The following is a 1,153,433-nucleotide window of genomic DNA, read 5'->3' as shown; positions in this document are numbered from 1 at the left end:
TTTTATCAACACAGTATTGTATAACATGCCTCTACATGCTATACTAAGTGTTTTTCAGCTGTTTTTGGGACATGTCAAATTTTGACATTTTCGCCATACTATAGCCTTGCATCTTTGGTCAATTTTTCAACATGTTATTTTTGGGTTTTTTGGACAGTTTTTCAAAGTTTTATTAACACAGTATTGTATAACATGCCTCTACATGCTATACTAAGTTGTTTTCAGCTGTTTTTGGGACATGTCAAATTTTGACATTTTCGCCATACTATAGCCTTGCTTCTTTGGTCATTTTTTCAACATGCTATTTCATGAGGTTTTAATGCTTTTTGGATGCTTTATCAACACTGTATGTTATAACATGCCTCTAATGCTTTACTAAGTGTTTTTCAGCTGTTTTTGGGACATGCCACATTTTGACATTTTCGCCATACTATAGCCTTGCTTCTTTGGTCAGTTTTTCAACATGCTGTTTTGAAGGGTTTTTGGCTGTTTTTGAATGTTTTATCAACACAGTATTGTATAACATGCCTCTACATGCTATACTAAGTGTTTTTCAGCTGTTTTTGGGACATGTCAAATTTTGACATTTTCGCCATACTATAGCCTTGCTTCTTTGGTCAATTTTTCAACATGCTGTTTTGAAGGGTTTTTGGCTGTTTTTGAATGTTTTATCAATACAGTATTGTATAACATGCCTCTACATGCTATACTAAGTGGTTTTTAGCTGTTTTTTGGACATGTCAAATTTTGACATTTTTGCCATACTATAGCCTTGCTTTCTTTGGTCACTTTTTCAACATGCTATTTTATGGGTTTTTTCACTGTTTTAGGATGTTTTTTCAACACTGTACACTATAACATGCTTCGACATTCTACACTAATTGGTTTTCAGTTGTTATTTTGGACATGTCAAATTTTGACATTTTCGCCATACTATAGCCTTGCTTTTCTGGTCACTTTTTCAACATGCTACTTTTTGGTGTTTTTGCACGTTTTCGGATGTTTTTTCAACACTGTACACTATAACAAGCTTCTACATGCTATATTAATTGGTTTTCAGTTTTTTTTTGGACATGTCAAATTTTGACATTTTTGCCATACTATAGCCTTGCTTTCTTTGGTCACTCTTTCAACATGCTATTTTATGGGTTTTTTCGTTGTTTTCGGATGTTTTTTCAACACTGTACACTATAACATGCTTCAACATTCTACACTAATTGGTTTTCAGCTTTATTTTGGACATGTCAAATTTTGACATTTTTTGCCATACTATAACCTTGCTTTCTTTGGTCACTTTTTCAACATGCTACTTTATGGTGTTTTTGGACGTTTTCAGAGGTTTTTTTCAACACTGTACACTATAACATGCTTCGACATTCTACACTAATTGGTTTTCAGCTTTATTTTGGACATGTCAAATTTTGACATTTTCGCCATACTATAGCCTTGCTTTTCTGGTCACTTTTTCAACATGCTATTCTATAGTGGTTTTTTCGTTGTTTTAGGATGTTTTTTCAACACTGTACACTATAACATGCTTCGACATTCTACACTAATTGGTTTTCATCTGTATTTTGGACATGTCAAATTTTGACATTTTTGCCATACTATAGCCTTGCTTTCTTTGGTCACTTTTTCAACATGCTACTTTATGGGGTTTTTCACTGTTTTAGGATGTTTTTTCAACACTGTACACTATAACATGCTTCGACATTCTACACTAATTGGTTTTCAGTTGTTATTTTGGACATGTCAAATTTTGACATTTTCGCCATACTATAGCCTTGCTTTTCTGGTCACTTTTTCAACATGCTACTTTTTGGTGTTTTTGCACGTTTTCGGATGTTTTTTCAACACTGTACACTATAACAAGCTTCTACATGCTATATTAATTGGTTTTCAGTTTTTTTTTGGACATGTCAAATTTTGACATTTTTGCCATACTATAGCCTTGCTTTTCTGGTCACTTTTTCAACATGCTATTTTATAGTGGTTTTGGAAGTTTTTGGATGTTTTTTCAACACTGTACACTATAACATGCTTCTACATGCTATATTAATTGGTTTTCAGTTTTTTTTTGGACATGTCAAATTTTGACATTTTCGCCATACTATAGCCTTGCTTTCTTTGGTCACTTTTTCAACATGCTATTTTATGGGTTTTTTCGTTGTTTTCGGATGTTTTTTCAACACTGTACACTATAACATGCTTCGACATTCTACACTAATTGGTTTTCAGCTTTATTTTGGACATGTCAAATTTTGACATTTTCGCCATACTATAGCCTTGCTTTTCTGGTCACTTTTTCAACATGCTATTTTATAGTGGTTTTGGACGTTTTCTGATGTTTTTTCAACACTGTACACTATGGCATGCCTCGACATGTCATACTAAGCGGTTTTGAGGTGTTTTTTGGACATGTCAAATTTTGACATTTTCGCCATACTATAGCCTTGCTTTTCTGGTCACTTTTTCAACCTGCTACTTTATGGTGTTTTTGGACGTTTTCACAGTTTTTTTCAACACTGTACACAATAACATGCTTCGACATTCTACACTAATTGGTTTTCAGCTGTATTTTGGACATGTCAAATTTTGACATTTTGGCCATACTATAGCCTTGCTTTCTTTGGTAACTTTTTCAACATGCTACTTTATGGTGTTTTTGGATGTTTTCAGAGGTTTTTTCAACACTGTACACTATAACATGCTTCGACATTCTACACTAATTGGTTTTCAGCTTTATTTTGGACATGTCAAATTTTGACATTTTCGCCATACTATAGCCTTGCTTTTCTGGTCACTTTTTCAATATGCTATTTTATAGTGGTTTTGGAAGTTTTTGGATGTTTTTTCAACACTGTACACTATAACATGCTTCTACATGCTATATTAATTGGTTTTCAGTTTTTTTTTGGACATGTCAAATTTTGACATTTTTGCCATACTATAGCCTTGCTTTCTTTGGTCACTTTTTCAACATGCTATTTTATGGGTTTTGTCGCTGTTTTCGGATGTTTTTTCAACACTGTACACTATAACAAGCTTCTACATGCTATATTAATTGGTTTTCAGGTTTTTTTTGGACATGTCAAATTTTGACATTTTGGCCATACTATAGCCTTGCTTTTCTGGTCACTTTTTCAACATGCTACTTTATGGTGTTTTTGGACGTTTTCAGATGTTTTTTCAACACTGTACACTATGGCATGTCTCGACATGTCATACTAAGCGGTTTTGATGTGTTGTATGGACGTGTCAAAGTTTGACATATTCGTCATACTATAGCCTTACTTTTCTGGTCACTTTTTGAACATGCTACTTTTTGGTGTTTTTGGACGTTTTCGGATGTTTTTTCAACACTGTACACTATAACATGCTTCTACATGCTATATTAATTAGTTTTCAGGGTTTTTTTGGACATGTCAAATTTTGACATTTTTGCCATACTATAGCCTTGCTTTTCTGGTCACTTTTTCAACATGCTATTTTTTGGTGTTTTTGGACGTTTTCACAGTTTTTTTCAACACTGTACACTATGGAATGCCTCGACATGTCATACTAAATGATTTTGAGGTGTTTTTTGGACATGTCAAATTTTGACATTTTTGCCATACTATAGCCTTTCTTTCTTTGGTCACTTTTTCAACATGCTATTTTATGGGGGTTTTTGGACGTTTTCGGATGTTTTTTCAACACTGTACACTATGGCATGCTTCGACATTCTATACTAATTGGTTGGTTTCTTTTTTTCAATACTATATACTGCAACATGCCTCTACATGCTATACTAAGTGGTTTTCAGCTGTTTTCTGGACATGTCAGTTTTTTTTATCATACTAAAGCCCTGCCTTTTTGATCATTTTTTCAACATTCTCCTTTATGGGTTTTTGGTCCGTTTTGGGGTGTCTTCCCAACACTGTATACAACAAGTTGCCTCTACATGCTATACTAATTGGTTTTGAGCTGTTTTTTGGACATGTCCGTTCTTGACATTTTTCACCATACTCTATTGTAGCATTTCTGGTCGTTTTTCAACATGCCATATCATGATGTTTTTGGACGTTTAGTCGACATTTTATACTAAGATTACGACTCCAACCCATCCATTCATCCATTTTCTTCCGCTTATCCGGGGTCGGGTCGCGGGGGCAGCAGCCTAAGCAGGGAAACCCAGACTTCCCTCTCCCCGGCCACTTCATCCAGCTCTTCCCGGGGGACCCCGAGGCGTTCCCAGGCCAGCTGAGAGACGTAGTCTCTCCAGCGTGTCCTGGGTCTTCCCCGGGGCCTCCTACCGGTGGGACGTGCCCTGAACACCTCACCAGGGAGGCGTCCTGGAGGCATCCTAATTAGATGCCCGAGCCACCTCATCTGGCTCTTCTCAATGCGGAGGAGCAGCGGCTCTACTCCGAGCTCCTCCCAGATGACCGAGCTTCTCACCCTATCTCTAAGGGAGAGCCCAGCCACCCTACGGAGGAAACTCATTTCGGCCGCTTGTACCCGCGATCTTGTTCTTTCGGTCATTACCCAAAGCTCGTGACCATAGGTGAGGGTAGGAACGAAGATCGACTGGTAAATCGAAAGCTTTGCCTTTCAGCTCAGCTCCCTCTTCACCAAGACAGACCGGTGCAGAGTCCGCATTACTGCAGACGCCGCACCGATCCGCCTGTCGATCTCCCGTTCCATCCTTCCCTCACTCGTGAACAAGACCCCGAGGTACTTAAACTCCTCCACTTGGGGCAGGACTTTGTCCCCGATCCGGAGGCGGCACGCCACCTTTTTCCGGCTGAGAACCATGGTCTCGGATTTGGAGGTGCTGATTTTCATTCCAGCCGCTTCACACTCGGCTGCGAACCGATCCAGTGAGAGCTGAAGGTCGCGGCCCGATGAAGCCAACAGGACCACATCATCTGCAAAGAGCAGAGACCTAATCCTGAGGTCACCAAACCGGACCCCCTCAACACCCTGGTTGCGCCTAGAAATTCTGTCCATAAAAGTTATGAACAGAACCGGTGACAAAGGGCAGCCCTGGCGGAGTCCAACCTCACCGGAAACGAAGTTCGACTTACTGCCGGCAATGCGGACCAAGCTCCGGCACCGGTCATACAGGGAACGGACAGCCCAGATCAGGGAGTCCAAACCCCATATTCCCGGAGAACCCCCCACAGGACTCCCCGAGGGACACGGTCGAATGCCTTCTCCAAGTCCACAAAGCACATGTGGACTGGTTGGGCACACTCCCAAGCACCCTCAAGGATCCTGCCAAGGGTCCAGAGCTGGTCCACAGTTCCACGACCGGGCGAAAACCGCATTGCTCCTCCTGAATCCGGGGTTCGACTATCCGGCGGACCCTCCTCTCTAGTACCCCCGAATAGACCTTACCAGGGAGGCTGAGGAGTGTGATCCCCCCTGTAGTTGGAACACACCCTCCGGTCCCCCTTCTTAAAAAGAGGGAGCACCACCCCAGTCTGCCAGTCCAAGGGCACTGCCCCCGATGTCCACGCAATGTTGCAGAGTCGTGTCAGCCACGACAGCCCCACAACATCCAGGGCCTTGAGGAACTCCGGGCGGACCTCATCCACCCCCGGGGCCCTGCCACCGAGGAGCTTTTTGACCACCTCGGTAACCTCAGCCCCAGAGATAGAGGAGCCCACCCCCGGGTCCCCAGGCCCTGCTTCCCCAACGGAAGGCGTGTCGGTGGGATTGAGGAGGTTTTCGAAGTATTCCTTCCACCGATCCACAACGTCCCAAGTCGAGGTCAGCAGCGCCCCGTCGCCACCATACACAGTGTTGACAGAGCACTGTTTCCCCCTCCTGAGACGCCGGATGGTGGTCCAGAACCTCTTCGAAGCCGTCCGGAAGTGGTTTTCCATGGCCTCGCCGAACTCCTCCCATGCCCGGGTTTCGCAGGCGACCGCCGCCGCCACACTCCGCTTGGCCTGTCGGTACCTGTCTGCTGCCTCCGGAGTCCCACAGGCCAAGAAGGTCCGATAGGACTCCTTCTTCAGCTTGACGGCACCCCTTACCGCCGGTGTCCACCAGCGGGTTCGGGTGTTGCCGCCCCGACAGGCACCAACCACCTTACGGCCACAGCACCGGTCGGCCGCCTCAGCAATAGAGGCACGGAACACGGCCCACTCGGACTCAATGTCCCCAGCCTTCCCCGGGACATGGTCGAAGATCTTCCGGAGGTGGGAGTTGAAGCTCCTTCTGACGGGAGACTCTGCCAGACGTTCCCAGCAGACCCTCACTATGCGTTTGGGTCTGCCAGGTCTGACCGGCGTCCTCCCCCACCATCGGAGCCAACTCACCACCAGGTGGTGATCGGTTGACAGCTCCGCCCCTCTCTTCAACCGAGTGTCCAAGACATACAGCCGCAAGTCCAACGATACGACTACAAAGTCGATCATTGAACTGCGGCCTAGGGTGTCCTGATGCCAAGTGCGCATATGGACACCCTTATGCTTGAACATGGTGTTCGTTATGGACAATCTATGGCGAGCACAGAAGTCCAATAACAAAACACCACTCGGGTTCAGATCGGGGGGGCCATTCCTCCCGATCACGCCCCTCCAGGTCTCACTGTCGTTGCCAACGTGAGCGTTGAAGTCCCCTAGCAGAACAAGGAAGTCCCCAGAAGGAGCACTCTCCAGCACCCCCTCCAAAAAGGGTGGATACTCTGAACTGCTGTTTGGACCATAGGCACAAACAACAGTCAGGATCCGTCCCCCAACCCGAAGGCGGAGGGAGGCTACCCTCTCATTCACCGGCGTAAACTCCAACGTGCAGGCACCGAGCCGGGGGGCTTTAAGTATTGCCACCCCTGCCCGGCGCCTCTCACCAGTGGCAACTCCAGAGTGGAAGAGAGTCCATCCCCTCTCAAGAAGACTGGTTCCGGAGCCCAAGCCATGCGTCGAGGTGAGGCCAACTATATCTAGTCGGAACTTCTCAACCTCGCGCACCAGCTCAGGCTCCTTCCCCACCAGAGAGGTGACATTCCACGTTCCCAGAGCTAGCTTCTGCAGCCGAGGATCGGACCGCCAAGGTCCCCGCCTTCGGCTGCCGCCCAGCTCACATTGCACCCGACCCCTACGGCCCCTCCTACAGGTGGTGAGCCCACGGGAAGGAGGTCCCATGTCACCTCTTCGGGCTGTGCCCGGCCGGGCCCCATGGGTAAAGGCCCGGCCACCAGGCGCTCGCCATCGAGCCCCACCCCCAGGCCTGGCTCCAGGGGGGGGCCCCGGTGACCCGCGTCCGGGCGAGGGGAACTCAGAACCATTGATTGATGTCATCATAGGGGTCTTGTGAGCTACACTTTGTCTGGTCCCTCCCCTAGGACCTGTTTGCCATGGGTGACCCTACCAGGGGCATGAAGCCCCCGACAACTGAGCTCCTAGGATCACTGGGACACGCAAACCCCTCCACCACGATAAGGTGGTAGCTCAAGGAGGACGTTTAGTCGACATTTTATACTATGATTACGACTCCAACCTTTTTTGTTTGTTTTTTTTATGAGTTTTCATTCACTCATGATCAACGCCAGATAGCAAACAGAAAGTATTTATTTTTTCCAGCAACTTGTTTCTTCTTGTCTTGTTTGGTCTTTTTTTAGCCCTCACCAGATTTTCAGAAGGATGAAATGCAAACACCCAAGGATGGTTGAAAAGGTTAAAACTGCTCAAGGCAGGCTTTATTCAAAGATAAGAAATGTCACATGCCTAAATCAAAAGTAACTGCTACTGATACTGTGTAACACAAGGTCAAGATATAGCAGAAGTACTCAAGCATAGAAAGTCCCAAAAAGCTTTTCACACAGTGATCTGTCGTTCTTTTACCTGGAGGTCCGTCGCGTCATCAATCTCTCCACTCTCTGTCTCTGTTCATTGGCTTGCCTTTGGGTGGCATATTCGTGTAGAAAGCTTCCTTTTCCTTCTGCTGGGGAGTTTCCAGCCCTCCGCATGTAGCCTCTTGTCACGATTTGCTGAGATGGCTGAAGCCGCTGCTGGTTCATAAACATGTTGAACATGTTTATGAACCAGGGTGCGACTGTGTCCATATTCATGAGGGGAGTCATTTCCCTTGAGGAGAATGAACAGCTTGGGTTAGGATCTGGGTGCGATTTTCAGTCCTTTGTTGGTCTCTCAACGGCTACATTTTTTAAAAATTTCGTCATACTATAGTATGGCATTTTCAGTCTCTTTCTCGACATGCTATATTGTGACATTTTATGTGACATATTGTGACGTTACATACATTATGACATGTCTCGACATGCTTCACTATGTGTTTTAAGCTGTTTGTTGGACATGTCAAATTTTGACATTTTTCGCCATACTATAACATTCCTCTACATGCTTGCTAAGTTTTCCACTGTTTTTGCGACATCTCAAATTTCGAAATTTTTTGCCATACTATAGTATTGCGTTTTTTGGGGTTTTTTTTAAATCATTTTTTCAGCATTGTATTTTATGGTTTTTGGGGGTGGTTTTGGATGTTTTTTCAACACTGTATACTGTATCATTCCTCTACATGCTATACTAAGTGGTTTTCAGCTGTTTTTTGGACATGTCAAATTTTGACATTTTCGCCATACTATAGCCTTGCTTCTTTGGTCATTTTTTCAACATGCTATTTTATGGTGTTTTGGGATGTTTTCTGATGTTTTTTCAACAATGTATACTATAACATGCCTCGACATGCAATACTAAGTGGTTTTAAGCTGTTTTTTGACCATGTAAAATGTTGACATTTTTGCCATACTTTAGCCTTGCTTTTTTGATCATTTTTTCAACATGCTATTTCATGTGTTTTGGGGCCTGTTTTGGATGTTTTTTTTCAACACTGTACACTCTAACAAGGCTCTACATGCTATACTAAATGGTTTTCAGCTGTTTTTTTTTTTGTAAATGTCAAATTTTGACATTTTCCACTTTACTATAGTATAGCTTTTTTGGTCATTTTTTCAACATGCTATTTTATGGGTTTTTTGGGCCTTTTGGGATATTTTTTCGACATTGTATACTATAGCATGCCTCTACATGCTAGAGTAAGTGTTTTTCAGCTGTTTTTTGACATGTCATATTTTGACATTTTTCGCCATACTATAGTATTGTTTTTCTGGTCATTTCTTCAACATCCTATTGTATGGGTTTTTGGTCCAGTTTTGGATGTTTTTTCAACACTGTACTCTATAATATGCCTCTACGTGCTATTGTTGGTCATTTTTTCGACATGCTATATTATGGTTTTTTTTGGCCGTTTTTGCAACATTCTGTGCTATGGCATGTTTCGGCATGCTGTTTTGGGGACATGTCATATTTTGGGATTTTTCTATAGTATGGCATTTTCAGTCGTTTTTTCAATATGTTATATCATGCCGTTTTTGCAACATTCTGTGCATTCTTTTTTATGCGGTTTTCCACTGTTTTTGGGACATGTCATATTTTTATATTTTTGTCACACTATAGTATGGCATCTTTGGTTGTTTTTTCGACATGCTATATTATGGCGTTTTTTTGACATGGTATATTTTGGCATGTCTCGTCATGCTATGTTATGCGTTTTTCAGCTGTTTTGGGGACTTGTCATGTTTTGACATTTTTACTATAGTATGGCATCTTTGGTTTTTGGACCGTTTTTGCAGCATGCTATGCCGTGTCCTGGCACACTATTTTATGCGTTTTTCAGCTTTGTTTGGGACATGTCATATTTTGATATTTTTCGCCATACTATAGTTTGGTATTTTTCTCTAGCATGGCATTTTCGGTCGTTTATTCGACATGCTATATTATGGCGTTTTTGGCCGTTTTTGCAACATTCTACACTATGGCATGTCTGTGCATGCTATTTTATGCATTTTTAAGCTGTTTTTGGGACATGTCATATTTTGACATTTTAGATATTCTTATACGATGACATTTTTGGTCATTTTTTTGACATACTATTTTATAACATTTGTGACAGTTTTTTTTGACATGCTACACTATGACGATCAAATGAGGTTTTCAACTGTTGTTTGAACATGTCATATTTTGACATTTTTTGACAAACTATACTATGTCATTGTGTTTAACTTTTTTGAGATGCTATATTATGATGGTTTTTTTTCTAAATTTTATAGGACAAAGTGTCTCGACATGCCATTTTATGGGGTTTTCAGCTGTTTTTTGGACCTGACATATTTTGACATTTTTAGACATACTATAGTTTGCATTTTCAGTCATTTATTCGACATGCTATATTGTGATGTTTTTGGCTGCTTTTTCGACATTGTATACTTTGACAGGTTTTTATCATGCTTTTTTGGACATATAAATATTTTGACATTTTTTGATATACTATACTTTGACATTTTTGGTAATTTTTTCGGCATACTATATTCATCATCAAATAATCAAAATCATCAAAAACATCATAGTATAGTATGTCGCTCTAAAATCATCAAAAATCTTCAAAGACGTCATAGTAGAGCATGTCACCCCAAAATAATCAAAAACAGTGGTTATGTGGTTTTTGATGATTTTTTTAGCGAAATACTATACTATTTTTGATGATTTTCGCTTGACATACTATACCATGACGTTTTTGATGACTTTTGAGCAACATACTGCACTGTGATGTTTTTGATCTTTGAGCGACATACTATTCTATTATGTTTTTTATTATTTTTGAGTGTCATACCATACTACAATGTTTTTGATGATATTTTAGCAAAGTACTATGCTATGACGTTTTTGATGATTTTTGAGCGTAATACTTTACTGTGATGTTTTTGATGATTTTCGAGCACAATACTATACTATGATGTTTTTGATGACTTTTGTGTGACATACTGTACTGTGATGTTTTTGATGATTTTTGAGTGATATACTATACTATGATGTTTTTGATATTTTTTTTAGCAACATACTACACTATGACATCTTTGATGATTTTCGACCATCATATTATACTGCTCTATACTGTGTAATCTTTGATTATTTTTTAGCGACATACTATACAATTATGTTTTTTATGATTTTTGAACGACATACTATACTATGATGCTTTTGATGATTTTTTAGAGACATACTATACTTTGATGTTTTTCATGATTTGTGATGACCTTTGAGCAACACACTGTACTGTGATGTTTTTTAATTTTCCTTCCCAAAAACTTATCAGCCTAACTCATACATCAGTTGAGTTTTTGATAGATGTCACTGCCAATACTGAGTTAAAGGGAACAACACAAATATATGAAGTGTCAGGTGCTTTGGCTCAGTGGGTAAATCAGGTGGTTAGTGTATCCAAGGTTGTTGGTTCAAGTCTTATCTGAGACAGGTGTCATTTGACTTTTATGGCATAAATAATCTTGTCTCCTGATTTTTCATATACCGAATACTGAATTTTCCCTGCCAAGACTTAGTTCATTATTGGCCTGACTCATATATTAGTAGAGTTTTCAACAGATGTCACTGGCAATACTGAGACAAAGGGAACGTCGAAACAAAATTACACAACAGGAGGTTTAGCTCAGTGGGTACACCAGGCAGTTAGTGTATCTGAGGTTGGTGGTGCAAGTCTTATCTGGAGCATGTGAATTTTGATGACTGAGCTAAACCCAAAGCAAGCGTAGAACTAAAGGGAACGTTGAATACATGAAGTTGGGTTGAGAGACAGGAAGGACAGTCAAGAGAAAGGAAGTTGGGGGAAAGACAATAAGTTAGGTTAAGAGACAGGAAAGTCAATCAAGTTACATGCAGTTTGGTTGGGAGACAGGAAGGACAGTCAAGAGACAGGAAGTTTAAGTAAGAAACACGAGGTTGGGATGAGAGACAGGAGTGTTAGTCAAGTTACAGCAAGTTAAGTTGAGAGACAGGAAGTTGAGTTGACAGACAGGAACTTGAGTGAAGGTAGGAGAGAAGATGGATGAGAGTATAAGGGGTGAAAATAGGAATAAAAAAGAGTCAGGAAGTAGAACATAAGTGACTAGAGTAGGAAAGTCAGGAAAGTAGCACCATGCAGCCTAGCATGAGACTGGAAAGATGACAGAGGGGGATGATACATCACTTAGGTCTTGAACGACAGGGAGCAATCTTAAAACAAGGGAAATCTTGTATGTCATTGATGATGTACCTTGCAACAAACACTTAAAAAAGGTAAAAAAAAAAACACAAACATTGTCAACCATTGTCTCCTTGTCTCCAGAATTTTCATATACTGAAAATCAGGTGAAGTGGTCCTAAAACAGGTAAAAGCAGTATCGGTAGATGCATCTGTGGAAAATAAATATCAGTATCGGCCTGACTCATATATCAGTTGTTTTTGACACACGTCACTGCCGATACTGAATTTTGCATTTCAACACCATATGACCCTTATATCAGCAGAGTAGACAGATATATCAGCCAGCATTTTATTTTATTTATGTCATAAAATAAAATATTGGCTGTGGATCCAAACAGTTTAGACAAGGAATATCAGTGAAGCAATGTCAAAGTAAAGTCTGAGGTAATTTAGAAATTGTGATATAATTAACATACTTTGTCCATTAGAGAGTACTGACATGTTTTAATATTCAAGTGTATGGTATTTTGTTTGTTTGTTGTTTGTGACACAATTGTCTTCTGGTCTCCTGCATTTTCATATATGAAATATATGATTATAATACTGACTCATATATCAGTCAAGTTTCCCACAGACATCACTGCCAATACTGAATTTTCATTAAAACGCCATATGACCCTTATATCAGCAGAGCAGATCTATCTGCTGATATTTTATTTCTACTTTCATCCTCTACCTCCATCTTCTACCTTTACTCAATGTCCTGTCTCTCAATCTAACTTGTTGTAACTTTATTAACCTTCCTCACTCTACCCAACTTCCTGTTTCTCACCTCAGCTTCCTGTCTCTTGACTTTCCTTCCTGTCTCTCAATCCAACTACAGGTAACTTGACTGGCTTTCCTGTCTCTTAACCTAACCTCTTGTCTTTCCCCCAACTTCCTTTCTCTTGACTGTCCTTCCTGTCTCTCAACCCAACTTCATGTATTCCACGTTCCCTTTAGCTCTACGCTTGCTTTGGGTTTAGCTCAGTCTTCAAAATACAACTTCCCCAGACAAGCCTTGAACCAGCAACCTCAGGCACACTAACCCACTGATTTACCCACTGAGCTAGACCTCCTGACATCTTATAGGGTTTTGATGTTCCCTTTACCACAGTTTTGGCAGTGATATCTGTTGAAAACTCAGGAGACAATTGTGTGTTTTTTAACTGTTTAAAATGTTTGTTGCAAGGTATTTCATCAGTGACTTATATCAGCAGAGCAGACAGCTATATCAGCCGATATTTTATTTATGCCATAAAAATCAAAAGTCACCTGTCCCAAGTAAGACTTGAACCAGCAACCTCAGATACACTAACCACTTCATTTACCCACTGAGCTAACTCTCCTGACATTTTCTGTGGTTTTGACGTACTGTTGAACTTACATTCTTATGGTGTATGAGTAAATGTTTTAACAGACCAAGCCAATGCATTTGACTCTTCACCTGTGTTTTACCTTGAATATAGCTCTTGGCTTTGGACAACTGAATTCACCTGTCCTAGGTGAGATTCAAACTAATGATCTCATAGTCTGGAGGGAGGCCCTCTAACCAACTGAGCTGAACCTTAAGACATTGCAACTGTGTTTTAAGTTGCACTTTAGACTCTTCTCTGGGAAGTAGCCTCTTAATCTTACCTGCCATGGATAAGGTTCAAAGTCAATATTCCAAATAGTTTTTTTTTTTTTTTGTTTAAATGTTAATTAATTAATTTACATAAAATTACCTCTAGTATGCCACCCCTTTCAAAACAGCGTGAAAACAACAGTGTTTCAAAAAATCATTAAAACATTATAGTAAAATATGTTTTTTAAATGTCATCATATAGTATGTCTCTAATAAAAATATAATAAAATATAAAAAACTTATTAGTATTCACAAAATCATCTAGGAATCAAACTATAAGATGTTCTTTAAAAATTCATAAAAAAGTAATAATACATTATGTCTTTCAAAAATCTAAAAACTAGTGGTGTGCTATAGCATACAAAAGCTAAATGTGATTGTGGTTATAGAATAGTATGCCAATGAGATTAAAAAAGTCACAATATATCATATCATAATAAATGTGATGGGGCACCTGGTGGCTCAGTGGATGGAGCGGCGCCCCGTGTGTGGGGGTTGCGTCTTCGCCGCAGTGGCCACGGGATAGATTCTGGCCTCGACCCTTTGCTGCATGTCGCCCACGTGCTCTCTCTCTCTCTCTCCCCCTTTCAAGCTTGTACTGTCCTGTCCATTAAAGGCAGTATAAGACCAAAAAATAATCATTGAAAAAAAAAATTAATAAATGAGAAAACATCATAGCATAGCATGTCATAAAAACATGATGTAAAAGTCAACATAACATAATTAATTTTGAATAATGAAAAAAAATTATAAAGTCATGGTATAGCATTTCATTAAACATCTGATGAAACTTTCAAAGTACAGTATATGAATAGAAATGTGAAGTAAAAGCTATAGTACAGTAATTCATAAAAACGTGGTAAACAATAATCATAGTATATTAAGCCATAGAAATCAGAAATACTATTTTGGCTACCCATGACTCAGCAACATATCTCAGGAACAGAAGGAGAGATATTTGGTGCCTACCTTACAAGTGTGCTGTTTGTGTAGATCTTCTGTGCTGCTCGAGGGGTGGGGGGTTAAAATTTCACAAATATGGCCCAAATCACCCATATGAAGATCTGTCACTTACTGATGATGTATGAGCATTCATCTTTATACTTAAAATAAAACTGCATCAAATTGTATTTCATATTCCCTCTACTGCTGTGTGTCTGTTTAATCCACTCTTTTCACATTGTTTAATGATGGCCCTGACCCAAATACAGCAACTATTCATCCCTGTCCACTCTTTTCATCTGTACACACACAAAAATGCTGTGTGAGCACACACACACACACACACACACACACACACACATTCACTCTTCCATTCAAATGAGCACTTTATCCCAGTGAAAAGAACCTCTTCACTTGTCCCTCGCCCCAGATTTCAGTGCTAAAAAACACCATCGCTGTGCAGGAGGTGTGAACTTCTCTCTCAGGTAATAAAAATCTGTCCATTTCTCTCCTTTCATATTTGCGGACATAATGGAGATATGTTGAAATCTGCAAGCTGCAGTGAGGTGTTTCCATTTAGCCCTCAATGAAACCTGATGCCTGCAAAAACAAAAAAAAAGAAGCTGAGCCCTTTGTTGAACCAAGGGCACATTACGTTTGAATGTGTGTGGTCCGACTTGTGTGCATATATATCAAGTGTCTGTTTGCATACATAAAAGCACACATACACTTGTAAAAAAAAAAAAAAAAAATGCAGAAAAGCTCTCGACACAAGAGCTTTACATTTATCTGTTCCACTCTGGGTGAGCCAGCAGCCGCCGTTGCACATCCAAATGGTTATATTTGCATTGGTGTAAAGCAGGAAGGGGGTGGTAGGGGCTGGGGGTGCATGCAGGACATCTTGTGTGTTTGATAAATGAGTCTGAGCTGTTCCCTTGGGTGCTATGGTACAAGTGGTGGTGGGAGGGGTGGCAGAACAATGTACATGTCAGAAGTGGAGATTAATGGTGGTTTCTTCTCTGAGAAGTGTTGGTCTGGCTATGCTCATCAAACGGTGATACTGGAACGGCTGCTAAATTACCTCCTTTGTTGCTCACCTGTCAGAGAGTATTCTGTTATTTTCAAAGCAGCAGATAGGAGGATCATCACCATGTAGAGCTCTGTAAAATAGTTGTCTTCCATTGTGGTGATGTAACAGTGATGTAAGGGTCCCAGCTGAAAAGTGTAGAATAAAATGCTCACTCATTTATAGAAAAAGACAGAAGGCATTTCTCTGTATTTGAACACCTGGCAGGATTTTATCCTTAAAACACTGTTTGACAGCCATAGATGATGTACTTCTTCCATTCTGTTGTGCAATAGTGTGTTTTTCAGGGATAACTAGCCAAAAATTGACATAACAAAATGAAGCCAAGTCCTGTAGGTTTTCAGAGACTAAAAAAAAAAAACCCACTGTGCTAACAGTAGGGCTCTGTGTATCTGCATGTGTTTCTTGTCTGGGCTCAAATTCTTCAAAGCATTTGTTTGTCACCTACCTACATGCAAAACAAAACTACAAAAAATAAAAATAGAGACGGAGAGTGTAATCATGCATTGGCCCCTTTTTTTGTCAATGCATTATCAACACTCCAAAAATCAGGTGTCTAATATTCAAAAACACCCTGTAAAAAGACACTTTTGCAGAAGACACTGTGACATCAACCAACTGGTTTTTGGACTCAAGTTTCTGAAGTCTCTAATGCAGCATTTTGGCATGTATGTATAAAGAGAATTGGATAAAACATTGGAGACACGGCCCTTTTCATTATGAAAGTTGCTCGGTGGCACATACACCCAAAAAAGTTCAACTTTTAACTTCCCCAGGTGTAAAACTACCTGGAACTTAGTCATTGGGCCCATTCAGCAGAAAAAGCACACTGCAGACTTTCGCCTGTTTAGCCATTTCCTGTTTAGCCCTCCGCTAATTTGAATGGGAAAAAAATGACTATATCATCCAGCTTTTCTGCATTTTTCATATGTCATAAGACCAGCTGACTTAATCTCAATAGTGAAGCAAGTCATACAGACGTCTCTTTGTAAGTGTATGGGAAAAGTGCCCGATGGCATCACGAGACGAACCCCAGGGTTGTAATTACAATGTTTGACCACTATGAAAATTGGCTTCAGAGCTTAAAAAGTGCATTTGTCAGGTTGCCAAAACATAATTACAAATGAAAGATTGTCTTAAAAAATCTGTTTTTTAGTGTTTGGTGATTTATAAAAAATATAGGCATCATTGAAACACTGATTCAGACTTTAAAGGGTGCCCCTATAAAGTGTTTGTGTCACCAGGAACTTTCTAAATGAGACATCCAAAAGCCGTTTTTGTCTCTGACCTTAATTGCTGCTGCAAGCCAAGTTTTTGTCACATTTTAATGCACTTAATCTTTACTCAGTGTCAGCCTCGGCTCCCGAGGCCTTTCCACATGGACCTAATTGCACAACAAGCACATAACGAATCACTGGAAACAACAGTGTCTGTGTAAAGAACACCCAAGGCTCTTAAAGGCACGCACAGTAAGTACAGCCACCTCCGTCCTGGGTGAAATAGCCCCATGGATCTTCATAAAGAGGCCACAGCTCCTTGCACCACAGCAGCTGACATCCGTCTGAGTCTCCAAAGTTCCCTGCAAGATGTGTGTGTTTGTGAGAATGCGACATGCCCGGCAGCCATCAGCATTTGATGTGGGTGTACACTGTATTAATCACACTCACCTCAGTATGGAGAAGAGATGGTACATGCTGGTGATGGGAGGGGAGGGCACGCGAAAGGTCACATGCAGCAACAGAGAAGCAGGACAGTTTGACAGGAAGGAATACAATAGGAGAAGAGCCTCAGGAGAGGGAGCATTTGGATGCAGACAGGAAATATTCGCATTGAAATGAACACAAAATACTTATATACATATTTTGATTTTTTTAAAAAAAACAGCTGATAATTATTATTATTATTATAATTGTTATTAGAACAACACTCTTGAAATTTCCTGTTAAGTTCTTATTTTTAGCTTCTTTCCCAGTTTCCCCCCCAAATAAATCAGCTTATTTACAACATTTGTCAAAAAGTCTTGCCACATACCAGGCTTCAATGGATTTTGATTACTGTCACTAAGTGTTTGATACTCCTTAAGTTGCTATATGTTCTAAATATTTAAAATAAAAAAAGATATTGCATTCCCTCTCTAACAAGCATGTGTCTTGACTAGTTATTGCTGAAAGGCTTCACAGTGAATGACTCTGATTACTTTATGTAGCCTATTATCCTCTACTGGGAAATTTCCACAAATCCTACAATACTAGACAGTATAAAGTGATATCAGAGACTTTCTATAGACTACTGGATTCAAATCGTAAAACAGGCAGTGACAGGAGTTCTCATCAAGGGTGCTCAGATCTTTTTTCACTTCCTTTTTGTTTTCACAGGTCCTTTGTGTAAGTGTGGTGTAATTAGGTGCTGACTCCACAATGGGACATGTTTGATGCACAAATGTCACGACCCCAAGTTGCTCAAGGGGGAAAGGGAAGAAACATAAGGCTAGATGGGGGAAAATGAGTCCAGTGGAGCAGATTAAAACTTGTATTGGTCACAGAAGCATAAGAATATCAGGGAGAGCCCAGGCCAAAATAACAACCAAATAACCCTAGAAACAAATGAAACCACAGAGCTAACTAACTTAAAAAAAAGAAAGGTACAATCCTACACCTGTCTCGCTGACAAAACAAGAAAACAGAAAAAGAAATGGCAACTTTCCCCTGCAGAGCTTCCAGGCAATTATCTTAAGGGATGTGGCTCAGAACAAAAGGAGCTCAACAGACAAAAGGATCTTGGCATTTAACAAGGTTATTAACAACAAAAGTAACTCAGCTGTTAACAGTAGTTAAGCACAAACATTTAAATGCACTTCTGCTTTTTCAACTTGATGTGTGCACCAAGAGCTATAGGTTGCCCTTTACAAGACAATACACCAATACAAAGACACAGAAACAAATGACAGCACCAGCTGAAAAAAAAAAGATACCAAAGATAATTTGGTTCACGTACAGAAACTATGCAGAGGTCAACAAAACCGAACTGCAGTATCCAAAACATGCAGACTGAAAATTACTGTCAGAGACGCAACAAAACTTCCAACTTTGTCAACATTCGTCTATGCATCAACAGGGGGAAACATTACTTGACAGAGGAACACACTTTGATACAACACCAGGCTGACTTTTAAAGCTAGTGGTACCTATCATGTGATGCTAATTTCATATGAAGGGGGATAAATAACGCACCAAAGTTAGGCTAAATTTTGGCAGTGGAAAAACGGCATGGCTTGACCTCTGATCTCAAGATATCTGAATGAAGATGGGATCTACGGGTACCCATGTGTCTCCCCTTTAAAGACATCCCCACTGTATGCTAATCCCTAACAGTTGTTGACTATCATTTGATTCCCAGTCAAGACAATCTAATAAGAATTGCTTTACATTGTCAATATGAACTTCATAACTGTTTTGTAATGCAAAATAATGAAACTGAAGCATACATTAAAAAATGTTATTGTTTGACAGCCCTAACATAATCTTATCCCTCTTTGTGATGTTAGTTATTGTGAAGTTACAACACAAAAAGACACACTTTTTTTGTGATTTTGGTAGGTAGTTCTGCGTAAAAAATAGTCATGTCCAATCACAAATATAGAGCATCATTAAAACTCTTTGTATATGGCCATGATTTAGATCTCTGAGACCCCAGACTAGAATTATGCATCATATGAAATAACTTCAGTTCAAAATGCATATTTCACGATCTGGTAAAAGTCAAGTATCAAAACAATTTTACCTACATTTTTGAGCTATGAAAGAGGGCCTAGAACCCAAACAGAACAATAGGATTAAAGTGTAAGATCTGTCCCTGGCTTTGTCTTTACTTTTATTCTACTTTTTACCCTTATTATGTCTTGCATCTTGTGGGCAAACGTGGTTTGCATTTTTTAGTAAATCTGTGACCTCTCACCATTCTCTAAAGACCCGCAGTGAGAGAGAAGTCACCCTTCTTGTGCAACGGCTCAGTAGCCTACAGTTATGTAACTGAGAGAAGATGTCTTAATCAACAGCATGTTGTTTGTTCAAGTGTTTGGCCTATGCCTTGGAGCTGCAGACATACCATATGACTGTATTTTATTGAAAAGGTACTGTGTACTTGACTGGGCTAAGTGCACTATGGGTTAGAAGAAGCATTACTGCGTCAGAGTATAGGTGGTCATTAGCAGTCAGCGCCTCGGGGCAAGGAGAGAGTTATGGAGGATGCGCTCAGGGTCTTCACTGCCTGCCAGTTACCATCCTAACCGCTGGCTCTGTTGCTACAATAATGCAGGCATTTGTGATTGTGCAACGCTGATGTTGCAGCAGATACTTGGACACGAAAACACATGATGCTGTTTCTGGATGATAATCATCCACTCCTCTTAGTCACATGCATTGCAGGATATAACTGTCACGTGGTAGGCTTACTATGTAGCATAATTATGTCAGATTCTATTGCAAAAAGGTTTATATGAGAACATCTTTACGGAAATGTATATGTGTAAATCGTATAAGGAGTATATTATTGTATAACAATAACAAAGTGATCAGTTTGGGCTTTAGAGGTTTTGAAGGCAGATGGCTCCCTCTGCTGTTGGCAGCTGATAATATACCAATATACTTATTTTGATCATTTTGATTTAATATACACCACTGACACTTAACTCATGGCCAGCAGACCAAATCTGGCCCTTGATAGGGTGTTGTGTGGCCCCCAACCATTTTCTAATTTACAATAAAAATTAGGTGATTCACACTGGAAATTGTTTTTGTACTTTTAGTGTACATAAGGTGCCAGAGTGAATAAAACAGCACCAAAAAAGAGCTTGTTTATCAAAACGTGCCAGTGAAAGATGCTCTGCATCCCCAGCCAGAGGTCCTAGCTAGGCTGCTTAACGTCCTAACAGCCGAGAAATTTCCTATGATCCTAAAAATTTCCTAAAATCCAAGAGACATCCTAAAATCCTAGAAATGTATGACAATCTTAGAAATGCCCCCAAATTCTAGAAACATCCTAAAATCCTAGAACCACGTATCTTGGCTGCTGCAACCGGCCCCTGGCACCTTACATTTTGCAAAAATCCCCCCAAAGCATAGCAAGCTGAATTTCCCTGACATACACTGTAAAAAATAAATTTACAAGAGTGCAGTGATCCAAAACACATTAAGATAGAGATGACAACATTCAGGGAAAGTTAATGACAAAAGTGTTTTCACTTATTTTGTTGAACCTTTTATCAGGACTACAGCACAGACCATTTGACATCTCTAACTGCTAGTTTGGTTGTACCTATGTTTGTTTTTTTGATGAGCATATTTTATTGTGTCACACTGGAAAAAGCACAGGTATAAATAATCCTGGTATTGTGCACACTGGCTCACTGTCACACTGTCATGGCTTACTGGGACACCTGAAGAGAACAGAGCCATCTTTCATGTGATGAGAAACACCTGGGATTTTCCTACTATGATGGGTAGAAATGGGAATGAATAGCACCACTGAGCAGATATAATCAATAGAATAAGTGAAAACACCTGGGTTTGCAGGGACTTTAACGCATGTCATGCAGAAGTGGCCAAAAGTACGTGGATGCCTGAATATTAAAGCTTACAGGAAATTACTTTTCAGTGCAAAGTTCAGTTCTACCCAATTTCTTACTAGTAATTTAGGAGGGGGAGGTGTTGTTGCTAATTTTACTTCCTGCCTCCGAAGAAGAAGTGAGAGAGCTCCTGCTCAGCGGGCAGAGAGGACAACAGGGGAAAACAGTGTGTAACATTAGAGACAGTCTCTTTACACATCTAACTTGGCGAATAAAAGATTTGTTTTAATCAAACCACAGCTGGTGGTTGTTTTAACAGTGGAAAGACTAACTGAGAAGTCTTTAGTGGTTTTTTGTTTCTGTTGTGTTTGAATGAAGTGCGTTTTATGATTAGTTAATAAGGTAGTTAAGCTTGTCTTAGTTCTGTGAAAGAAATAATTTGAATTTAAAAGGTGAGCATTTGTAGCTTTCTGTTTACTATAATAAGAAAAATAGGTGTAGGAATATTCCGGTTCTTGACATTTTGTGGGTTTATTTTGTTTATTTATTAGATCAAAAAAATGGTAAGAGAGCTGCTCCCTATTTGTTTGGAGCGTGTGGCCAGGCATTACATGAACGTTTTTTCCAGAAAAAATCTCTAATACACAAAAATCTACCATAGATTTATATTTGGTACTGTCTTATGATGGATACTTATCCAGTCTCCTTATTATTTAATCAGTTCCATCCAACTTGAGCTCTGTTTATAGAGATGTATTTGTTTTTAATGTGATTTGCATTTACACATGAATTAAATTCTCTACATGTTTTTCACACTTTAGATGATTAAATGTACATAAATACAATAATATTCCTAAAAAAATGTTTTAAATAAAGACTTCATTAATCATATCATGTATGTTATTATTTCAGATAATCTGTTGTTTATTATTAAACCACACTAAATTGTATTTGCAATCCTTAAAACAGGAACAAAAGGGAAAAGTGGCAAAGTGAAGCAAAATGTTATATTTTGTGTATTGATTTACACCATTTCACTACTGTATATGCCACTATGTATCTCACATATATCATAATATTTGCGTGGGATTCACATCTTGCAAATCAATCAGTCACTTTGTGCTTTCTATGTCAGGCACTTTTAGGAGCTACTAGTTGCTCAAAGTGCCACTGCTGTCTGGGGTGATGGGTGCAGGGGCGCAGGAAGAGACCTCCTGTCTTGGTTTGGGTGTTGACTTCTTTTGTGCTGCTTTGTGAGAGCCCTCCTTCCTTTACAACCTCCAGACATAACTGAGACTGCTGGTGAACTAGTTGACCGCTCAGCTGAAGCAGAAAACAGACACACCAAGTGAGCCAAACGCCCACCGCGAGCAAATATAACCATTCAGAGGTACGACAATAAGGTTTAACCATCTTCCCTACCTTTATAAACTTCCACTGGAGTCTGCTGGCGGTTGGTTTGTGTGTAGGGCACAGAGATAAGACCACCCTCTCTCCATTGGCATCCAAACACAAAGCCCCCATGGGACCCCATCGCACCTCAAAGTCAGAGTTTAGATCGCAGTGCTGCGATGACAAGAGAGATCATCTTTGCCACTGCGTGGTACCTGTCAGCCTTTGATTTCCACAACTGTTGTCATAGTTACCTGGCTGCCTGTCCCACTGCATGGTGCTACGGTCATGGCCCCACCCTGCTGTCCCTGCCCTCGGGGGAAGTCTGCACAGCTGCCGGTGCCAACATTGTACAGCTTGAAACAGACACAAAGGCAACACATCAGTCTGTCATGTCCAACAATGAGTACTGTAAATCCGGTGTGTGCGTGTGTGTGCATGTGTGCGTGTTACCTCTCCTGACAGTGCAGGTCTGTCCTGGGGGATGTAAAGTTGCGGATAAACTGTAGTCAGGTACCAGTGGAAGTTCCTACAGCCCAGACTCCTCTTAAGCCGCAGACGTTCTGTGATGTTTGGGCTCTCTGACTGCAGAAAAGAAATAAAATCATAATATCTGGGGAGCTTCATGGAGTTTTTTGAAACAAAATGTTGATTAAGATCAATAAAACCAAAAACAGGAGTTGGGTCGAGGCAATTGGAAATAAGAACATAAAGTGTTATAGCCTGTGTAATCTTCAAGATTTCTGTAAATTGTAATCACTGTAACTTCTGTTTTTCACCTGTTTTATTTTTTTTTCTTTGTGTTTTGTGCTTGTCTTTTCATTTTATGGTATTGGCTGCCAAGGCTTGTGTATAATTTATATGTACTATCTGTTGTAATTGAAAACCCCAAATAAAAATATTGTTGAAATAAAATTACGTCCTCAGATCTTTTTTGTATATGTTAAACTCAATAATCCTTTGACCGAATCCTATACACTAAACACACATACCTGCCTGATGAAATGAGCAAGTGTGTCTCTCCTATAGAAAATCTTCCTGTATGCGTCCATCCAGGTGTCTGCAATCCGGATCTTGTTCCTCTGAAGCAGGTCCTGGTCTGGGAAGCTGTAAGACAGGTGGTGGTGGTCCAGGTGGGCCACACGGGAGCAGGGAACCACCTCCATGGAGCCCCCGCATGACCACACCTAGGATAGCAATAAACAGGTTTGAAACCCTGTAGTTTCTGTTTCTGTGTGCCTTTTCGGTAAAGCAGCAGGACATTGGGGCTGCGTGATTCAACGGTTCATATGATATCCTACAAATTAGCAGCCTACAAATGACGCTATGTACTTAACAGGAAATTAATGTGCTGAACAAAAAGTTAGAGGTTAGGTTTAGGGTGAAAAAAACATGGCGAAGATGTAGCTTATAATGACTCACGTTCACCAAAGTTCACATCATTTTGAACACCAGTCTCCCGGGGAAAGTTCTGTTTTTTGTGACCCATCCACCACAACAGCCTGCCTCCTTGAGGACCACCACTTCCTTCTTTACTACTATATATAACCTAAATATGTGGGTTATACACAAATTACTGCCTCATGATTACATGATGGGATGTTTTCAAATTTTGGTGCATTACTTTTTGTAGGAAAATGTGTGATATGTATCACGATATAGAGGCTATGTTTTGATATATTCTAATATATTGTGATACTGTAAGCAAGGCGATATATTGCAATTTTTCAAAATAGATCTTTAGGAGCTAGACACATTCCCTCTTCAGGTTTCATGGGCCCGTGTTCTTTGTGTTTACACTAAAGATATGTTGTTACATCGGAGTGGAAGAGTCAAATGGCTGAAGATAGACTGCAACACTGCTATGTAGTGGTTGAAACACAACACAAAATGAACCACCACCACAAATCTCTGCTTTAAAGACTAAAAAAATAAAAAGTGTTCTTGATAATCAATAGAGTATCATAAAGCATAAAACTGCAACACTGAAGTATTTTGATATTTTCTTACACCCCTGTAGAAGAGTATGACAAGTTTTGCATGTTGGTGCACATATAATCTTTTGTTGCATATTGACTGTTATCGCTATAAATTGCAGCTTTTTTTTACATTTTAATCTGCCAAATAACATGCTACGATTCCAAAAGATTACTTTCAGTGATCATCATGGGAAAACAAGTGGTCAAGTCACATTTTGCTCTCATACTTGAGCATTTGTCAAATGGCCCAGACATTCCTAGACCACTATTCAACCTGAGATTTCCATTTGCAAAAGGCATCATGTCCCAGCACCACATTCCTGAGCCCGGACAGAAGGCAACTGAATCACTAAGCAAAGCATCACTAAAAAAAGCTCATGTGACTTCAGATGAAAAACAAAAATCTGTCATCTCTCTGTCCTGGTGAGGAGGTGAAATGAAGAATTTTGATGGAGAGACGATAACATATATATTGTCATGTATTTTTTGCTTTACCCTGATTGACAGCTCAATTTGTTCCCCTCCCCACAGTAGCATCCCAGGGTCGTAGGCTCCCACACTTTGGAAGAAATGTTTGTCCATGGCCACAACTCCACCTCCTAACGCTGGGCTCCTGTTGGAGACAGAATCAGCGTCACTTTACTGGGAAAGAACAAACTCAGGAAAATTTGTCTGTGTCACTGGAGCAGAGGGATATTACAAACTTCAGAGTATTAATTAGTACGGACAAACAGATCCCATCACATACTGTACAGTAAGTGTTCCTTACCATTTTGGCTTCTGAGCCTTTAAAACAAATCACACTCCTTGTCAGAAGTTACATATATCTATGAGTTATGAGCATTTAAAGGTTCAGTGTGTAAGATTTTGGGGGATACACTGGAAGAAATGGAATATAATACAATAAGCATGTTTTCTTCAGTGTATAATCACTTTAAATAAGAATTGTTGTGTTTTCGTTACCTTACAGTAAGTCATTTATATCTACATAGGGAGCAAGTCCTCATCTATGGAGTCCTTTATAGTTGCTACAGTAGCTCAGAAAGGACAAACCGAACACTGGCTCTAGAAAGGGCCATTCATGTCGCCCATCATAGTTAGAAGTTCATCTGTGTTGTGCTGAACAGCACAGTAAAAACACAGATTGGTAACATGAAACTGCTGTATTCAGTGTTTTTATTTGTTTTAATCACCTGGTGCATTTGTTTTAGAGAGGAAGAGACCTCTGCGAACAATTCAGCTCCCAGTAAAAACCTCCTGAACATTAAATACTTCAGGAATCCTAACCGGCAGTTCAAGCTTGGCACATTAGATAAGTCTATAAGCTGGTTGTAACGTGCAGTCGTCATCACTGGACTGCCACTAAATCTGTCACATTGCTCCTTTAAAGCAAGGGGTGATTTTTACCTCCTTTGTTTGTTAATCAGAAAATGTTTAATATGCCTCAAGAGGTTGAACTACACGAGGTTTCACAAGAAAATTGTACAGATAAGAGAAAGTGTTTGAAAAAACAAACTAAACTTACATAATACATGTTTTTCTCTTATTTACTTTTCTAACTTGTTTATTATGTCATGACCCCTATAGTCCTGCTTGCAATCACTTTAGGGTTCCAAACCCTGATGGTAGAAAACGTTGGCCAAAAAGAAGAAAAAAAAAATTAAATGATGTACAGATCAACATCAATCTGCACTCACAAACATAAAAAGATAACAGCTAATTTTATCAGATCTTCCTCGACATGACTTCTCAGTAAAACTCAACTGTTATAGGTTAATAATCGTGTCATGAAAGCCCTGATATCATTTTGCTATCAACTCACTGCAAAGGTCGAACAGCTGAGTCTGGGTCCTTGTCTTGCAGTGGAGGGTTCGATTCCCAGTAGAAGTCTAGTCTCCAGTCCAACACTCCCCTAACCGGCCACTGGGTGGCATTGTATTGGAAGGTCTGCCAATCTATCACATCCATGATGGGGGACACCACTCTGGTCCTGCACAGAGACACCACATCCATTCGAACAGTCAGTTTTAAGGGGGGACGCAGGGGGCATTTTCTCCTCAATATTTAGAACATGAGCATTGAGAACATGAAAGGAGCAGAGGACTTTTGACATTTGATTTGATACAAAAATGCACATGAAAAACCACCAGGAAGCAAGACATCAATTGTTGCTCAGAATTTTCTGGCAGAGGACCCCCCATAACCCCCTGTTCCAATTTTGAAATGAAATCTACACCCTTGGAGTAGGGTGATTCAAAATGAGGCTGATGTTATAAATGAGAGGCATGTTTCTGTCAGTCAAAGATTTTTGGAAGAACAAGGACATTTAAAATTCCTGTCCAGCCAACATTTTCACTTATTATTCAAAGACAGTGTGCAGTGAGATTGGTGCTGTAGAAAGAAAAAATGTTTTCTCAGCAGTGTGCATGTACGTGTGTGTTTGTCTATATCCAAGTGTGTCTCAGGCTTATGTCACTGAAGCCAAGTTTAGAGACTCACTGTCCTTTGTTGGGGTCTGTTCTGGTTCACATATGTTATTTGAAATATTTCTCAGAAGAGGCCATGTGTGAAGTGATGCTCAGAGGAAATGGAATGAGGAGATTAAAGGGGGGAGAAAGAGAGCGAGAAATGGGAGAAGGGTCAAACATGTGGCTGAGAGAGTTGAGTGGTTGCAGATTCCAGGTCTGAGAGTTCAGCCTAATTACCTAGTCTAATTAGAGCCACGCCGCAGGCAGCCTGAGACACAAGACTAGAGCCAAATCATGAGAGCTGAGCTCTGGATACACACACAGCACATGTAACCAGTGCCTTACTAATGAGTGAGGACAACTGATAACTCAGAGCCCTCCATCTTCCCACTTCTCTTAAGTGGATCTGTCAAACAGCAGAACACAGTGTTTGGGCACAGCTGCTGCTTTTTCTCAATCAAGTGTTTGTCTGGATCTTAATTTTTCTTCATTCAAAACTCTTGCTATCTTACATTTTAAATTTTGGCATTCAATCAACAAGATAATGAGCTTTATAAATGAGTATGCATTAGAAGAACAAGAATCTTGCACTGCTGTTCACTATCTTTGTAGATAAATAGAGTTAATAGCACCTGTCCTGAGCCACTCTCTCCAGCAGTGGCTCCAGCCAGCCCTTCTGACATTCACAGTGGGAGTCCATGAACACCAGCACCTCCCCTGCAGCTCTGGCAGCGCCCAGAGTGCGGCACCCTCCAACACCCAGGCGCTTGGTGCTACGAATCAAACGCACCCCGTCCAGATGAGACACATACTCACTTAGCACACTCTTCAGGTGACCTGAGAAGTGAGTAGACAGAAGAAATGACAGAAGATTCCAATAGTCTTCTGAACTTTTTCAGTAATGTCTTAAACAACAAGAAACCTCACAATTTTATTGATCAAGAAGAGTACATCATAGTGAGCATAATTATCAGACAAGACATGCCAGTTCAGGATATGTATTACCGCCTAGAACAAGGACAAAGCTCCTCATATCTTTTCTAATTTACAGAGACATTACAGGATGGAGCTCTTTACCAAATCGTGTTGTTAAAATAAATATCACAGTCGCTATTCAGAAAAAAATCAAAAGAGTATTTAATGCAATTAACTGCATGAACGAACAGTAAATCACATGATGAAATTATGAAATCTTGTTTGCGGACATTGTTTGAAGTGTGTCACATTTGATATGTGATTCATTTTTTGTTCTCATTGTTGTTTTGTATGTAATTTGATCTTTGAATGTATATAGCATATGTAACTGTTTATTATATTGTATTTTTTATGTGTCAGACCCCAGGAGGATTAGCTGATGCTTGGGCATTAGTGAATGGGGATCCTAATAACCTTAACTAAACTAAACTTGGACATGTAGTCAGTACAAGTCAAGTGGATTGATGGATGGATGAATGGATGGATGGATGGATGGATGGACTGTAAAATCTGAAAAGTTGATCTCACATAAAATAATCTTAAAACCCGATTGCTTTGAGAAAAGAAAAATAAATATAACCATTAATCTTATTTTATGATTACTTTATATCTAATTGTTAGATTTATTAAAGATGTAGCTGTATTTACTTAATTTTGTGAGGTTGTTGCAACTTAAAAATGACAAGTGGAATTACCTTGCTCTAATTGTTAGCAGCTGCAGTAAACTAAGCTAGTCTGACTCAACATGATCATCACAAAGACAAGTTTGCCAATGATGAAGTTAGGAGATCTGAAAGTTCTGTTTTGTTAATATGTTGAAGAATATACAAATGTGATTGACTAGTTTGCAACCAGCAGAATCCAGATGTGTAGCTCAGTGAACTTGGTTTACTCAAGTTGCTAAAAGTTTGATTGATTTAATTAAACTTGTCATTTTAAAGTTGCAACAACTTTACAAAATTAAGTAAATCTAACTCAATTTTAAGTAAACTTAACAATTAGATATAATTAATATAAAACAGATTGGAAGTACCAGTATATTAACTTGCATTTTTCAATGCAACTGCTTTTTTAAATTTATTTTATTTATTTGTCTTTTCAGGTTTTACAGTGTGGATGGATGGATGGATGGATGGATGGATGGACTCACCGTGCTGGCTCAGGTCGTCCACCAGAAGAACCTCCTGCAGATACTGTTTGGGTGCGGTGTCCAGCACGCTGTGCACGGTGCGCAGGAGCGTGGACCAAGCCTCATCATGGAAACAGATAACAACACTTGCTGACGGTAGTGACTCGCTGTACTGCTCCCCCAAACACCTGTTAAGTGGAAAACAAATTCACACTGTCAAAACGACCACTTCAATAACTTTAAACGCGCTTTAATACCCATGTGGGATCATTTCAGCGCAAACGATTTGGCTTATTGTTTCAATCGTGCGCTTTGGATACTGCGCCGTGCACTCACTCCGGATGGCGCGCCTCGGGCAGCATGCGATGCAGTGAAATCCTCTCGCTCACCACCTCGTTGAAACCGTACTTCTGCAGCGCGGAAAGCTCCATATCCCTCTCCGTGCCCTCCAGGTGTAGCCGTACCGCTTTCCCCATTTCACCGTGCGTCGGAGGCGCAGGAGCGCGCGTATCCTTATTCGCTCCGGGCAGAAGCACCTTATAACTGCCCTTCTTCTGCTGCGGCGGGTTCTTGGTGCCCTGTGTCGATGGCACGAATAAAAGCTGGTCTTCTTGCAGAGATTTTAGCGGGGCGAGATCTACACCGAGCTCTAATGCCGGGTCCCGGGAGTCCACGATAACCTCTAGGTCCGGTGCGTTGGGAATCCCATGGAGGGGGCGGAGGGGAGGGCCAGCTTTGTGATGAGTGTGGTCCCGGTCCCCAGTAAAGAGGTCCGACAGCGCCAGAACAACCAGGGCGAACCCGAGGAGCAGCAGCCAGAGGCAGAGCACCCTCCTCCGGACAGCTGTAGCTCTGCCCCACAGCTTCATGATGAAGAGCGCAGAGGAGAAAGGAGTCTTGACTTCCCCATTTTTGAGCTTTGACTCAATTTTGAAGTTACATTTCACTTAAGTGATGAGACTCGACAGGGATTATCCAAAAAACTAGAAAAAATAATATCTCGCCCATCAGTGCTCTGCGCTGCATCCATTGAGCAGCAGACCAGAGACACGAGTGGCAGACAGACAAGGCAGGTTCAAGACAAACCCTCAACTTCTTCTCAGGGTGGAGGTGCCTCTCATCCAGCTCATCCCGCGGTCCTAACGCCCGCGCAAATTTCACCTCATCTGAAGACGCACCTGATACATCCACCTGCTCCTACACCTGTCCACTGAGCCGTTTCTCAACGCAACAATAGCTCAGATAATAACAGGGTTTAAAACCCTTTTATACTAACTGCTGATTTAAAAAACCCGGCCGACACACACATTCAGTTTGTTTGCAAAGCTGCATAAGAATATGTATTTGTGAGTATTTTGATGGCCGTGACTTAATTTTAATATCATATGGCGCCAGTATTCCTGCCATGCAACTCCAAATTTCAAAACTCGGGATGTTTCCCACCAGAGCGAACATTAAGTTATAAATAAGCCCACATTGCAGTGGAATGAGGCAGTGTTTTTATATTTCCTCCAGTGTGAGTGTGTATGTGAGAGAGAAAGAGTCTCGGCTTGGTGCAGGCGTCTCTCCGGTGCGTCACACATCAAAGATGCTCTCTCCGGCCAGCTGGCGGCGGGCCTCCCAGTCCCATGACCGTCTGTCGGTGCCGGGAAGCGGGGCGGTCGCAGCTTCGATCTCCCTGGTTCTCTGAGGATATCTTGGCAGCGCAGGCTGCTGTTTTTCAACTGAATGGAGACAAAGGCTTCAGTAAGTTTTGGTTAGATTTTTTTTTTTTTTTACTACTGGAATTTTCCCACTTGTTTGGCGACTGGTATATGGTTTTTTCCTACTTTATCACATTGAATTGAACGCAGCATGTGGCACCAAAATCTAATTATGAGAAGTTTAACCCCTTGAAAACCGGAACAAATTGGCTTCATTTCAAAGACATGGTAAGAAGGCAATAAGCAACAAAGGAAGAAATGACCCCAAAATTCGCAAGACACTTGGATAATACCTAAAAAAAACTCTGAGGAAATAATAATAATTATTATAATTATTCTGATTATTAATAATAGTCATTATTATTATTAAAAAAGATGGCGAAACAAGAAATAAAGGTGGGGGTTAAAAAAAATCAAACAAGACTTGGAAAAAGTGATTAAAACAATATAGTAATTCTGTGACATTTGAAATGTTATAATGATAATTATAAACGTCATTTTTCCACTAACTACCCCCCCTTTTTTTGTTTTTGAAAAAAAAAAAAAGAAACCGCACTAATTTGCTCTGGGTTCAAAGGTTTAATTACTTATGAAAGGTGTCTGAAAGCAGTACAATAAAGAAAATGTCACTCCAGGTTTCAAAGGGTTAAGGGAAACACCCAAAAGTCATGTAAGGTTTCAATGGAAAAGGTCTAATAATTTCCTAATGCATTTTCCAAGTGACCTCAGGGTGATGTTTTCTTTGTGGTGACAGCCAACAAAAGGTCAGACCGTGCCCAAATTTTCTTCACAACATCACTAGAAATGAAGACCATCTGTGTCAGCCTGATTCACAATCTCTGTTCTGTGTTGTGGTTGACTGGAGCTGTAAAAGGCCTATGCTCGGCAGTGCAGCCAGTGGGAGCCTTAAAGCCAGTTTGGATGTGTTGGAGACCAGTTTCTCATCCTGGTGGGGCTGCTCTGTCTGACTGGGTGGGTGGGATTAGCAGCTGCCTCCCTCCAATGATACACAAAGACACTCATCTCCCCTGCCTTGTCACAGGATGACAAGGCAGAAAGGCGTCTGATGATTATGATTACAGTACACAGAGGAGGGAGGGGGACACCTGGAGGGACAGATTGAGAAGTTGAAAGAGCAAAGCAGGGCTTCAGAGCAACAAGATGAGGGTGTTGCACACAGGGGTGGAAATGAAAGAGACATGAAAGACCACAGAGACAGAGAGAAGTGACCAGCTCTTGACTTCTTTCTTCTTGTGGGAATAATGTTTATAAGCCTGAAGATTGAAAAGGAAGAAAGTCTGCATGTATTTCCAGTGCTGCACAGTGAACACTCCCATATGTCCCGTGCTGCAGCCAAAACACACTCTGAATTGAAGTTTCCACTGCCAGCACATTCACAGACACGCACATAAACACCGAGAGAGCATGGACGGACGGACGCGGACACACACGCACGCACGCACGCACGCACGCACGCACGCACGCACGCACGCACGCACGCACGCACGCACACACACACACACACACACACACACACACACACACACACACACACACACACACACACACACGGTCCAGGGTCCAGTCCACATTCTCAGGAATGTGCCTACATTCCTCCATCCAAGGAGAAGCCAGAGCTGTAAATGAGAAGGCACGACAAGTACTCACATGTATCCTCCTCACACACGCACACGCACGCACATGCGTACAGAGAGAGAGAGAGAGAGAGAGAGAGAGAGAGAGAGAGAGAGAGAGAGAGAGAGAGAGAGAGAGAGAATAACAGTAACTTTTGGCTGCATGTTGCATATCTGGGTTGTTGTTCATTCATATTTCTGTTTTCCAACCTGTAACTTCTGTTTGATTGAGATTAAGCCAAAACCGACTAGCTGATAAGTCTAAAAGTCCATGAACAGGAAATTAATCTGCAGCAGTTTGATTAACTGACCAATTATTAAGTAAAAATGTCAATAGATAAGTGGTTCCAGCTTCTTGACTGAATGTTTGTTTTTGTAACCTTTTATGCCTGGAAACTGCTTTGGGTTTTTAAACACAGAGGTGTGGACTCGATTTAAATGACTGGGACTCAAGACAGACTTGAATTTCAGACTCGACTTGACAAATTCAAATAGACTTGCAACTCAACTTGACAGGTAAATACATAATAGCATTCATGATGTTTATAATTGTAATCTTTTATCACCTCATTAAAATTGCATTGCATTTGGGGAAGGGCATATTGGTTCAGTGGTGGAAACTCAAATTTTAGGATTTGGGACTTGAGTAAATGATTTGTGACCAACATCGACTTGATCCAACCTTTGCTTGAAGATGTCACCTTGGATTCTGGAAACTGTCAGTGCACAATTTCTGACATATTACAGATAAAGGATGATCAATAAAATGAGGAAAATAAACTGCAAACTAATAAATAATAAGCATAAAACATAGTTGCAGCCATATGCTCTAAAGAATTGTGCAGTATTAGTTGCCTTGTAATCCGCCCGATGACTGCTGGGATTGGCTCCAGCCCCCCCGCGACCCTTACGAGGACAAGCGGTTACAGAAAATGACTGACTGACTGTTACCTTGTAATAGTTTGTGATTTTACTTAGTTATATTGTACAAAGTGATGTTCAGTAATAGGTAATTGAGTTTGTGCAATCATGTGGCATCTACAGTTACGCCAACTGGTCTCATCTGATTTGAGTGAGTGTGAGTGTGAGTGTGTGTGTGTGTGTGTGTGTGTGTGTACCACATCTTGAAGTGCCACACTAACTTCCTCAGCTGTCCTACAGGGCATCAGAAGCTGCGGAGTGGTGCTGCCCTCTACTGGATTACGAACAGTACTGACGGTTTTTTACTGCTTCTCTTGTTTATTCGACCAATTTAAAGGAATCTAACTGTGTCTACCTACTAGATTCTTCCCGGAGCTTTCGGTCATTCGTCGTGGCCTACATCAGTGGATGGATTTTTCTTCGCTGTCACGGAGATGGAATGAATAAATCAGATTTGAGGTTTTGTTCATGAATTCACGATAAACTGCGCGATTATTGGCGTTATATTGATAACACATGATCACACGTGAAATCTATTCAGCAGGCTTAACTTGGGTTTGCTGTTTGTGTCTGACTGATGTTACCAGCCCTTAATGAAATTGCAGTGTTATGCCAAAAAAAGTCTCACAGCTCTTTTATGGACTTGACTTCATCTTTAGGAAATCATTGAAATGCGTTATTATCTGTTGTCACGAAGCATGAGAGACACACACACACACATCATCACGATCACCTTATATTTTATATGAGCGTGTAGCTTTTTCCTAATTGAATAGTAAAGACGTGGGTGAATTTAGGCTACTGTCATTGCAGTGTTTGTTTTTTCAATTCTTGGCACCAATCAATATGGATATTAGAATTTATTCTTCACTGTAAGTTGCTTCCTCCTGTTCTAATGTTTAAAAATCTCTCTTGTCCCCTCTTTTGATTCTCATCGGCTTTGAAATTGTTGCCCAAATCAGTAACAAATAGTTGTTTTTACATTCACAATAGTCTATTGAGGGAATACAATCGCAACTTTAAGTAAATTAAACATAGTTGTATGTTTTCCAATTATTCCACACAAAAGATGTTATGATCACAAATCAGACTTTGCTCTCTCTGTGTCGCAGCATTGATGAAAAACGTTTTTTTTCCTCCCTTGACTTTTGTATAAAAAAAAATGAGTTTAAGACATCAGCCCGATGCTGCAGTTTCCAAACTCTTCCTTGTGACAGCAGAAGACCCGCTGAAATAATGACGTTAATCACATGTTGGATTTTGTTGAAAATCATCACAACTCTGCCCCACATCATACGCATTCCTTCTGCTTTCGTGGGTGCAGCTGTGGCGCAATACCCTGCTCGGACCTCACAGCTCACGCACCAGCCGGGTGCGGTGCGTCTTCACCGTGACACAGCGCGATCAGACAAATGCATCAAATAATAGTCATGTGCTCTCCTGGACATTTAGGGTCAACAGGCATCTAAGCTAGAAACACGAATGGCATCTTTTTAAAAATGATCTCTACTATACAATTATGTGCATTACATGTAATAGCCTATTCTACAAATTTAGGCACGTTTGTCATTTTTGTTAAACAGTTTTTTCCCCATTGGGCAAGAGATAGCCTAATATAAGTGGAAGATGTATTTCGTATGAAATAGTCCAGTTATTTGCATCTGAAATGAAAACAGTATTTATTTTTGGTCCAGTAAAATTTAAAATCAAATCTGATCAAATCAAAGTTCATGGACAAAAATCTCAAAATAAACGTATGGAGAGAAATGTGTTGCAAATCTATTTTATAAAAGTATCAAAATATTATCATCACATTTACAATAGACTAACGACAAATCAATAATCAAAGACATCAAAAGCAGTTTTCGATTAAACGCTCTTTTAAATTAAAAGCCTTATAGTTCCTCATCGGGGCAAAGGGAGAGCGGTCGTGCGCAAATTGCGTGTCCGTGCGCATCTCGTCTCTCATGAGTTTCCTGCATCCAGGAGACTTAATAAGGGATGAGATGCGTCCTGTTAGGAAACATCACATGTTTGTGCGCTCAGCGGCCCCCATATTAAATTACTGAACATCAGGACAAACAGAGGGAAGTGGAGCTGGACGAGTAGAGACAGGGACAGGCTCAGTCCGTGAACATTGTTATTATTTTTATTGGGCATTTTGAGGAGGGGGTCAGGTTTTTTGTTTTTTAAATATACTGACTTTTTTTTGCAGAAGAGTGGAAATGGACGCCTTGCGATATGGTTTTCTCCTGGTCTGTGCCTACTTTGTTTATCAAGTTGATGGACGCAAAAGTAAGTGCTTTACAGTTAGTCCGTTGATTTTCGCCTAATTAAAGTTATAAGATAATTCTGAACAGTTTTTCATGACAAAATATGCTATAGAAATATGACCTACAGACTCATATCTTCTACTTCAATCAAATTATATATTATGAAATGACAGAAATGATTTAAAGTTAGGGCCTTGGGGTAAAATGGTTATGTCGCAGTTAATTGTCAAACAGACTTTTGATATCCGATGTTTGTCTCACAGTTGCTGTTTCCAGCTCTCTGCACTCAGAGTCTCATGAGCTTAATTAAGGCGTGTTCCCTGACTGACGGTCAGAAAACTGTCTACACAGAAGAAGCGACTTTACATCCATATAAACAGAATATATCTGAACCTTCAAACGGAAAATCCTTTTCAATTTCTATAATAATAATATCCAGCTGGTGTTATTTAGGATTCCAAAGAGGAGAATTAAGCCTGAAACAATCCCAAAACATACATTTGATACACGTTATCTATAGCAATCAACAAAAGTTTTTTTTTTGTTTTTTTTAAAAATTGTAACAACTGCATATTATATTGCCTTTGTTTGCTAAGCCACTGCCTGATTATCTGCAGAGTTCTGCTTACACAAAAGTGTTGCCACAAACTTTCCTTTAATCAAATTACATGGATGGAATTTGTTGTTTTTGTCTGCCATCCTTAAAAATATATCATCTTCTCAAAATTAAGACACAAGCCAGAAACAAAAGCATGAAATTCAAAGAGGAATACAATTAGAAAATAAAAGACATTTTTGGGATCACAAAGTCCTTCAAGATGATGATATGTTTATGAAGGGTGATATTTTTTGCCATCAAATTTATTTTAATCTCCCTCAAAGAAAAGATGGTGTTTAAATGTTATTTCAAATTTTCCAAACCTTATTTGTCTGTTTCATGTGCTATCGCTCACCATCTATATTCCCACACAGGGAATTATGTGTATAATTAACACAGGACAGTCACAGGGAGCTTCAACTGAAAACATGTCATTTAAATCTTACTACAGACAAACACCAATCTCATCATTATCATTTAGAAATCTGCTCCTCAAAATGATTCCCAGGTAAATCTCTCCTTTCAAGGTGTCAGACCATTTAATTTGATACAGGTTTCATGGGTTTTCATTACTTTCTACGCTGTTTATTAGGTGATACAGAAAAAGTTCACTCCATGATAAAAAAATAAAATAATTGCAACATTAGATTTTAGTTTAAAGCCAATCATGCCCTCACACATAAATAAGTGATGTTTGCAAAATAAACTTAAAGCAGAACTTGGTTTATAATAAGACATTTTCTGTTGTTGACATTTTCCAAAATAAAGGTAAGGGAACTTTCTAATAAATTCCTCCAAATGTGCATGATTAAATTAAAATAAATAAATAAATTTAAAAACAAAAAGTTTTCACTTCACAAGGTGGCCCTTCCTGGACAATCATAAGTTCTCAGTTTTTCTCAGTGATCCTCACAACATTTTAAGAGGCTTGAAAAGTCTTAATATGTGCATTATTTTCTCTCTCCAGCATACGCTGACATGTTCCCTCACAAGCATGCAGCAAAGTTACCATTTCCAATTCCACCAATTCCTGGCTGGGATCCTGACACCAACCCATGGGATGATTACCTCTACCCTCCACTAAACCCAAAGCTAAAAGAGCTCACACACCACAGAGGTGAGTGAAGTCATTTTTCTCTCTGAATTCTCTCGATTATTTTTTGAGTTACTCACCTGGAACATCCACTGTTGTGCAGGTAAACCCAAAGTTCGTCTGACCAGTGACAGCCCGGCTCTCAACGGCTCTTGCATCTCCTTCACTGCAAAGCTGGAGTACCCTCCATGCCAGAAGGAGGATGCCAATGGGGACCTTGTTTGGGATGAGCACTGTGAGGATGGTATGGAGCTCGAGGCCTCAGGTGCTGCCAAAAAGCCCGGCCAGGCCACGCCCCCGAACACATTACATCATCGTCCATCATAAAACACCACTGCATCATACTAGACAGCCATACAAAACCCTACAGACAAAAAAAAGTCACAGAATTATATTTTATCAGTCTGTAACAAGAACACTTAAAGAAGCATTCATTCAGTTTTTTGACCACTTGGTGGCAACGCAACAAACTGTAAACATACAACTGAAATATTATCATCCTAAAGAAGTTGATATGATGGCAAACATTTGCCTTTTCATCCTTTGAAACCTGAGCAATTTGGCTCGATTTCTTTCAAAAACATGGGAAGAAGGCAATGAGCATTTTAACGAGAAATGGCCCAAAAATTAGCAAGACATTAGTAAAACAAAGTTACAAGAAAAGTACCTGAAAATATGGCTAAAAAGAAACACACAAAACAAAAGGAGACAAGAAAATGACCCTGCGAAAGTGCAAAATATATATTTTTTCTGTAACATAACTTTAAATACACAATAGTACAAATATTGTTTCAGGACATTTTTTTTTGGATAATATCTAATAATTTCCCCACAGCTTATTTTCAAGCCATTTTCTCGTCACATTTTACCAATTTTACTTTTTTCTTTGCAATTTTCTGGACAGTTCTTGCCAAAGTACTCAATGGCTTTTTTCCATGTTTTCAGAAGATATCAAATCAAATTTTTCAGGTTCCATCGCTTTAAATCTGAAAGCAGTAAAACATAACTGATGCCAAACCAGGTTCTAATGGGTTAATGACCTGTTTAATTATGAGCGACAAAGCAGCTTGGCCAGCCACATTGTCACAGAGTTGACACTGAAGCATTGCCCAAGCCATTTTTGTCATCATGGGAATATGGTAAAACAAAAAGCAGGGCTTCGCTGCGTCATTGGAGGCCAATTCAACTTTGATTTGTAGTGCGTCGAACTCATCATGCAACGACAAGTGTCAGGTGTCACTTTGTAGCTTCATGTCACTAGCTTCCATTGAAAATGACTTGTAGCCTGAGTCTTAAGACACCGGTAGCGTGAACACAGCATTTAACATTCAACAGACAAAGGGCAACATTAGCATTCATTCAGAGTCTGTCCAGTTTTCATTTTCCTTCAGCTCTGGTTTTTGTCTCCACCAACACTTGAAGGAAATGTTTGGTTCTGTATGTTCACCAACCACTAATTGTGTCTGTCTGCTGTTTGGTGCTGAGCAGGTAGAATACAACGGGTTTATCAAACACATTTTGCTGAAGAACACTTGCTTTGTGCTGCTAGAAAAAAAGGTGGTTTGAGTTGTTGTGCTGAAAAGCACTCTCAAAAGTACTCTTGTCGACCCTAATCTTACCCAACCAAAAACAAAAGTTAAACAAAAGAGAAGCTTCTTATCCAACTTATCTTATCTATCTTATGAAACAAGGGAAAGCATGATCAACAAAAGGGCTTCTCTCTCCTGCTTAACTACTTTACTATGTTTACAGTAAATAATCAAAAGAATACTAACTAATAACATTGCCCAGTTCTCTGCAAAACAAGCCTTAAATCACAAATTAAAAACTAAACAACCGGCTCTCAAACATCAAACAAAGTTACTAATTTGAATTACACTAAGCATTGGTAGTGAAAGGCTTGCCTGTAAAGTTACTTACACAGAATCTCACAAAATACACAATCTAGATGCTGGCATTTGTGGTGTTTGAGGTGAAAAGGAGGGAAGAATTGTCATCCTGGTTTTAAAAAGTCATGTGACACAGTTGGACCAATCCGGTGAGATCATCCCTTCAAAGGAGCCAATCAGGAACCACCACCTGCCTGTAACACCCACTCACACTCAGACACATGCACACACAGACAGGGAGGGGGAGAGAGACACCTGGGCTGCGTTCAGCCACAACAAAATGTTGCAAAATGTTTATTTATACATAAACAGCACTGTGTTAAACAATGTTGTGTTATGCAGGCACACTGCCTTAAAATACTGCAAGGTTTATTCAATTTAATAAAAGAGGGGCTTCATTAAGTTATATCTACATTGATAGAGCAAGTGTGGAGTAGAAACAAACAAAAAAATCTATGTACAATAATAAAAAAAAAAATACCAGAAATTGATTTATGTTAATGTCACTGCTGACTGACACAGCCACCAAACAGGAGAAAACTTACCTCAAAGTCTGTTGTGCACCTTTTCACACAGTTTTGAGGAAACATGTCATTCAACCTGGAAACTATTGAAAAATGGTGCACACAGTTTGAGACTGAGCATGCCCCTGACGGATCATAACAGAACAATCCATGCACTACACATGCGATATGAACAGACTAAACCAAAATATTAGAGTTTCAGTCCATAAAACCAAAAGAATTATCTGAAAGAGGCCAAAATGGTCCATTCACCTGAAGTGGACTGCAGTGTCGGGAGATCATTATCTACATGATCTGCCACTATGAGCAACTCTTTTCACAATAAAAGTGCCATTTGACCAATTGTTGATGTAAAAGTATAAATTAGTGCAGCTTTAGTGTTTTTGGTTTTCAGTCCTTTAAAACATAGTTCAGCATCAGTATTTTTGTGCTGCATTCAGACACCCGTCACAGGCTATTGAACACTTTGAAACCTAATTGGTTTAATTTCTTTCAAAAACATGGTGAAAAGGACAATGACAAACTTGGCAAGAAATGTCACACAAATTGCAAGAAATTAGTAAAATATGATGAAGGAAATGACCCAAAAAGTAGGGGGGAGGGGGGGGGTAGAAAATTATCAAAAAAGTAGGGAAAAATGTCCAGAAAAAATGTATATTTTTAATCATTATAACTGTATATTGAAAATTATGTTACAGTCTTTTTTAACTTTTCTTTTTGTGCTTATTTTCAGGTAATCTTCTTGTAACTTTTTACTAATTTCTTGCTATTTTTTTTTGGGCCAAGTGTTGATAAGCTTCTCATTGGCCTCTCCCAAGGTTTTTCAAAGAAATCAAACCAATTCACTCATTCATTCAATAACCTTACTCTCTTCTCCTCTGAGCAGCCAATGGACAGGTGCGTTCTGGCTACGTGTATAACTGGACTTCCTGGCTGGACGACTATGGCTTTGGAAAGTGTACAGATGTGATGAAATGCAATGTGTTCCCCGATGGAAAGCCCTTCCCTCAAAGCAACGACTGGAGGCGTAAGAGCTACGTCTACGTGTGGCACACACTGGGTGAGACAGATTTACAGATTTGCACACTTGCAATCGCAAAAACAAAATAAGTAACTGTTTTACTGTCCTTTCATCTTCAGGCCAGTACTACGAGACATGTGACGGCTCCTCCTCCAGTTTGACCATCAACACCACAAGCATCCCTCTGGGTGCAGAGGTCATCGAGGTCATGGTCTACAGAAAGCGTGAGCGAAGGAAGTACAGCCCCCTCACCACTGATAACACAGTCTTCTACGTCACAGGTTTTACACACATTCATCTTTCATCTTTGCCTGCTCCAGTTTTTCAGCCAAACAGACAGTTACAAAGGGGGAGAAACCTGGAAGATGAATTATTTATTACTACCCTCTCTCTTAGATAAGATCCCAGTGGCGGTCAACATCTCTCAGAAGGCTGCGGTCAACCAGTCAGAGAATGTTTTCTTCCGTGGTGAGGACGTGGTCTTCAAAGTCCAGCTTCATGACCCCAGCGGGTACCTGAAAACCGCAGCTGCTGTTGATTATATCTGGGACTTCAGAGATGGGAACCAGCTGGTGACACACCGTGACTTGACCACACACACCTACAGCACGCTGGGGAAAATGAGCGTGAAGCTGGTGGTGGAGGCAGCGTTCCCTATAGAGTGTCCACCAACTCTTGCCACCCCGACTCAGAGGAGCTCCTCGCTACCACCTCCAACAGGTACTGGACACACACATACAGTGCCAGGTCAGAGATAACACATCCTACACATAGTGGCTTTAAAGTTGATCAGGCCAAAAAGCAGTGGCGCCCCTTGAAATGTTTCATAGGGGCGGCCATATGGGGCCATTAAAAATCCTGGGGCGGCAAATCAAAACCAAAAGCCACAACTGTATTCCAGAAACACGACTATGCTGTTGTAGTATATACACTAGTATTATTATTATCTGATGTATATAATTAATACAGGACAGTTAATATTTTGATTTCAACAACAATCCTTTGTTATTTGTCTACGTTAGACCATTCATTGTTCTTCTAATTGACCCATTGTCCTTTCCTTATAAAGACAAATTTACAGTTTTAATTTGAGGGAGTACATTGATTATAAGGAACAAAACATTTTCTGGGAAAAAGCCTTCTCAAGTTTAGGGGAGACTTGTGAATACCCACAGAACCAAGTTTCATCCAAATATCTTGAGGTGAGAGTTCAAGGGACCCCTTTCAATATCAGCATGCCAGTTGGTCCTGCACCAAAATTTAGGCTAACTTTGGAGCTTTATTTAGCCCTCTTCCTGACAAACTATGCCAACATAGTGGGTACCAATGGATGTCTTAGGTTGTCTAGTCTCACATGATACCACAACCTTTGCTAGCTTAAAAATGAGTGCAACACAGACTCTTAAACACAGTAATGCTAGTCTGCAAGTATTTTCGGGCCATGGCCTCCTCCTGGCCCCCATTTGCGGACACCACTGCCAAAAGAATTTAATGCTCTGTTTCAAGCAAGTGAGTATGTTGGCACTTCATTCATGCACATGTAGTCAAACAAACAGGAACAAACACTTTTTATTTCTATAGCACATTTCAGTCCCAGTGGAAGCACAAAGTGTGAGGTACAAGTTGCAAGCACACAACAAAGCCGTCAACTCACCATAAAAGTGGATCAAATCCATTCAAATAAAAATAAAAACTCATAAAATAATAATTGAGTTGAAGAACAAACCAATATGAGACACAAGGGAGTGAGTCAGAACTGAAAAAAATAAATTTGAAAATTTGAAAATTCAAGGAGGATAACACATATGAATTTAAACGAATAAAAGAACTGGAAATAGAATTAAACCAATAAAAAAGTACAGTTAAAACCAACGAAAGTAATAAAATAAAATAAAATAAAAAGTAAAAGTAAAATAAAAGTTGCTGTTGAAAATCTAAGTTTAATTTTTAATGCAATAAGCACATTCAACATGATTTTATACAGTGTGTAAGCAGACAAACTATATGCATGCTTCATACAAAAGGTAAGTAAGAAAAAGCCTGATAAACCGACCAGGTCAAGCAGAAAGCAGCGATCCTTGGGCAGGGCACTGGACCACTGCTCTTACTCGACTGGTCCTGCAGTCTGACTCTGAAGGTCAAGCCAAAACAAGAAGTGACTTTGCCTGCAGAGATCATTGAAGTGTTACCCCACAAAAGTAGATGTGTCAAACTGTATTCCTGTCTGTCTTCCTACAGAGGCTCCCACACCTCCACCCGTTACTCACGCTGCCACTGTCAAGATGGACACCACACAGGGTGAGCTCCACGGCTAACAGTGTTTGTTTGTGTGTATATGAGAGGAAGTGAGTGAGACTGACTGAGAAATGTTAAGGAAGACCCAATAACTTGACTTTAAAATACTTGCACAATAAACACATCAGGTGAGTCCATGTTTTGCGACTTTTGTTTCCTGTTTCAGTGCCACCCAGCACCCCGCCCATTCCCGCCTCCTCTCCCATTGCTATGACAACAGGCATGCCCACCACTGAGCCCCTGCCAACCCCAGAGTCCTACCCCACTGCACTGGCCTCGCGCCGCACCAGGCGCCTCAACAGCAATGGGTGCTTCCGCTACGCCCACGGGACCTTCACAGGCAACATCACCATCATTGGTAAGTGGTAAGCTGGCATCGCTGTCTGTCACTGTGTCATTTGGTGCTATGACACTGCCATCAGATGACACCAATGTCAGACATTTTGGCAGACATTGTGGCTTTTAAAAACATCATCGGAAAAACATGGTGGATTATTAGAATAGCATGATCCTTATTTTTAAAAAGGGAATAATGATGTAGCTCAATTTTGACAAGACATTCAAGGTACCAAGAGGATGAATTTCCACTGACTTTTCCTCTAATGCCATCATTACGGCAGAATGTATTTTTGTCTATTGTGCAATTGATTCACAACCAAATACCCGCAAAACTAATGACATCATCCTCAGACGTGGTAACTGCTAATTATCAAATGTTAACATGCTAACATGTTAAACTATGATGGCATGCATTGTAAAAAAAATTATATCTTCTGAGCATCAGCATGTTAGCCTTGCCAGTTCAAGCGTGTTAACAAGCTGATGTTAGCATTCAGTTTAAAGAACTGAAGTGCCTCTCCAGCAGTGATGCTAAACTTAAGCCCTGTGGGCCAAATCTGACCCCGCATAGGGTGTTGGATGGGACAGCAAATACTCTCTTACTCACAATAATAATAAAATAATTCCTCTGTACTCTGAATGTACATGAGGTGACAGCTGTGACAAAGATGCGTGAGGATAGCAGATGTTGGAAATAATTCAAAATGTGTGAATACAGGACATTTATTTAAGTTAAACAAAAAACAAATAAATATTGTTAATGTTTGTTTACTAACATGCAGGCCCCTGACCTCCAGTCATTTCACAAAAGTGGCCCTAGGGCAAAGCAAGTTGAGCATCCCTACAGCCTCAGAATTTGAAGTGTGGCTGATTTTATTATTATTATTATTAGTAGTAGTAGTAGTAGTAGTAGTAGTAGTAGTAGTAGTAGTAGTAGTAGTAGTAGTAGTAGTAGTAATAATAATAATATTATTATTATTATTATTATGTCACAAGGATGGCACAAAGCCAATTCAATGGTAAGGATATGTTATTATTCACATGGTCAAATATATTACTAAATATATTAATATTATAATTACTCAAATGCTGCTCTAATCCTTTTGTTTCATTGTAATTTTCAAGTAAGCAAGTAGACACCATAGAGATTAAAAACGTTACTGTTGTCCAGCTGTTAGAGGACAGCCAGCTCCACTGAGCAGAACAGAGCTCCAGTCAGCCAGTCAGCAGGGCGAAGAGCCACACTGTGGTGGTCATTGGAAACTGGCCTTTTGTGCCCTAAATTGAATCCTCAGGTGATTTTTTTTGCTCAAATCATATAAAACAACAACAACAAAAAAAAGCCTAGCACGATTTAGTATTTACAGTTTTATGGGAAGGGAGGACTTTTTCAACAAAATGTTACTCGTTGTTATGGTTCAGTTTTCCCCCTCCTGACTCCTTTGGAGTCAAGCACTCATATATGATTTTATTGTTACAAGAAAGTGATTACCGTTCTAAAACCAACTGCCTTAATCTGTTCCCCACAGAGCCCAAGTACGCACTGAAGAGACAGCCTAACAGTCGCATCGTGGATGTGTCGGCTGCCAGAGTGTCCAAAACTGACATCAGCTTTCTGGTGAAATGTCTGGGCAAGTGAGTATATCATTTCTATATGCATGTTAAATACACTAGTGTTTTTCTTGACTGCTGTTGGAGGAAACCAAAAATTGTATCTCCAGAAAGGTTTCAGGTGTCCTGAAGTGACACTAATTTCTCTTAGTATGCACATATAGCATATGCTTTAAACATTTCTAGGTCATAAAAATAATTTAGTACAACACAGAGATTAATGATCAACAGTTAAATACGGATTAAGTGATACAAAATCACAGTCAGAGTTTCACAATTATGATAAGTCAACAATGAAATTAGAGATGATTAGATAATCAAGTTATAGCACAATTAGAAGTCCATCTGTGAAAACTAAAACACCATCTAGTCCAGAGCTACTCAGCTTGCTTTGCTTGGGGGCCACTTTTGCAGAATGACAAGAGGTGAGTTGCAGTTCTAGGATTTTAGGAGGTTTCTTGGATTTTAGGATATTTAGGAGGTTTTTTATGATCTTAGGATGGTTCGATATTATGACATTTCTAGGGTTTTAAGACATTTCAAGGATTTTATGAGATTTCTAGCATTTTAGGGGATTTCTGGGCTTTTAGGGGATTTCTAGGATATTAGAAGGTTTCTAGGGTTTTCAGACATTTCGATGATTTTAGGATGTTTCTAGAAGTTTAGGACATTAGGGGCTTAGCTACGACTACTGTCGGGGAGTGCGGGGATCTTCCACTGGCACCTTTTTGACAAACAAGCTCTATTCTGGTGCTGTTTTATGCACTCTGGCATCTTATGTATACTAACAGTTCAAAAACTATTCCCAGTGTGAATCACTTTATTTTTATTGTGAAATAGAAAATGGTTGGGTGATTTGGCCAGTGGGCTGTAACTTGAGTATCAATGCTCTAGTTCCTACAGATGTCATGTAGTTGTTTAATGCTACGGCAATTACAAATAAAAACATTTTGAAAAAGCTGTTAGATAAAGAAAAGGATTTAACCCTTCATCTCTCCATCCCCTTATCCTCAGCATCCCAACATCAGCTTGCACCATCGTCTCAGACCCCACCTGTACTCAGGTGCGTGGCATTATGTGTGATGACGTGCCACCATTATCAAAGTGTGAGGTGCGTCTCACGCGAACATTCCCGGAGCCTGGCACCTACTGTGTTAACATCACCCTGGAGGACTCCAGGAGCCTGACCTTGACCACCACCACCGTCACCATCAACAAGTCCCAGGATGCACCTGGTCAGTTACACATGGACATTTGCTCTAATATCTTACATGTTTACAATCCATTCTCTTTAACTAGCAGCTTTGTGGGAAGCGGAAAGATTCATGTGTTCTGTCTGTCCCTCTGACTGCTGCTCTCTTGTCCTCGCAGTGTCCAAGACTTCTCATGCTGCAGAGGTGGTGCTCTCCTCAACTGCTGTGCTGGTGGCTGTCTTTGCATTCATTGCCTATCTGGTCTGCAAGTGAGTAGTCTTGTATAACTGACAAGTATTAAAGAGAAATGTCTGTATTTTTCAACATTGACCCTGTCCACTGAAGAGTATTTGGACCAATTTTGGTGGTCTCGTTCCACGTCATCGTGAGTCTCAACCAGAAGTGGCATGACTGGTGCCAAGTTTGGGCCAATGGTGTACCAGGTCTCTTTGGTAACGGCCTAATGATAGCTGTCAATAGCGAGAATCGGCAAAACAAACCATCCCCATTCTGAAGTGTCATTAATCTCATCTCAATCATTAAGAGTTTTAGCCAATTTGGTCAACCCAATGTGGCCCGACTTATTTATTCAGGTGTGCCAAGCTTGGGACGATTCTTGGCAATGTCATTTTATTATAACTAGTTTTTTTGTGGCGACAACAAGCACTTTTAACCCTTTAAAACTTGGAGCAACATTGCTCATCTTTGGCTAAGTATTTAAACCTTTGAACCCTGAGTGCAATTAGTGCAATTTATGTCAAAAACATGGTAAAAAAAAAAAGGCAATAGCCAAAGTGGTAAGAAATTTTCCACAAACTGAAAGAAATTGGTGGATTTAGAAAATTATTCTTATAAAGTTTAGGACAATGTCAAGCAAAGAACATAATAACATATTTTAAATGATGCCACAGAATTATCATAATTCAGTCTTGTTTGCTTGTTTGTTTGTTTTTTTCTTTCTATTTTCTTGCTTCTTTTTTTTTTTACCAATTTTGTGGCAAATTTCTTGTACTTTTTACTTATTTGTAACAAACTTATATGGTCGTCTCTTTTTTCACTGCTCATTGCCTTTTTTCCATGTTTTTGAAAAAAATCAAGCCAATTTTCTCAGGTCTCAAAGAGTTAAAGTACATAAATTTACAATGCAGTTGCCCCTTGGAATTACACTGAAGCCTGTTTTGCAGCTGCAGCTGAGGCGGTCTTTCTCAGTTCCAAAAATGGTTGTCTCCATTGATCACTTAGATACAAAAACATGGCAAAAGAGGATCCAGGTTGAAAAAGTTTTTAAGAATTGTGCTTCCACACACGATATCCAAGGGCCATTTCTTTTTGTCTCATTTCCAGCACTAATTGTGTCCCTCTTTTCCAACCTGTCAACCCTTACCTCTCTCCCAGGCGTTACAAGGTGTACCGTCCCATTCGAAGGTCCCTGGTGGAGGATGCCTGTGGCCGTGCTGGGGTCAGAGGTCGCATGGTCCGTCTGAAGGAGGCTCTCTTCCCCTCCAGCGAAGAGAGCCATCACCTGCTCACTGAGAGACGCCCCCTGTAGGCTTCATAGAGCTGCGCCAAAGCATGGCTGCCCTAAACAGCAAAAATACTGAAGAAAAAGCACAATTGACATATGCAAATGTAAGCAAAAATCTAAATAATTAAAAAGTCAGTATAGCAGGAATAGATTGTCTGTGGAGAAATACTACTAAATCATACTGATGTGTTGTTTGTGGCTTAATTAAAGTTGTGAAAAAGTGTTGGCTACAGCAGTGTATGATTAGCGTATGTTTTACAAGGCTGTTAAATGTCTGACTGAGGCACTGCTCCTTTTGATCTCCTTGTGCTGTCTCGTCATTGGATGAAGTAGTTGCTAGGAGATGAACTGGGTTCAAGTCTTGATTGTTTTCTGATCAAAAGAAATGATTTTGTGCAAATTTTGTGCCAAGAGCTGTCGCAAGCTGTAAAGAGAAGAATGAAATCCTTGAGATGGTTTTCCAATATAAAATTTGTACTACTAGTGACACGTGCATGCTCCACCCCAGTTACAATTTTTTAACTGTTACTAAAAACTAATTCAAGGAAAACCTGACTCGAGGACTAATAAAGGTTGTCAACTAATCACTCATCTTTTCAAGATTTCTCTGTCTTTATTATGCAGACCTCACTTCATTACTATCACAAATGACCTGCAGATGAGTCAACGGTGGAAAGCTTTTTCTTTTAAACATTCACTTTAATAATTACAGGTGAAGCTTTTGAAAGCCATTATGACGGTAACAGATCCACTATGGCAAGAAAACTTCCATGTAGGCTAACAGTGGGACAAGTGGGACAATATTTTACAAATGTTGGGTAGGATACACTGAGGTGTATCCTATCAGTAGGTTTTGTGTCATATTTAACCCTTTTAGACCCATGCAAATTGGCTTGATTTCTTTGCAAAAGCAAGGGGAGAAGGCAAGGAGCAACTTAACAATACATGGCCCCAAAACTAGCAAGAAATTAGTAAAGTCACACAAAACATACCTGAAAATAAGCACTAAATGATAAAAAAATAAAATTATCATTAAATGTTTTTTTGGTTGAAATTCTCAGATCTTTTTCTCATCACATTTTACTAATTTCTTGCAATATGTAGAACATTTCCTGCCAAGTTGCTCACTGCCTTGTCTGTTTTCAAAAGCAGGATTAACAATGTTGAGCATTATGTAATTTTTTATGAATCAGCAGCTTCTGTACAAAAGAATCTGTATCAATCTTATAATATAGTTTTGGTGAACCTCTTGGTAAGCCATAGCCAAAACTGTTTTTAAGGTTGGGATAACTTAACCTGCTTCCTCAATAGCTTCCAATTAGGTTTATTGTGGTGATGCCAGCATAACCACACAAGAAAATGCTTATGCAATGTAAGTTAGCAGACTGAATGTAGAAATATAGTATATAGTACATGTGACATTGTTGAGAATGCACTTTTTCTTTAAGTACCTCAGGCTGTTCTGCTGTTTGTTTTGTAAATGAATAAGCGTTTTAGAATGCACCTCTTTACTCTAAGAAAAAAAAGGAAAAATTGAAGGCTTTGGCATTTATAGGTTATTATGAAATGTTTTTACTAGTACAGACCACTTAAGATCAAATTAGGTTGTATGTGGCCCAAGAACTAAAATTAACTTGCAGATTCTTTGCCCACACAATATAAAAGGAAGCCAGACGATAATCTTGGAGGGGGAAAAAAAAGGGACAAACGCCACCGTTTAATTATTATTTTTTTTTTAATTCAGAGGCATTTGACAAGTGGAGCTGTGTGTGAAGGGGAGGTGAAGGGGCACAAGCATGGTTGCAGAAAGGGGGAGGAGGGAATATCATGCTGAAGTTAGATCGCTTTTCCAAAAAAACTCAGAGACCCAGTCCCTCATATCTGTCTCATACCAAAAGGATGTTCCACATTACACAGCCAAGAAATGCTAACAGAAGAAAATAGCTACCAAATCAGCGAGTGAGTGTAGCAACTGTGAAAGACAAAAGGGAAAAAAAGACAGGACTTGTATCTATTTTGAAGTCTTACAAATCAGAAACAAAAAAGGCAGGCCCTTTTTTTTTTTAACTGTATTTTCTCGTTTTAACTATTGAATGCAAAATCAAACACGTGATTTGACCTTTTTCACAAAAAAAACCCAAGCAAAAGTTCAAATACATGTAAGCCACACCACCAAAAATAGAAAGCAGAAAGAAATAAACCATTGTTTGAGGATTTCAATTAAGCCAAAAGGAGTATATATAAACACTGGCAAAAGAAAATATTTTTGATCACTTTTTCGATTAATCTCTCAATTCTAAAGAGTACATGATTTTAGTTTAAGTTTTCATTCATATCTGGGGAAGCATGGGGAGGCGTAAAGGAGGGGTTGGGGGGGCTAAACTCTAACAAATAGAAGAATGCCTCTACTTCAAATACGTGTCTAAAGAGGTAGATCAAAACAAACTGCAGAGGAGGAAAGGGATGGGGAGGGTGGTTTGGCAGGAAGGAAGCAGGGGATCGGGAGGTGTCAGGGATATTTTTAAGTATCACTTGTGCCCCTCAGTTTAGCGCGGTGTTAGGATGGCACGCCCATGTAGAAAGAAGTGTTCGGGGGGACTGAGGTATCGGTGCGCGCTGGCGCTCAGTGGGGGCAGGGTGGGGTGCATCGTGCCACAACAACCCCCCACCCCCTCAGCTGAGGTAGACGGCGTTCTACTGTGGAAGCATGGATACACTCGAGCACAATCAACATATTTACATTCGGCATGAAGAGACAGATGAAATAAATTGTATATTTAAGATTTGGATTCCTTTCCTCTTTTCATACCCCCCAAGTCAGGGTTCATTCAGTATTTTGTTTGCCTTTTCTGGCTTCCCTGTTTGAACAACAAATTGAAACATCAAGTTACATTTGTGGGTTACAGAGAATGTCTTGTTTAAATCATTTTTCCTATAGCGAAAAAAAAAAAGCGTCTATCAGTGTGACTCCCCCTACCCTCACCATGCAGTGAACGACGTTAACATTGACTTGATGGCCTGGCTACAAGGACCACTCCGAACTGACAAAGCTTGCTCTATGAAAATAAATCTAGTCGGGCTTGGACCTTGCTTAGACACCATCGTTAAAGAAGGTGGCCGACAGCCTGGGAACAGAACAGACAAAAAAACAAACGCTCTGCTGACTGTAGGGCAGCTAGAGGGAGGACCGTTACAGTCCGCGCTGCACTGCCCTGACCACAGCCCTCCTAGGAAGGCAAAAAGGATATTTTTTTTGACAAATTAAAGTACCATTACCAATAAAAATGTCAATCCCAAAACTAAATGGCATTGCTGCAATTATACGGTTGGCATTATTTGCATGTCTTAGTTGTTTTGTAGATTTTTTTTTTCAGAAGATGGTGGACCCTCAGGGGAAAAACTGAGGCGATTTTCTCTCGATACTCCTGTCAGCCGCCAGCTGAGGGGGCGCCAACTCTTGCTCCGGGGCTGCTATGTACAAATAGATTTTATGTACAGGGTCATCTTAAGTCACACATACACATGAACAATGCCACCTAAAGCACCAGAGTTGAAGGCAAGGTCAGTTGGCAGCTGACCAAATTTTAAATTTTCTTAAAAAAATAAAAATGTTCAAAGACTATCAGCTTTATAAAGTATACAAAATACCACAAAAGCAAAATAAAAAAGAAAGGAACATTTTTCATATATATATAATCATTTTCTTTTCTCTTCTGAGGTACTAGATCCTGAGGTAGTTACGTAAAATGCATATTAAATTGGTTTTTCTGGGCAGCAGCAGTTCGGCACCGTTTCCCTAAGTGTCAGTCGCGGCGCTGCCCTCACCTCTAAATATATATTCATCTATGTATATAGGTCTATCTATAAAATGCATCCAAATTTATAAAATGCCACTATCATTACAAGAGCAGGACGCCAAATATAATCCACCCTTTCAGGGGTCCTGTCCTGAAACAAGAATCTTTCCCCTAAACATGGCCCACCCAATCTGAGCCAACCCTCCCCCAAAATAAACCTCTCTGTCGGTCCAACCAGGACCTTGATAGCAATGCCTTTTCCTTTCCACAGAAAACTCATGAGAAAGCTTCATCAAGCAATTAAACACTAAAAAAAAAAAAAAAAAAAAAGAAAAAAAAACTAAATCTGAAGTCAACCAAAACATCTGGTCAGGTTTGAAGTACCACACCAAGGAGGTGATAGGAGGGGGATCCTTATTTCTTCTTTGTGTTTCTAGTGTAAAAAGAGGACAAAAAAATTTTTAACACACCCGTGGGGGGGGAGGAGAGCGGTCGAGGGGTGCGTACATGTGAGGGCAGGTGACATAGTTGGGAGCCCTCAGAAGTACATTCTCAGAGATGCAGAGAGGTGAGGTGGGTGGAGGTTTAGAGGTGTGGGGTCTCTTAATAGCCACATTTGAAAGTTCATCAAGTAAGACAAAGAGGGGTGGATGTTTGGTTGGGTTCTGATAACCTTTGACCCCTGAGATGAACATTTCGACCCCTTGTCTCCTTCGTCTCCCCCTGGACTCTGCTGCATCTGTGCATCTGTCGAGTCTTCTGGCAGATTCAGTCACCATTCCTCCAGGTCCGCTGGAGCTTTACTTCCTGCGGGGCTGTGGAGGTTGAGCTCCTGATGGGGGCTTAGGCTGCTGCTGCCTCCTCACCTGGGCCAGGATCTCCTGAATCTTTCTCTGGGCCAGCTAGATGACAAACGAGAACATGTTAAGACCCGATCACAGCACAAAGCAATTAAATTAAGAGACCTTAAAAAAGCAGATCTGATCATGACATCTTCAAGCGATGTCTTGTGGTCACATCCATGCTTTTCTCAGCACGCACGGGATAACAGCTGATTCTTTGTGGGCTGTGTTGGCCCAAAAGTTGCAAGGACCTTTGTTCAAAGACAAAGCTGAAGAAAGACGGCTTCTTAGTCATGCGTCTCTGGGGAATCAAACCTGAGGCTTTTGCACTTTGAAGATGTGTACATCTTTGATTCTCTAGAAAAACCCACCTGGCATGCAAAGAAGTGTCCGCTGATCTTCACTATAACCTGGTCATTTTCATCAGGCGTCTGGTCCCTGGGTACCACCACCTCTGCACAGGTCAGGTTCTGTAGGTCATTTACCTGCAGCCACAATAAAATGACAATGAAATAATTACGACAAAGTATTTCTCTGCTGGAAGGAAAGATATTTTTCACAAAACTGGCCTGTCTATGCACAAGAAAGATGAAATGTGTGCTGTATGAGTAAACAGAAAAAAAGGGCTATGACATTTGATTTTGCTTTAGAGGCAGGAAACCTTCAACTACCAGAATCCATTGCCCCGCCCTGAACCAATAAATTAGAAAAGCATGATTATATTGGACCTATAAATTAATAAAATCAGCCAATAATGGGAAATTTTCATTATTGCTTATTATTCCAAATATGAAATTATAGCCAATAAATAGAACCGATAATACAAAATGGGACTGCTTTCATGGACTTAACAAGGGAAGCATGTACAAACTATAGAACAGTAGATGGCGATACACCTTTAAAGTTGGTTTGCAAACTGCAAATAAATACAGCAAAGAAAAAGTGCAGCATGTTGGCTAGAGTGCCAAAGATGTTGTCACATATGTGGACATCTTTCACAGTTTAAGTTGAAGACAACATGATTCCACTGAGGGTCTGACCGTCCGACTCCCCACCAGATCAGTCCACTTCCTGCTTCCTGGTGCAGAGCTCATATACCTGCGGCAGTAAAGTTAGTGTCCTTGTGTCCTGTGGGGAGGCGGAGAGACTTAACTTTCCATTTCAGTTACTTGTGCTTGACCCAACGACAGGTCTGTTTTGACAGATATGTCAAAACATTTAATTTAAATTTTTAGGCGAAACGCTCTGTACAAGCCAAAGTATACTGTGTGTGTGTATATATATATATATATACACTTTAAGGGGGAAAAAAACACTTAAAGGGGCAGAGCTTTTTTTTTTGTTTTTGTTGTGTTAACAATAAGAGGTCAGTAAGATTGTTAGGTCAGGGCTAATTAAAATTAAATAATCCATATTTTGTCACTACAGCTTTTCTTTTCTTGACATTAGGTTTGCATAAATTGCTGAACGTTTTAAAATACAAAAATGTGAAATTATTGGGTAACATATCGGTATTAACCAAGAGAAGTAGGTATTATCGATTATTGTATTGGCTGAAAAAAATGCATATTTTCTATCACTACACTAAACGCTCCTGCTGGTTGGCGACGTAATGCAGCTTAGCCGTTATAAACATAGGACACAATATGACAGCTGGCTGATAAACAATCTCTAATTTTAGTTACACAATAAGTCAAAATAGTTACTGAAAACATTTTGGGGCAAGAAATAGTGATTGCACTAACAGAGGAGTGCCCATTAGCTCACCTGGTAACGCAAGCACCCCATGTACAAAAGCTGTATCCTTGCCACAATGGCTGCAGGTTCAAGTATAACCTTGGCCCTTTGTTGCATATCATCCCCACTCACTCCCTTCCACACTATAACTGTCCTGTCAAATGATGGCAAAGGCCCCAAAAATAATCTTAAAAAAACAACAACAAAAAAACCCAACAACCCAGTAACAGAGTCTTGGTATATATTTAAACAGCACTGCCTGGTTTTATAGTTTGATCTGAGAGAGAGGAGGGCAGTCTTTCCCTTGATCTGCTTTTGTGCTCTTTGTGTCTGTAGTAGCAGGCATACAAAAATGCAGTACAATCTGTAGTTAGAGCAACAGCCCTAGAGCCAACAAAAATCTGCTGGATGACGTGAAACGCATCATGAAGCAGATTTGAGCTGAGAAATCTGAGCGCTGGTAAGACAGAGGGCAGTTAATTCACACATACAGCCCACATCATTATGACAAAAAGCTGGTTGAAAATCTGCAAAGTATCCGTTTAAGGGTAAAGAATTGGGTATGGACAACACCATTTTTCATTTGTTGAAATAAACTTAAGTGAATGCCAAGTTACACTTCGCTGAATCCTGGCTTGGGTTTGTTCAGCTAATGTAGTGATTAATGACTCTGCTCCCTTGTTTACCGTTTTTCCACCCTTCCCGATGACTCGTCCAGCAGCATAGGAAGGAACCTTGATGTGTGCCTCCAGCTTCACCTCTTCCTTGGGTCCAAAGAAATTCTCTTCCTTCAGTTTGCTAAAGATGCGACACTGAGCCTGCAGTTGGACAGGTTCGATTACAGACTTCTCAAAGTGCATTTTAGAAATTAAACTCTTTTTTTCAAGGAAAAACATTTCCATACTGGCTGTAAAGAGCCACTAACATACTAATAAAAGCCAATGAAACAAAAGTAAATGAAACAAGAAAACTGACTGCAAAATAAGTCAAAGAGCTGCCAACAGCTGCTACCATCAAATTTTACAATGTGGCTCCATTCTTTTATTTCTGCTAACAGTGTTTTATGTGTTCATATGGCTGTGAAGAGGTACAACACCTTAAACTGAGCCTCTGGTGGTCCTATGATGATGACCATCCTCTGTTTGGCATCCATTCCTTCTGCAGGGGCAATCTGAAAAGAGGGCAGACAGCCAGCATTAAATACAAATAAAAAACCGGCAACCTTCACTTATGCTTCCAATTCCTATCAGTCAGTGACAGCAGTTAGACAGCTGGCATCGACACGTTATCATTGAGATTCCAAACTTCACTTCCTGTCCGTCACTCACCTTGATTGAAGCTCCGGCGAAGTGTGACAGCTGTTTGATGTGTTGACCCTGTTTTCCAATGATGGCTCCCACCGCAAGCGCAGGGATGAATAGGTGAACTGTCTCCGACTCTGGGTGACCCTGCTGGGTATAAACACTTTAGTGCCACTGCGACCAGGAGCTCACAGACAAACTGTAACTGCAGGCCACTTGCTTCAGCCATCAATGCACAAAATGCAGACTGTGAATCTAGCAAAAGCTGTCCCAATTCTTTGAGCCACATTGGAGCTCATGCCCTATAGTCATTACATCCAGTGGGTATTTAACACCACTGGGTTCTTATTCATTTCTGAAGGAGAGCACACTGTATGTTTTAAACACGCCCTGAGTTTTTGGTCTGCTTTACTGCTCAGAAAGAAACCAATAATCCATTGGCTAAATGCTTTTAAAAAGACAAATCTATAATGAAAAAGCCAATATCTGAGCATGCCACATGCATGCCTTGAGTAATTCCATCTAGAGTTCTCAATCTGAACCCAAGCCCAGTGGGTCCCGATGAACCAACGATTCTGGCAAAAATGTGCATTCATTGTCCAGGTCAGGTAGGGCTGTGTTTTTTTTTTAAAAAAAAAAGATAAATAAAAATTTTTAATAAATATGTAAATAATATAAAAAATGAGCACTCTGTATTTAATTTAATTGCTTAACTTATTTAATTATTATTTATTCAAAATGTATGTATTAGCCTATATATGATTAATATCATCTCCGGTTTCAGCACCACGCAGCAGATCCCCTCTTTCCTCCTTGCTCTGCAGGATGGGAGAGAAGAAGAGGGAGCAGCCAGACTCTGTGCACGGCTGTCTTTCCCTCCTCACGGTTTGAGCAGAGAGCTACTCTGTCAGGTGAATACAGTGTGGAGAGTTTGTGATCCACTGAGCTACTCCATTTTCTGCTGAAGATGCACGTGGCTCACGCCGCCAGAAAGCCGGTGTGTCCCGGGCATCAAAGGCCAACTAGTGTTTTTTCGGGGAGGTTGGGCTTGGTTGCTTCGATGCTTCGGATAGGCCGGGTTCGGGCTTCAACTGACGTGTCAGCTCGGGTTTTGATTTTTGCAGCTCGTTGAGAACTCTATTTCCATTTAATAAACATCAGGTGGAAAGTGATATCTGGATAGGTTTCATTAGAGGAGACAGTGTTTGCAGATACCTTGTTGCAAACTTCACAGCACATCACTTGTGTTTTAGAGTGTGTGACTGACTTGAGGCTCTGGAAGAGGTGGTGGTTTTCATCTTCCAAGAGGGACAACAAGTAACGCTTGTTGATTTTGGATCAAGCCCAATATTCCAGTCAATATGTCATCTGAGGGTACACTAACAACTTGCTTTGGCAGGCTTCAAATCGAGGAGAAGGGCTTTTAGTGCTCAGGATATGCTGTTTGAAAAAATATTCACATTCCAAAAAATGCAAATGCATTATTTTGGAGAAATAACACTGTTAAACATGTGGTGGTTTAAAATATGGCAAGTAGCCAAGCTTCTTTCGCTCTCCATGACTTGTTTCCTCATCGAGCAGGTTAACACTGGCACACAGATTAGGGGCTTTCTCAAAAAGGTCAAAGATCAAGGGGCAGCTGGAGAATAACTTTGATGTAGCACACCCTGCCCCCTGTAATCCTGCAGCGAGCAGCCTCAAGCCGTGCAAAGCACTTTGGGACGGGTGACTTACAGCAAGGGGCTGGCTGCTCGCCGACAGCATAGAAGCCCAAAATGGCCCCTCGCCCCCATAAGGGCTGCACTAAAGGAAAAAAAGAAACATGAGGCTGAGTTGCTAAAGGCTAAGTGTCTTTTTTTAATGAACTATAGCTTCACTTGCCTCACCCAAGAAGAATAGCGAGTTTTAAGTAAAAAATATAGCCAATCCATGGCTTGTGATGGTGGTGCAAAGAGCAAACCGCTGTATTATGTGCAACAAGGAGACTGTCACTTACTCCAAACACTGAGCATCCACCGTGGGCTCCAGGAGGGGGCACACTGGACATGGAGGGAGCCATGCCTGGTGCTCCACTGGGGAACAAACCCAAAGCATTGAGATTCAAGCCTGGAATCAGGTTGGACTGGAGCTGAACAGAAATGAGAATATCAACATTAATACAATATACACTGACTGTGTGCTTGCTCATTTATATACTGTTTGAGACAAGTAAATACTTCAAACGGGAGCTAACATATAAAAATTCATCAAGCATCTCAGAGTAACATCAGCTTTTTATGTACATTTATTACGTACATTTTGTAAACAGCATGCACACTGTGTAATAAGCTTTATTTTCTCCAGGTTCAGTACTCGCATCCCCCGTGTTCAAAGCAGTCAAACTTGAAGAAATATAGTCAAAGACTTGAGTTTGAAGTAATCTGAATATTGCTGGTTTTTAGTCAGCTTCCAATCAGAATTTTCCTGAAAATTAAAAATTTTCTCTTCATATAAAAAGGGCAATAAAACTATTACTCACCCCATGTAACACTGAATGTGTGAAGAAAACTGTTTCTTGCATGCTTCAAACGTGAAGGAGGAAAATTCTTGATGAATTGCAGTAAAGAGGGTCCGCGTTTAACGATAGCAAAACTGTAACAAAACATCCGTTTACAGACTCACAACATATGCGGGATATATTTTGTGGTACTTTCCAAACACATGCATTTTTGCTAAAACCATACCATTTAAAATTGAACTGAATATTGAATTTTACGTCACTGAACACAGGAGCTGCTAGTCTATGGCTGCTTCAATCAGTTTGTGTTATTGTGCGACATTAGTGACTCCAAACTAATGATTTAAAGCTTCAAAGTCACACAATAACAACAACTACGCATTGAGGCAGCAATAGACCAGTATTGGCTGTTTTTGTCAATGGAGTCTGGCTTTGAAGGGAGCATAGATTAGTCTCAGACTGTTTGTTCTGAGCATACCACTGGATAAATGAAACACGGATTATACTGTGCAAGTTGTGTTGTGTTTGTTAAAGGATGTTTTGATATAGTTTTGCTGTCCTTTGATGCGATCCCCTATGACTTCAGCTCAAAAATTTTCTGGTTTTGGATTCTCTGTTCACCATGGAGGCATGTGAGAAAAAAGTTTTCTTCAACAATTCAAAACAACATGAGGTAAAAAACTGATATTCAGATGGTCGTTTGGGAGGTAAAGTATGTCTTTAAAAGGGACCTGCTTAAAACAGTAAAGTTCTACTAGAAAACCATTGCTTGTTTTTTTTTTGAAGTGTGTGTAAGTTGCATCACAGTGATTACAGATATGCAAATGCTGCTATTGTAGCAGTATTTCCAGATTACTGTTGTAGACGTAAAAAAAAAAAAAAAGTTTGTGATTTGTTTCTTATAAACAGTATTTCTGTCTGGTTTCCTGTTTTTATATAAACTTAAGTAATTTTCTACTGGAGCAGACTTGGTTAATGACAAAAAAAAAAAATCCACCATTCACACACTTTTAAAGAATTGTTGTTTTCATTTGAAATAAATATGCTTACGTTCATAGCAGCCATATCACTCTCATACGATTCCCTGATCTTCCTCATCAACTCCTCTTCAGCTTTTGCACACGCCTCGATGCAGCCCTTCACTGTGATGGTCCGCTCTGGTTTGTACAAAGTCAAGTCCTGGAGACTGGACAAAACAATGGACAGGAAAAAAAACACAACTGTTTAATTCTGACAAAAAAAGCATATTTACAACAACATTAAAAATGCATGTCATGTTGCTTAGCAGTAGTTTTATGAATGGGCTGCAGAGACTACAAAAAGCATCAATGAAAAGAGCCATCTGTGAAAACAGACTTACGCTGAGATTGTGATCTTGGTCCCCGTGTCCTGCTCGATTTTCTTCAAGTTGCGTCCTTCCTTCCCAATTAACCTTCCTACGAAGTTGTTGTGTGCAAGTATCTTCAGTGGGATCTCCTCAGTACTGCACAAGACCGATAGGATGCTTTGTTAAATGCTCCTTAACAGCAACTAAACATTCAGATCACACCTCTCCTACAAATGTCTATTTTGTCTTGCCAGTTTGTGCACCATCGGTACCTCACATTATGTTTTTTTCATATTCCACATACAAGCTGTAAAAGAACATTTTCTTTGCCAATAAAGTATCCATCCATCCACATCTGCCAACTATGAACAGACACAGCTGTGCACCAAAACAGATACATTACCATTTCTCAACATGCATAACCTACTCAGTTTGACTGGATAGTTACACATGAAAAAGAAAAAATGACTGATAGCATTTAAAGAAAGAGCCCAAAAATTTGAATTAAGGCGATTCCATTATTGGAAATCTGATTAGGCCAAGGGTGTGTTTAAGAAAATGTCTGCTTCTGATCTTGCACGTTTAACTACAGCAGATATTCTGTCTAATTTTGTTTGGATGCAAACTCACAACTTTGTGTCAAGGGCCTCCTTCTGCATGATCTCCATGATGGTAGCACAAGCGTTCGAACAACCTTCAGGGGTGGAGTGAATTGTGATGGGCTTTTCTGCAGCACCTGCATTTTCTTTCCTATGTATGTCAATCCTGGAGTAAAGACAAGGCAAAATTATTTGTACATTACCTTTTAATAACCCAGGGAAGTCAAAGTGCTGTACATAGGACAAAGGCATTGAGACAAGATATAACAGAAACAAGGTATTAAGAAGAAAGTAAAATAGAGCGTTAAGATAACAGAATAAGAGTGGCAACAGAACAAATGTTACAGTGAAGTAACAGTGTGGTGTGATATATTAATAAATATCCCCAAAATCTAGTAAAAGGTCTTTAGACCTGATTTAAAAGACAGAGCTCGAACAGACCTCAAGTTATGTGGGAGTTTGTCCCAAATCTATTCAGTGATTTATAAACCAATGAGAAGCGTTTTAAGGTCAGTTCTGTGATACACAAGAAACAAGTGTGAAGATCTCAGAACTCAAGTGAGGTGATCCACTTTCCTGGTCAGAATTAACTGCCTGATTGACTTTTAGAAAAACCTGTAGAGATAGTTCATGACTACACCAAACATTTCAGGTTTGTGGGTTTTAATTTTAGCAGTTGGAGGTGCACACTGCCTTTTAAGTGTTTTTTAGCAATTGGAGGTGCGCACTGCCTTTTAAGAGTTTTTTTGGGTCCAGAAATAACTATTTCAAAATGTGACCATAGTTATCGGTTGATATAGATGTATAAATATGCGAGACACCTGCATAATAATGGTAAGATATGTTATTGGTTTCTATAATTTACGCTAGTGGAAATCAGCAGATGTTGAAAAGCAGAGGCCCAAGAATGGAGCCTTGGGGGACTCCACCTGTATTTTTTTTTTTTTTTTTACACTTGGATGTAAAATTACTAATCAACACAAAGTATAGTCTCTGTCCTCCAAATAGGATTTAAACCAGTTGTCACTGACCATATTGAATGCAGCAATGGGATATAATAATACTGTGACTGAGTTTTTTCCACTGTATGTGTTTAAGTGGCTGTTACTCAAGACTTAAACAAGAACAGCCTCAATGCTGCAGTGAGGTTGAAGTTCAAACTGGAAAACACCAGAACAACTGTTTGGCTATAGAAAACAGCCTTTAATACTTTTACGATAAATGGGTGGTTTGATATGGACCTACTATTGTTCATTTGCGCGTTGCCAAGATTGCTTTTTATTAGATAATTGCATTTTTCAGGGCCCTTGGGAATTAGCTTGAGTGCAGACATATTAGCTATCTGAAAAAGATCTGATGCCGTGCAGTTAAAAACATTTGAGGCAAGGCAGCAGGAGGTAGGTTTCAAAGACTGCGCCAAGGTTATATGGTTGACAGGATCAAATTGTGATATGCTGACTGAATTGGTCTTAAATGAACACAAGTACAATACAGAACCAATGCCTTTTATGGTCGAACTAACAGCCTGTCCAGTTTTCAGAATTTTGTCAGTAAAGAATGACTTAAATTGTTTGTTCATCTGTCAACAGTAGCAAATTCATTACTATTGTTTTAGGGAATTCTGTCAGGAAGGAGTGTCTCATTTTTCAGTTTTAAATTATAAATGCAGTCTCTTTAGGAACCTGGAAATTTGTTTTTGCTGCCTGGATTCAGCTTTCAGACACTTTAACAGGTTGCCATTTCTTCATGGTGATTTTTTTTTTTTAACTGCCAGAAACTACCTTTACCTCAGTGGGAGGAAGTGAAAGATGATTAAGCCTACATTAATGCTGTAATGGCACAGAAATGGGAAAGAACAAATTCACAGGTTCAGTATAATTCCTGACCTCCATGTACGTACTTTGAGTGAGTCTGTTTGGTGATGTTGCGGATAGTGTTGCCTTCTTTGCCGATAATCGCTCCTACAAATTGCGTGGGAACCAGGATGCGCAGCGGGACTTCTGGTATTTTGGAGCGGGCGCCCAGACCTGGAGAGCCGGAACGAGGGGGTCCACGGGCATTAAAGCCTCTCCTGCCCCCTGCTGAGGGACCCTCTGGTGCAGCCGTCTCATCTGGGATATATGACACTTTCAAGGCATAGTTCTCCATCATAGATCCATTGAGCTTCTCCATTGCCCTGGGGAGCATATAAAGGGACGTCAGTCTCGAAAACACTTGATAGCCACTGAGCAGGTATGATTTAACAACATATAAAAGCTTTAGTGAAATGCTCTGTTGAGGCAATTAACATAAGGCACAGAGTTTGATTTCTTTCCCATCTCCTTATCAATGGGGGAATCCAAAGAGTGGGGTTAACAAAACAACATCCAAAGGCTTTGGTCCAAAATTAAAACAGTTCATATCTTGAATGATGGGCACAAGGAGGTGGGAGCTCCTTACAAGCCCAACATACTGAATAAACATCACTTCTTGTGAGCAACGAGACATTCACTCTCAAGATAGCATTCACACTTTATACGCATCTGCCTTGTCAGCCTCAAGAATTTAGATTTGTAGTAAAACAATCAATTTTGCTTGGAGACTCCTACAACCACTCGTGCAGAGAGCAACATTGTAGTATGATTCATGTACACCAGGGGGCACCAGATGGCTAATTTAACCCCCCACCCCCACCCACCCCCCCTCCCTTCAACACACACACACACACACACACACACACACACACACACACACACACACACACACACAAACACAAACACACAAACACACAAACCCCTCCTCCCTGTCATCATTGCATGTCAAATTAAACTAGACTGGCTTTTTTAAGGAGGAAATCAGGTGCACTATAAGAACACTAGTCAGAGGCAGTTGGTGTAATTTCCAACAAGGAATGCTGGGTAAAGTGAAAAACTTCACGTCAAAGACATCAAGACAGATGAGCTGGAGGTTAATGGTGTGAACACACTGCATGTGCGTGTATGTGTGTACTCACAGCCTGGCCTGCTCCTTGGCTCCATATCGAACGTTGACTACTGCAGTCTCTGTGTCAGTGTTTACTGTGGGGGGAACACGCAGCTGAGTCAATCCACACACATTCAATGGTACTGACACAATTTACCAACACGGGATACTTTTACATGGTTAAACAATTACTAGAAAATTCTGCAATGATGTTTTTAGAAAAACAAAAAAGAGAGAAACAAACAAATCAAATAAAACAAGATGGTTCCAGTTGTAATATAAAACAAGGCTCACAAATATTAAAGGTGTGTTAAGGCAAGGTGGAGGAATTATGTTTTAAGCAAATTGCGACACAAAGATTAAAGAATCTGTATTTACCTTGTTCACAGCTCTCTACTGCACCATACTGGGCAAGCATACCATCCAAAACCTGGGAGAAAGAAAAAGAAAAGCCAAGATTTTTTTAGACTTTGAAGCTTCTGACCAGAACCTGTTAGTGAGCAGGAGCTCATCTGTGGGAACCAGCCCCGCTCGCTGCCAGGACACAGTCCATTAATTCTGAACCCCAGAGTTCAATGTTGAGTTACGTGGATAAATTTGCTGCCTTCTTGTAAAAGCCTGTCCACCTCAAATTATGACTCTCCCCTTCGGGCACTTGTATGGTGTTCCAAGTAGTGAATGGTTTTTCTAACATTTTTAAAGTCTTTATTTGAAAAGTACCCATGTATTCATTATAAAAACCATTTCAAGAAAAAATATTAAAGTAACATTCACAAGCAGCCCACTATTCATCTTAAAATATACATGGATTTAAAAATAATCAGAAACATGGATTTAAAAAAAAATCTGGTTAACCATTTTACAAAAAAAAAAAAAATCTACAAAGCCATGGATGCTTTAACTAGATAGACTTTTTGAATATTGTCAAAATATTAAATGCCTACAAGGAAATACCCAGCATGTTAGAATCATATTTTAAAAATGTTGCTTTATTGAAAATGCATTCAAAAGAAAGCGCCGCCACGCTGGCTATCTGCCCAAATCTGGACACCACAGGATTTCAATTCATAGATGTGATCAAATGCGGGCGAGAGGGGGAGCGAGGGTTCTAAGCTAAGCTAAGACATCCGACCATGCTCAGTCCAATCCAAGGCCACACCCCCAAGAGCTCAACCCCACTTTCTGACCAACAAGACTGCGTCCCTGCCCCCCCACTCCACCAACCCACCAACCGCACACCCTCCCGCCTCCCTGCCATCTCCACTCCCCGTCATTGGCTGCTCCTACACTGATATGAGTTCCCTGAAGCTAAGAGTTGCAGGCTGCTGGCTTGATGCTCCGACTGTCCGTCCACCATTGACGGCCAATGGGAATCCAGGCCATTCAGGAAAGGGTGGGGTACATTCCAGCAGGAAGCAGTGGCTGGGGGAGGGGTACGAGTTCATGCTACACATTCTGTGAATCGGCGCACATGGAAGGGAAAGGGGAAACTATCCAGGCCCACCCACCCACTACAGCTTGTGAACACGCCACTACTCTCGCCACTATACACTTTGTGTGGTTACAAACACCATGACCCATTGTCTTATCTACCTGATAAGATACATACAAGGCCTTTGCATCAAAAGATCCCATTCTATTCCGTTTCCTCCATTCTTTTAAACCCCTCCCCCCTCCGAGGGGGAGAAACCTCCATGTCACCTTTAGAGAAAGCAAACAGCACGCTCGCTACATACTAGGAACATGGGTGGATCTAGAGCTGCAGTTGAGGGACATGCGTAGGCATAGCGAGCCCACCATTACAAAACACTGAGGCTGTCCGTAGCCATTTGCTCACACAGAGTGTATCAGACTGAAATCTAAAGCCATGTATTAACCTTGCAGTCTTACAATATAGAATATTACAGGACAAATTGTGCAATTCAATAAGAAAATTCTCATTAGGCTTCCATAGTCTTTATGGAGCAGAAAATTAAAATGAACAACACTACAGGCACACGCCATCACGGCTAAACCTCTGCAGAGGAAAGAGAAAAAAAAAAGTCACGCAAAGCTGTGTTACATGAGATTCCACGCTGAGGTTAATACTGGGATCTTGAGTTTGACACAAATTATTTCTGATAAAAAAGCTACGGTGAAATTTGTGAGTCTACTTCATAAATGTTGAAATTTAAGTCCAGATAAATTTACGTGTGCCCTGCAGATTAGTGTGTGATCAAACTAGAACGAACTAGAATGTAGCTGACACTGAATACTTTTTACATACTTATCACATGCAGAAAAAAAAGAGATATGCAGTGTATGGACGGACACACACACACACACACACACACACACACACACACACACACACACACACACACACACACACACACACACTCACTCTCTCTCTCACACACACACACACACACACGACTGTTGCTCAACACATTTTTTTCCCCCACTAATCAGGCAGTGGCCTTGAAATCTGACCATGTTACAGCTCATAATTTCTTTTGATTTGATCTATTTTTTGACTCTTTTTGCCCATTAACCCTTTATGGAATACAAAACAAGTGGACTGTATGCAAGACTGTAACACTGACCTTGAGCATCCGATTTACTGCTTCAACTCACTTTAAATACTCTGTAGAAACCTGACATAAGAACATCAAATGAACTCGTCTGTGTTCTATTTATTTATTATCATTTCAAACAAGGTTTTCTGAAGAATTTCTTCAGAAAACATGACAGTGTTATTTTAGCTTAATATCAAGGGTCACTACCAGGCTTAACCCAAGCTCATGTGAAATAATTTGTACAGTTTTGAAGTTAGTTGTAGACACAAATATTCCAGCACAGCTATCATTTGAGAGGACTGATTGCAAGGTGTGAATTGTTATTGTAATTTTTTTTCTTAATGTGTGACCTCTGCCTGAGTGGAGTGTATATGAATGAGCTTGCAGACAACAGAATGGACATAATGAAAACATATGTTTCAGATTTACTGTACTGCATCTCATTAAAATTGCACAAGCACTTTTGTAGAGTTTATATATTGTATTTTAGTAAGCACTATCTTGAGTGTATAAAAAAATGTAAGATGAAGAATTGATTTTTTTTCTGTAATTGGTTTTAGTTTAACCATTATAGTATTTTCAAGGACACCATAAACTATGTTTTTAAATTAGGGTAGATTTATATCTCTTACAGACTCCCCATGTCAACATTATGAGCTTCTGACATTTAACATGACCACTGACTGGATTGCATTGAATCGTACAGATGTTGTTTGTGTTTTCTCCACCCTCTACATGTCAAGGAATCACTCACACATGTGCATTGTAAATATAGCACATCACTTAATTTCCTGACTCACTGTGCAAAAAGAAACACACAAAAACTAGACCACCACATAGCACTGAAAATAAAAAAATGATTTTCTAAAAAAAAAAAAAAGAAATATCCCAATAAACCATATAAGGATTAGCACACTTGGGTTGGCCACGTCACAGTGCCTCTCGCATGAATGTTTCACAACTCCACAGACAATACACTTGGTTTATTTTTATTTCTACGTTTTTTTTGTGAGAGAAAACACATGGTGCGAAAAGGCATTCAGTGCCTTTCAAACTAGCCCATGCGGTGAAAGACAACATGACAGAACAATTAAGTCAGGTCTGCCATTTTAAGCACATCGGATCCTGTGTAGCCTAAGAATCACTTCAAAACCAGCAGCAAGCATTTTCAAAACGCTTTAAAAACATGCCAGGTAGATAGCCAACACTTGACAACATAAAGCTGACTGCTTAAAGTTTTGTCACATGCCTGACCCGACCAAATCACCACAAGACCTCGCTGCTTTTAAAGTCTTCCAATGTCTTAGTAAACTGTGACCACCTATCATGGCTTCCTCACGATCCTGTGTAGGAAGAATTATAAAAATCCAACCTTAAAATCCACCAACTACCAAATTATCAGTGGGGTATTTTTTCCAATCATTGCTGTTCTACCAATCACAGTTCAAACCACTGGTCAGAGTGTTAACACTGGCCTTATATTGTAGCCTTCAAAGGAATCATGAAGTGCGTGCTGAATTGAAACCCAAAGGGAGGCAAGGTGACTCCAGAGGCCACTAAATGAGAGCCCAGTAGGGCTACCCCAATGTGCCCCGCCCTGGAAGCAGTTAGCAGCCTGTTAGCACTCACCTCCCACTGCATGTGAGGCGGGATGTTCCTGATCTGCAGCTTACAGCTCCTGGAGAGAGAACAAGGGAGGAAGAGGGTGGGGGATGGATAAAAGGAAGATGGAGAGAAAAGAAATTGATGAAGGTAGATGGGAAGAGAGATGGGAGAAAAGACAAAAGAAAGACAGTTAGTGGCTGACAATACCCAGAGTACAATCACACAAATGACAGAAATGGGTATTTTAATTGGAAAAAAAAAAAAAAAAAACACACAGCAGGTCTTCATTCCCTCTGAACATCTAGTGAATGAGACCAGGGTGGAGAAGCTGCACATATGACCTCTGCTTTAATTCCATTCCCAACCCAGCAGGTGCACTGAGACACCCCGGGTAAAAGGTGGGAGGAAGTGATGTGGGCAAAGGAAGAAAAAGTGGGCAAAGGGGGGATTTGGAATCACCGCTGGGTGGCATGAATTGAGTTCTGGGTGCACAAAATTACAAATCATGCTAAAAACACACTGCACCCTTTGTCCCAAATCACCAATTGTGTCACACAGAGTGCGAAGAACGGGATGGGTAAGAGACGTAGGACTGTGAAGTTGCAAAAGGCAGCAGTAAGAGGCATCAACAAGGAAGAAAAGGAATTAGAAAAGACAAAGATGTATCTGAATGTCTTGTCTACACTGTTTGAGTCGAGCATGTGCCCTGTAGCATTGCATCATGAGGATTCAACCATTGCAAGGCTCAAGCCCACTCTTTACAACTAAAACAGACACTTATCCAGGAGCATCCAGCTGTTGTATCAAAAATGGGGGAAGGGAGGGGGGCGTGGTGCTGCAGGTGCCAAACGGAAACTAAGGGGAATCTCTGCTAGCCGCGTCACACTAAATAGGAAGATTCAAAACTGCGTGCTTGTTCATAGAGTGTGTGCATACAGCAGAAGCAAGTGGAGACTAGCAGCTACAATGGTGCTGCTGTGCTCCGTCACTAGCAACAAACGGAGACAGAAATCCCCAATTCACCCTTTTAGCTTGAAGGTGCCCAATTTAGTTACACTTTTGTGTACAGCAGCATGAGTGTATACACTGGCTATGAGTGGAGGTCATGCAGACAATGGAACTTGTGGATCAATGAGTCAGAGTTTCACAAGTGTCTGCATGCATGTGGACGTTGTATAAAAATGTGAGAAAAGTGCAGGCCACTCCAAAGTCCACTGCCTGTTGACACGCACAGATCTACAGGAACAAAATGTACACATGGCCAAGAGCTGAAGCATGAACACACACACACACACACACACACACACACACACACACACACACACACACACACACACACACACACACACACTCACACACACTCACACACACACACACTCACACACACTCACACACACTCACACTCACACACACACGATGTGGAATCACAAACCCTGACCCCCAACCCATTTCCACACCAGCTTTTAACTCACTCCATACATACCTGCTACATATGCAGCTAATTTAAACTATAGTGTGTGTAGATATTACTTCCTTTCCTCTGTGTAAAAACTTTAAAAGTCATAGTACACACACACACACACATCTCTTGTTCTTTACCCCAAGCTTCACTGAACTGTTAAAAAGAGATCCGAATGCAGCTCATCTACTTGTACAAGATGCTCCACTGCTACTGGTTTTCTAATCTGCTGCATAGAAGATAACACCTTACAGCAAGCTGCATTTCTAAACTTACTCTTTACATAATGAACTCACTTAAGTAAATAAAGAGACGTAAGGAAAGGCAATCTAAAAAAAAAAATTACACACAAGCACATCCATGAGCTAACACATACTGCACGTGTGCAACAAGGGTCACAGCAGTTGGAATTCCTCCGCTTAGTCATTACAACCTCAATCAAGTCAACAGCAGTTCAACGACATATTTAATTTGAGACATTAAGAAATTTTAAATGGCCAAATTGTTAAGAAAATTCCCAAATAACTTCCAAGAGGAATTCCAGCCCTTTCCGGCCCACTGTGCCATTCCTGGCTGATCCGGCCCCCCTCTCCCCACACATTCTGTATGCTCTGCATTGCGGTGGGAACGCCATGCGAAATGTGCAAATGCACCAAGCACTTCCAGTCGGATTAACCTATAGCTCCACACACAGAAGAAGTCAGCCAGGGTATGGGGTGGGGTGGGGTGGTATACATTCCCTAGTCCAAGCCTTTGATTTGGGGAGGGGGGTTGTGTGAGTGGGGTGTGGTGCTTGGGGGGGGACTAGGCCTGTTTCAGGCAAGGGTAACAAGGGCCCTCTCTGCCCTGTGGGGGTGGGGCCCTGTTGCCATGGACACGGACAAGTCCACTGACAGGAACATGTAGAGCGGGGTTAAAAGTGGGAGGGGGAGGGAAGGAAGGGAGGGCCAGGAGTGACTGGGGTTGGCTCGTCATGTGATGGCCAGGAGGAGGCCGGGCTCCTTATTTACTTTTAAAATGGACCAATATTCTACATGTTCACCCGCTTCCTTCACCGCCCAGCTGGGACCTACTGGACCTGCAAGTGGGTGTGTGGCAGTATAAGCTTTACAAAAAAAAAAAAAAAAAAACAAGCACGAGGATTCACAGGTCAAGCATTATAAGGCTATACGACTTATGCATCTCCACTTCTTAATCATCAACCCACACTGACACACTCCACGTCAACACCATCAGGGACACACCAGACCTGTGCTCTACGCCCATCCACAGCCACTGACTATTCAGTATGCAGAGGTTCTGAATGACTGAACTCCACACAGTCTGGTTTCCGCTGCCCTCTCACAGGCCTTATATGCACACTGTGCACCCAATAAGCTAAATTCAACACTTGCGTTTGGATAGATTGGTTTGGAATTCCCTCAGAGAATTCCAATGAGTTGAATATCAACAGTTAGAAATGACTCAACTTCTGCAAACACTATTACACATGTGCGTCTGGCCACCCAACTACACAAAATACATTTTAAATACATTTAAGAGAAAGCAAAAATACAATGTCATTTTGATTTGAAGCCTAGCAAGAGGGAGAGTAAAGAGACCTTTGCTCGCAGTCTGGATAAAACAAGGGGCCACATTCATAATTCTCTGGCACCCCAAGTCTCCGTCCCAAATCCCCGTTTTTGCAGGTGGGGCCCCACAGTCACCCCGTGACCCAGAATTCTTGTAATAAGAGCCAGGAGCCATTTCTAGAAACAGCACTGATACAATCTACACTATTGTCTGAATTTATGGAATTTTTTCAATGCTTGGTTTAAAAAAAAACTAAAAAAAACCCAGCAAAACAACAATAAGAAATATAAAAAAGCTAAAGCTTTACACCACTCACTAACAACAATTTCTACACTATGTATTAAGTTGTACATCTATGAACAAAGTAGGTTTAATAAACATTTCCCTCTCCAACACTCACTCACACACACACACACACACACACACACACACACACACACACACACACACACACACACACACACACACACACACACACACACACACACACACACACACACACTTGGAGCCACCCCTCCTACAGCCATGCCATTTTCTTTCTGTACATGTGACTATGCCGGTATCTGCATGTGGGGATGGGCAAGCTACTTTTATTTCGATTTAACGAACAAGAGGAGCATGATCTGACCCAGGAAGTCACGTCAGAGTGTACACAATGATGACACTGTTGCAACTCACTTTGACTTACAATTAAAGATAAAACAAAACATTTGGGGTGAATTAAAAAAAAGAAAAAAATGCTCAATTAGCAGCTGTTGGCAAAAACAAAAATGCATGTGTGGCCCAGTTGTACAAACAAGCAATTTCATAAACTTTTTTAAAAAGCTGGTTCAAAAATAAAAATAGAATTGCCATTTTAAACAGTTGTCAATTGTAGGAAAATGGTTGTTTTAACTTAAATATAAATACATTTATTAGATTCTGATTAATGACTAGTTTCCTGCTGTACAGTTTACATACCTTCAGGGTTAAAAAAAAAAAAGCTCTAGATATTGTCAAGAACGAGTGGGTGTCATCTTTAATGCCAGATTTAAAAATAATAAAAAGCCAAGCACAGAACATTTTAAGAAGTCACACAGTGAAATGTATTTGTGCATTAGATGGCTGGACAGTTCAATAATGACACACTACTAATAAATGTATCTGTGGACAAGACTGTTTTTTAATTGACTGAATTTTGTTTTTAATGTATACTGGATATTTTTTGTAGTCACTATTGAACACAGCGGACATTTTGCTAATGCGCAGGAGATATTTTAGACAGCTTTTGGCCACATCCATGACAAATTCAGAGGAATGTACATCAAGATGTTTCATTACGCGACGTATTTTGGCCAATGTAAAACGCCACGCTCCACAGCATGTCACCCTACCCATTTCTATCTTTATGAGCCCCAAACTGTAGCCACCCCGCCTTGATCTCTGTCTGCTGTAGCACTTCCCCTTGCTGAGAGGTTCAAAGGTTAAGCCATGGTGATTGGCCGAGCCCACAGTTGATATTTGCAGGTTGGAATGCAAAGAGGGGCCCCAGTGTACAACTGTGTGTGTGTGTGTGTGTGTGTGTGTGTGTGTGTGTGTGTGTGTGTGTGTGTGTGTGTGTGTGTGTGTGCATAGCCTACACTCAGAATACTGTTCCCATTGACTACTGTTGTGTTCCATGTTGTAAAGGGAGGGCACGTTTTACTTTTTTGAAGTGTGGCTGAAACTCGACTCTGTTGCTGCCATAGCCACCACAGCAGGCTGCACTAAAAAGACAGAGCAACGTCACCAGTTTTTCATGACCAGGAAAATTTGGAGGAGGGTGTCAAAATTTTTTAGAATCCCCCATGTGGCTCACCTGGTTTATTTATCCAAAAGATAAAATTTAGACCTAGAGCCTACCAAGCTGCCAGGGGGGAAACTTGTGTGACACTTAGGTGGAAAATACATTTCACGTAAGGATGTGTAAAAAATTTCCTTCTTTGTCCTTTTTTAGCTCTACACACTTTCTATTATCAATTTAAGCCACGTATATAAGCCTACGTGTTTCACCTCCTCTCTCGTGCGCATTCAATCAAACTTATAAAAAAAAAAAACAGACAAAACCAGGCATATAACATGTAATACCTCTTAGAAATTGTTACACCAATTACCAAGCGAGAATCATTTTGATTTAATTCATGCGAAGGATTAATTATGACCGAATTGCGTCACCACCAAAAAATACGCACACAATGCCAAAAAAGCTGCACTATTTTACGCCCTCAGCACAGATTACGCAGACCCTACACAAAATATTTACAGTACGCTTTTGGGAAATCATTCACATAAACACGACTATCCAAGTGTGGCTACGGGGGTCTGAGTGAGTGTAACTAAGGGTTTTTTTTCCGTGACTTGGGCCCCAAACCTCCCATTGCACTCGCGTTTGGGAGTCCATCTCATGCAACAGCAGCACAATGTGCAGAGGAGGGCGGAAGCGCAGGGCAGGCAGGGAGAATGACGGGCAGATCTTTCTCAAATGGACGACTCCACAAGGCCTGTACGCCTCGAATCCAGCCTGCACTTACTCTGAACACATTTCAACCAGCACACACGGGCTTTTACTAATCGCCCTGAGGTTGGAGCTCAAATGAAACCCAGAAGTGTACGTGTACAAAAGCACACGAGCGAGAAAATACAAGCTAGCTAAACCCAAAATGCACGACGGTTTTGAGACCACACCGTAGTCATGGCGAGAGGAGGGAGTACACCACCATACGCCCCTTTCATTTGACCCCAGAGCATTAAGAAAAAAAAAAGACCTCATTAAAGCAAAGTGAAAATAGTTACTATTCAACAAAAACATTTCCAGCAAATATCACTTAGAAAAAAAAATATTTAAGGAAATTGTTACAAGAATTAAAAATAACAGTAAGATGGAGCTCCCACGAATTAAACCACAGGGCACTACATTTAAAAAAAACAACAAAAAAAAAACAACTCGACCTACCTTTGACGTTTAGGGACCGAGTGCTCCACTTCGAGAACTTTCCCATGAAGTTCAACTTTACCTAAAAAAAACAAAAGCAACACTATTAGTGTCATAAATCATTTGACCTTCTTTACAGGCCTCTTTTCCTGTTTGTGTAAATATATTACGAGTTTTACTCCTTATTTTGTGCAGTAGGCTGAAATATAAATAAGCACACGTACACATTTTTTAGCAGAGTGATATTTGTAGGAGAAATTGCTCGAAAGTGTGCGAGCCACTGAGCACGAGCACACAAATGAGCCAGGCATTAGCCCCCATTCGTATAATTATACGAGTTGAGCTAAATTGTTACGTGTCCCGTTATGTGCAGGCCTGACTATAATTTAATAGCAAATCACGAGACGAAGTGGATAATATACAAGAGCAGTGTGGCTCAGTTAGTTGGCCTACATTTGACCAACACAATTAAACCACCTGGTGTGTCAGCATGGGCGAAATGGCTTCACAATGTAGCGAGTAGTGGCCACTGGAGAAGGCCTACAGTTAGAGACCTGGACAAGAGTACGAGTTCAAATTGAAGCTGGTAAAAAGCAGCAGCCTGTGCTCCTAATCGAGCCAAAGTGGGCTGTGTGATAAAGCCCACAATAAGGTTCACTTCTCGGCGTCCACAGCCCGCTGCTTGTTCGCCCCACTGCCCCTGAACGGCACATAACCTGCATTAGGAAAGCCTTGGTATTTCTCATCCCCATGATTGTGTTTACTCGACCATTTTATCAAGCTACACTCAGTGAAATTACAAGAGCAGGATTTCACTCAAACCCATGGCAGCTATTTGTCTGAGCCCCCGGTGTCAAAAGGCCAAGTAAAGGTTGTGTGAGAGAAAGAAATGCTTGGATACACCCCCACCATACAGGATTCAAGTAAACGCACACGATTGCAGCACTTGGTGCGTCTTTCCAAACGCCACTTTTTTTATTCAACAACAACAACAAAAAATAAATTCTCACCTGAAAGAACATCGATGGCCTTCATTGCAGCTTTCTCGTCCGGGCAATCCACAAATGCATAGCCGGTTTTGACAAGAAACGGACCACTGTGCGGGATCTTCCACTGCTCAAAGATAGTTTCGAAGTCCTCCTCGCTCGCCTCAGCGCTCACGTTACCAATGTATAGCTTATTCATGTTCTGCGCCGAAAAGGGACAATCTTTACGCTGAGGGAGAGATAGTTATTTGCTCTGACGGATGTGCAGTGTTTGGAGTAGCCTAAATCGCCTTTACTACTACGGAGTGGCTGTGGCGTGCTTCCCGGTCGTTCAAGCCACAGATAGATTTAAACTGGCAGCCTCACAGTGCGTTTGCTCTCCCTCGCCCCTCTGTCTCTATCGCGCAATAAATAAATGCTCAATTATTAATCTCGTGTCTCCAAACGATGGCGGGCTGGGTGAAAAGGAGGAGAAACTACTTTGTGTCTTCCCCCAAACCCCTTGGCAAAGAGACAGAGAATGTCACACACACGGTAAGGCTGGCGCCCGCCTCTAAGTCTAGAGCCTAGAATAAGAAGAAGAAGAAGAAGAAGAAGGGGGTGAAAAAAAATCCTCCGCTATTCCGGCTTTTTTGAATGAGCCACGTGTTCAAACTACAAATCAGCCCACACGTGAGGAATCCCAATTGCTCAATTAAGTGTTTGGGATTGGGGAAAATTGCACGGGAATCTGGGGTGGGGACAGCAGAGGGGAGTGGAGAGAAAAAAGGAGGGGAAGAGTGGATTGGTGTTGGGAAAAAACCTGGCGAGCTATGTGCGTAAAGGGATTCCGTGAGAACCCAGTGTATCTTTACTAGAATCACATTCGTGTGCCTTTCTCTGCAAAGCCCCGATTCTCATTGGTCGGCTGTGGAATAGTAAAACGGCAGTGCGCTCACGCACGCCCATAGCAGGGAGACGCTGATATTGCGGGGGCTTGTGCGCACGGCTGTGCTAAGTGCGCTGTGCTTATGACACATGAGGAGCAAAAGGGGTGGGGCCATTCATAAATGATGTTGCTTTATATTGTTAAATTGCACGCTGGACACATTTAAATTTGGGAAACTGGACGAGGGAGGGCCCCTGCGCTACTGGTCGGGCCCTCGCGCAATATGGGAATGACACGTACTGCTATCCACATGACGGCATCCATCTTCTCCAACTAGAGTGCCCTCCCTGATCCACGACTCAAAGTCCAACAGCAGGCCCGACTTGCCAGTGGTCACTCAAAATGATATTGAGGTGGGTGTCTTTGGGCGAGACTAGTGTCGCCACGCCACTCGTTTTGTCCAACTTTAAGGCCGTTTGGCACAACGAGGAGGCGTTGGCCATGTGGACCGAATGCACATGGCGAATCCTCGCCTATACCTCCGGCATGGATCTGCATTCACCAAGGGAGGGAGGGGCTTCCTACACTAAAGTGCCCCTAGCGTCCTATATGTAATGCACAGACCAATCATGTGTGGAATCCATGTCTGAAATATTACACAACTGTCAATTAGATCACGACTAAATCATAGGCCAAGGCCCATAGTTGAGGCATAGGTCACTCTGTATGAAAATGGCCGTATATAGACTAACAGGTCACTGAATCTATACCTGTTGATGGCCCAAATGTCAATATCCTGTCAGAGCAGAACTAGTTCAATGTTTTTAACAGCAAGGGCCCCAAAATGAAAATTTACAGACAGCTCCCTGATTAGATCAAATCACACAGGGAGATGGGAAAACATTTTTTTCCCAAAAGATGAAACATTACTAAAGTCAGACATTATAGCCATACAGACACACACACATTTGTATATGTGTGTGTGTGTGTGTGTGTGTGTATATATATATATATATATAAATATATATATATATATATATATATACACATATATATATATATATGTATATATATGCTGCTGGCATCTTGTACCCAGGATTTTAATTTTAATTATTTCTCATCACTTACATTTGTGACCTAATTTAGATATGTGTGAAGTTTTTATTCACTTTTAACTAATATGCACCACTAAGGATGACACAGTTGCAGTTTGTTATGCTTGCATAATGACAATAAAGTTCTTGAATCTTGACTTAATAGATTGCCTGACAATAGATTTGTAAAAGACAAAATTAAAACATAAAAGCATCTATCTCTCTATCTCTCTCTCTCTATCTATCTATCTATCTATCTATCTGTTTGTCTAATTTATCTATCTGTTCTCAGAGAAGAGTTTATTAGATGCACAAATCTAAAACTAATGCAGTCTAATGCAACAGTCCTATAATAAATCCTCTCCTGAAGGTTGTAATGTTCAGAGTTAGTGGTTTGGAGGCTGTATTTTGCCGTGCTGTTGATCTCTATGCAGTGATACAGAATGAATTTCTTTTATTTAGCCTGGGTAGCCAAAATACAAGAAACACTTCCCAGTATAACAATACAGTGTAACAATACAACAGCACTATAAATATGGCTGCCAAGAAGCAACCCAGTCACCTGAATAGGTGTTAGCCTTGTACATGTCTGCAAACCATGGATATGTTGCGCTCAAATGTATGTGTTTTGCATGTAGGCAATATGTTGAAACTTTACATTTCAATTTCCAATTTTATGTTGTGACAACTCTGTGGTTAACATGTATGTGGTTAGGTTTAAACACCTAACCACTTGACTAGGGTTCGGAAAACATCATGTTTTAGCTTAAAATACCCAGTTGGGTTGCCACAAACATGGTTGGAAATGTTTTGTACAAATATACCCAAATTTGTCACAACAAACACAGCTGAAAATATCCCATTGTGTTATTACGGGTGTGTTGCAACAAACACAGCTGAAAATGTTAAAATGTATCATTAAAGCATACTGTTTTGCAACAAACACAGCTAAAAATGTCCCAACTTGTTCAAAAAATTACCCAGTTTTGTCGCAGCTGAAATTGTCCCGATGTGTCATTTAAAAAAAACAACAGTTTTGTCACAAAAAACACAAAAAATAGTTCCAATGTGTCATGAAAAAAATACCTGGTTTTGTTGCAAAAAACACATTTGAAAATGTTTTAGTGAGTCATTAAAGCATACCTGGTGTTGTTGCAACAAACATGGCTGAAAATGTCCCAACTTGTCATTAAAAAATTATCCAGTTTTGTCATAGACTGTCCCAATGTGTCACTGAAAAATACCTGGTTTTGTTGAAACAATCACCGCTGAAAATGTTGTAACGTGTCGCTAAAAAATACCCAGTTTTGTCACAACAGACATGGCTAAAAATGCCCACATGTGTCGTGAAAAAACATCTGGTTTTGTGGCAACAAATAGCTAAAAATGTCCCAGCCTGTTGTTAAAAAATACCCAGTTTTCTCGCAAAGCAAACAGGGCTGTAAATGATCTGTGTCATTAATAAGTATCTGGTTTTGTTGCAATAAATACACCAGAAAATGTTGCAACATGTCATTAAAAATACCTGGTTTTGTCGTTACAAATGACTGAAAATGTCCTGACCTGTTGTTAAAAAATACCCCATTCTCTTGCAACAAACAGGGCTGTAAATGATCTGTGTCATTAATAAGTATCTGGTTTTGTTGCAACAAATACGCCAGAAAATGTTGTGACGTGTCATTAAAAATACCGGGTTTTGTTTTAACAAATGACTAAAAATGTCCTGACCTGTTGTTAAAAAATACCCAGTTTTGCTGCAACAAACATGGCTGTAAGTGTTTCATCTCATTAATGATTATTTGGTTTTGTTGCAACAAATATGTCCGAAAATGTTGCAAAGTGTCATAAAAAATACCTGGTTTTGTCTAAGAAACACAGCTGCAATTGTCCAACTGTGTCATTAAAAAATACCCAGTTCTGTTGCAACAAACACTGCAGGATATGTAATGATACATTGTTCAAAACACATGCTTTGCTGTTTGTTGGTCTCAAACACTGGTCTATTGCTGTCTGCTGCTTGGCACTATGTCGCCCAGGTGTCACATCCACCACCCCCCCTTCTCCTGGTGAGAGACCAGCTCAATTAATTATCTGTAATCTGAACTACACACCTTGCTATGAAGACTGGACTGATCTCATGACTGTTACAGCTGAATAAGAGTTAGAAACTAAAAGATCTGGAGTCAAGATTCATCAAAATTTGGGGTAGCTTGCTCAGATCTATACATAAATGTATGTCATGTGGGGTGCTGTGTGTGATGGGGAGTTTGAACATGTTAATATTTGTTTGTTTGTTTGTTTTCCTGTTTGTGCACTTTATCTTTTTTGCAGGATTTTTGAGAAAAAAAGGACAAAAACAAGTAATCTGAACTTTGCTACTTAAGAAATGTTGATATAATACATATGGTACATTCAAATGTGACATATCCATGGTTTGCATAGACAAACAATGGTTTTATTCTAGGAACTGGGCTGCAAAAAGACAATTCATTATAATCAACAACTCTCAAAAGCACCTGCAACAAAAACAGTACTTTCTAAGTTTAACCAAGTATGTTTATTGCAGGATTTTGGCATTAGACTGAAGTAGTCTTAGATTTGTGTAAGTCATAAACTGGCAGCTGAATGTGGCTATTTATATTTAGCATATTCATAATATTAAAGTTCAAGTTTAATCCCAATATCCTCAGTCTGAGGGTTTACGTTTAGGTGTGCTCAATTGACAGCATATGTAACAATATTATTTCAGAAATAAGCATCAGACAATGATACTCAGAATCATTGATCATTGATACTGATAATGAGTATCAGACTTGTTTTTTTTCTATCAGGTGGGGGTATGTCAGTTTTTATGCTGTGCTGTCAGTTTTTGTTTTGTTTGTGTGCTTTGTTTTTTACTATTGTGTTGCAGGATGATTGAGAAAAATAAAAACATGAAATGATGGAAAATGTTATCTTAGATATGTCACTTTAGAAATGTTGATAGGATATGAAACATTCAAATGTATCATATCCATGATTCACATTAACATGCAATGTCAATATTTTATTCTGGCGAGATTTGTGTACTTTATAAACTTACAGCTGAGTGTCCTTATTTATCCGTTGCATATTCATAATAATAGAGTTCAAGTTTGATCCCAGACTAAGGATTTAGGCTTCATAACTGTTCAGTCATGCTCAGTACCAGTGTTGGGATGGTTACTTTTAAATGGTATGGGTTACAGATTACGAGTTACCCTTTTAAAAATGTAATTTACAGTTACATAACTGTTTTCATTACTTCATCAAAGTAATGTAACTTATTACATTTGATTACTTTTCTAACAAATGTTTTAAACAGGGCAATACAGCTTAAAAGACCTAAAAACACAAGTGAAGGTTGCACTCTAATTTGTTTCAATGGCTTTGCTGGCCCACATTATCCAAAAATATGCCCAAAAAAGGCATTTCTGCACAGCACACAGATATACAGCAATAGAATGAAGGTTTTATTCAACATACAAACTTTTTACTGAAAGATTTTTTTCATATGTAACTCCTTTGTAATCACCAACATTTTGATTAGTAACTGTGATTTAATTGCACTTTTTTTTCTCAGTAACTGTAACTGATTACAGTTACATTGTTTTGTAATTTGGTTACTATAACTAGTTACCAAACACTGCTCAACACACAGCATGTGTAACAGTGTAATGTCAGAACTAAGTAACAGACAGTATCAGTTTTTTTTTTCTGGATCATGAGTGAGCATGCATACATTAGGGGATAACTGAATTCCTATAATTTTTTCATTTGAATCATCCTATATCAGGTATGAGTTGCAAATTAAAAACTACAGCCAGGCAGTAATAATGTAAAATGTAAAACAATGCAGCAGTGTAAATTAAAAAACGTTACATGACGGCATTACCTTGTTCATTTTCCTGTAAATATACAGTACTGTGCAAAAGTCTTAGGCCACCTTAAACTTTGTTATTTTAGCAAGGTTACAAACATCATACATATTTATTTGTCATCAGTCCCTTTACTAAAACACAACCAGAATATACAGCAAATATGTATGCCGTACTGAAAATGCAAATATTTCAGAAATAAAAACAAAAAAATCAAATTCAATAGGCTAAAGTTGCAAGTATTTAGTGGGACCTCCCTTTCCACTTAGCATGTGTTGTTATCTCTTGGGCAAACAATTTGAGCTTTACAATATTAATCTTCTGGTGTATTTACACCAGGTTGCATTCAAGACATGTCCAAAGCTCAATATTGATTGTTTGAGCTACCTTCTGTTCTAGTTATATGATGACATGTGTGGTCTTTATCCCTTTCTTTGTGAAACATTTCATATACAAATTGTTATGTGTTCTGATTTTTTGGTGCTTTAATGCATGTTTTAGTTCTCTGTATTCTTTGTTTGTATCTCAATAAAGGGACTGAGGAATACATATATTTACATATCCTCCTCAACACTTTGCTAAAATATTTTGCACAGTATAGGCTGCTGTATGTGTTTCAGTGCAACCTATGTCATTTAGCCTTTAAACAGCTGGATTTAGAAAAGCTGGATATACTGTGTTTCACAAAAAAAAAAGTGATGGAAAACTAAGTTTAGGTGGGTGTAACCTCCACTGCAGCCCTGCATTTGACAGTGCTGTGAGCTATGCTTTAAGCTGAAATGATTGTGGCCCTGCAGTGTTTGCTAATGAATAGGCCTAGGTGTACATGCTCATGTAAAGCAGGCTACAAAGGCAGTGTTGGTTTAGTGGGCCCTTCAGCCACTAGCTCAGTCTGGGGCCATGGCTGTCTCAGTGGGTTTACTCCTCTGCTGCTGAACAAACACACAGAGCGCTCTGATTGGCCCGGAAGCCTGTCCAATCGGAGGGCTGCAGCCCCGCTCCGTACTACTGCTGCTGGCTCGGCCTCAACGCGCTCATTCATTGGCTCCCCAGCTCCACCATTCTATATGAATCGGCGCGCCAATTATGCATTTCTCTCCATGTTTCCTCTGCTGGGCTTTTGTCACAAGCCATAAAGATGTAACGAAACACGAGCCAGCCGACAAATCCGCGGCACTTTTTATAAGTCTTCTCAACTTTCTAGGAACTTTAGGTCTGTGTTTACACTCCAGGGCCACTCTCATAAATAGGTTAAATGAAAAAAAGAATAAAAAATAGCGTTGAAATTCAACTTTTAGTACACCTGCTGCTGACTTCAAATCATTTTATAATTTGTCTCAAGTTCTGAGTCCTGAAAAGATTTCTAACAACTTTTAATCGGTGGTTTTTATCTATTTATTCTTTCTATATGGGCCAATATAAGGGATTTATTAAACCTGCGTTCTTTCCGTCGGCCTACTTAGGCGCATACAATTTTTTACAATCTAGTTTATTTGGCGTTAAGGATCTCTGGTGCGAATGAACTAACGAAACGCACAGCAGGAACTCGGTCAAAAATGTGCTCCTGCCTGCTGGGTAGCATCTAATAGATGGTATATTTGTATAGAGACGGCAGTCATGTGAATGCTCGCCTGACTGTGTCGGTTTAAATGAACTGATGCAAGGCTGCAGCCTCTGCGTGTGTGTGTACGTGTGTGCGTGTGTGTGTGTGTGTGTGTGTGTGTGTGTGTGTGGCTGCAGGCTCTGCAGGACTAGTGAATGTATCGCTGAGGAATGTACAGAAAGTCTCCCCGCCCCCAGTTTCAGGACTCCTCGCTATGGACAAATTCCATAGGGGCAAACTGACATAAAGTTTCAGACCAGACTGCATCCTATGTGGGAAGATTTCTGCGGTTAATGTCAGTGCAGGACAAAAAAGAACTGACAAAATCGATCTGGTTAAACATAGTCTGGGATATTTCTAGAGAGAAGGAGAGAGGAGAGGACAGGAGAAGAGAGGGGATTTAGATTGTTTAAGTAAAACGCAGTTTGTAGCCCAACTTTGAGCTGCTGGCCTCACTCCAAGATATAGATAGTCTAGGTCGCCAAGCGCAAGGCTCCTTTACAAACCCCCTTTAGGCTACTCTCAATCAAGGGATTCTGGTTTCCGGTGAGACTGTTTTATTTTTATTATTAGGCGATTCTAGCCTTTTACAGTGTTTTCTTTCCACTTGACTTGTAAGCATTAAGTCCACTGACTGACCGCTTCGGACAGTCAGGCAACACTGTGGTGAACGCCATGTTGAGGAGAGCCTTTTACAGTAACATTAAGTGCTGGAAAAATGTAATTATCGACGTTAAAGCGAGGATTTTTAAAGGTCCGGGCATGTGTGTCCTATTTGCATCAAGATGCTTCATGCAGGCTCCAAATCTTTAGAAAAAGATGCAGCTTTCTCCTCTGATTCTCCTGTGTGATGACACCCTTCATCCCATTAGAAAATGGCGGTTTGAGCCCCCTCAAAACAAATGCCAAGGAAGATTTTTTTTTCACCCCATCTTAAAGCAGTAAATAACGAGTTAATGCAAATTGGTGAAATGTTAAAATTGTGCACACATTCAAGATAATATCTACTGTTATTTTTAAAAGAAGAACAATAGGAACGAAACTGTGTTTTCTCATTATTTTCATCACGTACACTTTTTTTTTTTTTCAAACAAAAGCCAAATCCTGGAAATTACTCTGAGAAAGTAATTAAATCAAGATCAAGAGCCATAGAAAAAATATGTATACGTAAGGATTATTTGAGGTGAAATAACGGAAGACTTGTTTTGTTTAAAACAACTCTAAAAAGCTACTTATAGCTGCCCAAACCCATGCCGTCATACGTATGTTTCGTTTCACAACTGGCAGCAACTATCTCTGTATTTTGAATTAAACGTTTGTTTAATTGCAAGTGATTGAATTCATTTTTGCACAGGATGCTTTTCACACGCTGGACAGTGTGCAGAAGAAATAGCTTGTAATCTTACTTCTTTTTTATTTCTCAATATTTTATCAAAAATCTTTTTTGGTAACAAACATCTGTTGATTTTTTGTATTTTTTATGATCATGAGATGACTGCATTTTGCTATTTTTGTCGATTTTTTCTTCAGATTAACACCACATGTGCAGGCAGTACAACAATCTGATGAAACTGGGTGTTTTCACGCACAGTCACATGAATATTTGCAGACTTGGTCACACATTTGCAGTTACCCTGGTGCATGCATGTAGCTTTGTTTCTCTCATATGAATATTTTCCCTCTGACTGTTGTTGTTTGCTGGTTTCTGCACTTTGATAAGTTTCACTGTGATTTGTAATGAGGAAATTGCTCTAACAGCTCAAAAGCAACTAATGTCTTGGGTTTCTTTTATAAAGAGAGAAACATGATTTGCTGTTGTTCAAGTTATACACTTGTAATTTTGCTTTAGATAATGTTTATTGCAAAATAAAGTGAATGATTTGTTGAATCTGGAATTGGCTACACTGTATTTTCTGTCAAATGGAAAAGTTTCTGCAAATTCTCATTTAAAATATAGCTTCTATTTACTGTATGTGAATGACTTGAGGTGAAAGTTTTGGAGGTAATCGTTTATCAACTTGTTGATTTTGATAAATAATTTCAATAAAGAAATGCCCATTATTTGATGTGCATTTAAACTGTTATGTTAGAGTAGCTAACTTTTCTGCTGCCTTCAGATTATCACTTGCATTAAAATCAGAGGCACAATTATGCAAAACATTGATCACAAGTTTCAAACAGTTTTTAAATTGTCAGTGAATGAATTTTGTCTATGCAGAACAGCCTGCAGTTGAAGAAAAAAAAAAACAAACAATTTTTTTACTTCTTTAAAAACTTTTTTGGTTCATTAAAGAACTGTTTTTGAGTTGCATTTACACTAATTTCCTCAAGATATGAACAAAAAAATGAACTTAACCTCCAGAAAATGTCATTTTCAGAGAACATCTTAAACCAACTAATATAAAAAACTTAAGATCATCCCAAAATAAAAAGATAAAAGGATATCTGTACCATCAAGAGCTCTGACTGATAATCCGCATGTGCTGTTAATGTTTCTTATTTTAAGTGGAGCCTCAGACGTAAACAACTCAGAGGTGGAGAATTTAAGCCCCCACCCCCCACCAGCCATCCAGTATTCAGACCATGTAGAAAACATGTTGCCTGTTAACCTTTGGACATCGTCCTGTACTTTAAGAGTGTACCCTCCCTTGTTCTCTTCTCAGAAATACATGCCAAAGCCACCCGTTGCACCTTACGTAGACCTTTGGTTCTCTGTTATAAAATGTTGACCTCTATCTATTTGATAAAGTTGATTGAAAGCTGAGAAATAACACAAGTAGTGTATTTTCTATAGAATCTGAATCCATGGTTCTGGTCCCAGATTGCAACAATGATTTGGCTCAGGTTTTGTTTTTTTGTGAAGTAGGTGCTTCCCTCAAATAAAAAGCGGATATTACTCTTTAAAGTCTTTACTCTTTCGGAGTGAAGACTTTAGACTTTCTCTGAACTAGAAAATAATCTACTTGTATCTATTTTTCTCAGTGTTTGAGTTAAAATTCTATAGGTGACATGCTGCTCCATTCAGTCCTAATAAAACTATCTGCCCGTTCTGTCCCCTACTGGTCAACCCATCGGTTTATGGCACCTGCCATGACACATTTGTGCAGTTTCAGTCAAGATAAAGAAATTATATATCACAACACAGCCTCATATGTAAAAATTGAGAGCTTTTTTTTCAATCTGCACCTGTTCTCTGCATTGAAAACTACCAAAAAGTGGCAGCACTAGTCTATGATTAGAGGACATTTCTTTGGTTTACTGCTTCTATAACACAAAGCTATGCTAGAAAAAAATGTATTTGCAGGAATACCAGTGATTTCACTTCACTTAACACAAAAAGCTTCAGTGAAAATGGGCACAAATGTTTTCAACAGATATCTGACCATAACTTTGAGTGTTAAATCTTTATTGAGAAAGACTTCATACTTTGACCTTTGAATCCTCTCAGCTAGCGTTACCTTGAAACCTTAAGAATTATCTTTGGAGTCGGTGTGAATGAGCACGTAACTCTTGAGAGGCCCCATGACATGTCAGCAATGATTATTAACCCGACTAGAATGAGGTGCCTTATTATTGAGGCAAGGTCTACAGATAAAGAGCCCTCCATTCCCTCAAGTTTACTTTTGTGATTAGCCACTCAGCTCAGTTTGTCCCAAATGTGTCTATTTCGGACAAAAATAAATCACATGTTGACGCAATCTGCAAAAATGTTTTAAATGCAGGTAAACATGACTGGTTAACATTGTTTTATATAGAATAAACTTAGCATTTAGTCATGTTTTCATAATATAAAACATATATTTGGCTTCTTCTACCAAGTTAGTGTTCTAGTCAGGTCATTGAGATGGAGTCTATCAGTCACATAAAGGTACAGAAGTTCCTACATCACAATACACCACAATAATGCATTTTTAAGAAAGCTCTTCCATTGTTTGAATTTGAAGTAAGAACTGCTTCTGACCAAACTGTTGCAGAACACTGAATAATGGTATTTTTTGCATGTGAACTTTGTATCTCATGTAATGAAAGGCACCCAATTGCACGTTCTCAGTGGTGTAACCTGAATAAGACAAAACTCCAGAAAACTACTGTGGGTTCAAATTGTGGCTCCAGAACAACAGCTTTAAGATTCGAGTGAACATAAATTCATCATACACGTCTTGGCGCTGGTCTTATTCTGTGAAACTCTCCTAGCTGGTTTTCCCACCTCACCCACTCAACTTTAAGCATTAACTCCCACCTGTACGACCAAACTTCAATTTCATGCACATTAAAATCAGAAAAACACATTACAAACTTTGGAGTTTTCATATATTTGTATTTACGTACAAATAAACAACATATAAAAAATGTATTACATGACAATAAAACTCTCTGGGGAAACTCAAGCGATGACTTCCTTGACTAAAAAAAAAGAAAAGAAAAGAAAAAGAATGTGAACAGAGAACCAACCACTGATTGCTGGTGACGCTCATTTTACAACCTGATTTTCCTGTTACTTACCAGTTATTTAGTGCCAGGTAACATTAAAGTTAACCTGTGATCTTTACTGTAAAAACACTGAGTGGGTTGTTATATCTACTCAATACAGGGTGTAAAATTAATTGTCACCATTATGTAACAAAAAACAGCTTACTCCCCCCCCCCTTAAATCATCATTCACAGGAAAAACAGGTGTCATTGCTGCAGAACATAAAGAGGGGGGTTGCAAGTCTGAGAAGTTACAGTTTCAGTGTCCTCTGCCCACACTCTCCACGCTTGCATCAAAACATCTACAAATTAAGACAACTATTGCATGTAAACAAGAACTATCTCAAAATTAAGAGTTCTGTTGATATAGACATGCTAATTGAAAATGTTCCCCTCAGAAACACCTCGATGAATCGCACACCATCAGTTATTGGAGGGAAGCTGAACATTGAACGAAGAAACTTAGTATCGCCCTGCAAAGGGAAAAGACGACATTTATATCAGTCCAGGTTTAAGTGCATTCCTTATAAAAATCAATCTGCTTTCAAATATGATGAACGTACACAGATGTAAGGCAAGCTTTCTGTTGTATGCATTTCGCTTCATACTTACGTGGGCTGTAGGAGCGAGACCGTGAGCGAGACCTGTACCGACTGTAGTAGGGTGATGGAGAGCGCCGGCGACTGCACAGAGACAAAGAAAATGAATTTACTCCCACATATCGATGTTACACTGACTTTGTACTCATAAATTATGACGCACCTGTACCTATAGTCATACTCGTCACATCTGTCGTAGCGATCATAGCCACGGTCATAATATGAGTCTCTCCCCCTCCTGCTGCTTCCGCCACCATTGCTGTTGAAATAAGAAAACGCGTTTTAGCATTTGAGAGACAGCACAGCATCTCAAAACTGAGAGAATTGTTGCAAACCATGAATGTGTTTGAGGAAAGGATGCAAAATTAGATACAAAAGTGAAAAGAGTGACATCAGAACATTACAGTGTCACAGCTCTTTTAATTTTACTCTTGATGGCTCAAACGTGCACCGATGCTTCTCAGGGACTTGAAGCTTGCAGTGAACATTCACACATGAGGTAAAGTAAACGGATATGCAAGAATTGACAATAATGTTGAGCTCACTGAGTTGGTCGGCCCATGTAGATTCCTGGTGTAGGGGTGTGAGCACGTTTAGTGATGGAATAATCCACTCTGATGCGCCTCCCGTCCAGCTCCATGCCATTGGCTCGCTCCATTGCCTGGGGAGAAGACAAATCTTATCAGACTATTGTAAGCTTTTTGGTACAAATCATTTATTTCACAAAGGCCCTCCTACATTACACACTGTAACCTCCTTGCTGTGACACGCATGACTGCATGGAGAGGGAATTTTTGGCAAGGCAGACACCTAGTGGCGTACTAATGTAATCACAACTACATAAAAAAACTGAGGCTTTATCTGAAGTGGAGGACCTTTGAACCTGCATGTACTGATACTGTGAAAACAAAGTGCAAAACATTACGAAGTTGACCATATACAGATGTAGAATTTAGTTTTTTTTAGTGAATTGATTTAAAAGTGACAAAGAGCAATAATCAAAACTAGAAATAGACTTAGCAGACGCAAAAAATCATTTTAAAATCAATAAATTGTGTCAAATTGTTGATTTTTTTTGGGTAAGTAGCCCTGTAATAAGTGTGATAATGTCGAGTGAGCAGGTTATTGTAGTGAAATAAACACCTTCAAGGATGATTCAAGGTCTGCTTCACCCTGTCGAGGTTCATCTCACAAAAATGACCTGTACACTATCCCTAACATATTACTTAATCATCAGTCAGTACTCTTCACTCCATGTTCACAGATCCAACAGCCATGACGCTTTTCATTTAAGTAATCAAAATCAGGGAGCATTTTAAACTTTTAAAGGGGAACTATTACGCTTTTAAATATTTTGTGTCTTAAATTTATTGTTACAATAGAGGATGTTCATGTTAAGAGTGGCCGAAGTTTGAAATAATGAGATAAATCTAAGTGATCCTGTGAGCAAAAACCTCAGGTCTCCTGCGTTTTTGAATACTCCGTTTCAAACAGTTTCTTCCACTCTGGCTACAGTTCGACATAAAGTGCCAGATTTCTTTACATGGTCATCTGTTCCAGGCATGCTGCTGCAATTGTTTACATTATGTAGCATATACTGCTGACACTGTGAATTCCTCCCCAATTTGGATCAAATTCCTGCTGGAACGTGTACGGTTGTGTTTAAATATTAATAATAATAATAATAATACAATTTATTTATAAATGCCTTTCTCAACACTCAAGGACACTTTAGAAAGATAAAATGCTTTCATCAGTGATTTTTTACAGTAGAAAGATCTGCTATTCACTGTTACAGTTTTTCCTCAGCTGCAATGCAGTGCAGAGATACCAAGACGCGAAAGACCTGAAAAAACGCAGAGAAATCAGCGCAAATTGGACATTTTCAGGAGATGGTGCTTAAAGCGACAGGTGCTACACAGCGTGTATCATACAGAATAAATACAGGTGCTCCAGCACAGACAGTGTGAGGAAAATTAAGTGCTTTTTAACCATTAAACATAGTAGAAACCTTTAATGTAAGTGTGAACCTGAAAATGAGCATAATAGGCCCCCTTTAAACAGCACATGAATGCAATTAACCCTTTTACAAGGCAGAGAGCTAATGAGTCCCTAGGACAAGGACTGAAACTCATTATGCATCTAAGCAATAAATAAAACCACAAACATTTCCCTTACCTCTTTGGAATCTTCAAGTCTCTCAAAGTAAACAAAGGCAAAGCCACGTGAGCGACCTGTGCGCTGGTCGTACACCACATTGACCCCCGCCAAAGGACCGTAGCGCGAAAACACCTCCCTCAGGTCACGCTCTGTGGTGTACAGGCTCAAGCCAAACACCCCCAAACATGTGCTGGGGTCAGGGTTCGCCTGGAAGTTGCAACATAAGGGTTAGAGTTGATGGTGTGGTTTACCGCATTCACCCGTCTCACGATTTGCGAACACAATCCATATATTGGTAAACAAAACATGCTTCTTCATAAAAACAGCAGCATTTTACTTGTTAAATGCACTGGGCACACACAATTTAGAGGTATATTTTTGCAAAAATGTAAGCACAGAAAATACCAAGAGATTATGGATTCATTCATTTATTTAGATCTTTAAAAAAGCCTTCTCATTTGAATATTGGCAGCTTCAGATTGTTTTTTTTTTCACTGTTTATGGGGGTGATACTAGTGCGACTACATTGGATACCTTTACTTACATTATTACTTCTGACTTACAACTAAGGCAGTTATAAGGTTATTATTAAAAAGTAAGAATACATGAACATTTTTAAAATGGAGTTCCAAACTTTTTCCCTCCAAGCATCTCCAGCTGTACCACACCAACAGTAAATGCTCAGTGGGTAAACTGTGACAGCTTTAATAACCCCTTAAACAGCTTTCAAAAGGATGCCCCTGGGAGAATTATACGTGTCCAAAACCATTTCATTTGCCTCCTGCTTGCTTTGAAAATCTCACTTAATTCCTGCTTTTCATTATCACATGGACCTCTTAAAGCAGCAGTGCTGCAAGAAGAGCATAGTTTTACATAATGCTACCTGGCTGCCCTGATGTATTACTTAACATCAATGTTTTCCAAACTCTTGTCATGATAAAACCCGTACAGAACATTAAAACTGAAAAACACATGAAAACATAACACACACACTATCTGAAAATCATCCACATATTAAATTCATGCAATAAAATGAGCAGACAGTGATTTAAATACTGATGAACCCAAAGAATCAAAGATTTATTTGCTCTTCACTACTTTATGTTTATCTCTTTATCCGTCATCCAGGGCTAAACTGAGAGCAGCAACTTTGACCTACACACAAACATTACATTGCTCTTTCCTAAAATATGTCCAAAGGTCCACATACCCTAACATCAGCATCTCCGCCATGACTGTATGCTTCTTTTGTGTAGTCATTGCTCTGTTGATATAATGAAAGGAATGGAGGGTTAATAAAAGGGGTTATTAAAGGTGTGGTTTCCCACAGCATTAACCACAATCATCAAAAAAATACACTTCCAAACAAATAAAAGAAAAATAAAATTCATTTGCTCATTCTTTTGAACTATCCTACATGTAACTTAAAGGAATACTTTACCCACAGAATGACTACTTCCATATCCAATTGTCAGTGTTACCCTGCATTTGTTAAGAGCAAACTGTTTTTCTAGCATGCCTCCACAGTGAACTAAGAATCCAAAAATCTGTACATAATGTTACATTTTTTTTCAGCAAAGTAGGACGTCAACATCTGTTGACAAACTCACACAAACTGTGCAGTAACATCCAGTCATATGCTCACTCAGTAGCTCACAAACACAAAGCATTGCCTTGCCTCAGCCGTTCCTGACCAAGACTCCAAGTGAAACTCATCCATGCTTTCACTTTTAATCTGTTCAGGAAGGGCTGCAGGTAATGCAACATGCTTGCTTTTGATTACACAAATGAGACTTGGATTTTACTGCACAAGTTGTGTGAGAATTTGTAAAACCAGATGTTTTGATATAGTTTTGTTGTTGTTAAACATGGCCCGTTTACTTCAATTATCATCTTTAGCCACTTTTACACTGCCTGTTCAAGACAGAAATATCACGCCGTTATGCTGTTCTGTATATAACTTGCTGAAAGGGGAAACAGAGTTGTCTTGCCCCTAAGCAGGGAATGGAGGTAGTAACAGCCTCGAAATAAGGTCTGACTGTGTCTGTGGGTGGGGAGGTGTGTCGTTTTGATTACATACTATGTTGAAAAGCAGCCGTTAGCAGTTAGCCGCTAAGTCAAAGAAGAAGAACGGCGGTCGTAAATGTCTGCAAACTGGGAAAACAATGAGGTCCGGGAGCTGCATATCCTCCAAGCAGAGGACGAGATCAGCCGCCATCAGGGTTGGAAATTAGCACCAGCCACCAGCCAAATGCTGGTAAAATATGCAAGCGGCTGCTAGATTTGCTTCACTCACTAGCCAAAAGATAATGGTTATCTACTGAGTGGTGGGTAAATTTTGGAGTCCACCAGCCAAAGTGGCAGCTGGTCAAAAAAAAAAGACCAACCCTGGCCAGCATGTAACAGAGAAGGTTAAGGATTGTGACTGACACGTTACGCCTTTGTTAATGTATTGAAAGTGTAACTCCTCACGCATTTCTGATTGCTATTAACGCTAGCTAAGCGCTGAACTGGAAGTCAGTTGCTCCGCCAGTGGACGTTTCCCGCTCGGGCACACTCAGCTGCTGAATTGCTCTAGTGTGCATGCCGTATGGGCCCGGTAATGCAGAAGACCTGGTCACTTTAATACCTTGGAAATATAGCGTTATTGACTTAATGCGCTACTGAGCAACTCTCATAGGAAAGAACAGGGCAATGCCTCCGTGCTGTATCCACATATTCTTGATACATCCACAGGCCTATGCTGTTGTGTAACATGTTTTGCCCTTGGGTCTGTCACACCAATCAAGACTCTTTTGAATAAGAACAGACTTTTAAGCGGCTGTATAATGCAATCTTTGTGAATAATTGCTAATGTTTGCCATTTTTGGGTTCTTCTTTCACCGAGCGCATGTAAGAAAAAAAATTGCAAAATTTAAGGCAACACAGCACAAATAACTGATACATACATGTCATTTTGTGGATGATGTATCCCATTGAATCTTATAATCTTGGTAAATACGTTTAATAGTTGAACCTGAATCCATGTAAAAAACAGTTTAAACACATTTACTTGCTATAGCCACTGTGATTTATCAAAATAAAAAGGAAAACGTACCGAAGCAATAAGCTACTAAAAACCATGGCTTTGAGGATTTTAGCCTGGAGATTGTGAATAATCTAACAGCTTTAAATCCAAGTTGTACTTTTGTGAAATTCACTCAAATATTTTTTGACTTGTGGGCACTTCAGAGTCTCTATTCCAAACCATTCTGACCATGACTAATTTTATATTCATTCTATTAAGTAACAAGTCATACAGTATGAGCTCATGCCATCACTAATAATGGGTTAAGATGTGCAATAAACCAGTGTTCCAAAAAATCTCTATAAAACGTCAGTACTAACACCTTATAAATGTGTGTGAGCACACTAAAGTGTCCTCTGGTTATTTTTTTATGGCCTACTACACTTTGCCCTATCTCCAGATCTCATCACACTCACCCTGCTGCCAGCGTGACGGCGTCGGTTCGACATAGGGGAAGTGCTCTGGCTCCTTTTACGGCGGTACTCAGGACTGTAGGAACGAGAGCGGGACTTCCTTCGACGAGAATAGGACCGAGAGCGTGAGCGGCTATAGCGGCGGTTAGAGTGCCGCCTAGAACGAGACCTGAAAAGGATGGCACAGAGGAGGAGTGGCATTAAATTTAATGGCACACAACAGACAACAATATTAAGGATGTTAATCATAGACAGAAAACAGAAGCAAAAGAAAGCGTCAAAGCACCCTGTGAGTGAGTGACATATTTCAGCCTCTTATGAGGACTTTTTTCTTTGTAGTTAGGGATGTCCCAATCAGATGCCCCTCATATAGGCCTTTTTTTTTTTTTTTTAATTAATTGGGATCAGTTGCTTTACGCATACGATTCTTTGTTTACAGATACTCAGGTGTTATTGTAATGCTGCCACTCCAATAAAAACAGATTGATTTTTTTTCATGTTAAACTCAAGCTGCTACACAACTTTAAGAGGAATTTAAATTTTTGTTGTTTATTTTAGTGAACTAGTTTTACTATAAACATATTTTATGTTGTTTAAATCAAATAAATAAATTCTGTACTAAGTGGAATTGTGATAGGAGCCATATAACAAGATTTTTAGTTTGTTTATTTTTGTACAGAAAATAAAAACCTTAGGAAGCTATTTAGATTCAGACATTTTTTTCTTGCATTGCAAGTTGCAATTACACTTTCAAGCAAATAAACTTGATTGTTTTAAATAACTTTGAAGTGCTTGAAGTGTGCATTGTGCAGCTGTATTATCCAGGTAAATACAAATATTGAATCAGGACTCAGTATCAACAGACTCTCGATATCACATGACTTGGATTGGGATATGGGGCAAAAGATATTTTGATCGGGACATCCCTAACTGTAGTACAATGTGATCTGTATCACAAATCATACAATGACGACAACATACCTAGATTTTGACCGAGAGCGGGATCTTGACTCAGAGCGCTTGGAGGCCCGGGCTGGGCTCGGGGAGCCGGACCTGCTCTCCGACTTTACCCGAGCTGGACTCCCGCGATCCGATTTAGATGGGGAGCGTGACCCCTGTTGCCACAGCAGCATGTTAACAACTTTTCCATGGACAAATACATGTATTTACACAGAAAAACTATCAGGCACAGTAGTAAGATGTGGTAGAGTATGTTGAACACATACAGTACACTGATCTAAAATGTACAGCTTATGTGCTGTGGAGGAAAGGGTTAGTAATCTTAAAATTCTAATAAATAAATCTTTGGTTTACAATATGGCCTATTATTAACCTTATCAATCAAATATAACATGACAGGTCTATTTCCATGTCCACCTAGGCCATCAAGGGAAAAGTAAGACATGCATTTTCATGTTACATAATGAGAGCATGATAAAGAAAAGACATTTGTGACACAAACAGTATATTTACTTAACCTAGGGACACATTCATTCTTCCAGTTTCTTTACACGCTACTCCCTTTTCTCAGGATTTCTATCCTTCTTCATTCTTCTTTTTTCAGTTTTCTCATTTTCTGATTCCAGGTCTGTTTTCCTCTCTTCACCCAAACTGACACCAGTTTCATTTTAGCCATTACACTGCAAGCGCGTCTATCTGACACCATTCTTCCGTCACATTTCCTCCCTTTCCACTTCTATGTTCTGCTCTGTACATGTTTTCATTAGCCTTCTTTTATCTTGAAAATTTTCTTCATCATTCTTGGATAAAACTCTTCAAATCCTTCACGATCAATAACCTTAATGAAAAAAGAACATTCAATAAAATTAAGGTCATAGGTTTGAGAAATGGAGAATATTTTTAAAGAAATGAAAAGGAACACTGAATGCAGTACAATTACATTGTTGCTACATTAAGTTTGAATATTCTAGAAATTATGCAAATGAGCAAAGTTACAACAATTGAAGCTACATAGTTACAAATAAAGAGCTTAGATAACTGTTGTAGCAATGTTTCAATTTGATAAGTAAGAGCGTGAAAGCAGGGAAGGAAGAGATGCTTAGGACTTAAGTTACCTCTGAATACAGTACTGTGCAAAAGTCTTAGGTCAAAATAGATTTTTTGTTTTAGCAACGCTGTAATGACGATATATATATATATAAATTTGTTTCTCAGTCTCTTTATTAAGATACAAAGAATACAGAGACATGTACAATGCATGAAAACGCCAAATAAATCTGACCGAAATGGCTTCTTCACACTGGAAGTCAATATTTAGAGTGACAAACAGAATTGTGCAAGCATAACAAAAGGTAGCTCAAACAATTGATATTGAGCTACGGATAATGCAACCTAGTAAACTAGAAGACTAGTATTGTAAATCCCATGTTGTCTGGCCAAGAGAGGTCAAGACATGAAAAGTGGAAAAGGGAGGTAACACTAAATGCTTGCAATTTGAGCCTGTTTAAATTGTTTTAGTCTTTATTTGCGTTTCAATACTGTATACATATTTCCTGTATGTCCTGGTTCTGTCTTAGTAAAGAGACTACTGAGAAATAAATATATATGATCATTACAACCTTGCTCAGACAAAGTTTAAGGTGGCTTGAGACTGTTGCACAGTACTGTAACTGAATACTAGATCAGGGAAAACAAATACTCAGGTTGCCAAAGTGCAATACTGGCTGCAGCAGTGATGTCTGCACAAAAGGACGATATACATACGTCCTAGATAGCGCGTCTTTAATTTAATAAACAAAAGACTCGGGTGAAACTAAACTAACTGTCAACCCTATAATAGGGGAACATTTCAAATAATAGTGTTTAACCATGGTGATTCTTAAGCTAACGATAACTAGCATGCCAGCTACCGTCGGAGGAGTCTGGTTAGAGCAGTCTCGATAGCAGAGTGGGCGACATCCACGAAAAAACACACTAACGTTACTTTCGAGAACATTGAATGCAAAACACTTCTCTGTCTCTCGGGTAACGTTAGCCAACAAAGCATGTAACGCCAACGGTGAGCTATTAATTTAACGTTAGCTCAAAGTTAGCTGTGACATTAGCTACATTAGTGGTCAATTCGCCTACAGTGCAATCGACAGCCACACGGAAGAAAAAAAGGAAGAAAGACAGATTATCGATATCATTCAATGTAACTACTTACCCGTCCTCCATAATTTCCATCCTCAATATCACTCATTGCTCAGTATAGCTATTACAACCGTGTATTTTGGCGGAAATAAACTGCACTGAGGTTTTTTCGCAGTGTCTTATTCTACCCCGGTTATCAGCTAGAAGATGGCGCGCGTGAGGTAGGTGGTATGTTTATGTACTGCAGAATCTTACGTCACGTCCCGTCTCGTCTCCCACGCGCCCCTCGTGAAAAGTTGGAGGTCTTGAACATCTCATAGCACAGGGATAGTAAACTAGATAGTTTTTTGGGGACCACTTTTGCAAAATGATAGGAGGCCAGGGGGCGGTCGCAGCAGCCCCATACACGTTTCTAGGATTTTAGAATGTTTGTAGGATTTTAAGACATTTCTAAGATTGTAGGACGTTTCTATGATTTTAGGATTTCTATGACATTAGGATATTTCTATGATTTTATGATGTTTCTGGGATTTTAGGACGTTTCTATAATTTCTTGGGTAGTGATTTGGCCATGGCCAACCCCCTCTCTGTAAATTATAATGTGCAGTCCCCTGAGTTTGATTGGCTCTGCCTTGGTTAGATTTGTGTTGTTTTGATAACATACTGTCAGGTAAATTTCTTCTATGTTTTACTCAATTCCTGTTCATTTTTGGGTCATTTCTTCTTTGGTAGCTTGTTGCCTTCATCCCATGTTTTTTAAAAGAAATCAAGTCAATTTGCTCAGGTTTCAGAGGGTTAACAGAATTGACAAGCCCTTTCCTTTGTAGTTTTGGCTCACATTTTTTTTGTCATGATAATCCTTACTTTCTTTATGTTATTTCCTTGTGTTACTAAATAGCCTTAATTTATCAGAAAACATCCGGTTTCATGTTGCTTCCCTTCTGCTTCACGAGCTGGGTTGTAACACTTAGCTTAATCTGTAAGAGTGCATCATAATTATACGATGTTCATTTCTTTGATATGTAAAGTCCTTATCTGCAGCGTAACTACAGTTATTTTACTTGACAGCTGTCATGTAAATGTAATGGAGTAGGAGTAGGAGTAGGAAATAGCATACAAAAGGAAACCCTCAAAATTGTACTACTTTACTACAGTGCTTGTGCAGATGTTACTTGCTGTTAGGGCACATTATTGGTTGTCTTGTGAGACAACCAATCACATTTTCCAATCACACACACACACACACATAGATTTAAAGAAGAGGATTTTTTTTTTCCCATAAGGTGAATTTATTAGTAAAGCTATCCTCACAGCAGCTGACTCAGTCACCATGTTTCCTACTTAAACAATATGGAGCAAAGTACATTTATGGCATTACTCAATGCAGACACAGTCAAACCAGAATGATCATTCAGTCTAGAGGACGTCTCATATATTTAAGTCGGTAATGTAAAAGCAACATTATGAACCTTTTTCTTCTTCATAATGTCACCCACACAGACTTTGGCTCATACAATCCCCATGTAGTATTGATGAAAGTATTGCCCATGTTTCTTGCCGCACAAAGTCATCATGTTAATGAGCATCATGATGTGCAAATTGAAGATCTTCTTCCCCTGGACAGGCACCACAGTATCTCAGTATTATGGAAATCACACTTGGGCCCAGCAGAAAGGCTGGAAGAATGGATATTCCAGAGCCTGACGTCCACCCTCCTAAAATATCCCTTAAGTCAAAGTTGGATGAGCCCGGTATTTTTAGAAAATCTCTATAGAGTCACAGTGCAACTTGAACCCTGAACATGTGTAAGCAGTAGGTCAGCCATCTTAACAGCACGAAAGGGCTTGAGACTGATTACACAGTACATTCAATCTGCTACACACGTAAGTTAAAACATTTCTCAACACTGGGCAAGGAAACCATTGGATTTAAACTGAGACGCACACACGCTCATGTTTACAGTGGCAACTGGGCATCATCCCATCAAATTCTGCATAAACCTCAAACTGTCTTGCAGCAATTGTAAAAAAAAAAAACCCAATTATACCACCTGTAGATGAAGTGCAAATAACATTCTTTGGATTATCTCTTACAGGCGACTATATGCTTTATTCTTAAAACTATGTGTAAGATAAAAGTAGAATCATCTTCCTACAGTAATTAGCAACTGCGCCAGCTAAAAACAGCTATTCCTAACTATCTTGTGTGTACTGTTTAGATCAGCATTTTGATATATTGAAGCAGTATTGTAAAATAGCTTATAATATTGACAGGGGAACTTTTCAAGCCATTTTTATGATGAAGCGTATGTGAATCTGTTCAGTTCAAAGAGTATTTATAGCTCTCTGCATTTGCTTCAACAGTCATAAAATTCAAATGAAGCTTTATAAAAACAAAATGCTAAAATCTAAGCCAAATAAAATCAACAATGAAAATATAAAAAAATGTGCTGGATAGTCTTGATAAAAAAATAAATAAATATCAGCATATGACAGGACAGAGCATAAAGAAGTTCTTCTTTCTGAGTTAGCTGAAATTTCTGAGAAGCATCCCATATTTGAAGTTTCTGGATGTCCATGTGTCTCCCTATTGCTTTTCATTTGTCTGATGTTATTACATCAGTGGTAAATGCTAGAAAAGTGTGATGTGCTGAAAAGAAGAAAGAAAAAAATCAATATATCTATCAAGCGTATGCTCCTTGATGTGGCCGAAGCCTTTTACGGGTGTGGGGGTGAAGGCGTGACGTCCCTTGGTGGATGCCAGTTGTCTCGTGCTTTAAGGATTTCTGTAGGGCAGCAGAAGCAGAGGCAGGGACGCCCCCTGCTGTGTGGGAGGTGTTAGTGGAAGAGGCATTGACCACCACCTCGATTTTCCCCTCCAGTTTGACCAGCCGCGTCAGAATGTCGTCCAGTAGCACAGCAATAGTCCTCTTCAGATCAGCTGTTTGTGCATGTGACAGGGGAGAAGAGAGAAGAGAGCAGGAGGAAAAAACAAACACAAGGAAGAAATATAATCAGTGCTCAGGCATACTTTATCAAAACTATGAAAAGATAACCATGAACGATATACTAATTTTTTCTTATTTTTGTTGGTATCCATAATTTGTTCTACGTTTGTTAGTACCCATTGATTTCTGGGATTCACCAATGTTTTTCAATTTTTTTTCTCTTCTCTTAGACAAGATAAAATGTTACAACTGGTTGAGACCACATTTACCAAGATAAGAGAAAAACATGCCATTTTCACAGGCCACAAATTGTTGCCCAGCGCAAGAAAAATACATTTTACATTTAACACATTTTATATGTAAAATTTAAAAAATGCATGAATATCATAAAACCAAATTTAGATGATATTTTAGAGTAATTATAATTACTGGAATTATTAAATGTAAAGGATAAATGAGTATACTATACTTGAACCATTGATCCCAATTACTGTAATTTCAGTTACTGTGTGTCTCTCTGCTGAACAGTGCTGGAATGTCACTAAATACATTTACTCAAATCTTGTACAGATCTGAGAAACTTTATCTTTATTCTATTTTAATCTCAAGCCACTTCACAGGTACTTATCGCACTTTTTACTCCTTTTATTTGCTGGCGAGTATAGAATATTGTTTTGCACACAAACCACATAAAAATATACTAGTGCAGCTAAAACAATTAGTTGATTAATTAGAAAATTAACTGGCAACTTTTTTTTATAATCATGCAAGTCAATAAACATGTCATAGTTCCAGCTTCTTATATATATGTATGAGGACTTGCTGCTCTTCCTTTTAATTACTCTGATTTATTAAAAGTGATTTAAACTTTTCTGCATGAGTGCTTTTACTATTAATATTTTATTACATTTCCCTGAAATCACATTTACTTCCCATTTATTTAACAGTGGGCCCGTGTCAGTTTTACTACTGCACAAGTTCTTCTTGCAACCTTACTTGGTGTCATCTCTTCATGTGCCAGAGTCTTTGCACATGGCGTTACACACCTGCCCTTATATAGTGTTTTGGCTGTGTTACCTACGCTAATACATTACTTTTGATCAAGTGGGATTCAGCATTGAGCTCACCTGGTTAAGAGCAGTTTGGATGGTCAAAAAAAGTTTTTGGATCGAGAGTTGACTTCTCTTATATTTTCTCTTACCAGAAAATTAAGATAAAATGTAAGAGAAATTGAAGAGAATGTTGCTGCATGAGGCCAAATGTTCATTAAAGGTGCATTCACACCAGAGCTGCTTGGTCCACTTTAACGGGACCAGAGTTTGTTTCCTCGGATAGTCCGCTTCGTTTGGCCAGGTGTGAAAGCTCAACCAAACTCTGGTCCGCCTGAAAACGTGGGTATCGGTTTGCTTGCAAGTCGGAAATGCAAACAGACTATCCAGTGAACCAAAGAGCGGAAGTGACATAGAGCACAGTGCATTTTGGGTAGACAACAATTAGGTAACAATTAGGTTTGAACACCAAAGTCAAAAAACAAACACCCCAAGACAGCATAAATTTGGTGTTGCTTCACTGTTTTTCTGGTGAACAAGCTGGCTGAAGGGGATGGATTTCCTTTTCAATCCTGGCCAATCGATGAGCCAGGTTTTCTTCTTCCTAATGCTTTTTTTTTATTACTGGTCAGTGCTCGTTTCGGGTAATACCGCTCCAAACGAGCAGCTGTTGGAACTGCGTGATGTTGTCCAGGTGGTTTGGTCCGCTTTAAATAGTGCAGTGTGAAAGTAAACCAAACCAAATAAAGGTGTGAAGTTTTTCGGCATTCCCTGCCCAATCAAACCGAGTGCCCCGGACTATCCTGGTGTGAAAGTGCCCTACAGAGTAAGCAAGTCATTTAATGTAGTAGTAACCATACACATTCTTGACTTACCATAACCAGCCATGGAGGTCCCCTGCGGCCCACCTGGTGAGTTCTGGTTCTCCTCTGTCAGCACCTTGACATATCGCCGGCTGAGCTCCAGGATCTGTTCACGAAGCTCGGCGCTGCTCTGATGGCGAGGTTGCTGCACAGTGTAGCGCAGCAGCATAAGTCCCCACGCCAGGCCGAATACCAGCAGCAGCACACTCAGCTTCTGGGACATGTTCCTCCGCAGGAGTGCACCCAGCATGGTACTGGGATGGCAAAGGGAGCTGCAGAGGCCTGGTCTGAGGCCGAAGGTCTTCTTTTGGATATACCAATAAATTGATAAATCTAGATATAATAAGAAGTTTCTTGCTGTCTGTTTCCACAGAGAGGTCAGAGGTCAAAGCAAAGCATTCCTAGAGTTGGTATGGATTCAGCGCCTTGCTCAAGTAAACTCCTGCAGGCTAAGTGCTTGCATTATACTCATACGGCCGAAGATGTCTCTCTAACTGCTAAAGGCATCCTGCCCCTTCTTAGAGGAGATGAGAAAGTATTGAGCAACAGTCGAGGCCAGGAAGTGGAACCAGAAGGAAGCTGACGCCCACACACACCAGCAGTCAGGGGTTTTTGGAAAGGTGTTTTGGTTGCAGGACGTCAACACTAAATCATGAATGCAGACTGGGCATTCAGGCAGGGGGTCCTCAATCATGGTTCACAATGCTAAAAAAAGTATACAAAGACAGAAAAGAGAAGAGAAGAACAGAGAGACATTTGTTAATACCAGCTTTTAGAGATTATTTTTGTATGATGCTTACATTTCTATGGTGTGATGCTGCAATATAATTAATTAGGAAGAGAAACTAATTCTACTGTAGCCCACAAGCCACTTAAAGGGTCATTTCTACAGCTCCTTCAGAGCCCTGTGGAGCATTGTCGGTTTTATTCATAATGACTGTGCGGATTTCTGGGTGGATAAATGCACTAAGATTTTCCACACACAAACATTGCTGCATGTGCTGGAAAAGGCACAAAATCCACCTCATCATTATTGGCAAGGAGCTGGTGGCTACATCAAAGTGGCTTCCTAGACTCTTTAGCTATTATTAAAGACAGATTTCTTTGCTGCTTTGGGTCAGGGTGCACAATAGCCCACTCACCAACAAACAGTTTTTGACCCTCTTATCCTAGAAACCTGATTAGCAGTTTAGATTTCATGGGACCCATTTCGCAGCCCCAGAAATGAGACACAGAAACACACAGAGGCATAGAGGGCATTCTTTCCCTAATCCCACCTCCACAATGGTCATTTGACCGACAAATAGCCTGTGAGCATACGGTGCACATGCAGGGTAAATTAGGAGATCATTTCTCCGTTTTTGCAACTTTTGTCACCGAGTTCATTCTCCGCTCTCTCTCTCTCGGGTGTGGGTGTGTCACTTCCTATTGAGGTCAGAGCGGGGACAGTGACAGAGGGAATAAATTATGAAAAGAAAGGTAACAGAATCCGTTTAGCGATGCTTCACAGTCTCTATCCACACACACACATACACACACATGTCCTTCCTACGACCTGGACTCTACTGAGTATCAGCAAGCCAAGAGCTAGAGAAGAAAAAGAAAGCAAAAGGTAAAGACTTGATGAAGATAACAGCTGAAACTGTACAGGATGCAAAATGCACTGACAAACATGCACCCGCCAATGCCAGAGATGACGAGAAAGCTTTGCCTCCCACTTTGGGTAACTTTTAGTTTTACTGCAAAAACAGCCCTACTTAAAATAAGCCAAATATTCCTAATATAATGAAATTGTCTTGAATTGAGAAAAAAAAAATCTGTCGATGGGGTAAACAAATTTGCTTGGCTAGACCTCTTAAAACTTAATTTATCTAAATCTTAATCTTAAAATTTCTAGACAGTGAAAAATCGGAATGTTCCGTAAAACTAGACAAAAATGCCAAAATTCAAGCAAGTTGTGCTCATTACAAGCAGTGAAAACTCAGCTGTTTAAGATAGACGCGCTTAAAACATGTATTTTGGTTTCTTGATTGTGCTGACTTTAAGAATTTATATTTTAATTCAAGATTAATATTAGGTAAAAAGCTTACAATAAGACTAGATCAATTAAACAACCCTTCATGCTCACATTCAAACTTATTAATTTAGAGTTTACCTAAGGTGCATATCTTTAGACTGTGGGAGAATGCTGGGGAAAACCCACGCTGACATGTGAAAATAGATTAACAAACTTAAATTTATGTCATTTCTTAAGATTCTTAAATTAAGATGTTCTGCAAAGGGTCTCACTCTTAAAATAAGGAAAACAATCTTATTCCTCTTCTGGGATATTACACAAATCAGTGCTGTAGCTTTTTACCTGTTAATTCGAGCACAATATTGGCTGGAAAATCTTAATAAGACAAAAATAGATATATTTTCTTAAAATTAGATTGATTTTCTATGCAAACATGCTTGACAAGATTATTTTTCCTTTTAGACAAAAAATCAAGACTCATTTCCCAGAAGGCTTTTGTTTTTTACTTCCTTGGAAAATGTTTTAGCATCACATCGGAACGTGAATCTATTCTTATCCTATTTCATAATAAAATAATTTAAGTCAAACTAACTTTATTTACAAGGTCAATTTGAACCATTAAACAAATTGCTGCGTATTTAAAAACAATGCCTCATACACAGGGACCTCAATACACGATCAAGTTTAATATTTCAGACTGTAGTTTTAACTTCCCGTGGAAGGCCCCATGTTGACAGACAACAATTTCAGCCCCAGGACATGTAACTTCCATATGTCAGGTAACATCCATTTTGCTTAATCATAGGGTTGACACTTGAACCCAAAGGGTTTTGGTATTCAGACAGCAATTTCTTTACTGTCCTGTCAGGCTATTCACCATGCCTGATCATTGTTCCATGGAAAGACACACTATTTAGACCACAGCTATAGACAATGATCGTCCTACTTCTTTAGAGGACTGTTTAGTTATAGTGTACATCGTGGGGTGTTTGACAATGATAAGGCACACAGTGTCAATCCAAATACCTAATCTAGAAGTTAAATATTCACCACATCAGCTGTCACATGAGTTAACAGCCGGCAGGCTTTGCAACGGGCTGCCCTGCAGAGTAAACTAAAGTGGCCCTAACGTCAGGGTGGAGGAGATTTAAGATATGACAGCATAGATATAATGTGCGTGATATGACACTGCTACTTGAACTTAACACACGCAGATTTCAAACCACAGACCGACAACTTGGCAGACATGACTTGCTAAATAATTATACAACGTGGAGTTAGGACATATTCATAAAATGTAAACAAACCGCACTCAGTCGACCAGAAATTACAAATGAAAGAAGCACTATTTTTGGATACTTTAGTTTGTAGACTTTTTTCCACCGGAAATAGATATTGAAATAACTGTTAGCAGCCGCTCACGCTCAGTTCCAACTCCATTGACTTGACCATTGATTTTATGTTGACGTTAGCTCGACACGATAGGTCGTAAAGCTAAAACTTCACCGTCAACAAAAAGGATAAATTTTATCGGCAAATTACATCAAAAACAAATAATTTACCCAAGTATGTTGTCCAAGAAGCTACCTCGAGACTGAAGCAGAAATGTACAGGCTCCAGAGGAGCAGAGGCGAGCTCCAGCTGCTACCTCTGGCTGACACTGAATGATGCTTGTTGTTTGGCAACCTCGGGGTGTCGTTGCTGTCGCTGGGGGAAATATCTCGAGCAGCCCGCTGTCTCCGTTAATAAGGCTAACTTCCGAGCTTCATGTTGAGGTGTTTGTTCACTCTGACAGTCATTTCGACCTCTTCCTCCACGGTCTCGAAAACAATGAGGTCCTGGCTCGCCAAAGTCGGTAGCTAGAATTCTAAGCATGCAACTGTGCGGACTGTCATGGTTCCCCTGAACGTCTGCTGTGTGCGTCATTGCTAAAGCATTATGGGAAATGTATTCATACGATACTGGGCTTTATACAGAGACTATTCCCGATTTCTCTGTGCTCATGTAAACACGATATCCCGAATATGATCATAACTGGGATAAGCGTCATAAGCTACTCAGATTCTTCATGTTCATGTAACATGGTTTATACACATTTTTACCAATAAATTCCCATAACTTTTCCATTGCAACTTTTCAAGACCATAAATTGTCTTAAACAACTATTGATACTTATTGTAATTTAAAAAAAAAATTTCATTACTATAAAAAATGTATTGTTATTTATTTCTTATTATTATTTATTTTCTTATTTCTTATTATTATTATATTAAAAATATTTTTAAAAGATTATAAGTATCTAAAAAGAAACGTTCAGAACACATTAGGACTGAATATTTAAATATGTCTAAGGGATTGTAAGTTATATACAGTATGAGAGGGAGCGGGTGGTGCAAAAAAGGGAGGCATGTCAAATAACTTTTCAAGTATGGTGGAACTGAAGTTTTTATTTTGGCTTTAGGGGATGGCCATACAACTTTAAATGTGCATTTTGTAGGCCTTTTGGGGTTTTTTTTTTAATTGTCGATAAAGGCATGCTTTATTAAAAAAAAAAAAAAAAGGGCATTTTTTTCCCTTCAAAAAATGTTGGCGATTTTCAAAGAAAAATTTTTTGTGATTTCTTTTTTTTTTCTTTTTTGAAAGAAGGAATGAAAGAAAAGTAAGAAGTAGCCTAATGACAGTATGGTAGAAATATTACAACACTTATTTTTTTCATTGTGTACCATACTCTGGACTGATTTTCAGTTGGATCTCTGAAACATTTCACTCAATGAACCTGATTCAAAATTCAAAGTTCTCCAATAATGAATGGTAAATAATGAATGTGCTCATTATTTGTTGCTAAATTTTACATTCATAAAACTTTTTTAAAGAAGAAATTGCCCTGATATACCACTTTCAAAAAATCTGATATAGATTCATATCTCAAAACAATGTCAAACATAAAATTATGTAATAAAAAGCTAACCAAAACTATTAATCAATGCAAATCTTGCAGCTTTATTATATGAATAATATGGTAAATCCCTCTGTGTGTTCATATTTGTGTTATTTTATTTTATTCCAGGCTATTTTACTTGTCTGTTTGGTTTTTACCTACTTATCTTATTTTAATTTGTACATTTTTTGTATTGACCATTGAATGAACCGTTTACAAAACTGGTAATTAAAAAAAGGAGAAAAAAGTAGTAATAATAAGTCACATTAAGCACAGGAAAACCATTAAGAAACAGACAGTCTAAATTAAAACAACTAAACCAGTTCATATAGTAAACAATACAGTCTCTGAACTAGAAAAGTGTTGTCAGGGCGTTAGCTAAGCTGCTAATTTTAATGTTAGCGTAATGTGAGTTTGTTTAGCCCACATGACACATTTCCTCTTCTTTTTCTCTCTCCCTCTTTGTGTGTGTGTGTGTGTGTGTGTGTGTGTGTGTGTGTGTGTGTGTGTGTGTGTCAGAAAAAGAGACCTTATAGAGAGAGCGCGAGCGTGTGAGTGTGCGTGCGTGTGTTAGAGTGCTGTGTGTGTTTGCAGTTCACTCTACGGCCGTTAGAGGGATGTCTACAAGCACTTCCATGGCAACTCAGTTGGTATACAGAACAAAAAAGCCCATCAGTTTTGGACTTTTGACAATGGAGACAGTATGTTTGGATAAATCAGCTTTACAAGCTGTGGATGATTACTGGGAGTACAGAAGGTTAGTCTTTGCTTTTATTTCCAGACTTTTGCTCATGTTTAGAGGTGTTTAATACACTTGTTAGCAAGCTAACGTTTGACAACTAACATAGCTAGTCAATGCTAACTACAGAGGGAGTGACGAAACATACAATACAATACAACAAATACAATGCAAATACTAAGATAACACAGTGTAGGTGAAGAATCATTACTTTTTCAAGTTGTGGTTTTGTGTTTAAAGGATTGTAGGTGAGGATGATGGAGGGACACTGTTCACTCCAGAGGAATATGAGGAGTACAAGACAAAGATGCTCCCTCAACGACTGAAAAACAGGCTTTATGTGAGCTTTGGGGTCCCAGGAGGCATCGACTGCAAACTCATTGGTCCTGAGACACAGTGCTTTTGTACACATAGGTAGTGCACAATGTAGTGATACATTGGTATTTTAGTGTGTTTTATTTTCTAAGCGTTGTAAACTAAGTGTCTTTGAATGCAATGAAAAGTGCTCTATAAATATTATGTACTATTATCATTAGATCAGACATCCTACTCCTCCACACTCACATAAGTAAAGTACACAAATATATGAACATATTATGGCATTTTGTCCAGGTACAAACAACATAAGACCGACTTTGATGTGGTTCCCTCTGAGCGACCCCTGGCCCTACCATGCCAGGTCAGAGGGTGTCATTGTCCCGCCTACCAGTATGTTCCCTGCATTGGGCCAAATCCTGTCCGCTGCAGGTGTAAACACTTACCTCAAGATCACAGTGAAGCTACTGGCCACTTGTGCAAAAAGTGTGAGTCTGCAATCTTTACATTTAAATATGTCTTTCACTGTAGCCCAAATAACAGACTGATTTCCCCACGATGCACCACAGGAAGTCATTCCCACCTGTGGCCATCAAAGTGTATAACTCCTACCTTAGAGTGTATGACGCTGAATCAATAGACTGGCACTTGGACTTAATTCACCCATCTTCAAATATAACTCCATAATTTATTATATTTTAATTATGAAATAGGTTTTTTGATGTGCAATAATTATACACTGTCTTAAGTGTAATGTTTGGTGCAATAATTCAACTACACCAATCCTCTGTGCAATTATTCAAATGTGCAATAGTCTTTCAACTCTTAAATGTAGGCTATATATATATATATATATATATATATATTCTGAGTAACCCTAAAATCTCACCCAGATTATGCTCAAGATAACATGTTTCATAATAACTGATTTTCAGGCACTTCCTGTTCTGGGTTCCAGACCTCCTTCACCTGTGGGTGCGGACAGCCCAGCTCTGTCCATCAGACCCTGGTGAGTAAAGTCATCAAACACATAGTGTGCAGAAACAATAAAAAGATTCACACTTCAGATTCTGTATTTCTAACCAGATTAGAGAGATTCATTTTAAGATTTTGCACAGTTTCGATCCCTCTAATGTTATGGTGTCAAGATTTAATTATGTCGATGAGAAATTTACATTTTATAAAACTGAATCTGAAAAACTGATACATTTGCTTTCATAGCTGTCCTCACTCTGTTAAGTTTTGGTCAGATCTGGAAATAGACCTTTTATGGAGTCACTTTATAAAACTCAGTCTCGAAGATGATATTGTTTATTTTGAAAGCTATGGTCACTCACTGAACTTTCAAAAGTTTTGACAAACCTCTTGACCCTGTTGGGTAAATTTTATATTTACATATCTAAATTTGCAAAGGCACCCCTCTCTTGCAAAGCTTTTTTTCAGTTAAGTTTCAACATGTAAGTAACAAGAAAAGCACATCAACCCTACATCATTTTAACTTGCTATTTGGTCATTTCTGTTCTACATGATTTTAAAGTGCTGTCTTTTTGTTTGCTTATTTTTCATTTTGTTTGATTGCTTGATTTGCTTTATTGTTTAATTTCAACCTGTCACTTCTCTTATTGACAATTTGCACTTTCCATGATGTCTGATTCTGTATTATTCGATCTTTTAAATAAAGCTGAAAGAAACAAAAATATCACACTAATGCTAGACATTTTGAACTTTGAACTTAATTTGAACTCACATCACTTTATATTTTGGTAGGTTGAGACAAAACTGGAAAGAGAGGCACGCGGCCGGCCCATAGGCAGGGATGTCCCTTATGCTGCCATGGGGGGGCTGACGGGGTTCAGCTCTTTGTTGGATGGTTACCTCGCTTTGGAAGCCAGCAGCTCAGGTGAGCGACAGATGTGTATCATATGATTTATTACACTGCATGGATAGCTGCAGCAGAGGGATCCATTTTAAACATGTGTGGTAAAGGAGAAACACTCTACTCCTTGAAGCGTGGGTCTGCAGCTGTAGTCACACAATTTTTTGCAATGTTGGAACATTGTGGAGGTGTGTGAGCATTAAGGTGAAGAAAGTTCCTTTAAGAGACATGAGAGGGCAGCAAAGAGCAGCACAGATTCTGTGTTGAATAAGAGGGTCTGCAGAGCAGAGATTTGTTCAGGTCAAAAGGCTACAGGGTGCTACATTGATATCTCACTCAGACAACATTTGTTGAAGAGCTGTGGGCGATGCAGCAATCCACACATTTCATACTGTTGCGAGATTAATTGAGATTTACTTCTTTTAAGTATATGTGATGATTGCACAGAGCTCATTAACTGACATGCATGAAGTTTACATGCACATGTAAGGAAAACAAATAGTTATAATGTAACAGTAATGAATGGATATTTAGCATGCCAAGTTAATTTGCAAATCATGTAAAGCTGTACTTTTGCAGCTTTTGAGAAGTCATTCTCACCTCTTCTGAAAACCATGAAAATGTAATTAATGACTGAATATGCAACATTAATTACACTCTTTTTACCCATTTATGCATCGTTAATAATGTATGATTTAATATGCTTTTGAATGATTACACCACGATTTAGCATTTGCTTTGCACAGAAAGTTCGATATCTCACATTCAAATGTCACACATATTGCATATGTATCCACATTAACTGTTATCTCTCAGTATATAGTTATATGCTTAAGTAAGGAATTTAGGAGTTTATGTATGATAAATAAATCTTTTGTTCATCAGTGACTGCAGTTAAATGCATTCTTTAACCATTTGAAATCTGGATCGACATCATTCAGACCCTTTTCGCAGGCATATAAACCTTTGAAACCTGGGAAGAAAGTGTCCCACCAATTGCAAGAATTTAGGAAAAGCTGCCAAGAAGATAATCTGAGTGAGAGAGGGAGATTTTTTAAAAAGGGGAAATGTCCAGGACACTAATTATAGTAATATATTTAAAGTTAATTACATTTACATTTTTAACACATTTTTTCTTTTTCTTTTGCTTTCTTTCTTTTTTTTCTAATTTTCAGATAATCCTCTTGTGATTTTTTACTAATTTGGGGTAATTCCTGTTAAGTTACTCATTGCCTTCTTTATATATTTGACAGACATTAATCCAATTTGCTCTGGTTTAAAGGGGATAAAATATAAACATTTTCTTTTAATAACATCTGTGCTTCAGATCCTGGTAGTTAATGCAAAAAAAACATATTTTGAATAAGTTTCTTATCTGTAAAGTGCACAGCATCAACTGCTGGTACCCATCACATGATTTCCATGATCTCTGTGTATTACTTAGATCATGTCAGAGAAGATGGCTGCCAGCAGAGACGCAGAGACACATCAAGGATCAAAGAAACTAAAGCATCCAGCTCCATTCGCCGTAAGAGAGGAACTAACAAACTGTGAAATACAACATCTGTCAAACCATCCATTAAACACTGGACAAGATTTCAAATAAATCCTATACATCTTCCGCTCTGAAAAATGTAGTCTTGCTCTAAGCGTAAGAACATTTGATTGTTTCTTTCCTTTTTCAGAAGTCTGTCTTTATCGGTGTCGTGACACAGGGGTGTAGCCAGCTGTCAGCAACAGTAGTGATTAAATGCCAACTCCCAACTAAACAATTAGCTGACAATATATTGATCAAATCAGAGCGTGGGGAGCAAGCGTACCATGATCCAGATTTCCAAGTTTGACACAGCTGATTGTTAATCTTTAAAGGTGGATTCTTCTTACTTGCAAGTAAAGCATGACAAGGAGATCTAATCTGTGGTATTTTCTGTGTTATGGCTACAATGTGAGCTGCAGAATACCATATAAACTCAAATATGTATCCGTGAGATTTTTTTTAAAAGATACGAGATTAAGATTATAAAATCCAAACAATTTTAGAATGAGTTGTTTTAAACTTTCTGATTTCCAGGGCAATTATGATGAATCACAAGGTTATACTCAGTTCAACATGGGAATACATAGCCATTTCTACTAATTCACAGTCATAATTGATATCGAAACTGACCCAGATTTGATTGCATTTTTCTAGCAACGCCTCATTTGTCTCTCAATACACGTTCCATAAACAGGTCAGTTTACACATCTGAGGTTTGTACAATTGATGTTCTGCTATTGAAAGAAATCCACCCACTCACCATGTCACAAAAAATAATACCAGAATCACAGAGCTCATGTTCAGCGATGAGCGCCGTTTTTTTAATTTGCAGATAGATGTACTGTCTCCGATTGATTAATCCCATTCCTCACGGCAGATCAGCAACGATGAGAGCTGATTTAATCCACGCAGTGAATGGAGATTAAAGCAGGTCATGTTTTTTTCACTTTCTACTTTCTTTAACTGAAAAATAAAATTAACAGGGATCTATATTAGGATTCACACCCACTCAAATGTTTCTACTCTGGCAAGTCAAACTGGATCAGCATCTACCCTGGTGCTGGCCATTCACCTGTGACGTCAATGTGAGTATTACCTGAGGGAACTTGGTGTGTGTGTGTGTGTGTGTTTGTGATTTGAACAGGTGTTTTCAAGGGAAAGGAAGTGGGGTTATGTCTGAAGGACAGCATGGATGCACCTGGGTCTCTGCATGCAGCCAGGTGCTGAAGAGGAAGCAAGTGGAAGGGATCCCATCTGAAAGCTGACACTTCAGATTCAGTGTGTATCTACGATGACCATGGCGTCACGTTGTCACAGGATAAAGTATGTACACGCACAGTCACAGATGCGAACGCGCTTTAAACCAATCATACTTCCCCTTCGCTACCCAGAACAGCTTTGTTGACTGCTAGAATCAAGCATCTTTTAATAAAGGCACACTTGACCTGTTTCTACTGCTTATTCCTAGACATTTTTTCTGACAGGGAAGAACCCAAATAATTTAAGACGTAGTGGGTTGACCAATTATAATACAAGATAATTGCCTCTCTATAGCAACCCTGTTCAGGAGGCTAATTGACTGCGGCCATTGGTTGAAGGGAATGACTACTATGCTTCCCTTATCCCCATGGAAACCATGCCCAGCTTGACTGACAGATCAAACAGTACAAATCAGGATGCTAGCACAGAAGATTAAATTGGCAATTACTGCACAAGGAAACACTTAATTACCCAAGTGACAGTTACGCTGGGCGCACACTGAGACGAAGAACACAATCCCCTAATTTCCCCACAGAGATGGAGAGAGAGGTAACAAAATCTCAGAGAGACACAGAGAGACACAACAGACTGACAGGTGCTGAAAAATCACTTCATACAAGATACTACTCACAGGGAAAATGCAGCTAGACAGAGAACTTCCAAAACTGCAAAAAAGATGGACAATAACATCTGGTAGCTACTTTACTAACACGGTAAAACCCATGTGGATGTGAAGACCAGAAAACATGGTCTGAGTCCATGAAATCTGACAGGCATCTAAACCTTCGTAGTGATAATTATCAACTAAATTGAGTTCTACAGAGCATTTTAGCATCTTCTAGCTAATTGATTTGGTTTTCCAGCCTGTGACTTTACTGTTTTAGTTCACCATCACCATTTCTGACAGAGCAAGAATCAGTTTTTAGGGGAAAAAAAACAACAAAAAAACACTGTGCACCATGTGCATCACCAAACAACAGGCAGTAGAGGTTAGCGGTTAGCTAGATAACGCTAACCGCTAGCAGACTCCCTAAACTTAGTATTTTACCTGAGGGTGGTGCATTATGTCCTGCGTCACACACATTATTGTTATGTGCCTGATGCATGTTGTAATTGGCTTGCATTGGGGCATCTTATCAATTTCTAAATAAGATAACAAAATTAGAAGCTGAAAGTTTTTTATTAACCCAATCTTGGCCTTAACCCTGAGAATAAACCTTACAATTCAGGGTTAACCCTTTTTTTTTTACTTGCCCAGTTGGACAGGTGGGTTAGCAATCTACTTTCCCAAAGTCAGTTTTTATGTGCCCTTATACAAATTGTTTTATTTATTAGTGGTTATCAAATAGTTCAGGTAATTGTTTTGAAAAATCACCATGTTTTATCCGACTTGCTCTCAAACTTGCAGCACATTGCACAGTACATAGTAAGAATTTTGCTGAAAAAAACATGTTTAATTCTTTTCTATCACTTCCACAATAAACAATTGCTATAAAAAAAAAATAGTTGCTAAACTTATTAGCTCAAAATGTCATTTAACTTGTTAAGGGCAATCAGGCTATTCTTGTTGTTGAGCCCTGAGCGAACTAAACGTCACATAATACTTGAGGGTGTATTATTATAGTCTAATTTATAACAGAATGAGATGCACTGGAGGACATGCAGATAAAACACATGCATGGTTTATGCCATGGTAACACAATATTGTTTTCTAACGAGAATATTTTAATTTAGTAAATATTTCTGACATTTATCATAACATGACAGTATATGGACATCCATTAAGGTCTACCATCCCAACAGCTTTCTGTGGTGGGCAAACTTTGTATCAGCTTTTCATTAAAAATGGACCCTGTTCTAAACATCATCAATTCAGATTTTCAATGTGTGAGAATATTTCTTTCTTACCCTCTTCTGATTATCAGAAGAATCAGCCCGTTTTCTATTTAGGACAGATTTTACTCCAACCAAATACAGCTTGTTATACTTCTAAAAGGAACAAAAAACCCATCACAATCTCCCAAAAGCAAAGCAAAATCCTACGTATTACTTTGACACATTGGATGTGTGTGTGTGTTGCCTCTCTTTTGTGGTAGAAACAGTGGGAATTTGACAGTACAGCGACTTCATACAGACTCTGCTTCGATCCCCTGTCGACAGACTCCGGGAGGGGGATGGAGAGCGAGTCTTGAGAAATGGATTTTGCTTTTCCACAAAGCACAGAGATAACAAACACAAAGAGATGTTGTATGGCAGGGTTAAATCAATAGTAATGTTTGACTAACAGAAATGTGTTTAAACACATGCAGCCACACTCACACATAGACACACATTAACGCAGTGCATATGTTATGCCCACAAACATACACATGGCATACTATATGTCTGACAGAGAGGAATTAGTGCAACTGATTCTTGTTTGTAGACAGCAGTGTTATATCTGCCCCACTTAGCAATAACATACTTGTAAAGGATTTAAGTGGTTTTACTTTATAGAGACCAAGTCAATAATACAGGGTCATGTAGGGTTACAATGTTACAGTTAAAGTTATATTTTGTTTTTCAGAAGAGGGTGAAATAATCCATATACCAGTTCCTGTTTAGTTAAAGTTATATAAAATGCAGGATTTTCGTTATGCCAGTCTGCAGTAGCAACATTCATGGATGTTTTTCCCATGGTGCTGCTACAGGTTGCAGGTGTAGCACCGTGACAGCTCTTGGAGAATGGCCGTTTAGGAAGCGCTGCTCGCTGCTGCCTCAGTATGAGAGTGCAGTGTGCTCCTTGCGATTATTTCCTTGTATGTAACTGCTTGTGCTCATAGAAATTCAGCATTATGCACCTGAATAATAACATTAAATCTCGAAATGTTTTTAATTTGCCGAATAAGTATTTGGACACACTCAATGGCTGACTGACAGCCATTTAGAAACATTTTGTTATTTCATGAATGTTATTTCAACTGCTTTTTAATGCATTAGCTGTACTGCTTGAATCATACATCTACCCTCCATTATCAGGCTCCTTGTCGCCCGTGCTAACATGATTTTCACATTAACTCCTCAGACCCAAGGTATGCTAAATAGCTGGAAAAGGGCTGTCAAAAGCATATTCAGCAGACATATTAAAAGGTTAAACCACAACAGTGATGTGATTTGGGCATCGTGACGTCCTTCATTTGTCATGTGTTTAAAAACACTAATTTCCCCATAAATATTAAAGCATGTGAAAGGATTAACGTTTTTCATAGGTGTTTTCATAACGGACTTTTTTTTTACTTTGCCTTGCATATTGTAGATAAAGGTCTGCTATTTAAATCAGAATGGCCATATTAAGACATCACATCCACCATCACCTCTAAGAATCATCAGCAATTTAACATTTCTTTCTTGTGGTTTATAGTTATCAGTTATTGTTCCCTGGAGGAGATTGTGTTTTTAAAATGTTTTCTGCTCATTACATCATTCATTCAAAAACAAATGCAAAAAAGAAGGCACACTATTGCAAGAACAAACATAAAAATAAAAATAAATTTAATTTGAATACACAACATTTGTAATAATACTGAAACACAACACTTCATGAGCTTGATTAGCATCTGAATTCATTTGTATTAATAGTTAATGTCTGACGTTCAAAACGTAGACACTCTGACATAACCGTGACACCTCCACACTATTGTGGTCTCACATAGGTGACAACAGTTATTAAACTAAAGTTTACTGCCCTTTGATGTTGTTCCAACTTTCATAAGGTTTCCTAATATCGAGACTCAGGAGTCTGACCTGCACACCTGAGCCAAAGCAAGCTGCCGCGGCAGGTGGCTTAACCTTTTGTTCACCTGTCAGTCACAAGACCTTATATGATGTTGCTCTTGACGTGATGTTAGTGCTGCGTCCACCCCAGGAGCAGATGTGACAGAGTAACATTTATACACACACGGATCACAGAAAATAGCGAGGAACATTGAGAGAGGAGGTAAAGACAGGTACACACTGAGACTAGATAGGGTGGCTCTTGTGGCAGTGGGGGCTTAATTAGAGTGATAGAAGAACAAATGAGAAAATGACAGAGGACATAATTTCTTGCTATTTCCGCAGTTGTCAGTGTTGCACTCACTCTGAACTGAGAGCAGAAAAAAGCTTGTGTTCTTTAAGATGTTCTATGGTTGAGTAATTGCTTGTGAAGGCTGTCAATTAATGTCACAGCCAAAACAAAAAAAGAACAATTTGGGGGCCTGTTCTTTTGAAGTGTTGATGGCAAACGACTCAGAGAAGGGGGTAGCAGAAATTATACTTCTTGGGTGGCAGTCCAGTTCTGTAAAAACAAGCCAATTATTGCTGCAATTTATGCAAATAACACCGAAAAAATGACTTCACGAATACAAGTTGGTAACTCATTATTTCAGTTGATTTAGTCGATGACAAGCATCTCTTATACTTCCAATACAAGCCTACTATAGGGACCCCTTTACTCTAATCACCTTCAGTTTGAAGCTGCAGCCCACGTAGCCAAACAGGGGGCTGCCGATGCTCTATCTTAGTAATAGTAGTGCTGGCTTACCAGAAGTAACACATTGTCACCATAACACAATAGCACAGTCAAAAGCAGCAATTTAGATGTCAGACGTCTGTGTAAAAGTGGTGTAATAGCCAAGAACGCACCAAAGCTGTACGAGATTTCACATCTTTTCACTTGTCTTCCCAGTTCGTTTGTGTGCGACTGCCTGATAGAGACCATGCAGGCAGCCTGCTTGTCACCATTTCTTTTTACAGTTGTACACACTGTAAATTTGAAAAGTGTGATTCACAGCAGCAGAAAATTACAGGCCTTTTCATCTTAACAAATCATGGAAGAGAACTTATTGTCCAAACCAGGAGGCTGATGGGAGGAGGGGAAAACAAATTTGCATTTAAACAGCTTGCTCGCGAAAGGACTCCGCAGAAATAATTTCTGATATACCGAGCTCCGACTAATTCTCTTACACAGCATTAAAGATGCTACATTTAGGGCAGCAACATATCATTGTGACACTAAATTTAATTTGTCTAGTTAGCGTTAACAACAGGGGCTGTGTTGGACATGAGTGGTGGAGATCTTTTTATTAGTGCTGATGTTGATCAAAATGGATGACCATATTTCTATTGAACCCCATTCACCCTGTCACATCTGCCATCCGTCTCCCTTCAAGCTGGAAGAACGGCGCCCTCTTCTTCTTTTGTGTTGCACATAAATCCAGCAAATGTCTCCCAAAACCTGACCTGGTTGTCAGAGCGGTTTTAATTATAGAACATGCTGTAAATATTTAATGAACAGAATACTGGCTGAGACTGATACCAGCTCAAGCATGGACTAATCCACTATATGAGCGTTGATCGCTTAACTGAGAATAAAGCTGCAAACCAGCAAAGATGACGTCTTAGGTAAAGCATCTTCAAAATGCATGGTCGGGAGTTGATTTTATTGATTGCCTTTTATTACACCATAGTCTCGGTAAATACTTGATTCTGACTGGCTGCAGGATGTCCATTAATTCCTGAGAATTTACCAAGAAGTTCCAGTCAAACTGTCCATCCACTGTTCTAAATTTATAGACTGGCTCCATAGTACCAGCCAAGCAACAACCCAGGGCTGAAAGATGAAGCTAATGCAACAAGTTCCAAAAACTGCTGTTCATCAAATGGCCACATGAGGCTGGCTCCAAAGAGAGTCAATCCCCATGTTAAAATGTTCAACTTTACAGAAGAAATAAACATGTTTGCTGCCTGGTGCAAAAGATGGTTTTGGTCTCTACAGCTTATTTCAGCATTCATGAAAATTGTACTGGGGGTGAATTTTTCACCATTTTACATTTTATTTACGCCCAAAGTTACACATACTGAAGGTCGGTGCTGCTTGAGTGACAGGCTGTCAGGTGTCACTACAGGCTGTGATTCAGACTGACCCCTCGCCTCTCCACAGCTCTAATTTTTTATCCAAATATGGTTACTTCTGGCTCCAAAAAGCCAAGATGTCACAGCAGAAATGCCGAACTTGAGGCTTCAAAATGGGAGCTGACAAACCAATGGGTGACGTCACTGTAACTACGTCCATTATTTATACAGCTTATGGTACCACCCTGCATCTAAAATCAGTAACAATAGCGACAGGAACACAGTCAAAGCCTGCGTTTGCAATTTATTGTAATACAATAACAACACGCTAACATCTAATTGTTAAACCTATTGTCAAATTATATTACTGTTTGTCAACTGTATGCAATGTTATTGATTTTGAATCTTGATAGCGTAACATTGGCTTTCGTGTTTATACCGTAGCTGAGCCAAAGGGTTCTATCGGCTGAACAGACTAGAAATATCCAATATCATTGCCAAGTGGTACTGTTTCCAAAGGCAAAATCCATCCTGTCGTTTAGTGCTCATCCCCTGCACTCAGAGTTTCAGTCATTGCCTTCTGGTTCCTGGCTCAGATTTCCCTCTGTGAGAAGCAACAGATACAGGCACTCTTTTGTCCCTAATGCCATTTCTCTTCTTAACTCAGGTCAGAAGGGGAGATAGTTGTTTTGGATATGTTGTAGGTAGAAATGATGTGGATGACGTTGACGTTTGTTGTTGTGGTTTTATGTTGACTCAGCACTTGATTCTGTATGTAATGTAGCTACTAGGATTGTCAGTCAGGGATCACTGTTGTTTCTCCAAGGCTGTTATCTTCCGTGCCTGTTACCTCGTCTTTGTATTTTGTCTTTCGTATTTTTTTCTATGTCCTTTTAATGCCTTGCTGCAAAATCAATTGCCCCCTGGGGAAAAATGAAGTTAAAGTTGAAGGTTAGTCCTCTTTATTGGAGTTTGCAATGTTTCCATTGCAGAAGAACCTTATTGGATGGTAAAATGGATTGTAGATACTGTGACTGATGTTAAATTACATGTTACATTGTTTTGCTCAATCTGCAAAAGGAGCACTGACATGAAGAGTTGGGACTCTGTGGTCATGATTTGTTTAATTTTCCTAAAGTTTAACCTCCTAAGCTTCTGTTTCTGACTGACTTGCTGTCTAAATACTGCCGACTCCTGGTGCCAAGGATGCGTGCTGTTCAAACAGCTAAATTGCATCCCTAAGGAAACAGATTTGTCTCTATGTGTGTTTCTTAATCCACCGTGTGACAAGTATATTTGGTTTTGGGTCCATCCTCTGTGCTCTTACTATTTTGTTCCACCTAAGGTTCAGATCAATTTAACTTTGGTGGGACCCTGTTGGTGTAATGCTGCAATATTTTGCTGGAAGCATTAGGAGAAGAGTGTGACCATGAATGAATACACATGGTCTTCAATAGCATTTAAGGCTCATTTATACATAGATACATCCGTTTCAAAATGTTGTAAACGTCCCTGCCCTCATACTTGCATGCATCCTTTATGATGGCATAGATACAGCCAATAGACTGCACTAGAGGGCGGAGTCAAAAGTTTCAGACAACAACAAATAAGGCAACAGTGAAGGAGGTCGTAATAATGTACCTTTTAATGGAAGCAGCCTTGTAGATGGTGGTGGTCTGTAGAGGCTATTAAATATGTCAACGCATGTGGATGGACTTTGTTGTCTCCAGTGTTCCAGTGTTGGTTACCATGTGCTTGTGTTCTCTAAACATAACTACATGCCGCATCATCCCACTAAGTGCATTTGTTGACATCACACATGGCGGCATCCTGGAGCCTAAATGGCAGACACTGAAGGATACCTAAAACATAACGTGTAGACACTGAATTCAACTTCAAAGCAGCAATACGTAGTGGAATGACAAGGTGTTGGGCATTCACTTGCAAAATATCAACTGTCAAATGAATATGCACCAACCAGGAAAAGACTCATAAGGACTTCAAAGTGACACAAGGAGACAAAAAATGACCATAAAGAGACACAAACCCACAAAAAGATGCATAATGGCCACAAAGAGTCTGTGTGTTTTGCGCCTATGTAGGAGAGGTGATGGGGGCCTTTGCATATCTGTGCCCAGGAGGCATTGTCTTATAATATGCCCATGGATGACAGTGTAGTGTTGACTGTCAGCCTTCCACTTTGGTAAAAACTGAAATATATCTTTCTAACTTTTTCTGGATTGCACTGAAATTATGTACATGTGTTTATGCTGCTACCATGACTGATGGCCCCTAATGTTTTTTGTTCTTAACTGACAGGAGTGTAACCCAACATGGCCTCTTCATTTTGGTCTGCTTTAAGGATCGATGAGTTGTGCATTCAGAGGATGCACATTTGGTCATATCTTCAGATGTCACCTGTGTCTAAAACACTGATGCTGGCATATTTATCCCTACTGATCATATTAAATTTAGAGACACTTCACTCAGTCTGATGTTTAAGCAAACATTGACTGACCTCTCAACTTTGTCGCTTTATGCATCTGCTTCATTCACATGTCTGACACTTATAGGCACAAGATGTTTGCTTAAAAAAGGTGTTATACCTATTTAACTGAACCATTGAATGTGTGTATGTGTATGTGTGTATCCCCTGAAGAGGACTAGAAGTTCTAATTCCTGCCTGCGATCATCATATTTCGGTCATGACTTTGTGCTCCATGTTCCCTCACTTGCGCTTCATTCCTCATCTCCCTCTTAACATCCTGTTTTAGACAAAAAAAGCCCTTAACACATCCTCTGCGCAACTTAAAAAGCAGCACTGCTGACGAATACTGATTTTGACAGATTATATGGCTGTGAGCCAGTATACAAAAGGATTATGAATAGGGTGTAAATGAAGCACTTGGTGATACAGATTCACTCAAAGTGCTATTTGGGTTTTCTTATTAAGTGGGTTTCTTGGAGATTGGGCTCTTCTTTGACTGACGTGTCTTGATATTCACATTTAGGCCTTTTGTTGGTGTCGAGTGTCCCAGTCTCTCTTTCCTGGTGGAATGAAGCGCAAAACGAAATTAGTGGACCAATTCAGTCATGTCAAAAAAGAAGCTCATGTACACGTGACTCTGTTTGAGATCTTTTTATTCCAGATCACCCGAGGCGAGCTTCTTTCGGTGAGGACGATTCATTTGAAGTTCGCCCACTGTGTCACATTTCTGCCATCCCTTTGTGACTTCAGATGTGATTATTGATCCCATTATGCAGAAGAATCATGACTTGATTGGGAAATAATTTATCACCTTCTTCCTTATAGAGAAGCCTCATGAACACCAAAACATCAGACTCAGCGTGTGTGTCAATCTGTTTGGCATTGAGTTTGAATGCCACAGTTATTAAGAGGGTGTATGTGTGGCAAATGTGCCTGTTTATGTACAGACACCTGCACTTGAAACAGAAAATTCAATGTTTGTCACATGAACAGCACAGTTTAGTAATATTTCCAGAAGGAATATTGTGTATCACGTGTCCTACTGTGACTTTGTAGTGAATTTATTATACTTTCTATAATGTTGCAACTGTACTTTAGAAACATTAGTTGTCTGATTTTACTTGTAGTAATGTAGTCTAATTATAGCAGCTGGATTGGCCACATTCTTTAAAAAAACGACTTTATCACTAATCCCTCTTGACTCATTGGGGAAAAAACAAGCTTATTAACTCACTCTATTTTTAATTTGCATTGTTATTTTACGTCTTTTAAATTCATGTAAACAGCCTTTTTAAAAAGCACATAAATGACAGCATCAGCAGTGACGTCCACACGGAGAAAGGCAGAGACTTGCGCTAAACGGAGCGCTGCTCTGACGCGTTTTTTCTGCAGCGTGTCTGGCGCACGCGGATATAAAAGCCAGCGCGCACCAAGCGCCCAGAAGAACAGAAGAGACTCCTCAGGACAGCGCGCAAATCTGCCTCTGAGCCTCTGGGAAATGTAAGTACCTTGATATTTGAATTACAAAAAGCTTGATTTGAAAGTATTAAACTTATTTAATATCCCTTGACATGACTTTCAGTAATTATCTGCTGGTTAGGACGCAAAGATATTGAAAATCTTTCACTTAGAAACATATTTACTAGCATATTTACCTTTTTACATCTACTCTTTAAGCAATGAGCAGTGAGCAGTTATAAGTCTTTGCTCAATAAATAGATACAATTTAAAGAAGGAATAAATGCATAGTGGAACAAGTATGATTTATCATGGACTCACAGTTTTTACCTGTTTTTGTTACTCTCTTGGTCAGATGCATCCTAACTTAGTGAGCTGGCTGGGGACTCTGGGGTTCCTGCTATGGGCGCTGCTGTGCCTGGGCGCCCTGACGGAGGGATACCCGGTGAAACCGGAGAACCCGGGGGATGATGCCCCAGCGGAGGAGCTGGCCAAGTACTACTCAGCCCTGAGACACTACATCAACCTCATCACAAGACAGAGGTGGGCGGAATAATAACTCATCTCTGCTGGAACAGAACAGAGAGCTTATTATTATGGTTGGAGTTAATTTAATTACAAACTAACAAGGAGTACTCTGCATCTTTTTTTCCTCACATGACTGGATTGGAAATATTTGTCCACCTTATTGTAGTCTATTTCATTGTTTTTTGTCCAAATCTATAAATTTAAGTTCAGTGGTCTGACAGTATATTCTTTCAATTTCACAGCCATTTTCTCCTTAGCTTTATACTACTTCCAAGTTCGCAGTTGTAGGAATGCAGGATTTAGTTTTGGTGAATTGTTTGTGATGGTGGCTGAAAAGTCCCACAGAGAGAATGCAGTGGTCTTTTTTGGAAACTTTCTTTAACATTTGGCATTTCTCTGTGCTGAAAATAGAATTTTCCTTGCCCTATGCAAGCTTTCCCTGGCGCCCCCTAACAATTTAAAAAATATATATTATTATTATTATTATTATTATTAGCAGTAGTAGTAGTGGCAGCAGCAGCAGTAGTAGTAGTATTTAATATATATTTATTGTATTTATTACTGACAAGAACAAGAGGTATTGAGAAATTAGCACAGATAAACAACTCAGCCAGCAAACAATAATAATAAAACACAAACAATAAATCAGAGTCAGATTATCTTTATTGTCATTGTGCCAGTATATACAGGAACATTTAGTTGTACTACCTGAGCAGAGCTTAATAAAATAAGAATAAAAGACTAAAACAAATAGTATAATGCAAAAAGCAATTAAGTTAAAAAGCTCACACTCACGCTCACCTACCATTTCAAATATACATGTTCAGTACATACATATGCATAGCCATGAGAATATTGCACATAAAATGAGAACGTTACGCAGGTTTTAAAGGTATGTTACAGTTAGGAGTCTAAGGTGTTTTGGTGCAGTGTTCTTTAGTGCAAAGTTCAGTGTGGCGGTGACTTTGGAGGGAAAGAACTGTACATGTGTCAAGAGTATGTGGCTTTTTTCTTTTCATACTTTCTTACTCTCTCATACACTTCTCTCCATCATTTCCCTCATGTTCCTTTAAAAAATTGGATGGTGCCCTAGGTGGCTGCCTTTGTTGCACATAAGAAGATCCACCTCTGACATTTCTGTTATGTTCTTGACAAAATCAGACACCTTTGACATCAAACAAACAAAGTCCATAAAGTCTGGCCTGTTGGAGCTGTTCAGTCTGAGTTTTTCAGGTCTGTCTGCAGCTTCTCACCATGTTACAAAGCCAAGAACACCCACTGCCCATTTGCCACCTGTAAGAAAAAAAAAAAGAACCTGAGGAGAAGTGAATGCCACAGCCAGCATGGCGTATCCAATCACCCACAGTTTTCAGCTTTCTTCTGAATGTCAGGGGCTTGCATGCTGGCTCCAGGCGTTTAGCCACCCAGGGGGACGAGCGCGCTGGCACAGCTTATCATCTGAGGGACAGAAAAGGAAATATGACCACCTGTGATGCGACTCCTGTCTGCCCCTGCAGGGTCTCGGTCTGACTGTGCAGAGTCTTCACTGAGCTTATAATTGGACATATGACACAAGGACATGCAGAGTAATAGGTTCAGTTATTTATTTCCCTGTGCTCATTTGAGCCAAGGTCTCTTTTCCTTTGGTGTTTTTTTTTTCCTTTGATAGCCAAAAGGTCCACCTTGGTGCTAAGCCCTTTAAATTTCTATTTATCCAGTTAACTACAAATCTGTGTGTGTCTTTCTGTGTCTCAGGTATGGAAAAAGGTCCAGTCCCGAGATTCTGGACACACTGGTCTCAGAGCTGTTGTTAAAGGAAAGCACAGACACTCTCCCACAGTCAAGGTGTGTAAAACTGTGAGTGTGAAAGCTTCCAACTGTTGTAAGTCTTACAGAAAAATGACCTTGTCCTTTGTCTCTCTCTCATCAGATATGACCCATCATTGTGGTGATCATCGGTGTTGGCTCCACGTCATAGCTGCCCCGCTGCCACTGACATTCTGACCTCTGCACATCTGTCACCACATACCCTCCTACACCAAACAACCACCCTGCCTCTGCCCCTTTTACCTCTATGAGCCGCCACGTATACTCAATCCCTCCTCCTCAACCATCAGCTACAACTGCTTCAAGTATGTGCCATAAAATTGTAAATAGTTTATTCAGAGTTCTCATCTGTGAAACATAAAAGTTAAGTGGGGGAGGGCATGTTGATTGTATTGTATAATTGTGCTATTAAAGATTAATTGTTTGAAGAAATGTGCTTCTTTGCATTTGTTTGGGAGAGAGATTTCCTTTTACACTAACTGCAGTCATTGTGTTAAACCATGGAAAAATGTGTGTGTGTGTGTGTGTGTGTCTGTGTGTGTGTGCGTGTGTAATATATTCACTCAACACCCAGTTGTCAGATTAGAGAAGTTAGAAGATTAGAGAAGAGAAAACAGCTGCCCTAAATGCTTCCCTGATGTAAAAATGTTTTGGTTTTTTTTTACACCTGTTCTCCTGGCACATCTCAGACACTGTTTGCTTCTGTAATGATGATCTCAGTGATGAGTTTGGACTTGCTGTGCTGCACCTTTCCTCCCAGCTAAATTCCATGGCTGTACCAGCTATTGTAGCTCTGTGTCACTGAATAATAGAGCAAAAGTACATTTACAGGATTCAACAAGCTTGGATGGTCCAGTAAAAAGCTTATGTGGTCAGAAAACATCAATTTAAAACTGTCAATTGGGTAGCTAATGGCGCTCTCTTGTGGCCAGAAGGATAAGTGCCTACTCTGAAACTAAATGAAGGGAGAAATGGCATTTCCAGGAGCATTATTGCAATTACACGAGCGGTTAGCCTACCGCAACCTGACATCAAATCAGCCCATAGAGCACAAATCAAGCAGTTAAGAGGCTCTGCAGACACACAGTCTGCAATGGAAGTGAGATAACCCAAAGGACAAAAATACATTCACCTGGGGACCTGATAAGTTTTTGGTATTCATGTGGTGCTTTAACATTTTACCCCAAGTGTGAAGCAAGCATGTCATTGCTGACACTGAACCACGAACTGACTTCACCACTTCATGGCTCTGCCTCTACCAGCCAAAGTGGGGCTCTTAATTTTTTATTTTAGTCCAAGGACCCAACTACATATATAAAATTGAGTTAAATATTAAACTTGGCCCACACGTGTAGGGCAGCCTATAGTGCCATGTATAGCCTATGTATTTTCAGACATTTTCATCTTTGGAGAAAAAAAAGTTCAAATATTTAGCTATCAAACAGTAATCTGGCCCCAACTAGGATACGCAATGGCCCCACAAACATTTTCCAATAACACAATAATACAATTTACAATAAAAAATTACAATAAAAATAAAGTGATTCACACTGGGAATTGTTTGTTTTTTTTTTGTAATTTTAGTAGGCCTGTAGGCTACAAATGTCAGAGTGCATCAAGAATAGAGCTTGTTTATAAAAGAAAAGTGCCAGTGGAGTATACTCAGCAAACTCCGACAGAGGTCCTAGCTTGGCTCCTAGAAATGTCCCTAAAGCCCAGGAATGTCCTAAAATCTGAGAAATGTCTTAAAATCTAAAAAAAATCCCCAAATGCTAGAAGTGTCCTAAATCCTAGAAAAATGTATGAGGCCGCTGTGACTTGCCCCTGGCCTCTAGTCATTTTGCAAAAGTGGCCCCAAAGTGAAGCCAAGTTGAGTATCCCTGCTTCATATGCGTATGCTTTCTGTGGTAGCATGCTTTAATATCCATAGCCTACATGGTATATATGAAATGACGCTAACATGTATTTATGTGAATGGACGTGTGTGTGACATTGTGAGAGACAAAAAATACTACATGCTACTATGCATTCACTTAGCGAGGGTTGTACCTCAGCTGCCATTGGTCGACGCTCGCTGACGTCATGGGAGAAGGCGGGGCGTGTTTGTTTGATTGGCGTCGTGTTCTCTGGTAGTCTGCTGCGGGACCAGGACAGACAGCTGAGGGGGGCCTGAATGTCCAACCGGGACGGTCGGTGGACTACCGCGAACTCACACGCACGATTCACAGGTAAGTCACGTCTCGTGATCATATTTGTGATGTGAAGGTTTTGAATTCATTCATCCTCTGGCTCTCAAACGAGAGACAAAGACACTTTGCCGTGTTTGAGGTGCAGTAGAGTTTGACAGAAGGGGAGGTTTGCCCCCTATAGAGCCCGCTCTGCTGTGAGAACAGGCTTTTTTTTCACGCACAAATCAGTTTGCGTTGGGCGCCCATTGTGGAGAGAGTCCTTTTCCCTTTTCCTGCATATCATGAGGAAGGATACAGCGGATGGGTTGTAGTCGTAAGTGTGCGCACGCCACAATGGCTCGGATGGGTAACAAAAAATGGCCGCACGTGTGGCGAGATCGGTGTGAATGTACAGTTGTCTGGTCAGCCAAAACGGCGCAAGCGTTTGGCACGGATCTGGTGCAGGGTTCAAAGCGCACGGTAATCTGGCGCACGGATGTGGCCATGCGTCAGAACCGTGGCGTTGATCCGTGACTGGGAAGATAGTGCTCGCAGCATGAGGTTTGGACGCTGTACCGTCCTGAAATGATAGACTGCAACATCTACAAGCAAAGGGTAGTTGGCTTGAGAAAAGACAGAGAGCTTTGACTATCAAAGCAAGTCATACACAGTAATATGTGCGCCAGGTTGAACATTTCTCCCATTTTATTGTCTAGAAAAACTTTCACAACAAACATCAACAAAGCTTTGTTTGTTTTGAGCCGATGCTGATTGAAGAGGGGGACCGGTGGTTTGGCACAGACTGGCCGACCGGAGACGCAGCCAGACGGTGCTATTGATTTTTATTTTTTGTCCTCCGCTGAAATATATGAGTTCACCGCCTACTAATAATCCACTAACACGATGTCAGAGCCACTTTATGTGAGCACTCAATCGAAACATGAAACCACTTCCATTTCACAACAGCTCTCAATGAATCTTCCTTGCTCTGAGGAGCACGGGGTCATTTGGCGAGGTTTAGCTGTTTAGCCTCACGCACGTGATGGGGGAAGCCCATGCACATACGCAACATCCTTGGGGATCCTTCCTGGGAGGGGCAATATGGGCCACCAGACCACTTGTAGAGGGGGCAGCATGGATCTTGTTGCATCTTAACTGGAGTTTATGGATCTTTCTCTCTTCCTTTGAGTCTTGTAAGAAGCCCTAATCAAATTTGTTGAATCTAATAGGAGGAACAAAAGGAGGAAGGGAAGGAGACAGTCAGTTTAGTGCATTAGAGTAAATCTGTAGTCCCTGGGCAGGGATATCCAGCTAGACGTCTTAGTCAGGATGACCTTTATTGTTCTGCTGAAGTAGGTGGAATAAGGCACAAACTTCTCAGCCCTTGTATGAATATTCCTTCCTGTCAGCAGGGTGGAGAGGAACGTGAATTTCAAGTTGTACGCCCGTGTTTGAACATAGAGTCTGAATCATTCAGAGGCCATATCTAAAGCTCAGAACCTTTTACTTTTCCATTATTAATACACAACTATAGGAGAGATGGTACAGAAAAAAAGATGAGAGGGATAGAGCAAGAGAGATAGAGAAAGGGACACAAACACACACACACACACACACACACACACACACACACACACACACACACACACACACTGACAGGAGTGACTCACACTTCCCGGCTATGAACAACACATGTAACGGAGGGTTGTTATCGACACACCTAAAATCAACCCTCCCTGTCCTGCACCAGGCTGCACCTCCCTGCATTTAACGCATAACTGACTCCATCACAGCAATCATGAGCTAACTGCATCTCTGTCAAGAAAGTACACAACTGAATGACTAACCTGTGCAGAGAGGAACATTATCTCAGAGGGAACTTTGTGTGGAACTGCCACAGGGCAAATGTTGTTGTTTTTTTGCTGCAGCCTAGAGTGCTGATTCGCCAGATTTCATCCATCACTAAGGCCTTAAAGGGGCACTCCACTGCAGATAAACAATAACACAAATCATGAGACGGTTTGGTTTTATATAGAATCACATTCATTTGACTTTGGTCACCTTTGTAAAGAAAGAAATGTTAAATTTGTGATGCACCGTGGATAAAACTCCAAAGACAACCGGCAGATCAAGATGTGAAAACAATGATGCATTTTAGATAATAATACCAGCATATTTCCTGATTTAAAAAAGTCATCTGCTTATGAGATTATTGAAGGTCATCCTGTAAGAGCACTAGCTCAAAGTCATATTCATTTGAACCTGAGCAGCACAGGTATAACACTGGGGGTCAGCAATATGGCCCCAAAATAATATCACGGTATTTAAGGGTAACAACATTCTTGATGATATGACAAAATACTGAAATACACAGAAAACAAGTTTTTATTAATTTTAAGAGCACACAATTGCATCAGTATAAGTGTTATGGGTTTTACACATCAGCGTAACATCAGTAATCGTAAGGACAGTTAGCCTCCAAATCTTCAATAAAAAACAAGACAAAAATTATTTGATTTCTTTAGTTTGTAAATAAAAACAGTAAATGGTGACAAATTCGCTCTCAGCCATGCTTGTTGTTGCTGTGTATAACGGTATGATGTCATTATGTCACCAGTTAGTAATCACACACACACACACACACAGTATAACCCTATAAAGGAGATGCATGTGTTTGCAATTCTTGCCAGATGAGCTGAGAAAAAGGCAAACACGCTGGGTAAACTCAATTGAGACTAATTTCCTTCCCTTATCAGCTCCTCCTGCTCTCCTCTCACACCAAATTTTCCCCATCCAACATCACACGACATCATTTTTCCCATTTTTAAACTTTGCAGTCATGTTAAGTGCTCTTGCATCATTTCGCCCTCCCCCATCCCCTTCCCTATCTTCCCCCTTAATACTAATGATCAGTAACTAAAGTGCTGGGAAGGGAGAGAGACTGAGAAGAAGCAGGCACAGCCATGTGGCGAGTTAGATTATGTCACGAGGTGCTCATTATTAAGACCACTGTGTGTTTGGTGCCGAAGGGTTTTGACAAGTAATTATATCATCCCAAGCTGCGTGGCAAAGCACAGACACCCCACCAGCTGGAACCTCACAGAGGAGGAGAATGAGGTCATTTTTGGTGATGCGGAGGAAAGTGCGATGATGCAACAATTCATGTCTTTGTGTTTAATGGTGGTAATTTAGATTGCAGTTGTGCATGAAGGATAGAGGTAAGCCTGAATCAGCAGAAAGGTGGATAAAAGATGCATTCTCATCATTTGTGGTAGAGTTGGGAAGAGTGAACTGATTTCGTGAATTTTCTCTAGACAGCAGCATCAAGAGCTCCAATATGAGTGTGATAACTGGTTAGAAAACATGTTTTTGATACAGATAATAATCTGCTAAAATGGCCATTTTGGGGTTAGCAGTGTAATCATCATATAGCAGCTGTGTTAACACATAGAGTGACCTACATAGGGTTTGTCTGGAGGCAGAGGGTGATGGGTGTGAGGCAGGACAGGACGGGGTTTGTTATATGAATAGCAACACACACACACACACACACACACACACACACACACACACAAATACACACAGCTTCCTTGAATATCTTGTGCCCCTCTATAACCCACTACCATACTAGTTTCGTACAGTGGGAGCGCTGCAGCTCAGCACTCAGGACAGTTTCATGATTGCCCTTTGCTACCCCTGGAGTCAGCTAATGAAGTGACATCTGGGCTCCCAGGCAGGACAGAGCTCAGTGGCCTCTTTTGTGATTCTCAAGCCACTGAGAGGAACTGAGAGTGACGGCTTCTCTGAGAGCCCTGTGTCCCCGGCTCTGTGGTGCACAGGGGGGGAAAGTTTTTGTCAGGTAGAGAATAGATGCTGAGAAAATGTATAGGCACTAATTGAATGGATTCTCCAGGATGGAAGCACTATGGGCTTGACTGTGTGTGTATTTGTGTCACGATCCCCTAAGGATGTTGCACTGTCAGTGGCATGCCCAGACTTTTTTTCTTACTGGGGTAGCCCAAGTGGGGCACTGACTTGAAAGATAACATGAAAAGATAGATAGACCTACCAATCACAACATGAAACACCCTGTCCTTTGTTTAAATATATCTATTCAAATCGATTTTTTAATTTTTATCTATTTGTCTTAAATGCCAAAAACCCCATGTTGTATATTTGGTTTTTTTTTGTTTCTACATTGGAAAAAAAATGGAAAAAAGGTTCACTCTGTAAAAGTACTTAACAAAGATGACTGTATGACTGTTGCTATTAAGTGAAACCTATAAACGAAAATTTAGTTCAACCTGATTGGTGGCCAATCAGGTTTCAGGGATGGCCTGTCCCACCCCAGGGCACTACCTAGACACGGCCCTGTGCACCATACTCTGTACTAGACTATGAATTCATGAAATGTGCTCATTGAGACTCTGTGGTTAGAGGTAGAGTGAGATTTCCTGCTAGCGTGACTAGAACTGGTGGAATTAAAACCACACAGCCTGCTGATGTTTGTCTGAGCTTTAATAACGTGCATATGCACACACACACACACACACACACACACACACACACACACACACACACACACACACACACACACACACACACAGGTTTACATGTGTCAGACAGCGACAATGTTTTGTACAAAAACAAACCCTATGATCCGCCCATAATCCTGCTCCCATGAGCTGTCCATCATCTAAGTGCCTGGCAACCAGGGGGCACTCAGAGGGCGCTCTGTTGGCTCGTCCCTGCCTGCGCAGCAGCCAATGGCAGCCGGGATCACAGATGACAACTTCCTGTGATTTTCCGTCTGTCCCAAGAAGAGAAAAGAGGAGCGGATAGTGACGGTGATTAAGGGACATCAGAGGAGTCCAGTGTATGATCAGAGTTTAAATCAGTTTGAGAAAGGTCGACTTGGCTGGTGAAACATTCAGTTGCGTGTTGTAACCTCGTTCCTAGTCCTTGAGATGACCTGGCTTTGCATGCAAGGGCATACACAAACTTTCAGCTTCATTCTATGAAAAGCAAATTCACAGAAAGCATTGGCAACAATCAGAAACAAAGCAATTTTGGTGCAAAGGGGAACTACAGTTACCTTGCAGAGTCTGGAAACAGCGAAAGCATTACATTACAGAGGTGTTTGTATTCGAAGACCACTCCCACCACCCTCTTCTCTCTCTTTCTCATCTCATCCTCCCAAGACTTAAAGGCTTTTCCCACAACTCTATTTAATCTTTAAGGATTCTCCTCTCTGGCTCCTGTCTTTCATGACTCCCAAAGTGCCTTTTATCTATGTCTTCTCCGTCTTCTCTGAAATTCTCCCACTCCTCTGCCAATTTTTATCCACTCCTCTAAAATCAAGCAGTGACCCTTCCCATCTACTCTTGCTTGGATTTCCTCCTCCTCTGTTCTCTCCACCCTCCCCACTTGGACCTTTGATTGGCCCGGCCTGGCTCCTATCCTGCGGTGCGGTTGATTTGGCGAGGAACTGCACCGGTGGCTTTGCCTCCATTAACATTCTTCCAAGGGATATCTTTCACTTCCAATGAGCGTCCCGAGCCTGATTGTAATCTGTGTTGCGTAATGAACCGTCCTCTCGCTCTCTCTTCCTCTTTCTTTCTCTCACACAATAAAGAACCAATTAGCTCCAGCACGACGGGTGTAAAGACCCCGGAACAGCAACAAGTGATAATGGTATATCAGTGATGAGTAGATGTCCCCTGTGTGTTGTAATCACCATGTAAATGTTTTGCGCTTGGGAACAGTTGGGATCGTCTTCCAGAAGAGACAAGGTTGGCATGACCCAAAGCAGCAAACAAACTTAAAGGCATAGTTTGGATTTTTAAAGTGGGTATGTCGATGGCCAGTGTATAGAAAAATCATATAATAAGTCCTAAAACCTGGAAATGAATCAGTATTTCAGCACCTCTGGTTCCCTTGTCTTAAAGTCAGTGGGTTTTCGGTTTGAAGTTTGCAAAGAGGTCTGTGGATAATACAAGCTGAAGAGACTTCACCCCACTCGTGAACCTTGAAGCTTTATGTGTCTTAAAAAAGGCGGTTGCTAACAAGTGGCTAAATGAGACTACAAAACAACATCACATCTGGCTGCCCGGAGGCATGGCTTTTTAGCCTCGTAGCGGTAGTGACGCAACCTTGGTTTAGTTCATTATTGCCTAACATTAGCTTTTTAGTTCTGGCAATTACATTAAAGCCTCAGAAATCCTCAAAGTGGTGTTCATTTGTTAAGATTATCCTGCTGAACAAAATACGTAAGTATCATAAATGTTTGTTCGCCACAGAGCTTATTTCCTGCAAAATCCAATTGAAAAATACCATAGGCATTTTGACAAGGTAACTATCCCTTTAAGGTTGAAAGGACAGTGTAATCTCTTCTTGGGAATGTGTGTTTATATACCAATATTTTGAATTTTAGGACATTTAGTGCTTTAGATGCTTTTACACACTGTTTTAACAGAGTGAGCTGATAGGATCTCTGATTTTTATAGCCCAACTATCCCTCCTTTCCTCCGGGCAAGAGAAACAGCGAGATAGAGGGAAGGAGGAAGAGGCTGAAAGAAATGAAGCGTGGAAGAGTGATAATCTATTGTTTTGTGGGTGATTGCAGGCATCAGTTATTTGTAATCACTCAGTTTAATTGTTTTTTGTCTTTTTGCTGGCTTGCATTTTCTAATGGTCCATTTCACAATGGCCATTCAGAGCTGCATGAATGGTTTAAGTACTGCCGTATTTTGCAGTTCTGAGAGACAGATGATGCTTTAAACATCGTACAGTGGGGTTGGGGTTGTTGAGTCACTTATGACCTGAAACCGGAGAAAAAGTAAGGAAATGACCTTTGAAACTGGGTTTGGATCTAATACAGATGCCAATAAATGTGAGTGAATTTCATTCAGATTACTGAGTTTAAAATGTCCTTCTTTACCTTGGAAATAGCAAAACAATCGCAGCACAAGTTTAACTTACCTGCTTTTTTAAAGCTTTTGACCAACTTCTATTGTCTTCATCAGCAGAAGTAGTCTACCCATGTGCTGCTGAACTGTGGACGATAAAATTTACAGTTGTTTTTGAGCACTTCTGCGACTCTTGTTGGCCTAAAAGTTGACGTTGTAAATTGCTTTTCTGGTGAAGACCATGTGATACAACCAAAAGCCCACAGAAAATGGACCTTGATTTGAGATTTTTTTTATTAACTTAATTCGAAACTGATTTGTGGCCGATATTATTTTAAGTGTTTACATAAACGCATAAGTTTTACAAAGATCCAATAATTTTAGTTTGCATGATAAAGCACAGCTGCTTTCTGCGTTGTGTACCATATTTGTTTTTGCATATCAGCAAGTACCTACAATGATATTGATATATATTAGCTAAGGGTGGAGCCCACCAGAGGCCCCATGATATAACATTATCACGATACCTAGGGCACAATACAATATTATTGCTTATAGTTTGCAATATGCTGAGTATTGTGCTCACATATATTGCAATCTAGAAGAAGAAAGTAGAAGGTAGATTTATTAGGCATTTAAACAAAGTTTAAAAAATATAATTACATTTGTCCTTGATCCTGCTCTATCTCTGGAGATGAAGGATGAGTTGATCAAAATCACCAGATACTGCTATCTATATATTGCCTTTTATTACCCTTTTTCAACTGCAAAATAATAATTACCTAATAAGATAAAGTTTCTTACTTAAGTCATTTTTAGTGCAGCAACATGTATCAAGTGGACTCAAAAAGTTATTCATTTTATTATTCCAGTGGGTGACAAAATGTTTCATTTGTATTTACAATTGTAATAATTTATATAATTAAAAAAAGATAAAATGATACTTTAAATCCCTGTATTGATACAACATTGCCACACAAAATATCATGATCATTTTATCCCCCAGGTCTAATTTTACATGAAACTCATATTGACGTTTTGTTTGCCAGTGAAAGTGAGTGCAGAGTCTTTCTGCGAATGAATGCATACTGCTTTGTCATAACTTTCAGAGAATAGTGGCCATTTACTACGGTAATGGCACCGTGCCAGCTGATGATGCAGCAGGCATCCTCGAATAACTGAGGACAATGAATCGTCCTGGGTGACTCTGTGCGTCGCTCAGAAACGAACAACGGCCTCAGTCTGCAGGCGAGACTCCTTTCTTGCAGGAGCTGGGGATGACATAGATAGATGAAACAGATAATCCACTGGGAAAAAGATAGAGTCACTGAGTGTGTGTGAGGGATGAGCTCGAGTGCAAATCTGAATTCTCAAGCAAGTGTGTATGTGAGGAATGATGAAAACTGGTGTGCAGGAATGCAAGTAGGACTGAATATTTGTGTCTCATAAGGATGAGTCTCTCAAACTTTCACATGTCTCTCTCTCTCTCTCTCTCTCTCTCTCTCTCTCTCTCTCTCTCCAGGGCTTCAAAATTGACTGATGAGCAGCCAGTAGGATCAGGGTTGGGTTACACCGACTGGCACAGGTAAACACAACTTCCTCCCCGCCTCTCCCTCAGCACCGACACAGTGGAGATATTAATCACATGTTTTCTGGATGCTTACATGATTTTGTCAGTTCAGTGGGAGGACTGCCAGTCTTTGAAGCAAGGTTATGCTCAACACTGCTCTTAACAAACTCTCACTTCTAAGGAAGTAAGGAAGTGACTGGTTTTCCTGTGTGTGTTTATATGTCTGTGTGGATTACACGGTTGATAATATTTTCTCTGTACTTAGAGGGCCATGTTAATGTCAATCTAAAACTGTGAAATTGAAGTTTCAGTTTTATATAAGATCTGTATTTATTATTTTACGGCCTATGAATCTTACCCGACTATGGCTGGCAAAGAGCACATCTGTTCACATTATTCAGCTTTGCTGGGTAACAGTATATTTGCCTTGGTGTGGAGTAGTGTATAATGTTTGTCTGGCTTTGACTTTGACTTCATAAATCTGATCAAGGCTACAGCTCCTCTTGCTTTTAGAAATACCAATTTGCTTTCACCGTCATAGAGAAATTGTTTTTTTTTTTTGCTGAGTAATTAACTCCTTGGAACTTCAGCAACTTGGCTTAATCTTGAATCAAAAAACATGTAAGGCTATGAACAGCTTCACAGGAAATTACCCAAAATTAGCAAGGAATTAGTACAAAGTTATGAGACAATTACCTGAAAATTAGCATACAAATTTTTTTTAAAAAAGGTACAAAAAAAAACCAACAGGAAAGTGGCTTGAAAAAATGCAAAAGATTTAAATGTAAATAACTTTAAATATTTTATCATAATTAAATACTGATTTTTGAATCTTTTTCTCCCTGTCTTTCTTTTTTTCTGTGATTTACTGTATATCCATTTATTTATTTTGCTCACAAATTTTCAGTTCATTTTGCAATATTTGGGACATCTCTTGCCAAGCTGATCACTGCCTTCTTAGCCATTTTTTTCACCAGAAATCAAACCAATTTGCTCCGGTTTCAAATGTTTAACTGCTTGTGAAAGGTGTACAAACGCAACACAAGATACTGATGTCGGTCCAGGTTTCAAAGGCTTAACTCAATTATTTTAATGAAACAGCACAATCTTATTTTTGCTCAGGTGGTCAGTTAGTTTCTTAAATCTGTGTTAGCTTCCCATGATGCTTTGTTTTGGAGAAAACAGAGCTGAGTGCACAGTTGTTCTGCCTCAGTCAAACCCTGTGTGAACTCTGCCCTCATTTTCTTATTTCCTAAAGAGAATTAGGTCGACAATTAGAGGACGGTCCGATGTGTGATCAAGAAATTGAAATTTTAATTTAGAGGAATATGTAACACTGTATTAATGCCCAAAGAGCAAATCTTCTCTCACACTTTGGTCAGAGGCAGTGGTTACTAAAGGCCTTTTCAGCAAGTCACTTCGGTGTACATCAGAAAACTGTCGCCAAACCAGGCAGTGTCATACTACTACTCATACTGTTAGCTTTGTAAAGATGTTTGAGCGCTGGATATGGTGAGACACACAGAGAGATTCTGTAATCCCGAGCTTTCGTGGCCGGATTAAAATCCCATGTCCCGGGTTGGGGGAGGGGTTGACTGGTCATGTAGAGGCTGGGGTGGAGGGAGAGGTGGGGTGGATTAAAGCCTACAGATCTGCTTCTCGCACAGCTGTGTCGCTGTGGGAGGGGCCTGTTTTAAATGACTGTAAACATGCCTGTACATCTTGACAACCTCGATATTTCGCATGCAAAAAGGACATCCCCAAAATTCTGCTTAGCTTTTGAAATTGGGTTATGTTATATTATCTAGTAGCAAGAATTAGGACTGCAGGATATGAGGAGGTGATAACGGTATTACTTGCGATAAATAAACAGATAATAAAGTGGACTCAGTTCCGTCTTTTTGCTGCTTTCAGTAAGCTGCTAAAATACAAGAAATTGCTAGTTGAATTTAAATATATATATATAAGAAAATGATTTCCAACATTCTTTTATTGAACAAATAAAACACTGAACTGAACATAAAAGCATCAATAAAAAAAGTTACATTTAAAAGTGCAGTTTTGTACTGATATTCTCTTAAAACTAACAAAAAAAATCCTTAAGTGCAATATTGCTGTCTTTGGTGATGTGTTTATTGTGCATGTTGACATTGCAATGATGATAAAAAACAATGTAAACTATTGTACAGCCCTAACTAAAACACTTGTGTGTGCAGAGGCTTCTTCTTAGCCATGTTAGCGGCGCAGTTCAGGTTATGGTCTTGCTGGCCCCCTCAGGCAGTTGGCCCATCATTTCAGTCCAGACTGACATAGCTCAACAAGTATGGGATGGATTGCCATGCAGTTTTGTAGCCTACAGCCATTTATTCTCCCCAGACTATGTGTCCTAAGAATTTTGGTGATCCTGTGACTTATGATCTAGTGCCACCAGTGGGTCAACGGTGTCACTTAGCCAGTGAAATATCGCAACATCTAGTAGGTGGCTTGACACAAATTTGATACATTTATCGTGTGAACTGTAATAATTGTAATAATTGATATGACCCTGACGTTTTATGTAGCACCACCATCAGGTGAGAATTTTAATTGGCAGAATAGCTTTGGTCTATGATCATATATCCACAAAACTATTCAGCTTCAGCTGTACTGTACAAATCATAGCATGCGAACATGCTTAAATTATATGGTAAAAATGTTAAACATTATAGCCTTCTTGCTAAATATTTGCAGGTTGACACAATCATATTAAGCGTATTTGCATGCTGACATTTGCATTCAGCTTTTGAGCAACACCGTGCCCAACTACAGCCTCACAGACATGCAGGCATGGCTGTAGACGGCCGTTGCCATTTATTTCAAGGACTACCTTGATACAAAATGTTGACACATTTATTTTATGATTAATAATTTTTACTATCTACACAAACTCTTTTCAAATTACTTCTCTGCAAATGATTAAAAAACACAAGGTTTCTACTTAGGAAGTATTGCACCAATAATTTCTCCGAAAAGCATTAATGCTCAGGGGTGCAGCAGTTTAAATTGCAGCCCCAAAATGCACATAATCCAGTCAGCACCTCCAGTCTACTGATTAAGCGAGAAGTGAGGTCGCGAGGTCACATTAATTTAAGAAGAAAGAGAGACCAAAGAAAAAATGAATGAGGGGAAAAAAGCTCCCATTAGGCTGACACATGCTGCTTTAAGGAGGTGGACGACCGCTGAGGGAATACGTCCGAGCACAATCTGCACACGCTGAGAGTTTCTGCAGTGGGGCGCCCAAACCCTGAGCAGTGTGAATGAGAGAAAAGAAAGAGGAAAAGAATGGGAATGTCGGGTCAGGCCCCCTTCAGTAACACTTATGTAAGATTACTTACATAATGACACTTTCAACTGGTGTGTACGTGTGTGTGTTTGTGTGTGTGTGTGCGCCTCTGTCTAGACAAGTGGGGCAACTCAACTTTGGGTGGGGTCGGGGACCCAAGAGGAGGGGTACTCAAGCAAGCCCTCAACAGCAGGAGAGGATTGTGGGATTATGTGTGTGTATGTGTGTGTTATCAGCGGAGGGGGGTTGATGGTTCAGAAGGGAAGGTATTAAAGCCGAAGTGGAGAGAGGGGACTGACAAGCATTGAATGTGTCCACATCTGTGTATGCGATCCAGCTTTCTACCTCTCTCTGTCTCTGTTCACGCCTGTCTTTCTGAACTTATCTTCACATCAGCCTCTTCGCTCTTTAAATTTCTCCCCCTCATCTTTCCTCCTCCTCCTCCTCTCCGCTCCTCTTTCCCTCCTTGTCTCTTAATATCCCCTGATCTTAAGCCCACCCTATTGTTGCTCTCTTTGTGTGTCTTTGCTTCTCTCTGCCCTCAATCCCATCTCTCTCTGTACTCTCTCTCTCTGTGTTTTTGGGAGTTTAGCGGGTCAGCAGTGCCAGACAAGACGATTGGAGGACAGAAGACATAGTTGCAGAACTGCTGGTGGTTGACTAGAGGTTAGCCTTAGCATACTTGTGGCAGCAGAGAGGAAGAAGGAGGGCTTGGCGATGGTCACAGCTATGGAAGATGCCTGTCCCAATGGGGTACGGGAGGAGAAGGAGGAGGTGACGCCCCCGGGACAGCCTGGCGTGGAGGGGCCCCCAGCAGTGCAGTCCACCCAGGAAGCAGATGCGTCTGGAGGTGAGGAAAGGAGGAGGAAGAGGTGGGGTGTCACCTGGGAGGGGAGAGATAATGCAGTCTTTGATTTGTGTGAAAACTTGAGATGGAGGGGTTGATAGAAGGGATTTATGAAATATTAATCATCAGAAGGCTGTATAGTTTGTCGAATAACTCCTGCAAAGTGGATGTCAGATTTTTCTTTAAATGTATGTGATCTGACGATCCTTCAGAGCACTGGTTCCAAACCATTTTTTGTCTGATGTATCCCCACAGCTCTGTCAGATGAACTTAAGTAGGCTACCGCTTTATCATCATCTTCCAAAGCTGCTCACTCAAATGAATTTTAAACAAGGTGTTATTTAACACCATTAATTATATAAAACTGTACTATTTTCATATTTGCATTTGTACAAATGTTACTATGTGGCAAAAGCCAGAGACTTCAACAATTTATCCATGACTTCAATCATTCCACTTCGCACACATGTATCACTTTTAGATATTTTACCCATTTATTTGTTAATTTGACTTTTTATTTCAACCATTTATCGATAACTTTAAGTTATCAGTTCAATGTGTTTCTCGAGTAGCTAAAAGTTATATTCAACTGTTTCAGCTGTCCATCTGTTATCTTAAAATTTTAGCTACAATTTCAACCGTTTGTCTGTTACTTTTAGTTTATTATTTCAACTGTTTATCCATTATCTTAAAGTTTCAGCTTTTAGCTAAAGTTTTGTATGAAAGTTTTAACTAACATTTTTATTGTTTATCCATTACTTTTAGCTAACACTGACTATTTCAACTGTTAATCTTATATATCAAAGTTTTAGCTAACATTTCAACTGTTCACCCATTATCCCAAAATTCTTGCTTATGTGTCAACTGTTTATACATTATCTCAAAGTTTAGCAAACATTTAAACCATTTATCCATTATCTTAAAGATTCAGCAAACATTTCAACTGTTTATCCCTCACCTTAAAGTTTTAGCTAACATTTTAACTGTTCATCCATCATCTTAAAGTTTTTGCTAACTTTTCCAAAGTGTATCCATTATTGTAAAATTTCTGCTAACTTTTAAAAAAGTTAACCCATTATCTTAAAGTTTTAGCTAACATTTAAAACCATTTACCCATTATCTTAAAGTTTATGGAAACATTTCCACCATTAACCCATTATCTTACATTTTTAGCCAACATCGGAAAGTTTTAGCTAACATTTACTCCTTATCCATAATCTTAAAGTTTTAGCTAACATTTCAAGCGTTGACCCTTTACTTTTAGTTATGTATTTCAACCCTATTATCCATGCATTACCTTGGTTAACTCATCATTTGTCTGTTAGCTTAGTAACTCAACCTATTCTTATTAGGCCAATTTTTAGCTAACTGTTTAGACTTCTCTGCTCCCTAGATAACTAGTCAGCTAGTTTTATGCACTTTCAATTGCAACAGGTGGTGTTCAAGTGCTACAGCTGCCTCAGTATATTGATTTATTTCTAACTACAAATGTAATTTGTACTTTTTTTCAAATAAGTTTAGCCAACTTATAGTCTTTTCACCTGCCACCTAGCAGCTGCATAGGCACCCCCTTGGTTGGTGGTTTTCCTTGGAGGGTGTACACTATTTGTTTGCGATGCTACTACTGTGCTCCTCTGATCTCCATCTTGTCTGAAATTCGTTGAGAAACAGAGATAAGAATCTTTAAGCAGGGAGGTTCTTGCATTGGCATTCAGCACACACAGTGCTGATAGGTGTAGCCTACATAAAGAAGCAGTGGTTAGATGTTTGGAAAGACTGCAGGCAGACCACTGTGCCACAGAGGGAGGAATTAAGAGCAGGTAAGCAGGATGATTCATTATGTACAGATGATGAACCAGCCGGGGAAAAAAACACTACTGTAACTGTCCAGTGCTGTAGTCTGGCAGCTTTTACAACTTCTTCAGGCCAGACTTAGCAGGAGGCTTGTAGGTGGTTGTATCTCCATGCCATATTTCATGGGATTATAGAGACTTTATGTAGGAGGCTTTAGTTCATCTCCAATCTCTCACAGGATGGAAAAACATCTCGGGGTTGCTTGTTAGGATGAGTAATGTACACACAAGTACACGTGGCAGGGGGGCTGTGGACAAGCTGGGATGAGCAAACATTTCTGTGGTCGAGGACGTGGTGACACAATAAGCTGACCAAATGGGTAAAGGTCATCACAGAGAGAATAAAAACTCAAGGGATCCAGCTGTGTGTGTTTTTGTTGTTGTGTTTTTGAGGTTTTGTGGTCAGATTTGTTCAAGTATGTTAGTGAGGTCAGTTGGATGAGTGTTTGGAAAACTGGAAAACATTCTCCAAATTTCAGGAGGTTTTACCGTGACTTATAGTAAGAGTGATTTAGTGAGACTAGTAAAGTGCAGTGCGATCAAGGTTGTGGTTTAATGCTTGTTTGTGTGTTTGCACATGTTAGTGTGTGTGGATGTGTTTACTACAATTACAGCTCTGTTCTGAAACTTGTGTTTATTCTAGCTTGTGAAACAAAGTGTGGGGCCCCCGCTGAATATCTTGCTATATATCGGAATTGAGTTTTAGATTGTGTTCCTGTGTCGTCATGCAGTAAATATATTGCTTTATGGAAATACAGGTTGAATGGTCTGCAGTGCTGTTTTAAACCTCCCTCCCCTGTCCTTCTTTAAGAGGATCATAAATATTTAAGGTTTGTTTTTGCATGGAGCCTTCTGTTTATGCAGCCTGTTTGTGTTCTGTGGTTATCAAGCTACAGTGAGGCCTTCTCCAATTTCCCCTTCTCCTTCTCAATCATACAACCGGGCAACTTTTGCATGTATGATGAATGAATGATGAATAAAAAATAACAATTTTGAGCTATAGTTTAACCCTTTGAAACCTGAGCAAATCAGCTTGATTTCCTTTAAAAACATGAGAATAGGGCCATGAGCAAGTTAAGAAATCACCCAAAAATTTGCAACAAATTAGTAAAAAGTTACAAGATAATTACTTGAAAACTAGCAAAAAAAGGGAAAAGTAAAAAACAAACAAGAAAATTATCTTTAAAAGGGCTAAAATTGAATTCTGTATCATATTTTAAATATAATTAGAATAATCATAAACATAGTATCTGGACATTTTTCCCTGTTTTTTGATAATTTTCTAGTAACTCTCTCCCTCTCTCCTTTTTTAATCATTAATTTCACCAATTTATTGTAATTCGCCAATTGCCTTTCTTGTGTTTTTTTAAGAAAGTAAAACCTCCATGCTCAGGTTTTAAATGTTGAAATACTTGTTAAAGGCGTCTGAATGCAGCACAAAAAACTGATGTCCATCCAGGTTTCTAAAGGGTTGACTGATGAACCTTTTTTTTGTTGTTTATATCAAACCAGAAAAACATTGAATTTAAAATTAGACTCTTATGTACTTATTTTGGATAAAAAATGCTAAAGCAAATGTTAAGAATCAAGTGCTGATTCTTTCAAGTACTGTATACTGCACAGTCCATATGTCCAAAAACAACATATACCAATATAAGAAAATATTATGTGAGATGCTGTTAAACATTAATTGTAATAATATAATGATCTTTACAAAAAACACACAAGAAATACTGTGTTTTTGCACATTAATTTTACATGTAAAATATCTGAAAATGCATTATGTAATGATGTGAAAAATTTGAGATAAATTCACAGTTACTTTCTTGAAAAGGGATGTTGATTGACATTTAAAATGTACTCATGTCACACACCATATTGCACCATAAAAAAGTAAATGTGGGGAGAAAAATGGATACAGCACAGTATTGCGATATTTTTTCACGGCAATATTTACGTTATTGCAATACTCTGTTTATCGCAACATGTCTAAAATTGCAATAATATTTTAGCGTGACTTTGGTATTGTGATGATATCATATCGTGGGGCTTCTAATGATTCCCATCCCTATTTAACAACAATATTTATTGATTTGCATATTTTTAAGGCTGCCATATTGTATTGTATGTGTCACTTTTTTTTTAAATAAGAGAGTGTGACTTGACGAGAACATGAGTCAAGGTTAAAGATGATAATCATGGAGCTTATAATCATAGAGTGAATCAGCTGTATAAATGTGCTGACTGGACATATTTACTACCCACATAAGGGCAAGATAAGACAGAGAAGAACACACGTATGCACACACGTTCCCATGGCTTTAAGTGTCTTAAATGGGCTTACACTGGCTTTGAGACCCCGGCATTAGGGCGTTAGCTGGCTGATACCTAAAGTCCACACTTCTCCCTCTCTCTGTTTGTGACTACAAGACTCAACACACTTCATTTGTTATGATTCTTTGTAATCTGGAAAATTTGAATTCTGGAGCTTTTGTGAGTCAACAGGTTCCAATAATTTACTGTACCTTCAGATGGAGCTTTAATTTTGATATTTTTGGGGGCCAGGCTGTGTCACTGGAGTACAGAACTTTGTATTAATACATTGAGTGGGCTCCAAACATGGCCGATCAAGGTCTCGGCATCATTATAGAATATGACTATTGAACTGAAGAATTTTGTCTTAGTTTTGCAGTAATTCAGTATCGTGAAAGCTAGAGGTCAGCGCTGACATTCGTAAGACAGTGTGTCCTTTACTATCTCCCAGTTGCTGCAGTATCTTAATTTATCTTGCATGTGTGTTTATGCTTTGTATGACTTTCATGCCTGGCTAACTCCTTATCTCTGTCTCTCTTTGTTTGTCTGTGTATTCCCTATCTCTTGTCCCGTCCATCCAGCCATGCAGCAGGTGTTAGATAATCTGGTTGAGCTGCCCACCTCCACGGGCGCCAAAGACATCGACCTGCTCTTCCTGCGCGGCATCATGGAAAGTCCAATTGTACGCTCCCTGGCTAAGGTAGCACACACACATAGCTTGGGGTGAGCAGCAGCAAGCAGACTAACTTCCCGCTAGCCACCTCCAAGCCCCCACCCCACCCTCACTCTGCTCCCAGCAGTGCTTTGCTTGCTGTGGCTGAGGGGCCGAAGTACAGTAAGGCTTTGACTAACAGTCACTGCATCTGCACACAGAGGAATTGCACTCGTGCATACAAACTATCAGTGACCAAGTGATGCAGCTTACACTGCTGTGCATTTGATAACTAGTTTAGTTCAGTTTATTAGGATCTCCCTACATATAACAACCAATTATATCCATTCAAAAATCACATTTGATATAAAACAAAAAGAAGAGGAAAAAAAAACATAAAATATGAGTAACATCCACAAGCAAGATTTCATAAGTTACATCATGTCATTTACTGTTCTTTCATGTAGTTCATTGCATTAAATACTCTTTTTAATGTTCTCTGAAAGCGGCTCTGGTATTTATTTTAATGACATGATTTAGTTACGAGTTCATTTCTGTAATGGCTCTGTAAATTACAGAAGATTTGAAGAGATTTTTTCTCAATCTAAGCAGTAATATTTATCCTGAACTGGCCTGTCTTGTCTGATTCTTATGTTCACTGCTGATGTTCACTACTTCATCAATAAAATACTGAGGGCTCTTATTATTGAAGACATTCCTGAAAAAGTTCAGAAGGCTATATCTTTTCTCTACAGGACACTGAGCGTTTGCAGTGCATCTGAGAAAAATTTGTGCGCATTGAACAATGAAGCACTAATCTAGCGGCTCTGTTTGGAGTTTTCCTGAAGACGGTTATGACAGTGCATGTATTGCAACACCTCTGCGCCCAATCAGTCTGCTCTCTAACACACATGTTCACTCCTGGAGCAAATCTAGTGTGCAGTGAGTTCACTTGGAGGGCAACTAGTTCCTGCCAGACAGGCTGTTGTCATTTCCCAGCATTCAACTTATGACTAAACATTAAAAATACTCCTTTGACTTTTAACATTGTATCACGAGGCCGACAGCTGGCTTACAGAGCAAAACAATCCCACAGTAAATCAGCGTTAACCTGGGTGTGTGATGTCCAGAAAAATGTCATTTATCACTACTACAAACAAAATCTGCACATCTGAATTAATCCTTACATAACACGCAGAGTCATAAGAGAGCAAAAAACAACTACTGCCTCTCCACACGTACCCTACCTGAGCCTCTCTGTCTCCTCCAGGCCCATGAACAGCTGGAGGAAGTGAAGCTGGAGGCGGTGCAGGACAACAATGTGGAGCTGGTGACGGACATCCTGGGAGACATCAACAATCTCAAGGTGAAAGACGACAGCGCGGCCGAATTATCCAGGATCCTCCAGGAGCCGCACTTCCAGGTGAGATGGAGCAAACATTCATTTTGGTACACACACAGGCAGTGGCACCCCCAATTTTTTAAAAAGGAGTGGCACACCAAAACCAAAAGCCATAACTGAATTTAAATATTACTAATAATAACTTTATTTATATAGCACCTTTCGAAACAGTAACAAAGTGCTTCAAATCTAAAAAACATGTTCACAATATAAAAAAAGGATAAAGGAGTATACACACACAGGGTTTCCACAGCCATGGAAGTCCTGAAGAAGTCATGGAATTGGTAAAAATTATTGAAAGTCTTGGAAAAGTCATCAAATTTTGATGAGTGAAATGAAAATGTTACAGTCATCTTCCATAGATAACCTTCAATGTAATATGACATGACAGTAAATGTATTCTCTGTAGCTGTTGACATCATGTAGTTCTAACATGCATCAGTGTGTGATGATTTGTTTTCCATCATGCACATTTCTTCATTTTCTCCCCACATTTTCTCTGCCTTTAAGTATACCAGCTAGCTGAAATTATGTTTAAATAGAGTTTGAAAAATGCTGGCAAGTGGGGCAAGAAAAAAAGAATTGTTATTATGGGTCCTTGGAAAAAAAGTCATGGAAAAGTTTTGTCCATGAAAATATATGGAAACCCTGTATAACAACAATAAAAACAATAAATAAATAACAATAAATACCACCAAGTAATACAGGCATTATTTATGGAATCAATTTTTCTGGCTAGTGGATCGAATACTGACTTAGGTTAGGAAATAATGCAGAAGTGGCATCTGACAAAATTTTGGACCCCTATTATTTTGTATTTTTGCAACTTTCAACACCACTAAGTGACTCTGTAAATAAACATTTTTTCCTGCTTGCTTAATTTGACCTACAGCCACCTCTCTAAAGCTTTTTAGATAATGCCTTTTTGAAGCTAGATTAACGCCAGAGTTCTGTGATATTTGACTGAATGAATAAACAACATATTAGTTTTGATATATTTCAAAAGTTTATAGTACAGTGAATGTTAAGCTCAGCCTGAAGTTGTTATGTTTTGACTGTAGTTACAGTAGCACGGAGCTGATGTTTTGGATCCTGTCCTCATGCATCAGTAGGACATTAACCTTTATCCTTGGACCTACCAGGGGCTTTACGCAGGCTCGACCAATAGGAGTTAGACTTCTGAGCCCAGCGAGGCTGCTGCACAAATCAGAGCCCTTTGTGCTGTAAGCTGAAGGATAAGACCCTGTTGACCTACTGAGAGTAGAGAGCGAGGGAGGGAGGGAGTGAGGGCAGGGAAGAAAAGAGAGAGGAAATAAAGGAAACAGATATTTCTCTCAAATATTGAGTGTGAGTTCACAGAGTTGTTTTCTAAACCAATAACTTGTCTGTTTGTCTAATTGTTGGGAGGATATTTAGTGGTGCCGGTACCATCAAGAAATGCAGGCTTTGAAAAAAGTTGGTAGATGGATAATCAGCGAACTAGGAATTAATTGATTAGATTCCTGCCGTAATCCATATTTGGGATTTGAGCCATTAGATGATTAGTTTTTTTTTTCTTTCTTTTTTCACAGTTTAAGCATGTCCAGGACTTTGCAGTTAAGTGTTTAAACTGCTTGGTGTTCACATTTGAATTTATTTGAAAATCAGACCTTGAAGAACATGATAAACAAACTGTTAAAGATGCTGCAGTATTGCAATTTAGACACTTTTAGACACTTTAGACAAGCTTCTGTGCTACTGTCTGCCCTTGAGCTACTACTCTACCATCTGTCCACGTATTATACCCTTTAGAGCTATCATCACATTTTTGCCTTATAACATCAAGTTTCAAGTTTGTTGACATCATTAACAGCAAGCCTGTGTGATGTTTGCTAAACACTATCCTTTGTGGCCACAAGTAACATTTACAGGATCGTGCTAAATGCTAAAACATAGGGTGAGAGTCATCGAGTCAGCTCCTGCAGATCTTTGCATCTTTGCATTGCATTGTAAACTCTCAAAATGGAGTGTATCTATTTTAAAAAAAGGATTTCCTGAATGTGCTGACTTTGCATATTCTCCCCTTGTCAATGTGGGTTTTCTCCGGGTTCTCTGGCTTCCCTCCACAGTCCAAAGATATGCAGGTTAGATTAATTGGTTACTCTAAATTGGCCAGCGTGAATGGTTGCCTGTCTCTGTTTGTCAGCCCTGCAATAATGTGGCGACCTGTACCCCACATCTTGCCTAAAATCAGCTGGGATAGGCTCCAACCCCTAACAAGATAAACAATATGGCACGGTAACATACGATACGATACGATACGATACGATACGATACGATACGATACGATGCGATACACTTTATGATGGACTTTATTGTCCCAATAGGGAAATTTGTCCATGCCTATAAAGGCCTTCACAGTTACAATAAAACAAACTAAATACGAACAAAATGGCACCAGTTGCACCACATCAATAAACAGCACATAATCCAAACGGACAAAGTATTGCTCATACATTTCACATAACACATATTGCACGTATCCCCTTTTGAAACTACCGCACAATCCCTGCAGCCATAAGCAGCATTGTTTAAAAGTTTGATGATGGTAGGAACAAATGGGTTTTTAAAATGGTTGAGATTTCAATAGGGAACTCTCTTACGGCGGTTATTGAAAATGAATGAATGAATGTTTTTGAATGCCTCTTTCATTAACATGACAGAGATCAGGATAGAGGAACCCACAACACTCATGTACATTTACTACATCTAATCAAATGAAAAATGAAAACCCTTTTTTCAAGGCAAACCCAATGGATGCTTTTATGATAATTTGATATTTTGATGGTATTTCATGTTTTCCAATCTATTAAGTAAAAAAAAAAAAAATCAAATCAGTATTTGAAGTAGATGATCTAACTTTTTAATTTAACCCAAAAGGTTGCGTTTTTTGTTTAATTTTTTGTTTTTTGTTTTTTCTTCAATAAATATTGGGCAAAATTGTGCCTAGCGGTAAGTAATTGATGTTGATTCATAGTTTTATTTATTCAGTTTATTGTAAAATTGGTCTATAATTTCATTGTAAGTGGCACTAAAAAGTCTTAAATTTGACTTTCCTAAATTAAGCTGTAGGAACCCTGTACACAGTAAGCACAAGCATTTTTCACCATAAGCTTAATTGGTCGTACCAGAGAAAGTAATGCTGTAGCTGCACAACCACTAAATGCAGCCCTGTTGAACAGAATAAGGGTGTGTTAAATTGCAAATTAACTTTTCATTTCTAATAGGAAGAAAGCACTTTTTCTTCTTTAATCATTACTCTCTCCCTTTCGGTTTGTCCTCCTCTCTTTCTTTCAGTCTCTTTTGGAGGCACATGACATGGTGGCCTCTAAGTGCTATGAAGTCCCGCCCCCGACTGAGACTGCCAATGATGCGGCAGTGAACAGCGCTCTGATGCAGGCCGATGCTGTGCGCATGATTGGCATCCGAAAGAAGGCCGGAGAGCCACTGGTGAGCAGAGAAGAACATTCTGTAGTTGTGTTTATTCGTGTGTGTGTGTGTGTGTGTGTGTTTGTGTGTGTATTTATTGCTGCAGGGGAGTGTTTGAGTACACAAATGAGCAAGTGAATCACTAAGGGTGTAAGTAGATGGGTTATGGGTGAAGGTGAATGAATCAGGGTGTGTGTGTGTGTGTACATATACAATCAGATATCAGAGGACAAACACCACCCTGCTCTCCTCTCCCTCTCAGGGCGTGACATTTCGTGTGGAGAAAGATGACCTTGTCATCGCCAGAATCCTTCACGGCGGCATGATCGACAGGCAGGGTCTGCTCCACGTGGGCGACATCATAAAGGAAGTGAACGGGAAGGACGTCGGCAACAATCCCACAGAGCTGCAGGAGATGCTCAAAGACTGCAGCGGCGGAATCACACTGAAAATACTCCCAAGCTACCGAGATGCTCCTGCACCTCCACAGGTAAACACACACACAGGAAATTTAAAATGAGATGATAATGTAAACAAAAGCACGCACACTTATGTAATGAGTGGCAGATGTTGGGCAGTGGTACAGGGCTGGTGATGTGTCCTACAGCCCTCCCACAATCCCCTGCGCCGGAATGTGAACCCTGGGAGCCCTATTAATAACACTCCACATGCTATCTAGGTCACACTAGCTGTTTCTGTCTCTTGCACACACTCAAAACACACACATGCTTCCTATAATGTAATGCTTCCTCACATGCAAATTACAGTAATTTATATTTTTAGACATTTCCCTATATGGATGCACCAAAAATTTTTCAGCCACAAAAAAAAGATGTTGTGCTTCCTGAACAAATAAGACATCAACTTGAAAATGCTCTGAAGGCTTAAATTGAATGAAAAGCAGTAAAAGTGAATGAGACATGATGCAAAACCACATTCTGCTCTGCGGCTCAGGGCGCGCTGCACAGTACATTTTACTGGCTTGTTTTATTGCTTCCTCTCGCTGCTTGTTTAATCGAATCCATCAGCCAGAGCACTTACCCTTCCTGGCAAAAGCCCTCGTCTGTTGGCGCAGCGTGAACAGCTGTGCCGGGTGCAGTGTGGGACGTTGGTTGTAATGGGTGTGAATGAGCCGCTGTTACTGTGTCAGTGTGTGAGACAGCACGCTCAGCATGAGTCTCTTTGTTTTCCTATTTTTTTGTGTATGTCTGTGTGATTCATCCACAATCTTTTTTATTCTAACTGAGCCAGTGAGTGTGAATGAATCCCAGCAGTGAGTTAAAGCTGTGCACGTGTTCATCACAGGTGTATGTACGGCCATACTTTGATTACAACCCTGCAAATGACAACCTGATCCCGTGCCGAGAGGCGGGGATGGCCTTTTCGAAAGGCGACATCCTGCAGATTGTCAACAGAGAGGATCCCAACTGGTGGCAGGTGAGCTTTCTTCTGCTTATTTTGTTTGAGGATCTGTCAGTTAAAATCACATAAAGATTTCTAGACTTAACTGTGACCTCATCTGTAATCTGTGGCAGGCGTGCCATGTGGTTGGCGGGGCAACGGGACTGATACCCAGTCAGTTCTTGGAAGAGAAGAGGAAAGCTTTTGTCCCTCGAGATTTTGATGGATCAGGTATGTTACAGAGTGTCTTTGAAACCTGGATCGACATCAATTTTCTTGTGTTGCGTTCAGATGCTTTCACAAGCATTTAAACATTTAAAACCTGAGCAGATCAGCTTGATCTCTTTCAAAAAATAAACAGGGCAACGAGCAAGAAGTTGGTAAAACTTAAAAAGGACCTGAAAATTAGTTTTTCAAAAGACAGAATAGAGAAAATTATTTGAAAAATTTATTTTTCAGAAAAGGAAAAATAATGTCCAGAAAACTATTTATGTTCATTATCATTATATATTTAAAACAATATGTATATTTATATATGTGTGTGTGTGATTTTTTTATTTAGCATTTTTGTCAGGTCATTTCTTTTTATTGTTGTGTTTTACTTCTCCTTAATTACTAATTTTCAGGTAATTATTCTTGTAAATTTTTACCTTTTTTTTAGTTTTGCAAATTTTTGGGTCATTTCTTGATTAGTTGCTAATTTTAGTTGTTCATTTGATCAGATTACGGCTATTGGATTGGATCTAATCTTGATTAGGGGTTGAAACAAAACAAAAAAAGGATTCTGCAATCAGGATGATCCTGATCCCGGGGGAGGGGTGGATTCAGGGACAAAATGGAATGAAACTTTTAAAATCGGTCAAATATACAAACACCTGTGTATATTTTGCACTTGATTTGTTAAATCTTTTCAGGGATAAAGTTGATAACCAAAAGTAAAAAAAAAAAAAAGAAAAGAAAAAAGTGTTGGAACGCAGGGAGGAAATGAAAAATGTATGTGATGATAAAGAAGAATGAGCAAGAAAAAAAATATTATGGGTACTTGAAAAGTTCTGAAAAAGTTTTGAAATGTTGACCATGAAAATGTTTGGGAACGCTGTGTTTCTCTCTTCAGCAGTCCTGACATTGAAATAATTTGCCTGAAATCTTGTCAGCTAGTTTGTGGCCAGACCGCTGTCACTTCTTTATTACTCTTAACCACAGTAAACTAATTTAAGAGGCCTGTGTAGCCAGGGTTTGAAACGATTAGAAAATGGTCCACGCCTGCCCCCGTCTGGCCAAACTCTGTAATAGCATAGACATACATTGTCTGTCTTGTTCAGCAGGGATCCTTTGTGGAACCATAGCTGGAAAAAAGAAGAAGAAGATGATGTACCTGACAGCCAAAAATGCAGGTCGGTAGACTCCTCATACCGTTGATTTATATGTGACATCTCCATGTATTTTTTTTCATTGGCTAATAACTATACGTGTGTTTAAACAGAGTTTGACAGACATGAGCTGCAGATCTACGAGGAAGTGGCGAAGGTCCCAGCATTCCAGAGAAAGACACTGGTTCTGATTGGTGCTCAGGGCGTGGGGCGACGCAGCCTGAAGAACAGACTGATGGTCCTCCAACCCACACGTTTTGGCACCACTATACCATGTACGTCATGCTTCTGTCTGTGTCTCGAAATGCTGTCACAACTTTCACAAACATTTAACTGAGTCTTTTCTTAGACACTTCACGGCGGCCCCGTGATGATGAGCTGGACGGTAACTCCTACCACTTCACCACAAGGACAGAGATGGAGGTGGACGTGAAGGCCGGACGGTTCCTGGAGCACGGCGAATATGACGGAAACCTGTACGGCACCAAGATTGAGTCCATCCACGAGGTGGTGGGCACAGGACGCACCTGCATCCTGGATGTCAACCCACAGGTATAAGAAGAGGTTTAGAGGGGTTTATTTGAATTTATTTGGTCATGGCTGTAATGTCACTCCCCGTGTCTCTCCTCAGGCTCTGAAGGTCCTGAAAACAGCAGAGTTCATGCCTTACGTGGTGTTCATCGCAGCGCCAGATTTTGATACTCTCAAGGCCATGCACAAAGCTGTGGTGGACGCAGGCATCACCACTAAGCAACTCACGGTAGGTTAACAACTCCAATTTACATCATCATTACATTACCAACATTTAGTCACCCCCAAAAAAGAGAAAATCAGCCTTATGAGTTCATTCTTTCACACAGTTTTCTCCATATCCTCTAATCAAGTCAACTTCAAAGTTGGCAATCCCAGCAGGTCACCAACATAGTAAGAATTTGATATTATCTTTAATTCAGGCAGTGACATCGAGTAACCAAAATTCAGTGCCAGAACAACATGTAATGCCAACGTCAACTTGATCTAGAAAACTGACACAGATGACGTTGACATGTGTTGTTAAGTAACCAAATTCCAACGTGTTCCAAACATCACATACCGACGTCATCCTGACATAGAATATCGACATTTAAATAAAATTACAAAATATGTAATATTTGTATTATGTGTTTGTAATTTTTATTTATTTATGTTTTTTGGAGTTTTTTTGTTTGTGTTTTTTTTCTTAGCCCTTATTTGCTGCACAGGGATGTTAAAATTATGATAGAGAAAAAAATTGTGGAAATATGAAACAGCAGGCAGGATTTTAAATATAAAATGGGATCAAAGATATGTTTCTCGAATTTCAAAATTAGGATAACACTTAAACACACACACACACAAATATATATATATATATATATATTTATACACGTGAAAAACTCAACAGCAACGTCTCTTTCCGGAAATCATGACCTGGTTACTCAAGATAATCCAGACCTTGTTGTGAGCAGTTTCATGTAGGAACTATTTTCTCTGTACCACAAGCCATGTGCCATATTGTTCCATTATATTTGTTGCCGAGTGTTGATATCTCCAACACTGGACTGAGAATGATAAATGATAAATAGCACTACAGGTAGGAGGAAACACGTGTTTTTGGTCTGAACTGTCCCTTTAATCTGGAGAACAGTTATTTTCCAATGTAACATACGGGCATAAAAGTATAAAGTAAATTACTGACCAAGTAAATGTTACTTGAGTATATGTACTTGGTAACTGTACCACTGTCAAGATCTGATATATAAAATGTCTCGTTACTCATAAAACTCCTGAGACAAAATAAGAAATGATTCTTGCTGTTTTTTGTTGTTTTTTCCTTCTGGAGATGCAAAATGCCTCTGGAGAGTAACTCAAATCCACTCAACGATTCATCCACTCAGTCACTCTTTATTTGCCCCCCTGGTCATTGACTATAGCGTGCTTGTGTTACATTATCTCAGCTGTCCTCTTTGTGCTGGCAGGATGTGGACCTGAGAAAGACGGTGGATGAGAGCGCCCGGATCCAGAGGGCTTACAGCCACTACTTTGACCTGACCATCGTCAACGACAACCTGGACAAGGCCTTCGAGACGTTACAGGCCGCCGTGGACAAACTGTGCAGTGAACCCCAGTGGGTCCCGGTGAACTGGGTGTACTGAGGAGCGGCTACACTGACCACTCTGAGCGGGTCACACCGACCCGCCAGCATGTCTGTGACCACAAAGGCCAAAGATGAGGAGCAGAGGGCAGAGATACTTCTGCAAAATAACCTAAATAATAATAATAATTTAAAAAAAACTATGCTCCTTCTCCTCTTGGGCCTGCACGCTGTGCAACTTTTTTTCTACTCGAAACTCAAAGGGAAAGAGTGCTTATTTATTTTATAACTTTTTATGAAAGATCTTTCTATTCAATGTGGAATTTCATTGAGAATGAAACAAAAAAAATCTGGTCATGTACTCGGGCCATATTTTTGCATTAATTTATTGTTGTAGTTAAACGTCTTATGTTGTAGTTGTTTCCATTGATTTCATTTTTGTCTTCATGGACCCAGGATTTATGATCACCATCCAAGCTCTGATATGAAGATGAGGAAGGGAGATGGATTAGAAAATCTTTGTCATTTTCCAAGAAACCTGTCAGTGTCGCACACCGTTTGCCATGCCTGAGCAACCCGTGCAGCTGTTTTATTTTCACGTCCAAACAACTTAATCCTTTAGTGTTTTTATGTAGCCGGCCCCGAAATCTTCTCAGTGTCCTCCACAGGATCAGCTGGGCAGAATAAAGAAAAACAGGCCTGTTTTCGCACAGCTCCTCCAGTATGTAAAAGAGAAACTTTATAATGTACTTTTTCAAGATCAAACACTGTGTCGTTAATTTTGTCTAGTTTTGTTTTCTTATACTAGTTTTTCATCTGTGTGGTGATTTATACATGTAGAGTCTAGTGTTTTTGTCACATCTGATCCATTGATTTGTTTTTAATGATCCTGTGATCAGCCTGTCTGTCTGTCTGTCTGTCTGTCTGTCTGGAGTGTGACCATCTTCACTGTCTTTGACCGTCATCTTTGCCGTCTACATAAGCCAATTCGTTAAAGTGTTTTATATATGTGAATGTGGCACAAACCCACTCCCTCCTTATGATCCTTATCTGAAGTGTTGCAGTATGCCAAAGTCCTGTTCATACTCCAAATAAAGTTTGAAATTCACTATTGTTAAATCTGATTGGTATTTCAACCACTGGCTACTTCAGATGGTACATGCATCGAGTACAGCCAAAGGGTAAAACTAGCCCTATTGTTCGTCTTAAACCTTTTAATCTCTCTCAAAACAAGTCAGAATTATAGTTTAAAAAGGCATTTAAGTGGAGGCAATTTAACAACTGTTGATTTCAAATGGATTTGTTCTGAAACCAGTCTTAAATCTCAGGAAACCATGTAGGGATAGACTTGCAGTATATATTTATATAATTAACCTCATGTCCACATATATATTTTTATACTTTATTTGCAAGCTTAGGGTGAATAAACTTTGATGAACCTCAAATATATTCCTATAATTTTAATATATACCTCACAAGATTAATTAGTAGAAAATACTGACATTACTCTACGTAATAAACTCAAATTGCCTTATTTCTTATAGACCAAAATATGTGTTTAGCACCAAGTACCAAAAAATAGTCAAGAATCAAAGTTAATTTTGAATAATCATGTTTGACATTTTTTAGACTGCATCTTATTTTTTAAAATCCTTAGTCCTTGAATATAATTTTGCATTTGAGAAAACTGGCTTCTTTTTAATAAATAAAAACAGTTTTTAAGGGGCAACACATTCCTTTCAAACAGCTATCAACAAGAGTATTGCTTTTCCAACCCTAATATAAGTTTTCAGATGACAACCAACGTAAGCAGCTTGTATTTAACTATTAGTTTTTAAAATCTACAACTTACAACACGGAATATTGACTTTGAAATTTGGGGTGAAATTAATGACAATTACCGCTGCAAGCCTGAGGCCAAATGACAATGCCTTCCTCTGCACAGGCTCAGGCAGACATCTTTGCATTGTCAGAGTGGGAAACACACAGGTGCTGCTAATATCGCTAACAATGGCGCAGCTGCAGCTGAGTGCCTCCTGTGCAAACTCATCACAGAAACGCGGAGAAACCAGAGCAAAAGACAGCATCTGCATGGCTGAAGACCACAAGAGGTAAGTGACAAATGTGCACTTTGGATGAACTGACTGTTTAATTGCTTTGAATTTAATTGTAAAAGTGTATTTTACTTATAAAGCATAACATTAGACCTCATTTTATTTCTGATGCCAGAGAGAGGGTTATGGATTATCTGATAAACTGAAATGGTCAATTCAGAACCACTGCCTGTTAATGAAGTCAAGTCTCTCCTCAAATGAGTTTTTAATTATAATAATTATGTTGTATGGTGCCAGTTATTCGAAAGGGCAAAATTTTAAAAATGATTTAAATTTGTTTTCGACTAACAGAAAAGTGGTTTGTGATGTTCAAAACAGCAATTAGACTGAAACAGCGTTGTCTGTTGATTGTTTTTGCAATGAAAAATTAGTTAGTGGGGTTGATAAAATGTCAGATGTCAATTGGTGTTTCCTAAAGGCCAAGGTGACCTCCTCAAATGTCTTGTTTTGTCTGCAACCTGAAGACATTCAGTTTACTGTCACTGAGTAAAGAAAATATTTGCAATTAACCCTTTTTAAGCTGAGCAAATTGATTTCTGTCAAAAACATGGAAGGACATTACACTTTACAAATAAGTGCAATTGAGGGGGGAAATAAAAGAAAAAAAGGCTTAAAAAATCTATATATGAGTGTGTGTATATATATATCTATATATATATATATATAGATATATATATATATATATATATATATATATAAATAATAAAACATTCTAAATATAGCTTCCTGGACACCTTCTGATATTTAAAATATATATATATTATCAACATAGAATCATTTCTCTCTGTCTTTTTAAAAACAATTTTTCAGGTCATTTCTTAACATTTTCTAATTTCTTGCATATTGTGAGACATCTCTTGCCAAGTTGCTCAGGTTTCAAAGGTTTAAATGCATGTGAAATGCATCTACATGTAGCACAAGAAAACTGATTTCACCTCAGCTTTCAAAGGGTTAAGAAGCTCGAATCAGAGAATTATGAGTTTTTCTTTAACAACTACTCAAATCAATTGATGACTTACCAAATTTGTTGGCGATTAATTGAATAGCTGACAATTAATCGATCGTTATTGTAGTTCTAGATAAGCGTTACATTCAGCTGTGTCAGGTTCAGGGTGCTGGCGTTGTGCACGCAGGCTCACTGTCACACTGTCATAACGTTTGGGACACTTGAATAGAACGAAGCCTTTGTTCACGTGAGGATGATTGATAACACCTGTGCTTTTTCCGACTATGACAAGTCAAAACGTCTGCTGTAAAAAAACAGCTTATTGTGCAAACATTTTCAATCATTAATCATACAATAGTTCACAGTACAAAAACATGAAATAACTGAACAGAAGTCACAGCGGGAAAACTTTTGAAACATTTTTATTAATTAACGCAACTTACAGTCAAGCCAAAGAGTGAACTATATTAAGTGATACGTATTCACATTATGTCCTAACAGGGTTTACAGCATATCTTGTGTTCTGTAAGCATAATTGTTAACAAAAAAATAAGGAAATGTAAAATAGAAATCAAAGCTTACACCTTTTACAACAACAAGAAATGAGGAGCTTAGCAGTGGATGTGAACAAATTAAAAATCAGCAACATAAAGACCCTCACCAGAACAGGAATGACAGCAAATTCAGTTTTGGCATGTCGTGGTTTAAATAAGGGAGAAGAGAGAAAAGAGAAATAAACAACAACTCAAAAACTGAGCTCAAAATGACACATAATGAAGGGAGGTTTGAATTCACGTGGCTGTGCAGGGCCCGCCTTTGCCAAAAGACTTTGGTCACTTTGCTTCTTCGTCATGGCTTACAATGAGACAAAAAGCACAAATGAAAATGGCCAATGAGGGGAAAAAAATACAAGAAAAATGGAGTGTCCTGGAATCTATATATGAATGAACAGGGGGGGAATATATTTATTTTTCAAGAAACTACAGATGATTGTCTGTTGTCCTTTTTAAATGAGCGAGAAAATTATACGTTTTGTAGTCGACTACAACTCCAGGACAGCCCCTACATTCATAGGAGGTAGATAACACGGCGATGATGCGCAAACTCTTCAAGAAACGAACGGGAATCGAGCTCTCTGTCAAGTCTGTGAAATTGTAGTGCATAATTTGTTCAACTATTAAGGCCAAATAGGAACCTCACATGTAGATCTAAGGCTATTTTAAGACAAAGGTGCAGGAGGAAAAGGGGGAGGGGGGGATTTGGGACACAGTAAGCAGATACAGCCCTTTCACAACAATACCTGAGTCAACAGACGTGTTATACCGCAGAGCCTTGCAGGATGCGTGGTGCGCGTCAACTCTTCACCAGCTAAACCCGATATTTTTGGCTACACAGACGCAGAGAATAAGCAGAACAAAAAAAAAAAAAGACAGAGTACAGAAATAATATGTGACAAGTGAGAAATATACTTCAGAGAATTGCGTAGAAATTGCATAAATGACACATAATCATTTGGCCACGAGCTGTAACCTTTGTTACAACAGAACTCTATCAGATTTACTGGTCGTGGCGTGTGCACAGCCTGGAGTGACATTCAAACCTCCCAACAATGGGGAAAGTTAAAAATTTTATTGGACAATATGAAGTACACTACAGAAAAAAAAGTCAATGCAGCATATATCAGGCTTATGAGGTACTTCATGAATATATATAGATATATCAACCTTTTTAGAAAAGCTCTTCAAAGTCATATTATTCCTTATAATTCCTATTGATAGCATAAAATACCTCGTCAGTTATTTCTTTTTACTTTCCGCCCAACCTCACGTGGGCGATTTCTTTTTGAGACTGCTTTGAAAGTGCAAAACACAAATACTGATCGTTCTATGCAGCATCTACACGCAAGGTTGCATGATAATTAAAAATGGATTTTTTTTTATGTGGCGCAGCAGATTTCGTCAAACCTTTTACTGTTGAAAAGGACTCACAAACCCAATGTTGGGGCATATGGAGAAGAGAGAGAGATCTGACAAAAGGCACACATAAAAACGACTACAAACACTCTGGATGTTTTCAGTTTAAACTAAATTACAAACTGCCGCACAGCCTCGTATGTACCTTTCGATTACAATGTCCCGCTACATTGTAAATTATGTTCGAATGTGTATATTCCCTTTGTAAATTGTCGCATGCAAAAACTACATTTTATAACAAAAATGGCGTTGAGTCTGACTAATCGTAGGAAAAATGAACTGAGTCGGAGACAGGGACATCCACCCTGATTTTATTGCAGTACTGGGTTAACACGGCAGAGAAGTGTAGGCGTTTGATCACATGGAGTGGCTCAATCCGGTTTGAAACCTTAAACATTCTGGAAAAACTCAAACAGAAAAAGCTGGTTCCAAATGTTTGGACAAACTAATCTACCCATTTGCAAAGTATAGTCCCGCAGACTAAACACGTTTATCGAGCGTTGCCTTGACCTGCGTAAAGACAAACTAATTACCAACGATTCACAGGCCACACACTGACATTATTGCTGTACATACGTCTTTCCAACAAACCTTCTCCACCAAACATTCCTCAGTATGGCCAACGGTATCACATCGTCATAGTGATTTCAATTACTTTACGATGGCACATTTGTCGATAAATGCTCATGATTACGGCTTACGTCACCTTAGTTGTGCTTTGTAGTTTTCATCGCCATCTTTTGAAAAATCAAGGACTTGCATGACACAATGAGACTCCCAATTACAAAAATTTTGGTCCCCTAAAATGTCACCAACTAAAGCAACCAACCAGTCATACATGATTACTTGGTTTTCCATTTATTAAGGTTAAAGGAAAGAACAGTGCTCTCACACGATATTGGCTTGTATTGGTTTGGTCACAACAATTTTTTTTGATTTTGTTACCATTATTGTAAATGAGGGCTAAGATTAGCTAGCACCTGACACTGCTCTGAGGTAGTTTTTTTTTCCAAGTTGGTAAATAAAAAGCCAAGTCATTCTGAAGACTAGAAATGCTTTGAAGATACAAAAATACCCACATGAGTCTTGCATTATTGGATACATGTAAGATCAGCTGGATGGCATTGGTTTGATTTACTGAAGCTTGGTAACAGCTCTATTCAGTCGAGGTCAGTTTTACTACAGCCCCGAGACATACCCCAAATTACCTCCGGATGCAGCTACAACACATACTGGCTCCGTCACGGCTGCCAGAGATTAGTGGTCCACGTTCTCACCTGATTTCCCTTGAAGTGGAAATAGACAACATTGTGGTTCAATTTGATAATTGAAATGAAGTAAATTTTGACTGCACAATGTAAAGGGTATAGATTAATGACAGCATTGGTGTTTGGATTGGATCCCTATAAGCCTCGCTTTTAACATGCAATTCTAAAAATCTCTCAGGAAAAATAAGGCTAATTTAGGGCATAAAGAGAATGTGTCAACCATTGTGCCACCAAAACAAAAAGAAGACAGCACTTTTGTTGTCCCCAGTCACTATTGTGAGTTACCCTCAGTTACCAAAGGGTCTCAATTTACATTTTTTTAGTTTTACTACCCCCCCCCCGTAGCACAAATGGCAGACAGTGGAACAACTAAAGTAACTGGAAAACAAGAAGTCCTGTGTTGTTGGTAGTTGCTTGGCTCAGAGGAAAACAAAAAGTAAACCAGTTGTCTTTGTGACAGGCAGCACCCACAGTAACAGCAAGAGGGGTGGAAGAAGGATAAGTCACAGTCTCAAATGATGTCACACAATGGGGGTACAGCACGTACGCAGTGAAATCTGGTCTGCAGTTGCCGGGTGTTTACTGGGAAACTGCAGACCTGTGCTGTACCCCCACTGTGTGACGTCATTTGAGACTGTGATCTCTCCTGCTTCCACCCTCCTTGAGAAACACTAGGAGGGGAAAAGTTGTCTGTTTCCACTTTTAGTGTTGGGTTTATTTTCATGCAAATGCAACTTGTGTCTCTGTATAAGCTGCAAAAATGTTTTCAGAATGTTTGTAAAAAAAAATTAAAGACTACAGCCAAGCTGCTAAATTTAAAAACAGCAGTATTTCAATCTAAATGCTAACATTAGCATTCTAATACACTTAAAATAACAATGCCAACATGCTTATGTTTAACATGTATAATGTTCACCAATCTGTGTAATATGTTAGCGTGTTCATTTGGTAAACAGCACTTAATATAGTATTAGGATAATACATTTGGCCATAAACGAAAGTATTGAACCAAATCAAATTTGACCCGATAGAAGCATGAGCATAAAAGCTGAAGGCTCACAAAATCATTAGGATTCACCCTCTGGGAAAATGACTTTTTTTTTTTTTTTACAAAACTTGGATAAATGAAAAATTTGACATGCTGGTGACGCTTGCACAGCGGTCTCATACTGCTGCAGCTGCAGGTTTTTGTTCTGACCGAGCAGCGGCACATCTGACTCGACCCATCCAATCAACTGAACCGTCTTCACACAGTTGATTTGTTGTTATCAGTTGTGCTCCTGCTTGTTTGGAACAAAAACCTGCAGCCACGCTGGAGGAAACAGCAGATGATCACCAAAGTCATTAGTATTCATTCTGTTGGGATCGTAAATGTCACAACTACTGGATGGGTTGGATGGGAAATGTAGCTGCTAAAGGACTGCTTAAAGAAAATTCTTAAACATCTCCAGGAACTCTAAAACCGAGACCGTACATGACAACCAAAATGTGACGTAGCTGCATCCAGTGGACATGAGGCATAATGATTCTTGCCAGTACCCCATTTGAATTTGTGCTCAATAACTCATAATTGTAGCTAAAAACAATAACATAGGCGAACTTTAACAGCAGAGACCTCGTGGACACCGCACCAGTGTCACAAGACTGCAGGTAACTAGGTGGACATTGGCATGATAAAGACCGACTGTCGAGGACAAACTTATGCTTCAGAAAGGTTTAACTAGGAATACGAAGAGGAAATGATTATGCTTGCTGTAGCCAACGGAGTGCCATGTAAATCCTAAACTGAACTTTACAAAATCTGGAAAAACAGCCATGTAGTAATACAATCACCAAAAGTACTGAACACAAGCAACACTCGGACAAAAACCTTCTTTGATTTTAAGTGGCAATGCGCTAATGAGTTAGTGAGCTGAACCCGAGGAGGATTTTAGGGTTTTACAGGACAGGAATATATCAGACTGAGGGCTTAAGCAGAAGCCAAAAAAATCAAACAAGATTACACACCAAAGCAACCATCATTTATCTACAAACACACACACACACACACACACACTCAAACACAGCTCGTATGTTACAGCACCTCACACAAGCATGACGCCAAAAAAAAAAAAATGGAGAAGACTCTTTGCAACAGTGTGAAACGTTTTGTCTCCTAAAACTACAGTAGAAAGACATCTCGACTGTAGACTTGTCTGTTAGTCAGTGAAAAGATTATTGATATCAACTGTGATGTGGGCAATATCTAAATCAATAAAATATCAAAGAAAACAATACTTTCTGCAATAATTAAAGCCTATAAATAAGAGGGAAAAAACTGGAAAAAGAAAAGTGAAAAGGCTGTACATAAGAAGCAAACATGAGTATAGATGTACTGGATGGATAGCCTACGCAACATTACAAACCACGCAGGCTCTAAGTACATTCATTGTTATTATTTGGAGCTAGGAAAATAGGTTTCTACTCTACAAGAGGTTTCTTTATGTCAGCAATAATATTTATACAAGAGACGGATGAGAGGCAGACAGGAGACTATACAGAGGGTCGTGGTTGGGAATAAACTGATGTGTAGGTTCACTGGAAGTCGGCCTTTTTTTAAATCCAAGACCATTCAAGAAGCAAAAAAAGTAAACAGGCTGATCGTTACACTTTGAGGAATTTTTTATCTTAGCCTCTTCCATCCCTACATTTGAACACAGGTACAAAAGAAAAACCCAGTATTGAGAAAATAAAACTGACAGATTGATTAAATTAGCTTATGATATGCCATGAAGTTTACAAACCAGTCATTTCAACAATCTGCTTTGTCCCAGTTTTGGACTCTTGAAAAGATACAAAAAAATTGCCAAACTGAGGTGAAGTAATGTCAGTAAGGTTACCACTGCAGGGGTTTTGACAGCCTAACTAAGCACCATTAAACTGGTAAAGTAGTGCCACATTCATCCAGGCTGGTGTATTAGCTTGTTTGTTCCATACACATTCTTGATTTAGGTCATTTTGATCAAACAGTCTTAGGTAAAAAGGACACGCCTCTTCTGAATCTTGATATGTATTGTCCCAGGTAATGTCTAACACAAAGAGCCTGTTTATACCTGATACCAGTGTGCGTCTTGAGGAGATCGCAAGCGGACCACAAAGCGTAAACGACCACAAAGACATAATCCGATCACTACAACCACTCGTCGAGGTTGTCTGGGATGTATTTGGCCACGTTTAACACGGCTGCTATCACAGTATTATGGTATACTAGGGTATTGAGTGGAGCTGGACCCAAATATTCAGCTATTTGAGTATTTATCAATTGGGTGGGTATTTAGTTTTGAATTTAGGCATTCGGGAAATATTTTCTTTTCCCCAGAGAACGAACGCAAAAACAAATGCATAAACGTCCTGCCGATATCCCATATGCCAATATACAACACCTCATTTGGCCCATAACTGATAGACATCCACTTTTTCCCCCCCATCTAATTTAAGTGATCATCAAGTCTCTTCGAGTGGGAATTAACATCATATTATGCATAATCTTATCTTGGGGACTCACCAGCAGATCGATACATTCAATACAATGCTTTTTTTATGTATGTAATATTCACTTACTGTGCAAAATGAGAAAAATACTTCCACTCAGGGTTGATGTTTTGTACATGTTCACTCTGTCTATAATAAGAAATGTGTCATATTGGCAGAAATCAGCATGTTGGCCCATTCCAAAGTTTCATTTTAAAGCCAATATCTGCAGACACCTATACCGAGCGGATATTATCGTGCATCGCTTTGCAGGGCCATTTGATCTTTTAGCATAATTTACAAAGGTGGTAACAAAACCTGAACACAAGCCATCAGCTAAGGAGACGCGTGGCAGTCTCAAGTGTGAACTGCGATGCGCCTCGGCTGTCCACTTTTGTTTGGATTCCCCAAAATGCATGTTTATATCAGGTAAAAACAGGCCTTACTTTAAGCATTTTTTCTACGTGACCGTGTCAAACCTTCCGTGCGCTCTAATCTCACACTCCTTTGGCATCCATGCCTCTACAAAAATCGTATTGTCCATTGCTCATCAGCTCAATTTCAGCACCTGTCAGTTTGTTTTGCATAAAGCACCTTTCTCCCACATCGCTGTACAAAGGCAACACACCTACACCACGAGTTTCACTCCGTTTTAACGTTTAAAAGGCATTGGGCTTTTTCTCAAAGACGACGTGCTGAATGCTGGTTAGCTATGTTGAATCCCTCTTTGATCAGCAGGCGTGGCTTTCTGAATGGCAAGTGCACACCCTGAGGCCCTCAAGCCTGTTGACTGTGCCTATTTTTGAAATGCCACCAATGCCCACTGCTCCTTTCTAAATTTAAAAAAAAGGGTTGCCAGTTTTCCACCTCATAAATACTCTTAATGCTCCAACAGCTACAAAAGTCCATTCTTGTTTAGTGCAAAAACATCGTCAAATGTTGGAGTTTTTGTCTCCAGGAAAAATAATGCCGTTCTGATCTGCTATGTTAAGGTGCTGGTATAAAGTAATGTAAAACACGAAAGGAGCAGTAACAACGAGCACAAAGCCATCTCCCAAAAAGACAACTAGATGTTCTGAATTGCAGCACACTATCATTTAGGACACCCCTTCACTTTCCCCACTTTCACATACATGAAATTTCCAAACACGGACTCAACAACGGGGCTAAAAATTGACATCAGTCTCCATAAAATACTACAGAAAATCACACTTGTACATGACGGCATTTAACCAGGAAATATACAAAGTTCTGTGATGAGTTGTTCCGATACCCTTTTTGGCCTCCTGATACCGATTCCAATACCCAAACTTGCTAATCGCTCAATACCAAGTACCAATTCGATACCACTGATTTAAAAAAATAAAATTATTAACAGCTGTATACCACTAACCCTGAAACTAAAACCCTGCGAAGTGTTCACCTTATCTTTTTACTGGTTGCATTACCAGAAAAAAATTTAGTGGTGGGAAAAAAATCGATGCACCATAGTACTGTGATATTTTAGCATGACAATATTGTAGCGATACACTGCACCAATTAAACTTTTAATTATATAAATTATTAATATTACAAACACAAACTTTTGGTAGCCTACTAGAATAATCAAATCAAATGCTTTTTCAGTCAATTAGAAACAATCTGCTGCAATAAAAATACTGCTGTGCGATAAACTGGACACTTAAATGAAACAGAGGTTTTCTTTGGAGACATAATTTGCTACATGTTTAATATTATATCACAACTTAAGAATCTTTATAACATTGTATCTTGTGAGCTCTTCTGATTCCCACCTCGATTAAATACTGTGAATATTGCTGACATTTTTCAATGGCTAACGTTTAACTTTTTACCAAAATTCAATTCTTTTTTTGTTCGTTCTAAAGCAGTAATTGCAACTTTCTGTGTAGGCTACTGTTTTAAAGTGCAGAAGAATAGATTTGTGGGAAAACTGCAATTATATCCAGGTGTGGAACGACTTTTAAGTTTAGTAATAAATTACGTGGTATCGGATTGGTGCTTAGGCTAGTGTACTCACTGATACGTGACCGGGCATTTTAAGCAGTATTGGAGGCATTTTTTTAATACAGGTATCGAAACAACTCTAAAGTTTAACACATCGAAGGCCTTCCTGAATCCAATACCTTTACAAACAAATCTTCACATGGATTTAAATACATGCTTTTTTCAGGCTGAAGAGGTTGTTCTCTTTGTTTTTGGTTTGCAAGCAACTTTTAACAGTCTGACTAACAGCACCACTACGGGTGCATTTACGATTTCTCCATTTACAATTTCTCCAACTCAAGAATTGGCAATAGCTGATGTGGGCTTTGCGTTTGTTGTTCTACTGATACGGTGGAAATTCAAGGTGTCATGAAAAGTCTGTCATTTCACTGGTGCATAGAATAAAGAAGGGAAAGAAAAAAGGGAAAGCTGTGTGTGAATACAAACACACTTCAAGAATTTGGTCGTACAGCTCAACGCTCAAAACCCCGAAAAGTAAAAGAGAAAAACATTCTCGCTTATCTGTTTGAGTAAAATATGAAATAAAACATCACACAACTACATAAACTGAGAAAGCGCGTTCACCATCATGCACACCAAGCGTTTTGAACCTCTACTGTCAATGCAAGACTCAAACAATGCCAATTAGATAGATAGCAGGGGTAATTATACAGAAATGGCCCGCAGTGTGATGTTACCATAACACTTTAACAGGTAACAGGAGGTAGAACACACGGCCATTTCCATACAATTACACCAGTGTCACGCAATATGGCTGAGCCTCCCGCTTCGATTGAGAAACACGCATCTATAGAAGTCATACCAACGTTCTGCTATCGAAAGTGCATCCAAATTTACATGTTGTGAGACCAGCACCGATAAGAACAATATTGACATCATAACAGTAAATATCAAGTACGTGATTTTTCAGAATGCCCCACAAACACAGTCAGTCGGATTTCTAGTTGCTTTACAGGTAAATGAGTAAAAAGGGTAACACAGAGAGGTCGTCATAGGGAGAGCAAAGATCCTCAAAATGATGAAGCATCTTTTTTTTTTTTTTTTCTAGCGTACATGTTAAAAAGCCTCGTTGACCAGTCCAGTGAGGATTTAAGGTGGTTTACAGTGAAAACTTCTAGCACCTAGAATGTCCTTTTTGTGCTTCCATGTCTTTTTGAATATTAATCATGTAAAAGTTTGTAATCTTGTTTGGCTAAGAAAGATTGTATGTTTACAAAGGATACACCAAATTTTTTAGGCTATAAAATCTACAATTTTACAAATGACCACATAAATACTTCATCCCGTTAGAAAGGTATGAAGACGCTGATAAGCACTAAGAAACGCTACTAAATGCAACATGCTAAAAAAACAATAACAAAAACAAAAAAAAAGCCCTGATTATCTACTTCTATAAATGACCCAAATTCATTTGAGATACCCCACTGCTAAATCTCTTGGTTAAAAATGATGCATAGTTAGAAAATATAGACTACTCGCCTCCAATCAAGACTATGAGAACATTCGCCAGCTTAACTTAGTAGTAAAACTCAGATGGGATGTTAGGAAATGTCTAAAATTATTAGTAAGACCGTAAAAGTCTTAGAAGGCAAGAGAATATTTGCATTTAAAATCTGTATACAAATAGACAGTGTTAATTTAGACTACATGTGGGCCAGTTGTTAAAAAAAACTATTTTCAGCAGCCTCCACTGAAAGCTTATTCAAAATATACCTTATTACCAACATTACTATATAGTATAAAGACTCACAAAAAGTCATTTGCATAAAACCCAAGCGTTTGTGCGACAACTGCTCCCAATTCATGGAGCAAACACTATTTTTTTAAGGGACTTTAAATCAGTTAGAAATGTTGCAGCTTTCACTCCACTGTACCGAATGCCTGGATATCGAGACGCCACACAAACATCCCGCTCTGACAACGACGCTGCAGAAAACACTATCCCGCTGCTATATACATTAAAACACAGAAGTAGGGTTAATGTGTATAAAGGAAGAAATAAACAATTATCACAAATGCCTAAATGTCTAAAACATGAGTCAGCTACATGCATATTCATTACAAAACTGATTGAAATTAAATTACTATAAAAACAGAAGGGGGGGAAAAAAAAAAAAGATTTCATCAAGTTCCCCTCTATGTTGATTTCTATATCATGTGTCTTTTATCAACACGGCTCAGACTACATAAGAAAGGTGTCCATGTTGGGAACCGGTCCCAATTAAGTCTCGGCATGGGAATGGGGTTACTGGTGAAACTATTTCAGTTCAGACTAACGAGAGGCAGAGAGGGATGCTGTTTGTTCAATCTCTATTTGAACTAAAAGCCCTCATCTAGAATAAACTAAGTGTTGGTTCAAGGGTTAATAACAAATCTGATGCAAGGAATCCTTTTTGTAAATTGTCACCAGATTTGGCATAAAAATGGTCGTCAGTGTCAATCAAGGACAAATACTGAAAAACCCACCAGATGTGGGCCTAATAATTCATAGTTTTTAAACAGACAACAGAAAGGTGGTCTCAAATGGCACTTTTCATCACATAGTGCCCTATGTGAAAAATCACACGCAAACCCTCAATATATTAAGTACTTTTGTCCTGATTGAAGTACCCATTCTGGTCAGTGCACTTTGCTTTGATTGGCTGATTAATAATGTTTGTCAGAGGAGCAAATCTTTAGGCATATAAACAGAGAACAGCCCCCTTATCCTCTGATGAATTTGATCCTTCTCCTTTCAAGCACCAAGACCCTAACAAACAACAGAAACAGGAAAAGGGGTGTGAACGGCTTCTTCTAAATTATAGATCACCCCAAAGTATAATGATACTGCCCGCTAGTTTAGAAACGGTCGATTTCTTCTATCAGTGTACAAACTTTTCCTTTTCCTTTCATACTCTGCAACATCTGTTCCCACAACAAATACAAACACACACTAATGCACAACATGTAAATAAACCTCTTCCGGCGCAAACCCCAAAAAAGAGGGGTCCTTTCGCATCGTACAGTCCGATAGCTGGCTTGATTTGGGTGGGTCAGGGGCTGAAGTACAATTGTCGACACGTGGGTAACTGACAGGTCTGTTAGGTAGGGAGATCACTATGTGAAACCACTGTGATGCTATCTACAGCTGACAGTGAGACAGCGAGGGGTAGTGTGTTCCATCAGTGCGGTCTCACCCACGCCAACTGGGGGTTGTGTACTCTCAGGCAAAGTACATGGTGCGCAGCGTGTCCTGGTGGATCTGAACGGCCTTGGCCAAGGCCTGTTGGTCACGGCCGTTACTCTGGCCTGATGTATGACTGCCCTCGGCACTGAAACAGCGAAATTTAAAATTTATGGTGTCAAAAAATTTTTTGCGTTCTTATGTACAATATTTTTCATTTAGCTTTGATTATAGACTGTGTAAAAGAAGTGGATGTAGCCACTGTGAGAGTTTGTGGACTACTGTTTTAAAGCCTCGAGTTTTAGCCAGAAACAACATCTTTTTTTTTTTTTTTTTTTTTGGGAGCCGGAGGTGACCATATTTGTACCAGATGGTGGAGCTTTGGAGGTGCAAGGACACTATGCACGTCCACCTATGACAGCGCCTGGCTCCTGGATACGCCAGGCAAACCCGCTACCAGGTGCATCCGTAATTCAAGCTGACCGTGACTTCACTTTTCAAGTCCGGAGGCCACATCCACTTCTCATATACAGTCTATGGGTTTAATTTACTAGATTGCATTTACACAAAGCTGTGAGAAATGTTGGCACATACAGAATATAACTGAGTCCTTACCTGTCGTGTTCTTTGTCCACTAAGTGATAGCGAGCCCGGAAAGCCACCAAATGGGCGTAGTAGGCTGGTGCTGGGATGGAAACTGACCGGGTGCAGCGCACATAGGTGTGGCATAGCTGGTATGTGAGGACCTGCAGTTCATCTGAAGAGAAGTGGTTGTCGTCCCAGAGCACATGGTAATGAGATGGTCTGCTGGTGCCCTGCAAGGAGCGATCATGGATGACAGGTAAAAACAATGCACACACTGATCCATTTGTTTTTCATGTAAGAGTCAAAATCTATTAAATTTGCCTCTACATTTAAAAAAACAAAAAAAAGTATACTCGCAAGCTGTTTAACTTTTTAGTTAAAGCACATTTGATGAGTTCTTACCTGAATGCCAGCATGACTGCAAAGGTAGAAGTCAAATTCTGATGGGTGAGTGATTTTGGTGTCCACGGTGGTGCCTGCAGGAATGTTGCCACTCTTCCCAACCTGCAAAAATCCACACAAAAATACATCAGCAGGTTAGGACGGTTCCCTTATATTGATGAATAACAACCTTGATTTTGTGGAAAACAAAGCCACCACATGAAATTTTGACCTATGAACAACTTTTTTTTTAATTGCAGATATGGGAATGTCATTCCAAGAAGGAGTTTAAATGTTAGTGTCGTGCTAGTGTCACCAAGACACCTGGATTACATAATGTTACCAGTTAAGAGATATTGCGCAAAAGACTACACCAACATGATAGCAGCTAATTTGGTGCCATCTGTGCATGCCAAAAATGTTTTTACATACTTTTAGCCTCAAACTTGTGTGCACTCTCGCATTTTTTTTTTCTTGTTGTTAAATTAGTTACAAAACTGACAAAATTCCCAACCCTACCAGTCAGACAATACTGACCCTCTCGTTTCGGTCCATACAGAAGAGTCTTGTGTGGTGTCTTTTCTGCACGACCACAAAAGTGATACCAGGCTGATAGTCCTTCTCTAGTTTTATGCAGGCCTCCCGGATTGCCAGCAACTCATGCTGAAGGACCTGTATCTCAAAAAACAGAACAGGAGAAAAGTTTCACATAACATTAATACTAAGCTGTGTTAAACACATCATTTCTAATATAAGTACTCATGCCTGAACAGTCTATACTTCATGATATTTCCGCGTTTATTCTGCATCATTCCTGATTTGCGTATCACCTGGTTGAACTGGCCCTCGGAGATGCCGTCGCGGTAGTAGATGATTCTGGTGGGCTTGAAGCGGGTGGACTTGTAGAATTGGATGAGCAGCTCCCTCACCATGGTGGCCAGGTCCTGGATGATGTCCTGGCGGTGCTGCTGTACCCGCACTGTGGCACAGTATCTGCTGGGATGGGCATCCATACTGCCTACGACCTGAAACAAAACATATAATATGATATATAAATATAAAGAGTGGACAAAAAAATGAATTTACCTAAGTGGAATACATCCTGACAGACAGTTTTTACCATCGCTTTGATGGGAACTAACTCTTAAAAACACCAAAGTCACACAATAACAGAAACAAACTGAGTAATCGAGGCAGCGGTAGAACAGTAACTCCTGTGTTCTAAAAAAATGTTACATTTTCCTTTAAGAGCACATTAACTACCTCTATTTAACTATCTGTGAAGTGCAGATGGGCATGTTGTGTTGTGGTGGTACTCACAGCAGCAATGGATGGTTTTTTTCCATCTCCTGCAGGCGGATGAGTCACATCTGCCCCGAGGAAGATCACTGGCTGCTGGAAGACCAACGGCCTGGATCATGAATGCAGAGTGCAGACACAGGTGAAAATCAGCACAAAAAATGCACTTTTTAAAAAAAAATCTGGATGACGGTTGATAGGTGTCCCATTTCAAAGACATACACATAGATCCAAGGCGGGATTTCATTGATAGTATCTTCACTAACCTGCCCTGCGGGAGGAGGATGTTATTGACACCGCCCAGCTTGACGTTGATCTTGAGACAGAGGTTGGAGAGGGTCTGAGGTGTTGTCTTTTGAACATTCTTCACCTGCACACACTGCGTGGCCATGCCGAGTACCGTGTCCCCGACACGTTTCACCTCAGCTAAAACACACATCAGCATAATCAGGAGATATTAATTAATTAATTAAACATGATCAGTAAAAATACTGATGTTTTGCTCTGGTCACATTAAGCACACACAGGAACACTAACCACTCAGTTATTTGGGGGTGGAGATATGGTTTTACCCACCACACTGGAACCTCAAAAGTTATACTCCGCAGGATTTTCCTTAAAAACAATGTATAGACTTATACAGAAATAGTCCCTCTCATCACTTATGTCCCACTAGAAGTGTGTGGCAGTGTATCTATCTGCAGAGACTTTTCTCCTTATTTTGCAATATTGCTGACTTTCCTGGGCACAGCATTCATGTGGGTTTAGGACTTAATAAAAAAGGTAGTGAGCGTGCATCCAAGCGAAAGACTGAAAATCATGGACACAGTGCAGAATAATGCAGACAAAAGTGACTTTTGGGTTGGCTTTCACTTTTGCCAGTGACATTGTTTACAAACAGTAACAAAGTGTCATATAAATGCATTTTCTATATGCGGCCAAATTTAGTTGTTACGTACGAATAGGAAGGGAGTTCCAATATCTTAATGAGTAAGGAAGCAAATAGGAGAGCAGGTGGTGAAAATGTAGCTTTACTTGGTCTGTATTTCCTTGTTGTTATTTCCTCTATCAGAAATAGAATCAGTAACTCTGTTCTGATTAATCAGGTCCAACCGCCAGAGCTTAAAATATAACTCTGTAATCACACGAATCCTCACAGATTTTTCAAAAGTGTTTGTTCGACATCACAAACCCAAGCTGTTTAAAGTTTTTTTGCAGTAGCAAGGCATTGCTACAGTTAGCATGACACACGTGTTTTAACAACCAAAACTTTCTAAAACTTCATTGCATGCTGTCATGGCTTTATTATCAAATTCAAATGTTATTTTGCTGTATGATGGCAAACTGATATCCAGAAAATCAATCTCATCTCTAAAAAAAATTAAAAAATGTGATGTATGTGATCTCAACTCCAGCAAAATAATCATCGTTAGCAACTGTAACTGATAGAAAACCTGAATCGGTGGAATCAGCAACGTGTTCAGTTTGCAGTTCACAGGAAGCTGAGTATCATCAGTCAGGATTTCACGTGACACAAATGGATTTCTTGAAATGTCCATGTCCTGAAAGTGTCTTATCCCTGCTGCAGGAATAAATCACGCCGAAATGTACAACACAAGAACAACAGACTGAACGAGCAGATCTCTCACCGTAGACGGGCGTCTTTCCCGGTAGGATGACAACCACCAGCTGCAAGCCCTGGTAGGTGTACTTGAGGTGCCTGAACATGGGCTCCACGCTGTCCGCTCCTTGGGCGTATTTACAGAAGCAAGGCTGACCCTGAATGGGCATCCCTGCATCCCTTGAGATCTTCCTCAGCTGATCTGTGAATGCTCTGAGACAGATGAGGAACTTGTTTATTCATAGTTCAGTGAGGTTAAGCAAGTTAGATTTGAAAAAGTCAAGGAAAGTGACAAGTCTAGTAATGCAATGTTTAAAACTTATATGAAAGAAGCCCCTGAGCTATCTTGTGTATTTTTAGAGAGTTTTAACAAATCTGCAAATCCAGGTACTTACAGGGTAAATTAAACCCCAAACCAAAAATACATATTATTCCTTGTTTCTTCTGTTTCGGTGAGTTGTGAGTTTTGGATATCAGCCAGAGAGATGTCTGCCTTCTTTTCAAGGACCCATAATAAAATTTCCAAGTCCATTCACAACGTTTAACATGAACAGAGCTGTATAGTATACTTTATGCTGAAGGTTAAATATTGTATTGTAGCACTATCCAAATTTCCACAATTTTTCCAAAACTTTCAATGATTTTTACTAATTCCATTACCTTATCAGGCCTGGAAAATGAGATTGTAAAATTCCATGACTATGGAGACCCTGAAACTTTTCCTTTAACTTTACAATACTATATAAAGCTCTGATACTGAATTTTTGGGGCATATGTCGATACCTGGGAGTAAAAAAATTGCTATATTGATATATCGCATACTTGTGACAAAGATATGTAATGGAGGCAGCATATTCTATATTTTTACAATAAACTTAATGCCAAAAATGAAATCTATTGGCATTTTGATAATTAAACACTACTCTAAACATCTTTTCTACATTCTGTTCAGTTAAAAATAAACTTTATGTACTCTGCATATCGGGCGACACATAAGCTGCATATGTAAATATAAGCTTTATCTGTCATGGGCCAATGAGCCCGAGCGATATATCGGTCAGGCTCATTCTGCATATGGAAAATTAAGGATGTTATGTTTACTCTAAACTGCAAGAAGTCTGAAAAAAAACATACCGAGAAACAGTGGGACCTATATGTCTCACAAATGCATCAAACACACGTCATCACTGCCATTAAGCCTGAGACATCCCCTATAAAAGTACTGAAGTACACAAAAACTTAGCAAAAGCATTGCAAATGAATGGCACAGCTGTACATGATTAACATGCTCTCTTGCGTCCCTGTAGAGCTAAAATACCTCGGTCCTCAGGGGAGCAATACAGCGAAACACTCTGTAAACTGGGCCGTCACGACAGTTGTGAAAGACCAAAAAGAGGCACAAATCCAATAAGACAGCTTTGTGCTGTTTCTGCACTCTCGAGTGCAACATTTGAAACTCCAGCTCATGGCTCAATGTATCCTTGTGTTGGTGCGTTTCTATAGGATGTGTTCCAAATCCTATATTATGCTCGCAACTTCTTACCACCAGTCCCTTAATCACGGGCTGCCTGCCATCGAAATCAATAAGAGGCTCATGAACACAATGACAGGAAATGCATGCACCTGATGTATCTCACTTACTTGAGCAGGAGTTCAGTGCACTGCCTCTGCGGTGCAAAGCAGGCGATGGCCCACACTTTGATCTCAATGCCAGTGTGGAACTGCTTGTTCCTCATGTCCCATACTCCCTGGATTGGTGTTGCTATTGCTTTGTTCTGCAAGTTGCAACGTCAGGCACACCGTATTAGTGCTCGTCATCGTGCGCACGACAAAGTTATTTCAATAAAAGTTAATGCTGACAACTTAATTAGGTCGCAACTGCGAATCAACATACCCTGCCTCCATACAGAATGGAGGGTGCTTGTAGTACGCGACCATTCACTTCCGTCATCTCATCCCGAACCATCACTCCAAATTCACGAACATAAGGGTCGGTGTTGAAGTTGGCACTTCTCATCTAGCAAAAAAAAAAAACAAAACATGGCAGTTGGATTAAATGTGAATGCAGAATTCCTGCAAATATAAAGATCTGTAAAGATTTTTTTTTATCTTTATAAGCAAAATTCTCAATGTGTTGCCGTGACACTTTTAATGTGAATCTACATGCAGTAAGTACTTCAAGTACATCATTAATGTGACTGAAAACCACCGTAGGTTGCTTCGTTACAGCCAATTATGACCGACGTTATGAACCCTCTACTCCAGTGTCCAATCAGCAAACACCACTGAGTCTGTGCTTAGCATCAAACTGAAAACTGAGCAACATGGCCAGAAACCTTTTCTCATCTCACCTCAACTTACCAATATTCTTGAAAATAAATGAAAAGCCAGGCAAGCACTGAATCTTTATTCATTTTTTAACCACAACCAGACTAACTTTTCCACTGGTAGCACTGGTGCTTCCAACTTTCTCAGTGAATTGCATCATACATGAGCTGGTCACACCCATTTTCCATTATTACCAAAATAGTTTTTTTAAATACTCGATAGCCAATAAAATAAAGTAAGTGAAAATTGCGCTACTTTGGCTCTGATGCAGCTACCTCTGTCTATCTGCAGCCACCACTCTGTAGCCTCGCTGAATATCCCGCCCACAGCGCTATCTGACCGCTCACACGAGACTTAAGCTGCTCCGATCAGCGAGCGAAGCTGTGAGTTGAACTGAGACAGCAGATATCACTGAAGTTGTAATAAACATCACAAACTCTTTCGCTGAAGTTGCAAAAACATGTTTCCGCGTTGCGTTGGTAGTAAGCCATGTGGTAGTTACTTGATGTAACTTCAGTTGGGTGAGTACGAGAGCAGTAAGGAGAGGGAGTAAGAAGGACCTTGGACGTGGCAGAAAATGTGACCAGATAACCAAAGTTTATTTAAAAAAGCTGCACGTTCATGATACAAACATTTCATACACCAGAATTGTATAACCTGCACATTTAACCCGCGTTAGAGCCATTTGTGAGTCAGCTGTCACTTCAGCAGCTCTCACGCGAATGTGACCACATGAAATTTCAACTCGCACGCTCACAAAAATGGTTGCATATGCAACCTATTTGTTAGCAGTCTAGAGCCCTGGCTGCTACCAATTTACATCTTCTCGACTCCTGAGTTGTGACTGATTATTTTCACTGTGTACATGACAGCGACACGAGTGCGCATTCAGAAAACAATTATCTCACGACTTACCAATTTACTAATCTCGTCCTGACGGTCTGGTGCCGAGCGGGCTGTGGCACGAATCATAGTGGAGGTTTGATTGTCTGTCAGCTTTTTGATGCAGCGCTGTCCTGCCACTATGTTACACACCTGAAGAAGACACGTGAGGCAAAAAAAGTTTAGAGAAAAGTCCAGACTGAATTGGTAACTTTTTAAAAAGAGAACAAGAACAGGAGGGTAGTGATGCTTTTACCTCTAGGGGTAGGTAGGTGTGCTTCTGCTCTTGTCCCACCTGTAGACATGGGAGGTGGGGGTATCTCAGGATGAGCTTGTACTTGTCTTTGAAGTACTGTGCCACTGTGCATTCAATAGTTTGGCCATTCTCCTGCTGCAGGGGGAACCTGAGGGGAGCGTACACCAAAAAAGTAAGAGACAAATACAGCTAACCCCTGATACAGAGGACTTTTTTTTAACCACATAAAACGTTAAGACTATAAAAGACTTGACAAGATAGAAGAGCTTTGTTACGTTTGGTGGCTGGCTGGTCTTCTGGTGACGTTGCACACTCTGTACTTTCTCTTCATCTGCCCACAGTGAGTGATCTCCACCTTCAGGCCTGGAAGGAGGCATCACAATTGAGGAAAACAGAATTAAAAAAGAATCCCAAAAGAAACAAACTAAAAAGAACGAAAAACAAAGCCTATTTTGAATGGCCTGCAGGGTCAGAAATAATGTTTTCTGTCCATCTTTCCAAATTCTACCAGCTGCTGAATAGATTACCATTGTTTTTTGGCTGGTAAGTAAAGAAAACCTAGAAGCCACTTGCATATTTTATCAGAATTTTGACTGGTAGTTGGTGATTATTTCCAACCCTGGGCCTACGACAAAAGACAGGCATAATTCATTACAGGAAAAACACTTAATGACACATATTTAAATAATAATAATCTTTTTTTTAACTTGCTTTTTATATAGCACTTTTCAAATCAGTTACAAAAAAAAACATACAGAAAATGAAATGAACTAAGACTCAAACAGTTACATAATAAAAACTTATGAGTTAAAAAAAATGCATAAAATGTATGTAAAATTACCAAAAAAGGTTTTTTTAACAGCGATTTAAAAGACGAGAGTTTTAAGTGTATTGTTCAAGTATAACACTCAAGAGACTTTAGAATAAAGGTTTTATTTTTTAAGACTGTAAACTGAACCTTGACTCGAGTATAAAATTTGAATCATAAACAGATATTAGAGGAGGGAATTAAATATTAATGTTTCTCTATTGTAAATACATTTAACTGAGCACTAACCCCAAATAAAAACTTAAACGTCTGAGCTTGAATGTCCATGCAGCGTGTCTTCCTCAGCAGAGGACAGAGCGTATGCTGCCACATAGAGAAACGGTGCTGCCATCAGCGTCTTTTTTCACAGCGCTTTGACTTTTTGGTACAGCTGCCAGCAACATCTTTTTGAAAATCTGAGCTTTTAAGAAAGGCGCTTTAGTCTTCACTGCCCCTCCTTTAGCTACTGTCCTGCTGTCAGTCAGAAACTGGGGAGCAGACTGGATAAACAGTGAGTGTTGTGCTTTACGTTATAAACTTGTAGCTGTGCAGTGAAGCCTATGTTAACGTAGTGCTGGCAATAAAGAAAACGACATGCAGCGAATCACTAAAAAAGTGCTTTTTTTCTTTAATGAAGCGCTCCCCCGCACACTGCCACAGTTTTTCTGCCAAGAAAAACACTTCATGGACACAGAACCGAACTGACTTCAACAGATAGTACCGAGTGAGCTCCTGAGCTTGTCTTACCTTTGATTTCCTTAGTAAATTTCACTCGTTGAGAGTCTGTTAAGGGCTTCTGTTGTTCTTCAATGCTTTTGAAATCCAAGACCTCACACATGAACTCAATTACCGGCTGGGCTTTGTAGAATGCAGTGGCAGAAACTGTCAACGAAACAAGCACACAGAGGTGAGATTCACAGAAACAGCTTCGCTTCATCTTACTAGTGTAAAATCAGCATCAAAGTTACCGTCGATGTTGAGCATCATTTTCCAAAGGGAAGGCCTGACAGACTGGTGGAAGCCAAACCACACCTCTCTGCCGCCCCCGAGCGGGTTCGAACATCCCTCTGAGGGAGTGAAGAAAGAGCGGCCCACCGGGGTATACCTGTCAGAGAGGACAGTCAGATGTGAAATCTGCTCTGAGAAACAGAAACTATTCTCTAGTCTAGTCTCTGACTGTCAGGCCACACTGAAACAAACACAACCCAATCTCTGTCTCAACGTACGCTCAGAGACTGAAACACGTGAAAAAACGACCGTACAACACTTTTCGATCGCGCTATGTTTATTCTTTTCGGCTCGACTGGCGTTGTCAGGGTGGTGGATTAAATCGCTCTGTGTTTATTTGAACAAAACTGAGTAATCGCTCATTTTGTGCGGCCGGATTTTGAATTATTTCAAGTGGAGTTGCATGTCTGCACACTGAAAGCTTTAGAAAAATAATCAGGAAAAATGTGAAGTACATCCAACTAGTAATTAGGGCCAAAACATCCGCTGTAGCCATCTGAAAACATCAAGCATAAAGTTGGCCGCGTATTTATAACCATAAACTATAATGACAATCAATCGTCCCAAAATTATTGCTCAATAAGAAAAATAACCCACCTCATAGAGGGCAAATGTCTCATGACCACATCCAAGGCTTGGACGGTCTCAAAGGGAACGCTGGGTAGCCGCCCTGATAGTGCCTCGTGCAGCGCTTGCAGGCTAACGCAGGACACCCACTTGATGGAGACTTTGAAGCTGCGGTCTTTGCCTTCACCAGGAATGGTTACCTCGAGCTCCACCTGTGTGGTACACAGGAAAAGGAAAAAAAGATTGAGGCAATGCTGCAGATGTTTGTGCGATTTCTCCAAAAGTGGAGATGTTATTGCTGCAAATCCGTACTTTGTCTCTGCCTATGGGCAGGGGCATGGCAGTGTAGAGATTCTTCCTCCCATCATACACTGGCTTTCGATCACCAAAGATTTGTGTTTTAAAGTGCTGGACCATGTGCTCCACGATTTCCCTGAGAACAACGTGAAACGCATAAATTAGATTCCAACAACTGATCCAACATGTTGCCAGGGGACTGTCAATGATTTACACACACATACGCACCGGTTAACCCTTCTGGGGCATTTCTCAGGCTTGATGTCGATGTCATAATGGTAGACCTCCAGTTTGGGGATTTCCATCTCAAAGAAGTTGGCCTGGAGTTTGATTGTCCTGCCCATGGTGCCAAAGTCCGGCCGTGATGGTGGCTTGAACACATATTCTGGCACTGGGGAAGAGGGCGGGTCTAAAGACGGAAAAAAAAAAAAATTGCACAATTAAAATTGGATTACACAGATATCAGAAATGTCCAAAGATCTTACAGGTCCAATTAGTATTTTCTGACCGCATACATAACATGTACATGTGCACATATATAAGTAAAAAGTGTCACTTACAGATAAAACATAAACACTGTCTGTTTCTCAACTGATCATAATGGAAAACAAGTTTTTTTTTCTCCATAAAAACATTTTTGACGTCAACATCTTTCACAGCAACAAAAACATTAGAAACTTTTGACTATTAACAAAGGAATGAGAGATTTTCTAATTCATACATTCCTCTCCGAATTAGAGACTTAAGTCTTCTTTTTTTTTTTTGTTTGTAAATGTGTTTGATTTTCAGAGTTGTTATCCCGCAAAAAAAGGTACAAAAACATGTATATTTGTCTTAATTTCAAACATTTTCTCCCATAGGATTACAAAACACATTCAGGTGAGGGAGGGAGAACAGCATAACTTCATCAAATAATTGTATTAATTACTCAAAAGTAGAAAGGGGGGAGTGAAGAAAAGAGGAGAAAAATAAAAAATAAAATAAAAGTTAATTAAATAAAAATAAAAAATAAAAAAAAAGAAACTAAAAACAGCTGTTTGCTGTAATACTGTAATTACAGGTACCAGCCTATTCTTTACAGACGGGTAGCGAATCCATGAGAAAAGCACAGCGGAGCGAGTTGTTTCCAACAGTAACAGTCTTCTTTTTCATGGTTACTTTTTAGCAAAAGCTACCTAAGACGACTTCTGCGTGACATGTCTCAACCAGTTTTGCACGACTTGTTCAGCCATGTCAACTAGTCCTCCATGTGGTAGGTTATCACCATTGTGGTGACGAGAGAAATTTAAGACACAATATTTTGGGACACCAAAACATAAAAGGTTTTCAAAAGCAAGCAGTAGTAAATCCAGATTGAGAAAGCAGAAGCTATGATATCTAAGGTGTAGATTTTTGGTCTTTTAGGGCAAATCTGTAATTACGAAGCTAAAAGGGCATTTTCTCAGTTAAAGTGCATCATCAATGGATCAAATGACTCGAGCGACAGCAGCGGTCTCTTTTCTAGTGACGCCTTAGCGTGAATTTTCCTACATCTTGTTGGACAAACACACCACTTGCTGGGTAGTCTCGATCTTTTAGTCCTATTTTATAAACAGAAATGACCGTCGCCAGTTGCTGTTTATCTGCTGATGTTAGTTTGAATAACTGCGGAGGTGAGCGCACAGTTACAGAATTAAGTCTCTGACATCATCTTTTACATCAAGCATTGAGGAGCCAGTGAGTCAGGTCATCATTTAACACCATCGCTTCTTCGTTCACTGGCTGTTTTTGGCTGGCAGAAGGTGTGTGTGAGAATTTGGACCCGGCTCCAAATCAAAACCAGTCTGTTCAGATTTTTCCAGGTGCCTGTTGTTCATTCTTTATAGTCTGGAGACTCTCAAAGCCTTCATCATTGGTAGAAGGGCTGAACCGAGACGCTCCGTATCTGCGACTTCAGCTATTACGGCGAGACTGTCAGAGCTCGCTCTGCCGTCCCCTCAGTGCCTTATCTTTGTGCTCCAGCTCTGTCCTTTCAAACAAAATAACACCCAGAAAATCTAGTAATATACGGTTGCTGTTGTTGAATAACCTTAAGCGTTTAAAATGCATTACCTCTCAGAGCATAAAATGAGGTGCATTTGGAGGAAATTGGCCATTTAGTAGGACATTGTCTTCTTTAGAGTCTCACCTACAGCGTTAAATCACATGTGTCCCATTTCCTGGACAATTTCATTATTCACTCTGAAGGTTAAATTGTACTTCAGATAAGCACATACTGCCATGCTTGAATGATATGAAAGGCATGATGTCGCCACTTACTGGACCAATGCTGGGACCAGTTTAAGGCTTGAAAGCCCAAATATGGGCAAAACTTACCAGAGCTTATTGACCCAGAGGAACGGGGTCCCTCTTGCATCTCGGTGGCTAGAAGACAAGAATTAAGATGTTATAAATACTTAATCTGAAACGCACTTTATTTAAGTATGAGAGGTGAAAACATACATTTGAGTCACTTAATGCATGAAAGAAATGTAGGTTGTTTTTTTTTTTTTGCTTAACCCCTTGAAACTTGGATTGATTTCTTGTGCTGCGTTTGGACCCCTTTTACAAGCTGTTTGACCCTTTGAAACCTCAGCAAATTAGTTTGATTTATTTCATTAACATTGGGGGAAAAAGGCAATTATCAACTAGGCAAGAAATGCCCCACACATAGCAAGAAATCCAAAAAGGTGACAAGAAAATTACATAAGAAAAATGTTAAAGAGGGGAGGAATGTTAGCAAATTATCAAAAAAAAGTCTCTAACTATATTTGTAATTTTAATAATTTTCTATGTAAAATTATGTTGCAAAACAGTCAAATACAATATATAAATACATTTATGTTTCAGCACATTTTAAGAAATAATTTTCTTTTTTTTTTTTTTTTTTTTTACCATTTTTGGGCTCTTTTAAGTTGCTGTTTGAAAGAAATTGGGCTTAAAAAGACAAACAACTTCTTTATATAGCAGGTGGCAAAAAGAGCCAGTGCAGAGTGTTACTCATCTTTACTTGCACATTTCCACTGCAACAACTAACTACATTTCAGTACATCCATCTCTCTTATCGCTTCTAACGCCATCGTCCACAATCATGGGCTGCTTTTTCAAAACTCTTATCAATATGCACACAGGAGGAATCGTGCAAGCCGCCAATCTAACTGCTGGAGCCACCCATTCTCCTGGAAATAGCCCACAGTTAATATTTTAGTCCTGCAAAGAGAGCAGAGATGCCTCCCGCAACATAGAAAACAAACCCTAAAAACAATCACTGCATTTGAAAACAATAAAACACAGTGTCTCTGGTGTTTTTAATGATTGTTACTGTGAATAAAAGCCACTGATGGGGAAATAAACTTAAATGAGCAGCAAATATAAACATCGTATGTAGTGTACAGCTGTATAATTGACTTAGCCTCGGTCGAAACTCCTACCTGAGTCTTGTTTACTCTTTTAAATGTCATAAAGCTCGTGCTACACTGAGCGATTTGGGAAATTTACATCGTGAGCAAACGCAATCCAACATAACTTTAATCTACCGAGTCCAAGTTGGACACTGGGATCTAACCATAGCTGCGATTGGTGATGAGATTAGATGGCATGGTCGGCCGCTAGATATTGCTTTAACACTGTATTTTGTATCCAACGACAGAGAGACTCACAGCAAAGATCGGTGCGTTTATACTTGCGTGATCTGTTAAGAAAATATACACCGATCGACCCCACTTTGTGAAATTACCCCGAGAAGCTAACCAACAACAAGTTGGGGAAACGAGGCACCGCTGAAGCTAACTTGGCTAACAGCAGCTTCTTGTTGTTGCACGCTAGCTAAGCTTGTCTTTACTACTAATGCCTGCACTTAAGACCGGGGCGACATGTTGTCGATCAAAGGATTTGTTTGTGATAACTAGCTTAATGAAACAGGGTTTCTACAATGAAAATGTATCAGCACGGTGTGATTATTATTATTATTTTTTTTTTGGTAGCTGCATCACTTAGCCGATGCTAATGTTAGCTGCAGCACTTACCTCCAGCAGAGGAATACATTTTGTCGACTTTTTAAGCGTGTGTCGTGGACGTACAGATACTCCACTTTATTTGGGCCAAAATCCACCGAAACTCATGCGTGGTCGAAAAGTAGTTATATGTACAAGAGCGAGGGAGGAAGCCCAGTTCGGAAATAAAGATATTTAGTTAGCCAAGTGGTAAATATTTGGAGTCTCTCATCCTCGGCACGGCCCCATCCCCCCAACACACAAAACGGGAGCCGAGAGAAAAGATAGCAGCGAAAAGACCCGTGCGGCGCAAGAGGCTTCCCTCCCATCTACTTCCGTTTTTGCTCACTTCCCGTAAAGCAGCCTTAAAGCAGGGACACTCAACTTGCTTAGCTTGGGGGACACTTGAAAGATTGCAGGAGGCCAAAAATGCGGCCATTTTTTTAGTCTTTAAGGATATTTCTCGGATTTTATGACATTTCAAGGATTGAAGCACGTTTCTGGGAAATTTGGATATTTCTTGGATATTTCTCAGATCTTAGGGCTATTTCTAGAATTTGAGGATGTTTCTAGGATTTTTAGTCATTTCTGGGATTTAAGGACCTTTATAGGACTTCAGCACATTTCTAGAATGTGTGCATGTTTCGAGGATTTTAGGATATTTCTAGGTTGTTTTTTTTTTGCACATTTCTGGGATTTACAGCATTTCAAAGATTTTTTACACATTTGTAGGATTTTAGGACATTTGGAGAATTTTAGTACATTCAAGGCTTAGCTGGGACCTCTGTTGGGGAGTATGTGGATCCTCCACTGGCATCTTTTTTGATAAACATGCTCTGTTTTGCACTCTGGCATCTTATGTATATTAAACACACAAAAGCAGTTTCCAGTGTGAATAATTATTTTTATTGGAATCCTACTGGGGGTCAGATTGGGCTCACAGGCCGTGAACTGACATCACTACCCTTACCATTACATTTCTACTATTGCGCTCTATTTTTATCTCACTTAATATATATTGGTCTCACTGGTGCAATTATTTAAGTTGTTAAAAAGCATGTATTCATCTATCAAAGCTTGGCACTAAAGTAAAATAAAAAATTAAAAGATAACAGGTACACAGGGCTTTGTGTGTGAGGATTTTCAAAAGTATGCATGTTTATTGAAAATGCTGTAATTCCAGGGGCCTTATTGAACAGATTTATGTAACTTTATACAAAAGAAATAAAAGTCTAATAAATTACATTTTTAATGACATGCCCTACCAAATGGTTGATTTGGCCTTTTATGGCAAAAGTAATGATGCTACACTAATGAAATTAACATTGATATAAAAGATTTTAATTAATTCTAATCATATATGGTTTTAAAATGATAGATTTACTGTTATATTTTATATATACAATGGAAAAAATGATGGAAAAAAGATTTTTTTTTACTGTTTAAAGCCATGTTTTACCAGTTGAACTGGCCTTTAATAATAATAATACAGTTGGATTTTTTTATTAAATATAAAAAAAAGGATGAATATTCACCGTTGTTAATACCATATAATGAAATTTTGTTAATTGTATATTTGGTGAAATAAATTATATCTGTACAATTTTGCACTATTTCTCAGACATTTTCAAAGCACCATAGCCCTAATGGTAAATATGCTTGGAAATAATATTATCACTAGTAATACAACTATTTCAGTGGTCACAAATTAATATATGTTCGTATACTAGCAAATTACAATCACTAATATGGTAAATAATTTGTAATTTAGACTTTTTCTTTCTGTTTTACCATTAACATGAATAGTCATCTCAACTGTTTGGAAGAGGCCTTCATTTTTTAAAAAAAACCCAAAAACTATGGGGTCTGTTGAATTAAATAAATAAATGAATAAATTATTATTATTTTTTTTTTTTTGTAGCGCCAGGGACATAATTAGTGAAAATATTGCCATTACCCTTTTCTTGGTAAAGACTTAAAGGGGAAATGTTCTGCTGATTTGATGAATTATTCACTGTTCAGATTAACTGACATTTATGAAAAACTGATGCTATTTATCTGTTAATTTCAGAAGTGACACACTCGTGAAACGGTTTCGCCCTGAGGAGCAACGGCGTGGATATGAATGAGGGGGGAACTATCTTGTCAGTTTGACTCTTCAGTGACGTCAGACGCACGCTGCGCGCTCACAGCCTTGACCCGAATTCAAATCGCACAACCACAGTAAAGAGAGTTTTCTTGATTTTAAAAAGGAAGAAAGAAAGAAAACATGGCCATTTGTCAGGCAGCTAACAATACTGGCGCGGTTTAAAAAATATGAACTCAAAACCGAATTTAAAAAAATGTCCACAGGACAGACAGGAAGTAATTCTTTGTGTGTGTTTCCGGGGCACCAAAGTCAGGTGAGCTCATTTGAAAATATTTAAACAATTCTCCAACACCTGCTCTGTTTACTCGGTCAGTCGCTGATGTGATAAAAGCATAAAAACGTTGTAGGAGAGTTCTGCTAGTTTGTTGAGATAACTTGTCGACTTGAAGCAGTAGAAAGACACTGAAATTTAGACCAGGTGTAGACTATTTATTTATTTGAATTTCTACCCGGCTATTAGGTGCAACCTGGATTAAAAGCACTGGACTTGAAGTGAAACACAGGTAAGAGCTGAATGGCATGAAATATATTTTTGAGAACAATGTTGATCTGTGAAGAACCAATGAAGTGATAAAAGAGCAATGAAAAAGTAACTGAGACATATGCATAAACGATATCATAAGTAGCAGGGTGTATTAGTTGTACGAGTTGACACTTACAGACTGGACATTTAACGCATCAGACAACTATATAAAGTGAATTCAAAAAGCGTTGTTTGGTCTGCTCATGGCCCCACAAAATAGCAAAAATTCAGTAAAAAGTTGTTGGTTTGTTTTTTAAATTACCTCCCCAAAAAAGTGATGGTGTTTGTAAAAATCAAACAAGAAAATTACCCGGAAAAAACGTGTAAAAAATGTATTTTTTCCCTGTAACACAATTTAGGATGTATTATTATGATAATTATAAATATATTTTATATTTATTTCATTTTATATTTATTATTTATTTCATTTTTCCCTAATTTTTGATAAATTTCTAATAATTCCCTTTCCTATATTCAAAACTAATTTTCAGGTCATTTTCTTCCTCACCTTTTACTAATTTCTTTACATTTGTGGAACATTTCTTGCCAAGTTGGTCATTGCCCTTTTTTCTCCGTGTTTTGGAAAGAAATCAAACCTCAGGGTTAGGGTTCAAAAGGGGTTAAATAGCTTGTGAGAGGCGTCTAAACGAAGTACAAGAGAACTGATGTCGAACCAGGTTTTAAAGGGTTAATACGCTTTTAGCGTGAATAATATCATATTTAATATCGGCCTAATACCTGTTTGAAGGCGATATTAAATTCCTCGTCCACCTAAGCTTTGTCAAAATATTTCTTTTTGCTGAGTGCAGTTTCTCAGTTTGTCCGCTGGTCGGCGCTGTTCACCACTGAATGGACTCACTGAGCGCGTTGATTTTACACGCTCTGCAGCAGGTTTTAAGATGAGATAAGATACGATGAATCTTTAATGATACCGTTGGGGGAGCAGGTCAATTTTGGCATCAATATACACGTCAGTCAAAGAGCAGTTGGCATGGATTTAAAAATGGTTTATGTGGGATGATAACTATTGTCGGGCATGGAGTATATTTTATATTGCACATAAAATATATTGCATCTGACAATATATTGGACATTTAACACTGTTAGATCAGGATGGGTTAGAATAATCTGATATGTGACTGTTGAAATTGAAAATAATAACCAGTTCGCTCAATAATATGTCTGTGTTATGTATCAGCCTATTTCTATTGCGATAAGACTGAAACATGTGATTTGTCATTTTGGAGTTATTTGGCTCAAAACATTTGTAGAATAACACTGAGTCTGATTTAATAAAAAATGTATAAATAAAAAATAATGAAGACAATCGTAATAAGCGGTCAGTCTTACACCAGGAAGCCTTTTTGGTAATGAGGTTTTGTCCCTCTAATCCATCCTCCTTAAAAAGACGTCGATTGATGACACGGCCAACACTTTAATTGCTCCCATTGATTGATGGTATAAAAACACAACAATGCAGCAGCCTCATAGCCCGGGTGGTTTCCCCCCTATAAGAAAGCTGGCTGAGTGAATTGGGTGTAGCTGTGTCTGTGTGCGCCTTGGCCAATGGAACCAGATCCTCCCTGCAGTGCGTAAGAGCGCGATTTAGGATTTAACCAAGTCTTTGCTGCGGGGCTGGCTGCAGTCTTCACCAGAGCCCGACGGCCTGAGAGCCTTTTTCAACAATGCCAGTGTAGTTTTCACACCACTTTGGAGTCAGACTGCCTCGTTTTTTCGTCTTGCAAATCAAATTAAACAAAAGCTCCCTTCTCGAAGTATGACTGGAGTATTCGACCGGAGGATCCCGACTGTGAAAACTGACTTCCAGAGCTCGTTTCAACTCTCCACGATGCACCATCCGTCTCAGGAATCTCCTACTTTACCCGAGTCCACCGCCACGGATTCTGGCTACTACAGTCCTGCCGCGGGAGTCACTCACGGCTATTGCTCGCCCAGCTCCACCTCGTACGGGAAGCCGCTCAATGCCTACCAGTACCAGTACCCGAGTGTAAACGGATCCGCTGGAAATTACTCGACAAAATCCTACACTGATTACAGCTCGTACACGACCCCCGCCTACCACCAGTATGCTGGGACTTACAGCAGAGTGCAAGCCCAGCCGAGTCCACAAGGTACGGGCCGCAGATTTATCTACTATTATAATAATAATAAAAATATAAGAGCAGAGCATTACTTAATAATCACATGTACTTAATAAGTGAGCTAATATTTATATGTAATCTTATTTTATGATTTAGTTGTTTTATTTAAGTGTTCCCTCTGCGTAAAAATGCTAAAATGTGAAATCTGGAGCTAGAAAAGCAGCATGCCAAGTTTTATTTGAAACCACTTTAATATAATATTTTAAGATTTATAGGAGTACTCGTGGTTATTTTTTTTGCCAGCCTGGAATTCATTTTGTGCATGTTTTCCTATAATTTAAGATATTTAGGCGACAACGCCAAAATAAGATTAAAAATAGTTTGTATTAAGCACACGTGCTCATTCTTGGTATGATTATTTCAACAGAAAAAGATATAAGCGAGCCCGAGGTGAGAATGGTAAATGGAAAGCCGAAGAAAGTGAGGAAACCCCGCACAATCTACTCCAGCTTCCAGCTGGCCGCCCTGCAGAGGCGGTTTCAGAACACACAGTATCTGGCGCTGCCGGAGAGAGCCGAGCTGGCTGCGTCGCTGGGACTCACGCAAACACAGGTGGGGTATTAGAGATTATTTGTAATACATTTTCATTTTTCAAAATGTTTTATAATGCGTGTTGGTCGAAAAATTACTGTTTTGGTGCGCCTTTACGCACCGCGCCTCCCCTGAATCTATTGTTGTCTGAGGTTATATGAAATATTAAAGCTGCTTTTTCTGCTCTTTTTTTAAGGTCAAAATTTGGTTTCAGAACAGGAGATCAAAAATGAAGAAGATCATGAAAAACGGCGAGCTTCCACCGGAGCACAGCCCCAGCTCCAGCGACCCCATGGCGTGCAACTCTCCACAATCCCCGGCCGTTTGGGACACACAGGGCCCCTCCAGGCCGCACAGCCTACAGCCACAAAACATCAACACGACGGCGTCTAACTTTTTGGAAAACTCGGGCTCATGGTACACCTCAGCCGGCAGCTCCATGACTGCCCACCTGCCGACCCCTAACTCGATACAGCACTCGTTGGCTCTTGGAGCGGGGACGTTATATTGAAGCCCCCCACCCCTGTTGTTCATTTTATTTTTTTTCTCCTTCTATGGGACTCGTGTTCAAATTTCAGAGGAATATGCAATGTATTTGATGACAGTCATAGAAGAAACGTGTAAAATGTGTAAATGTGTGCATGTAATTTATTGCATTTTTTGGAAGACTATTAAACGTTTAAATGGACAATGGAACTTTGCAACCTCCGGCCTCAATGCAGTGTCCTGTTATTTTAACCCTCAGTTATTTACACTGAAAATCACGACAAAGACTAACAGACGTAAATTATGTTTGGGAGCCTCAGGTGACGTTTCCACCTTCCACGTTTCAAGGTTGCAAATCAAAGCTGCTGAAACGAATCTTTAAAATGTCGTAAATCTTGAGTCGCCGTAACACCCACAATCTTGCTACTTAGTCTGTAAAATTTTATTTTTTATTTTTTTAAATTAAAAAACATTACACAGATTCACCAGTTTCCATGGACATGGATATTAACAATATCTGATTTGATTTTTTTTTTTTAGCAACATGCCTTTATTTTCCTTGAGGCTCATTTTTATATACGATTTTATGGAAGCAAAACAGCGCAAAATTATGATTTATTAAACAGATTTTAATTTTTTAAAAGCTATTATTGTAAACACATTTCTTAGAAAATATGGCTACTGTGTTACACTGTTAGCCTTACCCCATAATAATTACATTCACCTCAGCTGTGTTTCTTTATTCATTTCGTTTCGTCTTCTAAGATTTCCATTGGGATTTCTGTAAAATATAACATTATTTTATTGAGAATAGAATTGTGTCCGTGAAGGTCAGTAGTAGATCATTTTCTTGATAGTATTTTTAAAAAATAAAATAAAATCAGATTTCTGTTGATATCATAGGCTTTGTTTCCAGATATTATTATATTACATATTTTTTAAAGTAACCCAAATTATTACAATAACACCCATATTTTAAATGAAATATTGAAATATAGCCTACTGAATTATTATTATGGTTATTATTATTATTATTATATTCAGTGCGTCTGATTACCTCCAGCATGATCACTTTTTTTTATCACTCTCATTGTGTTTTAGTGGAGAACCTGATTGAAACTTTCATCTGGTTCCCGCTCGTCTGTAAAGAAAAAGCCTGCTCTTCTGCAGCAGACAGTCTGCAGTCGCTCTCGCTTTGTGTCCCCTACAATTAGCCGCTTTGAATGGCAGAGAGGAGGCGAGGGGGGCGGCACGGAGATCTGAGACAATCCGCATTCCTGTGGGGGTAGACCGGCTCCAGAGCTCTGCCACTCCCGGCCGCAGCCCACCTTCCGGGTGAAATAAAAAAGAGAGGAAAAAAAAAGAAAAAAAAATCCTCCACAATTTCACCATGTTATTAGCAGGCAGTAATACCATCGCTGCTTCCGAGAAGAAAAGAAAATGAAAAAAACCTAAACAAACCGTGCCACTGTGGGAAACATTTGGGATTTGAAAATTGATCTAATTGAATTTGCCTGGCCATACGCGCAAAGATCATATAAGTGAGTTTTTACAAACGATGTTGCACAAAAGTCCCCCTCCTCTCTGTCTCTCACACACTAAACAACACAGTATCTGACCCACACACTGACCCATGCGCGTTACCATTTCCACCTGACACAGAATCCTCTTCCTCCTCCTGATTGCAGCCCAAACTGAACACACACCCCACACGCACGCACACACACACACACACACACGCAGGAGCAAACAAAATGCCCTTCTTAATCTAAAACGCCACTGTGCTTGTTGCTGCTGCTGTTGTTTGCAGCCTAATTTCTGCTGTAGGCTAAACGTTAGTCCCGTAATTACAACGCGAGCAGGTCACTCGAGAAATTTAGATTTTACGCACGTGCACGCGCTCAAGAACACTCAGGCGCGCGCAACCTCGTGCACACACGCACACACGCAGGCCTTCAAATCTCACTCACACGCACTGTATTTCCCCACTATCCATCTCTCTCAAACACAAGTACGCGCGCTCACACACACACTCACACTAGTGGGTGCCATTATATCGAGAGCCCCCGTTTATTTCCAACCGAACATTTTCCACTCAGCTAGTTTCCCCCCGTTTTGCAAATCGAGTCTAAATAATGACAGTTAGCTTTACTGGACAGCTTCAACTGTAACACTCCACAATAATTATTCTCCAGGATTAGGGCCTCCATTATCATAATCTGGACATTGACAATTACCTATAATTTGCAAAGATGCGCTTGGTTCTTGATTGCAGAGGGCTTTTTTTTCCCAAACTCGCCATCACTAAACAGTGACAGTAATAACAGCTAATTTTGCAGGCAATATATAAGAGCTTACCGGGGTGTGCAAACACTTTCCCACCTGGATTTGCTTATTCAACCACCAGCAGTAAAACCGTGCAGAGCTTGTACAAGCGCAGAAGGGTAAGGATGAGTCTTATATTTTCTGTCCTGTGACTAGTCCTGATCCTAGACGAGGCTGTTGACACTATAGGATGTATATACTCTTCAGTTTACACGTTTAGTCTGTGGCAAAGAAATTGGAAACATATTGCATTTGCTTTTTTTTGCACTGGAGAGAATATTTGGATTGTGGTTGTGTTTATGAAGCTTGTTCTGGTGCTGCTGAGGTGTGCATGTTGAGATGTGCAGTGTGATCTTGTCAGGTGCTGTAGGAGCTTTTATATGAAAAGCCTGCTGTATGGTACATCAGCTACTGCTAGAGCTCACAGAGCAAGAAGTGACACATCCCTTTTTGCAACCCCCCACCCCCATATCTGTCACTCAGTTGCACTTTGCATCTCTATCTATCTATCTATCTATCTATCTATCTATCTATCTATCATCATCAAGTTGATCTTACTTAAAATAATATTGTAAACCGATTACCTTGAAAAAGGAATGTAAAAACATAAAAAAATAACTATCAATCTTATTTTATATTTGCTTTATATCTTAGTTTTGAGCTTACTTGAAATTTAGCTGTATTAACTTAATCCGGTGAAGCTGTTGTAACTTAGAAATGACAAGTGAAATTACTTTGTTCTTTCCAAGTGTTAGCAACTTCAGTAAACCATGTTAATCTGACTTAACTTGATCATGACAAAGAGGATTTTGCCAATTATGAATTTAGGTGATCTGCGAGTTCTGTTTTATTGACATGTTTAGGAATAGACAAATATGATTGACTAGTATGCAACGAGCACAATACAGATATATAGCACAGTAAACTTGGTTTACTGAAGTTACTAAAATGTAGAAAGATTGATTTAAATGAATTTGTAATTTTTAAGTTGCAATAACTACACAATTAAAGTAAATATAACTACATTTAAGTAAAATTAATAATTAGATATAAAGTAAACAAATTAAAATTAATAGTTATATTTACTTACATTTTTCAAGGCTATCAGTTTCCTAGATGAAAGTAAAATGAACTTGTCAGATTTTACAGTCTATCTATCTATCTATCTATCTATCTATCTATCTAGTCTTCTCTGATTTTGCTCATCAAAGCCTTTTTCCATTTGCAAAAACATGATGAAACATGTCACTTCTCCTTGCTGAATAACCCAACTGCGTATTTATGAGCTTTGTTGATGTTTACTCGACTCCTGCCTCGGGCTCCCTGCAGCCCACAGATCAGGGTGCACATGGCCCACGAAGCAGATAGGCCCCACGTCTGGGGGGCCCCCAGGTAGACTGAATGTGCGCCAGTGGGACATCCGCGACTTGACAGCTGCATGAAGCTTTTCAGCGTTGTAATTTCAGATAATATCCCGAGCGCTCACTCTTCTCGGCAATTTGTATGTGAATAACCGAATAATTTTCCCTTTTGTTCCATCTGTGCTACCTCAAATCCAAATAAAGATGCCTTTTAGTATTAAAAGTGGTAGAAAATTACAGGTAATTATCTTTGACGGTAAAAACGCTGTAATCAGCGGGCTACATCAAAAATTACCCTAATTATGCCTGCATTTATGAGAATGGAAAAAAAAGCCTCACTTGGATAAAAACCCACAAATTGTCCCAAATATCTCCTTCATATTGAACGCCGCTGCAGCTGGCTGCTTTGTTCAACATCGATCCCGTGGAGCTTGGCATTTAACGGCCTGCATTAGGACGGAGAGAAGGGAGAAAACATTTTGTCAATACTTCTAATAATTGAGGGTGAAATGACAAGATAAGCTGGACCTGGAGCAAATGTCTTTCGAGGTGAATGTAGACAGCAGCGGGGCAGGGTAAGTTAATTTCCTCCGGTGTTGAGTGCATTTGATAAATCTATATACTGTGGCGTTCTTCATCACTGCACTGAGCGCTTTTGGATTTATTTAAAATGTTTAGAAATGGGCTTTTCTGAGAACTGTGTCATTACCTTATGTTCATATTGTCTGCTTGAGGCTCGTACACACCAGGGGGACGGGAAATAGGCCTGTTATAATGTCATGTTGGCCCAATATGAAGCATAAAAAGGCCTGAAGTGATATTTTTTGGAAAATCATGCAACAGCAGGCGTCTGTTTTGAGTCACGGTTTACTCAATCTGACAAAACATAAAAAGTGTATGTACAACTAAAATAGCAGATTATATTTACAGACAGACAATTTGCTTGGTTTTGCATGTTGGAGAAACAACCAAAATAAAAATAAAAAGCAGTCAGGAGTCCACCATGGCTAAAAGGCTCTGTGCGCCACGGAGAGAGTTAAGCAGTCTTTGCCCCCAAAGTGGCTAAAATGTCACTGATAATATTTGGTATATTGACGTTCAGATGTTGACATGAATGAAAGCATAACAAATATGCGAGCCCACTGAACAGCCATGTACGCTAAAAAAAATGGTTAGTTCCCTTTGTTTGTGTCATCACACCGAGGCTTGGCTGCGTTTTTGATCCTCCACGAGGAGCAGCCTACCTCTCCAGCATCCAGTCTCTGCGCTGACACAAATTGTAGGCTACGTTGGGAAACTGCATGGCGGAGATCCGGAGGCCTCCAGACAGCTCACTGACCTTTTGTTGCCTCATCAGTCTATCTCTGCATTGAATCTTGATGTGGGGAGGAATACCAGTGAGAGTAGCCGGGCATGTAGCTGTTGGCCGGCATGTTTACTCCTTTGGAAGAGGCCGAGACGTCCCAGATCGGAGGGATGGTCGGGGAGCGAGGGGAGAGCGACATGGAGCCCGGCATAGGGTCGCTCTCGTGCGGGTTGCCGCCTTGCTTGAGCAGCTTCTTGAACTTTGACCTCTTATTCTGGAACCAAATCTTTACCTGCATGAAGAGGAGGGTGCACGTGATTAGCGTACAAGAAAGAGGCGGTGTGGCGAATGTTGGTTAGTTTCTGCAAAATTCGCTATATTAAATGCAAGAAAACAAAACACACAGTCCAATAATAATAAAAATGTTAATATTTATTAGAATTATATACATGATGGTGTCCGCGAATTAATGTACAAATCCAGGGTGCAAATTCCTCCTCACCTGGGTTTGTGTCAGTCCTAGAGAGGCAGCCAGCTCGGCGCGCTCCGGTAAAGCGAGGTACTGTGTTTGCTGGAAACGGTGATTCAGTGCTTGAAGCTGCAAACTGGAATAAATTGTCCGAGGTTTGCGAATCTTCTTGCCTTTTCCATTAAAACGAATTTCCCCGTTTTCAATCACCGTCGTTTTCTGCTGCTCTGCAACAAAAACAACCAATGTTATTATAAAAAAAGAAGCCTGGATACACCTTCAAATTTTCATGCAGGGAAATTCAAACGTGTCTGAATATTCCGTGAAGGTGGTGATAAATTCACATGCGCTGAAAAGTCTAAAAAAATAAAAATAAAAATGACTCGATAAACGCTGACATCTCACATTGCCTTTAAGCGCCGTTGCAGCCACAATCCTCATACGCTGTCATATTTAGGATATTGCTGGTAATGACATGTCAATTAAATGCTAATTACAACATTCAAGGCGTGCGGGCTGCCTAATTTTCACGAGTAGTTGGTGAGGATTGCACGGTCGTGGTGATCACACCCCGGGCATTAAAAACAGGTTTTGTGGGAGGTGAGGGGAAACGGGACAGCAAAACAGGGCTGAGGAGGCTCGAATTTAAATCCGGTGCCGTTTTACGCACGGTTTTCTTCGCCCCAGCTACGTTTGAAAGATCATCCGTCCGAATTTGGAGTGGCCGCGCGGTGACTTGGGCATGACACCAACACTGGCGGGGAGAAAAGGTTTGATTCCCAGCTGTGGGTGCTAAAAAAGAAGGTATGTGGTGCTGTCAGGCACATGACGAGGTGCGTTTTTCCACTTGGCTGGTGAAAAGGGGGTCTCTTACCTGTGCCGTCTAACCTTGTCTGTCCTCCCGTGTTGTTGTGATAGGATGGCAGGTACGGGCTGTGGTGCGGATGGCTCACGTAGGGGTAGGGTAACGACCTGTTGTAGGTGTTGGTCCCGGTGTACGCGGTGTTGTCGTGCTGGTGGTGAGCGTGTGAGCCGGAATGGAGACAGTGCAGCGGGTAGTGGCCGCTGGCCATCGACGGGGAGCTCTGCTGTGAGTGCGACTGCTGCCCAAACTCCATGAAAGCAGACTTGGACGAGTCCTGAGCCTCCAGACCGTCAGCCATCGTAGTCATGGTCATCATCGAATTTTCTGCCTTGAGAGCACTCACCCCCCTCTCTCTCTCAAGACCAAATCGGTTTTCTCTCTCTCGCTGTGCTGTTGTCTCTCTCCCCCTCTCCACACGCGAGCAGATATTGTCCTATTAACACCCGAAAATTTTCCACACGCGTCTTTATTTTCCCCCCTTGTCGTGTGATATTCTCACTCAAAAGTGGCGGAAGCTAGGCATAAGTTAAGGGAGAGATTTTAAGGTGGATTCTGTTAAAATTGAGCCCTTGCTTCCAGACTTGATGCAGACACTACAAGTAAAATGGTTTGTCTCCAAAGGGCAGCGCCTCCCGATTGGTCATCCAACCCAACGTCATCAGTGCTCTGCGCTTCACGGAGACTTGAGCTGGAGTTAACCCACCTTACCAGCTCCCACCACAACTATGGGGGAAATAATATATGGTGGGAAAAAGACGCATAATTCCTACAGACAAGCTTCACGCGTAAAACCAGCTCTTTTGGAATTGCCCGGTCGGTTTTGTTTTTTACCCGAAACCCCCAAATTACGCACGACGCGCAACATATAGCGCGCACTTTGATTTTGCCTGATGAGCCTATATGTGCCTCTTTTTTTTTCTTTCAGCCTTTAACTCCTCCTCTCCTCAGTACTTAATTACTTATAGGGAGGCATTTTACAAACACCCTTTTTAAAAAACATTAGAATTAATTTTCAAGCTAAATACCTAGAAATAAATTACAAGACTGGAAAAAATATCAATTTTCAAGTCATCTGGCATTGTTTAAAAATATTATTTTAAAAATAAATTCACCAACATGTATAAATGAATGTTCAATTATCCCAATTACATTAAATTTGAACATTTTTTAAAAATAATTTAAACTACGAGATTATCTGTTTTGTGGTTTGAACAACAGGTTAAATAACCTTGGAAATATTTCCTTTTATTAAAAAATGGCCTACAACTCCACTATTTTTTAAAATTAATTAATAAATTAGAACTTTTACTTTTTCCCTACACAATAACTGTTCATTAAATCACTTTTTTTGGCAGTGTAGAATTTGTGTGGCTTAATGAGCAGTTCCCTCTTTAAGCCCCCCTCTGCTCTGGAAAGTAACATATATTATAACTGTTCTCTTCCCCTGCGGGCTACTGACCATATGATTAAGGATCTCCAGACAATTGAAAATACAGTACATGTGACACATCAAATAACAATATGCCTGAGGTACAATAGGTTATTTTGCACATAGAAGGGTGGATACCGTGATAAACTGACAGTGTCTTTTATCCCCGTTGTAATATGAGGCCTGATAGGGTCTTCAGTATATGTAAATTATACAGTTTGCCTCTGAGGGCTGCGATGTTCGATTCGCATATAAGAATAAAAATGCTATTTCCGCTAATGCAATAGGTATTCAAATGCTTTGCAACACTTTCAGAACATTTTTTGTCGCAATGTAGCATTTCGCCAAAAAAAGAGGGCGATGGAAAATAATTATGGTTGCAATCAAGTTACAACGAAAACCTATTTGATTAGCGGCCACACTTTACTCAAATTGCAGCTATAAAATTAAGAACAATTCGCCTGTAATGATTATGGACTGGATTTATTTTGGGAGGGTGGAATAAAAGTGGATATAGCATAAATTATCCCCTAATTATACGCCAGTGTCGCCTCAATTATCCTCTTATCAAAAATGGTTGTCTAAATGCAGCGTTTAGTTTCAATTTTCTCCTTTTCTGTAACAAGAACTTGGTACCTTGCTATTATCGTCAGCTACGGTTGTTATTTACTTTGTGGGATTTAAAAAGTGCACAACCCAGCCGGATAATCATTTTACAGCAGCGGACCAAGAGAGGAGCACAGAGGCTGGGATGTGAGCCGCAGCACATCCACAGTGATTTGTCCTATGCGTCCAGACTGTTAGATTAATTTTAATTTATTTTAAAAAATCAGGGGGCTTTCGCTGTCGTCAGGAGGAGCTGCAGGTAAGAGCTTCCTTTGAATGCTCTTTTCTGTTCACTGACACTGATGAATGGATTTTATTGCCTCTGATAAATTCTGTATTTGAGTGAGTGGCCGTGCAGACCTCAGCACACCTTGGTCACCCCTCACTGATCTAACATAGTGGCCAATTCCCCTGCCCGTGTTCCACTTGGACACGCAGAGGAGAAACCAGATCCTATAGCTTCTCTAATCGCCTTTGAGTGCTACTACAAAGACATACATGCTTCGCAGTAGTTGCTTCCCCCCCTCGGGCTAAAAAGAAAAAAAAAAACTCGATTAAGATGAGACATCTTCATTCTTTAGTTTTTTAAAAAAATATTATTTTCAATATCGTCCGTGCGCAGGTTTATTAAGTTAACTGTGCCAAAGTCTTCGCAGGCGTGTTGGGGAGGTTTTTCTAAACGCACTGAGATTAAGTGAAGTGGTGAAAGGATGGATTTGTTTGAACAGAGAGAGCATGACATATTCGACCTTGCTTGCTTTGGAAATGTTTAAGATGTAGCCCTATTGCACGCATGATGACAACCGTGTCTGATTGCAAAGCACATGAAGAAACCATCGGCCTGCACCGGATATTATCAGTGGATCATTTCATTTCGTTTAAAATCAATTGTGCAAAAATGTTTTGAAATGAGACCTTATGCTCCATCATGTTGCACTCTGCCCCTATTAGGAGCTCAAATCCTTTTTTTCTGGTGAGAAATTATTTAATATTTCACATCGTCCAAAAATGTCAATCACCAAAAAATGAACTGCGTTCAGCTGCAAATCTAGAAATCACTTTGTCCCTAAGTAGATGATTGACCTTCAGCACAATCAATGGCCGTGGCGGTTTAACAGAAGTGGTCTTTATTTCCAGCTGTCTTATAAACGCTGATGAATGACTCTCTAAAATCACTCTAGGCCTGGGATTTCCCTGACATCCACTGTCTGCGTCGTGAAAACTGAGAATAGTTTTGTGTTTTGAAGGTGTAACCTGGCGTTATTTTATGGTTAACACAGTCACTGTCTGTTTAAATATTATTAAATTTGTCTTGAACCGTAACCCGAATTGGTAAAAGGTCCTTTACGCACATATAACGTTGTAGATTTATGCACACATTGGCACGGGATCAGTTTAAAAAGATATAAAAATATACTCCTCTCATCTCTCTCCTCCTCTGTCTGTGTCACTGACTGTTTTTAACTCCGCACGTCTTTTCTTGTCTCTCTGGCCACATGTGTTAATCACATCTGAGCGTTAACACTGAGTTCCAGCAAGACACAGGTCATAATTGTAGCGAGAGGCTGGGCGTTTGCGGTCGGTTCCCTCTAACAGCTATTGACTGGCTCGCATGGAAAAGCCACCTCCTTGGCTGCTCAGCTCAGGAGATCCGGGCGGTTTTTTGGGGACGCTGAAGCTTGTCACTGCAGACAGAGACCCGGGAGGCACTTAAACAACATGTCTCCCTTCTCTCTCCGCAAACAGCAAAAGCCACTGGCGCTTCACAGACAGCCAGGCGTCGACGCGGCTCTCCATCTCTGCCGCGTGAAGGGCGGGAAGTGGCGAGTGCAGATGCATACTCCACACAGCTGTCAGTGTAACATCGTTCATTGTAACTAGATTCAGAGGGAGCACCCCCCTCCCCCTCTCTTTCACACACACACACACACACACACACACACACACACACACACACACACACACACACACACACACACACACACACACACACATCAGCCCAAAATGATCACCGATCAGCCTTTAATGCTCCAGCAGAATTCATCCGTGCCCAAATAGTGGCGCGCCGCTTTTACGCACATAAATTGCGCACAGCGTACTAATGCAAACCCACTTATGCGAAGCTTTGATGTGTTTTTGTAAAAGCGTGCAACTACAGCAAGAAAAATTAGTGCGGTTTTGTCATAAAGAAAACCATGCGCTCGCGGGGCAGACGACTGTTTACAATAAGTTTTGCATCATAAATTAGGATAGCATTATCTCTCCAGTAAATAGCAAAATTGGCATATGCATGGCCCCAGGTGCACGCGAGGGCCCTCAGATGGACCCAGCATAGCGTGTTGGGAGTGGAGTTAAATGACCACGAATAAGCAAAGGGCCTGCACCACTGAGTCTTCACAGCCTCTCATAGACTAATGGATTTAATTTGGCACGACTGAAGCCGCACTGGTCCCTCTCAGGGCTCGAGTCCTAATTAAGACTGCTTGTTTCTCTTGTCGCCTTCTCGCGCTGCATGTTTAGGTCCAGCTGAATGATGGCGTTGCTCAGTTTCCTGCAGCGGTCATATGGTTTTTATACCATTTCTGAAATGGTGAGACAAACGGAGGCCAATAGAAATCCATTCAGAATAATCATGAGCAGCAGAAGCTATGGAAATGGCATATTCTATTATTTATATTATAAGACAATAGATTGAGATAAGACGGATGTTGTTGAAATGATTGTACTCTTGGTCAGTCTTCACTTTGATGAATTATAAAGTAAACTCTATGAATAATAACAAACTTAATGAATAATCAAATAGACTCGTTGACCCTCAGTTGTCCTCACTTGAATATGTATTTATTACACAAATCTGATCAGAGAGGCTTTTGGCACAACACGTGCATGGGCAGAGACATACCAAAAACTTAAAGTATCATACAGTACATTAAACACCTCATACAAGATCTTGCTCTTGTTGTATCCTCACATTCAGACACCTGGAGACAGTGAAGGACTCTAAGGTCCTCAAAAATATCTAAACCCATAATCATACATCTACATACAATTATTCATGATATAATTAGCATAATTTAATAGTATAAAATAATAAGAGGAAGATATGGATTTTGTCTTAAATCGTCGTCTCATAATGGGATTTTTCACACTACAATATTCTAACTTATGTATATATTTTATCACATTAGGCGCAATGCTATATAACCTGCCGAGCAATATCTAAAAAAGGTGATCTGAATTTTATGTTGGTGACAAATAAGACTATAGCGCCGAGCCGTGCATTGGTCCCCTCTCTTTTTTCCCCTCTCTCGACTTAATACGCGACATTATTAGGTCTGACAGCACAGTGGTCGGTCTTGAAGGAGAGGATTTGGTCGATAGATGACAGACAGGAAGGCCAGCAATCATGGGCTCTTTTTTTTATCAGAATGTACTGTTCGATGCCGTTTATCCCTGATGATAGAAAATTGCTCTGTTGCCAGGACGCTGCCGCCGAAATAGAGGGCAGGAGCAACATTTCCATTTTCCTGTTTGAAAGCCATTGAAATGAATTAGTAAAAAAATGAAAAAAAAAAGAGTAAAAATGAGAAAGAATCCCCTGGTAAACAAAGGAGAGCAAACAAAGATACCATTTTCTTTCTTTTTTTTTGCCGAGAATCCACCCTCCTCATTTTGCCCCGTTTTTTTCTCTCTTCCTGCAGGAGCAGAGTGAGGGTTTTACTTCAACAGTTGCAAATCACATGCTTGGCTTCTAATGTAGTCCAAGGCCCGGGCCTATACTTCAAAGACAATCATTTATTTCCCAACCTCCTGGAATAATTGGAGCGCCTTTTCATCTGTCCTGACCGAGGGAAAAAAAGAGAGAGGGAAACATAAGGAAAGAATACTTGACAAGGATGAGCATTAAACAAACTCCTGAAATATTTAATCATTAAGCACAAATGAACAGTAACCTGTTCTAGTGCGATCAACGGAATGCTAAAGGACGAAATCTGGTTTTATCAGAATTTACAAAGCATTTGGACTCGAACACACGATACAAAATTATATAGTCGTCAGGTTTTTGCACAGTTTGCTTATGGTTTTTGTTATTGTCAATTGTTTTGCGTCAAATTCTTATTATTATTATTACTATTATTATTATCATTATTATTATTATGTTGCATGCTGTTATCGCTATAATCGTCATCGTTGTATTTATCACATCACCAGTTGGTTTAAAGTGTTTAAACCTTGTATTTGGCATCATGCTGCAGACAGTCTTAACGAGTAAATAATATAAATAATAATATAAATATTTAAAAACAGAACTGAATATAACAGAAATCTTATTGGGAGGGCATAATGTCAAGCTAGATGATCTTTTCTGAGATCTCATTGGCATTTTTCCAGTTAATATTATAAACTGCAATCTGAGGATTATTTATCAGTGATACAGACAGATCCTGTGGCGAGGCCATCATCAGTACACGTGGTGGTGGTGGGGGGGGTTACTGTGTGTGTCCGAGCAGGCAGGTGGTTTAAAACCCTCCACAGTGCTCTGAGCGCGCCTCTAGCGCGCGCCACGCTCTGCATGGAGCCTGATAGATGGAGAGATGACACCCGAAGCACTGGATTATTGTGAAACCTGGAAAAGGGATTTAATGAATTGTGCAAGGATACTGAATGTCCCACCACAATGTAGGAGCATAATAACAGGCTGGCATTTTAGGGATTAAAATGGCTGGACTCTTAATGAGGTTACAAATGCAAGGGATAAAAGGATGTTTTACTAAATAATTGAGAAATCAGTTCACTATACTACACAATTCTTCCTTTTACACTATATGCATCCTGTAATATTAAAGATGTAAATAACTAAATAATGCTTTGTAAGGCCTACTTGTCAGCACATTTTATGGGATAAGCCTGCACAAACATCTTAATCTTTACAGGATAATAATGACACTGAGACTTAAAATTGGAGCATATGTTGGATGAATAAAGCCACAACTGACCAATTAAAATCTCACTTAGACCAACATCTAAGATTCATCTGCAAATGCAACCAGATAAACCTCATAAAAGAGGAATACACACTGAGAAACTCATTAGGTGCTTTAAAATGACAAAACACAGACTGCTATTTATCTTTTACACGATTTTACGTTGATAGAAAAACACAGGAAAAATCCTTTTTATATGGAATATTTTGTAGATTTCACACAAGAAAGCGCCCACAGAAAACATATCCTCAATGCACACAACAGTAAAAACTAATAGTGTGTGTGCTTCAACAGGAAAGTCCTGGCCCTGAATGAATGCCCCACTGGAGGAAGTGCTGCACACAATAGCCAACACTGACTGCAAAATAAAAGAGCTTGAAATTTAAGAGCACAGTGTGAACTGGAGTGGAAAAAAAAGTGCAGAGAAAGGGAGTCACACCTGGTGAAATGTGTTGAGGTGGATGGGATGCTGCTCGGGTTCTCATGAGCTGTGGGCTGTAGGAGGTTTGTCAGGTGATAGCTTGTGTGTTACACCTTAAGAGACCCTCCTACCTGAAACTGCATTTCAGATCAGGCTGGGTTTTGGTTTGGTATCTGCCCTCTGTAGTCATCGTCTTGCTCACAGAAAGGTTGGTGTAACAGAGGGAATCGCCTGATATTTGGGTAAAGCGAGGCCTGCAAACAAAACGTTTGAGTCTTCACATTTATTTGTGGTTATTTTGCATGAAATTGAATAGAGAAGGTGGAAATGTTCCTCTCTTTAGGCTCACAAATATCTAGTTAGTAAGAGTGCAAAGACCTAATATCTTATTCAATGAAATGTCTATATTAAAAACTTCTCGGATCACATATGAAAAAGGTTTTTCTTTGTTCCACAATGTAATTACCTACAAAATAATATTAAAGCTGCAATTTGTTGCTTTTACAAAGATTATTTAGATTAGGAAACATATTTTACACATGTCTATTACATATATTTGTACTCAAAAACAATTAAATAACCTTTTTTTCCCCCTCCACAGCTTCTACCTGCATTGTCATTACTGTTAATATTATTGCTATTATTATTATTATTAGCTGGCACTTGATGTTTATTTTGTCGCTTCTGTTGTTGCTGTTGCTGCTATTATCATAATCACCATCATTACATTCATCACATCTCCAGTTCGTTTTAAAGCGTCTAAATCTTGCATTTGCTATCACACTGCAGCTAATCTTTAAAACACAAAAATGCAGAACTGGAAAAATAGACGTATTAGAAAAAATGAATATAACAGAATTATCAGTGTAGGGGGATTTAGAAAACAAGCACAATGTCAGAATCTACTCACCACTGAGCACTGCACAGATGTAAAATCCCTGAAATAATGCCACAAGATTAAAAAACCCATAAGGAACTATATTGGCTACACTGATGCACATATAATGCAAACCTTACTTGTTTTTAAAATCAGAAATTCTTGCAGCTAAAAACTAATAACAACAAGATCACCCTTCTTGCAACTTTTCAGGGAAAAAAAACAACACATTTTTGGTAAGAATAAAGAATCAAAACAATTGAAATGTGATAAACAATTTTAAAATTAAAAAAATGTCATTGCAGTAGAATATGAAATATTTAATTCATGAAATAATAATAATAAAAAAACAACCTATTAATCTACCAGGATCATATAAACATTATTCTGGCCCTGATAATTCAAATATCTTCCATATAAACTGCAGCGAAACACTTGTAAGCAGGACAGTCCAGGGTCCTCTTAGTTAACAAACCGCAGCTCACAGATCAGCTTAATAATTTGGCCAGGAGATCATGTCTATAGCCAGCCTCATAATATCACAGTTATTAATTTGTTGGCTGGAAAGCCCTCAGAGGCTTTATTTTCATTTGCTCTGAACTGTCAGATTGAAGTGGGGAGATTTTTTAGGACTTCGTCCATTTCAGTGAAGTGAAGGTAGCCAATTATTGTCATCATTGCCCTTGAAAATCTGTTACGCCTCACCTGAGGGCTCACTCAATCAAAGAGACTGAAGGGGGCGATTAACAGATGACTTCTGACCTTTAATCCATCGCAAAAAATCAACCAAAAGAGCTAGACGGCAATCAGCATTTTTCCTTCACTTTCATGTTGCAAACTTTTCTTATTGCTGACATCTAACCTTGGGCATCATAATGGCAGCCCTCGGTTTGGGACCTTGAACGTTGTCTTCCGTCATTATTGTTTGGAAATGGACTGGCCTCGTTCATGCTTAACCTTGAATATTTTTGAGTCCATCAAACAGACAAATTACAGTTTGTGAATCTCTTTTTATGAAAAATGTGTCAACAAAAATGTGTAAAACTGTGGGGGAGAACGGGGTTAGTTGTCATACTTTTTACTTTCATGTGAATCCCTCAAAAACTGTATATTTAACACATTCCCCCCCTATTTAATGTGCAATGTTAGGAATCGAGTGACCTTACTCACCTCAAGCTTTTTTTTTTTTTTTCAAAAGATGTGTAGTGTTAAATATGTCTTGTGCACTTGTGATAACCATCCCCAAATGTGGGGTTGGTTGTCCCAGTGTTATTTTAATGAGAAAAAATCATTTCAATCTTAAAAAAGGCTTTGAAAAATTTAATTTAATTTTTCTTATTTGTATGCCACAACTTGCATCGGAAGAACATAAACAGGAAAAATCATTATATGTGCATTTTTTAAAATTCTGATATAACAAGAACAATACATGTGACAGCCAGCCTCGAAGAGAATGTGATCCTCAAGTAGGATTTTTTTTTGCTGTCAACTTAACTAACAACCACATTTTGTAGCCTAGCTAAAAAAAAAAAAAAAAAAGGTCTAACCTATAGCTCTCACATCATCTGTTTTAATGGGGTGGTAATCACCAGAGGCCTGTGCGATACGATATTACAATACTCAAGTCACATTATTGTTGTGATTTTGAATGTGTTGTGTTATGCTGAGTATTGCAATAACATATTTTTATATTCACTTGCAGATTATATTCCAAATGGAAAATTCTGTCAAGATCTGTATTTTTTGTAATAAGATAAAACATACATTCTGTTAATGATGTAATATCAGTCATGTTTATTGCAGTAAATTGTATCTAGTGGACTGAAAAAGCAGTTGATTTATTAATCGTAAATGTTTAATTTGTATTTGTGATATATATGTTAGAAAAAGATACTTGGCATTTGTGTATTGATACTACTGTATCAGCTTTCCCCCCACCCCCCTACTTTCTAATAATAGGCGTAATAATTGTTTGATTATGAATCCACTGTGTGAAAAGCGTTGAAGACAAACACAGAACACAGGAAAGATACTAAGTCTTACTCCTGAAATGACCCTGTAGGTGACCTCTGACCCAAATCTATTTAGTCCATCTATTTAGCGTGTAAAAACAATGATTAAATGGCTTATACGTTTTAATTAATGTACAGTATTTGTTGGGGGTGGAATTACTAGAGGCCCCACAATACAATATTATCACAATACTTAAGTCACGATACAGTATTTTTGCAGTTTTAAGCGTTTTGTGATATATTGAGTATTGCAATATATGACAATATATTACCTTTTTCAACCTTTTTTTATTATTCTAGGAGGCTATGTTTAATTTGTATTTGCAAAATTAACAGTTTATAGAATAAAAAACGATAATAATAACGGCATTCATGTATCGATTCAGTATTGCCACACAAAAAGTATCACAATACTATGCTGTATCGATTTCTACACCCCCCCTCGCACCTAGTATATTTCCACCATTGTAATGTCTCCTCTGAAAACATATATATTATATTATTAAGACTCTTTTTTAACTATAATGTTTTTTAATTATATCTGCTTACAGAACCATAATAGTGTGTTGCAAAGCATAAATGTTATATACTGTTAACAGATGGTAAATATGGGAACTTCATGTAAATTGTTAGTGCTTTGAGGTCAGATGATTTAAATTTAAAATAACTTAAATACGCACAAGGTGTCCACAAAAAGTTTAACCCTTTAAAACCTGGATAGACATTCCTTTTCTTGCACAACTTCAGACGCCTTAAGCAACTATTTAAACCTTTGAAATGTGATTTTGTTCAAAAACATGGAAAAGGGGCAATCAATAACTTGGTATGGACTGTCAAATAAATGAAAAATTATCAAATGACGAGGGAAGGGAAAATATATAGAAAACTATATTTATAATTACAGATTACATTTAGATTACAGAGGAATTATTATTACTATTTATGTTTATTCTTTCATTTTTATTTTAGCACTGTTTTCAGGTCATTTCTGTTTTTGCTTTGTCACTTTTCTTTCCTTTTAGTTTTTTGCTAATATCAGGTAATGTTGTGGCAACTTTTTACAAATGTCTTGTGATTTTGGGGTCATTTTTCATAGCCTTCTTCCCATGTTTTTGAAAGAAATCAAGCCAAATTGCTCAGGTTTCCAAGGGTTAAAATCAAACCATCAATGTGCTTCAAGCATCAAGAAATAACCATCTTTGCAATGGCACCATTATATCTGAAACTACTGTATGCCTGTAGTTCATTGTACATTCTGCCAGGCTTTCTCTGGTGTATTGTTGGCCTGGCATCAGCAGCTTCCTCACCTGGGGGAAGACAAGCACCAGTTAGTCAGGCAGGCAGGCATGTCCTGGTGATGGCCTTTACGCTCATTTATTTCCACCTGAGTAATTAAAATGAGCACTAAGCGGGTGCTGTTTTTAATTTTAACAATCAGCACAAGGTGAAATTGATTTTTGCAGGAAATGCTTATGAATAACTTTTTTTCTCTCTCTCTTTGTCTCCCTGTTTCCCCCTCTCCAATATCTCCCCCTGGCTTTTCCATCACGCCCACCTTCCTCTCATGCATGTCCAGCCATTGGTCTCCATCTCTCCTCCATCCCGTCCCCTTCTCTCCTCTCCATATTCCTCTTCATACCCACTCTACCCCTCTCTTCCTCTCCCCTCAACCGCGCTCCCTCTCCCTAACCCCACACCTCTCTCCCCCTTTTCCTTCACCCACCCCCCCAATAGGTACGCCTTCATCCCCTCTTGGCAGCTCCATCTCCTCCTCACCTCCCCCCGTCATCTCTCCTCCCTCTCCCTGGTTGGTTTCCACAGCTGTGGTGAGTGAGGGGCAGATGACCGGAGAATTGGCCCCTGGGAGAGCGCTGAGCCATCCTGGTGCTATTAGGCTCGTGGCTAATAATAGGTGTTTCAGACCAGGGGAAGATCAATCAGGGGGAATCATGGGGAATGTTCGGAGCAGCGCTTTTTACACATCGGCCCAGATGGATGAAATTACACTTGTCAGTTTTTAGTTGCATTACTCCCAAATTGGTTGTCTACTCTTTTTTTCTCCCTCCCTCCCTCGCTCTCTCTCTCCTCTCCTTTCTCTCTTTTTGCCCTCATTCATGTGTCAGTGGCCTGCTAAAGGGATTCAATGGTGAAATCCCTGTCATTTTTGTCTTTTCTCTGTTTAGCCCTCAGCCAGCAACTCTGTAGCCTGCATATGCACTTAAAGCGAATCAGTGTAGGATCTCGTCTTATGGCTCAGGCGATTTCCATGTTGAAGGCAAGTGTGCAGCTGACATTCTGTATGTGCTCTTCATGTTCAATAAAACAATTTGATTGATTCTCAAACACTTCAAACAATTAAGCAGGTCATAAAAGACTCATTAAGGATTTTTAATTTGCCACCAGGATGCTTAGGATGCTTTTGAGGTGGCCAACTAAAACCATGGACTCCAATAACTAGTAAGCTAGACAGTCATTGTTTCTTTATTCTCAACAGGACAAGACTATTTTGATAATTTTTTAATTATTTCACGGAATTTTTCAAGCTAAAATGCCAGCTTGTAAGTTGAATATTTTGGGGCTTTTAGACTGTTGGTCAGACAAAAAAAGAAATTTGTGGATGTAATCTTACACTCTGGGAAACTGTGATGCACATTTATGCATTTTTCCATACATAAACTAAAGGACGAATTTAGATTAACCTTTCTGAGTTCTGAGTGTGCAATAAATACTTGGAATTATAATACATTTCGGATTCCACAAATTTGTACTCAAAGTAATTGTCGTAGTTGCAGAAAAATCTTGTGTATTTTTAATGTATTTAAACCTGTCAGCTGCAATGAAACCTTCCTAGTGTCTCTTACTATTTGAAACAGAATAAAATCCACTACACAATCCTCCCTCTCTTTGGTGTTTATTTTAAACATGTATTGATTTGTCAAATGGCAGCTTACAACTGAACTTGTTGCAGAAATTTTGGAAGGAAGCACACGAACAAAGATTTTCAGGAGGACAAAAAAACAAACAATGAAATGATGCTGCAGGGGGTTTAAATCAGGTAGAAATCAAGGCTTTGAGCAGCGCAGTGCTTCTTTACTATGTTCACTCTAACACTCCTCTGAAGATTGATTGATATTGGCTCAAAAATGTTTAAAAAGCTTTACGAACACAGTAGCTCAGAATATGATACCAGAACCATGCATGTGGTAATTGAATGACCTGAACTGTTGCAGAGAGACAACAAGCCAAATAAGGTGAAAGGGGCTTTATGCCTGGCAGTGCATGCAAGTCATACAGCATATCATCTAAACCCCCTTAAGCTCCTGATGTGTTACATGATAACTAGCACAGCATGTCAGTCTCAAAAGGTGACTACGAAGGCTGAGAGGGATCATTTTGAGGCAGCCACACAACAGCTATTTGTGTCAGTGATTTCCACTTCTGACTAGGCGTTGACAGACTAAAATGTTTAGTGTTTACAATGCTTTCCTTGCAACTTGTCCTCGCATTAACAATTTCCCCTTGATGTGGCGATCAGCTAAAGCCTCTGGCTCAAAGGGGGGGTATGGCATTGATATATTAAAGTGCTTGCTTGTGTTACTCCTGTGGAAGACAAGCGGCTACTACACCCTGCCATCAAAACACAAGCATGACAATCACAGCAGAAGATTGGTTGTGTTGCTAAAGTAGCTGCTCTGAATAGCTCACTGGGGAGACATTTTTTACCCCCACTGGAAATCAATACAGCTCCCAGATGTTGGGGTCTCCCCGTCCACGCAGCAGCCCTGATGCAGAGATGTTCCCTCAATGTCTGATTGCACAAGGAAGACTGGAAACAGAAAGGCTTCTTTGACTGAAAGCACGGTGACCATGGGGGAGGGAACGAGGGCCTCTGTGAGAGTGAGTCTCCTTAGCAACAGGAAGAAAATTAACATTGACATCCTGACTTCCCAGCAAAACTCGTCCCAGGGCTTCTGCTGGATATTTCCATGGGGCGAGCAAAAAAAAAAAAAAAAAAGCGATGTTCAAAAGCTGATATAAAGACACACACTCCCTGCTTGTCTTCCATTTATATTGAAATGAGTTTTTTCCCCCTCAGCTCGGCTCGTGTGTAGTGAATACAGAGAGTCCTAATGTATGTATTTTGCTCATTTTACTGTGTCTGGCGTTTCCGCGCCTCTCCTCTGTGACTCTGTGTTTGCCTCCTGCTGTGGTAAACACAACATTGCTATGATAGCACATGCATTTCAGAAAGCTCAAAACACTACCGAGGAGCCGAAACATTCATTCTCTCTCTCTCTCTCAATCTCTTCCCCCCTCTCCCTCTGCCTCAGCCAGTCCTCTCCCTCACTTCCAGCCAAGGTATTCAGCTCCCATGATTGCAAACACGCATAATGACAGCATCTCCCGGGGGCCAGCGGAGGTACCCCACTGATGCTGAGAGACTCTATCCTGTCGTCACATTGCGGGGAATTTGTCAGCAGTGCACAGCGGAGCCTGGTGAGCTTTGGCAAGGCACAGCCAGAAGCTGGGCTGGCTGTTTTTTGTTAATAAAATGAAGTGCAAATTGTGGCGGGCTCGTATGCATTGGAACAGCTCACTGCTTCCTCCCATTACGAGGCCAGGGCGAGCGCCATGGAAGCATAAGCGTGAATACATTATAAAGTAATGAGGAAACATCCAGGAGAGGGTCACGGGGGGCGTCAAGCGGCTCCAGAGGCCTCACCAAGAGCTTTCAGTATGCTCCGTGATGGATTAGTCATTCGCGTTTGAAGAGCGAGCGAGAGGTGGAGTTCAACAATGTTACACATAGCAACAGTTGCTAAGAGTTGCAGCGAGCGAAGCCTATTCAGTTTGTGAATATGTACAGTTGCAGCAGGAATATAGGTGAATAGAGATAGAGCTGTTTTGTGTATCAATGATGATGATGGTGACATTTCTGACAATGCCACACAATATTCATGAGCATGGAAGCACTGCTAGGACCCATGGGTAGTGGAGGGCATATTAATGTAAACCATTGGTACCATAGCAGCAGAAGAGTGGTTAAGAAAGAATATTTGGAATTCGAAGCAAATCTTGCTTTGTGGGTGTAAAAATGACATCACTGTCCCTGCCACGGCTGCAGCTGGAGCATATGAGAAATGGCCCCCCCAAAAATGAAACCCAAACAGGCTTGGATACAAAAAGCATGTTCTCGAAGGGGTACGGGAATAAAGAAAAATAAATGGAAAAAAATTATTATAATAATAAAAAAGAATACTCTTAACATTCAAAAATACACACCAGCCAAAAAATACTGGCCCACTCCCAATGGTCTGGGGCAGTGATGCTCGACTTACAACCCGCAGGCCGAATCTGGCCCCTCAACCATTTTCTAAATCACAATAAAAATGAAATGATTCACATTGGGAATTATTTTTGAACTTTTAGTATACATAAGGTGCCAGCGTGCATAAAATAGCATCAAAATAGAGCTTTGTTTCCACTATCTTTTTTCTCTTTTTAATTATTTATTTCTTTTTAAAACTTTTTTTAATAGTATTATTATTATATTTATTATTATAAGCGCTGTCAAACGATTCATTTCTAAAATCGCAACCAATCACAGAATGTCAGAAGTTAATCGTTATTTAATAGCATTTTTAATCACGGTTTCAATTCTTTTATTTTGCATTGGAAACAGTTTTGCAGTCCATACTAAAAAGGTAAAGCAATTCTTGCCAAATTGTCTGGATTAGGAATCAAATGACAGCAAAAAAACTGCATGGTACTAGCAAAAAGATGGCATGTCTGCAAACGGGACACTCATGGGTACCCATAGAACCCATTTTCATTCAGATATCTTGAGGTCAGAGGTCAAGGGATCCCTAACCATGCCATTTTTCCATTGCCAAAATTTACTTTGGAGCGTTATTTAGCTCTCTTCCTGAAAAGCTAGCGTGACTTGGTCTGGCTGGATTCTTTAGGTCCTCTAGTTTCATATGATACAATACCATATCATCGCTTTACCTTTAAAAGTCCGCCTGGTGCAGTCTTACGATTACCACGATTAAGACAACAAAAACAAAACATTATATACAAACTTTAATCACATCGCGATTAAAGGCCCTAATTATTATCTATATGCAGTATTTCAGTAGTTCCCAATTGGGGGGTCACAGTCCAAAAGTTGGTTGCAGTTCAATTCTAAATGTACCGCAAATGACACTCAGATATGTCTATATTGTAAAAAACACACTTTTTTTTTTTTTTTTTAGAGTTTTTATCAGGTACAGATACTATTTTAGTGCCCTGTTTAAGGTATTACTTGGCCTATTAACATGCCATGCCTTTGCAGTGTCATTGTCACTGGTCTTGATGCAGTAATATATGCATTTTTGGTTGCAGCGCACTTTATCTACTAAGTTTCATGCAAGTGCACTTTATTCTTGCAATATGTTTTATCTTATTGTGTTCCAAGTCCTTGTGTTGTTCACATTTTAGAAAATAAAATTGAATATGTGGCCATTTCTCTTATGTGCAAACCCTAAACTAATGACTAGGAGAAATCTAGCCTCTCTGTTAAGACCAGTTGGGAACCATTGCTCCTATCATCATTTATATTATGTATTTTTCTCTTAGTTTTATTGACTCAGCTCTTCACTTTCTTCCCTTTCAGCCAAAGACATGCATGCACTCAAACATATGCACACGAGTGCCCTCAATAATGACCCATAGAATGGTAAAACAGCCAATTTGCATACCAAAAACAAGAATACTATTATGCATGATTATCTTTTGCTTGTCTGTTGTTTTGTTTTGTTCTGTTTTGTCTGTATTTCCATCTCCATCTACTCCCATGTTGCTTATGTATTGCCTGTCGTGTCACAACCTTGATTTTTGCACTCGGTATTAAAAAAAAGCATGCATATCACTCTGCTCACCAGCACATCATCCGCCTTACAAGCATGATCAAGCCCTATTTTAAACCCAACTCTCAGTATGTCACAGAAAACATTCAGTGACACATTTAAGCGAGAAAGCCAGCCTTGAGTGCATTACATAGACTCTCCCTGTCAATCATGCATCACACAAACAGTTCACATTCTATACATTCCCGTAGGGTGGGGTGGGTGGTGGCGAGGAGAGGAGGGGGAGGCTAGTTTGAGCCCAGTGCTTTAGAGCCACTTTCGGTTTCTCCACGGTGCAAACACCCTCCCATTGGCATTCAGTCTCTGATGAGCCCGCCGAGCTGCAATGGAGTCGCCTGATGGAACGCCATGGCAACGGCCGACACCTGGCAAGAGTTCATCCCACCTCCTCTCTCTCTCCCCTCCATCATCCCCCTCTCTCTCCTCCCCCCAGATGCTGGAACATATTTCCCTCAGACTGACTGAAAGCCCCTGTGAACAAATAATGGGTGCACGCCAGTCTAAATAAAGTGCGGTTTATGAGTTGCGGTCAGAAACGTCTCCCTCTCTCTCTCTCTCTCTCTCTCTTGCTCTCTTTTTAATGTTCTGCACAAAAAACAGTTGCCAACATTTTTTTTCCTTTTTTTGGGGCCATATGGCTGGTTGGTGATTATACAAAGCCATTTTTTCCTTTCTCACAGTGAGGCACATAGTCAAATAAAAGAAAGCGGCTCCACACCAGTAGTCTGCAAACCCATTTCGTAGAATGGAACAAGGCTCCCAAGCCAAAACAAACCAGTGTGTCCCTTTGCCATTTTTCAGCCTCAGCTTTTCAATAACATGTTAGACCTTAGCGTTGAATAAATCTTCCGCAGCAAGCTTCAGCTCAGCTGTGTTATCAATTAATCAAATTAATCAAGACTGGAGGGAGTTTTGCAAGGCCCTTGCAATTCACTGAGAGGTTGCATAAATATTCAAGTAAACCACTGTTTGATGGAAACCCCACAAGTATTAATCACATAAACTAAACTTACTGATGATGGAAGATGTTGTTTCAGAGTTCTTTGCACTGAATTCAGGTTTAAGTCTTAGTTATTAGAAATACATTAAATGTGTAGTTCAACATTTTTGGGAATCAAGCATATCTTTCCAAGATTGAGCTGAGAAGACTGATATGAATTTCACGTCTTCTACAGAGCTGGAGTCAAAACATGTTTAACCGAGCTTAGTCTGGAGACAGTTAACTTGGCTCTGCCCAAAGTGAAAGAAATACGCCTACCAAGAATCCAAAAGCTGACTAATGAATTAATTGTATCATTGTATATTTAAGCTGAAGAAGTGAAGAAGGATCATTTATGGTGTCAGGGAGATTTTAAGCTTTCCTAATGAAAAAAAGGAGAGAACTAGCATTCCCTGCTGAACAGATATGACACTAAATCATCTGCTAAGTGACATATGGAAACAGTATGAATTTAACACCACAAGTGAAAATATTGTGCAGAATGTAACTGTCATTAGCTTGTTACTCAAAGCAGCATGGCTAATATATGGGACGTCATTAGCTAGATTTACTTGCATGCTAAGATGAAAAGCAGGAGGTACAGGAAAATAGCATGGGCACTGGGTTTGTGCGTAAACAGCAGGAGCTAGCAAAGCTAAGCTAACAACATCGTTCCAACAGCAAGAAATTACAGTATTCTTATAAACGCTTTTATCGGTTAATCTTTACTCTGCAGGCAAGTAGTGTCTCTCTTTCCTGAATTCATTCATATTAAAACATTTTTTAAAAAAACTGATAGACCAAAACTGAGGATCTGGCAACCGACGCCATAGTCAGAAATGTTATATGTGTATGTGTGACACCAGTGTTCTGCTCATGTACAACTTAAACTAACAAGATACATCAAAGATTTGTATGAAATCCTAGTTAACGGCCTACAAGTGATGTTATGTGCTTAATTTAAGTTGTGCAATTAACATTAAGTTATTTTGGTTAGGTTTAGATATTGAAAGTGTGGTGTATTATGCTTTGTTTCTTTAGGTTCCTATTTTGGTTAGGCAACGAGGTCAAAGGTCTAGGGACGGTTAGACCTTGAAGCCATGCGTACAAAATACCGGCCCCAGGTTAAAAGTAACATGGAATGAGGCTCCTTCCAAATAAGGACATATTTGTGGGGTCTTGTGATTGATCACAACAGGTGAAAAGTTGTTTACTGACAAATTTATCGATGCCTGTACCTATATAAGAGACTTGCATGAGCTGTAAGATAGAGAGATTCGCATTGGTCCTGAATCCTCTCCCAGGCAGACCATGGTGCCTGGTAGATGCTGAACTTTGTTGTAATAAATTGATTATTATGCAACCAAGTCAGTGTCCGCAGAGGTTCCTTCACCTTCCACACATCATTGCTACTTAAGAAACAACGACAAAAGTTACTATGGTTAGGTTTAGGGGGAAAAAAACATGGTGAAAACATACCTTTCAAAGTTCACATGGTTCTAAACACTTGTCTCCCAGGGAAAGTCGTGTGTTTTTGGCTTGCTTCTGTTTTTCACGTGATGCATGATTGCAGCCTTCCAAAATATATGGTTTATGCACAAATTACTGGCTCATCATTACTTGTGATATGTATGAATTTGGTGCATTACTTTCCATAGGAAAACGTTGGAACAGTGCAGTAGAACAGACTGATACCAATCTCACTCCCTGAAAGAAAGAAAATATGAGTATTTCCTAAAATGCTGGATTGTTTCTTTAGGGTGGAAAACATTAAGGTTTTGAAAAATGCAACGCTATCAAATTCATTGAGACTGTGTTAGTTCTAAATATCAAGTGAGAAGTAGCTCATATGTCATCATACAGCATCACTGCTGACAAGATGATCAGTTCACAGCCTTTAATTGTGCAAACAGACTATTGTTTCAATACCTCTGTGTTGAAAACCTTAGTCTGTACTTACAACCAGACATTTACATTGGATAATTGTTAAATCAGGATTTCAAATCTACTGGATAATCCAAAAATGGGGAGATGCCATTGTCAGTGCCACACCCCAGGCACCACAATCTCATCAGCAACAAAGAGACACAGATATCTCTTAAAGTTATAAGTAGTACAAAATACAAATATAAAAAGTACAACATATTAAAGATACAGGTACTGCATCCATCACATATAACAAATCATTGGTTCACCTGGTGTAGGTTGACCATATATGAGTGTGCCAGTTCGTATTTGTCCTCTTTGACTCTGATGAAGACACAGTGGTGTTAAAATGTTAGTCTGTTTGTACAATTAGAGCCTGTAAAGTGATCGTTGTGCTCCTGTTCCTTTTTTCTCCCTGGGAACTCTTTGTCCCTGAGCTGAGAAGCACCTGATTTGGTCGCATGCTGTTGAATGATGTGTGTGGAACCCTGTTTCAGCTGACAAGATGAATCTTGGTGTCAGATAATAAAAACAGGCAGAGGAACGTGGTAACTTACTATTTTCACTTAGTCTCCTGGTGACTGCTTGCGCGTTCATAAATACACCAGCTATCAAGACTTGGTTTAGCAACCTGTGATTAGTGTCTGGGTCAATGCTATAGTGTGGCGAAGCTCCTAGCGTCGATTTCTTAGGGTCTGGCAGCTTTTGTAGTTCTTATTTTGTACCCAAAAAAACAATCCTTGAAGGCCAAATTGTGCTGGTAAGGGAAATCAAGATGGCTCCTGCTGTTAAATCATAAAAAAGGTCCTGAGGTTTGAACAAGAATGGCACTATATTTATAAATGTAACACTTCTACCAGAAATCTATATATCCACCATTTCAACAACTCCCTGTCAGAGTTAGTGGCTAGTATGGAGCTTCTTTTTTTCCATCTTTCTGATGTTCCTGCCGTGAAGCATGTGGCCGTCACCAAATTATTTCTTTGCCAGAGCCCAAGAGGTATGATTTTAAGTGGAACAGCGAAAACTGCAGAGAAACACTGAATGGTGGCTCATAAAATTATGAGACGGAGTAATAATTTTTAAATAGTGTAATAGAGCTATGGTAAATTCTAGCTGGTGATCATGCAGCTCACATTTATGCATGCACGCGAGGTGGAAAATACCTATTTGTGAGTCTATTACGACAGTGCTGTACTAACAATCACTGCATGAGCCTAACAACTTTCAGCAAGTTTGATGTTCGCCTCTAATCCTGGTAACAAAAAACTATTGTAACTTGCAGGAAAATGAACAGAACAACCTGTGCATTGTGCATTGTCAGCCTTGTATAAAATGCTGGAAAAGGTGCGGTAAACTTGAACATAATCTTGCCAAAAAACAGGTTAACAGGTCTCAGTGAATGCTCTGCTTTCAGTTTTTCAGTGACAAATTGTGCTTCATGTGTAGTGTGTGCTAAGTAGTTAAGTGGTTTTATTTAAATACCAGTAGCAGCATACTAACTCCATGTTTATGGAGGCTTAAGAGGGTCTGGATAATATCTAGATGTTGTGGCACTTGCTTTAAAAATCTGCTCAGGTGTGTCAGAATATTACAAACACTAACTTATATATCAAAATGTCAGAGAAATGTTCAGTTCTGCAAAACTCAACTTTGATTTTACTTAATTTTGTTGTTGACCTTTCTCTTTTTAATACACTTTTTAAAAAAAAAGGAAAAAAAAGAATACACTTTTTTAATCTCTCACACTTCAGGTACAGCTTCATGTCAGCTAAACAGAGAAGTAGCCAGGATTTAAACCCAGGCCTGAGAGGAGCCAGAAGTGTTAATGAGCATTAAAAAGCTCTTAAAATGTAATCATCTCCATGGACCCTCGCTCTGAGGTAATGCCTATCACATGGCCTCTGTTGGCACCCTCTCTTCTAACCACAACCCGCTCTCCTCCTGGCCAAGAATCATGAAACCAGAACCCTTGAATTAACCAGCTCACACTACAATGCTACAGTGGCTTTCATAGATGTGCAATATTGTGGAAAAAAAGAAGACAAAACTATGATATTATTGCATTTGGTGCAAAAATCTGCACTTAGATATGCTTAAATGTGACAATTCAGCTTAAAGGGATACTATGCAGATTTTCAACCAGCTTTGTATCGGAACAATGTGGTAGTATGTGTGGATGAACTGTGGTAAACTTCCCTCCATCTAACCATTGCCAAGAATCCCTCCTCCCTCCACAGCGAAACATCAATTGGTGGTGTTTCGTTGGCTCTTGGGGCTGTCACAGCTGATCAGGAGACACGCCAGCCCCTTGCTCTGTCTCTCAAACTTGGAACGAAATCCAGTCAAACAGTGCTGATCGAATATAAACCAAGATTCTGTTACAGTGCTGAATATTTCTCGCCTCAAATGTTTTCAGAAACATGTTTTAGTTTACAGTTTACCCAACACGTTCTCATCCTAAGTTGCCACATGTTGCCCCTTGGCAGTGGACTTCTATGTCTACATATTGCATTTTAGGTATCCCTCTGTGTCTGCTCTTTATGCTTCCAGGATGCCGCAACTGTGATGTCAACAGATGCACATGTTGGCACGGATGATCAGGTTTAAGTAAAAGAGACACATTGTTAGGTTTAGGAAAAAAAACATCACATTCAGACAGGAAGTGAACACCAGATTACTGCATGAAAGTCCAGGGTTTGTCCACATATCAGGCTGAGGCGGCAGGTGCCTTCTGACTTTCTGGCAATCCAGCACCAAAAAGAACAACGCCACCTGTTCCGACCAGCTGCGTTGATATGCAGCAAAAGCAGTGACAGCTGAATTTTACCAGTTCGGAATCAGAATGGGCTGGTTTAACTGTAATTCAAGATCTGTCCAACCAGATCTTCCGCAACCTTGTCCGTTATGTCAAACGGACAAGGTTGCGTGACGTCACCCACCAGCAGGAGCGTTCAGTTGGTCCGATGTATTCTGGTAGCTGCAGGTTTTCCACCTTTTGAGCAAGAGCCAAAGCTGTTGCAACAATTTCAATTTTTTTTTTGCTTTTGCATAGACGGCCTAGTTTTATGTGAGTACTCTCTTTATATCAGTGACATACTTCTTTGAGGTCAGTCATTCATTGGAAAAACACATCTGTTGGTTGTTCACGAGTTTGTCTTTGTGGGAACAATTATTAGGTAGTCTGTCTTTTGTGTAACTCGATAATCACATATTTGTCCATTCACTGGGTAAATTAATGTAGTTCACAGAAAAAAATGACCCTCCCTTCACGCTGCTGAACGGACAGGCTGGGATAGATGTGCATGACAGGTGTGAAGTGGCCAAAATACTCCATGCACAGCCAAAAACAATAGTCTTTGTGTTCGCTGGAGAAAGACGAAACAGGTGACAAAGAGTTTGTGCGTGACACGTTTCATCAATGTCACATTGAAGGGTCTGAAAAAATTGGCGGATGTTTGTTTTTCCTCACATGGACTACTTCTTTCTGGAATTCCACTTAAGAAGGGAAGAATATAAAAAGTGAATACTCCTGTGTTTTACATCAGCCAAACAGCTGTCAGAAAAAGAATGAAAAAGAAGAACTTCTATCAAAATTGTGGATTTTGGCTCTTTTGTTTATAGGAAATATCCTGTTAAATCCTGATTCATACGTGGCAGAGATACCAAGTATTTGTTACTGTCAGTGTTAAAGGGAGATTTGGGAGTGCAGGCCGAGGGGTAGCAGGTAAAGCACTAAGGGAATACAGGTTTTAGTCTCCTGTAGGTTACTAAGCGGCAGTACTGGAGGGTTGCCATTCAGCAAGGCACCACCACCTCAAAATACAATGCTTAATGTAGGGCAAATATATTTTAAACCCCCAAAACTCCCAAGTATATATAAAAGCATGCGCTGGTGCACACTCCATAGGCACTTTTATCAGAGGGGGGCCAAGTATTTTTGTGTCTATATCAAAAAGACAAGAACATTACAAAAATAAGATAATAAAACAAATAAATAAACAAAAGTCTGCAGAATAAATGAAATAAAATAAACAACGGGGATAAAGTAAAGTAAAAAACAATGATTTAAATTTAAACTTAAGACCGTAATATCACTCCAAATTAAAAGCCAGATTAAAAAGATGGGTTCTTTTTTTTTTTTTGTTAAATACAGAGATGGATTGCAGTTCTAATATCCCCAGGCGATGGGTTTCACAGTTTTGGGGCATAAAAACTGAATGAATACGAAAAAATGTCAATATATAAGTTATCATGGCATTAGGGCTATGAGTTTTCCACCACTCCTCAACTGTAAACAGGAAACCTTTCTATACTGTGGCCAACCACACACCTGAACCCCCCTGAGGAAATAAATATGTGTAGATGAATATGTAATTTCAGCGCACGTTGATACTAAAGTTCTTTTCACTTGTAAAGTACATCAACACCTAGTGGGTGTGACTAATTTTCATCACAACAACAGTTACAATAACACTAACTCACACTACCTCTGGGATTTATTAGCTTTCAGTGCAAAATTAAACAAGTCTGCTTTTACGTAACCACCTCAGAATGGCCATCGTAAATTATCATGCGCTCCTGGTGTGTAACAGTGTTAACCAGTGTAACCTCTGCTGGAAGAGGACGCATGTACAGCAAGCACCGGGGGACAAACATCACTCTGTCCTCTTGATTACAACAAATAAATACTACTGGGAGACGGATACATCTTCCGTGAGTGTGAACACGGAGCACAGCACCAGGATGTATTCATGAATTGAAGCAAAGAAAGTTGAAATGTCAATCTCTTCATGAGCAGCAGGGTCGTGATGGTTCGTTACAGAACATTTTCTAACTCACCCATTCAAACTTTGTTTTACAGCGCTGACACGCACTCATGACAAGCAGCTAAAATGCTGCCTAATAAATATTGCCTCCGTTTTTATGCCTGCTTTGAGGTAGCCCTAATTAACCAGGCACTACACGTACTCCCCAGTGACATATGTCCCGGCCCGGGCCAAAAATAACACTGCCCTGAGGGAGGACGAAGGAGGCGAAGGCGTGTGCTTTGTTGTGTGTCTAACTTGCATGCGTAGGTATCTGTGTAAAAAAAAAAAACTGTGTGTCTCTTTGTGTAGCTTGTGTGAAAAAAAATGATCCAAGGGCCACAGTATCTCAGATTTTCAATTCGAGTGTGTCTGCACATTTGCATTAAGAGTGCAGGCCTGCGTCTCTGGTGGAATCTCCCAGAGGAGTGCTTCAGAGGCCGAGGCCCCGGGCGATGAGAAGAGCCTGCTTCCATGTGAGTGAGGATGGGGTACAGCCACCTGTGAGGAGAAGAGTGGAGGAGGAGGAGGAGGAGGAGGGAATAAGGGAAAGGAGAGATGGTGAGAGGAAGGTATATGGTAATAAATAAAATAAAGACAGAGGAGAAAAGAAAAAATGATTCATCTGCGTTATATTTGTCACTTTGCAGAGGTGGAGGTGAAGCTGTGGTTATAGAGGGCAGAGGAGGGCTGAGCAGGTCCTATAAACCCAATCAACTGTGCAGCAAGGTGAGGAAGCAAGCAATAAGTTACCACAGGGGCCTCTGCACATAAAGAGCAGTGTGTGTGTGTGTGTGTGTGTGTGTGTCTACACACCTGTAACAACCTTTCTGCTAAATGGTTGTTTGCTCTGCATCTTGTCTTCAACCTCCTCGCTCTACTTTCCGCTTTCAGTCACCTTTCACCTCAGTTTTCTTCTTTAAAGAATGTTGGCTGGCTTTACTCAGCCTTCGTTTTTAACCTTTCACGTTCACGTAAAGTCCAAACAAACGACAGAAAAACACAGGAAAGTTGTAAACGGGGTTCCCACACATTTTTACCACAAACTTATAAAACTTTTTCAATCATTTTTTATAATAAAAATATTTTATCTCATTTCAATTACTTAATTTGAGTTATTTAACCCTTTCAGTGAAGAGTTACAAGAAAATTACTTGAAATTAACCAAATAAATACATAAATAAAATGGATAATAAAAGTTACAATAATTATTCTTATTATTTAAAAAAAAATCTGCAACTGTTCCCTACTTTAATTTTTTTTAAAAAAAATCAATTTCTTCTCATTTCTCAGTCGCTCTCTCTATAAAATTAATTTTCAGGTAATTGTCTTGCAATTTGTGGAACATTGCTTGCCAGGGTTCTCATCACCTTTTTAGACCTTTTTTTCCCAGAAGAAATCAATCCAATTTACTCAGGTTTCAAAGGTTTAACTTTATGCAAAAGGCTTCTGAACAAACGGACCTGTTTCAAATGACACATTAGGGAGAATATATAGTGGGCTGGCTGAACCAAAAAATACACTAACCAAGATGGACTGCAACTACTATCAGCACCATCAGTACCCGATCCGTCCCGACAACTAAATACAAAGCAAAACTAATAATTCCCCCCTACAACATGGCAACACATGGTTTGATCCAGTGAGTTTACTGCAGCATTTAAGAGTCATCGGCCCGTGGCCACGCCCCCTGCTCCACCAGGAAGGAGCTTCCTCAAACATCCAGAGTAAGTCACAAAGAAACAAATGATTATTATCACAATTTGCCCGTGTAATCCTACAATACTAGAACGAGTACACACTGATTAGGCAATGGGAGGTTAAAAAATATATACACATCAAACCTAGTGTGTGATGATGACTCTTTTGGTGTAGCTGACTGTAAATGAAATGAGCCTGTGTAGATAAGAAACATTACCACAATGTGGCTGTGGACATATTTTGTGACTTTTCATTTAAAGACATGTTTAAACAGTAGCCAAAACAATGTATATTAAAAACGTATAAAATGTAAAAAAAAATGTATATTTTCCAAAACATTCTGGTAATCCTAAACCATTTCCTAGCCTGGAAAACAGTTTTTTTTTTTAAATTTATAACTTTCAGGAGTTTCATGACTGTGGGAGCCCTGTGTAAACAACAAGCATTGTACCTTGTGGCCAATATTCTGCATGATGTTAGAGGCACAGCAAAAGTAGCAGGTAAGTGAATATTTATGTTGACATCACTCATGAAAAAAGTGAGGGTATGTTTTACAATTGTTAAGCCTTCATGGCTACGAGTGATGCTACAAACAGACACACTTTATCTTGTTTGCTGTTAAGATGTACTGTTGTTCTCTTAGCCCTTAGAAACCTGAGCTAATTAGCCTGATTTCTTTCAAAAACATAGGCAAAAGGCAACAAGCTATTTAGGAAGAAATTACTACTCAGTTTAGCAAAAAATTAGTAAAACAAAAATTAAAAAAATTAATTTACCTGTAAATCTGCAAAAAAAGAGGAAGATGTAGAAGAAAAGAACAATCAAGAAGATTACCTGTAAATTATAATAATAGTTCTGTATACATAACATAATTTTAAATATATAATTATGGTAATTACAAATTTAGTTTTCTAGAAAGTTTTCTCTAGTTTTTTTTTTTAATTTTAGTTTCTTAATCCAATAATTTCTTGCAATTTGTGGAACATCACATACCAAGTTGCTCATTACCTTTTTTTCCAATGTTTTTGAAAGAAACTAGTTTGTTCAGAGCTCAGAGGTTTAAATGCGTGTGAAAGCAGCACAAGAAAAGTGATGTCCACCCAGGTTTCAAAGGGTTAAAGAGCAACATTAGCATTTATCTAAAGCTGTGTCTCTGTTCATTTGGCAAACATTAGCTCAACTTTCAGTCTCCTGTGTGCTGTTTGGTGTTGAGCATGTGGTTTGTAGTTGGAAATGTGGTTGATGAAAGTAGTGAGAGTGAACCAAGACTGCACAGTTACATGCTGGAAAACCAAAAAAATGAGCTGAAAGATGTTAAAATGGTGTGTAAAGCTGAGGGGAAAGGGCATGTTTTTTGTTTTATAAAATATATTTTACGTAACTACTGTTTTCAAAAACTTTGACAGCTGTGACAGAGAACTTTATTGGAAAATGGTTGAAATATAGACCTCATAAATTCAAATGTACCCAGTTCCTCAAACTAATTGTAACTCTGCACTGTTGGATTAATATGGCACTGAACCCAAACCCAGGCATCTACCACTAACCCAGGAGCCAAGAGCTGAAGAGCGGATCCTTAAGAGTGATAATTGGTCGCGTCAAGTCTCGACACAAAAGCGTGGTTTCAAGACACAGCTGTTTCTTATACATCACCTACTGTAAAAAAAAAAAATCCACATTTGCACCTACACATGCCCCTAAATGTTCACTGAGAGGCAGAACCTCAGATCCAAAACATTACCCGCTATTTTGTAGCCAAGAGCTAATTGATATTTTTCCACAAACAGCATCCAGTAAAGTTCTCTAATGGCCTTAAATCTTAATCATTGCAGTTGCTCTAGACTAGACATGACATCATGGCAACAGGTAGCCCAGTTTGTTCCACGGGTCTTTAATCATCAAGATTGCCATCATAATGGCTGAGTGGGCCACTGGTTCACAAAAGAGGGCCTCTCTGTGTGGAGGAGTCAGATAAGGTATATGTCTCCACTTCAAACAGGCTTGAAACAGACGAGAGGAGAACAGTGTTTCCTTTATTTTGATGATCTCGGATATGATGATACTCCAGAACCGTTCCGTTTATGAATACCTGGAAGTTGCAACCATGATGAAAATGAACATAAGAGAATGAGGATGCTTTCTAAATATGCAACGGACTAAACATCCACATATGGCTCTCAGATTTTGGACAGTCAACAGTTATAGATTCAAACCATCACCGATGACCAGACCTCTGCCAAAACACAATCAACTCCCTGTCAACACATTCACTGCACTCCTTCCTCTTTTCTCTCTCCTCTTCCCTGCTCTTCTCCGTAGCCCTGCATGTTGGATGCCTCGGTGTCAGCCACACCAGTTATTCCCCTAATCCTAAACAGATTGGCTTCCGCCACAGAAGAAAACCCTCAGTCTGGCCGTCTCCTCGGCGCTTGCTCCGCAGAAACCCCATTAATAGGCAGCACATGGCGATAGGTTATGGAATGGATTATGGGCCTTGCAACGTATGTGGTCCGCTGGCGGCTCCGATGGTTGCATGGTGGTGTTCAGGGACACACTCCCTAACGAGGAGACAGAATTGATCGGCGCTGTTCTCACTTTTACAGCCGCCCCGACCAAAAGAGGGAGGGGGACAGTTGTCAGTCATTCCTAATAGTTGCTCCCCTCAACAGCAGAGTCAATGGCTTTCTCCCTGATGTGAACACTGCATAGAAACTCATGCGGCGGGCTGAACGTGTAATTATCAAACTTGGAGCTGCTTATTAAGATGAGAACGAGGACAGGGCGATTGTGTTTCTTTTATTTTTTGTTTCTCGGCACAATAGAGTAAGTGGAGGTCTGTGAAATCATGGCGAGGAAGAAGGATCTGAGAGGAGGAGGACAAGGGAGGGAGAGGGGAGGGGGCAGAGGGAGAGAGAGACATGGGGAGAACGAGATAAAGGAGAACACACATGCGTACACACGCACACACACACAATAGTCACAGAACATAATAGTGAGGTAACCACAGTTCTCTTTTTTTCTACTGCTGTGCCAGTAGGTGGTATGTGTGAACAAGTGTGTATGTGTGTGTGTGTGTGTGTGTGTGTGTGTGTGTGTGTGTGTGTACCACCTCTTAGGGGGTGGGTGAAGTCTCAGAAACACAGCTGCAAGGCCTGCTCTGCCTCTGTCATTTGTACAGCACTAGTCTGCCAAGGGTGAAAAGTGACCAAAATTATCCAAGAATCCAGGGTTAACAGTGTTCATGTGTGTGTGTATGTGTGTGTGTGTGTGTGTGTGGTAGGGGGTGTCCTAATTCTGGAGGAAAGGGTGAAAATTACACCTCTGCACACATGTCCACAGAGTGGATCATACACCGGGTGGTTGCAAAGCCCTCTGAAAAGGGAGGACAGTGTGTGAGAGTGTGTGTGTGTGTGTGTGTGTGTGTGTGTGTGTGTGAGGGTTGTTCTATGGATCAAACGTTTGTTTGTTTGTCAATGTGATAGCTTAGATTTTGACCTATAATGCGAAAAAGATGCATCTCACCACACTAGCATAAGAAAAAGGACCAGTCAGAGGTTTATCTGCTGCTTATTTGCTTTGCCAAGTCATCAAAAGCACAGGAATTTGACACATGTTGTTCACATGTTGTGTCTCAGGTATTTTAGGTGGAGGCTAGTTAAACACTTGGTTAGATTGGAGCAGGTTGTGGTTTTGTTTTGGTTGGAAAAGTCAGTGACTATTCTCCACAATCTTTCCCAAACCTTTTAACCTTGAAGTGATTTAAGTTGCCAAAACATTACAATAAAAATCTTACCTGCAAACCATCTTATGATGGGATCACTCCAGTCGAGATACACGATGCACAGCATAAAATGACTGTGTGCCAAGGATGTAAATTAGAGGGTATCTGTTTAGTACTACACACCTGTAGAGTTTTGTGACTGCATCTTGCACAGTGGGATGCTATTACCTTGTTTTACTTAAAAGGGGCCATGTACAGTTTAAAACATAAATGTTACTAGTTGATGCACTGTACCAGATTAAATCTTAGAGCTAATTCGCAACTGCAGTCCTTCGGCAGGTCAGAACAAAGAAAAAGTACAATAACGTAATTATGCAAAGATCTACAAAGTAAAAAACAAACAAACAATACCACATGATATCAATCTGTCCATAGACAGACAGACAGACATAACTGGCTACTTGTAATTTTACAATGTCTGTTTTTAAGTAACAAGAAAATAACCTGAAAATAAGTTAGAAATGTCCACAAAAAGTGCTGATGTAAAAAAAAAAAAAAAAAGGAAAAAAAGTTTGTTTTTTTTGTAACATAAAATTTTATTAATTGTAAATATAGTTTTCTGGACGTATAATCCCTCTTTTTTTCCAACTAATTTTGAGGTCAGTAATTTTCCAATGCCCTTCGCTTTTACATTTTTAATGTGGAAAAATGAATGAGTAGTTGATTAAACCTACAAGTAACTTACACAGCACAGCTCACATTCTGTAAGTTAAGAATTATATTTCACTCAATTAGTGTGTAGACTTGGTCTCAGGCATTCATTTGCTGTATGCACAAACCCATGTGACTGGCCATTATGTCTGAGTGTGTGTGTGTGTGAGTAGGCCTATGTCTGCGCATGTAAGGCTGTAAACAATGGGACTGGTTCACAGACGCCACTGCAAGCGGCCCAAGGCCAGAAGGACGTCGGCCCAACAACAGCTCATACAGACGACTCCCTGGCTTCTCGCCCATTATCTTCCCCCAACGAGCCAACCAGAGCTACTCTGTGTTCTCTGGCCTTTTACAGACACTAATGAATAGACTAAGTGGCAAAACCTGAGGATGCCTAAAAGGCCATTCTGGGCATAACACAGTTTTTAAAAGACTGTCTACTCACTCAGTGAATGGTTGAGAAGTGGATGTGTCCTCATGTCTTTTGGATGGTGTGTCTTAGAATCACAAAGATATCATCATGCTCATAGTTTAAAAATGACTTGTGATAAACTAGATGTGATAACCCCCTCTTTGCAGATGACAGCCCTCCTTTATTTCAAAGTAATGCACTCTTCTGATGCACCAAAGAAAGTTAAAGAGGTTTTTTTGACAGATAAGCATGCAAAGTTTCCAGAATAAAAGCAGTGATGTCCCTAGCCTTTATGCCCTTTAGTGTCGAGCAATCAGACATGATTCAAGTTGCTGTAGTTTTTAATTTCATATGAATTTATTACCATCTAGAATCAGCTGTATTTTATTTCATTAGAGCTAAGGGCTAACCTCTTCACACTGCTGCTGTGTACAGATTGCAGTGATAGTGATGATATTACCAGGTATGTTTTTTTTTTTTTTTTTAATGCTTATTATTCTGAGCTGCGGATGTTCACATAATGGAAGAGAAGAGGTGTTTCACTGAACAGGTCAACTCAAAGTTACATCATTCTAAACTCTTTATCGTCTCTTCACAGAGTTAAAAGCATTTAAAAAAGTGTGCACTCTATTACATGAGAGGATTTTTAGGAAACTACTATAAAACACCTGCATGCATATGGTTGCGTTTGTGTGTCATGGGAAAATTGATTCTGCAGCCTTTTGAAAGAAACTGCAACAATAAAACGCCACTGAATTCTACTTTTTTAGGCATTTCAGCAGGATTTAGGGGAATATATTAGCAGAAATCTAATAATGATAAAAGATATGTTTTCTTTAGTGTATAATCACCTGAAAATGAGAATCATCATGTCTATGTTACCTTAGAATGAGCTGTTTATAATGACATAGGAAGTAGTTCATCGTCCATGGAGATCCCTATGTTCATGTTCACCATCAAGCAAACACTAGCTCTAGATAGGGCCATTCACGTTTTGCACTTTTGTGTTGGCCTCCGTAGTCAGCAGCCCCTCTGTGACAAGCCATACGGTGCCAGGAAAACACACATATTGTAACATTAAACTGCCTAATGCAGTGTTTTTTCCTGTTTAAATCCCTTGGTCCATTTGTTTTGGAGAGGAAGAGACCTCTGCTGATTAGTTGGCTCTCAATAAAGACCTACTGAATGTTGTTATCTTAAAGTATCAGAGAAAAAATGTGAGTACACATTAGCTGGTACTAGGCTAGTGGTCCATCTGCAATGAGCTAGACAGCTGAGAAACACTGATTCATAGTGTGAAATGGCTTGATTTGGGGTTTTTTCTTTCTGTTTTTTAATTTTTCTTTTACCGGTTGTAATAACCTGGTCTTTTTGTTTTGGAGAGGAGGAGACCTCCACAGGTAATTTGGCTCCTGGTACACCTGGTAAACCTTCTTAACAATGATGAGCTGGTTGCAAACTGCAACCCTCACAACAAGATGACACTAAATCCTACACACTGTTCCTTTATGGTTTTGTGTTGCTACAAATACTTTTTTGCATGAAAATGTTTTTCATCAGCTGTTTAGTCAACAGCTACAGAACAAGTATGTTGATTAATTGACTCATTTTGGATCAAAAGACCAGGTTATCCTCTCCAATCATCTTTTTCAGGCAGGTGGGTGGGTCCCATTAACTTTGCTGATAATGAACTGTAATCTTGCTTAAAATTACATTTAGGAAAATCAGATTGTCCTCTGTTATGATGGTGGAAAAGATCCAGAGAAACCCTGACTGCCCTGAATTTCCCCTTTGCGTGTGTCGAGATCTGTGAACCTCCCACACAAACCCAGACTGCCTTGCTCTCGATCAGAGGTACAGTGTGTTATTAGGAGAGCATGAAACTATGAGAAAGAGGTTCCTGTTACAATAAGCGGGAAGTTGTTTTGGTTCCACCACTGCTACCCCTCCACCATCCTGAACATGTAGTTGTGCTGATCGGATGATTGTGGACATGAGAGCATTGTTGCTGACCTCTGTAATGATCGTCCCTTGAACCCGGTCTTTTTTGTCTGAGTGATGATGACCCTGCATGTATTTTGTCGGGGCATGACTAAGCAAGATCTAACAGTAGATGCTTAGATGATATGATGCACAACACACCATTTGTATGATTAGTAGCAGGATGGATGATAGAGTTATTCCCCTCTCTAAACTTCACCTCTGTGGACTGTAGGACTGTTTAAACCAGCAGCTGCACTTTCAAATCTCATATCCCGGTATGCATGCATGGGAACTTGTCCTTTTTCCCCCACAGTCCGCCCCCTCCTTGCATCCCCCCATCCACTTCCTGCTATCTCCAGGGCCAATCTAAAGCTGCGCTATTACGAGTCCAGTACTCGGTGTGTTGGCGGCCGATTTAGAACATCAACACCATCAATCAACCCGCCGATGGGGCCAACCAGCTGGCTGAACCGTCCTGTCCCACCGCTGGACAATTTGTCATCCGACGAGGCCAAGTTGCGTTCACGTAACTATACCCAAACCTTTCTCCTCCCTGTCTCTCCCCTTGCTAAAAACCTCTTTTGATGACTTTTTCACTTGCGCTTTTAACTACTTCCTTGAAGCCTCGACATCTCAACTCACAACAGCCTCTTTACCGAAAGCTTTGTGATTGTTTTCTTGCTGCTGCTCCATATGACGATAATCAACAAGTAGACATCCATGGGACGAGGCTCACTTTAGTTTTTCTTTACTGATGCTTTTGGGTCTGTTCACAGCCTGTTTTATTCACAGTTTGTTGCCATTACTTTTGCTGGAAAAATAAGCTGGCCATTACAAATGTTTCCCCTTTCGCTTTATGTGGTTCGCTGAGGTGGGTCATTATCCACCAAAATATATGACCAACAAATAAACAAACAAATAAACATGCAATGGAGAAACCATGAGTCATTGTTCTATAAAACATTAAATATGGCTCTATCCCGTTCACATTAACTAAGCAAATATTTGATTTTATGCATGCTTCCTGTACACTTGAGCGATAATAATAGAGTAGAGCTGACTTTATATGTTAATAAAAGTCGGAGACGCGGTCAATAAAAAGGAAGTCTTTTCCCAAACTAATAAAACAGACGCAAGATTTATATTCTAAATTCATGTCATCAACTAATATGTGAAAAACGGGAGACACTGCAGCTGTTTTAGATTAAATGATAATTCTTTGTTTGGTAAATCATAATATGAAATCTGAATTACTGCGGCTATACATGCAACAAATGGCTTTTATAAATTCTCTGTTACAATGATGTCATAGATTCCTCATCACCCCAAAGCTCCTAACACACACACTGGCAGACACACGCACACACACACTTCCCCTCGTAATTGCTCAGTGTTCACTGCTTTGCCTTATTACTTGGTTGCTCTCACTCTCCGGGCCAGCTGAGAGGCCCCTGGGGGCACAGTGGGGGCCTTAGAGTTGTCCAAACACCCCAAATGAAGGTCTGGGGAAGTTCCTTGCTCTTTTGTCTCTGCCGTCTCTGCCAGGGAAACAAGTGCAGCACAGTGCGCAGACTTTGGAGTGTGTCTGCTGGGGTCATGATATGGCTGCTCGGCGGTCCCTCGTAGTCACGCTACTATTTCTCCCCTCTGCACCCCACCACCCTGGCCAGCCAGACAGCCTGCCCCAGCTGCACAACTAGCTGCCCTTTACCAGTTCAATCAGCCAAGGTCACCAACAATCAACCAGTGATGATGCACATCTGTGTGTCTGTGTGTGCAGGCAGAAAGGTATAGATCAACGTGCCTCCTCTGAATTCTTTAAAGTACCTAGACATGTTTAATAGTCCACTACTATTTTGTTTAACATGGCTTTCCCACGTAATTGTTAAAAAAAAAAAATGGAAAGGGGCTAGACCCTTTTTCCCCCCATTGATAAATTTCCTTTCAGTAGGTTTCACTTTCTCCTGTGCTGCATGCGCTACGTTGACCACTGAAAAAGCAACGCACATCAGGATGGCACTTGCATTTACGCAAACATCAGAGAGATTCAGCCAGACATGTTTACATAAAATAATCAACACAAACACAAATTTAGTTTATTTAATATATTTTATTTCATTCTTTGTAAACAATATAGCATCACTATTGCAACATACCATCATGCATGTTTCATTTTACTATCCTTCCCTTCTGTCAGACTGTTTGTTTGTTTTTCCTTTGCCGTCTAGATGGTGTTGTTCATCTACTGTCCCAGCCTATTCTCATTCCAAAGTCTTTAAATATCGCCTCTTTGTCAGCAATTTTGGTGTTGGCCAAAAGCCACATTTCGTAGTGGTATGGTACACCACTTGATAAAGTGGGCGGATGGTTCCTTTGATGGTTATATGATACGCCACTGAACGGTGTCAGGTTGAGACACTGCCATTAAGAACCTAATACAAGGAGCTGAAAGGTCTGCATATGGTGGGTGTGAGGGTGCTGGATGGGTCGAACAGACCCCTGACTTTCACCCAAACCATGATGTTTTTTTCTAAACCCATCCACCTATGTTTTTTTTGCATAATCCTAACCACATGCTTTTCTTGCCTAATCCTAACTATGTGCTTTTGTTGACATCCTGGTTTTGGTTGCGACATCCTGAAACAGTAACAACAGACGCTGGAGGATACCTAGATGTGAAAGTCCATTGACAAAACAGCGATATGTAACGACTTGGTATGAGAATGTGTTGCCGTCACCATCTGCCTGGTTTCGTGTAAATGCAACATCTGAAAAAACATTTTTGAGTGGAGGAAGACTTTAAATAAAATGATAATGTATCTCCCACTACACACACGCTTTTACACATGACTGAGCAACTGTATGCACATTTAAACACATAAAAAAATCATGTTGTTTCCATCTGCAGAGAGCTGTGTTAAATTTAGATGATCAACTTTCAAGTGTGTGCAAAGGATTAACAAGAGGCTGCAGCAAATCACAGGCGACACTTCCAAATTTCAGAGTGAAAATGATTTCTGCTAAACAGAACCATACACCAGAACTGGGCGGCTTTTTACGCAGTCGCACGCAACTTTATTTGCCTGTAAATAATTTTCCAACATCCCATTCAAGAATTGGAGCGTTTGATTTTGGTTTTATGAGTGCATGTTTTACAAATGCTACTAGAGCCAAAAGAAACTGTACCTGGCAGTCACACTGAAAAAGGCTTTCCTCACCTTCTCTGGATATTAATGAGCCCAGAAACAGCTCGCATCCAAAGCCAAAGTAGATTACATACAGTGTGAAGGAGCTGCCAAACATATTGCATGACAAACATTGGTGCATTTGCTGCTAAAAAGATGCTGAACTGGATTCCATCACATTAAGCAGAGGCTGGTTACAAGTTAAAGTTTAAAAATCCAAGTTGAAAATTTACAGCAGCATTATAAAAACACTTCTGGCATAACGGGGAATGTGATATTTTTTGCATTTAATCACATGCTCCCTGTTGCAACTCCTAACTGGAAGAAGAATGTGTTTAGGGCCATAGGGGAACGATTGGAGTAAAATTATAACAAGCATAAATTGGACCCTTGGCATTGGCCTTTCTTTGAAAAGTCTTAATGACAAATCACCACTTTCCCTTTCACCTCCTAGTGTTTCATCTGGGCTCTACCCAGGGTGCTCTGCTCCAATCCCAATTGGCTGAGCCTTTTTAAGCCTCGCCCATGGCCATATTCTCAAGAAAACATTTTTTTGTTTCATACCTGCCTGGACTTCTGTGCTAAACTGATGTTTACTCTTGCCGCTGGCTGATTTGAAAATCCAGACTGGCAAAGTATGTGGGAACTGTGGATTTTTGTTGCAGTGGATTGATTCTGTGTCATTAATATCCCTTGCGGAAAGCTTAAATGATAAATCATACGTGTCGCTTGCAATTTCTGCCTTAGTTTAAAACTAAGGAAAGATTAAAATAGTTTTGCATGTGTGGAGTATATTGCAGCCTTTCCTCTTAATTTAAGATGTTTATTTTCTTTTTTTCTCCCTGGAACTTGTGAAATTGACGATGAACAGGCACACTGTGCATCTTTGTTTAAAAATTCATCGAAGGAGAAGAAACAATTAAGAGACAGTAATGACTTTACCAAAGGGGGGGAGTTCAATGCCTACTCTTGCATAGATTCCTCTCTGTTGTATCATTAACTTCTCCCAAATAACAATACCTGTGAATGGAATTTAAATCGATACCAAGGGGGTAAAGTTAACAAGGACTGAAAATGCTTAATTAAAATTTTAGACTTCATATTGTCCTGTCTTATGGACAAAGTTGGATTGTTAACATGCAAATTCAAAACACACAGTATGATTTTCTGTGGTTGTTAATAATTACGTCTTTTTGCCTGACCAGGCTGAACAAACACACAACCCTTGACCTTAGTGCAGAGGAGAAGATTGTGTCCCATTCACAACATGAAACCACAGTCAGACCTCCAGACCTGACTGATGGTTGAGGGATGCCAAGCTAAATCCAAGTCCAGGTGACCACCAGCGGTCCCTGTCTGCAGCCCTCGTCTTGAGGCTCTAACTACTTAATAAGTGGCTGTCCCAGGTTTCCTGGAGATAGTCCAGACCCACAGAGGCCCCCTTCGAACGGACGCCCAAAAGCATGAGGAGGGCTTCATTTATCAATCAGACCAATCACAGACTTTTCCGGGGCTAGGGATGGCCACATGTTGGGGATTAGGCGCACGGAATTCAGTACAACCAAATTATGGAGGGTTAGTCAGTTAGAGATTATAGAAAATCAACAATGAAAAGAGTTGGATTACACTGCAGTTGCAGCTGGATCGATGTGCTGTAGGTATCAACTATCAATGTAAACTCAAGACACAGTGCAGCTACATATGACAACACAGGTAGGGCTGGGTGACATGGACGAAATGAAATATCACAATGGTTTTGACCAAAAACCTTCATGTTGATATTCTGATATTGTAGGGTTAACTATTGGTGCTTTCACAAAATATTTAAACGATGAGATTTTTGATAAATCATCATTAGTAATGTGATATAATGACTGTGGACCTGATCAGACAGAGAGTGTTTTAGCAGCCAGGGGCAGCTTTGGGCAATGTTTTTTAAAAGCATTTTGCTCGCTGCTTTTGTACTACTGAGTGCCTCACATTATTCCACTATATGCGCCTTGCGTTTCTGCAGGAGCGTTCTGAATGATATTGCCCCCATTGTCCAATCAGACGAATTGAGAGGCGGGCCTTCTGTGGAGGCAATCAAGTTAGCAGAGCACTGTACATGGTTTGTGTTAGGCTCACTTTGGCTCACTTTCATTATCGCCGTTTACAAGCTGCAAGACATACCCAAACAATTTGTAGTCTCTGCTACTTTCTATCATTTTATCAACGATAATTAGGCTCGACGATTGACAACTGATTGTCAAATATTCCTCTGCTCATCCTAAAAGAAACCTTGATATCCAGGCAAACCTCCTGGACCAGTTGGTGGTATGCCCTGTTATTTCTCCTCATCTTATGTTCCCACGTGGATTTTTGCATTTTTTCCCACTGTCCAATGTACTATTTGGGAACAACCTCTCACCCTAAATGAGAGCCAGAACAGGTGCCCTCTGTTCATTTTCCATGCAGATTTTAATTACAGTATCTCTGTGTTTTCTTCACAGCATAATAGCAGTTAAGATAAGGACATCATTTGGTGGTTACCTAGCAACAACAAAAATCAAAAAAAGATGCAGCAAGCTAAAAAACCAAGCGTCATCCTGCGAGGCTGTCAAATGCGAAATTGCCAAAAGTTCATCAAAAGGCCAATTGAGGCTGGTTCCAAAACAGAGTAAACCCCATAGACCCCCATGTTAAAAGGCCCAACTTCAGAGCAGAAATAACATGTTCACAGCTGGGGACAAAAATGGTTTTGGTCTCTATTGCTAATTTCAACATGACAGCTGTACAGGGGGGTGTTAATGATTCACCAGTTTACATTTTAGTAAGGGCCAAATGCATGTATATTAAAATGCAGGGCTGCTTGAGTGACAAGGGCTGTCTCAGCTACAGTCAGATCCACCCTTCACTCATCCACAGCGCCAACCCTTTTGTCCAACTATGGTCACCTGGCGCCAAAAAAAACTAAGATAGTGACAGCCAAAATGCTGAACTTTGCCATCAAACCAGCAGTTTGCAAACCATTGGGTTATGTTACAGTGGGCTAAATCCATTATTTATGCTGTCAGTGTGCAAAATGTGCTTTGTCTGATCCGGGCAGGCTTGAACAGAAAAGGCAATGTGGTGCTCAACGCTTTTTGCAGGTTGCAAAACACGCTCTGTCTGATCGGGGCCTAAGTGGGTAAAGGCAAATAACCTAACAGCTAGAACAGTGTGGTTTGTCCAGAAAATTGCATCACTTTAATCTAATTCAGCCTATAAAACCAGGAAAATGCAAATATTGAAAAATGTTACGATATTCCAAATCAATACAAACAATATCTAGTTTCATATCACACCATCAATATTATATTAATATTCAGCCGTGCTGTAAATATAAGATACTAAGCTAAATGCTGAGCTTTTATAACAGCAGCATAGGAGAGTAAAGAAGACTCATAAAGTCAGCAAACTGGCCCTATACAGCAACATTTCTACCTTTTGCTAATGTTAGCAACCATAAGCTACTGGTCATACCAGAGCAAATCAGACTAACAGCAAAACCCTTGAAAGTATTAATTTAAGTAGTGGTGCATTTGATTGTTTTTGCTTTTCATTAGCAAGAGGGAGAGTTAGTTGTTTCGTCTGTCGAAGGAAACATAACATCTATAACAGTATGCAGACGGATATATCTCACGGCATAAATTACAAACTCATTTACAGTTTATTACAATCAAACATGCAGCGGACACGCAACGTGCATGTTTCTTCTGCCACATCCCCAGCATCACAACTCAAACATCAAAGTGAGTGTGACATCACTGCTTTGCAAATAAGGCTCATCTGAAAGCTTCAGAGTAGATAATTATCGTTACCCAGCCAGCACACGAGCTGCGAGCTGTGCAGCTGATTTAGAAGCCAGCAGAGAGAGGTGAGCCGTCACCGTCACCTCTGGCATGTTGTGTCACTCCCGCTCATTTCCATCTCTGTGCACAGACGACAGACGAGGCTCTGACAGGTGTCAGAGAGGAGCAGAGCAGGTCTTGTCACTCATTCACTGAAACCCCCCCTGCTGTGTGGGACACGCACACTTTGATATACCATGACTATAACTAGGGAGAGAGGGAGGTGTGTCTGTTTCTGTGTGCAGTAGAGAGACAAAATAGAAAATGACGGGGAAGAGGGAAAGGGAGAAAAATGGGAGACACATGGATGAAGATATATGGTGGCAACAAACAGTATGTAATGATCCTCTTAAAATATCAAGCAAACAGAAAAATGGAGTATGTAAAGTCTGGATGAGGGAAGACGTGTTTGTTGGGTACCTTTCAAGATTTTTTAAAGAAAGAGAAAGTCCAGGTAGCCAAATTTTTCTATGTGTCATCTCTCATAAACCCCTTTAATGGCACTGATCTTGGGACACGTCACTGCACAATAGATGCACTTTAGGCCTAAGTTAGCATAAGTATGAAGGGGAGAGAGCATATGCATCATTTGACCTTTTGGCCGAAATAAATACAATGATATTACCATTCAGTTATTTTATTTTTCAAGTGAACTTATAAATCATCACGGCACTCAGTTATTTGAATATACCAGCATGTAATATTTTGTATCTGTGGGTTCCACTATTTAATTTGTCTGTAATTTATTTGTAGCAGTCAATGAAAATATGTGTCAATTCAACAGGCACCACTGCCAAAGAAATTAACAATGATTTTACACAGAGGACAGCTTAAGCTAATGACTTCGTGTCAGCATGAAGATAGACTTTGCAGATAATGGGTACTTCCAATAAGAGTGCTTTTCACAGAGGGGGTTATCACCTATGGTAAGAGTGTGTGAGTGCTTTTCACGCACAGTATAGGTCCATGGCATTGGACCATGGACACAGAGGTACTACACTATTAGCGCACATTACTGGAAATAAATTAGCATGTAATTTTATGATTTTATTAAATGATATTTTGGAGGTCTAAAAGTACAGCTGCTGTAATTGTGATTGAAAGTGTTGAGCGGCAGGATTATCATGCATTTATGCAAAGGAAATTTGAAATCTAAAATGGTTTGCAAAGCCTGTGTGTGGAATTTGTACCACCTCTGTGTTGCTAACAATATCAAACAGCATTAGAAAATAAGCATTGGTAGAATATTGGGAGTCACATGGTGTTTATTCCAGAGGTGTGACCAAGTCATTGTCTTGCAAGTCACAAGTAAGTCTCAAGTCTTTTCCTCTAAAATCCGCAAGTCCCACTTATAATAATGCAATCTACACCAAATGGAATGTCATTTAAACAACAGTAATAATAAATGACTGATTTACAAAAATACACATTTAAAATGTGTATTTTTGACAAGTTTGTTTGAAGTTATTGCCTCTCCATCTGTAAATTTTTTGACCCATAAGTTTTGCATACTGCAAGACTTTGTAGTTTTTGTTCAATAACAAAATTATCTTTGGTGTATTTTTTCCAACTAGTGCTCAGGAATAATGTTAGTTCTTGACTGATGTTGGATTGGTTCAAACAAAGTGGATCTTGGGAGTGTTGACTTGCTGGAAATAAACAGCATTAAGTTGATTCAGAAAATTAAGGAAAATAAATAGAATTATTTGTAATATTATCCATTCATGGCACATTTTTAAAGTAGCACACTTTTTAGTCTTTGTGCTTGGAAGAATGTATCAGTTATTTTTTAAGTGAAAAGGCTCAAGTTCATGTGAAGTCACAAGTCATTGAGGTAAAGTCCAAGTCAAGTTGCAAGTCTTTTTTGTTTTTGTCAAGTTGAGTCTAAAATCTTCAAATATATGACTGTAGTCTTACTCTAGCCGAAGTCATGTGACACGAGTCCACGTCTTTGGTTAATTCCAACCCTATAGGCAGTCTAACTCCACCAATAGAGGTGTCATTGTTCCTCAACTCTAGATTTCAACTAGGGGCTCAGGAAAAATGGAGCTAGACCCCCCATATTTCATTTCTCCCTTGCTGATAGCATTTATCAGCGGTGTCCTGATAAAAACAAAATATGCAACTTAAGCCCGAGCAGGGCTAAGCCGCCGAGGTGGACAGGATTACCTGGAGGCTAGCCGGGACAGGCATCAGATTGTACTGTCATAAAGGGCCATTAGCCTCTTGGCAAACTGTACCTCAAGCCCAAGATGACAGAGCTTTTCAAGACGGACAGAGGGAAAAATATGAAACTTAAATTCGTCATGACAGACATCTCAATGAATGAGACCCCCGGAAAAATGGCTCCATAGAGCAAAACAAACATAAAAAGATGCTTTTTTAATTTTTTTTATTTTTAAAAAGTCCATTTGACACCAACTGAATTGGTTATATTACTAAGCTTGAAATAATCAATACCCACTGTTCCCTTTTGGGTATAAGTATTTATACAAAAAGAGAGAATGGGTTTCCCACAACACACAATGGAGTAGACTGACTGACTGGCTGGGATTAAATTTAATACAGGATCTTGACAGACATATCCTGGAAGCATATCGCTCTGACCGCAGATTTCCTAGGAGCAAAGCTTACATGTTTTTCTTGGATTTGCCTCATTAATTGGCTAGGTAAGTCTCCTTAATCCATGATGATCACTTTCTTGTATGTCTTAGGGCATTTCTTTCATATACTTTTCTTGTCTTAATACTTCACGGCTTTGACAACAAAATTAAGATCAAACACAACTAAAGTTTCTCAGTATGCACATGCTCAGTCTTGAGTGACACCGTAGGAAGCCTCCATTTTGAGGCAGGAAAAATAATGCAGTGTGTAATTGTTGGGGGGGTGGGGGGGTCTAGACAAAGTGTCCGCAGGTACAAAAAGTATACGGCTAGACAGCACAGCAGACAGCCGGCTGTCTTCCTATGCTCTGTCACTTTCTCTGACATGCGGAAGAAGAGGTCTTGTCTGTTATCTCAGGGAGGAGCTCTGGATTATTTGGTGACACACACATATACACACTTCTCTCTCAAATCTCCACCCATTTCCATCCATCTACCTCTCACTGTGCACCGCCTCAAGGCCATATCGTGAGCCGGGCCTGTGATAAAGAGCCAGGTGGGGGTGATGTTTAGAGGGGGGGCCAGACCGTCAGACTGGCCGGGCAGGCTTCAGCTGGAGTCTTTCTCTGTCTCCCCTGTCTGTCTCTTTCAGTGTACTTATAGCGGCTGCCGACCTGTCCTTTCCCAGAGGGCTTTGTGAAAGGACAGAAATGTGATGCTGCTACACAGACATAAGTTGCGCTGGAGTCTGTCTGCAGTGGCCATGTTGTATCTCTCTTCTATGACCCCCACCACCGCCACCTCCTCCTATTTTTACCTGAGCATAGAGACTCCAGGCGCCAGACGCAGTGTAACTGCAGTCTCAGGTATGCTGGGCGGACGTTGCAGCCACTTCCCAGGGCTTCACCTGCGCCTGAGACTGAGTGACGCGGGCACCATAATCAGTTATGGACAGTGGTGGCCCCAAGAGGGGACCAGGCGGGGACTTGCCTCCAAAAACTAATTGGAGGCCGACATTACTGTCTATAATGCTGTGGCATGCTCTTTTTCTTTTCTTTTGTTTTTTTTTAAGATAGCGCAAAGATATTGTTACCTTGCGAAACTAGACATCCGAAAGCATCCATTGGTATCAGCCATGAGTGGTGGCTCTTGTCATTGGTGCTGGCGAGGATGCCATCCCGAGGGGGGCAAAAATTCAGTCATCAGTCTGAAACAATGCGCAAGTCAAGTGGACATCAGAGAACATTTTCTGGCCTTTTACAGCATAACCAGCTATCAGCCAAAAAGCCATTGGAATATATAAAAGAGTACATCTACTTCCTCTTCTGTAACCTACCCATCTGCCCAGTAGAATACCCACCTCTTCAACTACACCTACACCACTGAGAGGGGTGTATGTGGAGAGAAAGAAAAGATATAAGAATGAAAATGGGTTGTATCCATAACCAACTGTACAAATATTAGTCTATACACATCAGATAATTACTAATATGACAAACCAAAGTGCATCAGTATGTCATTACTTCACTCTCATGTTGACACATTTTCAACAATCCTATATACTACAACAGCATAATATAATTCCTTAAATTCAGCTATGACTTTTGGTTCTGGTGTGCCACCCCAAGATTTTCAGTGACCTCATTTGGTCACCCCTATGAATTTTTTTTGCGGGAGTCACTAGCTTAGTAAGGCAGCTCAAAGCATGACAGGCCATCATTCACAATTCAAATTCTGTGACCAAAAATGTCAATGAATTTTCCTCTTTGATTGTCATTTTATAGCTCATATTAGATTTGACTGCACGTACCATTTGAATCCTACGGTCTCTTTAGAAAACGATGACACAAACTTGTTCTGTTGTCAGAGATGTTGATAGAGTTAGGCCATGAGAGCAGCTAACAACTGAAGAGCTTTTATGTAAAGGAAGCTCTGTATATTGCAGCACTTTTGATGATTGATTAATCATTTTTCAGGCAAAGATTGTCAACAATTCCAGCTTCTCAGTTGTAAGGATTGGCTGCTTTTTTTTTTTGACTCATGTTACAGCAAACTGAAAAGGCTTTGGACTGTGAGTAGGACAACACAAGACAGTTAAAGAGGTCATTAAAGGATTTTTGGACATTTTATAACTTAAAATATTGATCAGTTAACCAGGAAAGTTAGAATCAGTGATGAAAATAATCATCAGTTGCAGCTTTAAAAGTATCAATAAGCATGTAAAACTCATTCATTTACTTTTATGAAAACATAAGGAATTTAAATGTATTTATTCTAATTTGTGCAAAGACATGATATTTTGTTTTAAATGCTTTTATGCCTTAAACCTGAACTTATATGTCTAACTGCAATGAGCCTATTTAAACACAGTGGCATTTACTTCCTGCACTTTCTGTCCATGTCTTGTTCCTCTTTCCTCTGCATGTTGTGGCATTGTCATGTGTAAAGGCTTAGGATGATTACAAAATAATTTGAAAATAGAATAAGTACGTAGAGCCTAAGTTGAGGTTTGCACCATCTGTCAACATATGACAGCGGCAGAGCAATTTTCATTGTGGTGCGAGTGGTTTTGTGGTCAATGTGCGCTCTCATTTATCTAAAATACATCCTAAGCTGTGGCTGCCGCTTCATTATTTGAGCAGGCCACATGGGTTACAATGTGCATTTGTTCCTAAATGAAAAATCTTTGCTGAAATTTGACTGACTTGCGTGCATATGTTTTGAGGAAAAAGGGACTGTGCAAGGCTTTTGTGGTGGTATGGGAGAGAGAGAGTGTGTGTCTGGGAGAGAGTGAAACATGCAGAGATAAATTCAGATGGGCAGGGAAACAGTTTATCCCAAATATTTGCAAGTATTTTCAAGGCTTTGCTCCACCCTTTCAATGTCAAACCAGCTGTTACTGAAAACCATCCATGCTGAAAACAAGGAAACAAGCAAACACACATGCAAGTAGCCCTACTTATATCTGTATGGCACTATACTGATGAAGTTCTGCATGCTTTTTAAACAGCGCTTACCCAAGAGGTAACAAAACACAAACTTTCTGCAAGCCAGGGAATTCCAAGGGATATTTACTCCATTTAGTTAACTTTGTTTTTAAGTTCACATCAAATTAAAATAATCCAAAATGCTTTTGCTCCTCACATCTTTTAATTAAAGTGCCTCACAGTTAGAGTTTGACAACAAAATGATGAAACTATATGGTACGAAGCCAGTCCATTGAGATGTGTGCATGTTGAATGATCAGCAACATAATTATATAAGAAAGGTTCACTTCCACCAAATATCACATAATCTATCAATCTGCATGTTGCTAATGATAAAATTAATAATTGGTAAACAGTTTCGAGAAAATAGTTTTTAACTAAAATACAAAATTCTTACTTCAAAAAAGGGCAGTTATTCCACTTACATATTTTCATACACAGCAAATCTTTTACTATCACATCCAAAATACGACAAGCAGGTTAACTGCAGCCCATTGATGCTCAACTTGAGGCCCTTGGTCGAAATCTGGCCCATAATAGGGTGCTTGTTAGCCCACTGACCATTTTCTAATTCACAGTGAAAATAAATGTATTCACACTGGGATTGTTTAGGTACTTTTTAGGTAAATTGGGTGCTAGAGTGCATAAAAAGCATTAAATAGACTTTTTTTGTTTTATTTTTATTTTTAAAAAAAGATGTCATGGGAGGATACCCTTGACCCCTCATGCCCTAGATTTAGCCCGTGGGCCATAAGTTGAGTATCAGTACCATAGTGCATAAAAAAGCACAAAATTGAGTTTGTTTATCAAAAAGCATGATTAACATGAAAAACATGAAACAGTTCTGCTTATGCGCCCAAAGTAAAAGTCATATTACCCCCTCCCCATTCAAAGCAGTCTAAGGTCTGATGCATACCAATGTATAGCGCATTGAATTTCCTTGTAAAATGATGTGCTACATACAAACAAGAGCATGCCCTAAAGCATGGTGACTGCTGCGTTTCCTGGCGCAGTTTCTACCCGCTCGAGCAGCTTCAGCGTGTCAATCCTGCGTCACAGAGCCATTCATTACACAGCGGCAACGCAGCGACATCACAACCACCGAAAACATGTCAGACAAGAAACAGACCGTGGATCTGGGCTTACTGGAGGAGGATGATGAGTTTGAAGAATTCCCAGCCGAGGGTAAATAATTCAGATTATATTCGAAGCCATATTGCTGTTGTTTTCTTTTTTACAACAGAAATATGGTGGTTTTCCTGTCTGGGCCCTGCAGCAGTGACTCAGCTAGCCTAGCCATGCTAGCCTTAGCAAGCGATTAGCTGAATTGCAGGTAACACGCCACAGCCAGCTAAAAATAACCGAATTAGTCAACTGACGGAGTTATTAGACTGTTATTTACGCAGCCATCGTGCTTTTATTATTTCACATTTGCGTATCTGTTATTTTTCTAGCGTGTCTACCTTAGCTCCCGGGCTAACGTTAATGCTAGACGACAAGCTAAAGTCTTAGCCGTTTATGTAAACAGCTACAACTTCAGCAAAGGAGGACGTTTACCGACAAAACAATCAATGGTGTTTAACGTTGTCTTTGACTGACAATTAAGGATTTGTCAACTGCAGTTTTGTTTTCTAATGCTGGTGATATCTCATTGTATGTTTTAAAGATTGGACGGGGCTGGATGAAGATGAAGACGCTCATGTTTGGGAAGACAACTGGGATGATGACAACGTAGAGGATGATTTCTCAAATCAGCTCAGGTAATCTGGAAACTGTACACAATACGATTAACACCGTTAACCCACATCATAGGTTGTAAGTGTATCTGCTACGCCAAATCAAGTAATCAAGATGCTCAGTCAGTTTGGTTTATTTTCATAGATAGTGTGGCTTTAAGAGGGCACCAAGTTATTGAGGGTTTTTTTGTTATGGACTATTTTCTCCTAAATTACTTGATGCCATACAGGCTAAAGCTTTTTCCATAACATACAGTACACGAGATACACATTTGATTATATTTTTAACATAGACTGACTGGAACCATTGATAACATGTATGCACAGATAAATTAACCCTTTAGTGACAGAGTGACCTTTCCTTCAATAATTTGCACTACAGTAATGATATAATACATTGATCCTTGAAAGATTTCCAAAAATTACTGTATGATTAACTACTTTGGTTTTATGTGTGAACTGTTATTTTTGTTAACTTTTATGTACTGCGAGATATTACTGTAAAACCAATGGGACTTGTTTGAACCTATTCCTCTCTGTATATTACTTGTGTAAATGTGTGTCATGACATGAAGTTACAAGCATGACTGAGTAAACACAATGTGCTCACATATATATGGAAGCAAATGCTACTGATCAAATTGGTTAAAACAGCAGTAGACATTCTGACAGGACTAGTTACAAGTGATTTTTTAAATTAAACTCAGGCCTGTGTGGTTCAAAACTGTAATTTTTCAGCAGTAAAAACACATTTTTACATTTGGCCATGGCTCATACAATTTTATACAAGTAGGAGTTCAGGAGTTAAAACAATTTTATCACGCAAGAGTTGATGTACATTCATTGCTTTTAAATAGAAATTTGCATAGCAGTCAATGGCACAACGCAGAGACATTTATGCTCTGAAGTCAGAATTATTTTTGAAAAATAAATTTAAAAAAAACATACGGCAAAATTTCCTCACAGGTCCTTGGAATACGAGAATGAAATTCACTTCAAATCTTACAGTATCTTTACAGGTGAAGGAAGGTTGCCTCTGATATACAGCTTGAATTTTGGGTCTAGAACTTTAAGAAGCTAGATTTTGCAGATGTATTAATGCATCATGCAATTTGGAAATAGCAAGAAACGTGTAGTACATTTGCACTCTTTACAGCCATATTTCAGCTCCTGGCTCATGCTGCTAATTGCAGTGGGCTGCATATTTCACTTCTGTCTGAAATCATGCCATAACAACTGCACATTACACGTCAAAGTTATCATCATTAGGTTAGTTATGCTTATACTCACACTTATTGGATAATCAATAACTGTTAAAAGATATGTGGCTGGTCTGCTTTTATTTGAGTACACTTTAGACAGTAACATGCCATTGTTTTATTTAGGCCAATTATGATGGCCGTGCTATTAAGTTGTTTCATAAAGATATCATTATTGTTAAAGGGCACAGCTGCCATGCATACAGCGTATATATGTGTGTAATCATCAAATCCATAGCTGCATGCATTATGTAATATTTATATATTTCTTCACTCCCATCTCTTAATGGTTCTCACAATCAATAGCAGAGTGTACTTGTGTCTCAACCACCCACCTGTAATCATCTCTACTGACTTGATCTTTCTTTCCTTCTCCTCCCTGCAGAGCTGAGCTGGAAAAACATGGTTACAAGATGGAGACGTCTTAGCGCCTGGCAAGGCCTTTCAGTATTTGAAGACATCAGATATGGACTTTTATATTTGAACATTATCGGTTGACCCCACACACCAACGGAAGAGATGATGTTCATTTGTTTCTCTTTTTTTGTAAGAAATATTGATTAAAAAGTAAAGTGTTTGGAGAAAACAGTTTGTTTTGACTGTTTTTACTTACCAACTTACAATGTAAATGTTAAGAAGACATTTATAGCAGGGTTGCCACATGTCATTGAAATCTTTGAAGGTTTGTGATTTTTTGGGGGGGGAAAATCATTGCCCATGCAAATTGTTATAACACTTAGTAACCTTGATCCATGTCTCAAACTATGTCGTAATGTTGGCTCCTTGAATTTGAGGAAAATGGGCCTGGAAAGTCTGTGAAAAGTCCTTGAATGTGATGTTTAAAAAATGTGGGAACCGTGTTACAAATGAAACATGCTATTAGTTACACGTTACGTTTGAGTTTATTTTACTAAAAGGAATATTTCACCCACAAATTGAGCATTTGTAAATCACTTAGTCATGCCTTGTTACCTTGAATTGAAGACATTTTCTTCTTGCATGCCTTCACAGATGCTGAACATACCGACTTATCGACTGACTTGGGACCACATTTGTAAACATTAAAACCGCATGACTAATTGATTCACATATGGGTCTTTTTGTTTTTGATATATTCCTTAAATATTGAATTAGATCTACGGACTGGTCTAACCTAAAAAAAATGATTGCCTTCCTCTAGTAATTGCAGGAACATAGCTGACATTGAGTGACAATGTCAATGACAATGTGAAAAGTCATAGATAAAAACATAATTGCATTCATGCCTCTAACCCATGGCTAAATTTCACTGGTGCTGAAATGGTCATTACCAAAAATTTAGCCCTTGTCTTTCTGTTTCACCTGGTTCTCAGACTCTCGGACCGATGCATGAACTTAATCCATCTTTGCGGTCATTAGGTTTTCTATGGCAGATGACTCTGGGTTTGGCTCAAACATCTGCAGATTCGTCTTTGTAAGAGCTGTTGATTCTCCTCAAAAGCACACTCGCCAAGTCAACGTAATCTTCCTGTAATGGACGGCTTGTTCTTGCCCTCTGACTTTTTTTCAGACTATATGATTTATTGGAGTCCACATGCTCAACAGAATTTATCAGAGATACTCATGATGATTTTGTAGGAGCCATTCTTTTATGTAAAGCTCTGTTTAGCAAAACTGTCAAAGTGATGCCTGCATGACAGAGGAAGAGAGTAGAAGTGTTCACAGGGGGGGGGATGTACATAAGCTGTGTGCAGTGGAAGTACACACAGTGCAAACAAGTGTGTGTAAGTGTGTTTGTGGTGCGTGCTCCACACATACAGAGGCAGTTCCTCTGCACTGTGCTGTATAACAGCCCCCTTCCCTCTCAGCCCCACAGCGCAGGGCTGAGTCCCTGAAGGAGAGATTATCCACTGCCGTGTTTGTCAGAGGCAGGGAGGGGGTCTCAGCATGGGGCCTCCCAGCCTGCCTTGCCTGGGCCTGCCCCTACTGCCAGCCAGGCCCTTCTCTTCCGCTTGGCACAGCGGGGACTCTTGTACTGAACCAGAGGCCAATTTATCCCCGCCACACTCCCCCGGCAAAATGATTTCTCTCAGTGTTTTGTCGACTCTCAGTCCCAGGGTCCTAATGAGGTGAAATGGATGCCAGTAAGACCAAGGCTGCAAGAGCAGCTTTCATCCTGAAAACAACATCCATCCTCTGCCTCTAGAAGGGGAAAGTAACCTAAATACATTTACTCAAGTACTGTATTTATGTATGGTTTTTGGACTTGTTAGAAATAAATATACAGTTTTTAACCCACCAGATCCAATCTATGTCGCTACTGGTTACTTTGAAGAATGCGATTTTATTTACAAAACCCAATAAGCTCAAATCAGCATGCAGAGTCTGACAGGTTAGTTCTGGTTTCACATAAATGTTCACACTGCTTAAAATCCCTATATTAACAATGCACTTCTGCCTGTTGTCAAATCATAAAAATTGTGTTAAAAGTCTAAAACAAGATGAAAAAGTGCCATACAGTGAGACACATCAAACCTGTTTCCAATAACTTGTCCCAAGGATTTTCCGAAACTTGAGCATCCATATTTTGAAACATGAAAGATTGAGAGCCGCAGTAGAGCCATGAAAAACAAAACTTGATTTAGCAAAAATACCTGAAACAACAATACAAATGACATATTTATTCACCTTGTAATGGTTGTTTTATCATCAACTAATTCCACAAGTTCTTCCAGAAGTCTGGCCTTCTGCATCTAGTATACAATATTGTAAATTAAACCAAGCTGTGTTTCTGTGTCTCCTTTCACATTACTTCCTGTTTCTAAAGGGCACAACAGCACAAGTTTTGACATTACAAATCTAATAAACTGCTAATGTGTTACGATAAAAGTGACTATTCCTAATGAGTTATGACATTTTATAATGTTTTTATGAAGTTCTGCTACATTTAGAATGTTTTTTCCAACACTGCCTTCTCCCTGTGGGTGGCCATCCCTACTAGCTTTTGTTAGTTTCCCCTTGTGGTGCTGATTTACCAGAATCCTTTGCTGTTTTGCATCAGTTTATATTTGGAAAGCGCCATTGTGCACTTCAAAGTGTTACACTCTGATTTTGGCATTAAAGGCTGGAAAAAGGTGGAGGTGGAAATCTGTTAGCTCAGGTCAAGTGTTTGAAAGTTGGCAACTGAAAGCACGCTTACAAGCATCTGACAGTCTCTCGTTCTCTTCTGGGAAAATACAAAATCCCTGTTTACTACTGGTTATTATCCCAATCAGCTGCATATCACAGCCCAACAGCTCTCCTGGGCCCATATTGTGATTGAAAGACAATGCCCCAGCTGCTACTGATATACATGTCAATAAAGAAAATAAATATTTAGTTGGCAAGTGCTGCGGGAAATAAAGCAAGGTTACATGTTTATCGAGTGATCTCAAAGAGCACTGACTCACATATAGGAGATACTCAAATCTGTTTATGCCCTTGAAACTAAGGGCCCTAAGTCAGATGATTATTCTAAGGGTTGAGAAGTCGGTGAAGTGAGAGAATCGATAAGTGAGAGCAACAGAGGAGGACCTGTGACCATTTTGTTTGTGCTGAGAGCATGAGATTGGTCCCTTGTGTTTGACGCCATGAGGGCCTTGATGGGCCCTCAATATTCAACCTCACACAGATCGCCAGGCTTTTCGCTGTCTTTGTGACTTTAATTTGTGCAAGCATTTTTGTTGTTCCTTTGTGACCCACATGATTCTCCAGTGACATGTACGAGAAAGCTCACTGTGGCTGATACCGAGTGACTTAAAGAGGCGTAAATCAAGGCAGTAATTATAATATTCTCAAAATTTCAAATATCAAAATGCCCCCAGTATATTGATTAAAAATGCTATGTCACCATTATCTGAAATTATTAGCAAATGTAAACATAATCATTCAAAACCTAATAAAGTGACATTTTTAGGAGTATAATTTTAATTATTTAATAATTTTAATTAATGTTATGGTGTAGTTTGTCCAAGTTGTGTTGCAGTGCCCCAGCAGGCATGGCGTTTAATTGCATGGCAACACAAAAATTAACTTTTCCCTGGTTCCCTCAACAAAAAGCCAATGGGATTTTTTCCTAGGATTTTGCATTATTGTAGAAAATAAGCTCCATGGCAAACAAATGCTTATGATACTTTAACATTTTGTAAGGCAAAATGATCTCAAATTAACACCACATGTATGCTTTTTGAAGCCTTAATGCAATCACAAGAAGTACAAACTCAACATTAGACTTTAAAAGAACTACACAACAGTTGCATGACTTCAACTTTGCCACCACAATGAGGCAGTATAGCCATGTTAGGCGTGATGATGTTCTGTAATCTCATTTAGCCACTTGTTAGCAACCGTCCTTTTTAAGGAATACGAAGCTTCAACGTTCGTGAGTGTAGTATTTGCTGACATATTTTATGTTGCAGAGCAAAACATGAAAGTCTCCTCAGCTTGAGTTAAACGCAGACCATATTTCAGGCATCTAATCAAGAACCCATTCAAAAAACCCATCAACTTTGGGTAGAAGAAACCGGGAGCGCAAAAACACTAATTCATTTTCGGGTTTAAGGACTCATTCCTGCACCACGCAGGTACCATACATATATATGGTGTGTATACGATCAATGTCAAGCAATGTAAGCTTCTTTCTCTCTAGTCCATCAAATTTAAATGAAGTTAAAAGTGGAAAACTAAATATGAGTGCAGTGTAGGCTATATCCCTGTCAACTGTGACAGTTTAAATTACCTTCTTGCATTGTTATGCTAAATTCCAGTCAGAATGCTTGCATATACTCCGTGCATTAGCTAGCAAACAGCATTTACATTCTGAGCATTTTCCATTTGCTTATTAATTATTTGCAATAATTTGGCATAAAGTTAGGACCTGTTGATGGTAAACTTATTACTGTAGCACTTCATTTCAGCCAGCACATGCATGAAAACATAATGTTTACATCAGTTAGTCACAACTGTAATTGTGTAAAAATATCCTCCTGGCAGTTTTGATACTGCTAATGTTAACGCCTGGCCTGAATAAGAATCTGTTGGGTGAATATTTTGACATTATTGAAGGGTTTCATTGAGAATCTTCAAAATACTTTTACTTTTTAAAGGTCTGCCCGTGTGTTAGTGGCCGCAAAGTTAAATCTTCATACAAAATCCAAGTTGTGTTGGATACTTTCCTCAAATTACATTCTGGATCAGTCTATGTTGTCTTTACTGGATGCAGCACATTTCCGTAAACTGATTCTTGTCTTTTTTAAAGACTAGGTTCTTCAAAAAGCATTTTCTTATTTGCAAATCGTTTTCTTTCAGCCCACGCAGTTCTGAGACCACATGACTCCAAGTGAGAGATCAGCCAATGGAACTGTGGCGACGACTATTTCATAATGCTTCATGTTGGGAGATGGCAGATCCATTGTTCTCAAAGGCCCACGAGCCTGTGGGCGAGAGTCCCTGCTGTGTCTACACTGAGGAAACACACCAGGGCTATATTTTCCTCTCTTTTCGGCAGACACTGGAAGCTTCTGTGACCATTCGAACTCTCTCCCCACCGCTGCAGGCCCTACTTCTCCTCTCTTCAATCCGTTCACCACTGAGCCAGGGAGAAGACGAAGCTGTATCTGCACAGCTAGGAAGCATGCAGCTGCTACTATAATAGCCCTAATTGCACGTTTCTTTTGTTGGGCTGAAATTAGCGGCAGGGCTACAATACTACTACTAAACCCCCCAAAACCTTCAAGTAAAGATGGAGGGGAGAGAGTTAAAAAAAAAAAAAAGACACTTGGGGTGCGTTCTCTAGTGAGATTGCCAACCCACTGCCGAATGGCCCACACCTGCACGCTCGCACCCCCGCTAAAGTAAACACAGATAATAAGGTATAATTACTTTAGAAAATAATAACGAGGAGCAACCCTTCAGACCCCCCTACTCTCGTTGACAAAGGGCTGCCTGTTTATTGTGGGGGGTAAAACAGCCCCAAAGGACGCTGGCGAATGCCCTATCAAAAGACCTGAGGGCCCTACTGAGGGTTCCATATAGGACAGTCATCAGTGTCAAGGAGGACTGGGGCTTTTATGTCCCTTCTACCCTAACTGCCTCAATTAACCAGTATGGATTGACCACAGGCTACTTTTTAAGCTCCATTCATTCTCATCAAAATGATCCTGTCTTGTGTTGAATGGTTCTCCCTCTCTATGGGATCAGAAGAAATATGTATAATCTAAAACATACCAATACTATTATACTAACACTATGTGCAAAGTTAAATCTGCCATCATAGATATTCTCTTGAGATAGATTCATTAAAATACAGACAGACATTTTTCAAGTAGAACATGAAGCCATGGATATAACATGCAGTGTGTATATGAATTACATTTTTACTGATGGTGCTATAGAGTGCCCCAGGGATAACATTTTTCTGTAGGCAAACCCTGAAGATAACGTTGCCCTAGTTCCCTCTTCAAAAAATCTAGGGAATTTTGGATCATTGCAGAAAATAAGCTCTGTGGTAAACAAACGTTTCTGATGCTCATGTTTTGTTCAGCAAGATGATCTTCTCAAATGAACACAACTTTTAGGATTTTTGAAGCCTAAATGTAATTGCCAGGAGTAAAAAGCTAACATTAAGCTACTAGAAACTAGATTACAGTCACGCACCCACCACTATGAGGCTGTAAAGCCGTGTTTGGTTCGATGCGATGACGTTGTGTAGTCTCATTTAGCCACTTGTTATCAACCGCCTTTGTATAGACAAGGAAAAGCCTCCAAGTTCCTCTGGTATTTACTGACGTATTTTATGTCCTAGAACAAAACCTCAAAGTCTCATCAGCTTTTGTTAACCACAGACCTGATTTAAGGCTTCTAACCAAAAACCCATTCAAAAAACCCATTGACTCTGAGAGAATGAGAGGTGGTGAAATGCTAATTCATTTCCAGGTTTTAGGATTCATTTCTGCGGTTCATTGTCAGTCATGTTGGTTTTGTTAGTAGTATGATGTCGCCCATCCACCTGAACTCTTGCAGCCTTGTTTATCATTACAATGGAAGTCTTTTGTTTTTTACAAAAACATTTTGAGAAATATGCTAATTCTCTTTTGGGCAGAGAGTTGGATAAAAAGATTGATTTCACTTTTATTTATCTGTCAAATATGAAGTTATTGCCAGGTTAGCTTAGCTTAGCATAAAAACTGTAAGCAAGGACTAACAGCTGGCCTTGTTCTGTCCATAGGTCAGTCTATAAGAACCTTTTAAGCTCACTAATTAAGATAAAATATGTAAAAATGGCTGTTTCCTTTTTTTCTCATGTGGTTGTGGACCAGACTTTTTGCCAGTCAACCGCCAAAGATGCTAGGAAGTTACTGGTTGCCACCAAAAGAATTGTCTTACACATAATTGAGCAGAGAATGAAGTCATGCTGACTCCGTGTGTTGTAATACGAGCTTCTCTGAGGTTTTTAGTGGTAAATCGGTTTGGTTGCACATGCATGTGTGTATTGCACTGGCTAGCTCATAGTCACTGCTTTGCACTGCATTCATATGGCAGTTATCGCGGATATCGAGACAGCGTTGTTGTGGAGGTATAGTGCTCTCCCCTGGTTAACACTGTTAGCTTTGTCAACACTGATGCTTTTTAGCACTATTTATGGAGTTAGCACCATCGCTGTTATAGCCGCTGTCTCAGCCACCTCTTTGTTGAGAACCATGTTCAGACAACTGCTCTCTGAAATTTTGTGTAGAGCCCCTTTAATTTGCTCCTTCCACTTGTAATGTCAAGATAACTAACCTGTCACTGCAGTCATTCCAAACTTGAGCTGAGCAAAGCTTTTTAATTTAGAAAATGCTCATGTTGAAACTACGCTATTACTTTGATCTTTAGAAAACTAAAGACATCTTCACTTCAGAGGGCATCGAGCGCCATACTTTGACCCAAACTTTCATACTTGTGGTTAAGCAGAACATGAATTTCTAAAATGGAAATATTTGACTCCACCTAGATACATATACCTAACAGATACAATATCTGGCTTATATTTTACGCTTGCTCTGAAACCTCTTTTTTTTTAAATGAGAATCATCACAACTCAGCTGAAAATGAGAATAAAGCCATTTGAACATGTGGACATGACACTGGATATCTGAGACAGTATGGGATCACGCCACGGCCTCACCGTCACTTAAACCCGTTCAGATTTTAACCTGATCTGACATGTTGGCACACAGAAAGAAACAGATGGGTATGTTTCAGTTTAACGCTATCCATGGTGGTTGAATCACTATGAAAACACAAGACTTTGGTTTGATGTCAGGATGGATTATGAATGCCCTGTTTCAGCCGTGCAGTTTATGACAGGATCCATCTTGCAGGACTTTGACAGATAAATGTATAATTTCACAAAGGTGAAAAACAGAGCACATTGAAAGTAGTCTCCTGTTCTCCTAAGCCAAAACAACATTAAGTACAGATCAGAATCTGACCTAAAAAAAAAAATTAAGCCTTAAAAATGTGTAATTTTGAGATTAAAAAAAAATAATAATAGAAAAAATGTGGGAAATCTAGAAAACTGAGTTCAAAACCACACTACAACTGCACTCTGGCTAGTTACAGATAACTTTAGCTAGATAGTGTGAAAATACTTTTTGCTTTTTGCCATCACATGGGTTATTTAAAAATAAATCACATATAAATGAGGCAAGCATAATTGATTCATCTTTCATTGAAAGTATTTTCACCTTTTCGTTGCTCCTAAGCAGCTGTTTAAACTTTTTTGCTGTGGTGATGTCTGCTATCGAGCAGGAAACGTCTGCTATTTGGTGTCCATTCGTTTGTTTGTTCACCATCTGTGCTAAATGCTAAATGAACTTGCTTGATTAACCAATATTGAGTGGAGGGCCACATATGTATTATATTTTGAAAGACAAGATGGGAGTCATTTAAAATTGGTCCATGGGCCACAATTGGTCCCCGCGCCAGACTTTGGACATGTGTTTGGACACATTTCTTTTACCACATAAATAAGGCAAAATCTAATCATTATGGAGGGAAAAAGTAGTCTAATAGGTCTCCCAGAAAAACTAGCACAGACAAAGTTAACTAGCCTAGCTTAACAGAGTAGCAGTAAGCCTGACCGCTGTCTCTGCAGCCTCTGGTGCTGTGATCCATTTACCTCTGATGCTGGAGGTCGGAGTTGAAAATTACATCACACCTGTTAGAAAACTACGATGTTGTTAGCGATAACATCGAGGACAGTAGTGATCTAAATGTTTTTTTCTGTGGATTTTATGAAAGCTGTGGTGCTTATTAGTAATCAATGTTTTCTGACTCATATATCGTTTACACAGTTTTTTAAAGAGCCTTCAAGCTTCTACCCTTTTTTCTCAACACTGCTGTTTTGTACAGTTTTGAAGCAGTATGTAAAGTTATCTGCATGTGATCTGCATCCATGAAATATGACACAGTATAAACGTTAATAATACCCCAGCAACATCAGTGCTGCTTTATTCATCCATTAGCAACCTAAGTTGGTCGTAAACCACGCTGATAGTAGCCTGCAAGGGGCTTAAACTGTGAAATAATACACCTAAGTGAAGCGGAAATTCACAGAGTAAATGTTTTGCATTAATCCAACACAAGTCTTGCTGGATTCCTGTACTTTTTACCAACACAAAGGGGGGATAATAGCTGCTGTGATTAAGGGTCTAATGTAAAGTAAATCAGTGTTGCATGTGAGTCATGCTCATGCCATCATTAAACCACAATGTGCAACTGAGCTGAACGGCCCTGCGAGGATGGCAGCGTGTTTTTAACTGTGACGTCTGTGGCAACAACACCCCCCTGCTGCGTTTCTTTCCCGTACACCCATGATACCTGGCAATTAGGGTGTTTGTTTTTTTTATTTTTACTCCCGATTTTTACCCGTCCCCTCCCAAACCTACAATATTTGAACACACCGTAACAGCTATTCACCTGTCCTGCTGTACTTAAAAGCATTGGACAGTGAAGGAAGAGAAATTAATAGGGGGATGGGGGGGCAATTTAGACACCGGAGAGGCTTTTTCCGCCAGAGCAGTAAAGCACACTTGATGTTATTATCATCTCTGGTGAATTATCAGGCCTCTGATAATTGTAATTAATCAATCATCAGGCTCACTCATGCACTCCCGTAAAACCCAGCATCACTGTAGATCAACCTGAGCAGTGCTGACCTATGAGAAATCAATGTGCAGCCATGATTCAAGGCAATAGCTGGAGTTTCTTTCACTTGGTTCAAGTAATTAGAGCATGGTTAATTAGCTGTCACCGTATCTGCATTGTAACTGTACAAAGCAAGGGAAGCAACTGCAGGGAAAAGTCCATTAAAGACCTTTAACATTGCACAATCCAATTCAAGTGAACATTTAAAGGTTGCAGGACAAATCATCCCCTCAGTTCACATCGATCAATTTCACCGCATTTGACCAAAAAAAACCTTCACCGCTCCACTGTGTGGCTGGGTTCAAAACAATAGCACATGTTTAAAAACAGAGTACAATGACAGACAAACTCATAAAGTAGGACATAACATTCTCTCTCGCTTTTTCGCTGTCTTTTCCTTTCATCACTCTCTTACTCTCTTGCACACACACACCCATGTCTGGTAAGGCTGGGTGGGAGGCCTTGGCCCAGCCACAGTCAACTGGTCCCAGTCCCAACAAGGAAACAATTAATCATGTGTGAGCGGCTGTCTGAGTGTCTGCTCTGTGGACAACAACAACACTCAGCCATTTATCTCCCCTCCAGGCAGGACAGCCAGCCAGCACACCACGCAGGCATGCACTCTCTCATCCTCACACACTCACAGATGTGGAGGAACAAAAATGCAGACTCTTCCAAATGCACTCAAATGCTAAAAAATCTGCCAATGAAAAGCGTTCATACACATGCACAAAAAACACATTAATGCAAGCACATGGTCACTTTCAACGGCAGATGTGAGTGACGTTTGCCGATGCACGAACACACACACACACACACACACACACACACACACACACACACACACAGGTGCTTGCTGTTTTGTCGTCCTAATCAGATAGATGTCAGCACTTCCTAATGGTCATGATGACATATACAGGAGCTACATGTTGCTGCCTCACTACAAATCCCAGAGATCAAAGACAGACTAAAACAACTCAACTTTCTTTCATAACTCATTTGAGAGCGATGCCTTTTACCATGGTCCCTTTTGATATTTCAAACTCTGTTTGCTGTTCAGTACGCAAAAACAGAATGGAAGGGCTGAGGTATTTTTCCTTGCACTTTTCTGAGATGATGGAGCAAAGTTGAGTTGACAGTCATTTCATTTCAGGAAATTTAGTCCTTTCTAATTTAACTCTTGGTCTTCCGACGTGGCAAGCCAGGTTAGGAGTGAGCTAAAGCAGGCGAGACTTAGTGAAATGAAATAGGAAATTTGTCGTTTATTCCTCGTTGCTGCATCTACATCAGACAGGGGGTGGTTTGTGAGTGTGTGCACATGTGCGGTTGAGTGTGGCTGAACATCTTGTTGGTTTCAAAGTGTGTATTTTTGGTTAACGTGCGTCTGTGTTAGTGCATGTCCAACTCTGTGAAAAAACGGGCCATAAACCTCAAGTGGAGCAAACAAAGAGGCCGGTGTGTGTTTCAGGATGGGGCATCTGGATGGCATCAGGAGAGGCTGGCAGATTGGTAGTGACACAGGTTACTCCTGAGGTCCCTGGTGAGAAACACATCGCTGTAGTCTGCAGTGGAAAAGGAGCTTTGAAGCGCCACCGCGTAAAAGGAGGCATCTGCATTACAATGTTTTCATGCAGCTAGTTGTTTTTAGTACACCACCCACAGTTGGCTGAGGATCGAGCTGCAGTTTGCAGGTGGACTAATGGTAAAGGTTAGTTTGCAAATGACAAGTGAAAATCAGTCAAGACAAGGGAGCCAATTCTTGAATTTGACTTCCAGTCTGGTGTTAGTGCATGACCATGGCATGGGTGAGAGATCACCACTGGTACAGTATGTAGCTGTGCAGACAACTGCTTGGAAAAGCGTGAAATTAATATCTTTTTCTTCTTGATCAACATGCCAGCATGGTGAGGAGTTGTTGCAACTGGATGTACAAGTAAATATGTAAAAGTCAAAGCCTCCAGTTTTAAATCATACCAGAGTTGAGGAATCGAGAAGGAAATAGTGTCGTGCAGCCATCAAGAGGGCTCACATTAACACTGACAGGAGTGTCAACCAAAACAATCCCAGAGTCCTATAAGTCAAATCATATTTATGTCCACTCTATCCATTTCATAACAGGTGAGAATGATAAACAAATCTCATATAGAACTAATAACTCATATAATAATGGTGTAGCAATGATACTTCAAGCCTGTCTGTTCGGTTGCATTTTGGCATTTATTATAGGCCCAGGCTTGGCCAGTTGAAAGTACTTTACTCATACCTGCACTACTCATTTTTTTAAGGTAGCAAGAGGGTAATGGCACCATGTCAAAGTAGGCAACCTGAGACATCTATTATATCAGGCATCTAACCAAAAACCCAGTGACTTAAAGACAAGGGAAGTGGGAGTGCTAAAATGTGAACTCATTTAATGCTCATTCCTGGGGCATTCGTTTGATCTTGTAGCCAGTTCTCAGTCCAAAGTTGTCAAATATCACTGCTTTTGTAGTACTTTTGGTGTAAGATCCTGACGGCAAAAGCTACCGTTCGCGTCTGCATGATGCACCCCTGGATGACTGAACAGAGCCTTTCAAGGGGGATTCTGGTGTTCGCTTCACCCCCTGAATGTAATGTTTTTTTCTACACCTACCCAAGAGCCCTTTTGCCTAAACCTAACCACCCTGTCCTTGCCTAATCCTAAACATCCATGCCAGTATGTGTGTTTGTTGACGTCCCAGCGTTGGTGACTTTAATAGACTACATAAAATAGTTGCTATGTGCTTGTGTTATCTAAACATAACCACATGCCGCATCATCCCACCATGTGCATTTGTTGACATCACTGTAGCGTCATCCTGGAATGTCAATAGCAGACTAAGAAGGACACCTAAAACGTAATATGTAGACGCTGAAGTCCACTACAAAGTCGCAGCATGTGATGACTTGGGATGAGAATGTGATCTAACTCTCTTCAAAAAGTAAACTATTCCTAAGACAGGTATTAAAATGGCAACCATCAGCACAGTGACAGCTTAGCGTCTTGCATGAAATGTGTTGTTAAGATAAACAGCTAACCCATACAACAAATCCTTCATTTAACCCCCCTGTTTATGTTACATTCTAAAACTTCCTGTGCCAACTTGAACTTTAGTCAAGTCATTTATACAAATGCGACCATCATTCTCTTGCTCCCTCCTTCTCTCTCAGTCCAGGTGGCAGCTTGACAGGAAGAGGAACAGGAAAGGACTTAAAGATTTGCCGCTGCTCTCATTCTCCTTCAAAGACAAATGCCCCTCTGATGATTTCCCATAATGCTCCTTGCATGGAGGCCTCTGTGATCAGTGGTTATGAGAAAGCGCAGGAATCTGACAGATAACTGCCTCCACTAGGGAAAGAAGAAAAGAAAAAACAGGTCCTTTTTCTGTCTCCACCACCTACTCCCCCCACCCTTATTCTCTCAGCCTGGTTGCTCTTTTCGGGAAGCATCTGGGTTCATTTATCCCAACCCAGGCAGCCTGGAGGACCCCTGTGCCCTCTCGGGTTGCAGGGTCTGAGCGTGCTTCAGCGTGGGTCCTTGTTGTTGAGGAAGAGAGGAGCTTGAGCCTGGACCATCTCAAAGCTCCTTTCCCCTGCTTCACCAGGCCCCCTGGCCCATCCCAGATGCCCTGAAGCATGGTTAGTGTAGTGCTTCATCTGAACTGAAAGATACTAAGCAGATTCATCCAGAAGCTGTAGCAAAGACAGCCTGCCTTGAGGTTTAGGTTGGCAGATCTAAAAGAGGGAGAGTCTGCAGAGGAAGCAAAGCTAGTGCTTCAAATAAATGTGTGTGGGTGGGGCTGATATTAACTTCTCGTGCCTCACATGTTTATGAATGCACACGTCAACATTTGCATAATGAGACAAGCGGATGCACACTACATCCACGATGTGTGCGCAGGAAATGCACTCCCATGTCTCAGGGCCGCAGGTGAAATGCCTGAGACGACCATTCAGCCCTACTGTTTGGTATAATCCGCAGTCCACTTCATGCCAAACGTCAGTCCAGGTTATCAGGCTGCACGGCTGAATGGAAGCAGAGTGAGTCTGGCTGCTGGTTACTTAAAGTCATTGAGAAGTTATTCAAACACCCAGTTATTATGGTGTAAACAAAGGCAGCTTGTCACACGCTATTACAGATATGGTGTTTACAAGAATGCCACTTTAATGCAGTGCATGTTATGTATGATGATTAAAGATAGTGTTTGACAACCAACTGATTGGAGAAATGAAAGTAGATTATAATAGGCAGTGTTTTGTTGTTAGACAGACAGCAGAGACTATGCATACTGAGAGAACTCTATTATTTTGCTAATAGGCTCCCTATATGACAGATACAGAAAAGACGAAATAGCTTTTATGTATTAGCAGGACTCTTTTACTTATGGAAGAGGTAGTCTATCATAAAGAAGCATGGAAGAAGCACAAAACATCAGAATAGCGCATAAAAATCTTGTTTTTTGTCTTATATGTAAGAGCAGGCTAATTTGATGGCCCCACCACGCTGTTTTCTTTTATCATTTCTCTTCTCGCCACCTTCTCGTCATTTATGCAAAACAGATTTGTCTGAGTCGTTTAACTCTATCTGGGCAGACTGTTTACTGTGTGGTTTTGGTGACACTTCCAAGTTATATAAAATTCCCACTCTGACAAGTGTGAAGTTTGCAACGGTTTGTCATTTGACAACAGGTGTTTTCATAAATTTTGGCTCTTACATGAAACATAGTTAATTAGAAGTAATGTGGCTCTAATCGATTGACTGCAGGTATACAGCCACTGTGTGCATCAACAGCCACTGATCCTGCTGATGTGTCCTCAAGCAACTTCGCACCAATAATAAATCTAAAAGAACATCAGCTGATGTACCAAAAAAAACGAGATTCTTGGAAAAATTAAGATGTGGGTTAGGTCAGGGCCATCCAAATTGGGAACATAAAACTGAAAAATGTATATATATTTCATGTAAACATTGATAAAACTTTTGCACCTTAAAAGCAACACATTTATGGTAGTAGGGCCACAGTGCAACAATAAAAATCTAATATAACTGCCACTGACCCCTGCTCTCCATAAACTCTAGATACTGTTTTTTGACTGTAATTGACAGATCAATGAATTCCTTCATTTTCTTTCTAGATTTTAAATCTTTGGCTTTGTGTCTCCATCCCATAAATTTTAAAATGACATTAGGAATATTGAGACTGATTGTGAAACTGTATTCTTGAGCTGAGGAAAACAGGACAAAGCCATTGCCACAAGCGGCCTCTTTTTTTTTTCAGGTCAAAAATGTCTTGTAAATTTGAATCTCATTACCATGTCATGAATATGTCTTTGGGAATCCATTAGGCATTTCCTGCCTAAAACTACAATAAGAATTCACATTCAAGCAAAAAAGAAAAGAAAGAGTGGGGGAATCAGAATAAAGCCCCAGCGAGAACATTACTGTAAAGCTGTTTTAGCTCTTTCAGTCCACTTAAGAACAGGCAGGAGGAGAAAAAAGAGAAAGATGTGAGTGACTGACAGATGATAGCAATAAAAGTAAGAACAAACTGGCCATTTTACTGTGGTAGGGCCATTTGAGAAGGGATTATTAACTTGTCAGCATTTCAAACTGAGACACAAGTTTTTCTCCTCCAAAACACATCCCCATGTCTCTGTTACTTTTATTAGAAAGTCTTTAAACCTTTTGACCCCAGAGGGCCTCCGTTATTGGCTGTTAATAGGGACTCGCTGGTCAGTGGGGAGACCCTAAGTGCCCTATTAATCATTTGTTTAGAGCTCGGGTCTATTTTGGAAGCTCTGTGTTTAGGGCGGGTTTAAAAATAGAAGGGGGCTGATTGAAAAAGCCGTCTGCCACTCATCGCTCAAGCTGTCAGGACGCGTGGGCCCTTGGGGACGCGGCAGAAGACCCCTCAGGCGAGTGAAGTTCAAAGGTCACAAGGTTTATCATTATTACCCACTTACTCTGGCGGCCGACAGAATCATTCTTGGGTTTATTGCTAAAAATAAGAGGCTGAAAGGATGCTCAAAATCATTTTACTGAGGGTAATTTTTAAATCATTTTCCTCCATAAACAGTCAAGAGTTTTATGTCAAAGCTGCTAGACACTGTAGTTTACATGCCTCAAGTGAATTTTGCAATTCATGAATAATACACAAGCAAAGCAAATGCTGCTACATGCTTCCTACACCAAATGCCACAAGTAAGTGAGTTGTTTGCTGGCAGATTGACAGTGATGGGAAATAAAATGTCATGGGATCAAATCATTAATCTTGTCAAATATTGTCATATGACAGGGGAAAATACAGGTGTGGAGATTGCATCGGCTGATAAAACATTACTTACAGCCATTTTTCCAATAAGCGATGGACTCAGTGCTGTCAATATTTGGAGGGGATGCGAGGTATGCCCTAGCGAAGGCCATTTTGTGAGGAGCAGAGAGCCTGCTGGGAAAAATACAGTGGTTCATGCTGGGTCTCCGGGAAGCTGAAAAGCCACCGGCAAAAAGCTATGAATTATTTTGAGCGCAAAATACATTTTCTTTGAAGACTGTCGGGCCATTAGAGCCCTTTTGCTCCCTTTTAAATTGTTTTTATGCTGTGAGTAATGTTAACCTTTGCTTTTGTAGTCATGAAATTCTCTCTGCACCTTTTTCCCTCCTGGCACAAAGCACAGATGGGCTGGAAAAGCTGGAAATAAAGTATAGGAACCATTTACTGCGAGGAAAGAAAAGGTTCGGGGAAGGAACTAAGTCTTTTATTCTTACGTCTATAGACCTCTGTTCTCAGTACAGTACAGACTCAATGTGCATAAGAATAAACCCACACAGTGATAGCCATTGTTTATATTAATGTTTAAAGTGCATTATGCAGCAAAAACTTTGAAATGCTTTGCTGCTACTTGAGGCCAGAAGTCATATACCATAGAAGCTGTCATTAAGTGCCATAACACATCTATTGAGTATGATAGGGAGTTTTTCAAGAAGGAAGAGGTCCAATTGTTTACATCAGCATTTCTCAGTCTCACACCATGGAGATTTTTCTTTAGGGACCTCCACCTGAAAAAATTTGGGTTGTTAGATATGATTAAGACCAGACTTCAATAGTTGTCATCAACAGTTAAGGAGATAACTGTTTAGAAAGGGAAACCTGTGGTCAGAATAAAAACTCCCTCAAGGACCCCTATAGGTGCCTGGACCCCTGGTTGAGAACCACTGGTGTACATGATCACTGTGGAGCAATAGTAAGCTAATGGGCCCCTGGGTACAAACACGTAAAAGGCCCAATCTCTTTATCCCTAATCATCCCTACCACAATGTTTGAGGTCACTTTGCATGTTTTTTTTTCTTTTTTATGTTGGTTAATTTTAACTTGCATAACTAGCATACAAATAATCGTAGGAAATCATCAGAAGAAATCTGTGATGCTGGTGTTCTTTAAGCAGGGCCATTTAAAATTGCTTTATTAGTTTAAACTGAGGCTCAGGCTATGGTAGCCTAAGTAAGCCTTGTGTATGGTGGCCCCAGCATTTCACAAAAAGCTACAACATTTCACAAATCAATGTGCGGTGAGAACTTTGTGGTTTGTGAAATATTTATGTTTCGTGAAATCTTGTAGTGTTTTGTGAAATCCTTTTTTTAAATGTTAGTATTTTCTAAATTGTTTTAGTGTATTGTAAAATGTTCTATTTTTGAAGTGTCCTTTTTTTAAAATGTTGTTTTTTAAATGTCTTTGCATTATGCGATATGTTATTGTGTTTTGACCCTCAAGGCCACATACTTGTGTATCATAAAAACTGATACTACATGATGCTTGGCATCATGTAGTATCTTAGCAAGGACCTCTGTCAGGAGTGCGGGGGATCCCCCACTGGCACTTTTTATTGTTTTTCATTGTTAAAACAAGCTTTATTTTGATGCTGTTTTATGCACTCTGGCACATTGTGTACACTAAAGTACAAAAACAATCCCCAGTGTGAATCACTTCATTTTTATTGTGAATTACCAAATGGTTGAGTATGATAGGGAGTTTTTCCCTATATACTCTGGGGTGCCAGGTTGGTTGTAAGTTGAGTATCACTGTTTAAATACATTGTCATTGAATAGGTCCCGTTTAATACAAGACACAGGTACAGGATCAATGAATGGATCTGACATGCTCAAGCCACTGACCAGTTGACCTCACGTGCACCAGCACCACGTGTGCAGCTGATCCTCTCTCATCCCCCTTTCACTGCACCGGTGCGTGATCTCCATGGAAACGTCGTCACGCAGGAGGAAGTGAACGGGACGAGTTGACAGTGAGCTTCCTTAGCATGGCAGCAAAGGTAAGCTGAGTTTTCAACTTCACTTTCTCCTCTTTCCCGGAGCTGTCGCCTTGTCGGTGATGGTGCTCGGTCCCGGGAGAGTCTCCTCCGCAGCTCTCTGCCTGTGAGGATGTCTGGCCGGAGGGCTCGTTAAATGCCGGTTAGCCTGCTAAGAGGATGTGCTCGAGGTTACCACTGGGCAAACAGCAATGACATTGAGGCTTTACTGTAGCCGGTTAACCAGTTAATGCACAGTTTGCTTACGGTTACTAAGTTAAAATGACCGAACTGTCATTTTAACATTGATAAGTGATGACACTGTTACACACCGCTCCTTTCAGGCCCTGTCCCGAGTTTACCGGTGTGTCTGTGCTAAAAAGCCGGTTGTTATCACAGGTAACCTTCACTAGCATGGTGCTACATGTGTTATAAACCGTCTGCAGGTCCACAAGTTACTAAAGCTTTTGAGGAGACGTTTTAACATGTCATTGTTTGTACACAACCAGTAGCCTATGTTTCAGAAAGTGGTTTAATTTACATTGGCATGTGACACTTCACCAACTTTAATCTGGATTTGACCTTTTTCACAGCAGACATTTTGACATGTCATAGCAGGAAAAGCACAGGTGAAACTGATAACATATAAGCTATTACAGTGAGCTAGCATGCAAAAAAACCAAACAAATAAAAAATAAACAGACCTCTCCTAAATGGAATGTAACTATCATTAATGTTATTAGACATACCTGTGCTTTTCCTAATATCAGTGACGGACAAAGTACACAACTCTATTGCTTGAGTTAAAGTATATATACTTCTGGCCAAATATTTCTCCAGTACAAGTGAAAGCTGCTGAGTCAAATATTACTTGAGTAATTAAAGTATTGGAGTAATAAGTAAAAAATACTTCTAATTACTCTAAAACAACCCACTGGATGCACTGACTTGCTTGGAGAACCTGTAGAATTAAAAATGTGTTGTGTATGCAGTAAACCCTATCGAAATGGCCATTAAAACACAAACTGACAAAAGGACCACCTTTGTCATTATAATTTTTTAAAATTTAGCAGCTTCCGCCTTACCCTCATACAGTGTTCTGACACAGCTCTGGCAGTATGTGTGTGAATTGTAAAATGATAGAAATCATTCTTCAGTTTTTTATTATCTGGATCTCACTTTGATCATTTTTATAGCAGAAAATTGTATCTAGTGGAATGAAAAAGCAATTGTGTTTATTATTATGGTTTGCTACCAAAAGATTCATTTTTATTTGATTATTGATCATTTAGATCATTTAATAAAATCATTGTTTGCCACCCATGTAGCAATACAATATCGACACACAAATATATTGCAATACTATGCTGTATCAACCCCCCCCCACCACCCCTAATATTTACCTAAAATTAAGTTTTTGATCAGACATTCAGAAATCAAGGTTCACTTAGCTTTTCATTTTTTTCAGTGCACCTCCCCTTCCACAAAGGGATACAGTCAAAAGCCCTATAAAAGTTAGTATATAAACCTTGAGTTTAGAGTACTGCATCCGTGTGGTGTCGGAATAATTGGAATAAATAGTTTCTGCCTTGGAAAATAGACATGAACGCACCTTCATGTTGGAACAAAATCTTGGAAAATCAGCAAAAAATTTGGCCCGAGTTGCTGGGTTGATGGCCTATATGTAGAAACATGGCAGAGGAATGCTCAATGCATGGTAATAAACTTTTATTGTTTCACATACTGCATGTCAGTTTTTTGTAACATGCAGTCTTTAATATGGTGTGAGGTTGTTACCATTATTTGCTGTCCAAGTAGAGCACCTACATTAGTTAGAAAAGGTTTTTATGAGTATAAAATAATATTTTAGTACTTTCAGGTGATGTATTGATGCAGCAACAAGTCTGGGAGAAAATTACTCTGGAATATCAAAATTTAAAGTGTTATCAACATGTTTTTTAAATGCTTGCAGCAATAAAATACAGCACACCTTCCTTGAATGGTCTATGTTTTTTTCCATATTATGACGTAAAGCTCATTAACACAGCAAAGTCAGAAGAATGACTTCTCAACCTGGAAAATGGGATCATCCAAGGAGCATGTGAATGCGGCAGTAATCTAAGATGTGTGTTCCCAAAGTTAAGAACAAGTCTCCAAGATCAAAATTATGTTTAATTTGCCAGTTCCTTTTATTTCTCTTTGCTTGAGAATTACTAGATACGTCCACATCTTCAGAGTATTCAAATAAAACAATCTGAACCGCTGTTGTATAGCGTTCTTTAAACAATGCACGATGCAAAGTGGGCCATTGTGTTAACAGAACTTCACTATTTTCTTGCAGGCAGTTCTGCCTAGGAGGGCCGACCCCACTGAGTTGAAAGGCATTTTTGAAAAGGTAGGATTTTACCTATGTAATTTTTGTTTCCTCTTTTGTGTTTGTCTCTTGGAAAAGAAGCTTTTCACCCATCATTCGATTTATGTTTGTTTGTTTTTTTAAATCAAATTCTAAAGCTCAGCATGTGTCCTGCCTTGTGTCTGTGTCTTTTTCTTCTCTTTACAGTATGCCAGCGTCAAGAAGAATGATGAGTGCTACATGTCGCCGCAGGACTTTGTGGACCGTTTCCTCCATGCCCACACGGACATCCGGCTGTCGGACGAGGCCATAGAGCTGCTGGCTGGAGTGGTGGATCAGAAGAAAGATGGGTTAGTGATCTGATGTTTTACACAAATTAAGACGCTGGTAATTAAAAACAGAATTCATTAGATAATCCTTGCACCTTGGATGGTATAATTATGGAATATCTGCTATTATGAATGGAATGATGTGACATAATGTCATTGATGAAGGTCAAAAATAGCCATAGATTTTGAAAAAATAAAATGATAAAAAAAAATATATATAGTATATATATAGTATCAACAGCAGAGTGTCTCATGAGGATTGTACTGTTTGAAAATATCTTTGGCTGAAGTTGCTCATCTGACTGTGAAATTGCTGTGCTGAGTTTCATTTTAAGCCACAAATTTATCTCCTCTCATTAATATCAAGCCAACTGCTAAATAGTAAGCTTATGACAGACTCTTATCAAAGCTATCAGTGCATGTATTATTTATCCCTTTGATCCTGTGTGACTATGCTTCTAGTGTTATTTTGCATTTTATAAACAAACCTATGACTGAATCCTTTGGTGTAAAAAAAAAGAAAGAAAAATCACAGGAAGGATGCTCGTACTTGAATTATATAGCAAAGAGACATCAAACCACCAAAGGCCCCTTTCAGGTGTTTCCGTCTTTGTAGATACACCCCCAATTTCACACTTACTCCTCCCCCCATCCCCATCACCCCTGTTTTTTTTTTACATTAATATGTATGTATTTAATGATACATAATGATGGGTAATAAAATGTTAGGGTAAGTCAAAAAAGATAAAAAAAGCCCACATTGCCATGGTAACCACCTGGGCTTCTACAAACAGCAAAGTGCACATGGCTGCGTAGTTTCATGTTATTACATCTGCTTTAAGGTGTGTGTATGTGTGTGTGTGTGTGCGAGCAGAGGATGGGGAGATGGAGTAGTGGGGGTTTTGGAATTGGAAAAAAGAGAGAGCAACGCACCCACACATGCACGCACCCACACACACGTAAAAAACACACACACACGCACTGTAATTGCCTGTGCTATTCAGGAGCACTCCGTTGCATTGTGCGGCTTTGGAGCAGGATAAATGGTGGCCGTGGCATCAGGGTAAATCTATTAGGAACCCATGGCCCAGGCTTTGTATCTAAACCTCATTTTGGTTTTGTGGAGGGGAATGGAAATGATATGGGGGCAAAACAGGGGGAAAAAATTCTGTTTAGACCTAGGTTTAGATGATTCTTTTTTTTTTTACAGTTGACATTGTAAAGGCCTTATGATGCTCATACTTTGCGATGTGTTATTTTCCTCCTGAACTTTGATAGATAAATGATTCGACGAGACAAAGAGTCTGGATGATTATTCTGCAAACCTGCGTCTCACGAACACAAAACAGATGGATGTAAAAAGTAGAGACGCGGCAACATCAGCAGCACTGTCAGTGGTAGCTGGGAACACAAATGCATTGTTTTTCGAGCGCTCATCCGTGCAAACCTTATGAAGGGAACAAGACAAAACAAACCACTTTAGTGTCTGTATTTTCATCTAGCGCGCCCGATCTCATGCAAATATGGTTGTGAACAATAAGTTTCGGTTGATACATGAGCATAGTATATGCCTGCCGCTGTTTTTCCCAGATAGGACTCCATTTCAGCAAGATGAGTTGGGGGTAATAGATTTAGCAGGGGGTCGGATGGCAGACAGCATGCTCGCTTACTTTGCTGTTGGAGCGAATCTGTGTGAGAGAAATTTGACTTAGATGCCAGTGTGTTTGAGTGTATGTGTGGGGATGTAAACAGTGAAAATGCATTTGTCTGCCTCCCCGTGACTGCGTAAATCAGGGGATATAGTGACAGTTGTAACAATCTGTTATGTGGAAATCACTTTTCTCCCTCTTATTCGCTCTCAGTGAGACAGAGAGACGGATAGAAAGACATAGGAGAGAGAGGAAGAGAAACTTTGGAGGGTGTAGATGTCTCAATTTCCAGGAATCAAATGTTTTTTATATGTGTGTGTGCACTTACATACAGAGCTTCGGGATGGTTTAAAGATTTTTTCTCTTTCACTCGACTTATTTATGTCTGCTCTTTTTTCCTCCTCCACTCTCATCACTTGCTTTACACTCTCTAACATACCATAATGCACTCTGAGCCACCTCCATTTCGTTTTGACTCCCTACCTTTCTGCTTCTCTATTCCTTCTTCCCTTGGATATTTTGATAGAAGCATCTGTTCAAGTGTGAAGGAAAAGAAAAACCACACTCCCCCCCATAGACTCTTGGAGGTTTAGGAAAAAAAGGAAAAAAAAACTTTGTTAAGGGAGCGTGCTGGGAAAATAGCAGACTGCCAGCTGCTGTGGGTATTCTGGACTTGTACTGGTGGGTGTCCACTCTTAGAAACCGAACAGATACTGGCAGCTAGCTCTAATCTGGGTGTGTGTCTGTGTGTGTTTGGGGTGTGTCTCTGTGTGTGTGTCCTCATGCAAGCACGCTCTAGGTGGGTGGAAGGCTGTCAGTAACAATGCCAAGATGCCAGGGACAGGGGATTATTGAAGCCCCTCTAGGCCCCTCTCTCCCACTACTATCAACGAAGGAGAGCTGTCTTTCTATCAGCCAAGCCTAACCAACACCATGCATTTATGTTACTTGTAAACAATGTTTCCAAGCCTAGTTTTCGGTTCAGAGGAGTGTATTTGGATGCCTGCTGAGAGGAGACAGAGTTAAAAGCCGGGTGGCGAAGATAAGATAAAAACAAACAAAAATATATGGAATATACGGTGGGGTTTTTATGCCAGTCGGACGTTGCGAAGACAGTTTAAATTGCGTTGTATTGGCATCCTAACAAAAACATCATTCAGCTGTCATCCGCAGAAGCACATGCTAGAATCAAGTCTTTGTTTATGTCTTGTGTGTTACTTCTCCCGTCTGATACATGCCACGGATATGTCTGCGCCTGTTTTAAAGATTTACTAAAATCTTGCGGAGTAAAGTAAGCACACAGGACGCTGAAGAGATGCCATACTGCAGTATCACATTAGCCCTGTCTCCGAAGTTCATCCCAGGCTGCGTACATGGATTGGGCAGCCCTGGACACATGCCACAGCAGTTGATGGTTGGGAGATGTTGTTGGTTGATTTGATTATTGAGTGTCTCGTTGGGGTTGGGTCCGCATAACAAAAACGACGGCTTCCCCCCTCTCATGGTAATCATTTTGCAGCCGTCATGGCGCTGCTAATCAACCATCATAAGCTTCATCCCCGGCTACAGAGCTGTGCGTAAATGCTTACGAGTACGTGGAATGTTTCTCGTGTGTGTTATGGAGATGCCCCCTGGATCTTGTCTGGACTCCCCGGTCTAAACCAAAGTCCAATCCCTTCATGATCAGCAGCCCTCTCGGTTACAGTAATATGCTGATTATCCGCGTCTGGGAAAACACAGACGGGACGACCAGTGTGCATGTAAATTGATGCGTGTGAAAAAGAAGAAATCTGACTTTTTTTTCCCCCTTGGTTCTGTCTGGGAACACTAGTGCTCTCTGAGTCTTTGTGCTGCAGCCTGAACCTGCTTAAACTCCCTCATTAACCGCTCTGAGGTATAATTTCAGAGTGTACTATACATCTGTCACAAAAGAATGATCATTATCGGAGAGTTTGGTAATATTCCAGCAGCGTGAGCAGCAATGGTATTGGTTTTGTTTTAGCAGTGGATTCACGGTCGCAGCAGTGTGCTTTTGTGCCCCCTTCCACCTACCTGCCATCAGCAGGGCCCCGCTCTTAAGAACTACCTGCTTAGTTAATAAAACAATTAGACTTGCCTTTGAAACAACGACAGCTGATTTCATTTGCCACGGAGGAGAACTGTATGCTCACTTTTATTCCCTCTCCATATTTCTCTGTTGCTCTCTCTCCACCACACCTATCTATTATTTTCTGGAAGTATCTTTGATACCAGTATGTATTTCTGAGTTTTTATTGAAACCAAGTGTTGATCCAAGTCCTTTGTATTGACTGTTTTGGACTTTATGTGGGTTTTTATCATGGGCGGTTGAAGGGAAGAATAACATCTTCAAAATACATTCAAAATGCCAGTAATCTAAACATGATTTTAAACCTTTATCAGGTGTCTCTCGCACCAATTTTCAGTCCCTCCAGGATTTCGCAGGCTGTTTTTGTGATTGTTTCTGCTTGAAATGCCTAATTTCACCGCAGTTTGGAAAAAAAATGTTACATTTTTAGAATTTTTTTGCAATAAAATTTCAAGGGCAAGTGAAAATTGCAAAAATAGTTGCAATGTGAATTTGAGAATTAGGGAGGGATGGACCACACGGGGCAGCAACAGCCAATTGCTGCCGATCATCTTTTGCTGTTGTTTGACTCAACTGAAGGACCGTCCCTGGTAGCTGCTCTCCTCCTGCTCTGTCCTGGTTAGCACAAGCTAACACAACAATAGCAGCTATCATCCGACAAAGAGCTGTTAAATAGTCCCCACAGTCTTGCACTGACACCTAAACTGCTTGATTCTGTCATTAAACCCATTAATAAACAATGGGTCAATATGCTGGGCACAGCTCTACAATGAAAGAGATTTTGCTAGTTTTAAATGGTCAGATTTGCGTCAAAGTTGCATGATTAGGCAAAATTGCAAGGTCGCACAGAATTCCTTGAAATTGGCTCAATATGTGTTAATTGTTGTGATCGCAACATCCTGGAGAGACTGAATTTTATGTTTCTCTTTTTCTGGTATTATTGTGATTGTGGCTTTCTGATGACCTATTTTTTTGGCATTGAATCTTCAGTGATAAATCAAAGCTTTGAGGGGTGCTGGCGGTTAAATGAGAGATGAGGACATCAGTTAATGCATCTAAAATAAGTTGATAGTTAGCCACTTTGTTAGCATGCAGGTTGTAGCAACATTATCAATAATAGCTAGAAACAAAGAATGCTTTACAAGGTGGCTTAGCTGTTACAGTTTTCAGGTAAGTTTTTTGTGGGTTTTTGACAAACCAGTTTCATGTGGTAAATCTTGACTTCTGGGGGTCATATTTGCAAATTTCGAAACTATTCTATTCTCTACTTTTCTATTTTTCGACATCTTGCTAGTGTATATGTTAACATGGTATATGTGGACAAACTGTCCCAGTTTCACCAGTGCTGACTACTGATGACTTAAATAATGACAAAAATAATGGTGATGCATAAGGAATCATCTTGGATAACTATTTGGGACTTTAATATATAGAAAATGTGAAGTGGAATAATGATTTTGATGTTGATTACCATGGCAGTGATCAAAGCTTCAAAGCTTTTTGGGTCCTAATTTTGATAAACAAAAACTGTTGTCAGTTCACAACTCCTTTTCAGTCTGTTTCATCTATACAATGTTTGTTCAGCATATAAAGATGCATATCAGCACCCACATGCAAACCAGAAACACTCAGAGTCCAAACAAACACGTCTAAATTTCATCAGTACCATAATTAATTAAAAATGTAATCATTGCACCCCTCTTCTTCTCCCTACTCCCCCCTTGGAAATTGAAATAGGTTTAATAGATGGATGCTCACTGGCTCATTAGCACTGACCCCTCCTGTAATTATCAGAGCCATTTGTGAAATTCATAATGGACTTGTAGCAACTGTAAACCAGGGCCCAAATAAAGGCGAGACTGTGTGGTCCAGTTCCCCACAGCAGGACTCTCCCACGGGGGCTCTCAGCGGGTTCACACAATAGCGATGTTTATATTTATTCTTTTCTTGTTAATGATGTATGTGGGCATTTTGTGTCACTACAGAAAGAAGAGAAATAAAATAGTATTCATCAAAACACTGACAAACTTGGAAAGAGAGGCAGTGGTATAATTATAAAATTCATCTGTTGTGTTTACTTCCAACTCATAACATGTGTTTCTTGTGTTGATGCAGATGAATTTGTTCCCTGTTTAAATTCATTTTTCACCTTGGCCTCTCTTGACTTTAACTCTAAACTGCATATTGTATTATGTTTATACTGAATGGAATTATATTTCTTCAACTGGCTCCCAACTCCCTCCTCGCCTGTCTACTTGTTTAAAATGGCACACTAAAATATAAAACTTCATATTTAATCATTTTCTTTCTGTTGGTATAAAGTTGGCTCTCAGTATACCAGCTGCCAACTCAGACTGGGAGCACACACTGAGCCTTTTAAATTGTTTTATTTTCTTGCTGTCATACTCGATGAGTTTATGACATTACATATGGAATAACAGACTACTGGATAAAAGGCCTCTTGAATTGCTCATGGCACAGATTGATAGGTTGTCTAAGTGTGCTGGTTTGCCACTGTGTGGCAATAATTACAGTGGAGTTTGTAGTTTAATGCAGTGTTAAAATAGCTTGTTTTTTAATTGAATATTCCATTGTATGAACTCAGGTTAAGTCTTTATTATGCATTATATGACTAAACGAATATCAAAGACTGTGTCTCACATGTGTAGCTGATTAAGTATTTATACAGGGAGCTTGAAACTTGAACACCACATTAATAAATCAACTCAAATGACAGCATTTAACAGTCTTTCACAGTCCTGCCTTTCTTTCTTCTCTTTCCTCTCTCAGGTTGATCTCCTTTCAGGAGTTTGTAGCATTTGAGTCGGTGCTGTGTGCCCCGGACTCCCTCTTCCTGGTTGCCTTCCTGCTGTTTGATAAAACAGGCAATGGAATGACCACTTTTGGTGAGTGACTCTGCCGCTGATTTAAACAGAATAATGGGCTATGAATATGATGTGATTTGCTGGATTCTCTACCAATCAACCTTTGGTCTGCGGAGTGTGATTTGTTGACCGAGAGAATCGAACTGCAATATTTTTCCTGAATTTGTGTATACAGAGATGTTGGGGTGGGGTGGGGGGTCACCATAGGAGAAGGGGGGGGTTATATAATACGCAGCTATGTGATTACCAAATATGCTCATTAATTTTCTAATGATTTAAGTGTAAACTCAAAGCATGGAATATATACTTGTATACTGCCATACAAAAAAACACTAAAATTTGATGACAAAAAAAAAGAATAACGCCGTCGTCAAGTTTGCAGAGAGAGCGTCTAACTCCACTTCTAGTATTTATACAGTGGGTGCTGTTATGTGCTTTAAGAAATGATGTACTAATCTTTGAAAAGTACAAATCCCAGAAACTCATAATTGCTTATGTCACATAAAGACATTTCTTGCTCATTTTCCTATATTGGTATTATGGCATTCATTACATTTTTTTCCCTCCCTTTTTTGCTCATATGTACCATTATTATTATATAACTTAAAATGAATGTCCAGGTTTCAACACTGCCTTTGTTTGCATTTGACAATTTTATACAATTTTATGAATACTTATTCAGCCTATCCCGTCAAAGCACTAAGCACGCTGCCCTAAATGCACCACTGAAGAAGTTTTCATACAAACTCTGTTTATTTATCTGAGGGTCTGACCTCTGCTCATCTATTCTGCTATAAACAAAAATACTGTACGTGGCACTGTATCTTGTCTGTGGAGAAGATAAAGGTTAGGTTTGGAGGTGGAGAGTGCTGGTTGCAACTAAGGGATGGAGATGAAGGTGGAGGAGGGGGTGGGTAGCTCTATGTGTGTGTGTATGCGCATGATTGGCACCATTACTCTGATGCCTGGAAGCTCAGAGGTGAAAAGGGAAGACATTTGTACTCATTGCTTATTTCACATTTGCCTAATTGATTTAAACAAGTCTAATGCCAGCCTTCTGTAGGTGTGCGAGGCGTTAGCACATTAGGGCTTGATTTGAAATGCAGCGCACACATCCCGCTCGCAAACAGGGAAGAGTAAGTGAATTTCATTTTAATTGTTGCTGTCGACAGGGTGCAAGATCATTGCGGGTGATTATATATGCACATATGTAAATTTTCATATTTAAAAGGATCAATTAGAGTGACGTTGTCTTGGTGGCAATTAAAAGGTCTGCTGTTTTTCTGCCTCTCCCAAAGGTTAATGAATATCCCAATGCCTGGGAGTTATGAGACTCACATACAAGTGGAAAATTGCATGAAAAACATACCACACATCATGCCATGCACAAACACTGACTACAGTGTCTGCCACTTGTGTCGGGCTACCATTTCACCAAAAGCAAATAACTTGTGACTGAGATTATAGACTTGTCAAAGTTGCTTTATTGTGATGCATTACAGAATTCTCTCTTTTTCTCCCTTGCCCCCTTTTCCGTCATTGCCGTTCATCAGATTAAAGCGCCTCACCAAGGCACAAAATAAAGAACTCCCTTCTTTATTACCTATTAAAAACATTAATAGCTGAAGCTTACATGGCATTAAAGGCGCGTTTGTTTTCCCATGCAATAAATGTCTGTACTTTGATTTCTTTTTCTTTCGTTTTTCTGTAAAGCCATTTTTATTTGATAATAACCTGAGTAATTTCTGTTAAGTACAGGCGGCATAGTGCTCTGAATTCCTAGCACTTAAAAAATAAATGCATAATTTGGTGGAATGTCAAGTTTATAAAAATTGCAATGTAACATGGCATATGAAATGCAGTTGTGCCTCAGCCAGAGAGACAAAAAAAAGAAAAACTAAAGAGGACTGAGTGTTGACAGGTCTATAAAAGCTGATAATATAAACGGCGGGCTCTGGAACGGCCTCTCCTTTAAAGAGTTAAAGACTGTATATTTATTGCCTCATTAAAGTGTAAAAAAACCAAAAAAAAAACAATGCACAAGCTGTCTTCCCTCAGAAGGTAAGGCTGAGTTGAAGTAAATATCACCTTTCTCTTTCTCTCCTTTTCCCCTCCCTGTCTGTCTTTATAAAAAAAAATAGTTTCTTTCCTTTCTCCACTCGTTCAGCGCGGCTTGTTTGGTAATAAGAAACAGGTCGCGCTATTGGTTTGTTTTTGTTTCTTTAGTAAGGCTGTAATTTAGGACTCATGTTCAGTGTCTCTCCACTCCGCTGGCTGCAGAGAGGCTTAGAGGGTTCAGGCAGAGGAACATAAGTGAGAAGAAAAGGCTTTCCTTCTGAATACAGAGCCTACACAGCTCAAACAAGCTCTGCCATGTGTCATTCAGAACTGATTTAGAGTTGAGGAACTTAAGTCTCAATCAGAGCAGAATCGTGATCTGGAGATTGACGCTGACATTTTGTCACAAACAGTCACAGACATTTTATTTTTTTGAAAATCAAATAATTACTAACGTTAACCGCAAGATGGAAAACACATGCTGTTTGTTAGGGCCTGACTCACAAGACGCTGCTCAGACAGATTTTGGGTCTTTATTAGAGCAAACTAAAAGAGGAAGAAGTATCTGATAATTGTTTGTTATGAAAACACGAACATACAGAAAGGAGAATATTGAGAGGATTTTAATTTAGGTGAATGCCTTATACATGGTTAATGTATAATCATTAACCTTAAAAGTGGGTAGCCTGTAAAAACCTAAACAGAACTGTTATTCTATAATTGAAAAGGATTTGAAGAAAAACTGTTGTTTTAGTGGCATTGCTCATTGATTATAGTTTGCAAACATCAACACAGAAAGTGAGTGATTTAATAAGTACTTTTACTCAAGAACTGCACTTGAGTATAATTTTAAGGTAGTTGTGGACAAATCATTTCATTTTATGTGACTTATATAATATAGTTGATATGCTCCATCTTGACTAGCTGCAACTGCAAGTAAAAAATATATAACAATCACATGGGCCGTTTGTTTCTATAACAAATATGTGTACTTTTTATACTTTTAATTACATTTGGTGATAATACTTCTGTATTGTTATTCAGGGGCGGATCAGGGAGGTGGCTGCTGAGGGCTCCAGCCCACAATGTTTTCTCAAAGCCACGGACCTTTGCCCGTCAGATGTTTCCCCTATATGCACCGCTGCACTTTAAGCAGCTAGAGTTGAGGATAAACTTGGATTATAAATCAAGTTGTCCTTGTCACTACTTAAAAACCTCTTCAACTATTTGGATACATTTTGTATGTAGGTAACTTGTATTTGTGTTTGACTTGTTAACACTCACCATTTGTTTTTACAATTAATGTTAGAATCACATCATTGATTGACACACTAGATGTCAAATGTTACATCTGCCCCCATGTGCAGGAGTGATTGTAACACCATGTGAGTTCAGGGAAGCATTTTTTTTTAAATTTCATTTGACATATATTACAACATACAAATTTGTATCTAAAGCCCTGCTAATGTCAGCAGTTGCACTAAATATCTTTTGGTGGTGCACAAAAAACACAGAAATATAAAATGTACAAACCTCTGTACTGCTGCTGGAAAAACAAGACCTAGGGCAACACTGTATTTCGTAAAGAAATTAATTCATACCTTTACTTAAGACTTAAAAAATTAACTGAGGGAGACCCTCTTTTTCAGTAATACCCAGCAAGAACAAAGATATTAAAAACTATCAATAAGCAAACAAATAACCAATATGATAACTAGTTAAAATAGAAATACAATTTTACAAAACAACATATAATAATAGCAATGTATAACAGCTAAATTAAAAATGCAGGATAATTAAAACGTTACGTTGTAGATATATAATTAAAGCCTTTAACTCAATTAAAACAAGACTCTGAAAATAAAATAAGGCATTTCAACAGTCGTATTGGTGGCGAGTCCAAGTTTATGGTCTTTTGCAGATTACTCCATTTATAAGGTAAACTGTAAAAAACAATTTAAAAAAACAAACCCTGATACAATTAGTTATAATGTATTAAATTTGGCCCAACATTCAATCAAGAGTAATGAAGACTACATTTAATTGGCATTATTGGGGATCCTTGATTTGCAAATAGAACAGCCCAGATTATTATGGCATGGATTCAGTTCAATGGACTGCATTTGTCAGTTAAAACATTGATTCAATCAGTATAACAAAAATAGATTTTAAGATTAACAATGCTGGTTTCCTACCCTACCAGTGGAATATAACTTAAAAATAGAAACATAATACAATTTTCAGGAGGCAAGAGTAAAAGTTGACGGATGCAGGCTCTATGGGATGGTTTTTCCTTAGCAATTATGTTTTTTTTTCAAACAATGTGCAGATTTTTAGGCATTTTATTATCTCAAAAGGCTCGAATAATAGTGCATATACCTGCCATACACAGGAAAAATATTGCCCTGGAATAGCATGACCCCAGACCCCCCTGGGTGTGAGCTGAGCCCCGAGTGTTTATGATATCTGGCTCTGCCCTTATGCTTACTTTGAATTCAAGATTTTTACTTATAATTGAGTATTTCTAGAATTATATTTACTTTTACTCAAGTGAAAGATCTGATTATTCTTCCTCTAACTCTGGTGCACTGCTGTAAGGAGTTGTCGCATCTTGTTATTAGGCTGTCAAATGCAACTTTTCATCATCTAACCATCACCATTGGTTGTTGTTACAGCAGCATTTTGTCTCTTTTTGTCTCTTCCGCAGAGGATGTGAAGAAGGTTTTCAGTCAGACCACCATCCACCAGCACATCCCCTTTAACTGGGACTGTGAGTTTATTCGGCTGCACTTTGGCACGGAGAGGGACAAGCAGCTCAGCTACGGAGAGTTTACCCAGTTTCTCCTGGTAGGTTTCATGTTAATCACCTGCTCTCCTCATCTTTCGCATGCCATTTTTTCCCCAACTCTTTGTTTTTCCTCTTTCCCTCTCAGCGTTTCTGTCTTTGGCCCTTTTTGTTCTTTTGGACGAACTGTCTTTTTTTTTTCCAGTGACCATCAGTGATAGTCTATTAATCTGTATAAATTGATTTATATGCCTGTACACATTGCCTTATCATCACATATTCTTTACAGGCTGTTAATTCAATCCTGTCATCTCACCGTATCGTTAGATACATATCTAAGCTTGGCCAGGTGAATGTGTGCACATGCAGACACACACAGGTTTTCTCGATCCCTCTCAAACACAGTCCTCCATATTGACCAGATTAGTCATTAATGAAACACTGAGGTTTTATATTTGGGACATTTTTTGGCATTTGTTTTCTATAAGCTGACGTAAACCTAGCATTGCTCCCCTCCACCTACTCCGAAGCAGGTAGAGACGCAATTCTACCTCCATAAATAGTATAGCTGGAATATTCCTAGTGTATTTGTGGTGTGTGAGCCATTTTCCAATATGATGTCTAGACTTAAATCAGGCCTAAGCAGGGGGAGGGGTGGTGGTGGTGGGGATAGGAGAGAGGGCCTGAGCTGTGCCAAGTTTGCATCCACACTCACCATGTATCTGAATGAGCTTTTTATATTACACTTAACGTAGACCAGATGGCTTACACACAGTGGGCAGCAGCACATGGATATTGGGACATTGTTATATGGGCGTGTGTTCTTGTGCGTGCACATGTGAACATACAGTATGTATGTAAGTGTCTGTAAATACGTGCGGTTCTGTGTATGTGTCTGTGTTTATCTTATACTTATCTGCTTTACCATATGTGCGAGCAGTGGCATGCAAGCATCTGTGTTTATGTCAGTGTTTGTGTATTTGTGTGTGCTTGTTTTTGCTCATGTGTATGTGTATGCATGCGTACAAGTCTGTGGCGCTGTGGCCAGTAGACGCTGTACTTTGCATTGACAGCATGCCCAGTCCTCTCCCAGTCAGTCACTCAGTGATTTCCAGCTCCTCGCAGTAGCGAGCCGCCAGCAGCCGAGTTGCACTCATTGCTCAATATCAAATGCTCAATATGAATTCCTGCTTGTGCTCTCTGTATTTAATCATTTCTGGTAGCTTTTGTTTCATGCCTTTATAAATGGTAGAAGAATGTGAATGTTATGTTATTATTGGGATATGTAAAAGAGAATTAATTTTGTGTTTTTCATCTTTTATTACTTGATTTATTGGTCTTCTAATACTCAAAAAAAATGTAAAACAATGTGATAAATCTTTGAAGGTCTTAAGTTATTTTAAATCATGTCACATTAATATACAGTTGTGATGGTGTATTGCTTACTTCAATTACAGTTCTTATAAGTACAGGTCAGGTATTGCCAGTTTATTCTTTACAGTGTGTTATCAGCAACTCCAGTGATTGACGACAGGGCAATTAGAAAGGTACATCAACATTTCCTGAATTAGAATTTAAACCTGTGCAATTACTACATACTTCGCGATTGCACTACTACCCAACTCTGTAATGATACTTTTGATAACAGGCAAAGCATTCGCAAATGCCAGCCAGAAAAAAAGCACTATGTGCAGCTATAAAAGTTATCAGAGAGTTGTGAAACCAACACACTCCTTAACACACACACACACACACACACACACACACACACACACACACACACACACACACACACAAACCATATTATGAATATTTGTCAGTTATTTTTATAATACCCCACCACCCACCCCCCCAAGAAGAATGTTCCCATCCTTTATTTCCTCCCCTTCCTGCCGTACATGCATGTGTTTATTGTGTTTTTCTGCCATTGTAACCACGCCACTGCCAGATGCTCACAAGATGGGATTATCGGGGAAAACGTTTGCGCCGCATATTTCTCACAAGGGCTCTCTCTGGCCAATTACTGTCTTGATGGAAGCCAGAGATTCTCACCAATTACATGCATTTTTCCCGTCTCACGCGTGGACGCCGGCCAAGGCTCAGCTCGCACTGTCAGCGTGGTGTTGTCTCTGGCAATGGTATTACCGATGTCCAGAGAAGTGGCACATAGTAGCCCGTATTATAAATCCTGGCAAGTAAAGGGCTTGAATTACATGGAGGGGACACCACATGTCCCACTTCTTTTCCCAAGCACTCAAAAAAAAGTGAATTGTTGGCATTGCTCGGATTTTAAAAGTCCCAATTATATGTTTGACTCTCCCAAGAATCAGTGGGCAGCCCTTAACATCACTGTGTAGAGGGCTCACTGGCACATGTAAATGAGCAGTTGTGCTTAAGCTTCTCCTTGTATAGCTTTAGCCCTGCACTGACGAGAAGCAGAGATTGGAAAAGAGATCCACTCATATCTATTGTTTAAGTTTTGATGAGAGGGGGGAAAAGAATCACAGCCATTGAAAACAAACAGAGGTGGCTTGTCATGTGTTTTTATTCCTGTCCAAGGACAATTAAAGCGGCTGCAAATGCCTCGGCGGTCTCTTGTTGGCTGTCTTAAGCCCCCAGCTTTATGTCTCCTGCCTCCCTCGCTCCTCTCCCAAATAAAAACCATGTCCCTGAAACACTCATACAGTTGCAACAAGTTAAGGTTTTAAGAGGCTGAGACTATAAACTGCTCCATCCTCTGGACCACAGTTGTTTTGTTGCTCTGTGTGGTTGGTGTGTGGCTTCTCAGACTTTCGACTTGTCCAGAGAAACAGGATTTAAATTTTTTTTTGTCATTTAAAGATGGACACAAACACAAAGATAAATGCTTATTTTTACACACAGTCATGCATGCAAAACATTATCTTCTTCACTTTCCTTTTTTTGTCATGACTTTAAATATTCCTCCTCCCTCTCCTCTACCCCATTTATTCCACACTAAAGTGTTTTGACCTACTCACAACCGACCGGAGAAGTGAGTCACGACACTCAGGATGCTGACACCAAAATATCTCACCTTATTTACCTTGGGAGTGTTTACATGTGTCAATCTCTCCTCGTTTCCTCGCCTTCCACTCACTTATACACTCTCCGGAGCCCCTGCTGCGCTCATAGGTGATACTGACACACGGCTGCTACATTTGCTGTTTTTGCAAATCTGGCTCTTTTGTTGCAATGTCTATTCTTACTCCCCTCCGGTCTCCACTCAGCTTTGTGTAAATGTCACTCTTCCCCAGTCGGTTTCTCTTGGGTGCTGCAAATTTAGAGTTCGATCAGTTATGCTGTCAGTGAAATATCACTCAAATTCAACATAACAATAAGTCATAGCCTCATATGGTTTTGTGTTGTGCTAATACCACTTTTTTGAGTTCCATTTCTAACAATAACATCTGAATCAATCAATTGAATAATGCCACGCATGTTCAAGATTTAATCAGTCCCCCTTCAGCACTTTTTGTCCGACATGTGAGGCTTGAAAAAGAATGTCCATTCTTCTTGGACAAATTGATAATCGTTTATTTTGAAAAGAATTATTAACTTACGTATTGTAGTAAAACTACTAGCCGGTACTTACTTTAAGAAAAGCAATTTAAAACATTTTGCCTGACATAACTATGACATATTTTCATTCTTTCTGCATGTTCCTTTCTTTGTTTTGTTTTAGGACATGTATGAGTTAATGTGTGTAATAACATAAACTAATATTTCAGTTGAATGGTGCCTTTTTAAATAGAGAAACATTTCATAGTCTTGTACTGCATAAGAGCAGAGCTAATGAATATTTTCATTCATTTAATCGATTAGTCATTTGGTCCATATGTTATCAGAGAATAGTGAAAGATGCCCAGAGCCATTTGTCATCATGCAAGTTGACACATGTAGATAGTTTCTTTACCCAACCAACAGTCCAAAACCCCAAAATATTCAATGTATTATCACAGAAGCAAAAGAAAAGCAACAAATACACTCTTTTGAGAAGTTGGAAACCGTCTGGAAAATTGTTATACATTAAGTTTCTGTCAGTCTAGTACTTGGCTTATTGTTTTAGCTCTACATACGTGTGGGACATTGCAAACTAGAATTCAGAAAAACTCTTAAAAACTCTTGCATGGATGTTTTTCAGTTGAGTAAACACAATGATGTCTACTTTAAAGTAAGTAAGCTTCAATTGATCATTTAGTTTGTTGCTATTGTGTCACCATACACCAGAAACCCAGATAAACAGGAATAGAAGAACTTTTCTCACCTCAGTGTTTTTTTTACCAAAAGGCCATGATACACTGCAAGTGAGTCAACAGCCAACTTGGTTCAGCTGGCTGCCCTTGAGCTTATGGCTGTTTTTCACAATGACTCTTTGTGGATTATTATTGTTCTGGTATCCCTGTCTTTTGCTGCAGTTGAGTTTTTTTGTTGTAAGATAGAGGAAGCATTGATGGCAGTGGTTTGTTTACAGCTTCCCTCTGTAGACTTGTGGTTGCAGGTACCGATAATGGCTGCTAATTTCAAAGGCCTTGTGGGAAGTGTCCCCACCACAGCCTGCTGTTGTCCCTGTGGACCTTTGTGCATACGTGTGTGCAAGAAGAGAGACAAAGTGAGCAGTTGGGTGATTAGCCGTCTTGCCTGTGTGTGCATGTCTGTGTGTGTGTGTGTGTTTGTATGTTTCCACCTCAAGTGGGTTTAATGGGGATTTGGGGAGGGTGTGAAAAGCCCAAGCGACACCTCACAGTAGGCAAGCCGGTGTTGAGAAAGGAGGCGAGCGTTAAGCCTGGCCAAACGCTGGCTCCCCCTGAAACTGAGAGGGGGGAGACGGCACCAGGGGGCCCATCAAACCAAATGCTCTGTTTTTATGCATACGTGTTTATACGACTGAGTTTATGTGGATTTTAATTTATGAAGGCAACTTAAAAGAGGTGTATGACCCACATATGTGTCCAATAATCTGCATTTACTGTATGATCTAACACCCAAACTTGCCTCATTCCCTCCCTTCCACAGGAGATGCAGCTGGAACACGCGCGGCAGGCTTTCATCCAGCGGGACCAAGCCCACAGCGGCTCCATCTCAGCCCTGGACTTCAGGGACATCATGGTCACCATCCGGCCTCACATGCTTACATCCTTTGTGGAGGAATGCCTCGTGGCGGTGGGTTTTTTGTTTGGCTCTGCGGTTTTCTCGTTCATTTGTTTTACCGTCATCCGCAAGAGCCAAATCAGGCTGGTTAAAAATAGTTTGATGGGTCATTGCCATACACCTGGGAGTCAGGATACTTTCATTTCATGTCAAGAAAGTATTGTACAAACTGGGTGTCATTTAATCAGCAGAACTTAAGTTAAGAGTAAAAGAGTTAAATTCAATATTGGTATGGGTGAATGTACATTCATATTCGTCGGGTGTTATCGTTAGCGTTATGATATAGTAAAGCATCTATATGTTTGTCAAAATCTTTGACAAACATATAGATGACCAATTGTAAGATGATCAAACTTCAGAAACAAACACAATGAGCAATATTTACCCTGATTCAGCTGCTAATGCCAACTAGGACAACAAGCAACCTAACATTACTCTATTTTCCATAAAAGGGGTTAAAGTCAAGACTATTTTCTTCCATCTCACTACCTCTTTCTTGTCTTCTCTCTTCGGTATGTGTGTTTCTTTCTCTCACACCCCCACAACCAAACACTGTGGCTTTCTCTTTTCCCTCCTGCTGTCCATCTCTCATTTCTTCTCCTTCCTCTTTACCTTTTCTGCCACCTCTTATCCGTCCTCTCTCTTCTTTTATCCCTCCCTTTATTTTTTTCCTCCCTCTCTCTCAAACTGCCCCTCTTTCTCTCCCTCCCTCCCCTGTGTCTCTGTCTCTCTCCCAACATGTCATTAAGTCTAACCTCTCTGGCAGTGTCAAAGCCAAGCAGGCCAGCTGAATGGGGAGATAGAGACAGAGATAGATGGAAACTGAAGCTTTACAGTCCATCATCTTTGCCGTGTGTGTTTGTGTGAGCGTACACTCTTATTTGTTTTGAACTCTGAGATGTTTGTTCCTTTTGTGTGTGTCTTGTCTTTTCTTTATGTGTGTTAGTGTTTTTGTTGCACGTGTGCGTGCGCCTTGCGTCCGTGTCCATGCCTTGCCCCATTTCATAAACACCTTGTAGACTCTGTCATTTTCTGTGCTGTGTTTACCTCACCGACCAGACATCTTGGTGTGCTGTTAGTAAACTCTCTCACACACACACGCACATATATCAAAAACCCCATAAACACTGGCGGTACATTAAAGGCGGTATTATGGCAGAACACAAACAGTGAAACGGCAACCGTTAATTCACTCACCAAACATGGTAAATGATCAGCGCCACGCTCTTTTCACCCAAATATTTTTCTCCTCTCTCCCTCTGTGAAAGACTCTGTGTTGGATATCGTGGGAAGATCCATGCCTATAGGCTCATAGATATGAACAGATACAAAAGTGTCTCTCTGTTAGGGCAGTTTCACCCAAGCCAGAGCTTCCCCCCTTATTACAAAAGTGCTGCAAGCAGCCTTCGTGCATGCGTCTGTAAAGCAAACAGTGCCATCTAGTGAAAGGAAGCTCAACATTTTCTATTGCCTCAACTCCTCAACGCTGTTAAGAGCTGCAAAGCCTCAAGGCTCATCTGATACTCTGGCCCTAAGCTTCCCAAAACAGGAGACAACATTCATGAAATGTACTCGAACACACATTTCTAAACAGACGGCAGTGAGAGCTACTCCTTTAAGAGTTTGAGAACCTTACTTAACAAAGATGGGATGCTGATTCACATAAAAGTGTGTGTGTGCAGTCTGGAATGTCCTCAAGAGCCCAGCGTCTATTTTTAATCCACTACCTTTTTTTATTTTGTACTTTTATCACTTCCTCCACCTCATAAAGAAAGTTAATTAAACTCCCCAAGAGTGTTCATTGTGTGATGGAAAAAGTAGCAGTTGCAACGGGTTTACTTCTCCCTGTGGAGTGTTGGTAAAGAGGAACGTTGATGATTAACCACTGATGTTTGTGAAGATGTCATCCTGAAGTGTGTGTGTTTCTTCTCTTTTACATAACGAAAAAGCCTGGATGAATTTATTCTGTTTGGAGGGTAGTGTGATTGTGTTTGTGGGTTATTGTAGGATTTTTATTGCATGTTAAAAATCTGTCCCCATCCTTGTCCAGGTTGCAGGTGGCAGCACATCTCACCAGGTCAGCTTTTCGTATTTCAACGGCTTCAACTCACTTCTCAACAACATGGAGCTGATAAGAAAGATCTACAGCACCCTGGCTGGCCACCGCCGAGATGTGGAAGTCACCAAAGGTAACCAGGAAGGGAAAAAACCCACTAAAACAAATATATATTAACACAAGGAGCCAAAAATCACTTTTTGAGTATCCTCTCACATACGATGGATGCTGTCTACACTGACAGTGTGACTGTGTGTGCTCAGATGCACAAACTGATAGAGTCCTGCAGTACAGGCAGTATTAAATGTGTTTTTTTCAGATAATGTATTTACGTCTGTGTGTGCTGAGGGTGGAAACTTGTTTTTGTTTGGTTTTCTTCCTTCCCGGTGGCATGAAAATGGGCATGCTGGATCTGACCCAGCACACGTACTACATGCCCACAATCCCTGATGGAGCCTGTCTTGTCTATTAGACATCCTGGCACTGATCTCAGGACCTTTTTTTTTTGTCCTGGGATGCTTTTGGTTGATAATGGGATTTTTAATCTTCAGAAAAACAAAAAAACAGAAAAAAACGAGAAAAGCTTAATTTGTCAAAACCATACTTTTGAGGATGACGTGTGTTGTCTCACCCTATAAATCAATATGCATGTTAGAAAGTTAATATGCTTTTTTCTTAACTCTACAATTTAAAGCACTGTAGAGCAAAGATGTAAAGTTATAATATGATGAAAATGAGGTATTATTATCTATCGATCCAACAGCCTTTGTCTTTTTTAGATATATACTCTATTTCTCTATTTCTCGCTGTCTCCCATGGTTAATGTCTTTAAATCCTTATCTCTCTCACTTGCTTGCCCAACTTGCTGTCTCTCATTCCTTTCCTCAGTACTTGGCAGGAAGCCCACTTAGCTTACTCTGTCGCTCTACCTTTCTCTGTCTCCTTTCTTTCTGTCTCCCTCTCTCCTACTCTGGTCGTCTTGAAGAAACTGTTTTGACCTCTCTCCACATGGCCCAGGGCCACTCGTGTAGCCTTATGATGCTATCTGAAGCTTATCAGGGGTGTGGACCATAGCCGACCCAGACCAAGAGCCCATACGCTCCCCAGGCTGTTCCCACCATGGGTACACCAAGGCTGGGCTTGGCTCGACCCGTGGTGGCCTGTAGCCAGCCAGACCTCCACAGCCACCACCCTTCCACCCTCCACTGCCTGAGTCATTAAGGCCTCCTCTGGGACTGCAAGTGCTCGGCTCCGTGTACCACTGGCTGGCCGACAAACACATACTGCACACACACCCGCATTTATCAAGTGTGTGCGTATTCTGTAGCACACAGCTTCAAACATTTCTCACATACACACATGCATTCAGTAACATTAACACAGCCAAGCATGCACACATGCGTAATAATCTTGATTGATTCCGTATGTGCAACAAGGCCACTGTTTTGCCTTGGGGACGCCATTACAGTGCTTAACGCCTACACAACAGTGAGAGCGCATATGTGTGTGAGGGCTTGTGTGCGTACGTGCATAGGAGAGCTTTACAGAACACACCTTTTACTGAGCCAGCAGTGTATGCCGCAAGCAAATCATGACTGTGCAGTTTTGTGAGAAGGTTAAAATCAGGTGTGTTGATAAAGTAAAGTATGTATTGAATTCATCTCCACTAGATAGTGCCAGAAGTGATAGTCGCACCCATCATTGCTCTAATCAGGTCTTTGCCAGCAGTTTCTTAACCATATCACAGTCTCAGCTCAGTCCAGACTGAAATATATCCCGAAATACTGGATGACTTGCCATGAACTTTTGTACAGACATTCAGTGTCCCCTGAGGATAAAGCTTACTTACTATGGTGATCCCCTAACTATGTCTAGCTCCACCATGAGTTTGACATTTGTGATTTTGATTCTAAGGTCTCAACAACAAATGGACAGATTGCTGTGAAATCTGGCAAAACCTTCCTTTCTCTCAGGATAATTTAAGCAACTTTGATGGTTTATTTATACATTTCATTTGAATTTTGTCCAGTACTTTTGTTCATGACCAGATACCTGCAAAACTAATTTCACCCGAATCAACCTCAGCTGTTCTTTGTGTTTGATGCTAGTTAGCAAATGTTAGCATGCTAACATTCTAAATCAAGATGAGAAATATGATACACATTCAAACCAATCGCCCGTAAAAAAATGTTGGCAATGCACGTTTCTTCAAACCACGAATATATTACATTTCTACATTATTATGTTGTCGACATGCTGAAACTAGGGCTTGAACCAAATATTCAGCTATTTGAGTGTTGGTTAATTGGGTAGGTATTCGATTTTCAATTTAGGCATTCCGATATTCTTTTTTTTTTTTTGCAGTGGACAAATGCCATTTCAGTGTTTGTGATACTACTGCTGCACTTGTCACACACAAACAGTGAAAGGAATTGTCATTTAACCCAGTGGTTATTAACGGGTTTATTGACTTGAGTCAAGCCCTTTCTATGTCAGTGTGAGCAGCACTGGAGGGCAAACACGTGAGCCCCCTGCAGCTCAGCCTGAGCGGAGCCCTTTCCTGCACCACAGAGCAGGTGAATTTCATATCTTTCATAATGAGGTCAAAACTGCGCACAGTGCTGATTCCCTAAAAAACAACCATTTTTGTCATTTTTTTGAAGTCAAGAATAGTGTAATACTGCAGCTTGGCAAGTGTCTCATCTCGGTGACAAGCCATTTACCAAGCCCTTCACCTCCCAATGAAAAAGTCACTTTATAAACGACATCACATTGGAAATGTTTATGTGATACTTGAAATGTACAAATGTTGCATATTTATGGTTTGAAGGAATGTACATTTAATTCTGGTGCCTGGGCTTTTGTAATTATATTGACTTACATTAACATCTGTCATTGTGAGGATGTTAGCATTTAGCTCAAAGCGTGCCTCTCAGATTTGCTAGCACTATTGTAGGCTCTTGTGAAAGTGCTTTTTGAAAGCTCTTTTTTGTTATAGTGTTTTTATTATTTGTCCCTTTTATGTCTTATCTGTATTTGTAAAGTCTTGCCATGCTTTCACTTTTTCTTTTCTTTTTTAACCCATCTGTAATGCACTTTGTCATCATGTTCAAAAAGTGCTGTATAATAAACAATTAGTATTATTATTATTCCATTAGGCACCTATTGACAACAAAGCACCAAATTTCCTGACGATAGGAAGAGTTTAGTTTTAATAACTCACACTTCCATCACATCTTTTTATTTATGCTCAGTCAGTTTGAAAGTCTGAGATTTGTGCAAACGTGAGTTTTGCTGACTGCTGCACAGGTTTACATATAGCTTACATTATATACTAGCCAGGAGCTGTGTGTGTAGACATGGCAGTTGTTATTTAACACAATGGGCTAGACCAATACACTGAGAGTCAGTTAATCATAAAATGTGTATAAAGGTCAGTCAGGAGTGTGTGTGTGCGCGTACGTGTGTGTGTGTGTGTGTGTGTGTGTGTGTGTGTGTGTGTGTGTGTGCGTGCATGTGTGTTTGTATTAGTGACTACAGGCTACAGGTAGACAGGTTATCAGCATTGTGATCTGTGATCTCCCCAGACAGAACTCTGTCTATGTCTGCGTGTGTGTGTGTGTGCATGTGTATGTGAGTATATTCTTGTGTAAGTATGCTCTCTCACATGCTTGTGAGCATTACCTGCATGTACCCATGGATGTGTGTGTGTGTGTGAGAGAGAAAAAGAGCATGCCTCAGGGGTAAGCTGAGCCTCGGCGGGGTGAATGGCTCCAGTGTAGGACGATTTTGTCACAACCCCAGCCTGCTGCTCTTTGAATAAAGCAGGTCAAACAATGCTGACTCCTCCGCTGTAAGCCAGCCTACAGTCAACCTGTTCTTTATTCCACCAACAATAGACCAGGTCTTAAGTTACGGAAAACTAAAGCTTCCTCAGACGAACTCTTGAAGTCCATAACTCTCCCTGGCCATATTTTCTGATCCATTTTATTATTTTGAATACAACATGCTTTTACACTTCTCACTTGTAAATTTCAATCAAATAACATAAAGTAACTGGTGTGAGTGGCAGAGCTTTGGGGAAAATCAAAGCAAAGCAGCTACTAGCATTAGGTCCTGCATGTCAGGGTCAACTTTATCAATATATCACATTCCTTTATGCATGTACTGTAAAATAACTGATGAAATGCAACATTTTACTAAGGGGCGAGATCGAGTGTTAGTTATCTAATCGGCCATCCATCTGTATTTAGATGGAAAATGCCCACCTTAGGCCCAGACATACTAATCAGAAACCTTGCAGTGACAAAAGCCCCCTGCTGTGTAGCTTCACATCGCCGTGTCTCGGCCAGAAAGTTACACATGAATACCCCAAACCACAGCAAATGAGCACGTACATTCTGCGCCTTTGTGAGAGGAGATACCCCTTCAGCCCAGCAGATGGTGGTCGTCTCTACTAATTCAAATGGGAAACCGATGGAAACCGATGGAAACCATCTCAACGTTAGTTAGCGAGTTAGCACATTAACAATACAATCTAATGTTGAAAGAACAAAGCATATTTACTGAATGCCAGTGAACAACAACACAAACCACCGGGAAATGTTTCTACCAAAGAGCTCAAAGGTTAAAGAAAAACAATCTTTCCTTATATAACAAGTTTGTTGGACCTCACTTCCTCTTGACTTTAGCTGGTTGTTTACATTTCTCACTTCCGTTTCCCTTCATGTGAGTTGAGCTGAACGGCCAATCAGAGTGACTTCAGTCACCGATGGGCTCCACGGCCAACGCAGCTGCCAATTCAACATGATGAAATGATAGTCAAAAAAGCCAGCAAGGGTCAAAGAGAGTCAATGGTGCAGAACACACCATAGCGACAGGGGCCATGGAAGCTCACCAGCGGCCCAGCTTTGACCGACGGCCGACTGTCAGCTTGGTGTGACAGGGCGTTTAGACTGAAAGTAGCAAGTCTGTGTTTTTCTGAATTGTCAGAAGTTGTTCCAGGAAACACAGGAAATGAACTAAAGATAAAGCCCACACAAAATAGCAATATACCTACAATGTTTCTAACTGTATTTTTCTTGCTTTTAGGCTTATTTCACAATATTTTAGCTGTAAATCAGGCATATTATGTTGGTGCATGGATGATACCATATCTGTGATACAGTATGATGAACGGTTAATGGAAATATGAATCAGATAGGAATAAAAGAGATGTCAGTCACAGGAAACTGCTCTTGTACGTGATAACAGTGTGTCTTTAGGCGATTCATTCAGCTTAGTACCACATATTTTGACTTTTTACCAAATTTGCTTTGCTGCTTCAAACCAAAGCCTTGGCAAACCAACAAAAGTAGATAACGCTCAAGTTCCTTCGCCAAAAATAATCAAATTCTTCTGAGATTTAACATTTCCGTTGAACCTTAAACTAGAAAAATCTGGAATAATAAAATCAATGTATATTGAGTTTTGGATTAAGGAGGTGCAATACATATTCTGTCCTGGTTGTGATACAGTGTAACAGCTGTTCACTCTTGCATGGAAACTGCTGCCACAAAATTGGGTGCCAGACCTGTTGGTCACTGTCATCCAGTCCTTGTATAACTTAGAGCTGAGTCTGCATTCTGTGCAGAAGGTCAGACATATTCTCAATGGGATTTGGGATCCACTAAGCCTGTTCCTCATCTCCAATTCTGTATGTAATTGTCTTCGACAGATTCTCAAAGCACAGCCAAGGAGTTTAGAGTGTTCAGTTTGGTGACATCTCAATTGCATCGCTCTTTGCTGATGATGTAGTCCTGTTGGCTCCATCAGGGCATGACCTAGCATGCACTGGGGCAGTTTGGAGTCAGCGGTGCAGCTGTTAGGATCATTCTCGGCACCTCCAGAGTTTAGACTTGGAAAAAGGCCAGTTGAATGCTTTGAGTTAAGATGGAATTGGTTAAGGAGTTGGAGATATGAAGTTGCATGTATGAATCTGTAATGGAGCAAAATATGAACAGTCATATCAATGCCCTATCCACAGCAAAAATGTTTAAAGAGAGTTGGATACAGCATTGTAGGCAACCCTTGTTCTTTCCTGACAGTTGCTCATTGCTGCATAAAGCCAAGAAGCTAACTTCCACTGGCCAAGTAACTAACTTCTGGTTTAGCCCTCTGCTAATTTGAATGAGATAATTGTGCAGCTCTTCTAGACTTTCAGAATGTTATAGGATTAAATATATTATATCCAGATAGGGCAATGAGTCATTTCAGGGGTGGGGGGTTTGAAGATAAAAAATAAGTATCCATTGATTCACAGGTGTCTGTTCTCCAGTGTAAGTGTATGGGCAAAAGTGTTTTTGGGCCAAATGGCATCACATGACAGACCTCAATGTTGTAATTGTCAATACAAAAATTGGCTTCAAAGCGCACCGCACTTTGGTAGGTCTGGTCCACAGTCTTGTGGATGTTGTACCCTTGTACACTGTAAAGAGAGAAAATTGTAACTGAACCCAAAAGCGAGGCCTGCAAGTTACCTGTCAATCTCCGTTCCTGTACTGGTGGTCATGAGCTTTGAGTTGTATCTAAGAGCTCAGATATCCAAAAGGAGCTCCTTTGCATTGAAAGGAGGCAGTTTAGGTTGACATGATGCTCCCTGTGTGCCTGTGGAGGTCCGCAGACCCAGAGCACACTGGAGAAATTATTTGAATCCCATCTGGCCTGGGAATACCCGGGGGTCCCCCAGGTTGAGCTATGGAGAAAACCTTTCTGCTGTTTCCCGCCAACATGACCTGTACACAGGTTGGCAGTAGAAAATTGATTTCAAATTGAGATTTATTTTGTATTTTTTGATTTTATGGCTTATGTATTACTGTTTCCACATTTTTGAATGTGTGTGCATATCTGGGAATTTTGGTTTGTATCTGTCTTTTTTTGTAGAGGAATTCATCATGGCAGCTCAGAGGTTTGGCCAGGTGACACCCATGGAAGTCGACATCCTCTTTCAGCTGGCTGACCTGTCAGAGCCCCGTGGGTAAGACAGACAGACACACACACAGACACCCACACAGACACACACACACACACACACACACACACACACACACACACACACACAGGCAAAGACAAATCTAAAGCAAAAAAAAAAGCTAAAAAGTGCACACAGAAAGAAATAATAATAGCTTAATACCTCAGTTTTGAAAATGTGACTGTGTTTGGGTATAACTTGCTTTTCTATATGTAGTGTAGTTTAGTGGTGGATGACACAATCTCTGAGGAAATAATCATTAGTAATATGGATATGATGACCATAAAAGTATAGACTTTTTTTGTATGTTTCACTGGGAACAGGCAAGTAAATTCAGCAAATTGTAGCTCAACAGTTGTAATGGAGGTATAACATCTTACGACTGAATTCATACTTAAGTCATTTATTTTTTTTCCCTCAGTTACTCAGGGAGTTGTAGAAAGTAAGTCTATCCCACACTTGCCCCCCAAAGCGCACCTTTAGCCCCAGGGTCCATACCTTAGAGAGATGAACGCTTTCTTCCTTCTCAAACTTCTCTGTGAAAGGATCAAAAGAATCAGACATCACTACATCAGTGCCAGAGAATCCTCTTTCAGTCCAAAACCAATCCAAACTCCCATTTATCTGAAAAAAGGGCAATTCCAGTCTCTATGATCCGTGGCACACAACAACTGTATGTGTTTCACATTCCCCCACTTCCTTTGCGTTTGCCTCGCGGCCCAACCAGTGCGCTCATAATTCCTAACCTCGGCCTGAGACACCACCTGATTATTATTTCTGGGCAATGGGATACTTTAATAACCCTCTCCACTCCCCTTGATTGGAGATGCGAGAGATAATAGCCCCAATATTCAGAGGAGAGGGGTGGGGGTGGGGGGTTATTTGGCGTTCCCAGTTCCCCCAGCCTGGGAAATCTGGAGCTGCCATAGAGATGCAATGGAAAGACTCAGAGAGGCAGCAGTTTTACATCCAAGGGTTAAATATCTTTGTTATACTTGGATGAAGGGATAAAGGAGTGGGAGTTGTCAGTTCCTATAGATCGGTTGTCTCACTCAATCATGCCAAGCACAAGCCTGGATTTTTGAATGCCACAATATTTTCACATGGAACGATGGCAAAGTATCTGTAAACTTAGCGTAACTTCAGACTGACGGATCATGCTTCCAAAGGTCATGGACTAGATGATGCAGTGATGAAATATTATATTCCTCTGAGAGTTTTTACAACAGTTGAAAGTTACTTGAAACCTCTCACTCTACATTCTCTCTCTCCTCATCAGACGTGTTGGTTTAGTGGACATTGAGCAGATTGCTCCACTGGAGGAAGGCACCCTGCCTTACAACTTGGCTGAGGTCCAGAGACAGGTACAGAATATGAAGACTTGTTGATGTGTTTGGTTTCCTCTTCCACACTGGCAGCTCCCTTTTCGTCTCAGTACATTCTCTGGTGTCACCATGCAGATGAATGAGATTTATAATTAAGGATAATGATATCTCCTGTTAACAAGTAATTAATCCCCCAAACCAAAACATCAGTTGGATTTGTGATTTTGCTGTAAATTATCAAGTTAAAGCAACATTATGTAGTTTTCCACCTTAAAAATAGCAGTTTCAAAGCCAATCTAATAGTACTCTAATTTTCAACAGGGAGAATGGCATCTATCCTACTCCCACAGAGCACCCCAGTCGCCTGCCCTCAGCACTATGTAACTTGGCCAGCGGTTCTCTGGCGAGAAATGCGTTTGGCTTTACGGCACTACATCACACACAGGCCTTCAGCTTAAAATAAGCCAGCTCTGTATTCTTTTTTGTAAATGATCTATAAAGAAAGTTTAAAGAAGGAGCCAGTTAGCTCATCTCAGTAGCTTGATACAATAGCTGAGGCTAAAAGGCGGAAGAAGACGGTGACAGAGAAAGCTAGGAAGAGAAAAAGAGAGACTGACCCAGACTGACAAGAACCTGGACTACAGTAAATTTTGGACATGCTATTACTCATTGGCGAGAGCTTTGCAAAACAGTAAGCTGCAAGTCTGAGTCTTTTTTTTCTTTGTCATAAACCCATTCAGCCTGTTTAGACAGACGTTTAGCAGATAGCAAGTTACAGCCTGATCTTAGCAGCATAACGTTACTGTCTCCTGATATGTTAGCTACGCAAGCTACTTGTCGGAGTTTAGTGCAGCAGTTGTGCAGACTTTGACTGTTGCACGACAAGAAAAGTCTGGTGATATTACTATACCTTCTCAGTCCACATGGTTCTTTGGCCTCTCACAAGATCTTTGTCGTGCCCTCACCCGAAAAATGTCACTCACATCATCATGTACAGAAACTGCAAAGAGGCACAAAACAGCATCAAAGAGATAAAAATGATTAAAAAAAACACAGAATAGCAACAAAGAGACACAAAATGAGACTCAAAATTACCAAGAGACACAAAACCACAAACAGATGCATAATGACAACAAAGAAAATGCTAAACAACAAAAAAAGAGGCCACCACTAAGTATTCGTGTTTTGCTCTGTGTAGGAGAGGTGGTAGGGCCTTTTGCATTTCTCTGCCTAGGGGCACATTATCTCCTAATCTCCCCATGAGTTTAGGTACCACCCAGTGAGTTTACTTCATTTTTGGGCGGGGATGTTTGACAGTGGGACGTCATCTAACTTTATGCATTTTTTAAGGGCTGGCTATTTGTACCCAGATGTCAAACATGGCCTGAAAAATCTAACGAGAAGTCTAATTTTTAGTCTGGAAAAGTATGGAAATTTGAAATGGAAAATTTTTAAGAATGCTGAATATAAGTTAAAAATAATCACAGGAGGAAAATCCAAAGAAGTCTTGTCAGATATAAAGTGGAAAGATTGCCCCCCAAAACCTGCCAGTGTTTGTCAGCACAGCTCATTTTTTAAAAGTTCACGCCAAGGTTCAGACCAAGTTGTGTCCAAGTAACCTCCCATCACAAACTTAAAGAGGCTTTCTTTAGAGAAAACACCACTAGACCTCTCCCTGACATGTGGTTGATGTCTTAAAAAAACATACAGACAAAACTCACAGTCCTAGTATATAAAGACAAACAGAGCCATCCTCAAGGCCTAATAAACCTCAAACATGCTTCACATTGCAAATGATAGATGGGAAAAGACTTTGCAGCAGCTAACAAGAGCAATTTGTAATGAAGAGGAGGAAGAAGGACGTATGGACAGCCAGACAGATGAGCAGGGGACTGTTTTCCTTCTTGAGCTGTTTGGTCAGAGTTGTGTTGCCTGGTGGGTTCCAGCTCTACAGTCAAGGCTTGGCCAGGCCATATTGGAGCAGGCGGGGGCCAAAGGGGAGAAAGCAAAGGGGCCCAGCACTACACAGACGCCAGTCCCACCACAATGAGCCACTTTAGGCCCTTGTGGTTTGGCCTCAGGGGCTGGCCGCCAGCTTGCTGGAGCTCTCTCCTCATCTTCTGCTAGTTCTCTATATTTCCTTTTTTGATCTACTTCTTTCTCCATCTCTCTCATTTCTCTACATGTTTTGTCGGTTTGCCTTTTCTCTCTTTATATCCTGTTAACTTGTTCCCTCTCTCTCCCTCAAGCATCCTGACAGTAGGTATTGCCAAGTTTCACCAGTCATCAGGCAGAGAGAGCTGAGGAGGATGGTAGAAGTGGGGAAGATTGTGTTTAAAGGAGACATTTGGGCAAGAAGAAACCTCTGGGGATGAACTATAGAGAGAAAGGGGTGGAAGTTCATTCTGACAGGTGGACCTGTTCTAGACACCCCCCCTCTCCCCGTCCTTCCCTTCACTCACACACACGCACGCACGCACGCACGCACGCACGCACGCACGCACACACACACACACACACACACACACATAGGCTGCATTCTTACAACACTGCACCCAACCCTCTCCCCAGGGTCAAGAGGCCAGGGCTGCTCTGATCAAACCAGGCAACAGGTACCTCAGGTGGAAGGGGTGTGGCTATGCTATGTTTCCACCAGACACTTTGGGCCGTGTCCACTAAAAATTCTTTGCAATCAGTGCACCGCGCATTTACACTGTGCTGTACCAGTGGGTCCGTCCTCTCTCCTTGCATGCCTTACTCTTCCCCTCATCCAAAGCAAGGTCTCTTCTGCTCTTTGCATATCATGATGATGATATTAGAGCACTTTGATTCTAGTTGTATTCAACAGTTGCCTATACACACCAGTGTGGACCAGATAAGTTAGGCACTGTGAGTTTTGTGAGACAGCCAACCCAAGTAAGCAATAAAAAAATTGAAAAAAAAGGGGAAAAAAAGCAGTCGAATAAAGCAGTCGTGATCAAATATGCCAACAGATGATATAACCAGCTCTGTGCTTAGATCAGGAAAACAGGGTAAGTTAACAGAATATGTCTGATTGACACAAGTAATTATTAATAAATCTAAAGCAGTTTTCTTACATGTTTAAGAAAAAATTTTTTTTTGCTTCATGCCATTTCTGTGGAATAATAACATCATCTGTGTTTAGATTGGTTTCTTGTAGGCCTTGCTTCCATTCTACACTACTGCCTGACCAATCTTTTAGGAAAATGAAGGCTCAATTTACGGCACAAAGGAAGTGCGTCAACCATTGTGCTACCAACCCAGAAAGAGGATAGCACTTCTGTTTTTTCCCGTAACTATCCAAAGTTAGCAAAGAGTATCAGTGCAAGTGCTTTGCAGTAACTATTCCCAGTGGTGGAAATGGCAAACAGTGGACCAAACGAAGTAACTGTGGAAACCAAAACACTGTGTCCTTTGTTGTTGGAAGTTGCTAGGCTCTGAGGAAAACAGAGAGTAATCTGGTTGTCTTTGCGACAGTGACGCCAACAATAATAACACAGAAATGCTATATGTTTTCACTTTAAATCCACACAATACATTTAATATTTTGAATCAGAAGTAATTCAGCTTTTATGTGTTTTTTCGATTAGAGATAAATGAAAAAAATATCTTTAGGAATAAAAAAATCACACTTTAAAATCATACATAATTAATTCCAGCAATCAAGGAGTGCAGTATTTCTGTTGCTTCTAATAGTCCCAAATTGTTTAGTGTATTAGTTCAATTCCCTGTCAACAAATAAATAAATTGAGAACTCTGACAATTAATTATTCCTGTAACTACCTTTTCTGTAGATTGGGAGCATTGTAAGGACATCATCTGGAGCTATGTGAGATATAATGGCCCTTTTTTCACCATTCTTTGGCATTATATAGTCTAAAAGATATATAAATGATTAAAATTTAATAATATATTTTATATTATACGTACATCATTATAAAATACTAAACATCTTGCCTGCATATTAAGAATTTTTTGTATTGTATGACTTTGCATGTCTCATCAGCTAAAAACATTTACGTAGCTTCCCACTCTCTTTCCTGTCTGCATAGCTTTATTAATTAACCATTATACTGTATACCAATATCCATCATAAAATTGGGACTTGCTTTAAAACACTATACAGCAGGTGTGACAGATGATTGATTTAATAGCCTGTAATTTAGCTTGTGTGACAGTAGCATGAGAAACAACATTAAGGTGTATGTGGATTGGTAAAGAGAGCTCTGTCTGGAACAGTTGCTTGTCTAATGTCATGTCTCTATCTAACTCCTTAAGTTGTTGTGTTCCAGTTATGCACTAATGTCTTCATTGTCTCCTTCCCGCTGTGTGAGCAGCAATTGGGCAGTGACGTCTCCCGCCCCATCCTCATCCAGGTGGCAGAGTCGGCCTACAGGTTCACCCTTGGCTCAGTGGCAGGGGGTAAGAGTCACGCCCCATTGGCTCCCTGCATACCTTCACCCCACCACCCACCCATCCACCTACCTGCTTGCGTGTGTACCTGCCCCCCGCCCTCCGCCGTCCTCATAAGAAAAGGGTGAGAGAGACGGAGGACAATGGCCCCTCTATTGCCCCTTCCTTTGCTTACAAGAGCAACGGTTGCTCCCCTGCTTAAAGAGAAGTGCTCCCTCTCTTTCTTTTTCTCTCTCTGTCTCTTTTTCCACTCTTTACCAGCCTTCCGCCTCCCTCTGTCCTGGCTCTCGCTCCTCTGCGTGTCATGGGAAAACCCTCTTGTGTGGATTCTTTTGTACCTGTGTGAGTGATCAGAAGAGGGAGGATGAGGGTGGGGGGTGAAGGCCGGTGTCGAGGCCTTGTATTTGGCTTCAGACTCCCCACTGTTTTTCTCCTCCTCCTCCTTCTCCTCCTCCTCCTCCTCCTCCTCCTCCTCCCTTCCTTCATTCCTCCCTTCTCCTCCTCCTTCTATCCCAAAGGAGACAGCTTAATAAGGAGGTATGGGTCTGCCATCCCTTCTTCTCTCTCTGTCCCTCTCTAATTAAGTCTGTCGCCTTGGGTCGGTTCTTTTTGTTTGTGTCCGTCTGACGGGCCGAAGGCACTGGGACTCAAAACATTTCGACATCTTTCCTAACATTATCCCCACAGACTTCCCCTTCCTCCTCCTCCTTTTCCTTGTCTTCTTCTTAAAGGGTCAGTTCACCCAAATTACAAAGACATATTTTATCACCTACGTATCTTCAGTGGTATTTAGAAAAGCTACCTGCTTTTTTGTGTTGCTCCCAATTGCAGTAGAGGTTTGTGGAATTTTATTTTTAGGGTTCACAGTGTTTTCATACTCTTATCCTAAACCTCTCTTGCATCTTGGTGAGGTTTGATGGGAGTTACAAATTTCATTATAAAACTCTCTGAACTGCACAAACGGCAATAAATTGCTAGTCTCAACCTGTTTATGAGAAGGTGTGCTCTGCGATTTTATTTCATTCACAGGTGAACTGTTTAATCTGCATGTTCAGGTAGACTTCACGTCAGTCTAGTCATAATAGTTTCAAAAGAAAAGGTAGCTTAAAGTTGTTGTTGTCAGATATCATATGATGCTAACAACACTATCTTTTCTGTACTCTTACTTCTCTGTATAACTTTCTCTGTATGTTTCAATAACGTTGTCTTCAAGGGTACAGTTTGGATCTTTTGATGTAAGGTTGTATGACTGAATATGTACTTATCCAAAGTCAGTGTATTACCTACAGTAGATGTCAGTAGGCACGACCCCAGTGTGGAGAAGCAGGCAAGAGTACTGCCGCTGAAGCTTTGCAATGTACCTCTTTGAAAGGGGGCAGCAGCAAAACTTATTTTAGCCACCTAAAAATAATTTTATCTGTGTTACTGTGTGACTTTGGCGTTAAGAAGGTTTGGATTCACCAAGGTGACACAATAACACAAAGTAATCGAGGCAGCGGTAGCCCAGCAGCTCCCATGTTCAGCAACCTAAAATTACTTTTTGTCAGTGAAGTCTGGTGGCATTGACAAGAGTATTGAGCATAGTGCCAAGGTTTAGTTGTGAGAATATTCTAAATGTAGCATACACATAAACTGTCATTGATTTTTTTAGGTAGCTATAATACATTTTGCTGCTGCCCCTGCCCACAACAGTGCATTACTTAGCTTCTGTGTCTCTACCCCATCATGCTTCTCCACACTGGGGGTGTGCCTACCAACTAGTGCAGGTAATACACTGACAATGGATGACTACCTAACTACTATATATACTACTACTATGTATATTGAAATGATCAAACAGTGTATTCAGAACCTGACCAGTATCTTAATAATCTTTTTTGTTTATTTTCTGTAGCTGTGGGTGCCACAGCAGTGTACCCCATTGATCTGGTGAAGACGCGTATGCAAAACCAGAGGAGCAGTGGCTCGCTGGTGGGAGAGCTCATGTATAAGAACAGCTTCGACTGCTTTAAGAAGGTGGTGCGCTATGAGGGCATCTTCGGCCTCTACCGAGGTCAGTATGCATGGACACAAATTTAACCCCCCAATTCTTCTAAATGCATAATATCAAATATTCACGCAATGTTTGGTTGGGGTTGCATGGGCAGATTATGAGACAGTGGGTCCCTGGGCACAGATATGCCAAATATCCACCACCTCTCCTCGATAGGAATAAGACTTTATGGTGGTTTTGCCTTTTTTATGTGTTTTTTGTTGTTTGTTTGTTTTTTTGTTTCCTTGTGGTAATTTTATGTTGTCCTTTAAATTTTTGTGTCCCTTTATGGACAATTTTTGTCATTTTGGTTTTATTGTCCTTGTTTTTAGTTATTTTATGACTCTTTTAAGTTCCTTTTGCATGTCTCCTTGGTAATTTTTAGTCCCCTATTGGTAGGTACATGTTAAATTCAGTGACATTTTACAAATGAAGGTCAAGGGAGCTGGCCTGGCACTTTGGCACTTTATTCAGTAATATATCCATGTTTAGTTTCTAACTGTGCAGTTGATGTCATCTTTGATGCAGCATATATCCTACATTAACAGTGCAGCAGTTAGTGTAGCTTATGTGTGCTGGACTGTTTATTAGACATTGATTACAATGCACTGCTTTTACTTTTCCAGATCTTTCTTCTCAGCATGTAGAAAACAGTCTGACAAAAGTTAACTCAAGATCATGGTGGGTACCATGGCCATGCTCTGTACAATCGAGCAATATATGTTTAACATACAACATATGTTATTTTCTCAAAACAAAAACAAATTCATCAAAGTCCATCCCCAAATTCGTATTACAGACAGCTTTCAGGAAACAAACGACTCACAGGCTGTCAAATCCACAAAACGGGTTTTGAAAAAAAAGGAAAAAAAGATCTGAGTTGTGAGAGAAGAAAGACGGAGTTAGTAGTAGGGACAATAAAAAAGAGGAGACGAGAGGAGAAGAAAAGTGTAGGGTAGACGGGAGGGCTATGTGCATTCACCTCTCTGTTGACCTGTCTTCTTTGAAGTGATTACTGGCTGGCTGGGGACTTTCAGAGCAGGACAATGAACGTCACACGCAAGGCCACATACCTTAAGGCCTGTGTCAGGATGTGGTGATGTCGCATGTCTGGACTCACACCAACACATACACAGACGCTGAGCAAAGGCACAAGTATGTAAGCATGCACACACGGACATGGAAGTGACTACTTGGGCATGCAGGTACGCACATACCAGGGCACGACATCTCTAATGACTACCTGCCCTGTCTTCAGAAGCAGGGGTTAGAGTGTCTGTGTCCGTATTGTTGGGGTCGGATTGAAGAAGAATTGAAAAGAGGTCCCCTGGAATTGTGGCGGGGCCTTTTTTTAAAATCCCATGATTCTGATTGACAGCGCCGGGCTCCCAAGAGGAAACTTGAATGCTTGAATTTCTGTGGGAAACACAAAGGCCATCAAGAGAGGAATGGCTTCACAGACACAGAGACAGACAGGTCTGGCTCCAGATAGATGGCCAGACAGGTATCCTGACAGCCAAACTGTAGTTATGAAACATAAGTTGAAAGTGCCTCCACTGAAGACTTTGGAAAAATCTGCTGAGCGCAGAGTGTGGAATCAGCAGCACAAAAATGGCGCAGTTACTAATGTAGCATAATGCTGGGATTTCTGATAAACAAAATGGCACAAGAGAAACATGAGCACCTTTTCATGGGGACGATAGTGCCACAATAATTTAGGTGAATTTTCCCATGTCCTGTCATGTGTGTGCATGTATGTTCTGTGTTGAGGAAAGTACGTCGGCCAAAAAAAAAAAAAATCTTCAAAAATGATTTCAGTTTCCTTTTAAATGAGGTCCAGGCATCAGGTCCTTTTGCCAAGTTCCAAATTGAGTATATGATTATGTGTGTTTGTGTGTGGGCTTGCTACACACAAACTTGTGTGGATTATTAACTGTGTTTGTTACTTTAAGGAAATGTGTGTGTGCTTCTTGCCTTAGGGCTGGGTAGGGGGCCAAGTTTCATTGTGCTCTGTTGTGATTATTTTGTTTATTTTTATCCTGCTCTGGTTTGTAATTGAGGTCTGCGTAAACTTTTGGTTGGTTTGTTTTATACTCTGCCCTTTTTTTTCCCTATACTGGGAAGCAGTTTCCCTCTCTTCATCCTCTCTTTACCCCTTCTTCCTCTCTCTCTTGCTACTCTGATGTCCCCCACACTCCACATCAATAGATTTCATTAGCGTCTGGAGGATCTTTCAGGGTCGGACGCATGCAGCGGGAAGCCACACATCATGTGGAGTGTGTGGAAGTGGTAGATGTATATGTATGTATGCGTATTTGTGCGAGTGAGTAGGGGTACCACAGCACTCTTTTTTTCTAATCATTCGTCGTCTTCTAATGATAGGTCTTGTACCACAGCTACTGGGTGTGGCGCCCGAGAAAGCCATAAAGCTCACAGTAAGTCACTACGTTGGAAAGCACACAGACACACAGATGCACATTCACACACAGACGGATACTCACGAGGTTCTTCCATCACTTCAGTCTATTAGATGGATTTTATATTATGTGATATTGCACACATGACACATAGATAGATGCAAATAATGACCCACTTCACAGTAACATGCAAATAACCTGATTTATTCTGTTTTTCTGTATTTTCAGATCCTACGCGAAACATTGCACACTGTATATTGACTGTATATTGTTCATATAATGTTTCACCATACTGTCTTTGAAGTGAAAACTGCCAACTATTCCATCCCAGCATTTTCTATTGGTTATCTGCTTATCAACTCCTTGATTATAACATAATATACAGAGTTTCCACGGTCATGAAAAACCTGGAATAGTCATTGAATTTCACAATCACATTTTCCAGGCCTGGAAAAGTCATGGAATTAGTAAAAACCATTGAAAATTTTGAAAAGTCAGGGTGCCCATTAGCTCAACTAGTAGAGCAGGCACCCCATGTACAAAGGCTATTTTATTGCTGCAGCGGCAGCAGGCTCAGTGATCCCTCAAAGCCCAAAAATAATCTTTAACAAGAACATTTTGGAAAAATCATGGAATTACTAAAAATCATGTTATTATTATTCTATGGCCAATACAGTGTGCAATCAACATTCTACTTCATATTAAATACGTCTTTTTCCACTTTGAAAACATATTGGTTTTTGCCTGATATTGTAACCTTTGTGCATCCAGGTGAATGACTTTGTGCGTGGAAAGACCAGACAGAAAGATGGCACAGTTCCGTTGGCAGCTGAGATCCTGGCCGGTGGATGTGTAAGTCTGAAGTCAACTGTTACATTTTGTAATGACAACTTTTTTTTTCTTTTTTGATAGTAAACTAGTGGATAAAAACCTGCACAGAATTTAAGACAGATTTGCCAATTAAGTGTTAAATTCAGGGGCCTTCCTTTCATCGTCAGCTTTTAAAATATAGAAGTGAAATGGGGAAAAACAAAAGCTAAAAAAACAAAAAAGAAGACAGGAATCGCAGGTCACTGTTTGAAAACATGCTTTCCAAAGTAAGTGAAAACCAATCTTGTTTCACTCCTATTTTTGGTGCTGTGATTAACACAGGAATGTAAGAAAAGAAACAAACAAGAAATACAGACAGAGGGCAGAGTTTCTGGAGATAAATACAGTGCTATAAACTTCTAGTGGGTCATAAATGATGAATGAGAGGGATAACTTTTGCATGAGTGTATACATCATTGTTTAGGAAAATCCTGCATATTGTACCTTTTAAAATGCCTGATGTTTTTAAATCATTTTTTCAGGGTAAAGGTTGCTTTCAGGTCCTCACTCAAAATCTTTGAAGCCCAAATCTCTACTATGAGTTCTATGAGAGTGTTGTCAGTATGAACATGGCCACAGATATTCAGCATGTTTGCAACAGCTACAAATACAGTCAACATTAAATTTTTCAGTGTTCACCTTTTTTTCCAGAGAAACTCAAACATGGAGCCTCTCTCTCTCTCTCCCTCTTCATCATCCTGGCTCTTCAAAGTGGACTGTGCAGAAAAATGATGCTGCACAGTTACACAGACAGTGTATACAGTACTAAGGCAGCCTACATCTTTTAACTATGTTTACCTGTTTTCTGAGTGCCGCCCCTCTGACAGTTGCACAGACAGACATGGACCTGTTTGGAGGCCAGAAGTCTCTGTTTGTTGATGGAACGTGTAAAGATCACACATGAGAGAGCACATGCACATACTGTACATGCTCGCCAGAGTGTGTGCATGCATGACAAACAGAAGAGCATACAGGTGCACGGACACACACACACTTACAGGGAGGAGATGATTGACAGCGGCTGCTACCTGAGACCTCAACCAGTCTGTTAGCTGCTCCCCTTCCATCATGGGTTTTGATCACTGAGCTGTCACAGTCTACCCCCAACACATGCACAGGCACACACGTGCATGCACATGCACACACACACACACACACACACACACACACACACACAGTGAGTGCACCAAGGCCAGCAGCTTCAGCCCGAGCAAATGAAAGAAGGTCTTTCACTCAATCCGTCTTTTGATGCTGATCACTAAAGCAAAGTATTTCAGGATACACAAGTCATTATGGGTTTAGCTCTACTCAGACACATTCAATTGACCTTATTAGTTCTAGCAATATGTTTAAGAAATGTTTAAGCACGGTACATTTGCTGTTGAATTTTGATTTTTTTTGTGATTTTGTTTGGGACGGAGACAAAAATGAAGAAAGTGCACTAGCCACAGGAAAGCAAATAAGCTGAAGAAATGTTCAGCACTATACTGGGTGTGAAAAGTAGTGGTTGCCTTTTTTTATACAGTCCATATGGATTCAGAGGCAGAACCTTAACAGATGCATAGGGAGAGGAGAGGATAAATGTAGAGGAGAGGAGTGTGGATGGATGGATTTTTCTTCTTTTCCTCTGTGAGCCGTCGTGACAGCTCCTTTCATCCTGGCTGAGGCCCCGGTGTTAGTGCTGGCACTGCACTTTGCCTGCCACTTTATCTTACACACATACACACACACAGTCCAACACACGCATACACAATCACACACACGCATTGACGTCGAACCCTCCTGAACCCTGTTTTAGCGAGGCTCCAGCCGCAGCACATGAAATCTGTTTATATCATTTGGTAGCTGTGAAAGTGTTGGTTTGGACCACAGTGTCAGCCTCAGGTCTACAGTGTATAAAGCAAAAGACAGAGGGAGAAGGATGGAGAGCACAGGGGAGGAGCAATGTTATATGTTCACGCTCATAGAGCAAGTCATAGACTTATCTCAACTTCTTAATCTCCACTAATTTTGTCTTTTCATGCTCCTGTCCTCTGTTCACCTACGTCTTTTTTCTCTTCACCTCCTCCTCTCACTCCCTCCCCTTCCCCTTTCTAAACCCGTGGCTCAGCACCATTTAAGCTCCAGTGCCGGTTGCCAGTTTCTAATGATTATTTGGTAAGAATGGCATGCTCCGTCGACTGAGCTGGCTGGATGCTTATCTGGCAGTTACTGGCCCGCATTTTAGGACTTAAGTTACACAAAATACTTACTGGGTCATTGCTGAGAGGGGGAGAAGTGGGTACGACTGAGAGTTAAAATACAGTAATACTTTGTTCATTGTAAATGTATCACAGTTTGCATGGTTGGTTTAAGTCTTTGTAATGGGTTTCTTATTCAGGGCTGATGTGAAATTATGAAAACATTATCAGATGATCTAATGCACACAGATCTCCGCATGCAGCATTAAGGGTGTTAAGTGCAAATTCATTGTTATTTATGGTAGGCGGCTAATGTAATTGCTTGTGTGTATGTGTTGGGGGGGTTCCTCAAACTTTACTAAGCTCTCGGTATGCTCTCTGTGCACACATATAGCCAGGAGCTGTGATGCGTGCATAAGGTGCTGACGTCCCAGGTTTCTAAGGATCACCTTGCCTTGTAATTACCTGAGAATCATCAGAGAGCTGCCGACGCTGTCACTCCATAATCACAACCCTCAACCTCTCCGCCCCAACCTCGACCTTCCCTCACTTCTCTTGTTTTGACTACTCCTCTCTCTTGTTTCTGCCTCACCATTTTTCTCTCTCTCTCATTAGCACACTCTGTTTATTTGTCCGATCCTCTCGTTTTCTATTTGTCTCCCTCTCTCGTCCGGGATGCTCAAAGTTTTTGAGTTATTTCCCAACAGCTACGTAGGAACGTGGGATGGTGAAGTGCACAAACAGCTCACTCCTTTTATCTCATGTTGTCAGATCTAATTGTCAGCTCATCTCTGTGAACAATGTTGTTGTTTACTGTCCTTGAGTAAACAACATCTCCATCTCCAGTCTCATTAGTATCCAATTGAAGCAGCCAACACTGCTAGGGGCCGGAGCCAATAGCCTCTTGATGCTTACGCTATTAGCCAGCATGTAATCAACTAGGTTATTTCCATAAAACAAGTCGTAAAGAGTTAGCTGTGAGATGTAGCAGCTTTAGAGCTGCAGGCCTCCTGCTATTCACAGCCTCTCATTGGGTCTGGAAGGGAAGCTGTAGCCCACTACGCTGTGTGTTATTTAAAAAGTGGCTGCACACACCTTCAATGAGACTATTATGATCTCTGTTTCTCCCTCCTCCCTCTCTTCTTGAAGGCAATATATGGTAACACTTAAAATTGAGGGAGCAAAATAAATGCCCATGTTGCAGAATGGAGCTTGATGCCTTCCCGTAAGGCGACGAGCACAATCCATCATTCATAACGAAGCCACTGAAGGCGGGGGAGAAAAGGAGTGAAACAACAACAAACAGACCAGGCCTATTTAAGACAGAAATGACGCCATGGCAACCGATTGCTATCTAATTGCGATGTTCCGCCCTTCTGAGTGTAGCTATGGTAACCACTGGCAACCATAGCGAGAGAGAGGGACAATATTAGAGAAGATGAGAGAGATCATTTGAGGGGAGGTCAAAGTAAAAAACAGAGAGGATACTGGAAGAGACATCCAGAGGAAGAGAGAAACAATTAAAGGAAAGTGGAAGACATAGATAGTCAGAAAAAGCCCACTTATGCCCAAATGGAGTAAACATTTCTCAGTTTCAAGAAGCACTCTGGAAATGCCGTCATGTTCCCTGACTAGACACAGTTAACCATTTGTCTCGCCACAACTCCACCACAGCAGCTACCTCTCATACTTAAAAGTCCTGCCGACCTGAAAGGCATAGAAACCAGTCTGAACTTGCTGCTGTGTTGTTGCCCTCACAAGTACAGGTTTGGAGAACAGTGTGAAGTGAGAGGTTAGAGTGAAAAAAGAGAAGTCAGATTCCCCGCAGGGTCTGTGTGATGAAGACAAACAGCTGACAGACTCGACTGCATCAGCTGGATTTCCCGGTACTCTCCTGTATTCTCCTCCTCTCCACATGTTTGTTTTGCAGGTGGTTGCTGAGGCGGCATTATTGTTAAGGTGCATCACTTGCTGCCAGATAGTTACAGTAGTTATCAGTCTTGATTATATCAAAGGGACAGTTCATAACAAAATCAAAAATATATAATTTTCCTCTTATACAGCTCAGCTGGGTACTCCCAGCGCTACATTGCGCAGTTTATTTTCAATAAATTCTACACTGAACATCAGGTTTATTTTTCACTTTGGATAAAGAGTTAAATTACCCTGGGTAAGTGTTAATGTCGAGCCCTGTGACAGAAAAAAATGTTCAGGTCACGCAACACTACAAGGTAGAGTGGACTCAGTGCACTGTAGCTGATTTAGTTAACCTAAAGAATTTTTCGCCCAATTGACCAATCAACTGGCTTAAAAGTGGACAGAATTTTAGTCTCTGCTTGATTACATTCCTACTTGGCTTGTGGTGCTCAGGGTGCCAAAAAAATACATTTGAAAAACTCAGCAGCAATGTCTCTTTACAGAAATTCTGACCTGGTTACTCAATATAATCCACAGACCTTGTTGTGAGCAGTTTCATGTAACTAACTAAACTGTTTTTTTTTCTTTTTTTTCTGATGTTGCAATATAAAATCTCAAAATATTATTTATTTATTTTTCTTATTGAAGACATTTTTTTTTTTTTACAGGATCCATCTTCTTAACCTCTTCATGATGGGAATCGAAGCAGTGGAATCTCACATACAGAGAAACACAAAATCACCAATAAATGCTAGGTTTTATCCAATTCCAACCAGATCTGATGTTTTGAACCAAAAATGTAATATTTTATGTTAAAATAAACATTTGGGCAAAACTGCACTTACCTCTATTTAAAAAATGTTGGTTCATTGTTGATGTTCTTTTTTTTCTTCCAGTTTTGTTTTTCGTAAAGTCTTAAATTTCATCCCGAGTGCATTGAAAAAAGTCTTGAATTTAATTTGCCTTAAGCTGCAGGAACCCTGATCGCCAACACGACAACTCACACCTAATCTAGAATGTGCTACCGTTAAGAACTTTCCCTTTAAAATGTCAATCCAAGTGTTATGTTGACATGAATCCTTAAAAAGAATCCAATCCATATCTCTCTCCTTGAAGTTCATTTCATTTTCTTTTTGTCTATTTGTTCCTTCAGGCTGGTGGCTCCCAGGTGATCTTCACCAACCCTCTGGAGATTGTAAAGATCCGTCTGCAGGTGGCAGGAGAGATCACCACGGGGCCGAGGGTAAGCGCCCTGTCCGTCATCAAGGACCTTGGCTTTTTTGGACTTTACAAGGTGAGAATCGTCTTTGGGGTTAGAGGTGCATATATAGCACACGTGTCTAAACCTTTTAATCTCAAGTTCCTTTTTCCACTATTACAATATTTTAACTTTTCTTATCTATTTTGTATAATTTGCTAAATCAATTACATCATTTCAGAGAATAGAGAATTTTAGCATGCTGATGTAGTGTAACTGTAGTATTAAAAGAATATAAAATGAACAGCATTAATTGCCCCCTTTGGATTGACATGATGTAATGTCCCGGGTAGAGGGACAGGATAAGTGGATGGTGGTGTACGTGTCTTTATTTTTGCTTGCAACATTTTTAACTCTAAAAATGGAAAATAACTGTAATCCCAGTAGTTTTACCACGACTGTCTCTATAAAAAAACAACCAAAAAAACCAAAATGGAATATACAATGAAAAAATGTACAGTTAATATTGCTGTACATATGAAAGTTTTTTTTTTACACACAGAATTTTTGTAGTTAACTTAACTTCTTCTGAGGTGTCTTGGATTGTTGTTGTATTAAAAAATACCAAGGCTAAAACTGGTATCTGACCGAATACTCATGAGCAAACTACTTTCCACGACAAATCAGAGCAGCATATTACAGAGCAGCTAATTACGATGCTACAAACTGCATACTGTAAAAAAACCCCCAATATTCTCTGTTCTGTTTAATATTCCCAGCCAGGTTTGCTCAAGTCACAGTAGGACCAGTGAGAAGAATTACATTATTCTGGCTATTTAGTGATACACAACTTTACTTTATCCTCTTTACATTAGAGTTATCAACATCTGCCAGCCATCAGTGCCAAAATCCCTTTGAAATGTGTTGCTTTCAACCTCTTGGATTCATTTCAATCTTCCCCAAAACAGACAAACCCACTTTTTCCATTTTGTCTCACATCAACTTATTATGTAAGATGTTAGCTTTGTAATTTTTGTCCCAGAAGTGCTGATGGGAGATGCCTTGGTTACATTATTCACTTTTGAACAATCAATAGGCCGAAGAAATATTTTAAGAGCAGTTAAAAAATCAGTTCACTACAATGTATTGGTATAAGAATATTTGAAATTGACTACTTTAATGATAAAAAGTGGATGTAACTTTAAAGTGAAACTCACACATATCTTTAAATGAGAAATACAGTCCTGGAGGAAGCCCAAAGCCATATTTAACTTAGCCCCTTGAAACCTGAGCAAACTGGCTTAATTTCTTTTAAAAACAAGGGAAGAAGGCAACTTCAGAAGAAATGAACCAAAAATTAGCAAGAAATCAGTAAAGAGTACAAGGAAATTCCCTGAAAATTGTCTCAAAGAAAGAATAAAAAAGAAAAAGAATGTTTAAATCAAACAAAGAAACAAGGAAATGGCTTAGTCAATAAGTCAATAAACTATAACAATTCTATAATATAATTTTGAACATGCAATTATGATAACAAACGCATTTTTTACTACCTCCCACCCCAGACATTTTAAAAATCATTTTCTAAATCTAGTTATTTATTGCATTTTGTGGGACATCTTCTCATTGCCTGTTTTCCCATGCTTTTGAAAGAAATCAAACCAATTTCCTCAGGTTTCAAAGGTTTAAATACTTGTTAAATGCATCTGAAAGCAGCTCAAGAAAAGTTATGTTGAGCCAGTTTTTCAAAGGTTAATCCTAAATTAAAATTTGATTTGTTGCAACCATATTAATGAGATGTCCAGCATCCATTCTATTGTATTTTTATCAGCCTTAAAAGTTCACAGCAATCCATTATTTCTCATTGCTGTTATGACTAAATTATATGTGATTTTTCTATCAACTATTGTACAATTATACATCACGTTACCCCACATCAGCCATCATTTAAATCAACAATTCCATGTGGTCTTCTGTTCGAGAACAAGAAAAAACACAATTTATGCTAAAAGCTGTATTTAACCTTAATTGCCATAATTGGTATTTTTCAGTGGCACGGGGGTAAAAATTACAGTGCACTGTTTGAACATATTAGAGTTGTATGATATTATGCACCCATTAGATTGTAAAGCAAGCGTGAAAAATTATAGTGTCATAAGCGGCTAATATGAAAATATTGTTGCGGTGGTGTGTTTAAAGAATACTTCCTGTATATTATAATTATTGTTTGTATAAATATAATGACTTTGAACATTCGTCTGTGTGGACCAGTGAGGTGGACAGCCACATACTGTTTTTTTTGTTTGTTTTGGATGCTATCAGGAGCTATAGGAATCAGTGGCTACCGCTAACAGTGGCAGCTTAACTGGCACGACGAGGACATTAGCCCTCAGGGTAAAACAGAGCATGTCTAATTAAATTACATAAATAAGTCCTAATGGAGCTCGGCAGGGGAGATTCTGCTTCAACTGTAAACACAATCAACTGTGAAAATGTCAGTCTAATACCTGTGGTTGTATTCATTTGCAAGTAAGATGATGGCACTTGAGTTGTCAAATTCCAATAAGTAAACTACTTTTCAGTGAAGATCTAGCCATCCTTAGACAGGACTTTAATTTTGATGGTCTGCTGATTATTTACAACACTGGACCTTATCACTCTGTGTGTCCCAGGTCTGTCAGTGTGATTTCTTTCTGTCTGCACCTGTCGTCAGACAACTTACCTGTGCACCTTTTGTTCATTTTTATCAAGGCCGTAATAGAGTGTGGAGCCTCCTCTCGTCTCCGTCTACCTGCCTCTTGTTGTTTGTGGAGTTGTGCACTCACTCTGTGTAATTTATGACTATGTTGAAGTCAACATAGCTACTGTCTCCATTCAGCCGTCTGTGAGAATGCGGCTCAATGCTGTGTGTGCATGTGCACATGTTTGTGCACATACTTCATTGTGTTCGTATCTGGTCCACGCACAGAGAGGAGACAAAGTGCATTGAGAACGCAGTAGCGGTGCTGGCTGTGGAGGTGGTGGTGGTGGAGGGGAGGCAGGGAGGAGACGAGCTCCAGCCTGCAAGCCCCAGACGGGCTGGCTCCGGAGGGGCTGCACCCAGGCACAGAGCTGCCTTTGTCAGGGTAATTATCCTGACGCTCACCCTCCGCTGGTGGAGCTACCGATTGGTAGGGTGGCTAACGCACTAGCGCCACCATTCATCACTGGGAGAAAGTTGTCAGTGTCTGAATATCGACCCAGATGACGTTTCATGTTTATGGACTTATTGTACCTAAGTTTTTCTTGTGTGCAAGAGTACATCAGAGGCATTTTGTTTAATCTTGCTCAACTAAGTCTTTTAATTTCATCTTCAATACACACACTCTGTGAGCCGCCGGTGCATTGCCCAACCCAACACCCTGATATTAAAGCTTCTAGTCCCAGTCCCTGTGACGCTGCTTGTCTGTCCTGCCTTGATAGAATCTCCCACCTTTCAGCAGCCGCTCGGGCCCCAGCCAGCCAGCAGGAGGGACAGGTAGACAAGAAGTGCCAGAGGAAAGAGAGGGAAAGAGATAGCCCAGGTATCTGCCAATCCTCTCTCTGTTTGTGTGTGTGTGTGTGTGTGTGTATAGGAACCAAAGGATTATCCCATAGGAGTTAAATGAAGCCTGTCCAAATCAGGGAGACCCTGCCCAGGTCTTTAAATGCCTTCTGTTGACTGTAGTTGCTGTATCAAGGAGGTGGCAGCGTGCCAACAGGCTTGAAATACAGCAGGAAACTCAATAGGCTTGATGATATAGTGTTGTTTACAGTGGCAGACAAGGAGTTATCTTCGTCAGCCAGACTGTCTTTCTCTACATTTTTTTTTTTTTTTTTGGCCTGTAAGCTTTTGTGTTTGGAGCTGCCTCCCTCACCTGCTGCTGAGGACACAGATCACTTGAATATGGAGAGGCATGATTTGTTGTGGCCAGCATTTCAGGGTTCTTTTGGAAGTAATTTCTTTGGCGATAACATCAGTTCATGCTTGAATATCTGGTTTGTGAAGTTACATACAGTGGCTAGAAAAACAAAACAAAACAAAAACAAATCCATCTTTAGAGACCAGAGCCAGAAGTCACAGCCTGAATCCCTGGAGCCCCATCACTCTTTCTCGATTCTCCTTTCTTTTTATTCTTGTCTTTGTTTTCCCTTTCTGAGAGTTTAACTCTCAACCCAATATTACGACTGAAAACCTCTCCTTTTCCCTCTGACTTTCTTTCTCCAGGGTTCCAAGGCCTGTTTTCTGCGGGACATCCCTTTCTCAGCCATCTATTTCCCCTGCTATGCCCACCTCAAGGCTCACTTCACTGAGGAAGATGGAAGGATAGGGCCAGCCAAGATGCTGTTGGCTGGAGCACTGGCAGGTAAAATGCGCCAGCCTTCTTACTTGAACAGAAAAAACAGAGACCTAATATCAAGTTTAGAGGCAGAGTTAGTTTTAAGTTTTGAGATTACATTAATAAGACACTTTGCAAGAATTATATCTCCTGGATGCAAGATTTTTCTAGTACTGAATTTTTCCTTTCTCTGTAAAAGGCAAACATTATTATTCATCGGCCTGTATTTTGAATTGATAGTGTACTTCATCTAGTACAGAAACAGGAACAATTCATGTCTCTGCCAAAATTGGTGTTCTATGGGCATGTCAGGATTGACATTTTAGCAGGTCCCTAACAACATAAGGATACTTTTTTGTGTGTTCATCACTATTGGCAACCACTTTCATATACAAGTGGTCATGCTACTGTTACATCTATTGTTAATATAAAAAAATGACAGCATTACAGGGACTCTATGTGAGTTGTCTGCACTACTTCTCAATGTGGAGGTGCCTGAGCTGGAACCAGCTAACTTACTAACAGTGCTAACTTAACAGAACTAAACAACGGCAACAGTGCTGACAGATGTAACCTCTGTATGAGCACAGTGCGGAGTGGCAATGAATAGCTAGCCAGTGACACATTCACAGGGACACACATGCACTTGCGGTCATATGCAGTTTACCAAAACAACTAACAGTGAGGTTTGGATTACAACACACACAGGGGTAACTTGGCACCACTACTCCACTATACTTAATGTTCTGGATGTCACATATAGCTCATTTAAAGTAGAATTTCATTTCATGGCAATGAACTCAAGACTTTGTCCAAAATCTTTTAAAGTAGACCACCAACAGAAAAGTTCACTGAAATCTCAAACTTTATAATGTAGTCTGTTAAAGGGAACTCTTTCCTTACTTTCTGTCATATAGATAATATTAAAATGTCAGAAGTTCATATTAAACATGTCCTTAGTTTCAGATAATGAGGTAAATGCATGTAAAAGTAATCCCTGTGAGCAAAATCCTTCAGACTGTTCTGAATACTCCATCTCCAACTGTTTCCAACTGTTTTGTCTTCTTTTGAGACAAACTGACCTCAGCTTGTGACGGACACTTATTGAAACTCACCTGCTCCAGGAACATGAGAAGCATGTAATCTTGGTTGATGAAATTTCTCCAAGATTTCAGATCTTATTACAGCTAGATTATGCTGGTTGTGTTTCATGGCTTTTATTGCTGATTTTTCACAGCATAAAGTACAAGCTACACTCGGTTACAGTCATTCCCCTGACTGCAATGACAGGGCAGAGATGCCAAGATGTGGAACGACGAGGAACTCTGACCTATCAGAGCAGACTGGGCTTTTTTGCAAGGGGGCTTTAAGACAGGTGCTAAAACAGAGCGTCTCAGATGGTCTAAGGCTGAATACAGGTGTTCCAGAACAGACAGTATTGGGACAATTAAGTGTTTTTCGACAATGAAAGCATGTAAACATTTTCTAGTAGAAATCCCAAATACAAGTATGAACCCAAAAATGAGCGAATAATTTTATAGCTTAGCCTTAAAAGGGTGTTCATAACTTCAAAAATTGCTTTTTGTCTCATAAAATATTTGACCATTCATAATAAGCCAGAAAGCTTCAGTCCTGGAGGCAACGTGTCAAGCACTGAAGTTTATGAAAATCTTTGGTCAGGTCCAGTTTTGAACAAAGTGTGAGAGCGGGTCTAAATCTGCTCTTGCCTCAGACCTCCACAGATCTGCTGTAACAGTAGCAGAGCTCAGAGTTTGGAAGCGATGCAGCCTCTGACCGCAGGCTCCACGGCGGTAGCTAATTAGAGCACCGCTCAGTGATTGGGGACTGGGGTTTTGGAGCCCTGCAGCAGTGAAGCGCCTCAGATGCCTGCCAACCAGGCCGACAGGGATGCTTTCCAATCCTAATACATTGTACGTGCACATAGACACACATGAGGTAAGCACATAAACATGCGTGTGCATACTTTATGCATGTTCACCCTGCAAGAATGCATACAGTCTGTCTGTAGGTTAGTCATAACAGCTAGAAAAGAGGCCAAGAAGAGCAGCATTCACTGATGACTTCACAACTTTATCATCTGCATGAAAATGTGATCCAAAGCAGAGTTTTAATATTGGATTTATCCATAAAGTAAACACCAATGACAGACCAGCACTCCCCTGCCAAGTTAAAAAGCTTTAGAACATTTGCATAAAAGACTTAATATTTGTTTTGAATCCACGGAGATGTGTCAGCAGCACTCTCTTTTTGACGCAGAGGCACAGCACAACATGGAAAAATCATAAATCCTGCCTCCCTCATCCATTTTTACTCTGGTTTCTCACCACAAGACTGGCAGCCACGGCCCACAGACTCCGAGCTGAAACGAGCCTCATGATTTCTTCATTTTTTTCGTTACTTCGACACATTTATCATCCCTCTTTCACATGTATTTATCAGCGGTTACAGCATTCTGGCAATTAGTGTTTTACAGTCAGCACAGGAAATTGAATTACACGCTCAGTTTGCACAGCATTATTTAGCTAGGCATTACTCTGGTCTGTGAAGAACATAGTGTTGGCCATCTCTAACTGGCATTAACTCTGTATGTGAGAAAGAGTTATGGAGGGAATTTTCGGCCTTATTAGCTCTGGGGTGTAAGCAATATCCATGTTGTTCAATCTTAAGTCATGCACTGTGTAGTTAAAGCAATTAGTCATTTCAATGATTAGTTGATTAATCAGCAACTATTTTGCTAATTGTTTAATTTGAGTCACATTTCAAGCAAAATTGTCATGTGTGCTGGATGCTTCTTAAAGGGTAATATTGGTATTTTTCAACCTGGACCCTAATTTCTCATGTATTTGTGTCTAAGTGACTAATACGGACAAAACTTTTTGAAACTGGTCCGATACTGAGGGAGAGCTCTGCAAAACTGGCTGCAGTGTAATCACGTGTGTCATTAGAGCACTGTCAGTGAATGTCCTCTAAAAGGGCAATTTTTTGCCACTGACAGGCTCAGATTGTTATTGTAAGCGTCTGACAACATTATGGAAAGGATCCCTACAGATAATTAAAATGTGGGTTTTTTGGGGTTTTTTTTGTGCTCCTGCAGCAATTCAACTTGCGACACTTCAGAGACTTGGTTAGACGTGATAACAAAAAGATTAGATTAAAAAAAAGGTTAAGGAAAACATGTCACCTTTCTGTAGGAATTCTTTCCATAATGTTTTCCGAAACTTAAAATTATAATATGTCAGTGACACAAATAAGCACTTTTAGGTGACATACATAGATTGTGCATATTGTCCCGCGTGTTTTGCAGCTGCTGACTGCAGCTGTCTCTGGACCGTCACCATTACTCACTCGGACACAAAAAAGGGGAAAAAGTGTTTCAGGGTGGAGCCGAATGTCAACATTTTGGGGTTCAGTGAAAACTTTAGAGTCATGCTTACTTGTGTTATGCTACTAAATTTATGTTACTTAAGCCGCATCACTGATTTTGAAACCAGTTTTCATTTATAATATGCTCAAATAGACTTCACAGAATAAAATTTTAGCTGACAAACCTGCTACATTTAAATCCATGCCATACTAACCTTGCCTGTTCTAGTTGCAAATAAAGGATTTCCAATAATCCTAAGTAAATGTGGTAAATTATAGTAGATTCCCTCAGAAAATAGCATAGATTCTGGGCTTTTGAGAAAACATTCAGGGCTGGAGCCCCAGAAGCCACCCCCTGCTCCACTTCTGTTTTTTTTGTTTGTTTGTTTGTTTGTTTGTTTTTATTTCAAATTGTTGTTAAAAGTACATTGTGAAGTTTTTGACCTCTAGTCTCACAATGTAGCAATGCTTTTACAAATGAGTCAAAGTAATTATATCAGCTCTAACTCGGATCCCTTGTTCCTAAACTTTCTTTTGGATCCGTTAACTTTTCTCCACAACACCTTCTCAAAAAAACAGAAGCCTCCTCTCCTCTTTCCTCCTCTCCTTCTTTCTTCATTTCTCCTCTGCTCTCCTCTCCTGTGCCCCCTCTCTCCTCTCAGTTCAGTGCAGGTGGTCAGTCTCCACCGGGTGCCAGTCAGCTACCTAATGCTGAGTTGATTAGGCTAGCTGAATAGCTCGTTTGGCCGTTACAGAAACCAAGAAGTCAGAATAAATCGTCAAGAGGGCAGTTGATGGTAATGACCGAGCCATCAATGATTGAGCCCATTCATAGCTGAAGTGGCTGGAGTGGGGGCTCTGCAGTCACTCCCTTCAGTCAGCCAGTCACTTTCAGCGGCACACGGGGCACAGTGTGCATTGCTCTCATTACCGTCCATTGTCTGGCCCCGTTCAAACGGCTGAAAAGTGGGAGAGGGAGGAAAGGAAGAAAAAAGGTAGAGATTAAATAATGGCCTCGCTGGTGGTATGGATTGCTGGATGGTGAAGTGATAGGAACTGGCCCCTACTTGTGTACAGTGTATGTATGTGGCAGACTTACTGCAAGATGGTCAAGCTCCAAGATGACGTCTTTTAAAAGAGCAGACAAAGAATGCTGAAACCACTCGATGAGATGCAGTTACAAAGATATGCAAGATTTCATTTGACCACTGATGGCTGCTTTCTGCAAATCATCTCATTTGTTTGGAGCTGATTTTAAATTTGTGCTCTATTTAGAATCAAACACATCTGACTGCTTAAGAGAAGAAAAGCGTCAGACTACTCAACAGCTCTTGCTTTCTTCTCCACAGGCATGCCAGCGGCCTCTCTGGTGACTCCAGCTGATGTGATCAAGACAAGGCTACAGGTGGCAGCACGTGCCGGGCAGACCACCTACAGTGGCCTGGTTGACTGTTTCTGGAAGATTCTCAAAGAAGAGGGACCCCGTGCTTTCTGGAAAGGAGCAGGAGGTAATGTTAACCAAATCATCATCTAATGATGGAAATACTGTTTCTCGTGACTACATACAGGTCACCAGCTGGTAGTTAGGTTGAATGCAGCCTGAGAGAAAGAGTGTAAGAACTGAAAAGGGCTGTAATAAAATACCTCCATCAGCTCTTTGGGTCTTGTAATATTTTCTTGAAAAGGTGCTAGAATTAAACACCACTGCAGATAGAGCAATACAGGACTGTGTTCTTTGTTTTAATATCATCTTAACATATCACACTGACTTCATTTACACTGACTTCTTACAGTTACACATCTTGTATACATGTTGGTTTTTCTGGAAGGAGCAAATTTGTTTAATGTGTCATTTCAGTGGTAAAGAAATTTGTTTACACAATGCTTTGTTTTATAAAATGCAAACAAAAATAAAACTATTTCTTTTCCTTTGAAAGTAAGTAGAAGTATATATGTTAATTTTCACTTGCTTTAACATATGTGTATCTGGAAGATGCATGTCATAATCTTTCCACTAGAGCCTGACTGATATGGGATTTTTGAGGCCTATACCAATTTTATAATGGAAAAATTCACAGATCACTGATATGGTGACCGGTATAATGAATTTTTGAGCTGGAATGAAAATAGATAATTTCTATGTGGATTGTGCACTGATTTTGCACTGATATGACTATGCAAAAGTACTCAGAAGGCTGCTTTCTGAACAGCTTTTGTTTAAAATTTACTTATTCAAACATTACACACCAACAAAAATAAAAAATACATCAAAAATAAGATAAACATCAATACTGTATGTGTTCATCATCACTATTAGCTGACTATTCAAATAAAGCATAGAAAAATAAAATACACATCAGTACTATGGTCTTTGCTGATCATTTAAATAAAGAATAAATACAATAAAATAAATAGCTAAATAAACATAAGTACTGCTCAGTATCATGCAATTGCTGACCATTTCTAAACCACCCAAGCATCGTTTTCTGCATTATATGGTCTGTAAAAAAAAGTTTTCTTAGTAGCACATCTTGGAAAAAATATTCACCGATGCCGATATGCTCTGATATGTCTGTGAAAGGCTCATATCGGCCAATAATATCAGTTGAGCAATATATTGGTCGGGCTCTACTTTTGACGTTTGATAAATGGGTGTTTTTGTTATGCTTATGTTGGAAGAGCCAAATGCTTGGCATGATATTACAGAAGAAAAAAAAGTATGTAGTATTTGAGTTTTGTTTTTGTTTTGTTTTCATACGATATTTACTATGACAAGCATGACCAAATTAATTATGATGTGATATTTGCTAGATTGGTATAAATGTACAGAAATAGGATTGACCTAACATTTTTTTTAGGCTGACTTAGTCATGCCTCCCTCATTTCAGAAACCAAACCTTGATTACACACTTTTGCAGACTGGTGTCCATATACATGTTGCTAAACACATTTTTACCTTTTGCAGCTCGTGTGTTCAGATCCTCCCCTCAGTTTGGCGTGACCTTGGTGAGCTATGAACTCCTGCAGCGCTGGTTCTATATTGACTTTGGAGGACAGTAAGTCTTATTCTCTCTTAGTAACCTTCCTACAAGCTTATATTTCCTTGCCCTAATATCTATAAACAGATATTTACATATGTGTGCAGAATATGGGAAAAGACTTTGGTATTGGAAGCATTTTGGTTTCCATTTGTAGTCTGAACAGTGTTAACAAATAACATCTACAATTGCAAAGCATTAATTGTAGTTAATGTAGTGAGTCATAACAAAGACATAGTTCTTTTATTAAAAAGTCCTGAAATTCTATGTCATAAAAATGGCATGATAGTACATGTCATAAAAAATGTCATAGAAAGTCATAAATTATTATTATTATTATTATTATTATTATAAATTATTTAAAATGTTTTAGGGCCAATTTTGGATTGTTTTTCAACACTGTATACTATAACATACCTCTACATGCTATACTAAGTGGTTTTAAGCTGTTTTTTGGACATCAAATTTTGACAATTTTCACCATATTATAGTATTGCTTTTTGGTCATTTTTTTTCAACATGCAATTGTATTGGTTAAGGGGCTGTTTTTGGAATTTTTTTTTAACACTAGGGGTTTTTAGCTGTTTTTTGAACATGTCAAATTTTGACATTTTGCTTTTTTGGTCATTCTTTCAACATGCTATTTTATGAGGTTTTGGACCGTTTACGGATGTTTTTTCAACACTGTATTATATAACATGCCTCTACATGCTATACTAAGTGGTTTTAAGCCGTTTTTGGGACATGTGAAATTTTGACTTTTTCGCCATACTATAGCCTTGCTTCTTTGGTCATTTTTTGCAACATGCTATTTTTTGGATTTTTTGGCAGGTTTTTCAAAGTTTTATCAACACAGTATTGTATAACATGCCTCTACATGCTATACTAAGTGTTTTTCAGCTGTTTTTGGGACATGTCAAATTTTGACATTTTCGCCATACTATAGCCTTGCTTCTTTGGTCATTTTTTCAACATGCTATGTTATGAGGTTTTGGGCTGTTTTTTCAACACTATTATATAACATGCCTCTACATGCTATACAAAGTGGTTTTCAGCTGTTTTTGGGACATGTGAAATTTTGACTTTTTCGCCATACTATAGCCTTGCTTCTTTGGTCATTTTTTGCAACATGCTATTTTTTGGATTTTTTGGCAGGTTTTTCAAAGTTTTATCAACACAGTATTGTATAACATGCCTCTACATGCTATACTAAGTGGTTTTCAGCTGTTTTTGGGACATGTCCAATTTTGACATTGTTGCCATACTATAGCCTTGCTTCTTTGGTCATTTTTTCAACATGCTATTTTTTGGATTTTTTGGTCGTTTTTTAAAGTTTTATCAACACTGTATGTTATAACATGCCTCTACATGCTATAGTAAGTGGTTTTCAGCTGTTTTTGGGACATGTCAAATTTTGACATTTTCACCATACTTCTTCGGTCATTTTTTGCAACATGCTATTTTTTGGATTTTTTGGCAGTTTTTTTGAAAAGTTTTATCAACACAGTATTGTATAACATGCCTCTACAAACTATAGTAAGTGTTTTTCAGCTGTTTTTGGGACATATCAAATTTTGACATTTTCGCCATACTATAGCCTTGCTTCTTTGGTCTTTTTCTCAACATGCTATTTTATGAGGTTTTGTGCCGTTTTGGGATGTTTTTTCAACACTGTATTATATAACATGCATCTACATGCTATACTCGGTGGTTTTCATCTTTTTTTGGGACATGTCAAATTTTGACATTTTTGCCATACTATAGCCTTGCTTCTTTGGTCATTTTTTAAACATGCTATTTTGGGGGTTTTTTTTGGCAGTTTTTCAAAGTTGTATCAACACTGTATGGTATAACATGCCTCTACATGCTATACTAAGTTTTTTTCGGGACGCACTCTGAACTACGGGAGCCCAGCAGGCAGGTGTTGGTTGCGGGTGTTGATGAGAAAGTCGATTTTCATTGAAACAAATCGACATTAAGTACAAATACGAATTAATCGATGAAATCGATTTATCGCCCAGCTCTACTTGCTTCTTTGGTCATTTTTTCAACATGCTACATTTGAGGTTTTTTGACCGTTTTAAGATTCTTTATTAACACAGTATTGTATAACATGCCTCTACATGCTATACTAAGTGTTTTTCAGCTATTTTTTGGAAATGTCAATTTTTGACATTTTCGCCATACTATAGCCTTGCTTCTTTGGTCATTTTTCAACATGCTATTTCATGAAGTTTTGGGCCGTTTTGGGATGTTTTTTCTACACTGTATGTTATAACATGCCTCTACATGCTATACTAAGTGGTTTTAAGCTGTTTTTGGGACATGTCAAATTTTGACATTTTCGCCATACTATAGCCTTGCTTCTTTGGTCATTTTTTCAACATGCTATTTTTGGTTGTTTTTGACCGTTTTAAGATGCTTTATCAACACTGTATGTTATAACATGCCTCTACATGCTATACTAAGTGTTTTTCAGCTGTTTTTGGGACATGTCAAATTTTGACTTTTTCGCCATACTATAGCCTTGCTTCTTTAGTCATTTTTTCAACATGCTATTTGATGAGGTTTTGGGCCGTTTTTGGATGCCTTATCAACACTGTATGGTATAACATGCCTCTACATGCTATACTAAGTGTTTTTCAGCTGTTTTTGGGACATGTCAAATTTTGACATTTTCGCCATACTATAGCCTTGCTTCTTAGGTCAATTTTTCAACATGCTGTTTTGGGGTTTTTTTGGCTGTTTTTGAATGTTTTATCATCACAGTATTGTATAACATGCCTCTACATGCTATACTAAGTGTTTTTCAGCTGTTTTTGGGACATGTCAAATTTTGACATTTTCGCCATACTATAGCCTTGCTTCTTTGGTCAATTTTTCAACATGTTGTTTTGGGGGTTTTTTTGGCTGTTTTTGAATGTTTTATCATCACAGTATTGTATAACATGCCTCTACATGCTATACTAAGTGTTTTTCAGCTGTTTTTGGGACATGTCAAATTTTGACATTTTCGCCATACTATAGCCTTGCTTCTTTGGTCATTTTTTCAACATGCTATTTCATGAAGTTTTGGGCCGTTTTGGGATGATTTGTCAACACTGTATTATATAACATGCCTCTACATGCTATACTAAGTGTTTTTCAGCTGTTTTTGGGACATGTCAAATTTTGACATTTTCGCCATACTATAGCCTTGCTTCTTTGGTCAATTTTTCAACATGTTGTTTTGGGGGTTTTTTTGGCTGTTTTTGAATGTTTTATCATCACAGTATTGTATAACATGCCTCTACATGCTATACTAAGTGTTTTTCAGCTGTTTTTGGGACATGTCAAATTTTGACATTTTCGCCATACTATAGCCTTGCTTCTTTGGTCAATTTTTCAACATGTTGTTTTGGGGGTTTTTTTGGCTGTTTTTGAATGTTTTATCATCACAGTATTGTATAACATGCCTCTACATGCTATACTAAGTGTTTTTCAGCTGTTTTTGGGACATGTCAAATTTTGACATTTTCGCCATACTATAGCCTTGCTTCTTTGGTCATTTTTTCAACATGCTATTTCATGAAGTTTTGGGCCGTTTTGGGATGATTTGTCAACACTGTATTATATAACATGCCTCTACATGCTATACTAAGTGTTTTTCAGCTGTTTTTGGGACATGTCAAATTTTGACATTTTCGCCATACTATAGCCTTGCTTCTTTGGTCATTTTTTCAACATGCTATTTCATGAGGTTTTGGGCCGTATTTGGATGCCTTATCAACACTGTATGTTATAACATGCCTCTACATGCTATACTAAGTGTTTTTCAGCTGTTTTTGGGACATGTCAAATTTTGACATTTTCGCCATACTATAGCCTTGCTTCTTTGGTCAATTTTTCAACCTGCTGTTTTGGGGTTTTTGGCTGTTTTGAATGTTTTATCATCACAGTATTGTAAAACATGCCTCTACATGCTATACTAAGTGTTTTTCAGCTGTTTTTGGGACATGTCAAATTTTGACATTTTCGCCATACTATAGCCTTGCTTCTTTGGTCAATTTTTCAACATGCTATTTTATGAGGTTTTGGGCCGTTTTTGGATGCTTTATCAACACTGTATGTTATAACATGCCTCTACATGCTATACTAAGTGTTTTTCAGCTGTTTTTGGGACATGTCAAATTTTGACATTTTCGCCATACTATAGCCTTGCTTCTTTGGTCAATTTTTCAACATGCTGTTTTGGGGTTGTTTTGGCTGTTTTTGAATGTTTTATCATCACAGTATTGTATAACATGCCTCTACATGCTATACTAAGTGTTTTTCAGCTGTTTTTGGGACATGTCAAATTTTGACATTTTCGCCATACTATAGCCTTGCTTCTTTGGTCAATTTTTCAACATGCTATTTGATGAGGTTTTGGGCCGTTTTTGGATGCCTTATCAACACTGTATGTTATAACATGCCTCTACATGCTATACTAAGTGTTTTTCAGCTGTTTTTGGGACATGTCAAATTTTGACATTTTCGCCATACTATAGCCTTGCTTCTTTGGTCAATTTTTCAACATGTTGTTTTGGGGTTTTTTGGCTGTTTTTGAATGTTTTATCATCACAGTATTGTATAACATGCCTCTACATGCTATACTAAGTGTTTTTCAGCTGTTTTTGGGACATGTCAAATTTTGACATTTTCGCCATACTATAGCCTTGCTTCTTTGGTCAATTTTTCAACATGCTGTTTTGGGGTTGTTTTGGCTGTTTTTGAATGTTTTATCATCACAGTATTGTATAACATGCCTCTACATGCTATACTAAGTGTTTTTCAGCTGTTTTTGGGACATGTCAAATTTTGACATTTTCGCCATACTATAGCCTTGCTTCTTTGGTCAATTTTTCAACATGTTGTTTTGGGGTTTTTTTTGGCTGTCTTTGAATGTTTTATCATCACAGTATTGTATAACATGCGTCTACATGCTATACTAAGTGTTTTTCAGCTGTTTTTGGGACATGTCAAATTTTGACATTTTCGCCATACTATAGCCTTGCTTCTTAGGTCAATTTTTCAACATGCTGTTTTGGGGTTTTTTTGGCTGTTTTTGAATGTTTTATCATCACAGTATTGTATAACATGCCTCTACATGCTATACTAAGTGTTTTTCAGCTGTTTTTGGGACATGTCAAATTTTGACATTTTCGCCATACTATAGCCTTGCTTCTTTGGTCAATTTTTCAACATGCTATTTGATGAGGTTTTGGGCCCGTTTTGGATGCTTTATCAACACTGTATGTTATAACATGCCTCTACATGCTATACTAAGTGTTTTTCAGCTGTTTTTGGGACATGTCAAATTTTGACATTTTCGCCATACTATAGCCTTGCTTCTTTGGTCAATTTTTCAACATGCTGTTTTGGGGGTTTTTTGGCTGTTTTTGAATGTTTTATCATCACAGTATTGTATAACATGCCTCTACATGCTATACTAAGTCTTTTTCAGCTGTTTTTGGGACATGTCAAATTTTGACATTTTCGCCATACTATAGCCTTGCTTCTTTGGTCATTTTTTCACATGCTATTTGATGAGGTTTTGGGCCGTTTTTGGATGCCTTATCAACACTGTATGTTATAACATGCCTCTACATGCTATACTAAGTGTTTTTCAGCTGTTTTTGGGACATGTCAAATTTTGACATTTTCGCCATACTATAGCCTTGCTTCTTTGGTCAATTTTTCAACATGCTGTTTTGGGGTTGTTTTGGCTGTTTTTGAATGTTTTATCATCACAGTATTGTATAACATGCCTCTACATGCTATACTAAGTGTTTTTCAGCTGTTTTTGGGACATGTCAAATTTTGACATTTTCGCCATACTATAGCCTTGCTTCTTTGGTCAATTTTTCAACATGTTGTTTTGGGGTTTTTTTGGCTGTTTTTGAATGTTTTATCATCACAGTATTGTATAACATGCCTCTACATGCTATACTAAGTGTTTTTCAGCTGTTTTTGGGACATGTCAAATTTTGACATTTTCGCCATACTATAGCCTTGCTTCTTTGGTCAATTTTTCAACATGCTGTTTTGGGGGTTTTTTTGGCTGTTTTTGAATGTTTTATCATCACAGTATTGTATAACATGCCTCTACATGCTATACTAAGTCTTTTTCAGCTGTTTTTGGGACATGTCAAATTTTGACATTTTCGCCATACTATAGCCTTGCTTCTTTGGTCATTTTTTCACATGCTATTTGATGAGGTTTTGGGCCGTTTTTGGATGCCTTATCAACACTGTATGTTATAACATGCCTCTACATGCTATACTAAGTGTTTTTCAGCTGTTTTTGGGACATGTCAAATTTTGACATTTTCGCCATACTATAGCCTTGCTTCTTTGGTCAATTTTTCAACATGCTGTTTTGGGGTTGTTTTGGCTGTTTTTGAATGTTTTATCATCACAGTATTGTATAACATGCCTCTACATGCTATACTAAGTGTTTTTCAGCTGTTTTTGGGACATGTCAAATTTTGACATTTTCGCCATACTATAGCCTTGCTTCTTTGGTCAATTTTTCAACATGCTATTTCATGAGGTTTTGGGCCGTTTTTGGATGCCTTATCAACACTGTATGTTATAACATGCCTCTACATGCTATACTAAGTGTTTTTCAGCTGTTTTTGGGACATGTCAAATTTTGACATTTTCGCCATACTATAGCCTTGCTTCTTTGGTCAATTTTTCAACATGCTGTTTTGGGGTTGTTTTGGCTGTTTTTGAATGTTTTATCATCACAGTATTGTATAACATGCCTCTACATGCTATACTAAGTGTTTTTTCAGCTGTTTTTTGGGACATGTCAAATTTTGACTTTTTCGCCATACTATAGCCTTGCTTCTTTGGTCATTTTTTCAACATGCTATTTTATGAGGTTTTGGGCCGTTTTTGGATGCTTTATCAACACTGTATGTTATAACATGCCTCTACATGCTATACTAAGTGTTTTTCAGCTGTTTTTGGGACATGTCAAATTTTGACATTTTCGCCATACTATAGCCTTGCTTCTTAGGTCAATTTTTCAACATGCTGTTTTGGGTTTTTTTTGGCTGTTTTTGAATGTTTTATCATCACAGTATTGTATAACATGCCTCTACATGCTATACTAAGTGTTTTTCAGCTGTTTTTGGGACATGTCAAATTTTGACATTTTCGCCATACTATAGCCTTGCTTCTTTGGTCAATTTTTCAACATGCTATTTTATGAGGTTTTGGGCCGTTTTTGGATGCTTTATCAACACTGTATGTTATAACATGCCTCTACATGCTATACTAAGTGTTTTTCAGCTGTTTTTGGGACATGTCAAATTTTGACATTTTCGCCATACTATAGCCTTGCTTCTTTGGTCATTTTTTCAACATGCTATTTCATGAAGTTTTGGGCCGTTTTGGGATGATTTTTCAACACTGTATTTTATAACATGCGTCTACATGCTATACTAAGTGTTTTTCAGCTGTTTTTGGGACATGTCAAATTTTGACATTTTCGCCATACTATAGCCTTGCTTCTTTGGTCAATTTTTCAACATGTTGTTTTGGGGGTTGTTTTGGCTGTTTTTGAATGTTTTATCATCACAGTATTGTATAACATGCCTCTACATGCTATACTAAGTGTTTTTCAGCTGTTTTTGGACATATCAAATTTGACATTTTCACCATACTATAGCCTTGCTTCTTTGGTCATTTTTTCAACATGCTATTTTATGAGGTTTTGGGCAGTTTTTGGATGCTTTATCAACACTGTATGTTATAACATGCCTCTACATGCTATACTAAGTGTTTTTCAGCTGTTTTTGGGACATGTCAAATTTTGACATTTTCGCCATACTATAGCCTTGCTTCTTTGGTCAATTTTTCAACATGTTGTTTTGGGGTTTTTTTGGCTGTTTTTGAATGTTTTATCATCACAGTATTGTATAACATGCCTCTACATGCTATACTAAGTGTTTTTCAGCTGTTTTTGGGACATGTCAAATTTTGACATTTTCGCCATACTATAGCCTTGCTTCTTAGGTCAATTTTTCAACATGCTGTTTTGGGGTTTTTTTTGGCTGTTTTTGAATGTTTTATCATCACAGTATTGTATAACATGCCTCTACATGCTATACTAAGTGTTTTTCAGCTGTTTTTGGGACATGTCAAATTTTGACATTTTCGCCATACTATAGCCTTGCTTCTTTGGTCAATTTTTCAACATGCTATTTCATGAGGTTTTAATGCGTTTTGAATGATTTTTCAACACTGTATTATATAACATGCCTCTACATGCTATACTAAGTGTTTTTCAGCTGTTTTTGGGACATGTCAAATTTTGACATTTTCGCCATACTATAGCCTTGCTTCTTTGGTCAATTTTTCAACATGCTGTTTTGGGGTTTTTTTGGCTGTTTTTGAATGTTTTATCATCACAGTATTGTATAACATGCCTCTACATGCTATACTAAGTGTTTTTCAGCTGTTTTTGGGACATGTCAAATTTTGACTTTTTCGCCATACTATAGCCTTGCTTCTTTGGTCATTTTTTCAACATGCTATTTTATGAGGTTTTGGGCCGTTTTTGGATGCTTTATCAACACTGTATGTTATAACATGCCTCTACATGCTATACTAAGTGTTTTTCAGCTGTTTTTGGGACATGTCAAATTTTGACATTTTCGCCATACTATAGCCTTGCTTCTTTGGTCAATTTTTCAACATGTTGTTTTGGGGTTTTTTTGGCTGTTTTTGAATGTTTTATCATCACAGTATTGTATAACATGCCTCTACATGCTATACTAAGTGTTTTTCAGCTGTTTTTGGGACATGTCAAATTTTGACATTTTCGCCATACTATAGCCTTGCTTCTTTGGTCAATTTTTCAACATGCTGTTTTGGGGTTTTTTGGCTGTTTTTGAATGTTTTATCATCACAGTATTGTATAACATGCCTCTACATGCTATACTAAGTGTTTTTCAGCTGTTTTTGGGACATGTCAAATTTTGACATTTTCGCCATACTATAGCCTTGCTTCTTTGGTCAATTTTTCAACATGCTATTTTATGAGGTTTTGGGCCGTTTTTGGATGCTTTATCAACACTGTATGTTATAACATGCCTCTACATGCTATACTAAGTGTTTTTCAGCTGTTTTTGGGACATGTCAAATTTTGACATTTTCGCCATACTATAGCCTTGCTTCTTTGGTCAATTTTTCAACATGCTGTTTTGGGGTTGTTTTGGCTGTTTTTGAATGTTTTATCATCACAGTATTGTATAACATGCCTCTACATGCTATACTAAGTGTTTTTCAGCTGTTTTTGGGACATGTCAAATTTTGACATTTTCGCCATACTATAGCCTTGCTTCTTTGGTCAATTTTTCAACATGCTGTTTTGGGGTTGTTTTGGCTGTTTTTGAATGTTTTATCATCACAGTATTGTATAACATGCCTCTACATGCTATACTAAGTGTTTTTCAGCTGTTTTTGGGACATGTCAAATTTTGACATTTTCGCCATACTATAGCCTTGCTTCTTTGGTCAATTTTTCAACATGCTATTTGGTGAGGTTTTTGGGCTTTTTGGATGCCTTATCAACACTGTATGTTATAACATGCCTCTACATGCTATACTAAGTGTTTTTCAGCTGTTTTTGGGACATGTCAAATTTTGACATTTTCGCCATACTATAGCCTTGCTTCTTTGGTCAATTTTTCAACATGTTGTTTTGGGGTTTTTTTTGGCTGTTTTTGAATGTTTTATCATCACAGTATTGTATAACATGCGTCTACATGCTATACTAAGTGTTTTTCAGCTGTTTTTGGGACATGTCAAATTTTGACATTTTCGCCATACTATAGCCTTGCTTCTTTGGTCAATTTTTCAACATGCTGTTTTGGGGGTTTTTTGGCTGTTTTTGAATGTTTTATCATCACAGTATTGTATAACATGCCTCTACATGCTATACTAAGTGTTTTTCAGCTGTTTTTGGGACATGTCAAATTTTGACATTTTCGCCATACTATAGCCTTGCTTCTTTGGTCAATTTTTCAACATGCTATTTTATGAGGTTTTGGGCCGTTTTTGGATGCTTTATCAACACTGTATGTTATAACATGCCTCTACATGCTATACTAAGTGTTTTTCAGCTGTTTTTGGGACATGTCAAATTTTGACATTTTCGCCATACTATAGCCTTGCTTCTTAGGTCAATTTTTCAACATGCTGTTTTGGGGTTTTTTTGGCTGTTTTTGAATGTTTTATCATCACAGTATTGTATAACATGCCTCTACATGCTATACTAAGTGTTTTTCAGCTGTTTTTGGGACATGTCAAATTTTGACATTTTCGCCATACTATAGCCTTGCTTCTTTGGTCAATTTTTCAACATGCTATTTGATGAGGTTTTTGGCTGTTTTTGAATGTTTTATCGTCACAGTATTGTATAACATGCCTCTACATGCTATACTAAGTGTTTTTCAGCTGTTTTTGGGACATGTCAAATTTTGACATTTTCGCCATACTATAGCCTTGCTTCTTTGGTCAATTTTTCAACATGCTGTTTTGGGGTTGTTTTGGCTGTTTTTGAATGTTTTATCATCACAGTATTGTATAACATGCCTCTACATGCTATACTAAGTGTTTTTCAGCTGTTTTTGGGACATGTCAAATTTTGACATTTTCGCCATACTATAGCCTTGCTTCTTTGGTCAATTTTTCAACATGCTGTTTTGGGGTTGTTTTGGCTGTCTTTGAATGTTTTATCATCACAGTATTGTATAACATGCCTCTACATGCTATACTAAGTGTTTTTCAGCTGTTTTTGGGACATGTCAAATTTTGACATTTTCGCCATACTATAGCCTTGCTTCTTTGGTCAATTTTTCAACATGCTATTTGATGAGGTTTTGGGCCGTTTTTGGATGCCTTATCAACACTGTATGTTATAACATGCCTCTACATGCTATACTAAGTGTTTTTCAGCTGTTTTTGGGACATGTCAAATTTTGACATTTTCGCCATACTATAGCCTTGCTTCTTTGGTCAATTTTTCAACATGTTGTTTTGGGGTTTTTTTGGCTGTTTTTGAATGTTTTATCATCACAGTATTGTATAACATGCCTCTACATGCTATACTAAGTGTTTTTCAGCTGTTTTTGGGACATGTCAAATTTTGACATTTTCGCCATACTATAGCCTTGCTTCTTTGGTCAATTTTTCAACATGCTGTTTTGGGGTTGTTTTGGCTGTTTTTGAATGTTTTATCATCACAGTATTGTATAACATGCCTCTACATGCTATACTAAGTGTTTTTCAGCTGTTTTTGGGACATGTCAAATTTTGACATTTTCGCCATACTATAGCCTTGCTTCTTTGGTCATTTTTTCAACATGCTATTTTATGAGGTTTTGGGCCGTTTTTGGATGCTTTATCAACACTGTATGTTATAACATGCCTCTACATGCTATACTAAGTGTTTTTCAGCTGTTTTTGGGACATGTCAAATTTTGACATTTTCGCCATACTATAGCCTTGCTTCTTTGGTCAATTTTTCAACATGTTGTTTTGGGGTTTTTTTTGGCTGTTTTTGAATGTTTTATCATCACAGTATTGTATAACATGCCTCTACATGCTATACTAAGTGTTTTTCAGCTGTTTTTGGGACATGTCAAATTTTGACATTTTCGCCATACTATAGCCTTGCTTCTTTGGTCAATTTTTCAACATGCTGTTTTGGGGTTGTTTTGGCTGTTTTGAATGTTTTATCATCACAGTATTGTATAACATGCCTCTACATGCTATACTAAGTGTTTTTCAGCTGTTTTTGGGACATGTCAAATTTTGACATTTTCGCCATACTATAGCCTTGCTTCTTTGGTCATTTTTTCAACATGCTATTTTATGAGGTTTTGGGCCGTTTTTGGATGCTTTATCAACACTGTATGTTATAACATGCCTCTACATGCTATACTAAGTGTTTTTCAGCTGTTTTTGGGACATGTCAAATTTTGACATTTTCGCCATACTATAGCCTTGCTTCTTTGGTCAATTTTTCAACATGCTGTTTTGGGTTTTTTTGGCTGTTTTTGAATGTTTTATCATCACAGTATTGTATAACATGCCTCTACATGCTATACTAAGTGTTTTTCAGCTGTTTTTGGGACATGTCAAATTTTGACATTTTCGCCATACTATAGCCTTGCTTCTTTGGTCAATTTTTCAACATGCTATTTGATGAGGTTTTGGGCCGTTTTTGGATGCCTTATCAACACTGTATGTTATAACATGCCTCTACATGCTATACTAAGTGTTTTTCAGCTGTTTTTGGGACATGTCAAATTTTGACATTTTCGCCATACTATAGCCTTGCTTCTTTGGTCAATTTTTCAACATGTTGTTTTGGGGTTTTTTTTGGCTGTTTTTGAATGTTTTATCATCACAGTATTGTATAACATGCCTCTACATGCTATACTAAGTGTTTTTCAGCTGTTTTTGGGACATGTCAAATTTTGACATTTTCGCCATACTATAGCCTTGCTTCTTTGGTCAATTTTTCAACATGCTGTTTTGGGGTTTTTTTGGCTGTTTTTGAATGTTTTATCATCACAGTATTGTATAACATGCCTCTACATGCTATACTAAGTGTTTTTCAGCTGTTTTTGGGACATGTCAAATTTTGACATTTTCGCCATACTATAGCCTTGCTTCTTTGGTCAATTTTTCAACATGCTGTTTTGGGGTTGTTTGGCTGTTTTTGAATGTTTTATCATCACAGTATTGTATAACATGCCTCTACATGCTATACTAAGTGTTTTTCAGCTGTTTTTGGGACATGTCAAATTTTGACATTTTCGCCATACTATAGCCTTGCTTCTTTGGTCAATTTTTCAACATGCTATTTTATGAGGTTTTTGGGCATTTTTGGATGCTTTATCAACACTGTATGTTATAACATGCCTCTACATGCTATACTAAGTGTTTTTCAGCTGTTTTTGGGACATGTCAAATTTTGACATTTTCGCCATACTATAGCCTTGCTTCTTTGGTCAATTTTTCAACATGCTGTTTTGGGGTTGTTTTGGCTGTTTTTGAATGTTTTATCATCACAGTATTGTATAACATGCCTCTACATGCTATACTAAGTGTTTTTCAGCTGTTTTTGGGACATGTCAAATTTTGACATTTTCGCCATACTATAGCCTTGCTTCTTTGGTCATTTTTTCAACATGCTATTTTATGAGGTTTTGGGCGTTTTTGATGCTTTATCAACACTGTATGTTATAACATGCCTCTACATGCTATACTAAGTGTTTTTCAGCTGTTTTTGGGACATGTCAAATTTTGACATTTTCGCCATACTATAGCCTTGCTTCTTTGGTCAATTTTTCAACATGCTGTTTTGGGGTTGTTTTGGCTGTTTTTGAATGTTTTATCATCACAGTATTGTATAACATGCCTCTACATGCTATACTAAGTGTTTTTCAGCTGTTTTTGGGACATGTCAAATTTTGACATTTTCGCCATACTATAGCCTTGCTTCTTTGGTCAATTTTTCAACATGCTATTTGATGAGGTTTTGGGCCGTTTTTGGATGCCTTATCAACACTGTATGTTATAACATGCCTCTACATGCTATACTAAGTGTTTTTCAGCTGTTTTTGGGACATGTCAAATTTTGACATTTTCGCCATACTATAGCCTTGCTTCTTTGGTCAATTTTTCAACATGTTGTTTTGGGGTTTTTTTGGCTGTTTTTGAATGTTTTATCATCACAGTATTGTATAACATGCCTCTACATGCTATACTAAGTGTTTTTCAGCTGTTTTTGGGACATGTCAAATTTTGACATTTTCACTATACTATAGCCTTGCTTCTTTGGTCAATTTTTCAACATGCTGTTTTGGGGTTGTTTTGGCTGTTTTTGAATGTTTTATCATCACAGTATTGTATAACATGCCTCTACATGCTATACTAAGTGTTTTTCAGCTGTTTTTGGGACATGTCAAATTTTGACATTTTCGCCATACTATAGCCTTGCTTCTTTGGTCAATTTTTCAACATGCTGTTTTGGGGGTGTTTTGGCCTGTTTTTAAAGTTTTATCATCACAGTATTGTATAACATGCCTCTACATGCTATACTAAGTGTTTTTCAGCTGTTTTTGGGACATGTCAAATTTTGACATTTTCGCCATACTATAGCCTTGCTTCTTTGGTCAATTTTTCAACATGCTATTTGATGAGGTTTTGGGCCGTTTTTGGATGCTTTATCAACACTGTATGTTATAACATGCCTCTACATGCTATACTAAGTGTTTTTCAGCTGTTTTTGGGACATGTCAAATTTTGACATTTTCGCCATACTATAGCCTTGCTTCTTTGGTCAATTTTTCAACATGCTGTTTTGGGGTTGTTTTGGCTGTTTTTGAATGTTTTATCATCACAGTATTGTATAACATGCCTCTACATGCTATACTAAGTGTTTTTCAGCTGTTTTTGGGACATGTCAAATTTTGACATTTTCGCCATACTATAGCCTTGCTTCTTTGGTCATTTTTCAACATGCTATTTTATGAGGTTTTAATGCTTTTGGATGCTTTATCATCACTGTATGTTATAACATGCCTCTACATGCTATACTAAGTGTTTTTCAGCTGTTTTTGGGACATGTCAAATTTTGACATTTTCGCCATACTATAGCCTTGCTTCTTTGGTCAATTTTTCAACATGCTGTTTTGGGGTTGTTTTGGCTGTTTTTGAATGTTTTATCATCACAGTATTGTATAACATGCCTCTACATGCTATACTAAGTGTTTTTCAGCTGTTTTTGGGACATGTCAAATTTTGACATTTTCGCCATACTATAGCCTTGCTTCTTTGGTCAATTTTTCAACATGCTATTTGATGAGGTTTTGGGCCGTTTTTGGATGCCTTATCAACACTGTATGTTATAACATGCCTCTACATGCTATACTAAGTGTTTTTCAGCTGTTTTTGGGACATGTCAAATTTTGACATTTTCGCCATACTATAGCCTTGCTTCTTTGGTCAATTTTTCAACATGCTGTTTTGGGGTTGTTTTGGCTGTTTTTGAATGTTTTATCATCACAGTATTGTATAACATGCCTCTACATGCTATACTAAGTGTTTTTCAGCTGTTTTTGGGACATGTCAAATTTTGACATTTTCGCCATACTATAGCCTTGCTTCTTTGGTCAATTTTTCAACATGCTGTTTTGGTGGTTTTTTGGCTGTTTTTGAATGTTTTATCATCACAGTATTGTATAACATGCCTCTACATGCTATACTAAGTGTTTTTCAGCTGTTTTTGGGACATGTCAAATTTTGACATTTTCGCCATACTATAGCCTTGCTTCTTTGGTCAATTTTTCAACATGCTGTTTTATGGGGTTTTGGGCCGTTTTGGGATGTTTTTTCAACACTGTATGTTATAACATGCCTCCACATGCTATACTAAGTGTTTTTCAGCTGTTTTTGGGACATGTCAAATTTTGACATTTTCGCCATACTATAGCCTTGCTTCTTTGGTCAATTTTTCAACATGCTGTTTTGGGGTTGTTTTGGCTGTTTTTGAATGTTTTATCATCACAGTATTGTATAACATGCCTCTACATGCTATACTAAGTGTTTTTCAGCTGTTTTTGGGACATGTCAAATTTTGACATTTTCGCCATACTATAGCCTTGCTTCTTTGGTCAATTTTTCAACATGCTATTTGATGAGGTTTTAATGGGCCGTTTTTGATGCCTTATCAACACTGTATGTTATAACATGCCTCTACATGCTATACTAAGTGTTTTTCAGCTGTTTTTGGGACATGTCAAATTTTGACATTTTCGCCATACTATAGCCTTGCTTCTTTGGTCAATTTTTCAACATGCTGTTTTTGGGTTGTTTTTGCTGGTTTTGAATGTTTTATCATCACAGTATTGTATAACATGCCTCTACATGCTATACTAAGTGTTTTTCAGCTGTTTTTGGGACATGTCAAATTTTGACATTTTCGCCATACTATAGCCTTGCTTCTTTGGTCAATTTTTCAACATGCTATTTGATGGGGTTTTTGGCTGTTTTTGAATGTTTTATCATCACAGTATTGTATAACATGCCTCTACATGCTATACTAAGTGTTTTTCAGCTGTTTTTGGGACATGTCAAATTTTGACATTTTCGCCATACTATAGCCTTGCTTCTTTGGTCAATTTTTCAACATGCTATTTTATGAGGTTTTGGGCCATTTTTGGATGCTTTATCAACACTGTATGTTATAACATGCCTCTACATGCTATACTAAGTGTTTTTCAGCTGTTTTTGGGACATGTCAAATTTTGACATTTTCGCCATACTATAGCCTTGCTTCTTTGGTCAATTTTTCAACATGCTGTTTTGGGGTTGTTTTGGCTGTTTTTGAATGTTTTATCATCACAGTATTGTATAACATGCCTCTACATGCTATACTAAGTGTTTTTCAGCTGTTTTTGGGACATGTCAAATTTTGACATTTTCGCCATACTATAGCCTTGCTTCTTTGGTCAATTTTTCAACATGCTATTTGATGAGGTTTTGGGCGTTTTGGATGCTTTATCAACACTGTATGTTATAACATGCCTCTACATGCTATACTAAGTGTTTTTCAGCTGTTTTTGGGACATGTCAAATTTTGACATTTTCGCCATACTATAGCCTTGCTTCTTTGGTCAATTTTTCAACATGTTGTTTTGGGGTTTTTTTGGCTGTTTTTGAATGTTTTATCATCACAGTATTGTATAACATGCCTCTACATGCTATACTAAGTGTTTTTCAGCTGTTTTTGGGACATGTCAAATTTTGACATTTTCGCCATACTATAGCCTTGCTTCTTTGGTCAATTTTTCAACATGCTGTTTTGGGGTTGTTTTGGCTGTTTTTGAATGTTTTATCATCACAGTATTGTATAACATGCCTCTACATGCTATACTAAGTGTTTTTCAGCTGTTTTTGGGACATGTCAAATTTTGACTTTTTCGCCATACTATAGCCTTGCTTCTTTGGTCATTTTTTCAACATGCTATTTTATGAGGTTTTGGGCCGTTTTTGATGCTTTATCAACACTGTATGTTATAACATGCCTCTACATGCTATACTAAGTGTTTTTCAGCTGTTTTGGGACATGTCAAATTTTGACATTTTCGCCATACTATAGCCTTGCTTCTTTGGTCAATTTTTCAACATGCTGTTTTGGGGTTTTTTGGCTGTTTTTGAATGTTTTATCATCACAGTATTGTAAAACATGCCTCTACATGCTATACTAAGTGTTTTTCAGCTGTTTTTGGGACATGTCAAATTTTGACATTTTCGCCATACTATAGCCTTGCTTCTTTGGTCAATTTTTCAACATGCTGTTTTGGGGTTGTTTTGGCTGTTTTTGAATGTTTTATCATCACAGTATTGTATAACATGCCTCTACATGCTATACTAAGTGTTTTTCAGCTGTTTTTGGGACATGTCAAATTTTGACATTTTCGCCATACTATAGCCTTGCTTCTTTGGTCATTTTTTCAACATGCTATTTTATGAGGTTTTAATGCGTTTTTGATGCTTTATCAACACTGTATGTTATAACATGCGTCTACATGCTATACTAAGTGTTTTTCAGCTGTTTTTGGGACATGTCAAATTTTGACATTTTCGCCATACTATAGCCTTGCTTCTTTGGTCAATTTTTCAACATGTTGTTTTGGGGGTTGTTTTGGCTGTTTTTGAATGTTTTATCATCACAGTATTGTATAACATGCGTCTACATGCTATAATAAGTGTTTTTCAGCTGTTTTTGGGACATGTCAAATTTTGACATTTTCGCCATACTATAGCCTTGCTTCTTTGGTCAATTTTTCAACATGCTGTTTTGGAGGTTTTTTGGCTGTTTTTGAATGTTTTATCATCACAGTATTGTATAACATGCCTCTACATGCTATACTAAGTGTTTTTCAGCTGTTTTTGGGACATGTCAAATTTTGACATTTTCGCCATACTATAGCCTTGCTTCTTTGGTCAATTTTTCAACATGCTATTTTATGAGGTTTTAATGCGTTTTTGATGCTTTATCAACACTGTATGTTATAACATGCCTCTACATGCTATACTAAGTGTTTTTCAGCTGTTTTTGGGACATGTCAAATTTTGACATTTTCGCCATACTATAGCCTTGCTTCTTTGGTCAATTTTTCAACATGCTGTTTTGGGGTTGTTTTGGCTGTTTTTGAATGTTTTATCATCACAGTATTGTATAACATGCCTCTACATGCTATACTAAGTGTTTTTCAGCTGTTTTTGGGACATGTCAAATTTTGACATTTTCGCCATACTATAGCCTTGCTTCTTTGGTCAATTTTTCAACATGCTATTTGATGAGGTTTTGGGCCGTTTTTGGATGCCTTATCAACACTGTATGTTATAACATGCCTCTACATGCTATACTAAGTGTTTTTCAGCTGTTTTTGGGACATGTCAAATTTTGACATTTTCGCACTACTATAGCCTTGCTTCTTTGGTCAATTTTTCAACATGTTGTTTTGGGGTTTTTTTGGCTGTTTTTGAATGTTTTATCGTCACAGTATTGTATAACATGCCTCTACATGCTATACTAAGTGTTTTCAGCTGTTTTTGGGACATGTCAAATTTTGACATTTTCGCCATACTATAGCCTTGCTTCTTTGGTCAATTTTTCAACATGCTGTTTTGGGGTTTTTTGGCTGTTTTGAATGTTTTATCATCACAGTATTGTATAACATGCCTCTACATGCTATACTAAGTGTTTTTCAGCTGTTTTTGGGACATGTCAAATTTTGACATTTTCGCCATACTATAGCCTTGCTTCTTTGGTCAATTTTTCAACATGCTGTTTTGAGGTTGTTTTGGCTGTTTTGAATGTTTTATCATCACCGTATTGTATAACATGCCTCTACATGCTATACTAAGTGTTTTTCAGCTGTTTTTGGGACATGTCAAATTTTGACATTTTCGCCATACTATAGCCTTGCTTCTTTGGTCAATTTTTCAACATGCTATTTTATGAGGTTTTGGGCCATTTTTGGATGCTTTATCAACACTGTATGTTATAACATGCCTCTACATGCTATACTAAGTGTTTTTCAGCTGTTTTTGGGACATGTCAAATTTTGACATTTTCGCCATACTATAGCCTTGCTTCTTTGGTCAATTTTTCAACATGCTGTTTTGGGGTTGTTTTGGCTGTTTTTGAATGTTTTATCATCACAGTATTGTATAACATGCCTCTACATGCTATACTAAGTGTTTTTCAGCTGTTTTTGGGACATGTCAAATTTTGACATTTTCGCCATACTATAGCCTTGCTTCTTTGGTCATTTTTTCAACATGCTATTTTATGAGGTTTTGGGCCGTTTTTGGATGCTTTATCAACACTGTATGTTATAACATGCCTCTACATGCTATACTAAGTGTTTTTCAGCTGTTTTTGGGACATGTCAAATTTTGACATTTTCGCCATACTATAGCCTTGCTTCTTTGGTCAATTTTTCAACATGCTGTTTTGGGGTTGTTTTGGCTGTTTTTGAATGTTTTATCATCACAGTATTGTATAACATGCCTCTACATGCTATACTAAGTGTTTTTCAGATGTTTTTGGGACATGTCAAATTTTGACATTTTCGCCATACTATAGCCTTGCTTCTTTGGTCAATTTTTCAACATGCTATTTGATGAGGTTTTGGGCTGTTTTGGATGCCTTATCAACACTGTATGTTATAACATGCCTCTACATGCTATACTAAGTGTTTTTCAGCTGTTTTTGGGACATGTCAAATTTTGACATTTTCGCCATACTATAGCCTTGCTTCTTTGGTCAATTTTTCAACATGTTGTTTTGGGGTTTTTTTTGGCTGTTTTTGAATGTTTTATCATCACAGTATTGTATAACATGCGTCTACATGCTATACTAAGTGTTTTTCAGCTGTTTTTGGGACATGTCAAATTTTGACATTTTCACTATACTATAGCCTTGCTTCTTTGGTCAATTTTTCAACATGCTGTTTTGGGGTTGTTTTGGCTGTTTTTGAATGTTTTATCATCACAGTATTGTATAACATGCCTCTACATGCTATACTAAGTGTTTTTCAGCTGTTTTTGGGACATGTCAAATTTTGACATTTTCGCCATACTATAGCCTTGCTTCTTTGGTCAATTTTTCAACATGCTGTTTTGGGGTTGTTTTGGCTGTTTTTGAATGTTTTATCATCACAGTATTGTATAACATGCCTCTACATGCTATACTAAGTGTTTTTCAGCTGTTTTTGGGACATGTCAAATTTTGACATTTTCGCCATACTATAGCCTTGCTTCTTTGGTCAATTTTTCAACATGCTATTTGATGAGGTTTTGGGCCGTTTTTGGATGCCTTATCAACACTGTATGTTATAACATGCCTCTACATGCTATACTAAGTGTTTTTCAGCTGTTTTTGGGACATGTCAAATTTTGACATTTTCGCCATACTATAGCCTTGCTTCTTTGGTCAATTTTTCAACATGCTGTTTTGGGGTTGTTTTGGCTGTTTTTGAATGTTTTATCATCACAGTATTGTATAACATGCCTCTACATGCTATACTAAGTGTTTTTCAGCTGTTTTTGGGACATGTCAAATTTTGACTTTTTCGCCATACTATAGCCTTGCTTCTTTGGTCATTTTTTCAACATGCTACTTTATGAGGTTTTGGGCCGTTTTTGGATGCTTTATCAACACTGTATGTTATAACATGCGTCTACATGCTATACTAAGTGTTTTTCAGCTGTTTTTGGGACATGTCAAATTTTGACATTTTCGCCATACTATAGCCTTGCTTCTTTGGTCAATTTTTCAACATGCTGTTTTGGGGTTGTTTTGGCTGTTTTGAATGTTTTATCATCACAGTATTGTATAACATGCCTCTACATGCTATACTAAGTGTTTTTCAGCTGTTTTTGGGACATGTCAAATTTTGACATTTTCGCCATACTATAGCCTTGCTTCTTTGGTCAATTTTTCAACATGCTATTTGATGAGGTTTTGGGCCGTTTTTGGATGCCTTATCAACACTGTATGTTATAACATGCCTCTACATGCTATACTAAGTGTTTTTCAGCTGTTTTTGGGACATGTCAAATTTTGACATTTTCGCCATACTATAGCCTTGCTTCTTTGGTCAATTTTTCAACATGCTGTTTTGGGGGTTTTTTTGGCTGTTTTTGAATGTTTTATCATCACAGTATTGTATAACATGCCTCTACATGCTATACTAAGTGTTTTTCAGCTGTTTTTGGGACATGTCAAATTTTGACATTTTCGCCATACTATAGCCTTGCTTCTTTGGTCAATTTTTCAACATGCTGTTTTGGGGTTTTTTTGGCTGTTTTTGAATGTTTTATCATCACAGTATTGTATAACATGCCTCTACATGCTATACTAAGTGTTTTTCAGCTGTTTTTGGGACATGTCAAATTTTGACATTTTCGCCATACTATAGCCTTGCTTCTTTGGTCAATTTTTCAACATGCTATTTTATGAGGTTTTTGGCTGTTTTGAATGCTTTATCAACACTGTATGTTATAACATGCCTCTACATGCTATACTAAGTGTTTTTCAGCTGTTTTTGGGACATGTCAAATTTTGACATTTTCGCCATACTATAGCCTTGCTTCTTTGGTCAATTTTTCAACATGCTGTTTTGGGGTTTTTTTGGCTGTTTTTGAATGTTTTATCATCACAGTATTGTATAACATGCCTCTACATGCTATACTAAGTGTTTTTCAGCTGTTTTTGGGACATGTCAAATTTTGACATTTTCGCCATACTATAGCCTTGCTTCTTTGGTTATTTTTTTTAACATGCTTTTTCATGAAGTTTTGGGCCGTATTTGGATGCCTTATCAACACTGTATGTTATAACATGCCTCTACATGCTATACTAAGTGTTTTTCAGCTGTTTTTGGGACATGTCAAATTTTGACATTTTCGCCATACTATAGCCTTGCTTCTTTGGTCAATTTTTCAACATGCTGTTTTTGGGTTGTTTTATTGTTTTGAATGTTTTATCATCACAGTATTGTATAACATGCCTCTACATGCTATACTAAGTGTTTTTCAGCTGTTTTTGGGACATGTCAAATTTTGACATTTTCGCCATACTATAGCCTTGCTTCTTAGGTCAATTTTTCAACATGCTGTTTTGGGGTTTTTTTGGCTGTTTTTGAATGTTTTATCATCACAGTATTGTATAACATGCCTCTACATGCTATACTAAGTGTTTTTCAGCTGTTTTTGGGACATGTCAAATTTTGACATTTTCGCCATACTATAGCCTTGCTTCTTTGGTCAATTTTTCAACATGCTATTTTATGAGGTTTTGGGCCATTTTTGGATGCTTTATCAACACTGTATGTTATAACATGCCTCTACATGCTATACTAAGTGTTTTTCAGCTGTTTTTGGGACATGTCAAATTTTGACATTTTCGCCATACTATAGCCTTGCTTCTTTGGTCATTTTTTCAACATGCTGTTTTGGGGTTGTTTTGGCTGTTTTTGAATGTTTTATCATCACAGTATTGTATAACATGCCTCTACATGCTATACTAAGTGTTTTTCAGCTGTTTTTGGGACATGTCAATTTTTGACATTTTCGCCATACTATAGCCTTGCTTCTTTGGTCAATTTTTCAACATGCTATTTGATGAGGTTTTTGGGCTTTTTGGATGCCTTATCAACACTGTATGTTATAACATGCCTCTACATGCTATACTAAGTGTTTTTCAGTTGTTTTTGGGACATGTCAAATTTTGACATTTTAAGCCATACTATAGCCTTGCTTCTTTGGTCAATTTTTCAACATGCTGTTTTTGGGTTGTTTTGGCTGTTTTTGAATGTTTTATCATCACAGTATTGTATAACATGCCTCTACATGCTATACTAAGTGTTTTTCAGCTGTTTTTGGGACATGTCAAATTTTGACATTTTCGCCATACTATAGCCTTGCTTCTTTGGTCAATTTTTCAACATGTTGTTTTGGGTTTTTTTTTGGCTGTTTTTGAATGTTTTATCATCACAGTATTGTATAACATGCCTCTACATGCTATACTAAGTGTTTTTCAGCTGTTTTTGGGACATGTCAAATTTTGACATTTTCACCATACTATAGCCTTGCTTCTTTGGTCAATTTTTCAACATGCTGTTTTGGGGTTGTTTTGGCTGTTTTGAATGTTTTATCATCACAGTATTGTATAACATGCCTCTACATGCTATACTAAGTGTTTTTCAGCTGTTTTTGGGACATGTCAATTTTTGACATTTTCGCCATACTATAGCCTTGCTTCTTTGGTCAATTTTTCAACATGCTATTTTTGGGGTTTTTGGCTGTTTTTGAATGTTTTATCATCACAGTATTGTATAACATGCCTCTACATGCTATACTAAGTGTTTTTCAGCTGTTTTTGGGACATGTCAAATTTTGACATTTTCGCCATACTATAGCCTTGCTTCTTTGGTCAATTTTTCAACATGCTGTTTTGGGGTTTTTTTTGGCTGTTTTTGAATGTTTTATCATCACAGTATTGTATAACATGCCTCTACATGCTATACTAAGTGTTTTTCAGCTGTTTTTGGGACATGTCAAATTTTGACATTTTCGCCATACTATAGCCTTGCTTCTTTGGTCAATTTTTCAACATGCTGTTTTGGGGGTTTTTTATTGTTTTTGAATGTTTTATCATCACAGTATTGTATAACATGCCTCTACATGCTATACTAAGTGTTTTTCAGCTGTTTTTGGGACATGTCAAATTTTGACATTTTCGCCATACTATAGCCTTGCTTCTTTGGTCATTTTTTCAACATGCTATTTTATGAGGTTTTTGGGCTGTTTTGAATGTTTTATCAACACTGTATGTTATAACATGCCTCTACATGCTATACTAAGTGTTTTTCAGCTGTTTTTGGGACATGTCAAATTTTGACATTTTCGCCATACTATAGCCTTGCTTCTTTGGTCAATTTTTCAACATGCTATTTTATGAGGTTTTGGGCCGTTTTTGGATGCTTTATCAACACTGTATGTTATAACATGCCTCTACATGCTATACTAAGTGTTTTTCAGCTGTTTTTGGGACATGTCAAATTTTGACATTTTCGCCATACTATAGCCTTGCTTCTTTGGTCAATTTTTCAACATGCTGTTTTGGGGTTTTTTTGGCTGTTCTTGAATGTTTTATCAACACTGTATTATATAACATGCCTCTACATGCTATACTAAGTGTTTTTCAGCTGTTTTTGGGACATGTCAAATTTTGACATTTTCGCCATACTATAGCCTTGCTTCTTTGGTCAATTTTTCAACATGCTATTTGATGAGGTTTTGGGCCGTTTTTGGATGCCTTATCAACACTGTATGTTATAACATGCCTCTACATGCTATACTAAGTGTTTTTCAGCTGTTTTTGGGACATGTCAATTTTTGACATTTTCGCCATACTATAGCCTTGCTTCTTTGGTCATTTTTTCAACATGCTGTTTTTGGTTTTTTTTGGCTGTTTTTGAATGTTTTATCATCACAGTATTGTATAACATGCGTCTACATGCTATACTAAGTGTTTTTCAGCTGTTTTTGGGACATGTCAAATTTTGACATTTTCGCCATACTATAGCCTTGCTTCTTTGGTCAATTTTTCAACATGCTGTTTTGGGGTTGTTTTGGCTGTTTTTGAATGTTTTATCATCACAGTATTGTATAACATGCCTCTACATGCTATACTAAGTGTTTTTCAGCTGTTTTTGGGACATGTCAATTTTTGACATTTTTGCCATACTATAGCCTTGCTTCTTTGGTCATTTTTTCAACATGCTATTTCATGAAGTTTTGGGCCATTTTGGGATGATTTTTCAATACTGTATTATATAACATGCCTCTACATGCTATACTAAGTGTTTTTCAGCTGTTTTTGGGACATGTCAAATTTTGACATTTTCGCCATACTATAGCCTTGCTTCTTTGATCATTTTTTCAACATGCTATTTTTGGTTGTTTTTGACCGTTTTAAGATGCTTTATCAACACTGTATGTTATAACATGCCTCTACATGCTATACTAAGTGTTTTTCAGCTGTTTTTGGGACATGTCAAATTTTGACATTTTCGCCATACTATAGCCTTGCTTCTTTGGTCAATTTTTCAACATGCTACTGTTACAAACCTGGCTCACTGGTTTGCAACAAAGAGAGAGTCCACACAAAGTTTGCCAGGGAATAAGGAGATGTTTATTTAACTGAATATAATTAAAAGGAAAATAAGGTGCATATCCGTAGATCAGGGTGTGAGGTGGAATGAGGTGTGTGTGTGTGTGTGTGTGTGTGTATGTGCAACAAACAGAGAACAAACCAAACTAACTAAACCATGTTGGCCATGTGGCATCAGCTGCTCAACCACCAGAGAAAGAGCAGAGTGACTCCAGCAGCCCTTTTATAGAGGTAGGCCCCGCCTATAGGTGTGGCCAGCCATTTAGACGGCCCAACTACTCTGGGGCTGCAGCAAAGGAAGAAGCTGAGGAGAGAGGCACAGATTAGTGAGGTCGTCACACTACATTTGAGGTTTTTTGACCGTTTTTGGATGCTTTATCAACACTGTATATTATCACATGCCTCTACATGCTATACTAAGTGTTTTTCAGCTGTTTTTGGGACATGTCAAATTTTGACATTTTCGCTATACTATAGCCTTGCTTCTTTGGTCATTTTTTCAACATGCTACATTTGAGGTTTTTTGACAGTTTTAAGATGCTTTATCAACACTGTATGTTATAACATGCCTCTACATGCTATACTAAGTGTTTTTCAGCTGTTTTTGGGACATGTCAAATTTTGACATTTTCGCCATACTATAGCCTTGCTTCTTTGGTCATTTTTTCAACATGCTACATTTGGGGTTGTTTTGGCTGTCTTTGAATGTTTTATCATCACAGTATTGTATAACATGCCTCTACATGCTATAGTAAGTGTTTTTCAGCTGTTTTTGGGACATGTCAAATTTTGACATTTTCGCCATACTATAGCCTTGCTTCTTTGGTCATTTTTTCAACATGCTATTTCATGAAGTTTTGGGCCGTTTTGGGATGTTTTTTCAATACTGTATTATATAACATGCCTTTTACATGCTATACTAAGTGTTTTTCAGCTGTTTTTGGGACATGTCACATTTTGACATTTTCGCCATACTATAGCCTTGCTTCTTTGGTCATTTTTTCAACATGCTATTTTTGGGGGTTTTTGACCGTTTTAAGATGCTTTATCAACACTGTATATTATCACATGCCTCTACATGCTATACTAAGTGTTTTTCAGCTGTTTTTGGGACATGTCACATTTTGACATTTTCGCCATACTATAGCCTTGCTTCTTGGGTCATTTTTTCAACATGCTATTTCATGAAGTTTTGGGCCGTTTTTGAATGTTTTTTCAACACTGTATTATATAACATGCCTCTACATGCTATACTAAGTGGTTTTAAGCTGTTTTTGGGACATGTCAAATTTTGACATTTTCGCCATACTATAGCCTTGCTTCTTTGGTCATTTTTTCAACATGCTACATTTGAGGTTTTTGACCGTTTTAAGATGCTTTATCAACACTGTATATTATCACATGCCTCTACATGCTATACTAAGTGTTTTTCAGCTGTTTTTGGGACATGTCAAATTTTGACATTTTCGCCATACTATAGCCTTGCTTCTTTGGTCATTTTTTCAACATGCTACATTTGAGGTTTTTTGACCGTTTTAAGATGCCTTATCAACACTGTATGGTATAACATGCCTCTACATGCTATACTAAGTGGTTTTCAGCTGTTTTTGGGACATGTCAATTTTTGACATTTTCGCCATACTATAGCCTTGCTTCTTTGGTCATTTTTTCAACATGCTATTTCATTAGGTTTTGGGCCATTTTGGGATGATTTTTCAACACTGTATATTATCACATGCCTCTACATGCTATACTAAGTGTTTTTCAGCTGTTTTTGGGACATGTCAAATTTTGACATTTTCGCCATACTATAGCCTTGCTTCTTTGGTCAATTTTTCAACATGCTATTTCATGAAGTTTTGACCGTTTTAAGATGCTTTATCAACACTGTATATTATCACATGCCTCTACATGCTATACTAAGTGTTTTTCAGCTGTTTTTGGGACATGTCAAATTTTGACATTTTCGCCATACTATAGCCTTGCTTCTTTGGTCATTTTTTCAACATGCTGTTTTGGGTTTTTTTTGGCTGTTTTTGAATGTTTTATCATCACAGTATTGTATAACATGCCTCTACATGCTATACTAAGTGTTTTTCAGCTGTTTTTGGGACATGTCAATTTTTGACATTTTCGCCATACTATAGCCTTGCTTCTTTGGTCATTTTTTCAACATGCTATTTCATGAAGTTTTGGGCCATTTTGGGATGATTTTTCAACACTGTATATTATCACATGCCTCTACATGCTATACTAAGTGTTTTTCAGCTGTTTTTGGGACATGTCACATTTTGACATTTTCGCCATACTATAGCCTTGCTTCTTTGGTCATTTTTTCAACATGCTATTTCATGAAGTTTTGGGCCGTTTTGGGATGTTTTTTCAATACTGTATTATATAACATGCCTCTACATGCTATACTAAGTGTTTTTCAGCTGTTTTTGGGACATGTCAAATTTTGACATTTTCGCCATACTATAGCCTTGCTTCTTTGGTCAATTTTTCAACATGCTATTTTTGGGTTTTTTTGACTGTTTTAAGATGCTTAATCAACACTGTATGTTATAACATGCCTCTACATGCTATACTAAGTGGTTTTAAGCTGTTTTTGGGACATGTCAATTTTTGACATTTTCGCCATACTATAGCCTTGCTTCTTTGGTCATTTTTTCAACATGCTATTTCATGAGGTTTTGGGCCGTTTTTGGATGCCTTATCAACACTGTATGGTATAACATGCCTCTACATGCTGTACTAAGTGGTTTTCAGCTATTTGTGGGACATGTCAATTTTTGACATTTTCACCATACTATAGCCTTGCTTCTTTGGTCATTTTTTCAACATGCTATTTCATGAAGTTTTGGGCCGTTTTGGGATGTTTTTTCAACACTGTATGTTATAACATGCCTCTACATGCTATACTAAGTGTTTTTCAGCTGTTTTTGGGACATGTCAAATTTTGACATTTTCGCCATACTATAGCCTTGCTTCTTTGGTCATTTTTTCAACATGCTACATTTGAGGTTTTTTGACCGTTTTAAGATGCTTTATCAACACTGTATATTATCACATGCCTCTACATGCTATACTAAGTGTTTTTCAGCTGTTTTTGGGACATGTCAAATTTTGACATTTTCGCCATACTATAGCCTTGCTTCTTTGGTCATTTTTTCAACATGCTATTTCATGAGGTTTTGGGCCGTTTTTGGATGCCTTATCAACACTGTATGGTATAACATGCCTCTACATGCTGTACTAAGTGGTTTTCAGCTATTTTTGGGACATGTCAATTTTTGACATTTTCGCCATACTATAGCCTTGCTTCTTTGGTCAATTTTTCAACATGCTATTTCATGAAGTTTTTGACTGCTTTTAAGATGCTTTATCAACACTGTATGTTATAACATGCCTCTACATGCTATACTAAGTGTTTTTCAGCTGTTTTTGGGACATGTCAAATTTTGACATTTTCGCCATACTATAGCCTTGCTTCTTTGGTCATTTTTCAACATGCTACATTTTGAGGTTTTTGGGCCGTTTTTGGATGCCTTATTAACACTGTATGTTATAACATGCCTCTACATGCTATACTAAGTGGTTTTCAGGTATTTTTGGGACATGTCAATTTTTGACATTTTCGCCATACTATAGCCTTGCTTCTTTGGTCATTTTTTCAACATGCTATTTCATGAAGTTTTGGGCCGTTTTGGGATGTTTTTTCAACACTGTATGTTATAACATGCCTCTACATGCTATACTAAGTGTTTTTCAGCTGTTTTTGGGACATGTCAAATTTTGACATTTTCGCCATACTATAGCCTTGCTTCTTTGGTCAATTTTTCAACATGCTGTTTTGGGTTTTTTTTCGCTGTTTTTGAATGTTTTATCAACACTGTATGTTATAACATGCCTGTACATGCTGTACTAAGTGTTTTTCAGCTGTTTTTGGGACATGTCAAATTTTGACATTTTCGCCATACTATAGCCTTGCTTCTTTGGTCAATTTTTCAACATGCTGTTTTGGGTTTTTTTTGGCTGTTTTTGAATGTTTTATCATCACAGTATTGTATAACATGCCTCTACATGCTATACTAAGTGTTTTTCAGCTGTTTTTGGGACATGTCAAATTTTGACATTTTCGCCATACTATAGTCTTGCTTCTTTGGTCATTTTTTCAACATGCTATTTCATGAAGTTTTGGGCCGTTTTGGGATGTTTTTTCAACACTGTATTATATAACATGCCTCTACATGCTATACTAAGTGGTTTTAAGCTGTTTTTGGGACATGTCAAATTTTGACATTTTCGCCATACTATAGCCTTGCTTCTTTGGTCATTTTTTCAACATGCTATTTCATTAGGTTTTGGGCCGTTTTTGGATGCCTTATCAGCACTGTATGGTATAACATGCCTCTACATGCTATACTAAGTGGATTTAAGCTGTTTTTGGGACATGTCAATTTTTGACATTTTCGCCATATTATAGCCTTGCTTCTTTGGTCATTTTTTCAACATGCTACATTTGAGGTTTTTTGACCATTTTTGGATGCTTTCTCAACACTGTATATTATCACATGCCTCTACATGCTATACTAAGTGTTTTTCAGCTGTTTTTGGGACATGTCAAATTTTGACATTTTCGCCATACTATAACCTTGCTTCTTTGGTCATTTTTTCAACATGCTACATTTGTGGGTTTTTTTGACCGTTTTAAGATGCTTTATCAACACTGTATGTTATAACATGCCTCTCCATGCTATACTAAGTGTTTTTCAGCTGTTTTTGGGACATGTCAAATTTTGACATTTTCGCCATACTATAGCCTTGCTTCTTTGGTCAATTTTTCAACATGCTGTTTTGGGGTTTTTTTTGGCTGTTTTTGAATGTTTTATCATCACAGTATTGTATAACATGCCTCTACATGCTATACTAAGTGTTTTTCAGCTGTTTTTGGGACATGTCAAATTTTGACATTTTTGCCATACTATAGCCTTGCTTCTTTGGTCATTTTTTCAACATGCTATTTCATGGGTTTTTGGGCCGTATTTGGATGCCTTATCAACACTGTATGTTATAACATGCCTCTACATGCTATACTAAGTGGTTTTAAGCTGTTTTTGGGACATGTCAATTTTTGACATTTTCGCCATACTATAGCCTTGCTTCTTTGGTCATTTTTTCAACATGCTACATTTGAGGTTTTTTGATTGTTTTTGGATGCTTTATCGACACTGTATATTATCACATGCCTCTACATGCTATACTAAGTGTTTTTCAGCTGTTTTTGGGACATGTCAAATTTTGACATTTTCGCCATACTATAGCCTTGCTTCTTTGGTCAATTTTCAACATGCTGTTTTGGGGTTTTTTTTGGCTGTTTTTGAATGTTTTATCATCACAGTATTGTATAACATGCCTCTACATGCTATACTAAGTGGTTTTCAGCTGTTTTTGGGACATGTCAAATTTTGACATTTTTGCCATACTATAGCCTTGCTTCTTTGGTCATTTTTTCAACATGCTATTTCATGAGGTTTTGGGCCGTCAGTCCAGCCGCGTCATTCTCAGCTGCGAACCAATCCAGTGAGAGCTGAAGGTCATGGCCTGATGAAGCCAACAGGATCACATCATCTGTGAAAAGCAGCGACCCAATCTTGAGGTCACCAAACCGGACCCACTCAACACTCTGGCTGCGCCTAGAAATTCTGTCCATTAAGGTTATGAACAGAATCGGTGACAAAGGGCAGCCCTGGCGGAGTCCAACACTCACCTGAAACGAGTCCGACTTACTGCCAGCAATGTGGACAAAGTTCTGACACCGGTCGTACAGGGAACGGACAGCCCATATCAGGGGTCCGATTCCCCATATTCCAGGAGTACCCCCCACAGGACTCCCCAAGGGACACGGTCGAATGCCTTCTCCAAGTCCACAAAGCCCATGTCAACTGGTTGGGCAAACTCCCATGCACCCTCAAGGATCATGCCAAGGGTCCAGAGCTGGTCCACAGTTCCACGACCAGGACGTAAACCACATTGCTCCTCTTGAATCCGAGGTTTGACTGTCCGGCGGACCCTCCTCTCCAGTACCCCAGAATAGACCTTACCAGGTAGGCTGAGGAGTGTGATCCCCCTATAGTTGGAACACACCCTCCCGTCCCCGTTCTTAAAAAGAGGGACCACCACCCCGGTCTGCCAGTCCAGAGGCACTGCCCCCGATGTCCACGCAATGCTGTAGAGTCGTGTCAACCATGACAGCCCCACAACATCCAGGGCCCTAAGGAACTCTGGGCAGATCTCATCCACCCCCGGGGCCCTGCCACTGAGGAGCTTTTTGACCACCTCGGCAACCTCAGCTCCACAGATGGAAGAGCCCACCCCTGAGTCCCCAGGCCCTGCTTCCTCACAGGAAGGCGTGTCGGTGGGATTGAGGAGGTCTTCAAAGTATTCCTTCCACCGGTTCACAACGTCCCGAGTCAAGGTCAGAGACGCACCTTCCCCATCATACACAGTGTTGAGCGAGCACCGCTTTGCTGTCTTGAGACGCCGGATGGTGGTCCAGAACCTCTTTGAGACCGTCCGGAAGTGTTTCTCCATGGCCTCACCGAACTCCTCCCATGCCTGGGTTTTCACTTCGGCGACCGCCAAAACTGCGCTCGGCTTGGCTTGCCGGTACCTGTCTGCTGCCTCGGGAGTCCCACAGGCCAAGAAGGCCCAATAGGACTCCTTCTTCAGCTTGACGGCACCCCTCATCGCTGGAGTCCACCAACGGGGTTGGGTGTTGCCGCCCCGACAGGCACCACCTTACAGCCACAGCACCGATCAGCTGCCTCAACAATAGAGGCACGGAATATGGCCACTCAGGCTCAATGTCCCCCGCTTCCCCCCGGGACATGGTCGAAGCTCTTCCGGAGGTGGGAGTTAAAGCTCCTTCTGACGGGAGACTCTGCCAGACGTTCCCAGCAGACCCTCACAATGTGTTTGGGTCTGAGCTAACTAACCACCAGGTGGTGATCGGTTGACAGCTCCACCCCTCTCTTCACCCAAGTGTCCAAGAAATGCGGCTGCAAGTCTGACGACACGACTGCAAAGTCGTTCACTGAACTGCGGCCTAGGGTGTCCTGATGCCAAGTGCACATATGGACACCCTTATGCTTGAACATGGTGTTTGTTATGGACAATCTGTGGCGAGCACAGAAGTCCAATAACAAAATACCACTCGGGTTCAGATCAGGGGGGCCATTCCTCCTGATCACGCCCTTCCAGGTCTAACTGTTGTTGCCAACGTGAGTGTTGAAGTCCCCCAGCAGAACCAGGGAGTCCCCAGAAGGAGAACTCTCCAGTACCCCCTCCAAGGACTCCAAAAAGGGTGGACACTCTGAGCTGCTGTTTGGACCATAGGCACAAACAACAGTCAGGATCCGTCCCCCCAACCCTAAGCGGAGGGAGGCTACCCTCTTGTTCCCTGGGGTAAACTCCAACATCCAGGCACCAAGCCGGGGGGCTTTAAGTATTGCCACCCCTGCCCGGTGCCTCTCACCAGTGGCAACTCCAGAGTAGAAGAGAGTCCAACTCCTCTCGAGAAGACTGGTTCTGGAGCCCATGCTGTGTGTCGAGTTGAGGCCGACTATATCTAGTCAGAACTTCTCAACCTCGTGCAGCAGCTCAGGCTCCTTCCCCACCAGAGAGGTGATTTTCAATGTCCCTGGAGCTCGCCTCTGCAGCCGAGGATCGGACCGCCAAGGTCCCTGCCTCTGGCTATGCCCAACTCACACAGCACTTGACCCAGTTGGCCCCTCCTATGGGTGGTGAGCCCATGGGAAGGAGGTCCCACATCCAGGCCCCATGGGTAAAGGCCCAGCCACCAGGCCCTCGCCATCGAGCCCCATCCCCAGGCCTGGCTCCAGGGGGAGGGCCCCGGTGAACCGCGTTCGAGCGAGGGAAACTTCGAAACATTTGTTGCATTCATCAAAAGAGGTCCTGTGAGCTACACTTTGTCCCTTAGGACCTGTTTGCCACAGGTGACCCTACCAGGGGCATAAAGCCCAGACAACTGAGCTCCTAGGATCACTGGGACACGCAAATCCCTCCACCACGATAAGGTGGCAGTTTAGGGAGGGAGCCTTGCTTTTTTGGTCATTTTTTCAACATGCTATTTTTTGGGTTTTGGGGTGGTTTTTAGATGTTTTTTCAACACTGTATCGTATGACATGCCTCTACATGCTATACTAAGTGGTTTTCAGCTGTTGTTTGGACATGTCAAATTTTGACATTTTTGCCATACTATAGCCTTGCTATCTTGGTCATTTTTTCAACATGTTATTTTTTGAGGTTCTAGTTTGTTTTTGGATGTTTTTCAACACTGTATAGTATAATATGCTTCTACATGCTATACTAAGTGTTTTTCAGCTGTTTTTTGGACATTTTTGACATTTTCGCTATACTATAATATTGCTGTTTTGGTCATATATTCAACATGTTTTTTCAACATGCTATACTATGAAGTGCCTTGATAAGCTGTTTAATGTGGTTTTCAGCTGTTTCAGCATGTAATATTTTCACATTTTTCGACATATCATTCAATGTCATTTTTTCATCATGCTATAATGATGATTTTTTTTACATTTTATACCATGACATCAACTATGTGGTTTTCAGCTATTTTTTGGACCTGTCATATTTTGACATTTTTTGAAATACTATACTATAACATTTTCGGTCATGTTTGTGGATGTTTTTTCGACATGCTACACAATGACTATGGTTTGGCTCAGTGGGTATATCATGTGCTTAATGTGCCTGAGGTTGCAGGTTCAAGTCCTATCTGGGACAGGTGTTTTTTGAAGATTGCTGTCAAAAACCACAGAGCTAAATGGAACGTCATAAACATGCAAAGTATCAGGAGGTTTGGTTCAGTGGGTAAATCAGGCGGTTAGTATGCCTGAGGTTGCTGGTTCAAGTCTTATCTGGGATAGGTGACTTTTGAAGACTGCTAAAGGGAATGTCGAATACATGAAGTTGGGTTTTGATACAGGAAGGACAGTCAAGAGACAGGAAGTTGAGGTGAGAAGCAGGAAGTTGGGTTGAGAGACAGTAAGGTTAGTCAAGTTACAACAAGTTAAGTTGAGAGACAGGAAGTTGAGTAAAGGTAGAAGATGGAGGTAGAGGATGAGAGTATAAGAGGTGAAAATAGGAATAAGAACAGGGTAAGTAGAAGGATGGTAGGAAGTAGTAGTGGAGTAGGAAAGTCAGGAAAGTGGCAGAGTAGGAAGGTAGGAAACTCAGGAACATAGCACAAAGCAGCTTTGCGCGAGTCTGGAAAGATGAAAGACTGGGATGATACATCCCTTAGGTCTTGAATGACAGGGAGCAGTCCTAAAATGAAGGAAGGCCGGTACATCATCGATGACATGAACAACGAACACTTCAAACAGTTAAAAAACACATAATTGTCTCCTGAATTTTCATATACTGAATACTGAATTTTCCCTGCCAAGAGTTGATTATCAGCCGGACTCATATATCAGTAGAGTTTTGGACAGACAGAAAGTCAAAAGTCACCTGTCCCAGATAAGACTTGAACCAGCAACCTGAGGCACACTAACCACCTGATTTACCCACTGAGCTAAACTTCCTGACATTTTGTATGTTTTCAACATTCCCTTTAGCTCAGGGAGTGACATCTGCCGAAAATTCGACTGATATTTGACTCAGGCCAGTTATCAACTAAGTTCTTTTCATCCCAACTTTTCATCACCAAGGAGTTAAGATTGGACCCACCAAATTTAATTTAAATCAGATTCATCCTGTAGGACAAGTTCACAAAAACACAAGGAGGGAAAAATCGCCAAAATTAGCACAAAATTCGAAATGGCTGACTTCCTGTTGGGAATGGGGGGGTGATGATTTTTGAGTGGCATCACTGACTTTTTTGACGATTTTGGAGTGACATACTATAGTATGACATTTTGATGTTTTTTGAGCGACATTCTCTACTATGACGTTTTTGATGATTTTCGAGTGACATGCTATAGTATGACATTTTTGATGATTTTCGAGCAACATACTGCCTATATGCCTATCGATGTAGTCAAAACATCTATAAGGTCTCGCCCTTGCAGTATCTTAACACACAGACTTACTGGAGACAGTGAAAGACTCGAAAGGTCCTCATGACATCACTGAATCATACCACTCCACACAATTACTGATGGTTCCATAACATTAGAAAGTAATTATTTTCTACGTCACATACTATACTATGATGTTTTTGATGATTTTTGAGCGACATACTATTGTATGACATTTTTGATGATTTTGTCGCTCAAAAACCATCATGGTATAGAATGTCGCTCAAAAATAATCAACATCACTGTATAGTATGTCATCCAAAAATCACGAGAAACGTCATTGTATAGTATGTCGTCCAAAATATAATAAAGTAATACTACATGCAAAATTTTAAGTACTTTGTTTAAAATAGTACTTAAAAGTCATAGTAGGGTATGTTGTTCAAAATAGCATATAAAAACTCAAATGTACAGAATGTCATCCAAAACAGCATTAAAGTTATAGTATTACATGTCATCCAAAATAGCATAAAAAAGTCATAGTATAGTATATTGTCCAAAATAGCTTCAAACAAAAAGTCATAGCACAGTGTGTCATCGAAAATAGCATCAAAATGTCATAGCATAGTACTTTGTTATTAGTCAAATTAGTCAAAGTTAGTTAAAATTAGTCAAAAAAAATGATAACAAGAGCTCTGGTTGTGACAATTTTTTAAAACTAAATAGATTTGCTTGGCAGTTATCTGGGCAGGCAGCACGTATTTGACTCGAGTTTGACATAATGTACTTTCCCCACTTCTGAGTTTAAAATGAGCTGATTTTTCTCCACAAAATAGGTCCCTCTCAGGAATAATTCACTCCTTTTTCTGATGTTAAAAAGGTCTGATGGTGAAGAGAGAGGTGGCGAACCTCTCACAATGACTCAGAAAGTGCTCATTTTAAATGGACAGCTGTGTTGCACATGCATGCATGTCACTGGATGGCTTCTACATGTTGCTACCTCTCTCCCAAGAAACTCAGTGAAACAAAATCAGTTACAGATCCGATGAAAATTCTGTGGGTTTTGGGGAGTTGATCTATGCTCTTTTGCTGCTCATGTTGGCATCCAATCACAGAGCTTGACGTAAAATCAACAAGCAATTTTATTTGTTCTGCTCTGAGGAAGAAATTTCCCTCTTTCAATTTTCTATTAGAAGGTTTATTCCTGTGGTGAAGTGTTGAATATGATAATATTAAGTCAAGACTTGTATAAATAACAATAAAACTCCTGTCATGGTCACTATCTCCCTTTCTTGGTTCAAATAATATCTTGCGCTGTGTTTATGTGGTTAGTTAACTCTACCACTCCTCTTTCTCTCCTCTCTCCTTTATCAAAACTCTCTTGTCACTGCGCCTCTGGTTTCCTCCTCCCGTCTCTTCTGCTCTCTCGCCACCACAGAAAGCCTGCTGGCTCAGAGCCCACCCCCAAGTCTCGGATCAGCCTGCCGGCGCCCAACCCCGACCACATCGGAGGCTTCAGGTTGGCCGTGGCCACGTTCGCTGGCATTGAAAGCAAGTTTGGGCTTCATCTCCCACGCTACACAGCGGTGGCAGCACCAGCAGCAGCGGCCGAATGAGGGCTTGAATGTTTTCAAAATCATTAATAGTAGTATTTTAAGTTATTTATTTAAAGTTGTTTATATCTTTTCTTCGTATAATCACTATTGTTAGTCTAAATGCAACCTTAAGGATATGTGAGGCAGTTAGCATAGGTGCTCAAAAAAAACTCTTTGTTAAACTCCTGCAGTATTTGTTTTATCTTTTGATTGACATTGTATAGAAATGTATTATAATGCGGTTTAGTTTTTTATAAAGTTCAGTTGGTTCAGTATACACACACAGGCAGCAGAGGGGCTGGCAGAAATTCAAACACACCTTAACTGCTTGCTGTTTTTGGAACATACTATCAAAAACTACATTTAGTTGCAGCTTTTTTTTCCAGTGTCTTCCTTTTATTGCTTTATAACCAAAAGCACATTCTCACACGATCATATACTGGACTAAAAAAAGACTGATCATAAATGTTGCACTTCTGTATATAGAAATCCAGAGACATATTTTCATATCTCTACGGCTATTTTGGTCCTGAGTTGCTCAAATGTATCCACAAAAATATGACCAAAAAGTATTTGAATGTAAAGACGCAGTGTAAGAAAATGAATGTACGCAATGTTTACTGTAAGGTGTTTGGTTTCAGGTTTAAATGTATGCAGATGTGTGAATATCTGAGAGACAGCTGGCACCAACTGCTGTTCTGTAGTGTGTCACGACTAAAATTTGTACAGTACAGAGAATGTAGGAGTTACATATGGCAAGTAATCACTGTGCCTTACTGTGCGTATGGCAGCAACGTGTACCGAGAGTAAAGAGAAACTTATATTAGTAAACACTATGTATACTGGAGTTTTCTTTTATTCCAAGGACAATTCAAGCCAAAACTTCATTAGCTATGCTTTAATGGTCAACATAGCAGGTTTAACAGCCAGCACTCTGCAATTACAATATACCTCTTGATAATTAACAGTTCATTAAAGAATATACAGTTGTTGCTCTTGTTTTGAACAGAAGTGCCAATACCACTATCAATTCAGTTTTGGACGCACTAACATAAAGCAGCCACAAAGCCCCACGTGTGGAAGCGCCACCATAATGACTCCATGATTATGCATCTGGCATATTTCAGGAATGTGTTGCATGCAGGCATTATACAGAGAAAAAAAGCACAACATAAAGTGAAAATAGGCGGGTTTCCATTAACCCTAAAATTGTGCAAAATGAAATTGGCATATATAAAATATGCCTCATAGAAACACGTCAATTTCGAAAAAACTCCATCTATCGCAAACAAAAAAGCCATATTTCATAAAACTGCAGCGGAAACACTTTTTTCACTTTTATAGGTCACACGATGCTATGGCTATGTGCTTGTCGGTAGGAACTGGTTCCCTGGGCATGAGTTATTGCATTGCAAAACTCTTCAAAAGTTGAGGTTGTGGAAGTTTTGAATCCACAATTCCTGTGTCAAATCATAGACTATCACCTCCCAGAAATCCCTCATACGTGGCCACTCAAGCTTGTCTTTCCATTATCACTCGCAAAACACACCTACGTCGCCTTTTATTGGAAATAATGATGGCTAGTGCAGTGGCTGCAGTAGAAATACACCTGCTAATGTTTTGAACATCCATCGCCATGCTTTGTGAAATGTTATCGGGAGAGAAGAACTGCGTAACATCACGAGAAGAGTTGCTCAATGGAAGCGCGGTCATCTCGCAATTGTGTTTTATCGACATTTCATAAATGTTGCTTAATTTTTGCACAAATCTATAATGGAAACCCGCCCAATGACATTTTGTAAACAATACATGACTAGTCTATGGACCCTGCTTTAATTTTACCGTAGTGCAAAGCATCGTCACAGTACACATATCTTCATAAGGCTATAAGACTGCCAAGTCGTATATGCTGTAGGCTCACAGGTTGCAAGCGACAAATCACCTCGAATAATTAATGAAATAAATAAGGGCGGACAAATCAGTAAAGGTCAACGGTTTAACCATTTACAGACAATATGCATTTACAGGAGAGTAAATGCAGGAATACAAATACAATAAAATTGCAGCTTTGTTTGGACCAGACAGGAACATGTACATAAAGGTGAATAAACAAAACTGACTGAGTCGCACATGCTACAGTGACACTGACAAAAGCACACCAGAGAGGTTTACCACGAAGCAAGTTTGACATAGCCTAGCTTTCTTTTGCGTTAGCTGGCTCAACAAATTCTAAAATTCCAATCGGAGATAAGTATTTCAACGATCAGTTTTCTTCGTTAACCTAGGCTTTCTGGAACTATTAATGTTTGCTTTCTGTGTTTTTATGGAAGGCTTTTTTTCAGAGCCAATGTGGGCAAATGGCTAGGGAACACTAAAAAAATACCGTAAAACTTCAAATTATAGCCTATTCCCATTTAAACCCAGTCGCTTTTACTAGTTGAGTGTGTCCACACATTCTGACAAATATAGGCATGTTTCAATTAAAAGCCTGGTTTTGTTGCCATGCAGTTCATTTTTATAGAAATTCTTTGGATGTATTAAAATGGGTTGTTGGCGACCCACTGGAGATAAATTTGGTTAAATGCTTTTATCACGCATACAAATATGATTATATGTTCATACTTTTGTCAACATGGACATACAACACACGATGTTAGGTTGGTAAGATTCTCCACAATTCAATCATTCAGTTAATTTTACTGACACCATGAGCACCAAAGAAGACAGTATTACCAGCACAGAAATCAAGGGAGACACAAAAAAAGAAATTAGTAGATCTAGACGATATTTTTTTTAACAGCTAAGGTAAAATGTAAAGTGATTTATATTCATAATGATCATAATTATATATTTACATTTATTTTACAAAAATGTAATATAATATTTTAAAAATAAATAAATAAATGAAGCCAAATTGTCCAGGTTTCAAATGGTTACATAAATAATTTGATATTGTTTCCCGTCTTTGCTGAGCAACAGTTTTGTGTGAAAAGAAAAAAATAGACAACTGTCCCAAATTTAAGCCTGTTGAGGACAGTGATTCAAGCAATGGAAAGCCCAGGCTATTAATTGAAGTTTTCCGGTATTTATTAGTTCAATTAGAGCAAGAACCATCTCTATATGTTGCATACAGTATTCTTGAAGGTTTCTGTGGCAAAAACAAACACAATGTGATGCATGCAGTTTGCGCTACTGTAACTGCTCTGTGGCATTACTAACATAGAGCTCAAAGAGTTTGCATATGACACTGAAAACTCTAGCTTTTGGCTGAGCATACCTTGTGAACTCATAGATCTTGCTTCGCATTACACCCCTCTGGTCTCTAATTCCCTCTGCTTTGGTTTGGAGTCCTGTTCTATGAAGCCAGCTCCATAGGCCCCTCCTCCTCGCCATCCGCTCGGTTAGCACGAATCTCCATCAGGGTACGAGCAAAGCGTGCCCAGTCATCAGTGTGGGCCACTGACAGCTGTAGGACAAAGAAACACAGGTTACATGGTATGAAATGCCAGCTGGACACATCTGCATAGTGTCATAGGATAGAGTGCCACACAAAAGTAAAATGAAAATTCATGACATTAAAATCTTAAAATGCCACAAAAAAAATCATACTAAAAAAATGTTAAAAAGTCCTATTGTAGTATATCATTAATAGGTAATAAAAATGTAATCATGCATTATGTCACAAAAAAGTCACAAAAATTGTCACGGTATAGTTTGTCATAAAAAAGTATGCCACTAAAAAGTCTCAGAAAAGTCCTCTTTTAGTATGCAATAAAAAAGCAATAAAATGTAATTCTATAGTATGTAAAAAAAAAAAAGTTAAAAAGTCTTAGTATATCATTAACAAGTTATCAAAATGTGACAGTATGGTATGCCATAAAAACGACATAATACAGTATGTCACTACAATGATAAAAATACACAATAACTATGAAACTGCACTGACTGTAGGGCTAATACAGGAAGTCAAATGAGTGTTCTTTAAGTGTTTAGCTGGATTCGTACACTGTGGGAGTCAGAATGAGTGGGACCAAAGCCGCAGCTGCCACCCAAGCTGTCTGCAACCGCTCGCATGGCCGGGCTGTAATTAAACAGGAACCGGGAGGAGGGAGGCAGCCATTTTGAACCCCCCCAACCCCCCACAGAGCTGGGCTGGCCACAGCAGGGGGCTTCGACAAAACATCATGTATACAGTGCCCGAGAGCTTAACAGATTTCAAGAAGCTCAAGTGTCAAAGAAAGACTGTGGGATTTAGTGTTGCCAGGCTTTAAGAAGAAGAAGGATGAAAACATTTTCATCTCACAGAGCAGCACTGAGCCACTAACCCTGATCTGCTAGTTTTTTTTTAATACAGCAGCCCGCTGACAGACTTTTGTTTTATGATTTGGACTTTCCATACAGTAGAGGACCAATCAAAACAACCCTGATCCCTGCTGATAAATGACCTAAAACCAGTTTATACTGAGTAAAATAAAACTGAAATAAAAGAATTTGGTATTTAGCTTTCCTGGAACCATCTCAAGGTTTTTCTGTTGGACCCATGGAACTGCGGCCATCTCTTTTTTCACATGCTGTTGCACACACACACACACACACACACACACACACACACATACACATACACACGCAGCTCTTTGGAGTCATAAAAGCTTTCAACCAAGCTCACTTTTATTGATGACTCTTCGTTACCATTAACCCGGTGCGGAGGCCACCAGCTCAGCCAAGCCTCGCTCCCACTTACCACACAACAAAAAGATGCTAAAATTAGCCCAGTGGCTAGGCTAACGCGCCCTCACATGGGGATCCTAACCAGAGCCCTCCAAACATGAAAAAACATACGGGATCAGGCAGGGTGGCTGGCCGCTTTGTGGTGATGGCAAAGTCATGTGGAGGCCATTTTACGGGGACACACGAAAGAGGGAGGGAAAAAAAATCAAACACATACATTCATGGCAATGCTGACAGTTGGGTAAACATACAGAGCTAAAAGACCTAAAATGATCAGTTGTGGTGCATGTGGAGGTTTTGCTGTGAAAAAAATGCACTTATTTCTCCTCTTATAGTACGTGTCTTTCGCCAAAGTCAGTGGACCAAATATACATAAAAGTTAACAAGACTACACTTTGTACTCTTAGGAAATGCAAGTATATATTTGTTAGTCACAATTCAGTTACAATAACATACACTCACTATTTGCAGGAGTTTTTCTCACCGCATGTCAGTTTATTTTTGGTAAAATCAGGAGGTATTAATGATAAGATGTAACCAGTCTTTTATTTAGTAACCGGTAACTCAAGTCCAGACATTAAAATCTCTTAATCTACTTGTAGTACAATTTGACTTCAATGGTGCAATAAATTTTGGTCATTGCAGTTCACTCATGCTTTTGGTACTTAGGGTTGTAATTAAATCTTTGATTGTTTGAAAACTAAAGCCGCCAAAACCATGCATCACCGCACCCACGGTAAATGCAAAAACAATGTACTCAGCGAATTTCTCTTTAACCCGAGCAGGCTGCCAAAATATTAAACTCATATGAGAAAAGCCCAAGTACAACCCAATTTGAAATGTCACTGTTATTATTTTGTGATGATTACAATGGTACTTGTCTACCCTTAAATGCCTTTTAAGGATCATTTTTAACCAAATTTAGGACTATTCTTTTGACAATGTTTATTTTTCTAATTGATCCACTGCAGATAAGCATAAAGGTTAGTGTACATTCAGTCCCATTCAGACAAAGGATTTTATGTAGGAATATGGTTATTACATCGAGTGAAGTTAATCTAATTTTTTTCAACAGGTAAGTAAAAAGACTAAATTAGGTCCAGTGGTAGGTTTAAAGATTTGTTACATCAGAAACATGGACTTTCATGCACAAGAGCTTATTTATTCTGACAAAAAGCGATTTAACAATAGATAAAATAAATTAAATAAAGCGTTTGTGGCAATTACAACCTCACTAATTCAAATTTAAGACTATGTAATGACTTTTAAGGACTAACATTCATAGAATTATATTTTAGACATTTTAAAACTTTTGAGGGACAAGCGCATACGCTGTGAAAAAGAGAAGTGCTCACACTGCACTATTTTTCTGTGTACCAGCAAAGGTTTTGCCCACAGTCACGCAGTATGTCTCTGCTTTACAGTCAGTGCATTATGCATTTATTCCATTTAAAAACTACATGAATATTATCCATACCTCTCCAGTATCGTAGATCCAGACTCTGCCTTCTGAGTCGCCCACAGCCACCTCCTTCCCCCCCGACGACCAGCGGACCCTATTGAGGGCTGAAGCACCCTCAATAGTCACACTGGCAGTTGGCACCTGGTGGAAAACAAATTAAACAATTCAGTTATGATCACATTACATTCATGCCAATCAGATGTTTCATGTAAACTGGGATGTTTGACTTAGACTTTTATGTTCCCAGTTTGTGGTACAGAGCAGTAAACGGTAAACATGTAAATGTACAATGTAAATAGAATTAAAGAACAGAACAATAAAAAGACAATACGAAAAGTCTATGAGCATTATCTGTCAGTAAATAAGATATATATTGCACGTTCTTGTGTATGGTGCCCGGTCTATGAGTTGACATACCCTATAATGCATGTCGCCCTCCTGCAGCTTGTTGAGTTGGGTAATTGCAATAGGAATAAGATTTTTTAGCTCAGATAATTCTAATATTAGGATATCAATACTTTTTATCAATAGGCTGAATACCTATATATATATCTAAATATATATATAATAAACACCACAGTGACACAAGAAAGTGGCAAGACCTATCAGAGCTAAATCTAAATCTAAATTTTTAGAGTGACAGGATTACAGCACATTGTGCACTTTGGATATAAAATAGTATGTGAGCCTCTAATGAGCCACATAAACCTTTATGACACCCAACAATAAATCCATAAAAGCAACATCACCTCCAGGCTGCCGCCTGCAGGCAGGTGGTGTTAAAACTGTTTTCTTTATACTTTCCTCGTTGATGAATGCAGCCTGATGAATGTGAATTTGTTAGTTATACCGCAGCTCAATAAAAAAAACAACAAACAAACATAAAATTCCTTTCATTTTTTAACAAAAAATGCACTGAAATAAAGATGCACATTTGCACATTGTTTCTTGAGTCCTTATTTATTTTCATTTAATGGCCCTAACTGCAGTTTAAGCTATTTCTCCTAATGTTTATTGGAAAATGGGAGCAGTGGGCCATTACAGTCTAATTTACAGAACTAGTTTACAACACCGGCAGCATGACTTTATCCAAATACTCAGGAGCTTAGACAAACATGGCCGTCAAAATTTACAACTTCTCATTCAAATGTGGACACACACGCAGCGCTATTTACTGTATAATAACTGTGCTCATGTTTGCTGTTGCGGGTGAGCTGTTGCTCTTTTTAGTAAACAGCAGTGCTTGTGCTTGCACCTTTAAAAACCTAAAACCATCTGCAGTGTTTCTATAAACTGTTCCTGACATGTGGCAGGCGAGTCTGACACATGTCACCAGTGGAGACAGAGGCCTTGGCATCATGTCGCCTCACACACCGAGCTTCTGCGTATTTAAAGCAGCGCTAACCACAGACTGACTGCCATTAGCCTGCTAGCTTCCACCGCTCCGCCCGAGTGGATCTGAACTGAGCGCTCTAAATTGGCTGTATATGTCTGCGTGCGTGTGCTGGAAATGAGAACCAGGCGCGCCGCAGTGCTCCGCTAGTGTCGTTATGTGTGTTTTTAATATGACGGCAACAATGGACGTCTGTTGCTATTAGACTGACTGTGTATGAGTGAATGTGCGTGCATGTGTTTGGTACATCCGTCTGTGTGTGTCTGAGCAAATGTTTCTCATAAAGCACATTGTTAGCTGAGTTAGGCCGTCGATAATGAACTCTTCCTCTGTCTGTGAAAAGGCGGCTGTTGAGGGGGAGCATGGGAAAATTGTCATATGTGCTGCAGAGGGAAGACACAGCACTAGTGATGGGATCAGTGAGGTAGATTCGGGGTTAAAATAAGAGGAGAGGAGAGAGATTAGATGAGACTGAGATGTAACATAATACTCGAGGAGATGAGAAGTGAGTTTTATATGTGGACGCTATGAAGGGGCTGCAGGAAAATGAGAAGGAGGAGAGTGAAAGAGCATTATGAGCGAGGGAGGAGAGCATCTGTAGAGATGCAGACTTGTATTAAGGTTGAAGGCTCTGTGGGTGTTGTCTCCATGGAAACCAAGTGGGAAGGAGAATGGAGGATCCTTTTATCCCTACTTTTACCTGAGTGATCAAAGGTTCGGTACCCACTCTCATATCAGAGTTGAAAAAGACTATGGTTTTCAGACTCAAGATATCTTTTCACTACGATGCAACTTTTTCTGTCTTGAAGAAATAGTTTAGGTTCTTGTTATTTTGAAAAATCAAACTATTCCATTAAAAAAGCTATTAAATGAATAGGAAACTTTGCACTCTTCATGATGTGCAGAGTAAAATAGCCAAAGATAATTTAGCTGTGATTCCTACTCGCTTAAAAAAAAAAGTTATTTGTTTTATTTTATACTATGGCTCAGTCCCAAAACAGCCCTTGCCCCTACAACTTTACCCTTACCTCTCTATTTTGGATGTCCATGTCTAGGGGAAGGGTGTCTAAATTCTTGTTGGGATAAAGGAATAGGGCCACATGGCACACTCCAAACCCAGTGTCATGAGAAATCATCAGCAAAATAGCTGCACAGGCAACAAAAGCCTCCTACGAATGTGTTTTCTTCACTAATAAAGATTTAAAAGTTGTGATAATCACTGTTTTATCATGGTTTAATGTCATTTCAATGCATTATGGTATTTTCTTTATAACAAACATAATAAAATAAATCTTTAGTAGTTTGCCAATGTCTTGTTAGCTAGCTAGCTGATTTGTGCATGACAGTCCTGAATTTCAAACTGTTTCCATGCCAACATCACCCCCCCTTTGATGGCATATGACGCTGAAGTTTAACTAAAGTCGCTAAAGCTGCTGTACTTGTTACCGCTCGACAAATATAAGTGCAGAGCTGCAGGGCAGGAGCAAAGCCTGCTGTTATTAGCCTACTGAGCATCGCTAGAAGTCGGGTAAGAAGCAGTCTGTTTGTTTGATCGGTTAATAGCATAAAATTGAGGTTGTGAACCAATCGTGAGCATCTATGCTTAACTATCTCGATATATGGCCAACGTAATTGCGATAATACCGTTACTGCCATAGACGTATCTATTTAGGTAAACACTATCGACAATGATTGCAGAAGTAGCAGGGTATTGAGGGGATGCTTTATTGAAAGTATTTGTGATGGTTGGGCGGCAGATCGGAGCTGATCGCCGACGATTAGCTGCTGCTGCCGTTCTGAAGCAGCGCTGAAGGACTATCTCCGTTAGGCTGCTCTGCTGCTGCTCCACCTGGCTGCAATGATTTAACACAACAGCAGCAGCAAACATCAGATGTCGTGCTGTTAAACAGTCCCAATAATCTCACACTGACAGGGAAATGCTTGACTCTGTCATTAAACCCATTGATAAACATTGGGTAAAGTAAGCTGTATGATATTAACAGTTATCAATGTCAGCGTGTGCGGCTCTGTCACAGGCACAGCAGTAGTGTCATCATAAACACAGAGAGAGAGAACCTGCATGCAGCTCTACAATGCAATGAGATTTTACCTGTTTTAAATAGTCAAATCTGCGGTAAAATTGCGATGACTGGACAAAACTGCAAGGTCACGCATAATTCACAGGTGTTGGCTGATTTTACTAAAACTGTTGCAATCGCAACACTGCAAAATCCCGGAGGGACTTGAAATGGGATTGGTTCTATATATTCATTATCTTTATTCAATATTTGACGCTATAATTAAACTGAATAACACGATGATCTTTACTTCACTGGCCTCAAATGCTCTCCTCCAAAAATAAATCCACAGAGAAGGCCGTGGCCTGAACTTTCTCATTTTATTATTTCCATCTCCAGCATGGGACTGCGGACTGAGGGCTGGGGCTCTCTGACTCGTGGTCTCCTGCACATCTGTGTATTTCACTGATGGAACCGAGTGTGGGAGGCAGATGGGACGAGGTGGTGGGGTCCTGAGGTTGCCTGAACGTTGGACAGAGGTTGCATGAATGTTAGAGGAACGTCTGGGTGGGAGCTTGGATGAGGAGCTGTCAACCAGTTTGATTTAAAGCGAGGGCTGCGGGAAACGCCCACAGGGGAATCTTGAACTGTGTGTGTGTGTGTGTGTGTGTGTGTGTGTGTGTGTGTAGGGAGGGCTGTGGAGGGGTTGGTGGTGGTGAGGGGGTTGATGGGAGGGAAAAGGCTTGGGTGTTTGGTTGTGTGGTTCGGGCTGAGGCCCAGCAACAGGCCCTGAGGACACCAAACACACACACGCACATCAACGTGCAAAGAGATGATACTGAAAACACGCCCATAATCAACTATATTCACCCCGCACTGCGCACACACACACACACCTCAGTGTCGTTGTTGAGGTTCCACAGGTCTAAGCGGCCCATGCCATCCACGGCGGCGAAAATCGCAGGGTGTACGGGTGACCACATGACGTCATACACATAGTCTGCGTTGTCCTCAAATGAGTACAGAGGCTTGTTGTGCTGAAAGAGAGAAAAAGAGGATATCTGTAGAGGTGTGTATGGTGAGAAAAAAGCACTGCTTAGAAAAAGAGAGTTGGGGATTACAGAAGATGACACACTGGAGATAGAGAGAGAAGAGAAGAGAGAGAGAAGGAATGGAGAGAGGGAGTGAGTGAGCTTCAGACAGAGTGGCGCTGCCTCAGCCTTGGGGCCTGTCTGGGTGCAGAGCCTAATTAAAAAGCCTAGCACATTCACACAGCACCATAAAACCGCTGGGAGAGATGAAAGGGAGGGCCCCTCCACAAGGTGTACTGTAACCTCAACACAACAGCTGTCTGAGAGGGAGAGGGAGAGATGGGAAGGGATGGAAATAGGAGGAAGAGGAGGGCTGGACAATGGACGAAATATAGGATGTGTGTGTGTGTGTGTGTGTGTGTGTGTGTGTGTGTGTGTGTGTAAAGTCTGACCAATACAGGATTTTTTAGGCCTACACTGATATCAATATTTGAAAGTACAAAAAAATATAAAAGTAAATATGCATCTTTTAACTTAAAATAAAGTTCAATAAGTTTTGTATCCAAGATTTTTATTTGATTGTGAGCGGGATGCTTTATGTTTGAAAAATAGCCTTGTCAGTGCTCTACAATTATCATACTTGACTTCATTACATGTAAGTATTTTCTTCTCTTTAGAACGTCCATACCGATGAGAAAACTGCTGCCTCACATATGATGAATCGAGGTTAATAAACCCCCCAAAGAACTCAAAACAAAAAAAAAATAAAACTGAAGTGCGCTTGACTACAACTACGACTTCAGGGTCTGTCATTCGTTTTTTTTTTTAAAAAAGACCTACATTGTGAAAGCGATGCCTGTAAGTTAGTGGATAGATGTTTTTCAGCAAATTGACTCGTTGCACATTTCGAAAGTCTAGAAGAGTTACACGATTAAACGTTTTATCCCCATTCAAGTTAGCAGAGCAAAAGCGCGGAAGTTAGCCGCATGGCTGGCGAAGTCTCTCGTGCATTTGCTCTGTGGGACAAAAAGCACCAAATAGCTCCCGTAGAAGAAAAACGGTGTTGTCAAATCTCTACCAATGGACGAATTTTTACCATTGCATCATTGCATTCCACTGTTTTTTCACTTTGACCCCAAGCTGTACTGACTTTGTTAACGCAGCCTGTAGCTGAATCCTACTGCTTGTAATGTCATTAAGGATGGAAGATAACTTAAATAAGTGGCTTAGTACAAACGTGTGTGTGTGTGTGTGTGTATCTCCATCTGTCAGAGTGGCTGTTGGGATTCCAGAGGCTCACAAACTGCATTCCTGACAGGTAGAGTGGGAGGGCTGGAAGAGAGGAGACAGGTTGGCTGAAAGAGCAAATGAAGGAATGTAGTCTCTCCCTCTCTCTCCTCCTCTCATTCCTTCTTTTGCTCTTCATCACCTTTACTCTCTCTCTCTCTCCACAGTTGTTCTGAAAGGCTGTGAGACCCACACACAAGATAGCAATGCACGCTCTCTCACACACAAACACAAACAAACAGAGCCCAGACAATTTCAAGCCTCAATTGAACCTGTTTTCCAGCCGGCGAGGTGACAGCAGAGGTCATTTTTATCCACCTCAGTTTCAACTTTCGATCAGCTGAGCGACTCTTGTTTATGTTCTCTCTCTTATCCTCTCCTTGTTTTAGTCACTGTCCCCCAAACACAGACTTTTACTCATCCTCTAGATCTTATGTTTCACATTTCCAAATTGTATTTAAAATATTGCTGTATTTTGACAGTCTGCCTTAATGCAATGTCAATCCATCTTTCTTAAATATGTCCTTTTGGCTGTACACTACAGTTTAACATTACTGTTTTACTGCAGTCTGTCCTTAATCTACCTAACTTAAATAAGGTGATTTGGGTAAATAATCTGCAGCAACAAGTCTTAAAACTAATCTTAAAATTAAACTTAATCCTTATGGCGCCATGCGTGAAGTAACTGTTTGTCATTATCTTTCCTGGGGAGCTTCTAGCACGTTTGAACTGGAAAATCATCACTGACACACTGGATACTGATAGTTAACATCACAGTGCAAAGCCAAGTTTAGAAAATGAATGGATGCAAATTAAAGCTGTAGTTGGTATGAAAAAGAAAAAAGCTTTTTTCATGTTTGCTGAAACTGTCCCCGTATCAAAACAGCACAAAATGTGACAGAGGGAAAAAAAAAATACTCCTCTGGCTTCTCTATTAGGTTACGGTATTTTTTTTTTTAGATATTTTTTCGCCTTTATTTGATAGGACAGAATGTATGAGTGAAAGGGAAGAGAGAGGGGACAACATGCAGCAAAGGGTGGAAGCTGGAGTTGAACCTGTGACCACTGCAGCAAGAACTCAGCCTCTGCACACAGGGCGCCTGCTCCATCCACTGAGCCACTGATGCCCCTACAGCCTTAATACAGGCAAACAAAAACAACCACTCAGAACTGAGGAGCCTCTGACACAGCTGTCAGTCATGTCAATCACTGTGAACTTCAGTCAAACTGTCAAACTAGGCTGCACTGTGCCATGAGAGGTTTTAGCAAATGCCATTGGAGGCAGCAGAAATAAGAGAATGGACATGATTCTTATTCAGACAGATCTGTTTCATGTACTTCTTTAAAAATATTGTGACAGTTTCAACAAATATGACACTAAGTGAATTTTACAAAAGCCTTACGTTAAAGCATTTAATACTTAAGATGTTAATTTGGCTTTAGACCATGCCATAAAAATCTGCTAAAATCCCATAGAAATGATACAACTAATAACTTTTGATGACGATAATCAACACTTTAGCATTTGCTGTCTCAAAATTCAAAATGTAACAGAGTCTGACAAGAAAACCACACAACACTTGGACTTTCAGAGGGATCTAAAACATCTACCTCTGTTGCAGCCAGAGTCATAAAATTTCATTGCTTCCATCCTGGCGGCATCACAAACATCACACTAGCTCGACAGCTTCACAGCACATTTCATAAGCATGCATTGAGGGGACTGAGATGTCCACAAATGAGAAAATGTTTCACAAACAGTGCTGGAAAAGAATACCACACCAAAAATCCTTAAGTGAAGATCAAAAGTACAGTCTCATTTTTGGCACACACAGGCTTGTTAACAATCACCTGCACAGACTGAGATGCAGGCCTTTAATTAACTTCTTAAGAGAGCAAAAGTGGAGCGATTATATTCCATCCAATCACTTAGTAGACGCTGGTTTTGGGGTCAAGAGAGCACGACGGTTCAAGTTATGCACAATCATAAACCCACTCCCAGCTGTCGCGACGTCTTCACACTCTGGCCAACTCCAAATGTTTTCACTAACCACAATATTTGCACCGCCGAGCATGAAAACATCAGGAGACTTCTGTGTGACGGCCTTTTTGAACCGTGAGGGCAAACGTGAATGCAAAGAGAATTCACTGCAAATACATACGTGTGTTACAACAGTTGGGTTGAAGGCAAACCTCAGGGGGATTTTAGGTAAGCAAAGGCAGCTTGCTTAAGGTGCATGTGAGGCATGTGTGGTGTGTCTATATTTGCACACACACACACACACACACACACACACACACACACACACACACACACACACACACGAATAGACACACAGTCAGGTATGCCGCCTGCCCAAACACAAATATGGGTTATGTGGGATAAGAGACAGACACGCATTCCTGCGGTGCCCTTTAAAGGAAAGGGAATTCCCAAATCCTGAAAAATAACACGCTCTTCTGATGAAAATCCACAGAAATGTTTTAATATGTGTCACGGGACCCTTCGCACAAGAGTTATGGACTTGCTGCATGCAAAACATGAGCTAAAACTCATCAGAGTGCTTTACTGCCTGTCACAGTCAAGGATGAAGGCTGTAACTGGATCTTGCATAAAGCTGGAGGTATTATGCAATATGCATTATGTATTTTCCTTGTACTGAATAGGTCTCTCTTTGATTTTTGGCTGTTTTTGCCATTTGCCACCCTGCTCGTGCTGATCCCTCTGTCCGTAAATGTTAGCATCACCTTCAGTATTAACCATGTAATTCTTTTGTCTTTAACATACCTCCTTGCCCTCACTGCTGACTCGACAATCCATTTCCCCCTCTCTCACTATTTTCTTTCCTTCCTTCTTCCTATGTTTGCAGACTGCATCACCTGGTCAAAGTTGTGATATGGTTTAATTTAGGGTGCCTGCACTGTAAAGTGCAAACACACTATACATTATTTGTTGTGCTATTAAGGTAGATGCTTTCAGAATGAGCTACTCTACTGTTGACTGTATTCATAGAGGTAGTAGATCATTCAGATAGATACTCCATACCTGAAAGAATGACCTACTCAAATTTGAACTACTTTTATAGGATTAGTAGGTCATTCTGATAGATATTAAAAACCTAAAAAATTGACTTTTTTGGCTACATTTATTTAAGTAGTAGATCATTCTCACAGATGTTCTCTACCTGACAGAATAATCTACTCTATCTTTAATTACATTTATAAGGGCTAAGGATAATAATGACCTTCTCATTTCTATAAATGTAGTTAAAAATAGAGTAGTTCATTCTGTCAGGTAGGGAATATCTATCAGAAAGACCTACTACCTCTATACATGTAGTTAAAAGTATGGTAACTTCTCGTGTGAGATTGGAAATAACTATCAGAATGGCCTACTTGAAATGTAGTTCAAAAAAGAGTAGCATCTATCAGAATTACCTACTTCCTCTATAAATGTAGTTAAAGTAAAGTAGCTCATTCTGTTAGGTAGGAAATGCCATCAGAATGACCTACTAATTTTATAAATGTAGATCAATTTGTCAGAAAGGAAAAATCCATCAGAGTGACCTACTACTTCTATAGGTAATCCCTAAACTTTTAACTATACTTCTAGAGGTAGTAGGCTATTTTGATAGATAATTTCTACCTGACAGAACATTTATCTACATTCATACAGGTACATACAGTAGTTCTGATAGATATTCCCTACTTGACAGAATGTCTTACTTTATTTAAGTACATTAACAGGATAAGTAGGTCACTCTGATGACATTTCCTTCGTGACAGAATGAGCTACTCTACTACTACTCATTTTTGAGGATAAGTACTCCTTTGACAATGAAATGTCTCATCTTAAAATCCTGAATTTTCAAATGCACCTCAGCACACTCTTCCTTTTCTTCGCCACCACGACCACAAAAGTGTCTTTGAATGTATTAGCTAACTTTTCAATTCTCAAACACTCACTTTGACAGAAACAGTGACAGTTTGCTTTTTACTGCCACTGAACTGCCGCCAAATGGAATTCATCACATCGGTTTGAAAGGAGAACAAATGCCCTGAGTGGACGAGGTCACTCAAATACCAGCGAGAGGAGGAGTGCCCGCCTCTTGAGTGTGCCTGCGTTAGACTCACTAAGTGCACCTCAGGGAATCTGACTGACTGAGGTGCACAGAGTTTAGGATCTGATGAAGTCTGAATGATATGTGAAGCTGATCTAATTTAACCATTACAGGGTTAAGGCAGTGTCACAGTGAAAAACTTCTGAATGAGTTGTGTGCAGTTTTTATGAACTAAAATCAACAGCTATCAGTTAAGAAAACTAATACTGGTTGTAATTCTGATACTAGAAGACGAACTAAATGATTTAAATAAATGCCTGTTCACATCATATTTGCACAGCATCTGTGTAATTATTATTATTCTTTGTCCTGAAGTAACAGTGAGAAATTTTGCACTTTTACTGTGAGGGCAGTGAGGAATCAACTGAAGAGGATTTTTTTGCCCTAAGTTCGGCCTCAAAGGCAATCATTCCACCGATGTTTTGAGGTCATCGATCTTCTTTCTGTTGCACTGGCTGTTAACCTATTCTGTACCATTAATGTGTAACACATCTATCTGCTACTGAGCTACAATTGATTTTTTTTTTATCATTTAAAGCTTCTATTGAGATTTTCAAATGAAGCTTTGAATGTCTTTTGTTATATTTTATGATGGCATCACCGTAAAAACATCCTTGAAAAAAATCCTTATTTCGAATAAAGTGATTCTTCAGATTAATGAGCTAGCCTTTTCTTATTAAATCAAATTTTTTTTTATGTAAGACTGATGGTACTGTTAAATTGCTGCTAGAGTGCACAAAATGCAAGTGCGCGCCGTGTGTGTCAACCTGGGGGTCTGATAGGTTTGCTTAAGTTTACAAGACACTGTCAGGGATTCAGGAAGGTGAGTAAAAAAGTGAAAAGCAGTGTTCCAAGAAAGTCATTAACAGCTTACAGAAACATTGCATGCAATAGTCCACCTTCCACCTTCTCCTCCACTCTTTGTCATCCTCTCAAACACAGATGTGTAAACACAGACACACACACGCAGGCACCTTATCTTAGTCCTAAGTCCTGACAAATGTGGCAACTTAAATGCAGACAGCTGACAGTTTGTGCGTGAGGTCAGGTTTGGGAGGCTGATTAATGCATATTTTTGCAGGTTCTGTGCTGCAGGTTGGCTTTTATAACTGGTTGGATCACATTACTAGTTTGGATCACTCGAGTTGGAAATAATCCCATGCAGCTGCTACAAATAGTATGACACTGACAATATTAGTAAAACCTATCTTTATCTGCAACTGCATGGAAATACCAGGTCCAAACAAATTATATGACTTTCAAAAGATGAATGAATACAATTTAAAAAAAAGAACCTCTGTAGCTTCGTATTTGAATGATTTGGAATTCAAATGTCAACATAATGAATGAAGCTTCGAAGTGTCAAGCTATTCAGTACAGATCTGAAAGCTACAGTATAATAAATAGATCTTACTGAAGGTGGCACACAGACTTATACCTGACAGACTAAAGTCCGGTCAAAATATTTAAGGCTCCAAAGCCCTAATTGTGTCACTATTATGGAATCATTTCACTACACCCACATACTATCCATACACACAGTAACAGAATTTATCCAGTTTATTCTCACACACACGCACGCGCTCGCGCATAGAGACACACAAGTATAATGAGAAGATTTTCCAAAAAGTTGCTCACCTATAGTACTCAGCTTCCTCCCTTCACCAACTAGTTTAATCTCACTCTCAACTTTCTCTCTCTCTCACACACACACACACTTTCCCTCTCTCCCTGTATCTTCTTGGAGTCCACAATCAACCCCCCACACATCTTTTTTTCTCACTTGCACACACATACACACATACAAAAACATACACACACCATACCTTGGTGCTCCAGAGTTTGACGGTCCAGTCAAAGGAGGATGTGATGAAGAGGTGGGAAAAGTCGACGGTGCCCACTGCGCTGTGACAGCTGATGCCCGTCACTGGCCCCTGGTGGCCCTCGAACATCTCGCAGATACCCGCTTTGCTGCAGAGGGTGGACACAGGTGAGACAAACAAAACTAAACTATGTGGTTCTGCAGTGTTTTAGTGGTCTTAACATGTTTAAATACAAAGAGGTGAAGTGGTATGCATCTTACAGAAATTAATTTTCAGCACAGTGAGGGAGCTTTGACAACAATTACCTCCCTCAATTGATGGGAAAAGCTTCAATTGTATGTTTCTAAAATCATTCAAATACTACTTATAATTCTTGGACCTTTTACTCATCCTTTTCTTTGCATTTGTTGCGTTATAAACTTTTTTTTGGAATTATTTTACGGTGATGTTTTAATTCTAGAATATCCAAGCAAATAAAATGGGCCAGTCCAAACATACAAAGTGAACAAGCAAAGATTTATCTGTAATGTTTTTTTTTTTTTTTTTGGTGTATGAGTCCACCAACCTGCCATGTCTGGATGCAGTGTACACAGTGCCCTCCTCACTCCCGACCACATAATTATTAACGTCTCCTGTGGGAAAAGCCATGCCTGTCACCGCCACAGGTTTGGATTTATTGTACACCAGTTCCATGGTCTCCTACAGCACATGAACACACAGAAGTGTGAGATTACTTCATACACACACTCACAAGCACAATACACATCCGGCAGCAGTTATAGAAAATATGTACATGTGGACTACTAGGATGCATGGACACTAAAACTCAAATTGTTTTAGTATGTTATGTGATGAGTGTATTTTGTACCTGCGGCTGAGAAAGCATGTCCAGACTCCAGGAGCACATCCTGCCATCTGTAGACACAGTGATCAGGTTGTTGGCATTCTGGGTGCCGACCACGTTCACGCAGTACACTGGGTGCTAAGACGCACAAAGATAAAGACACACATGTGCATGAATACAATAGGTGAGGTCAATGGAATAACAGATAATGCTATATGCTTTCAGTATCTCGTACTTTACCTCTACTGTTACATGACTACAACATTTCCTCCTTAAATGCTTGTTATTCTGCCTCATATTGCGATCATAATCATAAATCCTTATTAGTCTAATTGTTTAGAGGCATAACATATTAATGCACATTTGTCATTATTTAATAAACAAAGGATAATTCCTAACTGCAGGAAACTGTGACATATTTCAATAATTTGATTTGCTAATATTAATAAAATTAGATTTCAAACATGGTCCTGAGATAATCATGTAATTTTTCCCTCAAACACATGACATCATTAGAGACTTTGTACAGATGCAGCAGGCTCACATGCCAGCATGCAATCGGTCCTTACGACAGCAGTGTGTGAAACCATGATGTCATTACTGGGCAGTAATTGATTTGTGCAGCACAAAGAATCCATTCAGCAATCAGCACCATGCTAGCTGGCTGCACTCACTGAGCAGAGAGGACGAGAGTGGCAGCTTCATTGTTGGAGTTTAAACCTAAAGTGTGGACGACGTGAAGCAGTTTTTGCATGTGTGTGTGCTTACATGCCTTCTGTAGCTGTGATTATGAATGGCCGCAGGTCTTAAGATATTGCTGTGTATATTGGTTGGTAATTTGTTGTGGGCCAGTGAATTCACCATAGTGTCCAACCTGATCTGTCCTATCAGTCATGTTGAAAATGTGACTGCTCCAGTAAAGAGTGTGTGTGTATGTGTGTGTGTGTGTGTGTGTTTGTTTGTGTGTGTGTGTGTGTTTGTTTGTTTTCTATTTCTGCAGGGTTGTTTTGCTCTGAGAATGACAGATTAATGATTTGATATAATAAAAACACAAGAAGCTTTTTCATTTAGGTCAGAGATTAATTTTAAAGTGACATCCAACAATAGCTTATTTTGTTAGACAAATGGTCAAAAATCAAGATATTCCACTTGTAATCATATAAATCAGGGGAAGTTAGGGGATTTTCACCCTTTAGGAGCTGGAACTAACAAATAATTGGCATTTTTGATTGATTTACTGATAATTATATTATCACATTACCACCTCTCCTGGTCAACAAACGGTCAAATCATTTCAGCAATGAGTAAAAGTGCAAAGCTTGTAAAAAAATTTAGAAAGAGCTTGAAAACTGAAGCAAAAATTTGATATTTTTAACTAAAAACATCAGCTGTGCCTCATTCTACCAGTATTTTGAGTTGCAGTTTCTTGTGCTGATGTCTTACAGTGTGTGCAGCAGCGGACAGAGGAGTCCTCTGGACAGGGGTCCGACGGTGACTGCGATTGTCCCACAGGACGATCTGTCCTGAGTAAGTCCCCCCCACCACCAGGTTGGGATGAAACCTGGCGAAGCCCACAGATACTACAGGAGACTGAGGAGAGAGAAGAGGAGAGGATGAGATAGCAGAAACACTGCATATTACTCAGGTTTGAGATTATTTTATGGAAACATATCTGATATAGCGTGTACTGACAGGACAGGGTACATGGTTAGAGTAAAAATTGTTTGGTGGGGTGAAATGTGGAGATAGAACAGAAGACAGTGAGAAAAGAGCAAAAACAAAGAAAGATATGAGGCGAAAAACGGTAACGCTAGACAGAGCGTGAGTGAGAATGGGTGATCAAGGCATCGTGATGGGTGGCAGAAACCGGGAGATAGATGGTAGAGGGGAGATGATGAGTTTGGCTACAGTGAGGGTCCACTGAGGAGAGGAGAGAGGGTTGACGCTGGGGCAGGGACCAGACAAAGAGGGGAATTGTAGTCCTCTTCTCCCAGCCGTTTCACATTACAGCATCAAAAACCCCAGCAGCCACTGGAGCGCTCACTGCAGCCTCCATCATGACAAGCGCACCCTTGAACTCCCTCCCTCCCTCCCCAATGCCGTGTTTATTGAGTCTTGGTTCCTCTTCAGTGCTCATCCCATATGGGCTTCTGTGTGCAGCAGCTAGCGTTCCCTGACCCAGAGTCACTCAAGCATCTGTGCTGTGGAGTTATGAGAAAATGTTTCAGCATCATTTCGCTACAGGAGGGTAAGTGGTGTTATGCATTGACAAATCCATCCATCCATCCATCCATCCATCCATCCATCCATCCATCCAGTAAGCAGCATAATCATGTTGAGAGGAGCAATAATTTACAGGCGAGACAGGGCCAAGAGAGCATTAAACAAGATGCTAGCAGACACACATCACAATTAAAAACATGCAGGGTGCATTTCGCAAAAGCACTGTTGCCCAATACCACCATAGATTTTGTCGGGAGAACCGTGGCTGACAGTTTTAGTGTTCCAGAAAACGGTATGTCAGACGGTTTGTTGCTGGGACAACAGCTCTGAGACGGTGTTTGAGGCAAAGTTTGTCATTAATTATCAGGATCCTCCTGAATGAATCACTGTAGTCAATGTTTGCAAGATTTACGAGAATACATTGACGATATAGTTTTCATTACAATTGTTGTAAATGGTTGGTGGCCTTACCCCTAATGACACTGCTACTTTGAATTGGTGGTTTGATAGACTATAATGGATATGATTTCAATATTATGTAAAAGAGAAATTCCAAACTCATATGTAATTAACCTAATGAGGAAAAAAAACCTCTGCCGGGTGGCTGCCCGCTCCTCCATCTGATCACAGCCAACCCAGACAATTCTTGTAATTATCGTGTGATTATCAAGGAGAAATAACCAAATCAGCAAAACATCTTTCAATAAACACAATAAAAGTGGATGTAGCTGGATTGCAGAGAGCTGAGCTCAGTGGAATTGTCCCTACCAGCTCGCGTCAAGGTGGTGGCGAAAAAAACTAAAACAGGGACTAATTAATCTCGTATCATTCCTAAATTTCGTGGATCACAACATATCAGGTATGGGATTAATCTGCAGGTGCCTCCAGTTCAAAAAGAGTCAGTTTGTCAGTTTTTGAGCAATGACAAAGGGCAAAGGCTTGCTGTTTCTAACCAAGCAAATGATCATTTCATCAAGCACTGATCATTTCAAAACATCAATTTTACACAAGACACTGTAATGTAATGTGGTCATGGCAGTTTGGGCTGTTGTTATTAGATAGGTAAGGAATCCAACAGTGAGAGTTAATGTTTAGGAAAAACATTATATTTGTCTCATTATTTACTTATTTTTCATTTCTTTTTTCATTTAGTTCTCCCCCTCTCTCTCTCTGTCCCTGCCACCACACCATGTGCGGAGCAGCCAACTCCAAACCCCAGTTCGTTTTGAAAGGAGAAAACAAACCAGAGGGAAAGAAAATACTGCACACTCCTTCTCGCTCTTTTTTGTTTCTTCTGAGGAGTCACGGCTTCCAGACGAATGGCTCGGCGAGTCGCTTAAGATGTCAAGGATGAAAATAAACTGAACTTTAGTGGTAAAAATAAAGTTCTTTGTCAGCTGGCAAGGAGGCACTCTCCAAAAGTTTATTTACATGGTCAGATAAAAGAGGAATTAAGTTTATTTGCATGTACTATCACACAAGATTTGATGGCCATAGATAAAAATAAAATAAAATATGGGTGATTTGCTTTGTCAGATTTATTTTATCAGTAAAATGTTCAGCAGAAGCCCCAACTTTTGCGTTATGAGTTATGTCCAAAGCATATGCGACCGAGGCGGAGTAGACAAGAAAAAAGACCGTTTTGTACTCTATTTATCTCTACCATGGGTGTTATGTTTTTTGTTTAGTTCACTTGTTTTGTTTGTAAGCAAGACAGAAAAACTACTAGTCTGATTTTCATTAAACATCTTGGGCCAAGAGATAACTCATACAGTTTTGGAGTTGATCAGAATAATAACAGGGCTCATACACAAATTATTTTTCATTTTCGTTCACAGTACGACACGGGCCATTTGGCCTCGGGGGAGGTCTGAGCTCTCCGAGTGCCCTTCTAGTTTCTAAATCAATTTGGACAATTTCACAAAATATTCCTAACCTGGCCTGTGTTTACGAAAAGTAAAACTACTTCAGGCCAAATGTCAAGATGACACACTCACACTCAAATACATCTGGGTGACTTAAATTCAGCTAGATAACTTCTAACATCATAGAGTTTTGGGATTATCTTTACACTCTGTGGTTCCTGACAGGCTGCCATCTGAGGTCGACCCTGCTCCATCAGACTCCATCAGCAGGCTAATGAACGCAAGTCATGTCCTCTCTGTCATTTCTCTGCACAAACACACACATCCTCTAAATAGGTCGTGCACATGGTTCAACCACCACAACCATTTATCAAAAAGTAGGGAAACTCTAAATGATATTTGGCCTCTGGAAGAGACAGGAAAGCAGAGTGAAAGGAGGATTAAAAATACCTAAATAGCTGAATGTTTCTTGATTCTGATCTCTTCTTCCACAAATGGAGAGTTTGACATTTTGGTTTTCCCGCAGAGAGTTATACGTGAAGATTGATAGAATTGTTATTTTCTAAGATAAGCTAATCGACTCAACATGTTTCCTAAAAATATTACAACCACTTACATCTTTTACTACTGTCTTTTTCCTCCATCATCCTAAAGAGATAGAAACCACAAGGCTGCCATAAAAGTGTCATTTCTCATTTAAATTTTAAACATCTTAGTCTATATTGTACTCCAGATTGTTCCAATTTGACAGGATATTACCTCAAATATATTGATACTGTTTTCTTTAAACTCACTACAGAGGCCTCCCTGTCTTTGATCTTTTCTGTAAAGATGAATATGACCCTATTTTGACGATTAACACCATCAAAAAAAATTTAAAACAAACACAAATCCACAAGTGCAGACACGAATAGAAAACATCCCTGCTCTCTTCTCTTTCTTGTCATTCTTCCACCAGTTATCACGCTAAATAAACATCTCCCCCCCACATGAGTAATGACAAAGAGAAGCCAAATTAAATCAAGAGCCTCCTCTATTTGCTCCATATGTTAGTTTAACTCCTAAGCCCTATCAGTGTCCCCATCTTAAGAGGAAAAATCCTGACTAAACTCTGAATCCACTCTTTGAGAAACCACACGTTATGCCATCATTCCCCTCATGTACTGTCAGGCTTAGTGAAAGAGCTACTGAAAATTAGCCCGGCTTTGTCCCCGAAAGTTCACTTTGAGGCGTCTGCCAGCAGCGACTTGGACTTGACATGAAAGCAGTTCCCCCTAAATGCTTCTAATCAAATGTCACATCAGCACATATGTTTTGTAGCTCTATGCCTTTTACAAGCACTGTATGTCATTTGGTGCTGAAAAAAGATCAATTTGTCCCGCGCTATAAGGAAGTTTATGATTTAAGCTCAAGGGGAATTGGTTGACACTCTAAAGCGGATTCTCAATTTGAATGTCATGTACGAAATTAATGACTGAGTTTAGCGCTGAATTATGGAGCGCTTGGTTATGTTTCTGCTGGATTTCTGTAGTCTTTCTGTTCTCTTTTTATTCATTCACGAGCCTCTGCCGTCAATGACTCAAAAACTGCTTTTGCATCTATTAGAGGGGATTTATTTCGCAGTGTGTAAACATGACTGTATGAAATACTTTGTAAGTAAAGCTAATATTCTGAATTAAAGGAAAAGTTTGGGGAAATGTGCATATTCACTTTCATGCTGAGAGTTTGATGCGAAGATTGACATAACTCTTATGTCCGGGTAGTTCAGCAACCACCAAGTTTCTGGACCAAGATATAGTCGAGTACATAACCTAATTAATATATTGTTATTTTTACATCTTAGCCAAAAGTATCAGTATCATGTGTTTTAGTGTTGTCACTATATTGGAATTTTTAACTTCAATGATTTGAAAAATATCGACACTCAATGCCATTTTCGATATCACTGGGATAACTGACATTGAGGGCATACAATTACACAATTATTTTTTTTTTTTATAAGAAGATAATATAACAAGGCTATAACATGACAAAAATAGGGCTGCACTAATTATTTACAACTTTATTTACAACTTGTGAGAACTGATTCATACAAGAATGACATAACTGTGACCATAAATATGCTTGTGATTACACTCAATTAAAGGGATAAGAATGATTATATGTCATACAACTACAGAACAGACTTTAGAAACTCTAATTTTGCATGTATATTTTTCTCTCACATTTTTGATTAATCTGTCTGTCATTTTCTCTGATAATCAATTACTTTGTCAATAATATTTAAGAAAATAGTGAAACTGTGTATCTTCCCAGAGCTCAAGATGACGTCTTCAAACAATTTGTTTTGCCTGACCGACAGTCCAAAATTTCAAAGCTTTTAAGTGAATTATCATGTATTACAAAGACATTAAATTCTAACATTTATGAACCATGAAACCAGTCATGTTTGACATTTTTGCTTTAACAAAAGATTAGAACAGTTACTTATCAAATTAGTTGCAAAGTAATTTTCTGTCAGTCATCTAATTGATTAAGCCAATAATCGTTGCAGCTCTAGACGACAATAATTCTTACTTTAACAGCAGAAAGACTTTAATTATATTAATTAATTTAATATATTAATTAATATATTGATAACATGAGAGAGCGAGAAAGTGCTGCTGTTACCGGCGTATTGATACTGTGGAAAGCAAATATGAAACAGTTTTAAACAGTTTCATTGATATGTACCAATAAATCAATATTTTCGACAGCAATAAAGTGTTTAAAATAATTTGATGTCTGTAAATTATTCATTCAAGATTATTAAAAGTGCTGAAGGGATTAGAAAAAATAATCAAAGGTTGCACAAATGAAACAACAAGGAACAAAATCAACTGTCCCTAAACCTTTGGCTGTTACAGCTTTCTCTCTGGCAACAAATCCACCACATGACTGGAGGCGTTCAGGACTTTTTCTGTCCCAGCTCTGCATGCAGGTTGTAAATTCAAAAAAAAAAAAAAAGTAGCCCATTTTGTGGTTTTGGCTGTGGTATTGAAAAAGGAATAGAATATTGGGGGTGGGAGGATATCAAAACAAGTATATAAGTATAAGTAAAATTCTGTTATTGTGACAACCCTACAAACGAGTTACAACATGTGAGCTTAAGAGATGCTGTTACATCGGACAGAGACACGCTAACGTTTCCTGCTTCCAATCTTTGTGCTAAGGTTAATTAGCTTGTAGCTTCACACTTTACGTGCAGACTTGAGAGTAGTATCCATTTTTTAATCTCTAAAAGAGGCATCTTTCCCCAAAATATCAAACTTTTACTTTAAATGAAATGCAGCCACGCTTCTCCCATCCCCTGCAGCTCCTCTTCATTTCAGATTGATAAGTTTGGACATATCAGTCACACGAGCACCACATCTGTCTAAATAACACCTCAACAACTCTCGTGTCGACAACACTCCTGCTATGATTGCATCCCCATATCAGGGCTGATTCGATACCGAGCCTGACATTTCATTTCCAAACGCAGAGTGGCTCTGTGGATGGTTCTCATCTCACATGCAGCGCGGGTCAGACACCTGCCAAGTCGTCTCCTGCCAGCCCCAGACGGAGAGGATGTGGGAAGTGACAGCTCCCGGAAGAAAAAGCAGCGGAGAGAGTCACTTCGGTATATTGGGCCTGAGATGAATTGTGGAAGTTTTACAGGGAGACGCTTGCGCAGTCCGAACAGTGGGTTTCATTTCTCTCCTCGGGCAAGGTCTGCTGTGTGTGTGTGTGTGTGTGTGTGTGTGTGTGTGTGTGTGTGTGTGTGTGTGTGTGTGTGTGTGTGTGTGCGTGCGTGCGTGCACGCATGAGGGAGAAACTCACACACACAAAGTATCGTCTACCATATCTCACACAGGCTCACGAGGGTAAGTGCTTCTGGCAGCTCTTATTATATTGATGGGAAGTGTTGTGTAGAGGATAATACACACATGGTAGGCCCTGATGAAAGATGGCACCCAGCAAGGGATTAGGGAGGTTCGAAGGAATGACAGAGAGAGAAAGAAAGTTAGAGAGGCGAACACTCCCTCCTTTGTTGCCTCCTCCTCTCACTCGTTCTTTCCTCGGGCAACAAACTGTTGCTTAAGTCGGCTTGGGAAGGCTGAAATGGAGCAAGAGTGCTATGGTGAGAAGAAAAGGGGAGGCGGGGGGCTGATGGGGCACGCCAGACAGTATATCCTCCCGAGTAGATCCACGCTCCATCCCACCCCCCACCCCCTCGCTCACCGCACTCATCTGTTTTCCACTCTGCCTTATCAGGACCAGATGGATCTGACTGTCTTTCCTTGCATCCCCTCTTCTCAATCTGCCCCCTCCTCCCAACCACCTTTCCCCTCCCTTTCTCCCCCTGGCTTCGCTCGTTTATGACACCCCACGGATTTTGTCACTCTGTGGTTTCTGGCAAGGAGAGACAAATACCGAGCCGAGTCTCAATTTCACCAGGCAAAGAATGAGGGTTTGACGGAGTACAAGCACGAGGAGGAGGCTCTGGGAACACAAACAGGCCTTTCTCTGCCTCCTATGGCTCCTATCCCTTTATTTTCCATATCTTGTTTGTTTTCTTGGCTCATATTTCATACTTTTGCTGGTTTGTGGCTTTAATGGTGGATTTGTGTTGCAAATATAATGCTTGTTTGACTCATCCATACAGTGCTCTATTCTGTTCTGATAGTGAAACTAAGAAGATAGATGCTACCAGTACTTCCTCAGGTTTGTTTTCCAAAGAAATTCAGTTCAGTCGCAATATTGCCACACTTGCCAAACTTGAGTAATTTTAGAGAATGTAAACAATGTAAAATAATCTAATATAATCCAGCAGCCTACGGATTCAATCCTTTAATTCCTGTTTAACACGTAGGGCTGGATATCTTTTGATAGTTTGTCATGGTTTTAGGGGTTTTGTTATACTGTGGACTTTGTTTGGGGGTTTTGTTTTCTAGTCTTTAATTATTTTTTTTTTGTTTTATTTTCTTAGTTTGTATTTTTACTCCTTGTGTGTCACCCATGCTTTTTCTCTGTGTCTCTCTGTGTCTCCTGTCTCTGTGTTCCCCTAATTGTGTCCCTCTGTCTCTGTTTCCCTGATTTATTTCACCATCCTCTGTGTTTCCCTGTTCCGTCACCTGAGTTCCCAGTTTGTTTTAGTGCAGTTTTTGTTCATGTTTTATTTGTACTTTGGATTTTTGTTCACCTGTTGTTTTTTTTTGTGGATGGATAATCTTCAACATTAAAGCTCGCTTTTAGTTTGTACTTCTGGCTCCCTTTTTGTTTGTTCTGCATTTTGGGTCCTCATCCTGCCTCACATGTGATACATTTTTGGATACATGTGCCAAAGCAAGACTGGAGATTTTTGTACTTATCAACAATTCTTCTTTTAATACCTTAGTTCAAATAGTTTTTGGGTTTTTTTACCTTTAGGAAACAAACTTATTTGCTTTCTTGTTGGCGACCTCACAGTGATGAAATAGTCCAGCACAAACAGAAACCCCCATAAAACTTAAATTTGTTCTTGCACTTAAGACTTAGACGAATGAGTTGCAGCATGTTAATTAGTGAGCTTCAAGCCAAAAACACACCTAGCATCCACAAAGTAAGGCCTGCGGCGAGCTGCCATGCAATTGCTATGGAAAGATGTGACGCCCGCTCCAAGCTGCGGCTGTTTGATTCTGCAGCAAAGTGCAGCCAAACTAAAATTTGGGGATGGTTTAGCTTTTAGCAGTGAATTGCGGCCAGAGAATCCCTGCAGCTGATCAGTTAACAAAGTCCTGTGAATCCTGTGACATGATGACCTATGTTACAAAGAATCCTTTCCCACTAGAAACACATAAACACACCTCCTGGCTGTTGAAAAAACGCAGTTATTAAACTAACCACTGTGGCCTTATTCTTAATGGTCAGATATAAGAGTGATAATGATCATCTCAGATATTAGCGTGATATTAATCTTCTTATTTAACTCTTGGCAAAAAAACTAATTATTTTTACAACTTAAACATTTTAATTCTTACTTTACGAGTTAGAACTTGTGAATGCATTAATATTAAATACAAAACAGTGCCGCAATGAAATAAAAAGTTCCCTGATTTTGATCAGAAGCCAAAGAATTTTAAAAAGAATCCGAAGTATTGCATTCGACACCTAGATGATTCTCTGAGTTCTTGTTGCATAACGAGCAACAGACACAGGAAAGATTGACTGCTTTTCATTTTTTTCATATAAACTGATAGAAACAACCTCCGATCAGCACAGCCAACGTTGTACAAAATAATCTAATAAACCACAAAATTCAGCACTCGGAATCATTCTTGCAGGATAAGCAACATCTGTTTGGTGTGCTGCAAATCAAATACAGTCTTAACCAAAGTGTTCAGCGAGCACTCACAGGACTTCTCTGCTAAACTCTCTGAACACAATGCAGCTTCATCCTCTAGTGTCATTTCACATGGATTCTTTAGGCTCGTGAATAACGCTGTTTCACTCTTTCTACCTCTGTCTACCCTCGCCCTCCCTCTCACTCTGCTCTCCTCCTGCTCTGCTTCTTACTCAACCTTGCTGGAAGTGCTAAAGGCCTAGGGACCAACGCAAGGCAGCAAGATATTAATAAAAATATGACTGAGTCCAATGGGATATGACAGTAGCGGCGGGGGTTGTTACAGGGAGGCGTGTGGTTTGGGGGTTCAGCAGAGGTTTTAAGTCAAACGGGCCCTTTAATGTGGTGTGACTTTGCCCACTTGAGAGGCTGGTGTGAAGTTACAAGATTGGACCCAACTGGGATGGGGCGATGATGGGTCCAACTGCTGAGACGACTGTGATGAGGGGAGGCACGCTCAACTGATACCAGAATCCATAGCAGCAAAAGCCCCTTTCCTAAAGTACAAGCCCAACCCACACACTGATGGATCACACACTTCCTCCACTATATTGCAGATCAATGGCTCCTAAAGTGGGGTCATGAAACTGCCACGGGTCCTTAAGGGGATTGTCAAAGGCCCTCTGGTACACTAAGACACTCTTTAATTCCAGACACATTTATTCACTGTCTGGATTAAAGCTGGTGTAGGCTGTTTAATTTTAGGGTCATAATAAACTTTGAGCATGTGGTAATTCAAGTGACTGAGAAAAAATACGAGACTTCTGCACCTTTCCATGGATTTTTTGGGGGGGTTACCTTTTCCAATTTTAGCCTACCTCAGTTTTAAGCAGAATTAAAGAACAACAATATATTTAATGTATACAGTGCAGTTCCTTAAACTAAAATAAGTCTCCAAAATGATGAAATAAAACACCACAAAGATTGACAGTAGCTGAATGAGAAAGGGGCATAAATAACCAAATGTACAAAGATATAATGTGAATATAAAACTGGAAATAAAGCCAGTTTTCCACTGAAGCTAAAAACAATTTGTTACTATAAATGGAAGCAATAATTCTGCAGTCCTGTTATTCTGAAATTGGACTTCCAATTGTTTAATGCGTTTAATATTTTTACTTTCATCCCAAAAGCTAAAATAATTAAAATTTTATCAGCAGCATTAGAAGCAACAATTGATAGCAAGCTTGAAAACCACAGTATTCATGTGAATGGCCGTGATAAAAAAGTGTAAGGTAAATAAATAAGATACAGCGGGGCAGGAAGCAGAGAAAGAGGTTGATTATTGAATGCATAACTGTCAGATTTGTTGAGTCCACAAAGAAGCATTTGTCAATCAGAACACGTCTGTCTAAAGATTGCACTAGAATGCAATATTACAACACTTCTGCATGCTGCCAAAAATGCTAGTGCACAATCTCCAGATTGAACCTGCCTAAAGACAGTCAAATAAACAGAGAGTCTTCCAAAAATAAAACCAGCACCAGCTTTTAAATGTTTACATCCCAACTGCAATGTGCAATGTGCAAAACACCCGATTGAGAAATTATTATGTAGTGTCCAGCACAAATAAACAAGGTCTTCATAATAGTTTAAGAAAATACTGCTCCAAAAAGTCCAGAAAAACTGACTGACTATAACCAAAATGGAAACAACTGAGATTATCAAACCCCAATGAGAAAATGTTCCCTTGTTTGGGCAAATACATTTAAGCCCTGAATAAGAGGTTAAAAAGGATAGTTTTTGCATTGCTAAGCCCATTTACCAAACTGCACACAGCCAGACAAGAAATATAGAAGCTTGACCTCACCAAAACCCCATCTGAAACATGAAGCCTTCCATAAGCCATAGCCTTATACAATAAAGCCCCTGCTGAAGCAGACCTCAACCACAAACCCCAACCCTCCAATACCGACCCAGCACTGTCATTCTTTTCTATCCTCCACACACACACACACACACACACACACACACACACACACACACACGCCACTGCTTTACATGTGTGTACGACACTCGCACAAACACATGCATACACACAGACAGTATTCAAGGTGGAAGGTGAAAAGAAAAATAGAAGAAAGAGAGGGGAAGAGACACACGACCCTGTGGTTTTCGGGGGTTAAACGGCAGTACATGCTCGCACATTAAGAGCCATCTGATCCGCGCCTAACTACGGAGTCGCGACTCTGTTTGCAAAAGGCCCCACTGAAAGAAAGAGCAAGAAAAAATGTCTCTACACCGCTCTCCTCTCATCTAACCACTCCTGTCCTCCTTTCATCCAAATCCAACAGTGACAGGGGAAGTCATGGTGGATTCCAAATGAGTTGCAACCTCTTCTTTCTTTCTCTTTCCAATCTATTTTATCTCCATTTATGCTCAATTCTTTATATGAGTACTCCATCTCTAAGTTGTTGCTCATTTGTTCTCCATGGTATCTTTCTTTCTGTTTTTTCTGTCATTCACTTTTCTTTCTCCCCTTATGAAAAGACCCTGGCGCAGCCCCAGGCCACACTAACTCACTGACTAACAGGGGGGCGGTAGGAAAGTGGGACCACTTGGGAGTTTCTGTTCTCTCTCAGTTTTTCTTCTGTCTTTTCTCCATCTGATATCACTTCATCTAATGCACATCTTTTTCCAGTAAACACTCGGTTAATGTGGACACATTGAGTGTGTTTGTTGAAGTGGCTTGTATGAGTTTGAGAGTCAAAAACAAACACTGATGACAACACTCTGTTCTGTTACAGATAACTATTTTTTTCAATGTAAATGCATGCTAAGTTTTCAATGCAAACGGAGGTCATTGTCCTTCAGGGATCACATTCCCACAGTTCACCTCTGTTGTGCACATTTACAGTTGATTGCCCCCTTTCGATAAGCTGAGCATTTTATCAGCTTCTCGCACAAATATCCTTGTTCCCAAACATCCTTGTTCCCAAACATCCTTGTTCCCAAACATCTAATACTCAGCCCTGATGATTCACAGATCAGCATGCTCAGAAACCATGAAAAAAGTCAGATACATATACATATTCAGAGAGCCACATGGAAAAACTACTGAATCCTACGGCTACAGGATACATCACTGTAATCTATCCGTAAGACCACATGCGTTTCAGCAGCGGCATAAATTATGATGCAGTGAAAGACCGGAGTGCTTTAAAAATCCATTATGGAGCTAGACTTATATGGCAAGCTTCATATCAAAAATATTTGCACGCAGCGTGCGGTCTGCTGTAATATGTGTTTCTGTGAGTTTGAAAAAAAGGGAAAAAATCGATTTGCTAAAATAAAGCTTCAATGTCAGAGAAAGCATGCATATTTCTAGCATTATTTCTGAGCAGTGAGTTGATGCCTTTGACATAAATACTTCTACAGGTGTGGTTCACATTCACAGTGACGTGTATGAGGAAGACTTGTCAGTTATTGGGAAACACAGCACTGCTGACATTAGATGCGGCATCACTGTGGGTGGGCGAACACACATGTGGCAGCATTGGATTAGGAAGTGGTAGGCCACATAATTTTACTACCAAGACATCTCTCTATGGCCTCGCCTGTCTGGTGGGAGCCATGAAGCCCTCACACCCAATCCTTCTATCCCCTCTCTCCTCCCTCCGTCCTTCTACCGTTTTCTTAGTGTCACCTCCTATTAGCATCCCACCCATCAATGACTTTCTTTCCCACCAAAACCCAAGTTTCCACCATTAAACTGGCCTCCAGTGGCAGTGCTCAGCTATAATCCAATCTGGAGGGTCAAATGAACACATGTGGAGCCTTCACTCTTTATTTTTCAGTCACAAAGGTGCTGTCATCATAGGGTAAAGAAGATGAACAGGCTGTAGATTACTGGATGGACTGGCTGATGGTAAGGTATGGAAAAAAGGTACCATAAATACCATGTGTACCATAAATAACTGGATAGATGTGACAATGGAGATTTCCGTGATGGAAAAGGTTACATTCTCTTTCCACCTAAGTATGGACATTTTTGTTCAGCTCTGGGAGAAATGGGTATGTCGGGCTCCTGAGGCCTGACTTTGTTTGGATGATTTGTTTACTGATTTTATGGGACTGCTACATGCTTTAATTCATTTATTTTATTTTATTTTATTTTATTTTGGCCTTGAAGAGGTCATGGGACTTTTTTCGTCTCAGCATTTTTGGGACACTGAGACGATCCAACTGTATGGCTATAATTGCTACATGTTTATTTTGGCTGTTATAAGTACATTTCCCACAGGCCTTTGGATTTTGTATAACTACAGGTAATAGTATTGTTTTCATTTTAATAAATAAAAACCTAAATCACAAAAAAATGTTAAAAAAAGAAGAGTGTATAATGGTGCTTTTCAGTGTGAAATTCTAAGAGCCAAAAAAGGGGTGAGAGGAACATGGAAGATGTTTTATTCTATTTTTCAACATGTAGCTCTGTGGCAGTCGTTTGTAGGTTCATGTTTGCAACTAACAACCCACAAAACACAGGAAATAACACTAAGAGCAACACTAACTTCTTCCTCACAGTAACCTACAATCATGACTGCCATCATATACTATCGTTATGGAAATATGTGTGAGATAAATACCTGACAGTGAAAGATGTACTCTGGTGTGGCCTTCTTAAATTTGATGTTCCATACTAGAGCAACACCATCTGGTTCATGAGGAGCATCTTCATTATTGTTATAGGAGGCAACCAGCAACTCAGGATACTACGAGAAGGAGAGAGAGAGCGAGCGAGAGAGAGAAAGAAGGAAAGAAAGAAGATGGAAAGGGATTAAACTGCAACTTTAGGTAGTGATGCTTTTTTATGCATCATTTAAATTCAAAATGAGTTACACAAGGCTGCGGGCCTCACCTGAGGGGACCAGTCAAGGCAGGTGATCACACGATGTTTAGACCAGTGTTCATCGTAGAAGAGTCTACTGAAGGACAGACTGGAGCCGCTGCCCAAGTCTCTGAGGAAAAAAAACAGCAGAGATAATGTGAGATAACCTGCAGAGGGGAAAAAAGCCTTCTGTCTCATTTGTGATCATTTGTCTGTTAAAGAACCTCCAATCTAGATATTCAATTGTACTGGCCATGATAAGGACGGAGGAAGTGGAGAAGCTTTTTAACTTTAATGTATTTCTGTTGGGGCTTTTAACAGCTGATACTAACCACTGATTCATGGACTGAAGGTAGAAATCAAAAAAATTAAACTCTGATAGTATAGAAATGAGGAAGGGGAATGTAAAAGACGATAATGGTGATAATGATGTTATCGTTTTTTCTTTTTTCTTTTCACATTCCTGTTCGGTGTTGTTGTTGATTATATATGAATAGTATTATCAGAGAGGTGTAGCTGTAGGGATAGACGCTTGGACCAGGGGTTGGTTTATTATGAGATTCAGGTTTGAGTTCTGCAAATAATAAAAACATTATTAAATAATTTATGTTGGTTATTGTAAGTCTGCTGTATATGTTCATCATTAATTGGTAACTTTTGTTTGTTTAAAAAACATATATATATATGTGTGTGTGTGTGTGTGTGTGTGTGTGTGTGTGTGTGTGTGTGTGTGTGTTCAACTACAACACAAGAAACTTGTGCTCCAGAAAAAGATAAGCACTCAATGAAGAACCTAGGATCACTAATCAGCAATTTCTTTCAATATTGTTTTAAAAGTCAGAAATAAAGAAAATTTGATTCAGAGCTGTAATATACTTAATAGATTTCTTAATGTGGAATTTGTGCCATGTATCATGACATTTATCTAGATGATAATTGTCTTGCCTTGTTTTGTGTTTCATGAGGACCTCACAAAAAAGTAGTTGTTACTGTGGTAACAACCAACAGTGATCATTAATAAGTAATAAATAACAAAGAATTTATCCAAAATATAAATATACCAAAACTGTATGACTATACAATAAAGACAAAGTTAGTCTTTTAAGACCAAAGTGCAGCTTGGTAACAGACATTTTAGAAAAAAAACAAGTGATGTCTTTGTGTATTTAAAAAAAAAGAAAGAAACAAAGTATTTGTTAATGAAGCTCGGTTATTTAAATAACATCATGTTATGTACACAAAAGGCCTCTGAAGTCAACAGTTGGCCATCCGTGTTGCATTAAATTTTTGAGATGTCTTGGCTCTAGTCTGCCCATAACAGCAGCCATCAGCTGATTCAGCTGTTAAACTGACATCGCTGAAGAGAGCGGTCTGACTGGCTGTTCTTGCTAATGAGTCAGTACCTTGAGCCAGCATGTAGCCTGTGGCCAAACTATATCCTATGCAGACTGTTGCATCATCGGCCACTTCGAAATGTTGCATCACGACAATTTATTTTATTTTTTTATGTTTGTGTCTATTCATTAATGTCAACTCAGTCAGAGAAAAGTTACCAGACCTTCTTCTGCAAACAGACTCCTATTTTAGTGCTAATTACAACAAATTATCCAAACACTATAAGTGCAAATGATAGACTTTGTCCACGAGAATGAACAGTAATGAAACAAGGTAGTGATATGTAGGTTATGTTGTTACAATTTCATAAATAGCCATTCCATGTAAAAAAAGAGAACAGGACTGATGTTTAGCACTGGGCCATGGCCTGTTTTAGACATAATCTCTATTTGACCACAGGCTTGATGCTTCTCTGTGGCTCAAGTGGTCAAAGTTGAAGTGAGCTGCATTCTTCTATAATAGCAGAGCAGCATACTAAAACAGCTTTGCACTTATGACTCTTATAAGTTCAACCGACGCTCTGATAACCTCCATTTGGAGCCAACTCTTCAGATGGCAAGACAATGCTCTTCAAGACATGATGGTTGTCAGTTCACAGGAGTTTTTAACCCCCTGGGAGCGTGACCTCAGCAGACAGACATGTATTTTGAAGAACAAAGGAGCTACCAGGCCCCTAGAGTGACACAGTGGGCATGAGTCAGTCTTTGCACATTTCTTAGTTTGAGGCATGTAAGTAAACACTCACATGTGCTCTCACATCCAAACACAGACTCCTTCCTCCTGCCCCCTCTCGTTTCCTCCCTGCTCACCCCTCTTTGTCCTCCAGGTCTCGGCCACTGTAGTCGAAGAAGATGTTGCTGTCTTCAGCCAGAGCTCTCTCCATCACCCGGATGCTGCAGTCGAAGAAACTCTGAAACTCAGAGGAGTGCAGGATCTGCTGCCTCTCCTCCTCAGTCAGCTCCCGCAGAACTGGAAATGAGCCTGGTGGAAGGAACATAAGCATAAAGACATGTAAGAAAAACTTTTGTGCATACATTTTTTTCAAATTTTACCTTTAAAGGATATCCCACTGAGATGAAAAATCTCTTTTAAAAGAGAGATCTGGCTAAGGTAGCCGTCATGCAAAATCACAACATATCAAAATATAACATGATATACAAAAAATTACAGTAAAATAGAAGAACAACTTCTCACACAGTTGCCTCACACAAAAAACAACCACATGCCCCCATCAGCACATTCTTTATGATGCCCTTGAATCCATCCATGAATACACAAGTTTCTAATTTTAGATCTTTTTGCAGATATTTCCACGCCCAAGGTGCATACTAGGAAAATGCAACTTTCCATAATCTGTTCAAAACTGGGTTACATTAAGAGCAGCCACTTGGAGGGGCATATTTAAAAAGGGGTATAGAGTTAAGCTGGATGTTTACTGTAACTAGTATCACTTTGTAGGTAAAAAAAATTGCACATACTGCACATTGTTTGTTCTATAAAACATCAGACAACAGTGAACAATGCCAATCACACTTTCCTAAAGCCCAAGAGGACTCTTAAAATTTCTTTCCACATTTATTATAATTATAAGAGCTGCACCCAGGTGCAGTGATTAGCACTGTTGCCTTACACCAAGATGTTCCGGTTCGGCTGTAAGTCTTTCTGTGAGGAGTTTAGACGATGCCCCTAGGCCTGCATGGGTTTACTATGGTTGCGCTGGCCTCCTCATGCAGTCCAGAAACATGCAGGTTTGGTTTAGCCAATTGGCAGCTCTAAAATTGTCCATAATGTGAATGCATGTAGTTGTCTGTCTGTATATGTCTCACCCAGTGTCAGCTGGGATTGGGTTCAGCAAATCCCCCCTGACAGAGGAGCTAGAGAGTACAAGTAATGAACTGACTTAGGAGTACTTTATTCTGGCAAAAGCTTTTTTATAATAAATAAGACAACTAAAAAAAATCTAATCAATCTATGAGGTTTCAGCATTTCCTTTTTCTATATTTAAAATATAAACTGTGCTTAGACATTTCTCAATTCTTTTTATTCATATTAAATAATAATGCAGTTAAATACAGCATTTAAAATTAAGTAAATAGTAATTAATGTTACCTGCTAAACAGAGGTACATTTCTGATTTGAAATAGCTGCCCAAACAATATTTTCTCCCGACCACTGCTTAAAGGGATAGTTCAGGATTTTTGAAGTGGGTGTATGAAATACTCTGCATAGTCAGTGTATTACATACAGTAGCTGCCAGTAAAAAAATACAATATTCGTCTAAGTGGACACTGTATTGAGAGTGTTTTTAACGTGAAGTTTAGTTTTATTCAGATCACTAACAGCCACTAACAGAACTTTCTAATCCAAACACCTGTCCGGCAGCAGATGAGAAATGTAGTGCCAAAGGAAAAGGCTCTGTGGCGCTGAGGTAAACCACAAAAATACTCTTAATACAGTGTCTGCTTAGACTGATGCTACATTTTTAAGTTGGCCTTTTTTAAGGTGGCTAAAATACATTATGATATCAAATGCCCGTCTGTTTCTGCAAACCAGGAGCGTGCCTACTGCCAGCCACTGTATGTTATACATCAACTACACATAAGTATCTTATATAGCCGCACTGCAAATATCCCAAACTATCCCTTTAAACAAAGAAACCTCTTTTTATTCTGTTCAACTGACACTGTGTCATTCTACTTTTCATTATAACAATGGTAGAGATACCTATTGTATTTTACTTTACGGTACACATTACTATCATGTCTACCTTTGTCTGAAAAAAAAAAGAAAAAAAAGGTGTATCATCTGCTTCTGATGTCAGATTAACATTCACTTCAACTCTATCAAAACCAGAATCACATTCAGGACATAATAAACTACAAACAGTTCCTAATGCATCTTTCCTAATAAAACCCTACAGTAAGAACTTCATAAACAAGAGGAAAACAAAGCCCTCTGAGCGTCCCGCCTCCCTTTGAACGTAATGGCTGCACAGCACGGCGTCCGGTTTTTGAAGTCACTGTCCCCAAGCACACATGCAATTTTTACACACACAAGCACGCAGAGACACACATATATCGACCTTTACCCTGCCTCTTGACTTTGATCCCCCCCATCCCTTTGTATTTCTTACGAGTTGTCAGAAAAGACCCAGTGAATCGAGTGGCAGAGATCAAAGGCCAGACCTTCTAATAGGCCAGGATGGAGAGGAGACGGATGACTGTGTGTTTATGAGTGCGTGCATGCATGAATCTGTCTGTGTGTGTGTGTGTGTGTGTGTGTTTGACTCACACAGCGGGATTGTGTGCGCGTGTTTCTGAATATGAATATGTCTGTGTCCACGTGTTGTGTTTTTACCCGCCTTTTTTCCATTTTTTACTACATCAACCATCCGCATGCACACACACACTCTTCCATTCCTCTCCACTTTGAAGTGTGGTCAGGGGGGTCAAGTGACAGGTTTTTAATCAGTGCTGACCCTCACATGCCATGGAGCTGATATGGTGGACCCGCCTTAACCCCCACAGTAACCTACCCCCATCTGTCCATCTGATACACCCACTGGCTGGCAGAGGGTGTCACACATAATGTGACTGGGTTTCATGACAGTTTGACCAATAACGTGTGAGAAGTCAAGTAAGGAAGGAGAGTGGATGATAAAGAATGGAACGTTCTGTGCTTGCAGTAATTTGGGGCGATAACTGCCACATATGTTAATTTTTGCAGGAGGAAACTTAACACCTAAATTAATGAGGCTGTTAAGGATGACTAAACTGATAACAGCTGACCATTTTTACTCCCTCAACATCCATCCATCCATCCTTTGCGCTACGTCTGGGTGATTCGGAGATTATCAAATATCATGATGCTTTTGACCAAATACCTCAATACAAATATTGTGACAATACTGAGGGGTTAACTATTGGCGCTTTCACAAAATATTTACACAATGAGATTTTTGATAAATAGTCATCAGTAATGTGACTTTAATGACTGAGTAAGTAAAGGCAAAGATTAGAACAGCCAGAACAGCCTGGTAAATTCAGAAGGTTACGTCACATCTAAGAGGTTATTGACATAATATCCATAGGGTTGGGTACCTCGACACTTTTAAGCGTACCTACCATATTATGTCGGTACTTCTAAGTACCTCCTGACATTAAATCAACCGGTGCCAAATTTAATTTCCTAAGAGAGCACTTGGGTGAGAATGCCGGGTTAAGAAAAAGGACGGGAAAGCCCTGTGAAGTGCCCTGAAGTCCGGAAGCCAGCCATGGAGCTCCATCGCCTTCCCAGAGAGTTTAGAAATAGCCTTGTATCATTGCTGTTTGTGATTGTGTTTTTAAATCACATGGCCTACTTATTCCACATATTTTTCAGTTTTGTCTACACAGAGAGCAAGAGAGACAAGCAGACACAGACGCATGCACACACACACACAAGCAGACAGACAGTGTTAGCTCTATGTGTAACTAGGAAAGAGAAGAGGGACAGAAGTCCTTGTTGATTACAGTTTGTGCAAAAAAATGCATTTTTGTTAAAAGTCTACAGACAGATTAAGTACCACAAAAAGGTACCAGTACCAACCAGTTCTTTTACTGGGACTGGTTCAATTGTAAATGCTACCCAAGCCCCTAATATTGATATGTTGCCCTGTAATTTGTACCGTCTTTGGTTTCCCTGTTGTCATCTTCATCCTGCTGCTCCGACTCAGGACCTGGCTTTGCCTCCATCATCTCCTCATCTTCCTCTTCCTCCTCTACTGAAAGAGAGTAAAAAAAAAAAGAGAGAGAGAGAGAGAGAGAGAGAGAAGTCATGTTAATCAACAGCTGTTCCAATTTTCCTCAACCTCCCGCTGTGCACTGCTTCCCCCCTTCTTAGCAAAATAATCTTTCCCAGACATGCACCGGTACACCTGACTAACTAACATTTGGACCAAATGGGTTTCATTTACAAACACACGCACTTGCATTTTTCTAGAAAACACAACAATGTGAAGCATAAATGCTGCAGAGTTTCTACTACTGTTGCACATGTATATTAAGTATACATTGTATTGGACAAAGAAATACGACAGTAGACTAGCTTGTGCCCATATCCGTGTTGCATGTGTTCACATGGTCCGCATGTGTGGAGTTTGTGCACAACCACAGACAGCAGGAAATGTCAGAGTTGCGTGCGCTCTCCTTTTTTTCTTTCACCTTTGACCCTAAGCAAGAAGATCTAGTGATGTGTGTGTAAAAGGGGATTCCCTCTGCATTCCCTCCAATCAGGCTCTACAATTACGCTTGCCTCTTCAGGATTTATTGTGAGTGTGTGAGCATGTGTGTGTGTGTGTGTGTGTGTTTGGGAGGAGGTGGGGTTCAACTATGAAGGGTTACTGTCAACATAGGCACCTGCTTGTCAGCTACTGCCTCCCCCCAAAAAAGCCCTCACACCCCTCAGGGTATGTGTTCGTAACCCTCGCCATCCTCTCCTCTTTTCTGCCACTCCCTCCCTCCGAAACAGATGCCGAGAGTTGGGGGGCCTCTCGGTAGACCTCTTAACACCCTGACACCGTGACCAGACACCTGTGGTCTGCCAACACACACGCTACACACACAATCTGTCTCTCTCTGTCTCTCTCAAACACACACACCCAGGGCCCTCGCCTGCAGTGCCAGGGGTGGCGAGGGGTTAACTGGCGCAGGGTCAAGCTTACAACAGTCGCTCAGTCCAGCGGGAGGAAGTGACTACATCACACCCTCAGACGTGTCGCGTCTCTCTCTCACACACTCACACACATACACACATCAGGGTGTGTTTAACTCAGCTGGAGTGTGGCCTGGGGCACTGTTAAAACCACTTGCTCAAGGGCCGCTCTTGCACCGGATGAACTGTCCATTCATCACTTGCCTAAGCTTATGATGAACCCACTGCTGCTCTCTAAAAAGGTACAAATACGAATATAACTGCAGGAACACTTCAGTGGTTTTACTTTGATGATTGCGATAATATCTGCCGTTATTTTATTCCTTATTTTCGGCTTCCCAAAAGATGTTTCTCTCACCCTGTCTTTTTGTTTTCTTTTTTCTTTTTTACTCCCAAGTTAAAGTGCTTGATATATGACTTTAATTTTCATACTGTGTGTATGTAATAAATGACTAAGCTAAATCAAACACATGGCGGCGAGGCTCAGTCCAAGTCGGTGGTTAACAGCTAGCTGGAGTGATCCAAACACCAGTGACCCACCAGTATGGAGCAGAGACCAGAGAGGATCAGACAGGCAGACTGCCAGACTAGCTCCATGTGTGAGCTGCCAAAACAGACATGCAAACAGAGACGCACAGCAATACCCTTTTTTTGTCTCTCCCTTCATGCTTCAGATGTGATGCTTAATTTCCCTCCACTACTGTGTTTTTTGTCATCTATCAGTCACATCAGCCATTCCCTTTCACAAAATGCAGCCATTAATTTGCAAATGCTTCAACAAGCAATCAGGGTTCTGCTAAGCAGCATAGGGAAGACACATGACAAACTGATTCTCTTTCCTGTTCTATTCTCTTCTATTTTCTTGACCTTACGTGACCAGTCCGGTGGTTGGAATGTGTGGTGATGGGGATGGGAGGAGCGTGAGTACAGGAGAGAGACCACATTGAGGAGCGGTCAAACTGTCAACCCCCGAGGACCACAGGACTCTGGAGCAAGGCAGCGTGATTCATGGCCTATGGGTTACCTCACTGAGGGGAGACGGTCCAATTCCCGTATGAAGATACTGCTGATGTCGTTGCCAGCGGCCATGCATCAAGTTGTTCTGTCAGAGTCGCGCACCAAAAATATCCCGGCTATTTCCTTTGAATGGAAATTTTCTGAGATACATTTCTGTGTGTGTAAGTAAAGCAAAAGCTATATGCGGTAAATGATACTGGAAAGTAGGACTCATGGGTTGGCAACGATAATATAAAACTTTATGTAAAATGTACGTGCAAACGCATGCAGAGGCACTACAGGGTTTCCTGTTGAGTTGCAAGAGAAGCAGGGAGAGGAAATCAAAAGAGACAATCTTCCACAGTTTGAGTGTGTCTGCCTGCTACCCTGTAAGTATCTGCACACTTTCTTGTTTCCACCTCTTTCCAGTCACGGGATGCTTTCTCTTTCCACCTGCCGCTTAATACCGCTCCTCACTGCAGGACAACAGGTTAACTGGTATCCTCCCCCTCACCGCAGACGGGGGTCCACCTTGATGAAACTCCGCTTGGGGGCTCCCGTTTTGGCCGGCTACACGCCCGGGGTAATGATATCCTCGGTAGCCCAGGGCCGCCGCATCTGGCTGCCTCAATCTTCTCCTGGCTGCTTACTCATGCTGACCGTGCTCAGTCAATTCAGAACAACCCAGCAGGTACGTAGACACACAGATTCATAGTGTGAAGATAAAAACACAACTATGCACACCCACACACAAATGTGTAAAGGTGTTTGTAAATGCATATGCGCGCACACACACACACATACAGACACACAAATAGAGGGATGTACACACGCCTGAATTTGTGAAATTGTTTGGAAGCACAGAAATATTACTCGCTGCAAAAAAGGATGGAAGTAACAACATAGCCTTTCATATGCTCCGTCAGTCTCTTCATAAGTACTATGCTAGAAACTAATGCCAATAACACCAATGTGCTGCCAGTTAGGGCTAGAACGATAATTCAATATATTAGTCTATACTTTTGGAATGAACCCATCCATAGCAAAACTTATCTGACTGAGTTAGGGCTGGACGATATGGAAAAAAATCAAATATCACAATATTTGAAATGAAAAACATCGATATTGCAACAATAGCGTAGGGAAATATTGTAAAACCAAGGAAAGACAACACTTACAATATTAAAATATACAAAACCTAAGATGTTACCTCGTCTCGTGTCAAATTATCGCTATGATACTAATATATTGCCCTAGATTAAGTAGACTGGATATCGGCTATAACGTTTCTTTGTCAATATCATTATAAAATTCAGTGTTACATCAGTTACTGCCTACAGCTGACTGAGTCTTCATGGCATTAAACATAGAAAATTATTTCATTAGGTTTTCTGCAGCAACATCTACAGGTCTTAAACTTAAGAAGAGGAGAGCTCTGGAATCACAATAGTACTTTGTATTGCAAATACTCTGACTTGTGTTATCAAGTAAAAAAAAAAAAAAATTACCTTTTTTTTCACTTCTTTGTTCTTACATCTTTTTTTTGCATTGCATCTCAAACATCGTATCCAGCAAAACACTATTCTTCTTGTTTATGTTACTCTGCAACATTTGCTATCACCTCCAGAGCAAAAACATTAAAAACATAAAGCAACACTCTTATATGTGCTTATACTTTAACAAAATATTCTTACGCAGTTTTTACTGCGTCTACACAGAGCTCCTCTGAAGACAGACCACTTTTCACCCTCTTCAGACAAACAAGGAGATAGCAAAGAAAAAACAATGCAACTAGCTACTGTATTGAGGGTAGTTAACACCTTATTAACATGCTCTGGTTAGCCAGTATGAGCACCATTACTGCTTTCATGAACCAACAGAAGAGTGAAATAGTTCAAGTGAGAGTAATGGGCTGATTTGTTTTTGGAATAAAGAAAACATAGTCTTAATGAAGGCTGACACACCGCTGAGAGTTTCATTAGCTTAAACATCTTGTATTATTTCACAGTAGGCAGCTACTATCGAGCATGTGGAGAGAAGTTTTACAGACACTGACGGCGTATAAAAGATGTACACACTGTCTTCTGCTGCCCCTCGGCTAATACATAAAGCACAATAGGCATGGCGTGTCAGGGCAGTAATGTGTTAGCATGTGTTCTGTTTGGTAAGGATCAAAGAGTCCGCTAACCTTTTATTCTGAACCCAATCCACAGTAAGTGCTAGTGTGCTGAAATGTGTTAGCACATGCTTGGAGCGATTGGCATAGTTATCAAAGAGCTGCGCGTGTGTGTGGAGGGGAGGATGAGACCAGGCCCCCAAGTTTGTCATCGACTACATTATGGGGGCAGAGCCGCAGACTTATTATAACAGTATGGAGGTGACTGCTAAGCTGAGTCACGCACAATCAAAGTTGACAGAACTCATAATTTTTTATAGATCTCTATTGTATAAATCACAAAGAAAAAGAGATACCGATATGATGGAGAAGAGGCGGCGAAAGACAGGAAGAGGAACACAAAAGAGAAATCCAGCAGGATTTTTGGGGGATCCCACGCACTGGGATTAACCCTAAAACATTACAGACAGACACAAACACACACACACACACAGAGTTCGCAGGGGTTCTGGGAGGTTGGCTGTTGAGCAGACCACAACACAAGCACTATGCTGAGGAGTAGGAGGAGGCCGACATGACTTGAAAGGCCCCTCTAATGTGGCCATTGCACGACACACACACACACACACACACACACACACACACACACATATGCATTTATTTCACTGAGAACAACCGTTATTGTTAAAGACAGACACAACACGCACATAATCACACTACATCCACTTCACCTCTTCATATATTACAAATGACCTGAGGCATCAGGGGAATTCTCTCACTTTTATTCACCCCACCTCCAGTAATATAATCCTTGTTATCCAAGCACCAAAAAAAAAGATTTATATAACCACAATGGTTTTATACGACTGAAATAATGATAGGGGTCACAAATAAAATGACGCAATCCTGAGATAAATCAAATGTGATATGACAGGCCTACGGGAAATTTGTCTTGCCACACAGGAGATTATTTTTAATGTGAACATTTTCAAAAAGACATCTACGTAAAACACTTACGTAGGATCATTTGGCTTAGGACACAGGGTGTGATCTGAGCGGTGCTTAAAAATATTATAAAATACTGGGAATTTAAAAAAATATATATATTTTACTCCTGCTGTTAACTCCAGTGGTTTGTGATGGAAATAGACAGGAATAGAAACACTTTTACATGCAATTTGGGAGAGTAAACCTGTTAACCTATTTTGGGAGAAAGTAGAATATGTAGGGAAATGGTAAGGTTAGACAGTATCTGTATCAGGTCAAACAGTTGTCCAATATATATGTTTTGTAGGGATAAAGCTGGGAGTTGTTACAGCTGCCCAAATTATCCTCAGATTATGGAAAAGTGCATCCTCTCAAGATCTTAAAAAATGGATGAAATCTTTTTAGAAATGGTATAATATGAAAACATTTTGGCTAGAGTCAGTGATGGAGGTAAGAGGACCACTTTTTTGCTCGTGTCTTTGCTGGGAAATTGAGATGATCTGATTGCCATGCTATAATTACTGAATGTTTTTGTTTGTTTGCTCTAAATGTGTGCAGTCACGAGAGATCTTTGGATCTTGTATGACTAAAGGTGACAATACTGTTTTCTTGTGTATATTTAAATAAAGCACAGTCACACTGGGGAAATATAGTATTTCCGCACCTTTTAATCCTTATAGGCTCTCACACCATTTAGCTCAACAAACTGACTCCTCTGCTTTGGAACATTAACCCTTTGAAACCTGAACAAACTGCCCTGATTCCTTGTGAGAACATACAAAATAAGCAATGAGCAACTTTACAAGAAATGTCCCAAAAAGCAACTAATTAATTAAATTTACAATGTGTGTATATATATATGTGTATATATATATATATATATATATATATACACATATATATATATAAAGGTAGCAAAAACAGAAAAGTAAAAAACAAAAATAAACAAGGAAATCACCTGAAAGAAAGTAAAAAAACTAAAATATTATATCTATGTAACATAATTTTAAACACAGAATTATAATAAATGTAAATATAGTTTTCTATACAATTGTATCTATTTTTTTAATAAGTTTAAGCTTTAATAAGTATAAGCTAATAATTTTATTTTACTGTCTCGTTTTGTCAGGTGATTGTTCTCGTCACCATTTATTAATTTCTTGAAATTTGCGGGACATTTCTTGCCAAGTTGCTCATTGCCTATTTTCCCCATTTATGAAAGTGTTTTCAGCCGTATGAAATAAGCTCATGGCCCACTTTGTGTTTTAGTGCACTATACAGGCAACCAAAGACAGACAGTTTTTGTTACGTTTTATTAATACTCAGCTGCACTTGTGCAAAACTCTCTTTCTGAACACAGAATAACACTGCCAACATTTTGGGGACCTCTGTTCAGCAGGTTGGACAGCAAATTGATGGGTTAGAGCCAGCCGTGCAGTAAAGTTGAACAGATCGTTTGCTGAGAGGTGAGAGGGCGAGATTCTCACTGATCTGTAGAAAGTCAGGACAGACTGTAGAGAGTGTAAAATGTGACATGAACTCAAGGTGTGAGCCCACAGTTGCAACTTCTGCAAGTAAATTGTAATCCAGAGACACATCTTCATTTCAGCCTCCTACAAAGTAAATCAAATGCTAAGTAACTGCCTGTTAAATCTGTTTCTTGCCCACAGAGTCACTACAGCTCATGATTTTATTTAGACAGAGAACAAGGTGAAAAAGCTTGAAATGCTGGGCCCTGATAATCCTCTAAATCCCTTTATGTCAGATTGATATTCTTTTTTTGTAGTTCTATTTGTTTTCTAATATAAAATAATGCTTAAAATTCATCATGGTTCATCAAGTCATGATTACCACAGTGGGGGTAAAAATATTCGCCACATACACACACACACACACACACACACACACACATTAACAGCAGGACCTGATGTAAAACTGGTGAGGCTAAAATCCGCAGGATGATTTAGATTAATTCATCTCTTCGCCACACTTCCTCGCACTGATCAAACATTGTGTATGTGTTCACATCTACACAAGAGTCTACTCCGTATGCACACATGCACGCCCTCACATAATCAGCTTTCGTTAATGCAGCCCATTCAGGTCTTTGGGGGTCTGCGGCCAACTCTGCTGTGTGCTGCGGGTGCAGTCTGAGTTGGTTCTCTCCCCATCTTTTTCTCTCCGTCTGTTTCACCCCCCTTCTCTCTTAGGGGGTAGTCTAGCAGTGCCACCCAGGCTTGGCCCTGACCCAGACCCACATCTTTAAACTGAGCCATCATGCCACGCCACGCCATGCTCTGAGCGCGGCCGCAAGACCCTGATTAAAACCCATGACTTCAAACTTTCCAAACTGTCAAAAACCCAGTCAGAGAGAAAGAGAGAGAGAGAAAAACCAACAGAAAGAAAAAGTCTTACATAAAATCACCGCTGTGGCATCGACTCACTTTTCAACGCGTCATCTGAGCTGGGATTTGTGTCACTCAGAAATAGAGCTGTGTGTTTGTGAGAGTGTGTGTGGCTCAAATGGTGATTGGAGGTCTGTGTTTGCCACTTGGACGACGATGGTGTTTCATTTAGTTTTAATGAGGGACGGGCGGACAGAAGAGACAAACTGCTTTTACAGGCCTGCTAAAGGTTGATGCTTTCGATTGAATTCCTCTGGATTTCGCTAAAATAGACAAAAGTATTCAGCAATTCAGCAACATTGTTAAATGAATATTAGAACCAACATTCTGAGTCAAAGAAAGCACTGCCCTTCAATTCAATGGCATTTTGTCAATCAAATTAAGATTTTAAAAGCCAACACATTTAAAATTAATTGTAAAACTGTTATTTTATAATAACATAATTTAATTTTAGCTGACACTCGAATCTAATAAAAATCACCGACACTTCTAGTTGGTGAGACTTTGAGGGAGTAATGAAGTTTATGTGCCAAGAGTGCTCCCTGCTGGAGAGTTGCAGAACAGCATGCCGTCCTGCGGCCAAACAGAAAACCAGCATGCTTATCAAATTTCATTTCATCAACTGTCAAGTTATAAACTGTGATAATGATGTGGAAATTCAAAGTTTGACACAACAAGAAAAAAATGAGCTGATTTGAAAGCCTGTTGAATCTGATTATCAGGGCTGACTGAAGAACAATTGCAAACAAACTTATAACCTAGAATTATTTTTGACTTAACAAATAATATTTGGGATTTATGTGTTACATTGACAGCCTGGTTTTAAATGTGTGGTCTGTTAAAAAGTGCAATGTTTTTAAAACTGAGAGCATAACACAGTGAAAAAGCACAAACATGCCAAACAAAGGGTTAACAAACATCAAATTGAAACAACTACAGTGAAGCAGGGCTATGAGCTGCAGGCTAGCTGTGGCAGTGAACCGCTAACCCTCTCAAATGAAAATCCCTGGAGAGTCAGAGGGATCTCGGAGTACAAGAGAGACCACCCAGGCAAACGTTCAAGACACACTGTTGTTTTACACACGTATAAAAAATGCAACAAGGAAGGGGGAAGGGTGGGGCAACGTCATGTCAAAAAGTCAAGTTCAACAAAATGCAAGCGAAAAAGGGAACACTTGAAAAGAGAGAAAAGAGGACATGTGAAACTGTATTCCTACTCATCTCAGGCACTCATCAGATGGCAAATATTATTTTGGATGATGGCCATTTTGCCAAAGAGAGAGAGAAAGCCGGAGGGAGGGAGATGAAGAAGGGGTTCATGTACCTTATTATACGGTGGTCATAGGGGAAAATTGCAATCATCTGTGACTCACTTGGAATACTTTACGCACTGTGAAAGACATTATTTTTCTCTAATATCAAGAGTTTTTCTAGGATTCGACTGCCATGGCCATTTTGACAGAAACCGCTTGGGACCCTGCACCAATTTCGGGAGTGAAACGGGAGTGAAGGCTGCGCCCTTTTGAGCCCGATGACGATGAAAGCAAAACTCAGAGTTGTTTCATGAGGAGAGAAAGTGAGAAGCGTTGGCCGATTATGTGTGTCTGCGGGGGAAAGACGAGGGGAGATCATAATAGCACGACCCGAGCCTGCTCTGAAGTTTGTGTGTGAGCATGCACGCACAGCACATTCACACCGGGTTTGAACAGTATCTCTAGAAGCTGCTACCTCAAGGCAATCACTCTTCCACATGTCCAGAAGTCACCAAACATAAAAAGAGACAATTCTAAAATGGACTTTCAGCAGAAAAAAAATCAAAGTAAAACAACTGAGTACATTTTGTTCAGAGTCCTCTGGGTACACTCACTGTGGTTATTCTCTATTTGCCTTGAATTTTGCCTTTAGAAAACACACTCTCTCTCTCTCTCACACTCACACTCTCACACACACACACGCACACACACGCACACACACACCCTCTGGTCTGTTCACTCTGTTGTAGCCGCCTGGCTGGAACAACAACAATGTATGAGACAAGCACTTCCATATGTGGCTGCATACACATCCTATATATGCACACACACAGACAGAAACATATAAGTACCTAACCATGCAAAGCACACACTCATGCAAACCACATTCCTCCCTCCAGGACCTTGACGACTGCCCACAAACCCCTCAGTCATGTCGGTTTAGTATAGACTGGGAGAGTATTACATTCACTGTTTTTATATGGATGCATCGTTGCTTCACTGGATTGTAGAAAATGCCAAAGAAAGACACAGGATAAATTGACTGAGGGAACTTAAAGGACCTCAAACTATGAGTCTCAGCCCAACACAGTAATACTTTCCCTCCTTGTGATGTCTTGAAGGAGAAACTGTATTCCACATTCAAGCATAACTTTACATGAGCACAACAAATATGACAACTGCCAATGCGAAAATAGTGTCATTAAGCTGTTTACACAACCCTTTATTTTACATGTGGTTGCTATTTACTGCATTGTTGACTCGAGCACCCCTGACTAAAACTGTCACTCACTATGCTCTCACGACTTCAGTGCACCTCCTCAAATTCTGTCAGCTCGGTGTACAAGATCTCTGACCGATGATTGATCTTTTTTCAAATTTACACAAACAGTATTCTTTTGTTTTTTTATTTATCATTGTCTGTTAGCTAAGTTGTTTATTTTTCTTGATTTTTCATTGGCTCTGGCTCTTGTTTGTAATTATCACAAACAACTAGTGGGGGGCGGGGACACCAGGGGAAGCTTGCCTCGGATGCTGAGTCTGCTAGGTCCAGCACTGTCTCCGAGTTGTTTATCGATTAAACTTGAAACTTGAATAGCTCCACGTTTCTTATGGTGGGTATCGTTTTTTGCGAATAGTGCCAACACATTATCTGAATTTTGATACTGACGCAAAAGCGATACATTACTTTCGGTAATATAAAAATATTTTTCGACAAAACACGTTTTTTTTTGTTTTTTTTTCATTTAACAAAGGAAGCCAAGAACTTCTTAAATGTTAAATGTTGCCTAAACAGAAGCAGCTGTGCAGGAATTTGGCTTAAATAAAATAAACTACAATTAGAAGAAAAAAGTTTTAATTAAATCGGTACATTTCTGATTAAAAAAACAATCAAATCTGACAAGTCAACTTTCAACATTTTTCTACACTTGGTTCAATGTTTTAAAAAGTTACAAAAATGTTTATACCTAGCTCTAATTTTACTGCGCTTGAGATACAGATTGGAAATAACATAATCCAGGCTCTAACATTTATCTTCCTTGCTTTATTGCTTTTATTACATTTTACAACTGATTTTTTGTATGACTTTTAACATATCAAAGAATATAATAATAAGGCTCTGTTAAGTGTAATGACTAGAACTGGATCTTTGGTTGAGATCAATATCACAATGTTAATGATAATATTTATGTTATATAATATAATGCAATGTATTTAGGGTTGCAGCAGTATACCATGAAGCCGGTAAACCGTGGCATGAATATAAATAGTCATCATGTACTTTCCTTGGTAAAAATAAAATGCAACCAGACATACACACATGTCCTTTGCCTGACTTTTAACACATACTTACTTTTTTGTAAATGTGGTTTCAAGTTTCAATTATGTTTATTCTACCAAAGAAAATGTATTTTCATTAATTTAATGGTCATTGTAACTGATAACATTAATTATGAATATCATATATCGTGATACTGTGATACCATGAGACCGTGAAGCCTTAAAATTTTCTGAGGCTGCTACCTTGAAAATCTCATGCCAATGCAATCCTAAACCTATCTACTGTACGATATATATGACCGTTAAATTAGAAAATTTTCCTCTATGCTGTTATGGTATCATTGCAAAATCACATGAAAAAAAACAGCATCTTTTCATTCCGTTGAACAGCGCTCCTCTGTTTTGCAGCACATCAGACAAACTCATATGTGTAACACAAACACTTGAATAACCTTGTGAATTAAACTTTTAAACTCATGTACTAATGAGATTCAGACGGATTCCAATGCTTTTGGGGCCAATTAAAAACCCAGCCCTACTGGATTAAATCCTGAAGGACATTTTGTATACAACTGTTGATAAATACCGACCAGTTCAGAACCTGTTGAACCATATTTAATATATTTAGAAGTTTGTGGAAAAATACGCAAAAGTAAACAGCCTAATTGGACCAATCTGCTGCCAATGGTCAGGATCATTTCATAAATTTGCAGTTTGGTTTCTTAACTGCTCCATTATGGGATTATGTAGAGCTCAGGTGACATTTGTGCATGTGTGTGGCCGCTTTTCAGTGTGCACGTGTGCTTCTGTGTACATTTCAAGTGGTGCATGCTTGTTCATTCCCATATATGTTGGTCTACACATGCATGTTTACATTTATGACTGCGTACACTTACATGTGCGAGTACACACACATAAAATATATATATATATATATATATATATATATATATGTGTGTGCGTCTTTTCAGATTAATGCTTGCAAATGGGTTTTCTCTTGCAATTAGAGGCCATTACCAGTCCACCACACGTCAAAAGAAAGCCACTTACAGCAGTAAATATACTTAAGGAGTGAATTACTGACCAACTATATACTCAAGCTGTACAGACCCTGAAAACTAATGGGCCAGAAAATACTTGAGGGGGAGAGAGAGAAACACACATGCACACATACTTTTGCATAAGGACGCACGGACATTAACACACACTCTTGACCCTGTGAACTTTTAACCTTAAGATGGGGGTTTTCCAAAGTTGCAACATCAAATTATACCCAAACACACACAGAGTTGTATTTCTGAAGGCCTACTTGTGGTTCACTGCAAACAATTACAGCTGTAATATCAGGCTGCAACATCTCTCAGCGGCCTCCACTGCTTCTCTGTTTGTTTCTCTCTAGTTCTTCCTCCTCCACTCCTCTGTTTATTCTCTTGTGACCAAAGATTTTTTTCTTTCCCCTTACTCTCATTTTCTCTCTATTTCTCTGGCTACCTTTCCACTGAGGCCTATTATGGATCTTTTAAGGCTCCACTGAGCGAAACCAATTGTAGACAAACTGGGTCAGGCTCACACTGCACCCATGCCAACCTGCACACGTGCACAAGCACATGCACAAAATGCCCACAATCCTGTTGACTTTTTCTGCTTTTGCCAACATCTCAAGTAAGCATACTCACTGATCCATACACACTGATAGCAATCTTCAGATTCATATCAGTAGAAAGCAGAACACTGACATTCACTCTGTTCATGGCCAAACATTTTTGACCAGACCAGAGGAGGGATGCAGAGAGAAACAAAGAGAGGGGCAGAAAGGTTCCCAAATTCTGCTGAAACTACGTGAAATCTCACCCCTCCTCCAAAAAGCGTTCAAAACTTGGCTTTCCGAAATATTGTCAGACATGAGGAAAACGGAGGTGGAACATTTTCAACTGCTGTGGTTTAACAGTAGACATGAGAAAGGGTTCAGAGTTTCAATGAAAATGCTGAAATACTTGAACTGTGTCTGTGTTTAACAGTGATAATTACATGTTTTACTTTAGAACCTTGAGACAAAATACAGCACAATTTCCGTTAAGCAAAGGGAATTGTTTTCATGTTATATATCTAAGACTTCACTACATAGCGCTCTAGAACAAAAACTTGGGTCCAGCTCAACTTAAACTTAATGAGCCAAACCCTGTTAAAAGCTAAGTTTTTTACTACATGATGATACTGATCATATTAAAATAATCAAAGACAGGGCGCCTGCTGGCTCAGTGGATGAAGCGGCGCTCCATATACAGAGGTTGTATCCTCACCACAGTGGCCGCGGGTTTGATTCCAGCCTCGACCCTTTGCTGCATGTTGCCCCCCTCTCTCTCCCCCTTTTACGCTTAAATTGTCCTGTCCATTAAAGGCAATAAAATCCCCAAAAAATTATCTTTAACAAAAATATATATATTCAAAGACAGCCTTAACTTTTCTGTGTGAAATAGCTCAAAGACACTAAAAATGCTGGTAGTTCTCTGTGGCTTCATCACTACAAGTTCTTCACATTTCACACAGTCACTGATCTGCTGTTAAACGCATAGCATCTAATTTCTGCCGTCAGGGGTCTCTATATCAAAGCAATAACAAAAGATTGACTTTGATGATGTTGTGAAGTCATTGCCTTCACTGTTGAAGAGCCACCATTGTTGATGAAATTTTTTTGACTGACGGTGCGTACCCACCAAACGCGATTAAAAATGATCGCGCCTCAAGATTACATACAAAGTCAATGCAAAGACGCGATTTGACGCCTCATTTTGCCGGGCGACGCGATGGACGCGATTGCGCGGCGTGTTGGACGCGTTGGACGCGAAATTCGCATTGCGCTGGACGCGAAATTCGCGTCGCGTCCAACGCCTCGCGTCCAACGCTCGAGTTGAAATAATTGAACTTTTGCGGCGTCATCGCGTGAAGACGTGCCGCGACAGCCTATCAGCGTTGAGATCGTCATCAACGTGCTGACGTATGGACGTCCTGGTGTTCCCTCGCAAAATCTAATCAAACCGCCAGAAACAATGGAGGAGCAGCTTATCGTCGCCGTCACCGCTCACCCAGAGCTGTACGACAGTTCCTGTCCCTTGTTGCAGGAGACGGTGGAACTCGCCGCGCTCACGCCGCCTCCGTAGGGTAGCATGCACCCAGAACCGACGTCGGCGCCTAGCCCGCAGACGACGCTGGGAACTTCTCCAGAGCAGGTGCAGTGCAGCGATCGTCAACGAGAGAATGAAATGGCGGAAGAAATGTTGTTGTTTGGGAGTTCCATTTTGGGGTTTTTGTACGAGCGTCAAAACTGGAGCGTCCGGCGCGACGTGATTTCATTTGAGGCGCGATGAAATAATTTTTATCGCGTTTGGTGGGTACGCCCCGTCAGGCAGAAATTATGCTCACCATTGAGTTACTGTATTAGAGTTTTATTTACGTTAGGTTTAGTCACTTTTATTACAATACGTCATTTCACTCTAATGAAAATGGCACATTGCTAAGGTAATGTTAACTTGTTAACTTACTATTAGCATTAGGGATGCTCGATACTATCGGCATGTCATCAGTGTCGGCTGATATTGGCTTTAAAATAAATTTGGCCAACATGCTGATTTCTGCCGATATCTTAAACCAATATTTTTTTCAGTACTGATAAAGTGAAAATTTACAAAACATAAGCAATAAGTAGGAAGTATTTTTCTTATGTTGCACAATGAATGAACACAACACAAACAAAACAAATAAATAACGGCTCGACTTGAAGAATCTCAGTGGATATATAACATGGGTCTGGTCATTTTTAGAAAAATTAATGTGGAAATGTTACTCCCCTTAAATGATAGACATATTGTGCATTCAGCTTCAAATGTGGGATGTGTAGCTTTCTCTGTTTCACAACGCATTAAAATAAGAATCATAATACTATCAATAGATCACAATCCATAGTATTATGGTCCCCTGTGTCTCCCCTTAATGCTGCTGGCCATGACTTTACATTTGATTACTAATATTAAAAAATAATAATAATAATAATAATAATAGGAAAGATTATTCTGAAGAATAAATCTGAGAGTGCCAATGAACAAAAACAGAGTTAGTTTCAGGGTTTATTTATGTATATGATAGATATTGTTTGGGGTAAAAAGCACATAGTCAATTCGCAATACGAGCTACTTATCTTTCTCAAGAACGTGTCAACATGATTAGGCACAAGACAAGAGCATGAAACAGCGACTACCCAACACACACTTTGCTTGACCTCCGTAGGTTAGGTTACTATCACATTAGACCTTACTATGTTTCCCTGCTATGTCGACAGACAAAGCGCCCATCCCTCACGACAAGCATGTCCATTCATACCTATTAGGACAGCAGTAATAGTTGGAGCCAACCGTGGCTGGGGCTAATCTGATTGCCTGACACAATGGACGCTCAGGACAGACAGTTCAGTGAACAGCCAATGGGAAAAGAGAACGTACATAGACAGCTACACATCATGATTATAGGAAGGCAATTGGTCACGGAAATGAAAAGCCATATCATTAACTGGTTTAAATGAGAGTCACACACAAACTCCATGGGAGCAACAGAAACTCTTGAACATGCACGGATCTATTTGATAAAGCTGTATTCTGTCTCTAACACACACACTCCTACAAAGCACACTCATGTCACACACACGCAACCAGTCACCTTAAACATAAGGGCAGAGATGTAGAGCTGAGGAGGTCAGTAGTTCATGAGGAGAAAAAGCCATGAGAGAATCCCAGAGTCATCTGTCAATTATTTTAAGTGATTATGCTGAGACTACATTTGTCCGTCCTTTCACGCACACACACACTCACTTCATGTTCATTTTATAGAGTTAATGTGAAACAACCTCTACATTAATGATCATCTATTAAATTAAGGCCCTAACATTTAATGGAGAGAACAATGAATATAGTCATAAAGATCATATATGGAATATAAACAGCATCATCTGGCCCAATGTGAACTTTAATCGAGTGTGAATTTTTCATTGAGGCAGATTATAAACAAGTTTTCTGTTTGGACATTAATTATGAAGTAACTGTTCATTGCACAATGTAACGGGTATAGAATAATGAGATTGGTCTCCTTTAAGCCTTGCATGGGAAACTAAGAGTTGATTTACGGCGCAAGGAAATTTGAACCATAGTGCAACCGAAATAGGTGGAAGTTTTTTTTTTTTATCCCGGTAGCTATCGTTAGCTGTCCCAGCGTGCCAAAGTGTGTCAATGGGAGTTCTATATCCCCAACGGTGGAAATGGTGAATGGTGCAACAACTAGAGTAACTGTGGAAACTCTACCCAGCAAAAGAAAAAGAGAAACTTTGAAGGAGGAGGCTAAGAAAGTGAAGAGGGTGACTGATGAAAACCAGGGTAAAACAAGAGTGAACCTCAGACAGGCGTTCACTTGCTGGAGAGATCTGGGACTTGATCGGGTTCCAAATCAACACTCAGTTGGCAGTCTCCCTGCTAGATAAGTGAGTAACAAAACCTGCCTGCTATATTAATGTTAATGTGTTGCTGGCAGTTGTTCAGCTTTTTAGGCTATCTGAGGAAAACACAAAGCAATCTGGTTGTCTTTGCAACAGCAGCACCAACAAAAATACCACTTAGAAACACTAAACAACTCGCACTTGTTCAGCACCTTTCTCGTCTTCCAACCACTTAAAGCGCTTTTACACTTCTTGTCTTATTCACACACATATTCGTACACTAGTGGCCGAGGCTACCGCACAAGGTACCACCTGCTACTTAAACTAAAACGTTAAAAGTTGTTGTCTTTTTCCAATGTGAAAATTGTGATAAAAAAAAATATTCACTCTTGGAATTTCCCTTTTCTATTTGACAGGTCAGAGATGAAGGGCCAATCAATCAGACCAGGAGCAGTTTGCCAAACGTAACAGACGGACATAGTGTTAAAAACAGACATAAAAATCCAACCAACTGCAGGTCTCTCAATGGAGACAGCCCTGAGACACACCACCATCATTAAGACAACAGATTTACTCTTCCGTTCATTCCTCCAAAGCAGCCAGCTGGCTTTCTCCCCCGCTAAATCTCTCTTCCCTCTCTGTATGATATATGTTTTAACATAACACAGAGGTAGCAATAGTTGTCTTACAGAACAGTTTGGCCCTGCGAAGACCCTGAGGGCAGAGAGGGAAGGTTGGAAGAAAGGAAAAGAGAGACTATGAATGTATAAGAAAGAAAGAAATCCTTAGGTGTGAGTAGTCAAACTGTAGAAGAGTAAAAAAAAAAATACAGTGAAATTATGTATTTCAGTTACTTGCATTATTTATGAATTGCTATTGGATAAATAATTTTCAAGGTGAGTTTAAATTATTTAGAGAAAGAAAGGAACTTTTTAATATTAAATAACTTTGCATACATGCATATCAAATTTCAAATTGAAACCACCGAGCATTAATAAATCCGTGTTAAGTCAATCCTCATTCAGCCATTAAAGTGGAGCCTTTGAAACCACAACATCTGTGAAAAACTCCAGGAGCCTCAAGGTCAGCTCACTGGCTCTCTCAGCTACATCTACATACACACTGATGACCTACAAAAACGTACATATGGAACACAAACACACACCCAAATGCAGCAGACATGCCTGCTTTTGAAGCTGAAAGAGACTGTTAGCTATATATAATCTTGAAGAGAACCCAGATGTCTAACCTTACGGTATTTTATGTTTTGCATCTTTTACCAAGTCGAGGATTAATATCCAATACTTTTAAATACTTATGCTTGGGAGGTATCTATTTTTTTTTCATACACCACGGTATACAGTATATGGCAGTATTTGTGTAAAAAAGAAACATAGAGGCTGAGCTGCTGAAATCATTGTATCAAAAATGACATTGTTTAGCCTACAATGCTGTGTGTCTAATATGCAGTTAGCCTGCTTAGACAAGTCTTGCTGGGTTTAAATTGTGCTGTATCATGGTAGTACGGTTTACCAGGGTACTTTGAAATCTCATGTAATTTGTGGCTGCTTTAACCTTGTAACTTGGGCTGCAAAATAAAAAACGACCCATTACGCGACACAGAAGTCTTAGTTTTGGTAAAAGAGAATGAGGAAAAGTGTGTGTAAGAAGATTACCTTTTGTTGACATCTCGTGAGTGTATTGTGTATTGAGTGGACTGAAAATGGCTTGACTGTAGAACATAGTGAGCTCGCTGGTAAGCGGTGCCGGGGTAAAATTCCAAGTATGAAGGTATTAAAAAAATCAGATACCACCCAAGCCTACATATAATAATGGCTAGATAGGAAATAAACACCCCTCATTCATGGATTCTCGCTGGAGGTCCCAATTACACTTGTTTCTGTGGCAGATATCGACACATCAGTCGGCTGAATGGAGACGATGTGGGGTGGCGGTGGCAGACTGAATGGAGGTTTGATGTGTTAACCTCTTTGGCTAGTTTCTTGAGGCAAATAGTCCGCACTGGTTTGTTCATCTCCTCAATACAGCATTTCCTTATCAGTTAAATAAATGATTGAATGAATTGAGATGGTACTGAAAATCACGTCTTCAGGATTCCTAAATATCCTGTTATAGCATTATACCTTGATACCGCCCAAGCCTAGTACCTCCAGTCATAAATAACTCCAAGATTCAATAGAAATCTGAAACCGACTTCAGTAGACATGGACGATGGAAAGAAAAACAGAAAAGTTCAAGTCTTGGCCTGAATAATTATGAATGCAACCTGAAAATGAGATGTGTGTTGTGTGCGTGTTTAGTCCAGTAATCAACAAAAAGAACTGGCCTGAATAAACATACAGCCAGAAGTGCAGGCAGGTGCTACCATCAGCCTCTTTTTTTCTCTTTCTCCAGACACACAAACTTTGTGGTAGTCTGCAAAGGAAGGGTCTCCTAAGGCCAGGGTCACCTCCCTGTAGACCACCACAGCTCTGCTCTGGCTCCCAGATGTTCACACAACCACACACACCACACACACTCAGACAGAGGGACCTCCAGAAAATGCTGCTGAAAATGCTAAAAACAAACAAACCTAAATAGGCCGACATTTGTTTGTATGTATACACAGACTACTTAACCCGCGCTGTGTGTTTATTTGTTTGGATGTTAATCTCTCTATCAAATTGCCTTGTACAGTTAAAAACAGTTGTTTGTTTGTGTTTATATGTTGTTTCACAGGTAAACTGACAGCCTGCAGCAACAGTAGTCCTCATATGTGCAAGCAAACTTACTCAAAAACTTGATTCAGATTATTTTGTGTGTGTGCGTGTGTGCGCACATGTGTGTGCATGGGCATGTCTCCCAGCAGCACACATATGTGAGTCAGTGCCTTGTGCACTTGTTGAATAAATGATCTATTCCTGGGTCCGTCAAGGAAATGGGGGGAGTTAAGGCGGACCGTTTGGATGCTGATCAGGAAAGACGTTTGTGTATGTGCGTGGTGGTTTGTTGGTGGAGGAGAGCAGAGGAATCCACACCAGACCATCTATTATAATGACAGGAAGCAGGAAGTACAACCCCTTCACAGTCACATGGCTGCCAGCTGTCTTGGCAAGTAAAAAAAGGGAAGATAGAGAAGACGATAGAGAGTGAGTGTGTGAGTGTGTGAGTGTGTGTGTGTGTGTGTCGGTTATATACATGTCTGACAGCCAGTTTGGATGGAGAGTGAGTAAGTGGAGTAGTATCTGTATGTGCATTCCTACACGTGAAGATGACATTTCTGAATGGAAAATCAGCATCTGGATAAGAGCAAAGGCTTTAAGTTCAATTAAGTAGAACAGCTGCAACTGTCATCTCTCCAAATCTCCATTGTCTTTCCCCGTCCAATACAAAAACACTCAAATCTATATGCCTTGAATTACAACCACCAACATTATGCCAAATCCAGTGCAGGACTCACCTCACTTTTCACCATATGGATGTGTTTAGTAACTGCAGCTCAGCACACATGCGCACGCCCACTTGCAGAGACACAAATATGCACATATACATTTCCACGTGTGCGCACATGACCTTCCATGCAAACACACTCATGGACAAAAACGCATTTTTTTGTGTACCATTTCTTCACTGATCAAATCATGACAGCTCATACTCAAGAATACTAAACTGTCCATTATAGTAACAAATATGTAAACACACACACACACACACACACACACACAGTGATGCTCCAGCATTCATCAGGAATCATCTTGGGTAATTTTCATCTGTCAACCTTTAAATTATTCCAGGTTCACAGGCTGTGAACTGGCTCACAGGAGGTGTATCAGATCCAGTCACACAACGACAACAATCACAGCAACCTGAAACCTTCTGTTGCCCCTTTTGAACTTTGGTGCCCCATGGACTCTGAAACAGCTTGATCTTAGACTATGGTATGGATTGTCAAAAGAAGTCAGTTGTGTATGAAAGCCCATTTCTGCCAGAGTAATGAGAAAAAAAATGAATCTTGCAAGTCATTATGAGAAACTTGAAACAACAACTTAGTATCTCAAAATTATAAGAAGCTTTCTCCAAATAATGGCTTTTCTCAGAATAATGAGAAACTTTGTCAAAACACTAACTTGTTTTGTACTTGTACTTGAGATACTAAGTCATTATTTTTGAGAAAAGTTATTATTAAGAGATACAAAGTTATAATTTTGAGAAAATTCCTTATTAACTTGAGATGCTAAGTCATTATGTTGAGAAAGTTCCATATTCATTTTAAATGCTAAGTCATTATTTTTGAGAAAGTTTATTATTGTAAGACAGAAAGTCATTACTTTGAAATAATTAGTCATGATTTTGAGATTTTTTTTCTCATTTTTTGCATAAAAACTGATTTCCAGAATGTTTCTCATTATTCGGAGTTATTACATTATTTTGAAATAATATAATGACTTGGGGATCTCTTTTTCCTTCACACCGGCAGAAATGAGCTTCCATACTAATGCACATGCACACGCATACAAATACTCACCTTCAGACAGGTGGGCATTGAGTGGCGTCTGTGTTTCCTTGCAGTAAGAGACCACCTCTTTGGGAAGGAAGTCTACCTGTGTGATCTTAGAGGCCCCCAGCCTCTGCATCCTGCGCCTGGTTAACAGAGACAAGATGTTCCTGTTAGCATAGTTACACTGTGCATAAACCCAGTTTGTCTTGTATTTGTTTCAATTTTTAAGCAATGGATAACATGGGAAAACTTTTGTCTGTAGCAATAACTAGCTCAATATCCAGAAGATAGAGTATTTCACTCTTTCAACAGAATTTTAGTGCCATAAAATGCCAAATAAGGTGCATTACAGTATTTTTTTGTCAGACAGTGAGCTAGAGGAGAGAAGCAAAACATACCCGAGCTCAGAGTCAGCCTGCAGCTGCAGCACAGAGGGGTCTGTGTCCCACTGCAGCGTCCTGATGTCACCAACAGAGGGGGCAAGAGGACATGCATGTTTACAAATAGACAAAGTAAAACAAACACACTAACATTGACACACACGTCAGTGACACATAAAACATACATTACCACATGTATGCGCATACACTCTCATCCACAAAACACTTATCTAAAGAGCAACTTAAAGGAATACTTCACTCACAAACTGACCATTTGTATATCAATGAATCACCCCATTTCACCTTGAATTAGTGAAGAAAAATTTGTTTTTCTTGCACACCTCCAAGGTGGTCAGGGTTTCATTGTTTTCAGTGGGAAAACAATTTTGACCCGATGACTTTTAAATGCAGAAAAGCTCTGCAGAAATCTTTTTTTTTATCATCTTAAGCATCCTCTTTTAGCAACATGTATGACATTATTAATCCATATTTGTGTGACATTCTGCATCTTGATGTTTCATATGCAAATTAGTGCTAAATGATGCATGAAAGCCATGAACAATGCATCCAGCAACATGATTACAAATCACACCTACAACACAACATACATCATATTCACATCATGTTCAGCGTATGAAAATCAGATTAAAGTGTATTTATAAAGATTTAGCCTGATCAGCGTACATGACAGAATGCTTGCCATGCATTGTCAATGAGTGAAACTACTGAGCTCATTCAGTGAATTTGCATACTTCAATATTGTAACTATAATCTACCAGCTCCATTTAATTCTTAAACAACCACAGGAGGTAAGAATCTCTTGCTTACAGGGAAATCAAACAGCAGCTGAAACCTGGAGGGTTTTATGGCAACTTGGTTGAAATCTACGAACTATGAAAGGATAACGTTTCCAACATCACTACACTTTTTGATGATACCCTTTAAGGCCAGTGAACACGCCCATCAGACCTTCAGTTTGTGCCACACAGCGCCAGGTGAGAGTGGCAAGACATTTCTTTAGCCTGACAGACCGGCTGTTTTGCAGTAACAGCAATGACACTTTAAGCAGCAGATTGTCAACTCTTCGAAAGGCTGAAACAACTTCTGTGGCTCAACTCATGCAAACAGAAATCTTTCGAGCTGGTATTAAGGGAGACAGTCGGGCTTCACGCAGGAAGTTGCCAGAGGAGAGCAGGGAGACATAGAGGATAGAGGGGCACTGCGCTGTTTCGATCTTAAAAATTGTGATGGAAACACATTGCTGAGATCGCTGAGAACACTGCAGGTGACTCTCTTTGTTCACATGAGGGTAAATTCAGCTAAAGAAAGGAGGGGAGGGGGGGATTCCTGGGTTTGACGTGAAAATGCTTACCTTGAGCTCTGTGCTTGGGACTTGTTTTTAGAGAAACCTGACCTAAGAAGGGACACACATACACAGCCACAAATGGAGAAGCTCAAAATGGCATGCCATTATCCAGGGTGGATTTGGGGGGAAACAAATCTCATTCCAGGTGGTGGGACTAACTCACCGATTTGTAAAATCCAATTGGTAAAAGCTAAAAAGAAACAAAAAAGTCTTACATAAGAGAATTTATTCCTGCTAGGAACTTCCACACGTTCTTAATCCCCAATTCCACCCCTGGCTATACCAGAACAACACATCACTAATGACCCCAGAGGGCATCACCCACACACTGAACTCTACAGTCAGCTGCCATTAAAAAGCAAATGGAAAAGCGCTTGATGACCACTCTCTTCTCAACTGCAAGTCTAATTCAACAGAGAAGGGAGCCATGTGTAGAACTAAAAGGTAAATCACTGGTCCACCAGTTTAGTGTCATGGATGTATAAGCGTATAAATAAATGCAGGAGCATGTATGACACATGAGCTAGTAAGCACTGTGAATGCAGAGCAGTGACAAAAGGGGAAAAATGTATTTTTTGTCACATGCTCATATCAGCTACTGTACAGAAAATGTATGTTTCATGCTCATCAGGCTCCATATTATAAACATATTCCATTATCTGGCTCACTAAGGGTGCTTTCTGAAAGTTTACCAATGTGGTCCTTACTTGTGCAGTAATTTACATCTCAGTATTTTCAAACTAACAACTTTGCAGGAATGTCTGCAGCGGAGACTTACCTCGACCTTAAACTTCTCAAGACTAGTTCTGAGAAGCAACAAGCTGTACAGTGGTCATCAAAACACCGGACGCCATGACAAGCAACAGATACCACATTGAAAACCTAACAACGTCACCACTGGGGACACTCATTCTTACCTAAACCTGTTGTGCCATTGACAAAAAAAGAGACAGAGTATGTGTCAAAAGTGACAAAATATTAACAGCCCAAAACACCTTCACATTATATTCTCTTTCAGGCTATGTGATTGCTTCAAGTTTAAAACTCGGGCACCCCGCACTGTTTATTGGTAATCTCTCAAAAAGCATGCCCGGTGCACAAGAGTGAGCAAAACCTCCAAGTGCAAAAAGATATGTCAATCATTTCCTCAATAAGACTCCTGAACCGAGAACTATTTCTGATACTGAGTGTGGATATGAAGTGCGTGATTTTGGCCTACCTGCCTGCCGCTCCTCCATCAGCTGAATCCTGGCTCCCCGTCTCACTGGGCGTGCTCACTGATTTGGAGGGGGACACAGGGGTCGGGACTAAATAATGACAATAACACGAACCTAACATTAAAGGCTGCAAATAAATTGAGTGCTCAAAAACATTGGCATGAAATGTGACAAAGTGACATAAATGTTGAAAAGAATAGGGAGGGAGGTCTGGGCATCAAATGCACTGCTGATGTTGTGTTATATTTGTACTCGGCTTCGTTTGAAGATGCGTTATAAATAACCACAGTAACGATAACGGGCAAAGCAGTGACCCTGTTTTGAGGTGTTGAGGGTGTTATCACGATTTTAGACCACTAGAGAACAGTGCTTCCAAAAGCTTGCTGACAGTGACAGAAACACCGGGGACTAAACCTGCAGTACTCGATCCGATTTGTCTATGAGAAAGGGTAGGTATTTTTTAACCCTTTGAAATCTGAGCAAATGGGTTTTCTGGCAACAACATGAGAAGAAGCCAGTGAGAAATTAAAAAAGAAAAATTAGGCAAGATATTAGTAAAAAAAAGTACAGGACAATCACCTGAAAATTATTAAAATAAATAAATACATGCATACATAAATAAAATTAAATAAAAAAGAAAGTTAGAAACAATAAACAAACAAGGAAATGCCCTAGAGAAAAATGCTTAAAAATAATAGTAATTTTGTAACAAAATTTTAAATATGTAATTAGGATAATTAGAATTAGTTTTCCCTAGCTTATCAAAAATAATTTTCTAAATCTTCTAATTTCTAACAATTTGTTGATCATTTCTTATCAAGTTGCTCATTGTCTTTTTCCCCATGTTGTTGAAAAAAAATCAAAACCAATTTGCTCATGCTTTAAAAGTTTAAAAGTGTAAAAATAGCCTAATATAAGATATGGTACACGAGGTACACAGTTGTGTAGAAAAAGATGATGAAAGGGACCTGATGAGTGACACATGAAAGTAACAATGAAAAATGTTCAGCACAGTCTAACCACAATGTCCAGAGCAAATAATGGAACCAATTTAGGATAAAAATACAGAGTTATCTGAGGAAACCTAATAAAATACTGTGTGACCTGTAACACTTTATCATGCAAAGTCACGAAAACATAGATAAGTACATAGTTATGTGATCATTTCATTATCAGTCAGGCAGAATTAGACCAATAAATCTCAGCAAATTATACATATTGTATTGTGTGCATCTTAGGTTTGCTAAATAACATTTAAAGGGTCCGTCAGAGCTTTTTTTGGCAGTATTTAGTGAAGTTTTGTGTAAACTTGGAACCATCTAGGTGACCTTACAGTGAGCATTGTCACAATTAGCTAAACCATTTGCAACACTATCAGAGGAGAACAGTGAAAGAACCTTTAATGAAGTATTTCACTGCTGGAAATATGGTCCTTTCATAAAACTGCACTGCTAGGCAGTAGAAGTACACAAATACTTTGAAGTTTGTGCTGCATGACCAGAGAAAACAGAAGAAAAGGGCCGTGGCCTTCAGTTTTGCTCAAGAGTTAGAGAACTACATGAGTGCATGACGCGGCACCAGACCGATAAATGCTCCAACTAGTGGATGACGAAGAAATATGCAACACTGTAACAGAATCTTGGTTCATATTTGATCAGAACTGCTTAGTTTTACAGTTTGGCCAGAGTTTGAGAGAAGAAGCGAGAGTGGCAGCTATTTTTCTCAATCTGCTTCTAGATGTTTTGTGTCCGTGACAGCGGGCGCATGAAAATGTGGAAGTACAATCTGTAGTTCGAGCAACAGCCCTGGAGCCAGCGAAAATCCACTGGATGACATGATTTGATCTAAGAGATGAGTAAGGAGATCTGGGAGCTGGTAATATGGAGAGAAGTTTACCATAGTTCATTTCGAGATTGTTATGATAAAAAAAAATGGTTGAAAATTGGCAAAGTATCCCTTTAAGGATTAATTGCTCAGAGTGTAAGAGTTTGACGTACCTAGTGGAGGCTCCGGTGAGATGCCAATGCTCTGTAGCAGGGCCTCAGTCTCTCTACGCTTACGGTCCAAATCCGAATCCTCTGCAGTGGCCTCTTTCTTCTGCTGGCTCTCTGACTGCTCAGGATACATAGAAAAAATGTCAGTTTTGTCATCATGACTTAAGGTCAAACTGTCACATGCACGTGCATGCACATTTTGATCAAAAATTCCAACACCAACCTTTTGCACACACATAGATGATTGTATGCACGCATGGACACACACAACCTCAGCCTTTTATGTGTCACGGCCTGACAAAAAGCAATCGAACACACGAACAATACACACCAGAGTGCGAAACAGTATGAGTGCCGGTCGTGTGGATATTACTCACTTTCTTCCTTACCTCTTTCTTCTTCCTCTCCTCCTCCTTTATCTTTTTTTCCTGCCTGATTTGGGCGAGGCGCTGCTTCTTGCGCTCCAGCTCCGCTTTTAGGTCACTTTTGTCCGACATGGTGTCCTACGGGGCTTCAAGTGAGAGCAACGATCAGGAATGAGCCATGTGTCGCAATGGCACAATATGCTCTGGTTTCATTATAACAAGATACAGTATAGTATCGGCTTATCCAGCAAGTGATGCTTTAGAAAACCCACTGGGTGTGGCAGCTACACATTCAGTAGATCCAAAACCTTGCAGGCCCAGCAGCCATTAAGGACTTGATATTGGCAAAACAGCCGTCAATACCAGACCATACTGAGCCGAGAGGAGTTTCCACATTAGTGTAAGACTTGTACCTATTTCTGTAGAATTAGTCTGGTGTGTGAAGGCTATATTTAGGTAGCCACTTCTCCAGTTCAATCCCATAGTCAAATCAACAGAATTATTTAAAAAAAATAGAAGATAAGAAATCACCAAACCTTAGAGGACAATGTATATTAATCTGATTCATGGGAAAGGTTCACAAACCAAAAACCTTTATTGACACCATCCAGGTATGGCAAACATACAGCTTATTTAACCCTTTGAAACTTGGATCGACATGTTTTTTGTGCTGCATTGGGACACCTTTCACAAGTTTTAAATTCAAAATTTTAACCCCTGAGCAAATTGGTTTGACTTCTTGCAAAATTATGGGAAAAAATGTAAAGAGCAACTCTGCACGAAATGTCCCACAAATTGAAAGAAATTAGTATTTTTTGGAATATTATTTTTTAAATAAGCTAATGCCCAGAGAGTGATATTTATAATTAGCATAATATATTTAAAATTATTTTTACAAAATTATTGTACTTTTCAAGGAATCGACTTGTAGTTTCTACAAATTTCTTGCTATTTTGGGGGTCATTTCTTCTTCAGTTGCTCATCACCTTCTTCTTATGTTTTTGAGAGAAATCAAGCCTATTTGCCCAGGTTTCAAAGGGCTTATAAACTGACTAAATGTAGCCTTACAGGCTTGGGATCTTGAAAAGCCTCACTGACAGTGCTCTGAGTTATTATTACAGAAAGGTGGGCTACCTATTTATAGCAGTCTGCACCCTGTCAGATGATTTGCTGGGTAATAAGCTTGTGTCTCATCCATCAGACACAGCAAAAATGAACACACGACACTTGACCCTGTTATCTTAAAAACGTCTGCTAACGCTATATGGAACAATAATTGGAAAATAACAAATGGCATGTAGGTTGCTGATACACACGCGGTATAAACATGCCAGAAAACACAAGTCAGATAGTTAAATATATAAACAAGAAGAAAAACAAACCCCTGATGCGTTTGTTTAACTGATGGACATCACACTCGCAGCTAACCAACGTTAGCTAAACACACATTTGACAGCATTTGTACTCACGTCAGTGCGTTAAAGGCCTTGACATAAGTATTGTGGTGCATTTTAGTCACGAATAGCTTCCAAAAAGAGTGATTATTTTATCGCCAGTAACATTAAAATGTGGTGTTGTTGTTTCACTCGTACCTTGTCCACTCGTACTGATAATGATGTGTCACCCGGCAAAGATGCTGTCTCACTGCTGCACCCCGAAAGAAGAAAAAAAATCAACACATCCTCCACCTAAATCACAGAGTCGAGGCCTCTCGGGAACCACCGAATAGGTCGTTTAAACCTTTTCGCGTGGCTATTGATGACACCGGCAAAAACAAAGCATTTCAGCGGCCGATGACCCAGATAACACATAAAGCAGGTGCACCGCACACCGATACATCCCTAGGAGGAGTAGGATGATGTTGAGGAGGAGGAGGAGGAGGAGGAGGAGAGGAAATCCCACCTCCTTTGACACGCACCGTCATTGTCTCATGGCTTTTGCAACGCCGCCATCTTCTGGACATTTGGAGAAGTGCGTTTAAGTAACTTAGCAAAAATTAACAAACAAATAACCGTGGACACTTGCCAGATGTTACTGTTATTTAAAAGACCTTCTGTGATTATTTTTTTTAAACAATTAACTCTAAAGATGCTCCTGGTTTGTTCGCTTGTTGAGTTTCAGTCAACATGCTAGTAGCTAAAAACTTCAGCAGCAGCCGCAAACTGCTGGTCAAAATCTGTCTAATGACGACACATGCGGTTTAAAAATGTCCCTTTGTAAGCTGACTACTTTCGTTAAGTGTTCAAAAACTTAAAATGATCAAGTATTTCGGGTAGCTCGTCGGTGGATGATGCTGTAACGTTGAAAAAAAGATTTTATTATTTTGCAGCACCATTTGAATCCAGCGTTTACAAACAACTCCCGCCCTCTGTGTTTCGTCTCCTTCTTCCGCTTCCGCTTCTTCTACTTCTTCTTCTACGTCTTCTTCCGGGTTTCGCGGCAGGCTGCTCATTACTGCCATCACCTGGTCTCAGTGCTGCTGCCACTATTGATTGATGTGCGTCCATACAAAACTCTCCCTTTGCTTTTCAATGTTTAACCCTTTGAGACCTAAGAAAAAACTTGAGAAGAGATGAATGAATTAATTTTTTTTAAAAAAAAAACACGGCAAACCAAAAGGAGAAAAAGGAGAAATCGAACAAAAAAGGCGAACAAGATTAGAAAAAAAGTGATTCCTTAAGACTTCTATAGCCTATTTTTATATTTTTGCTCATCTCTGTGATTCTGTGCCCCAAAACTTTCGCCAGTATGTTTTTTCCCCTTATTGTCCTTTTTACTGCCTGAGCTTTTTTTGGACTGTAGGTGATACGCTGAAAATTATTATCTCTCTGTATTAATTTAAATTACGTATTTCTGCCTTTTACAGCTTCTATACAATTATTACCTTTCCTTTTGATTTTACCATCTCTTTTTTATTACCCAGAGTTTGCTGAATTGCCATTATTCTGATTCAAATATTCATCACTCTCCACTCTTCACCCCTGTCTAGTGTCCGCACCAGTCACTGATGCATGAACATTTTTTTTTTGTTGTTTGGGTTTTTTTTCGGTGGGGTTTTGTTTTTACATAACACTAGATAATGGTCACTAACCATGGACTTTCCAGTCACATATTGGAGCAATAATATTTGAAAGCAATGTAAGATCAAGTATAGACTCCTTCCCGCATTAACATACATCCTTGCCCTCCTTTGATTTTCTTTTTCCTTAAATTACTTACAATGATGTGACAATATTATCATGTAACCCCTTTGTAATCACCAACATTTTAATTAGTAAATGTTATTTAATTACATATTTTTTTCTCTGCAACTGATTACAATTACATTTATTATGTTAGCCTAATTTAATTAATGTACTCCCAAATACTAATTATTTTAGATAATTCATCTTTCTTACCTGTACGCCTTGTGTGTTAAGAAGTGTTTTGTTTGCTTGTTTGTTGTTTTTGTAGTTATAAATCCCATGCCTTGATTTTTTTGTAAATAAATTATCATTAGTATCAGATAAAAACAACCACTTATTCATTCCTTTGCATCAACACTTCCTCCAGCACATCCTGCGGTGCCAGGAAAATCTCGGCGCTCATTGGTCGCTTTCGACGTCAATCCCTCCTCCGCCCCGCCCAACAACACCAGTCTCCGCTCGCTGTTGAAGTTGCAGTTGAAGGACACTCCACAACAGTTTGCCGAGATGCGAGAGAGCTGCGCAAGAAAAACACCGATGGGGAACTCATAACCAGCATCTCTCTGAATATGTCTGTGTAACCAAGGATTTTGTTGTTGTTGCACGTCGCCGAGCTTTAGCTTTGCTAGCCAACGGTCGTCAAACTGGAGCGAGCTGAAGACAGAAAGGGCAGTTTGTCCCCGATACACTTACAGCTGGGGTCTGTGCAGGACAGAAAAAATGAAGTTCGCTCAGTTTTTGCTGAAAAGTAGCTCCATCGCTGGGATACCGAAACATGTGGAGAGGTTTGCCAAGTTTTCCCCCTCTCCCTTGTCGATGAAGCAGTTCATTGACTTTGGTAAGTGTCTCGAGAATGATTGATTTTGGCACTATATGTTAACTGAAAGGCCACTTTCACACACTCACATGGCAGTTGCGCAACGTATGTTAAAGTCTTTGACTGTGGAGACAGCTGGTCACAAAAGCTGCAACTAACGACTGTTTTCATTATGGATCAATCTGTTGATTGTATTCTCGACTAATCGATTAGTTGTTTTGGCTAGAAAATGTCAAACAATACTGAACAAAAAGTCGATTAGTGTTTCCCAAAGCACAAGATGATGTCTCCATAATTCTTGTTTTGTCCACTACGCAAAGATACTCAGTTTGGGAAGTAAAGATAATGGAAAATATTCACATTGAACACGGTTCACTTTAACCGATTAATTGATTATCAAATTAGTTGTTGATTATTTAATAGTAGATAACTAAGTGTTTGATAGTTGCAGGTTTATGCAAAATTGCAGCTATTACTAGATAAGTACACATGCAGACATGTAACTGCAGGTTCTGATGTTTATTAAGTTATATCGTGTCTCTTGGGGTGTAAAGAAAATAGAAAAAAAATCACATACAAAAAGCCTGAATCAGAGAATTTTGACCAATTCAGTGATTGTAAAATTAGTTGGTGAAGAAATTAATGGTCAACAACTATTAAGTACACATACAGATGTGTAACTGCAGGTTTTTATGTTTCTTAAGTTATATAGTGTCTCTTAGAGAGTAAAGAAAATAAAATGTATTCACATTTAAGAAGCCAGAATCTGAGAATTTTGACCTTTTTTCTTTAAAAAATACTTTAATTGATTCATTGATTATCAAATTAGTTAACAATAAATTTAATGGTCAACAACTAAACAGTTAAGCGATTGATCGTCGCAGCTCTATGACAACAGCAGCTATTACTTGTGCAGTACACATGCAGATATGCAACTACAGGTTCTGATCTTTGTTAAGTCTTTTATTGTGTTTGAGGACGAGTGTTATTATGGACACAATTGAATCCTGCAATGACCCACGGAAGAAACAAAAAAAGCTGATGTGGTTGATCTCTGCATTGACATAATCTCTCACATTACTGCGGCCTCAGCACAAACAGCAGATACCTTGCACAACAGGTTCCTCCTCTAAGGAAAGACCAAAAAAAAAAAAAATCCTGGACAGATTTCCTCCAAATATTAAAAGTTTAGGAAAGGCTGTTTTTTTGACAGGATGGAGTCAAAAGTTAGATGCTGGCTCAGTATTTTTTTTCCCGTCTCTGTCTCCTCATGTGACCGCAGGCTCAGCCAATGCATGTGAGAAGACCTCCTTTGTGTTCCTGCGGCAGGAGCTTCCTGTCAGATTGGCCAACATCATGAAGGAAATCGATTTCCTCCCTGACAAGCTCCTCGGCACTCCATCCTTAAAGCTCCTCATCAGCTGGTAGGATCTCGAGACTGCACTGCATATGTTTCTATACAAAATGTTATACTAAAATCAGTGTTACTGTGGCAATAACTAAATAAAAAAGTCTTACTGCACCTCTGCAAAAAAATCAGAGCAAGAGAGAAGAAAGGAATGTGAGTATTTCTGTTGTCTTTGCTGCTGGGTTCCAGAGTTATACAAGGTCATACAGGGACTGGATCAGCAGGGGGTAATTAAATGAAAACTGTAGTGTCTGGGTTATTTAAGTCCTCTCCCTTGTGTCTCAAAGCATACTCCCTTTTTATTTCAGCCTTTGAATTTGAAACTCTAGTGTTCAAGTAGTCACTGGCTTACAGCTGGAATCTGATGAAAACACTGATGTTGTCAGAGGTCATGTGAGGTTTTGCAACTGTCTCTACTGTTTAAACATTCATCAAATCCTCCCTCAGCCCGCTGTGAGGGAAGAGCGCTCGCTGGCGAGATGCCATTAATCTTGGAGCGTACTTTATTTGAACTGGCTTGGCTAACTCACTTGTTGTTGTAATGTTGGTGTGTTTTTCCTATAGATTCTGTATAAATTGCAATTTTATGTTGTAAAATAATTAACAATTGACAATTGCAGCATTTGTTTATGATTACTAGTCTCACATAGCAGGGTTCTCTTGGATCCTTGAAAAATCTTAAAAGGCATTTAAACACATTTGAACACACTTGATCATATTTTTTGTTTAAAACCAAGTTCCTGGTCTTACATGCATCATTTTGGGTATCCAGGCAGTAACATCTCATATGCTGAGTAAAAAAAAAACACAAGAGATTATCATAATATATTATATTGATCTTCAATGTGTGCCGCTCTTTTTTTCCCCCCAAGAATTGATGTAGATAATCAAACTTTTTTTTAAATGGTCGAAAAAGTAATGTTTTATGTTATAATAAACATTTGGGCAAAATGGGCCTTCTTCAGTTTTGGTTATTGTAAAATTGTTCTTAAATTTAAATCCAAATGCCAATAAAAATGTTTTACAAAATCTTAAATCTAACTTGCCTTAAGCTGCTGGGACCTTGCACAGGTAGAGTAATACCAGTATTTATGAATCTGTTTGCACACGCCCATTTCAAGGTACAATTTGTAGAGAGTGAAAGGTCATAAACATGGAGGGTGCAGCCAAGTGTTTATATAGGATAATTATGTCTGTTGTATGTCTTCAGCTGTAACTACAATAGCTGTAATCATATTCACTCGTTTTTCCACCATAGCAGCTACTTCCAGATAGGATCATGTTAAAAAGACACAGTATTCTGCCACAGACTTCACCCAAGCATTTTAAATATGTTTTGCGCACAAGTCAGGTTAAGACATGTTAATAAAAAGGTTTTTACCCCACCCCCACTCTTCTCAAAAGAGCCACAGTAGTGTCTATATTTGGCTGTGTGTGTCCTGCACTGTGGCTTTCTCTTCTCTCTACCACAGGGATCTTTGGTTTTCCAACAAAAAAAGTTGATCCGTCCCTTGTTAATGTTGTCGACGTGGACAGAGAAGTCGTGCCTTGATATTTCCTAGCAAGCTTGTGAAAACATAGGTCGTAAAATAGTCTATTTCAGGATGTACATCTGTTTTCATGATGGGACTTTATCCAAAATGTGAGCGCTGAAGGTCAGTTGAGGGACAAATGGAGCCTGTAGAAATCATAGCCAACTGCTCTGCTGCTCACCCTTCACCCAGTTTCTCTGCTGAGACTCACAGAGCTCAGCACTTCAGTTTTCGGCATCCACTGGCCTACAGATAAAGTCTGTGATAAGAGGACAGTGTAATTCTTATCATGTGGACATTCTCTATGCCCAGTTACACAGTTGTTAAAAGACCTTTCTCATTCAAGAGACGTTCACTGCTTGCTTGCTTCGTAGTTTTTACTGCTTTTACATAAATGTTATCACCAGATAGATGTTTTTTTCATAATTCTGGGTCTTTTTTTCAACTGATAACCGGTAAATTAACCAGAGTTGAATGTCTTTCTGTATTTTCTTTCAAAATCCATCCTTTTGTGTCCACCAGGTATTCACAGAGTTTGATGGAGATTGTAGATTTTTTAGAAAAGGATCCAGATGATAAGGATGTCCTGTCAAAGTAAGTATTGTACAGACACTTACCAGTACATACATTCTACCTGTGTGTACCCTAAGAATGTCTCTGTCTAGTTGTTTTGGAGCTGTTACCAAACCAGTTTGTTAATTCTCCAGTAACTGCCAACACTAATCCAGTAATCCTGTAAACATTTGTTAACTGCCTATTTTCAACCTCACACTGCAAAGATAGGATCAGTCCAAAGTGTGATCACACTCGCGTACCTTGTTGTTCGGCTCCATGTGAAGTCCAGTATGTAGGATTTAGGGGGATCTATTGGCAGAAATGGAATGTTATAGTCATAGTTATGTTTTCATTTGTGTACCTGAAATGAAGATTTTTTGTTTTTCTGACCTTTGAATGAGCCCTTCTTATCTACATAGGGAGTGGGTCCTCTTCCACTTAGCCCACCTCACTGGGACCAGAAGAGGCCTTTTGTATTTTTACATTACAAGAAGCAGGGTCTGGCGCCCGTCCACATGTCCCCAAGGATTTGAATGTCCTGGACAAATGGGAGAAATTCTGGTCAAATGTTACCTGTAAACAAACCACATACTTGTGTCAGCTGTGCACTCCAGATCAGTCTGGAGATCTCGCCACCTAAAAGATCAATAAACACCTGCTATCTTCCTATAATTAAACAGAAAACACACAATTTATATTGTAATATTCCCTACAACTGACATACAATATCACCAACAGCAAGTAGGGTGTTTGATGTTGTTGAACAGTGGTCATTTACCCCGAAACAAGTAAGTAAGTTGGACTTCAGTAGATTTTCCCAGTCAAAAAAATGTAATTGCTGGATAATGGAAACCCCTGACCTCAAGGCAATCAGAGGTTCTCTGCATGCTTAGAAAGGGAGGGCTGATAGGTGGGGTATTCAGCCTTCATACTCACGGATAAACAAAACTAAATGCTACACACTGCACCTTTAAGTAAATGCTCTCCTGCTTCACTGAGACATGGTCCACCCAAAAGAGGAACCTGTTCATGCAGCCACATAACGTCATTCTTTTAACATGGAGCAGTCAACCTGTTTACTCAGCACATACAGTTTTTCATTAATTGCTACATGGATGTAGACTCTTTATCAGGTACCATAAGTGACAACTCAATTATACTGCTTTTGACCACCGTTGTGTGCCCCAAACCATTCACACTGCTATGTATATATCCTGATAAACCTGCTGTACTACCCACCTTCATATACTCACATGTCCATCATGTCTTTGCCCTCCCAGCTTTACACAGACTCTGGTCAACGTCCGTAATCGGCACAACAATGTCGTGCCCACCATGGCTCAGGGTGTGGTGGAGTACAAGGAGGCCTTTGGCGTGGACCCCGTCACGAACCAGAACGTTCAGTACTTCCTGGACCGCTTCTACATGAGCCGCATCTCCACACGCATGCTCATGAACCAGCACAGTCAGTATAGCACTCGGTGATTGACTGTGAGTTAATCAACACAGTTGCTCACACTCGAAGCTCATGCAAAAAGAATAGAGCCAAAACACTCATGATGTTTTAGAGCTAGCCTTTAGAACTTACTGTACATTTTGTACTTTTTTTTTGTCTGATCTAATTTTTAAGATTCAACGCTGTACAAAAGTACCGCATAGTCAATACAGCAGTTTTACTGCACCAAATGATACAAGAGTGTATATGTGGAAATTACTCAACTTTATAATAAAGTAAATTTTCACAAATGTACAACATCTATGGATAAGAATTGGGTCGACACATATTTTGAGTCATGCATATTTTTTGCTTTGTTGCCTATAGCATTGATCTTCAATGGCAGCGTGAACCCAGCCCACCCCAAACATATCGGCAGCATTGACCCCACATGTGATGTTGTGGAGGTTGTTAAAGGTAATGAATGATCTTCCTCAGCTCAAATACGTGTCTTTACACACACACTCTGGATTTGTTATCTATTGTCCACCACTCTGTGTTTGAACAGACTCATGACTGCTTGACCTTTAATCATCTGGTATTTTTAGAGTCAATATATAGAGGGGAAAGTGAAAACATGTCATCATGATGTGCATGCCTATAATAGATCCACATTTCCAATATTGTGCAAACTGGCTCACTGTAAACATAATGTCCTCTAGTATTGTTCTTCATTTCTCACAGTGAGAAGTACCAACAGATGTCTTTTCCTTTTGTTTCACCTTCTAGATGCATATGAGACTGCGAAGATGCTGTGTGAGCAGTATTACCTGACCTCTCCTGATATGGAGATCACAGAAGTTAATTGTAAGTCTTACAAAAAACTATTTTCTTTTTTATCCACATTTTTTAATTACTCTTGCCTATACTGGATCTTTCTTATTTTCACCCTGGATATTTTCTGCTCTAGATATTTTGTATGAGAGGATAGTTGTATTGGTTTGCTCTTAAAATTGAACTAAACCCTCTAGGATTGACCTTTGTTAGTTTAAGTAAAGCCCTGAGTCTGTGCCCTGTGAGCTTGGCCTTCCAAGAACAAGAGTCAGACATTCCTCAGAAAAAAACATTATCTACAGATAATGTGACAACCAAAATGGACACAGGCCAAGAAAAGGTTTTTTGTTTTTATTTTTTCTCATGCGCATTCTTATTACTCATACATCTGGGGTTGGATAACATTAAAAATCACGAGTAGTGTGATTAATGTACATGCATAATATAGTAAAGTCAAAACCTAGTATATGGCTGGATCATGAATGAAATGCTAGATGGTTTTTATTTTGAAACAGGAAGTGGCAGCAGGAGCTGCTTTCTCTTGAGCTGTACCCACTGATCATTTAACACAACTCTCCTCTCTGCAGCTGTGGATGCACGTTACTGTGTGACTGGTGGAGGCTGCACAGCCATCGACCACAATCAGAGCCAAGTTCTCTAGATAACAATAAAATGTTTTATGGATGCCAAACCAATAATTGGTCAGCCTCTACTTATGGGTTGATACTAAAGTGGCACCACCTGTTCTGACGTCTTACTTCCACGTCCTCCCCATAATGGTGGTGAAACCTACTGGGGCATTGTAACACATAATCATTAACCTTACAAATATGATTTTAAGCCTTGTGTATCATACAGACACAGCTGTTCCTCAAACAAATTGATATCCTCTCTTTTCTCCGTCCAAAACTGCCATTTGGACCACATCTGGCTAGTCAGCTATCCAGCTTGCTAATTCCAACATGCTATAATGCTAACGTTACAGTGGTTACAGAAAATGAGTCAAACAAAGTTGTCACTCATCTGACAATAGCAATGTGCTTGTTAAAATTTAGTTAGCTAACAAGCTAACTGGTAGCTCACTAGTTAGCTTGTTAATTCCTCCATGCTACATTGGTTACAGAAAATCATGAACACAGTAATACAACACTGTCAGCATCCACAGCTTTGTCATAGGCTATTTGTTTTGAAAGAGCAACAGCCAATGGGGAAACACCAACACTTATGTCATCACTCACTCCGACCAATGGTGTAACTTCATCACTCACTCACTCACTCACTCATGGACAGATTTTGCATTCAAAGGGCTGGCCTTGCATGCTTTGGTCCAGCCAAAAAAGCTAATATACTGTATACATTAGTAGAATAAATGTGGTAGTTATTGCTACAATATGTTCTTTAATCAAATCCATGTACCTAATCCCTGTTGCAGAATATCATTTTGAACATGTAACAGGGCTTTGAATACAAACTATGCATACTTGGCCAGCTTGTTCTTGGCAGATATGTTCTAGATGATAGAAATCAAAATGATTAATGGAGTTGTCTTTTTCCTGGTTTAATTTGGCAAGATTGGCTCTACTGTTTTTTTTTTCACTGATGCTGAAAAGGTTTATCTTGTCAGGTCAGAATTAATATGTGATTTTGTGGAGCACACAGTTTTCTTAGAGATCTTAGAGGTACTTTTCATTCAGGGTGTCAGTTCTAGATTTGTTATAATTTTAACATATTTCCACACATAGGAAAAATGTCTTTTTTTTCACACTTGATTAATATTATCCAAATTTTCACAGCCAAAAATCCAGACCAGCCCCTCCACATTGTCTATGTGCCATCCCATCTCTACCATATGCTGTTTGAGCTTTTCAAGGTACAGTACCCAACAGGCCTGAAAATCAGACATGTATTATTTGTCACCACTTGTCTGCTAACTCCTTTTCTAATCCGCTTCTTTGTCAGAATGCCATGAGAGCTACAGTAGAGACCCATGAGACAAGCCCAACATTGCCCCCGATCAAAGTCCAAGTCTCACTGGGAACTGAGGACCTCACTATAAAGGTAGATTAGAGCACTGAGACTGGCCATGAGTTTGACACTTTTATGCACCCAGAAGCAAGGAGAGACCAGTGTTATGATTATCCTAACAGCCAGGTGTTGTGCCATGCACTGCCATCAACTATACTGTATGCATGGCATGTGGACCTTGTTAGTTTATAAACAAAATTAACCCCAATGACTTAATTCACAAAGCATGACACTGTTTAGATTCCATTCAAATGGCAAATGCTGAAGAGCTGATGAGTTCACTGCTGCTAGAACAATGTGAGGACCCTTGTAGATCTAACATTGCTCCTCTTTATTTTTAGATGTCTGACAGAGGAGGCGGAGTCCCTCTTAGGAAGATCGAGCGCCTGTTCAGCTACATGTACTCCACGGCTCCCAGTCCAGTCCATGTAGACAACGCTCGCAATGCACCACTGGTGAGACTAAACCTGCTGTCAGGGTTGATGAGTGTCTTCGTCAGTACACAGTACACTACAAGACTACAAGCTTGCTTTTACATTTTAAACTGGGATTAAAAGTCAACTTAATGGTAAATCTCTTAGACTCACACAACTGAGCATGGTTGCAAATTAGCTTATTACAAAGAGGAATGCAGTCAGCAACATCACACTGGATTAAAGAGAAACAGAAGACCTGTTTGCAGCACAAATCCGCCACAGTATCCACTATATGTTTTAAATGTTGTAATGTTTCAGCAGCTGATCCAGATGTACTAATGTGTATTGATATTGTAACCTTGTTTTCTGCAGGCTGGATTTGGCTATGGCCTACCCATTTCCCGTCTGTATGCCAAGTATTTCCAGGGAGACCTGCAGCTCTACTCTATGGAGGGCTACGGCACTTCAGCTGTCATATACTTGAAGGTGAGAACTACACTACCTCACACACACTGACAAAAATAACATTGAAAGCCAAGTAGGTATAGAGTTCACATATAACAGTCAACTACACATACTGTATTGACTGAGTGGTGGCAGATGTAGCGCAACTATGAAATGCAGGCAAAGCATAACCATTGTCTCTACTTAAAGGGACAGTTCACCACAATATCCAAAAATAAACATTTTTCCTCTTATCTGTAGTGTTATTTATCAATGTTTTGGTGTGAGCTACAGATTGTTGGAGATATCGGCTATAGAGATGTCTGCCTTCTCTCCAATATAATGGAAGACTAGATGGCACTCAGTTTGTGCTGTTCAAAATGCCCAAAAAAAAGAATGAAAAACTCAACAACAATGTCTCTTTTCACTACTTGTTTAGTCAAGATAATCCACAGACCTTTTTGTGAGCAGTTTCATGTAGGGACTATTTTCATTTTCTCCAACCATATCACCACTGAGCAGAAAGAAGAAGGAAGGAAGCATGCATTTTCTTATGGACGAGAAGCTCGTAATCGTGACAGCACAAGATATAAGTGTTGCACTGTAAAGTTAGCGAGCTCAGTGGTGCTAGGTGAGCTAGCATACACATGCTCCCCTCTGTGTGGTGATATGGTTGAAGGGTAAAGTTCAGAACAGCTATTTCCAACATTCGGCAACAGCTAAACTGATAAATAGCGCTACAGGTAAGAGAAAAATAATATGTATTTTTGATTTGGGGGTAAAATGTCCCTTCAAGCAGTGGACAGAATTTTAATCAAGGACAACAGGAACTTTGTAGGAAAGCCTAATGAGAAATGACCTGGCTCTTTCTCTCATTCATGCTTGCATATCTGTGTTATAAGGATGCAGACTATTAAGTTCCCCTCTGCTCTGTGTCACAGGCCTTGTCCTCAGAGTCAGTGGAAAGACTTCCTGTTTTCAACAAGTCGGCCTTACGGCATTACCAGACAAGCATAGAAGCTGACGACTGGTGCATGCCCAGCAAGGATCCAAAGAAACTGGGCAATTCCAAGAGGACTGTGTGATGGTGGACTGAGGGAGGACACTCTAAAATAGTTTGAAAAAAGAAAAAAGAAAAGAATCCATGTTGGAAGAAATGGATAAGCTTGTACTGTAAGTGGGAGAAGGCACCAGAGGCTTTCAGCATGCTGCTGGACCTGGACCTGCGTATGTGGATTCCTTTGTTAAACGGAGGAAAATGCACATTGTTTTTGACAAGAACCAGATTAATGCACAGAAGTAACTGAGCTGAACTATTCCTACCAGTCTCTAAGCAATTTAATTTCATTTTACTACACAATGATTACAGGCTGCTAATGGCAATGGAACAAGTCAAGTATTAATCTCCTTTTGCCTCACTCATTACACTCACTTTTTTTAGTTATAATAACATGGTTACACTTTAAAGTAAGCATGCTGTTTGTGTTAATGTAAGAGTATTTTGTTTGACAATCTTAAGACTGGCCAATGGTCTTTGGTCAGTTCAATAATGTTGTTTTTAGGTTAAATGTGTATCAATGCCTCGAAATCCCAAGACAGAACCAACTGCAGCAGGGCCACTTAAGTTAAACAGAATAGGAACGTGTTCAACACAGCATAAACACAAGAGGAGCAAAGTCTGTTCCTCCTCTTTTGTTCATGTAGGCATTTTAGTCCTTTAGTACATGCAGCATTGCTTCACAAACAACTTCTGCATTTTATTGCAGTTTAGTTTTTTTACGACAGCATTTCAGCTACAAGAAGAATTTGCACTGGTTATGCGTGGCCTAAAATTATATTTTTGTTTTGATGACGTCAGTGTAAAATTTCAGTGTTTCAGCTTCTTAAATATGAGATGGCAATGAAATGAGATGTTTTTTATGTATGTCAGTAAGCTACCTACCTTAGCTTTCAACCCATACAAGCTGAGATCATTTGTAGAGTTGGATTATTGTGGATTATTATTGATGGCTGTTTCATAGAGCAAAAAATGACAGTGTGCCTTTATGGAGAAGATTAGCTAAAAGAAAGCATTGTGACATATTTAAAGTTCAGATGTATGATTGAACTGTGATTAATTATATTTTAATTGTAAAATGGAGAGGGGAACCATCACAATAGTAACTCTCCCCTGTTGAAACTGGTGTGCGGTTAATTGTTGTAGGAGCTAAAACACAGTTTAAAAACTTTTTCCAAGAAAGTTTTCAGTGTTTAAGAATAACTGTGTAGAACAGCAGAGCCATTTGATAAAATTCACCCTAAGTGTTTTGTAACGATGCATGTGTTATATATTTAAGTGACCTACTTTAGAGGGTGTGGAGGTCTATGGTAAATTTTAACGCTATAGTAGTGATCTAACAGATATTGCCTTATCTGAATCTAGTTCATATGTTCCAGGTTTTCATTACAAACCAGTCATATTTCAGTACACTGTAGTTCTTGTCGCATTTAGACATGCCTTCAGATCTTGTCGATTCAAATCTGAACTCACTCATCTTAGATTTTTATGATTTGTGAACTGTCTGGGCCCTAAAAGATATGTTTGCATTTTATACTGTATAACCTTCACTCTCAAAGGCCATGTGTGACTGTACTGAAGGTGTGGTTCGCCACTAAAAGGACCAGTGAATGTAGAAAATAAAAATATCACACAACATGTCATTGCTTGTGCCTTTTGCAGCTCATCGTGTGTTTATTAACTGAACCCTGAATTTCAATTAGGAAACGAAGCTGTGTAAAGCGGGTTAAGGACATGATAGCATGTGCCACTGCTCTCTGTAACATCTCTGGAAGTTGTTGTCTCCCTCATTGTCCCTGCTGACTCCCTCCTCTCTCCCCACAGCTTGTTTTAGGAAATTTCGCTCTATTTGTCTGTCACCATTGCAGACACAGTCCACTGGCTTTTCTTGGCCAGCTGCCAATAGGGGTTTGAGAACTGGCTGTACTGCTCTGTTGCGCCCCTTCATTAGTGTGCCCACATGTCGTGCTCTGTTATGGTCCTGTAACTTCTCTCCACTTGTCTCTCTCAGGTCTGTTTTCCAGGTCATTCAGGCACAATTGGCATGGCAGCAATACAAATACAGCCTTATATAAGCCAGTTGTCAAAGATAACAGAATAAAAAAATAGATCACTGCAATGTCAGAACCGCTGCAGCATCAAGTTTAGTTAAATCTGAAACCCATTTTCCTCTTCCCATTGTTACAATGCATGATTTAAGAATATAATCTCTCTCTGCCTGACTTTTACTAGTCTATTTTAAGGGCTCAGGGAGTCACGTCTGACCCTGTGGTCATCCAGACAATGTTCCCTCTCCAGGAGAAGTCTGCTCAACCACACCTGTTTATGTGTATGATCTATGGACTGCCATAAGGTTCATAATGATTACACCAACAGCACACCACAGGTCCAAACAGCTGTTGTAAGAGGGTGAGGTCACTGATCCTAGTAAGGGGGTGGGTTTTATGTCAACAGTGAGCAGTGGGGGAGACATAAAAAACAGGGTTTTGGGGCCTCCACCAGAAAATTTTGAGCATCAGACCCTTAATTTTCTGCATTCTGGTGATATTGTTTTTTTATGCAACAATTTGTGCCTTTTCTGCATCGATTTATGGTGTAAATGTATTTAATTTTGCCAAAAAAAAGTCATTTTATGTTTTTATTCGGGGGGACAAATATACATGTTCTATATATTGATATTGCCCCCCCCTCCACATCCCACTTGAATTCTACATTTATAGATTAAAGTGGCATTAAATTATTTGCCATTTATATATATATGACACTGACCCCATGTACTGGGGTGGTTCAAAGAATGTGGAAACTGGAAATATTTCTAAATAAAGTGCACCAAAAGACATTCCCATAACCATTCTTTGACATGTTTGCAAGACAAACCATCCAAACTATATGTGTGCAGTGATTGGAGATGAAGAAAAAGCTTACTTTCCTTTCCCTCTTTAAAATAACAGTAACAACAACAACACTGAACAACAGCTTAGCAACTCCTCTCTCTCTCAAGGCCTCAGTCTTGCACGCTACGTCTCTATTGTACTAGTTCCCAACCTGTGTGTCCCAACCCCCACTAGTGATCGCCAAAGCCTTAAAGGCCTTTTTTTTTATTTAAAGGGGTGTTATAAAACTTTGAATATATATGTAGTAGGTTAAATATTAACATTTCATTCATTTCTCTGAAAAAAATGAATGAAATTGTTATCATTTAAATTTAGATTATTATCCTAGACAGGGTAAGGGCACAAAGACCTGAATACAAGCTATGTAAGCCTCCACTGCCCAACAGCCTCATCCAGCATCAGAAAAGTGTGCAGTTAAAACAACCAAAGAGTTAACACATCAAAAGCCAGGAGTCAGGAAGAACAAAACATTGACGTTGGTTAGCATGGTTGTTCAAAAAAATTACAAACACTGCAGGCAGAAAATTATATAAGTTACTGAAAATATCAATACCCATCTTTGATGCAATATTCACAGGACATATTCTGCTCAAAATTGATCCAAATCATTCATATCGGTTGTTTTGTATTATTATGTATTGAACATAAAATGAAATAGCGATAAAATCAGTCAGTCAGGGGTCGTCAGTTTACTCAATGACAGAAATTGGGCCCCTTAAGGAAAACGGTTGAGATCCACTGCTCTGTACACTGGCATTATATCCCTATGTCAAATTACATGAAACACCTGGATAAAATATACTGACGACTTTTCAAAGTGGTTTAGTGGTTTTCTGTTTGGGGGGACCAACCTTACAAAAGTCAGAATGGAAACCAGGTCAAATATAACATCCTTCCTTCTGTGCAGTGCTACAGTTGATGGGAAATCTTTTTGTTACACATACTGTAAATCAAGCATTTTACCGTGTCAAAGTTTGTTAAACTGTAAGATATGCAACGGGTTTACTTGTCTAACCCACTATACAGCAAATCAGGCTGTATGTGGCCCCCAAACTAAAATGAGTTTGACACCCCTGGTCCAGATTGTTTGGTGTGAGTATGGGAGATATTGGCTGTATAAATGTCTGCCCTCTCTCCAATATAATGGAACTAGATGGCAGAAATCATGACCCGGTTACTCAACATAATTGGCAGACCTTGTTTTAAGCAGTTTTAAGAAGGAACTATTTTCTTTCTACCAAACAACACCCAACAACTGTATCACTGTGCAGAAAGAAACAAGTATCTGCTGCTAGCTCACCTTTTCATGAGGTGTGGAGCAGCTGGACCCAAATGCAGGAGATTGCAGGCAACTGGAACTCAGGTAGATCTTTATTCCAGGTTGGAGCAGGAAAACAACAAAACAGAAGACCGCACGACCAAAACAAGGATCCAACAAAGACTGAACTGTTGTCTGAAGAGGGGATGAAGTGCAAGTAGAGAGAAAGGGCAGAGAAGTTCAAGTGAGAGGAATAAGGTGTTGAGGCAGAAGAACAGGGAGCTGATTGGATGGGAGAAAAATCTGGAGCACAGAAGGCCTTACGAGGCTGATGCAGGGCAGGTGTGTAGATGGGTAAATGAGGGAGAGGCAGCACAGGAACACAAGAGGGGAAGAGCACAGTACAGAGAAACACAATCCTTTTAATAATAATAACCAGCTGAGAAAAAACAAAGACACAAAACAACTTGAATAAGTCTGTTACAGATACTCAGTTCAGACTTTCCAAAAGGTCATCAAGACATTGACTGTGACACAGCTAGCACTTCTGAGCTAGCTAATGTTACAGGTCACCCAAGGAAAATGCCATTTATGTTTTCACCGTGTGCTGTCATGAGCTGGCATGAGCTTTTTGTCCATGAATAGATGCATGCTACCTTCTGCCCTGTGATACATTTTGCAGGTACAGAGAGAAAATAGTTTCTACACGGAACTGCTCACAATAAGGTCTGTGAATTTTCTTGAGTAACCAGGTCATGATTTCTGGAAAGAGACATTGCTGCTGACTTTTTCAATGTATTTATTTATTTATTTTGTAATGTTTTGAGCACCACAAGCTGAGTGCCATCTAATGCTCTTTTTTTTGAGAGAGAGAGAGAAGGCAAACATCTCTACAGCCGATATCTCCAACACTTGGCAACTAACACCAAAAGAATCTTGACTGATAAATAGCACTACGGGTATGAGGAAAAATATGTATTTTTGAGTTTAGGTTGAACTGTCTCTTTAAGATGGACATTCTTGCAAAACTTTATTATATTTTGGGCCAACAAAAAAGTGTTGCATGTAGTTGTGTACATTGCTTCATGTGCAGTCCACTGGGGAAAAAAAGCACTTGTTGTGGAGGGCTTTGTCAAGTGTTTGCTCTGCAAATAGTGAGGCATCACAAGAGCATGAGCCTAAGGGTGAGTGTGAAGGCAGGTTGCCAGGTAGATCTGGATCCTCTGAAGTATGAGACAGCACTGTGATAGAGAGACAAGTAAAAGGTTTATTGTCTTTCCTGACACTTATGTCAGTTTAAAGAGACATAAAGGCCTCTGGGGAAGGTAAAAGACACAGCAGGCAAATATTCTCACTTGTCAATCACAATGAATGATTATTATTTTTGTAATTAGCACAGCAATTTTCCTCAGTAAATTGCTATTTTATCACCTGCCCCTCAAATGTTTGTATATTTCTGTTTAAATAGTCAATATTTCCATACCTACCAGCCTTAAACTGCCTTATAAATCAGTTTCAAGGGCGAAGATTTTGTTACAATAGTGGGGGTTGACACATATAAAGAAGGGGTTTGAGGTCCTGCACAAAATAAAAATCGAGTGTCAAACACATCATTTCCTCCATTCTGGTGATTTTTATGCACCAATTTGTGTTTGCATGCTGTCACCATTTTGTTTCAATTCATTGTGTAAATGTCCTTAAATCTGTCAAAGTAAAAGTCCCCTGCCAATTTTTATAGGGGACATATGCACATGTATTTATATATAAGGGGGAGAGGAGATTTCCTGTATCCTGATGGTTAACACACTATCTATGACTTTATAGGAAGTCATGTGATTATAGCTTAACTCTAGCAAAGACAACTTTCATGTAGTTTTTTTCTGTATCTTTTTTCAAACACACAGAGGGATTTATGTTCCAGACAAAGGCCTCTAGGAATGTTAAGCAAAAATTGTTAGTACCAACTCCAACTAGCAGCATTTCCCACTCTCTGCAGACAGAAAGTGAATGTTTCTCTGAAAATATTCAGGTTGACAGGCTGAGTATTGTCCCACACAACAGTTGGATTTTATGAAAAAAAAAAAAGAAAAAGATAAAAAGTGTCCTTATCAGTACAGTACCCCCTCAGGTTCCAGTAGTAAATATTTCTTCATGGGATGTGGCAGAGGCAGCTGTCTTACACCTCTATAGCAGGATTGACCCAGGGCTGTCCTGATGGCACATCTGGTCAGGTGAAACAGGCTGCGAGGAGTGTTGGTGCAAACAGCGAACAAAGAGTCGTAGAAGTCTTTATGTCGCTGAAGAAGCAAAGAGAAATAGATTATGTTATCTTATATCTTTCCAAGACAGTGAATTGTTTTTAAAAAACTATCTAGGTGACTTGTTTTCTCTTTTTACAGCCTCTCGGGCACCAGCCTACTTGATTTGTTTTTTTTAAATTTCAAACAAAGTGGATAGGGACATTCTTACTACTTACTTGATTCTACACTGACCACTGTTTGTGTACAGATCTTTTTATTACCTCATAGCAGTCATCAGGAATGGCAGCTCTCCACTTCTTTGTGGACTTTAAATGTTCGTAAGAGTTGACCATGACTTCCACTGCTCTGGGGTAGTCATTGCAGGTCTGCAACACCTGCACAAAAATAATATCACAACATGACATGACATAACACAGTACAAGATACTTGCAAGGATGTATCTTATAATTTGTTATTGGTATTGTAGTTTTGGTTTCTAGTGTGTAGGATTTAGTGCCATCTAGTGGTGAGGTTGCAGATTGCCACTAACTAAAACTCTAGTGTGCCAAGCATAAAAAACAACTACAGCAGCAGAAACAAAAACATGAATGGCCCTATAAAGAGCCAGTGTTTGGTTTGTCTGTTCTGGGCTACTGTACAAATAACATGATCATCTCTGTGGATGAGGATCTGCTCTCTATGTAGATATAAACGGCTAATTCTAAGGCAATGAAAAACAACAGTTCTTGTTTTCAGGAGATTATACACTAAAGAAAATATAGTTATTAACATTATACACCATTTCTCCCAACAGATGCACTTAAATCTTTAATGATTGAGGCTATAGTGTGTGAAATATTATCTAGTAACATCAGTTCATATCTCTCACCTTGTGGAACTGGGGTGGGTAGATTCGTGCTGCGTTGTGGTTGAGTAGCAGCTGATAGCAGAGCTCAGGTATGGCCATAGGCCTGACATCAGTCACTTTGAGGAGATATTGAATGGGGGCACAGCCATTGATGTCCATAGCTCGTGAGTCTGCTCCAGCCTCCAACAGTATCTGCATCAGGACGTGATCACAGTTCCAGGCTGCCTTGTGAAGAGCTGTTTTATTGTCCTCTTCTTGGAGGTTGGGATCTGGAACAAAAAGTAAATGTTGTAGAAAACAAAGCTTTATGACAATGTTACATAACAATGATAATAATTCACAAAAGTCCAAAAAACTCACCTGCATGGTGGTCCAGCAGGAGGCGACAGACAAGATGGTGATCTTGGCTGTAGACTTGCTCTTTGGTATCAAAAGCCCAGAAGCACGCAGTTATCAGTGGGGTCTCCTGAAGAGAGTTGACTGCATTCACAGATGCTCCATGGGCCAAGTAGAGAGCCACCAGCTCTGGGATGCCAAATCTGGCTGCAGTGTGTAAAGGCGTCTCCTCCTCATTGTTATTGCCAGGCTCATTGACTTTTGCACCTCCATGAGGAAAAAAAACAATGTTTTGTAGTTTTGCTTCCTGAACACCTGAGGTCACTCCAATCTTTCCAGTAAACTAGATACATAACATTTTTGATGGATTTTTTTTTCTAATTCTTAACATCTTACATTTACACTGCAAAAAGTTGAATTTCTGTCTTATTTTATTAGCAGATATAGGTGCTATATAAATACTATGAACATTTTAAAACACTCAGTCCAAAGATAACGCACAGTCTGTTCTCAGAAACAGTGCCTTTAAACGAGCTGTCACAGCTTCCATGACGTTTTGACGTCAAAACTAGTTTTTGTCAAAGTAAAAACTGCAGCTACAGTGCCACTACAATCATTACCCAGTTGCAATGACAGTGCAAGTGCATATGTAAAAGACCTGAAAATGCTGACGAATCAGAGCAGACTGGGTTTTTTCGGGATGAGGATTTAAAGAGACAGGCACTAAGATGGAACGTTTCAGACAGAGGGTGAATACAGGTGTTCCACCACAGACAGTATGAGGAAAATTAAGTGTTTTTTGAACATTAAAGCATGTAAACATGTTCTTATAGAAATAATCCAAATACAATACAAGTATGAAAGTATGAATCTGAAATGAGCATAATATGGGACCTTTAAAGTATTTCTATGCTTCTGCACAGCACTTTGAATTGCCTTGTGTCTGAATAGTGCCATATTAGTAACCCTGCCTTTTGGATGTATTTTCACTTTCATTCATATACTAATACATCCATCTACCCATGCAACCTTCCCTCCTGACCTCTGAGGATTAGCTGCTTGGCACAGTTCACAGACTCCTTGGTGATGCAGTAGTGTAGCGCTGTGTGTCCGCTCAGCGACAGGCTGTTGACTTTTGCCCTGTGAGCTAAAAGCAGGGCGACGCAGTCGCTGTTTGAGGCCTCACAGGCCACATGGAGTGGCGTCTTCCCATTGGGCATCCGGTTGATGGCTGCACCTTCCTGAAGGAGAACCAGTGCTGTTTCCACAGCATTGTACATCACACATACATGAATACCCATCGCCCAGGACTTCTCCAGTTTATAACCTGGGAGCCAATAACCTGCAGAAAAAAAGGACAAACATTTAAGTTTGTCTAAGGCCCTGTAAACCATCTTTTTCAGGACCTCAGTGAGTGATGGAGTCCTGCTAGAGGTGTGGACCTGAGTCTCATGCCTTGGCCTCGAGTCGGACTCGAGTGACAACTTTGACGACTTTAAAGTTGACTTGACAAAATCAAAAAAAGACTTGACTTGAAAATACTCCCCCAAGATTTTAGAGTATGTTATTTAAAAAGTGTTCCACGAATCAGTTCAATGTTTTCTTTATTTCTTGAAAAGACTAAGATAAACACTATTTATTCCCAGCAAGGTGACAAAAATTCCCCAGATCCACTTTGTTTGAACGAATCCAGCAGTACCCAATCAAGTTGCAGAGGACAACCACAAAGAACCAATGCTACGTTATGCCAGTAGGAAAGAAAAAACTTGATTTGCATAGAAAAACCATGCAGTGCTGGAGGTCATGAAAAAAATAAATGCAGTATGCACAACATGAGTCAAAATTTAGAGATGGAATAACTTGCAACTTCCTTCGACATTTGAAGTTGTAAAAAGATAGAAAAACTGGGACTAGTAACTTTTTTAAAAAGCATTCAAGATTCATGAATATCTGATTCCTTATAGCTGTATTGTCAAAACTGCATTGATTTTAAGTAAAGAATGTATGATATGTTTAGTACTTGAAACGTAACGTTTAGGACTTGAAACTTGAGAATGCAAAATAAGACTTGAGACTTTCTTGTGACTTGCAAAACATATGTCTTGGAGTCATCTCTGGGTCCTTTTTACACATTTTGTTCTGTCACATTTAAAATTGTGTGCATGGTTATTTCATGTGACAGATTTCTGTTTTTGCTGTTTCCTCTGTGCATCTCTTACTGGTTTGTAAAGGGTGGGGTCCAGTTAGAACCATTGACATCAAGGTATTTTTTTTTCTTCTTACAAACTAGTGAATGAACTACACACCTAACCTTTCAACTGCGACATTCAGGAAGTGTTAACAATCTATTTATCTTGATTAATGCTTTGTGAACATTTATGATCTCTCATAATCTTTACTCTGGGTACTTGTACTTACTTATAGTGTGGCAAACATTACAACCAGTATATCATGATTCTTGATTTTATTGCTGCTGGTGAAATGTGGATCTCATCCTATCTCCTGCGTACCTTGTTTATATGAGGCCAGCATCATGCTGGGGTCCTCCACCTCCAGCACTGTGTCAATATCTAGTTTCCTGGTGTGCAGAATCCGCAGGACCTCCTGGGCGTTGTTGGCCTGCAGGGCCTCCAGGAACTGACGCTTCAGTTGTTTCTCAGCCACTTGTCTGGGGCTCAACTCCTCCATGAGTTCCCTAAAAGTACGGCCTCTCGCCTTGTATGGCACTGCCACACCAGCTGGCTCCGGCACTAATGTTCTCCACACAGCATGGAGGAGAATGGAAAGAAACGCACAAATGGTGATAATGAAGGTGTCAATCATATCCACACTTGGAGGCCTCGAGGAGCCCCGGCCATCAGATAAGGGAGGTGCATGAGGAAAAAAGAGGGAAATGAAGAGGGGCAACAAGTGACAGGAGGGAGTCGTCAGCGAGAGAAAAATAGCCCTGGAGCGAAATTAGGCCGAATATAAATAGAAAGGAGAGAGGGAGGGACTGGAGAGCTACAGCTGACAGTGGCTGAGTCCAGGCCAGCCAGTCTGCTGAGATGTCCACTGAGAGAAAGGCATCAGGCAGTGGACGGTCACATGGTAAAGATAATAAGACACGTAAACACAGCACAGGGCTGGCAAAAGTTTTGGAGAGAAAGGTGCTTCTTCTTTTCTATTTTATCTTAATGTGAATCATACACAGTCATAACATGAATTTTGCACACCGTTTTGCTACATTGGACAGATTTATATCTCTACTTAAAGGGACAGTTCACCCCCAAATCAAAAATACCTCTTACCTGTAGTGCTGTTTATCAGTACATGTTGTTCTGGTGTGAGTTGCAGTGTTGGAGATATCGGCAGGAGAGATGTCTGCCTCTCCAATATAATAGGAATAGACTGAATTTAGGTTGTGGTGTTTGAAGCGCCAAAAAAATACATTTTAAAAACTCAACAGCAATGCCTCTTTACAAAATTCATTACCTGCTTACTCAAGTTAATCCATAAACTTTGTTGTAAGCAGTTTCATGTAGTAACTATTTCATTTTTAACCAAGCAAGCATATCACTACGTAGAAAGAGGCATGATCTACTGCTAGCTCACCTAGCACCACTGAGCTAGCTAACACTCCAGCTCAGCCAAGGTGATTTCCATTAATGTTAACATCTCTCGCTGTCACTAAAACTACATTCTCGTCCATGAGTACATGCACACTTCTTTCTGTGCAGTGATATGCTTGGCAGGTGCAGTTTGGAAAGGAAATACTTCCTACATGAAATTGCTCACAATAAGGTCTGTGGATTATCTTGAGTAACTGGGTCATGATTTCTGGAAAAGGGCATTGCTGCTGAGGATTTCTCTGGTGTTTGAGCACCAAAAGCCAAGTGCCATCTAGTTCAGTTTTAGTCAAAAGAAGGCAGACATCGCTCAGCTAATATCTCCAACACTCGACAATTCACACAAAAACAATCTAGATTGATAAACAGCACTACAGGTAAGAGGAAAAATATGTATTTTTTTATTTTGAGGTGTCCCTTTAAGAAATGACAATTTGAACTATGTGGAGAAAGTAAGACAAATGGTGGGAAAAAAAGAAACAAAAGCAGACTATGGACAGTGACCGCACATTTTATTCAGTGTGACAGGTAGCTGCCCTTTCAAACTTTTCAGAATGCGAAAAAGAGAGCAAGGTATGACAAAAAAAGAAGAGGAGAAGGAGAATAAGCACAGCTTTTAAAAGAGTGGAAAGCATGGCTAGCAGTTTGTGGTGATTATCTTTTGCTCTCTACATACATGAAAGACAAACACTTCCATGACTCAAACGCCTGCCAGGAGCACCAGGAATCTTATCTATACGTTGGTTTCATCATGCCTAGGCAAGCTCAGTCAAGCACATAGAAAAGATCACATTTTGGCCTCAGGTGTGACCTTTTTATCCTCCTTAGCCCTCGGACAAACTGTGCACACATACTGACTTGATAGAAAACAAGGCTTCTTTAGGATTCTTGCAGCGTATTGCTCTCAGTGTTTTACTATACATACAAAAGAGTGCAGTCGGCAGACTGACTTAACAGAGATGGGGGTAGGGGGTATTCACAGAAAGGTTCAAGTGTTACAAAATATTCCATAAGAATACATCATGAGCGGTTTATTGGAGTTGCACTGGAGCAGCACTATGGTTGTATTAGAGGAAAAAAAACATGAGCACGATGGGGGAGTATTACTGCGTTTTGCATTTCCAAACTTTTAAATCCTTCATTTGATAACAACCATTTGAAAATCACTTTTAATGAACATGTTTAATTATGTTTTGGCAATAGGAAGTACTCATACAATTCTGGATAAATCATTGTTAGGTGTTAATAATACTCTTATTTTGTAAAAGTTAAATTAAACAGTAGTCAGTTGCTTCATTAAATACAGAAATAAATAAATAATAACATTAACAGATCTCCTGTATTACTGTGGCATTGCATGGAGGTATCTGTAACTCCTACTATTCTTCTTGTACTTAAAACCTGTTAACAGGTCACCAGGCAGGGCCCTTGAGACAAAAGGGAATAACTAAAGCTGCCTTCATTTTTGCTTTTTTTTTCTTTTAATCACGGTGACACTGGTGTCTCTATATTTGCTGTAAACCTACGGAATGATTCTTGGGAATGCTAAAGAAGTAACACAGGGAACATGTCTCTCAGTGAGCGTCATAATCCTAAAACAAGAATTGCATAAAGTACATATGTCAAAATAATTTCAAAGGTATATATTATTTTATCTAACAAGTAAATCAAAATGTTTTGACCAGTTTTATAGGAAAAATTATGAATATATTGCATCTATCAGGTGCAATTTCCAGTTTAACATCAGGTGCGAATTCTTTTAAGACAACTTCTGGACTCACTGCATCGGTCCTTGATCACAGAGATGACTCGTCTATATGGCAGCATTCCTAAATATTATTCAGAGTATCCCAAAGTATGGTGACCTATAATTTTTATGATAGAAAAAAAGAACAATTACAAGTCTGCTGTATGTGTTTCAACTCTCACATAGAAGCGGGTAGAGTTCAGAAAAATTCTACTTCTCTAGAATTTCTAAAGGCAGCGGCGGGGTATTACTTTGTTATTGAGAGAGAATATAAAAAGAGGTCAAAAGCAGATTACAAGCGGTGTCAAAGCAACATTATGCATATAAGCAGGAAGTTTCATTTTAACGCTTTTTTGTTTGTTTTTGTCGTACAGGTTTGGTAAGTTACAAATTTTTATGATTATATTGTACCTGAAGTCTCCATTAGAACCAGTCCAATGAGTTAGAGTTTGTCCTTGTCGTCATTTCTTACTTTGTGAACTGCTTTAGTATGGTACATGTATACTGTAAGGAACATTGGACGAGCCAGTGCCGAGGTTCAATTTACAGTGTTTGCACTTCCAGTGTTCTTGCAAGTACCGAGAGTTTGTTTCTCCCAGTGAAACTTGGTTCCCGCTTCAATTCCTATTGGAAAGTTCAAGTGTTGCTTCCTTCAGTAGTATGAGTAAGCAGCATGGGGACACCCAGTGGTGGGACGCGAGTACTGCCTCACATATTCCGCCACACAGGCCTGACCTGTATGTGCTTCGTCAAAGCAATAGAGTGATTTCACTGATCTACTTATCTGAACAGGATGTGCATAAGTCTATCAAAATGGCACATCAGACATATTTGTATTTATCACTGTACATGTACACGGTCGTCATGTCTACGGGTGCTGTGATGGGCAACGGCTCTGAAGATGATATGGGATGAGGATGAGATGAACTTTTCACAGACTTACTCTGGATATGAATAAATAAACCTAATTTACAGCAATAAACAGCAAAATAAATAGAACTGAGTAAAATTTTAAATGGCAAAAAACACAGGATGGGTGTAAAATGAGGCAAATGAACGGGGCATGTTCCTATCATCCAACTGCTCGTTTTGGTTTAATTTGCTTGGTGAGAAAAAGTCACTCAACGATCTCTGACAGTTGGGCATGTAGCTCCACCACTGAGAACTATTGAACTACTGAGCAGGTGTCCCTCAGGGTTCATTTATGGGACCTGCTGACGTTCTGTTCCTCGAGATGCTACTTGGTGTGGTGCTACAGTAAAGCAGGAGGTGATCTAATGATTCGCGTCACTCTGTTGCGCTTTCTTTGCGCGCCTCTTTCTGCTGCTGCTCCAGCTCTCTCTTCCGTAGCTTTTCACGCTGTTTCTCCACTTTCTCTTGGTTCCTCTTGGCCTTCTCCGTCAGAACTTTAAGGTCTTTGATCTTTTTCTTGATCAAGGCACGGTCCTGGGAAGAAGTGACTCCGAGGGCCTGAAACAAATTAACTTGCATTAGCATCTTTCCTCCTTTGGGCTACCTATGAGCAGTGCTGAATTGTTACTAAGTATATCTACTCAAGTACAGTACTTAAGTATGAATTTTAGGTACTTATACTTTGAGCATTTTCTTCCCATGCCACTTCATACTTTCACTCCACTACATCTCAGAGGGAAATATTGTACTTTTTACTTCACTACATTCATCTGACAGCTTTAATTACTTTACAAATTATGATGTTTGATAAAAACATACAAAGACTTTACAAAATATAATGTTTTATTATAAATTAAATTACCAAAGTTTATACAAGTACAGCTGAAACAATTAGTTGTTAAATCAGTCAGTCGATTGACAGAAAATTAATTGCCTATTTTTTATAAACAATGAAGTCTTTTTCTCCTTTTTTTTTTTTAATATAATTTTGCGTTTTGGGGTGTTTTTCTGATTTTTAAAATAATCTTAAGTTTTTGGTGTTTTTAACATTTACTACTTTAAATACATGTTCCTGATAATACTTTCTTAATTTTACTTATGCACCATTTTCAATCCAGGACTATGACTTTTAACTTATATTTTCACAGTTTGGTATTACAGCTTTTATTTTAAGAGGCAAAATCCCTCCCTTTCTGATGTCCACCACTGGGATCTTATTTTGGAAACAACATGTAAAGTAGGCAACAATGTGAGACAAATAATTTGTTTATGCTGTTTGACTTGTGGCATGAATTACACATATGATGTTTGCCAGTTTTAACATTATTGTCTAAGTCAACAAAGTCACAGTTTGTTGTTGGTTTATCATAGTACTGTTTTTTGGTGAAACTGCTCAGTGAACTACATCTCTTCTCTCGCACTGAATACATACCAACACCAGCTCGCTAGTTAGGTAACATAACTATAATCCACACAGAAATGTAACGTTAACTTACCTGATGTGTTTCATCCAATGACTCTTGGTCTTTTTATCAGTCGGGAAGCGAAAGAATGAGCAAAACCGATTGCTCATGTGACTAGATCCCAGTATGAAACACACATTGTACTCACAGGTGTTGTAGCTTTCAGCAAGACAGAAAGCTATGACGACGCAACTTTATACTTCAACAGTTTCACGACATACTGCAACTTTCTTGACTTGCGAAATTATCTTTTAAATTGACAAATGTGTAATACACATTAGAGTTCAAACGGGATCAAAAATTCCTCTCTCCCCATTGACAACTGTAAATATGTTTTCTGGTCTTTTAGTCCAACAGAATGGGATGGACTTTGCTTTTCTATTTGTATTTATATTAATTGCCCGTAGTACACTGGATTTTTGAGTAAAATTGATATCTGAGAGTTTAAATAATCTGTTAACAACGTGTCTGCTGATATTTAAACATCCTAAATAAACATTTCTAAAAGGATCCCTTACGTTTGTTTTGTGACATTTTACAGTTGAAAAAAAAACTTGTCATTGCTCTCTCAAGGACAAACTATGTCATGGCAGCACTTTTTCTAAACATATGTGTGGCATAGCTACACTGCCATTTCTTTTACTTATTGACATGTACACTGATATATCTGTTGGCTCTTATACTATACATGTATGAAAAACTTCACACTTACCTTGAGCTCAGCACTTTCAAGCTGTAGCAGCTGTTCTCCATCTATGTTTTTGGCAGTGAATTCTGGGATGTGTTGTTCTAAGTTGAGGCCCATGAGCCAGCGGGCCACTTGCTGGGAGGTCCACTCTGTGATGCTGCGGTTCTGCCACTGACACTGCTTTGGAAACTGTCCCTCATCTAAGATCTGAGGAAGAGACACAGATGGGGTAAAAAGAAAGACACAGACGAGATCTAAAATTTCAAACTCTTACAGCACTGAACCATGCACTAAAGTGTATCTTGCATAGAATATTGAATATTTTTGATAAGTTGAGATGAAATCAATGACACACTCAAGACATCCTAAGTGACAAATATATTCTGTGGTGACACCTATTAATCTGTGGGAAAATCAATCTTCACCATGAATAATGTGTGGGAGTAAAACACAGACAAATACTCGACAGGCACATAAAGACATGCATGCAGTAAAACAAAGGTCTCACCTCATCATCTATCATATCCAGACTCTGAACACGGCAGCATTGAAAACAACAGAAGATGACGGAGCTTGTTAACAGGGGAAAAAACAATATGGCTTACACTACAGCGGCCCAGACCTGTATTTGAATACAATGAGCCCAAATTGGTGCATTGATTTTCAGCTTGTTTTCTGCCAAAGGAATACCAAAGAAGCTGTTTTTTTCTGTCTTTATGCCTATAAAGATAACAAATGGAGGCACAGACAAAAATGCAAGTCATATTTTTGTGTTTCTGCTGTTGTTTGCATTTAAATATATGTATTTTGAAACAGATCATCGTCCAGTTGGGCTCTGTAAGTTCACTTGTTTCAGGTTGCAGATCATGTAAGGTTGTTTTTAGGGATCTGTCACTTTTGATGAGGTGAAGTCAGTCTCATGTATGTTATTTGTTTGATGATACATAAAATACATAAAAAATGAAAATACTTTAGGCCTGTATGTGTACCTCATCTGAAGAGAGTGCCAGTATGTGTGAGCGCCCCGACGTCTTGGCTTCACTCAGCAGGCCGCTGATCTCCACCGAGCTGCTGCTGCTGGCGCTCAGATCATCGTTCAAAGTGGGTCCCTGAGAAATCAACAACGCACTTATAAGATCAGTGATGAGAGCCAACTGTCTCCGAGGATGAATTTAGTTGATTAGATGGAGTGCTCCTCTATTTCTATGTCTTAGAACAGAAAGACAGGATGAGGAGTGAATGAATCAGAAAAAATAAAGACTTTTCCTCTGAGCACATACTGTTATGATTGATGTGCTTCTTCCTAATATTTGACAGTCAATAAAAAGTACATTAGTCTAATATATTAAGGGTGTTAGTCTGCAAGTCGTCACGGTTGTGCACATCCCTCACTTTTAAGATGTTCCATTATAGCACAAACTGTGAATGTTATTATTGATTGGAAATGATGTAGCTGGATGTTATCCAATATAAAAACCTCCCTCTGTGTGTCCTTGTGTGTGTGCCAGAGAGTGGACATTTATGGAATGACAGTATTAAGATATGTGCTCAAACATGCAGAGACAAGCTGCTGCTGAGAGATACGGACTGTCAGGAGGAGAACAAACACTCAAGATGATTAAGAGAAAATTAAGAAAAAGTTGCAAAATGACATTTTTGAAGCACAAGTCTCAAAGGTGCAGAGGATTTGAAAGACTGATATAATGAAAGAATTTTGACCCTAAGCCCAGCTGTTTCTGAGATACTTGCAGTAATGTTAAGTTTATTATTACAGCACCACCTTGAGGTCAGTGAGGGTCATTTTTGTGCCTGAGTAGTGAGTGGAATCTGCAACCAGCCAGCCAATTTTGCCAAGTTTTTGTCTTGCGGTTTTTGCTGCCCTAAGCCTTTTAGCAGAGCAGAAGGCAAAGAATGCGAAGAAGAACAAGAACAAGAACCAAAACAGGAAGAATCTGAGCAAAAACAATAGGGCTCCAGCAGTGAGCATTGCTTGGACCCCTAATAATGAGAGCAGTAGTTGTTTTATTGGGCAACAGCTGGGCCTCCTTTTCTGTCTGCAGAATTTGATATAAATAGTATGTTTGCCTCAGTGTATAATGACCTGAAAATAAGGGTTATTGTGTTTTTGTTAACTTACATTGAACCATGTACTGTATATATATTCTTGTCCATTAGGTGCAACATTTTTCTACGAGCAAGGGACCTCTGGGGATAATTTTCCAAATTAAAACCTCCCAATCAATGACTCCTAAATAAATTTTAACCAGAGTAATTTTCAGCCGGATGTAATTTGCAGTCCTCACCGCTACAATCATAAAAGATTTTAAGTTAAAGCTCCATCTTACATTTAGCTGTATACTATAGCTTAAGGAGTTCTTTGAATCTCAGCGCTGTCTTAGGTTAAAGTGAAAGTAATCTTACATATTTAGACTTTCAGTTTTCTGGGATGCATCCTCAGTTAAAAGCTCCACATAACTATTAATGCGAATACATTCTGCATTGATTTGTCTTCTGATGTGCATTCAAGCTGAGAGCGCGTCCTGGGAGAGAGAAAAAGGACTGGACTGGTGCAGGATCAAAATTAATCTCCTTTTTAATCCTACAGTGAGCACATCTGATATTACACAGGATTAGAAACAGTTTTCATGCAAGTTCCTGCACTGCAAGAAATGCCCATGTTAACAACTTTAATCTTATTGTATCAGTAGGACATTTAACTGATTGAGGATGCATTATCAAAGTAACTGATGTGCCAGAGGAAAACTTGGGAACAGACTTTCCCCCAGAATTAAAACCTAATACTTAAACAGATCATAGGATTGCTAAAATGGACATTTTTTTACAGTGTTACTGAAGATATGGTTTAGATTATAAGAGATGTTAAGGATCATGTAGGGATACTCATTGATTTTCTTGCAATTAAAAATGCAATTATGCATTTCTATGATTGCAGTACAATAACCCCCTTTATCACTAAACCATGTTTACCTCTTAAAGTACCCACTCATTTCCATTTCTGTGGATTGAGGTATAATTAAACAAAACACAAAAGAATACAATACCAAGTAATATGAATAGGAGAAGAAGTGGGGCCATGTAAGGGACGTCTGTTTGACAGAAATAACACAACACATCAATACCATAAGAAAACTTGTCATCAAGCTATATAGAAGTATAGAGGTCTGACAAAAAGCCAGCTGACTGGAGCCATAATTACATTGCAGGGGGTAAAACAAAGTGTCCTTTAATGTCCTCAACTGTAAAGTATCTGTAAAGTGAATCACTATTTGCCAAATGTGTAACAGCCAAACCTCATGTACCTTGGCCCTGAGCTTCTCTGGACTGTCCTCTGCTGACGGCTCTGTGGAGCTGAGAGAGAGAGAGATAGAGACAGCGAGAGACAGACAGAGAGAGAGACAGAGAAAGAGAGAGAGAGAGAGAGAGAGAGATGAAAACAATTACCATCCCACAGTTAAAACAATTTGACAAAGATCATAAATTAAGTTACTTCAATCACTGGCAAAACAAAATCCAGTCAATACATGAAATAGAGTGTTATGATTTACTCGGTGACCATAAACTGGGCCTTAAAACTGTCCACCATGACAGAGTATGGCTAATCAATCACCTTTTTCCAGCCGCATACGTTAGTTGGTATGTGTAAGACTAAAAACAAAAACATGACGCTCCACTGTTTGTTGTCTTACCCTGGATCCAGAGCCTGTCTGCGTTCCTCCACACTGTGAGAGGGGCTCGACTTTGCAGGAGAACCTGCGATCACAAACAAGCCACAATGAGATTACTTCATGTGATGAAGATTTTCTTTAGCACACCAGCTGATTCATTTGATGACTATTCATGCCTTATACTACAGGCATTATAAAAGGCTTTGTTACGTCTTAAAAATGTACTTTTTGGTCTATGAATGCTAAAGGGACATTTTTCACATGTGGGATTACCCCCTTATTGCTACCTTTTGGAAATTAATGATTTGTCTGAGTTTAACTACGTTCCAAATCTATTCCTCTGTCTTTTCGAGTCTGTTTGCCATACTGGATTCTGGCCTTTAGCCCTTTGAAACCTGAGCAAATTGGCTTGATTTCTCTCTAAAGCATGGAAAGAAGTGAATGAGCAATGAAAGAAGAAATTACCCAAAAGTCAGCAAGAAATTGGAAAAAAGTAGAAATTAAATAAAAAGGAGAAAAAAAGGGAAAATCACCTGAGAGAAATGCTTTAAAATTCTAATAATTCTTCAACATAATGTAAAATATGTAGCTCTATAAATATAGTTTTTCCTTTGCTTTGTTCTTTTTTCCCTTGACATTTTCTCTAGCTTTTTAAAAATTTTTTTTGTAAATCTAATGATTTCTTGCAATTTGTAGAAAATTGAGCAACAATTTGCTCAGAGTTAAAAAGTTTAAATATTTGTCTTAGGAGCCTAAAGGCAGCACAAGAAAAGTGATGTCGCTCCAGGTTTCAAAGGGTTAATAAAATAGTAAACTTAGAATATACAGCAGCTAAAATGAATACAGTGTGCCCTAAGACAAAGCTGCCCTTGATAATCTATAGACTTAAATGCTTTAATCTGTGCCCCCCCCCAATGTAAAGGTGAGCAATAGATCTTTTATTATGGGATGCGTGAGGGTGCAGCAGCAGGAGTACTAACCGCCAATGGACGATGGCTGCAGTGTTCGTCTGGGGGAGCTTTCTGCACTGCCGAGGGCCCTGAGGACTGCAGCTCCTCCATCACAAGAGGCCACGCTACGAATCGAACCAGATCGACTGTGAGCTGGACTGCCGTGACCCTCCGAGACCTGAGGACAGACATAATGGGACAAAAGGAGAAAGAAAGATGAAGCAAATGGAGGAGATGTGAAAGAGAAATGTGAGGAAGGATATAAGAGGGAGTGCCAGAAGATGAGAGAGAGGAAGTGCAGAGAGAAAGAATTGCAAAAAAAAATTGAAAGCAAAAGCTCAAAGCAGTCATGGAAAAAAAAGGAAGAATAAAGTGCAATCAAAGGAAAAGTGATCTGAACAGCCAGAGCTGCAGACTAATCTGAAAGAAGTCACTTGACATACTTTCATTTCTAATTCCTCTCCCTCTTTTCCCCTGAAAGCCTCGTACTGCCTGGTTTCTGTGTTCCTGCCAATTCTGATCCAGTTCTCAAAGTTGTTTATCCAATCTAAACTCATTCCTGCTCTGGCTGAGTTAAGTGACAGCATTAGTCAGACGAGAGCCTTTCATCCAGAAAAAAAAAGAAAGAAAGACTGTGACCGTTATTATCACACTGGGAGAGACAATAGGTTGTGACAGCGCCACAGACTCAATTAGTGCCGCAGAGCAACACGTAGCAATTAATCCATTAAAGGAATAAAGTGGAATGGACAGGGGTTAAAGACACACAAGGGGATGAGACACACACACACACACACACACACAAACACACACAAACACACACACACACACACACACACACAAACACACACAAACACACAAACTAATTAAACACCCAGTGGTGAAAGTATAGCCTAATGAGAATAATGTGATTAAAATACACATCTGGTTGATATATAAACAGATGTTGTTAAATAAGAAATGACTGAAAAAAAAAGAAAAATGTGCAGATGTGTGTGTTTTATTACAAACCTCTCCCTCTGTGGAGCTGATGCTGTCTCGGGCGACTCCCCTGTAGCTCTTCTTCTTGCTGGGCGAATTGGGAGAGCCCTCCCTCAGGTCTAAAATCACACAAACAAAGAAAAGAAGAGAGTAAAAACTAGGGGTCGACAGATTATCAGTCTGGCCAATTATTGGGGCCAATATTTGGCATTTTGCTGATAATCTATAACACCGTTCTATTCTCATGATCACCAATAAAATTCATTAATGAAAAAGCGTGTGTTTTGCAATCAACCAGCACCAGAGAAGCAATACCTGCAAAAAAAGTGTCAGCATGAAAGGAACTTTTACTTTGTAAAACCTCAAGGAGCTTTTTTTTATGGGAACTTCCTGTATATGATGTTGAAAATTTCAGTTTTGATTAAAGGCATTTAAATAAAATGTTGTGTTGGAGTTATATTCCAAATTCATTTTTTATTTTCATTGTAAATGCACATCGGTTCCAAATATTGGTTTCATTAAGTACTATTAATCTGTATCCACCCTGAAGACCCCTCGTAGAAACAACTTCAATTTAGCTTGACAAGGTGAAAGGAATATACTGTGTAATCCATTTATTTACCAACAGAATTTGTCCATCAATTATATGCATGTTTTCTTTTGTTTTAGTCTTATTAAGAGGCACTTAATTTGGTGCGGTTCCAGTGCTGACACCCCTATTAAATACGTTGATTAAAAAAACATCAACACAGTTAAAATATCAAGTCTTCTCTCAAAAGTAACACCATCAATTAGGCAGGCAATTATCATCTCTCTGCTGGTTCCCTGAGTGCACAGGGAGACGCTGTCAGATGAGACAAAAACTGAAATCATTTAAATTTAACTGATCGTTTCAGCAGATTCTCTTGTCTCCTCCCACATGCTCCGTCTCTCCTTTATATCCCGTTCCAGCCGTCTCTCTCAATCCCTCCTTTTTAATATTGCATAATATGCTGCATCACTCGGATCAGTGCGGAGCCAATCACTCTGTTATCCCGTCTGCACTGTACAGTATCAGATGTGGCACTTCTGTGTGCACACATTGTTCTGACGGATGCGGCCGGTGAAATAAAGCGAGCAGAGCTTAAAAAGACCTGAGGAGAACAAAAGCACACAGATGTGCTCGAAAGGGATTACGTGTTTTTGTTTGCAGAGGTCCTAAGTGAAAAAATAGAGTCAGAGGTGAAAGTGGGTTTGAAGTTTAAGGCAAGGGGAGGAGAGGAGGATGTGCGTGATGGAAATCCAAGTCTCACTGTGTGTGTGTGTGTGTGTGTGTGTGCGTGTGTGTGTGTGAGCAATAGGAGACACACTTTTAAATGTCCTTCACAGTGCAAAAGGAGTCAGTAAAATACAGGGGCTAAAAAAAGGTAACAGCAATGTTGTTGAGGTACATCTCAGGTCATCTTAGAGACAAAGTAAATACCTAGGTACTTTGATGATACTTTATTCAAACAAGTATATTGTCTGGATTGACCTTTTTCTTTGGAAGAAGAAATTGTTCTACATAAGCCCCTCTAAAACCAACCAGGACAACCAGAGCTTTAATTTCTTTCTTTCAAAACAAAAAAGATTAAACAAATGAGATGTAATGTGTTTCTTAGAGGTGCTGGTTGGTGGTTTTTGTTACACCAGGTAAAGTCTGGCTCAAGGGTCAATGGTGGCCCTTAAACAAATTTTAAATGGCCCTTGGCCTGGCTGTCAGAATAGACTATATGTGGCCTGCCACACAATATTGGTCAGTCAAGCAATATCACTTTGCATTTTTTCCCTTCACCTCACAATGACAGGACTATCACACAGTTTGCAGACATGCATCAAACAGGAACTTTGCAGGCAGAACAGATGTGTTTTCATAAACAGACGGTAAACAAGCAAACAGGACAGATACCTACCTGCAAATATTTCCTGCTAGGTGGCAAACACAGCCATGGCTTTCAGGAGCAGTGGAGAGTTTATTTTGTTTTTTACTGAACGATAAAACAGCTGTGTTTGTCTTATTTACATGGGATTTTTTTTATTATCCATTTGATGCAAGAAGCAACTGGTTCCCCGATATTTTTTAAATGATCTATTTTACTTTTTTTTGTTATTGCTTTAGCTGTTTCCCCCTCTTTCCAGTCTTTATGCTAAACTAAGTTAACCAACTGCTGGCTTGAGTTCCGTATTTACTAAACAGAAATGAGAGTGATGTCATTCTTCTCTCAGCAAGAAAGTGAATATTTCCTGAAATGTGGAAAAATTCCTTCAAATCAATATCATAATAATGATCCTGGCAGAGAGCAGTCCCCTCACAAACACACCTCTGGCTTGTGCTGCAGCCCTTTTGGGGCTGTGCTGCTGAGCGCTGAGCCTCTCACAAGTGTTGCTGTTGTTGTTGTTGACCTGGATGCCGTTCTGCTTCATCAGCTGCATTAGCTCGGACTCTAATGCTGCAATCTGTAGAGAGAGGAACCGATCAATGTTAATCAGCCAGAGGCGTTTACCTGTCAAAACAGTAGCTTTAAAGCGCTAAAACACGGCCCACATGATGAGGAGCACATAATGTATCTTTTGATTCAGTTTGAAAATAAGTTAGCCTCAGAAAGGTGTTGTCCGACTGCAAATGAAAAGCACAAGTGAAGTACCATCAGTTTAGTTTAACCATAACTGATTCTGTCTTGCTGTTGGCTTAAATTCCACATTATACTCTTTCCCACCACTCCTGCTTGTGCCACACTTCCCTATTCAGCCTGTACAATGCAGTGCAGTCAGAGAATGAGTGCTCACTGTGCAGAATAATAGAAGGGGACAGTCGGGTTGACTGGCCATTCATCTGCAGGGCATGGCCTGAGACTTGAGCAGAAAACAACACAACTGTCATGTTTTAAGACTAGGAAAGCAGAAAATCAATACAGAGTTTGACAATGGAACCGACCACAGGCCCCTAGATACCTCGAGTCCATCTGCTGTCACTGTCCAAGGAGGAGAAAAGCTTTTTGTGTGGCAGAAGAGGCACTTTTAAGCCTTGCAGTGAAAAAGCAGTTGGGATGGAGTTCTGTTGTTGAGCTTTTTAAACATGTTGATTACTGGATTTGGATTTTATATTTCTTGGAGCCCTGACACACCAAGCAAACGGTCATCCATTGGTCAACATCGGGCCGTGCGTAAGCATCTGTCGCCGAGTTTTCTAATGTGTCTCACACTGTTTGCACTAGTCAGCGTTTATTGCTTGTTATTTGCCCGACTCAGTATATTGAATCGACGTCAGAGCAAGCGGAGCCCATCAATCAATGAAATCACTCTGATCTGCAGTTCAGCACAGTGCACGAGAAGAAAAATGACAGTGAGTAAAGTAAATGAATGGTTAAAGTCAAGAGAGAGTGAGATCAAAACTAACCTGTTGTATTAGATGAGATTATATTTTTAGCCACTGAGCTCTTAACAAACAGCATGTGATTGTTTGTGTATTTGTTTGCTAGCAAATGATAAATTTGCTTTGTTTTTTCAACATCAGGTTCTGTTGTTAATGTGCAAACTGGCGAACAAGCACCTTGGATCTGTCCTGTTAGTCCTCCGGTTTCCCTTTCTGAATGAAGAATACAAGCAGAGACCACAGAGAACTCACTTTAGATTCATTTCCTGTATCTGTGTTGCAGGGGTTTCATCATTGCCCCGCCCTTTGAGGAGACCAGCGGCAGTCCTGATTCCATTAATTTCAATCGTAAAAGTGAAAGTGAGCGCAGATTATGAACACTCTTTTATCCCAAAGTCACCAAGTAAATACTGGAACCAGTTTTCACAGAAAATGAACTTTGATCGTGATCTGTCGATGTCTCAGAATCCCTTCTCTCTGTTGTGCTTAACTATCGGTCTGGTTTCACTGCAGTGCTGTCTTCATTGTTTTCCAACCAAAACTTGTCTATCTTTGCTTAATAACACCATTATTGTTATCATGTAACTGTTTTTGCAGGGGGAAAAGAGAGCAATATTAGACTGTGATCTTCTGCTGCATACATATTAAGCTATCAGATAAAAACAAGCTGCAAAATAGGCGAACATTTACAATGTACTGTATATAATGTATTGTTTGTAATCTGCTTTCATCCATCAACACAATGCTCACAACACTTACAAATGAGGTGGGGGGATTAGGGGAGGAGAGACCGCGCCCGCTTAGGAGAGCAGAAATGTAGACCATATCATGCCATCGGCACAGCTTGCAGTGTCTCATCTTTGGTTATATATCTTTGATACACACTAGCTCCTCCTACTGGTATTATTTCCTATCATGCAAGTGATAGGAAATAATACCAGTAGTTTTTAGTTGTGATATAGGCAATGTGAGGCAGTGTAACAGTCAGTCTGTCGCCACTAATCTCTGACGTGAGTTTGGTGAGCCTTTAATCATTTACAGCCTTTGCTATAAAAGAAAGGCACTGCATAAATAATTGTAACCCAAACTTGATCATTAAGCACAGAAGAAGAATGGCAGCGCTCATTAGCTTATTTTCCCATCAGGGATTTCTGTGTATTTTGGGGGCTAATATGCAGAATTGTGCAGACACAGACAGAACAACTAAAACACAAAGCAGCATACATGGACAGATGGAGGTGAGAGATTATTGGAGTGAGCTTTAGAAGATGTGGTTTACCCTGACTTGCAGTCCCTGGATCTCAGCCAGGTGAGCTTTCTCAGCCTCCTCCAGCCGCCTCCTCTCCGCATCCTCCTTCTGGATAAACTCCACCTCTCTGAAGAGACGACAGGAGGGGGAGATCGTAATGTGTTGAGTAGGTGTGTGCTACCACAGGAAAATGAGATACATTTACGTGTGTGTGTGTGTGTGTTAAACCATGTGTGACGGTGCCTGCCTCTCTGTGGTGATAAGGCTGTTTTAGGATGTCAGTGTGACTTCAGTGTGACCCTGCTGCTTAGAGTGAACACACAAAAACACACATCTACAACTAAAAGACACTCACACACATTTCCATCCCTAATAATACAAAATCCAGCCGTTTCCTCATGCCTGCTTTGCCCTTGGTCTGTAAGCTCGCCGTCCCTCCTCCGCAGCTCAGTCCTCGGCTACAGATCAGCATGGAGAGTTTGTTTCATCAGTTAGCTTTCATTTGGCCTGCAGGGCCAGAGCCAATTAGAGGCAGTCAGACTGGAGCTGAGCAGTAGAGGTTGTGATGGGACTGACCAAAGAGATCAACGCACTGAAAAGCAGGAGCGCCGCGTTGCATGAGAATGGAGACTCGGCTCTTGCTGTTGAAATGGGATAAGACTTTGGCTATAAAAAGAGCTACTCTGCCTCACAGACGGAAACACAGTCTCTTTTCTGTTCACTGAGGCAAGAGAGGCTGTAAAAAGGAATAATGAAGGAAGTCATCTAAAGTTATTTATTAAAGCGTACATTTAATGGCAGGGTGGGTGCAGAGACCTCATTTAGGAAATGTTTCCAGTGTATGAGTTATAATAAACGTGTAAATGATGCCTCACAACAAGCCAAGGAGACAGAGCTGGTAAAAAAGAAGTAAATGAGTTAACTGAAGTCTTTATAACTGCATTATGCTTCATTAAACTGTGACAACCAAAGTAACAGTCTGACCTGGTATGACCTGAAGCAGAACAAAAAAGGAGAGAGACTTAAGAAGCATCAGCCGTCAGTTCAGGGAGAGCTCCCTGGGATCAAAATCTAGGATGAGGTCGTTCACATCAGATAAAAATAAATAAATAAGATGCATCATGATCATGATCTCCCCCTACATACATGACCATCAGTTATCACATGACCAAAGTCCCATTCTCCAGGAGAAATAAAATGAGCAAACCATCTGCTGAGAAAGACTTTGAGATGTGATTGAAAGCTCTGGAAAAAGCTTGTGAGTGGACCTGGAGTTAAGACGCTTTGGCCTAGTCTTATCATTATTAATTCCATGACTTTTCCAGGTTTTCCATGACTGTGGGAACCCTGATAATCATGCATTTTCAAACAAAATAACAATAACAAATGCACCTTAATTTGGGTCAAATGGTGGTCAAACTCTTCATCTAACTGGGATTTCTGGACATAAAAAAAGGTTTGAAACATTTTGATACAATCTTCTGTGTTCAGAAAATATTCCTCCCTCATTCCTCCATCACAGATTAGGTAGCCAAATTTAATCCAGGTTCACTCACTTCTGCTGGAAGTCTTTGATGAGTTTCTTGGCTTTGTTGTACTTCTTCTCTAGAGCTTGGTACTGAGCCTGCGCCTCCTTCAGGTGTTCGTTGACCGTGTGACAAAGGGTCTGCGCTTCGATCCAGTAGCTCTCCAGCTTCAGCATCCTCTCCTTGTTCTCCTCGATGCTGGCCTTCAGCTGGCTCTTCTCCTTCTCCCAGCGCTGCTTCTCCCTCTCCACTGACGCCAACTGGAAGAAGACAAAGACAACTTCAGTTGACTTTTAATAGGGGGGTTAATTTTACTGAGTGAGGATTCTAGACCATGTTTTTTTTTTCCATTTTCAAAAACGATATTTTGTTTTGGAACAATATATTTCATATCTTACCAGTTTATAGTTTGTCCCTACAACCAAAGCATTCATTTTGTCTTTCATGTCATAGCATGTCATGTGAAAAAACAACCTCAGATTTGCAAAATTAGGAATGACATCAGGCTTCTGCAGTTTACAGTAAGTTTGGCTTAAGACTTTTTAATACCACTTGGAATTAAATTTAAGACCAATTATACAATTGCCAAAATTAAATAAAAATAAAATTGATGTAAATATTCAATAAATAAATATATAAACACGAAATATGAACCAACATCAATGACGGGGGCGATTTAGCCAAAATATATATTTGTTTCTATCCATAGATGATTTACTTTAAATGCTGAAAAAATATAACACCTTCTAGGCATGGCAGAGACAAGGGAAGAAAGGAACTAGGAAATACCTGGTATTTGCTGGCGGGTTTTCTTGGTGTTTTTATGTTTCTCTCTCTGCATGTGGGATTCAACTGTCTTGATTCCTTTTGTGCTGAGTTTGAAAATCTCTGTATTAAATACACTGAGCCTCATATGCATTTCCTTGTACCGGTTTCAGATGCAACTGGCCAATTTTCACTGAATTTTCCACTATCCTCATCTGCATGACATTAATGCCAGAGGCATTCAGCAAATTTTTGTAAATGGAAAAAAATGTGACCAGATATTTTGAGGATTTAAAATGCAAAAGTGCTACAAAATGAAACGATTCATGAAATCATGCTTTCCATTCCTCGACATTTTTTAAGACTTTACACAGATTCATTGAAGACATTTCAATATTCAATTTTTAGATTTGTGAATTCAATGCCTTTTTAAGACTTTTTAAGGATCTGCAGGGACTCTGTAATTATAATATAAAGCTGGTCAGAGAGAAATGCTTCACACGGAGTCCTTTTAGAGCAAAGTCTGTATTAATAGAACAAATTGCATTAATTTATTTCTATGTAAAAGTGTATTCACTCTTACTACTAAAAAAAAGCTTTTTAGGCACCACTTCTCTGATTAATTTATCATATTAACTCTCAGCACATTAATTTGGGAATTCATCAGATTAGGCCATTAACATTTAACAGAGAATATCAATTATGTACTTCAGATGTGTGTATAGGTACATATACACAAAAGTGCACAGGCTTTTATATTGCTGAAAAAAATTACAGAATCTCTACCAGGTGCTCTCACTTTCTTGATTTGTTAACATTTGCAAAAGCAGCTACTGCAGCCTCCTGCAAGAACCTTGATTAGATTACTTAATAGCTTGCTTTAGTAAAATAATCAGCCTCTTATTTCTAAAGAAGAAAATCTAATCCTAAACCCCTGCCCCCTTGTTGTCCTGACACTAGTCCCAGATCCATTTACAAATTGTTTGAACTCCCGACAAACTTCTGTCACATGCACCCACAACTAGCCCGCGCACTGACAGATTTAATCTCTTACCTTGTTTTTGAGCTTCTGGATCTCGGCCTCGGTCACTGTGTGTTTGATCTGGAGCTGTTGGGAGCAGAGGCGGAGAAAAGAGAGAAGATGGGAAAGAGAAAAGAGAGGGCGGTCAGATAATCAAATGCATGGCTGCACAGGCTCTCTCTGCTGTCGATACAGTGTGACGGACTGAGGCAGCCGACCCTGTCCTGCCCTGACAGCATCCCAGCACCAGCACTGACACACACTCTCAGAGGAGAGTGAAGGGAAAGATAGAGATGGAGATACACACATAGCTGGTAGAGAGTTTTGAAAAATAATTTTACATAACCCATTTAAAAATTCATACATTTTTCTTAATGTCGCGTGTAAAACTGTTAAAATTTTAAGACAAAAAGGCTTATGTATTCTCTGAATCCTGAAACGTGTCAGATGGATGGGGCTGGAAAGTGAGAGAGGGCGACAAAGGAGTTATGGATGGAAGTGGAGATGAGCAGTCATTTACAGGCAGACAGAGAGAGAGATAATGAGAGAGCAGACATAAAAGAGAAGATGAGATGGAGAGCAAGAAGTGGATATGGAACAAGAGATATGGAAATGGGAGCAAATGAGAACTCTAGTAAGTGAAGCAGAAATAGAGAAAAGCGGGAGAGGGAACATTAGGAGCTATGGGAAAGTTTGAAGTGTAACAATACTGACATTGACCATACTTTCTTTTACCATTGGAAACTTGATTTGTCTTTCACTGTAAAGGCTGACTTCACACAATTTCTGCACTCGTATGTGCATTTTGTACAATAGGTTTTGGTGGTTTTCATCAATTTCATCTTCAATGTAAGAGTTGTTGGGGGAAAAAAAAAACAGTGCTCGTTCTGTGCAAAAATGCATTTGAACGTTTATTGCATGCTATTGTGAGGCTTCAAGAGTCCGAGTTTGACAAATCATAGACATCTCTGGTTTCTTTTTATTTATTATTTATTATAAAATTCTTAATGGGAACAAGCCTTCATATATCACGCCTTTATTAAACTGGTCCTACAGTCTTTGTTCAACACGTTCAAGTGATTGGCTACTGCTTGAAATCCTGGATGGTAGCACTAAATTTGGGAAATCTGCTTTTTGTGCTGCACATGTTTGGAGCTATTACAAAACACATTAACATGTAACACAATTATACCTCAATCGAAATTGAAAGTCAATTGAAAGTTATGATTACTAGCTATTCTGCCCATGAATGTTACTGTTTCTAATTGTGTCCTGTTGTTAAATATCTCATCAATCAATTTCCGTGGGTTTTTATTTTGTTTCATTTGTATTCTCAACATCATGGAGTGCCCTGGGAATTAGTCCTAAAATCCAGAAATGAATTAGTATTTCAACACCTCCACTTCCCACATCTCTAAGTCAATGGGTTTTTTGGATGGGATTTTGTAAGAAGCCTGAAATAAGGTCTGTGGTGAACACAAGCTTGAGAAACTATCACGTTTGACAGAAAATACATCAGTAAATACTCCAATCGTGAATTTTTAGCTTTTATTTGTCTTTAAAAAGACGGTTACATACAAGAAGCTAAATGAGACTACAGTGCGTCATCACACCGAACACGGCTTTACAGCCTTATTGTGGTGGCAACGTTGAGTCATGTGAAGTTAGTGCAGTTTGTTTATAGCCAAATGTTAGCTTTTTACTTTGGGCGATTGCATTTAGGTTTCAAAATTCATAAAAGTGGAGTAAATACATGAAGATTATTTTGCTGAACAAAAGTATCATAAAGTTGTTGGCCACAGAGTTTATTTTCTACAGTAATCCAAAATCCAATGGAAAAATCCCTCAGGCTTTTTATAAGAGGGAACCAGGGTAACACTAACTTCTGTGTCAGCCAACAGAAACACATCATCCCTGGAGCTCTCTATTGTACACTAGAGCATGCCCTAAATGATTCCTTTAGATTTCAATACAGGTTGAATGAAAAAAAAAGTTGGCATTTGAAGTTTCAGTCTTTTTAGTATCAAACTCGTGCTTTGTGTTAATATCCCTCTACTGCAGCTCAGCAAAGAAACGCTGTCAGGGGAAACAAAAAGAGAGAATCTGTCCTAAAAATACAGTAACTTTGGAAGATACCCACTCGATTTAATATGCTCAGACTGATGAAGCCTCATATTAAATTTAGATCAGAACAAGGACTGACTGTCCCTCGTCATTTCCACTAGAAGAATGTTCGGAGAGCATCTTTTTATGCCCAGTGTGAACTTGAAGTGCAGGGGAAAAAAATTTATAGTATTTCAATATTTGACATGGCATTATTGTATCAGTATACACATGCCAAGTATTCTTTTTTTATTATATGGATTATTAAAATTGCAAATACAAATTTAACTTTTTGTAATCTTCTAGAATAATAAAACCAACAGAGTGCCCCAAGGATGAACCTGGAAGCTGAAGTTGCCCTGGTTGCCCCGTTAAAAAGCAGTTGGGTTTTTCCTATTGGATTTAGGATCATTGCAGAGAACAAACTCTGTGGTAAACAAACGTTTATGACACTCACACGTTTTATCCAGCAAGATCATCTTCACAAATTAACACCACAATCAGGATTTTTGAGGCCTAAACTCAGTTGCCACAAGTAAAAAGCTATTGCTGGGCTTTAATGAACCACACTACGGTTTACATCACCACCACTACAAAGCTGTAAAGCTGTGATTGGTGCGTTTAGGCTTGATGACGTTCTGTAGTCTCGTTTAGCCACCTGTTAGCAACCACTTTTATTAGACACATAAAAGTTTCAAAGTTCACAGTAGAGTATTTGCTGATATATTTAATGCTGTAGAACAAAACCTGAAAATCTCTTCAGATAGTGTTAACCACTGATCTTATTTAAGGCCTCTGACAAAAAGAAAAACTCATTGACTTTGAGACGAGGGAACCGGAGGTGCTGAAATAAGTATTTCCAGGTTTTAGGAGTCATTACTGGAGTTCTCTATTGCTTTATCACATCACTAGATACATTTTGCTGCAATTAAAATGACTGAAGTGAGATGAACAGACTGAGAATGTGTAAAAGAAAAACACTTGACAACAGCAGCTGACAAAGTTTTCTCCTGGAGACATAATTTGTAGGTGAAAAACAGTTATAAAAATATCGTATCCTGGGGCTTCTGGTGATTCCTACCTGCAGTTTAAACAGGAGGAAGGATTAGAGCATGCAAAAACTGTTTCAGTCAATATGCACATGGGCTTGACAGACATGAAAAATGTAAATCTATCCTTTAAAAAACACTTTATAAATTCATAGAACATTATTCTCCTCCCTACATAACAATAAAACAGTGTGCATCTGCTTGTTCCAACACTTAATTGAAGCTATATGACGCATACAACGTTGTTATAGCTATTTTATAAAAAGGAAGTATTCTAGATTCGATGGCATTATTAAACACATTTCCTCACAGCTCAGTAGGGCACATTTGTTTTTTGTTTTTGCTTATCTTAGTGTCCTGATTAGAAGTTTCATCAATGTTCGGCTGTGCAGCAGGGCTATGGAGATTAATCAATGACTCATGAAATTGCTTCAAAGCCCAAATGTAAAATTTGGTTAAATGCTTGGAAAACCTGTGCTCAACATGAATACCATATTAAACTCAGTGCGTGTCATGATCCTGATTATGTTAATACCATCTTACTTTTATTTTAAATCTGCTGATTATAAGACCAAGTTTTTAGGAGCATACATTCATAATCTTAATGTGGGTGGGTCCCCATGTCTTCCTGAAGTGAGCTAACTAAGACTGGGATTAAAGAAAGCATTTAGTGGTGTGTGTGAGTGAATGTGTGTGTACCTAGAAGAGTGTAAGCAAATCAGTCAATATGTCTGTGTTGACTGAGGCATTAATAATTTCTCTTGGCTCCAAAGCAGAGTTCAAAACACCATCAAACAGTAAATGGACTGCACAGTAGCCTGGTAGGATATAATATTTTAAAGGAGGACATTAACCCTTTGAAACCTGGAGTGACGTTACTTTCCTTGTGCTACTTTCAGATGCCTTTAAAGTATTAAGCATATTATTAAGTATTTAAAACCTTTGATCCCAGAGAAAAATGCTGCAATTTCTTTCAAAAACACGGGAAAAGGGCATTCAGCAACTTGGTAGGAAATGCAAATTGCAATTTCTTTTAAAAGCTAGGAAAGAATTATCATAATTACATCTTTAAATTTATATTACAAATCATTTTATTTTTATAAAAACATTTTCTTCAGTTCTTGCTTGCCTTGGTTGTTTTGTTTTAATACTTTTCTTGTGACTTTTTTTTGTTTTTTTGGGTCATTTCTTCTTTAGTTGCTCATTGCCTTCCTCCCATGTTTTTGAAAGACAGGTTTAAAAGAGTGCTAAAGATAAGAGGGTTAAAGAAAAAAAAAGTGCGTCAAACTATAAGAGTATGCCATTATCGCATCGTTGTATTATATTTTTTTTAAAGGCTTACTTTCCTGCTGCCTGGCCTCTTTTTTGCTCTAATGTGTAAAAGGCAGCAAAGAAACAAAAGGTGAGAAATGGGCCCTTTAAACGGAAAAGGTAAAAGCTGGGAGCCACAGGTCAAGACACAGCAAAAATGAGAGAACAGAACAAATGTATACATCGTGTGAACAGGGATTGCATTTTTAGTTTCACTCTATATCCCCTGAGGTGCCTGCGGTGCAGCTAAAGTCATTTGTTAAATCTGTCACACAGCTATTGTGGCTGTCTACAGAAAGGCTGAGGTGGTGCCAAAAACTGCGCAGGAGTGCTCAATCAATATTAGCAGCTTCTCAGCAGCATAAAAAAAAAGCAGAAACAAAACAGAGAGTAATTTCATTTTCCATTTTATAGCTGCGGTCTTTTAAGGTGAGTTCATTGAGAGCGAAGATAGCAAAAGTTCAACAAAACGTGTCTCTATTCTCAGAGGCTGGTCGTGTGAAGAGTTGCCAAGATCAGGAAACAAATCGATACTAATACAGGTTTAAAGTGTTAGCACTCTCTCCTCATCTGTGGGTTTTAACGAAACACTGGTAATTAGAGATGTAATGAGCATAGGTCTTACATCGCTTTTGTATTCACGCCTCTAATCATCCAGATTAGGAATTAGGGAGAGTAAGCGGATCCTAGATCTTAACAAAAGAATATAACTCTGCCAAGTAAAGCAGGAGCGCTCAGTCCATTGTGTTGCTATCTTTTGTTGTTTAATTGAATTACCTTTTTTTCTGTGGCTAAGTTATTCTAGTGGCTGCGTGGGTGTATTTATTCTTTTAAATGTATTCTTCAAAGCACTGACAGAGAAAAATGTGGTGGGCTCCCATTATCTTCAGTCGGGATGGAACTATAGATGAGAAAGTATCGGAGTTTACCTCTCTGAACTTCTGGTAGAGTTTAGTGGCGTCTAACTCCGAGGGTGACAAGATGTCCTCTGACTCTGGCAAGTCAAACACCTCAATGCTCTTGTCCTCGCCGGCCACCGTTGTCCCCGTCTCCTCATCATCTGTGGCGTACTCTCCTGTCTGCTGTAACAGGAAATGCTATGTCAGTTGTGTAATTCGCTTTTCTGCAGATACACTTCACACAAACAGCAATGGACAGATGTGAGTGGCATCTACTTTATCATATATTTCCTATTAAGCCAGCGAGATATGACACGTGTTCCTGTTCTTTTTGTAAACTATGAACAAAATATGGAGGTGAATTATTTTTCTATAGTAATACAATTTATTGGGAATAAACATGATTGATAATTAAAAAAAGAAATGTCTCACATTATATAAATTTATTTATTCATTTCTGGATATCTTTAGATAAAAAAAAAAGTGGCACAATTTGAAAAAAACATTTTTTTTATGGTGCATCGTTTGTTCAATCAAATGGTCATAAGAGTCTTTAAGGATCCTGGAAATAACATCAGAACAGTGATAAATGTTATTAAACAATTCTCTATCTCTGACTCTGTGTAATGGCAATACATTTAAAGCACAAAGTAGGGTTACCTATAGCCTCAGTCTTTTAGCACAATATCATACATGGAACAATCAAGTGCATATACGACCTTTTCACAAGATTCTTGTTTCAAAATGAATCTGCTGAAAACAGTTAACCAACTCATTAAGTTAGCTAACATGGGCGTAAAGAATTACTTTACCTACAAAGTGATCATATTTATATCCATTCACCAACCCTTGAAATGTTGAATTTTTGAAAGAAAAATGTTGCTTTTCTTGCACGCCTCAAAAGCAGAAAAAAATAGTTGATAAATTGAAGTCATTGGGGTCCGCGTTTAACTAAAAATGTGAAAAATGTCTTACACAACTCTTCCAGCGAAATTCAAGTCTCATTTATCTGGTTATATACTTCACAAACATGTATTTTCGCTAAAACCCTACTATTTAAAACACCTTCGCATATGAGCACCACACCTGGGCAAGTGTGTGAGTTTGAACTCTGCTCGTCGATTGTATTCAGCAGAGTCGTCGGTGTGTGAGACAGTGAGTTTTAGTGCAAATGCATGTGTTTGTATTTTTAATAATAATGTAATTTTGCTCTTGTTAAACGTGGCCCCGTTTCCTTCATCATACATGTTTACCGTTTTTGGATTTTGGATGTGAGAAAAAGTTTTCTTTACAAAAATGTGACAAGGGGTGAATAACTGATATGCACATGGTCATTTAAAGTATTCCCTTTAACTGCTTGCTTCTTAGCTACAGCTGATAAAGTCTGCCAGTGACAGCTGTCATTTGATCCAGGCAGACCCACCGTCTCAGACAAGAAATCAGACAAGAAATCAAAAAGCCTGCTTTTGTGTACCCACTAGCAAAGCTACCAGTGTTTGTGCGTCCATACAGAGTGAACAGGCTGCAAAACAGCCTGAACAGAGAAACCATTCAATCAGATATCCAGCTGTCAAACGGCAGCATCCATGTGTTACCGCTCTCTCTCTCTCTTTTCTCTCTCTGTTCTTTCTCTCCCATCTCTCCTCAAAGCTACACCAGTCAGAGTGCATCACATTGCGTGTCAAGCACTTCCAGAAACACCTACCCGTTTTTACCTCATGCCATCCTTTTTTTTCCACTTTCCATTTTGCATAAGTAGCCTAATCCTATTTTAATGCTATCACTTATGTAAGATTTAGGTAACCCACTTAGTTGGCCAAAAGTTTGTCAAAAATAAACTGGTTTGACAGCCTGGTTGGCCATGAGTGTCATTTCTATAAATACAAGCCAAGAGATAAGTTGTACTGACAAAATTTGATGTCACTTTTTATTATTTTTAGACATTAGTCACCATCTCGCCTTATGCGTAAGGTGGTTACTGGTCAAAACTCTTAAGGTTTGAGCCTGTAATAGTGTCTCTACCTAATGGAGCTAATTCTAGATGTTTGCAAACTCTAGGGTTTAAAAAAAAAAAAAAAAAGCTTGATAAAAGTCTCCATTTGTCAATGTTTTGTGGATTTACTCTAATGTAGGCCATTATGCTGCATGTATTCCACGCAGTTTTTCTTTTCTCTGATTCTTATGATACTGTTTAATGAATGTTGGCATTGGCCATTAGGCATTGGATCTAAATGGATCGGCTGATTTACTCTTTGGCTGATGACCAACAGAGCCTCATATTTCCAACGGAGCTATTACTGTTAGTGAAAAACATCTGTCTCTTATCCTATCTAGCTTTTTCTCTTACTGTCAGTCAAGCTGATTATACGTTTTATCATCAACATAGAAATATTTATGAAAGACAAGCAGAAATTAATTGCTTTAAAGTAAAGACAATGAATGGATTATCTATTTTGCACTTCCATAAATCCTGTCACTACTGTCTTGATACTGTATTACTTTGTCTTTATTTCTATCTTGACTGGTCTATTATAAATCTATCCTTCCGTCATTCTGCATGTATTACACACACACACACACACACACACACACACACACACACACACACACACACACACACACACACACACACACAATCTCATCTCTTCTCTCATCATCTTGGCCTATATCTTCTCCTCATCTCGTTTCCTGCACATCCCTTCATCTATCTCCCAGCCAGATAACGCAGCTCGGGCCTGATTTGTTTGCATGCATGGCCGACATAGAGTTCCATTTCCATAATAGGCTTGCTTGTTGCCATGGTACCAGCATCCTACATTAAGGTCCCATTTGCTGAAGGTGGAGTTAACCATTGAACACATGGCAGGGCAGTCAAACAACAATTTGCATATGATAAATGCATCACCTCCCACCACATGCATGAAGAATCAGGAGAGGAGGAGACAATTTAGGGAGAAACGTTGCCGTTGTTTAGAGGGTGCTCAGCATGTGATGATCTGCTTTATGAATGTCTTATATGAGTGTGATGTTTGCATAATGACTGTCACTCACTGGAGAGAAGAGCTGTGACTGATCCTTTGGAGGAAGAGTGCACGTGAGCCACTGTGCACAGCTTTGAAAACTGTATTGTATATGAAATATTCTTTTAAACCTAATGTTTTGATTTGATTATTTGAAATTGTACTTCATATTTTAGTAATTTTAAATTTAAAGATATAAAATGTAACATTTCTGCATTAAAATGTCGAAACCAACTATTAAGCTGAACATGTATTTTTTCACAGTAGTATAATAGTCATGCATCAACTCAAGTTTCCCTGTTTTCTTCTGATGTTCAAATTCCTAAGCATCTGTTTCTACATATTCTGGACAATGTATTTGATAAATGTTCCAGGTTATTACCACTAATTTGAGAATTCATTGGAAAATGTTAAAAAATAAACTGCCTTTAACAGCATCATGCTTCTTCAACAAATCAGCTGCTTACAATGTCGCTCCTTTTGAATGTGTCCTCGGTCTATTTAATTACTCTGCAAACACAGCATCTTTCTGCCAAACAATACGCTTTAACTCGACAAGTTCAAATACGTTACACCACAGGTTAACGCCTAAATCCTCAACATACAGTGTCTTCCCTTTTCTTGGAGGCAACTGCTAAAAATCTCCAGAGGCAACCACATTAACAATACCGAATGAGAAAAAATATCACCACTCTGTTTGATCTGCCATGATCTGCAACGAATATATAAGATTAACAACTACAATTTGCAGATTGCTGTATCTCGTACACAAACTATTGGTCTTTTCTTTACACAAGGTGTGTAAAGTTATTTCATGTCTGTGCCAAATGCATTGTGAGTAGCTGAAGCATGTGAATTGTGTGCAGCAATGCAAGTCTGAACAGTTAATACATAAATGTCCACAGGGTGACCACACAATGTCAATAGTAACCTTGATGCCTCATTCTGTAACGCCCTGATTAAATGTCTCTTTCCTGTATCTGCACCACCTGTTATAAAGAAGGAAACAGGTCCTGATTTTTACCACATTTCTTATCTAGGCACCATTGTATTATTTGATTTTATTGAGCTTTGGCGATCTCAGACTTGTCACCAAATTAATGGGTATCCCCAAATTAGTTGGAAATAGCAACCTAAATGTTTTTTCTACACTGTTTAATACCAAATTAAATGTATTTGAACATTGTACGCAGTGGACTGGTGGCCATCTAGGATTTGACCTCCCATGGTCCTCAGAGGTCAGCTTCTACTGCCCTCCACATTTGAAAATAAACATTATGGGATGCACTACTAAAATGAACGCCTTACATCAGCCAAAATCCATTGTTCAAGAAACTGAAACCCAAATTTCATGAATGCAGTGCTAAAAAGTCAATACACTGTGTTTTCTTGCTCACACCACCAATGATGTGAAAGTGGTGTGTGTGTTATTGTGTCATAGTGCTAACATGAATGGATCTGTCATTCACAAATTCTTGCCACCCTCCATTGGTTGCCTGTTAACTTGATTTTTAGATAGTTTCGGTTTAGCTTCAAGTTATATAACTGACCTTCTGACTCCCTGGACATGATCTGAGATAGATCTGAGATTTCCCTTTGTTCTGTTTTTTTGCCTCAGTGCAAACTATTTTTCTTAGCTTTTAATATTGTTTTAATTATTGTAACTGTATATTTTATTTGTTGTGTTTTCATGCACTTTAAAAAAAAACTTTGTTACTGTAACTGCCATACAAATAAAGTGATTAATTATAATTATGATAATAATAATAATAATAATAATAATAATAATAATAATAATAATAATAATAATAATAATAATGATGATGATGATGAGGATTATATTGTTATTATTATTATTATCATTATTATATTCCTTGATTGATGTGTTACTTTTGGTTGACTGTTGACTGTTTTGTAATCTATATCTTTATATTTGTTTCTACTGTAACTGTAGAAAAAAAAGCTATCTATGTCAGCGGCTTCAACTAATAATTATTTTCATGAGTGAATACTCTGTGGGCTATTGCTGTTCATAAAATATCATATATATATCCAAATAACAGTTCAAACCGCAATTAGTTTAATTTAAAACCACATAAAAAAGAAGCCATAAAAGTGAACATGGGACTTGTTTGACTTACATATTTTCTACCGCGTGTGTGTGTTTGTGTGTATTTCCATGCTTTTCCCGTGTGTGTGTTCAAATTTAACTGCTGACAGATGGGCATACATGTGTGTTAGATTAAATATAATCAAACACACCAATGCACCGACATGTGTGCGTGCTCGTGTGTGATATCTATAACTGGAGGAGCATCCGTCTCTCTTGGGAAAAGAGCCTCAGCACTAATAAAGAACAGTCTGTCAGATCAACCCAAGCTGCACTCAGAGTGAGAAATAACCCCCCTACGCCCCCAAGTGAGAACTCGTTCTAATATTTATAGAGATATTAATATTGATGAGTTCCTTTTATTGCCCCATAGATCTTTGTAATGGTTTTGTAACTGTTTACCCTATCGGCAGTTACGTAGGGATTTATGGATGGCTTGGTGCTTGACAGTAGCATATTTAAAGTGTGTTTTTATAGTTAATAGTTATCTATGTATAGATTGACAATTTTAATACAATCCCCATCCTTATTTCCATGTGTCCTTCCGGGGATCTGTGACACAGGTGCTTATTAAAATAAGTTCGTCTGCTAAGTTTATTTTGGTTTTTATTATGTACTCTATATCTGAAATGATGACAGATGGCAGGATTTCTTATGAATTTAAAAGGGCGGTGTGTAAGATTTAGGGGGATTTAGTGGAATCTTGCGGTAAGGACTACAAATTGCAATCACCTGAAACTTCTGGTCAGACTTCCTTCAATGTTTTTAGTTTGACATGACAGATCCATTTTTCTCCAAAACCGTTTGACACATTGCAGATGGGCTGCTCACCAAGCATATGCGGATGTGTGCTAACTTTCTTATGATCCAGACATTCATTAGGTTTTTAGCGGGGCCCAAATTGTCCACAGAGGTCTCTTTCTCTCCAAAAACAGGTGATTTTAGGTGATTAAAACTGGTAAAAACAGTGAATAAAGCAGTTTCACAGTACAAATTAGAGTTTCTCCGATGCTGTCGCTCCGATGTCGATGTCAGGCCACTGTCAAGAGGTTTTTAGTGGGAGCTGAATTTTCCGCAGATGTCTCTTCAAAACAAACAAGACCGGATGATTTAAACAGGTAAAAACACTGAGGAATGCAGTTTCCCTTAAAAAACAAAACAAAACAAAAAAATGAACAACCCTGTTTTTCCGACCCTCTTGTCGAGTAACGCAAATAACGCAAAGGTCCGTATCTAGAGCCAGTTTTTTTTCTGAGCTATAAGTTCATTATATCCCCCTAAATCCTACACACTGGACCTTTAACTCACACTCTGCAGAGCACAGTGATGCCTTGGTTAACGGCTGAATTCTCAACTCCCTGTATGAGTTTTAATAAGAGCTGACAGTGTTACATGTGTATGAAGCCTTAATATGGGAGCACTGGGATCACTTTCTGGGGGCCTGGCGAGGAGTTTCTCATGCATGAAGGCTCTCAATCCACCAGGAAATGAAATACTTCAAACAACACTGATGAAGACAGTGAAAGAGTCGAGAGAAGAGAGATGCCCGAGTGAGTGTGTGAGTGTGTGTCTGCATGTAAATCCACGCATGAGTGCAGCTGTTCCTGTGTGTGTTAGCGAGAGCACACCATGCATTGATTTATATTACTTTAGCGTGTGATTACATGTGCGTATACAGTGTGCACGTGTGTCACCGGGACACACACATACGCAGATAACATGAGTTGCGGGGCCATGAGCTCAGTGTCTGGTGGATTAAACGTGCTGTGAGTAAGCAGCAGAGAGGGGAAACGCTGAGTGATGCTTTCTAGGACTGAAGCTCACATGGCATCCTCTTAGTGTGTGTGTGTCTGTGAGAGACGAGTGTTTTGTGTGCCAGCATCAAAGCCCACTGTCAGTCAGTTTTATGGCGTTAATAAGCTAAAACTTCAAGTCAGCTGTCATGAGAAGGGAGCTGATTTACATTAAGTGACAAGCAGAAGCCTCAATTTTCCAATATAGAATCATGTATAAGATCTGTGCACTGACAGCGGATGAACTTCAAACAAATGTAGATATAATGAGCTTTATCTGCATGAGATGATGTTCCTTTTATTAAAGAGCACAACTGCAGCGTGCTGTACAGTGGCCAGGGTTGTGTGTGGTCATTGTGTGTGGTTACCTCGTCATCATCAGCGTCATAGTGGGCGTACTGCTGCTCCAGCAGCTCTCTCTGCCTCCTCTCTTGCTCCAGGGTCTGCTGGATGAGCGTGGCCACCTCACTCTGTTGGCCCGGACGCTCTCGGCCAATCACAAACCTGCAACAACACACACAGTAAAAGAAAGCCCTGCCAAGACACGCACAGCCAAACAGAGTCTGTGATTACACAACAGTTGCTGCACAATATGGAAAACTGACATTTATGTGAGCATTTTTAAATCATGAATAACCAATGATGTTTTAGGTCTGGTTGCGGAAAAACCCTAATTATAAGCCTCTAGGCTGCATTTACAATGCGTGTCATCATTTTCACTCTTTTGTTTTTCAGAAAATTTGCTTTTCTAGCAAAGGGTTAAAAATAGGAAGTGAAAGGGCATCTGGGATATGTAAACTGATAAATGCTAGCATTAAAAATGTCACATATTCATACGTCTCCCATTTGTTTAAGCCTTATTTGTTTACAGTAAAACACCTCGTAAATATATCTCCCTGTCTGCAAATATTTAAGAACAATTTAAAACTATTTTTAATGTCTTTAGGCTCAAAATGAATGACATTTCTTCATCTTAATTTAAGGATAAATGTTACATTATGTTTTGAGACATATTTATAACCCTTCATGGGGTTTTTATCTCACCTGTACAATCTGTTTTAATCTGTGATTTTACTGTGCAAATAAAAATTACAAAAAAAGTTTAGAAATGGAACAGACAATGTCTTAATGATTTTTTTTATCACCATAATTTAAAAAAAAGATTTTTAATTGAAGTATACATTCATTACAAATCATACCTGATAGCTGTGTCTTTTTGAGGAACATGTTAATATATTTAAAACATTTTGGTTACAATTTCTGGCATCTTTTTCTCATGATGGTGTGTATTTGTACTGTGAAATGACCACAGTGGTCTCTGTATGAAAGCAGCACAGGCCCACAGCCACATAGCAATGACAACAATATCTGCTGACGTATCAGGGCAGGGCTGGGAGACGCGACACACATAATAACATGAGAAGACAGTCGGCTCAGCCAGGCAGCCTGTTATTAGCCGAGCAAGGAACTAAATGGAGAAAGCCACAGGCTGTGCCTCCGAGGTACTGACTACTGACTACAGCAGTCACACACGGGACCTAACAACAATACATATCACATTAACATGTTGACGAAGTGAGAAAGAAAAGGAGAAAAAGCACTAATGATGTTTGAAAGTAGAATTATCGCCTCAGGGTTATACGCCTCCACCAACCAATCAAGTTACACTTTACATCCATGTATGTCCAAGCTCATATTTAGCCATGACAACAGACATTACACTGCTTGAAATATATGTAGATACAGCAATATAGCTGAAAGAAGCTATAAATACAAAAACACAAATGCTTCATACCCATTAACCTCCCAGCAGTACAGAAGATCTCTACAACCTCCACAGTTTCAATTTGGGCACCCAAAATGAGTGTCACCAATTCAGGATCGACCAAAAGTCTCTCCCTCTGTTCCTGAGTTGTGAAGTTCAAATTTAGAACTCATCGGCTATCATCTGACAACGATAAAGCCTCTGGGGGTCAATATTTTGGGCTGATCTAGTGTAGTTAGCAAATATCTAGGCAAGGACTTCCTCGTCTGTGCCCTGGTCATTTCAACTAATCTCTATGAGCAAATATCTGCATATGAATGTAGAAAAATATTCAAAAGGCAAACATAAAGCAGTCTCCTTGTCAAACAATAGCTGATGGGTTCCGAGATCACATTTTTGGCAATGCGTTGTGCCTCTTTACACAAACTGTACCATCATTCAAACATGATTGTTCAATATTTCTCTGACTATAAACTGACTACAAATAGATAACACTTCCCAAATCCAAAAAATCAAAGTCTTATTCCTTGTTTATAGAGATTATGGCATTATGGCACCAGAAAAGAGTTTCTGTAGAGGAATGTCAACACTTTATCATTTTATTCTATCACACATCATCAGATCATCATCATCTAAAGAAACAGGGGGAGCAGACAGATTTTCTCTTCCATCTATTGTAACTCCCAACATCATCAGTTTATTCCTTTCAAAACTAAAGCAAGCAGCGATGTACAAGAATTTCCAGGAACCTCCAACCCAGTAAGAACCCTATGACTGTGTGAGTGTGTGATTCTGTGTGACAGGTTCCTGTTTACTGTACATCTACCAGTTAGTGCGTTAGACAAGTGAGTGTGTTAGAGTGAGGCAGGGAAACAGACAGAAGGAGAGAGAGAGAGAGAGAGAGAGAGAGAGAGAGAGGATTCGAGATAGGGCCTAATCAAGTGAATTCAGTTCCCGAGAGCTCTTTCATATATTTCTAAAGGCGATGTAGAAAAGGCCTTACGCTCCAGCAGAGAGGCGTATTTGATCTACATGTGAAGGAACAACTGAAGGGCAGGACAGAGATAGAAAGTTAAAAAAAGAGAAAAAGCAAAAGGGAGAGTGGCTAAGCTAAGTACTGTACTGGAACTGCTGCCTTTGGACAGCGGGGAGGTCTGAGCAGCAGCTGACCTGGAAACAGCCTTTCTCCTCACGCATGGGGAGTCTGACTTGGTTCTTCCTTACCTCCCACTGTTCTGGGGCTGCCACACACAGTGCTGATTCAACTCAACTGCAGAAACCCTCACAACTGATCTCATTTACTCCCATTAAAACAGACGTGGCTCTTGTTAAACATACAGTATGGTGCAGGAGTTTGAAGGGTCGAGTGTAAAAGAAATGCAGGGAGGAAATTTGACAAAAATGATGGTGGCAGACATGGAGCAGGACACATATCATCCCCATTGGGTTGACAGGCACTTAAGGATGTCAGCACAGGTTCACACATCACAGATATGACATGTAGAGGTTTCCTCTTTTTGTTAATTTTGTATTTTTCTATTGTTCTTACTGTCAGTTATTGGGTGCATCATGATAGGCTGAGTTAAAGCATTGAAACCTGAGCAAATTGGCTTGATTTCTTTCACAAACATAGAAAGAAGGCAATAAGCAACACAAAAAGAAATTATCCAAAAATGTGCAAGGACGTGGTAAAAAAGAAAATTACCTGGAAATTGTAAATTAAAAAAAAAGAAAAAAAAAACAAAGCAAACAAAGAAAAACCCAACAACATACAAAAAAGTGCTTAGAAATTATACTAAACCTATAACATTATGATAAATATGTAATTATGATGAATGTTGTGAAAAAGTGATTTTGCTCTATGTTTCACGGGGTTATAGTTTCACTGCTGGAAAGATGTAAAAAAAAAAAAAGTGTTTTCATAAAACTGGGCTGTCTAGGCAGTAGAAAAATACAAATAAAATACTTTTGACATTGGTGCTTCATGAACAGGAAAAAACAGGAAAGGGGTGTGGCTTTTGCTTTTGCTCAAGAGGTAGAAAACCCATAACAGAAGATGCATTTTGACATAAGGAACAATATGGCAGCTGACTGAACAAAATAAAAAAGTGTATCTTATAGATGCAAGAAACAATATACAAAAAAATGTTCTCTTATTTTTGCTTGTATCCACAATCTGCTCTTATTTTATTTGTATTGATTTTTGGGAATCACCATCATTTTCTTATTTTTTACACTTCTCTTAGGTAAGAGAAAATTTTACGAGTGGTTGAGAGCACTCTTACCAAGATAAGGCAACAACCTTCTTTTTACCTGCCACAAATTGTTATTGTTGCCCAGGGCAAGGTTTAATACATTTTACATCTGATGAATATCTTACAAATACATGAATATCATATAATCAAATTTACATCATGTTTTAGAGTAATTATAGGAATTCTATTATTAAATTTCAGGGTTAAGATAAATACTATACTTAGTGCACTGATACCACTAACTGTGATTTCAGTGGCTGTGTATCCCTCTGCTGACCAGTGGTGGGACAGAACTAAATACATTTACTCAAGCACTGAATTTAAGTACAACTCTGAGGAACATTAACTTTTCTTGAGTATTTTAATCTCACTCCACATTTTCCACTTCTACTTCACTACACTTCAGTAGCAAATATTGTACTTTTTACTCCAACATAACTACTTTACAAATTAAGATTTTTGCTCACAATCCATGTAAACAGATGCAGCTGACACAATTAGTCTATTAATTAGAAAAGAAATAGGAAACTATTTCTAATAATGTGCAAGTCATTTTTCATGCAAAATCATTGCATGGTTCCAGCTTCTCATATATACTGTATGTACGAGGACATGCTGCTTTTCCTTTTATTTTAATTATTTCGATGTATTAAATTTATTTAAACCTTTTTGCATGTGTACTTTTACTTTAATACTGCAATACATTTCTAAGAAATCATATTTACTTTAAGTCTATACGACAGTAGGCCTATGTTAATTTCACTCCTGCAGAATTCCTTTTCTTTCACTTTTTTTCAGTGTCATGTCTCCAGTCTTAGCCATGTACCATCTTTGCACACGGCCCAAAACCTGCCCTCATATAGTGTTTAGGGGGCGTTACTTATGATAATAGGTGACTTATGATCAAGTGTTATTCAGCACACCTCGGTAAGAGCTGACCTCTAACTGGAACATTAATAGAAAATATTAGAGATAGAAATTTAAAAGAATGATGCTGCATGAGGACCAATGCTTTCACTTTGTACACAATTAGACTCAATCCCTTTATGGTCTAAAAAAGGTGCATCAAACCATGCTGGGCTATAATTCGGTCCAAATCCAGCTTTGTCCATGAGTGCGACAAAGCCATGCAGTCTATTATTCTTATTATCTTAACACGTGCATATTTCTCTTGTGTTTTTCCCTCAAGTAATCTATATGACAGGGCCTATAAAAATGTGTTTCATACTGTCACTCTGTAGGGAACTTCTGAATAAAACCTGGAGGATATGCTGCTGGAAGTCAAGGTTAAATATAGCTAAAATGGCAAATCTAGGACAGTTGGCCATAAAACCTCTGGTGATCAGACAGAGAGAGAAGGATTTACCGAGGAGGAGGAGGAGGAGTGAGTGGGTGAGACATGATGGAGGAAGACTGAAATAGTGAGAGAGCAGAGAGGGAGAGAGGAGTGAAAATAGGTCTGATAATTCCTTGAGAAATAGCAGTGGGTGTAATTATCATTATAATTTGCTATGAGATTGTCACAGTGGTGTATTTTTCATACGCTACATAATTCACAACATTAATATTTCCTACATGTTAGAAGTACTGTAATTCAGTATGTTTTGAGATCCCTGGGAGAAAGATTAGACTAGGAAGCTTTCTGCACTTCTCACTTTGATCTATTTGTACTTGTTAGATAGATGAGCAAATGATAGATGGACCTTTTCAAGGCTGCCTCACCTAAAGTGCCACATCCTGGTACGTGGAAAACCCCCATCGTCAATATTAGTTCAGCAAACAGCATCCGTACAGCCCGCAGTCTGTTCTTATACTGTTGGACATGTCTTTGTTCAGCCACCAGCTTTTCCCCGGGCACTGTACCCTGCACACACACATCCATCCTTCCACAGCTCCCAGAGCGAACATGGCGACCAGGATGAAAAGCACACTGAAGCTTTGGATTAATTCCAAGCAGCAACCTTCAGGGCTGAAAAATGAAGCCAATATGGAAGTGCCAAAAATTGCAGTTCATCGAATGGTCACTTGAGGCTTGCTCCAAAACAGTATAGTAAATCCTAACTTTACAGCAAAAGTAAATGTTTACAGCCAGGTAGAAAAAAATGCTTTTGGTCTCTATGGCTAATTTCTCCCTTCATGCCAACTGTACGGGGGGGGGGGATTTTTTTTTATAACTCACCTGTTTACATTTTATTAAGACTTAAAATGAAGCATATTTAAGAGTGTGGCTGCTTTAAATGACAGGCTTTCTGCAAGGCACCACCACAGGCTATTGCACTTTGTCCACAGAGATCACGCTATAGGGCCGCCTGCAACAAAGTCCCTTTTATACACCACCATTGCAGTTTTACACAGAACCAAACAATGGCAGCAGCATGCTGCTACAGTGCGTGAATTTAAATAGCATGCTGGTACTGCAGAGGCAAAAGAGGCATGACAGGCATGACATGTAACATAACAGCGTCGGCCACTCATGTGACATATAACACACGCATCGGAAGCCCTTTCTAAAAAATAACAGTGGCACAACATTGCAATAACTATCATTTACCCTCTGTTACATGGTGACTGATCTTGTCCTCTGCTCAGAGAGTAAGCAGCTTCTAAATCTCAGCGTTTTCCCAATTTGCAAACATTTATTGCCGCTGTTCTTCCTTTTTGAGTTAACAGCCAGTTGTCTCTTATACAAAGACCTCAATTCCATGCTGTTACTACCTCTATTGGCTCAAAGGCGAGACAACTCTGTCCCCTCATTCGGCAATCGTGCTTTTTATACAGAACCGCCCTGCAGCATGATTATTTCAAAACAGTTTAACGGCTGTCTTACCAAGTGTGATGTGTGGATGGATGGATGGATGGATGGATGGATGAATGGATGGATGGGTGGGTGGATCAATTAACTGAGACAAACTCAAGCATGATAAAGTAAACAAGGCTCCCTGGGAGTGCAAAGGGAGGTGAAAAGAGCACATGAGATAAGAGAAAGTAAAGGAGTCAGAGAGGAGGACAGGCGCAGAATCGCAGATGATGGTAAAACAGAAATAGAAAAGACAACAATAAACCATACCGAGAAAAACAAAAACAAGCAAAAATCAACGGAAAGTGAAAGATGGCAAGCTAACAACATTGCCAAGGACAGCACTGGCTTTCCAAATCAAAGCTTTCCTGCCATGCCGAGTGTGTGTGTGCGTGCGTGTGTGTGTTGTCTGTTCCCCACTGCTCTAAGCGGACCCCTGCCAGAAACCACTCGACTGTCAAACACACCAGACTTTTGTCACATATTGTGTTCCCACATCTTCAACGATCTCAGATATGGTAATGTCGCTGAGGGGCCTGCAAAAACAAAATCTCACCGAGCATGGCTGCTTAAGCGGATGTTTTTTACAAGTTCTGTGCCATGACAGCAGGACGAGCAGCAGTCAGAATGTACCATGCAGCAGTAGTGAAAAGCAGAGACTGTCCTCATTGATCATTGCTGAATTTAAAAAGGACTTATTCGGAGGCTTCACTTTGTCAGTAATTATGTCTGATGCTGTATGAGGGTACGTCTGGTTCTTGGGGCTGATAGCTGCTTGACACACTTCTGTAATCTTATGGTAATCCAAAGATCCTCATCAGCAAGTGAAAACATACAAATCTCATGTGTGTATGCAATAAAAAAATAAAATAAAATAAATATTTAAAAAATTTAATTAACCACTGAATATTAACACCTTATTTTATATTTAAACGGTTGGTCGCATACCATAATTGACCTTGTGACCAATGTAACTGACCTTGTCCTGATAGTTTTTTTAATTAAATTTTGCTCTTTTCATAGTAATGGAGTCGCTGACATCACTCCGTCCTGTTTCCATAAAGTCCATGTTCAAATGATCACAGCTAAGGCTATGTTCACATTATAATCAAATACGGCCCAAATCCAATATTTCTGCTCTCATATGACACAGAACATTTTTTTCAGAGAAGTATAGACACAGAAATATGATTTTTTCCAATCAGATCTAAGCCACATGGTCCTAAATTGATAATACCATATACTCAGCTGATACCTAAGCTGAATACTTAGCCGATCACTGGCCATGTGACTGTTATGTCCATGGTCTTTTCCCATCACACTTCACTGTGCAGGCACAGATCACCATACAGTGACAGATACAGACACATTGAGATATTGTAATATGGGCCTGGACATTCAAAGATTTTGGAGGAGTTTGTTGCACCCTGAAACCCTCCACATCGCACTCCTGACTCTTCCCCCGGCCGTAACCACACCTCTCTCTCTACAGAAAATGCAGCAATAGCTACTAATAGAGCTATAAGCTATGGCTTCTGGGTTTTCTTGTTTTCTTACCCTCATTATCAACACACAACGAATTGTCATCCGCAGCACATGTTTGAGAGATGAACGCTTGCACCTCTATGTCATTACTTTGTTTTCTCAAATGCCTGTCTCGCAAATTGTGACCTTTTTGTTGTTGCTCTAACATGCATGTCTGTGACGTTACTGGTTACTTGTGAGGCCTTTCAGGGCAGAGATCTGTTCACATGATGTCAGATATGGGTCACAAAAATCAAAAATAAACATAAATATGAGTCAGTCTTGGCAGAAAGATCTGATCTTGGCAAAAAAAACCCAAAAAACAAAACTGAGCGTGGAGCTCTGAAATGTAAATGGATACTTAGCATCGTGAGACGTATTACGGGACTAAAACTTTGCTGTGATCAGCTCTTTGTTAGGCGTGCGTGTTTGTAGGTCGTACCTGACAACTCCTGATGTGTTCCTGAGGACGGAGGCAGCAAAGCTCTGGGTGACGCCCACCAGGCTGGTCCCATCCACCTCCACGATCTGGTCGTTCACCTTGATCCTGACACACAGACAGATGAAAGCCTCTTCAACACTTTGTGCTGCAGTCATTTATGTAAGTGCTACTATCTTTGATTGACTGGTGATTCTGGTGTGTCACTCTATGTTCAGGATCTGTGTGTGCATGTGAGCTGAAACTGGCTGATTCTGTCACACAATCACACACAATGTCCCTGGCTGGTCTACATTATGACACATTATGACTTATGCAGAAAAACTTCTACAAAAGGGACAAACAAACCGACCTATCATGCATTTTCACATTGTTTCCACCACTGCAATCGTGCCAGACTTTCTTGCGGTCACAAATTTCCACTGCAATAGCTCCAGACTATTGCCTAACCAAGAGACAGAAGAGATGAGGCTCAAAACAAACTAGGAGGGCTAACGAGGACATGGAGGCCAGCTAGCCCTGAGCCCTGAGCCAAAACACAGCCGAGATTTCTGCTCTGCTCTGAATACGATGAGAGGTCAGCTAAGTTCTCGATCTAGAGTGAAACTCTTGATGATCTACTTTTCATGACAGGGGAATAGTGAGCAAACCACTTAAAAGAGACATCTCCGCTAAATATTCAGTGAAAACCCACTTGGAAATCTGCATAAAAACCAGACTAAGAAGGATTCTGAATCTTAGCTTTGAATAATTTCTTCAAGGCATGAATAAAACAAACAAAAAAAATAGCTCATGTTATTTTCAACAAAATAGCAGATTATTCTAATACTTCAGTACAGCACATATATAATTTTCTTCCACAACAAACAACTTTGGTCTCCACTGCAGGAGCCCTTCTTCTATTTGGTCCAAGTAATAATCTCAATCTCTTCAATATCTGTGAACACAGACAATTTCAAAACACTAAGATCCTGTCCAATAATTGCGTTTTTATGATATAAAATGGTGAAATCAAACCAGCACAACTACTCTGGAGACTGGTGAGTGATCACACTCAGGCTAAGTGAGAGGATAATGAGAAACCGTTTCATGAGGGTTGTATCCAGTTCTACAGAGATCACTTAACACGCACCATTACAGCTTCCATTTACCCTGAACCTTCAGACACAAACTCTGCCTCATCCACAATTTCTAAATATATCCAGAATACATTTAAACAAGCTGACTCTGCAGTATTTGGTGCTAATGTTTACCTCCATGCCACTGACCAAGGGAAGCCTCGATTTTTCTTCATATGCATGATAGAACAACAACTGAAGGGCTACAAGGGACATTATTGTTGAAAGTATGGAAGTGGAAAGTGGCCATGCTTTTTTTAATGCTGTTATCTCGAGATCACAAGTTAATCATTTTGTTATCTCAAGAAAATGAGCTTTGTTATCTCGAAATAATTAGATCATTAAGTGGTTATCACAAGACAGCAAAAAGTCGTTTCCTCTTATTAGGCTACTTGTAATGTTTAACAGAGATCAGGAATGCCGTGCCAGCATGTGCATGGCGTCTTCACAACTGATGCAACTGATTTAAGCCGAAAATGTCAGATCAAGGAGTCCCATTATTGATCACTGTATCAGACTGTACTTCAATCAAGGTCTAAACACATGCAGAAATTACATTGTCTCTCTGTTATAGATAACATGCAGGTCAATGCTCGTCATTATGGGAGTATCCTCCCTGACAGTCATGACAGTGGACTTGAAGGCTGAAATTAGGTGTGATCAAATGAACCAGACACTCATTAAATTATTTTGTGATCTAGATAAAAAAAATTAAAAATGTTATCTTGAGATATCTGCCTTTTGTTTTTATAAAAATCATCGCAAAAGTGACAATTTGTCATCAAATACAGATGAATAGTCACAGCCCTCTGAATCTAATAGCAATGCACAGGCTGCCCGGCTGTAACACACTGTAACATGCTATTGATGTTGTGAAATGGCTGCAGTTAAGTTTCAGCAATGGAACTATTTGTATAGGTTTAGAAAAAAAAAGATCAAGTTTTGGGTTAAAACGAGCATGTAATGTTTAATTTGTCATGCAGTTGACATATTAACATGACGGATGTGTATAAATTGTGTAATATTAAATTAAGACCACATTGACTTTTGGTTTCACATGGAATGTAGGTAGGTAAGTGATATAACGTTACATTAAAACAACATTGAGGGTTTTTTTCACCTGGGACACACACTTTGGTCTGCTGGATAAAAGTCCAGTTTTGTTTGACCCATCCACCTCCCCTCCGTCTTACCCTAGACTGACTTTCTTGCTCTTTATAATGCGTCAGTTATTCTCAGCGTTAAGTATTGCCACGGCTGGGTTTACTTGATTGCATTTTATAAAAATGCCAAAGGCTGCATTTTTTGTTGATGGGACGCGGTGGGGCTTGAAAAAGTGCCGGTATGTGACACCCTGGGAATGAGCACAGGCTGATTAACCTGCTATCACAAAAAAATGAGATAACAAAAATAAAACCTTGTGATCTCGGGATAACAGCATTAAAAAATTGTTGCGAGCCATCCCTCCATATAAAAGAGTACTGAAGTAATTTAGAATTACTCTTCCTTAAACTTGAGGGACTCACAAGAGAGACATTAATTAAAGAGTGGTCACAGTCAGTGCAGCAGAGGCTGAGATATCCTTTCTTTAGTCCCTGAAATGAGTTAACTCAATACTGTTTCCTTACGGCAAATTGCAGATGAAGTTTTGAACAAATTTTCCTGCAAAGTCAAGATCTAAATCAAGCAATGTCCTCTGATAGCAGCACCAACAACTGCAGTAACCAATGTCCTCACAGCTCCGTCCTCAGTCTGTCACAGCACACAGCAGCTGCAGAGCAGGATTCAATATGACCGTGACACCCAACACATCCACCAGAGCTGTCATATGGATGCACAGGTAGACAGAAAGCGAGCTTGTCATCTGCCAGTCAACAGCTCAGACGCCTTTTTGACCATCACAACATCTAATGTCTCAATTTGGCTTAAGGTGGCAAAGGCTGGTTGATTTAAAGCTGCTGAGAAAAGCCAGCGAAAAAAAGGAGAAGACAACAAAGTAAGATTCATACGAATGAACCAAACACACATACACATACCTTTATCTCATAACCTCCATTTCACCCCGGTACACACACCTGAGGTCATCTACGCCAGACAATACAGTGAGCCACAGCCAAGCCCATCTATCTGTCTGCCCATGAGTGTGTATGCGTGTGTGTCAGACCATTAAGTCCGACTCAGCAAGCGAGAGAGAGCCCTATAGCTGCAAAGGGTAATGATGGAAGGAAATTACATTGTGGCCAGTGACTCCTCCCGTGAGTGTGTGTGAGAGTGAGATAGCACTCACAGGGCCAATAAATGTGCACAAGTTATCCAGTATTTATTACTAATATCTTGAGTATTTGGTTTATTTTCTCTCATATTATGATCAAGGTTTATTGTGGAAGCAATCACAGGGACACAGGCAGAGCTGCAGATTCACAATACAGGATGATTTTGTCATATAATGTTTAAGCGCGACATTAAACTGACCTCCACTATCAAAATACTATCAAAAATGTAAAGAGGTATCATTTCGCCTCCATCTCCTGCTCTGTTTATGGAAAGGTCAGCAGCAAATGGGATCAAAGTTGAAACTGGCTGAACTGTAAATGGAGTGTTTTCACAGTCAGTCTGAATGCTGGACATCACTGAGAGCAACACGAGTGTAAAACACAATAAAATACGCAAACTTTGACACACTTTGGAAAGCTGTTCTACAACGGTTTAATCTGGTTTTGTTAAACAAACTTGCACTTAGTGAGCAGGTTAAATAATGCAAATATGTTCTCACACGGGAGACGTACTTTACAAGGCAACGGTTTTGTCTAATCAAAATATCAAACAATTGTCCGAATTTATGCATTTAGTCATTATTTAAAGACAGCTTACCCAAAAATCAAAAATACATACTTTTCCTCTGACCAAAAGCAGATAGACTGGTAAATAGGGCTACAGATGTGAGTTGCAGACTGTTGGAGATATCAGCTGTAGGGATGTCTGCCTTCTCTCCAATATAATGGAACTATAATGGAGCAGTTTCATGTAGGACTATTTTTTTTGTCCTACCACATTACACCTGCCAACTGTATAGCTGCGCAGAAGGAACCATGCATCTACTGCTAGCTCAGAGGACGCCATTAATGTTTACATCTTGAGATGTCAAGCACACGACTGCCGTCCGTGAGTAGATGCACCCTTTCTTCCGCACAGTGATACAGTTGGTCGGTGTAATGTGGTAGAAAGAAAATAGTACTTACTTAAAACTACTCACAGGTGTGTGGTTTATCTTGAGTAACTGGGTCATGATTTCTAAAAAGACACACTGCTGTTCATTAAATTTGAAAGAAGTTAGACATCTCTATGGCCAATAACTCAACTCAAACAGTCTTGACTGATAAAATCAGTATTTTTGATTTTGGGTTAAACTGTCCTTTTACCACAAATCTTTGATCAAATATATTTTTTAGGATTTGGGGATAGGTGAAAGTATAGTTCCAAACATGCGACAAAGGTCTCAAGCAGAAATGGAATCAGAGACGTTACAGCTATATCATATCTCATTAACCACTGGGCCGCCGGGACACCCCTACATAAATGTCATGGTGTGACATTTCATGGCAGCCTGGACTTAAGGCATGGACCAACTGACTGACCGACATTACCATACTGCTAGTGTGACTACAAAAATTAAGCAAGCATAGTTTCTCAAGACTTACTTTGGATAGATTGTAGAGAAGTGAGAACCAGTAATATTCAAAGCTTTGTTCAGCTTAAATGAATTAGAAAAAGGATCAGATCTGCAGGCTTAGAACTGAATTGAACTTGAGCTTTAGCATAGCCTCCCTCTGATCTTTTCAACTCCTCATAGTCACTGAAGGGAATGAGACGTTTTGGAGTCAGTGCAACTGTCATCTTTTCTCGCTTTTGAACGAGCTGTTTCTTTTCCCTCACGCACTACTCCTCTCTGCCGTCTCTCTGCTCGCTACATTTTAACTAATCTCACTCTCAAGTGTTCCTGAATGTGGCAGCCCTGGCTGCTGTGTAAAAGAGAGAATTAATCCCCGAAGGAAACACATCTACCGCAAACAACCCCAGTGTACTTGGGTTCCCAGTGTGTATTGGACGCTTACAGTACTTACTGCATGAAATGGAAGTGCCTATCTGTCTTTTAATCTGTTTATGAGGACCCTGAACTACACACACACACACACACACACACACACACACACACACACACACTCATGCGCGCGCACACACACACACACACACACACACACACACACACACACACACACACAAACAAACAGGATAGGTAGAAGCTGACAGTTTAGAGGCAGGAAACCACAGCTCGCCTGCTGGGAAGCTGTCATCTCCTCCTCTTATGATGGCTGAGTGCTTACTCGGCACAGTTCACGCTTTATAATGCACAAATACACACAACGCACACACAGATTCTCCCTTGCAACAACACACACACAGATTCTCCCTCGCAACAACACACACACATCATCTAGGGACAAAGATAGAGACACAGTGAATATGGAAGCCTACACCAAACAATCTCATTTTCCACAGAATAACTTTTGCAAACTCATACAGAAAACAAGAAACATAAATGTGATGCCTCTGTCACACACACACACACACACACACACACACACACACACACAGACACACACACACACACACACAGACACACACAGAGAGCTCTGTATGAGACTTCATGCCCCAGACTGCGCCTCTCCCAGTGGACGTAATCCAAACCCCTGCTGCTAAATCTGACAGGGACAGAGTGTGTGTGTGTGTGTGTGAGAGGGTGAGAAGGTGGTGGTGGGTGAACGGAAACAAAATAGCTGATAAATTGTTGTGTGCATTATTGTACAAAAAGAGCATTTTTTTGGTGCTGGACACGCTGAACTTTCACGTCGTGATCTGCTTATAGTGTCTTCAGACTCATTTATCGCTCAGTAATGTGTGTGATGTCCAATTAGGAAAGCAGATCTCACCTGCTGTCTCTCTCAGCAGCTCCGCCCTCAATGACAGTTTTGACGAAGATGCCCAGTTTCTCCAGGCCTGCGTCAGCACCGACACCCATCCCGATGATACTGATCCCCAGGCCATCTTCATCTGGAAACATACACACCACACAGTTCAAAGGGTTAATGTTTGTGTCTCTATTAATGTGACGGGTTAGGGGTCTCCATTTTCCAACTTAACGATTCAGGATGTACCAAGATTTCTTTTTTAGTCCTGATACTTATACGTAGGATTTAGGTATCAGCTGATAGTATCGGTACATTAGCAGAAATAAGCTGTACGCCTCACTGTGTGGTTGTGACTGGGATCCTTCTTTTAATATGTAAGGCAAAATTTGACTTGACTTAAACATCATTTGTAAAAAATGTAACAAACAAATACCTGCAAAAAAAATCCATTGTGAAAAATACAACTGCATTAAATGTGAACAAAAGCATTTTAATTAGATGCTAACATAGCACTGAATTGAACAGATCCCCCTCATTGACTACGTTTCCATGCATAGAATATTCAGTTTTTGGCCCTTATTCTGAAAAAGGCAATAGTCCTACTAAGCTGTTCACATGGCTAAAGACTTTGACTATTCCACTGTTATTCCCATTAACATGCAGCTGTATATGAGGTAAAAACACAGAAAAGTGGAGCGGCTGAAGCTGCTTTTTTACTTTTTTGCACCAAAATAGGATTTTTCCAAAAAGGTTTCCTACCGGTGGTGAACTTTTGCGACTCTACAAACACAGCCTTCCTTTCCCATTCCTTCAACTATCTTCTCAAAAAGCTTTGTGTTGCAATATTTGAGCACATTCAAAAAAACTGATAACTGATAGCTATGCATTTAATAATGTTTAAACATAGGTGTGTTTCTTATTCCGATCGCAAAAGTGGGCTCTTATTTTGGGAATGCATCTCAATCACAGGCCTGCAAAATTTTGGTTTTGTGTATATCAAATCAATGACAACGCACAGAGCTGATCGTAAGAGGCAAGAAGCTGTGTGTCGCAAACTGTGTAAAAAACCCCAACTGAGATGCGTATTCTTAAAGTGCTGTATACACGTCAAGAAAATGCTTCTTAAACCCGAATGATACTGTTATATTTCACAAGTCTTAATTGGAAAATGCTTCATTCGGCAAAAAGCCTAATTCAGTACATTCAAATGGAAAATGCTGTTTACAGGATCTGTTTTAAAGTCAAAATATTGACATTTTTGGAGTGATAGTGGAATATTAGTGTGCATGTAAATTTAGTCACTTAAGATCGACTTAAGATCAGTCCCTTTAGAGGGTCTCGAGACCAAGACTGATCTTGCTTCAGACTCAAAACATTTTGACTCGGTCTTGTCTCGTCTCAGACATAGGGGACATATATATATATATACATATGTCAAGTCTTGGTCTCGTTTAGTATGGTTTTGACTACAAAACCACACCATCCCTGTTTCCAGCGAGCTTGGATGGATAAATACACACAAACATGACAACAACTGATTTATTAATGGAGAAAGGGAGGAGACATTTACTATAGGCATGGTGGCCTTCACATGAATAGGAAATGCCCAGTATAGGAAATTCTCTTCCCGTGTAGCATCCGTCCATCTCCATCCTGCATTAATTATTCACAAATTGTTAGGGTTACGTAATGTGGAGTGGTGGAGTGGATGGTGAAATACTGTGATGTAGAGTCATTCTATTTAAGGTCCTTGACAGTATTGGATTTCAACACAGGAAAACCTCAACAGAGAAAGACAAATCCCTTTTTTAGCTCATGCTGGGGAACTAGGACACACTGTGCACTACAATTCTTTGAATGTGATGTACGAAGATTTGTAGTGAACTTCTGCACTGAAACATTGCTGAAAAACAATGAATATGTTTTTAAGTCACAATAGGGAGAGTGATTATAAAAATGAAAAAGAAAACAACCTGGATAGAACCACAGAAATAGAAATATCACACCTTAAAAAAAGCGACATCCCATATGTGGGCGATTCTGTCTACTGAGTATAACTGACAGGAACCACCTCCTCGTTTGTTTCGATGTTCTAAGATTTTCTTTCCCACCTTTCTCCAGCTCCACGGGGAAGAGCTCCAGTTTCTCCACCCTCTTCTCCAGCTCGTACTCTGCGGAGGACGCCACAGGATCCACCTCTTCATTACGACGGTCATAGTCTTCATTGGAGTAGGTGTTGAACACCTGGAGAGGGAATGCAAGGAGTTAAAGGACGTGGGCATACTGAATCAAATATAGCAGTTGGTTCACAATAGAGAGATGGAAATAGTGTCACCACCTCAGTGGTGTGACACTGGATGTTTCATACAGTTTAATGAAGGACATATTGTACCTACACATGTGGCAAGGCACTCTGATGACAACAGTGACTTTCCAAGTTTATGAATGGCTGGAAGTAAATAAGAGGTTTTATGACCCCAACTGATGCTTTAGCTACAAAACAAAGTTGACAACACCGTGGTAAGTGAAGGCCCTTATAACCAAGCCACGACTCGACCACAATTCAGCCCATTAATCAACAGAAAACTGTAGAAACGTGATGTGGTGATGGGGGATAGGGAGCCCTTCGTCCTCTAAGCTGTGCTATTCTCGTTGGAGCCTCTGCTCCACAGCAAGAGTCAACCGTCACTTTACATCTCATCCCGGGCCAAGTGCTCCCACTGCTCTCTGCACCAAAGAGAAGGGGGAGGACGTGAGAGAGCTGTGCACAAGCAGACTTGAACATGCATGCTGTTGTCACGTCTGTAGTGTGGCATTCTGCAGAACGCTGGCTGTTGGTGCCGCATAAAAGGGTGCGAGGGTATGCATGAGCTTCGTCCTGGCTGTCTGTTTCCCAGTCACACATACACCTGCTCACCTACACTGATGGCAGCTGCTATTATTAAAATTTGAGAAGCAAGTGTCATTCGCCACATGGTGCTGTCCCCTACAAGCAAGGATGTCGGGTGGCTTGAAGACTTCAGTCATCAAAGTTATTCACAATGCTCAATGTGCACAAGTTATTTTACTATATCCATCCTGCTTTTGGTCACCAGCAGATAACCTTCAGGCCTGAAACATGAAGCCGATATAGAAGTGCTAAAACCTGCAGTTCCTCTACTGGCCACTTGAAGATGGCTCCTGAAAGTCAATGAGTTTCTGAATGTGCTTTTGGTTAGAAGCCTGAAATTAGGTCTGTGGTTTACACTAGCCTAAGAGAATTTCAGGTTTTGTTCTGCGGCACAGAATTATTCAGTAAATACCCCACTTGTGAACTTTGAGGCTTTTTCTTGTCTTAAAAAAGGCGGTTGTTAACAAGTGGCTAAATGAAACTTACAGAACATCATCAGGCTAAGCTGGGCTGAACACCGCTTTAAGATTGTTGTGGTTGTTGTTATGAAACAGTACTGAAGTTTGTATATAGCTTTACGTTAGCTTCTTACTTCTTGCATTTATGCTTCAAAAATCCAAAAAGTGGTGCTTATTTATGAAGTGCAAGTATTTTAAACGTTTGTTTGCCACAGATCTTATTTTCTGCAGAAAATCTGCAGAAATAAAAACGTCTACAGTCTTTTTTGGCCAGCTTCGATTTCTATAGCTAATTCCTCAGTTTATGACAATTGTACAGGGGATGAATCTTTTTGTAACATAATGCCAAATTCAAAACAGTGAAGTCCTTAATCTTAGCACCGAGCAAGTCCCTGCCTGTCACAGGGCCCTGACCTCTTTGAATTGCGTGAAAGAGGAAATGTCCCAGTAGAGATCAATAAGGCATCATGTCACATCACATGTATTGATTATAGCCTAAAACTAGAATTTTGCTTGTCAATAATCAATGCTGGCTTCAGTTGTCAACATTTAACATTTGTGGAACCAGGAAAGTTAAGGATAATGAGGGCGATCAAAAAAATGAATGACTGTTACCACTCAAAATATTTGTCTTTTTAGATTACACATTTTTCTTGTTGTAGGCAATGTGGCATGGGTTTGACGATTATCTTACCAAATGATTGAGACAGAACTACATTAAATAAATACAGGGCACTCTGCTTAAGAGACACTGCACTGGTTGTACACACAGCTTGGGCACACTGATGTAGCGTGATGCTGCCAGGGTTGGCTTGTATTCTTTCCTCTGTGTGAGCCTGCGTGAGCTTTATCCATGACCTCCCTGTCATCAATCATTCAGTGTGATCAACAGCCCTGCATTATTAATGCTTGCATACACACACACACACACACACACACACACACACACACACACACACGCAATCATGCACACACATCCACACACACCCACATACACATATATATAATGTAGTGCACAGCATTAGCAAATACATTAAAAAAAATACTCCTGTCTTGGCCATCTTCTTTGTCTATCTTTTCATTGACATTATGCATTCTCTAGCCCCTTATCCTAACGCCCCCCCTTAACCCTTTAAAACCTGGATCAACATCGGTTTTCTTGTGCTGCCTTCAAATGCCTTTCACAAGCATTTAAATATTTAAAACCTGAGGAAACTGGATTGATTTCTTTCGAAGAATGGTAAAAAGGCAATAAGTAAATAAAAAAATCCTGCAAATCGCAAGAAATTAGCAAAAGGTGACAAGAAAATATCATGAAAAATTTGCTAGAAAGAGAGAGAGAGGAAGGTAGAAAAGGGAGTTATAAAAAATGATCAATTATCTTTATATTTAAAATTATGTTAAAGATTTATGTCCTTTTTGCTATGTTTCAGTTCATTTCCTTGTTTTCTTATTTATTACTTTTCTTTATTTATTTTTTTGTTGCTTAAAGTAATTGTTTTGTCACTTTTTAAAAAAAATTCTTGCTAATTTTAAGTTCTTACTTGTCTTCAAGTCATTTATTGCCTTCTTTCCATGTTTTTGAAAAAAAAGACCAAAAACAACCCAAACTTAAATTAATTAAAAATAAATTCTAAAACAACATATTCATCAAAAATAGCTGCTGAGCCAATTTGCTTAGGTTTAAAAGAGTTAGCCATCACTAATGCCCAACCACAACCTTCACCCAAACCTAATTTAGACGTAACTCTAACCTGAACATAAACCTTGCTAACCTAAATCCAAGTCCTAACCTTCAGACAGGCCTTTGAACAGGTGAGGAACAGCCAAAATGTCCTTACTTTCTTAAAAATGTCCTCACTCCGTAGCTCAAAAATGAGACGTCGTCCTTGCTATGTAGCACGTACAAGTACACACACACACACACACACACACACACACACACACACACACAAACACACAAACACACACACACACACATCTACATAATAAATACCAATGCACAGACACACTCTGCTGACGAATGCTAACAGCAGCACTCGCACTGTCCGGGACGTCCTGGATGGGATGCTACTATTGGCAGTAAGTACACTCTCTAATGGCCTCTCTCAGTCACTGTGCACTATCTACAAACACATTAGCATGTGGCCAGTCACTTGAGAGAGGGAGAGAGGTCATATGAGGGAGATGAGGACAGATGAGGGTGGATCCATGAGAGAAGGCGAGCAAAGAAGAGTCAGAGTAGAAATAGCGATGGAGATAGATAAGAAAAGGGCAGGAGAAGGAATTCAAAAAAAAAAAAAAGAATTCTGAGACAGATGAACTGAGGAGACAAAGGATGGACAATAGAGCATCGGTGACTGAGAGAGGGGGTGACAAGATAAATAAAAGAGCATGCACAGGGGAAATAAGAATAGGTAGGCAGAAGGGGAGTGAAAGAGAAATAGAGAGACAGACTGCACCATCAAATGGAAAGCATTTACCCACAAGATAAACCTGACGGTTATCTGGCTCTAAACATAAACTATTGGTATATATCTCCAGAGAGGAGAGGCCATTTTCAGTCAGTTCGGCACATATTACGGCACCCAAAGACAGATCACAGCTCAAAAATTACCCTGGCTTAAAACGGATATTAAGAGGAAGAGGAGCTTGCTGAAATGTGAAGGTCAACCAGTACAGACTAAAAACTGATTCAACTGATATCTTTTTAAAGGTTTCATTATAAGTCAAGCTACGTTTTTATATTTCTCTTCTCAGATAGGATGTAAAATATTCTTGTTCTCTGACAATAATTGGATTTTTTCTGCCAAAAACGCTTTTTGACCTGAGTAACAGAGATGTGATAAGGACAAAGAAGAGAGAGCGAGAGAGTATGTGAGATGGTACAGTAATGTGTGTTCAACCTTGGCATTATGGTAGGATCCTGCTGTGTGTTTTACTACAAGGAGCTGAAAAATGGCAAAAAAGTACAGGACCAGGCCTGCAGATCGTCGCCAACCACACATGTATATCGTCTATAGTCAAACAACACTGACATTTAAACTGCCAGTAAATTAATTCTGACCTTCATGGAAATTCTTTAGCCATGCCGGCTGCATGGTTCTCATTATGGCAGGGTTGGTCAGTCAGTCTGTGAGCTGGTCAGTTCACCACTTTAGTACAAGCTAAAGTATCTACCAGACAGATTGTTGGGAAATTTGACAACCCTAAGGGTGCCAAAAGAATGACCTCAAATAACTTTGACCTCTACAATGACCCTGCCGAGTGTTTGGTATTAGTCATTAAATATTAGCATGCAACTGCTCTAAAATAAGATGGTGATCATGGTAAACATTGAACCTGCAAAACATCAATATGTTAGTTTTGTCACTGTGAGTGTGTCAGCACGCTAAACTGAACATTAAGCTCACAACATTCTCTCTGATTGTTAGTCTTTTTACAGGAATACATCAACATACATCGAAATGACCATTTGTCCATCAGTTACTCACCCCATGTTACATCGATTTTGTGAGTAAAACTTTTTTGCATGCCTCTGCTGAACAAGGAATATAAAAACAAAAATGTTATTGATGTATTGAAGTCATAGTGGTCTGCGTTTAATGACAGTAAAACTAAATTTTTGTGACTTTGGTGTTTTGAAGGGTTATTTCAGATTCACACACAGTCACACAATGAAAACAGAACACTAATTGGTTGAGGTGGTGGTAGAACAACAGCTTCAGTGTTCAGTGAGGTAAAATTACTATTTTTGACAAAGGAATCTGGCTTTGAAGAGAACGTGGATAAAGTTTTAGTTTTCTTTAAAATCCCTGTCGAAAAAAGTGCTGACTGGGAAGTACTGACTTTTGTGACTTGAATTAAACTGCATGAGTTGTGTGAGAGTTTGTACTCTGATGTTTTGTCATAGTTGTGTTGTTGAACACTATCACCTATGACTTTCATTCATCAAGATTTTTCCACATTTTTAATTCTTTGTTCAACAGAGGCATGCGAGAAAAACAAAGTTTTATTCACAATTGATATACAAATGTGAAGTATTTCTTTAAGCCCAACTTGCTCTGAAAAAGTTATCATCGGCTTTTACAGAATGTACAGTTTGAGGGAAACACACACGGTGCAAAACTTGACAGAGCCAACAGACCCTACACTCTCTGTATTCAGGGACAGACTTGAGAGACAAAATAAATCTTGACAGCTCCACCAACCTTAATATGATGCGTATCAATATGTTTGACCCACATAATCCAATAAACGGATCCCTGGGAGCAGCAATGTCAGAGCACTTCAGCCTTATCTGCATTAATAACTGTGTGAAATCTATATCCTCATCATGTCAAGATGACAAACACCTACAAATTTCCACTTTCAAGTACAGTTTGTGTGTGCTGAGGCAGGTCATTATGCTCAACTGAAATCCAGTTTTTATTGAAGAGGCAGTGCACAAGGACAACCACTGAATATGGAAGTATAATGGGCCGTCTCCCCATGTGGTGCCCCCCTGAAATAGAACTGGAAAAGGCTTTTGAGGGATTAAACACAACACACAACCATTTACATGTAAATATATTCCTCTACACTGCCTGCACTTTCTCTCAAGCTTAATACGCTCCTTTGGGTGAAAAAAAGCTTGTGTCACCACCAAAAGTCAAGATTTTAGGATTCACATAAAAGTGCCTTATTTTTTTCAGATGGTTGGCCACATATATTTAAAATCATAAAAAAGGGTTTGAAATTGTTTTATGGACTCTGGAGTAATGGTTCATGCTGAGTACATCGTGCTACCTAATTTTAATGCTTAATCTAAAACTTCTGTACATCCTCTTAAGATGGGAGCCAGTCGATGCAATCGTCTTACACACACACACACACACACACACACACACACACACACACACACACACCCACACACACACACACACACACACACACACACACACACACACACACACACACACACACAGAGCACACACACACAGAGCACACAGGCAGGCACACCTCCTTCACTGAGATCTAACATACACACTGTAGAGTCTGATCATGGATTCCTCTCCTGGGTCATCTCCAGTGATGGACAAAGTATTCAGATCCTTTACTCAAGTAAAAATACTCACAACAGACTGTGAAAATAAGCCCGGCATTAAAAATGTCACTGAAGTGGAAGTAATAAAGTACATTTGAATACATGTACTTTAAGTATCAAAGGTAAAAGAAGCAATGCCATTTAAAAAAAAAACCAAAACTTAAAATTATTCAAATAAATTCTAAAACGACATACTTATCAAAAATAGCTGCTAACTGATTAATGTGCTAATTTTTTCAGCTGTTCTTGTATTAACTGTTGAATAGTTTAATCTATAACAAAACATCATATTTTATAAACTTTTCTTATCCTTTTTATGCAAAAATCTTCATTCAACTGGTAACTAAAGCTTCCAGGTAAATGTGGTTAAGTAAAAAGTACAATATTTCCCACTGAAATTTAGTGTAGTAAAAGTATAAAGTGGAATGACAACAACAGACTTAAGTAAAGTACCTTAAATATGCACTTGAATGAAGATACATTCTAACACTGGTCATTCCTCACTGTATGAACCAATATCTCTCTTCTTTCTCTGCTCATCCTCATCTTTCATCCATACAACACACCGATCGATGCCTCTGACACCGAACACACACACACATTTTTATGTTTTGTCAGTAATCACACCCCTTACATTGGAGATACTGATACTTCAGTGCAGACAGCAGTTCTGCTTGCTCATCCACACATTGCCAGTGTTGTTGTCTGACCTCCAGGCCTCGCGGGAGGATCGAGGGAGTTTGGTTTGACTCTTCTGAAATGCAGTTTTACTGTCATTTATGGATGCTGCTGCAGCTGCTCGGACTGCAGATGCCTGTGGACGCCTTCAGCCACTAAAGCTGAGCCATCTCCCTCAGTGCGAATGCCTCTCTTTCTAACTGTATTTCTATATGGGGGCTTGAGTATGTATGCTACAAATGCACATCAAGTATGTGAGTTCTAACACTTTGCAGGCTTTGAGTGCGTGTGTGCAGCCTTTGAAGTGTTATTGCAGGTATGTGTCTGTACAAGCATGCATGCATACATGCACATGTCAAACTGGTATCCTGAGTCAAGATTCATCTCACTGCCCGTGGTTATAGATGACAACTGCTCAGCCAAATAATGTCTGTCAGTCTGTCTGGACATCCTGAGGGACAGAGGAGTGTGGATTAACTAAGGGTCCAAGCCAAAGGGAGGAGAAGAAGCAGGAGAATCAGAACATGAGGTTGGGTGAGGCTGGATAAGACTCTGGGTAAAAAAACAAACAAACAAAAAACAATTAAAGACAAAAAAGAGAAAAGGGGAAGTAAGATGATGGATGCAGATAGTGGACTGGTACAAAAAAGAAAGACAAATGAGAGGACACAAGAAAAGATGCAGGAAGCTTTAAGATGATGAGAAAATGGAGGAGGAGTAAATAAAAAGGAAGAATCCAGTTTACAGAGGAGGCAATATCCACAGAGAGAGAAACAGAGTGACTCATATGATTCATGGGTTAGAGCAGCAGCAGACAGTGAGGCTATTGAAGAGTGAAACAGGCAATAAGAACAAAATAAAGAAAAGAAAATGAAAAAAAGAGAGAGAAAAACTGAGGAGCGGGTGATGCTTGGGGTAATTCGCTTCAGGGTTGTTTGAGTCCCTGCCTAAGATGTCACGGCATGGCGCCCATGCCCGGCCAACCGCCTCTGATGGTATTAAACCAGGGCCTTTGGTGCGTCGGTGCCAGTGCTGTCGCCTGCTCTGCGCCTTCCAGACAGTGGACGCTGCCGAGGGCAATAAGAGGCTGGAAAGCCCAGGAGAAATGTTCCTACTGCTGTGGCACGAGCCCAACAAACCCTGCAGCGGATTAACTACAGCCTGGCTCACACACACACACACACACACACACACACACACACACACACACACACACACACACACACACACACACACACACATGCAGTCTGCTTTGCTGCGACAGCTCAGCACATTTGCATTCCATTACTTGTACCTGTGGCCACCACCCACTCACACAACACCGTGCCGGAGGGCTGACAGGTGCTGAAGAAAGTGTCTCGATGCTGAGGGGACGAGACAGTTGCTGATGATGGAAATTAATTCATGTCTTGCGAGAGCAGACCGAGACTGACAGATATAAAAAGGGCAAAGATGTGAAGGAGTGAGTATGAAAAGAGAGAAACAAACACTCAGTACCCCGTTCTACATATACACTTGTGAGAACATATAGATTTTACAGTCGATTCAAAGCGAACCCTTCTGTCATCTTGACACGCATCACCCCTCGTCTGAGGAAGTGACACTGACTTTTGAGCAAATCTTACAAGTCAGCATTTCTTTTTTTAGCCGAAGTAGCTTCTGCATACAGAATAGATGAACATAACTGTTCATACAGTGATGATATCTACATTTTTAAACAAGGTTCCCACACATTTTCAAGGACAAAAGTTTTCCATGAATTTTCAAGGACCCAAATATTTTTTTTTCCCTTGCCCAACCTGCGTGTTTTTTTTTTCAAACGTCTAAAATTCAAACTCTGTTCAAATATAAATTAAGTGTCCCACATGATATGTTTAAAGACTGTCGGAAATTTGAAAATCAATTGATAATTTCTGTTTCTTTAGCAGTCATTTTTTGTGAATTTTTAAGAAAAAAACAAACAAAAAAATCAAATAAATAGAAATAAATAGTAAAATAAAGACAAAATAAAGCCATTTAAAGTTCCCTTAAAGCATGACTTGTGGGTAGACATGAAGGTAAAGTCATAAAAAAAAAATAAAGGAATTTTTGTGATGAACAAATAAAAAAAAACAACCAAAATATTGTCACACGTCAATGCATAATAGAGCTACCTTATGCCATCAGCTAAACAAAATAAATTAACTGTTATGTTACATTACTGTAATTTAATTTATTACACATTTCCATGATTTTTCCAAAACTTTCAATGATTTTTACTAGCTTCATAGCTTTTCCAGGTTTTTCATGACTGTGGGAACCCTGTTTAAAAGTAATGAGGATTTAATTCCAGAGCTTTTTCAGCTGCTGTTTCTGCAGCCGACTTGTTTGTGTTCCAGTCCGCTGTTTATGGCCCAATACCACTGGGTGCCATGACTCCCACCAACAAACTACAGGACGCGACACACCGAGAGTGAGGGAGAGGGAGTGAGGGGCCGGCTTTAAACAGGGGGCAGAGAATAGTAAACAAGTGCGACTGAATGGCTGCAGACAATGCCCTGCTTTATTTTATGTCTTGGTCATATACAGTGAGTGGGAGGCCGGGATCACAAGAAACACAACAACAACATGTTGCTTGTTACAGTATTGATGCTCCAATGCCCACTTGCTATGCTATGCACTTCATTATGCTGCATCAATGACTCGGCAGAGTGTGGGACCACAGTTATTCAGATTTCTAAACGGCATAATGACCACTCTGTGTGATCTGGAATTATTCAGCATGTGGCACAGACCACAAGACAGAAATCAGTCCAGTATTTAAATAACTTTAAACTCAAACAGTTCACCTTAACCCTTTGGAACCAAAGCAAAGTGGTTTGACTTCTTTCTAAAACACAGGCAGAAAGCAATGAGCAACTTGAGGAGACAAAAATAATAAGAAAATTACCTGAAAGTAACCACAAAAAAGAAAAGTTAAAAAAAGGAACCCCCCCCAAACAAAAAAAAAAGAAAAGAGAAAATGGTTTTTATTATATATGGAGTTTTCTAGACTTTTTTTTGCTTCAATTTTAAAATTTCCCTATTTTTTTAGATTAATTTTCAGGTAATTTTCTTGCCACCTTTTACTAACTTGTAATGTGCAGGACATTTCTTGCGAAATTTGCTCATTGCCTTTTTCTTCATGTTTTAGAAGAAATCAAATCGATTAGTTTATGCTTCGAGGGTTAAATAGCTTTTAAAAGGCACAAAAAAACTGATGTCATTCCAGATTTCAGGGGGTTAATTAATAGTGCTCCTAAGTCACTAAAAACAAGGACATGGTGACAGTGCAGCAGCCTGAACTGTCCTCAGTGCCGGCTTAGCACACACTGAGAACATTGTGTTACTCAGGCGCTTTGTTCTGTGCAGTTTTTTTACTGCAATTTAAAAAATGGCAGCATGCTGATGATATCGTTAGCAAGGGACCAGATTGGATAGGAGGGGGCTGGATGATGGTTCATGACACAGTCCACTGTGTGGCAAGTGACCAGCCTTAAAAACCGCAAGGCACGTCTCGCCTTTCCTGGATCATTAAAAATGCATCCCCCGGGGAGGATCGGGTGGCACCGAAACAAGCAAACAAAAACACCACTGCATTAATAATGGAGTGACTTAGCTACACGCACATATCCAACACCCGAGTTTGGAGTAGTTGTACCTGTCAGAGATAAGAGAGGAGGGAAAAATCATTGGAGTCATGATGATGTGCGTTCACAGCTGAGCTACTTCACAAAAAAACAGCATTTCACGACAGCTGAGTTTTAATTTATGACACCTAAGAATCCTGCTGGATTGTTTACTTTAGCTTTTAGCTCAAATATCTACATAATAACATATAAAGCCATCACACAAGTTTCTCCACCACTACATGATTTGTAAGAAGTCTAGCTGTTCGAGATTTTCGATTTAGCCTCCCCAAAAGGAGCTTAAACAAAATACCCGACTGTCATTCTGAATGAGCTCAGCTGCTGTTTTTTGCTGGTCTAACCAAAATGTCAGCTGTTATATCGCTGCTGTGGCAGAGTGTCGGAACTCTCTCCCAACAAAAACCCTGCTCTCTCCCATTATGCCCAGCCACAGATTGCATAATTAGGGAGCTGACAGCCAGCTTCACTCAGCTCGCAGAGGGAAAGCACCAGAAATCAGGGCAGAGGGGAGGTGATTGGGTGCTAAAGAATGGCGCAATAAAAAGATACATAGATACTAAAAGTTCTGTAATGCAAATAATGACAAATTAACATATAGCAGCAGTTAATCTGTGTTCACTTTAACTCTGGGTGCACACTTTGGCCCTTTTCCATGTCTTATTTTTAGCCCTTACCCTGTTTTTGAGTGCCAGAGGGAGTAGTGGCTGAAGTTTTCTCTATCAAATTGGACGACCCTTACTCTGATACTCTGATAGGTCATCAGTAGTTGCCAATGACATTTGTGTTAACAGACGGCAAAAATAAAAAAATATTATCAAATCTGCCACTTATCTAAAGAGACAGAAGAGCATGGACACTCACAATTTGCTCACAACTTACATGTCATGCCTTCAAAAGATCAAGCAAATTAATAAAAAAAGAATACTGCTTCATTACCAGGCCACTAGGAGTGTCAGTAACAACCCACGCTCCTACCCTGCCGCCTACCCAAGTGATATTAGCGGCAACTAATATTATTGTAGCAACTTAGGACTTAAATTTCAGTTGTCGTATGCCATCAAAGGGGGACTATCATGCACAAATTAGCAATAACAATGTTTTTTGTATGCACGTTATAAAGAAAGGGACCATTATACACCACGTGGCTACGGTGATGTTACCCATAGCTTTATAGACTGCTTTTTTTTGAAACTTCAAGTTTCAAGTTCAGCATTTCGACTGCTGCAATCTTTTTCTTGGAGCCAGAAGTGACCATGTTTGGATGAGAGGTTGGAGCTGTGGAGGAGTGCAAGGTGGATCTGACTCACAAACTGCAGCGATGCCTCGCAAACAGCCTGTCACTTAAGTGGCCTTGCCCTAAAATATATGTATCTTAAAGCCTTAATAAAATGTAAACTAGCAAGCTTTATAAAAATTCACCCCACCCCACCCACAGTTGTCATGAATGTTGAAATTAGTGATAGAGACCAAACCATTTTTTGCAGGCTGTAAACATGTTCATTTCTGCTGTAAAGTTGGGCATTTTAACATGGGGGTCTGAGGAGATTTCCTCACCTCTGGACCCAGCCTCAAGTAGCCAATCAAAGAAGTGCAGATTTTGGCACTTTGCGTTTGTTAAATTTTTGAGCCAAAGAGGTTGCCACTTGATTGAAAACACATTAACCTTAAATAATACAATGGTTATTGTAATTTTTAAATCTTTACTACGGAAGAAAATACACTTGTGGGTCTCTTGTAGATTGTTCAACCATCTTGACAATGATTGGAGGGCCATGTAGCCCTTACACTTAACCCTACCCCAATAGGAGTCGGTAAAGCTTACACTTGAATACCTGAACACCCAAAACAGAGAGGTAAGGGCTCAGTAGAAGGGGACAAGGGGTGTGTTGGGATTGAGTCTTTGACTCAAGCATTGCGAATGATTGTAACAGAGATACCTTAAATGTCTGCAAAATGGATTTTAGCTGAAAAGGCATCCACTGCAACACTAGACTATACTGAAGGTGGCTTAGCTGGACTGATGCTGCTGCAGGCCTCAAATACTTTTTACAAATGACATTGCCAACATCCATGTCAGTATTGGTTCCAAAATTCGAGCAATGCTGTTGACACATATACCATCAGCCAGAGAGACAGACAGCCCTTAAGTAGAGTAATCCTTTCCATCAAAAACACGGTCAGAAAGTTCCTGGCTGGAAGCCATCTCATTCCAGCTTGTGAAGCACAAGACTGTATTAGGTGATGCTCCAGATAAGGATGATGTTAGACTCACACAGATGTTTACTGTTGATGCATGGATTTAGTACAGTCATGTTCAGCGGGGAGGACAGGCCGGTAGTTACATCCAGACAGAAAGCTCAGAGTCTCTGTTGTCATGTACTGTATTAATGGAAATCAAATGAGCTCCCAAATGTTCAAAAGAATTAACCGTCTAGCAGGTCTGTGGAACAGCACTGGGAGGGTGCTAGTTGGCATTTTCTCTGTTTTTAAGCATCAGCGACTTTGTCTTTATGTTCTTTCATGCTCCAGTAAAGTACAAGATGAGTCTCGGAATTGGTTTGATGTACTACAGCACAAGTTGCAAATCTGCATACAACAAATGTACACAAGCAAAGTGTGTGTAGGTTGTTTTTGCAACAAAGTGTTTGCAGTGGGATCTTATCTTCAAGCATGACGATATCAGTGTGAGGCAGGGGCAGGTTTAGAAACTTGAGCCAGACCCGAGGGCACAGTAAAGCAATATCAGCAAATGATACACTGTATATTATCTATAGTTACAGTGTTCATTCAGTTTAATAAATGAATGTCAAAAAAACAGCAATTATAATATGAATTAATATGAATAAATACTATTTGTAACTCCAAATAGTCTATAGCCAATGCACACCTAAAAGTATCTAGACATTACCTGGATGAGCTGTATGTGAAAACACAAATGTCTGAATCAGTTGAGCTGGACATCCAACTTTAGACTAGACTTTATCCTGCCAGTTCCCTGGTGCAAAGTCCGCGTAATATTTGAATGAGCCCATGCCTGAATGGAGCAGGTAATATCCAGAGAATTCATGTGAGCAAGTGGATGAAGTTTCTATCATGTGGCTCGCAAAAAACCTAAAGAAAATACATATAAGGGTGAATAAGAGGGGTAATTTACACAAAGATGGTAATGCAAATGTCCAAATGAAGAGACAAAAAGATTCTGCAACTTAAAACTTCACGGACCAATGCCGAAATTGTCAGACAAATTAAAAAAACAGCAAGAAAATCAGCCTGTTTATGGCCAAATTACAAACAGGCAACGTGACTGTTTTGTAATAACCTGTCATGTCCTCATGTCCTGTCTACTGCACACTCTACCCAAGCACCATGCCTTGCCTAAACCAAACAGTGTTTCCAATAAGTGAGAAGCAACTAACAGAAATAATCTCCTGATGTGTGCTGCACGTGTAAAAGGCACATTGTTCAGAGTTTATGAGAAAATTATGGATGCACGATAATATCGGCAAGTCATCTGTATCAGCAGATATATATATATATATATATATATATATATATATAGACAAAGTGAACATGTACAAAACATCAAACCTAAGGTGAAATATTCTTCTTAATTTATTCTGTGGGGGAGTCTGTGCCACCCCTGGTTTGAGGCAAATTAGTCATCTAAGTGATCTCATCTAGCCTTGTGTTGACCTCTAATCCTTTTAAATTCAGAAAACAAAATCTCTAAAAACAAAATACTCTTGAAAGAGTATTTATAAGATACACAGGTTCATACAACTGTACAGAGAAAAGAAGCAACACACATCTATCATATCGATTAACGCTCTGAGCTCAAATCCATGCTAGTCAGCATTCCACTAACAGTGGAGCAGCAGAATCTAATGGACAAAACGCAAGTCTTTTTGATACAGTTACAGACAGCATGTGAAGTGGAGGGGCTGATTACAGAGCCACTTCAGTGGCTGGTGAACTGCTGCTCCACTCATCACATCTGCTTAATTCCATTATGATATCACCATGTCTCAACTGTTGAAAATGCTGTTGCACTTCAGGCACAAAAAGTACCACTAAAAGGTTGATATAAATGCCATTCACGTAGAGAGGGAGAGAGGAAAACAAGAGGAGACTGACACAGCAGAGTGCATGGAGAGGGAGAAGCCTTCTTCTGTCAAACTCCTGGGGTGCGGCTCAACAAAAGAGAGAAAGAAAACAGACTGCGTGCAAAGAAATCGGCAACAAGTGTAAGATGGCTAAAAGCTTTTGGGATTTGTTTGCGATCAAGGCTGATTTTTTTTTTTTTTTTCTACCGTGAGCGAACCACACAGGGGAACTGAACACTGGCTGAGATGTATGTCATACCTTCAGATCAAACATCGGATTCTCAATGTCATATGAGCTGCACAGAACAAACTTTGACAACAGGACATCAAGAGTGTGATAGCAGATTGAACCTACTTCGATACTACTCCATCAATTTATAAGCGTCAGGCTGTACAACCAAACTAGAGGTTCAAATGTCACCGATAAAACCGGTTGCTTGAATGAACATGAGATCTGATTCTCTTCTGTAGGTCAGTGCCTTCGGGAGAGCAGGCTGCCTTCGCCTCGGGGCAGCTCACAGCAGTCACTTCTCACTGGGTCAGTCAGGATGTTACAGCTGAGTGAAAGGATGCGGAAGTAATCAATGGAAAAAAAAACTTGTATGTGTATTAACAAGAGTTTTTTCAGTCACGAGAGCGGCGAAGAAATGGGCTGTTTAAGTACTGTAGGCACGGCTATATGTTAAGCTACATGCTAACATCAGCATGACACCATGCTCACGATAACATTTCCAACATTGTTAAGTACAATGTTTGCCATGTTCACCATCATAGTTTAGCTGTTAGCATGCTAACATTTGCAAATACGCACAAAGTGTGGCTAATGCTGATGAGACAGACACACAATCATGAACAAACTGAACAACTGACGAATGGAAATTTTGCCCGGGTGATAGCATGATGGTGAAAGTCATGGTAATCTATACAATAGTTTTTGTGACATCTAACTAAAATGGAAGGAGTTGCTGTCTTTCTATCTGTACTTCAGTTTTCTCAATAACCATTCACCCAATTGACTTCCCGCTTGGTGGGTATATTGGTGAGAATCTAAGGTATTGCAGTGCAGAGTGCTCTTGAGATCTATGAGCTTATATTGTATATTTATAGTGCGCTATGTACACACTGTGGAGAGTATTGAGAGGGGATCACTATTAACTATTACACTGCTGCACAGCATGCCGGGAACAGCTCGCTCTCTTTTGCATGCTACAGTACATTCAAGAACAAATGAGAAAAGAGATACTAGAGATGTTACATTGTAGCAAACTCAAACATTTCAAGCATCAGTGATGTAACTTTAGGAATGAATGCTTTTGTTCCAGGAAATAGCCTTGCTTTGACTTCATTGAAGCCATAAAATGTATGTGTGAGCTTATGCAACTCAGGGCAGGTGTATGTCCAGGACCTAAAGAAGGAACATTGTCGAGCATTTGGGTGTTTTGGATGAGCAGTTCTCGAGAAAGCCGCAAGCAGCAATATCGGAACTGAAGCAGTAGGCCTGTTTCGAACAAGAATCGCAGTTTCACTCAAAGCCACGAGAGGGAACCTCGTGGTGGCACCAGAGGAAAATCAATCAATTACCATAGCCATTAGGATTAAGTCTGAACCAAGTGTCATGAGAATCTAATAGTTGTCAAAACACCCAACCAAAGCCACTTCAGACTAGAGTTTTAAAATCCCAACGGGGATGCATCACACACAAAAGGACAAACTTCACAGATGTTCTCCTCTCAAATGTCAAACACACACACACAACAAGATTTGAAAATAATGGGGCATCACACTATACAGGACATTACTGCACGTCTGTCCGTCCTGGAAGAGGGATCCCTCCTCAGCAGCTCTTCCTGAGGATTCGTCCATTTTTTTCCTCCTTTACAGGGTTTTTTTTTTGTGAGTTTTTCCTTCGGCGATGTGAGGGTCTACAGACAGAGGGATGTCCTATGCTGTAAAGCCCTCTGAGGCAAACTGTGTTTTGTGATAATGGGCTTTATAAATAAAATTGAATTGAATTGAATTGATTACAATCAAGCCAGGGAAGCATGAATGCACGATCTTATGTCATCTCCTGGTAAAGCAAATGTAAACAAAGCGGAGACTGAAGAGTTGCAACTATAAGCTATATGTTAACAATGCTTTACAAAGACAAAAACAAAAGCTAAACGAATCTGACAAAGAAAATATGTTGTATTCTTAGTTTCTATTCTTCGGCGAGAACTGGAGGTGCGATTTTAACTGTCAAACTTAATATGCCAATGTAATAATGCCAATGTTAGCAACTGCTGCTTGACAACACCATCAGCTGGTGTAATCTTATGTGTCACCCAGATTTAAATCCTAAATATCAAAAATATTTGAAATTATCAGGTGGCCACAATGAGTCTGCGAACAGTTCTGAGGGTGAAATACTGGATCCATAAACCTCACATTACCATATAATTTGGGCCTAACGTCTTTACCAACCAAGGTCAAAGACCTGATCTCTCCTCTTGAGAGGGTTAAATCAGGGATACATTGCCCTAAAACTCTTTTTAGTCTGAGGCCAGCTTTAAAGAAACACTCCACTTAAAACCAAAAATGTCAACTCCATGGTGGTGATAGATGAAAAGCATTATCAGTCATTTTAGTTCATCCTCTGGGGACCACGACTGTAACAATCCATCCAATTGTTGCCAGACCAGCCGAAACTACTATCCACAGAGCTTTGCCCCTAGCATGTCTAAAAACTAGACTACTGCAGTCAGTACGAGCAAAGTCTAGGGCTGCAACTAACGATTTATTTTATTGAAAATTTATCTATTGATAATTTTCTCATGTAACTGATTAGTTCTTTGGTCTATAATCGTTGCAGCTCTGGTGAAGTCAACACAATAACAGGCTTCTTTGAGCATTTGGATCTGCTATTCTAAAACACAAGTCAGTGCATGTTTACAGAATGTTGCCGAAAGCTGGTTGTGTGTCATCTTCTTCCTGTGGCTGCCATGATGATTTCTAAAATTAATTAAGTTTTCAAAGCTGGGATGTTGAAATTATTTATCCGCTTTACGGGGCAGGACCATGAAATATTACATGAAGGGGAGGGAACGCAAAGTATTAGATTATAATACGGCAGTTTTTTTCAAGGCCTTTTTTGCAGTCTCCTCCCACAGGGGTCAAGCTGGACTCGTGCGGGGCTGAGGGCTGAAAAAATAGCTTTGTCTCTTTCACTATATGGACGAACAAAAGACAGAACCCTGTTTGTTCCTCGTGTGCTTAGAGGAGGGGGGTGTGTGATGGAGAAGTGGGAGGGGTCCATGTCTAATTATGCTTGTGCGTCTGTGTGAAGGGGGGGCAGTGCCTCTCTTGAATATTCCATATGATGAACGAGCGTCTGTCCTTTTCAGAGAAAACAGAAGCCTTGAATTGACAGACAACAACAGAGGAACATATTCCCCACCTGTTCGCCCTAAATGGGACAACAATCTTTGTAGCGCTCACTTTCACTATTTAATCAAAATAAAATATTAAGTATATTACGCAAAACATAGATTTATATGATATTTGATTTTATGTTTAAGCCAGAACATGTAAGAATTAACAATCTTGTGGAAGTGTGAGCTTTTGTGTTTTCATGCACGTGTGATGAGTCCTGAGAGGGCGGAAAGGAGAGAGATGCAAAAGGACACACACTGCAGAGACAGCGCAGGGTAATTAGTGAGCCAGCATCACGTTTTCTCCTCAGAATAACTGGGCTAATTGTTCTGGTTCATTACAGCATGTTAATAGGATTGATCCTCAACTTGTGGAATGTTTGTGTTAGCTCCCAATCTACATAAATCTCACTCTCTAAATTACTACTTTGGTGCCATTGAACTTTACATGTAAAAACACTTGCACACGTACCGTTTGCATGTAAACAGGCTGAGAATCTCAAAAAACAAAACTAGATTTCATTGACAAACTATAATAAGGATCAAAAGGAAAAGGGCGGCTAAAACATGTTGTTTACTACTGCAAATGTTAAGCGTATTGATTCAAAATGCTTGAGGATAAAGACTGAAAAATATTTCCCATAATCTTCCAAATCCATCTTCCCAATCCACAAACACTGGCCGCATTGTGTCCAACTCAGCACTGAAAACAGTATCAAAATACTTCACGAAAGATGATGTAACAAATACTATGGTAAAGCAATTTCAATTCATTCTAAAAAAGAGGCTACCAGAAAAAGAAACTCTGCAAACTGAGCATTAGGGCTGCATCTTCACCAGGAACAATGACCTTATTTTCTAAAAGTAAAAGCTTTTTGTGGAGTAATTATGACCTTTCAAGCCGTTGTAAAAGCCCAGTGGGTTGGATAGTAGAAATGCGTGTTACAGAGGGTCCCTGCAGCCATGGAAATCCTGGGACAGTCAGAATTCCACAATCTCATTTTCCAGGTCTGGGAAATTAATAAAATCCAAAATCCAAACAGTCAGTTTTTCCCCTTCATGTACGCAAGATAGTAAGAATTATGTTTGAATAGAGCTTGAAACTGATACCTTTAAATATGAAAAAATAAAGATATAACTGTGTGATTTAACCATTTAAACCTGAGAAAACTGCTGTGTTTTTTCCAAAAATAAGGGAAGAAGGCAATGAGCACCTTAACAAGACATGGCTTAAAAAATTAGCAAGTAGTTAGTAAAATGGTTTTTTTTTAATTCCCTGAAAATAGGCAAAAAACAGAAAAAGAAAAAAAGGAAATTGGAAAATTGCCCTAAGAAAGTGCTAAAAATCAAATAACATAAATACATTTTTCTGTAGCATACAAGTATAAAATAATTATGACTATAGTTTTCTGGACATTTCTTCCTCTTTTTTGATAAAAATATAATAATCTCCCTGCAGCTAATCCAAGTCAACTGCTTTTCGCCTTTTACAATTTTTTTAAAAAACCATTTCCAGGACATTTCTTGCCAAGTTGGCAATTGCACTTTTCCCGTGTGCTCAAAAAAAATCAAACCAATTTTCTCAGGTACCAGAGGTTTAAATGCTTGTTAAAGGTGTCAACTAAACTGATGTCGATCCAGGTTCTAAAGGGGTTAATATGTAGGGTCATGAATTGCAAAGTTTCCATACCTATGCCCCACCTCTTTTAAAAATTAAACTGCATGTTTGGGTCCTTGAAAAGTCATGAAAAGGTTTTGAAATTTTGTCCATGAACCTGTGTGGGAGCCCTGGTTATAACCATGAATCTACAGAGATCACTGAGCATGACGGACACATAACGGTCCACCATATTCTGTACATACAGCACAGATTCGTTAGACTCTGCCACTGAAATGCACAAACAAACACAAACTATCCTCATCAAATTGCTCAATAAATGGCTTCTTCACTTAAAAGACAGAGATGGGACTGTTTGAAAAAAACAAACACAGTATCATGTGTGAAAACTGTGTGGGTGCAGAACCAGCATGACTAACACATGCACAGATGTTCTGCTCATGCAGACGTCAATTTCCCAGAGGGCGATGCTTTGACCCTCAAGCTCTGCATCACAAAATAGCAACACAATTTGATATTTCATCTATCACATCACGGACTGCATTAAAGGAACAAAATGTAAAAGTACTCTATAAAAGGTTTTTTATGAGGTTAAAGATGTCAGATTGTTTTATCCTGATCATGTGAGCTCATAAAAATGTATGTGAAAACAACAAAGCTAACCACAATGAGTAGTTCAACAGTAACTATAAATATAAGCCCATAAAATGGAAGCTCTGAATACAATATTAGCCCTCTGTTGTTTTAACCTACTTTTGATAAGAGCTGCACAAGGGCTTTTATGTTGGATTGTGCTCAGTGTGTTTACACAATTAAGGCTTCCACAACAGTTTTGTTCAGTACCCAACTTACTGTAATTGGGGCAGTGCTGAAACGAATCTTCCTCTTTGGAGGGATGTCATCTTTGTTTTCCTGTGGCAGACCAGGAATCTCTGTCAGATCAGAACCCGGGTCGTAGACAATATCCTCATCGTCTCCGTAGAGGTCATCCTCAGGATCTGTGCAGCTTTCCCCCCAACCCTGGTAACAGGCGTCCCCGTCTGCATTAAAAATCACCCGCTCATTCCCAACGTATTCCTCATCAGGTTCTTCCACCTGGTCCTTTGGAGATTCAGAGGACTTGTCATCTCTTGAACCATCTCCATCCTCCTGGCTTTCCCCAGCTGGTGTAGTCGGGGTCGGTAATGGCTCAGGGGTTGCATCGTCAAAAGCTTTGTCAGTAATCACAGCATCATCCGTAGGTTCTGAAGCTTTGGACACACCTAGATCCTCAATATGTTTTTTTGTTTCTGAAGGTTTATCCTCTTCTTCACATGAACCATTGACCTGGCCTCCGTTGGTGGTGACCCCAGGGAGATGCCGTCTATCTCCACCAGTAGTCTCAGCCTTGTCTGTTTTATCTTGGGCTTCTTCCTCTTGTGGTACTGGTTTCGGCTCCGAAGTCTCTGTCCCAGGACTGGGACTGAGAAGGTCCTCAGAAGACGAGGATGTCGGGAACTTTCCCCCTATCCTGCTCCGATAGTTTCCACGCACTGGAGATTGTCTTGAATCATCCTCACTGACATCACCTCCATGACGTTGGAATCCATCTGGTGAGTAGAGGGCCCGTCTGCTGACTCCTTTGTAGGAGGCACCTTGGTTGTGGTGGTCAGCATTTTCGAAAACAGCACTAAGTTGACTGACAGTTGGCGAGGACGCCTCTGTTCTAGAGCAAAGTGAGTCCAAGGAGTCCGTACTGCCTCGATTAGACCTTGCACCTCGCCAGTCGTCTAGGTGCTCATGGGAACCCCGTTTATCACGTCCGTATGGAAAGACTGGTGACTGGGACTGGTCACGTGACTGTTGCTCAAACAGCTTCCTGGTTTCAGAGAACTTTGCTCCAGCGCCTCCGACCCTGTCAGATGAGGAGGAGTGCTGCAGTCTTATCACTGATCCATCGGCCTTGTTGATGAAGTTGGTGGGCTTGACCAGCTTTTGCGGCGAGGAATCATCACAACCCCTGGCCTTAGCCGTCACTTTTTCTGAGCCCATCTGCATGAACATGTCCTTAATGCGACTGACATGGCTGCCATACTGGCGGCCCCTTGGCTGTTTCACCCGTTCTAGGTCTTTGGGCTTGGATTCTCCATCTATCCGAGGCTGGTCAAAAGCCCTCTTAAGTGCCTGAAACTCAGCCCGGTAGGCATTGCGGTGGGGGGAGGCACTCCGGAGGCTGGTCCTCTCCCCCGAGGCCTCCGTCTTCAGCATGATGATGTCTTTGGATTCAGAGGAGATGTCAGCATCGCCGTAGCCTCTTTAGAATATGGGAGTGAGAAGTCTAGTTTGACCTACCGCAACGCTGCCTTGTCGGATCCACCTGATGTTACAGTTCCTTTAGGCCCATTCACACCTACAGAGATAAAAAGAGACGTTACAAAGATAGAAAAATGATGTAACATTGCATTATAATGTTATTTCAAGAGAGATTACTATTTAAATATAAACACAATGACACTTTTTCACCAAAGATGATGATTAAAAAGCTTAAAAAAGGGTCATTTTCAACCTCCACCCATAACACTATTCAGTAACATGGGAGCCAAACATGCTGGTGTATGATATAAAAGCTCTTAGTACAAGAATACTATTTATGAAAGCCTATTGGACTCTAAAGGCACCCTGATTATGTTGTCTTTTCAGCTCTGCTGGCACTGTTAACCTTCTTAAATCAATATCCGTGTATGAGCTTTTTATGTTTAAACTGCTGCTATGCTGCAGGAAATATTATTGTTTTCCTCTCCTCTTTTCTCTCTCCCACTCCCTCTGTTTTCTATTGCAAGCTGTGACCCTTGTACGCTGCCACATCCCACAGCTCTCTAAACCATCACTGAAATTATGCCGGTTCTTACATGCCAGCTCTTAAACAAAGCATTGCATGGTAGTTGCAACCTTTACTGTAACTGCACAGAGAGAGGATGCTGTTGAATGCAGCAAAAATGTGTTGATACCATCCCTGGACCAAAAATATAAAACATTTCATTAACTGACAGACTGACAGTTTACTCACCATTATAATAACACTGCACTGGAACAGGGGAACAGGCTTGTATGGTAGTTAAATATTCCATACCTAAATCCATTAATATTTAATACTGTTTGAAATGCATTCCACAAAGAGGAAGATAAAATATGACACAAAAAACATCCATATGGGGCACAGAGAATCCATTAATCTCAGTTGTGCTGAATGGTATGGATGCATCATCATCAGCAGCAGCAGCAGCAGTGGCTGAAACCTAAATGTCCTGGCTCAATATTCATTATTCACCATGCCGAACTCTTGATGGTAACACCTATGTGCAATCCTTGTGCAACAAAAAAAATCAACTTGAGCAACATCCTGTGCTGCTCTAGATGATATCGCACGGAGACGAATAAAGTTGGAGGTGAAAGATGAAAGATGGCTTTAACATTGTGTCAGTGAGATCAGACAAACAGGCACATCAGCCACACCGCACACAACATGACAGCTCAGGTTTCCCCATTCTGACACTGCTAAACATTTATTTATGTGCATTTTACCTCCCGTGCAGATGCAACAGCTAACATATTAACGACTGACCTTCCCCTGTGATTATCGAAAAGACTAAGTTAACTGTTAGCCACAGACCACAGCGATGTTGCCTCAATGTTACAAAAACAAAAGAGTCAGACTTACATTCATGGCTCCGGCTTCGTTTGACGCCTGATACAAACAAACTGTGATCCCGGGGCTAAACTCGTGGAAAAATATGGATGCCGTTGTTGCAAAACCTTTCGAAAAGCACATTTCTATCCCACGCTCGTAAATTGTCCGGGACGGAATCGCCACTACAGAAACGTTTGGACACACTGGAGCCGCTACAACGCCATTGCAGGCAGTGGGTGATGCTGCCAGTCGCGCTGTGGGGGTGTCGGTGCAATTTGGCAGCTCATCTCACTGAGAGCTGCACTCTGGCAGCATTTGCAAGGGCTGGTCCGATATACGTCTGCAGTATGGCAAAGTAAACACACTTAGCTGTAATGGTAGCCGGCGATTTGCAGATGTAAAGCCTCATGTGACAGGTGCTAAAACCTGAACTGCGGCAATGGTTTGGTCCGATAATCTGCTGCGCGGAGGGGGTTTCAGTGAGCTGCAGTCTGGCATAAATACCAGCACACAGCAACTGTAACTTTACTCGCTGCTTATTGTTCATCAATGGGCTTTGGGTGGGGTAGATGGGGTCAAGGACCACTCAAGATACGCGACGGGTGTTCAAATTAGGGTGTCTCAAAATAAAGACCACCAGAGGGCCTAGAGGAGTTTTTAAAGAAGGTAGAGCCAGAAAAAATGAGGTAAAGTTTGATTTTGGTGTTAATGTACTGAAAGTCATAGTGTGCTGCGAAACAAAAAATACTGAATAAATCATTTATTCCAGTGATACTCAATTTAATACGCGGGCCAATTTAATGCCGGGTGCCGGGTGGTCCCTCAACTATTATCTAATTCACAATAAAAAATGAGGTGATTCACATTGGGAATTGTTTTTGTACTTTTGGAACATTTAAGGTGCCAGAGTGCATAAAACAGCATCAAAAATAGAACTTGTTTATCAAATATATACCAGTGGAGGATCCCCCACAACCCCTAACAGAGGTTCAAGTTAAGCCCCTTATGCCCTAAAATCCTAGAAACATCCTAAAATCCTAGAGTGTTCCAAAAGTCCAAGAAACATCCTAATGTACTAAAAACATCCTGAAGTCCTAGATATGTCCTAAAATCCATGAAGCAATCTAAAATCCATGAAATGTCCTAAAATCTTATAAAAGTCTAATATCCTAGACATGTACTATAATCCTAGAAATGTCCTTAAATCCTAGAAAAGTCCTTCAACATGTATGGGGTTGCTAGACCCCTGACCTACTGTCATTCTGCAAAAGTGGCCCCCAAGCAAAGCAAGCTGAGTATCCCTGATTTACTCTTTCCTCAATTTTACCAGTCAAGCATGGATGTAGTAATAAAGGGCATTTTTTTACAAACTTGACTTGGTCACAAGTCACTTGCTGTCCATTGAGAATGGACCCGCAACCCAGCAGTTGGGAACCAGTGAACTAAACTATGTTGTGTCTTTAAAGGGTGAGAGGTGCCTTAGAGAGCTTCAACATTTTTTTATACAAAGTTCAGTATTTCATCCAGATTATTCAGCCAAATTTAATTAAGTTATGACATTACATACTGAACATAAAAAATTGCAAACAAACCAATCTTTTCATGCCAGCCCTTGGTCCTCCCCAATGTCGAAACAAAACCTATACACCCTTGGGCCTATATAAACGTGCCACTGAGGGCCACAGTTAGGAGGGTGAAAAATGTCTTAAGCAGACTTAATTTAGCCACATGTAAGAAATAACAACATCTGATTATCAAAGTTAGCTGCTCAATGCAGCAAACACTATCTCAAACACTCACATGCTCAGTGCATATGGTTTCTAATGTTTACAGTCTCTTTCCTAATTAATCTGTTTGCCTTAATATTTAACAGTCTTATAATAAAGAAGATTAGAGTGCATTAATTCTAGCTGGCTGGGTCACACAGGCCTAAAGCACAGGACTAACTTTATGTGAAAAATCACTACAAAAGAAAGCTTGGTCAATATCCAAATGTATGATTGTCTTATCAAACAGCCCTGAGTCATACAATTGATTTGTATGTTCTATAATCCATGGTATTGTTGCTAACGTGCATATTTCATAATCACACAATACAAGTTATCTTATAAATTGAATCTTAATTAAATCATAATTGATTCAAGAGGTAATGCGATTAACAGCTTAAAGCATGCATATATTTGAATTTGATATTTATGACTTTGTATCCTTCTCAAATCTCATATGGTAAATGTCTTTTATATATGTACACAGTCACAACCTGTCAAATGTGTGACTAATATTATAATAATAATGTAAATCGCATATTTTGGCAAGGTAAATAGTTACGTAAATTGTATGCAACCATTTCAGGACTGAGTCAAAGCAGCACATTTGTTCTTTTTCATACAGTAGCCACTGTTGTTCCATTTTTACTCAATACCCTTCACATTTTTCAATACAAGCATCTCTAAAGGAATGTTTGCAATAAGGCAACTGTGACATGAGTTACAGTTTGTCCCCATTTGGCAACAACTTTCACTTCAAGGAGACGGGGTATGTTGCATCTTGTCCCGCAGCTCAAAACAAGAAAATTCAGGACAATATCAGTGTAAATTGAAACTTACAGCAGCCTATATGGAAACAGAATTAGACTAAAATCAATCCAAATCAGTGCACATTTATTTCATAAGATATCTCACACATTTGGGCACTATCTTAACCTCTTGCCAAGTGCTGTGTTTTCCGTGTTTTCATGCATCTCAGCGAATGCATTCACCTATAGTGTTTGTTGATACATTCAGTCCAAACGCCAGCTATGTGAAGATGTTGCTAAGCAACTCTAAAAATAATCTTAAGGGAATGAAAGGGAGGGTGAGAGAACAGAACAGCCTTGCAACTGCAGAGCACAGAGCATGGATAGCATCATGCTTATCACCACAGAGAGGAAGCCACGAATCCGGTTTCAAATATGCCTTTATCAAACAAGAGCCATGCAGTGACCACAGTCAGTGTTAGCCAGAATTAGGATCCTTTTTTTTGCAGGATCAAAGTGCTCTCTTAGTGGTAGCTGATATCAAGGGAGCACGAGGGGTGAATTCAGGATCCCACAGCCCTTTAGCGGTTGTGACTTGGAGCCAAGGGGCTAAAACATGACCATCTGTCTGCTAGGACGGTCTCTGCAGGGGGTCTGGACAGACTGGAGCAGACTTCTTAAACATGTCTCTGCCCTCTAACAGCTGGGCTTAGGAGGTCATGCTCTGGTGAGGTGATGGCGTGTGTTTGTGCATGTGAGTTAGAGGATGTGTATACATTTCCTGATCTGCATTTAATCAAAAAATCATCAAGTTGATAGATCAAAATGAAATCAAATAAGTCACTTGGTCAGTGTACTTTTTGGTCGAACAGAAAAACAAATGAAAAAAAACCAAACAATAAATAGTTTCTTAAATCCAAAAATGCAAAAAATTAATAACAAGTCATGTTTATTTTTTTTAGGGTCAGAAAATGAAAATATGGAATAGAAATACCACTTAAGTAGAGATTACATTGTTAAGGCAAGGGCACCAAAATCAAATAAGTTTAGCGAGAGAAGCAGTATAAAACAAGACATTTGAGGATGTCATCTCGGGCTTTAGAAACGAATATGAATAGTAATAAAAAAAGACAGGTGAAAAATGTGCAGAAATTTCTGCAGATGATAGACCTTGATTAAAAAGTTTGAAATGATGTCAGAATATACTTCGAAAGCTATTACAGTGCTAGTTATAATAATAAGTTTAATTTTCAGCCTTTTCTTCTCCTGCTAACTACCCTAATTTTATTTTGGTACCCATGCAATTATACATTTATCCTTTTTTTTTCAACTTACGGTTTCAGCAAATGTAAAAATGATTGTTTTGTCTTTGTTTTCTTGGGGATTTTTTATTTGTTTTTTTGATGGGAGGAAAAGAAAATTAAAAAAAAAACAACAACTAAAAAACTAAAATAAATGAATGAATGAATGACTGAATGAATGAATGAATGAATAAATAAATAAAACAATTATTAAGATTTTTTGAATTTTTAAATGACAATTAAATAATTATTTGTTTTTGTTGTTTTCATGTCTGTTTCTGAAAGGAAAGACCAAAAAGTACACGGACTCCCCCCACTCATAGAGCAGAGAAATTTAGCAACCCTCTTTCAAATAGAAAAGAGAAACTATACTTTAAGAGAGTTACACAGTGATAATAAAAAGACATATGTCATAGATAATAACAAGGAGACAGCTCAACACAGAAGCAGTCCTGCAGCAGCCACTCCTTGACTTTAATATAGGCTGCCAAAATCTAAATCCCCGTCTAACCAACATCCCACAGAAACATTAACTGAAGGCGTGTCGCTTCTTTTCTCATTCACTTTTCGGTTATTGCCCCTTTTTTTTCTTTTACGAGACAACCATCTTTTTCCATCCAGATGTGGAGCCAATGAGGAGTCGTGCTGTTTCCAGTGAAGGAAGGAGGCGGAGGAAGGAATGCTGCAGGATGCTTATTATTATGGCTGTCAAACCCAGTGGCGATTAGATCAAAAAACAGAAGTTTACATGTAAGATTTACGAAGATGATGGGCACCATGTCCGCTAAAACTGTCGCGGTATGGCTCGGTACGGGTACGTATCGATTAAACTCGGAAATATCCGTAAATTTTTATCCGTTTGCCTTTGATGCGGTATCCATGCTAGTTAGCTGGCTAGTTAGCATGCTGCTGTTTAGCTACTGTGCTCATTTTTTCCAAGAGGCTGAGGAGGAGACATGGAAAATGGCTAACAATAGACAGCTATACCGTTATATGGTATACACACTCAACGTAAAAAATGGATTTATACAGTGCCTTGCGTGTCCAACGAGGAGTATAATACCGTTGTACGTTGTCTTGCTAGTTATATTTCTTGTCATTCATTCAGCCTTAATTGAAATAGCCCAATTCCCCTGACGCAGGCCTGTGTTTATATTTAGACCAGATGTGTTATGAATGCCTAATTAAATAGCTATTGCACTTAATTACATTATAGTGTATTGCCATATATATGCACTATATATATTTATATATATATATATACACACACACATAATGCAAAGAAAGGGATGAACACCTAACATGTAACCGTACTACTGTAACAAAAGGTTGAGCTCTAACAATCAATGTTAAGCTTTGGACATGTCTTCAATGCAACCTGGTTTTTACTGTAAATCTCATATTGTCTGTCAAGAGATATTGTCAAGAGAGTTCAAGACATGCCAAGTGCAGAGAGAGGTCACACTAAGTACTTGCACCTTTATCCTTTTTATTTTTTCTCTCTGAAATATTTGCATTTTTTTATAGGTGTACACATATTTCCTGTAAAGAGACTACTGAGAAATATCAATATATGATCATTGTAACGTTGCTAAAATAACAAAGTTAAAGGTATATATGATGATATTACAACTGTTGTGTTTTGTTACAGCTGCATATCCCTGTAGTGAATGTTTGCTTATACTCTGTTGCCAGTTTAGTAGGTACACAAAAATTTAAAACTAATGCAGTAAGACAGGAGTGCAGATACAAATAGTGCAATATACCAGGACTAAAAACACAAGAGAAAAGCCTTATATATAGCAGATATAAAAAACAGATAACAGTAATGTGCGAAATATAACACAAGCTGACAGTAAAGTGCAAATATGGCGCAATCTAATATGTAAAATATATTCAACGATGAAAACATAATAGAAAAATGACAAAAACATGAATTTGTTTGCAACTAAATTTCATTAAGTTAAATTTGGGGCGTGAATCTCAGTACAAACACAGTTAAATCTACATGCACAACTGTTGTATTCGATTGCCTCAGTTTAAGCAAAGTATACCTAATAAACTGGCAACAAACCAAATGTATAGTTCAGAGCACCCTTTAAAGACACACTTGTTATATTCATGTTTTTTACCAATGCAGTAGTTTACATTATGCATGCCTATGATGCCAAACACACCTCTTTACATGAGAGAAATGTCCATGTGGAGCGATCCGTGGGCTTGAAGCAGAGAACAGCCCTGTACAGAGATGGTGAGTGGGTGTGTGCAGTGGTGCACTTCATGTGTTGACCCGCTGTCCCCTCCCCCCTGTCATAACACAGTGACACGCTCAACTGGCTCCCCATTAATACTGGCATGATTGTTTTCAGTTGTCTGCTGTCCCACAGACTTGGCGCATATACTACAGCAGTTTTCTGAATTTCAATTTTGTCTAAACCCTTCCCTTGCTAGAAGTAGAATTTATCCTAAATCATTAACTATTACTCAACGGTCTTTACCTCCTGTTTTACATCCTGTTACTGCTGCTCAAAGTCAACCCAATCGTTTAAGACAAAATCAGTGATTTACTTACCCTGATAGAGTGCTAGAAGATTAAGCTGGCTGCTTCATGTCAACTCTTGTCCTTCGCCACAGCCCTCTGCCTGTTGTGACACCGACTACTTTCACTTCCAGGTCTGTATTTAGAACAACGAAGCTCAAACTCATCACAGGCAGAAAACCAAAGCTGCAGTACAAACAGAAGTGATCCTTGTTGTCTGTGCTTCCCCGCTAAACACCAAAGAAGCACATGCATTCCTCCTGACCCGGCCGACGTACATGTACAAAGCTGATTCAACAGAACTAAAGGACATCCCTCCCTTGCCTCGGCTAGCTGGAGGCCTCAGTTAGCTAGAACCATTCCAGGGACAAGGGTGGTTTATTCTCTCTTCGGCATTTTAAACTGAAGCATTACTTCTGAAACTTCAGCCAGTCCAAGGTCAGCTCAGAAAAGCAGAAAATCTGGTTAGGCATTTCCACCTCCCCCAAAGCCTATCAGTGATTTACTAACAGTTTGTCAGTTTATTGTGATGATGTGCAATGTATAGAGCATACCTGAATGCTAATGTGAATTTGGGCCAAATTATCAAAGTTTAGCTTTGTCTTTGTTTCAGAATGAACATGTATGGACTATACATTTGTCTTGCAGCAAAGCTGACAGGTTATTCCTTAGTGGACAGTCTGGTATTAACCCATAATTGGTGATGTATTATGTACACAGGGCTTAACAGTAACTGTTGTCAGGTTGCCATTGGCAACCAATTCTTGGTCTTTGGCTGCCATCAGTGGCAACCACTTTCTAGCATATAAAAAAATGGGAACAGCAAACATGCATTGCGAGTGACAAAAGACTGGAGTCAAGTTCTTTGTGCATTCATACTTGGCCAATGAAGCTAATTCTAATTTTAAAATCTACTTGACCACAGTCAATTTTTAACTGCCCCTTTACAAGTTGTTACTAATGGTTATTAAATAACATCAAATATAAGAAAGATCTGGCTTAAAAAAAAGTTACAACCACCTTGCTCACAAATTTGTGTCGAACTGCCCAGTACATGGAAGTTTAGCCCACATTACCTTTACTCTTTACCTGCCACCATGTTTTTGAGAGTGCAAACGGTGCTGCACGTGCTATGCAAGTGGATGGTAGATTTGCTTCTTTCACAAGCCAAAAAAACAATGGTCAGTTGGCATTGACTAATCATTTAGCCAACAGACAAAAAAACTTATAAAAAAAAGCGACACCCTATTGGAGCTGTAACTGACTCAGAATTATGTCAGACAAATTGGATTTGGGTGTTCAATATTCAACGTTTTTGCAAAGTTTAAAATTTTGTAAGGCTTCCGCGGGACGTTCAGTGTGACAACGACATGCACGTCAGATGCTAAATAAGCTAAATGTGCGACAATATTTTTTGCCGACACTAGATATGAAGTAAAGGCAGGGACTGACTCGTATTAGGTTGCTCTGAGATGTAAGTTCGCCTCTCTCTCACTCTGTGCCGCGGCCCGCATGTCAGTAGCAGTTTGTTACAAAGAGTAGCGTGAAAACCAAGAGCACTCACTCCACGCCAAAATCAGGACCAACATCCCTAAAAGTGCACTGCACAGCATGCTAAGAAAACAAAAATCAAACTAAAAAAAACCCAACTGCTCGACTTGAAGCACTCAGTTGACTGAGTGTCTCGAAACTGATGATTCGAATCTCCGACTTTCAAGGGGCAGCCCTGCACCCTACACATCAACTTCACAAGTTAACTGATAACTCTTAAGATTGAAATGCTGTAAAGTATCCAATAGTAAAAACGGCAACCATAATTTCTGTTTCAGCAGCTAAAAGTTCACCTGGTTTCTAGCCTGGCTACCACTTTTAAAAGTAAATGTTGAGCCCTCGTACAGTAAGAGCGCTGCGGTCCATCATCTCGAGAAGGCCTGGCAGAAAGTCAGCCTGCCACGAATAAGCAGATCTGATGCTATTAGCGGAGCCTCAGTGTAGCTTAGTTAGTGATCTTTACTTACACTGGCTGCTCTCTAAATGGAAGTGACTGCCGTCAGAGGTGAGGGTGACACACAGCCCAGATAGGATCCTGTAAGCGAGCCTGGCTAACATAAGGCAGGCAGGGGCATGTGTTAGGCCAAAACGCTTGTAGTTGAATCAAAGCTTTAATGTCAATGGGCCAAAACACATTTCAAATCCCACAGGTCATTTCCTATTCCTCAGACCATTAGGTGAAACCAGGCCATCTGGGCTCGTTTCTGTGTCCTGCCTGTCTCATCTGTGGACGTGCCACAAATGTTTACACCGCATCCAGTCGGCCTCTGAGCAGAACAGAATAGCCGGTGCATGACCTTGACCGGGAGTGTGTGACTGCAGTCCTTTGTTTGGTGAAGAATTGATGAGGCCCAACGGTTCGGGTAATAGAATCCGAGCGTGTGCATTCAGAGTGGGATTTGCAGATCGACTCAAGTCATCTCCGAAGGCGCCACTGGTGCGCCAAAACTGAATGAGGTTTTATTCTCGGCCTCTGAATAACCTAGATCCTAATGTCATGGGTGCAGTAGTAGCAGAGAGAGGAGCTATGGCGTGGATTAGTCTCGCTCAGGTGGTTCCCCTCAATCTGTTCTTGGAAAGAGATGTGGTGGATATAACCTCAGGTTTCTTTAAGCAACACCACATTTAGTGGCCGCTAAATGCTATTGATTGTATCTAGCTGTGACAGAGCCCTTGGGGACATTGGACATATGGCCGGTCTCTGTTTGTGGCCACAGATGTAGCCCAGTTTAACATGCATATGGGGACGTTTTATAACTTTACACTCCCAAGCAGCTCATCGGCACGCTTAGATTGCAGTTAGGCAATTTGGTCTTGTCGATGTGGACTTCTTTAATAATCTGCAGCTTACTGTGTCACCTAATCTTCTATAACCCCTTTGTGCACCCTGGTAATAGATAATGCTTAACAACCAAAGATCACATACTGACTTCCTTTATCATGGGCACGGATTAAAATGTAAATCCTGCTCTATTACTCTGTTAAGCGGAGACTCTACTCAGAAATCAGCTTGCATTCAAGGGGAGGGCTGACAGTACAGTAGTAGACACTCGCTCCATGTTACGATGCTGTAGAATATGTTGGTTTGATGCTAATCAGAAGATGAAGCAGGAGATAAACAAATGTGAAAATTGGTGACATTTTCCTAGCAGGGAAGGCACACACACAGTTTTCCAAAGCCTTCTTGGAGCTGCTTAATGTGTCTGGAGTTATGTGTCTGCAGGCGAGAACAGTGCTCTCTCCCTCCTCCTCTAGCACTTCATAGCACAGATCTCCCTCTCTCTCTCTTGCTCTTTCTACCCCCCCTCCTCCCCCTCTTCCTCCTTGTACACTCAGTCTCCCATGGTGATTAAAAATTGAGTGCCCACCCACTGTGGGGAGCAAAAAGTGAGAAGGGAAGAAATTCTCAGAGGTTAAAAGAAGTGAGCAAGAGAAGGGGAAATAGTAAAAGATGCAAAGAGAGGGCTTTGCAAATCACCTCCAGTCGTACGTTGTGTAAACTTTTTGTTGAGGGGCTGTCATTTTCCTAGTGATGCACTTCACAAATAAAGACCAAATGTTTGTGTTTGAAATCGAGTGGGGCTAAACAGAGAGAATAATGGAGGCAGAGTGGGAGGAGGGCATGAAAACAGCTCTGTGCAGTCTGAATGACTCTCATTACTGCTGCTTTTACTCACAGCACCTCGGCTCCTTGGCCCTGAAATTCATTGTTTTGGTTTAGCAGCTTGCTCTTATTTATTTACATAATCATAGTCTCTCCTTCAGCTAAGAATTTGAGTTTACGCCTTCGCGCTTGGCTGTTTCCACACGTCATTCTCATGTAAAGCAAATGCATTTTACCTTTAAGAGAATGAAGAAGAGGAGGCAAGAAAAGCAGACAAATCTATCATTGCCAGCTGTATTGATTCTTAAAGCCCGAAGTAGATTCGCAGTTGCTAGTAACTGAAACGTTTGCTTTATTTGTTTTCGCCTCGATTAACGCCTTCTCTTCTTTTCTAATTAGTGCTGCTGGCAGATCATTAATGATGAACAAAACACACAGTGAAAAAAGCAAATCTTCTGCTCTCAGTTGCTAATTTTGTTTTGTTTTGAAATCTGTGTTTCAGTGGTCACCATCTTGTCGAGATCGCACGCAGACCGTAACGTCTATCCATCTGCAGGAGTGCTGTTCGTCCATGTTCTGGAGAGAGAGTATTTCAAAGGAGAGTTTCCTCCATACCCCAAATCAGGTATAAGGGACTGTTCTTTATTTATCAGATGAGGGGGGTGGCTGGGGTGTGGCTTTTTTTTGTAATATTGACTCCCTCTGAAGCTTACAGAAGTATTTTTCTGTGAGCCTCCCTGAGTGACTCCCTACACTATGAATAAAGTTAAAAAAACAAAAACAAAAACTAAACATAAGTCCATTCCCAGTGCTTATAAAATTATCTGGCATGACTCCCCCATTTGACCCCCCCCCCAAAAAAAATAACAAACAGACCCGAACACTGTCATATTAACACTTTCTGCAATTATTAATAGCATTGAAATGTTTGATTATCTAAATGATTCGAACGTTTGTACAGTTAGCTGTTGGTGCAGACAATGTATAAATGCAGCAGTGCATTGTTGCTTCATTACATATTACTAGAAGAAAATGCTTAGCTGCAGCTGGCAGCTCATCCACAATTCAGCTAATGGGTCTAAATGTACATTACTGAATTGGTTCTGACCCGTAACGGATCATTGGGTCGCCCCTCATTAAACAGCTCTGCCTACAGGCGACGCCAGCAATGACCCGATCACTTTCAACACCAACTTGATGGGCTACCCCGACAGGCCCGGCTGGCTGCGCTACATCCAGAGGACCCAGCACAGCGACGGAGTGCTCTATGGCTCCCCCACTGCAGAGCATGTTGGCAAGCCCTCCGTCATTGAGGTGGGTGGTTGGACCACTTTCAAAGTGAAGATGAAGGCATTCTGCTTGTGTTTAATATGTTGAGAAAGGAAAAGCGTTGAACTTGAAAGCATTGAATAAAAAGAATAATTTTCGTTCATTTAAATGTAAGGGAGTAGCACACATTTGAAGTCTTAACTGAGGCTTGCATAAAGGTAATGGAGTAGTAACACATTTGAATTGATTTTACAGAGCATCGCTGATTTGTATGCATTTAGTGGTAGCATAGCAAAATGTTACGCTTTGTGCTTCAGACTGAAATTCCATTATGTTTTTTTATGCTTTCTTTGTCCTCCCCATAAGCTACTGTAGAAATTCTTTTCCCAAAAGGCTTAGCGTTCCCAGCGGCGCACATGTGCCTCTATACGGCGTCTCAGTCGGGTACAGAGCCTGCATACTGCAGTGTGTATCTAGCTCAGCCTTGTCCAGAGGACTGCTGCCATATAAGCTGCACTGATCTGGGCTTAAACTTTCACCCCTGTGTGTTGCAGATTACTGCCTATAACAGACGCACTTTCGAGACAGCACGGCACAACTTGGTCATAAACATCATGGCTACAGAAGGTAAGAGGTGCCAGTATGAGAGCTTAGGGCAAACACAGATCAGACTGCAACTTCCATGATTAAATCCTGAGGATTCATTCAGTACTTGAAGTGTTGTGGACTTCCTTGTGGCAAACATTTCTGTAAACACACAGTCCTGTGTTGGTGCAGTATGTTTCAGTGATAAATTATCACATCTATAGGAAGCATTCGTGCCTTTTAATCAGTGTGACTGCACCTCACATCTGCCCATCTGCATGTTTGCACACTGGCTTGTTGACCAGTCGCGGTACATGCAGCGCAATATGAACTGAATTGGTTGAACGCTCAGCAGATGTTCGTGGCGCTAACGTGACATCACTCTCCCTTTTGTGTGATGTCATCTGCCATCTGCCCCAGAAGGAAGCCAAGTCATAACAGAGCGGAACAGACACACCAGCGTCTGCTGGACAGACTGCTGAAATCAGTGTCATCTATGCAGCAAGAATGAAGTATTAATGATATCTTAGTCAGCAGAACACAACTGTAGCTGCACTCCTGTCTTCTTTACCTCTCAGCTTACTAGTGTTGCCAAAATTATTTATGTATAGAAACATTGATTCAGAATATTAAATGGTTTCAGTACTAATTTGATTGCAGTATCGATACACCAGTATCAGCTGCACTTGCTCTTATTTTTAATATTTACTTAAGTCATTCTGCTGTTCTCAGCCACTAGTTAGGATAAGTAGTCATTGTCATATTATTATTGTATCTTTTTTAATACAAATTTTAACTTTTATGCCCTTAATGTTAATTTGTAGCTGTTGTTTGAGTTGAATTGGCAGTTCAATACAAATATTCAACTAATCGATTCAACTTTTCCATATGGAGTTTGAACGGGGTTTGGCGAGACGTTCAGGGTGACAGTTATGTTCATGTAATACAGTTAACAAGCCAGGCTAGCCCTCCGAGCTAATGTGTGCCAACTAAAGCTTTTTTTTTGACACTAGATATCAAACAATAGCTTGTGACTGTATCAGATTAAGTTGTTATAAGCTGTAAATTTACCACTTTCAAACAGAGGGCAGAAAAAAGCGCTATCGCTGGACCTGACTTTGCAAAGTCTTCCTCCAAACAACTGCCTCTATCTCTCTTAGACTCACTCTGAGTCAGGGTCCGCAGCTGCCTGTACCAGAGAGCAGCGTGAAAGCATGAAGTGCTCACTCTGCTGCTAAATCTGGAGAATGAAAAATCCCCAGAAGTACACTGCACACGGACTGAAAAATCAAAACAAACAAAATGACGCCTTGACTTGAAAGAATCTCAGTGGATCCGACTAATGATTCAAATCTTCAACTTTCCCATGGTCATGGAAAACCTGGAAAAGTCATAGAATTTCATAGATGCATTTTCCAGGCCCGGAAAAGTCAAAGAATTAATCAAAATCATCAAAATGTTTTGGAAAAGTCATGGAATTTTGTAACGTGTACATTGTTTTTTTCCTCTGTGGTGTTGTAACAAAACAAAGCTTTAATAAGCATCGATGTGACATTTTGCTTACCAAATTACTTTTGATTCTCCATATTCTCCCTGCATTACATCTCTTCCTTCATGTATGACAGCTAGCTAAAACTAGTTTTTCTGATATAAAGAATATTGGGTAAGTTGGACAAGTTCAAAAAAACATTTTTTTTTTTGTGGTCCTTGAAAGTCACATTAAAGTTTTGAAATATTGTCCCTGAAAATTTGGGAACCCTGTTCTTAGTATCTCTTCTTCATCTGTGTGCACAGAGTTCCCCCTGCCCTACCAGGCAGAATTTTACATCAAAAACATGAATGTGGAGGAGATGCTGGCCAGCGAGGTGCTGGGGGATTTCCTAGGAGCGGTGAAGAACGTATGGCAGCCGGAGCGCCTCAACGCCATCAACATCACCTCTGCACTGGACCGTGGCGGCCGGGTGCCCCTGCCCATCAACAACCTTAAAGAAGGGTGAGGATGTTGAAGGTTTTGCTGGACTTGTAATGCAACATATGTAAATACAGAGTGAATTTTATACTGAAGGAAAGGTGATCCACTCACAGCTAAATTTTTTTTTTTTTTAAGGCTTACTTTATCTCTTTTCATCAATTTTGTATTCTAAAAACCAAATTAAGTGCGGTATTGGTGTTATGATTTAGGTATAATTCCTCTGGATAACATATACACAAAGCATGAGGTTTAACAGTCTTAAACATTCTTTCCAATTGAACAAATTGCTTATATTTTCAGCCCACTCACATCATGCTGACATTTTATTTAAGTGGGGCCCCGGGGATGCACCGTTCGCTGTGAATTAGATGAGTACACTTGGCCGTCAGCACTGACTGATACTGTCAGCTGGTCTCGTTCAGAGGGGAATAGCCCACATGAACTGCCATAAGTTGTGCATCAAAGATTCATGCTGATGTTTTGGAAGATGAAAGCATGCAGGAGAGAGCTCAGTGGAGGAGAAATCCTCTGACTATTACAAACCTCAACGTAAACATGTAAAATGAGGCTCCATCTTTGCTTCTCTCATGCTTTGCATTTCACTGTGTCTACCCCCTCCCAGAGTGTATGTGATGGTCGGTGCGGATGTTCCCTTCTCGTCGTGCCTGCGGGAGGTGGAAAGCCCACATAACCAGCTGCGCTGCAGTCAGGAGATGGAGCCTGTCATCAGCTGCGACAAGAAGTTCAGAGCTCAGTTTCACATTGATTGGTGTAAGATCTCTCTGGTGAGGATTGTCTTGTACAGATTTCCTTGAGTTAAAAATTGCATCTTTTAAAGGGAACATATTGTTCTCATTTTTAGGTTCAGACTTTGAAAGGCACTTACATAGGGCTGCCCCTTTAAAGTCGGACATTTGAATCATCAGTCAGAGAGCCTCAGTCGACTGAGATTGCTTCATATCGAGCAGCTGTTTTTCTTTGTTTGTTTTTTTGCTAGTTAGCGTGCTGTGCAGTGTTTCTGGGGACGTTTTGATCCCCAGATTTTGCTGCGGAGTGAGTGCTACTGACTTCGTTGCTATTCTTTGGAGCTGTGGACGTGCAGGCAGCAGCACAGATAAACTCAATCTTAAAAGTGGTAAATTTTGATTTTGTTTGATATCTACTGCCACCAAAAAATGTTGCACGTTTAAGATCTGTCGTTAGTGCCATTAGCTTGTCTACTATTATTTACTACAGCCGTACATTTACACAATAGATTGATGCAGAAAAGGCACCAACTGATGCCTAAAATTTCCCCAGAATGCAGGAAATTAAGTGTTTGATGCTTTTCTGGCGGAGGAGCCCCAAACCCCCCTAAATTAAACCTTGGTCCTTGTATGTTTAGATGCTTTGATGTTCTAAAAACGCTTCACTTTCCTCTTGTTTTCTGTGCTGGAACACCTGTATTCACCCTCTGTCTGAAATGATCCATTTCAGCACCTGTCTCTATAAGCCCCCCCTCACAAAAAAAGCCCAGTCTGCTCCGATTGAAGAGCGTTTAATGGTCTCTCATATCGCTGCATTGTGATTTCAGCTGGGGGAATGACAGAAACTAAGTATAAGGGCTTTTTTCCACCAAGAAAAATCACAAATAAAAGTTTCTAAACCCAATTGCACGTTGGCAATCAAGATTACATGTTTCCCTGGTGTAGCATGCAGCTACATGTAGCAGTGTACTTGCAGCCAGTGACTGTAACAGAGACAAATCACCAATAAAAGCCTCTAAACCAAAATCTCCACAACCATAAATTTTAGCAGGAATATGATCCAAAATCTGGGAAAAATTTACAACATCAGCAATCAAGATTACATGTTACCCTGATATTACGATGTAGCTACATGTAGCAATGTACTTGCAGCTGAGGAATGACTAACTAAGTAGAGTGGCACTTTCTAATGTGAAAAATCACCAATAAAAGCTTCCAACGCAAAATCTTTACAACTGGACATGTTCCACCAGGAATATGATCTAAAATCAGAGAGAAATTAACGTCAGCAACCAAGATTTCATGTTTTCCTGACGTTAACATGTAGCAGTACCTCAAGCAGAAATCTGACATCAGTTTGTTTTTAAAGTAGAAAAACATCAGAGGCAACCTGAACCCCGAGGTTTTTATCACAGGGACTACTTTTACATACATTTACATCATTATTTGAAACTTTTCCACATTTAATATGAATATTAATTATATATGACAGAAAATAAGGAAAAGTATAAAAGGTCCCATTTACACTACTCATCCTTGTACTCCATAAACAATGTTTTTGACTAAAAGCTGTCAATGAATAGACACTAAACTTTAAACAATCACAGTTCAGACACAGCTTTTTCATGAATGTTGAATTAACTGCAACTTATTTCTTCAGGTTGACATCAACAAAGTGGTCCCGGTATACATTAGCCGTCCCGACCCGGGCACCGGGATCCTGCCTGAATTTGGGGAATACAACCCCCCCTCTGAGTCTCTGCAGAGCCGGAACTACTTTTCAGACTTCCTGATCACACTGGCTGTTCCCTCCGCTGTGGCACTAGTCCTCTTCTTCATCCTCGGCTACACAATGTGCTGCCGGCGGGAAGGGGTGTAAGTGTGCTTGGTCTTATATTTTTATGCAAACATTGCACCAGACACCCCAACAAACATTTGAGGAAAGAAACTGTTACTTAAGTCTATGAGAACCAAACAGGAGGCAGGACTGAGTGCAGGATATTTAGATAAGAGCAATAATCTGGACTGGAATTGCAGCGTGTCATTACCATCCAGTTGTACGGTCCATTTATATTCAGTTCCCCCATGAATATTTGTCACAGCTTTTTGTTGATTTCGTCATTTTGATGTTTTGAAGCATAGCCATGACATCGATTGCCATTCATCCACTGTGAATCTTTTTCATCATTCTCTGTCATTTACAGGCTGGGAGAGACGTGCCCCCTCGTTCACTCAGTGTTGCACACACACCCCACCCCATCACCATTTCCACCGTCCTTACCCAACAATCCATTCACTTGTGTGTAGATGTCTTTTTTAACTATTAATATTAGAATTTAATTCATCCATTTTGTTTTGTTTCTAGGGAAAAAAGAAACATGCAAACACCAGAGTAAGTGTTTTACCTCTCCTGTGTTTTTATTTATTTTGGGTCTGTTTCTGTCCCCTGCCCCTCTCTCTTTGGTTTGCAGTTTTGTCATCTATGTTGTCATTGACGGCTTTCTCATAACCATTCATGTGCTCATGTGTGTGTTGACATTCAAATCATCCAAATGGGCTGCTCAAAAAAAATCAATTGGCAGATGTAGGTTATTAATGCTGTAGCAGTAACAAGTTGCTTATAATGTACATAAATCTTGAAGAACATATCTTGCATCATAAGTCAGGTGAAGTAAAGAAGTGAGTGCTAGGTAAGGGTGGAGGCTGTGTTACTGTCGTGCATGCATGGACTGAGTGCAGAACTCGCCATAGCTGATACAAATTGATTGCATATTTTAAATGTGTTTCGGATGAGACAAATTAACACCCTGCTACCGTGACAACACAAACTTCAGTACTTGTTAACTTCACTGCCTCTCTCCCTCTTCAGCATCCAGCTGGTTCACCACAGCTCCATCCAGAAGTCCACCAAGGAGCTTCGGAGCATGTCTAAGAACCGGGAGATCTCCTGGCCCCTGTCCACCCTGCCTGTCTTCAACCCTGTCAGCGGCGAGGTCGTGCCGCCCATCCACCCCGACAACTATGAGACCACCAGCATGCCCCTCATGCAGACACAGACGTGAGTCGAAAAGATTATTTGGTTTGGGTGGAGGGGAAATGCATGTGCGGTTAATGCAGCACGTGAATGAACAAACAGACGTTTGCTCATTAGCAGGCACGCAGATGTAAAGCTTATAGGCGCCGATATACAGGGGAAATATAAGTAAAAACAATACCATTATCGTCTAATCTTGTTTTCAATGCCATGGTTAAGCCAGTCAAGCCTTCAGAAAATACGACTTCAGCTTAGGAGGTTCAAGCTGTCCCATGATTTTTCCTAATGGGCTTGAAAGGCAGAAAAATCTGCTAATTTAAGTACAACACATGATACTAAATTCTCTTGTATGTGAATGCGTGTTTACCATTATATCACTAATTTCAGGAATCTGCAAAACCAGATTACAATACCACAGCAACGGCCATCAGGTAAGTATTTCCTTCAACCTTCAAACAATCTACTTCACTCCATCTTATATTCGACTATTTAATAAATAATAATAAATATCAAATAAAGATGCTTGCAAAGGCTTCAGTTACAGGACCAGATGTCAGAGCAACAATTAAATAAAAAATACATATTTTTCCTCTTACCTGTAGTGCTGTTTGTCAGAACCAGCCTGCCAAAGGTCCAGTCTGGCCCTCTGGATGTCTGCGCAAAGTGTGAAATTTATTAATTAAAGAATTTATTAATACTCAAACCCAACCGATTTTATCTCTGAAAAACTAAACAGTAAATAACTCTAAATTTTGAGGACATTGTCATTATCCTTTGATTTATTGGGTTACTGGTAATAAAAACTAAATAGATAATTCCTGACACTGAATTTTCCAATTGAGGACATCTCTGACTATATACAGACACAAAAAACAAGCATTTTATTTGTATAAATTTAGAAATAGTTAAAGTTAAAGTTGCACATTTCCATCTTGAAATGACTTTAAGCTGAAAATAGCAGAGCTTTAAACAAAATAAAAATAAAAATATTTGAGTTCAGGACATCTAAAACTACACACATACTTTAAATCAAGCACTTTACTGTATCAAAGTTTGTTAAAATGTAAAATAGAGAATGGTTTTACTGGTCCAGCCCACTTGACATCAAATTGGGCAAACTAAAATGAGTTTGACACCCCTGGTCCAGATTGTTTGGTGTGAGTATGGGAGATATTGGCTGTATAAATGTCTGCCCTCTCTCCAATATAATGGAACTAGATGGCAGAAATCATGACCCGGTCACTCAACATAATTGGCAGACCTTGTTTTGAGCAGTTTTAAGAACGAACTATTTTCTTTCTACCAAACAACACCCAACAACTGTATCACCGTGCAGAAAGAAACAAGTATCTGCTGCTAGCTCACCTTTTCATGAGGTGTGGAGCAGCTGGACCCAAATGCAGGAGATTGCAGGCAACTGGAACTCAGGTAGATCTTTATTCCAGGTTGCAGCAGGAAAACAACAAAACAGAAGACTGCACGACCAAAACAAGGATCCAACAAAGACTGAACTGTTGTCTGAAGAGGGGATGAAGTGCAAGTAGAGAAAAAGGGCAGAGAAGTTCAAGTGAGAGGAATAAGGTGTTGAGGCAGAAGAACAGGGAGCTGATTGGATGGGAGAAAAATCTGGAGCACAGAAGGCCTTACGAGGCTGATGCAGGGCAGGTGTGTAGATGGGTAAATGAGGGAGAGGCAGCACAGGAACACAGGAGGGGAAGAGCACAGTACAGAGAAACACAATCCTTTTAATAATAATAACCAGCTGAGAAAAAACAAAGACACAAAACAACTTGAATAAGTCTGTTACAGATACTCAGTTCAGACTTTCCAAAAGGTCATCAAGACATTGACTGTGACACAGCTAGCACTTCTGAGCTAGCTAATGTTACAGGTCACCCAAGGAAAATGCCATTTATGTTTTCACCGTGTGCTGTCATGAGCATGAGATGCATGCTACCTTCTGCCCAGTGATACGTTTTGCAGGTACAGAGAGAAAATAGTTCCTACGTAAAACTGCTCACAACAAGGTCTTTGGATTATCTTGAGTAACCAGGTCATGATTTCTGGAAAGAGACATAGCAGCTGAGTTTTTCAAATTTTTTTTTTTGGGGGGGGGGCTGTTAAGCACCACAAGCTGAGTGCCATCTAGATCCATTATATTCAAGAGAAGGCAGACATCTCTACGGCCAATATCGCCAACACTGACTGCAACTTACACCAAAACAATCTATTGATGAACAGCATTAAGGTCAGAGAAAAAGTATGTATTTTTGATTTTGGAGTCAATTGTCCCTTTAAGCTTTAACTAGTTATCATGGTGGGGTTATGGAACCTTTCTAAATATAATAAGAAGACTCTATACAAACAATAAAAAATTCGGAGCAAGTAATTTTGCTGTGCTGCTCACAACCTCAGTCTGACCTTTGACCGTCCTCCTCCTAAGTCACTGTAAAAACACAAGCATCCAGTCTTTTTAGAATTAGACACAGACTATTGAGAGCAAATCATTTTGATCCACAAGAGATCGGGCATGAGAGCTTTTCTTCCTCTGCGATTCTGGTAGTGTGTGAGCGCCCTCCTGTGTACATGGTGTTCAGCTGCATGGCAGTTCTAGCACTAACCCGCTGCTCTCTCTGTTCACTGCTAACAAAGGAGATAATTATGTCATGTCAACATTTCGAAGGTTGGAGGTAGGTGCAGCACGCTGTTTGTGAGTTACTTCACTTCATCTCTGCATCTGCTAAAGAGCTCTAACAGCATATCAAATGTAAATGTGAATACTTGCCAGTAATGGTTTCTGTTTTCATAATCATTTTAGGTAAATGGTATTCCTGAGGAGAGAAAGGTGGCGGAAGCACTGAATTTGTGACCAGTACCAGAGCTGACTTTGAGTTCATATCTACAGTATATCTTTGTTTTTTAAACATTTGTGCCAATCTGCATGTCATAAAAGTGTCTTAACAAAGATTTATCGTCCACATGCACTTACACATTGAAGAGTGAGTGTGAAAGAGATCAAAAGAGCATAGCTGATTATAAAAAAATACATTAGAATAGTTTGAAATGTTTGTAAATGTAAAAACGATGTATTTCTACTTGCTTTGCACAATGGACCTCTAAGAGGAAAAAGGGTTTTACATGGAAATGCTTTAGTTGTCATGTGTTATTAACTATGTGTAATGTGTCACATGATAATAAATTCTTTCAAAATACTTGAAGTAATTGTCTCAGTAATAAACAAGACACTAGTAACCTCTGAATGACATGAAAGGTATATTTTTGTCCAAAAAAGAAGCCCAAAAGCACATTTTATGAAGGTAATATTAACAATGTACAACAGAATAAAGGCATTTATAAATAATATGGATACATTTCACATTTTTTAAGACATCACAATTTTTTTTTTTTTACATGTAACATATTTCAAAGAGGCCCTGCACAGGGGTATAAATAGTTGTTGCTTTTACACGACCAAAAAAGATCTATTAAGGCCTGAAACAATTACCAGATTTATAGCTATTGATCAGTAAGAGACGAAGAAACGGATCAGTAAACTTCACACATCCATGGAAATTGAAACATGTAAATGCCATTCTCATCTGTATATGATGAGCTGGTTATTAGAAATTACAAATTTACTTGGCTCATTCAGTTTGAGAGCACAACCCGCACATCGTCCGATAAATGACACGAGAAGCCTTGAAGAAAGCTGACAGCAAATTGTTCCACTGCAAAGAAGAAATTCATTCTTTGTGGACCCATGTTTTTCTTTTAAGAAGAAGCCACATAAAAGTGTAAAAAAAAAAAAAAAAAACTATCGTAAAAGCATCTTTTACCACCCTATGATAGATGAAATATGCAACTCAATATTCATAAGCAAATGCAGCTCAGATCACACATTTTTTTTATCTGCCAATACCAAAGCTTTTCATTTACCCAATAAAAATGTGCTAAAGGTACAGACAGTATCTGCACTGGTACCATTTTAACATATTTCACTGCAAAGATGAAAAGAAAATGCAGGTCTTACAAAAAAAGTGCTAATCTCTTAATTGTCTGTGAGGATATATAGGCAAAGAGACATCACCCATTTGGAAGATGACAAAATATACAGTATTTTCCTTTAAGTGACAGTAATGTGTCTTCTCAGCTCAGTCAGTGCATTACTTTGTTTTTAAACGTTGATGTGGCCCAGATGCAAACAGAAGGAAAATGGTGATCACAGGCTACATCTGAAGATGTACTGTATGTATAAGTCACTGAGAGAAGCTGTATGTTCAAAGGCATGTAGTCCAAAAAAAATCACTCACTCATTGACCAAAATGTTCAATGGCTTTGACAGCAGAGGGAGGATGTATACTTGCGGCTATTCCTATGGTACAATAATATATTCAAGCCAGAGCATTTCCCACCAGAGCTAATAGGCAAAAATGAAAGGACAGAAGACTAAAATCGCTGCTGAAGCACTGCTGTATAAAATAAAGTCTCTCACTCTATCATACAAATATACAGACTATGAAGTGAATAATAGGACAGATGGGTGTAAAGGCTCAACCTCCGCAAAGCGTCTCTGAGGCAAGTGATCATCTATGAGATGCTGGGATGGGTATAAAATTATCTACTTCCTTCACAAACAGCAGTCATGAGCGCAAAAGTACAAAATAATACAAAGCCAAAAAGAAAAAAAAACCTGTATAAAATATAAGCTTAATTTAAATCATTAAATACTGTACATATCACATAGAATTTCAGAGCTACAGCAGGTGACCACGGTACCTTTCAGCACAAGGCAAACATTTCTAAAGTCACTCACAAAAACATTAGCAAAAATATGTCGAGGGGACATTTTAACGATTGCACTCCAAATTTTGACTTTGACAGTTTTATGATCACCCGCGCCAGTTGTTGGTCCATATTTTGCATATTGAGATATCTATTTTAAAGTCACCAGAAATACTGTACAAAGTCATGTTGATAATAAAATGCAGCACAATTGATTTGTTGTAGATATCTGAATATGTAGATTATGGATCCACCTGAGTGAAAACACGTTCAATTGCTATCGCCATATGGACGGAGTGTGTGCCAAGTGATCATTTCAAGAGTGAGGTTATGATAAGAAGTACTGTATGTTACAAAATAAACCTCTTAGTAGTGGGTTTGGCTAAACAGAAGCAACGCTGCAGAAATTCACACAGCAAGCATTGGGGTTATGAAAGAGAGGACTTACATAAATCTCAAGATTTTAAAATGTCCTCACAGCTCTTCAATGAATCCAGATGATGTAAACGTTGAGCGTTTTGTTCTTTTTTTTCCTCTTTTGCAATTTGCACTTTGCCCTGAAAGGAGCAATGTTTTTTTTTTTTTGAGTATTTTTCTTTTATTCAGTGTGCGACTTTCACAGCAGTCAAAAAGTACAGACTCTGCTCGAAGATGGCCAACAGTTCTCCCATAGGTCCCTGTGTTGTCACGCAACACAACAGAGAGTCGTCTTCAGTGGCCACCAGTAGACTAAAACCCCGGGCCTGCTCCTGTCGTACATTTGCACCTCACCTCAACCCTCAGCAGGGGCTTGGCGAGTCTGTTGTGCCCCCAACCATCAAGAGGTGTCCATCAGCCGCCGTGTGTGCTGCTGCTGGCCAGCAGCAATACAAGCACACTGAAGAGCCCGACGGCGCCCAGTCTCTTCAGCAGGGCCACGCTGTCTTTGGGGATGACCACCTGGGCCAGTTCATTGGTGATGAGGGAAATCTCATGAGCCACACAAACAAAAATGAAAGTGCTCACCATGATGTTAAGTGAAGGGTTTCCTGGAATCAGGACCAAAATTCCCCTGGTGTCTGCAGCCAGCCAGATGTGGTACTGGCAAATGAACAGCTGGGGGAGACAAAGCTTGCTCAGTAGAATGTATTTTATGTGCAATTTCACTAGGTTTCCTTCAGGGAGCAACACAGCATCACACACACAGTCAGTGTTTTCCACAAGTGCATGCGATGTCCAGCTGACTCCAAATAGTAGCCAGCTGTGGGGGGTGTGAGGGGGCATTTCAGGTGTTCATCTTGTTTGTATGCTAGATCTTCAGTGTTTGTGATTTTATCGTGAGCCAAATTGTCTGTAGAGGCATCCTCCTTTCCAAAACAAACCCTGTGATCTAAACCTGTAAAAACACTGCCTAAAGCTTTTTTCGTTAAAAATCAGTGTCTCCCCGAGACGCTCTTCGGTGGACACAGGGAGGGGCGGGGGCGACTGCAAGCCGATTTGCAGCTAATGTTGACTCAGCTTGGTTCTCTGAGAACTTAACATTTGATGAATAAAACCCTTCATCCGATTAAAAGATATAGCTAAAAAAACAACCAAGATCTCACTGATGGTGACGTTGGCTGAAACAGGGGCGGATTTACAGACAATGGCCCCATGGGCACAGATATGAAAAAGACCCCCCCACCTCTTCAACATGAACACTTTGTGGTGGTTTAGGCTCTTTTTGTGTCATTGTTTGGCATCTCTTCGTGGAAACAATGCATCTTTTTGTGGGTTTATGTCCGTTTGTAGTTTTTTAGTGTCTGGTTGAGGTAATTTTGTGTTTGGTCGTTTTGTGTCTCTGGTTGTTTTGTGTTCTCTGCACTTCCTTTGCATCTCTTTGTGGTTATCTTAAATCTCTTCCTGGTCAGTACATGTAAGTAAGGGCCACAGGGCTCCCTTTACACTTTAGCTTGTGCCTGGAGGCCCATTTGGTAATCCTTACAGGCGGCACTCATGAAAACGCCTGAGAAGAATTATCAGTAGATTTTGGAACATTTTTATCGTCATATTTTTTTTACTAGTATTTTATTAGTGTTTGCTTCCACATTTTATTACTCTTGCCTTATCTTACCTGAATTTGATGATACCCCTTGTAAAGCCCTTAAAGAGCAGATTTTTATGAACGACAATATAAATGAACATTTTATTATATCACTGCAACTTTACTGCCAGGCCAGTCTTACCTCTAAGGAGATCTTTCCGAACCATGCAAAGAATGAACTATATACAGAGCGGGCGTAGCCAGGAATGTTCCTGATGAGGATGAAAGCCAAAATCTGTGGACAAAGTAGAGCAAGGAAACACTGTATTATGACATTCTTATCATTTGAAGTAGCAGGCTGAATTCAAGGAGTCGTAAACAGTTAAGTTACAGAGAGACACAATCACTGAGTCACATGTGAGGTGTAAAATGTGCAATCCTGGCCAGCTTCGTGGTAATAAGCTCAACTACGTTCTCAAAGACTTGAGCTACTGCACTACTTCAAACAGATTCCCAGTGGGGACTGGCTCCACATAATAGCAGTGCTATCTTTAGCAACGAAAGAAGGCAACTCCCTTGTTGTTACACTCATATTATCCTGTCATGTGACAAGGATAACGACATCTCAAGGCAGCTGGAAAGGAATTGCAGTTAGGATATGAACTGTGAAACAACAAAAGACGTGGCTGCTGTGAAGCCAAACACACGAAAACAAAAGGAGAAGGAAAAACTTTGAATGGGAACCGCCCAGACATCAACATGATTAGTGATTAGTAGAGTACAGGAAATAATTGTGATAGAAATTCTGACATTTCTCTGAGAGTAAAAGAAAATGAGTTCAAAAGAAAATGGGAAAACGGATTAGGTTTTAAAAATAAAGACATCAGCAATGTATAATTGTATTGACAATAATGTGAGTTTTAGTACAACAGTTTTAAGAAGCAAAATAGTGCTGCATTTCTAGTTGTAATCTGTAACCTCCTCTCTGCAGTCTGTTCTACTCATCTATGTATAACGCTAATAAAGACTAAAGTGATTTAAAAAAGGAGCAAAAACAGAGAAAGGGGCATAAAAATCTTACCTGGACCACAGAGATGTAAGGATGCATCTCGTTGCACTCTGTTTTGGTTTTGCAGCTGCTGGCCCATATTGAGTAAGTCTAGAGTGATGGTGGGAAAGGATACGTTAGATATCATGTTTTAATCCTCATATGTAACAAAGGCAAGGAGGTGGTGGATTTAATTTGATTAAATTAAATTAAAGCAGTTTCTGTAATTCACAAATGCTTTGAGTTGACACCGTTCCCATTCTGTTGACCTTTCTTAATAAAAACAAAAACTTTCTCACAACATACAAACACGGTTCTCACATGTTTACGAGTGAATCTTTTCTTAAACTTTTCCAAGCCACAACTCTTGAAGTAGTTTAAAATAGCCTGGCTGGATACCTCTATGACAACACACAATTTAAAGTAGGCTGCATTTCCATATGTAGATAGGTATGCAAACTTTGTTTCCCTGCAACCACTATTCTGCTGTGCAACAAAACATCAAAAGTTTCAGTGCAGAGCCTTTATCCAGTGTGGCTAGGTTGTGCCTCTTTCTTGAGCCATATATTTTGTCGTTTGAAAGCCTCAATTATTTAACACCCACTTCCTGAGCATTTGTGGACAAGCAAACTGCTAGCTCTTGTGTTATTTGCACATTAGACAACCTGCCACCAACTAGCTCCATACGCCTGTGTGCATCATGTACTACTAGATGTGTCAATGATCATGAAGCACAGTAGTAGATTTTAAATTGGTCATACTTGGAATGATGGACATGTTCCAGGATTTTTACAGACAAATTTTTGACAATGGCTGAAACAATATATGTGAAAACTTTTCCTAAGCATGCAGTCAACCAAACCATGGGAACCGATTGTTGTTGTTAAAGCAGCTTTTAGGTGTGGCATGTCTATACAGTAAGTTTCCACCACCCCTGTGTGACAGCTCTCTCCTAAGCTGCTGCTGTTTCTTTACTAACTGAAATAAGACGTGGAGAGGAAAGGGACCTGAAAGACAGAGTAGATGGCAGAAATCTAAAATAAGTCTAACCCCCAGCAGTTGGAGAAACCCAAATGTGAAGAGTCTTACTATGAAGGAGACGACAGAGAGGAAGAGGAGCAGGTTGGAAATCTTGGCAGAGAAGAGAGCCTCTCCTTTGCCCTCTGACAGCACCTGGCGCTTCTGAAGCACCAGATAGATGAAGGCAAATAACATGCCATGTAACACCACCTGCAAAAGAACCATTACCACATTAAAACAATTCTTTCAAACTTTAGAAAATATGAGCCCACTTGAAAAATCACTGCGGATTACATTTCAAAGAATCTGTTAATGCAAAGACTGACTTTGACATTGGGGTGCAAATGGAGCAAAACGCATTTGACTTACAAATCGGTCCAGCTTCCATCTGAACCACCACTCGTGGATGTTTCCATTCAGCTCAAAGAGCTTGGAGATGGGCCACACAGAGAAGACACGCTCAAAGAAACCCTGCAGTCACAACACCAAAACATGAATATTAAATCAGCAGGGCTGCAAACACATCATGAACCTGGATAAAAACAATGAGTTAATAGAGTAGTAGATCTCAAAATAGGGACTGTCATTGCATTTAGCTACGACACATACACAGTTTTAATGTACATTTATCATTGCTTCACACAGGTTGAAAAACGCAGTTACAACTTAAGAGTAGGGCTGAGCAATATGGAGAAAATCATTTATCATGATATTTAACCACAAAGCTTAATACTGATATTGCAACAATGAACTTACTGAATTATACACTCATATTTCTGATAAATAAATGTCAGTAATGTGGATATAATGACTAAGTGGGTAAAAGCAAGGACAGTCTACTAAGTTTAGAAAATTACATCCCTTTACTGAAATGTTGCTTTTAAAACTGAAAAGCAACGACACTTAAGATATTACCATATCCAGAATCAAAGACAATTAAGTCTCAAATTGCAATCGAGTTATAATATGGATGTACTGTCCAGCACTCCTTGAAGCTATGTTACATTTTCTCTCACACTGTGCTGTGTCAAGACATTTCTGTCAAAATAACAAATCACATGAAATCAACATAAAAACCTGTAATATAATTCCATGTTAATGTAAAGTTTTAAAAACTCAAAACTAAAGTGTGGTTTCAATTGTGACTAGTGAGATTTTTTTATTTTAATTTACCCACCTGTGAATAGGCAAAGAGGCAGATGAACAGCAGGAGGCCCAGAAACTTTGCCAAGACCCCAAAGTGCCACAAACCACTGTCTGTTCAGAAAAAAGAGTCATCAGCCAAAATGTTTTTCAAAATGCAACCCCTGCTTGTGTAGAACTTTTAAGTATTAATTTACAATATTTACTACTTTTTCTAAAGGTATGGCACAAGTGAGTTTTTCTAGACTTGCATCAATTCTGACACCTACTGTTGGCCTTCTTCTGAAGGATCTGAGGCCACATGGCCAGCGTGGCGTAGATAACGACAAACCAGAAAGTGACCAACGGGACAAAGTAATAGAACTGGTATGGTCTGTCCATTACGACGCACAGCACCACGACCAGGAAGTTAAGACGGAAAAGCACCTGGAGTGGAATGACCGTGAAACAGAAACATATACAGGCCAATCAATAATAGCATCACACTGATAATAGTTCAAACCAAATATCTGCAGTTATTTTATCTATAAATATGATAGCGTTTCATACTTAAGTTAAAAAAATATCAGCAAGTGTACTCCAGAATAATGATGCTCTTTCACCTTATATAAAATGTGTTTATTGAGTGAAGAATGATTGCAGGATCCTGGTTAAAGTATAACTGACTGTATCCTCACCTGGCACACTCGATACAGTCCAAAGTCTCCTTTGAGCCAGAAAAAGGAAAAGTGTCCATAGCCAGTTTGGAAAAGGTACGCTGCCACCAGCACCCGCACATGCATGTACACCGGAACGAACTAAAAGACAGAAAAAAATGTAATGTACGCCTTTTTATCAAATATCAATGTGCACGACTTCAAAGCAGGTTTTATTTAAATGGATGTGCATATGAGAGATTTAGGACTCACAGCGCTGGCTCCAGATATGTGATAGATTAGAATGACCAACTGCATCCAGCCCTTCCACTCGTCTGTTTGCTCTCGGTTGAGTAATTTGGTCTGTTAAAACGAAACAAAAAAAGACATTTAGGATTGCAAAATTAAACTTGGTGCATCATCATCAACAGCAAGGTTGAGCTAACATTTGGGTACTTTCACTGCTGTGTTTCCTCGTGACTTAAAAACTCATGGATTTATTTCTGTGTTTTTCACACAATTTAAAGGTTTGTTAAACTAAGAGCTTATAGGGAAATAAGATATTTAAAAATGGCAATCACAACACTAGACAAAAAAATGCAGCAATCAACTAAACCTGGCTCACTTTTCATCCAATCTTCAAACTACATTCACACAAGATGATATCAGTAAATCTGTCTCGTAGACAGGGAAAAATGTCAAATTTGAGAGAAGCATATCTTTTTTTTTTTCAAACCAAGTTGGAACGTACTTGACATGATTTTTATGTTGAAACAAAACAGTGTCATTAAAAGCTGCAAGTATGCTTCGCAAAAATAAAAAATACTGCACTGAGCAGTGACTCCTCACCTCTTTGGTGTTCTCATTGTAGAACACTCCGAGGACGAGTATATAGATGAGAGGGATGAAGAACGTGGAGTGTGTGTACAGCTTCTGCTCTTTCATGAACACATCTGCTCTGTCACAAAGGTAAAAATAACCCATGATGATGCCCATCCTGCAAAGGGCCTGGAACGGCGCCTTTGGTCCCAGGGGGACAGCTGCAGTCGCTGGCTTCTTCTCCTCTAAGCTCTCCACGTCCGGGGGCACGGGTCGGCGGTGACGGTTGTTGCCGAGGATGTGGAGGACAATGAAGACCAAGGCTGAGCCCAGGAAGAAGCATGCTGCGAGTTTCTGGAGGAGGCTTGGGGGCTGCAACGTCTGGCAGCAGGAGCCGTCAATGGGCCTCAGTAGCTTGTTGCACAAAGAGTTCATGAGGACCATGGCTCCCTGACAGGAGGATTAAACATGGTGTGGAACGGATGTGAGTAATAATCTCCACTTAAATACAAGAACTTTTCTGTCACAATAGCTGAACCTGAACCATTGACGAGAACAATATAACTGCTGACAAATAATCTTAAATAGTCAGAAACCCTGCCTACCACATTCCTGGTGCCCTCAGGCATGTGCAAGCCGTCCTCTGACTTGGAGATCGTTTCAAGTGCAGCCTGGCGGGACGCGGCCAACAGCTTGACCCGGGACCTGCCGTTGCGCTTGCTGCTGTTGAGCACGTCTGCCGCCGCTTCATTGTACATCTCCAGCTGTTGGTTGGTGATCATTTTCCTGCTCTCACTCAACACTTCCTCATTTACTGGGTCTAGATGTGTGATGTTGTTTTGAGCAGCATGAACAAGAAATGAGATTTAGTTTAGAGGGTGCATGCACGGATTGGATGATATTCACAAAATTCTGCAATCACGTGTGAAATTGACCATCATGTCGGCTATTTGGTCAAAAATACTACTCGGAAAATTAGGATTTAGTGATGACACTGAAGCACCTAAAATACCCTGAAGCACCCAACCATCTGGACTGTGTGAACACTTTGGAATCAATGCTTTAAACAGTCGAGTCGCTCTAATGGTAATTTCATTAGACATGAAGTCAGCGGTGACATCAGAGACTAATCACAGTGCTGAAGGAAACACAGTAATACTTCACTAACCCTAGTGATATGGAGAATAATAGGTGCTATAGGACTTTACCTTGCAGGACCCAGTAGACCTCTGCGTGGTCTGCCAGCTTCTCCAGGTGCACAGCAATGGCTGTCAGGTTGAGTTTGTACTGCTGAAGCGTCTCGCTGCTGCCACTGTGCAACTTGATGGACCACTGTGGTAAATGAATTAATGGATAACATTAAGATTGATACAACTCAGTCATCACCTTGTTTTTTTTTTTATCCATCATGGAATGTGCGAGCTTTGCCAAGCACTCAATTATACAGCTTACTGTTGCAGCTCCAACAATGATAGCATCTGGTTTTGCTGAACCTTCCTGCAACATGTGAGAGAAGTTGCAGTTAGAAAAGCAAATCGACACCAAAACTGTGTGATGGTGTCAAGTTTTTCTTCAATCAACAAAACTATTAATAACAGAATTGCATGCAGGGTTGCACATGCAAAGACCTGTCAAGCTTGACTAAACATTGTCACTGTTTGCACGGGTGTGCCTGACATTTAGTACGTCTGTCTCTGTGTATGTTATTTATGTGTGTATGTGTAACACCACGCCCTGTATTTCTCCTTGAACTACATCATGAACTTAAACATACCAGCAATCCAAAACAAATAGAACAATTGATTGTTATTATTAAGAAAAATGCTGCAGTTCCGGCTACACCTGTCCCCAGCCCTGAAAGGCCTAACCCACATACAACATCATTGGCAGGGATATTCTCTCCGACATTTGTCTCCCATGTACCCTGTAAAGTGCCTTATCCTGACCCAACACCTTCAGCATTTAAAATAATTTACATAATGTGTAAAGACATTACCAATGTGTATGGGAACTGCCAAAAAAGCTTAAGCTTAAAATGTGTTGTTACGGTGTTTTTAGCGTGCACCTAAATGAAAAAGGTAGCCGCGCCAGAGTGCAACGATTAGTAATACGATAGTAAAAAAACTAGTTTGGAGCCTTGTCATGTATACTCACGTGTGTCCATGATATTAAGCGCTCCCTCATTGAATTATTTGCCTCTGGATACCACAGGAAGTTCTACACACAAAAGGAAGAAGATGTTTCATCAGAGTATATATATTATGTTATTATTGACTAAAAAAATGATGTATATATAAAACACATCCAGGAATGGCTTACCACATTCACATTGGAACTTTTATCTTCAAAGCTAATGTCCTCGTGCTTCAGACATTACATGCAGAGAGAACAGGGAGAAAGTCTGTTATGTGAATAGTATTCCTGTTTCCTTGCTTGACATCAGACCAAAAATAGTTGTGGCTGCTGCATGATTGCCTCGCATTCCAGGACTGCATTTTTCATTGATGATTGTTTTTCTTATGCACACAAATTAGGATTAACTTACAATTTTTTTGTTCCAGTACATGTTTGTCAATTCTTTCTATTCAAAGGTTTCCTGTAAGTGTTTATTATAGAGGCTAAGGCCTCAAGATATCTAATGAAATCACAACCTCATAGACACTTGGAGGAAAAAAGGGTCACTGAATATTATATTTCTCCCTGAGGCCGAAGTGTCTGACGTCAGAGCAGCAAGTGAAATTAAAGGCCACATTCTCAATCAGTCATAATTAAATGTGGAAGTGTATGAGGAAATAAGTGTTTCTTATATGAAGACACAAGCAGACCCACATAAACAATTTGTTGTGAGTGAAATCTTAAGTCTGCTCTTTTAAACATGTCTTTAGTTGGAACCTTGTATATGGCCTCTACTTACAGATAATGATTTTAAAATCAGACAGACTTCCATAACCATTAGATGTCCACTTTTTTTTGTCATCAGATACTTTTAGTTAATAGACTCATAATAGACTCAATAGACACATGAGTGGAGAGTAAATACAGGAATGTCTGTCAATGTTTGCTCTTGTCATTTTTTTGCACGCAGTTGTGCCTCACATCTGTTGGACTGTATGCCATACACCATCACCACGTCTGTGTTTCACCCACGACTCATGCTACCACTGCTGAACAATTTCCAAAGACAAACATTCGGTTGACATGCTGCTTTCTCTCTTAATTACCTTGTTCCCATCATCTCTTCGCCCAGGTTCAATAATTTTGATAAAGGAGTAAAATAACTGTCTGATTCTTGAATCACCGACAAAGACCACTTGCTTTCCAGCAAGGCAGGTTTTGGCTTCACTGTAAGACAGAAATGGCAGTGAGGAATCTGACAATTGTACATCCAACTGCAGATAGCAATCATTCATGTGTTGGGTGGTTAATTACAGTATATCAGTTCTTAAAAGCAGATCTATTTAAACAACGTCGAGCAGTCTGATAGTATCCTCTCAAACATAACATCAACCCTTAAACACACACACACACACACACACACACACACACACCTTTCTTTGTATCAAGCATGCTGTACATATACCTTGCACAGTTAGTGACTTACATGCTTTTGTATTTGTGCATCATGCAGCCATAAGGCTGCCATACGTTCTCCCCCAAGTAACGTCCTCTGGACAGCAGCCATTCACATGAGTCTCCGCCTGAAGGCAAGACACAAAAACCCCTACAGTAAGACAAAAAAAACAACCCACACACACAGCTCTTGCTTTCACTCATAGTTTCTCTGTGCCTATGATTGAAACCCGCTGTCTCAATAGTACCCTGGCTTTTCATTCAGTGCTGTCAAAAGGCTGGTATACAATACAGAGCTCTCCTAGGGGCAATAGTACAAAATGGAGTCATCAGCAATTTAGCTCAACCATTAATCTCTCCAGCTATTCATTTGTGTGCAAAATGAATGGAGCCATCAGCAAATGAATTAATCCATAGAAACAGGCAAACATGAAGGGTCTGCGGGCTGGCGAGATACATGGGCATGTAGTGTCATCGCCAGGAAAAGCAGCTGCTCTCACTGTGTACACAGAGGACTGTGGCTCCTATTTCTTTTCATGACAGACAACTTTATGCAACACGGATGGGAGGCGGTTGTATGTCGTGCTCTTTCTTTATAACCAAACTCTGGGCTTTGAACCAACACTGTCACCTTTAGTCTCTGGGTGTGGGATAAGCGAAATGACATCCAACCTGTTACACCTGAAAATCAGTGTCATCTTTCATGAGCGATTGGTAACTTAAGAAAGACCTGAGACAGAAAGCAGGATACTTAAATACTATCCAAAACCTCTAAAGCCAGAGCTCGTTAGCGTTACACCACATTCCTGACAGGCTTTATTGATAATGTAGCATGTAACGTTGCAAAATAGAAAGTAGTGGCGATTTAAATAGCATTGACTTAGCCTTCATAATACTAAAAATGTCAACTCGTTGTGTCAATAGTTAGCTGCATCAGCCTACACACGGCTTCCCCAGCAGTAACCAAGCGTGTCCTGACAGCAGCAGCATGTAAACACAGCTAAATGCAGTGTTAGCTTCATTCAGCTAAGCTAGCCCGACAAAGCCGACTTAAGTTCCTGCAGCTAAGTTACTGCGGGTGAAAATAGTCTATTTATGCACCCATCTATCTGCATAAATGCTTTCCCCTGTATGTCTCCGCTTTCAAAAGCAACACTGGATAACGGCTTCAAAGTCTTCACAGACACACAAACAGCGAGCTATAGCTAACTAGCTAACATTAGCTGGTGTCAAGTGTTTCACTGGCTCTAACTTTAATAAACGGGAGACCACTTACCTCCATAATACCGCGAAGCTGTGTGGAACACGAGGAGTAAAATGACGACTACCACCGATATCAATTTGGCATTTTTGATGGTAAAATGTTGATTTATTTCGCGTTTGCCCAGGCTATAGGCCAGGACCGCCATCTTTGCTCCTCCATGACAACAAGCACCTGTGCAGTCTAACAGCGGCGCTCCTCCCTGCACACCATCTGCCCGGTCTGCCTCATGCGACACCGCCTCCTTCTCCATCAACGTACCGCTGACAGATGAAGATCAAAATTACTAAGATAAAACTCAGTATCACAATAAAACCACCTATTTTTCCTCACGCAGGTCGCAATCAATGTATCTGAAAACTGAAACTTCGAAGACTTCAAGGAAGTGATAAAAATGAAACTTCAGCCTTGTTGGAAAGAAGACTTCCTCCTCTCTGTGAGCGCCGACTGTGCGGTGAAGTTTTGCCACTTCTAATAGGGTGATGATATTTCAGGTGGGGCTTGTTGAACCTGTTGGTTTAGAGCTGCAAGAGTTCACTCGCATCAACCGTGTTTACCCCCCGGACAAAGGGTAACAAAATCTGGTGCTGTAGAATATTACAGCTGAAGATTTGGGCCATTTTGTTGAGGACAGAAGGACAGTGATTTAGATTAACTTGCTCGAATAAAAAAGAAAATAAAGTCTGCTGACTTTAGAGGAGCTTTTACTTAAAAAAATGGCTATTTAGATTAAAATAATAATAATAAGAAGAAGAAGATAATAATAATAATAATAATAATAATAATAATAATAATAATAATAATGCACATATGTAAAAATGTATTTAATTACATTTACTGGTGTAATACATTTTTACATATGTGCATTATTATTATTATTATTATTATTATTGTTATTATTATTATTATTATTATTATTATGAAAGTTAGATTGGGGATTGTCAAAGTTTCAAAGACAGAGCACATGATTGAGGGCTGCACAGAAAAAAGGCACATACTTTTTCATGACCTTTTTTTTGACATATTATAGGCTACTATAACATTGTTTAATAACTTTTTTATGACATATTTTACTATGACTTTTATAGGACTCTCTTTATTGTGTTTGCGGAATCATTTTTAAACCTCTGAGTTCACCATCTGTGCAACCTTTCACATAAATGTTTACTCTGTGTGTTGGGTGCACTGTAGGGTCTCAGCAGCTGTATTTCCAGGCTTGGTTCTGTAAATGAATGGAAAACTTTTTCATGGTCTACATGCTGTACAATCTGTCATTAAGAAACATTGTGCAGTATCAGCAGAGCATGAGAACAATTCAAACCATCAACTGTAATCTGCCAGTCTGCCTCTCTGCACTCAACCGTCACATTTTTAAAATACTTTTAGCTGTTTAACCTGTATTTCCTCACCTGGGTGGAACAGACAAAGGCATCTTTTATCACACCAATTTCTTTAGATGTACACACACCCATGCAGACAAAGCTGAATGGAAGCTATAATTAAATTTCCACAGTGCATATATTCAGTACGCATATTTAAAAGAATGAGGAAGCCCAAGCAACAGATGTAATAAATCAGCAGGTCTGGACTGAGACAGAAGCGGAGTTAAATGAGCACTCAGATCCTTTATTTAAGTAGAAGAATCATACTGCAGTGTAAAAATCCTACATTTCAATTTTTACTCAATAAAGATAAATGTTTAAAGTGTCAAAAGTAAAAGCACCTATAGTGATTAAGTATGTGTAATATTATTGGTTTATTATTACTGATTCATTTTCCATGTAAGCAGCATTTTGAAGTTGTAGTTGGTCAAGATTGAATAAGTTTGGACTATTTCACACTGCTGGGCCAAGTAATATCACCAACTGGGCAAAGTGGATATCTGCCCTAAACCCCCCGCAGGCCAAAGTTTACTATGTGCCAGTGGTTTGTATGTCAGTTGATTAATTGCAGATTTGTTAAGAAATTTGCACCGCTAAAGTAAAATATCAACTAAGGTGGGTTCAACATTATTATGAATTGAAAATCATTTTAGTATTTATTGTGCCCACATAGTGTATGTCCCTGAATAAAGATGGTTGTTAATGACAGTACGGAAAACCCAATGACACATAGTGCTCCAACTGGTTGGTCTGGTAGGGCTTGGTTGCATCACACTTGATAGACAATCATGTATAAAAAAAAAAAAAAGCAAAATCTTGATATGCAAAGTATAACAAGTAACTATAGCAGTAAGAGAAATGTAGTAAAGAAGAAAGAAAAGTACAATATTGCCATCTGAAATTTAGTGAAGTGGAAGTATTTGGTAGAATGTGAAGTAGTAAAATTTTACTTAAGGATAGTACATGAGTAAATGCACTTTCTGGCTTTCCACCACTGCTGTTTAACCATTTCATGCATGAATTATGATTCCCTAAGTCAAGATTTTTTTATTCTCTTTAGGCATGACATTTTTTTATTTTAAGGTCAATATTTTTTAACATGCATTTTTTCCACATGTCCACTCGGATCGACAATATGCATTAGAGTTTTCAAATTAATAATATACCAATAATAACAATAAAAATATTTGAATATATTATGTGAAATTCTAAAGATATATTGTTAATGTCAGTAAACTAGTGTATTCACAAATTTAAAAAAAAATCTAATTTAATTTAATGCAATGCAAAAGTGTTACACCTTACACTGACTCCTGAGCCTCTCCCGTTTTACTCCTCCCTCCTGTACTCCCTCCCTCCCTCATTCAGCTCCTTCCTCCTGACACCTTAGGCCTCCCACACACCTCCTCTGTTGAACTATATCTATTTTTTCAATTTACATTTTTTCTAGAAAAAGATTGTCGAAATATTTTGTTACAAAAACTGCAAGTTACATTCTAACAACACATATCAAACAGTCACTGCAAATACAGTATTTAGAGCAACAAAGTTGCAATAATAGTATTAATTGTAGTCAAACTATAACCAGGGATGCATGAAGTCCAGTTTTGTGGACAGATGATCAATCATAATTTCCTCCCAACATAAAATTAATACTTGGAAAACTTAACAACTGTTTTACTATTTCAATGTTACTTGCTGTTACCACATGTCATTTACCTGTCTGGATCCCCCTAATATGGAAGGAATGGAAAGACATTCCTGAGCTGCAAAACATTTCTTGCATTCTGCCATCTTGGTTTTGAGACATGTGATGCACTCACAGCACCTGGCCAGTAGGTGGCAGTGTGTGATGCACAGCATCAAAACCCATGCATATACAAGAAAATGGCTTTTCAATAGCTGTCCACAGTAGTGACTACCGTGAAAGGGTTAATGAATTTCATACAGAAAAACAAGTGTCACTTTAGTCTTATAATTTAATGTAGAGATTAAAAAAACAAAAACGTTTTTTTCTTCTTCTTTTTTTGTGGCCCGATGTCAGTATTCTTAAAGGTCTAGTCTCTGGTGGATGATGTATCCAGACTAAGGTTAAATTGCAAGTGGAGCAAAGATTCTACTAAAAGTATGCTGTGCTTCCCTCTAGTGGTTACATAAAGCGCTGCAAGCAAACGTTTATGTACTGATGCTTTTGTCTTCAGCCGAACAGATTGCATATGGACAGGTGTAGATTTCGGGGCGGAGGGGGGGACGCTGTGGACGCATCATCTCAATATTTATAACATACATTTGTCCCCATCAATAATAACATGAAAGTAGCGGAGGACTTTTATTTTGATAAAATTAGAGAAGTCCACACCATAAATAAATGCAGATTTGTATTTTTGTATTTGGGTGTATTTGTTTGAAATCAGAAAGAAAAGGCGCAAAACGGTGCATAAAATCCCCCAGATTGCAAGAAAATAAGGGTTTGACGCTTAATATTTTGCAGCGGCAGAGGCCAAAACTCCATTTCTCCTGTCCCCTCAGTAATGTTGAAACAAAACCTGTGCCCCTGAATACATGGGAGAAGTTTGCTTTTAAGGCTTTCTGAAAAGAAATCTTTTCATTTTAACCCAAACCATCATCCTTTTCCTAAATCAGACCAAGAAAAGCAAACTTCTCCTTAACAGAGGACTTGAAATCCAAATTCTCTGAAAGCTTGCATATCCCAGTTCCCTGAACACACTGAACTCACGCCTCTGACAAGGTGACCAAACAAGTAATTTCTGCAGGAATGCCATGTCCTCATATTCAATCTTAACTAGTACTGGTGTGCATTTATCACTGCAATTCAAGCCTCGATCCAAATCACAGAAATTTATTTGGATGCAAAAGCTGTATTATGCAAGAAAAAAAGCAACATCAGAGGAGGCATATTTACAAGAAACAATGCACTTTAGTAATCACACATTGGCATGGACAGTGTCAACAGAAATTTTTACTGTACATTAAAATTGATTGTACCGTTGAAAAGCAAAACAGAGGGGGAAGGAAAATCAAGATATGGCTGTGCTTCCACAATAGGAAGATGTTTAAATTAAACTAGAACCAAAATACAGTGACAAACCTTCAATGGTGTCATTAAAACATGAAAGCACTTAAGTCACTGAGTAGTGTGTTTTGGAACATTGGACATGCTTTATTTCAGAACTTTTCACAATTTATTTAAACATCTCACATATACAAAATAGGTACAATAGACTTTGTGGTTTCGTTTTTTGAGAGAGAGAGAGAGAGGCCGCTTAAAAACCATTCAGAATTTGATGAAAATATGTGCTGTCAGTATGAACACTCTGTGTGGGGTTTGAAGAATAAAAAAGCCTGAACAAAAAACCAAAACAAAAACCTTCTAGACAAAACAAAAAAAAAAAGAAACAAAACAAAACAAAAACCAGACATCAGGTTTAGAAACATTCCACCTGCTTAAATTGGGGGAGCATCAGGGGACGAATAAAAGACTCCTCAAATGTCAATACAAAGTAATACAGTGAAAAGTGGTTTGCTCCACAGCTGCATATTAGCACCATAGATCTCTGCTTCAAGTAACTGAGCACCTTCCGATACGGGACAAAGCTTGAAGCATTAGAAGTCTTAACATCTCGGTTGTGGACCCAGGTTTTGTCAAAAGTATTTTCTTTAGGTACAGGCATGAGGTAGTTTAAACCTTTTTTTCATGGAAATTGTGGTTTTAAACCTCCTCTTTGGAAGATATACAAAGACCACAAAGTGATGCATACTTTCAGCGTTTTTATTACACTTCTTTTATTTTTTACAAAAGGATGACATGATGTCCCACAACAAGGTGTTTTCCCGCGTCCCTTTGGGTTGCTGTATTAATTTGCATTGCACAAACGCTCCGTTCAGTCCGTTCAGTCCTCTCAGATAGTTGCCCATCTTAAGCAAGTGGATGCGCAGAGAGAATCAGCATTCAGTATAAAAAAAAAATCGACACAGAAAGAAGGGCAGAGATTTTGTTTTTTTTCGTTCTTTCTCTCTTTTTTGGTGTTAATTTATCATGAGTCTATTTATTTGAAACAGACTGGGCCAATGTCCAAACCAAACTCCTGATCAGCTCCACCAATGTCCAAAGGTGCAATGTCGAGGAAGGGCAGGCGAGATGGTTTATTCGTTCTGTACTCAATCACTGTCTTGCTCCACTCACCAGTGTGTCTCTGCAGGTGTGATGGAAGAAAAGGAGACCTCGTTTTAGAATAGTGGCGAAATAATGAGAATTACACAGCTGTAAAACAAATTAGCTCTGTCTCGTGACACCAAAAGTTGCACTCAATGGTAACTAAGCCAATTTTCAAAATCATACATGTTGCTCCCATGGTCTAAGACAGTCCAAAAATATGAGTTAACACAACAAACTCTTCTGTATCCAAAAACTAGCATGCTAAAACTCAAATTTGTGATGTCATAGGGTATAAAGGCTGGAACTGTACTATAAACAATAAATCGCAAAAGATATTATAGATTACATGGGAACATTTTCTGTTTCAAACATGAGAACACTAAAATCTAATAAAGCTGATTTGATAATACATGATAAACATTCTGTGGGTCCACAAAATCAGGCTTCCATTCATTGTCTATGGAGCAGCTCCAAATTTATACCCTGTGACGTCACAGTTTTGACTTGCTCCTCTGATTTTTGGCTATAAGGGTAGCTCATGTTCACACATAGACTGATCGACTGAACTTTCCTCGGCCATGGAAATACCATATTGAATTTCTTAATTTAGGTGGTGTCCCTTTTAAATGTAGCAGTTATCAAACATTATTCTGTCTTTCCCATGACAAAGAATGAAGTGGTAACGGTATCATAATTGACCAAAGAGCTACTCACAGTGCAGCCGTCCTCCAGCACGGAGAAGGTGAAGCGGCTGTTGCCCTTGGCTCTCAGCTCCACATCGTTGGAGCCCTGAATCACCACAGCCATCTGCAGGTCACCTGTCTCCTCGCTCATGTAGGCGACGCTGTTCTTGCAGTGGTAGGTGATGTTCTGACTGGCTGAGTTGGACAGCAGGCGCATGAAAGCAAGCTGGGTGGCCATGCTCTGGGAGCTGACGGTCTCATCGTTGTAGGTGAACTGCATGGAGGAAAAAGATGACAGTCAGTATTTTGAAGATAAAAAATATGTGCTGGTATGTGACAATAATTAGTTATTTTCTAGTCGTGTGCTTGTGTGGTGTTTAACCCGTTGAAAGTAAAAAGTAAAAAAAAGATTAAATGACCTGAAAAAGTGCTGAAAATTGAAAAGAATTATACTATTTTTCCTGTAACACAATTAAAAAAAAGAATAATAATTATTATAAATATATTTTTCTGGGCATTTTTATTTAAATGACCCGCTTCCCTACCAATCTCTTGCAGTTTGTGGGACATTTTTTGCAAAGTTGCTTATTGCCTTTTCCCTGCTTGTTTTTGAAAGAAATCAAACCAATTTTTGCAGGTTTTTTTGTGCTCGGAGACATTGGGAGTTTAGGATTAAGGCCGGGGTTAGGGACTAGGGATTAGGGTTAGATATCAGACTGTAAGCAACAGGCTTCTAGGAGACAGTGGCAAAACAGCGCAAATCTAGTGAGGTAAAAGGCCAACAAGAGTGAAACTGGAGTTGGCTTTTACTTTCACTTTTGCTGGCAAACATTTTTACAAACAGTAACAGACACTCTGCATAGTATACCTTTAAACCAAATAAGAAGACAAAGTAAATAAAATATGTCTCCTCTTTGCAGACATTCACCTCAGTACCGCCGTTGATGACCTCTCCGAACAAGACATGCTTCTTGCTCTCGGTGCTTCTGTACCAGTTCTTGCGGGGGATGCTTCCGGGGTGGGCGTCGATGCAGGTCTCGCGGGTGTCGAAGTTGCAGAAGACCTTGATGGCATCATTCATGCATCCCTGGTTGGGGTCAATCCAGTAGAATCCTACAGAGCAAGAAAAAGACAGTCAAAACTGATAGAAAGGCAGCATTTAATGAGCTACAAAAGACATCTAAACTGAAAGCAGGGGAATATATGCCCCTGTGGTGTGAGCAGATTAAGATGACATTACCGCTGCTCCATTCTGGGTGGCTGAGCTTGATGTCACGGCAGGTGCGGGCAGGGTTCTTCCTGGATCCCTCAGGGGTGAGCAGGTTCTCGATCTGAGTGTTGAGGGACTTGATGGTGGCATCGACCTCGTAGTCCTTGGCTCTCAGAGCAGGCTGGTCAGCTCTGTACTCATCATATCCAGAGACATCGTATCCACCACCGGAGGGGCCGGGAGGTCCGGGCAGACCGGGAGGTCCAGGGGGACCCTGATAGGGATGAGAGAATGGATTGATATCACAGTTGCAGTTGGATCCATTGATAAATGAATTAAACTGTCTGATTTACAAGACTCTAGATGTTCTTACAGCGGGTCCAACGTATCCAGGGGGTCCACGAACACCAGGAGCGCCAATAGTACCATGACCACCAGCTCTGCCATCCTTACCAGGGGGTCCGTGAGGTCCAGAAGGTCCCTGAAGAAGTCATCACATGACACAGTCAAACATTTGCCTTTTTTTGGATATTCTGCATCAGATATATCAGTGTAAATTACACCATCCTCCACATTTGGTGCATTAATGTTCACGAAAAAGACTCACTCTGGGTCCAGCAGGTCCATTTGGTCCAGCAGGTCCAGTGTCACCGGAGGGTCCCTGAGGACAGACAAAGTGCATATTGATTGACATTATTGTAGGCATCGTAGACGAGGTAAATATCTGCACATGTAGCTGCACATTTCCATGTTTTGTGTGCTTTGTGATGGAGGGCCGTCACTCACAGAAGGTCCGGGCATTCCCTGGAGACCAGCATGTCCACGCAGACCCTTCATGCCTCTCTCTCCCTTATCTCCAGCAACTCCCTTCTCACCACGGGCTCCAGCGGGTCCCTATGACACACACACACACGCACACACACACACACACATTACATCTCTGTATTTTCAGTCAACGAACGCTATTTTGCGTGCTTTTTTTATACGTGTTATCATACTTACAGCGGCACCTCTAGCTCCAGCGGCGCCAGCAGCTCCACTGGGACCTCCTGGGCCCTAGAAATGAGAATAGACAAAAATCAAAGGATGAGTGAGGAAGGCAGATGGTTGTAGATGTTGCTTCCTGGAAATGGCCTTGTAGTAATTCCATTATAAAAAGGGTTGCTGTTTTTACTCACAGCCTCTCCACGGTTTCCAGGTCTGCCTGAAGCTCCAGCAGGTCCAGCAGGTCCAGGGGCACCAGCAAGTCCCATGGAACCAGCAGGTCCGGGGTCACCACGGTCTCCCTAAACACAGTGAAAAAAGCCAGATGCAGGTCAGAGCACAGTGTGTGTATATGTGTACTCTGTATATGAACAAACTTTATGAAAGGGAAAGGGAATTACCTTGAATCCAGGAGCTCCGGCACGGCCAGGGGGGCCATCGTTACCAGGGTTACCCTGTAGGTAGCAAAGAAAATAATAACTTACATAGTCTGTGTCTTTATATCAGGTTGTTGTGAGTCCATATTTTTGAACATATACTCTATTATATATTACATATATTATATATATATTAGTCAATTTCAATCAGGCAAGGATGTATGTTTTCTTTCAAAATTTGCAGGACATATATGAAACAGGGGGTTTGGGGATCCTCTGCAAGATAATTTTGAGCGTCAAACACTTAATTTCCTGCATTCTGGTAAATGTTTATGCACCAATGTGTGCATTCTCTGCATCAATATATTGTGTAAATGTTTTTAATTCTGTGAAAATAAAAGGCTACTTTTATTTTTTCATTGGGAGGGACAAATGCACATAAACCAAATACTGAGGGGATGTGTGTCCCCTGCATCTCCCCCTGAAATCTACACCGATGCATCAAAAAAGCCCAACAGAGATTTGCAGTTACAGCTGTTAACTGTTAAATTAATTGCCAACTAATCTGATAACAGATCAGTTGGTTTGAGTGAATTTTTTTTTTAAGTCTCTGATTCTAGCCTCTTAACTGTGAATATTTCTTGAACTGTTTCTCCTCAAACTGAATGTCTTTGGGTTGTGGACGAAACAAGACATTTGTGTCATCTTGGGCTTTGGGGAACATTTTTCAACATTTTCTGACATTTTATAGACCAAACAACTAATTGATTAATTGAGAAACAATCAACAGATTAATCAACAATGAAAACAATCATTAGTTGCTGCCCTGTTGACAACAAATCATGTCTTAGTCGAATTACAGTACTTCCACTTGGGATATTATGATACTCTACACATTTGGTCAGCACTAACAGGTCATTGCAGCGTTTGCTATTGGCCTATCCATTCCTTACCTCACGTCCAGCCTCTCCCTGGGGTCCAGTCATACCGGGCAGACCAATGTTGCCAGCGGGACCACGGGCTCCAGCGGGACCAGCAGGTCCAACTCTACCAGGCTCTCCCTGTGATGGGATGCAGAGAAAATCAATAGGTCAAATACTGTCAAAGACTCCATACTATAGGTGATATAGTATGTTTGTATGTACATATATCTTGGGGAATACTATCATCATTCATTTCTACTCACCACAGCACCAGCACCACCAGGTGAACCACGATCTCCTCTAGCACCAGGCAAACCAACGAATCCCTGAAGTCCAAGAGGACCACTGGTTCCAGGAGCACCAGGAGCACCCTAAATACATACAGATCGCATATCAATCCACTGATGATGGAGATATAGGGATCTTTATGATGACTATAATAAAGATAGAAACTCTGATAAAAACTGGCATTTGTTTATCCAATTGTTGCTGTTTTAGAAAATCTCAGTTTTCCACAGGAAAAAGAGCTGTTACTTACAGGAGGACCAGACTCTCCAGAGGGTCCTTTCTCTCCAGCTGGACCAGGTGGGCCAACCATACCCTGATCTCCAGCAGGACCAGCAGGACCAGCATCACCACGAAGACCACGAGGACCATCCTTACCAGCGGGACCAGCGGGGCCAGGGGGCCCAACAATACCCTGAGAGTGGAGGAGGAGGAGAGTGGGTTAATGTCAGATGTGATCGCTCTGTTTCACTGATACGGGAAGCAGCATGATGAGGAGATGAACTGAAAATTTGACTTAAGTAATCCAGTGTACAGTGCAGGCCTGCATGTATGCGTGTTAACAACTTATTGTAAATAAAACACTCACAGAGGGACCAGCAGTACCAACTCTGCCAGCAGCACCAGGGAAACCAGTCAGACCCTGTCAACGAAAACACACATCATCAAAGGTTATACAGCAGTTATCAAGAATGTGTGGAGTCTGTGTTTTTGTGTGTGTGTGTGTGTGTGTGTGTGTGTGTGTGTGCGCGTGCGTGTGTGTGTGTTTGTGTCTGCGTGTGAGCATCAGAGGTAAGATTAGGTTTTTTTTGTCTCATCAGAATGAATCATTTTATATGGAGATTACTAAATTATGGTCTGTTACTCCTAACCCCTCATTCCTTCAAGACTAAATCAGCAAGAGCTCCTTTGCTGTGCTCATAGGATTCTCAGAAGAGAGACAAGTCTGTGAACAAATAAAATACACAGAAGAAAGAATTGAATTTGATGACTGAGACAAAATGCCGAAATTGTGCCGGCTCATTTATAAGCCAATCGAGTTTTCTTTTGGATATTACTGTTAATACAGAGTGTTGTGCAGTATGGATCAGTGCATGATACAGTTGTCTCTCCGTTCAGGTTAAAGCTAAACTGGCTAGACTGCTGTGTATTTGTTCAAAGACCTTGAGTCAAACACTTGAGTCAACTTTTCATATTGTGTACTTTGTGTAAGAATGTCGACTGGTAATATTACGTCTGACCCTCCTCACACATTATTTAAAGAATATCATCTTTTGCCACCACACAGAAGATTTAGAGTCCCACAGGCTTGACTGGACAGATCGAGGAACTCGTTTGTTCCTCAGTCTATCAACTTATTAAATCAGAGTGTGGCTTCTAAGTACACTGGGCAGAAAACTGAATGTAATATGTTGCACTGTATTCACTTTTCGTTGTTTGTTGTGATTTGCAGTATTTGTTGAATGATTTTTTAAAATTGATTTTTTTGTATTTATGTGAACCTGTTGATGTCCTGTGACTCCAGATAAATTTCTGATTTTTCTTCTGACTATAAAGTGATTATTATTTCAGAGAAATAAAGATCAGTGCAGTGAGAGAGGAAAAGAAGCATTTTAAGATCTTAAATGGTTAAAATTCATATCAGTATTACATTGAGCTGGGAGACATAAGCTAAACAAAGAAGAGCTTTTATTTTGAATTTTCCTTTCCTCAGGGGAAGCAAGGAAACCATTTGTGGAAGGCTAAAAGGAGCAAATTTAGGAGTTTTGGGCTTAAGCTGCAAGCAAAAAAGCATCTTCACAGTGCTTGTTGTAGAAAATAATCAGGGTAGAAAAAAGGCAATAGTCGCCAGAATAAAATTTTTGACATTTCCTCTTAGGTCGTCTTATGAGAGTTTTGAGGTCAATTTCCAGTTACTACACTCTCTGGATGCTTGGATGCTTTATTTGATTTTATAGGGCAAATTAAGGCTTTTAGGGCTGAAGTGAGTGGGTGTGAGTGAGTGTGACAGGTATGACAGTACGATGCTATGGTGTTTCAATACTCACAGCGGGGCCGTTATCTCCACGAGCACCAGCAGGTCCAGCAGGGCCAGCGGGACCCTAGATAAACACATGAAAAAAACCCAGAAATCATATTAGTAAAAAAAGGCCACACCAATGACAAGAACTATAACAAATACTATAAATATACTATTTTAGAAATCGCTCTGTGGATGGCAGAGTCCACACAGTGGTGAGCAATACTATTTGGATCATTTTACTACTCATATCACATCTTAGTTGCTAAATTATCAATACAAGAGTGTGTCAGGTGTAACTTGTACTAACAGCAGGTCCAGACTGTCCAGCGGGTCCAGCAGGGCCAGCGGGGCCAACTTCTCCCTTTCCTCCAGCAGGTCCACGCTCTCCTCTTGCTCCGGTCTGACCATCAGCGCCCTATAGTCAGGAGGAGTAATAATGATGGGTCAATATCCAGGCCATTGTATTTAAGATTGTATTGTCGTAGGATATTGTATTGCAAAGTGACTGGCTGCTGTCTTACAGGGGGTCCAGCGAATCCGGGAGCTCCAGCAGGTCCAACTTCTCCACGCTCTCCCTGTGGACAACAAGAAGTGGATCAGAGAGATTTCATCTTTATGCTGCACATAAAAGCCATATATTATCTCAAGGTAATATTTATTATTATGGAGGAAGTCAGCCACAGCTACTTACAGAGGCTCCACGAGGTCCAGCAGGGCCAGCAGGTCCGAAGGCACCACTCTCACCCTAGAGGAGAGAACAGGGAGTGTTTCATTAGTGTGTTCCACCCATTCAATCTTTGATTATTACCTATCCATGTATTCATACACACAAGAGAAATCACTTTTTTGGCATCAGCATTGCTTTAAACACACCCTCTTGCCTTTTGGGTGGCTGTGGCTTAGAAGGTATAGCCAAAGATTGGTGTCAGTGGTTGATCTGATAAGCCTCAGTGCACGCTATTATGATGGGCCCTAGCGCATGCTTACTAATTATGAAGCACAAACACACACATGATTAGGTGTATATTTTACCAACAATGTGTCTTACTGCTGCTTTTTTGTTTGAATGGCATGGTTACTTGGGATTTGCCTTTTCATGTTTTCATTTAGCGTAGGCTCTTTCTTTTTTTAGATTTCTGAGGTGGTAATTTGAATCACCCCCCCTCCCTACCGCCTCATAAGGCCAGGTGCAACTGCACTGTCTGTATTTACACCCCTGATTGCTGGTTCAATCCCTGGCTCCTGCAGACCACATGTCAAAGTATCCTTGGTCAAAATACTGAAGCCAGAAATGCTCAAGTGTGAGTGTGTGAATGGTCAAGCTGAGTAGCAGGTGGCACCTACTGTAGTAGCCTTGGCCACCAGTGTGTGGATGGGTGAATGGGACATGTGGTGTGAAAGTGCTTTGAGTGTTCAGAACAACTGGAGACGCGCTGGCAAAAAGTTTAAATTGCCATTTACTTTTGCTAATGAATTTGAAAACTTAATCAGCTGGTATGAATCTCCAAAAGATTATCCTTTAGTTTTCCTTTTTTTAGGCAATGTAGTGCCAATGCTGTGTCATTATTTTCATTGCATTTCTGCCTCCTTCAGTTGTCTACATAGGCCACAATGCCACAAACAGTGGTGGATGAAGTATTCAGATATTCTACTAAAGTGAAATAACAATACTATTGTATAAAAAATACTCAGTTACAAGTAAAAGTCATGCATTCAAAATTATAAAAAGGTAAAAATACATCAATTTTAGCATCAACATAGAGTACCCTGCCAAAACTAAACATACTCATTGTAATGCAGCCTATGGTACATTATTGGCTTGTAATTATTGGTGCATTAATGTGCTTATCACTTAAATGTTGGAGCTGGTAAAGGTGTTGCTAATATTCATAACTTTATATCCTGCTGGGCAACTTAATCATATATATCAGCAACATATCATAGCTTTTTAGTCAATTTATATTTTGTATTATCAAACTGAATCTGCAACTACAGAATAAAGTAATCAAATCAGTATAGTGGAGTAAAAAGTAAAATGTTTGCCTCTAAAAGTGGATTACAAGTATAGAGTAGTAAAAAATTGAAATACTTAAGTAAAGTACTTTAAAGTACTTAAAGTATTTCAAACTTGTATTTAAATACAATACTTCAGTTAATTTACTTAGTAACATTCCATCACTGAAAAAAGGTAATATAAAAGGTAACCTCAACTGTTTGAAGTAGCATGTAAATGCATAAAAATGTTAATGTTTGCATTTGTCTGCCTCATTTATTATGTTACACTGCAGCTAACTCATATTATGCTGGAGTTAAGCCATTACTGTAATATTATAAAACAGCCATCGGGTGGCAGTGTTGAGGTTCTAGCTTTAGATACAATGCAATTGTACAATGGGGGTTCTCCTACAGAGCAGTGGGACGGCCAAGAATATAGATTCGAAGTTGGTCTGCCAAGAGATAATTTCTAACTGTGATGTGATTTCAACAACACCATCTCCATGGTTCTCTACTGTAGGTCACTGGTCAGTCAGCCATCCTGAATTATGTTAAAAGCAGACATTTTTTTTAGACGATAACAAAGTCCCATAACATTAATTAACCTGTGTTTTCATCCTAAACACCTTTACTGTGATGGATTATGTTTTTTTTGTCTTGTGGTAAATAATATCCACACATCACCTACTTACCTTATCACCATTGGCTCCAGTGGGTCCAGGAGGTCCAGCGGGTCCAGGCAATCCCTGGAAAGAGAGAGGAGATGACACTGAGGCCCCAGGCTCTAGCTGTTACAGTCAAACTAACGTTTCCATATCAAGTGCCTCTGGAAGAATTAGAGAGTTGAACCTACACGGCTACCGTCCCTGCCAGCATTGCCGTCAGGTCCTCTGTGTCCAGCCTCTCCCTATAGGAGAGAGAAAGAGAAGAAAAATTTGTTAACAAATCTGAGTTATTTTGAGGGCTGAAAACTTTATTTGCAGGTGGAATTTTTTGAACTTACCTTCTCTCCTTTACCTCCAGGGCCACCAGCAGCTCCACGCTCACCGGGCATGCCACCAGGTCCCTGGTGTCCGGGACCACCAGCAGGTCCAGCAGCGCCAGGCTCTCCCTGTAAACAAACATCACAAACTATTGTTCCTTTTTGCATAAAACACTCGCAACATAATATGATTCTAAAGGATTGTTTGGATTGTAATGATAAAAGAATGTAAAAAACCCTGATATGCTGCCTAAGAGCGTATGTATGAAATTTATTTAGCATGATCCAATATCAATAAACTTTGCTACTGATTCTGTGGTCAACATTTCATTCATAACTTTTGCTTCTTACAGATATGGCATCATCTTACCTTGCCACCATCGGCTCCAGGGGCTCCAGCAGGTCCGCGGGCACCAATTGGTCCCTGAGGTCCAGAAGCTCCGGCAGCACCGGGGTTACCACGCTCTCCCTGGAGGAATACAAAGAGGAGGTCAGTGTATTGTCTCCAGCTACTTGGAGCTGTTATATTTTATTGTATTCGTGCAAATGTAATCTGACACGATCAGAGAGATTCTAACTAGTTTTATGGTTTTGACATATTACTAAAACTGAAAAAAACTTCAACTGCTACTACAAAATAATTGCACAAAGGCATAGACAGTTGAACTCACCTTGGCACCAGCAGGTCCAGCAAGTCCCTGGTCTCCTGGGATACCCTATAAAAACGTGAATGGTAGGTTAGAAATGTAACACTTATTCTATAATTTCAATGGTTTGACTGTATAACATGTTAGAAGTAAGCGTGTGTTTCATTGTTACTTACTCTGTCTCCAGGTTTGCCACCCTCTCCAGCAGCTCCAGCAGGTCCAGGCAGACCCTGAAAACATAGAGCCGCAACATCAGGACCGATGAACTCAACAGTGCCATTTATGCAGATACTGCTATATAAAAAGTACACCTGAGGTGCAGGTAATGCATGTAGCTACTAACATGGATTTGAAATTAGACTGAATTGGCAGTTGGAAATTTCATGTTTTTGAATATGCTTTTTGACATTGTGCTGTTTATAACGAGCAGAGAATAGAATAAGATGATGGATTCAAACCTGGAAGCCAGGAGCTCCAGTAGCGCCAGCCTCTCCCTTCTCACCAGGACCACCCTTTAGCGAGAAAAAGACCAATGATTAATACAGCACAATGGTTAGGGCTGAACATTTATTTGAAATTTGATCGAAATGTCAGTATGGCCTACTGCAATTTTCAAAAGCAGGAGGTGCTACATTTGATAATGGCAAAATGTGAGTCAAAAATATGTATAACAAAACTGGCAACAGTGAAAAGCACGAGTCTGCTTAGTTTTGCTGAAAGATGTAATGAAACAATTACATTTAGAAAAAAGAACATTTTCAATGAGAGTTAAGTCAGATATGTTCTATCTGATATGGCAACCCTCTATAGACTATTTCAATAATCCATATCTGATATCTGAGTTATCATATATATATATATATATATATATATATATATATAATTATGTAATTTGTAGAATTATCATGTACTTTTCTTCTTTGCGCTTATAAATAAACATGCATATTTGTTCAGGAGTGTATGTACATGTACTCCACAAACACCCCCATAAACAGAAGAAAAAAAACAAAACAAATATTGTCATGCTGTAGACATGTCCTGGCCTACAGATTATATTCTATAGACTTAAGAACACATGTTTGTTTGATACAGAACCCTGAAAAAAAAAATCACACCATAATCATTTTAATATGATTTTCAATGAAAATCAAAATAATTATTTGGAAATCATCATTCCTCCTACTATTGCAAATCATACAGCAATTGCTGTATCAGTAGAAAAAAAGTGCAGCTAACACTGATGGTTTTAGTGACAAATTGTAGTCAAAAATTTTGCAAGCATTTGTCAGAAAACTCCCATTAACGCAGGGGCGACACGTATGCAGATACTTACAGCAGGTCCAACGGCACCGGTGGCTCCATTGTTACCATCAGGTCCAGGGGCTCCCTAAATAGAACATGATGACATGTTAAAACACTGGCAATGGAGCTGACAAATCATATTAAAATATTTTGTCAGAGAGCTACTGTATGAAACAACTGTAAGGTATTTTTTGACTTACTCTCAGTCCAGTGGGGCCAGTGGCTCCCTTATCTCCGGGCTTGCCAGCGTCACCCTAAAGGCAGTAGGAAGCGGGTTAAGCACATGCCATGTAAACTTGAAAAAAACAAGAGGATGCAGCTCCAAATGCTCATGTTAGCTTTGTTTCTACTCACAGAAGGTCCTTTGGGTCCGGGGAAACCAATGTTTCCGGGCTGGCCTCTAGGTCCAGTTGGGCCAGGAGGTCCATCACGGCCATCTTGTCCAGCGGGGCCCTGGAGGAGGAAGCAGGACATCATTTTAACTTACAGTACAGAGTGAGTGCAATGGGAATGTCCGAGTCCTAAAGTTAAATCTGGGAAGACTGATAATAAAAAAGTTCTGTATTAGTGTAAAAATCAGATTTACTCACAGAAGGTCCCTCCTTTCCTGGGGGTCCAGAGCTTCCGGGGCTTCCTGGGAGACCCTGTAGCAAGTAAAAGTTGGTCATTAAGATGAATGCATTGTTGTTAATCTGTGCTGCTACAGCTGACCCCATTGGCCAACTACCTTTCATCAAATTCTTGAGTTTAATTGTCCACACAAGGCAAATTTACATCACACTATGGCCTCGTACTAAAGCCATTACAGCACTGCTGCTCCAAGCTGTTCTAACTCAGCTATTCCACATTCCCACAAGCCTTTTCTCCCTTTAAACTAGACATAAGACTCCTGTAAAATACAGAGGTGAGGAAAAGACTCACCCTGAGACCAGCTGGGCCAGGCTCACCAGCGCGGCCAGCATCTCCAGGGGGTCCACGAGGTCCAGCGGCACCAGAAGCACCACGGGCACCAGGCATGCCCTATGAGAAGGAGACAAAAGAGGTCCAACAGAAATGAGGGAGGGGGGGGGTTCACCTGATAACTTAATTTTGTTTGCTGTGACATTGCATGTTGGTAGAGTGAAATTTGTTCTTTGACCACTTACAATGGGGCCAGTTCTTCCCTCGCTACCAGGCATACCACGGCTGCCAGGGGCGCCCTGTAAGAGACACACAGGTATTAGCAGGTCATGTAAAAAACATGGATCCAAATGGGTGCAACATCAGAGACAGTGGTCTGGTACTCACTCTAGCTCCACGGTTTCCAGCAGGTCCAGTGGCACCGAGCTCACCAGTGGGTCCTCTCTTGCCCTCCTCACCCTGAGGTCCGGGGGGTCCTGCAGGTCCAGCGTTACCCTGAAGGAGACAACAGAGAAGTTGAAGGACAACAGTAATAAAGAGTCAGATATCTTCAGATTCAGTTTGGTGAATTTATAAACTAAATATCAGGACATGAACTTACAGGCTCTCCCTTGGGTCCGCCATCTCCCTTAATACCCTGAACACCAGGATCTCCCTAAAACACATAAACAGATGCAGTTAATAAAACAATCAATAACCTGTGGACGATTATTTATGTGAGTTTTTGTGTTTAGATCTGCATGCTTACATGTGGATATGAATGTTTTTTTTGTGGAGGTTTGTGTGTTGATTGTGTACTTACAGCAAGACCTCTCTGTCCGGCAGCACCCTGAGGACCCTGGGGTCCAGGTCCTCCTCTTGCTCCGGGGAAGCCAGGAGCTCCAGCAACACCAGGGGCACCCTAAAAAACAATAATGACAGACAGGTGAGAATCAGTAAAGCCTAAATTGAAACACTGCCATTATTCAGTCTCTTTCCCCATGTACCTGATGTTAAAATAAAATAAAATAAGTGATTTATTATACAAACTATATTGTTCATTTGAAATAGAAAAAACTGCATCCTGCTATCAGTAACATTAAACCATTCTCTGTGATTAAAACAACCTAATTATTTATGTCATGTGAGCAGCATGGCATAGACCTAACTATTGTAACTTCTGTGTGACCTTTAATGACCTTTGAACTACATGTGCTCTAACAGTACAACTTGGTTACTTACAGCAGCTCCCTTGGCTCCGTTCAGGCCGTTAGCACCAGGGTTACCCTAAAGGGCAAAACAAGAAATTAGGTAATCTCATCAAAACAAAACAAAACAAAACAAAACAAACAAAAAGGTCTAGCTAAAAAATCCATGGTTACAAAAAACATTACATTTGACTTTTCAGAGATTAAATGAGTGCACTCCAATGCACGATGATATGGAATAAGTGATAATATCTCACAAAGTTAATGCAGTAAATGGCAATGTAATTTTTAAAATTATTTATAGAACTTAAGCAAAATGTGGATGCATGGATAGCAACAGCATTGCTTCAAAAGACAAATCAATGCAAGTCACTAATTTATGATTTAAAATAAATGTCAACATTCATATTTCACTGAGTTTTTGGAATTGATAAATGCTGTTTAGAACTAGACAACAATCAAGACAAAATCAAGGGCTACATAAAATACATGTATTTGCAATTTTTTTCTCCAGGATGAGCGATAAAATCTTTGTATACTTACAGCGGGACCAACGGGGCCGACAGCGCCATTGGCACCGGGCTCTCCTCTAGCTCCCTGAGGTCCACTTGGGCCAGTAGCTCCAGCAGGTCCAATCTCTCCCTGTCAAAGACAAAAATACATCCATAAACAAATAATGAAATCATAAGGATGGGATGTGTGTTTATTTGAGTGGTCTTTGATTGATGCTGTTACATGTATGCGGTATTCCCATGGGGATAGTATACAGGAAGCTATTTGGATAACAAACACTGACAGTGGCGGTGATGCTTATACTGTGTGTTAATGAGAATTTTCTCCTTTTGTGACTGTAAACATGAAACTATCTGGGAGAGTGTGTTGCCAAAAGGACAGGAAATGCCACAGGAAGTGACATTACACTTACCTTGGGTCCGGGGCCACCGGGGAAACCTGGAGGACCAGCAGCTCCGAGGGGACCCTGGGTAGAAGAACAGCAGTTATGACATCAGTGTACATATGTTAAAGCTCACATTAAGGTCAAAGTTTGTTTAATATGGGTACAATTACATAATCAGTATTTAGCGGCATTGTTGCTCCTTCCTCTGATATTTAATGACACATTATTATTTATACATTAAGATATCAATCATTACACATGTACATTTTGCAAAGGTATCATAGAGATACTTCTTGAGTTCACTATTCATCAAATGGATTAATGTTACAGTAAAAAAAGGGTTTAAAAGGGCCAATACTCACAGCAGGACCAGCGGGTCCAACGTTGCCATCAGCACCACGAGCACCAGCAGGGCCAGCAGGGCCAGGACGGCCTCTCTCACCAGGCATACCACGAGAACCCTAACGGGAAAGATACATAGGAAAACAAAAGTGTTGAGCAAAGCGTCTTACCTGCAGTTGTGTGGTGGCAAATGATGAATTGTGGCAAAAATTGGTATTAAAGCAAGGTTTACTAAGGTTTTGTACATAAATGATAAACTCGATTAAAAACTTACAGCCAGTCCAGGACTTCCAGCAGCTCCGTGGGCACCAGGCTCACCCTATAGGAGAGACAGAAGAAGGTGGATTAGTTTGATGGGGCATCTGAGATGAAGTGACTCAGAGGTCAGAGGTTAACAGGTCACATCTGAAATTTGGTTTTGGCTAGTGAGCTGAAAGTATTGGCAATGCAAAACTGAATTTTTGGTTGTTGTTGTTGTTGTTGTTGTTGTTGTTGTTTTGTGTGTGTGTGTGTGTGTGTGTGTGTGTGTGTGTGTGTGAGGTGGGGGGTTCTATTACTACAATATCCAGAGAAATGATGTAAATGACATACATCCTTGCATAAACTACAATAAATTACTCTAAACTCTAACCGTAAACTAATCAGCAGACTGACACTGACATTAATACAAGAGGAAATGGCATTTTATGTGAAATATAGCACTCGGTAGGAACATTTGTTGCTGCAGTCATGACAAAGGTGTCCTTTCTCAAAACATCACCTTGGTGATAATTGAATTAAATATTTATGGGAGCATAATCTAGTGTGCAGACTTTTTTTCTTCTCTTGTATTATCTCTTGTCCGGCACTTTTGTCCTGGATGTGTGTGCTTTTGTGATGTTTTTGAAGGTGTCTTCTTTACCTTGGCACCAGCACCACCAGGCTCTCCCTTGCGTCCATCCAGACCAGTGTAACCCTGAAAGACAGTGATGATGTAGGATGTTTATAAGGATGAACAGTCATAACATGACCAGCTATAGGCCATGTAATGAAGAGAAGTTAGAGTAGAAGACAGTAGTATTATTACCAACCCTACTGTTGGTACTAAAATGTAATACTTTGAGCAGAAAAAGGAAAAGATTGGGGACAAAGTGAGCAGATCCTTCGATAAATCAGATTATCAAAGGAATCAGTGAGTGGGATAAACAAGACATATGCTTGTTTGATCTTCTGTAAGAATACATATTGTCTGAAATACATCTGAAGTCTCATGTGAGACATTACGGAGGCTTTTCTGTCCTCAAATGTGGTTTCACAGGAAGTTTACTATCTGGCTCTAGATATTCTAATGCAAATAGCATGGACCAAAAATCTTGATGGCAGCAATTAAGCTCTCCATTAAATCTACATTGCTCCTCAGGATGTAGGAAATAGGAAGTTAGGTCCTTAATCACTCCCAGAGGTGCCAGTTATGGTGTGCAAAAACATATTCAGTCCCCTTTTAACACAGCACAGGTGTAGCACTTCTGCTATGTTTGTTTTTTCTGTTTTGGAGCTGTTTCGGCTTCTGGCTTCAAGTCAGTGGGCTTCAGGTGATGAGGTAAACAATGCAGGTAAATTTTGGGTCAAGGAGAGGAAAAGGTCAGCACTCACTCTGTGTCCCTTCATTCCTGGAAGTCCAGGGGTTCCGGGGAATCCACGAGCTCCCTGTAAGTCAATGTAGAGAAAAAATATTACTAAGACATACTCCATATTTATAACTCAGATGTCTTTTTGTGGTTTGTGTTTTTTAAAACTGCTTGTTTTGGAGCAAATCTCTTACCTGTGGGCCAGGGGCACCTCTGTCTCCGGGCTTTCCAGGTCTGCCGTTGTTACCCTTTGAGTCAACAAAACAGATGTTGACATTGTCAAAAGTCTATAGACAGCTCAAATCCACTTTAAGACGGCAGAGAAAAATAAGTCTTTAGAAAATTTGTAAACAAATATAGGCTCGGAAAAATGCTTGCAAAAACACAAAAATAATACTTACGTCCTCTCCAGATTTGCCAGGGGGTCCAGGGGGGCCACGAGGACCAACGGGGCCCTTTGGAAGGAAAACCAGAACATTTCAGACCTCAGAGACAACAAATGCTTTCAAGATGGTGGCGTCACATGGATAAGTCTGACAAGGATTCTAATCCCATGAATGATTTTGAATATTTTGGAGGATAATCTTACAGTCTGTCCAGGCTCTCCGGGCTCACCAGGGTGTCCGGTGTGTCCCTGAGCTCCCTGTTGGATGATATGAGGCAATCAGTCTTCAATGACAATACAGCAAAAGCAGATAAAGCTTATGAGTATGACGTTTGATCAAATTTTAAATTTATAGTAAGCAATTTAACTTACAGGGGGTCCAGGAGGTCCGGGAGGGCCTCTAGCGCCCATCATACCCTGAAAAGGAGAAATAAGTTCATTCTTCATATCATTCATCAGCACTAAATTAATGCAGGCTAGTGTGCTTTGTCATGAGTGCAACATATCAGGGGTGTAATTTTAATTCAAAGGTGTGAGATTCAAGTATCCTGCCTTTAACTATAATTATTTATATGTAGGGATGGATATAAAGACAAACACAAGACAAAGAGAGAGAGGGGTCCTCACCATGGGTCCAGGGCCGGGATCGGGAGCTTTTACACCATCATACTGAGCAGCAAAGTTCTGATAACCAGAAAAAACAAACAAACAAAAAACAACAGATTAATAAGTTATAATGACAAACTTCTAAAAATAAATCAGCACAATTGGACAAGCAGAGCTCTGATTAAGTACAAACTAAACGCACAGGACATTGTTTTCAGCAGTACAAACCTATATAATCACTACAATCAGCCATGAAAAAACCTTGTGTAACATACAACAACACATAAATGAATATTATGTTGAACATTTTTACAAATTGGTGTTCTTTTGCATCAATAAAATGCTTTACTGGAAAATGCAAGTGAGCATCCTACAGTTTTCGAAGGGTTGAAACCTAAAAGAGAGTTAACTAACACTAATAGTAGCTTTGTTGCATCTCATCTACGTATTATCTGTTGGTCATGGTAACAAATGGGTCACGGACGAAGGGTCAAAGGTCACGAGGCTATGATTCAATACTTTAACAATTTAATATAAAAAAACAGAGTAACAGAGGGGATTTTGGACGCTGCCAGCCTGGCGCTGCACAGAATCACATCCTGCATGTGCAGAATGGGGGTCAAATACATAAAACAGACACATTTAAATACTATTTTCTAAATAGTTTCTATCATAAGAAATATTGGAAGTCAAATCACAGCTAGAACTGCACTATCATCATAGTTTTTGGACTGCTTTTGAGACAAACACCACAAAGCAAAGCTGCTAATTTTGCAAGTATAAACAGAGGACTTACTCCTCCAAGTCCAGGGGGACCAGGGGGGCCAGCGGGGCCAGGGAGTCCGGGTTTGCCATCTTTTCCATTTGGGCCCTGGGGACCCTGTAAAACACAGATAATATAGTGAGTTAACACTGTTACTGAGTGAACAGTTGCTGATAGGATGGTTTCTTGTGATTCTTAGATTATTCTACTTCAGCGATGAGCAGAAACATTCAATAATTAGATAAAGCTTAAAAACTGCAAACTGTGTAATTATATTATAAGATATGATGAAAAGGCTTCATGCCAGATACAGATGGGAAAAAAAAACAAAAGAATAAAAAATACAAATAAAATAAATGAGGTTAAGATGTTAAATAGAGCATACACTGCCCATTCACATCACTATTATTATCTGTAAACACTAGGCTCTATGGGTAATGTAAACAAAGGGGTGTGGCCTACTGAGGTTAGAAGGTCACATGACGTCAACAACCACGACACAAAATTATGCATAAAAAATACAACACATCAAATACCTAAACTACATATTTGGTAACAGTTGTTTGAACAAAGGAAGCAGAGTTGCACTTTGGCTTACCCTGTCACCTCGAGGCCCTTTGTCTCCTCTGGGACCCTGCAGTGGAAAAATCACTCAGTCAGACCAAAACACAGAGCAGAAGCCGCTTTAGCAACATGTCATCTTTTAACTATTCCTCCAGCAAAAGCCGGTGTCTGATCTAAACTACACTAGATGTGACTAAAAGCGAAAAAAAAAAAAAAACAGATTTGAATTCTATTCAATCTGTTGTATGCTAGTATCAATAAAATGTGTATGTAAACAAACTTGACCTTCCAGTGAGAGGGCAAGCAAGTTAAAACACATTTCAGTGATTACAGAAACATCACAAAGATAACCTCTGACCTTTTCCACACATAAGCTATGCTTTATGTGTCTTATATGCCACGTTATAGGTGCCAAACACATAAGAAGAACATTATGTGCTCACCTTGACTCTTCCCTAAATTGAAAAGAAGATAAATAAATGTAAGATTTATTTATTCAGTCTTTTCAGGCCATTTAGGATATATAAAACATTCAGCTCTCTGATCTTTTGCAGAAGCATGATAACAAGTAGCCATTGTAAGAACTAGCTATACATGCAAAATGTGTAATCATGAGGATAGATAAAACATGCTCATGCATAATAAAAATTAAAAAAAAAATACAGCAGAGCAATGTGCATGTGATATAAATGATCAACATATGCACAGAGATGCTAAAAAAAGTGTCCCAAACCAGACTCAACAACCTCTTAGCAGTAAGAGCACGTTAGTCCATGGAACAAATAAGGTTCTTAGATGTTACCAGAACAAAACAGCGCATATTGCACCTTTAAAATGCTGCTGCAGATGCTGCAAACACCATGCTGATTTAGGCAATCTCAACTATGAGCAGAAACATTCAAACTAATACTCATCAGGTTTTCTTACATTAGAGGGGGCTCAGTCTTACACAGTTTCATAATGTCATATTTTTTTTTATTTTGTTTTATTTAAGCAGAGGATCTCAACCATTCGTAACAGGTCTGAGATCAGCTTTCATAAAATCAAATCCAAATCAAAGAGCAGGGGAAGACTCCAAACTGACCCACAGCCAGCTGTTAGGGGCAAACCTCCCTCTGCCCCTCAGAAAGGATCCTTTGTACCAGGCCCCATGGGTGCCTCAGAGCTGCGGTTTTAGCTTTCATTGACACAAACTTTAGCCAATAGGACCCTCACCTATTCATGGACAGGAAGGGAGAAAACTGCAAGAAACAACTTGGTTCAGGGGGCAGAAATTCCTAAATGCTCTGCCGTCGTTGAGATTGCTCAAATGGTCAAGACCAACCGAGAGGTCTTCCTTTCATGGAGTATATCACAGCGTTTGGAGGAAAAATAAAAGGGGCAAAGAGACAAGGTAAAAGTATCTTTAAGAAATGTTGCTGTCATGGTTTCATGCATGTGTACTAACCGTCACTGTGGCGATGGAGAGATGAAGAGGAGGGAGAGGGAGAGGAGGAGGGTGGGGAGAGAAGAGGGGATACTCCATTAGAACATGTCATTTAAAAAAAAAAACAATGTTATATCCCATATCTGTTATTTTGAATTGTATTAACCTCTTTGTGTCAATGTAAAGATTTGTAGTTTCCTTTGCATGAGAACAAAGTCTACTAAAAAGTACTCTGTTAGAAACAAGACTGGATGCCTTCTTAGGGGACATTTAAATGTACAGTAACCATGTAAAAGTCTACAAAAATCCCATGTGCAAAGAAAATTTAGCCAAACTTAGCAACTTAGTAAATATTCAGTGTGAAACAAAAAGTTGCTCTTCTTGTGTGTTCTTGTGGCCTTTACAGCCATCTGAGGCTTGAAAATGTGACAGAGTTCAGGACTGTCAGTGCATAGCTACATTAATATCTCAAAAATATCCAACAAACTTTTCTGACATGCCTCAAACAACTAGCATTCCCGCATTGTTTATGTGCTCTAAATCTGTACGCTGTAGCACAGATATAAGCTCATGTTTTAAAAGCGTAGCTGAGGGCCATCGCCACATGCTAAACCTCTTCAAACTGTCTGCAACCAGCTTGAATCCCAATAGCATTCCAGATATTAAGGATGCTGCTGCTAACAGGCCTCAACAGGTAGTATATGCCCTTGGGACAGGAGTAGTTGGCCTGCTACTGCAAACAATACTGGTGAATATATGACATCTGTTATTGATGCTGTTTGGAATAAATGTGATTAAAAAGTGCATTTTTTTTCTTATTGTGTTAAAAAGTGGGTGCATTTTATTGATTGTGTTAAAAAGTGGGTGCATTTTACAGTTTTTTTTTTGTTCAAAAGTGAGTGCATTTTAGCCCAATTACAGTTCTATTATCCAAGACTGTGAGGCAGTTTTCATTATCGTTCATTCATGATGTCTCTATCTCTTGTATCACTCATGCAGGTGGACATGAGCTGGCCATGGCTGGATTTGGCATAGCTGGGACCTCCCCATGAACTCTTACGCCTCATGTCCAATCTCGACCACAAGGGGGCGCACTTGGACATTCAAAGTGATGTGAGACTGTTTATCTCCCTATTTAATGTACTAAAATAATGAGAGATGACCGAGAGCTTCGATTTTCAACGCAGACTATGTTTTTAAATCGTTTTGAGACCTAAATAAGAATAAATCAGGCAGTAAAGTGCAACTTAAAACAAGTTATAGAAAAACTTATTGTGTTTGACAAAATCTAGGAATAGTAAAATATGTATAGTATTTAGTCTTGTTTTTACTTTTTGATAAATAGAACTGTCTCTTTTTAAAGAGGAGAAAATCAAACTGGTGCCAAGTAGATGTTTGCACCAATGGCCACCAGGGGGAGACACCGCAGTTTCCTATAATAAAGCTTCATTAGCTGGACGCCTGGATGGAACAATATGTACAACGCCCCACGAAGTTTTTCATCCTATGTCTTAAAGAAAATTAACTTTTAGCTTATATTGACCACTCAACATGCACTAATAGTATTATAAATACACTTGGCTGACTACTTTTACAGGTCTCTTTAAAAGCGAGGAAACTTTTTTTTTTCAGGAGCGCAACTTCTCCCTCTCGGAAACTAATCAAATATAAATAATTGTATCCTTGGGAAAAGTTGAAGAATCCTTTGCATGAGCTCAATCCGTGGAGTTTTATTCTGCAGTGCTTTGAGCTGTCTCCAGGTTGACCTTCATGTAAGTCCCAAACAAAAGCCAAAGATCCTCAAGCAGTGGGAGCAAAAAAATATCCATCACAGAAAAAAAGCAGATATTCAAACTTACATTGACATGATGCTAGGTATGAAGTTACTGCAAGCAGCAACAGAATCCGAGTATCCACAAAGCTGAGCATGTCTAAGCAGACATGCAGACTCCTTGTGCTGCTAAACCCGTTTTAAACCACCCTCAAGCAGGCATACAGTTGTGGTGACACGAGTAACTCCAAACTGAGCACGAACCTGCTGCCGTGATGCTAGAATAATAAAGTTCTATCAGGCCTATTTATACGGCAGGAGGGTCCCTGGTCTGCGTGTCAAAAGTCAGCCCACCGACCAATGAGAGCAGAGAAACCCAATCTGACTCCCATCCCTCTCCAGCTCAGACTCAGTCATGTGGTGCTGCATCTCCCAGCCTCCTCTCCACCAGAAACCGTTTGGCAAAGCTTTGGCGATGATGACGAGTGCAACGTTTTAATTAGATCCATTCTTTTTGAGGACGTGGACAGCGTCGACGTTTAAAAGGGAGAAGAAGGCCTTACGTTTTTTCCCCTCTTTTTACTGCTTGCTGTGAATCCGGAGAGTCAGTAGTGAGATACGGGGCGCCCGGGCAGTCAACCTTGGGCGCACCCTAGGTTTGTGCGTAAAATGGCACATTTTGGTGCGCTTTGGTGGGCATCATTTGGCACTGAGAGGGCCTGAGTCTTCTGCACTTTGGATTTTATGGGGTACATTACATTTTTAAAAGAGTGTAGGGTTATCTATTGCATCGTTGTTGGATTTCAAATGGAACGGACTGTTAATGCGCCGTTTTTACGCACGGATTTTTATGCATTATTCTTCTACTGCTTTGGAGGACATTATTGTAACTACTTTGCTATTTTGTGTTTCTGACCAACTCCAATATCCCTCATTCAGCCAAGCAAATTTTGTCATCTTTCACGTTTTCTTCCACAGAAGTGCACTAAGCATTAAATCCACTGTCTGCTAAAATAAAATGATACTTCCTACATCTAAATATTTCTGTAACACTTCTAAACGCCTCAGATCAGATGACATTTATAGAATAAGAGAAAAAGCATTGGTCTAGTCTATCAGTGGAATGCAGTGATTCACATTCAACACACTCTGCTGGAGCTTTAGACTGACAAAAGACAGGTGTGAAGGAGAGATCTAGTTTCAATTCCTCTCTCTCGCTCTCTGAGCAGCTCCTACCTGCCCACATGACCAGACATGTCATCTATTCTACTGTTGTGACTCCAACAACACTCAGCGTGGCCCTCATACCACCTTATATCACACAGCCGTTGTCCATTCCATGAAGCACCCAGCATAATAAAAATCCTAAATTGGGACAAGTGCATTGATGAACTGAGTGATTTAACACTTGTATTTAAATCCACAGAGCACAAAAACAAATATATGGCCTTGTGGAAGCCATGTGTCCTGTATAGCTATCTTACATACATTTTGCTGATCCCAGGAGGAATTATTACAGCAAGCAATTTATGTTGGTAAATGCTTGTTGCTTTGACCAAACTTTAAAAAATGTGGACATAAGGCGGTTGGTTGACATCAAATAAACAACTAAAATCAGTTCAGAAATTGGTCAAGTTCCACCACTGTTGTTAATAACAGGCCTTTTTTCATGGAGGACATTTGGACTGTTCATAGTGATTAAAGGACAGGTGTACTGTACATAATAAAATTGACAATGACTGAATTCCATTTTGCTGCTTTGATTTCAGGGTCCTGGTGTTGTGCATGCAGGCTCACTGTCACGCTGACTCAGACACTTGGACAGAACCGAGCCATAACTAGCGTGGCACCTGTACTTTCCCTACTATGACAAGTCAAAATGTCGGCTGTAGAAAAGGTCAATTATCTTGTGATTCTCTCTCTACACTAAGCAGTGTGTCTTATCATATACCATGTATTCTAAAGCTCTGTAAGTACTCACTATTTAAACTACTCTTAAAGAGTAAAGAGACAGTAAATGAGGTTAAATCCTGGTTACAGTTTACTAATCTATTCCAAATAAATGCACAACTCATCTTTGCCTCCTGCCCTCAGACAGGCCCGCTCTCTTTCCTCCCCCTCTGTACAAGAAAAAAAGTAATTGTTGGACACTCCCGAAAAACTTCACCTCAGCTCTTCCCTAAGTCGAATCAGAAAGATAAAAAGGCAGAGAAAAAAAGAAGAGGAGGGACAAGCAAGCAAAATGAAGTGTGTTTTAAAGATGGCAGAGCTCCCACTCACTGCAGAGTTACATTCTCATGTTTGCTGCGTAGCTGAAGCCTTGAGAGACCAGACAGGCGGCGTAAGGGAATCAAAGATGGCTGCAAAGCTCCACATCATCAGACTTTTTTCTCTTGATTCAACCACGTTACACATGAAACAGACAATTATGTTTTATCCCAGGGAATAGTCACTCTCTGTAGACATTCAAAAGCATAGTTAGATTTTAAACAAAACATTCATTAGAAGATTGAAAATTTTAATGTAATTTAAAAAAAAAAAAGAGTCAAGAAAATCTGTTAAATTTTTGTAAGATAAAATTACCCTTAACTTGATTTTAAAAACAAACTCTAAAGCCTTCATTTTGATTAATTTGATTACACATTTTCTGGTATGTGTCCTGCAAGTATTTTAAAGTCCTTTTCCAGGCATTGATCAAACTCTTATGCTTATTTCCCCCCCCATGAATAAACCCCCTTTTTGCTTTATAATGGCTTTGATGTCATTTTACACATTTGGATTTTTTAGTCTGTGTGGATCTATGAGGGGCAGATTACAGCCAACCCTCATCCCTGTTCACCTTTGACTCTGCTCATCAAGCACTGCCTCTGAACAGTAATCGATAACATGAGCCTTCAGCTTGACTGGCAACTTATAACTTGTTGCTAATGTTAGATAAACCTTGTTCTCAGTCACTGCTGCCACTTGTCACTGCCATATCTGTACCGGAAACCAAATTTGTTCTACGTATGTGCAAAGATATTTGAGATTAGGTATTGACCTCGAATGGTTTGAGTCAGGACAGCCAATTGGTCAGGGGATAGGTTCTGAACAAATCCGATTTCCTGTAGGGAACAGGTAATGAAATGAAAGTGAAACTTAGCTCACTGATACGTAAACTGCCTTCTCCTCTGGTGAAGTAGGTAGAGCTGCGACTGAAGCAGCTATGTGATGTGCTCATCAGGTATGTGACTCCCCCAACACTCGTCCACAATCACCTTCACCCCTCGGTGTGGTGGTGGAGACCTTAGAAAAAAACACAAAGTTAGCATGTAGCTAGCTTTGAGGTGTTAAACAAGAGGTAGTTAAGGTTGGGGTTAAGGTCATAGTTAGGGTTACATCTCATAACTTGTAGGGTGAAACGCATTCATTTATAATTTATTATGAAGTGGATTATTGCAACGTTTGGCCGTAAACTTGGTCAAGTTCCACCAAGAAATTATTTTCGGTGTATGAATATATAGAAAATATCAACTGAACTGAATAGGCATCATCTTGGGGTCTATAATGATACACCTATGTCCGACACCCTTCTTTTTGCTGTAGTTATGGGATTAGTTTAAGTTTACTTTAAGTTTATGACGTAACAAACCCTGGAGATCAGAATCTGTGTTTTTGCTACTGTCACTGGTATACTGCAATTCCTGGGTAAAGATGCTGAGCCATGGTGTTGACTGCTAATTTTTGCTCATGATATGTCTTGTAGCACATAAAAACCCACCATATGTATGTTACAAAAGGGTAAAAACTTGATTTTCACTGGAGGGGTCTTTTTAGGCATTTTCAGGAGACAAAACTTCTATTCCAAAAGAATGTGAGATTGTCCTGTGGGTTACTTTATCACTGGGAGCAGACAGTGAGTTTAGGTTACCTAATGCATCTGCAAACTGTTGATTTATTCAAGTCTTTATTCTCCTGGGAGGCAGTTGGTAGCAGCAGAAAAACTAGTAACCTGGCCACATTAGTTTAGCCTCCCAGTTTAACCTCAAATGTAGTGACCAAAGAAACCCCTGCCTTCACAGTTTATTGTCCTTTCAAGCGTGCTTTTACTCATGAAATAACAATGGCAGAGTGTAAAAGTAAAGTCAGTTAAACTGAAATTCAACCAGATTTATTCCTTTCTTCTCCTGGACATTTTTTTTAATCCCTCGGCCATTTTGAATCTAACATTTTGCTCCTCTCCTCTGCTGACTCCCATAGGGCTGCCAGCTGGGCCTGCAGACGGATTCCTCCAGATGTGCTGCGCTCTCATTGGCTTGTTCAATTTGTTTCCTCACTGGCCCCCCCCACTGAGTCTCATATTAACATTGTGATGCGGAAGAAAGAGCTGAGGATTATGGGTGGAGCAGATCCTGTCATGTCAGAGGTGGCTGTCCACCTGTCAGCCAGCTGGTAAGAAAACAGCAGTGAGATAAAAAGAAACAAGATATGATCAAGTGCTGTATGCCTAGGTGGCAATGTATATCTGTCACATCCTTGATAGCGAAACACCAGAGTATATCTGATGTTATTAAGTCACAGTGTGGCTATGAATCACAAAAAAGATCACTTTAAAACACTTTAACTGGCGGGATGTAAGGCCTTAAAATCATCAATTGAATGTCAGTATCTTGAATATAAAATATATTAATGTAAAGAATTGAAATTTTCATGTAGGATTCTCATATAATCTAAGAAATTAAACAAACTGTTGTATTCTTCTACTGTAAAATAAAGTGACTTGTATAGATATATGTATGTGGCCCACACACTCAGACACTGGCAGCTGTCTGTAGAGGAAGTTTAGAGACGGAGCGGATAGAAAGAGAAAGTTGGTGATTAAAGAGGAGGAGCACAAACACATACCTATAATCCTTTCAGCGACTGAGGGAAAGAGAGAGACGACAGAGATGAGAAAAGATCAAAAATACAGTTGAAGGTTGAAGGAAGCAGAGAGAGTGATGGATAAAAAGGTTCAGACTCACTGCCCTCTGTGACACTCACACACACACACACACACACACACACACACACAGAGGCACTAATTAAACAGGGCACTGCACACACACGCACGCATGTGCGCGCGTGCACACACACACACACAGACACACACACACACACACACACACAGACACACACACACACACCAGCAGACATGCAGGGGCGGTTGAGGTTTTCAAATTACAGCCTATATTCTAGGCAGTTTTTCTCTTTCTCCTCTCTGAACACTTGCAACGAACTTTCCACGCAGGAGTACTGTCGGAAAAACTAGAAACTATGAATCTCAGCTTGTCTATGACAAAAATGCTTTTGTTAAATAATGAATTAGAATTTTTAAGATGTGGAGTGTAGGATGGTATGATAGGAATAAGCAGCCACTGCAGATTTTTTACATCCTGGCACCAAAGAACACCCCACCAACCGATCTACAGCTCAAAGTAAAACATTATAAAGCCACTTGCCATTAACCACAAGTCATATTAGACCATGTAATATCGCAGCAGATACTGAACTATGATGTTTTACATTACTTGTGAATTTGGCCATCATTTGTAAGAGGAAGCTTGTGTACTTCTCTCAAAAGTTAATCCTTTTTTAAAGGGACAGTTGCACCCAAAATCAGACATACACATTTTTTTCCTCTGACATGTAGAGCTGTTAACCAGTCTTGATTGTTTTGGTGTGAGTTGCAGAGTGCTGAAAATATCAGCCGGAGAGATGTCTGACTTCTCTCCAAATTAATGCAACTACATGGCACTCAGCTTGTGGCGCTCAGAACATACAAAAATTAATTTGAAAAACTCAGCAGTAATTTCTCTTTTCAGAAATAATGACCTGGTTACTCGAGATAATCTACAGACCTTGTTGTGAGCAGTTTCATGTAGGAACTATTTTCCCTCTAAGGTACTACATCCGCCAGCTGTATCACCTCACAAAAGGAGATGTGTAAATCAACAGACGAGAAGCTCTTACCCATAGAGACAGAGTACAGATAAGTCCTGTTCGCTCCGCTTTTCAACAGCTCAAAGCGCTTTCACAGGACATGTCACATTCACCCAGTCACAAACATTCACACAGTGGTGGCTGCTGTATAAGGTGCCACCTACTAGGTAGCAACCATTCATATGCATTCACACTCCAATGACCCCGTATTGGGAGCAATTTGGGGTTCAGTATCTTGCCCAAGGATACTTTGACATGTTGCCTGGAGGAGCCGGGGATCAAACCGCTACCCTTCTGATTAGCAGACAACCCACTCTACCTCGGAGCCACAGCCGCCAATATCTCAGCAACTCACACCAAAACGATATGGATTGATAAATAGCACTACAAGTCCCAGAAAAAATATGTGTTTTTGATTTTTGGTTGAACTTTTCACTTAAGCCCAAATATTATTATTGGCTGGACCATCCTTTTAAAGAGAAATATTCTAGCTGTGAGCTGAGTCATTCCCATCGAATTTAGCTTACATATTTGGGATCTTTGAAACGTTGGGTTTGAACAATGTCTGGCTGCACAGCATGAGTTTGTAATGACTTGTTCACCAGCATGTCAATCAATAAGGCAGCAGCTATCTATACTTATAGGGCAATGACTCAGTTCTTTTCCATTTAAGGTTTTAAAGTTTGAACAGGCTCAGTGGGACGTTCAAAGTAGCAGTGGCATTTGGTTAATTTAGTTAACAAGCTAACAGCGCTTACAACGGATCAACAATGTGCTACTGCATTTTTTGAAAACACTACATATCACACAGAAGCCAGAGACTGTGTCGTATTATTTTTGCTGTGAGCTGTAAAGTCATCACTTCTCAGCACGTTGCAGAGTCTCTCTTCCTCTGTGTCGCTGCCTGTACGCAGGTGCTTGTACCAAAGAGTAGCGTGAAAGTCACGAGCGTTTACTACGCTTAAAAAAGCTGGGGACCAAAACACCCCCCAGAAGTCTCCTGCACAGCACATTGACAAGCGAACAACTAAACAAAACGACTGCTCGACTTAAAGCAATTTCAGCCGACTGAGGGGTCTCTGACTGATGATTCGACTCTCCGAATTTCAAGGGGCAGCCCTAAATATTTCCTTGTTTTATCAGGTGATAGGCAGGGAATCACTACTCCTTCAGACTGTCAGTTTCAGAAAGCATCAACTGGTTGCAAAAAGCGTAATAGTCAGGCGTGTCGATTTATTTCGATTTAGAGGAGAACCTGGAGGTTCCTGGCACTCGCTCAAGTCTTTAAGCATGACGATTAAAAAGGCTGGCTGAGTCAAAGAATTCAGCTCTCTCGTTGGCTCAACAGGCCTGAGCGCATATCAGCATGCTGGGGCCACTGACATTATTCCCCCTGCTGTCTGACTCTGTAGCACCCAGGAAGGAAGGAACTGGGGGGAAACTAGTAAAAGACAGGCCAGGGCTTTTTAAGGAGCACTCATTTACTTTAAGTGCTTCAAATTATACAACACACCCGGCCAAGTTTGCGATGTGTCTGTATGTATGTAACGCCTTTCCTCGCTCTTTCCCTTCCTTCTCTTGCTTCTACCCCTTCCTTGTATCATTTCGTGTCTCCCCCTGCCTTCACCACCATCTCTTCGGCTTTTTCTCTTCCTCCTTGTCTGCCTTCTCTCCCTCAGGTTACCACATCTGCAGACTGTTTCCACTGGAATATATTTGTTGAACTTTTAGACTTGAGCTGCCGGGAGGCGGGGTTATTGAAGAGTTGGTCTAATGTCAGTCTGGGGATGGGTGCAGGGAAGGAGTGAGGGGTAAGGGAGAGTATAAATATGTGTCAGGAAACACAAGCGAGCATGGTGGAGGAGTTGAGTCACAGTGAATAGCTGTTCCACTGGAGATACACTTAACAATCACAGAAAAAAATAGCTTTTCTCCATGGCTTCTTGCATCTTTCTTGCATACTTCTGAGGATTTATCAAAATTGAAGCAAAGACTATCTTCCCCTAAAAAACTTTCCGTCAATGAAAGATCTGAAGTGATGAGAAAGAACGTGAGAATTGCAAAAAGAAGTAGGAGGCAAAAAGGAGAAAATTAAAGTAGGGAACCTCCCTTGGCTGGGACTAACACATGGTTAGATTTGCCTGTGTGTCCACATGACTCACAGTCTGGTCAGCAAAGGCATAATAAACGTGACAGAAATATCCCCGCACAATGTCACCAGAGTCCACGGCAGGCAGCTAATTGCTAGATAGAGCAGAGCCGCGGTTTGAGAGGGGAAAAAAAAGTCCAACTCATATAAATGGAGTGCAAGAGAATGTCCATATATATGTGTTTTTTTTCTTTTAATCTTTTTTTCTTTTGAAAGGCTGCATGAATATGCAAAAGCGTCAAGTTGATCTTTTGATAGAGTTCAGTCAAGGTTTTGGCAGCCATATTAGCGACTGTTCTCACAATGAGGAAATCCTTCTTACTTTACTACTTTATAAATCGTCCCTTTAACTGGGATATTTGTCTTCATCCATCATGTTTGGGTAACTAATCCTTTCAACGTAATAGAGTGCAAGAAGTTAAAGACTGACTTTGTAAGAATTAAAACTCAGTATTTGCAATATCTTTGTTGTGACTTTAGGACAATTAAGATCCACTAGAGCCAGTTGTTAGCCACGCTTGCCACGCATGACTCCAGGGAGTGCCATGTCAGTCTGTTGGTTAGTCTACCGCTTTGGTCCAGACTATACATCTCAACATTTATTGGCTGATGAAACTTTGTACACAATTCATAGAGCCCAAAATATGAATCTGAATGACTTTCTGTAGCACCACCAGCAGGTTGACAAATTAATGATATTTGAGCAAACTGTCTCCATTGCTATGACATTAGATGCAAATATTCATGTTCCCTGCAGGATGAATTAACAGCTTTGGATTCTTTAGTTTTAAATCTAGCATCATTAACGGGTCAAAAGTTTAGTTTTTCCAATACTTTGCTTCTACCATTGACTGTAGGCCAGAGATACTCAGTCAGTTAATCTAGAATGTTAAGACTTTTCTAGGATTTTAGCAAATTTTAATGACTTTAAGATGTTTCTACGATTTTAGGATGTTTCTTGGATTTTAGGACAGTAAGGGCTTAGCTAGGACCACTGCTGGAGGGTGCAAGGGATTCTCTACTGGCACTTTTTTGATGGACAAGTTCTATTTTTAAGGTTGATTCATACTCTCTGGTACCATATGTATACTAATAGTACAAAAACTGTTACCAGTGTGAATCACTTTATTTTGATCGTGCGTTAGAAAATGGTTGTGGGACCACCAGGCACCCTATTGGGGGCCAGATTTGGCTGGCGGGGCATGAGTTGAGTATAACGGCTGTAGGCTACATAAATATGGAGAGTGCCCCCAAGACGTTCACCAAGTTTTGAAACCGATTTTCGTAGTGGTCAAACAATGGAATACCAACTTCTGAAGTTGAAGTTGAAGTTTAGGATAAGAAGTTGAAGTTGCCCCCCCCCCTCCATAGACTACATTGTAAAATAGATGTCTGTGAATCAGTGGATTATATTTTTTTTTTGAGCATCACAACCCCTGGGAAATAGTTATTTTTACTATTAGGATTTGATCCATTCGGTCCAATAACAATTTGTTATGTTATGCATTTTGTCATGTTAGCAAGGTGCCAGACTGGAAAAGCCAGAGGAAGAAAATATTGTTTTTTGGTGTCATAACCACTGAGAAACTTTCATAAGAATGCACAGGGGCCCCACCAACGGCGCTGTATCTAGTTCTTTATATATTTCCATGGCATAGACTCTGGCTCTTAAAGTTATCAGGTGTAAATGATCGCAGCATCTGTAGCCAGGGAGTTTTGGCTTTATTTCTGTAGAGTGGTAACAAGTGGAAACGTGTTGGCCATCTTTATATACTGTCTCTCACTGAACTGGCATTTTCTTGATTCCTAATTTTGTTTTAGTATTAGCAAATATAAACATGCGAACATGCCAAACTAAGATGATTAACATGGTAAACATTATACCTGCTCGGCATATTAGCATTGTTTATATTATATTATACTATATTAGCATTTAGCCAGTCACAGAATTATTAGTCTTGAAATATGCTGGATTTAAACTGTATGTAGGCTATGTAGCAAAGCTTTGTAGTTTTAATGCTCATTGATGAACATTTTTCAGTAGACTCAACTTGCAAACCCCAGAAGGAAACTGTTCCATTTTTACAGTCTATCAGACTCCTCTGAGTTGTAGGAGGCATGGCAGACCAAGTTCTTCAAAAAATGGAAAAATATATCGATTTACAGTTACAATTACATGTTTTTTTAAATGGTTAAATTGAGGTTTGTGATATGTCTCTGATGCTTCGTGTAAGCAAATGTTTCAGGGACAGTTTTGATGAAGGATCCAGGAACTGCAAACTGTGCTAAACAGCTTTAATCCTGTTTAGTGAAACCAGTGTTTTGGCCGTTAAAGGGTTAAGCTGAACTCAGTTATGGTGAGCGGAGGAGAGAGCGCTGAAATCTTTTCCATATTACGGCACACATGAGGAACACATTTAAGTGAGTTCAGCTGTCTGGAGTCTCTCTCTCTCTCTCTCTCTCTTTCTCTCTCTCTCACTCTCTCTCTCTCGTGCTGGCTGGTTAGGGGCGAGTTCAACACAGCAGTATATCATTACACATCTGGGAAAATGCACTCAGAGGTCCGGATGACACACCAGAGAAGAAAAGAGACAATACACTCCATCTGTAACTAACCTCTGAAAGACAGAGTCTCAAAAGAAGAAATGGTAAAAAGAGAAGATTTACCAAATTCTCTAACACAACAGCATGCACCAAAAAACAACCACTTTGTTTCCATAAGAGCTACAAGAGAGAACATCAGTGTTGTTATGAAGCCAATAACATCCTTATACTCTCAAAGAAAAATCACTTTAAGCCCAGCAAAAGATCTGAACAAGACAAACCGTGGCATTGATATTAACACTAATGGAAATCTGAGACTTCAACTTCTTTCTCTCCTCCGTCACTTCCCCTCAGTAACTCCACCTCTTTCAAATCGCTCCTGTTCCTGCAGTTTTATTTCAGTATGATGGATGCAGACTGGCCAAGCTTTCAGGAGGGAGGCATCTTGCAATTCTTTTTTTTTCCAGTATGGAAACTGTTGTTTCCCTTCAGTCCCAGGTCCACATACCACAATAATATTGCTTCCATGACTTCAGCTGCGTCTGAGAAGTTCTCTCTGCAGATACTATTTGCTAGAATAAACTGCTGCAATGCCATCCCTGTTTCTGTCTTCCTTTAGACACTAACATACAAAGACGATAGGGTCCCTGCAGTGAGAATGATGAGTGGCAAACAAGAGTTATAGAGGTGAGGTCAAAGTTGAGGAGAAAAAAAAACTCCACGCATCACCAAAAGGGCCACATATGCCACCCCCCTCATGCCTGACCTCAACCCTTCCATGTCCTGTAAAGGAGGAGACACATTTGAGGGAACTAAAAAAGAAACCTCCTATTTTCATCCTATTTCACCATTATTTCTTATTGTCTCTCATCTAAGGATCCTGTCAAGTGTTAGCTTTGCTTTTGTTTACTTCATCATTTAACATTTGAAGTGGTCTCACATCACTGCCAGGGAATTTGCAGCTAATTCATAATTCACCTCATTTTGGTGGAAGTGAAACCATTCACCACTTTAATACTTGCAGAAGAAGTCTCAGAAGTCTTAAAGGAAATAGATAAGAAAGCACAAAATTGAAAGTCTGCACCCTTTTCTGTCTCTTTATCCCTGAGGAGTTACTTTGATTAAAAGAAAAAAGTTTCTTCTGTGGTGTTGTACATCTAAGTTGAAATGAATCCCCTTGCATTCAGCCTTGCTCACACAGTTTGTGAGTTTTTGTTAGGAAAAGCTCCAGTGTCTGGCCTCTCTGTCTTTACGGCTGCAGTCGGTGTGACAACAAGGAAGTAAAATGACTCCTCCAGACCTCCTCCGCACTTGAATGATTTCACAGATGGGGAGGAGGAGAACGGTCCACAAAAACAGTTGGAACTTGTAAAAGCTAGGCAAGACTTCTGATGCAGGAAAAAGAAGGTTTCTACTTTACCTTTCTTACATTCATGTTGCTGTACAAACCCTTGGTGGGATATTTGATCTTGTTACAGACAATTCCTCTAATCATTACATCTTGATAAGTTTCGTTATGTTGTACAAGAACTGGGATATAATTCAAAGTCATATCTCAAAAGTCTCAGAACAGTAAAACCCATTTAACTTCTTTATGTTAGAGTTAATTTTTATCTTGCCATAAAAATGGCGTCACATGGCTCACAAGTTGTGATTTCATTGTTTGGCCATGAAAATTGGTTTCAAAGACAGAATAAAGTTGATTTTGAGATGAGACCAAAACCTTCAAAAGGTGGTCTTGAGATTGGTCACACTTTTGATCACAAGCTTTGGTTTAGGGTTGATAATCACCTCGTTAAAAATGTTAAATAAATCATATAAATACTACTAACCTACTCTGTCTTGGATGTATCCATAATCATAAAGTCCAGTCTCTATACACCATATACATTTACCTGTTTATAACCTTGTAGAATGACAACCTAATAAATAAAGAAATGTTAGCATTTTACATTTCTGCAAACCATAGATATGTTACATTATGTATGTTTCAAATGGTTTATATTTATGTTTTACTTGTACCCAGCTGGCCACTGACGTCAGTGGAATTAGGTTGTGACGTCAGTCTGATGTTGAATATTTATGACAAATGATGAAGATTTTGGTAGTTTTAACTTGTGTTTAAGCAGAATCCAAGTTTTCCCGAATTACTCATGCCAACATAATCTTGAGGTAGAATAACACCATTTAGTTGTGAGCTATGATGAACAAAACCAAACTACAAAAACATCAGAATGTTTACAGATACACAATGCCAAATTTATAAAGAGGAGATCCAAAGTGTGTCTCTTTTTTTTCTCAGCAAATTGGCATTACCACCTCTTTGGCTGGACTTTATTGTATCTATGCCTATAAAAAAGTAAAGATGAAATATGGTGATGTTTTCTTTTTCTATTTCAAAAGTTTATTTCCAGGGGAAATGAATGAGAACTTTTCAATTAATGACTTTTTATAGTGATTCCTGTGTGACTTTGTAGTGGTCCTCTTATTATTTTCTAAGTATAGCATTTAAAAAATAAGTATATTAAACTAATATCTTTTTTATGTTTTGGTTGAAAATAGAGGGTTTTGTTTTTAAATTAAAACGTTTTTAAAATTAAAATTATTTTGAAATTAAAGTTTTTTTGACAGTGTCTCCAGCCAAATGGGCACATTTTTGGCTTGAGCCTCCTCTATGCAAGCCTAGTGCCACCCTTAATATGAACCTCTCCAGTGTGTGAAGCAACATGGTGTCACCCTTGCCATTCTGGGACATACAGGAATTGGCTTGGAGTCACGTGACCATACACCCAGCCCACCTTTGTAGATACACCATTAACTGATGAAGGCCACAAGCCGAAACATGTTAGTCTTTCAATAAAGTTGTTCTAAATACTACAAGTATTACTGAAGTTTCTATACTGATGTCAGATACCAGCTGGGTGGCGCACATGTTGAAACTTTAGGTTTCTCTACATGTTCGGTTTTCAATTTTATTTTGTGACAACACTATGGTTATCATATAGTTAAGTTTAGGTTATGATCAGGAAAAGTTATGATCAGGAAAAGATCAGGTTATGATCAGGAAAAGATCTTCTTTCGCTTTAAAACACTTTGATTTGTTGCCACAAACATGACTGGAAATGTGTCCCTAAAAAATACCCAGTTTTGTCACAGCAAACATGACTGAAAATATCCTAATGTGTTGTTAAAAATACCTGTTTGTTGGTCTTCAACAGTGGTCTGCTGATGTCTGCTGCTTAGAAGCCATCTCATCTGGATGTCATGCCATCAATCATCCCTTCCTCTTCCTGATGAGAAGCTCAGCTCAAACCTGAACTACGCCACTTTAGAAATGCTGATATGTGTTGTACAGAAACGTAGAACATTTTATTCTGGCGGGCTGACAATGAAAAATAACTGAACTGGGACCAACTCAATGCACTGTAACATTGCTGTAATTCTGCTCCCTCTGCAGAGATTTGTTGGTGAAATGAACCACTAAAAGCGATTGCACCCTGCCTCTACTGGGTTAAAGGCTTAAATGAGCACTTTAACAGTCTGCCACCTGCTTCCAATCAAACCTCCACCTGCCACATAAAACACCTGGTGGATGCTTGCTGAGGGCAATCAGCCTGTTAAACTTCCCTGAGCATGTGGTTAAAAAGTTGTGGCCTGGGGACAGAGAGGACTGCTGTCACAGCTGATTTTAGATGTTTGACTCATCACTTTGGGATATGATGGAGAAATTATGAAGCTTTTGTGTAACATTTTTTGTTAATTCTTCTTCTAATTTTTAATTCATGTCTTTCAATAATGCTTAAAAGAAAAGTTAGAGCTGTCAGAAGTGAAATTCTTTGTTGAAATGTCTAATTCAAATAACATATTAGTAGACATGAAAAGATGATTAATTTAGCAACAACACAAAGGTGAAGACTGGAGAGCTAACATGACTGATGTACACTGCAAATTTGACTCCATGCAGCACATTTTTTGAACGTGCTCATGTTTTTGGTAAACTGAACATGTGAATTTTTTATTTATTTATTTTTTTTTTTACCAAAAATTATTAAAAAAAACTAATTTAAATACTTGGATCACTACGCATATATGAATGTAGTTGAACTACCAGCCGTTTAATTACATGAAGTTCACTACTCTCCAACATTGTGAATATCTGAAGGAATTTCAACAAATCAGTAAAGATTCACAGAAAAAAAAAGTTCTTATATTTTTTACAACACAGCCACATAGACAACATTTCTAAAACAACACATTAAGTTGAAGCAAGCTTGGGAAATATCTGCATGTGAATGATAATCACAAAGTTTTATTTTAAAAAACAACAAACAAGCAAACAAACAAAAAAAGGTTATGCATGTAAAGTAGTTAATTTTTAGGACTGGGCCGAATGTTGACTAGTTAACTGTATGAACTGTGAGCAGTCTTTTGTGAACGTTGTCTAAGTCTGTGTACGTGTGTGTGTGTTTGGGGGTTGGGAGTACCATTAACATCCGTCCTCACAGTTGAACATGTTCCATATGTTGTTGTTTGTAACTACACACTTTGTACTTGAACTTTTGTGTTAAAGAGTGAAAAAAAGTCACCTTGCTCTCATGTCTTTGTGTTTATTAGATCAACAGCCTGTGGATTCGGAATAAATCCTGAAAAACTAAGTCAGGATCTGAGATCTTTTTTGTCTCCATTTGATCACCCTGTCTGGGAGCAGCGTTACCTCTTGCATTTTACTCAGCTGCTGTGTCACTTTTTCCACCCGCTCAGCCAGTGGGAGGAGGAGGAGGGCTGCAGCAGTGGAAAGCTAAAGCTATGTGAGGAAGACATCTCCTATCGGCTGCAGGAAAACCAGCCAGCCTTAAATTCAAGACCCCGGCATTGTTGGGCAAAGATACCTGATTTTGCTGAAAAACTATTATATATGAAACTGAAATAATGAGAACGAGGTAGTGGTGTGCTTGAGGACTGTCATCATATGTAACTGTATAAAAAATCAGTTCAGGTGCTCTTGAAAAGATGTTGTCATGATAAGAGGAAAAAACACTTCAGGCACTCCTGTGTAGAGCAGGAACAACTGCACTTACGTTAAAAGGCTTATATCAAAGCATGGCTACTGGCATTAAAACACCAAAAGTAAAGTGAATGCAGGTGGGTGACAGCAGTGGCTCACAATGAGAAGCCATTTTGAAGATGGCACGTCTCCATAAGTTTTCAGAATAAAAATATGTTACAGAATTTGTCTTGTTTCTTTGTTATTAACTTTTTTTTGTCTCTCTCTTTTATACTTATTTTTTAGGTTATTTTCTGATACACTTTATTAATTTCTTGTTAATTTTTTCAGTAATTTCATCTTTCATGCTCATTGCCTTCTTCCAATGTTTTGAGAGAAATCAAGCTAGTTTGCTCTGGTTTCAAAGGGTTAACCAGTCCCTTTAAGATTAACAATATATTTTACAAGACACCTAGCCAAGACAAAACTTTAACGAAAAAGAGTTATAAAGTCACAGACAAGAAAACCACAAGAGAAACATAGAAGAACTTAGTAAGACAACATCTTACTTTCATTTCGTCAAGCGTTAAACATCACATCACATATGTAATAATGTTTACTTTCTTTATGACATTTTTCAAATTATAATGTGGAATGGGAAAGGGACTAATTATAGACATGGAAGATGGAAAGTTTAAACAAAGAATTATCTTTATAGTTGCCATTTTATTTTTTACATTGTCTCCATTTTCTTCCAATTTCTAACATAACCTATATTCAACTCTACTAATTCTTCTAATATCAAACTTTTCACATATCACCCTCACACTCAATTCTGCTGGTGATTCTGTTTCAGACAGTTAAATTAAGCTGCAATATTATAGTTTCTTGAGGGTCACATGAAATGGAACGAAGTAAAGAGTTTGCCGAACCTTCAGTGGGAGCTACACTTGGTCACAGCAGGAGGAGCCTCTACATCGAGACCCCCGTCCTGCAAGGAGGAGCTGGGAGGAAAACGATGCTAATGATGAGGAAGCATAATCCAAAGTCAGAAACATGTGAAGTATATTAAAGGAGAAGCCTGTTCAGAGACGATAAATGAGAAAGCAGAACATGAAAGACAACACTAAAGATATTAAACAAGAGTTAGTTTAATCTATGCTTCATTTAATTAACTCTTTATCACACTGATTTAATTAAACTGTGTTGGCCAAGCATTAAAAATTCATGATTTAATGGTGAAATCTGTGATGATTGTAAGCTGTCTCTAATGAGCAATAACTTAACGTATGTAAGTGTGTGAATGTATTTGTCCACAAAACTAATAGAAAGAAAAATTCTTTAAACCCTCTGGTATACAAAAAGCCATTGTTGGGAGAGGAAATTTAAACATTTTAAGGATATCTCTATACATATGAATGCACATACTTGTACACGCAATGGCATCTTTTTTTCCTCTTTCTCCCCTCTTCTAAAAATCCTCCTCGTTCAGATATTCTAGTTTCACAAGCTCCACATCATCACTTCTCCTCCTCCTCTTCTCTGCCTGTAGCACAGCTTGTCTGGATCCATGGTTTTGGATCACAGTCCAAATGTTAGGGTTTGCTGTCCAGAGAAAACACAGTGCAGAGCCAAACAAAGGGAGGAAAAAAAAAGGGAAACTCAAGTTACTGCAGGGAACAGTTCTCTGCGTCCTGTGATAATGTTAAGAGATACAGATTAGAGTCACTGCTGTTTGTATTTGATATGGATTCACACTGCTTTGTTTCAAAGCTCTGAAAAAGCCAAATTTGCACCATTTATTTAAAACACAGAACAGTGCACAATAAAATATATACAAATAACATAAAAATAGATTTATTCCCATGATTCTCCTTTCTTTATATATGTATAAAAAGATTGCTTTTCAGCAAAGTCGAGCATATTCTCAAATCACAATCCATTAATTACAATGTTTTTGGAGCATTGGGAGACTTAATTTAGGAAAGTAGAGTACACTAATTGGTGAAAATGCTGCTTGCTTCAGGAAATCTCCAGGTGAGTTCCCGCTGAGCGGCTGTAAGCACAGGTACTTTGTTGGGAAGTTTGTGGCTGACCAAATATGTTTATTACAGTCCTCAGTCACAGACAGCCTGGCCTCATGGTGGCTTTATGGTTTGTGCAGGTGAGCACAGTCACACATCACATTAGCAGGGCGCCACCTCTAAAACTAGTGCACATGCAAAGGATGAAGGCATTGTTCTGATGATGTAAACATGAAAAAAACAAATAATATCATAGGACAGTAATAAATTTAAAGCCTTTAATTGTCCTTTCTACACTATGTGTAGCCTCACGTATATTGTTAATAACAATGAAGATGAGAATAAAATGCATTAATTATTTCTCTCTATGTAAATAATGGACACGCATCAACTCAGTCAATATTAATTGATGGCACAAGGAACAGCTGGACATCCACAGATCATGTTGTAACTTGCTAATTAACAAATTGCTCACCTTATGCGAGTACTCAGTAAGTTACAGACAGCTCCACGGGAGCTTGTTGTCTCGGCGTGAAATGTTTTATGTTTCCTGTACAGCCCCTGAATATGTTGCTTTGCATAGCTATGGAAAAAAAATGTGGTTTTCTCCGTGAGAAACAAAATGCCTCTTAGAACATAAAACAAAAAAAAACATGTATTTTAGCATAAGATGGTCAGGTTATATATATCTATGTATGACAACACATAATGTGTGCCTGTGTTTCATCCTGTTCTCATTTCCAGGTCGTTAAAAAACCCAATAATGGTTTGTCATGACACTTAGCGTCAAATAGTGATGCACAGTTACCTTGAGCATCACTAAGTGATGCATAGTGATGACACGTAGTAAACAGTCGCTGATGCATTATTATGGATCCCACTGTTTTTCTTGGAAAGTCCCACCCTGTTGTACTGTGATTGTTCAGTACTAGCTCTAACGATGTCTTCTTTGCCCTAACCCAAACCGCCTCCAACCTCGACACGTCAACACGATAAGTACTAGCCAGTCAGAGCACAGCAGGGCAGGACATGCAAAGAAAAGCAATGGAATCCATAAAAGCACATCATGATTAGGTTTAAGTACAAAAAAAAAAAAAAAATGATGTTTATAACTTAATAATGTAATGCTATATTAAAACAATGCTAATTATGCTGTCTTATGAAACGTGAACTTGGTCAAAGTCTTGTTTTGTTTGACCCATCTGCCTCCCATCCTACGTGGACTTTCTTGCTCTTTATCCCTTTGAAATCTGGATCATTATCTCTTTTCCAGTGCCGATGCCTTTCACAAGTACTCAAATCTTTAAACTCTAAGCAAATTAGAAAATTTAAGAAATTTCAATAAAAAAGCTGGGAAAAAAGAAGAAATCTCCTGTCAAGTGTTTTCCATGTTTTTTGTTTTGTGTCTTACTTTCCCTTTTCTTTTCTTTTCTTTTTCTTTTAGTGTGTGCTAATTTTCATGTACTTTTCTTATACTTTTTACTTGCTATTTTCTGGGTAATTTCTCTTCAAGTTACCCATTGCCTTCCTACCCTGTTTTTGAAAGAAATCAAACTCATTTGTTCAGGTTTCAAAGGGTTAAAGCACATCAGTTTCTCTGTGTGTCAAATATTGCTGCGGATGGATTCACATCGTGGTTAGTGAAATCCTAATGCATCTCATCAAGATGTTAGAATTTGCCTTTGGAGTCTATGTCACACGCCAAAGGGCGTGACAAACTTCAGTATCCAGCATATTCTCATACAACAGTTCATATGATATCCCACGAATTAGTGCCGTGCAAATTAGGCCCCTTACTTAACATAATGTTGGCCACTCAAGGCCTAGTTATGAAGGTTATATTTAGGCTAGTAAAGCTACATAGTATAGGTTTAGGAAAAGAAACATGGTGACGAGACCTTAAAATGACTAAAAGTTCAAGCTAAAGCTTAAAATTCCTTTCAGCTTATGGATCATGTGATAGAAACCTTCACAAATACATAGGTCATACACAAATAACTGGCTCATGATTACGTGGTATATGTACTAATTTTAGTGCCTAAACATCTGTGTATGAGAACAGCCTGAGGTATCGGACAACCTGGAGATGAGAACAGACTGGCTGGTCATGGTTGTAACAGCCTCAACGTAAGTGCAATTTTCTTTTTGCTAAACTATTTTGCTGTATGCCAAAGTTGTGCGATCACTTATGCAGGCTCCTGTTTGTTTGTGTACATGTATACATGCATGTGTGTGAGAGTGAGCTCATGTTTGTGTGTATGTCCGGGCATGGTAAAAAAAAAAAAAAAAAAAAGCCTCTGCCACACCTGGAATACATTACATCCTTGTGGAGCCATGTGTTAGGCACATGAGCCTTAAAGTGGCAGGGGTAGTCTTTCCCACATTATAGTCAATAGTAAAGTCCGCACCCCCCGCCAACCTGGCTGTTTGGACTGGCCCAATGACATCATCTTGAGCCGGACCCCTTGTTGTCTTTTTAGGGCGATATAATAGCCGTCCTTCAGCTACCTTTCTGCTCCTAATTACTGGTCAAGGAGTCGTCTGATGCTAACTTTTAAGTTAACATAAAACACTTGTTTTGGGTAACAAATGTACGCAACAGATCTTTAAAAATTTCAGCGTTCTCGGGATCTTTCATTGTGAAGAACTGATGATTTTCTTCCAGTGCACATCAAACATCTCCAGAATTAGCTCATGTAGTTTTGGTTTTGGGAAGTCTTTCTCATTTAACTATAGGAGGGGTTTGTGCAGATCTACAGTGTATACAGGCCACCAGATCCACCAGACTGAGTGTGTGTGTTTGTGTGTGCTGACCTCCTCTGCTGGTTAACTCTGGAGGTTTGGCTCATGATGGAAGAAATTCCATTTGAGATTTACAGATGGTTTTATTTTTTTTATTTTTTTCCAGTTTCTTTTGTCTAGTCCCTCCCACTCTCTCTCTCTCTCTCTCTCTCTCTTTCTGTCTCTCTCGTTTCTTGAGTGCTCAATGGAAAATCACCATCATCCCATATGCTCGCTTGTGTGTCTGTTCAAACTAACTCAGTCAGACAAAAATCGTGCACTGTAGCTGAGTTTTAAGGAACTAGTCGTTGTATTTCAAAGCCATGTCCTTTAAATTCACCACCCTACTTATTACCCAGACTAGACGAAATGCATGACCAGCATTTATCAAGACAACACACAGGCCACGTCCCCCCTTTTGTCAGACGTCTATTTATGCAGTTTGTGGATGAGTCAGAGGCGGCAAGCATAAACTAAAGAAGGGGAGATAAAGAGAGAGACGGGTTAACATTGAGTTTAGAGACTTTGGGGGGAGAGGGGTTAAGTGAGAGAGAGGGAGAGAGAGGTTAAAAGACATGGGGGGGTAAAGGAAGGGGGAGGTTTCAGGGTAGAGCAGGCAGCCCATGACATAGCTAAAGCATGAGTACATGCCTGTTGGCTGACGTCCACTGTGAAAGTTCTGCATCTGGTAAAAATCTACTGCCTCTGCTTTCCTTTCTCTGCCTCCCTGCTTCTTCTTCTTCATCTTCAGTTTTCATTTTGATCTCACCTCTTCCTTTATGTTTCATCTTATTGAATTCTATTCCTCATATCTTCCCTATTGCCCCATTTCTCTTTGTTTCTTTTTTCCTTTCTCTTTGTGTCTTTTTCAACAATGACAAACACAGACAGAAGGAATGAGAAACAGGAAGAAGACAGCTGAACCCCCCCCCTTATTGTCACTGTTTTTAGAGGAAATAGCTTTGCCATTTTGCTCTTATTTGGTAGTTTTTCTCATATTTCTCTCACTTTTAAACCTCATGGTAAATAAAATGCTCATATAACAAGAGTAGAAAGAGCATTTTTCTCAGTAAGCACACAGTCTCATTAAATGTTTCTGTTACTGGGTGAAATTGTGGTGTAATTATGCTTTTGAAACACTTGAAACAGGGGAAACGATAACATCTTACCTCTGTGCAGAAAGTTCACCAATTTAAGATATACTTTGCAGGATTGTCCTAATAAACAACGTGTAGACATATACAAGACATATACAAAAGTAATTCCTCTAAGTCACTTATGACCGAATAGAAGTGTGTAGCAGTGTATTCAGCTTTAGAGACCCCGCGTTCTGCCTGTATTTTCTGATTATTTTATTGTGATGAGGATTCTCGGCACTGTGTGTGTGTAAGGTTAGGACTTAACAAAAGGTAGTGACCAGGTGCCAGACGTAAGCAGCATGCACTCAGGAGGAAACTATGAAAATAGCATCCACAGCACCAAAACATCTAAAGTTGGTTTTCAGTTTTGCTGGCAATACTATTAACAAACAGCCTGAAAAATTCCTGCTTATACCTTTAAAATGACATATCTCATTTGAACACTTTAAAACCGGAGTAAATTGGCTTGATTTCTTTCAAAATCATGGGAAGGGGGTGACAAGTGACTTAACAAGAAATGGTCCAAACATTAGCTAGAAATTAATAAAAATCTAAAAGAAAAATTACCTGACAATAGAAGAAAAGGTTAAAAAAAATAAATAAAAAGACAAGAAAATGACTTCAAGAAAATGCAAAAAATAATACATTTTTTCTGTAACCTAATTTTAAATGGAGACTCATATATATAGTTTTCTGGATGTTTTTCCCTCGTTTTTTGATAATATCTCATATTCCCTCCTACTATTTTTTTTTGCATTTTGCAGAACATGTCTTGCCAAGCTGCTCATTATGGTGTTTTTTTTTATTGTTTTTTTAAAAGTAATCAAATCAGTTTTCTGAGGTTTAAGAGGTCTAAATGCTATCTGAATGCAACACAAGAAAACGTATGTCGATCCAGGTGTAAAAGGGTTAATCCATACAAAATCTAAAGTGTTAAAATAAAATGGTGGGTTACTGTTAAGATCAGACAGTAACCCAGGATTGAACAAACCAGATATAGCACGTTAATTTGTTTGTTACCTTTTGAGTGAGCCAGGAAAGCTGTTTTCCCTGTTTTCATTCTGTGCACTAAACTAAGCTACCAGACACATGAGTGGTATCAATCTTCTCACACAACTCTTGGCAAAAAAGCAAACATGAATATGTCCAAATATGTATAACTATTCTTTCTAAATGTGGAAATGGATATACATTTTGATAGAAAGAATTTGAAAATTGGTTTACTTTTCTTTGAAATGCACTAGGCTTTCAGACTCAATTGTTTCCTGTCATTATGTCGAGAAAGGAAGTGTCCCTTTCACTATCAGCTGACTGACTCCAGACTTTGCTTTGTCATGCAGGAAAGTACTCTGTCTTACTGTATCTCACTCTTGAAATGATTTATCAAGAAAAGGGGGAAAAACATGAATTTGGTTTTTGAGTTTGCAACTTTGCACATGAAAAGACTTACGGTCACTCAATTTTTTCTGCAAGTGCAAAGCTATTTCAGGGGACCAGGGGAAATTATGAATTTTCACAAAAATGTTGGTAAATTGTTAGATTTATTGTGATTTCAGAGGTTAAAACTAAACATAAAGCAAAACATTTAAATATTGGATAATTTTCTGGTACAAACCAAGTTACATTACATTACATTATATTTTGTAAAACTAAAGTAACAAAGGTTATGTGTATACAGCCAAACTATTCTTAATTTATTCCAAGACAGTCCAAAAAAATGTTATGTTAACGGAATATTTTGGGACTAGATTGTTTAAGTGATATTTTGTGTGTATACAAGTAGCTGTTGTTGTGACTTTGGTTCTACAAAGTTGGTTTCTTCTAAGAAAAAAAAAAAAACCTTTAAAATATTAAATGTTATGATAAATTTAACCTCTGAAACTGTTAATTTTTACAAAAGACTTTAGGTTTCATGAAAATATCACCAGCATTTTGGTGGACATTCTTAATTTTCCAGCTTTCCAGAACTTAAAATGAGCTTAAATGAATTAGAGCAATACTTAGCCGAAACACAAGAGCCTGTGATTGGTTCAGCAGAGTTTCGAGAGTTTGGTTTTAAGGTGGCCAGTGACTTATAATGAAACATTTCTGCAGCAGACACCTTTACCTTTCAGCTTTCAGATGGTGAAGTGATGATATTCAGATTCTCACAGATTACAGCAGGCAAATTATGTTAATGCATTTAATTACTTTGTACTTTGCTTGTTTAATTACAGCTGTGTAGTCCTGCACCCTGTTGCACTGAGCACATAGCAGAAGAATGAGGTGTTTGGAGAGACAGCTGAGCACTGGTTTTTATAAGGACAATAAAGACTAATGGATGAGACCACTTGTTAAAACAATGTGGTGGTCCCGACTCCACCAGTGACTCCCAGTCATTCCAGGTTTTACGTGGGGCAGTGGGACAGGTATGGGCTTGTCTCACTCTCCCTCGCACACACATACACACACTTTTACTCTCTGCCTTCAAGCTAAATGGCAACTGTAATCTTTTCATTTTTCTCATATATCTTCTTTTTTGTCATATATCTTTGATGCTAAAGACAGATTTTTTCAAATCATGTGGAAGAGAGAAAACAAGTCTGTCTCTATTTCTTATTTTTTTATTTCGTTATTTGCTGCCTCTCTTTGGGGCCAACTTAATCTCTCACTGTCCTGTTTTTCTGTAAGATAAACACACACATGCCACACACACTTTTTGCTTTAGGGCGTGTCTTCACTTCCCCTCTTCACCCAGTTCACTTTGTTGACCAGATGATCTCCTGCAGCCAGTCGTAATGCCGGGGCGGAGTCTGAATTTACAGAAAGAAAAAAAAAATCTTTTCTTTTCCTCCTCTCCAGTTCTGCTTTGTGTCTTTCTTTTTTTCCCCTTGCTCAACCCAAAACTTCATGATGACCAGAAAATTCTTCCACGTGTCCACTGCTGGATTCGGATGGAGGAGGGGAGGAAGGCAACATGTCTACTGCAGTTTTTTAAATTTCTGCTCTTATTAAACCCAGGTCAATACAAATTAATATTTGTTTTGGTTATTTCTTGCTAAATATTGTTTGAGATAGGATGCACATACACACACTCTGCAGTAAGCCGTAAAATAAAGATAAAATAACAGCTGGCTGGCTAGGAAATATCTAATAATGTTTTAACACAATGTCAGTGTTTTCAGGCTCATTTTTATTCCAAATAAAATGTTCAGGGCCTCATGAAATGCATGATATCGGTCTTTCTTTGCCCAGGATAAGAATTTTATCACACTACTATGTCTCTGCTTTTGTCTTCTTCTTATTTACTATTCATCTTTTTGTCAGTCCACTATTTAAAGCTTGTATTTATTACTGCAATATGACAAAGTTGCTTGATGCTAGTTTCAACACCATTGTGCTGTTGTGACCCGAGTAACCCAGAATCTGAGAGGAAGAGAGAGTGGAGGCGGTCTGCCTGGGGGGGCGGTTAAGGCGGAGAGAGACTCTGGGCTGAGGACAGGCCCCGACTGGTGAGAGAGGAAGAGAAAGAGAGAGAGAGACCCTTTCACACATGCAGTTGGTTCTGGAAATATTCAGTCACACTCCTTGCATGGGACATGTGTGAATGGGGGCAGGGATCGATATTGAGGGAAATCTATTTATTTCCCAACTCAAGACCTAGTACCATTTGAGGGAAAATGCCGGTATGAGTGTATTGTTAATGAAAGAGGTAACATTGCAAGAACAAGCAAGTGAAGGTTAGATTCATCTGATCAAAGACGCTTTCATGTGGAGCGAGCAAACCAAACACAAGACTCCGTTGAAGATGTCTTTGAATCAATGATTTGTTTATACCAATGTTTCTGCTTGTGATTTACAAGAACATCTGCAACGAACTGAAACAGCCCTTTGCCTGTCGTGTTCCTGAAAACAATAATGACACGTCTGTACGTCTTCCGCCACGTACAGGTAGATCTGGCCTTGCCCTATCTAATTCTTCTGTTGTTTTATGGTGATTGGCATCCAAAATGCGTGGACCACACTGCCAGTGTGAGCAGCACTGCTTAGGCACGGCTAAGGTGCTTTCTCAGTTGCATAACATCTAGAGACACAGATTCTGTTCTAATTTTAAGTGTGAAGCACACAGGTGTCAACAGAAATACACAGTGAAATACAGTAGTTACAGCAGCAGGCAGCTCTGCAGCAGCTCTGCAGCAGCTCTGCAGCAGCTCTGCAGCAATGCTGTAGCAACAACGTTGTCGGTGTGAACACCACAAGCGTGGAAGCCGCAGCAGTGTTGAGGTTGCCTCCATGTGCTGCTCACGTTTGCAGTGTGGCCTGAGCATAAGTGTTGCATTTCTGCCTTCTGTTGGATTGTCCCTTGCCTCATCTATACCGGCATTACCTTGGTGTGTGTGAAAAGGAACAGCTGGAAATGTTCCACTATGCAGTGCATGTGTAAGTAGTGAGAATCATTAGCATTTCCTGAAAGATTATTCCCGTAATGATACTGGGAGATACTGTATGTATAAAAGACGCTAGAGATCTAGAGAGAGAGACAGAAAGAGATAGAGAGAAGCTTCCTGCCACTTAAGAGGAGAACTTTTTCTCACAACAAACTCACTTCATCACATCTATGAAACCTTTGGTTACTTTGTAGCATGGGAATGTTTAAAGGGATAATAATTATAAGGAGGAGAGTGATGCACCTTTGAAATAAAACTGCTGTGATTTATCAAAAGGTTCAAACCTGTCTGTAATCAGAAATGGCCTCGAGCTGTATAAGACCAAGGAAAGGACTTTGAAGCTGGTGGCTTAAAAAAAGTATCTTAAAAATAATGGCACAATATTATGATCTAGATGAGGAAATAACAACTCTCTAACTAGAGGTGGGTTTAGATCCTGAATACATGTCTGTTTCTTCTCATAAAAACAAAACTCTGAAGATAGATATTCAAGATCTAAAATCACATAAGTTTATATATCTTTTCTCATGTTGAATATTGAGCAACGTATGTAAATTGTTTTCATATTAAGGGATTTACAACTTTCAGACAAAAAAAAAAACATTTATTTTATTCATCTAAATCACCCCTATTTCCCATTAATCCCTGACCATCATCCGTCAGTCATTTCTTCCTCTATTACCATCAGTGCTAGAATGTTACTGAGGACATTTACTAAAGTACTCTACTTAAGTATGAATTTGGGGTACTTGTACATTACTTGAATTTATTCATTTCATACAACTTTATACTTTAACCCACAGCATTTCAGAGGTAAATATTGTAATTTTTACTTTACTGTATTTATCTGAACACTTTACTCTTTAGTTCATAAAATAGAATGTTTTTTGTATTTTTTTTTTAAATATAAATTAAATTACCACAGTTATACAAGTACAGCTTAAACATTTAGTTGAATAATCAATCAAAAGTTGGTTTTTTTTTTTTTTTTTACAAACAAGTCTATTTTTTATATATAATATTGAGTTTTGGAGTGTGTTTTTTTACCCTAATTTTTAATCTATAATTTTGAGTTTACGTGTTTTTTCCCTGCTTTTTTAAATACAATTTTTTTTTTCTAATACATTATCTAATCATTTTAATAATTTAGAGTCTTGGCAGTGGGGGTGGGGGTGAGGTGGGGGTGTTATCTATATCTTTTACAATTCTGAGTTGGGGGGCCATATGTTTTCATGTTTTTTTTTTTGGTGTGTTGTTTTTATTAATTTTCTTTTTAAATATTTCTCTGCATTGTGTACATTGATACCTTTAATACTTTAAGTACATGCTTCTGATAATACTGACTTACTTTTACTTAAGGAACATTTTCAATGCTGGAGTATTTTTACAGTGTGGTATTAGTATTTTTTCTTCATTAAAAAGATCTCAATACTTCTTCCACCACTGATTTTCATGATGGTTGACATTACTGAAACTGGCAACTCAACCTTTTAATCCTGACCAGGCTGAGATCAGAGATGTGCTGGAACTTGTTATTTGTGATGTGAAATATGACCCCTCTCACCCCTCAGGGCCAAAAACACAAACAAGGCTCAACAATGTGTTACGCTGCCATGCTGACCTGGCTAGTGCACACTCATTGACTGTAACCTGGTGTCTTTCCTTGCGTGGTGCAACATGAACGTGTTATCTATGCTTATCTATGCAATCTCTCTGTTTTCTGAGGGGTGGTTGAGGGTGGTTGGACTTACCGCCAAGACGCCACTCATGCCTCTTAGCAACAAGCTTGCTTGGACCGGTAGGAACACTGCTATGGATGCTGCTCCGTCTTTCTCTTTGGAGTAACAGTCACCAGTTCCAGTGCACTACAACTATTCAGTCTTCAATCCAGCACACAGCACCCACATTTGGCTTCTCTAGTCCTGATATACTGCATGCTCACAATCAGCTCAGGTGTGCTCAATCACTCTCTGCACAGGGTGGCACCTGGAGAGGCACAAAAATGAACACAGAAAACAGGCATGAAAATGGTGTGAAGATATATCATAACACACACACACACACACACACACACACACACACACACACACACACACACACACACACACACAGGTGAGCATGTCTGGTGCTGAGGGGGGCATGTTGCTGTATTTTCTTAACCGGTGTCAGACAGGATGACCACACTGAGCCGGAATCAGGGGTGTTTCCTCTGACTGCTCCCTGGGGTCTTTAGTGTCAACACACACTTTCACCGGCACACACACACTCTGCTCTTTGGTATAGGTTTGCATCTGTGTTTCTTTATTATTGTGTGAGAGAGTGATTATTTAGTAAAGCCAAAAGATCTTTCGCTTTTGTTTTCTTAAACCTTTTTTCCCTTTTCTCTTCCTTCAGCTCTGTTTCAACGGGTTATTGCAATCAGTAAAACCAAAGGACAAGTGAGACATTGTGTCTGATATAGCATCCAGTTTTACAGAGCTTTAAAGAGACATTGTTGATGTTTTTGAGTGCTTATGGAGATATTAGTTTTAGTAAAACTGCTAACAAAAAAATGAGTGAGGGAGAGAGAGAGAGAGTTTTTCCAGCATGTAGTCTGAGCTCTAAATCTGCAGCCTGCAGCCTCACAGATCTGGTCTTCTTCCAACATGGCAGGAATTTTCTCCCCTTTCTTCTTCTTCTTTTATTCCTTCTGTCTTTCCTCTTCCACGTCTGTTGACCACTCCCTTTGAGGAAATAATCGCATCTGAAACAAAAAGCAGAGGCATTTCCCATTATAGTTAAAGGTGTTTTCTGTGCACTATATTGGAATTTTCTTACTTTTCTCAAGTGAAACTAGCAAACTGCACATGAAGAAAGCACCAGCCTGCAGATTATCCAGTCATTACATTTGCTATGTTGAAACCTACAGAGTTGTATCTAACATTATGGCACAAATCCTAAAGACCTGAAGGCTGAATTTTGGGGAAATGCATAGTAAATTTTGTTTACAAACTTAGAAAGTATTTAGATTTGATGGAACGATGCAGCCAATAAAAAAAAAAAAAACATTATTTAGTTTGTATATTGTGTAAACACTGCTTCAATGCAGATTTTCAACAGTCCAATACATACTAAAATACACATAGTGTGAAATGGGGTGAAGTAAACAACCTTAAGGTGATACTAAAAGGAAAACTGTATTTGAAGGGGGTTAAAACTGCTTCACAGTTCAAAAGAATGTAGATTCTTTGCCTGTATCTTTGATAAATGGCTTTTTTACTCATGATGTGCTGCAGGGTGATCACTTCCCTTCACATAGACTCACAGATGACGTGGCTGGGTCCGGCTCCTGAGACGGTGTCTGCTGCTCGTGGCTTAAACCAATTTCTAAAAAGGAACGGGAAAAAAAATCTTAATGACAAGCCCTAGCGGCCAAAGTGAATCGCGAGCTGGCAGAGTTGGATTGCATTTTCCTGCGTCTGCCCGCCTATTGTGGAGAACAGTCAGCGTTTAGGGAGGGACGTCTCCAGTTTAGAATAACATGGCATTAAACTTACACATGACAATTCACAGGGCCTATTTTCCCCATTTTCAACTCATCTGTCACTGTGTAAACTTTCTACTACCTTATATTTGCTTCACCTTTTCTCTTTACCCGTCAGCTTCTTTTATTTGTCTTTTCATTGCTAGATTGTTCTAATGAAGGCACATGATGTCTCACTTAGGGCTCCATATCTTAAATTTAATGTACTTTTCAAAATAAAAACCTTTTCACGATCTGAAAGAAAATGTCTTTTCTGATCTTTTCTCACTCCTATGTTTTTCTTTTTTTCCTCTTCCTAACCAGATGTGTTTCTCCTCTGGATCTCCCCCTGTGCGGGCCCCCATGATTCATTTTCCAAAGACATCTTAAAAGGTCCAAACTTCTCCCCTCCCCCATGCCTATTTTCCCTCTTCTCTTTCTCTTTCCCTGAGCTCAGACTCCCACTGCTGGATTGTCTCAGCCTGCACTGCTTGTCAGTGGACCCAAAACTCAACTCAGGGAAGGAATGAAGTTCCTGTGGAATCTCTGTAGCCAAAGGCTTACGAATGATGCTCGCTCTGACTGTCTCTCCCACCCTGGTGGTCAGAGGGGGAGGTGGGACGAGCCTGCCCAGGTGCTGTTGTGGGTGTTGGTGGGTGGATCCACTGAATGACACTCTTAAGGAGGTAAACACACCTCCAGAATGAGAGGAAGTGATAAAGTGGGCGGATCGTTTCTCTTATGGGCTGCTTTACTTTCACTGTCGGGAGAAAAAAAAAGTGGAGATGGAGAAACTGCCTTATCCTCCTCCCTCGTTCCCTTTGCTGCCCCACCACATTCCCACCCTTACTCACTCCTCCCTGTCCCTCCCAGACACACCGCTTGCTTCCTAGCTTCTCTCTCTCTCTTTGACACTATTCCTACAACTTTCCAAGTAGAATAACGTGTCCTTTGATTGGTGGAGGGATATCCTGGCTGAAATCTGATAGGTTTGACAGTTTTTGTCATGGTCTGGTTAGTAATGCGCTTTGAAAGGGACATGTTTGGGAATAGGCCTACTTTTTTTCTTGATTGGTATGGCTTTCATATTTGTCAATTAAATAGGAGACAGTTAGCTTAGCTTAGCATAAAGCCTGGAATCAGGGGGAAACAGCTAGCCTTACTTAGCCAGGGAACGATAGAAATTTGCGAGCTTATCTTTTATTTGCTACGGGAGATGCACCTGGTTCCCCTCTGCTTTGGACAGATGAACAGCTGAGGAGGCCCATACTAGACCAGTCATAACCATTTATCTATGGGACAAGTTTAATATGACGATTGACAAGCCTTAGCACTTTCTGTGAAATATTTGATAACATCATTTTTGGCTTGTGCTTCCTCACGCTATAACATATATATACCACCATAACATCATAACAAATTTTAAACGTAAAAAAACGAATTTTAAAACAAATTTTAAGAAAACAACCAAGATGGCTGCAGCTGATGTGAAACTTTTCAGATTCAAATTGTCAGATTCTGATGGCAAAAACGGCAACACTCGTGCACAGACATTAAGGTGCTACACCATCACAGCTCAGTGCTGCACACTGTGTTTTCATTTTCCTGTCACGCAAAGCTAGCCTCACGTCTTTTCTTTCTGTACATCTATCTAATTGCATCCAGAGGCATTATGGTCTGCGTCCATTGATAATGTGCCTTGGAAATAAAAAATGAACACAGGTTCCAGTCTAACTTGCATTCCCAAATTGGTCTGGCAATGCCAGGCAAAGCCTTGCTTGGTTCAAAGATAAAAAGAATCTGGCTACCAACACTTCTAAAGCTAACAAATACATTATTCCTTTTGTAAAAATGACAAGTTAGCTTAAAAATGTGGGACTAGGCCTATTTCCTGGCATGTCTGACAATCTAATGATACCATGGGTGCTGTTAGTTGGATTTTGTTACCGTTATCACAGAACCAGGCTGGCTGTTTCCAGTCTTTATGCTAGGACAAACTAAACCAAGCCAAGCTCAGCTTAACTAAACTGAGATTATAAAATAAGAAAATGAGCATATTTCCCCAAAAAATGTATTTGACTCCAGCTCCCACACAAATTATACAAATAAAAAGGCTAAATCTGACCAAATATACAATATGAACTTTAGCAAACAATAACAAAGAATGAAAAAAGGATGTAGACTTAAAACTTGACTGTAGAGACACACACAAAGCCTTTTGAGTTAGGTATTAAGTATTTCCGCAGATTTGTTTTTTCTTTTAATTAGCAAGAGGTTGATTAAATGTGAACAGGTAGGAAGTGTGTTAAGTGAGTGTGCGAGTGTGCCAGCCGTTCCTTGTCTTTACAGGCACGTGGCCTGTGATTGCATGTTAGGAGAATCTCCCCATTTCACCAGCAATAAAGAGTAAATTGAAAGGTGGGCCAAGGAGAGGTGAAACATACAATTACCTGCCGTCTGCTCTGCAGTGCATCTATATTCCCTCAGTCCAACAAACCTTCACATGAGGTTACACAGTCTCTGGCATAAGCAGCTATCCGCTCAGTGTTTAAGTTGACATAGAGCAAAAGTTGGAAACCACAAGAAACAAGGATGAAAAAAGCTTAAATCAAACAGTTTTTTGAGTGTTTTGCATGGATTTGATAAATTCAACAACCTGCTTCAGTGTGCAGTGACCTTATAGTGGCTCCTGATTGATTCAAATGCTAAACTATCCTTTCATGGGGTTAAACAGGAAGTTCCATTTTAATAGGGCAGCCTGATGTGTGCGATAAAGAGTCTTTGAGGGGAAAACACAAAGAGAGGAGAGGATTGTGCTTTGGAAACACAATATATTAAATGAAGTGATCCTCCTCTATAAAACATAGGCTTTACATTGTAGTCATTTGAGACTATATAAATTTTGCCCTGTATTAAACTATATTTAATGCGGTGGGGTGTGGCATCAAATAGATATAGAAACTAGACTGCATAATGCAAAAAGTACCATCAGATAAAGTGCAAACAGCAGTTAAAGGGTTTTGAAAGTTAATGATTGTTTAGTGACGGTGCACTTATGAACGGTTACGCAGAGCTTTCTCCCAGCACACATCCTCAGATGAACCCAGAGTCCTCTCATCCCATCCAAGGTCTACATCAGACAAAACCTCCTGCCACGTTGTCTCTCCTCTTCTCTCTCCCCTCCCTGTCTCGCTCCTTCTTCTCCCTCAGTCTCTCTGTCTCTTCCTCATTCCCTAGCTCTACGTTTCTCACTGTGAATTTTTTTTCCATTTCTTTGACCATAGTCTGCCTCTCTGTTTTTTTTCAGTTTCTCTCTCTGTAACCCCTCTGATGACATCTTTCTTTCTTTCTTTCTTTCTTTCTTTCTTTCTTTCTTTCTGTCGTTCTTTCTGTCGTTCTTTCTGTTGTTCTGTCTTTCTTATGATGTGGCTTTTGCAGTGATGAAGGTAGAGTCAGTCAAGTCCTCTTGCTTCCTGTGCAACCTAAATGCCAGCTTGGTGACCACAGAGCAGTGCATGCAGGGTGCAGTGACGGTTCAGCTGCTGCACGTCGGTCAGAGACCATTTTCATCCAGCTGCACTCTCTCATTTTGTTAAGGCTCACAGACAGACACACTGTTGGGTCCCATCAGCCTCTGTACACAAAATGCACAATGCATGTTTGATAAAAGTTAAGAGTAATATCTTGCTGTTTAATTTTCTGAACAATCTGGTGTAGACATTTTAAAATAGAACTTAAGATACTTTTGGTATATATGCGCAGTCTGGGTTGTGTATTTTATTTTTAATATAATGAAGTTGCAATTAAATCAAGTCTAGAAACAAGTCTGTAAACCCCACCCCTTTTCTGTCCTTTTTTAATCATTGTCCAAAGATATATACAGCAGCATATTCGGACCATTGTGGATTTTAAAAAACATTTAAAAATATATAGGGAGCTTGAGGAGGGGTGTAGTATGTAGTATAATATTTAAGTTGTAAAAAAAACAAACAAACAAACCAAATAAAGCCCTCATACCTACATAAACTGGGTAATGCCCAGGACTTTGACAGCTGTTTGAACATCCATTCAGATTGTCCTGCTATATTTCAAAAATAATTCGAAACTTCAGTGGCACCCCCAAAGTATTTTCATGGGGGTAGCCAGAGGGGTTCACTGAAAATCTTGGTATGGCATACTAAAACCAAAAGCCATAACTGAATTTAAATGGATTTGCTTATGCTGTTGAAATATGTAAACACTGACAGTCAAGAAATTGCATCCTGAAATACTTGTTTTCTGATTTTTACAGCTGATGTCACTAATTATATAATGTGCACAGACTAATATCAGTACATTTAACATTTGAATTCCACAACAATCCTGTTTTGATGTGTTATGTATCTGTATGCATATTAAGCTTTTCAAATAGGCTGATTATCCTTTTCCATGAAAAGGCAAAGTGTAGGCAAAGTATATTATAAATTGTTAGAGATAGAAGATTTACAAGCCATTACATTAACAAGCCTTCTCAAATTTAGGGGAGACTTTGGTACCCATAGAAACCATCTTCATTCAGATGTCTTGAGATTGTGTTCAAGGGACCTCTTCAAGCCTGTGAGCTTTATTTGGCCTCCCTTCTGACAACCTATGCCAACATCGTTTGTATCAATGGATACGTTGTCGTTTCATAAGATACCACTACTCACATCGGCCTCCAATTATTTACGCCAAGGATGCTCAACCCATTCTTTCATCACTACTTCCATCCTTTATGGACTGTCACTCTCTCTTCTATGTAATCTGACTTTCTGTCAGTATGTTTATGCATTTTTTCTAGTAAATTTTAACGTCAGAGAATATCAGAATTTCTTTTTCTTTTCTCTTTTTAAACATACAAATTTATTCTTGTAAATTCTGAGGTTTTTCTGGGAATATTACTCCTCCCCATTATATATATATATATATATATATATATATATATATATATATATATATATATATATATATATATATATATATTACTATAATCATCATTATCACTATTATTATTATTATTATTATTATTATTATTATTATTATTATTATTATTATTATTATTATATTTTTCCCCACCACTAGTCCCAACATGCTGTTGTATAAATCTGTCACCCCTCCTGAATTTGAACATTGAATGACAGATAGAAGTGTAGAAGGAGAGGCGAGTATGACAAGGTGTGTAATCTTGTCACGAGATGGCCAGTATTTCTATATGCTTTATGATTACTGAGGCCTTATAGTGAAATATTCAGTTACATTGTTCTGTATCAACAAAATGTTTTTGCCAGGAATGAAACATTTTTCACCTGACTGGGTGCAAAAACAATCAATAATTTTCTGGTCTATAGCTGTGTCAGTTTAAGGACTGTGTCCATGAAGGTGTCTCCCCCAGAGGACCTGAGGGCCAGACTGAACCTGCTCCACCTCCACAGATGAGACAATCTAACCTCACACAGACCAACTCTGACTCACAAAGTCAAACAATTTCCAGATTTATCAGCAGCAGAAATGCCTTTCAAAGGGACAAAGAAAGCAGTCCTTAATGTATGATGTTTAGCTTTAACACATGGTGAAACAGTGGCAAAAAAATGCTTTGCAATAATAACAGATATGCGTATAACTTCCATACTTATCTGTGATCTCATTGCATCTTTTTTCCAGGAGTCATGGTGACAGCGTGGAAGACATGGAGCATGTACTGAGTAGTGTAGGATGTATGTATTTGTGTTGAATGTCTGCATGAAAAGCAAATTTCCCCTCAGGTACATTACAGTTCATTTAATCTTACATGTTGTAGACAAATTATTGTAAGATATTTGTTTGTTTATGTCTAGCCTCCATTGCTTACATGTTACATTTTAACCAGAGATCAATGAGTAAAAACCTGGTGACAAATATGGCCTTATGATCATGTGATATTTCCCAACTTGCATGTTCTTCACATACACATAAACACTGTTGATCAACCATTTTGTTTCATTCCAGTCTCCAGTGTCTAGACTGTAGTCTCTCACCAAAGCTCCACAAGGCTACAGTGATCTAAACTGTAGTTCTTCCTACCTGCTAATTACAACATATAAACATATTTTAGAGAATCACACCAACACTTCACCTCAAAAGCCTCTGGCAATAATGTGAGCGACGTGAAGTGTTGAAGCGCCTCCCTCAATCCTTTCTAGGGACCGCCCCAACCATCTGCAGACAGAGAAGAGAGGTTAGGAAAAAAATAAGTGCTTCTGCTAAAATAAATGTCAAAAAGAAGACAAGAAAGATAAAAACTAAAAGCATCAATATGAAGAATTCTTCCTTGATTCTTACAATGACATTTGTTAACTTTTCTTTTGAAAGGCCATCTAATGGAAATGGGTTGACCTCCAAAAAAGCATTATGTGAACCGTTTACTGAATATTTGGTTATTTAAACATTGTATCACCATTTTCTCTTCTGCTGCTCTTTTCTTTTTCTGCCAGACAAAGACTTTCTGACTGCGCATAATGCTTTCCTCCTCTGTTAACTCCAGCCGGTCCCTCCATGAGTGAGAGAGCAGCATCCTCTTCTGGTTAAAATGCTCAATAAACAACACAATCCCCATGTTTGGATTTTTCCTTTTCTTCCTCTGGAGTTTCTACAGGGCACAGTGGGATTGCCAGAGAAAAAAAAAAGAATACTGCTGTAATCTGTACAGATAATATACTGTATATAATATAATATAATATGATGTGTTTAACTTTATGAATGCAACATGGACTGAATTAGGTTTTTTACATGCACATAATCATATATATTGAAGGGAATATGAGATCAAACTGCTGCATGAGGCATAATCATTGTTATCCTTACATAAAGAAGCAGTGGAAAGGGCATTCATATTGTCCACTGGAGGGTGCCTTTGCATCACCTACTGTACTATCAGCTGGTGTGTTTCTTCCTTAAAACATGCACTACAACCCACACTCTGATCTGTTGGTCACTAAATCTCCACTGGAGCATCCGGAGATTGAGTTTCTTGCTCAAGGACACCTCAGCACACAGATGTATTCCTCCAGCACTTCATTTCTTTCACAACAAACCTGCTGTGATCACATAATAACCTGTATTTACCCACTCCTGTGAGATCCTTTTATGTGTAATCTCCTCTGGGCAGTAGAGTACAGTTATTTTGTTCAAAGAAAAACACAAACAACAAAAGTAGCTCTGCCTGGAGTGTTCGATTGATCTTGTTTCTCCATTCTCACCTCAACCGACCCCCAAATGTTCATATCCTTGTTATGCATGTTGAAATAATTATCCAAGAAAACACCATAAAAGCTTCTTGTTTTGCGGATATGGTTTTGTTTTCAGCTAACCTTATGCCATGTTTGTCTGCTTCAAATCAAACTTTGTCTGCTGACCGTGGCACTTGTTTCTATATCACCAGCTTCATGTTGTGGTACATTATGCATCATTTCCTCCATTTCCATTTGCAGTTTCTACTTAAGCCATATTTCTCTACAAGCTCTGTGAACTCTTCGTGACCACCACAGAAAATAAATAAAAGTCAGTCGAGCAAATAAATTATGTTTTGATTTTCTCCTGCAGCTGTGTATTTCTCAGAAGATGGAGGATGAAAGACGGGTTGCCAAAACTGCCCAATGAATAAGAAATCTGTCAGTCCGTAATACCAGGTAATACAAGGCTGCAGTAAATAATTTTTGTTGTTTGGTCAGACCAAAAAAGAAGCAAGTTTAGGCAGTTAAAGAATCACTAGCAGAGCCAATCACCAAAAGAAATGTTGGTAAAAAAAAATGTTGGTCAATATTGGATATTACTTCTTTTTTTTTTTGACATCTCAATTTTATGTTACGGCAAGGCTGTGATTAGGTTTAGGCACAAAAACAACTTTATTAGCTCTAGGAAAACATTATGTTTTCACTGGAAACAGTTAGAAATGTCCTGAGCTCTCATTAAATATACCTGTGTTTGGTGCTACAAATGCAAAGCGGGTATTTTATAACCTGGTTAAAAAATACCCAATTTTGTTGCCACAAATGCAACTAGAAATGTTTCCAAGTCACACTAAAAAGAACTGCTTTTGTTGCCTGAAATGTGACTGGAAATGTCCTGAACTCTACTTACTCTACCATCATTTCCACCTCCTGATGACAAACTCAGCTCATACACATGTAATTTGAACTATGTAACTTTACAAATGTTGATATGATACATATGAAACGTACATAACATACAATGGCAATGGTTTATTCTGACAACTGGGTTTAACACATCAGTGGGAGAAGAAGCAATAAGATCCTTTCACAGGCACTGATTTATATTGCTGCTGATTGTTCACAACAGAGCGCCCACTGGCAAAAATAATCACAAATTTGTCCATTTTGTTGCCCAGCCGAGGCAAAATCTCAAGGTCAAGGTAAGCTAATGAATTGCCATGTATTTTTTTTTCTCCCAGAGGTGCTTTGGTCCCGTGGTGTGATTGGGTAGTCAGCATGGTGGGACAAAGCAGAACAAAGCCTACACATTGGCAATTAACCTGACATTGCTTTCAATCAGCCCTGACTGTACGCTGATGCATGAGCTCAGCCTCCTTCGTGGATGCTTGACCCAAAGACAAGTTAGCCTATTATCCTGTGCAAACATTAAAGGCACAGATCAGGATTAGCTTGTCATTATGTATTAAGAAAATGAAGCTATGACAGTGAAAAATGATCCATTCTAGTAAAAGGTTAGGTTGTCAGGGAGACATGGAGAAAATAATACTACGAAATCTATTAAATGCTGCACTGTTGTTGTTTTCCTGCTTGTTAATTAAGCAAAAATATCCACTAAGATGCACATTACCATGCGACTTAAATAAAAATGCCCAAAAGTACTTTATTTCTCCTCCAGGGCACATTTTCAGCTAACAGAGCCCATTATCATATGCTTGATTATCTATGCGTCCTGATGGCCCATCTGTCTCCAGTCCGCTGATCTGTGCCTCTCCCCTCCCTGATGCTTGTCTATGAAGTTCTGTCACTTTTTAAAACTAATCTTTATGTATGGCTGCTGTGGTGAGCATCTGACTACATTTACAATTCTAATGGACGCAGATTGTGCTTTCATTTCCTTAGTGAGTCTCCTGGTGACACTTGAATGACTGAAAGAGACCCTTAGTAAAGACAGCTGAGTGGGGACACAAGAAGCAAACAGGGCAGAGCCTTTCTCATTGTCTGATTTGTTAGACCAGATTTATTGACGAGCTCTTTTAGACAAGTGTGTCAAAATTAGAAGATTTTACTGTATCAGTATCAATAAACTGATATTCCACTATTCCTTTATTGGTAGTATGTATGACTCGTAAAAAGCAGCAGAACAGAACAATCAGAACAATTCTAGGAGGTTTTATGATATAGTGGGTGTGAATGTTGCACTTAATAAAAAAAAGCTTATAGAAATAGCAATATGTTTCCAGAAAACCCGCAGAGGCATTGCTTCAGTGAAGATGTCATTAAACCAGTGTCAGTCAGTGTCATGCTGTATAATGAAAAACCTGAATGAGAAAGGGAGCAAGTCAGGTAAGATGCACAGAGTGCTGGATTAAAGGAGAGCTTCACTAAGACATCGTTCTGATCCCCATGTAAAGGCAACCTGCTCAGTTTATAACATCTATTTCATAGAATCTATACAGCATATAAAGATTAAAAACAATTCAAATGTGAGCAGAAGCCATTATCAAAACATCATAATGTGTATGTATGCTTATGTGTTTCAATACTGTGAACACAACAGTAAACAGTTGCATATTTACACAACAAGCAGTTGCGGAGCAACTTTATTATTCATTTGGAGTCATGTTGTTGGCCACCGAGTGACTTTCTCTGTAAGTCTGAGGAAAACCTTAAGTCCAGTGAGAATATATTTTTTAAGATGAGATAATTATCTTCTGCGAACAAGATATGAATGGTGATTTGTAATTTGATCAAATAATTGGCACATTTTGAGGACGTGTCTTTGCATTGACATTAATTTTCAAGGATGTTTAAAACATTTTCCCTCCAATTTTTTAAAAAACATTTCACAAATCTGTAAAAACCTGTAATTTTATGGATTAACATCAGAGGGTTTTTAGCTTTAAAATATTAATAGTACTGTCCAAAACTGGATTAAAATTGGGTCTTGCAAAGACATTTTTCCAGCCATGATTTTTGTCAGTGGCTTCAATCACCAACCAATTAATTTCTAAATGTATGAGTGAGATAAAAAGGTCTGCATTTTTGAAGCTCGGCGAAGTCCTGCTTTTGTCAGTAGCATTGACTGAGAATGTGATTCTCTGTGAGGCAGAGAGGACAGAAGTCAACCCAAACACAGACATCAGAGACAAAAAGCATACACAGAAAAACAAAAGAGGCAGCAACAATACAGGCAAGGACCAGGCAGTAAGGGCAAAGAAAACCAAAAAACAAAACAGAAAAACAGTGCAAAAGATCAATAAACAAGCAAGCAACAAATCTAACAGTAAACAGGCTGGAATCACACAGAAAAATACATAAAGAAAGACTGGTATGCAAGACTACTGGAGTACATGACAAACTGGCAACAGGTGAGTAAGATTTTAAATACAAGAGCTAGGTGATTACTGATTGTAAACGGGTGGTGTACAACAAAGGGAGGAAGTAATTCCCACAGAAACAAGGAAACACCTGAGTTAACAAGATATAACAGGAAGTAATCTCCTCAAAATATATTATTTCAACTGACAAAGCTAATGTGGTCTTAAAACGAGAAGTAAACCAGTTTGACATATCTGACCTGACAAACTGTTGTTTAAAGATGTAGTTGGTAACTTTTATTTAAAAAAAAAAACAAAATTTTTTGCCATATTTGCTGAAAATGTCACTATATTCACACAGCACAGTGACAGACAGATAATCCATGATAATCTGTTTTTTGCCATGTAGGCGCTGCTAATGACCTTATAGCATGGGAACAAAAACAATAGTTGTTGTTAATATTTAGCACATTCTCATTCTGAACTCATAAAATAGCATCACTCTGTCAGTGCTTTTGGCGTGCTGTGCCAAAAAGCACCTTTTGTGTGAGCATGAAACGGTACTGGACAGCTTCAGGCGAGAACACGGCCAAACAGAACCTGCCACGTCCGCATGACACGCTGCAGGATGGCGTCAGGTTGAAATGCCTATGGTAACGAGCTAATATAAGGGGCACGACTGCAACTATAGGGCAGGTGAGAGGGGCGGTAGATGGCTGGAACAAAACCCAGACTTTAATGTGGGTGTGCAGTACTCGCTTCCTGTTCAAATGTGATGTTTTTTTTCTGTACCTTATCACGTGCCTTCTTACTCTGTGCGTCTGTTTACGTTCCGGCATTGGTTACCACAAGCGTTATCCCACCATGTGCTTGTGTTGACATCAAGGTAGCAGCATCCCGGAATGTAAAGAGCAGATGCAGAAGGATACCTAACTCGTAACATGTAGAAACAGAAGCCCAGTGACAAAGCAGCAACGTGTGATGAGCTGGGATGAGGACGTGTTGGAACACTCCGATGTCAGCTCTGTTGTCTCCCACTACTTATCATCCAACTTCATGTGGTGGACTCCAATTATTGCGGACAAAGATATAAATGATATATAGATTTGTTCATTTTTAACATAAATTAACACCCTAGAGAAAGACATAAACAGCTGTCCTGTAATGTCACACTGAGAGTCGTCTGTGAGGATGATTCACTTTAATCATGAGTTATTCGTCAAAAGCATCAGGAGGTCGGCTGTTTCTACTTTCCCACCCGTCACCCTCAGTGGAAGTTTGCAAACATTTGATTAGCTTACTGCAAGTCCACGGCACATCCAGTCCTGAGGTGATTAGTGTTGATTTGGTATGAAGACTGCATGTTCTCAACACAGTATGGGGTTAGACAACATGTACATAAGTGTGTTTGGGAACGGACTCTCCAGTAAACTCACCAACTTGTTATATTACCATAAATCCAAGGTAAAACTGTAAAAATGGCAGTACCTTTTTATACACTTAAAAGGCTCAGTAATATTTAGTGATAAGAAATGTTTAAGTCAATTTTATGCATTGCTATCATTATTATATAACAGTTCAATCAGAAGGTGCTCCGAGCACACAAACCACTGCCAACGGTAAACAATTTTCATTCAAGTTCCATTTATCTTTTGAAAAACACACTATTAATGTGCAAAATCCAGTCTCTATGCGAGTTAAATTTCACCGTAAGCAGTGGAAATCTGTTAGCTCTTCACTTTTAATGCATAAGGTTTACCATCATACATTCCAACCATCTGCCTCAGTTTCATTTTGACATTTTCGGCTCTTGAGTTCCTGCATTCTGGTAATTTTTTATGCACTAATTTGTGCCCTTCTTGCATCAATTTATGGTGTAAGTGTGTTTAATTTTGACAAAATAAAACTCCTTCACTACTTTCATGTTTTTATCATTGGGGGGATAAATGCACATTTTCTAAATATTAAGGGGGATGTGTCCACCTGAAATTTACACATATTGTTCCAATTATTCTTACCATAGACTTAATAATGGATGTAGCTAATGTGACACAATGGTTTGTGGACTCCTGTTTTGAATCTTGAATTGGGCATTTTGGCCGCCGACATCCTATTTTTTTCAGGCTGGCACTTAGGAGGCCCAAAGGCGGCTCTGACCGAGAAGCGAGGACACTATTGGCAGCCTGTCACTCAAAGTGGCGCACCCTTCATTATGCTTAACTTCACACCTAATATTTATTATTTAATGTAAATGCATATCCTTCTGCGTCTGCTCATTATGTTACAGGATGCTGCTACCGTGATGTCAACACAAGCGCATGATGAGGTGAGGCCACATGTGGTTAAGTTTAGGCAACATAAGCGCATGGCAACCACAGGAATGTCAACAAATGCACATGCTGGTAGAGAAGGTTAGGATTATGGGAAGGAGAAACATGGTAAAGTGCAAAAACAACTCCATCACATGCAGATAAGAGGCAACATCAAGCTCCCACATGAAAGTCCAGGGTTTGTCTGACCCATCCCCCGTGCTCCCATCTGCCCTATAAGTGCCCTCACGCTCCTAATATTATGTTGTTACTGGTAGCATTTCAACCTGATGACGTCCTGCAGTATTTCATGCAGACACAACAGGTTCCATCCGGCTGCGTTGTAAAGTTATACCACCATGGATGTATCATGCGGCTTTGGCAAGTGCCGTCCGGCTGCTTTTTCACCTGTCACCATCCAGCGGCATTTCATGTGGATGTAAAAGAGGACCTGTGGCGTTGTGATCTTACCCCAAAAGCACTGTCAAAGCAGCGGTATTTTACGAGATCGGAATGAGACGGACTGGAATTTTAACAAGAGGGTCTTTGGGGATTGACTCCAGCCTCAAGTGACGATTCACACTTTTGTGTTGGCTTTGTTTTTGAAGCCCTAGAGGTTGCTGTTTGATTCTTACTGGTCATATAAAAAAGAGATACCTATGCTCATCTGTTTGTTAAAACGCACACTGTTGCACTGAGTTTTACCCCCAATCCACCCAAAATATACTTGAAAAAGATTAACACAAAATTAAACAAAATGAATGAATGAATAAAAAGAAAAATCAGACATGCTCTACCCATCTAGTGTTCGAAGAAGTCCCTTCCCACATCTGTAGTAATATAGAAATATCTGAGGTACACAATCTGCTTTTTATGCCAGTGCCTGTTGCCTGCCTTGCCAAATTATTGTTTTTCTTGAATTTAATACAGTAGCCATCTTAGTTCTCGCAACAGTGAACAGTCTCAGCTTTGTCTGACATGAATGCAACCTGGGCAGTGAAGATAAGGTGCTGTAAATTACCTTCCAAGTACAGAACAGAACAAATGGCTTCATGGGGATACACATTCAGACCTGAATATATGAGGCTATCACAGAAAGAAAATTATGCAGCTATAGTCCATTTAAAAAAAACAACCTTAAAATTGAAATTTAACATAAAAAAAAACATTACCATTAGGCTTTAGTGGATATGTTCATTGGCTTTGGACTGGAACTCCTGTTATTGTCAGTAAATGTTATTTTCATAATTTTTCACATAGACTGACAGGCATGCATGGCACGATTTGCACAAAGGTTTCACTAATCACTCTAAAATCCTCATCTCTCTGTTTCACTGACAACAGGATAATCCTGTCAGTCAAAACAAGCCATATTGATTATTCCTTTGGCTATGCAAAAGCTGTAACAGCGCTGATGTCATAATGTGCTTGTGTAATTGTTTGTGTCTTTCTGCTTTGCTGTTATTCTTCATGTGCATTGTCTTTTTCCAGCTGCTTTGTGTGCAAGATTTAACTTCAAAGCAGGGCTTTTATGCACATTTGAATGACAATCCAGTGACTGAATCCCACAAACCACAGTGTAAGATTAGATACAGTGGCTTAAGTGGCAATATATGAAAAAGGCCTTGGACTGAACTGTTCAACTTCCTCTCACACTACGGCCTCATCCCCATCTGACTGCAACTTGTTTTCTAATATTCTGTCAACCTCAGTACGTCTCCTCTGACCAGAGCCTCACCTCCACTTTACCACCCATCCATTCTGTATTTAAACACAAAGATCTCCTGTAGTGTGGTTGTGTCCTCGAGCCTGCAGATCTGAAGTTGTCGTGTTTGAACGTATTGTGACAAGAGAACATCAGGATGGCATTAAAGTAGAGCCAGATTTCCAGGACAGCGTCAACGAAACCAGGGGAAAAATAAAAGAAGATTTGAAGATGTGAGTGCAGGGAAGAACATACAGTGCACCTGAATTCAAAACTTGTGTTTGCAGCTGAACATCTAAAGAACGGAACAAAAAGAAACATTCCTTTATGTCTGCTCATCAGTGTCCAAAAGCTGCTGCTGCTTGCTGATTGATATCCTCCAACAAGCAGCCTTGCATATCACTTCCAAAGACATATCACAGCACACAGCGTTACACCTTATCCTCAAACTACTGCTGTGAATGTATATGGCACAGGTCAGCTTGGTGGAGGAAGTTTTAATGATGCTTTCTTCTTCCTGTATTCGATGAGTCAGTCGTAAGTGAGACAGCCCACTAATCTGTCAGTCAATAAAAGTCTCCTTTCTTGTAAGCACTTGGGAATATGCATAAACATCATGGTGTTGCATATAAAGACAGGCTCCCTTCAACTTTGCATTTCCTGGGATAGTGAAGGCATGACCCACCCTACCCTTCCTCTGATTTGCTAGTGCTTGTTGCCTTTGTTGATTTGGTTGGTTAGGTTTTGACAAGAAGAGTGTGATTGGTTGGAGTTGGGGTAGGAGAGCCAGTCTTTATTCTGATGTCATCAAATACCACCACTTTTGCGGTGCTTATGGCATAAGATCCCAGTGCCAAAAGCCACCTTTCGCGTCCACATGATACACAGCTAGACAACGGCAGCTGAGAACGGGGACAGACAGAACAGTTTGTGGTGTTTTCATACGTTGGCAGACAGCACCTGCTGCAGCAGCATAAGCACGGATGGGGGGCACCACTTGAGAATGTATCCTGTCACATGCTGCACCATATGATAAGCCGCTGGATGGTGTCATGTTGAAACCTTGTCAGTAACAACGTAATATAAAGAGAGTGAGGGCGCTTACAGGTCCAGTAGAACAAACCCCGGATTCCTGGAGTCTGGTTTTCACTTCCTGTCTGAATGTGATGGGGTTTTTTTTTACATCTTACCATGTGCCTCTTTTGTCTAATCCTAACAATGCGTGCCAGCATGTGCATTTGTTTACGTCCCGGCATTGGTTGCCATGTGCTTTTGTTGCCCAAACATAAATATACAGCGTTATCCCACCATGTGCTTCAAGGTGGCGGCATCCCAGAACATAAACAGCAAATGCAGAAGGATACTGAGAGAATAATATGTAGACACGGAAGTACACTGTAAAGCGGTGATATGTGACAACTTGGGATGAAAACATGTTGGCCTGTTCTCATTCCCAGGTTGTCAAATACTGGCCACAGGTACCCTTTAGTGTCTTTATTAAAGATACTGGGCTTTCAACTAACTCCAATGTAAACCCACCCACAACAATATTTGATGCTGAGAGCCACTGACATTGTATAAAGAGCATGAAAGTCTGCGTGGGGTGGGATGGAGGTAGGAGAGATGGAAACCCACAAACATTTTTTATCCAGAAGACTACTGTTCATTTCCTCTGTGAAACAAAAAGTCAGTATAGTTTTAATCTACTGTTAAGTAACTTAGATTCAGGCTTCGTGTGCTTACATTGCATCTAAACCTGTAATAGACATACTTGTTTAAACACTAAACTTGATCTTTTTTTCTTTTTTTCTAAACCTAACAGGGTAGTTTTGTTGCCCACACCTAATGTGTGACAGTGACAATGCATTGATATTAGCTGGAAGTGAGACGGGTTTGGTGTGAGTGTGAAGGTCAACAGTTTTCTGTCTCTCCATGTCAGCCCTGTGATAGAATACATTTATGTGGACATGAATGACCTTTTAATGAGACCAATCCTGGTTATGGTCATATTCACATGAGTACAGAGAAATCAGGTTATTCATATTTCCCGTATGCATTCCAATGTCTTTCTGAGTACTCCAGCGAGAAGATTCGGGTTTCTCATAAATGGAATATGGCGCTTACATGCTCAAACACATAAACAGGATACTCCAAAAAAACAGATTATAAACAGGTTATTCATGCCAAAGCACTCACCGAGCCTGACTGTCCATGGTGTACACTGCCTCTCACCCAGTGTCAGCTGAGTTTCAGCCCCCCATGATCTACAACAGGATAAGCATTGACAGACAATGATTGCATATGCAATATGCATTGTGATGTATATCAATCAATTTTCCTCTTTTGAGTTCTCCTTGTGAGCCAACTAAAAAGAAAAAAAAGGCTGGAGTTCAAACACTGTTTGGAGTGCTTTCAAAACTGGGTAAATGCTGCATTTTCAATAAAGGCAGAAATAAATTACTAAGAAAAGAGGAGAGAGCAAAAATATTCTCTAAAGTATAATGATTGTCAATGATGATAAAATAACACACCAGAATAACACCCCATTTTATTTGAAAACAGTCCCCTTTTTCCTGGACTGTATAAAAGCCCTCCAACAAACTGAATTGGTGCTGTATTTAGGGGTTTAACATCTTATCTATTTTGCCTTTTATTCTGTTGAGCCATACTTTTCACTTTCAGCTTCACAAAAAAATAAATAAATGTTAAGGACTTTCCATGTTGGTTCAAAAGCCCTTATCAAAAGATGCAAAAAGAAGCACTGTGAGATTTCAAGGGTATAATTTTAGTAACATGTTTCACATTTCTACAGAGCTATATGTCTCAGAGATACTGTGAATTAGGTTTATTATGTACTTGTTGGTCTTATGCAGAGAACTCTGAATTACCTTGTTGCTGAAATGTGCTATATAAATAAACTTGCCTTGCCCAGACTGCAAAAATTATACTGTGCAATGGGAGACATGTTGGTGCTGACCTGCTTGCAGTTGACTTCATACTTGCTGTGCTCGTCTTGGCTCGACTTGCTGGTCTACATTTGGGTCTTAACTTGGGACTTGTAAAAGCTCCTACAGACTGTCTGATGTTAGCAGTCTTATAAGTTTAGTAAGCTACACTGTGCGGCATAGATGGAATAAACTTGGGTATGACATTAAGTTTGATGTATGCAGACTGTGACTGACAGTGCCTACTAGATCACAGGTGGTGACATTAGTCCATAAATGTCAACATAACGAGATAACAAGAACAAAACGTCATCAGTGCGTCATTCATCTACGCGGCTATAGTAGTAAGAGAAAAATATAAATAAATATGAATCGAGCCCTTGCTATAGTGGCAGGTATGTGTGCCACAAAATGTCTGAAGAGGAGAAGGAGAATGTGGACGCAGTCGTGGCTGGGGAAAAGAGGCCTACTTGGCATGCCAATTTTGCAACAAGAGCTCAAATTATTTCTTAGCGTCTAGTAGCATTTAGCAGTGTCACACCGATCAGTGCATCATTTCATGCTGCATTTCTATTGGTTGGTCAGTAGACGTGGGTCATAACAGCAGTCAAACAGTGAGATGATAGTTCCGAATTTCTGACACTGTTTCATCCCAGGTTGTCTTTGATCACAAGACCGTGACAATGGCCATCCTTGAACCTCTCTCACCTCTGTCACTGTCAGATGTAAGACCACCGTTTTAGAGCCACGACCAAATATATCCCCATGTTTCTTTCACTTTGTTCATCTTTTATTTTTGACACCCAAAAATTGCACAGTGTATACCGGGCTTTTGTCTCGAAGTAGCAGTTATTGGTCTTAACTTGGTACCTGGGATTTGTTAGTCATGATTTTGGACTTGACCTGGAAATTGTTGGCCTTAACCTGAGACTTGACCAAAGACTTTATGGCTAAGACTTGAGACTTTATTGTGACTGTTTTGTAGAATGCAGTGTCAGAATTCAGGTTTCAACACTGTAATCCATGCCATGTCTTCACAGGAAACCTCAGCATGCCAAAAATACCCCTGACACTTAATGCACCATTTCGCAGCATGATTTAGCAAAAACAATAAGGAATTAGCTTCTTGTTTCTAAATTGGCCTTGAGACTCCTTTCAAACAAAGGAGGAAAATAAATGCCATCTGAAAGCTTCCCTCTGAGTTGTGCTATCTGATGCAGAAAAACATTAAAATATTCTAATTTAACCAGGCTGTCTTGTGTTTGTCTGGAATCGCAATGAGAGACAGAGTAAAAAGTAAGATTGTTTCTGCCGAAGTTTCACTTTGCTAGAGTTCTCTCCAGTGCTATGATGACTCATTATTCGAGCCGTGCAAGGGATGCTGGGAAGATATCATTTGCATAGTGTCATCAGAGGAATTAACACTCTGAAGAGCTGACCTAAGTCTAATTAGGATGTGTCTGTCTAAATAAAGTCTTTTCATGTTCATGTGTAACACTTTTCACAAATATTTATCAGCAAACACACTTCAGGGAAGGTTAATGCATTCCTGACAGCATTGTGTTAATGTGATTTTCTCTGCACTGACACAGCAGGGGCAGACAGACGGTGCCAATCACTCATTATGTCAATCAATCTTAATATGCACAGATCATATGTCTTACCATTAAGGGTGGTTGTTGCCTCAGAGCTTGGACAGTGAAGAGGATCCCTCTCCTAAACTAGGTGGCACTGTTACTCTTCCTCACTGTAAGAGAGAGGAAAGACAAGTGCCATTGTACTAATGATTACAGCATTGTTAGTGATCACTGACATCTCAAAATCAATCATGGTCGGGATATCCGTAATACTGGTGATTATCAAGTTCTGAGAGCTTTACAGTAACAGCAATGAGTAATAAACTCATGATCTTACAAAGCGATCTGTAATTACAGTTGTGATACACTTGCTGCATTAGTCAAAAGATAAATTGTGTTCTGTTACATGGCCCCAGGCTTTAGATTTCCATTATCTCAGCTATGACTAATTTCAGAGGTTCACAGTCACTTTTTTTTTTTGAAAATGCCACTGCACTAATACCTGTGCTGGCTTTTATAATCAGATTACAGTTCATATAGTCAAATTGTACTTTCAGAGGCGGAAAGTGGGTCAGGATGTTATGGAATGAAAAAGGCAGCATGGGATCTGGCTGCGCCTCCCACACTTGTTTTCTCTCTCTCATTTTTTTTCTTTTTTTCTATTTTTTTTTTTAAAGAAAACCGGGTGTCTTCAGAGGGTGGTGGTGTGAACTCAAAGTCACTGTGTAAATTCAGTGGAACTCCAGAAAACAACAGCTTCCACCTCGTTCCCACAAAAGCTGCTACTTTGATAACAGGCTAAGGCTCAGATATGATAAGCTGTGTAATCATTACCTTATTGAGGGTTATAGTTAATGGCAGAAAGTCAGTGTTTTTAATTGTGTCAGTGTATGCATGAGATTAGTGTGTCTGTCTATCAGTCAATACATCAGAGACTCTGTTCCTTATGTGCAAAATAATGCTTGGTTGAAACCCTTGCTTGCATGTCCAGGCAATATGTTTGCATTAAAGCTGCAAGCTGCAAGATGCTTTTGCATTCTACAGAAACATCCTTTACCCAGATGGTAAAAAAGATATTTACCTATCAACAATGGACCCAATTAATACGTGAAAAGTGTGGCCTGTAAAACGAATAAAATACAACAAGACAAGATAAAACTTAATCCAGGCAGAAATTAAGAAAAAAAACTGATATTACGTCCAGGCTACCCAAGCTTTGTCTTAGCTTTGTAGCTTTCTGTTTTCACTACAATGGACAGTAACACTTCATAGTACAGCCCACAACTTAACGTGTAATTAACCCCAATTACACTGTAAGTCCTCTTAACAAAAATATCATCTATAAAGCAGTACATATAAAATACTACCCCTTCCTGCTGGTACTTAAACATAAGTACTGCTGAACAAGAGTGTTACTTGGAATTTTAGAGAAAAGGAGAAATAAGTTTTATGTTAAGTATTTTGGTAAGTACTACCAGGTATTAGAGTGGAGAGGAGAATGATTTAAACTCTACGTATAAGTACTAGGTACTTGTGGGGTATTATTGAGGAAAGGAGAAATGACATACTGACATTTCCTTCCTCTTCTTCCTTCCACTTACCCTTAACTTACACTCAGTACATTTACATGCACTTCAGTCGAGCTACAGTTATAGCTCAATTAGGTCATTTCATTGGACTACTGTCCTTCATCCAGTATGCACCGACGGGGGAGAATCGATTTATTGATGGAGTATGTCTGACCCCACCATAGCAGGTGGAGATATGCCCTCTTTAAGCTAATTGCTATAGACCTATTTTATTTTTACAGTCCATGTTATAGACTGAATAACACTCATAACTATTTATTTACAGTAAATATGGGGTAGAACACTGCCATGTCAGGTACATTATCAAATTGCGCTGAGCAAACTCTGCCTTCATTGATTAGTTTCGAGCCACCTAAAAAAATCGATGTCAGCGAAGGTGTAGCCTATGCTATATTCAGAATATTTTCAATGTTTTCACACCATTAGACAACTCTTACTGACAGGGATTTGAAGCTGTTATATCAAAAACACCAGAATCCATAGAGAAAAACAGTCATTTTACTCCACTGAACGGTGGAGTTGCTGGTTTACTGCTGCATCTATCAACTTTTGTGTAAAGTTAAGAGAAAATATCCAAATATATTGTACACTTAAAATTATTATTATTTTTTTAGGTGGCTAAAGTAGCCTATGTTTTACTGCAGCCCCATCTACAGCAGTGCATTGCTCAACTTCCGTGACATATTGTGAGACTGTATTTTTTAGAGGAAGGGGGTGGCTGGGATGTGACCAAAGTCAGCTGACCGACTAAGGTGTGTACATGACGGAATAGCTTGACTTCCAATTGCATTATCAAGGTTTGTTAGTCAATTTTCGAGAAATTCAACTTAGTATTGTTTCAGTCAGACTAACAAGTTTATGTGTATTTTAAAAGTCCAGTTTTAGTGGGATTAATACAATAATTTGACTTTTTCTAACATGTAAACATATGACTGTAAGATTGGGGGCGGAGGCTGTATTGTAAAGCAACCTCTAAATCCTCTTCTTACCTTTCCTTACACTGTAAGACTGGGGGTATGGGCTGGATAAAAAAATATCCAGTTTCCTCTTCTACGATAACACTGGGTGTGTGGGCCGTTTAAAAAAAAAAAATCAATTGTTTCCTATTCTTACCCTTTACTTATACTCTAAGATTGGGGGTGCAGGCTGTATTATAATATATATTTACTGTTTCCCCTTCCCCTTTACTTTCACTTTAAGATTAGGGGTACGGGCTGTATAACAAAATATCCGCTGTTTGCTCTTCGTACCCTTTACTTACACTGTAATATTGGGGTGTGGGTTGTATCATTTAGTGTTTCCTATGGACATTAGCTAGTATAGAGCTGCCCTGTGTTGTGCAGCAATAAGCAGAGCATTTATGCAGGCCATCGAGCACTGGGACAATATTAGTACTCGTGTAGCAAGTAGAATCCATTGTAATAAACAGGCTGTTCAGCCCATGCAATAACAAACATTGCCAAATTTAGCAGATTGTTGTGCTCTTTGCTCTGTGAAATTTGCAAATAAGCCTCATTATGTCCACCATATGGTTCCTTCATCGTTATGCACATCTGCTTCTGCAGTAACTCGGAGGATATTCACTCTCCAAAAATGGCAAAAAACCACACCCACCTGGACATAAATACATAAACTATACCTGAGCCCAAACAGTGCAGACACAATAAGTATTCTACAAGCACAACAAAACAGGAGGTTTGACATTATGCCCCATCCCTGAGGGGAGATTACCGTAAAGTAATTCATAGTGCTACTCAGCAAACTATGAATTACTTGTCAAAGCTTGTCACGCTGGGCACTGGCAGTACGAGAGGGTGCTGGAATTGAGCCCCGGTGATACTCAATTATAGCAGGACAAAGGCATGCAGTGTGGTGACATATTGTAGGGAGGAGAAGTGCGGCAGACCAGAGCTTTGGTGACATGAGGGACACAGCAGTGCATAAAATTGTGATTCTGTTTTTTGGTGTGTTGGTAAGCCTTTTAAATGGATTTCACATCAGGGTAGGCTTTGTGTGGTTTTCTCTTTCACCGAAAGAAAAAAATGTCCTATTCATGACAGCTAATAGAAAGCTGTCAGGTCTGTGGTAGCAGCAAATGATTCAGCGGTGTATCAGCACGTCCATGCGGTCAATTCCCCGACTTTCACCAGCATTAAAATTGAGAGAGAGACTCCCATATGAAAATGAGGCCAGAGCAAAACCAGTTTGCACATGAATGCTCTTGTCCAACCGTGTTGAAATGAAAGAGCTCAACTTGGCTGCTGGAATTAAAAGAGATGACAGAAATGTTTTCTCAGCATGATCAAAGACAACAAGCTCAATCTGCTCCTGGCTGGTGTATGACTCCCTCAGCTCGTCTCTTGCTAACTTTTCTCCTTGAAGTGGACATACAGGAAAAGCTAATTAGTGCACACTATTATTAGGCGTATGCATGCCTTTTCAGCATTATGATTCATTATCTGAGTGTGCTGTGATAGGCCCCATCCCCCCGAAGACCCTGAACATGGTAAATGTTTTAGAGGATGAATGGACAGACTCTCACACCTTTGTAAGCTGAAAAAAAAAACCTAAATACTTTCTTCCTCCTATCCTGTTTTTCTTAGAGTACTCTCAAACAAATGCAATCACCTACTTTATTGGATTTGCTTAAGTGATTTTTTTTACCCAGCCCTGTTATTTTCTAAGGCATTGTGCAAACAAGTCAAAGTGAGTTATAAAACCCAAGGGAACTCAGGCATGCAGTTTTGCGTGGGTGACATTAAACACCATGCGCGATCCTGCAGACAGGGCAGACCAATCAATGGCTTGTATTGATGTGGCCCACACTGTAGCTGTGCAGCAGAGTTTAGAGTTTACATGCTGTGCTTTGAGTGATGGCTCCAACTTGAATAAGTGGGAAAAATAAAAGAAAGAGAATACAGCAGTGCGCATTTCTACCAACAACACACTGGCAGGATAATTGAGGATAATGGCCATATCCTTTATTGGGAGGATGTTGCATTGCCTAAAGTTATTAAAATATACAAATTAGTCCTTTTTTAAAAGATTAAATAAAAACAGCCAAAAGGATGATGGCACAACAAACAATCTTGGGAGGTCCTGAATGAAAAAGCAAAATAATTGTTAAGAGAAATGTAGTTCAAGGTTTAAAAAAACAATGAGAATAGCAACAAATAATAGGAACCCCTGCGACTGAACATAGTTATGTACAGTGATGCTGCAAGCATTTGTCACCAACAAGTTCCCTTTATTATATTCATATGTGCTTGATTTTAAAGAAACCATACTGTGCTAAAAGTATTAGCAAGGCATTTTTTTCTGGACTTTTCAGTTACAGTATGTGTTGGGGTTGAAAATTTAAACCAACAATTTCTCATGCTTCCTCTTTCCTGTTTGAGGCAAAGTACCAAAATAATTTTTGGACATTATCTTTGTTATGTCTATAAATGTTTGCTCATGAATGGAAGTGTTTCCCAAAACAGGCTTTGATAGTCAAACATCCTTAAACAAATGTTTGCCTGAATTAAGGAAATAACAAGAGTATGTTGTTGGAAAATTATTCATGTTATGAGGCTCTGCTCCTTCTTATCAACTGGCCACTTAATACAAGTTCAGTGACTGAATAAAAGTACATTTACTTTAGTTACTTGCGTGTGGTTTTAAGGTGCTTTATTTATGTATTTCAATTTTATGCCACTTCATTCCTTCACTCAACTACATTTCTCTAGGAATTCGGCTACATTCACACCAAGTCAGGCATTGCGGGAATTAGCCTTAGGGTTATGCAGTGGTGTGGGGGTGTCTTTGGAGGCTGACAGGGGCAAATATGCTGTAACTTAAAAAGTATGCAAATACAAATTAGGAAAACATCTGCATCCATCTTAAGATACATGCACAGTATTTGGAGAACGAGATGCAAATACCACAACACAACACACAACACATTACGAAAATCCCACAACAAAGCACATTAAGAAAATGCTACACTACATCACAACACAAAGGAAGTGTTTCCAGAGGACACTTCATGGTGATGCACACATCTGGACAAACTTGTTTTGGTCACGGTTTGTGAGTCACATTAGAGCAGGCTATCCGTCAGTGGTGTTGGAAAATGAGCTAAAATGCAAATATTTCTTTACTGCAGACAAGCCTGCTTCAACTCCAAAAAAGTATTTCAAGTATATGAAGTGTGATATAATATAGTACAATCTAGAATTTGCTGCATCTGTGCTACAATATCAAAGGCCAATCTTTCAGCAGTAAGTAGTATAACAGCCCCTCTACCTGGTTCTTTTGCTGTCTGTCTCATTCAGGGCTGCAGACTTCACTGAGTGCAATCAGCAGCATAGGACACATCTGGGCCCTGTGTGTCCCATGCACATACATATGTCAGAGCAAAGGTCAGCGGCTCTCCACACCTCTTTGCTTTGTGTATTTTGTTTCTCCTTTCTTCATTGTTACTGCAAAACCATCCACTCCCTTCTCTACTTACTACAGATTCTCTTGTCAGATTTGTTTGACTTTTTTTAAAATTACTTCTTCATATATTAATCAATAATTGTTTGTGTCTCCCACTACTGTGGGCTGTTAAGGTAGTAAATAATAACAATATTCTCCATTTTTATGGTAAGATTTTGAATGTAGGACTTTCACTTGTAATTCAATATATTTGAATTGAGTCATGCTACTTGTACTAAAGCGAGAGGTATGACTCCCACCACTGATGAAGAGTAACACACAACTGAATAAGGAAAGTCAGCCATAACTACCACTTCCAAAAACAAAATGTCCATTACAAAAAAAGCATATTTGGGACAACATGAAAACTGATTGAGGCACTCAAAGATACAAAGGCTACTGAAAATATGCATTGTTCTCCACACAGAACAATAAAGAGCAAGAAACCATATGTGACTGAGCCACACTCAGGAAATAACTATTCTGATAACAGGAAAAGCATCTTAAAACAGCATTTCTGTATGCTCACATCAAAAAATGATTTATATATTTTAGTTATATGTGTTGACATCATGACATCTAGCCTATTCAACGGCCTTTGGCAACTTGCTGCCCATGTTTCCCCAAAAGTGGTATTTACTGCCCTTTCACAAGTGGTATGAGCCATGTGGGTCAACAGGAAAGTGAGCAAAGGTCAAACCTGATGCAGACTAAAAACATGCTTTCACATAATTAAAAGTACTCAAAAGTCATAGTACTGTGAATTTTCTAAAGTGCTTACAACAGAAACATATACTTTTAAAAAGCACTGCAAAATTTCTATCGCACAAATGCACTCCATTCGTTATTTCCCACATCTGCACTGAAGCAATCAGCTTCAGACTGAATGATGCAAAGTCAGAGGGAATTTCAACATGATTACCATAATGCAAGATAATTTCCACCAGGTGTAGATTCAATTACTTTCTGTTGCATCATCAGTTGAGATAAACAAGCCCACATTGGGCTTGATTGAACCTCAATGCTTCAGTGTTGCTAATGGACATGAAAATGTGGTTGGTAAGGCATCCTCTGTGACCTGACGCACTTTGCCAGATGACTCAGAAGTAAAGATGCAGTGAGAAAGATAGATGCTGAAGTCGAATGGCTGAAAAACATTTTTCATATTTGCTTAAAAAACAACACCTAACCCTTTTCCATTAAATATATATATTAACTAAGTGTTTCAGCTGTGTTAGATAATGAAACCAATACATGATACCACAATTATATCATGTATGTATGTATTTCCCTTGCGTGGCATACTTCTATTCTATAGTGAACCGCCAATATCTGTGTGAACACACAGCTCACGAATCTTCACCTTTTCTTCCATTTTGTCCATTCAGCACACTGATAAACACATTTGCTCTGCATTAAGTGCAGATGGAAGAGAAAGGATTGACTATTAGAGGTGTGTGTGCATGTGTGTGTGCACGTCTAAAAGAGAGTGACAGAGGACAGATAAAAGGCAAAGCCCAGGAGTCAGATAATGTTACATCAATGGTCAGTTAAGAAGAAAGGGATGTAATCTGCAATCAGAAGCACTTTGAATGACATTCATTGATGAAGTGTCATCTTTTAGAAAGGACTAACGATTCTTGTTTACATCATAATCAGAGTGAAAACAAAGCAACTCAAGCTAAGCTCCCAGTGGGGTGAGCAACACTTAAGAATGAATCAATAGTTCATTTAATTTTTTAAATAGTGTTGCATCTTCTTTGTCAATGGACTTCATGTTAGTGTCAACCCATGAAAGCTCAGTTTGAACAAGTGGGAGACTTACAAGAAGTTTATATGTTCAGGTTTTTTAAAATAGGGGATATTGGTGCATTTAATGGGATTCGAAGGGGGTCATCAGGTTGCCAACAGACACACACAAACGCACTGACGCACAGATGAGATGAGCGAATAATTACATGGATCCAACAGGGTGACAACAATTTTGGTCTGAGTAATAGTCTTGTTCATTAGGAGTGACGGGGGATTCCCTGAAGGAATTCAGCAGCATGGAAAAGCCATGAAACTAAAATGTGGATTTTAAATAGATGAATTTAAGAGAGGAATGTCTCTAGCCTGCTCCTCTCCCAACCTCTCTCTCAGTTTCAATCTTCTTTTACAGTTGAGCTTTATTAGCATGAATGGTTGGCAGCTGTCCTGCAAAGAAGCAATAGAGCAATATGCGGACAAATTGTAATTAAACCAAATAATGCAAAATGACAATGCATTAGCTATACAGTGATTTGAATGAAAATGTCTTTATAAGAACTGATGAAATGGGGAATAAATGCATACTGTATATAGAAATTTAGAAGATAATGTAAGATAATGTATATAGAAGGGGTTTAACTGAGAGCTGTGTTCGCTCTGGCATGACGGCAGATGTCATTCTCTGTTCTGAGACTGCTTCTCCTTAAGATTTTGTATTCATTTGGAAAGTTGAGAACTCTGGTATTTATAATGCTGCAGAACATTTTGCCTAATGTGCTTATTACAGATATTCCTCCATAATTTCCCAATGGTATCCAGCCTTTCAGATCTCAAAAAAAAAAAAAGTCCTGCTCTCATCACCATACTAATCAGGAGTTTGATTAGCTTCTGTCAGCTTAGAGCCATGTGGTGTCATCTCTGTCCTTATGTACTCACACCAGCATACTTATCCACTTTTCAGAGCCATTGTATTTATATTTGACTTAGACTGTGTATATGCACTGTAAGTGTTTTTATTTTTTTGTATTCATATTATAGAGATGATAATGATTATCGGACCATTGATTAATCATCATTAAGAATTTGATTGAAATTTGAACGTAAGATTTAATCGACCAAATAAAGGTTTTATTCTGAAATATAAACAAGGTGTAGTCTCCAATTATATTCTAGCTATCAGTAAAAGGGTTTATTTTAAAAGCATGTTGAAATTTCTAGCATTATGTAGATATTATATGGCAGCTACATTCACAATCAAACAAGACAGGAGACTTCTTAACATAGAACACATATCTAAAAAACATAGCACAAAAGCTATAATGAATTACAAAAAAATCACACTGATAAAAAAAACTATAAAATATAATAAATGTAATATATAATAAAGATGAAAAATACAATAAAATACAATGCAATGGAAACACTTTTTTCCCGCTTTTATAGCCCTTATGATGTGTAACACTGGGAGGCGGTAATGCGACTGTATGGATGCCATTAAACTCAAAGGAGAAGAAAAAGTACAACAAAGTCACACGACATTCTACAAAACATGACTTGGTATGTGTGGACAAAGGAAGAGACCGAGATCTTCTTAACTCTTATACGAGACAAAGAAAATACGGCAATATTAGATTGGCTTTATTGAATGGCTGCAATAGAAATAAACCTGCCAATGTTTTGCACATCCGTCGCCATGGTTATTATAATGTTTACGCGAGAGGAAAGTTGTGTGACATTGCAAGAAAAATCACATAATATCACTCAATGGAAATCATAAATATAACTTAAGTTTTGTGCAAATCTGTAATGAAAACCACCCTGACTGACTCTGTTCCTGGCGAGACAACTCTGTCCCCCCTTTCCACGATATTATGTTATATAGAGAACAGGGATGTAGCATAACAGGCTGAGGTTCCCGCCATGAACAGGCAGTGTAAACATGACTACAGTTATTGCAGCTAAGGTGATCCCAATGAAAGATGGTCTCTGGTTGGATGTTTGTCTTCAATTTAAACCTCCACCCTGTCTCTCTCTCACCTTAGTTCTCTCTCTTTCTCTTCTACCTGACCCAAATATCACAGTTATATTCTACTCCACATCTCATTAAAACCCCATTTACTAATGAATGGAAGGGTTTTGGTCCATTCTGAACAACACAGCCATCTATTCAGGCTCCAAATCCTCATAATATAACAATTTACAAGCCAGAGATTTCTGAGCATGGCTAAAGGGCTGGCAGAGTTCTTTTAACTGCGGTTCAAAGCAATGTTAAGTGTCGGAATCAAAATCCTTTCTCCTGAGAGACTAACAGTAGGGAGCACAATAGCGTCCTTTTGATCTTTCCTCCAGCATGTTTTTCTCTACAGTTCTGCTTCTCCGTCATTGACTCATTCATTGCTCCATCCATACTCTGGAGAAATAATGCTAATCAGGGCAAGCCAGATATTGTCAAGCATCAGCAGTATTCAGTGAGAGGTGCCATGCAGAGATGGATGAGCATTTCTCATTTGCAGCTAATTATGCTCCTGTCTCGCCAAATGGTGGCATACTCTACTGATAGGGGAGTATCTCTTTGATCCCGATCCATCATAGATTGTTTAATGGAACAGTATTTTCCTATTTATGTGTGGAGAGTGGCCAATGCATAAGTCCTCCAGCAGTCACTTTTTTCTGCCATTTCTTTTCCCATTAGTTGATAGTACAAATTAATGATTCTTGATAATACTAATTAAGGGAATCATCGTTGGAGATTTTGGGAAATAGCGTACCCTTATTTGCCTTATTGCAGAGAGTTAGACCTAGATAAAAAGACTGATACCAGTCTTATGAATGTTAAATATAAAGCTGGACCAGCAGCAGGTTACAGCAGCTTAGCTTAGCATAAAGACTGGAAACGGGGTTGAACCGGCTTCATCTAAAGATAACAAAATCTGCCCTGTTACTTATTCAGTCTCTCGTCGACTAATATGGGACGATGTTCGAGCGCTGCTGGGGCGGAGAGGTGAACAGCAGATCAATTTTGTGAGGTTACCGTCACTTGAAATAACGCCTATTTGGTCTAGTGGTCAGGATTTGTGTTTTTCACACAGCAGGCTGGGTTTAACTCTCTGAAAGGGAAGTGCAACTTTCCAGGGCCTTTAAGCAAGGAAGGGCAGGCTTCATGTACAATGTAATTCTTCCCTCTAAATCTTCTCTCCACAGAATTAGCACATTAAGTTCCAGAAATTGGATAAAGAGGGAACAAGCTTGCCTGACTCTGTCCAAAGGAAAAAAATCCACCTACAAGCCCTTTAATAAATCAATCATAAATCAAAATCTTGTATCTTGCTTGTTGAGGTGTCAATCCTCTCACTTACTCTCCACAGTAAAGAAAGGGAGTATATTTCCCAACATGTTGAACTATGATTTTTATTATCCCTGATATTACAAGTACTGTCTCTGAGACGCTTTACCCAGATTGTGCTTCGGTAAACTGTCAGATATAATTATCCGCAATGCATGTAACAGTATATGTACATATTAGGGATGTCCCAATCAAGTTTTTTTTTCCCCCGATCCCAATCTGAATAATTTGATATTGAGCATCTGCCAGTACCCAAGTCCCAATGTGATACTTGTTTCAACTTCTCTCAATTCCACTTAATGTGGCATTGTAATAAAAGAACAGAACTCTATAAATGAGTAACATAATCAAAATTGCACTTTAAAGTAGTGTTATAGCTGAACATTCACAGTCACAACAAATAAATTCCACCACAATTCCACTTATAACAGTATTATACTAAAACTAGTTCACTAAAAATGAACAACAAAAATTGTAATTCCACTTAAAGTGATGCAGCAGCTTGAGATGAACATGAAAAAAAAGTAGCAGCATAACATAATTGTGACGTTGAACATAAACAAAGGATCAGGCAGAGCAAGTGCTAAAAATAACCAATCCTAATTAATATACCTTTATCTCAATACCGATCGAGACATCCCTAGTACATGTATAGAATACCTAAAGGGATGCAAAAAAATTGCTGTAACACGAGGCTTACTGTGTACACAGCACTGCCCGCGCATATGTGCATGTGCGTACGTTCAATCCAAAGTGTGGCAGGGGTGCTGTGGATCCAGAGTTTCAATGAGGATTAAGACCAGTTTCCAAACGTCCATACGCCTTTCTCCATTCTAAAGACCCATCTGATAAATCCAATCCTCTCAGATCCACAAAGGCTGAGATGCACACGCAGTTCAATCAATATCTTCTGTTTCTTTGACAGTCATGTCAAGGTCATGCATACAGCAAAGCCTTTGGGTGATACATAAAAAGATGAGTGCGGGGGAATTGAAATGCATTATGGTAGATAGGAGATTAAAGTTGTATTTATTTATAAGATATTGGATAGGAATAAATTAACATCATGAAAGTCATTTTAATCTCCTATATCATATTAGCTGTCCCCTGTTATATTGGCACAAGGCTAGGTGACAGATGATGTATGAGGGGATAAGGAAAGCTAATCACCGCTAAACAGCACCTCTAGGATTTTGGAAATATTGCAAAACTCTTCTCTATCCTCCATAGCACAACATGGCTGTGTCAGTGAGCTACATTATTAAACCCACAAAGGATATTTGTCTCCGTTTTATGCTGGTACCACTTCAAAATGTTCAAAGGAAACAATCAGTCTGTGTCTAAAAGGAACATCATGGCAATTTTCTCCTTACAATAATATGTTTCTTCCACCAAAGGGAGATTAACCCATTGATGTTTGGTGCTTTGAGACCTACTGTGTTTCAAAGATGAGAAAATTTATTTTTTTATTTTTTTTTAATTTAACCATAGCACTTTGTCTTTATAATTACATTGCTTTTATGTGTAAATCATGCATTTGGTCATACAGTTTGAAATACTGGGCCTATTTTTCTGTTAAGGCTGAGAAACTGGTATGAGCCTGGCAACTTAACATATGAATGATGTGGCCATCATCCAGCAGGTCCAGACAGTAGACTGGGCACCCATGTACAAACAATAAAAACAGATACAAAAACAAAATTACATAATTCAGATTTAAATTCGGATATTCTCAATCTGCTAGAAACCATGGAAAAGTTATTACATTGAGATAGAAACAGCATAGTGTGGCACATTTGACTGAAAATATACTTTTTGTTTTGACCTTACCAACTTAGTGTCTGGACTGCCTTAAAACTTTGAAATGACTGAATTTGAGAGGACAAGTTTAGTTTATTTTATAAAGATTTAACTTGTCTTTGTCAAATTCAGTCAACTTTAAAAGTCAAGGCAGCCCAGACACAAACTTTTTTAAATTAAAACAAATAGTTTTTATTTATTTATTTTTTTTGCAGTGTAACGTTGTGCGACAGCAAATTAGAAATTGTATCGGACTCTTTTAATAACTTATGATATTGCTCCTGTAACTCAAAACCTGTAGTAGCTCACCATGATACTGAACCTTTATAACAATCATTAAATAACAATTTAGCGTCAAAAAAAGGAGAAAAAAACTATTTGGTAATTGAAATTGTCACAATAATTGAAAAAGACAATGCAGTGTTTAGTACTGCCTCATAATGATTAGTGTAAATATAAATATATGTAGGGCTATTAATGCTGTCAGTCCAGTTTGCATATGAGGCGCAATCAACAGAGACGGATTCTGATGGGTTTTCTGATGAGTGCAGTTTGTCTTTTCTGCAGCTTCTAAACTGTGGTGTAATTGATACTAAAGTAAATTAATACTTCATTGCAGTTCTTCAGTATTTTTTGGGAGTGTCTGGAATTTTCTTGAGTTTTAGTATTTCTGTCAATTTTCACTTCAATCCACAAAATTTCCTAATTAAAATGTATACTTATACCCCGCTACACTCCCCGAAGCATCTTAGTTACTTACTGCAAAATAAGACAGGAGGGGAGAAAGGAGGGAGGGATGAAGGGATGGATGAACAAATGACAGGGAAGGAAAAACTGCATTTTGTTCTTCAAAGGATTGAAGTTGCAAAAAAGAGGTGGTGAAGGCCTACACATTAAGAAGATAGAAACTTAATTATTCTCAAAATTCTGACTGCTTGCTTTTTTGTTAATAGGTAAATATAGGCCTACTTAAGTATATTTATCACATTATCAAAAAGTCGTCTGGCCACATTTGACTGTGAGGCAGGACCAGCACTACTTTTTATTCATCTCTTAAGCTTTGAAATAGATTCTTCCACCCTGTTATTCATTCCTTTCAACTCTGAACTCACAATCTTGGTGCTCCACATTCCCTTAATCACAACTGAACTAGGAAAAATGTCCTTCTCTTAAAGTGCACCTAATATATTGCAAAATCTTCAAAAGAACTTAAACTTGGACTGCAAATGCTTAAATTAAAGACAAATTCCCACTAAGGTGGATAATAAAGTTAATCTAATTTCAGATCTTGTCTCAATTGAGTGTAAATGTTTTTAATTATACATCAACACCATAACATGTTTATTATCCCCTTTTCTATTTTTTATCTGTTATTGTTTGTTGTTTTGTATCATTTCATTTAGATTTTTATTTGTTAACTTGATTGTTTTAAATGTGTTTATTCATGCATGACATTACTGAAATTGATGGTCTCCCTCAATCGATTTCTCAAACCACAAATAAAAGTTTGAAACATAAAATTACTTTTGATACGTAAGTACAGTAATAGCAGATACTTCAAGACTTTTTCTATATATTCTAATAGGTGACTTTAACTTCTTGAACTCCACAGACCATGCTAGATGTGACCAGCTGGCTGTGTTTGGTTGTACTCACCGTTTGTGTGATGTTCTGGGTGCTTCGGATGTCGACTGATTTGCAGGATGTGTGGAGGGTTAATGGATAAAGCTAAACTGATGTGTCCGACTGTCGCCTCAAAACGAAATAAAAAATACCCAAACAAACATTCCCACGAGTGAATAGGCCTCTAGGCTACCAAAACAAAGTTCAAATGTGGCCATAAACGGATTTATCGAAGCATAAAACTAATATTTAACCAAACACACGGCGCTTGAAGGCTGTAATGTCCTGGCGTCTTCCCTGCGCGGCTAATTTAGCACACCTGCCTTTAATTAGAGGATCCGCAGATGCCAGGTCAGCTGATGCATCCAAACGACTCAAAAAAGGGGGAAATTATAGCTACAGTCTTGCTAGAAATAGCTCTAACAGTCTGTTAGTGGCTCTGTCTCCTTCCATGTCAGTGGCTGATGATTAATACTTGTGGCCTCTGCTTTTCTCTGACTGCCTGTGATCCTCCTATCAAAAGGTTTTTTGGTCGGTCAAATTTAAGCACGTGAGCACATGATGCCTGTTTAGAGGAGAATCCTGTCAAAAATTATAAATGATGCATAATGAGAAGTTGATAACCTTTGAGGGGAAATTTAGCCTTTTTCTCTGTACTGCTAACCACTGTAAAAGTGAAAGTGAATATTGCACATAAATTGCAAAGAAAACTGATCATCCCATTAAAACAGTGTAGTTATGTCAATGCTGAAAACACTCAGATATGAAATAACTCTAGATTTCTACAGGAATTTTAACACATTAATATACAACATATTGCAAGTAGGCCAGCTGCAATTTATTTAACAGAATTGCTAATGCCAGATTGAAAAAGTTTTAGGTCAAAATGCATATATTTAATATTTTGGAGGTTTTTAGAACAACATTTAGTTTTGCTATTGTTTCTGACCAATTGTTTCTGTCCAATTATGGTCCAGTTATAATTTCTGCTGAAGTGAGTTACATGGCTTTTAAAACAGATTTCCACTGGGGACTAGAATTTATGACAATTGACAAAAACATAATTAAATAATTTAAAATTAAATAGGCTACAGCTATTTTGTTTGTAAATTCAAATGTGGACCCAAATGTAACCTATTGTTTGATTTTGAAAAGTTAGCTCTGGCTTTTTACCTATGAATATAGATTTGTGAGTATTTGTGAGTAACAATTAGGCAAAATTAAAAGCAAATTAATTTTAAAAAAAACTACTGAACATAGATTCCTGCCATATTTAGTCCCAGGGTAATATAAAATGAGGTTGTAGATAGGCTTTGATCAGCAATAAGTTGTGTCAATGAATTTATTCCACCATGAGCTGTCTTTTTTTATTCAACATTATTTAGAAGAATGAATAATACAGAGTCAGACATCATGGAGAGTGCAAACTGCCAAAAAGAGGACTGACAAACTGAAACTGAACAATAAAGAAAAAACAAACAAGCAAGCAAACAAAAAGAAAAAAAAAAACAACAAAAAAAAACAAAAAAACGAGTGAGACAGCACCTTAAAATCATATAAAAGATAAATTACCAAATAGCAGGTTAAAATGATGTAGGATCATAATACTTTTATTGTTATTGATAAGTCTACATTTATTCTATAGTTGTCCTCTATATTTTAAGGATTATGGTTTGCTCTATGAAATTCAATCTCAAAGATGTTATTGTTTATTTTGAAAGTCATATTAATTAACCGAACTTTGTGACAAGTCTCTTGATCCTTAAATGTAATACTCACAAATCTAAATTTGCAAAATTATGCCCTTCTTTTATTTTTCTAATTATTTTTTTAATTTAACGAAGTCCTTACATGTAAATAACAAGAAAAGTATTACGACCGTACATCATTTGTTTTTTGTTTTATGGACTACCTGGGACAAACATCTCTTAAGACGTATGACGCGGATTTTTTTTTTTTTTTTTTTTTTAATGCACGAATTGTCCTCCTCGGCCACCGTATGATGTCGTGGCGTTTGGTGATGTGCACAAACTTGCCACAGTTACGCGACTACCGTTAGCTGCGATATTGACCGTGTTTAGTGGATTTGTTTACTTTGACGTTACATTAACCACCGGACAGTGTTACCTCCTGCGATTCACGATGAGGCGCACCGCTGTGGGTAAGAGACAGACGAACATTTTGATTTTAAGCTGCTACTTTAAGCGCCTGCATGCTAGTATGCTAACAGCTAGCTAACGTTAGCTAATGTTGTTACCAAATGTGAATGAATTGTCGTTGTTGTGGACTCCAGGCCCAAGTTGATACACCTCTAAAAGCATTATAGAGCTCAAATACAGACAAATTAGCAAACTAATAACGTGTCGATGATCGTTGTCTTTTTCATAAAGGTGAAGGAGGTCCTGGGAGTTATGTAGCCAGTGGATACAGTGTGTATGAGGAGGAGAATGAACATCTACAGGAGGGACTGAGAGCTAAAGTCAGCGCTTTGAAAAGTGTAAGTTAATACTGATGAAATGCAGATGTTAGATGTTTTTGTGAATCCCAAAGAAAAACTGTAAGTTTACACAGAATTGCGTCTGTTGTCTGTCCACCTTTAGTTATGTTTTGATTCTTTTGAATGTAACACGTTAATACCTCATATGTGGATTAAAGGTCTAACAGCAGTCAGCAGATTGTTTTGTTGCCTTTAACTTCAGTGTTGATTCTTGATATTTACAGCTGACTATCGACATTGGAACAGAAGTGAAATATCAGAATAAAATGCTGGACGATATGGTAAGTTTCATTTTCGTTTCTCACTGACTCAACACTATAACACTCAGACTCTTTAAAGTACTTTTTACATGTATAAGTCTTGCATTAAAATCTTACTAAAGTTCAGAAATACTGGCAGCAAAATGCACTTGATGAATAACTGCAGTATTTATAGTATGATTTAGTTATTGATGCAGTAACCTGGAAGCAGCATTTCAGTGTTGCAGCTGGTGGTGAATGTGCTTTTATTACTTGCTTAGTGGTTTAATCTAATCAATTTTGGGCTGGGCGATGAGGAGAAAATCAGCTATAATATCCGATGTGGTTATTGTGACAATAATGAAGGGTTGACCATTGGTGCTTTCACAAAGCAAACAACTAAGTGGATAAAGGCAAACAATACAACAGTTAGAAAAGTCACTTTACTGTAATGCAGCCTTTAAAACAAGGAAAAGACAACACTTAAGATTTTATTATATCCAAAATCTAAGGTGATATCTAATCTCTAGTATCATGGAATGGATATAATATTGATGTCTTGCCCAACCCTAAATCATATCACTTCTACAATTTACTACTTATTACTACTATTACTTTTTACATAGAGATGCATCACCAGCATAACTGATGTTATTTAACTTGGACTGCTACAGATCCTACTTCCACCACTGTTGAACACACTCACCACTCACACACAAAATCCTTTTCCTTGAATCTACATGGTGCTCATTTATTGCGCAACAGTTTGTTAAACGAATTACATACTGTTACACATAGTTCTAGTTTCCATATATGTATATAGGGTTATGTTTAATTTTTCATTTAATCTTATGCTATTAACCATTTTTTCCAACACCTTTTTTCTTTATTTTTACAATCTTTATTACTACTAATTTACTACTAATTGCTTGCTGAGCTGACCTGTTCTCTTGTCCAGTACATTTCATTGTACTGTCGACACTGTGTTAACCTACATATTACTAATATAGCATCAAGTAAATACTTAGATGATTAGACATTTTATATGTAATTCAGTAAAATAACAAATAAATGAAGTAAAAAGGAAAACATTTCCCTCTAAATGTAGGTAAGAAAAGAGAATTCATGCACTGTCCTGTTACCTGCAATAAAGCTGATGAAAGTCTAAGGACCTAAACGTTGTGTATTTAAATATGTTTTTTGCAAGTAATAGGACAGTGTGTGGGGATTTTCCTTCTCTTACATATGGACATTTCCCTTCTATGCACCTTCCTGAATGTGTGCATGAGCCTCCACATTCTACCTCCAAAATGTAGTGAAAGTAATAAGTATTGAATAGTGCCTCACATTTGTATTTAAGCAAATGCATTAGGTTACATTCCACCACTATTAAATACATTTTCTAGGATCAGAGTTTAACAGTGTGTTTACTGGCCTACCTGGACTTTAAACCTTGTATCCCTCTCTTCCACACAAGGACTCGGACTTCGACTCAACGGGCGGCCTGCTGGGCGCCACCATCGGCAGAGTCAAGCAGCTGTCCAGAGGCAGTCAGACCAAGCTGCTGTGCTACATGCTGCTCTTCTGCTTCTTCGTCTTCTTTGTCCTGTACTGGTTCATCAAGCTGAGGTGATAGGAGGACTCTGGTGAACTTGGCCGCTTAACTCCACATCGTCATCCCCAGTCTGTGCCACGCTGATGCTTCTCAGAACGAGACCCACATGATGTTGATGAGGAAAGACAGCGATTTGTTTTAGCCTTTTCACCTTTACATATGCCCATGTCTCTCAGTATTTCATAGAATGACCTCAGAACTGAGTCAGGACAGGACTCCTTATGATGCTTTGTGATGGAATCCCTAAAAGTAAAACCGGGTCTAAGATGATTATTACCCATGTGAAGTAGGAATCACGTATGTATATATAAGAAAGGCACTGCCACATTATGTATATGTACTTGAAATCGACCTAATTTACTTAAATGAAGAGATGAGACGTGACAAACTGAAAATACTACTGTGTCAGAAACCTTAATGCAGTCGTGAGCACATTATATGTGGTGTATAGTGTGATAAGACTGATGAAATGGCATACTGGTTGATACAGACAGTTGTGTTAAAAGTGATTAAGATATAGAATGCTACTTAAAGAAAATGATCGAGTGTATTTGCTTTTAAATTGAATGGATATATTACAGCATTCAGCATCCATACAAAACATTAATAGCAGTGTCTACATTGTGTCATCTTTGTTGTAAAAAATATTTTTTAATGTAAATAAACAAATTTTATGATCTGAAATGAGTGTCGGCTTCTAACACACGGAGAATGTGCTTAAAACATTAAACCTGAACTAGTATTTTATTGTTAATTTGCCAATGACACATAAAAAAAACATCATCTTTGCATGATATTTATTTTGAACAACAGTCATTTTATGCACATTATTTTATTTTGTCTGTTCTAAAAAAATCTCTATACATTTATATATTTAGTCTTATAAGGATATTTAAATGAAGTCATAAATTACAGAATAAAATGCGGTTGTTGGCTGTTCACATTTGTGAGTTCATGATAAACAAGATAAAACAGGTGCTTCATTACTCGGTATGTTTGTTTGTTTGTTTTTTGATCACATACAGTTTCATTAAAACAATCAAAAAGACAAATTGCAAGACAATCTAACTTCCTATTAATGTCAAGAATTTAATAAGTGAATTGCACTTAGGTGATCTGTTTTTTAGCAATTCATTGTGAAGGATTAGCACGCTATCAGCAGCATTGTGGCATCAGTCCGTGGTTCAGGTTATGATGACATCAGTGCTTGGGCAGTGTGTCCATGTACTTACAGATGATTCCCAGCATGACTTCATCAGCTCCTCCACCGATGGATATTAACCTGGAATCTCTGTGGAAAAGACAGGGTTAATGCAAACTGGTGTTTTCTTTTTGTAACATCATCCGAATGTCCTTCAACATCTGAAATAATGTTTGTTTTTTAAATGAAAGCAACATTATGCATCCCATGTCCAGCTGCATTATTTGCCCCATCAGCAGATGTCAGCATTGTGTAAAATAAGAGCTGAGAGAATCTGAGTCAAACACAGCCTTACTTGATTACAAACTGAGCAATATCAACACTGCACAACAGGAGACTAATTACACATCAACCACAATTATTATTACTTGGTCATATGTTAATGTAGAAGCCACCAATCAATCTGATTCCAACAATTTGGTTCATTTCCCTTGCACAATAGATTATAAGCCCTTACAAGCTCCTGCCAACCGCTGAGGTTACCATAGAAATGTTTTACCCTCACAAAAAGCACATACTGGCAGCCAAAGATAACCATTGTTGGCTAGCAACTGGTGTTAGTGACCGGTGCTGCTAAGTCCTGGTTTTGCAGTTAGATGTTATTTGTTTTTTGGATTAGATAAAAAAAAAAGTGCACAGGGGTGAAGATAATTCACCATCATGGTGTTGCATGTTAGAAATCACTGTGATGAAGACGCCAGAAAAAGTGATATGAAACCAGATCACTCAACAAAAAAACATATATTCAGGGTTCCCACACATTTTCATGGACAAAATTCTTGTCCTACTTGCGTGGCATTTTCATATATATATTAGATTCATACTTAATTCAAACATATTTCCAGCTAACCAGAAAAGGGCGGAGGGCAGAGCGCAGGGAAAACATGAAGACGTAGAAACAGATGTATGTTCATGGAAGACCTAAAAGAAATATTTTATAATCCTGTGACCTCTAAAATGTCCAATAACTTTTACTAATCCTATGTCTTTTCCAGTCCTGGAAAATCTGATGTTTAACCCTTTGAAACCTAAACAAATTGGCTTGATTTCTGTCAAAAACATGGGAAGAGGGCAATCAGCATCTGAACAAGAAACGGCCCAAAAATTTGCAAGAAATAAGTAAAAAGTTACAAGAAAATTGCCTGAAAATAAGCACACACAAAAAAGAGCAAAAAGAATAGGAAAGAAACAAACAAAAAGAAAAGAAATATGATTTGTTTTCTTTCTTTTGTAGCATAATTTTAAATATATAATTTAGAGTGGTCATTTTTTCCTTGTTTTTTGATAATATCAATGTAGAAATTCCCTCCAGCTCATTTTCAGATCATTTCCTTGTCACCCTTTACTTATTTATGCAGTTTTTCGGATACTTCTTGTCAAGTTGCTCATTATGTTTTTTCATGTTTTTAAAAGAAATCAAACTAATGTTCTCATGTTTTAGAGATGTAAATGCAAGTGAAAGGTGTCTGAATACAGCACAAGAAAACTGATGTCCAACCAGGTGTTAAAGGGATAATATCATGACCGTGGGAACCCTGTATATTTCAGTTACCAGTTTTACCTGTAAAATCTGCTGACCAGCACATCACTGGTGAAGCCCATTCCTCCCCAATACTGGAGACAGGTGTCGCCCACTTCCCTGGCCAGGCGGCCTCCCTTTAATTTCGCCATGGATGCCAGATAGGTGACATCGTTGCCTTTAATGTACAATGCTGCAGAAAAGAAAGGACAGTAATAGTGACACAAGAATGGGCAAGTGAAAATGTCCAGGTGGATAAAAATGAATTGTAAAGAATGTAGAAGGGAAAACAAAGACAACAAACAAATGTGGTTCAGTTTCGGAGTCGCTGTTGGCTCATCAATGCCTCTATTGTAGGTACCCTCCAGGGGGACATTGAGCTGCATGATTTTTCCTGTTTCAGTGTGTAAAGATGTTTGTTTGTGTGTCTGTCTTTATCTACCTGTGCCAAACAGATGCAAAAGCTTTGATCTGTTTCTGGGCAAGTGAATCAGAGCAGCTACACGATTTCATTCAAAGCTGCTTGCCACTGTAGCTGTTACAAACACAACGAGAAAATCACAAGACCTCGAACACCCGCCCGCCAGATGCACCCACATATTCATATCGTAAACACTGCCGTGTAAAGCACTGGGGATGTTTTTTGGAGGAGCTGGGTGTTTGCCAGCTTTTCAGGTGGCCAAGTCTGTGGGGTTTGAAGTTCTGCCAGTATGCACAAAAACAACAGTAGTTTGGTGGAGCAAGGCTGTCATTCATGGTTTGAACCCTCGGATCCTTTGGTTCACATAAAAGTGTCCTTCAGCAAGATACCTGATTACTCCATACAAGGTTCCTACAGCTGAAGATTCCTCTCGGAATTAAACCTAAGACTTTTTTCAAGTAAAAAGTTAGATGATCTACTAAAACTTCTAGAGTGGAAAACAAAAAGCTTGTTAATTTGTCATTTAGCTGGATGTAGCTAATGCATGAGTGTTGTTGCCTTCTCCGTGTGACATTAATGTGAGAGGCATTTTGTAAATGAATTGATTAGCGGATATTACCAATTCTTCTAAGATTTTACAACGCATGTTATGAAAAAAAAAAAACTACTGACAATATCCTTCTTCCTATGTCAAGAACAACAATTAAGGCCTTATTTTAAGATTAATGAATGAAATGCCTTTTAAGACTTTTTAAGGATCTGCAGGAACCCTGCCTATAAATGTTCTTTGAGCAAAAAGATACACATCAACACAATAACAATTAACTAATAGAAGAAAGGAAAGGCAATTTTAATAGCTCTCCAATGCCTATGAAATATGTCTTTTAAAAAAAATCCTAAACCCTAAAAAATTCAAAAACTCTAAGTAGGACAGAATGTAACTCCAAAAGCCAAAACATAAGTTTCAGGCAACTCGTCCATGAAATTCTTATTGCTTTAGAAATCTAGTAGGAGGCAGTTTCAGTGCTTACGCTAATAATTACTGCTCTGTCTATAGCCAGCCAACCATATCCTTGTTCACGGTCAACTTATCACTACTTATAGTAAGCTACCACATTCTTCTCCAGTCTACACTATGCCCTCAATCTTTTAAACCAACCTGCTGCATTACACACGGGCAAATTACCCACTCAAGGCTAGTTTGGCATTCACATCATTCTTACAGAGCGAAGTCAGCTAAGGCCTTTGTTACTGAGGCCTTATCTATGATATGAGGTGTCTTGAGGACAGCTGCCTGCAGTCATCTGGTATGATTTTCCTAAAATACTGCACATTAAAATCCAAGCACGTATGTTCTTAATCCTGACCTGGATTTCAAGGGTACTTTGGATATGAAATATCTGTGGATGAAATAACTGAATCTACCTTGTTTTATGGAAAAGGGAAAATTAATCTGGAAAAGGTGGATGTTGCAGAGAAAATTATATGTTGAAAATGAACGCCATATCGACCAATAAAGAGCCTTAATACTACTAGTCAAAAGTGTACTGATGGACTGGCAAGTAGAGACAGATGTTTGAGAAATAACTGAAATAACTGCCACAGATAAAAAGCCACAAAGACACACATTCGCACAAATAACCTAAGTGCTGTTATTTTAATTGTTGGTATTCTCTTTCTGTGTGCCTCCCTGCTAAAACATGGAGGACATTTCAGGCTTGGACATACTTTTCATGTTCTGCTTTCATAGACAGCTGTGTACCGGTTGCCGGGACACGCACGGTTCTGTTCATACTATAACTGAGGGTCCGTGTCTGTCTGACGTTCCATGCGTGCATTGATTCACACTCCATTTCAGTTGATGGTAGTAATACACCATGATGTTGTTTTGCGTACCACCATAAGGATCAAGAAGAAGAAAAAGAAGAAGCGCTCATTAGGACATGACATCAAGAAAAGCTTCTGTGTTTGTGGTTTTTGGCTGAACAATAATTAAAACGCAATGAGAGAAAATTTTAATGTTTGACCGCTTACTGAGAATAGTACCGGGGACTGGAGTTTGAGATAAAATAATGTTTTGTAACTATTGGGGTACTTGCTATACAGTCCACGAGGTCAAAAATTTTGGCCAAAAATGGGGATTTGCGCAGACATGGGTGGTTGACGACATTTATATTACACGGACCAAAGCGGATTCTCGCAGACACGTGGACGGTGTATGTGTAAAGCGGGCTAAAAGAGGAACAGAACATTTAGATGCAGCCAACATTACCAAGCTAACAATAACCTTAATTCTTGTTATGTCGTGTCTGTTTACAAAGCGACCCCACCTGTGGCGCGGTGGAGGAGGGAGCGGAGTAACTCCACCTCTGTCTGCAGCTCAGCCAACCTGAAGTGAACCGCCTGGTGGAAGAGGATAGGCTGCTTGAAGATCTTCCTCTGCCGTGTGTACTGGATGGTTTCCTGAATGATGTTTTCCATACTGGTCACGACTGAGGGAGTTAAGACACAGAAATAGAGATGTGACCTTGTTAATACTATTACTGCTTCCAACTGCACTGCATGCATATCTGTGAGTGCTTGTGATTTTGGGTCTCTGATTCATGATATGATAAGCACAACCCAGACCAGATGTGTCAGATTCGGTATGCAAAGTTTCACTTCTAATAGTTTCTAAGAAGTTATACCAAAGCAAACACTACTGCAAGCTTGTAATTCAAAACCAAAAAACAAACAACTACTTTTCAGAGGATTAATGGCTAGAACTATGTGACCTATACTCCCTAATTCTTGAAAACTGAAACGGAAATTATCCCACAATGCAAACTGAGCAATTTGCAGTAAGATCAGTAGGAAGCGGATGAGTGAGAGTGAAGGATTGAGTAATAAAGTAAAGAGACCAGAAAAGATGACGTCTGATTGCTGGATACGGCTGGCGGACAGGGAGAGATGAGGATCTGTAAGAAAAGCTCACTCACCGTTGGCCACTGCCCAGAGCCTCTCTTCCTGGAACTGAAGCATCTGATAGGTGAAGCCCATGCCTTCCTGACCGATAATGTTCTTGCATGGTACACGAACGTCATCAAAGAACACTTGAGCTGTGTCCGATGACCACATGCCGAGTTTATCAATCTTGCGGGCGATATGTACTCCTACAATGAGAAGGGCAGGAAAAAAAATAAACGTCACCATGCATCTTGGCAGAGGCACACTGATAACAAATCCTGATAGAACGGAAACAGACGTTATGTAGAGGGTGTTTTTAGGGTAATTTGCTCAGGCAAATCGTGGGAATATTGCAGTAAATCATCTGTTTTAATAGATCTGAAAAACACAGACTCTTAAAATTGTGGGCTGTTTTTAGATGTACTTGAATCCCAGGTGATAAATGTCAATTACAAAGACTCATTTTTGGTTCATATGTTTTTGTCCAAAAAAAGGCCTTCTGCTTTTACAGGAAAATCATCCCACAGAATAACTAACTGACTCCTACCTGGCAGGTTCATGGGCACACAGAGGAGAGATTTGTTCCTGTGTGGAGGCCCGTCACTGGTGTTGGCAAGAAGACAAATCCAGTCGGCCTGGGTACCGTTTGTGGTCCACATCTTTCCCCCGTTGATCACATATTCATCCCCTTTCTTCACTGCCTTGGTCATGATACCTGAATCAATGTGTAGTGGAGTGTGTAAATGGATGGAGAGAGGGAAAATTGGGAAGATGAGCTTCAGGACAGGAGGTTAAAAGAAAAGTTTCAGTGGTTGAATAATCCAAGAAATACTATTTTGGCCCTTAAAAGAAGATATTACTAAGAGTCTAAAGCTGGTATATAATGCTAAGGGCCTTATCACACCCGGCACAAAGTGGCACACAGCACAGCACAACTGTCATTGCTTGCTTCAGACTGATGCAGTTGTCATTTTCAGGACCAGCTTCCATGTTGTATAGGGAGCAAATGCCCATCTGTGCCATCCGGTTGCATTATTGGTGTATTGTTATTTTGAGGCAGCAGAAAGCAATGCGTCATTGGCTAACAAAAGCCCAGTATTTTTTTTGCTGTTGAAAGGGCACATTATTCAGATAGTTAAATGTAATTACATTAGGAAGTTCACAACGCCCATACACTCTTTGTCGCACACAGAAGGACATGTGAATGGGTTGCAAGTGGGTAAAATAATGCATCATTAATGAGGAAATATTATTGACATTCTGTGACAGAGCTGCGGTCTGACTCCCCATAGAGATGCTGTTTATTTACACATGAGGATCAGCTAACTTCATTCATTATTTCAGAAGCTAAAAGTTTAGTTTTGTCAAGCTTATTATGACAGTTCTTAATTTGCTGCCACAATATTTGCTGCAGTGACATTACTGCTCTTAACACATTACTCTGAGCAGAAAAACACTCACTTCTCCAATTTTACGAAACCACCATGTAAAGTAATACACCACATGCTTGTGCACCCGGCTTTAAAAGAGAGTGAGAGATGACAGTGTGATTAGTTGAATTCATGTTACAACCCCTTTAGCCCTTGAACCTTGCTTTGCACCCAGATTATGTGCCGCTGAACTTTTTGAAACCTGAGTAAATTGGCTTTTACCTCTTTCAAAAACATGGGATTACCCAAAATTAGCAAGGAATTAGCAAAAAAGTCCCCAAAAAATTAATTCAAAATTTGCACACAAAAAACAAAATGGTAAACAAACAAAAAGCAAAAAAAAGGAAATTGCTTGAAAAAGGTTCTAAAAATGTAAATGTGATCAACTTTAAATATGTAATTATATACATTTTTTAAAAAATCCTTTTTTCTGTCTTAAAAAATCAGTTCATTTTTTTTATCAGCTTTTCATACATTTTGGCAATTTGGGGGACATCTGTTGCCAAGTTGCTCGTTGCCTTTTTAGCCATATTTTCAAAAGAAATCACACCAATTTGCTCAGGTTTCAAAGGTTAAAGGCTTGTGAAAGGCATGTGAATGCAACACGAGAAACTGATGTTACTGGTTTCAAAAGTTTCACTGGAAAAAGTGGAGTTGGACATGCCCTAAATGTACTTGCACCATGCACTTCAGACCACGCGCTGTAGATTGTCTAAAAATTGTGATATCTGATGACGGTGAATTTAGGCCTCTATGCATTATGTTGCATTTAGCATGCCTTCTCTCCTGAGAGAATTTAAGTGTCAAATTGATTATTAGATTGCTGTATTTCTGGCTCCTCAATCATATCTGCAGCACGAGTTAATTCAAGATGGTCCTTCAGGAGCTACAAAGGAAATTATAAGATAATAGATGACTAGAAGACGATGAAGGAGAGACGTACTTGAGACATCAGAGCCGGCTCCGACTTCACTAACACCGAGGCAGGCCACTTTGTCTCCCATGATGGTTGGAAGGAGAAACTCTTTCTTTAGCTCATCTGAGCCAAATCTGCAGACACACAGAAATGTGAAGAAATAAAATATATTAGCAAATAAAATATATTAGCAATTACTCTTTGACATTAAGCATTGCTTGATTTCCTCTAAACTACGATCCAAATGACAATACTTTGTATATCTAACACAAACATGATTGTTGGGCAACTGCCCAATAAAAGCTGTGTGAAACTCTTTAACTGTACTCTGCAACTGTGGCAAGACAGAGCAGAGCAGACTGTGCACTTTAAAATCACACTGCCGCATTTGAGGCAATTAAAGTTCCAGGAGGAGGGAGTCTTATTCTGAAGCTCTCATGGTATCCCTTTTTGCTGCTTTTTTAGCACTTAGACCTTGTTGAAAACTAGTGTAGTTCCCCTAATAGAGCTCGAGTCTGCCAACTGTCTTTTCCACTGAATTCTGTCTTGTCACCAGCAGCTGTTTCATCACAGGATATCACACAACAAGCCAAGGAATGGGTGAGAGAAACAATTGCCTAATATATTCACAAGCAAATCTTTAAGGGAGTGTAACTTTGATAAAGGGTGTTTTAGGATCCCTTTTCGAATGAAATTTAAGACAAATTGAGTGCGCGCGCACACACACACACACACACACACACACACACACACACACACACACACACACACACACACACACACACACACACACACACGTAATGCCAAGTGTCAAGTCCTGTAACTGATCATGTACTGTCATCTGACTAACTTATCAAAGGGGGCTAATATTCTTGGCGCAGTAAAAAGATCTTGAGATAATCTTTAGTTTGTGCAGCAGTGAGCTTCAGTGGCGATTGTTTGTAATACTCTGCAGCCACTGTGCTGGCAGAGAGACATCACAGCTGAGCAGATGGTGCAGAACCAGTAAAGAATTCACTGATTCACTGTAAAACATCTCTGGTATATATAATTTTCTTGACTTGTTGATAGCCAAAATTGAGGACTCCTTGTAGAACTGTATATATTTACCTTTGGTCTGTGTAACCAGTAGAGACAGCATTGGAAAGGATTTGGTTTTAGCATTTGTACCAGTATAAAATATGTTATAACTGTTGCACAATAAAAATACATGAAAATAAACACAAAACTCAGAAAAGATGGGTGAAAAAAGCAGTGTCTGCAAAGCTGGACCAAATTATGAAAAAAATAAAGGTGCCCTTTCCATTGTTTGGACAAGGTTTGGTTTTAAAAACTCATACGTCAAACACAGTCTAATTATCTGCAGGCTAAACAGGGTGCCAGTTGTTGCCATGGGTAGCAATACAAGCAAGCTCTTATCACCTCAAAATGAAACACACCCATGTAGGACGAATGTTTGAAAATGTACTCCAGCTCTGACACAAATGGCTCTAGTGGTGATGAAAAAACAAAAACCACAAAGCAGACTTTGATGCCTGAGTCACTGATTAGTTGTACTTCTGATAAGAAAAGGCAGCATAATTACAAAGCAGCAAATTCATGCTCTGTCATAAAGTTTGTGAGATTGTACCTGGCCAGAGCAGGAGTAGCCATGTCAGTCTGTACACCGATGGCCATGGGGATACCTCCACACCGGATGTTGCCCAGCTCCTCTGAAACTGCTACACTGTAGCTGAAGTCAAGACCCAAACCTCCATACTCTGCACACAACATAAAAACACACAGTTTGACAGTTTATTGTACAGTATGTCGATTCTTATGTTTACATTTTCCCTATTTATGCACATTTGATAATATATGTTGACTTTTACAACTCAGATAAAAGAGAAGTGAAGAACGACTAAATGACATCTCTTTGGATATATATATATATATATATATATATATATATATATATATATATATATATATATATATATATATATATATATATATATATATATATATATATATATACCTTCAGTACATTAGTCACCTTAAATTACCCTTTGCACCCCCCTTCCCTCCACCTTCCCTGTGTCCCATCAATCTTTCCTGTTGTCTCTGTGATAAAATCACTGCCTAACATGTTTCTGTACACACTGGTGTACGTACACAATGCTCTGAACTGATCTTTTGGCACCGAAGCATGCACTCAAATTAATTACAGGATGTTATCATTAATTGCGCTATCTGTAATTATGTGTAAAAAGCACTGCTGGGAGATCAGCTGCATGATGCAGATAAGGGTCACTGTCATCTCAGTGTCATCTCATCCTGACTGCTTAGTATATCAAACTTCATTTTCACCCATTTACTAAAAAAGTCAAAAATGGATGTCTTTTTCCTCAATTCTGGCAGTGGCGGCATTTACAAAGACCTCAGGTCCTTAATGGAGTTGAACAGTGTATCATGAACCATATTTAAAACACCACTTTGTGTCAGTTATCCTCATAAAGAGCAGTCTTTTTTACTTTTCTTTTCTTTTGCCTTTCATCATCAGTTGCAGCATCTATGATGAAATGAAAAGGCTGTTTTTTATGCAAATACACTTAATGCTAAAGGCCAATTTTCTGTCTGCTACTCATGGAATTAGCCAGCTAATGCGCTCGCTTTTATCTTGCATTTCTCCTAAAGTCGTTTGTGTTACACACAGTCAGATCCTTTCAAAATAAAACAATATGAAAATGAATAGTCCTTCTGCAGTACAAAAAAACTGGCATCATCATCTTTTGCTGGCCGAGCAAATGTAACCTGACAGTTATTCATTTAGGACAAATCTCTTGATGATAACGTCCGATCAGCCAAAAGTAACAAGACTGAGCATTTGTGAAATGCTTAGGGCTCCGTTTTCCCATGACTAAATGCAGAATGCCAGCCGCTGGATGATGGATGCTAGCACTGACTGACAATGAATAATTATCAGCAAATTTACCACATGTAGGCCTGTAACTCCAGCAAAGTGGTTCAATATCACCTGTCAGACTAGTTATCGAATAATGGAAAGCGCAGTCTGGCAGCCTGTCAAAGAGAGACGAGGAGAAGAAGAAATAAATGGGGACAGTGAAAAGGGAAGATATAGTGGAACAAGCAAACAAGGGAGTGGGGCAGCCAAAAATAAGAGGAAGCAGGTGCAGCTGTGCAGTGATAAGTCTGCGAGCACTGGAAACCCTGCGGTGGGTAATGTGGACGAAGGGAAGCATCGAGGTTTATCCCGCTTTAAGCAACACAGCAGGCCATCTGGTTAAACAAGCAAGCAGAAGAAAAACAAACAAAATTCTGTCACAAATGTCAATCCTATGCACATGTGTTTCTTCTGAACACCAGATGTTCAACAGTGTGGGATCTGGAGCTCCATATTGCTGGACAAAGATTGAGAGAATTTGAAGGTGCAGCTCAAGCACACATGGGCAATGTTGACGAGAGTAACAACGTTTTCCGTTCTATTTACTCAGTAACGCGGTGACAAAACCACTTTTCCCTGGAGGATGACAACATGGGATGAATCAGTCGCGAGCTTAATGATGTTTTTAACAAAAAAGAAGCCACTGAAGTGCCTGCATCATTGCATTACTTCAGTAGAAAGGAAACTGCCTGGACACACAAGTCTCTCCAAAAGGTTATTCATGTAAACATTAGCGGCAAAAATATTCAGCTAAAGGGAAAACTGCGGAGGCTGCCAGGTTCTATCTGTCAGGCAGGAGACAAGAGGCCATTGCCATGGTGTGAACAGCGGATACCTCGCTCTCAGAGCAGAGGAAAACAGGCGGGGAGCCAAGGGTCATCCCTGTCTTCTCCCTCAACATGGCTGCCTTAGGAAAACTTCCTGTTCTCGTGTTTTGAAGGTAATAATGCCTTTCCCTGGACATGGAAAAAGAGTGGAAAGTGAGTGTTCTTGTGTAAACAAGAGTGTTATTAACTTTGTTGCCTGGCATGAATTCATAATGGCGCTCCCAGTGCTACATTTTCCCATATTTAAAAAAGGTAGATCAGGTTTTTTGAAGTGGCGTTACTTGAGGTACTTTATCCATAGTCTGTGTATTATCTATAGTAGATGGCGGTCAGCGTATACCGAGTTTTGAGAAACAGATAGAAGTTCAGGCATGGAAGCAAAGAAATGTACTATATGGGTGCAACAACTAAAACATATTTTAAAGGCATCTTAAAAAATAATATCAGTTTAACCCTTTTCCTACTGACTGGGGGAACTCGCAGACACCACAGGCTGATTGCTTAAAAAATTTAATCTGGTTCAAGATGATCTGGATTTGGAAATCCCATGTTTTGCTACCCAGGATCAACTAATCCATCTTACTTTTGTACCTGTTTTTAGAAGAAAAATTGGATCAGATTATCCTGATCCAGACAAACTTTTCAAGGTTAACAAATCCAGATCACCAGTGCTCTAAATGGAAATATATATCTCAATGCCAGCTTCTGGCTCTGTAAAAAGCAAGAAGAATAACAAATGTGGGGTCACTTTAAGTGCTTTTTTTAAGAGACAGAAAACAGCATGGGGGATGCAATTGTGAGAAATCACTTTGATATAAAGTGATAAATAAAAGTTAAACACTGTAATTTAATCAAGCAATTTCATTTCAATTAATGTCTATTAAGTAACTATTCAGCATTAAATGAGGTAACAAATTGGTAATTGAGCCTATGGCCCACTGATGAAAGCCCTTGCATTTGCAGTATTAGGAACTGGATGTCTGATATACCAGTAAATAAAATCACCAGCCTAGTTTCAAGACTTAGTCTGCCATCATACACTCTAAAATGACTGCTTAGTGCCATAGGTGCCACCAAAGAGAACGAAACAGAGATCTCTCTTACTGTAACTTTAAATAACTAAATAACTTACATCGTTAACATTGACAGCTTTTGGGGGGAATATTTTATTGGGATAAAGTACTTTATTTTGTTTTATTAATTTACATTACTGAAAAGCTTAACAGGTAGTCTAATGTCTACTTTATCACTGCAACAGTTAAACCCATCAAGTACAAAATATTCATACAGAATCAACGCTTCTCCTGGGATCAGGATAATCCAGATCCTAATCCTACTAAAAAGTTTGAACAACACAAACTGATGGTCTGATCCAGATCAAAACCACGATTGGATTACACAATCTTATCCGATTTCAGAATCCTTTTTTCTTTCAAACAACCCATTTTCAAGATGAAATCCTATGAGATTACTTTTGAAAAACTATGCAAAGATTTGTCTATTTATCTATTTTTTTTTTTGCCTATAAATATAACAAAAATCATGTTAACTTGAAATTACTGAAAACTAAAGGATACCAGACTCAAAGGATGGTAAACACACTTTTAAGTTCTAATGTGGATTGTACTTGGGATAAAGCTGCAATTTGTATTAAAGAAAAGTATATATGTTTTTTGTTCTACACAGTAAGCATAAACGACATATACATACTGTTTAGAGAGGAAATAAGTGAATGTTTTGCTGTAATAGTTGTTTCTAAAAGTAGTTTATTTGTAGGTTCCCAAGGACTCCAATCGGTGGTCTTTATATGTCTAATATGTTGGTAGGATGCAGGTAAAGTGTACACTATATTTAGAATATTGTTACTGCTTTACTTTGCAGTAAGACAGCCATTTCCCTTCAGCATTAGATTTTCTTAACTGTAGAAATTCTGTCTTCTTTCTGTATTATTTCTGTTTCATTCCATCTCCCTCTGTTTTTCTTTTGTACACTCTAAGGTTTATTTTGCATCATGACTTGTACAAAATGGCATTTTTACATGTCTACTGAGATATTAAAACCATAACAATTTAAATGATTTAATCTTAAACTGAGAATTTTTGAGTTGTATTTCATTAAATAACAATATTTTCAGAATTATATCATAGCTGTAATTATGAATCAAGATGACTGAATTTGTTTCCATGCAGTTTTACCCTTTCACAAATTTTCTGTAATTTATTGTCCGTAACTTGAAAAAAGAGGGAATAAGATAAATAGATAAATCTCACCACATTTACAGATGCTTTTTTGTACAATGTTGTTTAGTGTTCATCTCTCATTCCACTTCATGAGTCACTTTTCCATCAAACAGACTCCTAAATCCCCTCTCCCATTCCTATAATCTAAGCCTCTAAATCAATTAACCCAGTGCAGAAATCTTTGGGCGTCTGCCTCATTAGTCAACAACACTGCAGCAAAAGGCACTTTCCTGAATACATATAAAACCATGGCAACTTTGGTTATTCCTAATATTAATACAAATGTTAAGCCAAATGCAACAAAAATTATCAGAAGGGGCCAGACTCCACAGTGTGGTAACTGAGCAACAGTCACACAGAACCATGTTTGTTCATAGATTTGTTGTCTAAAATGTCATTCTATTAAAAGAGACGAGGCTTTTACATTAGAAGTTTCTATAACTAAAATCAGTGACTGCATACTTTGCTGCAAGTACAAAAGGGTCAGTTTTAAATGCATACTGACACATGACAACCCTGACAGTTGTTTCTATATACTCAACCCAGATAATCTATCGCCTGATAATACAGCGTGTCTTCACAGTCTTCCGCTGGGCCGCTCCTCCTCTCTAATCCTGCCAACTAATGCTAAAGACTTGTGTAATCAGCACATTTTAATTCCCTCGCCCTCCCTCTTCATTGACCTACAGACCTGTGGTGCGAGCCTTTTCATGGAGCTTAGTGTCCAACAATATTGTTCACAGATTTCTTCTTTTAGCATCAATTGTCAAAGTAGCAACTACCGCTGTTTTTACCACATTGAAGTTATGATGGCAAGACAAAGGAGATGAGAAGTGGCGAGTACATTGAAAGAAATGAATCTATTACTGTGGTGATAACTGAATAACTGTGAAGCTTTAGTTCTCAGCTGTTGATCGTCAAACAAATCTCTTCATTTATTCAGAATTAAACATCAAAACCACGACGACTTTGTGGTCCTGCAACATACAGCATTTTCCCGCTCCCTCCTCCACCCCAGCAGCGACACAGCTGGGTACACATCTGGAAATGGGATATATTGTAGCAGACAGCTGTTGTGGGATGTTGCTGTGACACCAGCGCCCATCATCGCAGTAGGAACATTTCTTTGTAATGCATGGCTGTCTAACAGAGACATAATGAACGGAAAGTGAATTCAGCTGTAAAAAGTCATGCCAAATGCTCCTTGGCGGGAAACATTTTGATCTACCTATCCCTTCAGGCAAATTCTGACCACAACTTAAATCATGAGTGACTTTTATTCTTGTTTTTTTTTTTTTTTATGAACATATATTTATTGTTTTTGCAATACAGCAACACTCAACAACATCCACAACCATAACACCCAATCAAATGGCAGTAAAAAAATAAATAAATAAATAAATAAATTAAATAAATTAAATAAAAATAAATTTGCACACATTGTACAAACAAACAATCAATTAGTTCAGAAGAGGCAAAAATGAAGAAAAACAAAAAAAAAAAACACAAAAAAAAAAAAAAAAAAACAAAACAAAAAAAAAAAAAAAAAAACTAAGCAGACCACATAAATATTAATCAGGGTACTGTCTGATGTAGATGCACCAAGGAAATATTAAAGATACATTTATGTAGACAGGCATAATGTTCCACATTTAATAATAATAAAGGAAAGGAAAAAACAAAAACAAAACAAAACACCTTTTCAAATGTCTGTGACATCATGCACTCCTGAGGTATTATTCCATTGTCCTATTCTTCCACTGTCTCCTCCATGTCTCCAGCTCTCAAAAGTTCCAAAAACATTTTCCAAATTTCATAAATTCAAGCCTTCTTTCTGATAATATAGGGTCAGTTTCTCAAGAGCAAGGGCTGAAGTTAAGTTGTTTAGCCAGTGAGTAAAAAGAGGGGCAACCAACATTTTTCCAGTATAGTGCAATACAACGTTTGGCCTGTAGCAAACATAGGTCCAACCATTTTCTTTCTTTACAAGATAGAACACAGTTATCTGGATAGATGCCTAAAATGCATAGCTTAGGACATGAGATACAGGATGTTAAGTAATTTGAGAGATATGCTTTAAAAGCGGGTTCCAGAATTTTGAATCTCTTCACAATTCCACAAACAGTGATATAAGTACCTTGATGTTTGTTACACTTATAACATAAATCAGGTATGTTAGGTCAAATTTATTTAACTAAACAGGAGAGATGTATGTACGCATTATCCAGTTAAATTATCATTCTTGTCAGTGTTGATAGTTTGAGTGTGTATTTTTAAACATATTTTAGTCCATTCACTGCTTGTTATATCTTTTTGTAAGTCTCGTATCCACTCCTGTCTCTTACTGTCAGAGTTTTCTTTATGATTTTCCACTATCATATTATAGAACCTAGAAATCAGTCTTTTGCCAAAACAGTTTTTTGTAACATGGGTTTCTAGAATGGAAAGTGGAGGTTGTTGAACTGAATTGTTTAAGTTTGCCAGAATAAAACTTCTAGTTGTAAATACTTAAAAATGTTTTCTTGGGAATATCATACTTTACCTTTAAGTCATTAAATGACATTAGAGTATAATCCTTGTATACATCTTGAAGTTTCACTATACCTTTATTCAACCATGCTTTAAAACCCATATCATTTTTTGCTGGAGCAAAGCGATCATTGCCCCAAATGGGGGAAAAACAGGATAACCCTGGAGAGTCACTAACAGTTTCTGAACTGCATTCCAAACAACAATAGTGTTTTTGATGAAAAGGATTAGTGGTGCTCTTATTTAAAGTTTTAAAGAGAGCGGAAAATAGATGGTTATCCAGTGCTAATCCTTTTGAGCTAAGCTTTTCAACCTCTAGCCAGGGCAAGTGAACATCTTCAGAAAACCAAAACATTGTGGCCCTAAGTTTAGCAGCCAGTAGTACCATTCTAGGTTTTGGTAGTTGCAGCCCTCCCCTATCGTAAGGCAAATATAATAGTGACAGTCTAAGTCTTGGCTTTCTATTATTCCATATGAAATTAGAAAAAGCTTTCTGGTCCTCAGAAAGAATGAGGAGGAGGGCCAGTGGAATAGACTGGAACTTATATAGAAATTTTGGTAGTAAAGTCATCTTTATAATGTTTATCCTTCTAGGATAGAAAAAAGGCAGTGTTATCCACCTAGTAATTTCCTCTGACACCTCCGCTAACAAGGGATCATAGTTAGCTGAGCTAATATTGTTTATTTTGGGGTAATTTGGATGCCCAAGTATTTGAATCCTTCAGTGGCATTCACAAATGGAGTGCTTCTACAGGGGGGTTCTTCCTCTCCTTAGCATTCAAGAACATGATAGATGATTTTCTCTGTTCACTTTGAATCAGAGAAGGAACCAAATTCACCAAAAAGCTCTAATAGAAGGAATCGATTTTGTAAGATGTGACAGAAACACAATAGTATCATCAGCGTACATTGCTGTATTATGTTCTATGCTTCCAGTCATAATACCATGAATTGAGGAGTGTGATCTAATGGCTATAACTAATGGTTCCATGGCTATTACAAAGAAGAAGAGGTGAAATTGGTGATCCTGTCTAGTGCCTTGAGGAAATAGTTCAAAAGGTTGGGAGATGAGATTATTAGTAGACACCATTGCAGAAGAATCAACAAGTAAGATTTCAATCCATTTACAAAAGCTATCACCAAATCCAAATCATTAAGTACCCGAGGAGATGAGGCCATTCGACACGATCGAGCGCCTTTTCTGCGTCGACCGAAAAGTATTGCAGTCTGGGGATTCTTCACATTCATGAATTATATTAAGAACTCTCCTTGCATTATGGAACCCCTAAGCGATTTTGCACAAATCCATTTTGGTCTATATGTATTATGGCAGGCAAAACCTTTTCTAATCTCATAGCGAGAGCCTTAGCTATTATCTTAGCATCAGAATTTAACAATGATATGGGTCTGTAAGATCCCGTTCAGATAATGGTGTTTGCCAGGTTTTAGAATGAGAGTGATTAGTGCGCCGTAATGGCGTGGGGAGACAACCTGCTTTAAAGGATTCAAATAAACCTCCAATAGTGGGGCTATCAATTTTGTTTTAAATAATTTATATATCTATTGAAGTCCATCTGGACCTGAAACCTTACCTCCTCTCATTTCTGCAATGGCACTGGAATGTCATTCAAATTAAGTTCCTGTCTAGTTCAATTTTTGAATCTTCAGAGATCTACGGGTATGATCAATCCATCTAAAGAAACTGTTTTAGTTAACCAAATTTGGTGGGTAGTCGAACTGTAGAGGGTTTTTATAGTATGATACAAATGTGTTATTAATTTCGGTGAGGATCTGTTGATAATTCTCACTTGATCATTCCTAATTGAGTTAATAGCTCTCAGATTCAATCTTTTTATCTGCCAAGCCAGTAATTTTACCGGGTTTCTCGCCCTGGTCATAAAAGTTGTTTCAGTCTTATTAGACCCTCTTCAGCTTTAAGCGAAAAGCTCCTCATATTTTGCTTTAGGATCATCAGTTCCTGTTTCTTTTGTGGCGAATCATCTATGATAATTTCCCCTTCTAATTCTTTAATTTTATCATTTAGTTCACTCATTGTCTGTTTGAATTTATTAACTAGAGCTGGTGAAGCTTATCATTTGCCCTCTAATATAAACTTTAAGCGTCCCATCTAATATTTCAAGATGTTTTGGTCCGTATTTAATGAAATAGAGGTCAATGTGCTCTCCTATAAATTTTAAAAAGTCTGAATCTGTAACCACTTTGGGTGTAATACTAGAATAGTTGAATGCCTGTTAAACTTGATTAATTTTGTAACATAATGAGGTTGGGGCATGATCTGACAAAACAATGCTATCATATAAACTATTAGTTATATTGGGTAGGAGATGCAGAAATTAAGAAGTAGTCTATTCTGGAGTGAGTTTCTAAATACTGCGAGTATGAAATTCCCTTTTGTTGGGATTTTGCATCCTCCAGGGTCACATAGGTTCAAATCTTTCATATTGTTGAATTTTTTCCTTGTCTGAGAGTGGGAAGTATCCGTCCCAGACGAGCGATCAAGCTTCGGGTCTAAAGCGCAATTTAAGTCACCAGCCAATATAATTTTACCAGGCAAGCTGGCCAGCAAATAGAAATAAATTTTCAAAAATGATGGGTTATCATCGTTGCCATAAATGTTAACCAAATTAATATTTTCTCCTCAGAGAGTTCCTTGGACCACCAGAAATCTACCAGCTTTATCATGAATGGAGTTGTTTACTTGAAAAGGCACTGTATTATGAAATAATACAATAACTCCTCACGAATGAAAGGCAAAACAGGAAACTAGCACTTTCCTGGCCATCTCGCCTTGATATTTTATCAAGTCCTCATTGGGTAAATGGGTTTCCTGAATAAACACTATTGAGGATTTGAGCTGTTTGAGCCTGGTAATTACTTGTTTTAATTTAGGTAATTTTACCATCCCTCTAACGTTCAAGTGAATTTAATATCTTTAGTTCGGTCATCAAGTCCTAATAATAATAAACAAGCTTGTCCAGCAAATTATCATTCTTTAGTTGTAGGTGAACTTGTTCAATAGTGTATTGTCAGAGTGCACAAGCAGAAAGCGAACTGAAGGTAGAGAAAGAGAGAAAAGAAAAAACAACAGCAACAACAACAAAAAAAAACAAAAAAACAACAACTCAAAACTGCCAAAACAGAACCCCTGGGCTGTCAACCTGAACAGGACATCCCTTTCCTCATCCCACCCCTCCCCCTGACAGCAGGGGTACAGTTAAGTGCACACACTGATCCAATGTGAACAAAGGGAGCAGCAAGACTAACCAAGCTGTCATTATAACAGAACTAGTGAGACTGTTGTGTCTCCTGGCAAAAAAGGTGTAAACTACACTACCAGGGTTTTTTAAAGAAAAAACAGACAAACAAAAAACAGGTAAAATATACACCATTGACATTTTGTATCCTGGCTTTCTTTTAGGAAAGCTATCTGTAGGTAAATAAATAGACCCTCTAATGGACAAGTTAAACGTCCACTTAAAAAGATGGCGTGGTGGTTTCTATAAAAACTAAATAAATGAAAGAGCCACCAGATTAGAGAGAGTGAAGGAATTACAGAGAGAAAATAACAAAATAGAAAAAGAAGGAGGAAAAAAAAGAGAAAAAATGTTTTACATGTATGTTGCTGGCCCTAAAAGGCCCCTATTATCAATCTGTTACAGGCAGATAAATGATACAGCAGATCATTTTAGTTATTACGTGAGTCTTTTGTGGTCTGTAAACCCTGGATGAATTTTTCAGCCTCAGCTGGGGATTCAAACTCACGTGTTTGTCCGATCAGATGTCACTCGTGGTTTAAGCTGGGTAGATTATTCCGTCGAATGTTCATTGACATCAGCTGTTGTTTCACCCGGTCCGAATCCCTTCCTTAGCCGGTGGAGCTCCGTGGAAAGATCCGGAAAAACATGATCTCTTGGCGGCTGCAAAACACCTTGCCCTTGGCTGGCTGCTCGCATCACTCGGACTTTATCTTGGAAGTTTAAAAACTTCACGATGAGGACTCTCTTGTTGATCGGTCAGGTTGCGTCGCGGCCGGGCAATCTGTAATGCTCTTTCAGCGGTGGTCTCGGGAATGTCGCTGGTCCCAGCGCTTCGGGGAGCCATTTCTCCAGGAAAGCCACGGCATCGTTTCCCTCCATCTTCTCTGGCAAGTTGACTATCCGAAGGTTGGATCGGCGTGAGCGGTTCTCGAGCTCGTCAAGTTTGTTTGCGAGAAGTGTCACTTGCTTACCGAGCATATCAGACTTAACTTTCTCTGGAGTTAATTGTGTCCTCCACATTGCTGTCATCTTCTGCTTCGTCTAAGCGTGTGGAGAAGTCCTGCACTTCTTTCTTAACATCTTGAATTGCTACCAGGACCTCGTTGATCTTTGAGGAGAAATCACTTCTTATGATGTCGAGTACCTGCCCGAGGTCCATGTTGCGTGCCGCAGTCGTATCAGCGCCATCTCCTTCCTCTTGGCACAGAGCTAGCATCACCTGGTGTTGGCTTGGTAGTTAGCATCTTAGGCGTAGTCTTCCTCACCTGAAGAAGTTTTATTTTTAGCTTTCTTGGTGGCATAATATCCGCAGGTGTACCAGAATCAACGCAGATATGAATTATCCTTTGTTGTGTAGTTTAAGGAGAATTTACAGGATTTTTCAGAAATATCGCCAGGAGCCTACAAAAACAACGTGTGCTTAGTTCCGCGCCATAACCACGCCCCCCCACTTTTATTCTTGTTTAATGTTGGATTAAAAAATGGTATCCTTAAAAGCAATATTTTTGGTTCGCCGAGGCCTTTTCAATTCACAGATATGTTTATAATTTATCACGGGAGTTTTTGCTGTGGCAACAGAAACGGCACCTCCCAAAAAACATATATCATGTAGACTGAGGCATGGTTCATTAATCGGTCGTCATATTTGTATGGATTACTTACTAAAATGCCCAAGAATACAAATGGAATTAAGTCTGTGCCAAGAATATGCCCTCAAAACACTAACAGAGCTATTTGTTATTTCATGGATAATATTCCGCAAACACAAGGTAAACATCTTTGGGTTTTGAACACTTTTATGCTCCTGACTTGTCAATTTAAGGCATTCAAGTTAACATAAAAAAAGCCAGGTATAAAGGTTAAAAGCAGGGCAAATACTTAAATGTTACTGTATTATCTATTAAAATAACCTTGTCAGTGAGACACAATTAAACAAAATGGCTTTTGTTTCCAACAGCACAAAAGGTGCATTGAGTTTGGCACCTTGATATGATGGTTATTATCATTTCCCGGCAGGCTTATTATCTCCTTAGATCCTTTCACAGGAAACAAGCTTCCTCTATAATAGAAAGGGCTTCTGGGTCTCTAAATCAAACAGACATTTTCCCTAATCGCTCCACTCCGGATAATGCACAAAAACCCACTAGATTAATTAAACCATCATTTTTCAGTACAATGTCATTTGTCTCTGATTTTCAAAAACGAAATCACTCGCATTTCGACAATCCTAAATTCCTTTTCAGACTCTCCGGGGCTGGAAACTTTCCCAGCATGCACTGTGAGTCAATTATAGATTTTAACAAAGATACAGGTGACAAAATAAACAACAACTTTCATTCCTCTGGGCAATGTCAAGCCAAACTCCACAACAACAGGAGAGAAAAACTTTATTTAGGAGTATGTGTCTAATAACTGAGCCACTGCATCGCTGCTGCATGCATTTGTTTTTAAATACAATCTTGTCAAATGAACACACAATCTAACATTCTTACCAGGTGACCTGTTGACTCCCAGAAAGCCAGCACTTCCTAAGATCTTGAAGATTTTATGTGCTGGAAACTTCCCCTCTGCTTCCCATTGATCCACGTAGGGGTTGATCTCCTGGTCGATGATCTAGGGCGTAAAAACAGCAGGGGAGAAATATGTTTATGTATGCATACTTCTAATATTGTGCACGAAATAGGGCTGCACATTGCACAATATATTGTTTTTTATCGTTATCACAATGTCAGCATGTGCAAAAAATGCATCCCTAGAGACTGTGATATCGCCCTGGAATATATTAACCACAAATTAGATTCTGCCTGTGGTCACTATTTCATCTGGATACACACCATGCTAGTAACTCTCTAGCCAGTCTTCAGAGCCCTTGTAGTTACGCAGGGTCCAACAATAAGGATTGCCCAATGGCCATGGCCAATGAAAAGCTACGAAGAGCCACTAAATCAATCAAATCAACTCAGCCAGCTGCCCGATAGAGCCTGTGCTCGAAAAAGTGAGCACACAGTTGGAAGGCAGGAACCGTCAGGCTGTCTTGTTTATTTCAAAGATGAAATGGCGGTCAGTCATAAAACAACACACGAGTTGGAACGCAAAAGAACATTCATTACAACTTGGAGCAAACCATATGACTGTTGTTGATAATCGGAGCAGAGAAGAAATAAACAGTTAAGTTGTCAAGAGGTTTCAGCCTGTCCACGAATAAAAACTGCACCTCTCAAAACCCAAGTGAAGTAATAACAAGGATATATCACCTCCTGGTTATATGCCTCTACGAACCAGTCAAGTTGCAGTTATAGTTTACATCTACGTATGTCTGTGAAAATGTGGATGCTTCACACACACACAATCCCCCTGGCAGCACAGGAGATCTACAGAATCAGCAAAGTTAAAGATTAGTGTTGTGAATTCAGTATTTGACCAAATGTCTGTCCCTTTATTCAAGTCAAGTCAATTATCACCCATTTACCCATTATCACAAAACACGGTTTGCCTCAGAGGGCTTTACAGCACATGACATCCCTCTGCCCTTAGACCCTCATATCACCTGAGGAAAAACTGAAGAAAAAGAACCCCTGAAACAGAGGAAAAAAATAAAAGAAACCTCAGGATGATGATGGATCCTTCTTCCACGACGGACAGACGTGCAATAGATGTTGTGAATAACAAATGAAATACAATCATGGCAAAAAGGAAAGAGACAGATAGAGGGGAAGACAGGGGGAGAGAGGGGGAGAGATGCACAGCGATAATGGTGACAAACACGTCATATTACAATAATGACAGGAGTAAAGTTACTAGATGCACTCTATGATAGCATGTGATGTTATGTGCAAATATTATGGGTGTTGGTAAAAGTCCCATGCGTATATTGACAGTGGAGGTGTGACTCATAATAATGGCAGTAGAAGGTGGCGTCATGCACAATCACGGCATTCCTGAGTTATGATGTTGAATAACTGCCAGGAAATGGATTTTGCAGAACATGATGATATCAGTGAAGATGACTTTTGACCATTTGGATATACGAAGTCAAGATGTTATAATAAGCTTATGAACTGAATCCTGAGGTTACGGCCAAAAACGTGTTTTGTGAGGTCACAGTGACATTGCCTTTTGACGACCAAATTCTTATCAGTTCAGTCTTCAGTCCAAGTGGACATCTGTGCCTAATTTGAAGAAGTTACCCCAAGGTGTTCATGAGATATTGTGCTCACAATATTGAGACAGATGCTAGGTTAAAGTGATCTTGACGTTAGAATCTAATCAGCTCATCCATGAGTCCAAGTTGATGTTTGTGCCAAAACTGAAAAAATCAGCTAAAGGTGTTCTTGAGATAAGACAGATGAGGTCACAGTGACCCTGACCACTGACCCACAACCCCCAAAATCTAAATTGTTGAGTCCAAGTGGATTGGGAGTTGTTTGGCCCAAATTTGAAAAAAAATCCCTTAAGGCACACTTGTGATATTGCATTCACGGAACGGAAAAGGAACGGAAAGGATGGACAGACAATCTGAAAACATACCGTCCAGCCACAGCTATCGACGGCGCGGAGGCATATTAAAACATAGAAGTACAGGTCCTGTGCAAGTCTGAGTAGGAACTGAGTACACTTTAATATCTGTTTATCCAAAGTTATGTAGTTATCGTGATATTCAACCAAGTTTTTTCATATTGCATATTCTTCTTATATCGTGCAGCATTAAATCATTCTTATCACATTTTTTCTGGGGGATTTTAAGTCAAACAGTACATTTATTTATCTGGGAAAACATGCACAGATTTTATTTTTTTAAACCTCACTATGATCCTAACAACAAATGACAGCCCTGCTATTCCATCTCCTGCCCCATTACTAACACCAAGAAGATAAACATTGAGTGAACAACATACGATGACTGTTATAAATGGATGTCCTGTTATGCAGTGCACATTCCCACTTAAGTCTATATAATCTAACTCTAGCAGACAGCGAGATAAGGTATTACATATCAATGAATAGAAAGCAGGCTGGAAAAATGTAATACAGTACATGGTAAAGGTATAATGATGGCAATACAGGGACAGCATGCATGGCATGCTATTTCCTGTATCAGTGCCCGCGGATAACCAGCGCTTGGCTAGCGACATGTAATATGACAAGCGGCAGGCTCATAAAACAATGACGGTTTGGCTTCATAACCAATATGTGTCATTTTGGAGCTGAAAAATGGTGCTAAAAACAATACTGTAACTCAGTGGCAATGCTGGTCACACAAAATGGTATCAGTTACAATGCAAATTACACTGAGGGTTTTGGGATGACACTGATACTTTTATACTGAAGCTGTTGGTAGCCAATATTTTGCTGATATTCAACAACTTTGCATTCAACCACTAGAAAGCTGATATTTTAACGACTCAGTGTTTCCTCCACTATTTTATTCTTGGCAGAGTAGAAAGACCTCTAAAGTAATATTTAGAACAGCGTGCAAAAATAAAGCGTGGTACTGAAACCCATAGTAATGGCATTCCTTCTGGGTTAGCAGCCACTCCATCTATTTAGCCACAAAGCCTGGGATACACAACTGTCTGAAAATGAAGGATGACTTTATTATATGTTTTAAGAGTGGAACAAAAAGCAGTGATGGTAAAGGGATAACTTCACTATGTAGGAGGCTTGTTAACTAGCTGATGCAGTATCTGATTCTAATAACAGACACATTCTATATCTCCAAATGTACCAGCTTTGTGTTAATTTGTATCAGAACTAAAGAATAAAAATGAATTCACAAGAGAGGATCAAATGGTAATCTCGTCATAGAATTTTACGTAATATTCTTCACAAGTAAGAGCAGCTTTTGTTTAGTCTCTCAGCAGTATTACACTTTATAAGTGTTTATCAGTAGCGCCTGGCTTTGTGAGTCATGGCTAAAATGTCTGCAGGGAGTGAAGAGGGGGTTGCAACCTGACTTTGGAATAGACTTTGGAATGAGTGAACCTTGGTGCTGTGACTCATTTAGAGCACCTGGAAGTGGTCCACAGCTGGAGAAGCACTTATGAATCTATGGAGACGCTCGGATGGTGCTATTTTTGCGGGAACAGGCAGATAATAGGCTGTAGATCTGTTGTGCGGATTGAAGGTTGCAATTTGTTGCCAACTCTTTTAATAAGTCTAACTCACACAGCAGCAACAGGAAGTTTTACTGCATGGAATGTCAACAACAGCTTATGCAAAATATTATCGGCATTAAGTGCTGTACATGCAAAATAAATGAATGAATGAAATATAAAATGAAAATGTATGAGCTGTGTCTTCTCTATTTCTGACTTTTTAATTTGTATCAAAATTTCTTCCAGCAAATGGATTTGCTCTTATATTCAAAATATTCAAAACAACTAAAACAGCTTTGCTATTGGTGTTATTTATTTGAATGCATAAACACTTTAATGGGCCATGGTTTTAATAGACCTATTACAAGCTGCTCCACAAATGTGTTTCTCTTCTCAGTAATATATGCTTTAAATGGTGGGTAAAGCCAATGAAAAGTAATGATTAAACATCAAATTCAAGCCTCGGTCAATGAAAGGAGTTCAACGAGCCATGTGCAATAATGTGGACTGTGAAAAATAAACGCTATTTGATTTTTCTTGGTTAAATTACTGCTTGAGAGTGATAGCACAACCACCAATGAGTAATGAGGACCCGTGGATCATTCTGACAAAAAACACAAAAAAAATACTGAGGCAGAATTCACAGGTTTTTTCCAGGATTGCAAAAAGTGATGCACACTCATTTTCTTCTTCCAAAACACACAAACTCAAACCAGCCAACTATGAGACTAGCCAAGAAAAACATACCGGCTGAGAAACATCTGAACACGAGGCAGACATAAAACATGTACATCATGTTTTTACAGCTCAAAACAGAAAGCAGACACTTACATCAACTGAGGAAACAGTTCGACCCGGTCCGGCAGGAGCTGCGCAATCTTGGGATCCGACATGGAGTGATTCACCCCGCCAACCTTTTGGTAACATATAAAGGACAAACCCGCACTTTTAAGACCCCAGGCGAAGCACAAACGTTCATAAAGACGATCCGGGAGGAAGCCGTGGACAGTTAAATGACGAGGAACAATAACGGTAATGCCGGTACATGAGACTGTGACGGTGTGCTGTATTTGAAGGATGGTGCTATAACAGACTAAAATGATTCAACCACACTGGCTGATACAAAATTAGGCAGATAGGACGAGCTTGTAACATAGCTATGCACATGTAAAAAAAAAAAAAAATATGGATCAGAATTTATTTTTATATTAAAGCTCCATCCATTGGAATCTTAATACATACACTATAATAATTTGGCATATCTTATATGGGGGGTAAAATATGTAACCGTTATGAGGTATAAACTCAGGACAAGATAAGTAATGCCTCAATAGGAGGAGCAGCAGAGATTTGTTTGTTTGTTTAGGAAAATAGGAAGTGGATTGACTGATCCTCACTAAGTGTGGAACTGTTGCTGGTTTAACGGGAGACAGGAGACTTCTGGGGGGGGTTCCCACAATTGTGGGCACGGGGGAAGAGTTCAAGTTCACAGTGTTGGATGTGGTTCTAACATCCAGGTATGTTATGCTTCTCAACAAGTGTATTTTTTTATGGCAAGGTAATCTACTATTTCCCATAGGGAATGTCTCAAGGAGTAAATCTTAATTTTGTTTCTTGGAACTGTAGGGGTCTGCAGCAACTTAGAAAAGTCAAACAAGTCATGAATAAGTTAAAGGATATGGACGCCAAAATTGTATTTCTACAAGAAACTCATCTATTAGAAGAGGATACTAAAAAGATTAGGGAGGAGGTGGCAGGGTAGTGTATTTACAGCATCATTCTCATCCCAGACCAGGGAGTTAAGGACCCTTATTCACAAAAACAGTACCATTTCAAGTAAAAGATGTAATCAAAGATAAAAGGGGAAGATACTTAATAGTCCAAGGTTCCCTGGTCTCAGAAAATTTAAATTTAGTGAATCTGTATGGCCCTAACACAGATGATTCTAAATTTTTCGTAGATTTGTTCCTTATGCTATCAACACTAGCGGGACAACATGTAATAGCCGGGGACTTTAATTGTACGCTAAACCCCAACATGGACAGATCCACAGGTACAGATCAATCACACAACAGGTGTAGAACAGTAATTAATCACTTCATTAAGGAATTGAATCTGTTGGATATATGGAGAGAATTGAAACCAAATGCCAAAGCTTACTCCTGTTTTTCTAATAGGTTTTAGACTTATTCCAGAATAGATTATTTTTAATTTCCTCAGAACTACGATCAAAAATTCCAAATTGTTTCTATGATAATATTGTGATCTCAGATCATGCACCATGTTGTTTGATGTATATGGATAAAAAACTGACAAAAGACCCGCCTAGATGGCATTTCCAACATAAATGGTTACAAGATGAAGAATTTGTCAAATATATAGGAAGACAGATAGACGAGTTTTTTGAAATTAATACTATACAAACATCAGCGGGAACAAAATGGGAAGCATTTAAAGCCTTTCTCAGAGGACATATTATTAGCTATACTGGGTCAAAATCAAAGAAGGCTCGTGAGGAACGGTTGCAGCTGGAACAGAAAATAAAGATTCTCCAAGAAAAAGTTAATGAGAAAAGTAACTCACAATTGGAAAATGATTTACTAATTTTGAGAGCTGAATATGACAAAGTTTCTGCCTCCAGAGCAGCTTCTAGTCTTTTAAGACTAAGGCAAACATTCTATGAGCAAGGCGATAAATCAGGAAAAGTATTAGCATGGCAGATTAAACAACTAGAAACCAAAACATCAATCACATCCATTATATCCAATGGCCAAACTATTGTGGATCCTCAAGAAATTAATGATGCATTCAAGGATTATTATGAGGGATTATATGATACCAACAATGAAACAGACTTACCAAACCTGAATAGATTTTTAGATAAACTATCAATACCCAATATCCCAAATGAAATAAAAAAAAATCTAGAGCTAGAAATTACCAAAGATGAAATAGGATATGCTATCGACAATATGAAGTCAGGGAAAAGGGCTGGACCAGATGGTCTCCCAATTGATCTGTACAAAAAATTTAAGAATAAATTGCTAACACCGCTTTTGGAAATGTTTTTAGAGGCATTTTTCAATGATAGTCTCCCAACTTCTATCAATAGCGCCTTAATTATTTTACTTCCAAAACCAGGTAAGCCCTCTAACAAATGTGAAAACATGAGACCCATTAGTTTGTTAAATTCTGATCTGAAGATAATATGTAAGCTCTTAGCAAAACGCTTGGAAAAGCTATTGCCAAGTATTATTGATAGAGACCAAAATGGTTTCATACGGGGAAGACAAGGTTTTCATAATGTGAGAAGGATATTGAATATTATTCATGCAAATAAAGAAATGTCTGACACAGCGCTTCTATCATTAGATGCCGAAAAGGCCTTCGATCGGGTCAAATGGCCTTTATCTTTTCAAAGTTTTAGAAAAATTTGGGGTGGGAACAACTTCATAAAATGGGTTCAGGTGATATACAAACATTCCACAGCTGAAATTATAACAAATAAAAATGTTTCAAAACCAATAAAAATTAGTAAAGGATGCCGGCAAGGTTGCCCTCTGTCGCCCCTACTGTTTACACTGGCAATGGAACCTTTCGCAATAGCAGTGCGATCACACTCTGAGTTTAGTGGAATAGCGGTGGGGCCGACGGAGCACAGAATAGCTTTATATGCTGATGACGTAATCTTAATGATGACAAAATTAAATAAAACAATTCCAGCCCTGTCACAGCTAATACATGCATTTGGTGTTGTCTCAGGGTATAAAGTAAATAATACTAAGTCCTCTATACTACTACTTAAAGCATCTGAAAGACAGAACCCAATCACTGAAGCAATCCAATTTAATGTTGTAGAACAATTTAAATATTTGGGAGTACAGATTTTGCCAAGACTAGAACATGTTGTCAGTGCTAACTATGAACCTCTGATGATAGAGACGAATGAATCTATTGAGAAATGGATGTCATTACCAGTATCTACAATTGGGAGAATTAATATTTTAAAATGAACATTCTACCTAAATTCCTTTATTTATTCCAAAACATTCCCTGCCGCCACCTTCAGACTTGTTTTCTAAAGTTAAAAAATATTCCTTAGATTTATATGGAACAATAAGAGGGCACGACTTGCTTGTCTCTACTGTACTTACCATTTGACAGAGGAGGTTTAAAATGTCCAAATTTGATGTGGTACTACTGGGCTGCACAGCTGAGGTCTGTCATGTTTTATTTTTCAAAAAATGATTCTCCTCACTGGACAGAAATGGAATGTTATGGTCTAAAATTGCCTCTTCCCTTATATATACACTCAGACACAGAAAAAAGACTACGGAAACAAGCTAAAAATCCAATTGTAAAACACATGGTAAAGATATGGTATGATATAAAAAAACATTTAAAAGAAACATACCCCTTATCACAATATAGTCCAATATGGGGTAATCACTTTGTACCAGGTAGAGCAGATGCAACTTTAAATTATGGCACTTTAAGGGACTTAGAACAATCCAGGATCTATATATGGTAGACTCAGATATATTGATGTCCTTTGATGAATTGAGGTCTAAATATAAACTTAGTAGAAAACATTTCTTCAAATACCTCCAGCTTAGAAGCTTTGTTAAAGCGAATCAAGACAATACACTCACCAGACCTTTACGATCTTTGTTGGAAGGAATGATGGTAAAAGACAGTTTGAGAAAGGGTATCATATCAGAGTTTTACAGTTTGATGACATCTGGCTCATCTGAAAGTTCACAATTTAAGTTATATGCCTGGAAAGAGGACTTGCAGAGTGAAATTTCAGATGAAGATTGGAAAATAGCCTGTGCCGATGCCCAGTCCAAAAGTATTAATACACGCCTAAAACTAATACAATATAAATGGTTAATGCTAATATATGTTACACCTGTGGAACTAAATCGATACAGAGAAAACATACCAGACACATGCACAAAATGTATGGAACATAAAGGGACATGGTTTCACTGTATTTGGCAATGCACAAAGATTCAGAAATTTTGGGAAGAGGTAAGAGCCACAATCGAGAAGATCATTTCAAAACAAATTTCACTGGACCCTAAGCTCTTCCTGTTGGGCTTATATCCAAAGATACATAATTATAGTAACAATGAACGAGCATTTATAGACCTCAGCTTACTGAATGCCAAAAATGTATTGCACATTTATGGAAAAATACTCACAGACCAAATACAGCTCAATGGATGAGACAGATGCTATCAGACCTTCCATTAGAAAGAATAACTTACATATTGAAGGCTAAACAGTACATATTTGAGAATATCTGGAGACCTTTCATCAATTATGCCAAGAAACTTGATTTAACAGATGATCAAGGTGACTGATTGCTGTAGACGATACAGTTCCTAAACTTTTACAAGTTTTATTTTATTTTTTTTTTTCTGAAGTATGTGCTACATTTTGTATCTACTACAATTTAAAATCCACTTAGTATAGATTACCATTTGTTAATACAGGAGGAGCAAAATATTGTTGAGTCTGTGTTCATTTGTCGGTTTTTTGTTTGTTGTTTGTTGTTTTTTTTTTTGTTTTTTTTTTAGAGCTAAAACAGTTTTTTGGATAGGCTGTTAACTGCAGAATTGATAATTACGTTTTTTTTATGATCAGTTGTTCAGTCTGAAGACTGTCCTTCTTTAAAAAGGATCAGGGATGTGCCTCAACTGTGGGCAGGGGAAAATAGCTGAGGATGCCATTTTGGTCCTTGGCAAACACTGATATCTTCTCAGTTTTTCGGACATATAGTGGACGGTTCAACAGATTGGAGATCAGGAAGATGATCAACAGGACTATTGGACAATATTTGGTCTTAGATTGCAGCCCTCTTTATTTATTTATTTTTGTATTTTGTTTTTGAAATAAGGAAGCAAACTGTCAGCATACACTGAATGTAAAAGGCTGATCTCATGCTGTCATGCTGGTAAAATGTTAATAAAAATATTGTGGAAAGAAAGCAGACACTACTTTCAACAGATATATGGAGCACATGCCTGACATAACGCCAAACACAAGACAAAGCAGTAACAAAGGCAGGTATTACTGGTCCCCTTTAGCCTACAATAACCACATCAATGCACAAAGTTCAAATCCTGGGAAGGGAAAGGGAGGGATGACTCGCTGCTGGAAGGGGGAAGCATAGAGGTCACGAGGGAGTGATCCTACATCTCTATTGTTAACTATTTGTGTTGCATGCCAGAACAATTTCAAATCACTGGAGTGCCACAAAAGACAGGGTCAACAACACAGGTCTTACAAATGTCCAGTCTGGAGTGTTTTTCCCCTGGGACACTCGGACAGACTGTACTGCTCTGTCCAACTCAAATGGTTGTGTTAAAAATGGGTTTACTTTCGATACAATACATAATATTCAATTCTCTAAATTCAATTTACTATACATTTGGACTGGGACTCACGAGGTTATTGAAGATACAATATTATCAAGACATTTTATCAATCACGTTTGAGAAATATGACAACAAATACTATGAGACAACCAGCAGAGATTTTGTTAAAGCATTTCTATTCCTTTAAAATATTAAAGTGGCAGTTCATCCCAATCCAACTATAGGGATGTGCGATAGGATTTTTTGCCAATATCTGATATGCCGATATTTAACAACTTATTTGGCGGACAGCTGATAACCGATAGTCAATAGTCAATACCATTAGATATATCAACTTTTTTTCCAACCTGGTTTTCATATTTTTAACATCATATTATGCATACTCTTATCGTGATGGCCCATCAACAGATGGAGACATGCAATACAATGCCTTTTAGAATATGTAATATTCATTCATTGTGCAAAATAAGAAAAAGCATGTTGGCCGATTCCAATGTCAATTTTAAAGCTGATCTTTACTGACCAATACCGATGATGTACCAATATTACACTACACCGACCTCTTGTTTATGATTAGATGCAGACTTTCTCCTGCACAGTGATATGGTTGGTGGGTGTAGTTCCACACATAGTAAAAAGTTCCTGCATGAAACTGCCCACAACAAGTTCTGTAGATTATCTTGAGTAACCAGGTGAGGATTTCTAGAAAGAGACACTGCTGTTGAGTTTTAGTCATGTCGTTGGTTTTTGGTGCTTTAAGCACCACAAGTCTAGTGCTGTCCATTTCCATTACAAGGTGTCCCACACATTCAATTATGTGTCGTGGCCCTCCACAATTAAAACATCTGCAGCTATGCATTGATTTTATATTTTTGAAGCTGGACCCTTCATTAGGACCACTACTGAAATACATATACAATTTGGTTACACACTGCACCACACTTTGGGGGTGCAGAGCGTACTCTGGGCACAGACGGAGTAGCAAAACCCCAGACAAAGTTTAAGTGAAACTTAACTGTTAATTGCCCTGGGTCAAAAAGTTTTCTTTCATTTGTTCTGCAACATCTGCTCCTACATTGATCCAATGATCTGATCGGCTGTGACCAGATCAACAGATCAGTTATCCACCCTGCAACTCAAACTTCTCAAACCACCACTGAGGGAAAAAAGAACTAATGATGAGTTCCGCCTGTGCTACATTCACAGATCCGCTAAAACATCCGAAAATAGAGAGGGGGGACACAATTTAAAAAAGACACACAGACAAGATTTTTAAAAAACAGGAAATGACCCCAAAAGCAGGACTCTAATTTATGATAGATAAAATCCATGCATTCAGTCACTGCATGAAATGTGATTGTGCCTGAGTATACAAATTGTCTACAAATTCCGATTTATAGAGCAGAAATAAAACGCTTGCACCAAAGTACAGTCTTTCACTCACATAACAGTCATAAACTTGCAAAAGAGTGAACTACCAAAAAACAATAAACAGATTGGCCTCAGAATCACTTCACCATTATATACTGTGATGTTGGTCATTTGTCCCACTACTTAAGATACAGTGACAAACACTGAATTTGAAGGAGTTGGGATCTCCACAGGTCAACTAATCCGGAAAATCAGCAGGTGCTTAAGAGGCCCCTACTGATGTTACATTCAAGACAAAGATTGTTCATTTGTTCCAGAAAAGAAATATTCTTCAGGCAATTAAAAACCCTTTAATCAGTTGATTTCAAATACCAGCCAGTTCTGCAGGATGGAAATATAAGATGATAACGTGTTACTGGTAGGACATAATAGAGGCTGTTCTCATACACTGTTGTTCATTTTCCTCAAAATAATGGAACAAAATTAGTGCATATCCCATGTAATCATGAGTCAGTAATTTGTGTATACACATATTAGGGAACGCTGTGATCACATAACCAATGCGCCGATGAGGGTAAAGAAGGAAGTCATTAGGAGGCTGGTTGGGATGGCGGATGGGTGACAAACACAGGACTTTCCCCTGAGATTTTCCCAGAGACACCCATGTTTGTATGAACTGCGAGTGAACTTCAAGTCATATCAAAGTAAGTTGTCAACGTGTTTCTTTTCTTAAACGTAACCGCAGTAACTTATCTTGCCAAATTCTAAAGATGGTCAACATAATGGCATGAAAAAAAAGCTACAAATTATAGCCAACAGTATTGTTCTGCCTACAATGGCTTTACAGTGTGTGGGGGATCCCAGTCTGCAACCACGGGAGGCTGCACAGGGAGCCTCTTCCTAGAAACGTGAGGAAATGTCTTTTGGCTCCCTGTCCTCATTAATGGCAGAAGTTGACCTTACACACACACACCCACACACACACACACACACACAGCCTTGAGTGGCCTGGTGGTTTGTACATGTGGGAGACTGGAAGCCTGATTTATTTCTTAGTATGGGAAGCTGTTTGTCTCATCTATTAATGAGCACCACAGTAACACACACAGCAACATCCACAACAGTCTGTGTGGCCCTACGCCCTCCCCACCCATAACAGAAAATTGGTAGTGGAAACATTGGCATTTTGAACATCCGACCTTGGACAGTCACTAAAGGATTTCCTAAAACCCCATTTGTGTACCGTCTATAAACACACATTAACCTACAGTGAATTCTTTTAATAAACCAAGCTGCCTCAAGTTCCCTTTCCTGCACTGCCAACATATTGTTCTGCATTTCCTTTTCACATTTTCATCCTTCCCATTATTCCCAGTGCTAGTTTATTTTCAACCTCCTTGCATCCTTTGGAAGGTTTAGTCACACAACAAGCTTCCCCACATTTACCGCAAAATCTTTGCTGCCTGTCTTAAATTAGGCACTTGAGATTATTTTTTGCAGTGTCTGTCTCCAATGGCTGTCTAATAATTTATATCTGAAATGAGTCAGATGGATTACTAATCCTTGCTTTGATATTTAAAAAAAAAAATTTTTTTACAACTACTATTTGCAGCTGCTGATACTTAGCTCTTAAAAAATAAATGCTTTGCATGTGAGAAATCACTAGGGCTGACTTTAAGTGGTTGGAGGGAAGAGAAGATTTCTGAAAGAGGAGTAAGACTGCCATTGTTGAATAAAGAATTTGAATAAGTCTAAATGGGTTTTGGAGGTGGCTTATGATGGCTAATGTCCATTACCTAATGTATATTTAAACTGTTTTCTAAACCTACCATTGTTGAAGCAAAGAGCAAATAGCCGATTACTTAACCCTTTGCACAAATCACAAGCATTTATTACTAAATAATGGATATATCAGAGAAAAAAACTAATTAAATACTTCTATATCTTTAAGACCTTTGAGACAAAGTTACAGTGAACAGCCATTCAAATTGTTTCGCATCTCCACAACAGAATATTTTAGGGTTTTGTCAAGCAATTCCATGGAAAATTGACATTATTTAATATCAAAGTAAGTTCTCACTTTCCTCTTTTCTCATATAACACAACCTGTTTTCCTTGAATGTTTATGAATCTGCCGACCTCAATGGCCAGACAAAAAATGCCATTTCTCAAATATTTAACTCAAGAACATTGACATCTAGATAAGTACAGATAGAAATTGAGAACCACTCCCAAATTGTCCAATCCATCTGAATCATATGCCTTTGAGCTTACCAATTCCTTTTAACAACGCCAGGATGTTGACAGTTGCGCATTAATAAAAACATCAAACTCATTCTTCAAAATGATCATTTTAACTAAAGATGGAAACATCATCAATATGTTGTTTCTTCGAAACATGGGCCTTAATTCCAGGACTGTATCTGACACTCTACGTCCAAGTGCTACTGCTTTCCAGCCAGGCAGCATATCCGTTACCAGGGTAAATATCTTATAAAAATGTTAGGCCTGAGCAGGCAAGGTTAGCACATTTTTCACAAGTTCCAGTTGAAAACCAGTTCCAAATTAAACAACGGTGAAGTTAAACAGTGGAGCGTTTGCACCTGAGCCATATGCATACCGTTTTTCCAAGTGTCTCTACACTGTGTTCATACTTAAAGATAATAAAACAGTGGTGTTAATGCTGAAAATCTGTTTAGGCTTACATTTTTTTTCCCCCACACAGATAATTAATTAGGATTTGATAAGGGTATCTAAAAAATCTGTCCCATAAGCAGAATCTATTATGGCATTGATTTCAATAAAATCTTACCAATTCCCATTCCAACTGATTAGGGAGATGTAACGTATGATTCAGTGTCATACATGTGCTTGATACAAACAAACATTGTTTCTGCTCTGGTTAAACTACACTGGCTTCAAAGGCATCTAATGGCCCCTCTCTGCTGCCCAGCCACCATCAGTGTTTATCTGGTTCCTTCAAATACAAACCTATTAGCAAAACTTCTGACATCTGAACCTTTCACATACTAAATATGCGTACTGGACTGCCTTACAAAAGTAAAGAGGTGGTTTCATAATAAGCTGACTAACTGTGAGTGCAAGGAAGTCTACAGGATGATCACCCACTAAAAACTTTCCTCTGAAACTAGCTAATAATATTACTGCAGTGTTTCCTCTACACTCATTTAGGAGTGGCGGCCCGCCGCTCCTTCAAATGTCGTTTTTTTTTTTTTAATTGCAAATACACCACCGCCGCATCACAGCACAGTCCTGCACTGCGTTGGGTGTCGCGAGTGCTGAGGCAGATAACTATCTTGCTCCGTATCTACTCTTTGGGGTAGATACCACCCCCCAACAGAACTAACTGGTGCCGACATTAATTAGCTACTCGCATCCAGGCATCAGGTCGGAGAGTCAGAGGAGTGTCGGCTTGAAAATAGCGTGCAACTTACCGGAGAAAAGGTAGACTTATTAGCTTAAGAAAACTTATAATAGATTTTATTAGTTAAATAAACATTCGCAAAATATTGATGGCCAGCTAAGGTTATGTAGCTTAAGTTAATTGGGCCCGGTGCCAACTCAACTCAGTGTCGCTAACGTGAGTAAACTAATTGATAGCATTAAGCGATATACACGCCATGATGTAACTGCTGACTGCATTTTCAGATGAGCTTGTTCAAATATTTTTCAAAGAAGAGAAAGACACCTGATGAGGATGGCGCTAGTCAGGTATCATTAGCCTTTTTACTGACTCAAATTATGATGGTTAGGTAAAAAATTATGTTCACACTTGTAATCAAATGTGACGTGAGTGTAAATTATCTAACGTTAATGTTTTATGTAATCGTATAAGACAAGTAACAGACAGGGAGGAGCAGTGGAACAAAGTGAAGGAGAGCAGAGTACAGGAGGGGGAGTGCCGAGTGAAGGAGCAGGAGAGCAAAATGGTGGTGCAGGAGAGAGAGATGAGAGTAGAGGAGAAAAACATAAAGGGAAACACAGGCTATCAGGCTGGGACCCTAAATGGGTTGAAAAAAATAAATACAAAAATAAATAAAAATGATTGTTTCTATTTGTAGGTGAAGACTGACTTGAGAAACAGGCTGCAGGGGGATCACCTTGCAGCATGTATGCTGCTGAGCATCAACGGGCCTCTTGGGGAATTTCCGTACAACAGAGCCTTAGAGCTGTTCTACAAAAAACCAAGAAAAATCCATTGTTCTGAGCCTGGGTGCAAACTTTGCCACTGATTACAGCCCCATCAAGAAATTATTATTTATTGTTTTTATTATTTTATTGTTGAATTTTTGTTATTATTTTTTATTTTTACATTCAGCCTTTAAAAAGCGTCATTTGTTTACGCTGCCACGGCTCCCCGGAGAGCCTGCCCCCGCTGCTGAAACAAATCCTAGAGGAAACACTGTACTGTCTTGCAAACATCAGTCTTTTGGAACCTGTGCTTGCAACAGAGAGGATATTTCTATCGAAAAAATAGCTGTTAAATGTATTGTATTATTTATCTATATCTGTGCCAGCTGAACCCTGTCTTCATTTATGATGTTAACATTTCAAATAGACCTTTTTAATCGCAGACAATTTGTTTTTTCTTCCTTTACAGTTCATGGCTATAACTAGGCTTTTTTCACCTGCTAGTAGGATTTGGGGTTCAGAGGTTATTTAAAATAAATACAAAATATAACAATCTAAAATTGAACTCGAACCCAAAATGAAAAATACAAATCCCTCTGCAGTGCTTGATTTAAAACTAAACTAAAAAACAATGCCTTCCCCCTTTTGCACCATCCCTTCTCTCATAGATAATGAACAATCCCTAAATGTAACCACAGAGGGAGGCGCTTGCATTAACAGGTGGGAAACACTATTCAATGGGGGAACACATTTCAACACAACACTGGAATATCTCACTGGGACACTTAATGAAACTGAGCCATTGTTAATGTTATCATTTTCACCTGGGCTTTTCCTACTGTGACAATTAATAATGTCTGCTATGAAACAGATCCATTCCTTAAATATAAAACATAATGTGTACACCCATACTTGTCACAATGATTCTTGCCACACAGCAGATTTTAAGAACCTGAAGTGAAAAATGTAACCATGCATCTTTAGGTAATAGTGCAAGAGCAGAGATGCTGCAGCCGTTTGCAATAACAGGGTTGACATTAATCAAGTGGGATGTGGGAGTGTAGGCTGAAAAGACACAGGCTATTATTAAAACCAGTGTCACCTCAGCGTACCTGGCTCTGTGCCTTACCATTCTTCCTATGACCTAAGGGGCAAAACATGTAAGCTTGTACAATCATTTGAGGTTGCAAACAGATATATTAGCATCTATTTTAACACTAAAAGCAACGTCACAACAGTGTTGCACTTCAGATGTACTGATTTTGTTTCTTGGTGGTGAAGCTTTGATGCAGAGCAGCTTCTTTAAGAAGCAACACCGTGCAGCTGTTAGTGAACAACAAGCTAGCATCCTGACCTCTCACCCACTTTTATCACACTGCTCTCCACTCTTTCTTACCGTCACATTAGACTCAATAACACTGCTGCTTACTAGCAACAAACACGTGTATTAAAATATCTATCTGTCACCGACGAGACTAAGCAAAGTCCAGCTTTACATTGTTTACACTGTAACGTCAGAGATTGCTACAGAGTTAGCATTCTTGTTACCTTTCTGAGGGAGTCCTTTAATGCAAAGTGCTCTTGCGTGTAGATTAAATGGTCACTCGCGATCTCTGGGGCAGTGGACGGTGTGGGTTTAGATGACACATATTCTGACAACGACCTGACACCGACAAATGACGTGAATTTGTAGAAATTACGGCTGTTAACTAACAGGTTTAGTCGGAGGGCTCCTTTGTGCAGCGCCATGACAGTTGTTTACGTGCGCATGCGCATAACGTGACTGTAAGCCACTTAGAGCACTTTGGGATAAAACATTAACCATGAACAATGTTGTGTTTGACTTAACGTCTGGTACTGTCATTTGGGGAAATACCACCATTAAACAAAGAAAATGAGTAACCCAGTAGTTTTTTTTTAAAGACATCACAGTTTCTATTTAAGCAGTAATTCCCAAAACAGGGGTCAGGACTATTAAGGCAGGGGTGATCAATTCATTTCAGTTGTTTAATTTTTAGGCCACATACAGCCTTTTTCAGTAGTTTGAGATGTCTTGAGCTCAAATATTTAATGTATTGTCAGGAATTATGGAGCAACGTTTCTACAGCACCTCAATTTTAAGATTTGAAGTCATTCCAAGATAGAAAAGTTGGACTTTTGTTATGTTATATTTCTACATTTTTACAAAAAAATGCTTGATTTTTGTGTCTTTATCAGAGATATCCTCAACTGAAATGTAACTTTCAATGTCAGGAATTAGCCTATCTATTACATTTTTATTTCCAGCAACCCCAAAAATTAAACAATTAATACATTTACCTCATAATTTTGGTGATATTTACTTTTCAATTTGTCTTACATAAAATCAGTCGGCCTCTGGTAGGCTATTAATTTCACACTTTGCAGGCCGTATGTTTGACACCCCTGATTCAAGGAATCACAATTAATCTGAAGGGTTGCAGAATGAGGAAGAACAAGGAGGAAAATTCCTCTTAGACATAGTTTTTTTTTTTCTTATCTATTTTCTAATGCAATACTGGATAGTTTGACCTCTTCAAGCCTCCAAAAGTAAAGGAAATCACTGGACGAATCACCATTAAATCAAACTATCCACCAGGGGTAAATCATTCTTTGGCGACACATGCAATCTGTGACAAAGGGTCACACATGCTTGGGAAAGACACAACAAAAGGGTCAGAAAAGCTAAAACTTCCTGTCTTTTAAGTTTGATCTTCACCATGATATTGCAAAAAAAAAAAAAGTTAATGATGTTATAAGGATTTATGAGAAAAATTCAGCAAGTCTAATTATGCGCAAACTGAGTTATGAAGATTTATCTGTTTCTGTACTCTGTCTGAAACCTTCCCATAATGAATGATGGAGACAGGCTGAGTTATAAACAAGCACATTTAATGACAGTTGTTTCTGTTTATGAAACAACACATGGGCCCCGTTTGCTCAGACTACACCACATGACAGAGAAGCATTACATAATCCTTACCAAATACAACTCTTATTTATTGCATCTTTTGAAAGAATATAAGGCTACAAATCTGGCCAGATGATGGGGAATCGTTTACATGAAAACTTGAAGTTTTATATATTTTTTTCTTTATTAAGTCCCTCTAGTCTTCTCAGTCTGCAAATCCATTTTATGATGGGAGGGAGAATGTCCTTGGGTGCTAATCTGAGATATGAAAAGCTCCTCAGGTAAAGTCTAGCAGATGACACAGCCACCTTTCTCCTTGAAGGGGTTCTTCTCCTCTGAAATGCCTTTGACGAGGGTGTCCTCCTCCACTCCAGCCTGAATATAGTCCTTGATTTCCTCGCAGCATTTAGATGTCTAAAGTGGACAGACAAAGGTGTTGACAGTCATTCAGAAATGCATTTCAGTATTAATGCTGTTCCTGGTGGAATTAACGCCACTTTTCATACTAATTAAATGTAAACAGGTTGAAAATAAACATCTTTTGCTTGTCAAGGATTAAAGTCTGAACGCTTAAATTAATTTATTCTTATCTTTGAAAGAAATAAAGACACTGACACCAAAGTGCAAATAAAAACAACTTACCAACCACCTCTCAAGTTTAACTTCAATTTTGAGTTGGTTTACTTCCATTAAAGCCTTGTCCTTGTCTGTCAGATCGTCTACGTTGATGACTGGCATTTTCTGTCAAAAAAGAGGGGAATATCCTGCTTTTTTGGTTGTTTTTTTGCAAAATCTTGCCACAATATGACAAATAAAAAGTCTCAGGATTCACACAATCTACAAAAGTCAATTAAAAGAATAGAAGTGTACTCACTGATGCTTAAAGGGAGCAGTCCTTCACCCCTGAAATCCTGATGAAGAATCCCTCTCCTCTCCTTCAATCTTGGTTATAAAGTAATCTGTATAAACATCTTAATCCGCTAATCTGATTAAAACAAGGCCCCCATGATGCGGCCAGTATCTGAAGTATACTATCAAATAGGATGGTGAATCACACAGGTGTCTGTTTGGGCTCTTTTGCATTACATGTAAAACAATGACCTATAGCGATTTACTGCATATTGCAGATTAAATTTGAAATTATGCTGTTTTGAGTAATTTTTTTCTGATATTCAGAGATAGTTTAAGGGGTGGTGCTTCATGTATCAGGTCACTTTCATAAGACGGCTAATCTGTATTTAGCCTCCACCTGTCAAGGTGGAAACACATCATTGTCCTAAACATGATTGCACGACAGTTTCCCAGTAACATTCTGGAACAAACCAGAACTGTGTGAAAGTGTGAAACTGAAAAGCCACATTTATTTTTTAGTTTTTATACAATGCTCCTTTCAAGTTTGAGGAATGGGGAACCTTGAGCATTTAATGCAAGTCATTACTGGTTCCTTGAAAGAAAGTTGGAGTTGGCTGCAATTATTGAACAAAAAAAAGATAAAATACACCACAAGGTTTGTAAATGTAGGTGACGGTGCTTTGAGACCTTGCGTGAAAGTGTGTGTGTGTGTGTGTGTGTGTGTCTGATCCAGTCAGACCGGTGTGTGATGGGAACTTGGCAGGACTAATCAGACCAGTAAAAGTGTGTTGTTTCACAAGAGTGTCTTAGCGACAACAAAATACTTGCTCTGTGGAAAGATAACAAAAATGCTGGGGAAGTTACTAGACCTCTGTAGCCGCCTTCATCATCATCATCGCCATCTACCCCAGTGAAGGCAGTAGGAACTGGACTCTCTCCCTTGTTATTTCAGTCAGGTTGAATAAACCTTTAGTCACTACATTAACAGTCTTCTACGTAACTTATTGCAACGTTAAAACGAGTTTCTCTGATGTCACAAATGAATCCATCACCACTCTCATCTAGTTGCGTCGTAGTATGAAATGAGTCATGCCATCCCCGCCCCTAAAGTCCCCCCGGGAAACACTTCACTCAACTATAAAGTCGGATGTGGCTGGGATGGTCGGCAAAACGGAAAAAGACTCGAGTTGGAGCAAAGAAAGTTTCACAATGGAGATTTGCATATTAGCGCTGTTTACGCTCTTTTCTTCGTTTTACAACGTTTTGGCGCTGGCACCAAAAGGTAACCTAACAGTGTGTCTTTTCATTGTTTCTTCAGCTTTTCATCCAATTCTTCAAAGACTTGGTTTGGCGATCATATGACCACCTGCGTTCGCGCACTACAGAGTTTGGCGACTTTAACGCGCAGCATTTTGGAAAGCTTAATTATTCCTGCCGTCTTTTTCTACGGAGGTTTCGTATTTAACTGATAATGTTTTTGTTGCTTTTAGGCGCGTGTCTCCTTCAAGTGGACGAGGGACCTTGCAGAGGAGAAATCGAGCGCTACCACTACAATACTATCACCCAAAAGTGCGAGATTTTCTACTATGGAGGGTGCCAAGGGAATGCCAATAACTTCAAGAGCTATCAGGAGTGCCATAAAACATGTTTCAGAATACCAAGTAAGTTCTCATTGTGATGAGCATTCACTTAAGAGGATGCTGACCTTGCCCAGCGTTAACAGTTATTCTATGTGCAAATTCTGAGGCCCTATGCATAAGCATTTTCTGTGTGTCCCCCACCCTTCCTCTCTTGATCCACGTCTCTCTCATTTTTTAATTTGTTTTTCATTATTATTATTATTATTTAACAAAGTCAGTTTTCTTTTCTTTCTTTTTGGTAAAAAACAGTGTATGTTAGTGCTCTAGAGGCATCAGCAGTCACTCTCTTGGCTCCAACTGCATTTTGAAATGAATCCTAGTGCAGGGGCAGATTCATACATTTTGTCCCTTTAAGGGGTGAGAGGGGCCTCAGAGAGTTTCCACTGTTTCTTTTCACACCAAGTTCAGTATTTCAACTGATTTATTCCACCGATTCTAGTTTAGTTATGGCACAAATTACTTAGAAAAATTATAAATTCTAATATATAACTCTAAACAAAACCAAACTTTTATTTCCAGGATTTTCAAGGGGCCCCTTCTCGTTGGGCCCCTGGGAAATCAGTACCACTTTTGAGTACCACTTTTGATTCTACATTTGTTGAAGTTATTTTTTTTTGTGTGTGTGTGTGTGTGCAAAAAGTGTACAAACACTTATGGAGGCCACTTGATCTATCTCCAACTTCAATTCTTGTCTTTCTCCTCTCCTCAGAGATTCCCCAAATCTGCAGGTTTCCCAAAGAGGAGGGGCCCTGCCGAGCCCTCTTTCACCGCTACTTCTTCAACATGACCACCATGCAGTGTGAGCCCTTCTATTATGGTGGCTGCCAGGGAAATTCAAATCGCTTCCAAGACCTCACTACATGCAAGGAGTACTGCAATCCAAGAAAAAGTACGTGCAAACTTATTTAATTTGATGTTCTGTCTCTGAGTGAACCTAAAGTTTTTGAGGGATATTGTTGAGAAATAAGGAACAAATGAACTACAATGTAGTGCTAATACTTTGACTTTACAAATTCAGCATATGTGAAAACAATGCTTTGTTTATGACAATACACTACCGATAAAGATATTTCAGTTATAAGGAAAGGAAGAGACTGAAAAAATGGAGAAAATATTGTACAGTTCTCATCCTCAAAGACGATGACCTAATAGTGTGTTTTATTGTACAGATATTCCTGTGCTCTGCCTGGACCCTGTGGACAAAGGGAGGTGTTCAGCCTCCATTCCTCGCTATTACTACAACAAAGCCACCAAGATGTGCGAGGAGTTCATCTACTCAGGCTGTGGAGGAAGCAGCAACAACTTTGTCTCGAGGCAGAGCTGCATGGACGTGTGTGCTAAAGGTCTGTGAGTGGGGCATGCATGTGGTAGACATGTCACTGTCATGGGAGAATTTGCAGGCTTAATTCAGTAATAAGCATTTGGATCAGAGTCACTTGATGATTTGAGTTTAGAGAAAGTCATAATTCTAAGATGATTTCATGCAACGAAAATCTGACTCTTGAAAGTCACACTTGTATATTAAAGGCATTTGAATCATAGGCTATAATACTAATCATTTGCTAAACACATTTTTCATTCCAGGAGGAAAAAAACTCACAAGCCAAGGAAAAGGCCGTCGCATGAGACGGAATAGAAATAATCGCATCAGTTTCTTGCAGGCGTAGACATCTGACGCTCAGGGACTCACTTGGACAAGCCCTTATCGGAAACTAACACTCAGTAAACTGACTTATTCCAAAAATGACGACCAGCTCCACCTTTCTGTTGCTGGAAGAGCTTTAGTGGCACATACACACATTTCCACTGTATTACTATGTAATGCTTTATGAGCAAAATCAACTGTGATTTCACTGTATGCTGTTGAAGTTTGTTACTACTGCACTAATGTGTTTTGATACTGTATATGTATTTTTTTGTATTAGTAAAACCTTATTTTTGTGAAGTTTTATATATGCCTGTTTTACAAGCACATTTTTTGTTAAAAATAAACAGTATTTTATGAAGTATTGTGCATTTTTTGTGCTGCTGTTGGGGGTGGGTCCTCTGCCAATATATTTTAAGTGTTTCACACTTAATCTTCCTGCATTATAGTGAATTTTAAGCACTAATTTGTGCGTTTTCTTTTTGATCCTAGGACATTATCTGTTTTACATAAATACACAGCCTAAATACAAAAATTCAAAATAACACATAAGTACAAAAAAAAACAAATGATCAATTTCTGATTAAATGTCTTAAAGTTCGTCAAAATAAAAGTCCTAGTCCTTTCATTTTTTTAATTGGGAAAGACACATACAAAACACACATACAAAAAACCTTCAAGAGGGCTTATTAGGTTTGCTAAAGCAAACAACACTGCAGCCAAAAAACCCTTCCTTTACTTCTTCACAGTCACTTTCTCTTTATCTGGAGGCCTCCTTCATTCCTTACTAATGCTGCTGTCTTCCCTCCTTATCTGGTAATTCTTTGCGAGGCACTCAAGCCTATCTTGGTCGCTTCAGCATAGCCTTGAATAAGGGAGGAAAGTAATCACAGTGCAGCAAACACGACCGTGGCAGGTTCATTAGAATGTTTCTGCATGTTTGGTGGAGAGGAAACTGCAGGTTTACAAAATGTGAGCTTCTAAAACTGTTTGCAGCGATTACAAAGCAATCACAGTGACATATGCATAATTGTAAGTACAAATGGGAATGCATGCATGCACAAAACATGGTAATCTAATGTATGCATACATAGTTTCTCCCAAGCTCAGTCACTTTGTAATACTAGTCTTCTCAGATACTATCATCCACAGGAGAAACTAAATTGCTTATAACCCCATAAAAAAGATGCTATTAATGTAAAGTATTCTGCAGCTGGAGAATATCCTTGCTGCCCTAAATCTCTGCTTTGTTCCATCTTCTGGAATAGCTGAAGCGCTGCGTGATTTTTCAGACAATAAATATTTATAAAAGATATCAAAGGAAACTGCTCACCCATCCGGCTTGGCTATAAATAGCAGTAAAGGTAATACATCTGGCCAGGCCTTTTGCTATTAAGAACCGAAGCTAAATCATCCACTCGATAGCGATATGAGAGAGGATGTCATCCTAACAGTCTCAACTCAGCTTCTCAAAAGCCACATAGTATTGATATCATCACTGGTGGTTGTGAGGTTAAGCTCCTTGAGGTAAACTTTTCTCCCTGCCTGAATGTTAGAATCTATAAAAATAAAAGTAAAAGCATATTTAAAATGCAGAAAGCAAAAGATGCATGTTAAATCCGATCAAACAGAAGTCAGTGGTAGAGCATGAAACTTTAGCATGATGCAGAATGTGATTGCTACTTAGACTGGTGATTATGGAAACAATCTTTAGTTTTGAGTTCAATTACACCTTGCAGCAACATATTCTTATGGTTTATTTTAATTACCAAGAGACATGACAAATGTTTGAGATGCTACAAATGGACACAGCTGGTTAACTTTTAATTATAACAAAGCTCAGCCTCGGAGCATTAATGGGTGGCAATATAATACTGACTGCAAAAGATCTGGTTCAGTTCAGAGGGCTTGAGATGAATTGATCCTGCTCTGGTTATTTCATTAGCTACAGTGCATTAGGCAGGGTAATTTTGTCTCGCATTCTCAATGGTGATTAATGGACGTTTACATTGAGGTATGCTTCTCATTTCAAATGAGATTAATTCCATGTAGGATGTTTTGACCATTTATCAGACAGTAGTATTGCTTTGCTTTTGTGATTTGAAAAGTTATCACAGTAAAATACTGATTATAAAGTATGTGGAAGAAGTCCTCATTACTTGAGTAAAAGTAACAATACCATAGTCTAAAAACATTCTGTAAAGAGTAAAACTCCTGCATTTGAAATTCTATATCGGTAAAGTATAACAGTATTAACATCAAAATGTAATTAAACTTTTAAAAGTAAAAATATATAAAAGTTAAAAGTAAAAGAACTGATATCACACTTTGAAAGTACTCTATTAGCCTACAGGTAAAAACACTCTTACACCACAAAAAACATAACTTAATTTCTTTCAAAATAAATTAGAAAATAAATGTTTAAATAAATGTTTAAATAAATGTGCAAAAATAGCTGTCAATAAAAACATCTGTTAATGAAGTGATTGACTGACCTATTTCAGCTGTACTTGTAAAAAAAAGTAGTTTTATCTATATAACAAAACGTAAAATTTTATAAACTTTTTTATTTTTTTAATGCAAACATCTTAATTTGTAAAGTAACTAGTAACTTAAACTTCCAGATAGAGTCAAGGCAAAAAGTGCCATCAAAAGGAATAGACTAAAGTAAAGCACAAGAACCTCAATTTTATTCTTATATATATATATATATATATATATATATATATATATATATATATATATATATATATATATATATATATATATATATATATATATATATATATATATAAGCTACAGTACTTGAGTAAATGTTCTTTTTTGCTTTCCACCACTGATGGTCGTTGAGTTTTTGAATTTATTGTTAAATACGAAAAACAAAAAATAATCATAAACAATGTGTGCTAATTAAACATTTAACATGATACCAAACAAACATACACTGCTTTCACAGTGAGATGCTTCATCAAGCTGTAGGTGTAGATTGAGGGGAGTATCTTAGACGCCCCCTTGTGGCAGATGACATTGCTAACAACAATCAAAAAATAATACTTTAACAGGTACAAGAACATATAAGTATTCTCTATTTAGTTGTAAAAACAAAACAACAACAAAAATGTTATATAATTGCAGATCTAGTGGTAAATTAGCTAATTTTTCTGGATGCTTTCATTAAACTAGAAAACTGCAGGTGCAACAGATTTTGCAGCCACCTGTAGTCACTATATGTTTCAGAATACCGGAGCAACCCACGCCGTGCAGCTGAGGTGTTGACTCAGCGGAATTTATTCTACTACAGTCTGTTTCTGTGGGTGGATTCTGGTTTGCTGAATTGAATACTACCTTCAGAGAGTGCTCTCATAGATTTGGCAGCATGGAAATATAAAACCAAGGATCCAGCTACATGGTTTACAAGTTCCCACTCTCTTTTTTTGGCAGAGAACCAACTCATCTTGTGTCTCTTATCTCAGATGACTGATATTGGAAGATGGTCAAGTAGCATTTAAATACTTTAAAGACAGTTCCTTACATCCAAGTAAAGATATTGTTTTCACTTTGAACAAATCAATCTTGTCCAATGTGCCGCTGTCCTCAACGCCAGAAACAGGAAATCCATTAAAACAAGTTGTGATTTTATCAGCAAACCAAACAGCCCTGTCTATAGAATGATTTGTAGGCTAACTTTGTTATTGCTCATGAAAACTCCCAGGCATTTATAAAAGGATGGGAGCACACAGGTTCATGAATTCACAATAGCTGTGACCGCATTCATGCATACACATACACACACACACACGCATACACACACACACACACACACACACACACACACACACAAACACACAAAACCTCATAAACCCTTTAAGCTAATTGAAGTGAACACAAACACACACTTTCATTCACACAGACTTGACCTCCATGCTAAATTTCAGCCTTATAGGGCGAAAACTGTGGCTGTCAAAAACTTGTGGACTAGCCATGAAGAGCAACCTACAGAGCTGCTGGTCACAGTACTTGTAAAAAGTTTGTAGTACTTCACAAGAAAAAAAGGACATATGATGAAAACTGCAATGATAAAACTACAGCAGTTTTGTCCAGCAGAAATAGGGTTTTTTTTCTGCTTTTCTATCCCATGTCTCCTTGTGCCAAGCATGTAGAAGAACTATGGTGGCAAATACAAACACATGAATGGCCCAGTCTAGAGCCAGGGTTTCCATGGTCATGAAAGACCTGGAAAAGTCATGACATTTCACAATCACACTTCTTTGGCTTGGAAAAGTCATGGAATTGGTAAAAATCTTTAAAAGTTTTAGAAAGTCAGAATTTTGTTGCATGCAAAAAATGTTACAGTAAATTTCTGTGGATAACCTTCAAATTGATGTAAAATAACAGCAGATTTTTTTCTGAGGCTGTCAACGCAACATGGTTTTAATTTGCGTCAGCGTGTGACAACGTTTTGTTTACCATCACAAACGTTTCTTCATTTTCTCCCCATGTAACACCTCTCCCTTCACGTATGTCTGTAAGCTGGAATTATATTTGAAGTTTGAATCTCATATATTTTATGAAGGCAAGGCTCATTCTAAGGTAACAATAACACAACTATTCCTATTTTGAAGTGATAATAAATTAATGAAAACATAGCTATGATTATTATATTCTTTTTTGCCAATAGATGCCCCTAAATCCTACACACTGGAACTTTAATTACCTCTTGACCTGTTGGATTTATCCTGCAGCACTTAAACTGCTGCGTTAAATAACATCAAGTGTGTTAGAAGGCCAAATTTGCTGACAGATCTCTGGCCAAAGGAGTGACATACTGCATGTAAATTTAAGTGAACTTTTATTTTAAGATTCATTTCTTGTCTGCCAGAGTTAGGTCTTTTTAAATTGTAGACCAAACATGTCACGCCCCGACATGGCATCAGAGTTTCCCCGACATCCATCACCCTCTGTCGGGTCAAATGGAACATCTCAGCTCCCCCCTCCCACACCTTCCCCTTACACACCTAAGATTGATGTGTCTGGTGATGTGAATCTGGGCTGTTCTTCACTGTCCGTCTGGTGGCCAAACATATGTAGCTGTTTTATAATTAAACACGTCAAGCCACTCTATACTCCTGCCTCTATGATTTTCGGAAAACCTTAACAGATGATCAACTGATTCCCAGAGAAATGCCAAGAGACAGAGAAGAATTTATTAGTGTGTGTGCGTGTAGGGGTTTACTAATAGTCATTACCATTCCGCTTCTAACCCTAATGTAATTTCACCCTGCCTTGGCTGCAGTAGTGGTGCAGTGATTGATTTTTGAGGTAAATACTAATTTCAGCTTTTTGGTAACAGAGGGGTTTTCACATATTTTGTGAGAGTCAGGGATTCTGTTGAAAAAAAAAATGACCACAGGTCTTTACTATAACAATCACACTGTGCTTTTGTTTTTTGGCAGTACCACGTATTTCGCAGAAGATGACTCATAGCTGTAAATAAATCTACTGCTTTAACTCTCACACAAATGTGCCAGAATCCATTTTTTTTCATCAAGGTTGGGAAGATTAAAAGTGATTTGAGCAGAACAAACAAATACAGATGCCTATTTTTACCTAAGCCAGATGATGATTTCTTTTCCCTTCCAGCACAGTTGAAAAGCACTGAAATGAAATAAATAAAAAAGAAAGATTTCCATCGGTGCTAGAGCCTCTTCTTCTTCTTCTATATGCTTCAATTACCAGCTTCCTAGAGGTTCAAGACTTTATATCAAACTCCTTTCAGAAGTTCTCTGCTGGCTTGGTATCATGACACCTTGGCACAATTGAATTTGTGGCCTAATAATGGGTTTATAAAATATATCACATTTAGGAAAGCTGACCCACGAGAGGGTTGAAACGGAGAGCATTCCCTGAATAAGCAGGCTGCACTAAAACTGAAAAAAAATCTGTCTGTTCTGTAACCTGCTGAAAACTGAAATGTTTTTAACTGATGAAGGATATGAGCAGATACTTACTGTATTTATGTAATGCACAGGTTGGAGAATATTATCAACCGACTCATCACACTGCTCAGCCAGTAACTAGAGTATTTTCCATAGTTACAGTGTTGCAAGTAGGAATATTACCTTCTTTGAGAGGTGTCACATCGAGATCCATACAAAAACCTCCAAACAAAACCTAAAATATAACCCACACACTACTTGGCAATAAAGTATCACTTTACAACCCAGTCCGTTTTATACCTGCGCTTCTTGGATGCGGCAGAAACAAGCTAAACACAACACGGACATACAATATTGTCACCTTATAACCTTGAAATGGGGAACTTGTTAGCAAACGGTTGCTCAGTTTCCACCGGCAGGTGCAGAGCAACTTTATCATTCAATTGGAGTTGTGTTTCAGGCCATCTGTTAAATTTAATTACAATATTCACACCTTTCTTAGTTCTGTTTTTCTCACCATCAGCTCCTAGGGGAAATATTTGTCTTTTTAGTGGCTACGCACTCCATGAAGGTCACTAGATAGTTGCTAACTTTGTCGTGTGCTGTTTGGTGCTGTGCAGGAAGCCAGTGGTGCACCCAGAAATTTTTCATTGGGGTGGCCAGAGGGGGGCACTGAAAATATTGGGGTTGCACATGAAAACAAGAAGAAGTAACTAAATTTCAGGAACTTGATTATGCTGTTGTAGTATATTGGCTATTTGAAAACTATGTCAATTTATGAGAGTCAGGGAACTGAGATACTTTTTATTTTCGATTTTAATTTAATTGTATTTCTTTTACAGTCAATGTTACAGAACTATCTGATGTACTGGTATGGTTTAAGCTCCACAGCAGTCCTGTTTTAATGTGCTATACATCTGTATGTATTAAGGCTGCAACTAACTAATATAAACTAATATCTTTGTTATCAACTCATTTGCTGAATACATCAAACAAATTCTGAAAAAAAGAAAAATGTTCATACCATTTTTTCAGAGTTCAAAGTAACATCTTTTGTTTGTTTTATTCAACCAACAGTCCATGACCCAAAGACTTAGTTAATCCAAAAAAATTAAAAAAGGTAACAAATCTCTTCAAGTGAAGGAGGTAAAAATACTCACACTTTAATTACTTATTTGGCTTAAATCACTATAAACAAATGCTTATGTGTTTTGGTGATAAGCCTTCATCAGCATTTACCCTCATCAGTTATTATCAAAAATGACAAAGAAAAACAGCAAATTGTTACATTTAACAAGCTGAAATCTGCAAATGTTCAACGTGTTCTGCTTGAAAAATTACTGAAACAATTAATTTGTTATCAAAATGGTCTGCAATTAATTTTCATTCAACTGACTAATCGATAAACTGTCTAATTGTTGCAGTTCTACTATATACATGTTTTAGGCATACACTGAAAAAAGTAAGTTGTTCTTTACCTTAAAATGACAAACAGCAGTTGAGTCTAGGTGGCTGTGGTCCCTCCTGGCCGCCCCTTGGCAACACAACTGCAAGGAACATACAATAGATTAACAAGAGTTAGTTTTTTTCTGAAACAGCAGCCTTTTGTGGCTGGAAATGGCATAAAAGTAGCAAAAGTGAAGTTGACAGTAGTCTTGTGATAAATTATGAAATAAAATTAGAGTATAAAAAGTATTGATTACAGCAGCTTTCATTTTCAAAGACATTTACCTCGAGATAGAAATGATAAATGTGGCTATAGATTCAGATTCAGATTCATAATTTATCGTAAGGAGGAAATATAAGGAGGAAATTTGTTTTGACAGTCTGTACAGATAAAAACTCAGAACAGTAAAACATACAGTAAGTACAAAGACAAGAACACCACGGCAAACATAAAACAATCAATTGAACAGCTCAATACTTTCTGAAGCTGAGCAGCAGAGAGGGACTAAAGTGATTATGTCATGTAGAGACAAATCATGGTGCTGCTCCATAGAAACTGACGACGACATCAACCATGCTGATTTCACTGGGACATATAGCCACATTTCCTGAGTCGCAGCAGGAACCCTTAAAATCTAACAATTATGAAATAAATGTCACAGACAAACACTCAGTGAAGCCGCAGAGACAGTCAAAAATCGAAAAGCACCGCCATGATGACATCACTCATCATTCATTGTTCAATAAAGTTACCCATTAGAGAGTCTGTTTGTACAAAATCAATGGACATACACAGCATTTGTAGTTTTACAATAGATGTTGTTTCTAATTGGGTTTTCAGTGATCGCTGCTGAAAAGATACGAAAAACCTGCATCAAACATGATCTCTCCTTTATTGAGCTTAATTAGCAGGAGTACAGCGCATCATCTTTAACCTTCAGCTTTAACAATCATTCCAGCCTCATTTGTTGTTCCTCAGTTCTCCAACATAAAAAACAAATCAGCTCCCTTCATGCCAGAATGTGATGCAGTGACGTCCTATTAAATTCAGACTGTGCACAGATACTGGCACCAAACTCATGGCCTTTTCTCCGGCATCATTATCCCCGAGATTCACATCACACCGTGTTCTGCAAAACAGGCGTCCCTCCAGCTCAATTTTCCTCATTTATTTCCCCACCTTCCATCAGCACCACAACTGACCATAATGAGGGGATTCAGCAAAGAGGATCTGCTTTTTCATGGAAGTGTCCACTAACTGCAATACAATCTGCAGCACGACTTCAAATGTGACCACTCCAATAAGGTGTTGCATGTTCCGAATGAGTGTTATCCAGGTGTGGATAGGTAAAAAAAAAGAGGGGGAAGTCCTCTGTAGTTGTAAAAACAGCCAAATCTGTCACTGACAAACAAAAATAAGTTGCCTAGAAATCAGTGCTACTCAAAATCCCATTCTTCATTACACATCATGATTTACAGTTAATCTTATTAACTTACGTGTGCAGACGTGCATTTCAAATGTGGCTGACAAGGGCAGTGTTGTTTTCACCTTCTCAAGATGATTAACATTTCCCAGTAGATTGTGTTTGTCCACTCCTCCACCTCCCGGGTGAATGCTCTGTCTTCTCTGCAGGTTTGAAGGCAGCTCTGCTTGTTTGCAGATCTCCTGGCTTTAGAGATGACAGCCTCATCAGGGTTTACACACTTATAATGTGTTATAAGTATGCAGCAACATGTCCACCGCTAACTTGTCTGCATGTGTTTGTGTGCATGTGCGTGAGATGGGGGCATATGAGTGTTAAATTTAGGATGCTGGGAACTGCAGACAAACAGCTGATTGGGTTGTAATTAAGTGCAGAGAGAGGGTTGTAAAACAACAATTAGGAACACTTCCTGTTTTTTAAGTACTCCAAAAGGTGTTGGTTCCCAAAGATGTCCTCTGTTTTAACATAAACTCATTCAGCAGTTCATACCTCACAACATCGTTGTGGGTTTTCATGTTATGTATTTAATGTTTAGCTACCCAAATAGCGTAAAGTCACGTAGGTTAGGTTGAGGAAAGTAAAGTTATGTAAATTAGATTTAGGAAAATAAACATGGCTGGGCATCATATTTTATGTACTTAATGTAATGTTACGTACTTAATAATATTTATTATTATTAATTAATAATAATTGGTTATGTACTCAACATGAAGTAACACAGATAAAGTTTTGCAAAGTAAAGTAATCTTGGTTAGGTTTTGTAAAGTGGTTGGGCGTCATCACATTACTGACATAATGTACTTACTTAATGTAAAATTACATACTTAATGTAAAGTTACATAGCTTAGGTTTAAGATAGTTAAGTTATGTAGCTTAGGTTTGGGAAAAGAAACATGGTTGGATATTGTCACAGTACTAACTTAACTTTATCTAACGTAAAGTCACGTAGGCTACATTTGGGAAAAGAAACATGGTTGGGACTGTCTCCTTTTGCTGACTTTTGGTTTCCATGCTACTAAAATATAAAAAAAATAAATAAATTTGTACTAATTGGGCTTCCATTTGGATGTTTCATTGTGCGGAGATCCACACTAGAAGGTGCCACACACCCCTTTTCCACCAACATGAAACAGGTTCCTAATTTTGAACCGAACATTTCAACCAAAATTAAATTGGTTCGGAACCTAGTTGTAACCAAAAAATAGCAGGTTTTACTTAACCTAAAGTGTAAACTGTGAAGCCGATAGTGGGCATGTCATGTTTACAGTTTATAAAAAGAGGGTGGAGAAGGTAACAATGGAGAAGTCAATTTAAAAATTGTGTGGGGAAAAAGGGGCTTTCAATGAACTCATTAACAGTTGGTCTTAGTTGTGTTTTTTGGTTGTTGTTGTTGTTTTTATAATTATATCTGGGATAACAGAACTAAAGTTTGCAGGTGATACATGCACTCTGCCATCTTGCTACTGCTGGTTACCTCTACTGATGATACCTCCATTGATGACACATCCTTGATTACAATGATTCTGATCAAAACTGGTAGAAATGTGGACTGGTTTGTTAGAAAAAAAAGATCCAAAAATTGCAAACAGATCCAGTTCAAGAACCTGAGATAATTTGGTGCAAAAGGAGTAACGGGTACTTAAATGCACTAACAACAAAAACAGACAAAGAGGCTCAGCCAGCAGCATACAGAGAGGTACCATGACTTCATTCTCTGCTGAGGACTCCAATACTCAAGACATTTACACAGCAAATAGTGGTTTGCTGCAGCTTTAATCAATGTCACATACAGCTCCTTTAAAGGTGCTGTGTGGAATATTGTTTTAAACAAACAAATCATGTTTACATTCAGTGTTACTCACCGAAATGCATCATGTGTATCCCAGAGGTTTGACAAAAGCATTCAGTGCATGTCCTTTCTCATGGAACATTTACTAAAACTGTTTTTTTTTTAAACATGGATGTAAACATAGCCAGCTTTGTTTACATCCATGTTCACTGGCTTGCAGTCTTCTTCTTCCCTGCCTTGGTTGGCATTACTGCATATTTTGGCATATTACTGCCACCTGGTGATTAGTAGAACATTAAGACCACTGGTTTAGCACAAACATGATTTTGTGACTTCATAACTGGAAGCTAATCATGGGTCAATTTGCAACTTAAACAGGTGGGATGTGGAGAACATTTTTTTTTTTGTTGAGTGAGAGACATTTATTTCCAGCTATTAAAGTTCTAAGACGGCAAATATTCATTTTTATTATATTATTATAATGTAACTTTTTGGGGGGAGAAAAAGTATCAGACACAAGTTATAATTAAAGCATAGTGTTTTATATCAAATATAAAGCCTTGCTTGGGTCTTAAGGTTATCAGCAAAGAGACAGCAAGAAACTGACACAATTTAGTGTTTATTACCTGATGATGCGACTGTTTGACTATAAGGTGTGAGGGAGGGTTTAACCCTTTGAAACCTGGATGGGAATCACTTTTCTTGCGCTGCTTTCAGACACCTTTCACAAGTATTCCAGCCTCTGAAGACTGAACACATTGGTGTGATTTCATTCAAAAACATGGGAAAAACAGCAATTAGCAACTTTGCAAGAAATGTCCTGCAAATTGCAAGAAATTGGTAGATTCAGAAAATTGTTATTTATAATTAAAATAGATATTTTAAATGATTTTAAAGAATCATTATCATTTCAAGCATCGTATTCTTTTTTCCTTTGCCATTTTTGGTGTGTGTGTTTGCTTTGAAACTAATTTTCAGGTAATTTTCCTATTTTCTTGCTAATTTTGGGGTTATTTTCTTCTAAAGCTCGTCATTGCATTCTTCTTTTGTTGCTGAAAGAAATCAGGCCAATTTGTCCAGGTTTTAAGGGATTCACAAACCTGTACTGATTAGACAATCAGTCTGATAAAGAAGCAATTTATTATGTGATTTGGAACAAATCCTGTAACCATTAGTTTATATTAGTGACAACAAAACATTTGTATTAATAGGTCACTTGAATATAGGCGATGACAGCAGATAAGAAAATATCAACAAAGTCATTCAAAAGTCAAACTGAGCTGCGTTACATTATTTTAATGTCTCTTTATGGTACTAGTTTTAATACTGGGGTCCACATCAGTGTCCAAACCGGGCGCACTCACGCTGTGGAGAGGCTGCCTCCCCTCGCCGTGTGTGTCTGTAACACACGCACAGAGATAAGGCGAGGAGGAGCTCCGGCACCTCACGCTCGTCCGCGTAAACGGGAGGCAGTTAGACGCACTTGGATTACCGGGCAGTCAACTGTCACCGCTCATAACGGCTCCAGACCGGCGCCCTGCCCAGCGCTCCTCTACCGCGCGCACCGCCGGTCATTAATTCATCTCATAAAAACGGCAGACACCTGGGCAAAGCCGCGGCAGCAGTTGCATTCGATAGATTTTTTTATTAGGGTTTTTATCTCCGTGGATGAAAAAAAAAAGTTTTAACTGACACTGCGTTAAATAGGAGCGCAGAAGCTGCGAGTCCACGGAAGGACAAACCGGGCTCCTCTGAACCTCCTCAGCATCTGTTTCTCTCACTGGGGCTGCTGTTTGTAAAATTTGTTCAAGTAAGGTAAGTCACTGACTGCGTATTTCATCTTAACTTCTTTAAGAAACTGCTTAAAATTAAGAGGATCACATTTTCAGCGTGTCTGTCAGTCAGCTTTAATCCCAATTTGCCTAATTTTGAGTCACATTTTGAAGACTGATGAAGGAGAATCCTCTTCTCTTTGCCGTGACTGTTGACGCAATGTGAATTGGATTTCCATTTTCCCGTGTCTATGCTGTAAAGAGATTATTATTATGTAGCCTGTAGAAGAGATGTTTAATCTAAACAGCTGCTTAGCTCAAGATTATTTTAAGCAAGGGAGAAAATGCAGAATGTGACTCATACTCATGTGCTGTACAGTTGTCTACGATGCTTATTTATATGGCTTCAAAAAAAAAAAAAAAAAAAAACTCACCTAAAGGCTCAAAATAGACCCCTGTAGATTTTTCAACTGAAATGGGTGCATGCATTATGTACACAGCAAATCTTATTTTGTGCTTTTTGGCTTTTCCTTGAGGAATTCTGGGAAATGCAGTGATCCACAGGGTGTTTAAAATACATTAATGCTCAGGAATCCCCTGAACTTATGCAGAATACTTGTTGGCGAATCAGTGCAAAATTATAGAGATTTTCATGGAAATGCACACATAAAGCAGCTTCTTCTACTCCTGTTTGCAACCAAAGAGATGGGAAGGGGTGTGCTACAGATGAAACCTTTACGTCACACACACACACACACACACACTCACTCACAACCTACACACATCTGATTGCGTTGTGTCCACAAAGGCTCCTGGGTCTCTTCAAAGAAATTAACTGAACAAAAATGGAGAAGCATCTGTTACGTTCCCAGCAATAAACAGGATTTTACAAGCTAATGAGCACACACAGACACACACACACGCAAATCATGCCGTACACAGCGCACAAAGGTATACACAGGTTAAAGGTCAATGCATGCAACCTTTCTGCACTCGCTGTATTCATCGTACTGCCGCACTTAAAGGACACGGCGTGTGCGTAGAAGCTGAGCTGCTTTTTGCTTTGCTCGCAGAAGGAACTGTTGACTTTGCACGAGTTATATATTTTTGTGAGCCAAATCCACCCCAGGACTTCTTCTCTCTTCTCCTCTCCGTGAGAATTTTTGACACCGCTTTAAACCACCACTCATGCATTCGCCCTCATATTGATTATATTAGGAAATTTGTGGAGAAGGAAAATAAGCATTCCTTCATGGAGCCACCGGCCCGCAAGCCGGAAACGAAATAAGCCAAAATCATCGCCGAATGCTGCGAGCCCTCAGTTCAATCTCCAGTAGTGGCAGAAACAGAGCAGAAAGCCGAAGTGCCTGCCTTGGAGATGTCTGCGGCTAAATTGGGATTCTTCTTTTCAGAGATTCCTCAGTGTTTACGTAACCGTGTTTAGAGTAATGGCATGTGTCATCTGGGTGGTTTAATAGAGGCAATGGTGAGTGAAGCTGATATGATTGCGAGGAACGAGAGCTTCTCAGCACTTACTGATATACTGTGCAATACAGACAAGAATAGCAACCGACACACAGTGAGGCTGTCAAAGAAAGAGAGGGATAGAAACAGCCCAGAATGAGAAAGACAGCGATGAAGAGATACGTGCCGACTGGCGGGCCGTGATACATACACAGCCCTGCAGTGAATTTGGGCTGGGTTTGCATCATGTCTGGCTGCTTTTCTGAGTCTCAGAGATAAGTTTGCCATTCATCATCCCACATGCTGTCTGTCGGTCTGGTCCGAGACGGGTGAGCGGTTGAGTCAGCGAGCGGCAAATTTGCTCCACGTTTGAAGGGACATGAGGTCTGAGAGAGGTCTGCGTGAAAAGATGAAGGAAGAGAGACGGGCCTGTAAAAAGATATTGTGCATCGAATTTTAAAAAATGTGTGTGTTATGGGCTCCAAGTGTTTGAGGGGCAGCTTTCAAAGGTTTACTCTTCAAATGAAAGAGAAGCCGATGATTGAGGGAGATGCACTTATGCAGCCTCGTTGTGCTTTTGTGTCTTATTTGGGGTTTTGGACTACAATGCTCCGGTAATTGTGAGGTGCTGAGGTCAATTGCCATGGGAAAACACTGCACGAATGCAAGTACACGACAGTACACGCTTGCACGCACAGCTTCTGTCTCTTTCTCTTTCTCTGTCTCTCTCTCACACACACACAAACACAGAGAGAGAAAGAGAGAGTCGTGTAATTGAGACCCATCACTCAAAGGAAGGTCAGCTGATTATCCACTGCTTGTTCTTATTCCTCGATATTAATCAAGCTAATGCTCCATGTTTTATTCATAGGTACATGCAGTGACCCAAAATGTCACTCCTTCCCACAGCATGGGCATCGCAATCCTCAAATTCATGAACATGAAGCTTAATTTACTCCTTAGGACTAACAGTGATGCTTATCTCGCTGCACAACACTCCTCTGGCAGATCAGAGCAATCGAGAATCTTATGAATTAACATGATTGTGGTCCAGGCTCGTCAATGTGGAAAAGCCATTTCCTTTGACCCCAAGCTGTCTAGAGATTGTCAGATGATGTGATCCCATCACACGCTTAACTTCTTACGTTGGCTGTGTTGCAGCCGGGTTTAACGTTCAGAGAAAGTGCACCATTTGGACTCATGCTTAAATGTCACACATTAGAGTTCTCATGCTAGCAAGCCATACATCAGACTCAGACAGATCCAAGGGTGCGGCTTAACCTTTTTCCATTACATACTAAACAGGACTGTGTTGTCAGAGCCAGAGGTCAGCATTTAGGTCCTCATTTGAAGCTACCAGAAACATACAGCAGCACATAGCTGGGTCTGTATAAAATGATAAAGATATCTAAAGAGTAGCAAGACACACTCAGGTTGACTTAGCTGAAACTATTGAGTGAGCTGGACTGGTTATAGGGTGCCATTAAAGTTAAGTGTTGCAATATGTGCAGCTGGAGTCTTTCTGCACAGCTCTGTCCATCTTTCACGTTCAGCTCTCTGCATGAGTCAGATATGAACTTTATTCAGGCAAATGCTCTTGTTCGTGATTTTCCATAAAGACAAGGGGATCTGCTGTTGTAAAATTCAATTTCACAGTCATCTGCCGCAGTTATCTTTGCCCCTGAAAAAGCTGTTTACCGAGTGCAGGTGGCCGGATGAGCAGTTGTAGAGTAATAGAAGCTGGCAACTTATTTGTGACTAAACTCACTGGAGACGCACATGACTCTTAATGAAACAAAAGTGAATGTGCCATGTAGTTTATGCAGTTATACACCTCCTGTAAAAAGTGCTGCATCTACAGCACTTCATATAGTAGTATCAATAGGTGGTGCTAAAAGTGAGCGAATGGCTGATGGCTTAGTAAACATTGGTCTACACAACAGAGTCAGCAAGAGTACATTGATGGATTACTGAACGGGCCCTCCAGGCACAGGGCCAAGGGCCCAAAGTGTCAGGGGTCCCTCTGGCCTTCACCTGTAAATTGTCAATCAAATTAACAAGTACTGACCAACAAGAGACCCAAAATGACCACAAAGAGCAACAAAAAGACCAAAAGAAGGCAAATATACCTCAAAGAGACACACATTGGCCTTTAAAGAAACCTCAAAGGACAACAAAGACATGTAAAGCAACTATAAAGAGACACAGTTGGGCTACAAAGGGACACAAAATGACCAAAAAGACACAAAAATACCTCAGAGACACAAACTACATGTATAAATACACAAAATGACAACAAAGACATGCAAAGGAAATACAAAGAGGCACAAAACGGCTAGAAAGAGGAACAAGATGACTGAAAAAGACAGATTTACCTCAAAGTAACATGAATTGACCTTTAAAGACACAATGACAATAAAGACATGCAAAAGATCCACAAAGATACACATATATGCTGGACGATAAAGGGACACATAGTGACCTAAAAGAAACACATATATATCAAAAAGACACAAACCAACCTTAACAGAAACACAAAATGACAACAAAGACATGCAAAGGAACTAGGAAGAGACACAACTGACCAAAATGACACAAATACACCTAAATGAGGTAAAATGATATCAAAGATTCACAAAACATATACAAAGTGATGCAAGATGACTAGAAAGATGACCCCCCCCCCCCAAAAAAGAAAAGATTACTATACCGAAAGGAGACACAAATTGACCTTTAAAATCATCAGCCAAGACAAGCAAAGGAACTACAAAGAGACAAAGCTGGACTACTACTCCTAAGAGACTCAAAATGATTACAAAGAAACACAAAATTACCAAAAAGACACAGATATTCCCCAAAGAGACACAACATCACAAAATGAAGACAAAGAGATGCAAAGGAACCACAAAAAAAAGGGCCACAAATATACTCCTAAGAGACACAAAATGATTACAAAGAAACACAAAACAACCACAAGGACACACTAGTAACCACATAGAGAAACAAAACCACAAAAAAGTACTGACAACTACAAACAGAAAAACAACAACAACAAAAAGACGCAAAGCTGGCACCAAGTCAGCACGTCTGTCTCCTATAGGAGACGTGCTAGGGCCTTTTATATGCGTGCTCAAGGGCCCATTGTCTCACAATCCGCTCATGCACACATATTGTACATTTCTGATGGTTTTACATTTTCATATAAATGTCTTTGTCTCTGCTGACATGTAACATCTCACCCTCCTCTAATACCTGAATTCAATTTACAGCACCACTACTCAAGACGCCGCAGCTTCGCAGCTGAAGGCAAACGTGCTCCCTCACTTCCTTGATTGATCGAATGTTCCCTTTCTGAAATCACGCGCATTTGTTAGCAGAGCCGAGGAACATGCAGTCCCATATGGCGTTTTTATTATTCCCACAGTGTTCATCCACATGTTTACCTCATCATCATAAAAATCACATTCTAGCTTGAGAAACAAAAAAAAAGAAATTTTCAAACAAATAAAAAATTATTTACAAGGGTTATTATTACTTAATGGACTGTAGCTGTTTTAAATGGTACGGTAGCTCAATATCGAATGCCTGTTAGTCTGTGCGAATGACTGATTAAAGCCTCCTAACAGCTGTTCAATTGGGCTTTTAATGCAAATTCAATTCTCCAGAATGGTTTCTAAATTTCCACCAGGCTAAGGTCGCGTTTAACCCTCTTAGGCATCCCAATCCCCTCCTGTCACAGGTCATTCCTTGAAAACAACAATTAACAACCGTTTAACACTGAGAGTGAGCTCATTTGCTTAAGAAATTAAGCTCCATTGAGTGTGACAGCAGGGCTGCGTCATGGCTGCAGTCACATGACATTGCGACTTGTGAAAAAAAAATTGTATGACGCAGCACTTGCGGTAGACCCGTCTATATCCTTCTGGATGACTTTGACAGTAAATGGAACAAACATGTCTGTATAGGGATCCTATTATCATGCTAATGCCCATACATTTCTATTTTCTGCTTGTTAGCACAACAAGTAATAGCACTTTTTGTTTTTTTCTCTCTACATCTCACTGGTATTTGCTGTTCATTCACATTATTTCTTTGTTTTTATTGTCCTTTTCTTTTTTACAATATCTACTTCACTCTTCTGTGTATGTGCTGGCATTTTTTGTGTTCACTTGTACTTCCAAACTATCTCATTTCATCTTCACAGTGTCTCCTGTCTCATTTGTATTATCCTTTTTGCTTGTTTATCAGGAGCCAGACTGATACATGGGGCTGCCCTCTCTTATTTCACTTCATTTTCTTTGTCTCTGTCTGTCTTCACCTCTCTTCATCTTCGTCCTCTGTTCTTGTCCTTTAACTCTTTGTCCTTCACAGTTAATTGCATTCTCGGTCTCTCTTTTTTCCTTGCATCCTCCCACTTTGGCTCTTTGGTCTTTTTACCTTATCCCTCCCGTGTTTGCTTGGAAAACACTTCCTGGGTTTCCTTTATTTTGTGCCAAAGTGTCAAGCCCTGATAGCTTTCTGTCACTTGGGGAGACACACAGTCACAGAGTGCACCTGGGGTTACTGAGGCAGATGTGTGGAGTGATGGCTTGTCTTGAAAGGATCCTTTTTAAGAGGTAAAATAGCTTTTCTTTCCAGATTGAATAATCAATTTCTAAAATTTTAGTGCAACAAAAAAGAGAATTTAACCTTTCATAATTGCTTTAATCGCGTTAAGAAGAGCTCTGCTTTCTGTCTGTGTTCACCTCCTGTTTACCAGCCAGGTGTCAAGATTATCACTCCAGATATGCGTGCCCTTTTTTTTGTTTTTTACATAAACACTGACATTTAGAGTGACGCACTGGAATATTTTTGGCTCAGATTCTCTGAATTTGGCGCTCTCACACAGCCTGTCTGCATACGTGCCTGCAATCTGTCATGAAGATGGCAGAGATAAGTGATCTTTTTATTAATGAGAACCTGTGTTTTGCACTACATAGAAGACTTAAAGTTTACCCCCAAATCAAAATCACATATGCTGCCTCTTAACTGCAGTGTTGTTCATGAACTGCTTTGGTGTGATGTTGACTGCTGAAGATATCGGCTGTAGATGAGTGCATTCTCTCCAACATAATGGAACTTGATGGCACTTAGCTTGTGGTGATCAAAGCATACAAAGAAAAAAAAACACCTTTACATTACTGTTAGAATTTGGCCATATTTTTACAGCAATTTCTTACAGTGAAACTTCGTGGATTGTCTTGAGTAACTAGGTCATGATTTCTGGGAAAAGTCACATTGTTAAGATTTTTTTTAATTAAAAATTTAAATAATTTTTTTTTTAAATTTATTAAAAACATTTTTTGGTTCTTTGAGCTACACAAGGCAAGTGCCATCTAGTTTCATTTTATTCATGAGAAGGCACAACATTTCTGTGGGTGATATCGCCAACAATCTACATTTATAAATAACACTAAATGTAGAAGGAACAACATGAATTTTTGTGTTTTAGGTGAATTGTCTTTTTAAAGATTTACATCTTCAAAATTGTGTAGCCTATTTTTTACTGGTTCTTTAACAAATGAAAAAAAAGAAACATGAAAAGGTTGTAAAGATCTTAACCTGTTTCATGTCTCTATGTCATATATGAAGCTGCAGACGCATGTTTAGCATAGCATAATGTCTGGAAACTGGGGAACAGTTTTGGCTCTGTTCAAAAGTAACAAAATTGGCTCACTATTAAGTTTCTAACTATAGTACTATAAATTTACTCCTCTCTAAAGCTGTTTCTTGCTCCCAACCAAGACAGCCTTGCTGTTCTTACATTCAGATTTTGTACAGATTAAATAAACGAGATACAACATCTTAATTAGTGAGCTTTAGAGGTGCTTTGACACAAGACAGTCGATGATTCAGAAATCCTTTTGAGACCCATAGAAATATCTAGCAAAAGCATTAGAGATACATCAGGCACCTCCAGAAGACCCCTGCTGTTCAACATGGAAGCTGCGCTCTCAGGGGGGCTGGAAAGTAAAGCCCCGTGTGGTTGGCAGTAATTAATGTAGCTTACTTTTTCCCTCTAAGGGCAGCTCTGTGTGAGTGTGTGCTCTGTGATACATGAGTAATTCTGACTTATTACAATATCCCTAGACTACCAGACCACTCATTGATTTCCTTTTCCTTTCAGCTCTTTTTCATCCTCATTTTTGGCTTGCACTTCAAGCCTCTGTATGACTCACAGGCTGTAATACCAGGTGTAATCACCCCCTATTAAAGTTTCTGTGATTGATTGGTGGCACCCAGGGAGAGCCGTTACGCTGACTTTGGAGGATTGTGGCCAATGATTTTCTCCTCTCTCTGGCACATTCGTGTTCTTTTCTGTTAGTCTCCACATTAGGCAATTTTCTCTGGAAATCTGGAAGTGCCTTTTCAAGTTGGATGCGACCTTGATGCTGAAAAAACGCAGAGATGTTACTATTTATTTCCATGCCATTTGTCATCACACGAATGGTATTTGCACAAACATAGCCTTTTGCATAATGTCTGTGAAACTTCAAAGCTGCTTTTTTGCCGCAGCTATGATGTCTGATGTGAGGTACTGAAATAAAACTGTTTATGGTTAAAGGACCCTGCTTGCATAGCAAACATGCCCTTCAATGTTACAGTGAGTCAGAGTAGTGAGGAGGTTCAGGCAGACTGTTTCTGGGTCTGAGAGGGCTTCAGGGGTTTCTGAACGAGGCTTCAGGGGCTTGTTGTGCAAAGAGAGTGATTTGCAGCATAGCCTCTCTGTTCTTCTAATGCTCTCTACTGCTTCACTCTTTTCTCTTTTGTTACTGGCTTCCTTCCCTTTCCCTACTCCTTAATTTGTCTCATATTGCTCCTGATGTTAACTGAATGTTTGTCTCTTTCCATCTCTGTCAACCTCTGGTCACAATAGTAAACATTTTAGATCAGGATGGAAATCGTTTTTTCTTGTGATGCATTCAGACACCTTTCATAAGTATTCAAACATTTGAAACCGGACCATAAAGGATTAATTCTCTAAAGAAAACAGATATTTGAAACATGATCAAAAGTAAGGGGAAAAAAGGTCCAGAAACAAATATATTTTTGATTATTAGAACTATATATTCAAATTATGCTTTGGAATACATACATTTAAAAAAAAAAATAGAGTGTTTTTCACGTAATTTTCTTTTTTTTTTTTTTTAGCTTTGTGGGTTTTTTTTTAACTAATTCACAGGTATTTTTCTTGTAACTTTTTAATAATTTGTTGCTAATTTTTGTGTAATTTCTTGTTTGGTCGCTCATTGCCTTCCTCACATTTTCTTATAAAGAAATCAAACTGATTTGCTCTGGATTCAAAGGGTTAAAGCAACTAATTTTCCAGCTGGCTATCGTGCATACTCGTGATAACAGTACCCATCTCTCTCACTCTGCCTGTCTCCCTCTCCTAGTCTGTTTACAGCTTGTAGCACCCAGATACAGCCCACTCGCTGACCCAACAGAGCGTACGAGGAACACTATGCCCAGAAGGGAATTGTAGTTAATGCCTTTCGGCTGAAGTCCAGCGACAAAATACTTCTTTAATTGCTTTCCCATAGCCCTCAGCTGCAGTGTGCTTCCTCTCCAATTGCCTATTGATGCAAGTGGGAGTTGGCGATGTTGGACAAAAGGCGGTATCCTAATGGGATCTGTAAGGCATTGCATGCAATTTATCAATCTTGGCCCATTCTGTTGATCTATTGTGGTCAGTTAATATCATCCCTTAAAGGAATATTTAAACTTTTACAAGCAGCCTTGGGATGAAAGAAACCCAAAATACAAAAATCTTTAGCCTCCAGTTTGATAAAGGATGTAAGAAATGTGTGCCTGCATTTTTGTGGATATACCGGCTGCCTTCATTTCTCTCATTTTCTGCCCGATCGGCTCAGTGACTGATAGGAGATTTGAACTCTTTTGAAAAACACTTAATGTTGAAAGAGGAGCAAAGGTTGAGAGAGGGAGGCCTCCTGAGAAAGGATTCTCCCTCCCAGCTATAATTGAGAGCATACTGTGGAAGAATGTGAGCATTTATTTATTTATTTGATTTCTCTTGAGTTGAATAGCAAGGTTATCTTTAAGATGTGAATTATGATCTGCAGATGGAGGGGGGGTGGGGGGGTGGAAAGTGCTGAACAGTAAGTCACCTAGATGACAGCGCAGGCTTCTGCTCGTAACATCTGTAGCCTTTCTTCGCTCGCTCTTAAGTTCTTGAGGGAGATGTTTTCTTGCTCATGCAAATCCAACATTGTTTGAAATTTATTTTAAAATGACACATAAAAGTGTCTTAAAAGAAGAAGGAATGTTTGATAGTCACAAAATGCGAAGTACGAAATTATATTGAAAAAAAGAAAAAAGTCACAGAGAATTAGAATTTCAACTATATTATAGGATAAATAAATTTATTTTGTCAGGGGACGACAATAAAATGTGCTTATTGTGGCTTCTTTCATAGTATTTGTTCACCTTTATGTTTTATAAAAAGTGTCTATATTTTATAACACAGTTTTGACATTTAGCTTTATTAGGACTTATGTTTGAAATTGCAGCTGTTAAGAGTTTTATAAAGATTTATTATTATCTGCTTTTAGTTAAGTGAACCATCTCTGATGACAGTAAATTAATTTCGACAGCTCTAAACCTGTTTTAAAGTGAAAACAAAAGTTTTAATTACATCATAGTAGAGAGGTGTTACCCCAATAACTGTAAATGAGTCAATATAATGAATCATATATTGGTAATTAAAAAAGCAAATAAATTGCATTTGCAGTTTAAATGACAATTTATGACTTAAAAAAAACTGAATTGGTCAATTGAATATATAACAATTAAAACGGACTAAAAAACAATAATAAACCAATTCTAAATCATTTAAAATAAATGTAAAAAGAAAAAAAAACAATTACAAGTCAGTTATGTATAATTTAGTGGACATTACTAACATTATTTAGTTTGAAGGTACTCAGGGGAATTCCATAAGCAAAATTTCTTATATATTTATTCTCATGATAAAAGTTATACAAATAACAATAGCAATTATGACTGTTAATAATTGTAAACTTTACGAGGAACTTTTGAATAGCAGCAAATCAGTTTGTGTAACACACACACACACACACACACACACACACACACACACACACACACACACACACACACACACACACACACACACACAGCAATTCCTATAATATGTGATAAAGACTCCATTCATAAAGCAGAATAGGTCTTCCAATAGTGTATAACATTTGAGGGGAAAAAAAATCTTAATCTGTTGAAAAATACAGGCCAGTCAAAGTCTTTAATAAATTATTTCCTCAACTGGAGGAAATGTAGCTAAGTTTATGTTCAAATGTCTTTCTTTGGAATTAACAATAGTGTATAACATGTTATAAATCACTATTTAGTCATAAATGTGAGTCATTATGTGTTTAATAAGTGTCTCTCAATTGAACATAATTTTTTAGGCCAAAATAACTTGTACTTCAAGGAAAAGAAATACTGATATATATACCTGTATAATTCAAAATAATACTGGTACTTATTTAGTCAGTCGGTCACATTTTAATTACAATGAAATGTCAGTTCACAAAGCGGCGTGGTGGTAAAAGTACTTTGTAAAAGCATATCTTCATGCTGAAACTTAATTTGGATAGCTCTAATGGATTATTATGAGGCTGACTGTGACAGAAACGGTGCAGAACATCAGGCGCATCAGTGTACATCTATCCACTGATTAGTTAATAGTGGGGCAATTTGCAGTGTACTTTGCTGCCCAGACTTTTCCTGGGCTCTAAATGGTTGCCATGAGCGTGGCACAGATAATGGTAATGCTATCAGATGGAGAGGAAATGGGAGACTCTCTTCACCTCTGTGAATATATGTGACCATCTGTGTGTGTATGTGTGTACGAGTGTGTGTCAATACAGGAGCATGTGGATTAGTGTGAAGCCAGCAGCACACATTTCCTCGCTAACCCAAATGTGCAAACAAACACCTTCAGACACCGCTGATAAGGACTTGTGTAAACTGCTTTGAACTCATCTACCAAAGGAATGCACAGGCAGATTAAGCATCTGCTGAAAGCAATTAAACAGATCCCCGACTTTCCATTTTATTTTAATGGTCTTTAATAGAAAATTCAAAGACAGAATATTGAAACCAAGCCTAAAGAAAGAGTGATTATCTCATTTGAAGTTATTTTTAGAGTAGTGACGTTGACGTAGCCCGAGCAGACGTTTTAATTAATTACCTTTCCTTGATATTGTCATGCAATTTGCATGACAATGAATTGTGATGAAGTAGCGTGTCCAAGCTGCTGTTTTTCCAAATGGTCCTTACATCCATCACCTTGAAGAAATATACTCAAAGCATCTTCATGTCTTTGGCTGATACTGTGTGTACCGGACAAAATGTCCTCAGAGCAACATGATTGATACATTTGGATTGTAGCGTACATGCCTGCACGCAACCACACTTATCTCTTTCACCACTATAGAAATCTAAAGGATCAAAGCTCCACATGCAATGTCAGTAGGCTACCATTATCAAAATATCAATGTGTTTCTATATATTTTGGAGTCTGGAAGTCTATTCTATGTTGCTAAATAAGATGTTCTTTCCCATAATATTGACATTTTCGAAATTAGGCCTATCTCCAAGAGTGAGACAAGATTTATATTATCAAATAGGCCTATTCCCATTTAAGTTGAATCTACAGCCACAAAACTGTCAGTTCAGCTCAGCAGATTGGTAGCAGGAGTAAACATCCTTGCCTGCATGTGCACTTGTTAATCTGGCGTTGGCTGCCATGTGCTTTTGTTGCATAAACATAACCTTGTGTAGCGTAATCCCACCATATGCTTGTGTTGACATTGTGGCATGCAAAGAGCAGACACCAAAGGATAACCAGAGCGTAATATGTAGACACAGAAGTTCACTGCAAAGCAGCAGTATGCGACGATTTTGGATGAGAAATGTGTTGCCTGTTTGTAGCTTCACATTTCACATAGTCTTCAGACAGAAGAGTGGTACAAATTTCACATCTGACTGTTTAGAAGAAAATGAATAAGTATGTTTCCCAAAATGGTTTTTACTTTAATGGCCAAATCATTTTGAGGTTTAAGCTAATTATATCTGTGTAGCAGGCACTATCTCATAGAATCGCGCCATTAATATTCAATTCTGCCACTGAAAATATTTCTGAAGGTTGAGTGTGTGAAAGTTAACGAGTCGGCTACTTGCCCATGAAATAGAGATTTGTTATCACCACTGCTCTGAACTGCAGTCAGTAATCCATGCACTGCTAAAGCCATCTTAATGTGGTTTTAACTGTAGGTACTAGGGCATGGCCAATTATATGGTGTGAAGGAATTACTCCCCTATTTTACATTACATTTAGCAGCAGTCACTTGTGAATTAGGATTGCAAGTGTAGTAGGAAATATTACACTAGGTTGAAGCATCATTCAGAAAACCATTAAAAAATGATGCACCTTAATGTTATGGAGCCAATAAATTTTACAAGCCGCTCTCAATGTGTAGATGGAAGGAAGCACAAGGCAAAAGTTACTGCAGCTGATATTTTTTTCAGCAAGGAAATGTGTTTTCTTGTGTAGGAGAGCTGCATCCTTTCCACCCTCAATGATGTAGATCTAATTACATCCGTTATTCAGGGAAAAGAAAAATTCATCTTGCCCATGTCTGTTAATGATTTGGGACCTTATCAACATGGGTTTGGTTTCAATCCAGGCAATGCAGCTCAGGCAGCAGCACTCAAGCTTGTCATTATCTGCTGCCGCCAATCAAAGTGGACTTTTTTTCCTAACTTAATTCCAACATTGTTTTACCATTCACATCATATTTTAGTGGATATGATGTGTGTGTGTGTGTGTGTGTGTGTGATGCTGTCTGAACGATATACAGAGGAGAAGTTAAAAAATCTGCTCTGGTCTCCCAACAGATTATTATTCTTTGGCTAAAAATAACTTGTGGTCCACTGCAAAGGAAGATAGAGTGTGTTTCTATATGTATGTGTGTGTGTGTGTGTGTGTGTGTGTGTGTGTGTGTGTGTGTGTGTGTGTGTGTGTGTGTGTGTGTGTGTGTGTGTGTGTGAGTGATGGGGGTGAGCTAATGATTGCCCTCTTTACCTCCAGGGTTCCTAATGTTCCAAAACAAGGCACGTAAGCCTCAGTCTGACGGTACTCTGCTGTCACCAGTTTGCATCTACAAAACTTCTGTGCGTCAGGACATTTTGTTTTGTTATTATAGACTCAATAATTATGTCAAAATTCAGTGAGAAATACTTGAATAATTCTCTGCATGTTACTATTAGAGTATGAAAGAAAAACATTTTCCTTTCATAATGACACTTCCTGAGTTGATACGTTTCCTGAGTGGTTATTTTCTCCCTCTTTGTGTGAAATAATAAGACTTGACATTACATAATGACACTCATAAGAGTGTTGTTCTCTCTGCATTAATATGAGCAGAATGGAATTGGTCATGGCCATTGATTACTCATTATTGAGCAGAGAATTATACAGCAATCACAGTTTTAGGTCAGAGCAGAACTGAAAGCAGTGCTTCACCTGTTGGACTGCGGGGGCTTTATTGGGACCATGCAACAAAAATATTTGCTGTTTGCAGCGAGTGTTCATTTGACATGCAGCACCACAAGGTGCTTCTAGTGCAAAGAGGACCTATTACGCTTTCTCTGCACCGTCACTGCAGCAAGGGGAATGTAACGGGGAATAGCGGCACTTTCTACTGAAAAAAAAAACCAACAAAAAAACCCAACACAAATAAAAGCTTCTAAACCAAAATCTTCACAACAGGACATATTCCAGCAATATTGCCTATATTTCCAGAAATATGATCCACAATCGGGAAGAAATACACAACATCAGCAACCAAGATTACAGGTTTCCTTGATGTTAGCATGTAGCAGTGTAGGCTACGTAATGTAAACACAGGCAGCGTCTCTGGAGCAGATGACCATGCAAAGAAATATGGTACACTATGATGTCATACTGTTGCCAAAGTAGAAAAAAATGTGTTCAGAATGGTAAGAAGCCTGATGTTTTTGTTCCCAGAAATTACTTTGCATATATTTACCTCATTATTGGAAACACTGCCACATTTGATATGAACATCCTTCATTATAACACTATATATTAAAGATACGTAAAATCATAATAGCTCCCTTTAAAAAGGTATTAATCTTTCAGGGATGACTGACTAAGTCTCACATAAAAAGAGACATGAAGAGATGAAAGCATGTAAGATGGACAATCTCCAGAAGCAAGTAGAGTTTATATTTTTGCTATTAGTTGATATGGAAATAAGTCAGTAGTCATTGGATTTAAAAATGACACCTAGATTCTTGCTTATATGGATGTATGAAGAAAAAGATGCAAAAAATACTGGCTATACTGTGTTGTCCCACTCTCAATAAGATGTAGAGAATTTTTTGCCATCTAGCATTTGAGTCCAGAAAATCTGACAGAGACTGTAGATCATGTGCTTCACCTGGTTTTAGGAAGAAATACAGCTGAATGTAATCAGCATAGTATTGATAAGGGAAATTATACTTTCTAAAATCAGACCCCAATAACTGTCTAACATTTAGAGTGACTACAGTAACTATTAGAAAAAAGGACAAAGGTCGCACAGAGATCAGGGTCAGAGATCTTCATTTAGACCTGATTATTTCAAGTACTTTTTCCATCATATAATTATTTATTCATTTACATACTATGCGTTTAAAGAATGCTTAAAGCGAGTATTTGTGAACTTGTAACTGTACACACGCACACGCGCACACACACACAAACACACAAACTGGCACCACCAATGTGTTTATTGGTGCCGAGTAGGTTTTAACACTTTGGCATTTAATCATACACAAATGCAGCCAGTATTAAATTTAGTCGTGCATAATTATAGATACACTTATGTTTTGCCTTCACACAAACACGCACACCCACTCAACCTCTCTCTCACACACAGACGGACTGTAATCTCTCTCATTAACACTCACTCTCTCACACACTGACACAGCCTGAAGAAGAAATGCTCGATTATGCTGCTTCATACTCCCCTCCTCTCTTTTCCCACTGCTTCTCTGTAATCTTAAGTCATTTGCACAGGTTGTCTTGACAAATACTGTTATCTAACCACAGAATGAGGGATGCAATCAATTTTTCTTTGAGTATTTTGGTTTGATTGACTTGCAATGTACATTTTAGTGCAGTTATTCTCCTGTCAGCCCATTTCCAATGTATGTTCTTGTCATCATAGATTGTTTTCCTGCGGGCACAGGCTGTCAGTTATGGAGATATTCACAGTCCAGTAGATGTTTCCCGCCATGGTGCCTTGAACTGTTTATCAGTTTAGGGAACTGCTTCGTCCGTTTCTTAGGAATGTGTTTAAATATCTGCTCAAGATATTGATGATGACAAAAATAGCAGTTAAAAGGTGACAGAGAGAACTAAGGCATATTATATCCATCAAGCATTTTTTTTGTGTCCACGTGGATGTATCTTTATTTTGCAGTCTTATTGGATCATGCAGGAGTGATCTGCCCTCTGAGCTCTGTGCGCTGTGTGTCTCTGATGTGCTTTTGCTGTGCCTGCTGAATCTGAGCTATTTCTGTCAACCTCTTTCTTCATTTCCTCCCACCTAGCCTGATTTATTGTGGAGAATGGTTACTCCATTCACATCCCAGAGCTATCAGTCGCTCCAATATGTGCCGATCATTTTCCATTCGAATAAGCCCCGTCTTTCTGTTGCCTGTCTTGTTTAAGTCTGAGATTGAGTGGCAGGATAAGGTTGGATCTCTGCCCTTGGGGCCTCTGATCTCGCTCTCGGGGATCTGTTTTCTGTCCAATTGCGACCCTTGATCCAGAGGGTCTTATCTTTCATTTTTGATTTGTAGTACCTCTTCTCTGCTAATGGCCCAACAAGCTGCAGCTATATTGTCCACCTCCATAAAGCTCTTTGCACTGACTGTTACATTTTTTATCCATTTAGTAAAGCATCCAGTGTGGTGCTTCAGAGTAAAGATAACCTTTGATCTTGTTCAAGCTACAGACCTCTAGAGGGCCTAACTTGCAAAGCCAGGCGTGGGCTCATAATGCTTGCAAATGGAACAAGCAAATGTGGAAAAAAATAGCATTCCCAAGATAAACATCAAGAGGACTTGAGTCTATATGCACATTCAGTCAGAATGCATGTTGATAGAAATCTCAGGTCTCCTGAAATAGAAGACGAAGAAAAGGGCATTCTTTATGATTAAATATGAAGCCACAGCCAACAGCCAATTAACTTAGCAATTAAGGCTGGAAACAGGAGGCAAATTTATTTTTCCGAGTGTGGTGAAAACATGACCCACCGTTAGAAATGGAGTCAGAGACAGATGGAGCCTTCTGTCCGCATTCTGCGGTCATTTTGTCCATATTTAGGCACATTTTCTGAAAGCTTACAGATAAGGATGAAACGGAGCAGTACCACCCAAGGTGGTGGGGGCAGTGTAGCGTAGGTACATTATTACGACCTCCTCCACCGTTGCCTCGTTTCTATACCATCATAAAGGATGCACGGAAGTATGAGGGCAGTGATGTTTACAACGTTTGAAACAAACGTATCATGGACACTACAAATGAGATGTGTTGTTTTTCATTGCATATGTTGTACTTCAGAGCATTTAACCATTTGAAAACTAAAAAAAAAATTGGTTTGATTTATTTCAAAAACATGGGGAAAATAAGCAACTTGGCAATGTCCCACAAAATGTTAGGAAATAGTAAAAGGTAAGAAGAAAATTACTTGAAAATCAGTTTTTAAAAAGAAATTTATAACAAGAAAATAGGGGAAAATGTCCGGAAAACTTTATGTAATAATTATATATTTAAAATTATGTTACAGAAAAAAAATGTATATTTAAATTTTCATCTCTTTTTCAGTCTCTGGTTGTTCTATTGTTTTCATTTAAGCATCTTGGAACTTTTTACTTATTTCCTGCTTATATTTTGGCCATGTTTTGTTAAGTTTGTTAAGAGTTAGGCAAAACATTGATAACTGTATGAAACTTGATGTAACAAAGTCATTTTTATCCCAGGCTTTTTGCTGCACCAGTTCATTCCCTAAATCTGTCAGGATTTTGAGGAGCAGGTAGCAGGCATGAAACCAAATGCAGACAACAGATAAGGCAACAGGATGATTTAAAATGCTTATAGTTAAAAAAGCAGGCAGGCACAGTGAAAAGAGGCAAGAAAGCTTCAGACTAAACTTGCAGACAAAGTGACAAAGAACAAAGGAACTGTGCAGGTACGAGTGGGAAAACACTGATTGGGAAAATGAGATCAGGGGAGGAGGCTGTGGGACTATTGAGGGACAGGTGAAACTAATCAGGGCGGGGCAAACTATCAGAACTGGCGTGAAAACACATGAGCAGGAAGTGAAGTGATCTGAAACAAGAGGAGATCTGAGTAACAAAATTAAACAGGAAACACTGAGCATGACTGAAGAATAGAATTAAACAAAGGAAAAACATGATCTCAAGAGGATATCAGGACAGATCATGACAGAGGCAACTAAAATATTGCTTTACCTGACTTTTTTAGTGTTAAAGCTCACAAATAATTTATCTAACTAATGTAGGTCACTCTATCAGGACAGCAACTAATGGTTGCAACTAATACCGTTTAACAACTTAATTTCAAGCAAAAAACCCCCAACAACTTTTGTCTCTATATGTTTCTGCTCATATGATGTCAACGCAGTAACTAAAACTTTTACAGACTTTTGGAGACTTAAGGGGACTTTCACTTTAAATTCCTAGTCAGGCAGAGATTTTTCAAATTATTCTGACACCATGTAAATGCAGGGGCACTTTTCTTGCCTAATTCTAACCAACCCAACTGACAAAGGTACTGGTGACAAGGGCGTAGATTTCAGTTTAACATGAGTGGGGACACATACTGAGTGGGGGGTCTGGGGGTCCTTTTCCAGGAACAGATTTTTTTTAAAAACAAAAACAACAAAATGATGATTCAAATTATAAAGGTGGGCTATAACAGAATATAAAGCACTGAGACTCTCAGGTGTTCTGTATTGCTTTCAAATATTTAACTCTTCTCATCTAAGGTTATCCCAAATTAAATTAATAAAAAATCCCAAAAAACCATTACGTGTCGAAAAACAAAACATTTCCAAAACACTACATTTCAGGAAACACAACATTTACCAAAACACTGGGAATATTGTTCTGTTTTGTGAAATGTTGTTGTTTTGACCCTCGGGGCCAAAATCATACATACTGTCTATCTACAAGCCTGTGCCTTTGACTAGCCTATTAGATGGAGAGCAGGGTGAGTCATAGAAAAATTGCAAAAAGAAAGAAACAGCTAGCCTGGCTCTGTCCAAAAGTTACAAAATCCATCAACCAGCACCCCTAAAACTATTGGATACACATGGCATAGTTCATTTGTTTACTTGCAGACATTGGAGTCAGACAGTCTTATTATTTAACTCTCAGCAATTAAGTAAATAAACATATTTCCCAGAGTGTCAGACTATCCCCTCAGAGCTTTCAGAGAATTTAATTTTAGTTTTTTTTGAGTGGAGGTGAGTTTTCTATGCGACACTAAACTCAAACCTAGGGGAGGTCACACGGCACTCACCATCTGTCCTCTGCTCTCTGCTTTTGGGAAATGAGACAAACAAACGTCACTGGGTAGTTGACAGATGAGATGTACCCTCAGTGGAATGTCAAGAGGAAATGAAGAGGCAGGGGAAAGGAAAGGTTGCCAGATGAGAGGACTTTGATCCCCTGAAAATACCCTTCGCTCAGTGGCAGCTGTCTGTGAGCACCTGAAGCTGTCCGCACAGCCTCTGAGAGCCTGAGAGTATAAAGTGACACTTAATCGGTTCAGGAAATAAACAAAACCTTAGTGGGAAGATGTCAGCATCAGGAAGGGAGCTGCTCATTTGACAGAACAAAGCCTGCGCTCGTAAACAGATGCCTTTGTTTACCGATATCAGGAGGAGAAAATGTTATTCGGGGGATTATATAACAGAGTAGATGTATTCAATAAAGCTGACAACAGCGAAGTGTTCGCTGTACTTATTGGAAATCCTGTCATGTTTAGTGACAGCCTGGACTGCTGATACATTTGATTGTAAATGAGTATCATAAACTTTGTAGCGTGAAGTGTGTGCTAATGCACTTAAAATATGCAATTTGAGTGCAGACCTGGTAACTATTGGTGGTACGCTCTCGGATTCCCATGTGGCAACTATTGAGGAAATAAAACCTTGTAAACACACATTTGCATTGTAATGGAAGGAACAGCTGTCCTGAACATTCCCTTTTTGTTACATGATGACACAAAACAAAAAATAAATAAATGTGCAGTGTTTCTACATGTGAGAAAGTTCCCCAATATGCTGCTGTGTTCTGGATACAGAGCGGTAATATTAGCACGAGACTTTAACCAAACACTTTCTCAGCAGCGTCCCTCGGGATGCCCTGACATTTGTGTAAATTAATCACCTGCATGCAAATCAGCTGGAGCTTTAGGAGTAGCAATCACACCAGTGTTTTCTTTTGGCAGCCAAGCTATTCAACTTCTGATTATTATATGCTGTAATGGTATAGTTCTGTTGATTGGAAGATTTGCTGCTTCTAGAAAATCAAAGCCGGTGATTGTGTTGCAGATTTGCTGCAGCTGAAAATAGAATCGCATCACGCAAAACTTTTTAGAAGAGTGACACATGTGCAAGCCTGAAATAAATCTCTGATTAATGGTGGTAACAGCAGTTTCTGCTTTGGTGCAGAATGATAACCCTGAAATAAATATGTGAGAGACATTTTTGAAACCTAACATTTTGAATTTTGTTAAGATTGTGTCTCTACAAAAGGTGCAGATTAAATAAGGTTAATTTTAAGGCTGGATTTTGTTTGCAGAGCTCTGCATTCCAGCTACTATGATTATCCAACAATTAGTCGATTTAAAAATAACCAGCAACTATACTGATAATCACCTTTAAAGTAAAAATGGCAAAGATCTGCCAGTTTTAACTTCTCAAATGTGAGAATTTGTTGTTTTTTTCTTTGTCTTCTGGACTACTAGTGGGTCAAAACAAGCATTTCAAGATGTCATTTGAGGTCCGGTAAATGAGAGGGGCTTTATTCACTATTTTTGACATACTATAAACAAAAGGATAAATCAATTTAAGATAAATAATACAAATTCTCATTATTTGCAGCCCTGCAACAGTTTTTAAAAAAGAAAAAATGTCAAAATCTTAGAACAAATGCCAAGATATCCTGTTTTAAGTTGGTATGGGTATGGGTCAGGCTCCAAAAACACTCAACCTTACATTTCACATAATGCAACTTCAGAGTATCATTCTGTAGATCCTCTCTCCCTCTTAGTGTAAATATCAATTTTTCTTAAACCCCACACCACCTGTTTGTAACTTAGGCTTTCTTCAAGTAACCTTGATGACATCATCAGGAGTAAACTCAACCTTGTGTTAAATCTGTAACGTGTTACTTAAAGTTTCAATTTTCCTGATGGAAACAGAATATCTGCAACTCTAAATGTCATCCAGTGCCATTTATCACTCACATGCAGCTTTTATATGTGAAGGTGATGGACCGCACAGTGACATGCCATATTGTTTTATGCACTTATCGTGTTTTTTCATTGGGCAAAGATCATCACTTCATGGCATTAACAAAGAGAACAGAAAACGCTTGTATGAATGACCCAGTCAGTCAGAGAGGTGGACTGGGCAGCTGCTTGGTTCAACTATAAATTGGTCTGAAACCGATTAGGAATACTGTGGATGCTGGTCCCTCCGTAAAGCAAAGATTACCATGACTGTAACCATGAGAGACTGACAGAGAGGAAGAGAAGCAGGAATAAAGAGTGGAAGAGGTTTGTAAAAAGCAGAGCGTAGTGGGTGCAGGTCCTGCCAGGATGTATATGGAGCATCTAATTGAATGTAGGAAGGGCTTCACTTTTGGCAATCAAGTGTGGTTATTTCTCCTAACTTCACTCATTACAATTCAATATAAAGTGGCTATAATCAGTATTTTTGCATCAACAATGGAGCACATGACTACTTTTTCGTGTCTTTCAGCTTATCGTTTTCTTTTTTTACAGCTATTTTATGGTTTTGATTCAGTCTCAAGGCTCTTGTAGCATCATTTTCAGCCACAGCAGGCAGTTATTTTCAGCAACAAAGTCTTAAAAACCCACTGTACAAACAAAAGTTAGCAAATACCTGGTGAACATGGTGGAGCATTTAGCAGCTAAAGAGTGAACATTGCATTGAACAGTGAACATTGCATAAAGGAACACTCTTAAATAACTGCTGACGCTGCGCTGCGTCTGCTAAATAGGCAACTGTTTGCCAAGAAGAGATGCTGCTCTGTTATTGCTTTTTTTCTTATATTTCAGAGTTAACAGGTTCTGGATTTAATCATTTGTTATGCATCAAAAGATATACAGAATGGGAGAGATGCACACCAGAGAGATGTTTATTTTGGCAAGCAATATATAGTACACAACTTTTCCAGACATGTTCCAGACAGATTGCTAGAACTACTGTAATGCCCAATTTAAGCTCATTTGGGGATGTTACAGAAATGGAAAATCCATGTTTGCTTTGGGATGTTGCCTCACATAAAAAAAAAACAACAAAAAAACAGTTATCCGAAGATGCATGGGCACACCTAAGACTGTTAACCACAGTTGAATTATTAGCTGTCGGGGTGAAAAGTGGCTTTAAAGGCTCCAACCTGTTCCATGCAGTCATAAGTGGAGAGAAGGAAACAGTAAGACGGCTCCCATCAGTCTGCCTGGCAAACACTGAATAACACCAATTTACATATGATGTATGTTTCAAGTACTTTACGGTCCAGGCCAATTAGAAAAAAAAATGAAAGGCTAGGCTAATGTATCTGGATGAAGTCTAGACTATGAGGGAATGATATCCACCAGAGGCTTGTTGCTCTGCTATCCATGTTTCCCTTCTTAATCCCCCTCTATAATCCCTGTCTCTCCTCAGTCTGCCCCTTCAGTTTCTTTCTGGTCCAGCAGAGGAAGTGTGTGGGATGTCATGGCGTTAGAGACCAGATATAAATCAACTGTTTACACAGAGCCAGGGAGCATCCTCTTATTACAGGAGGCTTGTTTTGAACAGCTGGAACAGTGGAGCACAAAATGCTCTCTTGCTTCAGCGCCTCTAACCATATTCCTGCCACTTCACTGGTGAATAACAGGCTGGATTTCAGAGAGGTGCTTGAGCTCAAATGCTGAAAGGCAATATAGCTCCTTTAGGGCAAGTTACCACACTAAATGTCTGCTGAAGGCCAGAGCTTTTAATAAAGGGAATGGAAGCTGACCTCCAGCGCGACTACAAATACTGGTAAGAATCAATTCCTTCCACTCACTGGAGGGTAATAATTGCCTAAAGGAGACTTATTATGCTTTTCCTTATTTACTTCATATATATTTATATGAAGTACAATAAGGAAAAGCATAAATATATATATATACACTATGAAATGTTCCAAATAATGAGGTAAAAGTATGAATTTTTTTTCGTAAAGCTGACATTAGCTCTTTTCTTTTATATGGTTATCTACTCCAGGCACGCTACTGCAAGCTACATGCTAAAATCAGGGAAACATGTAATCCTGGTTGCTGATTTTTTTAATTTTTCTTCCAGTTTCGTATCATATCCCTGCTGGAACATTTTGGTTGTGTTTAGAAGCTTTAATTGGTGATTTTTAACAGGAGAAAGTGTGGCTATACACATTCATTCTTGTCAGGGAAACTTGTAGTCTTGGTTTCCGATTGTTCATATCATATTCCTGATGGAACACATCGATTGTGTTTAGAAGCTAATCATTATTTTTTATCAGGAGAAAGTACAGTTGCACAGAGTCTGTCCCTTGCTGCATGTACACTGCTACATGTAGCATGTAGCATGCTAACATCAGAGACACCTTTAATCTTAGATGTCAACATTGTTATTTCTCTACAATTTCCTTCCATATTCCTGCTGGAACGCATTGGTTGTGTGTAGAAGCTTAACAGAAAAAAAGTGTCGCTGCTACATGTAGCTACATGCTAACATCAGGGAAACAAAATGGAATATGTCTGATTGTGTTTAAGAGCTTCTCCGTAACAGTCATTCCTCCGCTGCAAAGATGGTGAAGAGACACTGAGATACAAAAGACCTTAAAACGCTGACCAGTCAGAGTAGACTGGGCTTTTTTGGAAGGGGGGCTTAAAGAGACAGGCACTAAAATGGAGTGTTTCAGACAGAGGGTGAATAGGGGTATTTCAGCAGTATAGTATGAGGGTAAAGAGTTGATTTTTGAACATAAAGCATGTAAAAATGTTCAATTAGAAACCAAAAATATGAGTATGAACCTGAAAATAAGCATAAAAGACCCCCTTTAAAATGTTGGGAATGAAACCTTTGCTTAAGAATGCATAACTTGAGGAAGGTTGCGTGTGCAATTAAATACGGTGACCTCCTGAAGATGATTTGCATTATGCTGGAAGAGATAAGAATCCAATCAAGCCAGACTAGGAAAGCTTTGTGTATTCAGATGCATCCCGATTTGTTTACTTATCATGGAGATGAATTCCCCTGTTATTATCTGCTTGGTCTTCCACTCGTCAACCATCAACACATACTTGGGCTGTTTAGGAATCTTAGACAGTAAATCAGACCTCAACAGTCCTTCACTGCAGCAGCAAACATCATTGTGATGTTTGCTTAAGTCTGCATTCAGAAGTGATTAATCCACTGCCTTTGTGTTTGGTTTATACAAAGAAAACCAACTAGACTACATGAATATCCAGTTCATTTCATCATATCAAAAGCACCAGCAAACAGTAACATTGCCTGATGGACTATGAGTGTCATTGTTTTGTTCCAGTGCTGACACATTGCTAACTAATTGACTGAGCAGCTATTTGATGAGCGCTTGATATCAAGGCCTGATAAACGTTCACTCCGAAACGCAGCAGTAATTCCACATCCACTGGGAAAATAAATGCATAAAGTGAGTCATAATTTGCCTAAATTGGCAAAAATGTACAAAATGAGTTGATATTTGCAGGAGTTGACACAGCAAAACAGGTTCATTATTTTCTGAATCTCTATTAATAGTGTGCACTCATAGCTGAAGCTGTGCTGAATCAGCTGTGTTGGATCCTCTGGTATGCTAAACAAAGTATTTCAAAGGCATCTCTGTATACATCCTAGAAATGTGGCCTTTTTGCTCAAGCTGGACTGTGTGTGAGGCTGGCAGGGCCATTGGGTCCTCTACAACAGTGGGTTCTACCTTTCTTTGTCTATTGTGCCCCCACAGTGTTATAGAAGAGCTCAGGTAACCCTTCATGTACACCATCTGTGAAGTGCCAAATGTGTTCAGTCGAATTAATTTCAAACCAGATGTTATTTAACACCACTAATTATATAAAAATGTTATATGTTTACAATATATCATGTAATCATGAGCCAAGATGTGGTGATCAATTTTTGAAACATAAGTGAAACATAAGGTTTAACCCCCTACTCAACGCCAACAATTTCTGCACATATCCTTAATGTGACAATCAATGTAATGACCATCAGTCTCATGCTATTTGTAGAAGGCAGAAGAAGGTAGAAGGTAGATTTAGTAGTCATTTTTTAAACAAAGTTTAAAAAACGAGATTTCATTTGTCCTTGATCATGCTACATCATATATGTAATCGTCTTTGGTTATTTATTTTCCTTTCAGACACTAAAATTTGCTTTTCCTTTACCAAATCATTATTTCTCCTGTTATAGAATTAACTGAGCTCCTCTGCAATCGTTTATCAAACTCCTCCTTCTCAACTGTTCAGTACAAAACCCCCAGTAAGTACTCCTGGGGATCCTTGTCCTCAGAGGATTCAGCCCCTGACTTAAAATACAGTTTATATTTATCCCCTGAGAGATATTAAAGATCCATTCATCTTTAAATTTGGACAACACATCAGGTTAAACTTTAAATCAAACATTTTAACTGGTGGTTTTACATCCCAAACTGGAGGCCTATTAAATCTTCAGAAGCTGTTGCTGTATTTTATGGTAAGTTCTCCCATCCCCTGAAAGGCCATCCCTATTAATTTAATATTCTTTTCAGTTGTATATTCTTTGGTTTTCTGTTCAGCAGCATTTTCTTCAAGTAATTTAAGTACTTTAGAAGCTCTATGTCTGGTTTCTTCACTTGGTTACAGATACAGTAGAACAGTGACAGGACTGTGGAGCAGACAGATTAGTTGAAAATATGATGTGTCACCATAACGGGAGCCTGGTTAATGTTTAAAGGATGTGCTAGCTGATGAATCTGTTGGATCTGCCCGGAGAGTCAGAGAGAAAGCCTTAAAATGTAGCTGTAAAGGAGGGCAGAGCTTTTAAAGGGGTAGATGGCAGAAGAACGGAGAAAAAGAGGGAGAGGGGGAGTAAAAGCGAAAAAACGGGGGAGGGGGGTGGAGATAGAGAAACGAGGTGAGAGGGGAAATAGATTAAAGGAGCAGAAGATATATGAAAGTAAAAAGAGAAAAGAGGCCAAAGAGGAAATGAGAATGTTGAGGGAAGTGGTATTTGGGTGAGGAGGGGGAGGTAAATTCATGTGAGGAAACGATGCAAGCTTGTTCTTTTTACCTTAATTGGAGACACTGGCATTTGGAATATTTTTAGATGGATGATGAAGCCAAAAAACATGAAAAAAAAAATCAACCACAGAGCTTTCACCAGTTTCACCATTTACCTGTCTCCTCAACACAAGCTTGACTCAAACACAGAAATATGTTCACCTCAAGACGTGCTGACAAGAGACTCAGAGCCGAGTGTTAAAATCGACTGATCAATCCACAAGAGCTTGGCACTGTACGGTTTACGGAGTGTTCCTTCCTTGAATGTTATTTATCACCATGAGTATTTTTTGGAGTCATTCCTACATTGTTGTGTGTTTCAGCACATTTCCTCCAAACTGTACATTCCAGTCCACAGAATATACCATAAAATTGAAGATTGTTGACCTGCTTCTAGGCAGCCACATTTCCATATATTCTAGTATTGTTTAAAAATTTAACTTGTAGAGACTTGAAATAATTTTGTGATATATTGTATGTATCATTTTAAACTGTTACATTGTTGTTGTTTTTTTAAATAGTAATTTTCAAAATTAATATTTATTGTAATTGTTTCTTTTCGAAAGCAAATGTCGTGTAAAAACCTACTTGGTAATAAACTGAATTCTGACTGATTCTCCTTAAGAGGGATTTAAAAAAAAGAAAAAGTAATGCAGTTTATTGTAGAAATGTTTGCAAAACTCTCCTCCATCAGAGCGCTCTGATAACCAATCTTCAAAAATTAGCAGGCTGTTAGCGCTGCATTTAAGTCAGTGCTTGAAATTATATTTACATGCTTTTTGGTTAAAAATTCAAACCGTGGGGAAAAAAGCCATGAGCAAACATTAATGCAATGAAAAGGATGTGCATGAGGCTTTGGATTTCAAAAGCTAGACTGTGTTTGAATGCACCATCAAGGGAGAGTTTTAAAAACAGTCCTTGTTTGCAACTGGATGCTATGACAACGTCCCTACTGTCTAGAATGTACGTAAATAATTAACTAGAAAATAATTAAATCAAGATGACAAAATGTCCTTTGTCTCGAATCTGAAGTAGTGTAATGTGGTTTTAGGGATGGATAATACAATGTTATATAACATGTGATGATAAATGTGAGCTGTCACAGAGTCAGCTCTACTGTTTATATCAGGGATACTCACTTGCTTTGCCTGGGGGCCACATTTGCAAAATGACAGCAGGCCAGGGGCCACTTATAAACAAACATAAATAATTAATATATAAATTATAAGCCAGAATCTCTGTCTGGGGATTTGGGTGATATTCCGCTGGCACATTTTTTCTCAATTGGTGCTTTTTATGCACTCTGGCACATTATTTACATTAAAAGTAAAAAAAAAAAAATCCTAGTGCGACTGAGTTTATTTTCATTGTGAATTAGACAGGCCACATGACACCTTGATGTAGATTTAGAATCACTGGTTTATACCATGGTAGCTTTCCTTTTTATTCATCTGGGTGTATTAGTCCATTGTGGGCAATGTTGAAAATTAATGCAACTTTCTGGAAATACTAGATTTTGTATGATATTTGCATCGCTGTTTAAGTACGCTGATTTGTCAGGTACTAAATTAGCCTAAGAACAGATATCCCTGCCTGTTAATTGACACGGTGTCCTATATCATGAAAAATATTGATACAGTGATATAAAATTAAATATAAAGCAATACAGTGTTTTAGTCATATGAGTGACATCTATGCATATGTATGTTTTTTTTAGATTTATCAGGGTTGCAACTAACGATTATTTTTGTTGTTTGAATCATCTGTTGATTATTTTCTTAATTAATTGAAAAGTTGTTTGGTTTATAAAAAAGTGTTTTGTGCACAACCCAAGTTTACTGTCACAGAGGAGTTAAGAAAACAGAAAATACTACAAATCTAAAGGTGCTGAAATGAGAAAATTTTGAATGATTTTTCCTTAAAATTACTCAGTTAATTACGTTATTAAATTAGTTGCTGATTAATTTAAAAGTTGCAACTATCTGATTAATCTTTATAACTGTAAAATGCATTGGTTTAAAACAGATTTCTCTGCACAGCGTTTAAAAATGTATTGAACACAGACAAGAATTGTATACATTCGGAACATCTGCACCATGTATCATGCCTCTATATATATATATTTCATTCTGTGTATTCCCAGAAGGCCACACAAGATATCCAGTGCACCCGATGCTCTCCCTGATGTCTTTGACAGCACAGTCAGGCCATGACATGTTGTGCATGAAATTACTACATGTGAGGTGTTGCTATGGATGTGCTGTTGCAGAGTTGTCAAACCTCTGCAGCAGTAGAGAGTCCTTTAATGTAGGCTGCACATCATGTAGTTTGTGGAACAGTAAAAATATGTTGCCCTTTAGACAAGACTTATATGGCAGACTTGTGGGTAACTTCCACAATCTGTCCATTCTTCAAACTAATCTACCTGAGTTTGCATTGTAATCCAGCTCATTTGTTGCGGCCCAGCAATGGGACGCCATATCACGTCTGTGTGGCTGCTACCTTCAGACTGAGTGATGAGCTCCGAAGCGGTGAGACGTCAGGAGGGGGGGAGGACAATCGGGCTGCTGCGTCCTCAATCACTGGTGTGATGTCAGCAAAAATCAGTGTTGTCACCATGCCTGTGACCACTCACTGCAAGAGGGAAGAGAGGAGATGGGTAGCTCAGTCTGCTGTTGTTAAAGTGATGTAATGATGACAAAGAGAGGGGGGAGAAAGGACGAGGGGTAAACTGAGGAAGAACGGAGGGAAAGAGGGCAGGGATCTGACCAAGGGCAAAACACATAAATAATAAAACTAATAAAATCAGGATGCTTTTATTCAATTTTTATAGAGATTCTGGGAATAACAAAAGAAAGCTAGAGGCAAGAGGTCTACCACTATCAAATGTACAATTAGTCATAAAAAGAGTTTTTAAAAAGTGCATGTGCATGAACAAAAGTGCTGGTGTATTTTTACAGACTTGAGTTTTAAAAGGATTCAAAGATGAAATAAGTTTGAATGTCAGCTGCACATTCACTGTGTACCTTTGTAAAGTGAGAGACTGAAAAGACACTTTTAAAAAGGCAATGACTGTGCAAGGGCACAAATTCAAGAGCAAAATCTTCAACAAAACCAGCTTTTAAACCTTCTTTTCAGTCAGTGCTTTTTATTTACCGTCACCACACATAAATCTTTATTTTCAAAGTAGTTTAGGATCTGAGGATAAATGTTGCATATTCTTTCATTTCAATTGATTGCCTTTCTTACTTGATCTTCAGCAGACTTAGTGCATAACAGCATTCCCGTAGAGGATCACGTGCTTTACATATATTCTATGCACTCATCTCGTTTGAACGTTTTCTCTTGTCTTCTCTATAGGGGGTTATGTCTCTTTAATAAGCTACACATGCTTTACTGGTCATATTGCAATGGATCTAATGGCTCGCAAAACTCTCTGAGGATGTTTAGAGATGTATGAAGAGCTAGTGGGTAAAACAGATAGACAAGAGTTGTAGATAGAGTTCACACCTCCTCCCTCCAAGAAAAGTCAAATTTAGCTGGGAGGTATGAGTAAACTGTCACATGTGCAGCAGATATATTAAAATATTAAACTTACTGTTGGGAAATGTATTATTGATGGACTGAGAGTGTGTTATAATGGCAAAATGTTCCAGAGATTATGGGTGTCTTGCATAATCCAAACCAGGGTAGGAAACCACCACCAGCCGAATGCTGGTAAAACATGCAAATGGCTGCTCAATTTGATTCACTCACCAGTCCTCAAACATCACGAGTAATCTGTGGAGTGGCTGAATTCAAGAGCCACGGTGGCCAGGGAAGAAAAAAGTTAATTTACAACCCTAATCCTAACTGCTAACACAATTTAATCAAACAGATGCAGTTCCCATACTGTGGATTTTTAGTCTGTTTTTCCCACGGTGTAAAATATGGCAGCTCAGTCAGTGGCCATTGGCATCTGATTCTGACACAAAGCACCCTTTCGCTTCCATACGAAACATAGTGTACTTCCAACTAAGTCCAGCGTAAACCCAGTCTCTGAACCCGTCAGCTGCCGATCAACAATAAGCCTCTGGGGGCAAAGGCCAGTATTTCAGGTGTAGTCAGCAGGTATTCAGACCTGCTGGTCATAATCTTCTTAAACAGATATCTGTGTATGAATGCAGATACGTTCAGAAAAAAGCTACTATAAAGCTTCAGCTTTCAGATAACAGCCCATCTGAAATTGCCCTAAGGCCAATGTATTCCGCCTTTCCACATGGACTGTTTAACTGCCTTTCAAACATGATTGATCTACACTACTTGGACTCTTAATGGACCACAAACAGAAACCAGATCACTTCGAATACCACAATCTAAGCAGAATAGAGATTTATGAAAATCTATCAGTGGCACTTCACTTCCATACCTCCTAAACCTTACCAAGTAATTTTGTTGCCTAAATCAAGTTTTGGTGATTAAACCTACATTTTCTGTAAACACAGAAGTTTTTTTGGAAAATATACTATGCATGTAACAGGCAGATATTGACATGCCTTCCTTCAGCAAACAAAACTGATGCCAGTGGGGTCCCTATAGCATCATAGTATGAAGCATAGGGCCACTCACCAAACTGCCTCACTTAATGAGGTAAGTGAGAGCGTACTGTGATTTTATAAAATTACCTGTCTAAAGTCATATTTAAATGACTAGTCAGTGCTTTCCGAAATGATCATATGCATATTTTTTTTTTATAATCTGCACTTATCTTGTCGAGTTGTGTTGTTGTGGAGTTGTGTTTTTTTAAACCTTTGGACAGAGCCAGACTTCCTGTTTTCCCCTGTTTACAGTCTTGATGCTAAGCTATGCTAACCATCTCCTGGCTCAAGCTGTATTATGAATGGACAGATATGAGAGGGCTATTTATTTTCTCACCTAACTCTCAGCAAGTAAGCTTGGTTTTTAAAAAGTTGTTTACATTTTTCTTTGTGATATCCATGAAATCTCTTAATTAACAGCTAAGATCATATAAAGTCAGCTGAGTCAATGATCCTGAGGCATCTCTGTTGTTTGTTTGACTTATAGAAACACGTCTCTCTCAGAGATTTTCCCACTTTTAGAAAAATCCACATACTCACGCACACCCAGAGGTGATTATCGGATGATTGACTGGTGCGAATTCTCTGCTCTGGCATGATGATGATTTGTATAGATCCTTTTTTCCTAGAGGTCATTTTGTGATCTATTCTCTCCTTCCTCTGCCTTTTGTTTTCTCTTTGATCAGTGTTTTTCTGTGCTTCTTTCTGTTATTTTGTTTTTTTCTTCTTTCCAAAGTTGAGATATTGAGCCGCCTGATGCTGTGTCCTTGACTATGCTTTTCAACATACTGGTTACAAATATTGTGTAGTCTTTTGCTATACTGGAAATATTAAACAGAGTTTAGGATCAGGCTGAAAATGTCTGAATAGAGACAATGAATTCAGATTGGAGAGGAAGTTTATGTGACCAGCATTAAACATTGAAGTAAAAAGTTTTATTTAGAGCTGAAACAATTCTGTCAATACATCTATCAACAGGAAATCAGGTTAGGTAATTTAAATAATTTTCCAAGCAGATAAATACAGAATGTAGGAAACATTATTTAATTACATTTAATACTATAAGATATACTAATACTAATCATTTTAATCTTATTTAAGATTAAGATTATTATCAAATAATTCTTGGTCAGTATATATCCAAAAATAGTTGAAATGCATAGAAACCAAGGCAATGTTTGCAGATTTTGTTTTATCCTACAAAGAGCATATATTTAGTTTACCAATACAAATAAAACCAGCAAATCCTCACAACCAGCTAATGTTGGGCTTTTTTTTCCTTGAAAAAAAAATTAAACAATTCATCAGTTATTAAAAATGTTGCTGATCAATGAACTAATAAATTAATGAACTAATTGTTTCAGCTCCACTGAAACATGAGTTAAATATTTTTTTCTCAGTTGGCTAGCTTGCAAAAATGAATAAAGTGATGCTTTAAAACACAATGTGTACATATTTTGTATTGCATTTATTTTTTGTACTATATTTATTTTATTTAAGGTGCTATATAAATATGCTATTATTATTAGTAGTAGTAGCAGTATTCTTCTTCTTCTTCTTATGATTATTATTATTATTATATACTACTCAAAATATCCTACATTTTTGAAGTATTCAGAAGAGGAAGTGTGCTGAAAAGCTCACAAGATTAATAGTTTGTGAACATCATCAAGAAAATGCCTGATGAGTTGATTGTGTCATCAGAAAATTAAATCAGAACAGTATTTAAACAGTATTTCCCTGATACATTTTCCAGTGACACTGCCCATTCGACTGGAGTAAAAGCTTTAAATTATTCATGGGAAATTTTGAAAAAAAGAAAGAATATAACATCTTATGTTAATTTTAACAATGGTTGAGACACAAATTATGTCCTTTAACAATAAAATGAATACATTAGAAAGCACCTTATGCTTCCTCCTTGCCTCATAGTGTTTAAAAAGGGGGTGTGTCTGAACTACCATGCACTTTAGATGATGTGTAACACTGAGATTGGCTTTCAATCAAATACATTTGTGCATTTGGGTGGAGTCAGATGACAGTAATCATAGAGCTAGACATCCTAAAAGAAAGTTATATCCATTGGAACGGTCAGGGGATCTGAAGGGGTTAAGACTGAGGACATCTGGGGCTAGCATTAATGATAATAACCATCCTCACATCACCATCAATTATGAATAAGAATTAGGAGTTTGAGGGAAATTGGAGGGACCTCTGGTCAGAGATCAGCACTCCTAGTTTTAAATTCTTGGCAGATGCAGTTCCAGGTTTATTTGTCATCCTCATGCTGAGTAGCCTACCAGCAGCGTGAGTCCAAAAGCCAAAACAAATACTATCAATCCTGTCAACCTTTCACAGTGACTTAGGACTTGCTCATGCATGTCTATCTGCTAAAAGGCCTGCCCCTGGGCCGCTGCGGGGTGTGGAAAACAACCAGTAGGTCGTCCTAACTGCGGAGTGATGGGCTTCCAACAGGGACTCTGCGAGCCAAAGCAAAGAGACCTGCAGTGAATTCTAATCTCACATGCACTCAGTTACTAAACTGGCAGATCTGCTGCCGTCCTGCAGGAGTGATGATTAATGACCATCAACTATTTTGGTCTGACTGTGTCTGGCTTTTTTCTCCCTTCTTTTGCTCACACAGTATAATGTTGTTCTTTCATGCTGTTGTTTCACGTATTGACAGATACACTTTCTCTCTGTCTCTCAGACACACACACACACACACACACACACACACACACACACACACACACACACACACACACACACACCCACACACACACAGAGGAAAAGTGTGAAATGCCACAAACTGCAGTGCCTCTGCTGCAGTGTTTTGCATTTCAGATTAATGATTGCTGTTTTCTCCTGAGACGCCATAATCCTGATTTGAAACAGCCATCTGTTTGCTCAGTCAGTCACTTTCACGGCAGACAACTTGTTTTCTGATCATAACTTGTCATTCTTTTCTCTCTCTCTAGAGATTCGCCTGTGAGAGGAAGATATGAAGTTAGTCGTCTCACTTTGGATCCTTTGGTTTCTCCTGGTGGTAAGCTCTCTTTTTTAAATTCAAGGAATGCTGGAAGGTAAACTTACTCTTCTCTCTTTGCTCATTATGTATGCTCTTCACGTGTGTTTAAACACAGGATTCAAATTTCATTAAATGGACATGTAATATGTTGTGGTCTAGTGGTTTTTCTTTTCTCAGCAGATAAAAATCTCGTGATTAATTTTCGCTCACCATTTTTAATTGATAATTATATTTTATAGTTAGCTCAGCTTGTTCATTACAAACTTGGAGGACCCAAGAGAGAATATATGATCCATGACTGCACGTGTCTTTATGTTCTCACTTTACCTGATCCATGTTCTTTTATGCAGATGGCGCGTAATGTATGATGTCTTTTATTTCACCTACATTTAAACTTGGTTTGGGCTTGGACACAAAATGAAAATGAAATACCTAATTGTACATTTGAAAGTGGGTGTATAACTCCGCATTGTGTTTTATTGTGGACAACAGCATTTATTGCAAGGTACCAGACATTGCAACAGCATAGTGGCCATGCAAATGCCAACGCTGGGTCTGTGAGCCTACAAATCAAACTATGATGCTCTAGATTCCCCTTGAGCGCCAGTTCTGATGCTTAGGAATGGCACGCATTCGGTCTCTTTACAGAGCAGACTTAGAACGTAGGTTCTATTAGTTTATTTTCTTAGGTTAAGGCAACAAAAGCATGTGGTCAGGTTTAGAAAAAACATTATGGATTGGCATGAAATAAGTATATTTGTAACTAACGTAATGGAACATCACAACATACTTCACATAGGCCATGTCACTGAGGTAGTATGCTTGTATGCTATATAATAAAGCATAAAGCATATATCTTTCTGCATTTGCCACATTCATTTTCAGGTTGTTGGGGTTTGGAGTGAGTGCTTTTTTGGTTTGCGCCCACCGAATTTGATCTCTTATCCTAACTTGCCTGAATGATTATGTCTTCAATCACTGTTCAAAAGAGGACTTAGTACCAGAATACCAGGCAGGCAGGTAGACACAACAAAAAGCAACTTATAATTAAATAAAGCTAACACCAGACAAAAGACAATAACAGACAGGCAACAAAATTAAGAGCTTTGCTGTGGTAAAACAACGCACTGAGAAAAAACACAACAAACCGAACCAAGAACAAACTTAACTGTGAGAGTGAATCCAGAAAGGAGCACTAGTGGCCAACACAGATGGACTGACAAAAGACAAGGGGAGCACAAAGACTAAATACACAAGAGGAGCAGGGAGATAATGAGGGACAGGTGACAGCAGGGTTAATGAGTGAAACAAATCAGGGCAGGCAATCACTACGGCAGGAAAACACACAATGACAGGAAGTAAAACCAGACATTACAATTAAGTGAACCTACAAAATAAAACAGGAAACAGACTTAACATGAACAAATACAACAGATAACAGACAAATAAAACCCAGAATCATGGCACGTAAAGTGACTCTCAGTGTGATGTGTTTGAGAAATTGCATCAATTAGTCAAACATTTTGGCACTATGTTCTGTCATTTAAAAATATACTGATTTGCTTGATAACAGGGTTATAATTAAACAAATCAAGTTTCCTTCTGATCAACTTTCAACTCTTTTTTATAAATTACAGTACATTACACCATTTGGCTTAACAAGGGTTATATAAAAAACTATATTTTTGCTGTAAATTTTGGAAAGCTCAAAGACTATATTCATCTTGTTTTAGGCAGGCTGAAGAGATGTCGGCATCAAGCCCTGAGAATATGTTTACTTTGAGATTTTTTAAAAAGCTTTTACTGCAGTTTTCCATAAGTCATCGTCCCTTATGAAAAAAACATTCAATCCATTATTCCTCAGTGTCGGTGTGAAATGGAAGTTTCAATTTCCTTTGCTGTTCAGCATCAAGTTTGACATTGAGGTCCAGAATAGTATCCCTGCCAAATGTTTTCTGCCTCAAGTATCTACTGTTCTGCTTTATGTTTCTGTACTCTCTTTTTTGAGTGCCCTTGTCATGCTGATTCAGGGAGATGAATGAATTGTACTAGGTGAGGAGAGGCCTCCACATTTCTTTTTCTTGTTCAGCTCATCTGTTGATATTGGTGGTGGCCTGGTGGTCGTATGTATGACGTCATTTACTTCAATGTTTGGAGTGACATCATATGTACGGCTGCTAAACTGCTACATGGGACATCAGCATTCTCACAAAACTCACTGTGTCTTTTCTTTGTCTTTTGCTGTTTATCGAACAGGTAAGAATGGTGTTTTGGTCTGATGAGGAATCCTTTTGCATTCACAAAGATACAGATGTAGGAGATTAGCATCTCAATTGTCAAATGGCATGTGGAGACAAGCCGCCAGGCAAAGTATTAAAATTCCTTAAATAATACAGAAAATGCAAGTGCACGAGCTTGGCACTCTGAGAGGCTTAATTTTCAGCCCCCCCAAAATTTGCCAGATAAGTCAGAGAAAAAAGGGCTCTTTATACTTCAGTGAGCAATATTATCAAAATCAGAATTTCACACTCCAGGCTTCTTCATTTTTTAATGCTACCCCCAAATACCAACAACAGAGCAAAGATAAGATTCATTCGGAGAAAATCAGCTGCTTAACTTCTTTTGTGAGCTCCCAAACACACTTTAATGAGTTAGATGAATGGCAAGTGACTAGAATTTCAAAGTGGAGTGAAGTCCTCATCAGATCAGTTTTGAAAATGCTTCATAACTGGGCATGCTTATTCTTCCATTTCAATTTTTTATCTCATATGAGGGTGCATGTCTTTCTCTGAGCATGATAAAACTGTTAAGTATTACAAATTTATCTCAGAAATAATATTCATGTTTTCACTATGACAGTCAAGGGAACGTAAAGCCGTGTCAATAACATGTTAAGTCAGTATGAGATATGTTTTCTTCCCCCTTCCTCTTACCTCCTGTGTTGTGTTGTCTCCACAGAGCAGGGCGGCAGGAGGCACTGAGTCAGTCTCAGAACCATCACTCAGGACCGGACATAGTGCGACCGATGGACAGGGCCAGGCCATGAGCGAGGGTCAGTACAAATGTCTTGAGCTGTCCAACAAAGACCAACAAGAAAACAGAACTGGTGAGAGGCTCATATCATTTCAAGGCTTCTTAAGGCCAAAGCACTAACTGTTGTGAAAGCATCACAGGTGTTACGATGTTATCAGGCGGTGGATTAGGAGCAGAACACAGTTGTTTGTCTTGTTCAAGGTAATGTTGCCAGCAGGGGTTCAGCAGAAAGCTTTGGAGCAGAAGCTGTAGTTACTTTGATGTACACTTACATTATATACAACTGAAGACACAGGAAATGTGTTGTTGGTAATAACTCAGGTCAGGTCTTTACATTTTTTTCTTTTTTTCTGTCTCGAGGTACGTTCTGTGGACGCATGTGGGACGGCTTTCTGTGTTGGGATGAGACACCAGCTGGGACAACTGTAACAAGAAAGTGTCCAAATCACCCTGACCTGGACCCAACTGGTAAGAGAGACACGCACTTCTCACACAGATGCACAACGACACGCTCCCTAAACAGAAAATAATCCAATTTTCTGTGTGTGATGTAGGTCAAAGGTCATGGGGCTGAGTGTATGGGAAATTAATCCACTGCCCGCATGGGGCTTTAGGAAACTTGGAGGATTTTATTTTGTATTTTATGTGTTTCTATTAGATTTTAGCAGGTATTTCCACAAGACAGTCAAAGGCATTATTGACCGTTTTTGGGCTGTGCTCTGAGTTTTGAGCTTGTAACAACTCATAATGCAGGAACTGCAGGCATCATAGTGACGGTGCAGTAACATTTACCAGCCCCGACAGCAGGGCTGGTATTGTTTTCACCTTATGAGTCTGTGTGTGTCATCATGGCAATATGTGGTCCTGGAAGAACCTACTGTAGTGTTAACTACCACAGAAGTTGTTTTGAGTGTTTTTCAGGTGTTTTATGTCTATCTGTGTGTCTGTAGACAGATTTTATCGCTGCAATAGCATCACAACAGTATAAGATGCGAGTGTAAAGGTTAGATCAAATTAAAGACCAAGTTCAAAGATGGGTGAAATCCGAGCAATTGTGCTGAAAATAGGGGTATAGGGAGTAGGGAAGAGGCCAAGGATTGACATCAACTGTTTTATACATGCTTCGCAATTGCTGGCTTGTTCATCAGCTGTGTTGTTACTGTTAGTAACATCCAATGAAATCAGTGCATTATGACTCCACTGCTCCTTTACGCCAACCATCTCATTCTATCTTTGGTGTTGTTGATTTAAATCAGATTTAATGTCCACATGTTTATTAAGGAGGGATTAGCACGCAAGCAGAAATCTTCTTACTGCTCAGATTCTTTCAGTTCTTTCTGTTCCCTCCTACAGCGGAGCCTTTTCCACCAAATCCACAGTAGGCCTATATAACCGTGGACTATAAATGTTCAGTTACTTAATGCAAGTGTCTCACTTAAGTGCATAATGTAATTGGATTTTATGCATTATCTCCAAAGCAGATATGTTTTATGTTAAACAGTCAGTTGATATTTACTCATTTAGCATGTGGTATCTTTTCTCAGGGTTTCCTTTTCTGTTCTGTGACATCTTTTCTTTGGGTTTTCTGTTCTGTTCTGTAGATCCTGCTTTTCGTTGCTTGTCGGCCTTCTTAGATGTTCATGCAAACAACCAAGTTCTTTATTTTTATCAGCCATACTAGCGGCTCTGTTGGTTATAATGCTCCGCTGGTCAGTTGGTAAGGCCATCACTTTGGTCCTGATTCAACTATTTGGTGACTGTCATAAAATGTGGTCAAAATTTCTTACTTATCCAGTGAAATATCTTAATATCTACTCGATGGGTTGACACCAAATTTTGCGCATGCATTCATGGTTCCCAGAGGATATACCCCAATAACTCTGGCGATCCCCTGACTCTTCCTTTGTGCCACCAGGTGCACATTTTTGGTTTTGAGGAAAATGTCTGCAAAATTAGAATTATTAGATTAAATTGGAGGAAACATTTCCCGCTTAGGAGAAATTGTAACAGCCAGGGCCATTTTGATTTAGCGCCATCTTGAAGCCAAAAATTTTAATTTATCCAGCACACTGGTTTATGACCAGATACCTGCAATACGAGTGGCATTCCCATCAGTGTCAGCTATAGCTCTTGTTTCGTGTTTAATATGCTAAACTAAGGTAACCTGTAACATCAATGTGTTAGCATTTTCTCTATAAGCATGTTAGCAAGCTAACATAAGCATTACGCTCAAATCACAACTGTGCCTCTAAGAATAGCTTTTCAGAGCTGCTGCTACCATGGCTGTAAGACTCCTCGTCCTTTTATTTCTGTATGTGTGTAACAGTAAGTGTAAAAGATGCCTAGTAAGAGATTTTTAAACTGAATATAAAGTAAATCATTCGCCTATAGTGTTTTATTAGTCAGACTGAATGAAAACACATTTATTTCTTGAAATTGACTGTGGAAATTGAATAGTGAGCACATTAATGTTAAGATTGCGGTATGCTACAGTATGAGCAGTTTTACATTGTAAGGAATGCATGGCTCAATAATGTGTAGTTGAAGAGATCCAGAGTCGAGTCATGACTGACTTAAGAGATGCAAAATGAGAGAGGGGAGGTGAGAGAGAGGACAGAGAGGGGACTGAGGGGTTTATAGAGAGAAAATTATAAGTAAAGAAGAGAAGGATGACAAAAAAAATGATGGCGAAGTCAGAGTTAGAGAGATGGATGGGGAGAGAGAATATGAAGGAGAAGTGAGAGAAGGTGTTTTTGTAAGAGGGGGCTCATAAAGGATCTTCCCAAAATGCCTGTGACGCTGAAAGTCCCCTCATGGCTCCTTATTTGAAAGCTGATACTGCTGATATGAGGCTTCAGGGGGAGACATTCAGTTGGAAGTGGATGCTGAACGTCTGATGAGCTGTCGGAGAAGACTAGGCAGTTAGACTAAGGTTGTTGTTGTCAGAAGTGATGCGATCTCATTCTTAGCCCAGTCAAGGATCTACAGTACATGTGGTTTTTAAGCCTGACATTTGAGAAGTTGCCAGGAAATTTCTCCAAAGAGGGAATTTTTCTGTTTGACATAACGTTTGATGATGCGTGCCAAGTGAAATTATTCGCAGTTGTTAAGTAATGCCAAGATTCAGGGTCCAATTTATGTGTTTGGATGATGCCAACATAGTACAGCTGAAAAACAGAGACCCGAGTGACTCTCAACCGGATATGAACCTCGAACAGAAGTGATAATGTGCCTAAAATTTGATCTAATGTATGGAGCATTTATGCAGTTGTTAAGCTGCTGGAAGTTATTACTTTTTTTGTATTCTTTACAGAGAAAGTGACAAAATATTGTGCCGAAAGGGGTAACTGGGTGCAGACTGGGTCTACTTGTCAACCAATTTCAAAGAACAGATTAGAGGTATGTGGTTACTGGCAGTTCAGTAATAGATGAATAAGATGACGCGAGCCTCATCTGCTCTGTGCACTCATTTTCATGCTAAACTTTTCTTCTTCTTTTTTTTTTTTTTAGAAGGAAGTCCCCCATTTTTTAATGGATGCTCCCGGAGAGCCAACCACAGAGGCCACAGGGGTTAGCACAAAAAAAGATGGTGTTGCGGAAATAATGATCAGTGAGAATGAAAAGAAATGCTCAGAGAAAATAAAGCAAGATCCACCCTATAACAAATCAGGTAGTTGTCATGTGTCACGGGTCTACCGACAAATAATGTTATTATACATCAACATGATTTGTACATGATGAGATTTTACATTGAACAAACCGATAAACAAAAGGCCTGTAAACAATTCTTTGTTTTTTTTTGTGATTGTCGGTAGGGATTTGCACGATTGGTCGATAGTCATTTAAGTGTTGCTCCAATCAATAGTCTGCACTAGAAATAGGTTTGATTGCATTCACTCGATAAAAATGCTGCTGTGATAATCAGTCTGGTTTGAAAGGATTTATTTTCCTAAAGAATATTGTTAATCAACAATAAATGTCACGTTTTGTAGGATAATGTGCACTGGTCATTACTCACAGTGCAAATTTCCACACATCTCAGCAGCATTTCAAGAACAATTTGGGTATTGAAAAATTTGACTAAGGATTTCAAATTCTATCATAACTTTTTTTAGACTATGTTTTCACACATAAATTTGTGTGTTTTTTTACTTTTAGACTAGTCTAAGTTGAAAGTTTGGTTTTCATGTCATGATGATAAGTGATTAGGAACATTCCTAACCGTTGGTGTTACAGAGCTGTACTGTGCTCGTACCTGGGATGGCTGGCTGTGCTGGGACGACACTCCTGCAGGAACCTACGCCTCCCAAAACTGCCCCAACTATTTTGGTGACTTTGACCCAACAGGTGAGCAGATAGACTTAAGGGTTGCTGCTCAGATGATTTCTTGTTACTTGAACCCACTTTTAATTCTATAGTGACTTTAAGGAAATTTGAGTTCACCACATAATTGTTCCTTCCAGAAAAGGCAACTAAGTACTGTGGAGAGGACGGTCAGTGGTTTCACCATCCGGAGTCCAACAGGATTTGGACCAACTATACACTCTGTGCAACGTCCTATGAGAAGAGACTGAGGGTAAAGTATCGTTGACAAAATAAACTATCAATTGTGTATTTATTGATCAGGTTAGGTAAACAGGTTCAATACAGCTGTCTTCCTGTAAGTTTAGGACCTTTGGCCCCCTCTGCAATTATTGAGTCATAGGGACTGTTTCTACCACTGTTAGACAATATACAGGTTAGTTAATAGCAATGTGATCTCAGAGGGTCTGCCATACACACTGCAGTGCTGAAGCATAAACAAACATTAGAGATATGGGTCATGTAAAGGCTTGTATTTTACACAAATATACCGCAATAACAGAAGCTGTACCTCTGAATCCATTATAACAGTACAAAGTAGTTTCAGGATACAAAAGTGCATCAATTTAGTGTGAACTGAAGGTGCAGTTACTGAAGTAAGTTACATAAGGTAGCATACAGATTGTGGGGGAAAAAACACATTTGTCTGCTGCAGAGAGTGGTTCTTCCAGCTCGGGTGGGAAGCTGGTGAGGGATCATCTTTTTGTACTGTAATAATAGCATATCCTCCTGGTTGCTCTGTACACACCGTCACTGATGAGGTGATAGTAAATCACACATGTGCAAGTCAAGAGCAAGTCTTAAGTTACTGTGATAAAAATCAAGCAAATCCTTTGAATTTCATCAAACGTAAGCTCTCTAGCTAATGTTTGACCAGCCAGTAAGCTAATAAGTTAGCTAAAATGACACATACCTTTCTTTGTGGGTTTTGAAGTGATGGATGAAGTTGGATGTTGTAGTAGTCATGTCACTTATTTTTGAGCTGCAGACTTTGCATACTACTGTTCTCTCCTTGGTATCGTCATCAACAACAAAGCCTAATCCTTAAATCCAACTTTGATTATTTTTGGACTACAGTAGTCCCCTCCAAGATACATAGCTACCTCAACTGTAGGCCTCTGCTGGTCTAGCAGATTGTGTGCATCACACTAGAAATCACCCAATAATGTTTTAGAAAGGACTTCCCAATACCAAAAAAAAATGAAAACATTTGTTATGAAAGCCATTTTTTCAAGTCATCTGTCTCTAGTCTAAATCAAGTAAAAGTCATGAATATCAAATAAAAGTCAAGTCTTTTATCACTCTAAGTCTCAAGTCCTCAAATTTGCAACTCAAGTGTGACTCCAGTTAAATTATGACTTGAGTCCTGCACCTCTGATGTCTATGCAATTAGGCCTCCAACCACAAGAAAATAGATCACTTTTTTGGTCAGTATGACATCAGTCAGAGACTTCCAAAATCGTTCCAAATTTGTGGATATGGTTCGCTTCGGAGAGAAGATGTGAACAGTGGTCTCATTTAATTTTCAATTAAAATAAAATGAATGCTGCCATATTTCCTCAACAAATATTCCCTAATTGACTGAAATCGCTCCTCCCAACTGAGATTTTATTGGATTACAGTAAAACTCCAGTCCTCTATCCCTGCCCTCATCCAAACAATGGGGATTATTGTTGATTAGGAACTGAGTCATACAATGTTATTTCTTTTAATTGTCTAAACAATATTATGTAATGTTTAAACATCTTTTTTTTTCTTACAGAAACTGAAAATGCTTGAGAATGAGCACAAATGCCTCCAGAAAATAAATCGAGACCCACCTTTTAACAGATCAGGTATTGGTTCTGTCTACTGAAACTCACTGTGTAAATCTGTTTGACAGGTTTCATGTGTCCAAAAGGCCTGTAACCATGTGTCATTATTTTTTTTGTGGCTCTGTTGACGCTGCAGGGCTGCACTGCAGTGGTAACTGGGATGGCTGGCTGTGCTGGGACGAGACTCCAGCGGGAACTTACACCTCCCAAAACTGCCCAGATTATTTTTTTGACTTTGACCCCACAGGTAGGAGCAGTGTGCCTCAAGAAATTTGTGGATTTACAGATCTACTGTATTGTGTAAAACCTCTTCTAACTTTTTTGTCTTGTATTTAAAGATGGACGATATAGTTGCTCTGAGGATTAATGATTAAATCTAATGGGACCAAGTGTTATGGACACAGCTGCATAGATTCATAGAGGAGTGGAAATTTGGATAATGATCAACATACAGTATATTTGTCATACAATTGTTATTTTTAGGAAAGGCAACTAAGTACTGTGGAGAGGATGGAAAGTGGTTTCAGCATCCAGAGACCAATAAGACCTGGACCAACTATACACTTTGTGCCGTTAACACTAAGGAGAGGCTGAAGGTAATGTAACCCGATAAACTGGAATAACAGTGCATCCAAGATTTACTGTACAGATGATGCATACAGGTTCTTGGTAATTTAGCTTTTCAATACTGCTGGTATTCTGCAAGTTTGATCATATAAAGACAGACAATTGTAGTTTCCTCTTCTTGGACAGTGTATGCATATCAAAACCTTATCTCACAGGTACAGCCACATAAAGAATTACATGGATTTAAAATCCATAGCCTGAGAGGAAGATGTGCAAATACTACCCAGAGTGGAGAAAAATATAGCATTGCTTATTTTGTTGAATAATACATTTGATTTATGTTGTCTCTTTAAGTGGAACCTAATGTGATTTTAAGCAGAGTAAGTTCATTGAAGGATCTGTATGCGACATTCAGAGCATTTCTGTGATTCAGTATTTGAGCTTGGTTGTCTGCACATCGCTCTCAACCTATAGGTGACTGATCCGTTGGCTCGCAGCTAACTGTGCTAACTCAAACATCCTTAACAGCATTGATGCTGACAGAGCTAATATTTTTTCCTTGAAACTGGAAGTGTGGGCATTACACTTTTAAAATGTTCCCGAAGTCATTGGTAACCACTCAGTGCAGAGCGGCACCATTAGCTAGCCATTGGGATACACATACACACAGAGACTATCGCGACAACAGAGAAACTCAGATTACAACACACCGAGGTAGTGTGACTTCATTCTCTGCTCAGCGTGCCATTACTCTACTATATTTTTCACACAGCAAATAGTGGTTTGCTGCTATATTAAAAAAGTATTTCACTGCTGGAAAGATGGCTTTTCATAAAACTGTGCGGCTATGCAGTAGAAAGACATAGGTACTTCTGAAATTGGTGCTACATGACCAGAAAAAAACAGAGGAAAAGGACTGTGGCATTCGCTTTTGCTCAAGAGGTAGAAAACTAAAACTACCACAGTGCACTGTGCTGCACCAGACCAATAAACACTAATGCTGGTAGGTGATGTAATGCGTGCCGTTTTCTACAGGAAACAATATAGCAGACAGTCTCAAATAACGGTTAGCTAAAACACATTTCTGAAACCATTTGTGGCAGAAAATAGGCAACACACTAACAAAATCTTGGTTCATATTTGATCAGTACTGCTTAGTTTTACAGTTTGATCAAAGTTTCAGAAAGAGCCAGTTCAGATCTGCCAGATGACACGTTAAACTGAGAGATGAGCAGGGAGATCTGGGTGCAGGTAAAATGTAGGGAAGTTTACCACAGTTCATTTACATATACCACATTGTTATGACAGAAATCTGGTTGAAAATTGCCAAATTATCCTGTTCTGAATGTAGCACAGAGCTCCTTCAACAATACAGCAATTGACAAGCATAATGGACAATTTCAGTATAATATGATTTGATATATGATATAAATGTATAAAAATTGCAGAAAACAGCACTCAGGTAGTTTATTTATTGTCTTTGTTCTTTTATAGTCAACAAGAGAGACAGGATGGCATATTGTTGTATTTCTTTGATTGTGCATCATGATTTTTTCCCCCACTGCCTCACTGCTCTTTACTCAATTCTGTTTGATCATGACTCTGTATGTATGTGCCTGTGTGTGTTTGTGACACTAAATGAAGGCAGCTGCCCAGCTCTCAGAGGACACTGAGGTAGAGTCTGCTGATGAGGCCACGGTCAGCCCCATGGTTAATCCAGAGGAACAGGAAATTGTGAGAAAGAAGATCCTTGACAGCCAGTATAAATGCTTTGAGAAGATGAATCGAGATTTACCGTATAACAAATCAGGTAGAGATAAAATTCTCCTTTCAGTTATTGAACTTCTTTCTCTCTAGATGTTTAAGTCTCTCCGTTGCTACATCTGTGTCACAGGGCTGCACTGCAGTCGTAACTGGGATGGCTGGCTGTGCTGGGACGATACTCCAGCGGGAACGTACACCTCTCAAAACTGCCCCAATTATTTTGTTGACTTTGACCCGACAGGTGAGCAGCAAGACTCAAGAGTGTCGGTCTTTTAAAAGTCTGCTGATCCAGAATGAATTCACCTCTGACACTATTGAGTGTTTTTCAAGAAATATAAAATATTAATTGTTTTGAGGGTGAATTATTCACCAAGGCTAACAGGAACTATATATATGGGCACAACTGTATGAACATGGAGACATTTGAAGAATATGCATGTATTCCTTAATTGTTACTTTCAGAAAAGGCCACAAAGTACTGTGGGGAGGACGGGCAGTGGTTTCGCCACCCAGATACCAACAGGACTTGGTCCAACTACACACTCTGCAATGAAAACACTAAGGCAAAGTTAAAGGTAATTTATTTTTTAAAAAAGCAGCCTGTTATCATAGATCTGCTACACAGTAGTCACAGTGTGATGGGTCAGCATATTCTTTCTTTCTTTCTTTTTTTCACAGAGTACTCTGGTATTCAGAGTGTGGGCAGATAGGAGAAAATGTGGAAAGTGGAAATATGTAGTCTGATGTAGTTGCCCATAAATATTGTACCAGACACCAATATTAACAGGAATTTTATTTCCAAAACACATTACTCTCCTACAGTGAGTTCCGCAGAAATATTTAAAGAAGGAAAGAAACATGCAAGTTTTCTGTCCCTGAGGCTATACGCTTGTCATAAAATACAGCTGTGGCAGAGGAGGGTCTCTACAAATAGTCTTGTGTTGACACCATCACATATTAAAAACCTTCTTATCACCAAAAGCACCAGAGTGCTGCTAACAATGTTTCCCACATGGAAACCAGACCAGGACACTAGACCAGACCAGGACATCAGAGACACACTCATGGACTATAAGCATTTGTACACATTACTTTTAAGCATTATACACTTGTTCACGTATTAGTTTTACAATTAAGTTCAGTAATTGGATGATTATGTGATACTACTCTGTGCCACATTATGCTTTATGCCAAATCCAAACCAAAAAACCTAAGACATTTGCAAGTTTAAATTTTCTGGCATTTCTTTAGAAAACTTTTACATTTTTTATGCTGATGATTGTCCAATGAAAATCCAAGAAAAAAAAACAACCCTCTATTCTGCTGTCCCATCTGCAAAATAGAAAATGATTATCTGCAAATAACAGCAACTTATAAACAAAACCTTTGCAAGAAACTCTTGTCTTGAATCAGTGTACTACACAGCTGTCCTGGAAAACCTAGGAGAAAGACCAAAAGTCTGCTGATCAATCAGAACCAGAGATCAACTGCTCCATCTGTTACCACAGAAAACTAACCTTTGCTGACTCAGCCTCCCAGCTTCAGGAAACTCCTCAGAACAAACCTCAGTAATGTGATCCAAAAGAGAAACTAACAAAGTGCACTCAGGAGAGTGTAGATCTCCTCCAGGTGTGTCTGTGGGCATGTGGGTTGGGAACAGGGGGACCCTGGTTAAAAATTAAAGCAAAGCTTCAAGATGAAGGCCAAAATGTGGCCTTCAAGGGACTACATAAGGCTTGTTTTTAGCCTAACTGATTGCTAACTTGTTGAGGACTTGCAGCTCTTACTTGCAGGTAAACAGAAGTCAGCAGTCAATGTGGGTATGAAACAATTAATAAATCTGTTTTTTTCTTAAAAATTCCAAATCACAACATACACAAGAGGTCCCTGACCATACAGTCATAAATGAGCATAAAATATTAGGCTGATTGGTCCAATAGTATGCTGGATTAGCTAGGAACAGACAGTTGACAATACACACTCTCACACACACACAACCCAACACTGGATCACCAGCAGCAACAGTTGTTTATGATGCTTATTTTGTCCCTACTGAGAATTTTGTCCACTTAAAAATGTAGAATGCATCACTGTTGTCGCTTCATTTAATGCCAAGTGTCACATGTTGAATTTGTGCAAAAATGTAAACATTTTGTGCATTTTGGGGCTTTGATTTGGGCAGAGTGCTAAAAGAAAGTCACATGTTATATCACATAGACAACCAAATGTCCAAGTAACACTGCATGTTATTTTTTATCTTGTTTTTTTTTTTTTTTTGGTTTGTTTTGTTACAGTCAGCATACATCCTGTTTTACATGGCGATTGTGGGCCATGCTCTATCCATAGCCTCCCTGCTCATCTCCCTGGCCATCTTCTTCTATTTCAGGTACAGTAATAAATTCAGTGGTATTTTAGCCTCATGTTTTTTTTAGTATTTTAGCCAAAACTGCAGTTACTTGTTCTGGTGATGCACATTATATCAGTGTTGTTACTTGACGATCGGTCTTGGTCTCAGGACTACTTTTTGAAGGCCTTGTGATGGAATCAACTGCATTTTTACTCAGGCTTCTCTGTGGCTTTCAGCAGAGAGGATTTGGTATTTTATTTCAAGACGGGTCAAGAACACAACTGCAGTGATATAACTAAACTGCATGTGCAAAAAAAGAAGTGTTGAATAAAGAATAAAGATGGTTGATTTGATTTTAGCCACTAAGTGTTTGTTTGTATTTGTTTGCTCAAAGAGAGCAAAGAAAAATTCCCAAATATAAAATTCACCAATTGATTATTTTATCAAAACATTTTTCATAGTTTACTTATACATACACACATATGTTCAGTATGCAAGCTAGAGTTGAATAAGGAGGAATCCTCATTTGTTTTTCTGTGGACATTTTTATGGGAATATCAATTTCAGGGGTGACTATGGTTTGCATGTTTCACATTTTATCGTTAGTGTGTAATGCAGTGTGGGACTCCCACTGGTCTGGTCTTGACTTGGTGTTGACATCTCAAAGTCTGGATACACTCTGGTCCTGGCCATGACTTTGTCTCAGTTTAGGTGGTCTTGACTACAACACCGCATTGTAATATGGAATAATATTTAGAGTATTTGTACTAAGACAAATGCTGATACAGTTTGTCATAATTCTGGGATGATTAAATCGATGGCAGCTTTGCCCGTAAAGGCTCAATCATGTTGCCACTATTATCACTGAATCTGAGAGGTAAACAGATGGTTTTCTCTACAGTTTCCTCCAAACCTTTTATTAGTCATCATGTGCTTACTTTTAGTCTCAATCTTATTTGAAGACTGTGACTTCTCCATTTGCCTTTGTCCACACCAGCAGGGTATATTTTACAGCCTTTAATACCAGAGCCACACAGAAAAACAGAAGATTTTTCAGTTTTAATGAGTCTTGTTTTCAAATTTTAGATTATGATCAAAAGGGCTGATTGTTAATTCCCTGCTCTGGGGCAGATAACATCATTATATTAAGCGTTTGATAAACTCTTTTGGTAAAAGCATTCGTAGAGTGTTAAAACTTAAGGCTGTAATCAGGAAATTATCAATATCTTAGCTACTGTTACAAATTAATGCAAACTTTCGACTTGAGAGTAGTTCTGCTTCTTCACAGAGTTCAATACATACACAACTGTCCCTAATTTCATGACAACTTGGTTTTCTTGTGTTGCACATTTTATTTCATGGATATTTAGGATTCAAAACTGGAGAGCTGTGACGTCCATTGAATGCGTAGGCACTTTGCTCTTATTGGAAACATGGGCACCTAAGCGCGCTGCTCATTAAGGTTGTTCATCATGATGAACCGCTTAATCCCAGAGGGAGAAAGTGCACAATTAGATGAGAAGCTACTGCTAAAATTCAATTTGAAAAGAGTTCAGAATAACAAAATGGGTAAAGGGAAGGGAGGTATAATATTCAGTTAATATATGTAAAATCTGAAAGTGATGAAGCCTGAGAAAAAGTTAGCAGTCTGACTTTGTAGTTTATTTTTAGGAGGGAAGAAACTTAATCCATTTGACAAAATATTTAAGCTTTAGAACAACACAATCACTGTTGGCATTGTATGTTTCTGCAATGCAGTGATACATTACATTTGGATTTTAGGTTTAGGCATGGAAATCACTTGGCTTTAATTAGAAAAAGATCATGTTTTGGCCCACAAAACCCAGTTCTGGGGGCACAATCCCAGCAGGAAAGCCAGCAATGTCTCTGCTGACGCATCACTAAAAACACCCATATTTGGAGTCCAAAAAACTGATGAAAACACAGCAATACCTCAATAAAAAACAAATGGTTTTATTGTTTGTTGGTCTCGAACATCATTCTGCAGCTTCGCAGTTTTCTGGCCTAGGAGACACACCATCCACCATCAACTATCCACTCATACACTACATCACTTTAGAGACATTGATATGATATGTATAAATTATGTAAATGTTATGTATTCTTGGTTTTTCAGAAATGTACTCTGCCATTTTCTTCCAGTGACTGAGCTCTTTTAGAAACCTGAACATGGCGCCTAGGGGGACAAATTAACTTTATGTTCTGTAACAATATTTGGAAAAGTTTCTTTGTTGGCTCTGTTGCTCTAAATGCTGTAAAATTTGACGTGTTGAATGGTGTTGACCTCCTAAACGCAGCTGTTATCCAGAACAGATCTTGTACGAGACCCTCAGTGTGCTGCAAAGTTTTATACACACTCGTAAATCTAGCCGCCGTGTTTAGGGCAGGTGCATTATTGCAAAACCTAATGACCCGCTGAGAGTCACACTCAGCAACACAGAAACTCAGCGGGAAATTAACAATTCATCAACATCAAAGTCCTGACAAAATAAGATCTCAATAAACTAACAAAGTTACTAGCTTAAACTATCTTTTTTTTGTAACCATGACTTAACCTATTTATAGCCAAAACAGTTTAAATATTGGAGGCTTAATGTTGTATTATAAGATCCAGATGTGAAGCTTACAATGGTATGTGATGGCGTACAGCTGCACTACTCTGTTATTTACAACTCTACATCAACACTGTCAGGATTCCCAGATAAAAATACTCCAGCTTGCTGTGGAAAAACAGACGTGGTTGAACGACCGACCCTGAAGACGGTGGGACGGTCAGAACAACACTGCCATGAGGATTCAGCCTGTGTTTTGACATCCCCTTTTAGATAAAACCCTTTGTATATAAGCATTCAGCAGCTCCTGCATTTCCTTTTATGCCTGGTGTTAAAGCGAGGCTGTTTTTCCTGTCGCAGATAACCACAGCCTCTGAATACGACAGTGAAAATGTGCAGTTCTATATGCCACTGTGTCCTGGCTTGGAGAAATGTAGCACTCTTCCCTGTTTTCATGGGTCTCTGGGGGTTTTTATGACTCAACAAAGATAAAATTGGCCATGACCAATAAAAAAGATATAACTTCTTAAACTGTAGAGGATATATTTATAGGAGGCTTTGTTCTGCAAAATATATTTGGTGTTAGGTTTCATTCAGCTTCAAGGACATTACAGTGAGCTGCAGTGCATTCGATGGCTGCCCAGAAATTAAAACATTATTTAACCATTCCCGACAATGAAGCTACAGGATGTGAATGACTTATAACAATTTTAATAATAGCTATTTTTTTACTTTGTCTGTCAAGCATTTCATTATGCTATTAATGCTGGAGTGGCCTGCCAAGGTAATGAGGACCACCCTTGGGATCCATTATGCATTATTTAACAGCATTTTTATCATGTACAGTAAAGAGCATTTAGAGGCAATCCAGCCCATTGATCCCAGGGTTTTTTTTAGCAACCACTAAAGAACTGTGAGATGAAAGATCCCACTTATTTGATATTTTAAGACTGTAGCAACATCTGACAACCTCATTAAACTGTAAGCCTGCCGGTCCTATTTATTTTTTATTTTTTGGTAACATCATCAGTTGTAGCATATGTTTTCTTCTCCTTCATCTTCTTCTTCTTCTTCTTCTTTTTGTGTGCCTGAAGATTTTTTTTTCTCAATTTGTAGATTTTTTTTTTAAAATCATAACTCCGTGTCCTGGTATGTCAGCATGTTACAAAGTCAATCATCTCTTTACACAGGAGTCTGAGCTGCCAAAGGATCACCCTGCACAAGAACCTCTTCTGCTCTTATGTGCTCAATTCAGCACTCACCATCATCTACCTCGTAGCAGTGGTCAACAATCCTGAAGTAGTGGGCAGAAACCCGGTGAGTGCACCCTCGATTGAATATTTACCATCAGCACTACCACGTATGTTACAATTGCCACAACTACGCATCCATTTCGTGGATTGAATGCAAGCTAAAACGATGTAAAAGAAACAGGAGTCCCAGTCAAATGCTAACACATTCCTGATGTTTAGCAGGTCTTAACTGTGTTTACAGCATTCACCACCTTAGTTTGGCATGTTAGCATGCTAACATTTGCTAATTAGCACATAGTGTAATAAAGTGCATCTGATGCTGATAGGGATGTCATTAGTTTTTCAGGTATTTGGCCATACACCAAAGTATTGTACTTGATAATGGCATTAGAGGAGAAGTTATTGGGACACCAAAATATTAATAATTTATAAAAAATATTTGCTTCTTCAGACCATCACATGCCTGATGAGCTATAAGCAAGATAGTGTGCAGCACACTTCACTTTGTCTTTAAGATTACACCACCTCTGATGCATTTTTTCACACGTTCAGGTGTGCAGAAATAAAAACAAAATATTTAAAAAACCCACCAAAAGTATTATGATACAGTGCCCAGGGATGACATTCTTCTGGAGGCTGACATGGAATTTAGCATCACCCTGGGGCCCTCATCAAAAAGTCTATGGGATTTTTCCATTGGATTTTGGATTACTGCAGCAAATAAGATCTGTGGCAAATAAACATTTTTGATACTCAAGTTTTGTTCAGCAAGATAAGCTTCTACTAATCTAACCTAACCTACAAATGAATACCACTTTTAGGATTTTTGAAGCCTGAATGCAATCCCCAGGATTAAAAAAATATATAATGTTGGGCCATAAACAAACTACACCGTGGCGTGATGTTGTTCTGTAGTCTCATTTAACAACCTGTTAGCAACCACCTTTTTTGAGACAAAAAATTTTCACAAGTGAGGTATTTACTGACAAATGTTGTAGAACAAAAATGGCTCTTACAATAACCTCTTAATCTCGTGTTAACCACAGACCTTATTTAAGGTATCTAATCAATAGCCCATTGAAAAAACCCACTGACTCAGAGATGAGGAAAACAGAGGTGCTGAAATGCTAATTCATTTCTGGGTCTTAAGACTCATTCTGAGGACACGCCATTCATCCTCTGGTTCTCCGTCAGATCCACCCCTCGCTTTTCCACAGTTCCAGCCTCTCATCCATATATGGTCACTTTCGGCTCCCCCCGAAAAAAAAAAATACAAAACAGCAATGGCTAAAATGTCAAACTCAAGGCCTCAAAACAGTAGTCCACAAACCAGTGGGTGGCATCATTAAAACATCGACTTTTTTTAGACAATCTGTGAGACAGGCTAAAAAAAGGCATTTAGCAGAATCCAATGTGAGGAGGAGGATTAGTTCCACTGGCTTGAAAGGAGATATATCTGTATTCACAATTTATGCTAAACCAAATAAAAATGCAAGGAAGAATTTCCATGAACTTTTTAAAATTCATTTGCTTATGCAAGGCCGGGCAATGTGAGGAAGCTAATTTCAAATGGAGCTGCTCTATATTTTAAATATTTAAAGGCTTGTACAATAGACTTTTAAGTAGGCTATATCATAATTAGTATTTTTATCTCACTGTGCCATATATTGGGGGTGTTACACGGTCAACAGACAGTTTTTGCTCTCTTCCACATTCTCCTGTCAAGAGTTTTGGAGCCACACTGAATGCATTATGTGGATTCTTTGAAACCTCAAGGTCCGCTTTGGTAGAGATGATAAATCTGTCTCGTAGGAATGCCTCACTATCAGGACTGAACATAAATTCATGTGTTACTTTTCAAGAACCGCTCCTAGATGGAAATAAAAACAATGAAAACCTGTTAACTTGGTGCTCGCTGCTTCTTACAAGTTGTCATTGCAGAGCTTTCCTTTTATGTAGAACTGAATAAAATTAAACATATTAAGGCTCCAAGTTCATAAAAATTGTGTCAGAGTATTACCATAAACTTAAAAAATAAAAAAAACTTCACATTGTTTATGTGCAAAAACTAAATCAAAAAAGAACTTCAGATGATCACGGTGTCATGCAGAAACAACAGACAGGATTGTAGAAGTTGGCTCACAGTGCATACAATCCCATTAGACCCCAGCCTGCTTTCAGCTGGAGCATCTCTGGCCCACAAAGTATGAGAAAAATCCAGGAGACAGTGCAGGCTTCAGCAGGCTTCTGCATCCTGCTGTTGCTCCTTTTTATGTATTTACCAAATCTGTCTGGCTCATCCAAACTGCCGTCTTTATTCACATCCCATCTCTGAACGTATCCAAGAAACAGACAGGCTTGACAGCCATCATCATCAGTGTGAAGAAATATATACATATTTGCGCAATGGCTCACTTTCAAATCTCTCCTCCTCTCCATTTGTCAAAGAGGTTTGTGTCAGATCAGTTACTTTCTGACATAGGACTGTCAAGTTGTGCTAACTCACTGCAACATTAAAAAAACAAAATTGGTCACTGTGGCCTTTTGCTTTTCAAGAGGAAGCTGAAAAAGAAATCCCAAGCACCATTGGTTGGGATTCACACGTGTCTGTAAGGAAACATTTTGAAATCTACCACTGCCAGACTGAGACTTATGAGCCTGTTTTCTGCACTGGTGATTTAGGAAAAGGTGGATTTTGTGGTGGAGATTTGCTCCCACAGAGAATACAAGCTCCTTTAATTCTCTCTGGTGCAGCGATACAGAGTCTGCTTTGGCCTGACAGCAGAGTGGGGGAGTGAATCCCTGAAGCTTATGTCAAACCAGGGAGGAGGCTGAATACATGAGAGACATCGTAACATACACAGTAACTTTAGACAAACGTAAGTTAACTACGATGCAAAACAAGTCAGTGACCTAACTCTCTCCATGTCTGTTATAGTGGAGATTCCTCGGGTGAAAAGGGAAACGCAGGAAAGTTAGGGAGAGCCATATGGCTAAAAGTTCAGAAATGAATAATGTTGTGTGTTTTGAGCTGAGAAGACCCCTGAGAGCAGCAGTTAATAGAAATGCCAGCATCTTTGAATTGAACCGCGGCTGCATGCATGCTCCTTTCGCAGCACCACAGACCAGAAACAATGATGTACATTAGGGGTGAGCTTTTTGAATAAATTCCATATATGAGTGCTCACATACATAAAATTATTAGTAGTTGAATACTCGCAAAAAAAAATTCTAACATAAGAATAGGAACGGAAATTGGCCCTGAAATTCATTTATTGAACAACCAGGCTTCAATTTGCCTATTAAACCTAACAAAAAGTTAACAAGAATCAGCAAACTTCCCGTTGCTACCATTACAACGATCAGACGCAGGGGCTAGCATCTGACACTGAGCCGTGAAATGGTCACAAAAAACTCACAACAACACAGAAATGGCATTTAAAGCCATTAATATCCGTTATTTAATGTTAGCTGTTTGATGCTAACAGTAGGCTCAGTAAGTGTGAGTGTGTGTTCACAGGCAGACTCTAACCAGCTGTCATACAACAGCAGTTTCCTGATGAACAGAGAGAAAGAGACTGGGGCAAGGAGGCACTGAGTGAAGCAATACGCTGTGTTTAACTTAGTTAAATAAGATTTTAACTATTTTGAATAGAAAAAAAAGTTCACATATGGTATGTTGGGCAATGATTACCCTATACGTTACATAAATAATAAACTGAGTTCTTATGTACTCATGCCCATCCTTAATTTGAATATTATTTTTTAAAAAAAGTATTTGTACAAAGGTTTTTATCATTGTTTTCATACAAAGAAAGTGTTTCAAGTTTTTTTTTTTCCAGAGTAAGAAGTTTATAAGATGTATTGTTTTCATATTTATGCAGAGCATAATCAAGACCTCTTTTGCAAAAAAGACCTGAAAAAACATTTAAGATTAACTGCATACACAAATACACTACTTAACGCAATCTTTATTTTAAAAAAATGGCAACTAGCAAAAAAGTGTCTCCAACTTTAATTTGTGAGGATAATACATTAATGTTTTCCCCTGTTAAGTTGCCATTGGGAGATTTTAATTTGAATCTATCTTGTGATTCAGTAACTTGGTTCTTTGCTTGACACTGAACAAAGGATGTTAGCAATTTAGAAAATAAGGTCACAAAGTTTTTTCACGTAGAACAGTCCACTAATATTTTTAGTTATTGAATGAGGTGTTTAGCATGAGTTTTGCAGGACAGTGTGTTGTCTCACCAAAGTGTTTTTATTAGTATTTTTTAGAATAAGTTTTATATTAATTTAAATTAACTGAAATATGCCTAATTTTGGGAACAGTCGATGACATACATGATGGCATTGTCAGCATAAAAAGGGACATTACTATGTTACAAAAGCCATCTGCAACAACAACAACAACAACAGCAATCAGCTGTTAGTGGAGGCAGCAAAGCAAGAAAAGAAGCTTATTTAAGTAAGTGATGTGTGGCATAAATTGCTTAGAAGGTAAAATGTTTATAAAATATTGTACAGAATGATTTTGTACTTTACAGTATGACATTTGATCACTGAAGAAAACACTATTTGTTGCAATTTGTTAGATTGTACTGGATGGATTTTTGATTAAGTTTTATCACTTGCAGCCATTCTGGCTTTTACTGAAGTTGCACAATCCAAATTTGGAGAAGCCATCTGAGATTGGTCAAGTCGAAAACATGCATGCTTAACAAATCTCCTAAAAAGGAGACAGTGAGTCTCCATATTCCTAGAGGCACATATCAGAAAATGAGAATTAACTTCTTATCAACTATTGTGGAGGAAAAGTTATATATAGAGGGGAGTTGAGACATTTTGAATTGATGTCCGTACAGTCAGGTTCATTGGAGCCAGCATGTAGCACTCATTAGCAGAACTGAAGCTTATGGTGCATCCATAAGTGGCTTGGTAATTACAGCGTTAGCAGACTATGAGAGGATTGCAGTGACATCAATATGTTATCAAAGTCCTCTCTTTCAAGATATTATAATAATGATTCAATCACAAGAACAGAATACATAATGAAACATGATGTCGCGCTGTGCCTGCATAAATAGTAAATTGCACAGTAGCTACTGTTTAAGGTCCGACAGTAATATGCACTTGGAGAACATTTCTCACATCCTTGTGCAAAGCGAGTCAAACACAATCAAAGAGCACCCCATACAAGGCGAAGTCATCATCTCCATCTAGCTCACCTCCAGAGGGGGTAAATGAATAAACATCCTCTCTGTCTGCAGAGAGTAATACTGGCTAATGACTTTGTGCCACAAATACAGAAACATCCACTTAGATCTTTTTTTGTGTCCCGCTGAGATGATGTCAAGTCAAGTGTTTGAAGTGAATCAACCTAATAGGTCCCTTTTTATACATACATTCAAAAACAGAACAAGTAAGAGATACTCCGGTTTTGTCTCTCTCTGCAGGTTGGCTGTAAAGTATTGCACTTCTTCCATATGTACATGCTGGGCTGCAATTATTTCTGGATGCTGTGTGAAGGCATCTACCTGCACACACTCATTGTGGTGGCTGTGTTTGCAGAGGAGCAGCATCTCCACTGGTACTACCTGCTGGGCTGGGGTGAGTCCATCTTCATTTTTTTAAAACACTTTCTGCTTTGTAGTTATTTATTTTTTCTATTGACGACTGTACTCTATGTAGCATTTTGAAAAGCTTATTTTCTATATGTCTTCGCTGCGCTTGTGTTGCGTCCCAATCTGATAGTCTTTACTTATACTTGTTATTCTGAGTGCATCAGTGCATTCACACTGAGAAGTACGTATGTGTTGCGGTGTGTGCTATACATCTATTTGTGTAAGATACAGTATGTTTGGTGCATTCGCATGTTGTTTTGTCTACTTCAGTGTGGAAAATTGTAGTGTTAGATTTTTGGTCAGATGCTTGACAAGTTGTTAATATTTGCAAAATGCAGCGGCTACCATTAACTCGGTAGATCAGCTGGTGATAGAGCCAGCCAGTATCAGTCAGAGACATTCAGAAATGTGCCATAAAAATATGTCCATTTTAAATACAATAAATAAATACAGAATAATTCAAGTGAGCAAATAAGTAGATATAGCAAGCATATACTTTGGCAAGTGACAATTGTGTGTCAAAAGTTGCTGAAAATGCTCCATCCGGTTGCAATTTGCCAAGTAGAAGAAGAAAAGATGCCAGAGTTTGAGGTTTGCATTCATTGCAAGTAACTACAGAGTGTACATGTTGTACTACATGTAAGATTACTAACACAAGTATCTTTTCTGAGAAAGCTTTCAGCTAGTCACAGCTTAAAAACTCAATGACAACAATTCAACAAGACAGAACACATTGTAGAGGCCACGATTTACTCGTACGCAAGGCTCATACAGTATTTCAACCTGGACATGCTGACAGCTTTATTGGCCCTCCTGTCGCTAAGTGCTGTCCTGTTTTTCACCTTGTTCAAAACAGATATAATGGGTGCAGTCTGTCAAACAAGTAGGTGATGGAACTAAATGGACGGTCATCATTTAAAATGGGAGCTTGTGTGTGTGTGTGTGTGTGTGTGTGTGAGTGTGAGTGTGTGTATGTGTGTGTGTGTGGAGGGCAGCCAATTGGTCAGGTCCATCTGTGGCCGATATGCTGCAGGGCCTCAATGGTGTCTGGATTCATGTGTTTATAGACGAAAAGTAAAAAACTAATGCGAGTCCAGCCTCCAGTGGCTTTTTTAATAGACACAATGTCAATTAAACAGGATTGTTACGAGAAATGAAGCATGTGGTGTTGTTTTTCGGGTTGGTGAAATACAACTGCGATAGGAAAGTCTATCCACTGTGTTTCAGCCTTTCCAAGAAGATATATTTGTGAAGGAATAATTTATTTGAGAAGGAAGTCTAACTCCAGAAAAAAAAAACTACTGACCAAGCTAACCACACTTTTTCACTGTTGCATAAATGACAAATGAATTTCCCTAAACTCACTCAAGACCTCATATGGCCGCCATCTCTTCCCCATCCAAGGTTTTCCTCTAGTGCCTGCATCCATCCACGCCGTGGCAAGGAAAAAGTATTTTGACGACAAGTGAGTAATGCTCCAGAAACTTCTGCAAATAAACAGGAGATGTTTACATACGTGCTCGTCTGTGTGTGGCAGAGAGCAAGAGCGTGCAGATCCATACACGCGCATGTTTTTGTATGTGAGTGCATGTGTATTTTGGGCCACAGACAGCACTGACTGATAGGTTTTTCCCTCTGTAGCTGTTGGATGAGTGTGGAAACCCATCTGCTCTACGCCGTCCATGGTCCCATAGTGGCAGCACTCCTTGTAAGTCTGCTTATCCACTGTTTCAGCTCAACATAAGAGAAATACATGAATCTCAGAGTGAAAATTATGTATATAGGTTTGTTATTTTGGGGGTTTTAGTTGTTAAAACATAAAAGATCTGAAAACAGTGGGTATTATTTTTGTTTCTATTAATAGTAGTTTTATTTTTTACAGGTGAATCTCTTCTTCTTACTAAATATTATAAGAGTACTGGTGACCAAGTTGAGAGACACACACCGAGCAGAATCCAACATGTACATGAAAGCAGTAAGAGCCACCCTGATCCTGGTGCCCCTGCTGGGAATACAGTTTGTCATTTTTCCCTGGAGGCCAGAGAACCGCCTAGCTGGGGAGGTCTACGAGTACATCATGCACATACTCATGCACTACCAGGTAGAGCTGACAGCAAGGCACTGCTTCAGAATTTCCATTTAAGTAACAGGTAGAAGCTCAGCTCAAAGGTGGAAAAGAAAAAAGCAAAGCTGCTTGACTGCCCTTATGGGTTGAGGTATTTTGCACATCTGGGAACAATTCAATCAATTATAAAGGGGAAAAAAATGATATCAGTATGCAAGCAAAAATGATCTCGCATCCCACGCTTGTCAGTGCCCTCAGGCTCGAGATTTAGACATTTGACGTGCTCAAAAATTTCCACCCATAAAAGCCTTGTTTTCTGCCTCGTTGTTGTTGTGATTGATGTCATTCCCAGCAGAATTACATTTTAAAGAACCAGTTAGGCACTCCATTAACTTTGTTTAACGACCATGTAGGCACTTAATTAAACAACAGGCAGGCAGGCCATGAAATTCCCAGGTAGGCAGTCACTTCATTCATTTACCAGAAAGGGATTACACTGACTACTCTCTCACTTTCCTTTTCAACAAGCACTCTAAGAATGATAGTGCTGTCCCATCTTACTGCTAGAAAATGATACAATCTGATTAAATTCCATTGCTTAAAAACCCCAACTAATTATGTGTATCTCTTTTGCTTTTTAAGGGATTACTGGTGGCAACAATATTCTGCTTCTTCAATGGAGAGGTAAGCACTCTACATGTTTTTACATATATTAGCAGTTTGGCTTTCCGGCAGTGTGCTGCTAATACACAATTTTGAGGAGAGTGAAAGAAAAAGTTTAATATTTTGGAAATTGTGCACTTATTTGCATTTTTTCTTTTTTGGGGGGGCAAGTATTAGATGAAAAGATCCATTACATTTTCTAGTCTGTAAGCCAAGTATGAAACTAGAGCTACGAGACAGCAAGCCAAGCTTAACATTAGGCTAAAAGCAGGGGTAAACCGCTAGCCTGGCTCTGTCTTAAAGGTGGAGATTTCTATCAGCACTTCCAAAGTTTACTTATTAACTATGTATATCCTGTTTCTTTAATTACTGAGCCATAGAAGGGCTGGTGGATGTACTGTACAATAAAGCTCTATATCCATGGTAAAATTACCAGAATCTTCTGCACTATGGGGCCCATAGAACAAGCAGACTAAAGCGCTGAGCGTGGTCTAGTGCAGCCCAGCAGCTAACTTCCACCGGCTGTCTAAGTTCCAGTTAAGTGCTCTGCAAACTTGTTTATTACCATTAAACACATTTATAGAGGTAGTATTCCATTCACATAGATTTATTGCTACTGGTAGCTAATCCTTAGTGTGCAGCTCAATTTGTCAAAACACCAGCAGTGAGCTTATTCACTCGCTGAAGTATCGGCCTTTCCATCATAAAAAATTTTAACCCCCAATACAAAAGTAGCTTGGAGTGTACGCACAGGAAGTTTGAGTTTTTACGATTCCTGCATAGCATTCCTATAAGAATATCTCATCTAGGAAAAGTATCATTTTTAGAGCCATGTGTGACAAAATAACGCTGTGGTCCTGACAGAGCGATTGCTCTTTTATAAAGGTCAACCTGCATATGTCACTCAGAGCTGTTCAGCCAGGGAGCAATACAACCTCTCATTGCTTATGACATGAAGTATAAGACATCAGACTCCATCAGGCAAAACATTTTCATATTTTGTTTTCCAGGTCAGATCTCTGGCATCTTACATCTGACAGCGTCAAGAAGTGACCCAAACACTGACTCAGACACAGGTTTTGGCATTGAGTTAAATAGTAAAATAGTTGTGACTTGACAGAGATGCTACCTCTGTCATTAGTCCAATTGTAGCAGGTTATAAAGCATTGGGCTGCTAATCTCAATCCAGTGCTGCAGCAGTAAAAGCTGAAGGGTCATGTCAGGTGAAGAGTGAGACAGTTTATAAATGACTGTGAGGTTTCCAAGCCCAGCTGGAAATTGACTCTCCTTTCAAGTCCTCCTGTCAGCCTTTTTAAGTCTGTCTGCAGCTGTCTGACTGAGCATCCTTAACTTGGTTCAAACACAAACCAATGTGCAAGACTTCCATCAAAGCCCAGATCGGGGGTTAATGGTGTTGCAGAGACCTTTCTGCTCTAAACACTCATTGTGTGACAGAGGCTTTCAAACTCAAGGTTGCTGCAAAGCACCAACAATATGTGTTTTAAGGTGGAAATAAGCATTTTAGCGGGTCTCCATGTTGGTGTGAATACCACAGACAGATGAGGCAGACATCCATTTCTGTGTGTTTAAAAGTAATATGCTAGGGTTCAAATAAAAAGTGAAATTCTCTGTTATCCATAGAGATGATGGGGCTGTTAGCAGCAGAGCAGCAGATTTAAATATTCAGCATGGGGTGTCTGAAACAGAGCAATCTACTGTGCCTGTAAAATAGGTCAGGTATTAGCTCATAGACAAGCAGCCGCAACACGACAGCAATGCAAACAATGTATGGAGAACAAACAGTGTGTGTAGAGCGTGTGCATAAAAGGGACAAGCCCACTTTCAGGGTGATGCCGGGTCAACTCCCGCACAAACTATCACAAGGGAATGAGAGGGTTTGTGTGCATATGCATAATGACCAATTCAGCTCCCTTAATCAGGACATGGGTTTCTGGGGCCGGTTTCAGTTCTGTTCTTTGATTTCAAGGCCAAACTGCACAGACCTGCCTTGTTTCTTCAATGGAACCATTGTGATGCCAGGTCAGTGAGACAAACAGCTTTCATGCTGTATTTGTGACATCAAGCAAGACGTTCTACATGCGGGCTGTAAGCCCAGGCAGAATCCGGGCTGCATTTTTTACCATTTTATTGACAAAACAAAACAAATAAGACTTTAATCCTAAAGCCCCGCGTCCATCTAACAAAGATATACTATATTCTGGGCAGGGCTTGATCAAAAATAACCTATGGGCCACATGGGGCAAAAATAAACCTATGGGCCCTAATTGACAACCTCAAACCAAACACTGAATCATACCAAAAAGACAGAATAGGTCGATTTTCACATATGTTAAACATGACTGGCCCAAAAATGACATTCCCACTACACAAAAAACCCACTGACACCCGCTGACAACTGGCTTTGTAATGCAAGGGGAATGCATTCAATTGGCATTCACATCCGGGTCAAATCACTCTGAAGTAGTCACGGGTATTTATCGCCTCCGGCTCCAATTCCATTGATGGGAACATGCGCCGCCACTAATTACCCTCTGTCTCCACTTAAGCAGCGCTCAAACATCGATCCAAACCAGTCTACACCGAGTTTGAAAGAAGAGACTTAAAGTAAGAGATAAATAAAGAGAACCACCGGAAAGTTTTCACAGACCTCTGTCTATGCTGCTTTCTACTGTTTACCTGTTCTCCGGTTTGTCTGTCTTAGCAAACACAGTAATTACAACACAGCTTGAGGTTAAGAAGAGAAGAAGAGAGAGCAGGGTAGTAATCGCTAATTTCTCCATTAAAACCATGAGATATCTGTGTTAAGAAATGCTTCAGATTGATTTTAAAGTAGACAGAGAAGTGCAATAAATTAGATTATAATAATATTTGGCATTTCTATAGTTATTGAGTGCTCAGCGGGTAGCCACAAGGAGTTGCTCTCCTTTTGTTTAACTTTATTGGCAATGTACGTGAACTGCAGGAGGGAGTGTAAAATTTGGAACATTCAGTTCTCTCAGGCATTTGAGCTTCTTGAGGATGAAAAGTTTGAGTTTGTGGTTGTCATTTTGAAGTTTATTAAACTTTTGAAAAGGGTAACCATCTTCCAGGGGATTTAATTTTTAAATTGCAGTTTGTCCCACATTCAAGACATTTCTTTATTTCCTGAGAAAAATCATCCAAGGAAAAGTATTTCACATTTGGTTGGCCCATTTGAGCGCTGCAAAGATTTGTCTTGATACCGTTAAATGGCTCGGCAGAAGGTTCCTCATACACCCCATTAGCAGTTGTAGAGAAGAATTGATATGTAATGAGATGATTAAATTGCTCAATATAGATTGCGTCTTTTTTTTCCCTTTTACATCATGATGATCTGGCCACATGCACAACTTGGCTGCATTCCAAGAAATGTGACTTTGGTGTTTACATTTCCTAACTGGCATCTGTTAACATGATCGAAATGTGAGTGATTCACACATGCTGCAGCAATAATGCTTGCGTCAGTTAAGGTAGCCGTCAAGTTAAAATTGTCACAAGATGGTGTTTACATTACTCACATTGCATGTGTTACCACATTTTGATTTGCATGTAAATTCGGTGGTAGTGTCTCCGAGAAATTACATTTATATACAACTAATTTGAAACAGCAAATATGTTTGAGAGAACATATTGTCAAACAAATTACATTCTCTATTAACATAATAAGGAAAAATGTTACTAATTAACTTATCTGGCAAGTTGCAAAAATGCTGATACTGACATGTTTTAGCATAATGTTTGCTGACAACATGTTTCATTTGTTTTTGACAAAAATAGGCAATATTTCCAGATAGTATTCATTCATAGTGATTGCAGTAGTTTTTTTTAATATCACCTTTTTAAATAAAATTTTAAAGTCTCCCTCCACTCAAAACATTTTTTTCTCATGTTTATGCCCCCTATAATGTCTGACCTTGACCAACTGACTTGTGTCTGTGTTTGTCACTAGAGAGGTGTTTTCACATTTCTCTACTTAAGGGGGCAATATATGTTTATTTACCTAACATCTGAGATTGAAATGTACCCGGGTCAAGCTAAATTAGGTACGTCACCCATACGAAAGCCATCTGCTGTCTATTATGGGGAACAGACTTCGAGATAACAGTCAAAAGAACCTAAAACCTTCAGCGCAAAGCAGACTTGTTTGTACAGAGTTAGAATGGTAGAATGAGCAGTTTGGGGATTTTAACTGCTATCTACCAAAAACCTCATCACATATTATCTCACGTAGCAGATATTATATGTTTAACACTAAAGCTGTATCAGCTGTTGCCAGTTAGCCCACATAATAACAAGGTAACAAACAACATATATTAGCAAACGATGCAAACTACACTAAACATTCTGGTACATCTGCTAATCGCAGATTTTGGTGCACAACAGACTTCTCGTCTGGGTCTGATTGATGCACAAACATGAATGGCTGAATCTATTATATTTTATTTTATTAACCAAAACAAACAAAAAACGAAAGTGACAAAGTAAAAACAACCTGTTCTCATTACGAAGTCATGAAATACTGCCGCTTTTGCAGTAATTTTGGCATAAGATCCCAACACTAAAAGCCACCTTTCGTGCCTGTGTGGTATGCCACCCGGTGGCGTCAGCAAAGAACACAGCCAGACAGACCCATTCACGGCATTATGTTACACCACTGGACAACCGAAGGGCACCTATTGCGGCAGCACGATATGTGGACGGGGGTGTCAGTTTAGATGCCAGACAGAAGCTGTTGCGTCCACATTATATGCTGCTGGATAGCATCAGGTTAAAATGGTTTTGGTAACTATGTATTATAAGCATGCACAAAGGTCGGATGGGTGGGAGGGACAGTGGATGAGTCCAACAGACCCCTGACTTTCATGTGGGATTCAGAAGTTTGCTTCCCTTCTGAATATGATCCTAAGCATGTGCTGTTGTCCCGGCATTGGTTGCCATGTGCTTTTGCTGCCTCAGCATAACCACATGCATTCAATGATGTGCTTTTGTTGAAATCACGGTAGCAGTATCCTGGAACTACAACACCAGACGCAGAGAGATGCCTAGAGCGTAATGTAGACACAGAAGTCCACTGCAAAGTGGTAATATGTGACTACTTGGGATGAGAATGTGTTGGTAAAACAGAAACAATACATAAAATTAACACAAGGGAAAATAGTAAATGAAAAAGGATACACAAGCCAATTCCCACACAAGCCAATTCCCACCATATAAAGCTGCAACCTGTTTCCTTCAAGGAAGTTTTTAAAAGACCTTAAAAAATGTTCAAGAAAGGGAGTGCGTCTAAAGTAGCACCATTTAGAAGCTCATTTTATGCCCAGGAAGTGTAAAAAGAGAAAGCAGTTTTACCAAATTTTATGCGCTCCTCTGGGGGAATTTAAAAGAACACAGTTTGAAGAACAAGTGAAATAGTTGCTGGTATGCAAGGATAAAAGACTTGAGATATTAGCAGGCAGTTTAACTAACAATGCCTTGGAGCTTACATCATTGATTATGCCTAAAGGCACTTCTCGTAGTGAGGTAGCAAGCAAGATTTGAAAGCACTATGTAATAACCCATCTCCATAACCCATGTGTTTGTGTGTGGTCCAGGTGCAGGCAGCTCTAAAGAGACAGTGGATGCAGTACAAAACCCAGTGGGGTCAGAGACGAAAGGACCACTGCTCAATGCGCTCCACGTCCTACACAGCAACCTCCATCACTGAGGTACCCGCCTTCATGTACCACCATGACTGTAACAGCGAACACTTGAACGGGCGCCACACTGAGGACTCAGAACTGGTGGCACTAAAGTCAGGAGAGGCGTACGCTTGAGCCACACCAAGGACAAAGAGTGAAGCATTGAGAAAAGCTGAAGAAGAGCAACTGAGCAACAGAGATGTACAATAAGAAAGGAAAATCCGGGTTTCCCGGCAGATCTCAGTGATTAAATCTCACAGGCTGATGCCAGTTTGTTCAGTAATGATACAGGTCCGAGAAGAAGGAGCTCACTGGTATGGAGATGGATTAGCTACAAGGCTGACACTTCACTTTACTTTACATTGCTGTCGCGAACTTGTGATGTCAAGAACTTGTGGCATGAGACAAGAGCTGCTTTTGACACGTGTCACTTCCTAAAGCTGCTAAAACTGTGCACACTCACAGTGACGAAGGCTTGTGCTGGCGTGGAGACAGAAATGACTGTGACTGTGATGACGGAGAGGGGGGCGGTGTTTTCTGTATGAGACGATAGCACTGAATGTGACAGTGATGATGGTGTTGTTTCTGATTTAGAGGAGGTGGTGAATCATGTTTTTGATGGTGCCATGATGATGATTTTTAAGGTGATGTAGAAGAACCAATCCTTCCTAGCCTCACCTATACCAAAGGGTACTGTATGTTGGTCACAGCTATGAAGGGGCGCACCATGTCCAGCTGAGCACAGACATGGTACCCTGAAGCTAAACACAAACACACATGCGTGCACACACACACATACACACACACACCAACAAACTTCAGACACCTGATCATATGTGCCATAATAGGAGGTCAAATTTCAAAAGACCCTCTGCGTTTGAAGCTCTGGAATTATGTACATAATATATGTTCACCATGTTTTATTTGAAAAAAAAATGTTTTAAAAGGATTTTATTTTTGTTTTCTATCAATATTTTATTCTTGCTGATTCCTAAGTACGTGCTACATGTGTGTCCTGTGATGCTGCACTCCTAACGGCTTTGTTGTTTCCTGCGGTTGCTATATTTGTGCCGATTCTGAACATCCCAGGGCTAAGAAGCAAAAAGAAGCAAAATGCACAATATATATATATATATATATATATATATATATATATATATATATATATATATATATATATATATATATATATATATGAATAAAAAAACTTTATTTTGAGGTTGAACAGCCACAACAGTTGTCTCACTGCATATGAGTCAAGTATGCTATCAGTTGTTGCAATGATTCTGATGAACAAGCAGTTTCTCTGCAGCGGGAAGCTGAACTTGTTCACAGTCATCCTTTGTCATGCTCACAATGCCTTTAATCTATCTCCTGTTTTTTTAAGCGATATTCTGTCCTCTGTGCATATTTAGTCATGAATTTTGTAGCATTTGTATGAGTGAGCATCCAGGGCAGAAGGAAAGGTTTGCTAAAGATCTTAAAGGCATGTTCACATCTTGCTCGTGATTTTGCACAGACAGCAAACATGAATAATCTACTCTTTCTGTCCTAAATATGTTCATATTACTTACATCATATTAGTTGTTACTGTATTGTTGCCTTGTCATAACTGTGCCACCAGATTTTGAAGGATTTAAGTTAAGAGTCTGGATGGCCATAGTGCATTTAAGGGCCCTGACACACCAAGCTGACAGTTGGCCATCAATCAGTGTTACGTTGTCAGTGATGGTCGCCCTAGTTTTTGCTGTTAGTCAAGTGCTGTTGGCATTAATCGGCCTTTGTTGGCCGTTTGTCAACTAATTCAGCATGTTTAATTGGCATCGCGGATGGCAGAGACTTGGTGAGTGAAATAACTCTGATTGGTAGTTCAGCTCAGTGTACGAGAAAAGAAATCAAAATGAGGAAAGCAAACAAACAGCTTAAGTCAAGATGGCTTGGCATGGAAAGAAACTTGTTATATTCAGTGAGTTTGTTTTTCAGCATGAATGTTTCGGAATCATTTGTGTTATTGTCTGCCGTTAAGAGGTATTTCTTACAACATCACATTGTGTTTTGTCTATGTGCTAACTAGCTAACTAGCTAACTAGCGTCTTGAATCCGTCCCGTCAGTCTTCTGGTTTCCCTTTTAATGGTGACGACTGACTACCGCAATCTGCTGCTATGGAGAGTTACTTCTTCTCACTCAGGTGCAGAACACAGGTGCTGGTTGGCCATTTGCTGTAATCTCTGCGGTGTTTTCAAGTGCAACTTTGTGGCCGAGACACAGGTGACGTGAGGCAACACAAAGTCGGCCTTCATTGCTGCTACTGCTTTGATGTCGGTTTGGTGTGTCTTATTCTAAGTGTGAATACAAACAAAAGACCATCCTAAATTTGCTTTTAAAAAGCCAGCATTTAAAAGGCCGCCAGTTCTGTTGAAGGTTGGATTAATTCTGTTGATTGCATTTATCTATAAAAGTTACATAAAAATTCAGACAGGAAAATCTATTTATCATCCTACAGCAGAGCCAAAAATGCCTCTAGCTGGCTCAGACTGCTGTGATAAGTTTGTTGTCACTTTCCGAGAAAAAAGATCAGAGAACTAAAATCTTTGTAAAAGCCTCAGAGAGGTATTTTTGCAGAAGGCAATTGTGCTGTTGTTAACAAACTCCATGAAAAGACAAAACCAGTTCCAATATAATATCGTTTTTTTCGGAAAACGATACGATATTTGCCAATATAACAAAGTCTGCCACGATCCAGTCTCAATTTGATTCGATATGAGGTATGATATGAGACGATATCACATGCCCATTAAACACATTCTGTTACAGAAGAAGCTGAACCCTTTACTTTACCATAACAGATAACAAAAACACATAATTGATTATAAATATTTAAAACTGGTTCATTCTGTTAGAAAACCCTTTTTGGAAGAAATGCTTTTAATTTGAACCCAAGTCAATCTTTTTTCTAAAACTTCAGGGCCGTCTGGCTCAAAGCCTTGCAGGCAAACTTCTCCCAACAGCCATGAAACATGGATTAACTAAATAATTTGATGATACACCCAGTAGCTCACCTGGTACAACTGGTGCTCCATGTTACAGAGACTTGCTGCAGTGGCGGCGGGATCAATTTCAGTCTGCGGTGCTTTGCTGCATGTTGCGCTTAAGTTGTCCTATATAAAAAGAGTAAAAAATGATGTTGTTAATCTCCTTAACAACATCATTTAACAAAAGTATAAAACCCGTCTCAATACTAACCGCTGAGGTTCACAGACAAAACAACTGTCTTTTGGTAGTCACGTTTCCCCCACATATACAACATGCTAACGTTATTAGCACAAGCCTATGGCATTTTACATTGCAAAATTTGGCCTAGCAGCTAGCAGACTTTTTCTTAACTCCTCTACAACCTTAATAATTTACGCATATTATTCACACTTTCTTTACTCACTGTTGGTTTAAGTCACTGCATCTCTGGACAGAACAGATGGGTTGAATTTTCTTCTTCAGGCTAACATTGTTGAAATTGAGCTGCTAATGTTGTTGTGCAGTTAGCAGAGTGAGGCAGGTACGTCATGAGTAAGGCTTTTGTTTACTAATGACGTGGGATGTGCGTTGTCTGTTGACCCGTGGTTTCTCTAAAAAACAAATACTTCCACACTGCTGACTTAAGGGCCGTTTTCACAGCAGACATTTTGATTTGTCACAGCAGGAAAAGCACAGGTGAAAATGATAACATAAACAATGGCTCAGTTTCATTAACTATCCCAGCAAGCTGTTCCAGTTAGCCGTCATGCACCATACCAGGCTCTTTCCTAAATGGAATGCAGCTTTCATTATTGTCCACGTGCTTTTCCTGCTATAACACTGAAAAATGTCTGTCATGAAAAAGGTCTACTCCAGAGTAAATAACGTCTTCTTCACTGCTTTCTCTTGGCTGCTTACCATAATCTGGCTGCTGCTGTTAAGACTATAACATCCAAAAGAGGATGTTATGGATTGATGTTTTCACTTTACATCAATGATACTGAATCGTTGCTAATTGAATCGATATACTGTGACTCTGGCACTGAGCATCAAGTCAATTTTTTTCCTAATAAAGACATACATCTATTTTAATAGTATACTATAATAATAATAATAATAATAATAATAATAATAATAATAATAATGAATATGTTGTCACACAGACTGGAGTAAATAGTGTGTTTGTGCGTAGGATTGACTCAGACTAAACTACAATGCCCATCTTTATGACAATGGAGAAGCATGTCAACATGTGCCACTGTGTGGCTCCCTGATTGATTTGAAATAGTTGTGGGACGATAATAGACTTGGATGCACAGACATAAGTTCACTGTTAGTCTTTTCATGGGATTTGCTTATAGAAATCAATAAATATCAACAGACCTTTGGAATCATTTAAAGTATCTTTTATATTTTAGAGTAATTATAACCTATTTTGGCCATCTTAGATGTCACTTTTAGTTCTATTCACAGACTACTGTGTTATTAAATGTTGAATGTCTGGTCATTGTATACGTGAAGCTTTTTAGTCCTTGTCAACTGGAATAACAAGATTTATGTGAGCCATATGAGATATTAGAGGGCTGTACTGAGGTACAGTTTGAAATGTATTTTTTCATGGACCTATAAAGTAAAGCATTGAAGTTAATATTTAGCGTGTGGGAAAACATGATCAGATGTATTATGAAGGTTAATCTGGGAATGGATGGGAAAACTCACTACTGCAAGCTAATAACATTAAACTGGTCTAATTAGATTATCAAACTAAAATCAATAAGTTATCAAAGTCAAGGACAAGCTCTTTACTGGTGACAAAGTTGCAGTTTACAGTGAGTCTTATTTTGTAGCTTCACTTACCAATTCCCTTAATATTCCTCTTGAATAAAACAGACATTTGGACCTATCGCAATACTATATTTCAGTGAATTTTGTTGCTAGCCAGGCAGGGTCTGAAATTTACTTTTTCTCACGGCCTTTGCTAAATGAAAGAATAACATTGATTGGATTTCCATCCAAATGTTGCTCAAACTTAACCAAATTCAGCAAAACAACATGTAAATTCATGCACTTTTCAGTCCCCTGTTGTTATGCAAATATTGGGAGTTGGTTCATGGAGATAAGCAGTTGGTGGCGCCAAGGCAGAGGGAGCAATTATATCATCATCTATTCACTAAATTTGTTTCAATTGCGTTGTTTCTTTTACCTTTTAACAAAACACCAACTGTGACACCTCCTTCAAGCATTAGAAACCTTTTTTTGCGATGTTTGATTTTTTTTTTTTTTTTTTTTTTAATTTTAGTCATTTCCACTCAGGTTTTTTAATGCCCGAATATAAAATGTATACAAAAACAGATATATAAAAACACACCTATTTAGATAATTTACACATCAGCCAATGTAGAGAAGGATGTCATTCAATGTTCAAAATATTTACACAAAAAACACAACATGAATGAAGAATTCCATCATGGCTTTTTGGGGAGCCCTGTTTTCTGTGGTTAGGAAGTCACTATACACATGGTAATATATTATCAATACATTTCAATTCTTATTGAGAATACTTAGCTGGGATTACAAAAAACAGTGGCTTAACACTTGTCTGTTTTGAGCACAGTCATTGTCTCCCTCACTGGACCACACACTCACCAGCACTGAGCCATTCCTTTACACCAGGGGTGGGGAACCATTTCAATTTTAATTAAGTCCTCCGAGGGCCATACTAAATTTATGAACATTCAATTATTAGAAATAAATTACACTCCTTCACAAACTCTCAAGGCACTCCTTCACCAACTTCTTCTGCATGAGGTTTCAGCTTCTTGGCTATTAATTCACTCACCACAAAACTTGGCATCCTAACTTTGTCTCTGTCAGTCTGTGGTCCTGTGAAAGCTGATTGTTGGACACCCCAACTCCGACGAAGAGCGTTAAAACTTATTTATCCTTTCGTCCAGTTTAGCATGTTTCGAGCTGTAATGAGGCGCGAGACTGGCCTGTTTCATCACTGCCAGCGTCACCCCGCAAACCAGGCAAAGTGTCTTGCGTTTTACTTAGACAAATAAATAACCGTTTGTCCATTTCTCCTAGAAAACGCGGCATTATGCATCCACCTTCCTTCCCATGGCACTTGCCATGACGCTTGATGATATCGCTTGTCAATAAATCCCCAATGTTATCGCGCGACGGCACGTAACCTCACGTGTTGTGTTCACTGACCCTGAACCTGACTCGGACATACATAGCCGTCAGGGTTATCTCCGAAAAGTAATTGCTTGCTACATCCATGACTGAGACACGTTCCCCACCCCAGTTTTAGACAAAATTGATACGTGAAGTAGACAGTGGAGTTGATACAATAATGAGGGGGTTAGTATATGTGCTTTTTTATTGGTGGTTGTTGGTTAGAATTTGGTGAACTTCTACTGTCTATCAAAACAAGTTAGGTTTAACCAATACTAGTGATGCTTTTATATGGCAGTTGCTAGCAGCTTCCAAATATGTAGCTCTGTCCAAAATAGGCTAATCTCATGAAAAGCATCTTTCTGTTTATTTTCGTTGTTTGCCAAAGTGGCAAGACCTGACGAGGATTTATTCGCATTTAGCAGGTGATAGGTGCTAATTTCAGGCCCTGTTGCCACTTATAAGGAAGGAGTGACAATCAATGAGAGAATGAAAGTAAAAGTATTTTATTTATTTTGCTATTCATCTTCCTCTTCATCGTTCAAATGTTGGTTTGTCTTGGATGTAGAACACATTGTAAGACATACTATTAATCTTTTGGGTTTGGAGAAGATAGATTCTGTATATTTTTGAAGATAGATTTCTGTATATGTTCATGCCCATGTAAATACGAGCAGCCACTGTGTATATGATAGATTTTTGCACTGTGAAATACTCTGACAGCTATTTTTGTTATGTTCCTGCCATCAATTCTGGCTTGTGTTCGTCTCCTTCTCCCTCTCAGCTCGGACTGCTCATCTCAAAGCTGATTAAAAAAACCTGCATTTTGTAAAATCTAAACTGATATGCATTTTGTTTGTTTTTTTGTTTCATTTTTTAAACCCATTTAGCACAAGAATACATTAAAGATTCATAAAAGAAGCAAATAGCAATCAGAGAAACAAGCTGCGACATGTGTTTGCAGAGGAGGAAAAAAGATGAAAGAATTGAGATGAAAATGGCCAATTTGCACACTTATCTGTTCATAAAAGGTACTTTTCATTCCGTTTTTTTTTGTTTTGTTTTGTTTTGTTTTTTTGTTTTTTTACGATTTAATGAGATTATGGACTCTAAAAGGATAATACTTTTTTTTATTTTTGTTTTAAGCACAGAGGCACAAACTTTGTTTTGGAGCATTCCTGCAACGTTCTCCAATGATTCAGCAGCATTTTTTCTCACATAAACTATTCTTGTCAATGTTTCAGGGTTGAGAGATTTTGAATAATGGGTGTGCAGGGAAAACAAAGGAAGTCCTGCTTCATTTTGGTGTCTTTGTTACCACTCAGGCTTGGCAATGTCATACAGCCCCTTTTAATTCTAAAGGTTCGGCTCAAATCCCATACCAGCACCAGATGTTTGGGACAAGACAGAGCCGAGTGACACAATTCGTCTTGGAGATAGATCCCCTCACGCCCCACGACAAATTAACGTTGTTATCACACTAACAAGGCCAAGTTTTGCTCTTTATGTAAAAAAATTACAGCTTTTCTATAGGCAGCTAATGTATAATATGCAATTTCAGGCTCTGCTGAATCCTAACAGCCAAGAGAAGAAGACATACCATCCTCCTGCATATTCACAGGCCTTCTGAGTCTATGAGTTAATAATAATATGATGAAGTTAGACGTGCATGGAGGAGGTTCATTATTCTTGTGATAAATATTGTCCCATGCAAACAGCATCACATCAAATTCATCTATAGCAATCTATGAAAATATTCAATGCAAAGTCTGAAATTGTATGCAAACTGTATTGCATATGAAGGCAGTGATGGAAGAGTGATGCAAAAATGAAGATACAATGAGGGCAAAATCTCCATAATTGTCATAAATCATCTCGTTATGGGCTTTTCTTCAGCAGATTCAATGGAACGAAAAAAGCAGAAAGTTACAGAGGAAGAAGCCGTAAATTGCTTTGAACAGCATCCATCTTGGGAGCACATCAGCCTGGGAAACTTCAGGAAAATGTCAGCGGCTAGCTATTTCAGGCATTCAAGACCGTTCCCTGACAGCGACAATCTCACAGGACGTTGGACGAATCCAAGAATGTGTCATGTGTGCTCAGAAACCAGGCTGTGAAAGTGATCTTGTGCGTAGTTTTACTGCTAAAACAGGAAAAGACAGCGTTTCAGATCTTCATCTGCGCATCAAAGATGTTTCAAGGTCACTCGAAAGCATCACCTCTCCAGCTAATGACAGAGGCTGCTCAGATCACTGTCGTGGATGGTCATCTTTGTCGGGAATATTCATGTCCATTCATTCAGACTCAAATACTGACTGTGCAGTGAATCACATTCACCCAAGGCTAAGAGTGTTTTCCGCTGTCGTAGCCAGAAATTAATCACGGCCGAGCCTCGCTGCAGTCCACACGAGGATAATGGGAGAAAGGACACGTTTTACTCCGTGAATTTTCCCCCCTCTGCTGCCTTTTTCATTCATCCAGGTGTGGCAGAAGTTAATCTGGTTTTCTACTTGGCGACAGTGCACTGCAGCTCACAGTCACGGTCCATGAGCAAACATGCCCCGAGTGCTGAGAGACCAAAGATCGTCACTATATGGCCACAGATTCTCATGTTTAAACAGCAGGTCATATATACAGAAGCCAGTGTGTCTCAGGAGGACAGTTTAAATAACTGCTCATCTGAACAGTAAGTACTGACGTCATGCTCAGTTAAAATGTGTGTGCATGACTTAACAGAAGTCACACAATACTGCTGATATTTTAAGGTATATTTAGGAGATGTCAAAAATAATATTTGAAAAAAAGATATCTCTATCCAAAATGAAAACTAACTGCAAGCAGTTCATTTCAATTCGATTATTGCCTGCAGACATCACTGTTTATTTTTTTTACTGCGCTATTTGATGACACAGCGGTGTGCCTGAACAATGTGAGCCAAAGACAGTATTTCGAGCAGAAATTGCACATTTTCTGTGAAATCGAAGCGTATTTTAAGAAGACACAATGCATGTAGACATGATCTCCCAGAGGGTCAAGAACAGATGCAGGAAGATACCTGGTGTGTCATATGCAGACATGGAAGTCCACTGACAAAGCAGCAACATTTGACGAGTTAGGACGAAAATATGTTGGAAAAAATACTCAATGCTATTTACAACTTTAATAAAAAAATAAAGACAGCTCATAGCAATCCACCAAAGAGTTCACTCAACAGCAGGTTTCCTCCACATTTCCATTACAAAATTCCACACTTTTTCAAACCTTATTTAAGATCTATCATCAAAGCTCAACAGTCACACAGAGAGGAAATAAACTAAACGGTACTACCTGTACTCATGTTATTTTCCCTTTTTTATGAACGAAAACTGAAATAAAAGGTGATTTAATTTTCACAGCATCTATATGCAACCGTGTTTGTTCCTTCCTGTGTCCATGGAAACGATGATGGATACAGATGTACAGGTATGATTTCCATATGTAGAAAAAAGATAACCTGTTTTCTATTCGTAAATGTTCAGATGAGCCTTGATTATTTGTGATGCTATCTATGTATGTTTTTCAAGGATATTGCCATCTTTTCTATCAAACTAATTTGGATGTGGATGGAGCAACAGTTCTTGCCTTACATTTGAAAACGTTCAGCTCGCTCTGGCCCGCGCACTGTCTCATAAATTTTGGCTGCTCTGAACACCATTGAAAGCACTCTGCTTGTTTGATCAGTTCATTTTAAGAGGGACTGCATTATTTTTTTTTTTTTGAAAAACAGAATAGGGGCAATAGTCTAAAAACCTGAAAGTAAAAGTACCCAATAAATGAAGTAAGAACATAAAACAAACACCAAAAAGATTATTTAAAATAAATTTGAAAATCACTTCAGTGTTGATCAAAATAGTTGCCAGTTAGGGGAAGTAACAGCTGGGGAGTGATCCAGTGGCCACTATTTTCATTTTCTTAATTTTAGCTACTTATTTTAACAGGTCACACCGACCTGTTGAATTGAATATGAAAAATGTAATAAATAAATTATTATTAAAAAAAAAAAAAAAAAACAGCTGCCAATGAATTCTCAGTATTTTGACAATTAATGGATTACTTGCTGTATATATTGGGCAGTTTTATTTCTAACAATTCATCATATCTTTTTAAACTCTTCAAATGTTATTTTAATGCAAAAAACCTTCATTTGTTAAGTAGCCTATCTTGTGACTAAAGCTGTCAGACAAATACAGTGAAGTAAAAAGAACAATATTTCCATATTTCTGAAACGTAGTGGGGTAAAAAAAAAGTGGCAAGAATAGACTCATGTTAAGTACCTCAAATTTGTACTTAAGTACAGTTTTTGAGTAAGTGTACTTAGTTACATTCCACTATAAGTGAAATGTCCAGTTACTGTCATGATCCTGGATTCCCTATTTGTATACTGTAATCTTTGTTTTGGGGGGGGGGGTTCTGTTTGCTTTTCCTTCATGTATTCATTCATTTCAGACCATTTCCTGTTTTATTTTGTAGGTTCACTTCTCATGTGTCATGTCTGATTTTACTTCCCATCTTTGTGTGTTTTCCTGCCCGGACTTACTAATTATTCTGCCCTGCCCTGATTAGTTTCACCTGTCCCTCACTAGGTCTGCAGTCAACTCACCTGTTCTCACTACCCTATTTAGTGTTTCCCTCCTTGTACCTGCCCAGTTCCTCTTCTTTTGTTTGATCATCTGTTCATTTTCCCTTGTTTTCTCCTGCCTGTTAACCCACCCACCACGTGTGCATCTCATCTGCTTGTTTTTCTTCAATTATTGTATCTCACTAAATCCACCTGCCTCCTGTCCTGCATTTTGGTTCCACATGTCATGCTGCTTCAGCCACAGATGCCATTTCAGATGCAACTTTCAACAGGTTTCTAAGCATAAGATGGTTCATATGAGTAAGTGAGTTTTTAGCATTGCATTAGCAAATACATGTAATGTAACCCAATTACATCTGTGCTAATGTCATGAGAACACTCAGCACCTTCAAGTGGTTTGCTAAAACTATCTTTAAAAAACATACTGTAGTAAAATCTAAGAAATAATTTAGGTAACATGCATGCTGACTGACATTCTCAAGCCATACTTACATTATAATCAAAAATACAGAAAATAGAAAAAGGCAAATTTACTTTGGTCTTGCCATGGCCTTCAGCTTGCTTGGAGGGACACCAATGATGGTATTTCCTCTTGATCAATGTGACTTGTGGAATGTACCAAAATTTTAGAGGGGGACGAGGGGGATACATTGTCAGAAAGTCTGGGTTGAAGACTGTTGTTAAGCAGGTCCACTGCCCATTCTATAGGGCAGGGTTGAATTTAGTTCAAATGGCTTTTTTTTGCCATGGAAAACATATGTTTACATCACCAGAGAAAGAAATATAAACAAAACATAAGTACAGACCAATTGGACATTTATTCATATAGGCGACACATTGCTGCTGATGCAGTAACACATCTGACACACCCACCGAACAGAAGAAAACTGTCTATAGCAAAACGGTGCAAAACATTTTGAGAATGAACGTCACAGGACAAAGTAAAATGTGAATTTTAACTAACATGCTGTAATAAGAATTTCTGAGATAAGACAAAAAAATGTTTTACGTTTAAATTGGAAATAGAGTCCACAATTATTTTAATAAAAATAATTAATTTTAAGTTCTGAGGGATTCTAATTATTTTTTCATGGTGAAGTTTAGCTTAAGAGAGTCGGAATGGGTTTTTTTCCAGGTTTTACACGATGTATCTTCAATACAAAGTAGAGGACACTTGATAATATTATGTATTATACAGATATTATTCACGCATATTTATGCATGAAATGTCCTGGGGATGAAAAAGGCACAGATTTTGGCAGAACGGCCTCACTCATGTGAAGATGTCCCAGAGAAGCAGAGTACAAATTGTTTCTGGGTTTCTTTCAGGTGTTTTTCTGGCCTGTTTCTGTTTGTTTGGAGTCTCAGGAAGGAAAAAATGTGTCATAAGAACCTGAATCAAAATGTGTGTGTGTGTGTGTCTGTGTGTGTCTGTTTGCGATACAGTTTCATGCTGTGTATGCATGGGAGGATGCATGTGTGTGCAAGCTATAGTATTTGCACATCATGTGAAAGAGAGAAGCCCTGCTGTGTTCAGTGCGGCTGCCTCAAAGAAAATAAATCAAACCATCAATATCTCGTCTCACTCGGAGACTAATCTGCAGCATCGTCTCTATCTGCTCATGAGAGATAGGACTTTTGAGTCGTGATGGGATTTAACTGTAGTGGCTGCATTCAGGCATCAACAATAAAAGCACTTTTGTAGTGGGGCGGTGCACCACATGAAGGAAAGGACGATGCAGAATACAAAACAGAAACTTTTCATTTTGCAGGGAAAAAAAAATGTTTTTCAACTCATTATTTCATGATTAGCACATCGTCCCTAGAAGTATTAAGTGACTAATTTCAGAGACCATCATGTCATCTGTGCTGTGTTTTCAACATGATGCACTCACAGCACTATTCCACATTTGAAAGGCCAAGTTAATTTATTAACAAAGCCCAGAACAATCAAGATTTTTATTGGATTTTTAAATTGCACTTGATGGTGTTTGCGGCTTTCAGGAAATTGGCGTTCCCCAGAAGTCTACAGACAGAGGACTGGAGATTACCTAATGAAATAACTCTTCCTTCAAGATTACAACGCAACACTCATAAATTATAATCTTAAATGAGCTTTGCGTTTTTAAACCCTTTGATGTATTATTGGAAGACAATGTGTGATAAAAATCCAAGCCCTCTTGATTTAAACCCTTTGATATTAAGAACATAAGCGCCAACGTAATGCCCTGAAGCAGATCGCTGATCCACTTGTGTGATGATATTTACTGCCACATTAATCGTAGTATCCTATTTTGTAGTGAAGCAGGAGAATGAGAGTCCTGAGGCGTTGTGGTGGCTTAATTTGCAGAGTTTCAGAAATGAAAAAGAATCAGCGAGAGAGAGCACTCATGAAAAAAAGTAGGAGAGAGTCGTCTTGAACATAATGCTTTACAGTTGTAACACACACGTTTTCTCTTGCTCACATAAATGCCATCATGACTTTATCACGTCGACATATAAAGTACTAAACATTCCTGAAAAATGTCAGCTGGGTGAGTCCATTCAGCAGGGGATCGCAGCTGGAAAACCTGTTTAAAACAAAGTAAGTAAAATTAAGATATAGAGTTACTTCTCATTTAAAAGTGTGTTTGTCCATGTATCTGTTCTTTTTCAGTTAGCATAGTTTTGACAAGTCATGCATGCTAGTTTTGGTCTGTAAGGAACGCCAAAGCATGGGTGCCATTTGTGCTTCTTTCTACCAATATTATGTCAGTGAGATTTCAGTCAGTTATATGCTAAATGTAATTGGGGTTGTACGGTATTTTTTTATAATTTATTATGATGTTTTCGACATTATCTTATCACATTCTTGATATGAATCGAATGTACAAACAGTTGCTTGACAGAAATATATATATATATTTTTTTTAAATTTCCATTTAGACTACGTGTCTAACCCTTTGAAACCTGGATTGATATTAGTTTTCTTGTGCTGTGTTCAGATGCGTTTCACAAGTACTTAAGAACTTTGACTACTGAACAAAATGGGAAAAAAGCCATGGAAAACACGTGGGAAAAATGCAATGATTGACTTGGCAAGAAATGTCCCACAAAATGCAAAAAGAAGGAAAAGATTAAATGAAAAATAATGTGAAAAAGGGGAGAGAAAGAGTAAACTACTAGAAATCTATCCAAAAAAGAATTTAAAAATATTCAAATTATTTATTAATTTAATGATTTGTTTTAGTTTTTTTCAGGTCAATTCCCTTTTTTATTTATGTATTTTTTATTTTTTTGTGTGCTAACTTTCATGAAATTTTCTTTTACTAATTTCGTGTTTTTGGTTTTTGGGGGTCTTTAAATGTATTTTTCTCATTTCTTGAAAGAAATCAGGCCAATTTGTTCATGTTTCACAGGGTTAATGCTGTTATTTAGTTATGCTGTGAGCTCATGCTCAGGGTGCAATATTAAACTGATGGTTCACAGATTTTCAACCAGGTCTGTGTCACTGCGATGTGTGGAGTGTGTGCAGATGAACATTATTTAGCTTCCCTCAATACTGGCAGCACTGGGAACGCCGGTTTTCACATTTGGGTGGGTGCTTGCCTAAAAAGTTTACATGTGTGGGCAAAAATATATATAATAAATATATAATAAAAAATCCAAGAAGTGAAAAATGTTACAAATGTTTCTTGTTTGTCCTAAAAGCAAGGGTGAGCCTGTCAGTCCGCCCAGGGCTCATAACACGTCTTAAAAGATAACCGTCTCAGTCATGTCTCACTAATAGCACTTGTTCCCTCATTATACACTAATGAGATTTGTGAGGCAAATTATTAATTATCAGGGCCCTTGATAGAGTACATGCTGTGGCGGAGGAGAGGCTTCTATGAAACAACAATTTATTTCCGCCCTTCCTTCGTTTGGGGCTTAAACTCGACCACGTTTGAAAGCTTTACTGTGATTCAGCTCATTTCAGCACTCGGCAGCAGAAAAGCAATTATTCTCAGTGTCAAAATAATTACTCAAACAATGCAACGTTCTCAATCCTAGGGAAGCAGAGCATGTCAGTGCACTTTTACTTGTTTGTCTGCTTGTATATTGGTGGAGTGTTGTACAAATTAACAAATTAATTCCTTGCTGACAAAGTCTGATCCATCCGCATATTTTTCTCTATCCTCAAATGGACTTAAAATGCAAGAGGTATTACTCAGTGATGTGGAATGCTAATCCAGTCTAAACATTTGGTGCACATTTACAAAAAACAGGAGCACAGCTTTTCATGATCTTCTTTTTAAACAGGAGTCCATAAAGTGAGTTTTATGAGAATTTAGAAGAATTTGCTGTGAAATCAAATTGAAGGACACTGTCAACTCAAGGCTGTAGCTATGGAGAAAACATTGCTGGGGGACCGAATCTGGCGTCTGGGTCCCTTTAGAAAATAATTCTAAACATCTAAACCCATTTTCTATTGTATCTTGTATTAAGCAAGTACAGCTACTCTACTATATGAATATACAATAAATCAATAAAAGCAAGTTCACATATGCAGTGCAACATAAATGACTGACACCTCACTCAAACTTCACATGGTCATTCAGACAAATATAACATATAAAGACATTAACATTAGTTAGATACACCTGTGAGCACAATTTATTTTATTTTTTTTTTTAGAAAAGTAATACGAAATTTATTCAAACTAGTTGGGGAGTTAGCCCAGATAACTAGTGACATGTCATTCATCAAATAAATCTCTTTGCATTTAAACCAAAATACACTCCAATCAAACACTTTAATTTAATAATCAAACATAAAATCTCACAATCCAAATGTCTATAATTAAAAAGAAATAAATTTCAAGTCTAAAATTGAAAAGTAAATGTCCGTGATATCAAAGGAGGGCTCTGTAAGCGTGTGTGTATGTGTGAGTGTATATCTGGGCGTATGGATTTGGAAGCAGCTCTGTTCATTTCAGTTCAATTCAGTTTCTGTCCTTTACGTATTTCTGCTATAAGCCATGATAGCTAACAATGGCCATCAGTGATCAATTAGAACTCACAATCTGCCCATTTTCACCAGAAACTTTTTGTTTCCACACAATCAAATTTTTGACACCTTTTAGCATTTCATTTTACCACAATTACAGTTTAAGTACATTACATATTGAATTTGATGTTACCTTTGTAATGCAATTGTGAACGTTACATTTCAACACTGGGGGATGACACATATGAAACTTGGGTCCTCTGACCAATTTCTACATTTCGTGCATCAGTTTTTGGGCTGTTAGCTAGCTAATACACCACCGTAACACCACTTGGACCAACCACATGCAGAACTGCAGCATGCTGTAAAACTAGAAGCAGTAGTAATAATAATTCCAATTTGTTAAGATTGTTTTGTAACAGTCTAGTGGTGCCTTCAGACTTTTTTTTTTTTTTTGAAAAACCGGCCTGACTAATAGACTCATTTAAGTTACCTATATAAGTTTGTCCATCTTTATTTTCACTCGCCCAGTTTAATATTGAGAGGATTGTGTTCTCTTGGGTTTTGGGTTTCTACTTACAGTGTTTTCCTCTCCTGTGCTCCTGTGCTGCTTCTTTCTCATTGGCTCATCTACTCACCTGCCCTGCATCAGCCTCATTAGTCCCTTCCTGCTCCTGACTATTTCCCAACCAATCAACTCGCTGCTTAGTCTTCTGCCTAATTACCTTATTCCCCTCACCTGAGTTCCTCTTCTCTTTTCTCCAGCTGCACTTCAGCTCCTTCCCTATTAATATGTAAAAAAAAAACCATTTTGGGTATATTTGAAAATTGGGGAGGTGAATGTGTCATCACAATTTATGTTAGAATGAATGCACTGTGAAAGGTTTATTCACAGCTCCTGTTGAGTGTGAACAATAAGGTCATTTGCCTCATCATGCTGTCAGCCAAATTCTATCACTACTCAGCTGATTGAAGCCCATTATACAACAGAGTGTAACATTTAGACAGAGTGAATATCTGCACTGGAAAAGTTCACCAAACTGTTGTTTCAGTCAGTCTACAAAAATCTCAGATCTCACGTGTCTAAAGTGCAAGCATTACCTTTGAACCACAAATTTCAACATCTACTGTGCAGAAATACGGATATCCACCAGCATTGTAAATCTTTGACACACAGAGCTTACGGTGACACAGGCGAAAAACCAAAGCAGTTAAACTTAAGGGACCACGGAGCCTCGTTAAACGCCGGGTTAGCGGCCAAAGTTTCAGTTCCATCCAAAGGCTGTGTGCTTGCATTTTCCACGGAGCTCAAAGCATTTTATGAGTGGTCCCAGCTCAGCGGGTGAAGCACTAACTTGTTTCAGTTTTATTACCCCTGCAGTGTGAACTCATGTGAGGTTTGAATAGATACAGATTTCAGAGGCGTCTGGAAATGAGAGAGAGAGATGATTGATTGATTTTCTTGTGCGCTTTTTGTGTACATGCATTCTGTAGATGTGACCCAAAGGAAAAGATAAAATATGTTTACGATGAACTTTGCAAAACCTGGGTTAGCCATGCAGCACGGGTACAAATGAAAGACATGAGAGTGGCATCAATCCAACAGAACCTCTAAAGGGACATGGAAGGAAAAACATGATGAAACAGATGGTGGAAAAAACATTTTTTATGGTCATTTATTTTTTTTTAACCACCATCAAAATTGTTTTTCACCATCAGTTTTATTCTGAGGATTTCTTTTTTGGTGGGATATTTTTTAGGTGACTAAAATTGCTGACTCCCCTCCACAGCAGTTGTTTAGCTTCCATGTGGGAATCCAGCCTGCTTCTCTATTCTGACTATCCCTTTAACACACTCTCTTCCAATATTAAAAAGCCATTAAAGCAGAGACCACCTCATATGCTCTATTGCTAATAAAAGCATGTGCATCCAGTGACTTAACGTGTTCATGTTTTAAGCACAAACAGATCCTTCAATTGCTTTAACATAAACAGCCCACACACTCCGGTACTTGACGGCACTCATTTACTCAGGCTAAATGTGACACACTTAAAGAAAGTGCATGTTTCCCCCTCAGGGTAATACACTGCAGCAGGTTAGGAAAGGACAGCAAGCCACTTTCCACCCACAGATAAGTCATTGTTTACTGTCATCCAAACCTGCCTGTGGCACCCTAGCCGGTACACACCCCATATCACCTAGCAAGCTTAAATCAAGCCAAGATAGCACCAATCTGTCTCACTCCTAAGGTCTGAAAATGTCCGCCAAAGTGGAAGATTAACATCAGCGAGTGCCGAGCACACAAGCAACAACACACAACCATGACAAATGAAACAGATACGAATGATACAACAGAGCATCATGCAGCATTAGTACGGAAATCAGAGACTGGATTCTGTTCAGAGGAAGAAAACTGACAAAGACAAAGTTGAGCTAACTAAAATGTTCCTTGTGTATTTATGAGATGCTTCTCTTGGCTTTTGCTTAAATATTGTGATTGGCTGTGTGCATGCAGCCTATTTACTCACAAAGATGCTGACAGAATAGTAAATTAAAAGTCTGGTGATGAATGACTAAAGGAAGATGGAGAGAGAAAAACAAAAGTAGAGAGGACAGTTAAGCAGAACCAAATGATTTTTTTTTTTGTTGTTGAAAGTAAACAGGGTTTCCTTTTAATGCCCTGTGTACTTCTATGATAGTAAAGGCCACCAGCAGTGTGAATATTTTAATAATTGGGGGAAATTCAAGAACATGCACAAGACAGATGCATAATGCATCCCCTTTAGTGAGTTCACAACGCAAACCTCAAGTTAATCCTGTGGTTAATTTGAATATGTAAATAATGCTGGCTATGGCCCAAGCGGGACTGTTTGGGATGGTTTATCCAGAGCAGCTCTGTGAGCCCACTGTCTGCAGTTTCAACCATCCCCGAGGTACCCACGGCAAGATCCACAAAAACCTGCCAGAGCTCAGTTGGCCAGTGCTAAGCACAGTTGGCATATGGGACTCATTCTCATTAGCACACAACTAAACCGTCAGGATTGTCAATATCAAGATAAAACACAGTCAGTCCCGAAGGCTGTATAAAACAGGTAATCCAGAGTGCAGATTGTCATCTCGCAAGTGCTTCAGGTGCTTCAAGGCAGGTCAGCGCAAAACTTGATCTCTTCCAATTGTTTAGATCAGTCAGGATGTTGGTTTTTGTGTAGCATGCTAAGGTCACGACATTGTTGTTAAAATAACTCCATTGACTATTGGTTTAACATGGGAAATGAAAAACACGCTCCTGGGTAAAAGTCCAGAGTTTGTTGGACCCACCATCATCCCTCCCACCTGCCCTCTACAGACTTTTTTGCTTTTTATACTATGGTAGTTGCTGGCGGCAGTTTGTAATGCAGCTGGCAACTACCAGCATCAGTGTCTGACACCAACATCTACTGAAAAAGCAACGGTATTTGGCAAGTTGGGTTGTTACCCCCTGTGTCAACAACTGCCGCTGCCTAATGTGTATTTTACCTCCATGAAAGGTGCATCTATGCGTCAGTATCTGATGTCAAGAAGGGGCTGTTATCACAGCTTGTTTTGCATTTTCATAGTTAAGGTTCAACCATCCTTGACCTTCAAAACAGCATCTAAACCATAAAGTCAACACAGAATTTCCAGTTGTGCCGCTTGTCTCTGACTGATGACTTACGACAACATTTTCTGAAACTCATAGAAATTATGCCAGAAGTTGTAAAAAAATCAGGCCCAAGTTGTAATTAATTAGATAATAATCCTTTAATGTCCAAACTTTGACCTCCTGTGAGTAAAAGGCACGCCACAGGGGATAAGAAGTTGGGCACATTAGCAGTGATGTGTGCTCCATACAGTAATATATAGTATGTTATATTCTTGTATTTCTGTCTTTCTCTCTTTGAATCCCTTTAACACACACACTTACACACTGTCAGTATGGGAGCAAAGCAAAGACGGTGTGTAATTGCCGTTAAAAGAAAAGCTGTCACGGTTTGAGGTTAGCTCAGGACCTGTTAAACCTTCATTTGCCGTCGCCTTCACTCTGACTACTTTAAAATCCCTGTTCTGTAGGCCATGGCTTTCCTCTGAGTAATGAGAAACAGGAAAAGCCAAGAGGAGCATGCTGGGCCTTATGATAACCCGCTGATTGAAATGGAAGGTACAGTGTACAGATTGTATTACAAAAAGCAATGCGGGAGGAGCCTTTGACAAATTGGTGGGTGAAATATTGGTCTATATGGTAATGGTGACCGCGAAGTGCATTTTCCACAGAAGACAGAGAATGTGAGTAGGTCTGCTTTCCCTTGTATGATGAATCACTTTCATTATTTTGCCATCAAGTAAAAATGAAAATAGTGTAGTCATCTCTGGGTCACTGTTTGGAGGCTCTCCTGTCAGCTTCAAGTGTAAAAGTGAAGAAAAAAAAGTTCTTTCCTGCAATGTGATAATGTTTGGTTTATCTTTAAATGCAGTAGTTATTGTAGATGATTTCAACCTATCACATGTTGTCTTTTTTTTTTTTTTTAAAAAAAAGATCATGTTAAGCACAAGATGCAAACCAGAGAAGACAGAATCTGACTAGTGACCTTTTGCATTGACATTATAGTATGTTGTGCTCCATTTCTGTCAGTATCCGTGTCACCTGAAGGGCAAAATGTGATTCCAGTATGTAGATCAAAATTCTTGTTGCATTGAGCTCATGATCAATCAATACAATCTTAATGTAATTTAAACATGCAATAATGGTAAGTCTGTCTTCTTCAACCTTTAGGTCAAACACTTGATCATGCACAGCTAATGTTTGTTTGCATTATCACGATCATGGTCAACCTTGTAAATTGTTAATATTGACATATTTTTGTATATTAAATTCCCCTCACAATACAAACATGTAAAGTAATCCGAGGACAGTGGTCTGAAGGTGCATAAACAGAAGTGCAAAGATAACACTGCCCTTTTATTATCATATAAGTCAATAATATTTTTGAGTACACACGACACTCAGCAGAGCTTTGCATATAGTGAGGTCATGAATAAACTGCAAACACTATTAGATTTGTGAGATACTGTAGCCGATGTGCAGAGACTCTCATTTGTTATCTGTCTCACTACTCAGAAGTCGTCACTGTTTGCAGTGTTGTGAAAAGGAGGACACGAGGGGGCAAGACCCATGAAATTGCACAGAATAATCTCTTTGTTTGTTTACTAGTTTAAATATTTAGCCTATTAGCATGATTCACACTCCTCTACTGTGTGACGATGGACCTCATTCTGGCTCACTTATCAGGCAGAGTGGATATGAGTCATTTGTTAACAGGAATCTGAAAGTATTCGAGAGTATTAAAATCTGATGAATATTCTGTGCTTTGCAAAGTGGCCTCTGGGCACAGACGCTTTCAGTTTCTAGAAAGGAAAGAATTAACAAGGATACACAGTGTCACTGACGCAAAACGACAGAAAACCATCATACAAGTGCAGAGACACACACTCTTTATGAAAGGCACAGCAGATCAATATGAAGTTAGTAATAAGGGCATTTGCAGAAGCATTTAGAATTTGTCCTATTGCAGTTCTAAATGTCAAAGGTCAAATTCTGTTGTTCACGGTTTCAAGACCATGTGACTGGTAGACAGACCAACTCTAACCTTTACAATAATATTTTATTTCACAGTATTCTTTTTCATACCAGTCTATGTTTAAAATAGTGAAAAAACGTGGAATAACTGTAATAGTGGAGGGATGAAAAAGGAGTAATAGCTCAAAGAAAGTTACCATTGCTGTATGCTATCATGGATTTTCCAACACAAGGGACATAGACCATTAAAAAAATCATTATTATCCCTTTTTCACCAACATGGAACAGTTTATGTTCCAGTTCTTGCACCTAATTTTGAACCATTCTGAGCATTTCAACCAAAAAATAAATTGGTTTGGGACGTGAAAAGTTGGTTCTTAGCTGGAACCAAAAAGTAGCAGATTTTCCATGACCTGAAGTGTAAACTGTGACAAAATCAGTGGGCCTGTCATTCTTTACAGGTTGCAAAGAGAGGATTGAGAAGGTATTTATGAAGACATTACGTGATCATCTGCAAAAAGTGTGTGTGTGTGTGTGTGTGTGTGTGTGTGTGTGTGTGTGTGTGTGTGTGTGTGTGTGTGTGTGTGCGCAGTGGTCTCATTAATAGTTGGCCCATGCTTTTTTTGTTTTTGAATATTTGTTCTAACCAAACAAAAGTTAGCAGGTAATAGGAGCGATCTGCCACGATCTTGCTACTACTGTTTTATTTTGTTGTGCATTATGCAACGCCCTCCGTGGATGATACATCTTTGATTACAATGGTTCTGATCAAAACTGTTGAGCTGATTTTGCTAGAAATAACCAAGGTCCTGCCCTGAGTCTGTCCGAGTCCTGAACTTAAGTAGATAAAGAACCAAAACTTATTGAGACATGGTCTGTCAAAAATGGCACAACCAAACCTGAGGCTCATGGACTAAGTGCCATCAGATTTAAACCTGCAGCTTAGGACCTGCAGTTCCGGTCAAACACAATGTATGCTATTGTGGAAGGTCCTTTTAATAAACATGTAACTATTCATCATTGCAAGTATTCTATTAAGACAATGTTGGCTTAAGACCTTGATTAAGAACAACTACATCAAAATCAAAACCTGAGCTATCCTGCAGCAAAATTAACTGTCAAACTGTCACCTCTTTGAAATTGGATGTCTAAGCATACACTGTTCCCCTCCTTTTTTTTTTTTAAACCGGTAATTTACACCAAAACACAAGTCCAGTGAAGAAAAATCAATACCCATTTCTCAAAGATGGGAGTATTGACTTTGTGTTTTGTAAGAGGGTATTTCCAAGAGCCCCAGAAGGTGCTGCTGATATGAAATTATAGCATGATGTGAACTGGAACAAAAGGATTGATTCATTATGTGTCCATAGACAGTGGTGTCCAAAATAAAAGTTCTGATGTGATAATGTACATGTTATTTGGTTTGAAAATACTATCATACAAAGTCTTGTTTTTTTTATCAGTATACAGAACTGCCCTGAAATATCCATCCATCCTAATTAATTTCCTTATTCTACTTTCTCATGTTATCACAGACACCAATTTAACAAGCTGAACTTTAAAATTGACAGCCCCTGCCCGTATGTTTTTTGGGTTTTTATTGAGAGAGAGAGAGGTTTTCCTGCCCTGCTCATGTTTACAACCAGTCACAACATTTGTTTCCGCTCATGCAAAGCCGGTCATGCAACAAATTAGCAACGACTGGCGGAACAAGATTCTCAGAGGGTTGTTGTGAAAGTTCATGCAACTGGGTCTGACATCCAATTAGATTCTTCAATATGTCATACCAGTCAATGTATGAGGAGAGAATACAGGCACTATGCTCATTATATACTGGAAATATCTATGGTTATAGAATTACTTGGAGGTATGAATGAATATCCCTTTATGCCATCTGCAACATTTCTAAAACTATTTCCAAACACTTAAAAGCCCATATCTGCAATTGGCCTGATGTAATTGTATTCTGGTTTATAGCAAGCGGAACAATTTTATTAGTGTTACGAATTTGCACTGTGCAACAAATGGGATACTCACCCTGGACCACATGCCATGAACATTCCTAAACTCCCTCCTCGGCTCGGTGAGGTTTGTTTGTGATAGGGCTAAATCAATAAGACCGCTTTAATGAAAAGCTCTGTGAATACACCGTGCTGTCATTATGACAGAGTGAATGGGTTTGCCTTAACCGTGCACAGTTCCCCGGTTACAGTTTTCGATTTTCTGCTCTTACAGAGGGAGACACTAAGATTAAAAGGTCTTCATGTGTGTATGTGGGTTCCACTTAGCCTGACAATGTGTTTTCTACCCCCATCGGCCTGTATCTATTGAGCCGGACCTGCTTTCTTTTCTTCTTTTCTCTGTCAGGCAGGTGACAGCTAACAGTGAGGACAAAACTATTTAGCCTTTCTTTACCCTTATTAATTTACATGCTAAAGAGATAGTTTGGATTTTTTAAAGTGGGTTTTATGAGGTAGTTATGTATAGCCAGTTAGTATTAAACTAGCATTAGCCGGCAAGCAATCATCGTTATTGTGCATGTTACAAAAAAATTCACAATAAGTTGGGTCCAAACCAAAAGTCTTATTTCCAATATCTGTGGTGCTAGTTTGTGTACATTTAAAAGAAATTACGGTATTATCAAAAACATAAAAAGAAGTTGAGATCACAAGACATTATAGCATGTTAGGGATGTTCTTAGGCTACTTTCAAGGTTATGATTGTGTTTGTGGCCTGCGGCCCAGCACGTCTATTCTTTTTGTGACAATGTGTGTCTGTGGGAACCATGCTTGACCTCATATGTTGGTTTTGTTGCGCATGATATGATTGGACAATTTACAGCTTTAATCCTTTTGTATGAATTGAGTTTGATGACTGAAAATTCTCTGCATACCAGTGAAACAGGCAGAACAATGCATTTCTCCTTCAGTAGGTCATTAAAAAAGTAACTTTGTTAATGAGCAATCAACTTTGGTTATTAGTGATGTTTTTGAAAGGTCAGAAAAATTTTGTATCAGTATTTCAAAGCTCAAGATTTCAAAGACAAGTGACTATCAAAAACAATTTCATGTCTGAGAAAATAACAGACATTTTCATTGATGATGAATGTTAATAAAAAGCAGCTTTCACTGAGCTAGTGAACATTCTTTGGATAATATGGGATCTATATATTATCTGCATTTCATCTCCTACTTAAATAACATCTGCATCTTTTATGTAAAACCAGCACATCTCATCAACATCTCCTCTGGTTACTACATTTGTTTTTACTCCCTCCTCCACCACTGTCACATCTTGTCTTGTCAATCATAATGCAAAGTAAACATTAGTAACAGACTCTGCAAGCATCGTTCTCAGTTACATATGTATGAACAGACATGAATGAAGTTTGTGTGAATGCATATTTGCAGACAGTGAGGGAATAGAAACCATGTAGGCCAGTGATAATGATTTCTATGAGCTTGGCTCATGAAAGTTGGCAGGGGGGCAAAAACACAGTGGCAAAGAGTGCCTGGTCTTTTATGTAAAAGGGTAACTGGGCCACAGCATCACAGGAAGCATACGATCCAATGATCCAGCTGGGCACCCAAATGTGTTGCACAAGGACAGTAGGAGCAGCGGTGTCGGGTAGGTCATAAAAAAAGTGTTTGAGGGTGGAAGTGGAGGAAAGCTCTGCAAGGAAAGGCAGCACATAAGGGCTGAATGGTCAAATACTGCTACACAAATCGCAAAATCACAGAAACTCAAGGTCACATGTCACCATATTAAATATAAAACTACATCCACACTAGAACACAGATTTACACTCTGACTGAGATGTTTTTTTGTCCAGGTTTAACCGATGATAAAGAAAATAGGTGCATTTCTTTTGCTGTGGAAGATACTGTTCATCAGATGAAACAGACTTAATGTTTTTATGCATTAAGGCTGCAGGTAATGATTTGCTGGTGTGATGGGGACATCTATATGTAAAGTTACCTCACCAGTAGGCCAGGTCATCTACGTGTTTATGCCCACTCCATGAAAAATAGGTTCACCTCCATCACATTTGATAGAAAAACTGTTGTATAATGAACCAGTATTACTTCCTCGCGGTGGTATGCCTCCGCGAACCAGTCAATTTGTAGTTACAATTTACATTCACGACTGCCTGACCTCAATGTAGCCACAACAGCTGACAGTTCTTCAAATATGAATGCTGCTGCAAAGAAGTTACAAATTCTGGATGTTTCACGCACATCTTCAAGCCAGCAGCAAAGAAGATCTATACAATCAGTACAGTTTCAAGATGGGCACTCAAGATCACTTCATTCTGGAGTGCAAGTGGACGTTGGTGCCAAAGCTGAGGAAATTCCCTCAAACTGCTTTTGATCTCTCGTGAGAATGAAACGAACCAAGGTCACAGGGAACTTGACCTTTGTCCACCCGAATCTATTCACTTCATCCTTAAGTCCAAGTGGACGTTTCTGCCAAATTTGAGGAAATTCCTCTAGGTGTTTTTAAATATCTCGTTTATAAAAATGAAACGGTCGCAAAGTCACAGTGACCTTGATAAATTAGAAGAAATTCCCTCAAGGAATTCCTCAGATATAGAAGGACAACTCAAAAACAAAATGCCTCCTGTCATGGCTTTGCAAGAGTGGATGCATAAAAACAGTGACTCATCAGAGTTATGAGTCCTTCGTAGCTCTTTCAGTTCAAACTGATCAGCAGGCTCCTCCTAAACAGAGAGGCAGAGGGCTTGTACCCACACAGGAAGCTGCATCAATTAATCTGACAGCGATGTGCTCCTGGCTGAGTTAAGCATCATTAGGATGGACAGCAGTGCTGCTGGAAGGTGACACTCATATTCTGATGAACAGTGACAACAACTCGATCAAAACTGCTGAACACAGAGATTTTAAAGGTTGAATATGAGTTATAGATTATGCAGTTTATTAATGGCACAGTAAGGAAGTGGGTCAAAATAACAGAGTCCATTGTTAGTGTGTTTATTATGTTAGAATAATTTTGGTTCAACCTACAGTTCCAACATCGATTACTGATTTTCACTATAGTGCACTTGACCCTTAACATAATTTGACATTGTTAAAATATTTGTATTCAGCTGATAAGTTACAAGATACTGAGTGGTGATAAATGACAAGCACACTTTCAGCAATTATCATATAAAAACCCAAACGAGACACAAAGCAAGAAATAAATACAGACGTTGTCCAAAACATTCACATTTACAGTATTCTTCTTAGAACAGCTGCACACAAAATTTGAAGCCATATCAAAAACTGTAACTTCATGTTTTAACCTCCTGTTGGCAGTATATCAATCTGCCCTCAGCAGGTATGGTCAAGTTAAATTAATGGAGGTGGGAGGAGGTGGAGAGCCTTCAAGCTTTGGAGGACAGCTCTCGAAGTTAACAGCTGAACTACTAACTCATGAGAAATCACATAATCAGTACCTGACTGAAACAAACTTACAAAGCAAGAATGCCAGACTGAATTCAAAGACAGGCTCTCAAAAAACTCCTCAGATATGACGAACAAATGCAGCTAGTGCAGATAAACACAAAGTTAACGCTAACTACAACAATTTATATTATTTTCAGAATCATCATTATATTAGATTTATGTAATTAGTAGACAAAACAAACAAAACAAAGAAGCAGAGCACCTAATCAGGCACAACAAATACCCTGAAGTGAAATAATATACAGGGAACATACGGGCTGCGGAAATAATTCACAACAAAAAAATGAGCAATAATCCAAAACTGCGGAGTCTCCATCTGTGGGGAACATTCAATTATGTGACAAAGCTTTAAATCAGATAGCGGAGGTTTTCAACTTCTGCACACTCTTCTTGAGTCTGTAATTGGGACGTATTTATCACAAAACTTTACGACATTATGCAGCTGACAAATTCATAAATCACATTTAATCTCAAAGTTGGAGCTGTATCAGAAATTGATCATGTTTGGTGGAAACAGATGGAATGCTGTTAACGGCCATAAAGCTACACTTCACGTTACAATGTTAGCACCTGTTTACACCTGGTGTTTACATGCCTCTTAGGTGATCCGATCAAGGCGGACAGCTCTAAGTCTGGCCTGTTCACATTTGGCATTAGAATGTGATGTGTCTCCACATGAATCTCAAGAGACCATTGATGATTGGATCTCACTTCCCTGCTCTGTCTGCACTTAAACCTGTGAATCATTTTTATTTGCAAAGACCAAATGAGTTTTTGTATTTAATCAGCCAGAGGTTGATTGTACCATATGCTCTCCCTCTGCTAGTAGACCACTGCTGCAGGAGTGCAAGCTCTGTGCCGGGAACAGCTAGTAAAAGTCCACCTGGCCACAGGCCTAACAGTTAGCAACATACAGCTAATGTTTCTTTTTAGCTATTAACAAGATTAACAACAGATTAGAGCTGTTTCACTGTTGGCGTGAGTCTGTTGGGACTGTTTAACAGCTGCTGCTGCTTTGTTAGCTCGTGCTAACTGAGCAGACACTAAACTGACGGTTTGCTGGAAAGATACTGGCTCCAGAGACGCTCCCTCAGCTCTGCTTCTGTTCAGAAAGTTTTCTTAAGCAAAGACTTCAGACGAGTCGGTGTTTCTTTAATGTGGCCAAGGACACTACTACACTGCTGAAAGAATGAGGCCATATGTGGCCCAGACCACCTGCGAATGTGTTCCAAGTGATTAGATCTTAAGACTTATTGAGGATGTATTGAGTGCATTCACACCTGTACCTATTGCTGTCCACATGTGATCCGATCACTCGGGAAGCATATTAATATCAGGTGTAAACAGGGCCTTAGATCCTGTATTTGTAGTTGCTTAAGTGAAACTCAAGATCTGTTCCACATTGTCACTGAAAAGACTGAAACTGTTGTGGTTGCGGACAATTTGCAGAAAAATTTTATATGCACTATGTTTGTTAAATGGAAATGTGAGTGCATGCAAGATGGTATTCCTACTGTAATGCATCAAGTAACTGCTGCATGCTTGAGAGTGAAAGTATTAGTATTTATGGTCATCAGAATATCACAAGTGATATATGTTGTCAGGGTTGTACATCAACAGATAATGAGCATTTGGCTAACATTTGAGTGTTAAATTGCAGCATACAGTAGCTCTACTTCTGTATGTGCTGTACAGCTCGTTGAACACACCACAACATGTACGCTCTAAACTGCAAATACAGACATTCTACGCGGAGCTCCGCTGTGGGAAGTTCCTCCTTTTTGGAGTGTCCGTCTCAGTGGAGAGTCCACTCATCGTTCATCAGCCTATCTCTTGGGTCTGTCAATGTCGTCAATGGCCGCCAGGAGTTTCTGACGAGCCTTCTTGTTTATATGTGAACCCAAACAAACATTCACCAAGTTGGCCAGCTGCTTCATGGAGTATTCCTGCACAAAAACACAAAAAGAGCATCAGCAAAACAGACATGTCGCCTCTCAGCATGAGGCTCTCAGAGAAATTCAGGTGCTCACATTTTGGAGAAAATGAAAACAGCTACTTCAATTTTATATTTAGTTTTGTTTAGAAGCTAATGCTACAATCCACCATCGTCCCTGTCTCACCCTGTGATTCTTGATAAACTGCTCCATGTCATTCTCTGTCAGGTAATAGGCCTTGATGTAAGTTTCGACAAACTCTTTATCGGGGATGGGTCGCAGGTCGGTCAGCTTCTCCAGCTTCATGAGGAACTGTTGGAAGTCCAGCTGCATCAGGGCCCGACCCTCATTGCTACATTTCTTCACATTAGCATAGCTACAGCAGAAGTTGGGGAAAGAGAAGATTATCATTTCGTCAAATATTCAGCTAGAAGTAAAATATGTATGAAAAGCAAGTACAGTCATAGACATTTTTTATTGATTCATGACAGTCATCACATGTGCTGGTCATGTGTGTCTATGCTACATTACAGACCTCAATATAGCACATTTACTGAAATATTGAGCGCATTCACACCTCTCTTTTCTATTTATTTCTATTATAAAACTTTTTAACACTTGCTTCTAAAAACTATTATGGATTCTGAGTGTCTCCTATCATCTGTTACATTAAATTACCTCACATTACTTTGTTTACTTTACTGCTGGAGCTTTTACAATATTAACATTTTGATTCAAATACTGATAGAAATTGGCATATGACGAGGTGAAATACATCTTCTAGACTTTTATTGCATAATAAATTCACAGTAGGGAGCTAACGTACAAGAATATTAAGCCATTGCAGCGTGACTTTCTCCTTAAAGGGACAGTTCAATCTAAAATCAAATGTTTCCTCTTACCTGTAGTACTATTTATCAATCTAGATGGTTTTGATGTAAGCTGCGGGGTGATGGAGATATCGGCCGCAGAGATGTCTGCCTTCCCTTCAATATAATGGAGCTTGATGACTATCGGCTTGAGATGCTCAAAGTGCCAGAAAAAGTCAACAGCAATGTCTCTTTACAGAAAACACGACCCGGTTACTCAAGTTAATCCACAGATCTGTTGGGAGCAGTTTCATATCAGAACTATTTACTTTCTCTGAAACTATACACGCCAACTGGATCAACACACAAAAAGAAAGGACAGAGCAGTCTACAATAACTTTGTCTTCATCCTGTCAAGCTATAACTTATGCACCAAGTTTGTGCTGCACACCATTTAAAGTTTTAAAATTCACTAAACAGAATTAAAACTTAATATTTTTATTTTTGCTTAAAGATTTAAAAGGCATTTTGATGCACTCAATAGGTATATTTCTCTCAAATTTTGATTTTTATGTTAGTGAGCACAAGATTCAGATTCTGACTGATTCTATGGGGCATCTGTGACCAAAAATGCATTTGTGTAGCACTTGATCCTGATGATTTCTTTTTTCCAAAGATAAAACTTCACATTTTAAAGTGATCTTTTATTGTGACCATCCAAAGGCACAGCTGTGTAGTAATGATGCTGTTTGGTCAGCATCTTGATATGCAACAACTGTCAGTGTGAACTACTCACTAATTTGGAGTTTAATAAGATTTTCACAAAAAAGACGGAGAGAAAGAGAGAACCATATCTATGAATCACATCAAAAAGTCTTAGATCTTTAACAAAAGCCTGTGAAAAATGGGAGCAAAAAGAAATGTGTTTAAATTTTTGTTCAGCGTAGTTTTTGTCACTGCATGTGTTTGACTGAATCTTTTTTTGTCTGGTTTTCTTCTTTTCCTTTTATCTTGTTTTGTGTGTATGTTCAGAATCAAATCAGTCAAATAAAATTATTTTTAAAAAACCAACTGATTATTATAAAAGTTGTGTAGTGAACCAGTTTTTGAATTATCTATTTAAAAGTGCATTTTGGTAGAGCTTGACATGGTTTGAGTTTTAAACATTCATAAGATGAATTAACCCTATAAACAGAGTGTGAAGAATTAACACCTTTAACATTATGTCTAAGATACCTTTGTACTGTATCACAGAGATACTCACTGCTACGAAATTACAGTCTCAGTGAATTAGTTAGTTAGTGTCTAAGAAACACAGCGATGGCAGAAGCTCCAGGAAAATGATCATTATCCCACCACAAGCAGCTCCTGCAAAGAAGCAACATTTCACGGCAAAAAAAAGAAATCTTTTTACTTTCCAACACTGGAGACAGCTTTTGGAGAGTAAAAAGATGCACTCTGAACATTTCCTTTAGAAATATCTAAAGTTGGCTATTTACCGAAACATATCTTTATTGTAACTAATGACAACACAAACTGTCGGCTTAGAGTCATTTAAAGAGTGAACTACTGACCCCTCATTCAGCTGAACTGGGTGGCAGGTAATTACAAATCGGAGAAATGTCTGTGTCTGCATGGGTCCTATATTAAATATGAAGTCAGGTAGGTCCACACAGCTGTCTGTGCCGTGTCAGTAAATTCATGTGTGGCCCAGAGTATTCATGTATTTCTGTGTGTGTGTGTGTGTGTGTGTTTGCATTGGCAGCGGGCATTTTTGTCCGCTGGCAGGTCAGCGTCTGTGACATCTACAGTACATTAACACACCACACAGACAGGTCTGCTCTCTCGCTGTCTCACGCTTCAGCTTTTCACTTTTCTGCTTCCATTTTCTGCCTCACCCTCTCTCTTTCTCTCTTTCTCTCACTCTCTCTCTCTTTCTCTCCCTCTCTCTCATCACCTCTTGCTGTCATCCTCATGCTCTCTCTTTTGCTTGTCATGCCTGCCAGAATTTGCCACTGAGTGTTTGAGCTTCGCCTCAGAATGCTAACAGAGCCGTTTCTGCGTGTCTGAGGGGAGATGAGCGCTGGACAGAGAAATTGAATAACAGGCTGAGCGAGCGGGAGTACAAACAAACAAATATGACCACTTTGCCTCGGTTTTCCAGAGAGGCGGGAGATGTGTGTGTGTGTGTGTGTGTGTGTGTGTGTGTCTGTGTGTGGAGGGAGTGTACTGGGAGAACCAGGCAGATGCAGGAGTCTGCAAAAGCAGCTTAAATCTGAAGTGCTTTGCAGTCGTTATGGGTCATTTGTTCATTGGAAAGGGTTCAAAAGTCTTCTCTTCTCTTCTCGGCCAGTTTGGGCGAGCCTTCCACTGATGCTTAATATCCAATGTTCTCGTTTCCTTTTTAAGCACTAAACCACTTAAAAAGCATTTGTTTTTTACCTAAACCATTTCCTGCGGCTGCCATTAAATCCTCACCAACACTTTCACTGTAACCTGCACAAATTAGCAGCTCAGAGGGACTCTGGCTTCAATTTCTTGTTCTCAACGAAATGTGTGTCACCTCATGATAATTGTCAGCTGTTAGCAACTTGCTTTGTCACCATCCAGTCGGCGTGACTCAGTGTTGCTGTGAATCCAGTCAGAGGAGGTTTATAACACCAACAATCTAAAAACCTACTTCACACATCCACTTGACGGACACTCAGTGGGAGTACAGCGATGCAGGTGCTGAGGAAAAAACACGCTCTGACGTTCTCTCACCTATCAAAACCCATATGTTCTGCTTACGAGGGAGACAGTAGTGAAATGCATTATAAGGGATGTGTCAAAAGTGTTTTGCGGTTTGTGTGAGTGGCCTGTGTCATGTAATTCCCTGATGGAGAGATGCGCCTGGCACAGAGGGTTTGCCAGCATGAGGAGAAAAGAAGGTGACGGGAATTTAATGGTTTTCTTTACTCCAAGGGAACTTGGCAACAGAGTCTCCAGGTTTCTTATGTGCTGTAGGTAATTTTCTCTATTCGTCATGGTGCTTGACAACATGCTTTGGAAAGACTTTTTTCAAATTTATGATGTGCAGATGTTCAAACTGAGGGATTAACAAAGAAAGACTTAAAGAGGAGAAAAAAAAATCCACTTCTCCTCGATCATAATCTCTGCAGGCTTCCCTGCGAAGACGCAGTGGATGAGAGTGTTGGCTTCAAATCTCTGGGATGCAATAACTCACAAATGCGGTTGGTACGTGCAGCTTACAGACATATTTTAAGACTGTGACCTGAGAGTAAAGAGACCTTTTCAAGCAAAAATGGCTGTTGTAACAAGACAATGGCTGAAAAAAACCCACTATTCTATGGGTCTGCACTGTATTTATCATGGTTACATTACCAAGCTGAATAATTCATGATGCTAAAATGTGGATTGAGCAATCTTTGTGTTTTGTGAACACTTCTTTCCTCCCTGCAGCGCAGTCTCTATTCAACTAAAATAGCACTGACCTGCTTCTTGAAAAGCCACTGAGATATCCTAAATAAATATTTAATACACAAACACCTTACTGCTGACTGACGTATTCACTATACTGACAAAATATCAGCTCTATATTAATGAATGAGTGTATTTAGTCTGATAGGAAGTGCTGCATTTAAAGTAATCTGGGCAGGAAAACTATTGTCCTCTTTAAATGTGTTTGGGTAGGTGACAAGAGTCTTACTCAAACCTGGATGTGTTTTTGTAGATATGAAGAATTGGATGTTACTTGTTTGGAAAGCCTGGTGTGACAACATCAGCCAAGGACAAACTGCAGTCTGCTCTTATCCTTCAAGTGCTCTTAGCTAGAATAAATACAAATGCACGAAGTGTACAGAGAAGTGCATCATGCTCATGTAAAGATGCATGAACTGCAATTAGAATTTAATCATTTCCCTCTGCTTCTTAATGCTACAACAATCTCTTAATGAGCCTAATGTGTTTTTATCAGATATTATATTATGTACTTATGGAGTTTTATTAAATATTCAAATCAATCCTTTTTTATTCTTAATAGATGATTAATTAGATTATATGACCTTCAGCTCAAAGACTGTCACACTGCTTTTTTGAATCACTGTTTGTTCTACAGAGATTTTAACAACATTCTGCAGACAAGAAAGCTCTGGGTGCAACTTCACCAGACTGATGTCAGATAGCGCACATCCCTTTGATGCTGAAGAGCTGTTTTATGACCTTCTTACCCTTCTACTAGAGTCCTGTTGGCCAGGCGGATGCAGTGCTCCCACAGGACGTTGGACACAGGCAGCGGGATGCGGACATGCCTGGAAACATCCCCCAGCCGCTTGTTAAATTGCTCAAATTCCTGAGAAGTGAGAGGAGAAAGCAAAGATGAACATATATTTTAAGATTGGCAGAAATAAATAACATTGAAGAGGTGGATTTCTTTGTTTTTGTCAGTGTGAAACCTCTTTACGTAGTCGGACACATTAACTTGTGTTACATAGAAATATGATATCTAGGGGTAAAAACATGTTACTGGCTTGTGAGAAGTATATTAAACAAACACAAATCCACATACAATATAGGAGATTTTTAAAAGAAAAACAATCCACTATGGGACCAGTACAACTTTGTTTCCCAACTGGCATACATAAACAAAACAAAAGTCTCCGTGAACAACAATATAAATGTTTCTCCGACTCGCTCTCTACTCTGTGTTCCTGGATGACACCCAAATCCAGCTCCTCCAAACCTATCTTGGAAAAGCTGAACAGTGTTATAAAACTACCACATGCTGTGAATTGCACAATCCAGTAATTTACAGTCTGCAAAGAATAAACTGCAATATGTTTTTTTTTCTATCTCTTTTTCTAAGGACGTTTACTTTATTTATCAGGGAAGGAGGGGTTAATCTTGACCATTCCTACAGTGACAAATGATTCCCCTTCAGTTTCCTTAAGTGACCAGGGGGAAATAGGAATATTTTAAATAAATACAAAATACAACCATTGACAGTTACATCCATGCCCTAAGCTAAAATAAAAAAGTCCCTCCCTAGTTTTTAAAAGTCTCAAAATAAAACCATTTTTTATAAATGAACATTCAGTACATACATGTAGCATACAGTCCATACTGAATAGTGGGACACCCCTAAATATTTTTTTCCTTTAGCCTACACTATGTCTGTCTATGTCTAGTAACTCTACTTTAACAAAGCGTACTTAATGATTTTGCAGTCTGGACAGATGAACACAACATCCTGAAGTACTGAGCAGACACAGGAAGGAAGTATAAATCCGCCAAGCTACAAATCAGGCTTTAAAACAAATCATTTATTTGCTGCTGAATACTGTGGAACATCGCAGCTGCACTCATTCATTAACTTTTTGATGTTTATATATGCTTTAACTTACAGTCAGTCCGTATTCAGCCTTTGGGCTCTTTAATTTCTATATATTAAAACACACTCTAGGTGACACTTGAGACATGTAGTTAATATCATCAGCAGGCTCTATCTCACCATTTCTTATTAAAAAAACAACATTTTCATGCCCAAGCACAGATAAAAGGACACCAGTCATGAGGGTGTTGTTTACATCTGGCCTCCAAATGTTCTCCCTTTTATGTTTTAACCCACACAAAAAAAGCAGAAACATCCCGCAGGAGGATGCGGGCTGCAGGACAAAAAGATGTACTGGACAGTTTTGGTCACAAGTGGCCCACAGCTACATGTGCCATGTTTTTGATGCTTCTTGTCTGTAGCTATAAACACTCAGGATGGGGCTTCAGCTCTGCCAAACACTTAATGTGTACTCACTGCACTCTGAAATGCTCAATTATTGATGATATCACACAGTTATAATATTATGTTGCAGTTTAAAAGGAAGAAACTGCAGTAAGGACTATAAGGACAATAAGGACTGTGCATAAACATGACGGATGTGTCTCAGGTAAAGTACTTGTTTTTCTTGTGTGTTTATATGTGTCTGCTGACTTTAATTCAAACTGCGTCACATTAAAAAATGAAGCTGAATTTTAAGGCGCGCACACTTACCATTAATTTTGCAACCAAGAATGAAATGTTATTCATTCACAAACAATCCCACAATAGTTTCTGACTTAAGCAGTCTGTCAATGAAGTCATTCGAAGGCTGCTGCATTTCCTTGCCACTTTATATGCAAATCAGTGCTATTGCTGAATGCAAGTGATCAACCTGAATTCATGAATAAAATATTCCCCAGAGTGGAGGACGACAAAATGTAACGCACACTTTTCCATCAATGCACAAAACAAAATCTGTTTGTATTACGAGTGTCTGACAAGTTGGCAAAGAGGGTCATTAGCGGCTGATTGGGAAAAGTACATGCTGGTTGTAATATGCACTGTCAGTCCATCAGCTGGACTATTTTGACATAGTTGGACATTTAAAGCAGGCTGGTGAGATGGAGATTTTCACCTTAGGCAATTTAGCTCATATGCGTAATTAGTTAGACATAAGTACAGAGCTGCCAGAGCCAGACAAAGATCTATAAGCCACTCAGGAATTCAAAATGTGAGCTTGAGTTTTTTTCACAAGCAGATATTTGTGACTGGATTGTGTGTAGATTTATTTAATATGGCTACATCGATTTATCGGCATTACATTGCTATCAGCTGATATCAGCCGGTGCCAGTGGCCGATGTTTTTCTGTTGTGCCACATCAGTTTCACACAGGTTAAAAAGCAGGGCTCGAAACTCTGGGCACAAAAGAAAATGTGTTCAAATGAACAGGAATTTCGCCCTGGGACACATTCAGGACAAAGGACACAGTAAACTCACTATCAACACATCAAAGGACGACCCTGTTGTTTACCTGATAGTGCTACATTTGCGCTGATTTCGGCAGGAGAGCTTAACCTCAGCTGTTAGTAGCTGGTGATGAACGACCAGCTGGCGAAGGTTGAATTCAGTTACATTATGATGAGTTCAAGCTCTCTTTGGTAAAAATGAGAATTAGGCAAAAGTGAATTATAACTTTCTCACGATGTGTTCAAATGTAATCTTTTTTGGGTAAGAAATCTGAATAAATAGAGAGGTTTAAAGGACAAATTTGTTGATGTTTTCACAGCAATTAAAAATAGATATTAGAGAGGGAGTTACGATACATTAAGTAGTTAAAAGGGCTTTTGAAGCAGTTATTTAAAAATGTTTTTATCTGAAAGGTCATTTTAAGGCTGTTTCATGTATGTAACATTGAATTTGTGCTCATTCAAAGGTGGTGTAAAGAAGGGCTTAAATGACATTAACAGTTCAGTGATCTTTATACTGTAGATTTCTTTTGTTTACCTGGCACAAAAGGGGAAATAAATAATGATAAAAGCAAAATAAAAACATCCGTATCAGTAGTGGCTATCGGCCAAACTGTTATTTTAAACTAATTGTGTGTTCAAGCTCTCTTCAGTAACAATGCGTATTGGACAAAGATAAACTATGACGTTATCTTTATGTATTCAAATGTCATCTTGTAAAATGTAGTTTTAGTGAGAAACTTAAAATAAAATAAAATACATCTGTCTGAGGGAGAATTGTTGATATCTTCACACTTATATAGAGGGAATAATAATATATTGTATAAAGTAAAAAGGATTTTAAAACAGTTATTAAAAAAGTTTATCATATGAAAGAAGTTTTTTAACGTTTGTTTCCTTCAACAAAATACACAGCAACAAAAAAATGCTGTTACCGGATCTGCCAAATTGTTTTAAACATCTGTATTGGCTTAGAATTTTGCCATTGGTGCATCCTTATTTTTTCTGTGAACATCTGTGATTTAAACTGTGATTTAATCAACAGCTTTTGAAGACATGCTGATGCATAAGTATATGGGATCTGTCTTGGTTTGGTGCTAGTATGTTCAGGATTTCATGCCGCAACGGGCCCTTCAGACCTTTCTGTCTCTAAATGGCAACGTGAGAAAAGTAGTGCCTTGAGTTCCTCTACCCCTGATGCAACATTTATAATGGGATAAATGGCTGGCATGCAAAAAGACACACATTTAGTGGAGAACTTCCAATTCCAAAAAATATGTCAGAAACTGGTGAGCTCAAATGTCTCTCACAAAGCTGAAATTTCAGGAAAGATCTGCATTCAACTCTCAACAGCTCACCCGCCACTGTGCTAAATTGTTCACCTCATCCCAAATAATTAATATTAAAGGTCCCTGAATAAACTTTAATTCATGAGGAACAACAGGAACATAAGAGTTCTTGACTTTAAGTAGAATCAAAAGTAATACTTAATATGTAAATGACACAAATGTTAAAAGGATAAACCCAGATTCTATCTCTCAAATACGACAACAACACCATGAGAGGAAAATCCCCGCCAGATAAAAGCAAATCTGTCACAGCTGCCTTTTGTGTGTTCTGCTCTCTGTTATTGTGGACACGACGCTGAGAAGGCTGCAGTGGACAGTTAGTATTTATGTGGGGAAAAAGAATAAGCATTGGAAAAATTCAGGACTTTTCCTAATACAAACACATGAATAAAAAAAAGGATTTAACACGGATACCAGTAGTTCTGGTATCATCATTAACATTCAGGTGACAAAGAGTCTTAATGGTGAGATTTTTACATATTATCTCTATGAAATCTCCCAATGAAGTCTTCATCCGTGTCTTTGAGGAGAATCTTAATGTAGCATAAATTGAGATTAGGAAAATGCACCGTGAATATTTTACATTTGACGTGAAAACTTTAAAGCTGTACTAATCAATATCATCATATTATCAGCAGATAAAATGACCTCTCAGATTTACAAAGCGTTTTAGACTGTCTCAGCTCATTGTTTTGGTTTTCCAGGAATCCACTTTACTGTTTTGTTTTATTCTCGCAGCTTTTACAAAAGTCATTTACAGCAGCAGGCAGCTGTTTAAAATGGGTAGGTTTATAGAGCGATACAGCTACATTTAAGTAAACATGCACTCCCCAGGAATTTGTGCAAGTTAACAGGTATTTCTCACTTCACTCGCTGGTATCTCGCAAACCGTCAAGGCCTGGCCCCTCTTGGGGGCGTATTTACATTCAAATCTTTTCAAAACATTCTGTTAATTCCAAATCATTTCCTGGCCAGAGAAGAATTTCTCTTTTTTTCATAACTTTTCTGGGAAGGCCTATGGGGACCCTTTCTGACAAATGGGGTGAATGCTATCTACGAAGCAGAAGAGAAAGTTAGCGAGTAGCTGGTGAACAAAGTAGAGGGGCTGACACATTCTTATTGATGGGTCGATATGTTCTTTTCTGACCAAATTTCGGACAATCACTGGTGTTACTTCCATAAGGGTGTGTTCACCACCGTGTTTCTTTCTCCAGCTGAAAACACTCAGCTGAGAGAACAAGAACGCTTTGAAGGTGCAGCGTATTTTTACCTGGGATGTTTTGGTTGCGTCTTGTTGCTATGATACAAATATCCGCAAAAAAAAAAGACTGAGAACATGCTCTGGATGAATGGAAGGCTGAAATGAGAAGGGAGAGGACGGACATGCCAGTCTTTGTGGCCAGCAGTGGTTGTTGCTCACCACTTGCACATGTAAGACGTGATGGCTGTTTTTTGTGGTATTAGTTCTACCCCTATTTTTTACCCCTCCTCCACTGCAACTAGTTGACTGGGTGGGATGCAACAGAAACAAGCCCAGGGTTTTACCAAAGCTGAACATTTTCAACTCCTGGCACCCAGAAAAAAAAAAGAGAGGCCAAACCCGAAGCTCGCAGATGCTTAGTGCCTTTTTACGCTGCTGGCATTTACCAGTGCTGTTGCAAATGACTAAAAATATGCTCACTTCTGGAAAAAATACTCCCAGGTTAAATACACTCAGCACACTGTGGCTGATTTAGTTAAACTAGAGATAACATGCAGATTTTTCCCTCCCATTGACCAATCAACTGGTTATAAGTAAGTAAATTCAAGTTGACCAAGATTTTCTTTGGAATACTGCAGCCCTTTAAAGTACACCTGTAGATGCCAAAGATCAAGATAATTCACTCAGGAATTGGTGGAGACCAAAACTGGAGCTATAAGAGTCAAAATTGGTCTTACATTTGTTAGATGACCAGAGGCACAAGTCCAAATACATACTTATGTTGCTGTGTATGTGCTGGATATGTAAAGTAACCACTAACTAACAGCCAAAAAAATATTTTCAAAACATGATCATATTGTAGCGCTAACTCCTGTCCATTGCACCCCAGTCAGTATAGCAAAAAATAATAAATGCTGCTTTAATGATCCCATTCATCTTTTTCAGAACTCATTTACATTAAGGCACATCACGTTACATCAACAGTCACCTTTCTTATGCAACATTACCTTCAGCAGGACGTCCACATAAACATTATGCTGCGACATTATTTCCCTGATGTCCCATTTAACTCCTGCCATCATGAGCAACATCTGTTCGTAGTCGATGGCCTTGGCAGCAACAATCCAGTATATTGGTTTTCGAAGTTCACTGGCTGTAGACACCGTCTGACAGAGGGAGAGGAGAATGCATGTATGGGAATTATATTCATCGTGTTTTTGAATGTTATGTATGCAGTAAAGACTTTAAGAGGCAGACATGAAGTCAAGGTCTCTGTGGCGTTTGGCTCTGAATGTCAACAACTGCACAGTATTTCCAAGAGTGAAATCAGGACACAACAATCATTTGATGTTTGGGGAAAAACAGGCCTGTCTGTATACCTGAACATTTCAAATGTCAAGTGGACAAAAAATAAAGACAAGACTGTGGGAAGAGTTGCCGGCATGGTTATGGGTGACAGCAAATTTTCTCTCTCTCTCTTTGTTGATTGCGAACTGACTGAAATGCTTGGGTGCAGTTACATGATAATTTGTCTCTATGAAGAAGCAGGCTTTTAAAGAAAACCAAAAGGCACTGTGATGGCTCCACAAAACATTGAATAAAAGTGGAATATTTTTTAGAGCACATCAAATGAAAGATACTGTGCATATTACAAGATGTTTTAATTACTGAACGAACAGTTGAAAGAACATCATAAGCATCAAATATTGATTTCAAATTCGATAAAAACTGATGAATACTGTTTGTTTAGTCCATGAAAGCCAAAGAGGCAGGAACATGACAAGCTTGCAAAGTAATTAGACATTGGTTGATATATTCATTTGGACAGTAATGTATTTTTTCAATAAATGATAATGAAGTGTTTGGTACTGCTGTAATCATATGTTTGGTATCACCCACCTGTAACAGACAGTGACGACATGATTAACAATTACTGTGATAACACAGACGTTAGAGAGCAGGTGCAAGCCTACCTGGGAATAAAACTGCTGCAGGAAGGGCTTCTTGGCTGCAGGCATCATTGTGTCCAGGTGGGACTGGAGGGATTCAAACTGTTCAGCCAGAAACACGCTGAGAAAAAAAACACCAAAAAAACAGAGACATCCTTTGAATTTGGCACAGTGGTGGCTTAATAATGTCTGAAAAACATGGCATGGCACATGAAATCAAAATTACTACATGCTGTTTTTGGGGTTTTTTTGTTACTCATGAGTAATAATAATAACAATAAACTTTATTTTTATAGCACCATTCATTCAGTTACAAAATAAAATCAAATAAAGAGGAATTTATTTTTGATAAAATTTTGGTTTAAGGTCCTGAATCGGAGCAATTCACAATTAGAGACTAAACTTCCGAAGCTACCTCTGCTAATGTGAAAATGTAAATAGCTAAAAATACTCATTTGCATAACCCTAGACACAATTTGGCACAAACATGTACATTTTCTGTGAACTGCAGATGCTGCACTTCTACAAGTCTTCTTTCAATATAATTACTTGCTGCACTGATTTAACAACTACACCACTCTTCACTGTTGCAACAATCTATTTTCTCCCCTGATCATTACAGTTTGAAAGCAAGTTATGCTTTTCCTTATGTTCTGTCATATATATTATTTTACAATGATGGATGTTCATTTTAAAATTGGCGAACATGTACAAGTAATCCCCGTGAGCTTCCCTGTGAATATTCTTTTTTTTAATTTTTTTCTACTTTAAAAACAAACTGAGCTTAGCTGGTGACAGATTTCTTTATATGGTCATCTGCTACAGGTACACTACTGCAAGTGACCATATTACATGGCTTATACTCCTACATGTAGCTACATGCTAACATCAGGAAAACATGTAATCTTGATTGCTGAGGTTGTTAATTTATCCCCGATTTCAGATGATATTCCTGTTGGAACATGTCTGGTTGTGTTTAGAAGCTTTTAAAGGTGATTTTCTACTGCAGAAAGTGTCACTAAACACCATTACAGGCATACAGGCATGGCGCAGGGATGGTGAGATATGGAAGACCCCGAAATGCTGACCAATAAGAGCAGACTGAATTTTTCCCAGGAGGGGGTTTAAAGAGACAGGTGCTGAAACTGTGTCTCAGGCAGGGTGATTACAGGATTACAGGACAGACAGTATGTGAAAAATAAAGCTTTGATATAAAAAAAAAAGTCAAACAGACTCCAGTGTTGCCGCAGGATTAATTATCATCTACTACCTGAACTCTACACTTAACATCTAAATCAACCTCTGATTTCCAGTCTCACCTCACAAAGAAAGGTAGCATCTATGGCCAACAAATCTGGCTGTAGTTTATTGTTTTTTTTCCTACAATTAATAGATTTTGATAATCTCTGAAAAGTACTGAGACCATGTGAAGAAGAAAGAAAAAATATTATGCAAAGCAAAATCAATGCAGACAAAACTAATACCCTCATTTCACTGTGACTGAATAAAGACCTTTTAACTCATGCTGATCGATGGGTTGGAGTTTTATCATAAACAAAATGAAAAACCTGAGGGAGCAGGATTGACTTTAACGTTGAATATGCTTAAGCATCCTTATGCTTTAAGCTTGACTGTTGCAGTACAGCGCGGCTCACACTGATTTCTTTACAGTTCCAAGTCAACAACAATACCACCAACGATTGGTTGGAGCAATTTCAAAGCAGAAAACAACTTAACAAGGCTTGAGCCTCCGCATATCGTGCTGCCCCTTGAACCCAATTCTGTTTTAAACTCTCTCAGTAGCCAAGTGAAAAACGATGTCATCCTCAGACTCATAGGCTGCTGCTACCCTGTCACTCGAGCATCTATCTTCCTGCTCCTTAATCAGCTGATAAACAATCTGAGCAACAAGATTTTTTTCAGTTTTTATTCAAATAGGAGCACTTATGTTTATTTAAAAAGTTGGGATATATGATCCGAAAACATGAATCAAAGGTATGGCTGCATCATTTACTTAAAAGGTGTAAGATACGCAAGTTATGCACAAAAATATAGTTTAAAAAAACCACAAGTTACACAGTCTCACAGTCACTTTTGGCACCAAAAACCAAATGATGATGACAGCCAAAATACCAAACTCAAGGCTTCACAACAGGAGTCAAGAAACTGACAGTAAATTTCGATTGTATGGACCCTGTAGCAGACCTGTCAAATGCTGCTCCCTATTTCTTTGGGCGATGTGACCAGGAGTTACACACTGCACCTTGAATCATTCTGGTGTCTAATCAGCAGCTCATTTTCTCAACATTTCTTTCTTAACTTTTTATGACCACTAATGTTTTGACTAATGTTTTACTGACTCTCAGTGTTTTTTCACAGCTGAAAGCATTACATTTTGGATGCGTGAGGATTTCCAAGTTAGTATGTTTTCTTAAACAGTCTCTGCTTTTGTAATTGTCCTTTTTTAAGGGGAGATGAGTGAAAACAGAAAATTGTGAGCCTTAAGGTTTACAATCACTGCATGTCTGATTTATTCATTAATTTTGAATTTTCAGATCTGGCCGCACTGATGCTCCATGAACTTTGAGAGGATGCTGCGCGACAGTGAATACCGGTTACCCCGACAGATATCTTGTTTATTAAAAGTAATCAATATTAATCAGTGCTGTCTAGTTAACACTAAATCTGAAAGCACTACATTAAACACAGCCGGCAGCCCATAAATGAGCACAGTGGACGTATTTTTTTCATGGTGCAGAGAAAATCACATTAAGGTTAGCTTGAACAGCTTGTGTTTACCTCTGCAACATGGCGCAGTCTGTTAAAAAACACAAAACAAAGCACACCCTGCTGTTCACACTTATCTGCAGGATTTTCCAAATAGAGCAGTGGTGGTAGGTGCCACAGCCACGGAGAAAAATTTTTATTGATCATTTTCATGACATTAAATTCATGCCAATTAACCACAATGTCAGATACTTTAGGCTAATCAGTTAAGTTCATAACAACTCAAAAAGATGGCAAAACAAATCCTTTTAGTAAGTATATTTTATTTAAGTGTCTTTTAGTGGTTCTTTAAATAAAATATAACAAAAATAAAAATATACTAATTTATATCTAAAGTCCCCAAAATGTGAACTATCCCTTTAAAAAGAAAACGAACAACAGTTCAAATCAAGCCTTTCAACATATGGCCCTGAAAGTCTTATTCTTGAGTATTTTTTTTTTAAATTTCGCAAGAAATAAGACAAAAAAGTTGTAAACATTGCTGCTTGTGGAAGCCTCTGTCAAAGAACTCGGGAGTCAAAATTTGAGACACACAAAATCTGTGCATCATTATGACCACCTGTGGCCAAAATAGGTAAAAATTATCACATTTTCTTTACCATTTGTGCAATTTGTACTCGTACTCTTTGTACTGGACTCCTCCTAGTCTCTCACTGCACTCTGCTGCTCCTCTCCGCCAATGGCCCCTCCATTCTCTTGAAGTTGAGCAGCAATATTTTCAGACCTAATAAATTTATTATTTTACTTCAAGACAACGCCTGACACCGCTCTTCGGACTAGAGGGAATTTCCACAAGGAAAATTAAGGTTTACTGGAGGGTAGGAAGTGGTGAAGTTTATTTTGTTTTGTTTGTTTTGTTCTGTAACAGGCACGACAACAGTGTCGCAATGGACAACTGCGGTCACTGCATTTAAGAAAAAACTGCTGAAGATGTGGAATGATTATATTGCATAAACTTTCGCTGATATTGACTTTTCAAGTGGTGGCAGCCTGGAAATCGGCGGTGGCTACCGCCACCAAAATTAATATGCATGAAAAAACCTGATCTGATCACGCTTGTATAAAAATGACACCTGAACAACAGCAAAAGGGGCTCCCTACAGACCTCTAATTTCTCATTTCATGCCTCATTGGTTTGTCCGTGGTTTAAAATGGCCTATGCTTAAGATGTCAGAGGTGCTCACAACACAGTAAGCTTCCTTTTCTAATAACACCCTGCAAAAAGAAAGACCTTTTGTGCAGTGGTGCCCAGAATAGGTCTGACTTCTTTCTCCCCAGGGGATCTTTTCCTTTCAAACTTTACCCAAGAAATGTCTTCACCCTGGCACTTTCTTTTACTTTCATTATTCTTCCGAGCTTGTTGGCTAACTCTGATACATGAAAAAGTTTGTGTGAGAGAGTGTAAGCCTATTCAGCATTTTTTGCAGCGGTGTCATTGAGCCCTTGGTTTCCAGACTTTCATTATAAAGCACTCGTACAATGCAGACTTGTCAGGGTCCAAGAGTTGCCACGCTGACAATAGTTTAACCTAATTATGTATGAGGGCGCCTTTTTGTTATGTGTGTGGATATAATAGACAAAGATAAAGAAGGAGAACAGAACAACATAGGCAGAGCAAGAAAATAAAGCACTGAGTCACTGATTGTAAAAGTTTAACACAAATTGTACATTGTAGAGAGAAAGCTAAGAATTCTAATTAGGGGTAAAATAAGTATCTCTTTCTTTCTACATCAATAATCCTTTTTTCTTTTCAATATAATAAGGTTATTGACACAGAAACACACACTGAATGTAGTGTGAATCTTTGATGGCCACGCTGTGTAATACCGCCTAATGACATTATGTCCACCTTGAGGCGAGGCAGTAAGCGAGAATCGGCCTCTTTAATTTGATAAAAGTAAATGCTTTGATGAACAAAACTGCCAAGTTACATCACAACGCCAGGACACACAAGTGATGATTTGAAACAAGTACTGCTGTTGTAACCATCTCCCCCATACCAGAGGAATAGAGACCAACAACACTGTGTGCAGTATTAAAGGAATACATCGCCCACAAAATGATCAACTGGATACTTGTTACTCATCACATGCTATGTTTAATCTGTGAAGAGAACTGTTTTTTGGTTTGTTTGCACGCCTCCATGGTGAACAAAAAAAAAATGTTTAACAACAGAAAAACTACATCAAAACATCTGTTTACAACTCTCATACAGGCCCTTCAGTATGATTCAAATCTCATTATCCAGTTGTAGCTCAGTATCCCCAAACACGTGCATTTTTGCTTAAATATTATTATTTAAAAATTTTCCATAGAAACAGTCTTATGCAAAGGCCCACACTTGCCCAGACACACTGCTCATATATAGAACTGTTTTGAATAGTAAGATTTTAGTAAAATGCACGTTTTGGGAAGTACTGAGCAGAAGATGAGACTTGGATTCTACTGCATTAATTTGTGTGAGTCCATAAATTGATGTTTTGATACAGTTTTGCTGTTGTTTATGGCGGCACCTATGACTTCAATTCATCAAGCACTTTCTACATTTTTGTAATCTTTGTTCACGATGGAGGTATGTGCTTCAACGTAACACACTGTGAGCGACTGACATGCAAATGACAAATGATCATTTTGTGGGTGTATTATTTCTTTAAGGTGTAATTACACTGCATACTTTATAATAACTTTAATTGTTGCACGGTTTATGTTTACTCAAGTGTTGTGCCAAAAGTACTCACAGGGACTCAGTGGCCACCACCCTCTGTGCCAGCCCATAAAGAGTCCCGCTGTTAGTGAGGACCACCAGTTGGCTGAGATGAGGGCTGGGCACTTTCTCCTTCCTGTCCTCTGCTGCACTGTGGACGCCTGCATTCTCCCCTACTGCCTCCTGGAAGACACACAAGTGGAAAGGGCAAGTTAGCATGCTGAATCCAAAATATGTATTCTGAAATATTTGTGTTTTTAACGCTGTATAATCTACATATTTTCTGTATGTTCTGGTTGTATTTTAGTGAAGAGATTACTGAGAAATAAATATTTATTATCATTATAACCTTATGAAAATAGCAAACTTTAAGGCAGCCTAAGACTTTTGCACAGTGCTGTAATTGCATGAGGTGCTTGGACGATTGCATACTTGCTTAAACATCTACTATTATAATTAAAAGCAGCATGCGCACATGCAATAAACAGGGATTAGAGTTAGCAAAAGTACTGAGAAATAATTTAAATTTCAGTGTTAATCTCTTATGGTTTCTGAGGAGGTGCTGCTGCTGCGGAGCATTGTCCCACTGTACCGTTATTTTAACAGCTGACCTGACATTACAGATATATCACTTGCAAAAATGAAGATAAAATGTAGATGTATACTGGTAGGTAAGCAAAATCTGAAATTCAATCAACCTTGTGGAACTCAGTTAGATCCAAAGCACACACACTCTAAAATTCTGCTGACCGGACACTCCTCAACAGCGAAGCATTTATCTTTCCTTTTGATATATTCCACTACACCCTTCTATCCAGCAAATCTTTTATCCCTTCATTTTAAAAAACAATTGAAAAAGAAAAAGAGAGATTTCAACAAGTCCATTCCCATTAATCACAATAACCTGTATCTGCATGCAAAGCCACTGGGATTTCATACAGGAGGTTAGTTCATATTATTTTCTATGAAGGCATGATGAATCACAAGGCATGTAGAGCTCTGCACCCTGCAGCTGTAACACCCCCTGAAACAGCCTCAAATCAATAGCAATCACACAGGTAATGAATGAATGGGAGCTATTAATGCTGTGCCATACCATCCCCTTACATCCCCTTTGCAGTTTGGGTCTAATATTGTGTACCAGCACCATTATTTCAGGCGACCAGTGGACCAGCAACTAGAAAGTAAGATATCTTTTGTAAAACATAAGTGGTGTCCACAGTTTTAAGAAGATAAAATCTTATGTTTCTTTAACAGCAATTCATTTACTTTATATATCTATATATATAAATAACAGCCTTGCACACAGAACAAATATGCACAGTATGCAGCCATGTGGATTAATGGTTCTGCTAGATGAGACCTCCCACTGTATGTGAAAACTGTAACCTCTCCACAACCTCTGAGTTATCTCCCGACATTCAATCAAACCTTCACTGATGCAAAAACTATTATCAGTCAGAGATAAAATGTTATCACATTCAGAAGATTAACACTTGAATTATACTAGTTTTACAGCTTAGGGAATCTAATGGCTTCCATGTGGAGGCTGCAATATATCTCCCCTAGAGTAGTTTTCTGCAAATATAAATGCTGTTTCTATTTAACAGTCAGAAACAGGAATAAAATAAGGCATGAAATGGAATATAACACTCCTTAGTGCAGATAGCAAACTCACATATTTTAAGTGTTGAATAAGTTAATTATGAATAAGTTTCTCAACTTTACATTTAAAAGGATTTTTCTTTCTGTTTTTTAAACCAGAATTCACATTCAGTTACACATTTTAAATATGATTTGTTCCCCTTTCTGAATCATAACAGCAAACTTCCCTCTTCTTATGCAACCAGAATTCAAAGGACGGGACAAAAAGTACACATTGATCTTTTGTCTACTGCGGCCTTTCTCTCCTTGGCATTGAAGAGGCTGCAAAGCATTCACAGCACAACCTCTTGTCTGCAACAAAGCATCCACACCTTGGCCTGAGTTCTGCTGAACTTGCTGAAAGTAAAGTTATTCTGGGCAAAGGGAGAACAATTAAAGCTCCAAACTAAAGATGCACTGTGATAAATTTTATTTATTTATTTTGTAAATGAATTTATTTAATCATCAAACTGTACACAGATGTCTAATTAAATACTTTGGAGAATTTACAAATGCTGCCTTTTTAACTCTTCAAAACATGACCAAATTTGCTTGACTTCATCCAAAAACATGGAAAGAGGCAATGAGCAACTTAATAAAAAATGACCCAAAAATTGGCAAGAAATTGCTAAAAAGCTGCATGAATATAACCTGGAACGAAGAAAAAAAAAAGTTAAAAAAGCAAAACAAAAATACAGGTAAATGACCTGGGGAAAAAATATTTTAAATGTATTATTATAATAATTACAGCTATTGTTTGGATATTTTCCATGTTTTTTTTTTTTTTTAAAATATGTATCATTTCTAATAATCTCTCTGCCTCTCTCTTTTTTTTTCATCTTTTACAAATTTTCTTGAATTTTGCATGACAATCTTTTTTCTTGCCAAATTGCAGTTTGCCTTTTTCCCAATAGTTTTTGAAGAAATCAAACCAATTTGTTTCAGGAGTTTAAATGCTTGTGAGAGGCATCTGGATGCAGCACAAGAACACTGATGTCAATCCAGGGTTGAAAGGGTTAAGACAGTATGCATTATGCATGTTAACAAGTTTATTTTGAAGAATGCACTGCTAAATCCATATCTGTCTCTCTGATAATGACATTCAAATTCTGAGGCCTGAAATGCTTCGTCAGGATTATTATTGAGATTGTTATGTTGAAAATGATCAATTGCTAGTTTTCCCGTATTCTACAACATCAGCATTTCAACAGACTTCATTTTCTGTAATTTCCTCCAGTCCTCTAGAAATTCTTAATAGTTTTGTTAACATCTTAACATAAGTACTGAGTGGCCGAACACATCTGAAGCTAAGACAGTGTCACTGATCACTGAGAGGAGTTAAAGACGGACAGTCCCCAACGCTTCACAGCACATAAACATGACAAACAGTGCAGTGGTTATGGAGTTAATCCAGAAAGACCATTAGCACTCAACTGCAACAAGTGATTTAAGATTTGGACCATGATAAAAGCTATTGAACAGCGGCTGGTGGCCTTTTGAACGGATGCCGTGCCAGATCAACCAATACACAAACACAAGAGCACGCAATATATCGTAAACAAGTGCAGACAAATAAAACATTACTGTTGTTGCTGTCCTTTTTGTAGTTCTAAAATAGTTAAGTAATGCAACATTGGACACGTCAGATGAAACCATCACTTGTACTGCAGATCGGGTGGGGGAAAAATCCATTGTTAGAAGCATCTGAGAGATTACATCTTGATGGAAAAACCCAATTTGGGACAATATTATCTCCTGTAACAAAGACTGGGCTATGGGCTCCGTACGGCTGAACCAGTTGGACGGTAAAACATAATGGGCGTAAACAGACTGTGTTCACAGTCTAAGCAAGACTAATCTATGAGTTTTGGTGAAGATGGCTGAGTGTGAGCAACTGCAATCCCTTTTTAAACAGAGATTCCAAAAACAAAACGACAGCATAACGCTGCCCCAATGTGTGTGATTTCAGAAAGCACGCTGGTGTCAGTTTAAACAGATGTTGAAGCATTTTTGTTACTACCTCTGCTGCTGGCATAATAGTGGAACAACAATGCCAACTTACTCCCTGCCAACTTATTTCAAAAATAGGACCAAAAATATTTTTCTACCTTGCCCATCTTTCACAATTTTTTTTCCAACATATAAGATTCAAACTCTATTCAAACATATTTCAACTTTCCCCATAATGTGTTTAAGGACAGAGGAAAATTTGAAAATTTAAAAAAAGTTTTTTTACAGTTTCTGAAATAAATCAATAAATAAATAAATAAAATATCTTTTCAAAATTTGGCCAGTATATTAAAAGAAAAGATAAACATTTTATGATTTTTGTTAAAAATAAATTTTAGGGAAAAAGAAAAAACAAACAAAGAGAAAATCGACAATTTTTTAAAAACATTTTCTATAACAATTAAAAAAATAAATGAAATAATAATCACCAAAAAGTTTTAATAAAGACTTTTTTTTTTTTAAACCCACAGGCGAATGGAGGGTTTGGAGGACATGTTACCAAAATGTTGTTAAATGTCTCCACTTATTAAAGCTACGTTATGTTGTCAGCTATAGAAAATACATTGACCGTAAGTTATATTAATGTAATTTAATGTATTACACACAACACATTTCTATGATTTTTCCAAAACTTTCAGTGATTTTTTCCAGGCCTGGATAATGTGATTGTGAAATTCCAGGCCTTTTCCAGGTTTTCCATGACTCAACAGCAAAGTAAAATTCTGGCCAGTGTTTCTGCATTGTCCAGGCTGTATGGGCCTGTAGATGGATACTATCCAGCCACCACTCCCACACCATATTCATAAAAGACAATGGATTTAAATTAATCTGTTTATTTTGATTAAACACTGCTGAAAAGTAGCAAGTAGTTACACAGTGAAACTCCAGATGTATTACATTTTTGCATCTCTTTTGTGAGGTGCCTCAAGATTCCTACCCCTATTTCAAATGTATCTCTTTTTTATTTCTGCTGGTTTACAACCTTCTAAATTCAAAAGCCATGTTTTTGAATAGTTTCTCTTTTTAAATCAGCTTCTGTTGACAAAATGCACTCCAGGGAACCTCGCAAAAAAAAAATTACGAGTTTTAATATCATTTCTATGTACATGGTTGCTTTAGGTGGTTTTTCATTGGAACCCAGGTTACAAGTTATGTAACACCCATCATCAGGTTTAAGAAATAGTTGTTATGACATAACATATTTGTTCTCCCCCTCTCATCCCTTTTTTCCACTACAAATGCTGCTGAGCACAAATTTGCATTTCTTGTCAGTGTCTTCTCTTTCTAACATGACAGCATGTTCCCTGTAATTCTGCGGTATTAAACTTCTATTACTGGGCTGCATTATGAAAGTCATGCTGGTAGTTGCATATTCTCCTTTGAATTAAACTAATCAATTAAACTCTGGTTGCATTAGTCTGACATTACAGCGAGGTCTGTTTTGGTCTATTTTTAATCTCTCCACACGAGGCTTGGTCTTTCATTGACTGTGCCCCTGCAGCATAAACACTTTATGCAAAAAAGGAGAAAAAAGCTTCCGAGACTGTCGGGAGAAATGTCTGGTTTCTTTTCCGAATGCATAAAACTCTGCAGGGATTCTTCAGGTAAAAGGCTAGACTGAATACAAAAGGTGATTTTTTTTTTTTAATAAAGAAGAAGAAAACCAAACAAACATCTGTGCCATTTGGGGATTTTGCGCATCTACTGTTCCAATTCTGCAGCAAGAAACACATTTTAGAGAAAAGATAAAACACAGTTTTATCTTTGTTTGGGGTGACGTGCTAAGCGGACGCCCTGAGTGCTTATTTCATGTTTATTAGTTTACTAGATGCTTGATCTGCTATCATTTTATACTCAAAATGGCAAAACATGATTTGACAGGATATCATTAAAATCATTTCCCATTTTTGTTGCCCTTTGGTTCCCCTGAATATTAAGATACACTTTAAAGATAAACATGCAAACATACTGAGACATCTAGCATATTAACATAATAGATACAAATACTTTCATATAACTATAATGCTTCTGCCTATTTTAATCTACAAATAAATGTAAGAGATGCTCAGATGGGGAAACCTATTTTTTTCCATAAATTAATTCCAAAAAAGACAGAATAAACTTCTCTGATTAAATTTTATGGCAATTGTGACTCAATAAAAGTAATCTTTGTGGTTGTTGGTGCCAAAATGCAGCTAATTGAATCTTTACATTCATCAGAAAACAGGTAAAAAGATGAATTAAATAATATGTTCTAAAAATAGCTTCACACATAAGGATATCCGTCGTGACAGACAAACTGTAATCAACCATAGTGTAACTTGTCTTTTATTTGATATCCTGAAAGCAACCACTGCGCAAACAATTGTGTTTTCTCTTTTCACAAACCTCGATGAAAATGACAAATGACTTCAGCAAAATAAAAGTAAACTAACTCCATGTGCCTGCTGCATTTCCAAGTACGTGGAGAAGAAGAATGCCATATTGGACAGATTAAGCATCAGCGATAGATTTTTCAAAGTGACTGAAAGGCCTGAAAACTGGGGGATGAGGCAGCCCTTTCCATACAGCATGACTTATAGTGAAGAGGTCATACGTTATGTGATTTACACCCTGCAGCTGCTGGAGATATTTAGGAGGAGTTTAAACCTTAACAGCCGTTTCTCTGCTGTCCTGCTGAGATAAATATTGAAATAGCTTTTCCAATGTGGAGTGTGGTATATGTGTTACAAACAGTAGCCAATACAGACTGATGATCATTGGTCCACAGTGATTTCCAATACATGTTACTGAACAATTTCTGACATGTTCATGGATAAAAAAATTCAAAAATGTCAGTATGTATTTATGTAGCACAGTATCTATCTGTGGTTGGAGTGTGTAAAGCCTCCACTTCTTGAGTTATGACACCGAATATTACCCAGAGAGGGCTTTTTGCAGAACATTATGATGTCGCAGTGAAGTTGACCACTGACCTATAAAATATAAAATGTCATCACTTTATCATTTCATTCTACTAGACATTTGTGCAGAATATTGTCATAATTAGTGTATTAACTCTTTAAAACCTGAGCATATTGGTTTGACTTCTTTCAAAAACATGAGTAGAAAGCAATGAGCAAAATAACAAGACATGGCCCAAAAATTAGCAGTAAAATTAGTGAAAAAAAGTAATAAGAAACTGACATGAACTAAGCAAAATAATAAAAAAAAATTTATATGGTTATTTTCTTGTTTCCTATTTCCTACTATTTTTTTTGCTATCTGTGGGACATTGCTTAGGTTTCAAGGGCTAAATAGCTTATGAAAAGCATCCCAACACAGCACAAGAAAACTAAAGTCAATCCAGCTTTTAAGGGGTTAATTCTTGAGTGATGGCCAAAAAAATGTTTTGTGAGGTCACAATTTCCTTGACCCTTGACAACCAAATTTTAATCGGTTCATTCTTGAGTCTAAGTGGACATTTGTGCCAAATTTGAGGAAATACCCCAGAGGTCTTGTTGACATATCTTGTTCACAAGAACGAGACGGATCAGGTCACTGTGACTTTGGCCTCTGACCACCAAGATCTAATCTTTGGCCGTGGCTATCGCCAGAGCGGAGGCATGAAAATCCCAAACATTCTCTGGTTTCTCTGTCTCAAGTGAGAGGATTTGCTGTATCTCTCTGTTTTATATCAAAGTTAACTTAATATATCTGGTTATGGATATCTTGGGCTTTGGAGGGGTGGTATATCTTTTCAAATTTCTTGACAAAGATTAATTCCCCCCAAAAAATGAGAGAGAAAAAATAAACCCACACACAAAAAATGTAGATTAATTCATGATGCAAATAATCACTTGTGCCGTCCCAGAAAATGGGTATGAGTAATTGCCTTAAATGGCACTCATTTAATCTTTCATTCACTACCTGCAATCATACTAAATACCCATTAGTTTAGGACTGACAAGTTAAAATTCCAGTCATTAGCATGTGACATTAAATACAGAGTTGATTCATTGTTAACGGTTTCCTATTCAAAAAGAGAAAAAGAAGCGAGGAAAAGAAATCAAAGCTCTGAGAAACACATGAATCTGGTTTGAGTGGCTGCGAGATGCTGCATTGACTTTAAAATGACGACCATGTGAATTAATTTCTCTGTGAAAAAATACATCATGTGCATCCACGCATGTTAAAATGGTTCTAGTAGGAAATGCTCTCAAATTGCATTTGTTGCTTTTCCCAAGGCAGTCTCAGAGTCAGAGCCAAAGGCTGAACACACATAGCAGATTCACTCACAAATCACACAACTTTTTCTTTTTAGAGGAGATTTTACAAATAGCCAGAGGCAGCCTCCTTTCTATACAACTGACATCAGTTTGGCAGGTTTCAGGGAGGGAAATATGCTTGTTTTCATTTCTCGCTGTATGGACATTCACCTCAGTGTACTGTTCTAATTGATCAACAAATTCTGACTGACTTTAACACAAACAGAGAACCTGGAGCACTGACTGACCTCTGTAAAAACACAAGAAATGAATAAAATAAATGAATGAAATAAATCAGTATGAGCAGTGAAGTGAGCCATGGCAAACAATAAGAGAAAAACTGCTGTATGGAAAGTATCTCATACTACTGTAAGACGAGGTGGACCATATTGTCTCTATGATCATTTACTTTTAGGGTCCTCATTAACCTGAGGAAGTACACATTTATCCTTTACTAATGTCAAAACATTAGTCACAAACACTGCTGAGTGCATGTTGGATTATAAGAATTTTGAATAACGTGATGAAAGCACAATCTGTAATTTCAATGGAAGCATTAGGACAGCCCCACGACCTAAAATTCAAATGCAAGATTGAAACTTGCTATCACCCCAAGAACAGGCCTTTATTTTGGAATATTATCAGTAATGATATAATGTTACAGCTGAAGAGGCTTTATAAATTCTGAGGTATTAGCCACACAATGTCAGTCTATTAACCAATTGAAACCTGGAGAAAAATAACTTCCTTGTGCTGCTTTCTGATGCTGTTCACATGTATTTAAACCCTTGAACTCAGAGCAAATTGGTGCGATTCTGTTCAAAAACATGGGAAAAAGGAAATAAGCAAACTGCAAAACAATAATTCATTTAGAAAATTATTTTTAAAAAGCTAGGAAAAAATGTCTAGAAAAAAAAGAAAAAAGCTTGGGAAAAACTATGATTATGTTTATCATAATCACATAATTAAAACTATGTTAAAAAATTATTATAATTTTTATAATAATATAATTCTTGTCTCTTTCTTTTCTGTTTTTTGTTTGAACTAATATAAGGTAATTTTCTTTTACTTTTCACCATTTCCTTGCTAATTTGGGGATAATTTCTTTCTTTGTTGCTTATCGCCTTCTTCCCATGTTTTTTGCTCTGGTTTCAAAGGGTTAAGTAGCAAAAGCAGAACCAGTAATGTGAGCTTACAAAATAAACATCATATTCTGTAATGAAAGCCTGACAAAAAAGTTAATGAAATGCTCCTACAGTCTCTCTGTGTTTTATTTCCTGAAAAACATTTCTCTGCTGGTTACTCTAAAGACCAACGGGAACGACTCAGCAAGTGAGGTGAACAGAAAATTTCCAGCCCTGCAGGTAAAAAAAACAAGGTTGGCAACCTTCGAGGTGGATGCACTGTGGGGTACAATTTGTTCAACACTGGTACAAACAGTGACAGTTTGGGATTAATCAACACAATTACGTAAATGATTTAATCAGGACGGAGGTAGCAGGGGGTCTTCACTGATGTCACGATAATTAAGATAACTCTTGTGCATACACCTGAAGCAAATCTGCCTCAATTTAAGTTGTGCAGGACAAAAATAATAGCAGAAATATTAAAGAGTTGACAGAAATCAAGATAATATTTTTTAGAATCGCAGAACACGAATCATAATGTCTTCTTGTAGATAAGAAAAACATATATATGCAATTTTTAGCTATTAGAGCTTGTCATAGCTCAATTAATTAATAAATCAATCAAATAACTACAGCCCTTTAGCCTGCCTGATAAGGCATTCATTCGTCCCTTTGCTAGCATGGTCAGGCAGCAGCTAACAAAGCTCACATGGTTAGGGCAAATTAAAAGCAAGTCCACATGAAAGCACTTTTTTCTATCTTCAGTTCATTCCATCACACTTTGAATACTTTACCTGAAAAGTAATCAAAGTTCACAGATGGTGTTTTGCCACTTTAACAGAGGAAAAAAAAATCTGTGTGGGTGTCTGAATGCTCAGTGTAATCTCAACAGAAGTATCAAAACGGGGGCCAAAAAGTAGGACTGGAAGAAGAGAAAAATCTTCTTTGTGAGCTCACCGGGTTTTAATTATCTGCCTAACGCTGGCGCTCACACAGAAATGGTCCTTGAGTTAATGAACCATTTGAAGACCTTTTTGCTAAACACCAAGTAAAAAGAGAGACTAATATTTCCCTGTGACAGACAGATAATTCCATTTTTTTTTACATAGAGCCTGTGCCCCTGCACACCACTCTGCAAAAGTAATGCTCCAAGCATACTAAAGTAATTCAAACCTTTGACTTACAAAAAATTTGTTAATAGAAATCTGTCACAGATATAATGAAAGGCCACTTTAATCACTTTAGTTGCACTGAGGTATACCAAGCTGAAGAAGAAGACACCTCCTCCTAGTATTGTCTCTTTTGATGCTGCACATGACATATGAAGACACTAACAATCACACACTGAATCTAAATGCTCTGGTGCTGACAACATTGTGCTGCGAAGAGCTTTTGGCAATTGTTAAAAACATGTGGTTCAACTCTCCCTATTGTTAATGGTGTAAGTGACAGCAAAAGTTAAACCATCAATACAAAAGTGCAACAATTAAGATTGACACCAAAATGTTGAAAAAAAAAAGAAAAGAAATATGCTCATCTAAGGTAACTATTATTAAAGAAGTACAGTGGCAAATTTACTAAATCACTTGAATCACTGTTGTTACTTTTAAGGGCTTATGCCTATTTATTATTTGAGCATAATACTTATGGCTGCACATTTAATTGAAATATTAGCAAAATAGCAATAATGCAAAGTGCTATAGCCAAATCACAAGCGTTGCAACTATTAAAAAGGGAAAAGGTAAAATGGACAATATCATAAACGGAGCATTGCGGTGCTACAGAGAAACGAGGGCCTTGAAATTATATGTCAGAAGTAACAAAAGATGCTTATTTGCTACAGACCATCAGCAAAAATCACATTATCATCTTTTTTTTCAGTGAATATGAAATGCAAAAATGACCACTGCCAATAAAGTCATTTATTTTGCATATCATCCAGCCCTAACAATAATTTGATTAGGGGTGCAGGATAATATCAGCACTGCATCAGCATATAAAAGCTTTAAAATGAAATACAGAGGTTGGCCCTATATGATCATTTCTGCCAATATGACAGGCTGACAACACGGCGCAATTATGTGACTTATTAGTCAATAACAGGGCGCTTTTAACTTTGTTGTGACTATTGTCAGGATTTTCTCAGTGAAAGCATAATCCAAGCCTGTAAAAGTAGGATTAATTTTATAGCTTTGTTTGAAAGTGTTGCATAAAATGAATACTTTATATATAAGTTGAAGCAGACATGTTTTTTTCCTACATCACATGTAGCTGTCTTTTCTTAAAAAAACAACTGTATTTTATGTTTGTATCTGCCTGTGGGCCATTACAACAAGAGTAGGCATAATACTATGTTAAATATACTCTATTGTCTGTTCTCTGCAAAAAAAATTAAAAAATAAATAAATAAAAATAAATGAATACAAAAAGAAAGAAGGTGCATACATCAGTATTGACATCAGCAATCGGTCAGAAAAAGTAAGTGAAAATATTGGCATACCAGATATTGGCAAAAATCCAATATCATGCATCCCTTCTTAAGATACTCATTCAACACACTTTGAAACTTGGGCCTACAATGTTATTAATACTGGAAAGAGGCCATCACTGCAAAACAAATGCCTTTGTGGAATATGAAAGAAGTTTATTTGATCCTGGTCTTGTCTCTGTTTAAATTCTGATCAAAAACAACCTCCTTTCTGTCTGCATCCGCAAAAGCTGCAGTTTTAGTCAAACTATTCCCTTGCAGTCTTTGCTCCCTGCAGTCTCTAAGTCACGCTGTCTGTGTCCTTACTGTCAGGCGCTAAAAACACTTCACAGATGACGATCAAAAATTAATGTGAATTGTGCTACACAGAAGAGCGGGTCAGCATGTGGAAGCATCTTTCAGTGAGAGTTTATATATGAATATATTTCAGGTGTTTATAGAAGATAAACACACATACATGCCAAAAGACATATGGGAATATCAAGGCTTCAAGAGACATTTCACTACAACTGCATTTAGTCAAAGCCTAGACCATAATTTGATTAGGAATTTTGGCGAGCAGAACCACCCCAAAGCCTTCGGGAGGAATTCCTCTCCTTGAGTCTGTCAGCTTTGCTAACGTCCGGTAGTTGAGAAAGAACAGACTGCCCAGCAGTGCAAACATCAACTTCAGTGTCCTTAAGGGCCTTGTAAAGTGTGGACAGGCGAGAGGGAAAACAAGTTTTGTTTGTCTGCGAGCTGGTGATGCCAAAATGGTTTCCCCACGTGGACCAACAGCATTGTTAAGAATGAAGACATCAAGCGTGAAAGCCAGGGAGCTTATCCACCCCTGTGTAATGATTAGAAATTAAGCCCTGCTATTCCCAATGAAAAGAAAACATATAAAAATGAACGTCTAGGGAGGGATTTGAAAACAGATAAGAGCAAAGCTTTGAATAAAAACAGGGATATAGCAGGAGCTTGATGTCTATCTATCCCTTCTGTTTTTTTTCATCCAACAGATCAAAGACGAGAGGCTGAGATATTTAGTCAGCTGAAAATGATCCTTAATGAGGATAGAAAGTTAAAACAGATGTGTGTGTGTATGGATATATGTACTATAACTGTGTGTGGTAGGACTTCAGTATAATGAGATTGTGTTGCGCTTTATGGTATTCATATGGGACATGTAATCCCTTTCCCATAATGCCTTAGGGACTAAGTGACACTAAAGCTCTGTATTGATCAGGATGAAGAGAACAGGATTTCAGGTCCATAGGGGAAAACACACAAGCTTCTGTTGCTTATTTTAAATTTCATAGATCAGCTATACTTTGGTACTTAACTAAACTTAGTTGAACACAAAACAACCCAAAAGTTCAGTTTTAGCATTTCCCATACAGTGCTGTTTTGCACCAGGGAAGCAAACTGTAGACACTGGGTCCCTCATTATACTAAAGTAGCCACAGTCTGCAGTGCGGGGCCACGGGTTTATCTTGGCTCCGACAGACTCTCTGTTTTCTAAAGCGCTGAGTCAGGCCCACCTCTGCTGGAGCATCTGTTTTCTTATTGGGTTTTCCCTGCACGTCCACCGGGTGATTTGTTGTGAGTATCTCAATTTTGAGCAAAAGCCTGAGGTAGTTTTGAGGTGTGTATGGGAGGCCCTATCAGTCAGCAGCAGTCGACACCTGAGGAGAGACAGGAGCTCCCTCTATTATCAAGTCTACTGGATCCATCATTTAAACTGTGTAAAGTAAATTATATAGACCTGAAGGGGTGGACAAGAAATAGTCCACAACATTAATGGTTGGCATGAGAATAGAGATGCAAATACAGTGAAATACCCAGAACATGTATTGTCTGAACCAGCTTAATACTGAATGAGCAACCTACACATATTAACACATAATTATCCTGTAAAGTTAGTTTCTTAAACTCAAGCATCAGCATTCATGTAGAGCCAAAACAATTACCTGATTTATTAATTGACAGAAATCCAATCTAAAACACGTTTGATGAATGAGAATTTTTTCAGTCTTATTTTTTGAGCAACATGGCAAAAAACTTATAAGTTCTTGTTTCTATAAAGCTTGCTCATTTTCTTCTTCAGTGCCACATTAAGTGCTTTTGCATTTTGGAATAACAAACAAGACCAAAGTAAAATATAAGGGAGTGTACAAACAGATCCTGGAACCTAACGCTGGGTGCACACTGGACGTGGGACAGCCACGAAGAGTGCCGAGTTTGTATGGAGTGCCGGCAGCTTGCTTTCGGCAGGAAAACACACAAAACACTCTATTATGAACGAGAGAAATGCTATATTAGATAAATGATCAAATATGCATTCTGTGCTTCCATTATGCTTGTCAGTTATGTCTACAGAGAGAGAGAAAGAGAGAGAGAGAGACGGGCAGACAGACAGACAGACAGACAGACAGACAGACAGACAGACAGACACACACACACACACACACACACACACACACACACAGACAGACAGACAGACAGACAGACAGACAGACAGACACACACACACACACACACACACACACACACAGAGACAGACAGACAGACACAGACACACAGACACACACACACACACACACACACACACACACACACACACACACAGACAGACAGACAGACAGACAGACAGACAGACACAGCCATAGACACACAAACAAGCAGGGAAAGAGAGACAGGGACAGAGCTCTCTGTGTGATTACACAGGAGGAGAGCAGGAGAAATGCTGCTGACAGGCACAGAGAAATGTGCTACTGGCGTGAACAGCCAGGCGACTGTGCTACAATTATCATACTGGAGTGCTTCTGCGTCCAGTGTGAACCCAGTGCAACTGAGCAAACCTCGCTCCTGTAACTTTCAAGGGAGCTCTGACCACCTTATTCACCAGCAAAACATAAAAATAAACATCCTTGATTCAAAGGTTTGGCAATCTCTAAGCTTGATAATCCTAGAATCGCCCTTGTCATGAAGGTGGAGGAGTTGAAAACTGATCACTCAACTGAAGTGTCTCACTCCATCGTGATTGACTGCTTACTCCTCTCCAATCTATTCCATAGAGATTTATGGGCAAGTCGAGTGGACTGTCTGCCAGGTAATTACTGTCAAGTGGATCCTACTGCACCTCTTTGTCACTCTAATACTAGAAATTTGGTTCTCATTAGATGAATGTCAACTGGAATTAGGGCCTTCATTTATTTTGTGCTACATCGTTCGGCACCTCTAAGCTTGTCTCTAGCAACTTCTTTCCCCCCTCACTGCTGGTCCGCTCACCTGCTTTGGGATGACAGCCATGATACAAAAAGAAAACAAGTTGTTTGAAATGCTAGAGTTAAAGATATAGTTCACCCTTTAATCATAAATACATACGGGTGCCCCATGTATGGGGCTGCGTCCTTGCCGCAGCGGCCGTGGGTTTGATTCCGGCCTCGGCCCTTTGCTGCATGTCATCCCCTCTCTCTCTCCCTCCCCCTTTCATGCTTAACCTGTCCTATGGAATAAAGGCATAAAAAGCCCAAAAAATAATAAATAAAAAAAAATAAAAAATACATATTTTTCCTCTGACCTGTAGTGCTATTTTTAGTCTAGATAGTTTTGGTGTGAGTTGCAGTGTGTTGGAGATAACAGCTAGAGATGTCGGCCTTCTCTCAAATATTATGAAAATAGATGGTACAAAAAAACCCATTTGAAACTCAATAGCAATATCTCTCTCTAGATAACATGACCCAGTAATTCAACATAATCGTCAGATCTTGTTGTGAGCAGTTTCATGAAAGAACTATTTTCTTTCTATCGAATTACACCAGCCAACCGTATCACAGTGCATAAAAGAAGACAGTATCTACTGCTAGCTCACCAAGCAGCACTGAGCTAGCTAATGACACAGCTCAGCCTACAGGAGGACACCATTAATGTTTACATCTTGCATTTTTATGAGCATCAGCCTCTCGGTGGTACAGTTGGCAGTTGTAGTTAAGCAGAAAGAAAATAGTTCCTAGATAAAACTGCACAAGCTCTGCTACAAGATCTGCAGATTATTTTGAATAACCAGGTCATGATTTCATGAAAGAGAAATTATTGTTGAGTTTTTGAAATCTATTCTTTTGGTTCTTTGAGCACTACAAGTGGAGTGCCATCTAGTGGCATTATATTTAATAGAAGGCAAACATCTTTATGGCTGATATCGCCAACACTCTGCAACTCACACCAAAACAATCTAGATTGGTAGATAGCGCTACAGGTAAGAGGAAAAAAAATGTACTTTTCATTTTGGGTTGGATTGTCCCTTTAAGACCGTGACTGAGCCAAAATGAAGTGTATAAAGGATGCAGAATACTAATGAAAGGATTCGTATTGAAGTGTGTAATTCTGCGTATCACCATGTCTGTCACACTTGGAGACATGAGACAGGAAGCTGAGCGGCTGTATCCAGGGGGATCGACAGTCTCCTCATCTCATCTGAGGATCATGACCTACAGCTGGGCCTATCAATGAAGTGTGTTTGTGCGTTCCACTAAAACCCAAACCAAATGTCAATACTTGTGATATCCTGACAATGACAGTATAAACGGTCACACCATGGAGCTTAATTATGATCTATAATCCCTGTCAAATGGCAATCCCCTCTGGTGTGTTGCACCATTCACACAGAGAGACAACAGGCCACGACAAAGAGACCAGTCTGGACTGTGATGTGCCCTCCTGAGACGCAGAACTAATGACTGGGTTCAGTGTGTGACATTAGCTACTGACTCTAAGGAGAGGCAGCGTGCCTGTGTTTGTTTGCTGTGCCAAGCCAGTGTAGCAGACCACAACCTCAACACATGCTAAGGGATTATCACTCTGCTACCAACAGGAAGAGAATGTGAAAAGTGTGTTGGAGCATGAGTGCCCGATGTAGTGATCTACAGTCGGACTACAAACCCACATATGAGTTTGCCTGTTAAAGTTACTCATATCTCTGTATGAATGCTGTTTCCTGTCTGTCAGTGGGTTTGTGTTTTGTGTGTGAATCTCTGCAAGCACCCTTGCTGCCAGATGACTCCTGCCAACGCAGAAATTACCCGGTTTCTAATTCCTGCATCGGTGCCAGGCATGAAAAAGCCTGAAGAGTTCCACTCTCCGCTAAAGCTGGGTACACAGAAGTGCTCGTATGCCCGCCACAAACACACATCTATTCAACTCATCACACACTGTGGGTTGATGTAAGTATTGTAAGATGAAAATTAAACAGGAAGAACACATTATTTCCAAACTATGATCTTATCTTCATGCCTGGGCTGATGGTAAAGACTGAAATAAATACTTATACAAACAGGTTATTGGATATTCAGTCAGAGGCACCAATAAACTGGGAGTTGTTTGTGCTGAGAGTTGAGAGGCATGTAATCGCTGGTGCACAGCTGCTGAAGAGGAGGTGATAAGACAAACAGATATGAAAGGAAGGAGGAAAATGAAAAAAATGAGAGAAAAAAGTGAGAAAAATAGAGCAACTGATTGGTTCGGTAAATACTGGTGGTTTGAGTATTGAGAGAAGCGAGAGGACCATGAACCAGAGGTGGCCTTCATTGCAAATGCTAGCCTGTGTCAGCTCTCTTCACAATGTTGCCTGCAGCAACAGCTCTCAACAGCTGCCACAGCTGAACTTCCTGGCAGTGACAATATGGCCACAGATGGCGGTTCATGGCACTATAGTGATACACCACTGTCATCTAACCTGCCCCGAGCACATCACCACAGGATCTGAGATTTTTTCCTCAAGCGAGTATTAATCACTATTTTATGTGACAGCTGATTCCTTTCAAGTAAAACAATTCAGTTTGGAGCTTTGGGTAAATGTGACACATTTGTACCAGAAGAAACTGAGGTGGATGACAGCGTGTGTGATTAAACATTATGTAACAGGTGTTTTGTAATGTACAAATATGTGAACAAGGCAATTACATCGCTGCCACGCTCAGAAGTTTCTCCCTAACCTCACAACCTTCCAAACACTCTCAATGAAAAGGAAGTGAACTCGAAATGAAAACTGCCAAACCCAGAGAAGCGGCGGGGGGGTTTCAGAGAGGTAATCAAGAATAGTGGAGGCAGAGGGAGAGAACATAAACGAGGGGATGATCTTTTACTTTTCCCCTGTGGAGCTCCCAATTTAAGCCGAAGTCGCTCCGTACCTGAGACGAGATGAGATGGAATCTCACATGCCGTCCATATGGGACTCGGAGTCATTACCAGCACATTGGTTTTGGAATCAAACAGTTGCGATGGCAAATCAGGGGAACAAAACCGCAAGGGTTCAGATGCTCAATTGAAATGCAGTGTGCAATTAACTTTATAATCTGTTTACAAATGAGGTCTACCCTGCTGCAGTCTCTGGAGTGTGTGGGTGTGTGTATTTGCATGCAGGGGGAGTGCATCTATGCACTCTACATGAATATGTTCTCTGTTTGGAGTGAAGTCACCTATATTAAAAAAGACGGATTTATAATCCATATGGAAACTGGGTTTAAATTGTAATAAATGACAGTGTGTGGAAATGAAAGCGCAACACAAAGAGTGCGTCTGTGAGATTTATGTGTGCAGATCATAATGTGAAACACAGAAGAGCAGACAGAGAGCGAGACAGAGATGAAAAAAAAGAAAAAAATAGGGAGTGCTGTGTAAGTTTGGAAAATGGGGCATTTTTCCAACATTGAATGATTTATCGGGATGAGCTAAAATAGTTTTGCATATGAGAAAAGACAGACTAAATGCATTTGGCAAAACATTAGACAGAGGATGGGTGTAATTACAAAGCCAGAGTCAGTGTCCTGCCGCTGAAGTGGTTTTAAATAGAACTAATATCACGAAGCCTGTGGTGGCCACAAAGTGATATGATCATGCTCATCTTAAATGCGCGTGTGCATGCACGCCTTAAAGGTTTAACATCATTTTGTCTCTTGAGAGAGCTCACTTAAAAGCCCACGTCTCTGTTCTCTTTCTCTACCCAATCTGTCCATTTGTCCCTCTGTGTTCATTTGATCAGTTCAGAGGATAAACATGTTCTCCACAGCTGAGCACCGAGCTTGTCTGACATTTGAAAATGGCTCACGATTTAGCCAGAAAATAACTGGGGTGTAAAAAGTCGCTGTAGTGCCCCCTGAGGGAAGAAAACATGTTGCTGCAGTTTTTACACTATTTACTACAATTTAAAGTTTTGACACTTCATCATTCTTTTCAAACTTTTACTTCCTTTCTTCCCTCTGCCTTCATGTTGAACTATAAACATCACAGCAAAGTAGCCAGCATTGCTATCACAGCGAAATGCCATTATTCTGCGCTGTCAAATAAATGCTCTGTTTAACAGAAAACAAAAAGGTGCTGTAGATGCTATGTGCTCCCTGCTGTGGAAAACTGCTGATTAGATCTGCATGCAGAAGTGAGGCTTGTTGGAAAACAATTCACCTCACTTCACATTCTGATGGGATATACATTAAAGATGAGAATGGTGTTACGGGCTGCCATGGCAGCTTGGTATTAGATTTATACAGGTGCTGAAAAGGCACCTGACAACTAATAGCAGTCCAAATCAGTGATCAAATTACTGCCAGGTTTTTTAATGTTTCAATAATGTTTCAGAGTCCCCCCAAAAAATGTATTCTAATTTAATAAGTCACTTTGTCCTGCAGCCTGGTATGTGGTGTTACATGAGAAAAGATTTCGAGACAGGCAGATTTAAGGCAGATTTTTGGACATATCATCTCTGTCTTATTCAAGCATTGCAGGTAAGTATGCATGTCCCTATGTACTGAGTACAGGTAGGTTTTATAAAGGAATACGGTTATTAAAGTGGGTTTGATTAATTTATTTAATATTTAATATGACAACTTATGCCAATTTAATAATATTTAATATGCCAACAAGTATGTGTAAGTATAAAATACAATTATAAGGTTCAGTGGTCGGTTTTAAGATTTGGAACAACAGTAATGTGGACCTTCATGCAAAAGAGCTGAAAAAAGAAATTGAAAGATGGATAAATTATTTTAAATAAAACATTTGTGGCTACTAAGTCCTTAGAAATTTAAATTCAATACCAATTTATTACTAGGCCTAATACCTATAAAAGTACCATAAAACTACCATTTTTGAGCTCTATCTTACACTCTGCGCAAAGCAGCGCACATTGTAGTGCAACAGTCATTTATCATTTCAGACCAATGCAGTTTTCACTTCTGTGGTTGGTGCCCAAATTGTGTATGTACTTGCACCCATTCATGCAAGTGGGCGTATAAGCCTTATATTAGGTTTACTCAGGCGCATTGTTGGTGTATTTCTATTTTGAGGCAGTAAAAAGTGACTGCACCACTGACCAACAAAAACCTAAGTCAGTAGAGGGGGATTTTTCTGCTATTTAAAGGGAACACTATTCAAGCAGTATTGTGCACCCACATAGGTGGGTTCACAACATGTGCGCACACGATGTAATAATACATCATTAATGAGGAAGCCCCACAGATTCTCAGAAAATGAAAAACAAAACATTATATAGAATCTCACCAAGTGGGAAGAATACATTTTCTTCTTCATTTTGAAAACTGATTGTGATTCACAATTGGTGGCCTATGATAAAAAATCCAATTAAACTATGCATACGCAATACTGGCCTCTCTATTTTCCAATGCAGCAGCTCTGGGTTAAATTAAAAGCTGAGCTAATGCTGTCTGGTTTCCAGAGCTTCTGAACTTGGCATTTCTGAATAATAATGTACATAACCAACATGTGTAAATAACAGATTATAAATGAATAAAAGCTCAGTCTTGTACAGATTTGAATTCAAGGCAAAATGACTCAAATATGAGTTCAGCGAGCCATTTACTCACGCTTCCACCATAATTAGACTCAAGGGATGCAACTCATTGTTTTTCCGCACTAAAGACAAATAAAAACCAAACCAAAAGATCAACACAATTCCATATTTGCCTCAGGGGAGCAAAACTTCAGCGGTATTGCAGAATATAGTCAGACTAAAATCCACAGATGGATTCTCTGAACACAGACCAAAAAGCCTGTCTGATATGGAGACAAATAAAAGGTAGAAATGAGAGATGACACCCGCTTCATCATGTAACAGAGGAGACAGACTGTAGAAAGATATCAGACAAAAAGTGTAGAGAGTGTGAACCGCACCAGACTAATTGTCACTATGTAGTTTCACAGAGGGGAGCAGTGATTGAAAGCCCTAATGGAATAACACACATCCACCCTGGTGTGGCCACTTAAACACAGGGAGGTGTGTGTATGTGTGAGTGACCACTGGCCAGATAATGACGACCCATAATGCATTTTGTGGCGATACCGGCTGTGAGATCAGACATGTGGTCTGGCTGGATAGAGTCGATGGGCAACAAAATGCAGGTAGTGGCACAAAGAGGAGAGAAAGGGGAGAGGAGAGAGCATGTTTGTGTCGCAAAATACGACAGACGATGAGGTAAAAAGTGATGGTGAAAGAGAAAGGAAGAGTAGAAGAGAAGGTGAGACAGAGTAGAGGAAGAGAGTTACAGTCTCACCATGTCAATGAGGCTCTCCTGGATCCGGTTCAGTGTGGTTCTCAGTCTGCTGCTGATAAGGCCCAGACCCGATGACTCATACTGTAGAATACACACACACACACATATGCACACACAGTTAGTGTCTGCACCATGCACAAACACGCTCACACACTTTAGCAGAGTGTGAAAGCATGCACGCACGCACACACACGCACACACACACACACACACACACGGCAACATTGGCTTTCATCTCACGTAGCCGGAGACAAGAGAATCTTTACTTTCTGCTTCTAGTTGAGTCTAATCCAAAAGAGGGAGGAGGAACTGGGAGGAACAGATATCAAAATCAGACAGTCACACCGGCTACAGTGGATGACAGACGAGAGGTAAAAGAGGAGCTTGGAGGGGGAGGAAGCACAGCAAACTCACCATCTAAAAGCTTCTGAAATCCCTTTCAGATGATGTAACTTCAGAAAGCAAATCACGCACACCTTAAGGGCTTCAATTCAACCACAACACAAATGTTGACTAGTATTTTGGACTCACAAGGCAGGGGAAAAACCTTGCTTATGAGTCATAATGCTTCCAGAGATCTACTCTTACCAAGCAAGCTGGACCCACCACCCTGGCAGTGCCTGCGTCTCTGCCGCCATGAGCTGGCAAAGACGGGCTTGGGACAGGCTATGGGTGATGAATGAACAGAAAGGGAAAAACAAGAAGCAAAATCTCAAATTTAAAAAAATATATCAGGGTAATGAAAGTATTACAGAATTTTTATAAACACAAAGAAAAATAATAAGAATAAAGCAAGAAATGGGTGGATTTACTCTAAACATCAAAAACTCTGTTCTAACTTATCAGAAACTGATCAGCCAGGTAAAGTGTGGAAATATCCAAAAACTTCTGAACCTTGTTGTTCAACAACAACTTTGAACTTTAAAGGATTGGGAACCCTGCAGAGATCACCTTGATTATGTCATTAGCGGACAGGGCGGTTATTATAAAAAAAAACAAACTTCTGGCATTTAAAAAACTTGGGCAGGGATAATCTAATGAAATATGCTATAGAATTGCATTATGGGAAACGTAGGATCAAATTTCTTTGGAGAATTTCCACCCATTCTAGAGATTAAAAGTCTAAACGTCAGGATATCTCGTCCCCTTCTGCTTCTATTTTGACTAAAAATCAATTTCTTAAAAATGCTCCATCTTTAGGAAAGTGCTTTACTAATTTGCTGGTGCACCCATTTAATGACACGACTCTTAGCCTGAAAGAGTTAAACTGTTTTGCACTGGTACAGAAAATTGTAACTCCAACTATAAACTGACCTGACAACCAGTGAAATAATGGTATCTTAACCCTTTGAAACCTGAACATATTGGCTTAATTTTTTTTTCAAAAACTTGGAAAGCAGACAGTGAGCTTTTTTTTAATGACCAAAGAAACTTGCAAGAAATTGGTAAAAAGTTACAAGAAAATGACCAGAAACAAGCAAAAAAATGATAAAGAAAAAGAAAATGTACATGTAAATAATAATAACATCTGATAATTACAATAATATCCGAAATTTATAATGACTGTAGATAGTTTTCTTGGTATTTTTCCATAGTTATTAAAAAATGTCCAATGATTTTCTCTCTCTCTCTCATTTTTTAGGTCATTCCTTTTATCCCACATTTTTGGACTGAAACCAAACCAATTTGTTCAATATTTTGAAGGTTTAAATGCTTGTGAAAGGCATCTGAATGCAGAACAAAAAAACTGATGTCGATCTATGTGTCAAAGGGTTATATCATAGTCCTCAGCCATGGGGTCACAATTATCTAAAGGAAGACTGAAAGCAATTATGAGAGTTGGGGGGTAATTTTTCTATCCTGCGTCACAGGAGCCTCTGATGACGTAAACACTTTGACTCGCATGTTTGAGTGCAAGACGAATATCATCTACTGAGAGAAATTTTCTGTGGGAGTCAAGAGTCGAGAATGAAAAAGAACTATTTCTTGCATTATTGCTCATTTTTCAGAGAAGCCATCTATTCACATGTCAGATACTTTCCTGTTCTGATCTCTTTCTCTTTGCAGCTCTGCCTCAACACATCTCTCCTACTTCAGTGTTTGAGTATCCAGCCTCTACACTTTTTTTCGTTCTGCAGTTCATAGTCTTCTATCTTTGTCTTCCCTTCATCTTTCAATTCACAATCTTTTTGTCTTATTTCCCTTTCTGTCTATCCTTTTTTCTTTCTTCTTAGAATAAACACCCAGGAGGAATAGCAGTAATATACAAGTTATTTCAATAAGGCAAACTTTCCATAATTTTGCAACATTAATCACTTAAAAAAACAGTTCCTAACTCTGCCTTTCTTTGAGCAGGTGAAAGCCTGGTTCTTAATGGTGATGAAGAATCTGTGAGCATGGCACATAATGCATCTTTAGCATGTGTGTGACAGAGTCAATGGTGCAGCTAGACTTGACAGGGTCAATATACACAGATAATGGGGTATTTACCCTTTTAAATATTAATGACACCCATTACTCTTAACTGGAGAAGTTAAGCAGCTCAATCTTGATTCCAGCTGTGTAAAGACAGCATAGCCTAGGTCAAAATACCAGCACGTGTGCATAGCAATTTCCACAGGCTTTTGAAAGATTCATGGGGGCATTAGCATTTTGCTGTAGGTACCTCTTTGAGTAAGACTACTAATGAAATGGGCCAGTTCATGTTATCATAGTTAATGAGGACTAGTGAGATGAGGGAAGAAGAGAAAGTGAGAGTTCTAGAGAGATACAGACAGAGAGATGAAGAATGACATGAGAACGGTAAGAGATGAAGGGATGAAATACGCACAGCGCTATGTGAAAGGAGCAAAAGGGTGGTAAGGAGCAGGAAAATGGCATACATTAAATGTGTAAGGAGGAAAAGATAGCTTCAGACAAGGTACACAGTGAAACGGAGAAACAGTGATATGACCACACTGTAAAATCTAAGTTAATTTTACTAAAAAAAAATCTGGGAAACAGATTGCCTTAAAAAATTTAAGTAAATATAACTATTAGTCTTTATTAATGTTTACTGTATATCTCATTGTTAAGTGTACTTAAAATTTGGTCATATTACTTAATATCATGAAGTTGTTTAATTAGAAGAAGTTCAATTAAATCAATCTTTCTAAGTTTCAGCAACTTCAGTAAACCAAGTTTACTGTACGGTCTGTTTTCTGCTGATCATATTTGAATATTCTTAAATATTATAACAGAACTTGCAGATCTCCTGACTTCATCATTGAAAAAAAATCTCTTTTTCATGAAGTTAAGTCAGATTAACTCGGTTTACAAAAGTTGCTGACACTTGCAACAACTTTTCAAAATCAAGTAAATACAGTTTAATTTCAGGTAAACTTAAAATTTAGACATAAAGTAATCAGAAATGAGGATTTAAAGTTATATTTACTTTCCTTTTTCAAGGCAATCGGTTTTCAAGATTTTTTTTAACTGAGATCAACTTGTCAGATTTTACAGTCTAAAGGCATGACACACACTCACACTGTGTACATTAACTCATTGTGGTCAGATAAAGACACTCGAGAAAAGAAACCTCTTGACAAGTTGTCAAACCAGTGTGTTCCCTTCCCTCATCTCCACATGACAAACACACACACAAACACGTCAATACTGTGCAGCAGAGCGGCCCCCACAGAGCGTTCATCCTCTTTATCTCCTCCACCTCGATGGGACAGAAGTCATTCTGCTGCTATCATTACCACTTCCCTGAGGGTGATACTGACACAAATGCTGTTTTCTGTCTTTGTGAGACACAGTATAAATGACATGATAGTCTTTGGATGCAGCGGGGGAAACTGGGCCCCCACACTGTAACCAAACATTCAGCTTCAAAACTGAACTGAGGCAGACAGCAATGATAAAAGACGGAAGCAGCAGTTATTCCCTGTCTCACTGTACATAATCCAATAAATGTGAAAAATGTCAAAATCAATCCTCAGAAATAAATGCAGGCAATTTTCTTCAAGCACCACATCACTGATGCAGCAGAAGCAATATTATGCAACAGCGGGTGTTGCAATGGAAAAAATATACAATAACCCTATTGTGTGCTCATGTTTGCTTAATTTGTTTCTTAATTTTTCACTGTCCCATTTCTAAGAATTGATGGGTGTCAATGCTGCATTTAAATCAAATTTGCTCCTCAGATTGCCACATCATAGCCACAATATTGTGACAGCTACATCTGCCTGTACACAACCCAGTCGCCAAAGTAATGTTGGCATTGTAGGCTCCTGCAAACCATGGATATTGTTACATTTGTGCATTTCATATGTAAAATCTGTATATTTCATTTATAACTTATATGTTCAAACTTACCATTTCTTTATCAGTTTTCAACTGTATGTTGTGACAGTGCTGTGTTTAAGGTGTGGTTAGGTTTAAGCACTTGGTTAGGGTTAGGAAAAAAGTAGTAAACATACTTGGAAATTTCTCAACATTTCATTAAAAAATATACATTTTGTTACAAGCACAGGTCCTGAAGTCCTGAAGTGTTGTTAAAAAAAACCCTTTTGTCAATTGCTGGTCTGAACAGTGGTCTGCTGCTACCAGCTGATTTGCAGCTGTCTTGCCTTGATGTCACCCAATCCACCATCCTCTCCTCCTCCTGATGAGAAACTCTTTTACATGTAATCTGAGCTACGTCACTTTAAAATGTTTATATGATACTAATGACAAATACAAATGTAAAATATCTGTTGTTGGCAGAAATGTACAATACCAGCATTTTATTCAGTCGACTGGAAAGCTGTACAATGTGTGTGCTGGTGTGTTTTTATAGATGCCATACGCAACCCAATGCAAACCAAGACTACATGACGTGGTGAGCATGTGTTGAATTTTGTGGATTTTTAACAGTATAGTGACAGTGGAGACAGTCACATTTCTCTTCAACATAGATATGCAATGTGTGATCAGATAGCAGCATAGGAATGAATAAAAAAAAATGCTGTACCATGTCATTGCGTCCAAAGAAGGTGTATACAGCATACAGGTAGTAGTCAAAGAGCTGTGACACACAGTGGATGACATCGAAGGCGATTGGCTTCAGAATGTTCATCATCTGCATGTACTTTCCTGTTAAGGGAGGACAGAAAATAAACAAGTAACCAGAAGTTTGTTGGATAAGCTTTACGTGTTCCTGCTTGCATTACAGGGCGAATTGCTCTGTGTTAACATATCTGGTTATATTCAAAGTGTTTGCTTTTTACCCTGTATCAGTTCACAGTAAATGAAATGCTTCTGGTCTAATTTACATCTTAAAGGAGATTAACAGAGTTAAACTACAGGCAGTTAATCAAAGTGGAACCACAACCTTTTGGGAAGAACTTCAGCAGGAACATATTGCATTTGCATAAACTCAAGGGCAAGGATTCAATTGAAGAGCGAGGTAATAAAAGCAACAAGTACAGAGGTACAGGGGTGTAACAAGGTTACCATTGACTCAGAACCGATGAATGGAGGGAAAAGAAAAAAGAAATAAACTCAATCTAGCCGGCTTTGCCACTGAGACAGCACTATTTCTCTCACACTCTCATTTTTCACGCCCTTTCTCTTGAATTCTGTACCGAGAACTCAGGGAGCAATCTAACTCCATCAAAGGGCTGCACAGACGGAATAAGACATGACTGCGTGAAATCAAACTTTGGTTTTTCACTCAGTTTGCCACTTTAACTTTTGTCACACAGCTCTGAATCAATATTACCAATTTTATGAGGAAAAGACAAAAGAAAACAATTATTCTATTTTGTACTGTATGTGTGGGGCATCTCTGAAGCATGAGCAGAAGAGGGGCACTCTAAATGAAAACAACTGGTAGGACCAGACTTTTTTTTTGTTTGAAATGTTGCAGAAGTGTTTCACTGCTGGAAAGATGGTCTTTTAATGAAGCCAAACTGCCTATGCAGTAGAAAAATGAAAATACTTTTGAAATTAATGCTACATGACAAAAGGAAACAGAAAAAATGGCTGTGGCATTTGCTTTTGCAAAACCAGTAAATGCTACTGCTGGTGGGCAAAGTGATGCTACCTTGGCCATTTTTCAACATTTAACAATATGGCTTTGCTTTGACTCTTTAACATCCCATGACCTCATACTTACCTGTTTACTTGATGTTTTTTTTTTCATTTTTTTCTGCTGTGCTATTTATCTGTTTTCACTTTCACTTTGCTCATTATGCCTATAATGTAAAAAATGTTTTTAAAAAAATCCCTTAACTATCCCTTTTAAAGTAACAGCAGATCTGCATCAACCTGACTTATTAAATGACTTCATAGAACGGATGATTTATTCAGCCGTGCGACCCACACAGGAAAGATAACTGCCAAGTCTAATTCCTTTTCACACATGATGAAAATCACATCAAGAGGGTCACATCTCCAAAGGGCACGCTTCGACATAGAAGATGTCTTCAAATCCACGTCACAAAGACGTATGAGCACCTCTTCGGAAACCGAAGGTTAGAGGTCAGGCAGAAGGCTAACAATCATTAGTGCAGCTCAGTCACACAGGTAGCAGCAGAGATCTGAGAGTACCAAAGACCTGCTTGCTTAATTGGTGAATAAACAGACACCTCGGCAGGCTGGAGAGAATGCCCATTGTGGCTGCTCAAGGAGAAGTGGAGTGTGTACGGTATGTGTGTGTGTGTGTGTGCCAGGGACTCACCAACAAGCCGGATGACGTTGAGGGTGGTGTTTGTGAGAATCGGTGCATTGGTCTTATTGAGGTTGTAATCCGACTTTTTCTTGCTTCTTATGGTCTCTCGAGACACACTGATGCGTGCAAGATGTGAGACAGAAAGTAGGGCAGAGTCATGAGAAGAGAAGAGACTTGGTAATACATGTTAACATCACTAATCCTCGGCAATGATCGCATAGGTTCAAAAACCTTAGCTGGGTCAGAGTCTTGTAATTGATCAATAAGAACCCATTACACAATGCATGACACACAGGAGGACCCCGGCGGTGAAGTCTCTGAACTGGTGATCCTGGAGTACCAAACCCCTGACACTGACCATTGAGCCATATTAGCCAGCAATCATTACATGGGCTTTCTAATTTCTGGATGTGACCATGAGACCCATTCAATAATTAACCATTAGTGATTCCTGCTTATAAGAATGGGAAATTAGCATTTTAGTGACTATAGGCTAATGTCAGGTTAATACACATAGGGAATAAGAAATCGAACATGGCAATTTAAAGCGGAATCACATGGCAACTTCAGATCTGTGAAACGACGAGACTTAACATTGAGCACGAACATCACGATACAATGAATAAGTCACTCTACATTACATGAGGGGAAACGGATATTAGAACAAGACTTCTGTAATGAGGAGCTACTGAATATGTTACATTATTGTATGTCTTCTGTCCCATGTAAAACTCAATGTCAGTGCTCAGCTATATAACATATATGTACACATAAGGGTCCAGGTTCTTAATAAGTCGTCCACCACATACACTTGCAGTCTGTTTACTGACAAAAACAATTATGAGTGTTAAAAAACTCCATCATGCTGTAGCAAAGAAGTCATTAAAAACAACAGTCAAAACATGCTATGACAGTTATTGCTTGCATTAAGTATATGACCCTTAGAATTCAACACTCACTGATAATTAAATACGAAAAACTTTCCTCAGTTGCATTTAAATTTCTCATTCAAATAAAAATGAATCATTTTACACAAGGTGCGGAGGAGCACAATTGCCTCCGCTTTTGTTTAACAGTGGCTGATCTTTCAATAGTCACCAATCAAGGAGGTGGGAAGAAAGAGAATTTTTCATGGGTAGGAAAAAGCTTGATACTAAGCTTTCTGCCTACTTGGCAGGGTTAGGCAGAGGGGAGCTAAAATTATCATTGCTAAATGCATAAAAAGTGTCATAATGCGTGACTTCGTATCCGTTAAGAACTTCCGTGAAAAAAGGACATTTTGTGTCCATGATTAACATGAGTTACTTCTTTTTCCATGCACTGTTCATTTGCTTTCATAACTTCAGAACAGCCAGGAGTAGAAATGACACACACACCTGGTTATACAACGCACCATTGAGGCCATAACAGTGTTTCTCACAGACGTAGAATCTGTACCATATGTGGTGGTAGCTCAAGATGGGGAATTTGGGCACTGGATCAGCACACTTTCCAGTTTCTTTTTGTGTGTGTTTTTTGTGATCCATGTCCACTGGAGGTTTTCACAGGATTTTTGATCAGTCGATAAGTTTGTAGTTGTTGGATAAATCAGAGCTGATCAGATCAGATCATACTGATGGATTAGATTAGAGGAGGAGCTGCTGTGGAAGTTAGTGAGAGCAAACTTTTTGTTCCTGACATTACAGGAATGTGAACTGGGGTGCGGTTTCCATGGAAACGCAACTGGCATCTTAAGTTGGTTTGAAAATGAAAGACATCTATTAAATTCAATCTCTCTTGTTCTAAAAAGAAGGAAGTTCTTGTTCTATAGGAATAAATGAAGGGTTACGTTTTATTGTGCTGGGCTTTTAACCGGTCCTTGTGTGCCCAGAGCTCACTCTGCGCTCCGGGAGTGTGGTGCTTTAAATAACCGTATTGATATTTCAACAGTGCTCCCAATGAACAGTCCAGCCACAGTTCCTTCAGATTAAGAAAAGTTAAATTTAAGACTTTTAAGGCCACTTGGAATGAAATCTAAGATCAATTTTACGATAACAAAAAAAAACCAAAAAACAAATCAACTACTTAGGGGTTGGAACAATTTTATCAAAATCTTTATTGTAAGATAAAACACACATATTTGGCCTTTAAAAAATTGGATGATCTACTTAAAATGCTGATTTTTTTTAAAACCTTCTAAACTGGAACACATGGAAACATTTCTTATTATAAAAGTATCTATTTGGTTTGCCTTAAAAAGATCCATCTCTTTGATATGTCATTTGATGGATGTGATAAATGTTATTGTGTTGTTGGTTCTTTGATTATTATCTGCATGTGATGCAATGCAAAATGTATACCATAAATTATTTTTAAGTTTTCATAACCAATCATTCTGATTTTTTAAAATGCAAAATCAGAAAAAAACAATAAAGATCCTATATTTAAGCACTTTGACAGATTGATTAAAGATACTTTAATACCAATTCATGCCTTATTTTAAGACCTATAAATGTAATGCCTTTTAAGACATTTTAAGAATCTGTGGGAAACCTGGGTCCAGCCCAAAAAACAAAAAATCTGAGAAAATCTGTGTCGAGCTGCCACAAATAAATGAATGTGTGGAAAACCCTGCATACCCCAATCTGTGTGTAGTCAGAGTGTTGTAAAACAATCTGTCATAAAACTGACCTCTTGAGGGGGACATCGCCTGTTTGCTCATCTACGTAGTCCTGCTTGAGCTCCTCGGGGACATCACTGTCGCTGTCATAATCTTGATACACACTCTTCTCCAGCTCGTCTGACTCATACTTAAATTGGGGAAGAGAAAGATCAGATGAAGTAAACGGAAGATATTCGAAGGGTCAGTGCAGTGAAGAGATGTAAGTATGTAAAGTTAAATACTGTTTTAACATGCTGTGACACTTTGCTGACACATCACCAGAAGACAAGTGCAAAAAAATGATAAAGAAGGAGAGAGAAAGAAAGTGCTGTTAAACCAAATTGTGATTAAATTATCTAAAAAAATTAATTGAAAAGACAGTAAAATATCCCGTCTTTTAGCCCTAATTGGTTCATAACCATGAAAGGACTGGCACAAAGAGGAAAAGCAGAAAATTAATTCACATCCTAGGGGAAAGTCTGGGTAAAGCTACCCTGAAATAAGACAATATTTTCTTTGTCCTTAACTGCAAGCTCAGGCAACACAAAAGCCATATAGAAGGGATTATAAGCTTAAGAGCGAGCCAAGTTATGGCTTCTGTAAGCCTGACACGTTAAATAGTGCAATATTGCTTTTGATGATGAGCTTGGAAGGATAATATGTCAATATATTTAAAAAAAAAAAGTCTGTGTTGTGTAATAATGAACTTTTTTTTTCCAAATTTCCCATGGTTTTTTTCTATCGTTGGGGAACTATGTAACATCTGCTTTAAGTTTTGTAGTGGGGTATGACAAAAAGTTAAAATATTTCATACAGAAGTACCATCTACCGTTACAGATGTTAGTATTATCTGACGGCCTCACTTCATTTTAATGTCCTGCTCTCATCCACTAAAATGATATCTGGTTTGCCGTCTACCGTCTCCCTTAATCCATGTGAATGCAGCATAAACCTTGAAGGAACATCCAAGTGATTTTAGACTTTATGTTTATTATTGGAAGAACACGTGGATAACATACACAGTGATATGCACTATTCTCTGGATCACTGTGTCCAGATTATATTAAACCCTACAGAAGCCAGGACGGAGCTTGTTTTCCTCTCTCCGTCTCCTGACGTCAGTACTCTTCAGGCTGTGATCAGAGCTGAGAAATATCAATATATATGAACAAAAGCTATATTTCACATTTTACAAAAAACAACGTTGTTCTGAATGAGCAGTGGTGGAGTGTAACAAAGTACATTCACTCAAGTGCTGTACTTAAGTATGAATTTGATGTAGAGATAATTAAGTGCCAACTATTTTGATATACATTTGAGTCTTTCCTTTCATTTTCTTTTTTTTAAAAATTTTGAGTCTTTCAGTGTTTTTAAAGGTTTGCCTGCATTTGGTACTTTTAATTTTAAGACTTTAAGTACATTTTCCTGGTTATACTTACTTCCTTTAACTTAAGTAGCATTTTCGATACAGGACTTTTACATGTAACAGAGTATTTTCACAGTGTGATATAAGTACTTTTACTTAATAAAGAATCTGGATTCTTCTACAACTATACTGTGTATGAGTCGATTACTGAAAACAAAGACAGGGCAGATGTTCAGGCTAGAGTGTTTGAGAGTGTGTGAGCTCTAGTTTCCCACCAGTGTCTACCGAAGCAATTTCAAAAGCTTCATTGAGGATCTGCCAGTACCAGAGAGGCAATGCTGGTGTGTGTGATAAAAGAGACTAGAAACTTTCCTCAAAGAACAAGAGGGCCCTGCCATAAGACTAACGTAGACACACAACCACAAGATGTCCATTGATTTCAAGGTACAAGGTACCTTGAAATCAATGGACATTAGCCACAATTTGTCTGTTGCATGCCATGCCCGTTACGTTGTTCGATTAAGATTTGTCCTGCAAAGCAAACAAGCTTGCTCTCAGCTGCTGGATGAGACAAGAGGCTCATGCTTGATCCCAAGTTCTGCTGCTCTTTTGGGTTTAAAGATAGAGCTGCACGAAGCACAGCACCAAACTATCTCCTCTGTCAATTATGTATGGCACTAAAGTGGCAAGCCTGGTAGTTTTACTGGACAACACAGACTGCCAGCAAAATGGAACAGCACCATACTTAGCATTAATACATGTTTTTTAAGGCGACATGCTGCCTATTTTTATTAAACAAAAAAAACGAGTAGAAATTGTGTTTCTAAAGAATAAAACAGTTTCCAGTGTTAGAGGTTTGTATACGAATACTACACTACACAGCATACCAGGCAGTATTGCTTTGCTGAGGAAAATGTTTGAATCCTGATGGATGAGGACGAGTGCTGGGGTGTTACTCAAAAAAGTAATGTATTATACTTTTAAGAAGAGTAATGAATTACTTTAGATAATTACTCCCTATAGAAAGTAAATTGCTACACTAGTCGTTACATTACTTTTGCATTACTCTACAAAACTGCCTGAGACGCATCGTCACGTAATTACAACTTAAAAATATGATGCCATTAACCCTTACATATGCCCACATATCATAACAAGAAGGATCAGGAGAAAAAGACAGTACTGTCAGCAGACTAGAAATGCCTCAAAATGAAACTATATTAGGGCAAAATGGGATAAAGAACACATCAAACATCATCATCATAATTCTTTTGATTAGTGGACCTTGACGGACTTAAGGAATATAAAATCAAGGAATTGTCACAAGTTCAGACTTTATGATGCTTCACAGGTAGGGAATCGCCACTTTTTGCGTCTCTGCTGTTTACCATGCCGGTAGCATTGTAAATGAATTATACTATAACAAAACTGGCACTCACAGTTTCAGTAAATGAACTAAACGACTGAGATGTTGAGAATCAAACCGAGCTAGTGATGTCTAAGATGTCAATTTTAGTTTAAACATTTAGGCCTATGTTTGTATGGGTAATGTAAGCTAACTAACATGAGCTCTATAGCAGACTAGTCCCGTTTATTTGACATGTTTATCACCTAAGCAGCACTTACACCTCATGAGGAGGAGGTTCTTAAATCATTTGTCAGACAACTTTTTCCTCCCATAGACTGTTTAAAAAGTCTATGGTTCCTCCAAAAAGTTAGCACAGGTTGCCCAGCACGCTGAGAAACTGCTCCACGGGCGCACTGGATGCTGTTGCTGTTGTTGGCCTGGTTTATTTTTTCTATCTGCTCATTATACGGATAATTGTAGAGGCATGTAATGAAAATAACAGCTTTGTTGTTTGATAAGTAATGTAATTACAAAATTTAGAACAGTAACACGTCATACTACTGTTTTATAGACAAATGCGATGTGACTACAATTAATATGTAACACGTAACACCCAACACTGATGAGGACCCACAAATTCATAGAAATGACCACATGACAAATACACACCGCTCCACTCTTAAGTCTATCATTTGCCCTGCTGTGGGATCTACCCACAGATATCATTTGCTGTTTGTATTTCATGTCAGTGCAGCAAAGTGTTATAATAATCATGGCACGTTCTGCACTGCTGGCCCTCCACTGCTGATAAAAGTTTGTTATGGCCCTGGTGATGACAGCCTGAGAGCTGCTGTAAACAATTTAATGAACCACAGTGGTTATATCCCAATTAATCAGCTTGGCTCTTTATTAACTTGTTTGGAGATGCACCTCAACAGGTAGCCTTGTTAATTATGTAAGTGGGTGTATCTGTCTGGAAGCAATGAAAAACGTGTACAGCTACAGCTTCACTGACTGGACAACATTTCACACTAATACAACTCATTCCAAACCGTTAAGCAGGCACCAACTGGAAGCATGTCTTTGCAGCTGCCACTTACCCCGTTAGATGCCAGCACATCCTCTGTCTCCTCCTCTTTGTGCTCAGCAGGCATCTCAAAGGGGTTTCCCTCCTGAAGGTATTGCTGGAACAACGACAGCTCCTCCTGAGCCGGGCTGGTCAAGGACGCGGCCTGTCTGCTCGGCGATACGGAAGGAGAACGGCACTGGCCCATAAACTTAAACTCCTGTGGTGGAGAAGAAGGGAAAGAGATGAAAAAAAAGATGTATGTAGGTTCATGATTGGTAGAGTAGATGAGGCACACAGTAGGGCTGCAGCAATTCTTTTAATTATTGGTTAATGTGGTCATTATTTTATCAATTAATTGATCAATCATTTTGTCAAATAATGTCAGAAAGTAGTGAAAATAAAAGCATCAAATTATTATATTAAAAATAATATAATAATAACTTAAAATATTATTATATTATTAATAATATAATAATAATTTAAATTATTAAATTATTATATTTAAGAAGCACGAACCCAGCAAATGTTTTTTTAAACAAAAAAAGGCTTTTTTTTGTTTAAAAAAACAAACAAACTTAAATAATTATTTGATTATCAAAATAGTTGCTGATAAATTTTCTATAGATTGATTATTGATGGATTATTGACTATTCCTAGCACATGAGCACATGAGAAATGAAAGGTTCTGAAACTTAAGTATGTCATAGCTTGCCCTGTTATTAATCATATTATTTTACAAAAGCCTCCACTATAACATTTTTATCAATTTTGGATTTGCAAATCAGCAATCATGACAAGGATGAAAACAGCAGGTAGAATTTAAAAAATTAAAAAACTCAAGCAAACTTTTCCTGCTTGCAAAGCGAGGTGCTTGTTAAAGGATGATTTTTCTGTCTGTTCCCTTTCAAGTGATTGACCTTCAACATAGGGCTCTCCTTAGGCTGTAGATGGCATTAAGTATCAAACCTTCCTGTATATTGTATTAATTGGAAAACGCCCCAAACTCAAGAACTAAAATAATTTCAAAAACATTGATGTAGTCAAGTCAAAAATGTAATGCAGAGCTTGAAAAGAACTTCAGAGATAAAAATAGCTGGAGGTGCCGAAGCTGATGTGAGGAAATGCCTGCATTTTAGAGAACATACAGAACAATCAAACTTTGGGTATGACTGTAACAATTCAGAACATAATCAACCAAATATGAAGAACATTAAACAGATACAAATCCCAGTGCACTGATTCCATTATAATGTAACCTATTTCCAGCTGTACACTTTGAATCTGGATTAATGTTTGAGATAAGCCATTCTTTTTGAAAAAGCCATCATTACTAAAAAGTTGAAAGTCTCATGTAATAGCACACACATTACATGATCATATTTATGTATCTTTTCATAACATTAGCAGTGTGTTAAAGGTATACTATTTAGGAATGCTGGTTACTATTGATAAACATTATAAGAGTTTTAACATTGTTAATAAGAATCTTGCATAGTAGTATAGTACCTATAAAATACTGCAATGTTAATGCCCAGCAGGGTTTAAAGGGTTAATATACATAACCAGTTTACCATACCATAATGTAGACATATAAAATTCTCGTGGCAGTCATTTTACTGCAAATATTCTTTGGCAAGTGTGTTTGTTGCAAAATGTGCCCAAGCAAGACTGACATGATGTGAAAATGCATGAAAGCAGAAAAAAATGAACTGGAATTAAAACCATTTATCTTTTTGACATCTCTTTCTTTCCATTTATCATATCTGCTTCAAGGTGAAGTGAGCTGAACACGTTGCATGCACAATGATCTTTTCTTTGAGTTGGTTATAGAATATATCCAAGACATAACCACAATACTTGGTTGTGGTTGTACACGATCTATATTTTTCTCTGATATTTAAAGTTTCATTACTGTTACGAGTGTGGGAAATAAGGAACAACAGCCATTTTATCTTCATCTGTGTTATATAATGTGCGGTGAACTCTACTCCCCCTGTGTTGATTCGCACACTGGCACACACACAAACACACACACACACACACACACACACACACACACACACACACACACACATCATGGCAGCAGCAGCAGGATCCCCTGTGTTTCATATCCTTATGCAAATTTCACAGTGGTGCGGGTGTGCGATGAGTGACAGGGTAGAATAAATGAATGTCACTGTCAGTGCTTCACTCTCTCGCCTCAGTAGTGTGATTCTTACTCACATGGAGCTGGGCAATGTTGAAGTTAGACTTGACCGGGCAAAGTTCCCACGTCTCATTTTCCAGAAACATCCTCAGCTCTTCAAGTCGCGCCCTGAGGGGATGAGAAGAAAGACAAAGGATTGGGGATGGAGTAAAAAAGAAAAGAAAAGAAGAAGTCAACATGTCCGTTGCTGAAGTCATGCCAGCTGCGTGTTTAGGTCTGATTACGTCTGTTCTGAGAGTCCAGATGACAAGTACAGACTTAAAAAAGCCTGCAAAGGTCACTGATGCTCAGTGAAAATGAAGAGGTGTGTGCGTCTGTCTGTTTGTGTGTGATGTGAGTAGGTGTGTGTAACATGTTTCCACTGTACTGTCATCACAGCTCAACACAGCCACCCTGACGGTCACCCGTAAGGTCAATATCAGGTCTCTCTGTGTGAAATGTCAGAGCAGTGTTGACATCAAACACTACAGCAGCCCGTGTGACTTGTCTTAAAGGTGTTTGAAGAAGGAGAAGTGAGAGAACATTAAACAGTGGTGACAGACAGGGAAGCCCTCTGCTACAAAAATAAAGAAGGGATATAACTCGCATATGCAAAAGTGGCAAAGTGAGCTCAGAAGTATGATATCATGTGATATATATATATATATATATACATATACATACATACATATATATGTATATATATACATATACATACATACATATATATGTATGTATGTATGTATGTATGTATGTATGTATATATATATGTATATACACACACACACACACACATATATATATATATAGAATTTAAACAAGACCTTAAACTGGAAAAGTATCTGTTGCATGAAAACTCTGTATAGGCTATTTGTAATTTTCGGGTAAACAACAGCAGAATTCCTAAAGTCACTGGAAGATATAACGGTCTACAGAAACCAGAGAATCTGCAACCTCTGTAATGACAATCGTGTGCACAAGCATCATATTTTGTTTGAATGTCAGAATGTAAGCTTAATCAACTATATAGAAAAGTATTTGCCAAAGTATTATTTACAATTCCAATCTTTGTTTAAGTTAATTGTGTTATTGCAGTCAGATTTTTCAAAGAATGTCCTGCCTTTGTTTCAATAACATCAGTTGTACTTAAGGAGACCCATTTGCCATTGTGCTATTATTTTTGTATGTAATGTTTGTGCTCCGTTCCATGTTGTGTGGTCTTGAGTTGAATGAATAGAATGAAAATGAAATGAAGTCGGTCCATTTTCACATTTCCCTACAGTTTGCATTCAGGATTAAAGGACATCAAATCTTTTGAAATTATAATACAATCGAGAAAATGAGTTAGGAAAATAAAAACAGACATTACCAAAGGCGCGGCTCTTTGATATTAATCATATCTGAACCCTGATAATGTCATTCTCTGCTTTGCACCCACAGGGCCAACAATGGACCCACCCCGATGACTGAGTGTGTCCCCGCAGGCAGCTGACAGACAAATGCAGGCATCAGCCAGTCAAAGTTCAGTGATGGGTAATCTCTCTGGGAATGACACCCCACTGGAAAATGAATCAAACCTAATGTAAAGATGATGCACGCCAGAAGCCTCCTGGGCAACAGTGCAGATGTGTGAGTATGTGAGTGTCTGTGTGCACATGCACACAGCAAAGGGGTTGATAATGTGCCTTCATAATGCTGTCTAGTGTCTGCCTCCTCTTCCTCCCTTCTCTTTCACCTCTGCCTCTTTCAGCCCCATTAATATTTCCCACTGAAATCACCTTTAACCTAAGGATTTATCCCCTTATGTCTCTGTGTCTCCCTTTTGCTATTTTGTTTCATATAAATGGAGCTTATCAGCATCCTGACATTCACAAATCTTATCAATGATTCTTGACAGGTAATCACAGTGCTGATCAATGCAAATCACATCTGATAATGTGGCGCTGTCTCTGTGAATGCATACATATTCATGCGGTTGGCAGGGGGTTGCGTAATCAGGAGGTAAATGTGCTTCCAGTTCAGTGAGTGCTACCCTGTAATTACACGTCTACTTCGAAGAAGGTTACGCCGGGAATACAGCGCAATCAACGCAGCCAACTGTTGGGATTGTGTGTGAAATTTTCTGTCACGCAACCTACTGCCCTTGAATCAGTTTCATCCGCTTTCATCTTGATGATTTCCTTTCAATTAAATCAGAGGAATGCACACATCAAATCCATGCACTCTATGTCTAATTGTTCACACACAATCAATCCTATCAGCTCAGTGAATGAACAGAAGGGATGTTTGATTGTCACACCATCTCGGTAATAATCCAGCAGCAGTGGAGACATCTTACCTGTGGTAATTTTTAAAGTAGTTCACACTCTGGCGTTTGATGGACTCCTGCAGGACCTCTGACTTACTGCCACAGAACTCCTCACCCACCTGCATCAACCTGGAAGACAGCGTTGAAGGAAGAGGGAATAAATGATGGCAGAGATAATGATGAAGGAAGAAGAGAGCAGGAAAAGAAGAAAGGGATTTGTGGCTGGTGCAGTTATCTGATACATGGAGTGAGGAAAACAAATAAATACTGCTGCCACATTTTCACTGCATGGAACGGCATGGCTCTACTCAGCCTGACTCCCTCTTCTATGGTTTTCCATTAGTTTTAGTTCGGTTTCAGTGTCTTTTATTCAGTCACATATAATACAGTAAGTACAAACAACAGAAACTGTATGAACAAAACCAACAGTCTATGTATTAAGTAGTGACTGAAAAGACTCAGGCAAAAGCAAAAGCTTACATAAGCCTGTCCTTAATTCTCATCAATTCATGCTACCCTTTCTAGAAGAAAAATAAATAATTCAGACATGTAACCCTCAAAAATTGTGATATAAACTATTCTTTTGTAAACCAACAGTGAGTTGCAGATTTTTAATTTCATATTGACATTGTTCCACATTTTAACCACAACAAAAACAAAAAAACTTTTAATCTCTTTTTTCTCTTTTGGTACAGAGAAATAATTAAAAAAACCTCTCAAATCGTATTTGCTCTCTTGTACTTAAAAAAATCTTTGTACACATTCTGGGAGTGACTTTGTTCTTGTGCTAAACATTATTTGCATTATTTTGTAATAAACCAAATCATTACATTTCATGGTTTTGGATTTTAAAAAAAAGTTACAGATTACAAACAAAATTTTAATCACTCAACCCAGACTGTTAAAATTAGCAGTCCACAGTGCTATGGCATACACCACTCATACTACGGCGCACAGCTGATGAAGTGCAAACATTCTTGTGTTGATAGGCAATTAGGGGCGGGCTTTATTACTTGACTAGACAGTTAAATGCAGCTACCCTGGTTGGTTGGTACTAGAATCACTGGTCGGTTAAAAACATATTATTAGGATACAGAGACAAAAGAGGATCAGCACGTGAAACTAACCAATGGCGCTCTCTCTCTCTGTTTTGTCGGATGATGTGTAATGTTCGATATGAATGGTGCAAAGTGCCACACATTTCAACTGCATTAAAAATATGATGCGGTTATTGAAAAATATGATTAACTATTTCAATTTGCCCTTCTAAAATTATGAATCATGAATTATCCACAAAATTCTTGTATTTTGCAGTCAAAAATATAAAAGTGATTTCCTAAATGATCTTTAGCCTCGTAGTCTCTGGGGGAGGATCGCTGTGTGCATTTGACTGACAGCTGAGCCAGCAGGGGCACAGAGACACCATGTGAACAGACTTGCTCTGGTAACTGTAACTTGCCAGTCAAGGGACAGACAACATGATGTTACAGTTGCAGTGGTGAAAAAAGACCTCAAAAGTCTACGTGTAAAGTAAGCAAGCTGAAATGATCTTTTTTGACATTTTGAGGTGGCTGACTCACAGCTGTCTCAGGAATGTGAAAAGATTATTTCAACCACACTATGCACACAGAACAAACAACCGCATCCTCATAAGATCCACTAAATGTACATTTCTCCATTTCAGGTACTGATTCGGGTAACTGGACCTCAAATTTACAAACAGTTGAATATGATATCACAAATAAATACATGAACTTGAAAACAAACATACATTATAACATATTAGATTGTGCTCAAAAAACATGTCTCCTCCCTCCACCTACAAACTTGTTCCAACCAAGTACAGGCTTCACTCCCACATACAGTAACAAAGAGCTGAGCAATGTTCGGATGATCCAAAGCTGAAGAAAGGAGACGAGAGCGTGTACATTTCCTATTCGATGGAATATTTGCAGTTAGTATAAGTTTTTAAATGTGTTTGGACATACTGACTGTAATTTCAGTTTCAATGTGCATGTAAACAAAGTCAGTGATAACTGTTACTGGATGGAAGCCTGTTGTGTTTGCATCTAAGTGTGTTTGCATAATCTCAGTCAGTTAGTGAGTAAGGGTAAAAAAGAGAGTAAGAGGAAAAACGACAAAGAGGGGGACAGTGGTAGCGAGATAATGTATACCAATTAGTGGAAACAGGGATAAGCTGACTGCTCTGGCACGTACCTGCTGATGACATCAAGTACCACTATGAAATCGTCGTATTTGAAGTTTGACATGTCCGTCCCCAGAATGTAGGCCTTCACTTTCAACTGGACATCCTGAGGAGAGAAATGAGAGAGAAAGGGTGAGAGTGGGGAGGAAAACTTGGGATTGAGCAACTCTGAGTTAAATGAAATCTGGGAAAAAAGAAAAAATAAAAGCTAGGAGCAGACAGGGAGAAAGAGACAAGGCAGCTTGTGGAATTAAAAAAATGAGACAAAGGGAGGATGAGATGCAAAGAGAAAGAGTACACTATTCTTTCAAACCTGCCAGATCCTTGTCAGCCCATGCTCCAGCTTCTTCTTCACATAGCTGCGGTCCACCACCGACTCATCCGACTCTGCTGCGTCATCTAGGGGTATTCAAACAAAGCACACAGGTATTTAAAACTTTTAACAAGACTTATGAAATTCCATTACCCCGTATCCATTTTATTTATCTATTGTTGCATGTGTCATTTCAGCACGACTCAAAGAATTTAATTTACTTATTTCAATGGACATCTGCACAAAGAGCAGTGAGTGACAGGATCCAAATCAGAATCCGCACTGAAGTCAAAAACGGCCATTGTTATGGTTGATGAAGAAGAAAATGAAAAACATCCCTTTGATAACGATAAAATATGATTCCTTAGGTGCATTCTAACACTGCTTCCAAACATATAGTGATCGGGCGAAGTCTGGCGGATGCAGTGCAAATAATTGTCCAGATGTATCAGGCACATTTAGGGAGCCTATTGAGCCCTGATGGGGCCAAAGCAACGGCTTGCCTCTGCCGCTTTGAAAGCATGTGGAGGTGCGCAAAGATTTCAAAAAACAGAAACAGGACAAGCTGTTTTTTTTAAACAAGCAACACATCACTTTAACTCTTTGCTGACACACAAAGCAGGTTGGGACATTTTTAATGGAAAAAACTGGAACAACCTTATGTTTGCTCATTTACATCACATCCAGTAAGACAGAAATGTATAGGGTTCCCACAAATTTTCATGGACAAAATTTCATTGTTTTCCATGACTTTTCAATGACCCACATATTTTTTTTCTTACCAAATGGTTTTTAAACTTATAAGATTCAAACATAATTCTGTTCAAACACAATTTCAGCCTCTCTCTTTCAGCATCCTAACAATATCTTTTTTCTTACAGTTTCTGGTTGTGATAAATGGTGTCATATTGGTGTTTTTCAAGACAACAAGTCCTTCAAAAATTTAAGTGAAAAAAAATCTCCCAAAAAATTTTTTTTCTAAAAAACAAAAAAACAAGTCAATCTTTTTGAAAAGGTTCTCTATAAAAATTATCAAAAATAAAATAAAATTAGAACAAAAAGAAGATAAAAACATTTTTTTTCTACAAAATGTTTCCTATAAAAATCGCTAATTTAAAAACAAAAAGAAAATGAAGAAGAAAAAAATCACCCAAAATTTTCAAAGGGAACATGCTACCCAAATAATAGTCATGTTTTCTTTAAACCCATTTTTTAATAAATTCACTGTTTTGCTACATTAATATAATTCAATATATCACACACAAAGTCTTTCCAAGTCTTTTTATGATTTTTACTAGTTGCACGACATTTCCAGGCTGGAAAATTTGAATGTCAAAACTCCATGACTTTATCACATTTTCCAAGAAAGTGAGAACCCTGGGTGTAATTTGACTGGGGAAATGTGGCGTAGTTGATCTGCAGTCCTGACATGTGTCAGTTTTGCCCTTTGTTAGTTTGACCATGTAAACAGCCTGAATTTTAGCTAAAGACTGAGACTTTCTCTGCAGTAGTGGTTGTAGGTCAGCAACTGACAGCTGGAGGTCACAGAGTCCCTCAAGAGAGGGAAGAATGACAGCGACCTCGAACACAAAAGGGCAATACTGGACGACACATAACAATTTAACCAACACCTCCAATGAATGTGGTTCCTCCTCTATCAGCTCACTATCCTCTCTTTCATGTGTGCTTTCTTTTCCTCTTCAGCCATCAAAGAGAGACCATGTGGTGCAGACGGTGAAGAGGCTGCAATGTCACAGTAGCTGCAATACTTTGCTCTGGCTGAAAATTGCTTCAATCAGTCTCAAGCTGCTCGCTCTGTTTGAAGTGGATCTTTGGGAGAGCCAGCAGCCATGAGCCTGTGAGTCAACAAGCAGGTGGCTGTCAGTTGCGCACTAAATTCCTTTAATGTAGTGGGAAGACAGAAAAATGGAGGGACTTATCTTGGACATGGATTATCCGTCTGGTCAACGTTTTTGTGGTTTGATAGATAGATATCTTTATGATAATATAAAATGTTAATTGTCTTTCATGTGTTCTGCTGTTATAAGAGTTGTTTTTCAAACATTAAAATAAGATAAATAAGCACACAATAAGCAAAATAAAATTGTCCTTTAATTTAGGTTGTTACAAAATGTGTCTTAAACTTAATTCCCAGTGGCATTAAAATAGTCTTAAAAAGTCTTAAGTCTGCCTTGGCTTAAGCAGTAGGAACCTTGAGTTGGCTTCTTTTGTGAAGTAGCCAAAATATACACTGTCAGTGAGATTAGCACTACTGCTTTTGTTATCAAAATGAAAAACTGCCATCAAAAATGTGTCTAAAAAACAAGAAAACAGCCATTTTTGGCATCCTGTAACAGCAGATCATTTTGAAATATTGCTTGGAGCAATAAAACAGTCAGAAGCAGCCACAGTGAGCTGTTGAGTGAAGAGCTAAATGCGAAAGGCTGCACACCTCCAGCGTTTTAGCGATGTAACCAAGCCCTTTCCCTCATTAACGTTATCAATGGGTACTTTTACTTTTCGTTGTGACACTAAATGCTCTGCCATCATCTTGTAAAATCTGACAACTGTTTCTCTGTGCTGCGACTCTGCTGCTCCTGCGGCTTTAAGTTTTTTTTACTTGTAACATCAATTGTCTGTGTAAGTATTGATTTAAACAGAAAACAAAAACAAACGCAAAACAACACTTTGGGCTGTGAGCATGTAATATAATTGGTTAATGTCTGAACAGTAAGGCAGCACGCCTCGTTCAAAAACATAATCACAACAGTTTCTACGCAGGAGAGAAACAAATAACTCTGGTCCTGGTTCTGTAGACAAAACCAAAACTATTAAAAAAAAGGATAAAATTCTTCAGCAGCATCTGTTATTAGAGTTCTTTCCACCTCTGGTTAAAAGCATGCTCTTCATGTATTGGACAAGAGTTTATATTTACAGTGAACACACTGTGAATCCATTTCTATGTGTGCCAATCACAGGCAGTGGAACAGATTATTGATGAGAAAGACATTTGAGAGGTAAAAATTTCCAAGTTTGAGTGGAATGAAAACAACATAAATGTGTCACTGACAGAAGACGTGTGGATCTCGTTGTGTTTGACATCACACACACTGCCCTTCATTAATCTTTTTACCAGATGATGGCGAGACACATTCGTCAGAGAAAACAAGGGAGATGGGTATGAATCATGGGGAGTGGTTTTCTTATTCTGAAGCATTGAGCTGGTTGAAAGACCTGAAGGCCTAAACACACAAACACATAATTTAACTCAGCTTGTCTAAAAAATCTCCAAGCTGTAGTCAAAGCAAAGCAACTGTACACTGCTGAGTTTGTCTTCTGAGTAAGACAGTCTTGCTACTTTGCCTGTTTTTATGAGAAATAGAGTATTCACACATTGCATTCCATAAAAAAACCATTAACAGTAAACTGCATATGAAACACATCCTTTTTTGATGTCAGAAACTAGAGCAGTGAGGGCGTTCCCATAATGACACAGAAGAACAAAAAGCTCATCCATTAAAAGAAAGTACGAACATGTGTTTTATTACATCCACACACTGTGTCTATTTAATGACATAAATATGATGAAGAACAAAAGAGAGGGCAGGAGGAGTTGACAAAAGCCTTCATAACCAAGATGTGGTGAATGAGGAGTTAAAAAGTGAGCGCATTGAAAAAAAGGAAAAAATCGTACTATCAAAAGGGACCTCAAGAGGTTAAAAGACATGAAAAGCCTAAACCAAGAGACACAAGCGGGGATCAGTGAACGTGGATTAATCAAAGCTCCTCAGAAACCTCTGAGTCTGTGATGGTATTACTTTATGGTGATACAGACAGAAAGAGAGGAGAGTTTCATTCACCAACATGGGCTGATTAAAAATTAAAAACACCTTAACTGTAAAAAGTATAGTGTTGTTCAGGTGAGATGCAAATATATGGACGGGTAATCCTGGTGTTACACAATGACATACATTACCAGATAACTCTGAAGAAACAACATATGTTGCCATGACAATCTCGGTATGCGAAACTGCGCTTACATCCAATGTGTGCCATACAGATTAAAGATGCAACTGACGGCATTAATGACCCCATGATATGATATTATTGCGATAGTGGAGTCACAATACAATATTACTGGGATTTAAAAGTGCTAAATGCAGAGTATTGTGATATTGTCTATTTTTTTAATTAATATTTTATTAAATTTTAAAAGCCAAAATACATTCAAATGAACAGCAGCAGTGGACACTAGCTGACTGGCATAAGCAAATCACAACAAAACACACGGCAAGAACATGAGCTGGTAAAAGAAACCAGAAAACAAAAGGACATATGTAGAGAAAGAACAAACAAAAAAAAGGAAAATAAATAAAATAAAAAATAATGGGAGGGAGGCAGTGTTGAGGTTAATCCAAGTTAGTACAAATATTGGAAACCATATGGGTGAAATTCTTCCCATTTAAAATAAGAATCCTCCACCCTGCCAAGTAGAGACAATGATATTTGTTCGTATGTGATATTGTCTAATAAGATATCTTACCTCTGTTAAAACTGCGAATTATGTCCCCAAAGAAAACTTTGTCAACATCTGTTTTTTCTAATAAGTTTGTCTCAATCATTTTACTGCAGCTAGATGTATCTAGTTCTATTTATTTCACTCTACCAAAACTTTTACATTTGCAATATTAATTTTTAAAATAATTTTAAAAAATGATGCTTGGCTTCCAAGAATCGAAACAATGTTGCCACCCCAAATATTGCGACACTACGCAGTATAATTTTTTTTCGGACCCCTAATATATTTGTTTTCAATCACATTCTTAAAGGGGAACTCCACCTATTTTACATATCAAAGTCTTTGCAGGTCCTGGGGGAGTTCTGCTGCACACATCTGAGTCAGCACCTAAAAAGAAAAAAAAATCTGGATATGTGGAACTAGAAAGAAATTCGTGGGACCTCTGTAGCCCACTCCTCATCTCTGCTTGAGGCTAGAAGCAGCTTAAGGCTACATTAGTCACTACTAGCATAACACACCCCAATTTCTGACTGCACTGCTGGCAGTTCAGTTGCATTTTGGGTAATATAAAAGACAGGTTTTGACAAGGAAGAAGAAAGTTAGGAATGAAAAACATTATCTTTGGCTCTGCTGCATTAGTTGGTACTTTTCTTTGAATTGTCCATAATGAGTCTGACAATGCTAAATTAGGGTTTACTCTTCGCCCTGTTTCCTCAGTCATCAGTTAATCGTTAACATCCCCAGTCGCTGATGTTCTCTGAGAAACAAAGTGGAAGAACTCTGTCCTCTGCAGTGTAGTTCACTTCACTAGTTTTTTTAAACTCTATTGTTCTTTTTCATCAGTCCAAATGCAAAACATGACTTTACCCACAGGATCTGTGTTAATCGTACTCTGAGGCATACAATTAGCAGTAGAGAGGATCTATTTGGCCTTAGAATAGATTCTGACAGTGCGCTCAATACACCAAAGAGGAGAATAATCCTCAAGACGATTTCATGTCAAGTTTTATTTCTTGCAACAGTGCAGAACAATGGGTTTCCTTTAAACATCCTTAATGGGTAAGCTCATGCCTCAAATTGTCCACTGCAAATGTTGTCCATCTTAACAAGAAGTTTAAGCCTAGCATCAAGTTCAAATAAAATATCCTATTCAAACAGGTGAAAAAAATCTGTCCATCGCAAGATTAAATAACCTATTTTGTATACAAGCCAACTTGCTAAAGAAGTGGTTTTAGACTAAAGTGTTGTTTTCCTTCTACAAGAACACTTGTCAATCTCTGAATTTGCACAGTTCTCATAGGCCCCTTTCCCAATGCACAAAAACAGCACAAACAGCACTATCATCTGGCTTTGTGTATTTCATGGGAAATGTTACAAATGATTCTGCAACAGTCAAGGGTATTTATCGACTCAAGCTCTGATCGGCTGCCATGGCAATAGTGGAAATATGACACCTGGATGGCTGCGCTAATTTTAGCCCCTTTTGAAGTGCAATGCAATGATATGTTGCCTCGTATTCTGGCCGTCTCCACACAAGATTGGACATTGTTCCACATTTATCGGCGCCAAAAAAGAAGTAACCACTTTTGGAGTGGAAAAGCAGTAGAGCAGAAGTTGCAGTAGAAAGCAGCATGAAGGGTAGTGCCTCCATGCTGCTTTCTACTGTTTACGAACTCTGTTTTATGATGTGTCGGTTACGTTGCACTTGACCCCACCAGAAAAAAATTAACAAAAAAACAAAAAGGCATACTAGTCAACTGCAGAGGCGTGTACACAGTTCTGTTGTACTGGCAAGAGATAAGAAGTCTATCACTTATAATTAGCATGTTTTCCCAAAGTTTAAAAAACCCTGAATAGATGCACTAATTGCACTCTAGATGCACTAGAGTCACACCTGCTGCTGCAGTGCAGAAACAGCCTCTTAATTTGCCTGATATCAGACAGAATTGTCAACTCATTACTTTGGCTGCCACAATAGCCACAATATTGCCATTTCAAGCTTTTGGCAAGTCAACCGCAGAGATTGGCAAGCAACGGCCTCTACACTCCTTTTTCATGGGAGCGCCGAGCATTTACACTCTGCTTTAAACACAAGTAGCATGACAAGGCACTAAATGTTTATTCTGCGCTATCCGCTTCATGTTTGGGATTTTTTCAAGTCACAGAGAGTGACTGGAAAAATACCCAACTATGGATTAAAACGCTGAAGCTGCTGGTCATTGTTATTTTTACCCAGCAGTCCAATCACAGTGGAGGAGGGGCAGGACAAATATCACAAAGACCAATTGTCAAGCGTGCTGAATAACAACAACAATGGAGAAGACATTAACACTCGAGCATTTAAGGAGAGAGGACAGACCAGCAGGTCTGTCTTCTCTCCCTTCATGCTTCAACCTTCACTTTATCCAGAGCAAGGGCCAGAGCAAGTAGGTAATGAGTAGGTTTCAGTCAACTCAATCTCGGTGGCCAGATTCAAAGCTCTGGACCCAGGCAGGTTTTGAGCACCAGACCAGCAGGATTATTTGCTGGACAAGAAGTCACTTTCACAAAACAGTAGATCAAATTTAAATTCTGTCCAGCAACAACACCTCTCCACCTAGTAATATCATGGCCGTTTATCTCCCCCTCCCTCTGACTGATTGCAATCATTGCACAGAAATGGATGTGACACCTCATGCTTTTTCTTGGCATTTGAATTTAAGTGAAATCTATGGTGTTCATATTCATCTCAGATTCTGACCTTCACTTTGAGTGTACTCATGATGCATTTTAAACTCAATGCGTTCTCATCCTTTTATATTGCCTCCGCAGACAATACTATCATGTTTTAGCCATTACCGGTCATGATTTGTCATAATGACACTGTGGTAGGGTTTAATCAAACAAGTCTGGGGATTTCAAAGGATGGCCTGAACTCAGGTTTTTCAAACACTGTCCTTGAGACTCCAATAACATTGCTTGCAATTTGAGTCATTATTAATGACAGAACTGGTTTAAACAATTGCATCATTCATTAAAAGATGAAAGAACAAAAGGCATGGAAGACACTGTGAAATGGCAATTTGACATAACTGGGTTTCATTTCATGAGCCCAAGGACACCAGTGGGAGTGAGGGGATTAAACTGAGAGATTAACTGATGACACAAACCTGAGAGGGCTGAAAGAGTGAGGCTGTGTCAACAGAAAAAGAAAAAACTGCACACTTTTTAATAATGGAGTATTAACTAATATTTCTACAAGTACTCTAATTAAAGATGAGAGTTACCTTGTCTATAAGAACTTAATATCCCACGTTAATTGGTAAAAAAAAACTGTCCAAAGTATAAGAAAAAACCCCTGTAAAATAATAATAATAATAATAATAATAATAATTAGTAAATTAAAAAAGGACAGTAACACAAACAAACAAGGCAAACATGATTCATGATGTTTCTTAAAAAGTGCTTAAAGAATTAGTATGCATTTGTAACATGTTTTTAAATCTGTAATAATGATAGTTATACCACTTCTGTATATATATTTTTTTCTTTTTTCCCTAGAATTTTTCTCCAGGCTTTTCAAAAATCAATTTTTAAAATTACTAATTTCTCATCAAGTTGCTCATTGCATTTTTCTCGTTTTTGAAAGAAATCAAACCAATTTGTTTAGGATACTAAGGGGTTAAATACTTGTAGCAGTCATCTGAAAGCAGCATTAGAGAAGTGATCAGGTTTCAAAGGGTTTAATACCAACCAGTATTAAGAGGCAATAAGTCACATCATGATTTTAAACTCCCTTATAGATTAATGATTGGTCTTGTATGTAGCATCTGGTTGGGCTCAAGTGTTAAAACGAAATCTGTTGAAAAAAGGCTTCTGGTGATAGTACTACTGTTCTCTTAAACAAAACACACTAAAGATACAGTTAATGCTTTGCATAACATTTCTGAATTCATAACATTTATATTTCATAAAACAGGTATTTTTTCTCTCTATTTGTGCCCTTTTTTCAATAGTTTTTCCACATGACTTTATCCTCATTTATTGCCCATACTCTACAGTTGCAGTCAGTGCAGTTCGTGTCACTGTTGACCTGGCGAGGGTGTACAAAGCCTCCCCACGTTATCGACTTAAAGCCTTATCGATGGTCATTAAAGACTGTTACCGCAGAGAGGGAGGAAAAGATAAATGATAGGGAAAGCCGCCTTTTGCCAATCTGCAGGTGGTAACTGGTGTTTGACCTTTGGTGACATTGTGGGTAACGAGTTCTTGGTGACTCACAGGGCAAACACCCACAGGGGCCTTGGCTCCCCATTGGTTTCAAACTATGAGTCACAGACAAGCAGTGTGTGCATGATTTTGCATAAATCTGTAAAAATTTTGTGAGAGAAAAGTCAAAACCAGAGGCAGAGCAAGGGGTGGCTTCTGGGGCTCCAGCTCTAAATGTTTCCTCCAAAGCCTCGAATCTCTGAGAAACTTTGCAACACACGGATAAAAATATATACACATCTTGTTTATCCTACTACATTATTCCCTAAAAAAATCTAATATAGTTTAGTAAATATTCTTCTGTTGGACTGATATACAATCCAGAGTACTGATGACCACATTACTTTGCATTGTTGTAAATCCTTGATTTTCAATTAGAGCAGCCCAGATTATTATGGGATGGATTCAAATATCACAGATTCGTCAGCTAGAAATGTATTCAGTATAACAAAAGCAGGTTTCAAGATTAGTAATGCTGTTTGCACCAAATTCCTAACCTACCTAAGTCATGTAACTTAAAAATGGTAACAACAAACAATTTTTGGAAACAAAGAGAAAACAATTAGTTACACTTGACAGGATGTTTTTTTGCCTTGGTAGCATTACATTTTTCTAAAAATGTAGAGATTTTTAGGCTTTTGACTTTTTCAAATGGCTTAGAAAACAGTGCAAAATTGCTAAAAAATGCGCCCCAGGGTAGTATACCCCCGGAGCTCTCTAGGTTTGGGCTGAGCCACAAGTATTCACGGCATCTGGCTCCACCTCGGGTCAAATCATGACTGTTAATTTCAGAATATAATAACACAGTCAAATACAAGTAAATGGGTAACAATAATCGATGAGAAACAGATACACGCCAAAAAAATAAAGCTGTACAGCTGTTTTAATATGTATAGAATAACAAAGCAGGCAAAACAGAAAACTCTCAACAAGCGCAAGGTTCGCCTGCAGCACTGCTATTTTCACATGTTTATTCAGTGCTGATTTGGTGCAGTTTGAGCATAAAAAATGTCTCTTTTTTTTAGATACACATGTATGTGCTAAAAGGCTTGTTTGCAATGTTGTATGGAACTTGCAACCCGAGACGTTTACCTTTAGCGGAGATGCATTTGAAGGGATTGCAATAAATCCAATTACTATATACATATGAGAAGGCTGTTAATACTGAGAAAAAAATGCTAGAGGTTGACATGAATAAAAAAGTAAGATGAAATGGGTCAATCAAAGAAATAAATTGCAATATGTACAGGCCAAGGTCAGTAAACCATATGCTATTTCACATAGCATGCTCCCTAGTTCATATGCTGTGTTACTTCTGAAATTAAATGAGGTGTGAAAGCCAACTCTCGCTCTGACTGCTGAAAACTGATCTTTTCTTTATCATAGCAGAGCAGACAGCCGCCATACATTTCAATATCGCCTCCAGGGTCCATGGCCATGCTCTGTATGAACATATAACAGCTGCACAAACTGGCTGTGGTTATTTACTTTCACACGCATGGAGCCAATGTGCCTGACAGCCATCAGTGCTGATCAGAAATGACAGGGTGTGTGCTACAGTAGCAAATCTATTTTGTCAGGTAGGAGTATGACCCTGACTCATAATACTTCCTGAAACAACCTTTCCTTCCATTATGTGGCAAGATTAATTACTGAAACATTACACTGACCAGCTCAATATATCAAGTGGCCGAAAGCTTAAATTCAGTGGGATGCTCTTTTTGCTTTCTCAATGAGGTGAGAGGTGTGTGTAACAGAAGAGTGATCCTCAGTGGGTCTGACCGTTAGGACTCGTGTGAAATGGAGGTCACTGTCTGCGGAGGTCATTCTCTCCGATAAATGACACAGAGCCGGTACGGTAAATCATTACTCTGATGGACTTTACACACATTAGGATAAAAAGAGAAAGGTGAAAACCAGGACAAAGCCAGGGTCAGGGACACCTTTATACAGAGGACAGAGGTAACAGCCAATCAAACAGTGAGATGATAGACGGGCCTCATGAAAGGGAATGTGGTGTCCTTTTCCCCTGTGAGGAGGATGGCATCTAATGAAGGCTCCTGAATGTCACCAACCATTCAGGGCACCTTTGTGTCCTTATCCATCCACCTAATGAATTCTGTACAGTATGGAAAATATAAATGAGCCCTCTTTGGATACACAGTGGGAGGGCACTAGCTAATTTGACAGTTCTGTATTTGCAGTAAATATCTAACAAAGTCTTTGGCAACACGAACGATATAAACAGTGATGAGATGAAAAGTGCTATAAACTAAATCCAGTTTGGTTTCTTTTCTGACACTGGTCAGAAATTGGATTGCCTGTGAAGCTTACTACTAAACCACAAAGTATGTCCCGCCCTGACGACTGAGCTTCTTGAGGCTGATGTTTTCACATCTGGCTGACTGAAGGCAGGATGGAGAGAAGCTGCGACACAAGCAAGACTTTTCTTGTTGATCCAGACATAAGCTTTAGGTTTGGACAGATGTGGTGTTCAGTCATCTTGCTGTTCTTAATGGGCTATAACTTGAGTGTAGCTTTACGAAGTTTCCGGTGCAGACTCAGTGTGCTTGATGTTGTTATCACAAAATGTACATAAAGAACGGGTAACTTGCTTTTTCTTTTCTAAATGATGAAAGGTGGAATTTTGGGATCTAAATACTATCGGAGGGTCAAGAATGTCACAAAACCCCATAATTTCATCTGTGAAAAGTACTTGCATGAACTGAAACAGCTGGGGGTGAAAGTCCTGTTTGTATTAGCATGGAAACAGAGCACATTCAATGTCACGCATGACACATTTCCATAAGAAAAAAAATGCATCATTCGTGCTTCATCACCTGTGCATATATTTATCCTTGAAACCATACGGCTGGGTCATTCTAATTCCATAGTGTAAATTCAATAATGTGCAAATATGATTTATATTCATGTAATTAGGACAGACTGTCAAAGCAATTCAAAGCTGATGATGCCACAAAATGAATGCACACAAAACATATAATAATGCACCGTAGAGGTACTGTACACTGTATAACTATATGCATATTAGAGTCTGACAATTTTTAGGGGCTTCTTGTGGGATTGCCAGTATTCATTACAAACTGGGACGGATCAGGAGAAAAATCCACCAGAGTGAACAGAAGGCCAGTTTTTATCCCTAAATATGCTATGCATAAACACAAATTTATTTGGGAAATACAATAGGAATTATTTCTCCAGGATTGGGACAGGAGTTTTTTGTGGGAATGGAAGGGGCCAGGAGTAGTGCTGAACAATAAATCGTACATGCTCAATCAACACATCACAAAAAAATTAATAAGGAAAATAATGTTATTTACCTAGCAATAAGGGGCCCAAAATGAACACCTGCATAGTGCCAAATATGATAGACTTTACATTTGGCAAGTAAATCTCAGAAGGCTATCTACTACACTGGCAGGTACATGTCTGTAAAATAGTTACGTGATGGAAAATTACGCTGATAGTCCAACACTCACAGAGGACTCATGGTGCATTCAAGTCTACCTTGTAAACTCTTACAGCCATGTAGATTTTTTTTTTTTCATATGCAATACACACATCTGTCATTAGTGTCTTGCCCCACTACAACATTTTTAATAATCGGATGCTAAAATCATAACAGTATCCCATTCATTATACATAGGAAAATTTTAAAAATTATTAGCAAAATCAACCATATTCTTGTACAACAGGTCCACAAATACCGCTGTAATATTTTTCAAGTCCTTTTACTGCAGCATTTCCTTAATAACTAAATTCTGAAGTCAAACCCAATATGTATACATAGTACACAGTATATGCTTTCTTTCTTTTTTATTCGGTGGATAAAAGTTATTCAATATCAGGGTTTATGTTAGCAATGTACATATTAAAGGAGAAACACAAAAATTGTGCAGCTAGTACTTCAATACTATTATAAAATATATATCAATTGGGGCGGTTAGTGCGAATTTGTTAATCGCAATTTGATTAAGGTTTCCTCGTTTTTTTTTGTTTTTTTTATCCCGTTAATCAGTGGTCAATATTCCTGTTTTAAGAGGCTGTACCATCATGTAAGAAGGCTGAATAACGGTCCAAAATTAGGCTAAATTTTGGCAATGGAAAAACAGCATCGTCATTTCACAGGGGTCCCTTGACCTCTGAATTGCAGATATTTTAATGAAAATGTGTTCTATGGGTACTTATGACTCTCCCCTTTACATACATGCCTACTTGATGCTAGTCCCATGCAGTTTCTTGCTGTCATTTGATTTCCTCATCAAGACAAACTGGTAAAAATTGCTTTACCATGTCAATATGTATTTGCAAATGCAAGATGCAAAATAATGGAATTGAAAAAAATTACATTTAATTTAAAAATGATTTAAAAATATCTGTTAGTCATAGGCTTACAGCTTTTTGATCAATCTTATCACCAGCACGGAATTTCCCTATATGATGCAGTGAAAACCAAATCCTGTGTCACCCTCTAATGCACATCTCTCTGTATTGTTGCAGAGAGGAGGAGCTTTAAAAAGGACAGTGTGATCAAAATGTATTATTCCTCTACAGACTCATTCAATGACCTCAACACTGAAAGGGAACTTAGGGAATGCAGAAAAATATGAGCCACTTCAGTTCCTCGAACCACTACACTGAAGCACAAGCACACTTTCAACACTCTCTTCTTGATTCAATCAGTCCTTTTCTGTGAGCTATAAAGCTGATAAACCTACTGTACATTGAAATCAAACTGCTAGGAAAGAGTGGCACTCCTGAGCGTGTGAAGGATGCTGACCCAATTTTCACCATGGCTTTGTGACTGAATCCATGAGTTTCAGCTTTAGGTATAGGGAGCAGATTTTGTGTTTTATGAGTATATGAAAAACTAGAGCAGGTGACAAAGAGCGGTTTAAAATGAATAAAGGAAGGATATTTGGAAGCACCAAAACGCATACTGTGCAAGAAAGGAGGCGTACAAGTTATATGCTCTCTCTATGGTATCTGGTCCATGGGAGAAGTTGTTATTGTATCATTTATTTCCTCATCAGTATGCTTTTACAGGGAGTTGTGAATCTCTTTGCTGACAGGTCATAAAAAATAAAGCAGTGTTGCTTAATGTAAATAAATTCTGAAAAATTACAAAAGGTCACAGAGTTAAACAGGTATTGTATTGTCCCTTACCTGGAGCGGGGCTGGTCTCCTGTTTGTCATGCTCCTCATGCCACTGCATGGTGCGGTGGTAGCTCAGCATCACCTCCCATAATGCTTTGCATAGGTCTGTCAGACAGGGAATGTAGCTGTCCAGGGTGATATGCTGCCAACAGAGGAGAAATAAAAACAAGGTCACTGATGCTCCTTTCAACTGTATGTGAATACAGTGTCACATTTGTGTGTGTCATATGCCTCTATGTGCTTGTATTCACTTAAAAAAAGGGGGAAGAATTTAGCAGTTACAAAATGCAGTGCTGGACTACTTTAAAATAAATTAACAAGATTCAGCAAGAGATTTATAAAAAATAAGCTGATCAGCTGCCCTCTATATTACATCTAATTAAAGCCTGCTTACACTCCATCATTCAAGGACACTGTGTTGGAAATCATCTATTTTCTGTTTCACAAGAAATGCTTTCATCTTATGTAAGAGCTAATTAATGCAAGGAATGATTAAAATAATTATGTTATTAAGAGGGTGTCAAATATCTCTCATGTGCACATTCGGTAAGCCAGTATTTTATATCATGCCATGATGACTTGAAAACTTCAAAACTAACACACACAGATTATTCTTAAATGAATCCAACAGAGCTATTTAATCTCAGGACAGTTATGCACTGTATGGTTGTCGTGGTTACTGCGTTTGAGTCTTGTTCATACACAAGTATGTACATTATGGGATTTTTGACTCTACAATATCTAAGTTAAAGAACCTGTATAACAAGCATAATATATCTATGCAGGTGGATAATCAGCCATTGTCTATGCATCCGAATTTAATATATCAGCTGTGATATAATGCTCATATGCCTAAGGCTTGAAGTAAGTTATTGCTTTCATAAAATTCCAACTTTATTATTTCTGCATACTATGAAACACAGTGTCAACAATATATTGGAGCATTAAAAAGTGTTTCACCACTAAAAAGATGGTCTTTTCATAAAACTAAGCTATCTATGCAATATAAATACTTGAAATTGGCACTACATGAGGATGGAAAACTGAGGAATGGAACTGTAGTATTTGCTTTGGCTCGAGAGGTAGAAAAGCTACAACTACCAGAATTCACTCTGCCACAGTGGACCAAAAAACGCTCCCACTGGTGGGTGATGTAAGGTGAGCTTGGCCATTTTGACACAAGACACCATTTGGCAGCCGGCTGCTAACAAACTATCTGATATTACAGTTTAACAGTACACTAAAATATGTTTCTGAACAATTTTAGGAGAGAACTAGGCAAGGCTTTGACATATTTTTGGCTCATATTTGATCAGCACTACTTCTCATTTTATGTAAGTTTGGTCTGAAGAACAATCAAGGAAGCAGTACGGCGCACACTTTTTGTTTACATATTCTTTTATTAGGCTAAACAGTACACTGAAATACATTTCTTGAGACATTTAAGGTGAAAAACAGGAAATGCAGTGACAGAATTTTGGTTTGTATTTGATCTGCACCGAGCTGTCTGCCTAGTTTTGCAGTCTGATATGCGTTTGGTCCAAGTTTGAGAGCAAGAGAGAGAGAGAGAGAGAGAGAGAGAGGGAGAGGAAGGCGGCTTTCTCTCTCGATCTCCTATACTCGTGTCTGCAGTGGTATGCATTACAAAAATGCGGAAGCACAATCTGTAGTTTGCACAACAGCCCTCAAGCTAGAGAAAATCCACTGTATGGGAGATGAGCAGGGAGATCTGGGCACTGGTAAAATGGAGGAAAGTGTACGCTACTTTGTAAACACATACTACTCACACTGTTATCATACAAAGCTGGTTGAAAGTCAGCAAAGTATCCCTTTAAGGAAACGATGAAAAGAATATATTAATGATAAATCTGCCATCAACATAACTGGTCTAATACTTCCATTTAAGAGCATTGTACTGTATTGACGACTGAGAGATTTCAGTGGTGCTGAATCCAAAACAAGACAGCTGAAATGTGAGATCAAAAGTACACAAAGGATAATGCACATTGCCGGTTTTCCTGCACATCCAACAGATGGCCATGTCTGATTTTGAGCTCTTTAGAGGCCTTTCAGCCTAGAGAACATATGTGTTTTATATAAAAATTTGCCCCACCAAAGAAAAGTGCATTTGGCACAATAGAAGCTACTGACACAGCTCAAGGCTGTGCCGAATAACTCGCCAATGGAGTCCTGTTGAGATGTCCAGAGACAAATTAATCACTGCCAGATGAAAAAGTGCTATCAACAGCAGCCACACTTTACTGTGTTTGGATCGCAACAATGAGCAATTGGCTGCAGACCCCCTGCATTTATTCACAAAAGCATTGTAAGTAGAACAACACATGCCTCACACAATGGTGATTGCTGAGGGGGAAAACAGTGCACTGTGATTAAGACCCCAACTGTGCACAAACTACCATGAGTAAAGTCCCATGCCTCCTTCTGGGTTTTTGGTCTGGCATTTCCGAGTCCCTGGGTGACAAACCACCACTTGCAGGAACAATCTCTCAACAGAACTCAGTGAGACATGTGAGGTACATTCACCACTGTAAGCCATCAGCAAGAAATCACGTAATGATCGCCGTCTCAAAAGATGTTAATCACAGAGCTGTTGCCCCAAGGCAGCTAAATTACACAAGAGCCTCCACTGCTGCCAAACTCTGTTGTCAGAGATGATGTTAAAATGTTGCAAAGATTAGCTAGTAAAAGCACATCTTCACCCCTTGTGTTCTTACTGTGTCACTTCATGCATGCTATATAAACTTGCAAAACCTGGTAGAAAATATTACTTCATTATTGATTTAAAAAAAGCAATATGAGTCACCAGTCACAAAACTGAAATTAGGTAGTTTTCAGATTTAGATTGGTTGCTCACGCTCACCATCCTGTCCATATTTATTGACATGAATCCCAATTAGTACAACTTTATATAAATAACTATTAAGTGCAAGAAAGATATGTCATTAGTTTTTGTGAATGGGCAAATGGTGTGTCCCTTTTAATGTTGCTACCACAAGGAACTGTGGGCCGCCATTATCTCCTTTCCTTTCATAAAGGATGGTTCAGTGTACCCTGTGCCAAAGGAGATAAGACAGGAGGCACTGAAGCACCTTTACCTAGTATTTAGAGAATTCAAACAGTTTCATCATGGCTGCCACTTAAATACTGCATTTCACTGTATTAGGAACCTTCCTAAGCAAAACAGACTATTTGATGACACTAAAACTAACTATAATGTGAAATCCAGAGAACCTTCCCTGGCAGTTACAGGCTTAATCAGCATTCTGCAAACTAATTTGGCAAGGGTTTGAAAATAACAGTTGTTTTTTTTATATGCAAACGTCCCACATTGCATTTAGAGCATTAAATATTGGAAGTAAGGTGAATCTCTCATACACATTTCCCTGTTATATCAGACTTTTAGCCACCCACTCTCCTTAGCCTCTTGAAACAACATACCCTCTAAACCCTTCAGAAACAACAGTCATTTATGCTCTTACCAATGTAATAAATCCTCATTTGAATTTGTTTTAACTGCACTCAAACCAAAGACGTTCTAATACCTTTTACTATAATGGACATTTATCCCTGTTTTCCGTGTTTTCTAACAGTGACGAATCATTTATAAATTAACATTTCAACAACAAAACAACAAACCTCTCTACACCTCTGTGGCGACAGCAATCAGATCGCAGTTGGCTAAATGTGAATGGTACACTTACCCAATCATGTGGTTAGTGGAATTTGTAATTTAAGCTTTTATCTATTTATTTATTTATTTATTTAAGAAAAGCCATCAACGGCAGCGGGAACAACTGCAGGGTGTGCAGTCAAGTGTGACAAGCCGTTAGATGATACAAGGAACAACACTGTGCAGATGATCTTTATTTAGCTTTTTGTTGGTTCATCATAAGGCTGGCAATTTACTGTATATATTGGTACTGTATAAAGGGGTCTCTTCCACAAGGATATTAATTTTTTTAGTTTTTTATAGCTAGATGGAAGCATTAATATAAGGAATATAAAATCTGTAAAGTAATGCGCTCAAAATACCAGGATAAATAATCATCATCACACTGTCATCAGGACTGTTTTTCAGGTTATGTCACTGCAGATTCTGATGACTGAAATCTGCAGCTGCATAGACATAGTTAATGTTAAGAACAGCGCATACAAGTGCAAATGTAAATGCTGCTATTTATTGGCCTATTATATACTATTTTAATGTATCCACTATTAAATAAGACATAAAACGATACCGCTAATTGACACTAAAAGACACTACAATAATAAACTAATTACTAAAACTTGCCACTATGGTACTATACTAGAGTTACAATTTCCATGTACAGTCAAAGGAAATAATTGGCCACCTGAAATAAACAAATAGAGATAAACATAGCTTTATTTACCAACAGGCTCCAGCACCGCCAGTCATTTAGGAAAGCTAATGAACCAGTGGGGACAAAACAAGGCTTACATTTGACATTCCATGTTTTCCACCAGTCAACCATATCACAGCAGCATGTTGCCAGGCAACTAAGGTAAGGGGAGAAGAAGGGGAAGCAGAGGTTGTGTGTGTGTGTGTGTGTGTGTGTGTGTGTGTGTGTGTGTGTGTGTGTGTGTGTGTGTGTGTGTGTGTGTGTGTGTGTGCGCACCTACACAATCACTGAATTATCCAGTTTATGCATGTGTGTGTACATGTTAAAAACGTCAACTGACAAAAGAGTGTTTGCTTGTCATACCCCCAACAGGAAAATAGATCAATAAAAACTTTTGTAATCCACCTTGCTGGACACAGACTTCTAAACAAGTACAATGATGAGAGCTTGAGGGAGGGGCAGATGTGGGATCTATTTTCAGCCATTTGGTTTTTTGAAGACAGTTACCCATCATTATTCACATATGCCGGGCTGTGTCAGGGAGGTTTTGAAAAGACAAATTGCTGAGTGCTTTTTTTCAATTGTGTATGTGGGCGTGCAGAGGAGATCGCATGAAAGAAACGTGAAAGAAATGTCACACATTTTACAAAAGAGACGTTCAGGCAAGGGCAGGTAAGCTTGATTTAGCTGATTCACTTTCTTTTGGAAAAGACAATCACAACCCCTCAGATTAACCTGCATGAGATCAAAACATGGTCAGCAATTTGCAGACCTGCTGTGCTAAAGAAATAATGTACAGTACACTAAAAGAGGACTAATGAAGGTTGTTTTGCATGTTGTGTGCATCATGTAGCACCAGAACATCACTTGCAAAGTCAACCAGTAGCTGAGCTCACCGTGAGTGTTGAAGAGAACAAGACTGTAAGAAGCCGGTCAACAATTGCCCGTGTTTTGCCCACAATAACAGAAGGACAGCAGGGACAACAGCTTACTTTCACATCTAACCTTGTGAATTAAGGGATTATTTTGACCATTATCATATACGGTATACCCCAGTGAAATTCCATGAAGGTATTAAAAAATAGATACCCCCCAAGCCCATCTGGCATCTTGACATAAGTCAGCTGTTTTTTGGTTAATAGGCAACTCTACTACAATTGCTTTGTAAAAACACATCTTATCAATACGAGTTTAATCCACAGGACAGTAAATGATTTGTCTCAGTAAGGTTAGGGACAAGCTTCAGATATTCTGTAGCATTCTGGATGGCATGAGATCAGTCTAAGTTCATAAAAGCCTCAGCAACTGCATATGACAGGTGGATAAACCAATTTCTTCTGTATAATATAAAGAGTAAAGGACCTATTATAGAACCCTGTGGCATACCCTTTAAGAGTAAAAACTGGGTTACTGCGTAGGTTTGAGTTATTGCTCAAACCACTTACTGATGTTATTGTCAAAGCCATGTCTTTACATTTTTAAAGAAAAATAACGGTTGACACTAATTCAATTAATAGTTTAGGGCAATGGTCCTTTTTATCACCATAACTTTACATGAAGCTTTCAAGTGCTTTAATCAGACAAGGGTATGAGATTGAGATTTTTCACATGGAAACATTTTCAATCATCTACTCCTTGTTTTATGTTGTACTTTAACATGCTCCAACAAAAACCTGCCATGCGCAACAACAAGGTTCATTGCACATATCAGCTTTGTCAAAGGCATCCACTGCGTCTCAAGGGGTTCAGAGGAAGAAATCTTTGTTGCTATTCAAACCCTAGATTCCCCAGAATCACACAAGAATGATCCAATCATCTTGGCCTGAGAAGCAAAAATCACACATATCACTCCTCTTGGGGTGGGGGGCTCTTCATGATAAACAGCAGCAGTCTTGAGATGTCTATCACTACTGTGACAGAGCCATAACAACAAACAACATGAGACCGATTTCCATCCATAAGAGCTGAGATGATAAGATGCACAATGTTTGGCAGGAGATTAGTTTCCTTCTGTAATGAAGCTATCAGCAGTCCATGATTAACTAAACACAAAAAGCCAGTCAGGGATCATGACACTGCTTAATATGAAAAAGCAACAGTGTCTGCCTCCACTCAACAGCCTTGCAAAATGGTTTATCCTTCAAATGTACGACTGCACTGAAGGTCAGTCTGCAAAATGGGACACTGCACAAAAGAGAGTCATAGGTAAAAACACAATACTAAAAGGCAACACACCACCAGTTGGTTAGATAAATATCATTAGCAACCACTGAGGTAAACACAAAATGAAAGTGCAGTACGGTATATGGTTCAGCCTTTACAGTCACCTTACCAATGAGTGCCACCTATGATTCTAGGAGTGAACTGTCCTATTTCCATCAGGAGAAAAGTCAGACGGACAAGGGGATTGATAAGGAACTAGGCTGGCCAATAATGATGAGATGTTGATGTAAAATTAATAAGACCTCTTCACAATCAGAATCGACCTTTCTGAGTGTTCCCATTTCCCTTGAATTTTAAGTTGCATAACTAAGAGGAAGTTCAGAAGGTCTAATGTGGCTCTAACATTTTCTTAACCTTTTATTTATCAGGGGAACAGCATGAGAATAAGTTTGCTCTTCTCCACAAACAAGCTTTCCCACTGATACAGTTGTACAACATTAATGCATTCTCTACTAAGCAGCTCCACTGGAAGAGGTAAGCAAATAAATTGTATGTGTTGACGGAGCAGAAAGCATTGCTTAGCCATTTCCCCCGAACACATTCTCTGTTGATTTTAAAGAAAATTTACTGCAGGTATGTTTTTGGTAGTGGAGACCTTGGAAACTATGTCAAGTGTGCCCTTATGCTTGCTTGAAAATCCATCTTTTCATGGTTCAAGTAATGCATTTGTGTCCAAACCACCAAAGTTGCAGACCAATTAGCATCCTTTAAGGACTTCCTGACTGTTTATGAGTGAGTGATGACACAAAGAGGCTGTTTGTTCAAAACAACATTGGTGGCTACTTAAGAGGTAAGCATAGATGCTGCAAAAGCACCAGTTATATCAGAACTGAAGAGTATTTCTTAATCAAAAGAAGAGCGAAGAACAGCACTGAAGGCTTTCCTCAATAGCAAAATGTTTTCACTTTTCCCCCAAATGGCCTAGACTGGGCCAGGCCAGGTTCATCCAATTCACTGACAAGTATTTTTTGAGTGCCCACCCTTTTCCAAACAGTTTCAAATGATGGCTTCTCAGATGATTCTCAACACAAAAAAACATCTGTGTCAGTTTGTTAAATTCTCATGCAGATTTTCCTCATTCCAAAAACAGCCATTTCAGATCACACTGGTGAGAAATGGTATTTATGCTGCAAAGTCAAAAACAACCCTACAGAGGGACTCTGCATCCTCTTCCTATTCTAAGCATTTCTTCAGGACCATCTCAGTCCAGTGTGTGTGTACCACATTAGCTATATACACACTTACTTCACATGAACGCTTCAGTTAGCTCTCCTTTTGACATTTTAAAGGCAGGTACATAAGTGCCTCAAATAAAATAATCTACCGTATGGAGTAGGCAAAACACCTGAACTCTCCATAAAGTCTCTGCAGACAGGCTGTAAATGTTGTCAGTGACACAAATGAGCTGTGTGAGGGCGTTTCACATACTTCTTCATTTGAGTGTGCGCCTGTGTGTGGATGTGCTGCCCCATCAGTCATGATCACACAGCCAGAGTGTAATGACACATCCCATCAATCTTAAATTGGTAAGAGTGTTTGTACAGTATATATGTGTGGCATGAGTGGGATCATTCAGGCAGCACGGCATGCTGACAGGGTATCTATCAAACGTAAGTAAACATTAGGATGTGTCTGTAACTATTGCACAGTTGCCTGCACGCAGTATTTCAGGGGATCCATGGCACAGACTTTCAGTAAGCCAAATAACAGTCAAATCCATGGGAGTAAAAAAAAACAAAAAAGAGACAAGAATGGGAAGATATGCACAGTTAAAAGTAAATGATCTTTTGTTTTACTAAATATTATACTTCATATATCACGAGTGTGCTCAAGATAGGTAACGTTTTACAGTAGTCTGATAATTTGCTTACAAAAAAAAAACTTGAGGCCAAATATGTTATTAGGTGAAACAATCTGAATCCATTCTTTGCATAGTTACCACACATTAGCTCAGAGGGCTAACTTGGCTTAATTACTATTCTAAAGGGACGTCACTGTCACCCTGAAAGTCCCACCAAATCCAATTTAAAAATTTGGCAGTTCAATAAAGTGTTGCTTGATAGTCTAAATGAAAAAAAGGAATTAATAGTCACATACTCATTTCAAACAGCCAAATTTGATTTAACTGATATAATTCAGGTACGACACTGTGAGAGAGAACTCTTTCTCATAACACGACTAAAAAATAATAAACATTTAAAATCGGTATCACATCATCAAATCAACAGTCTTCTGTTTGTGAATCCCATACACAGCACACTACCGGTGATACCACGCTTGCTAGAAGCCTTTCTTGGCCATCAACATCATCAAGAAAACAAATTCTTTCTTTTTTTTGGAAACTCCACCAAGGCCTGTTTTCATTCTATTTCTGACATATTTTTATGGTGACACAAAGACTGAGTTCAAACACAGTTTGAAGTGACAGAGAAACTGATATCTAAATTTTTTATTCAGCTCCTACACTAAAAAGACTCTGCCAGCCAGCTTGAATGCAGGCTATCATTGCCACTTACCAGCTGCAGGAGGAAAACATGCTTAAACAGATGAAAACGAAGTAGTCAGCAGGGGTAGAAGAGATGAGGAGTGAAGAGGAGGATATGTAGCATGAAGGTAAAGGTTAAAGGGCAGGCACTATAGATAAGAGCACAACTGGCAATGCCCTTCGCAAAAGCTGTGCAGTTTGACAATAAGACCACGCATGGAGGAAAAGAGTCAGGGAGGAGAAATCTGTGACAGCTGACATATCGGGAGGGACTGTAAGGCAACAAATCATACCCCACGATCAGGCATGGATAACCTTTACCTACATTTTTATAATAAAGACCAAGTTATGGCTTGCTGGCCACGCAAATGTGATTTATTTTGATCTGGAGAAAATAAAACACATAGAGGGAACTGAGGCGTGTGGGCCAGTATGGAGAAAACCCAATCAAAAAGTGCTGCTGCTGCAGTGCATTGGTTCTATACTGTGAGCAAGATTAATTGTCTCATAGTGAGGGGCTGTGACAAACTTTCTCCTTTACTCCCTCATTTCACTCCATTGTGGAGAATCTGTAGAATCCCTTGTCATGAAATAAGGCATTTCTTGCTTGGCTACAAGGTATTAAGAAAGTTAGAGGGGTAATGTGAGTAACAAAGTGTGTGAGTGTGGGCACAGCAGTATGTCATGTGTCCTTTCATCACAGCACTTTGCAAGTGATTTATTCTGTATTAAAGGGATACTTTGTTGATTTGTTAACTTGCCCTCTATCATAAGAGTATGTGTAAATGAACGGTGGTAAACTTCCCTCCATGTTGCTAGCATACACAGATCTTCCCTCTCATGTACAGGAGAAAATCTACCAGATGATGATTTTCGCCAGCTCCAAGCTTGTTGCTGGAACTACATTTTATACTTTCACATTTTTGCTTGCCCACCACCACCATGGACAGAAAGAGTAAGTGGATCGAGAAGGAGGGTTAAATCATATAAAACAAATGGTTTCGAACCTTCCCTTGCTAAAAAGCTGTTAAATTGCAGACAGAATGGGTGAATATTGGTGGAAGAAACTGATCACACACGCGAGCACACACTCATCTCCTTACCGTGCACAGGTCTTTATACTGCATCTTCTGAAACTTGGTATCAGCATTGCCAGCACACAGCTCCACATATCCCAGCACCACTTGGAACACCGTGTTGTGGATGGCCTGGGTGAAGTGCATGTGCAGCTGGTCCATAGCAGTCTGCAGAGAGAGCCAAACACACTGTTGTGAAAAATATTTTGTTAAAATGTCACTTTCATCTGCCAGTGTGGATCTGTGAAAAGGCAGGAAAACTGCAAATCGAACTTCTTGGAGACAAATGGTGTATACTTGATATTTTGAGTCATTTGCAGATGTATTATGAAAGCTACACAATATGGCATGAGGGCAAATGGGCATAGCTGTCTCCTGGGAACTGCAATGTTGAAGTCCAAGAGAAAATGAGCAATTTCGCTTCCAGTTTCCATGATTCACAGCCCTGAAAACAGCTCAGTTTGCAGTGGAAAGTGTCATTCATGAAGCAATAATGGCAAGAAACAAATAGAACAACACAATAGCAGCGGCATTTCAGTGACATGTGCACAACTAACCGCCTCCAGCTCTGTTCCATTGGTGCCATCATTCATCTCATATGGAATACACTGAGGTATTTCATTCATCAAAATAATTGATTACCAGGGCACTTTGACTTAAAGTAAAATTTCCTCAACTGCTCTTACACTGTTAAATTTAGCAGAACGTCATACAAAAAAAATGATGTATTAACTTTCACCCCAACCTGCCCTTTCCTTTTCTACTTTCGCTTTCCTCCTTAAAGCTGCATTAACTGACTTTTTGTCCACTTGGGGGCAGCCAGCAAGCTTTAATTGACACATTATCACCTTATAAAGCTGTTACTGCAGATACCTTAGCCATCGGTGGCTTATTTACACATTGAGCAGACACGGAGCAACATGTGCATACATTTGGAGTCGTGTCTGTCAACCTGATGAATATAAGTCCAACATTCAATTTTCTTTGAGCTTTGTTGACAGTTTCCAAAAACCCCTGGGGAAAATAGCAGTTGCTCAAAGATCTACTATGTTCACCAGCTGGTCACCAATTTTGTCTGTGTAAAATTTGGTCTAGTGCAGATAGTGGACAATGCTTTTTGCTACAACAAAAGCTGCCTTCTGCCGCTGGTAAGAGTAAACAAAGCAGTAAAGTTGTACTCTTTTAAACAAAATCAGTGAGTGAAAAGACCATAAAATCCTTTGTAAAGCTGAGTCTGAATTTGTAAAGCATAATAAGTAATAATTTGATCCATGATAATGCAAAAATATCGACTGGATCTGCAAAAAATCACAACTTACTGATGGCGAAGTAGGATTTCTTCACTGCTTCATTTATCATTAATAATCAGGGATGTAACGTTTCAAGTAAACATGATTTCCCAAAAAACATCTGCAGAACAATCTTGCTCCACTGCACTGAGCTTGATTTGTGCCTCTGCAACTCCAGTCTCAAATTACTTATTCTCTTTCCAAGTTACATTTACCATCATTTTCCAGTTTGTAGCTCCCACCCACAGCCTCTACAGGACACTCGCAAATTAAGGACACTAGAGTCACGGGACACATGGGCACAGTGTTGCGCAAAGCCCTTTAGGTAATGGGTGTTGCAGCAGTGCAATTAGATTTTCTTACTGCAAGCTCAAGTCCACATAATGTTGCTTCCATCCATTTTCACTGCCTAAAAAGTCATTTAAACAACAAGTTTCACTACATCTGCTGAGAAAACAGCATGAAAATTGCTCACTATACACATCACAGACTGCAGACATGAAAAAACAAGGCAACTATGGCATCTCACATCATTATGATCATCATCTTTAGATACAATTATAAATGAACTCCAAAAGCAAACAGATTCTTCAGCAGCTACTTTTCCCAAACAAGCAAATGTTTCATTTAGACAAATGTTGGAAAAGCAAACTGGGTGTCAGGCTCATTAGGCTATGGCATTAGGCTAGTGAGAGCCAGAGAGAACAGTGTAAAGAAAATAGTAATAGTCTGAGGTGATATGCAACAGTACGTCAAAAGCCTTGTGATGCTGATTACCTCTTGTAAGACATGGTTCATTCACAAATCCAATTGAAATGCCTCAGATTAAAAGTGGGAATTTGTGCACGCATGCTCACTGCAGCATAAAGAAAAGACTGCAGTAAAAGATTCACAGATCATAGCTGACTGGGATGCAGGCAGGCTGTGACAAACCAATTCAGTGCCAGCAAAAGAAAAAAGGAGGAAGGAAAGATGAAAACAACAACAAGCCCTTTGGGACAATGGCGAGAGGCAGTCAAGAACAACTCCTTAGTTAGCTTTTGAGTGTGAAAATACTCATTATCACAGTAATCAGAAAAACCACATTTATTCTCAACAAGCCTTGATGACTCAGTCTCCATCTCAAGGATGTCTGGTAATGTCAAGAGGCATACAGCATATTTATTAACATCAACACTGGCACTAGTTCCGAATAACAATGACAGAATATGATCTTGTTATGTGAATGCCAAGTTGAGTGAAATGCCCCTCACACATTGGTGATTCCAAGTGGAGGATGTGACTTAATTTCCATCTTATCATGTCTGTTGTTAATTCTCAGATTTTATATCAGTGATATAACATGTTAAAGCTGTACATTAAAATGCCATGTTTGCAGAACATCAATTTAAGCCTGGCCCAGCTCCAACATCGTACCATAAGCCCTAAGCACTGAAAGCTCACGGGCTTTGATTTCCATCACCTGTAGGCTCAGCGAAATTGCATGAGGTCAGGGGCTCAAAATGCTGGAAAAGGACTGGAGCAGCATTAGTGGAATTACAAAGTCCACATAAAGTTGACAGACAATTTATATTTTTCGAACATGGCAGCGTCATCACCTTTCAAAATGATCATGCTTAGCTGGATGGCTGCTCATTTCGGAGCAGAGTTCAGGAGTAGAAATTACTTCAAGGATGACAAAGATTATGAAAGCACAAAGTTTTTAATTCTCACTTACAACTCAAGCCTTGACCGATACCCATACTAAAGAACACTGGTACACAGACAGGAGTAGGGATTTGAAAAGAAAATACATTTCACACCTAAGCAGGAAGCATAAGATCAGGGAAATGAGAAAAGGCAAGAAGAAATATAAGTCAAAACAGAGAGAGAAAGAGATCAGGACCAAGTGAGATGTTGGAGATGAAAGTATTTTCACTGTAATTGTACAGCGGGAAGCAAATTCGTCTTTCCTAAAATGGCCCATCCTTCTTTCCCTCTGATTGGCTAGTGCTCATTGCCTCTGTTAGTTGGGTGGATTAGGTTTAGGCAAGAGGAGTAAAATTGTTTAGGTTTAGAGTAAGAATGGCTATAAACCAATTAAAAGGCAGAGTAAGATGGGTCATGCCTTTGCTATCCTTGGAAATGCAAATTTTCCAACTGAAACCTCTTTCGGACCAATAAAGGAAAAAGAAAAACGTTTTTATGCCAAAAATAATGTTACATATCCATTTCCGTGTTTCCTCTATATTAGAAACCATGTATGTGGCAAGCATCTGTTCATGCCTTTAATAACAGCAGGACAACTAAATTTCTGTTATTGAAAATGATTAGTGAAATGAAGATAATGTCATTAGCCTACCGGTTAAAAACAAACTCAGTCATGAATGACTTGTTGACATGCTGACGCACTTAGTGTTTTTTATTTTAGCTGAGCTAGACCAGAAAACAGTGTCGACCTTAGCATCCTGATTTGAGCTGGAACTTTAATTTCCTACACCAGAGAATATTCAGTTAAAACAGATTGATGATGTTGTTTTTCCCTCATTGAAGATTGCTAGAAGTGATGTAGAGCGCATTTGTAAATCCAATCTGATGCTCTACACTAAAATGAGAGTGCTGTTGTTTGGCGCAAAAGAGCTTCTATTTCTATACAAATTGATGGTTATGTTAAAATGGATAGCGCTCTACTCCGTCTTCTCAGACAGAGTGCCCAGAGTACACTCTGATGAGAGTGTGGTGCTCTGAAAAACAGAACAGTATATTCCTACAGCTCTCTGAAATTAGTTATTTGTGGGCTCAGGAGTTAGCACTGCGCCATTCTTCATTAAAAAATGGCCAATTAAATGTTTGTTGGCGACTGGTCATATGGTAACTTAGGAGGCAATCTGGCCTTGTGTGCCACTGATTGACATGCAGTTAACACACCAGTCATAACGTTGTTTCAATGAATACTCAACTTCATTTGCTCCTGGTGTTTCTCACTACTGTCTTGGGATTAACGGGCAAAACAAAGTGACATATTTTATTTTTATATGTGCTTTGTAGTGGATCTTATTTATTTTTATTAAAGTAATTAATAAATCTTTAAAGAAAATGTAAGGTGTTAAATTTGAGAAGGGAATTTGGTGTGGCAGTAGGTGGTAGAGCGAGTGTTTAATTGTGTTAGCCCCCCTCCATCCGCCAGGCCACAGCAGTCAACCTAGGGGAAATGCCGGATAATGATGGAGCGCATGAGTTATTAAAGAGAGAGGGCCTAGCATTAGAGATCAGTGCTTTCTGACTAAAAAATAAGGGGGCTGGAATAAGATATGAGGAGAAAGAAGACAGACAGAAGCTAGTGATAAAAGATAATATCCATGTCATTTAAGGTCATAGTCTATTACATTTCTGCCTAGGCATTTTTAACCGAAACTACAAACATAAATGTTTTACAGCTTCAAATGTCACATACAAACATGTTGTGACTGCATCATCTCAGCCATTCTGATGTTTCAAGAGCTTATTTTATATTATCCAAGGATTATTTTGCAGTTCTCGGTTCCTTTTTGTGGCTGATTTCTGTGGGTGTCGGTTGATTGACAGTAAGCAGAGCATAACATGATCACAAAGGATGACATGCATGCCCTGTGGCCTGAAATATTCTCTCCTCCAATGAGAAAAACCCATTTCACTCACTGGAGTGAAAACACTCCACTGAAGCAAGACGGAATAGTAATGAAAAAGAAAAACTTGAATAACCCATATTGCATTCTCATGGTTTAACCAGCAGTTTGTTGAAGATTTTTATATACTGCTTTAATTTAAATGGGGGCAAAAGGTTGTGAAAACGTGAGGAAACGCTGCCAACAATGTAACTGAGAGGAACAACCTAGGTGAGCAACAGTCTTTGAAAAATTATGACATTTAACGCCCCCCCCACAAAAGGGCAAGACAAAGAGCCAAGCAAAAGGAAATATGCAGTATGTGAGGACAACATAGGACAATCACATCCAGTCATGTTTTGCCATTCCCTGTGACCCTTTAGACGAGTCAACCACTCACCTGTGTCTTGCCTAGGAGCGTGTAGGCCAGCTGGACCTTGGTGTAGTGCGAAACATCAAAGTGCTTACAAGTCTTCGACAGGGCGACATCAAGCTGCTCCTGGAGCCAGAAATAGATAGATGACAAAGGGAAAAAAAGGGGGGAAAAGAGAAGAGAAGGACTATTAATGTTAAGACCAGGGATTTAGAAATAGATGTTAGGACGTAAAGTTACCACACAGGGCCAAGGGCAATTGAATGTGAATGTGGGGGAAGTGTGTGTGTGTGTGTGTGTGTGTCTGTGTGTGTGTGTGTGTGTGTGTGTGTGTGTGTGTGTGTGTAAGTCTTCAACAACGAGATAAAAAGAGAGGTAAATCAAGGTTCGCAGTAGTCAGGATGTGCAGGGATGTGTAAAATCCCTGACACAATAAGCTGACCTGAAAGATTAAAGGACAAAGGCTATAAGTGATTAAACACCTTGCATCACCACCCATTTTCTCACGCCTAAAGCTGCGTTTCAATGACTGCCGCTGAGGTACGTTCTATAATTACTAGTTGTAACTATTCAGTGATTATTTGAACTGAATTAATAGCCCAATGCACTTTGAGGAGAGGCAACTAAACTAGCTGTTGACAATCATAACTAGCAGCGCCTCTCACTTGGCCCAAAAATGTTTCCAACAGAATGAGCGAGTGGTAGCTAAAAGGAGAAGGGAGTTCATTCCATGAACGCACTGCAGGCGTAATTCTCCATGAGTTCTATTTTTCCTCATCAGCAGTTTGTGACTCACGAGGTGGATAACTGATCTGTTGATCCATTCAGAGCTGATGAGAACAGATCAATGGATGAGAGGAGCAGCTGCTACGAGTAATTGCAAACTTTTAGACAAAGCCAACTGAACAGTTAAGTTTCACTTTTAATGCGCCTGACATTCTGCTGCTCCATCTGTGCCCAGAGTCTGCTCTGCGCTCCAGCGCTGCTTTGCGCTCTGTGCAATGCATATCTGAACAGTGTATATATCTCAACAGTGCTTTTAATGAATGATCCAGCTTTAAAAAAAGAAAATCTATTTGAGGTGGCAGATATTTTTATCATAGCGGGCTGTCACATATAAATTAATTCCTGTGAACCCTGCGGTCATTTGATGGTTAAATCCACTACTTGTAGAGATTGAAAATGTTTGTGTTTGGTTCCTGCTATTGCCGTTTTAAACAAAAATTCCTCCAAGCTTCAGAGGTCCAATGTGTGTGATTAAGTGGCATCTAGCAGTAAGGTTGCACAAGATGTGAGATGTGTTTGGTTTGTCCATTTTGGGCTACTATCGTAACAACATGGAAATACAAATAAACAGCTCATTCCAGGGTAACAAAAACTCAACAGCTATATTTTCAGGTAATTAAAAACTGATGACAACATAGTTATGAATATTATATGCCATTTCTGCCAATAGATGCCCGTACACTAGACCTTTAACTTCAGTTTATGCAGTCATAAAACGGTGTAAGAATTGATTCAGTAGTAAAAACAGTAATACTGAAGTTTTTGGTTATCATGCCGACATTTGATTCATTGAAAACGCTTACAACTTGACGTGATGCCCACTGCCAAAATACATACTGTGCAGCAGCAACAAAACCTCACTCTAATCATACTCTTCATGTCTACTCTTCCTAATCATGCTTAGAGAGTTTTTTAATTATAGAAAAAATTGTTTTTCTCGGTTGAACAGCTGGATGCTTTACTATAGAGGACCTGGACAGTAGGAGATAGTTAGCATGCTGTACAGAGTGGTGTGTTTGTGTGTGAGAGAGAGATCGAAGATGTGTTGCAAGTAGAAAACGGTCACGAATCAATGGATGTTGCACACTTGGCTGAATACCAACCAGTGACAACTCTATTGTGTGCAGCTCACACACAGTGTATGATGTTTATGTATGGAGAGTACATGCAGTATATGTAGATTTATATGAGTGCTTTTGGCTCTCATCATTTTGAAGATGATGGATAGTATAATCCAACTCTAGATGCGTCTGTCTGTCAGCCCTTTGTGCAAATGTTTACTGTTATGATTTTAGAGGATTTTGCTTTGCTTATACACAAATTCATGCAGGAAGGTAAACAAACAAGCACCTTGCCATGTGGCTATATATGTGAGTGTACGTGCACGCCCATTTTTTGTGTACCAACAAACTGTTCGTAATTAATCTACTCAAGCGCAGCAGCAGAGGTGCAGAGAAAATTGCTTTGCATACCATTTATCGCACACAAATATCACAGCATAGCTAGAGATGAAACAGATATACTTTATCGTGCTAGCTCACTTACAATAATGATTTTCTGAATGTGTCAATATTTGGCAGAGCCAGAGTGAGAAAGGCAAACCATCAAAATGTCAAGATGAAGAAGAATTTGCTTCTTTCAGATGAGGGCGTGTGGAAAATTACAAGGTTGGAGCACAATCTTATTCACTGCTAAAAGTCTCTTTACTGATATCCGTCTCAAATAATGGAATAATGTATAAAGCAGGGAAGTAACATACCTCTATTTGCTCCAGAGTGTCTTGTAGTTTGGAATTCAATTCGCTGTGAGAAGACAAAAAGGAAATTGTTGAGAATTAATTCCACAATACTAAAACAGATTTGAAGTCGACTAACTACGAACCTTTTAATATCACTTTATCAACATCAACTTTATCATCTGGTTGATTTTTTTTAAGACTATTTTTGGGCTTTTTGCCTTCATTAGATATAGGAAAGCTTAAGCATTAAAGAGGGAGAGAGAGGGGATGGCATGCAGCAAAGGGCAGCAGGTCGGAGTTAAAGCCGCAGCTGTTGCGTTGAGGATATAGCTTCTATACACGGGGCGCCCGCTCTACAAGGTGAGCTACTGGGCACCCTAATTAATGTCTGTTTCAAAGGCATACTGTTCAGGATTTTCCTTGAGACTCTGCCCTCTCTAACTGTATTTTCTTATTTTCCTTTCACAGCACTCGGGTATGGTCCGTGCTTTATAAAAAGCTTGGGGCCATCTCCTTGAACTTCAGCAGCACACGTCCAAGAGTATGCTCCAAAAACCATTGACATAGTGCTGAAAAAATGCAAATATAGCAAGGTAAAACCCCAACCACACAAAGATGGGGCAAATTGTAGTTTGTAAAAGAATGTATTTTAAAGAAATATTTTAGGAAAGTGCATCTCTTTGTGTTCAAATTTCTTGCATTTTTTTCCAATTTTCATTGGAATCCACTGTAAAAACTGTGTGTATGTATGCGTCAGCACATGTACCACCAGACTATCCTGGATACAAAACGCCTACGCATCCTTGGAGCGTGCTGAGCTTTGCCTCATCCTTGGAAATGCTTTCAACTCAAAAGCTGCGAAGTAGCAGAGAAAATCACGACTATTTGCCCGTCCCAAGACACCAAATTTAATTCCCTTGTGACTCCCTCCTGCACTGCGCCCATTCACAATCAGCCTCTGTTCCACCGTTTCCCTGCCTCTGTCCCTGCCCTGCTTGGGGTCTTTTTCAGGTCAGCCTGCACTTATGTTGTGCCTTGTCATACTGCAGACGCCCAAGGGAAAGAGTGTCCTTAACAAATTGCTAATTAAGCACCTTAGATACAGTTGGGTATCGAGTGAGGAGAATGAGGAGGAGGGAGCAGAGAAACTGAGAGGAAACTGCAGATTGAAGCCCCCAGGTCGTGCGCAAAACAGGTAACAAAATAAGCGTGGCATTTCCAAACTTGATGCACTGTAAACCTTTTTTATTTACTTGTATGTGTGAGAAAAATACTATAGATGAGTGACACACAGGAATCCACACCAACTGGAAACAGTTAACAAATGTTCCAACACAGAAACTAAAGGAGACTGACAGAGACTCAAATAATGGCCAGTAAGCACAATGTGGACAAGTGGACAGACAAGCTAAACACCAAAATGCTGACATCAGAGTGCTAGTTTACAAGAAGGAGCTACACTATCAGCGTGTGAACTAAGTTGACATGGATGATTGAAAATTTCCCATCAAACAATGTGACATAGCAGATACTAACGGTGTGCGAAACTGTAACTGAACCCAATGAGCTGCAATGCACCACAGCAATGATAACACTGGACAGCTACAAGCTCAGTAAGGCAAATCATGGCCTAAAACCACAAGGAAACCACAATTGGAAGACAATATAAAGAAAACATGCAAAGTAAGTAAGCTGGCTCAACTACAGAAGGGTGAACAGATCAATGTCAGGCCCTGGCTACTAAAGAAATGCATCTGAATGTCTATATGTGAGGCTCAGGAGAGTGCTAAACAAAGGCTTTCAGCTCTGGCAGCCACACTAAGCAGATACACCAGCGGAGCAGAGGCCAACAGGATAAATGCCCTGTTCATCACTGAACTTTCTTTTGTACTCCCACGCTGCAGTGTGAGTGAGTAACAGAAGCTAAACCACAAACTGAACAGACACGAAGAGCATATGAGAGAAAAAGTAGCATCGCACAAGTGCTCAGGGGCTAACAGACTTGGGAGTAAGGCAGAGTGCTATTTCCCAGAACACAAACCAGTCACCATCACAGTATGGCTGGAAAAACAGTAAGAACTGGAAAGCTCTAATATGACCCATATCGACTGGTTTAAAGGAACTAAAATCTACACGATAAAGAGACAATTAACTTAGGTTAGCATAAAGACTTGAAATAGGGAAAACTGCTAGCCTGGCTCTGTCTGAAGTTCAAAACTAAACCTACCAGCAACAGCACCTCTAAACTCACTAATTAACAAAAGCCAAGTCAATGACTTCCTCACTAGCCTATCCAAGAAATGGTGTTTTTAAGTGGTGATTTTACTGTACTGCAAAGACAAAATGACATATTAATTAGTGAGCTTTAGAGGAAGGCAGAATTTCTTATGTTTGGATAAACCCAGGCTAGCTGTTTCCCCCTGCTTCCACTCTTTTGGCAAAGTAAAGCTAACCAGAAACTGGCTCCATCTCCATATCTAGTGGACAGACATCTTCTAATCTCACCCTTAAAAAGAAAGCAAGTAAACGTATTTCCCCAAAATGTCACACTATTTCTTTAGCATCTAGCAGAACACATGAACCGTTATTAAAGGGACAGCTCACCCCAAAATCAAAATTACATATTTTAAATCTCACCTGTAGTGTTGTGTTTTGGTCCATGTTGTTTTGGAGTGAGTTGCCGAGCGTTGATATCAGCTGTAAGTGTGTGCCCTCTCCAATATAACGGAACTAGATGGCACTTGGCTTGTGGTGCTTTTAGCACCAAAAAATACATTTGAAAAACTCAAAAGCAGTGTCTCTTTCCAGAAATCATGACCACTTATACAAGATAGCCAGCAGATCTTGTTCTGAGCAGTTTCATGTGGGATTTTCTTTCAACAGAACTAAACCCGCCAAGCGTATCACTGCACAGAAAGAAACATGCATCTACTGCTCATTCACCTAGCTCACCTGAGCTAGATAACATTACAGCACACAGCCAAGGAAGATGCCATGAATGTTCACATCTTGCACTGTCATGAGCATGACCCTCCAGGTTATCTCTAGGTAACCGGGTCATGATTTTGGGAAAGAGACATTGCTGTCGAGTTTTTCAAATGTATTTTTTTTGGCGCTTTGCTCCCCACAAGCTGAGTGCCCTCTAGTTCCATTATCCTGGAGTGAAGGCAGACATTTCTCTGGCCGGCATCTCAAACACCCAACCACTCACACCATAACAATCTTGACTGTTGATTGTTCATTAGACTATAAGTGAGAAAAAAGATGTATTTTTGATTGGAGCTGTACCGTTCCTTTAACAGCAGGTGTTATCACAACTGAAACAGAGTCTAAAGTGGGACTGAAAAACCAACCAGAGCACTCTTTGCCGCAGACATGGATCTTTGAATGCTTGGTGCAATGCAAGGCAAACAAACCACCTTGATCTTTTTAAAGAACTCTCTAGGCTTTTGAAGAAAGAGGTCAACTCAAAGCCAGTATTCCAGGTGACTTTATCATTCAGTCCTCCTGGTATTATGTCCATCTCATGAATACACTGCTAAAACTACACTGTCCAGTGAGTGTTCATGTGTGTGCAGATGCACCTCCCACGTACTGGCATCCTTCCATCATAAGACAGAATACATAAATAACAAATGAGGAAAGAAATCTAATTAACAATCTGTTATCTAGAGGGAACATAAGGATTGAAATTGAGTTATGAGAAAATCATGGCAATAGGTGTCCAATGCAACATGCACAGTGACATCTGGTGACTCAAAAAAATTACAGCAGCCCGTCAACACTCGGGCTGAAACACTTTTTGTCTCACAGTTTGGGATAAAAGTTTAATAGGAGTGCCTGATATTAAATCTGTAATACTTTTGTCCAAAAGTGCTGCATTACATTTAGAAATTATTGTGCAATATGTTACAGCAAAATAATTAAGCCTTGAAGCAAGCTGCTTCACAGTAACTGACTACTTGCTATAATGGCAAAGTGGAGTCCTGTCCTGATGTTGTAAAAATTATGTTTTTGCTGTTATCATATCAGCCACTTTTATAAGGCAGGCAGAGCCAGCGGCAGCAAAGTAGCAGAGGAAGAGCTTCAAAGAGAGAAGCACAGCAAGAAGGGACAACATCAACCATAATTATGCAAGTGAGAACTCAGAGGAGTTAAGGGGTAACAGATTGAAGAAGTGAGTTTGAAGAGAGAGCACTAGGACAAATTAATCACAACAGACCTGAACAATGTGTATTGATTTTTTTCTTCAAGTGCAAGCTTTGATATAGTGTTTAGATATTTAGCTCCTTTTATCTAATGGGGTTATGAAGCTTGCTCATGAGGGACTATTTTGTATCTATTAGCTTCCCATATCCTTTTTGGTTTTGTTTGTTTATTTGACTAGTTTGTTTTCTAGATTTGGATACAGTCCAGGAAAATTGTCTATTGTCTGCTTCATGCAAACTTTTTTGAGATTTACAGCTGATGTGAAAACAGTCTGCTCATCAGAATAGAAAAATGTAATATAATTTCTAAGCATAGATTCGAAGTGTGGCATTGTTTCTAAATATATGCTAGCCCAGTAATAAACTAAGCTGTGATTAGTCTCTCTGTTATACTGACTATTCAGTCCATGGGCTTACACGAACATCCAATTAAATCCAAACATTTGGGAAGCAGATAATGACTACAGTTTTGCTGGAGAAATTACTGTTGCACAGCATAATTGGTGCTCATCATGAGAAGGACTGTGGCTGCAAAATAAAAATGTTAAGCATCTTCTTTCCTCCAAGCATACAAGCTTGTGTGGAAGAAGTGATATTGCTAACAAACAAAAAGACAGACAAATGCGTTAAGGTTCAGCTAAATTTGTGTTCGTAAAACCAAAACTGTCAGTGCTGGGGAAAAACCCAAAACAACATGTTGTTCAGATCAATGTAACTGACATGACTGAATACTTGTTACGTTTCTGTTGCTGTGAGTGCTGGGGGGCTTTATCCTCCTGCTACAAATAAACACAAATCCTAGTGACCCACTACTAAAACAGATACACATAGAGATCTTTTTTAAAATCTGCATTGACACATATAATGAAACCAAAAATACAAGGTGGAAAGTCGTGGTTCTGAATGAATGAATCAACTGTTTGAGTGCTTGCAGTGTTGTGATAGGTCACCTGCACAAAAGTTTGTGTGTCAAAGACAGAGACACAAATGTAGCAGCCCTCTGCCCTTCCTCCCACACTTTGGTCCACTTGAAAGTGCAGCTGAACCACCTGTCCTTCGCATAGATTATACACCTGAACTAGCTGCCTCCCTCAATACTAAGACAGCAGTTAGCTGAACTGGAGATCTGGAAGAGCTTGACATAAAATAACCCAAAGCAATTCGTATGAAACTGGTAGAAAACAGCCAGCATGTTCTGAGCCAGAGAAAAATGTGATCGCTAGAAATATATATTTTTGTAACATTAAAATACTTAAAAAGTGAAGAGCTGTATAATTCTGTATTAAATTAGCTTTGTTCAGAGCATAAATATAACAGCAAACAACTATGTGCTATGTAAAGACAATGTGAAGGCGTCCTGAGCAGAGAATTATGTTCCTTTTTTCTGTGTGTGTTGTAATCCAACCTTCTCTGTTGTTTATGGTGGTATATGGTCTGAATGATACATCAGCCCCTTGTCTGCATCCCACTGGCTAGCTAATCACCCGTGCTCTGCACTGTGCACATACATTCATTAACACTGATATTGAGAGAGCAAAAGCACAGAAGCAACCACCCTCCTGTTCCCTCCTGGTTAACACCGTCAGCACTGTTCACGCTGTTAGCACCATTTGCTGCCAGCAGCTAGCTCACCCACGTGTTGGGAACTGTGTGCAGACGCCCTCTGAATCGTAGATATGCTCTAAATGTCATGAAAAGCTCATATAATCCTCAAAATCCTGATTTTGTGGCACACAATTAAGAGTATCATTTTTATTTATAACATTAGTTTTGTAAGAGCTCAATTTTGTAAAAGTGAAGGACTTATGATATGGTTTTTATGTTCTATAAAAAAAATCTCCCAAGTTGGTCTTAAACCATGTAAAGAGGGAAAAAATGCACATGCTCAACACAAAAAAAACAACACACAAACTCAAATATCTACTGTATGTATGTATCTTAATTTATTGCTACCACATGGTACAAAAAGCTTCCTTTCCCATTTACTCTTACTTCTGCGAAGCTCACAATAATACAGAGATGCTATTGGCTTTATGAAACCTTTGTTTTTCTAAGGCCATAGCAGGGTCCACAGTTCATGACCACTGTGCTGACATATGCAGGTCTTAAGCTACCCAACAGTTGCCCATGTGGGCCACCTGATGAAAATGGACCGGAGAATGGAGAGACGGAGAATGAGGCTGAGTAAGTGCTTTCTTGGGGAAAAGAAATATTGACTCTTAAAGGGTTGGGGACAGAGGACAAAGGAAGGGCAGGCATGAAACAAAGCCTCCATGAAGGGCATTCACTAGCTACAAGGTTAAATCAAAGTGCAGCAGACCGGCAACTAGCTGCTCTGGGAGGGGGAAAGCTGCAGTCAGGGCTTTAGCAATTTTGGACAGAGAGCCTAAGCACTATGTGCATGCTAATGCAAAGCATGACAGATGAGTGATCAATGCGCCAACATTAACAACCACTACATTAAGAATGCAGCATTAGCATACTGCAAGGAAAGGCAAAGGTGAGAGGGCAATCAAATTCCTGTCCAACTGCCAGAGGCACGTTTCATGACCCACCGAGACTGCGTGTAAAAACAATGATGGTTACAAACAATTCCCATCTCGCAGCTGCATGCATCTGTGCACCGGTAAAATTTCATTTACTGTTTCAATCCATGTCTGTGAAAACATGGATGTATCACCAACATCTTCAACCCAGCAGCACAGAAGATCTACACAATCAGCACAGTTTCAATGTGGGAACTCAAGATTAGCGTCACCAATACAGAATTTGATATGTTTTCTTCCCTTCATTTCCTGAGATATGACGTTAAGTAATGGCAAAAAAAGTTTGGGTTTTTTTCATAACGTATGGAGGCATACAATGTGAGTGCTTCTTTACACGATGATCACAATCCCGTTCCCTTATTGACACGCTGGTTACAATGGCTGGTATCAGCAGTGAAAAGTGCTGAATGACTGTTCCACAAACCACAATCACTGCACCACAGGGGAGCATTACCATAAACATGCAATGCCATGAATGGTAAATTAATGAAGTATGACAACAAAAGTGATATCCACAACAATAGTGAGCATAATGTAACCGTACTGATACCATTTCCAAGCAGTCATTCTCTCACCAGCCGGGTGAAGTGGCTAAATGTAAAAGTGCAGATGCTCAGTGCTGTTTTAATGCTCTGTATCTGCTGGCAGAACTATGTGTTTACTCTGTTGACACTATTCTCACACACACCTCTTCAGAAAATGTTCTTTCCAAGTGTGTGAGTGTTGCCGCAGTAAAAGGGAGGAAGCTAAAAATGACATGCATCCTTGATCAATCCATAGTCGATATATAAAAAGGAGCACTTTGGCAACCACTGTCACAAATTGAGCAGAATTACACTGGAAATCAAAGGGGCAGAGATGATTGCCAAGCTTGAATTTTATGCACACAGATTTGTCAATATACCCTATAATTTCAAAACCCTCTCTTATCTTAAGTAGGAGAAAAGAGAGAAGAGGGTTTATGTGTGGCTACAAATGGTTAGAAACATTGTGTACTTGCAATGGTTCACAGTTGATCTGCTGTCACGTGTCCCATGTGCTTTTGAATACCTGTCTGTCTCTCTGTTAATGCATTTTTCTGTCTAACTTTAACATGTAAATGGGATGTCCAACAACAATTTGAGAAGTGTGAAGTTTTGAGAATGGGAGAAGAGCCATTAGAAACCATCCACCTACAGAATATGTCAGTGCCTGCTTTCATTTGGATACAACTAAGTATTACCCCATCAGTGTTCATACTGTACCTGATACAGCTGTAGTGTTTGAAGGTGCTGGCAGCCTTTTGACATTCCAGACAGAGTTGGATTGCACCTGGATAGTCTTCCTCCTACAGAAACAGAGAAGTGAATTCATTTATTGTATGACATGTTAAAAACAGTACTGTATTGTCTGCAAACATTTTATAAGTACCATATATATCAACAGTAAACTTAGCATCATTTTGGATTGTGACTGATATTTCTGACTTCTTTTGTGCATTTGTTTTTTTTTAATCTTCCTAACAATGATTGTTACAGCAGATACAATGGGGATATCTGAGGATTACGTTCAGTGGTCGTCAAATCCTTTCCATGTGCAACTGATGACCTTCACAACAGATCTGCATGCGTTGGACTGTGTCGTGTTTGTGTCGGTGAATGCAAAATCTCTACTCATGTTTGACCTTTTGAGTCTATTATAAACATATTTCTTCATGTTTGTTGGTGTGTGTGTGTGTGTGTGTGTGTGTGTGTGTGTTCGTGTAAAGGATGACAATACCTCAAGCATTTCGCTGAGTCTTACATCTGTTCTTTGCTGTGAGGTGAAGAATGACAAGAGGAAGACATGAATAAAGCATCAAATTATGAAAAAATTACCATTGTTATAATTAGAACAAACATTCACAGCAAATAGTTTAAACAGAGTATGTTTAGTCAACTTACATACTCAAATCATGTTGGAGAATCACTTGCAATGACTACTGTCAGCCACAGCCACACAGTGGGTTTATAACGGTTTATAACAGAAGGCGGGCTGCTTCTGTGTGTTGGTGTGCGCTGTTTATTCTTGTTTTGACTCTGCATGTTACATTAATGTCTTTACATTTACCTGCATGTGTTACATGCACTCACACCCTTTTTGGACTTCTTTCTTTGTACACTGCATATTCTTTTCATTCTATATATATTCTATATACTGTTAACCTTTGTACATCCCTTAGAGTAAATATCTGTATACATTTCTGCCTTGCTCATTTACTATATACAGTTATGCTGTACATATTTTCAAAATACATTTATTGCATTTTTTTTATTCTATACTTGTGTTTTTTGTGACAGCTGGGATTGGCTCCAGCCCCCCCGCGACCCTTCCGGGACAAGCGGTTACAGAAAATGACTGACTGACTGTTTTTTGTCTATGCACAAAAACACTAAAGAAAATTATTTGCATTCCAAAACCAACTTGGAAATAGGGTTGGGTAACATTTATTGTTTTACAAAATAAGGATTTTTTTTTAGCGATAGCATTAATACACTAGTAGCAGACTCGTTTTCTCACTCTCTCTCTTACTGCTAATGTTTACTTCAGTTATTCTGCTGTTTTTTGCTACTTAGGATAAAAAGAAAAACTGTCGTTGTCATGTTATAGCCTTGCTACATTTATCTTTTAATGACAATCAGAACAACAATCCATGAAGGGATCATGGACCCAATAAAAAGTTATGTTGGACTAAAAGAGAACTTTCTGAAGGATGGTCAGAGTGTAAGTGTAAACCACAGTGGACATGGTTATGTAGAGCACTTTTTTAATCCAAGCGAGACATTTTATTGTTACAGTTACTGCTGGAGCCTAAATAGATCTCACTTATGTAAACTAAAGCTGTTCTGCATTTATCTGGTCTTTGTGGCAAAACTCTGATCCCCCTTTACCATATGGACAGATGCAATTTAAAACAAAATATGTTATTGTCAATTATGTGTGTGTAAACTTTACCAGGGTCTTGATGGTCCTCAGTGACTTAAGCAAGCCTGTCAGCAGTTGTCGCCGCCTCTGATTGGCCAATAGACCCAAGCTGGCTTCAGTGAATCCTTCCTTTGCAACGCTCAGTTGCCTTCGCACAAGACATCACAGTAAAGAGAGAATGAAGCATCTATACAAGTTTATATTGTTACTTAGCTGGCAGTTAAAAGTCCAACATGCTGTCATGAGCTGTTCACCAGGATAAATGATACACCTGTAGAACTAAGTCTAAGTGGTCTGTAAGAAGGGCTATTACAATAAATACATTGTCAAATTATCAAGGTCAGCAAAAATTATTAAGGTCTTGTCCATATATCGTACGCTATTGCACTGAGGAATAAACAGCAGGGTTTGGCAGTTATTCCCTGTTAAGGAATGACTCTCTATACTCGCATGCCAAATGTTTAATAGTTATTTAAGTGCAATTTTTGTTGGCAGAGCATGAGAGTCCATTTTGTATGCCTTTGGGTGTTAGTTTTTGGGGTTTGTTAAGTTTTATTAATTGAGGATATAGAAAAATAAATGTTCAAGTTCCAAAGTCTGAATATATTTAAGAATCATAAGTTCATTGCTCTTTGAAAGGGTGTACTTGCTTTATTGGGCTATTATTTTATCATTATATTATTGAAATAAAATGGTCTTGAAATAACAGTAATGTTGTTTATCACAATTGCTTCTGGAACAAAATATCATTTTCCAAAAGTAGTTAATGTGACAGGCCTAGCTGTAAGTAATGTCATTATGCTGATTATTTACCAAAAACTGCATATTTACTATAACCACCCAAATCTTTATGAACACCAAGACAACATTTTTTGTCTTTTCAAAATCCTAATGAAGACATAAGATATTGTAGTACCGAGTATCACGTGGTGTGGCATGTTTTCTATCAATATTTAATTTCAAGGGCAACTGAGACAGAATAATTTGTCATTTGGGATCATATTAACAGACTGGCAATATATGAAGGGAAGGTACATTATCACGGTTGTGAGGAAAGCACTTCGTAATCAGATGCAGTTTGAATGGGCTATTCCAGCAGCTATTTCATTTAGTGAATAGATAGTATGTGATAGAATGCTATTACCTCCTTGCATTAGTGCAAATGACCGCTGCCAGCTGCAGGTTGGTCTGTAATGCCGTCACTCGTTCCAGTTCCTGTGAATAAGGAAGACGTTAGTGGTAAAAGTTAAATATTTTTGTTAAAATAAAGTTATCTATAAACACTGGGACATTTCAAAGTTAATGTTTCAGATTGTAAGGAATTACTTATTTCTGAAATATCTTTCTAGGGTGAAGACAGCTTCATGTCAATGCTAAGGGCTTGTAAAATCTGTAGGACACAGAGATATTGTTGGTTTGGTTTATTTGTGGAGCCGTCAGTGAAATATGCCTGTAATAATAATGCCATTTACCCAGCAAATCACTTCCCCCGCTAAGTACCGCACAGACATGAACAACAATGCATATGAGAGCGCTCTTCAGGGAGATGCATCCTGCTTTGAGCTTCTTATGAAGATAGATATTATAGATGATGTCATTATGGTAAGGCATGCATCATCGCTGCAAATAACACACAGAAGAAAGAGAATAGCTTCCTTTCTTCAGAGCTTTGACATTTAGAAAAAGGATCAATGAGCACTCTGCTCTGAGAGTTCAGTTATTATGCCACTTAAGTGACCTCTGAGAGGAACAAACAGCCAAAATTATGACCCTGGGACAAGCTGCACTGCTGTTATATTTTCAACTTTTTCTTCCCCTCTTGGTTATTTTCTTGATCTGCCACATGTCGTGCCTGAGGTGAGAGATGATTATTCTTTGATGTTGTTTTTTTTTTTGTGCAGCATCGCCCCTATGCAACACAAGGTCCAGTGTTCACAAACATTCTCATAACACTGTGAGACTTAAAACAACCTTTTACCAACAGAATATAGTCTGGGGAAATTCATTTTGAACGGTAATAAAAAAAACAACAACAACAACAACAGAATCAAAGTGGCACTTCAGCTGTGGATACGAGATCAATGATTCTATTTAAACTGATCTGGCCGCATGATCTCGAGTGTTGACAAAGACCTCACAACAGATTTACAAGGGTTGATTCAATAGTTGGAATTTTTTTCTGAAGGGACATGGCATGCAACTCATGCCTTTTGCTTCAAGGCCTTTAAAATTTGGAACAGAGTTGGTCTCAAGAAAATGTTGAAAAAAGCTAAAACTTAATTTGCAGAGATATCAATACACTATTCACATCTTAATTTACTCTAAATTACAGATTATTTAGAATAATGCTATCATAAACTATGAATTTAGTCAAGGAATAGTTTCACATTTTGAGAAATACAAGCTGTGGCCTTCTTGCCAATGCTATGCTACATATGAAGCTACAGCCAGCAGCCTGTTAGCTTTGTTTAACACAAATACTGGGACAGGGAAACAGCTAGCCTGTCTCTGTACAAAGGGAAACAAAATGCGGCTCCCAGCGTCTCTATTAACACGTTTTATCTACTTTTTAAAATCCTGACAAACACCCAAACTTCACAAAACTGCAACTTGCAACAGTTTACTTTTTCCAATTTGTGCACTTCTTTCATGTGGACAGACTAAACCGTGCTAGTTTTCCTGCATTTCCAATTTTTATGCTAAGTTCAACTCACCAGCTGGAGGGTAGCTTCATTTTAACACAAAATGCACCTGTTCAAGAGCAATAGCAACATTTTTATCTAAATTTTCAAATGGGAAGCAATTGACACGCCAAGTAAATCATTTTCAAGCAGAATGAAGAGTTAAGTTTCACTTTGCACCTGACATTCTGCTCCTCTGTCTCTGCCCCGAGTACACTGTGGTGAACAATCCAGCTCCAAAAGTAGAAAATCTATTTGTGGCAGCAGATGTTTTGATCATTGCAGGCAACAACAAATAAATGAATGTGCTGGAAACCCTGCCAATGCACAGTGCATTGGCGTAAGACTGAATGTATTAGATAACATTAGGTATATTTTGAAGCTTGGCAATGAAGTTACCACTTTGCTAACTTTAACTATCACCAATAACATTCTGTAGTAGTTAAAAGAAACTTGCATTGCCACTGTGTCAAAAAAATTGACCTGTGATTAGGTCTGGATTGCTATAGTCTACAAAAAATACAGTTATACATGCTGAAATACTGCAGTGCACAGAAGCCATTTCCATATTACCACAAATAGTAGCGGTCAACTGATATTGGTTTTCCAGCGCTAATACAAATTATTAGTAGTTATTAATGAGGCCAATAACTGATATTTGGAACCAGTAAGCATTTACAATAAAAATGAACATTTTTACAATCTGGAATATTACAAACTCCAACACAAGACTTGTTTAAAAACCCCTAGCAAATGTTTAATCAAAACTGAAACTGAACTGAACTCAGGCACAGTGTCACTTACAGCCAGAAAAGACCTTTACTCTAGTCAAGAAAGCAAAGACAAGTATGGACATGCCTTTATGTACACATTGATGCATTTGCAAATTAAAATACTACCCAAACATCTAAGAGCAACTGTCCATTACGCTGACACATGTAGAACACAGTCTTAAATACGTATATAAGCACTAGTAAGAAGGGTCTATTAATACATGAAGGTACCAAGGTAGCATTTGTGCACTCAAACACACATTAAAATGTGTCCTCAGGAAATGCCCTTGCACTCTGAGCGACGGGGAACTGACTGGGACATGGCTGACTCACCAGGGTCCAGCTAAGGAATAATTTAGAGGCTGAATCCAGCAGACTGATTCACACACAAATGCAGCCATGTCTTTAGCACCTGCACCGCTACAAGATAAGATAAGTTAGATAAGATAAGATAAGATAAGTTAGATAAGATAAGATAAGATAAGATAAGATAAGATAAGATAAGATAAGATAATCCTTTATTAGTGCTACAGTGGGGAAATTCGAAAAAAAAAAAAAAAAAGAACGCTTCATGAATTTGTGGGTCATCAACTGTCAAAATTTGTGTCTGGACTTAGCAAATCTTGCTGTGTCTTGAACTCAACAACATCATAAAAGCAATGGAAAGTCTTAATTGTAAAATGAATAAAACACACACACACACACACACACACACACACACACACACACACACACACACACACACACACACACACACAAAGTCTGGCTCTCACTCTCTGCCCCTTGTTACCACGCCCACTATCATTACACAGGTAAAACAGTACGAAGCAGTTGTGCAAACTCTTAGACCATGATGGAATGTAAAAATACTCTTGCATTCAGTTAAGCTTTCAAATTCACACAGGAAAAGACCAAATAACTTGAATACACAGCTTTATACAGAATCATACACTCAGACAGATGTGCACAACATGCTGAGTGCTCAGTACGTAGCCTGCGGCTCCAATTTGTTGTTATACCACTGCTCTGAGCCGTCCATCCTGTCTGTTGACTGCAGTTAACCTGACAGACAGAGGGCTAAATCAGCTTGTGTAACTGTAACTGTGCACAGTGGTGGAGTCTGACAATAGTTCTGTCAGTTTTTGAAGATGAAAGAGGTTAAAGAGCTGGCATGCAATGACTGGGATGTAATAAAAAGCGATAAACAGAAACAAACTTCCAAGAAAAGTTGAAGCTCAATCCCGCTGTATAACAACACACAAATGCTAATGTACAAATGCTGTCTAAAATAGATCTGTATCTACTGTATACACACAGGAAAGGTGAGCCTACTCAAGCAAAATGTTTTTTTTTTCCATGCTTCTTTATTCATATATTCATAAGAGGTCACCCTTATGACACTTTGGGACATTGGCTATGCACTAGATCCCTGTTGGCCATCCTGTGCCTATACATTCTAATGATGCTGCTCTTTAGGCCTTGCCCTTATAACTTACTTGCACATAGGTGAATGGAAAGCAAAGTTGAATTGCATTCAGGACACAGAAGTCCAGGGATTCACAGCTAGAGTTAAAGGCATACTTAAACCACAAAGTGATCATTTTTCTATCAATTACTCATCCTGTTTTATCTTGAATTCATGAAGAAAACTTGTTTTCGCATAGCTCAACTGTCAAGAAAGAATCCGAAAACAAACAAATATTCCTGATGTAAAGAAATAATTGGGGTCCACATTTAAAACAGCAAAACATTCAAGTAAACTCTCACACAACTCATGCAGTATCGCACAAGTCTTGTTTAACCAGTTGTATGCTCAGTGCTACCCAAACACATGCATTTCCGCTCAAATCTTGGGACGGTGGGACGTGCCCTGAACACCTCACCAGGGAGGCGTCCTGTAAGCATCCTAATTAGATGCCCGAGCCACCTCATCTGGCTCTTCTCAACGCGGAGGAGCAGCGGCTCTACTCCGAGCTCCTCCCAGATGACTGAGCTTCTCACCCTATCTCTAAGGGAGAGCCCAGCCACCCTACGGAGGAAACTCATTTCGGCCGCTTGTACCCGCGATCTTGTTCTTTCGGTCACTACCCAATGCTCGTGACCATAGGTGAGGGTAGGAACGAAGATCGACCGGTAAATCGAGAGCTTTGCCTTTCGGCTCAGCTCCCTCTTCACCACGACAGATCGGTGCAGAGTCCGCATTATTGCAGGCGCTGCACCGATCCGCCTGTCGATCTCCCGCTCAATCCTTCCCTCACTCGTGAACAAGACCCCGAGGTACTTAAACTCCTCCATTTGGGGCAGGACTTCGTCCCCGATCCGGAGGGGGCTCGCCATCCTTTTCCGGCTGAGAACCATGGCCTCGGATTTGAAGGTGCTGATTCTCATCCCAGCTGCTTCACACTCGGCTGCAAACCAATCCAGTGAGAGCTGAAGGTTGCGGCCCGATGAAGCCAACAGGACCACATCATCTGCAAAGAGCAGAGACCCAATCCTGAGGTCACCAAACTGGACCCCCTCAACACCCTGGCTGCGCCTAGAAATTCTGTCCATAAAAGTTATGAACAGAATCGGTGACAAAGGGCAGCCCTGGCGGAGTCCAACCCTCACTGGAAACGAGTTCAACTTACTGCTGGCAATGCGGACCAAGCAGGGAACGGACAGCCCGTATCACGGAGTCTGAAACCCCATATTCCCGGAGAACCCCCCACAGGACTCCCCGAGGGACACGGTCGAATGCCTTCTCCAAGTCCACAAAGCACATGTGGACTGGTTGGGCAAACTCCCACTCACCCTCAAGGACCCTGCCAAGGGTCCAGAGCTGGTCCACAGTTCCACGACCGGGGCGAAAACCACATTGCTCCTCCTGAATCCGGGGTTCGACTATCCGGCGGACCCTCCTCTCTAGTACCCCCGAATAGACCTTACCAGGGAGGCTGAGGAGTGTGATCCCCCTGTAGTTGGAACACACCCTCCGGTCCCCCTTCTTAAATAGAGGGACCACCACCCCAGTCTGCCAGTCCAAGGGCACTGCCCCCGATGTCCACGCAATGTTGCAGAGTCGCGTCAGCCACGACAGCCCCACAACATCCAGGGCCTTGAGGAACTCCGGGCGGACCTCGTCCACCCCCGGTGCGTCCTCCCCCACCATCGGAGCCAACGCACCACCAGGTGGTGGTCGGTTGACAGCTCCGCCCCTCTCTTCACCCGAGTGTCCAACACATACGGCCGCAAGTCCAACGATACGACTACAAAGTCGATCATTGAACTGTGGCCTAGGGTGTCCTGATGCCAAGCGCGCATATGGACACCCTTATGCTTAAACAAGGTGTTCGTTATGGACAATCTGTGGCGAGCACAGAAATCCAATAACAAAACACCACTCGGGTTCAGATCGGGGGGGCCATTCCTCCCGATCACGCCCCTCCAGGTCTCACTGTTGTTGCCAACGTGAGCGTTGAAGTCCCCCAGCAGAACGAGGGAGTCCCCAGAAGGAGCACTCTCCATCATCCCCTCTAAGGACTCCAAAAAGGGTGGATACTCTGAACTGCTGTTTGGACCATAGGCACAAACAACAGTCAGGATCCGTCCCCCAACCTGAAGGCGGAGGGAGGCTACCCTCTCATTCACTGGGGTAAACTCCAATGTACAGGCACCGAGCCGGGGGGCAAGAAGTATTGCCAACCCTGCCCGGCGCCTCTCAGCAGTGGCAACTCCAGAGTGGAAGAGAGTCCATCCCCTCTCGAGAAGACTGGTTCCGGAGCCCAAGCCGTGCGTGGAGGTGAGGCCGACTATATCTAGTCGGAACTTCTCAACCTCACGCACCAGCTCAGGCTCCTTCCCCACCAGAGAGGTGACATTCCACGTCCCCAGAGCTAGCTTCTGCAGCCGAGGATCGGACCGCCAAGGTCCCCGCCTTCGGCTGCCTCCCAGCTCACATGGCACCCAACCCCTACAGCCCCTCCTATGGGTGGTGAGCCCATGGGAAGGAGGTCCCATGTCACCTCTTCGGGCTGTGCCCGACCGGGCTCCATGGGTAAAGGCCCGACCACCAGGCGCTCGCCATCAAGCCCCACCCCCAGGCCTGGCTCCAGGGGGCCCAGACCAAGGCCCCGAGCGAGGGGAACTCTGGACCATTGGTTGTCGTCATCATAGGGGTCTTGTGAGCTACACTTTGTCTGGTCCCTCCCCTAGGACCTGTTTGCCATGGGTGACCCTACCAGGGGCATGAAGCCCCCGACAACTGAGCTCCTAAGATCACTGGGACACGCAAACCCCTCCACCACGATAAGGTGGTAGCTCAGGGAGGGGTGTTTGCAAACTGACTTTTTGATATAGTTTTGCTGTTGTTAAACACAGACCCCTATGACTTCAACTCATCAAAAATGTTTAGACTGTTGAAGGATTCTTTGTTCACTGTGACGGCATGGTGGAGTAGTGGTTAGTACTCCTACAGTCTATGCAGGTCAGGTTAATTGGTGACTCTGGACTGGCCAGCGTGTACGGTTGTGTGTCTCTATGTGTCAACCCTGTGATAGTCCGGCGACCTGTCAGGGTTGTAACCCATCTTTCACTAAATGTCAGCTTGGATACTCTACAGCCCCCCCGCAACCCTTAAGAGCATAAGCGGTTACGGCTAATGAATAAATGAATGTTCATTTTGGAGGCATACATGAAAAACAAAATTTTCTACATGATTTCAACATAGTACGGAGTGAGTAACTGATATACAAATGGTCATTTTGTAGATGAAGTATTCCTTCCACATATTTTGGATATAGCATGTTTATGTATCCACATTAACACACAGTTAATTAAAAGGGTGTGTGACCATACCCACACATCTTAAGCACACTATGACCCCTGTGTAATTGTCAGGTATGACCACCAAATTACTAATCTCCTTCAGAGGAGGCAAGTGGGGAACACAATCAAAGGCAGTAACAGTAGCAGTGGAAGATAATTGAATACCAGTCAAAGTCCAGTGGTGTTGAGTGACCTCATCAGGGCTACCTGGTGCAGATTCATTACAACTTTGACTCCCAGAAGGCAATCTTTCTTTCCTGACAAGTTCAAAGGTCATGCATTTGGCTACTCGATTCCAATCATAGACTGTATATGAAGATGGACATGACAGCACCTCAAAAGTGAAGCCAAAATATCTTCATCTCCTGGCTGGCTGCAGCACAGGTCATAAAGCACGCTGCTGCCATGTTAGCAGAACAGGCCAAAAACTCAAAATACACATCATACATCATACAAACATACACATTTTAGGTAGTTCTTATCTAATCTACCCTATCCTATCCTATGGGTGGGACCTCGATACCGTGCATCTACCCCCTGATCTCTTCCTCGCAGTCTATGGCCTTGAAAGATAAGAGAGGGAATTTATTTTAGTTTTTACAGCAACTGGATCCCGCCTTGCACAGACAGAAAATGTTACATATGTCAACTTTGGAATACCAAATTCAAATGTACATTTAAGGTAGGAAAATGAAAGAAAAGAGTAGCACTTGAGGAATTTACACCTGCTGATTTGTAATCAACAGTTTAATTGAATCACAATTACAGCTCTGGCTTCTTTCCACATGAGGAAGCCTGATCACACTTTTGTCCCTTTCCTAGTGCATGTATCGCTTGAGAGCAGTAACAGTGATCACACACAGACCCCAACAAAAGAAAGATTAGTCACAACATAGCTATGACTCACATCAGATGCTTTGCGGGCCATAATTTCTGGCACTGAGGCATGAGTGTATGTGTTTGCACAATTTTTGTGTCCACCGATGTGTTATACACCGCATGCAAGGACTGGGGAGAAGTGGCATTGTGCCCCGTGGCTGTGTTTCTGCAGAAGTGTGTGTTTCTGGGTACATGTTTGATAAAATATCACACAGAGGAGATAAGAAGCCTTGGGACAGACAAAATGGTGGCAAAATAGTTGGAGGAAAAGCAACGAAACTATTCACAGAGGAGGAACACAGAGGAGTGCGACCTCAAAGATGTAAGGCAGAGTAAAGCATATTTTGCTGGGAAATTCTGTCTTCTCTCTCATTGTGACATTAATGCAGTGGATGTAGAAACTCAAGTGCCCTCTGAACTCCAGAGGGCATTTGTAGACCCAGTGAAAGAGGGCTGAGATGGGTCAATGGAAATGCCCCCGAAATCCGTGGCAACGTCCGCTAATAAGCCCTGCAGTTATTTTTGACTCTGCAGAGTCACAGGGAGGGTCGCAGAAATAATGATCAATTTGCTATTCATAGACTGACCTTCAGAAGGCTTAACAATGATGGTAATTTCACTGCAATTTCACTACACACCAAATTTGTTAAAGCTGTCAGTCATCCGCTGCGCCTTGCTTGGATCAAAGCTTCGCTGACTGACACAAATTCAACCAAACTTCAGAAGTGATACATCTGACGGGAGTGGTTAAGTTTGATTGCTAAATTAAATAAATCAAAAGACCAAGTTCTCCAACAAATCAAATACACACTCACACACAGATATGAACATCAAAGCATATTTGATCTCTTGTCAAAACACTTTTATTTTGAAGCCCACTTGACACAGCCACAAACTGCGAATAGCGCACAATGGATTAGGGTCGATTTCTAGTTTTGCCAGTCCTTTTTCAGTTTACCAATCTAAACTGGTTTGATTTTATGCAAACCTGCTGAATCATCATTTGCCATGATGACACATTTTAGCAAATTGAAATCTATTTATTTCTGTTGCTTGCTTTGAAAGCCCTGCAATGGGCGAGGCTGATTCACAAAACTGAAATGATAAATCATCTACATAAAATTACCTAACCTAAATACAATTGCGGCTGGTTGGTGGGAGATCGCTGAAAGGCTAAAACTTTCTGCTGAGGAACATTGCTAAAAACGAGCTAAAAACATGCTAATGCTGCTTGCTGTTGGCTATATTGTATGTAATTTCCAGTAAATATCAATAAATAGAACATGTGTTTTCTATTTTACAAAGTAATGTTTCAAACGTAGGAAGATAGCAAGTTAGTTACTCACTCATCTTTCAAGTTGTTATGTCTCAAGTCTGATCTAAAGTTCACAACTGATCGCTACATGGTTTGTTTGCTTGACATGACAAAAGTGTATATTTAATTGATTCAGAATGGACAGTGAGCGCCGATGTAAAAGGATGCAACACAATAGTCATCAATCATCAATACATAATGTCTTTTTTTCACTCAGGAGTAGCTGCTGAGGCAATTAGGACATATGGTAAGACTCAGTATACCAATTCAGTCAGGTGCCTTAATATCTAACCAGTTAAAAAAATTTCACACGGGCTCAACACTAATTTACACCGACATGTACACAATGCTGTCTTGCTGTTGCAGCAGTGTCTGTACAGAGCTCCATTAACTAACAAGCACTGATATACAAGATCATTAAACCTCCAAAGAAGGTTATTTCTCTTCTTTTTTAATGTGTCAGTGGGTTCAAACTACTCTTAGCTCATGTTTTTGAGAGGGTCAAGAATGTTGCTGTCCCTGCAAGGTTCATTTCTAAACAGAATGAGTTCACATCTATTCACTGCTGTCAAATGAATCAGATGAATAAAACCCATTAAAAGAATTATTCTGACTCATCATTACAGCAAACACAGTCTCCTATAATCTTTAGTCTCTACTGGATCAGATCAAAAATAGACTGAATATCTTCTCACTTGATATAGAGACATCCTCACACTGGTTCATTTCAGTTCACTGCAACTTCAGCAGGCGATCAAAAGAAGGGATTTTACAGACTTAGTTTTAATTCATATCCTGACTATGTTCTGAATAAAAAAAAGTAGATTATTGCCCGCTTTTCCTTATCCATGGATGGAGTCAGATTTCCTATTGCCATGGTTACGGGTATTCTACCTTATCTCTTTGGCAGACGACAGCTGACACAGGAACACATCCACTGACACCCTGATAGCATCAAAATAACCTGATGTGCAATCATAACAAGTAGAAAAGATCAACAGAGAAGATGCCAATCCCACCAAAATGGCAAATATAACTGACTTTTTCTAAGATGAGTGGCTGGGCCGTGCTTGTTTAATGTGGTCGTGAGTTGACACTGGAAGCTTACCTTGACGTAAGCAGGCTGTTTCTCCAGAATGAGATCAGCGACCTTTTTAGAAACCTACAGATAGAGAGAAAGAGAGAGAGGGGAAAAAGAGATGAGCAAAGGAACTTTTTTGTTTTTTTATAAAAGTGAAAAGACATTTTGATGTTCTTCCCAAATGTCACCCCACAAAAACAGTTTGGGCAGTGCAATGTTGCTGTCACGGATGGAGGCTGAATAACAATCACTGATGTCTGTATCTAAAGCGTTGTATAGCCAAAGCCTTTTAAAAGAGCGTCTCCCTTTCTCTGTTTCATTTCATTCAATGTCTTTCTCAATAGCATTACTCTTGCTTCTTTCAGAGACGCCTGTGTTCTCTCTGTTCCCATTGTGTTTTCTAATGTTCTCTCCTCTCCTTTGTGCTTTTTACCAATTTGACTCACATCTGAGGTGAAAATGTGATCAACGAAAGCTAACGCTCAAGGAACACACCAACAAGCTCTTATGTAGGGATGTCTTGTATAACGGTTTTGGGAGATGAGCTTTTACTTACAGTTTTTAGATGATTGGTCAAGCTGACTGTAGATTCGTGATATAGGTTTTCTTTTTTTTTCTACTTAATTTTTCTAGTTTTTTTTCCTACTTCATCCAATACTCATGATATGAATGGAAGCATTCAGTTGCATAAAATGCCACCGGGTGCAACGGGAGCGTAGTTGAGCCATACTTCCAAACGTTTCGCTGGCACCTCAGCATGCTGAACGGCCAACTCTGTCAAACCCACTAGACAAGATGGTTAAATGCTGCTCAGCTCAAATCAAAGAACAGACACTGTAATAATTACTAATAATTACTGTAAAATAAAGTAAAATACTAAAATAAAGTAAAACACCATAAATCCTGATGCTTTATGAAGCCAAAACAAAAGGTAAAATAAACAGTAAACTGCTGCATGATTTTACAGCATTAAGTAGTATTTTACATTTTTACCAGATGTAGACCTAACAGAGGGACAGAAGCCAGATGCAGGTTAGCTATAGTGTAAACCTCACACCCTATCATAGAATTTTGTAATAAATGTAATGGTAATATACTGTTGAAGTAAATACAGTAGTGACACAAAACATAACAGTAGGATTCTGGCAACTACAGCTGCCAGTAGTTTGTAAATTTATGGGAAAGTGTATCTCTCTGATGATGTCTCGTGTCTTATTGCCTGTGTCCACTTTGTCTTCTGAAAAGCTCAGTTTTGGGGTTCAGTGGCTTGTAAAAACATCGTTCTGGTGTCTTCACCCTGTTGGTAATGCATCCCACCACACAGCAGCTTTTAGGCATTTTTCTGCTGTTTGCTAGCAGCCGGAAGAGACAAGAACACATCGTCATGCAATACAAAGTCATTGAGAGCAATGAGTTGTTTTCCTTTTTGGTGTGAGTATGACTTAATTGCTATCTTAACTTTATGGATGATGCAGCTCAAATGAAACTTCTCTTGCCACAGGGTTCAAGTAACTTTCAAATGATGAATAAGATGGTCACAGACAAAAATATATTGAGTACTATTCAGAAGAATTGCAAGAACAAAAAACAATGCAGAGTGGAATCGAGCTAAGGAAGCCTAAGACAGACCCTCAACCATTCACAGAGCTGCCCCAAAATTGGGCCATAACGCCACCTATTGGCAACCCACTAACCAGAACACACGACATAAAACTTTTTTCAAAAGGAGTGAAAGAGTCTAAACACATAATGGACACCCAGTAATGAGAAAGCAAACCCTCCCACCTGAGTCGCAAGGCCAAAATCATTAGCTCTCAGCTCACCCTCACATCCACAAATGGAGGCTAATTGTGCAGTGACTGGGTTGCAAAGCAGACAGAGCGCATGTAATATTTAGCAGATGGAGAAACTAGTGACTGGCAATGAACAATCATCAACACAGACACACAGTAAGACAATGAATGCATTTTTTCTCATTAGGGACGCTGACACACAGGAGTGAAAAATTAGGGAAGTCACAGGAGAAGATGGATGCCTTATGCACACTGCACTCACACACATCATCTGTTAGAGTGAAAAAGTTAACAAACATAAGCATTGATAACACAAATTGAACATGTTTGGACGGTTTGCTCATTAGCAAGAAGACTGCAGACGATAGATAGATATGTTGGGTTTGTAATAAATGTGTCTGAATAAGAACACGTTTGCATCTTCTGTTGTGTTTACTGAGACGTATGAGGCAATTACAGCTAAATTAGCTAGTGCTAATTAGGGTTGGTAGCAGTGAAAAGTCTCAAGCAGTCTAATAGTGAAGGTCAGTCGTCCTGATTAAGAGAGCTAAGGACCGAGACAGAGTAAACTCAACCGTGAGGGTTTCCATTGGTAACACAGAGCAATGTAACCCCTATTCACTCTGAAGCTGTGTGTGTATGTCTTTTTTTAAATTTTAATAAAGTGACATCATCTCTCTCCTTTTTCATTGACACACACACCACCTGAAAAAACTCTGCACAGCAGGACATCGTTTCTGACTGAAACACGTGGAGGAATTTGGCAGCCTCACAGGGTTTAGGCAAAAGGTTGCATAAGCGTTACTAACTTTTAAAAAAGCTGAGCGGTGGAAGAGAATTCATTATTGCTGCAGGAGGGATAGTCATCTCTAGCTTTCAAGTTTCATTAAAAATTGAAAATGTTCACACAAGTTATCAACATCACCTCCTCCAACATCTCTGTAGCCAAAATTTCTGCAAAGAAAGTCACTTTGAGGTGGATGGGAGGGCAAAATGTTGTAAAGCTGCTCATGAGTTGCACCAAGAAAGGCAGAAAGTGCTTACAATCTATAATTATGATGGGGTAGATGTTTTAAAAGTATTACTGGTAACAGTACAGAAAGAGCTCACACAGTAAATATCTTTTGTTCTGTCAACTTCAGGTTGTGTTGTTAGTGTGTTAACTGGATAAGTAGCATCTTAGATTTGTCCTGTAAGTCTTTAAGTGTCTCTATTTGAATGGTCATTATAGACTACCGCTGTCTGCTGGGATGGAGAGTTGTTCACTCTCATATAGACACAGAACTTAAGTGCTGGTTGGCTGTTGGCTGTAGTCATTGCGGTGTGTTCAAGTGCAACTTTTTAGCCATCAGTGATACTCCTTTTTAAACATATGAAAAAAGGGACAAAAATGCCAAACCATGCACCACAAAAGTAAAAAAAATATATATTATTTTTTGCATTAGTGATATTTGTATATATATATATATATACACTTAGTGATATTGTAAAGTATTAAAAAAAAAACATAAACCACAAAGAATTGTGGTCAGTTTCTTTTTTGTCCACCTGCCACTGTGACTAGCGGACTCCAAAATCTACCAGTGTCTCAGTAGTAGTATTTCTATTGTTTTTGTGGCTGGTGAGTGAAGAAAATTTAGCAGCCACTTGCATATTTTATCAGCATTTGGCTGATGGCTGGTGCTAATATCTAACCCTGACTGTAATTAAGTTTTAACTTTTTTCTGTCACATTTTAATGATTAAGCCGATGTATGTGCATAGTATCTTCACTACTCAAAATAAGAGATGACGAAAAAAGGCCGCCATATTTCAGTTTCGGCTTCCAAAAGCTGATGCCTGGTTAACAGCCTGGTAACTACTTGTAAAAGTCAGTGTAGTGTTAAGCCCTGTAGTAGCCAAGATTTGAAGTTATACAGGTGTTTAGATAACTGGGGTGTAAATCAAAAGTTTTATTCCATTATATGTTATTTATTTTATTTGGATATGATATTTGCAGATATCACAAAATCTGCCATGTTTAAATTGATTCAATTTGATTCAGGAGCCTGCGACTGACATAAGACGATATCGGTAAGCATCATCGTCTTTTTTTTAAAGCACTATTTGAATGTTTAGGAAGGAGGTGCGCTTGGACAGAAATGGTTACACAGATGTGCCATGGGAAATTACAATAAAGGCATTTCTTAAAGATTCAAAAATGTATGGATGTTTCAAAGTTGCATTAATAATATGAAATCAATAAACACTGAAATGGTATATCAGTCAAGATCAATGTATCGTTACACCACCCATGGCCATTAATTAAGTCTTTCTACCATTTGTGTGTTTAACCACACACAGCCAAACTGTGCCTCTGGACACAGACATTTTTGTATGTGCCTAAGTCTCACTGCCCAAAAAGGCCGTTGGCCCTGAGACGAGCCCCTGCCACGCGTGTGTCAAAGATGCCAATTAAGCTTTGATATTGTGGCAGAGAAACGGGGCAGTTGTTTTTTTTTTTATCCAAAGCCACAGAAAGACTGTTCCACCCTGCAGCGGATGACTCAGGAGAGCAGAGGAAAAAAGAAAAGAGAAAGGATATTTATGCGTCAACACACCAGCTCGTACACACCTCCTCAGCAGGAGTGAACACAGAATAGCAAACAGAAGAACAAGTACATGCGGTACATATGGTTCAGTACTGTATCTTCCCACCCCAACGCATAACACACAAACACGTATACAAACACCTACGTCACGCTGCTTCACAGCATCATCATCTGCAGGAGGAAAGGCCATCACACAACAGCCCCATAGTGAGAATCTGAAAGCACTTTTATAACACCTTCACACACCGAGGACGACAGGTCTCTAAAGATGCATGTCCAGTATGAAGGCGCACATATAAATTGCCCGCCTACAGAGATGGTATTTTTTTCCATCAGTGGCAGAGGGAGACCCGCACTAGTTTAGTGAACACTAACACAATCATATGCACGTGTGACTTCAACATACAATTTCAAAACTAGGTGTGAAGGATTATTTTGCAGAATGCTGTCATTTAAATTCTGATTTTGAAAAAGTGAAAAATAAAAATTCAGCAGCCCCTTTTAGGCATTGCTCTCCTTGTGTCTTTCAAACTTTCTCCTGTATCCTGGAATTCAAGCCTTGGAGCTCCTCATATTGAACCAAATAAAAGTATAAAATCAACCACTCCAGCTTCCTGTTATGTCAAAAGTGTTGTTTTGCTGATACAAAACAACAAATATCTTCTGAGAAAACTTATTTTAACAAGAATAAAGAATAAAAAATCAAATTTTGGACCAGGTAAAGTAGGTGTGCATGGCAGGAGGCTCCATGTTTACTGAAACCAGTTAACGATCTACTGTGTTGGAAGGGAGGGAGTGATAGTTACAATATCTGTTAAAAATACATGCAGGATTTTACGCACAAATTTTTTCTTAATAGATTTATGCTTAAGTAATACCTCTCACTTATGGTCAAGCGGCAACTTCTGAGGCTGAAAGGTGAAGCCATTGCGCAGGTACCAAATCTGCAGTTCCTCTAAAGGCCACTTGAGGCTGGCTCCAAAACAGTCAGTCTCCACAGACCCCATGTTACAATGCCCAGCTTCACAGCAGAAATAAATATGTTTACAGTCCGGTACAAAAAATTGCTTTTGATTTCTATGGCTTATTTCAATATTCAACTGTACTGGGGTGACGTTTTTTTTAAATTTTTATAACTCACTCATTTATATTGGCCCGAAGTAAGCCACATTTAAGGGCGGGGACCAACAGTGACAGGCTGTCTGCGAAGCATGTCCATGAGTCAGACTCACCCCCCTGGTTCCTCCACAGCTCCAAACTCAACTAAATATGGTCACCACGGAGTACATAACAACAATGGCAACGGCCAAAATGCTGCACTTAGAGATTCAAATTGGCAGTGTGACGTCACAGAAGCTCTGTGTCATTTTTATTTAGTCTATGCTTATGATCCACTAGGGTCTGGCTCTGTATTTTTCTGAGACTCTGGCCTCTGCCTGTACTTTCTTGTTATTTTCTGTGTTCAGGATATTTTTGGGCGTGTAACCCCACAGTGCTCAGGTGAGGTCAGGGCTTTAAAGTAAGGTAGAGACTGTGTGCAATAAGCATCCAAAAGACACAGGGCAAAAAAATAAATGAAATCAAAATATTTAGGCAAAACAACAAATAAGCGAGTTTGCAGTTAGCGGTTACTTTCACTTTCTCTGGAGAGCTTAATTAAAAACCAGTAATCAACAATTCTGCATAGGATAACTTTAGGATTATTAACTGAAGAATAAAGGAAAGCAATTATTCAAGGACGCAACAGTTGCATCCTCTGTTATTTTTTCAGAAAATTTCTGACTGATCTATGTAATTAGTTAGACTTCAGAAAAAGAAGAAAAACACAAATACAGTATATTTTTGCAAATGTTTCTGTTGTTTTGCTTTGGGGGTTTTTGTTGTATGTGTGTGTGTGTGTGTGTGTTTCTGTGTGTGTGCGAGAGAGAGTGAGTGTAATGTTCTATTGTCTTTTTCTCAACTCTCATGGTTATAGATCTGTGAAATTGAGCATGTGCAACTGGAAGATAATGACAGTAAAAAAGAAAGACATTAAAATTTAGCTTGGAAAAAAACAAATAGGAGGAATAAACTGGAGATATTTTACAAAAGCCTCAAGGCATTGAGGTATACAAATAGGTAGAGGCTTTTCTCATTTAAGCTCAGGATTGCAGGTTTGTATTGACGAGCTTGCTGAGAAACATAGCTGCAGATTTTCTGCCTGGCAGCACACTGGACCAATTACCACGGCTATTCCACCGAGGTGCCTGCCGGCTCGCAGCCAGAAAGAGAGAGAGAGACAGACGGGGTATGTGTCAGAGCCCGTTTGTGTACTCTTGGGCTTTACTAACTTGTAGGTCTCCCCACGCCACAGGCCACAAAGTCTGGAGCATCATTTCAACTAGACAGACAGCTCTGTGGGCGCCTGCCAAAAATGTCAAAAGAGGGGACGTCGGGGAAGAGCGGCATGTATGAAAAAGAGGGATAAGTGCGGCGTTGAGGGAATAGATGTGGCAAGTACAAAAAAAAACAAAAGTAGAGCCCAGGGAGCTCTGGGAGACAAACAGGTGTGCGAAAGTACAGAAGCTTGTCGGGAAGGAGGGGAAGTGGGCAAAATCTGCACTGGACTGTGAGGATAGAGGGTGCAGAGGGGAAAGAGTTGCTTTCTCTCACACGTGGTTCTATAAATAGAATTTGTTGACAGGCCAGCTCTCGGGTGTGAAACTGCAAGTACCTGACTGACCTCAGAATGACGGCCACTATGTAAATGGTCTGGTTGTGGCCGCAGGAGGAAAACACAGCCAATGACGTCAGACGACTCTGCAATCAGAGTTCAGGCACAAAGTACAAACTGTGGCTATTTGGCTTAAAGGGCGACCCATCAACAAAATAAAATCAGTGTTCAGGGGTGTTAAGCTCCAGTCTCGCCTCATACACACTTAACCTGTCTCTGTAGACTGGAGTGGGGTACAAAATGTTGTCAGGCAGGCAGACAGAAGCTTTGAGGTACCCTAGGAGCCTAGGATAAATTGTTAAGAAATTATGGAGCAAAAGCAGAAATTATAAGCTTTTACTTAAATTAAAGCGGGCTTTTGGGGAATTATTTTTCAGATAGCTTTTCCATGTCTCCGGTGTAAGACAGCAGGTAAATGTTAAGCATCTTTCATTGTCTTTTTCCTGAAAAGCCACTAAATGGATCTTGTGGTAAGATTGTTGTCAACTGCTGTTTGGATCTAGCCCTGTGGCCACACTGTTCCCAGTACAATGGTGCTTCTTTTAAAAAGAGTAACTATTAGGATCTGAAGTGATATGAGCTTGCCATTGGTGCACATCTGGTGATACACCTTAAGACACAGTGTAAACCATTTGTAACATTAACTCTCAAGCACAATATATACCTATTGTGGACTAGCAGCAAAACCAGGAAAAGGGTGTTCTAATCAGTATTTACAACATGTATCAAATAAAAAACAGTCCTAGCTCAAGGTCCACTTGTTAGTTTTATCAGGAGCTTTCAACTGGACTGCATGGTCTTTAGGGCCCTTTTACTCCTTTTTTTATTTGATACATTTTGTAAATACTGTGCAAAAGTCTTAGGCCACCCTGAACTTTGTTATCTTAGCAAGGTTATAATGGTAAATGGTAAATGGACTGAACTTGTATAGCGCTTTTCTAGTCTTTTCAACCACTCAAAGTGCTTTCACAGGACATGTCACATTCACCCATTCACACACACATTCACACAGCGGTGGCTACCGTACAAGGTGTCACCTACAAGGTAGTAACCCCATAATGGTCATACATAATTATTTCTCAGTAATCTCTTTATACAAATACAACATAGAGGAAATATGTACACAGTATTAAAAACACAAATATTTCAGAATTGAGCAACTTCAATAGGCTGAAGTTGCAAGCATTTAGTGTGACTTCCCTTTCCACTTAGCATGTCTTCAACTCTCATGGGCAGACAATATAAAGTTTACAATACTAATCTTCTGGTTTATTTACACCAGGCTGCATTCAGGCAATATTTATTGTTTAAGCTACATTTTGTTATAGTTGTATGATTCCATGTTTCAGACTAAATATTGACTTCAGTATGAAGAAGCCAGACTTATTGTGGACTTTTGCACAGTACTATACAGTGCTATAACCCAGAATTTCTGACTTCTAATTTGATCCAAACCAAAATTACATGTAAATCCAGCCCATGACTTCACAGCCATCCTTGGTCCTATGAAAAGAGGTGGTCTCAGACCAGATCAAACTAAAACTGACTTTAAAGAGAGTCAGATGGGGGAAAAAACTCACTTTTAAATTATTTAGCAAGAGGATGAAAGAGAAGAGGAGAGCCTGTCTACTATCAGTTGCAAAAATAGTAAGATGTAGCTCATGTGGGTGATAATAACAGCAAGTCGCCTGTAACCAAATCAAATGTATGTTCAGACTCTTATCAGCAGGTCGAGTTTTGGCCCACAAGTACATTACTGAATGAAATTTTGATGCCAACACAAACAAGATGCTCTTAAAGTGCTGCAGATAAAATTATAATAATTCACGTGTCAATACGTCAATCTCCATGACATCATACTATATGGAAATGGAGGCTGTGCAGTACAGCTGAAAGCCCCAAAATAAGATCAACGCCGCAGTTTCACTTGTTTTTCATTCTGACTTTTTGATCGGATGCACCAGGTTGGAACTCAACTGTGTTGGCATATGTGTGTCCGCATTTTTTACAATTTTAATGTGACCTGCCTGCTCAGAGAGTGAATGGATATATTTCTATCCATTTGCAACTTGAGCACACAGCTGACAGGTATGTGGTTTGCTCACGACATTACATGAGTGCATATGTAACATTTCAGTGTGTAAACACAACGCAAGACTTGCTTGCTGTAGAACACAGATTTAGACCTTAATAGCCTCTAAGGAAATTATTTTGACCGTACATTATGACTGGAGAGATTTAAATATGTTGGACTTCAATTATATTTTGTTTTTGTAATGGTTGCAGGGCCAGAGAGAGCGACAGAGACACGTGATTAACACAGCAAGTCATGCACAGTGGTGACGGACAACAAGTGCTATTAGACAACAGGTCTCTGCTGTGCTTCTGGCAAAGGGCGTCCCTTTGCTTTCGACAGTAGACCTAAGTTTGATTATTGTTTTATTATCTGTGTTGCATCCACATGCTGTCCACACCTCAGTGAGATACAAAGTCAAAGCGAGCCAGCTGGCTGATTGGATCCCAATGTGAGAAAGATCTGATGTCAGTGTACAGACTTGACAGTTAATGCGTCCTGGCATGATCATTTGACAACAGTGTAACCACAGCCAATACAGATTTCATCTTACAAGGTCAAGAGTAAACGTAATGATTCAAATAATAACTGATATTGTCTTCTCAATGTGACTTCATTGATCAAGCATGTTTGTTTAGGTGTGTATGTGGGTGAGAGAGGGAGGAGGGATTACTTACTGCAGCCTGTTGTCTCTTCAGCTTATCTCTGTACTCCTCCAGCTCCTGCAGGTTCAGCTCTGGTGGAAGTTTCTATAATCACACACACAGATACAAACATGCAACCTTAGCATTGGTAACGATTCATCCGCCTACAAAGGTAAAAACACCCGAGACTTTCATAAACACATCTGCAAACATAATCTGTGAGCCTGTGTACCTCTATACAGCTGCAAGCTGCCTCCAAATTATTCTCAGGTTTTCCTGCAGCTTAAGACACATTAGAATCAAGAATTTTTAAAGCGTTTTTATTGCCACTTGGAAAGGAATTTTAGACCAATTTTACAACAACCAAAATTGACATTTTTTTCAATTAGTTAGGGACAAGTTTTCCCAATTATTTATTGTAACATAAAACATAACTTTTTTGGTGAAATTCATGTGAAGAGAATTTGGAAGATTTTATATAATAATAATAATAATTATTATTATTATTATTATTATTAGTAGTAGTAGTAGTAGTAGTAGTAGTAGTAGTATCATTATTATTATTATTATTATTAGTTGGTGTTGTTATGTTATTGTTATTAAATATAATACCAGTTACTTTTTAAATTTTACAATAAAAAATAAATCCCCTTTCCCATGTCTGAGCATATCTAAGACTTTTGAAAGCTTTATTTCATTTCAATATAAATTAAGGCCTGATTTTTAGATTAAAAATTCCATGCCTTTAAAGACTTTTTAAGGATTCGTGGGAACCCTGTTTCTAGTGTTCAGTGTGCTGAAAGTCCTAGCTAGGTGTGTGTGAGAAAGAGAAATATTCAAAGTAGGGTCATAGCAGAGATTTCATTTATCTTGACAGAGAGCTAATCTTCACTCTTGAGCATCTTCATTTAAGATATCTCAGGAGGGAAAAGTTTAAGATGGTTTCACTGCAGATAGCTGTGGCTCAAAAAACAAAAACAATTTGCTCAATAAATACACTTTGCCAGATCATAAGTAAGATTAGTCAAGAAGGTAAATGGCATTATTTAGTAAACAGCAAACAAACTCTGCTAAGAAAAGAAGATATTACAAATCCATGGCCCAAAGGATGATAGGTAATTACTTTCCCCTTGACTGAGAGACTCATTTCAGATGGTGTAGCAATACCAAGATAAATCTAATGAGATTTCACACCCTTCCTCTGTTGAGCGGATGCAATCCATCAATCCAGACGTCAACAGTACGCATGCAGCCCAGGTGAGAAGGAGCTTTAACTCTGCCAGTCAGACAGGGTTCAGGGCGCAGGGAGCCATATTTATTCACATAAAAAATGCGATATTGCTGTTATCAGTATTACTGAAATGTGGTGGGTTTGATGGAATTATTATTTTATAGAGTGGGCGTGGGAACTTGGGGAGCAAGTCTCTTGTAATCATTTTACAAGTGAGTGGTGCCCATCCAGTCAATAATGCGCACGCTCCCTCATTCATACAGAGAGTCTCTGACCTCCAGTTCGTGCTGCACCATGTCGAAGGAGTCGTTCGAGAAGTAGACCTCCTCGATGCTGTCAATGATCTCCTGCTCAGCCTGGGGGTCAATGGGCTGCTCCCTCAGCTCCCGCAACTCCTCCTGGAAGAGGTCGAGGGAGATTGAAAGAGACAGAAAATGTCAAAGAGAGGTAAAAAAGATGTCCTTGAAGTATGCACTTTTGAAATTTCCAGACACAGTGGGACACTAACAAAAAAGTGTCCAAAACAGAGAATTACATCATTTTCTAAGTAATGAAAACAACAGACAAAATCTCTAATATACATTAAGAAACAAAATGCATAAAACAGAGGAAGAGAGAAATAGATCAATAGTAGGGAAAAAAAGAAATCAGAAAGACCAATAAAGGGGATGGAGATACGATTAGGGGAACAATGAGTACAGAGTTAAAGGACATGGGTAAGGGTGAAGGGCAAAGTGAAGCGAGGACAGAATAAAAATGAGGTAGAGAAAAAGAGGCAAGAGAGAAAAAGAGGAAGCGTGAAGCAGGGAAACAAAAAGTGTAGTATTCACAGAGTTTGGGAGGAGATTGCAGCTTGTTTCGTTGGACAGCTGTCATGGGGGATGGCAGGTTGCCTTGAGATGTAAGACGAGAAGAAAGGAATGACTGGAAAGATGCAACGAGGATTCCCCTTCAGAGCATCTCTGAGAAACATCAGAGCCTTATAGATTAACATGCCATGCATTCATTGAGGCATTACTGCAGCGAGTCTTTTAGATGAAGGGGTTTAAACCCGCATTACCAATGAGCCGACATATAATCATGGGTCAATTACAAATTTGGTGGGATGACTAGGATAGCAAGGAAAGGTCGAACAAGGTTGTGGTCAAGGTCAATCACTATTTTACTACACTGTGCACTCAATTTACTCTCTGCCATTTTATTTGAGTGACCCTGTCAATAGGTGTGTTTTAATTCACCTGTTTTTGTGCACATTGGAAATGTGCATATACAAACACCAGTGTGGGAATATCACAGGAAAAAGTTTTTTCACGTGGTAGGGATGTGGTGAATATTTCCAAGCTTCATTCATAATGTTAATATTCCAATTCTAAATCAAGATTTGAATACTGTGCCGCTATTTTTTCCTTGGATTTTTTTTTTTAAACCCCATATTTTTTGTTTTTTAAACAAAAGGCAATGAGCAACTTGAGAAGAAATGACCCAAAAATTAGCACAAGACATTTAAAAATTAAAAAACAAAGAAAAATAAAGTATTAAAAAAGAAAAACAAAATGTAAAATATTTTTATTGTAATACTTTTAAATATATAATTATGATAATTATAAATATAGCTTTGTTGACATTTTTTGAAGAATCATTTTCAAAATCTACCACTTTCTTGCAATTCCGAGAACATTTCTTTCTCTTTCCCATGTTTCCAAAAGAAATACAGCCAATTTGCTCATGGTTTATAGGGTTAACGCAGAATGGTATTAAAAATAGACCATAAGCTTGGAAAGGAGGTGAACCACGATGGATGTGGAATTATGGGATAATTGCAATCTGAACGCACCCCTATATACATTCATACCCTATCTCATAAAAATATAGAAATCTCTATCAAAAATCTGCACACATCATCTCATCTAGACTTCATGAGATAGCAGACACCCATCAAGAAAACCTTGTTACACACCTGCCTAAGCGCAACCATTTTCCCATTTACTATCAGCAGGCAGCGTGCAGCAAAGCAATGAAGTGTGCCACCAATGTAACTTAATCTGCTTCTGTGGGCGAGTGTGTGTTGCTGAGTGACATCTATATGAGAACGCTGCTGTGAGTAATTTTAATGTTCGCAATAAAAAAAGAGCCATTTAATTCAATTACACAAACAGAATCCTTTTATATATCATATATAAATGTTATACAAGGCAATTGGGAGGGTGGTAATGAAGAATGAAAATGTGAGCATGTGTCCGTGCCTGTGTGTGTGTGTGTGTGTGTGTGTGTGTGTGTGTGTGTGTTGCCCTGGTTGAATCAGGTGAAGAAGTGAGCAAAAGCCCCAGGGGAAATGTGTGGGTGTGTGAGATTGGAAAGGAGGGGTAGAGGTAGGAGATCACGCTCTGCCATCAAAAGGGTGGGTGGGAAATAAGCTCAAATGAGGAGGAAAGAGAACAGGGGAGGGGTGGGGGGATGAGGTGGATGACTCATTGGAAGCAAAAGTTGGAGCCAAAAGAAAAAAGAGAGAGAAACGAGGGAAACAAAAGACAATAATGTGAAGCCACTCCGGTGTGGTTAGAGTAATGCACCTCCCTTGTATCACTGTCTTTCTCTTTTCCCTCTCTCAGTCTCCCACCTGCAGTGACTTACGAAACTCTGAACATATTTGAGTGAATGACTCCTTGAGAGGCCACCTTGGGTTAAATAACTCTCTTCCCTCTCTGCCGCAGCGTGGGCACAAAACAAAACAGACACCCCTGTGCCCCACATGTGAAACCCAACATCAGCCACTGTGAGGCTTTGATCCAATCTCACTTTAAAGGATGAGGGACACACCATCCTTCACACCTCCCCCATTTGCATCTGTGGGACATTTAATGAAGGTTATCAAAGAATCAAAGTGGATATTGGAGCTGCTGATTGAATGTGGAAAATCAAGCGTGGAACAAAAAGGTGCTCGACAACACGGAGGCCCTGATGAAACAAAAGGCTGAATAAACAAAAAGGAGGTCTATGGAAAACCCAGTGAGACATTCAGAGAGAAAGACGGTGGGGTGAGGGGACTGAAAGGAGGGCCAATTATTTCCACTATGGAATCATTCATTAGAGGAACAAATCAAAACATCCTCACTGTAATCAGCATTGAATATTTATGCCAACCCAACTGGGTGTATATCTTCATCTGCTCCTAAACAAGGGTTTGACACAGCTGTCTTCTGGGACATTAGGACATGATCACAATCAACAGCAATTTCCAGGCTGCAACACTGCTGTCAGCTTCTGGGTTAACAAGTAACATTGATTTTTGTCACTTGGAAGTATGCGATTATTTTTCCTCTTCAATCATTCTCCACTGACTGTCTCTAAAGCCAGGTGTCTCTGGCTGTGATGTCATGCAGTTATTTTGTTACACAAGTCAGGGTTCCCACACATTTTCATGGACAAAATTTCAAAACTTTTCCATGATTTTTCAAGGACCCCAAATGTTTTTTTTTCCCTAACCCCACTTTCTCAGTGTTTTTCAAACATATAAGATCTAAACTCTATTAAAACATATATCAGCGTCCCTGATAATTTGTTCAAGGACTGATGGAAATTTAAAATCCAAAAATATTTTTTTTCATTTTTTTTTTTTTTTTTTACAGTTTCTGAAATTAAGCTGTTTTCGTTAAAAGGCCGAAAAAAAGAAAACATATCAAATGTTGCCTACATCTTTTCTGTTTTCTATAAAATTTGCCAATTTTTTTTTTTTAAAGAAAGAAATTGTTGATTTTTTTAAAGAAAATATGCCTTCTAAAACTGTGGTTTTCTTTAAAAAAAAAATAAATTCTGATTGTATTTTTAAGAAGAAACAAAAGAAAATCACAAAAAGTTTTTACGTTATCTAAATAAAAAAAAAAAACGGCCAAAAAAAGTATAGGGAAAAAAATTGCAATAAATTTTTTAAAAATGTAAAAGGTCACCAGCATTTTTTTAAAATAAGGGGAAAAAATAGCTTTTTTGTTGTGGTTTTTTGTTTTGTTTTTTAAAGAGAAAAAATGATTTCCAAACCCACAGGCCTGCGTGTTTGGAAGGCATGTTACCAAAATGTCACATGTCGACACATATTAAAGCTACATTATGTTCTCACCTACAGAAAATAAATTCACCGTTATGTCACATTAATGTTATTAAATTCATTACACACAACACATTTCCATATTTTTCCAAAACTTTCAATGATTTTTACAAGGTCCATGACTTTTCCAGGCCCGGAAAATGTGACTGTGACATTCCATGGCTTTTCCAGGTTTTCCATGACTGTGGGAACCCTGATCAGTGCATATACAGGCCATTGGTAGCATAATTAGACATTGTAAACAAACCTGATTGGATCACTTAAGGCCATTAACATATGTGAAGTGTCAAAGTGAGCTGTGTTCACCCCAAAGACAGCCTGTGGACTAATGGCAGGTTATCAAAAATGCCCTCCTCACATCTTCAGTAATACATACGGCACACTGGAGGCACTCATTCAGTCATATTTATCCTGAAATTTTAGGAAACATTACCATATTGAGCAGGCGACGCACGCAGCCTGTGTAAATTAATGCTTTTTGTGCAGACACAGAATTCTGATGAGATAAAAATGTAATGAGCAAACTGAGGGTGACCCCTGCTGGTGGACAATGATAACTGCATGTACCTCAAGCACTAAGAGCATGTTTATAGAAATGACTGTTCGCCTCAGGGACACAAAGGCCCCCAGGAAAAACCTAATGTTCCCTTAATAAACAAAACATTTTTAACACAGATATTAGCTTGTTCCAGAGCTTCGGCTGCAACAAAACCAATAATTTCATTTCAGATTAGTCTGCCTATTATTTTTTTACATTATAATTGATGAATTGTTTTTAATAAAGCGTCAGAAATTAGAGAAGAAATGTCTATCACCATTCAAAGTCACGACATCTTTAAATTGCTTGCTTTGACCAAAAAGTCCAATGAGATGTTAAATTTACAATAATGCAAACAAACAAAGAAAAGAAGCATGCTCATATTTGATGAGCAAGCAAATGTGTGGCTTTTTTTTTGAAAAATGATTGCAACTACTGAAGTAATTCAGTAAAAAATCAGGTCCAAGGGGCATTTTTTGTAGCTGCAGCACTTTATCAGCTGGGAAATTGTAGGTGTCCTGTAAAATAATAGAACCTCATAGCATATGCCACAGCCCTTTTCTTTGTTTTCTCACATGATGTAGCACAGACTTTAAAAGCATTTGCATCTTTGTACTGCATAGAGCCCAGTTTTATGAAAGCAGCATCTTGCCAGCATTGAAATACTTTTTTAACGTAAGATGAAAATGAGTCAAAAATATTCATCAACAGTTTGCCACTTCCTGTTAATAACTGCAGGAAACTGGTAATGTCACAAGTAGAGGAAATGACTCAGCAATTAATTGATTAGCCCATAACACATTCATATTTTCAATGATTTATTAAGCAAAAACGCCTGAAATTTGTTGGTCCCAGCTTATGAAATTTATTTGCAGCTGTTCTGTCTCTTTTTATGATAGCAAATTTTTTGGTTTTGCAATTTTAACTTAATACACCGGCATGTCAGTGTGTATATGAATGGGTGCTTTGGATAAAAGTGCTACATAAACACAGTAAGTTTGCTTTCCCACAAACATATCTATAACTACAGGCTTACCAGTGTATGTTTACGTTTTGCTCATCACTTAGAAAGCACCAGCACTTCAAATCATGTCCAAATAATGACTTGGCAGCATTATTTGTCAATCATCATCTGCATCACTCCTCCCCCCTACAGCTGAACCAGATGTTACTGTCAGCTCCTGGAGGATGATAAATGATGTGAATCATGGCTAAAATGGTTAGAAGCGCGCAACTGATACTAAACAGTAAGTATCAGATTAAGTATAATAATAATAATAATAATAATAATAATACACACAAGCACCTTGGTCTCACTCTCCTACACAGAGGAGTGTGTTAAGTAACGCACCACAGTGGCATATTGAGAGGAGTTTTCACCTTTAAACAAAGAAGACCATAGGTTTTGGTGTAAACAAAACCAGTGTGGGTCATATTTAATTTTCCTGAGAGCTGAAAAGCCCAGCAGCAAAGTGAATAAAGTCAGTGCACAATACCGTCAAATAATAAACCCTGTGTTCTGGCTGGACACACAATAGGCAGGTGTTTGCAGTACACACAGGAGACATAATTCATCTGTGATGTCGAGAGGCAGGCTGTGGTGCATCCTCACATCCACATTAAATGTATCCCAATTTTTCTGTCTACTTGTACAAGGCTGCCTTTCTGACATAAGCCAAACATATCAGTTATAATAAGATTAAGAGTAATTCTTGGGGTCAATGATTCCAGCGAGAACAATTTTTTTAGGCCAAAAATTAGGATGCTTATCCAGTTTGTCAGCATCACCTGACACCATTCTCACAGACAGGGAGAGACATGCATCCTATGAAAGGAAACAAATCTTTTGTGAGACACTCCCCTTCACTTTTACTCAGGCTCTAATTACACCTGGACAATAAATAACTGCTTATCTTATCTGACCTTGATCTGCATCACTGGATGGTTTTCTGCTGGTTTGATACTACAAAATAGGATATTGTCTACTACAGCAATATGATACAAATTATTATATCATTAAATATCATTGTTATCCATCAGGAGCCTACATTTGCTTTTAATCGTGACAATAACACCAACAAAAAAACATTGTTGCGTATGAGCCAATCAAAGGAGACAGACTGTGTTTGCTGCTCTGCTTTTTTTTCATTTTCTCATGACAACAGGACTTTTGGAATAAACAACAGACTGAAAGAAATTTGTCAAAACTCTTTCAGCTTCATCTTTCGCAACTCTCATAGATGATGTGGCAGAAAAGTACTTCCTTGTAGTCTTATCTTTCACTGGGCTTCTCAACCTTACACTCAGCAAAGCACGCCACGAAGAAAGTTCCACTCGCATTATGCCAAACAACAACAATCAAAACAAAGTCCACAAGCAAAAAGAAGGGAAGTGAAACACCTGGTTGTATTGAACTAGCCGATATTCCCCTGCACTGTGAATAGAGTTGGTCACCTTCCAATTGTATGCAGCCACTTTAATAGAAGGTCATCACTACCAGGCAAAGTCAAAGCAAAGCCAGCGACTTGCGGTGCATTGAGGTGTAAGTGAGTAAGTGACTCTACATTACATAGATCCACTCTGCCGCTTCGCTCTGTCTGCTCTTGGCAGATTGAATTTGTACAAGTGGGTAATGACAAATGCTTCCTGTGACTAAGCATGACTGATTGCAAACGCTGCCATGCCAAAATACTGTTAGAGTAGCCCATATTTCACACTCCAGGTGTTGAGATTGATGGGAAGTGTGTCCTAAGTGATATAAATGAGATCCATCAGTCTCTTTACATTACTGTCTAGAAAACCCAGTGATGTAACTCACTTAGAGGAAGCAAGTCGACGTGTGGTACAGTGCATGGTGGACAAAGCTGTCCGACCTGTCCGTTGGCTCCGACAGACAATATGAATTATCTAGTTGTTCAAAATAGCTACATCATATTAGGGTTGCCCGATATGCAAGAAAAATTACTTTACAGATATTGCAATTGCAATATGAGTCGCAACTTTAGTGGAGATGGTAATTTTTGCATTTCATTTTTATTGAAAAAAGAATATATATAAAAACGATAATGATGAGATTTTTGCTGAGGTCTGTACCAAACAAGCATGTTCCCTTATTAAATATGACTAAATATAATAATAAATAAATAAAATAATAAAATAAAATAATTGCAGCTCCTGCGAATTGCATATTGCACTTGGCAGTTTTGCAATTTCGATAATATTTACATTAACTGTGCTGCATTAAAGTCTGGCTCAAAATTACTTTTGTTGTATCACTAGGATGGACATAACTCCTTCTGAGTTTGATTGTACTTGGCTTCTGTAACTATTATATAGTCAAATCATCCAAAAATGTTACTTAATACAGAACAAAAGTCCAGTTAGAACTGCAGCGGTGCACTAGTTTCCATTTAAAGCGTGGTATGAAAACTGACAGTCATCATACTGTGTACATTTACTTTTCTACGGCACTGAAAAAAAGAGAGAAAAAAGCGACTGGAAGGAGAATCTCAACTCCTTTGTTTGAGCTATTTCCAAAAGGGAGATCACAAACTTCCATCACAAACTTCCATTTAAAAAATGGATAAAACGTTTGTTCAACCAAATAAAACCCTCATAAAATCAACAACTATGATTATGTAAAACTGTGATTTTCAGAGACAATCAGTGAAAATCTCATACTCTTGCAACCTTAAGCACAGAACATAAAACATTAAAAAGGCACATTTATAAATGTGCAGGTTTTGTGAACTTTCTCTGCGAGCTGAGAAAGAATCAAATCAAGTTGCAATTTCCTTTCTCTGTTGTCAAAAAATTTCTTAAAGAACTGAGCCATTCAACTACTCAGACAACAACAATAGTTATACATAGGACAAGTAACTATCTACTATCAACTACTTGAACACATTATCTGTCAACTTTACGATGAGAAATCTTAATTTGATAGAAGCAATTAACATAGGCATAGATTTTAAAGGGGGCACAGGGGACATATCTAGCAATTTTGCTATTTTTCTCCACAATAATTACATGAAAATAACAGTGAACCTAATTTGACAAAATTTAAGACATTTCCAGGGTTCCTACAGTTTAATGCAAATTAGATTTAAGGCTTTTTATGACTTTTTTAAGACTTCTGAAAGACTGATTTGAGACATTTTAATACCAATCAAGGCCTTACTTTTAGGTTAAGGAATTCAATGCCTTTTAAGACATTCTAAGGATCCCCTGGAAGCCTTATTACAATCAGGAAATGAAGTATTTGTCGCTTAAAATTTCCTTGAGGAGCAAAACACACACCCTTATTCGCAACAAAACTGAGACCTAAAGCTTCAATCTTGTCATTTAGTTTACCTTGCTCGGGATCCTCAGGTTCTCCACAGGACTCAGGTCTGCCATGCTTTCTTGGGGGCTTTTCAGGCCCTGTCAAAATAAGAGTTACTGTTAGACTTCAAAAGTCTACGGTTTTTACAGCTGTAACTTGCTCCTGCTGTCACAAAACTTGCTATCCATCCGCACACTGCTGCATATGACAGAAAGTGGAACTGACGGGCAGATTTCTGAAAGCGATATGCTCTGTTGTGTCGTGGTGAACCAATGAGTGTAACATTACTGCTGCAGTGCAAGATGAGAACTTCCCTCACCGCCCAGTTTCCACTGTTGTGCCCTGTTGTTGTGTTTCTCTAAAGGTGAACTCCTACAGCTGGGCCACCTGTAATACTGTCAATACACGTGTGTTTTCCTAATGTGACATGACGAGTTAAGAGTTAATGCAGTCGTTATTAAAGCTGCTATAACTCGGACTGAATGTGCACTCACGATGAGCTGTCAAATTAGCCAGTTAGCTTAGCTAGCTGTCCTGCTAGCTACCTGCAGCTGTCAGGAACAAAAGGCCAGCAGCGCGGTGTTTTTTAAACCTGCTTTGCTCACCTGCCGGGCCATAAGAGACTTGATCTTCTGCATCGTAAATCTGACTTGTGTCAGTGGACAAATAAATGAATAAAGTTAGAGTTTTGTTTTGTTGTCAACGATGTGCCTCTATCACTACGAGAAGGAAGCCATAGTTGAGCGTCACGTGACTGGTACAGGCAGGAACCGGAAAATTCCAAAGCATCCTGGGAAATGTAGTTTTTATTTTATTCTATTTCTTTAAAAACTCTGCGAGCGCATATAAAAACTGAAAATATTTGGATTGCACTGTAGTTGTATGTTGATTAAATGTTAATTATACCCGAAAGTGGAGTAAAGCATTAACTTTATGAGATATGCATTACTGCCTCACACCACTGGATGGTGGTAATTAAACATCACATAGTGGAAACAGTTTAGATCATTAGATAGCAATGTTTGTTTTGCCCTCCTAAAATCTTACTCTCAGTTATACCAGTCACTTGTAGGCGTCAGGTGTCAGAGACATTCATACATGTAAAAGAAGTTAAAGCGTAACTGTAAGCAAATAAATGATGGCTGTGGTTCCTGGCATGCTAAGACTCTGTCACACTGTCATGGCTTTCTGGGACGCTTGTTAATTTTATCAGCAACACCTGTGCTTATCATAGAACAAAGGCCTATGATTGTTTTACAGGTTATACTGAAGTTACTTTATTTTATAGCTATATTAGATATAGCTGTGTTTAATTCTCTGTATTTAAAGCCAGCATTGGAATATAACCAAGTGGATTTAACCAATTGCTATTTTATAGTATAGTTTTGAAAATATTCGTCTCATAAAATATAAGACATGGTTATAGACTAAACCTCCCAACAGAATATGATATCGTTTAAATGTACCTCTCCTGTGCCATCTACAACACTAAAAGGCTGCCTACATTTTAATGCATCAATAATAATAATCCAACAGTGTATAGCCTACAGTATGTAACAGCATACCACTGGCAGTAGCCATTGTTTTAAATAACCTGTCTTTTTACTTTTGATACATAAAGGAATAGCTTAGTGTATAAGATTTAGTGGGTTTAGCCAGTTGAAACTTCTCACAATTGGAATTTCCCTTAGTTTTTTATTGTTTAGGAAGTTGTTACCATGAGCTGTTGTCCGCAGAGGTTTCTTCCTCTTCAAAACAAACAGAACAGGTGATTGAGATCCTCTAAAAACACTGAATGAAGCATTGTCACCATACAAATCATTATTTCTCCACCACTGTTTGGTACACCAAAGAGCAGCCACAAGCCCATGAAAATGTGTGCTTACCATTTTTTCTCTAATATAATCAAGCCAATTTTCCCAGGTTTCAAAGGGTTAATTAAATACATATTTAACTTTGTTTTTACTCATTTTTTGTGTGTGGCTGCATTGTTGAGCAAACCACATTTCTGTTTGCGATCATGTCATTATGTCACGCCACCCATGACTCAGTGCCATGTAGCTCTATCTCTGCCAAGTAATTAGACCTGGCTCTGCCTTGTGAACTGTTCAAAATAATTACAAAAACGGTACATGCAGATCCATTCAGCCTGCTTTGTAATTGTCCCCTCAGGTGTTATTTCGAGCAGCACTTGGTTAAAAGCAGGCAGCATGCAGCAGACAGCAGGTACTGCGAGCTCTAGTTCCTGGTTAATGATGCCTCAGGTTATTTCCCAGTCAAATGAAGGTGAGGTCATGCTCCTTAGGTGAATTTACTCCACTGTTGTTTGTTAGGCAGTCATCCACAGTGCGGAGCCTCCCTTAAAGCATACACTGAGACGGAACAGATGGCAACCTCTACCCGGAGATGGCACTGCAAAGACACTGCACACTCAGTTGGTCATTTCATCAGCTATAATTAGAGCAGGATTCAATAAACTGCTTGTTGTTATGCAGGGGAGCATCAAGATAGGCAGCGCTTTAAGACTTAAGATGAGTTTCACATCTTGACCATTTATTATGCAGTGAGCATAATAAGTAAATAAATAAGTACAAACAAGTGTAATAAATTGTCTCGCTGGTATATATATTGTTAAATTCTAATTGCATTATAGTGTCATTGACTTCAAAGTCCAAGTCTTTTGCAAACCTATGTGCCAAATGATTCTATTTTTTCTTTACCTCATGTGGTTTGTTTATTTTTTTTCGGGGGGGGGGGCTTAATATTATGATGTTATTGTGTTGTCTTGTTCTGACCTGCATAGGGACTGCAGATGCAAATTAATTCTAAACTATAATCTATATTTATATTTAATAGTGTATCAAATGCAAATGGTAACATTTTTGTTTTATACTGTACATGGTCCCCTTTAGATAAATAAAATAAATAAATGAAAATAATGAATAAAATTTAAGACTTTCAAAAGTTTAAATACTAGATCGTGAGCTTGGATGGTTTTTATCATTTGACCCTGAATTTGAATGGAGGAACACTCAGTAACAAACTGCTGACAACAAAATGTTTGGTAATAAGATGAATCATAGAAAAAGCAGACTGCTGCCTGTAAGTGGTGTCTTCAAGGTGGGAAGAATAACAGAGAAATATGTGCAGGAGACTAAGAAATTTTGTAAATTGCATGTAAAATTTGACCTCTATTTTCTTAACAAAGCACTTTAGTGTCTGGTCTGTATATTTACTCCTCATCCCCTTACCTCTCTTTTACATAGACTCACGCAGACAAGCGAGCACACACGTTTTTATCGACTCGTGACAAGGTGTCAGCAGGAGCAGGTGGAGGGCACTCTGCCACATGCTGAACCATCCGTCTGTTGCTGCCTGTCTCCATATCACGCCAGGTACACGGCATACCAATGCAACAGACCTGAAAGGAGCATTCTGCAGCAATGTGGAGGCAACAGATACAACTCGTACACTTGTGAGAAGAGAGATCGCAGCCAGGACATCAGACAAAGACTGACTGTGAAGCAGCAGAACAACTTTGCTGTCTCCAGCTCTTTTTTTCAGGATCTGTGATTGAAAAAGTGTTCCTTTCAGTGGTGCAGGAATGAGTCCTAAATTCCGGAAGTGAGTTAGCATTTAGACACTCCTGGTTCTCATCTAAAAGCCAATGAGCTTTTTAAATGTTCTTTTTTGTAAGATGCCTGAAATAAGGTCTGTGGTTAATGCGAGCTTAAGAGGTTTTCAAACTTTTTAAATTAAATATTTCAGTAAATACCTCTTTTTTTTTTCTTTTTTTTTTTTTGCCTTTTAGCTGTCTTTAAAATCGTGGTTGCTAACAGGCGGTTAAATGAGACTACAGAGCATCATCGGCATCGACTTGTGGTTTTCATTTGTTAAGATTATCTTGAAAGTAAGTTTTTATATGTCACAGAGCTCATTTTCTGCAGTAATCCAAAATCAAATAAAAAATCCTTTAGGCTTTTTGACGAGGGAACCAGGGCAATGCTGATCTTCATGTCAGGTTTCATAAAAACATAACACGTAAATGAGTGCAAATATAAACACAAAAATGGAAGGATAATGTATGAATACTTCAAAATGACCCCAAATAGTAAACAGTAATATCTTTAATAAAGTACAAAACAAACATGTGAATGCAAATTGTACAATAATTTATGACTCATTTATCCTTTTCATTGTTTCAGCATTTCATTATATTCATGATGAGCAGAAAAAATGCTACATTTGTGGAAACAGTTAAGTGTTTCATGGGAATAAATAGATCGGAGCAAAACATAGAAATAGAATAATATGTATAAAGAATCTGCAGTATAATCCATGTACAATATTTACAATGAACCTTAATATATTTCATACAAGAAAAATGCATTCTTTATAACACTTGTCTCACAGAACAGACTCTTACTGGCGGGATTGTTGAATTAGAAGAAAATCATCAAAATGGCAAACAAGCCTTTGTATTCAAAATTAAACGTGTTTTAAATAGTTTGGGTACCTTGCAGGTACCTCTTAATATAAACTAGCTTCGTTTAACATGACCTGAAGTGATCTTCACTTTTGAACCAAAAAGACAAACAGTTTTAACTTCAATTATACTTTCACATTAAAAAAACCCAAACATTTCAAGGCATACTTACACTTTCATCTCACAATAACATCAGCAAAAGTCATTTAACATCTGTTCAAACAGTGCACGATCAGGTTGTGTACTCACACAAATCTCCTTCATCCCTTGTGCAAAAAACGGGCCACCAAAGGCTTTGATGACAGAGAATAAAGCTACACAGGAGTCTTCAAGTGAAAGGACTATAAGTTCCACGTCAAATTTCCAGTTCACTTTAGCAAACTGTGACTGGGGGTTTCAGGAACATGTCTGATCACATCATAGATGGTGGTGTGCATATCCTGAACTGACTCGAGGCGAGCCAATGATCTGCACGATGCCTGCACGACAGGTAGGGACATTTCAAACATTGCATGCATGCAACTTTTAAGCAATAGATAAAAAAAAATGATGCATAACATGTAAGATACCTGCGCAGATTCCATTTTCCCGGGTATGGAGACGAACTCGTAGATGCCAAAGTCTTCTGTTGCATCTTCATGGCCTGTTGGTACACAGGCTTTAATGTCAGGTCAGTGCATTAGTACTAATTTTGAGTCAAACTTTACAGAAATGTAGTCAATGTAATGATTTCATAAAACTGTTTTTCATCTTGATTCACTGACACATCCTGACCTTGTTTGCTTATCGGCTTTAAACTCCTCCTATCTAGAACCACTTTTTTAGGAATTAATTTCTTTTTAATTTAAAACCCAGGCCTGTCCATCCCTACAATCACTTAAAAATATATGATTAAAGATATTTACATGTTAGGGCTGGGAAACATATTGATATTATATTGATATCATTGATTTTGGATGTTGTTATATCTTACATTATCATAATATCGGAAATGCTGTCTATTTGTTCTAGTTGCTCTATTTCTTGCCTTTATACACTCATTCATTATATCTTCATTACTGCTGACATGTTTATCCAACATGTCACCGTGTAAATATTTAGTGAAAGCACCAATAGTCAACCCTCCAATACTGTCGCAGTATCAATATTGAAACACTGAGATAAATATTGCATTATTTCATTTTCTCCATACTGTCCAGCCCCAAGACATAAATATGCAGGCTGTGTTAGTGCACTGTTTGTACATATACCTGACCTACGGAAAGTAATGCACCAAAATTGGTATATATATCATGTAACATGATCCAGGAATTTGTGTACAACCCACATAAACGGTAAGACTACAATCAAGCAACAAATGTGCTGATGGGAATAAAGAGAGAAGCAGTTGTGTAAGCAGGTAGTTTGGGTCACAAAACACAGAACTTTCCGATACAGAACTTTCTCCCAAGAGAAAGATGTTTGGAACCGAGTGAACTGAACCCAATCTACATACTTTTACTTTATATGCGTAACTTAAAGTTAAGAAGCCGTCATTTGATGTTAATTTGTTAATGTGAACTGTTAGATATGTATTCTTGGATATGATTTCATTTTAGCTGTTGTACGAGGATACATTGAAATATGATGTTGGCAAACTCATAACATGGGTAAAAACATCTGTTTTACAAGCAATAGCTTACCCGAACGATGTGGTCGTTTCTGCTCTGAAAGCGGCCTGAAAAAGCAGAGAAAAAGCTGTTAGTTGAAGTGTATACACTTTCCTTAAATACTCTTTTTTATGTCTGTATTAATTTCTTATCCAAGGCGCTTACCTGTTGTAAATGCTCATAAGCACTGTTGATAATGGAAAGAAAGAGATAGAGGGAAATAATTATACACAAATACAGAAATGACGCGTTTTAAATATTACCTGGACTTATTCAAATGCAGTGGTTACTTTGCACCAGAAACCAACAGTTTGACTGACATTTACAAGGTATTTACATTCATGATTAAACTCAACTTGTAAGAAGTTCGGCAGCAAGCCGTTAGTGTTATCTTCACATCTCAGCATTCAGATATGCAGATTTCAGAGATGGAACATGATAAACAGGTTGCAGGACTGACTGTGAGGGCTGAGCTCAACAAGAACTGCAGTTAGAAAAAAACATCTCTGTCAAAGCAGCACAAAGACATTATCTTGCCTCTCTTTGGGTGGCAGGTTCTCCTGAGGAAGAACAGCAGCATACAGCCGAAGACAAACAAAGAGCACACGGTGATGGCTGCCAGAGGAGAGACAGAGTTGTCCTTCTGGGTGTGCTTCTCTTTCCCTGTGAACAATTAGAAGAATAATGATATTGACACACTTAGTCAAGCTGGCTCTACAGATTGCAGTGATGGCTGATTGGTCCACCACTTTTGTCTAAACTGAAATAACTTAACAACTTGTCCTTTAAGGTCAGGATTAGTTTTTTTTTAAAGCCACCTAAAACAAGACCCGCCTAAAAAAAATCAATATCCATTTAAATGGGGTAAATATTCATTAAAACTGATATAGATTTTTCTAGGTGGCTAAAATATGTCTTGCTGAAGCCCCATTCACTGCAGCCCATTGCATCGCTTCCGTGCAACTAGATTTGCTTTATCAAAGATGATAGCTAAGCAACACAGTTCACAAAATAAGAAACTTCAGATAGGCCAGACAGCTGTGTTTAACTCTATATCTTTATATTTTACAGTTAAGAATGAAAACGACAACAAGTTTCACCAAATTAACTTATCTCTGCACTTCAAAACAGTAGTCAGTTAGTGCGACATCACAGTGATTTGGTCTATTTAGGTATATTTTCTGTTTCAAAACTGAGAACACTACAATACAAAAAAGCTCATTTGAAAATTAAAAAAAATGAAATCAAACAATATTGATTTAACTTTTCAAGGTCATGGAAATAACAAGCATGATTCTTATTTTAGGTGGTTATCCCCTTTGAAGCTCTGGTGTTTGCAGACTTAAACAGCAGCTAGCATGGCTCGCCATATTAAAAGGTTCGCCATCAGAGGATTCTTTGGTAACATAAGAGATTTTGATGTCAATAAAAAATGGATGCTGTCATGACTTTTGTTGACTCAATAAACAGAATTTTAAATCATAGCCAGCATGAGCAGTAGCCTTCAGTGAGCCTCTCTTAGTATCACCTAGACAACATATCAATGTCGTATTTAGGCACACAGAAACTCCACATGCTATAAAACTTAGTCAACAAATACAACAGCTGTTATCCACTGTTTACTTTCCCAGCCACTGAACTTTAATACAGGCTGCAGGTGCTGGAACCTAGCAACAGAGATAAAACGCCAGTTTCAAAATAGTCACGTACATTTCATGTTATATCCATAACCTGGTTTCACTTTTCAGCTACAGTAATATATTCACCCAACTGTTCCCAAAGCTAGTCACGGTGTTTGTCATTGTCAAGATATATCTCTCACAGCTCATAAACCTCTTCTGCTTTTGGCATGACACACTGTTTACAGAGTGTTTATCTCAGAGGATTCCCAAAATCTACCCACGCTCTGCTCTTTCTTGCCATGTTCCACCCTCTACCCACCTGTTCCTAAGCTGGCCACCACCAGAGTAAACTGGGCTTCGTCCTGCTTCTGCGTCACGTTGTTGAAGGCGCGGCACAGGTACTCTTCAGCTTGGGCCAGTCTATAGGAGCGCACCTCTAGCCGCGGGCCCTCAGTGATGACCTGAGTGGAGTTGCGGCTCTTGGAGATCCAGACGTAGCTGTTGGGTGGGTTTGAGTCGGCCTGGCATTCAAAGAAGACCAGCTCTCCAGGGTTTATGGTGAACACTTCTCCTGTCCGCAGGCCTTGGCCTGAGTTCACCTCCAGGTTGTAGGGGCCATCTGCAGGGGCCAAGAGTGGGTCGGGGAAACATGACAGTTTGCTGCTGATTTAGTGCTTATTATACAGAATGGTTACATTTCTATGAATTGTCTCCTCTTACTGCATCATGGGGCAGCAGTGGCCAAAATATTTTGAATACAGGGTCATAGGTTCAATACACTGTTTAGCAGGGTAAGTCCAGGTGGGGAAATGACAGAGCAGTGCCCTTGAACAGGTCACTTAGACAACAAAACAACTCCAGTGGAAATGATATAACAACATACAGTATGAAGGCAACTTCCAGAAGTGCTTCCTATTACAAGCAGATATTAATTTAATTTGGTAATTTGAATGGAAAGAAGTACTGTCATAATTTTATTAGAATCACAAGAGATCCTAAGATTTTTTTTTTTTTTTTTTTTATTTGTTTGTTTTTCCATGGTAAAAACAGCAGTGTCTCCCTACAGCATGCCTAAGCCAGGTTTTTCAGTAAGAGTTCTGTTTTGGGTCTGTTAAGAGAGACTTTACTGAAATACCATGAGCATGTGGCAGCCATAACATTATAGTTGTAAGCATCTAAAAGTAATCATATGCTCGCAAATGATCTGATTATTTTCAACGGTTCTTTGGTATAAACAAAGTGAACCCAGTCATAAGTTGTTTTATTTGTTTATTTTGTTTTTGTTCCCCTGTGAAATGTCACATAAATAGAATCAGATAATCCCCAAAAAAAGTGCAAAACATTCTTCAGATCTGTTTTTCATTGTGCGAGAAAAAAAGGTTTCTCTATTTTAAGCATTGCCTGAATTGCATTCAAGGCAAGGCAACTTTTATTTACACACATTTCATGCAGATGGCAAGTTCAAAACTGTAAATTCACTGAAAAAGCAGAGGGACAGAGCCTCACCTTGTGTAATGTTTACAATGCAGATCACTGACATTAGATCTGGCAATATGAGTAATTACATGCTGCTAAATCAAGTCCACACACGCAAAATGAAATAATACACCCTAGAGATTATTTTTGTAGATAAACCCAACCCCCTGCCCCCCTAAAAATAAAATTGAAAAAAAAAAAAAAAAAAGAATGACAAGCCAGCTCTCTCTTATATACAGCTTCCTTCAAAGGATCATAATTTCCATCACTAGCATCTAAAGGGAATCTGTTACTAACAATGTTAGGTCCTTCATTGACATCAGTCAGTTTTATTATGATGTGCTTCATACTGGAGATATGACATTAAGAAAAAAAATAAGTCATTGCAGGGCTGTCAGCTGTCAGCAAGACTCCAATTTGAACAGAAACTGAACATGGTAAAACTAGGGGAGGCATTTTGATGGATAGTACTGGATCCTTGCTTTCTGCAACACAAACATGATCTGTCTATGCACACAGAAATGATGGCAATGCTAAATTTACTAGCGCTGCAGTTCTCAGAGTCAGTGCCAAGTTATTAATTCACTCACCGTTTGAGCACGCTGACTGAAGGGACAGCGAAAAAAGTCATGCAAATGATACTACATTGTTTATGTCCCATCAAAACAGACACAACAGTTTAAACACATGTAGACTTAAAACACATGTTTGTGACTAAAACCTCAGATTACCAGTTCATCAGTGTATCTACAACCTCAATGAGAGAACAGAGGAGCTCTATGAGATAAGTGCTCCCATGCAAATACCCACAACAGTCACATGTTTCCAGATGTCAGAAAGTAGTCTGATCTCACAGACATTTTCATAGGACATAATACAGTGTAGAGAAAGAGCAAAAAAAAGATGTATTCTATGTTTGCTATGAAATTCAAAAGCTTTTATGACTTTGTAATGTTAATAGATCAAGTTCCAGGGTGTGCCAAATAAAATAAATAAAAAAACAAATAAAAATACTTATATGTGTAAATAAAAAAAAAAGAAAAAAGAAAAAAAAGGCAATTTACTTATTTTTTCTGTCTTCATGGTATTTTTTGGTTTGGTTCATTTAGCTTCATCGTGCCTAGTTACAAGTTGACAACAGCTTGTAAAATGTAAGATCACACCTGCCATGTTAGAGTTTTTGGCAACCAGGGAGATACAACAAAATCTGATTCCAGTCCCTGTAATATCAGCTGAGCATTATGGACTTCCTTTGCTGTAATTTATCATTTCTGCTGTTCATAGCAGCAGCTTTCACATGAAAGAAGTACTCAGAGTGAGCAGCATTTTGTTCTGCCAGACTTCTGGAGCTTGAGAAGCTGCAGGCAATGAGACACCAACAATCACCTCCTTATATATTTTCACTGGAACTGAATTGCAAATCTCTGGAAACTATTTGGGAACAACATTTGCAATTTCAGGAAGTCATTCTGACTCCCAGCTCATCAAATATGGCAGCTTGGTTAGTAACCATGCCTCAAACTAGGAAGCTCTACATACCCTTCTAGCATCAGTTTTGCATGTGTCAGTTTCCACTCATTACATGCATAAAGTATCTTTTAAAAATAAACCAAACCAACTAAAAATGGCTTAGTTAAGTTTAGAAAGAGATCTTGTTTGTGTTTAAAATAAGTAAATTTGTTACCTAACCGATGTACATAAGTAATGTACATACATAACATTACATATGTGATGTAACTAATGTACTCATGGACCTGATGTAAGTCAAGTAAATTATGTAAGTCCATGTTTGTATGTGAGCTAAAATAAGTGAATGTTGACTATCAGTACCACAAGGGGCACAAACAGCAGTCTCCTGATGTCTCCTGCTACTTACAGTATGGCACCTGGTCACTACCTCTTTAAAAAGCCCCAACTTTGAGTGCTGTGGGGGCCCATAAGCATCCCAAACACAGAAAATAACAAGGAAATTGGAAAACAGAGGCAGAGGACAGAATCTCTACAGATAAATGCACTGCCACATACTACTACTACTTCTACTAGGCAAACTCCTCTCACTCCTCCCACTCCCATCTTATAAAATACAGCCACTTGGACAGTACTTTTGGCATGAGATCACAACGCCAAAAGGCATCTTTCGTATGCCCATGAAACACTGCTGGACGGTAGAAGCTATGACCACTGCAAAGTGGCAAAATATGAAGACTTGCAAAGCAGCAATATGTGACAACTTGGGATGAGAACCTGTTGGTATTTGATGAGTTGGGAGTGAAAATGTCATTCTGTGGAACAGAGAACAAAAAGTCAGAGAAAAAAGATGAGTATATGTACTCACAATAGACGTTGAGTTCCACAGCCCTGCTGTGCCGACCCTGGCTGACCGCGTTGCTGGCCACACAGTGGTAAGTTCCTTTGTCCTCTTTTCTCACAGGACTGATTAACAATGTCGAGTTGTCTTGGGAGAAGTGGTATCTGTCACTTGGACCTATTGCAATGTTGTTCCTAAGCCACTGGAACACAACTCTTGTTCCTTTCTCGACAGAACAAGTCCAGGTCACGTTTGCCTTGTCCTCTACGACTGCATATGATGGGCTCTTCTCAATGACTGGAGTAGACACAGGCACTGAAGAAAAAGAAAAGAGAAATTTGGGCTAAGTCTATAGATGGCATCAAACTGGTCATTATGACATGTGATGGTAAAAACACGCACCATCCACTGTTATGTGCACAGTTCTCTCTTCCTTGATAACCAGCCCCGTCTTGTTATGAAACTGTATGTTGAGGGTCAAGTGGTAATCTCCCTCATCATCCTGGTTTAATTTTCGGATTAGCAATGAAACATTAGGTTCTCTAAAGAGGAGGTGGTTGCGGTACATCATGTCAGTGATTGCGGCCTCTTTAGTAAACGTCACCAATGTGGTTCTGGTGCCGCTCCGCCTGGTGTGCGACCATGTTCCCTGGATCTCAACTTCATCTAGCGGGAAGCGAGTCTCTACAGACAAGAGCACGGACTTCCCTTCAATGCCATGATGGACCAGTGTAGGGATGTGGATGAACTCAGCGCTGACTTCTGAGATGGTGAAATTGGCAGGAAAAGGAAGAGAAGGAGAAGGAGGGAAACAAAAAGAGTTACTGCACAATCACATGTGAGATCTCCCATGGAAGACATTTGACTTCATACTATACACTTTAAAGCTTGTTTCACAAAGAAGGTATAGTATATTCCCTTAATGATAAAGAATCATTGAGTCATTTTGAACAAACAGGGTTTCTATATCTATGGAGAGTCTTTTAATTGAAAAAAAAACAACGTTTGTTCTGTTTCTTAAGTGTAAATCTATCTAGTGTATCTAAATCTAGTGTAAATTTAAATAAATGAAGTTGGAGAATAATGCAGACACCAAGATTTAGGTAATCTATATCCCATACTTAATACATTTAAATCTGACAATTTCCATGTCAAACAAAGATAATGTATTCAATGTTTCTCATTAAAGCAATACTTAATGTTATTTATTATTATTATTTGGAATTGTATTTCTGGCCAACTGACCTATGTTATTCCAATATTCATTTTCCTTTTAGCTCTGTTTTGGTATTAAGTCTTGAAGGAAATGTTTGTCTCTTTTGCGGCTATATTCAGATTCATAGACAGAAACAAGTAGCAATCGGCAGTAGTATGTCAGAGAGATAAATACATTGGCATAAACAAGATGCACACTGGCGCCTTGTGTAGTCTTGTGTATACGAGGACCAGGCAGAATAAATAAAATGCATTCCCATGTTTTACTATATTCACCAACTTGCTAACTTTAACTGTCTGCCGTTTGGTGCTGAGCAGACAGAGAACAGTCAGTTTGTAAAGCTTTTTTTCCACCCACAAAACAGCTGCCTGTTTCATCTGGAAAAAGCACCCATGAGAGTAATAAGAGTGAACCAAAACAACAAGTTCCAGGATGGAAAACCAAAACAGTGAGCTGAAAGATGCTAAACTGTTCTGTAGAGGGAGACTGCAGTTTCATGTGAGGCTAAATCTCCTTTGACTTGTCACTACAAGAGATCCTCTTCACCTTACAGCTAGTCATTTAGTCTAATTAGGATACAAATTTTGATTAAATGAAACCCAACATAAATGTGTATGTCAATGTGAGACATACCTGTACTATATGCTAATATACTGGTCTAGCATGGCAATTCACCACAACACTGAAAAAAAACCAGACTGAAAAATTGCCATCCTTTTATATTTTAAACATGAAAAATGCCACGTCATGGCATTAATTATAAGAGCTTGACAATAATTAAATAATATAATTCATCAACTTGCATTGCTGTAATGATATGATCATATTGTGTTACTGTTTTACAAAAGTTTTTAGTCCAAATGAATAATTCTGAACCATTGAAACTTAGTTCGAAACTTAAGATAGTTAGGCACTGATTTTTAATTTTTGCTTTTGCTTACTTTGATTCTTTTGTTCTTCTTTTTCCTGACGTTAAAATACTGGTGTTGGATACTGTTAGTATCATGAAGAACAAAGTACATGTATGGATAAAATGAGTCAATAAATAAAAAGTATTTTTTAAAAAAACATCATTTTCCATAAACAGTACTCGCTATGTCAAAAATTACAGTGTATCAGTATTTAAAACATTGCTATTCATGGAGTGATGGTGACAATATGAAATTAAAACAGCTATTTTCATTTAAAGATGAACCCACTTTTGTTTTGTCTGTCTAATCTCATAATCTTTATCCTACCTTCAAAATGTCAAGGTCCTGAAACTGTAGTAAGTTAATATTGACCCAGGGCACTACAGAGTGTCATTGTTGTCAGACAAGGACGAGGCTTGTCTCTTAAATCCCAAATCGCAAAACAAACACTTGAGCTCTCTGAAGTCACAAGATAACTGTTGATCTTTTGCACCTTGTTTTCTGTTGAAGCACTGGCTCATTGCCAGAGCAGTTAATTTGCAGGTAACCAGCCGAAAACAACTTGGAACAAAAAAAGAAAGGGAGGAGGTGCTGTTGTTTTTAAAATGCTGTTGTTATTTCAACTGGAAGTTTTGATGAATAATGATAAATAGTATGTATGAACTTCAAACTTCACTTTCTTTTTTACTTTCTTTCTTTCTTTTTTTTCTTTTTTTTTGACAGTTTGAAGTTAAAAAGTGAGCGACTGTGTTTGGATGCCAGGTTGAGTTAAGCGCCAGCATGTGAGTAGGCAGTTACTGTGAAACAAACTCACTAAAAAGCTCTCACTTTTCTCTAACTTGTGTCCCTTTGTCTCACTTCTGGCTGTGTATCGTCTCTTGCTCACTTTCAGCATTAAAGAACTAGAGGAATTATTCATGAAAGACTTTTAATATTGCTATATGATTTCACATAATTTAAGTGTGTTACATCTCATGCAATAAAATCTTGAATGAAAATGGGAGAAACTCAGAAAAGTGAGTTTTATTCTCTCCTAAAGCCTCATCTCCCCTCACATCTCTGCCTTTAACTGCAATCTCTATTTTTCTTTTTCTCCCTTCTGAGCCGTCCATACTTCCTCCCCGGGGACGTCCAGCTGGTGTCAACTAGGTCCCTGGTGACTGCTGCCCATGTTGCTAATCACAATAGATTCACTGTCTGTCTACTGTCATGCCCTAAATAATGCATGCAGTGCAGACACCCCATTGACACGTTCCACTCTTACAGGCCTGCAGGCCAGTTTCTCTCTCTCTCTCTCTCTCCATGTGTGTGTGTGTGTGTGTGTGTGTGTGTGTGTGTGTGTGTGTGTGTGTGTGTGTTGTCAGTAGCAGGAGTGTGCCTGTGTTTACACCAGCTGAGATCTGCCGAAAAGGCAGACTGAGGAGGAGTGTGCCGAGCCCGCTCCTTCACTGTTGTCCCCAAACAACATGGATATTGTTGTGGTGATACCGAGGAGATTACTGTGACAATGGCTTTAGAGGTGAGAGGATATCTTCATTTAGTGGACACACAAACACACACACACACACACACACACACACACATTCAAACAACTGCACCTGCCTCTTATCGCCCTCACACATGCATTCGAGTTGTTTAGATACTAAATAAAGTGTCCCAGTGCGTGTCCAAACGCCACCATCTTCTGTCCTCTTTCAGATAAGATGAATAGTCCCACCTTAAGGAGGGTTGATGATACAAACATCAAAGCAGGTGACAGTCCATGTTTTAGGGACTTTTTTTCTGTTTTATCTGGTCATGTGAGGGACGCTGATACATATATGAGTCACAGAGCTGTGGCCTGGGTCACTTCTTCTTTCCACTGACAGCCGCCTGATGTCTTTATACTTACAGACAACAACAGTAGAAAAGCTAATCCTGTAAAGTCACACGGCGGTGACTATGGAAAGGACATGCAAAAAAAAAACAAGAAGGGCTCTAAAAAGAACACTTTAGAGACTCAACGTTACACATGCACCATTTTTAAATTTTGCGACCCGGTTTCGTTACTGCTTCTCTTAACCCTTTAAGAAAATTGACTTTAATTATTTTAAAAACATGGGAAGAAGGCAATGAGCAACAAGAGGAATGACCCAAAAATGAGCAAGAAATTGGTTTAAAAAAACAAAAAAGGTAGAAGATTACCTGGAAATTAGATTTTAAAAGAACTTTAAAAAAATGGAAACATGCTTAAAAATTATTTTGTAAAATAATTTAAGATATAATTATGATCCTAAGTTTTTTTCCCTAGTCCTTTTCTCTTAGACATTTTCCATAGCTGTAAAAAGAAATCTACTAATTTCTTGAAATTTTTGAAGCATCCATTACCAAGTTGCCCTTTTCCCATGTTTTTGAAAGAAATCGCACCAATTTGCTCAAGGTTCAAAGGTTTAAATACTTGTGAAAGGCTTCTGAAAGCAGCACGTGAAAAGTGATGTTGTTCCAGGTTTCAAATGGTTGACTAAACCCTTTAAAGACAAAGGATTTCACAATTGCACATTTTGTTACTGCACACCACACACACACACACACACACACACACACCCACACAAAACTTCCTTAACTTATCCTTTGTTTTACCCTGCAAACCAAGCACACACACCAACCACAGTAATTGCAATAACTGCACCAGCGCTGACAACTCAAGCAAAACATCCCTTGATGGCAACTAAATGCTCACCTGTTAGGATGAAGAGAACAGAGACGTAAAGCGCTGTTCTCCCTGTGGCCTCCATGGCATCTTATCCTCTGGGGATATGTGGGACTTCTGACAGGCAGGCAGGCAAGGAGTGAGGGATGTAGGAAGGAGGAGAGGAGTGGAAGGAAAAGAGGTGGTGGTGGAGGAGGAGGACGAGGAGGAGGAGAGAAATATGACTGGTTGTGGTGACAACATTTGCCAGGGAAATAAGAGGAGCTGCCTTTAGCCTGCATGCAGCCAGGCCCCTCCCATGTGACACCAAGAGGAAGAAGAGGTCCACCTGGCAGGGAGACGGCACAGCATGGTCCTCACACACACACACACACACACACACAGAGAGAGAGAGAGAGAGAGAGAGAGATGCCCTAAGGCTAAGGGTTTCACTTTGTCAAAGAGAAACTGAGATGTAAAAACTGCAAAAGGATAGCTGGGTCTTTACATTAGAATACACCAGCTGTCTGCTGCTTTACTCCCTTAGGCTGTGAAACAAAGAAGAGGCAGGCATACAGAGAGCATTTAACGTCTCTCAGTTTGGTTTCAGAGCCACCAACCGCCAGCAATCAGTTATATATACAGTTAATCTGTTATAGTCTTGAAATTAGAGCACAAAAATACAGAGGGACCGATACTGGGGTCTGGAATGGTGTACTGACACTGACACACGTATCACTGACCTTTCAAATGCCTTCAAGACACATACTCACAGAGAACAGATGATGTCATTTTTTTAATTATTTTTCAGCACTTGGGGACACACTGTGGAGCAAACATTATTCCAGCAAAAGTGAAGGAAAATCTGTTGTTAATTCTTGTTTAGAAACTTTTTTGCATTGCTGCAAAACAAAGACTTTTTTGTGTAACAACTAATGTCTGTCTTACTCAAGGCATAAGTCTGTGTGAAAGACAAGAAGTTCATTTTTTTAATAAAGAAAGTGGGTTAGAATAGAATAGAACAAAATAGAATAGAAAACAACAGATATATTTAGTGTCCACTCATGTAAATTTGTCCTCACCTTTACATACATTTAATTTCAAACTTCAAAAATTTTCTCTGCCATGGGTTAGACCCCATGAAATAAAAACAATACGTAGGCAGTAAATAACTGTGGCAAACAGTTGCGATGAAAGTGCTGACAATTAATGCATATTTCAAATGGTCATCATGAGAAAGCCATTAATATTTAATAAAGTCATTTGTTTAGTAGGATGACAGAGGTCAGCTTATAGGAATTTGTAAGGATGTTTGTTTTGTTCAAATGTTTTTCTCAAAGTGCAAACTACATAAAAGTCACATGTTAAACACTTTGTCCGCTCAATGGCTTGTTCACTACAGTTTTTTTTTCTGCATGGTCATCCTCTGAAAGGATGTGGTCAAACTTGGGACCGAAGTTCCCAGTGAATGAATTAGACCATTGTGGGCTGAATAAATGAGTGCCTAGTTTGGTGATGGCACCATTAAATAAACTGATTATTTTCTTTGCTGTCATGTACTCCGAGGGATGCCCATTTGCAGGGGAACCTGATAAAAGTGAGGTTTTTATCACACCAACAGTACAGTATTTGTTGGCCAGGACACATGATTCAACAAATTCGACACAGAGTCATCTATTCAGTGTGTGGAAAGCATTTTTTTCTCCATGAAAATGATTACATTACAAATGGTCTCAGTTAAATGTTATAAACAAAAGTAAATATAAAGGTGATGCTTAAAATTAATAATATTCTATTTAAAATACAGAAAATAATAAAGTCATAGTTTCTCTTCTACCTTCACTCTATGAAGCTCTCTCCACAGAACCTGCAAGTTTCCTCGTCACCTTTAGATGGAGTCAGTGCTTCATCTGTAAGTTGGTCTGACAATCGCTATATGAATTGAACTGTACAGCAGATTATAATGTTAGTTAAAGGGGTCATTTGTTATTTATTATGATTGTTTGTATTGACCTGCTCTTACATTGCAGGGCTCAGTGGCAGGGGTTCACAATCTTTTTGGCTTATGGACCCTTTAAATCACTGCCCTGTGTTGCAGGTTGCATAATGTTTATAAGATGTAAGAGGAGTAACTTTCCCTTCTCAGAGATTTCCCTCAGTCTTTAAAGGGTGACAGGGTGTAAGTATCTAGAATTTCACAATAAAAGGCAGCGACGTTTAAAAAATTATCAGAATTTGTTAGCATAACTGATTATTTACCTTGTACTTTGCTGTCACACATACTATGATTATGCTGTTTGGAACATTTTGTTGATGTCAAGTGAAAATCATCAAATTTTCTGATTTTATTTTTCAAATAAACTACAGCCTGGTCCTTCAATAAGGGGTCTGTGGTCCCTAGGGGGTCCTCAGAGTGACTGTAGAAAACTCAAACCTGGTGTAAATTTGTTTGATTTCATTCAAAAACATGGGGGCAATGAGCAACCAGGCAAGAAATGTACCACAAATTGCAAGAAGTTAGCAGATTTTGAATACTATTAAAAACAAGACAGGGGAAAAGAGTTTTTTGTGGGATGAGAAAATTCTCTTATCACTTGAGCTACATAAACCATAGATAAAACTATTCTACCAACTAAAAGCTGTGATGTCACAAAGCTGAAAACACAAAGTTTGAAAATACATGTTTTTTATAGGACAGCATCATCTGAGTCCCTTCCCAGGGTCTGTTTTGACTGAGAATTTAACATCCCGAGTTAGTTAAGAGCACTTTCTAATATCAACAGCATTACAGCCCACCTTGAGAGATGCTGTGTATTTTTATTCAGAAGGGAACAACATATTGCCACAAGACTGGGGGATATTGAGAAAGACAAACAGAGATTAGCTAATGGCTAGGTTAGGATGTTATGGCTTACAGTATGAACTTTTGACTTGACAACCACTGCGATGAGAGTCGAGTTAGAAAAGTAGATAACACGATTGACAACATATTTAAGAGTCAAGATGGTACCAACAGCTATTATTTCATACCCAAATATCCCTAACATTTGTTTGTTTTATATGTCCAAAATAACTACAAAATCAAGCAAAACAATTAATAAACAAACAAAACACATACAAAGAGACACAAAATGACAACAATTTGACACAAAACAACAAAAAAACACAAAACCTCATTTGACACGCCCATCCCCACAAAATCAGGCAAAAAACTACAAAGAGACACAAAATTACCAAAAGTAGACAAAAAATAACCTCAAAGGGACACAAAGAAACAACAAAATGAGGCAAAACAATCACAGAGACACAAAATAACAACAATATTAAACAAAACAACCAACATAGACACAAAAAACCCTCAAATGGACACAAAATAACCACAAAATTAGGCAAAACAATGACATACTCAGACACAAAACAACTACAAAGAGACACAAAATGACTACACAGCAACATAAAACAACTGAAAAAGACACAAAATTACATCAAAGATACCCAAAGGACTACAAAAAGACAAAAGACAAGCACAAAGGGATACAAAATGACTATAAAGAGACATAAAGATGCATAACAAACACAAGGAGCCACAAAAACACGGTGGTGGGTCCCTTTGCGCTTCACCCAGGGGTCCATTTGTCTCATAGCAGTATGGAGTTATGACAGAATGAGGGTTTCATATGTCTGCTCAGTGACATTTTGCAATCTCTAACCACTGTCTATGCTCTTCCTCTTACATTATTATGAATGAAACAATCAACAGGAAGCATCTGACATATTTTACAGTTTTTTCTCAATTGCTTCGGCTCATTTCTTGAAACAGAAATGACATTTTCAAAACTCCAGGTGCATTTACCAAAATAGCCTATCTTGTTAAACACAACACCTTAGCTCAACTTAATAAGGTCATATCTCACCCGAAACAGTTCACTCATGCTTCAAAACTAAATCATTTTACTATAGGAAAAACTGACTACCAAAATGAAACACCCCCAAAATGAAAAGCTCCTTTGGCGGTGTGTAAGCAATGCTGGCCAAAATGTTTAGATGTTTTTGTCAGTACGACAGTGGAACCTGGAAATCCCTCACATCCACATTTCACTCTTAGCCCATTTCTTCATTGACACTTACTGGTTACTGCAATATAATGTTTTTGTCAAGCTAACTGATTATCATTGTGTATCAAAGTGACAGGATGTTTTCAACAGTACAAGGCTGCACATTACACATTGCACACACACTGCCATGGAAATTGTTACTGTAAATCCATTCATGTAAAGTAACTGTTGTACATCACAGTAAATGGAAAATGTACACAAAATATATTCATACAAAAACAAAACAAACCAGGTTCCTCCATGTTCAGAAATGACTGATTCTGCTATGGTCAAGTTTGGCAACACTTATTTTCAGCGGTAGCACCTGCCAGCTAACGTGACATGATGTGTGATTGGTGATCTGAAATGTGGGAAACTCGAAACTCATTAGAAAAGTTCAAATTACACCTGACAGGCAATTTACCAATTTGGCTTGTTCCAAGGGATTCATATAACTGTCATGTTATTCATGACACATATGCCTGACAGGTTTTGACAATTGAATGGACTGTTTTGCACGCGGTGGCTTACGCAATGAAATTATGTCTGCATGTTTTGGAAGGTACAACTGTTCGACTGAGAAGCAACATAATCACTTTTGATCTGCAAGATATAGTCAGCTGGTAAAAACTATATTAGTCTGGCCTGGCTCTGTACACCCAGCAAGTTATGTTAACACCTTAAAAACTGGGCAAATTGACTTGATTTCTATTAAAAACAAAGGAAGAAGAGAATGAGCACAATGAGAAGAAATGACTCAGAAATGAGCAAGAAATTAGTAAATAAAAAACAACAACAACAAAATTACCTAACAATAAGCAACAAAAAAATACTAATACAAAAATTAATAAAATAAAATGGGAAAGTTAAAAAATAAATGAAATAATGCGCTGCTCATAAATAAAATAATAATTCTGTAAAACATGTTTAAATATTTAATTTAAAAAATAAAAATATAGCTCCCTGAACATTTTTCCCTAGTTTTAAAAAAGAAAGAATTGTGTTGTAATTTGCAGGACATTTCTGTCAAGTTCATTCAGTCAGTCTCATTGCCTTTTCTCCCATATTGAGAAAAATCAAACCAATTTGGTTAGATTTCAAAGGTTTAATTACTTTTGAAAGGCATCTGAGAGCAACACAAGAAAAGTGATGACGACCCAGGTTTTATAGGGTTAAAGTTCAACATGGCCTGGCATGGCCTTTTTGGATGGCCCAACCAAAAACCAAGACACAGCAGCTGAGAGACACACCCACACACTCACACACACACACACACACACACTCACACACACACACACACACACACAACCTCAAATGGGGGCCCTCTTGCTGTGCTAAAACATGTCACATTTTCCACTTTCAGTCTCCCAGCCCATGTCTGTGACTGTTGCCACACTTCACCACAACTCTACCCCTCCGGACTGTTTGCCTCCCGCCGCCTCCTCCTCTTGTACCTCATCATCCTCATCACATTATCTTTTCTCTTTATTTTTGTAGCACTAAATAATTTTCCCACTGAGGTCCTCCACAATCTAAAATAGTTGCCTTTGCTCCTCATGATCATTTTCTCTCCTTCTGAAGCCCATGTATCTGTCTTCTCCTCTACTCCACTATCTTCTCTTTTTCGATTCAACCTCTTTTTCTCTTTCATTCCTCCTCTCCTCTAGCAGCCTTGGCCTCCAGCTGCAGATACTCAGAGCAGACACAGCACACCAGCCCACATCAAGGCCACACTATTGGCACACGTGTGTGCATGTGCATGTATGTGTGTGTGTGTGTGTGTGTGTGTGTGTGTGAGAGAGAGAGAGTCTGGAGCAGTCGTTACAGTGGGGCCACACAGGGTCTCAGCGGCCTACTGTGATATACTATGGGCTCCGATACGTACTTACGTTTTAATCCACTGATATGTTATAAAGTCTCGCTGTAGCTGATTTGTTATATTTAACCCTTTGAAACCTGAGTGAATTAGCTTGATTTACCACTAAAAAGAGACAAGAAACTGACCTTCAGAAAATGAAAAAAAATCTTTAACATAATTTTAAATACATAATTATAATAATTATGAATACAAGTAATATGTAATATAATATTTCTGGACATTTTTGTCCTTTTGTTTTGGATAATATTAAATAATCTCCTCATTTTCTTGTCAACTTTTACTTTTTTCTTTTTTTTCCAGATAATACTTGGGAAGAAGCTTATTGCCTTTTTCCCTATATTTTCCAAAAAAAAAAAAAAAAATCAACGAGAATCAAACCAATTTTCTCAGGCTCCAGAGGTTTACATGCTTCGACACAACAAAACTAATTTCGATCCAGGTTCTAAAGGGTTAAAGATCCCTCCATTTCCTCATGGAGGGTGTTTAAGTGGAGGATGGACACATATATGACCAGTTCAAGTTATGTTCAAGAATTGTTAACAGGAAAAGCGAGCACTCACACTCTCAATCAATTACTGTGTGACCAAACGAGAAGCGGGCGAGCACAGTGGTGCCTTTGAGGTTCATGATAAGAGGATGTCATGCCTTAGATGACAACTTAAAATGCTTCATATGTAGAAATGTTAGCCTATATCTGAAAGAGACCAATACACAGAGAGAGAGAGATTACTAAGTGGAACAGCGAGAGAGCAGGAAAAAAAGGGCGGGGACGTCTGCACGCCCTATGATTGGATGACAAAGTTTCATTCACACACAAAGATTTATAACAGTGGGAAACTGAATGTTGGACACACACGCTGCGCAGTGTGGGTGCATACGTGTGTGGTGGATGCAGGCGTATGTATTTCCCTCATGCTCACATGTGAACAGCACTTCTTTTTTTTTTTTTTTTTACTGCTGCACCATTGAACCCTTCTATCTCACTCTGGATCTGACTGTTGTTGCCTAAATAGCACCTTGACTACATGAACACCCTGGGTGGGTGTGTGGGTTTGAGTCAGCGAGAAGCTTTCAGAGTGTCTTCTCCACCCTGAACTTTCAACATCAACCAAAACATTGTGTGTAAGTAGGGTGAACACTGGTAAAGTGGGACAAAGGGTAAAATGGGACTGTTAATCTTAATCATTTTCATGTATAAGCATTCATTACAAAAAAATCAACACTGATCTCATACACTAGTACATGATTTATAAACAAAAGTTATCTGGTTATCATTTCGGGGGCATGGCACACCACATTCAACAACTTTGGAGTGAACAGCGATGGTAAGTAAAGTGACATAGGGTTTTGAGGTGAATATGTTGAGGTTATTAAATTAAAAAAAAAAGATGGATAGTTTGTAATTGTAAAATACTTCATTAAGGCATTAAGGGATGTTATTTTGAATCATAATTTTTAAAAAAATCACATTCATATTAATCTTTTTTTAATGTGATTTTGTTTGCCAATGGCATATTGTTAAACTCTGCTATATCCACAACTCTTCTTTTTAAAAAAGGATATGTATAATCATAATTGTCGTTTATGTTAGCCTGCTATTGTGTATGCAATTCAATATGCCAACATCTGAATAAAACTGAATGTGTTTGACCTGTCCCAGATTGAAAGTTTCTGACTTTACCAGTAGCGCCTGGAAAAATGTGGTTTTGGGTCACTGTGTTTAAGGAAGAGTCATCCATCCTTTATCCGTTGGGTTTTTTGCTTCTGTATAATATAAAGTAAAGCTCTTAAGCTATTTAGAATAGTATCATATGTAGGGCTAAGACATTTCGATCATAATTAAAAATGATGCAGAAGGTACATTTTCAGAAAGTGCCTCACTTTATCAGTATTCACCCCATGTCCCAAAGCAAATATGGGGATATGATTCTACAAGCTGCATTTTTATGTCTTCTTTAAGTTGCAACTGCTGTGTGTGTGTGTGTGTGTGTGTGTGTGTGTGTGTGTGTGTGTGTGTGTGTGTGTGTGTGTGTGTGTGTGTGTGTGTGTGTTTTGTGTGTCTGGTGGCAAGAGCCTCACCCCTTTAATGCATTCCACTATCTCGCGCCCACGCACTCGCCATGTGACCCGCAGTCAATGACAGGAAATAAGCCGATGTCAAATCCTGCTGCCTGCAACCCAGATCCTCTTCTGCTTCCAGTCTAAGACTCAGTGTGCTCAAAAACCTAACACACCCACAGCACAGAGCTCAATCTAAGTCTACAGGAACACAGCTGCTGCTTACCCAGTCTGTGTGCACTTTTGCCCCCCTAATGTCATTACTTCGTGTGAATTAGTTTCTTAATTCAAAAGACAAAGCGTAAATATGACTGAGCACATTTAAAGTCTGACTCATATAGTGTACATTCACTGCAGCACATGTGCCTTGGTATCAGTCAATGGCAGGTGTAGCACTGATAACAACTTTCCTTAACAGTTGTATTTACATAGTTGACACCCATACACACACACTTACATAAAATCTTGTTTTCCTGTTCTCCAGTTTAGAGGTCCTGATAAAAATAAAAATCAAGGATTCTTACTCAGAACGGGTACTTTTTTTCAGACATAGGTCATGCTGGAGTTAAAGGTGTGTGTATGTGTGTGTGTGTGTGGGTGGGTAGATGGGGGGGGGTGGCAGTGCTGTTGCAGCAGCATTGCAGCAACAGCACTGCCAGTGTGAAAACAGCAAACATGCAAGATGCAGCATTTTGGCGAGGTTGCCATCATGCGCTGCTCACGCATCGATGGGTCCTGGGTGTGTCCCCCAGCGTTTATCATACCACCGCGAACGGTGCCCATGTGTGTCTGATATTGATGTCCACTGGCAGTGTTTAACAAGTTGTTTTTTTGTCACCCAGCTACCTCAAAAACTGATGTACCCAGTGCATCACTCAGCATTGACATTGTAACAGGGTGTGATTAGTTCCAATTGCAGCACAACAGAACAGGTGAGTAGCTGGTAATGAACTTTATTTAATCTTTTGGCAGGTTTAATGGAGCAAAGGTGAGTATAATCAGGTTGCAGGTAGGTAGAGACAGTTGTCAGCTCTGGGGTGGAGCAGAGTTCATGGGTCAAGCACAGTTCATAGAGAGACTGGGGTGAGCTCACATTCACAGGGGGTAGTTCAGAGTTCAAGTGGGGAAACTGTCAACATGGAGCGTACTGGCAGGTGAATGTATCAGGTAAATTGCAGAAACACATACAGTGTGGTGAAAGCAGGGACTCCAGAGAGGGGGCAGGCAGGGCTCATGGTCAAGGAGGAAGCAGAGTTGGCATCAGGCAGGCAGGAAGCAGAGCAGACGAATCCAGTAGGAGCAGGCAGCAGAGGACAGACAAGGACAGATAACAAGGACAGACGTGGAATCTATGTACCATCAGAAAAATAAACACCAGCTGCACTTACATGGAGATGTTCTGCTCAGCGGGAGGCTCTGAAGACAGCCGTAAGAATGGCAATCTCTCTCAATGGAGCCGAAGCAGTAGAACACCGCACAGCCACAGACAGACAAGAACCAGGAAAAGCACAGGCAAAACTCGTGGTCGGAGACACAAGGCTGTTAGGTTTAGTGGGGCAGAGATCAGGAGAGGTGGTCAGAGATGAGCCAAGGCAAAACAAGGAGAGTGTTGGAAGGTCAGGCATGAAAGCGAAAACAATCTGGAAAAGAGTGAGTGGAGTGAGACTGCTTTAATACTGGCTTGATTGGAGATGATGAGAGGCTGGGAGCACCAGGTGGAGGTGATGGGGCTGAGGAGGGGGAGTGGCCAGGTGGAGAGCAAGGTGGGGGTGGAGTAAGTGGAAAAAATCCCACAGCAGCAGGAGAGAGGCAGGCAGACTGTGACAAGCATGAAGTGTTCTTTTTTACTAAAACAGAGAAATTCAAGTTCACAGTTCCATCCACTGCAGTAAAGACATTTTAATGAATTCTCCAGCAGCATTTAGTCCAACACACACACACAAATCTATGAAAAATAGGTGTTTACATCGCACATGCCACAAACCAAACTGGTGTGTGTGTGCTTGTGGGTGGGTGCATGTGCATGCAGACAGAGTCGAATGGACACAGCCGCCTCTGTGTTCTCTTCAACAGTAAACCGTTGGCTGTTAAGACCAACCACAATCCCAGGCTGAAAGGCAGTACTCCCTTTGCTCAGGTCTGTGCTTGTCGCCTTCACTTTGCACAGTCATAAAGCCTAGGATAAGGAAAACAACACCACGCTTGCACCAGTCAGAGGTAAAAGGGTATATATTAGCCTTATTTGACCAGCCTCACCTGCTTAGTAACAGCCTGAAGTAACCTGAGAGTAAAAGGTGACATTCTGCGACATGATGTCATACACAAGTGCCAAGTACACTAATTTCCTGAAAGCACAGGTTTTGCCATGGGAGGTAGACGTCAAAACACCCAGGGCCCCCAACACACACACACACACACACACACACACACACACACACACACACACACACACACACATCGTTGGCTTTAACTAACAGAGACCAGCTCATTGGCCTCTTTCCTGTCATGGAAGGTGTGGTACTGTTTATCGTCACTCAACACAAACTAACTGTTCCAGTGTACAGGAATTCACCATTTACAATTTTTTAAAATAGAAAAAATACATGTATATGTATATAAGGTGTGTATACGCTGTATATACATACATACAGAAAGCTAACGCTACAAAATAAAACATGTATAATGTAATGTAAGTCCATACGAAGAAGAAGAAGGAGAGAAGATAATTAATTAATAACTAATCAATTTAAGTCAATTTGGCCAGTATAGGACACCACAACAGGTTTTATAAACACATGCATACACACATACATGTACACATTGACACGTGTAAGTGCGCATCCATGTTCATACACAAAGACCTCATTTATCTTCAGTCATTGGAAACATTGCGTTTTGCGTATGTCATTCTTTTTCTCCATATTTCTTCATAGATATGGACCTGTTTTTTAAATCACATGGTAATTTTTCCATTGAATACATTTCATTTACAAGGCCCTTCCTTTTAGAATTAATCAAGTTTTCATTTTATTTACCAAAAATATTATTCAACATAATGCTGCATTCTGCATCCCTGCTGCGATGCCCCACATCTGGTGGTCTCTCCCTCTCTCCTGGGGGGTGTCACAGTGAAAGATTTCCCACCAGTGCTTAGTAGAAGTATGACATTACATAGGCATACTTCCTGTCAAAAAAAGAAGAGATGTATGGATAGGAGTAGTTGAACAGCTGGTTGGGGCGTATTGTATCACACACCAAGTCTCCTAAGTGGAGGCATTCCTTTGAAGGTATTTTGATGTGATACCCATAACCACCCACAGCCGTGATGTAATCAGTAAGAGGTGTAAAGTAAAACAAGCCCAGGTCGCCTGCTGGTTGGCTTTCTATGGAAAATGGAAATTCTTGCAGAAACACTTGTTCCTCCACCCAGATACGTCACTAGCCTTTTACCAAACCACGAAAGCTCCACACACATATTTTGATTCTTTTATTGTGCTACTGATTAAAGAAATGAGATTTAGCATGCTAATAAGTAAGCTCTGCAAGTGCTAGTAGGTAGATTTTGTTAATAGATATTTGTTTTTATCTGAAGTCATCTAACATGCTGTTGGCTCATGCAACAAATTTACCGCATAGATATGAGAGCGGTATTTATCTTTTCATATCAACCATCAATACAAATTCTGAGTAAAGACGGATGTGGATATTAGATCAGCTTGGGTTTGAAAAAATAAAAGAATACAACTGTAATAATAGAAACATTAAATACCAATTTCATCATCATAGATGAAGATTATGATGGTCAGTTTTTTCCATGATTGCCAGAGGTATCGGTCATTTTGAGTTAATGTTATCTGTAGGCAGATGTCCTGTGTCTTTCAGTCAAACTTGATGAAGGTCTAGTCGAGAGAACTATCTGTCTTTGTGACAGCCAGTTTGCCACATTACATAACTCTGCTGAGTTTGAAACTGATGCATTAATTCAGGCAGTGACTTCAGTTAACACCTCTTAAAAAGGAAGATGCATAAATGAGTCATATTATGCTGAACCAAGCAATAGCTTCTGTGTCAGCTTCAAAGGAGCAGCATGCAGCATTCTGAGCATTAATGTAGCAGCAAACCACTATCGGCTATGTAAAGACATAGTGGAGTAAAGGCGTCCTGGGCAGAGATTCCCTTTGGGTGTGTTGTAACCAGAGCTTCTCTGTGGTTTGTTGTGGTAAGTTGGTCCAGTAAGCCAGTCCAGCTGTGCATGCATGTTAATGCATGTGTGTATCACACTAGTTAGCCCACCGCCGCCACTTTGTACTGTGTTCATATGAGAGTTACTGCTGATATTGGGATGTGCCCCCTTTTCGATTCCCACCAGGTAACAGCATTAACTCTGTCAGCACTGTTGCCATTGTTAGCACTGTTTACATAGTTAGCACTGTTAGCTGCTACCCACCAGCTCAGCTACCTCCATGTTGAGAACTGTGTGAGAACTGATTTGCTCTGACAATCACAAGGGATTTTTATTCCTTTTTTTTTTTATTTAGTTTTGAGATGAACAATAACCGGCACAGACCTAAAACAAAACGTGTCAAACTGCTGCAGTTCAACATCGCCTATACACTGGTTATTGTGGGACTGCAAGGTGTTGACGGTTGCGCTACTAAATTTGGGTGGGAAACCGATACACAGAGCCCGTATATACTTAATCCGTAATTACTGTACACATTGTATTTTGGGTTATTTTATAAGGAATAATTATACACAATTATTTTGGATTAATAGAGTTAATTTGCGGTATTATATACAGGAAATATTACTTAATCAGTAACAGCATTTAACTATTATCTTATTTCGTACTTTAAGTTGTTATTTTATGTCTCCTTAGCCTAAAGTGAGAGTAAGAGAAATACTAGTTATCTTATTACATGCGGGGACAGGTGTGAGTGTACCACACTCAACTTGACATGTGCAAAAGTTAAGTGAACAGAAAGGCTGAATGTCTGCTGTCTTGCTGTGTTGGTGTAAATTAAAAAAAAAGACCAAATCAAGAGAAAATGCAACTGCTCATAACCCACACACCAGAAACACTAGAGAATGCTACCGAACACCAAATTGTGTCTTCAAAAGACACATCTTCGTTTTTAAGAACATGGCTATGTGTCAATAGTAAAGATTACAAAAATATTTTATCATGTTTAAACAATAAATACAAATTGTAAGGATAAAGAATATGCACAAGAAACTGGCATGAATTTAAATTCTCAAAAATCCTTAACTGTACTAAGATGTAGTAATCATTATCACAAGTGAGTTTTAAAGAACAGTTTGGTTGCTACCTGAAGTCACAGTTGGTGCATCAGTCACAAAAGTGTGTAATGTGGCAAGAGGAAAAGTCTCACATTTATGTCGACATACTGCAAATACAGCAAAGAGGAACACAAGTGGACCCTCACCCACAGAGTGAAAAACACTGCTAAGTACGATCACTGAGTTCTATCAACACCTCCAACAAGCTGAGCAAAAACTATTAAGTTTAATCCTTAACCCATTGGTATTTGCTGTACTAAAGAAAAAAGAGCGTTTCTGCTATTTTGTCCACCCCTGTAAAAATTCAGGGATACAAAAACTGGAATGTAAAGCATGTGTTTACTCATGCAAAAACCATAAACAAAGACAAAAGAGACCCTTTAATTAAAAGCGATGTGGAAAACAACCATCATGTTACCAGTAATTAGATCCCACCTGTCTCCAAGGAGTACAAATACAAGGAAACACGACAGTAAGACCATATGCTATTCAGTAACTCAGCCCTTTACTCCCACAGTGTGCACATACAGTATCTGTGACCACTCAACTGATTACAGACAAGATGGCATAATTGTTCCCAGGTGAAACAGTAACGATTCTTCACAATGTGAGAGTCGTACATGCCAGCGAAACACCAGCGGTGCCTTTTAAGGTTCAATTAAAGTCCTCTCCCAGCGGAAAGATAAACCAACTTTGATTTTTTTTATAACTACAGATGTTATAAAACAATACAGAAGGATACAGCCTTTGAGTGCTCATGTTGTTCATTGTAAGGTACATTTTGAACAAATGCAGGTGAATAATAATCACATATGCAACTCCAGGCGTTTCCAGTGGTTGTCAACAACCGGTTGCATGGAGCATGTGTGTTGCATTTTGTCTGTGCACTTTAGATTGTACAAAAAAAACTGAGAAAAGTGTCTGTTTTTGTCATCAGTGGCACCTTTCCAGTCAAAGTCCTTTCCAGGTAAAACATACCATCCTCTGCTAATTTCCTCAGTAAATTACATGTCACTCTTTAGGAATGATAACAAAGGGGACTTGCTGATATGATTATGTCCTTGAAGATTTTCATAGATAAATAACTCACCTCACTGCAGATTGTGATTACACTTTTGACAGCACTGATACTGCATTTTTATAGCTTTCTTATTATAAAAGTACATAAGACAGTCTGTGAAAAAAAAAACACGTCTAAAATGTTTTAAGAAACATATTTTAGCGTGCTATTTAGCTTTAAAATGAGAAAAATTGTGACTTGGCCACCATGTTGGTAATAGGGTTGGGTCTCGTTTGGGGTTTTTCTTATACTAGTGCTAAAACAATACTTTTAAAATGGTACCGCTGCCTAAAAATTGCCCAAATGGATACTTTTTAAAAAATAAAGTACAAAGTGATTTTGGCACTCAGGAATGGCTTTTATTTGATTACAAAAGCAAATTTAAACTGGACTTTTTTACAACATACTTAATAGTTTAAAGAATTCTTAAATATAGAATTCTGGATAAATACAATGCATAAAACTAAACCCCACTACAATCATTTAACACTAAATAAGTAACAGGGCTACTAACAGCAAAATAAATTTTGATTTGGGATCTGTAATTGCCTCAGTAACTCAGAAAGAACTCAGTAGACAGACAAGGCTGTCACGAGCCTACAATGAGAACAGCTGGTCCACCTTAAAATCCCACATTAATTTGCAATGGTAAAGACATTTAGCCTGCCTTGCTAACTTCAGGGCTAACTCTCTTCACTTAAATCAGCAAGTGACAAGCAAGACACAGGAGCTTGGCTCATGACTTGAAGAGTTATAGCATTTATTCACTGATGAACAGCCTCAACTGTTCACACACTGTGCTGCTACTTCATGATCTCTGCTGCAGTCCAACCAGCCTCATTGTCACTATCACTGGCACACACACACACACACACACACACACACTCTCACACACACACACACACACACACACACACACTCACTCACTCACTTGCTCTCTGTCTCGCTACTCACATAATCTGGCCCTATATGAGGCACTGAAATATACATTATGATTCGGTTCGGTAGGTACTGGTCATATAGGACGTAGCACTGGGTTTTGGTACTAAACCCTAGTTGGAAGTAATGAGTGACACACCAAGCACTACCCACCACCCACAACTTTCTCATTTTACAGCCAAACAGTACACAGCTGTCTATTGGCAGTTTCACTACATTTCAGGATCAGTAATTGACATGATTGACAGCTGTGTTGGAGACTCCGGCTCTGATTGGTAGTTTTCGTCAATGTGCAATACGAGGATGCAGATTATTCACAGATTATCTCTCTCATTTAGTCTTTTAAGCAAATATGACAAAAATTAAGTTTTATAAAAGTTACCATCTAAAGCTTTCAGTTTTAAAATACTGTTTATGAACACCACTGTGTAATGGCTTATATCTCAACAATAAAACTGCTGAGTTCACTTGATTCACACAGCCTGAGTGACTAAGCACTAACACAGCAAACATTATCTGCCCCCTTCCCGCCCCCATCTTCCACTTCTTTCACTATTACTGCAAAGGCTAAAAAAATAATCCTTCCGATCCACCCTTTAATCGCCAGCCCATTCCTTAAAAAAAAGACAAAAGAAATCTGTCAAATATTATTCATTTGCTCCCAGCTTGTTTTTCCCCCTGCGTCTGCAGTTAATTTTCTGCGGAATGTGAGGAGCAGCTGTCACTTTAGCACATGAATGGAGCCAGTTTAGTGGCCCAGAGGCATCGGAGTGGATCAACGGCGGAGGAGGGACAGCTGGGCCCGAGGGGACAATAGCACTCTCAGTTAATCATTAATACTCTTAATGAACAGCAGCCAGGCACCAGAGGTTCACTCACAAGTCTCTCCAGAATATTCCGCCTGCAGCAGGAGGATGCAGGCAGCCTCGGCTTGCCTGCTGACCCCAAACTGACACTTGTTGATTGGGGCCTTAAAGAGGGACTGCAGGACCTTCAATTTGTTGTCTGTCTGATGAAGTTTCACCCATCAGACTTGGAAAGAATGACAACTAACTGACCTGCACTTGATTAAGGTTTTAATGCACAAGATTTATTGCTTAAATTGTGTTCTCTTTTCAAACTATGTTGTCTTTATCAACAAACTTGCACATTTTGCCCAAAGGGTTAATAAAGTTATGTTGAAAATGCCTTTTGACCATTTCCAGAAGTCATGACAGTAGCCAGGCAAAATGTCACAATGAAATTGTGCATACCACCTCAAAATAGCGCCAATGAATCACAGCCAAGTAAAGATTTCTTGCTAAGGGTTTTAGCATTTTGTTGTTTGGAACCTGCATGCTTGGGCAGAGCTAGGCTAGCTATTTCCCTCTGTTTACATTCTTTACCATTGCAAATTACCATTTACATAGCAATTACTTGCCTAGTGTTGTGCTGAATGTTGGAAGAAAACTTTGCTCTTCTCTCATGCCTCAATGGTGACCAAAGAAAACTGAGCAAAATCTTGATCAATTTAAATAATTGGGAGGCACATGTAACAACAGCGAAACAATATCAAAACATCCATTTACAAACTCTCACAAAACGCATACAGTATTAACTGCATTACTTTTTAAAACATATCAAACGTCTCATTCATAGATGAATGGTTCATTTGTGTTTTTTATGTAGGAGTGTTTTTAAATAGTACAGTTACGATTAAAATGCATGTTTGGGAAGTGCTGCGCATACGCCTGGACAAATAAGACCTGGATTATACTGCATGAGTTGTGTGAGAGTTTCTAAACTGATGTTTTAACATAGTTTTGCTGTTTTTAGACACGGCCCCCATCAATCCATTAAGCTTTTTTTCCTTTCTTGGATTCTTTGCTCACTGTGAATGTATGCGAGAAGTTTTCTTCACAAATTCAACATAACATAGGGTAATCGATATCGATTGTCCTTTTGAGAGTAAAGAATGCCTTTAATAAAGGAACAGTACATTTTGAGTAGCAGCGTGTGTAAAATTTGCCTAGAGATAGATGAAAAGATTGATACAACTTTCATGTCCAGTTAGCTTAGCTCAGCACAAACACTGAAAACAGAGGGAAAGAACTAACCTGGTTCTGTCCATAGATAAACACTTAATGAACTCATTAATTACACTATTTAACTTGTTAATTTAATTTTTTAAACATTTTAAACAAAGCTGTGTTAATTACTGGGCTGTAGAGGTAGTGGAAGAACATACTGTCCTCTGTATGCAGGGAATGTCGGAGGTTTAGACAAGCATAACTAACAATTACCAAACAGGACTCTCGCCTAATAAGAGGTTACAGGTACCACTGTATGGATAGACTATCCTATCGTGTACCTGGTGGTCCGTCAAGGTTAATTTTATTTTCTTGTAAAATTTACAGTTTCATTTGTAAACAAACACACAAAGGGGATGCTAAAGTAAAATAAGCTTGTGGCTTAGACTGAAACCAAAAGTTTTATCAGTAACAGATTCTTTGTTTCCATAAAACTCTTAACTTATTTCTTGCCACAAGTTAACATAGCCGCCAAATAACCTGAGAGGTTACTGGAAGATAAATGAGTTTCTAAAGGAGAGCAGATGTTAGCTAGAGGTCTCATTTGAATGTTACACTGATCCTCTGTTTATGTTTGTGTGAGTGTGTATTTGTGTGTGTGTGTGTGTGTGTGTGTGTGTGTGTGAGAGAGAGAGAGAGAGAGAGAGAGAGAGAGAGAGAGAGTGTGTGTTTGCAACCACATGAATTTGTATGTAAGTGTGTGTCTGCTCGTGGCTAAGCGTCCAGCCCAGCCCTCCCCATCGGCGGAGGTGGCAGGTGTTCTTGTGTCCCCCTAAAAGAGCAGGTTTTTATGTCGCCTCCTCAAGTTAGTGGCTTGGTTGCTATGGCGATGCCCTAACAGAAAGAGGCTTGTGTCTGGGGGCCGGTGCTGGGGAGAAGAGGAGGGCAAGGGAAGAGGAGAGAAGGGGCTTTACTTGCACTACACCCACACACACACACACACACACACTGGACTTCAGTCTGGCTTGACAAGAAAGAGGATGAGAGGAAATCAAGTCAGAATTGTAAAAAAAAAAAAAAAAAAAAAACAGGCTTGGATTGTCTGCCGGCACCATGTCAGGTTCTGTCTTTACGCTCAAAATGTCGCCTAAACATTAAGCTGCTGATGGGTGGATTAGACCTGAGTCACACGAAACACTAAGTGATGCTTGTAAATCCTGACAATGGGATTGGGAACTTAAAAAGGAATCTAATATCACACATCCTATCCGGTTCCTCCCCAGGTGTGACAGCTGTCTGCCTGGAGACTTCAGGTTATTATCACTGTACTCTGTGCCTTGTGGCGGGGGACATCCCCCTCTATTTAGGTGGGACATGTCAGACAGGCCCACAATCAATCTCGCCCTCTCTCTACATGTAGATCTTCTGCTGTGTGTGTGTGTGTGTTTGTGTGTGTGTGTGGGTGGGTGGGTGTAAGGAGATCTGGGAGAGACTGGGAGTCACCTGTCCCTTGTTGGCCTCTCTCGCCCCCCTAGGGAGGGCCGTAATTCTCTCTTGGCTGGACTGATCAGCAGCTGCCACGTGCATGCACGCACACACACACACACACACACAAACACACACACACACACAAAGGCAAACACACACAAACATAACACATTTTCTTTCACATCCAGAGAGTAAAAGACTCTTTTTTAGGGTTCTCAAAAGCAGCGGCACATTATGACCCAGAAGACCTGCCTTAGTGAACATTTGACACCATATTATCACTCTTATACCCTGAAACTGATCAGCATTGGGAGCTAGTTTGTTTTTGTTGAGTGAAAAATGAAAGCTGCGCTAATCAATATTTTTCCATTAACCCTTTGACACCTGAGCAAAAATGGATGCGCCTTCGATCACCAGACTTCAACCAAACTCTGCGAGACAAATAAGACACCCAAGAAAGGAAGTACTGTCTTCACAATTAAAATGTTTTTTTTTTCCTTTACCCTGATGTTTGATTCCTTATCTGGATTAACTTGAACCTGAAGAATGAGCAGTTCCGCCCCAAACACCTGGCACTGTCTTATCTCAGCAACATTCAAGTTTGCAGAAAGAGCTCATTACCGGACCTGTATAGTACATACCTGAGGAGCTGTCTCGACAACCTGTCAGACAAACATTTGACCACTGTAGATGAACTGAACATGTTGACTGAGAAAAGACAGTCAGGCCGCCTTTTTAGTGTCATTTCACAGTTAAATGTCAAGGAGTGGCTGTGTTATGCTTCACACTATGGGCGCCAGTGGCAGATTCTCAGGAATACTGAGCTGAAATGCCAGTTTTGGAATTTGGCAGCAACTTGTGTTGTGATTCCAAAGTATCATATGAGAATGTGAAAAGTTTTGACAAAGAGTTACCACAAGACACGTTTAAATTGTCACTGGTTTGCTAGTTACCTACCATCAAGACCAGTTTTAGAAAGTAACTACATTTACTCTAAACAAGCAAATTTCTTTTAGGTATGTTAAATTTACCTTAATATTTTTATTTTATACTACTTAATACTACATTTTAGAGGGAAACACTGCACTTTGTTTTACTCTGCCACATTTATCTAAAAACTTTTTGTTACTTGTTACTTTTGAGAATATATTTTACACTAAAACATTTCCTAATTTTTTAAAACACATTATTAAAAATGAAACCAGTGGTCCCCAGCCTTATGGGACTTGCGACCCTTACACAAAAAACTTACCAGATACTTTAGATAACGACTCTAGAGTGAAAGAGATACAATTATCCAGTCTTTCACAAAATAGCAAAGATTAGAGAGGAACAATATTGAGACTGATGTAGGCATTATCTCAGGACAACCCAGATTTATCTTCTGACCCCTGTAAAGGGCATTTGACCCTTACTTTGGAAACAACTGCATTAAACGAAACTGAGGATAAGGTTAAGTCTAAATTAAGTCTGTCTATAAGTGACATTGAGATTAAAACATCTGTTGTAAGAAACTAGCACCAACCTAATAATCCTTTACATTTGTAAAGCTCAGGAACTTTTCTTGTTTACTGCAGAATGCTTTTTTTTCTTTTTACTTTCGATACTCTAGGTGCATTTTGTTTATGATAAATCTTTACTTTATTTGAATGCATAACTTTTCTTTGTAATGAAGTATTTTCTACATTTTTTCATTATGTTTACTGAAGGATCTGAGTACTTCTTCCACCACTGATCAACATGCATGTCGTCATGCATGTCTGTTTCAAAACCTAATATTAAACAACGGAAACATGACAATTCTGCAGCAAAATTAGAAATGCCCTGATTGAGTAACACTGCTAAATGTGCTGTCAGTCAAGAAATCCATATATGCACATCTTAAGCAAGTGTTTGTGTCCAAAAATCAAGACAAGCAGGTTGCTGCTTTTGCCCCTCTTACCGTGACTCCTTCTTGTTACTAAATAAGGTGTTATATAATAACTGTTTAAATGGTTAATTCGGTAAGAGATTATTTAAGTCTACTAAAATGATACCACAAGGAGAAAAAAAAGTGTTTAGAAATTCTTTAATCTTTTGAATTGTCACTACATAGTATTACTGATCATACTGCAACTTGAGCACCTCAAAACAACAAGAACAAAAAACAAAAAAAACCCCTCAAGATTAAACATTAAAATATTTGCTGACATTATTGTTCCCAGAACAGGATGTTCTTAATTGGACCATCATGTTCCTTTAACTTTTCTAAAATGACTCCACACCATAAGTCCTGTCAAGGTAAACACATGACAAATAAAGACTGTAGAAACTTTTTAAAAAGTTTGTGTGTCAGATATTGACTAATCAATGACTGTTTCAGAATGTGTGTGTGTGTGTGTGTGTGTGTTTTTGAGGTGTGTGTCTCATCTTTATACTGCATACAACAGGTCTAATTGGTTTGTTCTCCTGCCTGATAAGAAGTACATATGCTAATGGATTCAATCTGGGCGATGGCTCTCAGAGCTGATTTCACATGAACAATGATGATGAAAAAATGTAAATGCCCACATTTACAGTAATTGGTCTGGGAAACATTGTCCGCATTGTGTGTTTTGTGATGCAAATGCATTAAATGTGGGGTTGCCCCTAAAGTTGTGCAGGACCGATTGACATACATACTTCCATGTCATTATCTCTCCCAATCTTCACCTTTTCAGTGAAAATCAGTAGATTCTACAAGCAAGACAAGTTTGCATGTAAATAAAAGCACTGAGGGAATGTCTTTCCTCTGATCTTCTGTGTGTCTCTAATACAGCCTTCCACTGAAGCTATGATAATGGAGCCCGCTTACACGCCTGTAATTGGCTATTCATTGGGATAATCTGACATCAAGTCTTGTCATGTCTAAACCGTGTCCAGCATTAAAGAGAGAGAACAAGTGAAATAAAAACTTAATGTCAGAGATTGAATAATTCTCAGAAAGAGCACATTGTTTCAAAATATCTGCACATGCACAGGTTACATTACTATTGCCTTTGCTTTGTATTTTCAAGCACTTTGTGCATTTGGCTTTAAAAGTGCTCTTTAAATAAAATTATTGCAATTATAAATGACACCTAATATAATATGCAACATTAGAACTGCAAATACAAATACAGCTATTAACATAAAAATAAACTAACTAAATAAAACACAGCAATATGAAACATGTTACAAGAAATATATTAAAGCAGAAAACTAAAGTATATATATATTCTGTAACATAATTTTTAATACATAATTAAGATTATAAATATAGATTTCTGGACATTTTTTTCCCATTATTTTTTTTTGCAGTATGTGGGACACATCTTGCTAATGTTGCACATTGTGTTCCTGAAAGAAATCAAACCAATTTCTCAGGTTTCAGAGGCTTATATGGTAGTGACAGGCATCTGAATGAGGCACAAGAAAACTGATGTTGATCCAGGTGTTTAACGGTTAAGTTGCAGCCTATATAAATTGTATACATTTCAATCGGAAAATTAACATTTCTTTTTGAGTAATTTCGTTTTAATATTAGATAAATAATAATAATAATAATTAATTATTATTAGTAGGCCTGTGGGTTTAAAGACAGGCAAATAGCTAAATAATAAATTAATCAGGTGAAATCGGACAAATAAGGTTTAACATCTTGGGCCCTTTAAAAATTATCAACCCGTCACCAAACATTTTCTAGAGCGTTTTCTACAAATGTACTTTACATTAAACAATTATTTTTTATTGGTTTAAGATAACTAGGGGCAGAGCAAAGAGTCAAAAAATGGCTGGTCCCATAACTTACCAGGAAAGCCATGAGGCATGTTGGTTTTCTCATGCTGGGAATATCAGTCCTGCAGCTAAAACAACAAGGGTATAACAACAAAAAAATGGTTGTAAGGTGTTGACTGACTTATAGACAAAATATTTTTACAACACTTTACTTTATATAGGAAAGGGTTTTAAGATGATACTTAATATATAATACATTTCTCTAAAGTAAAACCAACATGTTTTTAAGCTACCAGATGCCTTGAAATTGTTCCTTATTGTGTACCACCCTGTCACATATCAGACATTTTTAGTATTTTTATCATTTATTATTAAATATGATGCAGTGATTCCATGTCAGCCACAATAGTCCATAATAACTTAAACACACGCGCATGTCCATTGTGGACACGATGGCACCATGAAAACAGCAACACAAGAACAGGGAAAGCATGGCAGAAAAGCTGGACAAACTGTTTTAATGAATTGTCACAGGTTACACTATGATTTAATGAATTAATGAGTGAAATGTTCATTTGTTTCATAATTAAAAAACAAAACAAAACAAAAACATGAGTGCACCATTTTACCTTACCAGCTGTCCCATTTTACCTGAGGTAGGTTTTCTCTGTGTTTAGACACACACATTTTCTAAATGATGTTTCTTAACAACATATTTTCTTCATAGAAATGTAGCAGAGAATCATAACAAGTTATAAAAGTAACACCAAAAGTTTTATGTTGTTTTATTGGTAATCTACTCAGTTTCTGGCCTATATGAATTGATTTTCAATTTTAAAAAAAGTAGGCCTATGATTTCTTTTTGAGGAATCTTTTTTTAATATTAAACAAATTATAATAATAACAATCATTATTCCTACTCGACATACATGTTGTAAATTGACTTTTGCTGTGAAATTAATCAAAGATATACCCTGTGAAGAAAATGAAGACGTGGATGATCCTTTGCAAATTCCCCATATTTTCGAAATAAAATTTAAAAAAAAAAATCACTTCTGGTTTTCTTGCCTTTCCTGTCCTTGGGCGCTGAGCCCTGCAGACGACCACCGGAGCAGAGGAGTCCCCCTGCCACAGATCAAGCCACCGGGGCCTTGAACCTGACCCTTCAGGACCATCTAGGGCGAGCTTGTCACATTGCATCCCCGCTGGCGCATTGTTGCCCGCAGGAGCTCCTCAATGGGCTTGAGGGAGATAGATAGTGTGGCCGTCCATCCAATAAACCGCCTCTCTCCCCTCTCCGATCCCCGTGGTGCTCCCGGTTTTGACACAGGAGACAAAACCCGCGGAGAGGACTATGAATGGTAAAGCACCGAGGAGGCCGAGGGAGAGCAAAAAGGAGGCGGTGTGCCTTTGTAGTCGGGGAGGAATGCGGAAATGTCCCCGCTCCGTGTCAAACCTCTCTGAAGGGGGTCAGGCCACATTCAGCCGGCGTGGGAAAGCCAGGCAGAGACGGAGCTCACACAGGAGAGCGGGGCTCCAGTTTGCATGGGCCTATCCGGGGATATATGGAAGAAAAAAGAAGAAGAAAGAAAGGAGAAAATCCAAAGAGGAGCGTGGTTTTTGGAGGGCTGTATCACGCGTTTGCCTTTGTCCTATGACCCCCCAATCTTACACCCCTCCTCCACCACCCCCCACACACAAAGTTGCAGTGAGAGTGTATGTGTGAGTTTTCGTACAGCCCTCCACCACCACCTCCTCCTTCTCCTCCTCCCTTGTTTGAGTGTCTCTGCTGGGCTGGTGCAGTCTGAGGGATGGGGGATTAGAGCTTGCACCGTCCAACTACCTGTGTGGCCCCCGCATGGAGGACAGTGGACAGGGATGATTGCAGGACATTTTATCCGATGCCTCCTCAACATTTTATCGGACATGCCGACGTTACGACATTTTATTGACAACACAAACCAAGGTAAACACTGAAAAGAGGGGATATTTGTCCATAATTGTGTGCCAAAAATTGTATTTAAGAGGCTAGAAATGTTGCTTTGCAGTCCAATATCATTTTAAAAACGCAAAAGAGCAACTCCCGAACTTGCTAGAATTTAAATTAGTCTATTTGGGTGCACGCACAATTAAATTAGAAAAAATTCGGGGAAGCTATCCAAGCTAATAAAAACACCTTTAAAACTCTGCCACTGCACTATTGTATACATTTATAACGATTTCGGGTGTGAACGTTGAGTTTTATGGGGTTTTAAATGGACTGTTGCTGTAGGAAGTTCAGACAATGCAATCAGTAGACAGCCACGTGCTCGCCAAGTTTGTGTCGCCTCAAACAAACTTTGATAAAACGGGACACGAGAGGAATTGCCATGTTATTTTGCTAACTTTAAACAGCTCGCTGTTTACGGTTTGTGCTTTCTTTTTTGCGTGTTCTCTTTAAATGTTTAATTTCCTTTAACAGAGTGAGACAGCCCACATGCGCATAACTTCAACAGCACTGCATGTGGGGTGAATCTGTGAGTGCGCGAGGCTGTTTATCTGGTGCAAACCTACTTTAAAATGAGGCTAATTTGAATTATTTTACATTGTGTTAGTGGTAGGAGGACATGAGTTGTTATGCGTAATAGGAGGAGGAGTGGAAGTTGGGACGCAACGGGGCTCTTGTGTTGATAGTCGGAATAAAACATGATGACAGTCCTGTTATTGCCTACCTGGAGCACAGTTTGACCAAATCTGACAAAGATGGTGTCTTCCTCCATCTGTGTCTCCCTGTCATCTAGGCATTGCATGTGCCAACTTTTTTCTGTGAATATGCCTTTGTGAGAAAACTCTCTGGCTCGTCACCCTCGCCGGGATTCCCCGCAATATTTTCAACAAGAGAGGAGAAAAAAAATCTGCAAAAATGGACAAAGAAAGTACTGGTACTCAATATGAACCTGTGGCCGAGATTGGAGAAGGCGCTTATGGAAAAGTGTACAAAGCGAGAGATTTGAAGAACGGGGGACGCTTTGTAGCCCTAAAAAGAGTTCGTGTCCAGACGGAGGAAGAGGGGATGCCTCTCTCCACCATCCGGGAGGTGGCGGTACTGAGGCAGCTTGAAGCTTTTGAGCACCCCAATGTTGTCAGGTAAGTGAGGGGACAGGTGGGTGCTCTGTCTGTGTCTGTCTGTCTGTCTGTCTGTCTCTTTGTCTCTTTGTCTCTCTCTCTCTCTCTCTCTCTCTCTCTCTCTCTCGCTCTCTTTGTGTCTGTGTTTTTCTTTAATTGGTGGGCAAAGTATACAACTATTTTACTGAAGTCAAAGTATAGATGCTCCTTGTAAAATATTACTCCAGTACTAGTGAAAGTTGCTGAGTTACATTACTGCTTGAGTTAAAGTGCAGGAGTAGGCCTACTTGCTTATGAAAATACATAAAGCCTTCAGATATAACTTTTGTTGCTTCTGTTGTGCAACATTTAATTCAGAATTTAATGTTGCACAAAAGAACAACCAAATAAACTGTAGTAAAATTGGTTTGCTATCAGCCTGCGCAATTCCGCTGGCCTCCGTGTATGATCTCGCGTGAAAAATGGAGGATTGATTTACGGCACAAAAGGAAGTGCTTCAACCATTGCACACAGCCGGAAGAGAACTGTGCTTCTTGTTTTCCCAGGTTCTGCACTAGCTTTCTGCAGTAAAGGAGTAGTTTTGCAGTGAATGAGCAATTTTGCAGCGGACACTATTGTCCACACGAGTAGTAGATTAGAATTGCAAAGTGTGAGCACTTTTCTAAATGGATTAATGTGTAAAGTTAACGACCAACTGTTTGATTGTTATTTGTCGAAACATAAAAGCTTTGCTTATTTCAAACCACACCAAATGCGTTTTATCCTCAGTCAAAGCTCACAGCAACATATTGCATATGTTTTGACAGCATTTCATAGTCTATCGATTAAGCAATTTCCCATTTTCGATTAAATTATTAATGATTAATAGATTAAGTGTGATCACCCCTATAATGGATCGATGGATTCATAGGCCGATCTGTTTGTGATGTCACTGTAGGGAATATGAAATGAACGCCAGATTATCTGAGAAATTATTATAATATATGCTTTAAATGTTGGTATAGTTTGGTGAAAAGCTGCCACATAGCTAAAATCTTGCAACAATCTTGCATATATAACCGTTACCCTGCAATTCAAACATATATTTTGGCTGGATTTTTTTATTTCTTGAAGCAACTGAATGTAGGTGACTCAGGACGAACGGAGGCCATAGCAACGGTAAAAAATCAAGTAATGCAAGGTTACTTTAGTTTTAAAACAAATAAAATGGAACTATCTAAAATTATTACCATATCACTTCACCTCATCAGGGAACATGTTCTTACTTCTCACTTCAGTGTTGCGTATATCGATGATGTTTATTGTTTATCACTTGTCTGTGGATAGTTGCTAAGCTCTGAGGAAACCTGAAAGCGATCCTCCTAGTATTTGCCACAGTGGCGCTTCAAAAAGTTGAAAAGGTATCACTTTTCACTTAAAGTAAGTACCTGAGAAAAATCTCAACACACTGTTGTGTATCGTCACAAAACACTTACAGAACCTAACGACTTTAAAACAACCTCTACTTGCTTGTAGAGCCTGCAGATTGGAAAGCTTATTGAATACTGTTCACATCCTGTAGAAACGTCCTCAGAAACACAAATGCACAAAAGGACCACCATTGTCACTTTTATATATTTAACACCTCCCCCCACCCAACCGTCGCACAGTATTTTGACACAGCTCTGACAGTATGCTTACATAAGAATCAATGGTTGATTTAAGACTGTGTTTTAGTTGACCAAAACACAACAAAAAACACAAAACCAAACAAAAACCAAAAAAAAAAAAAATGACAGAAAAGAAACTGCAGTTCTTGTTTGTCTCTGTTTACCTCTCCTCCTCTCTAACTGTCTCTACTGACGAGCTGCCCAATCAGAGTAGTGCTTGTGCGAGGTAGAGGTACGGGAACACCACCAAAACAAACAAACCACATGCAGAACTGCATGGTCATAGTTTATGTACACTTTGCACTTTAGAAAAGAAAGGAAAAAAAATCCACTGCTGACCTCAAAGCAATTGTAACGAGTAACAATAGTCTTCGCAGAAATGTAGCGGAGTCAAAGAACAATATTTGTCTTTCAGATGCAGTGGTGCGAAAGTAATACGTTTCCCCCCAAAGTATACCCAAGTAAAGTACAGATACTCAAAAAACTGTACTTAAGTGCAGTACATGAGTAAATGCACTTAGTTTTTCTCCACCACTGTCAGTGTTTGAGAGAAAGACACACGCTACTTCCTTTTCAATGGTCTCTGATGGCAACCATGCTGCCTCATATGACCTTTAAGTTACACTCATACTCGTCCACTGTTTTTGCAGCGCAGGTCCTCTTCTTTAACTGTTTTCTGCTGACAACGTGAAAATATTGGTTGCATAACAATTTGCCACGTGCTGCCACTGTTAGCAGGCAGTAGATGCACACCTGTCACATCATAACTTTCTCCACTGTCATTGTTGTCTATGTTGTTGGTGTCCTGTTTTGTATGATGCACCTGGAGATCATCATTATTTATTGGCTCCAATGGCATTGATCCGCCTTATACGCTTTCCTCTAAAGAAATGTATCCCCGCTCAGCTTTAGAAATAAGTCATCTCTGCCAAAAAGATGAGACATCCTTACAAACTCGTGGCTTTCCACCACAAGAAAGGGCTCTGGATTGCAGAATGAATGTGAAATATGGTATGCGCTTTCTTAAATGCGTACTTTTAATGCATAATGCTTGCAAAAGAGATCATGATGTATAGAGGTAAAGAAAGATAGATAGAGGTATAGAAAGCGTTATTGTCATTGTACAGGATACAGTGAAATCTGGAGTGGCACTCCTGATCAGTGCAGTTCAAATACATGATTAAACAAGACACAGGCGGGTAAAATACAGCACACATATTGCACCCAAAGTAACCCATTCTCCATATAATACATACCACACTCAGTGGTAAAATAGTGCAAATATGAAAAAAGAGCAAATAAGAGATAATGGCAGAGGTAGATTGCACCGATGCTTATTGCACTAAAATATATATTGTGGCCTGGGGAGATGTGTTCTAGCAACGAGACCGGCTGTTTATATAAAATATAAACTAGCAAATAGATTGGTATTTTAGGGAGCCAGTCTCACTAAAGAAAACTGTGACAGGACAGATGAGTATCAATTAATGCTGCACAGTTAACCCCCGCTCCCCCCAACAATATTTAGTGTGAAACATGGAATCGTACAACCATAACAAAAGGTAGCTCAAACAATCAATATTGAGCTTTGGACATGTCTTGAGTGCTACCTGGTGTAAATACACAGCTCATGTTGCCTAAGAGAGTTCAAGACATGCTAGGTGGAAATGGAGGTCACAGTAAATATTTACAATTTCAGCCTGATGAGGTTGTTTTATTCTGAAATAATTGCATTTTTGATTCTGTTTACTGGTTGTATGGTCATTATAACCTTGCTAGAATAAAGTTCAAAGTGGCCTAAGACGTTTGCACAGTTTTTTATATATATATATATATATATATATATATATATATATATATATATATATATATATATATATATATATATATATATATATATATATATATATATATATATTTATACATGAATATTTTAGATATTCAGTGTTAGTGTGTGATCATCAGCACTGATCAATGCTGTCAAAACGCCCTTAAGTAAGACACTGACAGCTGAGTTACTGTAAGTCAGACTGGATTTAGTGACTATAGCCATTTTAAAGACAGCCCAGTCAGTAGTCCTCTCTGCTCTGCACACAGGGGCCATTTTCTTTCAGTTTTGTAATGAATTGTTCACTCAGGTCAGTAGTCACATACTGCGTCATATGTTGGCACAGCCAAAGTCTGACCTTGGTACGTGTTTTTTTATTATGGAATATTGTGTGCTTTGGGATTGAAGGGGAAGCTCTAAATGGACGTTTTCAGAAGCATGGTTAGTGCCCTTGTGCCTCTAACAATAATTCCCCTGCGTATAAATGAATAATAGAGGATAATGGTTATGGTTTTCTCTTAATGGGATCACAATGGGCTTTGGTCTCACTTGAAGACAAGTACGTCAGAGGTTATGAAGTTTTCTAAGCTCAGTTTTATATCGTGGTCGAACACACTTTGTGCAACACTGTGAAAGCATGAGTTTAAATAATACTCAGTAGCATTTGTTGCAATAAATCAGTTCAAGAATGCAAACCATCGGCTCTTCAGGAACTTCACCATCCTTCAGTTTAGCCAACCAGCATAGCAAAGCAGCTCAGGCCAGGAAGGGTGCATTGTGGACCTTCTGTGTGACTCCAGGCAACCCCTGGATGTTTGTAATGAGGCCCATTATTCATTCCATATGTTCAGTGTCTGCTGAGAGCCCCCATTGTAGCGCAACAATCGAGCTGTGAGGGGCGTTTAACCCCAGCGCTTGGAGAGGAGGGTGCCGTCTATTCTGTGACATCATGCACAGTACTAATACCTTGAATGAATCGCCTCTCACTCACTGCACTGACTGCAGCGTTTCCAAGTACGCTGATTACAAGAGTGTTGGCAAGGACGCACGATGCCTCGTTGGATAGGAATGAAAGCGTTTCCGGAGAGATTTAGTCATTTCTTCCCATGCCTCGATTTTAAACGGCTTATGTAGATTAGCCAGTTTGAATTATAGCAGCACATGCTCTGAAAATAATATCAAAATATTGACATGACACTGAGTATGATCACTATGAATTTGTTCTCTGAGGTGTCAGTATTTACTCTGATCTCATTCATGTTTGAAGTTGGTATCCAGTGGTTGTAACATGACTTGAAAGCTTTAAAGAACACTTATTTGGTTACTGTCATTTAAATTAATGAGCAAGTTGTATCACTAATTGTTTCATTAGGTCAGTATATGATTGTAGATGAAAATCTAGTCAAAGTAAAATCATCTCTTGTGTTCTGTAGCCTACAAATTTAAACTTACTTTACAAAACACATTAGCCACTTCATCGGCTCACATTCACTTAAAGGTAATAACCACATATTTTTAAGATAATGTAATTACAGTAACCCTACATAACGTGTCTGATGGAGATCCATCACGGCTCACGTTGTCTCCTGTGTTGTTGTGATGAAACATGCTGCCTCTGCGGCTACAGACCGGGTCCGCTTGACTTCCCATAGAGCATCAGGAGTTGTCATAGTGCTGGTTGAGGAATGCTGCTTGTGGTCCCCTGCTCTTTGAAGAGGACATACTGGATAGCTTTTTTCAGCTTTTCACCAAAGCCTGCTTTGGCAGGTCTGCCGACATAATCTGGATTCTTGGCCTTAGTTTGTTGCTAAGTGAAACCCAGCCTTAAGCGCTGGTGTTTGGGAGTTGATCTTAAAAAGCTTTGCGTAGAAGTAGTTTTTCAGAGTAACCCGACGCAACATTATGTTGGTGTCCTGCAGCACATAATATTTCTGCTCTCCAGGCATCTTCATTTTATCTCAAAAGTTTTTATACAAAACCAGGCGCAGAAAGTTTAGATTGAGGTTCTTGGCCTAAGATTTAAAGTGCCAGAATGGATGGTGCTTTCCTGACTGACCACAGAGCAGATTTGTTTACCTCATAGCTGTTGAGCATTTATTTGAAAATTTTCCATGAAAAGAAAAAAGTGAGATGGTGCGTCCTTTATGTCTTGTTTTAGCTGCATCATAAGACTGCTATCTTGTGCAGACATTTGAACTTAGCAGGAAATACACAGGCATAGCCAACAACATTAATGAAGGCTCCATTACATTAAGATGTTCCAGTTAGTCACAAGTTATTATTAATGTCATCAGTTACACCTGTTTGACATGTCTTTTTTGCTGTGTATGAAAGAACTGACTTGCCATTAAGTGCACTCTATATACTTCAGTATAATATATGAGTGTCCATGTGTAAATTGTATGCTATATAGAGTGCATTTAAAATCTTGTACAGTGGAACCAAAAATGTTGTCTCCATAAAAATGGTATTAAAAAGTCAATGCAATGATTTGCCTTGACCAGATTCATTCAATAGTGCTCCTGCCATGACAGTCTGAAATCTCAGCTAAGTGTTAGTTTTCAAGGACACGGGGAAGGATTGAAATAATAGATTCATGTAAACCGTGCCAACATGACGAAAAAAAAGATATTTGGTCTTATAAGTGGGAGTCAGGAGCTTTGTTGCAGCATGCTAAGCAGACTGGACTCCATTAAATCAATTGTATTGATCTCCTCCACCTGTTCCTCTTGCTTCTAGGTTGTTTGATGTGTGTACAGTCTCTCGGACTGACCGAGAAACCAAACTCACTCTGGTCTTTGAGCATGTGGATCAGGACCTGACCACCTACCTGGAAAAGGCCCCTGACCCTGGAGTACCACCTGAGACCATCAAGGTAACCATCACCATTGTTATCTTAAGTCCCTTTCTCCCTTGACAAAAAACAAAACAAGCAAAAAAAAGGCAACAACAATTGACCAGTTGACTCTGAAGTAGTCACTCGGATTTAATGGCTCCAGATCTGCTAGACTCTGATAGGCAGCGTTGAGAGTATGACACTTGAGTGGACGCGCTAATTTTTACACCTTTTCTGGAGCGGTGCTTTAAGGTGCTGCCAAAATTTTTTCCCGTATCCATTCAAGCAGTACTTGAACATCAATCCGACACCAAGTCAAAAGCAGTTTCACTGACATCCATGCTGCTTTCTACTGTTTCCTAACCTAGTTTTCTGGCGTGTTTGTAACGTCAAACAAGGGTTATTGCTATTGATATTAACTTAGATATTTAAAAAATGAAAAATTGATATTATGCTAATAAATCACACATGATAATTTCATGTAAAGAACCCAGCTCCTCTTCAAAAATGTGTTTCTTTTGTCTCCCTTCCACAACACCAACAGACTACTGATTCACTATTCATTAAGTGTTATTGCTCTTTTTGAATAATTTCTGACAGTTTTAGACGTACTCTCAAGCTCAAGACGATTGTATTTTGAGAGTCATTCATTTGCCAAAGAAAGAGACAAAATGCACGATAAACAAAGTTACAGATGAATTTGACTGACAGCATTACTACAATTGTAATGATTTATTTTTCTTGTGATTTTATATTGTGATAATATAATAATCCACGGCAGAGCTGTTTGTTGTGAGTGAAATTCCTATGCTTCACTGTTAAAAACATCAGTGAGGAATAAATAGTTAACCCTTTGAAACCTGCATAGACATCACTTTTACTGTGCTGCATTCAGATGCTTCTCACAAGTATTGATTCCTTTCAGAAACATGGGAAAACATGTTAATCAGCAAGTTTGCAAGAATTGACCCTCAAATTGCAAGAAATCAATAGATTAAGATAATCATTTTTAAAAAAGGAAAGGAAAAATATTCACAAAACTGGATTTATAATAATCATAATTATATATTTTAAATTATTTTAGAGAATGATTATAATCTATAAGCAGTTTTTTCAGGTCAGCTTTTTACTGTCATGTTTTTTGTGTGTGTTAGAGGTTTCTCTTTTTGCTAATTTTCAGGTATTTTTTTCGTACTTTTTACTAATTTCTTGCTAAGTTGTGGTCATTTCTTAAGTTGCTCATTGCCTACTTCCCATGTCTGAAAGAAATTAAGCTATTTTTCCCAGTTTTAAAAGGTTTAGTATTTCTAGGCAAATTTCAAAAACATGCAAGAATGTAATTCAAAATGGTATTTACAGAAATGAAATACATATGAAGTGATTTGCTAATACTCTGTGGCTTGAACACCACATGACCACAGCCGTGTCCGTATGGTACTGAATGAGTTTTCTTGGCCAGAGACGCAGAGGACAGAGTGCAGTCCCCTCCAACATCAGAGGTAGCGGAGCATTTTGAAGGGCAGCACATGTGGCAGATGGGCTCCAAATTAGAGGCTCCCTGCCTTCTCTATTTTCACTCTGCCCTTTCTCTCCAAGTTTACACTGCATCACAGATGGAGACAGAGGAAAAATGTGTGTGAGAAGCTAGACTTTAAAACAGTTCTTTTGTGTTAAAAAAAAATAAGAGTGCTCATTTTAATGCTAACAACTGTACTTCACAATAGTTAAATCTGTGTACCAACAATTCTGAATCACCACCACTATCAATTTCTCCCATTAAATAAATCCACTGAGTGTCCATTTACACTTTGCCAAAAGGTCGGAAATGGATGTGTAGCCAGCTCCTTTCCTCTGTAACTGCCCTCTTTTATTTTATTCTTTCCCACACTCTTACCTTTTTAAAATTGTCTTTATCGCGTTTCACCCCAAGGTCTGTAAAGTATCGTGTACAATATTGGAGAAATCTGCTATCTCTATTTTTGGATAGAGGGGCCTCCGAGTTTAAAGTGTCATATTTGAAACAGAGAAGTTGTGGAAGCTAGAGTAACCGTTGGTTTTCACCCCGGGCTGGGTTTATGTGTGAAAGTTTTGTGTCGAGCTGTAATGTTGGTAGGATGCTGTGCAAGCGTAGACGAGTCAGGTAGATCACACCTGAGGCTTTCCCATGGTTTTTACTGAAGCTGATACAGTTTGTGCTGCTGTAGTTGCTACAGATATCTCAGTGCAGTGATGATTGCGTTGATCATGTCCTCAGGCTCTGATTATTGTACTTCTACTGTACATGAATATGGTTATCAATTAGTTGCATTTTTGGGCCACTATTTATGATTGTTTTCGTTGTCCACTGTTTTTTTTCCTTGATGAATCAAATAATTGTTTGGTGTATAAACTGTCCGAAAATGATGAAACATGTTGATCAGTGTTTTCCAAAGCCCAATATGATGTCTTCAAATGTTTTGCTTTGTCCACAACCCAAAGGTATGCAGTTTACTGTCAAAAAGAGTAAAGAAAATATTTACATTTAAGAAGCTGGAATAAGAAAAATTGGACTTTAAATTTTTTTTTTAACTTCTTAAACTGATTAATCAATTTTCAAATTACTTGACAATTTATTTAATAATTGACAGCTAATTCGTCATTTGAGTCAATTTCCAGGCATTTCTCAAGTGTGAGGACTTTGTTTTGTTGTTTTATGTCCGTAAGGATATGAATATCTCTAACCCAAAACGTACACGTCACCTCAGCATTGTTTCTGATTTTTTTAAATACAAGAGAATTAATTTAGAAAAGAAATGGGATTTAAAGAAGTTATTTACAGTGCTAGTAGTTGTAGCCAAATTACTGTTTATTCAGGAATGGATTTGATAATACAATCAATTTTATGTCAGACTCTTAGGTCCATATCAATACAAACAATAAATAACAAAACAAAACCTATCAATAATTGACTCCGGAGCTTAAACAAAAAAATGAATCAATTACTCAATCAACAGAAAATTAAAAATTTTGATAATGAATTCATCAGTATTGTAATTTGGCTTGGCTAGTAATCATTAGTTGCAGCCATAATTCATTGATGTTCTCCATCTGAAGGCAAAAGTGTTTATAGCTGATCTGCTCTGGGGGCAGGACGAAAAGCTTGCTGTCATACAAAGCGGTGAGACGCATTAATTGTTCGAATGGAGACAGTGCAAACTCAATCTCCTCAAAGGCGTTCACATGTTGCACTTGATTGTAATCGTAAAAACAGAAATAAGCAGTTGTGTGAAGATAAAAAAAAAAACTTAAGGTAGTTGAAAAGGCGGCTAGTCGCTATGCGAAGTGGGTTTGTTTGTCAGATTGTCAGTTTTGGATAACAAATTGTTGTCCGCAGCCCCCTGCCAGTTCCAACGGTGGAAAAGTTTGAGGAGGAGGTTTCCGTTTTGTTTGAAGCATACTGACCCCTTAAGGCACCCCTCCTGCTTTAGCTTTCTCCCAACATCCATACAGCTGGAGCCCTCTGGGGACAAAAGGACAATGATGGAGTGACGAGATGACAGAGGCACCATCCCCTGTTATTTCTAGGACAGTGGACACTGCACAGTAACCCCCAACTGCCCCCCTTCACAGCAACTTAATTTGCGCCTGGCTATACCAGATGACACCAGATAATGAATCCCAAATTTACCATACCTGAACCAATCTTATGAAACACTTACCTATTTGAGATTTCGCTCTCAACCAAAGAAAACATTAACTCTCTGCCAAATACCCTGAACCAAAAACAACAGGCATTTGTCCTTTCCTCAAACCCAATCTACCCCCAGCACCAGACACCCCACCCTGCCCCAGCCTGTCCATTTCAGCCCCCACCCTCCACCACCCACTCAGCCTTCCTCAGACTCAAGACCCACCACATGGTCATTGATGAAAGAGGTCCTCCTCCAGGAATCAAATGAGCTGGAAGGACATCAAGGAGCCGGGCTGCCCCAGCCTCAGTGCTCCTCAGCCGGGCCAGCGCTTGGGCCTCACCCACCCTCCTCCACCGCCATCGTCCAAGCTTCCACAACTCCATTCTCTGGGCCCATAAAGGGGGAGGTTAATGAAGCATGGGGAGGGAATTACACTAACGCTAACCGGCAGATGTCCCATATTGTGCCTAGCTACAATAAACAATATGGCTGCCTCTGGTGCATTAGCATTAGAAAAGGAGGCGCACTCAGAAAGCCATGTTTTGACTGCATCTTGCAGAGGGCTGACTACTTTTTTTTCCTGGTCCTCCTGCTTTTTTTTCAGGGTCAGATCTGTTGCCTTTTTGTGCGATTTTTGTTTCCTCTTAGCCAAGTAGTTTTGGGGGTTTCTGAAGGTCGAAGTGCTGCCAGTTGAAGACAGTTACGTGTTGAGCAACTCTTGTGAGTCTTATTGCTGCTGAAATCAACTTGGTGTGAGAGGAGGAGATGCCTCACCGCTGCTGTCTATGCCTCTTACGCTCTTAAACTGTGTGGCGGTATTAACTTGGCTATTATAATTTCTAATATTTCCCTGTTGGCAATTGCAAGTTATGCTGTTGAACATAGCTGGAATATTTTTCATTACTCAGTGTGTTGTGAGGGTAATTGATACAGCAGAGAAGATGGCACTGAGGCCAAGGGGGCCAAGATTGTTTGTGTATTTGTCCAAGAGTCACACTTCTGAGATAATTAGTGTTTACTAGGAAATGCTGCTGAAAGGAAGCATGATGAAATGGCTATTTAAAGCAGAGAGGAACTGATGGGGGGGCATGCTATTGTGTCAGCCCCCCTCCACGCACACACACCCACACACACGCAAAATAACCAACTGCCTGCCTCTATCCTATGGCCCTGTCTGTCTGCTGCCCTCCACGCTGGGTCATGGCTGGATGGAGATGTAGAAAGGAAGGTCTGTTTATGCATCCTGCCTGCCCTTGGTCAGAGGGCACACACACACACACACACACACACACACACACACACACACACACACACACACACACACACGCACACATACATGTGCATGGGTACTACACACTGAGGTGCACATAAACAAATGGAAATGTAGATGCACACATATTATGTTAACACACACCCAGAGGGACACCCAGTTTGTGTGTACACAAACACACACACACACACACACATCACTCCCCATCTCCACAGCATTGTGTGGGGCGTCCTGTCTCCTCCTCTATGGCCAGCACAGCAGCCAGCACAGCAGCCAGCCCCGCGCCGTTTGCTAATGTTTTCTGCTTGAGTGTGCAGACCCCTTTGACTCACTCACCAGCTGGTCGGCCAGTGAATAGAGCTGCGGGCTCAGGTCCATGTCACTTGTGAGGTCCTGGCGGAGGCTTTTGGGGGTGTGCTTAGGGGGCATGTGTGTGTGTATAGGAGGGAGTGTGTGTGTGTTTTGGAGGGATGGGGGTGGGGGGTGGGGGATTGTACAACCAAGGATGCAACACACCACCACTAGCATCAGAGCATTTTACTTTACAAAGGTTCATCTCCATGTTGCCTCCTTTACCTCATCTAATTTTCAAACAGACTAAATAATTGTGGACAGGGTTCATACAAGGTGCTTCAATTCGACACTCACAAATTTAAGTCCTGACTACTTTGAAAATCAGACAGTTTTTAACTTGATCCTTGTGAAAGTACTTGAATCTAATTGAGATGAGAACAGACTGAAAAGACATTCAAATAAATGTATTAGGTAACTGTTTTAAACTAGGAAGCAAATGAAATAAATAGTCAGCTGTGGTTGCAACAATTTGCTCTTCCAGTATTGGTTCAAGTTGATGGTAAACTACAGTAAATAGTCAGCACCAGGATGTTTAGCCTGCAAAACACTCACACTGGAGCAGTGTTAGCCTTTAGCAGTAGTTTTGAGCCATAATTTGGCAGTAAAAAAGCAGAATTTTATCAATATTAACCAGAGTTGAGAACCTGGTGACATGTCTTTGCTCCATTTAGTAATTTGCACAATTTTCTTGCAATAGATGGTTGTGGAGAAAATAATTTAACCCTTGAAGACAGAAATGAGTGCTTGAAAAAGTATTTAAAAGTTCTTGATTATTGGATTACATTTTTACCTGCATGAACACTATTTTATTTGGTCTTAAGCTGTAACAGCTCTTTCTAGACTTAATTTTATCAACAACAACTCGTGATATCTCTGCCAAAACCACCCGGCCACAATCCCTTGTAATGACTTGTTATTTGTTTACAGGTGCGGGACCTGTTTGAGAGTATTTCGGTTTGAAAAGAACAAGTCTCAGCTAGTTCCTTACTTAGTTCATCTGTGTTATTTTTGCTAGTGTGTCATGGATGCAGTGCCTTTAGCCATTTCTGAGGTCAGCTTTTGGGCATAAAAAGAGAACGAGCGCCAATTAACTCGAGCAGGACAGCTGCTGAGAAACAGAGGTCCATGCTTGTACAGAGCAGGGCCTCTCTCTGTCTCTATCGTGTGTGTGCGTTTGTGTGTGTCAGTTATCAAACATCTGCCACAGTCGACAAGAAAAGACACAGGCCTCCTCTAGTTAACTCCCTCCGTACCACAATGTCTCAGTCTTTATACTTAACTTCTCGCTGCAGGGTCTTGTCATTCAGGTCTTTTGTTGCCTGGATTGAAAGAGGAATGAATTCAAATGTTGTTGTAGACGTGTGGGGTCATGAAGCCATCTGCCTTTCACATTTGACAAGGACAATTAAGGTTAATCTTTTTTAAAATCAAATTCATGAGTTGAAATTCAATTATTCTGAGCAGAATATTAAAAATCTAATCAAACTGCAAACGTGGTCTGTGCTGCTAGCTCAATGTCATCAACGTTGTTTTTAGTCTTTACTTATTAAAGGGACAGTACATCCAAAAATCAATACTACTTTTTCTTCTTCTTACCTGTAGTGGTATTTATTAATCTAGATCTTTGTTTATGTAAGTTGCGAAGTGTTTGAGATCTCGGCTGTAGAGATGTCTGCCTGCTCTCGAGTATACTGGGTGGCACTCAGCTTGCGGCACTCAAAGCACCAAAAAAACTAAAACCACTGCACTTTGAAAAAATTCAACAGTGATGTCTCTTTCCAGAAATCATTGCCCAGTCACTCAAGATAATCCACTTACCTTGTTTTGAGCAGTTTTATGTAGGAACTATTTTCTTTCTACCAAACTACACCCGCCTATGGTACCACTGTGACGAAGGACGCAAGCATCTACTCATGGACAAGGGGCTTGTAACAGCACGAGATATAGAAATGAATGGTGTCCTCGGTAGAACTATAACATTAGCTCGCCCTGTGGTGCTAGGTGAACTAGCAGAAGATGCACGCTTCCTTCTGCGTGGTGATAACATTGGTGGTTGTAGTTCAGTAGAAAAATAAAATCATGAAACTGCTCCCAACAAGGTGTGTGGATTACCTTGACCAATCAGATCATAATTTTTAGAAAGAGACATTGCTGTTTAGTTTTTCAAAAGTATTTTTTTGGCACTCTGAGCCCCACATGCCGAGTGCCATTTAGTTCCATTATATTCAATAGAAGGCAGACATCTCTAAGTCCGCAATCTCCAACACTCAGCAACTCAGATCAAAAGAATCTAGATTGGGGTATCGGCGGCTTAGTGGATAGAGCAGGCACGCCATGTACAGAGGCTGAGTCCTCACCGCAGCGGTCGCAGTCTCGACTCCGGTCTCAGCCCTTTGCTACATATCGTCCCCTCTCTCTCCCCCTTTCTCACATACACTTTCCTATAAAATAAAGGTGAAAAAGCCCAAAAATATATTTTAAAAAAAGGAATCTAGATTGATTAATAGCACTACAGGTCAGAGGAAAATATGATTTTTTATTTTTAGAGTGAACTGTCGACTCCCTTCTTGTAAAGTTTAGATCATCAGCTCCGCTGTATCAATTTTGTGTCCTTGTCATGTTTACAAGAATCCCCCCCCCCCCACTTTGTTCTTTCCGTTTTGTTGTCTTACAGGATATGATGTACCAGCTGCTCCAGGGGCTGGACTTCCTGCACTCACACCGCGTGGTTCACCGTGACCTGAAGCCCCAGAATATCCTGGTCACCAGCGGAGGACAGATCAAACTGGCTGACTTTGGTCTAGCCCGCATCTACAGCTTCCAGATGGCGCTCACCTCCGTGGTGAGTTCTGTTGTCCATATTTCTATACTCAGTAGGGCACATCAAACAGTTCCTTACAACAGAGTGACTCAAAACAAACACTCCAACACACTGTGAGTCCACAGGTTCACAACTGGTGAACAGAGATCTAAAAGTGGGTCACAGGATATTTTAACTGGGTCATAGACATGAATAGACTTGGATAGGGGACATTACATGATCTAATGTATTGGTTTGTGATGCCATGTGTAGTAAAATCCCTGATGCAAATAGAGCTAGGCTCTATTGTACCTGTTTACTTATGCTAAGCATTAGGTAATATATCTGCGTCCTTATTATTGTGTTCTAAATCTCCATGACTTACTGTACCTCTTACTACTGCTTTTGGTACAAGATAGACCCCCTATTAGTAGAAAACCATGCAATCTTATAAGGTACTTTCATAAAAGTTACAGGTATATAATTCAACATTTTCCTTAAAAAATAATATGCGGACTCATACCAAAATAATTCCTCTCTAATAAAAGTGTGGCAGTGTATTTTCTTATTTTGCTGTTTTCGGGACATTCCTGGGCATAGCATGTGGGTGAAGTTGGGACTTTATAAAAACATAGCGACCAGTTGCCCGATCATAAGCAGTACGCATAGAAGAGGCGCCTACGACGGAGGAAGCGCATCAAAAACAAAAAATGCAAGTAATACCAAATGAGAGTGGATTTGGGGACAAAGGAGTAGAAGCACTGCTGGGTCTTTGTAGTGGTCATATCCGGGTGCTCTTTGGATACTTCAGGTACACTGTGTTAATTCCATCTTGTAAAGGGCTAATTGCATGGGTGAAGAATTCCATATAATAGATATAAAATGCAAGTCTCCTTCAGTCCAACAGCAGACAGTTACCCTGATGAAGACCTGCGTGTTATAACACGTCTGTCTTTTTAGTTAATGTGGACATGTAAATAAAAGGCATTTTAGTTTTTCCTCAAAGCCTGCAGTGTGCCTTGGATTGTTTTTGAAACTGGCATTTTATGTTTATTGATTTTTTGAGAGTATACTTCACCTATGCAATGTACCCTTCACAAGAAAAAAGACAGTGAATCTGATATTTACTTTTCACTTTTGCTGGAGATATTGTTTTCAAACAGTAAGCAACAATTCCTGCATAGTATACATATAAAACTAAAAAACATTTAGTTTTATATTTAACCAGTTTTGTAAAGCTTGTAATGCTTTTTCTTTTAAAGTAAACACAGCAAAAAATGGAGCAAAAAACCCCAACATGCAAAGAAAAGTACCTGCAAAAACAAGTAAGAGAGCTAGAACTCACCGATGAAACTTGTGAAATCCTTTTTTTTTCTCAGACCCCACGCTTCCATTTGTTACTCCATTATTTATAAATTTCTTCTTTTTTTTAAACAATTACACTATATAACTGAAAAAAAAACACATTTCAGGAGCAACATCAACAATCAACGCAGTGCAGGTGTGCATGTCTGTACGCATGCATGTTTCTGCACATTGTGTCATTGCAAATTAATATTTTTGTGCACCACTCATGCCGTCATTCTCATTAAGGTTTTTTCAAGGACACACACACACACACACACACACACACACACACACACACACACACACACACACACACACACACACACACACACTGCCTTGAACTACCCTCCCATCCCCAGAGATTTAGATGAAAAGCTTCTAATGTGATGTCGCGGGCACTTACAGGGCATCAGCGGGTAGCTCTGCAGCACTGGGCCAAATGATAGAGTTTCTCTGTGTAAAGTGAGAGCCAAGGGCCCCCCTGGTCTGTCTCAGGAATCCCTCAGTGGCTGTTGCAGACAGGGATGGGACAGACGAGGAGAGACAGACACCCCTCCCTTTCCACTGTCGGTACTTTGATGTCCAACTGTTGAGCTCTGGACTCTGATGACCAGATAAAGTAGAGAGGGAGACTGAAAGGAGTCTTTGGATGAGCTCGAAATAGTGAGAGATGAGACTTTTAAGATTAAGGTAGCCAGCACCAGTAGCTCAGTACCTTGTTATAAGCGGGAGTGTTTTCTGATCTGCTTCACATCCACACAGATTTATGCACGCTTTAAAGCCTTTTTAGCTTTTAGCTCCTTCACTAATCAGCCTCTCCAGTCTGGGCCTCTCAGGTTCATTTGGGTTTGGATATTGTCCATTTATTTTATGTTAGTCTTGTCAAAGATGAATTTCAGGTTTGCGTTACTCATTTTTATATGTTTTTTTTTCATTGAAGATTTATTTTAGCGCAGGCCTTCTCACCGATTTGCAAAGCATTTACAAGTTGTGATGTTTTATTGTGGAGGTGTCAAACAGCTAGAAGTGTAAATAGTGACATATACTCACACAGAGGTGAATGCATTGAAACAGACGGACAAAAATACCATGTAAAATCAGTTAACAGTTAACAGTACTCACCCAGTCTGCTGATGAGGCACCAGAGTGATAGGAAGGAGGATGAGTGTTGTTGGTAAAGTCATGCAACTGCAAACTTTTTTTTTTTTTCATTATGCCAAGTTAGCAACGCTCATGGGAACTTAAGCTAGGGTCATCCAGTCGTGCAGCATCTGCCCATCTAAGGTAAATATAAACAAACTTTGGGAAAGAATGCAAACTTTTATTCTGCTCTCAGCAGCTGAATAGATTGAAAAATGCATCTGTGCCATTCTGACTGCACAACCACAGATGAACAGGCCTGTGGACACAAGCAGGTGCTCCTCCCCTCTATAGCTGACGTATATGTATTGTTCTTCTTAACACTTTGATGATTTAAAAAACTATTTTAAAATAAGATGATAACAAATATAAAAGCAATTTATGAACGCCAGTGTGTGTGTATATGAATATTTGGGACTAAGGAGAACATAGAATATACGTATATTTTGTTTTCTTTCTTTCATTTTCGTTGTGTAAATCTAAAGAGAACAGTACAAAAATGTCCATATAGAAAGCGTGCGATAAGCTAAGGCTCCAGCCGACACCCTTTCGGTCAACAAACTCGCTTTGATTTATCACTGATCAAAAGTAATGACTAATTATTTATTTTTTATTTTTTCGTGTGTGTCTATTTGAGTTTTACAGGTTTAAAAATGACAGAAATAAAACCAAATTAACATCAGGAAAAGTAGTCACTGCGGGCTATTTGAACATGTTTATCAGACAAATATTGTGCTACTCATGAAGAATAAACCTGTCTCGAAGGTGTCGTGAGACTAAGCTAAGCCACATTGCAGATAATTTAAAGATTATTTAGGCTCTAAAGTAATATACTGTCAGTCTCATCAATGAGGTTTTAAAGATTTTAATATGAGTTGATTGATAATTTTAATCGCTGTTAATTGAAACATAGCGATGAGGTTATTGATAACAAGTTAACAGAAGCTTAATCTCCTTTCCTGCACCAGTTATTAGTAAATACTGATAAATGTCTGTGCAAGACATGTCAGGACAGATTGTTGCCGGTTGTGACTGAGTTTCAAATGTTTTTTTCCTCTAAGCTTTCTCTCTGAGTAATGTGTGATTGTAGTTCAGACCTTAAACTGTAATTTCTCAGCATGAAGGGGTTTTGTATGAGTCAGATAAAACTGTCAGTGTTTCCTCCAGTTATTTTTATAATTTACTATTGAAATTATTAATAATACAAAGTTAGCACTCAGAGAAAGACGTACCTAACCATACAATTTACATAGTGTTGTACAATATTCAGTGTGTTCGTGTTTTCACTGCAGGTCTTGTCCTTGTGTGAAAGTTATACTTTTTTTTATACTACATTTATGACTGCATGGGGAGACTTTTGTAAAGAGTAGAATACTCACTGGGAATTCACCTTTAGATACGAAAGAAGATTATCAAGTCCCCGAAAGTACTCAGGCACACACAGAGGCTCTTACTGTGTGTAACACACTCATTTTCTTTCTTGGTTATTCAGATTGGGCCACAAAAATGACATGGAGGGTGTGTGTGTGTGTGTGTGTGTGTGTGTGTGTGCGTGCGTGCGTGCGTGTGTGTGAGTGTGTGTGTGTGTGTGTGTGCGCGAGCGCGTGCGTGCGTGCGTGCGTGTGTTTGTCCGTGCGTGTGTTTGTCCGTGCGTGTTTTGGTGCACGTATGCGCTGGAGCGAAGTGAGCACGCGATCTTTGGTTCTAGTTGTGTGTTCCCGTGTCTGGAATCCCCCTATCAGTCCAACACACACACAATCTCCACTCATCCATTCAGTATTTCCTCTTGCTAATAAAAGCAGATAATCTACACTGTATGCAGCGCACATGTACACAAATACACAGAGCGTTTAAGAGGATCTTCCCCTTTGCCCCACAGAACAGCAGTTGCTTATTTAGTCACCTAATGCCGTTACTGGCAGACAGATGGGCTTTGGAGAACTGCTGTTGCTTAAGCGAACAAGACACTTATCTCTCACTTTCAAAGTGATTCATTTAGCACTTCTAGAATGACAAGATGGCTGAAGTGAGCATTTGCATAAAGTCGTCAAAAAGAGTCCCCAGCTCCTCTTTTTTTTTCCCTGTGTCACTAACTGCAAGAAGCACTGTCGTACTTTCTGCTGATGATTTACCAGCATTGCTTGAACTTCTCTTTTTGTGATGAATTTGCTTTCTCACCTAGCAACACAGCGGGTTGTTAATGTGTCATTGACAAAAAATGTGGTTTGTGTGCGTGTGTACACAATGTGTGTTATGGAGTCTGGGTGCATTTGCACATGCATGGTTGCGTGTGACTGATGGCCCCATCGGCATCACCCACCTACCATGTTGCACATATTTCACCCTCCCCAAAAGAGAGAGAGAGAGCAAGAGAGCGGGAGGGAGACCACCCATTAGGTTGGTACTGGGGTCCAGATTAGGCTGCCCCTGGCAGTCCCTGGAGGTCCGTTTCTTTGTTGATGGTTTTTTAATGACCCCAGTCTGGCTACAGGCTCATTGTACTGCCTTGAGTGACAGGCAGATGGGAAAAGCTGATGGGTTAATCTGACATGCCAGAAAAGAGTGGAGAAGGGTCTTTTTTTCTGTCCATCTCATTGAGATCCCATTTCTACCAAAACGCTTCAAGGAAAAAGCATTTCTTTTGATGTTTGAATTTGGTATAAATGCTACAGCAAAATACAAAAGAGCCTGCAGTGTTACTGAGATTGTTTTGTGAAGTCAGTGTTAAAACGTGACTTATTAACATCAGAATACTGTTACAGGATTTGGGTGCATTTCATCACAGCAAGATGAATAACAAGTTAGAAGAAACCTTCATTGCCTGACATGGGCCCATCTGATCCTAAAACGTCCTAAGTAAAACATACTAAGTAGGGTGTTCTGACAAGGGGTGTAAATCATGTTACCATATTATGCTGACTCTTTGAACAACAATATAATAATAGTTAATATCACAAAGTCTGCCATGATACTATTTCAATTAGATTAAATTCAGGTGCCTGTGATTGATATGAGATAATTTCAGTAAATATTATCTATCTGCTGTTGCTAGAAATTTTTGAATGTTTAGGAGGGAGGTGTGCTAGGACGGAAATAGTGACACAGACGTTCCTTGGGAACTTCACAATGAAAGCATATCTTATACTCCTTTTCCACCAAAATTAGCATGTGCATGTGGGTTTTTTAAACATGGGTATATCTGCTAAAATAGGCCATAGACTGCTTGCCCATTGCCAGTAGAGCAGAACTGTGTACACAGCTCTGCAGCAGATGAGTATGCCTTTTTGTGTGTGTGCGCGTGTGTGCATGCATGCGTGCGTGTATCACGTTTGATGCCACGAACAGGCTGGAAAACAGGTTAACAGTAGAAAGCAGCATGGATGGAGGAAAACTTTGCTGCTTCTCTTTATATGTTACTTACTTACTCAGTCTCTCTTTCAAACTCGGTGCAGACTCATTAGGATTGATGTTTTGGTGCTCCTTAGGTGGGGGATGAACAGTAATAAGTGGCAGCATGTCATTGCATCTCACTGTTGAAGGGGCTAAAAATAGCACAATCACCTGGGTCTTGTGTTTCCATCAATGTTGATTGGCGCTGCAGGTGATGAATACCTGTGATGACTGCAGGGTCATTTGATGTGGATGTGAATGCTGATTGTGCATATTCCCATTGCATTTAAAAGCCAGATATTAGCGGTGTTAGTAGTTTTTTTGTGCAGTGGGAAAGAAGCTTTAATAATGATATGTATTGATGTTTTCAGTTTGTATCAATAATATTGGATCATTGAGCATTGTATCAATATATTGATCCAGATCAATGTATAATTCTTACCTCACTGTCTCTCAATTTACTGGGAGAGTTCATTTATGTTTTGACATGAAAAAAGTCCTGTTAGTGAGGTTAGAACTATCACTGTTTTGGTCACATGCACCACTGCTGCAAACATTTTCCTGAAAACGAGTTTCTATAACTGTTCACCTTGGACGGAGTTTTCAGATCAAATGCAGTTTGCGTGTCGACGAAAGTCTGAAAAACACTGAAAAAGTTACATTTTCAAATATACATGTGTACATGTGGATTATGCAGGAACATTTAGCTTCATCTACGCCTCCCAGTGGTAGGATAAGATCCTTTGTGACTGTGGCTCCCTCTCTGGAAGTGACAGAGGAGTAAAGGTTAGGTTGGGAGTTGGTTTTTAGAAGATAACCTCCAGTGACCTAACTGTGGGGATCTTTTCATCTTCACCAGCCACATATTGGCAACCATCATAGTACAAGGCTGACAGGATGGTCCCATGAAACCCATTAGCTTCCACTCTCATGCATGTCATGTGCATGTTGTTACCTGTCAAATTAGATTTGGAAAACTTGAGGGGAATGCTACCAGACCTTTGTGTCAGCCACGGTGTTGAACTTGCATTTTTTTTGTTCAAAACCAAAATAAACTGAGGGGCTGCCATAATTTACAGGAGATGACAATACTGGTGCAAATGTTATTTTGTCTCGCATCTGTGCTTATCTTAAGTGAGTCTGTTATTGAGTTACACAATAGCCAAAAGGAATTTTATGACACTTCGAGCCAGGGCCTTTGTAGTCATTCCAGTGAAATAATTTCCTTTTTAAACTACCCTTTTTAAAAATAGTATCATCTAACACCGCCTGTACAGTCTGTCAGTTTCCTGTAAACTGTTGTTGGTGACACACAGAGGAGTGAAAGTGTTACCTGATCGAAGGTATTTTCCCAATTCTTCCCCCTAGTTCCTCTGCTTATAGCCCTCCCACTACGTTTACCCGAATAAGACACCCATATCTCAGACGACATTAAACAAATTGAAACCAGATTTCCTGCCTGCGCTCAAACAGCAGACAGGCTTTTACGTTACAAAGCTTTCAAGAGCAGTCCGATTCTTCAGTCTGGATTTTTATTTTCACTTTGAGAAGTGTTTTCTATTTTTGGGTCCTTGTTTGACTCAAAGTTAGAACCTGTGGCTGTCAGTGAGGGGAAAGTGTAGATTGGTGTGTTCTCACTTATCACAAGTTATGATAATCTTACAAGATAGTGTTGCAGATAAGATGTTGTTAAGTCTGCAAATCACTTGCTTCTTGATGATGGCTCTTTTGGCCCATATTTAAAATAAAGCTTTATCTATTAAAAAGTTTGAAGACAATGATTTTTAGAAAATGTCTTTGCAAAACAAGCGGCCTCGGGTAGGGCCTGCCACTAACAATTAATTTCTTTATCAATTAATATGCCCAGTATTTTCTTGATTAATGGTTTTGTCATTAAAAAGTAAAAAAAATATATAGTGAAAATGACCATTGTAATTTCCCAGACCCCAAGGTGACATCTTTAAAGTGTATGCTTTATTTGAGCAACAGTCCAAAAATCCAAACTATTGAAGTCATTATCATGTTTGACCACAAAAGCGTCACATTTTCACATTTAAGAGCCATGCAACCAGCAATTTTTTTGGGTTTTTTTTGCCTAAAAAAATAACTGGAAATAATAATTTTAAAAAAACGACTGGATCATTTAGTGACCAAATCAGTTGCCAATTAATTTATTGTTCGACTTATCTATTAATCGACTGATTGTTGCAGCTCTACTCTCGGGACTTGCATAATAATTAAACTATGCCATACATGTAAGAATCAGTAGTGCACTGTCACTAGTCGTGCAAAAGAGTTCAGCTGCTGAAACTGAAATTTCTCAGTGATGACCAAGGATGAACTGGACAGTTGTGTGTGTCTGTGATTCTCTTCTTTTGCCAGACAATGTGTTTCTACTCTGGACCGACAGAAAGGCAGGCAGGCAGGCAGGCAGCAGCATGGAGAGGAAGGAGGGGGAAAACCCTTGCACTGCACGAAGGAGAGCACGTGCAGCGCACTCTGGGAATGTTTAGATATCTCCTCAAACAGCTCCGCATGGGAAAAAAAGGAAAAGTCATCCTCTATGCTTTGACTGCAGCCGGCTGGAGCAAAGGGGCTGGCCCCAATTTGACATAAGCAAACGTGCGCGCGCGCGCGCACACACACATACACACACACACAGAGTTTACACACACATATATGAACAGGGTAATACTGTACACACATTTAAAGGCAGACAGTCACATTGTTATTAATGTTTGCACATGCACAGTGCAGGTTATATTTAATTATTATTATATTTAATTTTTTTTGTGTGTGCCCCCCATTAAGTGTGTCTGAAAGAGCAACAGTAGCACGCACGCACACACGCACACACACACACACACACACACACACACACACACACGCACACACACACTCCTCTGCACTTCACAGCATTAATTGTTGATGGTCTCTTGGCAGTGCTCCAGGTGGGGAAAAGGGGTCCTGACCGGTGTGTGTGGTGCATGAGCACACAGCCGCACACACCGGCATCTGGATATTAAAGCCTTGTCTGTACCAGCAACGGCAAGAGGAAGAGGAGGGAAAAAAAGAGAAAAAATTACAGCATATATCAGGAATTTTCCAGCTAATGATGTGCGGATGTGGTAGCACTAGGGAGAGAGAGCCACTGACTGTGCTGTCTTTGTTTCGCTCGCCGAGGGCCCCATGCTGCATTCCTGTACACTGTGCATACTTTGGCAACAGTTGTAGTGGCCCTTTTTTCTGTTTTACTGTATACAGTTTGTGTGCTGCTCTTGCACTTTTCTTTCTGGCTCTGTAGCACTGTGCTTCCCTCTGCCTCCACCTCTCTCTCTCTCTCTCTCTCTCTCTCTCTCCTTCCTTATTTCCTTTCTTGGCCTGGTGCAGCTGTATTATTGGGACTGTAAATTGTCCTTTTTGCTGTACAAGAATGAGAAAGAGGGAAAGTGAGGGAGGAGTGAAATAATGGTGTTTACAACATGGCTGACTGCTAGAGCTTCGAATGGGGCCTCTCTGGAGACACAACATTACAGCCTCAGTTCCACTGTACTCTCAGAGTGCATAGTTTTGCTCATATTATTATTATTATAACATCCGCTTGCCTTCTCCCATATGTGGCCTGCCTATATGCTCTGCAGCTCTTCCTTCCTTAGATTCACATAGAAAGACTTTAATTTGTAGCGAATTGCTTTCAGGAACGTAATCAAATTCTAGCTCAAGACTCAAAGCATGAAACAGTCGAGCCATTTACCTGAGGGACCTAACTGCGCTGCATGTTTATTCCACTTTATTTAGTAATTGCTGAAAGTTAAAACTTCCAATCCAGCTCTTATTGACTCAATTACAACAATCATTTGGCCTCTAGTAGATCCAAAGTGCTTGTCTGTGAGTGTGCATGTGTGTGCAGACAGTATGTGTGTGTGTGCAGTGGTGCTCTTTCATCCTGGGCTTCCTCAGTGAGAGGGAATGTAAACACGGGCCCCTGGCCAAACTCCATCAGCCCCAGTGCCTCCGGCGCTGCAGCCTTAAGCCCCAGCCTCAGTCATCCTCATGGCATCAGGTCACTGCGAAGGTCCCTGCGGAAGTCCACATGCAGAGAGACAGGAAAATGTTTGTGTCATGGTAGCTGTGTTGGGAGAATGGGGATGATGCATGAAGAATGTGTGTCCCGATAACAAGTAATTTGCACATTATTTGATGATTTCAGTTTATTATGACTAGGTTTTTTTTTTAGCGTGATCATTTGATTGGATCATTATACCTTTGAGCTCATCAAAATCATTGCTGAGATCGCATTACTTCAACCAGTTCTGATGAGTCAGAAAACACAAGTGATTAACAAAATAGCCATTTAAGGGTATTTTTTTAATATTTGTTTCTGCGAAATACACTTTATTCATTTTCTTGCAAAGTCTAAAGAGGGTTGATAAGTCTACCATGTCTGTTTCTAAAGTATGAAGCTAATGTTAGGGGGCAATTAGCTTACCTCGCCATTAAGACTGGGAGCACTGGGAAGCAGCTAGCCTGGCTCTGTCCAAACTTGAAGAAGTCCCCATACCAGCGCCTCTAAAGCTCACTGATTAACATGTCATATATCTAATTTTATCGTTTTAATTTGTAGGGGTGGAAATCACCAGAGGCCCCATAATCTGATATTATCACGATACTTAAGTCGCAATACAATAATATTGAGATTTTAAGTGTTTGTGATATATTGAGTATTGTAATAACATATATTGCAATGTATTGTGATTTATTTCTATTTGCATCTGCAAATTGTGTTCCCAAAGCAAAACTTTGTCAATATCTGTTTCATATAATAAGTTTTCAATCTGTTCATCTCATTTCACTCATTTCTGCTGCAGCAACATGTATCTGATAAAGCAGTTGATTTTAATGTTCTAGGAGGTTACCAAAAGTTTAATATGTATTGCCATATTAATAATTAATATACAATGAAATTCTAGACCTGGCATCCATGTTTTGATACAATATTGCCACCAAATATTGCGATATTATGTTGAATCGATTTTTTTTACACACCCCTATTAAATGTTAGTCTCTAGAAGAGCTGCAAGGCACGTGTTTTACCTTTTGACAGATCCAGGCTAGTCTCTCCTTTAGTCTTTATGCTAAGCTAGGCTAACTGTCTCCTGGCATTAGCTTGCATTTAAATTCTTGGGGACCAACTTGTGAAAAAAAATTACGTGCCTTCTTTGCTCCCTGTGGAGCATGAGGCTGCGACTCTCTACTTTCATCAGTTCCTGTCCTGTGCTGCATGTTGTGCCTCGTCCCAAGTTAGTTCAGCCATTTTCGGTTCCAAAGTCATAGCTCTCCACCATGTTGTTCTTGGCCTCCCTTGGTTTCTCTTGGTAAAAACATTGCTCCGTGTTATCAGTAGTCAAAAACTCCAAAAAGATACCTTTAACTAGGTGCGTAAAAAATTGTTTCTTAGATGCATCTCGATTCCCTTTTGAAAGATTATGTCTCAATGCAGAAACATCAGAAATCAGAATAGCAAAAAACAGTTCTTGACATTATGATTACTTGTTGCAATTTTGTCTGTGTGTTCCTTACAGCTGATCCATTTGGACGGTGAAAAGTAATGGACGTAAACATGTATGCTGTGTACCCTTCTAACTTAGGCTACTTCTTTGGGTGAGAGTGGCTGAGCGCAAGCAGATGGATACAATTCCACTTGCACCCGATGGCTAAAAAGCTGACGTGTGGAAGCATTTTTGCTTCTATGAAGTCTCTTTCATTTGTTACTATATTTGTATTATATTAATAAAATATGTTATTTTAATTATGGATCATAACAGACTCGCAAAGTTTTTAAAGTAGCAAGTAGGGATGCCTCGGTAGCTCATCCAAAATATCCAAAATAAAGCAGAAATACAAAAAATATTGAAAAAAAGTTAGCAAAGAAGTCATCATTTATAGAAATCAAAAAGTTTGCATTGATAATTGTTTTATAATTGCATTGTAGCTCGCTGAATCAGAATCACAATGTGAGAGTGCAGAGAGATTCCCACCCCCAGTGAGCACAGTGTTGTATTACCCAAAGGAAATTTGGCCAGTATTATATAAAGATAAGACTCATGTAGGACTAAACCAGAATTATGCTTTAAACATCAAACACATGCTGCAGATATCTTGCATATATTTGCAGACACTCAACACTTGGCACTGAAGCACATGAATCCAGGCAAAAGCAGGTGCTCCCTCAGTCACGTGCAAGTACTCACACATTACACAAACCAAACGCCCCCGCGCTCACATGCATGCTCCCCCATTGTCACACTCCTCCGCTGTGCATGCACAGTGCTCTGGTGGCACAGGTCCGGATGTTGCATGACAGACAGGCTTGGAGGTCCGGCCCAGGAGGTCTGGAGGTCCTCTGGGGCAGAAGAAGCCATTTCCTCCCTGAAGTAAAGCGGGGAGCAGCAGTGAGGGCTGAGGAGGATGGTGGTGGTGTTGGTGAGGGGGAGGATGCTCTCAGCAGAAAGGAATTCCCAGAATGTTGTCCTTTAATCTGGAGTCAGCCTCACACACTCTCTCTCTCTGTCTCTCTCTTTTTTTCCTCCCAAGTCTTTATCTGACCTCCTCTGGCTTTTCTGTTACCATGCGGAAGGGAAGAAGGGTGTCAGATATGCAGAGAGACAGATTGAAAATTCAAAGCAGCTGACCTAAGAGCAAAACACTGTATTGCACAGTTGAGTCCTGACCCCATTTTCTCTGTGTCTGATTGTCCTACATACTGTACGTGTCTGCATCTCTGTTTTCACGCAGCCTTTACAGAGGAGGGAGAGCAAGAGTGGGTAATGAAGGGATATGTGAAGCAGAACAGAGAATGAGAAGGGTGAGAAAGAGACTAAGGAAGAAGGAATGCAAACGTGGTCGGAAGAAGAGGAAGGCAAAGGACAGAAAATGAGCTCAGAACAACATTACAATTGGGGAATGTTTCTCTTTACAACAGTCTATGTGTTGCTATTATCATCTCCATGAAAACAGTTATTAAATTGCGTCCATGTCTCAGAGCAGGTTCCTTAGTCAGAGGACTTGTTTTGAGATATTTAGTATAACAGACACAGGGAAAGTAGAGTATTTTATGAAGAGTGTGGAACTATGTGTGATCATGCATTCATGGATTTTACAGGTTCTCCAACTGTTGTACGTAGACTTAACCGCCTTTCAGATGCATGGCCTTAAAGAAGCAGACAGAGAATAGGCATTTAATAGAGAGGAAACAAGAGATTGCAGGAGAGAGGGGGTAGGGGAGAAAAGGGTGAGGAGGACTGCTGAGTGTAAAGCAGCGGACTGTTTGTTTGGAAATGAAACTGAGCATCCTGAAACTCAGAATCTGAGGCTTGAGATGAAGCCTTTGTAGAGCAGAGAGTTAATAACGTCACTGTCATGATGTTGGGGTTTTTTCTCGCAATGTCTGCCTAAACTCGAAAAAGCTGGAGGACAAGAGAGGACTCACTAGACAGCTGGAGTTTTTTCATACAACAGTTGCTGCCATTATTAACATTTTCATGCTGGATTACATGTTCTCCTGCTGCATTTACTTATTTCTCTCTTAATGTCATTTAAATAAAATGGATAAATTACCAGTTCATCTTAAAAATCATAAACTTCGCCCACAATAAATTAACTTAACTATACTGTAACTTGCGCTGGGCTTTTATAAACATCTTGAAATCAATTATCACTATTAAACCAGCTGTCAAAATACATCCCTTAAACACAGCATTGTTGCATCAAGGTGTTATAAAAACAAGGGTGTAGCGCTGACAAATGTAAAAGTGGAACAAATCAAAGTGTGCACTGCTGTAAGTATTATTTCATTATTTCAACTTTACAGCATGATCAGAGGACAATAAATACATTCAGTTATGTGAAATCATTACCAAAATACCAACAGTGTTTCTGAGGTCATCTACACATTGATGCCACTCTATTTCATACTGTTAGATTTTCTTTCTTTGCAAAGAAACACATTATCTGGTCTAAATATCATCCATCTTTTGTATGCATTTTTCCACCTGGATGACCTAGAAGCTGGAGTCACTACTCCAGTTAAATGTGCTGACAGTGATTTTAATCCAATGCTTTTTTTTTCTTATTTTTTTTCCAACTCGGCAAATATGTTCTCATATGTTCTCAAATATGTCCCATTTTCTCTGAAAATGGGACGGAGCCATGCAACACTATTTCAACCAATCAGCAACGGGTGTTAATGTCCACGCAAAGGACAGGGTAAAGGCCATGGATGTATAAAAAGAAAGGCAATCAGAGCAAGAGGGACGGTAAATCAGGCACATGCTAATGTGCTTCACCTTTCAGATGACCGATACCTCACCTCACCTGAACGTTTCAGCTCACCTCTGCCTTCTTTTGCGGCAAATTATGGCTACTCAAACACAATGCAGTTGACACTCATTGATACTGAAGAAAACTAATGTTTCATAACAAAATACATAATAAATAAATAATTGCATTTAAAATATTGACTTTTGTCTTAACGCTCACAAGTGCTTAATAGTTGGCACTGGTTTGCGTCGTGAGAGGATGGATGTAGAAATTCATGGTTTAAACCAGATTTATAATCAGTCTGGTGATATTGTACATTTTTCCGACAAAACTCACAAAAAGACCAAAAGCATCAATAAACTGATCATACTACAATGTTACTTTGTATCCAGAGGGTGACATAGGTTATTCCTTTGTACTATTTTTTCAAAGGGAGAGCCGCAATCAGTGGCACGTTCCTTTATTATGATGAACATGGGCCTTTTAGTCCTGGTTCTGTAAATACTACTACTACTGCAACAAATATGTGTTAATCTAAAGCAAATTCAAAATATAACATAAAAGAAGCAGTTGGTTAAAAAATGAAAGTATTTCATTGTGATTTGTAAGAACAACTGGGATTGAGTGTCAGAGCAGTATAGGGGTCAGAAAGTGTGAAGATAGACTAATGCATTTCTGGTTTTGTTTCTGTTCATGATGTTCACTGACAAAAAATAAAACAGCATTCATATCCTTTAATATAAATGTAGAATGAAAGACGGCCTTGGCATAGATACACTGCCACAGAGATGGTTCCTACAGTTCATTTAGTCTGGGTGTTATGCCAGATTGCAGTAAACCTTAAAGTCATCTATCTTCCTGTGTGTCTGCAAGAGCATGCATGTGTGATTATAAATATGGCCTAATCTGCAGTTGTGGCCAGGTTTTCGAATAACTGTATCGTACTGAAGTGGATTTACCCCGAGCTCTAGTCTGTGGTTCTTCCTAGAAGGCTCTCTCTGTGCATGTGTGTTCATACGAGCCCTGACTTTTGACTCTGCAGGCATGCAAACCCCATGCAGCAGACAGAAGCTCAATGCATTTTAACCTGCACCTGTGAAAGTTACAGGACGATTGTTGATTAGGCCATTTGTCACTCATGCATCTAAATTTTAAAAAGCAACCTGTGTTTAAATGTTTGATGGCTTTAGCAATGCCATGTTTTAGGTGGTAGGGTGGAAACTGAGATGTGGTATGTGAGGTATCAAGCTAAACACTTGCAGAGAATTCAGTTAAAACAACTACAAATAATTCCTGCAGAAAATTAAATCAATGCATCCTTGAATTTCTGGGAAAAAATGTCAGTGACCTTTTGCCGCCTTACTTTTTGAGCAGCTGTGCAACTTCCATTCATGTTTTTCTTTGAGGTTTCACTGTTCAAAAAATCTTCAATGACCCCAGCAGTCAGTCTGTTCATTCTCAGTGCATGTCTCATTTCTGGTCACGTGGCTCAGCCGACACATCTCAGCCAACTAGCCTCAACTTCCTCCCTATTTCCACTAAAGCAGGAAGCAGGAGATCAGAAAGTATCACACATCTGCAAAATGCAGCCCCTGGCGCTATTAATAGAGTCCTTCAGTTCAGAAGAAAAAATGTGACCAAACTTTTTATTCCTCTTATCGGTCTCTGTTGACTGCCTTGCTTAAGAATTCCAGCTCGGGGTTACATTTGGCCAGTTTGTGAGTTTGCCTCTGATTTTCAAAACTGCCCCTCAAGCTACATTAGGAATAATTCCCCTTTGTGATGGAATTCCTATTTTGGACGGGCTGGTAATAAAACATTGCCCAGCAACTTTGTAACTGAAGTCACCATTGCTAAAGTACAGGATGTGGTTGTTACAGACGAGGACATAATATGGGAAAATGTGTCACTAGAGGCTTATCAAATTCTATAATATCATTAGTTTACTGTCAAATTATCAAGAAATTATCAAAAACAAGTGCTTACAACTCAGATGATTTTTTTCTGTATTGACAGCTTACAATTAGAAAAGTAAAAACTTGATCACAGCAGTTTACAGCAGCAGTTTTTCAGCTAGTTACAATCCACTCTCTTACTAGGGGTCACTGAGATTGGGGGGTGGGGTATGGAGAATGCTGTCCAGATGAGGCATATACATGAAAGATTGAATTGACCCACGACTGCATAATCTAGGTGTGTTAGTCCGACGTTGAGAAATTCAGCTTAGCACTAACATGCTTACATGTATTTTTTTGGTCCAGTTTTAATCAGACTAACACAATAATTCAACTTTTTCCAACATCATGTAAACGTACTGTCTAAGTTTATGTATCGTTCTATTTACTTCGAAAGTTAGAGCTGGAAATGACGTGACACCCAGGTTGATCGTGTTCCAGTTCACCAATATGGAAACCCAAGATTCAGTTAGCAATACCAGTTCAAGCCAGGTTAGCCACTATAAGCAATACCAGTTGATATCAAGAAGACAGAAGTTCCCATGAATGGTATGTGGTATATGAATGGTATATTACGACATCTGTTACTACTGTTGATGCCAAAGGACTGTAGTAGTCCTAACATTATGATAAAAGGAAAAAATTGTTCTCATCATGCTGCATTTATATTATAACCACATATGTGTCCAACATCCGCAGCTATTATACTCAAATGCTGTTGTCACTTGCCAGCAATAGGGCTTTGTGTTGTTTACAATAAAAGTACCCTAAAAGCGATACCAATACAGTAGAGTACTTCATTTCATACCTTCTTTCTCTACTCCATTCGATACCCATCATGTGATCGGAAGCATTAAGTTGTACAAGATGGCACCATACTTTCGATCATTTTAGTGACATATTGGCATGCTTAACCGCCAACTCTGTCAGATAAACAGTGCTCCCCTTCACAGCACCACTGACTGTATGGGTTGTAGCTGCTATGGTAGTGGGCCAATCACACCTTGCTTTAAATCAAAGAATGCTTGCAGTGATTGGCTGCGAGTAGAACCACAGAAATAGTACTTTTTTTTGGATGTGGGAGCAAACATAGGTATAGTCTTGCCTGAGAAGTTTTAATGCTACTTGGTACTGTGTTATTTCAGTTGATAACTTACCCCAGATTCACACTGGACGCGGAGACAGTGTGTGACCGCAACCTTGCTGAACTACAGCGTGTTTCAAGCTTTTGGTGTCCACACAGACAGCGTTGTGGCTGTGATGCTTCTGCAGGGCTGCCTGCTGCTATGAGTTCTGTATTTCCAAATTTAAAAAGCACAAAATCCACTCATTTATGAAGTCGTGCAAGCTCCTGCATTGTCAACAACCAGGTCCTGCAGATACTTCAAAATAAAATGCCTTGTGTCAACAACTAATGGGATTCTGTAAACATAGACATAGTCAGAAATGTTTTGAAATGGAAGCAGGGAAATTTGAGTAAAACAGACATCCTTGTATTTTCAGCCAGCATTATTACTTTTTGTGACAGTATGGCCTGCTTACTTAAAGGGTCAGCAAGCTACAAACCAGAGCAACACTACCAGCATAGGTGAAAGACAACTTGTTTTTCCCAATTTAAAATACAGTAGTCAAGGATGAACAAGTGCACTTACTAATTAAACACATTTTGAGCAAAAATAAAATCACAAATACTGGAATTTTATAACTGTAAGCAAACTCTTCCAGTGAAAAAAATGTCCAAAAATCTATAAACCATAAAGTTACTTGGCTACTGACTTAAATCACTTCTCAGGGGGAGCTTAAGCACATAAGAAAGGACCTGATTCACTTTTTAATAGTTCATATTTGGCTATCCACATCCTTTTGAAGATCCCTGCTCTCATATTACAGGCATGTGGACATCATCTAAAAGCTCAGGGTATCGTTTCCTCGTACTCCCGCAGAGAGTCCAAGCCAGCTAATAAAGATATCCAGGTGACACCCAGTGCGTTTGCTTACAAACATTCACCCTCAGACTCTAAGATCCCGATAAGCACTGTGCAGTGCCTGAGGGGGAAACTGCAGCCAAAAGCTGCTGGAAAAATCTAGAGTTTAGGAAAGCACCTGGAACCAGTCCACTCTCTTACTAGGGGTCACTGAGTTTTGTCTGGAGGCTTTCCCTACTGTAGCTGTTAACAATGCTGCTGCTTTCCTGCAGGCTATGGCTACACATACACACACTCACCCTCAGAGCTCCCAATAGAGTTACAGGGACAAATTTGGAAACCATGCCTAGTGTGGAGTGGCACAAAATGGCTGTGGTTATACCTCAGGTGGGTGCAGGGTTGCTTGATGCAAGATGGGAGGTGTTTTTTTTGCGTGTGTGTTTCGGCAGGTGGGAGGAGGGCGTGGTTTGGTGGTTGATAGCAATGATAGTCAGTTTGTTATCTCCACACATGAGACATCTGCCAGGTTTAATCCAGTGAAGCTTTGTATTGTTTGTTGTAGTAATAGATACTACATCATGTACTTACATTTACACATATGTACATTTTCAGTATTGTGTGTCCCTGGTGGATGGCTGTGGAAAGACTGTGTGATGTGGGTACACCAAAATGGGAGCAGGGAGACATGTCCTGCCAGATATGATTTCATGTCTTACGTAAGGCTAAGATGGGGGCAGAGAAGTATTAACCCTGTGTATGTGCAAAAGAGAGTGTGTGTGAGAGTGAGCCCCCCCCCCTCAATATGGTGACATTTTGCTGCTGGCAGGTGAAACCACATGCCAGAGATTGGGAGGAATGTGTGTATGTGTATGTCTTTGTATGTTTAACCTTTTATCATTTACAAGGGACTTCTGTTGTGTGTTGTAGGTGGTGACACTGTGGTACAGAGCCCCAGAGGTGCTGCTTCAGTCCAGTTACGCCACGCCAGTGGACCTGTGGAGCGTCGGCTGCATCTTCGCTGAGATGTTCAGGAGAAGGTGAGAGCACAGGGAATTTTTGTGTAACCCCTCATACTAAATATACTGGGAGAACTACAACGTGATAACCTGTTTTTTCATACGAATTCCTAACAATATCTGGAGAAACAGGCCCAGACATTGTTCAGAGTTTCCTTTTATGCATGTGTTACAAGACAGGAGATTGCCTGTGACAGATGCATTCTCACCTGCAAATACTCTGTTTTAGATGAGGTTTTGCGCCCTGGTATAGCATGCAGAAGGCAGGACGCAACACAAAAATGATGCTGTGGAAATCACAGTGTAGACTCTTGCTGTTGCTTGAATCTGTCTGATCATTTCTGTGACGGTGCTTAATCTTAGAAATACGAAAACAATATCAAATAAATTGTTAAATCGCCTGAGTCTCAGCCAAAAAGTTGAACCTGAACAACAGTAGACTACAACCAACAGTCAACCATCTCAAATGTTCTGAGCCTGTATAAGAAAAAGTAACTCTCAGCGGGGGGCGATGGTTGGCGTTCGTCATTCAAAAAAGGGAAACGAAGACCGGCAGGATGGACTCAAGACTCTAGTTAGCTAGTTAGCACATTAACAACACAAGGCAATATTGAAAAAACAAATGATATTTACTGAGTTAGTGAACAGTAACACAAACAATTACAAACAGTTTCTGCTGAAGAGCTCAGTTACTAAAACCACAATCTTGGCTAATACAGAATTTTTTGTTTTTATCTCACACCTTCTTGACTTTAGGCATTTGTTTGTTTTCCTTACAAATGTTTCTCTTCTTGCGCACTGAGCTGAACTGCCATTCAGAGTGATTTCTCTCTCTGCCTTTTCTGACGCTAGTTCAACAAAAAGTTGGGCGGCAGCAAGCGAGCCAACATTGACAAACGTCCGATTGTCAGCTTGGTGTGTCAGGGTCATTACAGACAATAGTTCCTGAATCTCTTCGTCTCTCCAGTTGGACAATTTTGTTGGCATCTTCATTTAAATGAAGCTTCTTCTTCACCTTCAAATGTTTGTATTCTTCCGGTTTCACACCAGTCACAAGATCATCAACACGCCCATTCACTCACTGTTAATGCTCAAGACAATTACCTACTCTATTACTAAATGAGCTTAATAAGACATTACATAGACTTAGTGCAAGGGATCACTAATGACGAGTGGGCATTTCACCCAGAGTTCTGCATTTTTCATCTCTTAGCGCCCAGAAAAAACATGGCAAACATGCAGTGCTTAGTGATGAGTAGACACTCAGGGCCTCGTCACACTGCTGGCATTTGTAGCATAATGTAGATATGCGGTGCTCTTCTTGCAAATAATTTAAAAAATATGCTGCCATCTAATAATACAAAGTATTTATGTGCATAGAGATGTCCCAGATCTATGGCTGATGATTTCTGTATTTGAGCTGTAACTGATAGTTTTGCACTTGAATGTTGGTGCTGTGGTCTCTGCATTACCTGTTTAATGTCGCATACTTTTTGAGGTATATTCCAAAAAAAAAAAAAAAAATCTGTTGCCGTTGTTTCAGAATCAGTTATTTGGGTATTTCTTAAACTTGCCATCTTTTTCTCAAAATGACACCTGTCAGCTGCACTGTAAGCAGTCAGCAATCACATTTCAGTTGACTTATCAAACTATTACAGTAATGACAGGCTGTCTGCTGTGGTTGCAGCATGTAAGGCAGGATCCTGCTTCTTGGTATAGGTATCTGTCAGTTTGTGGTCTAACGAACTTCACACACAGGAGGGCCAAGCTAATAACGGACAACTTTTCTAAAAAAGATTCCACTGCCTGTCTATGGAGGAAAAAATACTTTACTATGGCATGAAGACCCGTTTTATCATCGTAGTATCAATGTAATTTTAATATTTAGGTGCCATATAATGAACAGAAGTGTATCTTGTAAACAGCAGTGAACTGGGCTCTAGCCAGACTGTAGTGGTGTGCTTCAGAGTAGATAAGAACAGTCTTTTCTGAGGTAGGGCTCAGTGCCAGGAGGAGCAGCCCTGCCTGTAATTTATGCTTCCTTCTCCAACCGTCCTCACACCCCAACATGCACAGCCACACACAACGACCCACGCTCTGCATGTGGGACGCACTGGGAATATGTAGTCTCTTGAGGCAAAGGGTGACACAGGGTGAGGACACTGTGTAGACATGTGGCATACAGACGGATGTCAAATAAATAAGTGGAGAAACATAAGACAGCCACTGAACGGTTTGATGAAAACTTTGTGTATCATTATCATACCGTACGTGACGGCTTTCACAGTCGCCCCTTGTGGCCCAGCCTGTTACATACCACCATTAAGGAAACGCCAAATGAGGAAATGTCTTGTAAAAAAAAAAAATGCCACAGTGCATTTAAGCTCTTCGTTGAACCACCACATGCTGCTGTGCAGTGAAACAAACATGTTTGAACGTAATCTATCCCGTGTTGTTGCATCTGTCCCCACCCTGTCATTTGAACAGTCTTGGTGCATCTTGTGCATGTGTGCTCCAGGTCATGTGTTCAGGCGTTGTTTGGTAGCCTGCTATAAAAACAGTTAAAGAAGTCTGATAGGGTCTGCTTTTTTACCCCTGTTTTCCTGCTTTTAGAACAAGACTGATGACTATCCGTTACATAACATGACATTACACTTATTTAGCTGATGCTGGTATCCAAAGGGACTTTGAATAGGTGCATTCAACCATGTGGGTACAACACCAAAAAGTGCAAGAGTCACGCAAGTGCATCACATCACACTGCAAGCCTAATTGCTCAGATCAGATTTTTTTTGTTTGGCTATTCACATTATTTTTTAAATCAGACCAATACCAGATTCCAGTGTAAACTAATAATAGTCATTAACTGACCTGTATGTGCAAAAGAACAATAAAGACATCCCATGCAGCACGTTGCTATTCGGAAGAAAGCACGGAGGCCGGTGAAGTTGGCATTCCATTTATTAGTTGATGTGCAGTGGATTCCTGAGAAGATGATAACAAAGAGGAGGAGAAAGAGCACCAAATTTCTAACTTTTGTTAGAGCTTTTAGTTAAACAATGGCTGCTTACTTCTATCCACAGGTGTGTGTGTGTGTGTGTGTGTGTGTGTGTGTATGTTGCATTGGAGCCAGGAGTGGTGGGATTGTGATATGATTGGCTTTGTTGAAAGAGATTTTATCCAAAATATCAGGATGTCTTGGATTACTTTTAACTACTTCTGACAGCACCTCTACATAAGACTCTCATGGAAAGAAACTGAGTTCAGGTGAATAATGTCGCATGATTCTGACATGACTGTTCAGCCAGAAGTTGCTTTGCAAAAAATCAGACCTGTATTTGATTTAGGGCCACATATGAAAGTGGCCCAAATCAGAATTGGAAAGTCCAGATTACATGTTATTTGTGCTGTTTACACTGTTATGATTCACATAAAAGATGAAAAACTGTTTTCCTGTAGTCTGAACATAGCCTAAAGATGGAGAAATAGTTATTTGTTTTTTTGAGATGAGTGTTCAGTGTGCGACAAAAGATTTGTAGAGTTTCTGCTGTCCTGATGTCCTGATGTCAATGGAGAGTTTGTTCTGCCATTGTGGAGCCAGGACAGCAAACGAACCTGACTTTGTAGCGGGAGTCAGGCCCCCCTTGTAGTAAGGCAGTAGCAAGCTGATTGCAGGGGCAGAGCACAGCGGTCGAGCTGGGGGGTGGTGGTTTGACCAAGTCCTTGATGTAGATCGGGTCTTAACCTTTCATATCATGTAAAGTAGTCTTGAATCAGAGCCAGTGTAGGGTGTAGAACGTGTTATAATCATGTGTGACTCAATTATGTAAAACAAGCACTTCAGCTGTCATCTTAACTCGCATTCTAGGTACTTTCCATGACGCTTACATATCTCCTCGCTCTCTTCACTCACGTCTCGTCCTTGTACCCTAGCTATTAAACATTAGGACAAAAGAGCTGCTGCTGCCAAGTTAGAAATCCTTGGTTCCAGAGCGTCAGTCTTAAGTGACGTCAGTTATTTCATTTATACGTCACACCTCTCAATAAAAGAATAATGCGTAGGAGACACTAGTGTTTCTTCAAGTTCATCCACAAGCCTCCTCACACTTCATCTCCTCGAGTTGCATTTAAGTGGTCGGATGGTCCTCCATGATGGTGGAGGGGAAACAATATCTGGGTCACAGGAGGAGAGAGGATGAGGATAAGTGAGAATAATAAAGTACCCATAATTTTACTCTTTTTAATCTTTGTCACAGGTCAATCCGCTGTTGATGAAGTGATGACCACATTTTTCTTTCAGTGTTAGTGTCAGTAGCGGTGTTACAGATGGTTTCATTCAGTATTTTCAGGTGCTCAGTGACGTGCATCGTTTGATTAAAGCTGAAAATGTTTTATTATTCAACTTGTCAACTGACATATTTTCTGGTAAATGTTAGTCACATATCGCCTCAGTCAAACTTTCATCTCATCAATTTGAATGGCAGTTGGATGTACTTGATGCCATGATCAACATGTGTTCACACATCATGAAGAACACTGACTGCATTTCGCGGCTGTGTAAAATGCTTAAACATTCAAGAATTTGTGGCAAATGAGCCTGTAATTAAGCTTCTTATCACCAACTAACCGAGCATCAGCATTAAGAATCAGTTACATGTATGTATCACGTGCAGAGGATACAGGCACAAGGTGTGTGTGCATGTTGCCTAGGTTAAGGTACTGACACAGTAAGCTGTAAAAAGCTTGTGTGTGTGTGTGTGTGTGTGTGTGTGTGTGTGTGTGTGTGTGTGTGTGTGTGTGTGTGTGTGTGTGTGTGTGTGTGTGTGTGTTCACAATCTGGCATCTGTCCAAGTTTGTCTTAAGGCGGAAGGCAAGGCAGAGCCCTTTGATGGCCATGAACAGAACTTACTCTCTCTCTCTCTCTCTCTCTCTCTCTCTGCAGGTGATTAAGATGGCTTTTTAAAAGGCCACCTGTTAGAGATTAAAGGGCACCTGGGAGAAGCAGTGAAAGGAAGCAAAAGAAAGCATGATTTGAGGGAAAGTGCAGAACAAGAGAGGATAAGAAAACTCTGTTTATTGGTTTGCAGTTTTGTTGAATTAGAGATTATAATCATTGACAGCTCAGGTACAATGACCCAAACGTCCTCACTGGTTGTTTAAATGCCTTTGAGAATATCTAAATTAAATGTTTTTTGGGGTTTTTTTTAAAGGGGGGGGAAATATGTATATCATTTTTCTGTTTGATTTGTTTGCCCATTGTGAATTCATTGGCAACAGTTTTTGGTGTTAATAAAATTTAAATCTTTTATCTTGCAAAAATGTCAAATATTTGCTGGTTCCCTCTTCAAATTGAATGTCTCTTTATCTTGGACCGTTGGCCTAAAAAACAAGCAATGTGGAGACATGAACTTGAAAAATTTGGGTGAGGTTTTGTCATGAGATAATAAAGGGACGTGCACAATTTGTCTACTCATCAATGAAACGATATCCAAAAGAAAGCGGCAGAGTTTAGGTCGGTATTAAATAAACCAGTGGCCCTGATGAAGGGCACTCCCTCTCTCTGTCTCTGTTTTCATCCCCTCTCGCTGTCTTTTAATCACGCAAAAAAGCACACGTGTGCTCTCAGACTCACACACACTTGCACCAACTAGATGTCTTCTGGCCTGACGTAACGAGATAGCCAACAAGCTTTTCATTTGTTGGGAGCACAGAACATTCTTAGAAGCATGGACATGGGTGTGTGTGTATGTGTGTGTGTGTGTGTGTGTTGGGGGGGGGGGGCACTTTGCGAACACACTCATGCAGTGCGATTGTTATCGTGTGTGCTAGAATGGAGATGAGTCAGGGCGTTAAATACACAGATACTTAAGTGAGTTGTTGTCCTATCATGTAGGATAATGTGCAAAGTTCATAATGCATAGTGCTGCATTTTGAATACAATTTTGATGTTGAAATGCACGATTAACAGTTTGGCCCTTATATACACAATATTTATTTGGTAATGTTTAACTTCATAAATGAAATTCTGCTCAATTTTTACTGCTTTTTTTTTGAGCATTCTCTTACATTTAAACCAGTCGACTATTCTAAGGTTAAACTTTTGTTTAAATGTCTGTTAAATTAGTTCTTAGGATCATCACTAGAGATAATGAAAATAAACTGTAGAAGAAGCCCCCCTGATCAGCGTCAACCTCATTTCACCCTGTTGTCTTCTGTTGCAGGTCAAAAAAGTTCAAATCCAACCTCAAAACATTTTTCATATGACTCATGATACTTCAAAGCTTTCCCCCTCAAGCGCCTTCCTCTCCTCTCTCCACTTCCATTATCAAACATGCCATTGTAAAAAAAAAACTGTCTTAAATGACTATCTACTGTAGCCAGAATAGTTGGGAACTCGTTTTGAAAAGAATTTGAGCAAATATCATGCAAGTCTGCATCTGCATGGCTGGGATAGTGTCGGGGTGAGTCATGGATGGAGTGAATGGGGGAGAGAGCGCCTGCTTGTTGACATTCCTCCAATCGAAAAGGCTGAACGTGTTGTGTTAATGGTCTGGGAGAGGCCCCACATCCGTGTTGACTTTCTCACACTTTGGAACTCAATTGATAAATCCTCAAAGACGCAACCTTAAGTGCATGCGTGTTTGCACACTCACATGTACAGTACATCCACACTCAGCACAGACTTGCATGTCCATGCAGTTCACACTGACACAGGATGAAGCGCAATTGCACACTCCATTTCTCTCTCTGTTTCCCACCCAGTCAGATTGACGCTCTCACGTGCAAACATGCACACACACATTCCAGAGGTTGTCTCTGGGAGGAATGTGGGACAGAGCTGTGTTGGCACTAAAGGAAGCGTGACTCAGCCGTTTGTCCCAACCCAGTCTCAGTCCTCTTTTCACTGCCACCAGTTTTTGTGTACGCACAGGTACCTGTGCACATGCAAATCTCAAAGAAGGAAACAATCCCTTTTGTGCACGTGTGTGCATTTGTATGCTCTCTTTGTGTGTATCTACTTGAGTGTGTGCAAATGTGCATTTGCACTTGACTGTTGACTGTGTGTGCATGCCAGTGGCCAGCTCTGTGTGAATCCAGTTATCCCCCTCCAACAAACCAACAAACCACTCCAGGTTTAAAAATGGACCTCTTGGAATTATCAGCCCTACTTGTTTTGGCACGATGACTTTGCTGTAGGTGATTTTTTTTTCTTTTCTTGCAACAGTCAGAACTGGTTTGGTCTGATCTTAAATGGCTTTCAAACTTCAGCAAAGAGCTTTACCCCAAAAGACCTATGTGGTGTGATCCTTTCAGTCAGATGTTTGAAGCAGAGGTTCAAGAGTGAGGAAACACTGAGACATCCATTAGTTAAGGATGCCAGTGGCGAATAATTGAAACAAACTCTATCTCAATTGCACTTCCGAACTAAAGCATGTGACAAGGAGTTTGCTGTCGCTGTAAAAAAAAGTGCAAAATACCCCTGAGTGACTAATTTCCCAGTGTCTGAGTCTGTAGGAAAGTGTGGGTGTTGAGCTATGCAAAGCTTCCTGCAAGTGGGAAAACACAGGGAGCACATGGTGGCTAGCCAGTCTGTTGACTCCAGTTAAGTGGGGTGCACTTGAGCTGTGCCTAGATACAGAATGCATACACACATGCATACAAGCCCACCTATGTGACAATATCCTGCATTACATTGACATCTGCTGGTGACTAAATCATTTAAAACATGTAGAATATAGCAAAATTAAAGCTCCTCTGAACCTAACACTGTATAATGTAATTAAGACAAGTAACATTGTCACCAGAGGAAAGTCTCCTCTTTGACATTTCCTTTCAGGGGAACTTCAGCAGGAAGGTCTAGTTCCCATACCTCTTTCTCTGTACGAATAATCCAACGTTTCTGTCACACGCCTCTCCCTCCCACTTTTCTGCACACATTCACAGAGAGAGCGAAAGCAGACACCCACACACACACACACACACACACACACACACACACACACACACACAAGGGATAAATAGGCTTTTTTCTGTACCGTGTGGCGGCCGGCAGGCTTGTGCTGATGATGACTACTGGAATTTGTGCGGGTGCCAGGCCGGGCATGGCCGCCCACGGGCATCCAAAGACGGCCCAAAGCCACAGGAACCACCAGCAGCCCTGCTGCTGCTCTCCTCCCTCCTTTCATCCCTCCCTCCCCTTTCCAGTGGTACTACCAACTCTGCTTCACAATCCTGACTACATGAGATGAAGCTGTTAGTGTGTGGCTACTTCAAATGCTCACATAACAGTCTCAAACATTCCTCTCTGACTTTAGCCAATAGCTTATATCTTGGCACTGTTTGCCTGCAGTGCACCGTGGGATTGTGGGCATCAGGGTATATATTTAAAGGACAAAAAGAACAACAAGAATTAATGCTGTGCACTTTTAACCGAAATGCATTTTAATCTTTTCCTGTGTCTACATTTTTTAATGTTTAAGCAGCAGCAGTTAAACTTAACTTTGTTTATTTTTTCTTTCCCAGACCGCTATTTCGAGGAAACTCAGATGTTGATCAGCTGGGAAAGATTTTTGAGTAAGTATTATTGGCCGTGGCTCCTGTTACAGTTTCTGAGGTCCTGTAGGTTACAGTTAATTGAGTTTGAATGTACAACCTGGGAAAAAGCTCTCAAAACGTTATTGGACTGACCATAGAAATCAGTCAAAAGTCAGTCCAATAAAGTTTGGCAGAACATATATCCATTGTGTGGCTATTCCCTCATTTTCCTGCATATGGTTGAGCTGGACAGTTTATTGAGTTTTACTTTGTTTCCTCCAGCCATAATGAAAACATGATATTCAAGATAAAGCAGTTATTGTGCCTCATTCAATTTCATAATGATGCATTTCACATTTTGTCTTGTGTTATAAATCCAGTGCACCCCTAACCTTTACAGCTGTGCGCTCAATGTTGCCAACTTGGCAACTTCCTCACTAGATGTAGTAACTTTTCACACCCCCTTAGTGACTTTTTTTCCAAAATAAAATGCAACAGGCAACAGATTTATTGACTTATTCGGACCTTAAGGGAAAGAGCATGAAATTATTACAAGTACATTATACATTATAATACATTCCTATACATGGGCCTCATATTAATCACTGTCTCTCACGCTCCATCTCCTCCTGCCCCGTGATTATTTTTTTACCAATTATTTATTATTTATTTTATTTATTTATCTCATTTTTTGTACATTCATATTGAAGATTTGTTTTTCAGTTGAATCATATTGAAAGTACAAGACAGTCTCCTGGTAAAAAGACAATAAAAAAAGCTTAATAAATACATGATGTTTTCAAAGTCAGTTACTCAAGGAAATTAAATAATCTTGATGTCAGTATTGACCAAAATCATGATTTTTGCTGTAATCAAGCAGCCCTAGCCTATGGCCGACTTATAGAACAGGATGTGCACAAAAATATCTGTCTATAATTAATGCAGAGTGTCCTAGATTAGGTTATGCTGCTCTGCTAGGGTGAATATCATCAGCGCCATGTAACATCCCCTATTTCACACCTACTAACAGGCATGCACCAAAACCAGTCAGTTGCTCCAACAAACCTGGGGTGATTTTAACAAAGATTTTATCTAGAGTGAGTGAATATTGAACATTACTTTTGTGAAGGCACTAAAGACTTTTATAATCCTGCAGTGTTGTCGGGGTACCTTCAGCAGAAGACTGGCCCCAGGAAGTGGCCCTACCACAGAGTGCCTTCACCCCCCGGCCCCCTAAGCCAATAGAGGACTTGGTTCCAGACATGGACGAGCAAGGACGGGCCCTCTTAATGGTGGGTCGTACACGCCTCCGTTCAAATCAACCAAATTTATCAAGCAGTTTTCTCAAATACTTGAAAACCAACCATATATTTTCATTTTCATCATAATATTGCAGTTATACATTATTTGATAAATCTTCTCCTCTAATTTATTTATTAGTCCATCTCTGTCTTCTTTTTCTCCTCTCTCCCTTGCAGCAATTCCTCGCCTTCAACCCCTCCAGGAGGATATCAGCCTTTGCTGCGCTCAGCCACCCCTACTTTCAAAGTGTGGACAGCCACAGTAGAAGTGTGTATGCGGCACAGCCCATCCCCAGCAACAAGCCCACTATGGAGGAGAGGACTGCCTGACAGCCCTCCTTCACCCTCAATCATCCCATACAGTGTCTGAAAAGAGTATTCTATGTACCCCGCCCTGGTGTTTTTCATGTTTTATAGTTTTTACAGCGTTAAATCAAAGTGTGTTGAAGGCGCAGTTCACCCCAAAAATACATATTTTCCAACTTACCTGTAGTGCTATTTATCAATATAGATTGTTTTAGTACAAGTTGCAGAGTGTTGGAGATATCAGCACTTGGATCACACTCTGCTTGTGTTGCTCAAAGCACCATGAAATACATTACAAAAAATCTCATTAGCTATTTTCTTTCCAGAAATCATGAACTGGTTACTCAAGATAATCCACGGACCTTGTTGTGAGCAGTTTCATGTAGGAACTGTTTCCTTTTACCCAACTAAACCTGCCAACTGTGTCACTGCACAGAAGGAAGCAGGCATCTTCTGCTAGCTTGCCTAGCACCGCTCAGCTAGCTAATGTTACAGCTGGTAATGGGCGTAGTTAGGTAGAAAGAAAATAGGTCCTACCTGAAACTGCAAACAGCAAGCTCTGTGTTGTCTTGAGAAACTGTCTCATAATATCTGTTAAGAGACATTGCTGTTGAGTTTATCAAGTGTATAATTTTGTGGCACTTTGACCATCGCAAGTCGAGTGCCATCTAATTTTTATATTCTCGGGAAGGCAGACATCTTTACAGCTGATATCTCCAGCGCTCTGCAACTCACACCAAAGATAATCTAGTTTGGTAAAGAGCACTACAGGTAAAGGGAAAATAGGTATTTTTGATTTTGCTGTGAACTCTCCCTTTAAATAAGCTTTTTTGACACTGATATACAGATAATTCTTAAATGAGTGAAAATAAATTTGTAAAAAAAAAAATTATGTACAAATACAGAACACAGTGATTTGTACAGAGGCATATTGAGGCACCTTTGGCTTCATTTACAGCTTTGAGTCTGTGATTAAATCATCCCACATTCTTCTGCAAAAGGCCAAAAGCTTAGTCGGGCTGCGTGATGTGCATGACAAAATTTGCTGCAGAAAACAGCTGTTCAGTTTGGATTGTGATTTGGCTGCTTGAGTGATGTCTCTTTGAAGACAATCCTGTGCAGATTTGGGGGTTAACTTTTGGGAGTTGATGTTGTCCTGCTGGAACAAGAAGTGTTCTCCAAACATGGCGGCAGGTTTTCCTCCAGGATTCTCCTGTGTTTTGCCATTGCTCCAAATGATGCTGCCAACACCAGGCTGTAAATAGTATAGCTTGGTGTCATCCCATGATGGAGCTTTCTTTAACTCCCACGTGCCTTTGGACAAATCCAAGTCGAAATGTCATGCAATTTTTCAACAGTGGCTTTCTCTTTGCCAGTTGGCTGTGAGGCTAGAAATGCACCCATGAAACAGTTGCAGTAAGCTCACATTCTCCCATCTCAGTGCAGGAACACTGCTCCTCCTTCAGTGTCCTATAGTTTTTGAGGATGACGTGCTCCACACAAATTTGTTGTGCATACTCAAGTGCCTTCATATACTGGAATTCTTCCACTGAGTTGTTCTTTTCAATAATTGTGTTGTTGATTGGCTTGATTCTAAAGTTTTATTTAGTGTAGACTGTGCCAGCTGTGGGGCAAAGCAAATGAAGGTGCATTTAACTAAAAACTCTCATCTTAGATGACACACAGGTGATCCTACCTAATGTTCTTCAACAGAGTTGGCTGCATCAGCTAAGAATTATGCATGTCAAAGTTAAGATGCTTTCATTTAGATTAATAGGTAGAATTTTATATAAAAATCAGTGTCAAAAACAGCTTAATCAACTGCGATTTTTTTTTTTTTTTTTTTTCATAAAAATGAAAAAGACCAAGGGGGCATATACTTTTTTTATATGTACAAAGTGCTAGGAAAGTACTAATGAAAAGAGGGTAAAGGTAGTGTCAGGAAAGATGAAACCAATGCTCTCACCCCCTGAAAAAATGCACAAAAGCTATCCTCCTTCCATGAACTGATGGATTGTAATTGCTGCTTTTAGGTTGATACATGTTGATGATTGACTGTGTTAACAATGCAAAGAGACTTGCATCTCAGATTGACTGGTAGTAGTGGGCGAGCGGGACTGTCGAGGCCCCTTCATGACCAGTGTTTAGCCTAAAACGGCCCTCTTTACTGGGGGGCGCGGTCCACACAGGAGCCTGGTTGGACAGCGCGGATCTCACCTGCCTTTATGCTTACTGTGGGATCTCACCTGCCTTTATGCTTACTGTGGGATCTCACCTGCCTTTATGCTTACTGTGGGTGTGTGCAGAGAGCAGATATACAGTACAGGCACGCTCACAAATACACAACATTTAGTGTGTGCACTACCACTGACATTAGCACGCTCATGTACACACCTACTTATTGAAACATTATTGGGCATCAAAAGCCAGCCACTCACTGCCATGTCTTCCTCATTCCAGTCCTACATGTATTGTATTACTGCCGCCTTGAGTATGTCCTGAGTAACTGCAGACCAGTAGCGGGATTCTAATGGTTTCTGCGCTCTTCAAGGAACTCCTAAACTCATATATGGGCTGATATCAGTGCTGAGACAATGATGAAAGAACCTGATAGAAATGTTGTTGCCACTTCCTAGTCTGCCTTCATGGGTTTTTTTTATCATAATAATATACAATTGTTATATACTATCTGAATGATACAGTAATGCACAGGCTTGCAATAGGTGGAGAAAGTAACCACCAGCACTATTCAACATGAATACATTTGGCACAGAATAGTGCCGCCAATATTCTGTATTTAATTTTAATTTTATTGACAAGTCTTATATGCTTGTTTTCATCAAGTAGTTACTTGATTTTTTTTAAGATGCTGGGGCATACAATATTCTTACACCAATTACACCAACTCTTTAGACAATTATAGAATTTGTGTAAGAATAGTTTGACAATGTAAGGAATGTATAAAGGATAGGCATTGGTACTGTACAGAGTAGAGTGCTGAGTACAAGCTGTTAATAGAAACTTTTGATACGTGCATCGTCAGTCAATAGATATGTCGTCAAAATGGATAAATGTAGAGTAGTGAGGGTCAGTGGAATGTTGTTTGGCAAGAGTATTTTGTTTCTTTGAAATGTTGGGTGGGCTCTGTGGGTGCTTGTCGAATTTCATTCGCATTGAATTGTGAGCGACTATGAATTTTACAGTGGTTTTGATAATGAAATAATGCACAAATACTTTGTGTACAGTTTTTGCTTTATTTTACAATCATGTCCAATTATATTCAAGTTCAGTTGTTTTTTTTTTACCAGCAAGGAAAAAAGCAAGATATGCAGAGTTGTATTTTTGTATGTAGTAGTTCTTGCGGAACAGTAACATATTTTAACACTGGTTTACGTTTTCTTATCACGTAGTGCTGCTAGCACACACAACACAGACACACTTTCTGACTTTCTCAGGTTCTTGTTATGGACGTCCGAACCTTTCGGGCACAGTTTGCACATCCGAGGGCTACTAACTGACCACATCACAACTCCTTCAGGTTTTCTTTCAAGCTGTTCCACGATCATGCCATTGATCACAGTCTACTGTCATTCCTATTTATCATATATATGTTACTGTAGTCATTACTGTCTGGAGATAACTGCCTGTATTAACTGTTTTTGCCAGCAACTTTTAATTGCTAGATGGCGAACGCAGTATAGGTTCATGTAAAAGTGTCTGCTTGACTAAGCACTGTGTGAATTTTCTGTTTGATAACAACTCACATCTGGTGTCAGTGTTTGAGTACAATGCAATTAAAGCTCTAAATAGATTCATAATAATGACGATTAATAGCCTACATTTCAATCTCATAACATTAAACTGTCCCACTGTTTTGAAACCAACGTATCTTGATACATCTTATCACTCAAATTACACATATGCTCCTGTGTTGCCTTTGTTTTTAGCATATGGAAAAGGTGACTATAGGAACGACACAATCATGGCATTATACTTATGTATTAATGCAGGCATTGGTGTTTTATTATTGTGTTGCACCAGTTGAATAAAAAGCAGCTTTTGTGAGTGTTGTTGTAAGTCATTATCATTCGTATGTGTGATTGGCAAATTATTTATTCTTGTTAACTTTAAGGTATTTGTTTTTGAACATTTTGTATATTTGAATTTGTGTTTTGAGTCTGTTTCACTTTAATAGAGCCATTTTCAAAATTAGAACATGTACTGTAAAGGAGCATGTGAAGTGAAGAGGACAGCATGCTTTAATTTGACAGGGTTACAGAATTCAAATGATTGGATTTAGTATGGTATTTCAATGGATACCAGCACACTTTGGGATCAAATGAAAATAATAAGAGGATACATAACACTGATAAGTAGATTCAAGAGGGGAGGCATGCAATGGGAAGAAGAGAAAATGGTAATCTATCATTCAACAAAAAGTATGAATGAAGTGTGAATGTATTTTATTTTAAATATTCTAAAAATAATAAGAAAAGCTTCTTGTGGATAGGTGTTGCAAATTAGCATTTCATTACAAACACTAAATGCAGGGCATCTGGTTCATGCACATAAATGTATGTTTCTAATGGTGCTATGATGTCAATATCAAATAAACTATAACTGATGGAGGGAGGGCCATACATTTGCCCCAAGTCACTAAAGGAGGTTCAAGAAAAAAAGTATGAACATGTAAAGTAAAATAAACATAAATAATTCACATAATAGAAACATAAAGTGGCAGAGAATTTTATTTGATAAAAAAATTAAAGACCTTTCCACTATAAATCGATGTTAAAAGTTTTACCAGAATTCAGAAAAATACAACTTTAAGCTTAACTTTTTTTCTGGGGGAAGTCCCTAACCCCCTTTATTAATGTGAGTGCCCCCTCCAACCTACGCCGCTGCTGCATTACCTGGGTGTACCGATTCCCGCGACAGACCGGTTGGTGGCGGTAGTTCACCACCGCGTTGTTTTGAAACCGCCAAAAGACACCAAGAAGAAGCGCTGCCTGTTACCGTTAACAAAGTCTGATGTGGCTAGCTCAATGTTAGCAAGGTAGCACTAATGGTTGCCCTCTCTGCTGGATATTTCCCCCTATTACTAACTCGAAATGGGCAAGAGAGACAATCGAGTGGTAAGTTATGTTGCACAATTTGTGTAAAACTGAGAAACCGGGGTGACGTGTGGGAAGATATTCAGGCTAAACACACGCAGAGCGCAGCGTTAGCGCAGCAGCTAGCGTCGGCTAGCTAACGTTAATGTATTCTGATACTAGGCCAAGTCAGCGGTCTCTTAAGTCATATCGCTCTTAAAAATACAGTGTTGTGGGTTTTTTACCATTTAAGCTGGCATTTTCAAGTCTTGAGGTGCTTGGTGCGTTCTGTTTTAGCTGATGCCAAAAGTCTGATCTCAGGCTCAACCAGCACTGATGTTTGTGGACGCAAAGCTACAATGCCAAACATAGCTCACAACACATTAGGCAATGTCTTGACGTGCTGTTGCGCAGTATTTTTCATGCTTTTTGAGTCTGCATACTGCGTTGACAAACGATCAGGGGCTCATAAGACTAATTACACGTTTTGGTCAGCGTTAGTCCAGTGTTTTGGTTTTCTTCGGGTTGCTCGAGTAATGTTAATACAGAGGCTCATATTTCATCAAGCTAACGCTGAATGTGTTGTCTGTTCATACTGCTAATATGGTGAATTGGATGTTTCCCCTCATTTAACGCAGCCATGCTCTTTTTTTCAGATAAGAGACAGGCTCGAAATCTGTATATATTGTGGTAAAACAAGGGGGAAATCCGCTTGTAGAGTTTACATCCTATTTTGTATCTCAGTTCAGTTCAAGATTAATTGTGATATACATTTAAAAGTACAGTACGCATTCAACGCAATGAAATTCTTTATGCTCTGGCGTTTTTTAACCCATGAAATATATAAAGAGTACGATAAATAAAAATACTTGCGAATAATTGCAATAGCATCCACACATCAGGGATTTTGACGGGCAATAATAATACTTGAATATTTATACTTATGTTTATTAATATAGTTTTAAATTTATACTGATTTTATCCTTGCACTATTGTTTTATTAATGTTAGACTATTGTTTTATTCCATTGTATTTATTAGTTGTTTCTGCTGGTTTTAGATTTGAATGTCCTATTTTGTTGTTGCTTTTCGCGACTTCAGTACTTATTTTCGTTCCCTCTCATGAAAGTCATGTTTTGGAATTACAACAAACCTTCTTGAATCCTAAATCTTGAATCTTAACCTCAGTTTAAAAGTTATTCACCCCCCGGGGGTAAGATCTGTCTCTGAGGTGTGAGGTCCTGGCTCTGATGCTCTGCAAACGCTTCCCGTGGGTGACTAGGGTCCTTTAAAATATGAAGTGCTTTCTTCTTGCAGGGGGTGGTGCAAGTATCCTGTCACTGTGGTCATGGTATCTAATTCTGCTCTACCTGTGTCCATGATTCTGAGGCATAACACAGCAAATATGGAAGTTGACATATTTTTCCTCTTGTCTCTTGAAAAGAGGAAAAATGGTCTGATGTTCTAACATAGCAGGGGTAACATAACATAGGCAGGGTAGGAGTTTGGCATAAACAGCGTTACTAATAGAGAAGAAACAGAACTTCTGCTCAAAGGGGTGGTTACACAAATTTTAAGGTATTTATAAACCAAAAAGTTTCTGGGATATTGAGAAAGCATTCGGACCTTGAGCCCTAGAAGTCACCTCCTCGCTCTGCTATGTTTCGGGGATGCGCAATAGTTGATTTTTTGCTAAAAACCGACATTATGATATATAACCAATTAGGCCGATAACCAATAACAATATTGATATATCCACTTTCCCCATCTATTTTAGTGATCATCGAGTCTCTTCTATAGTGGAATTAAATTCACATTATGCATGCTCATATGGTGATGGCCCACCAGTAGGTGGAGACATAAAGCACAAAGCTTTTCAATGTATGTAATAGTCATTCATTTTAAAAAATAAGAAAAATACTTGAACTTAGCGTTGATTTTTTGTACATGTTCACTTTGTCAGTTAAAAAAAAAATGTATGTTCTATGCTGTTGAACGGTATAACTGTTTAATCTCAGTGCATCTGTATTAGAATAACCTCCGTTGGAAATGTGTAAAATGCTTTTCTTTGTTTGGTGTTCCAGGCTTACATTAACCCTATTGCTGCTGCACGAGCCAGAGGACCGGCAGCGAATGCTGGACCGACTATACAAGATTATTTAAGCAGACCTCGACCAACATGGTGAGTAAATGACAGACCTCCTCACAGGCCTACCCTGACATAAATATTTGCTCTGTGGTAGCAAAATGAGACAAACTTCTTTCTCACAGCTGGGTTCTCCTGTTATTTCTGAGTGTTATGTTGCATCTATGTTGTGTAATAGAACAAACAGATGTAGCCTTTTAAGAAGCTGGTGCTGGGAGGATGTACAGTTCCCTAGTCTATGATTCTCCCTACAGACAGAAGGAATCAGCACTTGTCTTCTGGGCAAAAATAGATAAAGACACAGTTTAACGTATTAACACTCCTCCCCATTAGCTCAGTGTAAAATACTTCGTGGTTCTTAATGCATCCTTAGGATTTTCCTATATAGAGAATTCAAGTGGCACTGGCTCATCCAAATTTAATGTCAAAGCAGTAAAAAAGAAAAGTGACATATTCCACCAATGGTATTTTACCCAGTGAATTTGAATCAGCAACACCAGCATTATTCCAGGACTTATTCAAGGACAGGGCGCTCTCAAAACCGTGCTGCCCGAAGATGAGCAGAGAGGGGTCCTCTGATGTGTGTGAACTTATTTTTTCATCTAACCCTTTTACTTGTTTATTTATGTTCATTGGTCTCCCATGATTCAGATCTTTTCTGCTATCAAAAAGAAGCACTGCCCATAAATACATTTGATTACTGCAGGCAAAGAGCTTCCAGTTGTCTTTTAGAAAGTAAAAATGACATGGACATGATGGATTGTTTTGAAAAGATATGAATGGATTTGTCTCCCCCACCCCACCCCAAATTGTTTCTTGTGACATGTCATATCTGATCTTAATAGAGACAGACTCCTAACAAGCCACAAGGGGGAGTATTTTGTTCATTGAGGTCAGTGTATAGCAATATGCAGTGTTTTCAATTCAATTTTATAAAGTAAAAGGGACGTACAATACCGATGTCTAGTACAACAGTATTAGTAAAAGGGCTTAAGTAAACTATATTTTATTATAAATAAAGCTATTTGGAAAATCGAAGAATCTTGGTTCATTAACTAAAATAAGCTGAAAGTGAATTGGACCACTAAGTCATTTATTGTCAATTTACTGTAAATTCTTGCTGATGAAAAGTGCAGAATGGGAATAAAGTGTGACGGGCATTTTATCAAGATTGGGCAGACATAATCCTCCCATATATGTATTGAGAACAATACATTTACATTATAAATTGTGTTAAAGTGATTTAATGTCTCTTGATCAGGGAGGAGTTAAAGGAGCAGCTGGAGAAGAAGAAGAAGGGCTCTCGAGCTCTGGCTGACTTTGAGGACAAAATGAACGTGGTATGTTTGTATTATGTCATTATGTCATTTTTGACCTTTTTAATGATCCTCATATTTTTCTTCGTATTAAGTTCTATCCTCAGTTATGAATGTGAAGAGTAATGAGACTAGTCATGGCAGTGTTATAATTGTTCTACAAAACAATTGTTCATATATTGATAAAGGTGTACTTTCATATAGGGAATAATTAGCAATATAGTGAATTACTTTGTTTCTAAGTACTTACTGTTGTTTTCAGAAATGGAGGAAAGAACTGGCAAAAAACAGAGAGAAGTTGTTAGGTGGAAGTGACAAAGACAAAGAGAAAGACAAAAAGACAACAGACAAGGACAAAGAAGAGAAGAAAGAGAAAAAAGAGGTATTGTATATCTCTCCTTTATCACACAATTGAATGATATCACTCTCAAAATATTGTCATCTTTACTGACTTACGCTTTTCATTTGTGTTTAGAAAAAGAAGAAAGAGAAGAAGAAATCCAACAGGGTGAGGAGAGACCTCCAGTTTTTTGATGGCCACCTGTGCCACAGTACTCAAACACACACACACACACACACACACACACACACACACACACACACACACACACACACACACACACACACACACACACACACCGTACTCTGAGATGATCTCTTATTGTGTTCCGATTTCCAAACAAGCGAATAACCTGAAGTCTAATGAACCCTGCTTTCATTGTGTTTTGGTCAAGCATTCTTCATCTTCCTCCTCTTCATCGAGTTCTGATTCCTCCAGCAGCTCCTCCTCAGAGTCCGAAGACGTGGTAAGTCGTTACAGACTTCAGCATGTGATACTCGATATTGCTTACCACTAAAAGAAGCCAGAAAATTGTAACCTAGAAGCATGGTGCTCCTGAAATAGAGACATTTCAATTTAAGAGCCTGTTCTGCTGCATGACTGATGATGATTGATTTGACAGAATGATTACTGTTTGCTGCTGTTGGCTTGTGGTGCTTTATTATAGCAGGGTTCCCGCGGATCCTTAAATAGTCTTAAAATCCATTAAATCCAATAATCTAAATTATAACTATATATTAAAATGTTAAGTTAATCTGTCAAAGTCTTAAAAACGCTTAGACATTGTAAGCAGGATAATTAGAATCACTCTTTTTATGTATGATGGCATTTCTATTTTTGTGCACAGGATGAAAAGAAGAGCGTGAAGAAAAAGCGGAAGAGGAAGAAGTCATCAACCAGGAGAGCATCAGACAGCTCAGAGGAAGAATCTGACGCTGAAAGCAAGGTTTTTCTACTCTTTTTTTCCCAGGACAGTTCAGTTGAATCAGGTTCTGATGTTAAAAATGTGCACTCAAGCAGTTGCCCTACAGTAACTTAAAGGTTTTTTTAAATGCTGGTGTTTAATCTAAACGTCGATTTTCTTCCCAAGAAGAAAAAGAAAAGAATCAAGGAAGAAGGAGAAAAAGATAAGGTAATTTTCGCTTATACAATAACCCACCCTAGCTAACTTTTGGTAATTTTGTTGAATTTATGTAGATTTTCACAGATATTTGGTGCTTTTTTCATTGCATTTTTTATCCCTTGTTCTTGCCACTTACATTTTTAAATTGAGTCTTGACACTTTTGGATCCAAGTGTTCTAAGCATTCCTAATTGTGATGTATAATTCGTGTCTGTCAGGATGACAAGAGCCGTAAAAGAAAAAGGAAGGCCGAGCGCAGTTATAAAGACTCCTCTTCAGAGTCCTCTGCAGACTCGGAGGGGGAAGAGGTCGTAAGTATTATTCTTACGTGGTTGTAGATGCTAATTAAACAATTTTAGGTTTAAAACTCTGAAAACATAATGTCTCACATCTCTTTTACAACTTACAGCTGTAACATGACCGTTTTCTTCACTAAAAGCATGCCAGTAGTCCCACTTGCTTTGAGTAAACCAGTCATGAGTCAGTCATAAAGCCATCACCTACTGCCTCTGTGTTCCTCTTTTACCTCTTTGTTCCTTTTTTTAATTCAAATTTGCGGTGAAGGAAACTCTTAAATGCCAATGAAATCAGTATGTGCCAGTATGAAATATTTCATAGTCTACTTTTCGTCAACAAGATCGTTGATATTTTAGCTTTGCTTAGGCCTTTTGGCAGAATGAACATGTTTAATGGTAAGCATCTGATGAGACGACGATGATGATGGTGTTTAATGGGTTAATGGTTTTGTCTTATTTCTGTGCTGTTATTATCTTCATTAGTCAGGCATCTGAATTGGACCCATTCATATGAGACTGCGGTCACAGATTAACCTCTTGGTTGTGACTGTCATAAGAGACTCCTATGTATAGTTAAGTACTGTTAACCTAACTGCTGAACCATATACGTGCATACAGTTACATTACACAATTGCCAAAAAAGTAACTTTCAGTTCTCCCTGTAAAGATTTCACTCACTCTTTCACCCGTCCAGATGTGCAAGCGCTCTGTCTGTCATGCTTCATGGAGAGTCTGATAAACAAAATGAATATGTCCTGTTTACCCAAAACTGGCAGTGTTTAACCTCCACCTAAATCAGGAAGAATTTTGCCCATTCCAGATTGACAGCCCTTGTGTTCAGTAGTAAAAATAAAAGTTAATCTTATGTGGGGCAGACAAACGTCTGTGAATGAGAGCGTGACTGCAGTGGTAAAGAGTCTTACCAATTTTCATCAATAATACAGAGACATCAAATTCAGTTTAAATGTTCTTTTTTTCTCAATGGATGTTTTGAAGAAATGAAGTTTTTTGTTGTTTTTTTTTTAATATCAATTGTCTTAAAGTTCTTAGATTTAGACATGGCTCATTCATTTGTCTGTAATTTTGTGATCAACATTAACACTTAAGTGTACCCAAGGCAGTGCAAGCAAAATTAATTGAAACCTTAAGTGGAAAAAAAAAGATCATAAATTGGGCATGCAAACCAGTTTTGCTTCGGACTTAAGGAAAAAACAACGTGGCTCAGACACCATTGACTAAATGAGTTTGTTTCAGAAATCTGTTGTAAATTCAGTTGCTGTTGCAGATGATCGTAGAAACTCCATAATTGTGAAACAGTACTGTTGCATTGAGGCGGCTTGTAAGAACTGACACTTCCCCTTTCCCCTGGTCTCATTTCACCTTTTCTCTCCTGTAGGCTGAAGCCAAGAAGAAAAAGAGAAGTAGCGAGGAAAAGGAGAAAATCACAGTGAGAAACTGACTTTTATTTTCCTTTCTAGAGAATCTGTAAACAAACAAGATTTATGTCTGATTATTATGTCATGACTGCGGCAAAGATATATCAGGAATGCATGATTTTAGGAAGTAGGTAGGAGACACGTTTCAGACCGGTGTACAGGAAGTGCATCCTCATAATGCAGATCCAACATGTAGTATCAGCTGTTGATGGTGCAGCAGTACATCTTCAAGTGTCCTCTCCCGAAAGTTAATAGTTTAAAACCATTATCTGTACAGCTACACTTTCTAACATGATGCTTAATATCAGAGGAAAGACTTGGACACCAATGTCAAATGTGTTACATTCACAGGACAAATCTAAGAAGAAAAGGAAAAAGAAGCACAAGAAACACGGCAGAAAAAAGAAAAAGAAGGCTGCATCTCAGTCAGACTCGGAGCTTGACTAACAACCGTAGCTTTACGGTTCATCCTCCCGACAGTTCACAAGTAGTGTTATTTTTGCCTTTGACCTCTAAGAAACTTCTCCTATCCAGCTTTGGTCATCATGCTTGAACAAGAGACTTACAGACTTGTAATGCTGAGACTCTGTGGGTGAAGTAAACCTGAGGGAGGCACCTATCCCTCAATGTGGCAACTACCAGTACATATCTTTTGTTTTTTTCTTTCTTTTTTTTCTTCTTTTATTTCCCACCATGCTTTTTTTTGTAGATACTGCTCTTTGAGTCATACTCAACAGTGGGACTGACGTGAATTCCTCATAATTATTTTTTCCCCTCATCTTGGAGATTTCAGTGCGACTGGCATTTGCTTTCACCGTCACTATGCTGCCCTCTCGGAGTTGTTCTCTCTGCTTCATACCAGACATCTTGCGTTTGTAGTTGCTAGATGAGGCTGTCATGCTAGTGCCTGCGTCGTGCATGTAGACCTGATGACCTGATGTCTCGCCAGCCTCATATTGAAGTTGGACCTATGATATGAAATGTGAGCTGCACAGTCAACATTTATACAAGGGATAATTGTACCGTTAAATTAATTGTTACACTGCAGTGTAAATGTATAAACAATGGGAATTCATTAATAAAGTATTGTTTTAGCCTTTATTGCTCTTACTTAGTTACACACTTAATTTGTGAGGCTGTTTTATTTCTGGATATTTGTGTGCATACAAGTCATAAATTTGTGTGGTCCATTAGCCATGACCCACTGGATCCGCTTTTGTGATTTTATTACAAACTGTCACGTCTGTTCCTGCATTTTGTAATTTCTTGAAAACCTAAACTGTGGTCTGCAGTACTGTAACAGTATGGAAATGAAAACCTCAGTACCCTCAGTACTCAAGCTATAGCATTTAGTTGTCACAGATTCTCTTCGTACAATATATCATTACAGTATCAAACAATAAGATAGTAATAAGAAACTTTATTTATATAGCACTTTGCATAAAAGAGTTTTTTTTTTAAGGAAATAAACAGTGCAATAATAAATGTGTTCAATGCAGCTAATAAATGGAAACAAAAAGACTTTAAATAAAAAAATCATAATTTAAAATAAAGCCTAACACAAAAAGCTCAAGTAATTTTATAAAAATGAGTAAAAATAAAAAATATGTAAGAGTTTTTTACAGTGTCATTGGTTGTGAGTTGTCGGTTGCAGACCTAGTTGCCTTGTTTAATGGCTATTAAAACTGCTTGGGCAAATAGTCCAAAAGTGTTTAAGAACATTTCTCAATGCACAATTGCAAGTAATTTAGGGATTTCACCCTTTACAATCCAGAATATCATCAAGAGATTCTGAGAATCCAGAGAAAACTTTGCAAATAAAGGGCAAGACTGAAAACAAATATTGAATGCCTTTGACCTTTGACCCTTCAGGCAGTACTGCATTTAAAACTGTCATGACTGTATAAAACTATTACATCATGAGCTTGGGAACACTTTGGAAAACCATTTTCATTAAACAGTTCATCACTGCATCTACAAATGAAAGTTATAACTCTACCATGCAAAGTAAAAGCCACAAATTGATAACATCCAGACACACCGCCAACTCGTCTGGGCCTGATGTCACCTGAGATGGACTGACACAAAGTGGACAAGTGCACTGTGGTCTAACGAGTCCACATTTCAAATCATGGATGTTGTGTCCTCTGGGCTAAAGAGGTAAAGAACCATCCAGATTGTTAGCAGCTCAAAGTTCAAAAGCCAGCATCTGTGATGGTATGCGGAAGTAAGTTAGTGCCTATGGCATCATGGGTAACATTCACATCTGTGAAGGCACTATGAATGCTAAAAGAGACATTCAGGTTTAAGAGCAACGTGTTCCGGCATCCAGATTAAATCTTGTTCAGGGACATCTGTGTTTATTCTAGCGAGACAATGGAATAAACACCACATTCAGCACATAATAAAAGCGTGCTGGTACTTGACTGGCCTGTCTGCTGGTTGGACCTGTCTCCCACTGAAAATGTGCGGTGCACTATGAAGCACAAAATACAACAATGGAGACCCTGGACTGTTGAGCAGCTTAAGTTGTATATCAAGCAAGAATGAGTAAACTTCAACAATTAGTGTCCTTTGTTCCCAAACACTGAGTGTTGTTAAAAGGAAAGGTGATGTCACACAGTGGTGAGCATGACCCTGTCCCAGCTGTTGTGGAACATGTTGCAAAGCATCAAATTCAGAATGAGTTCATATTTAAACAAAAAAAACAATGATGTTCATTAATCTGAATATTACTTATCTTGTACTGTGTTCAGTCAAATATAGGTCAAAAAGGATTCACAAGTCATTAGATTCTGTTTTTATTTACATTTGACACAGTGTATGATATGTGATACTAATTGTCCCACAGTTAACCTCTTTTTTTTTTTCATTAAATTGAGTCATAGCAAGGTCCATACAGACAACGTGATCATTTCCACACAACTTTATAGCCTTCTGTAAAACAGTTATAGCAGAAGGCAATAAAAGTGAGTTAAAGTAGATATTCTATATTATGCATGAATACACAATTTTCTGACAAAGGAAAAAAACGTTTCAGTTTCGGTACATGCATTGCATGCAACATGCATATGCAACATAAATTAAATACAAATACAACCATTTTAAGTTGTATATCCCTCACCTAAGTCAAAAAAAAAAACAACAACCCCCAAGTGTTTGAGAAAGTTTTTGACAGGCCTCCCATGTTTTGCACCATAACAACATTGCATAAATAACAAACAGTCCCTTAGTTGAAAAAAGTATGCTCATCTGCAGTGGTCCCTCTTAACTGCTACGGCTCAAGCATTTTTGTCTTCAGAAGGAACTACCAATGACAATAAATATTTAAAGGAAAAGCCGTCATAGTTTTTTGTTGTCATTTGCTTCCTCATCAACAAAATCTGGTAAGAATTGCTTTACCTACAAGATGGTTTTGAAATGCAACATAATGGAATTGAAAACGATTAAAAAATGTGACTGATTACAATAAAAAAATGAATCATTTGACAACCCCTCGTTGCAAGTATAAGTCTTGTATTCAAAACTTTAGCAAAAGTACTAAAGTGTCATTCTAAAAATGTTATTAAAAGTATCATAGTGTAAAAACACCCTAGAGGAAGAATGGCCCCAGTTGGTTATGTATTGTTAGATTATTAATTCTGGTGTATGAAGTAGCTGTTTGAAGTGGAGCCAATTTTAAAGAGTGTTGGTTAGGCCCATGTACAATACTCTATCCTATCTTATAAACGGCTTCTGTTTTGTAGCCAAATCTTTATCAGTAAAGTAACCACAAATGTAGAGCAGTAAAAAGTACGGTATGTGTTTGTGTAAAAGTAGCAAAAAATGGAAATACTTAAGGGAAGTACATAAACCTCTTAATTAAAGTTAAGTAAGTAGTTGATTACATTTATTTAGTTACAAGTTTGAATATTTGATACAACTCACTTAAAAGGAAAGGAAACACTCCTTGTATAGAAATACTTTTTAATGAGGCTCCACAGGCAGGTCTTGTGACTGAAACAGTGTTTTGGTCAAAGGTTATTGTCAGCATGTAAAGTCTTCCCTGTTTTATCACTGAGGTTCGTGTACTTTTGCAATGATTACTCAAACCTTCCTCTTAAAAATCCGAGCAGGTCACAGGACAGAGGGGGTGTGATATAAAGTTTTGCTCTCCGATTTTGGTCAGTGGGAGGATCCATCCTGCCATATAAAGAGCGGTGTCTCTATGGTTCACTTTAGGGCAAGTGTGAGGCGTACGACAGGAAGCTACTGAATAACTTAAAGAAGGTAATTCAGAAAAATCTAGATATTGTGTATCAGATTGTTAACTGTCAGTGTGGTACTTTTGAAACTTTTGTACTTTTGTCAGTTAACTGTTTATTCATAGTTTAACGGAGTGTGGCTGTTTTTAAAGAAAGGAAAATGAAAGTGAAAGTTAAAGCAAGAAATAGAAGAATTAAGACAAAATTTGACTGAAGAACTGACAATAATCTGCAGTTTTCAAACCATTTTTCCCTCAAAGCTGACATAATGTTTAATATTAAACAGATTTGAATGAATGTCATGTTAATGCTCTTTCCTGCAGATGTTGAGGCTTCCTCTATGGCTGTTAGTGGGAGTGTTAGTGTGGGAGTTTGCGTCCTGCTCCATCACGTGTCCTGACGGGAACATCTGTTCAGATTTCTCCACCTGCTGTATGACTAAGCATGGATATAGCTGCTGTCCATATCCAAATGTAAGTCACTTGTCGATCATAAAGTAACTTCACCTGTCAGACTAATGTTTTGTTTTGTGAAAACTGATGTAAATATTCATCCTTCAATCTCTGTGTGTCTGAATTCATGTATCTGTAGGCTGTGTGTTGCTCTGACATGGCCCACTGCTGCCCTCAAAGGTATCGTTGTAATGAGGTTACCCAGATGTGCGAGAGAGAGCCGTGGATGAGCATACCCATGGTGAAGAAGGAGGCTGCAAAGGAACCAAGCACTCCTGTTGAAACCCCGCCTCAGGAGCCCAAAAGCAACCTTGTGCCAGACCAAAAGAAGAGCTCAGTTGTCCATTGTGACAACTATTACTATTGCCTTGACGGTCAGACCTGCTGCAGATACCCAACAGGTGCCTGGTGGTGTTGCCCATACAATATTGTGAGTTCACCTTGATACTCGTGTGCAATGGTGGCAGAAGTATACAGATCCTTTACTTAAGTAAAAGTATACTCTGTATAGTAAATAAAGTGAAATGAAAACTAAATACTTAAGTACATTACAGGTACCTCAAATTTCTTCTTAAGTACAGTGTTTGAACAAATGTACTTAGTTGAATTCCACCACTGTTCATGTGCAATAAGACACATGACTGTAATGAAATTATTTTGTCTACTATTGATATTTGGCAAATCAAAGCCTGTTATTCATGTTTTAGAGTGTAATTGCTGTGTGCATAACAATAACATATTCTAACTTGTAACCTTTAGGGCAGGTGTTGTCGGGATGGCTTCCACTGCTGTCAATATGGCTATGACTGTGACTACACTTTCACACACTGTGTGAGGCAAGGCCTGATATATCCATTCACCCCCAAACACAGTGCTGCTCCAGTTCCTGCCTCTCGCATTTCAACTTCAGAGGACAAAAGCACCTTGCAAGAGGTAGGACACATCAAAGTAAATGTGACTCTCTGTATGTGGTGTATACATCAGTTATCTGAGTGACCTGCATGAATACACAATTTTCTTATAAAGGAAGAAAAAGTTTAGTTTAAATTTTTTTGTGTTTCAGTTGCGGTACTTGCTTTGGGACTTTGGGGAGAGTTTGTTGTGTATCAGAGGAACGGGGTTGCTGTCGTGTGATGTTCTTTGTTTTCCATGTTTTTTATTTTTATCTTGACCCTCCCTGGAGCAACTTATACTTTCCCTTGAGCCTCCTTGAGTGACTGGGCTAAAAAGCACAACCAGCCCCTTTACCATAAATGATTGTTGCTATATATATATATATATATATATATATATATATATATATATATATATATATATATATATATATATATATATATATATATATATATATATATATATATATATATATATATACATATATTGACACCAAATGCAGATAGTATTGAAGCCAATGCAACAATGAAGCAGCACAGACAGGCGATTATTTTAAGGAAAACTGTTGGAGAAAAGGTGGCTCATCTGTGCACCAATCAGGATCAAGCATCATCAAAATGTGACAGTTGGGGCACATGGTGGCTCAGTTGGTAGAGCAGGTGCCCCATGTTCAGAGAGTGTCCTGGCTGCAGCGGCCGTGGGATCAAGTCCAGGTTTGGCCCTTTGCTGCATGTCATCCCTTCTCTCTGTTTACCCTCTTTCACACCATGTCTGTCCTATCAAATAAAGGTATTGAAAAAGTCCAAACATATATCTTTAAAAAAATGTGACAGTTGTTGGTTTGTTTGCTTATGTTTGCCTGTGCAGGTTACTGTTAATCAAATCTGATCAAGCCACACCAACAAATTCCTGAGTGCTTTACTTTTGATAAAATAACAACCTCATAGGTGTTTTTTCCCCTAATTTAAAGTTGTTTTTTTAACAATAGATCAGAATAACTATATGTATGTGAAAAGCTTCCCTTGAAATTACAGACCTAAAGAGTACTGTGTGTTACTTGCTCTGTTTTTTTGTTTTGTTTTGTTTTGTTTTGTTTTGTTTTTTGCTTTTTTTTCACTTTACAAAGTGCTTTAGCATCTTTTAAATCATTGTTTTGGTTTACTTCCTGCAACTCCTGCTTCCACTGTTGTTGGAGGTTTTGCTATGAGTGATGCTTAGTTTGTCATATGATATGAATTATTGATTAATTATTCAGGTTTTGTCCAGGGTATAATGTTCAGTGTGCGTTGGGCTTTTGCAGACACCAATGACAGCTTTGTCAGAAGCCACTGACGGCATCACTGATGCTGGAGTCATCCGCTGTGATTCCACATTCTTCTGCTCAGTGGGGAAATCTTGCTGCAAAGGACCGACAGGACAGTGGAGCTGCTGTCCCTATGCACTGGTATGGATTTTGCAATAAATATCAAAGCCACCATGAAGTTATGGTGCAGCAATCTGGAGCAAACAATTTGGTAAAAGTGCTTAGACATAAGGGCTTAATATACAGACACATTAAATTATTAGCATAATTAGAAAATGTGCCTGACTACCTTAGAAGCTTTAAGAACTGAAGCAACTGACATAAGTTTGAATGTCTTTGCTCTGATCGTAAACCTAGAAATTCACTTGCTTACTACCTTTACTGCAGTTAATTTACTAGTAAATACTGTACTGTTTCTAACATTGAGACTTATTCTGATTCAGGGCCAGTGTTGTGCTGATGGTCAGCACTGCTGTAAGTATGGATATAACTGCGATCCTACCTCCCTGTCATGCACAGGAAGGTACTCTCAGATACCATCAGGAGATCAAGAACGCGCCAAAACAGACTGAGGAGGTCATGCTGTTAAAGTTTTAACACTGTGCCAGCTTTGTCTTTTTTTTTTGATACACATTTCAGATTGAATCTTAACAATGCATCATCATCAGATATCACCATGTTGCATAAGGGGATAATATGCTTACTACTTTAATTCCATTTTATATAAATGGCACTGTATGCTGTATTGACTTTCATATTACTTTTCAGTTACCAGCTTAGCAAGGTTTCATGCAAAAGCTTGTATCAAGAAAGACTCAAGGTATGTCTGAAACAGAAAATTGAACACTTTTTTAAAAAAATAAAAAACGTTTTTTAATTTTTGCTTGTGCTGCCTGAACTTAATGTGTGACTGACCAACAATAACAATAACAATAACAATAACAATAACAATAACAATAACAATAACAATAACAATAATAAAGTAATAATAATAACAATTTACATAATTATTTACATAATAATAATAATAGCAACAATTATTATTATTATTATTATTAGTAGTAGTAGTAGTTATAGCAGTAGTAGTAATTTTTGTTGTTATCATTACTATTGATAATATTGAACTGTCAACTGTGGCGTCATCAACTTTTACTTTGAAAGTAATGAACGGAAATGTGCGACCGGCTAACTTCCTCTGTTGCTAGGTCCCCATGTGTGATTGTTTGTGGGTGGAGGTGGAGCGTGCAAGTGGATGAAAGATGGGTCAAATCGAGGAACTAAAACTGTTTGTCTCCGAGCGGCTACACGCTGCTGCTTCTGAAATATTAGGTGCTATTGAAAAATCATTCACGGATTACGAGGAGCGGGCTTCCCGGTTGAAGGAAGAAAACGACCGCCACCGATCTCTGTTGGACATCATCCTCCAAGCTAAGTCACCACAGATACAAGGTTGGTCCATCCGAAAGGGAAATAAAGTGTAGTTTTTAATCATAGATCCTTCTCTAGGTGGTTGTTGTCACCCTCTTTCATTCTTCTAGCTATAACAAGCAAAGCTAAAACTCATCTCTCTGTTAGCGTTCATACAAACAAAGAAACAGCTAAGCTAGCTATAACGATAGCTATGTGTAGCTAGCTAGCATATTGTGTCATGAGTAGAGATCGTTGTGTAAAATCACTACGTTGAACGTTTGTACATGTATTTTCATTATTATTATTCATGTTTCCATTATTAATATACACATATGACTGTTATTGCCACAAACCTAAACTACAATATTTCCATGTACTAGTATATGCTATTATATTTTACATGTATTCATTTTTTTACGTCTTTTACTATAGTTATATGTTATGTAATTGTTACTATTATTGTCCCTCTACAGCAGGTCATGCCACCAAAAGTTACCCTTTTGCTGCCGGCTCAGGTGCTTCAGATTTAAGTCCAAGGTCAGAGAAAGCCAAGTCCAGGGCCAGAGAAACTCACTACCACTCCAGGGGTAGGATTTGTTCTAACAATGAATTCTCATAAAAAGGAATACAAAAGCACACTTCTACAAATGATGAACACTAGGCACTGCAAGAGGTCATGCAAAAGATGGAACACAGTCTGCACACTGATTTCCACCAAGGTTACATTTTGAAACATCACCTTGGTGATAATTAAAATATATGTTCATGAGAGCATTGAATAGTATACGGACTCTGTTTTTCTGACTTTTACAATAAATTCTCCTCTTCCGTAAAATGTTAACTTCCTCTGTGATACTCAACATGTTATTAATTGGTAAGGTAAAACAAAAAATGCCAGGATCAACAGTTTCTCCAACACGGACACCAGTAACCACCATTAGTCACCCCAGTGTGATGCACTACTTCAGTCACTACATTGTAACAACATGCTATAACATTAAAGTAGACGTTGCTCTTCAGTTAATAACAAGACACTGATTATTTGCTCATACTATTGTTAATTATTTTAGTGAGACAGACATTTCAGTCATTTTGCATTTTGCATTTTGTTTCATAAATAGTAATTCTATTAACTAAGGCACTCTTCTGTAAAGCAACTTAATTGGATTTCATTTATTTTCCAGACTGGCAGTGGGCCTTCACCTCACGCACAGACTTTGTTAAGTTTGCAGCTGGTGGCGACTGTCCCTACTGCCTGAAGAAAATTCAAGCCACTGAGACACATCTAATAAGAAAACATTGTTTGCCTGCTGTCTATTTTAATGAGAAAGGCACTGGTAAGTTTTATTAACGTGGAAAGCTAAATATGTTGATACTTGTTTCATTATATGCCAGCTGATGAAAAGCTGCTAAAACAATGTTCTTTTAAGCACCCAGTCATTTAAGGTGCTTTGCCTTCAGTAAATTGCTATTTTTTTCTCTTTGCAGAAAAATTTGTCGTACCATGCACATGCACAGACTTGATCCAGGGCAGAAGTCACTGGCACTGCCCATATTGCACAAAGATCCTTAATCGGAAATGTAACTTTGAGATGCACATATCTAAACAACATGGTATGCACAGTTTCTTCAAAGTCTCGTGTCTTTGGTATTATTTTAGCATTCCTTTGTTTTGCTGCAAAAGCTTGTTATTGGTTCTGCACTAGATAACTGCTGTGTAACAGTGTCACCACCAGTAATACTGGTAATACTTCCAGTTTCACTGACTAAAAGTAGTTTTTGACTATGGTGTCCTTTTACTTCACAGGCTTCACGATACTGCAGCAAAACCAAGGCACAGGTTGGTTTAAATATTTCTTATACTCCTCAGTTGTTTGTAAATGAATAATTATTAACCCTTTTGATTTCAGAATGATGCTGTGAACAATGTTACACAATGCTAATATCCCTTACAGAAGTAAAAAAAACAGCACCTCCAGAGCTATACATTCATATTCTACACAATATTGCAGCAGTATTATGTGGCCTTACATTGATGACGATGCATTCAGTGTCATTTTAGTATCAGAATAATGCAAACCTTGTGGCTACAAAATATAGCACTTTTTTAAAAATAAATTTAGACAATATTTGATTGAGCTATATGAATGTAAAAACAATGTGGAAAGCATCTGGACCATAGACTGTATGAAATAGTGGACAAAGCTATTGTGACGTCACCCTTTGGTTTGTGGGCTGCCTTTTTAAAGCCTCGTTCCCTGCATTTTTGCCGTTGCCGTTTTGTTTTTTGGAGCCAGAAGTGACCAAATTTTAACAAAAGGCTGGAGCTGTGGAGGAGCAAGGAGTGGATCTGATTCACACACCCTGTTTAGACCTGATATAAACACGTGCCTGTTATACAAAAAATAGATACATACTCTGAGAAACTCTGGGACATAAGATAATCACATATCATAGTAAAAGTTTCTTGCCTTTTTTATCTCTACTTGTTTACTGCAAGCAAGGTTGTCCTTGCTGCAGGGATGCTCAGTTTTCTTTAAACTGAGGTGAAAAGTGCTTATTTTAAACAGTTTAACTGGATATTGACTGCAAAATGAAACACATATTTGGTAGTCTATCAATATAATAAAATACATTACTCTGTCCTTTCCCTTAGAGACTGATCAGTCCTCTGTCTCTGCCTTTGAGGAGGGGGCTCCCCTGAGTCCTGAAACCTGGTGTCCACAGAAGTTCAGCAATGTGCACCAGGAGGACCACCAGGCCTCACTGCTGCTTCAAGTTAAACAAGAAGAAGAGCAGGGAATAAGACAAGGTCTGTTGGAAGAGCCTGGCATGCATAACTTCGCTTTCACTACATGTACAAACTTGTGAGACAAACATCTGAATGTTTTTTCTTTTATCTGCAGTGAGTCATGCTGAGTGGCAGAACTCAGTGCAAGTGGAGGTCAAAGGCGAGCAAATACAACAAGGTAACAGTGAAATAATTCTTAAGGTGGATCACGCCCAAGGATCTGCATTCACCGCTGTCTGCATGGACGGTCTTGTTCAAGATCCCAGTGAAATCAGTTTGCAAAGCGGTGAAGGACATCCACTTCCTCATTGTTTAAATCAGCCTCTGGAAAAGCAGTCTGATAGTGGGGTTGATGGAATACAGCAGGCAGCAGGGGAATCTCAGCACAGCACAACTCACTCTAGTTCAAAGGCATGCAATTTAAAGACAAATAAAGGTGTGAAAAAGTCTTCATCCGCCTTGAGTAAGAAATCATCACAACCATTTGTCAGTCAGAGTCCCACAGGTTCTCATCGTTGTAAAGCATGTGGAAAGACTTTCCATTACATGTATACACTGAGGACACACGTGCAAACGCATGCAGTGGATAAAATCCGTATTTGTGGAATCTGTGGAAAACATTTGAAGCCAGCAGAGAGTTTAATCCAGCACCTTCAGAGCCACACAAAGACTAACAAATGTGTTATATGTGGCAAACAATTTTCTAACAGTGCCCGTCTGAAACAACATAAGAGATTTCATAGACCGAAGGGATTAAATGTCATGTTATCAACTTGAAAACCCACAGGTAAGCGAAATCCTACACGTCCTTCCAAAAAGTACTGTGATAATTGTTGTCTGATCTACTAAATGGGAGATACCAATCCAGTTGTGTGCTTCGGCAAGGAGGAATAACTCAGCCCTAGTGGGTCGACAGTATGTTGATGTTTATTGTATATCATTATATTCATATGCAGTTTTGTAGACTTGAATCAATAAACTTTGAACTTTCTTCCCTGTATATATTTTTTAATAAATCATCAGTTTGGCAGCGAGAAGCTTTTAAGTGGGTACAATCACAACAACACGAAATAGATTAAATTTCTAAAAACCTGGTCTAAATTCAAGTTTAGGGAACGATTGATCTTTTTATTACAAAATGCAGGGTTGCTATTATTGCTGTTGAATGGACTGTCCCTGAATTAAAATTCAGTTAAGTAAAAGTAAAAGTCGACAGATCTAAAACTCAAGTAAAGCACAGATACTCCCAAAAAATACTTGAGTATTGTAGCAAGGGTTATCGCTTGGTTTCTTTACACCAGTGCATTTTAGTCAAGTTTTTGTAGTAGTGAACAAGTTAGTGTGTAAGTGCTTGATAGGTAGATGGGAGTAATTTAAAAGAAGCACAATTTAGGTATGCAATGTATCAATCAATAGAAAATTTGAATTGTCATTAAATTATTGACATGATCAATTAAAAATACAATTTTGTTATTCAGCTGTTTAAACATGGAATTTTGCTTCCTGCTGCCCTTTTTATGTCACTGTAAATTAAGTGCAATTGTTTTATGACTATTAGTTGGACAAACTTGAATTTTAAAGCTACTTTGAGCTCTGGTAACTTGTGATAACATGCATTTGTCATTTATTAAATTTTACCCAAAATATTAACATTTTAGACTAAATAATTCATTGATGAATTTAATTATTTTTTAAAAAAGATGAATTTGGTTGAATGAAAACAATTAGTTGCACTCATTTAAGTATAGCAAAAAAGTGCTTAGATTTTTTTATTAATCACATTTTAAATATAACAATACATTGTGCAGAGATGTTGTTCATTTGATAGAATTGAAAAACTATAATTTTAACATAAAATGTCAAACAAAAAAACTAAGTGCTTAGAAATTGAGATGTTATTAATTGCTGGTTCAGAATTGGCTTTAAAGGTTATGATAATATATTATTTTGTAAATGTGTTATAGGAAATGAGAATACGATAAAGTGATTGTAGTAAAGTACCATTTAAGTCAATGTAAAATAATACAGTGAGTGATTAAAAGTCAATGTTTGGAATTTAGGGACTTGCTTTTATTCCTGTTGAATGGACTTCCGTCCCTCCGGCCAGTCAGTGGCTCTGGGCTGAAGGTGCGTTTGCTGTCTTTACGTTGTGGCTGCTGTCTTCTGGTCCCAACTCTCCCGTTTTGTGCCTTCTGTCCCATCATGATGTGGTGAGAGACCACGGCAGGAAGGAAGAGGGGGGAAGCCGCTTGACTCCGCTCCGGAGAGTCTGTCCTCATCCACGTTTCCCCCCGGTTAATTTGCAGTAACTCCCGGGCGAGTTGCTGCCTCCGCTTGGCTCTTCTCGGGGAACATGGCTGTGTTGAAGATACAAGACCAGGTAACGTTATCTGAACAGCTAACATTCAAGTTAAGTCGTAGCTCTTGATCAAAACTGATCAACGTTAGTTTGATGGAGTGTGTATGTGTAACGTTAGTCAACCTTATGTCACATTGATTGTTCATTTCAGCTCAACTTTATTAGCATTTGTTTATTCACAGTGACCCAAACTAGTCTGGTGAATGAAACGTCAAGAATAAATGTCTGTTGGTGAGCTAATGTTGCTATCGTCCGTACAGTTAACTGGCATGTTAAGTTAGCTAACGTTAGCTAGCGGTCACCAGTTAACTGAAAACCAGTTAACCTTCTTAACGTCATGTCACCCGTTGCCTTGCAGTAACTTAGCTCGAATAATGGCTCACTTTCATGTCACCGTACTGTTAACGTGGCCGTGTGTGTCGGTGTTTATGACTGTTGCTGCTTGTTGTCGTTTCTGGTGTTGATGGACTGGTGAACACAGCTGGGTAGCTACGAGGTTAAAAGGGTGGCTAACTCTCTTGCTCCGGCTAATGCTAGTTAGCAACTTGAACTGCAATTAAAAGTATTGGGCCACTCCGACATTAGGTTCGTTCAGTCGGTGAAACGTATTATCGTAAATTAGATAGCATATTTCCGATTTAACAGACTGCGGGCCGTTTTTCTACCCAGGGTGTTTGCTTTGTCAGCTGTCTATTTCAGCTCCCTGCACATTTTCTCCGGGGCAGCTGTGGGCAGTCACCTGTTGCTCCAGATAAGAGAGGCTGTCAGACCAAAATAGCAGGTGGTTCTGGTTCAAAAGTCTCCAGCTGTGTGCATGAATTAGACACTTTCCACAAGCTTAAATCATTTGTTATGACCAATGTTGGGACTTGACGGCAGTGATGCTCAAGGCATTTTAGTGGAGGTATGCACCGGTACCAAAAAGGTGCATTTTATCTTATTGTTATCATTTTGGCAGGGGGTAGTACCTGAAAGTCATACTTGAGTAAAGTAAAAATATCTTACCAGAAAATGACTTTAGAAGAAGTTAAAGTCCCCTTTTAGAATATTACTTGAGTAAATGTCTTTACGAATCTGATATTGATTGTATTTAATTGTCAAAAGTGATTTAGGATATTAAATGTCGTAAGTTATTGAAAGAAAAAGTACAAGTAAATTCTGGTAATAAAAAAGCAAACTTATTCATAACATACACCACTGTAAAAAATAGTACACGTGAAGAAAAAGGTTGTTTTTTTTGTTCTCTCCCATTCCCTTATTCATCAGTCATTCCCTGCCTTCCTTTGTTCCTCCAGCCCGTCCCAATTTTGTAGTAAGTAACTAAGAGTAAAAGTAAAACTCAAAAGAAATTTAAAAACTCAAGTAAAGCCCAAAATACTCCCAAAAATAATTGAGTACTGTAACAAGGTATTATTGTTTGGTTACTTAACACGACTGTATGTTAGTCAGAAGTAGTTAGTGTGTATGTGCTTGATGGGTAGATTGGAGTAATTTATGAGAACAGTTACTTAGGCAACATATCAGTCAATAGAAAATTAGCATTTTTATCATTATTAAATTATTGACATTATCAATTAAAAATCCCTTTAAAAAAAGCTATTTAAACATGATGTTTTGCTTTCTGTTCTTCTTTTTATGTCATTGTAAAATTAGTGCAATTGTTTTATGACTTTTAGTTGGTCAAAACTTGCAATGTAAAGCTACTTTGGACTTTGGTAACTTGTGATATGCATTTGTCATTTGTTGCATTTAACACAAATTGTTAATATTATAGACTAAATGATTCATTGATAAATTTGATAACAAATAATCAGATAAATTGAATTTGGTTGAATGAAAACAACCATTAGTCGCACTCATTGAAGTATGGCAAACAAGTGCTTCAATCTTTTTTTTATTAATCACATTTGACCTATAACAGTACATCGTACAGAGAGATATGTTTGACAAAATTGAAAGATGACAACTTTAACATAATTTATGAAACAATGTCAGCTAGAAAAGAAAAGAACATAAACTCCATTCTTAGAGACAGAAATGTTATTAAGTGCTGGTTCAGAATTGGCTTCAAAGGTTATGATAATATAACGTTTGGTAAATGTGTAGTTTACCAAAAAAAAAAAAAACGAATGTCAAAGTCAAAGTGGTTCATTGATGATGCAGCTCTGTGGCTTGTCCCCGCCTGACCAGTCTTCCGGACAGGCACGCAAAAACGGAAGAGTGTGTGTGATTAGATCCCCCTCTCTATTCTCCATTGTTCTCTGTAGTGCTTGCTGACAGAGAACTGGACAAATGGACTAAAATAGTCCCACTCAGAGGGACATGAGTGTCACTTGTGGCAAAGTCTGTCCTCTAGAGGGCATCCTGGAGCTTTGTAGCATGCAGAGTGTCCTCACGAGGCTATGGTCCTGCCTGAAGAGAGAGATGCTAGAGGTATTTCAGAGAAAAAACTAAATGAAAACACACGCTCAAGCATACAAGAGAGTGTATTGATGTTTTGTTTGATTTAGCTTGCTTGGGGCTTTTCAGATGTGTCCACAATGCATACATCAGCAATACGCTGTTTATGGCTGTTGGCCAAAGTCCCTCTCGACATCATGTAACATCTCGTGCACAAGTGAAATATGTACAGTTTACATTCAGAATAATTGCTTTAAGCTCCTAACTGTTCACTGTCCGACTTTTCCATTAAATAAATTGTTCAGAATTTTTACTTTTTTTTGTAATTCTCTTTTTTTAAAAACCTATTTTCAGGTAATTTTCTTGTTTTCTTGTACATTTGACCAATTTCTTGCAATTTTTTGGATAATTTTTTCTTTCGTTGCTCATTGCCTTCTGCCCATGTTTTTGAAGCCAGTTTGCCTAGGTTTTAAAGGGTTAAGATCAACACTGCCAAACCAACATTGGTCATCAGACATCACAAAAATGTATTTAAAATATTAATCAAAGATAACAACAAATCCCATACAATATCCAAATAAACTGACTATAGTACATTGTTTGGATATGACAAAAGCCAAAGGAAAAGTATCACCTTTATCAAAAGAGTCAACATGAGCTTTTCCACAGTCTGAAAGGAATATTACTGTCGATTGCTTATCAGTGTGCATTTTGGTGCCTTGTTTTACTTCTATATCAGAACCGTGTAATGTTAATGACTCTTCCTCTGTTTGCCAGTCTGTTAGAGTATTTAATTGACGGCGTGTTGTGCTGTGTGTACCATACATGTAATGTCAGAACAACAAATCTGAGGTACAAATCACCCTGTCTTGATTTTAAATGCTTTAAAATCTCTAGATGTGAGTATCATCATTGCCGCTGTCTGTGTGAGAATGTGTTCCAAAACACACACACACACATACACACACACACACACAGAGAGACTCACACTTGCTGGCCTTTGTGTTTCTGAGCTGGGATTATATTACACACAGTGCATCCTGTTGCAGGGTTAGAGCAGAGGTCAGTGCAAGCTGCGTACTTTTACTTACACATGCGCGTTCTCTCACATGAAGTAAAGCTTAGCGGTTGAAGTGAAATTTTATTTGTGGGTATGTGTGTTTCTATTGTGACTGCATCTTCTTGTTGTTGTGGTGAGATCTGGTTCACCTTCTCTAGTGTCCCATTGCTGTGGGTGGAAGCACCAGCTCAGCATTAATGGAGCAGACATTTGAGCTCTGTCTGCCTCATGAAAGCACATCACAAAGTGGATTTTTCAGTTTGTGTTGTCATGCTGCTTGTGTTAGGCATGCTCTGCTTGTTTTAATCAATCTGTACTGTGTGTAAAGGTATGTCTGCCTATTCCACATGTTTGCTTTGTTGGACCACGTGCCTGAGTCCTGTTTACAACTTGAAATGCACGTAAATACACACACAGTTCACACAAAGTCTCATTTCCTTTTGGCAAATGGCAACAAATGTGCTCTATAAACATCTTTGGGCTATGTTTCTGAGAGTTCCCAGTGCTAGCAAGTAAAATAGACAAAACATTGGTTGTTTGTTTATATACTTTGCTTCCCAAACATCATTGTTTGTTTGTGCCTTTGAGGCAAATCTTTAATGTCAACTCTGTGGCTGTAGGAGCAGAAGGATTGTTAGGCTGTGTTTTATATTAAGTTTATAAATGGTAAGCCCATTAGATTCAAAATTTTGGCCTGCAGAAAGACTCTCCATCCAACTGAATCGCTTTCTCTCATTCGCTCTCCCTCCCTCGCTCTGTCCGTCCCTCCCTCTGAGTTAATGGGGTTGTGTGGCTTGGCAAGATTGCTCTTTTTCGGATCTGTGTTGAATATGAAGGAGACTGAGACCCACACACAGAAATGCACGTACAGACTGGTCTTGTTAGCTACCCTCACATTCTCTGGCAAAGCCAGTTTGTTCCAGTTTCATAATGAGGAGATGGGGACTTTTGAAGCTATGCCACCAATACACCAAATAGGACACTAGGATACACACACACGTACACACACGCACTGATCTGGTATCCATTTTCTTTTATTATCTCACATTTAGAAAGAACAGCCACTTCTGTTTTGGCGCCAACTTTATGAAGACCACAAAAAATCATATTTAGCATATTCTAAAAACAACAGTGCTGTTTTGCACATGGTTTCCTTTTTGCTGTAGGTTATAGCTTTTTAGATTGCTTCAACTTTGGCCATTTAATGGAATATGAGGAGATTGAGTACTTCACACAATTACTTTAATGTGCAATATCAAAGATCAGAGATTTGTTGAATGGATTAGCACTAAATCCATAAAACAAGATCAGAAAGTAATAATACAGTACTAAGCATTCAGATATTCATTTTATTTATATACTTTATTAATCCCTGGTGGGGAAATTCAATTTTTTCACTCTGTTATACACACAGACCTGCTACCAGCTACCAGTTTACGCTTCATACTTGGTCCAGATGGGGTCTCAAACCAGCAACTCTCCAGTTCCCAAGCCAAATTCCTATGGACTGAGCTATTGCTGCACTATATCCAGTCACTTTAAAACTCTTAACAAACAACATGGCATAGGTTGCAGGGCAGAATATTATATTGATTGACAAAATCTTTTAATTTTAATATTGTAACTGTTGTCTTTTCCTGGTTTTAAAGGCTGCATTACAGTAAAGTGATGCATTTTTCTGAGTATCATTCATTCATTCATTCCTTGTCTGTCACAGCTTGTCCTCGTAAGGGTCGCGGGGGGCTGGAACCTATCCCAGCTGTCATTGCGCGGTCAGCAGGGTACACCCAGGACAGGTCAACAGACTATCGCAGGGCAATTTTCTGAACTTACCAGACTGTTACAGCTTCACCTTTACCCACATAGTTATTATATATAGGGCTGTACCAAACTCAGAATTATGCCAGTTGCATTGGATTTGGCGGTATAATATAAATATTCAACCATTTGTTTTGTTTTTTTCATGCAAAGTTTTGAAGTCTGAACAGGATCTGCATAATATTCAGTGTTGCAGTCACGTAATATAGTAAACAAGCAAACGGCACTAACGACACAACAGTGCAAACAACATAATGAGCAAATGTGCATCAACAATTTTTGCAGACCCTAGATATCATATAAAAACCTGAGACTATTTCCTGCTAACTTGCTGTGAGCTGTAAATTCACTGCTTCTTATGGTATCAAATGGTGTGGCCTCTCTGTACCTCCGTGCCGCTGCCTGCATGTCTGCAACTGCAAAGAGTAGCGTGAAAGTCAAGAGCAAAATGCAGCAAAATCTGGGGACCGAAACATTCCCAGAAGTACACTGCACAGAAAAAAAGATTACTAATGATTATTTAATATAAATCTCACTTTGTTTTATTATTTTGTAAAAGCATCAAAAGTCCAACAGTTAAATTTACAATATCCTCGTAATATTTATCTGGTCAAAAATATTGTGATGTTTGATTTTTTTCCATATCGCTCAGTCCTACTATGTTGCTGAATGTAGCAGGGCTTAAGTAAAGAATCAATTGTGCTACATCATCATTCTCTACTGTAGCATCAGCACTCTACTTACACTTTCCTTATTACACTTAAATGAACTCACAGGGGGGTTGTGGATTGGCACTGTCTAGCAATTGACCTACTAACAAAACATTATGTATTTTGCTTCCTGGTGAACTTTCTGTAGCTAGTTTGCACCCGTTGCTGTCCCTCGTCCCCTCTTTGTCCTTTGCTCCATTCATCTCCAGGCTTCTTTGTGTTTTGTAGTGCTCCAGGTATCAGCCTACAATGATTCTCTCTATCTCTTTCTCTCTCTCTCCTCTTCTGTTCCTACTCCCCTCCCTTTTCCATTCACTTTCTCTCTCTCCCCTCCCCCTCCTCTCCCTCTCCCTCCCTCTCTCTCTCTCTCTCTCTGTCTCCTCTTTTCAAAGAGCTGGCTTCAGCAGTCTGCCTGAAACGAGCGACGCATGCCCACACATACATGGGCTGCTGCGGGCCCGTCTGCGCTAATCACAGGGTCTCTGTGCGTGTGTTTGCATCTGACATGTGTTTGTGTGTGTGTTCCTGGCTGCAGCACAGCAGTGAGGATATGTAGCTTCCTGTGCGCTGCTAGGCAGCCCAAGCTCATTCTGCCGCATGCTGCTTACTGCCACCATTACGCAGAGGAATTCCCTGCTGTCTCCGCTACTGCTGCTCACAGAGTGTGAGTATTGGCTAGAGAGAGGAGGAGACATGCAGCAAAGCGGCAGTGACAGATAGAGGACAAGGCTGGATTTCACGTTGGATTATACATGAAGATGTGCAGCGTTTGTTTACAAGGAAATCACTCTGTTTATGGGATTTATTGCTGACCGTTGTGCTGCTGAATTGCGCCCGTATGTAAGAGGGAACACTGTGTATTTATGAGTGTGTGTGAGAGAGAGAGTGTGTATGAGTGATTGTGTTAGCTTGTATGTGAGTGTTTGTTCCTGATGCGGTCAGAGCGGGCTAGTCGTGTGTGTATCGTGGTGCTGGAGGAGGTGGAGGAGGATGAGCCCTCCTCTTCGCTCCCACCTCCCCGGCCCAAATCATCCCCAGACCGCAGATCCCATCATGCCTCTCGAAGGGCTGCTGCTCAGGAGGACAAGGTGAGACGAGTATGTCTGTTTTGTTCTTCATTGGTTGGATTAGAGTTTGCTGATTTAGCTGCCATGTTTAAGGGTAATATGTAGTTGTTTTGTGTGGATGATAGCATTCACCTGGGTTTTAAACAGACCAGTGCACTTGACATACATAGCCTTTAGTTTAAACCTGTGCCGATATGTGTAGTAATACATCCCTTTGCATGAGACTACAATGCACTGCCAACACTTGTCATCCTGTGCTAAATATAGCATCAAACACAATCACCAATATAGCTTGCCATGTGAGATGACTGCTGGTTTGTATAGATTATCAGCAAAGCCTGAGCCTTTTGTACTCTCCAGTGATGGCTGTATGAAGGGCAAGCCTGCTATTGAATTATGGTAGTAAGTCTTTTCATCCTACAAGAGATGCTCTTTGAAGTTAACATGAAGAACGGGTAAAGCCAGGGAGGCTGTGCCGGCTCTAATGACAGTGTTCGTGCTGTTAGTCTGTGTCTACCTTCTCCAGTCTCTGACATAGTTGCAGTGGTCACCGGCGTAATAGGCATGAGACAGATGCTGACATGCCTGACAGTTCCACTTATTTTTAGTTGGGATGAAATAAGAGAGGGATCGGGAAAACTGAGATAGGCTGAGAGTGAGGAGCATATCCATATGGTACGTTCAGTATAACTTGGCAGCCCTTGCTGGGGACAAAGGTGTATGTTTGACAAAATGTGATCAGAACAACAGTACTTTCACAGACTTTAGGTACTTGAGGAATTGTATTGGAGACAATGGCAGTTGGCTTAGGCAGTATGTAATATTTCATATTTCCATACCTTTCTGAAATTCCACTGAGGTATAAAGTATAACACTGCATAAGTTTGCAGCGCTTAAGACTGTGCAATGGTGAATGTGCTACTTACTTTTAGTTTTTCAATAACTACACAAAAAAGTTCAAGGTTCAAGGTTCTCTGTTGTTATCCAGGATAAAATTTTAAACAATAAATTGACCATAAATAGGCTATAAAAACATCACAAGGGTACAGTATTCTACACCCAGTATCTAGAATTGAATTGTGAACTTAAAATACTTTTACTTCCCTTAACCTTTAATTTGAATGGACTCTTGTGCTCTTGCGTTGCTTACCATAACCTCTTGAATGTTAATGATGACTGCTGAGCAACACCTCACAAATCCCACTCAGTGTCAGGCACCATGCTCTCATGCTTGTGCCAGCTGTTTACCTTCATGCAAACGGACATACATCGATGATACTGCAGTGAAAATTGTAATAAAGAGGGGTTCTGGGTGTTCTCATATATCTGTCATTCATTTGCAGCTTCCTCCTTCTGGGAAAATTTGTCATATCTTCTAAGCACATGCTTACCTTCTTATCTGATGGCCTCGCACCACGTTTCAAGAGCGTACAACCTTAACTCCTCACAGACTCAAACATTTACGTAATGGTGCGCATGTGTGTGTGTGTTAATGTGATGCAGCTGCTATTGTCATAAATTGACGATACACAGCCATTTGTGACCTATGGCTCTCTCCCAGCTCAGGATTATAGTGTCTGTGTGTGAGACTCTCCCATTTGTAACCCGCATAACTCTCAATGATAACACAGTTGTCAGCATAGAAATTACTGCTTTGCAAATTGAGTATGCTGAAGTGTACATCAACATATCTTTGTCCTTTCCTTGTCTCTGTAGCCGTCTCTGTTAAGAGCCATCTTCAACGTGGACCCAGATGAAGTTCGCTCCCTCATATTCAAGAAAGAGGATGTTAACATTCAGGTAAGTCATACTATTCTTGCTTTTCCCCCTTATTTTCTCCATATATATATATATATATAAGATTGTATTATATGTGTGTTTATGTGTATGTTTTTATCTGATTGCACCTGTGTGTATTTGTCTTCCACACGTACACCACAACTTTAAAAATACCAAGAAGAGCAGCAGAAAGCAGGCAGGCTACAATTGATTGATTGACTGAGTCAGAGTGCCATCAGGCAGCTTTTTTATTGCTGTTGATCAAGGCACAACACATGACCTGCTCATAACACTACCCTCTCCTTGGGTTTAGTGATATAACCTTTACCTGATCTCTCTACTTTTTTTTTGTCTGTCTTGGGTCTTTCTAAATATATTTCCTCAGTTTACACCACATTCTGTTTTCACAGTCTTTGTTTCTCTCTCTTTCTGTGGCTTCATAGTGCTGGGGTCATCACACTGAGTCTTTTGGAGTCAGCAACACTGGCCCAGGCCTATTGCAGTCACATGACCTTTGTTTATAGCCCCACTCTGTTGATATTGGATTGCTCTCTCACAACTGCACTGAAAGAGAGAGGGAGGTGGGCAGCAGGAGGGTGTGTTGAAGTGATGGAGCAAAGTGAAAAATACAAGTGAACACATGATGGACATTTTGCTCCTTGTGGCTCTCGTGTCATGTTTCTTGTGGTCTGCAACAGTGTGAGGTCCATAGATTTTGGTCGGGGCAATTCATGTATGCCTTCGACCCATCGTGATGTATGTTTGTGTGAGTATGTGTCTTGAGGATTATTTTCGTGTGAAAAACAAAAATAATACACTAGCCTTGGATCCAGAAAAATCTGCAAGCTTATGCTTTATTTGCTGTGCTATATGTGTCTGCTCCCCCTCCTGTTCAAACAGTTTCCAAGCATACCTGGCCCTGAGCAGGCAAATCAGCTCTGTTTATGAATTATGAGGCAGATTCAATATGATGACTGACAATTTTTGGCTCATACACCCTGAGTGAGCATAAACTAGCCTGGTAAACAGGATTGCCATTGAGGCATTTTTAAAAACAACGAAGATGGCTGCAGCTGATGTGGAACTTTCTGTTCAAGTGCTATTTTCAAATTTTAACATCATTAATGAAATTTGGTAAACAAACTAATTACGCTGATGATGGACTGAAAATGTGCAAAAACATTTTTTGCCGACTCTAGATATCAAACAAAAGCCAGAGACTGCATTTTATTAACTTACAGTGCAATCTCTGCCTCCCTCCATGCCGCTGCCTGTGTGTCCACAGCTACTTGTACCACAGAGTAGTGTGAAAGTCAAGAGCACTTACTCCAACACAAAATCTGGGCACCAATATGTCCCCAGAAGTATAATGCACAGCACACTGACCAGCAAAAAATACAAAACAAATAAAACAAAGAAAACGACTGCTCGACTTTGGAAGTTACCTACCATTACTGTAGCTGGCATTCTCTGCAGGCCTCATCTTATTCTACTGTCCTGATCTTGTTCATTAAAATAATATCCAGTTTTCGTATGAATCAGCGGTCTGCCAGCAAGCAAACTGTAACTACCACATATGGTCCCACTGAAGAAAACAAAACAGAGATCTTCAAGACAGTAACGTTAAATTTGTGTTTTTCTTGTATTTTCTCAGGACAATGAAAAGAGGACGCCTCTGCATGCTGCAGCGTACCTGGGAGATGCTGAGATCATTGAACTGCTCATCCTCTCAGGTAAACACAGCAGCCCAGCTTTGCTACCTACAATCTATCAATATTTAATTTCTACCTAATATCCATCCCCTTCTAATAGCAATCTCCTTGAAAGCTTACTCATCCATCCAAACTGGCTGTTTGCATTCACCCTTGTATGTGTCCATCCAATCCTATTTTCATCTGTGAATCCACATTTTACACCTAGTGTTTTTGCATTTTTAGATATTCATTTTTTAACCCTTCGAAAACTGTATCAACATCACTTTTCTTGGGATGTGCTCAGACGCCTTTCACAAGTATATAAACCACTAAAGGTGAAAACACTAAGCAAACTCATTAGATTTCTTTAGAAAACATAGGGGGGAAATCAAGGAGCAAACCTCGTAAGAAACGTCCCACAAACTGTAAGAAATTAGTCGTTTTTTATTTTCCTTTATTTATGTTATTTTTGTCTTTCCTACTAATTTTCAGATGATTTTGTCAAGATGCTCATTACTTTCTTCACATGTTTTTGAAAGAAACTGAGCCAACTTGCTCAGGTTTCAAAGGGTTAATTATACACCAGAGAGTGGACAAGTCATGTATCCTCAAATTAAATCCTTTCAACTTACTTTTTGTTAGTCATGAAAAATCTATTATTCGAGACGGATAGTTTTATTTTTTGCCATTTTACCTGTCTTAGTATCTTAGAGTAATTACATATGTTTTCATTAAACACTAAATTGTTTTAAGTATACTGAAGTTGTATATTTGGATACCTTATTTTAAAATCTGATCTAGGTAAAACAAATTTATCGTCATTTTTTTCAACTTGTTTGAAGAAGAAGAAGATTTGAGTAGTAATTGTAGAAGTCTAGGTCATTCTTTCTTAAACTCTTGAAAGCCACAGCCTTTTCCTCATTTCATTCTTCCCTACACGTTGTTCCCTGCTCCCTCAGTAGTTTCCGTCCCCGTGTCTCTGCTCAGTGCTCTTTGGCTGTCACCGTCTCTTGGTGACTTTGTCATTTATCAATCATCTGATAGGGTCCACGTCAGCTTGACTTTCTGTGAAGTCAGCTGAGCACATGAGGAGGTGGGCAGACACTAACACAAGAGTAGCGTAGCGGCGTGTGTGCATGTGTGTGTATTTGTGTTCACTGTTTCCCAATAATGTGAAGAGCAGGCAACAGGTGCAGCTTCAGGGCTATTTTAACCCCCTAGCTGTGCCAAAGAGGATGATGGGTGTTTTATACCTTACAAACCCTGTTGGCTCACAACAGCCCCCTCCCATAAGTCACATGAAAAGCCTTAAAAACTTTGTCTTTAGAGGTCTAGTGTGTAGGATTTAAAGGGATATATTATCAGAAATTGAATATAATGCAATATGTTTGTTTTCTTAAGTGTATGATAACCTGAAAATAAGAATTGATATTTTTTCTTACCTCAGAATGAGCCGTAGTGAGCGAAACGATGAATTTGTGTTCCTTTGGATAGTGAAAGCATGATCTGCCCTACTCTGCTTTTGATTATCTTACCCTAACATTTTTAACCCTAACCAGTCAAACCAACAAAGGCAATGAGTACTAGCCAATCAGAAGGAGAATAGAGTGTTTGCAGCAGGTCCTCGTCCATGGAGTCCACCATGTTTTACAGTAGCCCAGAATGAAAAAAACACATTACAGCTCTAGATAGGCCCTCTGCATTTTTGGATCAGCTACCATAGTAGCAGCCCCTCTGTGACAAGCTGCTTTAGGAATTTTTTTTTTTTTTTTTTTACATGAAACTGATTTATTTAGTGTTTTGGAGAAGATAAGACCTTTACGAATAATTAGGTTCCAAATAAAAACCTCCTGACCATCTGCATCAGCAAAAAAAGCAAGCACACATAAGGTTAAAATGTGAGTACACATAAGCACGCACTGGGTTACCAGCCAGTCTACAACAAGCCAAACAGCATCGGAGAAACACAGATTTGTAACTTGAAACTGCTTTATTCAGTGTTTTTATCGGTTGAAATCACCTGGCCTGTTTGTTTTGGAGGGGAAGAGATCTCTGTAGATAATGCGACTTCTGATAAAATCCTCCTGAAAAATAAAGGGAAGGAACTTAGGGAATTCTAACCTGGAGTTCACGTTTGGCACATGGGAGACGTTCAGCTGGTTCCAACATGCAATCCTTACAACCAGATGCCACTAAGTCCTACACATTGCTCCTCTAAGCTTTTTACTCTTCGTATTCTTTCTCTCAATTTGCCATCTTGGCTTTTAATGTATCTTTCAGTGATCAGACATTTGTACAGGTTTTCACTATGTTTGCTTTAGCTGTGTCTGCCACTGTTGACTATGCGTGACATATCTCTCTCTCTCTCTCTCTCTCTCTCTCGCTGCCCTTCTCTCATCCAAGGAGCCAGAGTTAATGCCAAAGATAACAAGTGGTTGACTCCTCTTCACCGAGCTGTCGCCTCTTGTAGTGAGGTAACACATTACACAAACACACATGCTAATATGCATTGTGATGACTCTGTAATTACATGACTACGTTTGTCTCTATCACAAGCAATAAAATGCACTGAACGTCACAATTTCAACCTCCATTTGATAACAAAAAATCCACCCTACTAAGTTGGCTTTTAGGACTGACGATAGCACTGCAATAAGATTGCAGACTTCTCTTATTTCAGTTAGACCACTGTGGTTGTAGTAAAACCAAGTAAGGGCAGCAACACACACATTGGATATAAAATATTTTTTCTACCTTGTTGGCATATGATGTAGAAAATTATTGCTGCTAAGATAATGTTAACAGATTTGTACACTCCTGCCTTAAAGGGGCAGAATCCCCAAACCACTGTGCAGTCTGTTGGTATTTGATAAACCTTCAAAATCTCTACGTATTCTGCTAGGTCCTGGGCAACGTGCCCACACTAACACAGCCCCTTGCTGTGCTGCTTTTTTCCAGTACTACTGTCGGCATAAAAGCCCCCTAAGAATAGCAAAGACTTTTATAACCACCCACACATAGCCACCTGCACACATTGGCATGTACTTTGTAAGTACACTGAGGTATATTTCAAAATAGACCCTCTGTCTGCAGACTCTGACCCATGCTCACTCTCCACGCAGGATGCAGTGGCAGTGTTGCTGAAGCACAGTGCAGATGTTAACGCCCGTGACAAGAACTGGCAGACACCGCTCCATGTTGCAGCCAGCAACAAGGCAGTCCGCTGTGCCGAGGCTTTGGTCCCGCTGCTTAGCAACGTCAACGTGTCTGACCGGGCAGGACGCACTGCCCTGCACCACGCTGCCTTCAGTGGACATGTTGAGGTGGGTGTCTTTTAGATTCACACAGAGACACTCACATACATGTCAGCATCTATTTAACTTGCATTTGTGTGATAGATGGTGAAGTTGCTGCTGTCCAGAGGAGCCAACATTAATGCATTTGACAAAAAGGACAGGAGAGCCATCCACTGGGCAGCCTACATGGGTGAGATTGTTATCATGTGAAGTTTTTACATTTTTTAAAATTATTTTATTTTTCGAATTTTTAAACAGCATAACAGTGGAAAAAGACAAAAATGAGAACACACAACCAAAAAAATCCTATCCCAAATCAAAAACAGACATTGCATGATAGAAAAAAAATTAAATTAAAAGAAAGAGAGGAAACAGATATTACAGGAAATAAATAAATAACATAGCACATAGGGGTCAAACAGTCAGCCATTGCCTATCAGGGACTAGCCAGTAAGAACCTCTGTAAGAAGGAATGCAAGGGTTTCCACAGTCTCCAGAATTTGTCCAAGTAATGTTTGAGATCATAAGTCAGTTTGTAATGTGCACTTTCTTATGCAAACACACTTTTATATCAGGAGAGATAAAGTCTCTGTCTCTCCCTCAGTGTCATTTACATAAATGATACATGGGGAAATGAACATGTCTTGACTAAGCTGAATTTGAATCATGTCCTCACTTCCCTTTCCTCCCCTGTTTCAGGTCACCTGGAGGTGGTAAAATTATTGGTGGCAAGTGGAGCAGAAGTTGACTGTAAGGACAAAAAAGCCTACACTCCGCTCCACGCAGCCGCTTCCAGTGGCATGAGCAGCACAGTGCACTACCTGCTGAGCCTGGGGGTCCACGTCAGTACAGACACATACATATGCATGCACTAGCAATGTCCTTAAAGCTAGGGTGGGCAAAAATCTGAAAATGGCAGAAAAAAACAAAACAAAACAGCAGATTTAAAAAAAAAAAAAAAAATACATGCTCCTCCTGTAGCCCTCCTCCCTCGCCTGTCTTTCCCACCAATAACCCAGCCTTTCCCATACACAGATGTATTTTATCCTATTTAATGGTAGAGCTGCACACAGCTCATTTGCTCAGCCCTTTTTTGCCCCACTCTCTCTCTCTGTTTATCAGACCATAAATGAGACAACAATTAACTAGCTAGCCATCCCATGCCCTCTTCACCTTGCTTCTTGCAGCTGTGGACTGTTTCGCAAGGAAAGGAGCAGGCAGCAGCTTGGGAGACAGACCTTCGATTGGTTGCTGTAGTAGCTCGAATCAGCCAGCACAAACCCCCAGCACCAGGTGTCACAGCGGGCTGGTAGCCAGCAGCAGCCATGAGTCCAACCTGTGTTACAGCATGGGCAAATTTGCTGATCTGGCAGGTAGTCGGGGCTGTCCGGACCCCTGTAGCAGGGGACTGCATTGGCTGGATTTGAGGTGTTGGCTTAGCTGACTGGGGGTCTGTCTCTGTAGCTGCTGCCCACTCTCGTCATGGCGAGGAGGTCTGTAGCAGGGGGAGATGAGACGAAGGACACACTGTGATTTAAGGCTCTCGCTAATGCTAGCTACATAAATGTGAATTTGAAGCTGCAGCAGAAGCTGTTAGCAGAAGGCTAAACTATAAGCAACATTTTTTGTCCATCTCTGAAAGGCTTTGCCAATATTTCGTTTTATTATAATAATATTACTGATAGTAAGTTTTCAGTTTTGTGTATTATCAGAGTCTTTTAGACACTATTCTTTATAAGTTCATCTGCCTTTTTTTCGTTGCTTTGTATCAGGCTTTCACAGAACAGCCATCAGGAAATCCCTCTTTCTAAAAATGAGCTATGATTGGCCAAAGTCTCTGGAAACAGCCTAGATTCTCTAAAGTTTGAAAAGAAAGCCCAAAGGAGGCGCAGAAGTCCAGTTTTCTCCCAGTCCACTTGAATTACATTATGTTCAAAGTTTATTCTGGGATTGTTGCCCAGTGAAGCCAGTATTAAACTACGTACTCCAGCTTTAATGTTTATATAATTTGCCATGACCTTTTGACCAGGATAAATCTGTAAATATTCAAGCTTTTCAAATGCTATTGATATTATTCTTAAGTCGATGAAATACATTGATTTCTTCTCTCCTTGCACAGGTCAATGAAATAAACGGCTATGGCAACACTCCACTCCATTTGGCGTGTTACAATGGACAGGATGTGGTGGTCAGTGAGCTCATTGGAGCAGGGGCCAACGTCAATCAGGTGCGTTTGTGTGTCTGCCTCTGCAAGGTAGTATGTGCATGGTAATTATGTGTGTTTAATTGTGTTGTTTGCTATCCCGTGTCAGGTGAATGAGAGGGGTTTTTCTGCCCTCCACTTTGCCTCTTCGTCACGGCAGGGGGCGCTGTGCCAGGAGCTGCTGTTGGCCCACGGAGCTCACATCAACATGCGGGTGTGTCCATATGCATATACACTTTCATACAAACACAAAAGTTTAGCAGATTATGATCGACTTGAGTGTCTAATATCACCTTTACATATCATCAGAAAGCAAAGGAGCCTATGTCCACAGTTTTTGCTGATGCGTATGCTGCTCTGCACTTAGGAGAATGGCAGTGTTGTTAACACTTTGCTAGCAGTGATGGAAACTGATAATAGTTCCCCACAGCCTCAAGATGCAGGCCATATGGAAGATGACGGGGAAGGGGGTGGCTCCCTGAGGCTGCAAGCTGCTCAGGGAATATGTGTGTGGGTGTGCTTGCGTTCCGCAAGGGGGTCTAGGATAGCTTCTGTTTATGCTAAGCTTTCTAACACTACAGTGTTAGATTCACAGTCGAGTCAGCTTCCCACACTGGCATTTAAATGATATACTGTATGGAATTAATACTGATCATGACCTCTCTGTTTCTCTCTATCTTTCTCCACTTTTTCTCCCTCCATCTGTCCAGAGTAAGGATGGTAAGACTCCTCTCCACATGGCAGCTACGCATGGAAGGTTCTCCTGCTCTCAGGCCCTCATTCAAAATGGTGAGAGCCCCGACAGTGTGCTTCATGCCTGAGGGTTTTGATGGAAATGCAAAATATACCCTTTATTTATGTTTCTGCGTAGGAGCTGATATTGATTGTGAGGACAAGAGCAGAAACACTGCCCTTCACATCTCTGCCCGCCATGGCCATGAGCTCATCATCACAGCACTCATCAAACATGGAGCCAACACCGCCAAGTTAGTAACAATTGACATTTAACCATCTGTCTGTCATCCCGCTGCATACAATCTGTGCTTTAGAAATAAGAAGCACAAATTGAAAGGTAACAGTGTGATAACTGAAGATGGTTAAACTCAGGATAAACCATTCTTTCACCTTTTTTTTTCCAATCATCAAAATGCACCCATGCTCTCACAGCTTACCCTCCTGTAATGACTTGTCGTCTCTGCCTTAAATGTTTTCAGGAGAGGCATTCATGGGATGTTCCCTCTACACCTGGCAGCTCTCAGCGGCTTCTCAGATTGCTGCAGGAAGCTGCTGTCCTCAGGTACATTCATGCTGACACCATTCTTGTCACTGGAATCACCTAGTTGACGTCCTAATTGATGCGGATCGCATTTTTTCGCAGGGTTTGACATAGACACCGCTGATGACTTTGGAAGGACCTGTCTACATGCTGCTGCAGCTGGAGGGTCAGTCATCATTCCTGCTTGCTGCTTTGCTATTGTTTTATTTCTAAGCTTCTTTTATGCTTGTCTTTGTCCCTTATTTAACAGCACTCACCCTTTTTCTTTTCTTTTCTCCGTCTCATATGCACTGAAATATTATCCATGATTTCAATAGATTGGTATGCCAACAAAACATCACTGTTAAAGCTGTCTCTCCAATCAGGAACCTGGAGTGTCTGAACCTGCTGTTAAACATAGGAGCGGACTTTAACAGGAAAGACAACTTTGGAAGGTGAGCCATGCATGTAGTTTAATTCTAGAAATGCAAGGAATATAAATAAAATACGGTCTGAAGGCAAAAAATAGACTTTTGTCCAAATGTGGGAGAGTATGAACTCCTCACTGGCATAAATAATAACTGAAGTCAGCTCTCTGACCCTCACAGGACTCCACTACACTATGCATCAGCCAACTGTAACTACCAGTGTGTGTTTGCCTTGGTGGGCTCCGGGGCAAGCATCAATGAGCTGGATCAGAGAGGCTGTAGTCCTCTGCACTACGCTGCTGCAGCTGACACCGATGGAAAGTAAGTTCTACTGTGTGCCTACTTTATACTGTTTATAGTTATGATTATCAAAGAATCCTCTCTGTCAGTTGAAGCCATTGAAAAAAATCTCTCTTTGGTCTCTTTTAGGTGTGTGGAGTACTTGTTGAGGAACGATGCTGATCCAGGAGTGAGAGACAAACAGGGTTACAGTGCAGTGCACTATGCCTCAGCCTACGGACGCACACTCTGTCTGGAACTGGTTTGTACAGCTAGCTACCACATGGAGTGAAAATATGTTGCATGTCCTACAGACAGTCAGAAATCTGATCGCTTTCATGTGCTAAAAGGTTTTAGAGCTGCAGAGAAAACTACACCAAACAAGTATGCTTGTCATGGTATTATAAACAGTCTTCATTTGTTTCTTTCAGATGGCAAGTGAGACACCCCTTGATGTGGTAAGAAAAACATTTCAACAATCCACTGTAACACAATGAGCCCTTACTGTATTGATTGTTTCTTTGTATGTAGCTCCCTCTGTTGGCAGATAGGGATAATGGTGATTAGATCATCTTGCAGGCAGATTAAGCTACTGTAAATCCTCCCCTTTCTTATTGGTTGGACAATAATTGAGAGGTCAACATATATTTTACAACAAAAATTTGGAGCACATGGAACAGTGTGACCATGGTCTAATTCCTGTACAACTTTAAAGAGGAATTACAGTCATTTTCAAAATCCATCATTTTTTTCTGTTTTTTCTGTTCTCTATCCCAAATTCCAAAGCTAGACCTAAAATTCAAATTTCTGATGTCGTCATGTAACAAGTCAGTAGCTGCTCCAAAGATGATCAATGGTGAAAGATGTTCTAGATGACACTGAGAGCAGCCAGGGGAATGTTCTGAGTATTTGGGTACATTTTCTGTTTTAGGGCTGTTAACACTACACTAGAAAAAGCTCATTTGGGTACATATAAAAAAAGAAAACACACATTCTGTGGGACAGATGACATCACAAGTATGAGTCTCTCTTCTCTGGTTTTGAAAGAAAGTGACTTATGTTCAAAAATATCAATTGAACTTTTATTGGCCATGGAAATAACATGTTTTAATTGCGGTCTGAATTAAGGTGATGTTCCCCTTTAATGAGTCAGTATGTGCCATGTGAGAAACCTTGAATCTGAAATTAGTAATATGGGAACCATTTCTCCATTTTAGTTAATGGAGACATCAGGAACAGACATCCTAGGTGACTCAGAGAGCCAGGCCCCAGTCAGTCCACTCCACCTAGCGGTGAGTTCAAGGATTTGTCAGTGGGTCTGTATTTGGCATTTTGTTATTCTCAGTTACAGGACTTCACTGTGTCTGTCATATCTGTTACCATGAGACAGAAAAGCAATGTGTTATTGGTGTGTTTCCCATTGATAGGCTTACCATGGACACTGTGGGGCTTTAGAGGTTCTCTTATCTTCCCTGCTGGAAGTGGATGTTTGCAGCCCAGAGGGCCGGACTCCCCTCAGCCTGGCCTGCTCTAAAGGTCACCAGGAGTGTGTCTCCCTGCTGCTGCACCATGGCTCCTCACCCATGACCCGTGACTACACACAAAAAAAGACAGCCATACATGCTGCAGGTATACATACAGGAAGTTACACAAACAACCACAGAAATCTGTTTGTGATGTAAAACCTTCACATGACATGAATGAAGCTTTAAAATGGACTTTGTTGCATTATAAAAATACGTCATGCATGTGTGTGTGTATCGGTCTGCTGCAGCTATGAATGGCCACCCAGAGTGCCTGCGCCTGCTCTTGAGCAACAATGACCAACACATTAATGTGGACGTACAAGACACCAATGGACAGTGAGTGTGTATGTGTGTGCATAGTCAAAATGGCTTAGGTTGGAGGATTTCACTGAGATTATTATGTCTCTCTCTGAGGACATTACTTTAGTTTCATTAATAAATGATAAAAATCTAACTCTGTCATATTTCCACACTGTGTTCAGGACTCCTCTGATGTTGGCAGTGCTGAATGGACACACAGAGTGTGTGTACTCTCTACTCAGCCAAGGAGCCAGTGTAGAGAAGCAGGATCGCTGGGGGAGGACGGCGCTACACCGAGGGGTGAGACATTCACACACCAACTAACGTTACAACTTCATCAATAATTTTTAATCACATTTGTTATTATCATTATATACCACTTTCAATTTTTTTACACAGGCGGTGACAGGCCAGGAGGAAATTGTGGAGGCCCTCCTCCAGCGGGGGGCCAGTGTATGTGTCAGAGACATCCAGGGCCGCTCCCCTGTTCACATGGCATCCGCTTGTGGCCGCGTGGGTGTCCTGGGTGCCCTGCTGCAGGCCACCACCACCTCACACACTCAAACACACCTCACTGACAACCAGGGCTACACACCACTGCACTGGGCCTGCTACAACGGTACTGGGACACAGCATGACTCACTTGAGAGACATGTCTGTACTGTATGAAGCCACAGCAAAGTGGTAATCATGCGTGTTGCTCCCTTTGTACCTCTATCCTCTCTTTGTCCTCTTAGGATATGATGCTTGTGTGGAGGTGTTGTTAGACCAGGAGGTGTTCAAGAAGATTAAGGGCAACTCTTTCAGTCCACTGCACTGTGCTGTGTAAGACAACATGTCTAATAAATGTTCTTTTGTAGATAGACCTGGATCTGAGGGTATGTAACATTGTCTGTTGTGTATTTCAGTATGAGCGATAATGAGGGAGTGGCGGAGATGCTAATCGACTCCCTTGGCACAACTATCGTCAACACCACTGACTCCAAGGGAAGGTGAGAGATGCAAACAGACTCCATTTCCTATAAACTAGTAGAGTGCACATTTAGAATGTGCCAGTTTCTAGGCTTGTGTACTGCTGCTTTGAGCTTTCTCGAGAACCACTCATACAAAAAACTGCACACTTAACATTGCTATTAAGTTTTGTTGCTGTTCTTAATCAGTGTACCCTGAAATAATGTATGAAAGTCTCCCAAAGTACTTAAAATATATGCAACTTGGGTATACTGCTTATTTATTGTATGCTTCTGCTTGTACTACTAAATATACCTGAGTGGGGCATGTTACTGGTTACATTGTAGATTCAGACTTTAGTCACATAATATTAAAATATGATACATTGTTATCCAGTAAAACATTCAGCATTATAACGGAAAGCTCCAGTATTAACAGATGTTAAGAAAATGTAAGTATATTGTGTTGATTAAGTGAAGAGTGAAAGAGAAACATTAAGTAGAAATGTGAATACAGGACTTTTGCTGTATGGTTCAATAGTTTTGTCATTAATTGTTGATAGTTTTACTTCAGAAAAAAGGTTTCTCTACCACTGCCAACAGCCTACCAACATTACTAGATTATAGGTATTTGTGTGGGGCCCTCAAATCACTAAATTTGCCCTTGATAAAACACACTAAAGTCGTAGCTCAGGAACAATGATGAAATACACTAAGTGGATGTATTAATTTTCAAATTCGTGTATTACCACAGTGGCTCTAAAGCGGAGCATGGATTTAGTTAGTGGAGGTATTTTACCAGCAGTGATGTTGTTAGTGTTTTAAGTTGATATGGCAAACTTGGATACAGGTGAAGAGATGCTGGACTCAGTTAGCATCACAGCGATTGTAAAGTAGATGATGTATTTAATAAGCCAAGCTACTTTGCCAGCACTTAAATACAGATAGACATGCTCAGGTTTTTGCAAAGCACTTAAGCTGCGCCCCTGCTGCTGCTGCACTGATCCACAGAGCACTGTTTGCTTTTTTGTTCAAACTTTATTTGTCAGTCCACAACTTTGGGTCCCCAGCAATACAAATGCCAAATGTGAAGTAGATCAGATGGTTCTTGAGATATTCGAAGGACACAAACACACACACACACACACACACACACACACACACACATAGAATAAAGTGAAGTTGTTTAGAAACACAAGCACTTCTGGTATATTGTCAATTGTGTTTGTGTCGATGCAGGACCCCCCTTCATGCTGCAGCTTTTTCGGATCACGTTGAGTGTGTTTCCCTTCTGTTGAGCCACGGAGCTCAAGCAAACATAGTCGCCACACACACACGCAGGACACCACTGATGATGGCAGCTCTAAATGGACAGACCAATACTGTGGGTCAGTAAACCCGCTGACACAATGATGCACTCAATGGCCTTTGATTTCTAAACCTTTTACATGTAACCATCTCCATTCATGTGTTGGTGCAGAGATGTTGGTGAGCAGTGCTAAAGCGGACTTAACAGTACAGGACACAAACAGGAACACAGCATTACATCTGGCTTGCAGCAAGGTAACAACCATTTACAGGGGCATGAAATACGTTCTTAAAACCCATTTTTATAGACTTGCTTTTATGTGATGTCTCTTAATTTCTTTCTTAATCCTTTTAATTTATTGTGGAGTCAAAGTGTTTTTTTTTTCTTATTGCACATTACATCTATGGTTGCACTTATTTTCGATTTTTTTTCTACTGCTGATCACTTTTTTTGCTCTCCATTCATCTCAGGGTCATGAGACGAGTGCCTTGTTGATTTTGGAGAAGATCAGCGACAAGAACCTCATCAACTGCACCAATACAGCTCTCCAGACGTACGTAGTGTTCCCAGGCTGCTGGCAGATGCTCAACTGTGCAGTGGAGTGAAAAAAATAAGTTCAGACTGAACTTATTTTAATATTTCCGTCCACCTTCTTCTAGGCCCCTGCACGTAGCAGCGAGGAAGGGATTGACGGTGGTGGTCCAGGAGCTGCTGGGGAAAGGAGCCAGTGTCTTAGCAGTGGATGAGAATGGTCAGTTTCCTACTGTGGAGCACTCATCACTTTTCACATGTACTTATAGGCCATGCACAATGTATTAACATGTATCTTGGGTAAGCTTAAAGTACTGGTGTGAGTGCAACATGGTTATGGGATCTTACCCCTTTAAAGCCAGAGTGTACAAATCTGTAAACATTATCTCAGCAGTGATAATTCTCTCCATCATATGTGAACAAGGTAGCAACAAGGTTTTCTATCTGGTATGTGTGTTGCTGTACTAACCTGTTTTCTGCCACCACAGTGGTCTCACCAAAATGAAAGAAGTCTGCAGTTTTAGGACAGTGCTATTATTAAACAGGTGATTCTCAAAGGTATGAACTTAAAAATTCCCCTGCCCTGGATAAGGATCAAACTCACAACCTCAGGACGTCCAACCAGTCCAGTGGCACCTTATCACCATGGTCAATCCCACTACACCACCAAGCACTCTTTGCACTGGGAGCCTTTCTTCAGGCGCATTTAATCTTTTCATTTGATTATTGAATGTTTTGTTATGTTCCCCATATCTTTTGACTTTTTCCTCTAGACATCAGTCACAGTAATCTTGGTTGCCCACCTTGAAACTGTGCTGATTCTATAGGTTGTATGTGCATACATGAATGTAAAGTGTAACTGTGTAACTGGAGGCGGTAATTGTAGTTTGCATATAGAGCGGGAGAAACTCCCTGAGAAGTGAGATCTGTTCACAAGTGGTCACTTGTGCACATGGAGCACATCCTAATGCTAAGTGCAAACTGACAGACTTTAAGCAGACCACTTGTGATCGGCTTATCAAGGATGCAAGTTAATATCATTTATATTCATTCTATTTTTTTACGCTCATTCTTCTCCATCCTTAGGTTACACCCCAGCTCTGGCCTGCGCTCCCAACCGTGATGTGGCTGACTGTCTGGCACTCATCCTCAACTCCATGATGCCCACTTCCCCTATGGTCACCATAGCAGCTTTGCCCACACATTCTCTTACCCAGACAGTCATCAACCACCACCCCACCAACAACCACATCTCCAAAGGCGTGGCCTTTGACAGTCCTCCTCCTCTGAGGCCAGACCACGCCTCCTATTGCAGACCGGAGCGCCTGCTTTCCTGTGCTACTGCAGATGATGAACTGAATGACTCGGATTCAGAGACATACTGAGCACATGCCTGCTATTGGAAAGAGTCCTACAATACTGGCAGGCTAGCCAGCCACTCAGGAGCCTTAATAGATCACTGACAAGGAACTAAAAGAGAGAAAGACAGAGAAAATAGATCCAGAGTGCAGATCATTTTTAGATAAGCTTCTTTCAATCTAAAAATAACCCTTGTGGTAAACCACTTTTGTTTCCTTAAGGTGCTGAGTGGAAAATAATGTAGTAAAATATAGAATAAGGTGAACACACACTACATTTCTCTAAGACAGCGGCACTGTATGGTCAGTAACATGGCCATTTTCTTTTTAAAGCAATGCTGTTTTTCTTTTTAAAAAAAAGCTCCTACTCTTTGCTGATACTTTATGGAGTCGTTTTAAGTCTTTTCACCGTTTCTCTTTCAACTATTACGATATGATCATCTACTGGAAATAAGCTCAGAGGACTGTTTTTATTTGGCACGATATTCTAAAGAAAGAAACAGAGGGACAATCTAATGGGACCAGGAGATTGATGACTGTTTTCCCTACTGTAATTTTTATTTTTTTTTCAGAGCTCTTCAAGCTTTTATGGCAGACACTGTTGACTGTCATTCACACACATTGGTAATGCTGCATCATTGTTATTGAATCACTTTCTTGGTCAGGAGGTCATTATTGAATCCTATGAATTTATTCCAAGTGGAGACTGAATCAATGGGAATTGATTAGGACAGCAGGTGGATGTAAGACCCTTTTACTGTATGATTGGTCCAACTGATGACCCAAATGAGTGGCTTAAGGAACATTTGACTTGCAATGCTGTAACTACTCAATGTCCGTGTACTGTACTGGAGACAGGGGAAAGTGGCTGACACTGTGTATGTGCGTGCTTGTGTGTGTGTGTATGTGTGTGTGTGGGTGGGAGAGATGAAATTTAATAAATATTGCCTTTTTAGGAACAAGCAACTTTCAGTCAGGGGATGAACGCTTCTGGTGCGATGTTTGTAAAGATAAAGTGATGAACGAATAAAGAGAATTGTTTTTGGTTTATTGCGGTGTGTATATAAACATAGACTGTATGGAAAGGTGGATGTAGCACCCTGGGTCTGAAAAGTGAAGCCAATGTGGAAGTGCCTTCAGGCTGCGTTGTTTCTAATGGTCAGCAGGGGGTGACTCCACTGGTTGCAAAAAGTCGTCCAAGTTGTACAGAAGTTGATAAGAAAATGACCAAACTTCCTATTTGGTTTATTACCTCAGTAAACATTTTCTCAATGAATTTATGGTCTGAGCTGCTAGTTTCAAGTCTTCTTCAATACAGCAATAATGTTCATCTTTAGGGCTCCAAGCACCAACACGCCATGCTGGAGCCCTATGGTTTTTGTTCTTCTCTGTCTTTCTTCCTTTTCTTCTTCTTCTTTTTCTTCTTCTTCTTGTCATAGTTCCCTATCATCCTTCAAGAGCACTGCACTGTGAAAACGCAGGGTTACTTGTGGTTCCTAAAGTCTCCAAAAGTAGAATGGGAGCCAGAGCCTTCAGCTACCACGTTCCTTTTTTATGGAACCATCCTCCAGTTTCAGTCAGGGGGGCAGACACAGGCTCCACTTTTTAGGGTAGGCTTAAGACTTTCCTCTTTGATCAAGCTTATAGTTAGGGCTGGCTCAGGCTTGCCTTGGACTAGCCCCTAGTTGGGCTAGATTTAGTCTGTCGGGGGACTTTCTATGATACACTGAGCTCCTTTTTCCTTCTCTCTTCATCTGCAAACACTCGTCCTTTTACTGAATAACACTAACTCACTAACTGGATCTTGGCTGCGCCTTGATCGTGGTGATGGCTGTGCTAATGCTGTGATGGCTGTGCTAATGCTGTGATCCTGCCTTTGACTGTGCTAATGCTGTGATCCTGCCTTTGGCTGTGCTTGCGTTGTGGCTGCAATGATGCTGTACCTCTGGCTCAGCCTGGATCGTGGTCATGGTTGTGCTGTTGCTGTGGTCCTGTCTGTGGCTGCGCCTGTGTAGTGGGCCTTGGTTGCACTGATGCTGTGATCCTGCTCGACGCCAACTTGTACTGCCATTATTATTAGTCATGCCTCCACTATTAATGTACACATGTGACTGTTATTGCCACCTAAAATATTCACGTGTAACATCACATGCTATCATAAATTGCTTTTATTAATTTTATGTCTATCACTATTGTTATGTTTTGTTATTGTTACCACTATTGCTGTGCATCTCTCCCCTCTCTCCTTCTCTCTTCCTCCCTCTTTGTCTTCTCTCTCTTTCTCTATTTTGTATGTCATTTTGTCTTCCAATGTATTAATTGCGCGTGCGTAGCATTTGTGTCTTCTTGAGTCAGAGGCTCTGTCGAAAATCGACTTTTTATTCAGTCTTTTTAAAACTAGAACTTGCAAACAGTTGGCTGTTTTTAACTATGTCTTGTTATGGATGGAGGATTTTAGCCATTGGACGCTTGGATTTTAAGTTATCAGTGAGATGGCCTTACCACAACAATATGCCAAGGAGATGAGTTACACCCACCCAAACCTACTGGCATCTGATCATTGCAGTTGGCCCAGTTTTTGGGTCTGCATCGGTAGGTTTCATGCATAAGAAGCTGTCAACTGGAACAAAACGTTCTCTCTCAGCCATTTTTACCGTCAACAACACAGTTTTCTGACAAGTTTTTGTCTTTTTCCCGTCTTTCAGGCTCAGTGATGTCCTCCTCTTCCTTTTTCAGCTGATCAGATCGTATGGAGAGTCTAGGCTGCTGTTCAAAGCTGTTGACAGGCGCTGTAGTGGACTCCCTCGCCTGCAGCCTGCACAGGTGGCCCCCTCACCTGCCCAGACCGCCCCTCCTCAGCTGGTGAGTCTGCTCCGCTCTGACGTCACTGAGCATGCACGGCCCTACTCGGTCAGCACACAGCCTTCATCCCCTTGTCCACCTTTTCCACCCACCACTCTGATAATAGGCGACTCCATAATCAGGATTGTCCAGTTTTTCAATGGCAAAAACTACTACTAACTCTACACGCTATAATATGTCATTTTCAACTATGTTTTGATATGTCAAAATTTCACGTTACCTTGCCGAAACATGTCATAGTATACAATGTCAAAAAAAAGGCCAAAAACATTATAATTTAGCATGTTGAAAAAATGTCCAAAAACGCCACAGTACAGAATGTCAAAAAACGTTGAATTTTATCAAGGAAATAGCAGAAACCAACATGGCCAACTGGCCAAAAAAGCCAAAGTATAGTATGACAAAAAAAACTGTCAAATTTTGATGTCATAAACATGGCTAAAAACAACATATTATAGCTTGTATGCTATGATATGATGCATCATAGTATACAAAGTAGGAATTAAGGATAAAAATGCCAAAAACTTCACAATTTAGCATGGCAAAAAAAACCCAAAAATGCCATAGTATAGTATGTTGAAAAATGTCAAATTTTGAAATGTCATAAAAACGGCTAAAATAACAACATATTATAGCTTGTATACGTAAAAGCATACAAAGTGAGAATAAAGGCTATAACAGGCCAAAATCATTTAGCATGTCAAAGAAATGGCTAAAAATGCCATAGTACATGGTATGTTGAAAAATGTCAAATTTCGACATGTCATAAAAATGCCTGACAATTACAAATTATAGCTTGTAGAGACACATCATGGAATACAAGGTGGAAATACAGGTCAAACAAGACCTAAAACATGATAAATTAGCAAGTCAAAAAAATGGCCAGAAATGCCATGGTATAGTATTTTGAAAAATATTAAATTTTGACGTGTCATGAAAATGGCTGAAAAAGACTTACTGCAGCTTGTAAATACAAGCCATAGTATACAAAGTGGGAATAAAGGTAGAAAAGTCCAAAAACTTGAGTCCTAAATTCAGCATGTAAAAAGAATTGTCAAATGATCATGAGAAAAATGGTCAAAAAAGTGTTCGCTCCAAATGTTAAAAAACTCATAGTGCAGCATGTTGAGGAAATTTATAGTATATCCTGTTGAAAAAACAGCCATACTATAGAACAGGGAAAAATGGTCAAAGAGGTCATCACTCCAAACGATGAAACAGTCCTAGGACAGCATGTTTAGACAGTGTATAGAATAGCCTGATAAAATTTTTTAGCTTTTTGAACCATACTATAGCAGAGGGGAAAATGTTCAAAAAGGTCATCACTCAAAATGCTTTGAAAAGTCATTGTGGAGCATGTTTGGGCAGTTTATAATATAGCCTGATAAATAAACGGTCCAAAAAGTCAATTTTTTGAGGGTTTTGAGACAAAGTACAGAACGTGGAAAACAGAGTACAAAGTACAGTTTTGCAAAAACAGTCAGGGAAAATGGTCAAAAAAGTAATGTCTCCAAATGTTAAAATGAATCATAGTACAGCATGTTGAGGCCATTTATACTATAGCTCAGTGAAAAATTGGGCCAAAACTCAATATTTTGAGCATTTTAAGCCAAAGTACAGTTTTACAAAAAAAAGTCATACTATAGCCCAGGGAAAATGGTCAAAAAAGTCATGTCTCCAAATGTTTAAATGAATCATAGTACAACATGTTGAGGCCATTTATAAAATAGCCCAATAAAAAAAATGTCCAAAAAGTTTATATTTTGAGCGTTTTAAGCCAAAGTACAGTTTTACAAAACAAAGTCATACTATAGCCCAGGGAAAATAGTCAAAAAGTCAAGTCTCTAAAGATTTAAATGAATCATAATACAGCATGTTGAGACCATTTATAGTATAAACTGATGAAAAACCTGTCGAAAAAGTCAGTATTTTGAGCATTTTAAGCCAAAGTACACTTCTGCAAAAAAAGTCATACTATAGCTCAGGGAAAATTGTCAAAAAATCACGCCTCCAAATGTTAAAATAAGTCATAGTACAGCATGTTGAGTCCGTTTATAGTATAGCCTGCCGAAAAAACTGTCCAAAAAGTCCATATTTTGAGCGTTTTAAGCCAAAGTACAGTTTTGCAAAAAAAGTCATACTATAGCCCAGGGAAAATTGTCAAAAAAGTCATGTCTCTATATGTTAAAATAAATCATAGTACAGCATGTTGAGGCCATTTGTAGTATAGCCCAGTGAAAAAACTGTCCAAAAAGTCAGTATTTTGAGCATTTTAAGCCAAAGTACAGTTTTGCAAAAAAAGTCATACTATAGCCCAGGGAAAATTGTCAAAAAAGTCATGTCTCTGAATGTTGAAATGAATCATAGTACAGCATGTTGAGGCCATTTATAGTATAGCCCAGTGAAAAAACTGTCCAAAAAGTCAGTATTTTGAGCATTTTAAGCCAAAGTACAGTTTTGCAAAAAAAGTCATACTATAGCCCAGGGAAAATTGTCAAAAAAGTCATGGCTCCAAATGTTGAAATGAATCATAGTACAGCATGTTGAGGCCATTTATAGTATAGCCCAGTGAAAAAACTGTCCAAAAAGTCAGTATTTTGAGCATTTTAAGCCAAAGTAAAGTTTTGCAAAAAAAAGTCATATTATAGCCCAGGGAAAATGATCAAAAAAGTCATGGCTCCAAATGTTAAAATGAATCATAGTACAGCATGTTGAGTCCGTTTATAGTATTTCCTGCTGAAAAAAACTGTCCAAAAAGTCCATATTTTGAGCGTTTTAAGCCAAAATACAGTTTTGCAAAAAAAGTCATACTATAGCCCAGGGAAAATTGTCAAAAAAGTCATGAGTCTGAATGTTGAAATGAATCATAGTACAGCATGTTGAGGCCATTTATAGTATAACTCAGTGAAAAAACTGCCCAAAAAGGCAATATTTTGAGTGTTTTAAACCAAAGTACAGTTTTGCAAAAAAAAAGTCATACTATAGCCCAGGGAAAATGGTCAAAAAAGTCATGTCTCTGAAGGTTGAAATGAATCATAGTACAGCATGTTGAGGCCATTTATAGTATAGCCTGCCGAAAAAACTGTCCAAAAAGTCCATATTTTTAGCGTTTTAAGCCAAAGTACAGTTTTGCAAAAAAAGTCATACTATAGCCCAGGGAAAATGGTCAAAAAAGTCATGTCTCTATATGTTAAAATAAATCATAGTACAGCATGTTGAGGCCATTTGTAGTATAGCCCAGTGAAAAAACTGTCCAAAAAGTCAGTATTTTGAGCATTTTAAGCCAAAGTAAAATTTTGCAAAAAAAAGTCATATTATAGCCCAGGGAAAATGATCAAAAAAGTCATGGCTCCAAATGTTAAAATGAATCATAGTACAGCATGTTGAGTCTGTTTATAGTATTTCCTGCTGAAAAAAAATGTCCAAAAGGTCCATATTTTGAGCGTTTTAAGCCAAAGTACAGTTTTGCAAAAAAAGTCATACTATAGCCCAGGGAAAATTGTCAAAAAAGTCATGTCTCTGAATGTTGAAATGAATCATAGTACAGCATTTTGAGGCCATTTATAGTATAGCCCAGTGAAAAAAATGCCCAAAAAGTCAATATTTTGAGTGTTTTAAACCAAAGTACAGTTTTGCAAAAAAAAGTCATACTATAGCCCAGGGAAAATTGTCAAAAAAGTCATGTCTCTGAAGGTTGAAATGAATCATAGTACAGCATGCTGAGGCCATTTATAGTATAACTCAGTGAAAAAACTGCCCAAAAAGTCAATATTTTGAGTGTTTTAAACCAAAGTACAGTTTTGCAAAAAAAAAAGTCATACTATAGCCCAGGGAAAATGGTCAAAAAGTCAAGTCTCTAAATGTTAAAATGAATCATAGTACAGCATGTTGAGGCCATTTATAGTATAGCCTGATGAAAAAACTGTCCAAAAAGTCAATATTTTGAGTGTTTTAAACCAAAGTACAATTTTGCAAAAAAAAAGTCATACTATAGCCCAGGGAAAATTGTCAAAAAAGTCATGTCTCTGAATGTTGAAATGAATCATAGTACAGCATGTTGAGGCCATTTGTAGTATAGCCCAGTGAAAAAACTGTCCAAAAAGTCAGTATTTTGAGCATTTTAAGCCAAAGTAAAGTTTTGCAAAAAAAAGTCATATTATAGCCCAGGGAAAATTGTCAAAAAAGTCATGTCTCTGAATGTTGAAATGAATCATAGTACAGCATGTTGAGGCCATTTATAGTATAGCCCAGTGAAAAAACTGTCCAAAAAGTCAGTATTTTGAGCATTTTAAGCCAAAGTACAGTTTTGCAAAAAAAGTCATACTATAGCCCAGGGAAAATTGTCAAAAAAGTCATGGCTCCAAATGTTGAAATGAATCATAGTACAGCATGTTGAGGCCATTTATAGTATAGCCCAGTGAAAAAACTGTCCAAAAAGTCAGTATTTTGAGCATTTTAAGCCAAAGTAAAGTTTTGCAAAAAAAAGTCATATTATAGCCCAGGGAAAATGATCAAAAAAGTCATGGCTCCAAATGTTAAAATGAATCATAGTACAGCATGTTGAGTCCGTTTATAGTATTTCCTGCTGAAAAAAACTGTCCAAAAAGTCCATATTTTGAGCGTTTTAAGCCAAAGTACAGTTTTGCAAAAAAAAGTCATACTATAGCCCAGGGAAAATTGTCAAAAAGTCATGTCTCTGAATGTTGAAATGAATCATAGTACAGCATGTTGAGGCCATTTATAGTATAACTCAGTGAAAAAACTGCCCAAAAAGGCAATATTTTGAGTGTTTTAAACCAAAGTACAGTTTTGCAAAAAAAGTCATACTATAGCCCAGGGAAAATGGTCAAAAAAGTCATGTCTCTGAATGTTGAAATGAATCATAGTACAGCATGTTGAGGCCATTTATAGTATAGCCCAGTGAAAAAACTGTCCAAAAAGTCAGTATTTTGAGCATTTTAAGCCAAAGTACAGTTTTGCAAAAAAAGTCATACTATAGCCCAGAGAAAATTGTCAAAAAAGTCATTGCTCCAAATGTTGAAATGAATCATAGTACAGCATGTTGAGGCCATTTATAGTATAGCCCAGTGAAAAAACTGTCCAAAAAGTCAGTATTTTGAGCATTTTAAGCCAAAGTACAGTTTTGCAAAAAAAGTCATACTATAGCCCAGGGAAAATGGTCAAAAAAGTCATGTCTCTGAATGTTGAAATGAATCATAGTACAGCATGTTGAGGCCATTTATAGTATAGCCCAGTGAAAAAACTGTCCAAAAAGTCAGTATTTTGAACATTTTAAGCCAAAGTAAAGTTTTGCAAAAAAAAGTCATACTATAGCCCAGGGAAAATTGTCAAAAAAGTCATGGCTCCAAATGTTGAAATGAATCATAGTACAGCATGTTGAGGCCATTTATAGTATAGCCCAGTGAAAAAACTGTCCAAAAAGTCAGTATTTTGAACATTTTAAGCCAAAGTAAAGTTTTGCAAAAAAAAGTCATATTATAGCCCAGGGAAAATGATCAAAAAAGTCATGGCTCCAAATGTTAAAATGAATCATAGTACAGCATGTTGAGTCCGTTTATAGTATTTCCTGCTGAAAAAAACTGTCCAAAAAGTCCATATTTTGAGCGTTTTAAGCCAAAGTACAGTTTTGCAAAAAAAGTCATACTATAGCCCAGGGAAAATTGTCAAAAAAGTCATGACTCTGAATGTTGAAATGAATCATAGTACAGCATTTTGAGGCCATTTATAGTATAGCCCAGTGAAAAAACTGTCCAAAAAGTCAATATTTTGAGTGTTTTAAACCAAAGTACAGTTTTGCAAAAGAAAATTGTCAAAACAGTCATGACTCTGAATGTTGAAATGAATCATAGTACAGCATGTTGAGGCCATTTATAGTATAACTCAGTGAAAAAACTGCCCAAAAAGTCAATATTTTGAGTGTTTTAAACCAAAGTACAGTGTTGCAAACAAAAAAGTCATACTATAGCCCAGGGAAAATGGTCAAAAAGTCAAGTCTCTAAATGTTAAAATAAATCATAGTACAGCATGTTGAGTCCGTTTATAGTATAGCCTGCCGAAAAAACTGTCCAAAAAGTCTATATTTTTAGCGTTTTAAGCCAAAGTACAGTTTTGCAAAAAAAGTCATACTATAGCCCAGGGAAAATGGTCAAAAAAGTAATGTCTCTATATGTTAAAATAAATCATAGTACAGCATGTTGAGGCCATTTGTAGTATAGCCCAGTGAAAAAACTGTCCAAAAAGTCAGTATTTTGAACATTTTAAGCCAAAGTAAAGTTTTGCAAAAAAAACTCATACTATAGCCCAGGAAAATGGTCAAAAAAGTCATGTCTCTGAATGTTGAAATGAATCATAGTACAGCATGTAGAGGCCATTTAAACTATAGCCCAGTGAACAAACTGTCCAAAAAGTCAGTATTTTGAGCATTTTAAGCCAAAGTACAGTTTTGCAAAAAAAGTCATACTATAGCCCAGGGAAAATGGTCAAAAAAGTCATGTCTCTGAAGGTTGAAATGAATCATAGTACAGCATGTTGAGGCCATTTATAGTATAGCCTGATGAAAAAACTGTCCAAAAAGTCAATATTTTGAGTGTTTTAAACCAAAGTACAATTTTGCAAAAAAAAAAAAGTCATACTATAGCCCAGGGAAAATGGTCAAAAAAGTCATGTCTCTGAAGGTTGAAATGAATCATAGTACAGCATGTTGAGTCCGTTTATAGTATTTCCTGCTGAAAAAACTGTCCAAAAAGTCCATATTTTGAGCATTTTAAGCCAAAGTACAGTTTTGCAAAAAAAAATCATACTATAGCCCAGGGAAAATTGTCAAAAAAGTCATGTCTCTGAATGTTGAAATGAATTATAGTACAGCATGTTGAGGCCATTTATAGTATAGCCCAGTGAAAAAACTGCCCAAAAAGTCAATATTTTGAGTGTTTTAAACCAAAGTACAGTTTTGCAAAAAAAAAAGTCATACTATAGCCCAGGGAAAATTGTCAAAAAAGTCATGTCTCTGAATGTTGAAATGAATCATAGTACAGCATGTTGAGGCCATTTATAGTATAGCCCAGTGAAAAAACTGTCCAAAAAGTCAGTATTTTGAGCATTTTAAGCCAAAGTACAGTTTTGCAAAAAAAGTCATACTATAGCCCAGGGAAAATTGTCAAAAAAGTCATGTCTCTGAATGTTGAAATGAATCATAGTACAGCATTTTGAGGCCATTTATAGTATAGCCCAGTGAAAAAACTGCCCAAAAAGTCAATATTTTGAGTGTTTTAAACCAAAGTACAGTTTTGCAAAAAAAAAGTCATACTATAGCTCAGGGAAAATTGTCAAAACAGTCATGACTCTGAATGTTGAAATGAATCATAGTACAGCATGTTGAGGCCATTTATAGTATAACTCAGTGAAAAAACTGCCCAAAAAGGCAATATTTTGAGTGTTTTAAACCAAAGTACAGTGTTGCAAACAAAAAAGTCATACTATAGCCCAGGGAAAATGGTCAAAAAGTCAAGTCTCTAAATGTTAAAATAAATCATAGTACAGCATGTTGAGTCCGTTTATAGTATAGCCTGCCGAAAAAACTGTCCAAAAAGTCTATATTTTTAGCGTTTTAAGCCAAAGTACAGTTTTGCAAAAAAAGTCATACTATAGCCCAGGGAAAATGGTCAAAAAAGTCATGTCTCTATATGTTAAAATAAATCATAGTACAGCATGTTGAGGCCATTTGTAGTATAGCCCAGTGAAAAAACTGTCCAAAAAGTCAGTATTTTGAACATTTTAAGCCAAAGTAAAGTTTTGCAAAAAAAACTCATACTATAGCCCAGGGAAAATGGTCAAAAAAGTCATGTCTCTGAATGTTGAAATGAATCATAGTACAGCATGTAGAGGCCATTTAAACTATAGCCCAGTGAACAAACTGTCCAAAAAGTCAGTATTTTGAGCATTTTAAGCCAAAGTAAAGTTTTGCAAAAAAAGTCATACTATAGCCCAGGGAAAATTGTCAAAAAAGTCATGGCTCCAAATGTTGAAATGAATCATAGTACAGCATGTTGAGGCCATTTATAGTATAGCCCAGTGAAAAAACTGCCCAAAAAGTCAGTATTTTGAGCATTTTAAGCCAAAGTACAGTTTTGCAAAAAAGAGTCATACTATAGCCCAGGGAAAATTGTCAAAAAAGTCATGTCTCTGAATGTTGAAATGAATCATAGTACAGCATGTTGAGGCCATTTATAGTATAGCCCAGTGAAAAAACTGCCCAAAAAGTCAATATTTTGAGTGTTTTAAACCAAAGTAAAGTTTTGCAAAAAAAAAGTCATACTATAGCCCAGGGAAAATTGTCAAAAAAGTCATGACTCTGAATGTTGAAATGAATCATAGTACAGCATGTTGAGGCCATTTATAGTATAGCCCAGTGAAAAACTGTCCAAAAAGTCCATATTTTGAGCGTTTTAAGCCAAAGTACAGTTTTGCAAAAAAAGTCATACTATAGCCCAGGAAAATTGTTCAAAAAGTCATGTCTCTGAATGTTGAAATGAATCATAGTACAGCATGTTGAGGCCATTTGTAGTATAGCCTAGTGAAAAAACTGTCCAAAAAGTCAGTATTTTGAACATTTTAAGCCAAAGTAAAGTTTTGCAAAAAAAAGTCATACTATAGCCCAGGGAAAATGATCAAAAAAGTCATGGCTCCAAATGTTAAAATGAATCATAGTACAGCATGTTGAGTCCGTTTATAGTATTTCCTGCTGAAAAAACTGTCCAAAAAGTCCATATTTTGAGCGTTTTAAACCAAAGTACAGTTTTGCAAAAAAAAGTCATACTATAGCCCAGGGAAAATTGTCAAAAAAGTCATGTCTCTGAATGTTGAAATGAATCATAGTACAGCATGTTGAGGCCATTTATAGTATTTCCCAGTGAAAAAACTGTCCAAAAAGTCCATATTTTGAGCATTTTAAGCCAAAGTACAGTTTTGCAAAAAAAGTCATACTATAGCCCAGGGAAAATTGTCAAAAAAAGTCATGTCTCTGAATGTTGAAATGAATCATAGTACAGCATGTTGAGGCCATTTATAGTATAGCCCAGTGAAAAAACTGTCCAAAAAGTCAGTATTTTGAGCATTTTAAGCCAAAGTACAGTTTTGCAAAAAAAGTCATACTATAGCCCAGGGAAAATTATCAAAAAAGTCATGGCTCCAAATGTTGAAATGAATCATAGTACAGCATGTTGAGTCCGTTTATAGTATTTCCTGCTGAAAAAAACTGTCCAAAAAGTAAATATTTTGAGCATTTTAAGCCAAAGTACAGTTTTGCAAAAAAAAGTCATACTATAGCCCAGGGAAAATGGTCAAAACAGTCATGTCTCTGAATGTTGAAATGAATCATAGTACAGCATGTTGAGGTCATTTATAGTATAGCCCAGTGAAAAAACTGTCCAAAAAGTCAGTATTTTGAGCATTTTAAGCCAAAGTACAGTTTTGCAAAAAAAGTCATACTATAGCCCAGGGAAAATGATCAAAAAAGTCATGGCTCCAAATGTTAAAATGAATCATAGTACAGCATTTTGAGTCCGGTTATAGTATTTCCTGCTGAATAAACTGTCCAAAAAGTCCATATTTTGAGCGTTTTAAGCCAAAGTACAGTTTTGCAGAAAAAAAAGTCATACTATAGCCCAGGGAAAAAGATCAAAAAAGTCATGTCTCTATATGTTAAAATAAATCATAGTACAGCATGTTGAGGCCATTTGTGGTATAGCCCAGTGAAAAAACTGTCCAAAAAGTCAGTATTTTGAGCATTTTAACCCAAAGTACAGTTTTGCAAAAAAAGTCATACTATAGCCCAGGGAAAATTGTCAAAAAGTCATGGCTCCAAATGTTAAAATGAATCATAGTACAGCATGTTGAGTCCGTTTATAGTATTTCCTGCTGAAAAACTGTCCAAAAGTCAGTATTTTGAGCTTTTTAAGCAAAAGTACTGTTTTGAAAAAAAAGTCATACTATAGCCCAGGGAAAATGGTCAAAAAAGTCATGTCTCTGAATGTTGAAATGAATCATAGTACAGCATGTTGAGGCCATTTATAGTATAGCCCAGTGAAAAAACTGTCCAAAAAGTCAGTATTTTGAGCATTTTAAGCCAAAGTACAGTTTTGCAAAAAAAGTCATACTATAGCCCAGGGAAAATTCTCAAAAAAGTCATGTCTCTGAATGTTGAAATGAATCATAGTACAGCATGTTGAGGCCATTTATAGTATAGCCCAGTGAAAGAACTGTCCAAAAAGTCAGTATTTTGAGCATTTTAAGCCAAAGTACAGTTTTGCAAAAAAAAGTCATACTATAGCCCAGGGAAAATTGTCAAAAAAGTCATGGCTCCAAATGTTGAAATGAATCATAGTACAGCATGTTGAGTTTGTTTATAGTATTTCCTGCTGAAAAACTGTCCAAAAGTCCATATTTTGAGCGTTTTAAGCCAAAGTACAGTTTTGCAAAAAAAGTCATACTATAGCCCAGGGAAAATTGTCAAAAAGTCATGTCTCTGAATGTTGAAATGAATCATAGTACAGCATGTTGAGGCCATTTATAGTATAGCCCAGTGAAAAAACTGTCCAAAAAGTCAGTATTTTGAGCATTTTAGGCCAAAGTACAGTTTGCAAAAAAAAGTCATACTATAGCCCAGGGAAAAATGTCAAAAAAGTCATGGCTCCAAATGTTAAAATAAATCATAGTACAGCATGTTGAGGCCATTTATAGTATAGCCCAGTGAAAAAACTGTCCAAAAAGTCAATATTTTGAGTGTTTTAAACCAAAGTACAGTTTTGCAAAAAAAAAAAGTCATACTATAGCCCAGGGAAAATTGTCAAAAAAGTCATGTCTCTGAATGTTGAAATAAATCATAGTACAGCATGTTGAGTCCGTTTATAGTATTTCCTGCTGAAAAAACTGTCCAAAAAGTCCATATTTTGAGCGTTTTAAGCCAAAGTACAGTTTTGCAAAAAAAAAGTCATACTATAGCCCAGGGAAAATTGTCAAAAGTCATGTCTCTGAATGTTGAAATGAATCATAGTACAGCATGTTGAGGCCATTTATAGTATAGCCCAGTGAAAAACTGTCCAAAAAGTCCATATTTTGAGCGTTTTAAGCCAAAGTACAGTTTTGCAAAAAAGTCATACTATAGCCCAGGGAAAATTGTCAAAAAGTCATGTCTCTGAATGTTGAAATGAATCATAGTACAGCATGTTGAGGCCATTTATAGTATAGCCCAGTGAAAAAACTGTCCAAAAAGTCAGTATTTTGAACATTTTAAGCCAAAGTAAAGTTTTGCAAAAAAAAGTCATACTATAGCCCAGGGAAAATTGTCAAAAAAGTCATGTCTCTGAATGTTGAAATGAATCATAGTACAGCATGTTGAGGCCATTTATAGTATAGCCCAGTGAAAAAACTGTCCAAAAAGTCAATATTTTGAGCGTTTTAAGCCAAAGTACAGTTTGCAAAAAAAAGTCATACTATAGCCCAGGGAAAATTGTCAAAAAAGTCATGTCTCTGAATGTTGAAATGAATTATAGTACAGCATGTTGAGGCCATTTGTAGTATAGCCTAGTGAAAAAACTGTCCAAAAGTCAGTATTTTGAACATTTTAAGCCAAAGTACAGTTTGCAAAAAAGTCATACTATAGCCCAGGGAAAATTGTCAAAAAAGTCATATATCTGAATGTTGAAATGAGTAATAGTAGAGGATGTTGAGGCCATTTATAGTATAGCCCAGTGAAAAAACTGTCCAAAAGTCAATATTTTGAGTGTTTTAAACCAAAGTACAGTTTTGCAAAAAAGTCATACTATAGCCCAGGAAAATGGTCAAAAAAGTCATGGCTCCAAATGTTGAAATGAATCATAGTACAGCATGTTGAGTCCGTTTATAGTATTTCCTGCTGAAAAAACTGCCCAAAAAGTCCATATTTTGAGCATTTTAAACCAAAGTACAGTTTTGCAAAAAAAAGTCATACTATAGCCCAGGGAAAATTGTCAAAAAAGTCATGTCTCTGAATGTTGAAATGAATCATAGTACAGCATGTTGAGGCCATTTATAGTATAGCCCAGTGAAAAACTGTCCAAAAGTCAGTATTTTGAGCGTTTTAAGCCAAAGTACAGTTTGCAAAAAAAGTCATACTATAGCCCAGGGAAAATTGTCAAAAAAGTCATGTCTCTGAATGTTGAAATGAATTATAGTACAGCATGTTGAGGCCATTTATAGTATAGCCCAGTGAAAAAACTGCCCAAAAAGTCAATATTTTGAGTGTTTTAAACCAAAGTACAGTTTTGCAAAAAAAAAAGTCATACTATAGCCCAGGGAAAATTGTCAAAAAGTCAAGTCTCTGAATGTTGAAATGAATCATAGTACAGCATGTTGAGGCCATTTATAGTATAGCCCAGTGAAAAAACTGTCCAAAAAGTCAGTATTTTGAGCATTTTAAGCCAAAGTACAGTTTTGCAAAAAAAAGTCATACTATAGCCCAGGGAAAATGGTCAAAAAAGTCATGTCTCTGAATGTTGAAATGAATCATAGTACAGCATGTTGAGTCCGTTTATAGTATTTCCTGCTGAAAAAACTGTCCAAAAAGTCAATATTTTGAACGTTTTAAACCAAAGTACAGTTTTGCAAAAAAAGTCATACTATAGCCCAGGGAAAATGGTCAAAAAGTCATGTCTCTGAATGTTGAAATGAATCATAGTACAGCATGTTGAGGCCATTTATAGTATAGCCCAGTGAAAAAACTGTCCAAAAAGTCAGTATTTTGAACATTTTAAGCCAAAGTAAAGTTTTGCAAAAAAAAGTCATGCTATAGCCCAGGGAAAGTTGTCAAAAAAGTCATGTCTCTGAATGTTGAAATGAATAATAGTACAGCATGTTGAGGCCATTTATAGTATAGCCCAGTGAAAAAACTGTCCAAAAAGTCAGTATTTTGAGCGTTTTAAGCCAAAGTACAGTTTTGCAAAAAAAGTCATACTATAGCCCAGGGAAAATTGTCAAAAAAGTCATGTCTCTGAATGTTGAAATGAATCATAGTACAGCATGTTGAGGCCATTTATAGTATAGCCCAGTGAAAAAACTGTCCAAAAAGTCAGTATTTTAAGCATTTTAAGCCAAAGTACAGTTTTGCAAAAAAAGTCATACTATAGCCCAGGGAAAATTGTCAAAAAAGTCATGTCTCTGAATGTTGAAATGAATCATACTACAGCATGTTGAGGCCATTTATAGTATAGCCCAGTGAAAAAACTGTCCAAAAAGTAAGAATTTTAAGCATTTTAAGCCAAAGTACAGTTTTGCAAAAAAAAAGTCATACTATAGCCCAGGGAAAATGGTCAAAAAAGTCATGGCTCCAAATGTTAAAATGAATCATAGTACAGCATGTTGAGTCCGTTTATAGTATTTCCTGCTGAAAAAACTGTCCAAAAAGTCAATATTTTGAGCATTTTAAGCCAAAGTACAGTTTTGCAAAAAAAAGTCATACTATAGCCCAGGGAAAATTGTCAAAAAAGTCATGTCTCTGAATGTTGAAATGAATCATAGTACAGCATGTTGAGGCCATTTATAGTATAGCCCAGTGAAAAAACTGTCCAAAAAGTCAGTATTTTGAGCGTTTTAAGCCAAAGTACAGTTTTGCAAAAAAAAGTCATACTATAGCCCAGGGAAAATTGTCAAAAAAGTCATGTCTCTGAATGTTGAAATGAATCATAGTACAGCATGTTGAGGCCATTTATAGTATAGCCCAGTGAAAAAACTGCCCAAAAAGTCAGTATTTTGAGCATTTTAAGCCAAAGTAAAGTTTTGCAAAAAAAAAGTCATACTATAGCCCAGGGAAAATGATCAAAAAAGTCATGTCTCTGAATGTTGAAATGAATCATAGTACAGCATGTTGAGTCCATTTATAGTATTTCCTGCTGAAAAAACTGTCCAAAAAGTCAGTATTTTGAGCATTTTTAGCCAAAGTACAGTTTTGCAAAAAAAAAGTCATACTATAGCCCAGGGAAAATTGTCAAAAAAGTCATGTCTCTGAATGTTGAAATGAATCATAGTACAGCATGTTGAGGCCATTTATAGTATAGCCCAGTGAAAAACTGTCCAAAAAGTCAGTATTTTGAGCATTTTTAGCCAAAGTACAGTTTTGCAAAAAAAAAGTCATACTATAGCCCAGGGAAAATTGTCAAAAAAGTCATGACTCCAAATGTTAAAATGAATCATAGTACAGCGTGTTGAGTCCGTTTATAGTATTTCCTGCTGAAAAAACTGTCCAAAAAGTCAGTATTTTGAGCGTTTTAAGCCAAAGTACAGTTTTGCAAAAAAAAGTCATACTATAGCCCAGGGAAAATTGTCAAAAAAGTCATGTCTCTGAATGTTGAAATGAATCATAGTACAGCATGTTGAGGCCATTTATAGTATAGCCCAGTGAAAAAACTGTCCAAAAAGTCAGTATTTTGAGCGTTTTAAGCCAAAGTACAGTTTGCAAAAAAAAGTCATACTATAGCCCAGGGAAAATTGTCAAAAAAGTCATGTCTCTGAATGTTGAAATGAATTATAGTACAGCATGTTGAGGCCATTTGTAGTATAGCCTAGTGAAAAAACTGTCCAAAAAGTCAGTATTTTGAACATTTTAAGCCAAAGTACAGTTTGCAAAAAAAAGTCATACTATAGCCCAGGGAAAATTGTCAAAAAAGTCATGTCTCTGAATGTTGAAATGAATTATAGTACAGCATGTTGAGGCCATTTATAGTATAGCCCAGTGAAAAAACTGTCCAAAAAGTCAATATTTTGAGTGTTTTAAACCAAAGTACAGTTTTGCAAAAAAAAGTCATACTATAGCCCAGGGAAAATGGTCAAAAAAGTCATGGCTCCAAATGTTGAAATGAATCATAGTACAGCATGTTGAGTCCGTTTATAGTATTTCCTGCTGAAAAAACTGCCCAAAAAGTCCATATTTTGAGCATTTTAAACCAAAGTACAGTTTTGCAAAAAAAAGTCATACTATAGCCCAGGGAAAATTGTCAAAAAAGTCATGTCTCTGAATGTTGAAATGAATCATAGTACAGCATGTTGAGGCCATTTATAGTATACCCCAGTGAAAAACTGTCCAAAAAGTCAGTATTTTGAGCGTTTTAAGCCAAAGTACAGTTTGCAAAAAAAGTCATACTATAGCCCAGGGAAAATTGTCAAAAAGTCATGTCTCTGAATGTTAAAATAAATCATAGTACAGCATGTTGAGGCCATTTGTGGTATAGCCCAGTGAAAAAACTGTCCAAAAAGTCAATATTTTGAGTGTTTTAAACCAAAGTACAGTTTTGCAAAAAAAAAAAGTCATACTATAGCCCAGGGAAAATTGTCAAAAAAGTCATGTCTCTGAATGTTGAAATGAATCATAGTACAGCATGTTGAGGCCATTTATAGTATAGCCCAGTGAAAAAACTGTCCAAAAAGTCAGTATTTTGAGCATTTTAAGCCAAAGTACAGTTTTGCAAAAAAAAGTCATACTATAGCCCAGGGAAAATGGTCAAAAAAGTCATGTCTCTGAATGTTGAAATGAATCATAGTACAGCATGTTGAGGCCATTTATAGTATTTCCTGCTGAAAAACTGTCCAAAAAGTCCATATTTTGAGCATTTTAAGCCAAAGTACAGTTTTGCAAAAAAGTCATACTATAGCCCAGGGAAAATGGTCAAAAAGTCATGTCTCTGAATGTTGAAATGAATCATAGTACAGCATGTTGAGGCCATTTATAGTATAGCCCAGTGAAAAACTGTCCAAAAGTCAGTATTTTGAACATTTTAAGCCAAAGTAAAGTTTTGCAAAAAAAGTCATACTATAGCCCAGGGAAAGTTGTCAAAAAAGTCATGTCTCTGAATGTTGAAATGAATCATAGTACAGCATGTTGAGGCCATTTATAGTATAGCCCAGTGAAAAAACTGTCCAAAAAGTCAGTATTTTGAGCATTTTAAGCCAAAGTATAGTTTTGAAAAAAAAGTCATACTATAGCCCAGGGAAAATTGTCAAAAAAGTCATGTCTCTGAATGTTGAAATGAATCATAGTACAGCATGTTGAGGCCATTTATAGTATAGCCCAGTGAAAAACTGTCCAAAAGTCAGTATTTTAAGCATTTTAAGCCAAAGTACAGTTTTGCAAAAAAAAGTCATACTATAGCCCAGGGAAAATTGTCAAAAAGTCATGTCTCTGAATGTTGAAATGAATTATAGTACAGCATGTTGAGGCCATTTATAGTATAGCCCAGTGAAAAAACTGTCCAAAAAGTCAGTATTTTGAGCATTTTAAGCCAAAGTACAGTTTTGCAAAAAAAAAGTCATACTATAGCCCAGGGAAAATGGTCAAAAAAGTCATGGCTCCAAATGTTGAAATGAATCATAGTACAGCATGTTGAGTCCGTTTATAGTATTTCCTGCTGAAAAAACTGTCCAAAAGTCAATATTTTGAGCATTTTAAGCCAAAGTACAGTTTTGCAAAAAAAGTCATACTATAGCCCAGGGAAAATTGTCAAAAAGTCATGTCTCTGAATGTTGAAATGAATCATAGTACAGCATGTTGAGGCCATTTATAGTATAGCCCAGTGAAAAAACTGTCCAAAAAGTCAGTATTTTGAGCGTTTTAAGCCAAAGTACAGTTTTGCAAAAAAAAGTCATACTATAGCCCAGGGAAAATTGTCAAAAAAGTCATGTCTCTGAATGTTGAAATGAATCATAGTACAGCATGTTGAGGCCATTTATAGTATAGCCCAGTGAAAAAACTGTCCAAAAAGTCAGTATTTTGAGCATTTTAAGCCAAAGTAAAGTTTTTCAAAAAAAAGTCATACTATAGCCCAGGGAAAATGATCAAAAAAGTCATGTCTCTGAATGTTGAAATGAATCATAGTACAGCATGTTGAGTCCGTTTATAGTATTTCCTGCTGAAAAAACTGTCCAAAAAGTCAGTATTTTGAGCATTTTTAGCCAAAGTACAGTTTTGCAAAAAAAAGTCATACTATAGCCCAGGGAAAATTGTCAAAAAAGTCATGTCTCTGAATGTTGAAATGAATCATAGTACAGCATGTTGAGGCCATTTATAGTATAGCCCAGTGAAAAAACTGTCCAAAAAGTCAGTATTTTGAGCATTTTTAGCCAAAGTACAGTTTTGCAAAAAAAAAGTCATACTATAGCCCAGGGAAAATTGTCAAAAAAGTCATGACTCCAAATGTTAAAATGAATCATAGTACAGCGTGTTGAGTCCGTTTATAGTATTTCCTGCTGAAAAAACTGTCCAAAAAGTCAGTATTTTGAGCGTTTTAAGCCAAAGTACAGTTTTGCAAAAAAAGTCATACTATAGCCCAGGGAAAATTGTCAAAAAAGTCATGTCTCTGAATGTTGAAATGAATCATAGTACAGCATGTTGAGGCCATTTATAGTATAGCCCAGTGAAAAAACTGCCCAAAAAGTCAATATTTTGAGCGTTTTAAGCCAAAGTACAGTTTTGCAAAAAAAAAGTCATACTATAGCCCAGGGAAAATTGTCAAAAAAGTCATGTCTCTGAATGTTGAAATGAATCATAGTACAGCATATTGAGTCCGTTTATAGTATTTCCTGCTGAAAAAACTGTCCAAAAAGTCAGTATTTTGAGCATTTTTAGCCAAAGTACAGTTTTGCAAAAAAAAGTCATACTATAGCCCAGGGAAAATTTTCAAAAGTCATGTCTCTGAATGTTGAAATGAATTATAGTACAGCATGTTGAGGCCATTTATAGTATAGCCCAGTGAAAAAACTGTCCAAAAAGTCAGTATTTTGAGCATTTTAAGCCAAAGTACAGTTTTGCAAAAAAAAAGTCATACTATAGCCCAGGGAAAATTGTCAAAAAAGTCATGTCTCTGAATGTTGAAATGAATCATAGTACAGCATGTTGAGGCCATTTATAGTATTTCCTGCTGAAAAAACTGTCCAAAAAGTCCATATTTTGAGCGTTTTAAGCCAAAGTACAGTTTTGCAAAAAAAGTCATACTATAGCCCAGGGAAAATTGTCAAAAAAGTCATGTCTCTGAATGTTGAAATGAATCATAGTACAGCATGTTGAGGCCATTTATAGTATAGCCCAGCGAAAAAACTGTCCAAAAAGTCAGTATTTTGAGCGTTTTAAGCCAAAGTACAGTTTTGCAAAAAAAAGTCATACTATAGCCCAGGGAAAATGATCAAAAAAGTCATGTCTCTGAATGTTGAAATGAATCATAGTACAGCATGTTGAGGCCATTTATAGTATACCCCAGTGAAAAAACTGTCCAAAAGTCAGTATTTTGAGCATTTTAAGCCAAAGTACAGTTTTGCAAAAAAAGTCATACTATAGCCCAGGGAAAATGGTCAAAAAAGTCATGTCTCTGAATGTTGAAATGAATCATAGTACAGCATGTTGAGGCCATTTATAGTATTTCCTGCTGAAAAACTGTCCAAAAGTCCATATTTTGAGCGTTTTAAGCCAAAGTACAGTTTTGCAAAAAAAGTCATACTATAGCCCAGGGAAAATTGTCAAAAAAGTCATGTCTCTGAATGTTGAAATGAATCATAGTACAGCATTTTGAGGCCATTTATAGTATAGCCCAGTGAAAAACTGTCCAAAAAGTCCATATTTTGAGCGTTATAAGCCAAAGTACAGTTTTGCAAAAAAAGTCATACTATAGCCCAGGGAAAATTGTCAAAAAAGTCATGTCTCTGAATGTTGAAATGAATCATAGTACAGCATGTTGAGGCCATTTATAGTATAGCCCAGTGAAAAAACTGTCCAAAAAGTCCATATTTTGAGCGTTTTAAGCCAAAGTACAGTTTTGCAAAAAAAGTCATACTATAGCCCAGGGAAAATGATCAAAAAGTCATGTCTCTGAATGTTGAAATGAATCATAGTACAGCATGTTAAAGCTGTTTATAGTATTTCCTGCTGAAAAAACTGCCCAAAAAGTCCATATTTTGAGCGTTTTAAGACAAAGTACAGTTTTGCAAAAAAAGTCATACTATAGCCCAGGGAAAATGGTCAAAAAAGTCATGTCTCTGAATGTTGAAATGAATCATAGTACAGCATGTTGAGGCCATTTATAGTATACCCCAGTGAAAAAACTGTCCAAAAAGTCAGTATTTTGAGCATTTTAAGCCAAAGTACAGTTTTGCAAAAAAGTCATACTATAGCCCAGGGAAAATTGTCAAAAAGTCATGTCTCTGAATGTTGAAATGAATCATAGTACAGCATTTTGAGGCCATTTATAGTATAGCCCAGTGAAAAAACTACCCAAAAAGTCAATATTTTGAGCATTTTAAACCAAAGTACAGTTTTGCAAAAAAAAGTCATACTATAGCCCAGGGAAAATTGTCAAAAAAGTCATGTCTCTGAATGTTGAAATGAATCATCGTACAGTATGTTGAGTCCGTTTATAGTATTTCCTGCTGAAAAAACTGTCCAAAAAGTCCATATTTTTAGCGTTTTAAGCCAAAGTACAGTTTTGCAAAAACAGTCATACTATAGCCCAGGGAAAATTGTCAAAAAAGTCATGTCTCTGAATGTTGAAATGAATCATAGTACAGCATGTTGAGGCCATTTATAGTATAGCCCAGTGAAAAAACTGCCCAAAAGTCAATATTTTGAGTGTTTTAAACCAAAGTACAGTTTTGCAAAAAAAAAAGTCATACTATAGCCCAGGGAAAATTGTCAAAAAAGTCATGTCTCTGAATGTTGAAATGAATCATAGTACAGCATGTTGAGGCCATTTATAGTATAGCCCAGTGAAAAAACTGTCCAAAAAGTCAGTATTTTGAACATTTTAAGCCAAAGTACAGTTTTGCAAAAAAAGTCATACTATAGCCCAGGGAAAATTGTCAAAAAAGTCATGTCTCTGAATGTTGAAATGAATCATAGTACAGCATGTTGAGGCCATTTATAGTATAGCCCAGTGAAAAAACTGTCCAAAAAGTCCATATTTTGAGTGTTTTAAACCAAAGTACAGTTTTGCAACAAAAAAAAAGTCATACTATAGCCCAGGGAAAATTGTCAAAAAAGTCATGTCTCTGAATGTTGAAATGAATCATAGTACAGCATGTTGAGGCCATTTATAGTATACCCCAGTGAAAAAACTGTCCAAAAAGTCAGTATTTTGAGCATTTTAAGCCAAAGTATAGTTTTGCAAAAAAAGTCATACTATAGCCCAGGGAAAATTGTCAAAAAAGTCATGTCTCTGAATGTTGAAATGAATCATAGTACAGCATTTTGAGGCCATTTATAGTATAGCCCAGTGAAAAAACTACCCAAAAAGTCAATATTTTGAGCATTTTAAACCAAAGTACAGTTTTGCAAAAAAAAGTCATACTATAGCCCAGGGAAAATTGTCAAAAAAGTCATGTCTCTGAATGTTGAAATAAATCATAGTACAGCATGTTGAGTCCGTTTATAGTATTTCCTGCTGAAAAAACTGTCCAAAAAGTCCATATTTTGAACGTTTTAAGCCAAAGTACAGTTTTGCAAAAAAAAAGTCATACTATAGCCCAGGGAAAATTGTCAAAAAAGTCATGTCTCTGAATGTTGAAATGAATCATAGTACAGCATGTTGAGGCCATTTATAGTATAGCCCAGTGAAAAAACTGTCCAAAAAGTCAGTATTTTGAACATTTTAAGCCAAAGTACAGTTTTGCAAAAAAAGTCATACTATAGCCCAGGGAAAATTGTCAAAAAAGTCATGTCTCTGAATGTTGAAATGAATCATAGTACAGCATGTTGAGGCCATTTATAGTATAGCCCAGTGAAAAAACTGCCCAAAAAGTCAATATTTTGAGTGTTTTAAACCAAAGTACAGTTTTGCAAAAAAAAGTCATACTATAGCCCAGGGAAAATTGTCAAAAAAGTCATGTCTCTGAATGTTGAAATGAATCATAGTACAGCATGTTGAGGCCATTTATAGTATAGCCCAGTGAAAAAACTGTCCAAAAAGTCAGTATTTTGAGCATTTTAAGCCAAAGTACAGTTTTGCAAAAAAAAGTCATACTATAGCCCAGGGAAAATGGTCAAAAAAGTCATGTCTCTGAATGTTGAAATGAATCATAGTACAGCATGTTGAGTCCGTTTATAGTATTTCCTGCTGAAAAAAACTGTCCAAAAAGTCCATATTTTGAGCGTTTTAAGCCAAAGTACAGTTTTGCAAAAAAAGTCATACTATAGCCCAGGGAAAATTGTCAAAAAAGTCATGTCTCTGAATGTTGAAATGAATCATAGTACAGCATGTTGAGGCCATTTATAGTATAGCCCAGTGAAAAAACTGTCCAAAAAGTCAGTATTTTGAACATTTTAAGCCAAAGTAAAGTTTTGCAAAAAAAAGTCATACTATAGCCCAGGGAAAATTGTCAAAAAAGTCATGTCTCTGAATGTTGAAATGAATCATAGTACAGCATGTTGAGGCCATTTATAGTATAGCCCAGTGAAAAACTGTCCAAAAGTCAGTATTTTGAGCATTTTAAGCCAAAGTACAGTTTTGCAAAAAAAAGTCATACTATAGCCCAGGGAAAATTGTCAAAAAAGTCATGGCTCCAAATGTTAAAATGAATCATAGTACAGCATGTTGAGGCCATTTATAGTATAGCCCAGTGAAAAAACTGTCCAAAAAGTCAGTATTTTGAGCGTTTTAAGCCAAAGTACAGTTTGCAAAAAAAAGTCATACTATAGCCCAGGGAAAATTGTCAAAAAGTCATGTCTCTGAATGTTGAAATGAATTATAGTACAGCATGTTGAGGCCATTTATAGTATAGCCTAGTGAAAAACTGTCCAAAAAGTCAGTATTTTGAACATTTTAAGCCAAAGTACAGTTTGCAAAAAAGTCATACTATAGCCCAGGAAAATTGTCAAAAAGTCATGTCTCTGAATGTTGAAATGAATTATAGTACAGCATGTTGAGGCCATTTATAGTATAGCCCAGTGAAAAAACTGTCCAAAAAGTCAATATTTTGAGTGTTTTAAACCAAAGTACAGTTTTGCAAAAAAAAGTCATACTATAGCCCAGGGAAAATGGTCAAAAAAGTCATGGCTCCAAATGTTGAAATGAATCATAGTACAGCATGTTGAGTCCGTTTATAGTATTTCCTGCTGAAAAAACTGTCCAAAAAGTCCATATTTTGAGCGTTTTAAGCCAAAGTACAGTTTTGCAAAAAAAAAGTCATACTATAGCCCAGGGAAAATTGTCAAAAAAGTCATGTCTCTGAATGTTGAAATGAATCATAGTACAGCATGTTGAGGCCATTTATAGTATAGCCCAGTGAAAAAACTGTCCAAAAAGTCAGTATTTTGAGCGTTTTAAGCCAAAGTACAGTTTGCAAAAAAAAGTCATACTATAGCCCAGGGAAAATTGTCAAAAAAGTCATGTCTCTGAATGTTGAAATGAATCATAGTACAGCATGTTGAGGCCATTTATAGTATAGCCCAGTGAAAAAACTGCCCAAAAAGTCAATATTTTGAGTGTTTTAAACCAAAGTACAGTTTTGCAAAAAAAAGTCATACTATAGCCCAGGGAAAATTGTCAAAAAGTCATGTCTCTGAATGTTGAAATGAATCATAGTACAGCATGTTGAGGCCATTTATAGTATAGCCCAGTGAAAAACTGTCCAAAAAGTCAGTATTTTGAGCTTTTTAAGCCAAAGTACAGTTTTGCAAAAAAAGTCATACTATAGCCCAGGGAAAATTGTCAAAAAAGTCATGTCTCTGAATGTTGAAATGAATCATACTACAGCATGTTGAGGCCATTTATAGTATAGCCCAGTGAAAAAACTGTCCAAAAAGTCAGTATTTTGAACATTTTAAGCCAAAGTAAAGTTTTGCAAAAAAAAGTCATACTATAGCCCAGGGAAAATTGTCAAAAAAGTCATGTCTCTGAATGTTGAAATGAATCATAGTACAGCATGTTGAGGCCATTTATAGTATAGCCCAGTGAAAAAACTGTCCAAAAAGTCAGTATTTTGAGCATTTTAAGCCAAAGTACAGTTTTGCAAAAAAAAAGTCATACTATAGCCCAGGGAAAATTGTCAAAAAAGTCATGTCTCTGAATGTTGAAATGAATCATAGTACAGCATGTTGAGGCCATTTATAGTATAGCCCAGTGAAAAAACTGTCCAAAAGTCAGTATTTTGAGCATTTTAAGCCAAAGTACAGTTTTGCAAAAAAAAGTCATACTATAGCCCAGGGAAAATTGTCAAAAAAGTCATGTCTCTGAATGTTGAAATGAATCATACTACAGCATGTTGAGGCCATTTATAGTATAGCCCAGTGAAAAACTGTCCAAAAGTCAGTATTTTGAGCATTTTAAGCCAAAGTACAGTTTTGCAAAAAAAGTCATACTATAGCCCAGGGAAAATTGTCAAAAAAGTCATGTCTCTGAATGTTGAAATGAATCATAGTACAGCATGTTGAGTCCGTTTATAGTATTTCCTGCTGAAAAAACTGTCCAAAAAGTCAGTATTTTGAGCGTTTTAAGCCAAAGTACAGTTTTGCAAAAAAAAAGTCATACTATAGCCCAGGGAAAATTGTCAAAAAAGTCATGTCTCTGAATGTTGAAATGAATCATAGTACAGCATGTTGAGGCCATTTATAGTATAGCCCAGTGAAAAAACTGTCCAAAAAGTCAGTATTTTGAGCATTTTAAGCCAAAGTACAGTTTTGCAAAAAAAAGTCATACTATAGCCCAGGGAAAATTGTCAAAAAAGTCATGTCTCTGAATGTTGAAATGAATCATAGTACAGCATGTTGAGGCCATTTATAGTATAGCCCAGTGAAAAAACTGCCCAAAAAGTCAATATTTTGAGCATTTTAAGCCAAAGTACAGTTTTGCAAAAAAAGTCATACTATAGCCCAGGGAAAATTGTCAAAAAGTCATGTCTCTGAATGTTGAAATGAATCATAGTACAGCATGTTGAGTCCATTTATAGTATTTCCTGCTGAAAAACTGTCCAAAAGTCAGTATTTTGAGCATTTTAAGCCAAAGTACAGTTTTGCAAAAAAAGTCATACTATAGCCCAGGAAAATTGTCAAAAAGTCATGTCTCTGAATGTTGAAATGAATCATAGTACAGCATGTTGAGGCCATTTATAGTATAGCCCAGTGAAAAAACTGTCCAAAAAGTCAGTATTTTGAGCATTTTAAGCCAAAGTACAGTTTTGCAAAAAAAGTCATACTATAGCCCAGGGAAAATTGTCAAAAAAGTCATGGCTCCAAATGTTAAAATGAATCATAGTACAGCATGTTGAGTCCGTTTATAGTATTTCCTGCTGAAAAAACTGTCCAAAAAGTCAGTATTTTGAGCGTTTTAAGCCAAAGTACAGTTTTGCAAAAAAAAGTCATACTATAGCCCAGGGAAAATTGTCAAAAAAGTCATGTCTCTGAATGTTGAAATGAATCATACTACAGCATGTTGAGGCCATTTATAGTATAGCCCAGTGAAAAACTGTCCAAAAAGTCAGTATTTTGAACATTTTAAGCCAAAGTACAGTTTGCAAAAAAAAGTCATACTATAGCCCAGGGAAAATTGTCAAAAAAGTCATGTCTCTGAATGTTGAAATGAATCATAGTACAGCATGTTGAGTCCATTTATAGTATAGCCTGCTGAAAAACTGTCCAAAAAGTCCATATTTTGAGCATTTTAAGCCAAAGTACAGTTTTGCAAAAAAAAGTCATACTATAGCCCAGGGAAAATTGTCAAAAAAGTCATGTCTCTGAATGTTGAAATGAATCATAGTACAGCATGTTGAGGCCATTTATAGTATAACTCAGTGAAAAAACTGCCCAAAAAGTCAATATTTTGAGCATTTTAAGCCAAAGTACAGTTTTGCAAAAAAAAGTCATACTATAGCCCAGGGAAAATGGTCAAAAAAGTCATGGCTCCAAATGTTAAAATGAATCATAGTACAGCATGTTGAGTCCGTTTATAGTATTTCCTGCTGAAAAAACTGTCCAAAAAGTCCATATTTTGAGCATTTTAAGCCAAAGTACAGTTTTGCAAAAAAAGTCATACTATAGCCCAGGGAAAATTGTCAAAAAAGTCATGTCTCTGAATGTTGAAATGAATCATCGTACAGTATGTTGAGTCCGTTTATAGTATAGCCCAGTGAAAAACTGTCCAAAAAGTCAGTATTTTGAGCGTTTTAAGCCAAAGTACAGTTTGCAAAAAAAAGTCATACTATAGCCCAGGGAAAATTGTCAAAAAAGTCATGTCTCTGAATGTTGAAATGAATCATAGTACAGCATGTTGAGGCAATTTATAGTATACCCCAGTGAAAAAACTGTCCAAAAAGTCAGTATTTGGAGCATTTTAAGCCAAAGTACAGTTTTGCAAAAAAAGTCATACTATAGCCCAGGGAAAATTGTCAAAAAAGTCATGTCTCTAAATGTTGAAATGAATCATACTACAGCATGTTGAGGCCATTTATAGTATAGCCCAGTGAAAAAACTGTCCAAAAAGTCAGTATTTTGAGCATTTTAAGCCAAAGTACAGTTTTGCAAAAAAAAGTCATACTATAGCCCAGGGAAAATGGTCAAAAAAGTAATGTCTCTGAATGTTGAAATGAATCATAGTACAGCATGTTGAGTCCGTTTATAGTATTTCCTGCTGAAAAAACTGTCCAAAAAGTCCATATTTTGAGCGTTTTAAGCCAAAGTACAGTTTTGCAAAAAAAGTCATACTATAGCCCAGGGAAAATTGTCAAAAAAGTCATGTCTCTGAATGTTGAAATGAATCATAGTACAGCATGTTGAGGCCATTTATAGTATACCCCAGTGAAAAAACTGTCCATAAAGTCAGTATTTTGAGCATTTTAAGCCAAAGTACAGTTTTGCAAAAAAAGTCATACTATAGCCCAGGGAAAATTGTCAAAAAAGTCATGTCTCTGAATGTTGAAATGAATCATACTACAGCATGTTGAGGCCATTTATAGTATAGCCCAGTGAAAAAACTGTCCAAAAAGTCAGTATTTTGAGCATTTTAAGCCAAAGTACAGTTTTGCAAAAAAAAGTCAAACTATAGCCCAGGGAAAATGGTCAAAAAGTAATGTCTCTGAATGTTGAAATGAATCATAGTACAGCATGTTGAGTCCGTTTATAGTATTTCCTGCTGAAAAACTGTCCAAAAGTCTATATTTTGAGCATTTTAAGCCAAAGTATAGTTTTGCAAAAAAAAAGTCATACTATAGCCCAGGGAAAATTGTCAAAAAAGTCATGTCTCTGAATGTTGAAATGAATCATAGTACAGCATGTTGAGGCCATTTATATTATAGCCCAGTGAAAAAACTGTCCAAAAAGTCAGTATTTTGAGCGTTTTAAGCCAAAGTACAGTTTTGCAAAAAAAAGTCATACTATAGCCCAGGGAAAATGATCAAAAAAGTCATGGCTCCAAATGTTAAAATAAATCATAGTACAGCATGTTGAGGCCATTTGTGGTATAGCCCAGTGAAAAAACTGTCCAAAAAGTCAGTATTTTGAGCATTTTAAGCCAAAGTACAGTTTTGCAAAAAAAAGTCATACTATAGCCCAGGGAAAATGGTCAAAAAAGTCATGGCTCCAAATGTTAAAATGAATCATAGTACAGCATGTTGAGTCCGTTTATAGTATTTCCTGCTCAAAAAAACTGTCCAAAAAGTCAATATTTTGAGCATTTTAAGCCAAAGTACAGTTTTGCAAAAAAAAGTCATACTATAGCCCAGGGAAAATTGTCAAAAAAGTCATGTCTCTGAATGTTGAAATGAATCATAGTACAGCATGTTGAGTCTGTTTATAGTATTTCTGCTGAAAAAACTGTCCAAAAAGTCCATATTTTGAGCGTTTTAAGCCAAAGTACAGTTTTGCAAAAAAAGTCATACTATAGCCCAGGGAAAATTGTCAAAAAAGTCATGGCTCCAAATGTTGAAATGAATCATAGTACAGCATGTTGAGGCCATTTATAGTATAACTCAGTGAAAAAACTGCCCAAAAAGTCAATATTTTGAGCATTTTAAGCCAAAGTACAGTTTTGCAAAAAAAAGTCATACTATAGCCCAGGGAAAATTGTCAAAAAAGTCATGGCTCCAAATGTTGAAATGAATCATAGTACAGCATGTTGAGTCTGTTTATAGTATTTCCTGCTGAAAAAACTGTCCAAAAAGTCCATATTTTGAGCGTTTTAAGCCAAAGTACAGTTTTGCAAAAAAAGTCATACTATAGCCCAGGGAAAATTGTCAAAAAAGTCATGTCTCTGAATGTTGAAATGAATCATAGTACAGCATGTTGAGGCCATTTATAGTATACCCCAGTGAAAAAACTGTCCAAAAAGTCAGTATTTTGAGCATTTTAAGCCAAAGTATAGTTTTGCAAAAAAAAAGTCATACTATAGCCCAGGGAAAATTGTCAAAAAAGTCATGTCTCTGAATGTTGAAATGAATCATAGTACAGCATGTTGAGGCCATTTATATTATAGCCCAGTGAAAAAACTGCCCAAAAAGTCAATATTTTGAGCATTTTAAGCCAAAGTACAGTTTTGCAAAAAAAAGTCATACTATAGCCCAGGGAAAATGGTCAAAAAAGTCATGGCTCCAAATGTTAAAATGAATCATAGTACAGCATGTTGAGTCCGTTTATAGTATTTCCTGCTGAAAAACTGTCCAAAAGTCATTATTTTTAGCTTTTTAAGCCAAAGTACAGTTTTGCAAAAAAAAGTCATACTATAGCCCAGGGAAAATTGTCAAAAAAGTCATGTCTCTGAATGTTGAAATGAATCATAGTACAGCATGTTGAGGCCATTTATAGTATAGCCCAGTGAAAAAACTGTCCAAAAAGTCAGTATTTTGAGCATTTTAAGCCAAAGTACAGTTTTGCAAAAAAAGTCATACTATAGCCCAGGGAAAATTGTCAAAAAAGTCATGTCTCTGAATGTTGAAATGAATCATAGTACAGCATGTTGAGTCTGTTTATAGTATTTCTGCTGAAAAAACTGTCCAAAAAGTCCATATTTTGAGCGTTTTAAGCCAAAGTACAGTTTTGCAAAAAAAGTCATACTATAGCCCAGGGAAAATTGTCAAAAAAGTCATGGCTCCAAATGTTGAAATGAATCATAGTACAGCATGTTGAGGCCATTTATAGTATAACTCAGTGAAAAAACTGCCCAAAAATTCAATATTTTGAGCATTTTAAGCCAAAGTACAGTTTTGCAAAAAAAGTCATACTATAGCCCAGGGAAAATTGTCAAAAAAGTCATGGCTCCAAGTGTTGAAATGAATCATAGTACAGCATGTTGAGTCTGTTTATAGTATTTCCTGCTGAAAAAACTGTCCAAAAAGTCCATATTTTGAGCGTTTTAAGCCAAAGTACAGTTTTGCAAAAAAAGTCATACTATAGCCCAGGGAAAATTGTCAAAAAAGTCATGTCTCTGAATGTTGAAATGAATCATAGTACAGCATGTTGAGGCCATTTATAGTATAGCCCAGTGAAAAACTGTCCAAAAGTCAGTATTTTGAGCATTTTAAGCCAAAGTACAGTTTTGCAAAAAAAAAAGTCATACTATAGCCCAGGGAAAATGGTCAAAAAAGTCATGTCTCTGAATGTTGAAATGAATCATAGTACAGCATGTTGAGTCCGTTTATAGTATTTCCTGCTGAAAAAACTGTCCAAAAAGTCCATATTTTGAGCGTTTTAAGCCAAAGTACAGTTTTGCAAAAAAAGTTATACTAAAGCCCAGGGAAAATTGTCAAAAAAGTCATGTCTCTGAATGTTGAAATGAATCATAGTACAGCATGTTGAGGCCATTTATAGTATAGCCCAGTGAAAAAACTGTCCAAAAAGTCAGTATTTTGAGCATTTTAAGCCTAAGTATAGTTTTGCAAAAAAAAAGTCATACTATAGCCCAGGGAAAATTGTCAAAAAAGTCATGTCTCTGAATGTTGAAATGAATCATAGTACAGCATGTTGAGGCCATTTATATTATAGCCCAGTGAAAAACTGTCCAAAAAGTAAATATTTTGAGCATTTTAAGCCAAAGTACAGTTTTGCAAAAAAAAGTCATACTATAGCCCAGGGAAAATGATCAAAAAGTCATGGCTCTGAATGTTAAAATAAATCATAGTACAGCATGTTGAGGCCATTTATAGTATAGCCCAGTGAAAAAACTGTCCAAAAAGTCAGTATTTTGAGCATTTTAAGCCAAAGTACAGTTTTGCAAAAAAAGTCATACTATAGCCCAGGGAAAATTGTCAAAAAAGTCATGTCTCTGAATGTTGAAATGAATCATAGTACAGCATGTTGAGGCCATTTATAGTATAGCCCAGTGAACAAACTGGCTTAAAATGCTCAAAATACTGACTTTTTGGACAAAGTACAGTTTTGCAAAAACAGTCATACTATAGCCCAGGGAAAATTGTCAAAAAAGTCATGTCTCTGAATGTTAAAATGAATCATAGTACAGCATGTTGAGGCCATATATAGTATAGCCCAGTGAAAAAACTGTCCAAAAAGTCAGTATTTTGAGCGTTTTAAGCCAAAGTACAGTTTTGCAAAAAAAAGTCATACTATAGCCCAGGGAAAATTGTCAAAAAGTCATGTCTCTGAATGTTGAAATGAATCATACTACAGCATGTTGAGGCCATTTATAGTATAACTCAGTGAAAAAACTGCCCAAAAAGTCAATATTTTGAACATTTTAAGCCAAAGTACAGTTTTGCAAAAAAAAGTCATACTATAGCCCAGGGAAAATTGTCAAAAAAGTCATGTCTCTGAATGTTGAAATGAATCATAGTACAGCATGTTGAGTCCGTTTATAGTATTTCCTGCTGAAAAAACTGTCCAAAAAGTCCATATTTTGAGCGTTTTAAGCCAAAGTACAGTTTTGCAAAAAAAAGTCATACTATAGCCCAGGGAAAATGGTCAAAACAGTCATGTCTCTGAATGTTGAAATGAATCATAGTACAGCATGTTGAGGTCATTTATAGTATAGCCCAGTGAAAAAACTGCCCAAAAAGTCAGTATTTTGAGCATTTTAAGCCAAAGTAAAGTTTTGCAAAAAAAAAAGTCATACTATAGCCCAGGGAAAATGATCAAAAAAGTCATGGCTCCAAATGTTAAAATGAATCATAGTACAGCATGTTGAGTCCGTTTATAGTATTTCCTGCTGAAAAACTGTCCAAAAGTCAATATTTTGAGCATTTTAAGCCAAAGTACAGTTTTGCAAAAAAAAAAGTCATACTATAGCCCAGGGAAATTTGTCAAAAAAGTCATGACTCTGAATGTTGAAATGAATCATAGTACAGCATGTTGAGTCCGTTTATAGTATAGCCCAGTGAAAAAACTGTCCAAAAAGTCAGTATTTTGAGCGTTTTAAGCCAAAGTACAGTTTTGCAAAAAAAGTCATACTATAGCCCAGGGAAAATTGTCAAAAAAGTCATGTCTCTGAATGTTGAAATGAATCATAGTACAGCATGTTGAGTCCGTTTATAGTATTTCCTGCTGAAAAACTGTCCAAAAGTCCATATTTTGAGCGTTTTAAGCCAAAGTACAGTTTTGCAAAAAAGTCATACTATAGCCCAGGGAAAATGATCAAAAAGTCATGGCTCTGAATGTTAAAATAAATCATAGTACAGCATTTTGAGGCCATTTGTGGTATAGCCCAGTGAAAAAACTGTCCAAAAAGTCAGTATTTTTAGCATTTTAAGCCAAAGTACAGTTTTGCAAAAAAAGTCATACTATAGCCCAGGGAAAATGGTCAAAAAAGTCATGTCTCTGAATGTTGAAATGAATCATACTACAGCATGTTGAGGCCATTTACAGTATACCCCAGTGAAAAAACTGTCCAAAAAGTCAGTATTTTGAGCATTTTAAGCCAAAGTATAGTTTTGCAAAAAAAGTCATACTATAGCCCAGGGAAAATGATCAAAAAAGTCATGGCTCCAAATGTTAAAATGAATCATAGTACAGCATGTTGAGGCCATTTATAGTATAGCCCAGTGAAAAACTGTCCAAAAGTCAGTATTTTGAGCATTTTAAGCCAAAGTACAGTTTTGCAAAAAAAAAGTCATACTATAGCCCAGGGAAAATTGTCAAAAAAGTCATGGCTCCAAATGTTAAAATGAATCATAGTACAGCATGTTGAGTCCGTTTATAGTATTTCCTGCTGAAAAAACTGTCCAAAAAGTCAATATTTTGAGCATTTTAAGCCAAAGTACAGTTTTGCAAAAAAAAAGTCATACTATAGCCCAGGGAAAATTGTCAAAAAAGTCATGTCTCTGAATGTTGAAATGAATCATAGTACAGCATGTTGAGTCTGTTTATAGTATTTCCTGCTGAAAAAACTGTCCAAAAGTCCATATTTTGAGCGTTTTAAGCCAAAGTACAGTTTTGCAAAAAAAGTCATACTATAGCCCCGGGAAAATGGGCAAAAAGTCATGTCTCTGAATGTTGAAATAAATCATAGTACAGCATGTTTAGTCCGTTTATAGTATTTCCTGCTGAAAAAACTGTCCAAAAAGTCCATATTTTGAGTGTTTTAAACCAAAGTACAGTTTTGCAACAAAAAAAAAGTCATACTATAGCCCAGGGAAAATTGTCAAAAAAGTCATGTCTCTGAATGTTGAAATGAATCATAGTACAGCATGTTGAGGCCATTTATAGTATACCCCAGTGAAAAAACTGTCCAAAAAGTCAGTATTTTGAGCATTTTAAGCCAAAGTATAGTTTTGCAAAAAAAGTCATACTATAGCCCAGGAAAAATTGTCAAAAAAGTCATGTCTCTGAATGTTGAAATGAATCATAGTACAGCATGTTGAGGCCATTTATAGTATAGCCCAGTGAAAAACTGTCCAAAAGTCAGTATTTTGAGCATTTTAAGCCAAAGTACAGTTTTGCAAAAAAGTCATACTATAGCCCAGGGAAAATTGTCAAAAAGTCATGTCTCTGAATGTTGAAATGAATCATAGTACAGCATGTTGAGGCCATTTGTGGTATAGCCCAGTGAAAAAACTGTCCAAAAAGTCAGTATTTTGAGCATTTTAAGCCAAAGTACAGTTTTGCAAAAAAAAAGTCATACTATAGCCCAGGGAAAATGGTCAAAAAATCATGTCTCCAAATGTTGAAATGAATCATAGTACAGCATGTTGAGTCCGTTTATAGTATTTCCTGCTGAAAAACTGTCCAAAAGTCAGTATTTTGAGCGTTTTAAGCCAAAGTACAGTTTTGCAAAAAAAGTCATACTATAGCCCAGGGAAAATTGTCAAAAAAGTCATGTCTCTGAATGTTGAAATGAATCATAGTACAGCATGTTGAGGCCATTTATAGTATACCCCAGTGAAAAAACTGTCCAAAAAGTCAGTATTTTGAGCATTTTAAGCCAAAGTATAGTTTTGCAAAAAAAGTCATACTATAGCCCAGGGAAAATTGTCAAAAAAGTCATGTCTCTGAATGTTGAAATGAATCATAGTACAGCATGTTGAGGCCATTTATATTATAGCCCAGTGAAAAAACTGTCCAAAAGTCAGTATTTTGAGCGTTTTAAGCCAAAGTACAGTTTTGCAAAAAAAGTCATACTATAGCCCAGGGAAAATTGTCAAAAAGTCATGGCTCTGAATGTTAAAATAAATCATAGTACAGCATGTTGAGGCCATTTGTGGTATAGCCCAGTGAAAAACTGTCCAAAAGTCAGTATTTTGAGCGTTTTAAGCCAAAGTACAGTTTTGCAAAAAAAAGTCATACTATAGCCCAGGGAAAATGGTCAAAAAAGTCATGGCTCCAAATGTTAAAATGAATCATAGTACAGCATGTTGAGTCCGTTTATAGTATTTCCTGCTCAAAAAACTGTCCAAAAAGTCAATATTTTGAGCGTTTTAAGCCAAAGTACAGTTTTGCAAAAAAAAGTCATACTATAGCCCAGGGAAAATTGTCAAAAAAGTCATGTCTCTGAATGTTGAAATGAATCATACTACAGCATGTTGAGGCCATTTATAGTATAACTCAGTGAAAAAACTGCCCAAAAAGTCAATATTTTGAACATTTTAAGCCAAAGTACAGTTTTGCAAAAAAAAGGCATACTATAGCCCAGGGAAAATTGTCAAAAAAGTCATGTCTCTGAATGTTGAAATGAATCATAGTACAGCATGTTGAGTCTGTTTATAGTATTTCCTGCTGAAAAAACTGTCCAAAAAGTCCATATTTTGAGCATTTTAAGCCAAAGTACAGTTTTGCAAAAAAAAGTTATACTATAGCCCAGGGAAAATTGTCAAAAAGTCATGTCTCTGAATGTTGAAATGAATCATAGTACAGCATGTTGAGGCCATTTATAGTATAGCCCAGTGAAAAAACTGCCCAAAAAGTCATTATTTTGAGCATTTTAAGCCAAAGTAAAGTTTTGCAAAAAAAAAAGTCATACTATAGCCCAGGGAAAATGATCAAAAAAGTCATGGCTCCAAATGTTAAAATGAATCATAGTACAGCATGTTGAGTCCGTTTATAGTATTTCCTGCTGAAAAAACTGTCCAAAAAGTCAGTATTTTTGAGCATTTTAAGCCAAAGTACAGTTTTGCAAAAAAAAGTCATACTATAGCCCAGGGAAAATGGTCAAAAAAGTAATGTCTCTGAATGTTGAAATGAATCATAGTACAGCATGTTGAGTCCGTTTATAGTATTTCCTGCTGAAAAAACTGTCCAAAAAGTCCATATTTTGAACGTTTTAAGCCAAAGTACAGTTTTGCAAAAAAAAAGTCATACTATAGCCCAGGGAAAATTGTCAAAAAAGTCATGTCTCTGAATGTTGAAATGAATCATAGTACAGCATGTTGAGGCCATTTATAGTATACCCCAGTGAAAAAACTGTCCAAAAAGTCAGTATTTTGAGCATTTTAAGCCAAAGTATAGTTTTGCAAAAAAAAAAGTCATACTATAGCCCAGGGAAAATTGTCAAAAAAGTCATGTCTCTGAATGTTGAAATGAATCATAGTACAGCATGTTGAGGCCATTTATATTATAGCCCAGTGAAAAAACTGTCCAAAAAGTCAGTATTTTGAGCGTTTTAAGCCAAAGTACAGTTTTGCAAAAAAAAGTCATACTATAGCCCAGGGAAAATTGTCAAAAAAGTCATGTCTCTGAATGTTGAAATGAATCATAGTACAGCATGTTGAGGCCATTTATAGTATAGCCCAGTGAAAAACTGCCCAAAAGTCAGTATTTAGCATTTTAAACCAAAGTAAAGTTTTGCAAAAAAAAAAGTCATACTATAGCCCAGGGAAAATGATCAAAAAAGTCATGGCTCCAAATGTTAAAATGAATCATAGTACAGCATGTTGAGTCCGTTTATAGTATTTCCTGCTGAAAAAACTGTCCAAAAAGTCAATATTTTGAGCATTTTAAGCCAAAGTACAGTTTTGCAAAAAAAGTCATACTATAGCCCAGGGAAAATTGTCAAAAAAGTCATGACTCTGAAGGTTGAAATGAATCATAGTACAGCATGCTGAGTCCGTTTATAGTATAGCCCAGTGAAAAAACTGTCCAAAAAGTCAGTATTTTGAGCGTTTTAAATAAAGTACAGTTTTGCAAAAACAGTCATACTATAGCCCAGGGAAAATTGTCAAAAAAGTCATGTCTCTGAATGTTGAAATGAATCATAGTACAGCATGTTGAGTCCGTTTATAGTATTTCCTGCTGAAAAAACTGTCCAAAAAGTCCATATTTTGAGCGTTTTAAGCCAAAGTACAGTTTTGCAAAAAAAAGTCATACTATAGCCCAGGGAAAATGATCAAAAAAGTCATGGCTCCAAATGTTAAAATAAATCATAGTACAGCATGTTGAGGCCATTTGTGGTATAGCCCAGTGAAAAAACTGTCCAAAAAGTCAGTATTTTTAGCATTTTAAGCCAAAGTACAGTTTTGCAAAAAAAGTCATACTATAGCCCAGGGAAAATGGTCAAAAAAGTCATGTCTCTGAATGTTGAAATGAATCATACTACAGCATGTTGAGGCCATTTACAGTATACCCCAGTGAAAAAACTGTCCAAAAAGTCAGTATTTTGAGCATTTTAAGCCAAAGTACAGTTTTGCAAAAAAAGTCATACTATAGCCCAGGGAAAATGGTCAAAAAAGTCATGGCTCCAAATGTTAAAATGAATCATAGTACAGCATGTTGAGTCCGTTTATAGTATTTCCTGCTGAAAAAACTGTCCAAAAAGTCAATATTTTGAGCATTTTAAGCCAAAGTACAGTTTTGCAAAAAAAAGTCATACTATAGCCCAGGGAAAATGGTCAAAAAGTCATGTCTCTGAATGTTGAAATGAATCATAGTACAGCATGTTGAGTCTGTTTATAGTATTTCCTGCTGAAAAACTGTCCAAAAAGTCCATATTTTGAGCGTTATAAGCCAAAGTACAGTTTTGCAAAAAAAAGTCATACTATAGCCCAGGGAAAATGGTCAAAAAAGTCATGTCTCTGAATGTTGAAATGAATCATAGTACAGCATGTTGAGTCCGTTTATAGTATTTCCTGCTGAAAAAACTGTCCAAAAAGTCAGTATTTTTGAGCATTTTAAGCCAAAGTACAGTTTTGCAAAAAAAAGTCATACTATAGCCCAGGGAAAATGGTCAAAAAAGTAATGTCTCTGAATGTTGAAATGAATCATAGTACAGCATGTTGAGTCTGTTTATAGTATTTCCTGCTGAAAAAACTGTCCAAAAAGTCCATATTTTGAGCGTTTTAAGCCAAAGTACAGTTTTGCAAAAAAAGTCATACTATAGCCCAGGGAAAATGGTCAAGAAAGTCATGTCTCTGAAAGTTGAAATGAATCATAGTAAAGCATGTTGAGGCCATTTATAGTATACCCAGTGAAAAACTGTCCAAAAAGTCAGTATTTTGAGCATTTTAAGCCAAAGTATAGTTTTGCAAAAAAAGTCATACTATAGCCCAGGAAAAATTGTCAAAAAAGTCATGTCTCTGAATGTTGAAATGAATCATAGTACAGCATGTTGAGGCCATTTATATTATAGCCCAGTGAAAAAACTGTCCAAAAAGTCAGTATTTTGAGCGTTTTAAGCCAAAGTACAGTTTTGCAAAAAAAAGTCATACTATAGCCCAGGGAAAATTGTCAAAAAAGTCATGTCTCTGAATGTTGAAATGAATCATAGTACAGCATGTTGAGGCCATTTATAGTATAGCCCAGTGAAAAAACTGCCCAAAAAGTCAGTATTTTGAGCATTTTAAGCCAAAGTAAAGTTTTGCAAAAAAAAAAGTCATACTATAGCCCAGGGAAAATGATCAAAAAAGTCATGGCTCCAAATGTTAAAATGAATCATAGTACAGCATGTTGAGTCCGTTTATAGTATTTCCTGCTGAAAAAACTGTCCAAAAAGTCAATATTTTGAGCATTTTAAGCCAAAGTACAGTTTTGCAAAAAAAAAAGTCATACTATAGCCCAGGGAAAATTGTCAAAAAAGTCATGACTCTGAATGTTGAAATGAATCATAGTACAGCATGTTGAGTCCGTTTATAGTATAGCCCAGTGAAAAAACTGTCCAAAAAGTCAGTATTTTGAGCGTTTTAAGCCAAAGTACAGTTTTGCAAAAAAAAGTCATACTATAGCCCAGGGAAAATTGTCAAAAAGTCATGTCTCTGAATGTTGAAATGAATCATAGTACAGCATGTTGAGTCCGTTTATAGTATTTCCTGCTGAAAAAACTGTCCAAAAAGTCCATATTTTGAGCGTTTTAAGCCAAAGTACAGTTTTGCAAAAAAAAGTCATACTATAGCCCAGGGAAAATGATCAAAAAAGTCATGGCTCCAAATGTTAAAATAAATCATAGTACAGCATGTTGAGGCCATTTGTGGTATAGCCCAGTGAAAAAACTGTCCAAAAAGTCAGTATTTTTAGCATTTTAAGCCAAAGTACAGTTTTGCAAAAAAAGTCATACTATAGCCCAGGGAAAATGGTCAAAAAAGTCATGTCTCTGAATGTTGAAATGAATCATACTACAGCATGTTGAGGCCATTTACAGTATTTCCTGCTGAAAAAACTGTCCAAAAAGTCAATATTTTGAGCATTTTAAGCCAAAGTACAGTTTTGCAAAAAAAAAAGTCATACTATAGCCCAGGGAAAATTGTCAAAAAAGTCATGACTCTGAATGTTGAAATGAATCATAGTACAGCATGTTGAGTCCGTTTATAGTATAGCCCAGTGAAAAACTGTCCAAAAGTCAGTATTTTGAGCGTTTTAAGCCAAAGTACAGTTTTGCAAAAAAAGTCATACTATAGCCCAGGGAAAATTGTCAAAAAAGTCATGTCTCTGAATGTTGAAATGAATCATAGTACAGCATGTTGAGTCCGTTTATAGTATTTCCTGCTGAAAAAACTGTCCAAAAAGTCCATATTTTGAGCGTTTTAAGCCAAAGTACAGTTTTGCAAAAAAAGTCATACTATAGCCCAGGGAAAATGGTCAAAAAAGTCATGGCTCTGAATGTTAAAATAAATCATAGTACAGCATGTTGAGGCCATTTGTGGTATAGCCCAGTGAAAAAACTGTCCAAAAGTCAGTATTTTTAGCATTTTAAGCCAAAGTACAGTTTTGCAAAAAAAGTCATACTATAGCCCAGGGAAAATGGTCAAAAAAGTCATGTCACTGAATGTTGAAATGAATCATACTACAGCATGTTGAGGCCATTTACAGTATACCCCAGTGAAAAAACTGTCCAAAAAGTCAGTATTTTGAGCATTTTAAGCCAAAGTACAGTTTTGCAAAAAAAAGTCATACTATAGCCCAGGGAAAATGGTCAAAAAAGTCATGTCTCTGAATGTTGAAATGAATCATAGTACAGCATGTTGAGTCTGTTTATAGTATTTCCTGCTGAAAAACTGTCCAAAAGTCCATATTTTGAGCGTTTTAAGCCAAAGTACAGTTTTGCAAAAAAGTCATACTATAGCCCAGGGAAAATGGTCAAAAAGTCATGTCTCTGAATGTTGAAATGAATCATAGTACAGCATGTTGAGGCCATTTATAGTATTTCCTGCTGAAAAAACTGTCCAAAAAGTCCATATTTTGAGCGTTTTAAGCCAAAGTACAGTTTTGCAAAAAAAAGTCATACTATAGCCCAGGGAAAATTGTCAAAAAAGTCATGTCTCTGAATGTTGAAATGAATCATAGTACAGCATGTTGAGGCCATTTATACTATAGCCCAGTGAACAAACTGTCCAAAAAGTCAGTATTTTGAGCATTTTAAGCCAAAGTACAGTTTTGCAAAAAAAAAAGTCATACTATAGCCCAGGGAAAATTGTCAAAAAAGTCATGGCTCCAAATGTTAAAATGAATCATAGTACAGCATGTTGAGTCCGTTTATAGTATTTCCTGCTGAAAAAACTGTCCAAAAAGTCCATATTTTGAGCATTTTAAGCCAAAGTACAGTTTTGCAAAAAAAAGTCATACTATAGCCCAGGGAAAATTGTCAAAAAAGTCATGACTCTGAATGTTGAAATAAATCATAGTACAGCATGTTGAGGCCATTTGTGGTATAGCCCAGTGAAAAAACTGTCCAAAAAGTCAATATTTTGAGTGTTTTAAACCAAAGTACAGTTTTGCAAAAAAAAAAGTCATACTATAGCCCAGGGAAAATTGTCAAAAAAGTCATGTCTCTGAATGTTGAAATGAATCATAGTACAGCATGTTGAGGCCATTTATAGTATAGCCCAGTGAAAAAACTGTCCAAAAAGTCAATATTTTGAGTGTTTTAAACCAAAGTACAGTTTTGCAAAAAAAAAGTCATACTATAGGCCAGGGAAAATTGTCAAAAAAGTCATGTCAAAAAAAATTGCTGTAAATGACATTATTAATATCACAATCAATGTCTAAACTTTATGAATCTACAGCCAAACTACATTTTATGCGATAAATAAAATAAAATATTGGCTGATATAGCCTTCTGTCATCTTTCCAGAATCTAGATAGGCTGCGTCATGCTATGTTCAAAACTTTCCTGTTTTACCACTCTGCCACTTTCCTGACTTTCCTCTTCCAGTGCCTTACTTTCTACTTTCTGACCCTTTCATATTCCTATTTTCACTTCTCTCCCCCTCTACCTCCATCTTCTACCTTCACTCAACTTCTTGTCTCTAAACTTAACTTGTTGTAACTTGACTAACCTTCCTGTCTCTGATCCTGTTTTTCACCTCAGCTTCCTGTGTCTTGACTGTCCCTCCTGTCTCTTAACCCAACTTTGTGGATTCAACATTCCCTTTAGCTCAATGCTTGCTATGGGTTTAGCTCAGTCTTCAAAATTCACCTGTCCCAGATTAGACTTGAGGCACACTAACCACCTGATTTACCCACTGAGCTAAACCTCCTGACACTTGACATTTTTTACGTTCCCTTTAGCTCAGTATTGGCAGTGACATTTGTCGAAAACTCGACTGATATATGAGTCAGGCCGATAATCCACTAAGTTCTTGGCAGGGAAAATTCGGCATTCAGTATATGAAAATTCTGGAGATGAGACAGTTTTGTGTTTTTTAACTGTTAACTCATTGAGTGCCATTGATGTGCATATATACGTCAAAGTGTGTTTTCGGCGGCTGGCACAAGGGGGCGCTCTCACGCTCCCTGTGTGGGCTGTTTTGTGGGTTTTCTCTCTCTGAACTGGGGTCATGATCTGTTACATTGTGCTGTACTTTGCATATTTATTTTACAATAAAATAACATTTGTAATACAATTTTCAGATGTCTTTTGTGTCATTAAAGGCAAAATTATAACATTCAAATCACTGTTTTGCTTGACAGACTCTCTTTCACAAAAATGCATTTTTCTCAGCTTTCTAGAAAAAAAGTGGTCTTTTTGATGAAACCAGCCTCTATTCAACTTCAGATAAATCAAGAATGGAGCAAGGTACAAACAAAAGTTTTTTTCTATGACAAAAAAGAAAGTTTCTTCTTTCATTTGAGCTATTCAGTGTTTTCAGAGTCTTTGTACAGAATATTAAAGTCACCTGTCCCAGACAAGACTTGAACCTGCAATCTCAGACATACTAACCACCTGATTTACCTACTGAGCTAAACCTCCTGACATTGTGCATGGTTCGACGTCCCCTTTAGCTCAGAATTAGCAGTGACGCCTGTCGAAAACTCAAAAAGGGAAAAATTAGTATTCAGTATGTGAAAATTTAGGTACCTCATCGATGACTTATATCAGCAGAGCAGACAGATCTATCAGCCCATATTTTATTTATGCCATAAAAGTCAAATGTCACCTGTCTCAGATAAAACTTGAACCAGCAACCTCAAGAACACTAACCACCTGATTTACACACTACGCCAGTCCTTCTAACATTTTGCAAGTTTTGGATGTTCACTTTAGCTCAGTATTGGCAGTGACGTCTGTTGAAAACTCGACTGATATTTAATTTCTATTTTCTGTTTCAGTTCTGATTTGAAATTTCAAATTTTGTAACTTTTTTTCTTTTTTCAAAATAATCCTTACACTTACTTATAACAATAAATCCACATTTGTAGGTGACTGGTACTTTTCACACTGTATACTTCAAAAAATCATACTACATCACCAGGACGTGCTCAAGAGCTGAAACTTTTTAAGCTTATTCACTCAATTATGCTGAACGTTCTCCTCACTGCAACCTATGGTGATTCAGACATCCCTCACTCTATATTTATAGAAATATGCTAAATCAATTACCATCCATATCTCCACAAGGCTTCATTCAAATGTTACCAAAATTCACACAGATGGAAAGAACTACATTTTTTGAACAACTTTCATTAAAGTATTGGACAGTACACAAGAAACCAGCAGATTAATGTGTGATTTTTTTCAGGATTGTATTGAACAGTTAAATTGTTGTCAGCATTTTAAGTTTTGTGTCCTCCCTCTCTCTCCCTTCTGCTTCTGAGGCTTGTTCCCAGCTTTGGAGCCCTTGGGTAGGGTTGAAGAGGTCGTAGGGAAACTACTTGCACCTGGATAGAGCTCCTGTTTCTGCCCATTTGTTGTGATCTAATGCGGTTTAAAAGTTGACATGCCACATCCTGTGCTACTTGATTAAATTCAAAGCTAAAATTCCCAATCTCCAGTGACAAATCTCAAATATCATATATATTTATTTCAAGTTTAAAAAAATTCATAATTCATCCTGCATATTCTACTATGCATTTATCAGCTGATTTATTTGATGGTTTAGTGGTAAGGTGGTTGACTTCAGAGGTAAAGAGTTAAATTTCTGCTTGTGGCACCCTGCAGATGGTTTGAATGATTATATATTCCAAGATAACTTCTTACATAATAGCACCATATATGTAGCCTCTAAATAAATAGACATGGATGATAACAGATCTTGAACAAAATAAAAATTAAATAAAATTGTAGCCATGGGATGCATGTGATGTTTGTGAAAGCAGATTTATATATGTCAAAAGAGTATCAGCATATAGTGGTGACTGTCATCAATTATTTCAAAGAACATCAACAGTTTGGCATCTTGTCAAATAACAAAGTAAGAAGCACTCAAATGCTTGCAATCTGTTTGGACCCCTTTAAATGAAGCTTGTGGCTTCATTTTAAGTTATGGTTTCATTTAAAGTAATAAAGACAATAAAGCAGGGTATGCTTTGGGGCATGGCTATCTTTGCTTTTCTCCTGACACACTCATCTTTTCTAAATCAGTTCAGTCATTGTCCAGGTGATACATTCGTCCATACAGACAGGCAGTGACCAGCCCACCAGTCATGTTTGAGTGTTTCATTGTCACTCTACCTTCTGCAGCTGATTCCAGATGCTCTGGCTGCTCCAGGACCAGTTTGCTGGCCAAAATTGATGGGTACACATATTTGGTGCCAAACCTCCCCTCCAACAGGAAGTCAATTTTAGATTCAGCCTCTTTCACTTCCTGTCCACAGGAACTGACTTCCAACCCTGCACAGCGGACTAGTGCACACACCTGCAAAGGAGATATGATAAATGTGACAAGTCTCACAACGCAGTTTTAAAATATCCACAAATCTTCTCTTCCATACCTGCAGCGCGTAGCGTCCATTCACAATGTGTGTTCCAGCAAATGCTCCCAATGCGTAGAGCTCTTTGCTGCCACCATGTGGTAAGCATTGGTACTGCAGGTGACAGCAAAAGGTGCCGTCACACACGTTCACTTCACCCTCTGTCTCCTTTAGGAGGACAAATGTAAACGGGTCGTACATCATGGATGAGGTGAAGGTGGCAGAGGAGGGAGGAACTGATGGAGCAGTTTCAGGAGAAGATGAATCAAAGCAGCTCTCTTGGTGACAGTATCCAGAGTCCGTAGCTGTCAATGATGCAGACTCACTCCTGACTACCTCTGTGGCCACACTCGGCACCAACCACAGTGGGTCTAAGACTGGCACCCTGGCAACCAGCAGCCTGCCCTCCTCTGGGTCACCTTTCTGTGCATGGTGACAAGTGGCAGAAAAAGGGGTGTAGATACCACTCCCTGTCATGATCAGGCGGTCATTACGGATGTTGGCTGCAAGCAAGGTGACATTAGCACCCAAGCTGAACGCACGCTGGAACTGGATCGTGTCCAACAGGGGGAGTTGATTCATCCAGGCTGTGGGGTAGATCAGCTGACGCACACCCTAGATGGAGAGGGCAACATGGGTACAGAGTTTGAATTGGGGTCAACAGATTATCGGCTTGGCCGATTATCAGAGCTGATATTTGGCATTTTGCCAATTATCTGTATCACAACCAACACAAGGGAAGACAGTCTGCAATACATGCAAAGAAAGTGTCAGCATAGGAGGAACTTCTACTTTGTAAAACCTTTGGTAACTATTTTTATTTGTTCATTTTTTTACTTAAAATTTCAATGAACTTTAGAAGGAAAAAAAGTTGCTGGGAACTTGCTGTATATGATGTAGAAAGTTTCAGTTTTTTCACCTGAAAAAAACTTTTTTTGAATTTTTGTTTCAGTTTCAGGAGTTTTTAAACATTTGCTAAAGACATTTAAATAAAGTTTTATGTTGGACTTTGTTACATTTCAAATACCAAATTCAGCCAGAAATATTTACATTTTTTTATTGTAAATGCATAGCAGTTCCAAAGATCAGTTATCTGTCTTATTAAATACTAATACTTTGTATCGGCCCTAAAAAAACAATATCCGTCGACCTCTAGTCTGTATAGGTGTGGTTTTTTTACCTTCTCCACCAGGGTAACTGTGGGCTCGCGGAACAGGATGTCAAAGCAGATTAGGAGCCCAAACCTTCCAGCAAAAGGTGTATCAAATATTACGATCTCAGGTTTCGGCGGCATATCGAAGGCCTCCTCAAAGTAAAGGTTGTATTTATGGTAGCGCGCCACCAGCATGCCATCTGACCTGTGTGAAAGAGGATTCTGTAAAACAGTTCACTTGAAATTGACATGTTGGAGCACATCCTGAACATCTGCTACACTCCTTCTATTTTAAAGTCCACACTGCACCTGAAAACCACGTTGGTGTTGAACTGCCAGCGTCCATCAGGGGGACAGGATGAGGAGGGGTCACTCTTCAGGGGGCAGGGCTGCAGGTCAGCCATGTTGGCCACCACATAAAGGTTGTAACGACGGGCCATGCAGCTCAGTCGCTGGAGAACCTTTGAAATTCACAGGCTGGTGTTACATTAGTGAAGACTTTGTTCAGTCTAGTGGTGTCTCCATGTCTTACTGTGTCAGAGTGCCTGTTCAATAACAACATCAAGTCTAACAGCGTGATTGCGCACCTCAGTGTTGTTGTATTTGCTCGGCTCTGTGCAGGGGTTCCAGCTCTCGTGCTGGGGATCAGGAATGGTTTCTAGGTAGCCAGAGATAGATGAACGGCTGAAGTTGAAACCCTGAATACCGTCTTCTGGAAACACCAGGATCTGGGCACCCTGACCAAGGGCGGAGTATAGAGATGAGACAAGCTTCATTACTTCACTGTAATCATGAACTGTGTGACATTAAAAGTGTTTCTGTGAGTGAGAACACAAACAAATAAAGTCACTCCTGATTACTTGGGAACACTGTCTTGTTTGCCATAATATATGCCTGCCTTAGTAACTACCCTGTCATTACTAGTTTAAAGGTCCAGTGTATGGGATTTAGTGGGATCTCACTGTAAAGGTTGTATATTGCAACCAACTGTAACTTTTCTCTGTTCCAAGTATGAAAACTATGGTGGCCTATGCTAGAGCCACTGTCTTGTTTGTCTGTTCTGGGCTACTGTAGAACAATAAAGGGGACTCAGTGGAAGAGGGGCCGCTCTGTATGTACATATAACTGACTCATTCTAAGGTAACCAAAATGCAACACTTCTGATTTTCAGGTGATTATAAACCAATGAAAACATAGTTATGAAAATAATATACAATTTATACAAATATATCCTCCCTAAATCCTGCATACTGGTATTATTTTTAGTGGTTTCTGGTCATGAGCCAAGATCAGGTAACTGTTAAATATTCTACAATGAATAGCAAGTGACAACAGCAGTGACATCTGAGACTTCATGTAAAAGGTCCAAGGACCACTAGAGTGAAGAGTTAAAAATTAACAATAGTAGATGTGTATGTGTCTGCATGTGTCCGCATGTGTGTGCGTGTGTGCGTGTGTGTGTGTGTGTGTGTGTGTGTGTGTGTGTAGATCCTGTAGACAGACAGATATATAGACAGAAATTAGGATATGGATACCAAATAAACATAAGTGTTATTTAGGGACTTTTCATTATTTATGAGAGGAATGGTGGATGCAAAAGGTGAGAGGCATGTTTAATAACTTTTTAAGCTCTGGGGAGGGATTTGAGTATTTTACCCTCTAAACTTTACACCCTATAAAATTACAAACTAAAGACTAAAGACTAAAACAATTCCTGAAAAGTGTTTTCTGAAATGTTGAAAACAATTTCTGAAGTATTACAGATTTTTCTGAAATATTGTAGTGTTTTCTGAAATGTTATGTTATGTAAATTGTCCTTAGGGCCACCGTACCAGCCGGCCCTCTTACTGATAAAGAACAGTCCCTTTTGAAGTCAGAGTGAGGAAAAGCAACACTGTTATTTTGGTTGAAAACGTCACATTTCTTCTTCCCTGACCAGAGCATACCTGCTGAGCAGCCCGGGCAGCCTGCTCCTCGTAGATATCCAGGTTTTTCTGCATATGCTGCAGGGCAGCGAGGCGGGACAGGGGGACACGAGGCTCCGGGTTCAGGATTAAGTTGTGCTCATATACAGCAGCAACATACGATGAGTCCACGATGGGCTCTGCTTGACCAACTGCCCACATTAAAGAGAAACTGACAAAAACTAAAACGGACAAAGACATTGTGTCTTCCCCTTGTGAAGTTATCCAGATGGACTAGTTCACTGCAACACCTATAAGGTCAGAAGTCCTACTGAGTCAGCAAGTCCCATTGCGAAATAGCGTGTTTATTGTATAAATGTGGATCTACGCGATTGTAGTTTTGCAGCTTGCCCATGTCTTACATTTTAAAACACTGATCTACTTGCATTGAACGGCTCACAGCAAACAGCTGCATCCTTATACCCGCCCGGCAGCGAGACGTAAACAAAACTTTTATTTTGAAAATACACGAAAGGAAACATTTAGGGATATGAACCGGAACCAGTTCAAGAACCGACCTTTTAGCAACCAGCATGAGAAGGTCCCGAGACAAACTTTGGTAGAAACATTTTTTTTTTCATTTGGACGAATTGTTAAAACATATGAGGACGATTTCGAGATTCGGACTCTTGTTTGTTTGACGTCTCCATCATAGGTTTTGAACCAGGAAGTGTACTAGCATTAGCATTAGCACACACTCTGCAGCACAATGTCAACAGGACCAGAAGCACCAACAGGAGGAGCAGACCTCCCCGTGTCAAAACCCAGCCAGATGTTTAACAGCTGCTGGAGCTGTCGGCTCATCTCTGGCGGGGGTTTGATCCTGTCCGCAGCTTATGTGTTCAATGCAGCCCGGAGAGTGATGCGACAAGGCGGAACTACCTCCATGGGCACGGTGGCACAGATTACATTTGCTGCATGTAAGATGTGCAACACTCTCTACACTTCAGTGTTAAATTTCAGGAAACCTAATTTGCATTGCTTGACGACCGATTCTCTGCTTGCACCTTCCTCTGTGGAGAAAGCACGTTAGACGTTTCAACCCTTTGAGACCTTAGCAAATGGGCTTGATTTCTTTGAAAAACGTGAAAAGAAGCCAATTAGCAGATTAAGAAAAAAATTAATAAATTAGGCCTACAAGAAAATTAATTGAAAAATTGGAAGAAAAAAAAAAACCAAAAGGGGGAAATAACCTGGAAGAAAACATGCTAAAATGGAATAATAATAAATAGAAATAATACGAAGACGTGTTTTCAATTAAACCATTTGCAATGTATAAATGAATAATTTTAAATGAACAAATTTTTAAAAATGTATTTTCTCCTTAGATTTTGATAATTGCTTAATGACAGCATAATTTTAAGTATATAAATTAATCATTTTAAATGAACATTTTTTAAAGAAAAAGTATTTCCCCTTAGTTTTTTTTATAATTGTCTAATTCCCAATAATCTCTTTTTTTCTCTCTCTTTAGCTAATTTAAGGTCAATTTTTTTGTCACATTTCACTATTATTTCCTACAATTTGCAGGACATTTCTTACCAAATTTCTTATTGCCTTTTCCCACACTCCCACTCCCACTCCACACTCTGAATACAGCATGAGGAAACTGATGTTGATCAAGGTTTCAAAAGGTTAAGTAAAGTCTCATGGCTGTCAAAAAACCCACTTTCAGTTTGTGAAAAGACTAAAAAGGGAAATTTCTTACATCTAGACCACACTGGACCAGGTGCACATAGAAACCACTATGCTTAGGCCTGCCAAATCTGGACTAGATTATTCCAGAGAAGCTTAAGGTTGATAACAAGACAGTTTCAGATCTGTGAAACCTTTATTCTATTTGTGAAAATGCAAAAAAGGGACATTTCACCTCTCTGGGATAATCTAAACACAGTGAAATACCCCTTTTTTTTGCATTTTTACAAATAGAATAATGGTATCACAAATCTGAAACTGTGTTTTTATCAATACTCTGGGGTAGTCTAGTCCATATTTGACCTGTATAAGTATAGTATTGTTTGATTTGGACCTGGTGTAATATAGTTTACGTGTGAAAAATGTTGTGAAGTCTCCCTTATTGCATTTTCACAAATAGAATAAAGGTTTTACAAATTCAAAAGTAGGTTTCAGACAGCCATAAGGCTTTACTTAAAATGTCTAACATGCTTTTACCACAGTAGGAGTTGGAGGCTATGATTTGGAGACTAACTTCAGTATTGTCCATCTCACTTTCAGGGGTAACATTACTTGTTATTGTCGTGTGAAGTAAGACGTCTATGCTTGTGCATTATATTTTAGGTTTGGCTTCTTGGGGGATTACCATGATCACTGACCCGGTCGGAAAAATGCAGAGGAAGACGTGACGACTGCTTAAGAACTCCTAACAGCATGTATAAATGTTTAAAATGGCTCAAACATGGACTGCAAGCTGTTGAAGATGTTCAATGACACCAAGTTAAAGAGACTGCACCTAAGTCAAAGATATGTTGTGCTTGCAGTGTCACAGTAATTAACTTGCCAAATATATGTAATGGTAATCAGTTACAGTTACTGGGAATAAAAATGTAATGCTGTCTTTTGGCATATTTTTGGACAACAAAGGTCAGCAAAGCCATCGAGAGAAATTTGAGCGCAATATTTAGGTACTATGTTTTTAGTTCTACTTTGCTTTATTGCCCTATTAAAAACATTTGTTAGAAAAATTATCAGATGTATTAAGTTACACTTCTTTGATGAAGTATTTAAAGTAGTTACATTACTTAATATTTTTACAGCCTAACTAGTCTTCCCAACACTGTGTGTTAGTTTGCACAATAATTGGAGTACTTAAAGAGATAGTTCAGATTTTTTGATGTGCGGTCGTATGAGGTGCTCAGTGTACTACCTACAGTACAAGTTAGTCACCTGGCCTCCAGTTTGGTGAATCAGGCTGGAGTCTGACTCAAAAGATAAGCCATGTACTGCTGTGGTTGGGCATCAACAATAAAATGTCTTCTAGCCACCTAAAAAATGTCCTACCTAAAAACAAAAAATTAAAAAAATCAATGTCCAAGTATTTTCACTGCTTTACCTTTCTGCCAGCTCTCAGACAGCTTCAGTTCCCCATCTATGTTCTCATCAAAGCCACCAGACTCCTTTGAGAAAAACAGTAATTTTAGCTCGCTGACTATGGAAACGGCTGGTCCACTGCTGCCACGATCTCTTAGTTTGTGTTATTGGGTGATTTTGGTGAATCCATAATAACCCTTAACCTCTAAAACCTAAGAAAATTGGTCTGATTTCTTTCAAAAACACAAGAAAAATATATAGAGCAACCTGGCAAGAAATTTCCAGCAAACTGCAAAAAAACTAGGAAAGAGTGACAAGGAAATGAATAATACTTTAGAAAAATGTCCAGAAAACCATAATGATACATTTAAAATTGTTTTAGTATATATATAGTTTTTGTTTGTCATTTTCTTTTTGTGTGTTTTTTACTTTTTCTTTTCTTTTTTATGGTAATTTTCTTATAAATTATTACTTGTTTTTTTCTGGTTTTTGGGCCATTTCTTGTTAAGTTGTTCGTTGCCTTCCCACGTTTTTGAAAGAAATTAAGTCAATTTGCTCAGATTTCAAAGGGTTAAAAAAAAAAAAGTGAAGTTTGGGGGGTTGAGGAGTTTGGCGGGGTCAAACTGGTTAGGATTAAGGTTAACAATTCTATCTATCCTATTTCTAGACATATTTTTTGCTTTATTACCCAAGTTAAAATATTTGTTAGAAAAGTAATCAAACGCGAGTTTATTTGATGACATAATTAAAATAGTTACATTCAGGGTTACTGCAGATTTTAGTCTTGAAAGTCTTGAAAAAGGCATTGAATTCATTAATCAAAAAGTAAGTCTTTAATTGGTATTAAAATACCTCAAACTTTCAAAAGTCTTAAAAATCCTTAGACATGGGAATTAGAATTTTATTAATCATTTTTTGTGCCGTTGCTTTGTAAAATCTCAAAATAAATGGTAACATCTATTTTTTTTTACTAAATCCCTCTTAATAAACTTGTCGTGATGGAAATTATGGCAGTGGACTCACACTTGCAGAGTGAGAACAAACCAAAATCGCCAAGACAACTCACCGTCAAATGCTTTTTTTCCCCAGTTTTTCCCAGTTCTAACCAAATCTAAATTTTTCACTGGACCAGATTATGTGACAATAATCATTTGGGCAAAATTGTCCTTAAATTTAAGTAAAAAATGCTGGTTCAAGTTTTTTTTCACTTTAAATTTGGTTACTGTAAAGTTGGTTTTAAATTTCAACCCGGTGGGCATTAAAAAAGCATACAAAAGCATTGAATCTGACTTGCCTTAAGCTTTAGGAACCCTGTACATTACTTATTACATTTTAATAAGGTAACAAGTAATCTTAACCTATTACATTTCAAAAGTAGCCTTCGCAAAACTCTGATTAACAGAGTACCCACACAGAAGGTGCAAATCTTAACAAATCATAAACGCACTGATGACAGCATAAAGACTGTGGTTCAGTTAGTCTGAGTTAACTTTTATTAGTGTTATACTGATCTGAGCACAACTGCTCACAAGGAAGAGTTTGATAAGCATGATGCAAAAAAACACCCTAAAGTCATTTTCAGTCGCGTAAAATGATCATGACATTCTGATTGATTTTTTTAGGTTAAAGAAAAATATGAAAATAGAGTTGACAGTACATTTAGGCACACTATTAACACATACTGTACACAGATATGCACAATTTTCATTATCATAGATTCATAAATACTGGGGTTAAAAAAAAGACAAGCCTTCCTGTATGGAGAGATGTGCATAAAGTTAGAAGTGACACCTCCTCCACCGTGGGAACAAACAAAATATTCACCTCCAGTGAGCGAGGCTCCAGTTCAAGTCCTCCTGTTCAGCCAATCAGAGTCCACCAGGGCTGCTCAGTGCAAGCAAATCAAAGCAGACGAGGGAGTTTCATCCAATGACTGCAGCAAGATGGGCTCCGTCCAGCCAATGGGAGAGGCCCTCCCACAGTTGCTACGGTAAGTGCTCATTAGCAGTGATTCCATTGGTCACAACATGACTCTCCTGTGAGCCTATTGGACAGGAGGTGAGGGGGGTGGTGTCCCTCCAGCTGTCAGTTAATAACAACAAAGATCTGTTCACACTCAACATAACAGGCTTGAATGCATAAAACGCCACTTATGACTTAAAAAGAAGCAGTTAACGGAGGCCGCCTCTGAACTAGCTACAGCCCAATGAGCTATTCATCGGGCTGCGACACTGACAACCCCCTAAAACTGCCCGGTCGATACCCAAAACACATAGTCTGTATGAGTGTGTGAGGTGTAAAATACCCCACACACACCAAAAACAAAACAAAAAAACTCAGACTTATAAAACAAGTCTGTAAAATAAACATTGTACTTTTACAACAACGGAATGTCGAGTTGTTGGGATAAGAAGACATTTCTGGGGAAGCTTCTCTACTATTAAAACAATATGAATTATTTTCAGTATACAATGATTCAAAATGCACATGCATTAAAGAAAAATATTGCACAAAATTAAAGACATTTTCTCTGAATAAAAGTGATTAGGGATATATCTCCATATCTCTATCTTGATTTCCTTGTAACGTTCAGTCGAGTGAAGAAGAGCTACCTCTTAGCGTGCGTCTTGGTCAGTATATACTGTATATTGTTTTAAGGCTGGTTCACTAGCTCACACTGGCACAGTTTCTGACTGAAGAGGGTTGCATCTTCGTGCTAAACACACACACACACACACACATACATACACACACACACACACATTCACACAAAATTCTACACGAGCCAAATACACTAGACCAGAAAGTACATTCTTTGATAGTGCGCTTGGTCAGCCGGAGCTGTGAACACACTTCAGTGTGTCCTCACAGCCTCACCTTTTAGGGTCGGTAAAGGTCAACTCTGCGTTCTCTTTCCTCACATGATTAAGGACATGAAGCAGAATAATGTTCAGAGTATCCCAACATCAAACCAGTGAACACACACGTATGGAACAGCATGAGCTTTGGTCGTCACAGGTTCGGACAGTAGCATTAAAGGGGATGTGGATCTTTGAGGATCACGGGTGATGATATAACACTTTGGAAAGGAAAAAAAAGTGTCTCAAGAGAGGCATTGAGGCTCGAAAAAAATGCGGACAATAAAAATCTAAATCATCTCTTTCGACCCATATTTGTTCAGTCACATTTTAAAAACAGCGCCTTTTTGACCCAGTGCTATTGACATATTTGGTTGCTATGAAAACAAAATATTGTTCACAAGTGTGCAGCTTTTGCAGATACAATGTCTACAGCATGAGGGTAAGTTTGACTACAGCTGAGTTGGCAGGTCACTGAGATGGTAAAGAGTGCCAGCCGAAAGACAGAAGCGGGAAGGTAAGGCAAGGTGTGGGTCTATGCTATCTACTCCTGCAGTTTAAAAACAATACAGTATTTGTGGTCTGCTCTCTGGACCAGGAGAAAGCAGCATTGAGTGGCCCAGGGTAAAGCTAAACACAACTAAAAAGTCCAAAAAGGAGGAGGAAAATATCGAAACAAAAAGAAAAGACTGACGTGTCCAGTCTTGGTGCAAATTACAGGATTTGTGTTTGCGCATGTGTGTGTGTGTGTGTGTCACAGAGTGAGAGGAGGGCAGAGTGTGATTTGTTCATCCTTCAGTTCTGTCTTGACAAAAATAATCAGCTGGAGTGTTTTGTTTTTTTTTTACCGAAAAGAGCGTGTGAGGGAAGTGGAAGGGCAGAAATCACACACATACCTCGACGTTCACATCAAGCCCCCAACCTCCACTCTCACTCTTAGCTCTCAAGACTGTGTGTCTGATCAGCCCATGTCCCGCTGCCTCCGTCCTCTCCTGTCACCTCTTGAGGGACGAGGATTTTAGTTTCTGGCTATATCTGTGGATGCGTGGCGAGCGGGAGTGCAGCTTGACAAAGAGCTCGGGGAATTTGTACTGTGGGAACATCGTCTCCAAGAAGCCCTCCAGGAAAACGTAGACTAGCCGACGGTTCATGGGTTGGTACTGAAACATGTCGAAGACGCGGAGTATGCCCTTTCTCGTGGTGTCTGCTCCGATGATGTGCTTCAACTCGTCTGAGGTAGGGAGAGAAACACGGTGGTCAGGAGTTTGCATTAATTCAAAAGGAGGCGGGGGTCATTTTTACCCTGAGCAACAACAATTCAGTATGCTGCTAAAATGCAGACTGACCAATTATAGCATAGCATCGGCCAGCTCAACCCAGGGTCCAACAACTACACCAAGGTGCTCCATTGACTCTAATGAATTCCTTTCAGATTTTCTTTATTTACAGGATGCTTTTTGGGATTACAAACTAAACAACATGCCACGAATACATGTAATAATATTACTTAATACCCAGAAAAGTTGGAAGGAGATCTTTTAGAGTTAATGTACAGAAAAGAGACACTAAGTGTGATAGAATGAGTAAAATATCATTCAGTACGTTTAATCCCCGTTCCAAAACTAAAATCAAACCCTGACAAGTGTAGGGTTAGCTCGCTGGCTACTGAAGGTATACAGTGTTCACACATGCTGTGTTTGCTTTTAAAGGGATACTTTGCAGATTTTCAGCCAGTTTTGTTGTGAAACAATGTGGCTAGCATGTGTTGATGGACTGTGGTAAACTTTCCCCCATCTAATCAAGGCCTAGAAAAGCTTCCCTTTATTTTCAGTGTCTTCTGTCTCAATTGCCAAATGCTGCAGTGGTTCACTTTTATACTGTGACCTGCGTGTTAGGATTTAGGTTCCATCTCTATGTTTTTAACCTGTTTTAGTTGCTAAATGAGTGTGACATTATATAAATATCCTTTAAACACATATTGCAGACCCTTCTGTCTGCTTCTCTCTGAAACAGATTTTTTGTTTTTCCAAAAGATTGATGTTTCTTCAGGGATTGCAGTTCCATAGTGTGGGCTCCATTCTCGTGCCAACAACTTGAGGGACCATCATAACAAGACCGGGCTTAGCAGAGAGTAAATTGCTCCTTTGGTGTGACATTAGGGTAAGAGTGAAGCATGTGACTGTTCAGTTAGATGGCTGAGACATTTAAGTGAAACGAAAATATTTTAAAAATCTTTTACAAAATGACAGGTGCTAAAGGACAGATGAAAGACAACTACTATAAAATTATCATACTACAAATACGGTCGATTACGCTCAACACTGGTAAATGTAAATATGATCATCTTTCTGTGTTTCCTATTCCTGCTGTGTTGGCTCAGTTACAGCCCTGTAGATTTATGCTTGATTGGAAGTGTTTTCGGGGCATATTTAGTTGAACAATGAAGAAGGCATCAAGGATGAAGTGAATGAGATAGTCTCAGATGGGGCTGGGTGCTAACTAGATGAAGTGTGTGTGTTTTCACCTGGCATGATTCCCAGCAGACTGGTCTTGGCAGCTATTCGTGTCCTCATGCGGATGCTCTTGTCCCGACAGGGTGGTGTCTCAGCCAGAATACCGTTGGGCCAATAGGAATCCCTTCACAGACACACAGCCACAGAGGGTTATTCATAATTCTTTTGACCGATCAGTTATTTGAAAGAAAAGGCGAGAGGTTACCTGAACTTCTTGACGTAATCTGCCACCTGCTCAGGTGAGGTCAAGTAGTCCACATGATCCACAATTTTCCTACAGAGTCAAAGGAAATATGATTCAGGCTGTGCTCTGTATGCATCTATTTACTACTCTTTGTTTTGTGTACAAAACTCCTAAGAGATTTTCCGATGTCTGAACGTGTGTGTACTTCTGTACAGTTCAGGTGTGAGCAAACATCCTGTGATCTATGATGCCGTTTGCTCAGGTGGAACTGGTTCTGCAATAAAGGCAATGACTGTACATATCAGGGTCATGAGATGTTTATCTATAATAGGTCTGTAACGGATTTTGTATTCATACCAAACCAACAGGGTATGGCAGTCACAGTCCAGTGTACACAAAACACAAATATGTAAACTGATGCACGTAATATGAAACCAAAGTTCAAGCACAAGTTTTGCCTGGAAACCTTTAGCCATATGCTGATCACATCAAGTGAATTTGGCGTATGAATGGGTCAAACTATGGTGAGTGCAAATGAAACGCCAAAGCTGAAAGATCGGAAATATGCTTATTTATAAACATTATATATACATATACACACACGAGGACATGAGGATGGTGTGTCTGCATTGCTTCACTATCATAGGGTATGTGGATGGATCCAACATGCTAATGCATAATCAACCCCATCACCACCATGTGCCGATCAACCAGGATGATAAATGTTTGGGTACTTTGAATGTTTAAATATAGCCAACTAATTGAAACACTTCTCCTATTGCACGAGTGTCACTTCTTATAATGCAATGTTTTTTTGTATATTCAGTTTCATATAAAAATCAATAGATGATGCTTTTTTTCCCACTGTACCAAACTAACTCTGAATTGTGACTCTTAATTAGGGTTTAAACTGATCCATGACTTTTGTGTACCACTAAATGCTTGGTTTGAAATACTGTTTTTGGTCCAGTAAACCTAGTGATTTTTTTTTTACATCGCCAAAACCGCTCAATGATCCCAGTATACATTATGTTAAAGACCTTAAATGTCACCTCCGAAATATCAGTACCTTCAATGTTAGTCATCATTCTTCAGCCAAGTTTAGTTCGGTAAGATTGTTCATAGGTCTGGTTGAGTTTGGGATCATTTATCAACATGTTTTGGTGGGTGCAGAAATTCATTAAGTGATTTACAATATATTAGGTCATATACAAAAAAGCAAACATTTCTTATTAATCTGTACATGTACCTATATTCCCTATAGTTCTGTGAGCTGCATGTCAGTCAGCTCTGTGTATTTTGCATGTCTGACCTGTTGATGGTGTCTCCGTACGTGGCCCTGATGAGCTGCTGCAGCAGGTTCTTAATGTTCCTGCGCAGCCACTGGTTTTTCTCCTTAAGGTCAAACACTTCGTCCATCAGTAGCAGCATTACCCTCAGAGGAATGTTATCATCCACCTGGACATGGAAATAAACATACAAATGACCATTTAAAATAATTAAAATTACAAGGACGTGAAAGGCATAAAACACACATGCAGCAACCAACATGCCCAATGACTCACATTGTCGTCGAGCTGAGCAGAGACTCGACAGTGTTCAGGGTCGATGTCAGTCTTGGGGAGGAGTGGAGGCACCTGAGAGAAAAGAAGACAACACTGGATAGTCAGGTGGAGGAACAAAAGCAGAGGCTGGTTTATTTACAGTTACAGAAGCCACAGGGGCATCTCTTTGTGAGGCCTGGAGCCCTGTAAGGAGTTCAATAATTATAACCAGAGTCCAGTGATCAGGTTCACAGCTAACAGACCATATCAAACAGAAAAATACACTTTTACACTGATAAAACAACACAGCTACAACATAAAAAGTGAACTGCTTTTTTTCCTTCCTAAGGGATGCAAAGTGCTTGCTCTGTGCGATGGTGTTACCTTGAGTATGGACTGTTTGATGTCCTGACCCAGTCTTTCTGACATGCGGCCCATGTTATCAGAGACTTTGGTCATGCCCTCTGCCAAACTGTCTGGCAGGGCCTTCACAGCGTTGGACACATTTCTCATGGAGCTCCTCAGAGGATTTACAAATGTGTCTATCTGATGGGGGAATAAAACAAAAAGGAGAACATGTATTTCAGAAAAGCAGTTACCATAATCTGTAAAAAATTTTTTTTTTCAGAAATACACACTTAATACTTTGTTTAAAAAAACAAACAAACAGTAACCTTGCGTGCAAACTCTCCCTTGCCCTTGCTGTAGGCCTTGTTTTCTAAGAAGTCGTAGACATAAGGAATCAGAGTTGGACAGGCCTTCACCATCTCTGGGTTCAGCAGCAACTGGAACACACACACACAAAAGTTACAATTACACACTCTACAGAGTGATGCAAGGTAATACAGGCAATAATAAAGTCTATATTTGACTATCAGCATTGACATAAAAAACAGCTACCTGTAGGTAAGCATTGAGGTCTTTTTTTCTCTTCTCCAAGAAGTCTCTGTCCATGTTGTTGAAGGTCTTCTTCCCTGGCAGCTTGAGGATCGATGTCAGGTTCTCAAACTAAAACAGATTTTATTTTGAATTTTTTCCCGTGCATTTATTTTGTATTTTTTGTGTTATTTCCTGTTCTGACAGTGAAGGTGACTTGAAAGCAGAGCCTGCACCTGAACTGTCTTCACAGCGGAGGCCTGCAGGCAGAAGCCTCTCGATCTTTTGCATGAATTAGCTACATAAACCCCCCCAGCATGCCAAATGTGCTTCTTTGTGACTGAGCCATCTTTGAGAATTATGTGTTATCAGTCAAAATTAGCTGTATTTCTCTCACCTTCTAACCGGCATGGAAGCTAAGCAATGTGATGCTGGAAAATCCCGGAAAAGAATGCGGATGAACACACCATGTGACTCTCTTCTGGGGTAGAAATGTTGCTGACCTCTTAACTGTTACACAGACATCATATTTCACACACCTGTTCAGTGATCCTCATATGGAAGTCGTGGAAATCTGAGTAGCGGCGATAGGTCTTCCAGCAGTCCTCACTGCCGTCATGGTTGCGTCTGAACACGGTGATGGCGTACAGAGCGTAGGTCTTACCGTGGTCGTTGCAAACCCCTGCAGCACCCCAGAAGCCGGGGAGACAAGCGTCAGCTACCCCCGCCCGGCAATACATCCAAAATGGCAATGGAGGATGAGGGGGTGGATGAAAGCAGAAAAGAAAGACGGGAAAAGAAGAAAAGTATGTGCAGGTTCAAAGGGTGTGGGAGGGGGAAGGAAGAGCAAGCAAAAGAAAAAATGCGGAGCAGAGGTTGGGGAAATGTGATAAAAGGGAGGAAAATGTGACAGAATGACAGGAAAGGTAAGGAAGGGAGGAAGGAGGAAGGAAAAAGGAAGAACAGAAAAACAGTGAAGGAGATACAATGAAAGAAATAAAGAAAAGTGGAACAGTATGAAGTCGAAAAGCCGACATGATGAATGGAGCTAGGAGGTGAAAAGTTGAAAGAACATGCAGGGAGGAACTGACAGGGGCAAACAAATACCTGATATACACAACAAATTCACAGACTCTCAACATAAACTGGTATAGCACCCAAATCCCACTAGTGAAAGTCAATTTAAATGTTTTTAAACCTGACATTTGTACACAAGCTGCCAGAATCTAACATAAAACAAGTTTTCTCCACCAATACTCCATCAAAAAGTTATAAATATCAAGCCAAAAAGTGCCAGAGTGATTTAAAGAAAACACACAGCCTAACACTTTTAGACTTTACGGCAATAATACTTACTAAATTAGTGTATTTAAGACTCCGTGTGTGTGTAGGTGCGTGTGTGTGTGCATACCTGTATCAGAGATGAAGGCATGTAGGTGCATAGAGTCATCATGGCAGGAGTTGGACAAGTCGTCCAAAGACTGAAATCACAAGAAACAAGTCATCATATGACTACGAAGCTGGCTAACATTGACATTGTATTGTGCTGTTTCACTGTGGATAATGGATATTATTGGGAGCGCGTTACAACAATATTGTTTTCCCCAATAACAAGTGGTGTAACAAATTCCTAAGAAATAGTTAGTAATAACGTTATAGTTACCCCAAAAACAAATAGCATGTTACAAACTTATTACTACTGTCAGCTGCCTCCCAATTTGAAATCAAGTAATAAATCGCATCCCTGAATGCTTTTTCATAATCGTCACACATGCATATCACAAAGTAACAAACTAGCTTGGAAGACGGAAATGCTTACATTTAGTGGCTGAAAGTATTTCCAATTCCTGCGATTTTGTCCGGAGGAAAGATGATAAACACGTTGTTCTAGGAAGAGGTACTAACACTCTCCATTTAAAAAAATGACCTCAAACCTCCAACAGGTTTCCCACACATTTTCACAGACTACATTTGAAAACTTTTCCATGACTTTTAAAGGACCCATTATCACTTTTTTTTTCTTTCCCTACATGGCTGGTATTTTTCGAGCATCAGACTCACTTCAGGCTCACTACAGCGTTAACAGTGTGCAAAATTTAAAAGCGATTTTAAAAGTGTGATGTGATGAGTAAGAAATTACGATTTCTGAGTACAGAGCTCAGCACTGATGATGACAAAACAATACTGGACATGCAGCATTTTACTGAGCCCTGTGACAGGAAGTGAAGAAGACTTACTAGGTTTATGCTTCCTGTAGGAGAGCCGTTGAAGGATTCTCCATCACCGTCATCAGACCCTCGATAGCTTGGCTCTTTCAACATGTCCAGCTCTGCTAGCATGCGCACGTACAGAGGACTCTGCTTGAAGGAGGGGTAGTAGCGCTCATCGCGTAGCATCATGTCATACACCTGGGGTCAAATACGTGTGAAACAACTGGTTAGCAGGTGGAAAATGAAGGCAAAGCAGCACATACAAAAAGATCTAGACGATGTGTTATTTTTGCAAACACAGACACTAAAAGCTATGCAAAGAAGTAAAACAAAATATCTCAGTGTTGGCATGTTTTATAAAATTCCGTCATATACAGATAAAAGAAAAATGTAGTACATTTCTCTGAATTTCATCAAATATCTCAGGTGTGGGGTCGTCCTTCTGCAGCTTCTCCGCTAGTGCTGTTACGGACGCCTCGTCCACCTGCACTCTGGGAGACGCCTGTCGGGTAGAAGAAATAAGATAGACACCGTTAGTTATTTTCTCAAAATATTCGACCAAACAAGCTTAAGAAGCCAGTGCTGTAAAGCAATATCTATATATATATATATATATATATATATATATATATATATATATATATATATATATATATATATATATATATATATATATATGTGTTTAAAATTTGCTGAGAAACTACAGGAAATAAGTGTAATCAGATCTACTGTGAGACTGAACATGTAGTGCTAACTTGGAGTTGGGCCAAGTGATGCTCCACAATTGAGTCAAATTTTGGGGAGGGAAAAACTGGCATGGCTATTTTCAGGTTCAGGATATCTGAATGAGAATGGGTTCTCGGGTCCCCACAAGCCTCCCCGTCACATACCAGCTAAGACAAAAAAGCTGAGACTCTCCTTGATTCAATGAGCCCAATTTTATTCACGTGTGATGATGTAAGTCCCCATTTCATTTCATTGTAGCCCATTATTTTAAATTTCACCTCACTGTATAAAATGACTTGTAATGACCTCTAGGATAATCACAGTCTTGTGGAACTTCACAACCACAAATTACAGATCCTAAGCATTCAAATGATGGGTGCCTTTTATTGGTGTCATACTGACAATAAGGGAGTGTCTGAGCAGTTTCCAAAACACAAGTGTTCATCATACAATTGCAGAAAAATGTAACTCTTACAGAAATCTCCATGTCAAAAGTTTTTGATACCAAATCACAGCCATTTTTCTATGGTGTTCCTCGAGGTTGTGGTGTCTTAATGTGCTATTTTTAAATTTTTTTCAGCATTTTTTTTATTCTCCAGATGTAAAAAAAATGGTACAGTTTTGTGCCAAATCTGTGTAAGAAATTGTATCAACCCAAAAATTAGAGACATAAAGACAAAAATGAGCATGGGAACGGCCATCTAATACTTTCTTCTTAATGTTCTATAAAGACAAAACAATGTCTATTACATATTTATAACTAGACCAAACTAGATACAACGTGCTGAGCTGCATCTTAAATTAATCCAGTTTCCCAGCTGTCTATGTGGCGTATTCTGCTGACCTGCTTGCTCTCCCGACAGATCCTCTGTCACCCCAAAATAGGTCTATAATGGGTCGTTAAGTGTTAACGTCCTTTATGGCTAAAATGACTTTTGACTTGAAACACTCAAGCAGTTTTAACACGCCTCTCACCTTGTCCGAGAGGTATTGTTCGTAGACACCCAGTGCAGCGGCCTTCAGCAGCCCCTTGGTGGCACTGGGCTGTTTCCTGCCGTCTTTCTGCCAACTCTGCATGGCTTCCAACTGCTGCTGTGCCGTCACCCTGTAGCCCTCCACAGTGAGCCAGAAAAACAGCTCTGCCTGGGCCCCTGCAGCCTGCATGAAGTCTGGATCAACAGACAAGCAAGAATTATTTGTCTATATGTTGTCCACTTACCTACAATAGTGCTTTTCACATACATGCATAGTAAGTGGGGCAGTGGCTTTAACTTTTTGCACTTTGGCAGCTTGTGAACTCTAGTGATCTTGTTTGGATAACATACATACAAGATATAAAGGTTATGATACTGCGGCTCTGCTCCTTTGTTTTTCTTTTTTTTAAAACTTTGGTTGGTTACATTTTTTGAGTTTTAATGATCTTAACATATTTATTTGAAAAAAAAAAAATAGATTTTCCACATTGACCATTTCAAATGCCAGAACCAGCCATAAAATTAAGGCTCTTGCTTATCTTCCACACCAGTGCTGACACAACTTGGCATAACTCCTAGTTTGCACAACACACACAACACAAACACACTATCGTAATCTGATCTGTAAAGTGAGGTGACCTTTTAAGGTCTCTGATGAGGTCATGTGGGACTGAAAAGGAGCATAATGATAAGAGAGGTTGGGGTTATAAATTCTAGAGAAATGGAATAAATTATGGATTATAAAGATGATTGACAGAAATGTTCAGGATTAAGGCCTTGGGATGACTACAGTGACGTTTGGCATCCATGGTTAGTGTGATGATGCAGGTCAAGAATTACCCATGAAGAACTGCAGGGCGATGTTGTGGATGAGGATGTGATCCAGTGGGATAACACACAGCTTGCCAAAGTTGGCTGCCAGCTTCAAGGCATCCACCTCCTACACAACACAGGAAGAGGATAAAGCAAAGTCTGATAAACAAGCAGAAACGATAAACACTGTTTTCTTCATCTGGCTGACTCCAGCAGATAAAACTTAACTAACAAACTGACTTTGAGCAGTTGCAGCTGGTACTTGCGGGGAATGTTTTACCACCACACCAACAATCAGTGACGTATGTTTTTACTGGATCCTCTGGTGTAAGCACTCTGAAGCTGTGCTGCAGTTTCTCACCTTGCCAGAGTGCAGTCTCTGGATCCTGGTCTCACACACCTTCTTCACAAACAGAAGACTGTTAATCTGGTTCTTGATCACATTGATGTCTAAAGGGCAGAAGCAAAGACATCAAGGCAGGAGATGAAAACAGTGCATTCATTTAGACATGCTTTGCGTCTTCCTACTCACATTACGTGGTTTCTGTTTTTTTCATACCTTCCTGACATTTCAGCAGGGTATATGCTATATGACAGCATTTATGTGAAAAAACAACAACATAAAAGCTGAGCTGCTGGTGAAAAGGTCGTAGCCATACTTTCAGCTGAAAGATGTGTTTGACTTTTGATATTCCACAAGCTCATATGTTGAGAAAGGAAGCATTCTTACACCTTACCGACCAGAAAAATACAACCTTACACCTTCTGTATTTAAGTTCCTCAATTGCCTTGCAAACATATTGTAAAAAACACCTTATTCAAACTCAACAGACACAAAATAAAACTCAACCGCCTTGGTTACTCTTTCATCCGCTCCAATAATCACCATCTCATCAGGTTCGATTTGAAAATATGGTGTTTTCCCCGCTGTCTTTCTCTCCAGTTGCTGGCAGGTTGTTTACTGTCCTTTAACATTATCATTACTATGTAGGTTTTTTTTAATTCCGAAAAATGCATTTAGACCAGAGCTGTGTACACAGCTCCGCAGCAAACAAGTATTCTATTTATTGTCTGATGTGCCATGTTCTACATCAAAAATGCATTGGAAGATAGGGTTAGTACACAGTAGAGAGCAGCATGGCAGCCAGTGAAAATGTTATGACGGTTACTTCTTCCTTCTATCTGTTAGTTATCGATTCTGTCTTTCAAAACTTGGTGCCAACAAATTTTGAACGATGTCCAAGCGCTGCTTGGACAGAGACAGACAGTATTTGGGGCAGCACGTTATTGTACCGTGCCAGAAAAGGGGCAAAAATGAGCCGATAAATACCAGTGACTACTGCAGAGTCATTTGTCCCAGGAATGAATACCAACTGTAACCGTCACCAATAAATACAAAAGCCAGATGTTAGTATGTGTTAGTATTTTTTGTCTAGTGGGAAAGGGGATACAGACAGAGGACGACCTGTAATTTTGACAGTCCTTAAAATCAGAATTTCAAGATTTCTGTAATAACTAGTATACAGTAATACCATGATACCGCCCAAGCGTAACTTGCATGCTGAATCTATTCCATGTGTGCATGTCTGTATGTCAGTGAGAAAAAAATGTGTGCCCACCATCTCCGGCGGTGTCAAGGGAGCGGAGGTACTGCAGTTCCTCCAGCACTTTGTCCTTGACGGCCTCCAGCTCAGCAGGCTTGTCTGTCAGTTTCAGGATATTCATGAAGGCTTCATAGTTACAGCTGGAGTCCCGTATCTACACACAATTGCATACATTTAAAAATGCACGACATACATAACCGCTCCCAATGCTGTTTTTTTCCCCATTTCATTTGTTTCTTGGATGGTTTTTACATTATTGACATAAAAAGTTAAAGTAATGGCTAAAAGCTATGAGGTATGGATGGATGCTGGTGTCAGCTCTCACCATCCAGATGACAAACTGGTTGATGTAGTCCGGGTCGCTAAGCTGGTTGATCAGAGGAAGTAGCACACCACGCGCCAACACCTCCTAAAACATAAAAACATCACAATGAATTTTCAAGTTCACGCACAAAACTTACACTACAAACATGCTGTCACATGGCCCGGTGCTGCAATGTAGTCTGTTGTTGGAAAATAGTACTTATGGTTGGCTGCAGGCCAAAGTGGCAGCATTAGACGGCTCAGCTGTGATAAATTAACAACACAGGTTGTATGACATATTGTGTGACTGAATATGTGATTTCACGCCTCATATTTGCATCTCAGACCAATAAAGTCATGTATGTTGTGATAGTTTGACAGACTGAGTAAGTGAGAGTGAGATTTCATGTTTGTGCGTGGGTGCACTCACCCTTAGGAAGTATCTCATGTTCTTGTTGTGGAAATCTCCAGGAGGTAGTAACAGATACAGGAGCAACTCACACAAGTCCCGAAGAAAACCTGAGACACACACAAACACACACACACACGCACGCACGCATGCACGCGTGCGCACGCACGCACACACACACACACACACACACACACACACACACAGCATGTTTGGTTTTTACTAGTTACAGCATCAAATGATAACACATTTGTGTGAATAGTTCTTCATGACAGTGTGAACGAGGATAGACACATCACAGAGGTGTGTTTACCTTCTTCATCTTTCTGTGAAGTGCACACCACGTCTCGACAAATCTTCCTTTCCATCTCCACCTCAGCCTCAAAGAAGGAGTCCACCAGCTCCTCTGTTATGTCCCCTATTGAGACATCACATTTCATCATTGTCATCATCTCCACTGTTTCAATTCTCAGCTGATTTAATCAAAAAGGAATATTTTTGCACCACTATTGTAATCAAATCGTATTGTGTAGTCCATCAAAGGGTTACCAAACTCTGATTAGGCTTCAAAGTATATAATCACAATAACTGTTAAAGACGAACTGAATCAACCAAGGACACATGTCACATATACATATGATGACTGAGAGTGAAGATTCAAGTATGTGTGAATGAGTGTGATTACTTTGCTTGTCCTCTCTGTCAATGAGGCGATCCTGGGCTTTTCTAAAGACACGTAAATGGGTGGCAAAGTCGTCCACCAGGCGAGTAGTGAAGTAAGGCTGCCAGTCCACCTCTTTGGACCTTGACACATAAACACAGAGGAAAATTGAATATAAAAGAAATACAGAAAGTCTGGTTTGCATAAAACAGGGGAGTCAAACTACCTTACAGCCATATTTGATGTCTGGAAATGTTTATCCTTTTAAAAAACATCTTCAGAAAGAAATAAGAGCAATTTCAACAATATACCCCATTTTTTCTACATTCAGCCAGTCTAGTACTTACTGTCATAACATGCATTTTCTATGTATTTCAACTCCTGCGTATCAGTGATGACATCACCACATCAAACTAAAGAGGAAGGACTGAAGAAGCAGGTTAAGCTATCCAATGGCTTTCAAACCATTTACAGATCAAAAGTGTTGGCAATAATGCTCCACTGATAATGTTTTAAAAATGTAAGTCTGATACAGAATATCTTGTTTTGAAACTGCTGATTAACACTTTTACAAAATGTTCAGTATCTTTAAATATGACCACAAACATTGTTTTTCTCAGAGAACTGAATCCTGCTTGGGAAGGAAAGGCCTCTGAAGCTGCAATTTACATGATGTAGGCTACTTAATGTTTAACCTGCTCCTGAATCCTGACAACTGTAGCCTTCACAAGTGCATTAATATTAACATTGGCATTTTTTACACTGTTCAACAATATTTCCACACGTTGACAAATGAGAACAGTTGAAACTGGTTCAGTACTGAGAGAGCATGCTGCAGCTAAAAGCAGTATAACAGGCTGCAATGTAACCACTCGAGGGATTTGTGCACAGTCAATGTACATCCTTTGTTTTTGCCACTTACAGGCTCCGATTATTATTCTAAGTGTCTGACAACTTGTGGAAATGATCCCTATAGAGATAGTTTGTTGTGTTAAAGAGTCAAAGGCTTGTTACTTTAGCTGTGCAAAGTCCTGCAACGGACAGGATTGTAGCCTTTGGCTGGCTGGTTGTAGCCCGTGGGTCATATGTTTGACACCCCTGATTTCCAACATTCAATATCAAGACAGAAAATGTATGTGTCTCTTGTACCGTGTAGAGAACTGGACGAGGGCATTCTGCAGCGTCTGTCTGATCTCCAATAGGAAGGACTCATCCTCGCTCAGAGTGTAGTACCAGTACTGGATATAATCTCTCAGAGCAAACTGGATCACCTACAAAGACAAAAAAATATAGAGGAGGAAAACAGAAGAAATTTAGTAAAGACATCCCGTAAACAGAGAGATTAAGGCACGGTTTAATTAAATGCTGCACAAAATTTGAGTGCAAGATTGGTAAATAGGTTTTTTGAAACACAATAACATGCTGATTTTCTGTGTCCAATACCCAGAGATGAGATTACTGGGCTATTAAGTCCTGGGAAACGTGGGTAAATCAATCATTTAGTTGTACTCCGTTAAATACAGTAGGGAGACAGCTGGGTAGTATGATTAAATCAAGGCAAAATGAATCAGTCTAACTGTCAGTATGAGCTGCAGAGGGAGTGAAGATTTCGTCATTAGATTTTTTTATTGTGCAGATGAGGAAACAGAGAATGTGCCAGAAAAATCAGACCGTAGATGTGTTTCAGAGAGCACGATGCAGGTTTACATGATGTCACGTTTAGCTGTGCAAGATCTCAAGGTTCACATGTTGCAGAAATGATTAGTGTGCATTCCCAGGGAGGGAGGGAGAACAGAAGCACCATAGTAGTTTAAGTGTCATCTGACCGTCACAAACTGCTGTGTCTGCACTTAACTTTGCCGGCCACGCTGCTTTACCGAGAAAATGCTAGAGCATGCTTGCTACTGGAGGTGTTGTAACCACAGGAAAGGGTGGAAAGAAAAACTCTGACCACCAGACAAAAGCCACTAAGCTCATCTTCCCTGTGTGCAACGCTGACGGACAGCCTGACCAACATTTAGAGGATCTAATTACGAACGTGTTAAGCTGAAAAAGATTCTGAGTCAATTACCAGCAGACCCACAGCCTGAGAACGAAAAATACTACAGTTCAGTCCTGCATCTGTCTTTTATTTTTGCCACATGATGAAAAGAGCTTAGGTGCATCGCGGACAGTTGAACAGTACAGAAACTTTCACTTCCACTTTCTATATGCTGAAGTTTTTTCTTGACAGTGCGTACAAGTAATTCCAGTATTATCTAACTATATCATTAAAATAATCCTGACTACATTTAATATTGTTCTAAAGATATAATAAAACGCTATTTAGAAAAACTAAAACAGTCTATTAACTATTAAACTGATACAATTGTGGTCGTCTACTTCAGGAGTAAAATTAACAGAACTCATTTTAAAGACCATCAGCTTTTTTCATGGAGGACAAAAATTTTAATTAGAATCAAAGTAAAACAATCTATTGTTAAAGATGACACAGCAGTAAGACGTGACCTTTCTTTTAACCTCATAAAATATAGAGGCTGAACTGAAATCCATTCAGTCTAGATGGAGAATGTGTGTCAGCAGCATGTTCTGTCAGTACCCATAATAGTTTAATAAAGCTTTTGGAATTAGGTCGACTTCCTGTTTTGCCAGTCCAGCCTGGTGTAAGAACTTAAACCAGTTTGATTGTATGCCAACTAAACTGGCATTTGTCATTATGACACATTCTGGCCAATTAAAAAGTAAATTACAGAAGCAACCTGTGCCAACGCCGTCACAGAGCTAAATCCAACCTGTTTTTAATAATGAGTAATGAGCTATATCACAGCGTAACTGTTTATGAATGGACTAACAGAGCCACTAGTGTCTGACAGGCCATAATCTGAGCAATGGCAACATGTGGGAGAAATCTGCATCAAATTGCAGTAGATTTGAGAGGAGGGACAGATCTACTGCAAATGTTTGTTTTCTAGCATGTTCACGTGGTTTTAGGGGTGACGAGAGGAGACATGACAGAGTTAGTCTCTCAAGAAAACTACAACTGCTCCAATACGGCAACATTTTGAATTTGAAGCTGATGAAAAAAGTGTTCCAACTGGCTGTAAACAATATGGTACAACGTTTTGACCTGAACTTCTTTTAACCTCTGCTTTTCTCTAGAGGGAGATCACCAGGAAGATGAAAGTTTCATGACCATCACCGATAACAACTTTGGCTACTTGTTCTTTCAGCAGCGGCTGAAACAATTGCAACACTGGTAAGTCCAGTATAACTGTCTGTCCACTGTTGCCTCATAGCAAACCAATCTGAACATTTTATACCTGCCCAACCCTAAAGCTAATTCCTCATTTAGTTGGTTGTCTTTTTTTTCCCCAGAGCTTTTTGTCAGTTGTATTCTAATTTGTTGGCCTATGTCCTAAACAAAAGCCAGCATTAATCAGCTGACAGACATCCTGCTCAAGACAAATCCAGTGAAACAAAACATAAGAAACCAACTTCCTGTGAAATGGAGTCACTGAGGCTTTAGGGATTTAGGAATGAAGTGTTTGACAGTGATGACTCCTTTTTGGCTGGAGGCCGTGGAGTTTCTGACCTGGGCCAACTGATGGATCAGACGGGGACTAAAGTGGGCCAGTGTCCAAAATGTCTGGAGTGTTAGTATCTGTCACCTGCCCATAATCCTCCTGTTTTCTTCTTTTGGCTTCTCACCTTAGCTGTTTTCCCATTAACATCCGTGCAATGCTCTTTAGGACATATCACTCGGCTATGCCATCTCATAAGTGGACAGAGGAAGTCCAAACAAGCCCCGCCCCCACCTGTCAGGTCAGGGAGAGCTGGTGCTGCTGCTACCTTGCTAGTTTGGAACAATCAGGCTTGAATACATTTTTCTGTAGGGCTGTCTGGAAGTGGTTTGGCGAACTGGATCACAATCCATCCTCAGTGCGTTTTTTGTGCACTTACTCATGTGCCTCTATGTGGTCAAGTAGGGATGAAAATTTCTTATCATGAAAAATTGTCACCGTAATCAGCATTATCGCAGTACTGTTAAAAAGTGTGCAGAAAATGTTCTATACTGTTTCACACACTGAAATCATTTCAACAAGTTAAATTTTGGCTGCAGAAGCAGCCCATCTTTGAAATCCTTACTTTGGATGTCTCTGTCACAGTAGATGGGGACACACTCTTTAAACAGTAAGGCTGAAAATTTTTCAGAACACTGTCAACCTGCATTTTGTCAGAAAATAAGTTCAAATATAAAGTAAAAAAACATTATTAACATCAGTGGTGGATTTAAAGATTTGCATCATCAGAAAGGTGAATTTTCACACAAGAGAGCCTTGACTCATTTATAAAAAAAATAAATGAAAAGATGAAAAAATGGAATTAGATTAAATGTTTGAGGCAATTAAGACCTTATAAAATTCAAATTTAAGACTATTTAATGACTTTTAAAGCCAACTGTTTATATATTGAATCTAAGGGATTTACCAGCTTGTACACACCTTGCTTCCACCATGCTGCGCCTGTGTGCCTGTGTCTTGAAGACTTTGGTTGATGCTGGAGAGTATTTGCCAGGAGTTTTTTAAAGCACGGTAATCAGACACGGTTTTAATTATCATACAAATTTTAAATTGTAATATTTTAACAGGAGTTTTACCATGGTTTGTCGTGAAACTCATAAACATTTCATCGCTATGGTCAAGCACTATCCAATTAAAATCCTATCACCCACAACATTTTGACATTTGCACTTGTAATTATAGTTTACACTTTATTATGTTCAGTTTTTGTCAAAACTGAACATTATAACCTTGTAAAAGGCAGGGTTTATTGTGTCTATTTCTATTGAAATAGACTGTCTTCGTTTTAGCTCGGTGTACCTAATTAACTGGCAACAGAGTGAAAATGAATCGAGTTTTTACTGAGCTGGTGATACATTGGTCAAGTGGGATTTTTTTTAATAATGATTATTCTGATTGTCGAAGGTATAAACCTGTTGCTGGTGAAACTTTGACACATGAAGTCAAATACATACCACAAAGACACACACACAGACACACAGACACAGACACAGAGACACACACACACACACACACACACACAGACACACACACACACACACACACACACACACACACACACACACACACACACACACACACACACACACACACACACACACACCTGTTGTAGTGGCTCATCTATGAAACTGGAGCCAGTAAGTCTCCTGTCAATCTTTATAGGCTTTATCTCCAGCTTCATCTCATCCAATGTCTGACAGAGATAAAAGAAGCACAGAAAGACAATCAATTAAAACTTCAATGATCTGCACAGTAAATGCCAACCAGACTTTGTCAACAAATTAACTTTATTTCCAACTAATTCATTTATTTGTGTAGGCAAGGTCAAAATGTGTGTGAACTTAAGCGTGCTTTTACCTTTAGTATACCAATTTGCGTAGGGGGCAAGTACGAGTGCTCGCACTTTTCCAGGTGTTTCTCTGAGTTGATCTTTCCATAGAGCAGAGTAACCGCAAAGCCCCTGAAAAACAGAAGTGAGAATGAGAGAACTGCTAAAAAAAACGATCTATCAGGTGTGGTGGTTTAAGTGAAGACATTATGGATGGTGTAAAGGTCCTCCTGCTCACCCTCCAATGAAGCAGAAGATATAAAAGGCCAGGTAAAATATGGCAAAGGGTCCAAAGGTGACGAGGAACAGCACGACTCCAAGACCCCCCCATCCCCAGATGGACAGACTGGCCTGAAACACACAAACACAAAACACTAAATATTCCACGCACTGCAGCTCATATTAACCTGCCTGGAGATCATTACAGTTGGTGAGAAGACAGCGTCAGTAAGGCCTGTTCATTTTCATCTGCTGTCACTGGCAGAGTTAATGACAGATCTTTTAATATGCAGACTAAAACCACACTCCAAATAAATCTAATTTATTTATGTTTTAGGGCACTGATTAAGATTTCCACAAGAGCACTATTTGAGTGTGGTGTCCCTTTACTGTACGCAGTAAACAATCTAATATTCCCAATTTCTCTTCAAAGTCTTCTGTAATAAAACTCCCCACATTGGGATCAACTACAGCTCACTCCATTGTGAAACAAAAAATAACAATATATCATCAGCCTTCTGATGCACACTTAATCAGATGATCAGATAACTGTACTGTACAATGACGTCAACCACATAAAAAAACACTCTTTTACATTTTAGATGTCAGGACAGGAAGGGATTATTTAAAAAGACACACACTGTGGGGCATTGTATTGTCAGAGACTATCAGGCATAGACTGTGCATGTGTGTTTGCATACTCGTGTGTCACATCCTATGGTTTTCCTGTTATTGTCAGTGCAGGAAACCAAGCTCTCGTTTCCAGCTAGCAACTCTGTCTCCCAATTCTTCACAAGTCAGGAGACGCTCAGCTGTCCCATACTAAACCAAGTAATTACAATACAGCCAATTGTAATATCCATATTGTGGAAGTTGCACTTTTCTTTTATTTAATTATTTTTGCTTTTTTATAAAATGTCAAATGTGCCAAAAATACCCTTATAAATGAAGCAATGTGGTGCTACAGAGATGGCCCGGCCTAAAAAAAATATTCTAGATGTTTAAGAACATGCTGATTTGGTACAAACCCCACCAAAAATCACATTATAATCATTTTTATGATTTTTTAGTTGAAAATAATATTCAAAAATTATCATTGACACTAAAATTGCACCTCATGTCACAACTGCAATATCTGTCAAAATAACAAAATATGACTTTTTTTAATACATATCCTGCAGTCTGCATAAAATACACAGAGGCTCGTACGCATAGTCTGGTACCAGTTTCAGCCGTGCTACGAAATCTTGGTGAACTGGGAATTTTCATTGAATTTTGAAACTGGTCAAGTTGTCCAGGATACAGTGACAGCTAGTTTGCATACAGTACATCCTCTGCTCTAAGCCTCCCCACTGAAAACAAAATGTGTGCAGTTGGTTTTGCAATCCTGATGAGCAGGACGTTAATGCAAGAGGCATTTTGTATATTATTTTACAGAAAAGCTGTTACCAATTTAGAGAATTTACATTGCAATGTTAAGAAAAATGATTCAGAAAATCCTACTTTTCATGTCTTAGCATTTTTAAGACTTTTGAAAGATTGAAAGATATTTTTATATCAATTAAGGCCTTATTTTTAAGAGTCATTGATTCGGTGTCTTTAAAGACTTCTTAAGGACCCATGGGAACCCTGCCAAAAGGGTTGCATTGGTATGAGATGTCCAAGGTACAATAACCGTCTTAGAAAACACCGCAGTTTAATAGTATTACAGAACTATTATTATTATCAGTCAGAACGATCCTTAAAGGAATAAAAACAAATGTTGTATCACTGTAATTAAGACCTGAAACCATTTTTTACATGAAAGCATGTGTGAAAAATCTTCTTTTTGAAAATAACTAAACTACAGGAATGATTCTCCGTCCAGTTAATACCCTACCTGCCAATGCTACAAATGCAATCGCTGCAATTATAAAACATCACAAAAATGGTCTGAAAAATCCTGTATTAGTCAGGCTACACAGTGTTTGTTCTTGTATGCATGGTGGGAGATGTGAAGGATGAGCCTGCCACAAACTTGACTGCCCCAGCATGTGCAAGCCAGACTAATGAAACTATGCCATGCAAACCTTGGCTAAGTACTATAATGCACAATGTCATGCAGTAATGTGAAAAATGCAGTTATCTACACAACGATGGCTGAATGTGAAAAACGCTCACAGAGTCTCACACTCTGACCATGGAGCCATCAGATAAACAGACACCATGATGATCAGCGGTGATGATCTTCAGCTGCCCTACATTCATACTAGAGTTCCTTAGATAAGCAGCTCCACTGATCGAGCCAGATAGGGACGGATAGAGCTTCCTCAGGACACTGAGACATTGTTCTCTCTGCCACAGCCAGCTATGGACAATTAGATGACGCACATGCTGCCAACTGGGCCAGCCAGCTTACAATGTATAGTTATCATGGAGGGAATGTTATTTTTTTCATTTTCAGTGAAAACATATAAAAACTAAAATTACTGCCATGAGGTTGTATGCCTCCACAGGTCAAGTACACTTTTCCCTATGACCACAAAATTATAATCGGTTTATCACTGAGTCCAAGTGGACATTTGTGCCAAGTTACAATAAATTCCCTAAAAGGGTTCTTGAGATATTCATGAGAATACATAATAACAATAAAGATGAAGATGTGATTTTTGCTGAGGTCTGTACCAAACACGCATGTTCCCTTACATCTAGAATAGGATAAGTAGGCTGTGGGATCTCTGAAGCACGACAATGCTTCATTTTTAATGGTATGTTGAGACACATTTTACCTCTAGTAAAACCAATCGCTCTGGTAATTTGGAAATTGGACATGACCATATAGAAGTTTGATAATATTTGTGCAGCCCTAGAGGATATTGACTCAGCAAACTATTGTTGAGGAATATGATCAGTACAACAGAAATGTGTGAGCTCCTGCCAGACTGCACATGGATGCCTCATGACTCCGATGTCCTGATGATTTTATTCTGTTTCCACTCCCAGTCTGGGTAACTTGATAATGAGTATGTGCTAATACCAAGTATCAGTTTAAAAGAAACTAGTGGTTAGGCCATCAGCTGCTCAGAGTTTGGCAGTGGGTAGGGTGAATATGGTACAGCCACGCACAAGTATTTTGAATGAATGAAAAATCTGCATATAAGGATGCATCATGTGATGAAAATTAATACTATTTAACCTCTGAACTTGTGCATTTCCAACATCTCATTAAGTTTCAATCTTAAACACTACTTAAAATTGTGTTCTGTAATAAAAATACCACAGAAACAAGTCTGTCGACAAAAACGTACCTTCTTGCTTAGCCTATTTAAGTCATACAGTGTCTGGATTTATCATTTCTGTTGTTGGTTGCTTTCATCTGGCATAAGTAGTTGTTGTTCTGCTAGCTTTGCTGTCAGTGTGGACATCTCTATTCAAACTGGCCACTATTGTTTGTACTGTATCCAAAGCATGATGGGTTACACTGAACAAAGGATCTAAATTGGATCAGGCTTCATGAAATTAATTGATTGGCTCCAGTTCAGATCTTACAGATCAGCTTGTGACATCGCTGGTCACCAAACCAGCTGAGGACCAGCTGATTACACAGCGCACTAGATAAATTAAAACATGATGCTGATGGCTGTCAGTGAGGACTCACTGACCCCGACTTTACCTACTCACTGTAAACGAATAACAGGCAGGCCTGTCCGAGCGTGGGCTGAGACAAGAGAGCATAACTGGATTTAAACATATAGGTCATTGTATTAATAGAATATGGCCTGAAATATATGATGCACAGCAGACAGTCACCTCGTTTATGAACCTGGATATGGGAAAAATCAGTTCAGGGCAGGAAATACAAGAACACATGCGCTACAATTACTCTAAAACCCTCATTTACATGTAACTGCTCAGTAATCAGTTCTCTACACTATCCTGCCCCCAACTAAATTTAAACCAAGGCTTGGGGCTGTTGGGATAACTGCAATTTTGCAATGCCAAGTGCTCATGGGAGCGCCGGTTATTTACTAAGGAAAAAAATCAATACAGCATGATATCTTGATATTTTTGTTTAGCAATATTGTATCGTTGCAAAGATGCAAGTATCCTTTTTTTGTTACATTAATTATTACCATCATATACAAATACTAAAATAATAAAATCAATAGCTTTTTCAGTCCATTAGATACATTTTGCTGCACTAAATATTCATGAAAACTGAAAACCTTTATCTTATTTGATAAAACAGATGTTTGATAAAGTTTTCCTTTGTGGATATATTTTGCAGCTGAAAAAAGGTTAAATAATCACAATATTCAGCACATCACATGTTTAAAAAAATAATAATTCTGATAATAATAAGAAAAATAACAATATCAAATCATGTTCACTCTGTTACAAATGCCAGCAGTGTGACGAGACACCGAGTGTCTATTCTGCACTGAACACGTATATTTTGAGCAAAATGCTACGGCTGCTCATTACTATCACCTGATACCTAGCTGTCAAATCACAGTGGAGGAAGGGCGGGACACACAAATATCATAAAGACCAACCACCGCATTGGTAAACAACAAAAATAATGGAGAAATTAATAACAAACCCACACAGAGCGACAAGACTGCCCTTTTTCAGTACGTGCTTCAGCCTTCACTTTTTCAAGAGGGAGGGCCAGAGCCAGAGGGCACCATCACTCTGCCAAGAACTGACATTTTTAGTTCCACAGATATTCTGTATCATAGCAACCAGACGTAACCAATGTGTAACAGGTGTAAAAACGCTGCGCCCCTCATTCCGCCTTTTTGCCCGTCTGTGTTCTAACAATGAACAAGTGTCATCTTTATCATTAAAAAAGCAACAATGTCACTATCAACAGCCTAACAATAAAGCTTATTTATATAACACTCAAATCAGCACAAATTTAGAAAAAAAACATAAAAACACTAGTAATCAACTGAGTGGTGGTCAAATTTGAACATTTACTAACCATTTAGCCGGTGGACAAAAAAGCCACTTACGGTTTGCAAACTCTATTATAAATGCTATTACAGCTAAAACGGCACTAAAATAGGTTTCTGAAAAAATTTTTGCCGAGGAAAAAGGTGACACAGTAACAGAATCTTGGCTGATATTTGATCAGAGCTGATTATTTTTACAATTTGATGGGATTTCAGTCTGAGTTTGAGAAACCTCAAGAGGAGCGAGTCTGTCTCTTGATCTACTTGTATACTCTGTGTCCGCGGTGGATGGCGGACAATACAAAAATGCTGAAGTACACCCTGTAGCAACAGCCCCAAGAGGCAGCGAAGCTCAGCTGGAATGACGCCTTTTGCATCAAGTATTCCCTTTAAATACAAAAGCCAGATGTTAGAGCGTGTTCGTGAGTCTTTGTGCAGTGGGAAAGGGGCTTAGTTACCCTGTTTAAGATACAGTACAGGCTACACTACATGGCCAAGATTAAGTCTCACAACAGATATGTAGCTGGTATAACCAAGTTTCTCTAAATCCCCTACCCATATTAAAATAAAAGGAGTGCTTATACATGAAGTCTAAGAAATTAGTTAAATGCAAAAAGATGACTATAACTAAGTGCACTGAGTCATGCGAACACAATGGTCTCCGTGCTGCAGAATGTACCCAAACTGGCTCGACTACCCCCTCTTTCTTAAGTCATAACTGGCTGGGACAAAGTCAGTAATAGCAGGGTTGGGACTCTGAGAAGAGAATAGGGCTGGCTAAAGAGGAGAACTATTTTACAGTTGAGCTAGGAGTGGTAGAAATACAAAGGAATGCTATTCACAGCTCGGCTGCCACAAACTTTGACTGTTTTATCAGCTACAATGTTGTCACCATACAAAAGAAAAAAACAAACTAAACTCTAGGTAATGACTGTCATGCAAACCTCAATGAACAGCTTGACCTGTAGTAACACATCTACTCTGTTTACCTTTCACCCACGCAGTAATCACAGGGAGGGCGGTTGCACCACTGTTGGTTTAGTAGCTTTCAGCAGCAGCCCACTGCAGTCACCACTGACACATATTAGCACCTATCAGGCCTAGAACCTAGGCTACATGCTAGCAGGTAAACGCATTATACACACACACGATAACAGAGTGAGAACAAAGTCTCATAACTGTGGATTAACCTGAAGCGGCAACTTCTTATTGAACCTCTCTAGTGAATAACATAGACCTCGATAAGCAGGATCCAAGAACACACTGCCAAAAACTGTCAGAGCGAGCTAAATTATTTTTTTTAAAACATCTAAATTCCTTCAAGAATGCAATAGATGTCAGCCGGACTTCTGTTTGCCAGAACAAATGGTAAACAGTGTTTACAGTGTTAATACATAATTAGAACTACTGATGCCAAATTTTTTAAAGTAAATATTTAAATCAAAATACAATAATTTATTTCCTAATCACTAAAAACACGACTAAGAGTGACAGCAGTGATTTAACCAACACTAATGTGTGAAAATGAAATCATATTTGAAACACAAACAAAAAATTTTCTTCAGTATTTAGGACATTTCATCAAATTAAAACCGATAAAAGCAAAAACTGTTCTGTTCATAACGCATTGTTGCCTCGTCTTTTCGTTAAGGAGTCTCAATTAAATTCATCTATCACTTTGATAAAATGTACAGTTTACAAACACTTTTTGTTTGAACAGTATTGTCAGGAAAAGTAATTTTTCTTATTTGCCTTTTTCCTGGATTAAAAAAAACACTGTCTGAGTCCATCCTACCAAATGCAATCATTCCCTGAGAAAGTATTTGAATGTAGTTCAAATGAGTAACGCAAGTCCAGCGTGACGTCAATGGTGCCAGTGAGCAGCAGTGAATGTGGAGGCTATCAGTAGGGCCGTGTGATGAGGTGATGAGGCTGTGAGGCTTGGCTCTGTAGGAGAGACGATAACCGACACTCTTGAGTCATTACAGCTTACACAGGGTTTTAAACATGAACCATCTGCTCCAGTGATTAACACCCAAGCCCATCGGGAACACACACATCTAAACATCTAGGCAATTTCTTACGCAACCCACACTGAATGGACACACATGAACATGAGTGTGACGATACTTTGAGTCTCTGAACAAGATGTCGGCACAGTCAGAGAGACATAAATGTGGCTGTTATTCAAAAACAAATGTAAATGTACTTAACTCATTCAACTGATCAGCCAGCCCCGGTGATAAGAAGCTCTATGATGAAAATGACTACTTCTGTTAACATAATGACAGAGATCAAGGGGAGAAATATTCACCCTCACTACAACACAAAAATAATTTCAGAAATGTGTATTATTTTGCTAATATATGTCATCTGTCTATTCCTCTTTCCTTGCTTTCTCTCTCAAACACAAACTTACAATGGCTAGTAGCAACTTTAACAGCGGATAATCTAAGTGTTTAAAAGCACTGCCACATAGAGAGTGAAGGTTTTTGTGAAACGTTCCACTATTGGACGTCCTTGACTCCAGGCACATTCAGACATGCACACACAGCCTCTTATCAGTGTCTTGGAGATTATCATTTCCCAGATTTCCTGGCACCACTTGAAAACAAATCCACACACAGCCACACACATACTGCACTGTACATACCCAGACACACACGATGTGGGAAGAACTGCAGTGCTCATGGGTGGATATTGCAATTTTTGTGATCTATGCAAAAATCCACAAGCACTTAGCTGCAACCTGGACAAGTGTAGTGATTAGGTGAAAAGTTAACTCAGCCCGTTAAAGCTCTCCTGTGGGAGATCCGGGGTTAATGCCTCAGTGGGATGGAAAGTGAGTGGGGCTGAAGGATCTGAAGGATCTTGTTGGCCTAATCCACCAGGACCACCGTAATAGAGCTACCATATTACCATATTAGCTTTAGGATTAAATCTCCAGAATTATCTGAGTAGCTGCCTTTGTTTACAAACTACAGAAATGAGGGATCATTTTTGTTTAGTTTTTATTGAATGTATGTAGGCAAACTATTGCATTTATGTTGACATATAAAACTTATTTTGATGCAGTTGTTTTTGTTTTCGTAATTGCAAAAATACACTTAAGTATTGTGATATTATTTTAGGGCCATATTGCTCAGCTCTAATCAGTAATAACATCCAGAGAAGACAAGAAACATTTCTGATGTTGTCATTAATTTCAAAATGAGAACTGAAATAGTCAGGGTTATAAGGAGAAATAAACAAATCTTCCACAATTGTTGAGGACTTAAAAGTAATTGTGGTTGTTTTGTAAAGTCAATCTATTCCTTAAAAAGGCTTGTCAATATAGTGGGAATGACAGCAGGTTTAATGCTGGGGGTCAGCTCCCCAATTATCTATCTTTTTGTTTATGTTTGGAAATTGATAGTAACATATTTCTTACTCTATAAAATGAGATGCTGTAATACTTGCGCTAACACAGTAATAAAAAGTTCCCTGGTATGCTGTCTTGTCCATGGGCAGGTAGGCTGAAACCTCACCAGCATGTCTAACCTACTCTGTCATCTGAAGGAGGTCAGCCTTCTGCTGTCAAATCACTGACAGCCCACACTAACAAACAACACAATCAGTAGCGCCGATGTACTGGGAAAATATAGCTGCTGGCTAATTCAAAACCTGTGCTGTGCAATCCCCTACTAACAAGCCTTGAGTTATCATTAACTGAGCTAAATTAACAGTAGGTGGAGAAACAAGTACGGCAGGCAAGCAGACAAGGCCAAATGATCCGCTCTGCAACAGGCAAACAATCTCATAATGAACCCAGCACCTGAAATATAACCTGAGATAATTTGCTAAACTGCTCTTCTTTTGTAATCACAGAAAACCTGGTGTTTGGCCAGCAAAATACTTCACCTTGCACAAATTTGAAGTGCCAGTTAAAATGTAACAAATGAGCTTTGTGTGAGTAAATGTACATAGTAGATAGCAGCCACTCTTTGGAGGTGTACAGCAGGGTAAAAATGTAAGATAGCAAAACTGTATGATCACCTTGAACACACTAGAATCTCTGATCACACTTTGCACTGTCATGCATTTTAAAAATCTAATCACAGCTGTAAGGTTTGGTATAAATGGTAACCACAAGTTAACAAAAACTCCCGCAAGATTTTATGTTCCATGTTTCAAGTGATCATTTTAACCAAAACTATTTTCTTTCCCTCACCAAGTGTTTTTTGTGGTTAAACCTAATCAGATTCCATGTAGCCATGCCACAGCTGTTACTAAATGAACTGATGATGTGACTGCACAGGGAAGTAGACTTTGAGAGGTGGTAGCAGGTACATGTGACAACATGTAACATGCATGACAAAGTTAAGAAAAATCCAAACGAATGAGTGGAGAAAAAAAAACCAAATGCAGACACTGGGGGCTAGTGAATCTCTTCTGGAGCTTTGGTGAAAAATGTACAATCCACAATTTTGTGGAAGGTTTTAGTGGCCCAACACCTTTCTAAGATACATAATGTTGGGTTTCAGCTTTGATTCGTCTCCCAGCTGTAGCACATACATCCCATAAATAAGTTTGTTGCCAAGTTGAGGTATTTAGCCATCTTCTCCCAAGCTGTATGGTTGAGCACTATTTTGTTCTCCTATTTTTCTGTCCAATTTGGTATGGCAAGCTCTCTTGAGCTGTAGTTTGACACAGCTAACTCCACTCTTACCCTGGTTGAGGGTGAAATCAACCGCATGCTTTCTCTGATCCATACACCCATGTCCCCTGATATTTCTTTTCACTTTCAGCGAGAAGCCTCTCAGGGAGAGTTTATCTGGAGGTTTATATTATACACCAAGATCCCTGCCAGCTAGAAGGAATCACTAGGCCAGAAGCATCCCACCAACTGAAAGCCACTGGGAAGAGGTACGCCTACTGGGAATTAAATCTCAGCCTCTGCGGTAGTAGGTGTCAGTGCACCTGTGCAGCCCCAAATGTGTTGTTTTGTAAGGTTTAGCAGCTGTAGCAGGTGAAGTCAAATGATAGTGAATACACAATTAAGTAAAATCATAACTGGTGGCACAAGTCTTAACTGTGATGCAAAATGGGAATTGCATTTTGTGTCTCAGCATGACCTAGACACACTGTGGATATATCTGGATACAAGACATACGTCTGGACAGGGTTTAATTCTTTAAAAGTGTCAGTTTGTTTGGCAGGGCAACTGCTTTTATTTACTGAAAGGAGGGAGAGGTGTGCTAGATGACAAGCAGGCCTGATGTGACAGCGTGCTGCTGGCCTCAATGTCTACCAAGCTTTGATTAAGACACCTTAATGAGATTTAGCCAGGGGTGGAAAGTACCGAGATTACTTTGTATGCCTGTGGATGAAACACACAATGAACTCAAGGCCCTGTACAACAAATGAACTCCATGCACAAAGTGTATTCATCAAGCTATGTACGTAAGCCATTTGCTCAAAGGAGTTAATCACAGTCAGACAGACAAAAAGTCTATGCCAATGTCTTCAGCCAAACTCTATTATACTGTTGAATGTGCAACAGAACTACAAAACTGGACAGCAACATTTGCATTACAGCTTAATGCACAAACATGCATTTAAAATCAAATGGCACAAAATGCAAATCAGCAGAAAGCAAACTATAATAAAGACAATGTTACTAAAAGTCTGGGACAAATCCTTGGAGGTGAAGAGGTCAGAGGGTAGTTACATGGACTAAAGCCGGTGGCTTATTATTAGCAAAGAGGCAACGTCCTCCAACATAAGATCTTGAATCATAATGATGACTTTGGTAACAAGTGAAAAGGCCCCATTTGTATTGAAGCTGCAAGTAAGCTGCTTCATCTACTTATCTATGACTTCACTTTATATCTTACATCCTTAATAAAGAGGACTCTACATAACTGGTGTGAAGGCATCCCGGGATGGTCCAGTACAAACCCATAATTTACTACAGACTAAAGGTTAACAGGAGCAACATTATGCAAAGAGCCACCAAGCTATAGTTTAACACCTGACTACACCAAACACAGAAGTCAGTATTCCCTGTGAGACATACAGAAGAGTGCATTGGCAGCTAAAGCCTTATTACTGAGGCTAAACCTGTACTTAAACTGCTGGAGAGCTGCCTAGATGTGACTAGGTCACCTGCCGCTCAGTTAAGGTGGATAGTATAGTCTGTTTGCTTGTCAGCAGATGTTATGGTCAGTAGTCTATCTGGATAAAAATCAGGAAATTGAGAAACTGCATCATGTGAGAACTGTAACAAAAACCACAATGTCATCACAAGTCACACTAAAAAAATGGCTTGTCAGGTTGAGTGATCACAAGCCAAGGCATAATCTTTATAACCACTGACCAACAACAATGGACTCAAGACTTTTCTATAAATATTTTAAGGGAAGCCTGCGTTAGGCCACTTGTTTGTGTCTGACAAGAGAAGAGAGCTATTGTGACTGACAGGCTAGATACTGGATGCTGCTGGAAACATCTCTATAGGGCAACTGTGTATAGATGTATCAGATTAAAGTCAAAGTAATACTGAGAAGGAAATGCTATAACACTTATTATTCTGGCATCCTATCACACCTTCATACAAATGCTCAAGGCCTGGCTTTTGGAAAACCAGATATGTGAACATTTCTAATCAACACTGTACATTATTCACTGAAACGCTACTGTAGTTATTTCTGGCTAACCTGCTGCTAACTTGCCCCGTGTCTTCTGCCCATGGTCAGGCAGCCAGCTTTGCATGGGCATGTACGAAATACCTATTTTATTAACAACATGGTTAAATTCGTGTTGCATGTCCTATGTAATAGTGCATATGACCATATTGTAAACTCATAACTGCATCTTTTAACATTTCATTCAGATCTGCAAAATCACTGTTGTATTTCATCTCTGTTTACTGTCTATTGCTGTTTCTTGTTGCTTTTACTGCTCTGTATGTCTGCATATAATGCTTAGTTGTGTGTCGTTTCTTAATACTGCTTGCATGGCTATTTGTGTTGTATTGTTGCTGTGTTATTGTTCTGTACTAATGTTCTTTTGCTTCTTGTTTCTTTGCATTGCATGTGTTGTCTTGAGAAGTCCTGTTTGTTATTGCTATTGTTGTCTTTATGGTGTTCTTCTGTCTTCGTTCTGTAATTTTTATCATTTTATAGGATTCAAAACGTTTCGCAAAAAGACTACAGCTAAAAATTAGCCAGCTGGCTAACACTTGCACATTTACAGAGATGTCGATTAATATGTGTTGTCCTTATAAATAAATTAAATAAAAAATTGACGTTAGCTGCCACTGCTTTATATACCTGCTACCAACAGAAAGGTAAGCTAACCACAGAGAAAACAGTCTATAAAGTCCACAACTGTGCCTAATAAATCTCGCTGACACCCAGTAGATAACTTTTTTCACCTTTCACATTTAATTCCTTTATCTAGCTAACGCCCAGCTCACCTGTGTTTGTTGTGATGTAGAAATTTGTTGTTGAGGGACGTTACTCATAATCTAAACGCATACTACCGACACTGCCTGTGTCGAGCTAATTCCAGCACGGTGTTGACAGTGAAGATGTCCAAGGCTCATCGTATTATCTTAGCGTTAACCGAGTAATCCCGGGCTCACTGCCACTTATAGCAGACAGCCTTTCTGAAAGCACAGCGGCTGTGTGCCGTCCTCTCCCTGTCAGAGTGTTTACCTGCGGGGCTAACGCTAAGGCGCTAGCTGCTACAAGCTAACTAGCCGTGTATATCACTGGAAAACAAACTACGGCAACCGACACACGCGTCTGTCTCAGCGGCACTAACTTACCTCTGCAAGCATCGTCTAAAAGGCTGTACGTGCGGTGGCTCTGGCTAACCCCACCACATTGTAACATGCGAAGAGGAGGTTATTTTCTCGGTTAAAAACGGTCGTATTTCCAATCTCCGTACTCTCTTCGGAGTGTCGCCATGTTTGCAAGGTTTACGTCTAGGGTGCCCCGTTTCTGGACGTCGTGATCTGATTGGCTGCGATGCGATGACGCAGACACACACCCGTGACTGATTGACGGACACAAATGCAGTGATAATCACGACTGACTGACCCAAATACAGGAATAATTTAAATATGTGATATATCTTACCCAGGTTTACCACTATGAAAAAATGTGAGTTTAGTCAACATGTTTAATAATATTAAAATAATCTCAACTATAATATTCGAGGCACTGTGTTGAAAGCTGTTCTTATGTTTTATTGTGAATGTTTGTGTATCATGTTGTATATGGTCGTTTTGCATGGCTGCTGCCTTTGTCAGGTTTAACTTGTAAAAGATTTTTGATTCAACTCTTGAATGGAGGCTACATTTAACAGGTGACACATATTGCATCTATTTTGTATTATTCTTCTTACTTGTGTATATAGGCTATCTGTTGTGCATTGTAGCATTGTACATGTATTTATATTCCTGTCTTTACTAATTACCTACAATCACTTTACTCTTATGAGTTCACTTTGAGGTTCTTTGAAATATAGGCTATATTGCAACTCAGATAGGCTGAATTCCCTGACCAGTCTGATATGTATTTTCATTACGAGAAAAACACCATAACTCCTTTTCAGAATCATTAAAGCCACTTTACTTTTGATCAAACTGATTATAGTTCAGTTTTTTTTTTAATTCTCAGAAGACCTCATCTCCCAAATGCAATCTAAGAGAGCTATTAAGCACGAAAACAACATAATGTACCAAGGTATTTACCATTATTTCTTTTTATTATTTCTATTTTTTTTTTTCAAAATGTTTGTGGTATTGATGACATTTATATCATATCTTAACTGCCTGTATTAATGCATCAGACTGTTGTTCTGTCCTTATCATTGAGGGGAAAAGGAACAAATGCACAATCAGCTGCGCTAATACCTTACAATATTTGATTATTTTTTGAAAACTGTTACTCAGGTTTATCACAGTGAAAAATTTCAGGTGCCTAGCTATTTGACACCAACATAGGTTTGATCACTTAATGTAACTTGCAGCCCAATTTAACATAGTAGTGATCTAAAAAGATTTATACATTTATGATGATAAGTCTCGGGGGAAAAAACCTCCTGACACCAGCCAAATAAAATGTATTATTAGAAGACTGCATGAGAAAGACCAGTGTGCAGTCTGATCACATGGTTGACCAATGACTACCTGCAAACTTGGTGATAATGCATAATTTATTGCTCCAGTGGCAGCTTCATTAACCTGAGCTGTACCTTACACTGCCTGGCAAAGAGAAAGCAGGGAGGTGGGGATGGAAACAGAGAGGCAAAGACAAACAGTCCCAGTGTGACGGAAACACGATTGCTGGCTACAGGAGACCTCTGTGTTGTTCTAGGTCATTATACCTGTCTCCAGGTAGACAGAGCCTCGGCCGGGTCACACAGCAAGCAGAGATAAAGCAAAATAAGGTCTCTGGCTCCTCTATGTCCGGGAGAAAGTAATGCGCTCACCAGGCTGCCCATTCTTCTAACATGCAGGTGCACACATAAGAGACCTCCCCTGCCCTCTCATGTTTCTTATGTCTCTATGTCCCTCTGGCTTTCTATGTCTTTCTCTGTCAGTCTGTCATACACTCACACACATTTTACGACAGTAGACTTTATACCCATCCTTTATGACTTACAAGCCTGTTGTGAGTGAAACAGGTGACAAGATAATTGGTGACAGTTCTTCGAGGCTAACCACATAAAACCTGAGCAAATTGGTTTGATTTTTTACAAAAACATGGAAAGCAAGCAATGAGCAACTTAACAAGACATGGCACCAAAAAGATAGCAAAAAACCCCAAAAGTAATAAGAAAATACCTGTAAATAAGCACAAAAAAGTATAGTAAAAAACAAAAATAAACAAGAAAATGACCCCCTGTAAAATTATTTTAAATTATATGGTTATAATAATTATACTTATAGTTTTCTGGACATTTTCCTTTGGAGTGTTAATTTTCCTCTTTTTTAAACAAATTTTTGAGGCCATTTTCTCGCCACCTTTTAATAATATCTTGAAATTTGCAGGACATTTCTTGACAAGTTCCTCATTGCCTTTTCCACCATGCTTTCAAAAGAAATGCAACAAATTTGCTTTGGTTTCAAGGACTAAATAGCTTGTGAAAGGCATCTCAACACAGCACAGCAAAACCGATGTCAGTCCAGGTTTCAAGGGGTTCAGTGATATCTCATATGCAGGAACCAAGATAACATTGGCTTGCTGATCAACCTGTTTCGCAGGTGCTCATCATGTGCCTAGCTTTTAAAACAGAAAATACATTAAGTACATTTCATTACATGCAATGTCTTTAAACCTCAGGAAAGTCTGGAAAAACAGGTGTTACTGTGTTCTTAAACACGCATCACTGACCTGCAGTGTTGTATCTTCATCACTAGAGGTCACTATCGATCCATCACAAACTCCTTGGAAGGTGAGTGGATGTCCTAAAAACAAGTATTAGTGGAATATCTTGAATAAATCACGCTGCGCATGCTCAGTGGTGCACAAAGTACTCCACTCTCTTACTCGAATCAAAGTATTGATACTCCTGGTCAAATATTACTTCAATACAAGTGAAAGTTGCTGAGTCAAATTATTACTTGTGTTAAAGTACAAGAGTACTTGTATTTAAAAACACTAATGCATTCAAAGTACTTAAAAAAACTCAAAGCTTTGTTGTGTTTTATCACAGTCCATATTACAGGTCCTAAGGTATCTAAAACAACCTACTGGATGCACTGACTCACCTCTAAAACCTGTAGAATGGAAAGCTTGTGAAACACAACTAAACAAAAGGACCGCCATTGTCATTTTAATTTTTTATTTAAATTTAACTGCAGTTCTTGTTTGTCTCTCCATTAACTGGTAGCTCAAAACAAACATTCTTCATATCATGCCTTGTCTTGCAAACAGTGGGATTGCTGTAGATGCAGCTTCTTCAAAAAATAATAAATAAAGCAATTATTTAATTAATAAACAACCTACCTTAACAGCCCAGTTACACACTTCACAACCAAAAATAACTTCTAGACAATGTTTTATTTTGGGGTAAAAGCCATCCAATTTTTGAGTCCAAAAGGGAACATTTGTTACCACCGCCAAACAATATGTTTTGGATTTGGTGACTCTGCATTTCAGAAAAGAAAAATTAAAAATATCAGCTGACTTCAAAGCAAATGTAACGAGTAATGAAAGCCTTCATAGAAATGTAGTGGTGGCAAAAGTACAATAATTTTCTTTCAAATATATTAGAGTCAAAGTAATAAATTTTTTAAAAAAAAGACAACACTCAAGTAAAATACAGATACTCAAAAACTGTACTTAAGTAAATGTACTTTGTTACTGTCCACCACTGTGCATGTCCTTCATAGTTTAGGAAACATTCAACAATCTCTTCAAAGGAAAGCACAGCAGTGATCCTCAAACATAGCATACTGAGAAGAGTTTCAGGTTTATTATAGACTGAAACATTTAGTTCTGTGGCTGAAAGTCTGGCAGAAATTTGCAAATTTAAAAAAGAAGAAAACATATAGGTACATACTGCTTCTGCCTTGCCCTGTCACCCCATTGGAAGCAGTGTATTTAGCAATATTATGGTTAAATGATGAGTATTTTCCATGAAAGCAGCTGAAGGCGCAGAGGTGGATGTAGTATAGTGCTTTACTGTGCAGTATGTTGCAGGAGTGGTTTGAGAAGTTTGTATGGGCGTTTTAAACCCACAGAGAGGGAATACTCAACACCCAGAAGATCAGGTCAGGTTAGGATAGGTTCACAATTTTTTCACATCTGTTTTAAAAGGATAGTCAACAGTAAAACTGGTACATTTTTAAATGTAAGTAATACAGGGCAAAATCCATGGTCTTTTTTCACCAACAAACAACACCAGTTGTTTATTGGTGACCCTTTGTGGCATTTTAATCAGTGTTTAGGGTCTGTTTTCCCAGCAGTGGTTGACCCACTGAACCACGGGGTTTTCCACCGACATTTTGTGTTGCGTTGTGTGTTAAGGGCCTTTATGCTACCAAACGCAGGTTGATCTTTTTCTAACCATAACCAAACGATTTTTCAGCCTAAACATCACCATACCATCACCACTGTGTTGTTGAGAAATGTAAAGTTTCAACATATCCTTTACAAAATATGGACCAAATGTAACCAGTCCATGATTTGCAAAAATTTACAACACAAA

The 1,153,433-nt window shown here is 39.1% G+C and overlaps 35 protein-coding genes and 8 long non-coding RNA genes across 100 annotated transcripts; 21 read left to right on the top strand and 22 right to left on the bottom strand.

Moving 5' to 3' along the window:
• Nucleotides 1–22,204: 22,204 nt before the first annotated feature.
• On the bottom strand, nt 22,205–37,687 carry LOC121958074 (polypeptide N-acetylgalactosaminyltransferase 15-like). Its single transcript, XM_042506934.2, has 11 exons — nt 37,552–37,687; nt 29,586–30,973; nt 29,271–29,437; nt 27,778–27,982; nt 26,500–26,667; nt 25,173–25,290; nt 23,691–23,885; nt 23,152–23,283; nt 22,953–23,054; nt 22,729–22,872; nt 22,205–22,629 (listed from the first exon to the last, which is right to left on the bottom strand). The coding sequence occupies exons 2-11, from the start codon at nt 30,116–30,118 to the stop codon at nt 22,438–22,440; spliced, it is 1,956 nt and encodes a 651-aa protein (XP_042362868.1). The 5' UTR covers nt 30,119–30,973; nt 37,552–37,687; the 3' UTR covers nt 22,205–22,437.
• gpnmb (glycoprotein (transmembrane) nmb) lies at nt 35,567–48,459 on the top strand. 2 transcript variants are annotated; one of them, XM_042506676.2, is made up of 12 exons: nt 35,567–35,802; nt 37,346–37,495; nt 37,575–37,736; nt 40,771–40,944; nt 41,025–41,186; nt 41,302–41,625; nt 43,144–43,203; nt 43,367–43,558; nt 45,069–45,174; nt 46,165–46,385; nt 46,522–46,612; nt 47,739–48,459. In XM_042506676.2, the coding sequence occupies exons 1-12, from the start codon at nt 35,733–35,735 to the stop codon at nt 47,890–47,892; spliced, it is 1,866 nt and encodes a 621-aa protein (XP_042362610.2). In that variant the 5' UTR covers nt 35,567–35,732; the 3' UTR covers nt 47,893–48,459. The 2 variants fall into 2 exon arrangements, with proteins under 2 accessions (XP_042362610.2, XP_042362611.2); XM_042506677.2 differs by having other exon boundaries at nt 35,571–35,802; nt 37,575–37,715.
• Nucleotides 48,460–49,584: 1,125 nt separating this feature from the next.
• On the bottom strand, nt 49,585–74,933 carry igf2bp3 (insulin-like growth factor 2 mRNA binding protein 3). Of its 2 annotated transcripts, none has more exons than XM_088090013.1 (15): nt 74,084–74,933; nt 73,095–73,155; nt 67,117–67,165; nt 63,308–63,359; nt 62,961–63,024; nt 61,869–62,144; nt 60,000–60,134; nt 59,403–59,525; nt 59,093–59,228; nt 57,542–57,673; nt 55,573–55,695; nt 55,341–55,415; nt 54,931–55,062; nt 52,879–52,992; nt 49,585–52,567 (listed from the first exon to the last, which is right to left on the bottom strand). In XM_088090013.1, exons 1-15 carry the CDS (start codon nt 74,256–74,258, stop codon nt 52,466–52,468), a joined length of 1,749 nt encoding a protein of 582 aa, XP_087946139.1. In that variant the 5' UTR covers nt 74,259–74,933; the 3' UTR covers nt 49,585–52,465. The 2 variants fall into 2 exon arrangements, with proteins under 2 accessions (XP_087946139.1, XP_087946140.1); XM_088090014.1 differs by having other exon boundaries at nt 55,573–55,692; nt 74,084–74,929.
• A 10,884-nt stretch (nt 74,934–85,817) lies between these two features.
• Nucleotides 85,818–95,555, bottom strand: tra2a (transformer 2 alpha homolog). 3 transcript variants are annotated; one of them, XM_042506528.2, is made up of 9 exons: nt 95,396–95,555; nt 93,211–93,344; nt 92,233–92,398; nt 89,960–90,013; nt 88,768–88,956; nt 87,135–87,250; nt 86,759–86,848; nt 86,603–86,673; nt 85,818–86,463 (listed from the first exon to the last, which is right to left on the bottom strand). In XM_042506528.2, the coding sequence occupies exons 1-9, from the start codon at nt 95,429–95,431 to the stop codon at nt 86,453–86,455; spliced, it is 867 nt and encodes a 288-aa protein (XP_042362462.1). In that variant the 5' UTR covers nt 95,432–95,555; the 3' UTR covers nt 85,818–86,452. The 3 variants fall into 3 exon arrangements, with proteins under 3 accessions (XP_042362462.1, XP_042362461.1, XP_042362463.1); XM_042506527.2 differs by having other exon boundaries at nt 86,753–86,848; nt 95,396–95,554; XM_042506529.2 differs by having other exon boundaries at nt 86,753–86,848; nt 93,211–94,027; nt 95,396–95,553.
• A 1,032-nt stretch (nt 95,556–96,587) lies between these two features.
• Nucleotides 96,588–104,121, bottom strand: ccdc126 (coiled-coil domain containing 126). 2 transcript variants are annotated; one of them, XM_042507163.2, is made up of 3 exons: nt 103,761–104,121; nt 100,194–100,886; nt 96,588–98,262 (listed from the first exon to the last, which is right to left on the bottom strand). In XM_042507163.2, the coding sequence occupies exons 2-3, from the start codon at nt 100,429–100,431 to the stop codon at nt 98,006–98,008; spliced, it is 495 nt and encodes a 164-aa protein (XP_042363097.2). In that variant the 5' UTR covers nt 100,432–100,886; nt 103,761–104,121; the 3' UTR covers nt 96,588–98,005. The 2 variants fall into 2 exon arrangements, with proteins under 2 accessions (XP_042363097.2, XP_087946687.1); XM_088090561.1 differs by having other exon boundaries at nt 103,786–104,121.
• Nucleotides 104,122–105,649: 1,528 nt separating this feature from the next.
• fam221a (family with sequence similarity 221 member A) lies at nt 105,650–111,954 on the top strand. Of its 3 annotated transcripts, XM_042507217.2 has the most exons (7): nt 105,666–105,893; nt 106,116–106,289; nt 106,488–106,678; nt 107,126–107,199; nt 107,958–108,090; nt 109,511–109,594; nt 110,748–111,948. In XM_042507217.2, exons 1-7 carry the CDS (start codon nt 105,754–105,756, stop codon nt 110,828–110,830), a joined length of 879 nt encoding a protein of 292 aa, XP_042363151.2. In that variant the 5' UTR covers nt 105,666–105,753; the 3' UTR covers nt 110,831–111,948. The 3 variants fall into 3 exon arrangements, with proteins under 3 accessions (XP_087946376.1, XP_042363151.2, XP_087946375.1); XM_088090250.1 differs by lacking the exon at nt 106,116–106,289 and having other exon boundaries at nt 105,650–105,893; nt 110,748–111,954; XM_088090249.1 differs by lacking the exon at nt 109,511–109,594 and having other exon boundaries at nt 110,748–111,949.
• Nucleotides 111,955–120,613: 8,659 nt separating this feature from the next.
• On the top strand, nt 120,614–123,467 carry npy (neuropeptide Y). Its single transcript, XM_042506476.2, has 4 exons — nt 120,614–120,722; nt 121,036–121,223; nt 122,964–123,053; nt 123,139–123,467. Exons 2-4 carry the CDS (start codon nt 121,036–121,038, stop codon nt 123,158–123,160), a joined length of 300 nt encoding a protein of 99 aa, XP_042362410.1. The 5' UTR covers nt 120,614–120,722; the 3' UTR covers nt 123,161–123,467.
• Nucleotides 123,468–125,114: 1,647 nt separating this feature from the next.
• On the top strand, nt 125,115–153,541 carry pals2b (protein associated with LIN7 2, MAGUK p55 family member b). Of its 6 annotated transcripts, none has more exons than XM_088090212.1 (14): nt 125,115–125,263; nt 133,634–133,696; nt 137,596–137,853; nt 142,598–142,716; nt 143,939–144,091; nt 147,407–147,559; nt 147,801–148,028; nt 148,844–148,975; nt 149,074–149,170; nt 150,262–150,333; nt 150,423–150,584; nt 150,659–150,861; nt 150,941–151,069; nt 152,307–153,541. In XM_088090212.1, exons 3-14 carry the CDS (start codon nt 137,721–137,723, stop codon nt 152,481–152,483), a joined length of 1,758 nt encoding a protein of 585 aa, XP_087946338.1. In that variant the 5' UTR covers nt 125,115–125,263; nt 133,634–133,696; nt 137,596–137,720; the 3' UTR covers nt 152,484–153,541. The 6 variants fall into 6 exon arrangements, with proteins under 6 accessions (XP_087946338.1, XP_042362730.2, XP_087946340.1 ...); XM_042506796.2 differs by having other exon boundaries at nt 125,116–125,263; nt 142,598–142,698; nt 150,265–150,333; XM_088090214.1 differs by having other exon boundaries at nt 125,116–125,263; nt 142,598–142,698.
• On the bottom strand, nt 125,891–131,861 carry LOC148186629 (uncharacterized). Its single transcript, XR_015779424.1, has 2 exons — nt 127,051–131,861; nt 125,891–126,425 (listed from the first exon to the last, which is right to left on the bottom strand). It is a non-coding gene; the product is annotated as an uncharacterized LOC148186629 (long non-coding RNA).
• Nucleotides 153,542–155,888: 2,347 nt separating the features above from the next.
• On the bottom strand, nt 155,889–182,168 carry ago2 (argonaute RISC catalytic component 2). Its single transcript, XM_042506295.2, has 20 exons — nt 181,497–182,168; nt 179,809–179,856; nt 177,682–177,862; nt 177,469–177,589; nt 177,187–177,368; nt 176,550–176,686; nt 176,329–176,463; nt 175,049–175,136; nt 174,774–174,921; nt 174,551–174,670; nt 173,202–173,324; nt 172,949–173,082; nt 171,336–171,520; nt 169,953–170,112; nt 169,708–169,798; nt 169,218–169,412; nt 168,925–169,059; nt 168,409–168,510; nt 168,037–168,236; nt 155,889–167,569 (listed from the first exon to the last, which is right to left on the bottom strand). The coding sequence occupies exons 1-20, from the start codon at nt 181,513–181,515 to the stop codon at nt 167,461–167,463; spliced, it is 2,613 nt and encodes an 870-aa protein (XP_042362229.1). The 5' UTR covers nt 181,516–182,168; the 3' UTR covers nt 155,889–167,460.
• LOC121957938 (uncharacterized) lies at nt 168,133–206,862 on the top strand. The gene is made up of 4 exons (XR_015779378.1): nt 168,133–168,262; nt 169,743–169,828; nt 171,275–171,387; nt 205,547–206,862. It is a non-coding gene; the product is annotated as an uncharacterized LOC121957938 (long non-coding RNA).
• dlx5a (distal-less homeobox 5a) lies at nt 183,881–187,524 on the top strand. Of its 2 annotated transcripts, XM_088090732.1 has the most exons (4): nt 183,881–184,115; nt 185,912–186,267; nt 186,665–186,849; nt 187,025–187,524. In XM_088090732.1, exons 2-4 carry the CDS (start codon nt 185,913–185,915, stop codon nt 187,337–187,339), a joined length of 855 nt encoding a protein of 284 aa, XP_087946858.1. In that variant the 5' UTR covers nt 183,881–184,115; nt 185,912; the 3' UTR covers nt 187,340–187,524. The 2 variants fall into 2 exon arrangements, with proteins under 2 accessions (XP_087946858.1, XP_042362693.1); XM_042506759.2 differs by lacking the exon at nt 183,881–184,115 and having other exon boundaries at nt 185,642–186,267.
• dlx6a (distal-less homeobox 6a) lies at nt 191,854–194,244 on the bottom strand. The gene is made up of 3 exons (XM_042506756.2): nt 193,650–194,244; nt 192,809–193,002; nt 191,854–192,598 (listed from the first exon to the last, which is right to left on the bottom strand). Exons 1-3 carry the CDS (start codon nt 193,954–193,956, stop codon nt 192,359–192,361), a joined length of 741 nt encoding a protein of 246 aa, XP_042362690.1. The 5' UTR covers nt 193,957–194,244; the 3' UTR covers nt 191,854–192,358.
• Nucleotides 206,863–220,266: 13,404 nt separating the features above from the next.
• On the top strand, nt 220,267–228,775 carry LOC148186628 (uncharacterized). The gene is made up of 3 exons (XR_015779445.1): nt 220,267–220,321; nt 220,701–220,795; nt 222,615–228,775. It is a non-coding gene; the product is annotated as an uncharacterized LOC148186628 (long non-coding RNA).
• A 12,021-nt stretch (nt 228,776–240,796) lies between these two features.
• Nucleotides 240,797–243,353, top strand: sem1 (SEM1 26S proteasome subunit). The gene is made up of 3 exons (XM_088090270.1): nt 240,797–240,957; nt 241,439–241,532; nt 243,153–243,353. The coding sequence occupies exons 1-3, from the start codon at nt 240,882–240,884 to the stop codon at nt 243,193–243,195; spliced, it is 213 nt and encodes a 70-aa protein (XP_087946396.1). The 5' UTR covers nt 240,797–240,881; the 3' UTR covers nt 243,196–243,353.
• Nucleotides 243,354–261,074: 17,721 nt separating this feature from the next.
• slc25a13 (solute carrier family 25 member 13) lies at nt 261,075–354,799 on the top strand. 2 transcript variants are annotated; one of them, XM_042507043.2, is made up of 18 exons: nt 261,075–261,316; nt 263,634–263,687; nt 263,853–263,995; nt 270,521–270,636; nt 275,381–275,520; nt 280,493–280,639; nt 282,678–282,816; nt 289,605–289,698; nt 290,972–291,056; nt 295,376–295,460; nt 297,346–297,504; nt 299,866–299,918; nt 300,672–300,752; nt 306,021–306,161; nt 310,309–310,447; nt 315,154–315,312; nt 316,770–316,860; nt 353,654–354,799. In XM_042507043.2, the coding sequence occupies exons 1-18, from the start codon at nt 261,305–261,307 to the stop codon at nt 353,829–353,831; spliced, it is 2,016 nt and encodes a 671-aa protein (XP_042362977.2). In that variant the 5' UTR covers nt 261,075–261,304; the 3' UTR covers nt 353,832–354,799. The 2 variants fall into 2 exon arrangements, with proteins under 2 accessions (XP_042362977.2, XP_087946041.1); XM_088089915.1 differs by lacking the exon at nt 261,075–261,316 and adding an exon at nt 261,401–261,455.
• On the bottom strand, nt 354,694–422,639 carry dync1i1a (dynein cytoplasmic 1 intermediate chain 1a). 17 transcript variants are annotated; one of them, XM_088089922.1, is made up of 19 exons: nt 421,848–422,639; nt 420,268–420,401; nt 419,894–420,008; nt 417,899–417,956; nt 416,843–416,869; nt 416,686–416,727; nt 415,332–415,391; nt 414,961–415,076; nt 393,898–393,993; nt 390,041–390,212; nt 387,867–387,966; nt 387,595–387,720; nt 373,961–374,107; nt 372,542–372,655; nt 372,239–372,372; nt 371,677–371,821; nt 364,308–364,448; nt 360,016–360,141; nt 354,694–357,276 (listed from the first exon to the last, which is right to left on the bottom strand). In XM_088089922.1, the coding sequence occupies exons 2-19, from the start codon at nt 420,385–420,387 to the stop codon at nt 357,166–357,168; spliced, it is 1,950 nt and encodes a 649-aa protein (XP_087946048.1). In that variant the 5' UTR covers nt 420,388–420,401; nt 421,848–422,639; the 3' UTR covers nt 354,694–357,165. The 17 variants fall into 17 exon arrangements, with proteins under 17 accessions (XP_087946048.1, XP_087946049.1, XP_087946046.1 ...); XM_088089923.1 differs by having other exon boundaries at nt 420,280–420,401; XM_088089920.1 differs by having other exon boundaries at nt 417,899–417,986; nt 420,280–420,393.
• A 1,243-nt stretch (nt 422,640–423,882) lies between these two features.
• Nucleotides 423,883–435,601, top strand: pdk4 (pyruvate dehydrogenase kinase, isozyme 4). The gene is made up of 11 exons (XM_042506304.2): nt 423,883–424,278; nt 425,540–425,681; nt 427,720–427,791; nt 429,033–429,217; nt 429,575–429,664; nt 429,977–430,054; nt 431,815–431,891; nt 431,981–432,079; nt 432,388–432,501; nt 432,835–432,948; nt 433,848–435,601. Exons 1-11 carry the CDS (start codon nt 424,161–424,163, stop codon nt 433,989–433,991), a joined length of 1,233 nt encoding a protein of 410 aa, XP_042362238.1. The 5' UTR covers nt 423,883–424,160; the 3' UTR covers nt 433,992–435,601.
• LOC148186626 (uncharacterized) lies at nt 425,577–438,336 on the bottom strand. 3 transcript variants are annotated; one of them, XR_015779410.1, is made up of 4 exons: nt 438,158–438,336; nt 428,143–428,290; nt 428,013–428,061; nt 425,577–425,712 (listed from the first exon to the last, which is right to left on the bottom strand). It is a non-coding gene; the product is annotated as an uncharacterized LOC148186626 (long non-coding RNA). The 3 variants fall into 3 exon arrangements; XR_015779411.1 differs by having other exon boundaries at nt 425,644–425,782; XR_015779412.1 differs by lacking the exon at nt 425,577–425,712 and adding an exon at nt 427,218–427,456.
• Nucleotides 438,337–438,517: 181 nt separating this feature from the next.
• Nucleotides 438,518–444,532, bottom strand: asb4 (ankyrin repeat and SOCS box containing 4). The gene is made up of 6 exons (XM_042507137.2): nt 444,070–444,532; nt 442,602–442,901; nt 441,584–441,826; nt 441,245–441,492; nt 440,637–440,750; nt 438,518–440,412 (listed from the first exon to the last, which is right to left on the bottom strand). Exons 1-6 carry the CDS (start codon nt 444,380–444,382, stop codon nt 440,224–440,226), a joined length of 1,407 nt encoding a protein of 468 aa, XP_042363071.2. The 5' UTR covers nt 444,383–444,532; the 3' UTR covers nt 438,518–440,223.
• A 1,130-nt stretch (nt 444,533–445,662) lies between these two features.
• On the bottom strand, nt 445,663–535,408 carry ppp1r9a (protein phosphatase 1, regulatory subunit 9A). Of its 8 annotated transcripts, XM_088090526.1 has the most exons (22): nt 535,256–535,408; nt 534,487–534,544; nt 522,663–522,765; nt 513,460–514,996; nt 492,808–492,940; nt 490,718–490,838; nt 484,615–484,719; nt 476,200–476,335; nt 468,939–469,091; nt 463,580–463,633; nt 461,791–462,020; nt 460,265–460,361; nt 457,934–458,069; nt 455,625–455,713; nt 454,644–454,791; nt 453,685–453,748; nt 453,298–453,346; nt 453,040–453,084; nt 450,967–451,086; nt 450,486–450,509; nt 450,002–450,184; nt 445,663–448,384 (listed from the first exon to the last, which is right to left on the bottom strand). In XM_088090526.1, exons 4-22 carry the CDS (start codon nt 514,852–514,854, stop codon nt 448,202–448,204), a joined length of 3,465 nt encoding a protein of 1,154 aa, XP_087946652.1. In that variant the 5' UTR covers nt 514,855–514,996; nt 522,663–522,765; nt 534,487–534,544; nt 535,256–535,408; the 3' UTR covers nt 445,663–448,201. The 8 variants fall into 8 exon arrangements, with proteins under 8 accessions (XP_087946652.1, XP_087946653.1, XP_087946654.1 ...); XM_088090527.1 differs by lacking the exons at nt 534,487–534,544; nt 535,256–535,408 and having other exon boundaries at nt 513,460–514,862; nt 514,939–514,996; nt 522,663–523,027; XM_088090528.1 differs by lacking the exons at nt 522,663–522,765; nt 534,487–534,544; nt 535,256–535,408 and adding an exon at nt 516,305–516,731 and having other exon boundaries at nt 513,460–514,862; nt 514,939–514,996.
• Nucleotides 520,648–537,102, top strand: sgce (sarcoglycan, epsilon). 7 transcript variants are annotated; one of them, XM_088090533.1, is made up of 13 exons: nt 520,648–520,904; nt 522,231–522,341; nt 526,787–526,909; nt 527,429–527,598; nt 528,108–528,180; nt 529,933–530,131; nt 530,733–530,895; nt 532,517–532,731; nt 533,222–533,248; nt 533,726–533,914; nt 534,278–534,321; nt 536,543–536,580; nt 536,709–537,102. In XM_088090533.1, the coding sequence occupies exons 1-13, from the start codon at nt 520,856–520,858 to the stop codon at nt 536,757–536,759; spliced, it is 1,452 nt and encodes a 483-aa protein (XP_087946659.1). In that variant the 5' UTR covers nt 520,648–520,855; the 3' UTR covers nt 536,760–537,102. The 7 variants fall into 7 exon arrangements, with proteins under 7 accessions (XP_087946659.1, XP_087946661.1, XP_042362283.2 ...); XM_042506348.2 differs by having other exon boundaries at nt 520,660–520,904; nt 527,441–527,598; XM_088090535.1 differs by lacking the exon at nt 533,222–533,248 and having other exon boundaries at nt 520,650–520,904.
• Nucleotides 537,103–537,146: 44 nt separating this feature from the next.
• Nucleotides 537,147–550,640, bottom strand: casd1 (CAS1 domain sialic acid O acetyltransferase 1). The gene is made up of 18 exons (XM_042506347.2): nt 550,186–550,640; nt 548,941–549,037; nt 548,561–548,681; nt 547,659–547,703; nt 547,494–547,556; nt 546,792–546,836; nt 546,548–546,671; nt 545,945–546,159; nt 545,370–545,789; nt 544,794–544,883; nt 544,563–544,682; nt 544,155–544,311; nt 543,920–543,999; nt 543,112–543,213; nt 542,812–542,952; nt 541,756–541,833; nt 540,877–540,969; nt 537,147–539,767 (listed from the first exon to the last, which is right to left on the bottom strand). Exons 1-18 carry the CDS (start codon nt 550,421–550,423, stop codon nt 539,504–539,506), a joined length of 2,493 nt encoding a protein of 830 aa, XP_042362281.2. The 5' UTR covers nt 550,424–550,640; the 3' UTR covers nt 537,147–539,503.
• Nucleotides 550,641–554,705: 4,065 nt separating this feature from the next.
• col1a2 (collagen, type I, alpha 2) lies at nt 554,706–577,875 on the bottom strand. 2 transcript variants are annotated; one of them, XM_088090745.1, is made up of 50 exons: nt 577,678–577,875; nt 576,834–576,838; nt 574,427–574,462; nt 573,862–573,945; nt 573,087–573,143; nt 572,832–572,876; nt 572,664–572,717; nt 572,476–572,529; nt 572,269–572,322; nt 572,100–572,153; nt 571,369–571,422; nt 570,742–570,786; nt 570,488–570,586; nt 570,153–570,206; nt 569,771–569,869; nt 569,262–569,306; nt 568,843–568,941; nt 568,642–568,695; nt 568,428–568,535; nt 568,286–568,339; nt 568,062–568,160; nt 567,731–567,784; nt 567,495–567,593; nt 567,341–567,394; nt 567,172–567,225; nt 566,297–566,350; nt 566,015–566,068; nt 565,863–565,907; nt 565,562–565,660; nt 565,213–565,320; nt 565,063–565,116; nt 564,902–564,955; nt 562,906–562,959; nt 562,736–562,789; nt 562,522–562,629; nt 562,240–562,293; nt 560,781–560,834; nt 560,445–560,606; nt 560,170–560,277; nt 559,937–560,044; nt 559,008–559,061; nt 558,801–558,908; nt 558,625–558,678; nt 558,409–558,516; nt 558,230–558,283; nt 557,996–558,103; nt 557,653–557,896; nt 557,341–557,525; nt 556,444–556,686; nt 554,706–555,766 (listed from the first exon to the last, which is right to left on the bottom strand). In XM_088090745.1, exons 1-50 carry the CDS (start codon nt 577,745–577,747, stop codon nt 555,620–555,622), a joined length of 4,059 nt encoding a protein of 1,352 aa, XP_087946871.1. In that variant the 5' UTR covers nt 577,748–577,875; the 3' UTR covers nt 554,706–555,619. The 2 variants fall into 2 exon arrangements, with proteins under 2 accessions (XP_087946871.1, XP_042361939.2); XM_042506005.2 differs by lacking the exons at nt 576,834–576,838; nt 577,678–577,875 and having other exon boundaries at nt 574,427–574,577.
• On the top strand, nt 575,647–592,898 carry LOC148186625 (uncharacterized). Its single transcript, XR_015779540.1, has 4 exons — nt 575,647–575,785; nt 576,818–576,931; nt 581,829–582,020; nt 591,462–592,898. It is a non-coding gene; the product is annotated as an uncharacterized LOC148186625 (long non-coding RNA).
• LOC121957415 (uncharacterized) lies at nt 580,741–641,258 on the bottom strand. 4 transcript variants are annotated; one of them, XR_015779538.1, is made up of 10 exons: nt 640,778–641,258; nt 626,267–626,349; nt 623,854–623,921; nt 613,231–613,313; nt 606,903–606,964; nt 606,224–606,341; nt 605,350–605,584; nt 594,656–594,832; nt 591,441–594,308; nt 580,741–580,874 (listed from the first exon to the last, which is right to left on the bottom strand). It is a non-coding gene; the product is annotated as an uncharacterized LOC121957415 (long non-coding RNA). The 4 variants fall into 4 exon arrangements; XR_015779539.1 differs by having other exon boundaries at nt 591,441–594,231; XR_015779537.1 differs by having other exon boundaries at nt 591,441–594,832.
• Nucleotides 641,259–642,726: 1,468 nt separating this feature from the next.
• bet1 (Bet1 golgi vesicular membrane trafficking protein) lies at nt 642,727–645,779 on the top strand. The gene is made up of 4 exons (XM_042506618.2): nt 642,727–642,905; nt 643,135–643,241; nt 643,466–643,522; nt 644,958–645,779. Exons 1-4 carry the CDS (start codon nt 642,887–642,889, stop codon nt 645,111–645,113), a joined length of 339 nt encoding a protein of 112 aa, XP_042362552.1. The 5' UTR covers nt 642,727–642,886; the 3' UTR covers nt 645,114–645,779.
• A 96-nt stretch (nt 645,780–645,875) lies between these two features.
• LOC121957830 (zgc:85777) lies at nt 645,876–685,137 on the bottom strand. Its single transcript, XM_042506617.2, has 9 exons — nt 684,899–685,137; nt 667,839–667,959; nt 655,159–655,288; nt 653,556–653,662; nt 651,730–651,897; nt 651,215–651,388; nt 650,567–650,728; nt 647,858–648,008; nt 645,876–646,386 (listed from the first exon to the last, which is right to left on the bottom strand). The coding sequence occupies exons 1-9, from the start codon at nt 685,097–685,099 to the stop codon at nt 646,296–646,298; spliced, it is 1,305 nt and encodes a 434-aa protein (XP_042362551.1). The 5' UTR covers nt 685,100–685,137; the 3' UTR covers nt 645,876–646,295.
• Nucleotides 685,138–686,239: 1,102 nt separating this feature from the next.
• On the bottom strand, nt 686,240–687,213 carry gngt1 (guanine nucleotide binding protein (G protein), gamma transducing activity polypeptide 1). The gene is made up of 3 exons (XM_042505965.2): nt 687,154–687,213; nt 686,922–687,020; nt 686,240–686,693 (listed from the first exon to the last, which is right to left on the bottom strand). Exons 2-3 carry the CDS (start codon nt 687,015–687,017, stop codon nt 686,568–686,570), a joined length of 222 nt encoding a protein of 73 aa, XP_042361899.1. The 5' UTR covers nt 687,018–687,020; nt 687,154–687,213; the 3' UTR covers nt 686,240–686,567.
• Nucleotides 687,214–688,253: 1,040 nt separating this feature from the next.
• Nucleotides 688,254–690,777, top strand: tfpi2 (tissue factor pathway inhibitor 2). The gene is made up of 5 exons (XM_042506578.2): nt 688,254–688,413; nt 688,622–688,792; nt 689,481–689,660; nt 689,941–690,114; nt 690,356–690,777. Exons 1-5 carry the CDS (start codon nt 688,290–688,292, stop codon nt 690,436–690,438), a joined length of 732 nt encoding a protein of 243 aa, XP_042362512.2. The 5' UTR covers nt 688,254–688,289; the 3' UTR covers nt 690,439–690,777.
• Nucleotides 690,778–702,391: 11,614 nt separating this feature from the next.
• calcr (calcitonin receptor) lies at nt 702,392–769,552 on the top strand. 2 transcript variants are annotated; one of them, XM_042506749.2, is made up of 22 exons: nt 702,392–702,886; nt 736,605–736,672; nt 739,613–739,760; nt 740,048–740,155; nt 743,001–743,086; nt 743,198–743,357; nt 743,924–744,034; nt 744,151–744,263; nt 745,812–745,884; nt 746,000–746,110; nt 746,347–746,459; nt 748,075–748,240; nt 748,325–748,435; nt 748,657–748,769; nt 750,489–750,580; nt 754,305–754,431; nt 759,824–759,977; nt 761,396–761,456; nt 761,633–761,699; nt 761,874–762,092; nt 762,699–762,740; nt 768,350–769,552. In XM_042506749.2, the coding sequence occupies exons 2-22, from the start codon at nt 736,628–736,630 to the stop codon at nt 768,569–768,571; spliced, it is 2,442 nt and encodes an 813-aa protein (XP_042362683.2). In that variant the 5' UTR covers nt 702,392–702,886; nt 736,605–736,627; the 3' UTR covers nt 768,572–769,552. The 2 variants fall into 2 exon arrangements, with proteins under 2 accessions (XP_042362683.2, XP_087946334.1); XM_088090208.1 differs by lacking the exons at nt 702,392–702,886; nt 736,605–736,672 and having other exon boundaries at nt 739,556–739,760.
• Nucleotides 731,083–774,587, bottom strand: LOC148186624 (uncharacterized). Its single transcript, XR_015779423.1, has 4 exons — nt 774,289–774,587; nt 771,497–771,595; nt 739,588–739,726; nt 731,083–731,680 (listed from the first exon to the last, which is right to left on the bottom strand). It is a non-coding gene; the product is annotated as an uncharacterized LOC148186624 (long non-coding RNA).
• Nucleotides 774,588–794,783: 20,196 nt separating this feature from the next.
• vps50 (VPS50 EARP/GARPII complex subunit) lies at nt 794,784–929,901 on the bottom strand. Of its 2 annotated transcripts, XM_088090168.1 has the most exons (29): nt 929,748–929,901; nt 929,172–929,240; nt 920,457–920,579; nt 918,984–919,055; nt 909,164–909,217; nt 898,746–898,816; nt 897,632–897,749; nt 896,417–896,452; nt 895,903–895,985; nt 887,926–887,968; nt 885,408–885,506; nt 880,123–880,263; nt 869,939–870,071; nt 855,985–856,070; nt 855,683–855,777; nt 853,496–853,594; nt 851,196–851,286; nt 849,004–849,189; nt 845,219–845,337; nt 842,558–842,664; nt 840,848–840,969; nt 836,437–836,514; nt 835,849–835,929; nt 814,822–814,970; nt 809,321–809,417; nt 808,355–808,513; nt 802,249–802,370; nt 797,397–797,586; nt 794,784–797,222 (listed from the first exon to the last, which is right to left on the bottom strand). In XM_088090168.1, the coding sequence occupies exons 1-29, from the start codon at nt 929,778–929,780 to the stop codon at nt 797,103–797,105; spliced, it is 2,976 nt and encodes a 991-aa protein (XP_087946294.1). In that variant the 5' UTR covers nt 929,781–929,901; the 3' UTR covers nt 794,784–797,102. The 2 variants fall into 2 exon arrangements, with proteins under 2 accessions (XP_087946294.1, XP_042362141.1); XM_042506207.2 differs by lacking the exon at nt 836,437–836,514.
• Nucleotides 929,902–933,251: 3,350 nt separating this feature from the next.
• On the bottom strand, nt 933,252–945,721 carry hepacam2 (HEPACAM family member 2). The gene is made up of 9 exons (XM_042505963.2): nt 945,530–945,721; nt 941,086–941,445; nt 940,711–940,998; nt 937,219–937,518; nt 935,815–935,940; nt 935,443–935,464; nt 935,311–935,345; nt 934,198–934,271; nt 933,252–934,107 (listed from the first exon to the last, which is right to left on the bottom strand). The coding sequence occupies exons 1-9, from the start codon at nt 945,582–945,584 to the stop codon at nt 933,997–933,999; spliced, it is 1,371 nt and encodes a 456-aa protein (XP_042361897.1). The 5' UTR covers nt 945,585–945,721; the 3' UTR covers nt 933,252–933,996.
• A 22,817-nt stretch (nt 945,722–968,538) lies between these two features.
• Nucleotides 968,539–970,870, bottom strand: LOC148186623 (uncharacterized). The gene is made up of 2 exons (XR_015779403.1): nt 970,753–970,870; nt 968,539–969,592 (listed from the first exon to the last, which is right to left on the bottom strand). It is a non-coding gene; the product is annotated as an uncharacterized LOC148186623 (long non-coding RNA).
• Nucleotides 970,020–1,018,854, top strand: cdk6 (cyclin dependent kinase 6). The gene is made up of 7 exons (XM_042506938.2): nt 970,020–971,167; nt 977,363–977,498; nt 985,429–985,596; nt 1,004,558–1,004,667; nt 1,013,170–1,013,220; nt 1,014,338–1,014,473; nt 1,014,660–1,018,854. Exons 1-7 carry the CDS (start codon nt 970,944–970,946, stop codon nt 1,014,810–1,014,812), a joined length of 978 nt encoding a protein of 325 aa, XP_042362872.1. The 5' UTR covers nt 970,020–970,943; the 3' UTR covers nt 1,014,813–1,018,854.
• Nucleotides 1,018,855–1,019,764: 910 nt separating this feature from the next.
• fam133b (family with sequence similarity 133 member B) lies at nt 1,019,765–1,027,658 on the top strand. Of its 3 annotated transcripts, none has more exons than XM_088090524.1 (11): nt 1,019,765–1,019,923; nt 1,021,965–1,022,062; nt 1,023,288–1,023,366; nt 1,023,605–1,023,724; nt 1,023,818–1,023,850; nt 1,024,077–1,024,148; nt 1,024,530–1,024,628; nt 1,024,776–1,024,814; nt 1,025,023–1,025,115; nt 1,026,497–1,026,547; nt 1,026,888–1,027,658. In XM_088090524.1, exons 1-11 carry the CDS (start codon nt 1,019,900–1,019,902, stop codon nt 1,026,981–1,026,983), a joined length of 804 nt encoding a protein of 267 aa, XP_087946650.1. In that variant the 5' UTR covers nt 1,019,765–1,019,899; the 3' UTR covers nt 1,026,984–1,027,658. The 3 variants fall into 3 exon arrangements, with proteins under 3 accessions (XP_087946650.1, XP_087946651.1, XP_087946649.1); XM_088090525.1 differs by having other exon boundaries at nt 1,024,773–1,024,814; nt 1,025,023–1,025,112; XM_088090523.1 differs by having other exon boundaries at nt 1,024,773–1,024,814.
• A 3,001-nt stretch (nt 1,027,659–1,030,659) lies between these two features.
• Nucleotides 1,030,660–1,034,308, top strand: LOC121957841 (progranulin-like). Its single transcript, XM_042506629.2, has 6 exons — nt 1,030,660–1,030,805; nt 1,031,104–1,031,253; nt 1,031,372–1,031,662; nt 1,031,992–1,032,165; nt 1,033,427–1,033,570; nt 1,033,873–1,034,308. Exons 2-6 carry the CDS (start codon nt 1,031,104–1,031,106, stop codon nt 1,033,999–1,034,001), a joined length of 888 nt encoding a protein of 295 aa, XP_042362563.2. The 5' UTR covers nt 1,030,660–1,030,805; the 3' UTR covers nt 1,034,002–1,034,308.
• Nucleotides 1,034,309–1,034,423: 115 nt separating this feature from the next.
• Nucleotides 1,034,424–1,038,621, top strand: LOC121957895 (uncharacterized). Its single transcript, XM_042506691.2, has 7 exons — nt 1,034,424–1,034,878; nt 1,035,313–1,035,426; nt 1,036,024–1,036,176; nt 1,036,328–1,036,453; nt 1,036,647–1,036,679; nt 1,037,496–1,037,651; nt 1,037,746–1,038,621. Exons 1-7 carry the CDS (start codon nt 1,034,689–1,034,691, stop codon nt 1,038,405–1,038,407), a joined length of 1,434 nt encoding a protein of 477 aa, XP_042362625.2. The 5' UTR covers nt 1,034,424–1,034,688; the 3' UTR covers nt 1,038,408–1,038,621.
• Nucleotides 1,038,622–1,039,868: 1,247 nt separating this feature from the next.
• On the top strand, nt 1,039,869–1,065,002 carry ankrd28a (ankyrin repeat domain 28a). Of its 2 annotated transcripts, none has more exons than XM_042506096.2 (29): nt 1,039,869–1,040,010; nt 1,048,761–1,048,844; nt 1,050,478–1,050,556; nt 1,052,921–1,052,991; nt 1,053,640–1,053,840; nt 1,053,916–1,054,003; nt 1,054,513–1,054,655; nt 1,055,933–1,056,040; nt 1,056,126–1,056,230; nt 1,056,727–1,056,805; nt 1,056,888–1,057,002; nt 1,057,231–1,057,313; nt 1,057,395–1,057,458; nt 1,057,658–1,057,726; nt 1,057,880–1,058,020; nt 1,058,129–1,058,240; nt 1,058,410–1,058,436; nt 1,059,196–1,059,270; nt 1,059,406–1,059,607; nt 1,059,753–1,059,840; nt 1,059,987–1,060,104; nt 1,060,204–1,060,423; nt 1,060,542–1,060,629; nt 1,060,713–1,060,796; nt 1,061,994–1,062,142; nt 1,062,235–1,062,317; nt 1,062,534–1,062,616; nt 1,062,723–1,062,814; nt 1,063,681–1,065,002. In XM_042506096.2, the coding sequence occupies exons 1-29, from the start codon at nt 1,039,984–1,039,986 to the stop codon at nt 1,063,977–1,063,979; spliced, it is 3,177 nt and encodes a 1,058-aa protein (XP_042362030.1). In that variant the 5' UTR covers nt 1,039,869–1,039,983; the 3' UTR covers nt 1,063,980–1,065,002. The 2 variants fall into 2 exon arrangements, with proteins under 2 accessions (XP_042362030.1, XP_042362029.1); XM_042506095.2 differs by lacking the exon at nt 1,039,869–1,040,010 and adding an exon at nt 1,046,889–1,047,065.
• Nucleotides 1,065,003–1,106,484: 41,482 nt separating this feature from the next.
• On the bottom strand, nt 1,106,485–1,112,412 carry btd (biotinidase). Its single transcript, XM_042507222.2, has 6 exons — nt 1,111,921–1,112,412; nt 1,110,562–1,110,711; nt 1,110,284–1,110,435; nt 1,110,002–1,110,179; nt 1,108,843–1,109,436; nt 1,106,485–1,108,766 (listed from the first exon to the last, which is right to left on the bottom strand). The coding sequence occupies exons 1-6, from the start codon at nt 1,112,137–1,112,139 to the stop codon at nt 1,108,494–1,108,496; spliced, it is 1,566 nt and encodes a 521-aa protein (XP_042363156.2). The 5' UTR covers nt 1,112,140–1,112,412; the 3' UTR covers nt 1,106,485–1,108,493.
• Nucleotides 1,112,413–1,112,416: 4 nt separating this feature from the next.
• On the top strand, nt 1,112,417–1,114,513 carry LOC148186622 (distal membrane-arm assembly complex protein 1-like). Of its 2 annotated transcripts, XM_088090040.1 has the most exons (3): nt 1,112,417–1,112,497; nt 1,112,594–1,112,858; nt 1,114,237–1,114,513. In XM_088090040.1, exons 2-3 carry the CDS (start codon nt 1,112,648–1,112,650, stop codon nt 1,114,299–1,114,301), a joined length of 276 nt encoding a protein of 91 aa, XP_087946166.1. In that variant the 5' UTR covers nt 1,112,417–1,112,497; nt 1,112,594–1,112,647; the 3' UTR covers nt 1,114,302–1,114,513. The 2 variants fall into 2 exon arrangements, with proteins under 2 accessions (XP_087946166.1, XP_087946165.1); XM_088090039.1 differs by having other exon boundaries at nt 1,112,420–1,112,858.
• A 1,943-nt stretch (nt 1,114,514–1,116,456) lies between these two features.
• snx13 (sorting nexin 13) lies at nt 1,116,457–1,149,204 on the bottom strand. Of its 3 annotated transcripts, none has more exons than XM_042506386.2 (25): nt 1,149,040–1,149,204; nt 1,136,309–1,136,421; nt 1,136,100–1,136,202; nt 1,135,846–1,135,935; nt 1,131,811–1,131,932; nt 1,130,686–1,130,804; nt 1,130,314–1,130,418; nt 1,130,022–1,130,110; nt 1,129,614–1,129,697; nt 1,129,304–1,129,442; nt 1,128,046–1,128,134; nt 1,127,712–1,127,811; nt 1,126,873–1,127,066; nt 1,125,569–1,125,673; nt 1,125,199–1,125,369; nt 1,124,373–1,124,442; nt 1,123,501–1,123,679; nt 1,122,986–1,123,093; nt 1,122,760–1,122,870; nt 1,122,470–1,122,631; nt 1,122,107–1,122,178; nt 1,121,854–1,121,999; nt 1,120,563–1,120,631; nt 1,120,369–1,120,481; nt 1,116,457–1,119,075 (listed from the first exon to the last, which is right to left on the bottom strand). In XM_042506386.2, exons 1-25 carry the CDS (start codon nt 1,149,049–1,149,051, stop codon nt 1,118,840–1,118,842), a joined length of 2,901 nt encoding a protein of 966 aa, XP_042362320.1. In that variant the 5' UTR covers nt 1,149,052–1,149,204; the 3' UTR covers nt 1,116,457–1,118,839. The 3 variants fall into 3 exon arrangements, with proteins under 3 accessions (XP_042362320.1, XP_042362317.1, XP_042362318.1); XM_042506383.2 differs by lacking the exon at nt 1,149,040–1,149,204 and adding an exon at nt 1,148,686–1,148,982; XM_042506384.2 differs by lacking the exon at nt 1,149,040–1,149,204 and adding an exon at nt 1,148,686–1,148,981 and having other exon boundaries at nt 1,123,501–1,123,643.
• Nucleotides 1,149,205–1,153,433: the final 4,229 nt, after the last annotated feature.

This window comes from Plectropomus leopardus, chromosome 17 (assembly GCF_026936395.1).
Source record: "Plectropomus leopardus strain MGB_pleo_1.0 chromosome 17, ASM2693639v1, whole genome shotgun sequence".
In the NCBI taxonomy this organism is placed as follows: domain Eukaryota; kingdom Metazoa; phylum Chordata; class Actinopteri; order Perciformes; family Serranidae; genus Plectropomus; species Plectropomus leopardus.
Note: the sequence above shows the minus strand (reverse complement) of the source record. Positions and strands in the feature narration are given on the sequence as shown.

Coding starts and splice junctions, on each gene's coding strand:
- LOC121958074 (XM_042506934.2), bottom strand. CDS start 30,118: ATGAAGCTGTGGGGCAGAGCTACAGCTGTCCGGAGGAGGGTGCTCTGC. Junction 23,284..23,690: donor TTGCTCATTTCATCAGGCAG/GTATGTGTGTTT, acceptor TCTTTTCTGCAG/TCAGAGAGCCCAAACATCAC. Junction 23,055..23,151: donor GACCTGCACTGTCAGGAGAG/GTAACACGCACA, acceptor GTCTGTTTCAAG/CTGTACAATGTTGGCACCGG.
- gpnmb (XM_042506676.2), top strand. CDS start 35,733: ATGGACGCCTTGCGATATGGTTTTCTCCTGGTCTGTGCCTACTTTGTT. Junction 37,496..37,574: donor AGAGCTCACACACCACAGAG/GTGAGTGAAGTC, acceptor ACTGTTGTGCAG/GTAAACCCAAAGTTCGTCTG. Junction 41,187..41,301: donor CACAGTCTTCTACGTCACAG/GTTTTACACACA, acceptor CCTCTCTCTTAG/ATAAGATCCCAGTGGCGGTC.
- igf2bp3 (XM_088090013.1), bottom strand. CDS start 74,258: ATGAATAAGCTATACATTGGTAACGTGAGCGCTGAGGCGAGCGAGGAG. Junction 67,166..73,094: donor TCGGTCCCTAAACGTCAAAG/GTAGGTCGAGTT, acceptor TTCTCTCTCCAG/GAGCTGTAAGCTGCAGATCA. Junction 62,145..62,960: donor GCCAAGGAGCAGGCCAGGCT/GTGAGTACACAC, acceptor TATGCTCCCCAG/GGCAATGGAGAAGCTCAATG.
- tra2a (XM_042506527.2), bottom strand. CDS start 95,431: ATGAGTGATATTGAGGATGGAAATTATGGAGGACGG. Junction 93,345..95,395: donor ATGGAAATTATGGAGGACGG/GTAAGTAGTTAC, acceptor CTGTGGCAACAG/GGGTCACGCTCCCCATCTAA. Junction 92,399..93,210: donor CGCTCTCGGTCAAAATCTAG/GTATGTTGTCGT, acceptor CATCCTTTTCAG/GTCTCGTTCTAGGCGGCACT.
- ccdc126 (XM_042507163.2), bottom strand. CDS start 100,431: ATGCTGGGTGCACTCCTGCGGAGGAACATGTCCCAGAAGCTGAGTGTG. Junction 98,263..100,193: donor GACCTCCATGGCTGGTTATG/GTAAGTCAAGAA, acceptor ATGCACAAACAG/CTGATCTGAAGAGGACTATT.
- fam221a (XM_042507217.2), top strand. CDS start 105,754: ATGTCTACAAGCACTTCCATGGCAACTCAGTTGGTATACAGAACAAAA. Junction 106,679..107,125: donor TGGCCACTTGTGCAAAAAGT/GTGAGTCTGCAA, acceptor ACTGATTTTCAG/GCACTTCCTGTTCTGGGTTC. Junction 109,595..110,747: donor AGCATCCAGCTCCATTCGCC/GTAAGAGAGGAA, acceptor TGATTTGAACAG/GTGTTTTCAAGGGAAAGGAA.
- npy (XM_042506476.2), top strand. CDS start 121,036: ATGCATCCTAACTTAGTGAGCTGGCTGGGGACTCTGGGGTTCCTGCTA. Junction 121,224..122,963: donor AACCTCATCACAAGACAGAG/GTGGGCGGAATA, acceptor TCTGTGTCTCAG/GTATGGAAAAAGGTCCAGTC. Junction 123,054..123,138: donor GACACTCTCCCACAGTCAAG/GTGTGTAAAACT, acceptor CTCTCTCATCAG/ATATGACCCATCATTGTGGT.
- pals2b (XM_088090212.1), top strand. CDS start 137,721: ATGGTCACAGCTATGGAAGATGCCTGTCCCAATGGGGTACGGGAGGAG. Junction 137,854..142,597: donor GGAAGCAGATGCGTCTGGAG/GTGAGGAAAGGA, acceptor CCGTCCATCCAG/CCATGCAGCAGGTGTTAGAT. Junction 144,092..147,406: donor TCCAGGAGCCGCACTTCCAG/GTGAGATGGAGC, acceptor TCTTTCTTTCAG/TCTCTTTTGGAGGCACATGA.
- ago2 (XM_042506295.2), bottom strand. Junction 177,369..177,468: donor TGCCCATAGGCAGAGACAAA/GTACGGATTTGC, acceptor TGTACCACACAG/GTGGAGCTCGAGGTAACCAT. Junction 168,237..168,408: donor GCAGTCATGCTGGCATTCAG/GTAAGAACTCAT, acceptor CGCTCCTTGCAG/GGCACCAGCAGACCATCTCA.
- dlx5a (XM_088090732.1), top strand. CDS start 185,913: ATGACTGGAGTATTCGACCGGAGGATCCCGACTGTGAAAACTGACTTC. Junction 186,268..186,664: donor AGCCCAGCCGAGTCCACAAG/GTACGGGCCGCA, acceptor TTATTTCAACAG/AAAAAGATATAAGCGAGCCC. Junction 186,850..187,024: donor TGGGACTCACGCAAACACAG/GTGGGGTATTAG, acceptor TCTTTTTTTAAG/GTCAAAATTTGGTTTCAGAA.
- dlx6a (XM_042506756.2), bottom strand. CDS start 193,956: ATGATGACCATGACTACGATGGCTGACGGTCTGGAGGCTCAGGACTCG. Junction 193,003..193,649: donor GACAAGGTTAGACGGCACAG/GTAAGAGACCCC, acceptor TTTTTGTTGCAG/AGCAGCAGAAAACGACGGTG. Junction 192,599..192,808: donor TAGGACTGACACAAACCCAG/GTGAGGAGGAAT, acceptor CTCTTCATGCAG/GTAAAGATTTGGTTCCAGAA.
- sem1 (XM_088090270.1), top strand. CDS start 240,882: ATGTCAGACAAGAAACAGACCGTGGATCTGGGCTTACTGGAGGAGGAT. Junction 240,958..241,438: donor TGAAGAATTCCCAGCCGAGG/GTAAATAATTCA, acceptor TATGTTTTAAAG/ATTGGACGGGGCTGGATGAA. Junction 241,533..243,152: donor GATTTCTCAAATCAGCTCAG/GTAATCTGGAAA, acceptor TCCTCCCTGCAG/AGCTGAGCTGGAAAAACATG.
- slc25a13 (XM_042507043.2), top strand. Junction 263,996..270,520: donor GTGGATCAGAAGAAAGATGG/GTTAGTGATCTG, acceptor TTCCTCTCTCAG/GTTGATCTCCTTTCAGGAGT. Junction 280,640..282,677: donor TGGAGGAATGCCTCGTGGCG/GTGGGTTTTTTG, acceptor ATCCTTGTCCAG/GTTGCAGGTGGCAGCACATC.
- dync1i1a (XM_088089917.1), bottom strand. CDS start 420,387: ATGTCGGACAAAAGTGACCTAAAAGCGGAGCTGGAGCGCAAGAAGCAG. Junction 387,721..387,866: donor GCCTTGACTGGTCCCCTCAG/GTGAGGCCCGCA, acceptor TCCTTCTCGTAG/TATCCTGAGTTGCTGGTTGC. Junction 360,142..364,307: donor ACCTCAACAACGACACTGAG/GTGTGTGTGTGT, acceptor GTTTTCCACCAG/GTGCCAACTGCCAGTGTGAC.
- pdk4 (XM_042506304.2), top strand. CDS start 424,161: ATGAAGTTCGCTCAGTTTTTGCTGAAAAGTAGCTCCATCGCTGGGATA. Junction 432,080..432,387: donor CTGAGGACCTCACTATAAAG/GTAGATTAGAGC, acceptor CTTTATTTTTAG/ATGTCTGACAGAGGAGGCGG. Junction 432,949..433,847: donor CAGCTGTCATATACTTGAAG/GTGAGAACTACA, acceptor TCTGTGTCACAG/GCCTTGTCCTCAGAGTCAGT.
- asb4 (XM_042507137.2), bottom strand. CDS start 444,382: ATGATTGACACCTTCATTATCACCATTTGTGCGTTTCTTTCCATTCTC. Junction 442,902..444,069: donor GCTGGCCTCATATAAACAAG/GTACGCAGGAGA, acceptor TTTTTTCTGCAG/GTTATTGGCTCCCAGGTTAT. Junction 440,413..440,636: donor TTCCTGATGACTGCTATGAG/GTAATAAAAAGA, acceptor TTGCTTCTTCAG/CGACATAAAGACTTCTACGA.
- ppp1r9a (XM_088090526.1), bottom strand. CDS start 514,854: ATGCTGAAGACGGAGGCCTCGGGGGAGAGGACCAGCCTCCGGAGTGCC. Junction 492,941..513,459: donor TCAGCACTGCCCCAATTACA/GTAAGTTGGGTA, acceptor TTCCCTCTCCAG/GTGTTCAACACCTACTCCAA. Junction 450,185..450,485: donor TGGATATGATAGATGATGAG/GTGAGACCTTTG, acceptor TCTCTTCCTCAG/ATCTTAGATGAGGGACAGTT.
- sgce (XM_088090533.1), top strand. CDS start 520,856: ATGATGGGCACCATGTCCGCTAAAACTGTCGCGGTATGGCTCGGTACG. Junction 526,910..527,428: donor TCCTCCATACCCCAAATCAG/GTATAAGGGACT, acceptor CTCATTAAACAG/CTCTGCCTACAGGCGACGCC. Junction 530,132..530,732: donor ATCAACAACCTTAAAGAAGG/GTGAGGATGTTG, acceptor ACCCCCTCCCAG/AGTGTATGTGATGGTCGGTG.
- casd1 (XM_042506347.2), bottom strand. CDS start 550,423: ATGGAGAAGGAGGCGGTGTCGCATGAGGCAGACCGGGCAGATGGTGTG. Junction 547,704..548,560: donor GAAGAGATGATGGGAACAAG/GTAATTAAGAGA, acceptor TAATGTCTGAAG/CACGAGGACATTAGCTTTGA. Junction 546,160..546,547: donor GGTCTACTGGGTCCTGCAAG/GTAAAGTCCTAT, acceptor TCACACATCTAG/ACCCAGTAAATGAGGAAGTG.
- col1a2 (XM_088090745.1), bottom strand. CDS start 577,747: ATGCTCAGCTTTGTGGATACTCGGATTCTGTTGCTGCTTGCAGTAACT. Junction 573,946..574,426: donor AAGGGCCTCGAGGTGACAGG/GTAAGCCAAAGT, acceptor TGTGTTTTACAG/GGTCCCCAGGGCCCAAATGG. Junction 570,207..570,487: donor TTGGACCCGCTGGTCCTGCT/GTGAGTATTGGC, acceptor TCTTCTACCCAG/GGTCCCCTCGGAGCTGCTGG.
- bet1 (XM_042506618.2), top strand. Junction 643,242..643,465: donor AAGTCAGCGCTTTGAAAAGT/GTAAGTTAATAC, acceptor TGATATTTACAG/CTGACTATCGACATTGGAAC. Junction 643,523..644,957: donor ATAAAATGCTGGACGATATG/GTAAGTTTCATT, acceptor CTTCCACACAAG/GACTCGGACTTCGACTCAAC.
- LOC121957830 (XM_042506617.2), bottom strand. CDS start 685,099: ATGGCGCTGCACAAAGGAGCCCTCCGACTAAACCTGTTAGTTAACAGC. Junction 653,663..655,158: donor GCTACTCCTGCTCTGGCCAG/GTACAATCTCAC, acceptor GTGTGTCTGCAG/ATTTGGCTCAGATGAGCTAA. Junction 648,009..650,566: donor CCTCCTCCACCGCGCCACAG/GTGGGGTCGCTT, acceptor TCTTTTCTGCAG/CATTGTACATTAAAGGCAAC.
- gngt1 (XM_042505965.2), bottom strand. CDS start 687,017: ATGCCAGTCATCAACGTAGACGATCTGACAGACAAGGACAAGGCTTTA. Junction 686,694..686,921: donor TTAAACTTGAGAGGTGGTTG/GTAAGTTGTTTT, acceptor TGTCCACTTTAG/ACATCTAAATGCTGCGAGGA.
- tfpi2 (XM_042506578.2), top strand. CDS start 688,290: ATGGTCGGCAAAACGGAAAAAGACTCGAGTTGGAGCAAAGAAAGTTTC. Junction 689,661..689,940: donor GTACTGCAATCCAAGAAAAA/GTACGTGCAAAC, acceptor TTTATTGTACAG/ATATTCCTGTGCTCTGCCTG. Junction 690,115..690,355: donor CATGGACGTGTGTGCTAAAG/GTCTGTGAGTGG, acceptor TTTTCATTCCAG/GAGGAAAAAAACTCACAAGC.
- calcr (XM_088090208.1), top strand. CDS start 739,556: ATGAGATATGTTTTCTTCCCCCTTCCTCTTACCTCCTGTGTTGTGTTG. Junction 744,035..744,150: donor TGGTGACTTTGACCCAACAG/GTGAGCAGATAG, acceptor TGTTCCTTCCAG/AAAAGGCAACTAAGTACTGT. Junction 744,264..745,811: donor CCTATGAGAAGAGACTGAGG/GTAAAGTATCGT, acceptor TTTTTCTTACAG/AAACTGAAAATGCTTGAGAA.
- vps50 (XM_088090168.1), bottom strand. CDS start 929,780: ATGCAGAAGATCAAGTCTCTTATGGCCCGGCAG. Junction 855,778..855,984: donor GGCTGACAAGGATCTGGCAG/GTTTGAAAGAAT, acceptor TTCTCTCCTCAG/GATGTCCAGTTGAAAGTGAA. Junction 797,587..802,248: donor AACAGGACTCTAGTAGAAGG/GTAAGAAGGTCA, acceptor CTTCTGCTGTAG/CTATGCTAATGTGAAGAAAT.
- hepacam2 (XM_042505963.2), bottom strand. CDS start 945,584: ATGGAGGCCACAGGGAGAACAGCGCTTTACGTCTCTGTTCTCTTCATC. Junction 935,465..935,814: donor AACCTGCCACCCAAAGAGAG/GCAAGATAATGT, acceptor CATTATCAACAG/TGCTTATGAGCATTTACAAC. Junction 935,346..935,442: donor CTTATGAGCATTTACAACAG/GTAAGCGCCTTG, acceptor CTGCTTTTTCAG/GCCGCTTTCAGAGCAGAAAC.
- cdk6 (XM_042506938.2), top strand. CDS start 970,944: ATGGACAAAGAAAGTACTGGTACTCAATATGAACCTGTGGCCGAGATT. Junction 985,597..1,004,557: donor AGATGGCGCTCACCTCCGTG/GTGAGTTCTGTT, acceptor TGTGTGTTGTAG/GTGGTGACACTGTGGTACAG. Junction 1,013,221..1,014,337: donor CAGCTGGGAAAGATTTTTGA/GTAAGTATTATT, acceptor ATAATCCTGCAG/TGTTGTCGGGGTACCTTCAG.
- fam133b (XM_088090523.1), top strand. CDS start 1,019,900: ATGGGCAAGAGAGACAATCGAGTG. Junction 1,022,063..1,023,287: donor AGCAGACCTCGACCAACATG/GTGAGTAAATGA, acceptor TCTCTTGATCAG/GGAGGAGTTAAAGGAGCAGC. Junction 1,024,149..1,024,529: donor CCTCAGAGTCCGAAGACGTG/GTAAGTCGTTAC, acceptor TTTTGTGCACAG/GATGAAAAGAAGAGCGTGAA.
- LOC121957841 (XM_042506629.2), top strand. CDS start 1,031,104: ATGTTGAGGCTTCCTCTATGGCTGTTAGTGGGAGTGTTAGTGTGGGAG. Junction 1,032,166..1,033,426: donor ACAAAAGCACCTTGCAAGAG/GTAGGACACATC, acceptor GGGCTTTTGCAG/ACACCAATGACAGCTTTGTC. Junction 1,033,571..1,033,872: donor GCTGCTGTCCCTATGCACTG/GTATGGATTTTG, acceptor ATTCTGATTCAG/GGCCAGTGTTGTGCTGATGG.
- LOC121957895 (XM_042506691.2), top strand. CDS start 1,034,689: ATGGGTCAAATCGAGGAACTAAAACTGTTTGTCTCCGAGCGGCTACAC. Junction 1,034,879..1,035,312: donor TAAGTCACCACAGATACAAG/GTTGGTCCATCC, acceptor GTCCCTCTACAG/CAGGTCATGCCACCAAAAGT. Junction 1,036,177..1,036,327: donor TTTTAATGAGAAAGGCACTG/GTAAGTTTTATT, acceptor TTCTCTTTGCAG/AAAAATTTGTCGTACCATGC.
- ankrd28a (XM_042506095.2), top strand. CDS start 1,046,910: ATGCGGTCAGAGCGGGCTAGTCGTGTGTGTATCGTGGTGCTGGAGGAG. Junction 1,048,845..1,050,477: donor AAGAGGATGTTAACATTCAG/GTAAGTCATACT, acceptor GTATTTTCTCAG/GACAATGAAAAGAGGACGCC. Junction 1,060,630..1,060,712: donor AGTCCACTGCACTGTGCTGT/GTAAGACAACAT, acceptor TGTGTATTTCAG/TATGAGCGATAATGAGGGAG.
- btd (XM_042507222.2), bottom strand. CDS start 1,112,139: ATGTCTTTGTCCGTTTTAGTTTTTGTCAGTTTCTCTTTAATGTGGGCA. Junction 1,109,437..1,110,001: donor CAGTTACCCTGGTGGAGAAG/GTAAAAAAACCA, acceptor CTCTCCATCTAG/GGTGTGCGTCAGCTGATCTA. Junction 1,108,767..1,108,842: donor ATGGACGCTACGCGCTGCAG/GTATGGAAGAGA, acceptor TCTCCTTTGCAG/GTGTGTGCACTAGTCCGCTG.
- LOC148186622 (XM_088090040.1), top strand. CDS start 1,112,648: ATGTCAACAGGACCAGAAGCACCAACAGGAGGAGCAGACCTCCCCGTG. Junction 1,112,859..1,114,236: donor ACAGATTACATTTGCTGCAT/GTAAGATGTGCA, acceptor ATTATATTTTAG/GTTTGGCTTCTTGGGGGATT.
- snx13 (XM_042506383.2), bottom strand. CDS start 1,148,733: ATGAGTAACGTCCCTCAACAACAAATTTCTACATCACAACAAACACAG. Junction 1,136,422..1,148,685: donor CTACATCACAACAAACACAG/GTGAGCTGGGCG, acceptor TGTGTGTTTCAG/GCCAGTCTGTCCATCTGGGG. Junction 1,125,674..1,126,872: donor AACAATACCTCTCGGACAAG/GTGAGAGGCGTG, acceptor TCTACCCGACAG/GCGTCTCCCAGAGTGCAGGT.